This window comes from Ischnura elegans, chromosome 2 (assembly GCF_921293095.1).
Source record: "Ischnura elegans chromosome 2, ioIscEleg1.1, whole genome shotgun sequence".
NCBI lineage: Eukaryota > Metazoa > Arthropoda > Insecta > Odonata > Coenagrionidae > Ischnura > Ischnura elegans.
Window position 1 is genome coordinate 17,933,006 of NC_060247.1, and position 1,153,433 is coordinate 19,086,438.

General features: G+C 38.8%; 2 protein-coding genes across 3 annotated transcripts; one reads left to right on the forward strand and one right to left on the reverse strand.

The window, feature by feature from the left end:
• Positions 1 to 55,537: 55,537 nt before the first annotated feature.
• LOC124153452 (neural cell adhesion molecule 1-like) lies at positions 55,538 to 518,588 on the reverse strand. 2 transcript variants are annotated; one of them, XM_046526607.1, is made up of 11 exons: positions 518,455 to 518,588; positions 409,050 to 409,250; positions 259,576 to 259,697; positions 168,434 to 168,584; positions 128,782 to 128,879; positions 77,166 to 77,340; positions 75,547 to 75,728; positions 74,282 to 74,624; positions 65,011 to 65,055; positions 58,217 to 58,373; positions 55,538 to 57,689 (listed from the first exon to the last, which is right to left on the reverse strand). In XM_046526607.1, exons 2-10 carry the CDS (start codon positions 409,090 to 409,092, stop codon positions 58,231 to 58,233), a joined length of 1,302 nt encoding a protein of 433 aa, XP_046382563.1. In that variant the 5' UTR covers positions 409,093 to 409,250; positions 518,455 to 518,588; the 3' UTR covers positions 55,538 to 57,689; positions 58,217 to 58,230. The 2 variants fall into 2 exon arrangements, with proteins under 2 accessions (XP_046382563.1, XP_046382564.1); XM_046526608.1 differs by lacking the exon at positions 65,011 to 65,055.
• Positions 518,589 to 537,809: 19,221 nt separating this feature from the next.
• On the forward strand, positions 537,810 to 538,805 carry LOC124173977. Its single transcript, XM_046553140.1, has one exon. The coding sequence runs from the start codon at positions 537,810 to 537,812 to the stop codon at positions 538,803 to 538,805; it is 996 nt and encodes a 331-aa protein (XP_046409096.1).
• Positions 538,806 to 1,153,433: the final 614,628 nt, after the last annotated feature.

Here is a 1,153,433-nt window from a genome sequence, read left to right on the forward strand (position 1 = left end):
CTTACTTAAAAAACGATTTCGGTGCATTGTAAGAAAAATACGAAACAAAACTCCAGAATCGAATTTTATTGCTATAAGCACAATTTCTGAACGAAATTAGAAAAATGATAAATGGCAGTCCAGAATTGAATTTTTTTACTTAAATAACGATTTCAGTGCATTGTAAGAAAAATACGAAATAAAACTCCAGAATCGAATTTTATTGCTATAAGCACAATTTCAGAATGAAATTAGAAAAATGCGAAATTGCAGTCCAGAATTGAATTTTCTTATTTAAATAACGATTTCAGTGCGCTGTAAGAAAAATACGAAAAAAAAACTCCAGAATCGAATTTTATTGCTATAAGCACAAATTCAGAACGAAATTAGAAAAATGCGAAATGGCATTCCAGAATTGAATTTTCTTACTTAAAAAGCGATTTCAGTGCATTGTAAGAATAATACGAAAAAAAACTCCAGTATCAATTTCTATTTGTATAATCACAATGTCAGAACGAAATTAGAAAAATACGAAATGGCAGTCCAGAATTGAATTTTCTTACTTAAAAAAAGATTTCAGTGCGTTGTAAGAAAAATACGAAACAAAATTCCAGAATCGAATTTGATTGCTATAAGCGCAATTTCAAAACGAAATTAGAAAAATGCGAAATGTAAATCCAGAATTGTATTTTCTTACTTGAATAACGATTTCAGTACATTGTAAGAAAAATACGAAACAAAACTCCAGAATCAAATTATATTGCTATAAGCACAATTTAAGAACGAATTTGCAAAAATGCAAAATGGCAATCCAGAATTGAATTTCCTTACTTAAGAAACGATTTTAGTGCGCTGTAAGAAAAATACGAAATAAAACTCCAGAATCGAATTTTATTGCTATAAGCACAATTTAAAGACGAAATAAGAAAAATGCAAAATGTCAGTGCAGAATTGAATTTTCTTACTTAAATAACGATTTCAATGCATTGTAAGAAGAAAAAGAAACAAAATTCCATAAACGAATTTTATTGCAATAAGCACAATTTTCTGAACGAAATTAGAAAAATGCGAAATGGCAGTCCAGAATTGAATTTTTTTTACTTAAATAACGATTTCAGTGCATTGTAAGAAAAATACGAAACAAAACTCCAGAATCGAATTTTATTGCAATAAGCACAATTTCAGAACGAAATTAGAAAAATGCGAAATGGCAGTCCAGAATTGACTTTTCTTGCTTAAAAAACGATTATAGTGCATTGTAAGAAAAAAAAGAAACAGAACTCCAGAATCGAATTTTATTGCGATAGGCACATTTTCAGAACGAAATTGCAAAAATGCAAAATGGCAATCCAGAATTGAATTTCCTTACTTAAGAAACGATTTCCGTGCGTTGTAAGAATAATACGAAACAAAACTCCAGAATCGATTTTTATTTGTATAATCACAATGTCACAACGAAATTAGAAAAATGCGAAATGGCAGTCCAGAATTGAATTTTCTTACTTAAAAAGCGATTTCAGTGCATTGTAAGAAAAATACGAAACAAAACTCCAGGATCGAATTTTATTCCTATAAGCACAATTTCAGAACGAAATTTAAAAAATTCGAAATTGCAGTGGAGAATTGAATTTCCATACTTAAAAAACAATATTAGTGCGCTGTAAAAAAAATACCTAATAAAAATCCAGAATCGAATTTTATTTCTATAAGCAAAATTTCAGAACGAAATTAGAAAAATGCGAAATTGGAGTCGAGAATTGAATTTTCTTACTTAAAAAACGATTTCGGTGCATTGTAAGAAAAATACGAAACAAAACTCCAGAATCGAACTTTATTGCTATAAGCACAATTTCTGAACGAAATTAGAAAAATGATAAATGGCAGTCCAGAATTGAATTTTTTTACTTAAATAACGATTTCAGTGCATTGTAAGAAAAATACGAAACAAAACTCCAGAATCGAATTTTATTGCTATAAGCACAATTTCAGAATGAAATTAGAAAAATGCGAAATGGTAGTCCAGAATTGAATTTTCTTATTTAAATAACGATTTCAGTGCGCTGTAAGAGAAATACGAAATAAAACTCCAGAATCGAATTTTATTGCAATAAGCACAATTTCGGATCGAAATTGGAAAAATGCGAAATGGCAGTCCAGAATTGATTTTTCTTGCTTAAAAAACGATTTTAGTGCATTGTATGATAAAAAAGAAACAGAACTCCAGATTCGAATTTTATTGCGATAGGCACATTTTCAGAACAAAATTGCAAAAATGCAAAATGGCAATCCAGAATTGAATTTCCTTACTTAAGAAACGATTTTAGTGCGCTGTAAGAAAAATACGAAACAAAACTCCAGAATCGAATTTTATTGCAATAAGCACAATTTCAGAACGAAATTGCAAAAATGCAAAATGGCAATCCAGAATTGAATTTCCTTACTTAAGAAACGGTTTCAGTGCATTGTAAGAAAAAAAAGAAACAGAACTCCAGAATCGAATTTTATTGCAATAAGCACAATTTCAGAACGAAATTAGAAAAATGCGAAATGGCAGTCCAGAAATGAATTTTCTTATTTGAAAAACGATTTCAGTGCATTGTAAGAAAAATACGAAAAGAAACTCCAGAATCGAATTTTATTGCTATAAGCACAATTTCAGAACGAAATTAGAAAAATGCGAAATGACATTTCAGAATTGATTTTCCTTACTTAAAAAACGATTTCAGTGCATTGTAAGAAAAATACGAAAATAACTCCAGAATCGAATTTTATTGCTATAAGCACAATTTCAGAACGAAATTAGAAAAATGCGAAATGGCTGTCCAGAATTAATTTTCTTACTTAAAAAAACGGTTTCAGTGCATTGTAAGAAGAAAAAGAAACAGAACTCCAGAATCGAATTTTATTGCAATAAGCGTAATTTGAGAACGAAATTAGAAAATGCGAAATGGCAGTCCAGAATTGAATTTTCTTATTTGAAAAACGATTTCAGTGCATTGTAAGAAAAATACGAAAATAACTCCAGAATCGAATTTTATTGCTATAAGCACAATTTCAGAACGAAATTAGAAAAATGCGAAATTGCAGTCCAGAATTGAATTTTCTTATTTAAATAACGATTTCAGTGCGCTGTAAGAAAAATACGAAACAATACTCCAGAATCAAATTTTATTGCTATAAGTACAAATTCAGAACGAAATTAGAAAAACGCGAAATGGCAGTCCAAAATTGAATTTTCTTACAAAATAAACGATTTCCGTGCGTTGTAAGAATAATACGAAACAAAACTCCAGAATCGATTTTTATTTGTATAATCACAATGTCACAAAGAAATTAGAAAAATGCGAAATGGCAGTCCAGAATTGAATTTTCTTACTTAAAAAGCGATTTCAGTGCATTGTAAGAAAAATACGAAACAAAACTCCAGAATCGAATTTTATTGCTATAAGCACAATTTCAGAACGAAATTTAAAAAATTCGAAATTGCAGTAGAGAATTGAATTTCCATACTTAAAAAACGATATTAGTGCGGTGTAAGAAAAATACCAAATAAAACTCCAGAATCGAATTTTATTGCTATAAGCACAATTTCAGAACGAAATTAGAAAAATGCGAAATTGGAGTCGAGAATTGAATTTTCTTACTTAAAAAACGATTTCGGTGCATTGTAAGAAAAATACGAAACAAAACTCCAGAATCGAATTTTATTGCTATAAGCACAATTTCAGAACGAAATTAGAAAAATGCGAAATGGCAGTCCAGAATTGAATTTTCTTACTTAAATAACGATTTCAGTGCATTGTAAGAAAAATACGAAACAAAACTCCAGAATCGAATTTTATTGCTATAAGCACAATTTCAGAATGAAATTAGAAAAATGCGATATTGCAGTCCAGAATTGAATTTTCTTATTTAAATAACGATTTCAGTGCGCTGTAAGAGAAATACGAAATAAAACTCCAGAATCGAATTTTATTGCAATAAGCACAATTTCGGATCGAAATTGGAAAAATGCGAAATGGCAGTCCAGAATTGATTTTTCTTGCTTAAAAAACGATTTTAGTGCATTGTATGATAAAAAAGAAACAGAACTCCAGATTCGAATTTTATTGCGATAGGCACATTTTCAGAACAAAATTGCAAAAATGCAAAATGGCAATCCAGAATTGAACTTCCTTACTTAAGAAACGATTTTAGTGCGCTGTAAGAAAAATACGAAACAAAACTCCAGAATCGAATTTTATTGCAATAAGCACAATTTAAGAACGAATTTGCAAAAATGCAAAATGGCAATCCAGAATTGAATTTCCTTACTTAAGAAACGGTTTCAGTGCATTGTAAGAAAAAAAAGAAACAGAACTCCAGAATCGAATTTTATTGCAATAAGCACAATTTCAGAACGAAATTAGAAAAATGCGAAATGGCAGTCCAGAAATGAATTTTCTTATTTGAAAAACGATTTCAGTGCATTGTAAGAAAAATACGAAAAGAAACTCCAGAATCGAATTTTATTGCTATAAGCACAATTTCAGAACGAAATTAGAAAAATGCGAAATGACATTTCAGAATTGATTTTCCTTACTTAAGAAACGATTTCGGTGCATTGTAAGAAAAATACGAAAATAACTCCAGAATCGAATTTTATTGCTATAAGCACAATTTCAGAACGAAATTAGAATAATGCGAAATGGCTGTCCAGAATTAATTTTCTTACTTAAAAAAACGGTTTCAGTGCATTGTAAGAAGAAAAAGAAACAGAACTCCAGAATCGAATTTTATTGCAATAAGCGTAATTTGAGAACGAAATTAGAAAATGCGAAATGGCAGTCCAGAATTGAATTTTCTTATTTGAAAAACGATTTCAGTGCATTGTAAGAAAAATACGAAAATAACTCCAGAATCGAATTTTATTGCTATAAGCACAATTTCAGAACGAAATTAGAAAAATGCGAAATTGCAGTCCAGAATTGAATTTTCTTATTTAAATAAAGATTTCAGTGCGCTGTATGAAAAATACGAAACAATACTCCAGAATCGAATTTTATTGCTATAAGTACAAATTCAGAACGAAATTAGAAAAATGCGAAATGGCAGTCCAAAATTGAATTTTCTTACAAAATAAACGATTTCCGTGCGTTGTAAGAATAATACGAAACAAAACTCCAGAATCGATTTTTATTTGTATAATCACAATGTCAGAACGGAATTAGAAAAATGCGAAATGGCAGTCCAGAATTGAATTTTCTTACTTAAAAAGCGATTTCAGTGCATTGTAAGAAAAATACGAAACAAAACTCCAGGATCGAATTTTATTCCTATAAGCACAATTTCAGAACGAAATTTAAAAAATTCGAAATTGCAGTAGAGAATTGAATTTCCATACTTAAAAAACGATATTAGTGCGCTGTAAGAAAAATACCTAACAAAAATCCAGAATCGAATTTTATTGCTTTAAGCAAAATTTCAGAACGAAATTAGAAAAATGCGAAATTGGAGTCGAGAATTGAATTTTCTTACTTAAAAAACGATTTCGGTGCATTGTAAGAAAAATACGAAAATAACTCCAGAATCGAAATTTATTGCTATAAGCACAATTTCTGAACGAAATTAGAAAAATGATAAATGGCAGTCCAGAATTGAATTTTTTTACTTAAATAACGATTTCAGTGCATTGTAAGAAAAATACGAAATAAAACTCCAGAATCGAATTTTATTGCTATAAGCACAATTTCAGAATGAAATTAGAAAAATGCGAAATTGCAGTCCAGAATTGAATTTTCTTATTTAAATAACGATTTCAGTGCGCTGTATGAAAAATACGAAATAAAACTCCAGAATCGAATTTTATTGCTATAAGCACAAATTCAGAACGAAATTAGAAAAATGCGAAATGGCAGTCCAGAATTGAATTTTCTTACTTAAAAAGCGATTTCAGTGCATTGTGAGAATAATACGAAAATAAACTCCAGAATCAATTTTTATTTGTATAATCACAATGTCAGAACGAAATTAGAAAAATCCGAAATGGCAGTCCAGAATAGAATTTTCTTACTTAAAAAACGATTTCAGTGCGTTGTAAGAAAAATACGAAACAAAATTCCAGAATCGAATTTGATTGCTATAAGCGCAATTTGAGAACGAATTTGCAAAAATGCAAAATGGCAATCCAGAATTGAATTTCCTTACTTAAGAAACGATTTTAGTGCGCTGTAAGAAAAATACGAAATAAATCTCCAGAATCGAATTTTAATACTATAAGCACAATTTAAAGACGAAATAAGAAAAATGCGAAATGTCAGTCCAGAATTGAATTTTCTTACTTAATTAACGATTTCAGTACATTGTAAGAAAATTACGAAACAAAACTCCAGAATCGTAGTTTATTGCTATAAGCACAATTTCCGAACGAAAATAGAAAATGCGAAATGGCAGTCCAGAATTAAATTTTTTTACTTAAATAACGATTTCAGTGCATTATAAGAAAAATACGAAACAAAACTCCAGAATCGAATTTTATTGCAATAAGCACAATTTCGGAACGAAATTGGAAAAATGCGAAATGGCAGTCCAGAATTGATTTTTCTTGCTTAAAAAACGATTTTAGTGCATTGTAAGAAAAAAAAGAAACAGAACTCCAGAATCGAATTTTATTGCGATAGGCACATTTTCAGAACGAAATTAGAAAAATACGGAAATGGCAGTCCAGAATTTAATTTTCTTACATATAAAACGATTTCAGTGCGCTGTAAGAAAAATACGAAACAAAACTCCAGAATCGAATTTTATTGCAATAAGCACAATTTCAAAACGAAATTAGGTAAATGCGAAATGGCAGTCCAGAATTGAATTTTCTTATTTGAATAACGATTTCAGTGCATTGTAAGAAAAATACGAAAATAACTCCAGAATCGAATTTTATTGCTATAAGCACAATTTAAGAACGAATTTGCAAAAATGCAAAATGGCAATCCAGAATTGAATTCCCTTACTTAAGAAACGATTTTAGTGCGCTGTAAGAAAAATACGAAATAAAACTCCAGAATCGAATTTTAATACTATATGCACAATTTCAGAACGAAATTACTAAAAATGGGAAACGGAAGTCCAGAATGTAATTTTCTTACTTAAAAAGCGATTTCAGTGCATTGTAAGAAAAATACGAAACAAAACTCCAGAATTGATTTTTATTGCTATAAGAAAATTTCAGAACTAAATTAAGAAAATGCGAAATTGCATTCCAGAATTGAATTTTCTTACTTAAAAAACGATTTTAATGCGCTGTATGAAAAATACGAAATAAAACTACAGAATCGAATTTTATTGCTATAACCACACTTTCATAACGAAATTAGAAAAATGCGTAATGGAAGTCCAGAATTTAATTTCCTTAATTTAATAACGTTTTCAGTGCGCTTTTAGAAAAATACGAAACAAAACTCCAGAATCGAATTTTATTGCTATAACCACAATTTCGGAACGAAATTAGAAAAAAGCGAAATGGCAGTCCAGAATTGAATTTTCTTACTTAATAAACGATTTCAGTGCGTTGTAAGAATAATACAAAACAAAACTCCAGAATCGAATTTTATTTCTATAATCACAATGTCAGAACGAAATTAGAAAAATGCGAAATGGCAGTCCAGGATTGAGTTTTCTTACTTAAAAAGCGATTTCAGTGCATTGTAAGAAAAATACGAAACAAAACTCCAGAATAGAATTTTATTCTATAAGAAAAATTTCAGAACGAAATTAGAAAAATGCGATATTGCAGTCCAGAATTGAATTTTCTTATTTTAATAACGATTTCAGTGCGCTGTAAGAAAAATACGAAATAAAACTCCAGAATCGAATTTTAATACTATATGCACAATTTCAGAACGAAATTACTAAAAATGGGAAATGGAAGTCCAGAATTTAATTTTCTTACTTAAAAAGCGATTTCAGTGCATTGTAAGAAAAATACGAAACAAAACTTCAGAATCGAATTTTATGGCTATAAGCAAAATTTCAGAACTAAATTAAAAAAATGCGAAATTGCATTCCAGAATTGAATTTTCTTACTTAAAAAACGATTTTATTGCGCTGTATGAAAAATACGAAATAAAACTACAGAATCGAATTTTATTGCTATAACCACAATTTCATAACGAAATTAGAAAAATGCGAAATGGAAGTCCAGAATTGAATTTTCTTAATTTAATAACGATTTCAGTGCGCTTTAAGATAAATACGAAACAAAACTCCAGAATCGAATTTTATTGCTATAAGCACAAATTCAGAACGAAATTAGAAAAAAGCGAAATTGCAGTCCAGAATTGAATTTTCTTACTTAAAAAACGATTTCAGTGCATTGTTAGAAAAAAAAAGAAACAGAACTCCAGAATCGAATTTTAATGCAATAAGCACAATTTCAGAACGAAATTAGAAAAATGTGAAATGGCAGTCCAGAATTGAATTTTCTTATTTGAAAAACGATTTCAGCGCATTGTAAGAAAAATACGAAAATAACTCCAAAATCGAATTTTATTGCTATAAGCACAATTCCTGAACGAAATTAGAAAAATGCGAAATGGCAGTCCAGAATTGAATTTTCTTTGTTCAAAAACGATTTCAGTGCATTTAAAAAAAATACGAAACAACTCCAGAATCGAATTTAATTGCTATAAGCACAATTTAAGAGCGAAATTGAAAAAATGCGAAATTGCAGTCCAGAATTGTATTTTGTTACTTAAAAAACGATTTTAGTGCGCTGTAAGAAAAATACGAAATAAAACTCCAGAATCGATTTTTATTGCTAAAACACAAATTCAGAAGGAAATTAAAATAATGCGAAATTGCAGTCGAGAATTGAATTTTCTCACTTAAAAAACGATATTAGTGCGCCGTATGAAAAATACGAAAAAAAACTCCAGAATCGTATTTTATTGCTATAAACACAAATTCAGAACGAAATTAGAAAATTCGAAATGGCAGTCCAGAATCGAATTTTCTTACTTAAAAAGGGATTTTAGTGCATTGTTAGAATAATACGAAACAAAACTCCAGAATCGATTTTTATTTGTATGAGCACAATTTTAGAACGAAATTATAAAAATGCGAAATTGCAGTCGAGAATTGAATTTTCTTACTTAATAAAAGATATCAGTGCATTGTAAGAAAAATACGAAACAAAACTCCAGAATCGAATTTTATTGCTCTAGGAACAATTTCAGAAAGAAATAAGAAAAATGCGAAATGGCAGTCCAGAATTTAATTTTCTTACTTATGAAGCGATTTCAGTGCATTGTAAGAAAAATACGAAACAAAACTCCAGAATCGAATTTTTTTGCTTTAAGAATAATTGCAGAACGAAATAAAAAAAATGCGAAATGACATCGCTGATTTGAATTTTCTTACCTAAAAAACGATGTTGTAAAAAAATTAAATATTTTTTGTCTATAAAGATTCAAAATATTTCAAAAAATAGATAAAAATGTTGTGATAAAAGAAACGAAATGTTGTAAAAAATAAAAGAAATGTGGTTTAAAAAAATTAAAGATATGTCGTGAATAAAAAATAAAAGAAATGTCAAAAAATGTAAGGAATGTCAAAAAAAATGAAAAAAAATGTTGTCAAAGAATGAAAGAAATATTTGTAAAATATGAAAGAAATGTCAACAAAAAAAAAAATATCAGCAAAATAAAGAAATGTCAAAAAAATAAAATAAATCATGTAAAAAAATTAAGGAAATGTAAAGGAAATGAAAATATGTCAAAAAAATTGGAGGAATGTCAAAAAATGAAGGAAATGTTGCCATAAAAATGAAAGAAATGTTGTCAAAAAATGAAAGACGTTGTAAAAAATGAAAGATATGCCAAAAAAATGAAAGAAATGTCAAAAAAAATGAAAGAAATGTTGTCAAAAAATGAAAGAAATGTTGTCAAAATATGAAAGAAATGTTTTCAAAAAATGAAAGAAATATTGTCAAGAAAATGAAAGATATGTTGTCAATAGATTGAAGGAAATGTAAAAAAATGTAAGAAATGTAAAAAAATGAAAAAATGTTGTCAGAAAAATAAAAGAAATGTTGTCGAAAAATGAAGGAAATGTTGTATAAAATAGAATTTTTTCAAATAAAATAAGTGTTGTCAAAAAATAGTGTTAAAACAAATTAAAAAAAAAGTGGTTTCAAAACAACAAAAAATGTCAAAAAAATTTAAAAAATGTCAAAAATTTTTTAAAAAATGTAAAAAAAAAAAGTTATCAAAAAATGAAAGAAATATCAATAAACGAAAGAAATGTAAAAAATGAAAGAAATGTCAAAAAAGTGAAAGATATGTTGTCAGTAAATGAAAGAAATGTTGTTAAAAAAATTAAAGAAATATTATAAACAAAAAATTATAGAAATGTTGTAAAAAATAAAAAAATGGTGTACAAAAATGTTTTAAAATATTGTCAAATGTACAAAGAAAAATAAAAAAAAAATCGTCAAAAAATGATGTCAAAAATGATTTAAAAAAAGTATTGTCAAAAATATATAAAATTATTGTAAAAATAATAAAAAAAAGTGAAAAAAATTAAAAAATGTTTTAAAAAAAAATGAAAAAAATCAGGTCAAAAAATTGAAAGAAATGTTGTCAAGAAAGGAAAGAAAATGTCAAAAAATGAAATGAAATATTGTTAAAAAAAAAAGTTGTAAAAAAGAAATAAAAAAAGTTTTGTAAAAAAAATTTTGTCAAAAAAAAAAAAAATTTTTGACAATAAATGATGTTTTCCTATTTTGTAAATTTTTAATTTTATTTGACATTTTTCATTTTTTTGACATCGTTTTTTTCATTTTTTGACATTCTTCTCTTTTTTATACAACATTTCTTTCATTTTTTGACAAAATTTCTTACATTTATTTTGACAACATTTGTTTCATTTTTGTTGATAACATTTCTTTCATTTTTTTGACAACATATCTTTCAGTTTATTTGACTTTACTTCCATATTTTGACAACATTTCTTTCATTTTTTTACAACATTTTTTTGACATTTCTTTCATTTTTTTGAAAACATATCTTACATTTTTTGACAACATTTCTTTCACTTTATTCACAACATATAATTTCTTTTCTTTGACAACATTTCTATCATTTTTTGACAATTTTTTTTTATTTTTTTTTTGACAATTCCTTCATTATTTTTGACGTTTTTTTTTATTTTCCTGTAAATTTTTTTTTTGGTTTTCTGATATTTTTTTTAAATTTTTTGACTTTTCTTTCATTTTTTTTACCACACTTCTTTTATTTTTTGACAACATTTCTTTCTTTTTTTGACAACATTTTTTAATTTTTTTTTGAAATTTTTTATATTTTTTGCTAGCTGTTTTTTTATTTAATTTTTATTTATTTTTTGACAAAATTTCTTTTCTTTATCAACATTAGTTTTATTTTTTGACATTTTCTTATTTTGTTGACATTTATTTTATTTTTTGTTGCAATTTATTCAATTGTTTTTACATATCTTTCATTTTTTAAATTTCTTTTATATATCACAACATTTCTTTAATTTTTTGAAAGTATATCTATCTTTTTTGACAACATAGAAGTGTAAAAAAATAAAAGAAATGTAGTCAAAACAATAAAAGAAATGTTATAAAGAAAAATGAAAGAAACGTCAAAAATAAGGCAAGAATTGTCAAAAGAAATGCTGTCATAAGAAGAAAGATATCTTTTCAAAAAAATGAGGGAATAATCGTAAAATATGAAAGAAATGTAAAAAATGAAAGAAATGTTGTAAGAAATGTCAACAAAAAATAAAAGAAATGTCAGCAAAGTATAGAAATGTCAAAAAATTAAAAATAAATTTTGATAAAAAAGAAAAGAAATGCTAAAAAATAAAAGAAATGATGTCATAAAATGAAAGAATTAATGTCAAAAAAATGAAATAAGTGTTTTAAGAAAATGAAAGAAATGTGAAAAAAAATGAAAGAAGTGTTTTAAGAAAATGAAAGGAATGTGGTTTAAAAAGTGAAAGAAATGTCAAAATAATGAAAGAAATGTTGTCAAACTATGAAAGAAATGTTGTCAAATAAGAGAGAAATGTTACCAAAAAAATGAAAAAATTTGAAAAAAAAAAAAAAAGAAATGTCAAAAAGATAAGAAAAATTTCAAAAAATAAAAATTAATGTCAAAAAATGAAAGAAATTTCGTCTAAAAATTAAAAAAAATTTGCATAAAAAATAAAAGAAATGTCAAAAATTTTTAAAAAATATAAAAAATGTGAAAAAATTATAAAAAATGTCAAAAATATGAAAAAAATGTCAAAAAAAATAAAAAAATATTTTAAATATTTTTAAAAAATGTCAAAAAAATAAAAAAAAATTTTAAAATGAAGAAAAATGTTGCAAAAAAATATATAAAAGATGCCAAAAAACAAAAGAAATGTCAACAACAAAATAAATTAAATATTGTGAAGATAAATGAAAGAAATGTCATAAAATGAAGGAAATGTAGTCAAAACAATAAAAGAAATGTTGTAAAGAAAAATGAAAGAAACGTTGTCAAAAATAAGGCAAGAATTGTCAAAAGAAATACTGTCAAAAGAAGAAAGATGTCTTCTCAAAAAAATTAAGGAATAATCGTAAAATATGAAATAAATGTAAAAAATGAAAGAAATGTTTTAAAAACATTAAAGAAATGTCAGCAAAATACAGAACTGTTGTAAAAAAATTCAAAAAATTATTTGATAAAAAATTAAAGAAATGCTAAAAAAATTAAAGGAATGATGTCATAAAATGAAAGAAATAATGTCAAAAAATGAAAGAAATGTCGTCGAAAAAATGAAAGAAATGTTAAAAAAAAATTAAAGACATGTATTAAGAAAATCAAAGAAATTTCAACAAAAATGAAAGGAATGTAAAAAATGAAAGAAATGTCAAAAAAATGAATGAAATAATTAAAAAAGTAAAAGAAATGTCAAAAAAATGAGAGAATTGTTGTCCAAAAATGTTATTAAAACATTTTGTCAAACAAAAGTAAAAAACATTTTGTCAAAAATAATATAGTCAAAAAATTGAATAAATATAGCAAAAATATATTAAAAATATGATGTAAAAAATAAATAAAGAAATGTTTTTAAAAAATTAAGACATGTTGTCAAAAGAATTGAGAGAAATGTTGTCAAAAAAAAGTCAATTAATTATATGAAATATTGTAAATAAAAAATTAAAAATTGTTGTAAAAAAGAAATAAAAATAATGTTGTCAAAAAAATGTCAAAAAAAATTTTGTCAAAAAAATTTAAAAAATGTCAAAAAATGAAAAAATATCAAAATATTGAAAGAAAAGTTGACAAAAAAATGATCGCTGTAACAACATGAAGGAAATGTTTCAAAAAATGACAGGAATGTGGTCAAAAAATGAAAGAAATGTCAAAAAGTGAAAGGCATGATGTCGAAAAAATGAAAGAAATGAAAATAATGAAAGAAATGTAAAAAAATGAAAGAAATGTTGTAAAAAAGATGAAAGAAATATTTTCAAAAAAATGAAACAAATGTCAAAGAAAAGAAATGATATTTTTTGAATAAAGTGAAAGAAATGTTGTCAAAAAATGAAAGAAATGTCAAAAAATGAAATGTTGTTGTCAAAAAAAGAAAGAAATGTTTTCAAAAAAAATAAAAAAAATGTGGTAAAAAAATGAAAGAAATGTCAAAAAATAAAAAAAAATTGTCAAAAAATGAAAAAAATGCTTTAAAGAAAAATAAAAGAAACGTCAAAAATAATGAACGAATTGTCAAAAAAAAATGAAAAAAAATGTCAAAAAAATGAAAGAAATATTGGAAGAAAAGAAAGAAATATTGTCAAAAAAATGATAGAAATGTTGTCAAAGATAAGAAATTATATGTTGTGAATAAAGTGAAAGAAATATTGTCAAAAAATGAAAAATTGTCAAAAAATGAAAGAAATGTTGTCAAAAAATGTGAGATATGTTTTCAAAAAAATGAAAGAAATGTCAAAAAAATGAAAGATATGTTGTTAAAAAATGTAAGATATGTTGTCAAAAAATTAAAGAAATGTAAAAAAAATGAAAAAATGTTGTCAAAGAAATGAAAGAATCGGTGTCAAAAAATGGAAGTTTAGTAAAAAAAAACTGAAAGAAATGTCAAAAAAATGAGAAAAATGTCAACAAAAAATAAAAATGTCGATAAAAAAAGTAAAAAATTGAAAGAATGTTTTCAAAAAATGAAAGAATTGTTGTCAAAAAATTTAAGATATTTTCAAAAAAGTGAGAAAAATAAAGTCAAAAAATTTAAATAAGTGTTGTCATAATTAAAAAAATTTCAAAAAATTGATAAAAATGTAGTCAATAAATAAAATAAATGTTTAAAAATTTATAGAAATGTAAAAAATAAAGAAATGTCAACAAAAAAAAATGTGGTCATAAAAATGAATGAAATGTCAAATAATGAAAAAAATATTGTCAAAAAAATTAAAGAAATGTTGTAAAATATGGAAGAAATGTAAAAAATGAAAGTGATGCCAACAAAAAATAAAAGAAATATCAGCAAAATACAGAAATTTTGTCAAAAAATAAATAAATGTTGATAAAAAATAAAGGAAATGTGAAAAATGAAAGAAATGATGTCAACAAATGAAAGAAATGTCGTCAAAAAATATAAAAAAACGAAAGACATGTCAACAAAAATTAAAGAAATGTCAAAATAATGAAAGAAATGTTTCAAAAAATTATATAAATGTATTAAAAAATGAAAGAAATATCAAAAATGAAAGATATGTTGTCAAATAAAATGAAAGAAATGTCAAAAAAATGGAGGAAATATTGTCAAAAAAATTACATAAATGACCTAAAAAATGAAACTAATGTCAAAAATGAAAGAGATATATAAAAAATTGAAAGAAATGTTGACAAAAAATGATTGCTGTAAAAACATGAAGGAAATGTCAAAAAATGATAGGAAGGTGGTCAAAAAATGAAAGAAATGTCAAAAAGTGAAAGGCATGAAGTCGAAAAAATGAAAACAATATCAAAAAATGAAAGATATTTTGTCAATAAATGAAAGAAATATTGTCAAAAAGATGAAAGAAATATTGTCATTAATCAAATGTTGTCAAAGAAAAGAAATGATATGCTTTGAATAAAGTGAAAGAAATGTTGTCAAAAAATGGAAAAAATGTCAATAAATGAAAAATTGTTGTCAAAAAAGAAAGAAATGTTGTCAAAAAATAAAAGAAATGTGGTAAAAATGAAAGAAATGTCAAAAAATTTAAAAAAAATGTTGCCAAAAAATGAAAAAAATGTTTTAAAGAAAAATAAAAGAAACGTCAAAAATAATAAAGGAATTGTCAAAAAAATGAAAAAATGTTGTCAAAAAAATGAAAAAATTGCTGTAAAAAAAAGGAAATATTGTCAAAAAAATGAAAGAAATATTGTCAAAGAAAAAACATGATATGTTGTGAATAAAGTGAAAGAAATGTCAAAAAATGAAAGAAATTTCAATTATTTTAAAACATTATTGGACAACAGTTTATTTATTTTTTTTCAACATTTCTATAATTTTTTGTTTTTAACATTTCTTAAATTTTTTGACATTTCTTTCATTTTTTACATTTCTTTCATTTTTTTGATATTTCTTTCATTTTTTGATAACATTTTTTATTATTTTTTTTAAATACAGTTTCTTCTCCTGACCTTCCTTATTATTACAACAATGTAGTGTTTATGATCTTGGAGTATAGGTCATGATTTAAATTAAATACACAATTGGCCAACGTTTCTGAGATTTATTCTCCTTCCTCAGGGCTCTTAATTATAATGAATGTTTACAAAGAAAATAAAGAAAATAAATTAATTAAGTGGTTACAAAAATTTTGAATACAATTGTGCAGTACAAATTCATTGGTAAATTAAAAATCGTGAACAGAATGAAACAACATACCTGTGATAGAAAATTTTCGTTACTAGGCTAATCATGGTTACTAATAAATATTGATTCATTTGTTAACAAATGGTATCTAAATTATACTAAACAATTCTAATTTCGATGAATTAAATAATAATAAATTTTACTTAGGTGTTCGATGTCCGATATTTTATTGCAACTGTTATTTGATTTTGATATGTAAAACATTTCTTTAAATAATCTTTTCTTAAAATTGGTTTCTATGTCTAAAATTTTGGTGTTCTCGAAATCAAAATGATGGCTATAGTCTAGACTGTGATTTGCAAGAGCAGAAAGAGTGATTTTATTTTTTATTGATGATTTGTGCTGGGATATTCGGTTTTTTAAATATTGAGAAGTTTGACCAATGTAACAACTATTACAATCGAGGCATGGTATGTGGTATATTATGTTACTTTTTAGTTTTTTTGGGGTTTCTGATTTTATTTTTGTGTACAGAAGTCTGCTTTGCGTGTTAGAAATTTTGTGTGCAATTTTATAATCTAATTTTTTGAAAACTCTAGTAAGTTGTTCAGATAATTTATTTATATAAATGATTCCACGGTATGGGGACGTTATTGTGTTTGTTAAAGCTAATTTATTTGGTGAATTCTGTGTTTGTGGACATAGAGCGTTGTTTTTTTGTAGTATACATTGAATGAGTCTTTTTGGAAAATTGTTTTTTATTAGAATGTCCTCGATTATTTTTAAGTTTTTTTTGTGAAAAATTTTATCACTCAGATTTAGCGCTCTAAATTTTAGTGCATTGGCTATATTTATTTTATGTCGTAGAGGATGATGAGACTGAAAATTTAGATGTCTGTCTGATTTATGCGGTTTCTTCCACCAATCCACACTTATGGATCCATCTTGATTTCTTATTGTCAACATATCAAGGAATGGGAGTGTGTTATTATTTTCAAATTCTATTGTGAATTGTAATTTAGGATGGAAGCAATTGAAATAATTTAAAATTGTGTTCTCGTGTATATCACTGGGTAATGCTAGATATAAATCATCAACAAATTTGTAAATAAAGGGAATATTAAATGGTAATTTAGCGATAATATTGTCTAGGAGGTGATTCATAGTCAGGTCTGCTAATATGGTCGCCACCGGGGAACCCATAGGTACTCCATCATTCATTCGATATTGACGATCCTTATACTGCAAATAGCCTTGATTAACAGCAATATCAAATAATTCAGTAAATTCTTCTTTGTTTAGAAGTGTATGATTGGATATTACTTCCCAATTATCTATCACAATGTTGTTTAATAAATCTAGTGGTATGTTCGTAAATAATGATTTTACATCAAGTGAGCATATTATATAATTTAGGGGAATTCTTTGCTGTTTAATTCTGTTCACGATTTTTAATTTACCAATGAATTTGTACTGCACAATTGTATTCAAAATTTTTGTAACCACTTAATTAATTTATTTTCTTTATTTTCTTTGTAAACATTCATTATAATTAAGAGCCCTGAGGAAGGAGAATAAATCTCAGAAACGTTGGCCAATTGTGTATTTAATTTAAATCATGACCTATACTCCAAGATCATAAACACTACATTATTATTTTTTTTGACATTTTATTTATTTTTTTGACATTTTTTAAATTTTTTCTGACAACATTTTTTCAATTTTTTGACTTTTCTTCTATTTTTTTACATTTCCTTCAATCTATTGACAATATATCTGTCTTGAAAATATTTCTTTCATTTTTTGAAAACATTTGTTTCATATTTTGACAACATTTCTTTCATTTTTTGACAACATTCCTTTCATTTTTAGACATTTCCATCATTTTTTGACAATATTTCATTTAATTTTTTTGACATCTTTTCATTTCCTTTGTGTTTCATTCATTATTTTAACATGATTTATTTTATTTTTTTGACATTTCTTTATTTTGCTGACATTTTTTTTGTTGACATTTCTTTCATATTTAACAAATATTTCTTTCATTTTTTGACAACATTTTTTTTCATTTGTTTTGACATTCCTTTCATTTTTTGACATTTCTTTTATTTTTTGTTCACGACATTTCTTTAATTTTTTAACAACATTTCGATTCTTTTTTGACAAAATTTTTATCTATTTTTTGACATATTTTGAATCATTATTAACAAAAAATATTTAATTTTATTACAACAGTTCTATTACTTTTTTGAGAATATTTTTTTCACTTTTTGACATTTTTTTTCATTTCTTTACAACATTTTTTTAATCTTTTTTTGACAATTCTTTTATTTTTTAACATTTCTTTCATCTTTTGAAAACATTTCTTTCAATTTTTTGATTTTTTTTCATTTTTTACAATAATTTTTTATTTTTTTTGACAATATAAATTTTTTGGCAACTTTTTATCTTTTTTTGAAAATAAATTTTCATTCTTTTGACATTTTTTTATTTTTTGACGTTTTCGTTATACTTTTTTTCATTTTTGACAAAATTTCTTTTATTTTTTTGACTTTCTCTTATTTTTTTGACATTTCTTTTATTTTTTATATATCTCTTTCATTTTTGACATTAGTTTCATTTTTTAGGTCATTTATTTAATTTTTTTCATTTTATTTGACATTTCTTTCATTTTTGATATTTCTTTCATTTTTTAATACATTTACATAATTTTTTGACAACATTTCTTTCATTATTTTGACATTTCTTTAATTTTTGTTGACATGTCTTTCGTTTTTTTTATATTTTTTGACGACATTTCTTTCATTTGTTGACATCATTTCTTTCATTTTTCACATTTCCTTTATTTTTTATCAACATTTATTTATTTTTTGACAAAATTTCTGTATTTTGCTGACATTTCTTTTATTTTTTGTTGACATCACTTTCATTTTTTACATTTCCTCCATATTTTACAACATTTCTTTAATTTTTTTGACAATATTTTTTTCATTATTTGACATTTCATTCATTTTTTTGAACACATTTCTTTTATTTTTTGTTGACATTTCTTTATTTTTTTACAACATTTCTTTAAATTTTTAAACATTTATTTTATTTTTTGACAACATTTTTATCAATTTTTTAAAATTTTTTAAATTATGACAACACTTATTTAAATTTTTTGACTATATTTTTCTCACTCTTTTGAAAATATCTTAAATTTTTTTTGACAACAATTCCTTCATAATTTGAAAACATTTCTTTCAATTTTTTTACTTTTTTTAACGACATTTTTATTTTTTTGTTTACAACATTTTTCTCATTTTTTTTGACGTTTCTTTCAGTTATTTTGACTATACTTCCATTTTTTGACACCAATTCTTTCATTTTTTTGACATTTTTTCAATTTTTTTGACATTTCTTTAAATTTTTGACAACATATCTTACATTTTTTTTAACAACATATCTTTCATTTTTTTGACATTTCTTTCATTTTTTGACAATTTTTCATTTTTTGACAACATTTATTTCACTTAATTCACAACATATAATTTCTTTTCTTTGACAACATTTCTTTCATTTTTTTGACAATATTTCTTTCTTTTCTTACAATATTTCTTTCATTTTTTTGACATTTTTTTCATTTTTTTTGACAATTCGTTCATTATTTTTGACGTTTCTTTTATTTTTCTTTAAAGCATTTTTTTCATATTTTTGACAACATTTTTTTTTTTTTGACATTTCTTTCATTTTTTTACCTCATTTTTTTATTTTTTTTTTGACATTTCTTTCTTTTTTTGACATCAACATTTCATTTTTTGACATTTCTTTCATTTTTTGACAACATTTCTTTCACTTTATTCAAAAAATATCATTTATTTTCTTTGACAACATTTGTTTCATTTTTTTTGACAATATTTCTTTCATCTTTTTTACAACATTTCTTTCATTTTTTTTACATTTCTTTCATTATTTTCATTTCTTTCATTTTTTCGACATCATGCCTTTCACTTTTTGACATTTTTTTCATTTTTTGACCACATTCCTGTCATTTTTTTGAAACATTTCCTTCATGTTTTTGCAGCGATCATTTTTTTTCAACATTTATTTCAATTTTTTTGATATTTTTTCATTTTTTAACATTTCTTAATTTTTTTTGACAAAATTTTTTTTGACATTTGTTTTTGACAACATTATTTTTATTTCTTTTTTACAACAATTTTTATTTTTTTTGATAATATTTCATATAATTTATTGACTTTTTTTTTGACAACATTTCTCTCAATTCTTTTGACAACATGTCTTAATTTTTTAAAAACATTTCTTTATTTATTTTTTACATCATATTTTTAATATATTTTTGCTATATTTTTTCAATTTTTTGACTATTATTTTTAACAAAATGTTTTTTACATTTGTTTGACAAAATGTTTTTATAACATTTTTGGACAACATTTCTCTCATTTTTTTGACATTTCTTTTACTTTTTTAAATACGTTTCATTCATTTATATTGACATTTCTTTCATTTTTTACATTCCTTTCATTTTTGTTGAAATTTCTTTGATTTTCTTAATACATGTCTTTAATTTTTTTTTAACATTTCTTTCATTTTTTCGACGACATTTCTTTCATTTTTTGACATTATTTCTTTCATTTTATGACATCATTTCTTTAATTTTTTTAGCATTTCTTTTATTTTTTTATCAAATGATTTTTTGAATTTTTTTTACAACATTTCTGTATTTTGCTGACATTTCTTTAATGTTTTTACAACATTTCTTTCATTTTTTTACATTTATTTCATATTTTACGATTATTCCTTATTTTTTTTGAAAAGACATCTTTCTTCTTTTGACAGTATTTCTTTTGACAATTCTTGCCTTATTTTTGACGTTTCTTTCATTTTTCTTTACAACATTTCTTTTATTGTTTTGACTACATTTCCTTCATTTTTTGACATTTCTTTCATTTATCTTCACAATATTTAATTTATTTTGTTGTTGACATTTCTTTTGTTTTTTGGCATCTTTTATATATTTTTTTTGCAACATTTTTCTTCATTTTAAAATTTTTTTTTATTTTTTTGACATTTTTTAAAAATATTTAAAATATTTTTTTATCTTTTTTGACATTTTTTTTTCATATTTTTGACATTTTTTATATTTTTTTAACATTTTTTATATTTTTTAAATTTTTTTGACATTTCTTTTATTTTTTATGCAAAATTCTTTTAATTTTGAGACGAAATTTCTTTCATTTTTTGACATTTATTTTAATTTTTTGAAATTTTTCTTATCTTTTTGACATTTCTTTTTTTTTTTTTTTCAAATTTTTTAATTTTTTTGGTAACATTTCTCTCTTATTTGACAACATTTCTTTCATTGTTTGACAACATTTCTTTCATCATTTTGACATTTCTTTCTTTTTTTAAACCACATTCCTTTCATTTTTAAAAACATTTCATTCATTTTTTTGACATTTCTTTCATTTTTTGACATTTATTTTATTATTGTTCACATATCTTTCATTTTTTTGACAACATTTCTTTCATTTTTTTACCGCATTTCTTTTAATTTTTGTTGACAACGTTTCTTTAATTTTTTGCATTTCATTTATTTTTTGACAACATTATTCTCTATTTTTTGAAATTTTTAATTTTTTTGACAAATTTATTTAAATTTTTGTGATAACATTTCCTTTAAATTTTTTGACAATATTTCTTTCAATTTTTTTGACAACATTTTTTCATTTTTTTGACATTTTTTAAATATTTTTTGTTGACACCTTTTTAAATTCCTTTTTTCAGTATATTTTTTTGACACTTGTTTTCAATTTTTCTTGACAATATTGTTTTTTTATCCTTTTTCATTGTTTTGACATTTTTTATATTTTTTTGACAATTTTTTTACTTTTTTTTACAACATTTTTTGACATTTCTTTTATTTTTTGAATAAATTTCCTTTATTTATTTGTTTTTTTTTTCATTTTTCTTGACAATATTTCTTTCGTTTATTCGACAACATGTTTTTCATTTTTAAAAAAACATTTCTTTATTTATTTTTAACATCATTTTTTATATATTTTACTATATTTTTTAAATTTTTTTTGACAACACTTTTTGTAATTATAAAGAAAATTTTTTTTACCTATTTTTTTAAATTTTTTTATTTTTTTGTCAAAATTTTTTTCAATAACATTTTTGGACAACATTTCTCTCATTTTTTAACATTTCTTTTATTTTTTAAAAATGCGATTCTTTCATTTTTTGACAACATTTCTTTCATTTTTTGACGTTTCATTTTTGTTGAAATTTATTTCATTTTTTTACATTTTTTATACTTTTTTCACATTTTTTATATTTTTTTTTACCTTTTTTGACATTTCTTTTATTTTTTATCAAAATTTTTTTTTGACAATTCTTTATTTTGCTGACATTATTTTTATTTTTTGTTGACATTCCTTTAATGTTTTTACAACATTTATTTTCATTTTTTACATTTCTTTCAAATGTAACAATTATTCCTTAAATTTTTTGAAAAGATGTCTTCCTTTTAGAGACAACATTTTTTCATTTTTCTTTAAATTTCTTTCATTTTTTTTTTATTCATATTATTTGTATTTTTTTCTTTTTTTTGACAAAATTTCATTTACTTTTGTTGTTGACAAAATTTCTCTTATTTTTTGACAACATTTTTTTATATTTTTTGACATTTTTAATTTTTTTGGACATTTCTGTAAATTTTTTGTCATTTCTGACTTTTTTGACATTTCCTTATTTTTTAACATTTGTTTCATTTTTTTGTAAAATATTCTTTCATTTTGTTGAAAACATTTCTTTCAATTTTTTGGCATTTTTTTGATATTTTTTTTGCAACTTTTTTTGATATTTTTATATTTGACATTTTTAAATATTTTTAAATAATTTTTTTATTTTTTTATATTTTTTCATTTATTTGCAATTTTTATATTTTTTGACAACAGTATTTTTTATTTTTTTGAAAACATAATTATTATTTTTTGACATTATATCTTTATTTTATTGAAATTTCTTCACATTTATTGACATTTCTTTAATTTTTACAACATTCCTTTCATTTTTTTGACATCTCTTTCATTTTTTATATTTCTTTCATATTTTTGACAAAATTACTTTCTTTTTTATGGCATTTTTTCATTTATTTTAATACGTTTCTTTCATTTTTTTTTACATTTCTTTCATTTTAATGACAATTCTATCATTTTTTGACGACATTTCTTTTATTTTCCTGAACAATTTTCTCTATTTTTTGGACATTTTATATTTTTTGACATTTTTTTCTATATTTATGACAGCAATATTTTATATTTTTTTACAACATTTTTTATATTTTTTACAACATTTTTTGACATTTCTTTTATTTTTTATTCAACATTTTTTAAAAATTTTTTGATAACTTTTCTTTTATTTATTGACATTTCTTTTAATTTTTTGACAAAATCTAATTTGTTTGACATTGGTTTTTTTCACATTTCTTTCATTTTTGACATTTCTTTTATTTTTTGACAACAGTTTTTTTTACAAAATCTTGACATTTTATATTTTTTGACATTTTTTCTATATTTATGACAACAATATTTTATATTTTTTTACAACATTTTTTATATTTTTTACAACATTTTTTGACATTTCTTTTATTTTTTATTCAACATTTTTTAAAAAATTTTTGATAACTTTTCTTTTATTTATTGACATTTCTTTTAATTTTTTGACAAAATCTTATTTTTTTGACATTGCTTTTTTTCACATTTCTTTCATTTTTTGACATTTCTTTTATTTTTTGACAACAGTTTTTTTTCATTTTTTTTACAAAATCTATTATTTTTTTGAAAATATTTCTTTCATTTTATGACAACATTTTTCTCATTTTTTCACATCATTTTTTTCATTTTTTGACATTTCTATCATTTTTTGAAATTTCTTTTATTTTCCTGAACATTTATTTTATTTTTGACATTTGTTTAATTTTTTTTACATATCTTTCATATTTTTGACATCTCTTTCAATTTTACATTTATTTCATTTTTTGACATTTCTTTCTTTTTTTGGCTTATTTTTTCATTTTTTTGGCAACAACTATTTCATTATTTTTGACATTTCTTTCATTTTTCTTGACGACATTTCTTTCACTTATTTCAAAAACATTTTTTTCATTTCTTTTACATTTCTTTAATTTGTTTGACAACATATCTTAAATTTTTTTACAATATTTCTTTCATTTTTTGACATTTCTTTCATATTTTGTACACATTTCTATATTTTTTTTGAAAACAGTTCTTTCAATTTTGATGACATTTTTTTTTCATTTTTTTGACAATTTTTTTGACAATATTTTTTATTTTTTTTTACTTTTTTTAAATTTGGTTGACAATTTTTAATGTTTTTTGACATTAATTTTTTCATTTTTTTGACAATATTTCTTTTATTTTTTTAACATTTCTATTATTTTTTAATAATATTTCTTTTATTTTTTTCTTTTTTTTTCTTTCATTTTTCTTGACAACATTTCTTTCATTTATTTGACAATATTTTTTTCTTTTTTTTACATCTTCATTTTTTGACAACATTTCTTTTATTTTTTTGACAACATTTCTTTAATTTTTTTGACATTTCTTTTATTTTTTGTTGATAATTTTTTTTTATTTTTTTCACAATATTTCTTTCATTTTTTTGTAAATATTTCTTTCATTTTTTTGAAAACATTTCTCTCAATTTCTTTACGTTTTTTCATTTTTTTGGCATTATTTTTTATTTGTTGTTGGCAATATTTTTTTAAATTTTTCTTTGATAACATTTTTTTGACAACAAAATCTTATTTTTTTGACATTGCTTTTTTTCACATTTCTTTCCTTTTTTTTACATTTCTTTTATTTTTTGACAACAGTTTTTTTCATTTTTTTTACAAAATCTTTCATTTTTTTGACAATATTTCTTTCATTTTATGACAAAAATTTTCCCATTTTTTCACATCATTTTTATCATTTTTTGACATTTCTATCATTTTTTGACGACATTTCTTTTATTTTCCTGAACATTTATTTTATTTTTGACATTTGTTTAATTGTTTTACATATCTTTCATATTTTTGACATCTCTTTCAATTTTACATTTATTTCATTTTTTGACATTTCTTTCTTTTTTTTTGGCTTTTTTTTTTCATTTTTTTTGGCAACAACTATTTCATTATTTTTGACATTTCTTTCATTTTTCTTGACGACATTACTTTCACTTATTTCAAAAACATTTTTTTTATTTCTTTTACATTTCTTTAATTTGTTTGACAACATATCTTAAATTTTTTTACGATATTTCTTTCATTTTTTGAAATTTCTTTCATATTTTGTACACATTTCTATAATTTTTTTGAAAACAGTTCTTTCAATTTTGACGACATTTTTTTTCATTTTTTTGACAATTTTTTTGACTATATTTTTTATATTTTTTTACTTTTTTTAAATTTTTTTGACAATTTTTTAATGTTTTTTGACATTAATTTTTTCATTTTTTTACAACATTTTTTGACAATATTTCTTTCATTTTTTTTTTAAATATTTCTATTATTTTTTGATAATATTTCTTTTATTTTTTTATTTTTTTTTATTTCATTTTTCTTGACAATATTTCTTTCATTTATTTGACAATATTTTTTTCTTTTTTTACATCTCCTTCATTTTTTGACATTTCTTTTATTTTTTTGACATTTCTTTTATTTTTTTGACATTTCTTTTATTTTTTGTTGATAATTTTTTTTTGATTTTATTTACAATATTTCTTTCATTTTTTTGTAAATATTTCTTTCATTTTTTTGAAAACATTTTCAATTTCTTTACGTTTTTTCATTTTTTTGGCAATATTTTTTATTTGTTGTTGGCAATATTTTTTTAAAATTTGCTATGATAACATTTCTTTGACAACACTTTATTTTTTTGACAGTATTTTTTTATTTTTTTTGGCATTTTTTAATGTTTTTTTGAATTTTTTTTTTCATATTTACATTTTTCCATTTTTCTTTTTTCCTTTTTACATTATTTCCTTTTTCCCTTTTTTCCTTTTGGCCTATTTTTTCTTTTTTTCACTTTCCCATATTTCCATATTTCTGTATTTCCATTTTACCGTAGTTCATTATTTCCTTTTCCCTGACTTTTTAAAAACTTCTTTGAACTTTGTTATAACTTTTTTAAACCTTCAATTTTTTAATGCTTTTTTTTTTAACTTTTTTTACCCCCTTTTTAACCTTTTAACCTTTTTTTAAACTTTTTTCTTTACTTTTTTTAAACTTTTTTATTTTTTTACTTTTTTATTTTTTTAAACTTTTTTGCGTATTTCCATATTTCCTTACTGCATTATTTCCTAATTTCCTTATTTCTATTAACTTTTTAATTTTTTAAATATAAAATATATATATATATATATATATATATATAAAATAAAAAAATAATAATAAAAATTAACTTTTTTCACCTTTTTTACTTTTTTTTAAATTTTTTTGACCTTTCTTCAATTTTTTTTAAACGCTAATTAACTACTCAAAGTAAAAAATCAAAAATGTTCCCTTATTATTAATATTCTTGTTCCAAACGCGTAATAGCAATAAATTTCAACTGTGGAATGTTATATGTAATTTATTTACATCTCACTGAATATATTTTTAAAGCAATAAAATTCAATTCCGGATTGCCATGTCGCATTTTTTTTACATCGCTTTGAAATCGTGTTTCTAGCAATGAAAACATTTTCTAGAGTGCCATTTCGCATTTTTCTTACATTGCACTGACATCGTGTTTATAACAAAAAAATATAATCCTTGAGCGTCATTTCACAATTTTCTTGCATCGCACTGAAATCGTGTTTATAGTAATAAAACTCAATTCTGGAATGTCGTTTCGCATTTTTCTTACATCGCACTGAAATCATATTGATAGCAATGAAATTCAATTCTGGAGCGTCACTTCTGAATTTTCTTACATCGTAATGAAATCGTGTTTATAGCAATAAAAATCAATTTTGGATTGTCATTTCGCATTTTTCGTACATCGCACTGAAATCGTGTTTATAGCAATAAAATTCAATCCTGCTTTGTTATTTTGCATTTTTTTTACATCGCTCTGAAATCGTGTTTATGGCAAAAAACTTTTTATTCTGTAGTCCCATTCCGCATTTTTCTTGCATCGCACTGAAATCGTTTTTACAGCAATAAAATTTAATTCTGGAGTGCCATTTTGCAATTTTCTTACCTTCACTGATATCGTGTTTGTAGCAATAAATTTCAATTCTGGAATTTCATTCGGCATTTTTTGACATCGCACTAAATCGTGTTTATAGCAATAAAATTCAATTCTGGAGTGCCATTTCGCAGTTTTCTTACATCGCACTGAAATGGTGTTTATAGCAGTAAAATTCAATTCTGGAGTCTCTTTTCGTTTTTTACCTACCTTGCCCTGAAATCATGTTCATAGCATTATAATTCAATTCTTGAGTGTCATTTCGAATTTTTCTTACATCGCATTGATTTCGTGTTTGTAGCAATAAAATTCAATTCTGTATTGTCATTTCGTATTTTTCTTACCTCGCACTGAAATCGTGTTGATAGGAATAAAATATAATTCTGTAGTGTCATTTCGCAGTTTTTTTGCATCATACTGAAATCGGGTTTATAATATAAAATTCAATTCTGCATTGTCAATTTGCATTTTTCTTACCTCGCACTGTAATTTTGTTCATAGCAATAAAAATCAATTCTGGAGAGTTATTTCGCATTTTTTTTACATATCACTGAATTCGTTATATACTTTACATACTGAATGTTTTGAGGAGAAAAAAATTAAAAAGATTGAAACGGAAGTGAAAATACCTGTAAGAAACGCAATTTTTCTGCGAAAAAATGAAAATTATGATTATGAAATAGAATCCAAGCTAAAATCACATTTTCAAAGTGAAAATTGAAAATTTTAATAAGACGATTAAGTTAAAAAAAATATTTCCATGTGAGAAATGAAAATTCAAATTTAATATTATGGAAGTAAACACAATGACATAATCGTGATTACAGATCGTAGAAAAAAGACATAAATATGGTGACGTAATGTTTTCAATGTATATAATATGTCTCTTCCAAGATACCTTTATAACGTATTAAAAAACTATAACTAAGGAGAATGAGAAAACTTCTAAATTATAATGGGAAATTGAGTTGGAGATGTGAATATCAATCTCATAATCGTGATTTCCGTACGAGGATAGAAATATTAAAAAAATATGATCTTGAGTTGAAAATCGTTGTTATGAATGCCATATCGTTGAGGTGAAAAAATAGAACAGGATTAATTGAAGGGAAAATATCTGTAAGATGCGCAATTTTCTTTTGAAACAAATGCAAAATGATAATTCGGAAGTAGGAACCACGCTGACAACATAGTTTCAAAGGGAAAAAAGAAAAATTTATTACTTACAGTAATAAAATTGAAGTAAAAAAATCGTTTTCATTGTGCAGAAATGGAAATTTAATATCAATGTCGTGGAAGTGAAAATCTTAGTCATTTACGCGTTTATAGAAAGTAAAGAAGAAAAACAAAACTATCGTTTCGAAATGTTTTCATTTCATAAACAATGTAATTTTCAATATGCATTGTAAACATGGTACAAAAACTAAATCAGGAATTTGAAAAATATTAAAATAGACAATGATAAAATAAAGTCCTGGATGTGAAAGTCAATTTTATGATCGCAGTTTATATGCGTCTATAATTTTACAACGAAAAAATGCAAAATAATAATTCTGAAATAGAATTATTATTTTGCATTTTCTAAAGCTAAAAACGCATTTTCTAATGAAAATAGAAAAATTTAACACGATGATAAAATTTAAGAAAAAAATTGATTTAATGTGCAGAAAAGGAGATTCAAAATTCATGCTGTGGAAGTAAAAATCAATGTCATAAATACTATTTTTAAGCGTAGAAAAACAATTATGGTTCCAAATTGTTTTCGTTCCATATATTATATCATTTTCAATAAAATTGTTACAATGTTAAAAAAACTAAAATTAAACAAAATGAGAAACATTCTAAAAAATATTGAAACTGAAGTAGTGGATCTGAAACTCGATTCCATAATCGTGATTTCTGACCGTAGAAAAATTCAAAAATATTACATTGAATTGAAAATATGTGTTATCAGGGCGATTTCTTTGAGGAGAAAAAAATAAAAAACGATTAAGTGAAGTAAATATACCTGTAATATGCGAAATTTTACTACGAGATAAATGAAAAACAATGATTCGGAAAAATAATACAAGCTGAAAACGGATTTTCAAAGTAAAAAATTGAAAAATATAATATGACGATTAAGTTAAAAAAATATTTCCATGTGAGAAATGAAAATTCAAATTTAATTTGTGGAAGTAAGTTATTGTCATAAACGCGATTTCAGATTGTAGAAAAAAAATAATGGTGTCGAAATGTTTTCAATGTATATAATCCCCCGAGTTACGTATGCCTCGACTTACCTAAATCCGTACTTACGTAAGTGATAACCGTATTTCAAGTGATTACGTTAATTTTCGAATGCGAGCGCGATGAAGTAGATATTCGCTCGCATACCCAATGGCAGAAAAAATATCGAATAGTTATCGAGTTTTGTACGTGATGAACAAATAAAGTGACCCATTTTTATCATTACCTACTCTAAGGAATTTTCATTATTTTCCGTAGAAAAATCACTTATAAACCCCAAGTCACCAATCAACGTGAAAATTTGCAGTTCTAGCGATGGAAGTGGTTGCGCTCAGACTATCAACTATTTAAAAATTGTGTCCTTAAGTTTGGACATTTCCATCTGTGGAATTAAAAGAGAATAAAGTTCGAGCAAAAATCTTTATTGCGGAAAGGAATTGTTTAGTAGATACCCACGTATAGGCATTGAAATTTTGAGTGTTGGTAAAGAACGCTGCAAAAGAATGGAGAAAAAGTTGACACACGATATTAATTGCGTACTTGTTTACATGTTGCGACTGGGTTACCGTGTTGTATTTTGCAAAAAATTTTATTAAGCTGCATTTTCTCGTTCTCTCATATTGTGTGCCAATATAAATGAATACTGCGTTATTGAAAGCTGTTCCCCACTAGCTTTGTTGCAAGATAATGACGGAGTTGGCTGAATAAAAGCTCGCTTTTAATTAGCTTCGTGCATTGGAAATACTCTTCGATGTTTGCAGCGAAGTAAATATTCAAATGATGATATATTCACGTCATTTAATTGACATCTGAGAATATGGAAGTATGAAGGCGCTTTCATTGCAAAGAAAGAAAAATGAAAAAAGATGGTGTTGCAGTGAAAATACATTTTATAAACGCGATTTCACACGAATAAAAAATGAAAATTCGAAACTGATATTATTCGTTATAAACGCGGATTCAGACCAAAGAAACAGAAACGGCAAATCAGTGATGTGGAACAGGAAATTCATTTAAAAAAAGTGATTTCAAAACGAAGATTAAAACATGAAAAATGAATATCGATATATTAATGATATTATACTTTATAAGCCAGAATTAATGGGCAAATAAGAAAAACGCATTGTGATCATATAAAACCTGTCGCGTCACGGGGCCGTTGTGTCCCGCCCGAAATGCAATTCATGCAGGGCCGGAACTAGCCTTACATTTACGACGAAAATAATTAGAAAGAGAAATGAGGGACTGGAAACCAAAGAATTAAATAAAGTGAACGGAAGAAATGACGGGGATGGAAAAGAAAATAAGAATCCCGCCTTACCTTGGCGTCCGTTGATCACTCGCTCCTCGCCCGAGCTTCGGCGAGATAAAAGCCGTCCCCTTCGCCTTGACATCAGGCGAATGAAGATGCGTCCCTTTCGCCTGGACACAGATAAACGACTACTGGTGCCAGTCCTGCACGATTCTTCCGGGGCTACTCAAGCCCTCTTTAGGCAAAAAAGTACGGCACAAAACAAAAAAACCAAGGCAGAAAAGAGGGAAATTCAAATGGAAGAAAATAAGACATAAGGCTGTTCCGGCCCGAACAAAACCTATAAAAATACACAATGATGATGTGGAATCGAGAATACATGTCATGAACGCGATTACACTGCGAAGAAAAAAAGGGATATACGATGGTAAAGAATCGAAAATGGATGTTATATACTCGTTTCCAGATTAAAAGAAAGAATAATGCTAAATAAACTTTGTGAAAGTGAAAATCTATGTTATAAACGTGATTTAAGTACGAAGAATTAAAAATTCATAATTATTATATTAGAATTTAATAAAATCCATGTTATAAAGGCGATTTCATTGCGAAGAAAGGACAAAAAACAATGATTTGGAAATTAAAATGTATTTTATAATAGCGATTTCACACTATTAAAAAAAATCAAATGTGAAACTGACATTATACGTTATAAACGCGAATTCAGACCAAAGAAACAAAGACGAAAACGAAGATTCAATGAAGAGAAAATTGGAAGAGAAAATACATGTTTAAAGGCCTGATAACACAATACATTTACACGTACGAGTTATATGTCTGTATGGAATATGTCTGTTTGGATGAATGATTTTTGTGAACTGTAACGAAACATGTACGAATGCTTGAACCAAATAAAAAAGGTTCTACTTTCTGTGCATGCATTCGCACAAGTTGGGTGGTAACACGGTGCATTTTGACATTCATTCTCGCATTCATACATTTAGACATTAACCCGTACGTGATAATGTACCATGTAAACAGGCTTTGAAACGTGATTTCAAAACGAAGACGAAAAATGAATATCTTAAAATGATATCCTACTTCACAAACGAGGAGCAAGGGCTAATAAGAAAAATGCCATATCATCATCAACCAATCATGTAGAAACCAATTTTTAAAAATACACAAAGTTAATTCATAACGATGTGGAAGTGAAAATACATGTTATGAGTGCGATGTCATTGCGAAGAAAGGGAAGGGATATAAGATTTTATAGAATCAAAAACCGATATTTGAACTCGTTATCAGATTAAAAGAAAGAAAAATGCAAAATAAATTTTTGGAAGTGAAAATCTATGTCCTAAACTTGATATCAGTAAGAAGTAAGAAAAATTCAAAATTATGAGAATTAAATGAAAATTATAAGATATAAAATCAAAATCATGAATTGAAATTCCATGTTTAAAGGCGATATCATTGCAAAGAATGAAATCATACAAATAACGATGATGTGGAAATGAAAAAACATTTTATGAATGCGATTTCAATCTATTATAAAAATGAAAATACGAAACTGATTAAATACGATATGAACGCAAATTCAGACCAAAGAAACAAAATTGGCAAAACAATGATGTGAAAGATAAAATACATGTTTAAAACGTTATTTCAAAACGAAGATATAAAAGGAGAAACGAATATCTATGCTATTTTATAAACAGTCATTCGATAAAAATAAGATTCTGACATTTGATGCTAAAAGCGGGATTTCGAAGTGGAGAAATGAAAATGGGTAAGGATTAATTGAAAGGAAAAATCCATGGCGAATACGCAATTTCCGTGCGAAGAATAGAAAATGCAAAAGGAACATATGGATTCAAGTTAAAAACGGGATTTCTATGCGAAGAAAAAAATTCCAAACTAATGTTGTGGATGCGAAAATCTTTGTCATAAATGCGATTTAAGAGAGAAACAATTATGTGGCCAAGTGAAAATACATGTATACAGGAAGAATTACAAATATAAACTTTCTTTGTACTGAATTCACGTACGTGTATGACGTTGAATTTCACTGCCACGACTTTTATTAGATACGTCTTTTTATTTTTTTGGTCTCAGAATACGTTTACAACAAAAATATTTAATGCAACATATTTTTTTTACCTTTGAATATGCATTTTGAATTTGTATTCTACTTCCGATTCAACATATAGCATTTTTCTTTCTTTGCTCTTGAATATCGTTTATACCATGGATTTTCAAATGCTCAACAATATTTTGCATTTATATTTCGTCGCACCGAAGTCGTGTATAAATTTAATTTCACTTCCACTACATTATTTTGCTTTTTCATTTCTGCCCATGGATATCCATAAAATGCATTAATGCATTTGTAACTTAATTTTGACTTCCTCATAAACATTTTCAGTTTTATTTTTCCCTTTGAAAAAACATTGTAACGTGGATTCCACTTCCGAATCATCATTTTGTATTTTTCCTCCTTCGCAAAATATTTTTTGACCTAAGCATCAACATTTTGCATTTTTCGTTCTTTGCTCTGAATTCCCGTAAATGAAGTTAATTTTCTCCTCCAAATTGATCATTAAAATTTTTCCCTCTTCGTACTAATATCGCGTTTCTATCATGGATTTTTAAATCTACATTATCATTTTACATTTCTTTGCACTGAAATACCGTTTATAAAATGGATTTTCAACGTCGATTTTCATATTGAATTTTTATTTCGTGGCACTGAAGTCGTGTTTATATCTTTGAACATCAGTTTCATATTTTCGTTTTCCTTCTTTAGCTCTTAATTCGCGTTTATGTGTCAGAGTACTGATTTCCTGTGGAAAAATGAGAATTTTATAATTTATTTTAATGCTTTAAAGGTTCCCCTATGAAAAAATTGTATAAAACCCTCAAAAAATATTAATACAAATTATACAGGTTGATTACAACTTGTATAAAAAGTATACAAATTGTATAAACTGTATAAAGTCTTATGCTGTATAGAGCATATAAAAATTGTATACAATTTGTATAAACAATAGTATTGTTACATACATGTTGTTGTTGTTGTATACAATTTGTATCACAGCAATTCAAAGAAGTGCCAAAAACTAAAGTCCAAAAATCAACTGAATAAGGGATCAAAACAAAGTTCCACAATCAAGAGTTCAATAGCTTTTAAAGAACACGAATCGCGTTTTAAACAAGATTCTTGGAGATCCATCAATGTTACTCATTCAATGCCACTTGGAAATTTCTCAACTGAGGCGTCAAAAAGCTAAGTTCGAAAATCAACTGGGTAAGGGACTGGGTTAGTCTTCAATGGGGAAAAAATTGAATGAGATTAGAGCTACTGCAACAAGTACCTTATAGATGTTTATTTTCACTAGAAGGACGGCAGGGGTCATTTGACCCAATTTCAGAATTCTAATTTATTTTTCTCTTATTAAAATTTTTTTTTTAATTTTGAAACTTTTTCACTTTGTTCATTTTGGTCTATATTTTGATAAATTAGTGAAAATTCAAGAATAATTTTTGTTTTAAATTTTTATAACGTGTTATACCTAGAAGGACGGCTAGGGGTCATTTGACCCACAACTTGTTTTCGCGTTATTTTCTTGCCTGTGGGCACTTTTGTGCCATTTATATCATATAATCAGCAAGAGGCTAGTGTGGTAGATAATTTGCTTCATTTTGAAGCTGGAAGTACCCGGTTCAATGCCAGTTTCGTCCCAAGGGCTCCTATCTGTATTCGAAAACCTAGGCATAGCGACTTGTTGTGCTCAATATTTCGATATTTTCGGGCAGCAAATGGAAATAAAACGTTTTCAATCCTTGATTTGCGTAAATTCATATAATTATGATAGTTTAATTTAGTTTTATTTATTGTTCAATGATTATTGTATTACCCACACCGGAAAATCGTCACGTATTCCATGACTTTTTTCCGTCGGCCAAGATTCATAGCTCTTAGACACATTATTTTCAGTATCGCCTCATCAGGTTTACGAATAAATGTTTCATTTTTATGGCCTGACAGCACTGTCACTTGGCCTTTCCACTTTGCCGTGTGTCCAGCATTAGTGCCGCCTTACCCCGTCGGGGTTTTGGGCGGGTTGACTGCACGCTGCACCCTAGGGGAAAAATCCTGTCTCCTTTTGAGAGCGAAATAATTTGGTGGACTATAAAATTCTACTTTTAATCCTACCCTTGGAATCCGTGCGTAAATCGGGGAAGAAGCATTACTGCAAGTTCTTGGATGATACGAATCAGGATACGGTTGGCGGTTGAGTCCCTGCCTTTCGAACGACAACTAGCGTTACTTCTGAAATTTTTGTCCTTTTGTATGAATTTCTAATACTCTCCAGCTCTCTTTACCTCCAATGCAACTGGAGAAAATTCTACCATAATGCCTTTTCGTTTGAAGATTTTCGCATGCATATCAGTAGTGAGTTGAGGAAGAAAGTAAGAAGTCGAGAAATATATCAAAAGAAGAGAATCCTCGCGATTCAAATAGCTGTGGGGAATATTGAAGATCAGTCTGGAAGTGAATCGAAAACATCAGCTCAAGGACAATCTGACCAATCCATCAACATCTGCGTGTGATGGAAGCGACGAAGTCCAAGATAGTGAATCCGATGGCGACTTTGGCATAACAGGAAATGCATAGCTCTATCCAACAAAATGCAGCTGTCCTTTTATAAGGTATATTCCAAATAAACCAGACAAATTTGGAATCGAGTACTGGGTTTTGACATATGTGAAATGAAGATACAGCCTAAATGAATTTCCATATTGTGGCAAAGATGATGATTGGCCATCAAATCAAGCGTTGTGGAAATAAATAGTTACTAAGGTGACCGTAACATACAAGAATTCAGGAATTCATGTAACTTGTAACAATTATTTTCCATCCATCCAGCTGGCAAGAAATCATAAAAAAATGGAAAACTTCTCTTGCACGGACGGTTTGAAAAAAACAGGCGTGACGCACAAATATCCATGCCCCATAAAATAGCCATGTAATCCATTGAAAGCGAGTGTTCATAAATACCTTAGGCCATACTCTTACGTAGAATCAGGCAAACTAGAACAATAATGTACTTTTACTCAGCAGCATGATCTCAGACGACACTATTTCCGAAACGAATAAAAGAATACCAGAGACCATCCTATTTCATTATAAAAACAAAGCGGGAGTAGATATGATGGATAGCATTTATCAATTTATTTACACGTCTCCAAATCCATCAGCCATATCTCCACGGGCAAAAAAAAGAAAAAGGTTCCAAATACCATCAAATTGAATCTTTACACCAATTTCCTTTCCATTTTCCAAATTCCTTTTCATGCGCAAATGGCTGGTGTCCTAACACCTCTGCCACACGCTTTTAAGCGACTTGCGTGTTAGTGTGTAGGTTTAGGATGTAGATGAATAAATCGTCCAAAATCGTCGTCGCTAAAAAATATTTTGTGGAAACAGCGCTGAAAAAAGACGGTCTGTCTGAGATTTACAACATAGTAATAAGTTTAAAAAATTTTAATGCATATATTGTAAACCCAGTACGTCTATTGTTTAAACATGTAACAAAACTTTTGTATTGAGTGTATGTATTTTCATTATTAGATTTGCAATCCACTACTAAATATGGTTTAATTCATGATTCTTTAAAATAATTGTTATTAACTTTTGACGATGGAAATTATAATGTTAAATAGTGTTTTTAATGAACTGATTCAACAATTAATACGATTAAACTAAATATAGGATGAAAATTACGCGTTTTATTCCAAAATACATTTTAGGGGTCAAATGACCCCTAGCCGTCCTTCTAGGTAGCGCGAAACTGCCGTCCTCCTAGTGTTAATGAATAAATGATGTTTTACTTTGAATTCATTACATACTATTCTCAATTTCCGCTGTTTAACCTGAAAATCCCCTATTTATCATTTAAACACATCTGGTATTGAATTAATGATTAGTTTTCAGTAAAAAAATGTTTAAAGGATTATAATGTTACATTTTGTACAGCTTTCATCCCATTATCATGTATGCCATTGTATGCATGTAGGTTCCTAAAGGAAGTTTGGTAAGGGAAATGGTCTGTTGGAATAATCTTTATGAAAGTTTCTTCAGGATCTGAGTTGAAGTGAGGAAGAAAATGGATAGTATTACTCCACCTTTTTTGGATGAGGTATTCCTAGGTCCTCTTTTATACAGTCCGTATACAATTCTTATACAGGCCATGTACAATTCTTGTACAGCCTGTATATAAGGTAGCGCGAAACTGCCGTCCTCCTAGTGTTAATGAATAAATGATGTTTTACTTTGAATTCATTACATACTATTCTCAATTTCCGCTGTTTAACCTGAAAATCCCCTATTTATCATTTAAACACATCTGGTATTGAATTAATGATTTGTATAAAGTATATATTTTTATACACTCATTTTTGTATATAACTTGTATGCAGACTGTATACAATCTGTATAGATATTTTATACAATCTGTATAGAGTCTGTACACAACCTGTATAAAATTCTATACGGAATGTATACAAAATTTTTATACAATTTTGTACGGGTTTTATACAATTTTTTACATAATTTTATCAAATTTATTGAATTTCAGTATTCCACGCGTATATTTATTCATGATCTTCTAAAGTGTTATGAAATTCCCCCTTTTTAGTGTACTGCATCACCATTTTTATTATTACACGCTTTTATTTAACTCACTCTGTCTGTTTGTTTTTTGTATGTTTAGTTCAAATCTTGCAATCGAAAATTCGACTACTTTCCGACTTCCAATCGATCTGAAACTTTACAGGAAGTCGCATTCCCGGTGACAATACACTATTTTACCACTTTCGAACTTCTAAAGTGTGTATTTTGATCATTAAAAACATATTAATTTTAAATATTGAATTTTCAACATGGCGGATTTTTTCGAAAAAATGTAGCATTATTGCTATAATTTGAAGAAATTATATCAATAATGCTACATTTGGGTCTAAAAAGATGTTGATGCGTCATATAAGCAGCATCGCTGCTCAAAGCCTCTCACATCACGTGCCAAACCTCATCTTCTCGCTGGTGGACCTGTTAACTGATAACTGAAATCAGTAACTAACGAGGTGGGCTTTTACAGTTAAACAAAACTTATGAAAGTGGTCAAGTATACGATTGCAAGATGTGAAGACTAAAAAGTAGAAAATAAATACTTCTTTAAAAAAAACTTAAAAAAAAAACACGCTTTTATTTCGCTTGGAACAAGTAATAAAAAATATTTAAAAAAATGGACTAAAAAGTAAAAAATACATTTTTATATGAATAGTTCAAAGAACCTGGGTAATCCATAATATTTTCACTAATAAATTTTTGAAATGATAATTCAAAGAACCTGGGTAATCTATAATGTTTTCACTAAAAATAAAAGCGTGGGGGCCTCACCAAAACTTATTACTCCACCCCCACGCTTTTATTTTTAGTGAAAACATTATAGATTACCCAGGTTCTTTGAATTATCGTTTCAAAAATTTATTAGTGAAAATATTATGGATTACCCAGGTTCTTTGAACTATTCATATAAAAATGTATTTTTTACTTTTTAGTCCATTTTTTGAAATATTTTTTTTATTACTTGTTCCAAGCGAAATAAAAGCGTGTTTTTTAAAAAGTTTTTTTTTGAAGAAGTATTTATTTAGGTTTTGCTCCTCTTGTTTACACTCATTGGTTCACTTTTTAAAACCTTACTTTTTCCTTCTATGATCGGTAAAGAAATGCAAGAAAAAACTTTTCCTAATTTCAAAGTTTGCTATTATTGGTGCAATGCAAATGTTCACTATGGCGAATCATGCATGCCCTCATATTGAAAAGTATAAGTTATCAAGCTTGGGGTCAATGTTTATATCCTTTGCTTTACTTTTATTGGATTTATGGAATGCGATAATTTCGAAGAAACATTGCTTTGGTAAAGCATTTAGCTAGCTTCAAGCCTGGTAGAAATGTTTTGTATTTTCTTGAGGGGCCTTATTTTAAGAATGAAGGCATGGCAATAATTGAGAATCAGCATTAACATATATTTATGCTGGAAACAGGTCTAACATTACTCAAATTAAGATGTTGATGAATCATGATCCAGGAAGCCATGAAAGTGATTCATTCGCCAATTTGCCAGGATTTTCATCAATCTCATGATATGGGATGACATGCTAATTTAGAAAGAATGAGATGCAAGAAGAAATCTCCAAGCAGTAGATTTCAGGGGGTGGCAAACTTTGTTGCTTATTTTAAAAAGTTTTAAATTTTTCCAATTTTTAACAACTCATGATAATTAATTTATAAATTACTAGCAGCGGATTACTAATTTTTATAAGGAGATTATTAATGACTATTACTAGCAGATTATTAATTTATTAATCACTAAATTACTACTATTATTATTATTTTTTCCTATTTTTCTTGACCTTATTTTAATATATAAAATGATGTTTCCTGGAGTTTAGGTCAATAAATTAAAAGTTAGCAGCCAACGTTTCGTTTTATTTTAAAAACATCTTCAGGGCTATGTTAGAAAAAAATGTGAAACAATATAAAATGCAGAGAATTAGGCAATATACAATATACATACATAAAAAAAGGAGCAATCGGGTTTTTTTATAAACAATATAATTTATAGAAATATATATATATAAACATATATATATGAACAGAATAGATTATGCAAAAACTTTTGACATACCTCTAAACTTTGAATACATTTATTGATATTTGGTTTCTACGGTATTGCCACAACCTAGGTTACTATTAATTTTGATGTATTAAATAAAAATAAATTTTGCTGAGGTTATCGATGTCTGTTTTTTTATTACAACAATTTTTTGTTTTTGAAATATAAACCATTTCCTTAAAAAGTCTTTTTTTCAATATAATTTCATGATCCAAAATTTCGGCGTTCTCAAAATCAAAAATATGGCCATTGTTTATGCTATGGCTAGCAAGAGCACACAGAGTTATACCACCTTTTATTGTTGATTTGTGTTGTGAAATTCTATTTTTTAAATATTGCGATCTTTGTCCTATATAACAAGTGTCACAATCGAGGCAAGAAATTTTATATATTATATTACTGTTTAGATTTATAGGGGTTTCAGATTTTATTTTTGTGTATAGGAGCTTGTTTAGAGTGTTATGATTCTTGTGTGCAATTTTATAATTTATTTTTTTGAATACGTTCGTAATTTGTTCAGATAATTTACCAATATAGATGATTCCACGGTATGGGAATGTTGTATTTGCTGAATCATTTTTGTTTAGTGAATTTTGAGTACGTGAAAATCTAGTGTTGTTTTTGTGAAGTATAGAATGAACAAGTTTTTCTGGAAAATGGTTTTTCTTTAGAATATCCTCAATTATTTTAATGTTTTTTTCGTGAAATATATTATCGCTCAAATTCAGAGCTCTAAATTTTAGTGCAAGCGCTACATTTACTTTATGTTTAAGGGGGTGATGTGATTGGAAATTTAGAAATCTGTCCGATTTGTGTGCCCCTATGAAAAAATTGTATAAACCTGTTTCAAAATTTTATACAATTTATACAATTACCATGGCAATTGTATAAATTGTATAAAATTTTGAAACAGGTTTATACAATTTTTTCATAGGGGTGGTGAAGCCCTATTCACTGAATCCCCTCATCTACGTAAATGAATCATTGACCCCACTTAACAGAAAACTACACAGCATAGCCCGCAGCCTAAGAAAGGAGGGTAAAATCAAGTTTGTCTGGATAAGAAATGGAAAAGTGTATGTAAGAAAAAGTGAAGGTGCCGATCGAGTCCATGTGAACACCGAAGAAGACCTATAGAGGGTCAAATAGGATACATGTGCACGTTTAAACTCTGAAATCAACACATTACCTTTAAGCACCAAAGCTACTGTTGTACGCGAGCCACAAAAACTTAGTGTATGTCATGTTAATGCTCAATCTTTATTTGCGCACATTGATGAATTTAGACATTATTTTTATGCAAAAAGTTATCATTTAATTGGAATATCCGAAACCTGGCTGAAAGAACACATAAACAATAATATGGTGAACCTCCAAAATTATCAGTTAATTCGGAATGATCGACTCGATAGAGTTGGTGGTGGTGTGGCTGCGTATATCCATGATCGCTTTAATTGTAAAGTCCTTGAAAAGTCCGATGGTACTCCTCGAAAACCTGAATTTATGTTTATTGATGTCTCTAATGCTAATGGCAAGTTATTGTTTGTAGTCATGTATAGACCACCAAATAGTTGCTATGTATGTGATGATTTTGAAACCTTAATATGTAAGTACATACCTATGTATAAAAATGTCATTATTTGTGGGGATTTCAACATTGATGTGCTTAAAGATACACGTAAGAGTGCTTATCTTAAGAATTTATTGTTTAGTTATAATCTTCATCTGCCTTCTTTTCAAGCCACACATATTCTGGAATCAAGTCAGACTTTGCTTGACCTAATCATTGTTGACGATGCCAGAAAAGTGGATGACTTTGGTCAAGAATCTGTGAACTTTCTATCAGAGCATGACTTAGTGTATGTGAACTATATTTTCAACCCGACACCATATAAACCTCCCGAAATCTGTTTCCGGGATTTGGCTAAACTTGATTACGTTATGTTTGAAATGGACTGGAACGGTCTATCATGGGAGGATTTCTTTTTAACGCGTGATGTCAATGAAAAAGTGGCAATATTCAATTCCCACCTTACTTGTCTTTTAGATAGACACGCCCCCATTAAAAAAATAAAATTAAGACGTAACCCATGTCCCTGGGTCTCTCAAGAAATACAAAACGCCATGAGTCACAGAGATTCTTTACGTAGGCACTTTCGAAGAACTCGGTCTGCTCAAAAATACAATGAATATAAAGTCTCCCGAAATAAAGTGAAGCAAATGCAGCATAATGCAAAAGTTAACTACTTCTTTTCTTGCTTATCAGATAAACATGACGCTCGTTCTCTGTGGCAAGAAATTAAAAGATTGGGTCTGGGAAATTCCAGAAACGAACCCACCAATATTAATTTCCCCCTCAATGAGCTTAATACCTATTTTCTAAATGGTTCCACATCGTCTGATTGTATAGACGAGGAAGAGCGTCTCGGTGTCAATACTTGCATTGAGCGTGAATTTAGCGATGAAAATCTTTATTTCCCTCATTTTACCCCCGATCTACTATTAAAATACATTTCAATGGTAAATTCAAACTCTTCGGGAGTAGATGAAATCAGTATTAAGGTAATTAAAAAGATTCTTCATCTAGCTCTTCCAATTTTGCTTTCAATTTATAATTGCTCGTTAGATTACTCTAACTTCCCCTCCTTGTGGAAATCTGCTCTCATTCAACCAATTAAAAAGAAGCCCAATCCTGTAGAAATGTCTGACTACCGCCCTATTGCAATACTGTGTGCCTTATCAAAACCTCTTGAAAGATTCGTGTTTAATTGTGTTACTGAACATCTGTCTAAAAATAATTTTTTAAATAATTTTCAATCTGGGTTTCGCAAAGGTTATAGTACTCAAACAGCATTGATTAAAATAACAGATGACATAAGACTTTCAATGGATAAGCAGAAAATAACAATATTGGTACTCTTCGACTTTAGTAAAGCTTTTGATTGTGTTAACCATAGTATACTTTTAAAAAGACTATCTAATTTGAAAATATCTACTTCTGTTTTACAATGGTTCCGTTCTTACTTGAGTCAACGTTTCCAGGCGGTGAATGATCGTAAAAACAATGTACATTCTGACTTACTCCCTGTCGAACATGGGGTCCCCCAAGGGTCAATACTGGGGCCATTGCTCTTTGTCATTTACATTCAGGACCTCCCAAATAAGATACGTCATTGTAAGTACCATCTATATGCTGATGTCTTGCAGATCTATATTGACTGCGATCGCAATGCGATCTCTAGCGCCATTGCACAAGTTAACGAAGATATCTCAATTATATGCGAATGGGCGTCTAAAAATTGTCTGAAACTAAACTCACAGAAAACAAAGAGCATTATAATAGGCAGTGCCAAGGTCTTGTCTTCCATAAACATCGGCTCACTGCCTAAAATTCAAGTTAATAACGTAGAAATAGATTATTCTGAAAAGGTTAAAAATTTAGGCGTTATTCTAAATAAAACACTAACTTGGGACGAACACATAGCATGCATTTCTAATAAGGTAATTAAATCTTTGCACCAGTTAAAATGCTTCCGTAACCTAATGCCAATACCATTGAGACTCAAACTAGCGAATGCTTTGTTGATTCCTCATATTGATTACTGTTCTTTGGTGATGTCGAACATTTATAAATGTCAGATATCTAAATTACAGAAAATACAAAATTGTATCTTGCGTTATGTGTGTAACATTGGATATTATGAGCATGTCACTCCTTATTATAAGGAATGAAAAATTTTAAAAATTGAAAAAAGAAGAAAATTTCAAATGGGTCTATTTATGTATAAACTTTTAAAAACTGAAACTCCTTGTTACATTTTCCAGCCTTACATAGATAACTTTATGAAAAAAACAAGATTTACAAGAAATAAAAATAAATTGTACCTATTCATAAAACAACCATGTACCAAAATTCATTTTATATTAATTCATGTCACGTATGGAATTCGATTCCTCAAGAGTTAAAAAATATCTCAACATTCAATAATTTCAAAAAGTCTTTGTTTTCTTTTTATTTTTATGATACCTAAATTATAAAAGCGTCTGCAACTTGCAATTTTTGGGTTTGTATGTTTTTTGTATGGTTTTTGATTTTGTTTCATGTCTTTGGAAATCTGTATACAGGTGGTTGTTTGAGTTGGTTGGTTGAGTGTTTCATGATTTCTTCTTTTTTTATGTTAACCTTCTCAGCCTGAGTGTTTATGATTATGTATTAATTTAGGCTCCAAAGGAAAGGATTCCTAGAGCCAATAAATTTATATAAATGTGGAAGAAATAAATAAATAAATAAATAAATAAACTTTAAAGTTTATTTATTTATTTCTTCCACCAATCTACATGAATCGAACCATCATGATTTCTAATAGTTAGCATATCAAGAAATGGTAGAGTATTATTTTTTTCATATTCTATTGTAAATTGCAATTTAGGGTGGAAACTATTAAAATAATTTAAAATGGTGTCTTCCTTGATGTCATTGGGAAGTGCTAAATATAAGTCATCAACAAACTTGTGAATGAAAGGAATTTTGAAAGGTAAGAGATGGTTCATCGTCAAATCAGCTAAAATGGTCGCTACTGGGGAACCCATGGGGACTCCATTTTTTATTTGATATTGACGGTCCTTATATTGCATATATCCTTGATTGACAGTAATATCATACAATTCAAAGAATTCTTCCTTGTTTAATATTGTATGATCAGATATTAAAAGCCAATTTTCTATAATAATATTGTTTAATAGGTCTAACATTAAAATAATTGTGGATATTCTAAAGAAAAACCATTTTCCAGAAAAACTTGTTCATTCTATACTTCACAAAAACAACACTAGATTTTCACGTACTCAAAATTCACTAAACAAAAATGATTCAGCAAATACAACATTCCCATACCGTGGAATCATCTATATTGGTAAATTATCTGAACAAATTACGAACGTATTCAAAAAAATAAATTATAAAATTGCACACAAGAATCATAACACTCTAAACAAGCTCCTATACACAAAAATAAAATCTGAAACCCCTATAAATCTAAACAGTAATATAATATATAAAATTTCTTGCCTCGAGTGTGACACTTGTTATATAGGACAAAGATCGCAATATTTAAAAAATAGAATTTCACAACACAAATCAACAATAAAAGGTGGTATAACTCTGTGTGCTCTTGCTAGCCATAGCATAAACAATGGCCATATTTTTGATTTTGAGAACGCCGAAATTTTGGATCATGAAATTATATTGAAAAAAAGACTTTTTAAGGAAATGGTTTATATTTCAAAAACAAAAAAATTGTTGTAATAAAAAAACAGACATCGATAACCTCAGCAAAATTTATTTTTATTTAATACATCAAAATTAATGGTAACCTAGGTTGTGGCAATACCGTAGAAACCAAATATCAATAAATGTATTAGTTTAGTGCACGGTCTTAGAATATGAGAAGGTCTGGACACTCTCCGTTCTGGCATGGTCATTTAATGAAGCCGTTTCCCGTTGAGGCCGGTAGGGGCGCCACCTATCCTGAAGGGCAAGTTCCCTACGTATCTGTATACGATACTTCAGTAATTATGAACTAATTTATGGCAAAAATGAATATAAACACATCGACAGTGGTTACTAGTTAACAAGTTCATATGCACTTAACATCTTATAGCGAAAAATACCTAGAAATCGTTCTCATACGTGAGTATTAATCAAATGGAAGGCGTTGGATTTCAGCTTCGTCTGCTTCCATACCTATGTAAAATCATTTACAGCCATAACGAAAGATTGTCAGCAGTTAAAACCTTGTGTAGTGAGGAAAGTTATTTTTAAGGAAATTATTATTTATAACTATCTTGTGGTAAACGTTAATATAAGTTGTCATAGAAGCTACGTACGCAACATTGCCTCTGAGCCCATCGGCATGTTTCCACGACCTTATAAGAATATAGATGTTATTCCTTGCTTTCAAACACTATTAAAAAATATAATATCAGAAACGCAAACGGCTTCTTACCAAGGCCGAAGTGAAATACTTCTTATGAAGTGACGTGTGTTAATGTTTTTAATCTCCTGAGTCTCGATCAAGTGATAATAATAATGGCAGGGCACAGCAAACCTAAAAAATGATTCTATCCTAGGGACGTTTTGCGGGTATAGAATAGGCATATTTAGTCGTTGAACAGGGTGAATAATTTCCAGAAGTACCATTATTACCGTTAAGGGCTATTTTATAACGATGCTTGCCTACTCACCAAAGGAATAATTTGAGATTTAAGGAAGTAAAATACCATATGAAAGATAAGAACGAAAGAGATTTTGCAAATAATTTCCGAATAAACTTCCACGGAAACAGTGCAATGGATATAATCCGAGGGATTTGCGGATGTCTGATCACTTTCAGGTGCTGGCAAATCTGAAATATTATCCCTCGCCCAAAAATAAGATGAGTAGTGCGACAGAAACCACAGGCTAATACTGCTAATACGCGGTAAATGTACTTTTCATGAGAGTTGCACGCACCATCGATAACAGCTGCATTAAAAGAAATCATCGAAAGAGGTATTAAGAATGAAAACGATTCACATTTTTCCAACTTATATAATGTACACACACATCAAATCTACATTTCCAGAATGATTACACAATGCTATTGAAACTGAGATTATTTATACAATCAATGCAAGGTAATGTCATGAAAAATAAATTTTAAGTACTCACAATTTAACATTTCTATTAATTCTTTCTAATACTAATTTCTATTTTTAATTACTAATCAATCTAAGAGATTCAATTTAGTAGGAGAGAATGATGAATAGTTGATGAAAGCCGTCGCACATCTTGCATTTTCTCAGTGTTACTTCATTCCTCCACTGTGAATGACATTGACCACTGGAACAGCAGAACCTGTAATTTAAAATATGTATAAATTTTGGAGCTTTAGCACACCAAAAAAAGGAATCGTACAGCTATTTCATCGCTTCTCAGGGTCCTTGGGGACTCTAAAAAGCGACATCCCCGAAGTCTTGTGGCCATAACCAGTGGTGCAACGCGGTACCACACACGTCCACGGCATTTTCCTTTTTTCAGTAAATCCGCGATATATATCCACGAAATATTAATGTAGAACAATAAGGAAATAATGCAGAAGACTAACATTCGAAAATAAATGAAAACTAAATCTTAATTAATTACAAAAATGACTATTTCCACTCACCTGTAGTATGCGCTCAACAATACGGAAATTAACTTACCCGCTAATTCTTGCCCTCCAGAATACGTGGCGCCGCGGCGCCACGTGGCGCCGCCCCGGCAAACGTGCGGCAGGTTGAGGAAATGACTTCAATAAAAGACCATGGGTTCCTAATGGATTGGGTAGGAACAGGTAGGAAGTGTCATGGGGCTGGTTTAGAGGTATGTCAAAAGTTTTTGTATAATCTATTCTGTTCATATATATGTTTATATATATATTTCTATAAATTATATTGTTTATAAAAAAAACCCGATTGCTCCTTTTTTTATGTATATATATTGTATATTGCCTAATTCTCTGCATTTTATATTGTTTCACATTTTTTTTCTAACATAGCTCTGAAGATGTTTTTAAAATAAAACGAAACGTTGGCTGCTAACTTTCAATTTATTGACCTAAACTCCAGGAAACATCATTTTATATAAATTACTAAGTACTATAAATTACTAATTACGCTCATTGCCTGGGAAGAACATTACCCAGAGAAGTGGGAAACTTGGAATTCATGGTCACATGGCAGGATTCTCAGGCAAAAGAACAAAACAGTTATGATTATGGTATGGTACATATTCAACAACAACCAATGGAAAAACCGATATACCGCTCATGAGACCAGCTCCCCGCTCCAGAACCTTGATCATTGTGTATCCAATTCTGCGCAGATCAAAAACCACATGTGAAAAGGTTTGCACCGAAAGAATTAAATGGTAAGCGTAGAATCCTTTGAGTTATGCTTTCCTTTTGTGTGTGTCAAGAGGTGTGCTTACCTAGCAGGATGTCCTGCCACAGAAGTTGTGTGACGAGACGTGTCGCGTCACGGGGCCGTTGTGCCCCGCCCGAAATGCAATGCATGCAGGGCCGGAACTTAGCCTTACGTTTACGACGAAATGATAAAAGAAAAAATGATTCAATATGTCTCCACGAAGAACTGGGAATTGAAGCCGTAATGTTGGCGATTCTGTTAGCAACAAAGGTCTTTAATGAATGAGGTGACATTCGCAACCACGCCAACACAATCTGAGAATCGGTCCAAGCATATATTTTGAGGATCTCAAATCTTTATTCCCAAAAAGATGAAAAACGGGGTAGCTTAGATAATAAGTACGCTCCCAATAACTCAAGCCTTGAAATAGATAAAGTTTTCAAGGGAGCAACTTTACTTTTAGCCGCAACTAGATGAACATAAATTTCAGATTCTGCGATCGTTCTTACACCACCTGTGGTGCACCGTAGCCGCGCTCCGATGCACCACAGAATCCGATCAGTTGCGCCTCTGAAGAAGACCGTGGAAAAATATATCGAGGAATCTTTATCTGCTGCAACAAATGACTCTGGGAGACAAAATTATCCCATTGATTCCTAATGCCTTCTGGAAGGGAATCATCCCAAGATAATTTTTCATTCCACAGGGATTGCATCAAAACTTTAGCCCATAAAGTTACGGGAGACAAAGCCCCAATCGGGTAAAAAATTCTTGCAATGTTTGAAAGCAGCTTTCTTTTTTAATTGACCACAGCATCAAAATTGACATGGTAGGAAGGCTAGTATCGGAATTTGGTGACCAGTACATTCCCAAAACTTTTAAAAGGCAAACATCGCTCGAATCAAAATTTAAAATAGATACCCGTTTCTCATCGGGAGTGTGAATTAATAATTCCGGAGCATTGCTTCATTTTCCGAGAGAAAACCTCCTGATAAAAGCAAGGAAATTAATTGCTTTGGCAAATATAGTGCCTCTGGAATCGAGCTTGCTCCCGTGACGATGTCATCAACATATGTGTCATGAAGAAGTACCTTTGAGGCTAAAGGGAAATTTTGTCCTTCATCACTAGCGAGCTGATGTAGAGTTCTGATCGCTAGGAAAGGTGAAGAAACCGCTCCGTAGGTCACCGTATTCAATTCATAATCCACTAATGAGGACGATGGATCCTCTCGGAAGACCATGTGTTGATAGGGGCAATGGTCGGGATGTAATGGTAATTGTCGATACATTTCCGCAATGCCGGTAATAAACGCGACCTTATGCGTTCTAAATCCAATGAAAAGGTCAAAAATGTCCCTTTGAAGTTTGGGACCAGTTTCTAAGACGTCATTTAGTGAATTACCGAGTGATGTCTTCGCCGAGGCATCGAAAACAACATGTATTTGACCGCACTGAGACGCGTCCTTAAACACGGCATGATGGGGCAGATAATACGATCCGGGACTCGTAGACCTGGACATATGTCCCAGTGATTCGTACTCGCTCATGAATTTATGGTACTCGCCTTTTAAACGGGAATTCCTTGACAATCTGCACTCCGTGTCCACCCAGCGCGTGGTAGCATATTCATTACAATCTCCCAGAGAGGGAGGATATGCCTTAAATGGCAACATAACTTGATATCTACCGTCAGGCATACGACGATGCGTATTTAGAAACCACACTTCGCATTGCACGTCTTCAGGTCTCGGTCGACCTCCACTTCTTCCACCTCCCAAAACCTTTTCAGTTGATTGAGAAGAAGTGTCTCCCTCTTAAAAAATAGCCAACGAAATTACCTGAGAAGGATTCTGGGGGACAATGATTGGATAACTTCCCATTATAACCCAACCGAAAACAGAATTTATAGCTATCACATTAGCGTTAGACAATGATTTCCGCCCACCAAGAAGAATCCTAGGAAATAAATCCATACCAATAACATTTCTACAGGGGCCGGTCTATCGAACTCAGGATCTGCGAGACGCAAATGTGAAATTTTTTTGAAAATATAGAGCGTGAGAGGAGCTGTTGGAAGTTAATTTAGGACTTCTGATACTACCACCGACTTCGTAGTGAGTACTGGTGTTGACGTATCCCAGACGGCACAGGAAGTTTTCGTACCTAAATACGAGGGTGGACAATCAAGATACAAAAATCGCGCTTAGGAAGTTACTTAGAAGGTTTTGTTTCTTTATTTCCTTTAATGACGAAAAAAGATGCAAGAGGACTGGCAAATTCATATGCATCGATAAAATTGTATCTCATCGATAAAACTGTATTCGGTCTGGGACTATTTTCTTTCGCGGGTGGTGCCATCTAGTGCCATCGTGCCATATCCTCCTAGAAAGATCACATGCCTTCACAAGCCGTTGGAGATGGCATGGTTTACGTCACGTCTCACCACATTTCAGGGATTTTTGTGGTTAAGTTTGTGAAAAATAGAGTGTCTGGTAATGGTGAAGTTTCCCTTATTCTTTAATTTCATTCTCTGGTCTTCAGAAACGTGTTTGTGAGATATTTTTGTTAAAAATGCCTTCCGTGTGTGTAATGTCGGGATGTAATGGAAACTCCGGGACATGGTTCAAGATTTTAGCTTTCCAAAAGATCCTGAGTTGAAGAAGAAGTGCATTTGGGCGATAAGAAGAAAACATTTCGACCCCACGAAAAACTGTGAGGTATGTACTCTTTCTCGCTGTAATTATTTGGATGTAATTTTAAGTTAGAAGTGGCTTCGGGATGTTGATGCATCAACATCCCGAACTATTCAGTACTGAAGTACTATAGTACTATTCAGTACTAAAAATGGTGATTCAAAATATTGTAGCAGCAATTCTTTTGAAAATTCTTGCATTTTAGTTGTCTTTTTTGTATTAATTCATTCGGTAAACGTGTGGTTAAAGGAGAAACTAGGAATAAGCTGCCAAGTTTATAGGATCGAATATTGCTTCTTAGCTTGCCCTATGGTGTATTACACGTCGGCTTTCATCATTTCAAATTATCTTATGCTATAGTTTAAAACAATAAAAATATCAGGCATACAAATATTTACTATATTTACGAGCCTATAGTAATTTGATTTCTCATGCAGAAATACCAAAAATTGGAAATGATTTGACCTAATAAGTTACATGGTATTTTATTATTTATTAATTTTAGGTGTGTGAGATTCACATCGCACCTTGTGATATCAGAAAATAATCTGTGGCCTTGGACGAGAAGACGAGGAGAAAATTCTTGCTGAATTGAAGTTACCCAGATTGGAGGAAGGTACCATTGCTTCACTGTTACCTGTCGCCAAGAAGACAGACATTGTGGCAGAAGTGACATATTTGTGGATGTGGATTTGATTTGTGCAAGTTGGTGCAGTGATAGTGGACGTTTATCGGAGAAAGTATTGACGATAGTTTGTATGTATCGACCAGTCCTCTTTTAAATAATTTTCTATTCGAAAGAGAAAAAGAGTAATTGTTTCGCTAAATTAGATGTGGGATAGAAGAGAAAATTGGAAATATTATTGTGGTTGACAATAGAAAATACATAATATATGTATTGTATTTCTGTGGGTTTTTTCTTTCCTGCCTCTTTAAAATTTCTTGCGGTGGTGACTTCATGCAAAGTAAGTATAAAATCGGAGGTGTGATCTAAGAGATAACATGTTTTATTTTACAAGTGTTTATGCTGGTGATTTGGCAGGACTTTCATATTTTTAATAGGTTAATACATTTACTGCAGTGACCTAGAGACTTTTACTCATCCCAAATAATTTTTCAAATACTTTAGCGCCTGATATGGGTAAGTTTTAGTAGCTGAGACTGAAGTATACGTTAATTTTTGCTTGCATTTTGATGAATTCGATCATACTAATAGCAGATGTGTCAGCAATCCTGTTTCATCGGCAATTTTTATTTTAAACTTTTATTTCGTCAGGCTTTAGGGTAAGCTTTTTAATGCTCGTGGGCTATGTGATGTCTTATTTAGTGTCAAAATTAATAAGAATTTACTCTCATTAACATCTCAAGGTTTCCATGTAAGTACGAGCCACTTAAGAATTCTGGATGCTGGGGATGCGTGAATTAGCCGTGAGAATCTCATTTTTCGCAGAGTTATTTAAGTGGCCGAGTAAGTTTTGTAAGTTCTCAATGGGTAAATAATACTATATCATGAATTCTAATTACCATGAAAAACTCACAACCGACAAAAACTTTGTCGGTCGTGAGTCTTTCATGGTAATTAGAATTCATGATATGGTGTTATTTACCTATTGAGAACTTACAATTCATAATGATTCGTATCAAGGTTCTCGCTACGGTCGGTAGTTATCGATTGTGTTGCGTTCGATACATTTTTCGATCGTGCGAGTTACGATATAACTAATTTCGACCTAATCGATTGAGATTAGCCTGAGTGCCGTGTTCCTGCGCGCTTTGTATCCAATCGTACGTGCTTAGTAGCGGACATTCACATGCTGCGTACGCGCTTCGTCGACAGGCCGCGAATGGAATGTATCCATTGACGAAAAGCGACGGAGCGGCATAGTATCCCCTTAGTCAATGGGTACTATGTACATACGAATTAGATACGGAGGGTTCTGTGCCGTCTGGGATGTCTTGGAGATAAAGAGCATAAAACTTGACCATTGGGTTGCTGCAGTGGAACATGAGCTAAACCAAATAGCTCGCCCTCGTAAGCAGATACGGGTAAGGACAATCGCCTTACAGCCGAGAATGAGATAATAGATAACTGCGAGCCAGGATCAATTAGAATTCTAATGCGTTCCTACGCCCCATTACCAGCCTGAATCAAGGACCCTGCTGTGCCTAGAATAGTCGAATGCTGCCGATCACTCCGAGTGCATGACGATATGATAGCAGGGGGTACGGGTGAGGTGGCAGATGTTTTTAACAAGGAAATACCCTCTTGACTATCGTCACGTAAACCGGTGGAAACTTTTCCTGCGTCCTTCGCGCCGACTGAGTTCCCGTCTTCGGCAGAATTATGTGAAGATGTGTGGTGATAGCGTTTACACCTTTGACAGCGGATACCTCTTGCTTGACACTTGGGAGCCCACCCTAGTAGAAAAATTTGTGTTCTTTTGGTGTTCTTAATATGTTCATTCAGTGTTCAAGTGTTCTTTTGATGTTCTTTTGGTGTTCTTTTATGTTCACCAATTTCTTGGTGTGTTCTTTTGATGTTCAATTTATGTTCTTTTTATGTTCATCTCAGTGAACACAAAATGAACATTTTTCTTTATGTTCATTTTGTGTTCCCTTTGAGTTCATTTTATGTTCACCATGGTGAACACAATATGAACATTTTTTATGCGTTCATTTTATGTTCACTTTGTGTTCATTTTATGTTCACCACGGTGAACACAAATTGAACATTTTTTTATATGTTCATTTTATGTTCACTACCTATGTTGAACACAAAATGAACATTTTTCTTTATGTTCATTTTGTGTTCCCTTTGAGTTCATTTTATGTTCACCATGGTGAACACAATATGAACATTTTTTTATATGTTCATTTTATGTTCACTATGTTGAACACAAAATGAACATTTTTCTTTGTTGTTCTTTAAAATAAACCATTATAAAAATTCTCATTCCTTGGAGGTGATTGTGGATAACTGCAGTTCATGTGTCATGACAAGTAGCTTTGCATAAAACAAGTAATACAGATGATTTTGGAGACTTTGTCCACCAAAAATGAGTTTGAATTTCGCCATCTTGAAATCCACAAAACTGTATTTTTTAGCAGTTTTCCATAATATTTCTAGAAATTTAAAATAATGAATTTCCGGGAAAATTATCCCAGAATGAAGGCATATCATCAAAAAATGGACATTGAACGATCCGAGAATGCAATCAAGGAACACCTGAAAACACTCTCAATATGTACTTTATTGCATATTAAACAGGGATAAGGCCTGAGCATTTGGCATTAGCAAATAAGTTCGTTTCTAATAAAAAAAGCTGGAAATAAAATGTTTTGAAACTTATCCAAACACTGACAACTGATTCACAAAGATGTGAAAGTGTTCATGGTAATGATGGCACTTCCGTGAAAGCTTTTTCTTTGTTGTTCAACAAAATGTTCTTTTTATGTTCATTTTGTGTTCTTTTGATGTTCAAAAAAGTGTTCATTTTGTGTTCAAATTATGTTCTTTTTATGTTCACAGACGAGTGTTCATTTTGTGTTCTTTTTATGTTCTTTCTGTCACAAAACACATAAAAAGAACATAAAGTGAACATTCGGTGAACATAGAAGGAACACAATTTGAACATTAAATGAACATAAAAAGAACACTGAATGAACACACTTTTTTCTACTAGGGCAATGCCCCGGCCTTAGCATAGACATAGCCCTTTTGAGCGCATAAAGGTTGAACGTTGATGACAACCCATTTCAATGTAACGTGGACACTTAAATAAAGGATGCAAAAAGAACACAATGGACAATTATCACGTATCTCTGAGTAATTAGACACTCTTGAAGAGGCTTCGTTAACTGAAACTGGAAGAGAAATTATAAATCTACCTCGAGAATTCGTGGAGGTCAATTTAGGAACCGTTCCACTTGATGTTTGCAGAAATTTAATCCGTTTCTTTACTAAATCAATTAGATCTGTTACAGAAGGGAACATGTTTCTGCTCAGCGATCCTTCAAACTGGGATAATATCTCTGAATTCAAAACTCGAGCGGCTAAGCGGAATAAAATAAATTCTCCCAAATCTGGAATATTCAGGGTCCCTAAGGCCGCATACATTGACACGAATTGTTGTAACTCTGCTTTATTATTAGAAATTTCCGGAAACAACATTTTATCCAAAAATGAAAACCCAAAAATGCGAGGATTATCATAAAAATCGTTTAGTTCTCTCCAGGCGGATGGATAATGAGCTTCACCAAAAGATACAGAGGCAATTATTGCCAATGCCTTGCCTTGGAGAGAAAATTTAGGATAGGAAAACTTTTCAATTGCGGATATATCATTCCGGTAATGCACCACCGATTTAAATATATCACGAAAAGCTGGCCATTCAGAAAACAACCCCGAAAACTTGGGAACATCAATGGCTGGGAGTTTACATTTTTGTAATGGCACATGGGCTTCCCCGTCCACATCACTCGTGGACGCCCTCAATTCATCAAAAATAGACAAAATAAAATAATACTTCTCCTTGAACTCCTTTGCCAAAACGGAATCTATCTTATGCACGTCCGCGCGATTGCAATTATTGCAGTGCTCAAAGATTGCCAGATTTTCATCTAAAAAGGCACGATAAACCTCCTTTAGACTAGAACACCTGGCAGAAAATACGCCAAAATTAGGGTGCTCCCTGACTCGACCCTGGTATTCATTGAACTGACGTGCTAAATCACAGGCGACCGAAATAGTGGCCTTCGACTGGTCCCGTTTGAATCGCAGAAGGGATAGACGCAATTCGAAATTGTCTGGTGGTTATTTCAGTTCTGGCAAGATTGAACTGAGCGATCTAAATAAATTAAAATAAAGCCTAATGATTTCCAAATGTATTCCCGGGTTTCGGCACCAAAAAATGTCGCGTTACGGGGCCGTTGTGTCCCGCCCGAAATGTAATCCATGCAGGGCCGGAACTTAGCCTTACGTTTACGACGAAATAATAAAAGAAAAAATGAGGGACTGGAAACCAAATCTTGAAAATAGAAAAGAAGAAATGAAGGGGGTGGAAAAGAAAATAAGGAAGGGATTCACGCCTTACCTTGGCTTCCGCCGAACTGTGCACCCCGAGCGTCCTGTTCATGATTAATACATTACACACATATAATGTATTCTCCATGGTCCTGTTCCTCGCCCGAGCTTCGACGAGATAACGAAAGCTTCCTCTTCGACTTGACACCGGCGAACGAATGCCCAGGTGCAAGGCATGCACTATACTTCTTGGGCTTCTGCCCTCTAAAGCGAAAGGGAAACACAAAAACAAAAACCAAGGCAGGCGGGAAAAAAGAAGAAAGGAGGGAAATTCAACTTAAAAGAAAAGAAAAAAAACAAGGCTGTTCCAGCCCTTATTCCCTTGTTATTATTATTCCCCTATTTTTTTTCTCCATCCACTACTGGGAGGGGAGCCGCAAAGTGGTCTTTGCCCCCCTTAAAGAAGTCCTAGTTCCAACCCTGGAGGGAGGGTAGTACAATGAAAATGAATCCTTTTTCGTTTTTTATGTCTGGGGGATTATGCACAGAGAAGAAAAGGCAATGTAAATAAAACACACAAGAGCAATACACAATATAAACATTTTAATCACAATAATTTGTATTCCATTGATTTAATTTTGAAGTTGGCAAAACATTTAGCATACAAATTGCCAGTAGTGTGAGCCCGCATTCAGAACTAAGCATTTCATTTAGGTCTTAGGTAAAATTTTACCTCACATTCAATATGGTGGCCAAATAATGCTCACAATTTATTAATATCTAAATAATAGCAACAATAGGAGAGGAGGGCAGAGGTAAACTCTGGATGTATATGGTACACCAATGTAGTAAAACACGAAGGGTCAAAGCTAACACTTAAAATCATGACAAAGAAGCAATATTTTGAAATGAATGAACAATAAGTATTTCAAAATTGGAGAGATACATTCTTCACTGAGCGCAGCATCAATAACAACAAAAATTATTAATGGTGCAGTTAAGTTTTTAAACACTTAAATTCAGTTGAACTGTGGAAGTTGATTCTTGAACACTAACAACCTTGTTCAGCTATGAGGGTTTTATTGTGCACACACACTTAGGTGTGGAGTGAAACACAGGATAAAATCACTTGCATAATGTTGCAGATCAATGATCAATTTCTGCTCTCAAAGAAAGCAACCTTCAATATATGACATCCAATCTTTACCTATTTACTCCATTGATTGCCTCATGATCCAGGAAGTTATACATCAATTTTACTAGATGCCACATGACAAAGATATGCTAATAACAAAGTTGCTATTTGGTGCTGCATGACCTCAAAATGAGTACTTTTTGAATGAAATGCTTACTGCTAGCAATTTCCATACAATTTGTTTTCATGGGACAGTTATCTACCATTAATGGGCAACTTTCGCACAGTTTTGAAATCACACCACAGTTCAACTAAAAGAAGATATATGCTACCTACATTCATTGGGCACCTTCTTCATAACCTCTGAACTTACTCTTTCATCCCAGGAAAACATCAAAATAGTATTTATAGTAGGTTTCCAATGTAAATCAATATCTGTTTCCAATGTAAAAAGAATAATGATACAAGCTGAAACATTTTTTGTGTTTTATCACATAACTACACAGTTAAGCTAAAACAAGTTTCATCATTCTATGGAATTCATCAAAATTAAACTTTGACAGGTGCTGCCTGATTTGCAATGTTTGAGGTAAAGTTTGGGGTTCTGTAGGCAGAAGAGTTGAAAAATGAGGATAGGTTTATGATAAAAATGGTATTTTTTCCCACTTGTGAATATTGACATTATCTTATGGCAAAAATACAGCAGTCCTGGGGATCAAAATTCTTGTCATTCATATTAAACAGTGGAAAACTTTAAGTTTACATACAGATAATACATTTATATATTCCATGGAAACAATAACAGAAGAAGAAACCATTTAAGGGAGACTGCAAGGGCAATCTGCCCTAAAAAAAATTTTATGTCCAGATACTGCAAATTTGGAGATGAACAAAATCATGAAAAACTGTTTTCAGGACGAATCCACACTAGACACTTGCAGTCATTACATTTTGGCCCCATGTGAGTTTGGATTCCAATAGCTGTGTTTATTTTTGTAATTTTATGAAATATACATTGTATATAGTCTCACATTCACACCTGAACATGCCTACTCCTACATCCTCTCTCAGACATTCATTGCAAAACACGGACAGACAACAACAACAGCGTTTTACTTACATAAGAAAACAGACTCACAGACCACTGCTTGTTGTGACTCTGCGAAGAGCATTTCATGTTTCACAACCATTCAGAATTTTTCCAGATGAAAGCAGCCAATTATTTAATTCTTCTTTTAAAAATTGCATATAGCATCATTCACACTGGCCATGTCCTACTTCCAATGAAATATCCTCTTCACTGGTTGAAATGAAAGGTAGATATTTTGATGCATTGTCACTTTTTGCTTCTCACTTTCACAAAAGCAAATCCACAAGCACTCACTCACTTATTCTTCAAACATTCTATCTGAGAAATCACTCTCACACTTGCAAATGCCATTTTATATAAATTAATTTCTCATCAGATATTTAATAAGAAAATATCCTTGCCGTCAAAGCTTCATGCTCTTGTTTTGATAATTTCACCCACTTAAATCTCGAGGATGAAGTATCTCTTCAAATCCTTCCTGCCAGTTTTGAATTCACTCAGTATGGCCCTGATGGAAGAAACACATCATTCAGCAAAACAAATTTATCATTTAAAAGATAGAACTCCTAAAAATAAAATTATTAAAACATTACTGCACAACTCCATAAATAACTCATAGCGATTAAAAAGTTTCATGCTACAGACAGAATATTTGCGGGTCAACGACTTGCAAGGCTCTTCTTTGAGTTTGAATATGTTGACCTAGCCCCGGATGCAACCATGTTGACAGCATATATATACAAAAAAGCTTTGATTATCTGTAACAATAGCCTTGACATTTCATAACAGTTTTTACATTGATTTTAGCTGAGAAAAATTGGTCAAATGTTTAAATGCAAATACAACTGAAAAACTGTTCACGAGCATTGGCTAGGGAAGTGTTAACAAAGTATTAAAGTGAATCAAATCCAACAAATACTTAGTTAAATGAATACTTATGCGGCTCTATTTCACAATTCACAATTGCAGCTAAGTAATTTATACTCAGTGTCCTGATTGGACAAAAAACAAAGGAATTCAATAGATTCAACCCACCTGTTGGACTTAATTTAGGTCCATACCATCAAAGATATAATCACTAGTGCAGCAATATACTCAGTTGGGGGTTTGATTACAACAGCTGCAGCAGCTCCCCTGTTGGCTGACCCTCCAGAGCTAGCAGCAGTCATTCCCAAGTCCCTCACTTCTGGTTCTGAATGGAAGAAAACACAAAAACAAAATTATCAGACTAGAAATGCTTCCGTTGAATCAGCACCATTTAGGTTTGGCAAGGGTACAGATTAAGCATTTAATGAAGTAATAACATAAAGATAGTAAAATTGAACATAAAAAAATAATGCATTGCAACACAAAAAAGCTAATGAAAAAATGGAATATGAAGGTTAATTCCAAGAGAATTATATAGCTACGGTAAAACATGGATTTTGCACTCTTTCATTCCATAATAATTTCTGATTACACACACAGGGTTATCAAAGGCACATTAGTACTCCTTGAATATCAGTAACCTGTTCATGAACTCTAAATTTGAGACGGATTATACACAGCATCCATAATTTGGTGTGGTCTTGGCACCCATATTTAGGTTTCTCAAAAATCAAGGTTTTACACAGTACAATATGCATCACATGCATCTAAGGATATCTGACATATTGCAAGTAACTTGAGTATCAGTAATTAAGTCACCAGTAACATTCATATTGCATAAATTATACTCTATGTAAAATTTACAAATGCTAATATTGCTTTTAATGTGCTCATTATTTTTTGAAAGTGATTGCTACCCTCACTACGCTACACCACCTATGTACCTCGACCAAAGACATAAGAATATGAGGCTATCCCTAGTAACTACAATAATGCTTCATCATGAAGTTTTAGGTAAAATGGATTCATTAATTGCACATTTAAAATGAGAAAGAATAATTTTAACGCTTTACAAAATGTAATAGCAACAGAACTTTCGTGTTGTTCCTCTAAAAAAATTGTTTGCTACTATGTTCTCAAAGGGCTTTCCAACCATCCACACTACGCCAATCTTTAAGTACCACTAATTAGTAGCAGCTGACTCTTAAGCATGTTTTGGAAAATGAATTAAGAGGGCACACTTCCTCACAAAACCTTCCTTACACAGAAAGTGTGACATTCAAATATTAGTAAAGACCACCATTTTATTTTTACATGAAAACACTATGCAGAACGCCAATTAAAATAAAAGGAAATTTTAATAGTATGTAATACAGTGTTTGAATGTAGTTTTGAAACATGAAGTTTTTCTTCACTTATGCTGAGAAAATGCTACCAAAAAAGCCTTACTTATTTTTCTGCATGTTTGTACAGAAATGCAAATACTTTTTTTTGTTAGAATTTGAATATTTACAGCATCATTGGCAGCCAAATTAATACTTATCACTAAGGCTCATAAAAAAGTAGATAAATTACTTCAGTGATAAAAAAATCACATAAATGCTGAAATAATAAATATACATTAAAAAATTGCTGAAAAAGTAAAAACATTCATAAAGCTGATGATTGAAAAATATAGTTACACACCACACTAACACTTATGTATTCTTTTCTAAAAACTCTGGATATCATTTTCCTTAACAACATTATGAATTTACATTTGAACCACTAATTCAGGGATTGGCAAAGTATGTCTCAGTCACTTCCACATTGTCTGTAATTTTTACTTGTAATGTTAAATTTGCCAAATTTGACTATATATAACCGTAATCTGCTCATTCTTTTCTGAAAGTAATTGTTACTCTTTATACACTTCAGCACTAATTTAATTTGTCTAAAAACATCAGAATATGTAAAACTACCCAAAAACCTTTCACTAATACTTCACAATGGAATTATTGGTTAGATGCTGAAGGCTATAGAGTTATTTTACATTGACGTTACCAATGCTAATCTCTATCTCATAAATTCAGGCTTTGTTTAAAGAGCTATGTTTTCAGTTTCGTCCTATATTATTGAAACACACACCCTGCAATCTACAACATACAATGTACCTTTATTTGTTTTGTTAAAATTTTAATATTTACAGCATCATTTACAAAATTAAAATAGGAATATCTCTTTGTTACACTGCAGAGGCATTTGGTTCACCACTCAATTTCAATGAGTGGTACACCAAATACTTTTGATTCATATGGATGAAACAAAAAATCTTATAAAATATATTAGATTTTTTGATAATCATATTATGTACAATTATAATATGTACATACAATGCATGTTAGCGCAGAAGCTCAACAAGCAGAGGTACCATAGCACTAATTAGGGAGTGAAGAAATAATAGAAATTTTACAATGGAAAAAGGATGATAAGACATTTATTAATGGAAGCAAAAGTAAATACTTCATGGGTGATAGGTTCTATTGTTACCAGCAGATAAAACTACATCATCTTAAAAGCATCAAACTATTGATTAGATGACCTAAATCTCTACTGAAATATGTGCATTAGCTGAAGAAATATAACGAACAAAGCGTCAAGCAGCATGTTACAATTGACCTCTTGAACTCGTAGAAATTTTTTCCCTGAAAATATTTTTTAACAGTTTAATGATCATGCAATCGAGGGTCAAATATTCTGGACATAACAGCCATGCTTTTCTATTGCCACCCGGAAGAATGAAATTTCATACCAAACACCATTTTTACTAAAAGTAAGTGGTGGAATTCGATTTCACCTAAGGTTAGCCCATTTGCATGAAATAAGATTGCAGCAAAACCTCAACAAGAGAACTTCCATTACTTAAAAAAGGTGCCACAATGCAACAGGTGCCCACCAGAGAGGAAGCACTGGTATGAAAATCGAATAGGAAATTAAGAAAATATTTGTCATGCCTCAGATTACATTTCCTTCATTTTTGAGTGGAAAAAAGGTCAGAAGTTGTACTGAAACCAGGTCCAAATGAAAATGCACAAATTGGAAGAATAAGAGCCCAGCAAGCAAAAGCAGTATCGTATACATGGATTTAATATTCTTGAATTTCATGATTATACTCCCTCTAGATAGACATACATAATGCTATCCAACACCAATGCAAAATTCCATCTCTTTGTATTTGTTACATCTTTAAGAGATTCACCCATGGAAATGAAGCATATTCTACATAAATTTGCTAGCTAGGCAGTAACAGATGGGACCAAGTATTGAGTGTTCCTAGCATGCATGCAACAGGAAAGGCTGAAACTTGCTGGATGTTATCAACTGATGTGGTCCCATGCTCCGACCAACATAGACAACTTCAACTGGTGTGCGCAGCACGTTGAACTGGAATTTCTCATCCCATCATAAATGAAAATATGTACCCATATTCCCATCGTAAATTAAATTATGTACCATCATATTGATAAATTGAATGAAAATATTCATCATTTGAATGTATAGTCCAAACTGTGATATGCAAGGTGATGTGATGTCTTTCGGAAGCAGTAATTAAGTTGCAATAGGTATAAAAAAGTTGTACATAGTACATAAATACATCGTGTAACTTTACGATAGTTTAAAAAGAAATTGCTTTGAGAAATTTCATTCCAATATAGAGACCATGTCCATTCCATGTATTGAGGAGATCCTATGAGCTCACTTTTTGGAAAATTAGTTTACTTTGAGGATTCTCACAGTCAGTTGGAAAAATTTTTAGGACACGTCATGTTAGCATGTATAAAATTATGTTTTTACAAATGGATACATCCTTAATAAATATAGCATTCTACACCAATTTAATATGTGGTCATACCTCTTATTGATTGGAGAAGTCTAAGATTATAAAGATGTAGGAAGATGGTGGGAGCCTACAGCTTCCCTGTCGATTTCTGTAACAATAAAGTCTGTTCATTGTCTGTCAGTTGGCTGTTCGTTCCCTGTTCCCTGACCAAGAGAGAACAGGCAGGCGACTGTTCGTAGAATGTAAATTGGAACGCCTTGTCTGTTCCTTGTCTGTGAGAAAAGGGTTACTTGTCTGTTCCCTCCCTGTTAAGAAAGCGGCATTCTCTGTTCCTTACCTGTTGGACCACAGACAATGAACAGGCAGGGGACTGTGTGCTGTCAGTTCATTGCCTGTTTTCTTAGGTTGTTTGTTCCCTGTTCCTTGACCAAGAGAGAACAGGCAGGCGACTGTTCGTAGAATGTACATTGGAACGCCTTGTCTGTTCCTTGTCTGTGACAATGTGGGAAGATGGTTATTTGTCTGTTCTCTCCCTATGCGCATACTTTGTTCCTTAACTGTTCGCTGTTGCTAAGTTGGACATAATAGGCAAGAGATAATTGATGTTAAAATAGAATTAAAAGTTGAAATTCATTTGAATGATTGTAAGAAAAACTTTTATTGTGCTTTTCCACATATTCCATTAGTTATAAAAATCTTGAATAGTTGCAGAAAAGCAAGCTTTGTCATCATTAACAGAACAACCACTACATCAACAAATATTTCACATGCCTTCATCAAAGAAATATGTACTTCCTTAAATTAATACAACTCGGATTCTGCACTATGTCAATATAATACGAGTGATTTTAAAAGAGAAACACGCCTTTAAAGAATATTTATGAACACGATGATTTCACTTCTCACAAACAAACCTACAAGAAAGACAGTCCTCTGGCAATGTTTGTTGGTTCTTATTGGCGACGTAACGCACATACGCATAATACAAATACAATACAAATCTCAGTACTTGCTCAAAAACTTAAGAGACACAATAAATTATTAAATAAACACACTCAAGAACAAATATCACTTCACGACTTTCACTATCACTGAATGGATGCACGAATTACTTAATTCGTCACTGCGGGCATTTAGCACAGGTTAAATAATAATCAAATAAATAACTGTTTTCTCCGCATCCAACAACTTCACCACAACACAGTCGACCATGTGCTCGTAAACTGTCCGGATAACGGTATCGGTTATTGGCGTCATTGTTTGCGTTTGCTATCTTCTATAGGTAGGTAGCAGCACCACGCTATCTTTCCGTCCTTGTTGAGAACCTGTTCACTAGCTGTTCACTGTTTTCTGTTCGTACCCTGTACCGTGAAACGGACTATGAACCGGCCCTTGCCTGTTGACTGTCCGTTCACTGTTGTCTGTTCGTTCACTGTTGTCTGTTCGTTCCCAGTCCGCTGAAACCACAGAGTACATACTCTTTGGCTGAAACATACGGCCCCTGCCTGTAATTGGCGAAGTAAAGTATTTAACGTGCGTAAGCCGAGCAGATAGCTAATATAATTTGCGTGCTCACTTCAATAACCGTCATCCGTGGTTGATGGTAATCGTGATAATGAATTCAACCGTATATAATTACTGTTTAAGTAGATGATATTTTCTTTGGATTCAATCAAACTTCCTTGTACTCAATTAAATTTGGATTAATCCAAATTGTTGTCCAAATTCCGAAACTTAAAACAATTGTTCGTACGTTGTTCATAATCTGTTCTCAAAATCTCCAAAAGGTTCCAAACTGACAGCGAACAGGCATCATTTTTACGTAAATCGATAGGGTGTTTAGTGTTTGTTCACTGTTGTCTGTTCATTCCCTGTTCGGTGAAACATACTACCAACCGGCCCCTGCCTGTTAAAAGCTTGTTCACTATTGTTCCCGAAATGCTTGTTGCCTGCCTGTTAAGGAACAAGCTGCAAACAGAGTACAAACTGTTGGTAGGCTGTTCGTAAGTTGTTCCTACTTGTGAGTGACCCGAGATTGTTCGTTGGCTGTTTATACTCTGTTCACTAATCTCCAACAGGCTATCAACAGACTTCAAACGGACAGCGAACAGGCATTGTTGTTTCAGAAATCGACAGGGTTTAATGTTGAACTTCAAAAACTTTAATTTTGATTGGCATGGTAGAAAATTTTAAGGAGATGGAGGGGCCATAATTCATGCAACTGATCTCATAGATTACAAACAAAATATGAGTATGAATAAAGGAGATCACATGAACTGATCGATCAAAAGATGTAACCAGAAGACACCCATACCAAAGAAAAATATTCAAAGAACTTATCAAAGTTTCCTTAGGCTTTTGATAATTACACCTATGGAAAAATATTTCCCTTAGTCTGCTGCCGTTTCCAAACATTTTTGATAACTTAAAAAAATTTGCACATGGAAAGTAAAGTAACGTGGCAATAAAAGAATGGTTATTAATATGAAAAATGTTGTACACAGAATTTTAGATCTAGGATTTAGGATCAATCATAATGACACAGTCAAGGCAGGGTTAACCAAGCAAAGCAATTAATGGCTCCTACATATCCAGGCACAAGATTCTAACAACACAATCTTCTGACTAGGGTCGGTACAAGATTATGGTGAGTCTTGCTGATATAGTTTCTCTTGATGAAGAATGACCATGTATGTACTGAAGGTACTATGATGTTTTCCAAAACTGGTAAATGAAAATAAAGTAAACAAAAAAAAATGGTGTGCGAGTAAAAAATGCTTTACAGGATGCATCACTCCTACTCAACAGGTTGTATATTTATGTGACATATAACTCATTTGAAAGTACATATCTAGTAAATCCCTATCAACTTGAAATTTTAAGGGCATACAGAACTCATGTAACAGAGACTCATGCAACCCTGTATCTCAAATATAAAAAAATTTACCTAAAAGAAAATTCTGAGGTAAAATTTTCATATTTAAGATTCAGAAAAATGGTGACAATAACCTGTATACCATGAAACTTTAAGATGATAGCAAAGTTTTAAACAAGCAATACATCACAAAAAAAGATTAGTCGAGCATGAGTGATGCACCCTTTTAACAAAAGAGAACTGAACTCAAAATAACATGTAACTGACCTGAAAAAACTGCAGGTACAGGGGAAGGCTCAATCAGTGAGTTCTCTGGTAGGACAAAATGGAAATAAAAGTCAAGCCAATGCTCTTCAGTTGCAATTAAGCCATTTAATAAATCACTGCTCATATTTCAGTAGAGATGGAAATATATATTGTAATATGTATATATTGTTGTATCAGTGAAATTTTCTGCGTCATGCATTGCATTTTTGTGACTTGATGGACATAAATCCATAAGGAGAATGTATTCCCCACAATTTAGTTAGTAACATGTAAGGACTTTAAAAAATGTATTGAATGAAAATGGCTTGCTCCAGTCTAAGTATTTTCAATTATCTACAGTGGTAATTATATAATGTAATCCTTAGCATGCATTTCTAAAATTAAAGTTTTAGAGTCAATATTAAAGAAATGGTGAAGAAGCTTGAAGGCATGCCAACAAAACAAATCTTTTACATTGGGTGTTGCATTGAATATTTGATGAAACACCATCATATGTACATTGCCTACCACTACCAGACTTTCACTGATGCTTTATACCTTATTGATTGTAACTATATAATTATTAATACTGATATTGCAACCAGGGATATCAATGCCACTTTTAACACAAATATGAATTGTGAGGAGAATATTTACTAATGCCAATGGCAGAGCCATAATCATTGCCACACTTTCCCTAAATTCTCTTCTCGATGTGGCTACTGGCTGAAATGAGCTTTCCTTTTTATACGCAAATGTATATGAAAATGCAGAAAAAGTATAATCTAGGATGTTTAGAACACATAAAGGCTGGAAAACATATGGACTGTGGACGAAAACATCTAAATTTGGTATGGACAGGCACAAACAAGGCAAGGTCTTAGTTAAGTTTGTATATTCTTATATGTACCAACTATTTGCGCTTGATGGGGTATATATTACTTAGGGAGAAAATATCTCCAAGATCACATTGAATTAAAGAAACCGATTTCAAGACAATGTTTAACAGGAGACTGGTGACTGACAATGAGTAGATGGTTCGCTTGCACCAGGCCCCAGATTCAAGTGTCCAAGGTTCATCTTAGAAATTATAAAATGGAATATCCCAGAATAATTCCTGAAATTTATTGGACTTTGAAGATTTTTTATTCAAATATTCAAATTTTAGGAGGTAACACACTTCTGAAACCTCATTGTAGCCAATTTCACAGACATTAAAGAGTACATGTTACCTAATTAGACCCATTCTTTCTCTTTGAATAAAATTGGTTATCATTCATATTTGTCATTTACAGTCTTTATTGGGCAGTCTTAAATGGGCTTAAATAAAGTAAACGAAATTCACACAATAAATATGTATAGGAAAGAAGATGAATAGGATATTCAATGCCTAAGCATTGCTATTATTACCTTTAGAGTTAGGCCTCAAGGTAAAACTTTAAGACATAAAAAGAGTTTTACGACAAAAAACATAGATTGGTGATCTCACACTGTGTATAGGTAGAGTTATTCATTATTTATATTTGTAGATGTAAATACAGGGCCGTAGCAATCAGGGAGAGTCAATGGGGTCAAACTCCCACACAAATGTTTGGAATATGGGTCTTAAGTAGGGATGGTTGGATCGGTTACCTCAGATCCAAATATCTGTGGATATTGCCCTTCACCAGATACTTGGGATCCAAATATGCTGAAGACACCGGATTTGGATCCAAAATTTTAAATTAATGCTTCAGTGAATGCAGTGTCCCATAAGAGAGAGTGGAAAGAGTTCTAATGCTCTCTTTGCACGCGCTGTTGCACTACAATGCTTGAATAGAATAGGTTAAGTCTGGACCATTTTGTTTAAAATCTCTCGTAGGGGTTATGCTACAGAATTTCAGGAGTGGAAAATTATAAGGTAATATACAACAGGCACATAGAGTGACTCTTCCCAAAAGATTGAACAACCTTCGGGGAAATCTCAGCACCATAAGGTAGCAACCATGGCAAAAGTAACAACGTTGCACATTTCAGAAAACCACCCTTCCTCCATCAGACCCTGCTTATAATGTTTTTTTTTCATTTCCAAGATCTCACAGACCATAAATCATTGTCTTCAAAGGAAAATATCAAGTTACACTAGAACAATCAAAGCATCCTCAACCTGTCTCACCATCTAACCATTTTCAGACTACCTGCTTCAATTCTGCGTTCCTAGAGGACAAAAACTAGATGAGTGACTTCCTGGGCCCGAGGATGTCATGATAGCTTTGGCATTTGGATGACATACACAAGATTTAAAAAATAATGAGGCTAAACTCAACGCATTTTGACGATATTTTAGTTTATTCCATTCTAATTGATTGCTACTAAGTTTTCTAGTTACAAATAGACTATTATAATAGTCACATTGACCAAACAGCACAATTTTCAAAGAAACAAGCGTAGCATTAACCCCCTCAAACTAGTAGAGACAGACTGGAAACGCCAATTGCATTTATCACATAGCATGCCCTGCTTTGCTTTGAAAGCAATGACGTCACAAAATAGCAAGATCTGACATGCTTGTCCTTCATTCCCTCATTGGTAGCCACATTGCTTGAAAGACTGAAAGATCCTGCTCCTTCCCCTCCACCTCTCCTTTACGTACTTCTGCTACCTACCCCTTCCTCTCGAGATTGCTGAGCGGTAGTATCATTCTGTTCCCACACCTCGTCACACGTGAAGTCTAATATTGTTCTAAACATTGTCAATTATGTCTCAGATTGCGCAGTTACAATTTAATTTAATCATATATTGATAACAATGTAGGTACTTCATTGTGTGGAAACATTTTTACTGAGATAAGGAGATCTCAATGTATGCCATCTACATTCACTGTGACACGAAACTATGGTGAGGAAGTGCAAAATCCACCTCACCACAGCATTGAAGCATTTGCGGGTGAAACACAAGTCAGCATGTGATGAGAAAGTGACAAAATTCGGGGGAAACGTGCATGACGACAATTTGAATACTGTCAAATAACTTGAAAGTTTTTAAAAATAACTTTTAATCCATTAAACTAATAAAATGTGTTTGGAAATATAAATAGCATTCCTTTGATCGCATTTACCCAGAAGAAACTTGAATAATAGAATAATTACTTCATTTTATAGCAGACAATTAAAAATACATAAGGATCCAAAAGTATCCGAAGATCCGACACCTGAAATAAAGTATCCAATCAGGATCCGGAAAAAAACCTGGATCCGTCCATCCCTAGTCGTAAGTGCACCTCTCCCACATAACCCCACCAGAATACATCCCCTTTCCTAATAAACTCTCACAATTTTTTTTTCCAGTTATGGAACTACATATATGAGCAAGCATCCTTATTCTTCCTTACATCTCCTGCATTATCTGATAGCTGATTTTGTATTATTATCAGAGATCCGTGAAAGCGGTTTTATTTTTGTTAAATTTCGTTTTAAAACTAAATGATTTTGGTATTATAGAAAATATTGGCGGTGTTACTATAATGTTAAAATTTTTGCATATTTCTCGGTGTTTTACTATTTTTTTTGGAGCACATTTCATGATTGCTTATACATACTTTTGCATTTGCATTTAACATAAAATTAAATACAATTTCAACAGTACAGAATTTCTGATAAAACCAAATGAAGGCAATAGTTCAAGGTACATATATCAATGGTTCAAGCATTGATATTATAGAGCAAGCAAGGTGCACCATGAACATTTCACTTAATTAATTGTCTTTGTGAGGAAGACTGAAGCAAAATTGACCGAATAGTACTGAAATTTGTTCTGCGGATTCATTGTAATAGTTTAGACCAATAACACAATATTTAAGCTTTTCCTGCTTCTTTTTCCATATACTAATTAGAATGTATTCTTGGCAAATACGATCGGCAGACAGCAAATCCCCACTACCCTTCATGTGTGTACAAGAGCCTTTCCCAAATTTTTTGGATTATCTAGTTTCTTTACACTAATTCCAGCATTTATAAATGCTTCTGTAGTAGGGACAACAAACTCCTCTTTCGCCTCCTTCACTTTCTTTGACTGAGTCGGTCAAATGATAACTGTGGTTTTGTGGGTCCCCTTTCGCACGTTTATGTTTATCTCAATTGATGCGCTTTAACAAGGTGTCATGTCTTTCAGATTCAAGTCTTTTATCCCAAAATTTACACAGTAATACTTTGTCTTTCACATAAAATCCTTCTGAGCCATATTCACTTGCCCTGGTATGAACGGTAACACTAGGTTTTTGGCATTTTAAAATTCCTTTCCTTCGTTTGATATATAAAGCTGTAGAGGTGATTAAAAACAGCCCAAGTGTGAATCAGGGCCGGCCTTAGGGCGGGGCGACCGCCCCGGGCCCTGCGCTTTGTTCGTGAAAAAAAAATTAAAATATACGATAGTTTTGAAAATGCAATTTCAACTATTACTGTATTGTTAAGTCCGTGCTAGACAAAAAATAATATTATGTAATGCTGCTAAGAAACACAAACATAAACTTTTTTAACAATATTGATGTATATATGATTAAACTTCAATGCAATGGTAAGTTTATTTTTATTATGTAATTTATTACCATTTTGACCTGCATGTGAAATCAAAATCTTTTTTCATTTTACAGTAATTACTTTAGGCTTACAACTAATTAACTTTCATAATCTAACTTATAAAAATACGTACATATTGAACTGCAAGGCAAGGAACTACTATTGCACTGAAGGTTCGCCCCTAGCCCCGCACCTGCTAGGGCCGGCCCTGGTGTGAATCACAACCAATCATGACAGTGCTTTCAAACCGAGTGCTGGGTAGCTATGGTTTAACCATAAGTAATGTATAACTTGCATTTTGACCAAAATTTGTCATGGGCTCCCTTTTGATAGCCCTCACCTAGGTGCCGAGGGAAGGCAGGTTCAACAAAATCGCTTAGTATTGATTACAGCTGTTGCCAATTGGTCAAGAAAGGCCGTGAAAGAAGCATGCATCGCTAAACACAATTGGATACAAATAAACTTGAACTGGGGGTGTGTTGAAATGATTTTTTTTCCATTGAAGCTCAGTGGAGCACTGAATATCCAAAGATCCATCCACTCATAAGTAGCACTTTTATCCTTTCTGTTCCTTACTTCCCTTCCTCCAAATGCTAGCACTTAGTGCTTTTAAATAACAGTAGGTCTTTATAGATGTCTTCAAATGAGACGAATCGCACTGTTGACGGCATGGCCCTGTCAACAGCTGCCATGGAAACCGGCACCTGCGCCGTCTACGGTGTTAAATGCAGGCAATGCACGGCCGCTTTCAGACGAGATGACTTGCTTGCCACGCCATATGTCGTGCCGTGAACGGCAGCCGGTGGAAAGTCGTCTCGTCTGAAAGTGGCCTTCCGTTCCTGGCCAGGGGCTGCGTTTAAGTCGACAAAATTGTTAAGTTAGACCCACACTTAAGTTTTTCCTGGTTGCAAGTTATCCAATAACGCTGTTTACTGTGTCACGGTGAGTCACTGGAATTACTGCTCGGCATTGATGCGTGCCTGGCGCGAGAGCTTATATTTATGCTCTTTCGCAGCCGCGTTAAATTTCTTTCAGCACTTTATTGATTCAGACTATCTAATTCTTCAGGAGAGAAAGCACGTCATTCAATACATTTCTAAGAATTTTAGGGTTGATAAATGTGAAGCTAAGAAAGAGGCCGTAATAAATTTAACGGCAAATTCTGGTGGAGACATCACTACAGTGTGCGATATTACACGAATTCAATATGCATGAGACAAAATAAGCCAATTGACCTTGGAATCGTAGTGAGTTAGATCACATGAACGTCAGCAGCGTTAAACAATGAAGGTTTACACTTTAATAGATTATGACTCATTAGTCATTAGATGTAATTTTTTTGCTAATTCACCTATACTTGCAAAAACGTGAAATTTTGTTTTTATTTACTGATTTTGCGTTATTTCATGTTATTTTGCGTTGTTTCTCGATATCGCGTCTCGCGGATTTCACAGATCTTTAATTATTATTAATTTCACCAGCATTAAGCATAGCAATACATATTTAAGAGCACTGGCTAAGAATATTATTATAAATCACCAAATAAATGCAGTCACAATAATAAATAGCTAGTTTTAGGCAATATGAGTCGTCAAAATTAGTGTGCACATAGACACTGTGCCTGAAAAATCAAACAAGAAATAAATTCACTCATTTTTTCCTTCCCAAAAAAATCATGGTTTTCAATGTACCCTTGATATCTGGTTTTAGGGAGATTAAACCATCAGGAGATCCACTAAAATTACCAACAGCCCGAAAGGAAGATAGTACAGACACAAAACAGAAGGACATAGCAGCAACTTTGGGAATTGCAAGAAGTGCCTCTAACTTCTAGGATACTGAGGACCACATGTTATCAGATGTGTAGATGAAGGCTAATTAGAGTATATTTCATTCACTGAAGTATTTATCACAAAGGAAAGCATAATCGCCTATTCTATGTTTCCAAGAAAGCTAGAGAGAATGACATTCAGCCTAAATCACCACAATAAGCATTGCATGGATATGTTAGGGAGGCCTCATGTTCAACTGCTGCTGTGAGCTAACATTTGACTCAACAACGTTCTTGAGCTCAGATTCTTCTTGCCCCCTTTCCGGCATCAGTGAATAGCTCAGGGCAACATCGGGTGGGGATACTGAGAGAGGCCAATTCAAGACTTAAGAAAAACATCCCTGATGGGGAACTGGCTAAGTGTTCATTATTTTATATAAACTATCAAGTACAGATTGATTTCAGCCAACTGATATGTATATCAGAGTTGGACATTTAAGCACCCAAAGAGAGGAATTAAACGTGCCTGAATATCCACTGTCCTCGCTCAAGCTATGTAATTGCAAGCATTGCATATTATAATGAATGCAGAAAGTTATTAAACAAACATAAACCAGATAACCAGTTTATCTTCTCTACAGATGCCAAAAAAGTGATTGCTAAAAGCGGTGTTGGTGATTTTACAATAGATCCGGTGATTATATACCGATTAAATGTAAAATACTGTCACCAAAATGTACTATGCACCACTGTTTTCCAAATAAGATCATGATGGATAAGCCATGTCATAACTAAACATCGACTACTAAAGAAAATATAAATACATAATTTATTTGCCTTGAGGTCAATTGCATAGTTGGTCTCCCTTTTACCACAGGATGCATTTGTTAGAAAATTGGCTCATACGTAGACCTTACATCTATAGACAGAATCTGAGGAAGATGAGCAAGAGAGAAATTTCTCATCTACTCTGCAGAAGACTAGATAGACTGATTTTAGCCAACTGATACACATATCAGAGTTGGACATTTAAGCACCCAAAGAGAGGAATTAAACATGCCTGAATTAAAAATATGAAAAAAGCATGCCAAGAGACAGAGAAATTAAACTGTTCTGAAAAGTAGGGAAAACTTTAAACAGAAGTACCCTAAGGAAAATCAAGATAAAATTTCATAGAGTAGGTATAAAGGATACAGGGAAAAGGAACTTGGGATAAAATTTGGAGTAAAAAGAAATGAAGCAGAGCGTATGTACAATTATTGTCTTTAAATGACAGTGGTTGTTAGGTAACAGAAAAAAGTGTGCAAAAAGCAATATGAATTTCAAAAACTTCCAAATTAAGGTGATCTATTCAGGGCTGTGGTCAGAATAAAATAATATAATGCCTCCAGAACAAGCACTAGCATCTAGGCCCTAAGTCCTCCAAGTTATTTCCCCACAATCCACTCCTTTTCTAGCCCTTATGTCTTGGCAGGCCTGGCTCATCTATCACATCAAGTACATGAAATCTGCAGAAATAAGTGGGGCATTTCCTGTGATGATTGGGGAATCCAACAACCAAAAACTTATTTGTCAATGAAGATGTTCATTCCAGAGGTATTGATTTAAATAATATTACCAATCAATGAAGTTACTATTGTAGTGCAATATTTCCCCAAGCTGGAGAAGAAATTAAAGTTATCAAGTAATTTGGATTACAAAAGAATGTGAAAAACTAGGTATGATAAAAAAATTTCCAGACATAAAAGGAACATGCTATTCTATCAACAAAGATATCATTTCTATCCATCCACTACTTTTCTAGCAATTGTTAGTTTACTACCTTGCTCTACAATACTACGGTTCACCTGTCACCAAGAAAATTGAATCATAAGCTAAAAATAAGAGAAAAAGGTACATATAGATATACAAACTCATTATTTTGCCAATCCATGAAAGTAATTATTAGTAATCACTGAAAATCCACATCAAAGCTAGCTAATTAATGCACAATGTTTTCCACATGATTTCTCCAGGTGTACTGACAGAACAATTCCCATGCTAAAAATGCACTATGTATTTGATTTATGTTGTCAAACCTTATACCACTTTTAAGCTATTAAAGATGATTATAATTGAAAAGTATATAATTTGTGAAAATAATTCAACATTTTCAACCCATAGCACGCTTTTTTAATCCAACTTTAGCTAATACATCAAAACTCTATTGAGGGAAATGGCTGCTTCTTCACAGTGGTCCCTGAGGGATATTCAATACCTATGTACTTGAGAAGCATGTTTGTGACTATCATTTCAAAGAATTTTGGGGGATGAGGATTCATGTTGTTGCATGCTTATATGCATGTATATAAAAAAACCAAAATCAGGAGCCGATGCCACCACTAAATTGAAGATGTTAGTTTTAGACATTTTAAATAAGAGAGCTATCTTAAATGACAAAAAATCATGTTCATTTGGTGAGGTCAACCTGCAGGCTTACGAAATGTAACTGGTTCTTTGAAAGATAGCTTTGTGTGACTGGGTCAATTTTTATTATAATTTCACCTACCTTTAACAGTGCTTTATTTACCCAATACAGCTAACATTGATACATCTATAAGAAAAGCCTCTAATAAAATTTCAAAATTTTCCCAATCCTGGTGAAAGTAGCCTCTGACATACCCTGTGACAAAACGTAGCAGCTAGAATAATTTTAGCACAGTATGTACTGAATAATTTATTTTAAAAACTATCATTAAGTACAAGGGTGGCCAATGACAATGAAATTCTAACATTTAGAGATCAAGTCAGTGTGCCATGTTTTATTTATGCCAATTGTAACTAACCAATACCTAACACCAGTAAAAGATTTGATATGAAGACATACCGTTGGGTGTAAGAAATTTGCCATTGAAAAGGAAATTAGGCTTCTAGTTTGTGATCTCAGAAATGAGAGGAATTCCGTTAGAGTGTAACAAAAGATACGTACCAAATCCACGTGTGGAGAATGTGAACCTCTTGGATGCCTCGCTCCAGCCAAATCGGTTCCTTGCTTGAACCTTGGCTTCATAGTCAGATGCTGGCTCCAGCTCCTTCAGCATCAGAGAACCCCAGTGGACAGTGCCATGGCTTTGACCATTGTGGCCCTTGTTGGATGCAAGGAGAGATGACGATGGCATCACTCCAGATGGGTCAGCCTGGACGATAACCATGTGCCAATCATAAGCCATCATAGCCCCCCTACTATTTACTCCGTAACCCATTCCCATGTGTCCTCGGCCATCTCCAAGATGGTTTCGTCCTCCATGGACACCTCCGTATGTGTCATTATCCTGCAAAACAAAAAAAACTCAAGTATTGCAACTTCTAAGATGCCAAATACATATACTAACAGTGTGGCATAAGGTATTCATGAATCACTCTTTTAATAATTTGTCACTCTTGGTACAGTAAAAAAATAATATTTCAGTTAAAAAAATTTCAATTAGTTATTCACATCTTTTCTTCAAGTAATATATGTATGAGTGATTATCAGTACGAAAAACAAGCCTAGTCAATGATTCATGAACTCAGCATCATAAAGTGAATATGTATTTTAAATGAGGAAGTATACATGGAATTTCAACCTTCACCAACTTTTGTGGAACAAGTAACATACGTTTCATCTAATAGTTTAAAGTTATTTTAGCAAAAACAGCAAATAATCAAAATAATTCATTGTCATTAGAAAGGAGTCTGCAACAGCAGAAATGCAATCATGTTCAGTCGCCTTCACATGCTCTTATTTTACAATTTAAAATGTCACCAGCGATGGAAATTTCGAACAACAGTTTTCATATGCACACTACTTTACCAACTGCCAGATGGCTAACAAAAGATTCACTTCCTCAGTAGTTATTTTTCTCCCTAAAACTTTGGTTTTTGGCAGTCAACTGGTCAAAAAAAAAAAAAAAAAAAAAAAACCACATACAGGTGATTAAGAAATAGAAAATTAGGAATATAAATCACATAGTAAAAATAGAAATCTAGAAGAATTAAAGCCATGATCATTGGAAGTCATGTCTCCTTATAAAGTTAAAAAAATATGTGAACCGAGAGCCAAAAAACTCATTATGGGGACATGATGCAATTAGGCTGTATAAATGATAATTAAATTATGTAGCCAGTACTCATGATAAGGTCCAATTAAAAATAGAAAGTTGTGCAAAAAGCTTGAAGGGAAAGGTGCTGGTGGATATTTTAACTATTAATTACCACTTCACTATGTTTTGACTGCTGTTGCCTTGGGGATGGCTGAAGCTCACTCACCGGCAGCTTCCTGTAGTAAAGCTTGTATTCTTCCACATTTGTGTAGGATATCACTGACCAAGAGATGTTGTAGCTGTCACGATAGCTTGAAAGAGGTCCACTTCTGAATTCAGCTGGGTTTGGCTTTCCTGCGAAAAAAAAAATAAAAAAATAGTGAAATTCACTTGGAAGGCACACATTAATTAGTTATTGGAAAGATACCACAAAATTCTACCTCAACATGTCATTCATTTTGGTAAAGAGGAATAAAATTAACAAATTTGTAACGGTTCCACCAGTCAGTTTTGATAAATTGAAACAGTGGTAGACACTTCATATTCATGATTCAATACATTCCCATTGTGACAGCTGTTACAATGCTAGCAAAGATGAAAGAGATCAGAATAAATGATGAAGTGAAAAATAACTAAAGGAGCGATAGAGGACAGTGAAATTTATTCCTTTTTACTGGTAAATTTTTACAAGAGGTACAATCCGGATTTCGCCTTCAAACCTTCACTTTCCTGTAGTATTTTTGCCTCCTGATTAACGTGGTGACATTCATTCCTGGCGGAAATTAATAGTTTTCGAGATATTTTAACTTTTATGGATAGCGATTTTCGGGTTCTGCGCATGCGCGGCCATATTGGAATGGCGGTAAATGAGTTTCACGGAACATGTTTGAAATTGTAAACAAGAGAAAAATATCCCTAGTGATGGTCCAATACATAACAAAGTGGGAGGTAGAAGTGGATAAATCACTTTCTGGGCACATGTAGGGGCTGGTCAACTAGAAAAAATATCCTTCGAGCTGGTCCAGTTGGTAAAGTGGGTAAATCACTTTCCGGGCACATGTACGAGTTGGTCAACTAGAAAAAAATATCCTTCGAGCTGGTCCAGTTGGTAAAGTGGGTAAATCACTTTCCGGGCACATGTACGAGTTGGTCAACTAGAAAAAAATATCCTTCGAGCTGGTCCAGTTGGTAGGGTGGGAGGTAGAAGTGGGTAAAATGTGCTTACCTTCCAGTGCTTATGGCTGCCCAGATGTCCCAGGCAGGTCTTCCTCAGTGGGTAAACTTTAAATTTGGCGGCATGGTAATGTTTGCGCATGCGCAGAAGGTGAAGTGCGTAAAGTAAAGCAGTAAAGGGTGAGTAAGTGAAGATCGTAAATGGCGGCGCATGCGCAGAACCCGAAAATCGCTATCCATAAAAGTTAAAATATCTCTAAAACTATTAATTTCCGCCAGGAATGAATGTCACCACGTTAATCAGGAGGCAAAAATACTACAGGAAAGTGAAGGTTTGAAGGCGAAATCCGGATTGTACCTCTTGTAAAATAATACCTTTTTACTCAGCAAATCATAGTCATTATCTTAACAAATGCTCCTGGGACACGGCATTGTGTATGTGCATAGTAGCAATGAGAGAGAAGAGATAGGAAAAATGTCTATGAAGTTTAAAGCAAGGTGATTTCACAAAGCATGAAAGAAACGAACCACAGGTGAATAGGATACGCAAAAAATAACCATATCCATCCAATTAAACGACGAAAAGGAATTAAATTACGGGTTTCAATTGCCACTCACCAGACAGTTCCACGTATTGTCTCGTCTTCCCCAGGGAGTTGTCAGCAAGACAGCTGTAGTTACCAAAATCAGTCGATTTGACTTTACGCAGGATAAGGGTGTGACGGTTTCCTCGAGCTTCGGTGATCCTGTTGTCAGTGGTGTCCAGTCGGAGTGTATTGCGGAACCAGAGCACCTAGAGAGGAAAAAAATATGTAAATAAATCGCACAGTATGACATGCTAATAATGATATCTCAAGATGATAGACTCTGCACATCACGATATGAGGAGGAAAAGTGGATCATGACAACTGCTTGGTAATTAAAAAGACGGCATGAGCTGCTCCTATAACAACTATTTCATTCACTTTAACAGTTATTCTCACTTCTACAAAGATTCCTTTTGCCGATATCTAAATCTCGATGCGACATTATGACAGGAATTCTTCTTCCTTTCTTAATTCATTAACTAAGATATTCTAAGGTTCCGCACACATTCACTGATGACAAATTTCAAAGGACTTGTACGATGGTTTATATCAAGGTGCGTATAATAGGCACGCACGCCTATTATACGCACCTTGGGTTTATATCGCCTATATGACTCCTACAGAAGTTCATACGGGCACACTGCGCACGCGAGCAAAATTTCTGTCTTCTGCGCACGCGAACAGAAACAAGAAAAAAAGAATATCGGAAATACATGACTATGAAAAGGTACGCGAAAATTTAAATATCAATTCCAAGATCAATTCCATATTTATAAATAATCCTTCTCACCGAAAAAGACACCACTGTACAAGAGGTTAATACACGAATCAACTTCACAGTAACATTAACTGACTTGCAGGTTGCATAAGAAAATTTCGATATCATGTCATAAATACCAATATTAGCTCGAATATTACAAAAGAGGATACTCAAAGCTGCCTCTAAATGTGTTGCCATCCACCGCGCCTTTAAATGGGTTTATTAAATTAAATCGCTACTCGCGTCGCTGACGGACAAGATGATCCGAGTTTCAAGGAGAAATAAGGTATCATTGGGGGTGTTAATTGAAAATTATATGCATGATGATGTGATATATATTTCAAGTTCATAGAGGATCAATGCTATTCCTCGAAATCAAATATACTATACTGCAAAATATTGGAAAAAAGTACATCGCAGTGCATCCATCACCGCGCCGTGGACACTTTTGCAAATCGATTAAAGTGCGATCGAAGTGGCAACAGATTCATAAGCATTTACAACGATGTGGGATGGAATCAGGCCTCCTCTTTGCAATTTCCGTTGGATACAAGGCCGTAGGCAGGGGATCAAGGGGGATTGATCCCCCCCCCCCCCCCCGAAATGAAAAAAATTAAATGGATACTTTATGCTCGCTTGGTGCTCACACGACGATATTGTATAGTGGTGCATGGACATCTAGTAGTCCAATGCGACTTAGGTCAGTACTTATCTAAGCGAAGTTGTAGGTGCAGTGTGTGACATAATAGTGCTGTGAATTAGTGGAGAGGTAAGTGACTTATGAGCCTCCTGAGGGACCGCAGAATTGACATCGACACCGAGGAGTTAATTCATTTGGTCGCCGCAAAAAAAAGCTGGAAGGCCGAATTCAATTTTATAATAATATTTATATATTTTCCTTTAAGGGTTTATAATAAATATGTATATTTAACCGTATACGCTATTTTATTTATCTTATAAAAATAATTTTATGTTTGTCTACTATTCCATAAACCCCCCCCCAACCCCCCGAAAATATTTTCTGGCTACGGCCTTGGTTGGATACGACATGCAGTTCCGTATCTTACGTCATGCGTGAAACTCGCCGCTCGCATTGCCACTTAGAGGGGAGAAAGTGAATCTTTCTCTTCCCACGATGAATTTTAGTTTCAGGTGCACCTCAGTAGCGGAAATCGCTGTAAAATCCTCGATAATTAAGTACTGTTTTAACCTCTTAATTTTATGTATACAGCGATGTTTTTCAAAAATTAGAAGGTGAAGGCAATGGAATAAATTAGCGTCACATTAACAAACGCTATTCTCAATCATGAATTACACTATGCACTGGCAATTGGGGAGAAAATTGTACAACATTACATTTGAGGTACACTAGTAAATATAGGCTGGAATGGTTTCTTGCACCAGATATCGCCAAAATACAAATGAGGCGCTCTCTTTAGCCAAGACATTTATGATACATGGGAAATATAGCACAATCAAGAATCGATGTACTTGTAGAACAAATGCATTTTCAATTAAAAACAGTAAATTCACGTTAACCAACTTAATTTTCTTTTGAAGTATTTTTGCTCTAATCACACGGAAACATTTGTCCAATCCTTAAAAATCTCTAACATCATTTTTCGGAGAAGGTTATCTTCTGTTGTTACCCCCATTTGTTGAATCCACAAAAATATTCGTTGGAGACGGTTACCTTTTGACGTTGAACGTGAAGTATGCCCTAGTTTAGCATGCGGATGTGAAACGTTTAATATTGGCTCCTCTCACGAAATATTTATTCACTTTCGTAAGTTTTAGGATATTAGATGTACAGTACAAAAGGCAAAATTCTTCTCTTTCACCGTTTCTCCACGCGTTTTCTGCCCTACAGTAGCTGCATGTTAATTTTCCGCGAGAAGAATCTCACAAAATTTATTCTACATTCCCTGAATTTCTTTCCGGGTCAAAACAAGCAACGATGAGAATGTATCAGACTTGCGAAACGTGGTTAAATTTTGCGAGAAGGAAACCATTAAGGCATAGCGCGGGGGAGAGGGAGAGGTATGCATGAATAAATCCACAGCAGAAGTTTCTGCGGTGACGCGCCCTCTAATTAAGGCACAGGCGCCCGCATGAGCTAGTGCGAGACAGGCAATTACTCCCGAAAGACATCAAGAGGGAATCAAACGAAGCGCGGAGAAAATATGAATTTAGAGGAGCGATAGAGAGGAAGGGAGGAAAATATGACGGAATTTTTTTACATACCTTCTCGTGACACGACGCCTGGCGAGAATTAACCAATAGACACCGAACCAAAGGAATCATACAGACCAGAAAATACAAGAAAATTTTCAACGCGGATTACGCATAATATTCAAACATTTGACTTGTTCGAAGGCAAATTAATTCATCATCACGGATTCATGAGCACTTACCACAATTGTTTGTGTTTACTTCTATGATATTATTGAGTGATTTTTGCTTCTGTTTAAATTGAATGCTCGAAAAAATTTTATTGCTCTGATACCGTCGTTCGTTCCAGCCCTTCATCACCTACTTCATCCTCTTTTGATGACGAATTCTCACCATATTGTGAACACTAAGTTGTAAAGGGAATGTTCAGCAACGTATCTAATCTATTGTAAATTATTTAAGCTAGCGTTTTAAAAGAAGTTTTTTTAAGAAGCCACAATTAGAGAAAGGTTTGTTTCGATTTTATACGTTTGTTTGCGTTTTAAAAGAAGTTTTTTTTTTAAGAAGCCACAATTAGAGAAAGGTTTGTTTCGATTTTATACGCCATAAACAGTTGCGAAAACATGAAATAATCTCCTCACGGATGAAACGTAATCGAAAATAATAAACAAGACGTTAATTCAATCAGAAATATAAAATATGAAAGATCTTTTGTTGGATAATTAAAGGATCTTTCCGGAAACTTTCGTAAAAAAAGGAGAACGCATCACGATGACAACAAAACACGAAAGATGCAAAAAATCTGTAAACATTCGAATCCTTGATCAAACCAGACCTTTCTTGGAAAATTGAATGTCGGCCATCCGACCCCTAAATAATTAATTCTAGCTTCGTAGTGTCGATCCATGGAGCACCAGCTCTCTAACGCATCACTCATTCATTTGAACCTGGAATTCGAAAGAAGATAGGGAGTCCGTCGATGAAAGAACGTGAAGGGATAGATCACACGCCGGTAGCATCTCACGTTGGCTTCGCCATATCAATGAAAATCTCCTTCCGTACCCCATTACCGAATTAAAATTAGTAAGGACTGAAAATGAAACCGATTTCAATGTCATTCCATGTCATTGGCACTCAAAGTCCCTGATAGTTATAGGTAAAGAATACCATGAAGGTATTTTGACTAAAATATTTTCCTTCTTCAGGATTCTCTATCGGGGATAATATTTAAGCATGTACTATAAGATTTATGCCTCAATAAAATTATAGAAATTGTTATAAATAGGTTTATGGTAGTAAAACATAATTATTACCTTAACATAAATGTCAAAGAATGTTTCCAAGAAGTTGCTATTTGTCAACGATTAGAAGTCACACTAGTCAAAATTTTGAGGCTTTACAAGAATCTAACGGAATAAGATCCTCTGTCCACTATTCAAAGCATCAGAAATATAGAGCATTCCAGTCCAATCGAAAATAATCAATTTATTTATATAGAGCGTAATATATCACTCGTCACTTATTGTGCTGACCAAACTCTTCATGCTCGTGGTAATGTATCCAAATCGCGCGCGTACGGTGCCGGCCTTGGAAAGAAAGCGACCAGTGGACAGTATTTTTCAACAAATCTTTTACAACACGAACATTCCTCTCCTCAAACTCATACAACTGACCTATTTCTCCAACGCTTCTCATTTCGCGTCAATTTTTTTTCCTGTGGGCGCTTTTTATTCCTCCGGTGCTACAACGCAGAGAAACGAATGGAGGTGGCGGAGAAAAGATATATGGGGATGGAAGGACGCTGAGGGGAAAAAGAGTGGAGCGCAGTGGAGGAAGAAGGGGTCGGAGGAAGGTCCTCCGAGGCCAGGAATGGAGGCAAGTTTTATTATTTTCAAGGAGAGGAGAATCTTCAAATGGGACGGCAAGGAAGAAGGGCTGCGGATGATTCGGAAGGAAAGGGGCTGTAAAAAGGGAGAAAGGGAAAGAGAAGCAAGGGAGGGCGAGCACCCTTGGATGGACGACCCTAGCGAAGGAGGAGGATCCACGCACATTTTCAGGGGGTGGGCATGGGGTGCAGGGTCGCTCCCAAAGGCTAAGCTTTCTTTTATTACGATCCATATTCCCGGCTCACCGACCGCATATACCCGAACCCCCTGCCCTCCTCCCTCCCCCCGCATCCTTCCGCGGCGAAGCCAACTCCTATCGCCTATCTTCTTCAGGGCCGCCCTATTTTCATTTCGCGACCTCTTTTGCCGCAGTCCCCTTTTTGAGCGACGGAGGACGTCTAACGATATTAAGAGGGAACCAACCGTCTTTCAAGGGTTATGGATAGGATAAGATATGGGAAGAGATGAAGCATGTGAGGGTTCTGTTGAAGTAAAAGGGGGTAATTACTCCTATCACATGTTTTCAAAACTAACGAGTCTAGTATTCTAATAAATTTAAAAAATATAAATACCTAACATCCTTTTGTGGCAACTAAACTCTGGTTACGAGCATAATCCGGCATGAGTCGCAGTAACCAAAGGATCAAAGACGGCCTCTGATAGACTGCCCGTTCTCCACCGCCACGCGCTACATGCTTGTGTTGAAATAAGCATAGTGATGAGGATAAATAAAATTCAAAGATAGAAAAACACTGAACAAAAACACATTCAAGACCGAAAAACACGACCTTCGGGTGGCCGATTGAGCTCAAATTTTCCGATTCTGTAGATCATGGCTATCAATTCAAAATGCCGAAGCAAGACAACGCACCTCTCGCAATTTCGCAATGTGAGCGGAAAGAAGTCCTAAATTTATGGGAAAAATTTCTAGTATTGTTGGCCTGACACGATTGAATTGTGAAAATCTTCATTTCGAAACTGTGTATATTACATTCTTGGATGAAACGACTTATAAAACCGAGAACATCAGATATATGTGAGTTTATATCAATTTGTCTACTGCATCGTATGAATATGAAGTGTTCACCTGCTCAGAGCATAGGTTATTCTTTTCTCTGATGCCACTACTTCACCTAATGCCATCTTGCACTCATAATTTTGCTTGAGAATTCGTAATTGCCATTAAAATGACATTAATTAGTTTTTTTTAAATTTTGAAAATTTCAACTGCTAGCATTAACGTTTTCTTATAAAAACTTATAAGAAAATATGTATGTATACATTTATATTGAATAAATTCCTTACCTTTAACATTAAAACTAAAGCTACAAACTAATGAGAAATTATTTTATCCTTCATTTTTAGAGTCTGTTCTTTACAAATTCTCATTTCAAAAATTCTCTTTTATCGTCTGGGGACGCGAATTCAATATCTATTCTTTCGTTTTACCGATAAAATTAGACATTATGGATCTCACTGTTGAATTTATGTAAATCGTGTATTTTATTAATAGAATGGAGGAATAATAACACTTATCGAATCTAGCGATCCGCAATTCCTCTGCTTTCCAGTCCAAGAATTAGATTATTTTCTTTGTCTTGAGACAGGCCATATCGGTGGCAAAAAATCATGAATTTAAGATTCATTAATGATAATATCATGCAATACTACACAACATTTTGACTTTTATTTTGTTTAAAAGCATAAAAAATATTGTCTTGAATGCATTATACCTACTCCAAAAGACACCAAACTTCGTTAAAGATGTTATTAACTATTTTTTCAAACAACAAGGAGGTAGCGGCAGGTAATTTATCCCTGGGATAGCCGTGATTTATGGCTCTTTGGGTACCGTGCACACAAGTGATGCCGCATTCCGAACTGGTCGGAGGCGGAACCTTTTAACGGACGCCATTCTTCTTGGCAAATCCTATGAGACGGCGGCGCGACGTCACGGAATCTCACGCGCCACAGACGGCGCGGCGCCAGCCGCTGGGGAGCACCTTGTATCCCTGAGGCACGGCCCAAGACGGGGAGTGCTCACTACTCTCGGGCGAGGAAATAAAAAGAAAAGTCTCCCACTCACGGAACTAGATGAAGAAGAAATGGCCAAATAAGACTGCTGAAGACGATCTTCAGAGCGAGTGCGAAAGTGGGAAGGTGCGCTGGAAAGCAAGGAAGAAGCCGAGGAAAGAAGCGTAAGAAAGAAGATGAGGTGATTCTCGGGGACAGACATGGCCTCTGGACGGAAGAAGATACGAAAACTTTGTACACTGCTGAGGGAAAATTATTAGTAAAAAACTGAAAAAAGTCCCTCCTGGCTTGGGCGAATAAAGTAACGGTGGAAAAGCGCGAAAGTGGAACTTTAATTTCGAGAATTTTAATGCCTGCGCTGAACACTCAGGAGTTCATGGAGCGAGTATTTGCAGGTACGAGTGTAGTGTAGAAAATGAGAAAAGGCATTATAAAATATAAGAAATGAAAAAATAGTTCTTAAAACAAAAACATATTTTTCGCAATAATCATTTTATACAAAAAAGGTTTGATTAAAAATATAAAGTTAAGATTTTGATGGAATCTATTCTAATTAAACAATATTATATTGAGTGCAAAGGGAAAAGTATGATACTTTAAAACTGGTAAATCAATCGTTGCGTAACATCACCGAAAAGTCAGGACTTTCAGACCCAGATTTAGAAACAATAAATCTTCACCGACTCCGCACCGCTTAGTGACGCTACTAAAGGGATTAATTTCAATATCCTTTGTAACATTATATCTACACGAATATGAATTGAATTACGAGATTAAAATAAATGAGAAGCATGCAGGAGATGAAATGGGGATTTTTACTATTTTATGTCAATGATAAGTTCTAAATATATGATGTTTTAAATTTATGGAATGCGATTAATTATAACACGTGCAAATGAACGAGTGAGAGTGAAATTTTTGGAGTGTCCTCCAATTTCTTAATAATATAAAAATTTTGCGTTTTTAGAGAAAATTCGTACTGCTGCTGATGTTAAGTATTGAAAAGAATACTTTAATGGGTTATGCATTAGCGACATAAGGAAATTTTGACTTCTACTTACAATTTATCTTTTAAAATATAAATGATAAAGATTTTATGTTTGAAAAAAAGTGGCAAGAGAAAAATGAAGTCCTCTCTTAATTAATCAAAATTCTTTCATAGCTTTTAGAAATATTAGTACGGACAGCAACCAGAAATCAGGGAGCCGCACACATATTTTAGGGTTGCCTGAGTAATTCATAACGAACTTGCGCCAGTGTGACACAGGGGATGTATTTTTTACCTCCCACTTCTCTATCTGTAGGCCTGACGGCAATGATGCAATAAAGGTGATACTCCATCAAAATGGAGAGGAACAAGAATCTGTACTTTCCTCGCTAAATGATGGACCATAATGAAAATTTACATCGACACAAATAACTGTCAGCATCCCAGAACCTTCCTTTGCATCTTAGGCTGTTTTCCTAACGCCTCCTGACCCGCACCCCATTGCCGATGATTGCCGACGCAGATTTAACTCTACAGTCGCAAAAAAATGATAAAAGAGATACTGGACCTTCAAAAACTTTTAAAATATTATTGTTTAAATGATAGGTTTCTGAATAAATAACTCAAGCAGCCTCAAGGAGAAAATATTCGAGATTTGATAATTAAAAAAAAATCAGAATAAATATACCTCCTGGATAGAATATCGGTGATACCATCATAATAATATAAATATATAATAATATAAAGGATATTTTCGAATATTCTATGCACGAATAATTTTTATTTTTATGGTTAAACATTAACCACTAGAGCAAAAGCCATTTCATACATAAAATGCAAAAAAAAACGAAAATGAAGTTTTTCTCACCCTGTTTTTTTTACATAGAGGAAGTGACCAAATCATACATTATGCATTATTAGGATGGAAAAGTTAAGGATCAAAAATTGAAAAAATCGTGCCGTAAGTTGAGCACAAAGTCAGGAGCAATGAATCCTCACCGACGCCGATTCATGACGTTAGCAAGGGTCTTAAACCAGAGTTCCCCGAATAGATATTTCAGGCGGACTCTGGGCATAAAACAGCGAAAGACGAAGGGATAAGGTACCCTCCGAAAGAGAGACATACGAGGGCAGAGAGAAAAGATGGGAGTCGGTCAAAAAGATCCCGTGACCGAAAAGGGTTTGTAAGGGATCGAATTAAGGGTCGGGAGTAGAATTGTGGCAAAGGGAGTCGAGGGTGATTTGGGAAGGGATGAGGTGAGGGGAAGGGTTTTGGAGGGGATAAAGAATGGGATGGCCCCAAAAAAGGTATGAATGTACCTCAAGCCACAAGTAATGGTCACACTAGGCGACAACCTCTGAAGGCGGAGGTCGCTGATCACGTAGCGCCACAAGCGTCTGAGGCGCGGTCTAGGCAGAACTGTTTTAGCCTCGCGTTTTCCTTGATTGCCCTGGAGTGTGAAGAGTGGAAATTGTATGTGCGAAGAATGAAGGGGCTAGTGGAAAGAAATTGCAAATGGAAATGTGCAAATGTAAGACGAAAAAACTTAACCGTCGGCGATTTAATTTGGTGAAATATCATGTAACATAGAATAAAACGAAAATTTGATTTTCCCACTATACCATGACTAATTTGAAAAACTTTTCATCATTTCAAATAATTTTATGGAAAAACTTTTTCAGGAAATAAAATAAAAGAGTTGAAACCGATCGAGTTTAAATAAAAATGTGCGAACATTTTACAGTAAGACCCGGTAGCCTTTACTGATTAAAAATCTTATTATATATTCGAATTTGACTTCACTCTATTCTCCGATCATAAAAAATTGTTGTAGCGACGTAATTATTCTTTTACAGATTCTTTCATACCTGTTTTAAACATATTATCCCAAGTCTTTTGCCGTAGAAGAAGGGAGAGTAACTTACTCGTCTATCCCATTAAACAAGACGGTTTGAAAGAGAAAATCGTCAAAAGGCAGCTGAACGACTGGAACGGCAAAGAACATTAGTTATTAACACTATTTTATTCGACTATACATATCTGTTTATGCCCATCTTCCAATTCCCGAATAAATTGGTTGGGAAAATATTTCATATATTAAAAAATAGTGTGCTTACAGAGAAGAATTATACGTATCAATTCCACGAAAATGTGACGCTTAATTGCGAACAATTCCATAGTATTTTGCATGAGGGATGCCGCTACCTTATTCACCAGCATCCAAATAATACCTCATCTCTTGGAAATCTAAATTATCGAATTAAATATTTTAAATCCTTCAAACGAGAGCAAATAATTCACAGATGTGCAAAAAATGAAAATGTTAAAGGTGAAGAATGGAAGTGAAATAGACTTACAGAAAGAAAAAAAAGGAGTCGAAGAGCATGAAAATTTTCAGCGACAAGTTGAGCTAGCCTGCGTTAGGGGTGCCGACAACTCAGATGGACAGCGTCAATATGTTTCGCTGCAGACGGTTACTGGTATTGAAGGGGTCATGCGTAATTATGCTTTTCAGCAGCGAAATGCGAGTGCCCTAAAACGCCGATTGGCGGTACTGCAGGACGTGGGACCATGAGTGCCTTTCAATGCAATTTCAATGGAGTGCATTAGTCATACGGAGTCAGTGCGACTGAGTTCCCGGACACCAGGTTTAGGAGAGAGGCCATTTATGCTTCCACTCGATGTATGTCTACCACACCATTCCTCTCGCCTTAATGAGGATAAATCGACCTGCTCCTACTTTGACGCCAACCCTTGTTAATTCTTCCCCCACTGATGGATGGGTAAATCACTCATATTGCATTTAAAACGGACACTTTACATGCTGGAGGAACAAGCAGAGTTGCACCCCTCAGCTTTCACCTTTATTCCGAACCGATGGAGCTGAATTCATGTCCAGAGATAAATAGGAAAAAATGAGAAAGGATGGATTCGCAATAATCAAATGATTTATTGAAAGAGGAATGCTGCTTGGCATTAAAATTAAGATAGGCACTTTGGGAGGTTTTAGGCGGTTTCAAATGTAAATCAAGGAAGCAATGCGATTCGTTGGCATTGGATGACCGCAAAAAAATACTGGATTTTACTGAACTGGATAGCTATGGTTTCACCTTTAGCCTCTTTAGCAAAAAGCTGATTAAGGCAATAATGGACAGAATAATATGAATATATAGTAATAAATAGGTAAATAATACTACGAAGATGTTTTACTATTACTAAAATTGTACACATTTAAAGTTAACTTCATATATTTCGTGAAAAAAATGCCATCATTAGATGCAAATGAAAATACTGGACGGAGTAATAAGTGAGGATAGATCAATAGCAAATTAATATTTGGGAGGGAGGGAGGGAGCAAGGAAATATAAAAATTTCACCAATTGGTGACTTTTTAAGGCTAAAATTTAAGGCGAAGAATGACGAGGATGATTACCGATTATGAAGGTAGCAGCATCCCTCTTTGATTAATTTGAAACCCATATTTTCCTACCAAAATATGCTTTCTACGGTTAGAAGGTCTCCAAATTCTCTATAAGATTACGTGGTTCACGATTTTTCCGATACCCTTAATGTCCGTGAAGTTTCAAAGATTAACAATAATAGGTGTAGAACAATAAACAATAAGAGATAATTACGTGGGTCATGAAAAATAAACATTTTTAGAACACCATCAAACTTTCTGAATGCCAACTTTTACAACTTTTCAGCTCGGAATCAGTAAGATTCGGAAGCGGCGTTTTTATGTAGTTCGTTCTTTAAACTTGATTTCTATCACCTAATTCATAAAAAAATTATCCATGCTCAAGACTCTTTAAATAAAATTAGAATTAGAAGTCAGAATAACGTAAATCTTAAAGTGAAAAAGAAAAGTGGGTTCGGGTCATTTCCCATCATACTTGTTTACGCAGAAGAGAAGTGATAGTTTTTACTTGCTATGGAATTTGGCCGAGAAAAATCGCAACCCGGTCACGTAATTCGCTTCAAGTGCCGTCTCTGCGCTTTCGATCGAGTTACCCAGTCCCTCGCTGTTGCCACTTGGGTTAAAATGTGAACAATGCGATCCATGCTCAAAAGTTAAAGGAGCTCCGAAGAGCTTTACCTGAAAGCGCTTCGACTTAACTCACACGCGTCTCCCATTCAAGTAGGATGGAAATGCAGGAATAAATTTCGAAGCACTATCCTCAAAATGTTTTAGGATACTAGGTGAGTCTCAAGGGCCATAATCGCGTATAAAAACCACGGGCAGGATCGAGGCTCTGGTCGCGAGCGCATTCAACAAGGCATGAAATCATTCCATGAATCGTTGAGAGTACTCAGGACTGGATTAATCACACAGCGGAATTCAGGCCTTGGTTCCCGTAAAATGAAATTTCAAGTGTGTTTGCAGCGCCGAGTGGGAAAGTAGCAGGATAGGCAAAAGGGAGCGGAGGTAGGTACTCGAGATGGGAAGATTCATAGCCATTCCACGTATGGTAGGTGAGTATTTTTAGAGTAGAGCCAGTTACGGACGCACTCTCTAATTTGCTGAATCCTTCAGAAGGGTACGAAAGCGGCTTAAATAGTTATTACTATCAAATTTTGAACGACTTGGGTACCGAAGAAATTCTGTTATTTTCGGGGCAGCTGAAATTTGGACGGTACTGCTACAAATGATTTGAGTCGTAGTTATGGAGCTCACGTCTCAATCATGCTCATTATTTCGCTATCTCGGTGCACCATTGTTTTAAGTACGAGATTTGAATAAAGTTGGACGAGTCGAAATGATAATTTGGGAGGAGCTATTGATCGCCATAATGAGAATTATATATTGCAAGGAATGGAAATTATGTTCTAGCGAGGGCTGAAACTGGTTAATGATATCGTAAGAAAATTGCAGATAATATACGAATATTTTTCCTAAACCATGAATGATGAAATCAGTAAAACTTATACATGTGGGCACAATATGGTGCATAAGGTATAGATAGATTGATGAAGCAGATAAATGCAAAAATATTGAAACAACAATACGGTAAATCTGGTTAAGATAGAATTCAGCGAATGATATATGAAAATGCCTCTATGTGGTCGAAAAAAAAATTCATATTAAAATACACTACTATTTCTTGCTTGTCCCTCCAATTCCGTAGAAATGAATGATAGTTTTCTATACCTTACCATCTACATTCCTATGTCCTCCGATTAATTCATAGCTATGTAATTAGCTATGGAAAATGTCCAACTATATGCGATGACATGCATTTATATATTTCCAGTAGTATTTTCTAGGGCTTAAATTACAGTTACATAGTAATATCTAAGAAATACCATGGGAGAGCATCCAGAAAAATATATCTGGAAATTAAGATACCCATAAAAATTTAACAAGACAATTTTAAATCAAATAAACTTTAAACAGATTTTCTCGGTATAAACGGGAGCTGTTGGAGTTACTATGTAGACACCTTGAAAATATTCCGCAGTACGTGGGTGCTCACCGCGTGAAAATTTGCTTACTCATGAATGTAGATCAAGCTGCACGTGACCCCTATTCAATGAGCAGTTTCGATTTCAGAGCGATTTAAATGGCGCTCGGATCGAACCAAGGTCGAAAAAAAAGAAACCACAAAAGCGCAATGGAGGCTCGAGAATAGGAGAGTGTGTGAAGCGTGGATTTACAGATGTTTAAGGCGACGAAAGCGCGCTTTTAAAACTGCTGCGCACTCCACATTTTGATTGAGCACCCTTGAATTTTGTGTACTAATCTTCCGCCTCGGAGAATCACTTCGCAGCCCGAGTGAATCTCAATAAAGCGCAAAATACCCGCTTTACAATATGCCACTTAATGATTTACATTGAACCATGGACATATTTAGATTATAGAGGAAGGGATTTGAACCTTACGACATTAGGAAGACACAGTATAATTTATACTTAGCATTCCCATCAAAGTACAGAAAAATTAAATTGAAAGGATTTCTTAAGTTTAACTTTAATAAATCAAAATAGTTTCCTGTTCCTCTTCTCTTTGACACACGGGGTGTAAAATATTTCATATTATATGCGTTTATCTATGCTAGGTAAGTATCACAAATTTTCGTTAGTACTCTTAGTTTCTTAATACTTATATATTTTATATTTAAATGTGAAAGGCATATTCAAATAAACAAGGTATAAAAACAAACTAGATACATTTACTTTATCGTAAAGCAAGTGGCAACTAACAACTGAAGAGATTCAACAACATCAGGCATACGTTAGGAACCACTGGAGAGGCATTTGAAAATAGAGCGTTAGAACTGCAGGAAAAATAAAATGAATGCGTCAGCCTAGACCAGAAAAATCCGTGGGGACTTGAGCGCTTTCAGGGAGGATATCTAAGTGCTGAGGCCTCATTTCCGTATGGAATGACGCCCTTTTTTCATGCACTCTGGGGAGAGCAAAAAAGTGACCGCACAGTTCGCAAAAATCAGTGTCGGACGAAAAAACAAAAGTGAAGCGGAGCATTTTTGAGAGTGCCCAGTTGCGGCAGGGCCTGATGGCCATCAAAACCTCCCCGCGCCCGTTTTACCCCCAGGCGGCATTTAATTTTCCCACTTCAATTACGTCGCATTATCCTTTTCATTATGGAACATCCTACCCGTTTCCGGGGAGAAATAATGTAAAAAAAACACGAATAATTCGACCACGTCCCTTCACCGCACTCGCATGGTCGGTCACATTTTGTTATTCTTGGACATGTATAAAAAACTCCCACCATGCTGAAAGATAGAGGAATTGGAAAGGACCGATGAAGATAATATAAAGAGAAGGGGAATACGTAGGTTCATGCTTGCTACTAAACCATTCATTTAACGACTAAATATAAGGATGGAAGAAAATCATTGGGCACTACGAACATGATAACTCTCCGTAGAATAGGTCATTTAGGCGCAAAAAATTGATTAGCGGGGTAGTTAAAATGTGGGATGCATAATAATAATCGTTAAGGTCAGAATTTAATTATAGGTTTTTAATGGAAAATTTTCATTGAAGTACTAGTTCGTAGAAGCATACCGCAAATCAGTGGTGTAACTAGAACTCGGCTTTGGGGGAGATGGATCAGATTGCATAGATCACATCAGTGGGATTGAATACAACATACGAGTAATAATACACAAAAATTGTACTTTATTACGTGATTGTATTTTAAAATAACCTGGCACCATTACTTATGCAAATAGACCACTAATTTGAAAGAATTAGAGATGCCAAATTAAGCATAAAATATTAAATACAATTTAGTTATTGCTATAGCCAAGTTATTGGGTATCGTATTTCAAACAGGTAGGATTCCAGTGATATAATTTTTCTACATTTTGAGTTAGGGGGTGGGGGGATGGTTCTTTATCTTCCATACCCTCCATAGCTACGCCACTGCTATAGAAACAAGTTTCTATAATCTTGAACACATCGAGTTACCCATCGATTTATTCAATTAAGATACCTATTCCTGTTTAATGATAGTCACATTGGAACCAGGGACTTGGCTGCATGGGTTTCGTCTGAGTATTCACAGGGTTTATTTTGCACACTCTCTATTGCCTTTCGCCAACTGAGAAAATGATCTAAGCCTCCAATTGATATCGCCAATTGACCAATATTTAATAATTTATTTTTTATATGACGATCACAGTTACGTTGAATCAAGAGAAAGTTCAAAGATGGGGGATATAGAAGACATCTAAGACAATAACGTTCGGGAGAAGACAGAACAACTGAATCGGCTACGTAAAGAGGCATGATGGCCCGATAAATCGTCGCAGGACAAGTGGACGTAAAGAACAAACAGGGAAAGCCGCTGATGTAATATATGTTAATGGTTATGAAGGGTACAAAAGAGATGAACAGCACCAAGACGAAAATATTTTGAGTGGAGAGCTGATAAAAACCAACAATCTTAAGATTTTTGGCTAATGATGAAAACATTGTGATAAGCGTAAAACTCATAGGTTTCTCCAATTGATAGCCTAGTAAGTATTGGGTAGCAACCGACAACTATGAGTCGACCCGAACGAGACCCCAACCCGTGATTTCAAATTCTCCCACAACCTTTAAAATACAGCTCAAATTTAAACTTTGAAATTTTTTACGAGAGAAAAAAAAATCACTTTGACCCCTTTACCACACCAGCGGACATGATACCCCACTTCTATGCAATACCATGACGGAGGAAGTTGCTTATTCAAAACTTATGAATGAGCATAAGCGGATATGGATGGAGAAAAGGGGTAGAGAGAGAAAGAGAGACGTTTTATATGAACGCGACGATAGCCTTTTTATCTTTGAAAAAAAATTACGATGGCTCACTCGTATTTCTCATTCGTTTTTATTTTCGCCCGCTTGACAGCGATTTCTACTCCTGCAAACCTCTGAAATTCCTCCTCAATGCGTACGTCAGACAGTCGGCTACTCTTTCTTGCCCAATGCTACCGTGGACTTTGATGCGAATTAATATTACGACTGTCAGCAAGAGGGCCGAATCCGTCAAGCTGGGAGCGGAGATTCAAGGGCTGGTCACACGCTTTGGTGACCAGTAATGCCGCAAGAGGAAAAAGGAAGAGGAACAGGGTGACGGGGGATAAATATCGAATAGAAACGCGGCTTTTTGGAGTCCTCCGTTCACGACACCCTTTTTTCGTGCCATTCATGTCCAACCGTCGCGCCGTCGCTACGGATGATATTCATTAGAGACCGTAAAAAGAAATAAATAAATAAATATATGAATTCGTCTCCGGCGGGATGTTACACCGTCTAGTCAAGAAGGTTCTCAAGCGTCGGATTCGTCGCGATAGGAAACTCAAAACCTCACGCGCTCCGGGTCACCGTGATAGCGTTCCTTTCGGCTCAAAAATAGCCTCGGAAAAAGAGAGAAAAATTTCCGCGCAAAAATAAACAAAAAAAGGAACATTTCATTCGTGCATAATTTCTTGGCGAAAAGAAAGCAAGCTTTTGCAAATTTTTTTCCGCCACTCAAAGGTCGTGGATTCGAATACCATGGGAATGACGGCAGTAACATTTTAAGCTTTCGGGCTGGGCGTAGAGGAATTAGGCTCACTTCAGACCGAATTCTAGCGGAGATTCCACATTGGGGAGTGGATTTTTCATCACTGCACAGAAGGGAATATCTGAAATTAAAAATACGCTTCCCAACTTACGATGCAGTAATCAGGTGGCAGGAATATGCACAAAAAAGAGTGTGGAGTATCCATCAAAACCGTTCTGCGTGCTTTATGCTAATAAAATCGTTAATGTAGGTGTTCTATAAGGGGTCACTTTTTGTTTTTTTCGAATATCTGACATCTGAGGATGACAAAGTATGACAGAGACGAACGAAAAAGAACCGTTTTCTTATGCTGCAAGCGTGGCTTTCTTTCATTCATCATTTGAGGGATGAAATGAACATTAATTGCAATTATTTAAAAATAGTATCTGCACGGCAGATGGAGACATAGACGTGATAACAATGTATGCATTCCTTATATATTTATGGAATATGGCAATATCAGTATTTTTTTCTTTTCTGCTTGAAGTAAAAATGAGCAATCTTGGGAAAAACGCTTAGACTGAAGCGTGTAAACATTTCAATACCTTTCAGTTGCCAATAGTATTTCAACAAACCTAGACTACTACAGCCGGAATTGTTCAAGGAATGAATATAAGTATAATAATTAGTTCTTCCTTGTGGTCCGGCTTTTAAGGAGGAGTTCATATAAAAATTTCATTGAAACCCCAGTCACTGGACGTACAACGTAAACCAGATGGTTGTAGACTCGTGAAAACAATAAGTAACACATCGATGTACTAATTTTAGATTACTAAAAATCACAATATTCTATGGATTTTATTGTGGAACCCAAAAACTTGGTAACAACTCTGAATAGGTGAACCCAATCATCCCTAGCTATGTGCGGATGAGCTATACCATTGCTTATCCAAACCAATCTTTTACTTGACGAATTTTGAGTGATTTGAAAAATGAGTGAACCCTGGAACGTTCAATGCGCTGAAAAGACTGCCATTTCAATACATTAACGAGTTTAGGTTCATATCTCATTTGGTTACTTCTTCATAACTGCTGATTAAAAAGGGCACCGCGGCAATATTTAATAGTTGCGCTCACCTAATAATCTGCTGGCTTCATTCATCCCCGATAAGATGATGGAGAATCAGTAAAAAAAAGCCTGGATAAATCATACATGCAAAGCACTTTCAACGGTGCTATCTCATAATTTTTTTCTTTATGCAACGTCATTTTTGGCATTGACGTAAAAAATTTCTTTCCGCCCGTATTTCCTGCGCTGCACGGGAGAAAGAGGTCGCAATACTCCCGCAACAGATTTCAGTGGGACGCATACACATGCGACATACTTACACTCGAGGACAATACGAGGATGTTGTGTTCACATAGCAAGGCTGGATGCTGATTTCAATTCAAATCAATACCTCAGCTGAGGATTTTGAGATTTTCAAGCCGCGCTTCACGAGAACGAACTGTGATTAAAAATGCCCTTTTTTCAATAGACATGAGCATGAGGTGCAAAAGGATAAAAAATATACATCCAAATTACTGCATTGACGTTTGAACTGCAGTGTAGTCCAGGAATTCCAAAGATTCATTGTAGAGAAAGACATTGAAGTGTCGTAAATAGCAGCCCCGGCCTTTAAATACGGAATCAACGTGAAAAATGAGAACTCTCCTTTTCATTTATAGTCGATATTTACCGGTGAATTTATAAGGGTTTCACCTAGAAAGGTTCTCCCTGCATCACTTCGAATTAGTGAGCATGATATTTATATACTTCTTGTTTTCTATTCCAGTATTTTTACGCCGGAATAGTCATAATAATACATACGACTACGACAATAGAAATGTGGAGTAACTCACTGAATTATGCCCTGACGGTTGGCCACAAAACGGAACTCTAATTCTATAGCGGACACCTCAGTAACCACTGGGGTGCCATTTCTACAGCCATTCCGTTCATCATAGACTTTTAAATCTCACATCCTAGGAGAGAATCATAAAAGCTGGAGTAAAAATGCAGTTCCATCGTAAGCCGTGAGTAAAATATGACTTCAGTGCCTCGAACATGAGGGTCGAGATTAGAAGCGTGTTTCACTGGGTGTAATGAAATTCCAGAGAGTAATAAACCTTCGTGCTCAACCCTTGAATCCAACCGTTGACTTTAGAGTACGTAGTTCCTCCCTCCATACTCTCACTACATCACTCAGGAATATATAGGGTTAGATATGGCACAAAAATAAGTCCCAAGACAAATAAGCTCTTGAAAAAAGTCATGCGTTTGAAGTGTCGTGCGATTCAATAGGTTTATTCTTACCCTTGAACCTATCCGGGCTATATCAGAAAGAAATTTACTCACTCGAAGTTTTGAAAATGAGGAAAAGTGTGAGTGGGAGATCTCTTCTCACCGTTTGAGTACCCTTTACGTATATAAAATTTTCCTAAACTGTTTGACCTTCTCAGTTCACTTGGGAGAAATGCGCCAGTTAATGGGGCAACGACATTACATGTGGGGAACAGATCACTTCCCCTCGAATGCGTGGGACTTCTTCTATTTTTAAATCTGCTATGCTGAATGAGGCGGAATGTGCGATGTGTATAGCTGAGTGGGCAGAAAATGACTTAAAAGCATTCTATTAGTGGCGCGAAATGGCACATATGGCTTACCATCACTTATGAAACTACATAATTCAATATAAAAGTAAGATAAAAGATGATTCACCTGGTGTTTCGTTAGGGATGATCTCACTCAAAAATTTATGCGCATCTTCGGAATGTGACAATGCTTCATCCACAATTGAAGCTTTAGTAATATTATTTCTAATTCCTGCCTTCTGCCTTCGCTTCAATCCTTCGGTCTTTTTTTATCTGATTCACCGGCCTCTCCAAATTTTCCAATCCTATTGCATATATGACGAACTATTGTTTCCCTTCTGCCCGAAATACCTACTCAAACCGCTCACTCATCCTTATCACTTCTAGGAGTTTCTTCTCTTTGCTCACCGAGTTTATTATTCCGTTGTCCAAATTATTTTCACCCACGGCACCTTCTTCATTTAAGCCAAATAGCACCTTAAAAACAGAAATTCCTATTCCCCTTTTTCATTCAGAGGTTCCGACGAGATTTTACGACAAGCGCTACAGCTATTTAACCTATTTTACATCAGACAATGAGCTCATTCTTCATTATTTTTTAAGCAGGGTAGGACATTATTTTAGTGCTTATCGTCAGATGAGGTAGCAATAATATTACTGGATATCAGTGGAGGGACCTGGTGATGTGTAGTAAATTAAATAGACCCTTCATAGTTTGCCATGATAATTTTCAAAATAATTTTCTCCTAAAGGTGAAATGAATGACTACTCACAGAACGAGTCCAAACTGTTCACATATCTATGTGGAAATCATAAAATGAAATCATAAAATATTTACTTGGAGGGGGATTAGCTTATATTTACGAATATTCAACTAATCAATGGAGCTAAAACGCCCTAAAGTATATTTTTCATTGATATTGGCCAACGCCAGGATTAGCCCATTTGCATCCAGAAGAATTTCATACAACAGAGTTGAATAATAATTATCAAAGTGAAATTGGGACGAGGCTTGAAATTTATCCATCAATATCAGATAGCACTCAGCATAAATAATGAGCTCATTACATGTTCAATGCACTGAAACTCAACACGTGCTTCACGGAACTAAATCGGTTCGCGATGAATATCCTATCAGCAGATTTCTAAGCCAAGCTTCAAATGGAAAATGACAGCAATTAAAATTACGAATCTCATTTTAACACTACGATACCCAAATTGACATCCATAAAAAACTCCTCAATGTCAATTAAAATTAACCAGTGACTTCAATTTTTTATTCAGAGTCTAAATCCACGTAACTTGTAGAATTGGAAAATTTTAGCTACGAAAAAGAACTATGCTAATTAATTATGTTGAAATAAATATTATGTACAAACTTAATGTTCACCTGAATGAGTCGGCTGTGTTTATGAAATCAGATTTTTATACGGGAGGTAAGGATCACACATCGAAATTTAATGGGATTAAATTAAATCACAATCACGTGTGAGCATCGAATAAATACCGCGGATAACCAGAGAACACTTTATTAAATTAAAAACTTGAGAAGTATTTTGTGCAATGGCAATAATTGGGCTAATTAGATTTTCTTCTTTTTCTTTTATTAATATTCTTTTCAGTTTATTACACAAGAAAGATGCTATATTAATTTTCTCCAGCGGCCTTTTCATATTTACGAGTATTTACAAACTTAATGCTATGTGTTTGGTTCCCCTGATTTCCTGAGTAAAATCGTGATTCGATCTTGGTGGTACTGGAATAAGACGTTGTCATAGGGCATACGATTTCGATGCCGGGGTGCTAGAATTTTTCGATGCTTGCATTAAGCATTCCGCGATTGTCATTGCACACCTCGTGGGCTGTTTGAAATGAAAATAACCTCTCCCTAAGTATAGCAACCGTAATTTAGCCCAAGCTACCTTTCCTTTCCTTTTGCCTTTTTATGGAAAATCGTTATTGAGTTACCTTTGTTAGCCTCAAAAGAAGAACTGCGTAATGAGTGGTATCACCATAATAGACTGATGCGTCTTTTCATCATATATCAAGAATGAATTTAGTTACATAAGCTTTTGGCTTACTCTTCCCATGTCCCTAAAATCTTCACTGCCTTATGTCGTCCATACCATTGCATAGAACGAGTTAAAAAGAAAGAGAGTGAGTAAAGATATCACTAATCATAGTAAATCAGCCAATTCCTGGTGGAGAAACGAAAAAACACTTTTATCCATAAATTAGATATTTCAATCCTCTATTTCGTTTCTCTCTCTCTTTTACTTAAAATTTTTAGCATAAAGTACAGCATTAGACATATTTCAACAAAATTATCAAGCAGTAATGGTGTACATAAATTTCACAAGTTTAGGAGAAACAGAATGAATCATGTAAGAGTATTTTAGACCAATAAGAAATAAATTATATTTTATACGCGAATCATATAGTATTGAGCCAATATTTGCCAATCTATTCAATGTAGCCATTCGCCAGTATCTATGCCAGTAAAATGTAACAGATTAAGTCATAAAAGTTATATCCCAAAAAAGAATTAGTTACGAGATGGACGGAGGACCTATGAGCAGGTGGATGGGAGATAAAATTTCTGCAGAACTTAAACCCTCAACACTCAATCCCGCGGATGGGCTGAGCCCATAAATGGTTTCACGTATAAAAGATACGATGGACGCACCAACATTTTCGCTTTTAATCATATGGAAGAATGTAGCTTTGTTGATTGAATATGTGAAGCCGATGAGATTCTCTGCAGAATTTATGCTGAATAAATAAGTCCTGAATGTGCACATGTGTTCTACTAAATGTAGTCATAACGAAGTAAGCTTTATTTGTGCCGAGAAGGCTTTAAGCCAAGCTACCTGTTGTTAGAACTTGACCGATTTTTATAGTAGCAATTCAGGTCTCTTTTTAATCTCGTAAATAATGACGTTTTAAAACTGTCTCTTTTTTACAGTCTATCCCTCTTTTTTATGACTCAACCAAGCATATCACGCTAACGCTGAGTAGACCTCGGGAAAAAGCAATTCTTCACTCTGGATTAGACTGTATACCATATTAGCAGTAAAGGTGCGTTTTACACAGCCATTCAAAGCTATCATTGCGTCCATTATTTATTTAGACTAATCTCGCTGCAATAGGTTTTGTTCGTAAATCCAAGATATAAGAGATTCCTCCCTTAGGTTTACAAGTGTAATGAGTACCAAATACTAGTTTCTCCGGTTTCATATATCTGAATAGCACAGCTCTCACTGTTAAGGGTCATTCTCGTACCATTATCTCAATATTTCTTTGATAAAAGAAGCACTGCATAGAAACTGACGCCTATATTTTCAAAACGTACCCTCTAGAGTTCAATCGCTTTTTGCCTTTCTGTCTTTCAACCTATTATATAAACCGAGGATTACTATAAATATTTCTCAGCGGAGTTTTTCGAGTAATGCCTCCAAGGCCATTCCAAGAACTCTCCAGGGAAAGTGGCGCCAGCCTTCCATCACATTCCCTCTTTCTGAGTGAAGGACTCTTTAAGATGACATCGCGTTCACGAGTTTTCTCTTCTTAAAATCATCCTCATTACTTTTTTAAAATGCTGGAGGGACTCTTCATTCATCAACCAATCAAATTTATTGACGTTTTGAAGGTGAAAAATGGATTGAAGAGAGTTCGTTCGGAAAAATCAATGGTTAGCTTCGGAATAGTAATTGTGCACGGTGAATATTCCACAATTAAAATAAAGGTTTCAAAATTATATCCCATTTTTTCCGTAAATTAGACATTATATGCTTTGTTCTTCGTGTTCAATGCATACAAGTATTACTCACATGGCAATAAAGTATTTGTCAGTTGTCGGAAAATCTGAGACTGAACGAAAAGCAAAGTGGTTGATTAACTGCGGAAAACTGTCCGTCGAAACATTCACTCGTCATTTAAGTTACATCGACTCTTAAAATGCTCTTTTTTCATTATGTGTATTCAAAAACTTATCTGTGCTTATTCAATCACGACAGCTGATGAGAATGGAGCAGAAGGTGGTGAAAAATCACGTAGGAACGTCAAAATTAATATTGAAGCAAATTACATTAAGTATCAGATGAAATGAATTTCTGTTTCACTAGCAAAGTTCGATAAAATATACTCATATATTTTCTCCTCTTAGAGTTTTTTTAATATTGTACATTGAGGCTCTTTTAAAGCAATGGAATACAACTTTACTCAGAGAAAATTATAAGAAGTTTTCTTAATGAAGTGGGAGAGTTGTAAGGCGTACGCAGTGCTAAAATGCGTAAGAGACACTCGGATGTAAGAGTTGAAAATCGTCTTAACTTCGTTAATAAAATTTTTCCCCAAAAAGAAGACAACTTCTAGTCACAATGCACTAAGAATAACGGAATACTTTTAAGTCCCCGCCAATATGGGGAAATGCAAAGAAATAGAGGGATGTAATCAATTAACATAAGGGCTCAAACACTGTCTTCTACCGAATCCCACCGATGAAAAATCTTGTGCCAGGAGGTGAATCCCCAATTATGAACCTTGGCAAGACCAAGAGGCAATTCCTTAAGACGCTCGCGCCACACTAAAATTTAAAATACTACGCGAAATTTACAGTTTAGAAAGCCTTCCTGGAAATAAGAAACGATTTGTTGAATTATAAAATGAAATGGGATTTTCTTCCACTAGAAATCCTACGCCCTGAGAAAACGATCGTCGACATCAACGTAGCACCGACTGAAACACGATTTATTTATCATACGGCCCCTCCATTGCAGCAGATTGAAAAACCTTATCTTCATTTGAATTTAATACCCGCCCGATACTGATTTTGTGTACATATTTTACTAATTTCCTCCAGTTCTTTCTATAACCCAATGGTTATAATGTTCTTACACGCCTGGGACGAATTCGGTAAAATTTATCTGAGAAAGCTCAATGCCATTGGGTAGCACAGGGGAAACGCAAGGAGGCCAGGAGAAACGTTCACTCCAAGTCAAGTTGAGCGTCGTCAATGCGGGGAGAAAGAATTTTTGTGCCGAGAGCAGAGGACCAATGGAAAGGAAGAGAAAGGCGTTTGTCGACTCTCTTCGCGTAGGAGAGGGATGAGGAGGCGGAGGATAAAGGCGGAGAAAGTGAGAGGGAAGAAGAAAAGGGTTGCGAAATACAGAATAGGTAAGCGAAATGGGAAGGATTAAGAAAGGTATGAGGAAGAATGGGTGATTGCAGAGGAAGGAAGAGGAGGGGACACGAGAGGGGCGAGGGAGGGGGGAGGAATATGATAACGAAGAAACGCGACGGTGCAAGAAGTTAAGATTGAAAAGTCGAGACTTCTTAGATAGGCTATGCTTGACAGTTAAGGTTTGTCCAAGATCCTTATGTGCTGGTCACGAGGGTAAGTTGATATACCACTTTATTATCGGTGTTAATTACATTACCCGTAAAAAGATTTTCTACTCGTGTCTACATACCACTAATCTTTCTTCCCAGTCAATTAGTTACTCAAGTTAAAATTTTGCCTGAAAAGAATTAATCCACAAAAAACCATTTATCGATCAGAGTGATCATATTTTTATGAAAGGACTTGTTCGGCTGTTGACCCATGATCACGTTAGCCAGATAGGGTGAATTCAAACCAGATAATATGCTCCCAAGTTAACTCCTAGGGTAAAAATAAGCTTCCCTAAATAGGGGAAAACTATTTTTAAGTTGATGCACAACCCAGTTTCGCAAAATAAATTGAGCGTTTTGACCTAAGGTACGTGGGGACATAGTATGTATGCGTATTATCAACAAAGCGGTGGATGAAAAAAATACCAGCCTTTTTGAAAAACATCCCTTGGATTTCTATAATTTACATGACCAATCATATAGTTTGAATGATATTTTTTCCGATTTTCCGGAAAAGTGCGAAATGGCTAAGCGGGAAGGGAACGACGCAGAAATGTAGGCGGCAATTTCGGATGGGACGGTGAAGGCGGGTGGAATGCATTCCAAATGGCCAACAAAGAAAGGTATGAAGTAACACTTTGGGCGTGGGTGGGGGCCGAGAAGGAGGGAAAGCAGGGAGGAGTAATGCTCTTTTCTCTTTTTCGCTCGTGCACGAAAAGAGAAAGGGAAGTTAAGGAAAAGAGGAAATAATGGGGGGAGGGGAGAGCGCCAGATAGGTGGCTGCTTCTGCTCGAGAGAAAGAGGGGCAGCTTTCGAATTCGGGGGATACAAAGGGAAAAGACAATTTGCAAAAGAGGAAAATACGGAGGGCGAAGTTTGAAGATTGGAGGAAATGGAGATGTTGCAGAGGGTGGCTCTTTCGGGAGAGAAGCTGCGACGTTGCGGTGAAGACGGGGAAGGAATTCTAGCGAGTAGGCATATGGAAATATACAGAATAACTCTTTTCCTGTGCTTTCATAACAATCCACTAAAAATAAAAGTAAATTTATCTGAAGAGGTTATTGAACTACCGGAATAAAAACAAGAATCAAGTGTCGCGAAATTGAATTCAAGTCAACCAATAAAATTTTGAAGATATCGTTCCACAAAGAAAGTTATTGAGGTATCAATTGTTAATTCAGCAATGTTCGTCATTATCAAGAAAAGGTTTATGTCGAACCGTCATATCGTTTTTAAGTGAATGTAAAAATAATATCAAAACAGAATAACCCGAGTTGTTTAACTCGAGCAAAATTGCATTTCTACATAAAGTATATGATATAAATATATTTTCCGTCGCCAGATGCGCATTTCCATTTGCTATAGGAAACCCACTTATTACTTTGGTTTAAATTTGTTAAGAACAAATTGTTTTCAATAGTAGAACTGGCATAAAATTGGAAAATATTCCATATCATGGAAGTTAAGCAAATATCAACCCCATGCTTACGTAAACCTATTTCACATTTTTTTCAAAAACAGAAGAATATTTCTAACTTTCTCGCCCAAAATTATGTAGTGAGAATTATCCAGAATTTTTAACAGTATTAGTAAAATTAAAGTGAATGCAAAAATGTCAATCTAATACGCCGCGCTACATATTGAAGTTTACCATAGGCAATGATGATAAACCAGAGCGAATTTCGTCAAAAGTCGAAGAAATAAGTGTGTTCAGGTCTATCAATTGGTGATGCAGATAATACCAAAGCCATTGACGGTAGTAACGAGATTAGATTTATTAAAATATAAATAAATATAGTTCGAGAAAGAATAACGAAGGAAAATTCTAAATTTGGAAAAATTTAACTATTTTTCCTCACTGGAGATAAGTTTGGCATTTTTTATTCGCTTTTTCATATTAACTAATCATTTTTCAAACGACAAAAAGCAGAAATACATGAATAATGATGCACACAGAATCAAGACGCAGCTTCAACGAACGTAATGCATAAAATATATCATATTAATTTGGACATCTATGTAACTGGGAGCTGTCGCCTGTGAACTGCTTTATAATATCTTTATCACAGACTAATATATCAGAAATTAATCAGGGTAAGGAAGCTCTTGAAAAATGAGTTATTTATCGATAAATATGGGATGCCCTGCTATTTTCATTTGCGGAAAATTGTCACGACCGAACTGATGCGAATCAGTCAAATGAGTTGTAATAAAATCCGACCGAACAAAACTGCGTTATTTCCATCTGGAAGGAAGTAATAAATTTTTCTCCATAGAACGCAAAGAAGTGGGACCGGGGAATGATGAAATGACAAATTCCTTCTCGGGAGGGCTCTCAGCTGAAATTAAATTCCGCAACCGATACACAATCTGGAGGTTATAAATGCTAAGTGAGCGGATTTAATAAAGGAGATATTAAATAGGCACATTCTATACAGGCAGGCCAAGGATTTCAGAAATATCTCTTAGCCTGACACCGATTTATGCTAAAGCAGTTAAAAATTAAAAAAAAGGAGAAGAGACGAGGTTATGGAATCTAGGCATCTTAATCCTCATACGCTTAAGGCGCCGATATATCGGCTTTTGGTTTTCTCCTTAAGGTGCCGATATATCGACCCCGTCTTTAACCCATGTAAGAATGTTTGTTTACTATATTTTGAGTTATTTTCACTTTTATACTGGGAATTATATAAATGTTTATCACTCCTGATGGATTGGTATTGCTGCTACCGTATTTATTGCTCTCTTTAAACAAAATAATTTGTCTCTTCTTCCAAACGGCTGACGCGCTCTTGAGTCGCGATGGAGCATTTTGAGATCGAAAACGCAAACTGCCGGGGGGACCAAAGGGAAAGTATCTTTAAATATGAAAATCACGCCATATTTATTCTTCAAAGCTCACCCAACGTTCAAATTTCAGAAAAATTCATATGAAAATGTTTATTCAAAAATTTTTATGTTTTGGAATATCTTGAGTTTCAAGCAAATAGTTCGCTACGAATAAACAGTAAATTTTCTCACACCAATAGCAGCAGGGAGCATACAACTGTAAACACGCATTTCATTTCAGTGCAAGAAAAAAATATGCAACTTAAAAGTGTAAACTAATTATATAAACAATAATATTGCAAATCCCAAAATAAATAAAAAAATCAATCTTTCATAATTTAAACTTGCGCAATCTATATCTATTTGCCATAATATAGAAATTTAAATTTGGTTGCTTCAAAAATTAAATATTTACCCCGAAATTCAATCATTAAGTAAAAAGAAAATTAAAATAATTCAAAATTTTTCCCATGACTTCCGACCTTCGGGTTAGGAAACTAAATTAGTAGCAAGCAAATTTTTTCTCAGCACTGCAATAAACGTAAAACCGTATGTCTTTTCATGCTCTTCGATGAAAACGGGAATGATATTTTCACTCGCTTCAAACTCATTACAAAACCTTTCGCGAGATCCTCAACTTGCTCCACCAGCGCATTCGCCGCTCATATATCCTCCGTGAGGTTGAATCGTGACCCAGCTAATCAGAGGTTACACCTCGGCAGTGTGTTAGGGCCAATTCCGACCATCCGCACACAAAATCACAACCGCACAATCATTTGAGGGAGCAGCTTTGAGTAATTTGAGTGGCGTTCCGCAGCAAAGTCACACCCCGCGCCCAGCCTCGGCTTCTCCAGGATTTCACTTATTCATGCAACGCAGGATACACCCCCCGGTATTAATTTACCCACTCACATGGCTGCTTCCGACGGCGAAGATGTATATTTTATGCCCAGGTACTACACACACACATTACGGAGGGTCCATGGATTTGAAAGCACGGAAACAAGCATCGCGCAGATTGCACGTCTACGCAGAGCGCACAAATGATAGAAGTAGATTTCTCCAGAGGAAATCGAGATGGAGAGTGAATAACAATAATAATTCGGCTAGATTGATGCGAGAATGAGGTCATAGTGGTATATGTCCTCTACCATCCAACTCTTCGTCAGTAAAAATTTTATGCATATAGTGCGCGTGCCCGTATTTCATCTAATTATAGGGAAAGGAAATGCAAATGTAATAAAATGAAAATGAGAAAATCATAAGCTTAGGGCATTGAAATATGGTGAAAAATGTTAAAATCGAGGAAAAGGTCATTCAAATATTTGAAAATATTAATGTATTTATGGAATAAACTTTAAAATATTTTAACAAACGTAAATCATTCCGTGTATCATTACACACCTAAAAACGCATGAAGCCTGCGATGACCAACCGAAACTTAATTAATATTTACCTTTATAGGAATAATATGCATAAAGTTACATCACCGATTACTTGAGTAAATAAGCTGAAATGGTGAAGAAACCAGGGATAGAATGGACCATAGTTTTTAGCATAGGAAGTTAGTAAGGAAAAATTGAAGCCTATTAAATTATTTCACATCCTCTGTACACTATGCGCTACCTATTTTTCCTTTCTACAACTACAGATAAATATAATTTGATTATTTATTAACAGAGAGAGAAATATTGTTAAAATAGAGCTTTTTACTCCTAAATTTTCACGGAATTGATATTCACGAGGTTCATATTCATGATTTGTATGAAAAAAATTTCATAATACTTCCAGCGACTACGCTAAACTTTATTTGAGGGATGAAAAAAGACCATTATACATTTATAAACCTGGAATCATAGTAATATAAAAGTTCAGGTAACACAAGAGTAGTCGATAGTAAAAAATCCTTAGTTATGGATTATTTTTTCCCGAAATGCGCTGAAAAATACTAATGTTTCAGATATAGGACCCTGATTCCAATAAATTTAGAGAGAAATCGAATAGAAGTATTGGATAGAATAATGGATCTGCATCGCGGCAACAGATATGTTTCAGGACGAGGAGGGAATGGATAGGGTATGAGAAGGATGGGTGAGCAATCATCAGAACGAGATGAACGGGATGAACTGCAAAGAAGTAAATTTAAAAGGAACGGAGCTGCGCCTTAGATAACTTTAGTTTTAGAATGGGGCTAAATGATACTGAGACCAACTGAGGGAGGCGAGGCTGTCGGTTGGCAGGTGGTGAAATCGAAGAGGAGCTGCAGATAGTTGGGATACAGTGTTTGAAAAAGACGAGTCGTGACAAGACTTCCTTTCGTGGGGGAGTGAAGAGTAGAGGAAGACAGGCACATACATCGACAGGAAAAATGAGCCCGTATCATCGAAGACACTCATCATACACTTCCTCCTCTTCTTGCCTTCCCGACACTTCAATTCTCTGTCTGCATGTCTAGGGTTCCATTCCTGCACCACCATAATATACACCACTCCTCAACAACTTTTCTCCCCTACTTTCTACCCCTGATTCACAACTACCGTTTCCGTGAAGGAGGAATTATCCATTAACCTTTCGATCAAGATTGATTAATTAAAATTGGTTTGGCCCTTTACATTAATGTACTAAATGCAATACAATATAAATAATTTCATAAATTTAGGAATGATTGTTGAATAATTTGCCTCAGAGAAATATATATTGCATGCGCACAAATATTTTTACCAAGTAAGGTAGCATTCCCAATTGTATACGACCAGATAGACTCATAAATACATATTCAATGGCAATTACGTATGTATTGAGGACATTCGAGCACAAGTAATCTGAAGCAACCCTAAGCTACGTCCAAAATTCTATATTTTGAGCCTTTATATTTCGGGAATTCAAATGGATTTTCTAAATGGGTTTTAAAATATTTTCAGCAAATTTCGCCAAAGGAAAATGGTACTAAGTGCACCTAGAGAGCATTAAATTACAATATACATTTATCAACTAATTCTCACGCTGTGTTCTGTATTTTGGCCTTCTTGAAAGATAAAGTGAAACCTTTGCCCTAGGACAATATCTCACTAACGGACAAATTTTCTTATATCGCTTATGTACGTAAGCGAGAGGTTTCACTGTCTAAATCGTCTAAAGACGGAAGAATATCATCCGCGTCTTATACGTGAATCCGTCGAGATAGCGAAAAGGCCAAACAATTTCAATAGGGAGGATGGATATAACCTCAGCCGCATATGGAGAGGGTTCCTGGCCCAATTTAATAACCAACTTCTATCGCCTTCCGCGAAAATTCAAAATTGGGTAAACAATGGTTTAACGAAACCTATATAAGCTCGGGACGAGAACGGTTTCCCTCCCATTCTCTTGAAAACGCTCCCAGTAGGAGGAGTGAAACGTTGAGTAAGAAAATGTTACTTACGCAGCAATTCCCGAAAACAACCACCCACATTGATAAAAGAAACTGTGAAAATCTTCATACGAAAATTACAATAGGAATTATTTTAAGGTACAAAACACACGAGAAATTTAAATTAAATGCACGTTTTCTACCTCATAGAACTGACAAAAAATTTAAACTAGAGGAGGCGAAGGAGCGAGAAATGGAACGGATCAACGAAGAATGAAATGAGGGAGGCGCAGTGAGTCTGACGGCGCTGCGGGAGTGGGACGGGTATCTGTCTGTGTCGGCGACGCGACGCCAAGAATTGGTCGGTGAGCTGGATGTTATGCGGCGGGCGGAGACGCCTGGATAAGGGTGATTATTATGACTGCGGCCCAGCCGAGGAATGCTATCGGAAGCACGTTCGTGCGGGGGAAGTGGGGATCTGTGTTCCGATCCTTGTTCTCCGTGCTCCACACTAATGCGTTCATTCCCGGCGAAATGTTTCCGGACGCGTCGTCATCGACCCTTTTTCCTTTTTTATTCTTTCCATTTTTATCTCCGCTTTGATCAATGAAAAAAAATGTCATTAGTTCAACTACTAAGGTATTACCTCCTCGCCCTTGGTACGCTAACATCGATAGGATGGCGAGAGGATAGTGTACATAAGTAATGTTGTGTATGAATTCAACGCAAAAATTGCTTCCCAGACTTGGGTTTTGGGCTAAGGTCCATAAGATTCAAGGTCATATTGCTATGGAGCGTTCTTCTCTCGGTTACAAGATGAGACCACAGATTATGACTCCCGAAAATGTTTTATGCAGTATCGACAAAAAAAGTGTCTCTTGTGACGAAGCTCACAATAAAAAAATGGAGATCTAATCATAAACATATCAATGAACCACTGAAGAAGGAACTTGTAACGCGTCTCACTCAAATATTTAAAATTTGACGTGTAGGAAAATGACACCTAGTTGTATTCTGCAACGCTACCACGAACTGAAAACATATTTCCGCTCCATTTTTGGAACGCAATATTTTCAAACATAGTCATCGGAGATGAGACCCGGTCTTATCTCATTTCCAACATAAATATATGCCTGGAGATATTGTGGCGCAGTGGGCATGAAAATCCATTTAGCAACGTAAGGAGAATTTTATAATGTAAATGCTATTCAGCAGTGTACAATACTTGTACAGTAACAATACTTGTAGAATCAGTTTAGAATAATCCGGTGCCAAATGGCGAAGGTATAAGATTTTATGTCTTTGAATTAAAAATTTATTTGGGAACATAATTTTACTGCTTTTCATATCAAAACAAGTACCATGTACAAACGTTTTGAGTATTTTTATCGGAACACGAAGCTTTAACTCTACTTTTGGTAACGCATTTAATTAACTCAGAATGTTGCAACCACCGCATACCTGTAATTAATAAAATCAATGTCAATAAATTGATGATACATGATGATTGACACGAATTACTTATTTTTGTGACGAATTCATAAAATGAGGGAGGAATAACGTTGAGAACCTTTGATTAATAATGCATGGTCATCGGGAACTAACAAGCATTGAATATTAATCAAATACCTCGCCTAAATAAGAGAAATATATAATAAATAAAGTAAAATAAGAGAAAAATACGTTATAACAACTACCCTTACAAACGTTACAGTACAACTGCTGCACACAAGAGGTGGTGATGAGGGAAATATTACTCATAGTTTTCAAAGCTTTATTTTTCATCCATCAGTACTCTTGAGTCTACAAAACTCCAGTTACGAAAAGCTACTTCGTCTTCCTCATTACCGCCTAGGTGTTGTAGCAGCTTAGACTACTACTCTGAATAGATCATTTGAGCAAAATGTACTTCCATGAAACGGGAAAAATAAAGGCGAATCATGTAAGATTCTTGGAAACACTGCATGATCAGAAAAATACCATAATTACGGACAATCGAAGTGGTATTATAGTGGGATTCTAGGATTTTTACTTGATCAATTGACCTTTGAGCGTAGTTGTATATAATCATTATAGAGTGGTAAACTACTTAAAAAAAAGTCACAAAACTCCCTTTTTTCGAGAGGTTTTGTGATCCTGGCCGCTTTAATAAATTACGAATGCTACGAGAGAGAATTAGCATGCGGAGTAGAAGCTATTTGTCATTTTTATAACCAGGGAGGTTTTTTGGAAACATTTTTGATGCTCCCCTCAGGAATAATTTTATTTGCATTGCATAATATTTTATTTATATTATATAAATATTTCTTTAAATAATGACTCTTCTCATTACATTGATAAAGGAATAAACTTATAAAAATACACCACCATCAACTATGAATGGGTCTGGCGACATCCTCCATGAATATGGGACAAAAGAGGTTTTTAATTACTACCGACGTCATGTTTAACTAGTGAGCCTCACTCGTTTTTTTTGGCGCAAAATTTCCTCTCCTATATTATTTAACAGTATTTTCAATTTGTATTGAAAGCTTGGTCCACCTTTTGCATTATTCCATGCTTTTCATTTTAATATGAATAGATAAAATGAGGCCAGAATAGCATCAAGCGCTATTGATTCATTTTCTCTTAGCTCGAATATTAATGGGCACTGAAAAATAATGCGAAGCTCAAATTTAATTTTAATGCCAGCTGAAAACTTTATTTTCTTTACAGCTAGGCCGCAGGAGAGGGTAGGGACCGTTTAAGTGAGACCATTCCATACCTTTGCTCATAAAAATTATCCTCTCCTCCTCATCTCACGGCCGTTCAGGCCTAAAAAACTGTCTCCTGAATTTTATGCCACAATAATGAACCACGGCGTATAAAAAAACTCGTAAAACACCAAAAACAGTTTCTTTTTATAAAAAAAACTAGTCAATTGCCTCGACCCGACTGACTTTTATGAGATGAATATTGTGCGAAGTAATTACGCAATGAAAAATTAACTGGCTACAAACCGAGAGAACGCATGAATCAAATTTTCGAATTGAGACACGGCTATAAAAGATTGCGTATTCGTGCGCATTTACGTGTGCGGGATTAGTCACGAACGGCCGCTCTCCTTTTTTTTCATTGCATGCACCGAATAAAAAATGCTTCTTTTAGTGACCCCCAGGGGATAAAAAGTACTCAATACGTACAGAGACCGAGAGGACTCACAACTATTCGGTTGATTAGCCATTCCCTTTCCCAGAACCCGCACATAGTCGGACTACGGCCTCGCCATACGTATATCCAGGCATTACCGAATGATCCCACTCAATGGCTTAATAATCCCGACATCCATCACATCCCATACTTGAGCGATCCTCCACCTTCCCCGCCAAAACCAGACCATTCGTCCCCCTTAACGACCAGCATGCATCTCTTTTGCCTCGGAAAAATAATCCCACCAACCCACGTGGCCAGGGAAATCTTCGAAATTAAGCATTGCTCTCTCTACCCCAAGATTCTCGGCGGCGGCAGTTGCGTCGGTGGCTAAAACCCGTTCGGGGAGCTGCTAGGATCGGAAGAGTTAAGCGGGTGGCTGTGATAAAGGGAAGAGACAATGGGACGGGTTGAGCCGAGCGGCGAGGCAATTTCGGCGGATGATGGGTCCGAGGGATTTGACGCGCCCGGGACGAATGGCGCAAAGGACCTTGGGAGGTGCGGAATCAATGTTTGATAGACCGGAGCCAAACCACACGACGCCCCTACATGGTAAGGAATCAGGCGCACAATCATTCCGCGAGGAACGGAAAAAATCACGCATCTGAGGCGAAAATATGAAAACGATGATACGCTATCTTCATAAGAATAGCAGCAAAAAAAAAAAAATGGCTCAAATATTGAGTTAGAAGAAAAATTGTGAACATAAAAACTATAGGAAATTCGCTACTAAATATAGTACAGGATAGGTGAAATAAAGTTTGTAACCGTTCAAGAATTCTATCAGTGGCGAAATTTTGTTAATGACATTGTAAATTTATCAGTTTGTCGTTACAATCGGAGGCATGTTCCACCAAGTTCCATCTGCAATGCTTATATACCCTTGAAACAGGTTCAAAAAGTACGGTACAAACCTTCTCTATTCCCACAATTTAAATATTCTATCCGAATCGAAACAACTAGGTACTAAAGTTAAGGGCAATGATAAATATAACGTTATATCAAGCGAAGGAGAAATGCCTTTTAAACATGGAAAATACTAACTCCTCATAAATGGGTTCCTGGAAATTTCCTCTCAAGAGTACAGAGAACCTATACTTTTTAAATGCAAAATATACAAAAAGAGCCAAACGAGACTCACTTCTGAGGGGAATTTTCCCGGAATTTAAGTGATCACTGAAATACAAATCTTTATTCGGAGCAAATGGTCACAACACGAAAGGGGTTCAGGCGAAGCCCGCGTACTAGCTACTTTTCAAAGCTAAAAAATATATTCTCTTGATATACCTCGTGCTTTACTGCTGAGGTTGGCTTTGCGTGTGGGCGGACAAGACTCATGCAAACCAATTACGGCAAAAAAGAGTCTTTCAAAGGCCAGAGTGCCTTTCACCCCCACACACTTTGCCAACACCAAGCGAAAGTGGGCGAAAAGAAGAGGAAGACAGTGCAAGTATAAGGACGTGACAATAAAGTGTGAGGAAAAATTCAAAAGCAAAAATATATATATGCTTCATAATACTCACACGAATAATTTTATTCATTCAAATATTTTTACTATACCAATACGGTTTTAGTAGTACTGGGGAAGCTGATTTCAAGTATTAAGTCTATCTCCAGCAAACATGGTAAACAGCTTACAAATGTTACTGTAGCCCTTCATTTCTCCATGTTTTTCACCAATGCATGGATTCCCTCATGATTATGTACTCTGTGCCGTTCTTGACTCATTCCAACACTTTGTACCCTGATATGACGGGTAAAATTTCACATCAGTTTTGCTATTCACAAAATTGATCACGTTTTAATTGTATCTCAGTCAGCATATAAAATACATTAGTTCGTGCGTGAAATTCCTTGATTAAACTGCCAGTAATCATCTGATGATAATGGTAGATCACTAGGGATATCTACTAAAACTCTTGCATACGGCTCATACCGGAATTTGTCATAAGTTAAGGTAATTGCCAGGGCGATGTTCACGATGGTAATCAAAATAATTACATTGCTAGACGCAGTAGGAGGGATAAATGACATGCAGTTTACTCTCAGCGTTTCAGCTCTAGAGTTTGTTTAGGTTAGCAAGGGCAGAGCTCTCCCAGAATAAGCAAAATTCGAGAGATACTTCATATTCAGATGGTCAGCCGCTTAATAGCACCCACCTCACACTTCGAGGATTTTTGTATGGAGATGATAAAAGGCTCTATAAACCCGGGGTTTGAACCCTTCCGTTATAAACTGGGTGCCCACTAGGCTACAACTCTATACTGATGAATATTTTAATGAATAAAAATGCGAAGGACGTGGGGAAATGACGATTATCCAGGAAAGAAATCCTGAAACTGAGGAAAAGACCTCGCTCTAGTGTTACTGAAACCTAAAGACGTTGGATTGTGTAATGGCGTCGAGGACCACTAAAGGGACTAACGGTGAATTTCCACGCTAGAAACCAGCAGGAAAATAACGGGAGGGTATTTTTTCCGACAGACGGAGATTATTTCTCCAAGAAAAGTTTATCCGAGAAACATAGATTTTACTCGGAATATTCGTAGGGAAAGTCCGTGGGACGGAGTGTCCCGTATGAGAAGGGAAATGAAAGTGATGGAATGAGTGAGAGAGGCTGAAAGATCGAGGAAATCCACAGTATCCCTGATCTCAAATTCCCCTTCCTTCTCCCCCACCACACAAATCCATCCCTTCACGGGCGAGCGACCCGTAAGTATTCCCGGTCCATCCACGGCTTCGTTCATCACGGCCTTGAGTCGGGTACTACCGGAATGCTTTAAGCAAATTTAAACTCACGATTTTTAGAACACTTCTCTTTTATCTTACTCATCTTATCCTTCCCCATTACTAACTCGGTTGATCCAATTTTTTCCTAATCATTATTCGGCAGCACCACATTTCAAATCCTTCCACTCTTGAATTCTCTGCTGCTATTAACGTACAAGCTTCGTTCCCATACTTTGTGTGGAAATTCCCATATTTTTGTTAAGTGCTCTCTTCGCCTGTGGTACTCTACTGACGATTTATTTCTTCTTTTGACCGATGCTGGAAGCAAACTCTTTCACCTCTTCAACCTTGTGTTTTCCTAGTTTAGCGTTAGTCCAAGTCTGCTGCCTTTTGTCAATTAATATTCTAGTTTTATTTCTGCTAATTTTAACTCATATCTGGCCAATGGCCTTAACATATTTAGCAGAATATTCTTCAAACCATTCTCTGTCTTGGCTATGATTGCTATTCTGTAAGAAAATTGCATCATACCATTTATTTCTCCGAGGATAAAATATTCTTAAAAAAAATTAATGAGTCAAGAAAAAGGACCGGTTGCGCAGATATTGTTCGTTTTTTTCAGTTATCCCACTCTCGCTTTCCCTCTTCGCCACAACTCTCTCCTTTCTCCCACACCATAAACCACTCCTCCAGCGAGCTTGATACCGGGGCAGGCTTTTCCCCAGGACCTAATCATCCTATGACCTCCACGAATTATCCGATGGATCTCCGCCTCCCACGCCCATCGCTCACCCCGACGGGACGGGACCACCAAGGTTCCGCACGCCATCCGAAATCCAGGAGCCTGGAAGCTCCCTTATTCTCCCCTACACTCCAGTCTCAGCCAGGCGGGGGCTTAACTTAACGGTTCGGCCTGGAGAGAATGTGATATGTGCATGTGTGTGTGCCGGATAAAAGGAACCTTAAACCTGAGTCGCTCTGCTGGATGCAACATCATCCTCTGCCATCGAAACTGCCTGAACGCGCACCAAGAGACAGGAATCTCCATTCCCACATAGCGGGAATCTCCCATAACCTTCTGTTCTCTTCGCTAACCCGCAATCTATCTCGTACAGTTACCAGCGATCCTCACTTTCCCCGGATTATTGTCCACGCACCAAAGGTCACTTGCACTGTCCTTTGTTGAACCTGGGAGCGGGTGAGCAATCTGATTAAAAGCTAGGAGTTGACGTCAGTAACAACATAGTCCTTAGACGTCACATCAATTGCGTGTGTGGCGGCAGGTTTTACGACGCAAGCCGTTGGCCTGTGGATGCACGACAGATTAGGATATGCGATGGTACGGTGATTTGAATACGGCCTACATTATATTAGTATTAGTAGTTTATTGTTCAAGGAAAAACGAATTCTTTCTTTGAATTATCTCTTATGCCCGAACATTTTTGAGGATCGTCGTCGTCGTCTTATTTTATTGCTGCCTTAATTTTCAGTAAGTGTCTCCGAGACTATATTGATGAGATTATATATTTGACAAAAAACTAAAAACTTCGACCCACAGTTTTTTTTGCTTATTTGAAGATTGAAAACACCCCTTACAATGTGCGATAAGAAGGCGTATGGAATTCACAGAAGTAAAGAGGCCAGTACCTCTCTCTGGGCTACCCTGAGACACAAAGGCTTCGTTTGATTTTGAAACCGGCATCTTGCGATCAACAGTCGAACGCTTCATTGAAATTACATCAAATACATACGAAATGCCAATCTTGTATTTTTATTTCATGAGTTTGCTATTGTGACAACACGCTTTCATCAAGGTTAGCCTAAAAACTATTACTTATAGCGTTTCCACGACCATAATTTAGGTGATTTTGATTAAAAAGGCAGTAATAGTCGTAACACAAAGAAATGCTCCATTTTGTTTCTATGTATAACGAAACAAAGCGTTGCTAATCGGTATCTATGATCCAACGTCAGGTTATTCGTGCACTTCGAGGCTAAGCAATACCTATCCGAAACTGACCTCGAGTAACTCGACTATAATGCCATAGTTAAAATGCTGTTTGGGAACTATTACCAATGAAAATTTCAATTTTCAGTTTTGTATCAAATTTCCAAAACTATTCTTCAACTTTATGATTCTCTTATACTTCAAAATTATATTCCCTAAATGAGCACGTTATCAGCGTTATTTCCTGACTGATGAGGTGTTAAGCCAGGTTACTTTGGAATTTCTCAATCATGGACACATGCGCAAGGCCAAATATCACTCTCACCCAACCTTCCATTGAGGATCTCGCTACACCTCAATTCCTGCTTCAAGCCTTTACCTCCTTGCCACGCAACGAAGAGGTTTTCATTTCCTTGCACCGGGACGCCCTGCGGCCAACTTCCTGAATAGCTTTGCCGATCTCTCGCGTGCATCGCGCCCTGCGTGATTGGGGGGCACCTTTTGTGCACCGTGCACGGAAACTTAGCACCACCTGCTTGTACGTGCGAGCGATGAACTCGGGATTGATCAAATAGCCACTTAAAAGAAGACATTACATCCTATCATCGCTGATATGTAGCTAAAAATATATCAGGAAACTCGAAGACTTTAAAAAATTAATTTGCAGGCCAGCAGTGGGTCATAAACATATGTTTCGAAGAGTTTAATGGAATAAATAAAGGACTGTTCCCATGGGAAACAGTGAATATAGCCTGGTATATTAGTCAAAAAATATTTCTACAAAATATACATATATTTACTTTTACACCTACATTTACAGCTTGGATATAAAATTTATTCGTTTGCTAAATTTATTTGCATGGCGTAAAAAATAAACTTATACATAATATTTTACAATGATACAAGAATATAAATTCATTGAGTGGGATATAAAGGACATCAGTGCTTATGCCGAAAAGAGAGCCAGCATTAACCTTTAATTTATTCGTTTCCACTATTATTGAGGAGATAAGCCATGAATGATAAGTCCTAGGTCAAACGTAGATAGTATAATCTACCACCTTAAATTTCTGACATGTTAACGGCCGGTTCTCTAGCACCTCTCACCTAAATGGGCGGCTGACGGGGTTATATGGATATAAATAAAATAATTATTGAGATGTAGAATTTCTTTAAATATATCCTCCCTATCTCTGATATTTCATAGCATTTACTCATTTTTCCCATACTTCTACAGGTCCTGGAGCGACGTGATCTAACGATGAGCATATTTCAAGAACAAAAACCATCGCCTTGGCGTATATCGCACCAGTTTTCATTTTACTTGAGTTTTTGTAACTGCTCCTTCTCTCCTACCTCCCATAATGTAAGTTTCTCACTTTTATCACGACCATAAGCGCTCCTTTCCCTTCCATTATCTCTTTCATTCAACCAAACCGCATGCTTTGAATTTCATTTTTCCAGCTGTATAATATATTTGGCTCGTATATTCTTTCACTCAGGGTAATATTTAAACGAGAAAGAAGAAATTGTTAGGAGAAAATGAGATCGGGACTCCAAAGTCAGCCACACATCCTGCTGAGGTGACGAAAAGCCTTTTATTCGCATTCTTTTACGACGCCTCCTCATTTAAATTATTCACCACAAAATTTAAGCGATATGCATTAAGCTACACAAGGAACACCACAAACCTTAAGAAGGCCTTAAAACCTTCACATGGGTATATTCCCAAACTTTCCAATGAAATGAGGGCTTAGCCCAGAAAATGTCCAATAATAAGTTTTTAATTCATAATTCCACATTGAAAGATGCCAAACAGAGTCAGGAATACAATAGAAATACCCCAAAACAAAAGAAGGATGAGGCCGTGAGTATAAGCTTGTAGACTCGACTCATATCAGAGTAAATCGAAGAGTTTCAAAGCTATATTCCAATGTCATGTAAAAAAATTAAAAAAGTAACAGTGAGACTAAGTTTGTAGCAGTTTTAGTCAGGTAGACGTCATTTTCATGATGGTGGCAACATTTGAAGACTATTCAAAACTTGTTGCATCAACACATTGTATATGAAGACAGAGGGAATCGATTTTAGTCCGCAGAGAGAGGGAAAAAGCCTGACTTGATAAAGTCGTACCTAGTACCAAAGAGAACATGCGTGCTGACTTGATTTCACATGCTATCGGGTTATTTCTAAGACTATTACTAGACATCAGATTAGTCAGTTTTAAGGTAGACATAGCAAGTAAACGAACTGCCGGATTATACATTGCTCAGAGAAAATATCTTGTGAGTTCAGGGCTGATGCCATTCATGCTTGACATTTTTATTACTTGAAAGGTAGTGGGAAAAAGGACTTCTAATGAAAAACTCACCTTTGAAAGAAAATAAGTGATGTTTTAGAATTTATTTTTTAATTACCTTATCATTCAAACCTTAAAAGACTACAAAAATCATAGACTAATGAGTATTTCTCATTCTGATTATTTATCTTCTTCATGACTACCTATGCATACGATCTAACTTCGACGAGTTAGATCGTATGTATCTAACGATATAATGAGTAGTAACTTCACCATCAAATAACCTACCATTTGAGTACTAGCCTGGCCTGTATAACCACCTATACCAAATAATTCATGCATAAACTGTGAAAATTTCAATGAAGCTTCTTGATTTTTGCGAATAAAAATGTTCGTCGCATCATATTTTTTGCATTGATTACGCGATATTTAGTATTCGTGTCATTATCTACGATTTTAGCAGCCGTTAGGGCCTTACTATCACACTCAAAAACTGCTAGTAATTATGAGAATGTTTGTCATCATAAGATCTATATACGATAGTAACTATATTGAATTTGAACCATTAATGATTTTTGTCTCCTGGGACTAAAAATTCGTGCAAAATCTGTCCATGAATTGCGATCAAGAGACTTCAAAACGATTCTCCCAACACTCCCGCCTTAAATGTAGGGGTGAAATAGAAAATACATGGAAGGACGTCTTTAACCACTCGCGAATCGAAAGTAATCGTTCCGACTGCGCACTCACAAATATTACCATCATTCATTGAGCGCGACCCGGCAAAATACGCGACCCTCGACACGATGGAGACGAGTGGCAAGTGGAGCATAAGTTATTACACGAAATACGTTGTGCTCACAACGTTACGCTCACGGGGTCGGTGCCTGCTTAAACTAGCGCCATCGACGGCGGCCAAATTAATCATTGCCAGCGAGCAGCACGACGATTGTGGTGCGCATCAAAGCGGGTGGATGGGGGGATACGGAAGAGGGGTCGGGGGGGGGGGGGGGAGGCCAAAGTAGGGGGAGGGAGCTCCTTTAATCTAATCCATCACCCTGACAGCCATAGCGGCTCAACCACTCTCCGGAATGAACCGAGGCCAGACCACGAGGCGAATCATGTGACGCCTTCAACGGCTCTCGACCGGAAACGAACGAAAACTTTGGATTAAAGAAAATAAACAAGCCGATATCAGGCTTCGAAATTTCCGCTGCTGCCGACATCACACAACCATCGGGGTCAAAGGTGACATTAAAACGGCAACACCTGCCCCAAGTTTTCACCGGTCGACGTCGCAGCCAGCCAAATGTGTAGTGAGGAATTTTCCGGAAAAAACGAACTTAGCGCGAATGTTTTAATCTCTTAATACGATAGTCAAGAGAAGTTAGGTATATTATTCGATAACTTGAACGATTAGTTTTGAGAGATGCATGTTTATTTGCTGTAAATTAATAAATTCCTCAAATGTCTTGGCTTCACACTTACCTCCCATTTTTCACATATGAGAAGAAGATTGGACGATATCACGAATGATTTATTTTGAAACACTTTTTTACCTTGTTTAAAAAAATGGCTAAATGGATATTTTTTATTTTTCCTCCAGATTTTAACTTTTATTATCAAGGCATCTCACAATAATTCGTCCTGTTTTTTGGCGGAGATATGTAGGGAATTTTAAAAATATTGAAATGATAGCCATCTAAATATTTTTCTAATTTTAATGTACCCACAAAACGTCTTCAATCTCTAATAAGTCATCTTAGCGTAAAAGGACGGATTCATACATCTCTGTGTATTTTACATCGCGGAATACGCACACCCACACACCATCTTGAACCAAGTTTTGACGTAGAATTGCGGTTGAAGGACTAAGGAATTCAATTTAATCCCACAGCATTAATTGACGAAGACCTCGTTTCCAACGTTGCGAAAGTAAGCAATGCCAATGGATCCCCCCATTCTCTCTCACTGTCTACCTTCCTCTTCACTGACATGTTTAGTTCAAAATTTATGTTCCGGGCCTTAAATATGAGCACACGATCCCTGAATGACTGATGGGGTCGATTTCATACTCTCAACTGACGTTTGCTTCTACCATTAACGCGCGCGGAGCTTATCCTGTCTTGCAACAACGGTAACACGAATGCCATCATATAACGTCTTCTTCTCCCGTCATCCCGATTGTTCCGTCCCCTTCAGAAATTAGCCTCCTTTCAAAAGGCATTAAAGGTGGCTACCTCCTCTCCCCGCGACGCTTTCAGCTCTTCTTTTGTATCACCGACATGGTGGAGATCCAGTCAATGGGAGTTCTCGCGGGGCAACGACGACGACGCAACCCCCGTCTCTCATAATGTGAGAGAAGCTCCCCTTGTTCTTCTCGTTTTCCGCACATCACGTCCACCTTAATTGAACTACAAGCAAAAAGAGCTTAAGTTCTACAAGGATGAAGTCTCCTTTACGACCAAGTTGTGAAGATGGTGTAGAAAACATCAGTGTTTCACCACTGAGGTAAATTTCGTTAAGACCCCTGATCTTTAAACAGCCCACCGTTTAAACAGCTCTAATAAACATCCAATAATTCTATGACGCGCTACGCTATAACTTAAAGTTTTTAGCAAGGTAAAATTTGGTTTTGTAGCAGTAGATATGCAAAAAAAGGTGGGAAATTCATATCAGCGCCTCTTGGATTTATATTTACAAATTCGTACTTCTCCATCAGTGACCATCCATCGAAATGTTGAAGTATAAGTGAAAAATTCTGAATTAGTGTGGGGTACTCAGTGTACTTTACAGCCATAAAATGTGTACAGTGAGGCAATATCGGAGTTTGACTTCAGACGTTATGTCAGTTAATATTATTTTCAGCTCATAGTCCGTCAAATATCTTACAATAATTTTTACTTATTTTTCATGGTCAAAAAGATTGAAGAATGAGAACTTAAAAATGGGGTGATTTTTTCCCGACTATAGAAACATTAAAAAACAATCAGAATTCCATACATGCGTTCATACGATAGTAACTCAAAATTCACTCTCCTCCACCAGGGCCGTCACTTCCCACGTAATCTAGTAAAAGCGAAAGAAGCTTAAATTATGGCAGGAATGAAGTACAATTTACACTCACGCGATGAAGATAGTGCGGTAAAATTAAATTAAATTGTATGTCATGCTCATTAGGTTAAAGCATCAATAGCATACCCGATGGAAAACTAATTTTTACCCTCTTTTGGAGATATTTCACCATACTTATTAAGTTGTAATAATAGAAACCAATTATGAAAAGCACCCACAATCCCCGGAATTTACAATGTCCCTTTCCTTTAGTTGCGCTGGAGTGGCTGCAGAAACCTATAGGGATGTCATCAGTTCTTGTCATAGATTTTTACTATAGCATGGAATATGACGGAATATATTACCACAGGAATAGAATTTAAGGTAGTACATGACGACCAAGAATCACACCGGTAACTTACCTGTATAAACCATAAAATTAAATGAGGGAACTACTAATTATCAGCACTCCGCAACTGGGCATAAATTCAGTAAGAGCAAGAACAAATTGCAAAAAGAAGTCGCATGCACAAAACTTGCACATTCAACTCTTATTTTAGGTGAGACGGCAACCCATGGATAGCTATTTAGATGACCATTATAGTGAACGGAGAGACAAAGAAATTGGATGTAATTCCTCATAAACTGGGAAAAAATACATATTTTTGAAAAATAACCTTTCATCACCAGGTGTACAATAAAACTTATCAGACGGTTTACGTCATTTTACAATTCCATTTGAGTGTCACTCCCTCTAGACCTGATGCAAGCCTATCAAACGCGACGGAGTTTATTTTCAGTTAATGAAATGACATCCTCCCTCTAATATTGCGCAGTCGAGTCACGAGCTTCGCAAATCGCCAATTTATATTTACCTGTCCTCAGGCGATTCGATATTTGACATTCGATTTGATCTCGGGCGAAGTGCATTGCTATCACCTGCGGCTGTGGATGCATACTACGGTGACGTTACTCAATGCAGCCAGAGTGAATCGATAAAGAGGTGATTGGTTGATGTTGCGAGCTTTCATTTTGATCCCAAACGCGAAGAAAACCTTGATCTATCTCGTTTGAACTTCTTTTCATGGCACGAAACAACTCATTATGCCTGATGACATGTACCTACTCTATTTTATTCAAAGCTAGTGCAACTCTTCTTTCAAATCAGTTTCAAAATCAAAGCCAACCAACCAATCCATTTCTATGATTGCCAAATACCTTAGCAACCTCATAGCGGGGCGACACAATTTCCTATTAATACTTTCCTATTAATCCTTGTAATTTCTAAAGGCAAGACTTCGATTTCTCCTATACAAATATTATTACTGGCAAATACTTTGTAATTAGGAGATTATTATCTCACCAAATATACTCACAGCAGGCTCACTAAGGGTAACTGAGGTTTACATAAATGTAGCTGGTTAACAAAAAAAAAGATCGGTTAAAAGAACTGAAGCTCCCAACTGCACAATTTTTGTTACAGTTGTGTGTGATATTCTTATCGAAAATTAAGTTAAGTTTTAAAGGCAATTCTCCCAGACGTATTGTTATTGAAGCGCTGTAAAAATTCCGGTAGATTTATGCCACCACTACTAATGTAATAATTGTATATTAAATAACTAACTTAACTGTTAAATGTTCTAAATTTACATGTGTTGAGTGTTGTTTGTACGATTATTTCCCTGAAGCTTGCCTATTTTCATATACATTAATTGATGATGTCATTTCACTCAAAAAGTGCGCAATTTTCCTGCCCCTGCGAAAATAATACAGAATAGGTTTTCAACTTCAAAATTACTTCCAATCAAGGAAATGGGAACATGAACTCGACTGCAAAAATCCAATTTTTGCTACCATCATTCTTCGGTATTACTTTTCTCTTGCTCTTTGCTCAGTGTGAGTTAATGAGTGTCGAATTGCGGATGTATACGTTTCTCAAAAGGACTACTACGTTCTCGAAAATGAGTGACTTGAAATAAAAAAAATGCCCGAAAGAGGGTTTAAAAAGTACAGGGTAACGATTAATGCAGTTGTGATATACTTAATGGGTTATAAAGCGAATTGGTGAAGACAAATTCCACATTTTACTTATTTTTTTCATCTCATCGTATTTTATTCAGCACGTAATTAATGACTCAGCGTTTTTCAGTTTCACGAGATAGAAAAACCTCAAACTATTACCCCAAAGAATGAAAAAAAAAGTTGATTAACATGCGGGGCAGTGATTAAATTTCCTTGGTCCATTACAAGTGGGATCCATTGTTGTCAGATTTACGCCACTTAAGACGATGGGATCCAATTGCAGGAGTTGGAGAGAGATTTATACGGAAATTTCAAAGCAAAACAGGCTCTTCTCGAGAGACGGAAGACTTGGAAACGTCCAGATTTGGAGCAGAGAGGAAACTTAATGCCCTCTCCAAAAGTCGAGGTGAAACCAAGGAATCGACCTCTCACTCGTCCCCTTCTTGATCTGAGCGGATTCGCCCTCGGCTAAAGAGCATTTGCAGCGAGTGAGTGATGCCGGGGCAGAACTTGAGGGAAGACCTCGGATTACTGCCCAACTTTCGCTGCGGAGGCTGCAAGCGGAGCGGGGAAGAAAGTAAACGAGCGAGGGCGGAGATGCATGACCTTTTCCAGCACGTTAATTCGCGGTATTTAACCGACTTAGCCTTCGCGGCTGCGTCCTCGTCCTTCTCCCGCCCATTTCTTGCGATCTACCGTCGTCCTCGCTACGATACTCCTCTCAAGTTTCCCTTGCCCTTTACTCGCCGTCTTCGATTCCTCAATTCCAGCCACATTTCTCCCGGAAGATGAACATCTCTCGAGATATCCAGCGCGTGTGTCCATGAACTGACAGCAGAGCAGTAGCGTATCAAGATTTTATCTTTGAGGGAGGGAGGGCGGGAAAGGACAAAGTATGATTCGGCTAAATTATCTTAAAAAGAGACATTTCATATTACTTTATTTATAACATTTTATAGCGGTCAGTTGTGGTGGTAATGCATCGGGATACCTCCTATGAACATTCAGAGTAGAGTTTTAAATCTGCCCGAGTGAAATATTTTTTGTCTGCCTCGGTGGCGACGGTGATAAGTCCTCGCCCGCTATAACATACGTCGCGGGTACGAGTCCCGCCTGGATATGTTGCTCCTATCCATAACATGGATGTATGTGATCACATATTGCTAATTGCCGAGACCTTTGAACTAAATTGAGCATCATTGAGCCGTTTTCGGGGGTAATGTAGATAAAGTAATAGAATAAATAAAGAAATTGCGATGAAAAATATTGAGGAAGTACGACTAGCTAGTATATAGAAACTCCTCGATGTTAAAGTTTCGATATACTCCAATTCGAAAAATTCTTCGTGGAGCAGCATTAACAGAAAAAGACTTTTATGTAAGGAGGAATTTGCGGCAGTAAAAAAATAGAGAGAATTCCCTCTCACTGAAAATTGAAATGGTCGTAAAAATTTCATGGCTCTAACCGCGCACAAGTATTTATATTTTTCTTGGATTAAAATTGGAATCAAAAACGAGTCTTTTCCATTTTAAAATTTATGAGGCTTGTTTCGTCTTGAAAATTTGATGGGTACTCGGTTCTCTGAAAAAATTTCTGATTTTCACATAGCTGTGTGGGAGTTAATTGTAGTCATAAAAGATACGAGTTTTTCATAAAGATGTTTAAAACATATTTAAGTTTCATACAAAAGTGCTTGCTTGATTGTTTGAGAATATATTTACGCAAAATAAACTTTTAAGGTTTGTAAAGTGGCTACAAAACACCAGAAAATATTTTTTTTCTGGAAATAATAACCTCCCAATTTTTATCAAAACTATCGAATACGAAGTATATCCCCAGAATTGACATCTTTATCCGAAAAACTAACATAGGTGTACTAAAACAAAAATATGTGTGATAGAAATAACGTGATTTTTCATTGGGGCACATTCAAAAGTGCTCAATATGAAGTTTTATAACATATATCGGTGAGAAAAGGATTGTACTACACGTTTTTCCAGCCACACCTGTGATTTAAGCCTAAGATCAAAGGGTATAAAATACCATTTAATATGAAAATTAAAAACTAATTACAAGAATTAATTTTTCACAGCTGAAATTGCCATGCATGATGATGTTATTTCTTATTCCAATAAGGTGATAAATAATGCAAATAATATATCGAAGACCATGAAGAGTCAAGGAAAAAAGGAAGAGTTTTCTTGGTAGTAATCGAACTCAATCGACAGAATATGAGGAGAGGTATATTAGCTGGGTAAGTCAAGCGTTTGAAACAAGACAGGAAGATAATAAGTCATAAGTTGATCACGTAATGTATAAAGCATTGCCGGAGAACCCTGAAGAGCCTAGAATTAGTTTAATGCGCTGATGAAATATTTCATTTCATAGCTGAGGGTATAAATTCTTGGTGGACGGAAGCAAATATGTTCACTTATGATTGAAAACGGAGAAAAATAAAATACGTTGGGGTGTGTGGATAAAACACACCGGTGAAATTCCCCATTCCTCCTAAAGCACAAAAATAACAGTAACGTAACATAGTAACCACACCCCTACCAAGGATTTGATGTTATTACCGTAAATATTCAACCCGGGTTGTTCATTATAAACGTCAGGGCTACATCACCGTCAAAATTCCGATTTCAATAGATTCCACGTGAGCAAAATAATTTATCCATAGCCATTACGTCTATCCCTCCAAAATAAACCTGCTACGGGAATGTGGATTCAAGCTTCAGCGGAATACGGGAAAAAATGAAAATACCTTCTGTATTCCCATGGAAATCTAAAATGAAGGTTCCATGCGCCGTTAAATATCCCGCGAGAATTTCAAACGGGCTCACCGCGGGGGATTCAGTCGGGGCTCGTGTTAACTCCGAATGAAATTTCACCGATCAATTTTAATGAAAACTTGACACAAGCAACTTCTTTTCTGAACCAATTTCATGGTCTCCGGAATGAAACATGTACAGAGATTGATGGATGGACAAACACTTCCCCCCCACACCCACTGGATTCGTTTTCGCAGATCCCATGCAAATGCAGCTTAATGATATACCGGCCAACGCGGTCGAATTATCTTGACCGAGGGCGAAAATCATTAATATTCATCAGGCTTCATAAAAATAGAAACAAGGATGAGCAGCAAAAATTAGACGGTACATTAATGAGAACATGACCAATGAAAGTTGGCCGCCTGGCTCGGAAATGAGAAAGTAACACACCCTTGAACTTCCGTTCCAAAACAAACTCCACCGAACTCAAGCCGAGCTATATTTTCCTGAATAGATTAGTCAATACAGTTTCCAATTAATTCCTCAGGGAATATGGAATTTGTATGAAACCTATTGTTAAATAAAGATTATTATACAGTAGGTTCAAAATATTCAAATTATAGACCTCGAAGAACTAGTAATTTACTGGGAATTACTCTTTAAAAAAGAATAAAAATCACAAAATGACCGGATGCCTAGGATTTTGTTACGGACTAAATAATAATTTCAACTTAGTAACAACTGATTGGTACTCGAGGCACACGGGAAAATGGGCTGTAAAGTAAAGTTGGATGGTGAGTTTTAGCAGGGAAAGAGGGCACTGATACAAATACAGTAGTAGAAAATCACGTAAAGGTATTCACTCTAACTGATTTTATGTTATTATTTTTCATGTTCTCTGCGATATGAGTTTGAGAAGTCTTTTATAGAATTGTAAAAGGAAATATTAAAATTTTAAAACATAATAGATGCACGATAGTCGCCCGTCGTTCTTGTGTCACAAGTATCTCCATCCAAAACATGAGAAGAGAAATATATATATTCCGTAATGGAAGAGCGAATATCCATAGATACTAAATAAACAGCGCAGTCCTAAGTCAAATGATGAAATGACCTGTATTAAGTATAACAGTCTGGTATTTGAGGAACTAAAGAAATTGGTCACCAGGAAAATTGTATAGCAATCTTCTCGAACAACAATCGGGAAATGCACAGGTGTGTAAATAATAAGAAAAATCATCTATGCGTCTGTTTCAAATGGTATGAGATCGACAGATGCATCTAACCGAATATCGGACCCAATGGAGGAGAGAATGTAATTCAATGAAATGAAAATGAATTAAAGATTTTATTCACAAATTGAAGGAAGCCCGTGAAAGTTGCTATAGTAGCCGGGAGAATATTGGTGATATCTGCGAGAGGAGGAAGGCTGTACTCAGTCGCACACATGCAAAGCCCTCCTTCGACGTCGATCATGTATTTATGGTCGTGATTCCACCTCTCGTCGCACACGTGAACCAGGTAGTCACACACGAACATACACTCACCCGTGGTCTACATTGCGGAAGGGGTATTTAAAGGACTAATCTCGCTCTCATCTTAAGGCTCATTAACGGAGCGCTCCAAACCTAAGCATTTTCCTCAAAACCACGGAGAGAACTTCACCCCATCCCAAGATACCGCGGGCCTCGACTCACCAAAGAATTACGTCGCTCCTACTGCTTTCATTTACTCCTTTTCCGGGAGATGGCACTAAAAATTAAGGTTCCAACTCGACTCCCGCTTCGGGAAACATCCAAAGGTTGAAGTCACGGCAATTTAATACTGCCGATGAAGGCAAGTTCTTGAAGGGACTTATTGGTGTACGTCGGAAACATTTTTCTTCCCATTTGGCGGAGGGGTTTTTGCATCGTGGAGGTTCAAAACAAATGAGATGAACCAAAAGGGTAGGAAGACTGGGTATCTCCACTTCATGCCCACTCGAAACGTCGAAACGTTTGGAATATACGGTTTTAGGCAAGTATATCTCTTTGAAGTAAACCCCCCGGAAATATTATCTAACGCCGGCCTTACGATGCCCTTCCAAATTTATTGATAATTATTGTTTTGAAAATGGGTACTTTAAAGAATAAAGACATGACATAGGAAATATTGGCATGTACAACACCAGAATACTTAGTGATTATATTTTTACTAGATTCATTTTAGCTTAAGCCAACTGCAGCATCAATAAATTAAGTTCATTCATAGGCTTACTTTTCCGGGAAAATATTACGCTAAGGTGATTGTGCGCATTATTATTACACATGATTATTATTTTATGATGGATTTTATAGCAATTTTTAGACTTCAGACATTTATATTTTAGTAGTAATCTAGTGTTCATCCTTCTCAAAATAAACAGTCAAAGTCAAGCGATGTTTGAAACAGCGACAAGAACTGAAATTCGGGTCCATTGATGGTACGGAATTCCTGATGTAATGAGTCAAAGTATTTCCCTGAATGAGAAGAAATTTGATGAAAAATGTCTGACAAACTGGATCATCGGATAAAAGAAGATATAATAAAGCGCCAGTGACTTACTTCCGCCGGGGGTTCAGCATGGACCAGGCACACCAAGTGAGCCTCATATCCTTCACCGGAGTGGACCCAGTTGCGTTCGACTTCGATCTCTGGAGGGTCTGTGGAAGAGAAAAAAATCATGCTTGAGCAAAAAATAAACACGTGGAAAATTAATAATGCTCATTGTTTACCGAAACAGTGTGCAAGGAAAATTGTACGGATATTTTTATAATAATTATACCCAAAATATTTCAGTTGACATTGAAAATAAACAATACATTCTTGAGCTACAAATATGTGAAGATAGGAAATTATAAACCATAATGTATCGAGCTAAATTAAAAACTTACAGTTGAAACGGCAAACAAATTTCGCCACAAAACGACACTCGTTTCTCTTTAAAGACGTAATTCACACTGAAAACCATCGAAATAGCAAGCATGTAAGACCAATAGAGTTAAAATTTCAACTCAGAGTCAACTGTTATAACAAAAAATTAATAATTCATTACCTTGCTGGTACAATGAGGAAGACGTCAAACCGCTCTAATTATATAGACATACAAATAAACGCCACATATCATTGTAAAGTTACGGGAATGGTTTGCCAAATAGCCACATTGCACTTATGAGTAAAACTCACCAGCATAAAAGCATAAAGAAATTTACACTCGACAATAGTTAACATAAGGCACCAATAATAAGTTCTAGTGTGAGTTTTAAAAATGCACCATCAGTGCGATGAAACGTTAGGCAATTACGCCGATACAGGTTAGCATTAAACGATGGAATTAACTCAATAGCCATTAATTCTTAAAAAGAGAAGGTTGATGGGAACAAATATAGTTTGCTGATAAAACTAGAGAGAAATAATTAATCTGAAGGAACGGGACAGCCCAACGAGCCATGCCTAGGATAGAAAACGCTGTCCTCCTTCAAAGCATGCTTCAACGGCGTAAACAAGCATTTGGGACACGAGCGAAGATAATTGAAAATGCTGGCATAAAATTTTAGAAGCTGGAGTGGATGGAAAGGATGAGAAGAACCCTAAAACAATTCGCCTCGCTGGGAATAAAAAAAAATACCATACATACGTCTAGCGAAGGCTGCCTTTCGATCCCTTTCCTTTTTCCAGGAAAAAAAAGAATGGATAGATAGAGATACCATCGTAAAACAAAAGCCAATAGCTCTTGACCGTACATAAAAAACAAAAATCACTCATATTTCGCCACAAGTACTCCTCTCTTTTTCCATTCGAGAACTTTTAACCCATAACCACGGAGGCCGCATGCGGTATTAGGGAACATCGGGGCGCAGAGAAATAGAGGAAGAAAAAAAAGAAGTCGGGATAAATAATTGATAAATCACGGAACCAGAGGGGAGACGGTTTGGAGGGAGGTGGAAGAATGGAAATGAACGCTGTGGATGCATTAAAACCGACACTGATGGAAAGATATTGCCCCAAATCGTCCGGTGGAATGGTGCGTTAAGGCGGAAGAACTTTGACAAAGTGCTGATGGGGTTGGCGGGGGAGGCTGGAATAGGAGAAAGGGTTTGTGAGACCCTGGCAGAAAGGGAGAGGGGTGGGGAGGACAACTGGGGACAACTTTTACTGTCTTGGCAGTCAGCCAGGCTGCAACGGGCGTTCGGAATGGGCTGAGAGCAACGCAGGGATTGCGAGGCGGAGACAAGGATAGAGATGATGGGAGTAAATATATTGTTGGTGTATATAAAGTCTGAGAGTGAGAGAGAGGGAAGAAAAAGAAAACAAGGGATGGGAAGGAGGAAATGTTCAAGGACAACGGCGAGACGGGAGATGAAATTCAGTCGATATAAGACGTAAAAATGTGACCTGACTAAAACAAGGCCAACTACTTGGAGCATGGATCGACACTCTTTTAAATAAGCTGCACTAGTATTTAAGTATGAGATAGTTGACTTTCCTGGCGAACCTTATATACCCTGCGGGATAGACAGAAAGCTTATTACGATACACTGTAAACGGATGTGTTTAGGGAGCCATCTCACCGATTTGATCATATTCTAAAGGCCGTTTTACACGGTACACGGAATTGCGCAGTCTGACGTACGTGTGAAGGCGCAATCAAAATTGCGTCGTGTAAAGCGGTGAATTGCTAGAACCTATGCGAGAATGCGTGGATGCGAGACGGCAAAATGGTCCCTGTTCTAATTTCGTTCATGCATTCGCGCAATTCCACGCCATTTTAGAAATTAATGCAGCTCTAACCTGCGCCATTCCGTGTACCGTGTAAAACGGCCTTAATACTCTAAAGCGCGTCCCAATGAAGTGTGACTGCGACAGCTTACTTTACACACACGGCGCAAAATCGAGGATGATTTTTATGCTCTCGAAAATATCAGTACGTGGAGGGAAGGGAAATCTTAAATCCGGGAGACATTAAGAAGGAATCGTTCAAATACATTTATGGGGGATAACGAAGTATTAATTTATTCATAGTTTGTGGTAGCGCAAAGGACGGAATGACAAAGAAAGGCACAACTAAGCGAGCATTTAAGAGACTTTTTGGAGGTTGGGATGAGACGTTAAGCCAAGGTCCTTTGGCACCATTCGTCAAGAGCAGTCAAACGCCGACGCTGTTTCCCCCCCACCCTACTCTAAAATATAGCGCAAATGGCCAAAGCTGTCGGTCTTCTCCGCCAAGTACTGTACCATACCGAAGGTTTATGGCTTCTAATCAAAATGAATTCCAAAGACCTGGAAATTTCCTAGTGACATCCTACTACCAATCAAGAATATATTTGATTGGGCCATTAAAGTTTGCCTGATGGTCATCTTAACAGTACAAAGTCTGCTTCGACTGGGTAAATTATACTGCAGCATTACTAAGTTGTATTTTACGGACACGGATCATGAAGGTGATAGGTTATGACACTTACAGAGCATTGCGCTCGAAATTGTAACCGCGTAACTAAATGGCGCTGCAATAAAAAAATATCTGAATAAAAAAGACTACGTTTAAGATAAAATCGTCGATGAAGATCAATCATCATATTAATGTTCTCTTAAATGCGGTTAATTTTAATCAGGCACAGATCTATCGCACTCCATTCGTTATGAAAAGGAATTTACTCTGAATTTGGAATGAATACCATTCGCATTACCGTATTAGCAACTATGGAACTTTCATGGATAAAATATATTTTCATACAAAATGTAAAAGGGAATTTCTTTCTTTATTTTCCTTGGGACTTCCGAAACACATATAGGGTGCTCTTTTCCTGAAAAGTTGAGGGGTAAGACAACAAATGGGGTGTTTTCAAAGAAAAATGTTCTACGTCTCCCAAAATCCAGCAAAACAAGGGTATTCAACCTGCAACCCGATGGGTAATTTCTTGCGGTCCCTAGAGGATAAAAAAATATTATATCGCCACTACAGAATAAAACCAAATATAGAATAAATCGTCGAAAGTAAGAAATGCCGAAAATTGCATTGAATTATTGAACTTTTTAACCAACAAAGATCAATGCACTTTGACATTATATGGTTTTTAAAAATTTTATTGATGTGGTGGTAAAGTGACGTAGAGCATTGTGGCCTTCCGGACGATGTGAAAACGATTTTCGCACGTTGCATTAAAAAATCTTGAAGGCCCCTGCAGTAAAATGTCTAAGTCAATGAAATATGTGTTCCCAGGGTTGATAACACCCCACCCTTTAAAAATATCAGCGAAACTCTTGAACGGAAAGAATGGAGGAGGAGCGCTCGCGGAGATAGGGGCCACTCTAGGGGATTTTTACGGAGGTCGGGGTGTTGGCGTGCGCCGCGGCCATTCGAAGAAAATATTCGAATAGAAAGGGAACAAGTCAAGGCAAAGTTTCATGGAACCATTCGAAAGAATTCTCTCAACCCCCCCCCCCTTTCCACAGAGCGTAGGGACTTGGGGATATGAAAAACTTTCGGACGGCCAAAAGAAGACGAAGAAGAAGAAGATTCCCTTTCGAAAGAGTAGAGTCAACATTGACAAAAGGTCCCACCCGGCAATTTTACAGCGTACACTTCAGAAGAATAAGGTCGATATCGCTCGTGTTATGTGCCAGTGGGCGCTAGCTCGGTATTGAAACGAAGATTGGCTTTCGCTTGGGAAAAAAATTGAAAGAGAATTTCGGGTGACAGTGCTCGGAGAAGGCGAAAAATAAGCAACGGCTCAACGTGAAAAATTTTCTCGGGCGAAAAGTTAAAAATATTCATCGCCGTGGATCGCGCAAATCAACTAGATTAACAGGAGCTCCCGGCGAAAATTTAATGTGGCGTGACGCGCAAGAATTTCGTAGATTAATCGAACGGAAAGGTATCCAATAAAAGGAGGAAGTTATGGCATAATTAAATCTTAATTTCATGAATTATTGACGATGCTGACGCTGATGGATTTTCAATTTGTAGTAATTTTCAAGAATCGCTCCTTTTTGGATCGTTGACAGTTAAGGATAGAGGACGTCACTTATAATAAAACCTTTTGAGGAAGAAGTATACGAGGATTGTAAATATATTTATATTAAGAGGGAGAAAAACATGACGTAAGAAAGAAAACTACGGAGGTTTATTAGTTACGCATTAAATCAAACTGATGAAAGCATACTTCGTATGACAAGGAATAAATTATAATTTTTAAAGTCATCTCTAAAAAAAGACGCATACAATACACGCATGAAAATGTAAAAAAAACGCCCTTATGCAGAAAAAAATCCACTTCTAACTACCTGTTCTTTGAGAGACAAATAAAATTAATTTACTAAATTAGGAATGAGTTTCTTGTTCGCTCATCAGTTTGTAATGAGTGCGTAATAGTTATCACCAAGACCCCTTTTGAGAAATTAAAATGCTCCTGAATTTAATCTCCTCGCCCTTTATTTCCGCCTTCTTAAAATTTATACCTCCACTCTGAGAGCTTCCTTTTCATCTAATCCATTCACCTTACTAACTCCACCCGGTAAAATCTGAGCTCAGACGCCTCTAGGTTTCCAGCGATCTTTTTTGAAGGATAACGTTCCGAAAGAGTGCGATGACATAATGCCCCCTATTCAGCTTGATTCAGGTAGTCTCTCATTTTTCTTCAAATCCAGAGATATTGGCCGTCACTAAAAAGAGTCACGTAAAACATATCTCATACTAGCCTCATTCATTCAGTGTTTTCTATTGAAACCTTAAGAGCATCGACTCAAAATTGACCCTAATAAATTTGAGTAAATAAATGCGCTATTTTCCGTTATCTTCCTTATAGCTTCCGTTAAATGTTAACTCAGGAAAAATTTATAGTTTAAGAAACTTTACTCAGATTTATATACGACGGATAAAATAGAATTTCAAACCTGGGGTTGAATTAGAATATCAAGGTTAAAATAAGTGGTCTTCAAACAACTTTCCAGAGAATCGCGGAAACAAATAAAACTTATTAATCATGATGACCACTATAGTGAATAAAATTTTGTCAGCGCTAGGCTGAATGCATACGATTTTTGCTTCCACTTATGCATAAAATCTCCAATCAGAGGGCAAAAAGTCTGCCAAAGACAGTTTCAGGCGTTCACAAAATTATAAATACTTTAAGTTGGTATTCGATGCTGATAACAGGGGATTAAGGGTGATCATCATCGTTTTCTCGTTCACAGTAAACAGAATATTCTGACAAGGAGTAGGAGGTACCGAGTCACGCGACACAGACAGGGCATTGACAAAGATAGAGTTCAAGGCAGCCATATAAGTGCCCAAATAGTGTTATATTACCCCCGAAGGAAATTTATCTGCAACAAGGAATAGTTGAATATTTTAGAATCTATTTAAAGGATAATACTCTTATGAGAAATATTAAAAAAAAAAATTATTTTGCCTTTCATATTACGTCATCATGAAGATGCGGCTAATAAATCTTATTACCTTGAAATCGACATGAATCGCAGAAAACTGAGCTGAGGTTGTCACATAATATGAGGAGGATGGAAATAATTTATACTGTTACTGAAGCATGAGAGAAAGAACTACAGGGTAGGCTGGCACAATTTATATTTCAACGTTTTAGATGATTTTTTTCATATTTTTACAGCAACGAAGAGTAGCTAGGTGTCAGACTGGGATCCTGGTCTAGGCGAATGATTTTTTCTCTGCGGATTTTCCGCACAATTTGTGCATAGCGGGTGAGTCCATAAAGTTATCACCGAGGCTAGTGCTGGTATACTTAAATTGAAGTAGGTGGACGCATCGAAGCCGTCAAAAAAGTTGATGGGATTAAAAAGCCTCTCGTTCTTAATAATACCACGGAGCCAATCAACCAGCAGGAGGATGCATGAACAATAAAGAGTGGGATTCCGTGGACGTTGGCTCGGTCACCCGATATCGCCGGGAAGGACAGAGGCGTGGATCGAGAGGGCAATGACGGCAAAGGCCCGAGGCGCACTCAGAATAGGTCTCGGCGGCTAATCGATTGACTGGGTGCAATCGGGTTCATCGGGCGGAGATCGTTTTAATCGCTCTTGATTGCCTAACCGGCCGGCACAAAATGCGACCCCGAGTGACCGTTGTGAGCTTAAATGAGCGCCAGAATATCATCCAATAATTCGAGGAAACCTGTGCCGCGGGCTGCATTCACACGTGAAAAACAAGCAAAGGCTATAGGTTCCGCACTTTAGTTTATTAATCGACCAAAGTTTCTCGAACAAGCTATGCTGTTTTCAAGGTAATAAAATACAGGAACTTTCGAGGAAAATACATAAGGACTTGCGTTAAGGTGGTGGTGAATGGAAGGAAAAACGGAAGATAATGAGGCAACAGGATAAAGATGGACATTGTTTATTGGGAAGTCACCCCGATCGAGAGGTCCTGGGTTCTAATCCCAGTTGTAAACCTTGGACTCGCCCACGCAAGATGCATTGCTTAGCCTATATATTCGCAGATGGTGACGAAAATGCATAGAATGGGGTTTAAAACACGGCCATATAACAGGCAGAAAAAGAGGATGGAAAGGTACATAAGAGGTTGGATACGTCCGTGAGAAATAAAACACGCCGGATCCTTCCATCAAGGATTGGAAAACAAAACAAAAATATTGGACGCAGGAACGATGCAACCCTGCTGAGCTGTAAATACGTTACAAGACGACCGAACGACTCGGATTAGTCATGAGTTACTAGTCACACACCATAAAAGAGGGAACAACTACTACAGGCGACTATTATCCGAAACACTCCATAAGGGAACTTTCAAATTGTAAGATCGGCAACGTACATATATATTTCGAATCCGGCCCTTTTCGCTCGACCCGCAATCGACTGCACCGCTGAAATTTCGGCCGCACCGCACTAAATACATTCATCAAGTACAGTGTAGCGTGAAGAGTAACACACTTAAATACCGCATTTTTACCCGAAGGCAAATAGTAGGTAGCCATCCAAGCAAGGGTGGGTGGGTGGGGGTAGTAAATAGGGTGGAATAATCGACCAGCGGTTCCACTAAATCACTCGACTACATCGATTACAATGTGTCGTTTTGCTGGCCTCGAGAGGAATTTAAAGCGACGGCATGCGATAATTCAGAGCCTTGTTTCCGGAAAGAGTTTTTCACCTTCATCTTTTTTTTCTCTCCCATTTCCGAAGAATCGACGTCGACGGGCATAATGAAATAAGTCCGAATTAATATTCGTCGAGGAAATAATTGGATGGAGCTCGCAAGTGTAATTAAGCGAAAAAGGGGCCATTGGTGAAAAATATACTCCCACACTAATGGGCTCGGCTTGAGCGCATTCTGATCAATCGATAATTGAGTCCGATATTTATGGGATGCGAAATCTGCCGGCATTAGTTGAATCTTGAGAACATGCCCTTCCTCATTTTATGGTTGCAGATTTTTCTGCGAGCTGAAAATTCACTCATGTGCACAATGAATTGGAATAACTAATGATGATGCCTACCAGTGTAACACGTACCGCTTGAATTCACATGCATAACATTCTGTACAGAGCTGCTTAAAAAAATCAGTTATAACTATATTTGTTTTTTTTTTTTAATAGGAGCGATGAATTTTTTCAATACTTGTAATGATTTAGCGTACCCGGGAAATTACGACCAATCGCATTAATTTACGTATTACTCTATGGTGTATTGCATTATAATTTTCTTTTAATTTGTTATTTTTTCTACCTTGTTCCAAAATTCAATCATGCGATTACTGCCCAGCGTGGTACCATTTCTTTGCACTAAAATTAGATGAAAATTGCCAACTCTCCTTTTATTAAATCACTCACTCAGCGATTTAATTCGATGATTGCTTTTAATAGGTGATGGTAGAGTTTACACCACACTAACCAAAGGGGGGGGGAATAACAAAAATTTAAGTCTTTTTCTCTGCCATAATCCAGATCGTACATAGAGAAATTCTGATTGAGGATTTTCAAAGGCAATTAATGGTGTTTAATAGAGTGTTACTATAACTGGAACCAGATTTTGAACTCTTCGATGATAACCATCCTTTCGTGACAAACAAGTGACGCACGTGACTGCAATTATCGTCTGGAATTGGAGTTCAAAGATCAGCAAAAAAAGCTAATCAGTGATATATGCTTAAAATAATTATCCCCATCACAGCTCATTAGATATCAAAAGAGTCAAAACTCACTTTGGTGCGCTACTTGGATCACCGAAGACCATCTCGGGGATTGCGAAAAATTTTCTCAGATGAGGCGACCGAATAAAGAAAGATGAAAAAAATTTTGACATCATTTAAGTTCTTCTTAATGCCGGGCCCATGCCCCAAAGGTTGGATGGGGAATTTTCCGAATAAAATGACACGAAAAAAAAAGATCCTCTCAAGACTCCGCAATCCATATTTTCAATGAGGATCGTCCGCGTTTGGGAGAAATAAAAAGCGCACGAAAAAACCCACACCTCTTTCTCCATCCCTTGGGACGGATTCAGATGAAAAAGAAAATACCAGTGTCTTGGGCATGATTGGCGGGAGGGTATCCCCGCGTCTATCTGTAAAAGGGAGACTCCATGGAAGATGGGGTTGGGATGAAGAGACTAGGGAGATGAGGTAAATAAAAGAGACAGGGTGAAGAGATGAGGGAAGGCTTAGAGATGAGGCCGGGACATTGTTAATATCTCAGGAGGCACGAGATAAAAAAGACACGGTGGGAAGAAGGACTTGGGGATACATGCGATACTCAATGGATTTTTTTCTTCTCCTCCACCCATGGTTTGGGACGGGGTAGGAATGGGGTGGGCTGCGTTCTTCCCTGGCCGGTGGATGGATAATAAAGGGAAGGGGTGGGGATTGTCGTCCTCGTTCCGCGAAGTTTCCTCTCCCTCCGTTCCCAAAACATGTGCCTCTTTATGGCATCCCCGCGGGCGATTTGGCCGGAATAAGTGAGTGTTGGACGGGGGAAGGGAACTGGGTTTTGGCGGAGAAGGATCATCCCACCGATAACAAGGCACCGTCCACTACGCCGCGCCAGCGAGAACATAAAGGCGAATTGAATTGAGAGCACGCCGAATACTATGTAATACTTGGTTTTCAGGGACGTGGATGCTGAGATGGGATTAGGGAGTCTGCCGGAGCATTGTTGCCTAATGGCTAGGGAGATTGGTAAAGAGAGTAACGGGCTCAAACCCTGAATGAAGCTCCCTGGAGGAAATCCTCGCAGGCGGGACAGGTACCAGGGAAAGGATTTGGATCCTTTACCTCAGATACATAATATTCATTTGCCCTCGTCTTCGCATGGGGTGAGCTCTTCCCTAACCAATACAAACCAACATTCGGGTTGTATCAATGAAGCGGCGTGAGTTAACCGAACCAACCTCTAAAACGAGACATCGATGGCTAAGTTCTAACAACACGTAGGTATCTCAAATTCGACCTGTTTGAGACAGGTATGTTAAATAAATTGTTTGCAAATGAATGCTTCTTTTTCAGTTTAAGACCTTTTGGTTTGCAATTTCAGTGAGAAAGTAAAACAAATTAATAGTTTTTTTTTGCTCTGCTGAAAAGTTGCTATTTTTGAGATACGTGTTGTTAGAACTTAGCCATCGATATGCTGACGGAAATAAGAGGTTAATTATGTAATCATTACGTCAGATCATAATTATAATTCCATTTTATTATTAACGCAATCCATTAACACGAAAATTATTTAAATCTATATTCACAATAAAATGTTACTGTTCATTTCTATGTCGTTTCACTTCGACCGCTAAAAAATTAATAAAAAAATTGTGAACCACAGCTATCAGAAATTACAGTAATTTGCCTAGAGATCAAACCACTTGCCATGGAATGGTATATTCACTGTTCAGAAACTATATTATCCCGAGGGAATTCAAATATTGCTTCTCTATGGAAGTGAGGCTGGGTCGTTGACAGCAGCAGAGAAGTAAAGAGTGGAAGCATTGAAAATGTAGTGCTACCGAAGAATAATGAAGACATAATGGATCGACCGTGTAAGCAATAAGGAAGTGCTAAGAAGAGTGGAGGAAAAAGGTCTTCTTTAAACCTTTCGGAGAAGACGGGACGACATAGATGGCAACGTTATGAGACATGATGAATTGATGAAAACATTAGTAGAGGGACAGATGGACGGGAAGAATAGTAAGGGACGGACCCGAACAATTTAGGTAGGACAGAAGGTAGGACAGGTTAAGAAGGATGTAAAAGAGAAAAAATACGTCAGTATGAAAAGGCTAGCGGATAGGAGAGAGGCACTGAGAGCTGCGTCAAACCAATCTTAGGATTTTTGACGAATGATGATGATGTTATGCAATTATTACTCGAATTTCGGGATATATTAAATAAATGAGTGCGAATGGGGCGCCAAAGTGGACCCACGAATGGCTCGGAGTGATTGTTGGAAATGGAGAGAGGTTCCAATCCCGGTGTCCACCTCACCCAAACGTCCCCAAACCCACCCCGATGCCCCACATGTACACTCATGTGAACCCCTTCAGTCCCCTCCACAGTGCAGGTCCTTACGGGAAGGACGACCCATTATTAGCAGACGAACCCCATCAGAAGCCTCTCCACTCCTCCCGGGACAAGAGCGTATACGACCGCGGCTCTCAAGATGACCGAAACTGGCCAAGAGGCCGTTGGGAGGGACAAGGATGCACTCTAAACCACTCCTCCTCATACTGCGCCCTTCTGCCGCCATGGCGAGGTCTTCACCACCTATCCCATAATCCCCCACTCTCTTACTTCAAAAAGAAGTCATATCCTTTCAGTCAATAAATTCTAGACTCTTTCACATTTGAATATACACTATAACCATCTAATAAGCTCTAATGATCTAATTATTCAGACTTAAATTCTTATCTAACAGTATTACATAAATGATATCGCATTAAGAGGACGTATAACTTCCGTCCAGCCGTCGGTGATCTTTTTTGTAACACTTGCTTAGAACTGAAGCTATTTCGTTACAACGATCAGGGTATACAGATTCGGTCCTTTTCAATATTCACCACTCTTACCTACTCACAGACACTATTACTTAAAAACACTAAGTTTGTGAAAGTATTGATGCACAATTTTCATACCTGTTATACTTCCCTACTGGTTAATTCTTTTTGTTTTTATATTGTAATTGTATTGTGTCTAATTCATGTATGTCATTGTTAAAAGTTTCACTGTAAATTGGAGTCACGGCTGTATGTGAAATTTACTTAAATAAATAAATAAAAATAAAAAAATACCTGAGATTTAGGGAATAGCTGATGAATCTCTGCCTTAATTTACCAGAAAATTTCAGCCTGCTTATTCCCATAAGGCGAGGAATTTAAGCAGGTGTGATGGCGAGATCTTATTCATTTGTAATTTAAGTAGGTCGGTTAGTCATTTTCCAATAGCCGATCATAATTTTACTTTTCAGACCTCTCTCCTTTCTATCTCTGATCTTCACTTAAAAATTCAAAAAATCTGCAGTATAAAATCTTTAAGATCCTCTTAGCATCCAAACACATTGAAAATTTAATTTTAAAATCATTTCCAAATCTGAAAACAATAATTGATTCATATTCGAGTAAAAGTAAAAAATTGCTTTCAATAAATATTTAGTAATTAATTTTATGGGAGACCAAAATTTCTTTTTTTTTTTAAAAAAAGGCACTGCGTCACACAGGTAAGCACTCAGAGAGAACACCCTTTCCCTTCGTTCATTCACCAAGACTTCCTGCAAAAAAAAAAATCCCAGAGAGTCGGAATGGCTCTGACCATTCCGGCGACCCGTGCTGCCCTTGCATCACGTCAACCCATTTAGTTTTATTCCGCGGAAAGGAATCGGACGAGGGCAGCAGAGGCCTCAACGCCGTGGAAGGACGCAGGGAGCGGCAAATGCGAGGCTAAGCAAATTTTGAGGGAGCGAATAAAGGAGTCGAGGGTGCAGCGAAGCGGGAGACACGTCAGACTGGACTGCTCGCGTTATTCCCAGGGACGACGCGGCATCGAAACGATAAAAAAGGGAATCGCGACCTTACCTCTCTCATGGGTCTGAGTCGTCCAAATAACGGCAGCACAAATTTTCTAGTTGCACTGCAAATAATAAATTAAAATGTTCTTTTTTTCTTATGTTCGGGTTTATTTTTCTGTTCCCAGTGTTCACATAAGCTTCTACTTAGAAAGGCTTAGTACGATTTCCAAGACCCCTTTCCTAACAAGGTGTTTTTCTGTACCAGTTTTTTCCAATAAGGATAGCAGCAAAATCTTTAGCTCTGTGCTCATATTTAACTCAAATTTGTAATATATCGATATTGTAATGTATTTTATAGTTGATAATTTAATAACCTATTTTGCGATGCTCTTCTTAGCAAGAAATTTTGTTTTTTTAACTACATTCAAATGAATTTTCATTTTAATAATGAGTTTTAAATAGGCGCTGCATTCCAAAGTAACTTTTTCATATTTAGTGTACATCCACGAGGGGTTAGACGTGGAAGGAACCTCTAAGTCTGAATCTCGTGTCAAAAACATGCATAGTTATTATTATTGAAATAAGGATGTCGGCTGAGACTGCACGAAATACGACAGTCCAAAGGGGAGAAAAAAGATGAAGAGTTAGGTCAGGTTAGAGAGAAATTAGAATTGAATGAGGCAAGAAGATTATAGTAGATACACGAGGGTTCCAAATTAAGAAACGGTGACGGTTTAAGTCCACTGTGGTGAATATCACATGCGGAAGTTCGGGAAGTAGGTAACTCAAAGGAATATCCAAACCTGGTGAAACAAGAAAATTCTTACAGTAATTAAACCTCAAACGTTAATTTTTACAGGGAAAAAAGATTCCTTGTGAAATTAAATGCACTCATTTAAAAAAAGCATCATTTATCATACTACGTGTTGATAGACAACTCTGTATGAGTAATACATTCCCTACATAGCCTTTCCCTATGGAGCATGAATACATTTAAGAGGAAATACGCGTCCGTTTCATTAAAACTACACAAGCTTCCTTCGATGGAAAACTCGGGAAATTGTATGGAGAGGGATTGGTATTAGAATTCTACCTGCACGTCCTGAAAATTTGATAGGTCAGTCACAAAAACAAACAAATTTGACTCAATGTTTGCAGCAAAGGATTTAAGATCGTAGAGTTACAATGATAGTAAAAATGAGGCGATTGTAAATTTACCATCTCTCAATTACCTTCTTGGTTTTACCACTGGTTATTTAGACGCGCTTTCATAAATATTTACCATAACTTGCTCAAGTTGATCGGACTTCAGATATTGCATGAGAAATTTTACACACAGTCATGACTAATTTATGAGTTGTCTCGGGCGGAGGAATAATTTAGAGTGAATCTCAATCATGTACAAATGTGAAAGGAATGTAAGATACTTAATAGTCCATTGGACAATAGGGTGCATCAATAGCATCTAGTTAAACACCATCATTGTTGTCATTACGCAAAACTGGAATTTGAGTTTATTTGAAACGAAATCAATCGATTGAAAAAGTAAAAGAAGGAAAAGGATAATGTAGAAAAATATGTTTAGTCTTTACACTAGGTATAAACAAGTTTGGGGAGGAAAAAGAGAAAAAATTAGTACCTATCTTATGAAACCCTAAATTTTGTGGCCGTTTCGAATACATGGATAAATACGGTGCAAAAACCTTCTGATTGATCGATGAGGTAACATTACAAAAATATAAGCGGTTTTGTCCGAGCAAACATTCGATGCCTTTGCGCATGCAACGGTGTTGACGCATTCGCAGTGTGAATGCACCACTCCACACATTATTTCCTCGCCTTGAGGCCATCGTGCTTTTTTCTGAACACTTTTCGCGCTTTAAGTCTTTCCCCTACCACCGCAGCCGACTTCAGTTGAAATGACTCACTCGGAATAAAACCCCTTTTTTCCGAATGGGAAATAAAAATAACCATTTTCGCCTGTTGGAATAGAGATTTTTAAAAAAATGTGGGAAAAATCGCTAATCTCCTTTTCTACCCCTATCCCAGCGCGGTGTCACTCCACACGCTTCGAATCCTCTTCCAGGGCACTTTAACTCCCACATCACGTCGCCGTAACCACTCAGAACGAACTCTGCAAAATTGCGGCGAAATTGCCGGGAAATCGCAATGCTGCAATTACTCGACCGTCGCGTACCCTAGCTGCCTCCCCACGTGGTGGGTAGCCCTTCCACAAGCCTCGGGGCGACGCGAGGGACGTTTCCTTACCCCACGGGGCCACGCATTATGCGCCAGGAAGCATTACCCCCCCGAGTCCACGCGCACTCCCTTGTGACTTTCCACGGACAGATTTCAATTCTCTTCATCTCCCGTAGCCTCGACACCAGGCCCTACATTTTCCCGATACTTAAACCCGCTATGTTTCTTAATGTAGATTTTGTTTGATGGGTGAGAGTAGAACTCTCCTAGTGCTAAAGCCATTATAAGACCACACTATTGTAATCTAAGCCTCTTCCTCCATTTGCATCCCTCAGATTTCTCATGTCAATTCAATTTACCTTATTCAACTCTAATTTATACGTAACAGTATCCAGCAATTTACAATATCCATCAGAAGTGAAGATAATGAGCCGGGTAAATGAAAAATTAGCATTCTTAAAGAAATCATTGTTCCTATCTTCAATAGATGAAGAGAAAAAGAGTAAATTTTCTATTATTTCAAAGTTGGCTTCAGGCCCACTAGTCGAGCAGTACCTTGTTTGTGCGATGGGTGACTGTGAAGCTATCCTGATATTAAGGATTTTTTAGAGCATTTAAGGGGATAATCTGATCACTCTGTAAGCAGAAAGAATGAGGCAGGATTGGTAACCCGCAACTTAATGCAAACAACTAATTCTAAAAGCAAGAAATAGATGACGCTAGATTCACGAAATGTTTTGCACATTGTCCATTTCTTCGTCACTGATTCGAATGTGATATAGAAAAGTCAAAGATTCAGTTGGACTGATCAATGCTAAAAATAGCTGGAAAGAAAATTAACTTCCTCTTCGCTCAGTTTGAAATGGCCCCAGGCATTGGCACGCGGAAAACCTTACCGGAAAAAATAGAATGGAACGGAAATCGAAGCATGTATCGCAGACTTACCGAGTAAAAGAGTACCAAGCTCTCCACAATTGCCCAAATATTATTATCTTATGCGAAAAAATTGTTTTTTTTTTCAAAAAAGGCAACTAAAAATAACTTGCAGGTATATAAGGTATAAATTAGAACTCTATATAACCATAAAATTAAGTTGTCTGACCATTCACGGATCCCTATCTCGCGTGAATATTAAAATGGTTTGTCTTTAATTGTGAAATGACTAAATCAAGTATTACCAAGAATGCCAGAAAGAATTATTTCAGATTAACTGATTTTGATTGTAGTAAATTCTTCCTCGCTCGGTATTCATGAACTAATAAATTGTTGGATCAATATAGCTGGTTTAAAACGTTATAATAAATCCATTAAGACATTCTGGTCCAATTATATTTTAGCAATTTACCCTCAACGTGTGTCTTCTGGATGGCTTACTAACCAACAGAATGAAAATGCATCTGTAAAATGTTGATAGTTGTACGTATATCACAACAAAAAGCTAAGCCGCGGAAAGGAGTTTAAAAATCTGTGCGTTCGGTGATCTAATTCCTTAATTTAATGCCTGCGTTCAAATCTGCTCCTAGTTCCAATCACGTGCTCGCGCTAAAAAGTGCATCCGATTTCGCAGACGTCCAGTTTCTCGCGTCGAAATTTAGTATCCAGTCTCCGATAAATTGAATCGGTCAAATGGGGCAAAGGGTTCAGCGGGGGGGCGGGAAGGAATTGTGGATTGCGGCGATCGCTAGGGACATCGAATGGGAGACAAGGTGAATGAATCTGTTGGGGAGCGCGAGGAAGAGGAATGCTTTCGGTCTGATTTTTACGAGCACATATTTCGCACGTCGGCGCCGGTTTCGCGGTGAAGGAAGAAAAGTAGTCGGCAGTTCAAGAGGGAGGGAGGGGGGCGCGAGGGTATGTGGTGGAAAAAAAATGTGCTTCGGAGAGACGCCACGCCAGAGTGAGCCAAAAACTGATGTGATGAGGGGATGAGAGGGTAAAGAGAATATATGATTAATTAATATTACACGTGTGTTCCTGATAAACACAGCAAGCACCTACAAGGGTAGTATTAGGTATATACTCATATTATAGGTCTGGGAAATGGAGTAACTACGTTGAAGTACCAATACTACAACACTTTTGGAATCATCATAATGAAAAACAAAAATCATCAATTACTGCCACAGAATATCTTGACAAATCTTTGTTTAACTCCTATCCCTTGCATTTATGCTGTGTCACTTGCTGGCAGATTAAGAAAAGCTATGTCATTTCGGGAAAAATCGTACCTTAAAAATAAATGCCTAGATAAAGTTACTCTGACTGGGAGTCCGGGTGTGCATTTTTAAGATACTAGGGCGTACGGCGACAGCAAATATCGAGACTCAGAAATTTTGCCGAACATTTTGCCGGAGCTTCTCGTGATAGTCATGTGGTTTATCGCTTATTCATCGTACGTAGTACGCTATCGCATTCCTCATTGACACGGAATGACGTAACATAAAAGGACAGCGAGGCAAAATGTAGCATGAGACCTTTTACTAGGCCCTATAGCGCAGGCTGGTATTTTCGAGCAGCGCTGGAGCACAATAGTTGGAGAGTTTGATGACAAACGCGATGGAAGTGCTGAGCATATATAGCGACCATGAGACATATTTACGCCTCTTTCAAGTCGCATGGCGCCGCCGAACTGAACAAAATCAAGTTCCTGCTGCACATAAAGTGGTATGGTATCCATAGTACATCCCATTCTGCATAATACTGATCGAAGGCACGTTTGAGCACCACCATTATGACCTCTTTCACTGCAATCGTTGGCCATAGAGCGTTAGGAACTATAATTCATTATGAAACAAAAAATGCTGAATGGAAAGGTTTAACGCACAAAATATATCGATTAGGGAAAATCGTTTATATAAAACGGATAGACATTCTATAATAATATCTCATTTCTTATCAAAATATCACCCATCTAAGATGATCTATGCGCCGCGTTAGATTTTATGGTATATCACGCATCCATTCGAAATGAAAGAGATGATTTTGAAAAAGATGCCATGCATCCGTTGCGCGTACGGAATAGGATGGTATTGTTGGGGAAAAGAGCAGTGGTCATAGATATTCCAAGGATTAGAGGAATAAGGGCGATTAGTGGGATATGTAATTCTTTAACTCAAAAAGAGATTTTTTTACTGACATGTGCATTGGTTTATGTTAAATATCTCAAATTTTACTGATCACAGCTATTTTATCGAAAGAGAAAGACATTTTCGGGACAAAGATGATATCCAAAGTAAAAAAGGAGGAATAGATGTTGTTTGAGACGAACAGCAAATTTGAATCTTGCCGTCGACAAAAGAATTTGTGCATAATCTTTCGTAGCTTTCGCTCAAGATGTATGCCACAACTTTTTATCGCATTTAAAAGCTCCATATATACACTTTCCATCAAATGAAAACACGTGAACACTTACTCGTTTATTTTTAACAATAAATAGATCCGTTTCCGTCGACGATACCACCAACCTGTAAAAATATAATCGTCCACTGGGGGAAGGCAAAGGGAGACAGAAGCTTTGCAGGTTCCCTTGGAGGCGAAAAAGGTCGGTTGCCTCTTCCGTACACGTACCGACACGGGCCGAAATAAATTATCGGAATTTTCGCATCCAATTGGATCGCGATTGATTTCGCTTCCTTCAATGCGCATCGCTTGATCATTGTTTTTTTTCTTGCTTTCACCGCCCTCTTGCGTTGCATCATCGCGGCACATCTGGGATACACACGCGTTCCTGCGTGAGGACCGGATTTTTTATCTCTATTCTTTTGTTTCCTTTTTTAAATCCGCTTGGCAGCTGTCGGTGATAAAGGGAGCGATCGTGGCCCGCGCCTTTGTTTGATCGATGTCTCACCGAGGCGTTGGAAACGATTGCGCCTTGTCGCACGTCTCTGCCTCGTGATGAGAAAATATCCGGATGAAAGAATCGACCAGGAAGATGCGACAAGTTGAAAGCCCTAAAGAGTATCTCGTTCGAAATTGTGGATCGCTTTGATTTCGTCAAACACCCACGTGGGAATAGCACTTTGCCCTCCCAAGACGCGTTCAACTTCTACAGAAGGCTTCAAGCACTTTAGGCGCGTTAAACGAATAAAACTGGCATCCAGAGGTAGTTTGTGAGATTTAAAATGAGCAATATTGAAGCTCAGATTTTTGTAATTTAAGAGAAAATGCAAAAACTGAACGGGAAGGAAATAAAAGATAGAAAAATGTTAAAATATCAAATCTGCAATTGGATATGTGCATAAGGTATTAATAATATAATTGATAGTAATAGTGTTAACTTTAAGAATGGTGATAATTATTTTTGATGTAGCAATAAAGTTATTGAAAAGTAAGGAGAGGTACACAGAAAATAGGAATGTTATCAAATTTTGGAATTAAACGTAGAATATACGCATATTTTGAAGATCTAGGTTTGGATTTTGCAATTTTTAACTCTTTCCTTTTAGAAAAGTGAGAACATTTTCACCGTGGATCACTTACAAAAGACTACACGCTCAGCTAAATTAAATTTTGGGCAAAACTGTAATAGCAGAGATTTGCTCTTCTTTATATCAGGTATATCTTATTCACAAATCAGAAACCACAGACGTAATCCAAAGGCAAATGAAGCTAGTATCTAAGGATATTCTGAAGAATTCAAATTGATTTTTATACATATTTCCACGCATATACGGGCTCAATTGCAGTATTTCGAATTTTCTGGTGGTCACTTTGGAGGGTTGGGGGGAGCTTGGTCAGTCTTGATTTTAGATATGAATTTATTTTAACTGAATGTGTTTCACGCGCTTTCAAGCAATATCATTCCATTCGACGTCGAACCTAGGTGATGATGCTCGAGCAGAAAATCTGCTAATTATCGAGGAGCTAAAATCCAACCATTGGCTGCGAAGTGTCCAGCTAAAGATACGTTGGACTAAAACTGGCACCACGCATGCACGCTCTCCGTAATGTGGGCCTCAGAAATGTGAAAATAATGGAAGTGGCAATTTGAATAGGTACCATGAGTGTCCATATCCTAGCTGTGGCGAAATATTCGCAAAGTTTGATGAATGCCAAATGTTAGTGGGCAGCTAATTTGAAATGCAGGCCAAAATCCTCCAAATAACCGGCTAAAAACAGAAATTTTACATGAAAATGTAAGATTTTCTTAAGCAATTTGGCGTTGCAGGAGTAAATTCTCCCCGTTTTTCAATGAAAGAAAAAATATAAATTTGAATAGGATGTTTTCCAATTCAGTGAACTCGTTTATCTACGTGTATCCATCTTCATGGAAGGCGAGCATTAATAACAGGCTGCCATGAAATCCATAATTTATCCATTGCTCAAATGCTTTAAAACCCCTAAGCACCAACCATTTAAAATTTTCAAACGAAATAATGTGGAAGCTAAATTTGGTTTCATGGTTTCCCGGCGAATAATGTGGGTAAACTTTTCTCGGGATTCCCACCGGGTTAATGTTCACCGGGCCCTGATGATGAGTGCCGAGACGGTACTTGAAACGTTGGCCATTATTAAAACATTAACCCGGTGGGAATCCCGAGAAAAGTTTACCCACAATGTGAAAGCTGTCAAGTACTATCTTCTTTTCCTTATAAGTATCAACATAATTACAGGTTTTCTCCGAGAGTACTCCGAAAAGATTATGGTAAGGAAATGACACTTCCATGAATATATGTTGATTTGATGAATGGTATACCAACTTTGGTTGTTAATTTAGGAGTCTCAGGAGTAAGAAGAAAGGGCGGCATATGTATGAACAGATATAAATTTCACCCTTTTCGACCTATGTCATACTACCACCTCGAACGTTTTTACAATAAAATAATAACTAAACGTCGATTTTTATACAAAGGAAACAATCTATGCCAAGATAAGATTGGAAGTACGTGTTTCTGAATTAGTTCCACTGTTAATCTTGCAACACTCGACGTTAAGTACAAGAAAATTATCCCTTTGGAAAAATGCCTCCCTGAGGAAACTTTTAAGTTAATTATCATCTATGACGTATATTGCTGACGCTTTCCTCGTAATTAGCATTACCTAATAGGTATGAACGGATATTTTCCCCTTGGGATTGAATTACTTAAGCATTGTAGCGTATCAATTGAGAGGAGATATTGCGTCCAAATGCAGGGATGCACAAAACGCACAGCAGCATACAGCGACTTCCTAATCCTTAGGGTATATCCAAGGGGAACAGGGGAGGGTAACACGCCAGAAATAATAGTCAAATTTAAGAACACTAAGATTCGCAAAAATTTTGCGGATGTGCTACACAAACTTCATTTCGATAGAAATAAAAATAAAAATTATTTACTGCTTGACTATACTTTATAGAAATACCTGAAGTTAAAAATATAATTACTTACTGATTAATAACGAAGGAATTATACAATTTGATAAAATTAATCAAATCCAATCCATCCAGGTCCAAAAAAATCCAATGAGTAGGTAAAATAAACTAAATATCTAGCCTGAAGTTTGGTTAAATACCCCTGTAAGAGAAATTTAAAAAAATACCATAATCTCATGCCAATGTCACTGCTCATGTAATGCCACTCATAGTGAATAAATATTTTGGCGCTTCTGAAAGACACAATTTATCCTTTCACCTTCCCAGAAAGAACCACAAAATTTGAATGAATATATTTAAATACCGTCCACACCAACCGATATAAGTACGGGGCAATGCTCTCGATAAATATATGCTATAACACGCTTACGGGAGGCTTTAATGCACTACCTTTGTACCATTTTGAATCAACTGAGGAAATAATTTCAAAAATTTTTCCCACAGCAGCTAGGCGTCTTTGACTCCGATTAGAATCTCATCACCGGACTTAATAGCAGAGAATCTCTCGGTGTTCCAAGTTGCGACTCTGTCAAGTTAATGATCAAAATAATCTGAAGTACCTAAGAGGAGAAGTCAGGAAAATACTGCTTAGGGAAATAAGATAACAATAAATAAGTCCGTACATTATCCTTGAAAATGCATAAAAGAGGCGGAGAAGATAAAAAAATGCCCAGGATAATTGGATGAAGACTCCCAGGGAGAAACTGAAAATTTCTTCAGTTGAGCACTAGATCTAAGCATTTGAGGGGTGAATGACTTACAACCAGGGTAGGGGGCAAGTTTTTACCATGCCCGCCTGAACTTAAGCACGCCTCAACTTAGTCAGGAAAAACAGGAAATTATATCCCGAATATTTGGTGGCAAAGATTCTCACACGTATTCAAGCGTATTTGAACCCGGTACCTTTCGGCCCATGGCATGTATGTCTACCTTTAAAGCTACAAAATCCTCCTAATTAACTAAAGCGTCGAGAATGCAGCGGCTGGAAATAGGACCACAGTGTAAGTTCGCTGACTCGCAACGCTAATATTTATAAGTGTATGTGTAGCCTATTTTCCAAAGATGTATAAAAATGATTTATGCACAAAAATACTTCATATACATGTTGGATCAAATCCCTCTGACATTTCATTCTAGAGATTGTCCGATGCATCTTAATTGAACTAAATTAGCGTTGGTGGCACTCAGTTAATTGCTAACATTTTTGCCTCCTACTAACCTTTTGGCCTAACGACTACTCAAATAAGAACTTGGAGTAAAATAACACAGGTTAAAGGTTTATGCGCATCAATGCCACCTTAGGCAGAGGACGACTATTTCGGCAAACAATCTGATCCCTCAGGGCCCTACGTGAAGCTATAAACTATTCTATGGCCGGTGAAATACGTTCATGTCCCGCTCCCTCAGTAGAGATTATTTGAGGCTCTTAGTAACAGATTAGGCGGAGGTGAACAAACAGTCACGAACGGTCTCTGATAATTCTCTAATACGTACACATTTTTCCACGAGAAACATTCGCTCATTCACTGATACCCAGAATCATTATGAGATCCTCGCAAGCTAATCCGCTTCGATATCGTACTTCACAATCTCTTCTCAATCCCACGGGGAATCTTCATTGTTGCACCAAATGTTCAAACCGGCGGAGTGGAAGGACACAGGGATTTAATTATTTCAAGCTGCGCTCTCCAATCGCATGCTTAAATTCCCTGAATTTTTCAGAATATGAAAATTGCAACCCCTGACCATAGGGAGAATAATCGACACCAATATCTTTACTTTTAAGAAAAAAATTACACTCCCCTTGCAACAAAAATTTCCGCGTTTCGCTATTGGTAGGTCGCGCGATCTCAATGACGGCAGGACCTTCTCCTTTCTCAAACCTTCCGGACCTATCCTAACCAGTCGTGCTCATCAGGTCGAAATACCATTCTGAAAATTCCCTATTCCCAAATCCTCTTCAAGATTCAATCACTCCTGGGGACACTAAGTAAAAAACATTATTTGCACACATGGCCCACTGAAGTGTAACCCCTCGATGTCAGGAGACTGATTTCACAGTACCCTCAGGATTCAAGGGATGATGTGGAAATTTTTAGCTCTCCACACCCTTTGAAGTAAAACTTAGTGACGTTGTATGAATTAAAGTTAAATCAGTCAAAAAATATAAAAGAGTTCTTTCCGTTAAAAAAGCTTGAAATCCGCATAAAAAGACGAAGTTAGTCAATGAGCATCTATCTACGGGGCCACTAAACCTGTCGATCGCAGTTCGTATCACGATCGAGTCCTGCAGATACAGAACATACTTCCAGTATAGGATTATCACTTTTATATAGAGCTGTTAAAATTGGAAAAATTATAGTCATAGCTTATAATGTAAAGTATTGTTAGCTCAGGGAGAAAAATCTTGGTATACACACAAAATTATGTAATTCATTATGCATGAGTTGGCTTAATGAACTACCTTCTTGAATGTAGTGGGGCTAGGGAAGGCGATGTAACTACATAACTTGAACATTTTCATACGGGCTTACACATTTCTTAAAGTATTTATTTGTTTGCATAAAGCATGAAAACGTCCTTATTACGACAGTACGTATACGATATTTTCAGCCCTTTGTGTGATTGATATATCATATAACCCTAGAAAAATATTGTCTGGCGCTAAAGGCTATTAAATTGATAAATATCCTGATTTTGCGAATTCACCCTGACCATGGGTACGTAAGTACTCATTTATAAATATACGTCCCACTCAGTATTCATCTAGGACAACTCAATCCAAGCAGTGGCGCAATCAAGGTAGACGGAAGTGTCTGTATTCGGTGCTGAGCACAGATAAGCAGAGAGAAAGAAGGTGAGGCAAGAGTTTACAAAGTGAGAAAACAAGGAAGGGGTCGAGGGTATGGGACACGTTGGGGAGACACAAGGGGGACACTCATGGATGTTGAAAATATACAAATACTATGAAAAAGGGATTAAAGAAAGTGGGATTAGCTCGGATTTCATGACATGGGAATAAGAGAGAGAGGAGCAGAGGTATCTGGGTAATAAACGTGCGGGAATGTTCCCGGAAACATACAGCAACAACCGAATTAATTTTTACTTCAATTACCCGCCGGAATGAAAGCTAGCAGAGTATTACCAACGAGGACTTGGGGATTATAGGCTAAGCTCTTGCATCCCACATCTTTGTTCTTGGAACGATCCTACACAAGCCACCCTTAAATGCCGCGAAAGTAGTAGGAGGGAGGCTCTTTAATATCCTTTTTTACAAGCAAGCTAAAATTAACGGTGAGAACATTAGAAGTTTTAAACAAAAAAACTCATTAAAATTAGATTACCTACTTATAGCAATACATATAGTAGAAATAATTTTTAAAAGATTCATATATCAGATGACTGTCCACCCCGGGAAAAATAGCATCAGGATTATTTTTTAATGCAAGAAATAATTGCTACAGGACAGTACCCAACTTAAAAATATTTCCAACTTACAATGGCTGGGAAGAGTTCTTGTAAGCTTAAACAAGTGATACACTCAGTGATAAAACTAGAACACGAGGGTATTCAGTAAAGCGAGCAAATTGGTCGTTTCAGATGACAAAGGAGCAAGTACAGATGCAGAGATGCAGATTCAAATTAAAAAAATATTCACCAATAAAAGTAACAACCAATAAAAATCAATGATATCTGTCCCAAAATAAAAATGAATTAGTCAACAGTTTTGGAAGTCACTGCATGAAAGCTATATCAATATTTCTGGGATAAAAATTTAATGCAATCAGGCAGCCCCCAATGTAGCCTGATATTACGGTGTGTCGCCCATTTTTAGTGCATTTAACAAGGATAAGCCCTTAAATGTGCTATGGATACTTATGAAATGGCATACCTATGATTTTTATTTGCACTTTTGGTGAAAGCAGCGTGTTTCAAAATGCTTGGAAATGTGGAAGTGAATCTTCCAGTAAACGAATTTTTTAATTCAGCAAGAGTCGTATTAAATTATTTAAAGTCTGTTAAAGTGAAATAAGTAGGTCTTGACTGCATAATATTTAAAAGTTAAGGAATGAAAATCTCGAGAAAGAGAAAAATGGAGGAAAGCAGGAGAGGGAAGCGAGGGGAAAGGTCCGTAGGGAATGGTGGCAATGAAAGGGGTTTAAAATGGAGAGCCGAGAGTAATAAAGAGGAACTCTGGAGTGAGGCGTGCGGCTGGAGAGGGTTCGAGGGGCAATGAGCGAATTGCGGGATCAGCCACCTCGGCCAAATGGATTGGAGAGGGAGAGTGGCAGGGGGTGGGCGACGCGACCAACGTGAGGGAGGCATTCGGAAAGGGTTGGCTGTGCTTCAGGGTGAGGAGCAAAGAGAAATGAGGTCGCAAACGCACGGCAAGTGAGGAAAAAAGAGACGCAGTGAGGGAAATTGACGAGAGTGCTGGGATTTGGGATTGAAACAGGGCTCCACTCACTCTTCAAAGACTTCAATAGCATACGCATGTTACTATGGCGGTGATGGATTGATTTTTTAATTGTTTAATGCAGAGGTATGCTCCTTGAACTACACATTTTTCGCATAGCGTGAGCAGTCACCCTTTTGGTACCTCCCAAATGATACCATTGCGAGCCATGTAACCCAAAGGTTGCATGATAAATTTAGAGGTACTGGTAATTTTTAGGGCTTATATTAATTTTTATTAATTTACGCGCTTAATTTTATGCATATAGATATACACATATTGATTGAAATAATCGATTTTCGTATTTTTACGCCTATGGTACTTTATGTCGAGGCAAGAACTTGGTGGAAATGATATCAACGCCTATTGAAGACAGTTACCGATGACGAGTAGACCGAAAGAACACTACAGGGAGACCTCGAATAAAATATATGGTAGATGAAGATATACGAGAGAGATAAATCACGCAATTGTAAAAAGATGAGCTCAGAGTATGTGAACAGAATGTAGAGCTGCGTCAAACCAATTCTTGAATATACGGCCAGTGATATTTATTGATGATTATTCTTATACCGCCAGGAAATAGAAGTGCTGAAACCTATCAGAAAGGATTGCGTGAAAACATTTTAACATAGGTATATTTGGCCTAACATAATTTTCTATGCAATACACACGTTTAATTTTAAAACGTCATCGGGTAATTCACGTCGAAAAAATAGTAAAATCGGCATGGTACATGATGATGACCCTTCAATATCTGCTGAAAAGTTACTGTTACTATTCAGGATAAATATTATTGGTTATTTATCATCGCATTTCTGAAATTATCTGGACGCCCTGCCTTTAGATAGGTCGACTCCTCTCTCGGTCGGTCGTGCTAAGAGTGGGTGCGGGTGGTAAGAGAGGATAGAGCAGAAAGTGAATGATGGAGGCATCAGAGGCAAAGGAGGGAATAGATGAAGCTGTGAAGAGGGAAGCTGTTCTCATCGGGAGAAGGGCGAGCAACGCGGGTGTGCTGGGCACAAGTGGGAGCCGTCGATGAGCACGAAATTGGGGCCGCTTGACGGCGAATATGATTGAACGGAAATGAATGATCCGCGGGCCTTTCGTGCCCCACTCCTCACCACGCAACTCGGTCGCTCTCTTTGGCCGAACTCTTGGGCCGCCATTTGTGAATAATTTTGACGCGCTGCGCTCTTGGCGCCAAAATCCCCGTTTCATCGCGAACTCCGCCGTCCTCTGCCCCCTCCCTATCTCTCTCACTACAAATCTACTTACACACATTGGCATCCCGGACTATTTCGTCCGTGATGGGAGGACGGGGGGGGGGGGGGGGGGGGGGGGGGAAGTGAATAGATTCGAGGATCTCTCCGAATGGTCCGCGAGCAGAGTGATGAGGGAAGCGAGGATTTGAGGAAAGGATTGCGAGGATGGAGAGCCCTGCTGCATAGGCTGGTAATTTCAACGTCCCCCTAGTGCCTATAAGTGCCGAAAAATTAGCACTCTTCACGAAGGACAAGCTGAAAAAAGTCGCAAAATATTTGTACCACTGCATTCTCAAAAGTCGATTCAAAAGCATTATTTTTTCTATATCTATAATTTATGAGAGCTTCATCGAGAAATCAAATAATTGTATACTTTATACTTTATCATTAAAATTTTAATGAAGTTGACCTTATAAATGTATTAAGAATTACCTGCTTAGCGGATTTCTGTATGAATTGCGTCATTATATTGCATTACAAAATCCTACATTCTCATATGTCTCGAAGTGAAATCCATATCACTGAAGGAACAAGTGACTTTGTACGCAGTCACGCGCACGGGTGCAAAGTTAAATACACCAAAGGATGAAGTTCGCCATGAAAAAATATTTGACTTAGCCGGGATTCGAACCCGGATCTCCCGATTGCCGGTCAGGCGTGCTACCAGTTACACCACCAAGCCATCTTCTCAGAGCGAACTTCGGGATGGGTTTTACCGAACAAGATGTTGACGTCACAAGTCCACACTGTGGCACATGTGGCGAGGGTCGTGCTTACTAAGCCACTGTCGGGGAGAAAAACCCTTATTTTCCGCTGGTCTGCGGCGACGATTTTCAAAGCACTGAAGGAACAAGTGACTTTGTACGCAGTCACGCGCACGGGTGCAAAGTTAAATACACCAAAGGATGAAGTTCGCCATGAAAAAATATTTGACTTAGCCGGGATTCGAACCCGGATCTCCCGATTGCCGGTCAGGCGTGAATCGGGAGATCCGGGTTCGAATCCCGGCTAAGTCAAATATTTTTTCATGGCGAACTTCATCCTTTGGTGTATGAAATCCATATATTGATCCAATCACTTTGTCAAACTCTTTTAAGGGTAAATCACAAAAATATTTTTTACCTATTATTTCGGGTCATTTAACAATGATAAATTAGCTAAATCGGAGGAAATAATTATCTTCAGAGTCAAACTCATAATTTAGGGGAGAAATTTCTGAAAGAGACCAAACTTATGAAACTGCCATTTAACATATATTACTCGCCTTAGGCAAAATAAAAAAGAAACTCTTGCAAAACTAATTAGAAATACCCTTATGCGAAGAAAAAAACTGAAGGGAACAAAGCCGAAATACAAATCAGCAACTCTTACGTACAAGGACGGTTTTTAATTTCAAAATAGTTGTGAAATATAAAGAAACATGCTAAAAATAGGAAAATGAAAATATTCCATCGCAAAATTAAATTCAAAGTGACGGAAGGGCATTAAAAGCATTACCAGCAGGAATCGGCGACAAGAAAGTGGGAGCATACTCTACGAATTCAGCCATAAATTGAATCGGCAAGGGCTTGTCAATGTATTTGGGAGTGGGAAGTGGAATAAGTACTATTTAGTGAAAGACAATGGGTTCACTTTTCTGTCTGTTGGAGAGTAGGGGGCTGAGTGGAGTGTGGAATGGGGGACTGATGTCCAAAATCGGCGGAGCTCGCTCCGAAGTTCCCCAGGATGCCCAAAGAAAAAAAGAGGGCGGTGGAAACCAAAGAAAACGCTGGGAAATTTCAACACTCAGAAACTTTTAATGACCTTTCTATGAGAGAAAAAATATATCGAAGAGGACTAATATTTTTGTGAAAAGGAACGAGGAGGCGTCTTCCTCGTAGTTTTCTATCTCGTTGCAAGTCTTTTGATTTTCTTTGGATACCAGTCGTATCGCGCTTCCCTTTGTGAATCAGTTGCCGTGAAATCTCGACAGAAGAGCGTGGAAGAGCGAAAAATTTGTCCGCGATCGCACCGCACACAAAAGCGGTCCGCTAAAATTTTCTTCGACGTCGCATTTTCTATGGGTCTCTGGCCGATTAAAATGCGACAGAGAAGATGGGGAAGGAAGTTAAAATAAAACACATTGCGGACGATAAGGTTTAAAAATACTGCGCCCGCCACCGTTGAATGAACACTTGATGAATCTGGTTCGGTTTGAAAGCTTTGTGAGTGAGAGATGCGATGCGAGGAAAGTATTTCTCGAGTGTTAGGAATCACTCCGTCATAATACTTCACAACATGATATAATAGGTGTTTGAGACTTCGCCTCGTAGAGTTTCATAAGTAATATAAGAAAGAACTCTGGACGAAATAGAAATATGAATTTCTACAGCTGTATTTATGGTAAGTATCCATCAATGTAGAAATTATACCCACAGTGATAATGTTTAGTCCTAAAAAAAAAAAAAAACTTGCAAGCCAATATTTTAGCCATTGGAGTGCTCCATTGAGAAAAGAAAACCTTTACATAATTTTTTGTACTGAACTAAAGAATCACAAAAGACCCATGGATGTTTTTACAGCATTATTACTTTTATATACTTATTATTTCACTTCTATCATGTTCGGTAAGAGATATGCCCCTTAATACAAGTCCCGTTATGACATTTGCTTCCAAAATATATCCAGAACACCAGTTAATATTTCAATCTTAAGAGTCCGTGCATGGCATAATTTTCAGGTAGTTGTTTCGGGTTATGAATGTGCAGTACATGTCACATTTGGTGTTTTTTTCTATGGAAATATAATCATTATTTCGCATAAAAAAATTCGCATTTTTGGAGCACTGTTTTACCACAGCAACACATCTGCTGTTTCCATGCTCGAAGTTGCTAAGGACGCCGCATTTTAAACGCCTTTATTTAAGGTCCTTCAAGAGGTAACATAATTACTGGGTAAATGCAAGATAAAAGACTATCGGCACAATCCAACGAGAGGTAATTTATGATAGTAATTGACCCGAAGCACGAAAAAAAAAATCAGTGCAAAGGATAAAAAAGTAGGTAATTGAGCTGGGCTTTAAGTGATTGCATCATACAAGAGACGAAGCAGCTTAAAAATCATCGTGTGCCCTGATCGGAGTGCTCTCTCGCCTAAAGGGAGGCACAAAGGAATTTCCGGAATTGAGGGATGTTGCGGAGTCGCAAATCCGGGACAAACGACCCGCCCACCGGCGGCAGTACCCCCTCGGGGATACGGTCACAAAAGCCTTTCGCCAACCGTCCACTTACGATCAACGGCCACCCCCCCCCCCACTGATAACGCTCATCCACCTCAATCTCCACGGCCTAAATATTATGATTATCCACTACCATTCCCTTATCCCCTCCCTGTTTGTCCCCTCATCTTATTGGCCCTAAAGCGTTCTCTAGGTTCGGTCGCCGCCACGCCAATCCTTTCCGCGTAAAGCCCGCACGACAAGCAAATGCTGGCAGTAGAGTTCACAGAGGAAAAGAGACCAGGATGGAAGGCATAAAGATACATCGGAAGTCGCAGTACATCGACCTGTCCCCAGGGGAAGAATTAGGGAATTAGGACGAGAGGAAAACCATAGCTATATTTTTCGCGATTACTTTCGCCAATAGATGGAGCAAGCATTCTAATATTACGCCGATTTTTGTGGAATACACGCAAATAAACGTATCGCTATATGAAGTGTACGTTTATCTATATTTAGGAACAATACACGAGTGTAAAGTAGCGTACTACCATAATGGAAATTATTGCTCAGTGAATCCAAGTATAGGATCTTTTAATTAATCAAATTTAAAGATCAAGCGCCAAGGAACCCAGCATTCAAATTTTGCAACATTCACCTTCCTAACCGGTGGTTAGATTAAATGCAAAGTGTGCCTATATCAAGGGTAGTTAGAGCAAATTAGAGTTGATGACCTGCATATTTCTATGATATCATCATTGAAAAATATTTTTCACCATATTTATTTTTAATGCAAATTTTCTTCCCATTAAGCTAACTTGTTGTTGCAAAGTATTTACAATAACAATAAATTGGCCTTTACAATAGTTATTCCATGATTATGATTCTGCACTTCATTCTATTTGGAAGAGGTTATGTTTTATTTATCAGTAGAGTAAAATGCAAGGAGCTTTGAAATGAAAAATTATTCTTCCAAAAGTTTGAATATTTATGGAGAGGTCGATCGAGGACGCTACATTTAAATAATTTAAGCATTCATAGCCATTTTGAATACAATAAGTATTTAAAATAATATTCCAATCCAGTGATTCATGACATTGTATAAAAACAGCCAATGATTGAAACGATTCTCACATAAAAAGAAGATAAACAAAACTAATCATTACCCACAACTTCACATACCACTTACTCTCTATTTACAATGGAAACATGAATAAAAGCACTTAACTCTTCTGAGTAAATAATTGAAAACAAGGCTTTTATCTTCAAACTTTAACGAAGTAGAATACGAAATACTACGCTAGTTCTCCAAATGCACGGCTACAAAAATATAAACGAATACTATTTTATATTTTTATTACGGCTCAAGAAAAGCAATTTCACACATTTCAATTACTTTCTTTTTGAAGTCGAAAATATATTAAACTCTTGCCACAGAAATTTCAACTTAATATGAATGGCTTTAACATTGTGTTTCAATATCATGAAAAAACAATAATTTTCCAATTAGAGTCTTGAAACTTAGGCGTTTGTTCTCATTTAATTACCGAAAAACAAGGAGAGTAGAATTGATGTATGGTAAGGGAAGCCATTGGCATTCGTTTGAAAAAATTAAAAAAAATAAATCACCGATTAATCAATTTATTTATATATATTTATTCCACAATAGAGCCGTATCCCATTTACAAGACATCTTCTCATAATGCGCGCACACTTGAAAAAGATCAAAGAATGTAGGACATCTCATTGAATGCGGGACAAAAACTTTGAATCGAAAAAAATCCACCGTAATAATGTTTACTCGGATTTCCTCATGAAACGAGAGACAATTCCCATTCACCCATTCAGAAAATAAAAAAAGCCCTTCCCAATTTGTGGCTTCAAACAGGAAACTTTCAAAAACATTACAACCTCACTCCGTCGCTCCTTTTTCCGTACTCCCAGTTAAGAGAGAATGAACATTTGCACTCATCTCAAGGAGTGGAATCAATAAATATACAGAGAAACATAAAAATGAGGATATGGAATGAGTGAAGGAGCTATAAAAAATATTGAAAGAGATTTGACGATTGTTGATTCTAATTTCATCGCGTTCTCATGAGACTCTCTAGTAAATAGGGTGGTTTCGTATTATTTTTTTATTGCCTAAATCGAAAGATTATTACTCCTGGAGTGCGCATTTCACGCTTTTAGATTTTTAAATGACGATATATATTTTTTGCGATTGAATGAAAAGTGAACATTATCAAGCGCGCGAAAACGCGACGGCTAAGTATGGATGCCGGGAAAAGCCCGTGTGACGTCATTCTGGTTCCCGCTGCCGCAAAATGAGCCATTGGGGCGACCTTAGGGCGAGGACATTTGTGCCGCTAGGCGCAGGCTGCTGATGCAGGCTGCTAGCAGGTAGCATAGTGCCTTGCTAGCAGGTAGCGCTTGGCTTAATTAAGGATTATTTATACCTTATCAAACGAAGGAAATTTCCGGCCATAGTCAGTTTTAATGGGTGATTATTAAAACATGTTTTCCTGAGCTCTGTGCCTCATGCATACATTGTAAAACTCCTTTCTACTCGTATAGAAACTAGGTCCCTGTGACGTCACGTGGAGTGGCATCGCATGGCATCGCCAATGTGGCCTTTTTCAAATGCGGTTAAAATTGACCATTGCCATTCGCCTAAACAGGAATTTCTAAAACCAAATAATTTGTATAATATGAATACACTAATCGAGGGTAACGAATCGCAATCAATGCCTTTCGTTTTCTTAGATGAAGGAAACTACCCTATTGATGCTGCCACCCGCCGCAAAGACCTGATGGCTTACTAACAGATTAATGTGAGGATCTGCAATAAGAATGTGGACGGAGGGAGAAGGAGTATTTGGGGAGGGAAGGGGTGCGTCTGGGAGACAAGATGATGACACAGTAGGGACAGGTGCCACATGATGATGATGCAAAAATGCATGGACGAATGCTCGCCACGATTGCTTGGGGGATAAACTGCACACCAATGACGCGTCACGCCTGCATTGGGTAACTCAATCTCAAACACTGGGTGAATTCTATACTATTCTTCAGTGTTATACTTCTCAAATTGTTCAGAATCGAAGTTGTTTTTTTAGGTTAACGCTCAAAAAAATTCTCTCTCACTGTATTCAAAACGAATGTGAATGGTGTAGTCTTCGATAGTTTCCGTTTAAAATGGGAGCAAACTAGCATTGTTTAATGATTTCATGATCTAATGTAGAAAAAAATGTTCCGAAGGATTGAATTTAAGAAAACAATTATTACTGATCAAAAATTAAGAAGTATAATACCATTAAAGTCATGAAAATACCAAATAATAGTTTCATGTAAGAAGCGTTTCTAAAAGGGTAACTTAGAGTATAATGTGGTATATGCTCCCGCACTCGGGGATTACACTTAGGGGACCTAGAATTAAAGTACCGATATAACGGCTTCCCGTTTTTGTGGCAATCAAGATGACACATATCGCCTATATTTTTTATAAATAGAAATTGCGTCATAATAATGAAATGCTACGAATTAATTAAATAAATTACATTGTTGTGTAATAGAGTGTCGCGTCTCATGTCCGATTCCAGGAGGCCGGTAGATATGAAAAGGTCATCGACCGAAATACAAGGTAACCAATTGGTTGGTCTCCATCATGCTGTCCGTACTGAGCAAGCGGACCGCAGGAAATGCCTTAGCAAATACGGTCATAATCGCCGGATAGGAAGATGTCGCAGAGACGAGAGAGCAAGGGATTGAGGCAGTCTTGATGGGCAGCAACACGAGGATATGGATTGGTTCGCGTAGCAGAGACAATTATTTCTGATTGGTGTCGGTGAAAGGGCTCGTGGGGATTAAATGCGTTCGCTCTCCGAACAGGTGGGTGCGTGGTATTGGAGGAGGGGCGAGGAAAGTGGAGGTAGGGAGGAGGGGCTTGTATTGGGGAGGAAGGGGAAACGGGACGAGGAGAAGGGGGTCATCGAGGGAGGAGAACAATGTCAAACATTCTCGTGGCAGGTTCATGTGACTGGGTACCGGGAAGCTTACAGAGTGAAAATTTTTTTGCTTGGCATGAAAAAGAACGAAGCTGTTTTCTATCCACGGTTTAAAACAGAACTGCAAAAAATAGTAGCGACCCAATAATTGAGTCTAATCTTAATTATATCACTTTCCTTTACTGAAAAAAAATATTAAAATATCGCAGAACGTAAGTTGAGAGAAGTTGGCAGAAAGCAAAATTTTTATTATTTCGAGAGTAGTGAGTAGCAAAAATAATACAAATATTAAAGAAATGGGTTATTATTTCTTAGAAATAATAGGTGACTTTCTTGAGTAGAAATTTAAAAAATCTTACGAAAGAATCGAGGAAGGTAATTTGATTCAATACATACCACAGGAAATATAAAACCCAGAGTAAGTTTCCCAACACACGCTTTCTATTCCAGCCGTTTCACGCAATCATACCTTTGTTAATGTTTTCAGGTACTTAGCAGACAAAACATTCTCGGTCTCGACGGTGAAATTGTACACGTTTTAATGCACAGCTTGGTGACAATTACCAAAAAAAAACTAAAGCAAAGCTAAAGATTACAAGATTATTTATTTTCTCCAACTATCACAGCGGGTAGGGACTCGGGGCATAAGGCTAAAGTATTTCTTAGGAAATAATAGAGTGGTGGCGTATTATACTTTATATTTAAGGATAACCTGGTTGATTTAAAAAATAACCAACCCAAAAACTCGATCCCGCTACCAAAAATCCAAACTATGAGCAATAAAACAACTTAATTCACTCTGAAGTATTTTTACATGCCTTTCTTATCATATTAAATTGGTTATTTGAGGAGTATCGTTGAAGTGCCGTAACTTAAATAGCGTAAACATCAAAGGTAGGTCTATGACAAGATTCCTGTGTGTTATTACTTTAATGTATCACTATAAACACCAGCCGGTAGTCGGTAAGGGAGTAGTGATTGCTGAGGCTACACGAAGAGGATTTATGTCCTACACGTGTAGACTGAGCCACTACACCAAGGTTAAGCCTCCTAGCTTGAATCCGATGGTTCCGCATTCAAGAGAATGGTATTTTACTTTACATTTTCTCGATCGCTCTAGCCCAGAGTGCAATAAATACCATCTGTGGCACCATAAAACTTGCACTAAATTATTTCAAACACTTCAAGTCTACCTCGTGATACATAAATCCCCAGCTGTGGCGTTATCGAATAGATTTATTATTCAAAACCTTGGACTGCGACTTCGGTCACCTTCATTCCTTGACCTGAATATAACGCCAAATCCTAAAATCCTGTACGTGAGGTGAAATACGTCGGAATTTTCTTGGTTTTGTTTTCAATTTGCCATCCTATCTGAAAGACATCCATGCAAGAGGCACAAAAAGGACATGTGTAACGATTTTCCATGGCGGAAATGGTGGTCTCCGCTCAGTCATCGAAACGTTGAGTAGTGTAGGTTGAGTCTCGTGCTCCAATTCGCTCGATGCTCTTGACCATATCTGCGAGTGACAGGAAGCAAACGACGAATGACCTTAAGACAGCAACTAAAGTTGAATAAAACTCAAAAACGTATATCCAAAAGAGGTAAGTACTTGTTGCAGGTCATTTTATATATCAGAATGAAACTAACCAGGCACCTTCTCTTTAAGTCTAACAATAAGCGTTGTGCATCAAGCAACAGATTTAACCCATTATTATACAGAGGTATTCGGTATTTTTTATAGTTAAACAAACATATGCGTAATTTTATTACTATTACTATTAATTTTATTACATAGTAGTTATTACTTTTAACTAATAACTACTATGCAAGAGGCAAAGAAAACGACTCGCAGTGTTGCGGAGACTTCACAAGTAATTATTCACATATGTTTTAAAGTCGGATAACCATCGCACCTCCACCTAACCCTCCTAACGGTGATAAATATCTAAAGGTATTCTCAAATTTATTATGTAAGAGTATTTAATGGATCACTTGGAACCTTGGAATAACCAAAAATATCATATGATTTCATGACGTAAATTGACTATATAGCTGCAAAAATTTAAATTGAAACGGGGTTTAGAACATATATTAGGATTTTACCTAAAGTATAAAATATTTTTAAGTTACAAAGTTTCAATGCTAGCTTTATGCGCTCCGCATCTACACAGTCTTGAGATACGGTCGTGTATTTACGAGGGCCGCGCCAGTGGTGCCTTGTAATGATCTTTCACTTCTTTCTCCCTTCTAACAGATATACGGTGACCTATAAGGCTGCTACTTCGCCGCACGTGGAGGCATGGAGGATTCTCGTCCACCGTATCCAACTCCGCACCAAGCCGTGGGCGATGGCGTAATGCCGAGGCAAAGAGCGAGTCTATGGAGATCCCCCACAGGCGGGCGAATCTACAGGAACAAGAGGGGAAAACGATCTACGCAACAACAGGGGCCACATGACAACCAAAGGTGAAAAGATATCCCAATTAAACGACTTTTTTTAATTGTTTATTTTCGCTCGGGGCTTGAAGGACGTATTTCAATTAGCGTCCGTCGTCGCGGAAGCACCCTAAGAGATTGTTCTTTTTTCTCACGGGAAACGAGCGGGGAGCGGCCAATTAATTACAAGTCCCCACGGTAACACATACATATGTGTGCCGGCCACGTTTATATTTTACCGCGAGCGTTTGTCGTTGACAGCGGATTTACGAGGGGCCGCGAGTTGGAAGGGTGGACAAAGAATAAGGGGTTAAGGGAGGGGTAACAGGATGGTGATCGGACTGCGTGAGGGCCCGGTCAAGGTTTTTCCGTGAGTTTTTCCTCATCCGCAAGCATGGATCGCACAGCATTTGAAACCATTAGTCGAATCGGTTAAGGTAAAAGAGAGCTTTGGTCGCTGGAAAAATTCATAACGTGATACTGTCATTAGCGATAGCGATAGCGATAGCGAAATTGTGAAAAATTTGGTTGAAACTACTACGGAAATATACTTTGGCCACAAGTGTTCAGTTTATAGGCCTAAAGTTACTCGATTAAAAAATTCCGCTAAATTACTCTCACATATTATGTACAAGGTGTGATCAAAAAAGACCGGACTGATTTTATAACTTGTTTATTTCGGCGGATACAGCTGAATCAAACTTGTCACCCTTAAACTGGCAAAGCTGACGACGCACCTTTGCCAACGTTTCTTCCAGTGCCTGGTGAGCAACCTAAGAGATCCTCTTCAGGTCCGCCGTACAGTAAGTTATAATATCCGCAATGGAGTCGAATCGGTGCCCTTTCAAGTTTGATTTTCCCTTTGGAAACAAAACCAGTCTGATGGAGCCACGTCTGGAGACTAGGGTGTCTGCGGGATCACGGAAATTCTGGTTTTGGCAAAAAAAAACTCTGTCATGACAAGCGTGTGACTCGGCGCGTTATCGTGGTGGAAACGCCAACATGAGGGACGAATTTTGATGCGACGCGTGTCATTTCCAAAATGTCTTTCTATATTGTCTGACAGGATCCAAAACTCATGATCACTTCTTCAGCTACCTCCATCACAATTAAACGGCAATTCGTTCGGACCAAATCGTTCACTAATTTGACATGTTAGGGGTCTATCGATGTGGATGGCCTCAATAATTAAAACGTAACACGATAATTAAAACATAACCTCCCATCTTCTTTCGAAGAAACACAATAATAAAGTCCATAAACGATGCTTCATATTTATTTCTTTACGGCTTATTTGGAAAACTTTGCTGAGGAATAGGATATGCGCTTGAATTTAACATTAGGTTACACCAGTAAGAGCATTTCAAAGAGCAGGAATTACGAGGGGAAATCTCATTGAAGAATTTGCATGGGTCGGCTGAAATATGAGTGGCATGGTTTTAGTAGGAAATGATAATAAAGTGGATATTCTGCTGACTTTAGGCATATTGTTGCACTCGGTTATAGTTAGACAACATGAGATAAGTGCTTAATATATTTTTATATTTGCTAAAATGAAATTTTACATACCATACATACAGGTAATTTTGAGCTATCATTTTAAATTGATTAATATTGCTATTTGATTTAAAATCTGTGATTATAATCACAACTCTAAAAACAAATAAATATCTATCTATCTATTCTATCTTATCGGAATAAATATTTTCTTGGAAATTAAATTCGAGACTACTCCATTATAGTGGAACTTGAGCAATTTACTTTTAATTTAAACGCAGAAAGTATTAAACGACGAAAAGATTTAATTGAAATCAATAGCCAGGTAACTGTCCCCGCAAATATTGGAGGTGAGACTCGTAACCGAGAAAAAAGCAATGAAAAGAGTATAAGGTAATGTTGCTAATTACTTACCATATTTAACAGTCAATGCATCATTGTTCCATAAAATCCGCGCTAGAACAACTTCGGTGGAGGGAAATGCCTTCCTTAGCCGGCAGATAGACTTCATTAGATAATTAGTAGTTGGAACTTAGTTTTAATATCAGAAATGATGAATGGCTATTTGAGTTTTATAAGAGCGGTTATCTTTGAGTGACTTAAATAAACTGTTATTCCTCGCCGTGGAGGATATTATAATCTGATCGTTATTTTACTCTACTTGTATAGATTTTCCTCCTTGCATTATCAAAGTAATAGAGGACTGGATTATCAGAAAAATCTGCATTAAAAAATAGTCCGATAGGTGCCAGAATTTTGGCTAAAATGATCTCATGGCGATAAAATAGTTTCTGCTAATTTGTCTATGAGGTAATAATTTCGCAGAAAGCCGTTACTGGTACATTTTGGTTGGCTGGAAGATGGAAAGGTTAAGACCGACAATTTATGTCCCTGAATACAGTAATTAACGTTAATTAAAACTAGGTATCTTCCCTTGGCAAAAATTATTTCAATATGTGCCAACCACCGCGTCGAATTTTGCATTTAAAAAAAATGTAACTTCTCGCAGGGGCTACGTCTTAAAATTTTGAAATACAGAATGAAAATTTAACACTAGTTTCGAGTTTCGTGAATTTTTAAATCTACCATTCAAATGAAAAACACAAGCATTGTGAAAATTTATAATTCTATCCAGAAATATATTCTACATTTTTACTTTCTTCAATCAGAGATTTCGTCATCTTGTGCAACAACCAAACCACCCACATTTTCTTCCACATCCATTCATTAAGCGTTTTTACCATTATTTAAAGATATGAAAAAAATGATCACACTTGGTTTTAGATAAATTTCGTTATGTTTGTTACTACTTTTGTGATATTATCAATGCACTACCCGCAGAAACTCAAGGAGTGAACGCCGGTTGCGTGGCATCTAACTTTTGCTGTATTTAAAAAATCTATCATCAGTTTTGTTTAAAACTTTTCCTTTTATATATACTGAAGAATCAAGGAAGTGGATTTTGGAAACTTGCAATAAATACTTCATACTGAAATCCATCGTACAGAATAAAAAGCGGCTTGAAATATTTAATAGCAATACTTTTCTAAGTGATAAATCAGAAAGCGATTAATATTTGCAGGAAAGGACACTTTCGAATTCTGGTAACACTTATCCTGGGGAAATACATGTTCCTGCTACTAAACTCAATGACAATAATGTTAATAAAGTAGAAAAGCGATTCAATAGCCTAGTGAAATTTCGTAAGATAAGCTGTTAGTGGAGTTAGAAAGACTGTTATTAGATAAATACCTACTTTTTGACAAGAGCAGATACATAATAGAATGATAATATTTCGGAAGAATAATTTATAAGATAGGGGACATGTATACTTACACAGCACGTTCAGGACGATTTCCTTTGTGACTGGGCTACCAACTTTGTTGTCTGCTGTGCATTCGTAGATGCCGGCTTGGTTTCTTGTAGCATGCTCGATCGTTATGGACAATCCCTCCACACTTTTCTCTCCACTTGGAAGAAGGTTATTCTGCAATTAAAAGAAGAAACGAATAAATTAGACATGATATAAGTAAGAAAAGGATAATTTTGCGACAGCATACATAAATTTTCAGCATTTATTTTAAAAATGTCAAAAATGGTGTAAAATTATTTTTGCAGCCCATTAACTTTGATTTCTGTTAACACCTAAGAAAAGAGACCTAAAAAATGTATATAATTTTCTCATTCTCCCAGTCTGTGTTTAAAATGCACTTTCGGCTAAGTAAAGAATGAGAAAAACTTATTTACTATGTCCTTTTAGGAAAGCCTCATCAGTAGTGGTGCTCATATTTCCAAAATTAAAAATTGGAGAATTACTACCTTAATAGGACGTTTAACAAGATAAAAGAATGCATCTTAAATTCTCGGGAAATTATGATTTTAAAAAATTAACGGAAGTTCCATACCACTTCAACTGCTATTCTGCGAAAGGAATATGAGCTTCGTTATGAATGGTTTCAGGAATTTTTTTTACAAGATATAAAGTTATCACAGCGAATAAAACGTCTTGAAACCTGAGACATCTTCTTAAGTGGAGTTTAAAAGTAGCTGGAAAGAAAAATATTAATAACTGGCACTAAGAAAGGAAAAGTTAATTTTCCTCATTCACTACACTCGGCCATCTGTACGGGTGTTTGCATCATTCGGATCTTCCATAATTAAAACTTGTCTCAAGAACTCCACGGCTTTCATTTCTACCTCGTAGCAAAAATGTTTTTACTTAAGAAATTGCGATGGAATTTATATCACTTTCTTCCTAAATTGCTGAGCAGTATCTTGGAATCATAGGTAATACTGGTTGATTAATACTACTTCTAATTGATTGAGATTAATACATCACGCTAGATAAATTCAACCGATTCAGGCGTGACTTGGTAGACGCTGAAATAAAGGGTAGTTGCACTTTTCCACAGTAAAAATTATGAAAACGTGCGACGAACTTTTATATAAATAATACGCTACATATTTACCTCATATTGGGAGGATTTGACTTACTGATTATGTTTCATAACCTAGTCTTACTGCTTATTAATGTGGGAGAGACAACTTTATAAATAAGAATTGAAAAAATAGAGAAAAACTAGAAAAATCACAATGAGGTCTTATAGGATCATATTTTTTGCTGGCATGTAGAGACCACAAGGACAATGACGGATGAAAGCCCATAAAATTTGAACGAATATTGCAGTCTCCTCCTTTTACACTAATCAATGATCGAAACATCTCCTGCTGGTCGCGATAATAATCGCAAGAAGTACGATATAAGTGTCAGGAGACAGTGTCTCGTGCCATTCATAACAAACAACCTCCCGAGGAAAATTTAATGCAATAAACATTACTTTTAACTCGATGGCTTAGCAAGTTCCGAGCAAGTTGTTTGCGGACAAAACCTTCGCACCAAGCCATGAATTCGTTCCGACGTACCCAAATTTCATCCGCAAGAACGGGAAAAACGAGGAAACCGACGAGGCAGGAGTGTTAGTAGTGCTCCCCACTCAATCCGAGGCAACTTCCGAAGGCAATGACGCCCGTGTGGCGGGTGGGGTGGTTGGGAGTCTTAAGGAAAAAGAGGGAATGAGGCTCTCGCCTCTTGAAACTGCATCCTGGTCTTTTTTCCTCCCCCTCAGCCTCCCTTATCCTCTTAATAGCGTGGCAACGGCCAAGAAAGATAGGAGACTTTTGTCTGTACGGCTACAGTCCCTCGAGAGCCATTGACCCTTCAACAGTGGAACCACATAATTTGCAAGCTTCTTAATATCACGGGGAGGGGAAGAGTTCTGATGAGGGAGGGGGTTGTTGTGTGTACTGAGATGGGGTAGGTATTACGAGGCCTTGAGAAAGTCTGCGGGCGGGTGGTTAAGGGTCTAAGCAGGTAATGCAATCCAGACATGTTGCTATCCCGAATACTAGGATATTTGAGTTGATAATTTGATTTTGTACTGAGACGTCGTTTGTAATTTGCCTTTTTTTCAAGCATTCATATAAAACTTCGTATTTGTTCAAATTAAAGTAATTACTAAAAATTTGAAATTGCTTTCCATTTATCGCAAAGCATAAAGTTTTATTCCCCAAGAAAATAGCACATATTTAAAACAACAATCTATTTTCATAACGAGGATTTAATTGCCATTTCAGTGGAAGAAGTATCAATAAAAAAATAGAAGTTGATTCAATAGGCATACCAAATTTCTTCCTAAATTCTAAACAATTGATCACAGTTAATACGTTGCAAATGTGGATAATAGGAAAAAAACGAATAACCAAAATTTTAAAGATCCTTCATAAAGTCTATGCAATCATTACATATGAAGGCAGTGCACACAATTTAGGTAAAGAGTGTGAAAGAAATGCCTGCACGTCATACGTAAAATAAAGTAACTCTACAAATGTTTTACAGGGAGACGAAGTGCACTGTGGATGCCTTGACACGATCCGTGGGAAAAGAGTGGAGTACCTTAGAGGTTGCATTGAGGAAGAGGTGGGCGTCGATTAATGTGTGGGAGAGAGGAGCGATGGATGCAGAGTGGAGGCGGGATTAGGAGTGGTGCAGGCTTGCTTAAAATGAAGCAAACCGTCTCGGGTTGAAATGAGCAGACGAGTTCCTCTCCTCCACTGGGGGGGTATGAGGGGCCGTTTCGGTGGGGGGACGGGGGGTAAGTCCCCCGGGGTCGAGAGGGGGAGGTTTTTAAGGTGGAGGATGAACTGCCATCCACTCCAACGCGCGAAGTTGGCAATGAGGTTGGGTGATGAAGGAGAGGGAGTGAGAGCAGTTTTTTTCTAAGTAATAAGACTGTTGGAGCGGATGGAGGAGTATGGGTGCTGATTAGATGCTGAGGATTGTGCGGACGGGGTTAGAGGAGGCGAAGCCCTGCGCGCAGTCAAGGAGGAAGGGAAGGGGCTCGAAATTCGATTGAACTCTACATAAGTGGGCGGGGCTGCGGTTGCGAAGGGATAAGATGTGTGCGTCTCCCCCGGCGGAAGAAAGGAGGGTGAACTTGGGAATTCCCTTGCGTCGAAATCATTAGATCGCTGCCGCCACGTGGAATATATTAATAAGTGGATTTATTATCCGGGTTCATCCTACTCTAATATTGAAGCGGAGACAATGGGCAGTACCCATCCAGAATACAAGCAAAAGTGAAGTGAAATGAAATGAGAGATAATCTTGCGGGACCAGTTCAACAGGACAAGTTCAACCGGCGTTTACCAATAAAAGTTACTTATTAAGTTTGAAGTTTCATGAAAGATAAGGTCATCTTGCATTCGGTAAAAAATGAGAAGTAGGTAAATAAAAAAGACAGCATTTGATGAGCGATTAGAGAAATGTCAAATAAAAATAGTGGAAAAAATAATGTAGACAATAAGTCTTTGCTAAGGCCAAATACTACCCACGTAATTCGCAATTAGTAGGATATTAACTAAACCGTACCCTATCCTCAGTTTTTTAACACAGTGGGACTAGCATTGAATAAAAAAATTCAGTAGCAGAGTATTATAAGTTATAGACTATGTTAAGAGGAGAAAAATAAAATACAACTTAACGTACTGATAATGTATATATTGTCTCAACGAAGGACATTAGCAAAATAAAAAATTGTGATTGTTGAGACAGACGGACTATCAAAACGCCATTACACGTGCGAACTGAACAGTAAGAAACCTGAACAGTAAGTATGGAGTAAAAGTTTACGTATGAACCAAGGGAACAGACTTTTGACAACAAAAGATCGCGAACGGCACTAGTATTCTGAGTAATAAAATAAAATTTCAAACTTATCAGGAGCTACCATATTTAATAAGGTAACGTTAAGGACAAAAAAAACTGATTATAGATAAGCGCTTGAATTTCCGGAGAAATCATCAGCAAATATTTAAGGAAGACAAGGCAACCGAGTCTTATCTCCAATGATTTTGATTCTGATCCACCATTTTTTCCGCACTTGAGGAATTAGTTTATGTGTACCATGATTTTGCCATGCCAAAACGCGATAGCAGAAATTATACTTTCAGGTATGAGGGAAATCGAATTATCTCTGATGAACAAAGTATTACGACACCTAGCGTACTGAAGCCATAGAAGTGATCATAGCAAAAAATCTCATTTTAAGGGTACTGAGACTTGTAAACGGGGATTTTTCATTGCTTTAACGCATCATTCAGAAGTTTCGGCTGATTTAATCAACGAGTTTGAGACACCTTGGACCGGAAGCGATCCGCACAGGAATGATATGGAAATGAGATTTTGGGAAATGGGCAAAGGGAAAGTGTTTTGTTGGGGAGGGAGAAAGCCTTTATCCAGGCGCAAGCATTCAAATTGCACGGGGGAAAGTGAAGGGAAAGGATGGCGGAATGAAAGGAACTTGACGCGAGAAAAGGACACTGAAATACCGTGATTGTTGGGAATGGAGTTCCAGGCAGCGCAACGCAGGAAATGGAGAAATAAAATCTTTCTCTCGCGACTACTCCGGAGCTGGCTATACTTCTCGCGACCCAACAGCTGTGGTCCCTGAGGAGGAGGAGTAAGTAGTTCATATCTCACATTACAGAAGCCAGCATTCTCAGAAATTATCTCAGTCACAAAAAGACTGTTGTTCAGTAGCCTCCTCGGAGTAAATGGACACAGGCACCTGGCATGGCTACGGAGTGGCTGAAATCATATGCCAGCAATGCAATCAAAAAACTTCAGAACAATGTTGAAATTCTAGAAGAAATTTTAAAAAAATACTATTTTCAATCATTAAAAACAAAACTGGGTGTAGATGCCAGTAGGCTGAAATGAAAATTAGAACTGAGCGTTCTATATACAATTAAAATTGAAGACTTTAATTCCATTAAAAGTTACACTCAATCTCTGATACCAAGCATTTAAAGGAGAGTTCGGAGAGTTCTATTTTTTAGGGAAGTATTTCCTCTCAAAGTTGCACGCATTCTTGATTCAACCAAATAAACAAGAGAATCAGCGTTATTCATGGCCGCGGAAGACTTGAGGGATGGTTGGACCCATGGCATCACAGCTTCACCAGAAGTCATTTAAAATGGAGTGAGTGCCACTGGGATTAAATGTTATAACCTTGGTATAGAAAGCTAAAATACTAGGCAATAACCTACCTGAACCCGGCGAATAGTCACTAAGAATATAATGGTTAAATAGTTCTTGGAGTATAGGTCCAATGTATATGATGCAAAAAAGTTGTAGCCAACGTTTCAGTTTATTTTAAACTATCATCAGGGCTTAGCTTTGCACATATTTATTAATATCAATTCAAAGCTAGTTAACTCTAGAATGACCGGAGGCAGTGAATTGAACTTTTGCGTTTTTCTTTCGCGCATCATTTCGTTATTTTCCAATGAATAACGCTGAGGTTGTTGACTTTTAATATTTTGGAAAAAATAACCTGAAAATGAAAGTTTTTCGGCTTGAAGACCGGCTTACCCCGGTTATTCTAGTGTTAAACACTCCGATTAAACAGACAGTAGATACCAAGGGAAACCTGAACCCAAGCCCGAGCTGGTGGAGTTCAATGAGAGTATATCAAACTATTCTTGCGTGTCCGCTGATGCTGAAGCGTTTTATGAGAGGACCAAAAAGCCGTGGGCTTTGAAATGAAATTGCTTTTCCCAGTCGAGTATTGGCTAGTTTCGAGGAATTCATTTTTTACGGGGAAATTTCGCTTAAGCCGTTGGGTTCCTGACTAAATACTACAAGCACTGACCACAAGAAAAGTCTTAACTTCTTTACAGCCACGTCAGTAGCTAGCACGTGGAATGAACATGTAAAAGTGGGAAATTGAGAACGGAAGTTGGCGAGATGCATACTCAACAGGGATGAAGCAGTCCAATATGGCCTAAGCTGCAAATTGGTGGAGGGTAAAAAGAGACAGACAATCAAGACGGACTAGGGAGAGCTCAGGAGTATCAAAGGTGAAAAATAACTGGAAAATAACTGAATGATTTTTGTGCACATTTTGGACTTGCATATTTCGAGTAAGGGCTCGTGCAGCCATAGAGGTCGTGGTTTTCCAATGTGCAATAGCATTGATGGAAAGCTAAATGGTAATATTAATAATTCAGAGTTGAAACTGACATCCGATTAGTACATTTTTTAACAATTTAGTTTTTTAACAATTTCCTGATAGGGAAAATGTTTCCCGTTGTGGTAAACATTTTACTTCTGTCACATTAAATTTCCGAAAGGTCTAAAAAAACCGTTAAGTGATGAAATCAACACATTAGAAGCCTTATGTATGTCTTGATATACAAATTGTCTACACGTATTAAACATTATCAAGTTTGATTATTACTCAAAGAATGAATAAGCTAAATGAATATTCCCCCTAGTTACTCCGTGAATGAAATAGTGCGAAAATAATGGGACCTTTCCATTGCAGTTCCAACTTCAAATAATTAATCTGAAAATTTTCCTGAAAATTCGAAATCTTTGATAGCTATCGAAAGTTTCTGTTCATCGTAGCGATAAACTGAATGGCATCACTATGAAGAACATAAACTATGCACAACTTCCTCCCTTCAAATACATTAAAATCCTTGGGTGCTAACGAGGTGCCACTTTACAAATGATTAAAAAATGATTCACCTTTCGCTGTCAGCTTCATTTTGATGTGAGTCACAAAGAAATGAATCAATAGAAAATATTTCAGTAACATATAAAATGAAAATAAAATATTAAAAGGCCAGGAATGGTAACAAGTCAACATGCAATTACATTGACGTATGAGACACATAGAGGACCACGAATGTCGACTATTAGAATGGCGAAAATAAAACATTTTAGTGATGCAGAGAAACTAATTTCTGAGGTCCCGCTTCAGTGCTAAGAAAAGGAAGGCGCTATTACCACAAATGGAATGAAAATATAAAGATATCCTGATATAGCAAAAGGGTCACTTTGTTAAAAGGCATTTTCGTGTCATTTCGAGAGAAAAGATGAACATGACAAAGTTTACCCAAGAAAAAAATAGAAAATGACAGATGAGAGGTGCTTGAGACAGGCATAACACGATTGTTTTTTCAATTGGTTACTGGGAACTATCTTTTTTCCGCAGAGATCGTTTTGGTGTTTGATTAAATTGATGAAATACGATGAGGAATGATTCTTGGTTTTGTCGGATTCTCACAAACCTTTTATAAAATAACGTGATGCTTGAAGTATATAATAGACTAACATTTGCGAAGCCAACCTATTAAGTTCGAATGAAAACCAAAGCTTTTACGAAGATTGATTCACTCACGACCACCAATTGAAGAGAGTTTTGAATTACTTATGGCTCTCAAGCGTGGAATACACAGTCAATTGCCGTTAACCATCTAAATATTAAAAGCATAACAGAGCGAATTATTTCAGTAAAAAAGTGGTACGGAATTAGAGAGAGTTTGAAGTGTATTATAAAACGAAAAATATTTCATAAATATCGATCGTGAAGAGTGCACAGAACTCTTTATATTATTTACCGGAAAGCTTCAACCTTATATTCACAGTTAAAGAATTATGATTCAAAGAAATTATAAAAGAAGAAGAATATCCACTACGATGGGATTTCAGGAACTATGTTTAAGTGTCAGTATTCATGTGGCATACAGCTTTTTTATTAACAGCCCAAATATTTAACCCAGAACAAACTTGGGCTCTTAGTAATGCTCCCAAGACTAGCAAAATCATGTTTCATTAAATAAGTCTGTATACAGTAATAAATATATTCAATGAATAAGAATGAAATCATCAATTCAACCGGCAAACAAGTGACTTAAGGGAGAGACAACATATATGTATTTAGTTTTAATTTTATGCCACGTAACTATGCAATTTCTATATCCTTGCATCACAGGTATTTAACGTCAGGTACATAGAAGTAAGAAAGAGGATTAAATGCCAATTAGATTATTTTTCATCTACTCCTGCAGCGTGCCAAACTACTAATGCTAACTCACTTACTAATACGAAATGCGAAAGAGTACGAGTAATATTCTTTAAATTGGATGTATAATTTTACAAGAGGAATTTTTAGAATCGGAAAAATGGGGAAAAATATATAAATTAGATAATGGCTACGTAGCAGAAACTATCATCAACGTAAGTAACCTTGAAAGATGTGGAAGTAGTCAGTATGTCAAGCTTCAGGTTCGATCGATCGATCCCCTCAGTTTTGATGGGCTTTTATACCCTATATCCATCCAGCCTCCGGTGAGTATATATACCACCTCTTCGGCGGCGGTGATTTTTTCGCAAGTGCGAAAATCAGGGAAAATTGACGATTTAAGTGTATAGGGACCAGTGTTACCTTTCCAGTGTTAGTGAAGGAGAATTAGAAAGACAGGCTTCTAGTGAGCATGTGCAAAAGCACTCTAAAATTAACAAGACTACATACTAACGGCGACTGAAGCCGTGAAACGGCCCTGAGTGGCCCCAAAATGACACTTCAAATATTTTTATGACACTTCTTTTTTGATTTTTACACAATTTTTTCATTTTTTTGTTGCATACAATGCATTTTGTTCATTTTATTATTTTTTTTGGTACATTTTTCAAGTTTTTATTATTTTTTTTGCTTGATTTTGAACAATTTATATATATTTTTTTTTGTTTTAAGTAAATTTTCTTATTTTTTCAACAACAATACAATACTAATAATTATTTTGAAAGAAAAGACATAGGAAAGAATTCGGTATTAGCGAAATAATATTTCTTTTGGAAGTCTGTAGCTTTTGAAGCGTTTAAAATGTACTGGGTAATCCCATAGAGTTTTTGTGAGCGGGTTGCGTGAAAGGGAGTTCTGAAGTCGCACAGCTTGTGACTTGATGAACTCGTGTATTTTGGGTACCTTGTGAGCGCGTCTTATTTCGGTAATTGGTATGAGTCTACGTTGGTTTGTGATGTAGCGCAGAGTACGATTTTGGAATGTTTCTAAGCGTTTGATATTCGTAAGGGAAGTGCTGCCGAACACTTCGCACCCGTAAAGCAGCCGAGGTCGAATGTAGGATTTGTACAGCGTCACCTTGTCCTTTCTAGCGATCGCAGATCGCGAATTTAGAAAGCAACTAAGAGCTATCCTAGTTGCTGTTGCTGATTTCAAGGCTTGCTTTACGTGCGCGGACCAGAGTAATTTGGAATCGAAATGTAACCCTAAGAATTTGTGTTTTGAAACCATTGGTACTTTGCAGGAATTAAAGGTAAGGGAATTGGAAATAGGTTTTTTTCGTCGTTGAAAGACGACAAGACTGCTTTTGGCAGCGTTGATTGTCATCTTCGACGAAACAGTCCACTTTTCAAGAAGAGAAAGATGGGTTTGGAGTTTACGCAAAGCGTAAATGCCGCTCCAGGATTGAGCCGCTATTGCGGTATCATCGGCAAACATGAAAGTTTGAGTTTGTGGAGAAGAAGGAAGGTCATTGACATAGAGGTTGAAGATTGTTGGTGACAAAATGGCGCCCTGGGGAACGCCACAGTTTGTTTCTCTCGCTTGCGACAATTCACCGCTTTCAGCTACCTGGAATATTCTCTCGTGCAGGAAACTCTGTATGAGTTTCAAGAGATCGGGCGGAATGTTTGCCCTGCAAAGCTTAAGAATTAGGCCCTTGTGCCACACTTGATCGAAGGCCTTGGCGACGTCGAGGTAAACCACTGCCGTATACATACGGCGTTGATAACCTTGGGCAACAAATTCAGCTAGTCTTAGGACTTGGTGCAAAGTTGAGATTCCTTTACGGAATCCCATTTGCTCCGGGCGGAGAACGTCATTTGTCCGTAAGTAAAGGTCGAGACGGGTTTTGATGATTTTTTCGAACATTTTTGAGATGTTCGAAAGTAAGGAAATTGGGCGGCGGTTGAGAGGAATGGAAGGATCTTTGCCGGGTTTAGGAATGAGGACTAAGCGCGCTGCTTTCCATGCAGATGGAAAATAACTGGCGGCCATGCAGTTATTAAACAGCGCTAGGAGATGGAGAATGACAGGTCTTGGTGCATTCATCAGCTGTCTGTTCGACACCTCGTCGAGTCCAGACGCTTTTCTTGGATTGAGATACTTGATGAGTAATCTCAATTCAGTCTCAGTCGCAGGAATGAATGGAGGAGTAGGAGTATTTGCAAGTGCTGAATACTCTATTTCTGCTTCTTGGTCGTCGTCAGTCACCGACCAATCAGCTTTTAGTGTCATTGTGGCCTGAAAGGCGTCAGCTAAGATCTCTGCTTTGTCCTTAGCGTCATGGATGAACATGTCATTTTGTCGCAAAGGAACCTGAAACGGCCCTTTTTTAGTCAGGGAACGCGCCAACTTCCAAATGGAGTTGTCGTCAACAGAAAGAGAATTAATTTTGTTCATCCATAATTCCCTACGATGTCGTGCAATTTCTTGCTTCACTCGAGCGGCAAGAAAATTGTAAAGTTTTCTGTCAGTAACGTCATGTCTCCGAATCCATCGTCTACGCATTCGGTTTCGTTCCTTCATGAGTTCAAGGATATGGTCAGGAAGGATATTTGGATCGGCCGGTGGCCGGAAGTATGGACAAGAGGTTCGCTCTCTTCAAGGAGCGATGCAAGGACATAATGAAATATTTGTTAACTATGGAAATTTTATCCACCCAATAGCCATAGCAAAATCAATACTTCATTACATACTCTAGGCCAAGAGTAATTCAAGAGTGTTCGTGAATTGCTTGCTTACCTTCAGCTTTTAATTTTCTTGCGCTTGATAAGAAAAAAACTCTCTACGAACATGAAAAAGTAATTGATATAATAGATATTTGTCTAAAACAGTTTCCCGTTTGAAATAATTAGAAATCCCCCTACTAACGAAGGACGATCACTGAAATAAATAAAGATCGACTTTATCTCGTTTATAAATTATAGACGCCGATTAACTTGTCTTGTCCTCACTTCATTCATACGTTGGTTTCAAAGAGGAGATTTTTCTGCCTCGCTCACTGTTGCTGGAATTTGAACAAAAATTTATCTCACAGCTGAAAAAATAAAAGAAAAACAAACTTTTGAATAAATGCATTCTTTCCGATCAAAGTCCATCAAATTTAACAAAGATTATAAACGTCAAAAAGCAATATTCAACTCACCTTGTGGGCTTTATATTCTTGAACTTCTTTCACTAAACCACCTAAAGCTGCGGGCCCATAATATTGAAGAAAATAAAACATTCTAGCCTCAATTACCTGCAGGTATTTTCTAGAAGAGCGAATGATGGCTCAATAAGCCATTTATGTGATGCTGATTGCTTATTTTTTAGCAAATAATTTCGAACAAAAGAGACATCGGAAAGGGAAGTCGGCACTTGAGAGACCTGTCGTGGCATTAACAAGTCCGACGGCCAGCAAAGGTGGACGGATTTCGAAAAGAAACTGTGAAATAAGATTCCCGACTTAAGTTCACCAAAACATGTCAATCGCCCCAAAGAGTGGTCCTCTCTTCAGCCATCATAGTGGCACGATCGATATGGCGAAGGGTAGGTCGTAGTCGAGAGCTTGGAAGGGGGCGGAACGAGTCGAGTGCTTCACGGGGACCAATGGCAATCCCAGAGCGCGCACCGTCGTAAACTTTTTTCCCTCCTCGGAATGGGAGAACCATCGACGATAATCAGAAAAAAGTTTGCATCTGCAGTGAGGGGTTTGAGGAGGGAAGCGAAGATACGAGAGGATGGAAGAGAAGGGTGCAATCCAAGAAGACGCGAGGGGAAGTAGAACTGAGAAAATGAGAGGGAAAGGCAATGGGCGATTCGACCCTTCGAGGAAGCTGGTCCGAAGGGGCTCATACAGTGGCTGGGTCGATTGAAATGGTCTTCGATGGCTAAGATGATACAGGATACGATGTGTAACCACCGAAGGCGATGGCAGGCATCGAAAACTTTATTTCAGTGCTCATAACATCATGGAATTAAAATTAAGGTGAGGTAAAATTTTACACTTTTGGATGAGGGAAAGTAAAATTTTTATGCTTTTGAGTCACATTAACTATGGGCTTTATAATGTTGCTATAAGCATGGGGTCGCTGTCGAAAATTACTCATCCTTGGGTACCCATTATTAGTCTACACAAATAAAAATGCTTCGTAAATCATTCTTAGGTAAAAAATATTTCGTCGAATAAGTACGTACAGGTACAGGTACTAAGAATTAGTCGAAATCGATTTTTAGCCGGAAAAGTGCCTTCTAAGACCACTACGCGACGGTCGACGGACGACAAACAATAACGATGCTGACAACTCCTCGATTGCTATTTGACAACGAAATTCCCATCAATCCAAAATCTTCGACAAAGGAGGAGCCTAAGTAATGAAAAATAGTAAAATAAATACCATCCTTTACCGTCAGCAATTCACAGCTATCAAAAATCGAAGAATTTGGCAGTGCAACTTGATAAGCATCGGAATAATTGTTCATTGATTTCATAGATTACCAATTTTTTTCATGAAACAAGCTATCCTCAGAGGAGTTCCAATTCGAGAATTTAATACCTGCGCAGTCATTTCTTCATCATAAAAAAACCTAACTAGAATGAGGAGGAGAAAGGTTGGATAAAATAGCCCACTATCACGGAGAAATATAAGAATCAATTAAAATTTAATGACCAAACTTTAAAGAATGTTAAACTTAAGCTTACGGCTGGGCCTAATTATGTATATAAATCGTGCCGCTCATTTCATATAGGCATTCAAAGATCTGATGGAGAAACTTTCAACCCATGCTTGGGGCAATAGTGGAATTCCAGGCATATCTCAGAAGTTGTTCAATCCTTCAATCAAATTCAACTTGGGAAGAAGGGAAGCATAAAATCAATAAAATCATTTTCTTGTGTTACCAGACAAGGTATCACTTATACAGGATGAAATAGAAATAAAAATATAAAAATAAAGGAAAATAATTATAGAATATCGGAATTTGAAAAAGTATTTTGGGAATTTTCTTGCAGAAATAACTTATCCTCATCAAGTATTTCATTATTGATCACAAAGGGCTGATATGAATTCGTCTAATAGAAAGTTTCATGACTAAGTCGAGTAAACGTTCCCCGAGTTCTCACGTATCCATTTTCGTATAGGAAATGACAGAACGAAACAAGGTGACAAGAATACGGTATATTTTGAATATAGTGACAAGAATAGTATAATTTGATAATTAAACCTGGAAATTGATAGGCTAAACTAATGTGTGGCCCTTTAATCGTACAAAATGACCTCTACTGTGCGTGCGTGCTAAAATTAAAATTTTCAAGCTTACAGAAGTTTTACTGAGACGATTTTACACTAATTTAAGAATGAAATAATGTTAGCATTTCTTTTTTAAAAAATGTGAACCCACCCACTCCAGATAACAACGGAAAAAAGGCATAATTTTTAGTTTTGAAAACAGACCTCTTAGAGTATCCTCTTTTTAAAGGGCTAATATTTCACATACTGAAAAGTGAAATGCATTATAAAGCTGGAAAGATTAGTCTTGGACGGAATGCAAGGAGAGCAATAACACATATTCATGTAATATGTTTTGCCTTTTGTTAAGAGAATAGTTCCACTTTACCGTCATTAATCTATTACTATTTTTAGTTTCAACATAATTTTAACTAAATCCAAGAAAATTAATTATGGGGTGAGGTTATCAATGAACTGAAAATACAATTCTAAAAGACCAGACAGATATTCTCAATCGCCTGTGATTGACATGTATTAAATAATGCTCAGCTTCGATGACTCAGTAAATTTGAGAAGCTCCACACGCAATATGTTACAGAACTCCAGGAGTAAGAACATTTATAATGGAAAGTGAGCTATTTTGTGTAAACACATCGGCACCATCAACATGGAACTCTTTCAGGTTTATCCTTTCAAATACTTTACGCTGAAAGCAAACTCCGCTACACTATTTACAAACAAGAAAAAAATTCGTATTATTTCCTTGGGTCTTATACTTGCCTAATTGGCGGACGCAGACCTGAACATCATCCAAGTCAACACGCGGATTTGAGACTAGCAATAAAGGACCCACAAAGACTTACCCTCTAAAATCCACTGGATAAAGGCCCGCATCATCTAGGTCACTACTGCAATGCAAATAAATCAACTGGGAAGAATTAAGGGGGAAAATTCCGAAGATTTTCCCCTTATCTATTTACATTCAGCTTTAGAATGATCATGAGTCCAGGATATGGGAAGGGAACGCAAAGTTTGAAATTGTATTGGTGTGTATACGAGAGAAGGCTTCCCACACCAAATTCCAGTCGGTGATGAGTTTGAAAGGACGCAAATCTGGCTTCAAAGAGAAACTCCAGATCCCTTTCACACATCAAGCAGCGCTAATTGAAGGAGGAGAATCCACAATGATAGTCACATAAATAGGTTAGGAATTCAAGTTTGTCAATCATTCATAGAGGCAGAAATTTCATGAGGCTTAAAATATAGAACGCAGAACGCTCAGGAGCAGCAAAGGTGAGAATGAGAGCGTGTGCGATGAAAGGGGGAAATTGCGGTCTCTCGACTTTGAGGAGATGAAAAGAAACGACAGGAAGCACACCTCAAATTAGTCCCATGTGATTCAAATATTATTGGAATATCGGGAAAAATTCACAACTAAATGAATACACACTACACGAGAGGGTTAGGATCAGAGGGAAATTTAAAAGTATTCTACACCCATAATTACGTACTAGTAATGACTTTGGAGCCCAACTAGAGTTTTCAATTTTTTAAAAACTATACCTTATGTTTCATCACTCTTGCGGTCATTAATTTATGTGCGGTTTTACCCCCGGGCATCTCTCGTCTGAAAGCTTGAAAACCTATCAGTAAAAGTAATCTATAGTAATAGGTCATCCTCCCTTAATTACCATTAGACTTTACATTAACAACTGCGCTTTAGCCGAGAGAAATTCCCGGATTCAGTAAAAATAGCCCAAAGAAGCCGGTTTACGGTGGTTTAGACCTATCAAAAGCAAGGAACTTACAATTCTACAGCGGGAAAGTAGTTTAACTTGTGAGGTGGGCTACGGTTCTCCAGAGACCGACGATCCACGAAGCAGACGCGGCACAAAACATCCATTCAATAAACCCGAAAAGACGCTCTCAAGCTGTCGCCCGTCATGGGTATTTACGTCGCGCTGACTGAGGCCCTAGATGCGGTCGTGAGACGCATGTGGTCACGCAATTACGACGACCGTCAGCCCAAGGTTTGCCTTCTCACCCAGGAGAGAGGGAAAACTTCGAAAGAAGGCCAGAGGGAATAATGGTTTCGTAAGCGACCGGAATCATTGGCGTCGAGGGGTTTTGGAGGCAGAGAGGTTAGTTTATTGGACCGTGGGGGACAGAAACAAAAGATTTGGGGTGAAAAGAAAGGGAGGAGTGGTATGAACTGTACACAAGAGGGAAAAAGAAGGCGAACGGAGAAAACTTACAGAAGAAAAATCCACATTGTGAGACATGGGGGCGTTAAACCAATACGCTTTTGCACGCGTGCAAACAGAAGGAACATCGTTGATTTCATTGAGGACCCTATTTGTAGAAAGAACTCATCACCAACCGGGGATATAATTGCCATTAAACCAGCCGAGACGTTCTCGCGTGCCCCCAAATTCAATGGAATGAAAATTATCGACAGTGCTGATGCGGGATGGTTAATTTTTTTCAAACGAATTAGTAACCTTGTGCGTGGATGCTCCGTGGGGGAGGGAGACAAACGAAAATTCCCTCCAGGATCCATTAAATAAAATTACGAGTTAATTAGGGGGAACGAATTTCTCCGAGAGTAAAAAGGGATTTTGGAATCCATTTATTTCTCCAATGAGAGTTAATTAGACAAGAGAAAACAATCGGACTGCGAAAAAAAATCACGACCCGGAAATTAATGATGAGAGAAAATAAGGAAGGGGCTAGGGATGCATACTTAGAGGAAACTACCATGAAATGGTTTATTAAGCTAGCAATCGGCGATCACTGCTTCTTGAATCAGTGGTGCTGGTTTGAGCGATAATCCCTTCTCAGAGAAAAACTGAATTTTCCAGCGAGATATTATAAAATTGAGGATAGGTCATGGAAAATAGTAAAGCTATTTATAAAAGTTATGAAAAAAATATTAAACTGGTTTATATATAACTGCTACTCAAGTGACCGAGCACAAAAATGAAATCTATTTGAAAATTTATATCGCATTTAGGGTAAATGTGTCTTTAATTATGGATAAATACATACTCTAATTTACAAAATGGATTGACTAATATCAAACTACGCTAATTTTAGTTAATTTGTATTGGCTTCATAGACTTACGGTTACATGGGGCTATACAGCGTGATAATTACCGGATAGGGACTGTCTGCGCTCTGTGAATTGACGGGAAAAATTACATTGTGAAAGAGATTTATTCTTAACAAACTTCGCCTTATTAGGGCCCCAAGTTTTTCTACGCATGAGGGCGAATAAGATGTACTTATACGCGGCTCAAGACAACTCATAAGTAAGAAATGTGGGTATGACAAAAAATAAATATGGATTGTTTTTTGTAAGCAACTAACAAATATTTTTTACAACACGAATATAAAATCAAGTGGTGGTAACATACGCATTCATATGCTGGAGGCTAAGAATGCCAGTAGGATTAGTTAATTTACAAGTAAAATTCATGGAAAACTAACTCTAGAAAGAGTAAAAATTTATTAAGATATTTATACTTATTATGGGATACCACAAGCTGAAAATTGGGCTTAAAGTGTGAGTGGGTAACAATGTGATGCAATGGAGGTGAAGTAGATTTTCATTTAGCTTCAAATGATAATGAATATTTTTGGGCGATGACTGAAATTGAAATAAGAACTGAAAGAAATTTATGATAAAGTAAAAGACCACGTGACCCTGAAATGACGGCTCTAAAATCTTTTAAGGGAATCTAATGCGCAGCTGTGGCAAAAAAGGCTTTGTAAAAGTGCTTTACATCTTGTGTGTTGAGGAAACATGTTTAGTTTTCATGGTGATTACATTTTTGTCGGAGTATCAGCCACTAATGTTATCACTAAATACTAATCACCAATATTTTTCAGCCATAATTACTAGTGAACTAGCCAATTATCAGACAAGTTATCAAGCAGCGAAATAGCAATTTGTTTCCAACTTTGCTTCATATCAATTATTCATGACACTCTTATCTTTCATTAAAAGCTGATAAAAACGAGCAATCATCTATCGTTGATCACTTTGCACTGAAATAGACTTATAAAACACTTGATACTGGTTATCCCAATGCATCCTAGTGTAACGAGCATTGATCGGAGAAATGAGAACAACAATTCATCAATTAGCGACCATTCGTTGGGGGCAGCAACACCTTGTGCCGCACTTCGCGGCCCTGGGATACCACAGCATTCCGCCTTGTGATATCAAAGGGCCTTTAAGATCCATTCCGTATTCCCATTTAATTAACTTTAAATCCGGGGTTTATCAAACATTTGCGGCAAGCAGATAATCTCACTAAAGGCTCTCCCCGGGTCCGCACTAATGCGATTTCTTCCCGAGAGAGGCGGCTACTCCACCCTTTTCCGTCCATTTCCCCTCAAACCGCCGCCCCACAAAGTGATTCCATGAATGATAATTGCCACTGATACTGTCCCCAGCCTCAATCTTCCTCCCTTCCCCCTCTGTATACCATCTCTCTATCTAGATCCAAGGAATCGGCGATCAGGATTGACTTTTATGTGTTAAAACTTATTAAGAATTATCGGCATGGGCGGGAGAGGGGGTTGAGGAGGATGGGGCTGGGATATTGCGGAGCGGTATTAAGGTGGATAAGGGTGAATGGGGTGGGTGGAAGGAGGGATAGGGAAAAGTGGGCGAGGGGATGCGAAAAACGAGTGGGACTCTATCAATCGAGGTTTTATTAATGTGGGGAGGAATTTAAGATTCGCGGGAAATGGAAGACGGGGGTGGGGAAAGGTGGTGGTGATTCCAGGAAAGCCGGAGAAGGCAATCAAACTGGAAGTCGGTTCCAACCCACATTTCCCGACCTCCTTCCCATTCACCACTTATGTCTGAAAATTTATCCCACTATTTCCGCCTAGAAGCCGGCATGTAGTGTTAGGAGTCCCCGCAACACGATAACCCGTAATCCAGATACTAAAGTATATTGCAAAAAGTAATTCTACTTGTAATTTTAATCATATTATTAGTGAAAAGCAATATTTAAAATAGCTAAACATGGCCAATTTGATAGTATTCTTATTTCTTCGCATATTATTTAAAGCGTTGCACTTATCGGTGAGAAAAAATATACCCATTTATAGAGCTTGGATGCTGCCCTGATATTTTGTAGTCTGGCTTGACGCTTTCATTCTCAAGTACGTTGTACACATGATGTTCTTAAACGTATATAATGCACTGTACTCCCTCACCCTACTTCATTAGACCACGTTTTCTGTTAAAAGTTAACATTAGCCTAATCCCTGGGAACTTGCGATTCCAGGTGTAAGAATAATCACCATAACTAAATAAAAACGAACAAACTTTGTATTAATCCACCAATTTATTTACGCGGTAAGACTAGTTTCGACGAAGCGGCGTCATTCTCAGGTACCCACCACCAATGGTAATAATCACCGTTCCGAAATCTCAAAAGAGGTCCATTCTTCCCTAAATACATCCTTATTTTCATTTAATACTTCATCCTCCCTTGCTTTAAACATAAAGTTAGATGGATCAGACGCATATTAGACAATATAATGTCTGAAATTTTAAGTGATAAGCAATCCAACAGAGAAAATCAATAATCGTATTTTGAGATCACTGACACGGTTAATAAGACGTGTAAATGGCACTTACATAGTCTTCGCCGTATTAGAGGGATAAAAATAAAGCAGAGAGAAATAGAAAAATAAGCGTGAGTTAGAATGGCTTCACCTGATAATTACTATGAGAAGACTTACTGGAGAAAGAACCAAAATGTTCTCGTGGGACACCAGGCGCACGGAATGCCTTGGTATGGCATGCTGAAGACATCATGCTGAAATATATCCATACTTCTTTAAAGAACTGCTATGGAGACTTTAAATTTGAGTGAATAGTAACTGATAATCTGTCGCGAAATCAATGCTGAAAACGCCAACGGTATCTTTTCGAAGGGACACAAATAATAGCACAAATACCTCATCACTTGCATCAGCAGAGCTGTAGAATTTTGCGTTTCCCGAAATTTCGGGAACCGCCATTTTTGACTGGGATCCCGGGACACAGGATCCGGGCCAGCGCAGGAAGCAAAATCTAACTATCACCCAGCCAAAAATTCCCCTGCGGCCTAATTCTCTTCCCCCTTGTTCTTTCCTCCCCCGAAATTTAAAAAAGGACCCCCCCCATTCTCCCTCTGCCTCTTAATAATGCTTTTGTGCCTGGCGGTGAGGGACGAAATCTGAGAGATAGAATGAACTCTTTCTATCGCCATCCTCCAAACCCTCCCCCTCCTACGGAACCTACGGAATGCGATACGAATGGGAAGAAGGAATAGATAGGGGAGAGAAGAAGAACAGTTTGATTCCGAGGGATTCATGGGGGAGAGGGGCGGATGGTATGGAGCAGGGTATTGAGTGTCGCTAATGATCTGGGAAGGCCATGAATGATTCATGAAAACCTTTACTCGGAGTCTCTGCCTTCCCCCCTCCATTCCCGGAGGGGGGGGGGGATGGAAGGGGGTTTCCCATCGGCCCCTACGATTCTTTCTTTCCATTTCTTCCTGCTCTGTGCGACTTCTCAGCGAACTACGCTCTCTACCCTCGTCAGCCAATACGTATTAAGCATCATTCCCGCTCAACCGTTGTATTTTGTCTTTTCGCTACGCAAAACTTTTTATTTACCAATGCCATAACCTTGCAATTTTCAATCTCTACAAAACAGACTCCCATAAAAAATGTGTGTCGAATATGGAAATTTTTCATCTGAGAAAATACTGAGATAAAATTTTGAAATTTGATGTACAGGAAATTATTGAAAAATATCTATTTAAAATTTTTAAGATAATAGCTGAAGTTTTAGAACGAATTCATCATAAAATAAGAATGAGGATGCATCATTCCAGAGAAAGTGATGCATCCTCATTCATTATCAACTTATGTAATAGCTAATAAAATATTAACTCATTACGGGTTATCATGAGACATGACAGTCAGATAAGCAATCCGGAGGGCAATAGACGGCTAAAACAGAGAAAAGAGGCTTGGAAGGACTACATGAAATACGTGATGCGAAAAGGAAGAGTTGTGTTACTGTGAAAAGATTTAGCTCTTAGCTTTAGATTAGCTTAGTATCAGGTCAGTGGAAAGCTGCGTGAAATCCATCTCAGGATTGCTGACCAGTGATGTTGAAATTTTAAAATAAATAGCGTGTACTTAGATCCTTGGCAGAATTATTGATGGTCCATTTCACGTCAATTTCACTGCGAATTCAGTTTTGTTAGAAGAACTTTTTTGAGGACATGGAAATTAAATCGTTCACCGCAAAAAATATTCTCCTCTTCCGGCGATATTTGGTAAAATAAACAAGTTGGATAAAAACGGCTGGAATTCCAGTCATTGGATGGCCAGGGGAAAAACTTTTTATGAGGCATAGTGTTTATTTCGGCAAATCTTACAAGGTCAGAAAGGAATGCATTTATCAGCTGACTTATAAAAGTAAAATCTATTCCTACTCAGGATCGGCAATCCACCTCTTGGAATGACTTTAATTTAGCATGATCGCCGATTTTCACGTCTGCCTAATCCGCCGAATAGCATAAATTGTTTATATTTGCATAATTAATTAACCGAGTAAATAATTTGCTTTTGGGCAGCCCATAAAACAGTTATATAAAATTTTCGGACGGGATTCACAAATCTAAACAAACATCCATTGACTGAAGAGCAAATATTAGTTTTTTTTAGGCATCTTATCCCAGCCATTATGGCAATATAAAGTCAGGCACCTGTGATTTTTCGTGATTAATGCATTGAAAGAGACTCCAACGCGGCATTTTATTTCTTTTCCGTAAGAAATTTACTGGCAAAATATAGAGGGAATGTGATAATATATTATGTGGATGCATGGCGTATGATAATAATATCCCATGTACATTCATATTATATGACTAAATAGCATAGCTGATAGTACTGAAATTCCTGTTACGATGCTGATAAAAAGATACTCTTAAAAGCGTTCACAGCTAACTTCGTCGAGTGAGAAGGACACAAAATATCTCTGTTCAGCTCATCACCTAGGGGCCTCACCGAAATATATGAGTGGGTGAGAAGCAAAGGGGCACAAGTGATCTCTTTTTTCTACACAATCTTAGGTACAGAAATAAGGTATAGAAAACAAACGAGATTAATAAGATGTTTAGTAGTGCATTTGATTTTTCACTCGATGTCAGCATAGAACAGAAACTCACTCGTATCCCTTCGCAACCAATGTTTTGTGTATTTCTTCTAACAATTAACTTTACCTAACTCTGTTGAGAAAAAAATCACTTGTGCCCCTTGGTTCCTCAACCCCCCATATGTTATACTCCAGGAAACCTTCTAATAAACATATTTCTTTCCTGGGGTGGCATGTATTTTGCGTTACCTCCCAAGTGCACTTCACCCTCTACGTTCCCCATTCTCCCCACGAGTAACAATGAACATGGCGCGATCTTTGAAAAGTCTTCGCTTCGATTCACGAATACGAGATACTGTGTCCAATGGAATCCGTCTCGAAACTTTCCGTGCTTACGAAATATTACGTCTTCTAAGTTCTTGATACTCAAGGGTGAGGAGTTTTTCCCAGAAACGTCGTTAGCATTTGAAAGTTTCAATGCAAGGAGCATTGCCGTGAATACTTGTAAGAAAACAGAGAGGCCGAGGGTGGGTACGTTGCTTTGGTATTTTAATTCAGTATAAATCTTTCTTATCACCCATTGAAATGCTTGGCTCTACTGCCAAGCCTCCGTTCAATGTGTTGCTGTGGATTATGTTCCTCCGTTTTTCTCCCCAGCGTACTTCATAGCATGAGCTTATACACTATAGAGCATTCTTTTACAGCATAACGTATTAAAATTAAACCTTTTCAAAACCTTTCCAGAGTAACGTAATTCACAATTAAATAAATTCATGTTGAAGTAACGCCTTGCTAAAACTTCAACATGAAGTTTGCTACGCGATTTTTTGTGCATTCTATGCAGCATGGGAATATATCATTGTCCATTTTCACGATACGAGTAAATCGTATTCGTTTCCAATTAGGATAGGTTTACGATTCTATTGAAAATAAATGCGCTCAAAATTCAAATAAGTGCTTATGAAGCGTATTTTTTGTATGGTTTTCAAAGCGGGCACATAAGAGATAAAATGGAATCCCTTAAATATTTTAATAATTTTTTATACCACTCATATCAATCACTATTACATTAGCTAACCCTATTACAATTTTATCAATTAAAAATATATTTGACAATATGAACAATCACCGGTAATTATCAGATACCTAAATTTTGAAACGAAATTCATCGCCTTGAAATCAGTAATTACACAATTTTCAATCCGGATGGCATTAATTCATTTATAGCCGCGAATAACCTCAGAAAAAATGATCAATAAAAAATGTACTATTAAAACGCGAATGAGAGTGTTGGAACAAAATATTCATCATTCGCAGCGATCAAATTACGATTTAACAAAGCACTGGGAATTTCCAAAATTTTTAATCGGGAGAAAAACAAAATAATAAATGAAATAACGCAACGCGAAATACGTTGCGAATGAATCATTCAACGCTATCCAAAAATACGCAAAAAACGAACACGTGCGAATGGGGAATTCTGATTTTATTTTTTGCAGTGAAAGTCACAGTAAAGGCGACAGTTCCATTTCATCTGAATATCGATTCGTTATCTTGGTTAATTGGTATCTCAGTCAATTCATCCGATCATTCTTCATTTTTTACATCGGCACGAATATTCCTTCAAATACAAGTACGATACCTAAAATCATCCGAAATAAGTTTTTTTTACTGTATTTGATAGAACGCCGATAAAATGCTCTAAATGCGTATCTCTTTACGGGGAACTTCAGCATCCCTTTTCCCTGGATGTGTTTTTATGTGGATCTTGAAACCTTCCTCTTCAAGAATTTTAAAGAGCCAGATTTTACATGAAATCATTCACTGAAAATACCCAATTTAAGATCTTACTAAATCCAATGAAACTAGCGTTCAACATTTATAATAAAAATAAAAAGTTAACATCCAAAGCTATTCTGGACATTTTCAAAGAGATGCCGAATATTCCACGATTTTAGTGCATGAATATAATACAACTACTGTGAACTTCTAGATATTTTTTGTGAATATTATCTTCTCCATGAATAAATTCCCAAACATAGATTTTCCCATGCTTAATAAACTTGAATGGCAATTAGCGATACTCTTAAAGCAATATTAAAATATACTAAGTGATTTAAAGCAAGAAGTTAGCGAAAATCCAATGCTGCAGGAGAACTACGAGACCAAAAGTATGATAGTGCATATTTTTAAAATTCAGAGGGATATCACCTCTCGCTCCTTCGACAATTCCTCGTATTATTTGTTACATGGCAAACGATCGCAGGGCAAATTCCCTCTTCCCACCACTCCTCCCTTAACAGTCTTTCGAGCCGCCCAACCTTCACCCTCCACTTGGTCTCTTACCCTCTCAAACCCCTGCGCCCACCAAATCCCTTCCGCCTTCTCACGTCGACTTCCCATTGAATCCTGATCCCTGAGACTCCCCTTTCAAGCTTCCTTACCTCTCTACTTCCAACGAACCCTTTTTCTGCAACCCTTTCGCGGAGAAACCCCTTCCGAAATCCCTTTTCGGCGTCTCCATATGATTCCTCGACTATCTGCGCCTCCCAATCTTAAACAAATCCCGACTACCTCCTCCACCGTGTTATTTTTCATCCCCATCTCTCACGTTCCCTACTTCTATGGCTCCCCCTCCCCCTTTCCCTGGACAATCTCGCATCGCACTCCACGCGCTCGTGGTGCGGGTCCCACTCGACTCTTTCTATGTTCCTGTGATTGAAGGACGGTAATTTATGAAAAAAGAACGTGCGGCACTTCTAAAAATACTTCATTCCAAAACGGAATCGAGTTCCATTGAGGCAGAATACGTAGAGTGAGTATGTTGAATAAGCAGTTTGACTAATTAAACCTGTTATTAGGCCACGTGAAGTATACTGCCCATTTAAAATTGATCTCAAAATATTTGTGAAAAAAACAAAGATTGTAGCTCGCCCTGTAAGATAGTGGTGAAAAGTAATAAGTCGTACGTCTGACCACCGATCGGAATATTTGGGTTCAAATTCTGGCTAGGCCAAATGATGCTTTTATAGTGAATTTTACACTTGGGAAAAAATAAACAGTGTTGGTTGTTGATTTCGGGAAATGCTGGGTAGGTAACATTATCTGCTCGACGTTTCACTCCTACTACTGGGAGCGTTTTCAAGAGAATGGGAGGGAAGCCGTTCTCGTCCCGAGCTTATATAGGTTTCGTTAAACCATTGTTGACCCGATTTGAATTTTCACGGAAGGCGATAACCGTTGGTCATTAGATCAGCCGTTGGTTTTTATATACCAATCTAATGACCAACGGCTATCGCCTTCCGCAAAAATTCAAATCCGGTCAACACAATGGTTTAACGAAACCAATATAAGCTCGGGACGAGAACGGTTTCCCTCCCATTCTCTTGAAAACGCTCCCAGTAGGAGGAGTGAAACGTCGAGCAGATAATGTTACCTACCCAGCATTTCCCTAAAGCAATCACCAGCATTGATTAAAGAAGCTGTGGAAATCGTCACACGAAAAAGAAAAAATAAACACATCCAAATAACTAGCTTAAGGTAAAAAACGAGAAGTCCGATATTCTATTTTAGGAATTATGAAAATTAGAGGATAATTTTTCCTTCGTCACTGAAATTGAGTAGGCAACTTGAAATTGTGCTAAAATAGAAAAAAATATTTATTATCAATAATAAAGAATACGTACGTTATATGGGATGAGTGAAAATCAAAACGAAACCACGGATAAGAGCGAAAGTAACTCTTCCCACAAAATTTCATTATTTTGTGATTTGAAAATGATATATGATATTATATGGGTATTGATGATCAAATTCATTTTTAATTAATGACTATAAATGGTGTTATAGGAAAATGAAAGAACCATAATTAAATATAAGGAGCATAAATGTGCACAATCAACGTCCAACTTTTAAATCTTCAATAAATTTCATAGGTGGCCGGGGGAATCATCATTGATTCTTGTTTCCCGTTAGGTCACTCGAATTTCTATGTAGTAGATAATTTAAATTCGATTTGAATTCGAAATGAATACCTACGAGCGTGATGCGCACGCTCCTAGAGGGATTCCCCCGCTCTTTTCAATGCAAGTCCACAGAGGGATAGGCGCGTTTCTAATTTTAAAATGTAGAAAAAAAGGCATGGTCTTATGTACGAATTTCATTGGAATGTTCATGTACAAATTAAGGTCAGAGGACCTCTTTAAACACAACATTGGAAGTAATTATACTATCCTCTGTTAATACTTGTTTAGCGTTTTCCTTAATATTTACAAAGATACTTTGAAAAGATTTACCCTAAAGAATGCTACATAAAGTTGGCCATGAAAGAATACAGGGTCAGGCAGGAATAAGCCAGCTCTTTGCAAAGTCTTGTTAATAGTCATCGCATAGGAAACCTTAATGGAAAATTGTCTTCGAGTCAAATTAAAAGGCATGGTGGGATCCGACGGCGTTAACTGTATTCTTGGGATGAGGACAATCTTGCCGGAATCGATTATTTTTTTATTTTTAAAAACCAATTTTAGGAAACAATAGCAATATTTAGGAAGTAAGATATGCCGTCGCATGTTCTCTGATAAACTCTGTGCAATTTGGTACCTCATTTGTAGAGTTTGGTTGCCTATAAGTTGAGAAAAAGGTATCTATACAGTAGAAATAATATAGAGGATTGAAGCAGAATAAAATTTTATCTCGCGGACATTTTCGTCTTCAACGAGGAATAAAATCAAGTGAAACTCTACTAGATGTAGTCCTGCTAAAGAAAAATATTTTTTCCTTCCGCGGAAGTATTTAATCAAATTTACGGCAGAGCAAACGACTAAAAGCAAGAAGAGAAAAACTACTGGACCATGTTCATGATAGTAGAGTGAATAATACATAAACTACCCTCGATGGGTTCCTTATACATACATCGGAAAACATTTGAGCCTCTTGGACTGAACGGGAACGGCATACAGGCGAGCCTTTTCCATTATGCATACGATCCTTGATTTGCAATATGATCTGACACAACTGGCTAAACTTTTCATGGGAAACTAGCCATTCGCTCTAAAGTGCCTATCAAGATAATACTTTTGAATGAAAGCAAGCCTTATCTGGGAGTAACAGTGACGGCCGTGAACATCATTGTCGTGCTCGAATTCAGTCGTACTTGAGAGCATGGAAGGATAAATTCAGCAACAGATGCAATTTCTTGGACAGTCGAATTATTAACAAAATGGATTCCTGCCAAGAGAAAATTGAACTACGCATAGGTGAAAATTAAACGGGTAAGGAATGAAACTATCATAGCTGCATGAAAAATAAATAAATTAACATCCCCATTGTAGAGATGCCAAAATATAACGCGGTTGACATGGAAAATTTGTTTTTGAAAATTTTCTAAAAATTTTAGAATGAAAATGTAAGAATCTTTTTCCAAAATAATCAAATATTGGAATAAAAAAATAATATGGTGAAGTTAGTTTATGCCCCCAGCTGGTTGATAGAATTAAATAATATTTCGCGAATCATACAAGTGCTGTATTGATTGTTTACACCTAAGCATTAGAAGAGATACTGGTTCAATAATGTACATAAACAGATGGACATTTAATTAGAAAAATTATTCCTATTTTGGTAATCTTTCGCAAAAGTGAGAAATTTTAAGAGGATCTTTAGGCATTAAAAATTAAGTTATAAATAAAACTGAATGCGTGGGCCATATGAGTAATGAGTAATAATGACCCGCAAAAAAATGATACGTCCTCGCTTATGTACGTTAAAGGAGATTCATTTATCCTTAGTTGAACGTGAATAAGATCCAAATTTTTTTGTTTTGTCTCTGGTGCAAAATTAAAAAAAATGAAAACGTATCAAATCATACATGGTGCAGGCAAGTGCAACGTGTGATTGCGTCCTTTAGAGCGATATTTCTTCCCTAGGGCAACGCTTGAGACTCGCATGCAATCAGGATTTAACGAAATCGCTCGCGTGTGCATAAAAACGGGGAGGCAACGCTGTCCGTCACCAGAATCTTGCTATACGTACGTGGGCCACGTAATGGAAAAGATGCTTTCCATCCAGCCCAAGGGAAGAAATTTAAATGGTCCAGACGTCCTACTCGACATGGTAAGCTCCCAACCAACGAATTCTTGAAATATTTTCCTTCCCTCGCACAATTTCAACTCGACCCCTCTCTCTGGAAGACATTTTCTTCTCCCAGTCCGCAATGAACGGGATTAACGACTTGCCTCACTCCTACCACCCCTAGTTCACCCTAGAGGTCCACCCTATCTACACCAAGATCTAGAAAATATAATTAGAAAAAAAACTCCCCATGTCACACCCAAAACAGCTCCCCCTGAAACCCACAGAATGACAAATTTTCTCCTTCCATGCGCAATAGAGAAAAAAAACAGCATTCAAGCCAACCATTTTTGCCATAATTTTTGTTTCGCAGTTTGAAAAAAGGTTGATATTCAATACGTAAACGGTAGGAGGGCAGTAAAAATTGTCAAAGTTACTTAGAATGAGGATTATCGAACACATTACATATTTTTGCCCTTAGCAGAGACTTTGATCGAGCACTGAGATGGTCGATGCAAATATTTGAGGCTGAATATTGACTAAAATAATAATTTTGTGAAACCGGTATAAGCTGAATTCAGATAGCAAGTAATCTGCAGCAAGAGGATTAGATTTCTCTGCATATTCAGGGTGTGGTATGGTTTTTAGAAGAGTTGATCGATAGCTAAGGCGATTAATCCCAGAGGGAAGGAGAGGAAAAGAAGGATGAAGAGAACTCGGCGGCGGCATCTGCCTGCTTTTTAAGTGAAGCGCCAAGGGAACCACGGTTTAACGTCCCATCCAACGAACGGAGTGCTGAACTTGAAATGCCCTCCAGAAAGTACCTAAATAGGGAACAGAGAGTCGGTATTTGAACACGTGCCCACGAGGTAGGAAGCCACCTCACCAACCCGAACTCCCTCTATAAGGTCAAGCCTGCTTCCATTAACAATGGTTTTTTGCACTAAAGCAAAGAAATTCAGTTACGCTAAAAATATGTGTGGATTATCGTAAGCATGAGGTATACTAGAATCATTGAGGATAAACATAAAAGGGAAAATTGGACATGAAAAAAATTATTTCACTGGGACAAGATTCAAAATTTCAATCCACACCCTCCCACTTGCCGGCGCCATCAAAGAAACTACTGTCGTACAAACATACAAGCACCATCACCCTGGGTTTATTTGACCAAAATTGACAGATTGAAGCTGGAACAGTGGTGGAGTGAAATAATTATAATGGAAAATTTCACAAATTTTCCTCTTCAAAATTCAATCTGATTTATAAAATTCTAATGCTTGCAACGGTGTCCAAAATGTTTCGGAGGTGTAGAATCAGTTGCTACTCGGAAAAATAGGATTAAATCCTCTTCCATAAAGAATAAAATTACCAGAAACTTTTAGAACGCCAAGCAGCCTTGAAATCATCCCTTCCTCTCTATCTGCGCCAAGATCCAGAAAACCTAACGACGGCGGGAGAAACTGGCATCCCATACCATCAAAAGCCTCCCCATACAACCCCCCTTGTATGCGACGTCATTAATGTGATCCGTCGCCTGAACCTATTGTTTCCCTCACTCTCTCTCTTATTCTTCTGCTCCTTCTCTTTCTCCATCTCCCTTCCCTTCTTCCACATATCGTCCTCCCTGTGCGAGCGACACCTCCGCCAGGCGGAAGATCATTTGGGGAGAGAGGGAAGTTTGCCGATGCGGGAAGGAGGGAGGTTTGTCGCCGGGAGAGCGTTAATAACGCCTCCCCGAAGGAGACTGCGACGGAGGCATGGAAAGAGGCACAGTGGAGGCGGGCGTTGATACAACGGGAGCAGTTCGCCCCCGTGCACTGTCTAACGAGAGCGCAACCCGTTCGTCTGCTGTTTGTGCCCCTGTTGTTTGTGCATCCGCCTCGCGAGCACGGAATTTCGACGCCCTGGCGGCTATACCGACATTCGCCTCCTGTATCCGACTTCCGAGGGATCGTGACCGAATCAAAGGTCGACCTCAAGGATACGTACATCAGAGCGGATCGCCGATGGTCGGATAAACAAGTTTTTTCCCCTTAAACCTGGGTGATACAGGAGTATAAGGGCGTTCTCCAGTTGTTTAGAAATGCATTTTATTCAAAGCAACGGCAATAATTTGGCGTCATTGAGCAGTCATTAGAATTGTAACGACGTATAGAACGGAAAAATCTGTATGTATTTTATTTAATACGATTTTTTTCTGCTTCAGGAGCTTTCAGATGGAAGTATTACAGGTATTAAATGAGGGAGGTATGTGTGGGCGAATATCATGGTGGAAGGCTTAGATGCCTCAACTGGCTTCTTTATTAATAATATGTTATAATTAATCCTGGAATCAAGCCACCAGATTAATTTAGATAGATGGGGAAAACGGATAGGAATTCCAACTAACTGTAGGGTTCGTATCAGGTTAGCAAAGGGGTAAAATGGTGACACCGAGGGTTATGGTTAAATTTGGCAGAAAATGTAGTTTTTGTTTTCCCAAACTGAGCGATGCCCAGGCAAAGGCTTTGATTTTTACGTTGACTTAGTAATACTTATTACTGTGAGTTATATTTCAAAGGATAATGCGTCTATTAACCAAGTTGGCTTCGCTGGGTCAGTAAATTATGAGTAAACGTCAGGAACTATTTAATGCAAAATCGTAGTCATTAATAATCAGGAACCAGGGTTTAGTCAGCGGAATAAATTTGCAGGAAATTAGCGAAATCAAAAGACTTCGTGAGTACCTTCTTTTTTCCCGACCACAGCATCAATATGGTTTGCTATCATGAGGATCATAATAATGACACATTACGTCGAAAACATTTTCTGAAACACGACGAGTGAAAGAGCGTGCATGAGAGATAATTCATTCCCTACGCTGCCTTAGTTATTTCTGCAATATCCTAGAGCTACTTTCAATAAGAAAATGAAGTAACATAGAACGAAGAACAGGAAGAGTGATCGAAAGAGATAGGCAGCAGTTCAAAATAAACACGCTTGCTATTTACAGGAGAATGCACGGCAGAAAAAATATTAACCACAAATTTTAAATAAATAACTGATTTTGACAATTGGTGGAGGAAACAGTCTGAAATTCGTTCTCAGAATTATATGAGAAAATGAAAAATTATCTCATTTGATATGCTATACATGCCACAATTTCAATAAAAATACATTTACTATTAATTTAATCCTATGGGGTGACGGCGAAACTAATTACTGGAATAGGATGTCTAAACTGAAGCCAAGTATGCGAATTACGGCGGGTCCAAAATTCGTGTCACTAATTAAATTTCCCTTCTCCGATTCATTCGCACTAAGTCGTAAAGCTCACATTTCACGTATGGCAGCTCTGGCAGCACTTACTCATGGGTCTTTCTATCCTTTTAAGTGAACGAATATAATATTTATTTGCTGATACGCCTTTTTTAGCGTATATAGTGGTGATTTGCTGTGGCTGCCCCTAGAGATTAGTGCATTTATCTTCGGGTTCGATTACGCTGGTCATAGATGACGTGAACTAATAGCCTCCGAGTGCAACTCAACAAATGACCCTTTTAAAGTCCGGAACAAACCGTAGTAGCTTGAAAATCAAGTGGTTTAAATTACGGGCCGACTGTTACCCATTTGCAGATTGATTGCCTCAAATTTGTCACTCCACTGATTTTACACTGCCATTACATACCTCACAACGCACTTACGGCTCAGAATTGATTATGCTGATTTCAGATTAAAATCTGATCCATCTAACCTATCAGATCGTAAATGAGCAACTAATGCACATTTACATTCATAATGCTGATACCCAGATTGCATTTAATGGACCGACGCTACCACTAGTACTGAAACAATTTATGCTATACTATTTTTCTCATTTAAAACTCCATGAAATGAGTAACACATCTCTTCCCATACATTAGCCGAGAACTTGAAGAGGAGAGGGTAAGATTTCTATAATATCACTTCAGACTTAATCTATTACATTACGTTACTTGGAGTCACATTGCTAATGCCTATCGTGAAAGCCCTCATAACTCGTAATTTGCTAGTAAGCGTTCTTATAGATTAGTCACTAAGGCAAAATGAAAATGTATCATAATATAATAAATATTTCCAGCAAATTGTAGCATATCATTTTTTACTATAACGCTATCTGTAATGGTTACGTACATGTAAATGTAGGTCAGATCATTGATTTTTAATAAATGCATATAACCAAATTTATTGTTCAAACTTAATAATTAATCGTTTCAAGGCGAAATTTAAGTAAATACGAATAAATTTAATACTTATGTGGAAAATATTAGTACATTAGCTGCAAAATTAAGTCATATTAGCACAAATATACAACGTTTCACACAATAGCCAAATAATTGCATGTAAACTAAATCTCGTCTTCATTACTTCACCTAAAAATGTTATTCACCAATGAGAAACGTAATCCCCACACATATTACCTTTACACAGTTTATTTTAACTACAACCCAAGCCTCATAATCGGCAGAGAGCATAGTTCCTAAGAAGAATTTTTCGATGAGAAAAAGAGCCTAGGATAAATTGTTTCAGTACTAGTAGTCTCGATGGTTCATCAAATGCAGTCTGGGTATCAGCATTACGAATGTAAATGTGAATTATTTGCAGAGAGCCTAGAGCCTTACTCCAATCGGCAGATAGCCGAGTTCCCTTTAAAATCATCTGCAGACTGCTTTCTTCAAATTTAAGGGGAATTAAATCAATCTGCGAGAGGGTTTAGGTACAAAATGACGAAAAATGTACAATATGACGGTACGCAAGAACTACACAGAAAGTAAGCCACTTTATGGTAAATAATTATTCTCCCGATTCAATTATCCAAGAATGATACCAGCACCCAACTCTCTATGTTAAGTCTCAAAAACGGACCGAGCTGGATAATGTGGTGATAACACGAACCATTGCTTAGAAACAATGACCCACTCGGGACCACTTCGGAACAGGTCTGAGGCTAACGGCTAGTTCAAACTCTTGAGCTCAACGACAACCCAACGGGAATGTTATCTTCCCCTTGAGACATCCACGATCCCTAGCCATTCCACACTCTTCTCCTTCGTTCTTACGATTAACCCATTCAATTTCCTCGAATGCGATGAGCTGGCGATTCAGCATGCTGAAGCACTCAATTCAGAGGTGAGTGACAGACGTCTGGGCCCATACGACTGACTCCATCGACTCCTATTTTATCCTTCCTAGTATATCTAATGAAAACAATTCCTCCAAAACCAACGGACAATTTGAAACCAACAATAAATATCCATCCTCACTTCTGGGACGTGATTACTTTCAATCTTTCTTTGACGTAATTCAGTTTTCTGGATGAATAATGCAAAAATCGTTCAATGAAGGCGCTACAACATAGGAGGGCATTTGAAATCATTGTATCATTGGATTACTGCGTGAACTAATCCTTTGATTGGTCTCCGTTTCCTGTGCCCGGCATCTACTTGTCCCTCGACGATTGTCTTTATCAGGCTATCATGTCTCAATATTTGGCCAATAAAGTTCATCCGCCTTCTTGTCAAGGTTTTCTTGGGGATTCTCTTCTCTCCTACTCTTCTTAGGACTTCCTCATTACAAACTCATTCGATCCATTTGATCCTCATCATTCTTCTGTAGCACCAGATTTTGAAGGCACCTATCCTTGATTTATCCGCGGCTGCCATTGCTTGTGCTTCACTTCAGTAGAGACGTATACTTGAACTGTAAGTTCTACATTTGGAATATCTGCATTAATCGAACGATATTCACCTGCAGTTGTACTTTAAATTTTCCTTTTTTTATATTGAAATATCTTCTCAACGGCCGCTTTCATCGCGTTGGTTAGGATAACATGGAATCACATTTAATTTCATTGTAGACAACAGAAAAAAGATAAAATGTTTAGAAAAATTACTTTGTATAATTAAAGTTGATGAATCTCTTTGTGAAACAATTGCTCAATATACTGGTAAAAAATCACGGGTAGGTAAAATGCACGGTGAAAATGAAAAGAAATGATTTAATAACAAGAGAAAGAATCATGGTTGAAACGCGTGTGTGAGTGTTTTGATTAAATTAAAGTGGATACCACAAATATGAACTCGATCAGTCAATCTATTGATTTATTTTTCAGCAAATATTCCAATCAAAATTTGAAGTTTAATTACCAGATTTAGTTTTTGTTATAATATTTAGAACATTTTGCCGCATCGTGCAGCGTGGGCTTTGTACCTACAAAGCCATTTTAATCACCAACGCATGAACAAAAATTCAAATGCGATTACCTATTTTGTGTTTTGGCAGGCGGAAAAAGGCGTCCGCTCTGCACACTAAATAATCATTGCAGCCGAAATGCGCATCTCATTGCAGAATCACTGACCCAGTTCTACTCGACAAAAAAATTAAAATTCCTGAAATAGGTGTTAGACACATGAAGAATGGGTTGTGACCGCAAATAATAATTTTCATTTCTTCTTCTGTTCTACATCCCAGCTTTATTGTAAATTTTTACCCACATTATAGCCATATATTTTCCGCTGAAATTTCGGATACAAAGAGTGCGTATTAATGGGATTTGAGGGATTTGAATTGCGAGTAAATCAAATAAGCGGCTTCTTTGTTAGCTTTTTTGTTTTCGAGTTTAAATAAGGTAATATATTCCCTGTATTTCATGATTGAACCACACGATGACGTCAGTGAGGAAGTTAGTAGCATTGTATTATTCCACCATTCATTTATTCATTGTCATATTATTGCCATATATTGTATTGTTTTAATAATTACCCATACACGAGCAACATCTATTTAATCACCACTAAGGTATTATAATTATGTTTATACGGTCACATCACGGGAAGAAAAGGCTCCTTCCTATTGTTTATTAAACTCCAAAAACATAATCAGTTTCATATCAGTTTAATGCCTGAAATTAGAGGATAGTAATTTCTTCTGCAAACCAAGCAATAATTTGATAGGTATCTCAATTAAAGATATTTGTTATTGGTTAACTGTTCAACATCAATACTGACTTTTAAACTATGGTTCTGTGTTATGATGAATCATTTTCGATTCCAAAAAAATTTCTCATATAAAAGTCATACCACAATTTAATTGAACGAATTTCAGAAATTTTACCGCATAGTACTCTTTCACGCATATATTAAAATTCATCTATAGTAATCATTACTCTTGGAAGTCTTTTCACTAAGACGCTCAGCATTGAATGACATTTGATATGGTATTTAACCTTAAACCTTACTCATACCAATATAAGATTGAATTTTGCGTCCAAAAATCATAAATCATTACTCCTCTCGACGAGGCAGATTTTGCGGACATGAAGTTACGCTAGTCCTTACCCCAAGTTAACACTATGATGCAGCTTCACATAGAAAAAAATAGCTGAAAGTTGTCACGGCTTACGAAGTGGTTATTGAAACTGACGAAAGATTTCATAAAAAAGCTATTTCAAAGCTCATTCATAAATTCATTGTATCTCTCTACGATTTTCATGGTGAGTAAGAAAGAAATTTGTGGTTTTAAGCGCAATAATAATACGTTTAAATACCAAGCCAAAAGGTTTGAGGTCCAATGAGAGCCCTTGGGAACAAAATACTCAGTGTGTCATTGAGTGTCGCAAAAGAAGGTAGATGAATAAAAAGAATGTTATGACATTTTTCTGGTTCGTTACCAGAAATCTGAGAATAGTAGAAGAAGTTTTGTTGAGGTCATAGTCGACTGGTGGACATGTGCAAGCAATGATACAAACGGGATGTAACTCATGATATCAAGCCTCACTGTATAAAACCTCTCCAAAATGGAAAGCCATCAAATTCACCTTGTAAGGTCCACGGTATTTCATTAGACACGATCCAGTTTGCATCATAACCTGAAATTGTCAACATGGGATGAGACCTAGGCTGTATCTGGCGAGAAATAATGAGCCTTAAAAAGAACACGCTGTTGTTTTTCCTCCGAGATTAATTCAAAAACTTATCCGCTTCCACAAAAAGTTTTGCCGGCAATATCCGATATGATTCCATTTCACAATTCCTCACATTTCCTCGCATTAGAACGATCCACTCAGCAAAAAGAATCATATCACTAAAAAGAAATGCCTTGCTTACGCATTGGGGGGCGGAGGGGAAACGAAAAGGCGAACTCAACCAATCCTTTCTTCTCCTCTTGGGAGAGCTTTTTAGGACCTTCCTTCCTTCCTCCAATCCCTCTTATCGGGTTTCTCTTCGTACTTCGCTCCCACCCCCTTCGTCACCACCGCCGCGACCCCCCTCGCCACCCTCCATTCTATCATACTAAGCTGTCGCAACACGGAGGGCGAACCCTCAGATATCCTTTCCTCGAACTTGCAACCTCTTTCCCCCGCGAGAGATCCCCGGGCACCCTCACCCCATAATCCCCCTCGGAGGCGCCGCGCGTATTCCACCCCTTTCTTATCGCCCCCCACACCGCACACCCCCGCACCAGGACCGCGATCCGAACTCCCTCACCTCAGCAAAGGGTGGCTGTCACCCCCTCCCTCCACCTCGTATTTGAGATACACTTTAACAGCACTTGGGAGGGAGAGAGTTAGTTTCCGATAACAGGCCTCTCTCCGCACACATATCCCTCTTCTTCTTTCATTCTCTCCCTGACACTTTATATTTCTCTCTTTATCCTACGCCTTCTTTCATCTCAACCACTTTTTAACGAAAAAGTAGCTTCTGCAGATCTTTAATCACGTCATTGGAATTTATAGAATAGTTTCCTTTTTCCAAGAATCTGAAAGAATATTAAGTAGTGGGCCTTCGTGACCTATTGAGCGGAGCACTTGGATGTGGACCTTGGTTGAAACTAAAATGAGGACGTTTGACAAACAAAGGGTCATCAGAATTCCGCAACTTAAACTCTAATATTTAGTAATACATGGAAAAATGAAGGTCGTCTAAGAAAAGAAACTGGTCCAACGAACCAGAATATTATGATTTTGTGTAGATTGATCTTTACATAATAACTTCCACTAAAATTTTTGAGAGCTTTGCAGTAAGAAGAAATAAATAAAACGAATACGGAGGTGCCATATTTAATTACATAAGTCACCCATTAAGTAAAAAATAATTACTAGTTGATTCTAAATCGATATTAAAATGATCCCTCCCAAAAAGTAATTTTATCCCTAAGGATTACAACCCGAACTCCTTCACCAGAGCAATGAGAGATTGACACCACCATCCTCGTATCTGAGCCTTTAAAAGCACTTAGGCTCACCTTAGATTGAGGTTTCCGATAACAGTTTCCTCTCCTCATACCCACACATCTTCCTTCTTTCTCTCTAAATCCATACTTCTTTCCCCATCTTTTCCAATCATATCTCCACCCTCTTCCACATACGCCCACACATAAAACACTCACTCTCACTGAGCTTACTCAATCAATCCTTGGGGCTCAATATACCGATACGAAGCGTGAAAGACCATTGTTGCTCACTTCTCTCCACCTCGCGAAAGTCTCGCGCATGACGGAAAAAGAATACGAAACTTTTATTTTTCTTCTTCTCCCTTGGATCCACATCAGGCTTACGAGGGTGGCTGAGCTTCGGCGTCACCGGAGAAGGACGCGTTCGCGGCCTGCGATGGGAAAAGACGTCAATTTGTGGCCGAATATAAACCTCAATCTTTGCCAGATTCCGCGAAATATAATCTCACGCAGTAGAAAGCGACCAATCCGGTAGAATTATGCCTTTACGACTTCGAGAAAATTCCTGAGTGAAAATCTTTCAGCCAGGAGGGTAGGTATAGCTCGAGAAAGAATCAAGCGAGTATGAATAAATATTGAGTCATGAAGGAAGAATAGATGGTACAAGTGACACTGGGAGTTTTATTGCACGACGAAGCAATTGAAGAAATTTATCATATTATATTTTTTTCCACTCAACGTAAATTTATTTTTCCCTCTTGCTTTTGATACGGAACTTCAATCACAACATGGTCAAGAAAGTCTACAAAGCAAACGTAACCAGATGAAATGGCAATAGGTCTGGATGCCATGATTTTCTGAAGTAAATAGGGGAAAAACGACATTAAATTCTCATTTCAAATTAATTTTTTCACTTTGATGAACTGCAAATATATTTTAAAATTGCATAGGATATGGTACTTTATGGCGTTTGCTCCTTTGCAAATACTTTTTACATAGTTTATTTGCATGATATTATGTTACATTTAGAAATTTACTAAACATGTATACACTTGGTAAAGTATTCTGTTTTGCTTCTGTTAATGATTAAATTAACTTCTTTTTACCTCCGTTTAGGAATGGGCGTTATAGTGTAATTTTTGAAGAAGCGGGCTGCTGGTGGAATGAATTTAGGGCTCAAATCCAGGTAAAACCTCTAAATATTAAAAAAAAGTTATGGCCACTGTGAGATTTGGCGCAGTGAATAGAAATGACTTCTAAATACGTGAATTCTAACCTACACACCTGTGGCTTACGCCAAGCGGGCATATAATTGCATGTGGTCTCAGAAATAGCTTCATCAAAATGATTTTTTACACGGGTTCAGGCTTATCCATGAATGCCGACCCAGTGTGGATCCTACCGCTGTTGACTTTCCCTTTCGATGAAAAATTGTAGCCAATTTTGGCACAACGAAGGCAATGAAAACGGGACATGGGTGTAAAGCAGGGGCTGGAAACCCATGGCGTACGTACTGCCGTCGAAGCATTTTTTTTGGTTCGGGCTGTGAAATCAATAGCATTAAGTGATTTTATGAATGCAAAATTCAGTCCGTTGGGTGTGTGCAAAAAAACATGCGGTTAGTTGACACGCATATATATGAAATATGCTAGCGCTTGTGACCCACGCTTACTTCGATAAATTATGATTTTAAAATCCGCTCCGTGGAAGGGTACCATCTAATTTGAATGTGCGGCCCTTAGCTACGAAAATTTCGCTGATCAGAGGTCGGGAAAGAGGAGGGAGACAAAGGGAAAAAAAGAGACATAGAGAAGAGAGAGAAAGGGAGAGAGAGACTAGTGTGTGTGTTTGGAGACGAAGACACGACAAAGAGGGAGTCGTAGCGAGGGATTGATTTACCTTCCGGGGCGCTGTATTCTGTTCACGTAGGCGCACTGCCGTGTGTGGAGCCCAAACGGATTTCAATACCTTGCGGGGAGCGACGATACAGGAGCAGAGAAGGACAGGGAGGAAGAGAGTAGATGGGATGGGTGGAGAGAGACGAGGGTGGGTGACTGCCGAGGTCGGAAGTTGCCCCGGGATCACGGCACAACGCCTTCGCCAACGCCCTGCCGCCTTCCGACCATAGTGCTGCATCCGAACGCCTCATTTCGGCCTTCCTCCGCTCGGGTAGGTGCGACAGGAGGAGACTCAGAGAGCAAAGAGCGGAGGAACTACGATCTGGTAGTAAGACTGATAGAGAGAGAGAGAGAGAGAGAGAGAGAGAGAGAGTCAAAGCAGTTTCATTTTCTATTTTATTTCTACTGGTTCCGGTGTAATCACTACCGTAAGACCAATCCTTGTAAGCCTAGGTGCATGATATGAAGCAGAACTATTCGGCAAATTTAAGGCAAGTAAGTGAGTATTAGGTACAGGTTTGTATTTGAATGGAGTATATTTTGCAAATTAATTGACTTAGTTGCCTTCTTACCAACTCAATTCCTAAATTTGCTCACTAAAAAGTAAGGCTTTGGGTAATTCATTAAATTCAGCTATAAGGGGGCAAAGTAGACGAATATTTTTGAATAGCCTCGCAAGGGCGACGGCCTCTCGTCAACGGGCGCTGGGCCCAAACAATAGAAAACATAGAGACACCCACAGGCTTCTTTTAGAGGCGAGGGCTCCACAGATCAGAGTATTCGGCTGGGACCCGATGGACGGCCATGAGCTCGCCAGAGTCCTACCCTAAGCCGAGCATGAGTCCTATTGTAAGAGCGATCGTATCTTCCGCTTGCTAGCTGGCCTCCACTTACTTCTACATGTCTGCATCCGAAGGCATAGTTACGGTCGCCCTTCTCCCGAGTGAGAGAAGAACCACGTGGCCGTGTATTCCCGGAGTCTCCCTCCTGGCACAATCACCACTCGTCACGGAGTTTAGGCCTGCAGCCGAATGCTGAATTCCGCTAGTTCCTACTCCGCCCGGGTATGCAAGCGGGAGAGATAGAGAGATGTGGGCCAAAATGCACATAACCGTATTCGAATCATTAATAGCAAAGTGCTCCGACTAGTGGTATCCTCTCTCGTTACCGATACTGCAGCGGGAACCAGGGCTAAGCTACAGAATACAACGCAGTGTGTCTCAATGCCGATCACCAGGAAGGAGGCTAGTCACCGAATTAATGGTAACAGACCGATTCTTGCTTCCAACTGGTATAATTATTTTTTCCGCAAAAATAATTCATTAATTTATATATTGTAGGCTTATGGTAGGGTAAAATAAAACCATTTGTATCAATCCTTTTACAATATATCTGCTTCATTTTCCTAAAGCACTGATTAACTTTTATGAGCCTATATTCTTCAATGTTTAGAGATTTCCAAGGGACAGCATATAACCTGTTTCAATTAAATTCAATCTGAGCCAATATTTCGATTTAACACACAACGTTTCCACTTGATTTAAGCGTCATAAAATCAATGAATCGATTCGCCGAGCTAAGGTGGCGTCAGTCTTGTTCATATCAGGGTTATCATGTTGGTACGACGCTCTTAGTTCCGTTGGTATCAAGCAAGGTGCATAAGTCTATGAGGTGAGAGTGGCTGGAAATGGGGAGGGGAGAAATAATTTTTCGAGTCACAGAGGTTGTTCACGCAGGATTTGGTGGGACAGTGTACGGGGGAGAAAGGGATTGTGAGCTTCAATAGAAATTCAAATGAAAAGCGCATGCCACCGCGGGGAAGAGTGATGGTTTGATGATAACGTCTGAAATGGGGAGGAGAGGAGGAGGATGGATTTTGTTTCCTTCAGTGTGAGAAGAAGGAAGAAATTAAGAATCGGAGGTTGCTCTTTTTTTTCATCCTTCGAGGTTGAGGGGTAGTGACGGAGAGTTGGGCAGCATTGGGATAAGGGGATGAGGACCTGTTCCTTCCTTTTACTGTACAAAGCCAGAAGGTTGTGGTTTCTTCGGTTGGAATAAAATGTGGGTTAGCATCGAAAAGGGTTGATGAGTGGTTTAGAGGCTAGCATGAGCAAAAAAATCATTCCTACCTTATTTAATTTTTTTTCCTCGATCAAGTCATGAATTTCAGTAAACCTGATATTCATGACTGTGTTGTAATGGTGCATGAAATGCTCTAGGTCCCCAGTCTTTAAACTATTCCATGGGATCATGGTGAAAAATTTCGACTGCTGCATAATATTTGCGTATGGAGCCATGTTTTATGGATAACTGTTACGCGCTATACGCATTTCACATTCAAGGTAAGAGTTATAACGTTAAATATTCGGCTATAAAATAAAAAATGCATGCAGGTAAAGATGAAAATCAGATGGGTACTTGGAATATCTCTCCACACTAAACTTTTTTTTTACTAATCTTGGCCATTATTATATTGTCCAAATAATAGCGTCACCGCTTAAAATTTTCTCCAGAGTCTGTTATGCCTCGTGAAGCCACTTTTTTCATTTATTTTACAAAATATTTTACTATAAGGTTTATTTTTAAGGCGTGGATACGATGTTGAAGCTAGCTAGCTTGAGTTTAGTACCCCTTAATTAGTGGTTAAGATATTTTTGGCGGACCTCGACACGAAAAATCAATCTATATGGGAACTGCATACATTTTTATGTACGTCAACTCCCATGCCTACGTGTTTTCACTCTCTTTACTTGCCGCAAGGGTTTATAATTCCCCACACATCCGTCGCTCCGATTTTTATCACCTTTCCACCAAAATGATGGCTTAAAAAACACGTTTATTTTCACAGCTCGAAAAATCATGGAAATTGAAAAGTTTCACGAGAAAAGTGAAAGATGAATGCAATTATTCATGCAATTACGACCAAAAATAACTAATTAAAAAGGTGAATCCGTAATTATTCAGTTAAAACTGACTTCATTAAAACCTTTACGAACAATTTAATATTGAAATCAACTCGGGCGTATATTAATTTGAAATTCCAATTCGACAGAGTGGAATGGCTAGCTTGGAAATAGCAACCGCTGACCAACGACACTATTTTCCCCAAATTATTTATCAGTCATGTGCTCAGATTTAATGAAAAATGTACAGTGGACTGGGGGAGACAAAGAGACGAGCCTTTCTCGGATTAATACCGCTGTCAAACCTGATGTTTTAATGAGGAGAGCGCGTTCAAATCTAAAAAGCTGAATAATATTACAAATCCTTCCTGAACTAACAATATCAACAGCTTTTATTTTCCTTTTTCAACCGGTTCACAGTCTTTTATTCATGGAATATATTTTGTTGCTCACTTAATGAGAGTGATAGTGATACCTGAACAAATGACGATTTGTTTTAAACACAAGGTCATTCTACTTCTTTATAATACCGAGTACGAATCTTAGGAACATTGAAAAAAAAAATGCAAACCAAAGCGCAAGTATGCTATGCCAATGGACAATATCTGTATAGCATGTGGCAAAAGTAAAAAAATGAGCAAAAGAGAAATGCTGAAGAATTATGAAAATAAATCAGGCATTCAGCAGAGTGTATGGAAAGGCTGAAAACGAAACTTTACTTCGTAATACTGTAATAGACGTTGTAAGGTGCACTGAGACCATAATAATATCACCTCATGAGAAAAATACGGCGTGGCAAAGGTAAGTGTAGATAAGAACAAATTATCTTTCTTTCTCGATGATAGCACTTTATAAACAATAGCCTAGAGCTCAAAATATACCCCCAAAAGAAATAACTAACCACGAAATATACCGTACATTTCGATAGGAATTCAAAAAATAAAAGTTAAGTTCAAGAAGAATTTTAGCTTCCCAGGGAAGGTGAAGGGACCTTAAAATGCATCTTTATAGCTGCGTGCGATGCATCCTATAATATTTCAAAAATTGCTGGTTGGAAGTCGATGAGAAGAGAACCAAGGAGTGGAGATGGAGGAGAAAGATGGATGAGAAGGAGATGAGGACCATTGAAAATAGGTGGGAGGGACTGTATAAGAAAGGAGGGGTAGGCAGATAGCAATATTGCAGGGAGTGAGGAGTTGGAGAGAGCGAGAGAGATATAGCCGGGAGTTGAATTTTGAAAGAGTCTTAAACAGGCGGGGGAAGGCAATGGTTGATGGGGCGGAGGAGTTGGTTCGGGGGAAAAGTTAGCGGAGGGGTAGAGGGAGGAAGGTAAACCAAACGGGGAAAGCAGTCGCGCGGAGTGTTGAAGGGAGTCGCTGGGGACGTGGAAGCGTGAGGCGAAAGAGGGGGGCGTGGCAAACTTCGGTTGAAGTAAACAAGGCCACGCAGTCGGATGAGGACGAGAAGCAATAAAATAGATGAGGCGGGGGTTTACCATGGAGCCGAGGGACGGGAATAGAAGGGTGCGGGACAAAGAGGAGCCAACCCTAAACGCGGGCGACCGGAGGACGCGGAATGAAGCTCACGGCAGAGCTGCGGATGAAAACAAGGTGCGATACGTCCACAAGGAGAAAGCCATTTACCTTGCATTGGACTCGAACCAGGCTAACCGTATTTCCGTCGAATAATTTAATTTTCAAGCTGCTAAGGCACTGAGCGTTAATAAAGATGATCTAACTTGAGTTTCAAGTGCACTAAATTGATAAGATTTTCGAGAAAAAAAACGCTCAACTGTACAGTAATTTCAATTCCAAAATTAGTAATAAACTGGACAATTTTAACGTCCAAAGTTTCGTTATCCTTGGAGTGAATATGCTTCAGTCGGTACGTAGATTCCCGTAAATTTTGCGTGCAGTGATTTCTGTACTTATCTCATAAGGCACTGAGCGCGAATTAAGGCGATCTGAATTGGGTTCAAAGTGCACTAAATTACAAAAAATTTTGAGAAAACAACAAGGACTCACCTGGAAAGTAATTTAAATCACAAAATCAGTAATAAAGTGAGAAATTTTATAGGGCAAAGTTTCGTTGCCTAGTGGACGGGGGTGAATATGATTCAGTATTTTGACTCCCGTAAAATTTTCATCAGTAGATATTTTAAATAAAAGAAAAACCTTGGTTGCATCATTCGCAAAAAAATCCTGTTTGGCGAGAAGTTGGAATGGAATAGAATTGAAATTTTTATATTTATATTTATTTTTAAATGCTGTTGAATATTTTTTGTTCATTATTGGTTACGTTGCTTGATATTGTTAAACTGTTTCTCCTGTTATTGTGAGTCCTCTGTAATTGGCCTCGTGCTGTTTTTGGACTGGATTAAATAAATAAATAAATAGATATGTCAAGCACACACAATACTTGGCAAGTCCTAAGACCATTCACAACAATAAATAAGTAGTACACCAAAATACGCAACAAATGTATGTACATTACATACATCACAGCTGAAATATAACGATGTATTAACAGGCGATCGATAGATATTATTTTTTTTATTCTCAAACCACCGGATACAGCTCTTACTGGCCATTTTACACCTGGATGTTCAACAAATGTAACAAGTACACGTACACAAACAACCATGCCCTGTCCTGGGGAAACCTACGCAGGCGGAAGTCGAACCCGCGACCTCTTATTTGGCGGGCGAGGACGTTACCCCGCCGCCACCGAGGCCGGCGTCAAAATATAAATATTTCGCTTACATTCCTACACATATCTCACTTTGACAGGGGCGAGTATGATGAGAAAAAAGCGTAAATTAATAGACTGCTTCACTCTGATCGGCGTTAGTGACTTGAAAGGAGGAAATGGCTGAAGGACGCGAAGGCAAAAGGTGGGGGTGCAGAAAAGAGAAATGGAAAAGAATTCCTATGTGTAGCACTCACTATATCTGGCAAAAGTTTTAACCATTCAAAACAATTAATACGTAGTATCTACATCAAAATACGCAGTAAATCCAAATGCATTAGACACGCATAAAAGAGAAAAACCTTGGCAGCATCGTTGCTGGGAACGAGGGGAAAAGGGTATGATCTGAAGGACCTCTGGACAAAAAAAACCGGAGAGATGGGTAAATCAATGACGGGGGGAAAAGTGGAGAAAAAAGAGCTCCAACTGATAGTGTGCAGCACTAAAAAAAAACTTTACGGAAGGAACTTTTGACATCTAGGCCGACTCATGGGCAGTAGAAAAAACTGGTAAGTAAATAAAAGTTGTCCCTATATATTGAATTTAACTCCAACCACTAGAAAAAAAAACACTGGCGACACTTTTGGCCCGGAAGATCCAAAGGGGCGACATAATTTTTCGCCAGGGTTAAGCATAGTCGATCGAAGATCTGAATCACCTGTGAAAACGTCCCCACCGTTCAGGTTTACCTCTCATTGCAGCATAAGTATTCCCTTAGAATACATGTCCAAAAAGGGATTTTGAGGGATTATCCATAGCATTTGGATTTTTTTATTTTCGATATGGGTGGGGTAAGGCCGTTACTCACTCGAGCGTCATATTATATTTAGTATTTTGGTTTGATGCATGAAACTAGAGCTCACCCCGAACTAAGCCATTAGGTAAGAAGTCTGAAAATTAACTAAAGTAGGGCCATGATCATACTCCGAAACATCAGAAATTTCTCAGAAATAAGCTAAAGTTAATGTAGTTTGTTATATTCAATCATAGAATTCCAATCAAGTCATTTACTATGCACTAGTAACTTGATGAGTTATGTTCAATTGTAAAAGTCATGAGACATGTTCAATTCCTGAGGCCTAAGATTTATTAGAGCACGTCACCCTCATTTCAGCAGACAACCCCTGAGGATATCCTTGAGCCCTGATGTAATTATTATTTTATGGCAAATTTATTTATGAAATTTAAAAATTACCTTTTTCAATCTGTTATATTTTCAATGAAAAGATAATTGGAGAAAAATTAAACATATCGAATGATGAATAAACTAAAACTAAAATATTGTTCCAGAAATTGATAATATTAGTTTTTATGTAGTGCCCACTTAAAAGTCGGAGTGTAAAGACGATTGAAAATGCCAGATGAAGTTGAAAATATTAACTAAAGACTTCATTTTTATTACTTGACTTTTCCAGTTCTTTTAGGCATGTACCATGGATGAATTTTTTCTGCTACCATCCTTCTCTGACCTGTACAAACCATGTAATATCCGGGTAAAATTTTTAAAAGGCCTTAAATGGATTATTGAGTGATTTTGAGGCCTCTGAATGAGGGAGCCGTCATGACTAGAGGATTTTAATTCCATTAATACGGCAGACTTCTGTGAAATAAATTCAAAAGTATCGAACGAGGACGGAGAAAGCAGGAAGATACATACGACCACGTGTTGCACAGAATTAACTTTCAGCGTGATTGAATCGTGTTGGAGAATAAGCGAAAAAGAACGACATAAAAGATTCGAAGCGTAATGAACGTGGAAGAGGAAATTAACCTTTGATTTTTATGGAGACGATGGAATGCCAACGAGCACTTTTAATTAACAATTACTCATAAAATCCTTAAATCGGATTTCATGCAGGACCTTCGCAGCTGAGGTATGGGATGAGTAATAAACGGTTTATCAAGCGAGTTATATTTTTTCAAGGGAATGCAAGTCTAAATTAGAGTTATTTAATGAACGCCAACATGTCTGAGTTATAAAATGTGCATGAATAGCAGACTCAATTTCTTAGTTCAATCTATTTATTGTATGTATTGAATATATTTACGGGCGCTGAAATGTACATAATATTTTATATGAATTTGGCCGAAATAGCTATAGAACATAAAAGAATTTCCTCCATAAATTTGTACTTGCATACGCCTACACCATACGCCTACGGAAATATTGAAAATGATAAGCAGTTTAGAGCAATTTTTACAGTGGTATGTTTTTACTGCGCAACATAAAGGTACTAGCGATGCCGAGATAATAATCATAATAACAGAGATGCCATTACACATAAGATATTTATTTTCAGCGGTAGCAAGAAGCAAAGTGATTTTAATGAGTACTAACAGTTTTCATGAAAAATCAGATTTTCAACCAACTTATCCTTGACCTACAGTGGGGATTGGAAGATTAATAATGGCTTTGAGCAACATTTACTACCCAGTGTCTCTACATTGGAACCTAATTCGTTTTCACGAAATGTCTTCATCGTGTAGTACTAAATTTGGAAATGTGTCGGGGGAAATTTAATTTCTCATAACCTGGATTCTAAACGCAATCCATCTCGTGATTCAATCAATTTAGATAGTAAAATGTATCTGACAGGCACTTTCGTTAAAGTTATCCCTTTGGCTAGTTACAGCCCATTTCATGAAATATAATAGTTATCCGAATTCAGGAAACAGTTCTTCTTTTAGTACCCCATAACCCTAATATAGTCTCTCCATGCGTATTCTAAATCCCGCGGTGCTTATTGACAGCTAAAAGATGTCCGGGCCAGCGTAAAATTGTAACAGAGGTCGAAAGCAGCCAACGGGTGACCGTGGTGAAACCATGTATTGAGTATTTCCTAAATTTATCGAAAAATCTGAGAGGAAATATAGAAACTGTGAGGCATTTTTTTGTAAAACTACTCATTTTAATATCTAACTGTATAAATAATTACGTAATTCATGCAATATATGCAATAAAGTCTCTCCCTGCGAACTCTTAGTATCTGAATGTTTAAGTGCCAATGGCTTCAAGCAGTGCGGGCCGCAGGAAAATATTTCGAAGACCAAAGACGGCCCAACAGCCCTGATTTTGCCGACCCAAGGTTTGAAATACCTCTAAAAGATATATGGAGAACTGACAGGCAGGAAAAACATTGTAAGGGACGCAGGGCATTAGGACACGGATGACAGAATAAGGGAAGACAGACGGGTGACAGTGATAGTGAGGGATATGAAAGCTATATGGGGCGAAACGATGAGAAAGTGAGGAGAGGCATTGTCTAGCCGGAACCATTCTTGAATGGCATGTCGGGGCGAGATTATGGTTCGGCGGGTATTCCCTCCAACTCCACCCTCTCGTGGGAGGGCTGAGACAAAAGGGAGGGTGAGAGCATTTGTGGTGACGCCCATCTTGCCCTGATGGAAAAACGAAGTCTACGTGAATCCGTGAACAATGAATGCAGAAAGCCACGATCTACATCAACTTAACTCAGCGAAGCTTTAATTATTATCATAACTCAGATCAACGACAGAAATATAAATTAAAACACAGATTACGCACACTTTCAACCCAAAAGATGGTTCGGATAAGTGAGGGCACAGCTCATTCAAGATTAGTCCTCAGGCATTTTAATAGCATTTATTCAGGTTTGAGGGGGATTATTTATATTAACACTATGACTTTCTCTCTTCCCGTATTCTATCGTCGCAGCATGATATCTTACGTCTCTTCTTGTAGTATTTTCTTTCCCCTCTAGTTTACTTTGCATCTTACGGAGATATTTATGATCTGGGGTCGACAACCCGCGGCCAATAGTTTCCGAAGTTTCCTCAAAATTAATTTATTCAGCCCGGATTTATTAATTTTCATAAATTATGTATTTATGTGTACATTGACTTATTAAAACAGAGCGTTAATTTTCTCTGGGCCACGTGGAACGTTATTTAGTGTTCCGTGATCACAATAATAATAATGATATGAACCCGGGACCTCGTAATCAGAATTAAAGCGATTTCTCAAATGGGTTTCTAGACCGCGCAATCGTGAAATTTATTTCATTTTACTTTCACTTTATTCCTAACCAGCAGCTAATTTTAAGAGAAATATCAGCTTTCTTAAACTCCAACGTTCCAGCACGTTTTTTTGACTACTTTGGCGTAACTATGGATTCGAATGCTTAATAGGAGCGTCCGCAGTTCACAATAACTAAAAATGTCGTAACTCCACTTGAAGTGTTGCGCATATGAGAAATAGGGAAATTCCTCAAAAACGTATCAATTACTGCGGAAGGTAGTGATATCCATCAACGGCTGTATGAACTCAAACTCTGCTTCTCTTCGGTCTTGTACATCGGCCCCATACTGCTCCTTGTTGTTAACACTCTGGCTGGCGATTCCATCTCTCATTGAAAGGCTCTTCCTCATGAGTAAACAAAAATGAATTGTGAACTTTAAAATACAATAAAATAAAATGATAAATGAACTAAAACTGTTATGGCTTCACCACCCAATGAAAAGGTGGTGGTAATTTGGCGTTGTTTTTTTAGTATAAACCTATGATAAAATGGCCGAATAAGGAACTTTCCTCTTTTCGTTGTATCTTAATCCTTCCCTTTCAATTACCGAATAATTTGTCTGAAATGCAATTTTATGCTTCATTATTCTCCTATTTTCCACCACATGGAAACACCACACCACAGTCTTGTTCGTTTCGTTTTTATTATCGTTATTTTTATCGTTCCTCTAACTATCGCTCATTCCGAGAATATTTTTCTCTTCCAATTTTGATGTCACCATTGATACTATTACCATCATTCTACCAGTTTTATTTCCCGCGCATCATTATTCATTCACACATTCCTAAAAAGTTATAAATGACTACTTTCTATTAAAGTAGTTTATATATTCCTTCATTCCGACACAATTTCATTAATATCCTCACCATTCCTATATGTGCTCGAATGGATGTTCATGGAGGGCGTAAACTTTACAACGGCTAGTATCTTAGCCCAAAAGCAAAGGAAATCGGATATTTTGAATTATTTAGGCATGACTATCCAAAAAAATAAAGCATGACGGCTAAGCAGTAGAGCGACTAAAATACCAATGAATGAACCAAAGTATAATTAGGTAAAATTGTGAACTATGCCTGGATATTTAAATAAATTTCAAAACCAATTTGCTATTGTTATAAATTTTAATGGCGTTTATAACATCGGTAGTTTCTCGGGAATTCGTTTATCATTTTGAGTTTTTAGCTTACGTCTAAATTCACTCTATATTATATCTAAATCTTGAGACTCGTCACAATGAATTGGGTGAGCACATTTACCAATTTTGACAAAATACAAATATTATATTCTAAGTAGGCATGAGCTAGTTGAATTTTTCAATTTGATCGTTTATTAATGATACATGACCGGTGCATTTTGAGCAGTAGGAAGTTTGATACGATAGCATTATAACTTCAAGATAATTATATACATTCAAAGCATTTGATTTTCAAATTATCGGCTGTTACTATAGCAACTTATACTAGGAATGTACACTTTAAAATATACTAAGATACAATATTTGCATTTTATGAGGTGTTTTCTTTAATTTTGAGAGATTGAAGGCTTTGTTTAAACTTCAAATTTATGAAAATAATTTATACTCTGATAACCAGCTATGCCAGAATTTGGATACATTCAAATGAATTGCGCGAAAAAATCAATGAAAACATCAATGATTCGCATGATCTCTAATGTAATTAATCAAACAGATATGTTTCCAAATAAGCAGAAAAAAATCAAAAGTTTGAAATTAAAACGATTTGGAGCGAAGCCGAGTTTGACTGTAGACAAAATTTAATTAGATACAATGAAAAAAGAAAAAAGTAATGAATTATTAACTGGGACAGACATGTTATAATTAGGAATTATCAGAGGAGTTAAATATTAATTACCAGTGAAATATTTAACACCTGCCAAAAATAACAGGGAGAAAGTTAACCAATTGCGATGGGAAGGCGAGTTAGGGAGAGGGAAATGCGATTATTTGACGCAATCCAACGACGCTTCCGCTGGAAAAGCTTTATATTTTGGGATTCATGCACCATTTCAAATGACTCGAGTTGACAAGTAAAGAAGACAGGCTGATAATGAGAAATGGGGAAAGGAGAAAATGAAATTGAGCAGAAGTGAGCGAATATAATTTAAGAAGAGGCCTAAAAGAGATTTAAGGGGTTTCTTCATCATCCAAAGCATATTCCGCAATATATTCAGATTTTATTCCACCATCTCTCATCCTTTTTTGTAATCAATCTAAGGATATTTATGAGTGAAATTGGAATTAATTCTTGTACATTTGTATTTCCCACTAACAATCCATTACAACTAGACTCATGCTTGAAGTTATGCGTAAAAATTGAAAGAAGGAAATAGATGGCTAATTCACGCAGCGATGTGCTGGAGATTTTACGACTTAGTTATCCATAACATTTTTTAAAACTGATACGTACAATACATACTGACTCCGGGTATTTAAGAAAAATTTCTGAATCATAATAACCCAATACCAGTCAAATGATGTTTATGGTACCAATCACATGATCAAAGTCCTCTACAGATTAAAATATAAATAATCGTCAACTTTTTATTCTATAATTACAAATTGAGTTCAGCAGTTGGATCAAAGACCCTTATAATAAATCAAAATTCGAGAATTGCGAATCTCCAATTTGGATTTTCGGAACATCATTTCACTAACACCCTTGAATATCCATAGGGAACCATATCTAATGGGCAATTCGGGCTCCTTTACGATAATAGAGAATTTCAAGAACCATATAAAAAGCTTGGAGGTTGTAAATGATGCGATAACTTGTATCCAACCAATCAATTCTAGCAACAATGCAACGGCGATTCAGAGAATGGAAAATGCATTATTAAAAAGATAAATTTGTCTTTTTACTCGAAGAAACAATGAAATTTATAAATATAAGCCCCTAGCAGGGAGTATGTAATGAAACTGAAATATAATCAGAAGAAATGAGCCACTAAATGAAGAAAACTGAAAGAAAAAAACCCTCTATATCAATAATCAACTAATCCGAGCTGGTTTTGCGAATTAAAATTTGATCACCAACATTAGCACACTATTTACGCGGGTATTAGTTGATAATTAAAGAAAAACCAATGGTAGACTTATTGTAATTTTCACTGAGCACAAATGGATATATGGAGGATATATTTTGATCCCTTTTCAGTTCTCGAAAAAGAAAGAATAATTCTCCGAAAACCTATTTTTAGGTAGATATTGTCCAAGTAAATATGAAGTAAAATGTGAGCAATTTCCAAAAGAAACGTAATGAGAGGCAAAAGAAGAGGCATGTCAAAGAGAGGGAAAGGTTGAAGGCAACAGAGTCTCATGAAGGGTGAAGAATAATGAAAAGGAGACGGAGAGTGAAAAAAATGGAGGCAGTGTGGCAAAGTGATATCGGGAAAAGATAAGGCTTGACTTGGGAGAGAAGCGCGACCAATGGGAGTGTTGAAGGGTGCAGCGAGAGGAATGAGGTCTATGAGACTATGCGTTGATGGATGAGCGGCGACGGCCATTCTGGTAAACGGAGAAGAGACGACATCTGGAAAAGTTGGAGTAACAGATGCAGCTATTGATATGCACATCATGTCTTCGCAGAATCTCAGCAGGGAACCGTTGAGGAAATCATTCTGTCTACAGTAAGAGGTGCGGTAGGGCAATCGAAAGGAAAGATTACTTCTTTATACTCTTCTGGAAGGAAATGTAAATCATCGCGAAGCTAATAGATGATTTTTTAGAGCACTTACATAAGGGCTATTACATGTTCAACAAGTTCAGGCTCCTCGGTTTAGTAGCCCTTAGAATATCAATTATGTAAATAAATCGTCCTTCTTCTTCCAGATAGCAAGAGGAGAAGGTGCAGAGCACAAAATGTTATAAATCTGGAAAGTAGCATTTAATTTTTTTATGGTAAACCACAATTTTTATCGATGTATATGTAATCCAGATTTGAGTTTCTCAATTGGCTATGGATGAGGTTTTTTTTAAAAAAGCAGATGGTATGCATTAGGGTAACATAAATATTTCTGTTTTGACATCGGAAATATTAAAAACAGCAGGAACACATATTTTACCTTAAATTAAGGCTTTAATACATTTTGAAGCACTTAATGGCTACATCATGAGAAAAAAAGCGAAATTAATAAGATGAAAAAGCTCCCTAAGAAGTCGCTACAGTAAAAATCGATAACTACCGATTAAAATAGAAGATAAATTGTTGAATTGAAGTCACAAAGAAATAGAAAATGAATTTTTGCGAGAAAGCACGCAGGAATAAAGAAGGAAAGAAGGAATTAACATTACTTAGTATCGTTAAAAGAGTAATTTTAAAAAGTTGATGTATTTTCATGTCCAAAAACTACTGTACAAATATTTTATGAGGGTATGCACGCTAATTAGCGTTAGAAGGAAATAATATTTTTTGAAAATAGATTCGTTGTACAAATTTAGCACTGAAAGCTGTAATAATCATCCATATAGCCCATCCATTCCATGGAGATGCAGAATTTCTCTTCATATGCAATTATCTATGATATCATATTACATTATGAGGGTTACATGAAATTTTCTGGACGCTAACTCACGTTTGGGAATGCGAGTTGTAAGAAAATACTGGACTTTTGAGCAGTTTTCGCAAAAAATGGATGTTAAAGGGAGATAGGAAAATATCTACGAACTCTCTATCCATGAATATCGAAGATTACCGTTTTCTTCACGAAAGGTAGGCGGACTGAACAGAACAGTGCTTTCTGGGAAAATTTCAACAAAGTGCCATAGAAATGCCATGTCCACCGTACATATTCGAAGCGTTAGGCAGCCAGATTTGCGAGATTCAGACTTTATACATAAAAGGAAAATGCTTTTGAAGGGAAAGATAGTTCAGAATAGAGGGTCAAGAACGTCGCACTGAGCGGAGGTTGGACCGCTTTTCGAAGGCGATCGAAAATATATCATCGGAAACGAAAGGGGCCGAGGCAAAAAAATAAACAAGAGTCGAGATAAACTTCGCAAGGAGAATGACGGAGAAGGGTCAGCGGATATGACGGCGGCAGATGGACATGCGATGGTACGAACATGCGGCGGAGAGACGGATTTGGCGCGACGGCCCCCCGCTGATCTCGAGGCGAACTGTTCACGGCGGGGGCCGGAGGCAGGGAGAAAGTCGGAAAGAAGACAGCAGATCCGGATTACCGGAGGAAAGGTGTGCCTGCAACCGGGACGGAAGGGAAGAAAGAGGCGGCTGCCTCTGGAAAATAAAACCCCGGGGAGAGACATTATCCCGGGGGCGAATGAAAGAATTCCCGGAGGAGAGCTAAACGCACGGTCGCATTTCCCAAAGATGACGCGGAATCAGTTCGGGGAGGCACAGGGGAGAAGGGAGATGCAGGAACTTCCACCGGAGATCGAAGATAACGGCGGAGGCGCTCGGGCGGAGGACAGGTGAACTTCATATGAGATGCCAAATCCAAGCGAAGAGGGCGAGGGAAAGAAGGGGCGACATCCACTTGGCCCTCGCCCGCGAGAAAAGCTGTCGGATGGCAGTAGAGGAACATGTGGCTGAGACAGTTGGCGTGCCGGGCGACGAAGAAGCGCCAAAGAAGATGCTATAGATGAGAGGACGATCAAAAGCAGGTGGAAAGGATTGATTTAGTTTGGCAAGGAGGCAGAATGGTAGACGGCGGAGGAAAACAGGGGTCAAGGTACGAAGAAGATGCTATGGAGGAAGAAAGAGATAAGAAAATGATGAAAAAAGGGGGAAGACGTGGGCATGGCTCGGAAGAAGAGAGAATGGCAGACAGCATAGTCGTGGGGGAGGGAGATTCGGGTGATACGTAGGAGCTGAAAACGATGGAAAAAGATAAGAAAATAATCTGGATAGGGAGGAAGGCGTTGATATAGCTCGGAAAGGGGACTAAATTGCAGACTGCGGAGATATAGGGTGATCCAGGTGAGGAAGATATGCCAAGTAGGATGAAAAAGGTGAGTAAATGATGAGGACCAGAGGTAAGAGGTTGAGAGAGCCGGGAATGGGGACAGGATAGAGACGAAAAAGTCTTCAAAAAGAACCATATAGAAAAAGGAAGGTTGGGAAAATATATATAAACGAGGAGGAATATGCGAATTGGGGCGAGGATTAAAGCCTTGGCTGATAGATCTGGTGAGTGAGACGACGATGGGATATGGAGTGAAAGAAAGGGAAGAGATAAGGAAATTCACGGTGTGATGCGTCTTGCAAAGACCTCGCAAGGAACTTGAGGTGACGCTGTGGTGGATCCAAAGGGGAGGGGGGTTAGGAGAAATAGGAAGAATATATGTAAATATATATATGTACCACATAAGCGCTGAAAGCGCACGCAGGGGGATTTGATATCGAAGGGAAAATGAGGAATCTTTTTCCTTCGGGCGCTCCGAAAAGAAAAGTCAACTCTAGGAGGGAAATGGATGCTAAAAAAGATTTAAGGAGAACTTCATCCCCTCCACGAACCCCGCCCATCTCGCAGAGAGCTCTGAAGACGATGGAGATTGAGAGAAAAGCGGAACGGTGAGGAAAGGCAAAGGATGAGGGGAGGGGGACGTGAGGAAGATGCTGCGACGAGCAGGGTAAAAGGGAAGGAAGAGAGAGGGAGAGGATGAGGAGAAACCTTGGAAAAGAAGCGCTGGGGATTGAGGATCGGGATGAGAGGCGGTAAGGTTTTTAGGAAAAGGGACAATTTTGAACGGAAGAGCCGAGGCGGTGCAAAAAGTAAAGAACGCCGAAGGTGATTACGCATGGAAATGAAAATTTGCGGGATAGTTCCCGGGGAAGAAGGAGATAAAAAGATAAAAAAAATATATACGTCGTACGCGCAATAGGTGGGGTGAGATGGTGGGCTAGTAAGTGATGGGAATGGGTGGGGAGACGGGTTTTTAAGGTTCCTCTTCAGAACACCACCCGCAGTCAGTCAAGTCAGTCAGCTCTCTAACCCCCACTGAGGGGCGACGTAAAGGGTTTTTTCCCGAGGCATGATAAAAGGGATCCCAGGAGGAATGGGAGGGAGCATGGTTCGTAGGGAGGGGAGGCTATGCAGCGTGGCCTTGAGGGAAGACGGAGAAGGAACCCCTTGGAGGAAATTCCGCCTCCACGCGGCGACCCTTACGGAGGTCATCCGGTCAACCTGAGAATCGCGATTGACTTTGCTTGGCCCTCTTCCGACGGAGAGGATTGAAGGATTTTTCTCATCTCCCTCGGAAAAAAGGAAGAAATAATAACCTTCCTCTTTCGTTACGGCCTCAAAGTATCCGCCATTCATGGGGTCGTCCGCTCCACCGTCTGTCCTCCCAATACTCATTTTTTGGAAAAAAAGGGTAACCCTTCCTCTGCACTCACAGTTATACCCTTAGGAGAAAGGGTTATTCCACTCCGGTACGACAACGGCCTCCTCCTTGCCTTTCATTCAGCTCTCCACTATCAGGCATTACGGCACACCGAGTTTCAGTCCCAGCGAAGCGGATTTATTCAGGCTTGTACAAGGGGGATCCTTTTTGTGGCATGCTCGGACGAAAGAGGCAAGGGACTTCTCATGGAACGGTGCAAAATTATATGCTCTATAAATAACATCCTCACAAGGACTGGCATGGGAAGGTACCTCGTTCTCCTTTCATAGGACAGCTGATCATAAAAATAAGATGAAGCGGGACCTCCAAGAAATAGACATTTGACCATTTTAGTAGTGCTCCTGTTGGAAGAATTGTAGCATAAATTATTAAAATTTCGGCATTCAAATTCTTGTGAGACCCACATCATATTACAGAAATTTCGCTGTCTTGCCATCCAAAGACACCCTTTCCTCTTTAGGGTATATCTAGCTAGGATGAACGCCCGCTACACATTTGGAAATCATTATTGGAATTCATATTGAGGGAGGATTGGACGAAAAAACATGAGTGAGATAGGACGATTAGTTCATGGAGATAAGTTTCATAGTACCTGCGTAGCATTGGATATCTTGTTGTTGATTTCAACAAATGCTCCTTCTCAGAGGCAATTTTTGCAACCATTCCATGAAATTATACTTTCTATTAGTTCCATGAAAATATTAAGCTATTTCCACCATTGATTTTAAGAATTGAAAAATCTCGGTCACAGCTTTACACCTGCAAGGGTAATGCGAAGGAATAGCAAGACCTACGAAATTATTGACTTCCGGAAACCTTCACTTCTAAAACTATCCTTGTGCTTAATATAAGGAGAAAAAATGTCAGAATGAAAGAAACTTTTCTCACTGCACTCAAATTAACAGAAAATATTCGTGAAATTTTATTAAAAAGCTAGCAATTAAAATCCATGAAATTTGGTTGGCTCTGCAGCATTGTAATTGTAATCAAGAGTTTCTCAAAGTTTACATAGAATTCATAAATATCCTATCACAACCAAGTCTCTCCCTCATAACTCCAAATTTGCTTGATTTTAATGACGTGCAAGTGCTTCGATACACACATTCCTCTGAAGCTGTGAACATCTAGTCATCTTTCATTAAATTTTCTCTTTTCTATATCAGGGATTCCTTAGGTATATTCAATGAATAATAAATATGCAAGACAAACGGTGAGAGGGTATACCTTCCGCCGAGCTATAATTTACGACAAAGGGAACTGCCTAGTATTCTATGACTGGTCTTCTTTTCCAATGTTTTCTTATATCTGGTCCCTCTATTTCCGTCGCTTGGGCAGCTCACGACGGTTAAGGGAGGCTTTATCCGCTGACCACCAATACCATCCGGGCGGAAAGCTTAGCATCTTTACCTTACGTCCACGCAACAGCGCATAGGCCATCAGTCTCCTCCAATACTTTCCCATATATATCGTTCCTTTTTCCTCCCCTCCCTTTCTCCTATTCCTGCGGCCTTTCATGCCTCGCCTTTGATCTCACGCTCACGATCTCTGTTCCCTTCCTCCAAATTGGAGCCCGGAACTCAGAGAAAGGGTGGGTTGGGTGGGCGGAGTTTTCGCTGAGGAGGCCTGTTGTGTTCGCCCTCTAGGTAGACGGAATTCCATACCAAAGGCTAGAGAGCAACCTTCCCGCCCACCCACCTTTAGCTTTACGATGGTTCTCGTCCTGGCGATTCGCTTATCAGGCGCTCAAGTTTAAGGGCTGCAAAATGTCGCCCACCAAAGGGTGGAATCACTTACCAACCCTCCTCCCTCCTTCCCGACCGCTAAAAACTCCTCTTTCCCCGCCTTTCGCATTGCCTGAACGCTCTTGAGACCGTAAAGGAGTTACGACGAAGACGCTTACACAAGCGACTTTTGTTCACAGCTTCAGAGGAATGTGTGTATCGAAGCACTTGTACGTCATTAAAATCAAGCAAATTTGGAGTTATGAGGGAGAGACTTGGTTTTGATAGGATACGATGTATACTTCCACAGCAACGTATGTGTCGCGTTCATTTATTTGCAACAGCCTCGTTGAGGGTAGTTTTTTTCTTAAGGAGAAAAAAGGGAACGTTCGAGTAATGTGTAAAACATCCGACTTCTAGAAAAAAGAAGGTAATAACGCAAACCGAGGTAGCTTGTATTCATGCCATAAGGGCCACATTGAGTTAAATGCATGTAAATATTTAACAATATCAGTAATTGTGTAGTGATAAATATTGTATATATATTATAATAATCACAGTACATTGATGATGAGGTAGTAAGCGGGTGGAAGGAATTTATAAGCAAATTATTGGTTAGCAGAGTTAAGATACGTCCAAACACTATCTAATTCGGATTATCGCTTCAGAGGAATTACGACAATGAACAAATTAACGCCCAGGCACTAAGGACAATTAGAAATACTGAAAATGCTGCTCGTGAATAAGATTAATATCTTTAAAAAGTGATGTGTGATATTAGTAATAGCGAAAGGTGTTCGGAATAAAATTTCTACACTGTGCTCAATTAATAGAACCATTTGTGATACGTTAATCAACTGATGTTCAAAGTGATCGACCTGTTACATCATTTACCAACTGCTCTTTCACCATGCGTAGTTGACTTACATATTTACGAATGTCTCGAATTTTAAGTTTAGCAGCGCAAAAATAACAATATGATGATTAACACAATATGTGTTTCAACTGGATATGCAGTTTAAAGATAGATAAGCGTAACCTCAGAACTTAGAATAAAGAAAATATCCGTATAGACTTAAATCCTCGCCTCAAAATAGTTCTCAAAACTTATATCTTTCTCTAAAAAAATGAATTTCAAATAAAAAAATTCAACGACAAAACTTCACATATATCTCCCAATTGAACGCCCACTTTACAAAAAATCCACAAAGTCTTATGTTCTTCACTGAGCAGGAAAAAGGTACTTGAAAACTGGCGCCAAACTGCAGTTTTGCATCAGTTGAGTGACTTTAAAAGCATCATGAAACCTCTTCCTAAACTTTCGAATTCCTCACGAGCAGCACAAGTTTATAAGAGAGAAAATTTTCGGAAGGCAAGAGGTTTCTCTTTCGCAGTTTGAAGTGACTCTTGAAAATTGTGTTACTTCACGGGTTTTGAAAACTGTAGACAGCAGAAGAATATGGCAGTCTCAATCATTTTGAATCATAAATGAGTGAATCTAGAGGATTTCCATTAAATATTTACCAAAACCGCACGCTCTGTTGAAAGTTGATCTGTGAAGAGGAAGATATTTACCAAGAAATAACGTATTTTTTCTCAATACATAGCTTTCCAAAACTTTTAATCAACTTTTAATATTTCTCTCCATAATCAGAATTTCAATTGGCTGTGCTGTTCTAATTGAGAATGACAGTGTAGATGAGAGGCTTTGCAAATCAAGTATTTAACAATTATCGTGACGAAGTTTTCTAAAAGATGGATTCTCTAAAAACAAAACGCAATTTTCGTATCACAGATATATGTTATCTTTATCATGGTATCAAAGCGAGACAGGGAACGCCAATTATTCATTTTTCTTAAATACCGCAGATATTAAAAGCAGGGGTAAATTAAATCAAGTTGATTTCGAGAACAGGAAATTCATGGTAAGTAATAAAAAAACTGGCAGTCATATGAACTGTTTCCAGAATCGTAAAAATTTGAATCTGATGTCTGGAAATTTTGAGTGTTCCCGCTTCATTGGGTTTTAATATATAAATTACTAGAATGTCTTGGGGCATATCAACCTTTATGAGGTTATGCGGAAATTATTAAGCTGCTTTCCGTGGAGTATCTACTATCCTCCTATAGGAATATCAGCGACAAAACCTGACATAGAGCTCTTTGCCCCAACAGAATTCATAAAGCCCGTCTTTTCACTCCCCCAAGCAAGCCCCAGACCGTCAACTTGGAGGGGAGGTCATTGGAAACCCATACAAGCAAAACTGAATCAAGTGCGCGGACGAGAGAAGGAGAAGGAAAGCTAAGGGGAATGAAAATGAGGACGGACGAGAGGAGAGGTGTGCAGATAGTACCAACCAAATTCGACAGCTGCGACGCGTAGTGTCGAAGAGTGGGACCCTGGATGTGAGAGTATAGACAAACTTCAACGCAGAGAGGTTTAGCATGCCCGACTTACCTTTAGGTTAGGCATTTCCCCATGAATATATCTTTAATATATATAAAGTTCGTGGAATAAAAAAAAAGCTGAGAGGTAAAATTTGAAATTTCCATACCAAAATAATTACTAAATGCTTCTCAGGCTTTACACCAGAATTCAAGTTCTATTTCATTGTGCCGAATTTCTGCATGATGTACTACAGACTCAAGATTTAAAAAATTAATTCCATTATTTTGGAATGAATAATAATTTACAGCACAGATAATTCGATATCTTAATTATTAGAAACCCAAATTAGGTCACACAGCGGGCAGATTAATCATTTCTCATACAAGACTTGATTCTAATTTCACAGAGTGGTTTTCTACCAATATGATTTGCCTTAGGTTACATATTTATTTGCGAATGGAAAAAATGACAAGGTGAGTTGACTACACTTATTTTGCACCAAAAATATCACACTATGAAATATTGATTAAAGTTTTTGAGGAAAAAAATGGATTTTAAGCCATAAACTACATTATTTACCGGACTAGGCAATCAGGAAAATGAGAGGCTACATATTTTTAAGTGTAATTCCAAAAAAACTTTATTTAACAGTTATTTGCACTACAAGGAGGAGATTATATCGAAATCTTAACAACAAAGAAAGATATTTATTGGCAATTGAATGCGACTGAATTCTAAATCAACAAGACGCACAAAAAGGAAAATAATCCGAGGAATGTAAGTGAGTTGAGTTCGAAAATAAGGATTTGAGGTGTGACTGGGTTGGTAGAGCTGGATCAGGAAAGACCGTGAAACCGAATGGCGAAAAAAGGGTAATCAGATTGAGACGTGTACGATAGAATGAAGTGGTTTTCTCGTGGAGAAGAAAGTGAAGGAGAGAAAAAGAAAGGAGAACAGTGAGAAATTAATATAAAATCGATGGCGGAAGCAAAGTTTCTTTCACCAAAGGGATGAAATTGGAGATGGGGGGTGAAATTGCCCCTGGCTAAAAAAGTATGTTCTCAGTCTGAGACAAATCGATTCTTCGATGAAAGACTTTGGTGCGAAATAATTGTATTCTCCGGAAGAGTTGCAGCCCGTCAAGAAAAATTGCTATATCTTCTCAATAATTAAGAATAAACATAATTTGAACTTGCTTTTAGATTCCTGATCACTTGCATATCACATTTTTCTGCGAAGGTTTTGTCATAAATAATAATAATAATAAAAATGGTTTTGGTGACCTTGTGAAGATTTAACATAATAAATTTTGTGATTGGAACCTAAAATGAAATGAATGGCCTAAAAATCTAATAAATGAGCTGATTGATGAAAATAATTCCTCAAAAGCCGAAATTGGATGAAAAAATGTTTGGTATCAAGAAATTTGCGGGCATGAAAATACAAAATAATTATGTAGGCAGAGTTGGAGTGCTAATAGATACATGACTGAAATAGTTTTCTATCTTTCCTACTTATTCTTTTCATCATCAACGCACGTTAGGATTTTTCCGCTGCCAAAACTATCATTAGAGAGCATGAGATTAATCAAAAAGAAATATATAAATTTCATCGCCTGGTGATGCGACCTGCAATGACCGCGAAAGCTCACGTGACAAAGCGCAATACGCAGCTGTTCCCGAAAGCCGTTGACAACAATGCATCTCGTTGCGAAAGCCTACTTTCCGAAAATATCAACATTAAAAAATAAACAGTATGGGTTTCACTTACACGTAATTTAATTTATTTAAACGAATTTTACCAAAACTACTGGCTAGTTATAAAAAATAACTAATGGAGCTAATATTTATTATGTATTTTTTAAACTAACGTTGAAAATGAGAGAGACTCCATGATTTTATCTAAATGTGCACGAAAATGATTTTTTAAAAATCTATTAAATCAATTGCCCATCATGAAATAAATGGCTCCTGATATTTAATAAACTTTTTCAAACGGCATGCATAAAAGATATTCCACGGTAGTAGCGATATTTATTCTCGCACATTGTATACTCAAAAATATATTTTTATTTGACATGAAAGCTTTAATATTCACCTATGTATCCATTAATTCCATATGTAAATTTCATCACTTTTTTATAAGAAGTGAACTCAATTGATCTATGCCATGAGTATATGCAGATTATATAACTCGCCAGCAATAAATAGAAATACTCACATTACAGGGTTTTAACCTATTTGCTCAACACTAATCTGAGCAAGAGAGTTATATTAATAAGCCAAGCTATCCGGAAAATGAAGTGCCAAGGAGAGAGGTCAAGGAATAAATAAAAACGCTATGAAAACAAGGAAATCGCTCTAGAAATACACGACTGAAATACTTTTATAACTTTCCTACATATATATTCACCCATTTTGGGGTAGTGGGTGAATATAATTCCAAATATATTCACCCACTACACCAAAATACGAATCTAAGCATGAACGATAAAATAACCACAACGCAACCCTGAATAACAAGGCAATATTGGACTAAGTTACAAACTAATCAAACCCAGTCACATTTCCCTTCATTTAGAGGGTTGGATGTGAACTTTGAAATATCCTCATCCCTTGGAACGAAAGCCAAGATTGCCAAACGTTCGACACACCCAGCTCAAGGAATATGAGAGGATAATCCCACAAGAATTTGGGCCAAGAATTTCATTTGCTAGGCGATGACGCAAAGGCAGCGTGAAAAATGGCCTCCCCGCCCTCACAGCTCCTCTCCAAATACTCCAATAAGACATTTACAAGAGAAACGGGAGCAAAGGGCGTAAGAGATATACATATGTATACATAGGGAGGGAAGAAGGAAAATATCACAAATAGGCATAGTTGAAGCGCACAGAAGTTGAAGCCGCAAGGGAAGAAGTGGGAGGTTTGGGAGAATATTCCTTTCCAAACTATTTCCATCGGAATGTCCTCGGGTTCTGATAAAGCGTCCCTAACGAGAGAAACTTAGTTGACCAAGAATTGCAGGGGCGTTGGTATGGGATTCATGCTCGGAAGTGTGTCCCCGAGCAGTGGCGGTTTAAGGGAAGGCACTAGATTACTCCTCCGATGGCTGGGGTGAGTTTAAGTACGGACGAAGAAGAAGATGATCTGAATGCTTGCCTAGGCCACGGAATCGAGGTAAGAGGTCCTTGTTGACGGGGGAGGGAGAGGAAAGCCTGAGAAGACGATGAATAACTCGGAGTGGCTAGCAACGGCGGGTAAGCTCGGGATAAATCAAGGAGCGGACAATTTTAGTAAGTGGAGGATGTGAGAGCATACTGAAACGGCCACGTCCCGCCCTCGGGGAGATGAATAGATTGGCTTTTGCAAGGCGTGGAGAATCATCCATTAAATCTCATTATAGTGGGGTAACCTCTTGCCTAACATAGTAAATTTACCATCAAGTTGTGCCCAAGTACTTTCCTCAACACACGCCCTGACCTGAAGTCGTAAAGAAAGGGAGTTTGAGGGTGAAAAAAGCCTTTTAACATGTCTTTCTTTCACCACATGAAAGAAGTTGTAAGAGTTTGCACATTAAAGCTAAAGATAAGCTTAGGCTTGATGGAAAGGTGTCTTTAAATATTTTTTAATCATAATATTTCAGTTGTAAGAGTTAGACGAAGATCAATATTACTTATATTAGGGCATATTTTTTTATTTCTGCTGGAAATATTTACTCATTTACTAGAGGAAACCCTTGATCACTTTTTATGATTGAGTGAAATCGAAGAATGCTTTATTTTTTATTCAATAGATCCTATTCAATGTAACTACCTATTCCCTTATATAATTTGTTCATTTTGTATCCCACTTCGATAAATACTAACACTTTTTCTTTAGCTTTAACTTTTTCACATCGCGAGACTACAGGTCATACCTGTAATGCTCAAACAAAATGTAGCATTTGAGAATCACTCTGAAAAAGTTACCGATTTGTAACACCAATTTCTCCTACAATGGTTTCCTTACCGAATACATTTTTTTTGATACCGACTTCCTTTAGTTTTAAGAATTTTCAGTGACAAAGCCTCCAACCGTTTCAAACCTTCACTTTTCAACGATATCATTGACTTTATACTGCCTTAAGGAAGATGACTCATATTAATAATAACCTCCTTTCACCAAACTTCCTCCGCTTAATGACATTACACAAAAAAGCCTTACATCCTTTGGTAGTCATCCTAATACCCTAAGATCTCCCATACAAGCTCTATTACAAGAAAAAATTAATTTCTTAAAATTGGTTTTTCACCAAAAACGTTTATCGAAACATATCCTGCTCCTTTAATCTAGATCAGGGGTCTCCAAAATACGGCCCGCGCACTCGTTTCAAGTAGCGCGCGATTCTCGCTCGTTTAACTCTGTGAGACGCCACTAGGAGCGTTGCAGCGCTGTACTACACGTCAAAATCGCCTTCAACTGTTCGTAAATAAGAAATACGTCACCGGATACTTCAATAGACGTTGGAATCGAATACTTCAGTCATCGGTAAATTTGCTATCCGGCCCGCGGGGCGATTCGGGACTTGGAATGCGGCCCTCGTGGCCTAGTAAATAGGAGACCTCTGCTCTAGATTATGAATCTGGGTCTTCCCCAAGTCCCAACACAACGCCGTGTACAGTAGAAAAATGCCCGTTAATTTATAGGAGCATGCACACACACCCAGGCATACGGTCTCCGTGTAGGGAATTATTTTCACCCGCGTAGAAGAATCACCTCTTCGAGAGCTCTTTGTGAGAGGCTTTCCCTACTTAGAAATTTCCCTTTAATGGTGTCGGGCGGGTCGCAGGAGGGCGCGGCGGGTGAGAGAGAGGTAGAAGGAGGAATAAGAGGATTTGAAGATGTGCAAAGGGAAGAGGTGACGGCTCGTGAGAGCGAGCGGGGTCCGATGGTAAACTAAGACGGTGAAAGCAAGGCCAAATGAAATGCAAAAGGAGACGACGAGGAGTTTGAGTGTGGAGGCTTTTTGAGGGGAGGGAACACAGAGAGAAGCGTGTGAAGACCATTTGTGAGAGAGAGAGTAAAGATGGGGGTGGCAGGAGCAATAGAGGGAGGGCAAAGAGGAAAGGGAGTTAAGTGGAGTGAGGAATCGGAGATTCTCTTCACAGAGAAAATGGTAGGCGAAAGGGAGGTGCGAAGGAGAAGAAAGAGAGAAGGAAGGGTGTCGCGAAACCTTTAAGTAGTAGAAAGACACGGCATAAGCCTTTTGTGTCCTATGCCGTATGGCAAGAGTGAAATGGCAAGATTTTCGCAGGTAATCGAGAACCCATAATTTATGCAAGGTGTTTCCCCCTCTTTTCCTCTCTCTCTCGCTAAAACTATTGTGTTTCCCCCTCTCAAAGTATCCAATTAATGCCTCGTGAGACTCGGCATTCCGCGTTTTAAACGAGAGAACAACACGCTGGAGAATTTAAGTAGAATTTTATTCTGGGAAAGAAGAAAATTGGACGGGTTTGGAAACAAGTAGTGGCACGTTTTAGCATGCAACCGTAGCCTCATCTTGATTCATCATCGATTAATAACTTAATCACGCCAGCATATATTTCTTTGTCACATTTTTTCGTAATGGATCGGGTACCATTCCATCGCTGGAATTTTTGAGACGGTGTCAATGAATATTTAGTGTATTCAAGGAAAAGAAAAGTGGAGTACTAGGAGATATGGATAACATTTCTATTCACAATATTTTACATATAAATGGACAAAATCTTTATTTAACAATTTTGTGTGCGGGGAGTAAATTTTGAGTTCATATTCACTGGTGAATCTATTATTTCGCCTATTACATGTTTAAAATACTGAATAACGTACAATTATGTCATATAATCACATTTCTGCGAAATATAAACATTTTTCTTAAAAAAATGTCTTGACTTCTTAAGCAGCCATTCACCTTAGCTTATACTAAATTACATTGTATACAATTATATATTCACCAAGAATCACTGCTTCTTTAGCGACGCTTGGGGTTCAATTGATGACGACGGGCCGAAAAGAACTTGTATTATATTATATGTATTTATATATTTACCAAGAACCACTGCTTCCTTAGCGACGCTAGTGGTTCAATTGATGACGATGGGCCGAAAAGAGAACCCTACCCAGCGGTGATAGGGTGGGAAAATCGCAAAGACTGTCAGAGACCCCGTGACGATCTAAGCAGTCATTCGCCATGGGCTGGGAGGCAGCACGACTGCTTTATAAGTCATTCGCATGGAAAGCGTTAAGACTGAGAGCATAAAATAAAAATTCATGGGAAAAGTTTACTTAAAGAACACTGAGTGGTCCAGTTCCTACTGGGACAAAAGATGCCTGTTTCGACCATAAAACGTAATTTCACCAATAACCTTTCCCTACAAAATGACAAAAGCATAAAATTTGCGTATGATTACATTGAGCATGGTAAAAAGCCACGAAATTTTGTTAAAAACCTCAGTATATCAAAATTAATGGGGGAGTGATATGCATACATGAAGCCATGAATTTCAAGGGATTAAAAACTTACAGGCAGATAAATAATTGCAGACTTATTCTGGTGCATTTCGAGACATTACGTAAAACTACGAATCGCAATATCCCTAATAGTAGCAGCAATTCCTTACCGTTATACCCTATCCCTCAAAGCGTAGGAATAAATAATTGAACTTTTAACAAGGATTCGAGCAAAGTAAAAAAAGAAATGGGTGGAAATAATAGAAAAAAATCGCTCGAGCTTCCAGGGGATGTAATCAGGATGGATAAAAACGCTGCATCACCAATGCTTAAAACTACGAGAGAAAAACTTTCTGGTACCAAAGAATTGATTATCGGTATTCTATAATAAAAACTTCAAAGAACTTTTTCAAATCATCCATTATGATAAAGGTAACAAAGGAAGACTTCGATGAAAGAGGCCAATAAGTCAAGAGAAAAGGAAATATCCGTCGTGTTTTCTCATCCTGAGTTCATCAGAGCATTCAAGTTATCCTTAAAACCCTCCAGGAATATTGAATGAGATATTATAGCTAAGAGAAGTAGCTTTAAGATAGTTAAAGAATTATTCAGTTATAGGAACGAAGAAAAGCAATTTACGGCAGAATTGCATCTTTGAGCTGAAGAAATATCGAAAATTTCATAATTAATGCAATAATCATTGTTGAAATAAACCAAATGAACTAAAGTATTAAAATATTTGCTGAAAGAAATCAGAATATTGGTTCTACCTCGTTATTTAAAGATCAAATCAAAGCATGTACTTCATACAGACCCAAGCCAATTTATTATTTGTATTCCTCTCAGCATCAAGGTCATCTATTCCGAAAAAGGTCTACGCTATATTCACCAAATCTTTGGAGAAAGCTGAACCGTAATAATAAAATTCAAGCATTATACCCAACTCGAGAGGTAGCGAAAGACTAAGGTATAGGATAGAGGATAATTTACTTCTAGGAAAATCAGTTCACGGAAAAGAGGAAAGATTATTGCTATAAAACTACTTTGAAGTAATACGACCTATATTTGATACTAATTTTTTAATATCTTATTTAAATAAAATAAAAAAAATATTATTATTTGAGTCTTTATAGAAAAGTTAAGAGACCACTAATGCTGAAATTTTAGTAAAATATTTCGTAGAAATTTGAGAAAATTTCAATCCTAATATTTTAAAAATATTAAATTTGATGAAGCGCGGCTTGAAATTGAATCTGATATTCATCTACACAACAATAAAAAATGAACGTTCCGGCTGCATGATAAAGGCAAAATCACCTGTTGAAAACAATCTCGTGAAAAATGATGAAAAAACTCCAAGAGTGCTCTACATGTGAAAAAACTCCAAGTATCAGTCCCGAATATTTCCAAGCATGAGGTGTAGTCGAAATCATTTTCGCTGAAGGATAGGGTCGAGCAAGGAGGAGGTGAAATTTAAGGAATAAGTCAAGCATTTTGGTACGATAACTTTGTAGTGAACTCGGGCGGAAAAAAAATTCGATAACTATCGGCATGGCCGGCGGTGGTTTCCTAATCCAAAGGAAAGGCAAATCCTGTGGGTCACTCGGGCGTTTGCCACGCGTCTCGAGGAACTGCGGTCTCAGCACGCGGTGGCCTCGACCTATTCATCAACAGGTTAACTTCTTCGGCATTCCACAAATCTCCTTTGCGGTTTGAAATCTTTCAGCAGAAAAATATCAACTACCTACGCTTTCCTGCTCTCCACATTTGACCTCATAGTCACTGTTTTCCTTCTGCTTATTCTCGGGTTTCTCAGTATTGATTTTTCTCTGATACAAATAATTCACGACTTTTCGTTTGGGTGCGTCTTCAAAATTTATGGAGAAATATGGCTCCGCCTAAAGCACATCAATATTTCCCATTGGCTAACAAATGTGCCCCGAGTACTGATGAACTTTTTCCGAATACAGTGATATCTATTACAGAAACAAAGAGGCAAACTATGACAGAACACTCTTTATAATTGACATAGATGTTCATATCACCAAGAATGACTATGAAAAAGGAGACTAACTGCACTTTTTGGATGAATTACAGTACATATGAGAAATGGGGCAAATGAAAGCTTCAAGAGTCACAATTTTAAGGCTCTTTGTTATTTTCTGCGGCCCATGTAAGAATCAGTCTGAACTCCAATCGTGGAACAAATTATGTGTTATGAAATAGATTTCTATAACATGTTAATAAGGTACATAATGTAATAAGGAGCTGTAACATATAAATTTAATACATACATGTTCTAGAATCAGTTAGAAAATTAATATTTAACTTTTATAATTTATTCAAGAATCAGTGGAAACTAATATTATACCACATTGTAAATGGGAAATAGAATTTGAATAAAACAGGTTATATCTTCAAAGAATGAGATACCAAAAAACTCACAGTTAGGTATTTAATACCTATTAGCTTAACGAAAAGGTTAATGGGGAAGATGCACAAACTAGATAATATAATAATGATTTTAAAAAGATAAAAATGCAAAGAAAGAAAGTACTCTGGGATAGAAAGGCCGAAATTGAGTCCTACAACATATCAGGATACACAGGGAACATTCGCAAGAGAGAAATAGAAGGAGTTACAAATTAATACGACTTCAAACAAGTGTTTCCCGCCAAGTTTTGATGGACTTCTGCAACTGTTCAGCGGGCCAGGGATGTAAGCATTCGACTCAAGACTGCGGGAAAGGTTTTCTTCGGTTTGAGATCTCGTTAGAACAATGAAGTGCGCTCCAACAAGTATGATTCCTGGAAGTCACCCTTAAGCTTCCCTCCCACCTGGCCCCACCACCATACTCTTTCGGCAGTTGTTTGGTCCCACTCGATCCTGTTTCTTACCTCTGCCTATACTCACGAACTCCTCAACAGGGAGACCCTATTTCCCCAACACGGCATCCCCATCCGAGCCCACCTATCCGGTGATTTTTTTTCCTCACGTACGCCGATATTTTTCTTTTTCCGCCTCCACTCCCGGGGAAGAGAAAAAACTTTTTTCCTCTCTCTCCATGATGAAAAAATAAAACAAGGGAGCGGAGAGGAAAGTTTCTGTTTCTCTCATTCTCTTGATAAACAGATGGTGACGCTTGAGGGAGAGCAAGAGATTCGATGCCGTATTCCCTCCCTCTTATGTTTTTTGGCCCGCGTGTCGCTGCTGCGAAACCAAAAACTTTTACGCCACGGACGCACTCTTAATCTGTGTCTTCGCCGTGCCGGCTCACCTTCCAAAAATGTCTCAACCTCCATCTTCCCCCTATCCCGCGTCGTCACTTACTGTTGCTTTCTTTTCTCCATTACTGCGTTCCTATTCTTCGCCTCCGGATTCTCATTTGCCTCTCTGCCTACAATACTGCTTGTCTCCTAACTCTTCGCGTACCAGCACTTAAACTTGGATTCTTCGCTCGATGAAAATCCGTGTTATTACCGAAAGTTTTCTCATGCTTCATTTTCGCTCACACCTCGACTTGAAGCGGGTATACTTTCCGCGATCCGCCTCCAGATACTTTGATTGGCGAATTATTTGCTCATCACAGCGGGTACATAATTCCCCATATGTATAAAGAAACGTTGACGGTAAACTCAAAATATGAAGGTAAAACATTAATTCATGCCAACGCCTTTTGTCTGATAAGTTCACTTGAAAAAACTTAATTCACTGCGTTTCCCGGGAAAGACAACAATCATTCAAACTTATGGAATGTTACAGGAATAAAACTAGCAGTTTTTACCCCGAAATGCATTTTCAAAACCCGTCTGTTGCGAATAGGATGAATCCTGGTTCTATTCAACACCGATAAAATATAAGTAAGTCCACTTGAAGGGAATGCTGTAGAAATATTTGTCTTGTAAATTTCAGAGAGCTACTCTGAGATAGCTCTCATTTTTTCCGAATTCTATTAACTATGGAAATCTAAGCTCGAAGGCAAATATTGTTTTAAGTCGGAACTTTAAAATTCAATTTCATCTTCTAAAATATAATTCATGCTATCTATAAGACAACTTGAAATCATTAATATGTTTTACAGGAACTAATGTTTCTCAAATGCAATTCATACATTTGAATTATTCAGGCTACAAAATTATACAAACACAAAAATAAAGAGATTTCATGCATGTGGAAAAAATTTGCCAAAAACAACTACAAAATCTTCACATTATAAACCCAAATATTTGGATCAGGATTATTTTTTCCATATGAAATGATATTTTAGGAATATTTATTCGTAATATAAGAGTTGAGATGAGTTAATTACCTTGCCCTGTAATGATTATAACCCTGAGTAATTATGGCTGTTCTTCAATTGATTCAGAAGAATGGCCAAATGCGTGAAACTATTTTAAAATGAAACAGTTATATCATATTGCCTCAATAGATAAAAATTCGTCACAAAAAGAAACTGCATCGATGCAATCATAAATATAATGGTTACAAAATGAATGCCAAAATATACCTAGGTATAAAAATGCAACTGGGTATATTTTTACGTTGCAATTAATTTTTTGACCACAACGCTTTGAGCTTTCATTTAATTAATCTAATAGGTTAACTGAATTTGTAACCAATGAGAGCTGTAAAAGAACTTTAACTCCCGATAAATGATGATGCAATTTTTTTGTCATTAAAATTCACTATCAATGTAAAATGAATTTCCATTTGCTACTTTCTCTCAGTGCATTAATAAAACATAGTTTATCACTGTTCATAATATATTTTCATAAGTTAAAATGCTAAACCACCACCCTAGAGTAATTTTAATTTTAAGATAATTATCAATAATTTTCGTCAATAAGTTTCCCTGTATTTTTTATAAAATATTTTAAACACAATTTTCATTTACTTTTTAAAACGCAAAATAGATTTCAAAAATGAAAAGCCATCAATGTACTCCAAATTTTCTGGTCTCTGAAATATGGTTTATTTGATTTAAAAATGCTGTTGTCAGCAAGAACCAAGGAAGAGCTTTCTCACGGACGACCTTATATAGTCAATAAAGTCGAGAAATAAAATATTTTCACATTGTACGTATTCGTACATGAAACTCAAATTGTTCACAATATTCAAATATTTATTTATGGCTGCGCGATATAAGAAAAAGAAAAGATCCAATTTTATCGACAGCTATGCTATTACCATTGTATTATTCGTCAACAAAAACCAAAACTTATAAAATGAACATGTAGTCTCAATACTAAAATAGTTATACGAATAACTGTTGCCCATACTGCCAAGGAATAATTGTGCCACATTTTTCCCAGATTCCAGGAAAATGAGTATTTTTTCCTTCTCAAGGTAACTCCTCCTCTGACAATTTTCGTTATAAATACGCATGCATGGCGAACACTATTTCTTTTAATTAATCTCTATTAAAACATTAATTCTCAATCCCACGTTTCTGAAGATAACTTCACTAGGTTTTTGCTAAACTTAAACGAAAATTACTCAGGAAGAGTCCTTTTTTTCTTTTTCTTAACCCTCCGTCAGTCTCGTCACATTTTGGAACGCATTTTGTCGCGCGGAGTCTCACAGACCCCATTTAAAAATGGTTAAGAAAATACATGCAAGTACAAATAACTGTTTTAACTACAAAAAAATCATTCATATAATATTTAATTTCATGCATGGACATCAAATAAAAATATGCATAGTAATTATTGAGATATCCATACTGATAAAATACTTAAAACACGTTTTCTTACAGTTTTTTATACATCTAAATAATATTACCATGTTGAAAATCATAAATGAGAAACAAAAAGTCGCCAATCCCAAATTTAATGCTTAAAATAGTTGATCATTATGTTAGTTTCAATCATTAAACGCATTTAAAAACTTTGCAATGAATATTGCGAAGGAATTAGCATGTAACGTATCGTACCTCAAGGTGTCGCGTGGCGTACACCAGACGCCAAAAGCAACAAAATAATCGTATTAATTACAGAAATGTGACGAAACATAAAATCATATTGGTGACTATTTCAGAAGCATAAAATAAAAAGATAAAAGAAAGGACAGTTTCCTAACTTTCAAAATACGATGTGGGTAAATAAAAGAAAATTGCTTGGCGTCTGGTAGACGCCACGCGACAGTTAAGGCGCAGAAGTTCATAGTTATTATGACGTTTCAAATGGTGCCTTTAGTTTAAAATATTTTTTTTCCACAATATGGAGAATAGCTTTACTGATCCAGAATAAATACCTATACAGTTAGAATTTTGAGAAGGTGAAATTATCCAACAAAATTTCCCGTGTATTTCATATCAAAATATGACGCACATTCATCTGTGATCAATTTTATTTGTTAGCTGGACGGCAATAATGTGAGGGACTCCTTCAGCGGTCTTTTATTAATTAAGACAAAATTACAGCTAAATAAATAAAAAGTTTCTAATTTCTAATTTCTTTATTCATAAAAAAATATTTAAAAAAGTTTTACTAGCACGAATTCTCTCACAAAGGATCCACTTCTAAGTTACGCTCTACATTGTCTTCTGACGGTGAATTTTTTTGGTTTAAAAAATCTGTTAACATATTCAGCATATAAAACAACTATTAAGTAAGATGTTTCACCTAAGTAAAGCTATAAAAGGCATTTATACACTTTTGAATGTCTCTCACACAGTTGGATTCAAGTTAATAATGATGAATATATTTTAATTGTGGTCCCAGCTTCGAGAAGGAGTCTCAGCTATAGATAAATATAAAATAATCTGTATACATCCTCGATTCATGCCTCTAAACAGGCTCTCGTTCAAACCAAAATTAATCTCTTCTCATTAAGACACCGTTTGTATTTGAGGCACATGACGGTACATTAAAGCAACTTTATCACACTTTCATAAACGCAGTCAAGGGAAATATTTAAATTATTCTTAATGGGGGCCGAGGTGATTATTTTATTTGAGGACAGTGATAGCCTACATTTTGCGAAGCCTGCTCATAAGTTTCCACTTAGGAGGCAGGGGAGATATTAACACCAATAACAAGCTGCGGCGACGCGAAACCATAATTAATATCATGGATTTACATTAAGAGCGACAATTTTCAAGGGAGGAGATTATTTATTTACCTGAGGGTAAAACTTTTTTTCTCGCTTCGAAACATGCCATTCTCGGGAAATATCATTGAAAGAAATAAATCCAAGATTTCTTCAGGAAAATTCAACTGTTTGGCGACTCTACACTGCAGTGTGTTTTATAGAAATGCTAGAACCGTGCAGTTGAAAATCATGCATCAGAGTACATAAAACGTTAAGGGTACAATTCATCACAAAATTAATCGTAATTAAATATGACATATAAAAAAATGCACACTGGAAGTAAAAAAAATATTAAGAAAAACTTGATGAAGTAACACTTTTGTCATTGTAATGCGCCAAGAATCCTTTCGCAAGAGGAATATTCTAAAACAACCATGCTAGAAAATATGCGATGATTCCAAAATAGTACCTCCTTACACAGTGAACTTAATGTGTTATTTTCAATATTTTTGCTAATAGAAGCTGTTTAGCAACGTGATTACTTCTTGTAAGATAACATTACAACGATGAAAACACTGGGAGAGTTACGGGCGCCTACACATCCTGCCTTGGACATGATTTAGGAGATGAGGCGCTGTAGATAAGAACAACACTTAATTTATAAAAGAAAAGGATATATATCCCACGAGACATACGTTAAATAGCCTGAAAACATTAATATTTTTATACCGCTTAGAAAATTATTTATTTGAATTCTCACGCAAATAGGCAAATCGATAACTCATAGTAAAAATACCAAAACATAGCGTGAAATTCAGTTTCCTTACACGCAGCATGGACAAATATTTACGACATTGAATTCAATACTTCATTTTGCACAAGTTAACGGATATTTTATGAGTTTTCATGATAATAATTGACCGTAGGTTAAACTCTAACAGGAATCTACTTTTCATCAAAAACTTTTATTTACAAAATAGATGTTGCAAAAGAGCGAAAATAAGATAAAAGTGTTTATACAATATTAATTACTTATAAAGTAAGGAAATGGGTGATAATTCTTAGATTTAATTCCTTTTTTGTCGTAGAAGAAATTTCAGAAGTAATTTTGTCATATAGCTTTGTCTGATTATTAACTTAACTCCGTTTATCCATTACTACGTAGATTGTTAATATTATCGATCAATTATTTATAAAAGCCGTTAAGTCGATATCCTATACATCATGACTCTAAAAATAGCCACTCATAATAAGGACTCCAAAAATAGTGATCCATAGGGGAAGTTAATGATAGCCATCCACCTTTCTCAAACAATATCCGAAGTTTTCTTAGCAACCTTCGATCGACTGGTATGCAATTTGCATTAACAAGGACAATACATGTTCAAGGATGAAGGGATAAGTTAACATTCATGAAAAACGTAAATGAAACAAGGCATAATTTGATGGGATGATCACGCAACACTGGATGGTATGCAACGAGAGGTACGCAATTGAAAAGGCGGTTGCCTATATATCACGGCGATATTTGTAATCTGAATAAAACAGAGTGAATTTTTCACGACAAAAATCCAAGAACAAACTGTGAAGAATTCAGCCAAATTGCAGGAGATCTTTGATATATTTTACTTTAAATTGTTCAAATACGCCTGAAAACTTAAAAAACTAAGAGAAGAGCGCATCATTCAATTTTTTAATGCCAATATCATTTTCTAGAAGTGAGCCTGGATAGTCATTGTCAACCAATTTGACATTCCTTCTGTTAAATCTGACTGATGATTTGGCTAGAGTAGCCATTAAATTAAATCATGGGCACCTCATCGTACTCTTCAGGCAGTTACAAAAAATAAATATTACATTTTTGTGATCAAAATACTAAAAAAAATTAAGATGGCTTTGAGGTTGACTCAAACAGCTGAAAAATGCTAATAACAATAAGTACAATCCCTGAATCTCAAGTTATGAGTATATTCTGACCTTTAAAAAATTAATGAAAAAATTGTCATATAAACCTTTTTATCGCGTGGACATGGCAATGTCTCCTTAAGATGACGCATCACTCCCACATGTCCGGTAGAAATTTTTGCCTTGACGTAAATTATGTTTAATAATGACACATTAACTTGCAAACTTCAGTGGGTTATTGAGTGAACTTATGTCAAAATTTTCATTAAATTTCATCAAATAGAAAATACTTAGGAAATATTTATTTGCATTTTAAATAAATAAAAGCGTCGATAAAGACCTATTCTACATACCCTGAAAATTTCAAAATAATAGCCTTAATTTTAAACGAGTGCTAAATACAAAATAAAAGATCAGTTGCGACGAACTTTTAGCATCCTTTTATCGTAAAAAAAGTTCCTCGGGCCACATTTTTTCCAGCATCATAAATACAGCATCGGTCTGGGCGGAGCATTTAATGTGGAACGTCTTTCTTGTCACTCGCACGGAATGCTATTCATTCGGATCAAACGCGCCGCTCCGTCGATTCTCCGTCGTGCCTTAAGGATACAGGCGTCAACTCTCTTATTCAACCAGCTCACCTTCTCCTCAACCTCTCAATCTCTCGCGCTTTGGAGTGGAGCCAGCGGCGGCGGAGTCTCTCTCGTATCCGCACCACCCGACGCAGCAGCACAGACACCTCGCTCCCTTTAACTTACTCTCTCTTACACACACGACGCATACGCTCTCCTCCACTAAGCCCTATACATACACTTGACAACGAGTCTCGGGGAACACTTTGCCGCAAAATATCTCCTTTCACCGACCGCTTCTTCTTCCTCCCCTCCCGCCCCGCGCCACCACCACCGGCATAGCTTTCTGTTTTCCTTCGCAACTCTCTCCTGCACCGCCTCCCCAACTCAAACCTCCCCACCGCACACAAACTCAAAAGAGACGCACTCAGCCCACTTCGCTCTCGTTCAACTGTTTTTCCATCTACCCTCCATCAAACCATCTCCCGCTCCCTCAGTTCCCTTCTTTATCTCCCTTCCTTTCTTCCTTGCTGGAATCTCTGTCTTCCTCCCTATTTTTCCCAACTCCCCCCCCCTTTTCTCCAACTTTCCCTTTATTTGACGGCGGTTAAGAATGCAGTAGGTAATGATGTAGAAAATAAGGGCTATATGAATTATTGGAATTTCATAGCACAACTGATGTAACTATTTTTCCTGCTTCTATAGCTAGATCAAAAATCATACAAAAAACAATCTCTTAATATCTTTGCATATAAACATATGGGCTGTAATAGTACTGCTAAAATCCGGAGTACAATATACTTGCTTCTAAAAACACAAATACTAATGGAATATTAAGTAATATAATTACTGCCACGATATCCTTTGATCCACGGTGCTCAACCAAGCAAATGTATGGAGGCATTCTGAGGAAGATCATGATACGATTTACTCTTTCCTTCGTGTCTTGGAGGATGGCATTTCCTTTCTTACCGACATTCCCTCCTAACACTCAAAAAAGACGCACTTAACCGCTCAACTGTTTTCCCATCTCCTCTCCTTCAAACTTTCTCCAGCTCCTTCAGTTCCCTATCTTTGGGATGGTCTCTCCCTCTCTTTGTCACAACGACCGATGCTCTCACTTCTCCCTCATTCTCCACCTTCCCTTTTGACATCTCCTTTATCTCCTAGTAAGGAGGGAGGGTGCGGTGGGATAGAATGTAAGCGACAGTGAGACAAATACAAGAGAAAAAATGGGTGTCTCTTAATCTCTGAAGTAACTAGCAAAATTTCCACCTACTGCTCAAATTATTCTCATCCTGCGATTCTATTCATTTTCATTTATGGCGAATAATAATAATGTAAAAAAAATTATCATAATAATACAGAAGGTCAAGCATATGAGCTAGTAAAGTTGGTAACGCCAAGTTTACCTCTCATTATTTATTTCCGAAAAGTGCATAGTATGTATCTCCTGCATAGCAGATATCGCAAAATAATGGCCGATGTTACGTCATTTGCCTACCTAGCCCACCGAAACAGAAAAATTGAGGAATCTGAGTAGCCTAGCATTATTCTCCATGCTTATAAAAAGGAAATCTGCGGTGGACGAGAAATGAAATCACATGAAATCAGAGCAGGGAGGGATTTTATTTGCTTCATAGGATTATTCAAGGAAACGACGGACTAGTCAGCGGTGTCCCCCTACGAGAGTCACTCAAAAATACCTATAATAGCGAAAATTGCACAAATTATAAACAACCTCATAGGGGAAGAAGATTCCTCGGTTATTAGATTGGGAGAAGACCTGGCGCGGGAGATCCGTGATTAATTCCCGGCCAAGGCATTGGAAATTGCGTGCTGTGCAAAATCTACGTACTTGGATGAAACCTATTAATTCTAATTCCTCCCTAATTTGGACGTTTCTCACTTGCATGCTCGGTTATACGTCAACTAATCAGTTCACGATTATGTTGATAAAATAACAGCAAATTGTTTAAGCCACATCTCCATGAATTATGCTTCAGATTTATGAATGCCTACCTTATATAGTGGCAGCTAATCAATTGTAATGATATCTTGTTTGAATTTTGCTCACTTTCAATGCTACATTAGGGTTAAAAAGACTTTAAAAAGAATTTGGCGAGAAATAGATAAGAATATGGCGTTCACATTAAGGTATCTAGGAGAAACCTGAATCGGTGTATTTACCCTTTTGTCTCCCCATCCTCCTCTCCAGGGGAGGAAGGAAGACGATGGTGGACGAGAAGGCAAGGAAGGAGGAAGAAAATGCGACAAGGAAAGAGGAAAACGGGTGAAGAGTGAGCCCGGCGGGGTTTTGTGGGGTTTCTAAGACGTTTGCTCAAGGATCTCTTCCATCCCTTCTCCGATGGGAACACCACAGTCCTCCCCAGCCACGAACATACAAAGACACGATCACCTACACACACAAAGTCACACACAAGCACTCAGAGCTCACACATTCTGTTTGGCAAAAATAGTGCCGTAATTTCATTTCGGATCGGAGCCACGTGACGCGACTCGGTAACTGCGCGGGGCGCCATTTGAAGGGGGTTGAAGGGGGATCAAACTAAATATCTTCCCCAAGTTGTGGCGAGTGTGTTTTGTTTGCCGTCAAGCACCCTCAAACCATTTACTACACCCGTTTCGCTTTCATCCCCTAACCTCTTTCTTGCTACCAACACTGCAGACACCAACTAAAACCATCCGCTTCTTTCTTCTTTTCCTTTTTACAAGTTGCCAATCGAAAGAGATTCCTTTCCTCTCTTTCCAATGTGATTTGATTAAGTGGATATAATAAGAACAAACGCATTTTTGAGCGCAGAGAGACGAAATCTTTATGCTTTACATCCCGCCGCGGTCGTCTTTCACGCAGTTGGAGGAAAACGAAGAAATAAAAGAGTAGAGGAGGATTAAATTGATGTGAAGGGCCGTCAATTTTACGAGATTGCTTTAATGGATATCTATTTTTCAAGAGGTGGCTGCTGCACCTCCGGCTCTCAAATGGAACGGAGTAATTGCCGGACGTTGTTTGCAGGAGTAAAAGTAAAAAATAGTGCTGAAGGTGGGTTGAAGTTGCGAGCTGAATAAAATACGGAGCTACCAATGATTTGCTCCATTTCAAGGGTCGTTTTGGAATGAGAATATCCGTCGAGGGCCGATGAAAATACGCCGAGAGTTCACTACGTAGGTAACAGTCAGTGTACAAATACCAATAGCAGCAATATAAATACTGTAATATTTCACGATTCTCATTAATAATGATTCAACATCACCATGAACTCTATAAACAACTGGGAGAAAAAAGTTTTGTTTCGCGGCGGATGATGATTCATCAAGAGCAATAGCTTTAAAATATATTTTTTGCAATATCATAAATGCATAACGCCAATAGAGTCAAGAAAGAAAAATAAAGAAAAGATTAATAGTTCGCATGAGGAATATCCTATCACATAGGAAAGGATTTTTTCTAAATCAAATTATTTAGTCATGATAGATAGAAAATTACCAGATAAATATGGAATTCCTAAATGGAAATAATGGTAAACCATTTCGGACTTATTACACATGTGCCATGATTTTAACTGCAAGCCCGCAAACCCAGTCGAATCTAATTTTTTCGTGTCGATAATTGATACTGGATATCTCATATCCGTGTAAGTTCCTATCATTAGCCAAATATTATTGCAAAGGAGTTGATTGCTCATCCGCGTTTGAAGCAAGGTAGCTGTACAAGTTTTTCACTCTATTCGTTAATCTCCGTCCAGGATGAAGTCTATCTGGTATATCCCCGTATCCCCCGGGCTCTTCCATGTCTACCTCAATGCGTGCCTTAAGAAGGTGAGAATTCAAAACAATACCTGTCCTCGACATAGAAAATAATAAATATCCAGGTCAACAGCAAGTCATTGAAGTGTTCAAAAATAATAAAGAAATTCTAATATATCATGCCATAAAGGGACAAAGCATTACAAACATCACACAGGTAACGTTACTATGGGTATGCACATTTAAGTTAACACATCCTACATATTGGAATTTCGATTCATGCGTCGGAGTAATCCCATTATTACTCAATCCATATCATATCCAATTCTAACGTGATAACCAGAATTGAAACACGATTAAAATAGCATTAAATTTTCAGTGCAATATCTTAAAAAAACATTTAACGACGCATTTTGGCTCTGCAGGGTGAAGTATGAAACAACTTCAGAGAAATCACAAGAAGTTTAAATTTTTTAGGATATCTTTAAAATAACGATCTAGGTTTTGACTAATTCAGTCATTTCCAAGTCCTTCTTAAACCTTAGTTAGTATTATCAACTATACTTTGTTTAATGACCATTATGTATAGCCATTACTCTGAAATGAAATTTCAGTACTGTACACCTCACCCCATTGACTCTACAAATAAATCGCCGCTGCAACAACGCCACTGAAATAACATTTATTTGCGTTAATTCCGAGTTAAGTGAAGGGTGTAACTGACACAAACACATGCAGAGGTTGACCAAAATTGCGCCTATATTTACCATTTTCCACATCCAAGCCTCTCACACACACTGTATTGGTCGGTTCACTGGGCAAACACCCGAGGTTGCCGCCGGGGTAAAAGCCCGCGATGATGTTGCGCTTTCAGCGAACGGAGGAACGCGCGTATCACCAGGGCAGCCGCCAGTGTTCAGTGCCCAAGGTTTGCGATCCACGTGCATGTCGGAGCAACAGGGGCGTTCTAAGTAATCAATTGTCACGGGAACGAATAGAGGAAGATGGAGGAGGTGATCCGTTTTCCAGTGTGCCCATTTGAAATCATTGCGTGAAAGGGAATTCATTCAAAGTTGCCTTTTCCGCCGCCCCCGCGGGGCCTTTTCTGGCAACTCCATCGACAGTGCTGCTTTCTGGAATCACACGGATGAGGTCCGATTGCATGGGGGGAAACCCTCGCGATAGCGTATGTTTTTTTTACACTACGACACAGCTACAACCTCTCCAAAATTAAGTGCCTGCCAGGTTTCCGTGGAAACAGGATATTTTCAATCGATGGAACTGTTGAAAAAGACACAGATCTAAAACAATGGAATTAAATTCATTAATATGTGTGAGATATATATTTCCTTCATATACCGTGAAACATTTTATCATCATTCACAGTGAAACTGAGTTTTTCCGTTCATTAATCCATGAAATTTTACAACCTGTTAATTATCCCGACTGAAATCTGTAAGGTGTGTAGCTAAAAGAAATAAAAGCCGATCAGACGCATTTTGGCAAAATAAAATTTTATTACAGAATCAAATTCTTTAAAAGTCGACTACCTACTAAGACTCAATCCTAATGATTTAAAAATACGGATTTTCTAAAGAAAATTTGCTGAGTAGCTAGAAAAATTTGGATGGTACCATACAGGTTAAAAATGATATTTATAAGATCTAATATTAGTAAGGATTAAGATAAGATTGCCGACTGGCAATATTTACGGCTTTTTAATTCTTAGAGAAAGGTGATTTCGATATGCCTTCGGGAAAATGATCGATGTATTCACGTACTACAATAACATATGATTCACAACCCGTCAGAAGATATCTTGAACAGTCGGATGCAAACGACAGCAACACAACAAATAGATGGATAGTTACGTAATACTGCTGCAAACAGTCAATTTGGAGCTGATAGCATACATATAGAACGGGACAGATATGGAACAGTTTTTTGTCAGCTTTCTGTGGAAAATTTTCCACTATGAATTTCAGAGATAACAGCTCTTAATTTTTTTAAACCAGGGAAATATTAAAATTATAACCATGATCAAGACGAACGGCCAAGGCTATAAATCAGTTTTTTAATTTCTCCTTTAATAATTTCTTTAAAGAAGAGCCAAGGGAAGTCACAATTAAAGGTTCTTAAAAGCGGAGTAACTTTTTATTCAAAAAAGCTGAGACAAATATTATATAGATTAATTGTATACAATGGTTTACAACTCAACAGTTGTCATATTTCTATGCTAAGGAAATTATATCCTAACATGAATGTACGCAATGCGCATTGTTTTCAACGGGACAAACAGTTTGACTCTATACCAAAACGACTGAATGTTCCGACTTCAGATACATTTATCATGGGTGACATGCTCTTTAGGGCCTCACTACGAGGAGGAAGACAAGGGACAAGGAGACTGCATAGAGGAGTTCCAATGCCACCACACAGAAAGCTGATTTCTGTTGCCAATTCGGTCACATTTTAATCGGCTTTCCAAAATGTCCGCGGCGCGGTGATGAGTGCAATGCGATCCATTTTTTTCTAATATTTTACAGTATAATGTTTGTCATTACAAGGAATAGCATCGAAAAGTTATGAATTTGATCGATCACATCAGCATGTATATAAATTTCGGTTAATACTCAATATTATAACTTCTTTCCCCGTGACAGTCGGGTCAATTTATCCGCCAGCGACGCCAGTGGCGACTTCTGTAAACCTATTTACAAGCGCGGTAGTTGACAACACATTTATAGGCGACTTGAGAATCCTCTTTTGTAACATTCGTGACAAGGGTATTCCTTTCTGACGTGGTATACGTGTACTTCCTCGTCCATTTTTCCGTCTTCCCATCGCGATAAACCTCGCCTATCCAGCGAAGTCAGCGACGCTCCTCTTCCTCGGTGGGAATGCGGTGTTCCTTGGCCGCTGAGGAAGCGACGACGTGTGACGCCATCTCTCCACCGGAGACGTTTGTTTGTCAAATGCGTCTGTGGCAGCGCCGTCATCACCCGGATCGTCACAAATGCGCGCCATTCAACAACCCCCTCCACCATTTTTTTCTCTCAGTCTTCCTTCCGCGTTCCCGCCCGCCCTACACTTCCTCCAGCCTCCGCGCACAGCAGCCGCGTTACCGACGTCCTGTGAGGCACAAAGGCGCTCAGCATATTCCCTTTGGCTACGCACCTAGTGTGTAGTGGAGGGATGTGGTGAACAAGTTTGAAGACGGGGGGCGCGATACAGTGCGGGTATATGTATACGAAGACAACTAGGACGCGTACACGTCCACAGGGAAACTAATCGAGGAAGGTCATCTACATTGAAAGGGGAATCTGAAACACATGACAAGGGCACTTTCACAAGCGACAGTTTCCTCGTCCATTTCAATACCTCCACAATGAAATTAAGGATATGTATAAAATAATTATTGTTGACCACCTAAATTTTATATAATTACCTTTTAGTAGTCATCAGCAATTCAAATTCACACGAAATTGACTGAGTTCATCTTTTATCACTGCGTTAGCTTCATCAGCGCTAAAGTGACTGAATGATGGACGTGTATAGCAATTGACTGAATATGCCAGAGGAATAAATGCTGATTTTGAATTATCAGCGACCATTGATCATGCAATTCCATGATAGCAATTAAATTTATTTTCTCGTGTATCTAAAGTCTTAAAAATAAGCAATATGCCAGGAACGTAAATTTATGCATGCCTTCATTAATAAGTACCTCATCATGGGATACAACATTAAATATGCGAAATGACTTTTGGCATGTTAAACTTTGTGGATGGATGGATGGAAGGTGGAGCGTAACATCAATCTTATATAGATTGACAATCTTACAACGAAACTTGAAATTGCTGTCACCTGACTACCATATACGCCGTGACGCATTAATGGGTATATATATCTTGAATACGTGCGAACGATTTTGTAAGATAGTGGTTTTAGCGGTAGTTTTATCTTTCAGAAGATTTTTAACCATTTAATATGATAACAAACTACGCATTGATTGTTGCTTTTAAAATCAACGAAGAAATAAATGAAAACTTCAATCATTACCGCACACCACAATTCTAAATTCGCTTTAACGATCGTTCTATGCCAAAAAAAATGAAGAAATACAATTATATGTAAAAATAACAATAAAAATAAATAAAAATTAATTGATCTTCATGATCATGGTAAAATTATCAATGCCTACATTTCTTACGCGCGGCTCCCTATTTTTCCCCTTCTCAATTTAAAGAAGCTATTCCAATGCACGCACGCTTGTAATATTGGCCGTTGTATTCCTCATCAACTTCCTTATTTTACATTATATCTGTCGGCCATATCTCCTGTGGAGGTCAGCAAGTTCGCGCGAGGAAATCGTTATTGAAATGGGAATTAGCTCTAGAAATTAATAAACAAACTTGGGCTTCCATGGCAGCAATTTTTTTGAAATCATTAGAACCCATCTAAGGGGCCGATGTTCATTTTGCGGAAGAGAAAGTGGGAAACCGATGAACATCCCTCATTGTGAGCGATCAATAGACTGGTTTGGGGATGTATGGTTGGACGCTTTTAGGGACTCGTATCATGCGATGATTGGCTTTTTACGTTTCTCTATAATTGAGACTAACGGAAAATTTTGATTGACTCCGCTTGGTCTCCATTCTATTCAATTACTCGAGGCTTCCTCCACCCATCGGCTCAATGCAGAATATTCCCTTCAGATTTTTATCAACGCGGCGCGAGAGGAGGAAACTATAGAAGCTTCCCTCCGGACACACAATATTCACGAAAAGGAGAGAAGCCAATGATGACAATTACCGCCAACAAAATCTCATTTAAGTTCGTAACAAGCAGTTCCGTCCCATTCCAATACGAGAGTAACCAATCCTCGGCACCACTCATTACTAACAAGTTTGAACTTTTTTAATGAAAGTTTTCCATGGAGGTGCCCTCTTGATTTTCGATTTGAAATTGTAGCATTGAAGCCGAGTTGAGCGTGATTTCTAATCCTAATAATTGCACGAAAAACTTGGCGGAAGTTGCTGAATTCACGATCCAGGTAAAAATCTGACATAAGTTTAAAGTATTTTTTTCGGATAAATCTTTGATTAAATATTTTTTGGAGTAATTTGGTATTGCTTTAATATGCTAGTTCAAAATTGATAGTGTTAAACTCAAGTTTCCACTAAAAGAATCTCTTCAAGAGCTAGAGTACACGAAGTTACTATATACTACGCATAAATATACCAAATTAATTCCTCCATTTCGCACTGGTAAGGTTAAAATTAAGGTACGGAGGATCTTATGAATATTTCAGCATACACCAATTCCTCTTTTTTAACTTTTATTAAAAACAAACATCACGATTTTTTTCGGGTCGTAGTTTACTCCTTGGTAGGAATCTGAAAAGCCAAATTGAAAATTAATTGACATGGTTTTAGCTAGAAAATTAGGCACCACATACGACGATAATTTTTCAGTCAATATTAGGGTATCAACATGAATGTCGAGATCGAAGTTAATTAAGGCCAAGTAAATTGAATTGACGTTATAATTGCATAAGTGACCTAAATTTGCACTGAGATTTACTCATCAAGCCTAAAATACAATATCCAAACTCTTAAATCAGTTTCCAGCCTACCTCGAACTAATAGACCAGCGCAGGTAGTGAAACTCTGGTTGATACCTGCAGATTACTCTGCCTCGTTTACATCAAAATTACATGCTATGCTATTTCTCACCTAATTCCTTATTTGGCGCAAATGCTTATTAAAAGTGAAATAATCGATTAAGACTTTCTATTAAGATTTACGCTGACTTTAAATTTGTAAGTTACGATTTCATCTATTTGGGTTCAAATAAATAAGTACCAAAAATTACAGCTACAGAAAAAGGCCTTTTTTGAAATTGTGTCCTCTTGATCATAACGACTATGTGAACTCACCTGTAAGTTCAAACGATGAATTGTTAGGATGGTATAGAGGCACACGGACGCAGATTTGAAACTTTCCAATATTTTTTTTAAGGAGATTAAGGGGCAATAACATCTATTATCCCATCAATAGAGAATCCGCTGGCTATACCTGCACTGGACTCTGACGTATTCAATCACTGATACACAGCATACAAAAGCGCCTTCATCGCACGCATTACTCGTGACACCTCCAGCTGCTTGTTTCCCGCACGCCGTTGCCTCGCGATTAGTGTGCGCTCGTGCCCAAGCATCCGTTCGGACGCGACGAGCACTCGACTCGCGCAACATGCAAGCCGCGCCACGCGGAGGAGCGAACGCCTGCGATCCGCTCCTCCGGCCACGCCACCGCCGATTCCTGCCCCCCCCCCCTCTCCCTTCGTTGTTGACCTCATACATGCTCCCGCACCGACCTTTGCCCCTGTTGCCCGCTTGCCCACGGGGCGAAGTATTCCTCAACTCTACTATCCTAGCTGCCTCGACTAGATGCGTTCGAGAAATCAATAAATCGAAACCATCGTTCACAATTTTAACCACAGGCGATACATAAGCATTGCTTGGAGCAAATAATATTGTACACAGTCTGGTGCAACCTGGAAATTTCTCACGTAGGAATCCCGCATTTAGTTTTCCATGAAAAGGAATTAACTCGCTCTAATTCGAAAAATGCTTTTCAAATACACGGTTTGAAGTTCGCCACATTAGAAGGTTACTTTGAGTAGTTCTATAATGATATGTGAAATAGAAAAGTTTAAGCAACAAACACCCCTCCGAATATGGCAATTGAAAAAATATCATGTTTCACAGCTTAGCCTTTATAAGATACAAAAGATGCCAATTTCATTTATCCTTTTACCCACTGGTGATGTTTTCAGTACGATGCGCATTATGTATCAAAATTACACTTTTAAAATTTCATGCGCGGAAATGATTTAATCACTACTTGAAGCCAATGTTCCGATTGGTGAATAAGTCCGAGGATAGGAAAGCCAAATGTCAATGAAATATATCAGTAATAAATATACCTGAAACTGGCTTTCCAATCGCCTTAGGCAATTAGCAATAAAGGGAAGAGAACTGGTGTTATCCCACCGAGGGATAGATTAAGAATGCTCTTTTTATGATCGCTTCGGACAATCGAAAAAACTGCTCCGGATGTAATTTTCTTTCTATACTCAATTGACTTTTGTTTTTTCTTACTTTGGATTAAATCACTTGAACCGACTTGTCCACCTCAACTTAATTATTCTGATTGATGAATGAAGATTATGATGCGCGTTTGTATACACATAATGCTACAACACTACGATCTATCCCGCACTCTCTCATGACCTAAAACTTACCGCTATATCAACCCTGGTCCTGTTGCTCATGTGTCCATGGGATTACTTTTGATGGCTCAATAAATCAAAACTATCTTTACGGATTTTACGACAGGTGCTGGGATAGTACCGTTTTTTGAACATTGATTAGAAGAGGAAATAATAATATAAGTAGTAACCCACGTATTTGCGAAGACATCAGCACTTGAATATGTATTTTATGAGAAAAAATCGTTAACTTCGACCAAAATTCGCACCTGGATCCCAAACTGCTGCGAAGTAATCATGCCTTACATTCTGACCAGTCTTAAGGTTTATTGAATAGTATTTTATCAATCTTTCACCATATGTAAGTATATCCAGTGCCAAAGTATGAGGTTGCCTCATAAGTGAAGTTAAACCACAAAAAAGTTTTTATTTAACATTTTTTGTCGATGGATCAGTAGTGCAGGCTACTTGAGAGCTCACTTCAAGATCAAGGTATGTGTTTGGTCAAATCTGAAACTATAACCTAATTGAAGCATACATCATACATGTGCGGAATAAAACTCGTCTTCTGCAAGAAAAAACTCATGAGGTCATTTTACATGCTACTCCAGTAGTCATATGGTGGTAAGCAGGATAACATGTAGATGTCCACCTCAAGGACCATTGCTTTTTTCTCCTCTTATTTCTTCATTCCTACCGATGTCACCATCATATGTGGGGTCCTTTCTATCTCGAGAGCGCATCTTTCTTTGGAGAAACCTCACTCCTATCCTCACGTTCGACCACCCTGAGGCTTTTCCTCTACAGAACGGAAACAACACTATATCCTCATTCACCCTCTTTATATTTGTACAAGTGTTCCTCAGTTTCTTACCCTCTGCGCCAAACCCTTCTTGCCGCCCCCGACTAAGGCAATACCCACCCAGACGTTCCCCATCTTCCCCCACCCTTCCTCCTCTCCTGTCCTTCCTCGATAAACACATTTTCCTTATCGATTCCACTCCAACGGTTCCCATTTCCTTTCCATTTCAACCGTTCCTCCCTTTCTGTCCGCCATTTACCCATACACACCCTCCGTCTCCCTATATACTCCCCCGTCCAAGGTTAGGTTTCACGATACGATCCGCGTCCACTCAGTTACTCTACGGCCAAGGAGGAAGCGCCTGTATGAAAAGCTTCCCATGCCATTCCCACGAATGCTCGCTGGACATGAGAACTCCGTCCCACTTGCATTATAACTCGAGCAACGTAGAGAGATATCAAGAAAACCAAGAAAGCTTTATCGAAAACCTTTGGTGATAAATATGATAAATAGAAGCAGCAAATTTTCGTGAACCGTAATAATGTGTTCAGTTCACAATTGCGATCACAAAATGAGTGAACACAATTTATAAAATATTTTCACACAATCTGTGATATAGTCTTGAAGATAAACGTTATAAAATGGAAATGAACGATATCACGAATCATGATTATTCGAAACCTTTAATGAGAAAATAATCTCGCTGTTTACATAAAGGCAGAATTATTAGAAAAAGTCGCGTTGAAACTCCATAGATGCTAAATAATTCACCATAAATCGAACCAAGAACCAGAAATAATAGAGCGGTATTTAGAATTGATGTATATGTAGTATTAGGTGTATCGAATGTTACGCATTATGTGCTTCGTAAGAACACGAATTCAATTATTTTATAACTTAAACTAAAGAATAAAATTTGAAGTCTGAATAAAAGTTTCAAGCTACTGTGGTCATAAATATAATATAATCACGGTTAGAGTTATTCATATAAATCCTTCCTCAGATGGCCAAATATTTTAGAAATTTTATTATTTTTCCATTGGTCTTTTAAGATATTGATGCATTCTCTACGAAAACAAAAGCGGTCAGTTAAATTAGTGGGAGATAACCTGCAAAAGTGAGAAAATTGAGATAAGACTAAGTAACACTGAACGGAAAATAAATAAAGTCATAAATATAGATTACTGTTTGAATGGGATACACTTCTGCATATGTATGGGAAGGGTGATGATGAATGGACGGTTGGCTGTTTCGGAAGAAATTTTTAGATTTAGTAAGTTAAGAGAAGATATGAAAGAGGCATTATTTGAAAATTAGAGCAGTTTGGAAACGTGGAACAGAGCATGATCAATTGGGTGTCATTGAAAGTGCAATGCTTGCTACTGCGAGGTAATAAAATCGAGATTCGACCAGTGGAGAATATTTTTAATATCCACCCATAAGCACGATTATGAGTCAGTAGAAAACCTGCCTTTCAACTTGAAGTGAACAAAAAATAAATATTTTAAAAAGTGCGCAAACAGGTTTGATTGATGATTTTTGCCCCGTGGAAAGCATGCAGACTTAGAAATTAGATGAATTAGAAATTTCTGAATCCATATTTTCCAAGTATCTGACGAATTAATCTGATCAGTCTGCCCACAATCTACTCGCATAGAATAGCAGGTTAAGTGGCACTACCATTTGCAAGGGAGTTCCATTGTTGAATTTCAGACATAAGCACTCTCTTTAATCTGAATGAAATCGTACCTGAGTAATCAGAGACGCTCATTTAAAAATTTTCATGACGATATTGAATTCCCGGACACTCAGACACCGGCCACTAAATTTTCTTTCTTTTCTCAAAATGGGATTGTAGCAAACAGAAGATAGTCGAGGGACGAGAGAAGGATAGGGCGAGATTTAAAAAAACTGAAGGCTCCTAAAATGTTTGGCGAGGGGTCTCGACCTAAAGGGCATAAAAAAGCCGAAGACATCCTCAGAACACGTTTCCGACGAAAACCTTCAATTATGATCCCGACTCCAGAGACGAGCCAAGAAAATTGGATCGTCCGGATTTATGAGTGCAATTTTCTAATGGAATTTTTGAGCGGTGACGAAGCTTGTCACGTGGCGCACTCTGGCGACTATTTGCATTGGAGAATCTTTCACTCACAAAGAGTCTTTTCAATGTCCCTTTCGCGCGTGTGTGAGCGCCTCTGTTCCACGTCAATGTCGGTGTCACGTCACCCAGCGTCGAAAAGTCACGCTGAAATGACGTTATTACCCGTCTCTTTTGAAATACCGCGAGTCGGGGAAAGGGAAATTAATTAAGGAAATTAATGCTGCGGACGCTGCTGACTATTGCCTGATACGAATCGTATTTTCAGGGGATTAAATCAATCGGCAAAATGGGTTTCCACTGAGTGCGGGCTTCTGCATGTAAATGGAGGTGAGTGGATTTTGGCGTTAATAGAAAATTCGCTTGATCAAAGGTAACCGCCCCATTAGCCAACGACCTAGGAAATACAAATTGACCCATCGAACCTGTAAATTGAAAATGTCGATGGTTCGGGGAAATCAGAAAAAAAACATCGCCGTCATATTACATGTGATGGCGAAATATTTCTTTATTTCGTAAATTTAGTATGCATAAATTGTTACGAGGGAAAATATGTCTAAATTACCCTGGTTGAATTTATGCATATAACACAATTGAGTGTCACATATTCAAGTGTAATAGATGAAAATATAGAATGTGAAACTGAAATACCGTCATTGTTTCTCAGCTTGTCATAAACGAGGTATTAAACATTTCGTGATACATGAAGCAGATGGGATATTTAATTCATATAGCCATACAGGAGCCGTTGAAGTTCTTCAAATCCCTTTCTGCTTTCAGTTATTTTACAAAATTTCTGTTATATTTAAGCACGACTCTAAAAAAATAATTTAGAATCAGATCTATACGTAACATTTACTGTGATTCTTTTAAATTTTACGAAGCAGAATGGAAAACGATCCTCAAATGATGTCCTCGAGGTATCTGCAAGATTTATTTCTATGGGATATACCTTTTTCTATAATATTCTTGATTCCCTTGAACACATCAAAAGAGTTACCGGGTGGAAAAATTATGTGCTAGGCGTTTGCTAAAATGCAAATATGCAATGAAATAACACGACCCTTAAGAGAGGGGATAGTGATTAAAAAATTCATTCAGATATAAGCAACGCTCTGGTTGAGGACTTATTCGGAGTCATCCAAATTGTCGGCAAAAGGTGTAGGAAAAATTTCATGGGAGATGCTGTGGACTGCATTTTTCATTTTTTATCATCCAGTTATTAGGACATCATTCCATCTGTTCCAACGATCCACTGAGTCGATGATTTGATCTGGCGACATGAGGAACTACTACAATTCGGGGAAGCATTTATTTTACAACTCTAATAAATTTTTTCCTCCACACGAAATTCTAAGCGGCCAGCTTACCTTACGGCTCCAGGAAATGAATGGCACCGGATTTCCGGAAGCCTTGCACTCAAGCGTCACCGTGCTGCCTTTCTTCACCTCGTACTTTCCGTCATTCGACACGAAATGGATGCGCGGCGGAACTGCAAAGAGAAGAAACCAGAATTATAGAAAATGGATTTAAAAAAATTATATACTCGTCACTCCGCACTGCTCTTTTCAGGGCATTAAAAAAGAAAAGCACATCCGAAATAATCCATCAACTCAAGCGAGACTATAAGGTCAAATCCAGCGACGCCGAAACGGTAATTTTTCGGTATCACGCCCACGGATAAATGTTTCACGTGTGGAAAAAATTCTGTTAGGATCTCACCTCTTGAAAAAAAAACGAGGCACAAGTCCCAAACATTTTTACTTAATTAGTTTTGTGAACAAAACTGCGAGAGTTTAAATCCCTCCTACTCCCTAAAAAAATAATAAAACCTTTTCCACCGACTTATTTCACAACTGCAAACGCCGAAAAACATGCCGCTCTTTGCTTGATAAGAAAATTTGGAATGAGGATAAAAAGCCGAGGAATGAAACAGAAAATGGGTTACGCAAATTCTCCCTTTGTTTTTCGCCTTTTTTTTGACGACCGTTTCACATGTCTGAGATCCTCTCTCTCTCTGTCTCTTTTAGCTTTCCATTTTCCGAAATACTCTTCAACTCACGAGTGCCACGGGAGGCAATTTTAATAAAAGAATACACACTGCTCACTACTGTTGTATTTGCGACTACTGCGAACGGGTCGGCTGAAACGTATTTGAGTAATTTTATTGTATTTTTTCCCTGTGCCAGAGGATGGGCTTGGGAGGAACTCGACGGAGCCAATTATATTAATGCAAGCACAAAAGACCGCCGGAAAAGGGACCAGGTAGCGGGCACCCGAAGCTTTAGTGCCGACTGAGATGGCTGGAGAGGGGCAGTTTGGGAGGAGGTGTAAGAAACGCACTAGATTTTATCTCCGGTGGGGGCGGTAAATAAAATAATAACAAAAAGAGTAAAAAGGTTAATAAACGAAAGAGGTCATCATCAAAAGAGGTCGGCGGGAAATATTACTTAATTATAATGAGCAGCAACGAGAGCCAGATAAAAGCCTGAATTAGCAAAAAAATAATAATTAAAAACAAAGATGATATCGCAATGAATTTCAGCAGGCAAAATAAAATGTGTAGATTTCCTCATTCCATTTATGTGAAATAAATCTTCATCCCATACATTTTTCCCTCCACCTTTCGTGCTACTTATATGATCCAACAGGTTTTTTTCTAGCTATGGTTCGGAGGAAAACTTGCCTATTCTCAGAATTTCCAAGCACTTCCTCGGATTTCAAAGGCTTAAACACAACAACGAATGCCTTTAAATGAGTCATAAACGTCCAGGGCGAAGTCCGACATCGTTGATGCATTCGCATAGATCAGGGTGTAGGGTGAAAGTTTGGGGATTTTTCTCCGACTTGTAGAAGTGCGTGAGAGGAGTTTGGAGCGCTGAAATGGAGCCTCTCGAAAGATTTAAATGCAGACACCGCGGGCGAGAAACCTAGAAGCGTTCAGATACGTCCCCCCAATTCCTCTACCTTGAGGTAGGTGAGCAAAAGTTATCCCGGAGGAGAACTTGGCCAGCCAATTTTTACCGATTTCATTCAGAATTCAACATCAACTACAGCGTTATTAAGTGACTTACTCACTCAAAAATTATCTTAGCAATTATTTTACATGACTATAGCGGAATCGAATCAAAAGTACGCCTTCATGTGGCCATCCACTTCAAGAATAGAAAAGGAGATCAAATATATTTCCTGACGTCTACAATGCCGACTAATTGGGGCAAAATAATAATTATAAAGTCATGTAAATGATGAAAAATTACCATTTAGTTAGCAAATAATGATTTGTTTGCCAACAATCATCATAAAAACTACCTCTTTACCTAATGTATGTCACGATTCCGGTCTAAAATATTTAATGACGATATTTTTGCCGAAATTTTGTAAGTATGATGTAAAAAAAGTCAAAACATTAAATCCGAGTCAATAAATACACATCAACACAACGTTCAATATGATTGGTATCTCAAAAAATGTATAATCCTAAAAAAATATCCGCAACCAATTACAAGTTAAATATAATGACATCGAGCACCGAACTGGAAAAATTTACCCGATACCAAGATTTGATCAGAGTAAATGAAAATAAAAAGTGGAAGAGCGAAGCATCCTAGAGTTGCAAGACGGCGTTTGAGGACGCTTGAGGCCTGAAAGGGCAAAGGGATGCATGGGTAAACACCCATGGATAAGAGTCGCCGAGGCGTCGAGGTGGGCCGGCGAAATCTCCCCTACCGATGAACGGGCAGGTGGGCTGAAGCGAAGAGGACCCCATTCCTAAAGTGATTTCCCGACCAGTTCGCTCGAATGAACTTTTACGCCGCCATTGAAAACGGCAGCAGTCCAATTAAAACTTATAAAGAGAGGGAGGAATGGGGAATGGTGGAAGAGATATTCGAGGGATGGGAATGCGGCGGTTACCTGAGGGAGGCCGGGGAGCTCTGGCCGAAACGTTGAGGAGTGGTATGGGAGATCGGCATGTAGTGGGAGAAGGAAGGAATGAATATAAAAAATGAGAAAAAAGAGAAAAAAAATTGGGATAGGTTACGTTCGGGATGAGTGAGCGATGGAAACGGAGCTCAGATGTTCAGTTTGGTTTACTTGCTGTGCATTCGAAAAGTATATTTGCCATTCATAAGAATCCCGACGCTAGCAAGAAGCAGAGTGACTACTTATAACTTTAATTCCATAATTTAACAATGCCTCTTCAATCGACGGAAGCTCCATAGAATTTCATTGTATCAGTTTTTACACATATGCAAGTTCTCATATTTATATTGCAAACGATAAATACAATATAATTTATCCCAAATATACTCGTATAAAAAGTTTTCATTCCATAAAAATTTGTAAAAGGCGAGGAAAGAAGTTGAAATTGGCCAAATTCATTACCGACGTGAAAATACTTATTAGTGCATGGCTTCATGATATATTGATGATATATAATTGATGAAGTCCTTATAAATTTATCTTCATAATTTATTATGCTAAAATGCTCACTTACGATTGATGTTTGTAATAACTTATTATATGGGAAACCAAATTTATTGTACACAAATACGACACTGGGTAAAAAGTCGGAAAATGTACAATTTTAACTCATTATGTTCATCCGCATAAACCTAATAAAATTCAAAGGTACAACTTTATCAAACTAAGGTGATCATTAGAGATCTGATTTTATCATAGTATTTAGAGATATTATTTATCTGTACCAATTGAGGTAAGACATATCGAATCTTAAAAACTACGATTTTTGTCCTTGTGAAACAATATAGCTTCCCTCATAGAAGAAATTTTGGAGAAGAGATCTTGAGAGAAGTGCAGGAACCAAATCCATGACTGTGGTATGGCGGAACCAAACCAAAATAGATACCATGAACGATCGCTATATTGTATTTTTTTTTACTAACCGTATGGGGAAGTTCCACTTTGATTATCTTCGGGATCTGCCATTACAACGTAGTTTAACAAAATGTTTAAACGGCGTTCGGCCGCCTCATCCATAAACGAAATTCAACCAAAAAATGTCAAAAATATTAGTGTCACAAATTACGTGTCTTCTTAGTGAACTAAGAAACAAATATTCTATCTAATTATTTAGAGGTTATTTGGGAAAAAACTTGATGTGCTGAGGGGAACTCGAGTATAAAATCTGGGGAAACTTATGAAAGGAGAAATGCTTAGAGATATGTTTTTAAACATTTTAAATCCTGATACACTCCTTGAGAAAAATTGAAAGGAACCTTGAATGCTATACAAACCGAATATCGATCGCAGGTCTCACCATCCTTTTCGACAAATTTCTCCCCTACGCATAACCCATATTTTAAATTGCATTTACCATACCCACCGACATTTATCTGCCACCAATGGCCACATTATTCGCTCCGATATGATATTTACATCGACGTTACAACGACGAATCGCAACATGAAGCTCCCAAAGGGTGAATCGGGGGGTGAGAGATTGCAATACGCCTCCGAAGGGGATGGGAGGGTAAATTTGGGAATGCTCCCGGCGAGAGAGGGAAACGAACGGCGAGAAAGCGTTAAAATTCACTCGCAGAAGCTACAGACACTGAGATCAACGCGTCACGTAAGGCCATTATTCTATTTATTGGCCATGAATCCCACGTTAATGGCCATTGACGGCACCGGTGCGAGTTTCGCCCCTCTTTTATTTTTTAATCTACGCTTCCGCACCGTGTTTTCCAGGGCTCATCCATCACTCCTCCGGCACTTGCCAGTCCTTTCAAGCTCCGCACTTTCCCTTTTTTCACCAATTCATCTCTTTTTCTTAATACAACGCCCGTCATTAATTGAACGAATTAAACACCCTTATACCTTAACCATACCTACCCAACGATTAATAAATATTGCAGATTGGGCCACCATGTCTTTGAATGCTAGATATTTATTTTAAATACCTATGAATACAGAGATCTGTCTTAAAATTTGACATGATGGTTAAAATTTTAAACTGTATTTGATACACTACCTGTTCCTCACGATGAAAATAGAAACCCCACTAATGATAAACAACCGTCTTACCAATCGGCCAACAAATTTCTCAAATAATATTTTCTCAAAAGCTGCTGTTTTCTATAAAAGTATGTATTCATGCGGCAAAAATAATAAAATGGGATTAATTAAATCAATGAATGATTTAACGAATTCACAAAATTTTAATGGTACGAGTATTTGGAGTGGTTATAAATTTTCTGCCTGCTTGAAACCTTAAACATTTAAAATTTAAAAAATGCCATTCCACACCACTTGAAATTAACGACTGATAAGTTCCTTAGCAAGGTATTTATGCTATGGATTTACTTTTTTTACTACGCTTCACATTCAGGAATTAAATCATTATTTAAGTTTATGTGGTCAATGCATTTACCCTTACAATCACCAAATTCATCACTGGGATTCTCCCTCCTCCTTTCTCAGTGGAATCGTCCATGCCTTGTGTTTTCCTTACCCTTCGTGAGTCCGAAAAAGTCACAAAAAATTGGTTATGCACACCGTGAAAAAAAGCATGTTTTACCTCGGAGAACTATGATAACGAATGGGAAAAGAAGATGCTCATGGCCATGCTGATATATTTGGTTCCTGGAAATAAATTTTTTTACTTACTCCCGGACACAAACGAGGAAACTGCACCGCATTCGTTTTCAGCCTGATCGCTTCCGACCATGATTTTAGCAGGCATACGTCAAAGGATGAAACGCCCGAATGAACCAAACGTATAGTGACTCTTTCGATGCTTTCGAAGCTACAAATATTTTATTAATCTTATTTTTCATGATAACGTGGCAACAGTGAAGCTTTTAACAACCATAAAGAGAGATGAAAAAAGCAAAAATAACCCAGGGGTAGGTTGGTGAATTCAGAAAAATGATACATTTATTTGGATGGACGACTTTTAGACCAGTTGAACGAAAAAATGAGTTTTCGAAAAACACACCCCATGCTTTAACGTAAATTAAACGAGGAAACTCGCTACCTTTGCCGTAAAAATCGATAATGAAAGGTAGGAGGGCAAATATTTTCTCAGCAACCAGAAAAATATGAATTAAAAAATTTACTGGGCATCAAAGCTGGCTTCTCAGCTAGAATAATAGCACATAAGCGCCACTACAAGCTTCCAAGCGTGAAAGGATATCTTTTAGTAATTTCAGCCAAATATTATTAAAATTTGAATCTTAAAAATTTAGCCTTTAAAGGCGTGTATCGATTTGTAAAATGATACAAGGTAAAAAAAAAACGGACAGAGTCTTTTAACTGAACCAAATGTATGAAGTCATCAATGCATATTTGTCAGAAAAAATTAATTTAACCCAAAATATGGATGTAAAATATAAATAATAGAAAATATTTCACATACCACTTAAATATGTATGAAACTTAATATATTATAATGTAGCATATAGTATACTTGCTCACAACGCAACGTGGATATATAATCATTTAATTTTTGCCTTGTTACGTCATCTTCCTAGCCTCCTCAAAGTACTATAAAATAGCGTTTTTAATTATGAAAACGGAAGAACTTGTGTGGGAACTATGGTAACTCGAGGGAAACAAACTATCTCTTCAACCAAAGATAAACATGATATTCAACCAAGGTTGATAATGCAAGACAGTTGATTGGTATAAATGATTGATACCGTAGTTCCACAGGTACAAGATTTTCACGTAGAAAGTGGTAGGATTTTACTTGGAATTTATATGACTTTATGAGTATTAAATATAAAAAATATGAGTTGTTGTACAAACTTTTTCAACTTCTAAGATAGTATATTTATTTACCTGCTATCGAGTATGTTTAAATGTCTTTCTTGGCGCGGTTCTAGTTGATAGTTAAAATTAATGCCTACATAATTCACGGAGAAAACAATGCTTTACAACGGGAATTTTACCGGAATATCTTGATAGCTATTAGCATATGTGGTGAATATTAGCAATGAAATAAATTTCCAGTTCCCTAAGGTATGTTTTCTAAAAACACCAGAAGACATATTTTTCTCCTAATTTATGACACATGAGGAATGAAACCAATGCTTTTGAACCATATATAATAAGAATGGGTGTCGCGTCAAAAATGTATATAATCCTAAAATTCTCCTAGACTAAAAAAAATTGGCACAGAATTCATGGTCACTGTCCTTCTGTTGGTTGCAGTAGTACATTTCAATATTTTTCTACATACATTTTGCTTTTTACTATCATGGATTTTCGTTGAGGCTCATGCAGCAAAGAAAACGTTTCCATCCAATTCACTCACACACGTGTAGATCAGAGTCTGAGTAGGTGGTACCCTTGGGGCCAGCAGGATGATAAAAAAGAAGACAAAATAATACTCACAATGAGATATGGCCACAATTTTGGACAAGAACGGTACGAAAAGCAAAGGATGCAAAGCAAACTATTTCCACGGGGCAAGGTAAGAAAAACTTCCCTATGCGTTCCTTGCTTTGGGGGGTGGATCAACGCTGGGCTGGCGCAAAGTGTTGAGAGGAATGGGAGGTCAAGAGATGTAATTATAAGGGAGAGTGAGGTAGGTAGGCAGACCGGGCCGAATAAAACAGACGGAAAAAAAAGAAGAAGGGAAGTAGGCGAGCCGTAATCCAACGAAGTCGGCAGCATTAACTCGCGAGTGAGGGAGAATTTGCGTCGAAACAAGAATAACACCCGGAGTAAAACAAACATGTCGGATGTTGTTTCGCGAAAGCGGGGTTTTCTGCCTCCTGGCGGGAAGAGAATTTCCGGAGGCCTCTTCGCAGACTGGTAGGCCGAGGAACAGCGGCGGGAGTGAGGAATTCCTGGGAAATGGTGTGGCAGAGATGGACTCTTCTAGGGTGTGCGGGAAGAGGGGGTGGGGGCGAGAAATACGACCTCCGGACTGATGGAAGCGTTTGCCGTGGAATTGGGAGGGGCGACGTCTGCTGTATTAAGGGAAGGAAATAAAGGAGGGAAGCGAAAAACATTAACGCAGGACAAACAACCAGGGCCGAGCTTTCCGGCTCCTCGTTGAGGGCGGCAGGGCCCAAGGGATTGTGGGAGGTGAGGAAAAAGGGGTGCGAAGGATATCATTCCCCGTTTTCAACATTATATCCTATTCACCATTCACTACTCAACACTGCTAGGATTCACCCCTAAAATCCACCTGCATTCTGAACCTATGCATTCAACCACACTTAGCCACCCTACTTGACGTAGTTGTCCAAAGATTACTCGCATTCCATAATGGTCCCCCAGCATAGCCTTTACTCTTCCACCTATCTGGAATAGAAATGATTGACCAATTAATGAAATTTACGATTTACCTTTCTTGCTTATTATAACTCTTCCAGTTTCAACGATACCATGCAATTTCGAAGGATTTATATTTATGAATGTAGATTTCACCGCCTCGATGTAACTGTGCATATTCCAGGAAATTTCATTGTTATGCCGAAAATGGTAAGGGTTTAAGGGATAAATGTTGAAACTTAAAGAAGTCTACTTGAGTAAATAAAAATTCGAACACTACAATTAGGTATAAAGCCAGTTTCAAAAAAAAAAGAAAACTGGCAGAGTAAGAATGGCAATAATTATTGACGATGGAAATCATATTTTGTCTAAAAATAAATGGAAAGCAGGGCAACGAATATCTTTCACAATAGAAGTCTTTCATCAGTTTCTAATCAAAATAATACTACTTATGTATTCAATGGAAAATAATTAACTAGGGATGACAAGTCATGGGTGCCTATGGACCATTTTAATTGTCTCCAGTCATGTAGAAGAGTTATTACTAGCAAGAAAACTTGCAATAACTTTTTGCTGGAATTTTCCTCAGCATATAACTACAAATAATAATTTTTTTGGAACCAAAATCAACAATGGTCCGGAGTTTTTTTAATCATTCGCACTACTTTTTACACGACAAGGCAAAAAACATTATATATTATATTAATAACATAGAATTAAACGCATGTAAAATTGTTTAAGATTCATCTGAAAATATAAAATTCACCCACATGAAGAATAAAAAAATAGTTTTAGCTGTACGAAAAAAATTAAGATTTTTGTACTTGAATAATATTTATTATCTCATTCATCATTAAAAATGTTGGTCCAGAGTTATTAAAATTCGAATAGCAATCGTGGGAACAACGCATTACAGGTGGTGGGGAAAGGGGTCAGTCGGCGGAAGAGTTAAGATTGGGGGGAAATCCCTTGGAAAGCATTTGCGGTTAGCAGGGGCCGGAGGAAATGCGAGGGATTGCACCCTTGATGGATACACACCTTTCTTTTTATTTATTTCCCCCCCAGAGTGGGCGGAGGTAGCAAGAAGAAAGCCGGAAGGCGAGTCGGCGTTGGGTGTGTCGGAGGCCATGGCGGGGGAGGCGGAGGAGGTGGGGCCACTCACTCACGCCCCCGGAGGCGGCGCCGAGGCTGAAAAGGAGGCGGAGGAGTGGGGCGGGATTGGGGCATAAAGTGCGGCCAAGGAATTGGGCCTGAGTTGCAGGTAGTTGCGCTCCGGGGCGGGAATAAAGTAGCCAAAAAAACGAGTCCAAGGGATGAGAGGGGAGGAAATTTAGCGGCGCCGCAGAAGGGTTGGATTCTGTGCATGGCGAAAGCCTTTGGGGTGGAGGTGAATAAAGATGGGGTGGAACCACCTCCACCCCTCAGAAAGATATCCAAACTGTTCCTTCGTTTCCTAGCCAAAAAAATCGGTAAAGGCGAGGATATCGAGATGGAATGTATGCAATTTATTGATAATTTTTTGTTAAGAACACCGAAAATATAGTTAACATAATATAATGTAAATAAAAGTGAAATATTTCGAGGATAGGATATATTAAAAAATAATAGCGTAGAGTTGCTTGCAGAGGCTTAAGAGCTAACTCTTTGTTAGTGTAAGCCATAGATAAGTAGCTGGATATTCATCGAGAGTTCAAACCTCCCTAGCCAGCCATTTAACTACCCAGCCTGGAAGAACTTTCTGTATCTATGTAGGATATCTGAAGACATCGAGTGGTAGTTTTGGCCATTGCATTATTGCATGAAGGGGAAAAAAGAAATAAGTAGAATCGCAATTGATGGTGGCACATTTTGAGTGACGGATACGTACATACGGTCTCACCATAACTTTGTTCATTTTGTACGACGAATAAGCTGTCCACAACTTACACCATAATCTGGATATGTCAAGGGTGTATGAAGGAGGCCCTTTTCAACATTTTCTTATGACTCCAATTCGAAAATACCCTATATACCCGAATATACCCTAAGTTTTTTCTCTGATGCAAAATATTATGTCTGCAATAGGGGTGAAGTAGGTCTACAATATATTACCCTCAAAATATTAAGAAGATGACTTGAGTGCCGAATAGATTAGTCACCGTGAAAAGAGACTAAATATGATAGGTAAAAAGAGAGTCAGAAGTCACTATGGCAGGCAAAACTCACCATCTGAATAAATATTGGGATATCTATGAGAAATCTCCGCCTCCTCAGGATTTGAACCAGAATGAAGAGCTAATGCAATAGCCACCGACTTTGCTAGATATACTTTTTGCGTTTCTTTAGTCAAGAGATACAAAGGATAATGATGAAAATATTAGGTCTGCGTAAAGGATTTTGAAAAATTCTCAAGAGACAGATAATCATAAGTCTTATGTTGAAATTGGGCCGTATTAAAGTACTCATTTATGGGGCAGCAAAACGCACCTCTACATCACCATACTTATAATTATAAGGTAGAAATTGGCTGGTTTGATGCCTCATACCAAGAATCACGCCGTCCGTCGGGAAAATCATACTATGTGTTGCTATGAGTAATAAATATGTAAAAGTACCATGTCAGCATGTTTTAAGACTGCAAGCTGCCTTACTGTATTGCTGATTTTTTAAAGAAAATTTTAAAACAAGTTAACAATTACACAAGCTAAAACTACAACGAATTAAAGTACAAGGGATAAAATATTATAAAAAATAATCCTCATTAGAATATACTATCATTACTCCTAATTTATATCATTAACTAGCTACGAAAAGTATCCAAAAGCGATATTTACACATGTAGAAATCACGGAACGCTGAACCGGAGTTTTCCAAAACATTTTCCATTGAAATTTAGACTCATCTCCGCACAAGATCGTACAGCTTTCGGAATTAAACATGTCACTCTCAAATGGTTCTGCAACACAATGGACTTCGACTATTATATGATGATATTATCAAGTGTGAATAAAAGAATGTTTATATATATATTTAACTCAAAATTTCAGAACACGGTCGTGAAAGATTAGCTAAAGTAAAACTGGACACAAAATGAGACCGTAAGGATTAGCTGTGGAGCAGAATGGAAGCTGAAAAATGACTGTCAACCTAACATTAAGCACTTGATAAGGCTTTCTGGTAAGTGGTTCGTAGATATCGGTGTGTTTACGCGAGGAATTTGTGGAAAAACATTTTGAGTGGGGAGGAATTAAATCCATTGAAAAGCGGAAAAAAGTGGGGAAAATACGGGGAATTGGAAGCGCCTGGGAGCTCGCTTTGGACCTAAAAACGCCTCTGTCGCATACTCTCAAATACCCAGACGAGTCATCGGCATCACGACAGTGTTTTAATTCAACGCAAAAAAGGAAACAGTAGCACCACGCGAGTGAAAAAAATAGACAACAGCCTTACGCATGCGCTTATAAATTCGCGTGCCTGTATTTTTCTAAACTCACGTAAGTCTCTGAATGAATGAGGAGATCTCTTCTAATTCAGAGCCATAAATTGTGTTTCGGAGTGAAATGGTGCAAATTACTTTGAAGCGGGCGGAAAAGTTCTTTTAATTCACAATCTCCGCGATTAATTCGAGAGCGTTACCATTGAAACATAGAGCCCGGCAGAATGCTTTGGTTCAACTTAATCGTCCCGCTAGTCTTTTTTTTAGTTATTCATGGGAAGGGTAATGGTGTTCCTAGAAACAGTTAGGTAGTTTTTAGTTTTCAAATTGCATCTGGATTCATCCGGATCAGCATATCGTACTCCAAGTCTTCGGTTTAAAACAAGAGCTCAATGCACTGAATTGTAGATGGATTCGCTGGACTAGGGGACTGACAGATAGTTGGTCCATGCACCTTCCTTTATGGGATAAAATCATGAATCACCCGGCGTGCAGGCATAGGGAGGAAATTTGGAATGCATACCAAAAATGATAAGTAAATACAGTTAACTGCCAAATACTAATAATCGCAATAGATTCGCAAATAATTGTAGCTTATCATTACATTATGCATGCCAGTCTCATCAGAGTATCTTTTTTCTTCGGTGTGGATTGAAAACAGTGGATATATTTTTAAAACGTGTTCTACTAAGTATCATAAGATTTATTCAGCTAAAATTATTGAGGCACAAGCCAGGCCAGTTTGAATTAAAAAAATAAAATATGATTTATTCGCTAGTTAGTCAATATGCAAATGCCCTTTAGCAAGAATAAATCATTGAATAGTCACGCATTCATAAATATACCGAAAAAGGCCAGTCAGAGGAAACAACATTCAATAATTAAAAGTTCAGCAGCAATAATAGTCATATCATAGGATTTATACTAAAACCAGGCGGCATCAAAATGTTTCACGTGAACTCTCTGCACATAAAGTTTTCCTTTTAATTCGGGAAAAATTATAGGGATTCTTCCAGATACGTTTCTCACAAGCCTTGATCGGTATTTCATCCTTTTTTATTTACCAACCTTTTGTATATCCTTTACAAATGCCACGTAACCTCTCACCCGTCGCCCACCCAACCCTTTTAGCCCAGGAGTCTTAAGTCACTCTTGACCGTCTTACACAACCTTTCATCCCGCACCCAAAAACCATACGTTTGCTTCTAAAGTTCCGAGAGCATTCTTTTTTTTCACCTCGCCTTTCCTCACTCCCGATGGACTCGTAATATACTTCCTCTGAGGCAATTTATTTTCTCAACGCTCGAGACATATTTCTCGCAATCTCCCGAAAAACCCCATTTACCCCTTTCTCCCACACCACGGTCTCATTTGCCCGCACCCTTGATCCCAACCCCTCCCCTACACACCCCTTCCTTATATACTCTGGCCACGTACAAGCGTGGAGGACGCCATTTTAACTCATTCCGGCCTCCTTAATTCCCTGACTCCCTTCTCGGTAGCAAAAGGGGCACCCTTATATATTTTTTCCTCGCCCTCCCTCCCCTCCCTTTTTAAGAGAACCCCTACCCCTGCCACGGATCCAAGTCAGACATACCCTTCTCCCACCCCGTTCCTCCCCCCGGTCTGTTTTTAATGGGTTTCATTCTGACAAGCACCCAATGCAGCACATACTTATACGCTAGGGTTCACTCTTTCCATCCCCCACGCCAATCCCGTTTCTCGCACCCTCGAATCCTGTGCAATTTTCACCCCCCCCCCCTTGTACTAATTTTCTCGGAAATGCCTTCAAAGGAGGGCAACCTTTCCGCGGTTTTTATACCCACCATTCCCCTTCCCCCTTAAGTACGTCCCCCGCCCATCCAGTGCTTTGAAGAATGCCTTCAGACTAAGTCCTATCGCGCAGCACCTCGGGACGATCGTTTCGAACCACGGAGTTCATTTCTTCGCTCGCTCCTTCATCCAAACTCCCTCTTTAAACGTTTCGAAACCTGTCGTTTCAGAAGTTTGTCAGAGATTAAAATGGGCAAGAGAAAGAGAAAATGGGAAAAAATGAAAGAGCCTTTGTCTCGAAATGACCTTTCGGGTTTCCTGCTGCGCAGAGTATTTTCACCCAACGCTCATTGTTATCGTGAATTACGGTGTCGATAATGAATACGTTTGCTCACATTCATTGTTTGACGTTTAAAAACCGCCTCTTTGTGTCCTTCAATAAAAAACGTTTTTATTAACGTCAAAATAATTTTCAGGGGTTATGATTGTTATCTTTTTTGTCAGAAAAGTCATTTTTCTATTTTGCATTCCGTACGAGTTAGACACGTTTTTCATTTCCTGACATTTAATTTTTTATCTCGTTTGAATGTAAAAAGTAGCTACAAAACATGAGTATTTTTTGGTATTACAGTCGCATAATTAGATCCATCTTATCTATAAGCTAGTACCGTATTTACTATTTTCACTAAAGAACAATATTCTACAGTAAAAAGGCGTTATAAATCAGCGTTGGTTAAAATGATAATCAGTGAAAGCTTATCTTCAAAAATAAAAATTAATTTCACACAGTGAATTAATTTCATTTATCACTCGATTTTCAAATGAAGTCATCGGGAACATATTTCTATGAGAGGGACTAAGCTTAGTAATTCGTGAAATCTAAACACATATATACCTAGTGGCATTGATATTTGACTTCTAATAAGGTTTCAGGACTCACATTTTAATATCGTTTTCTTCAATTTTGCGCAATACTTTTGAGGAGAACAAGGTCTGTCACTAGTTGCGCAATACGTAGGTTGTAGGGTTTAATATTAAATTTTCTGGACTGAACAGTTATGGCGTAAATAAGTAATTAACCTGGTGGAGATCCAGCGATAACTTACTCATAACATGAGCATACTATTTCTTAAGGCCGTTTTACACGGGGCACGGAATTGCGCAGGTTAGAGCTGCATTAATTTCTAACATGGCGTGGAATTGCGCGAATGCATGAACGAAATTAGAACAGGGGCTATTTTGCCGTCTCGCATCCACGTATTCTCGCATGTGTTCTAGCAATTCACAGCTTTACACGACGCAATTTTGATTGCGCCTTCGCACGTACGTCAGATTGCGCAATTCCGTGTACCGAGTAAATCGGCCTTTAAAAAGGAAAGCAGGTCCAAGGCTGCAGTCTCGTACTGCCCACTTCCATATTTCTCTTTCGCTTCGCCCACTCCAGCCTTTCCTTCCACACCAAGAACTCCATCACATCCGCCCGTGGTATTTGGCACCATACCAGAACTCATTTTGCCCGTCGCGAGCACCACTTTTATTTCCTATTTATGTTTTACCAGGCCCTGCACAATTCCTGCCGCTCTATCATCCCGCAATCTAGTTGAGGCATCCACTGCTTTGGACGCATACGCCTGGTTCACCCGGGTGGTGATATCCTTGCCATTAGGTAAGTACTTTGGCCAACACAGAGTCACCCATCTCCTTCCGAGTCCAGCCCGACTGCAGTAGAAGAAAATATTTCTATAGGTAAGGCTCGAGATAGACCAACTAAAATTTGAAATTCACAAAAAAGTCCGACGCAATTCTTCGTCAAAACTTTCATGGGTGATCCTAATGGCGATATAAACTTTTTTGGGTGATTTCGACGCGTAACTGCTTTGGTGGCCCAAGCTCTACCCGATCAATTCTGGTCGCTTTCTTAAGGGAATCTGCTGGAGTCAGCGTCGGTTGGCAAACGTTGGGGCTACCGAAACACTGACTCGGAAAAACATCGCAATAAGTTTTTGATTATAAAAAAGGTTGATTTTAGTTTTAAATATAAAAAAAATCGAAGGTAGTCTTCCTCCAACCCATAAATCCTCCTAAAATCTTATCAATCCTATAACTCATTAATTTTTATCTCATTAGGATGTCTTTCGTATGTTTCATTTTATAGCTTAAGTTAACATGACTCTGAGTTTTCGTTAGTAAGGTCGGTGGATTCATTAAAAGACTGCTGATAGTTATATCATTCTACCTTCCATCTACCATTTATTTTCTCCTTCAAGCTTTCAATAACAAATTGAACTCTAAATGCAACCCTATTTTTGCATATGATTAGAGCGCGGTTTATTAAGTAGAAATTTTATCTCCTCAGGAAAATTTATTCAATGGCACATTGTAAAATAGTGCGCATAAAATGTAAAAAAAAGTTAAACTTGGGGTTTGCTTGGTCACAAGTTTGATACAGTTATCTCAACTCCGCAGATAACGCACAAATTCCAATATTTTTGCACGTGAATGGTGCGCATATCATACTTTGGACCGTCAATAGTTTAACAGTGCAACAAAAAGCCTTCAAAATATACATAGATTTTAGAGAATTCTAAAATTGATTCCAACTCCCACAAAATGCTCGCTAAAGCAAATTATCGAGCTTTACAGTATAGGAAAATAAAGGAAAGACAGCGTTGTGCTATGAAGCAATAGCTTAGCCAGCAAATACTGAGATGTTGGAGAGTAGTTTTCATTACCATCGCCCTGCTAAAGACAAAAATAAAAATGGTTTAAAAAAGAAAAAAGCAATAATAAAATGATTTCTACGCTAATTTAAATAAAGGATTTCGAAAGTTCGATCGAATTTATTTTGGCTTCGAGGTGCTCATCTTAAGTCAAATCACTCGATGGAAAATCATCGCCATCAGTTATGAGTGGACGCAAAGCTGTTTAACCTCCTCATTCGCGCTGAATTGGATGCAAAATCATCCAAGCAACAGAGACAAAACAGATTGTCTACCTCAATTGCGGCCTCAAGACTCGCAAGCGTTTTGTCTCGCAGCTGCTAAGGCAATCATCGGTGCCGAAGCCCTTAAAGGCCCCACAGGAGTTACGCCTCTCTTTTGTCGAGACCCTCCTTGGCAGCTTGCACCACCTTGCTTTTGACGATTAGCGAATACGACAGATTCCGCCTCCGCGCTGTTGCAAGAGCTCCTAATTCCAATGAATGGTGACGCGCCGCAGCGATTGTCGCTGCCGGAAGGGGCGAGTCGCGAGACGGAGGAGAACGTCAAAGTTTTGGAGTGCCAACGGGCGATCGAATACATTTCTAAGGAAAGCAAAGCCTAAGCAGCCGTGTGGAAATTTCATCGCGATTCTATTCCTGGCGCACTATTTACGCGGACGAGGAAGTTTTTGAATGGGCGGCTAAAATCTCATTCGAGGCCTCTCCGCGAGCTGAGGAACTTGATGACGCACTGCTCTTCAGTTACGGGGGAAATAAGTGGGAAGGGAAAAAAGAAAGGTGAGACATTTTGTATCATAGAGAGAGGAAGTTTTAAAAAAATGTTACGCCATGTTAAGGCAAGTGTCTCTCCGGATTGGGCACACGTTCATTGTTTTGCAACGTTTACCCAGCTGTCCTTCTTTCGTCCACAGGCGATAGAAACAGTCGAGAATTGAAAAAAACCACCTCATACTTTACTAAGAAATATAACTGATCTATTCGCCGAATTATAAACGGAATACGGTGTTAATATTAATGGGAATAAGGCCTACTCTTTGAGGTAGAGAGTCATTATATTTACCACTCATAACGGAAAGAATATTATCTCCAAATTTTGCAATAGAGAAACAGACATCTTCCCTGTTCTTTACTCATCCTAATGAATAACTGTCGGAATGGAAGTCACCATGGTATCGAATTAAAAATCTGCTGGAAGTGAAAAATAATTTGGTTCAAATTTATTTCGGTATTTCACGGTCTGAGTCGGAAAAAATGATTCCTGTAAGATTTCCCATGCTCGAAGAAAATCTGAAACCCTTAAGGTGAATAAGCAAATTATTATACTCCCCATATATCTACCTACCTACTGTTAGTAAAATAAAAAAATGTAGATATTAAAAAAGAACTTTTAAAAAATTAGATGGTATACACTTAATCTGGTACAGAAAAGGCCTTCGAGCATTTCGGTCTCACATAGTAAGCTGATGAAGTCACTTGAGCAAAAGCATTGAAAGCAATATATATTAAAATATTACCTATTAGTACTACATACCGATTTGAAATGGAGCGGCGGTTTGCCAACTAGCTCATCACCTTCCTCCTGAATGACATCCATTTTGATCACCGATAAGGGTCGCTAAACTATGATTATTAATATCAATAACTTACATTATCCTCATTGCTTGAACAACCATGAATAACCTCACATCTGCCTACTTCAGCCACTGAAGCACCATTAAAGCACTCGACAAATCTTTCTGCTCCAGACTGTACTCCTAAACAAATCTACTTCATGAAGTAAAAATCCGTCCCAAGCATCTACTCATTACGCTTTATAATACAGGATTAAATGCGTGCATCTCTGTTCACATCAGGCGAAACCAAGAAAGTTTTTCTCTCTCGTATGGCTGAGACCATCGCGTCAAAGTCTACCCTGCACCATAAAATAACTGGGTTTCACGTTATTCGATAATCAAATGTGTAGGAAATGAACAAATCATAAAGAATAGCAAGCAACCCTTCTCCATCCAAAACTTGAGGCACATAAAATTGCTTCCTCCCACCATAAGTTAACCCATAACTTCGATCGATTAAAACAAGGAGGTACGGAGAGGAAAAGAATACTAAATACAGCACCCTGGAAAATAAAATTTTCAAGGCGATGAAACACCTAAGTTATTTCAGAGAGGGTCAATTTTAGCTTTTTTCTAATAAAATTCCGTGGGAGATATGGGTAAAGTTTTTTTTCTCGAGGGTGGTATATGTTTGCGGTAAGGTGGGTTTTCTGAGGTGTTTTTAGGAGAGTGGTTTAGGCGCATATTTTTCACAGATGGATGGACAGAAAAGTGCTTAATTCGAGGATCGCCTCTATTCAAAACCACATAATCATTAATCTGATAATCTGAAATGTGTCTGATGAATATTTTAAAACCAAACCCAGGAAAATGCGAGAGAACAATGAGGACATGAAATTCGAGAAGTTGAAAAGTAAAAGCCTGCCGTGAGACTATTATGGAAGTCATGTAAGTACACGAAGAGGGAAAATGTACCTAATGTTATAGCTAATCATTTTTTATTATTTGACTGCAAAGTGAGCAATGATCATCTCTCGACCTCCACCAGAAGTCTAAATTAAATGAACACATGTCAACGAAAACTGCTACGAGCCACGAAGGAAAGATATTCGTAGATAGATTTCAAACGGTATCAATGTTCAAGTTTTATACCTGAAGAGATACTTTTCCACATCCACACATAGGGGCAATTAACATACAGATCACCATCAGTATTTTTATTTTAATGCAACTGAGCCCTTATAGTTAAAAATATAACGCACTCAGGTACTTCAGCTTTCAACGAAGACGGAACTTAACAAACTATGGCTCGATTTTTCACCTCAAGAAGTAGGTACATACTTCAGCAAGCACGGGTAAAATTTATATCGCCAGTCCAGGTTTTAAATTTCACCAAAATGAATAACTCCATAATTATTAACAGATCAACTTGAATCATGATGCAAATAGAAAGAAAAACTAAGTCTCTCTTCCAAAGAAGCGCAATATTCAGCGTAAAGTTTCCTATTCGCGAAATCTAATAATATTAAATAGAGAATAAATCCTAGTTTCTAAATCCTTGGTTGGAGAATGAATTACCTGGCTCGGAATCGTATTTATCATTGGTAGAATATGAAAAGCGCGAGAAACTTCAAAATTTCAAGCGCTCCTCTCGTAAAAAATTATTTGCGATGTTGTGCAGCGGAGAAAATAAATAACAGCAAGGAGAACTGCGGGCGCATATTTTTTAGAAGTTTAGAATTCCCTGGAGCCGCATAAGACACGTGTGTTTAGCAGTTCGGGCAAACTCGGGCAGAGCCTTGAGGAGAAAAACATCACACGGCAAAACGCCGTATGCATGTTTTAAAAATTCGCGAGAAATAAGCAAGGAACCGCAGCATTTTTGATGAAAGGGATATATGCCCGAGCTGAGAGCGGCTGTATTTTTGTACTGCAAAGGAAAATCCTTCATCCCCATGAAACAGGTGGGCATAGAGGGAGGAAAGAAGGAAAATATGCCTAGGGGGGAGGAAGCGGGCGCTTGGTGTTTGCGAGACAAAATAGCACTGAAGAGAGAGAGAGAGAGAGAGAGAGAGAGAGAGAGAGACAGGGGTGAATTTTAAAGCTGAAGAGAGGCAAGGAAAGAGTGGGGGGTACAAAGTTTTGTTTCCTATTTTTCTTTTCCTTCCTTTGCTATAGAATGCAATACGCATTCATTTCCATTGCTACGTCTGGCTCAACCCGTGCCACTGGCAGACGGGGCCTATCTACACCAAAGAATGCCCAAACAGCGTGCACCCCCGCCCCCCAGTCATACCGGCTGCACGTAACCGATTTCTCCGACAATCTTCGCCCCTCTTTCCGACGCCAGCCCTAAATACTACCCCTTCCTTACCACCCCCTCCCAGTTCCAAAAGGGTGTTAAATCCCTCCGAACCGCATTCGCTACTCAACTCCGGCAACGGGATTTGGAGCGCAAGGCTGGAGAAAAGAGGGGTGGGGAAATCTTCGAGAAAGGAACCGAGGATTACTCTTTAATTAAAGACGCCGGAGCAATTTAAGGCCGCGTATATTTTTGCACATAATCCTTTCTTCCGCCCTCCGCGGAAAGAAAAGCGGGCCGGGGTGGGATGGGTGGGAGGGGAGTGAATAACGTCTCAGCAACGCTCACCCTCCCACCCACCCCTTTACACTTTTAAATCCCCCCCGCCACGGTCCCGACAGCCTCGGATACGCTACGTAGGAAACCTCAAAGCCCCCATACCTCCCACAGTACCCCTTGTGGGCGGAGTTTCCCATAAACAACTGCCATGTGTTTATGCGTTAATATTTGGCCGGCCAACTCTTGCTTTCTTTTAATTAATGGACAAAAGAGGGTGGCTTCGGGCGAGGATGGTCGGCCGTGAGGAAAGAAAACGGAGGGGTGCAGTCATATCACCCCGTGGGACTCGTTTTCCACGCCAGGAGCTCTAGGCGTTCCGGCTCGGAGAGGAAAGGGAGTCTGGGGTGAATGCGGAGCCAGGGGATGGTGGCTGAATTCATTTTCTGGGCCCGCGGGGCCCTGGGCGCTTTTGCGGTGCACGGGAAAGTTAAAACGAATTAATCCGGACTTTGGGTCCCGTCTCGTTACTCAGCGGGAATACTAAAGATCCTCCTCCAAACCGGAGGAGAGGGGGAGGGGAAAGCGTTATTATTTCCCAAGACAAACAGAATAAGTCTCCACCCACTCACAAGAAATTCTTCCCCTCTAACTCCTCACTTTTTTATAACTCGAGGGAAAACGAAATAGTCAGAAATGCCCCGCTCTACCCACCTTCCTCTTTTCGTGACGAGAGTGGGAATAAGGGATTTACGACCTCCTACCCACCCGATCTCACTCTTCTCACTCTTGCTCTTTCGGCCCGTTCCCTTTCTTTCCGTCCATTTTTAGGACCCCTCTCTCTCTCTCTCTCTCTCCCTCTCCAGTCTGCAGCTTCAACACATATTCCTCGGCCTCGCTGTCGCATTTCATTTCGGCACTAGCCATGGGCGTGGCGGGACGGTTTTTTCTCTCCCCACTTTGTCCTGCTATGAATTGCTTCCTTTCCATCCCTATTTCTCTGCTGGGCACATGCATCCATGGATATGCTTCCTCCCTTTCTTTATCTCTCCCGGGACTTCCCCTTTTTTTCGCCGGAATCCAGCTAACGGGTGGTAAAAATGGTTATTTACGCGAGGGGAAAAACACTGACTCACTCATTTACTCCCGCACTCAATATCTTCTCCTTCCCCGTCTCTCTTCGTCCTACGGCCAAGGAATGATTGCTATGATTTTTTTTAGTTTTTTCCACTCCATAAAACGGGAGTTTAATAACTTTTCATAGCTATTGCTTTGAATATGTCTCTCCAAATCTCTATCCTATCTTTTCCACTTACATGGTATCAAATAAACACCAATGCCATTTTATGCGCGTTAAATTATCAAAATTTTTATTCAATATCAGTAAACACATTTATACTGCTAATAATAATGAAAAAAGTTTCTTCTAATCTCCTACTACTGCAAAATAAATGAAATTCTCTAAAATTTCACATCTTTTTCATGTGTTAGTTATACATTACCTTTCATTACACGAGTTATACCAATTTGAGCTTGAAAGCCAATGTATTGCTTCTTTTGGAGGGTTTCAATCAATAATACACACTGAAAGTTCCTTTTCTTCACGGTGGCGCTATTTAATTTGACTCACATCAGTAAATGTATGCTAAGGGCATTGTGACAGTTTCTATTACTGCATGTGCTTGTCAAATACCTCTTTATTCGTTCTCCACCCTATTCCCCGCTTTCTCCACCTTTTCAACTGCCTTTGCCTCCCCAATCCACTTGACAATTTCCAGGTATCGTCCCGGCGAAAATGCGCATCAATTGAATTATCCATTAGGGATGAGCAAATATTGATGTACGGAATGAGCCGAGGAATGGAGTGATCAAGCCGAATAAACAGGTCTTGGAGCGATGTGAAAAAAGTCACAAGGCAAAAGCTGAAAAAGGAAAGGAGGGACCAATATGTCCTCCGTTTGGCCCCTCGCACCGTGGATCAGGCCCATTAGCGATCGACGGGAGTAATTTTCTGACTTGCCAAGCAAGTTCGGTCCAAGGTGCTCTTGAATTTCAACTTTCGGCTTCATAATTGAGAAGCGGGGAATTGGAATGTTCTCCTCAGGGCCAGCTGCAGCTGCGGCGAATTTTCGACCGTTCAGTTCAAATTTTCGACTCGCACGGGCAAAACAATTTGGTTTCCCCTGACAGTGAAGGGAATTGGCTTTCAACCACTAAAACGTGCTAACAATGCATTGCTACACGTGTTCAAGGGAATGATAACCCGTAAAATCATGAATCCACCAAAAGGATAATATGACGATTGAAAGATATTTTGAAAACCTTTTTTGTACTAAGTATTTTCAGTTTGGAATATTCGCGCTAAATACTACTGTTTGGATGTATTGAAGATCAAAAACCTAGTGTAGACTCAATGCGATATTAATTAATGATTTCCTAAATGTTAACAGTCAACATTTTCGAGCAATAAAAATTTTTCATCCTTCTCATTTATATTCATGCAACAAATTTCTCTACAGGACCAAATATTTTTATTGAATCATCTTTTTTTCATTTATGCGTGGAAAATTTATTTCTATAAAAGTCTTTATTCCTAAATTTGATAAAAAAATGATTAATGCTAAGAAGAAAGAAATCATCAGCGATTCTTGCTAGCCAATATTTCTCATTATTTGTTTCCAGATCTCTCTCGTATTCAATAGCATCCAAAACTTGTGAAGCCTTAATAAGGAGCAGAATATCAAATATTTCAAGTGCACAATTAGTGTGGAATTATTTTTGAAGCTCTTGTGAGTAATGAGTTTGTGAATAACACTCGTTCTTTACTAAGTGAAATCCATAGCTATTTTACGAAAGTGTATTTGGCTAAAAATATAAATGAAAACATCGGAATGGAAAAAAGATTGGTGGGATAAATCTACATTTTCACCTGTGTCTTTTGAGGCTCATGACTGAATTTCCAGGTGAAATAAATACAACAAATGCACCAGCATTATGATGAGATCCCGTGCGATAGGGACGGTATTACTTTCCCCATTAGGAAATGATTATTCTCTTGAGCCGCACAACGCCTGACCTTTTATAAGCTATTCACAGATGATTGGCCGGAATTAATTGTGCCCAGAATGAGTGGGATATTAAATCTGATTCCCACCGCACCCTCTCTAGCACGTCAGATAAGCCAAGGGGAGCAAATGGCGGTGTGAATTCATTATGCGTCGCTCGATTCCTTCTTTGACCGAAGAAATCTCCCAATTTATGGCTAAGGCGGAGGATTTTAATGACGGCTCAGGGGGCGCGAGCCACGCTTTGAAGGCGGGTGGAAACAAATCCCCTCGATTACGTTGAAAGTGAAAAGAAAACTTATGGGTGGAGTTGGTTGTTGGTCGCGGGTGAACTGTGCGACATTCTGCCTTCTGTGTACCACCCACCATCTCTCTAAAGCCTTTCTTCGATAATACAAGGAAGAGACACGTATGGGGGTGAAGTCGACTTGGTCGAAAATAAAAATACCGTAAAAGGTTGATGGTAAGAATGTATTGTTTAGTGCAGTTTTATTGGCTAAAACAACACAAATTATTCATTGACTACCTAATATGTTTCACGCAATCAAAATTCGCGCTGTTTTCTCGCTGGAGATTTACCAACCTCACAGGGTAGGGCATCTTTTTTTTTTGATGATTCGGATAAAGATATACGTTTTCCTGCAAGACAAAAATTCGGCTATGAAAGTTACTAATAATTATCTTTGGCCAACAATCTTCGCATTTGTGAGATGCACCTCTCCTTTCCATTCACCAGATAGGTAATTCTTTTTCTTTACGAAATTATTTTCATTAAAATAGTGATAACTTCATCTATTCACCTCAAACCAGGCCTTCCATTGTCCCTACTCCAATCTACTGAACTTCCGATAAATGCCTTCATCAGACCGTCATGGTTCATGATATGGTCGAAGTAGTTGAGGTTCCTCATCATCCGGGTCTTTTGAAAATCCTCTTTTATATTTATGGTATTTCTCAGTATTAATCCAATTTCTTTAGTAATTAATTTACTATTAAGAGTTTATAATTTACCCCACAATATCCTAAACATTTCCATGCATGCGTGGTGATAAAATGAAACGGTGCACTCCGCTAAAAGTGGCTCTATTTTTCCCCAGGAAAATCGCCAAAAGCTTGCGCAGTAGACGGACCGCATTCGGATCCCGCGACTCGAGAAAGGTGCCCACTGACATCCGTCAACGATCTTAGAGAGAATGGTCAAGGCGTGTGACGGCTTCAACGGCGCAGAGCCCCGGGGGCAAACACGGAGCGACCCTCGGACATCCTTTGATCCCGTATCCAATCTCCTCACTTTGACGCCACCTCCAGAGAAGTACTGGCGGCGAGGTGCACTGGTCCCTGTGGATTAGCAACGGGGACCATGCACACACAACAGAGGAGTCAAGGGTCACACTCGGTGCACGGGCCCCACTCGTGCATTCCCTGTCACCCGCAGTCTCCCCTTCGACCTCTCACGGGGGAAGATTTGAGCTGGCTGCCCCACGGGGCTAGCCGCCCGTGATCCTCGCAAGAGGGCCTCTCGCTTGACGTCGAGGTGCCGACGGCAAAGGACGCGACAAAAGGCGGAGTAGTGGAGATAACTGATCGACCTGAGAATGAGGATGCATCCGAGGCCATTCCATAAGCAATATCGGGACAACGGACAAGTCCACTCACCATCAGCCAAGAATTTGTGACACAGACAGCTACGGACAAATTTTGAAGATGGAGACCATATAGGCAGGAAACCAAGCACGATTGAAAGTAAATAAGTGGAAAACATTCAATATAAAATAACTAAATTATCGGAATGCAACCAGGGCTGAGATTTAAAGCATTAAAATAATAATAGTACAGCCTTGTTGGAGAAAGTGTGAAGTACAGGCTTTCCAAGTAGAAGGTTTAGTACAAATAATGATGATAAAAACAATACTGAGAGATGGCATTTTTCAAAACCATGCGTACAACGCTTCTAAATCTAATAATTCAATATTTATCAGGGTGGAAATCTTAAATGGATTTTCCAGTATGTTCAGGGAGACGGGCGCCTTGTTTGACGCGGAGGTTCTGACGGCGGTGGATGCCGAAGAGGGTAGCAATGAGGAGATATGTGATCGACCCGGTCACGAGGATGCATCCAAGATCTTCCTAAATGCAAATTCGAGAGCATAGGGGTGCTGTGCAACGTCGTGACTGCATCAACAATGACATTGGCATGCGAGGAGATTGCTCAGAGAAAGGGATAAGGGTGTAAACGTTATTTTCCAAAACTCAACATACAGTGCAGCCATTTGCACGGGGCATCAGCTAGATACATGGTTTTATCGCCTTTTTATGTGATTCCGAACTACTAGTTCCGAGTAAGTTGGCTCCTGATTGGCTGGCGTTTCCCCCCTCCTCTTTGCTTCCCTAATTTTCCAAAGAATGGTCTCCACAATTTGCTGAGTGCATATCCTGCATATTTATTAAATATCTTATCATCTACTTCGATCTCAACGGATTCTCTTGTCAATATATCCCAATACACGTCTTCTCGACAGATCCATTTCGCCGTGTCAAAATAGATACGGTGGTCTTCTGTTAGGCTGTAGCCTAGCCTTTAAAACCGTCAATGCTTGTCCACTCTAGTTTCGATAGTTCGGCCAGTCTCTCCTATGCAAGCTTACTCCGTAAAAAGGCGATAAAATTTAACCTCATCTCATTATTTCGTTAGGAAATAATTCAATCTTATATCAGAAATAATATATTCCAAAAGGGTGAAAAAAATTGGACTTGCATGCCTCAGCGATTGATATTGCTTGCAATACTAGCCTTCTTTCCTATGCAGTAGAGAGAAGTTTGCCTTAGCTTGGCGGCTGCGGAAAAACTCATTTCCCCATACGTCAGGCAAGAGTAAAGGCCTGTTTATCCGGCGGGAAGTCTTTCTGCGTGGGCGAAGAAGGGCTTCTTCGGTTTTTATTCCCTGGTGATTGAAACCGCCGCCACCCACCTCCACATGAGGAAAGGAAAATCGCAATCGGGAGTAGAGAGGGAACTTCGCCGGGAAGGGGACACGGAAACACGGGGACGCATTTGGAGGAACTCCCGGAGTCGGGCGAAATGCGATTTCTTTGGGGAAAATGTTAATGTCGCCGTATGCATTCCGCAGGATCTTATCTCGGTCTCCGATACATTTGTAGGCGCCTGGCATGAGGTGCGCCTTCCACTAAACTCACGCCAACTGCTACGGCGTTGATCTCCTCATATCGTCGAAAACTTGGAATATTTTCTCGAATCGACCGTAACAGGCTGTAAACAATGCGAATTTATCCCGATAAAGTGTCTGCAAGTGACCGGAATAAATCAAGGTTGCACTGGTGCAGTATTTCGTAATGTTGATCTGATGCTGTTGTGGTTGAAAGATTCCTATAGATGACCATTTCTCGTCGATTGCAACCGTGAAAATTGATGAATTGTTTTATTTTAATCAATGGGGATGAACTAAGTACTTTTATCGTAAATGCGATGAACCAAATAAATCTTAATTTTAAAGCTAAGCATTTAAGTATTCACTTGAAATAGCCTTCGATTATTTCTTAATTTTAAATGAAAGTACTTTTATTTGTTATTCATCTATTCGTCATTGGATAATCATAAGTATGCTATAATTTTCGGCTATATCGTACACTCATTGATACATTTTAATCTATTCGCAGTTTCTTTATTTCACCGTTTGGTTCAGTTGTTTTGCTCAACTACATATGAAACACGCAACGTTAGGTAAAAACTCTATTAGTATATGAACAATACATTTTGGTTTGAAAAATGTTTTATGGGAATGAATAGTAAATTTAAAAGTGAAATTTTAAGGAAAATATTTTATGATACTTACACCCAAAGCCTTCAGCTATGGGAAAAAGCGTCTTCGTAACTTTATTCTTAACCATTGCTAAGCTCATATAACGCAAGAGGACATAGGGATAAATAAAATAGACTTTAACCCCCTAGAAGTCCTGGTTCTGAAACATAATCCTGAAATTTCATTAATACAATCGCAATCGTGGATTAGCAGTTGAAAACCTCTGGCATTGAGTATGTCAGCTATTTGGTCACAGAATTGTCGAGATGGATTAAGAAATCGATACCTTTGGCAGTGAATATTTAGATGAATCAGAAAACATAGATAGACACACTAAATGTAAAAGTGTGTGGTGTTTATTTTTCCATTCCCACTCATCCTATCATGGTAGAATAACGTCAGTATTTTTCATTGAGAAATCCAAACGCTTCAAGGTGATACGATTTATCAATGATTTCCGGAAGAGAAATATTGGGAATCAAAACACACATTAATAAAATTCCGAAAATTAATAAAAAATATGCTATGAATGACAGAAAAAGAAAAAAAACATATTCACAAGATATCACCGTTCATAAATAATAAAGTTTAAATTTAGCAAATGAATGCAAATTCTTCCGATAAATTAGTATCATCGTGTGATAAATCATAATTATTTTTCCACAAATTTCATTACTCCAGCAATCAACGAAAATGCCAAACTGATCTTCGAGAAGGTGGCAGAAGCTGGATTGATGAAATTACTGAGACGATGATTACGATATAACTTCGTATCCAATCTTGCCATATTTTAATGAGATATGAAATGAAACACTTTGCACTTTCCACATAAAAATTTATTACACTGTGTTTATTATTTATTTTTTTGTGGAAAGTGCAAAGTGTTTCACTTCATATCTCATACTGGATCTCCACAAAGTATCTGCCTCATCCATCCAATTCATAATTTAATGAGCTATTTACTGGCATCTGATGTCATGAGTTTCCATCTAAGAATGACACTAAACATTCGTTAGTTACAATCAAAATATTAAATAATTGCGCGCGGCTATCTCATAAGATATGATCACCTAATGGCCACAAGCGTTACTCATACCCTTCCTCCCTAATCCCTTATTACAAGGCCGACGAACTCACCTTGGAGAGGACGGCTTACAAGATGCGCATCCTCGCGGGCACATCTGCGCCGTCGACCCGCTAATTCAACTACTCATGGCTCACCGCTGCGGCGCAATTAATGGAATTACTGAGTTGGCAAATTGCAGCGACAGTTTCAGATCATGCGATGGGAAAACTGTCGCCTCAACTTCCTTGGCGAAATTCTCGGAGAATCACGAGGAAAGACGAGGCTTGATACGGCAGCAGGAATAAATACTTACTACGTTCTGCCACGTATGAGTGCAGTACTTGCAACTGCATCCGATGAGTATTCTAAATGTAATATTGGTCGGGGAAACAAATTTTTAGGTGCAGATGACTAAAACCAAGCATATATTCTTTCGAGAAAATATTATAAGAAATAGCATTAAACAATTGACCCATTGAAAGTTTATGCACAGTAAAATCTGTTTATTTACTCTCGGCTATGAATGCATTGTTCGTAAGGATTTTCTGACTTTATGCGGATATTATTTCATTTATTCGTAGTATATAAGATTGGTAAACAGCAGCCCTCTCTTTCTGGCCTTTCCAAACATGTTCCTTCAATTCTGTTGCTATTTTTCCTTGTGTCCTTCTTCATCTTTTCCAAGTTTCTATCTCCAGGTCTCCCTCGGGGAGATAATGTTAGCTTATTTACATAATTTTACCTGAGTGAACATGAGTAGTGTTTACTGTATAAACATCGTTTCGCATGATTAGCCAATTAGAAAGTGGATAAAGCGGAGCACTTAATGGTTGTGAATGGCGTTTACTCGTTACATTTTGGAACGTCAGTTGTCCGAGTGAAACAAATCTCTGAGGACGGATTACGCTTCGAACCGGTTGAATCACACTTTCTGGGTTCTGCGGTGGTTGCATTAATCCCGTGAGTACTATAAGGCCATTTCACCAGGATAGCTGAGAGACCAAGATGTAAATGATCACAACTATGACACTAGAATGAAAACTGAATGAGTGTGTTGCTCTTCTATGACCAATAATTAAATTATATGTACGCAAATATGCTTATAAAAGGATGCTTATCACAATCTTATAGTCGCCGGTTCACTCGAAGGAGAGAAAAATTTGATAAATCAATGCTACGTTTTTTCTATAGATGTCTAACTAAAAAAATGGGCATTTAAAATACATTTGATTAATAATAACGCATGAAAAAGTGTACAGTATTAAGCGTTGTTTTTATTCCTCAAGAATGATGTGATGGTAATAACTTTCTAGTTAGGCAACCACTGACGAATTTAAATCAAACAAATCAACATAATACCTAAAGACTTCACTAAAATGATGCCAAGAGTGAAAAAAACAAAAAATTATAACAGAGAAAAATTGAAACGCTTCTTGAATACAGACGAGTATGAAGTTGATAGGATTCATCACTTACATGATCATTTAATAAATATATGCAAATTATTTAAATTTCAGCGAAAAATGTACACAAACACATCTAAATACTGAAAATATCACTATTAAAGCCAGCATAAAATGAAGAAGAATAAATAAAAATAATTAGTGATTGATAGAAGCGTTTATTTAATTGGTTTTCCATACCATTCAATGGTAATCAACGAAAAAATATGAAATTTTGGCCATGATATATATCAAACTTCTTTCGTGTCAATTATAGAAATCAGTGAGAGGAATTATGTTGAATGGTGCGCAATAAAAATTGAATTCGTCAAAGCTTTCACGCATGAATGTTTTTTACCTCAATATCTGAATCGCAGTACTAAAGATAAAACAAAAGAAAAGGTAACGTTATAATCTACTCTTTTTGTAATATCAAACTTCGCTTTTTATCCCTCAATACTACGGTTCGTGAACGGCGTGAACTTTTGTGTTTCTTTTTAGTAACCCTAAGGGATCGTTCGCCCCGAAAGAGCGAAGAAATAGAAAAATAAGCGGTGGGAAGATACAGGAGTGCCTAGCAGCAGTTGATCGAATCGTGAAATCCAATATAGTGGGATTACATACGGTCGGGATCAATCCAACAGGCATACGCCGAAAGAACAGGCGAGTGGGTACGTAGGTACGCTCATTTCCATACACCTGTCTCAGGAGTTCGGACCGCTTCCACATGTACTGGTGGCACCTTCTCTCTCCTGGTAGACCCATCCCTTCCTATCTTTATCATGGGTGTGGGAAGGAAGAGCCTTTTTTTCGATAACCCCTCCCATCTGGGGTACACCATCTTCCATTTCACTCCATGGAGGAAACTTTCTTGGGGGAAAAACACACATATCCCTCAGCGTTCGTTCCAACCGCAGGAGGGAGAGAAGATTTTTACCCGCGGGCAAAACTTTATCACCGGGCTCTCATCCCGAAGCCGCTCTTTCATCTCGTATTCCTCTGCTTCATCTCACTGTCTTCAACTCCCTTGTAACCTACCGTTCCATTCTCCACTCCCTCTCCCCTTTTCCGGATGAGCCCAACACCTCACACCACACTTTCACATTCACTCCGAAAAGGGTCCTTATCACCGCCCAGGCCCATCTTCATCCCCCCTATCCTATTTCATATCAATCTTACCGCACGGCGAGATATCCCGTTTCTTCGGCCTCCGTAATAAAGAAAAACCTTCTTTCCCTTCCGCGTCAAGACCTTCCTTTGACCCCGCACGAAATCCCCTGAGATTTTCGGAAAACCTTTCAGCCTATTAATGCTGTGGTCAATATTCCGACGCATGGAACATGGCTAGATAGATATGACATGCATAATAAAAATCAGCCACATCAAAATTACGTGAGTCATTCAACGAGGAGTGAAATCGTGATGAAATTCCAAATGAAATGAAACACGCCTCAAATAGGCATACCTTTTTCGAAAAATTACCAATTGCAAGTGACTTATTCCGGAGAAACATACATGGAATGGATTCAATAAGCCTTTCCCCACAATTTTTCGTTGATATTGATGATTTTATTCATGGAAATAAATAGCTAAAAGAGAAAATTTCAAAGAATTTCGATACTTTAAGTACTTTAGGTATTAATAGCGATATCGAATTCGTAAGAACCATCTTGACGGTCTTCATTGCACCCTAAATTCAACGGAAGAATGAGGTGCTCTTTTGAATATCATGACCCTCTTTATATTCGACTCTTAATGGTATCAAAATGACAAATACTTAACGATTCTACGCACGATAGTTCGAAGTTTTGGTCAGTCTGGATATTTCACTTTCGTTCACTCTGATTAAATAATAATCAATACTTTTCATACCACTGACATGTGTCAGATCAAACCACTTCGCTGGTACGACAGCATTCCATAATCAAATGTACAAACTTGTGAGTGAGTTTGGGAATTGGCACTATGGATGATAGCACTTTTCCCCAGCTTTTTTTTATGAAAACGATATAATAACAAAATTTTGAGGTAGCAACAGATGGATCCAACGCACTCCACACCCTTGAATAGCACGAAGGACGCTCTCAGCGTCAACTCACGGCGCGAGGAGATTATTCTTACGGAACAGAAGAGTGAGCTTTCATCAGCTCCTCCGCTTATCCATTGGAGGAGGAGCTGAGGAGGGGAGAGAGGAGCCGGCGAGGATGTAGAGGAGGAGAGAGGCTAGCAAGGATGGGCCGAATCTGCATTTGAAACCAGAAGGGCGGAGGGTTGTATTCGGTGAGGAAGGTGGGTGAAGAGTAAGGGGTAAAATAGATTGAAGGAAGGAGGCTGAGTAAACGGTGTGGCAGAAGGAGATAAGGGGCTCTTTCACCGAGGGTGGGACCGACATCTTCCAGGCTATATTGTGACCCTTGTCGTGAATTGGAGGGTGGGGAGGTAAGAAAGAGCTGGGGAGGTGTAGCGGTTGGAATGAGGAGGGTGGCGTAGCACGTCACTCGAGGGAGATGGAGTACATTTACATCTACATATGACCTCAGAAGCTGTCGGAAAAATATGGAGTGCGGGGTTTCATGTCATAGGACACAAATAAAGAGCGAAGAAATGCGTCCACTGGATATAAATCCATATACCACACCAGATAGCGGTCGAAATGCGTGAGTAGAGGCTTTGATCCTGGTCCATTACGTTCAAAGATCCTCGTTCAAACCATAGTAGGAAATATAAGGAAATGTTTTCAAAGGTATACCGACCCTTTCTTAATGATGGAGAAATCTGATGACTGAAAGACGTATCAATTAGCTATTAAATCCTCTTAAATTGTCGATTCTAAACTATTAAAATTATAATAAATTATTGACCCTACCCGGAAATTGATGGACCAGCATTCAGGGAAGGAAATATGGATGGAAGGATAGTATAGAATTGCCGAGCTAAAACAGTGACATGAAAGAATAAGCTCTCATCTTCACTTGCATAGATACGCTCCTGATGAAGACGTCAGAGGTGAAATGAATCAGTATTGGATTTAAGAGAGGCAAATATTTAAACCCGCGAGTGACTTTGGGGTGCAAAAGTGACGTCATAATAGCTCGGTTTGATGAAGAAAGAGAGCTTAGTTTGGTGAGACGAAGTTTTCAGGGAGGTGGGACGAAATCTCTTGATCGAGATGTTGAAAGGTTGGGCTGGGTTTTGGGCAGATCAACCTCCAATTCATTTTGGAAGAAGAACTCCCCGACCCAAACCAATATTCCAACAGTAACGGCCAGGCACTTAATCGATTTATCTTCTGCAGAGAACAGGCTCTCGTAAATAGGCGCACGGGCTCTCTTCATAGATGGCAGTCAGAAAAATTGCAAAATTTAAAAGATTTTAGGCCAAAAATTTAGAAATAATCAATAGACGACTTATATTTTTATTACAAACAATATTGAACGAGAAGAAATGTCTTCAAAACATATTGTCCGATGAATTTAGCCGTAAACCTGTCCCTGAATTACTTTTCCTAAAATTTGCCGAATAAAGTTTTGATGGAGAGGTATGGTACTCGAAAAAATGCTGAACAACTGTGTTTTTTTTCAAATATATTGATATTATTTACTGGTACAGAAGGTGATTCATAAAAAAAATATGCCACGAAAGACCATGAGTATGCAAAACTTCATGAAATATGACTCAAACAATAGATGAAGAAATGCTACGGCAGAACATCCGGGAATTGGGTGAGGTAAAATAATCCAAGTTATAGGAAACCGTAATATTTTCTAAAAGTGGTCGTAAACCTATTCTCGAATCGCATAACTGAGCGTACCAATGACGGGATGATGAAATAATTTTGGCGACCGTAGTCTTGGCCGATTTAATCTTGATCGTCAACTTCTTCAAACTTTAAAGTTCAGCGTTAAGAGTACTTAGAAACAAAAAATGCTAAGATTTGGATTTTCATGAGAGGGGCATGCCTCAAATGAATCCAGAAAAGCCGATTTCATGAGAGTTTCATTAATTTTATGAATCAAAGAGGGTGATATCATTGCCACGGCTCAACAAAGGAGCAAAAAGTCTACTTGACGAATGGTAGATACGAAACTCTAACGTGGACGTCAGAACATATACATTCATAAAATCCACACGGAAAATTAATGGCGACATTAATCAAAATGTACAAAGGGCCCCAGATAGATGGATGCGGCATTAAAATTAATGAGCAAGATTCAAACGCCATTACCAGACTGATAGGCGGACAGAGGTCTTTGACGTCGTCTACGGTGATATCAAAAAAAGAATAACAAAAAAAATATTTTTTTTAAATGGATGGAATCAAGGCGGGCATGAAATTTTAATCCTCTTTGACCGCCTTCACTGACCCTTATCCCACATCCCTGCGTCTCACCGCGCATGTGATGATCGAGTGAGGGAAATGGATGCCCTAGGGAAAAAGAGAGGGGACATACTATATGCTCCATAAGTATTTTTCTTTTTTTTAATCATCACCGTCGAGAGTTAAGTCACGTGTGAGGCCAAGTGACACTCGTATATGTATGTGGAGAGGGGCCTTTTCAGTGAGTGCGTCACTAAGCGATTCCACCTCTCTCCCTCTCTCTCTTTCTCGAGTGAGAAGAGAGTCGATCGTGATGAGTGGCGAGGGAGCACGGAGGTCCTTTTCATCCTGGCTGCGGGGCCGCCTAAATTGAAAGATTCGTATTGAAGTGGCAGGAGCGAGGGGGGTGCATGACGGGAAGAGTGGACTGGCAGTTAAAAAATTGTGGATGGGGAGGCAGAGAAGGGTTCGAAATGACATTTAAATTGGACGGACGGTGGAGGAAAAGGGTGGCGTACTACATACGGGCGGCACAGAGTGATGTGTGAAATGGTGGCTATGGGAAGGACGAGGAGGAATACCGGGAGAGATATTGGAAGGGAACATGCGGTTAGAGACACTGAAGACTAAAAACAAAGAAGCATATGATGCGGGGAAAATTGTTTAAAAATTCCTTATCTTCCTAACGACAATTAACATAGAAATGGCAAATGTTTACTGCAGAATATCTATTGATTTAGATTCATCTGGCAATAATTTGGTCAAGAAATGGAGGAAAATTACGAAAACACATCTATTTCCTGTTTCAATTGATTCAATTCAAATTTCCATTCATAAATTTAATTCATTTCAATTGGAGAAGAGGTTTGTCCGATGATTTATCAGTGGGATGGGTCAATAAAAAAAAAACTATTGATGTATTAGAGTCAGAAACCACTTTAAAAAACATTGACGGTAAGTTATGCGCAATGATAGCGAATAAATTTATTATATAGCATTATAAAAGTAGAATTTAACGGTAAAATAGATTCTGGTGAAAAATCAGTGGGAAAATAAAGTACCGTTCCGATAAAACCAACCAAAGTGGTTCAAGTGTGTAAACCCGGAGTTGCGTAATGTTAGGAGAGTAAAAGTACTATGATCGAAAGAAAAACATCGTCGGCATAAATACGGAAAATGACGACATAGACGAATGTTTTACTATTTATATTTGGCTGAGTTTAATAAAGCTAGCTACCGACAGATCGACGCGGTTGAAACTGGAATCATTGAGATGCACTTCATTAGTATTAGACCCAGAAAGGCATCGTAATTATAGCGCCTTCAACAAGTGTACGGAGGAGAGATTGTCATGTTTCATTCACACTTTAATTAGATAAACTCCATAGATTCCACACAGATTCCATTAGTAAACTAATGGAATGGATTTTGGTAAGAATCAGCTCCAACATTTTGGCACGCAAAATTCAGAAAGACCGCATTATGACATATCACGGAAAAAGGCGAAAAAGGGGTCTCGGAGGTGCGAACATGTGGGCGCGAATGGCGGCAATGGTTCCGGGCGACCGTTCTTTTCTAACACGTAATAAAATACATCAATAATCTTATAAATGATTCCCCACTACTTTGACATAGCATGGAACTGAATGTGGGGATGTTTTGTGGGGGTATAATAAAAGGATGTACGTTATTGAAGGAACAGTGCGTAAAACATTTACTCGATGCTGGCAGGACAGAAGAACAGATGGGTGAAAACGTAAGAAGAGACTGCAAGAGAGAGACGCTAGCACGAAGGAAAAATCCAGTTCAAATTTTACGGAAGCTTGACTTCTTCCCTCGGAATTGGTTGGTAAGCCTTACTATGAATTGAGGAGAGAACCTTATGAAGTGAGTGGAGACTGGCAGAAGACGTCATAAGCACTAGATGGAAATAATGGTATTCTAACTTATTATATATTATCAAATTTTATTATTATTGTATTCTACCTTAATCGGGAGAAAAATAACAGCCGTAATACTAAGGCATCGTGAAGGCCAAGTGGGTAGAACACTTGGCTCCTGATCAAGTGGTTCCGGGTTAAAAATTAAATGAATGGTGAAGCCTTCGGACACCCCAAATATAAAATCGATGAAGTACGAGATGGCCAATGGAAATGAGCTGGCCCCCAAACCTGTGGCCTAGTCCGCGGTGGGCTCTACCCTCACCTAACTAAATCAACCTTCAGGTTGAATCTCTGAGTTAGTGAGAGTGAGCCGCAATATTACATTTATAATAACAAAAGATGCCTAAATACTCGTGGACGGGTAATCAAACTCCGGACCTGTGAAATGGTTGCGATATCTCCGCCTGGTGCCAAAATTAGATGTTGAAAAGTATCGCAACGACAGGTGGAAACTGTCTAAATTTTAGCTAAACACAGGATATTTTCTCTCAACTATTGCGTCTCTAAGATGCCGGGAGCTAACGCCAATTACCTACACAATGATCGCTGAACAAGACACAAAATTCTGCTCACTCCATCAATTCCTCAGCTGGTGCCAGCACCATGAAAATCTTCATAAACTACTCCTTCACTTCCAACGCAGAGTTAGGAAGTCTTTACATTTTTCGTGATTGGGTTTCGTGATAATTTCGCGTATTATAAGTAGAAATACAAATTTAATTAAGTAATTTTAGAGTTAATTTTGAGTAACAAAGTCCTGCCTAGACATAATCTATATTTTCGCCATTTCCTTAAGTGCTTTCATTCAACCAGGTCCTTCCATGAGAAAATACAATTTCCAAAACTGTACCATTTTAATGCTGAATGAAAGACTAATCACCGTAAATAGGTGCTGGACTGCTCGAAATTAGTTCAGATTGAAGGACTCCCCAAGGGCAGGAGAGAAATTTTAGGGCCATACTCGCTTCAGAATGAAATGAGCAGACTCGGAAAACAAGTCATTATCACACGCGAAGCTATTACCTCGCGCCTCCTTCTCTCTCGCTCTCTTTAAAGGCGGCAAACAAAGTGCTCAAATAGTCTATGACCCCCTTAACCTTTTGACCCCAATCCTATTCCCTCCCTCTCTTTCTCCAAAACACTCCTCTAGGGAAATGGGCCCATTATTCCGTGCCCTATTTGCCCCATCCCGCTGAGGCATTTGATTCCCGACGCCATCCCACCCAGCAGCAGCGTCAAATGGCACATCCCGTTAGCGGGTGCCAATGGCTCTCCCCTTGCTCTGCAGATTACTCGTCTCCCGAGATAAAAACGGTTCTCCCCCACCCTCTTTTGTCCCCGCTGGACCTACAACTCCATCGACAATCGGACGACGCGGGAGTCATCTACCGGCCGTTTGACGTAGAGGCGAGTCCGTTCACGGTCCAAAGTCGCGCCCAAGAGTCTGAGATCTCGTTATTTCCGCGAGTATTTTAATGGTCATTCGTTTAGCCCCACGGGAGCGGCGAGTTTTAATCACAAAAGTTAATCACGTCGCACGGTGCACTGAGATGCCCTTTTCCGCGAGTCAAAGGTCGATTTTTCCGATGTCGTTGAAACTGTTCCAAATAATATTTTAGTGAACTTAAAGCATCATTTTCATTGCAAATTGAATTCATATCGTCCTGGGTGGTATTTTACCTTACCATACGTTTTTACCAGTTATAAAACGCATTCTGGGATTATCGATCAACTTCACTTTACAATGAACCAATTAATTCTTTTCTAATGATAACAGGCCATCATCGCTATTAGGACAATGAGTTAAACGCTATGCATACACGCACCACAAAGTCCTTATCGCAGGCGTTTTAAGAGGAGATCGAATAATAAAGTCCTCCAACAAAATACGTATCTGGGTTATTATTATCATCATGTTTTGTTGGTTACCTACCACATTTGATGGAATAGCGTATAAATCTATGACGAGAACCTTGTTTGATGATAAACCACTGGATACGAACATCACTGAAAATATAAAACGAACAAAACTGAAAAAAAAATAACTTTTACAGGTATTTTTTCCAGAACATTAGTATTTAGAATTTCACAAATCCACTCGTGGATAAAGGATTTTAAATGCTTTCTCCGCACAACACATAAATTATAAATTGAAAAAATGGAAATATAACGAAGAAAACAAGTGATATTGAAAGGAATGCAAAAATTCAAACTTTCTTAGGGGCATAAGTTGGATTTAAAGAAATATTACATGAAAAAATTACATTGGTTAGTCTCGGATTTCCAGCATCGTCTTCCAGGGTATGGGCGTACCCATGCGATGGGCATCAGGTGGCAGCTGCCAGAAGCAAAAATTTAGTTTAAAACGAAAGTATTTTTTTATACCCAAGAAAAGTGATATTAGTATATATAAAACATATAATAATAATAATAAAAATATTTTTTCGAGAAAACAATTTAAAAACTAACAAAGCACTGTTATAATTATCATTTGGTTTCCTTAACTTTTTCTGTGTTACAACTTTAACGACTACGGCAGGATCCCCTCTAGATTTGGTCCTGGAAACACCCTTGTTCCAGGGCCATTAGGTATCTATTATATAAAATATTATAAGTTAAGTAGACTTTACAAAAGAATAATAAATATAATGTAATACTTGTAAATAATAGAGCACTCATTTACTCTTATTCCGTATTAAAGTAGATCTGTCGAGCTACCAATGCCTCAAATCCCAAGAAATAGTTTCAATGTACAAAAAGATGTGTGAAAACGCATTAGAAATGAAAGATTGAACTTAACGAGACACATTAAAACCCTAATAAACCCACATATGACTCTACGCATGAAGCAATAGACTTTTTCCTGGAAAATAACCGCTCTCCAGGAAACTGCGCGTCTGTTTTAATTCCCACCACCAGAAAGCGAGTCCCAGTTCTTCGAAGTTCCTGCGACTAACGCTTTGGTGTAGCATACTTAAGGAGATGATTTTGCATTTCTATACGAGGGCAATAAAACTCAACTATTAAGCATAATAACGTGGCGTGGAAGACAATAAAACTCTTTTCCTCTTTACGACTCTTGTACGCGAGAAGCATATATGTAAGCATAAAATGTGAAAAGTGTTGATAAGGGGAGCGGAATTGAAGAGCAACAAGTTGAATTTGCAAAATTATACCGACATAATATATAAATAACAAGTCCGTCGCATTATGGAAATTCAGTTGATTTCATGGTTTGCAAATCAGGTGAATTATAACGTTAATTCACATCATAGGAAAAACAGGACTAGCTCCGCTGAAGATAAATCGTACTAATAAAGACACTGCGCAGGCCACACATACGTGTATGGTTAATGATTACGTGTAGCAGTCCCTACATTTTTAGCTAGCTTTCATAAATTTGACTATGTATTTTTAGCAAGTTATATTACCTTCAATAAATCCCCGTCCCGAATATCTTGTATGATGTTAGGCACGATGTGGTGGAAGTTCGTAATATTGTTGAAATGACACATTGCAATATTTCCACTTATAGATTTATTTTACACTACGCGTTTCGTCGTTACAGCGACACTTGAAAATTTCGCTGTAACGACGAAACGCGTAGTGTAAAATAAATCTATAAGTGGAAATATTGCAATGTGTCATTTCAACAATACCCCGTCCCGAAGCTTAAAAAGCACTGTAGCCAGTCCCTACTTTTCAACATTCAAATTTGACTCCGTGGAGTGAAAGTTTTTCACTGAGTCATCAAAGGACTAGACAGCCTTGAAAGAGAAGCTAATATTAGAGCGTAAAATTTTATTGCGTATAGGAAAATATGCCTCAGGCCAACGCTATTTAAGTCACCTTTTTAGCTAGTTACGAAGTTTTTAATGAAGAGGGAGAGAGAGATTTCAAATGAAAGGAAATGTTCAAATTAGAGGACATGATGCACTGTTTATGTATAGCTGAAGGTAATGACAGATGATTTACCAAGAACTAATGACTTGAAAAAAATTGATATAGTTATCAAGTCAAATAGAAAATTAGGCAAAGGTGAGGGTCGCGGAATTTAACTAGGAACTGGGAGTGCACGTGGACTTAAGACCAGCTTTAATGTTTCAACACTTCATTTTTCACTGGAAGTTGTTTTGATCAAGAGGCTTTATGATGGAGAATGACGCAAGTTTTAGTCCAAATTGTTTATAGATGTATCTATCATGCACATGAAGAGAAACGAATTTTTGTTTAGCCTGTAATTTTGATCTATCGAGGTCCCCACTTAAATTACTCGGATGGTACAAATTTAGTTGATGAAAGTGATTGATTTTTTCCTTAAAACGTTTTCAATATGAAACCAGAGGGTTATGATGTGTCATAAAATGCCGAAAAAAAAGTTAATCGACCAATATACATTTTTTCCAATACATCTCGTCTGCTTGAACTAATGTCACAAAGTGTTGCATTTCTGGAAAAATGTGTAAAAAAGCATTCAAATATATCCTCAGTGAACCATTAGCTATTTCTTGGTCCAACGGAAGACAATGTTCTTTAAAGGCTCTGAAAGCTCACTAAGACCCCTATGAAAAAATTGTATAAACCTGTTTCAAAATTTTATACAATTTATACAATTACCATGGCAATTGTATAAATTGTATAAAATTTTGAAACAGGTTTATACAATTTTTTCATAGGGGATACATAAGAATAACTTTTTCACATCTCATTTAAAATCCTGTAAGTCTGTAAGCTATAACAATCGGATGGTTATTTCGTATTTCCCATGAGGCCACCTCTAAGTTATAACCGTCTTTTCCAGAATCAATTTCGCTGAAGAAAAGACCAAAAGATCACTTTTTTCTTCTTCTTCCACGTGCTCTTTTTGTTACCAATTGTGCAATCATGCTAGTCCGCCGCATATTCTCCTTCTTCCAACCCCAATTACGATTTCAACCGTTCGCTCCCGATCCATTCCGTAGCACTCATACTCTCACGAGACTGAGGAGGGACGGGACAAACATTTCGGACAAATAAATCCTTGATAAATGAGGTGCTGAAGAAGCAATGCGTGAGAGGAAGGGAGAAACAGTCAGCGGAGCAGGATGGTGAGTAATAGAAAGGGAAGGGAAAAACAAAGAGGAAGATAAGGAGATGGAATGGGAAGAATTAAGAGAGAATGGGAAAAAATGAAGGAATCTGAGAGTGGGAGGGAGAAAGACAATAAGAGCAGAGGGAGGGTGAGAGGAGCGACTTGAAATTGAACGAAAAACTGAAATCTCTCCCAGCGTTCTGTCAGACTCAAAACCATCCCAGTTTTCTTCTCTCCCCCCCCCCCCCCAACATCCCCGCCATCCTAGAGTTACCTTTTATTCAGCACCCTTATCGTAAGGGAACACACAAGCGGAAGTGCTCGCCCGAAGTATATATCTGCCCAATCCAGCACTCCTTCTCATCACACCTGACTTTCTACCCCTTGCCAATCTCCGCCAAGTAAACCCACTTCACCCCTTCCCCAGGGTACCTTTCACACATCATCTCCCACCAACCTTTCCCCACAATAACCTTCCCCCAACCCCACAAACCACTCCAGAAGCCAGCAAACTCACACCTTCTTTCTCTCGATTCCAATTCCTTTTACATCCTGATATTTGAAAACGTTTCATCTCCTGCCAGTCGTCCGTGCACCGCCGGTGTCTAGGCAAAGACGGCGCAGAGCGATGGCGCGGAGTGAAGTCGGCAGGTCTAGCTCGGCCATCTAATTTCGTCCCGTGCTGTCAGCGGCGTTTCCACGTAATATTCGTCGCCCTTAATTGGGTTCTCTTCCATGAAAAGACGTGTATTTAAGGTCGTAATCGGACTTATTACTGCGTTTCTTAACCCAATATTCTTGTTCACTGTATCTCCCACCAGCCTAAAGCTTATTTCTGCATTTCAAGCATTTTAGGCGTATCAATTGACATAAATACAGTCACGCCTAGTAAATAAATTAAAGACGAAGATTTTATGCTTGGTGAAATGCCCCGTGCAGAGGTCGTCCACAAGCGTATTGCTCACTTCTAAGCACAAAATATTATGAACAATTTTCTCTTACACGCACACTCATGAATCAAAATATTCTGCAATGAAGTAAATTTTTTTAAAGAGGGCTGTTATTTAGTACCACAAATGAACCTGTCATTTTAGTCCATATGATTTATGCATGCAGCATAACTACACATTACAAGGAACTGCACGAAACTTAGACATTCACTCGTACGGATTAATGCACCGTATACCAATCCTTAACTTCTTCCTTCCAATTTTCAGCTTTGATACAGAAAAAATTCAGTAGGGAGAAATCGAGGTCTAAAAAATGGTATTGCAATATTTAATGACCAAGGCCAAAATCTAAAAGAGGGCTTCAGTTCTTTTACATACAATCTGGAGCATGTTAATATCAAACAGCCTACTGCAATGTTCTGCGGTGATATAATGCAATTACTTGGAGCACTCGAATCAAAGGGATACAAAACCTTGTCACACACTCACCCAAAAGAGCAGATGCCCGAAATAGGAGGAAAGAAAGACTAGCGATAGAAGGACGAGAAAGAGGGCTTCCATTGGCCCAAATTTTAGATCCTTTGTGACGTCCTTTTGTGACAGAATAACTATGTGTAACGATCAACATCAAAATATTCAACCTCAATTTCTCTGTTGCTAAAACTCCATCGAGAGATGTTTCTCAAGGATTTTAAGTTCTTAATTCCGAGTGTGGCGTATTGAAGATTCGCGCCTGGACCAATATATAGATATATGCACGGCGGTAGATTTCTTGCGGAAGTCGTCCAACTATCCCCATGCCTATGCTGTGAATGGCATTAACATAAAGGCAACTGAGGAATGGGAGTACCTGTAAGCTATGATAACTTCGAATCTATCGTGGGGAAATCATATAGGGAATATTTGTAGCAGAGACCTGTTGAAGTTACGATTCGTCAAGCGTGTTGTGGGAAGATTTTCAAATGAGAAAGTAAAAGAGAGGTGCTTTTTTTCACTCGTCCTACCACATCTTTAATATGCAGGGAGCATATAGGATCCGGTGAATAAAGAATTAATCCATGAACTAAATAAAATACAAAGGAAAGCGAAGCGATTCGTCAAAAAACTGCTACAGGAGTCCAGTCAGCGTTACCCAGATGCAAAGTGAATTGGGCGGGGAGCCACTGGAGACTCGGAGGCTGCGCACTATGCTGAAATTGCTTGTACAATTAAGAGTTGGTATCTCTTCAGAGCCCCTCTATGTTTATAGGGCCGAATGAAGTGATAAATTAAGAGAGATATATTGCCGCACGGATAGATATGGGAATTCGTTTTCCGTCGAGCAATGAAGGATTTTGATAAATGCTAGTCGTAATTTTGTTTGGGCATTTGCTATTTATATGAAACGGCTGGTGTCCTAACAACCCCTGTCACATGCTTTTTAGGCGGCTTGCGGAGTAGTATATAGGTTTTGATAGAAAGCTATGCCTATACCTACTCAGCCTGGACTCGGAAGGAAGGACGAAAAGGAGTTGGAGAGAGATGATGGGTGAGTGCGTCTTGCGACATTTTGGGGCTCCCAAAATGGACGAGTAAATTTGAATTGCCGCAGCCGGGGTGGGTGGGGAGGGATTCATGGGAATTATTGGACGAAATGGGGGAGCGGCAAAGGGATCTCCTTAACTCTCGGGGCCATGGAGAGGGCGGCTTTGCGTGAGTGAATCCCTCTTCATTGAAGGGAATTAGCGATCGTTTCCCTCATATTACACACATGCGACTAAACGCCCACCGCCGCGGGTGCCACCCATTGGATCGACTTAGTGGAGCAGAGCAGGGACAAAGGGGATGCCCACGGATTCTGGATCGGGGAAACTAGACGGCTAAGCTCTCCGAGACGGAAGGAGGGTGGCCATAATGCGCTAAGGGCGGGGGTGGGACCTCGGATGATTTCCGGATGGGGTTATAGGAATTTATGCAAAGGTTCTGGACCAGAAATGACATGGTGTGTAAAGGAAATATTGTAGTTAATTCAGTCGGAATTTTCATAAGGCGTGAAAAGTATTACAAACACGAATCAGTTCATAGAAAATCCAATGTTCAAATTTAAAATAAGTTGAGTTTTACTGTTAACAACGGGGGTAAAAAATTAGTCTTCGCCGATCAATATAAAATTATGCAAAATAAAAAAAAAAAACAAAAATAAAAGCAATTACGAAGAGCTTTTACAATACAGGATCTTCACCATCCGAATTGCATAAATCTCCGAAATAAACACACAATATCCCCGTCAATCGGCGCAACACGAAACATAAAACACTATCATTATTTAAAGCATCTTTATATACTTGGCTAATTAAGTGCAACTTTCATCACGATTAGTAGCTAAACAGATGGAGCCAAAAATTACTCTCAGGCTTTACATTTTTAGGCATGATTTGAAAAGAGAAAAAAACATAGAGATTGAAATTTAGAAGCATTTACGCTTGAAGTCCTGAGTGAATTCAACGCCTTAATTCACCTTACATATAAGAATGAAGATACCATTTTACCAAACGAATATCGTTCTAGGCAACAAATGTAACCATTTCATTGTATGTATTCAAATATAGCATTATTAAAATCATCTTTTTTTAAATTATGGAGAACTGGAAAACTTATTATTATTATCTCTGACGTAAACATTGCCCGATAAAACCTACACGATTGCAAGACCGCAAGGGCGGTATACACTTTCTCCACCGTATCTTTCTTAGCTCCATTTACTGTCACTACCACCAAGGTGCGTGCACACTTATCACCGATCAATGTGGGATAATTAATTATAAACAAAGATAAGTCGCTAAATTACCCGAAAATCCTTAATAATGGCGCTTGAAGACTAAACTTAAATTCCCTTCGCGAAGGGTTAACAGTTAACTTAACTAATTCAAAAGTGTTCACTGAGTAGAAAAGTCCAGACGACAGCGCGATACTAATGCGCGTATGCTAAGGATAAAAGGCACCATTTTCGCTGATTGTGGGTACGACGAGTCTTATCTTGCAGCACCAGCTCAACCTCATCCGTAGAGATGTCTGAAAACTTAAAAGAAAAATATTAACTCTTGACAATGATTGCGATCAAGCGTTTGCGCTTTCAAAGGAAGGAAAGGAGAGAGAGAGAGAATACACTTGCGAGAAGAAAAAATTAAATTGCCCATTGTTACGACGGATCCGCCCGCAGGAATATAGCAGTTTCAGCGAGACTTAAAACGGGGTTTTTGGGGATCCGACGAAAATTCTCCACCCTACGCAGACAGCACAATCAAAGCTCCCTTATCTCAATAATTAGATACATTAAGCACACCAAAAAGAGAAGTGAGGATCGGAATACGGCAAAATGAAAAGAAAATACCAATTAATGACGTTTCATTTTCTTCCTCCCCTCCCCTCCCACTCTCCCTTTCTCTCTACCCCTTTTGTCCTCCCCCTCCACTGGCCACCTCAAACACCGCTCCCTTTCTTCTCTAGGAGGGATTCCATCAGATTCCAACGCGGCCCAGCTCATCCTCTTCTCGCCAAGCAAGTGTCATCTTTCTAGGCTCCTTCACGCTTCAAACTCGCAACGATGAAACTGAGGTACCCTTCGAGAATCAATGTGATTACGTATTGTTGTTCGGATAGCGAGGATGAAATGAGAATTATTCAGCCATCCCAAATTCGAAGACAAAACGCAATCCATTAAATCATGAGGCATCACAATTCATTAAAAACCTTCATCGTAGGTCACATGGATGGCAATAACAGTGAAGGAAAGTCCAGAATTATTCATTGATGAAAAGTTGCACAGGATTTAAAAGAGAGTTCGTGCGTGAATATGAAAAGATTAGCTGATGTGTGAACGGCGGTGAAATATACAAGAATTGCCATGAGAAAAAGACCTAGTACCATGAGCCTCTGTACAATTGCCATGGGAATTAAAGAACCTGGATAGTGTTGTGGTCTGCGCAGTGGCCCAGAAAGCCAGAGGTCCGTGGTTCTATTCCCGGTCTAGGGGAATTTTTTTCTCATGGCTTTTCATTTAGGTTTGAGGCTCTCAACCGGTGAGGAAGTATGATCACTAATTAATAGGATATTGTTCTCCTTGATATCATGGAAATTGAGGCCTATTTTATAGGGATTCTAGCCGGGAGAGGTAGTTCATTATGCTTGACAGACGTGAACTTCAGAAAAAGACATTGAAATAGGTAAATATTTACCCTAAAGACCAGACTTTAATTGAATCTCAGTTCTCTCGAGTCGCCTCACCCAGTTGATGATCAGAGAAAATTAAATCAAAGCGAATCTGAATGCACGAATTGTGACTTCCGTAGCGTCCTGAAAAGCATTCCAAATTGTCACTTTGCACGCAGGTCAGTCATTGAGTAGGAGACTTCGGAGAGATGACGAAATGGCCAACTCAGGCCCTCGGCAGTTTGGAAAAAACCCTCTTCTGGCGCGAAAAGTCCTTTTCCCCACTAATCCCCTCTCTCACTTCCTTGAAGTCCGGCCGACAAAGGCCCACATTCACTTTTCCTTTTGCTCACCCTTCGTTTTGCGTTCAGAGTGTGCGCAGCCAAATGGTATTTGGAAAAGGCGATAGATTTGCACGTGAAAGAGGGGCTGGTTCTGGCGGGAAGCGGACGCCCGACCTGGGGAGAATGTCCCTCCGAAATTGCGGTATTCCGGAGTGAGAGAGAGAGAGAGAGAGAGGTTCGGGAGTCTGCGAATTTTATACAGCTTCCGTCCAATCTCCTCTACATGAAGGACGACTTCGGCGAACGAAATCGAGGGTCAATAAAGGTGCGCGCTGAGGAAATGCTACCGCAGGACATAACTCAGGCAAATAAGAGCACATCAGCATCAGGATGAGTTAGCGCCTTCTTCGCTTCAAGCAGTATTTATTTTACTGCTTCGCGCCCCAGTAAATGCTGGGTGTCGCAAACATTAGAGATGCTTTTTCCTTTATGACCTATAAGATGCTAATACTTCTATAAGATATTAGTACTATGCCTCGCTGGAATTAGAGGTATAGCCGTATTAAGAGCATTTAAAATGTAAAGTAGATGAATTATGAAGTCACCAGGCATTTTTTATAGCGAGAGCTAAAAAAAGTGTTGATTATTGAGTTAGAGGGTGTCTATCACATCGAACCTTTGGCAGTATTTAACAATCTTTATCAATCGATGAGACCTTTAGAAATAAACCAATGCGTTTTCATGCTTTGCGATAATATACTATATAAGTTACTATTAATATTTCCACAAGGTTCGGATTTTACTTTTGATTATAATACTCCTTCCCTCCGCGAGAGTTAAAAAAAGTATATCTATGTATCAAGGACTCTAGCATGAAAAACCCTATAATACCTCTTTCACCCGATATCTTTCTGGAACTTCTTCTGTAACTACCGGTTTACTTAAAACTTCGACCCAATTTCGTATCGCTTCTGGCAATCAGCTAAGCTCTAGCGTATATTTTACTTTTATTTTAAGCTTCACAAATCCGTACCTTATCTCTTAGTTCCTCCCTCCTATTCTACTTAATGAAAGTTAACACCTTATCAATGCATAGATTACGATACATAATTAAGTGATCCTTTCAGCAAAATTACTTAATGTTTTCGCGAGTTCTTCTCAGATAAAACTTTACCTTACCCAGAGCCAAACCCGAGAATAATGGATGGATATTATTTACAGGAAATAAAACCTATTTAATATAGGAATTCTTCATAAAAAGCTCATAATTTTCATAAAAAGTACATATTTGGTGGAGTATTATGATGCACGAAGTGACTATTGTAGAGAAATATTGCATCATGCACAGCGAAATAATAAGTAGTGCCTCCTGACTTAATTTTCTTCCACTCAGCAAGGAATCGATGCTTGCATACACTTATTTCATCATGAAGGCAGTTATATCAACTCATACATGTATATATACTTCAATAAATAAATATACGTATAGCGTAACAACTGGTGTAATTTAAGGAAACCAGACTAAGTAGTGGAATAGATTTTTCTCGAAATATTTATCTTCATTCATATGACAACACTTCTTTTGCTACAAAAAAAAGGACCTGAGGATTTGAAATAATAGTGAGCGGATGGCAACCTAGGCAAGCGATGATGCAGTGAGAAAGCCGGATTTTCCCTATTCATCATCATCTCAGTGCTCCCTTTGTCATGCGTCTCACGCATATTCCCTAAAGCGCACGGACGCCATATTTGTTTTTCCTCCCCCTCCACCCCGCCTCCTCTTCAAAAGATCTTTCCTCCTTCCATCTCAGTCTTCATTTAACTCTCTCAACTTTGACGCCCTTCCTCCTCTGGAAGCTCTCCAAATTTATGATGTTTGTTACGGCGCCATTCCGCTTTTATTAGATTGTAAGCATTTATTTTCACAACTTCCAAATCGCATTCAGGAGGCTTGTATTATTTTTTCTATTCGTTGGAGGAAAGGGAGTAGCTCATCACATCCGAGTCCTGAGAGCTTGTTTTCTCGAGGGGAACTCGTATTTCTTTATTTCTAGGAAGTCTCGAGATACGTTTTTCGCGGAAAAATTGGATGGGACCAGTATTAATTTGTTACACAACTTTTTCGCGCCCCATTTGCGTTTCCCGTGAATGTAGAAAGCGACGGCAAAGAATAATCCGCTTAACCCGTCAAAGGAACATCATAATGACGGATGATAGAGTACTTTTTCATTCAAAGAACGGAAAACAATAATTAGGTCGTTCATATGAGACATTAGTACCATAGTTATCAAGCTAACCCCTACAACCAATAAATTTTTATTTCAAATCAAACTTCGGACGATTTTAAAAATTGTTTAAAAACATTATTTGAATAATCAATTTGAACATACCAGAAATTGATCAGTTCATACACTGTACAATTTAAAAATCTCTGCGAAAAAATCTGCCGATAATGCACAATGTTGTTAACATTAGACCCAACATGAACATCACATGCAAAGAACTGAGAATTTAGGCGATTTAAATTCATTTTCGCAATTTCAACCGAAATATCATCATTATTTCAATAACCAGAGCTACTTTCACTATGCTACTCATGTTGAAAAATAATTATATTTTCTTGCTACTCTCAATATATTTAATTAGCCACCTCCTAAACTTCCCAGTTGTACTTTTCCAAGGTACATCGTTACAACGAGTTTCTCGTCGTTAATGGGCCACAGTAAGTACCAACCACAAGCGTCCGCTCTCCAAGACCTTTGACTACTGATATGTATCATCTTTACTTGATTACTTATATCCACTCGTTTGAAACAAAGTGCATTGCTTTCCAGCAAAACTAAAACACAGCCAACTCACCAGGAGTACGAGGGCGAAGGGAAACCAGCATATGACAATCTAATTACCTCAGTGAGTTGAATGAACAGCGTCATAATTCTGGAATTCGATCTCTCATAGGGTATTTATAGGATCCTATTGAAGGAGACCTTTTGTTTTTATCTCTCCCACTAGCATCTGCTGGAGATTTACCGAACTCTCACACTACACACTCCGACCGCGTCAAACCCCGCCGCCCCCCGCTGCAATTTCCTTCATTCATACTTCCCCTCCCTCCGACCGCAGTGAGAAGATTTTCACCCCTCTCACACTCCGTGGAACAAAGTTCTCCGTCGTTCCCATTAATTAGTTTCGGACTTGGACGCGTCGCCGCTTCGCTCAGCCGTGTCCCATAGCCACTTCGCTCCCACCGCACCGTGGCGCCCACAACTACTTCCCTTCGCGGAGAGAGACACCAGTGCCACGGCGGAGCTACGGATTCATTCCGCGGTAATTTTTAGCCGAGCTCTGCCTCCTTCCATCGACTGAATGGTAACTCAATTCTGCGAGGCAGGACGCGAGTCTTCGGCACACCCGTATATGATTCATCGCTTCTACAGGCACAATCAGCATTCCACAATCATCGCCTCGATGATGCTATTACCACCAGCATGATGGCATTTTTCAATGGCATCTCATTGGCAGCAAATTTGTTCGGCGATGACGACCACTACTTTAAGGCACAGAGGAAATGGCGTTTTCGCCATAGTTAGGCTAAAGGTTAAACAAACTTTTGAAAGAGGAGTCTACGATGATAGCATTCAGATGCCGATCCTCCAGAAGAATGATGAAGACCGAATAAATCGACAGTTTAAGCAAAGAGGAAAATATATCAATAGCGGTAGGGAAAAACTAAGTTTCCAGAGAAAATCCTATGAAATAGACGGAACAATGTCTTCGTGCATGTCAATAGGCATGGAAATAATTATTGCCATAGTAGAAAAATCACATAACAGCAGAATGGAGCGCTTCTGGGAGCTTTGCTGCTACCTTTATAGCTTCATTTTCACTCCAATTGAACTTTCTGCCAGCGAGAACAGGTAAAATATGAGAAAACATAATATCTGAAAGTGATAAAGGGGTGCTTTTACGAAAAAATATAGAACTTTAACTTAATGGGTTATTACCTACACGAATTAAAATAGCAAAAATCGAGCTTGAAGTCCATTTCCGATGACAAGGTAGAATGGTTTATTATAGGGCCGGTCGGTCGATATATAATCCACATTAAATTTATAAAGCCATGAAATATTTGAGCATTTTAACTCTCAATCAATTGGCATTTCGAAAATTAAGCAGTTTTCTAGGATATCATATGCATAAACAGTAAAAACAAACAGACAAAATGGTTGCCTAGAGAATTTCACTTCTAAATACAATGATTGATGGCAGTAGATTATTAAATCCTATTTAAAGTTAGCCTCATTGAAAAAGGAAATTCTATCAAAAATACCATGAAGTCTTCAAAAATTAGGCTAATGACATTGAACCCTTATTTTGTAGCAGTAATCAAGATTTTAGCAAAAATGAATCATGATAAAGCCAAAATAAGTCTTGTACGCCACGTGCTTATAAGTTCGCCATCAAAGAACGTATTCACTTATTCTCTCACATCTCATGAGCTCATTGCTCCACTACTGGATTAGAGAACCCAGTTTAGTGTATCGTTTTCGTGAAAACTTTAATGCCCAACCGGAAACCCACCTGAAAAAACGACAATCGAGAAAACTGTAATTACATCAATATTATTTTAATAAAGCCAAAGATATCAGTCTGTTACCACGCATGAAAATTAGGTAGAACTTTGTTTAAATAAATGTGCAATTTGACGATATTACTCTATTTGGCAAAATACAATCAACGTCTACTATTTTGGCCATTACAAATATATTTTGAGTGGTAAACACGTTTGGAAGCGAAGCATAGGGAAGTAACCGTGACTTTTGTGCAATCTAATGCAGATACACCAGCGAATAAAAGTTCGCATAATAAAAGAGAATGAAAAAAGTCACTCTTGAAATACGGGAATTCCTGCGCGAAATCTTGCTTGGGATGCACGGCTATTTGTAACCTTCGCGGGGAGGCAAAGCGTTCACTTATCATCGCGGGGAAGGGAAAGTTTCTGAAAAATCACACTCGACGTTTGTGACGGGGATAAACGGAAAAAACATATCCTCTATGAGCGAGGAACGCATCAACCCTGACACTGCATTGTCCATCTCAAGTCGTAATATTAAAGGGAAAGAGAGGATGGGAGGCGGGGAAGGAGTGGCGGGCCAAATGTGACAGTGAGAAATGATCCGAATCGGTACGCACCAATTGAGGGGAAAATACTGGAAATGATAGTGAGGATGGTAGATAGGGAAAATGGGGATGCAGCAATCGCAAACAATTATGAATGGAAAAACATTTAAAGTTTTATGCTTTAAAATTACCAAATGAAATCAAATCAAACTAATGGTAACACATTATAAAGATATTACTAACTTACGCTAGCGGAGATGTAATACAAATCGGTGATTAAAGTTAGCTATAGTACTATAACTCCATAGATTCAATGAAATTACAAAGCATGTGACTCTTTATTACTCTTTAATACCATTACCACTGTCAGTTTTGAATCCCCTTTCCTGACACACATTGAATCACTCTTCGAATATAGGATTGCTCACGAAAAGTTTGGGAACAGCATTAAATCACTGATTATAGGTTGGTCCCGTGTATATTTTCTACACATATTTTCAGCCAGATTTTACCAAAAGTCATAACACTTATAAGTATTGCGAGGGGTGATCCATTTAGTACAGTAAAAATACTCATAATTTACCCCCTAAAGCATGGTATTCTCTCATATTGGATAATTTTGCTTAGAAAAAGCAAATCAAAGAGCGTATTAATAGGTGTGTGGTACCAACACGAAAATAATTTTGTTTTAAGTGATAGATTTGAAGTAGAAAATAACGTAATTCATCATGAAGTATGAATAAACCAGCATTCGTGTGACAAATTTAGGCGTGATGAAATGTTTATCTTAAGTTTTCATAGTTTAAACTATGGATAAATTATACAAATCTGCTCATATCCCTAGCTAAGGTGTAACGCATTCAAAGTATTGAAAGCAGGGAAGTGACCACTTACATGGACATTTAAAAAGCATGACCTGCATTTAACTATAGAAAAGTAACGAGAGATCGCGACTACTCTGCCTAAGGGTTAGTGAAATTATATTTTAACTGAATCTATGAGAGCAATTGTCACTGTATTTATTCGTGCAGCTTATCAATTCAATTGTAATAATCAATAATACACCACGTGAAATGTCATATATAATATCATATAAACTATAAATCATAATTTTCACGAAATTATACACCGACAAACAATCAGAACACCTAGAGAACTCCAGAGGTGAAGAATAAAATAAAATGAACCGCAATATTTGTATAGAAAGCCTACTATGCTCGCTGCAAAAAATTCTAGTCCCTTTCACTTCGCCAACCTCAAAACGGAACGGCTTATACATGCATACTTAAATCCGCGAAATCGGACAGATTTTCATGGCGAAGATGAGGCCGTCCCACTACTGAAAACTTCCTCGTAAATTCAGTACTTTCCAAAGAAATTCCATCTGCTGCGGTTGATTTTTCGAAATAAAAAAATTCCCGAGTTTTTCGGAGTTCCTAAACTCCGCGAGATATCCTCCTGATTTCCCGGTTCCGTCGCCACCCTGTCAAACGCATTGTGAGTGGAGGACACTCATGAAAACCCGAAGAAAGATGAGAGCCTCAATCCGATGCTAAAGGATGAGAAGACGACGAAAGCGGGAAACCTCATCGGAGGGACGGGCGAGGGAGGTGAGAGCAGAAGATGTGAGAAAAGCGCCAAAAGGGAGTGAAAGGACGGGGAAACAGGACCAAAAGAATGACAAAGCGGAAGCAGCGAGGAACCCTCTTTGTATTTCGCACATAAGGTGGTTTGGGATAGTAACATATTGCATTTTGGGCAGTAACTTAAACTTTTTACGCTGGTCTTACTTCACATTAAATCAAAATAATGAAGACATTCTTCGACAGTACTAGCAAAATAAAATAACTGCTGTGGCGCTACCGGATGGAGTGTTGAAAATTACCCAGGCATTACAATGAAAACCAAAAAGTTTATATTTTTTGGATACGCGCTACTTTTAAATTTAAAGAGTAATCCTTCCCATTGCATATTTAAGCATATATAAGATGAAATGTGAGTGATTCAAGTTCACTCTGGGTCAATAATTCACAACATGAAGCGATCAATCAACAATATTTCAAATGACGTCTTGTATTTCAATAGGAAATCATTTTTCTGTCGCCAGCGTGCTTAACGAAATGCAGTGGAATTATTAAGCAAGCTCTTGGGAACACAAAAAACACAGTATCAGCTTACCGAAAGAGTTAATATGTCCTTAGGCACACATGCTTATATGTATGAGATTTATGAGATTTAGAGCTAAAGTTTGAGCTTGGGGAGTAAAGTGTACAAGAAAAGTTAAAATAAATTCTGAAATTTGCATGGAAAATGAAAAGAAAGCTTACCATGGCCGTCTTACTTAAGTTTCCTCGCATTTTTTAAAAAAATATGTTCAGAAAAGTTAAAGGAATTAGATCAACCCCACCCAGTCACAACAATAGCGGAGAAAAAAATAATTCGTTCCTCCAGAAGGCGAGCCTATGCATAACACACAAATCCCTCCAAAAACCCTCTCTTCACGTGCGACACTGGAGTTCCGGTGGTGGCCGCCGGAGGGCACCCTGAGTCACGGGCGCAACAAGGGACGATCATTACTTCCCGCCCGAAAATGCCTCGAGGACTTCTCCACCCCATGACGCCAAAACGTTTTTAAAAGAAATCCCGGCGGAGGTGGAAAAGTGGCGTGGGGGAGAAAAAGCTAGCTGCATCCCCCACAGCGGTCGGGAGAATTCGGGGGGCGATAAGGGCGCTTCCCCAGCGGGGTCGAACTGTAGAGGGAACTGAAGAGGTGCAGCAGGAAGAAGGCAGAGCCGAAATGGAAATGGAAACGGCGAGGGAAGTGGGCGAAGACGTGGAGAATGCGAGGGTGAAGAGGCGGAAGAATGGTGAAGAGGCCTCGAGTCCAAAAAAAATGAAGGGATACTGGCAGCGGAGAGAGAAAGAAAAGCAAGGCAGCGAGGAAACATGGTTCTTCTTCAGCTCTCACCTCAAGGTGGCATTAAAATATCGCGTAATACTTTTGTGGAGTGTGGGGCATTGGCATATTCTCATTTCATTTCATGGAGTTCATCAAGAGCAAAACGACTAACATTAGCCACGACACGTTTCGATTGGCAACGATAGACTTCGACTGTATGAGGTTTAAATATATTAATTAGATGATCTTTACTCACGACTGAAGCTCAGTAAAAGAACTGAAATGTAGACTAAAGGGGTGTTTGCTCTGATACACTCCTATGTTATCGATTAAATTTTATTCTGCCATTATAATTGAATTAAGTTTGTATGCGATGAGCCGAGATAGAATTAAATTGCTAAAATAACATGGATTCATTGTGCATAAAATACAGACGGTGACCTCCTGATATGGACTAGTAATGGCATTAACGACTCTTTTTGTGGAGCTGCCTCACCGCTCACAGCACTCTCCCGAGAGCCGCTCGCACAATGCGAGTCAGCAAAGCGCTTCTGGTTTGAGGGAAGGAGGGAAGAGTGGTGAGGGGAGGATTTCTGAACGAACATTAAAATGAAACATATCCTTGATCACAATTTGAAAAATTAATATCAAATCAATCACGTATTGCATAGTCACAATGTTTAACAGATGATATAACTGAGGAACCATTTCTGGCGATACGTTATATCGTTCATGGAAGACAGAAAATGTATTCCGTCTCCTGTGCTTAGAGACAGAGACAATTTAAATAATTAATTTGTAACAAAATATTCTCTGCGGAACTACATATTCATGTTAAATATTCATAATTAATTTCCTCGATTAATCTTAGTTGTTTGTTTTAGAACAAATTTTCATTTTTGTCTCGTATTATTTCCATAACTTTGCCGTTCCCGAAAACTTTTACATGAGCATCTTCCACCATTTTTCTTTCAGGATGCATGAAACATGCAGGAGAGAGAATTGCGATAAGGGTCATGTGAGATTCTTTAGAGTAATATCCAGAAAATCAATCAGGAGAATATTTCAAGTGGCGTAAAAAGGTGAGCAGAGGGCTACCCGCGAAAAGTGCCATGTGCTCCCTTTGACCCGCCAAACGTGCAATGAGCCTCACACGGAAAATGTCTGTGGAAGGAGTCATGTGCGCATGGAGACCGACTTCCACCGCTCAGGGTTCCAGCACGCACAGTGTCCGCTGAGGGAGCCATGGGCGCCGGGAGTCTGACTTCGCCTCGCACAATTCCAGCGCAAAGTGTGCGCGAAAGGAGTTGTGAGCGCATGGAGTCCGACTCCCAGTGCGCTGAGGGAGTCGTGTGCGCATAAAGCCGACTTCTACGGCTCACGACTCCAACACGCACAGTGTGCGCGGAGGGGAATGAGTCGTGTGTGACCTGCAGAGGGGAGGGAGTCGCGACTCACCAAATAAGACTCTCTCGCCTCTATCTGCAGAGTCGTACATTTGAAGTGACTCACTCGCACAGTGCCCATCACTAATGTGAACCATATTTTATGTACCATGAACATCGCTTGGAGAGGAGGGAGGGGCAGTTCACTTCCTGCCGAAAAACCTTGATACGACCGCAGGTTACTATGTAAATATGGAAATTTAGCGACTGCATGAATGGTCGGAATGAGCGCAGGGATCCCAAGGGGACAGTGATTACGAGTGCATAAAGGCGAAATAAGAAAAGTAGATTTACGCGACAGGAAAAAAAAGCTAAGGGCAGAAGTGAATCAGGCAGGAGGCACGCGGTTAGGAAGAGAATCGACTTGCATAACGCTGCGGAGAAAGGGGGAAGGTCTATGACAGTGGTGACATCTACAGGCGGAACGTTGCGCCAGCGGTTGGGTCGCAAGGTACCTACCCTATGTGTCGCTCCCGCATGTGTACAGAGCGTACTTTTGAGGCGGCCGGGGCAACTGGAAGGACGTGCGGTTATGCGAACAAAGGCGCTTTCCGTGAAGAGAGCGTTTCCGCGGACATTTTTCAGCTTAAAAAAAAGAGCTCGCCTTATTTTTTCCTCCTTTTCCTACTCCAACGTCCCTTCTTCGGCTGGTAGAGGCCTCGTTGGCAAATATGCCCCAGAAAGGACGGCTCGTACAACAGGATTGGGGTGATCTAAATCCCGAGGAAAAATTGAAGCGGAGAGTTTATCTCACTGACGCTTGCACAGCATCCCATCTGCCATTTTCTTGGAGATTTGATACCACTCTGAATGAATATGCCAATACAGATGGTCATGACAATCTTTTCTGGAGTTGTACAACCCAAAACCTTATCTTTTTAACCAGATTAATATAAGAAAGATGAAATAAATCGCAAAATTAATGGAGAAATAGGAACACATAATGAAATAAAAAACATGGTACTCACATATTACTAAAAATCATAATGATATGCTTTCGATTAACTTTTTGTAGTACTTGTTTATATCTATGAGTTGGTATCATCATAATATCCGATTTAATAAAATCTTCGGAATGAGACCGCATTACAGAAAAAAACCGTTCATATCAACTGCAGCCCCGAGATATTCGAGGTACTCAATAACTCAAAACTGCGCAACAACTCCTAGATTCGATAAATGGCAGTTTTGTAAAAGTGAAACATGAAGATGATAAAAAAATTGTATGAAAAACAAAATCAGAGCTAGAAGCCAAATTTATAAAAGAAAATATCCCACTGAAAGCATTTTAAATAGCATAATTCTATTTTTATATTAATTTACATCTGGAATCTTTAATAATAGCTAGCAACAACATCACAGACTTCCATTAAAAAGATACGAATTAGGCATGGCGGATTAATAAATATGATAACCGAAAACGGGAAAAAATGTGTACGCAAGACTATTCAACAAAAATCCACGAGAAAAGCCAAAAAGAATATTTAATGACAGAACATTTTTTCGGTACATATTCCATCGACTCAAGTCACGTGATTGGTGCTATTAAAAGTCGATAATTCGAAACCGATTGGCGAGCGAGCATTGGCCACTGACATGGACTGAGACTGGCAAAAATATCCCGAAAGAGGAGGGGAAGAGGAGTCAGTTTAACAGAAAAATCAATTAGTTTGTAATTCCGAGAGGAAGGGTAATCAAATGGCAATATATAAATCATGATCCTTTTTTTATTTCGATATTTAGAATTTTAAATGATGCCGATGGAAATGAATGAAATAGCGTGAGAGTGTGTGAGAAAAATAAAAGACATTCGAGGGATTTTTCCCGCTTATCGCTTCGCCCCTCTTCAATCCTACACCCTCGCATCGGGAGACCTATGCATATTAAAAACTTTCGGGGGCAAGGAGGGAGGGTGAGCGAGGGGGTTTAGGGGGGGGGGAGGCGTAAAAATGGCAGGTATATGCGTGCGGGTGATGGGACAGACTTTTCAAAATAGAAATGGAGAGGGCTTCGGATGATAAATGGAGAGAGAGAAAAAAAATGAGTATTTTTTTCTTTTCGTCCATAGCGGCAATGAAAGCTTTCGAGGAGAGGCTGACGTTGAGGGCTAGGATGGTTGAATGCTGGGGAGAAATGTACGAGCAGGGATGAAAGTGCCTGAACGTGCGGCATTACGAATAGAGTGATGCACAATACCAGAGCAATTTATAACTCTTCTGTACGGAATAGCACCGTGAATAATAAAAACTCATGAATACGTACCCAGGTATTTAGGACTAGCGCTACAATCACAACCCATAATACACTAACCCCTTGAAATGAAGCGACCAAAGATAAAGAAAAGTGGTAGCACAAAGGAGGCTTTTAAGAGGGGTAATTTATGTGTTATTAATATTATATAAAGTAATTTATAAGTTAAATATAGGTTCTGAAGAACCGCACCTAGTTTTCAAAATAACATATGGCCAAAAATATATGTATTTTGTGATCAATGCACTGCCTCAACCTGATAAAATATATCTTTAAAGCACTAACGGCTAAAAATACAAATACATCTGTCCAAGCAATACTATATAGTATTTTGAGCATGCAACCGGCTGCTTAGGTCATTTGTACAATAGAGAAAGGTAGGAAGGGAAGGGTAAAGAGAAAGAGGAATTAATTTACTTATAAAGAAAGACACCAATGGTAGGTACCTTTAAGGTATGGTGTGCTTAAAGCACCCTACACAAAGCACTCACGCAGGGACCGGGAATTTCATGAAAAGTCTTCACCAATACTCCGATTGGAACTCGGACACACAGGGTTGGATGCCAACTCTCCAGTCACCACTGCAACCCATTCCCGTCTACGTAGCATAACTAAGTTATAGATAAATTTGAATTTGATACCTTGAGTATCGTAAAAACTGAGCTTATCACCGTACCTATACCACTCGGTATGGGAGCAGGATGGAAGGATAAGGAAGAGAGAGGGTGAAAATACTCTGGAGAAGCAAACGAGCAAATTACTCGTGATCAAAGGAGGAAGATTTAAGTTCATTTTGAAGCGAACGAGTTGAGTTTCACGGGGTAAGTAATGCTCACGTGCCATGCGAAAGCGTACTTAGGGGCGCCGGAAAGGCACGCGCGTGCTTCTCGGCCCTCATATTATTCAACGGATCGACGCTCACTCCGCTCAACGCTTTCGTCGCTAACTCGATCACAATCGCGGGGATTTGAGGCAATATCCGAGGCTCAATCTAACTCACAGAGAGCGCAGGCCGTCAATTCAAAGGTTGCCTTTTTCCCATTGGGCAGGAGAGCTTGGAAATTTTGAAACTTCGAAACCTTATACATACGTGGTTTTCCACTAGATACCAAGCTTCAGACAATAATACGCAAGTACCAAATAGATGGAAGAAAAGGTGAGTGAACGGGGAATCTAAAAATTTTATAGAAGTAAAGTGAGAAGATGAAAGTCAATTTTCAACACCATTAGAACACTAAACGTAAAATAATATTCTCTACAAAGATAGATAATGAATTGCACTGAAACCACTATTACATACCTATTCATTATGTTTCAAACAAGCATTATTCTTTTTAATCAATCATTAAATATCGTAAGTATTAGTAAAGAAGGACGTAGTAAGCAATATAGAACAATACTATGCGCGCTGAGGATCAGCGATAGCGAAAATGAAGTGACACATAGGGCTTTGATAGGGCACTGATAGGGCTTTGTGACAATATTTTCCTCAGTCTCTCCTCAGTAGAAAATATGAGACTGAAGAGAAAAAACGAGCTTGGTTAGCTGCATTTCAAGTTCCATTCAATTGGAAAAGGAGACAAAATAACCTTCCATAAAATTTTGACTCCATTTAAAGGAAATTCATTTCAAAGTCATAAGAAAGGGTGAAAAAAGAAATTTTTATGCGCCTTAAAATAGCCACGGATTGAATTAGAGAACTGAAAGTTCTAGGGACTGTAAATATCTACGCGCTTTGGCTCATTTTCAGATAGATGATATTGGGAGCAACGAAAAATTTGGAAGGGGCAAAAAAGTTGATGGGACATAAATTTGACTGAGGGGAAGCATTCAGTTCAGCAGTATCAGGGGGGGGGGGTTGAAGGTATTGGAATTGAAGCAATGGGGAAAGGTCAAAGGATTGGGAGAGAAAGGGATAGATGCATAATAGACTCCAGGCTTGGAACGGATAGGAGTTATATGGACGGAGTGAGCAGCGAGTTTAATGAAGAGGAAAACTGCGGGCTGGGAGAAAGGATATGGGCTGGAGCGGATGGGATAAGTTCACAAGGCAAGGCAGAAGGAACTTACTGGAAGGCTAAAATTACAAGAGAGAAACATTTTTGAGCCAGAAATGTTAATACCCTAAGGATCGAAATTATTCGAGAGGGACACCGCACAAATATCCGAGGACAGAAAGAAAGAAAAGGACTGCTCGTTTATGAAATGACGAGAGACAGTAAACAAATACGAGATTCCGGTACCATTCAGCATCCCCGTGTACACAAGTGAAAGAGAAATTCTCATTTTTATTCCATTGAATAAGCTGAATTTACATTCTCAGTCAGCTAAATAAATAAACGCTAAATATTTATTTCGATACGTTTAAATAATGAATAAAGTTTGCCCAAGGTCCGGAAAAATGTTTACATACCAGTTGAATTTTCATGCTTTTGAAGATGAATTATTTATTTCATAACGCGAGGCTTTCCCAGGCAGATATTTCACTCATTATGTATATTTATATAAACGGGTGATGTAGAATGTAGGGAATATTACAGTTGACAAGCCTTCACATGTAAAGGCATTTTATACAAAGATCGCTTGAGGGTATCTTTCTTATTTCATCCCGGTTCACCTCCTAAAGATGAGCTACTTTCCTTGAAATACGATTCTTAACGGAACGAGGGCTTCTAAGATTTTTTTCACAATTCTGCATTTTAATGTCTTTTCAAATGATCTTGTAAATTCCACAGCTATCCAAAAAAGCTCTTACCTTACTTTGGATAAAAATTGGGGAAGGATAGATTTCACTAATCCATATATTTTCCTGAGGAGGTCAACGAAAAACATTCGAATGCAGAAGGTAGAAACGAGAGGATTAAAGATGACCTACGTAGATAAAGGCAAGTTTTACTTTGACCAAAAAAAATATTTCATCGTTCATTTTTTCAGGCGTAAAAGCCTTGAAAACGGAAATAGAGTCCCTCTTAGTAAGTTACCTGATACTAAAGAGTATTATATTGAAGTCCACAATTTTTCATATCACCTTATAGAGGAAATCCTTAAAATAAGCAAGCAGAAATTTCCTGCAAGTGTAGAGTTAAAATTTATCCTATAATCACTCACTCGTGGTATTCATAACTATTTAAAAAAATAATTTTGACGATTAATTTCTAATAGATAGTTGGGAGTTGGGAAAATTATACTTTTATTTATATTAATCGATACAAAGAAAATCTCTGAAAATCACATTCAATCAATTTATCTATATACCACAATGGAAGCAATAAAAAAACTGAATGCTAATGAATGTGCAATTCGTTAAGGCTTATATATGGATTGCTAAAAATAAAAAAAAAATTGGTGATGATGCGGCATCATACTATCGGTAAGGGACGACAAATATAAGTTCAATAAGCGAATTAGTATGGCATATTGAAACCAGACTTACGGGACAATCCATGATATTGCCTCCTCTATGAGAAGGACAAAATCATTTCAGATAGGCAAATTCCTGAAAATAATACACTAAAAATTAAAAAAAACCTTAAAAATCTTAAAACTAGAAACAGAAGAGAAGAGGAAATGAATTGAAATGAGATAATACTTGACTTCAAATGTGTTGTTGACTAAAAACATTCTGCCGCAATGAAATAGTCGTCCAAACTAATATATCATGGACAGGAGTTGTTGATGGTAATGATGGATGTGAGAGGATAGTGATGATAATGCTGATGGGTTGTTGATAAATATGAAGATCACTTACGGACTTACATGCTGAATTACCAAGCACAATCTTAAAAAAGACAGAAGTGAAACAAGGAATTACTCATATGAATTTGTTATTGCTGCAAGTTTTTGGACATCAAACTCGAGGGACTGCAAGCAAGTTTTCCTACTACGTAATGAGAGACTCGGGCAGCGTCTCTGCTAGGACATTTCATTGGTCCAAGGATAAGAAGGAAAGACGGGCGCCGAAGGGAGATCTCGAGTATCAGTGTTTCCATTCTTATTCGGCTAGCCGCAGACCCTCCCTCGCGAGAAAGGCGAGGGAAGGTTGGAACGAGGAGGGAGAGAAGAGACCGCGGTCACTTCCTTCTCCCATTCTTCGCCCGCGAGTGTGGAGCGACGGACTTTCTTGTCCGTCCCTCAGAAAACCCGACCGCAGCGGGCCGAAAACACGTCTCCCCCTTCCCTCCCGTCTGCCTCGTCCGGCGGCTTCTTCCTCCCCATTCTCCCCACATCCATTCTCTCTCCTCATCCTACTTCAATCCCTTTCCTCATGAAACCATCGCCATCAAGAACTTTGCGAAACCATGAGGATACGCACACGAGCCCTCTCCATGTGGTATTAAAATAACGCGATAAGCTTCACTTTTACGTAAAAAAGATAACAATTCCTAGCCCGATCTCCCTGAAGCACCAATTGAGGTGTCATATCTAAAAAATCAGTGGAAATATATTTTAAGTTTACATTAACATGAAATGTCACTGGCTGCAGCAATTCATATATTCTTTTTTTTTTAAATATTTCTATGATTCACTCTCCAAAAGGAGACTTTTTACCAGCGCTGATATAAAACATATGGTAATATCCGCTATAAATTAAAAAAAAAAATTCACCTTTATCCTCTTAAGATCATCTCCATTTAGAATTTATCGAAGAAGAATAACTCACCTATACATTATAGCTTAACTTACCCGTATCACTACCAACTAGTGCGTCAATTATTCATAATGATTTTGAATTTGATTTATTTCAAAAGGAAATTCAAATATTGCGATAGATAATAAATAGTATATGTTAATAATTCTATGTTTAATAGCTAAGTGGTATCATAAACCTATGGTTATTTCACTTCATTTTAACGAATAAATTAGAAGCTGAAATATATTATGGGGATGGAAATATCTATAGGATAAAATTTTCCACTGTTCCTCACTAATGTGATAGCGCAGCATGGAAAATTTATAGAACCAACATGAGGAGGCTCAAAATTGCAAAAAGATCGTCTAAATAAGTTTGGGCTAGCATTTCTATCATTCCCAACCACCGTCCAACTCTGTCACACCATAGAACATCCCAGTGTATGTGCAGTGGTGCCTAGGAGACAGATCCGTGAGCTGAGTGACCGCGCATCCTGTTCTCAACTTCCGTCTTCAGCCTCTTCCCGCTTCATCTCCTCCTCATCCTCTCACTGACTTCCTCTTTCAGTCCCCACTATACTTTCCCTTCCTTTTATCCTCCCGCCACTTCTTCCTCTTCACTGTTCCCTTTCTTCTCTTCCGCCACCGAAGGACTTAACCCTGCGGGGTCGACTAAATCTCCGCACTTCTCCACGCTCATCCCTTTGATTCTACGTCTCACTCCAAATCCGTCTCCAGTCTTCCTCCCATCGACTTCCTCCGCGTCCTTCCTCTTTCCTCCACCATTTAATTCGCTCGTCCGTTAAGAGGGCGTATCAATCCCACCAGGCAGGTCTTTTATTTTCCTCAAGTATTAACGTAACCATAATTACGCAGTCACCTTGAACATTTCATAGCATCCGAAGTAGACTGTGATTATCAATTAGGTTTATCTACAAGTTGAAAATTATACTTCAGTATTGACTCATATTTGAAATTTTTTATACTTTAGATTGAGGCTGATTTTGAACCAATTTTATTACATTTACTTCAATAGTTTCACCTGAATGTTTAGTAATATTCATCAACGAATAATACACATGGATAAATGGAAAAATACGACGGGTCAAGTAGGAATAATGCGTCCTCTTAATATTTCTGTACTAATTATTCCTATTATATCTCGATAATATTTCTCACCCACTTCTCATCTGTCGTTTGTTCCAACTTTCACGGTTAATCAAGCTTTTCCTTCTAACTGCTCATTTTTTTTATTATTTATATTTTTGTTAGGTCACCTCGCAAACGACTTAATATTACTCAACAAGCTATTTCTCGATAGTTATTTCCCACCCGCTTCACATCAGCTGCTTCTATAACATTTTTCATATACTGACATCATTGTAACCTTTCGGTTTATCTATCATTGTCTGAAAGTCCGTTTAAGTTATTCTAACAACAGCTTTCCTTTTACAGAAACATCATGTCAATCTCATCATATTCAAAGTACGATCGGTTCTCCTTAAAGGCGTATTTAGTGGGAAAAATTTCAGTGGTACACTGTGACATTTACATTTTATCAGTTTTCCCTAACTTAAATCAACTTATCGACGAGCTTCGATAAAAGCCGGCATGAAAATATTTAATGTCTATAACGAGATTTTTAACGATTTATTAAAACGGCATGTAGTGTAATAGTGAATTTTTATCCAATTGGTTTTTAAATTTTAATAAAAGGATTGAATTCAATAAAACCTAAAACCATGTATCATACAATTGAATTGATAAGCTGATTTCATGATGCAATGCGTATCTGTGATCTCGTGTAACATTAGTCCAAGAATTTCCTTCCGATAGATTATAATCGGATACTGTCCTGTCCGTATGCTGTATTCTCACTTCACCTTTCTGATTCCCAATCTCTTTATTATTTTCAACCCAACACCGATTTCTTGGTTTTTATCTGCATCTCTTTATATCATATTTTGACATTTATTTCCTACACATGGCCTGTTTTTTTTGTGCTTGGTTCAGGTCTTATCACGCTCTTCATCCCAAATCTTCTTTCCCCTTACGGTATCAATGATTTCTTCATTGTATCTCCTTTGTCTACAGAAGTAACTTCTCTACCACAGCTTTCTTCTACTTTAATATCTATTGCTGGTCTAATCCTTCTCTATGTCCTGAATTTCCCCTCCGCCTCTCTAGCTAATTATATACTTCATTATACTACTAAATCTCATCCTCATTCCCATGCAATTGCAGGTAAGTGTAAGGCATGATACTCCAACTGTGTTATCTCTATGTTACACTCCGAGAGCTTTGAAGATGAGAAGCCATATATTCCTCTCTTGCTGAATAGGGTCCTTCAGTCATAAACATATGCTTCTTTTTAACGAGCGCTCTCTCTCTCTTTGTAACCTTCCTCACGTCCTCCATGTCCCCAATATCCATGGAAAACTTTCCTTTTCATCGATATTTTCATTTTTAGCATTCATTATATCCATAACTTTGCGTTCAAAAGGAGGCAACGGAGAAGTAAGAGTCATTTTCCCAATAATAAATATCCAAACTATACCGCAAAGGTGACCCAATGAACGGTTAAAAAAGTGTCAAGCTTGCATTGCCGCAATAGAGGGTGTGTTAATTATTATTCTGTTATGTGAGGATACCTTTAAGCAAGCTTTTAATTAGCAAATCTATGCGGAGAGATATTCAACATTTTTACCTGAATTGACAGAAAATTATTTTGGTGTTTCGGTCTACCTTTTACACGTTTACAGATAGAGCAGCATTTTTTATTGCATTCAATTGACCAGTTCAATAGCAGCTTCAAAAACAGGGTCATGAAAGTTCTCACAATTCATGTGCACAACGAATCGAGGCTGATAAAATATTCTTAAGAAATGTATCATCTCAATTTCCATATTTGTCTTCCGGGAGGTGACACGGAAGGAAACCTTTCAACGGATGTAAATTTAACATACCAGTTCCATCCCCAGAGGATTTACGAAAACTCTTCCGCCTCTCCACAATTATATCCTCCTGATTTCCCTCTCACTTTCTATCCCTTCTCTCCCTCTCCTCCTCACTTCTCATATTCCTTGGTTAATTTTTAATGCAGCTGTCTTAAAAATGACAGTTATGTTTCCACCGCCCGGTACTACATGCCGTCACATTCCGGTAGTACGGAATAACCCCCAGAAGAGAGAAGAGTTCTCCGGTGTATGTCTTGTAGGGGGTGTTACGCGCTACGATAAATATAACTCAAACTTCTCTCACGTTCGGGACTAGTAGCCATGCATTTGCATATACACTCCCTTTACTACTTTAAAAGGAAACAAAAAGTATTAAATTAATAAAAGATAATAAAGTGATAAAATTTAGGGGGGGTCATGACCTCTGTGACCCCCTCCTAAATCCACCTCTGATCACATTTGTATGACAGATTTAAGATTGCGCCAATGACAAAAAAATTAGTGGCATTTTCCTTAGGTTTTTTCAAAGGCTGCGTAGGTAGTTCAGTGGATATATTTCCGAATCTCAGAAAACAGGGACATGAATCATCATCTACTATCCTTAGTGGTATGCTATTTTCAACGCACTAGTGTACGCGGGGTGGACTCCAGTATAGACTGATGTCTGGTGGAAAAAAAGGTTCGTTACTACGAAAAAGTATCCTCATGCTGCCAAAGTTGTAGTCTATTTTACATTGCTGGAAGTTAACTTACGGATAGACGGCCTATAATTTTTATAAACCACTGCGTAAAAAAAGTAACACTATGATTAGTCACGCGCAGGGGTGCAAATATTCAAGGATGGAATGCACAAGGAAAAAAATCACTTCGTCTCGACAGAAAAGTATTCTTATACTGAATGCTTATGGGTAACTGGTAGTAAGCCTGACCGGAAATCGGGATATCCGCGCTTGAGATAGTACCGCATAAGACAAATGCTAATTTCATAGCAAAATTCATTCTTGGTGTACATTAATTTCATTGCAATACAATTAGAATGTTTTTTCCAACATAAGCCATAAAAACCATCACTTAAATTCTTTACTATGCACTTATTGAGCTTCCCTTTTTGATAGGTTGCACAAAATCTTTCCAAAATGTCAAATTTTGCTCAGACTCCGCGTTCAGTGTTCTTGACATTAATTTTCCTCCATTTTAATGCCCTCTCCGTATATTTTCCACATTATCCTTCATCGGAATTCCTTTCCTTCTTGTATATCATCTCTTTTTCTCTTCCAACACCCTTTTTGCATCTCATTCTCCCTCTCAGCTCTTTCCTCTCATGTTTGAGCCGCCCTCTTTATTTCCGCGAGAGCACCGATTTTTTCCATTTCCTTGAATTCATTCAATGCCCTTCTTCAGCTCTCTTCTTTAATCTTTCATACTCTCCTCTCTTGCCGCTCCCCACGTCCATATCCTTTGAATAATTCTTTATTATTTCTCCTCCCCCGAAGAGCCGACTCCCCCACCTCCAAAGTGCACGCGATATCTCTCGTCTTTTGTCTCCTTATCAACGACCTTCAAATCGCGCTAATTCTCTCAGTTGACACATTGTCTGTAGGTGAGTAGAAAAGAGTTATGAGGCACGTATTATACGCATAAAAACTTTTCGAAACGCATAGAGTATTTAGTTTTCCAAGAGGTGGTAAAAGTGTCTCAGAACACTTCAAAGTTTAGAGTTGGCTTTTTTTTTCAGCAAACCTCCTAGTAGTTTCATGAACTTTCCTTACGACTTGTTATAATCCAGTACACATCCAATGACAGAGGAAAATTTTGAAATGACATTTGGTTGAATCCACCTACTTCAGGAGATCACTTTTATTATGGTAACTGCACACAATACGCACCTGAGAATAAACGGAGAAATATTATTTTCACACAATATTGTAATTATGATTGTTAAATATAAATGCTTATTTGAAGGGCGTAAATTTGTGTAAAATATTCAAATGGCGAAAAAGGTCAAAATAAAAGGATATAGGTAGCTGTAAAAGGATCAGACAAATAAATTTCGTTATCCATGGTAAGCATTGAAAATCGTCTTTATGCGATTATGGAGGGCGATAATTGTTTCCTTTGACAATGGAATTCTCCGGGATTAAAGAGAAAAAATATATATAAATGTAAGTGGATTAAAAAACAAAGTGAATTTTGTAATCCAGTTGAAACGTTCTCGGAAAACATTACAAAATCTTTAGTTCGTTAACGATATTTCCGATAAAATCGTAAAAGCACAAGAATATCGCAATAATGTGGTCATGCGACTATGTATTGCAGATGAATATCGGTAAAATAAGTCATATACGTCATTGAGGCCTGGTATGAAATTTGAAATAAAAATCCTAAGAAACAGTTGCAACATTAAATCTGTAATTGGATGAATGGCAAAGGTAAAGCAAGTCAGCTGAAATACTGCCAAGAGCATGAAGTTCTTTTGCAGTGAAAAAAAAATTTTCAAAGTGGTGATGAAAATTTCTCTGGCTTTCTATCAAGTAACGAGACATAAAAAGACTTGACCCTCAACTTCAAGACTTCCAGCACGGCCAATTCTTTCTCTTTTAACTCCAAAAGGTCTCCGCTATTATAAGTGAATAATTTTATGTTTTTCTTACAACACTTGCGTGGGTGGAGGTGTATATGAACTAAAATATAGAATATTTATATAAGTAATTTAAAAACGTTTATAAAATGGCTTTGATCGTGATTTTCAACATGATCCTTGACTTTCCCTGGTTTAAGCTAAAGTTCAAAAGGATATTGATAAAAAACTGACTTTATCTCTGGAGGTGAAGTTAAACTCTCAAAATCTCTCTGCTATGATTACCCAACCACGTTTAAAAACCAAATTACTAGCAGACTTATAAATCAATTACGTTAAGACACCTACGCATAAAATTACATATAAAATTTTCTCCTTAATAACCCATTCAGTAACGTTACCTTGTTCATCCAATTTTTTTTACGAACGTAGCCTTTATCTAGCACGCCACACAGCCCACAACGACGGCATACTTCATGTTTCCCGACGCTGAATGCTCTCGATGAGTTTCGAATTACCAAAACTTTCCGCCACTCGCGGCCGATTCTTCCTCTTATAACCCCAGAAAACTCCTTCATCTCCGCAGTTTGTAAATGAAGACAAGAGACTCGGTGGCAAGACTAATGCGCTCTTAATTACCATTTCAGTTTAGCGGGCCACCAAAGGGTAAGGCGAGGGAGTATATATCACACAACCACTCACACACAAGAGCACCGTCGACGTGGAGAGCATTTCCGTCGACGAAGAAAGGAACGGGAGATCTGCGAGTGGGGTTCGGCGAGCGAGGTATTCCATCTTAATTATAGTTCGGCTCTCTCTCTCACTGCGAGGCGGAGCACACGGCGGGCGGAGTAAGATGCAAGCCTCGCGGTTAACGGAGCAGTGATAAGTGACCCGGCTTCCGTGAACGCCGCACGGTCGCGTCGCATCAAAGCAAAGGATTAAATCCGTGACAGTCTCGAGGCAAAGAGGCGGGAGGGGTGTGCATGAAGTTTTGAAAGCAGCGCACGCACTGGCGACGTGACTACGGAATGCGTTACGGTTGATATGACTAACGAGTGAAAATGGTTTGAAAATTCGATTATTACTTGCGTGGCCAGATCATTTATGGGGTGAAAAAGCAGGATGTGAGGATGTACCTATAAGCTAAAAACAATAAAAATGGGTAAATGGTTTTTAAAGGAAAATGGAGGAAATAAATATAATATGATCATGTTTTAAAGTTGTTAGCATTCAGTTTGTAGTCATTCAAATCACTAATGCAGAAGCAAAAATTTGGGAAGACATGGAAGAAGTGAAAGATAATTAAGCTGATGAAATTTATGAGGAAGAGTGGTTATCACAATCAGCAATAAAAAGGTTCACATTCATATATATCACGTTACATTCATTTACAATTATGTTGAAGAAGAATTAGGTATCATGTCACAGCTTTTAGTATTATAGATAGAGACGAATATAAATCAGTATACAAGATTTCAGAGTGACAATAATTGCCTGCTGTGAACAATTTTAGATTACTTGTGAAAAAATAAAATTTTCTTTCAAATAAAACACGTTAATCTGTGCGCAGGTTCATATCTATGGAATAAATGTAAGATGGAAACAATTTTCACCAAGAATACTGCATGAAAACTTGCATGAAGGATGTAAAAATAAACCTTAACCACGTCTGTACCAAAAAATGTCGAAAAGGGCTTTCAATTTGAACTTTATTATTCAAGCATAATTTTGCAATTTTCATTGAATGTTTTTTCTCTCAGTAACGCATTGGATTCAAGGTTATCTTTTCGCATCCATGGAAAGCAAAAGAGAGAGACGAAAAGTTAAGCGTGTGTCTGAAAACTAAATCCTCAGATCGAATGCCAAATGCTTCCGCATAAATCCTCAAACTTTTCACTGAGCGCGTCGGTGTGCACGAAAGAGTCTGCTTGTCGATGTGGCACGCTAAGGGCCTCCTGCTGGATGACACACTGAGGCAGCACATCATCCTTTATTCTTACGGAATCGAGCTCCCGGAAGACACACGAGAATGGGCGGGTTTCCGGTTGAGCTTGGGGATATATTTCACGAACAACGAGTCAATATAATCCTCCGCAACCCCGTCACAAACCCTGCCTTTGAAGGGAAATGGAAACAATAAAACACTACCGTGTTCCGTCACTCCACGTGTTTCCTCCATATCCCCACGGTGAATGTGTGTCTTTTCGCCTCTTTCCCTCGCCAACTCTGCCGACTTTTCGCGTTTCCTTTCTAACATGCTCAAGGCAACGCAATTCCACCTCGCGATCCCCATATCTACAGTGTCTCAATCTTTACGGAAGAACGTTGCTTACCAGTGTTTGGGTAGAAAGGAGAAAGTCATAAAATAAATATGAACGGACAGAAAATCCTGTGAGGTGACACAGGGATTGTGCAATGAGGCTGGTAATATACTAAAAGGATGATTTTCAGGTATTTTGATGATCAGATAATCATAAAAATATTGAAGAGAAGCGAAAAAATTAAACTGAGTCTACTGAGTGACGATTGATTAACAGATAGCATTTTTCCCCACACGGAAAGCAAAGTAACAGTAAATGAAAAAGATTATTTACCTGAATTGGATTGTTTAAGAGGAATATATTTGTAGACCCATCCGCTTTGATTACGAAAGATCTACGTGAAGGACAACTTTCTATTAGTGTAATTCATTGATAGTGACTTCTCAAGGTTGAACGGCGTGTGATGTTGAAATGAGCGGAAAGAAAAGGTAAGCAACTTCTAATGGGATTCTCAATGTAATACAGGAGTTAATATTTTGCATAACTTGCAGCATAGTACGGCACCTATCACCAAAGGCAAAGGCATACACGACAGAGCCCTCTCAACCCGGGATCATCACGCCTCGTCTTGCTTGGCTCCCGATTCGCGAACGATCAGAGGAAGGGAGGAACTGCGGTACAAGTATGGGAGCCACGTCTAATCTGCATATTTGCAACTTATTTCATTTGAGAACCAAATATTTCTTTTATTTTAACGATTCATCACACGATAATGCTATAAATTCAACTTGAACTACAACGTGCGAGAAACATAATAAATGTATAATACTTCTTGCATTTATTTATTATATTTATATTGTAGTGACTTTCATCTGTGTCATGGTAGAAAACAATTTAATATTCTATCTTATGTTTTACATGGGCTGCAATGGCTGAATCTGACGCAACTGATAATTAATAAAGCCTGTGACTAGGTATGCAAGTATACCGTAGGGCAAAAATATCCACCTATGATAGTGCGTGCATGACAGGGGATGCTGGATCACTCTACGCATCGCTTGAAGGGTTTAAAGTTACAAAAACTGATCACATTCCTAAAAAATAGCAGTAATAATCATAGGGATAAAATAGGGATGACTTGAATTCACTACAAACGCTATTGATGCATCTCATGTCGTGGGAAAACATAGAAATAGTAAGAGAAGATAATATATTTCCAAAACTTGTCTTTCATCTACATAGCAATATGTAATTTTCCTGTCGAAAGCATAATAAAAATAAGTTGATGTCACATGCCTCCACCTTCATGAGAGCTCAATAGCATACGAATGCTAGTATCGCGGATAATATTAGAGATTGGCTTATTTTCTTGTAAACTTTAAATTTTAGCAAAGACTAAAACTTTCCGGAATTTCTTTACCGATTGAATCGCAATATTTGATTGATGATTACTGAATACATATTTTTACTCACAAATTTGGAAAACTCTCCAGCAGTGGAAGACCTTAAGCACTGAAGAATATGTGCAGAGTAGGCTTACCTGAAAATAAACAGAAATTTCATGAATTATTCAAATAATTCAAATTTAAACAATAATGTTACATTAAGGTCTGATAGATATAAAAAATCAGCAGAAAAAGCCTTACACGCAAAAACATTAATTCAATTAAATCCTTAATAAAAATTATGAAAACGCATTTTTATTATGGGATACTTATTTGATGGAGAGAAAGGAATTCCTCAAAAATAGAACTTTTATGAAAAACATGTAGGAGAATATTTATTAAAATTACTTCCAGTTCATAGCCATGAGCATAAAATTTTGACGACCTCAAATAATTAAAATGCTTTCTTAGTTAAAAGAAAAATATTTTTAATGGTGAGTAGATGTATAAGGTAAAATATGTATATGCCATTTCTAGGAATAATTCTGACCTTGCACAAATTCATTAATTGCATGAATTAAGTTAGATACTTGAAACCGGGCATAAAACACCATTCATATGGATACATGTTCTTCAATTCCATTTTTCTAACTTTTAGTTAGTTAGCAACGATTATTTGACTTCTGCCTACGACCTATGGATACCATTTACAGCTTGTTACAGCTTTTTTTTGTTTATTCGGGCGAATTTATTCGGCATAAATGGGAGAGAAAGACAAAATTATGTGTTCCGAATGGAGGAATACTGAGGCTACGCAACATGCCCATGCGATAGTCGCAATGTAGCGGCCTGGATTTGAAATTGCTGAAATCCCACCGCTCCACTGCTGTATCAAGTTGTTCAGCTAGAATAAAAGTGCGAGAAGGGGTAGTGCGTGATGGAAGGGGAAGACAAATCGTTGAGAGAGAGGGATACTAGTGAAAAATATGAAGAGCTGGGTGACTGAAGGTTCCACTTGTGAAATGGTAGCGAGAGTTTGCTGCATGAAATGAAGAGTTTTCGAAATGATATATATGGGCACTTTGAAAAAATTCACGCGGGTACTTATGTCACACTGTTTTGTGCGATTAAATGTATTATTAATTTATGATATGACAAAGTAATTGATAGAAAAATATAATGTGAAAACATAATATTGAAAACTATATTTTTTTAAAGGATGTTCGTCATCCAGTTAAAAGACACTCCGCTGTCAATTTATTGTACTTGTAGCGGCTAGTTAATAGGGAAAAATCAAATAATTTTAAAAGCATTACGGTCAATGAATTAATAGCATCCCTAAAAACTGTTTTTACCTGAAATAACATATGCTTTAGGAAAAATAAAGTTGCTCTTTCATCTTACATTCAAATTATTATTGTATTTGGCATCTTGCAGCTTTAAATTCAATGTAAGTACCTACACCACAGCAATTTTCTACCATAAAAAGTTGAACATAATACCTCTAGAGACCTAATGCATAAAGTAATGGATGGTCATTCCCTTTTACGCTGGAGACTGAATATAAACGGAAATTCAGGATATGAATTCATAAAACTGTACGGCTGACTTAATATGCCTACGAAACCAATCCTGATAAAATATGAAATTTAAGCTAAAAAATACCAGAACAAGGTTAGAGAAAAACTTGAAAAAATTATAAAAAACATAATTAGCCATAAACAACCTGACGTCGTGTCATTTATTCAATATAATTTTTCTTGCAAAATAAGAGGCGTAAAAATTATTTTCAGCAAAATAACAGAAAATAGTATACTACGTGTTAACCGTCCTTGAAATACAAAAAAAACTTTGACCAATAATCCAAAGTTAATGCCTGATCGCTGTAAAATTAAGCAGAAAGAGCCTTAAATGAAAAATAAGTTAATTTAAATTACGAAATGAAGTTTTCGAATTAAATACTTTTTGGAAATTATTTCTATTAAATAAGTGCCAACACAACTTATTTCCCAGAAAATGAACTTTAATAGATGGAATAAATAGTTCACCATTTGACAATCAAATCGGCTTATTTCAGTTAACGCAGTCAAATAATTTTTTCATTTTGTTTGCTTCTTCAGGAAAATTGTTCATCAAAAATAATACAACCCCGTGAATTTGCCTTCGAGTTAACTTCGAGTTGAAGGCCCTTTTCGTTTCCATGAGGAATTCTCAGTTCATATTTACTCTCATCATACGTTTAACTCATCACCTCTCCCCGCAAATCCAGATACCCTCAATGGAAATACAGAAAAAAGGCATTCTGAAAAGCGCAATGCACCATCATCTGCATTGCTCAAAAACGTAATGAATTAAAGCCTCTCAAAGACTCCATTGCAGACTGCACCAAAAGAACCTTCATGATGGAGAGCAGGATGCAACAGTCGAATGAACGGGAAACTAACAACTAGTGTGAATTGTAAATCCAAGCAAGAAGAGGTTTCTACTCACTACACCGAAAAAACGAATTTTGAGGTTTAGAAGGGATAATAAATCAAACTTAACTGCAGTACAGCAATAATTTACGAAAAAGAAACAAATATTTTCAACTTTAAAGACATATAATCTTTGCGACGAATAAATAGGACTCACTCGTCGAACATTAATTCACAAATTAAAAAATCGGCTTCATTTTCAAACCCCCAAACGTCATTCACTGTTCTTATAAGAAAATTGCTGTCAAGCGTGTGGATAAATTATGAAAACTACCACTATAAATAACTCAATTCTCCTCGAACTTGAAAAAATAAAAGGAGAAAAGGAAACTTAACGCATAGTATGATATCCCCGTCGAATCGGGTAGGCCCAACGGTCGAACAACCTCAGCAAAAGGGAGTCGGAATATTAAAAAAATAACTTTCTGCCCGAATAATTGAATGGAACGACATAATTAACGGAGAACGCAATGGAGAAGGGGGCGCAATGAAAAAAGAAAATTATTTGAATGGCCGAGCGAATGAGATTGCGGAAGGGGGCAGAGGTGAAAAAAAGATAAAAGGTTTTAAAGAAAAGGGATTGTCGGAGGAGGGATGTGAAATTGGGTTGGGTGGATTTGAGGGTAGTGGAGAAATAAGTGGAGAGGGGGTTGGTTCTGCGGTGACGTTCTGTGGAAACGCTCTGGGTATGAAGATGGGGTGGACAATGGGTTGGGGGGCCGGCAGAATGAAGAGAACACACACCCCCGTTTTGGGCCCGAGATTATAACCGACTAGAAACCGGCTCGACCCGAAATTAGCGTCTGGAGGAGGATGGTTGGAGGGGTGCAGTAAAGGACGAAGGTGAAATGGGGATGGAGGTGGGAGTTGAAGGGGCTGGTTGGAGGTGGACCCTGGGATACAGAGAGTGGCCGGAGACGGGGATTAGAGGCGAGGACGGAGGAATATAAAAGCCCGTCTTCCTTGAGCTCAAGGCTGGCGGGGCGCACGTACGGCGTGCCGCAGCGCGATATAATTTAGGCCAGAATTTACGGAACGAATTTCAGTTGGGTGGAGAGGCAAGGGCAAGCTCCATAATTTCAACGCATTTTATGAAGCGGATTTCCGCGACCATGTCACTTTCCTCTCTCTCTCGTTTATTACGTGAAAATTTTGGGACAAATTCGACACTTTTAAGACGGAATAATTCTGAGATTGTTTCACAGTCTTTCTTTCTGCTTGTCAAAGTGAATAATCCCACGTAATTCCTGTCGTGGATGAAGGAGAACCTCCTCGTAGTTATACTTCCATTAAAATGTGACTTTTTCAGTTGTATGAATAATTCATTCTTGCATCAATTGCTAGTTTTCCCTATGCCTAATTAGTACATCGAATTTGCTGCCACTGCAGTTATCACTAATACCAGATATCACTGATGAATTGTTTATCAAATTTTAAAGGCTAATGTAGTTACCATCACTATAGCTAACCGATAACTCACTTTCCTGCAAAAATAAAGGACAAACCTACGACATAACACATGCATGACCTGAATGAAACTCCATGTATCAAAGTAAAAAGACCGTCTTTCATTACTAGCGTGCATGAAGAACCCTATTGCTACCAGTTTCCCAGAATCAAACCCAATACCGTTATTCATAGTCAATAGGTGAATAGGATTATTGGGCCTCAAAAGAAAATGCCCCACGCCTTACGTAAGGGCGTAGCGTATACTGTGTAAGTGCGTAAAATCTAACTCAAAGCAATCTAATGTTTTCAATCCTCCCATTGTTGCCTCTCAAAGATTCTCATCCATTGTTGCTATCTCATCAATTATATCTCATCATCAGTTATATCTCATCATAAAAGCTCATATAGCTCATCATAATCAGTTATATCTCATCAATTGCCTTGTATTCTCATTCATCAAGCTTTTTGCGAGTTTCCTCTTTGACTCGCGATTAACTGTCGGTTCGTTTTTCTAACCTTATGCCTTTATTCCTTTTTACACTCTCATGGTGCGGGTGTACCCTGTAGAGTATAAATGTTTTATGCCCAACGCATTAAATCGCGCGACCAGTACGTGACTATAGCCCTCTTTGTATTTTCACTCTCCAACAATCTCACACAAATCACTGAATCTTACTTTTATAAACAATAGCCTTCATATTGTACTCTACATTGCATTTTTGGTGCTTCACTCACGCTGAAAAAAAATGTTTTTTCCACATTGAGGTGTTGAAGCAAAAATAGATTCATTACTTGGACATGGGTTTGTTTTAGGCTATTGTCTATTAAAATGAATAAATAGCTACCTCTTATAGATTTACATACATTTATTGATGAGAAAGTTCGTAGCATGAAAATGAGGAATTGCTATGAGGAAGAAATGATATGAGACGTGGGTCAGCTAGTTCATCTTCAAATCCGGTGTTTTAAGAATCTTTCACGACGGAAAGCGAACAAGAGGGAGTGGTACACTTATTTCTGCCGAGCAGACGCAGTTGGGCGCAATAGGCCGACCATCCACTATCCGCTTCCTTTCCCCGTGCATACACAGACACACATAGATATAGCCTGGAGTTCGAGAGCAGGGGACATCCGAAGTAGGATTACGACGCACGGGTGAGCGCCCGCGGCCGTACGCGGGGGGAAGGTCCGGCGGGCGAATATATGCCTCTTGGGGAACGCAGCAAGTTTGGGCGCTCAGGCACGAGAAATGGGGGTCCAACCACGTGCGACTGAGCTTCGATAATTGAAGTAGCATCAGTGTCAAAGTAATAATTATTACAGTCGCGAGGGCTTGCACGCATCCAATCCCAATTTCCAATGGATTCCAATAGGATGGACCAAAGGGGGGGAGGGGTGGGAATTATATGTAGCAGCATCAATGGGAAGAGATTATCTATCGCTAATGGATGCTTCGCCAACCTTGTGGCCTAGTCGGGGACGGAGATCACTAAAGCTCGCATAAGCGGCAACCGAGAAGTTGGAAGCAGAAGTATTCCGCTGAAACGAAAAAAAAACGAAGCGTTGCCATGGAACGAAGTACATTTATCATAATCATTCATCGGTATAACAGAAAGGGAAAACATTCCTGAGCTTCTGCTACTAATTTCCCCTTTGCGATTATAATATTTAAAAAATCACATTTCATTTATTGCGATAGAGCAGGATCGACATGAAGCAGAAAATGAATACCGAGCATCTTAAAAAAAAGAACTGACTACTTAGCTGTTAATGAGTAAATTTAAATTTCACGACTAGATTGAAAACCAAGTTTTTTTTTTTTTTAATTATCATGTGGCATAGATTTTTTTGAGCTAAATGATTGCAAAAGTTTTTAATGGGGAACACCAATCTGTCCTTTTCCTTGATACTTTTTAATGAAAAACATTACGTAACGTCAATATATTTAAAAACTATGCGTACTTAAATAAGAAACTAACCGTAGAACGTCATTATGGCAACAGCCAAGATATTGCAGACAGTCGCAGTGAACACACCAAATGCCAATCTCAGCATAACACTTTCCATAGTTAAAATATCGTGTAAAGACCTACTTATATGAAATCAATAAGTCCTCAAGAAAGAGAATTACGGTTAAATTTCATTCTTCTTCCATTCATTCCGCTTACTACTGAATGTCGAGATGTATATGGAGAAAGTTTAGGTGTTTCAATTGAAGTTAAAAAGTTCAAAACATTTTTAACACGAATCAATACTCCTAGAAAACAATGAAAGCACACTCCACCGACACGCAAGACACTGCACCGCAGATGTTTCTCTTACCGGATAAGTTTCGGACGAGGGAGTATTTGAATTCACCCACCGCCTCCCTTCGCCAAGAAAGTTATCCCGACGCGAGCGTCCCACCTTATACGCCTCAGCATTATATTTTTAGAGCTTGCAACAAAAGTTATACGCGGCGCGCACCTGCTACCATCCTTCTCGAGAATTAAATTGCATCTCAACGCGGCGGAAAAAGTGTATATCTCGTACGGAGAAGAAGATGAGGGAAGAAACGGGGTTAAGTTTTCCTCTCCTCCACACCCTCACTCCAGCAAAACCTCTCGCCCTATGCATACCAATATTCTGCTGGAGGCGTCCAATGTTCCAAATAAGCAGTTGAATTCTTCACTGACGGCTAGACTGCTATCAACCAGCACGTACTTAAAAACCGACACACACCCAAGATGATGATAGACTAGAGAACTATTCCAGCTACGTGTTATTTCCTTCTCTGCAACCTTCAGGAAGATGCATCATTACCACTAAATCGTTCATATTCTGTTTTATATCCTGACACTATCCCTCTAGATAGGTCGTATTTTCTTTTTTAAACGGACTATATATATTTTGCATAGAACTTACGCTATTACCTTGAAATTATTAGCGCGTATAGTGGCATCATTGTCAATTAATTCCCGAATTTAAGATATAATTCTTTTCTTTCATAAAAATGCTGCATTAGAATTCCACATCTTAGTTACATTCAATGATTTTCAATGGTCTACTTATTATACACCAAAATTTTCAATAACATGTGAATTCAAAGTAATGATACGTGCCATTTGTAGTGATGATATCTCTTCGTTACCTTATCTCCGTGTCCATTCTGAACGAGAGGATGCTATGCGATACGATAATAGCTTCGCAAACTCTTCCTAGCTACATGAATTTAGTCTGCAATTTTCTCTTAGATTACTTTTAAGGGCAAGTGCGCTGTTATTTTGCTAAAATTTTGCTTCGTACTGACATATTCTCGAGGAGGAATAGCTCTTTTAAAAGCTCAGAACTAACATGCTCGAAAAAAATTGAGTGGTACTATGGTTGGTTTTTCGGAAGTGATGGATTAAAAATGTAATTGAAACCGTGGAGTATCAATCTATTAGAATGAGGTCCATTTGTAAAATTTCCGCAGGGGAAAAGGTTACGGAGAAGCGGAAAATTAATTACTCTCCTATAAGTTGCTAATGAATCCAGCTTAGCAGTAGATATTTATTAAGTGATTGTAATTGGTAGCTATCGATAATAATAATGAATAAGCCGAGAACTTCCGCAGCGAGCAGATACCCCTCACCTGACATTCGCAGAGTAGCACGATTATGGTGTAGCCGTTGGCGTAGTTTATCGTACGTTAGAATCGGCCTACCGAAGATCGTGACCGTCAAACGTTTGTGTCTGCACACGTTTCGTGAAACCACCCCGCGGTCTCAAAGCACACCGCAACACACCTTTTCCCGACACATCCCAACGCCACCTCGTGTTTTGAAGCTCGCCCATGCATGAACGTTCGCTCCCGGGCGAACTTCTACGCTATACGTCCGCTGGGATCGCACTTTATCATTCCATATTATAAGCTCCTGCGCTTTCTCGCAGTCTGATATGGAACGTCTCCCTGTTGGTGGGCGCTGTTTACCCTCGCTCGTCGGAGTTTTAATAAAATTTGTGTGGCTTCTGACTCCCCGAGTGTCTTTCATTACGGTCTCAAAAAGATTTTCACATTGGGATGATGGAACATATTTCAGCCGCATGTATCCTCTGCGGCAAAGACGTGGAAACATATAGACTTCAGGTGAAACTGGGAACTGGTGAGTTTTTTCTCTTTTTTAAAGTTATAAACGTGAAAAAAAAACCTTTAAAGAATGCGTAGTACCCATGGTTCAAATTCTTCCACGTGTTTAAAAGTAATCAGAAATGCTATTTCCACTTAATAAGTCCATCCTTGGATGAGGCGTAACCTTAAAAAAATGTGAAATGCGTGCGAATGAAGCTAAGGAAATCTTTTACGATTAGGAAAATACGGTTAGAGAATTCCAAATTTTACGAGGCAAAAATACACTTGAAATATTTCTTCTATGATTTTTTAATTGATTTAATGCCGGCCATCTCCCTATATAACTTCCTTCAGTAGTGGTAAGTCTGAAATGAGTGAATAAGTGGAATAATTCATCTTCGTGTATAAAACTGAGAAAGAAATTACGCAATCATTTATTTTCGCCGCAAAGAAGACTTGCCCACAAAAATAATGGTATGGATTACTAATTGGTGCAGGATATAATAAAAGAGAACGAGGTAACAATATTAATAATCGTTTCCGAAGCCACAGAAATTCGTCAATTTTGTTTAATATTTCAACGAATAATAAAATTTTACTGCTATTTCATTTTATTGCCAAATAACTTTCGCATTTCCTTCAGCCTTAAAGATTTCAGTGACATAAAAACCTACATAGCATGGTTCAAGTTGCAATTCAAAAGAATTTTATTGGAATTACCTTGGATTCACCTTGGGTAGACTAAGAATAAACACTATGGCCAAACATAAGTTAAATTTTGCACTTCAAATATTTTAAGCAAATTAGATAACAGTTTTTCATAGACTTGCATATCCGAATGCACTTGAAGCTAAAATGCACGCCTGACATGGAGCAAGAGGAAATCATTACTCGAGTCTAGATTTGAAAACTCTCTGAAATATCTTTGCGATGTGGGCACACAGGTATGCTTTCGCAAACATTAACTTGCAGCTCCACAAAATACACAGACGCAGAGCTACATGCTAGCTTGGTAAACTCTAAACTCTTGAACTGGCCATAATAACTAATTGAACGCAAAAACAGTGGTCAAACCGAATTATTGATGCCTCAAAAACTTTCGTGCACAGGTTAAAAACAAAACATCCAATATTCGCCCGCGAGGCAGTAAATTAATTTAATCGAGACTATAATTACACAGAAAGCCGCCGTGGAGGCCAACATCAATAAACCTGCAGTCTTAATCATTAATAATGCATACTGTGCTACGCTTTGCCACTCCGCCCGAGAAAAACTTAGTTTCGAGTTGAATCGAGACAGGCTATGAGGGCGGAAAAATGATAAAAGGAAATGTTATCGTATATTTCCCTCCAACGAGAAGGGACAAACTCATGGATTATTTGCTAAGACAGTTCAGTAGGCACAGAATTTTCACCTAGCCAAAAGATGAGGGTGGTCTAGGAAAATCTCGCGTATGGAACCTCATATTTAGTCTTAACTTCAAGGTTTTGTGGCATCACGATGATTGGATTTTAGGGATGATCGTTTTAAGTAAAAATTTATAACCAGTACTCGTCTTAACTAATAATCTAAGTTTCGTTAATTGTTTCTTGGTAAAAGCTATCAGAGGATACATGTCACTCGCTGAGTATTAATTATATAATAAAACTAGTCATTTCAGGTGAGATGAGGTTCGATAATAATTCATATAAAGAATAAAATAATCATTTAAAGATTCCACTTGAATTTGTTACTAATTGTAAATAAGACTCGAAAGACATTTTTAATTGGAATCTTCCGCGAAAATTTCATTCAAGATGGATTTTATTACTCCTAACGTCGCCAATAGGATGTCTAATTTTTTAAATCAAGTGCTATTTAAAAAAACCACTACTGTCGACATGCGGCAACAATCAGTCAACTGTAGATTCTAAATGTTTGCCAAAGAAAGATGGTCGAAAATTGTAATCCCTTCACAGGATTACTGACTGTTGCCCTAGATTTAAAAATTGCTTTAGTTTGCTCCTAAATTCAATTAATTAAGTGACTTAGCCGTTGATATACTGGTAATTGAAGCATAGCGGCGGACAAAAGAAATCCCGTGCACTTACTTCAAGTTGTTAATATTTTAGTAGACAGATATTTCATTAATAACGTACCACCATTTTACAGGGATAAAAAATTCTCACACACTGACTCACAAAGGCAATTAGCCTCCTTCAATTACTAACATTCCGTGTCTAATAGGAAACGTGGCTATTTAAGTTTCTTACAGAAGTATCCATGATTTATAGAGTGCTCGTGAAATGGCGTTGGCTTGAGAAACGGTCTCTGGGTCGCGGAATACTAAACTATGACTTTATTTTAAACTTTCCTCTCGGGGAGGCACATAATTACGTCGCGACATAGCGTCCTTGGAAGCATAAAATGTTGCCACTTCATGGATAAATTAAGTCCACAAGCACAAGACGGCGAAACTTGTAGGCAAAAACAAGGGTGGGAAGCTGGGGTTAGAGAGACTCCTAAAGGGAATGGGTGTAGGGGAAGGAGATTAAGGTGGGCGGTGGTGCTAGGATAAACGCAAAGGGGGTCTTTGCATGGCCTCATACTCGCAAGTCTGATGACTCATTCCTGGGTAGAGGTCGCCAAACTGCACGGCGAAAATGTCCCTTGATAAAAAGCGAGGATGGGAGGAGGAGAATGGCCTCGCTGTGTACTACGGAGGGAACTAGACCATGCACGAAAAAACTGTTATTACCGCCGGCGTCCTAGATTAAATTTACACCTCAAAAATTCCTTACCCACTCTGCAGATATGGGAGTAATACAACCTACTCCGCTAGCATTATATTCACTACTGTCCTCCATTCATACTGTTCTTCTACCTTCTCCTCGCCTTTTCACGTGTCACTTGGTAACGCCAAAATACATTCAGGGGGTAGATAATTTCCTAACCCTTCCAAAAATCCTCATCTGAATTCATTCTCGACTTCCACCACCGGTATTTTTCTTTCAGCTTTTAACTTACCATTATTTTCCTGCACCGTCGCATAGCCGTACCCAGTCCAGCCGGCAAACCGATATTCATACCGATCCTCCCGCCCCCCTCACACTCTAAAAACTTGTTTGAAACATTTTAGGGTTTTCTGAGAAAAGGCATGAACATAAAGTCGGGAATTTAGTACATCAGTGCATATAATGGAGCATATTTTCAACCAATTACATAAAATATTTTATTTGTATATAGCATAAAAATCAATTACAATGCCCGATACACTGTATGGAAAATATTGCGGTAAAAAATTGGATGTCACTTTAGAAACTTAAAAAAAAATTGGGGGTACTTCCTAAATGAAATTTCTGTCCGCACACATTTTATATTGCTTCAAATGAAAGTGGAGAAGAAGGCGCATGAAAGATTCCATAAAATTAAAAAGAAAACTATCAAAATGTTAGGAACTTATATGAAGTTCTTTTAACCATTACACTTGTAGTACACAAGAATAGAATTTTATGGAGCACTGTCAGGCAAAATCTAGTAATTAGACATCTCCAAAATATCTCTTTCCTGATTCAATTTCTATCACATACACTGCTATTCGGTTTAGAGTTGGAGTCCTAGCAACGACTGCCATGCGCCCCCAACTAATTATAGTAGTGCTTAGGCATCCACTAAATACCGTATTTTACTCGATCGGAGACCCAAATCAGGAATCACGCTGCTACCGAGCGGCGTAATCCTCCTACCCTACGCTACAACCTGCAAGGAGCTACGCCGGAAGCTCTACAAATGCATTACGGCCCTCGTGAGTTTCGCACCTGGGTGAACCAATCCCCAACCCTCTCTGCCCCCGCGACCACTAAGCATCGTGACCGTCGAGGGAGGTCTAACATAAGTGGCGAGGAAGGAGTCACCGGTGACGGTGGCGGAAGGCGCTCAAGGAAGCGATTGCTATTGCTGCTCCGGCGGTGTCACCGTATATTTGTGCCAAGAGACCTTACTGTTATTACCTTACTTATAATAATACGAAAATGATCACAAAAAGTATCTAACACCTATTCAAGGTTGAATTTATGAAACCAAATTACGATTTATAGGATTTATAGAAATAAAATCACTGTGAATAGTTTCACAGACCTACCAGGCTTCATAAAAAATCATTATCTAGGTGGCTTTACCTAGAGTGGCATGCGATGAAATATGGACTGTTTAAATTGAACCCTAGGTCGGTAAAATATGTTTTTGTGGAAGTTTACAAAATTATTTTAATTCAATTAATTACATTTTTATTTATATTGTTTTATTCTATATGGGGCACAGAAAATTTGAAGACATTTTACATTTTTCACACGTTTTTATTCTCAAAATGTGCGACGAAAAGTAAGATATAAAAGCGGAACAATACTTTCCATCCATACAGGTTAGGTAATATATGAAATATGCCAATCAGTCCTCGCATTTGCCCATGATCCTTGTTTTCCAATCAAAAATACTTTCAAAATTCTGATATTTGTTTACCTATTTCGATTAAATTTGCTATACAATATGCTATCGTGATGAATGACAGAATATTTCTGTTTCCCAATTAAAAGCAGTTGGACTTCACTGAGCTATTTGGAAAAGCTCCATAAAAGCTCTGAAAGGTGAAAAGTGCCGAGTGATAAAGAATTCAGACGTTGTGTAAGCTAAGAAGCTAGATTAAACAGTCAAATACGCCTTTATATAGGTATAACGTATGCACTAAGTATACGTAGCGGAGAAAATAAAGTTTAGCCTAAATAAATCGATAAAAGGGGTAAAAAGATGTACAATTTAATCCAACAGGAGAATACATCCATGAAAAATGGAGACAATGTAAAATGAAAAGCTCTTTCCACTAAACATAGGCTCTATATTAGAATAATACGATCATCAAAATAGGTAAGTCAATCACGGGCTTCTAAGATGGAGACTGACGTGACACCTTCCTGGAAATGATTGCCAGTCATTACATTCGGGCTCGACTAAGACGAAGAAAAAACGGAAGATACCTGAGTTTAATGGCTCTCTTACTGTTGGCAAGGTATTTTTCGGTTTGACCGCATACACGAGAAGAAGACATTTCTTGCTCACCGCGAGGCGATTCCGTCGAGACTTTAACAGAGGAAGATGTATGATTGAGGTGGGAGAGGAGGACGTGTCCCTTGAGGACCTGCGACACCTAAACTACGACACGAAATCCTTCCTCCAGATATCCCGAATCCCAACCGTTCAAAGATGCCACGACTTTGGCAAGAGATGGCAGTGGGTAATGAGCACGGTGATGGCAGGGTAAGGCTTGGAGTTGTAACCCTTCCTCAAACGTCTCTCCGTCCCGTTTCGGCTGCACGCAACCCAACCGACAGCACCACCGCCTTAAAACCCTCATTTCCCTGCCTCTGTTTCCTAGCAACCCAGCAGTAACCCCTTATCCGGGCCTTGCTTGCATGACAATTCCACCGTCCTCCCCACAACCCCTTTGGCCCTCGGTACTCACGACATCTTGGGTGGAGCTGCATGTGACGGAGGAATTTAATCACATGGTAATTCGAAGGTTTTCGGCTGTGCTGGTGGTCCCTCGGGGTCTTTCCAGGGTATCAGAGGGGTGCGGAAGAGGGTTTAGACAAAAGAAAAAATTAGTTTAGGGTTGGAGGGAAGGCGCTCTCAAATGAGACGGTTGTGCGGCGTGGTGGAGGGATGGAGCATCCGGAAGACATTTTCTTTTGTTGAGGGGCGTTACTCCTCGACATTATGTGACTGGGATTGCCCGCGATTGACGATGATATCACAGCTTTTTTCCGAAATATAACGGAGTAAGCATCTTAAAATTAACTATATTATATTTACACGTGGATTACGATAGTAGTTTCCACTGACGCATTTTTGTAGGACCTACTTCTACTTGGCTTACAGAAATTTCAACTGTATTTTGAATAGGATCATTAGTAGAATATCATATCATCATTGTCATTCTCTTAATGATCCCTCCACAACGGGAGCCAGGGCTTGAACTCCAATTTACCTGTAGTCCAAAGCCCTGTAATCCCCATGGTATCTATGATTAAAAGAAATGTACATGTAGTGCAATGTAAAAAGTGACCTGTCTTTTCCTTTGCTTGAGCTCCACCTTGGTGCAGGGGTCACCCTGCCAATCCAAATTTCTCGGGTTCGAATTCCGTCTAGTTAGGATGGCCAGGACGTGGACACATGTGATTTTAACAAAAGTATGTTGCAAGATAGGACTATATGACTCCAGATTCGATCGTACATATACATGGAGGTAAGATTTTGAGTTAAACTCCGAACCAGAGCAGTTGATAAAGAACAGCCCTTAAATTAGTAGCTTAATTATTTATAGGAGCATTACTAAGGTACTGAATCTCTCTAGGAGAGGCGAACGATCTAAAAGTCTAGCAAACCTCCATGTTGATGAATTATATTCGGGTTTTTGACCGGGTTACGCTACGCATTTCTTCCAACGTTTCGATTTGCTAATTGTGCCTCGAAACGTCGCAAGAAAGGTAGAATGTGACATGGTGGTGAAGCCGAATTTAATTCCCCAACGTGATAGGGGTGCTAATGGGTCTTTCTAGGGTAACAAGAGGATAAGAGAGGAGGAGTAGGAGTTTCGACAAAAGAAAAACGAGTTTTGTGCGACGGTGAGCGTGGAGACGATTTCAAATGAGACGGCTCAGCAGCGAGGGGGATGGCGGCAGTGGGGGAAGGAACATTGTGAGGAAATGCTTGCGACTTTCGAGGGTTGTGTTTGCCGGGGGTGGCCGGCGGTTGACGACGCCTCGTCCCATCAAACGTCGCGGCCGGCGGTGTGACGAGCAAGGGGGTGTAGCTATGGCAGAGATATCGTCAGGGAGGAGGGGATCGCACAACAGCGAAGGGGTCTGGAAAACGGAAATGAGTCTCTTTTAAACGGCACGATAGGAAGTAGGGAAGGAGCAGGGAGAATTTTCAGCGGACCGAGGATGCTGCACAACCCACCAGAGGTATTTCATCAAAATTACCGGAGAAGCGTAGAACAGCTTCTCTGTCGAAACTTCGAACAACGAAATTTCGAGACCCGGTTAGGGCCTATGACATATAGTAGTACTCCCAATTTGATGGCCTTGGAGAATTTTTACAGACAAAAATAATGTTCCCTAACACCTCACCTCGCTTATTAGCACACGCAAAACACCTTTCTCATCAAACTGCTATGGTTTCCGAAGAAACAAGTTTTTATTTCTAAATAACATCCTCTGTTCTTTGACAAAACTTATGACTCTAGTTTACCGTTGTTCAAAAAAACAAAATCATTTGGTTCGTTGAGCAAAAGTTTTCACTTTCAAGTCCAATTATCGCTAACTTTTTAAAAGGATTTTATTGAGCCACATTAAAAATTATCATCATTCTTTTGAAACCATTTTTTCGCTGAGTGAATAAACTGTAATTAGTAGTCTTTGACGGCAATGGTGAACGAATTTGGATTCAGCATTTAATCCACTGATTGTGATATCGTTATTGCTATTCTTGGTATCCCTAAAAATATTTTAAAAATGATTTATTTTTTAACTGTTCAAAATGTAACAAACACAGAGGGTTGTATATGTGAGATAGTGATAATTTCAAGAAATATTTAACTAAAATGACACTTAAGTCTGGCCCAGATATGAATTCTTACTTTTGACTCTCTGAATCACGAATAAATATTAAAAGTAGCATAGAAAACGTCGTTGAGAGCCTTATCTCTTCTAACATACCGATCGTAAGGCTTTTTAGGGCGACTGTTTGAGATATGAAGACAAGCTAATTGGATAGTTGAATCCAATATCCACAGCAATAACCCTGAAAATACACGTCTGAGATTTATTACTCTGATATATGTTGCAAGATTACAGCGAGAACTTTAAAGAAAATTGGTTTTACTTTTAATGGCATAAGTTGAGCCAAAGTCTTTAACTAAGATTCTATAGTTTCACACAGGAAACCATCGCAATCTACGAGGCACCAATCTCTGGGCCGTTCAGGCGAGGAAGCCTACCGAGTAAAAGGCTCGCTTTGTCATGAGCATCGGCTTGATAAAACTGGATAAGGATGAGATTACCCGAGCCAGGTCCTTTAAGATAAATCGTAAGATTAGTAGAAGTGACTGTAAGGGTATGTGGAGAAGAGGTGGGGGAAATCGTAGTTGGAATGAGAATAGAAGAGAAGAGTTAATGCATTTCTTCTAGGATAAATTGAACAACGAAGAATATTCAGAGAAATCTACTTGGATGAAGGAATAAAAAGCAAAGCCAAATCTCATACACGAAACTCATTAAACGTTCGTAATAGAAACCACTTGGTTCACTTAAATCAAATCTGGCTGCAAATTTGAACAAACGCAACAGAATTTTGAGTACTCTGACCTTAAAATGTGAAACGCCGTTTAAAATAAGTTCCTTAACTTAAGGCACTGGTAGAGATAATGAGCTTTAAACATAAGCAATGGAAAAAATATTTTCACTCCGTTTTTGACAGCAGCATTTTTCATCTCGAAGTTATGAAAATTAAAGCCTGCACTTCGCCACGTCTAAAAGCTGGTTAGACGTTGACATCACTCAAATTTAATTGAGGGGGTAAGGAGTCAAGAGGTACAAGTGTTTTTTTCTCTACAGAGTTAGGTAAAGTTAAGTGTTAGAAGAAATTCACAAAAATTGTTTGCCAAGGGATACGAGTGAGTCTCAGCTCTGGGCTGGCATTGAATGGAAAATCAAATGCACTAAGTATATCACAAATATCTAATTCATCTCGTTTGTTTTCTATGCCTAATTTCTGTACCTAACTGTGAATAGAAAGAAGAAATCACTCTTACCCCTTGGCTTCCAAACTACTCAATTGAATAGTCATTAGATTCTGCAAATTTCCTAAATTTTATATGTAATTCAAATTTATAAATCTTGATATTCCAGCATTATATTGCCATTCAATTGTAAGACTATATTATCCACGCCTAATCGCTTTGCGAACGAAGTAAAAGCTGCATTTAACGAAATATGGTTCAATTGCGCCACAACCAGGACCGCTGTATTCAAAAGAAGTAGGGAATCGTTTTCGGTGACGTCACGTCAAGAGAGAGATAGAGAGGGAAGAATAAAGGAAGGGAACGCAGGGGCACACGGAGACAGAATGGGGCTGTACTTGCAAGAGGGTGGAACTCAAGCAGGGAGGGAGCGGTATTCGGAATCATGGGAGAGAGGGGTGGACGGGGAAGAGATTAATGATCTAGGGCACCCTCCCGGCGTTGATAATGTCACGGGGAGGGAGGAAGGGGGTGTGGCGAGGCATGAGATGAGATGAGGAGGCTGCGGGAGGGGGGGCGAAGAACGGGGGGAGGGGTGCAGAAGAAGACGGGCGGTGCGCGAAAGTCTAAATATTAAGCGCGACATGGAAGAATGAACGAATCGCTTCCGAGGAATTAATCCATTCTGTTGATAAGATCCCCGCGGCATTCACTGTTGCTTCAAACGGCTATTAATCAAGTTGGGGAACCGCCGACAAATTTTTAAAGTAAATAAAAGAATCATCTCGCAGCGCATGACATTTTGATCCTTCGATCAGGTCGTGGACTAAAAGCTATGTCGAATTCAAGGGCTTAAGTGGCATACTAAGCCACAAATTGAATTGAATTGCCATCAGTCTATTATTTATATTAATAATAATAAAATTTAATAATAATAATTATAATAACAACAACAGCGAACAACACGATAATTTCGACATGGTTACCACAGAAAACAAACCTTCAATTTACGAAGAGGTACTAGACAAACATGTGGAAGATGCATTCAATACATGTCTGATCAAGTAAATCAAGAATACCCAGGCAACAAACATCTGTTATGCTTGCAAAACATGTAAATGAAAAATTATTTCCGGTATATTTCAACGATGAAAAAACATTTCAAGATCTACACGACTATATATACTGCGGAGAAGCCACAGGCGTTTTATGCAATGGTGGTAAGATGATCCCGACTAATAATAATAACAACAATAGGGGAAAACGCATTCAGCAAAAATCAAGATGGAAAATCCGGATAGAATGAAAAGTGGATGCAATAAGACAAGACCTTGCTCGTTTAATACAGGTTTCCACTGGTTATCCCAAGGTAAAGTCGAGAAGAAATTTATAAAATATCGTTCCCACACTCAATACGACAGACCAAATGAGATTATAAAAGAAATTATTGACACCCACAAGCAAAAAATTGCAGCCGCAAAAATGAGACTCAACAGATATAATAAATGCACAAGAAGAAAACAACAGAATTCCCAATTTGAAAATAATCAACGAAAATTTTACTGAACATTGGGCAAAAACCAACAGAAGAAATACGTTTCTTGTGAAAATAACAACCCGGGTAGTGTTCACTCTCAGGAAGTGGAGAAGTTTTGGTTAAACATATATGGTCGAATGATACATCCCATAATCGAAATGCGACCTGGATGAGAAATGAAAGAGCAACAGCGGAAAACATAGAAACTATGCTTCCCCCTGTTGTTACTATTGATATTCTAGAAAAAATTCTAAGCCGAACCCATAACTGGAAAAGCCCAGGAAGTGATAATGTACACAACTTTTGGTACAAAAAATTCACCAGCTGCCATGAACATCTGCTAAAATATATATACGAATTCTTGAAGTTTCTAGAAAATATTCCAGCTTTTTTAATCGAAGGTGAAACATATTTACTGCCAAAATAAGTAAAATTTTCCCCTTGTATGATGTTAGGCACGATGTGGTGGAAGTTCGTAATATTGTTGAAATGACACATTGCAATATTTCCACTTATAGATTTATTTTACACTACGCGTTTCGTCGTTACACATATATGTAACACACATATGTATACACATGTAACGACGAAACGCGTAGTGTAAAATAAATCTATAAGTGGAAATATTGCAATGTGTCATTTCAACAAAATTTTCCCCTCTTGAAAAACGGAAGTAATCAACAATTATATAAATAAGAACCATTTTAACGGAAGAACAAAAGGGGTGTCGCAGAGGAAGCAAAGGTTGCAAGGAATAGTTGATAATGGATTCAATAATTCTTAAACAAATACAAAAAAGTAGAGGAACCTACACAGTTGCTACATAGGTTACAAAAAAAGCTTTTGAATCTGTTCCTCATTCCTGGCTTATAGAAGTACTAAACATCTATAAAATTCACCCAGAAGTTATAAAATGCCTCCATACAGCGATGAAAAAATGGAGCACTATCTAACACATAAAAACTGACGAGGTTCTTTTACAGACAAATAATATCAAAATCAAGCGGGGAATATTTCAAGGTAACTCTTTGAGTGCGTTAGGGTTCTGCCTTGCGCTAAACCCTTTATCAAACCTCCTGAATAATACTCAATATGGAGTCAAAATAAAAGGAAAAGAACCAAGATGCCATACTCTATCACATCTTTTTTATATGGATGATATCAAGCTGTATGCAGGATCGAATAATAATTTAAATCAATTAGTCCATTTAACTGAAATATTTTCCAAGGATATAAACATAAAATTTGGAATATACAAATGTAAAACTATCACAATAGTCCGAGGTAAGGTACAAATGAATGATATTCCACTACAAGATGGGCAAATAATAGAGGCCATGGATGAGGGAGATACCTATAAATACCTAGGATTCCAACAAGCAAGATGACTTGACCACTCTACGATAAAGCAAAAACTTACAACTGAATCCCAAAATAGAATCAAGAAATTAGTTTGCACTGAATTAAGCAGCAAAAACCTCACTAATTCAAATAATACCTTTGCCATCCCTCTCCTGACATGCTCCTTTGGTATAAGCAAATGGTCACAAACAGATCTATACGATCCACAAAAAAATTCGGTCCCAAATGACAGAGAAAAACATGCTGCATAAAAACTCGAATATAGAGGGGAGCACGTTGCCCAGGAAATTTGCCGACGCTGGAAATACTTCTTTAAAATATAATGAAAATGTGCCCTTTAAATATCAGTAGAACAGCCAGTTTCACAGAAATTAAAAAAATTTGTATCGATATTCACAAGAAGAAATACTTTTAAAAACCTCAGCAATATGAAATTTTAAATCTCCAGCTAAGCTTGCTTACCTAGAGTTGCTGTCATGCAGCCGTTTCAAATTTGCAATGGTACTTCCTCGTCGCTGAGTGGAAGTCAAAACCAAGCAAAGGAGGTCAAGGGAAAGCTACCGGCTTCCAGGGCTTCCATGTGCAACATAAACACTTAGGGCTTTCCGCAGAATGAGCCATTTCCTCTAATGGCCACATAAAAGACTTAAGGGTGATACTGCTACGTCCCCCGCCATTTCGCGGTAAATTACAAATAACCCCGATCGTATGCGTTATTAAAAAGCTAAAAGATAAGAGATTTCACGCCTACACCCAGCTAGAGTATTAGAACTGACATGCTAAATTAATGAGATGTATTCACCAAAAGTTGATGCCGCGTCAAGAATTTTTTTGACAATGAACGCAACAAATTCGCCTAAAAATACAGAGTTTTCCAGATTTTATACAGATATAACAGATTTTTTTAATGATTTGATTTATGGTCCAGTTTCAGTTTCACGATAGCATTATTTAAATATCAATCTTAATGACATAAACGAATTATTCTTACATCTTAAATCGTAGATTAAGAGTTGTGACTAAACCCGATAATTATTTCCTTTATGTAGATCAACCAATAGCATCTTTCCGAAAATTATCCTCAAAGAGGAAATGGAGATCTAGGTTTTTTTAATGGAAGAACTACACTCGCAACCAGGGAAAAATAGTAAAAATACACGTTTCATACGAGCAAACTCAGCGTTTAACTAGATATTTTGCGATAGCGCCTGTTTAATTTCCATAACCACAAAAATAGCAATAGTACTACAAGGGACATTATCTGAGAGCCTAGTCTCTATAACACAATGCATTCTTGAGCGTAAAACCAAATTACTCGGACGAGATAAAAACAAACGTCGCTGCACTGCGGTCATCCAGAGGAAGATAAGTACTATCTCACTGCGATAGCGTAACGAGTAGTGTCACCGCGTATTTGCTCATTGCGGACCATGACAGAGACAGAGAGAGAGAGCCTGAAGAAAACGGGTATTTTGTGGGATAGCCATAAAATTTCAACAAGCTCCCTTCTACCGGTGACCAGCAGTAACATAAAGATCTAAACAAAAAGAATAGCGGAATGAATGGAATGTTTAACTTGCTTTCCACGTCCCGTGGCCTTCCATGAAGGCTGACTTATTGCTCGGCGACTACCTCCCCACTCAAGTACTATAAAGGTAGGGTTTCAGGACTTAAAAAGCAGGTCGAAGAGATGTAGAGAAGGGTAAAGAGGCCCCGCAACTTATAAAGAAAGAGTGGTGGGGTGGAAAACCTTCTTCGATGTGAGGAAACGAAATGTATGAGGAGACGGAAGAAAAAGCGAGTATTCTGGAAAAATGATGCAGTTATACGTGGGATACAGATATTACACTCCAAAAAGTTATTACCGTAATTTATGTATTTATATAAAAATGCCTCGCGAACAAGAATGAAATAAGGTACTTGTAATTAACTTGGGTAATCCAAATCTATTTTTTATTTATAACATCAACAAGTTCATCCAGGAAATAAAATGATAGAATAGAAATAAAGTGATAGTAAATTAAAATTTTAAATATTACTAGAATACCAAACACGTATAAAATCAACATGAGAAGAGATCATTACAGACTGATTTGTAGACATATACGAGGTCTGTTCAAAAAGTACCCGGAATTTTTAAATTTCGCGGGTCTGGAGAGTCCGATTGTCGAAATTTTTTTATATTGTGTTGGTGTACATGCCCCTAAAGTATCATAAAATTTTCAGCCATATTCACTGTTTACTTTGTCTGTGGTAGTCACTAAGGTTCGACGTGTTTTTATGAGCTCGGCGATTTTTGCTTGTTTAAACAATGGAAGAATTGAAGAGTCAAAGAATTTGTATTAAATTTTGCGTAAAAAATAAAATAAAGTGCGACGAAGTGTGTGAAATGTTACAAAAAGCCTATGGTGAGTCTGCTATGAAGAAAACAAGTGTTTAAGAGTGGTATAAGTGTTTTCAAGATGGCCGCAAAGACGTTGAAGATGACGAACGCTCCGGTCGACCCAGCACGTCAATAATCGATGAAAATGTGGAAAAAGTGGAAAAAATGGCTATAAATCATCGCCAAATAACAATTAGAGAAGTTGCTAATGAAGTTGGCATATCAATTGGCTCAATTCATTACTTTTTTTCAAAATTTTTGAGCATGAAACGAGTGGCAGCAAAATTCATTCCAAAACTGCTGAATTTTGACCAAAAAAACAATCACAGGAACATCGCTCAGGAGCTGTTAAATTACGTCAACGACGATCCAAGTTTGCTTGAATGGGTCATAACTGGTGATGAAACATGGGTGTACGGTTATGATGTCGAAACCAAAGCACAATCGTCCACCTGGAAGCATTCAACGTCACCAAGAGCGAAAAAAGCACGTCAAGTTCGATCAAATATCGAGGTTTTGCTGTTTTCTTCGATTATAATGGCATAGTGCATCAAGAGTTCTTACCACAAGGTCGTACGGTTAATAAGGAGTATTACCTTGAAATTATACGACGTTTGCGTGAAGCAATCCGAAAAAAACGCCCCGATTTATGGAAAAAGAATTCATGACTTTTGCACCACGATAACGCACGTGCTCACTCGTCGTTGCTTGTTCGTAATTTTTTGGCCAAAAACAATACCGTAGTCATGCACCAACCTCCATATTCACCAGACATGGCTCCGTGTGACTTTTTCCTGTTCCCAAAGTTGAAGATACCCATGAAAGGTCGGCGTTTTTCCTCAATTGAAGAAATAAAGGCCGAATCGCTGAGAGTGCTAAAGGACATACCAAAAAGTGAATATCAAAAGTGCTTCGAAGATTGGAAAAATCGCTGGCATAAGTGTATTATATCTGGGGGGGACTACTTTGAAGGGGACCACATTGATGTAGACGAATAAATAAATATTTTTTTGAAGAAACGAAAATTCCGGGTACTTTTTGAACAGACCTCGTATATCATGTTCATCGGAATTACCTGCTTGACAGAAAATTTCGATATTCCAATGATAAAAATTCTTCAATTATACAACTTCGCTCACCTTTCATCAACCAAGGGACATAAAATAACTCAGTGTGCATATTTCACTTTATACCCAAAATCGACAATATCAGTTAGAAATTTCCTGAAAATCTTCCTTCGTGTGCGAAGTAGCAGCAAAAAAATGATCTAAAAATTATAAATGATGATCTTGATTATTTCATGTAATCGATTAGGAAGTAGAAAACTATCATGCGCTGATAAATGAGTCAGTATTGTCATTTCATTTCAGTTGATTTTAAACAATGGAAATTTACTTCTATACAAAATTGTAGTTAATTATTTGGCTTATTGAATATTCGAAATGAAACTAATATCTTGATATTTTCAGGCAGGTTAAGAATTATAGTGACAACGAACTTAAATGGAGATTCTTTGCAATAAAAATCTGAGCTCCAGTTAAAAGAGTAGCAAATGAAATCTTAGAGAATCAGATAAGACTTGGTGAAAGGAGAGTGGACGGTAGTTGAGAAGAAGCAGAACCAGAGGTGATGCTGAAGGCGACAATGTGGAAACGAGAACGAGAGAAAACCCAGAACGCTCTGGCAAGCCATTCAACTAGCTTAGAAGCGGCCAAATAATTGGGAGAGAGAGAGAGAGAGAGAAAGAAAGATAGAAACATAAATACAAGGGGAGCGAAAATAATACACGAGAGGGCAAAAGGGAAAGAGATGAAGGGACATAAGGGCGAAGCTGTGCTGAAAAAGGCGTCGGGTTGGACGGAATGGGGTTTTTAGGGGGGGTGGGGTAGAGGGGAGGAATTTAAGGAAGGCCATGAGGGGAGGCTGGAGGGCAAAGGTCAAAAGAGAGGGTTGGAGGAGTAAGGGGAGGAAGCGATGATAAAGTGACGGAAATGGGAGGTGGCATAATGAGAAAAAGAGGATGGGGATTACCAAGAAGATGGAGGGAGGGGAGGGGGATGAAAATGGAGGTGCTAATGGGAAGGGGAGAAATCAAAAGAATCCAAGCCTCGCCCAAATCAACTTTGCAACAAGTCAGCAAAGCTAAGGAATTGATGGTCGATTGATTTTGTGAATCTCCATACAAAGATGAACACAAAAAAAACACTTAACCTTTTCCACAAATTTGTATCAATGATGATGGATTATTCTCGGGTTCCCAGCCAGGTTTATTCTATCGCATGTGCCGACGTTTCGAGAGGTGACTTGTCTCTCATCTTCAAGGCCGTGTTACTCTTTGAAATTAGACTTTCAAAAAGTAACACGGCCTTGAAGATGGGAGACAAGTCACCTCTCGAAACGTTGGTTTATACGACAAAATTAACCTGGCTGAGAACCCGAGAAGAATTCTTCAATAGTATTCACCAGGAGAAATTAAAATCGTTTATTGTATCAATGATGGTTGAAAAATAATTATGTTTAGTTCCAACGCATGGGTAAAGAGTAGATTCTGGTGAAAAAACGGGAAAAAATAAGTGTCCAATATGGGTAAAGCCATTCATTTTTCAAACTAAATGGGAATAGGCAGGATTAAAATGTTGATAAATTAGTCCATTTATGGTCTTGCCAGATTGCCTGGGCCAACATCAACAAAATAGGGCGTGGTTTGGAATATTTTAATATTTCAGAGCTTACCCATTTATTCAATGCATCAAAGATGGACTTTCATTTCATAGCTTCTTTCAGCTTCATTAATAAGATAAATAATGAAAATTTTACTATCACATTCGTTACTGCTCATATTTTACGGAACAGAAAGCAATGAATATTAGGGAGGCCAAAATAAAAAAATATTATGTCTATCATGGACTGGTCCGTTGCCTTTTCGACCTATCTCCTGTGAGACACTGTAGCTGTTCACCAAATCACGGAAAGGAAAGTGAGAAGATATTGACGCAACTGGCTCCTTCCCTATCATCACCATAATGACCACACTGAATTTATTTCCCATTCTTAGGTTTCAAATGAAGTCGTAAACTTTTCTAGCCATTTGCAGATTGTCTATTTTTGCAATTGATTTTTGAGAATCCGTCTTTGGATACATTTTTCAATTCCATATCGATCAAACTAAAACTACTCAAAACGTAGTCAACAAATCAGACATCAGAAAAAAAGATGGAAACATATTGTTTCGCACGCAATTAAAATCTCCGACTGATATTGCCTAAGCTGCACAATAATTCTAAAACTTTTGCTAGTCAATAATGTAACGAAAGACAAAGCAGAGTGGAATAAACTTGTGGAAAGCTATGTGAAACTAGGAGAGAGTGCACGAGGATAAGGGAAGGAGAGAATTAAGGGCGAAGGCGGCTGTTAAAGCGGAGAAAATGAGAAAAAATAACGAATGGGGGAGCGGGAGCACTTGGAGAGAATGAGGAGATGGCGTGGGGAGACGTGGAAAGGGTGGAAGATGTTAAAGGGAACCCCTGTAGGGGTGAGCCGCACACTGGGAATCCCATCTGAGTGTATGTGGGGAAGGGTTTAAGGCTGGAAACGGAGCCAAGGGATGCAGGAGAGAGGCGGGGGGGGGGGGGGTAGGGGCGGGAGAGAAAGAAAGAGGAGAACTCCCGCCATCTCCTCCTCCGGCTTCATTATCGCCTGACTCTGCGGCCTGCCGTTGATGGAGGAGGGAGGGCGCTTGGAGGTAGGGGGGGGGGGGGTAAATATATAAGGCTGCTGTGGGGTGAGGGGGTTTTCGGGGACAGCATTGGTGGTTGGGAGGGTGGGGAGAGATATGACCGGGGAAGTCCCTGCATGTAGGGGGCAAAGGGTGGTCGGTGGAGCGGCGGTGCAAAGGAATCCAAAGGGGTGGGAGAAAGGGGTGGGAGAAAGGGGTGGGAAAGGGCGGATTGGGGACTGAGGTAGGCGGATGAAGGGACGGCAGCAAACGCTGCCGTTATCTCAAGGCTTGGTAGGGGTGCCTACTGGTTGAGCCGTCGTGTTGATGACGATCTGGGGGTAGTGAATCTGAAACCGTACTAAAACCATGACAAAAAGGAGAAAAAATTAACCATTGAAATGTTTTTTACAAAAATATTAAAAAAATATTTTCACACATTAGAGCAATAAAATTAGTTATTGGATAAGTAGTTTAAAATACAGCCTCCTCATAAAAAATGACATCGAGGAATGCAAGGAAATAGATTTCGGGCCTGTCGACTTCGTAAGCAGGCGAAGTATCTTTATATTTATAATGCAATCGTGAGATATTTAAACTATTTAAAAAGTTTGTGTAATATGAAAGGTTTAAGAGTAGTTTTCAGTGTCACTAATTCTTGCTCTAATTATTTTAGTTTCCATACAACCATTTTTCAAATGGAAAGCTGCATTCGAAGTGAAACTGCCATGTCCAAAAGAACATCATCTACAGCAAAAATCAGGTAGGTTTTAGGGAAATCAACGGTATGAGTAAAATTTTAGAGAAACAATGAACTCATTTGCAAGAACTTATTGAGTCTCATAATCTATACTCTGGATTGAGTCGCTATGGATGGATATCACGCCGTCATCTAGCTATGATTCTGCGGGACAAAGGATGAGAGACAAAAAAGGGGATAAAAAGTAAAAAGAGAAGGAATTGATGAGGAAAATGTTTAGAGGGGAGGGGTGAGAGAGGAAGAGAGAGGGGAAATGGAAAGGGGTGGTCACAAGTGAGAGGGACATTGGCGAGGGAAAGAATTGGATAGCGGCGAGGAATTCGGCAAGACGGGGAAGTTGTGCCCGAGTGAAGAGAAAGGGATCGAGGGAAGTGGAGGATTGGCAATGAAAGGGGTCGTGGAGGAGAACTCGGGAATGCAGCAGACAGACCGCGCGAAAATGTGCGGTTTGCAGACGACTCCTCTCATAGGCATGCGCCACCAGACGGCCAGCATATATTTCTCGCCTTAAACTTCCATCCGAGAAAGAAGCTGCCAAAACCCTTCCTGGAAGATGTGACCACCAAATAGTATTGGTAGAGAATGGATTCATGGTTTTAAACAACAAACAAGCATTGCTAGTTTTACGGAAAGCGAATATGACTTGAATACAGTGCCGATTGCACCTGAAAAGCAAATGATTATCTCACGACCACCTTTTCCAAAAATGTAGAATTCAATCCATGAAATGCACCTGGCCGCGTAAATATCTAATTAAATTTATGCCATTGATATCTCACAAAAAACAGGTATTGCTGATTATACGAATGGCTCCGCTGACATTTCTTTCTAATGAAATAGAATTATAACACAATGGGATAAAATTTTCAGGAAAACCATACATTTCAAAATTCAACCTTACAATATTCAAAGGGTTACACTTTCCTACTGAATTTAATCAAATGTGTTTCCCGAGCCAAGATAGCAGTAGAAATGAGTAAATTCGTAAGTGAGACTTAATGCTTCTCCGAATATTATGCTTTTGTAACAAAGCCTTGGTACTAGCAAGATCTGAAAATAGTATTAGTATTCCTTATGAATAAAAATTTTAAATATAATAGGGAGAAGAAAACATTTGCGCCCCTTCTTTTATCTGACTAGTCAAAATTGACCCATTAATTGATGAATATTAACTAATATTACATGTGATTTAACTAAACGTATCATGATAAAGAAGAATACTTAGTCCAAAAAATCCATCAAGAGTTATTCCAAATGATTTTTTAGTGACTTTGCATCTTTTTCAAGTAGTTTTGCCGCATTAGAAGTCATACGTATTAAAAGAAGACATTTTTATCTTTTTTATTTTTTTCATATATTCCCCACGGATAAAAAATATCGCCGTGATTTCATGCCTCCTCGAATATCCCGTTTAGAAGCAGATGGCAGAAAAATGATGCTGTTTTCACCCAAGTCTTTTAATTCCGCTTTATTTGATGGTACGAAATCACCCGAGAGCTTCACGGAAGAACTAGACGCCAGGGTACCAACCACTCTTCCGAAATCACTCCCGCAACTTCGCCGGCAAACTTTGCGAAGATGATCCCGGATGGGCGTTTCATTCTAACTGGGCCAGGATGCGGCAGTCGTTCCTCTTCCGGGGGTGAGGGACACAGCCACGAAGAATCAACTAATTTTTTTCTTTCATTTTTAAGCGCGAGGAAGGAGAGAGGAATAAAATAGAGAAGGCGAAACGAGATGAGCCCTAAATTTGGAATGGGCTCCGAAGAGTCTTACGACGGCAGCCGCGAACACACACACTCACAAACTACATCCCCAACAAAAGGTCAATTTTCTCCTCGTTCTGTTTAATTAATTTATAAAGCTCGAGAACCACCCGTCTTACATGAGGGGAGGACGAAGTTTACGGTGCTTCTCTCTAAACGTAACTCTTCGCCGATACGACGAAGGAGCCTCGGTGAGTGAGGTGTTCTTGTATTCATCCTAGAATAAGACAGACCATGGAGAAGGATCCTGGCTTAAGAAGATTTTGCCTCTTAACTAACGGTAAAACCGGGCTATTTACAAATAATACGATTCAAATTTACATGTGAAAATAAATACTACCTCTCAATGCTATTTTAAACACAAATTTGTATGAACTTATTCGTAGTTAAGAGCAGAAATTGATTAAAAAAGCGGATGGAAATATGTTTTTGACAACTATATATATTATTTTTATAGAAAGGCATCCTCAACCAAATCACATAAAGTTGAGTACAATGATGATGAAATTTGAGACTATCCCTACCTCACGTTTTAAGCTACCTGTGATAAGATGCTATGGCTGCGCTCAAAATGGGTTATTTCGGCGGAATACCGCAAACAAGGTGCATGGAATTATTTCGGGAACCGCATGCGGGTGGCAGGCCGCCGTGAGCTTCCAAATCTTACTCTTAGATATAAAAATATATCGGTTACAAATATGAACATTTTTACCATCGTCGTTTTTTCTATAACATGAATTTCACTATTATTTTCTTAACCTGCTCACTTGGAACAAATTGGATGAATTTGACATTTTAATAGATCCATATAGTCGTCGTGGAGACTTCTTCGAGGAAGAGAGGATCTTTGAGGATCGAATGCATTTTTGAGTGGGCATCCTCGTTTGATACGACCGCGGGATGACTTAAAAGAACTCCTCGCGGAAAAGGAGTTATGGAGGTGTTGCTGTGGAAGAGAGGGCAAAGGGTGAAGGGCAAGAGGAGAAACATGTGAGGTCGCCGCGAGGGCGAAAAAGGTTCTCAAAGGGTGTGGGGGTAATTGTTTTGCGGCACACGGTGGGGTTGAAGAACTCGCGGAAAGGGGACGGGGGTTGAAGGGGTGAATTTCGTGTGTGTGCGTGTGTGCGATGTAGGCGATGAAGCGAGATGAGAGGGAAGAGCTGGCATGGGCGAAGGTTTAAGCGGGGCTTTTTTTTTCTAAAGCGCTGCGCCCAAGGTTAAAGAGGCAGCTCTCGGGTAGGGACACGGAGGCGAATTTTTTTTTGCTTGCAGGGATTTCTTTCGACGATGAAAAGGATGAAAAAAGGCTCAAGAGGGTGTATTCCGATCAAATTGGGAAAGAGAGAAGTAAGTGAAAATGAATAAGTTGTTCGTCGCCCAAATGAATGAGTTTTCGAGGTGATTTACACCGTTGGGTGATATCGGCAATAAAATCGAATGAATAAATATAATTATTAGCAATATGAGATGATACGCGTGATTTTAGTATAGGTTATTCAAACGTGATAGAAATTCCATCCACATTTCATATGCCATACTATATCTCCAACGAGTCACGTTATAATCATAGGGAAAAATATTTTTCATTTTGAGAAACTTCACATTATTATTACCATTTCACTAACTTTCACGTGTGATGGTATCATGGGTAGACGCATAAAATGGTTGGCACAAAAAATATATATTTTGCATTAAATCTCATTATATTTAAATTCGGAAGTGGTATAGTAGTAGTAAGTTTTGCTGAGCTTAATTTAGACAAAAAATCTGTGTGAGATTACGTCGGAGAAATTAACGAAAGATATGGTTTGCCATTTCTCAACAAAAAATTTCTTTGAGTATAAGCCAGTTGTTCATTCTATTTCATTAAGTCATGAAACTTATTTATAACACCATATTTCCTATGCGATGTAGATTCTAACCGATTATCTATTCAGCTAAGAACTTATAAGGTAACAAAATGAACAATGGTCTATATAATGGATGTCTTTTACGAAGGATCCCAAAAATCATTCGATTCCACCGCTTAGACTACTCTTGCGGATCAGCTAACACCACCAAGCATATCCCACTCATTTTTTCCCAACTTAATTCAGAACGGTCACTGAATGGAGAAATTCCCGACAGTTAGTGTGAAATACAAGAAGAAAACCCATTTCCTCAATTTAAATTCTCATCCCTTCTAATTTACAGCCTAAGTACATTTTTACTGCGGACATTTATTCAAATTTCTGCAAAAGCAGTAATGCCTCTTATTACAAAGTACTAGTCATCATATTTTCATCTCAATTAAAGACGAAGACGATTTTGGACACTACTACTATTTATCTCGTATTTGAGATCATTAAAGATAAAGCAGGAGGTTCAGAATAAAATCGCTGTCTACATCACACAAGCTTAAGCCGTATTTATAAAGACATAAAAATTCGAGCTCGGCGGTCGGCAGCTAAAAGGGAATAAAAACATTATCTAATAAGAGGCTTACTTTGCTAAATATTTCACAAATTCATGCATCACATTTTACGGAATCTGAACCCTGTTAAGCTACCCATTTCATTACTCGGAGAAAGGGAAGTTAAGATCTCTTTTGACACACCAGCAGTGACAGAACTGCTCGGAAGTCCGGTGCCATTGTAAAGGACAAAAATTATTATTTCAATGCGAATATAAAAGGATGTTCATTCAGTTTTTGTGCGAGAAGCGAAAACAACTCAGGAAAGCCGCAAAAAAGGGACAAAGAAAACAGTGAGATTGGATGCGAGATAAATAAATATTTCCACGAACAGCAATTTCAAAAACGGCAAGGGCCGCCGGCAAAAATCCATGTTTTCGCTAATGCATTTCATACCTTTGGGTTAACTTCATTAATTCACTGGAAAATAATCCGCCTTTTTGCATCTAATTTGCATGCTAAATAGGAATTTAAAAACAAAATGAATACTAAATTATACAGAATTATGCCTCGAAGGATGCCGGAGAACGAAACAATGAGGAAACGAAAATGAGGGTAGGCTGTACGCAATATACGGATATTTGATTAAATAAAAAAATGAGGGAAAATAGAGATGCCGATAACGAAGAATTTGTTTGGAGGAAAACATTTTCGAGCCGAGGCCATGGCGTCAAGAAGGATGGGAAAGGTCCAGGGACATAATACAGGGCAGGGAGGGATGTATGGGGTGAGATAGCGGAGAATGTGAGGACGCAGAAGGAAAGGTAGTAGATGACTGCGGGAGGGATATGGAAAAGGGGGTGGGGAATGAAGAGGGTGGGTTGGACGAAAAGAAGGGAATGACGCGGCCCAGCATTCAATCATCTGTGCACGGAAAAGTTTTTATGGTCCGGAGTCGCCCGAGAGAAGCCGAGGAATGGAAGACGATTTTTCATTTAGAGGACTCCTATTTTTTTGAGTCCCATGCACCTCCCCATCCCTCCTTCCCTCGATTTATCCTTCCTCCCCCACCTCCTATAGACCCCATCTCGTCTTCTCAACATATATCTACTCCCTCCATACGAAAACCTCTGCTCATATGACCCTCCACACCTTCCTCCCTCCTCCGACGGAACGGCGATCCAAAACCTTCATATGCCAGCTCCCCTACCAGTGGTATTAGGGAGGCTAATACCCATGGGTAGGGCAGGTTCATTTTAAATTGATAAATACTATTGCCTACCATTGCCTATTCTATTCCCTAATGAAAGAATAAGACTTAGAGCTGGTGATATAACGTATAATTAGTGTTAACCGCAGCACAACACTATAGTGAACTTAACTTGAAATTATTAGAAAAATAAGGCAAAGAAAAATATTTGTTCAGTATAACGCGAGGCTGAACATGCGGCCATGGATGTAATCTCTAATTTTCATGCTCTGAAAAGAGTGAACTAGACATTATAAAACCGGTCTTTAATAGCTCTAAGCAGTAACTCCTTGTAGGTTTAGGGATTGCAACGATCTCACAAGTTCTTCAAATAGCTTAGCCTCATCGATTGGATTTTTAGAATTGAGAAAAATCCATGCACCCATGATGCCCGCTTCTCCTACTCATCCTACTCATTCATATGCATGCCACTCCCATTGCTAATTATTTACCGTTACGGTTGATTGCGGGTAGTGATCTCCAAATGACATTAACACCTAGTATTTATGAAGTGTGGAAGTGCACTCGGATTAATACGCAGGGTGGAAATGATGAGCTATTTGAGGTTGAAAAGAATTTTGTATCCACCTCGCGCTCTGACGGCAGTCAGATTGAAACTTTCTCGGTGAAGTCACTGTTTACGCAGGATAGTATTTGAATAGTTATCAGATATCATACTATAATTGAATAAATTGTGCGTAGAATTATCTTAAAAAATCGCTCTAGTTTAAATCCAGATACATTTAGAATTTCTTGAATGACTTTTGTCTTCAAGAGATTTTGAAACGCCCACAGAATTGCAAATCCCTACATCGAATATTGCCGAATCATTGACTATCAGGCGATATTAATCGAAATAATTTCTTGGAACATGTGAAAGGAGATGAAAATCTCTAATCTACCCTTAAGTCTCACTATGTTCCTAGGTGATAAATTATATCAATATTTTTCTTTCCATGTTACATATTTCAATCTTTTTACGCCGTTTTCGAGCATAGCAATACTGAATAATAGGGAAGAGATACTACAATAAATGGTAATACATTCAAGTTACGAGATATTTTATGGGAGGGCTCTTCCTATATTTCGCAATATATTTTTCACGACTGACTAGGAGAATATGTTCTGGGATTCATGCACTTTTAAACTTCATCTCACCTCGTGAACTATCTCATACAGTCCAACCCTAAAGCTCAATACTTCTTGTCCCATCCCCATACATGCTTTACACACTCCCACCCACCCCCAAAGAGCCATTTCCCACAGTTCGTGACCTCTAAAAAAGGGGGAGGGTTGGACGTAAGGTGTCTCCGAAGCGATTTCTTTCCCAGCGTGTACTTTGACGCCAACTGAAGCGCGCAACGAGAATGGACGCTATCACCTCTCGAACGCCGGCCATTTTCAAAACATACTCACCCTTCTTTTTTTGTCGCCGGCCGCTCACACAAAACTGGAAAACCATCCACAACCACCCCTGCCGCCCTTATAGCCTTCCGAAAACGGCCGTTTGTTCCCCCATTTGCTCCGGGGAAGAAAGGGATGAGAATCAAAGTAAAAATTGTCGCTCGGGTCCGGCTCTAGGGTTTGCAATAGGAAGGGAAAAAGGGCCGAGGTGGTCCGAAAGGGTGTGTGGGCGGCGGGATTGCCCTGCGGAGGGACTTTATAGAAGGGGACGGGGGTGGGGAGGGGAGGGGCGGAGGATTTGCAGCGGCAGGGGTGCGAGAAACAAGAGACAGACGGTCGGTTCTGAAGCTTACGATCGCTACATTTATCGCCTTTTTTGTCTTCGACGGCGCCACGGAGCGAGACGTTTTCAAATGTACCACTTCTCTTTCCCACAAAAGAGTTTCTTCTCGCCTCGTTTTATTTCCCATTAAGTGCTTCAGGGTGGCCTCCTCAGCATTAATTATATTACAATGTATTTTCATGGGGTGCGTGCATCGTCTGGGAATTTTTCGCTTTAGCATAAATTATCCATTAATAATTTAGGAGAAACAAGGGCGTATTGCTTAAATCACTCCATGCAATGTTTAAGAAAAATAGTGTAATTAAAAAAAGATAGGATAAATCACAAAAATCGATAATATCTTTATACACATGACTCTAAACGCTATGAATTCAATCCCATTTCCTTCCAATATCTTGAACATGCAGACAACATTGGACTCTATATTTATTAAACACTCTAGAGATAAAGAATTGTTGAAATAGAAAAGAGGAAAAATACAAGTTACATCGCAAAACATCTAGATGATATGTCATTCGAAAGGCTAGTTTCATTTAAAATGTCATTAACTCGGATGGCTAAGAGCATTTCGGCTAAGAGCATTGAAGTCATCACATTGAGGGACTCAAAAGTTTCCGCACTAATTTCAGCCTGCCAATCCGAGGAACAATGAGAATATGGCATTTGCTAAGACTACATTGTCCTTTTCGTTCATCATACAGTAAGTATTATTACTTCGGTCAAGAAAATGACGCAGTTAAGAGGTCAACGGCCGGTGTTCAATTGTGCGATGATAATTTCCTCCCTGGAATTCTTCCGGACGGTAGTAGTCCTCCAATGCCGAATAGTAAACCCTCGCCAAGTCCGAGTCGAAGGCATATATTTTACCCGCTCTCCCAGTGCATTCGTAAGAGAGGGAGTAATTCCCAGAAATGCCTCTCAGATGCTTGATTTACCTAACACTAACTTTCCAAGTGATATCCGGCCCTCCAAAAAACTACCATTAGCTCGATGAAATTTTTATGAGATGAATATCATTGCGTTGAATTGATTTTTTATGTATTGCTCTCGATTATTATGCCATTCATCCGTCAAAACATCATAAATAAAAATTATCATAAACTACGTTTGCTCATCTATTACGTTGCTTTGGGCGCCTTGGCAATTAAAAAGAAATATCCAATATAGATCCCGAAAATAAATATCATATTGGAATACCAATTTTTAATTATGCTTCGATTACCTGGTGATAATAGCAAATAAAAATATTTCAATATAGTCTAAAATAGATATGGATAACATATATTTATTTAAAGGAGTATTTTTTGTAAAACCATACTTTAAAATAACTCAAGGTGTTAAATACAAAAGTAATTGAAAGAGGCTTCGCTGATGTATGTGAGGCCTTTTAAGAAGAAATCCGATCACATTTATAGAATTAACACCTAAAGGCTACAAAAGGACGATTTGATATTCTCTCAAAAGATGAATGCTCATTCATCCTTTACAGGTGTGGTTCAAAATGAGCCAAAAACTATTACTTGAATAATTCATGAATAACGACCAAAATATTCATCCCCAATGAATTAAATTCTTAGATTTATATCCGTCGAGATAGAGATACCCATCCTATCCTTCATTCCCGATAATTCAAGCAGCAGCTTGAAGGCAGTCTTCTATTTTCTAGGGAGCAGGGGGCTTTAATTATGAAAGACCACGGGTGAAATGTTAAGGCTGCATACATAGAACAATTGTGTAGCAAAATGCAACTCAATTTCCCAGATTTTGGCAGAAATGCAGAAATCCGCAGAAAAATGTGGAAGACTATTCGTAAAAACCCGTGGACGAACGATCAATGTAGCAACGTAATCGATAAATGATGATCAGGTGAATATTGGCCGAGTGAGTTATAGGGATCCTAGTAGAATCCAATCAAAACATTATTTTCCGTGATAGCATCAGAGGGATTTTTTGATCCTGTTCTGCAACATTATAATGAATGCTTAATTTAACCTCAAATTAAGGGTGTAAAAGTCGATGTTTAACGAAGGTATTATACTTTGACAGAAAACCAGACCTTTACTTTCGAGAAGAATAAACATAGTAGTCAAGGTTTGAGGATATTCCTTATTCAATTTTTCATAACAATATCAATGTGAGGGAGAGGTCATATTGCTTCAATAGCGATCTCGGCCTTCGGTTATTGAGCTTATTATTATGTTGAGCGCTTTGTTTATCCTTGCTCAGAGATGCACGTCTGAAACTGCCAATCTACAAAAGGATACAAAAATGTAGGTATGGAGGGGGAGCGGGGTGGAAGGTAAACACACAGTGACGTGGAAATACGCGAGTGGATAAAGGTCGAAGGAGTCTTGATTTGGCAAGCGATTCACGGGAGTGGAATGTGCCACCCGTAGCGGTCGGGTCAAACTCACACACACGCCACGGGACCGAGGAACGGCGGCGTTGGGTGACTGGAGAGGCGACACTCAATATAAGAGCACTCCCCCAAAGAGAGAATGGGAGGGAGGAATGGAGATGGAGAGAACCTGCGGAAGAATTTGGAGAATTTATATATATCCGCGAGGAGAGCCGGTGTCAGGGGCGGGTAGGTGAAACCCAGCTCCCGGATGAAGGGCTGAGATGACAAATAGCGCGACGCATTGATGGAATATGGGGCAAAGATAGCGGCGGATCAGAAAAGGGCGGCAGAGAGGTGAGAGTGGGTAAAGGTGGAGTTTGGAAAAGTAAAGCTAGCCGTCGCCAAAGGAAGGAATGAGAATCCAAGCGTGTGGAGATGGAAATGTCGGTGCAAGAATGGGGATGGTTCGAGATTTGATGCCACAGCACTTTTCGATAAATTGAATAAATCATCGTGAATTCGATTGATCCTGAGGAAAAATTGCTTTCTTTCGGTGAACTAAATGTAGTGGTCAACAAAAAAATTAGATTCATGGATGGTGGTCATTAAATTATTTATTCTCGCTTGTTATTAACAGTCAGCTACTAATCGTGAGCGATAATCACTAGCTTTTGCCTACCGACCATTTCATAAGTTAAAATTCAGCATCTTTTACTTTGGTTGAATGTTAAGTATGAATATTTTAAATCACTCTAATAGTCCTTTGCCTTAAATGCACAACAAAATCTATTCAATATCGCCGAGTATTATATAAAACGGTAGTCAACGATCCTTGAAAATTATTGACAGTACAATATTTTGAACCAATGAAAATTATCAATAGGAAAGTGCTTGATTATTTGATTTGAGTGAAATAAAGGGCCAATAAATAATTTTAGACCTCTAGAATCCGTGCGAAATAATGGGTTATTATAAGCGTGGGTGTCATTGAAAGGAGCTAATGAGGGGCAAAGAGGGAGTGTTGGAGGGGGGGGGGGGGGGAAAGAGATGGATTGCTTGGGTGAGGATTCTGCCGCGAGAGGTCAGGTCGAGATTGGTGAGCCGTGGGAGGAGGTGGAGGGTAGTGAAATGTGAGCCCAGGGATATAAAGAGGGTAGAATGGGGTGAGAAAGAATGAAGTCGACCCCACCAGCGGTAGGTGCGAACAATGGGGGCAGGACACAGTGATGGGAGGGCGAAGGGGGATCCACACAGAAAAGCAACTGGTAGGTGGTCAAAGAAAAAGACAAGGTGGAGGGAAGGGGAAGAGTAAAGGATAAAAAAATGTCGAAATATGGCCATTTCCGCGCGTAAAAATTACACACACTTGTAGAGAGTTGGAGAAGTTTTACCCGGAATTCTTGAAGCAAAAATCATTCTTTCTCCGAGGAAAAATTGCTCGTTTCTCCTTTGTTGTGGGATCGGACGTGTTGTCCCACAAGGGGTAGCGATTCGCGGGCGAAAATTGGTTTTCTACTAATGCTTCTAAGGCTGTAAATGATCCGGCAGAATCTCAAACACGCTTCATCCCTTTCGACAAATCCATGACTCAAGATGATGATCACGTTATGTCCGAGACGATTGCCCGACACGGTGCCGTTGCCACGAGCAGCTAAAGAAGGAGGAACTACATCGAAATCTTTCCAACCCCCCACCCAATAGGTCAAGCTACGTCATCCAAACGGATTCACTAGATGGTATCATTATCAAAACATGCTATCATTATCTTTGCGAAGGTAATGTGTACTTGAAATATCACAGTTGAGCATTATATCGTTTTTCAACAATAGACTGCGTTAAATACAAATTTTCCATTAAATTTCATTTAGAGCAGGATGTAAATACGTAATCCAGAAGTTAACTCCAGAGCCTTTGAAGAGATTGAAAATTTCAACAACACTTAAAAATATGCTAACAAGGAACGCAAACGAAGTTATTGCTCCAATTCCAGTCATAATTTAGAAGATAGCTGCCCTCATTTAAAAAAATACACTTAGTTGAAATCTACTATTCTCACGTAGCCTTATATCACAGTAATTAAAATGCAAAATTTCTTACATCTCGTAGGTAAGTGATATAAAATTCACAAAACAATTTAAATTAGAGGTTTGAACAAATGCTTTGAATACCAAAAGAAATACTAAAGTTAAATGATGAAAAACAATAAATTCATAAAAAATTAATAATCAAAGAATAACTTAATTTTACGAGGCCTGAGAATGCAACTAGTAAAGACCTCTCTGACGATAAATTAAAACGTCGGGCAAATTTTATAAAATGTATTGCTTAGCAACATCATCAAGAGGAAGTAACCATAAGCACGAAGAGCTGATATTTTTCTCTAGAGGTCACATATACTTAAAAATAAATAATTCGCCGATTTTCCTACAAAAAAGGAAGCGCATTATATATTATTAAAAACTCTGGCTCACTTCATCATTCTAATGTTATTTTTGAATGATCAAGGCAATCTCTGCTCCGAAATATACCTCTACATTGTGAAATTCACACATTTATTCGGCCACGGCTAATTTGCAGAACCTTTCCCCGGCCCACCTGTGATTTCCTCCGAAGCTCTGGTAACTTGAAATTACAATAAACACTAAATGACATGGTGGATAACGCATGGTTATGCATGCGCATTAAATACTCTGCTCCGGCGGCTTCTATTCCCCAAATGTTTTTGGCGGCGGCGAAATTATTCCCGATTTAAGGGACCGCAGCCGAACTTTGGAGAGCGGAGGAGAAGTGAGCGGAGGATTGGAGAGAGGCTGAGCAAATAAACTTAGGGCACACACTAATTGACGGCGATGAGTCCATCGGCAGGGAAACTGCGGAGGAGAGATGGAAAATAATCGAGGGAAAGGATGTGGAAGGATACCCCAGGAGAGCGCGACCCGTGACTCGACCGCACAAATTACCGCGGTGTCATAACATTTGCCGGCCGCTGCGCGCCCTTAGTAACCGAATCGCATCGCCGAACCGAACTAATGAACAGGTCAAGCGCGAGCGATTCTCAGGTGGAACCGAGAGCGAGGCCGCCGCCGAAAACGATTCGTGACGGCACTAGCCGAGTTTATTCCTTAAAGATAGACCACCCACCCCTCTCCTTCTCCACAACCTGCATCCTGCTCCTCATTAAGGCCGAAATACACCAACATTGGGTACAACTATGCGAGAGAGCTATTCTCTCCGCGTGTCGTGAAGTACTTCGAACGGATATCCGATTGCATCAAACGATATTCATGCCAACCGTTACGATAGAAAGCTATATCGCTGCCTATAGCTCATTTAGCATTATCTATTTTCTCAGGTTTCATGGCGCATAAGTCGTACAAAAAAAAAGTACTACGAAATTTTGTTATAAAAAGCTCAACCATTCCTGAAAAATATTAATACCTGAAGGGAAAAATTTGATTTTATAAATTGAATATTGGATGTGGGAAGAACTTCGCCTCTTGGAAAGAATGTCAAGTAACTTAAACGAGGTGATTAAGAGATTTAAGCAACTTTAATGACTGAGAAGGAAAACAAAAATGTATTCATGAGTAAAGTAAAGCATGTCATGGACAGCGAAACATATAATTTTGTTTTACCGGTATTCTGAATTCAATCGATGATAGGGAATGCAAATAGTTTCATTCCACATCTAATTGGCGCGGCGTTTTGAAGATAATTGAGGAGATCGGCGTGTTTCAATCCCTGCTTTCACTATTCACGATTTCCTACTTCACGTGTATATTATTTTTGATCTAAAATTATACTACACTTAGTATACTTTGGAAAGAGAACAGCGAACATATTCCGCGATCTCGTTATAACATAACTTTCTTTACTTTTCTCCTTGTTTAGCTGAGCACATTGTCGACCTGATTTGTGATTAATATGCTCTCTGCATTTCGATTTTATTAAGTTTTTGTGTCGCACGTGTAATGTGAGAGTAGCATTAGATGCCAAAACCTTGGTCAGTTGAGTGTTTTCAATATATTAAGTGAGTAATTACAGCTGTTTTATTTCAAAATGGACGTTATAATATTTCCACATAGCGAAGACCGATACGATTTTATAGCCTTTAACCGCAACACCCGTATCCCATCCAATCGCTTCTTCTCTTCCTACCCCAGTCGTGCGTAATGAGGGAGGCTCCGCGAATCTAGCTGCACAGGGATCCCTGGCCCGCCTCGAGTGAACCCTCCTACTCCCGTACCTTCGGCTGCGCGCCACCTTGCAAACCTCTTTATCGAGGACGAGTTAAACTGTTTCTCGGCAAGCGGACGATTGAATTAGCCCAACAACTCCTTCCCCACCCCGAAAGTGACGCAAGAGAGGCAATTGACAGCTCACGGGAGGCGCCATCTTCGACACCGCCGCCTATTTGGCTGGAAGCAAGGGAGGCCTTTTGAGCGCCGTCGCCTTGTGAATGTAGACAATTTACTTTTGCCACCCGCAGCGTCTCTTACGGCTGCAGCAGCACGGAGGCAGAATAGGCAAGTGCCCTATTTCATTAGTTCCCCGTGCGGCATATCCGTGGAACGAACCGTGGAAACATTTTGCCACAGCCCTCTCTTCGATGATCACCTCAATAGTTTAGCATTACTCGTACTACAATGTAGAAATGAAGTCAGGGCTCGAATGAAAAATTGTGCCTCACAAATATTATGTCGATGATTAAATCTTCTCGCAGCGTGGAAGTGTAATCATCTCATGCGTGAGGAGCTGTACCAATAGATGACGCCGCGCCGGTGCGCAGATTTTTCGATGTATCAGATATCATTCCGATGAAAAACTTAAAATAAATATAATCAAATTTAATTTACAGTACAATAGTCATACTATCTGTTCAAAAAATAGACTAGTTGTATAACCAATTAACATGGAGGCAAAGATGAATCATTGGACCCTAAATAAGTATTTTAACCTCTTCTTAAGAGTCCCCATTTCCTGGCTCAGAAAAACTAGTTTCATATGAAGAGTCAAAGTACGATCTGCATTTGAATTTAAACTTTTAAAGCCATTGCAGCTGGAAAATAAAGTTTGAGATAGTTTTTATATAGATAACTGAATAGATCTGTTAGTTACTAAAGCACAAATAAAATATTTTCTCTTTTTCTTTTTACTAATTTAGGATAGGAAGAAGATTGGTAGGCTCATTGATAGTCACCTCTGTCCCTTTATAGCCAAATCACATTATAAATGATTCACTCAACAGATCTGATTGCACCTTTAATCGACCACTATTAAGATTAAAATTACAATGTCCAAGCAAATGGGTACAAGAAAACACCGCAAGGCATGCATGAATAAAGAACCTATGGAATGTTGCTTGGAGAAAGACACAGACTTGTACCATTACGTAATTTCATAACATATAGGAATAAAAACTGATGTAAGTATTTGTTCCACAGAGGTATGATGGACCTACTAAAGATGAGTCAATGAGAAGATGAGCATCCAAGTCTCGCAAAACGGAAAGATAAAGGAGAAACAATTCCAATATATGGAAAGTGGTGCAACTCCGATGAGGATTGAAGGCATGAGAGGCATGAACATCATCAGTACACAAGTCAAGTGAAAAGTACTCGAGGAAATTGCTACAAGATAAGTGATACAATAAATAAATTATAAAGGAGCATAACATAAGTAGCAAGGAGGAGAGAAGGTAACAGAGCCAAGTAAAATCACCTCAGGACGGTTAAGATAATTCTTAGGCTTTTCTTAATGGCGTTTGATGAATTGATACTGAATTCATAAAAATGTCTTAAGTATTCCTGGAGGTGGGAATTATATTTTCTTCCTGAATAACTATATATTTTTCAATGATGACTGATAAATAAAAATTATTTACTTACTATTAAGTATCACTATACCACTCTGATATAGAAGCAACAAGTTACTGATAAGAATGCATTTTTAATAAACATAACGAAGTACCACTCGGCATCCTTGAGGCAAACGGAAATATTCTGTTCTCCTGGAGAACCTTGAGTCATCCTACAAACCATCATCTATAAAAGGATCCCATCTAGCCGTCAAATTAAGCTCATTTAATCCATAGCTCTCCCATCTGCCCCATCGTACGCCCGAACTAAAGGTCTAGAGCGATTCCTTGTCGAGTATGGATGGATTTCAACTAGATATGGGGGTGGGAGCATAGACATGAATGAGATGAAAGAGCTATCCGAGGGTAAGGCTGGAGCAAGGGATACCCCACGGCCAGATCGGGAAGCATGAAAAGAGACGACGTTCGTGAGACACTCGTGTGATAGGGATCCCACCTAGATTGCGTCCGGGATGGGTGGGAAAGCAAACCCTTTCCCGGAACCAGCCTAACTACGCCGCCGCGCCCTCCTTCCCCGCCCGTCTAAGGTTACCTACACCAACAACGCTCCGTGGAGTCTTCCCCGCCATCATTACGGAGCCGAGCCTCCACGATAAACCCTCTCTCTCTCCCAATCTTTGCGTTCGGGGGCGCCGGGAGCCTAACGAGCACCCCTAACCTCCCATTTGGCTTCTCCGCGGCATATGAGCGACGGATGGAGGAGGAGGAGGGGATGAGGAAAAAGGGAAGGAACAGACGGGGAGAGAAGCGAAGAGAAACAGCGGTAGGTATGTACCGAGATGCAGTGGAGCAGAGCGGACGGAGGCTGCAATCAGGGATCGTCGGTGAAGGATTTCAAGACGAGGAATACATTCGCATATCATCATCACCTGTGAAGGTGTGGCGGTGATGGCATCGTGGACATTATGCAGTCACAATTATTACCTTGGGACAGAATTATACTTTGCGCGAGTGCCAGCACCGTCTCACCTCAGATTCAGGGAATCAATTTCCACCTCTGAAAACGAACACAGCCGATGAAAGTAAATTAATTGAGCGAGAAGATAATAATGAAAAAATCACTAAGAGTCCAATGCTAATATTTTATGTTTATCTTGAAAAAGAAATAAATTTTAACCTATAACATTAGTAATTTGACCCATAAAATGTTAAGCATTCGATAATTGGGGACAAACGGAAGGGAAAGCTTTAAATGGAAAAAAGCATCTTGCTATCGCTAGATTGTACACTGGATTTCAACAATTGTTATCCTACGTAAATTTATTTCGACTTGTCACTGCCAACAAAAGTAAATTTACTTCAGCATTGTTTTTATTCACTTTAGGGATGGATGGATATTTCCACACTACTGGCGTGGACATAATTTAATATTATTTCTCGTCCACTACCATTGTGACAGAGGTTCTAGAGACCGACCCAATGCCATAAGGTTACATGTAATAAATATTTTATAGAGCTAAGAAGCAGAAAGATATAGACTATCATTAATATGATCTGTATCCATAGCAGCCTAAGATATCTTTAAGCTATTGCATATTTCAGGATGCTTGTTTTATTTCCTCGGTGTTTTCACGGGGCATGAAGAATTATGGAACGAACAATATATGAGGATGATAGCTTCTTCGTGTCAGTTTAGTAATTTGCGATGATGGATTCCAGTGAACTTGTGGCTAACTTATACAAAGGATTATTTCTGCCTCGAACCACGAGTAGGTCATTCCAACAAATGGAAGCCACAACTTTTCAATGTTTCATATTTCCCCACTCAGCATTGGTCATTACTGGAAAGACTTCTTTAATGGACTGTCTCACGTGAAACCAACCGGAAGACGTTCAGCGGAGAGAAAGAACAGGAATAATGAATATGTGTACGAGTGGAGGGAGCATTAATAGTTATTGATCCAAAGTGATGATGAAGGAGTGAAGGTTAGTGCAAAACAATGAAGGGTAGGATAAGTCTAGTGTGTGGTAATGCGCTTGAAACGATTTCCAGGTCAATTTACCAGATGCGTAGCGGGTTTGTGATATGCCCAAGGCAGATACGATACATCGTGTAAGCCAGTAACTCTAAAAATATTTCCATAACTATTTCAACTACATATATTACGCGGCATTTCACGTAGATCTAATATAAATGAATTCATTTTTATCATATCAACAAAGACTTTAGGCTATCGTAACAAAAGTTTCCATTGCACAGCGGAATCCTCAAGAACAACTTTTTAGTAGGGATAGATAAAAACTGCATCATGAGGAAGTAATATAAAGACTTGTCTTTGGTAGAATTTTATAGCATCATAATTAAAATAACAAAAATAAATTATCAGTTCTTGAAGGTATAAGAATAATTAAAAAAGAGTAATAAAATGTTCAACGATTTTATAACAAAACAACATTGCATAAGTCATATGATGGATAGCACGATAATGGCAAATGAATTTGATTTAATTATGATTAAATTTGATTATAAGATGTGACTTAAATATTATAAGAACTGAGACTCTCAATCTTCGACAATTTTTTTTATTCTGAGAGAATTTTTATTTTGAAGGGCACAGGATATTTAATTTTGGATACATACCAGCTCGCGTAATACTAACATACAAATTGCAGCGGTTTAGTCGGACGAAATCTCTGACGTAAATAAAATACGGCCGCAACTAAGAAATCCAATGAATGTCAGGCTTAGAAGTAGGCCTTAGAGGTAGTGAAATTTTCTAACCTTCCGCAACTCTCCCAAAAAGCGCGAGTTTTGAGATCACTTGAAGTTCAATGCGGATGTCCTAGAAACATTTCAAGGGCTTCCCTTCATGGAAGAGCATAGGGAGCTAGCGATTATATAGCTACAAGAACCTCTTTCTTCTTTGCACGTTGATGCTTCTTCATACTCCCTATCACGTAGCGTCAAATCGAATTCTGACTGCTGCGTTACTCCATTTTTTCAGTATCAGCAAAGTACTTCGTGAAGAAGACGTAACAGTGGGAATTATAACTTATAGGCCTAAATAAATAAGGAATGAAAATTGCAAAGGCTTTACTTGAATTGGAAAAAAATCAAAGGACATTGAGCGAAAGGCTTTCCCGGAGAATAAACTCACATATCCCCTGTTGTAAAATAAAATTCGTCTCTTTTCTTAAAAAGATATCTGTAAAAAAAACTGCGTTGCTACAGAAGAACGAGAGTTTTATTAAAGAAAAGGTGGGTAAACGAATCACAGTTCAAGTAACTACGTTATTAATTCAGTCATAGATTCATTGGTACTTTTACTATTCAGCGCAACAAACCGTGCCAGTTCATTATCTATTTAACTTTCTTCTAAGGAAAATAATGCTTTATAACTAGCCTTCCATTGGGCCTACGAAAAATATTTGAGTCAGTGCAGATATACGGCACCGTATGGCCTTCAGATGTTTTTTACAAAAGTTATTTGCACATAATTCCGGAATTTCCGAACAAGAAATCCATCATTAACGCCTAATAAATCAAAATATTTGTGAATTAAAGCTGAATTTAATTAGAGTTACCAAAAATTGTGTGTAATTTCCCTGGGGCTTAACTTCAACGGGGTATTTTAACTTCTGTTCAAGTGTAAATGTTTTGAGCATTGTCAGCGATGATATTGCGGATTATTCAGGTATTCGAGACTATTCTGGTAATTTCGCAAAGCGAATGATAAAATTCATTTGCAACGGAAAATTCATTTTTACTGGAAAAAAAATTCTTTTAAGGAAAGAAAAATAATCACCTTGAAATAATATCAGTAAATTAAAATTATTGAAATGATGCATCAACATATATCTAGCACCAACAAAATGATATCATGGGAACAGGTATTTCAGATTTATCAGATAATTCTATATGCAGGAGAATGATGTACCTATAATAAACCCAAGAATATTAATTAAATATGATTTTTTGAGGTCATGTATTTTAAGTTTTATGACCATTTAAGTTCTATCACTTTGAACCACCGTAGGATTTCATGACTTTTCCTGACTATTTTGGCTTGCAAGAAGAGAGACCAGACATTTTAATATTTCATACGGTAAATAGCATGAGTTCAATGAAAAAATGATCTGTTTATTCATCCTATTTACGCAGCAATTAACGAAGCATTACAGACGGCAGATATCCTTGAGTTATACCTCTTGTGCTTAGTGCCTATGGAGAAGGGAGAACTTTTCAGCAGAATAGGAGGGTGAGGCGTGGTGAGGCCTTGGTGACACACGGCTGCTGATCGATGTCGAAAGACAGAGGGTGGGGGGAGAGCAGTGTCGCCCTCATCACCTCCGCACGGAGATCCTCACCGCCGAGGGCTGTGCGTTATCGGCATTTCGAAATATCGCGAGGCACCGTTCGCACGGCAGCATCAAACCCATTTCATATCTATATCGTCCCTTTTCGAATTTTGGAGTCACGTCCACGACAGATAATCACGGTATCTGATGTTGCTATGACGGCGTCTGATGTTGATCACTGGTGCGTAATTTTTTTGTAATGTCATCACCATGCGTCAAAGTTTTTAGAAAATAATTCCTTAAAGAAGTTTGGCAGATCATATTGCTTGAATTATATTTCGTAATTCAGACGCTTTATCTTCCGTTTCCACCAAAGAAATTTCATATAGTGATTTAAATCTTAAACAGAAATTCCTTCTTAGTCTCTTACTTCTCTATTGGAAATATGATTCACAAAACAGGTTAATCATTCGCTAGTAAAGTAGTTGTTATCAAGCATTAAATATTTCATAGCTTTGCACATTCCCAATTAGTCTCTTACTTTTAAGAGAGGCGGCCCATATTTCTCAATCATGGCTTACAAATAAATTCAAGGCTACAGTTTTACATTCTCTCCAGATTACAAGTTTTCATCACAATTCCCGATACATGGCACATTTTTGGTGAAAAATATACAAATATTAATCGTTCATTTCCTATGCAGGTAATTTTTTTATGCTTAGACATAAAGTAGCTGCAAATATTCTTTATTTTACCAGACATTCAAAGGAAAGAAACAGATACCTTGAATTGAGTGATAATGGTTAATAAATCAAATAAGAAAAATTTGCTTCCAAGCTGCTATTGCTGGTCAACATAAGCGCATTTTGAAGTTTTCGAGGTGTACGAGCTGCGTTGTAAATGCGAAAAAATCGACAATGTCTAGCGTCACGACCTCTTTCGGGCGTCCTGAACGTTCGACGTCACCTAAGCTGGTTCGACGGAGACGGAATTCAGTAAACCACTTCCTCATCATTTTAATTGATGGCGCAGAGTTTCCATAGAATTTATCAAGTCTTTTCTTGGTTTCGGAGACAGTTTTTTACGCGAAAAATGCTTAGCTAGTGCAAGAAATTCACGAATTCTCATTATCGTTAAAACTCACGAGGTTGTTTGCTTTAAATGGCTTTCAAACGCAAACCAAACGACGAAACTAGCTCAAAATTTCGCAGCTTTTTACTAATATATCACAACTAACGAGAAAATTGTTGTATTTATAGCTACTAACTGGGAAATTAAAAAATTCACGCACTTAAACAGCCACCCTTGTAAATTTAAGGTAAACAGCTACCTACCATTCCCATCATTATGAAAAATATTATTTTATTTGGACATTATGCCCAAACATATCACCTTAAAGATAAGAATTAATGTAAAGTTTTGACATCTATTTAAATAAAGTGAAAAATTCTATTTTATCCTTAATAGCCAAGTCTATAGATGCACGGCTACTAACTTCTTATTAATGTAAAACATTTGCACTGTTTTGGCCTTTTAACTTTTTAGCAGATGATTCACTGCAGTATACGGAAAAATCAAGGTGAATTGCAGCAATTAGCATGGGTAACATATTTAAGGCACAAATCAAAATTACAAATGGTTCTACTATATTTGACAATTTTATGTTCAATTATTCCCATATTATAAATCAAATTGATAGATGTAAGGCTTCTGGGACCCATTACATAGCCTATAGATAATTTAGGCACACCTGGAAACGTGGCAGAAAATGGTATCCCCACCAATAAAACAGTTTATATGGACAATAATCAGAAAACATACTCGCACCCCCCACTATAGTTATAATCATCAGCGCGATAAATGTTTATTATGACCGGTGAAACTGGGAGACTAAGGATAAGCGAGTGAGACGGAATATGGCGAGAAAAAAAGACAATTAATCTCTCAGTGATTCCATCTGAAGATTGGTTTAAAGATGTGAGGGTATGGCTCACCCTGGGCTTAGCTGGAGGTGTGTAAATTCTACAAATTTAGGGTAGGTTGGCTACTTTCTTTCCCTGACCCATATCGCACTCAGAGGATTGTTTTGGGGGTTTTTGAAGCCTTCATTCATTAACTAAGCCCGGGACCCTGCAATCAGCACCCAAGCGATACGCGCACCACGGATCACAATCCACCTAACCGCTTAGAGAAGATAGGGTCAGATAGATAACAAAGCTACTGCACTATTCGTAATATTACAATTTTTTCAACACGTTTATACGCCACAGCGTTATCATCACAGCTGATGTCGGACAAATTATTTATCCGCGCATACAGTTCAAATGGATGTATGTAGTGCGAAAAGTCCGCAACGAAATTGATCATCCACCTGGACCGGGGTTCGAACTCAAATCCACCAATTTCCGGTCGCAAGCTGTTGCAAGTTAAGCTACCGATGCGTCAATCCCTTATGAGAAAATTTGTGGACTACAACTTATGAGATAATAAAATAAGATTGTCTGGAATGCTGAGCATACTATGTGACTAGCGTCAATAGTGTAGAAAAGAATGGCATAGGGGTTTTTAAGTGTAGTTTAGGGTAATTCAATCAATAGTGTAAACTATTCAGTTGTGCGAATTATGACACAGGGGAGATGACACTCGTGGAAATAAAATTAAGACAGCGAACAGTACAGTGGCTTCGCTGTTTATCAGTGAAATAACACGTGTTTCCACCATGAATCGTCTGAAAACGTTGGCACTAGAAGGAATAGCTTCAGAAGGGGACGAATTAGGTATGAGGAGACGATAGAAAGGGGAAATGATGAAAGTGAGACGAGGAAGAAGAGGAGAGAGGATCGATGCTGAGGCTGAGATGTGTGCGGAGAAACACGCGCTCGGAAACATTTTAATCTCTCGCTCTAAATTTGCACGGCGAGATTTTTTTTAATAATTCCTACCCTGATAATGCTTCCCGAGGATTTTCTCTCGCATTTCATTTTTAAAATTTTCCCTCTCTTTGCGTTTCCGGGGCTAACGTTCAAATATTCGAATCCACGCACGTGGAACGGCCTTTCGTGGTATCAGATTCCACCCTTCTCCTCTCCTGCCATTTCGAAACACGGATGGTGCACCAGGAGGAAAATGCACGGCAACTACACTTATCCTCCTTAAAATATATATGCGTGCATTCGAGGACTTATCCATCCAAGCTAATATCTACTACCATACTCTTTTACTAAAAGCTTTCCTGCAAAGAAAAACAGGAATTATGATTAATACTTGGAAATACATAATATGCCCACAAATAATCCTTTGAGTTTCGGTGATAATACATCAGTTGTTAAAAAATACCACCAGTATAATTTCAGGTAATGACAGATGGACAGAATATAAATACGAAGTTGGCTGACGGAACATAACTTACTCTTTATATCAAAGTGTTTAGAAAATAGATTCTGAGAAATTGGTAGGAATATACTATTATTTCAGGTAACTAGTCGCATGTTATTTGACCCAATTAAACGGCATGTCTCAAAATCGTTCCAGCTCCATATACATAACATTGGCATGAAGGATAGAGTTGATTCAAATTAAGCACACCTCATATATATTTTTTGCAGTTTCTATCTCTAGTATTTTATAAGAAATTTTTAGCGTCAGGAAATCTTATCTTGTGGATAATAGTTGGTTTTGTCCGATTGTTCAATACGGAGAAGAATCCGAAATTTCCAGTGATGTCCTGAAGTACTGAACTCATTCATTCCGAGTAAGTCGAAAAGAAGATATTCTTGTTCCTCTTCCCTTCCAGTTTTGCTCAAATTCGAAGTCAACTGGGTTCGTTCAGCATTCAACACGCATAAGGAAAGTAAATCCGTAAAAGTGTTTACAGATCGCTTACGCAAGGGCCTTATTTTACGTAAAAACAGTAATCTGAAAGTAGTTTCCTTTTCTCAAATACTAACAAGAACGCTCTTTCTTCCACGAAGAAACCAGGAAATGTTTCATCTAAAGAGCCTACCGCGAGCGATACCACGTGGAGGTAAACTAATCAATGCGTCTACCGGCAAAAACGGAAATAAAAACCGCTCGAATCCAAGCCAGAAATGGGACCCTCATATCCCCTCGGACAAACTAGAACTTGATATTATCGAAAATGTCCTTGCCAAGCTAACGACAATAAAGGCGTTGAGGCCACCATATTCTGGAAGGGTTGGTGAAAGGACAAGGAAATCGACGCGTGAATTTGGTATCGGGCAATCATTTTCACCTCAATACTCGCCCGGTAACCCGACCGCAGCCAACGAAGGACGCTGCGGTGGCGAAAGGGGCCCGGGAGAGCAACGGAGGAAGGTTTCCCGACGAAAGTAAGATGGGATCGTCGACGGGAGTGAGGAGTCCACCAGGGGCCGTATTCTGTAACTCCAAACCGATCGGTGCGGCACCGATTCGTCGGGTGCGACGTCACACCGACTCCCGGTAAGAAGTCGTGCGATTCTGTACGAACCCGGTCGGTGCGGCACCGACGAGAGGACGGGAGATCGTCGGTAGCCGTACCGACAGCAAAGAGGTGTCGGTACGGCCACCGACTAGTTTTCCGAGTGGGTTTCATGAATTCCCCGGTGCGCATTGTACGTTTTATTTTGTTTTTACCTCATCACCGAGTAAATAATGAGGTTTTCTCCAATGTTATCTTTTTCTGCCCCTTCGAATACGCCTCTATAATTCACTGTGTCATCATCTATATTAATTACCTTGACAGAAATATAAGATAATGGTTAATAAAAATGAGGTTTGCTAACATATAATGACTTTCTCTCATTTATGTTACCGCACTTTCACTCGCTTGTAATAGGCTTTATTTCTCTCTATCATTATTTTTTTGCTCCTTTGACATAAAAAAGATATTTTTGATTAAATATGAGTTTTGCCGCAATGTTATCACTTTATATCACTCTGCATAGGCGACTGTTATTTCACTCAATCATCAATTTGGCGTTTCTCTCGGCATAGAAATAAGATCTTTTTATTTAAGTATGAAGTTTGCCACAACGGTATCAGTTTCTTTCATTTGTAACGGGCAACTATATTTCATTTCATCGTCAGCCATTGATTCCCTTGACGATAAAAGAAGATATTTGTTAATAAGTATGAGGTTTACCGCAATATTATCATTTTCTCTCACTTGGAATGCGCAACTTATACATATGTATTTCACCCAATCACAATTTATTTACTTCCTCGTCATTACACTTCTTTTAATTACACCCAGCTCCATATTTTTATAACAATTTCCTAACTTGTTCCTCTAATATTACATTTGCATTTGAATCCTACGTTCACGTTCCATAGTATGCTATTTTCGTCTGCTACGGTGCCAATGGCATACCATTCCGTTGATAATATTTATACGGAACTTACTTAATGACAACTATATTACCAAATCATGAATAAATAGCATTATACGGAACCAATATTTAAAAAAAGAAACTACGATCTCAAGGATAGTTTCAATAATTCATTCCAGCAACAACAATCTCCATCACATACAAACTTTATTGTGATGTTGTAATATTGTTTCTTTCGATTCTGTAGGTACAGCATTACTACCACACATTATATAAGCATTGTCAACAACTTATCCAATATCGTTTATCTTAATCTAGCAATAAGTCGTAATTTCCGCAAATAAAAAGATTGAGAATGACGACAACAAACTGTGCCAATGAGTCTTCACTTGTTTTTACCCTTCTTTCATTGGTGGAGACACGTCAAACTTCGGATATATTCGGATTTTCCCTGTTTGGGAAGGAAGGGGAACCGTACCGACTGGTTTGAAACCGACGACCTTACAGAATCGCTGAAAGTGTCGTCGTCGGTGCGGAATCCGTTGTCGGTACGGTTTGATGTCCAGTCGGTGGGCTTGAAAGGGAAACCGACCGGTGCGGCACCGACGAAATACAGAATACGGCCCCAGGATGGAACGGGAAACGTGCGGGATGGATAAGGTTTCGGTGCGGGGATAGTTGAGGGATTAGGGTATAGGGACTAATAGAGCGCGGGATAGGTGAGCAAGTGCTTGGAGGAGAGGGTGCGGTGCGGCTGAGTGCCGAGTTCCGTGTCCTAGCAGCGGGTTTAGAGCACAGCTGAATCGTTCATGAATGTTTGTTTCAAAATATAAGATCCATGCGCGCACCAACTGAATAAATTGCTTCAAGGCTTCTCATATAGTTCTAATGCATGGGAATAAATGCTGCAGAACTTATTGAACACATAATATCACACAACACTTAATTACATTTCAAATTTTGTGAGCCAAAATCGTTCAAGATAAAAGGTTTGCTTGTAAAATCGATGAATCATTGATGTATTTCCGAATTCAAAGAGTTATATTTAAACGATTCGAATGTAAACACTACCAATAGGTCAACATGAACAATTATTGGGTGGATTAGGTTATTCCGTTTATTCATGTATTCTTTGAAAATGACGGACATTTGAAGTATCAAGTTAATAGATGAGTGCCTTAAAAGCAGTGGATTAGATGCCGAAACATCAGTAATTCAAATGAAAACTTACCCATTCGCAAGACCGGATAGCTTTGTACTGGATTGTAATCATTAGGTATGTTTTACTGGAAAAATATATAATACATCGATTCCTTCGATGCATTATATCTTTTTCACAAAAAAGAAGCAGTTGTCCTGAAACATTTGGTACTATAAAAATGAGTATATTCTCTAATCATTCCAATCTCCTGTAGCACGGAGCAATATCTGAAGTGATTAAAGCACCAATGCATTTCATAATATTTGGGGCTATTGAAAAGATAGTGCATCCAAAAAAATACATGGTTTCAGGATTCATCTTACTGGTGTAATCATTGCAAGATCTCCGTGTTTGGAAGTCTACCTAAACGCATCGTTCCACGAACCATGACACTTTTTAAGAATTTGTCCAGATTCGTGAATTCCATTAGGTTCGTTGAGTCATAGTTTACCGTACTTGTGAAATTAAGTATCAAACTGAAGAACCAATTCATTGCCATGAACTAATTCCAACGAGCCGACTCTTCATCGTGAGCCATAAAACCCACCTCTGTGGAATGGAGCGGGATGGTGCCGCTCCGAAGAGACCTTGTGTGTGGGGCACGGAGCCTGGGCGGAGGGGATGATGAGGGGACGGGCCTTCCCTTCGGAATAAATTAATTAGAGCCACGGCCCGTGTGTGCACCGCCCATGCTCAGCCCCACCCCATTCCCCAGCCATCCCTTGCCAGCCTGCAGCCTTCTCTGACGGTCGCTCCACCAACCATCTTCTCAAATAACCCTATTATCACGAGGCCACCCATTCATCATTAGCAGTTGCGAAATATATAGAATCACTGCTATAGGAGGAAAAACTGAAGGCAATTTTAATTTTTAAAAATTATGGTCTAGTCTTTTAGTAAATGACAGAAGATTTCAAGGATGAGCGGATTGGTTGAATGGATTCTTTTCGGGAACTACACCGTACCAACATGGACCCGGTGACCCGGTGTAACACCGTTGAAGAATTCATATCAACGCATGGCCTTTCAGTGCTTGAGACGATGCGCGGGCTACTGGGTACGTAAAGCGTCGCACATGGCCGCAATAAATTAATGCTCTTCCTATAGTGATTAAAGGTAATGTATCTCTCTTTCAAAATTGATGCTTGAAATGTTTTCGGTCTCTTATTTTAGCTATCAGCACGTCGCGTGAGGTACTCACGCATAGAGTCACACGTAGCGGAAGTTAGAGCGCAATTAATGGCTATGAAAATATAGATGAATTATGCATGTACTTTTTAATGAGACATACGGTTTTATCCTTTTTAATTAGTCCACGAAATGATTCTAAAATACATTGGCAAAATTGATTTCGAACCCCAAATATTTTACACCCTGCGTGATTACTTTGGTTCGCCTGCCAACAAAAAAATATTGCAAATGGGAAAGAAGTCTTTATAATGAAAGAAACAGTCACACAAGGCGACCATATAACAATTTTATGAAATAAAACTAATGAGTGGTATGACACCCGATAAAGGAAACTAATAGGATATATTAATTACCTTTTCATTTCCAATTGGTGGAGCCGCCCAGTGTTTATGATGAGTGGGCGATATTTTAAGCTATTCATGCCCACTCATTCTTGGATCTTGGATCCGTTTAAGACAATTTTTCGAATTTTTTTTTCCGCACACTATAAAGCCGAATTTTTCAACGACAATAAAAATATAGCAATGACTCTCTTAAACTTTTCTTTTAGCATACGCTTACTAGCGGTAGAAGTAATACGGCGGACTGGCTTCGAAAGTAGTGACTATGTATTTCAATTTTCATTCTTTCCCCCTCATTCTTTCAAAGCCTAACCTGACTTTTTTTTATTAAAACCTATGTATGCGTACTATTCCTGCCTGCAAAATATTTACTTTTGCATTTTCAGGAATTTAAAGATTATTAAATACCTATTACCCGAAGACCAACAAGTGACATGCTGGAATTATGGTCTATAAAAAGTTGGCTCATTTCAAATTTTGAAGCATGTATCATTAAAAGTGGTAGTTGTTCGTCTCATGTTACAAATAATAAGAGGCAGTGCCTCAACATTAAGAAAAGTTTCACGTTGTGCAACTTTTGGGTTCCAATTATGGAAACCGTTGTATTCAAATTGAAGGCCCCGGCTATTTTTACACCATTATGTCATCAATTATGAGGTCTACCATTTTGTTCTTCGTGATTAAGGAAGCTTTAGGATAACTCCGTTATGTCTACGAACTTTAAATCATCTTATTAATCTCAAATCGTTCGCGAAATTTATCTCTCATACATTGCAACACATTTCTGATTTACCTGCGCGAGAGCCGAGAAATAAACCATACACAAGTGATTATCGGCTACACTCTAGCTGTCCTTATCTACTCCCCGATTGCTCCCGAATCCATTTCCATCCCTCGTCGTGTCTCTAAATCTCCCATTCACGAGGGAAAGAGAGAATATGAACATCCTCTCCCTATTCTTCCCGCTTATCTTAGTGCGCGCTCAAACAAAGGCACAAAAACCATTCCTGCCCTGACGAGTCTCTCAATCCTCCTTCCCCAAGCCAAATCCCCAAGTATATTCCCCTCGACACTCTTCATTAAACCAATCCCATCCTCCACACTAAAGAATCAGTAAATATATACAAACCATCCATGTATGTATCAGATCTGTCTTTTTTTAACCTAGACCCTCGGCCCACGGATCTCTTCCTTCCCACTATTTCCTAATTGGGGATTAGGAGCATTGAGTGAGACTTTCAGGGGTGGGGGCCCACAGGCTTTGTGCAGGTGGTGCGCGGCCAGAAAATCATAGAGGCTTCCCCTTTAATTTTTTTGAGTGGCGGAATAGGGAACATTTTTTGGGGATTGGCCTTTGGCATGGGATGGGTTTTATGGGCTAGGGTCAAAGGTGATGGAACCCTTAAGGGCTTGCGGGGAAATTTCATGAGGCATGGAGATGATGCCGTTTTCACTGTGATAAAGTGAGGAAGACCGTTGTGTGTGGAAAATTACAAATGCGATACTTAACCTTGTAAGGTGCAAGGCAAACGACTCGATCAACGCCATAAGGCTGACTCACTCCAAAATACCACTTCCATAATTAGGCATCATATACGTACATTGTGATTACAGCCTCTTTGGATTTCAATTAACCTATAACAAGAGGGAGCTATAAGGTGCGCTATAAATACATTACAGGAAGCGCAGCTTGACAAAGGTTTCCTTTCGAAATTGGATTGGGCACTTAGAGTGAAATTACCTAACCCTAAATATGCTTATGAAGGGAAAGTATTAATAATCCTCTGAGAACAATCGACGGCCTGATGCAGGCGCTTGGTTTGAGGGCGTAAATGGAAAGATTCTGCACCACAGAGCAACGATAATTCCTCAGGTAAAGTGAAAAGATCCACTTTAAACAATCAATGTGCAAATGGAGGTGATAAATAAGATCGAGAAACAATAAAGTGCGAATGAGCCCGCGTAGAAATCCAAGTTCGCGAAAACTTGATGCAGAAAAAAAAAGAAGGTCCACACTCCTTAATTCTGCAGAGCAGCAGTGCTTACCTTTGAATTTAAATCGCTACGTGGATTGCTAATACTTTTGCATAATGAATCACAAGAATTGAAATAAAAAAGAGTATTTCAGGAAAATTATTGACTACGGATAACCGCAATGAAGAGGGATTGATTGATTCAAATTATGAATTACAGTCTCAATGTTACATACTTGCACAATATCATACGATATGTGATCCGCAGTGTGCCCTTCTCTAGGAGGAATTTGAAATTAAAATTAAATTCGAATCAAGTAGTCACAATGAATTCCTCTTAAATGGATTTTGCAAATGGAATTAAGGATGAAAAAACTCCTTCAGGCCTCACCGTGGATAATTTTCATATTTAATTTGATAGCACTTTGTATATTTCACATATTTAATTCAACACCGTCCGCTGACTCAACGAATGAGGTCCGTAGTCACGGACTCTATAAGTGTACTCATTATGAATTTAGAAACAATTACCTCTCCAGTATATTTGCATATAGGGAATAAACCGTATGTGGTCGTGGATAATCATTCTTATTAGAGTGAATAACTCTACTCGATTGGTCTTATTTTCTGAGAGAAAAAAATCTGCAAAAATTGAAGCTAAAGTAGGAAAGAGTCTAAGGCTTAATGCCAAAAAATTCAATATCATCAGGCGGCGTTTGATTAGTTTAAACGTAAAGAAGTAAAATGCACCCCTGGTTTACCGTGAGTGATGCGTCTTCTTAAAACTTTCCCTTAACGTAGCCAGCAAAATCTACCTCAAATGCACACCGCCACCTATCACCACGAGCTTCCCCTGACGCCCGAGAGAGGGCCACGGCACCTTGCCCTTATTTTCCATCCAACAGCGTCGCGTCGTTGCTTGCCTCCGTCCACGCCATTTTCCTCTCCACCTCGACACCTTAATGGCTCGCTTGATTGTATTTTCCTGCTTCATGAAAACATAGCTGGAAGAACAAAAATATACACGGAGGGTGGAGAAGGAGAGTTGCTGTGAGTGCGCTGTGGTTGGAAGGAAGGGAAGGGCGTTATGTGCGATGAAGAGTATGAGAGGAGACACACAAAATGAAGGAAAAAAAGAGTGACTTTCCCTAAAATCCCACCGCGGTAGGTAGGAAAATATCCAGATTTATCTTCCTCTTACCCCCGTTGCGTTGCTAGATTTTAAATGCATGGAAAATGTATTTTCTCGCCATTTTAAGCGGAAACAGGATTATAAATGAGCAGGGAAAAAGAGAGAAAAAACAGGTCGAGTGTTAAAGCCTAGAGAAGACCAACAGGCGAGAAAGTGGATAAAATATCGTTACGAAAAGTGGAAATAGTCTATCAATCGTCTTGATCGAAGCATGCAGAATTATTAGATTTAGGAACAATTTTAAAACCGATTGATTAATTTTTTTCTTACTTCAGATTTTGAAAACAAACCATTTACTAGGCCAAGTTGCTGATTATGCCTTCTTATTGTATTGCGCAGAAAAACGTACATGAAGTAAACATATCAGTCAGAATACGTCACAAAGATGCATATATCTACGAATATCCCCTTCATCTCAAATAACTTTGGTGACGAGAATTATGAAAGAACTAGTCTTTAGCTAGACTCTTTGACTACAAACTTGTCTGTCTTAGCTCTTAAGGACAAATCTGTCGTACAAATATCGGAGTATTCCGCACGAGTGACCTCAATTTTTCTTGAAAATATTTACACCTTCATTTCATGATACATAGCGTACCGTGCTAATCAATATTTGGGTTAAATCAAAGAGAAAGTGATGTAGCAGTACGAAGTATAAAATTTACCCCGGGTATTGGACTCGGATCCATCGTATGTCATATTGGATACTCTTTTACCAGATCACATTGTTCAAGCTATAACTTCGGGGGATTACCTATAAATTATTAGAACGAATGCCGCATTGAAACGAATTTATGCTACAATTTTTCCTCTACCCACCTCTCCAACTAGATGGCCTTGCTTCCTCCATAGATTTTATTTACAGCGACGAATTACTCCCGAAAAAATAACGAAAACATGGAATCCCGAAGATGATGTTTTTCGTGTTTTAATTTCATTTACTTTTGCAAGGCGAGGAACTCGTGCCAAGCATTTCTTTTAGAGACAAACATTTCCCGAAGCTATTCGCGATGCTCAAGTTCCCCAAAAAACGAGACATCATTAGTTGCCTCGAAGCGGTACCACAAACCCATGTATTTACCATCCTGCTCTTAAATTTGTCAAGAGAGTCCCAATCTCATCATATACACGATTGGAACGCCTATGGACACGGATATGGAAATATATACGCCATCGAATTAACTTTAAATGAGGTTAAAAGTTTTGGATTTCAATCAAACTTCTCTAATTAGCTGCCACATGCACTCTTTATAGCCACGATCAAGCTGCTCAAAAGTCACAAATTGCGATTTCATCAAAGTAGCAATACTTTGTACTTCAAGGTCCGTGTCAAAACTCTTGAATAAGACTTCACTTAGGGCATAAAACAAGTTTCACAAACACCTGGCAGAAATAAAACCCATGTAACGGTATTTTCTGAGCACACTGTATTTTACCACTACTGGAATAACATCTAACTACAGCAATCTCACGTTTAAGTTAACAAGTTCATCAAATAGGTCACGAAATATTTTTCCTCGATATTATGACGCCATCAACTAATTTTTCAAAAAAAAATTATGGCCATCAATTAACAATTAGGACAGTACGTTAAATTTTAATAAAGCCAAAAGGATTTATTAAAACATATTAACTGAGACACATAGCTAATTAATAATAGCTCTTTTGAAAAAATAAATTATCCCATGAAAATTCTAGATTAAACTATAAACGATGATTTTTTCAAGGCCTTCAAACTGAAAATGGCAAAGAAATATAAATCAGTACAGGATAATTAATTTCCTTCCGTAAAAATCCTGATATTGAGTAACCCCCACGTAATTCGTGGAATAAACATATTCGAGAAATAACCGGTCAAGCTAATCGTAAAATGGGTTTTGTTAAAAGAATATTAGGAAAGTGCGACGACAAAGTGAGAGAAATTAGCTACTTTTCCCTCGTTAGACCTCATTTGGAATACGCTGCCAGTGTTTGGGACCCTCATGAAAAAGGCTTAATAACAGAGTTAGAACGCGTGCAAAGAAGAGCTGCCAGGTATGTGAAAGGTCGTTACGATAGTCTTGTTAGTGTAACTGACCTCTTACATAAACTCGGATGGGAATCTCTATCGGACCGTAGATTGAAAAATAGACTAAACCTTTTAGAAAAATTCAAGAGCAGTGTCTTTTCTGACGAAGTTAACCATATCTTGCGGACGCCAACGTACTACGGAAGATCAGATCATATAAATAAAATAAGAGAGATAGATTGCAGAACAGACAGATTCCGAATGTCATTTTTTCCACGATCAATAAGAGATTATAACGGCAGCAATAGAACGCGTAAATAGATTGCATGACTTGTAGTGTAGCCTACTAACCTATGTAAAACTTACTGCATGTTTCTGAATTTCTATTCTATATTCTATTTCTAACAGCATATAGTAGTATAGTTTGTTATTATACGGGACGTTTCTTGGACGGTGTGGTGTGCATGTGGGAGTCCAAATGCATGCTGCATGCTGGTGATTGATCACCCCCTGCCAAACACCCTAGAGGTGGCTCGCAGGGTAATTTGTAGATGTAGATGTAGATGTAATAAGTATAATTTAGTACCACTTACGCATAATTCAAAAGAAAATATTTTAAGGTGATTTAAAGCCCGCATTTTAGAACACTTTCGTCCCCAAATTATGTTGTTAAGCAGCTAAAAATTAATATTATTAAGATGACCGCTTAAGGGAGGCATCTATTGCCTCCACGCAACAAAACGTAAGGAGTTTGAGCGAGGGTCATGGATTTTGAAATTCTTGAATGACCTAGATGCACCTCAAAAAGCTTATGAAGTGCAATAAAAGTACCTATTCGATATCTGCCTGGAAAATACTGAAATTTTCCTTTCCTTTCTTGAACACTCGTGAAATTTACTTTTTAATTATCAAATTGCTATCACTTGATTCTAATGAATTTTCTTATAAAGAATCCAATAAGATAAGATCAGATTAATTTTTTTTTACTTTATGCATGTGCACTCATTGCTTAAAGAAATAAAAAACGTGACGTCGAAGATGAAAATGTTTTATAATTACTTTTAATTCTGTAAGAGTTTAAGAAAAGGCTAATGAAGAATTTCATCGGGAGTATTGCACTCTACGGTGCGGAAGCACAGACACTTGGGAAGAAGGACAAGATAATAATGGCAAGATAATAAGTGTTCTAGATATGATCGTGAACAAGAATGCTTCGTATGGTGGTTGACAAGAGGAAGCCTCTGCATGTCATACGAAGGAGACAGGAGGATTGCATTGCGGGAGTACTCAGTGGAAAGGGGATATAAAAAAAACAATGTTATAGGTAAGAATGTTTATCAAGCAAAGTAAGGTCAAGGAAGAGATTAGGATTTACAGATATATAATTGGGGGGAAGGCCTTACTGGGATTAGAAGAGGGAAGTCAAATTTGTGAGAAGACGCAATCTGGGGTAATCTGGTAAATGCACCATTTAAACCTACCTAAACCTGTAAAATACTTTAATTAAAATTACAATGGCATATTTTATTCGTATGGCATAATTTTAGTCGTAAACATACGCATGAATGATAACACAATGACCTCATGTGTACGTAACTAATTGAACACTCATCGTTATGAGCTATTTTCTTAGATTTTTCCCGTCCCGCTATATGCAATCAGCCTATTTGTATGCTTCCATAGTCAACCAAAATCTTCACTAAAGTATTTTTTTCAAATTGAAATAAAAAATAAGCCCTTGACCGCAAATCTCTTCTGCAAAAATAATGGCTGGTACTGACTGGAAAATGATTCTCCGCTCGAATGGGCCAAAACAATGAACAAATGACTTTTATTCAAAGAGCCGCGCTTATTTCATAGTCAATCATCTATTTCTCCATTCTGGCCCGAAAACGTCATTCCCACACACGCTTTAGTGGCCCCTCCCCACCCTCCTCCAGCTCCAGCCCATCCAGTGGGTATGGGGCATCAGGGGGAAGGGAAATCGGCAATTTGGGCGCCGTCCAAAATCCGACACCGCCCTCGTGCCAAATAGAAGTCGGGGCAAAAAATACATAAATAGAGGAGGGAAAGGTACGCACCAAAATCCCCTCTTGGTACAGGAGGGCCTAATTTACCGTTTGCGTATGTATACCTGCATTTTCTGTATTGGAGCCAAGGCCGAGCAAAAAGAAAAAAAAACTAAAACTAACTAGCGGCCAACTGTGAGGTAAAATCATTTATCAGCGATGAAATCTGTGATATTTCCGAGATTTTTCTGAAGTTCAAGTGCAGTGAAAACAAATATTGAAACATAATTTTCATAATATGATGGTGTAATTCCATGCTCGAAATGACCTCAAGTAATGAGACGGACGAGCGCGGCTCCACCACCAGCCGTTGATGGGAGAGATCTCCAGGATTTAATCACGTGCCGCTTCCGAGTATTACGAGTTCGTATAAAACATCGCAACGATCATCGTATTTAGCATCTCATTCCGAGAGTATAACAGGCGGAGACTTTAATCTCACCAATACCCATGCAGGCCGATCAGATATACCCCTAAAACATGGGAAAACCCTTTCATAAAACGACAAATTGCTTTTTCACACGCCCGCCGGCGGCAAGCCCTGCCAAGTTTTGCGTACGGAGAGACAAAATAAGTCCGATAAGACCGATAAAATAGTACCATAGGCTGGCATCAATACCCACTTCCCGATATATATTTCATCGATCTTTTACGGCTAGAAGCCCCACTGCCTAGCAGTAATTTTTTCTACGCTGCTTTTCTACCAGCCAAAAAGAGCGAGGTTAAATGGTAGGAGTTTCATTCCAACGACCATCATAACTTATAATCACTCCAATAAATGTGAAATTAACTCTATTTTAGCGGAATCGGTGTTCTCAGTGCCCAAGTTACGGGAAATTTTACTACTTACGACTTATAATTTCAGGCAATTGGACATTCCCTAGCGTATTTTCATCTAGTACATGAGAGATAATTCATCTATTACATTACACAAGATCAAGTGCCTAAGAGTGCGATACAACGACGAGCGATTGCAATTACAACATATGACACAGCAAAAGGACAGTGCTTGTGTATGGAGTTGTAAAAATAGGGATGATTACTGCCGTTGATTAAGACGATGGGGGTGCATACCACAGGGGTGCATTGAGAGGGGAAGCGATAAACTCATTGCTGATAAAATGATAGAAATGTTAATTATTCAATTCTTTCACGGAAAAGTAACTGTGATTTGCAAAATTCCACTCAAAATTAACATTATTTCAATTTACATATATATAGCCAATATGTTTCGCTGCACTGAGTCCTTGTCAGGACCGAATGCAAAGTTACTGTTGTTTGCAGTTGTTAGGGTTCGCTTTGGGATATCCGTGGGAGGTCAAAGAGTGGGTGATGGAACTACAAATTCAATAATTATCGACCGCTACAATCAATCTGTCACTACATCATCCCTCAAATGGTTTTTGGTTTTTATTTCATTATATCCGTGCTCACTGTTCACGATGTTTAAGTACCTATGATTTTTAAGTCTTCTTAGTTTTAAGTGAGGGCAGGACTCTGATACCATAGAGAGATAGCTTTTCAGCCATTAGGCCTTGCAGTCAATAGAACTGGAACACTTCCGGACCTTAAAGTGTACCCCTTCATCCGTATCCAGGCCTGTAAGATGACTAAATTAGGCCATGAAATAATAAATGCTCACCTAGATGGCAAAATTGACAAAAAAATTGAATGCTTGCGGAAGCACACTAGGCATACCAAAACGCTAGTAAATGCAGTGATTTTGCTTAACAGAGCACCGCAATGTCCACGAAATATTAAAAACAACTGCCGGATAAGGTCATTTCGCTCAGCGCCAAGGAAGTGGACCATGAGCAACGCTTCTGCCCTCTGATGCACCGTCCGCGACCCTATTAAAAGAACACGAAGAATAGGGAGGGGGGGTTTGGACTACGAGGCGACGAAAAACGTGAATTCTGGGTGAAGCACGTTGGACGGTGGGGAAAATTGCCTAGTGGAAGGGTTGGTTGACTCTCTCAGCGCGAGAAATTAGCCTCGCGAACGCTCTGGAAACTGTGTCACGACCCTGGCAGTCATTTCCGGAGGGATGTCATTTTTTTGCAGGAAGGAGGGGCAAGCACGGACTGAGTAGGTGGCAAGGAGGCTGCACGTCATGCCCAACAGCTCACGGAACCAGCATGTTTTACAGTGGAGCGCAGGATGAAAATTTTTCACGAAAGCCGGCGGCCTTACCATAGCCGATGCAAAGATTGGGGAGATGGCCACGACGAAGCAACCACTCAGTAAGAGCTCGACGGGGCGGGACCTCAATATTTTCTTTAAAAATTCTGTTTGATAAATGCTACTTTGCTTGCATCGTCAAAATTAAATCATTTGTACATCTCGTAAATCTTTAAAAACTTTCTGAATAGTGTACCAGGCCCTCAAAATAAAAGGGAAGCAAACAGCCTCAACCTTCCCTATAAAATAAAGGAGAAACGTCGCCTGAGAGCTCGCTTGGGAGAGACGACTACTTAGATGTTTGTACCATCGATTCTTAGTTGAGACAAATAATTGACATCGAGCGATATTGCATCGGAGGCGTAATGCTTTAAGCTCAACTCAAACGTTCAAAGTGATGAAGCAAATTATCAACGTGTTCCAGTTTATTATGTAACTTTTAAGCATGAATAAACAGAACTATCTCTCCTTATACACTCTCACTTTGGGTCTTATAGCTTTGCACTGAAGTTCACGCTCAGTAAGCATATGCCAAATTGTTAATTATATTGCATAATTTGAAAACGGTAGAGAAATCATATGCACCCAAAGTATGATTCCTCGAAGTACCCTGGGGAGTAAAAAATCTATCTATATTTCATAAAAAAATCTAGAAATTCTTGTTATGTTGTTTTATATGGTTCGAAAGCAAGTTTGAATTCACACGGGCTTCCTTCATCCTCTCTTATCTATATAAACTGCTATATGCGTACCAGAGCCATATTTTTACTTGTATAGACTTTTTTAAACTAATATTTTACTTCCTTTTAATTTATTCCTTTTATTGAAGAGTCGCTAGAAATAGTTAAATTGACACAGAGTTAATGCCTTTGCATAGTGATATTCAGCTTTCGATGATCCCACAGCCTCCTTTAACTTACTATCAAGTTCATTCAAAAAGTACACTCTTGCTAATCTACGAGATATTTACTGAAATACTTTGTGTCCACAAACTTTCAACCAAATATGTTCTCAGACTCAAAACTTTGCCGATTGCCTAGTACAAAGGTCTGATCGACATCGAGCTAGCAAGCTAAAGATGGCGATGATAGGTAAATTCGCTCGCGAGCTGAAACGACCGTCAATGATAAAGGAGGTTGGCGTGGAGCAGGCACAAGAGGTGGAGAGGAACGGCCCTGGTTTAGAGAGAAAAAATATATATACTTACACACACATATATATATATATGCATGTGTGTAAATGGGAGAGCCGTTTCGTGATATAAAAAAATAAATTCGCGTGGAAGAAAGATGGGAAGAATACAGAGCAGCGGAGTGGGATGGAGAAAAATGTTTGGGGAAAATTTTTAAGGGAGTGTAATAAATTGCGAGCACTATGCATATCTGAATATGCAAAGTGCATGGAGATCAAGGGCCTCATAATCAGGAACAGGTAAGGGAAGCCTTCGACCCGCCGCGCCGGCCCCACTTGAGACTTCCTAAAAGGGCCACGCCAAGGTGCCATCAGATAGCGGATTTTTTCTACGCTTTAAACTATATTTCACCAAAAAAATTCAAGGATATAAAAGTCTCGCCGAGCATTATATCATCTCATTACCATATTAAAATCAGATCGGAGGGAAGAAAAAATGAACGTTTAATGTTCTGGCTTTTGATACAAACAAGCAGCAGAGTCTTCCGACGTTTAAAATTGCAGGCCAGAAATACTTTCACTTTAGCAAGAACATGTAGAAATAGGTCAAATAGATTTTCAGATATCTACTCCGAATACGACTCAAACGCGCCGTTATAATTTTTCATCTATGATAAGTAAAATAGGCTTCCTAAATTAAATAAGGGTTAAGGATTTGAATAAATGATGCCGGACTACTACATACATCATTCATAACCTTGTTGTGAGTCTTGCAGCTATTTTTCGTGAATTGCATTGAAGATAGTTTTCAGAGACAGGAAAAAGTGTGCTAGAATGAGTAACTAATTGTTTGACTATTTAATAGCTGCCCCTTACGTTTACCTTCCGTTAACCTTTAGAATTTACTATTTTCGTTTATATATATAACGGAAATAATAGATTTTCATTGCTATAATAGAATATGAATTCGCAGTAAAAAATAAATTTTATGCTGCAGAGCATTATATATGCTCTATCTTCCTTTCCATAGGTCATTCCGTTTCGTTGTTACCACAAATCAGCCCTTCGTCACAATTACGAAGTTCTATTTTTTCCAGTCAAATTTAATTCTAGAATCGGTATTACTTCATATGAAATATATTAAAACAGCTTCATAGATTAATATATTAGTGAAGAGTTACCCGTACCTTTAATTTAATGAGTTAGCCTACGTTTTACTTCTTCACTAGTTTTACTATTAAGTAAAAAAACCTGACTTATAATAAACCTATAACCACATAAACAGACCGAGACAAAATACCATAAAATATGATCTATTTTTACCTATCACTAATGATAGGGATAGGCTCTACCAATTGAGAAGGACAAAATATTAACCTACGCTCCGTTTCACACGGAGTTTCCCTTACTCTTCCCTATTAATTGGCTCCTAGCATCCATCTTCTCGATCCAGACTCATATAATCCAGTCCGAAAAAGGTGGCAAACGGGAAAATAATTGCGAACCCCCTCGATACCGCATGAACGCCTGCGCCAGCACCACCCTCCTCAGCTCCCGCCCGTATCCAACAGAATTCCGGGCCCAATTGATTTTTTGCACCCCTCCCCATCCATCTATTCCGAGACTCCCTCCCCCGTCCGACCGCCCCTAACGACTATACCCCGATCCAAAGCTGTCACCTGGCTTCTGCCGCCACCCTCCCCCGCCCCAATAGCCACAGGCGTTTCTGCCACCCACTCAAAATATCATCCACCTCCGCGTCCTATCCTCCATTCCGCGGTTCCCACCACACCATTCCCCGCGCCCCCTCCGCATAGTACGGAGTGAAATGAGGGGAGGGGGTGGTAGGTTCACATTTCCACCGCCCCCATTTGTCAACCGAATGCCCAATCTCCCGTGAAGATGAATTTTAATACCGTTTTAGGAACTCCCTGAATACGCTATTGAAGCCGAGCACGCACAGCCTTCGACCACAAGGAGTGAAATCCGATATTCCCTTCCGATCTATTGCAAGTGCTGGAAAATTTGCGTGAATAAAAATGAAACAAGAAATGCTTTTGGATCTGCGGCTGGGGAAAAAAGGCGATAAAATTTTCGTTCATTACTCTAAGTAACAAGGAAGTTGTTTTCAATTGAACGATCCTGAGTGTATTGAGGTTTTAATTTAATTATTTTGAGAATTTGTTGTCTTATTATGTTTTGAATAGGAGCTTGTATTCAAAATAAATGGGATTAAAAGAGGATAAATCCTTTTCCAATAAGCTTCTGCTTTCTACACATATCTAACCACTTTTATCCATTACTTAACTGACAGAAGAAAAATAAGGGATTCTAATAGGAAATGAATGGTGAAATTAATTTTGTTGTGATACAGTTTATGAGTTCATGCCGTTGTAAACAAAATTTATGAATCAATTAGAAGGGAAAAGATAATTCAGCAACGTAGGAAAAGGCAATAGATATTAAATAAATTGCATAAAAAGGCAATGTTAATTGTCTCAAAACTGGGAATTTATACACACTTATGTCATTTTTCAATCAAAAATCGAACATTTGAAGTTACCCTGTGGCTCGGAGAAAAGAAAGACGGGAGATGAGAGCAACGCTTCCTCCGGCCTATTTTCGAACTTCTTGACTAGCTGAAATACATGCATTCTTTACTTGCCTTCTAACTTGGGTGAAGGAATTCCAGTTTATACGGGGAGACATTTTATTTGGTGGGGTAGCGCCTAACAACCGTCCATTGTGAGAAAAAATATCCCACTTAAAGAGGAAAATACGAAACATTCCTAGTCTCATCGAAAAATGGGAACTCGGCGTTTTTCATGGAACGACTTTCCCTTACTACTTATTAGCTACCGAGACATTTCTTACTCTCACATTAAATGTGCCTCGCTCAGTAGTTGGCCTACATTTCACAAACTCTCGTGTATCAATAATTCTACTGCTTGTAAGAGTAGTAACAATCCAACCAAAACACTGGTATATCTTCAATAGCTGGAATAAAAGCTCTCAATGGGTTTTATTGCGAAACAAGGATCATAATACATATTATAATATTTTATCTCGGAAACATATAAAGTATTATTTACTATTATAGTGACCCAGCTACGCTTTCTTTCCCTCATTTCCTCCATGTTGCTGATTTGGTTTCACTATGAAAGGATTTTATGTTAACTATTATTAGAGTTTGAACATCAGGATGAACATTCATGAATGAATGTAATTTTCGTGTGAATACTTCCCTAAAAGATAAATAAAAATGGTCCTCAAAAGCAAGAGTTAAAAAGAAAGAGTGAGGAAATGTAGCTCTGTGGATATATTATTGTATAACATGGTGTTTTCATTATTGCCCGCCAGGTGTTTTTGGAATGCACGCTGATATATCTTGCGCATTCCTTGCTTGGTAGGGTTCAGTTTTGTTCCGCCTTTAAAAGCTCTAGTGATCAAATCAATAACAGGGTTTGCATTGCTGTCTGGGAGTCAACTCTTCGCTAGTGTCATTAACACTCAAAATGTCCCAGTTGATCCCTTAGCCGGAGAGTTTCCTTAACTTTGGTCGGAAAGTGCAAATGTATTTACAAAATAGTTCGGCGGGAGCCTATATTCGAACATTCTACGAAACGACAGGAAGCCTGTGGCGCCTCATAAAAGTTTTCACGTAGTGCTTGGAGAGCTCGTTAGCCTTTAATGACTCAACGTGAAGGATGTCCAAAATGACGCAAATCACTGGAGCAACGATCCAAAGCAAACTCGCGAGAAGCAAAAACGGGTTCGGTAACTACACTGGCGGCCATTACACTGAGCTGGCTGAAAACGTACCGCTACATAATTATTTTTCAAAACAAAAGTACACTTGCAATGAACATAAGACGTCGTTAGGAAATAAGGAAATATAAACTATGCAAAATAAACAGGATATTTACCACATAGGGCAATTCATCACGAAATTTCAAGAAAATTCAGCGGAAAAAGAAAATCATCGAATTGAAAAAAGGTTTTTTTAATGGTGCAAACAGGGATAACTATAATTTAAAATCAATGGGAAGATCAGATTGCACCCCATTTACCCCAGAAGTAACGAATATGAGAAAAAGTTAGCATTATTAAAGCTAGATATATGGTAACAAAGAAAAACGCCTAATTGACGTTCAATTCCAATGTTCCTTTTCGTACAACTGTCATGCAAAGTGGATTACAATTCCAATTCACGATGAAAAAAGTATAATAAATACGTCAAAAACTACGGAAATATTCTCTTTAGTGATCTGTGGTATTAATTTAATTCTACCCAGTGACTGATTCCTATCCATAATTTAAATTCAAACCCTGATTCCAGATTTTTTTACAGTAGATCAAAATAGTTAACATGCGTAATAAAATATCATTTTGGCTCATAAGCAAAGAGACGGGAGCTATCAAATTCAGCCAAAATCTTCCAAGCTCAATAGTAGTAGGGGTATATTTTATATTGGTGAATACAGCATGCCATGACTCGCTGTGATACTTAACCTAACCAATTGGTACGTTGTTCTCTTTGGGCAGACGAAAATGAGATTGAATGACGTACTCGAATAACAAAGTTGAGGCAAAACTTTGAAATTTATAATAATAATAATAATAATAATAATAATAATAAACAGATGGTTATACCCTCGACAGATGGTTATACCCTCGATGAAAATACTTTAATAGAAAACCTTAAAGAAACCGAAAGTTACCGATATCTAGGCATTGCCCAACTAATGGGCATACCCCATACACAGTTAAAAGACAACATAAAGAAAGAACTTAGCAGCAGAATAGAAAATATCCTGAAAACGGAACTTCACGGGCGGAATAAAGTAAAAGCCATCAATACTTTTGCAATACCAATCCTTCTCTATACCTTTGGAATTATCAAATGGACCTTGACCGATCTTAATGAAATAAACAGAATTGTGAGAACCCTTCTTACAAAACACCGTTTACACCACCCAAAGAGCTCCACAGAAAGAGTAATACTTCCCACACATGAAGGAGGACTTGGTATTCTTGATGCTGTACAGCTTCACTATAAGCAAATTGCTGATCTAAGACAATACTTCTATGGCAAAGGAGTCAAATGCAAACTTTTCGAAATAGTATGTAAAACAGACACTCACTACACACCACTTCATCTAAGCAACCGTGAACTAGACATCCCGAATCAAACTACAGAACAACTAATCAATCAATGGAAAAGTAAAGAGCTTCATGGGCACCATCCTCATCAGTTAAACATGCCACACATAGATAAAGAGGCTTCAAATATATGGTTGAAACAAGGGAATATATATGGGGAAACAATCGGATTTATGAGGGCCATTCAAGATCGCATAATATTGACGAGGAACTACAGAAAGTTCATATTAAAAGAAAACATAAACAGCGATCAGTGCAGAAGATGCAAGAACCAATCTGAGACAATAGAGCATATTATGGGAAGTTGCACGGCTCTAGCAGCAAATGAATATACCAGTAGACATGACAATGTAGCTAAAATCATGCACCAAGAACTGGCAAGAAAAAATAGAATCCTGGACACCAATGAACCATACTACAAATACCATCCACCTGATGTTTTGGAAAACAATGAGTGCAAACTATACTGGAATGCAGAAATAAAAACTGACCGAGCAATTAAAAACAATAGACCGGACATAGTTATAATAGACAAAATAAAACGGCACATTACCCTCATAGACGTGACAATTCCCTTAAACCATAATGTACAGAAAGCACAATCCACCAAAATTAACAAATATGCAGAACTTGCAGCAGAGATCAAAGCCTTGTGGAAGATGCAGTCAGTAGATATATGCCCAATAGTGATAACAACAACAGGAATCACACCGTGCGAAGTTCTACACCAGCTAAAAAAGCTAAAATTGGAGAAAACTCTACCAAAAATACAAAAGTCAGTCATCCTGGACACCTGTCATATTGTCCGACGGTTCCTTTCAATAGAATAATTACGGAAGTAATAACAAAACACAGCTGAACTTGACTTGGTCCGTTCACTGTGAAAAATCCTTGTAAGATAGCAAGAGGGAAAAATGAAAATAATAATAATAATAATAATAAAATGCCTTTATTCGGGCGAGGTTGAGACTGGAAAGTCCCCTCTTCCACCTTTTATTGAGTTATTTTCTTCCACCATTTATGAGAGTTATTATAATACTGTCACCTCATTGTAGGTCATGAAATTCACAATTGATGCTGGTAGGAATATTAAAAAATAAAGTAATCTGAATAAACAACCCTACGCATTTTACAGTCCACCAAGTCAATGGGTGATAAATACCCCATTTAGGATGACTGATGTCGAAGGAGAGGGCGGCGCATCACGGTGGATGTTAACGAAGCAAATTTTATATGTTTGTCACGATCAAGGGGAGAATATAACAGAGAGCGAATGGCTGAGACGGCACGCAGGCTCTGGGAAGGTGGATTCCCTTATAGTACCTACGTAGAGATGGCGATGTGACGGGATCCGGTGACTGCAAAATAGTCACCGCGGCCTGAGAAACGCGCGGGTGATTTGTTGGGATTCTTTCGCAAAATGGAATCAGCCCTCACCTTTCCCCGTTCTCTATCTCTCTCTTTCTTAAAAGACCCGCAGGCATGAGGAAGGAAGAAATCATTTGGGCGCGGGAATGCCGCTTGAATGGGAAATCAGATTCCATGGTAAGATGGGAGGCGAGAAGAGGTGCTTTCAGCAGTGCGCTAACTGGAGATATTCATATTCCCGAGGATGCGTGCCTCCGGGAATGGAAGAAACGAAGGAAAAAAGGTGACATTTGCCTTGAAGAATCCGGAGAATTACGGCAACATGGCGGCAATAAAAAGATTCAAAAAGATCACTTAAGGTCGGAAATTTACCTCATACACCAAGAAGAAGAATAATTAGGGGTGCATTGAAACGTCTTCTTACGATGGAGGTCAAGGTTTGCTCAAGGCGTGAGCGTTCAATGTAGACGGCTCACGATGAGTCCTCAACTCGTGGTTGGGAGAGCTAGCGTCCAGCCCCATCATACCAATCTGATACAGTTTCCTCTAAAGTAGTTAGTTTTTGCAAGAGTGGATGAATAAGGTGGTTGAAAGGGAGTCATGGAGTCACGAAAGTGATCAAAATGAGTGCCAATCATCTTCAACGGGAGCTTCTTTAATTATGTCAACTAGCCTCATAAGGTTTAAGACGACATTATTGGACTGGTAGCATTGAACCAAGTACATGTTAGTACGCAAAACAAAATATGACATTGAATTATTGACCAGATTTTATCTTCGTGCGTTATGGATTAGAACTTGTTTCCTTCCAAGAAAATTTTATTAGGGTTAATGCGTGAAGATGAAATCAGCATTACTTTTTCGGTATTAGAATTAAAGTAATCTTTACCAATAGCTTAACATCACCATCAACTGTTTTTAAATGATTAATTAAATTCATATTTTTCTATCCTAAGTTAATTATTTGAATTGTCACAGTGCAAATTCCTTCTAATAGAGACAACTTGCCTGCTAATGTATGTCAAATTTAAAAGAGACTCCATAGTATTACAACCTAAAGACGTCGGGTGAAAGCTAAAGATGAAGCCCTGGATTACGAAGGAAATACTTGAACTAATTGCAGAGAGAAAATGAGATTAGCCGGAAGGCACGTAAAGCCCTGGAGGAACGGATGAAGAATTTATGCGAGGAAGTGCATGGAAACTTTGCAAAAGGAAGAGCTGAAGCAGATTATAAGATAGTGAGAAGCCTCTTCAAGGAAAACACTTCTAGTGAGTTGCGATGAATTACTGGATAAGAACGGAGAAATTTTGCCTAAGGGTGGAACAAAAGTGAAGGGGTGTAAAGAGTACTTAAAGAAGCTGAAAAATGTTAGAGATCTCATGAAAAATTAATGAAGGAGCAAACACTTATGAAGAGCTTCTTGAATAACAAAATATAATGGGCGAGAATTTCAGTGGAACAAAGGCAATGAAAGGAAATTATGAATGCCATTATTCCTTTCATACCGAATAAATACAAGGTGAGTCGTCCCTGCAAATATGGGTGGAATTTGTTCGGATATTTGGCACAGCGTAGAAGGGCGCTGACAAAGTAAATAGCAAAAAATCGAAAATATTTCAGTCATTGATATGAAGTGCAAGGATACAGGATAATGAAAAAGCTAAGTAGCTATTAGAAAGCAGGTCTATGTTTCGATGAAATATAGAGAAATTAAAAAAATACTAGAAAAAATTCGTGACAGCGTCGTCAATGGAAAAAATAAGAAAATATGAAAAGTCTCTAGCGTGGAATACGTAGTATCTATTCCAAGAATTATGAATTCAAAACTTAAGTTGGAGCTGAATGGTTGAAAGGATCTCAAAAGAGAATGTTGGTGATGGGGAAATATGCTCTGAAATGAGAAAAACTTGATTGCTAAAGACATGGATCATGAGAGATTATATTCCATTTACCCACAAAGCATGTAAAACCTGTAAAACTTGGCCGCAGTGTGACAGAAACACAGGATCACCTTCATGAACGAGCGAGGAAAAAAATAAACGCTCAGACGAGCCACGTAAAACGAGAGAAATGTCACATCACAGAACCGTGACCTCTCCAACTCTTCAACTTTCAATCCGCGACATGTTTCACGCGAGTGATAAAAAAACTACCGAAGAGAATACTACCACGAAGGCAACGGATAGAAGTAAAAAAAAAATAACAAAAAAAAAGCTTCTCGGCCGAAATGAACAGGGAGTTTTTGAGAGCGAGAAAAGAGCGTGTCGACCAGGGAAGAACAAACACACGACGAGTTGAATCGTCAGGAATAAAAACGAAACGGGAGAAACAAAAGGACAAAAAATGGGCGAGACAGCGGTGGAGAAAAAAGTTGACAGATGCCAAGCGCGGGTTGAATGGGGCCCGACAACACCGCTGACGCCGCATGCGACCTCTAGCCGCATTTTACGAAGGCGACTCTCACTTCAAAGGCGGTAGGAAGGAACAGGCCCGCCAACGCGGAGGAAAGCGATCAGCGGCGCGGAGTGCAAGAAAGGACGACTGTTGCGATCGCAGTTCCTGTGGGCCGAGACGATGGGACGGAATGGGAAGGGGTGGCGGAAAAACTGAGAAAGGGTGTGCGGGACCCAGAGAAATCCTTATGCGCATTGCTTCTCGCGCTGCGAAAGAATCCTGCGACCAGGAACAAATTGGAAGAGGCAGTCCAAAGTCGCAAGTCTCAGTAGGGTAGCGTGATATTCTAATTTACATATCGCCTACAAAAAGGCGTAGAGGATTGCGGCCAAGGCAATACAATTTCAACGCGATACTTACTGGAGAGAAAAAACTCGGTGAACGGAATTCGGTGGCGTGGGAATAACAACCGTACGCTGGATTAAGCAAAACTATCATATAATTTGAATGTTTACTTGGAATTCGCCTAAAAAATTCTTCTTTCAAATTTTAAAATATATGAAAGTACCTATGTAAAATTAACTTTAATACAATAAATAGCTTCTTCATTAATGTTTACTATTCTATTTTACATGAAAAATGAATTTTTCGACGATTTAAAAAAACTATATTCATAAAGTACTCATCCATAAACTTTTAAAAACAAAAAAAAGCTACGTTTTTAACCCATATAACGGTAGGAAAGAGGCTACTAAAAGACATTTTTGGGTCCCATCTTAATATTTATGCAAAATAACATAGATTTTGTCTGGAAATATTGATGTCAAAACTTATTTATTTCAAGGTTTGTCTAGAATTATTTATTCTTACAATTTTTTATACGCATGAATTAATGAAAATAAAATTACGCAGAGGCTCGAGAAAGCATCGGAAAAGAGCAAGGAAACTCCCGATTGCACTATTTTTTATGCTTGTGATTGATTATCGAATTCATCCTCGTTTGAAAATTGACCTCAAATAGGTATGCAGAATTGCCTTTCAAAAAATACTTCTTTATCCACAATCGCGTTACTTCTCATGATGAAATAACACTCGTGAACGGCGGGTGATAATCCTTCAGTGACAAGGCAAAGGGTTTCACCGAGTCTCAAAGAGCAGGCAATATCTCTTAATATCGCTGGCCTCCGAATTTAAATCCTGCATTTTCACCCTGGAAGGTGTATAATAAAATCCATTCGTAGGTGGAGTACGGAGCTACGCTAGAATACGGGAATTCAAGACAAAAATTAAAGCAAAAAGGCACGGGGAGGAAGTGAAGGTATTGGTGTTGGATGGAAGGGGTTGAAACAGGAATGCTGATCCTAGTAGTGTGTGTATGTGGGTGCTCGCATATTGTCGTCTACGGGATACGAAGGCGCAAAGAATAGGGTAGGGGCGTGCATTGGGGTATTTGGCAGGGGGTGAGGGGCAGAGTGAGGGAGGGATGGAGGCGAGGCAGGAAATTGGACGATTTGATCTCGGAGAGCGCAAACCTACCCCCACCAGGGTAGCAGCTACCTACACACGCGGCGGAGGTTCGCAAGGCACCTTTAGCGAATGCCGACACGGAAATTGGTTGTATCCCGGAGAGTCTGGCTAGGGGGAGGCTGGAAGGATGTAGGGGGATGGGAATAGGGTGTGGTGTGGGGTCGGAACAGGGTCTTTTGGAGAGCGGGGCTTCTCTGTATCCCACACTCCCTGCATTTTCCGGGATGGAGAGGGAGTTCTAAGCCCGGTGATTATTGCAGGCTAGCTTAAATGGGAGTGGTTTTGACTGGGTTGAGGAGCACCTTGGAAAGCGGAAAGAATTTCCGCCCCTTCCCGAATCGACTTCAAGATATCCCCGCTGAAACTTCGCGGAATGCAGAATGAGAGAAAAAAATTATTCCAATAAGCAGATGGTATGGAAATTTGATGATATCGGGAGTATTTATAATCGTGAATGTAATATCACTCTCAGTTAATCTCCGCTTAAGGACTTCAATTAACACCGAGTTCAGCGCTAAAAGCATCTCGGAGTTCCATGACTGTATTTCATACCTGAGACTACTATGGAACACTGAAATAGATTACGATATATATAAATCTACCTTAACCAAATCAAAATTAAATCGAACGTGTAAATACCTAGTTTAAAATCAACAAGGTTTTCCAAATTTATTTAATATTCATACTCATGGGTTGATTCAGCGAAACCAAACTAAATCAAAAGCACTTGAGCATCCAACACTTTAAAAGATTAGGCAGCTGCAGAATTCCTCACATGAAGGGGCAATAAACGTGATGACGTGGATAGATATATTTTTAAATCTGCGAGGGTGAAACTTCGCGAAATAACTCTATTACGGCGCTATATACTGGCCTTCGCGACGTGAATGAGTGAAAGGAACTAATACCCGGCATTAAAATGGAGAAGGGGAAAGAATATCCATATAAAGAATAATATAAAGCCGCAGCGGTTCGGAATTTATGAGCCGAAGCTATCGGCGGATCCCCGAGACAAGCCCCAAGGGGAGATTGATGGCTGCATCGCGGCCCGTGTACATGTACAGGGCCCCATCGGGGGCTTTTCGATCGTAAATTTGTATGCACTCACGGGTGCTGGTGCATTCAAAACTCGCCAGCGAAGGAGAGGGATGCGGAGGGACGCGCAATGTCTTCGAAGCGGGACTCGTAGTGAAAGGCATCGCGGAAGAAGGAAGGGTTGCAGCGGGGAGGGAGAGTGGCAGAAGACCGGGGATAATGGCATCGTGTGGTGTTCGACTTAAAAATGGAACGGCCTCCATTCATGCGGGGCATTGTGAGTGTGCGTGTAGAGAATGGCCAAGGAGCCTGAGGAACTGGATTTCGTCGCGAAAGGCATTACACCCTTGGAAATGGAGCACAGATGCTGGACATTCACCTTGTCTAATAGATGAAGATGGACCGGTACGGTTGCATATAGCCAGAGGGTATTCGATCAGCAGTGACGTGGGTGGAAGTCTGACATCTATTTTCTAACAAGTCCGCCTAATGAAACCGCATTATTAAATTATACGATTCCAGCTAGATTATTAAGTTAAAATGTACCCTATGATTCTGCGTTTGTGGAGATTGATTATTAATAGTGATCTAAAAATGCTGTTTAGAAATGATAACATTGCAATCACCGTGAACAGTAAATATTGGTGGTTTCAGTGATCCCAAGAAGAAGGGATATACTTACAGACCTTTCCTCGCTGTTTGCGGCAAATAAGATGGATAATTATTTACAGCGTGGAAATTGGGCCGAAGGTAATGGTATCGCGCGATTTTCGATTCAAAATAGGACATTATCCGTCCATCGTGGAATTTGTGCGCAGAGAAAAGCTAAGGGGCCTTTGGAGCTAGATTTTATCGTGAAAGATATTGGTCCCGTGGAAATGGGTCACTGATGGAGCGAAGCTGGATGCTGACATTTTACAACTGGCCACAATTGAGTGGAGCAATCACAGACCTTCGTACAAAGTTCGAGCAACACTTAAGAGGTTTTTTAAGAGTGAAGTAAGTTACTTCGCGACAAAACTAATGCGATTCAAGCTACAAGAATAGGGAATGATGTCCATTCTGTTTTTAAGATTGTAAGGAATAATTACAATTGAGTACTTAAAACATTAATGATGAAGACACAATTTCTTATGACTGTTTCGATATAGGCTTTTCATGTAATCCTACAGAAGATGAGGATAATTTAATCACTTGCCTCTTTCAATTTTCAGTAACTTAATTAGCCATCCACCTCATTATTGGGCTATAAATAACTCATAGCAAGGATGATTTACAGTTCCATTCTCGCTTGTAGCGGAAACAATACGGGCAAGTTTCAGAATGTTCGCACTGTTAGGGAAACATTAATATTTTCGCCACAATGTACAGCTGAAAAATAAATTAGCTGCCTCGGATTAATAAGGATTTATAAGTCGTCTCTTATCATTAAAAGAAAAAAATATGCTTTCTTTTATTATTTTGGCGCCAGGAAAGAGATATTTATTCATAATTCATCATGAAAGGTTATAGTCGATTCGCTCCAAATCCATTAACACTAATGAAATACTGCAGCAGTAGTAAGGATTTTTTGGGTAAAAATTCACCGATTTTAGAAGCAAACGAAAAATTTAATACTCACCCAAAATCTCCAAGGTGTGACTTATTTCTCGCGGAGTCTTCATACCAATCTGGCAGACGTAGTCACCCGCATCTTGAGGCTCCACATTGTGGATTTGCAAGTCGAATCCTTTGACCAATCGGATGCGCTCGTCCGGTGACACAATGAAAGATCCAGCTGATAGGACGGCAATACCACGCTTCCACACCAACTTGTAGTTTCCTGGAAAGAGAAGTAAACAAATAAGTTGAAAATGTGAAAATAAAGCCTTTCCAGCTACGTTTTACGCCATGGCAGCATGCAATATCCCAAGTACTGCCGATTTCATACACCGATAAATTTATGATATATCTACACATATTAATGTTAAAACAAAATTTGGCAGCCCTCTCCAGGAATATAGAATGTTAAATTTACTCAAGAACCCATTTTTTGATTCACGAAAATTGAAAAAACTTAGCATTAATTAAAGGTATGAGAATACGAAATTCCAAAACTTCGCAATTATTGCATGAAAAATATGCGGAATTCCAATGAAATTTAGAAACCCACCACATTAAGCGAGGAAATTGAGACACTAGGAAGAGATACGATTCCACGCTTGGGGACTACATTGTGTGCGTTATATTTTATACCTTTCTTCGTCGAACGAAGAACATTCGTCACTCCACAAGCATGGAAACACGAGTGGCGCAGACGAAACAAAAGCAGGGAAGGAATAAAGCGAAGGTAGGATAATGGTTCCGTGCTGCGGCGCATACTAGACGCCACGTGTGGATCACTGGGGCAAAATTTTATTTGTTGAAATCCATTATGCATGCGGAGGCAAATGCTTTAAAAATAAAGATTGGTATCGCGGAAAAACGTGTTCCGCACCTGCGGTTATTGCTTTGTGCATAAGCCCTTCGATTTGCAAGCGTGCGGATCTTTGTCGAGAGCTCGCTGCGTGAGAATGAAGCATCGGCGGCGGTGGTACTCGGAATCAATCAGTCACGACGGTAGACTCTCCCAACGATATTCACTCCCCGTCAGCATAAATAATTCATCGTGCCGGGAATAGAGAAGGACGTACACATATGGACACAGACGCGGGACTCGACGATCCGTTAGTAGCGGGATGGATACTCCTCTCCACGACATGCCCGACGCAGGCCAATCCATCCTCGCCAATTAAGCCGCGCGCGGGTCAAGGATGGGCGATATATGTGCGGCTCCAATCAATACGTTGGAGTGGCAGCGGGTTTGCGACGCTACCAAATGGTCGGGGTAGTGGAGGGTCGGTAAAAGCGCGCGGCTGCCGGATGGTCTCCCTGAGGGGGAGAGGGAGATTTCAACGCTTGCGTTGAGGACTCAGTTCACACGGTCGAAGAGATTGAGTGACACGACGAGCCATCGGCGTGAGGTGGATAAGAGGATAGGGAATAAAACAAGCGGAGTGCTTGTCTTGAAAACAAAAAAATAGCGTAGGGGCGGAATAAAACTACGGCCCGCCCGTGGTGAGTCGTGAATATGCCAGTTCCGCCATGTGTAACAAGTTCACCGTGAAGAGCACGGAATAGGAGAAGGACTTGAAGAGGGAAGTAACAAGCGTTGAAAAAAAAATAACTCCCTGAAATTCATGAATAATTAAAAATGGGGTTAAATGGATCATTTTTTAAGCCTTTGTGGCTCGATTAAAGTATTACAGTTGAAAATGAACAATAAATAAATATGGAGAGGAAACAGTTTTGGCATCAAAAACATATTCTCTAAGTATGAAATCGAATACAAGAAGAAGTAAAATATTAACATGAAGAAAGATCGCAGGATATTTCGGCGTATGGAATCGTGGAAGGTTACTCGGGAATTCCACCGGGTCAGGTTCACCAACTCCATCTCGGCCGACGTTTCGATGTCGAAATTATCCATCGTCATGTAGCGTTCAGGGCATGTCATCGGAATTCCCTGATGACGATGGAAAACTCGTAAATCGAAACGTCGGCCGAGATAGAGGTGGAGCTCCCGAGTAACCTTCCAGGAAAACATTAGCATTTTTATCATGCTAAAAGATTTTTAAAATTATTACAGTAAAAGAAGATGCAAATTTACAAATAGAAAGAAAACAAAAGATGGATTTAACTATAAAAAAAGAATTTTGGAAAGCGTTTTGTTTTATGTTACTTTTGAATATTTTGATTTTATCCGTGAGCAGTGTAAGTGGGGACATCAAATGTTGATGTATGAGTAACTGAATGTTTGGTTTTAATTTTCTCTGCTCTAAATATTTCCCAAAAATGAATAATTACCGTAACAAAGGATTGGTTGTTGTTAATTTTCCGATTATTTTAATTTTTCCGAAACTCATGTAATATCAAATACGTATTCACTGATATTGTGGAGAATATGAACGAAACATATTTTTTCAACGCTAGAAAAGAAAATAAAAATAAATGGGAAGAATGAATCTGTGAATAAAGAGCATCGTAAGTATTCAGGCTTCAGAATGTATCTTAAATTTTCATTGCACCAAATCGGAGGCACTCAATGACTCTTCGCAAGCATGAATAAAATGCTGAAAAAGACGAAGCCATTTTAGAATGCACCCTTTCCGTATCTGGGAACGTCATTGCCCTGGCTTGATGCCAAATAGATCTTGAATCGTTTATTTCACTCCCTCGAGTGAGAGAGTAAGAGATACTCCATTTATAGAAAAATAATTCACTTGAGATAAAGTAAAAAAGTCAAATACACCTCAGAACAAATGAACTAGATGACAAGAATTTTAAGTCGAGTAAAACTCACTGATGTTTGAAGTCATCTCTACAGGAAATATATAAAAAGTATTAACTTTCAGAGAAAATAAGTCCAATGACTAGGTAAGAAACGTACAAAGTAAAATGGGAAGAGAGACACGATAAATGGAAAAAATATCCATAAAAATAGCTTATAGATGTAACATGCATTCTTTTATATCGAACGTATACCAACAAAACTACCAGCTGAGGTATTAATATGATATATTACCGAATGAAGGGAAACGGATATTCCATCGATTGCGATGAAAATAACACCTCAGATGAGACTTCAAATCTATCATGTATAATGTCATTCTCTCTATGGCACTTTGAGACTATTTCAAAGCAGTTGAAAGAATCCGTGAGTGCATCCCCGATATGGAATCACCTCTCCTTCGCAAACGTGAAATATTTCAAGTACTACCAATTGCAAAATAATATTCTCTTTTGGAGCTGGAATGAGATGTCTATATTTCTCGATTACATCTTTACTCAACTTAACGTTCAAAAAACTTATACAACCCTCGGGATACGAAGTGGGAGAAAGAAGAGCACAAAACAACGAAAAATAGAACAGAGGGGAGAGAGGGAAAAAAACGAAATGGACCGACTTGAAATTGAATCGAAAATGACAGATTATCGAGCAAGACCCGAATTGTACACGATGCACCAATAAAGCTTCTTAGAGGTGGAAAGGGCGAAGGGTAGAATTATTTTTCCTCTTTTTACTTATTTCGCTTTTCTCCCACCTCTACCCCTTTTTCCAAAAATCCCAGCATCACAGAGTAGGAAAAATAAAAAAAACACAACGTCGTGTGGAGTCCCCAAGGAGAATCAGATATTTCAGGCGGGGTGGCGGTGGTGGGGAGGTGAAATAAGGAAGCTCTTGTAGCGATGGAGCGGGAGTTGGTTGGGTCGTATAAGGAGAGAATGGAGTCGTAAGGGGAATAAGGGAGGAGTGGGGGGATGCGGAGCGTGGAGGGCGGGGTTCAAGGCCCGAGGCCGCGACCCAGAGCGGAGAGGAGAGCCATTGTGGAGAGGAAGAGGAGGAATTTTGCATGCGGCGTCACGCACGCAGTGGTGAAGGGAGGGTGGGATCATGAATCCGAGGACGGGGCTAGCGCAGTAGAGAAGCAGTCGAGAGTCGAGAGTTCTGGAGAAGAAGTCTCGCAGGGAAATTCTAGACTTAAGATTCGACTCTGAAAAACTCAGGAAAGGGTATCGATTTAGCTAGAAGAGACGACATGACATGGCATGGACCAAGTGAAACGCAAAAATACCATCCATTTCATGAGAATTAAAGTAATCTGAATTAAATAAAATAATTTAGCATTAACTTGATCCACAAATTTCGAACTGAGATAATTATATAATGGCAAGTTAGGCATTAATTGATATATGATGAAAAAATATGAGATTAAAGGTAGGTAAAATAAAATTAAACAATTGTGGAACAGATTGATTTTGGAACGGAATTATTATTGATCCAGGAATCTAATGATTACGATGATTATCAAATACACGGTTATTTTAAAATTTTATTGACATTTTATGAAAAAGATGCAACTTTACATGGGCAATGAAATTTTCAGCAACCAAACTGTATCCTAAAAATAATTTGCTCAAATTCATCATTCAGCTGAAGAAGATAGACTATTCAATCTCTATGGGATGACGATGGATTTGCAATCGATGTGATACCGATGTTTATCATAATTTTTATTTACTTGACAGGTGATAATAATAAAAAATTTAACATGAGGACATATATCTGTTTATAAATGTCATAATGCTGAATTGGATGAAATTTGAGGAGTAGCAAAAAATGCCTTTAAATATAGACGCTAATTGTTTTTCAAACATATATTGACTTAAGACAAACACCTTGTATTATATGTGGCTAGATTTGATGGAAGTTATCAGTATTCGTCAAATAAGGCATTGGAATATTTCAAATAAATTCATTTAAGATGTTTCAATGCCATATTTTACTAAAATGAAGACAAAAAAATTAGGTAGAAGTATTTCCGTTAGCATATGAATATTAAAAATTGGGCCTGACGAATGAGCTGTGCAAGAATAATGAAAAGTTCAATTTTATAATAGCACTGATGCTAAAATGGCAGTCAAATTAAAATTTTTCAATGATTCAGCTTTAAAACCAATCAATAACACTTCTGTATTTCAAGTATTACATAACTAGAATTAATGTGTTTGTTACTACAACAAATTGGTAGCCCCTATCACAAGAAAAATATCGCATACCAGCATCAGACATAGTGATCAGCAGACGTAATTTCAGCAATCACTAACTTTTTATCATAAAAAAGTTTAATAAATGATATTTTATGCCGTTTCCTTTTTTAAATTTAGGAAGCAATATTCGGATAACTTCCTACACATTGATGTAGAAAAGTCAGCAATGACTGTTAATTATTAACATTAACCAAATCAAGGATTACGATGGAGTGCTGATGTTGCCGCTTAAGAAATCAATGGGGATTGGCGTAGTTGAATTGATCACAAACTGTAAATTTGGACACTAGAGTTAAGAATTTATTTCAATGAATAGAACGATTCATGCAGTTACAGATGATAAAAAAACTATCGTGGAAGAAATATTTTAAAGGACTTAATGGCTAAAGAAATGCCCATCAGTATCCCCAATTCGAGAAGACGAAAACAATTATTGTTGGAAGCATTCAAACTAAGGTTATCGATTTTTTAGATGGCCTCAAAAATTGATACAGATTTGACAGATGATAACAGACCAAACGACAATGACTTATAATACATTCGGAGGTGATAACTAGCCATCTCCGAAAAATATATATGCCAAAGATAAGTCTGTCATTGATTCGAATTCATCGATGTTCCGATTAATACAGCCCAGTTTGGGGAGTCGGAAACAAATATTCTTTCCGACAAATTATTGTGGTGATCGATATCTGAGATGGCTTCAAAATATTAATTTAGATCAGAGAGTTATAGAGGAAAATCAATGCGAAAAATATTTTTCGTTTTCATCGCAAAAGGATCAACCAGATAGTGCGAGACAGTGGGATGGCAAAGTGTGCGTTATGTCGGGGAGTGGGAAGGATGAGGTGGAGAAAAAAAAGGAAGGAGGGGCGGGGATGCGTTTTCATGCGGCTGCATGTAGCGACACAGTCGCGACGACCCACTTTCAAAACCGACGGGATGACAGAGGCTGGGTGGAGAGGGGACGCGGTAGGGGGAGCGAACCTTCGGCAGCGGATACGCTAAATGAGATCGAAAAAAGAAATTTAGAGAGCAGAAAAAAAAGACGAAAGGAATAAAATGAAGAATTTTAGTTGTTGCGCGCGCACAAGCGATAAGGAAAACGCTTTCAAGGAAGTGTGTGATGCTCGTCTCCCGAGCACTTTTAGTCTTTACCTCGTCCGTACATTTTGCGTTGCTGCTATACCTCTCGAATGAATCGACGTTTTGCGCTGCCATACCATTAACGGGGAAATAAAGAAACAAACAAAAAATAACACGACTGTCGGAGTGAATTTTGAGAGAAAATAATACACATTACAAGAATGATCAAGTTTCTGGCATTTGGTGAGCGGATTTACATTCGTGGTTAAAAGGGAGGGAAGATTTTTTTACTCAATTTGTTTTTGGAACTGTTGCAAATATAATGAGGCGTGAAGTCGAATCGTAGATTTGAATAAGGCGACCGATAAGATTGATCACTCATCTCCCATTGTGGAGAAAACGTACTTCATCGGCGATTTATTCATTGATAGTTTCATTTTTTTCACATTCTGGTATTCCTTATTGAAGGAAGAAGTTGTGTCGATATCTTGAATAAAGATAATAATCAGCCGTTCTATATAGTGAACGGACTGAATATCCGGTAGAGTTTACAAACAGTTTATGTTTGCAAGATCCAAATGATAAATAATGCGCGAATTCCAGTTTATTTTCTTTTTTATAAGATATTTAGCGGGGAAAATTCGTTCCCCGGAATTATATAGTCGTTGGACGGAAAATTCTCCAAATTCCACTCGCGGAAATTGGAGCTTTTATGAAGTAAAGAAATAATACCGAATCGATAAAAACCCAGGCAAAGATGTCTAATAGCCGTACGCGCATCTAATCAGCGTTACCACTTCAAAGTAATTTATAGCGAAAATCCCATTAGTTGGCTTAACTGTTGACAGCGAGAAACTTAACAAGAGGATAATTTCCTTAACATCATCATTATCATCCTTAGCAAACCAGATCATGAGTTTCAAAATCCCGCTTCCAATCTTTCCGGATAGAATGTGCACGCACGTAGAGACATAATCAACAAGGTGAATTAAGTGGCAAAAAAATGTATCGCCGATGGCAAATCTTTTCCCAACCACCACCGCCTCTTTATTCAGCACTCCTACACCTTGGAGGGCGCTCAATTGACAGAAATCGAAAATTAAGAGGGAAATATGAAAGACGAGAGGTTCAGATGGGAGTGAAGAACCTTTCCCCTACCGAGTCTATGTAACACCCATCGTCAAGCCTTCGATTTGGAGTGAAGATAGCATTCCAATTAATTCCGGCACAATCAGCGCTACTGCAGCCCAAACTCCTAATTACTGCTTAGCTGAGATACCTACTCCCTCAATCTCCCCTCAACCCTCTCCATAAAAAAAATAACCGTCTCTTCTTTTTTAACTCGCGGGTTTAATTGCACGGAGAACAATCCCATTCCATTGAATTTCTGTGCGGGATATGTTTCAATGGGAATAGGGAACTGTATGGGTATAGAAGGAAGGAGTGAGGTAGGGGATGAAAGAAGAAGTGAGGCGGTTCAAACTTGTGGGAGCCACCCTCTCTTAACAGCACAGGAGAGAGGGGGAAAGGGAAGAGAAGGAACTGCAAATGGGTGGAGTAGCTAAGACTGCTAGAAAGAATGAGGAATGAGGGTTTGGAATTAGGGAAAGTGGGGGAGGAGGAGATTGGGGTGATACGAGAGTTGCAATGTGGATGGAGAGAGAGAGTGTAGTGGGAAAGAGCTATCTGTATATGTATATACGGCACTGTTTTGGGAAGGAGGGATAGGCCTGTGGGGGAGGGAATGAGCCTTTAGATGGAGTGCGGTGATATATTGCGGGTCCCTTGACGTTCCTGGAGGAGTATTCTCAACCCTCCCTCCCTCCCTCTATCCCTACGGCACCGCCCCCCGGTACACTAAGAGAGCATCTAAAGAGGCAAAAGCGGTAAAGCAAGGGGCCAAAGGATAACAACGTTGGTCGGAAGAAAGACGGCAGCGGCGGCGGTGGTGCAGGGACTTAAAGTTGGTGATGGGGAGTGAGGAATGGGAGATGAATTGGGGGAAGGGGACGACAAGGCAGCCAAGGATACAACGCCGCTGGATCTAAACACGCCACGACCCCCTCTCGCCTCATTTGCAAGAATCGCGCGGAGGAGTACGCAATCTGAAAGGGCTCCACGCGGCAGTCAGCGAGTAGAGGATGCTCTCCTACTTCCTATCATTGAGAAGAGAAGGATTGAAAATAGCAAAGATCCTTGTGTAAGCAAACTAAACTTCTGGCATAAATTTAAAATGGAGAAAATGGCGTAATTTTTAAAAATTAAAACCGCACAAACTAGCAATCATTATTGCCAAACTCTTTATGTCTGGGCCTCCTATATTTGTATCGGAAAGCCTACTTGATTCGAGAAATACATTGAACATAAGATATAGTTATGCATGTTAATAAATATAATTTGGACTTAAATTATTCCAACTTATAAATAACAGAAATACGTGATGTTAACTTCCCACTTAAGTTTTCAGCATGAATTTATTAATAAATTGTTATAACGCCTGCGGAATAATGCAAAGTTTAAGATACACCAAAAGTTAACTCCTCTTTTAATTACTGAAATGATTTTTTCAGGGGCTATGAACAATATTATAAATAAAATATATGTGTGGAGATGATGAAGGGGTTAATAAAAATAAACGGAGTTTTAAGTACCCAGGAATTTACTATTTTAATGCATAGGTAATTTAGACTTACTACGAATTTGACGGATAGTTAAGACAAAATGCAACTATATAAGAACTAATTAACACTTCCTATTATTATCCACGACATACTTTGCCTAAAATACTTGGAATAAGAATAAACAGGATTATTTCTCTTTTCTACGTACCGTTTCGTATTACTGATATCTTTCCCTTAAGTTCCACAGTCTACTAATTTTTCTTCCCAAACAACATATTGTCATTTCTGCCTACTTCAGAAACTGCAAAAAGCAAAAGCACAAGAATATCGAAGACAAAATGATGCTTAAGTTTAGAAAAAGAAAATAAAACACTAAATCAACTATAAAAAGCCGCAGATGATCATTTTTATCAGAGGTACATCAAGCGGAAAGAGCAATCAATAAGAGAAACTAGGAAAAGTGCAGGAATGCCGTGCCTCATATTTTGTCAATTCGAAGAAGGAAAATATCAGGGTTATAAGAACGGTATTGAATATAGGAATATGGAGAATCTATTCGTTGCTGCGGAAAATTTTCTAGGGCTTCCTCCATACGGATGGCAACTGGGGAGTTGTCTCAGAGAAAAGGCTTCTATTAAAAAAAACGCGATGGCTTTATGGAGCCAACTTGGAAGGCAGATGCTAGAGGAAGCCATTTCATGGCGTAAATGCCTAAGCATTTTTTTCCAATGGGTTGGGTCACTCGTTTCTAACACCATATCTCATTGTTTATTTTCTCCCACCTCTGATTACACCCTTCTCTTGCATTTTAAGCCCACAGAAGCCAAGAATGGAGTTTAACTAGAACTCCAGTAAATGTACAACCTCAGAATTTCAGCTAAAATCTAGTCTCAGTATCTTCTTTCCTTAAGATTCCTTTTTTTAACTAGGAAATAAACTAAGGCCACTCAGAGTAAACAAAATGATTCATGGTTACAAATACAGCTAATATGTAAGTTATTCAATATTGAAACTGGAGGAAAGATATATTTTATCGCATAAGTATAACCTTGTATTTTCCGGGGAATTATGCAGCTATTATATTTTCGGACTTCCCATATTAAGTCGTCGACATTGAGGCATGGTCCTATGCTTATGATAGTTTTAACAGTTTCCCTCGTATACATTGGTAATGACAAAAAAAAAACATTTCACTATCAACGTTTTGCTGAATGCTAAAATATAACTTAGCGTTGTTGCAAGAAACCAATAATGAAAATCAAATTGAAATAAAAAGGAGAACAGATAAATAATTGCAAGCAAAACGTGTCAATTTCGTATCAATGGGCAGTTGCCGATTTCAAGAAATTAGGGGCCATTATTTGCTATTGATACAATGAAACAGAGATGCATTGAAAACGTTTTCTTTCTTTATGTAAGTTTGTTGGCTTGACTCGAATTATGTAGTTCAAAGGAAATTATAATTTAATATAAGAAATAGAAATTTCAAGTGGGTGTCTACCAATTAATAATTGCATTACCATTGCTAACTCATTCATATATGACGCAGCATAAGTTCAATGAAAGCAAAAATTAAACCAACTAATTTACACGTTCTAGTTTATTTATATGGGAGATGCATCAAGCAAGATGAAAAACATATTTCTTTTTTTCTTAATAAGACATATTGGAACGAAACGAAATATTGAGGTTTGGATCTTTTATAAAATACACATATTTGCCGACGTATTGCCTTTCGGATATTGATTTTTCAAATTCAAAGCTTATTATATGAAAAGATAAGAGTTACAATAAATAAAAACGCTATTAAGTATTAAGTTAAATAATATCCTATAAATATTTTACTAATATATTTAAAGTTTAAAAACACAAATTAAGAAAATATATGTGATATACCTTTCATGTAAATATTTGATTTATTAGCTGTTGTGTTACCATGCTATAATTTTTATACTATCATCTATGCCAGTTCTTTTATCATAATTTTTTAATAGAGACTCAAATCCAAAGATTTCATATACGCATAATAATAACCGAAAAGGGAATCGAGGAAAACATTAGGTTTACCGTGCCATATATTTTGGCGATTCAAAGACGGAAAATATCACAGTAAATAGGACAGTAATGAGGAAAGCAATATGTGAAACCTATTTGATGCCGTGGAAATTTTCAAGGACTCTCTCCAAACAGATGGTAACTTGGGAGTTGTATCAGAAAAAAAATCTACACAAAATACCGCGATACCATCATGGAACTTGGAGGGCGTACGCATTACCACATTCACATAGAGCATTAATTGCAGCTGCGTAGTCACCAATTTGGTCACCAATTTTTGGTCATTTTCCGTCATACCCACGCATTAAGACACGGAAATTTTTATTCACTCAAGGCTGAGTGCAGCAATGTGCGGCTTTTATGTAATCAAATTGTAGAAATCCTACGATTTGTTTCCTTACAAACTTTTTTCAATATGACTTGTTTTAAATTCATAATTGGATACTTTGGGCATTGTTAAAATGCTGTTTTACAGAAAATTGTGACTGTTTTGGCCTATAACTTGACTGGCATATTTAGTGTATTGATCGGCACTTACTATTTGCAATTTTTAAAACTCCTGTGCATGATTTAGTTTTAATATTTGCTCCATTAAACCCCCATAAAAGGCAGCTTGACCGTTTCCGAAATGACTATCAGCAATTAAAAAAATATCCGATGAAAAAGACCTTCAGCAAACAGAAATTTACTTTGAAGGTAAAGAGAAATTTATGAAAAGAGATAATTTATTTCAAGATTGCTATCGATTCCATTCAATGGCCTTCACTTTTTCCCTGTAATAAGAGGAAGTAAAAATGGCATTCTCTTAATCTAGTTTAACTGTTTCTCAACATACCAATAAATATGAAATCAGCAATTTGCAAAGGCATAGTAAAGCTGAACATAAAAAGCGACGAAATATTTTTCTATTTATGATATCACATCACATTCTTCATAAGCGCATGGAAACGAATTTTCATTTCGAAAAATGGATTCGCATAAAAAATGGACAAACATGAACCCTGCGTCTGTCCCTTTGAATAATCCCGCATTCTATTTTAATAGGTTTACACTACAGGATGTAGGTCAGAGGGAATTGATTGAATTTCCCTCGAAAAAATCATACAGCAAAATATTGTTTCACTTCCCAGTAGCGGAGAGAGAACGAAATGCTGAAAATATAAAACGTATATTACAAGCACTCGTATAGAGCCGGAGTATGACAGAGCTTTCTGTCCATGACCTACTCAAATCTTGTTTCAAATTGAAGAGGGATGAATGACACTTCGATTGGCATTCCAGACAAAATGCATAAAAATGCACAGAAAAGCAAAGCACTATGCGAGATAACTTAAAACGATGTCAATATCTTCCAAGGAGAATGCAATTTTGAAACCCATTTCTTGTAATAAATGTTAAAAAACTTAAAATTCAATTGAAGACTTCCTGAAGGAAGCTTCGATATTCAAAAATGACATATATGTGCGTGCTATTTGCCGTGCAACTGAAGTATTTTTCCATGCAAACTATGGAAAGGAGGTAACAAAAAATGCAGTACGTTGCGTTGATAAATACCTTAACTGAGGAGAGGAGAAGATAGGATAAGATTGAAACCACAAATTTATGGCTCACTCCCGAGGTACTAAACAGGTTCTTTGGCATTCCAAAAATAATTCTAACCCAGATTTGCTCGAGCAAACCACTCGAAATAGCTTAAAAGCCTTAAAAAATAGCAAATGTTTCTGTTAACCAGAGTATGAAAACAATCTTTAACTTATTCATGATTTTTAAATTTATCTTCGATGAATTATTCAGGCATTTTGTTTATTTATTCTAAAATAACAAACATTATACACTATGACGTTGAAGAAAATTCAAAGTAAAAATTAAAATATGCCATTAGGAGTACGTGGTGATGTTATAGCCCCCAGCATTCAGCAGGGGTTAAGCAAATTTCACATTTATATTGCTAAGAACATTTTTGTGCTATTCGTTATAACCTTTACGACTGCAACTTGAATAAGCCATATTATGGTACCAGTGAACATTTAACGAGAATTAGGCACCAATAATTCTACCATATTTTAAGGAGTCATCAATGACTATTGACTCGATCGCACCACTGTCTCGAGTCGTACTTGAACGAAGGCGAGAGTTCGATCCCATTAACTCACAAATGAGTTCTTCACGCGAGAAATACCGCGGGTGAAGTAGAGGTTGAATTTCTTGCCCCTCGGCGAAACTAAGGTGGGAAGGGACCAAGTTTACCCGGGGATGGCTATCGGAAGAGCGAAGGGAAAACAGAGAACGGAGGAAATTGGAGGGAGGGGGGGCAGGTTATCACCACACAGGTTTTACACACACCGAACCGAATCCGACGAGGCATGCAGTGCATTATTCGCGCGGAGGCGGGGTAGCGCTGAATATCGCCAGCGAAGGGAAGCGGCCTTTAAGTCCCTTGATAGCTGGTCGGCCTGCTGAGTGGCTGATTGGTTTCTCCAACGGCAGCGGGATGCTAAGGCCGGTCGTCTTGAGGTGTTTGTGCCGAGAGAGGGACGTGGTCATGGTCGGATTCGCGGTTACGCCTAGAGGATGGTGTGGAGGGGGTGAAGAGAAGGGGCTGGTGAAGGATAGCCTTCGGGACAAGGAGAATCCCTTCTTATCCCCAGAATTTTGAGGGGCGTCTCCAAGAGTGTGTGCGGGCTGAGAACCGAAAGGATAGCCGGGAAGGATCAAGGGACGCGATCGTGTCGGTTCCGCCCCCCGAGGAAATGGGCGGTTGATTGGGCCCCAAGTGGCTCCGCCCTTGAGCCAAAGTGGGAGACGGTGTCGCTGACGGAAGGAGGATGGCAGGGTTGAGGGCGGGCGAACGCCTTCAATGAGGTAGCCCCTGGAAATTCCTTTACTCAATAACTAAAGACTGGTGTCGCGTACCGGGCGATGATCCAATTAATTTAAAAATGGTTGAAGCTTTAACACCGCTTTAATTTCGTGATATTGAAAATAACATTTTACCGATATTTTGACTAATTAATGATTTTATCACTTGGACCATTTGTTTTCTTGTTCTAATTATGATAAAATTCAGAATAGAATTGGAAAAAAAGATAGGAATTCAGGATTAAAATGAGCTTAAATTCCAATTTACTGTAACTTAACAACATTGCAATGTTATGCTCTTTACAACGTATGCATGTGGTTACCTTTCAATTTTGAAAAGGATGAGAGCAATTGGAAGTTCATAATGCCCTTCACAAAGCTACTTAAGAGAAATGGCATGCAACGCTTTCGCTTATCAATTAATAGAATATAGTTATTATCTCATTGCCCGGGACGAGGTCCCTTTAAAGATTTTTAATCCTAAGTAGCTTACAAAACTGTATGGATAAAAATATATTGAGTTATACAATTTTTTATTGATAATTTTAACTCCAAGGCCAGCAAAATTGATTATTTTCATAGGCATGTGCCAAGAAAGACTCAAGCCTTAAAATATAACTAGATGATATTTCAAGTTTGCTACTTGTGACAAATGAGGCATCACTAAGCTAAACAGGCATCAACAAAAGCTAAAAATATGGGCCGATAAAAATTAATGTTCGCTACAAAGGGCCAAAATGGCTTTCCTATTTTTAAGCACTCTGGCTGAATTTCTTCTAAGCCAGAAGAATATCCAATGTGATTGTCTTGACTGCAATAAAATAAGTACGACTAAAGGTGCCTCGTTAATAATATTCTAGTAGATTTGAAGGTTATACAAAATGAATACGCATATGCAATGCCCGGAGCTAAATGCCTTGTAACATTACAATTGTAAATAAGGGAGTTTGCCTTTAGGATCGAATACTGAAGTTTCAACACGATAGCAATAAGGAGCCAATGCCGTCTCAATATTTCCCTAGTTTATTATCAAAAAAAGTACAAAAAATAACAATTGAGAAATAACTACGTTTCTTAAGGACGGTGAAAGATACGCCTACGACTCATGCAAGAATTTTCCTAAAAAGCTCACTGAAGGTAGATGACTCTCGATTTCTTCCTTTATTAATTCGCATTGTTACATTATCACCACCGGCACTCAAGCCATCTGACACAAAAATACTGATTTAGTTTATTTTAAGGCTTTAAATTCAATATCACATTTAAGGGTCCTTTAAGAGCATTTAAATTGAATTGTAAAATATTTTAAACCAAACAATTATTTAACTACACGTTGGTCATTCTTGCAACAAACTTAATTTACATAACTGCCCCTAATACGGTCATTTATTTACGAAAGAGTAATAGATAAAGTCGTTTACTGTATATTTATATATACAAGTCTTTTCTTTTCAAGTTAAGGACTAGCTGGTTTCATAAAATTAACGGTACAATGGATTGCGTTCCTCGAGGAAAGAAGCGTTTAATATTATTTCCAAACCCACAGAGAGGCATAAAACGGTTCGATGAAAAAGAAATGAGACAACAAGTTTAAAAAAATGTAATCCTCAGAGGAGCGATACAACTATAATTGAAATCATATTTGTTTTCATGACTACTATAAAAAGAAAAAGCCTCCCTGTTGGAATCAAGAAAGCAATTAACGTTGAAGAGCTAAAGTAATTACATATAAAACGTCAAGTCGAAAGCACATTTGAAAGACTGAAAATGCCGATCCTTTGCTCTTTAGTTCTTTAATGTGATATACATGTAGCGATAATTTCCAACAAAAAACAAATTATTGTACAAAAATACGCTTAATAAAATGGCTCTCCCGGTAAAGTGGGTAAAGCACTATATTTGCCTTCAAACGCTTTTTCTCGTTCTGAAAGAAAAACGTGTGAGCGCTTAAAAAAAATTGCACGGCCTAGAGTTCGTTTTAAACAAAAATATCCGGACTGCCAGATCTTTTTTCCCTCAACTGAGAAGCGGTCATTACGAAAAGAATGGAGGCAGGAATGAGAGAAGGAGAAAGCCTAAGTGCTTCGCCGCTCCAGTGGGGAATAAAAAGGCGAAAAAAAAGAAATAATCAAAGGAGAATGAGAAAGACCGAGTGGGAAGGGTTGGAGGAGAAGTGATGAAGGAGGGAGAGGCGGAGGGTGGAAGAAAATGAACTGAAAGCGTAACACTGTCGGGGTGTGAAAAAGCGGACATAGTGAAGGCTGAGAAGGAGAGAGGGTGAAGTTAGACTCCGCTTCACTGAGTGAGAAAGGAGGGAGAAAAATCGTTTCACACTGTTGAGAGGCATTCCAAAAGTAGACTAAATTAATTTAATCCCTCCCAGAAGAAATTCGGAGGGACTTGTGGAGTACTGTGGAATTAGGCTGAGGGAAGGGACGTAAGGATCGGACAGAAGCAGCAACAATTCCCGAGCCATCAGCCCTATTCTCCACTCTGCACGCACCAAGTTACACTTATAAAAGGCAAGTCTCGCGAAGATAGTTTCTTGAATTGCCCATTAATCCAGGGTGAGAGTTTTGTGCCAATGCATGCACGATAATTAGAGTAAAAATACGACAAAATTAGAGAAATAAACAGTAAAAGATGTCCATTGAGCTTAAATTGATTTGGCAGGTTGAATTTATAATTAATTAATCAATCCCGTATTTTATACTTTGATTGTAGTTACGTAATCGTAAGAATGAAATTATGGTATTCCAAAACAATGGATATACATGAAAAAACAAGGTTATTAATTAAATTATAAGTGCACTTATAAGTACTTCCCAGAGTTTTTTTATTCAAAATTCTATCAATATAGATAAAGAATAAATCTTAAAAACAGTGGCAGAATGGATCTGATATTTGAAATAAAGAGATTACAAAAAATATTGATTTAATTAAAATGGATATGCAGGTATCTATTTTTGCTAGACTTTCCCTATCAAATAGGGAAATGAAATTAGAAGATACGAATCTTAAAAGAAGAGTTGGCTAATTATTGCGTGGGTACGCACAGTCGATTGGATTCTGCAATTTCGATCGCAAGATATTTCATCAAATCAAATGGTCAACTTTCACCATTAAAACAAGCGTTGAGAATGATTCAACTTGAGTTCCATTGATTACAAATGTACCAGTAATTAAACTCACGAACGTCTGATTCAAAACCAAATCAAAGCAAATCGGAAAACTCCATGCATCCCTTTTCACAGCATATTACTCCCGATAACCTTGGGATGCAGGGGTGCAGATGAATTTGCAAGCTTATGGGGTCGGATGTGAAGTCACTCTTGTCATGCCAGTCACCTAAAGGAGTAGGAGGGGGGGGGGGGGGTCAGGGAACACCTGCACGTCCAGAAGATGCGGAAGTCTACGAAAAAAAGGAGAACTCGAATGGGTGGACGGCGTCCGTGGAATAAGAGAAAAAAATAAGGCAGTGTAGACTGTCATTACAGCCTTACCACCTCGTGCATGAAAGACCAGTGTGGGAGGGAAAGAAGGATAAAATGCGAGGTCCTTTGGAGGTCTCTGGCGCTGCTCCTCGAAGCGTGGTGTGGTGTGGGCCGAGGAAAAGAAAATTCTTCGGGCTGAAGCCTCGCGGTCGGAGGAAACGTCCCGGCATGAAGGAGGAAAGTAAGCACAGGAGACGGGGTTGAGACGTAAGAGGTTCGACATGATTCGAGCGACAATGAACGCAGGCTAGACGTAAGGACCAGGACGAGGCGATTATAAAAGAAAAAAAATGAAGTGAGGTCGAGGAAAGGATGTGAGTCACCACATGCCAAATTTTCTCGGGAAATTTTCCCGATGAATGTCATTGTAAAGAAAACGCCACTTTAAATCCTGATTTAACGAAGAGGAATAATTCAGACTGTTTTACCTTGATGATGTTTAGCAGTATTAATTTTAAATCCTAAAATCGGTATGTTTACGATTGCACAAGCTTTGTTGCAGAGGAAAAAAGTAAAAAAAATACCTTATCTGCTACTTCAGCTTTGTTCGTAGCTGGGAATTGCATCTGAACTTTATATAACTACAGTAATGAAAGCGTTATGCAGCGTCGTCCAAATTTTTACAGTAAAAATATGAAGTTGACGAACAGCATGTAGTACCAAGCCGCACTCCTCTCTCAATGAGTAACAAGTGGTAAGAAAGTAATAATTTACACATTATCTACACGCAAAACTTGAAGGCATTGGCATTTTGAAAACCTTCATGACTTTTTTTATGCGTTATCAAAGTGGCTATCGGATATGTATCATAAGATTAGATAAAATCACAACTAGAAAAAACCTCCATTACAACGTTTATTCCCATCATACAATATCGCCAGAATAATACATCATTCAGAATACGGAAATATTATTTACCTTTGGTTGCGGCATGGCGGGATTAAATGAATATATAAATGATAATGCCAATTAGCGGGAATATGTTAAAAATAATTTTGAATGCTACTTATGAAAACGTGCACATGTAATTACATATCATTGTAATAATGGGATCATACAATTAGAGAAAAATGACACCTATACGAAAATATCTTTTCTAAAACCGAATAAATGCTGTTATAAATGTTTTAAATTTGTATAATAACACTAAATGTCCAGTAATCGTTGGTTGATTTTTATTAAAGTCGAGCCGTACTGGACATATTACAGTTTTATACGGAGCCTGTAGTCGTGGTTGTTGTTACCTTAATGTGGCCACAAATCTGATATTATGGTAGAATCAGAAATGGGGTGATACTCAAATAGCGTCTACCAAAGAGACTTTATTCAGAGTGACGAACGGCACCGCTTTCACTCACACCTGCAGCTGCGGTCGTTAAATTTTTTTCCGGGAAGATGTACGGGGCGCCGCTCGGGGCAGATAACATCGCACTGGGACCAGAATGGAAATATACATTCGACTCACAAATGCTGCCAAAGCTAACTACCCATATTTCACAAAGATGCATTGCTTATTTTCCCTAAAGACTCACGTACTCTGAAAATATGAAGAATTGAAGGCAGTTACGTAGGCATGGTGATTTGGAAACATTCAGTATACGACCCAAAATAACTATTCAATATAAAAATGACTCTTTAATTTGATTAATCCAGCATTGTATGAAAATACATCAGTGAATTTTGTCGAATAAAATTAAATCATGGAATTTACTATGCATTGAAACCGGTAACATAAAGATTTAACTTTACTTCACCCGGTATTGAAAGTTGTGATAAGCTAGGAGAAACTTGGCTCTTAAACTAATCCAAAGAATAGTAATAGCTAATGATCTGGTCAGGCGTTGTTATCTCCACAATTTTCGATTTCAGAATGATGCATTACTATTTTTATGAAAATACCTTATAATTACAATTAAATATACTGGTAATCGGCTTCATTTTCATAAAAATATTGGTACTCAAATATCTCTCACTTTATGCTATTACACTCAGATCGTCATATTTTAACCTCTTATGAGCGTTAATAAAACTGCTCAAATACATTATATAGTTACGGTATATCAGATTCGGAGGTTTTTTTCGGACCAGAAATTAAGAACGTAGAAAAAGCTGCTTACAGCATAGGCAAAATCTTAGCAAGCCTTGCAAGGGCACACACCTCAAGCGTCTAATATGAAGGACGGATCGTTGTCCCTCAAGTACCCTCCACATATTGCTTAAGGTTTTGGACATCCTCTGGTGGCTCTGTATTTGCTTTATGCATCGAATTTCAGCCCGCGGGATTAGAACACAGCATTTAAGGCACTATATAAAAACCGAATGACACCAAGTACACCCAAATTGTGAAGTAAGTGCGTCCATCTTAGCATAACGTTCTTTGCAATGACCACAATAGAGGAAAAGAGTCGAGTAAGGAAGCCCGGCGGGAAAACGGGAGCAGGTTATGCGCCAGAGCCTAAAACGGAAAAGGAACGGATACTATGGAAGAGCGCGGTTAAGGGGGTAATCACGCCGCGCTGGTGAAAGTGTGTGAGCTGCGATACGCACCCGAGGGTGTGCCCTCAGACGTGGAGCACACTCGCACGAGGTCATTACGCACGCTTCAGGGAGGCAAACGCACGCGCTGATACCGCATGCCCAGATGCCCTCGCACGGTTACAGCAACTAAAGCCCCCAAAAACCTCTTCCCTCCTTCCCAAGGGAGACTTAAAAAAAAAGTTCCCATCGCAATCTACATGCGTAATAACGGTCCACCGCGCAGAAGTTAACACAACAACATTTTAGGCCTTTCTTAAATTAAACTCATTAACTGCGGCAATAAAGGTCGATACGGCCTCATGTTTTGGGAAAAACTCCGCATCCTATCCTTAATTCTACCCTTTACACAACCCCGCACTCACCTGTTTCTGAAAACATGAATAAAACGGAAATGGCTGGGAAACCCTGTTTTAGGGATCAGGAATCGGCTACATTCACCCAAGGAGTTTTGCTAAAATATAAAGTAAGCAAGTAAAACATAGGAATAGAATACCCTCCATCGTAAATGATAATCTCATCACATTCTTTGACCACGATTCAGCGTAATACTTCACCCTCTGCCTTATTATTCAAGATCAGAAGCTTCTAGTAATATTTGGTTACGCATAGGGCATTTAATTTGACCAAACTAATCCGAAAATTATCATAATAATGATGAAAGCAGCTTTGCTTAAAGCCATATTTGGTAATTGGGAATCCACGTACGGTATTCGATATTACTAGTATCCACTAAACTCCACACTGAGTCTGTAGGTTGTACCTAACCTATAAATACTAAAAACTCAGAATGGAAGGGAAGCGATGATGATTATCAAAAGTACAAGCTCAATGTATTTCTCCTGATAGAGGCAATGAAATGACTATTAAAACGTAGGAATAGAATGTCCTAAGCACAATGAAGACATAAAACAAGAAAGTGAAAGGAAGATAACTGCCGTCACGCAATGATCGAGAAACATAAAGGAGAAACACGCTGAAATGAATGCAAGGATGGGGTTATCTGAGTCAAACTCTTCTCGAAATAGGAGCCTTCGTCCTTCGTGTTGAAATCCATTGAGATGGAAATTGAAAGGAGACACATTTATCACAGCTGAAAAGATAGCGAGTTTCTAGTCAACACCACGATAACGTCTTTCCAGAATTAGGCTACAAAAATAAATAGATCGATCACTGGGAAGGTAAAAAATGGATAAATTGAGAGGCTAGCAAAAAGGACTATATATTCCTCCTTTTTTCGATTATATGCATTATATCTTCTGCTATATTTTTATGCTTTATATTCGGCCAGCATAGCAAACTAGGATGTGATTACTAAGCTCTGTTAAGAGTAAAAATATTTAAAAGTTATTTTTAGACTGAAACATTTCTGATGTGACGAATTATTATAAAATATGAACTTCCATAGTCTACTCGGCGTTAAATGCCCCTAAACTTATTATCTCTTCAAAAGCTTTGAAATACGAGACATAATGTCAAAAGAAAACCAGCGTCAGAAAGTAATACTAAATTTAAGTCTTCAAATAATAAAAACCTGATTGCATGATTACCCATTAGGCAACCCATGCTCGTTCACTGGAACAGATATTGACAATAAAAGTGTAGAAAAATTGTTTGCATAGTTATAACAATTATCTCAGCATAAGTAACAGAAGAAGTAAGACTAAATAATTATAATTGCCTTTTAAAAAGTACGGCCTGAAATCAGCAGTCCATTGTACGGAGTAATATATGTGGCCCTAGGACAACGAAAAAAGCAAATCTTTACTATGCGGATGAGGACTTATTCTGATAAGTACTTTTAATTTTGTTCCAAGAAATGAAAAAAGAGGGAGTTCACCATACTCTTGGACCAGTAGATCTTCAACTGTGCGATCGAACACCGATAATATTGTCGAAAAATATCCCCCGTTGAAGAGTTTAAAACAAACTTGGGCTCCCTGAATTGAAAAGGTTAAGGAAAATCAAGAATTTATGAATTAAAGCGTCTGTATAGATTTTGCATGTTTCATTGGATAGAATATAAATACTTTTAAATGCGCGCATTCGTAAAAATTGAGAGAAAAACGTCGTAGCTATATTCCAAGAAAGATATTGAATCAGATTTCAATAGATTTATTACTCTGTGTTTGCCTTGAGATACGAATTACTAATACACAGGAAATGCTTTGAGGTAGTGAGGCTAAGTTTTATTATTAGAAGATAATTAATAATTTCCAAACAAAAGTTCATAAAGCTCGCTTATATTCAAAGACAATTTCCATTTCACGGAAGCATGCGCAGGTTCGGCAGAGGCTAATTGGGCAATGAATGATACTGAAAAATTAATTAATTTTTCCCCTGGAAATTTCCTCTGATTGTATCGGTATCATTGTTAACGGTTTACGTTTATTTTTTCATGAAACTACGTCGAGTATGAAAGAAATTGTCTATGGTATTATCTTTTTTAAAAAATTCAGGCAGAACAATAACTAGCTTATTCTTTAAAATCGGCATCTTTTCTCGGAAAAAATGCGAGAAATTTCATCTTCTCCTCGTAAAATGTATTTAATTGTAAACACCTATATATCTACCACTTTTAATTGAAAAGACAATGATTTTATATTGTTTTTGTATTAGCAATACAACGGAATCTTTTTTAAGGGGTTAGGCTAAGTTTTGTCAACTATGTACCCATTACCTATTATTTTAAAGCAATAACGGAAATGCCGTGTGTGACGCAGAGGCAGTGACATGAAGCTAAAATAGAAATAAACTGCTTGGTGCTGGCTACCATTGACATTGGTTAAGCATATTTTAATATTTGATTACAAAGTTACTTTATACTAAATAACTGATTGTCCTATTTTTTGTTACTTCAAAAAGATTTCTAATCCAAATGAGAAAATAAATCTTTTTTTCAAATTGATTCAAGAATGTCATTCATCAATCCAGAATTTGAATTATAGAAACTTATATTTCTATCACAGATAGATGATGGAAAAATTTACTCTTTCTGTTTTAATCCATCCGCGTTCAAGCAGGAGTGCAGGGGTTGTGCTTTTTATATTACCTGCAGCTGGTGGCGCTCTTTTACCGTTTTTGAGCTTGCTCAGCAGTAGCGATATCATTAGTAATTGAAAATAATTACACATTCATACTTCAGCAAATGTTGTACCTTAATTAGTTTATCGATACAATGTGAACGTTGTATCTGTAGATACAATAATTTTTATTTTATGTAAAAAACTCATATGCGAATCAAATCGTCCTGCCACGTGAAACAGACCGCATTACAGTATAATTCGCCAAAAGATTACCGCAGGATTCATTTATTCCTCCATTATTGAAAATAAGATGGTAATATATAACGTAAGTACAAATCAACAGAAAATTAGAAATAAAAAAAGGATACAAAGCAATGGTGTTTAAAATACCTCTACCAAAGAAGTCGATTATAAAACAATATTTAAAAAATGATAAATAAAAAATAAAAAATACTGCCACACAAGCTCGAGATTGCAAAAATAGAATGAAACTACTCTTTGCCGTAAAGCGATAAATTATAATTTTCAGCATGAGTAACTAATATTCACGCCGCATGGCTGCAAAAATACAAGGCCAACTATAATTAGATAGTCATATATTTAGCTTCAGAATAAAAAAATGATTTCAGTATTTTTTGCAAGAAGAATGTGCTAAAAGTGCTAAGTGCAAAGTACGACTTAATTCTGGAGTATTCTGCTGCTCAGTTTGATAACTTTCTCAAAGCGCTGCTATGAAATTATATTTCGGGTTTTTGCAACGATTAATTCCGCAGCCGAAGGTATTTCTTGCGGCTAAACTGCAGCAAACATTCATTGCGCTGGCCACACGTCGTGAAGATACTTCAGCGATGAGGATTATGCTCAGGCTTTTTTGCTCGCATTAGCGCAGCAACCACCAGAAATTAATGGCAGTGAACTTCATTCAAAGCAGACATTACTTGTTGCCTACTTTAAAAAGTTTCTAAATTTGCAAAGAGCTTAATCCACGATACTGCCGTAATAATGAGAAAACTGCGTGCCGGTATGTAGCTCAACTTACTTAGAGAGAGTACGTCACATTTTCCAATCAAAATACGGGTGTTTATTTGGAAGGATAACGGTTAAAAACCCTCTTTCATTAAATTAGAATTAAGGGCCTTTAAAAAGAAAATAACTGTTTTCAGGAAATAAAATCATCCAATAACATACATATGCCATTGATGGACAATTCATTGACATTTCAGCGACTAAATCAATTATTAGACTAATCTACTCATAGAATTTATGGAGATAGGACCGGTAAAAAAATAGTGCCTCAACTTTACTTGTCTTTCAACTGCTATTCTGTTACTGATTAATCTTAAAAGGTGTGCAATTAGGGATTCAAGTTTAACCAAAGATAACAATGAAAAAGAATAGAAAACGAATCTCGACAGTTAGAATAGGAAGCCAGACCTCTCCACTTGACATATAGAAAAAAAGTCATTATTAGATGCCGTCGTCCAGATACCTAGAAGCTAGAGAAATGCCCCAATTTCATCCCCAATTGTGAAGCCTCAAAAATGAATGTTTTTCATTCCACCCGCTAGCATTAGGTTTTGAAACTAAAAGAAAATTTTCTGATACTACTAATGAATATTGCCTCATGTTAGCACCTATTTCCACGAACCAAAGTATAAATAGAATACATGCTAATAAAAGAAAGCAATAGAGGATCTATTGTTTCCAGTACAACCACATATTAACTCGTGGACATCTGTTAACGGTAAATAAAGTCACCATGAAAGCCATTAATGACAAATAAATTTTACTTTATATATATTCGGTTTCTTCAAGAGGCTGGCTGTTATTCGCAGAGGGCTTAGAGAGTCACGCAGAGTGACAGAGCGACACGAGGAGATTAAAATGGCGACAGTGCAAGCAGACGAAAGGGCACGAATGGCATAGTATAGTGAAAGATGGTGCAATCACGGCAGGCGTAAATAGTCGTGGGCAATTTCCCATTCAGCTAGGAAGATTTAAAACGTCCATTATCAGTCCAGGCATTGAAAAATACGCCCGCCTCGAAATAAAAACGGAAGTCGCCGACCGGCATTTCCTTTGACGTTCCACCGGAGTGCTAACATGGCGCCAGTATGCAATTAAGAGGAGTTTCCGGGAGGAAAGAGCCCAACGGGCTGGATTCACAGACAAAAAAGGTAAAAAAATATATAATGCTTAGGGCCAATGCAGCGAATGGTATGGCATTGGTGTGGAAACTAGACCTACGTAGGAAGAAGTGGTGCAGGAAAGGGAGAGGATAGGTTGATTCGCTTTTCGCTCCAGTTTGACGATATTATACGAGATTTATAAGGGAACTTATGACAAAAATTCAGCAGCCTCTTAATTCCTGCTTAGAATTGCATTCACCATCACATGAGTAGATTTTAGCACATCCCATGGCCATTATTCAGTGAAAATGAAAAAAAATTAAATCGTCTAGAGAATCAAATATCCATTAAAGGTATGAGTAAATCAGCAGGTTGGACACCACTGGATGTTAACCTACTAAAGATGAGAATCATGGGTACAAAATTAAAAATTAAAAGTATGGAATGAAGGCCATGCCAGGAAAGGTAGAGGGTAATTCGAGAGAGAAGATAGACAAGTATTAGGTGAAAAATCGCCAATAAATTAATTACAGGAATTTATAAGATAGGGAAAGCAGGTGAATAAGAATATGGTGGTGTAAACTTTTTTAAATGTACGTTGGATTATAAAGGGAATGGAAATATTTTATGCTTTATATTGCAAGAAGTTAGTACATTAAAGTGGTGGCGTAAAATACAGACCATACTAAGTTTAGTGTTAAAATACATGTGAATATATAACGCATAATCGAAATTGATTATCGTTGTGTTATGAATTTCAAATACATTTTCAGAATGAATATTCAGAGAGAAAGGAATGACTAATTCGAAAGAATGTTAGATGATCTTCATCGTAGCTCCTGCCTGACTCTCGATGCAAGCGCTTATGTTTCTAATCACAATATCATTTTAGAGCATTTTAGCGGATATTGATCCCCCGGATGCGTGTACCACGACGTCATAACATCATCTTCAATGAACGTCTCCAATGAATATTTAAAAAATATTAGGGGTGAAAGTTGGATGATAAACCCGGAGGAAAAGGAGGTAATAAAATGACGACTAAAAATCTTAAAACTTGGGAGATGAGGGAAGAACAAAGAGAGAGAAAGAGAGAAAATAGGAACAAGCCTTTTTTGGTAGGAAGGGGTCATGTGGCGAAGAGGAGAGTTATGAAGAGATGGAAGAAGGCTGGAGGGAAGGGATGAAAGAAGGAAGGGGCGTAAGGGGGTGGGTGGAATACTTGTAAGCACTGGCGTGATTTAGGAGTCGTGCACTGGGGGCTGGGGACCTCATCTACATTCGCGATTCGTTGGCCTTCCTCGGCGGAATCATGCGGCCCGTGACTGATTTATGCCCCCCAAGTACGGGGCCGAGGGAAGAGGAACGGGTTGGAAAAGAAGAAGAAGAAGGCCTTCTTTCGCGTTGGAGGAGGAGGAGGATGTGGAGGGGGAGAAAATGAGGGCGAGGGTGGAGGCGTGGAGGAGGGGAGTGTGGAGGAGGGAGAGGTCCCCGCATAAGAGGATGGCATGAAACCTCCGTCTCGGGTCATTGTCGGGTTAATGAAGTAATGCGCCATCCTTTGGTTGGTGGCGCATATGTTTGTAGTTGAGATGGGTGGGCGTGGAGCCAACGATCCTTTATCCAGCTCGCTATTATAAACATACGGAATTGAGGTATCCCTAAAGCAGTTGCACGAATACCCGACCATAATTTACAGTTATTATGCACTGCTCTGCAGATGCAGGGAGGAATAACTGGGAAAACGCTTAACAATGTTGAAAAATAGCAGAAGTCTAGCATGAAATTGGAACTCGGTAAACGATAAAACTAGAAACAGGACTCTCTTTTGGTAGTTTCAAAACTTATTTATTGCTCACATTCCTTAAAAGACGTCACAGTTTAAGCAAGATTACGTTCGCGTTTTTATTGCTTTCACATAAAAAGTAGATATGCGCCTCCTGTTGTTTCACAATGCACCTATTTAAAGACAAAATATTAAGCATAATTAAGGTATGGATGAATGAACTAGCTCACGCAAAAGTTATAGGACAAATATGTGGGGAGAAACGGGTGCAAAAAAATGAAGAGGCAAAGAGAAATACGAATAAAATTCAATCCAAATGCACGTATTTGACCACTATTTTCTACTCAAAACCTAATTCCAATTAGCAAGCGAAAAGTACGCCAAAAATATAGTTAGCTATTTCAGTATAGGGCTACTGCGGACGCTGCCGTTGGCTTACCCGAGATAAAAAAGCTTAATGAGAGCACAGCTAGGGCCAGTAGATTCCCAAAGCCGCGACCGCTCTTATTAAAGGCCCACTGAATTATAAGGGACGAAAAAAATTGCGAGCTTGCTAACGCGGAAGCACAGGTGTCACCATCGACTATTCATTCTTACGAAGAATAAAAATTAGTTTTAATAATAGCGACGGCTTAAAAATAAAGAGAGATGGATCGTTTGAAAAGCGTAGCCGAATATGTTTCCTCTCTCACGGCAGAACGGCGGCGGCTCCGGGATTTCATGCCAAATTGGTATTTACGTCAGTTCGACCACCTTCATACACACACATACACACACGGATAACCCTGGAGGAAAAAAAGGAAAACAACTGAAACGCAACGAACGATACGACGTGTCCGTTTCACCGAATTTTCCGGCGACGATCAATTACACCGCTAAGATAGCTATTGCGCTATTCCGCGGACCTCCCACCCCTCCCAGCGTGTTATATTCCGCCGGGTCCAACGCGAGTTTATCTCCCAGTCGGCTGAATTTACGTTCGTCCGTGCGGAGCGAACGGCCTGCGTCCCCTACCAAGCCGCCTACCTCCCTCCCACACCCCCGCCGTGTTTTATTTTACCATGGCCAAAACAGGCGGTTTGTTGGTAAGGGAGAGAGGCTAGACCCACAGAGGACCTTTCATCTACCCCACTTTTTCCATTTTTCCGCATCCATTTTTTTGTTGCACGACTCTATTTATACAGATTTTTTGTATCATCATTGGGCCTTGTTAATATTCTACCCTTATTATAATTTCATATTACCATCCGAAGATAAATCGTAGCATATAAGAGTTGTCTACCGGGAGAGGTTTCGATCCAGAAAAAAAGAATGCTCACAAATTCAACTTCCAAAGAACTTACTTGAAAGTCCTTACGTGGATGAAGTAGTATATATTACATCTCATTACGATACGAAATTTGAAATCACACAAATAATGAAAATATTTGTAGCAAAATTTACGTTTCAACGGAGAATAGGAAAAGTTTTCTTTTCATGAGGGGTCAATTCACTACTTTTTTTGTAGAAGCGTGGGAAGCAAAAGTAAGATCTCCAGATCTTACTTTTGCTTCCCACGACGACTTCCAGATCTGCAAGGCACAAATAAAAAAAATTACTGTGGATAACTTTATTGTCTATAACTATTCGAGAGAGATTGCTATTGGAAAACTATTTTTCCCTCAAGATCTTAATTTGAAAAGGTTTTCTTCCAGACTTCGATTCTTATTATTTTTTTAGGAATTGACATATCTGTCACATTTTTCATGGTTTGATGCATGAAAAGTTTAAATCCAATTGTTGAACTCAAAGCAAATATTTTGACAAGTAAGATCTCTGCTGGAACTGCAATTGAAAATGGATAACTTTACAAAGAATTTGTATCGATGCTTTATAAAGCGTGTTGGTCATGACAAAACGAATATAATTATAGCCTTAATTAAAAACTAATATAAAATGTATACTAACATTAGGAATATGATAAAAATAAACTAAGAACACCTACATCTGTTTTATTGCAATATAAAAGTTGTATTAAAGGACCTTAGTTGGAAGAAAAAGCCACCACAGAATGCCGAATGTAGTGAAAAAATTATATTAAAAAAAATTAAAGTTCCACAATCTATGTTTAGCTACATTTTTTTTAGTATCAAAAGTCATCATCTATGAAAGAAATAATTTTTAACAAAATAAACCGCGAATACTTGTTTTCAATAGTGTAGTCTCCAAGCCATTTCCTAAAAATTACGGTGAATCTAGGCAGGTAACTTACTGGGGTCCTCGAAGCGACGACCAACCTCGCGCACTCCATACCCCAAAATGAGTAGCTAGGGTTTCGTAGCCGAAACACCCCCCGCCCACCCCCCGTATCCTCCGTCACCCTCTTTGAGACATGGATCGATGAAGACGAAGCAAGTAGTCGGGGTCAGGAGAAGAAACATTGAAGGAGAAGACGGTGTCCACGCAAGGAGCTCATGGGAACAGGGGTTCACGCCAAGGGCTCCTTCTTTTTTTATTCTAAAAGGGTTTTAAAGGACGACGTGAGGATTGGGGAAGGGTCTCTCTCCAAGATAAGGGGACGAAGGAGGTCCTATAAGAAAGGGGTAAAGAGGCTTCACTAATTACCACAACTCTTCTCTCTCTTACCTATAAGTTCCCGCCATCCTCAACTGTCCTCCCTCTCTCGGGGGTGTTCCCGAAGGCGTCACGCGCGACCGAAGCTTGCGAAGGAGTCTGTGGCTACCCACCTTGCGAATGTTAGGCGTGCCGTGAAATAAGACGACGATGGTGGTGGAAGAGGCGCCCGTTCTTTATGCAACCTGTCGCACCCCCGGGTCGTGCGATTGCCTAAACACACGGAAACGACTCGAGTGGGTTGTTATATGTGCGAGACCATACCGTCTCTCCCCTTCCCACGCGACGCTTCTTGACTTTTTGAGAGGGAGTGTTTGAAATAATAACCTCGCATTCGCTTCGTTGAACTACTACGAAGGAGTTTCGAGATTAGTTTTTGTCAGGCAAAACTACCACTCGCGTTACCCGGAGCGTAATGCCTCGTTGACAGCAATTTGACTTAACTTCGCCTGACTTTACAGTTGCAAAATTAAATATGAGCATATCGTAGAAACCAATATCTTGAAACTAAAGAGCTATTATTATTGCGGTTATTGGCTGAATAAAGCAGAATTTTACATGATATACATAAAAAATGGAAACATTCTCAATAGATGGAAGCATTATCAAAATTATAAATTAATTCTTAGACGAAGCGAAGCTTGAAGCCGTCAAAATGACTATGACAGCATTTTTTAATAAAAATTTTCACGATTAATGGGTAGTTTTTTACGTAGCTGAAAATACTTTCACTCACTGGTGTGCGTCATTATTATCAGTGTTACACCAAGGTCCTCGAATAAAATAAGTGGCGCACGTTAGAAGGATGCGAAAGAGAAGAAATACCTTGGTGTAAAAAGAACAGCTGATAACAGAATTATGTGGACAGCTACGTCAACCCAATATTAGGATTGATGACATGTGATGATAATTCTAGGATGATTAATTTTTTTGCGTAGTAACATTGATTATGTCAGGAATCGCGTTTGACATAGATAAAAAGGACACCATCTACTATAACATAAAAAAATAACAGGTTAGAAAGATTCTAGTAGCACAGGTTACAGTCTCAACATAATTTGGTGAGAAATATGAATCTCTAAAATATCAGCTGTTGTTCAACTTCACCACGATGTATTGACCATCAGAGGAGTCAAGCGGGTGAACACAAAAATAGAGATGCCTCATGTCCACAGTATCAATAGTACACTAATTAACATATCACATCATTGCTATCGGAAAACAAGAACAATATCATAAACCCTACTATAATTAGCTTATTTATGATGATGCACATGATAAAATTCACAATAAAAACCAAAGAATGACATTAAAGTTATAAACAAAAATTACAATGACCATCACTGGCACATTTTAGAGAAATTTATGAACAATATCATATATCAGTTGAATGTTTAAAAAGTTTTGTCAATATTTAGCTAATATTCATAAAATTAATTATCAGGCAATGAAAATACGTTAGTTTCTTAATATAAAATATTAGCTTACAAAAAAAGTCACTTGGAGGACTGAGAGTAATCGCAAACTGGTTTTAGGACACTTAATAAATCATGGAAAAAACTTGAAAGATGGTAGAATTAATGATGGCTGACCATTTGTTTCAATAACTCATAACATGCATTCATGCGGTTAAATATATTACTGCTCCATAATAATCTCGTAATGAATCTCGCTCCCATTGAAAATGTATAAAACATGACCTAGCTGATATATAGAAGCCGAACTACTTCATAAGTTATGAAACTATTCCATCCGGTGCAAAAAGAGTGGAGGACTCTTGGGGCTCGCGGAACATACTTTGGGTGACGTGCAATAGAAAATGGACGCAAGTAGATTTCAGCTCTATGTGATGTACTTCTGTTCACTCGAATGCCCCATCGAGCCTAAAGCAGCCATACTGAGGAAGATAGATAGATAGATAGAGACAGAAAACATGCGAGTGTGAAAAACAGGGAGTTAAACCATGAGTGGGGGTAATCACACAGCCGGAAGTTATAAATGGCCTCCGATCCCACAGCCAATCTATCGAGGAATTTTCCTATTTTTCTATCCTCTATGACCACTCACCCCCAACTCCTAGCCTATCCACCTCTTTCTCTCTCTCTCAACCCCCTGCCTCTGTCTAACTTGCTAGTCCTTCCCCACATAACAGTGTAACAGCCATCGACGTCCGCTATACCAACCCTTTTCCCAGACTCCTCCATTTCCCCATCCTATCTTGAATTACGGCGGAACACACCGAAGTCTCTACGCTCAAGAGATAAGTTTTTGGCGTGTTTGGTCCACTAAATCATGTCCGCGTGGGGTGAGGAGAGCAGTAGATAGGGAGTGAGGGTGGGAAAAGAATTGGCGGCAGGGGAATGGGAGCCGAGACAGTAGAGAGTGGGAGTGCGGTGTGTGGTTTCCCTACGCTACTGGGACCGCATTGGATACGTTCCGTAGGGGCGCAAAAAATAAAATAATATTATTTTGCTGTTTATTACGGCCGCGCATGAAGCTGAACCTCTGCAGAATGACGTCGGGGTGGTTGGGGAATAGGTTCCATGTGTGTGTGTGTGTGTGTGTGGGATGGAGACGGTTGAAATGCAGTGGAGTGGGGGAAAAATGGGGGACAACGAATTCTTTCCCATGTGCCCAAAAATCTCTCTTCCCCCCCCCCCCCACACCCCTTGCCACACTCCCCCTTCCTCCACCCCCTTTCTCGTATTTCTTCGTCCCCTCTTTTTTCGTGACACCCTCACCCACCCTCCCACTCTCGCTCCACCCCACCCTAATTAGACCCCAGCCCTCGTCCCAAAGCTCAACCACCACGCACACCACCATTCCGTCACATAACTAACCCCCACCCCTACCGTGCTCCTGTGAAAACCTCTTCACCCTGTGTGACTCTCACACACACGCACACAATCACACGTAGTTGCGCCCACACAGTGGTCACCTCCTCTTTAGACTCCCGCTCGTGACCTACGCTCTCTTACCCTTCCGTCCTCTTGGAAACCATCCCCCTCCTCCGCACTCCTCCCTCTTCAAGCACGGACCCCAATTAGTCCATCCCACCCTCACTTCACCGCTCCCCGACGATCTCATCGGTGGGACGACGTGCGCGTATATCGTGAAAAAAGTATAAATCTCAATTTTCAATGACTGCGTGCTTATTTCGCGCCAGCCACCGTTTTTATCTCCGTGTCGTCCGGCGTGAAAGGAAGAAGAGGAACACTGACGTGTCTATCAAATATTATCCGAATAAACACCGTTTTTCACCCTCATGTTCGCCACCCATTGCCGAGAGTAATCGGGGACCGTGTCGTGTTTGTATTCCGCGAGCTGATAGCGACGACATCTTGTGGCGCTAGCCTGCACTATGTTTTGAAGGACGCCACGGAATACAGCCGTATGGTATCATTTTCCGCTCTGACTCTGCTTTAGAAACATTTGAAAATGCAATAAATTTTGCTTTTCATCGAGACTGCCGAGTAAAATACAGAAAAGTGAGCTCTAAGGATATGGAACGAAGAATACTGCGAAACTATCAGCCATCATTTTATTTAACATAAAATTTAAATTTTAACACAAATGAAAAATAGACAATAAGGCACACGTCAGAGTAATCCAGAGGTGAGAATGAAGCTCTAAAGGATTCCAATGGACCGGATTTTATGCCTGTGATCCTTCGATTCCAATTTCTGTTGTAATTGACATGAATATTTATGGTGATATGATAAATTTGTTTATTCCTCATGGTATCGCGGAAGCTCAATGCGCATCTATAATATCTATAATGAGAGTAAAACGCAAGAAAATAAACAAGCGATGTATTATCTCCTTCTATTGAAAATTTTTTACAAAAGTCGTATGAATACATACCTTCGTCTGTTCTGCAATTGTCGCAAGTTTAAAAAAAATTGTAGTGATATGATTTTTCACTAGCACTATAAAAACAATAGAACATGAAATGAACTAGAAATAGAATGGATATCTTCATGCTGTCATACCCCAGTTTTCTTCAAAACCTTAAATCATGAGCATACATGCAATAACTAAGATAAATAAACAGTCTTACCTATTTCTCTCCAAACACCATTATTCTTTTTAGTTTAAAAAAAATAATATTTGATGCCCTCTTGGCAAAATAAGAACCCATTAAGCAAGAAAATGACCCATATTTGGGTCACTGCGAACGCTGAATTCGTCGCTAGATTGAATGGACTGAGAAATGCTTCGCATGATGGAACGAAAGGTTTGTGAGGAGGGGTCATCATACAAATACACAGTCGTGCCCACCTACATCTCGTCACCTTCTTCCTCATAGCACTATGACATCAAATTCAAAACCTTGAAGGAAAAATAAGAACTCACCGAAAGGTGGAGAAAGTCCCCAGGTATGTGGGTCAGAACAAAGATTGAACGATCTCAAGGGTCGTCCCAAATAGGGAAGACTGCACGGAATAAAACGAGGGGATTAGTATCAAGGAAGCGAAAGGCAGGGGATCCGTCCCCTCAAAGATACCACCCCTTACATCCACTTTCCCTCTTTTACGAGCACCTTCTGTCTTATCTTTGCCTTTCGAGCCCCTTTGCCGCTACTTTTTGAATACCTCCCTATTCTCTACTCTCCCCCTGGGAAGCCCATTTTCCCCTTGTACCGCGGAGAGGAGAAAAAAACAAACACACGCATTTATTTGTGCATGTATGAAGAAGAACGCTGTCCAAAAGGTCCCGCGTGAGACTTAACCCACCCTCCCCATTTACCCCCCCACCTTCGGGCTCACATCAGCCACACTCCATGCCTCCCTCTCTCTGGCCGGGGTGAGAGAGCTAAGGGGTGAAACATCAGACAACCACCATCCACATAGTTCAAGGGGGTTTGTTGAAAGATCGCATGCGGACTTTCCTCAACGGCCCGATAACAGTTGAGGGGCTCTCTACGTATAAGTTATCGCAGCCTTCAACCTCTTTCGCCGCGCCAACACTAAGTTTATTCCTCCTCATTCCTCTCTCTTTCTCTTTTTCCCGGCATTCCATTTTCCCCGAACGTCATGGTAGGCGATCGCTCATCCTCTGGCTGCCCACGACGCACGCTCGAAGGTGCTGAAGCAAAGGATTTGGAGAGGTAGGAAAGAAACTGAGGACAATTTGAGGGGTTTTTACACAGAAGAAGAAATAAGGGAGAGACAATGGGAAGGTGGAGGGGTAAGAGGGGGAAGACAGGGGCGTAGGGGAGGGGGAGGCTTGAGAGGTGGCAAATGATGGGTCATTAAAGCGTGGACAGACATCGGCATCGACAATGAAAGCATTTGAAACATACATCGCCCTTACAAAATGAGACTCAAGACTTAACTACCACGCGAGGTCACGAAAAGGGTTTCTAGAGACAACCCATTCATCCAAGTTCGAAAGAGATATTTAATCATCTTAGTCACCGAATAATTCAAAGTGTTAGTATCTCAAAGTATAAGATGTAATACTTTTACAACGAGTAAAGGTCTCGTTTTACTAATTTTAATTTATTGTGAATTATGATTTAGTTTGAAAATTTACCTATAGTTTTCCATTTTTCAATCCATATTTTTCTCCTAATTCTGACACAATTACATCAAAATTCCTCATTATCTTTTCCTTTTCACATCAGAATAAGTATTCAGAGTTGAAAAATTAAAAGAGGAACGGAAAAATGAGAATATGTTGGAGCATGCGTTGTTGTATTGCCTGGTCCTGAAATTACCATACTTGACTCGACTAAACTCGATTCTTGCGAGTTGTTTTCATCTCGACTCGACACTCCACTCAAGATCAAAAAGTACTACTCGCACATTCATATGTCATCCCACCATTACCGATTCATTTCTTTCTTTTAATCATATGTTAGGATATTTAATTTTCATACAATAGCCTGAATGACATTACGGTTAGGGCCAATTATTTACTAAGGAATTACCATCGACTTAACTGCCAAAAAATTTGGAAACCTGTGGGATATATATTTTCAACGAGTGCATGTATTCGTAGAACGAATTCTAAATTTTCGGCTATCAATCGCCGTTTGCAATGAAATGCATGTGACAGAAAAATACATTACGCAATATACGCTTGAGACCTAAAATCCGGATCAGAGGAATCATATTTACGCATCGGTTTAAATAAAAAAAATAATATTCAAATAATAAATCTCTTTGATATGCTTCCATGGATGATTATTTATCCTCTAATCATTCCACATGGCCATCCAATCTGAACTCGGATTATACAAAAGCGAACATATACCTATATATGTCATCACATTGAGAGCATTACTACTATTCCACTTTTTTCAGATGCGTTGAAATAGCTTTCCTTTAATTTCAATAACATGAAATGAAAAAATTGCTTTTTATTGGCATTACATACAGCCCCGGGGTATCGATATGTGCAGATTCAACGGATTTTGTTTTCCGCCGACTTTTATTCCTTCCGACGCACGTTCATCAAAAGAGGTAAGTAAATAAGGCTCGAGACTTCAATCATAAGCACATACAGGCAATGCAAATCTTTGATATATGCGAGGGAGAGGGATGGGTTGCCAAATATCGGCACTTCTCTCCACGAAAACAAGATGCGCCGAAGCCCCATCCATCGATTTCCCGTCGACTGATAAAGTTTTGTGCCAACGCCCGAGTTGCGCGGTTTTGGGGCTCTTTCAAAAAGGATTTCGCCGACAAAGGAAATAAAATGCCATTAGAACTGAAAGTTTCGACGAAGAACGACGAGTTCAACTCTTGTAACTCACGCCCACAGCTATGTTCGTTACATCGCCGCGCGCGCCGCCTTTGATAGCCTCCCTCTCTCAATCCCCCTTGCAACCCAATCTCTCCATTCTCCCACCTTCCTTCCTCGTCACTCATACCTCTCCTCCTCCTCCTCTCCACTTCATTCCCTGCTCCACTTGCAAACATGGCTCCGTCGCCGAGCAATCCTTCTCAATTCCTCCTCCGAAACTCGTGTCCCTTTCTTTCCACAAACTTCCTCTCCCTGCTTTCATTCACCCCGCACTACTCGTGGATTTCCTCCTTAAATCGTCAACTTCCTAGACATATCCACGTCGCTTGTAAAATAATCCCCCTCATACTTCAATTTCTATCTCGATGTAAATCTACCACGAAAACGTGTTGACTAAGACAATATGTTTGGATAATTAAATTTTCTCCTCCACTGCATGTGCCTATCCCATATTCGTAAAAAAAATCAAGGATATGCGATCGTTACCGCTTTAATGAGTCTCTTGCTTCCGTCACTATTTCAAAAAGTGAGTTTACGCAGTTACGAAACTTTCTTTTCTAAATTCCTTCTGTTTTTGTATTTGTACGGATGGAATAATACCTGGCTAAAACATAATCAGGGCGAGAAAATCATGATTTGTTTGCAAAAATTTGTGAGCTGAAAGAGGCTCTTTTTCTTCACGTCACAAAAGTTTTGAGGAATCAATTTACTTTTAAGATGTTACCCTTTCTTTGGTGCGGCATTGGAAATATATTTTTGCAATGAGATAATTCTCGTCCAGCATATTACGGAATATTACATCATTGTCTCCTATAGATAATTTCCCTCAAGTTCTCCAAATACAAAAATCTCAGAAAATTATAGGACTTTCTATTAAAATGCACTGATTTATGTATGCAGGCATGAGCGGGAGAAGACCACGTAAGCAAAAATGAAGTGGGAAACTTTTATAGGGCGTTAAGAAAATGTATAAAAATTTATTCGCATTGCATTAACTTTGAATACCAAAAGATACATTTTATCAACACCAATTATGAAGAAGAGGAGTAACATTGGTTTAGTACGAGGCAAAATCTCGAAAAGTGGAAGGTATTTTACCTCTATTAGATACAAAAACGATGAAAACTACAAAGCTGAAAACATAACTGCAACCCGATATTTATTAAATGGAATTAATTATGCTAGAGGCAAAACAATATCGATGGTGAGTAATTAAAAATATTTGGGAAGAATTATACGAGCTTTCATCATACATAAGTAGACGTATTTGTTTTCAATTTCTCGTTCATATTTTTCTACGTATATTTTAAGCTTTTCCGTCAATTTCTTAAAAATAAGCTTTCCTTTCTGCATTTAAGTATACCTCGCAATCTTTTTAGATTTCTCCCTCCTGTACATTCATCTTAAAATAAATGGAAATGCAAATGGTAGAAACGAATGACCACCATCTTACCTCCCTCTCCCCGTGGAGGGATTTCTATTTGAAAAAGTTCTATTTCGGTAGCCTTCAATGCTTCCCTTAAAGTGTCTCATTCCCTACGAATAAGTGCGCTGAGGAAAACACATTATTTAGCCGCACTCCATATTTAATTTTTTCCTCTTTTCATGAAGGGAGAGCCCTTTTGTGCAATTTTAACAGATATGCACCAAAAATCGGATCTTTTGAAGACTTTTGAAGCATTTACAAGAATCACTACGATAAAATGTTGTGGGGAGGAAAAATGCCCACTCTGATACGAAGCCTATTTTTATAAACCATATAAAATCAGTACTTTATTTTTCAATAAAAGCGAGTATACAATGCTTAAATCTTTATAAAGTATGGCCATAGAGCTGAAAGTGATACAGAGATAAAACTCATTCACATGAGTCCATTTCTCCAATCAAAAACAGCACTGAATACATGGAAATTACAGTTCAAGGGTTTGAAACATGGCTTTTGAGACGTTATGACATTGGAATAATATTTAATTATAAAAAGCAACGTATTCAAATATGTTTTAACAAATAAAATACACTGGAATACTCTTAAGGATAAGTTAATGATACTACTGGAAATAGATCAATTTGAGGAAGTAATTAAACTTCATGCAGAAAAATACGTTGAAAAAGTGACTGATTTCCGTAGCATCATCAAAGACAAAAGTTACAAATGTACAAGTTTGTACAAGTTTTTGTACAAAAGTTACAAATGTATGTACATGATATAGATGGAATTTCACCATCACAAATACACCCATTAATTGGACATGGTAGTCCTAATTTTCATAAAGCTATTTTAAAGGAAAACAAATAAAATATAATGCATTATTTTCTGTGTAATGTGAAATTACTTTTATATGGGTTCATTTTCGTCAAAGTTTCTATGTAGTTCGTCAATCATGTTTAACTATTAGATCTACTATTTTTAAGTTAGCGTGGCAATACCTAATAGACGCACACTTAAATTTTTGATAGGTTTGGTGGATGACTTGATAAGTACAAAAGGAATAATATAAGACGAGTTTCACTCGATGAAAAGCCATATATCTAGGGCTCCTACATCGTGAAAGTCAGGATTTTGCGAAAACATTTTATTTGGAATTTTAAAATAGCTTTTAGCAAGGGCTGTGTAGCTTTAATATTTCTCCAATTTATAAAAAGTTTCTCAGTGGTAACATTCTCAGATAGGCGCTGTAAAGAATGATTAAATCGCCAAAATTTGCATTTGTAAAAAACAAAAAAAAAACATTAATTATCGCTGTGTCGCTAATGCAGCGCTGTTTTCCAAGAATGAGCAAGAAAGAAATCTCTGACAGCCAACCGATCACAACTTTTAAAAAGACACCTTAAGCGACACTCATGGGCCCACCACTTAAGGCTTTTAGGTCATGCACTTTGCCCACATATATCTGCAGGAAGGGACCAAAGGGTATCCTTACAGAGGGGACTGAGGAAAGGGAGAGAAGGGTAAGGAAAAGATGGAGAGAGGAGGAGGAAGTTGAGCATTGGGCAGGAGAAGGCTTGGCCCCGCGGAGGGGGAGGAGATGGGAAATACCTGGAGGACACGGGTTGCGGTCTGGCCGTTCGGAACGGAGTTTATTGCACGATTCCACCGACAGGCGAGGCCTTCCCGTCTTCCTTCCACTTTTACCCTTCCCCACCACACTTTCACCCGGCGCCAATAATCCTCGCTTTTCCTTCCCCCTCACCTCCAGCAATTCACGTTTACGAGGCCGCTCCTTATGCCATTCCTATGGCCCCTTTCACCCAGTCCAGAGACCATATCCTGCCCCCTACTCAACTTCCCCCACGAAAAACATATCCTGTTTTGCGTCCACAACTTTCCTTCCTTCTCATTTGATTCTCGAAATTACCCGTGTTTATCTTTTCCTTTCCCGTTTCTCATGATGCTCCCTGGGTCTCATCTTTCCCCTTTACCAGAAAGCTGCCCAACGCTACCTTTCCCCGTCCCTCTTTGTCGGGGTATCTCTGATATCCTGAACCCAACGGCCGCCTGCCGTATATTTTTTAAGGTGGCCGCGAGTTTGAGCACGCATGGTGGAGTAATTGGTCAAGTAAGCGCACGGCTACCATTTCCTAAAAGGCGTGGGTCAGAGTGCGAGCGGTTCTACTCCCTTTCCGCCCCCGGAGAATGTGGTTGCCTCGCCCGGGAAGCTCGCGGATGAACTTCCGAATTGTTGGGGTCTAATGTGACTGGGCCGTCCCCTCTTGCCTTTCCAAAACAGGATGCGGCCTTTCCCAGCTCCAATGCGGGTAATGCTGCGTGTAATGCCCGTCAAGTGTCATGTCCGCACTTAATCAAGAGGGAGAACGAAATGAATTTTTCCTCACCATTAACTTCAGTCAAGTTTTATTTCCTCTAAGACAGCGCAATCTTCTTCTCTTTTGCAGCATCACAGTACGTGGATTACTCAATTGTCTAGAGTTTTGGGAGTTGATCTAAATGTAGAACAACATTGATGGTGGTAGTAAATAGCTAGACATTGAGTTTAAGTCTCCTTTATACTTAATTCTAACTTCAACTAACGAAAAAAATATTGATAAAAATCAACTCCACAGAAAAGAGTGATAGATAAAACATTAGATTATTAGTTAGTCTACGGAGTTTACAACACGTAAAGGTTTTATGTTTCATAGATGACTAAAACGACACCCACTTCTCTCATACATTTACAAAGCTCTCATAATTTATCAACCGTGTATTTTACGCTTAAAAGCGCAGGAAGATTAAAAATTTAAGGGCATGATATAAGGGAACAAATAAATGCGGAGAGAATGAAAAAAGGCCAACGGCTCATCAAAACCATGTTGCATAATAAAGTAGAGCACGGTGGCAGTAAACAAGCGAGGAGGATCCCGAAAAGCGAGGCGGATCCTGAGGCACTTTCGGAGGAGATGGGAGGACTGGGGGTTGGGGAGAATGCTGTTTATGGGAAGGGCCGGAAGCGAAAGAAAATCATTGGGCTGGAAAAGTGCGCCGAAAAAAAAGAGATCGAAGCTGTAATACCTGTAAGGGTAAGTAATACTCTACAGCAGTATGCAACCCAAGTTTCACCCGCAAGGCACCAGGTACATAGGAATTGGGAAGGCAAAATAAAATGGGCGATTCAAAGGACATTAATCAAATATGTATTAGACATTTAAGTGAATTATGGCTTCGTCAATACCCATTTACTTCGTTTAACTCTACGTTTTGTGTAGCTAATGTCTAATTTTGACGTTAATTCACGAGTGTATTCGAATGCTGGAGTGCAATGAAAGGGTTGACTTAACTGTTCGTACTTCATCAAACTCAGCTGATCTTCTAATTATCTGTCGCAGCTTATCGAGTTAAAATGAAGAAATATAGCCATTAAGCCATTGTCTCTGCTCCAATAGCCCTGTCTATAAAAATTCAAAACACTTAAAGTAAGATTATGATATTAATGAATGTAGCATACAAGGTCCAAACCACTTCTAATATTCGGCATTCACCTGCTCCATACCCTCCAAAAATTATTCATTAAAGAAAACAATGTATTTCACCGCATCATATTCATACAGTGTATAATATATTCAAGTAACAACGATTAATACCCTACGATTAATACTAATAAGGAGGGAAATATATGTACGAATTTTTTCTTCCACAATGAGACCAGATATCCTAGTGTAAGTTACCAATTTGGCCCGAAACGTCCACGGTGCTGGAGTACGATTCCATACATGACCCAGAAGAGGGGGATATTATCTCTTTCCTTCCCTTTCAACCTGGAACATCCATCGCTCCGCACTATAACCAGCCAGGCCCTTCACCACGCCACCGGCACTCGCCCGGCGCAAGATGGACGCCCCGTTTGAAAAACGATGTCCTGAACTTAAACCCTTGCCCCTTATTAACACGCTCGGATTCTCCGCGGAATCTCCAGAGCCTCTCTTCCGCTTAAATCCGTCCGCAAGCGGAGACGGAAGACGGCGAAGGTGGCGGTGGGGATGAAATTTATTCCACGACCCCTGCTCTATGAAAATGAGCTGGCGGTAAGGGAGATGGGAAAAAGGGATGAGGAATGCGGTGGAGTGAGTAGACCTCGGAGTTTAGGGTTTGCCTCTTTGGCGAAGGCGAAGCGGTAAGGAGTGCTTCTAAAGACTGAGGGCACAGTGCCGGAAAATTCTTTTTCGGTCCGTTGGCACTCACTTCTACACAATGTCACGTTATTAGATAAAAAGGACGGTATTTTTCATCCAATTTCTAATAATTAAAATATGAAGATAATTAATACATGAACTGTTAGTTTCTATACAAATATCTATAATCTATGTACATTTATAGTACCAAGTCTATAATTACCAATTACTTACATTACAAGAGAACAATTAAATGCCAGTTCACGTGCAACTGCAAAGGAGTGGCTACTAATCCATAAAAAGATCTGCTACCCCAGCCTAGGTCTAATTTCCATGCCACAATCAATTGGGTATGCATGATAATATATATCTCAAAATCTTTTCAAGGAAATTGTGCTTTAGAGGTATCTGGGGATAAGTAGGAGCACAGGGTGCATCGCCAACAATAAATACGAACGGATTACGAGCATCTACATGGATTCAAAGGAAAATAGATTGGAATGAATGAGAAATTAGTTATAAAAATATAGAAGCTGAAAAAAATACCTCAACGTCTTTCAAGAGAATGCATGCTACTTAGAAACTAGAAATGGTCTAGCCATACACATACGATGTATCATATTACAATGGCTCTCGCCGAAATATTTCTCGAATACTAACTACTCAGATGAAAAATCAAAAAACTGCACTTCCAAATCGTAGGGGCTAGTAGTATTTAAGAAATAACAAGAAAATATTCCTCAAAATAATCCTCAATGTGGAAGTGTTATCTCTGATTCGTGGCGTAATTAATCCGTGACATTATCAAAATGCTCGCCGGTCGATTTTAATAAAATACCTCAGGTAGTCCAATGTGGTAAACACCACCGAACCTGGAACGCAATTCACATTCCACCAAGTTATGGGACTAATCAGGTTTTCCTTATTTGACGCAAGACATGTTATTACGCTTGGGACAAGACGTATCCCGCTAAAAGAGAGCAACCGAAATAGAGACGAATGAACGGGAAAGAGCACAGGATAATGAAGGTGGGCGGCAAATGAAGGACACATAACATGGCTCCAGGAAGACGAAACAAAGGACGATGAGCAGGCGAAAAGGCGAGAAATGTATACTTTGGTACACCGTGGAGAGAGGGAAGATGCTTAAGAGGAAGAGACGCAAGGTAGGTACGAAGCACACAGTGATAAGAGGCAATGAGTGGAAAGAGGGAGAGAAGGAAAGTAAGGGACAAGGAAAGGGTTTTCGCCGAAGAGGAGGATGAGAGCAATGGCGTATGGAAGAGGAAGGAGTAGGAATGAGCGCTGGAGTTCCTCTCTCTTATGAATGTGTCAGATGGTTGGAGATTAGAGGCTGACGGGTGTGCGGGGATTGAGATTACGGGGAGTTGAGCGGGGAGCGGGGGGTACGCGTGAGTGGTGAGAAATGGCGGGAAGATAGCAGCGCCTCTACAGCGGCGGGAAGAAGGGAGGAATTGGCGGGAAAAGGGAAGGATTGGCGGGAAAGTGGGAGGTGGTTTACCCCGTGGGTGAGTGAGCAAGCGGGAGTCATCTGTGACGGAGAGATAGTTGAGGGATAGGTGAGGCGAGGGGCTGGAGCGGAAAATATAGGGCCCAGGAGCCAGGGAGGAGCAGGAGGGGAGCAATTAAAGGGAAGAGGGAGATGTTGGCTTTAGTTGAATGAGCTTTGAAAGAGAAAGGCGGTTTATGCGGAGCATTAAACCTCCCACACCCACAGTCACGTTTTTTCCCACCCAGGAAGGATGAAAAGTCCATAATCTCTTTAAAATATTAATATCTTGGAGCTCTGAATTACATGGGCGGCGAAAATACCTATTGCTCTTTCAAAATGATGGGGAGTTGGAATGGATCGCAAAGAATCACCATTTCAATCCAATTGTCAGTAGTGACCTATTGAGGTAACAAAATGAGAAAGGCTTCTGAATACTGGATCATACATAATTGATGTTCTCGAGGAAGGTAGTTGTGACACTGGCAACATACGGTACACTTTTAAAAAGTTTTTACGAAGAGAATTTCTTATTTAGCAACTGCTATGGCAATTTAATTCGTATGATTTGAATAAAACGCGAATTATTTTCAATCATTTCTTTGGATATTAAACTGATAGAAATGTCGCTAGGTATAAGCCTATTAAATCTTGTCCTTCACGTATTCTTTTTTTTGCTCTTGAAGGAAAATGTATGTCTTCGCAAATTGCAAAATGGAAAGATCACAAAGAAAAATTGGATTTCAAGAATGATGAAAACTGGGGAGAAGATAGTTTCAGAGCTCAATCAAGACTGTTAAACATCCAGGCACCATATATAACCTACAAAATGTAGAATTCAACAACAGTAACTGAGAAGGGATGAAGGCATTATTTTGTATTTACTAGCATTAAAGGTAAAATCAAGTTTTTTGATGATGAAATGTGTATATGAGGAGCCGAACAGAAGCACAAGGGGAGGATTAACCCTAAGGGGGAGTCCTTCAAGCACTGCAGGTGAGGGAAAGTTTCTTTAAAAATCCTATAAAAATTAACGTGGGGGGTTTCTTTGTAATTTTTACGAATATTTTTGGAAAAAAATCCTGTAATAAAATTCGCGGGAACGAATGGAAATTTGAAGAATAGTTGAAGTTTTGGAGATTGCCCGCAGAGAATCTTCACCCTTCGCTTTCAGGCTCAGGTGCCTCAGCCCCAATCATCATCTCATTTGTTCCGCCCGGGGTTATTCTAATTTCTCCGCTGAGAAAAATAAAGAGATCCACGTCCCGGGTTCCACTAACGGCAGGTGGCAGAAGAAATAAAAAAGGAGAGAAAGTTTCTGATGGCCAGTAGTTCCCATGAGGTCACTCAATCACTCCGTACATATCCGGGAAACGGATTTTCCACATTTCAGCATATGGCATCAACACGCAAGATGAATTACGGCTTCATAATAGCGTCACTCAAAATACCTCTTCTGCTGGCTGATTTTAAATGGGGTAACAGTTTGAAAAAAAACTACGGTACTAGTCATTCAGTTCAATATATTCCATTCATTCGATACTTCATTCCGGAAACCGTATCAAAATCATATAAAATTATTTTCATTGCAAAATAATTAAAAATAAACAAAAACTTAATAATTTGGTGTTAACGTCAAGGTAAAATTTGATGACTGTGACATTAAAAAATCCCAATACAGAATATTTCTAAATATATGTTTAATTTTGGAAACCATTAGCGTATCCAATTACAGTACTTTATCCCAGGATTAGACCAGTAAAAATTCCTACGCTACGTAATAAGTCTAGTATTAATTTTATCTCTTCACCTAAAGACTCAAAATTTCAAAAGACCTGAATTTTAATAATAGAATTGAAAGGCGTAAGTACATAACTGAACGCAAAATTTCATATAACAAGGAGAATGTGTAAACAACTATTAAAATACATGCTTATTCTCATAGGTCAAACTTTTTTCTCATAGAAGTTACAATCTGCTTCTTGAATCAATAAGCATTGGGAAACTAATGCAAAGATACTGATTTAGAAATCGAAATAATAAGAAATATTCTCAAGCAGAAGTAGAATAATAAGCAATTCCTTTTTTATATCGCGGTATTAAAGTTATCAAGATAGTTGCTTGAAAATTGTAGACGTATCAACGTAGATTTTCATATGATATAACATTTTTCAATGCAAGTAATTATCATACTATTACGAAATTGGAGAGCAAAGTCATTTGCAAGCAATTAATCATGCGTAAAACTTAGCGGAAATAAGTTAAACATCCATCAGTGGTTCTATCATTTCTTTTGTAATTTCATGGAACAGTTATAGAACCTATTTATTAAATGCACTAACCGAGGAACCGTGAGTATTCTACTCTAACATTCACAAAAAAAGAGTCGAAGTTCTCAGGAGAGCGTTGGCAGGAATAAAACTGGGAGGAAGTCGGGAAGAAACCACCTGGGAGTTTTGGGGAGAGGGGGAAGATAACGAGGCATATTTAGCGCAAAACTGGTGGGGGGGGGCAATCCGGAAATGGGTCGAGCAAAAGTGTGAGAGGACCCAGGGAAAAGAAGCGGAAGGAGGCGAATATAGAGTCAGGCATATATAAAAACATAAGGGGGACCCGAGGGGATTAGATAAACACGGTAGCATGGGGAAAGATAACAATGGAAGGCGAGAGAGAGAGAAAACGTAAGAGGTAAGGGAGAAGAAGAACTCGGGAAGAAGAGAGTTGTGGGCGTAAGATAGCCCGTGATGGGCTTGGAGGGAAGGGATAGGAGGAATAGTTAGTTGGTTTCGCGCGAGAGGAGAAGAGGCCAACAGGGAAGGTTTAGCGAAGGCTGAGCGAGGACTCCAGAGAGGGAAGGAACTGCTTTGAAATTTTCAAACCATTTGCCGCCCTAATTATTGCTACAGCACCCTCGGGAGACGGGAGGCAACGGATGGGGAAGGACGTAGGGTTGGTCGGAAGAAAGGGAGCGTGAGTTGTGGGGAACCCATGGACTAGGCCGGTCTACACGAGAGAGGCCGTGCATGTTTCACGCAAGGCGATTGATACCTTTTTCAGCTATCCTTTTCCTTCGCGAGATTCACCCCATGCGACTACATCTTTAGACGTAAGGCATGAAAACTAACAGTGATGGTATCAAATGCGTTCGGCACATACTGAAGGGTAATAAATAAAAACCTGGAAGATGTCTCCGCAAGCTCAAAAATTAAACCGGAGTAGTGCAGGATTGTTCAAGCAAGTGAGTTGCCTTCGGGTGAAGTCCACACGCCAAGGGCTTAGTACAAGGTGAGCTCTAAAATCACCAAAGTATACCAACACTCGGGTCTAAGTACACCATAGTGAGATGAGGTGGCATTAGGATGCAGTAGCCGAAATATAAAAGAAGAGCCCTTCACGAAGGACCAAAGTTGTAATCGACACAAATTCTACTCTTCCCCACTGTTACTATTATATAATTATCATATCTATGCTTCATAGTGAATAACTGACCATGAATGATTGGACATTAACATTAAAATTAATAATTATTAAAAAACAACGACCAAACTTACTCCGTCATTAAGAGAATTCACGCGTATATCGAGAGAAAACAAAAAAAAATGGAATACTATCACATGATGGAAAGTGTTATAACCGATTGATTTACTACCCGTCAGAGGTCAGAGTTCCAATATAACCGGTTTAAATATTAGTTTGATCTGCTTAATTTGCACACCCTTCAAAAGAAATAGGATATCCATTAATTCCCAAACGTGAGGATCAGTAAATAAATTTGTATTAAATTAGATAAATATTGTAAGATGCAGTCTAAAACAGAAATGAAAGGTATAATTCTGTTCTACAATAACAAAGAGGTCCCATCTAATTTACATTACTTATTTAAAGGCTCAAAAAAGTACACTTGATATCAACAGAGTGAATATTGCGGATAACGAACCCACCAAGCTGGATTTAGTTCTGAAAACAGGTTAAGCGAGGTGGGAGAAAATAAATGAAATTCACACCTACACTCTGCGAACTATTGGTTGTAATTGTTAAAGTGTTGAATAGAATGTTTGAGCATTGTCAAAGGATGCTGATTCAAAGTTGAATTTGGAGGGTGAGGTGGAGAGGGCAAGAGGAAAATATGGCGGGTAAAACAAATCCAAATTTAAGTCCATGGATGATGGGTGGAGTGGGGAAGGTGGCGGTGAGGGGCGTGAGGAGAACTAGGAAGTATGGGATGGGAGATGGAAAACGGAGAAAAAAATATTGGATGGGTTGAGTAAAACTTTCCTCTAATTGAATACAAACATTTGAATTGAAAAGGAACTTGTTTACCCCGCCCAAATAAAGGGGAGAGGAGGAATGCAAGGGAGTATTGGGTCGGGCGAGGTTAGCGGAGGAGGGGAGGTGGGTGGAGAGGATAGGCACTCATTCTGTGGGTGGAAAAAGTTCAGAGTATAATTAAATCTTCTTTCTGGCGAGGAAGTGGGCAAGCTTAATTTTTACTGCATCATCAAATACGCATGCGGCTCAGCGATATGCACTCAGCTTCATAATTAAATCTTCACCTCTTCGTCTAGGAAACAAAAAGTAAAACGTGCATGAATCATACATTCCCCGGCATCGAGAAATTTATTCGACACCGTTGTCCACAAACACACAGCTGCGAAGCGCAGACAAACGTGAGAGAGTGACGTATGTGGAGTGTCTAATTACTGGTCGGCGCACACTAGGAACATAACGGAGGGTTGATGGTTAATGAAAAAGTACACCCGAAAAAAATTTGCATTCTGCATTTGTCTCATGTCCGAAGTAGTCCCTACACACCCATAAATAAATCTCTACGGGGAAGGTAGTTAATTACGACGTAGTACTTTAAAAATTCACTTGCATTCCCATTTTTCCTGGCTCGTGCGAGCGTGTAAAAAAAAATTCAGGAACATAATTCCCACTCCCATTTCACATAACCTTCGCCTTAAGCACAAAATATAAAGGATCCCAAATTTAAATGCTTGTCACGCCGGTAATAAAACGAAACGGGACGGCGTAACAATGAGCAACTTATTTTACAGCTGGAAAGCAGAGTTATTAAAATAATAAATTCATCCAAATCGGTAAGCAGAGCGGAATTTGTCGGGACGGGGCCATGTGTTTGAAACGGGATGGTAACTAGGATGCAATCGATGGTAATGCAAAGTGAGAAGGAGAGTATTAATGTGAGCTGGAGGCGCGGAGGGGATTTTACAAATAGAGAGACAAGATCTGTGAAGCAGAAAGAGATATAAAAGGAACCTTATTCTCCGACAATTAGAGCAGATTTTCCACGGATCCATGTGGCGCCACCTGAAGGTAGGGCTTTGGAGAGAAAAGTTACGCGCGGCTACACTGCCGGCGAAGTCTTAGCACCTGCCTCCCAACGGGGCTCACAACGTCATGGTCTCATAAGGAATCGACTTTTGATTTAAATCCAAGGTATGGGCACAAGATATCCGGAGGGAATAATAAATATAGAAATTCAGCAGGTGATACTGAGATATTATAAATAATTTCAGTGATAGTAAGGATGGAGCCGGAAAATATGTTTTCTCCGTAGCAGTACAAAACAGGTTTACGTAGCGTCAGTTAATTATTCAAAGGTACCCGACCAATTATGAGCATAAAAACACCAAGCCTTGACCGAGTCAAATAGAAATAAATATTTTAGTGCATAAAATTTTTGAAGCAAAATATTTAATAAAAGATTAATTTTATTGAAAATGCTCATCTCCTCTTAAACTATTTTTAAAATTTAAGTGGTAGGTAATCAATGCTCTAAACTATATTTAGTTGTAAAAACTTGGTTCACCTTAAAAAATTATCACATTAATCACTTATCCGTTTAAAAAATTGAACAAGCAGTATTTTACGACCTTGAACCGTCACTTCCATATTTCACATCGTGGCCACCGATACTAAAATCCTACCAACGTCGTTAACGATATTTAAACTGTAATAAGAAGTGCTACAGTATGAGATACAAACAGATATAAACCAATTGTCAAGTCTTTTACTTCAACTGCTATTAAAGGTTCTCTCCGGCCGAAATTTTAAATTCTATCATAAATAGAAATATTAAAAAGGTCACCAAAGCGGTCGCTTTTTTAAAATTATCTTCATCCAAATCACCAGAAGAACTGTTGAAATTTGCCAATCCACCGGGAAATTTAAGCGTTGAAACGTTTAAAATTAAATTCCATAGACGCGAATCTCAATTAAATAAAGGAAATAAATTAATCTTTAAAAATATTACCCAGGTTTTCAAGAATAAAGCGTGAATGAGGTCAACACTCCACCAGTTTCACAATACATGCCTATAATGCGTTACATAAGGATAAAATGTAGATGTAGAGCCGAATTAAATCCAACTTGATGGTTCTGTATATTTAAAAAATACTCCCTAATTCTGCCGTGGGTGGCGCTACCTCGAATTCAACCAGCCGCCTCCACTCCGAGGCCTGACACCATCCAGCGGACGCATCGCCACCCGGGCCACTCAAAGAGTCTTTGGGATGTGCCACCCGGGCGGGATGGCTAATGCGTTCCCTCCGAGGAAAACATCGCGACGCAGCATCCGTTGTGCCTCGAACCGTGAGGGAGGAGGTGGATTGGACGGGAAAAGACACGTAGCGAAGGCTGATGTCAAAGAACGGGGGAGAAAAGGCAAAAGCACGGGGGGATTATGGACGGGGGAGGGGTATGGGGACGGATATGACGATGGGGGAGAGAGAAAGCCTGAAGAGATGCACCTGGCACTACTGGCGAAGAAAACTTTTCCCTCAGCTTAATGAAGAGGCCAGAAGAAGTAAGACGGGCGGTGTGAGGGGGGGGGGGGGGGCAAGGGGCGGGGTGTTCTGGAGGGGCATAGGTGAGTTGAGCCATTTGTTTTAACTTCCAAAAGAGTGTAACGTCACCGCTGTCTCGGTGAGGGGCGTACATGACCCAGATAGCGAACGCCTCGCGACTACCCTCAACTTTCCAAACGACGAAATGAGATGATGTGGAAATAAAAAATGAGCGAATGAGCTTATTATTTGCGTGTACTTTTTTTATTCAATACACCTGCCGACGTACCTACACACCCCAAGGTTATTCGAGGAACGTGAGTTTACAATGCATAGTAAGTGCCTGCTTCTCCGCAAATGTGTATAGAGAATTTTTTTCTACGTCGAGGCATTCATTTCGGTGTAAAATGCATGTAGAATGTAGTAATTCTAGGGTTTCTTCTCATTAATAGCATTGTTTTAAAACCTTTGTAGAAGTAAGCAGACATGACTCTGTTTCCAAGCTGGCGTTAGAGAATAGTTATTGTAAAAGATAGGAAGTAGGTAGATTCTAGTCGTTGGGTTTTCAAGAATTGATATTTCATTCACAGCTGACTGTTGGCATTCGGGAAAAACTATCGTTTAAAAGCTACAGGAAAAAACCGCACTACCACTATAGGCATTATGAAATTAAAACTTTCCTTTAATATGTAATAAGAATCTTCCTCCATAATAACTTTAAAACTGATAGAAAAAACTAACCAAGCGTGAGGCCTTTGAATCTATTTCACTGATATTTTATATGAATATAATCGCAAATATTTTCCTATTTAACCAATTTTGTATATGCCAGTACATTATGTTTCTAACTGAATCAAAAGTATTTATACGTCACGTTTTAAAAAAAAACTCGTTTGCTTGAAACAAAGCATCATTATTAGAGTTAACCTCGATCAGACTACTTTAATAACAAAGTTTTATAATACCCAATATAATGGCCTGCCCTTTAATAATGAATTTTTGAGTTTGTAATTACTTGAAGCACTTGGGAATAGGGGAATAGTGTCTTCATTAACCCACAAGTGTGGCGTCGAGAACTCTCTCATTAACAAACTGTCGGAAACCCCTTCCACGTACCATGATCAATACCTATCCTAAAGTCAATAAGGCGCGTGCCAAGAAGGAATATACAGCCTCGAAAGACAGAAATGTCGCTTATTACGTTAAAAAGTTCAACACTCAAAGATACTGCACCCAATAACACACACGAAGCACAGATAAATTCGACAGAAACCAACGCATTCCCCTAGGCCTCATAATACGGGACCCCGCGCAGCACGAGAGCAAATCCGAATGTGGCGACACACTCGAGCTGCGGCATCAAACGCACTAAATAGTACGACTACAAATGGAAAGTCCTAGTAGCCTAGTAGACCTAGTAGTAGATATTTCGTTGAAAAAGACAATGTTCGAAAATAAATAATTTGGTGTTTTCACATCTCTTTTTGATCAACTGCTTCCATGATAATAACTCTTCAACTCAATGGAGTGAATTTGATACACTTCCTTCCTCGCCTTTGGAAGTGCCAATAAAGAAAGAAAATGTTATTACATTCTACACCATAAACCCAGGAGCTTTCATTATAATGAATGAATATATGGGTGTGAACATTGCTTTTGAAATGACAGAACCTTTGAGAATGTAAAGAAAATTCTATAATATTCATGTAACTGACTTGAAACCAGTACGAATTGACGCACTACGATATCAGAAGGCTTTAATTCCTAAATATTTTGAATTTTAAATTATTACCCCAACTCACATAGCTCATCTTTGATTCATGCAAGGTTCAGTGGTTGGAATTAATACTTTTTCAGACACTAGTACGGCCATGACTTTTTATTAGGGGTATTCGTAATTAGTTTTTGCTTAAATATGCTATTTATTAATGCCGATTTGATGCTCTACGACACCGGAAGGCTTTCATACCTACATATTATAATTTAAATAATTACCCAAATTCACATAGTTCAACTTTGATTCACGCAAGGACCACAGCAATTTGCAATTAATAGCTTTTTAGATAGTAGTATGGTCATTACTTGATATTAGGGGTATATGTAATTAGTTTTTACTAAAGTACCTACATTATTTCTCCATGCCTACCAATTCAGCTTATCGCATTTGCTTTTCGATTCACCAAAGCAATCCTGATTCATGTGTGATCTTTGTTAATTCCGTATTTGATATTTTGTTAATTATAGCTTAGACTCCGACGATAAAATGATCCTGAGTCTCCAAACTTAATGCATGTAGTAAAAATAAAGCGTAGTACTATAGCAAGTTCAATCAATATCAATTTTAGAAATTTAACCCCTTCCTTAATCACCTATACTCTTAGAAAAAATTAATCGCTCTCATCCCTAAACTACGCTTTGATTCACATATAATCAAAGTTCATTCGCCTCGACAGAAATATAAAATCCTAGAATAGTTAATGCATGACTCAATAACTTTATGCCAGCAAGAGCATAATGCAAGAAAAGAGCTGTGAATGCACACTCCGACACAATAAGGAGAAAGAAAATTGAAAGAGCCATTTCAAAGAGGGTGGAATGGGCAAAAAGGTTGGTAGGACGTGTAGGATGGAGCAAATGAACGCACTCTCTCGAGCGGCAGAACCCTCCCTCCTATCCCCTGTTGCCTTGCCTCCGAAAACTTATCAGATTGCCGCGATCATTAAGGAGCAGTCTCCCATAGCTTGAATTTATAAAAAATAAGCGGGAAATATTTTTCCATTTATTCTAGTTTCCTTTAGAGAAAAAGTGCCTCGCATACCCAGAAATCTCACTATTAAGATTTTTCTTCCCTTAAATTACTCAAAATATTGTACTCTACGTTGCCCCGAGACAGAATTGAGGTGCTTTGCGGCAAAACTAGTCATTTTTAAATTGAACAAACTTATTTGCTAAATGCTAAATAAAATGCTCCAAAAGCCGTAACAAGTTTATTTTGTTTTTTTATTTAAATTTTTATTTAACATTTACCAGTCAAGGCCGTAGAGCTCATTACTTTATATTCAGAAACTTCTTTGCTATTGCTTAATTTTGAAGACATGAAGGTTTCATCTTCAAATGAAGAAGGAGTGGGAAAAAATTATTCCACATAATAATTTGGCAGAGTTTTCGGGGGAAAATTACAGTTTCATGTACGCCGCGACGAGCCGCGATGTACAGATTCCGTAAAATATGCATTTGTTCGCAATTCTGTATTTAGTTCTCCAAATTTAGTAAAAAAAGATAAAGTCAATATATGCCATAAAAAGAAGCACGAAATTAGAGTTTTTTTTTAGAATAGAGTGTACATGGAATTAGTCATAAAATTTTTTGATTACCTAAATGTTCTAAAAAATATAAGTTTTAGTGAGATTTAGAATAATAAAATTCTTCGAATCGTACTACAGCCACCAAGGTGATACCTTAACAAGCTAGTCTCAACAAAACCATCTAACTTCCAGAACTGTATCTTTCAAAGGCGTTGCCCAAACTCATGACTAAGGTTGCCACTGATCATAAGATTAAACGACCCAACAATATATTCTATTTTCGGGATCTAATAACTGCAAGATAATTCACCTAGTTCATTGGGTATGAACATATGTATACGATGCCTACGTCTAAAATATACTTCACTATAAACAGTGGATGTTGCTTCCAATATAATAAGGATTTTATCCACTTCACGTTTATCTTCACGATCTAAGAAGTCTTCATTTTCTTTTTTCATGCTTTAGTTTTTCTGTGAACTTATTGGGGCTCTTGACGTCCCTATTGATGATATTTCCTGAGCATTACAGTATCTGGTTTCAACTTATTAATAGCTATCGAGAGTTTCCAGCACACCAGTCAATAACCTGCCCCTGCTCAATTTTCTTCCCTGTGAGGTTTTAATAAGACGTAATATTGCCTACTTCCTAAATGCAACTCCTCATATGCTCCTCCCTCCCAATTACAACATTTCTTTTTCGAGCATTTCCGCGCTCCGGGCTGAAGTTTCCAGACTGTGCCGTCTTCTTTCAAATTGCAGTTTGCTTTAGCACAGCTGTCTCCGCTTCATCTTCTTCTTTACTCATTAAATGTAAATGACTTCTTTACTCGTTAGAGCCCCGTTACATCTGAAGCGAGTAAGACGATTTCTACCAAGCGAATTTATTTTTTAGACGCAAGAAAAATTCTCCTCCAAAGCCAATTAGCACGTTATTAGCATCACTTCCGTTTGCATTTTCTTCCCAAGAACATACTGATATTTACTCTCTTTATTGCCTCAAATAGTTGAACGTTAACAATCATTACTGGACGCCAAGAACTTAACTTGTGCTTGCAAGAGTAGTATGTTTGAGGTAACCATAATGATGTGCATAATATTCCTGGTAATCAAACACATTGTGAAAACTACGAAATTTGCCGAAAATTTTGTGATTCGTGAAAGATTTCAATGCAACTGTTACATCATTAAGGAATGAACAAAACATCGTCTATCTTCGGTGTCTTAACTCTTATATCTCATTTCATTTTATCATAATCCATTGACCAAAGCAAAAATTGATATCCATTGCAAAATAAATGTTATTTTTATCATTCTATGCTATTTTTGCGCTTAAATTGACACCGTTTAATAGATTACTATATATGACAACTTCTTTTTCTCTTCATTCTTGCTAGCATTTCTAATGAAATTATATCCGCAGTTTGACATTTTACACGCGTGCTACAAAAGGCGTGCACCGTTGAAGTTCTAATAGCTAAAATTTCAGCATAATCGTCATCAGGAATATATACAAATAATTTTGGTATTTGTTTTCAACATATGCCCTTAAAACAACCTGAATGGTTTTAAGTATACCGGGACTAGCCAAGGTGATAGCTATAAAGGAGTCACCTGCAATGAACAAATTGTGCGAAAAATCTATAGAGAGAAAAAACATTCACATTGACCAGGATACGAACTCGGATAATACGAATTCGCCTGGACCAGGATATGAGCACAAATATCCACGAGGAATGACACTTCGGTAGCTTAACTGGCTAAAGAACTCCACCGGAAATCGGGGGATCCTAGTTCGTATCCTGGTCAAGGAAAATGATTTTTTTCTCTGTGGATTTTTCGCACGACTGATATGTGTAAATGTTGGACGCCTTTATCCATTTCCATCCATAAATTTTATACCACGGCTAAATTAACGCATGATTATGGATGTTTTGGATCCATATCAAACCACTTCCTCCAAACTTTCATCAAAAACTACTATTGCAAAAAGAAATAAAAATTGCAACTGAGGGACCCAAGGACATTTCGCGTAGTGAACTTGGGCGTAAAAAAACTTAGGTGAATAATTCTTCTAGGGCTAAAAATTGAACCATTTCAACGAAAAAAAAATTTAAGGCCCTTCGTAGAATATTGAGGGCAAAGCACATTTGGATAGAACTTTCGTGAAGAAGACAAAAGAAGGAAGGAAGGACAACATGGGTTAAGAGATAGCAGAAAAAGATTGGGAGAGATAGATATAGGAACGAGAGAGGAAAATAAAAGACGGCCACAAAAGGCAAGGACAATCCCTTGAGAGATAGAAGGAAGGAGCAAAGTCCGCAGAACATGGTGGGCGAATAAAGGGATGAGAAAAAGATGGGGAGAGAGCGAGAGGAAGGGAGGGGGAGGGGAGCAACTCTAGGGGACAGGGGCGCACCACCTTTCGCAAAACCCTCCCCTCTTCATCCCCCCTTTATCCTTAATGAGGGACATATTTATTTTTTCCTTTTTCTTGGTCCAAAGCACGCGCGCACACAACGACTTTCCCGCCGTTCTCCCACCAGGCCGACCGCCTACTCCTCCCCTTCTTCCTTCGACAGAGCACCCATCCGACCACCATCTCCAACCCCAGGGTCTACAGATACGGAGAGAGGGTATCGCGGGGGTGAATAAGTGGGAGAAGGGGAATCTATGTTCCAATGTGACGTTGCGAGAGTTAGGCTTGTGCGATGTTTCAACGTATCGAAATAGTCATCGATATTTCACCTCAACTTGAACGCCTAATATCGGTAATATTCCACAAGAAAGTCAACAAAAATAATGATTAATTCGCGAGAACTGGCAAATTCCTTCCTACCTCAGTGAAAGCTTTTTACATGCTGCAAAGCAAATTTTTAACTGATCATTAAAATAGGGAGTTGCTCATAGCTTTACTTTGAGCTTATGGTCACAACTATGGTGACAGTATGCCTCAACATGTAATTAGTAAGTCTATATGTGATTAGTTGGACTAAGCAAATTCATAATAGATTGAATAGGAGAATGAAAGTCTCTGGTATGTTTCACAAAATGAGAAAACCATAATGGAGCGCATATCATATTTTGAAAACCTATATTATGCCAGAGAAATTCCAAAATCAGCATTTCAAATTGTAAAATAATTTCAAAAGTTAATTTTTTCCAATATTACATCCATAAAAGAGTAATACGTTGGACGACGTGTGGGCGCAAGGTTAATTAATGGACATTGTTCATTACTGTGATCCACGATATACATGCAATAGAAACAAATTCCAAAAATCCGTGCTCAAAGAGAATAGAGTTGTATAAACATTTGACTTCACAGAGTCATTAACGGTAAAATTTCGCCAAATACTTAAAATAAAAGACGTTAACTAGCAGGCAACGATCAGTAATCATTGACTACTAGCGATCTAGACTAGGACCAAATCCAAATGATATTTCCGATGCCGCCCATTGGATATATAAATAGACTCTGGTGCCCGAAAGTGGAATACGGAAATTGTTTATTAAAATCCAAACGGGAAGGCAGTAGAGAAACGAGATACCACTACCAATATTAGTTAAGGGACAGGAAATAACATTGAATAGGGGAAGGAAATGGCACAGAGAAAGTCGAGCTACACAGTTTTTTGGGAGGACCCGGATGGAGGATTGAGAGGGGGTCTCGTTCTGGGAGGAAGATTTGGGTGAGCAGAAAATGGTGGATAATAGGTGTGGTTCTGAGACACCTAATGGGTTGGATAATAGGGTGATGGTGGGTTTGGGGCGTAGGTTTAACGAAGAAGGAACAAGGTTTCCAATGGGCGAGTGTTTCGCGAGGGTAAAGGAGATCAACGGGAAAAGACAGGAAAAAATAACGAAAGCGAAGAAGAGACAGAGGTAGACACCGAGGGTGGAACTGGAAGGAGGGCCAAAACCCCCTGATTAACTTGGACGATTGGAACAAATTTGTTTATTTTGACCCCACCATCTTCCCAAGGGGAGGCCGATAACAAGCGGGCATAATTAGTGCGTTTCCAAAAAAGGCACATATCGCTCTTTCGGAAAGGTTTTTAATGGGATGGGCTCTATTCATTAGAATTCTCTCCCAGGATACCTCAGGAAGGGAGCCGCTCTCAATGAAACGGGGGCCGAAATAGACTGAGATTTATCACGATATAAAAATTATCTAATGAGAAAGATTTGGTAGAAGCGATTCTCGAATGGGCTCAAATTGCGTCATATCAGAGGGATTTTATGAAAAGCAAAAAAAAAAAAAAAACATATGTTTGAGCATCTTAAATTTAACACGTAATCTGCTCTCATGATGGAAATACAGTGCAATTTTAAACTTCCCGTTACTGCTCCGGCTTAGGGATAAGCATTTCTGAGCAACTTGGTAGCCCATTACGGCTTGTCAGCGGCAGTAAAACGAATTGCTATTTTTGAATTCGTGAAACTTATAAGGACTTTCTTTGTTGCCACAAAAGTTATACTGCCTTACGTAGCTTCTCTACACCGCTTAGAAATGAGGAAAAATGTTACTTTCAAGGTAAATGAAATCACAATGGGCTTTGTGTCAGCCCTCTTTCTAAACTTGTACCCAAGAATATATGACGGAATCTAAAGCTACACAGCACAAATTCATTAAGTAGTACAAGAACATAAGCGCATTCCACCGTAATTCCCTTTGACGGGGAGTTAAAATTACGATGGCTTAAAAAGAGCAACATGGAGTCTTAATATGTTCCACGGTAGGTAATGAAGGAGATCTAAGCCCTCGAAAATTTAAAGGAAAAAGTAAGAAGTGCCTAAATGCATCGTACTCTCTACGTTGTGATATTTCCATAGGAGGAAAACTGAATTAAACAACTATGATAAGAATACATTGCTAAAAAAACTCTTCGGTAAAATGAACAGTATAAGCTCCTTACCATCACCTCAACTCTAGACTAATATCGACTATGTCAAGCGATGGAGAAACTCTTAGAAGATGGAGGTATAAGGAAATAACCAGAGTATTAAAAAGGGAGAGAATTTTATATTGCTAGCATAGCAAATGTCGGCTTTTGCCTTCGGCCCAATTTGATGTATCAAAGGTGGACGAAGTAATTACAGGTCGTCGGGTTAAAATTCAAGCTCCGAAAGCGACCGGCTTCCCTGCGTCTACTTTCCTCCAGGTTTTACGAGGGATGAACTCGACCAGCCTATAGACTCCCACACCACCTTCCTCTTTATTCTTTTGCCAGCGTCCCACCAAACCTTCGCTCCCGCATTCTTACGGCCAACAAAGTTCGCGGAGAGGAGCACAATGACTTAACCTTTCTGCGCCCCTCCCCACCCCTGACCTCCGAAACAGGAGTCGCTTTTTATGCTTATTTTTTCTACTAGGGGAAGAGTGGGGGGGAGAGAGGGAGAGAGAAAGAGAGAGGGAAACGAGTGAATTCTGTGGAGAATAAAAAGAAAATTCCTTCACAGAAACAACCTCACTGGAGGAAAAATTTGAATAGGGAAGAGAAACCACGACCTCTTGTGTGTTAGATGTGGAATGAGATGGGGTATGAGGGGGTGGGGGTGGAGAGGTTAAAAAGTGGTCGCCGGAGAGATCAAAGATGGAAAGAACGGGAAAGAAGCGGAAAAAAAGAGGAGTTGGATGCGGTGTGGAAGCGAAAAATAATAGGGGGAGCGATTAGCACGGCAACACAGAATGCAAACGGGCCGGGCGGACGGGAGCAGAGGGATCACATGCATGCATATGTATGGCAAGGCGCGCACTCATAAATGAATGCATGCGAACAAAGAATTAAAAATTGCTGAGAGGTGGCGCGGTGGCAAAAGAACCGTAATACCGATTCTGTGGTCGCAAGTTCCAAACTCAACGATGGTGTCATCAACATCCGTGGCATGTATTTTTCTACCGGTTGCAGAATCAGAAAAAAAAACAGCAAGGGGTATGGTGATAAGATTGGTTGAAGCGCTCGATTGAATTTAGGGAATATTTTTCGACTCCTGGTTAAGACGAATGCTTTATTATGCATAATTGACTTCCACTGAAGCTTAATTATAGCAGACTGCAAACTTTCATCGATTAATTTAACTGTACCATAGATATAGTAGTGAATTGTAAGTAATTATCTTCCCTTCAAAGATAGCATAGATTTTGAATATTAATACCACCCCGTTATGATCTCCTTTAGGTTGTCAAAAAAAGTTATTGCTTGATTTTTATCGGAAGAGATTCGAACAGGCGTGTATTCGATTATTACATTAAGTCTGCCCTCAACCTCCGTGGCGAGGCTGCCAGGAATCATATTCCGGAAACAGGAATAAAACTAACGGCATCATTCTCGACTTAAATCTAATTGGGTGATTACAAAAAAATATTAAACTCACGTCAAAAGAAATACTTCCCATGCTCGAATCCAAGGATTATTTCAAATTTCTCAGTTGGACCTCCGGACGATCGTCCTCGGTGAAAATTATCTACCTTAACCCATTACAAATTCCAACCTTTTCAGTGAATTAAGGTACTTAAGCAAACTTCCCTATGGCTGCAACTGATCCCAATAATTACACGCGTGACCTCCGTGAGCTGTAAGGCTTGGTGATGTCTGCAAAAAAAATAAACCCATTCCCAAAATTCACACAATTTAAATAAAATCATGGCGAGAACAAAAATAGCTTTTGAGCGGGATAAATTGAAGTGAGACACATTTACAGCCGAACGGAAAAATAACGAGAAAATCTAGTAATAGCTAGCATCCATGAAATAATTCAGACTAGCACGGAAGATACCCTAACTTTGCACGCATATAATCTACACCTCATTGATCGACTGAAATCACTTACATACAGCATTAAAAATTCAACAGCCATCCAAGCATAACTAGAAAGTAGCTAAAAGTAGCTAAAATTCACAATCAAAACGTAATTTTCATCATGATGCACTATACTAGAAGTTAACCAGGGACCTGGACATGAATGGGTTAGTGAACGAGGGGCCAGGAGGTACTGTGACGAGGAAGGAACGGTGGGAACAAAGGGGAGAAATTAGGGGAAAAGGTGGAAATGGGGGAAAGGAACGGGTGGAGGAGAAATGGGAAATTCCCTCGAGCACAAAGGGACAAAAACGACAAAACAACTCGGCCATGTTTCTGGGCACGCCCGCCGCTTTCCAAGGGAAGACATTTTATTCAAAAAATAATAACACCCCACCGTCCCCCTTCTTATCTCACTTCTTTTTTTTTCAACGCCCCCGCTTCACCCTCCCCAAGACTGTCTTTTCTTTTCCACCGAGGGCAAAGAGGGTGGAAGGAGAGAAAGAGTGAGCAAAGGAACGAGAAAGGAGTGAGTTGGATGTGGGTCGGAGGGCAAAGGAGAGAGGGCAGAACGGAATGATGGGATTGCAAGGACGATTACGAAGGCCGTATATGCAACGAAAGGTTTACGGAGGCCCCAAAGGCGAAAACTTCGATACTTTCATACTTCGCCAAAGGATACAAAATATGATTTCATCAAACATCAAAGCAATACGAAGACTTTGAAGAGACGTTGGTTTACTACCGGCAAGTAACATATCATTCATTTTCTATCTCTAAAGTTTTCAACTGGTTAACTTAGTTTTTTGTTAAAAGTGCTTTGGATTGTATTTCAGACATTAGGTAAAATATTACCCATAACGCTCGCATTGATTTATGAATTATACAGAATTTTTAAGGATCTATACTCGAATAGTAATTAGTTTTACGAGACATACTAATCTTGAAAAACCTACCACGTCCAGTCAGATGCAAAGTCAAGCTTTAAATAAAATTTATTGCATGACTTTTGCAGGAAAGCAAACATGTAAATTAGTGTTTACGAAAGAAAATTGGTGTAATCATCAAGTTGCCACGGTAGAATAAACATGAATAAATACGAAACATAGCTTCTAATCCCGTATTTCCAAAGTATATATCTACATATATCGGGTTTTAATTTGATTAGGATGAAATAAACGATTAGATCACCGACACGCAAAAAATACCAATAGATTGTGCACTGGACGATTTAGGCCACTTGAGTAAAACATTGTAGGTGCTAAAGATGAGACATTTCCATGTACATGCCAATATAGAATTGTTTTTATCAGTATATGCCTAAGAAATAATAAACCCATAGTAACTTAATTCAGATATTATTTCATATTCATTTCAATTTTACTTAGCGTTCTTTTACTGATACCTATAGAAAGTAAACTTACCTGAAAATCAATTATCAAATGAACAGAAAATTGAAATTCGAAGGTCTAAAAAATTCAATGATATATATGATTCCTTCACTAAAGAATAATAAAATACTAGATCATCATCTTGGTGTTTCAAAATAGAAATCCGGCTATAAAAGCTGCGGTGAAACTCAATGGACCACCCTCATTTATCGTGCTCATTCATTTCTATTGCAGTGAGAGGCTGAACAGAGGATAAAGGTAGATATATATATATTGCTGGAGGAAGCGGTATGAATTTCCGCAGTTGGAGGTGGTTATTGGCGGGTGAGGGAGCTTAGAATGGAGGAGACGGCTTGGAGAAGGGGGGATTTCGGATATGGGGGTGGAGACGCCACTTAACGTTCATTTACCGTTCACCACACGGCCTCCCCCGCTCCCCGGGACCTTCTCCCGACCAAAGCGGTTATTCGTGATGTGCGACGGAGAAGGCGTGAAAGAAAGGCAGTAAAGAAAAGTCTTGAGGAAGGGGGATGAGGGGGGTAGAGGGAGACGGGGTAGGGCGTGGACTTGAACGGTTAAAAGCGCCGGGAAAATGGAGATAGAGGAGGTGGGAAAAAAAGGAAGTTGTTGTGAGAGTTTTTAGACGACGTCGGGAGAGTCTTAGAGAAGTAAAGACCGCGGAGAAATGTGTGGCTGCGAAGAAATGAACGCTTTTCGGGCGCTTTCGTGAAAGGAAATGGGAAAAGGGGAGGCAGAGAGGGGTGTGGATAGTGAAAAGGGAATGAGGCAGGTGGGGTGGTTGATTCTAGGAATGGAGGAGAGGCGACAGTAAAGGCTGTACGAATATAGTTGCTGTGGATGAAAGTGACAAAAATATCAGCGCAATGTTTTGGTTCAAAAACTTCAAATGCCGGAAAGTACTCTCCGTAAATAATAGCACGAATTTTCAGGTAGATGGTTGCTTTACATAAGCTTCCTCATTTTCTTCAGTCCACTTTTAAGAACTGACTGCACACTCAAGCAGTACTACATAGCCTACAGAACGGTACACATCATTTGATCAGCTTTATTTTTTGTGTGCTGCGGTAAAAAAAACTGCGGGAAGAGATACAGAGCTTTGCTATATTAGTTCTGTGGTTTCATGAGACGAAAATTTTAAGAATGTATATCAATCTAATAGAGTGGAAAATGAGAACTAAACGCAGTCAAATTATTCCAAAAATTTTGTCACAAGCTTCATTTTACTGTTGATCTTGGACACTCAATGCTCCTAGACAGAGGCACTTGAGGACAGTAAGGTATGGCCATCTGCACCACCGAAAAGAGGGATGAACTGTAATGTTGAATAGAGCCCACCGCGTGAATCAGCTTTGTCTAAACCAAAGATGCAAAGCGGACTCTCTCTCCATTATTTAATAATTCTATACATTTAAATAATTGAACTAGGAGCCTCTTAAAAGGAGCCGTGGAAAGCCAAATTAAAAGCCTACACACAAACACGATCTCCATCATCACCTCCTTTGGCACATATTTCTGCCAAGAAGTGATATACGAGATTCTTAAAGCGTATACTGAGGGAGCAATGGACGTAGAAACCATCGGAGAGGCAAAACTGGCGGTTGGGAGGAAGTAGGAGAGAAAAGAGAGGCAGAATGAATGAGGTGGGTATGAAAAAATGTGAAAAGGGAAAAAAATGTAGATGGGCATGAGGGTTGAGTAAGGGAATCGGCGAAATTATAGGAGCGGTGGAAAAGTTAGGCGAACGTAAAGGAGAAATTAATGCACGGCCGTGAGGAGTTTCTTTCCTTCATAATTTCTTTTTTCTTCCACCCCCTCCTGCCTCTCTCCCCTTTATGTTCAGCGAAGAAAAAGATTTAATAGCATTAGGGCAGGAGGGAGGGTGGGGAATGGGGACGGGGGATACGTAAATAACGAGCGAGAGAACTCCTTTTTTAATTAAGGATAAAAAATATGGAATACAGAGGGCGATGGAAAACTTGGGGTGGGGTGGACGAGGAAGGAAAAAAAAGTCGTTGGAGTAAGGAACGGCCGGTTTAGCGAAAAAAAATAAATGCGCGTCTTGTAAAAAAATAGACGAGTAGACAAGGTAAGGAGTGAGATTAAAAAAAAAAAGAACTGATGGAATAATATGAAACGGCTCTGGTATAGGAGACAAGACGGCCTGGAGCAAAGGGGAGGAGAAATGCGGGTGAAACAAAGGTGGTAGATTTTTCTCAGAGGAATGCGAAGACATTTCTGGCTGCTAAGGGTTTTTCCTCAGTGTTCTGTTTATTTTTTCAACGTTCTGCCGGAGGAGTGGACTCTGAAGTGTCCTGCTTCCACGCGGTATGCGTCAACGCGGCCGAGGCGGGGGGAAAATAGGTCGCGGGCGAGACGACAGGAGCCAAAAGAGAAATTATAAAATAAACTACGCCAAAAAACAAATCAAAAAAAGACGCAATCCAATTAGAGCATGAGTGATTATTTTTTAATGTTCTAAAGAAACCGTACCCAATGGCCGACACAGAATTCCTACAATGTCATAACCGGATTCGTCGTCCTTTTTTTTTTAAACCATTATTCTGTACCTTTCAAGTGTGTGCATACATTTTCTTTCACAAGAACTCCCAAAAGAATTACAACCACACGTTTGAAAGTTCCCTATTAACGGTATTTCTAAGAGCTACATCAGTTTCCATTTTGTTCAAGTTCTTTTGAAAAAATTCGACAGAGAGAGAGAGAATGCTATCACAATTCACTGAATATGATAAGAACTTGTAACCGGCGTAAAAATGCTATTGGACTCCCTCTTCAGCTAATTGGGCAAGTGCCTCTTACTTTACCAGTAAAATTATAAAAAGACCACTGTTTAAGCGGTTTACTTGCTAATTTTATTGATAAAAATATGAGACTAAGTACTAAACGTGTGATACTTGATATCTTAAAAGATACTATAGTGCTTTGCCATAAATTTTCTGAAACTCACTCGGCATTAGTAAATGAAAATTTAACCAGTCATTATCACCCTTTCGCAGATATGACAATCACATCTTTTCATAAAAATTATATCTGAAGTGTAGTTTCCTAGAATAATGACTCAACTATTCTAAATTTAATCTCAATTATTCTAAAATAAAATAAATAAAAACTCCAGTAATAACTATTTTCCAAAGAAAAGTCCACTTCAGTCTATAACAAACGAGCAAACAGTATAAATACGTGATGTAGGGGCTCCACACAGGTATCCCCAACAATTGATAGCATGAAACATTTGATTTTGACCAGGGCGTAATAACCCACCATATAAAATAATAAAACACCAATAATAACATACAACAATGTGCCTTTTGTTGGCAAGTACAATCATTTCTCATTTTTTCCCAGTTAGCCTGATAATATTATCACCGCACGGTCTTTTACCTCGCATCTGCTGTTATACCGTCGTATTTCATCAGCCGTTTGCCGTGCGAGATCAAATGTTTTACCTCCTCTCCGCATGTCTCAAAGCACTCCTACCAAAACGAGCCAATCGCCGTACTTGAGTTTGCTGACGTCACGCTGACACCCTTAGTTTGTGGATGGGACGCTAAGGGCGTTTAACATCGTCACCTATGCGGGTCATAATGGAGAAGATCATAATGGTCGCCTACGATCCTCCATCATTCATTTTTTTTGTTATTGCTTCATTACGAGAAGCTCATCACGGGTCTCCATAAAAAAATGCTCGTCATGTGACACATGAAATTTACGACCTTCCGGGATGTTCGGCAGAGCAGAAGTTTGTGCCGGCATTTATCTTTGTTTCTAAGTCTTACGGCCGTAACAACGTGAATGAAGGGAGTATGACGACAGTTAACATTTTTAATGAAAACACTCAACCTCTACAACATTTGTATTGGATGTACGAAGCATTTTTCGCATTAATCATGGTACTTAAGGGTGCGCATTGGATAAAAATGTTTTATAGTTATTACTGCATATTAAACACATCATTATAACCAAGCATACGAATATTTATGTGATAAATTACTTACGGATAACTATGTAATTGATTTATGGTAAATATTTCATTCCTTAATTAGTTTATTTTTTAAAAAGCGTACAAAAATACATTGATGTACCAAAATTTGCAACTGTAACAGTCGCGCGCGCAGTTTTAACATTATTATCCAATGAAAATATTTCCTAAATCGAGTGATAAACTCAAATGAAAATTATTTCCTCTTTGTCTACATTCTGCTGGCTGCGTCATTATATTAATCGCACTTTCACCTGTTAGAAAATTAATTATTCACACAACTCAAGATTTATTCTGCCATGGTGTGCAGCGAGAAATTTCCAGCGGTATCCCTGGGTGGGATTGCTTATCACAGCTAATCAAGTACATTTTGCGCTGGTGTGAAAACAATTTGTGAGGTGTTAAAATGTGTCACATTACACATACAGCTCAGCGTGAACATAACTTCACTTTACATGAATTGTGCTATACGTAATTTTTGTACGCTTGGAAAATCTATTTCTAAGTACTTGAATCTCATCAAAATAATCAAATCAGAAATGAAAATTAAAAATGATCAGATTTTCCTCCATAGAAAGATTTATTAACATTGCATATTTATTTTCATTAAAATATAAATTGACTTATTTTATTATGATAAATACACACAATGTAAATTGAAAAACTATATCAACAAAACACAATCGAAATATGAATACAGAAACGAAACCCGATTGAATATGCTAATAAAAGTTTTGCCGTAGGCGCGATATTTGGCACAAATGTTTTGTTCCTTTGAAAGTAATCGAAAATTTTCGATACCAAAAAAACAACTTTTACAAGTCAAATTTTAAAAGCCTATTGGTTTAAACTCTGCATAAAAACCAAAGCATGAATAAGTTATTAAACACATTCTTTACTTGAGACAGGTAATGCCAAGTAGAGAAGATATAAGCCTATGGATACGTTATCAAAATATATGGACAAAGAGGTAGGGCCGGATTATGACGTAAGAGAAGAGTTACAACGTCGATAATGAACAATAACGGTCTCTTGAACTATTTCAACGGCAAACGGACCGAAAAGAGTATCGCCCAACCAAGAATCTGTAAACGGACGATGAAAAGAAAAGAGAAAGCTTGCTTAGAATGCCTGTGCGTTCAAAACGACGACCGTCTGCGGGAGAAAGACATTTGCCGCCGGCGATACCCTCCATCTGTCGCGGACCTTGAAATAAGACGTGTCCAAGCGGTGCAGAGAAGATCACCTCCGAACACCTACATTACGGGCAATGAGCATTTGGGCGAGGGGATGGGGAAAAAAAGGGGCTTAGTGGTGGTTGAACGCGCAGCGAGTTCGATAGGGTATTAAATAGCCCACGAGTAGAATTGGGGCTAGTGATAGCAAATACGACTCGTTTGCGAGAGTTTCCTCGCCTCACACAGCGTGCCACTCTCACCATGTGATTCTGCAGAGTCTTTAGAATCACGGTGATGAAGGAATAAGAAGAGGATATGAGGTGGAAGGGGTAATCGAGGGGCGGAAGGGAAGGTTAAAAGACTGATTTGCTGGTCGAAACGAACTGCAACAGCAGTCGACTGATAGGCTCAGCTCGTACGCGCGGACAGTGACTGTGACGCACTATCAGCGCACAATTCTCGCAATTAGTACTCCGCAATCACTAGCCACGCGTACCAGTCGAGCATAATAGTCAACTGCAGGTAAGGATTTTATGAAGGCCTTGTTTTTAAGTATTCTGGTGAAAAATAGCCCCTTACTTTCAAATTAAAACCTTATTTAGAGATGAATGCGGAGGAAGTATGATAAAATGAATGGGTGAGAATGATTCAATCTGCGAGTTAAGGGGTAAGAAAATTATAATGAATTAATGCATTGACCCCAAAAAACTCTTTATCATGTAACATTTCATAGCTAGGCTCGCTTTAACAATTTCACCCTGCTATGGGAAATTAATAGCGTCATAAAAAAAGAGTATCAATCAAAAATACTATCTCTTCGCTGGAGTTTAATGTTCAAAATAATAAATTGTTCGGGACTAATGTCTCCGCTGTCGCTACCAATCATCCAGTGTCCTGGCTTGAGAGGTGGTTCGCATACATGGATAACTAAAGTGGTGCTTTTAATAAATGCATAGCCGAAATTAGGATTTCAAATCCATTCTAAGAGCCGCCATGGAACCTCCGTAGAGTACGGATATGGATGGAAGAAGGATGCAGATGAAAAGACGAGGGCGGTGGATAGTCGAAGTGGTTGTGGGGGACCAGGGGTCTTGATCCTGCCGTGGGAGCAATGATGGCAATTTGGAGTTTGGGGGGGGGGTCGGTTGCGAGGGTCGCGGGTGGAAGGACTTAAGCTCCAGGGGGCACCGTTGGCTGGACGAGAATGGAGAGCTGGGGAGACGTATAGGGGGCAAAGGTTCGCCTCGAGATTAGGGTTTTGGGCTCAGAAAGGTCGGGAAGAGATTAAAAAAAGAAAATATATTAGCGCGGCGGCGTTAAAGGGAAAGCGGCCGAGTGATATGCGCTCATTTCGCGGCAATTGACCTCGATCCCGTCCCAAGGATCCTGGCCAATTATTCCATGGCGCTTTCTCCCGAACCTGGACTTCATTGACAACGCCTGCTTTAAGATTTAACGCTCAGTGAGTATGAAAACTATCTCAATGTAAAAATAAATCTCAATCCGATTTAATGGAGGAAAACTCACTTAAAGAGTTATGACACCAAGAAAGAAAATTTTGATATTCAAAAGATTTGAATTATAGCAGCTGTAACGAGACAATATTAATAAATACGACCCGCTTATTCTCCAGTGTTTCAGGGATACAGGTGGAATTTTTCATATATGAGACAATTATAAGGTTGTGAGTAAAACATCGAAGTTTTCCTATTAGGTGCAGAATTACTTACTTAGGCTCCAGACTGTCATTAGAGACAGACATGACCATATTTAAGTGCATCGGATGTTTTCCAACATTATTGCGATAATACGATGTTAATTGGCCAAATATTTATTAATATTACCGTGTGGATCCTAATATTTTCATTGCGACATGATAATTAATGGAAATAATAAGGAAATAAATTAGTACAGAAGAATTTATTGTTTAATGTTCTTGGGAGATATACTTATGAGTGTATAAAAAACTGACAAAACACATTTAAATAATTAAGTAATGATGAGAGCGTTGAGGGGCAACTGATGAAAATGTGCTCTCAATATAGGTGCCCAATGTCGCTTTGATGAATTTCATTCGTACATATTTACATTTTCAAAGGAGTGCAACTGATTTGGCGGTATTTCCCACCGGGTGAGGTTCTCCATCTCTGCCGACGTTTCGATGGACGACTTTATCGAAACCTATGAATGAGAGAATGGAGAACCTCACCCGGTGGGAAACCCGAAACAACTTCAACATCATCATACGCCGGGAAAACCTCAGATCAATTAATGAAAACTTCTCCATTGCTTTGCATGCCATTTAAGCGAGACACAAACAACCGTTGCCTCTCCGATATTACTAAGTGAATCAATTCCTGAAAATCTGATCCTTAGCTTATTAGGTATTAGGCTTTACCCAATATGCACCCATACAGGCAAAGCATTTCATAGCTCCAAAGTAATTACAATTTCCAAGCTGGTATTAGATACTCAGCCTAATAGACGCGAGGCAATGCCAATATTAGTAATCATGGAAGCGATTATGAGGTTGCAAGGAGAATATGGGACAATATGTACGAGATTGCATCCTGGGAGGAGGAATTTCTTGGAACGGCAAAAATACCTTAATGTGGTATTGGTTTGCAGGAAATCAAGGCATTCTACCTATGCTATTTGATCATAAATGCAATCTAGTACCTACCTCACTCGGAAAAGGTCAGTAACCTCCAAAAGGGAAATATTTTAATCCTAATAATTTATTACCTATAAGTAACATTAAAATTTCTTTAGAGGAAAAGTAAGGTAGTTATCGTCATTAATTATCAATATCATGTTTCTGAAAAACTTTTTCCCATCCATCACGTTGGTGAATTTCCACTCTATTTGATTTCAGCCATCTTAAATTGCTAGGTGAACCTTATCTAATACCCTTTCTATACCATTCACTATACCTATTCCTTCCTCGATGGCCCAGACTTGATCCTTTGAATGGTTCGTTAAATATACAAAGTTAGGTCTTGTCCCACAGTTATAAAAATAGATAAACTTTTGGTACAGGATTCTAAAGTATACCTCGCGTTTTCTTTCTCCTCTCATTAGCACAGGATTCATTTTAAACCCCGTTTACGTGATGCACGCAGGGTTCGAACATTTATGTCCGCTCTAGAAAACCATTCTTTGATGAAGTGGCAGTAGGAAATATGGTCGGGGATGTGGGCGTGGTCGGTCAAACCGGATACCAAAAGCATTAAGATCAATCACCTTCTTACGGCCCCGTTCTTAAAAGGAGACTTCGTGTAGGGGGTGAGGTCCCGTGGCTACATGGAGGAAGGATGAAAAGAAATGGACGGTGGAAAGAAAAGGGGCGAGAATTGATTTCTTTTCGCCTTATCTCTGTTCCCTTTTTCTCCTTCAGCTAACCCCACCATCTTGTCCTCGGCCACCTTGTAACCCCTTCCCATACTCCTCTATCATACCCTTTTTCCCTTACCTTATACCCACTGCTCGCTCACCACCTTAAAAACGCGCCTCACACAAAAAAAAACTCCCGCATTTTTTTCCGGATTGCGGTGAATCAAGCCTCTTTTTCGGATGCTTGCCGCCAGATGGGCTGCTTCCGGCCGTTAGTGAACCCCCGATCTCCCACTCCTACTCGACCTGATCCTTTTACTCAGACCCACCCACCTCAAAGTTTTCCCAAGACACTTCCTTTTTTTTGACAAAGACGTCCGGACCAGCGATTCGGGAGCGACACGAAGGCGGCATGGGGGGAGGGGGGGAACTTTTCAAGGTGAATACTGCGTAATATGTCCTGTGCAACGCTAAAGCCAATTGCTACTTGGCTACTCGAAGAAAATAATTAGTGACTTGCTAGGACGTGGAAATGCTTCGCTATTGAATCGAATCCAATCGACTTGATCCAGATAACCAATGATTTAGTTCACCAACGATCTCTAATGATTTCATAGTTGATATTTAAAAAAAAAATTGAATAGGTCACAAATGGTACACGGTCAAGTTTGCTTGCAACGCCATTAGTACTAGATTCGATTAGCAAAGCACGAATTCATGTCATAACGGATTACCTCTTTTATAAACAGCATTTATCTGTCTAAAATGAGTGATAGATGGGAAGAAAAACATTACCAATCATTGTTTCATGTGTTTCTTCTCATAAGTATCTGAAGATTATCGAAAATTTATATATTGTTGTCTAAACCAATCATTTTTCCTTTTTAAATCCGGTGTGGACTTGTATGAGTTACAAATAAGCTCAAATAGTATTCCGTCAGCGCAAAATGTCAAGGTGGTTCTACTGGAGGTTTTCCTCGCCCACTTTTCGTCACCACCCGATACAACCGCCGCGTCCACCCTGTTGGTGGCCACTAAAGCTTCCCAAGAGCGCAATATCCACCTCCTCTGCTACTCACTGACGAGGATGGGGCGAGAGTATGAGCAGTGTTCATGTGTGGACGGGTGAAAGAGAGCCCGTGGTGCAAGAGGCCAGGCATCGCCCTCCCCCAGAGACTCGAAGGGGGCGGGCCGAGGGAGCGATGCGAACCCGGGACATGAAAGTCGGCGGGCGTTGATTGATTCGGGCCCTGTGGCCGCAAAGATGGTCCGCTTCGTGGGGCATCCAGGCTTTGTTTGCGCCGAGATTAAGCCCCATACCGGCCGACCAGGCCCGGCTATTTGGGTGCAATATGGCGAAGTTTCATCGGGTACGACGACGCGGAATCTAGCGTGGATTTTTAGCATCAAGGGATGGGTGATGGTGAAAAACAGGAGAAGAATTTGCGAAGGAATATTTATCTCAGGATTGAAATCAAACCGCGGACTAAATGCATGGAGAATTTCCTTAAACCTTTGAGAATTAGAAGGGAAGAGGGAGGGTTAGTAAAAATGTCTCTATAGAGGTAAGCAGAGGCCTTTTAGTTAATCCCGTTGATGTTTTACTACAGGTAAAAGGACTAAGACGTGATTATAAAAACTATAAAACTATGAATTAATGATTGCCAAATAACCATTATTTCAGCTAAAATTCGTCGAAGTATTTTCTGACTTCAGATAAAAAAACTACGAATTTATGGTTGATAAAATAACCACTTTCTGGAAGAAATTTTCCTCCGCTTCTTTCGTGTAAAATATATACCGCGCACAAATATTTACGTTACTTTAAATACAAACTCATTTATCTGTAAATTGAGATTATACTATAGCTTCTAGCCATTTAAAATCAATCCTTCAGCACCCACAAATGGTCTCACGATAATTAACCGCCTAGCATATCATAAAATATGCAGATTCTTGTAAGGTAAAATTAGAAATTCTCAAATTTCGCCATTTCTATAAATCCTTTGCAAAATTTTTATGAAAAAAGTGGTAACCAAGCAAATGGAAGTAGCAGCGAAATAGAAGCCATACAGCTGACTGGCTGATATCCTACTGGATGATTCGTAATAGCTTTCTTCTTCAAAATTTTATGGTTGTGCGCGGATGAAAGCATCGTAAAAGTACAAACATTCTAAAAAAATGGCGTCTGAATGAGTAAATCATTATGTGGTAGACCTTTTGCAATAAATGTCGTCACTGCAGCAAGAACCAAGAAAACCGTAAATTTCCGCGTCAAAAATGCAAGAGAAGAAGGAAAAAATGACAAGGATGGAACGTGAACACTGATCGCCTTAAAAATAAGAATGGCAAAGAAGTAAAGGAAGGACGCTAGAGGAATATGCAGTTGAGAATTTGTGAAAATTTCCTCATTCCTATAGGAGAATGATTACGCCGGCAACGACGAATTTTTTTTAAAGGAAGAATGAACGGAATAGGACACATTTTTGCGGTAGAATTCATTCGTGCGGCCACACACGAGTCAAAAAAATTCTGCGGAATACAAGCCATTTACGTTGTCTGCGGAACGAAGCCACTTTTTGAGATCGCCCCTTCCCTCCCGGAGGGACAAAGCCGAATATGGAAGAGGGGGGAAGTAGGGAGGGGGGGATAAAGAGGAGGAAGAGGAGGAGGAGGAGGGGGTGGTTTGGAACGCATCGCCCGAACACTGAGTCAGCAGGACATGTTTCCCGTCAGGGAAGTGGATTTAAGCCGTTTCGGGGGAGTCTCAAATCTAGGCGCCGGGTAACCAGTAAACCTGCCACCGAGCGCCTCTTTTTGGCCACCCGAGCGATCCCCCCCACACACATATACAAGCCCAATCCCATGGCGCCGCTCACCCCGCTACTCTCAAAAACCTCCTTTTACATCTCCTTGCATCCTTCCTCCCGATCCTACCCCTTTGCTACCTCACAACACACGCCCATTTCATTTCTCTCCCCTTACCCACCACCCGTTTCCTTCCAACCGCGTAAAAGGGATGGCACCAAAGATTGTTTTTTCCTCCTCTCTCCCACTTACATCTTCCATTCCCAATCCTTCGCACTCTTCTCCCGTTCCTGAAAGACTAACAGTCGACCCCTGACCCTCATCCAACCCGTTCCATCCTGATCGCGATCCCCAACACAAGTCGATCACTATGCGCTCACACCATGCCATGGTACGAGCCGACGTATCCAATCGAGTAAAGTCCCCACGAAACTCCATAAAATTTCTCCATTCAAATGATTTATGATAAGGGATTCCATAGATTGACTAATATAATAAAATCCCTTTGCAACTTCCCCCATCGTTTGACAACTAACGACCAAATTTGGTTGTGCATCCATCTTCTGTAACAGCCGATCCACTAGTTGTTCTCGCACTTGAAAACAGAATAACAGCCGAAGTGATTAGGTAGTAAATTATTTATCAATCACGATTATATGCAATAAAAATCGAAACATTCAGCGAAAACCTTCATTTTTACTATCGGACAGAACCGGCCATCCACTCATTATACTAGCTCATTGGTTTTTCACTAAAATTTTTACCTCATCCTTATTTATCAGGTTATGCTTAACGCATTGAAATGAGAAGAGAACTCACAAACTCGAGTGCAAAGGCGAATGTACAAGGTTGAATAAAATACATGAATAAGACAGATAGTGGAGAATGTGGTTGATTATGCACATGATTCTCGCGGCTCCTCGGCAGTTCTACTTCTTCCTTGATCCAAGTTAAAATCCAGTCAACTCTGTTTTGAATAGTGAATTTTTATTTCGTACAAATATCATTAAAAAAGTTCTTGGCTCTTCATCAAATTGGCACCACTATTTAGAGTTAAATTTCCTTATCACTCACATAAATTTACCTGTATATATATTTTATTCTGACACTGCTTTTGTGGAAATAAGGCAATGATGACATGACTATAACCACATTATATTTCATCATGTATTTCCCTTCCACATGAATATTATCCTGTAATAATATTCACTGTAGACGTGGCCAAATGTGGGAGAGACTTGAGTTATTTCGGCAATATTAATAATATTATTATTATTATATTAATAATATTATTAATAATAACGATTCCGGAACCACGGATAAGTAGAGAAGTTTAGAACTATTTTTCAATGTAAAATTTATTTTTAACACATGACCAGCTTTCATTTAATTATACTTCTCAATATTTTCATATCGTAACCCTTGGGTATACAACGGATAGAAACAGGTGGGAGAAACACATTCAGGTGAGCGGCTAGCACAAAATTTACATGAAAAAGTACGCCCAGAAAGTGAAAAGGTTCAACGAGGAAAGGAAAGAAATAGGAATGACGCGGTCCATGCGCGTGGAGAAAAAAAGCAACGGAGTGCTGGCGAGTACATGCGAAGGGTTAGAAGGGAGGCGCCCGAAAAAGATTTACTGCGATATTCGCTCCCTAAATTACAACCGCAGACCCGAGATCTCACCCCTCTCCCTTACCTAATCTACCACTTCTCCAATCTCCCATTCCAACCACCCCCGAAAATTGCCCTCACCAGCCACTCCCCCACCCTGCGCCAATCAGGCAGCCCGTTAAAGTTTTTAAGGAGATGAGTCCCACGTCTTTCCCTGCGCCCGCGTGGCATGTCAAAGAATCGATCGCGCTCCTCCTGCCAAAACACGTTCTATATTTTATTTAAGGGAGTCCCTGGAGGTGGAGCTTAGCACATACACGATTTGTCTTCTTCCGGTCAGAATACATATTCAATTCCTCGCGGAAAAGCCTGGGAAATGGGCAGCAAGAATTGTTCCGGAGAGTGAACTATGGGGTCGCGCTAAGAGCTGGATGAAAAATACGGGCAGGTCATCAAAATAATTCAATAGAAGATGCAGAGTGACCTGGTGAATTAAAACCAAATTATTTCTCCTCTCGGTACACTTTTAAGTTTAGAAAAATGGAGCTATTTGCTGTTCTAACACTATGCTACAAACAGCGAGTAATTTAGTCCAATCAATATTATTAACTAATAAAACTAAACGAATCTTCTTCAAATGATTACTAACGAGCATATCGCTCCCAATCACATAAATGTTTGAAAATAAGTAGTGGCAATCTGTTTCACGGCGGTAACAACAGTGATATTAGATTGGCGACGACAGACATAACGGGAATTTTCTACATGTTGCGTAATTGGGCCTTTATTAGAAAAATAATTAGATATAAAAATCGTAATACGACTGATTTCTTACATCAGAAGCAATAGAAACCGATGCAGGGCAAACAAATATATTGTGCAATGCTACGGCAGAAATCATGATTTTTCGTGGAACGCACTATCAAAAAATCAATCGAGATGTTTTATCAAGTGAAAATAAGGATAATTCCGCTTATCATCCAAAATGATAAAATTTTTATGGAGCTCATATTGTAGAGGAGGTTTTACTGGGCTGTAATTTTATAAGCGTTATACTCAAAGAAGACTCGACGGATCAATCTAGTTGCTGACGCATGTAGAACTGAGATCGGGCTTTTTTAGTACACCAGTTGAACACAAGAAACATTTCTTACGGGAAATAGCTCAAATTTTAAGCGTTCTGATGTGATGGTGCACAAATTGCAAAGACGCATACATAATATTTTTACACGTTTACATGAGATAATTTCTAGTTAGTAAATATCAGTTAAAAGTAAACCGTTCACTCGTCTACCGATGGCAACTTGTGCCTTTCTCCCCCTTCATTATCATTGGGTAATAACTTATCATACGCTATGGGAGACAAAAGGATAATACAAACAAGAAACTAATTTTCACGGGCATTGATCTGGGAAAGTTGAACCTCCAATGGAGGCCACGCGAAAACCACGACACGGCGACCCTCAGTGAACTTACGTAACTCTCTTTAATTCTGATTTAGAATGCAATGCATCGGACTCGATGGCATATGAAGTGGAAATGCGTGATGTATACGATTCACGTAGACCAATATTGACCAACATATATCACCTTTAACGAGGACAGGCCGTATTACGATGTTTGTCAAAGAGCGTAAACGCTCGCGTCGAAATGGGCGGCAATTGATGTCAACCCCATTGCCCCCGTAACCATAGTGACACTACAAACGGTAGGCCGTTGCGCATGCCTTTGTGACATAAAATGGTTTAAAAAGAGCGGAAAGAAACGTTTTTACGGTAAACCATGCGCAAACAAAATGCCCGCAATGTGGGTGACGCACAGCATACTTCCATTGCTTCATAACATGAAAAATGAGACTATACTCAGGATTTACATTAGTTTCTTTTTAATTTCACTGTATAATTGCAGCGATATATGAGTATTTAGCGGAAGTCGTAAAAAAAATCCGCCATTTATGTCGGAGGCAAGTTTTGGAGCTAAATAATAGGAAGAGAAAAGAACTAAGACAAAATTTATCGGTGTGAACATAATGTAAGGCATAAAATGTTTTGAACAATTGCACATATTCAAGCTTTTCTTGGAACGTAAATGAATATGTAGTCTGATTAAAGCTGATATATAAAATTTTTTTTAAAGCATCTAACAGATTTGCAGTGCTCTCTAACTATCGACGCGAGGGACGATACCCACTTTAAAGCTTAATGCTGAACTGTCTTTGCATGGCTGGAGGTAGCAAAGCCAATGTCACAGGCAAGTGCGGTAACTTGGCTACTGCTGCTCTTTGGGTAGACCACCAGCCGATAATAATCAAAGTTATGTCTGAAAGTGGACTGAAGAAGCCCATTCCGCCAGTTTTGTATCTCATCTTTATCTGAAAATCAAGGAAACAAGACAACTATGCCATCTGTAACGACCCTTCCAGACAACGAGTGCAACCCCAAATGTAGCATCACTACACAAATGCACATAAAACCTCCATTTTGAGAGTAAAATTGCGACTCTTTCCAAAGAGATGAAGCATAAAAATATAGATCAACTTGAACTGCTAGACATATAGCTCTTTATTTCTTCCCGCGCTCACGTAATATTTCATACTATTAAATATTGACAGCAAACTTTTAATTCTTCCCTTTCCGATATCAATCCTATCGCAACGATGAGGTAGCTCCACAAAGGGCCAGTTTATCAACACAAAGGCAGTCTGCCTCGTGTAGTTGTTCTATGATTAGTACGTAGAATAAGAAGGCATTTCATTATGCCTAATATTTATGCTAGAAAATAATGCTCCTCCAAGAAATATCTCAATCAAGCTGAGAAAAATAACAGCGAAACAAAGAAGAAGCATTAAAAAAATTACAAGGGTGTTCTCACGATTTTATAGGGCATTAAGCCTTTAGTATTCCTCGATAGGATCCAGGCTTGATTGTCGAGCTTTTATGACGAGCTGACTTACGACGCTGTTCAGCGAGTTTCCCGCGTGCATGCTTCTAAAACAATTGCCTTCTACGAGGCAACCTACTCGGGGCACGATGTCGGATACTCCAGGGAGGATATGGAGAAGGAAGCGAATATCACCCCGTTGAATTACGACCACCCACTTGCCTCGATCTTAAAATAAAAATCGATTCAAATGTAAACGATTTCCATCCGTACCGGAATGTTTACGCTCATATATAATCATCGCATCTCTCATTTTGAAAAATGGGACGATAAATCAGCATGTCGCTTCCCGATCGAAGTAATTCGTTTTCAGCCTTAAGAACGGGAAATAAAAATATTTTATTTAAGCAAGGGACATTAAAACGGCGACTATATATTATATTGCCTGGGGGTAATCTTCAGTAAAGTATTATACTTAACTATAGCGAGTACTTACTGCCATTATGAAAAATTATAAAATGGCATAGCAAACAAAAATGAATTAGTCCATAAAATGAGTAAGACTAACAAGAGTCAAGAATAATACCACCGAAGAACATGAAAAATAGCCACGGTTTCATTGCATGTATAAATATTTTGTTAGGAAAGTCTCACTGGAATCTTAGGCATAGACTTAAAAACAATATTTTCACCTATGTAGACCAGTAATTTTAGTTCTTGGCAATCATATGTATAATATTTTGCTAATGCGGCCATGTAATTCGGCCGCGCTATTCATGATCAAGTTTACTCGACAAATTCAGATATTATGGAGATTAAGAATTGAATTATATAAAAAAAAATAGAAATTAATTTCATAAGGATACGGAGAAAAACATTTGAAATAATGCGAAAGTTATAACGAATAAACGAAAAGAACGACACAATGATAAAAGTACACTTAGTGATCTTTATTTGAAAGGACGAAAATACATTATATGACAACGGACAGTTAATGAATTAGGAGCGATAATGAAGAAAATAGACGGCCGAAGATCAGATAAAATAATAGGAAAAGTAATGTAAGTAAAATGGATGAATTATGCTAATTTAATATATAAGACAAATTGGAATACAAATGATAGCAAGAATAGACAGCATAAAAAATAGTATCATATTTTTTTAATCAGGCGTATACATAATGAAAAGTAAACAAACGCTTACGTAGCAGATCCAGAAGGAGCCTGGAAGGTCATTGGATATAACGAAGGTTAATTGGTTTTTCAGAGGAGCCGTGGAAAGAAATGTAAAAGTTAAGCTACAAGGTTAAGATAATACTCAAGAGGGAAGAGAGAGAGAGAGTTATGAAGAGGAACATTGCATTATAAATTCATGATTTGTGAATCAATTTAAGTAAAAGGGACATGGAAAATTAAAAAGATGTTAGAAAGACCAGGACAATAGTGGCTCTGCCAAATTAATCACCAGAGGAATTCAAATGAATGCATAAATGTTTTTTTTTTGTGTTTCCTTCATTAATTGACCTAAACCATCCCTTCCTGATGCTCAAAATTGCATGCGGTTCAGCCAGATAAAATTTAGTGCATGATGTCTTAGCAGAGTTAAAACATACTTTGTTTTTAACATTTCCTTTCTCGAATACTCTACAGCGTATTTAAATCGAACTTGCCTCAATCCAATGTATCCGAGATTCTAAAACTAAAGTTGGAATGCCAAGTAATTATAAACTTCAGTTCCAGCACTGTGATTTTCTGAGAAAGATTACAAAAGCCCTCCTCGCCATAGTCACCATTTCTAGCGTCATCCATCTCTTTGTTCTCCATTTATATTATTTGCTTAACCTTATTAAGGAATTGTGATTTTTCAATTCGCCTTCAGAATGAAGGGATGGTTTTATAAGCTCGGTTGAGAGGAGAAGTTTCATTCCCCAACACATTTTTTTTGTAAACGCTCCAAACCATCTCTCTGCTTATTCTTTCAAGTTTCTCATACCACCCGCCAACTTTCCCCAAAAATCTCCACCTCCAACTTCCTTAACGGTTATACACCCCTTCCCATCCGAGAGGCAATACCTCTCAATCGTATAACCCTTTTTTATTTATGTGACTCTTCGTTTATTTTTATCTCAAAACACTTATTTCCCTGGGATAACCCCTCCTTCAACTCTCTCACTCATCTTTCTCTTTCACTTCAGATTCCTCATCACTTATCCCCCCTGCTTGACTTTTTGCCAATATGAAAAAATTTCCTATTCTACCTACATTATCCCCAGAAAACGAGGTATATCTTTTGACTCATATATTTGTGGATCCTTAAAAATGAATAAATAATGTGACTAATTGGATTGGATTTAAAAGTAAAGGATTACTAACATAATTTCACCTGTTGGAAATGTGAAATATTTTGTAAAAGGTAGTATTAAAAACAATTTCCCTCGGAATAAATCTTTATTTCTTCTAACCACACACAAAGAAGAAAATTTGTTTACGAGGACATCTGTCCTTGTGCATGAATTTCCATTGCATCTAAGCTCCTTGATTCTATACTTAATCCGTATACCATCCTAGAGTAAATGTGCTTTTGGCAGAAAAAATATTAAAACTTGTTCTCTGTCGCTTCATGATAGTTAAAAAAAAACCTTTTCACAACATTAATCCCTAAATTGACCAATAATATTTACTCTTTTTTCCATTTCTTTAACACTATTTTTTACTATTTCTACTAAACACTATCAATACCATTTAATATAATTCTAAGGCACGTGAACAAATCCCGACTAATTGGTTATTTTCAAAAAATATAGTTCTTTCCTTACCCTCTTATCAGAATTGACTACTATGATGTTTAAGTCTCAAATACTCAACCGCGTTTTGAAAAAAAAAAAAAATGATAAGCCTACACTTTAAAAAAATGAGACCATTGTAATGCAGTGATGGCGAGAGTTTAATGCCTTGGCCATATTCCCCCCAAACATGTGTTTTCCTGGACCCACTTAAGATCATGTTATCAAAATGAATTCGCTCACCTAGTTTAAAAGACATATTAACATATTCTTCTCGAGCTGCCACGGAATTAAATACAGGACAATTAATACGAATTACTCCTCACTCAATCAATTTTATTTTTAAAACAACCCCACTTCAAGGTATCTTCTACTTACACAATATTCTCCTTCTGTATTCCGATCCAAGACCTAACCTTTCCTCATTCCAACCATCTCCCACTTCTCTATTTATTCACCCAACCTCGCAGGATCGCTTGTGGCGCATTTCATCCGATTTTTCACATCAACGCATAACGCCAAGGACTCCATTATGCAATTCCTATCCTTTCCCTCTCTCCTTCCCTTCATCCGAACCACGTCCAGCACTTCATTGCCTCCCCTCCCTTCCTCCTGGGTCTTGCCATGGCCCTTCAAACCCATTCCCACATACTAAGCTCCCACCGAGCGGCGTGAACTGGAGACTCACGAGGAGCCCATTCCAATTTAATATCGCAAAATCATCGATATATCGGATTCGTGACAGGAATTGGCAACGATTCGACGCATTGCATGGCTTTGAAGATTTCTACCGGTCACGTAACATCGGATGATAGAGTGCCTACGTATATCACACTACGCCGTGCAGTACTGCATATTATTGCAACACCACATCATATCGCAAGCTAATCGATATTTTTGCGATATTTCACGATCCTAAAGGCCGTGAAAACACTCCTGTTTCATTTGATGTTTTCATAAATTTGATAAATGCTATGAAAAATAATGGTGGGGATTATAACGACTAATAGAAAATTATTTAATGTTAGAAAAAATGACATAATGGAAGTAACTGCAATACGTGACGAATAATTACGTTTCACTGGTATTGCTATCTCATTCAGCGTAAGCATGTAACTTATGGTGAATAGTAAATATTAACGAACTATCAGCCATTACATGCTACTTAAAATTGCTGTAAAAACTCCAACAACATTTTGCTGTAATTTCCCATTAAATATCTATATTCTCAAAACCCTTATCAGGTAGTTTCTCGCTGAAACCTGTTTCGTAGTAAAAATGTAATTTTATTACGCAGGTATTTCTATAAAAAGCTCAACTTGGCGAACAAAAGCCGTCAAAGTTTGAGCATAAAGCTCGTTTATGGAGTACCTAATTATTACCAATACCATTATTACCTAATTATTTGCCTTAGAGCTAGTAATTTTTGTGAATCTTATGTCTCCATTTAAAGTTCTAAATATGCAGGGGGTTGCAAAACTCTCGAAGTCAGCCATTCCGTATAGGCTTCATACATGTACATTTCAAGGGAATTCTCGCCCTGAGAACATCACCGAAACGCTCACTTAAAACGGAAATTTATTCATAGTATTTTTATGCCGTTATTGAGTTATATTTTGTGAATCATATCAATAACTACGTAGTGCACGTGGGAAGCTGATTCAGGAAAATTCTCGGTGAGCGATGAATCCACATTTTATATCTGTTCCAGGAAATCTCATATTTTTCGAAAATCACATTTTTCACAATTTACCACCATTGAGACGGTGAGCCGATTAAATATTTCCCCACTCTTTATTATTTTCCATACGCCTGCAATTTGAAAATTGAAAAAATTTTACGGGATACGATTCATCGGAAATCCAAAACTGTTGTGAAAACATAGCGGTATTATATTTTGTTTATTTTTAATACAGCAGAATCAAATCAAAGTTGCAATTACAAAGTGTCATATAATCCACAAAGGGGTGCGCTCAACTGCATTGCATTGAATTTATATGAATGGAGGTATATCTGATGACAGAAGGGACAGCTATAATGACTATCAGGGATGCATTAGACCAAAGAAACACAGTTCGAAAGTATTTTCTGCTCGTGACATTTGATTCACAGCCGGCAATCGAAACCATTCTAACAGAGATTTCTTACATGCGAAAGCAGAGTACAGGAAAAAGTCGAGACCTATATATTTGGGAGATGGTTGGTTGTCTTCCCTGAAAAAAGAAAGGGTTTCATAAGTGACTCGAAAGATCGAAAGTTACGTCTTGACCGCAGAAAATTATATTTACTCCATAATGTCTAATATAATCGCTTTGCCTGAATTAAAGAATGCATGCAAAGTAACTCTTATAACGACTATCAAATGTGCGAGTTATAACCGTTTTCCACTCACCTCTGTTTGGGTCATTGAATATTTTTTTCTCGAAAATAAATTATGAGATACGGATATTTATGAATTAAAAATCAAGTTTTGAGTAAATATTGAAGTTTTCATGTTTAAGGTACCAATAAGAGGATATAACGGTGATTTCATGGTATAGTCAAAATTTTCTTTTCCTATGGAAGATATTACGGAGATTTCTCGTTATAAATCACTTTCTCGAGAATTAGTTTAATATTCCTTTGAATTACTGACGTAACTAGAGAGAACCATCCTGGGTAGAACAAAGATATGCATATCAATGTTTGTTTCATTAAATCACCGAGTTAACACAGTAATGGATTAATAGAGAAATGAGAACCAATGGGTAATTATTCAATCGTTTCCATAAAGCAGATCCTTAAGATAGTGACTCGTCTGAGCAATCAGGTTTTTAGCATCACTACACACTAAAATGCTATATTTTACGTCCGGCACCTGAAATACTAGTTTAGCATGTCCATTTTTTTAACCCTACTAAACGTGATTCTTATATTTACATTCCGATATTGTAGTTGATCGTGTTGGAGAATTTTAGGGCTACCACTGGATGATAAGATCATATTTCAGAATAAAGTCGATGAAAATAATATTCCTTGCGGTGTAGCATCTGAGATTTAATTGGTGTTTGCCTATGGCTGACACTTAAAGTAAATATACGGAAAATTCTAACGGATTGTAAAACATAATCTCTAAATTGGCAGTCAAGAACACCGCCACGGCAATTTCAAATCATCTTGCAACATAGGTAATGGGATCGAATAGAAAAATATCGAATATCCTATCAATGCATGTAGTGTGACAGTGACATATCGAGTACAGCACGCGCGTTGAAATAAGTGGCTAGTTTGCCATTTCTTTCACCGCACAGTCCCTTTTTACTGATGAGATGGCGGTGCCTTAGCGGAGCCTCAGCGTTTCTCCCCTTCCCAAATCTCATCCACTCCATCTTCCTCGCCCTTGTTGTATCAGAGCGAGCCTTTATTCCCCTACAATCCTCTCCTCCCACCCAACAACCTCACATTTCTCTCCCGACCTATCGCCCGCACCCTAGGGTACCATTTCGCAAACCCTGAGATTTGTTCCTCCCCCTCCTCCTCTCCCCCGGCGCCACCGAATTTTTCCATCGGTTCCCGATACGGAGAGAGGAAGTTTTCCATCATAAATCCCGCGCCGCAATTTTTCATCCCCGTTCCATAAAATGTGTTAGTTCCTAAAAGGGAAACAATCGATACGATGACACATTTATGACGCGGGAGAGCCAAGAACCCGCCGAGACCTCGGAGTCCTTGCAGACTCCCTTTTGCTCTCGAGCTGCCCGACGCAATTGAGGAAAACAACAAGGGGAGTGCACCGTCCTCCTTTTAAATGATGACGCTTCGTCCTCATGATTACATAAAGATTACCATCGGATTCCTTGGACGCTCTCAGCGAAATGAAATGCTCAGAGTCAAATTTATTCGCGAAAAATATTACGCCCCCCGACGACCACAGTGGGGTGATTGCTTCTTCGTGGTGCGTAGAATACCGCCTCGCTCCTTAATTAAATTACCATGCCACAGGAAAGAATACATCCCGATTTCTCTTTCTATTTTATTGAATTTCGCATCCAAAACACTCCCAAGCATGTGATATTTTACGATAGGCAAAGAGTCATCAATCTTTCACTGCCGATTACGATTTGTGTGCAAAAGGTTAGCGAAATTAAAAAAATAAAGAACAAAGCCTTCTCTTTACCACCCATGATAAATGCATCTACTATTATTTTTTAGACCTAAATCTCTATTTCCCAACCAAATCTCTATATGAGTAGTGAAAAGAAACAAAAAAATCACCCTTATTCTAAATCCTAGTCACATTCAACTGTCAATAATATAGATCCAAATTACGCCCTCTGAGTAAAAAATTTTCCTATACCATGACTTTTCTCTTAAAACACGTTAGCTTATTAAAGTTTTGCACGCATTGTGTCATCTAAATCAATACACATTCGCTACGGTGTAATAAATTTGGAAATAATTGTTGTCAAGTATACCGAATGTTACAGGACAGTAATTATCATTTGTAAAATGAACAAATGATATACTAAAGCTTTATAGAATATAAAAGCATGATGTATATCGTGTTTGGCCGAAATGGAATAGTCTCATGGTATTAGAGGAATGGATTGGTCTTTTTCCAAGGTAGAAAGAACATCGCACATTAAGCTTTTCATAAAAAACATTAACATTCATTAGATTGATGTTAACCTTCATTAAAACTTGTACCGAAATATTGCATAAAATTCTACGCCCCCATGCTAGAGACATCATAACTGGACGACTCAGCGGGGACTATGAAGTTGCACTGGCGGAGAAAAAGGCAGAACACTTTATCAAAATCGACGTCGGATAAGCAGGAAAAGAAACCGGCAAGACGCCTCATTGCTTTCTTTGAAAAATGGACTCCGGAGAGAGAGAGAATATTTTTTTTGTGGGCAAAAAACGTGGCGGACGTAACCTTCGCAGTCCGTTTCTCAGACCCGACCGGCGTCGGCGGCCGATCATTTTCACCCGCAAAGCCGTTGATGGGCGACAAATTAATCGACAAGTCCGCCTTACACGGTCACTGGGGAGGAGGCGGCGGTTGGGAAGGAAAAAATTCAGAGGGCCTACGGATGCCTCAGCGTCCCCAAGGACTTGGGGCGAAAGACGTCAGGTGGGCAGGAGAGAGGAAGGGGTTCCCTGAGGATAAGGTGGAGCGGGAAAAAGAGGAAGATTTCTTCCCTCTCGGCACGATTTGTCTTATCCTGAGCAGCCTCTGCGTCGTCCGAGGAGTCCCACTAGACCTTGCTCCGCCCCTGGCACGACCACCTCCTCCGTCTTCTGCCTTTCTTCTTTCTGAACCGGGGATTACAATTCCGCAAAAATAATTTGATTCCAGCATTTCGGGAATTTGATTTCTCTCTTCTCTCTTCCGGATAGTGTAAGACTATAATCATTAGATCAATGCAGGACTTGTTCATGGTTTAGATCAAATAAAACAACTATCACGCAATTAAATAATAGAAAGTTCAATCACTCTGTGCATAGAATCGGAGCACGATTATAATTACCATTGAGTTATATGAAATTATTACAATTCATTGGATTTAAGAATTGTTTTCAATACGATACGCAGGTTAAAATAAATTAATGTTTTAGCATACTTTACTGGTTTAGTATAAGATAAACCCATTGGTATAGCAATATTTTTTATAAAAACGAGGGATTTAAAAACTATTATGACCTTATAAAGAAATTAATAACTACTGACGTGAGATAAGCTACTTCAATATCATCAATTTATTAAAAGTTTGACTCTTTCCTGCCGTGGTATTTACAAAGTCATAATATTTATTAATTTGAGCATGCAACAACCTTATTAGATGATGCCTACGCTAAATGGACTTCACTAGTGTAGTTTGAAATTAGTAGAATACATTAACAGCCTATGGGTTCAATCACTGAGAGTAAAAGTGATAACCAATTAATTTTTCCATGAGCACGAAAATATCCAGTTTGCAATGGCCATATCGTTGTAAGACTAACAAAATATCTATCCCAATGATCCGGAATTCTCTTTTACTCACTATCCGGATTTCGGGAGCATAGTTTGTCCGGGACCACACGGGATCTGAACCGCGGGACTATTTCCACTCCCTCTGGGAAGGAAGCTGGGAAGCGAAAGAGGTGTGAGGAGGGAGGGGATAAAAGGGTGGGGGTAAAAGTATCCTCGGAAGGATAAGCTGGTGGACATTGCAATTCACCAGGACTCTTCCTTCGCACTCAGCAGCGCGGCCCAAGGGTCTGTGCCCCACCCCCCCCCCGAACCCCACCCCCCGCACGCATTATCCTCCTCTAACCCACCCCACTATCCGCTTTAAAACTCCTCTTTCCCCTCCCCCTCCTCTCCACCATTTTTTCTCCCTTAAAATCCCCCGTGCTAATCAACGTCAAGCCAAAAAGATAGATACGGTAATTTACAGCGCTGCAACTCGATAACTCCTGGTATCCAAATTCACAGGCTACGCGCTTCCGACCCGGGTAGGTACAGAAGGATACGCTCCCCTCGTTTCAGCCCTTTCATGCTTCTCTCGTACCATTGTCATTGGCATGGAGTTTTTGAAAAATCAAATTGATACTACTGACTTCTAGTTCCAAGAAATTGGAAAACATTCAAATTATTAAATTTCATAGTCAAGATATGATAAAAGTTGCATTGTATGTCATTGTAGAGTACTCAAATAACAGGTAATACGTGCGCGACGAATGTTTTAGATCTAACTATCATATTCTACTTATTAATGCATTTACATAATTTTCAATTTCATATCACTGTTTTATTGGACTATTCAATCTATGAGGAGATGATGATAGTTACAACAAGATGAAACGGCAGGAAACAAAGAAGAAACAGAAGGAAATTGTATTGAAGTAAGTTTCTCAAAAATGTACAAATTCCATGACATATCTCCGAATTTTGGGAGTTTAAAGTTGAACGCATAGGCCTCACCACGCACTGCTGATACTGCTTTGAAAACACGGAAATATTGAGTTGTAAATAACAACGCAAGAGAAAATAGAAGGGAAGATTGAGCATTAGAGTAATTTCCTAACATAATGACTATTAGAGATTATACCAGAGAGAAAATCGGACAGAGGAAAAAAATAAAAACCATGATAGTTCGAACCTGATCATACGTTTTATCGTCAATTCTCAACAAATTCACACTTATGAATCTGCCATTAATTCATCATGTTTTATCACTAAAATACAGCCAAAAGGAAATTAGCCTTAATTCCTAATAATAACATAGTATCTATTTAAATATATATTATGTATTTCACTTTCTTCTGTAAGAGAGGGGTCTGAAGCTAAGTTAATAATCTCTTCAAAACTGTTACTGCCTTACGTTTTCAATTAAGACTGAAAAAAATGAACCAATGCCAAATTTTTTTTAAACATTTAACAGTCCAAAGAAGTCACGAGAAATCGCATAACGCGAGTAGCGACCATATAAGTGATCAAGGCGCCATGGTATGGGATTACCACTTGGCACTACGTCTAGCCCTCGAATGTTTAGCCTCCACAATGCCATCTAGATTATTCTTTCTCCACGAAAATCTCATTACTTAGTTCCCTGGCGATTAATCTTCATTCCAATGCCCGGATACGACGTTTAAATCCTTCTACGGTCAGGTGAAGGGGAAAGTCTGTCGGGAAAAGCGGAGACGGTGAAACGAAAGCAAAGAAGACGAATGGATGGTGGGAAGAGGGTTCTCCTTAGTGATGGATACCTACGCGACATCATGCAATAAGATGCAGTTTGAACGCCAACGGCTTTTTTTTGTAATGAATACGAAAAACAGAAGGATACGAAGGATTTTTAAGAATTCTACTCTGGGGGATATCAATATTTGTGATGCAACTCAAATGACTGCAATATTTATTACAGTACTTTTGCTTACGAGGTTCTGAACGTCCTACTACTATTACCTTTACTTTCCTCAATAGTTTCAATTCCATTTCCACAAAAACAGAATTTAACTTACAACTGGTTTTCAAAGAGATCTCAAAGAGAATATTTATTAATTCACTGGGAAACTAAATAAAAATTTGAGATATATATCACATCTGCTGACCTTAAAAACTTAGTTTTATTACATTTAGAAAGTTATCTCACTTTTGATGACTCAGTATAGGGGTCAGTATACCAAAATAGCCCTTTCTCCTCGTGCAAAATGACCATACTATCTTCAATAAAGAACTATCGAGAAAGGGCTCCCTTACTGTGCTAAGGATTAAAGGGAACTGAATGAATTTGATGTCTTAACTTCTCTAGCTATTCCTATGGCGATCATTCAACAGGCATCCACTCTCAACAGCCAATGTAATCAAGTCTATTACTCAATACCTTCCAATAATGACGGCGGGGGAAAAGAAGTCTTGCCTTGATTGGATTTAAGAATGAAGTATTCCAGGACAATCGATGAAAATTGATTTACAGAGAAAAAATTCATGCATTTAAATATTCATCCCATGAATTAGGAATTAGGCACAATGAAATGACATGTGCTTCCTGTTTCACAAGAGAAACGGTACCCGTGATTCAGATTAGGTTCATGCAGATTGCCTGACGAAAATGAATAATTTTCTGATTGACTTGATCATGTCATCTGATGCTATACATTTCAGTCGTACTTCATTATTTCTATTGGCGCAGTGCATCACGTACTCTGGTAAATTTACAATTGTGGAAACGATTTTACTACCCTGACTTCGTTAACCCTGTGGTATCAAAAATGTAGGAACGTCGTCTCTTTTTAGTGATACATACCCGTTCAGTGAGTTCAATGGCTAAGGTGGATCAATAGGCAATTTTAAATGGATTTCGTTGACTAAATCACTGACAGGGAATCACATGTGTTGTCTCTATGATATTTCTTCAGTACCGACGTACTTTAATAACATATTTCAATGTGAACGAGATCGATGAGCAAGTATCAACGAAAATTGAACGCATCAATAAATTACGGTTCATGAGAATATAGCAAATAACATTTTTTCCGAAGAGAATGTTTATAATTAAACAGCGTAATGTAAAATCCATAACAGGCTTTTAGAGAGGCAATAACACCGGATAATTTTATATTTGTTTTTGTATTTGGGGACCGGAATCCTGTCTTTAATGCATTTATCTATTGTACAGGGAACAAGCAAGACCAGCTGATAAACCGTATGATTGAAGTTTAAATATAAATATGGCATATGTTGTATTAAAAAAAACTTGTTATTTTTCTCCTGAATTGTAACAAGCTTAAAGACACCTATTAAGAAAGTATGAGTGTGTGTAGAGCAAACGATAGAGCGTCGCAAGGGCAGGATGCTAACAGTATTATAACGTACATCATAGACCGTTCAAATAACTAAAAACTGTATCGGAGGAAAAATCGGTTTATCGTGTTCTTAACATTGATATTTCTTCGCTGAAAATGTTTTTCCCCAAAAACCAATGATGCTATTGAGCACGCATAGCCATTTTTATGGAAGAATTTTTACATTAAAGTGAAGCTTAAGACTCCAGAAATGGTGGAAAAATTATTTGTGGCTGAATCATCACTTTAGTCAAAGAATATATTCTTTTCTCTGGCCTTGAGAGTTGTTCACTGACTCAACGTGAAGTAGCGTAAAAAATAGCCACTTGTAATCACTCGAAAGACGGAAATCTTGCGATTCGGAGAGACTGAATGTCCTAACCAGATGGAAAAATTTCTCCCTTAAAATTTTTCCGGAACGAAATCTCAAAGTGGGCATAAGTCACTCAGCTCGTTTAACACCCACAAAGCTAAATTTATTTCCCAGTCAATTGGAAGAGAAATTGAGTGTGCTATGAGTTACCTAAAATGAAAAAAATAGTATAAACAAGCAAAAGCTTTGTAATTAACAAATATATATCACATATAATTTTAAAAGTTCTTTAAAAATAATGTTTTCCACAAGAAACATTCAACTGAGAGAACATTGCGGGTTAATAAAGTATGAGATTGTTTTGAATCAATTGGACGACAGGGGTTTGAAGTGGGGAAGGTAATTGAGGATTTTGAATGCATAAATGGCTAACGATGGCTGGTGTAAGATAGGCGAGGATAAACAAGACATAAAGAGTTATTTACGTAATACGTAAGGGAGCCCATTATTAGCCTAAATAGGCAAAAAATATAAGGTACGTAACCAAGTTCTATGATTGGGGAAAATAAATGCTAGGACTGCAATCATAAGCAGAAAAGGGGCAGAAAAACATTGGGGCGAGGAGGGTAGAGGTTCCGGGAGAGGAAAAAGGACAGCGGAAGGCAGGAAGTGGGGCCGTTTTCGTCTGGAGACGAGGGTGGGGCGAGGGGGAGGATAGACGCGTCCGTTTTGCATTAAGCGCATCGCGATCACTTAGGCTGCAGGACGAAATCTGCGCCGTTAATGAGGCGAGGGAGAGACCCAGGGGAGAGAGGCGAACACGAATTGGAGCTCCTCGTCGTTTCACGGGTCGTAAAGCGACATCATTGACGCGCTCACGGATAAAAAAAAGGCTTTCCGTGGGGATACGAACACAGGAAGAACGAATAAAAAATGACGGCTATCGTTTATGAATGCAAATTAACTCTTTGGCAAGATGCGAAAAGGAAGTAGGTGAGAAAATGTTTGGGTAGAGTGAGCATCGCACCAAGGTGGAATGAATAAGCACTCGATGACGCCGGGAGGTTGTGGGAACGACGGCATATAATAAAAATGTGCATACGGCGTTGTGCACAATATATAGGTGAATAAATAAATGTTGATTTTCCTACAAATAGTTTCATGAATACCCTGCAGTCTTCGGGTGGATCTGAAATGCAACTATTATCAACGTTATTCTACTCCTTATGTGTATTCATGTTATTGATGCTCAGAATTATATTGAATAAAAGGATAAATGTACAAAGTCAAATCTAAAGTCGGACAATGATGGATGAATAAATGGGTGCACACAAAAGAAAAGAAGCGGATATAACGAACTCATAAATTGTTTAGGGTACACGCCCCTCTCCTTTGTGAAGTGAGGACTCATTAATGTAATAAAAATTATATAAGACCCGAAAATTCTCTCGGTCAATATGCATCTCTGATATAAAGACATCAGTCAAAATCAATGTCGAAAGAGCGATTGGTAATTAAAATAATCTATGAACCTATCTTTATATATTCAGAAAAATAAATAAAATGTTTATTTTGACTGGTAATAAAAAATAATTTTAAAGGCAAATTACCATTGAATAATTCAACTGATCACAAATTATGGCAGGATTTTCCCAAAGGGCTTAAATTTTCTACTTCTGCTGGTATGAAAATACCCTCAAGTCATTGTTGAGGGTGTACGCATTTTAAAATTTTTCTCGCACCACGCAAACAAGATGAAGAAAGCCAAAATGGCCGGTACCAACGTAACATGTAGTTTTTTTCTGAGAGATTTGATGAGATGTTTGGGTCTCTGACACCACCGTAAGCCTCGTCAAACTGTAAATAACACAATTGTATCGCTTCACCAGCGCTCCACACCAAAAATATCATAGAAAAAGGTGACATACGCATAGAGAACTTGGAAAATTACTTTAGATGAAAGTGTTCAGCATTGCACAAACAATAGCAAAACCAGAGCGGCAAAAAATAAAATAAAATAAAAACAGATTTATCTTATAATTATCGGCATCAGGTTCTGACGAAAGTCTTTCTCATTAAGTAGAGGCATAGACAAAAATGCTTTATTTTGCCATTTATAAGTAGAAATCTAAGTTATCCGCAAAGCTGTACAATAAAAATTTCTGTAAAAATAACATTCATCTCAGAATTTCTATTTTCAACAGATTTGTGAAGAAATAATTAAAGCTATGAACCTCATCTTGAGACCTACCTGTCTTAACAATTTAACTATTACCGAAAATTCCATAAATTCAGAAATATTTCCACCTCAATCACTTGCCTCTTTATACGAAATGGATGGCTGTTTCCGATGTAAAGCGAGTAATTACAGCAAGATAAACACGAAGTAAGTAAATAAAGGAAAATGATGATAAATAAAACCTGTTTATACAATGCATATATAAATCCACCAATAAGGGCTCAATGTTCAAATTTAAAAAAATCACCAGCTCATAGACGTGGACTATGATTGATGATCTTCAGAAAGAAAAATACTTTTGGCTTTTTACTTCAACAACCAAAGTTGATTTTTCATCGGAAATAAGTTGCAGCGTTCAGTCAATATCGCCTCGCCTCTTGTGCCAGTCCAACTCTTCACCGCTGAGGTATATTTCTGTGAAATTAACCCAAATAAAGATCAATAGGGATCGGCCCCTACACCCGCCTTTAAAGAATCCAAATCCCCGAGGTCTTTCTCCGCCCGCCAAATGCCTTCCAGTTGATGGGCGACTCACCACCGCCCAAGCATTGCCTTGAACGATAGCTCTTCCCCAAACACCCCTGAAAGAACTTCCCGCGTCGCACGCAGAGCCGACTGCTGGTCTTAAAATAAAAATTGCGGCTCGGAAAACAAAGAAAAAGCAAAGCCCGAAAACTTTTTTCCGAGAGCGCGATTCCCGACTGTCAATTGAGCAGACGGAATCAACTCGTGTCCCCGTGACCCACATCGATATATCGATTTAATCGATTGTCCCTCTCTTCCGCCTCTTCCCCATGCCCTTCCGAGTCGAGGGGCGACCCTTTTCAACCCAAAAGGTGCATTAACGCATCCACTATATATACACTTCCAGTCCCTTCTGCACCCTAAAAACGGTTCTCAATAGGGTGTCGCCTTCATTCTTTCATCAACACCATCTTCCTTCTTCCCGACATATCAGCTGGCCAGCTCAAGCCTCCTCCACAGACATGGGCCAAAAGCCACTGCGGAAGGGAGTATCGCCAACTCCTATCTATTCCATTATCCATCTCTTTGTCTTCCTTTTCACTTCTATTCTACCTTAGTCTTTATAATCGATTCTATCAAAAAATTTTATTCCTCCATCGTGGAAAAAAAAACTTAAAAAGAAAATACAAGGGATTACACATCGGGTGTTTATCACGCAAAAAGTTTGATGAAAATAAGAAGCAACCGAAAGTGCATCTACGTACGAATTGGGAAAGAAGATTTTAAAATCTATAGTGAGAAAATATTGGTAGAGCATGAAGAAAATAAGTGGATCACAGGATTAAATGGATAAATGAGTAAAAAAATAGGGGAATCTGAGCTGAAGTAATAAAATATGCGGCTTATATAGAAGCTCATGTATGAAAATGTAAATCTGCGTGTCACTTTCCTCGTGGAAATCCCTTTTAGTATAGCAATAATCGCCAAATAATCAGTGAAAAGAACTCACATGAACACTTTTCTTAGTGATTAGCTCATCATTAGCTGAGTGACTTTCAGTTGGCAGCCAGCCTATTGGCTTGAGGAGGACAATATGCGATGAATGAAACCTACGGTAAGCCATAAATATGCTAAAAAAATGATGATAATAGGAGAAGAAAAGGAAAAAATTGAACCCATTACTTGAAAAGAGGTAGACCATAAAGTGAGATGAAGATAAATATAAAACATGTTAGCCAAGGCGTTGCAGCGAGCACTTAAATTTAGAACTGGATTCTGTAAGAATCTATGGTAGTCACGGGGTCACCTGTATCAATTCTCCCATGATCCTTAGAATGTAATGGTTGGATTTTAATCTTCATTTCTCTACTCTATTCAAATTCATTTTCTCTCCCCTTCCTTACCACTGCTCCTGCTTATTCACTCACTTGCCCTCCGTTTCCCTCAGTCTTCTAGAACCAACAACTTGAGTGATATTTTCCGTTTTTTTTTCATTTTTCAACTTATTCTGATCCGTCTGCAGAAATTTTTGCACAGCACAATGGCTTCCAATCGATCGTGCGTTCGCTCCTCCGCAACACAATGCCAGCTTCACTCCGAAAACCCCTTGGCCTCCCGGGAAGCTGCGAGCCTTTTTCCGTCGCCCAGGGCCGACCGAGGTCGCACCAACGACCCAACCCGCCATATCGCCGACGCTAATGACTCAGTGCTTGACTCAAAGAGTAAAAGTAAACCAGAGCAATTTTTTATTACTGCGCATGCCACGAAGATTGGAATCGAAAACTTACGGATCACGTGATCTCGGCCCCCTCTTCATTCTTCCTTCCTGTGACTGTGAAGACCGCTGATTGACCGAATCCGACAGTTAATTTTTTTTTTCTTTATTCCAACTGAAATTTCATTTTCTACGAATTCAGCCCTCATGAATAAGGATTTAATAAAATCATGGATGGAGCAATTGACAATAATAGGGTGGATCAGGGCTGAAATCCTCTTCGAGGCGAATGGCTTATTCTGTTTGCATACACTATGTGCACTTATGAATGGCTCCGTAAAGTTAGCCGCTGGTTAAATACAGTTAATTCTTGAATGCAATTCTAAAGCATTTTATTAAACATCATCTTTCATATTCTATTATAATATTGATGTTATCAATGTTTTCTCAGCTTTTGGCTATTACACAATTAACCTTGAGTGCCCTCCCTGCTCATACTCTCGGAGGAAGTCCTTTCCATTATTCTGCTGTCCAGATCAGTTCGCCTCCCCTAACGCTCGATTTTCTCTACAATGGGGAGATTTAGTCCTTGGACCCCACCACAATAAGTATTCCTTTATCGAGAAAACTGGTCCGTGAGGCGGAGAGGAAAAAAAATTGATTCCTCATGTGCCATTTTGTATTTCTTTCGTGTGCAAGAATTTATGCCTTCTGAATCTTCTTCCTTCAATTTCGATGATGGATTGCTCACGTTGCATGACTTAACAGTCTCACTCGTGCAAGCCACCGTCATACGATAAAGCAACTTAAATGCTGACAATTCCAGGATAAAGGCAAAGCCACAGTTTCAATTTCAAAATATCTGCGGTTTAGCCTCCTTAAAATGAGATGCAAGACCTAAAACTGGAGAAAGAAAATGACTCGATAGATCAATGAAGTTCAAGAAAATATATGCAGTTTGCACTGTTAATCAACACCTTTATTATCATTATAAGTTAGCAAATGCTAGTTACTAAGTTCCTGAGCAAATACTATAGAAAACATTCTCATAGGAAAAATATGAAAAGTTTAAATTAAACCATTTTCTACTGACATGTCCATCACAGTGGTGCTATTATGTTATACATAAATGAATTCCCCGGTTCAGGCACTCCACTTATTTCATTATCAACGATTTGTTTTCAGAAAATAAAAGCACGCCATAAACGACCAAGAAAACCGTTCTCCTCTGAATTAATTTTTCCTTGGGTCGGGTGCGATAAGCACAATTTGGATCAATTGAAAAAAAATAACACGGTGTTTTTTGTGACATTTCTTGACTTTAAATCATATCAATTGCCGAAAAACGCTAAACTATTCGATCACCTCTCCAGTAATGCATGAGATCTCGCTTGAACAAATGGTTTTGAGTCATTATCAGCGTACGGGACTTAGAATGTTTAGATAAAGCATTCAAATCCGGGTACATGAGCTTGTTACAACCTTAAAAAGAAAAGCAGACTCAGAAGAGATAAGCCCTGCTCAAAAAGTTCGAGATCACTCTTTTGTCATGAATTATTCTCGCGTAAAAAGAAAGTTATTTTTTTCACAAAAAGCCGAATGCTTCCCAGTCATCCTTCTCCTTGACTCTGCCTCTCAATCCCGGGCACCACTTTTGATCGGTTGGTATCGCATGCAAGCATGAATACTTTAGAACGAACGGCTGACTCAAACTCCACTCTTTCCGATTCGGATACGAATCATACACTGGAATTGACAACCTCGAAATCGATCTCACCTTCTCTTTCTCGTAATGTCACCACGGCTCTTTTCGTTCAAGTAGACTTTTGAGCGTGAGTGATCTTACTTTTGAGGACGTTCACATCTGTCCGTCGCTGTAGGGAGAACAACCGATATTACCTACAAAATTTCGCTTGACTGTGACGTTTACAGTCCAAATTAACAACATTTGCGAAGTAATCCTCAGGCTAAATTTTTGGACATAAACGCATTCATTTTATTTCCAAAAAAGCAAATTATTCAACGCATACTTAAATTTTAACTAGTGCAAGTTAAAACTGTACGCGAAACTAACGATTTATTTTAACATTTGAATGCCCGTGAGGTGGACGAATCTGCAGGCTAATAATTAATATGTGAGACTTTTCGAAGACTGGAGATTTAATGTTTGCAAAGCCCTACGAAGAGAAGACATGAAATTCTTTTACCAAGTGCTTGGTTTAAAAAATAGTGGAATTTGATTAGAGATTTTTTTGCCTTAATATTTTTTTAGATAAGTTTTAAAATTAGTCTATTGATTGCCTAGGCTTGGAATGATAAGTTTGTTGAAACTTCTATAGACTTCAGTAGCCAAACTTAAGTTTACTCTATCGAAGAACTAGTAGAAGACCCGGTACTTTTTTAACATGAAAATGGTAAAAATAGTAAACGAAAGAAATATTCTTTGGGGTTTATAAGATTTAGAACAGTTCTAGTTCAAAATTAGTTAAGACAATCATGTCACATGGATCGTAGGAAGAAAAATTTCATGAATATATATGTACATAGAATGGCTCATCTAGGCGTTACCAGAAATACTATCTCACTAAGAATAATTTCAAATACTGGTACCTACATTTATCTATCCTAAGTTCCCAGCAATTTTTTTATTAACACCAATTTTTCAATAATTTCCAATTTCTCCATATTTCCGGTGCAACCGCGTCGGTTTGTTGGTGATGACCAACATTGGAACCTGAACACCGCGGAAATCTACGTAGTCACATTTTCAATAATTTGAATAAAGAATTAATAAATGTATTCTACCACCGCCGTGATTCTTTTGCAATAAACCTACAAAATAACCAATCCGCACTCGTTTCTATTTGAGTTCGTAGCACCCTTAGAACGATTCGGAGAGAAATTATAGATGCAACAAAGCCAATAAGTAATCACTTGAGACGTGATTCTTTTTCACCTCAATTGGAACCCAACGAGGGGGTGTCACAACCTGGACGTCGAGCGCACACCTCTTAGGCAAAAAAGGAATATACGAGCCATCTCGTCGCCTCGGAATTGAAATCACCAACGATAAATATGGCAGAACTATAAAAAAGGGGAATAAGAAACATTCAATTACTCGTTTGATACCCGCATTTAATTTAGCAGGACACGGCTGAGGGGTGAAATAAAGAGAAAAAGAGCGTAGGACGCGCGAAGCAATGATTCTCGCGACAAACCACGCGATTTCCTCGGCGCCAATTAAGATCGCTAACCGAGGGATTGGCGTCTCGCACCTCGATTCACTGCATCTCTCCCTCCCGCACCGCCCTCTTCAACCCTTCGACATCCATCCTTGCCACCCAAAACCACCCCCTCTCAACTCCCTTCTCACTTTTCCCCTGATCCTCTACTCCCGCCTCAAAAACAGAAGTCACCATCCATCTTCTCGTGCAATCCAAATCCTATTAATTTCCTTCCATCCTAATCGAACTCTGCATGACAGATATCCCCTTTTCCATTCAAGTACTCGATTTCACCGGGAAAGAAGAAGAGACTAAAATAGAGCGAAAGAGGATTTCGGTTTCAAGGATTGACTTCGACTAATAATTTTTCCTATGCACAATTTATAGCCACTAAATTTATGAATACATAATAAGCACAGAGCCCTCGATGTGAATATTAGATAGTAGTAATTTTTTGTACGTTCTATAATCGAAACCTTTGGTTAAAGTTAAAACTACAAATAGATTAAGAAATTTGCATGAATACGAGATGTTTTGTCCGAAATTGCATGCAAATATTTAACAGGATGCGTTATATTCTGGTGAGTATAAATGATGAAAAAATAGAAATATGGCAATAGACGAAAGGAAGAAGACATTTAGCTGTGGGAACATAGTAAAATGGGAGGATCTGCGAGTGAGGCATGGGGGAGGGAAGAGGGTGGGTTCCGGTGCCTCCCCGTCGTCCCCAGGGCCGCGCGTTGGCGCCGGTGCCACAAATAATCTATACCACGCGACAGTTCTCCGTAAGTGTGGGATATAAAATGTCACTCCCCCTCCCTCTTTCCTTTTCTCCTCGTTAATTAATGCATTCCAATTTAACTTTGCTGGTTTACTGGAAGCACATCTGAATTTAGCACAATCCTCCTTCCCTCCCCCGAAATAATTAACGAGGGAGGGTGTAAGCACACACAGACACACATATTATATTTCAAGAGACAGAAGGCACGGATGGAGGGGGCGAAGCCTTCCCGCAAGAAACCCCAGTGAAACAGCGCCTCCTCCTCCTTCTAGACTCAGCCGAGGTTTTTATACTACGCGTCGAGTTGAGAAACAGCGGCGGCAGAAATACAAAACCGCGCTATTTATGAAAACGGTAAAAACCGAAGAATCTCACCTCCTTCTCGCTGAAGAGATGTTGAAGATGACATTTGGGAGCCTCAACTTCACTATTCGACACCTACGCCGGTGAAGTTCTCCAAGGAGTTTTGCGAATCATACACGGATGAAATGCTCCTGCTGAATCGAGTAGACTAAATACTAGAGCTCATTAAACGCTCAAAAAGGAGAAGGAAATATCAGCGTAGGTAAATGATGGCTATGGGAAAGAAAAATGATAAATGATTCTTTGACAGACTCGAAAAATTTCATTAATGTCAATTTGATTGTGATAATTTCGGATTATAAACAATAAATATAAATTTTACACGTGAGAAATTACGAGTTTCATATTTCATTACAGTTTAAATGGAGTAGTTTCAGAAATATAGCATTTCCTGATAATTTAAGTTTTTCTTGGGATTTTTCTCACAATTAACTAGCAAGCTACGGGTAAAAAAAGCGAAACATAACCTAAAAAACGAAAATTTTACTCAGCGTTTATAAATTCCCTAGTGTTAATAAAAAAACTTGGCTGTTCATATAACCTGGTAGAGGTTATTACCTTTCCATAGGTGCAAAATTTTTCCAAGTTAATCAAGGTCATTTTCAATTATATTACTTACATAAGTATTTTCCACATACAGTGGGAGGTAACTAATTCTTTCACTTATTGGTACTAATGGATATTAATACTGCGGGAAATGCAATAAAATCTTTTCTGAGATGATACCACTTAAGGCAATATGACAAAGGTATAAGTTGTAATGGTTGTAGTAGTATTAAAGTGAATGTAACATGCTACATCGAAGCCAATTTAATCTGTGCTTAACTTTTCAAATTTGAACTATAAAAAGTTCAAATAAAATTTTCCATTCAACTTTTATACATGAATTCGTGCTGCACCAAAATAAAATGTTAGGTTTTAGAAAAATATATGGGAAGACTATAAACATGTACAATCGTTCAACAGTTTCTAGAAATGAGTTTACCATTCCAAGTTCCGAGATGAGAGCATTAAGATCAGTTTCATGCACAGCTTGACTCACGCGAAACCATAATCTGTACTTCCGTTGGGACGAAAAAAAATTCTGCTGCCAACTAAATAGGCGTTAACGTTGCATGTGCGTGACATTCATCCACACGGTCAAAAATTTATGCCATGAGAGAATTTTCTGCTCATTTTTCTCAAATTTAGAGACCAACAAATCTGCTCTCTTAATATTTGAAACGTTTGCTTAAAAAATAAAAGAACAATCGTGAAGGAACAACGCGTTGAAAGTGGGGAGCTTCTGAGAAATCTTTTCCTGGCCATTGTTGACTAGCTATATTTTACAAAACTTGCACAATATACAGTGATTTAATAATTCCCGGCCGAAAGCTTTTTAAAGTACTCCCTTGAAAGTAGGCATATTTCGTATTATCTCATTAACATTCCCAAATATTTTTTTTTCAATATGTTTTACGTATGAGCAGAGGCAGAATGTTTTGCTAATCTAAACGGATATAACTTATTATTCCGTTGCAGTTAGTCCCTCTACAAAGATAAACGTTCTAAGAATAGTTCTTTCTAGCAGGCACAAAATAAAGCTCTTATCTCCGACTTGGAAAAAAAATTTGCTTCATATTTTAGTGTCACGCTGTATTAAAAGATTTTTATGTGAATTTCAACACCAATGAAAACTTCATCTTATAGATAGTTGTTGAGTAGCTATTATTTAATTTAGGGAAAGGTGACCTGGCTTTTTTTCATTTTCCTCTTTATTGCCGCCAAATAATACTTAACTTATTTCGCATCAGGGTACTGGTCCCGTAGCATAAACAAGCCATCCTCGAAAAAAGAATTTAACATTTACCCTGTAAATTTTGATTAAAATAACGATAGATTCATATGCTTCACGTAAAAAAACTACCAGATGATATCCTATGAATTTATAGATCACATAAACGTTTATCAGTTTTTTCATAACACATTAACATGAAGATTTTCAACAATTTTTATATCAATTATGCTCATCTAAGTCCAGGATTCTTAATTTTAGCAATCACTATTCTTGGAAACACAATTAACAGCCAAAGTCATTCGGCCCACTCTCTAGCTTTATAATTGCCAAATCGCGTGCAGATATCACAGAGTGTCACGGTGAAATCGTGTTGATGTCTGCCCTCGACGCATGCCGAGCGAATGAAGGGGTATTCCTACCCTCACGTGAAGTTCTCTTTTGTGATATTTCTCAAACCATAAACGAGAGAGCATTGAGCCGCCAGCTTTTTCCCAGGAGAACACACAGTAACGTCCACTTCGGTAAATAAGCATTATAACGAAATAATGCGATAGAGTCGCCGAAATTAACAATCATGACTTTTACTGATGTTAAAAATACCCGGGTCAATGCAAAGTACTCATTGTTCTTTTTCGTTGGATGGCTGATAAGAACGTACGTGACATTCTGAGAAATGATTTTTAAAGAGTAAGCCCAAATGAGTAAATACTGGTATCAAATCCGAAGATATCAAAGACCTTCACTGATGGAAGTAAACTTTCCATTTTAAGCCATAGATTGGTAAACATGTTCTAATTTTGGGAAAGGAAAAGATACTGGTCACATGATGCAATCTTGAGAACATGAAATAAATTTGCATTTTTTGGGCGTGAACTAAAAGTTTTTCGCACATTAAGCGTATAAACCAAGGGTCATTCAAATTCATTATACTAAAAAAATGGTAGAAACCAATATAGACGGGGACAGTTATAATTATTTCTTGCTAGATATAAGTAAAATACTAAGTCCGGCCAAATAATAAGCCAGAACTAGAAAAAGAAGTGGTTATTTAAATCGTTCAACGTTTGTCAAGTTTTTCGTAAATGGTTTAAAACTAAATCAAATGTTAACGAAAATAGTGGAAAGCTTAACCAACAAATGAAATGAATTAGCCAAATAAATGAATAGAGTAGCCTTAAGGCATCTAATATGCGAGCTGCGCATGCGTGATGTAAAAATAACAGTGATACATTGTTCTCGTGTTTCCTGCTGAACCCCCGCCCCCTCCAAATCGATGTTATCATCGCCAACCGCGCCTTTTTTATTTCCGCTAACGAGGACAGGTCACCCTTCTTCCTCCACCCTTCATTCCTATCCCCCTCCTCTCTCCCTCGGACATATTCCTCGATCGTTAGAAGAGAGGGACACATCTCACTCAGCCCACCGCCCAAACCAAGGATTATACGGAGTCACGTGTTCCGTTCACTCTCTCGGGGAAGACGAGGGATTGAAGGGAGCCGTGGGTGGATGACTGAAACCTATAGACGGTAAATATATGCTAGAGCGTTCAAAGAGGCTACCCAGTAATAAATACGCAGGCCAGAAGTGAAACCCTATACTTGGTTGTATAATGGGAAGTGGGAAAAGTTAGCTACGTGAACACTTTTAAAAAGATTTTATAAAAAAAACGAATACTCCTTCGTTTTGAAGAAATGAAATTTTTCAGTCGAGATCAAATACATGAAAACAAAGGCTGCATTCGCAATCTGTAAATCAGGCACCCATCAAGGATGAGGTAATCTTGGATTTTGCCATTTTAATCTTGATATCACGTCATAATCACTCTTGTTTACACTTACCTCTACAAGATCACATCACTATCGCTCGATAGGTCTTCTTGTCATCACGTGTAAATTATTTTACATTTATGCAATTTTATAGAAATTTTCGTGCTAGACCAAAAGGGAAATCAAGCTCGACCTTGCATATGAAGTCTTATCTTCTGTATTATTTCTGAGTTAAAGCTTTTTATTGGAAATATAGGCATATGCTGTAAATGGTTGGCTCTATATGCCCTCAATATTTCCGTATCAAGGCGCAATTTTAAACGAGTTATACTGCTTGACTAAATACAAAATATTCGATTTAGAGTGAGTGATTCTTCTAATTGAGGAAGAGAGGACACCCACTCCGGAAGATCTGGAAAAACTGGGAAATAAATAATATTTCTGAATATGAGTGACCGCGCTGTCTCTGAGGGCCCTGACACCTCTCATCCCCCGGAGAGGTCTCCGCCCTTTAGCGACCCGACCCACGCAATCCTAGCCGCCAAATGGCGCCATTAGCAGTGGGTGCTAGAGTGGGTGGCCCGCCGTGGTTGGAAATGAGTGCTGACCACCGCCTAATGGAGTCACTCCCGACCCTTTGCGCCCACCCACCTACCCCTGCTCTGCCGGCCCTTTCTCGATTTATCCTGTGGCTGGGCGTGATGAACACGGTATAAAAGGGACTGTTGGGAGGAGTTCACACTAGGTGTAGCCTACGAAAGTGACGGGCACTGTTACCGTAGGGGGACAAAGGGTTACTTCTCGTGAGTTTTTGGAGAAGCACACACTCCAAGTCCTAGCAGAGAGAGGTTTCTCCGTTGACATTATTTTCTTCAGCTCAGTGATATTCTCTCAAGAAGAGCAAAAAATATTATGCTGAATTTGAAAAAAAGTACTAAAAGAAAGTAGATAAGTACCATAATTCATACATTTAAAGTGCAATACCGTTATAATTACTTAAAATCCTGATAAAATTGGTATCTCACATCATTGAAAAAATCCGTGTGACATTAAGAGGCTAAATGTACAAAAGTTCACTAAGTATCGCCTTCATGCAATATTAAATTTTATACGTAGTGTGTGTACATATACCACCCTCTAGATGGGCACTTTTAATAATATTTTCTTCTGATATTTGGAACTGAAATGTCTCTTTGTACCGCACTAAGTCTCTTTTATAGTCATTTTGATAGTTTCTATGACAATGAAGAGCACTATTTTTAATTCCATCATGCGTTTTATGTAGCAAAAACCACAATTTTGTATCGTCTGCGTAAACGTTATTTCAACTCAAACCTTACCCGCGCAATGCTTATCAAGCACTCTGTGCTTTACAATTTGATCATATGCCCTAAGTGCTCGTGCGGGAATCATTCACATCGTCTCGCGAACTCGGCGAGAAATATTTGATGGAAATACAGGCGAAGACAGAATAGCGGAGTGCTGATAACTAAGGGAGGCGTATGGAAAGAGAATGCGAAATTGGTTGGTGCGGCTGGTCTCGCTTGGAGGAAATGGATGAAGAGACATCGCTGTGAGGACGACTCAGGGACAAGGAAAAATAAAACGGGTCGAAGCGATCTCAAGTGGATGAAAGGAAACTTGAGAGCTGAAGGATTTGCGTGCTTAAGGAAGAGCGGTGCATTCAAAGCACATGAGTCGTTGCATAAGTAAAGCGAATTTAGGAGGCGGCACTACGACGGGATTTTGTTGTGCGCAAGATCTTCCCCTGAAGGAGACTTCGAAAGTCTTCATCGTTTTGTCTCCTGCATTCCCCGGGTCCACTTTCAGGAAACGGCCATTCCTGGGCGAAACACTTTGGCATTCTCCCTGCGTTTCTCAAGATCTTGCACATTTGTTTAACCTCTATAGTTTTTGGGTGGATCCTATTTCATTTGAATTTTAAAGCTATCTATTGCAGCAGAGAATTCAACTGGAACTTAAATATCAAATACCGGTGAACAAATTCAAGCCATAACATGTCTGCAAATAAGGCATATCTGTTGACTGGGATCGTGGCGTATGAAAAGAAGAATAATCATCTTTCAATGTTATGGTATCCATCATATATGTTTACTAACTCAAGTTTTCCTAAGCTGATATTATTCCGCAGCAATAATAATAATTAAATTCCACTTGCAAAAGAAATAAAAAGGAGCAGCCTTTAAAGATATGGGAATTGCGTAAAAAAATAAGCAATACATTATCATGATATCAATCAATTGAAATAAAGGACGGCTAAACCTAATATAAAATTGCGATATGGACCTATGAATTCCATTTTGGCAAAGATCAAGTGTTGTTCATCGATAGTTTATGGGCTCAAACTACTTTTGCGTCTTCGTATAATCTAGATATACCGAAAGCGATGTGATATTTCAGGATCTATCTGGAGAGGTAAGGTCTTACAGAAGTGGGAAACTTGCCTCCCTGTCCCCAACACGTAAAGTTACGTGCCCAAAAGTCCAGTAATCCTTATCTCGCCCGAGCCTTCAATAGCTTTTTTTACAATTTTACAAACAATTTAACTTTGCCACTATCCCTTAAAACCGCAATGAAAACTAAGCAGAAATTTCGTCATATTATTCACTAAACTCAAATAAGAGATAGGTACTGCAAAACATTTGAATACGGTGGGATCTATCGAAAATGTATTTTTTTTGTGACTAGAGGAGCATGAAAAATTGAAGTAATCGTAATCACAACACTGAAATAATAATTAATTAAACCATTGAGTATAATGCATGAACAGCAGTTCAAAAGAGTTTTTTCGCTAAAATGTCCTGATTTTGCATCGATAAGAACATAATATTGCTATAATATAGCTTTCCTGCAAAGCATACATAAATTCTCTACAATTTTTCAATCTGGATAATACTTGCTCTTTCTATCGTAGAAATTAATTGCTCAAAACGTTTAAAGTTTAGAGTTTATGAGGTCGTGGATGACCGAGAGCAACGAATGATTTGTTAAAGTTTAACTAAACTTTATTTATTAAGTGACTTTACAGCAATTTATTTACTAAACCTACGAACCAGATAATATTATCTGGTAAGTGAAGTTCTAAACCATGGTTGCTGATGATGAGATGGGACTAAATTGTCGAAATATAAAAGTTATGGGAGGAATAGTTCGTAAAATGTTATCGAGAATAGGAAGGACAATGAAAATCTCAATTCAGCAAGGATATCTCCTTCTAGGAGCACGTCTCTGGTAATATTTCGATTGAGGAATTCATTGGTAATAGGTTATATTCCAAAGTAATAACCGATGAATCCCAGCCACGCATTATGATTGAAAAAGAAAATTCCGAATTACCTCTCGCGCTACCAAATCTCTCGCCACCGGGCTCATATCCATCATTACTCTTTCCTGGCAAGGGTTCAAGGATCGACCATCTTGTCCTCACAGAATTACGAGACCTATACCTTGGTGGAATTAGAAGGAAGGATAGACAATGAGTGGGCAAAAACCACCTAAATAAAGCTTTACTCGCACCGCACGAATATAGGCTTCTAAGTTATGATACAGACCCACGAGTTATGTAAAAAAATTCTCTACCATCTGGAATTCTTGATGTGATGGTTATAATGCCTTCAGCGTGATACTAACAGATGCTGGAGTCAGGTATCCATGCGTCCTAAGGTAGAATAGGTACGGCAATTAACTTCGGACCTAGAATAATTTCTTCTTATCAAATATTATCTTATTTATCCCCAAAGGACACAACTCACAGGGGGGTAAGAAAAAACACTAAGATATAAATAAACTGTGATGGAAATCGGTGAAATTGAGGGCTTCAATAAATCAATCGTGGGAATGTAGCTCCGTCCATACATTCACATAACTATGGAAGGCCTATGTTATTAAAGTCAGCTCTATATTACATATTTTCTTATATGCCCCGCTCCTGAAGCAATAACAACACTACAGGCTAAAGAGTAAGGTTATGGTACGTTTTGGGGCGAGGTGTGTTCTATACTTTTTGAGCTGGTTATTGCTTCTTTAAAGCCTCTAGTAATCCTGGTACTGGACATTACGTCAACATATTCCAATTATTTTACCGAAAAACCATTGCTTCAATGAATATATATTACTCTTATCATCATCATTTTTTGTATTAATACCAACTTTACTAAGTTTATTGGATGTTAAATATTTACTGCGTAGTTTCTGTGATTACCTGCGTAATATTCACTAAAAATTCTCCATTCAACTCCTTCGCAGTCAAAACCTAGCACTGAAGTACTTCCATCGCCATATGCATAAGACTGGCCTTTGTGCTCTTCCGTCTGCGATGAAATTTTGACGGATCGTACTGAAATTTTATTTTCCTTGCCCTTTCGTTTGAATTGCCGATAAAATCTTCCACTGCACACTTGATACGAGGGCTATGGACTGGGAAAGCGGGGAAAACAACGCTTCGGACGTTGAACTTTCCCGACTGAGAGTATTTCACTGCATATCGCGCAATAGTATAGCTCAGAGGAGTGAGACACGGGTGTTAGACAAAAATAAGCAATGACGAAGTGAATTTTTAAAAGAAAATTTATAAAGGGTGGAGGAATACGACGAAGTGTTAGCAGAAACATCCGTTACTGCTAAATTAGGCGAAGAGATTTTGAATATTTAACCCCAACTCCATGGCGACTGTTGTACCTCACGTACTCAACACGTTAGCAACAACGAAATTTCGCACTCATTGCCTGCCACTAACAGATAAGAGCTAAACGGGGCTGGGACAACGATTAAGAAGATAGCCCTTCTGAGACAGAACTGAACTTTAAGACGTTCAAGTCAAGCAATTTAGTAGTTCTCAGAGTTTCCACCGGGGATATTACCTCAGTGAATGCCGACTTATTTCATAATGTTCTTAAGTAAGATAAAGATGAAGATGATATTATTTTTTATTACAACGAACTTTAGTTCACAAATCACTTACTTAGGTGCGCAGTCTCTGAGAGGACCTTTTCAGAATCGTTATACAATCCCTGCCTTAGTTTCGGCAGCTATTTTGGTCCCACGCTATTATTTAAAGCGCAAATGCATTTGTAAATTTTAAGGAAATAGACCAAAATGCACACACGTCCTTCAAATACTGAGAAATTGGAGGCACAGCATAAGACGGATTGCGTATAATGTAATGTGATGATTTGAAATTAAGCGCCGACGCTTGGATTTTACCAGCAAAGGAAAAATGAATAGGTAGACATGGATTTGCGCTCCATTCAAAACATCAGTAGAAAAAATAAACGAACGCCACTCTTCTTAACTTCATCACTAAACAATGCAGTGCTATCAAAAAAAGTACATTACTTATCTCCAGGTAAACTTTCTCACAAAATTGACTAAAACGCGTTATAGACTCACGAGGAAAGCAAGTAATGCAAAGCATATAGATACGTAAAAACAGTACGAATTCGCAATCGCTGAACTTCATTTTGCCTCCATTCGTGATAAAAAATGGTAGTGAGCTATGCAATGACCTATAAGTAAATAACTCCATTACACAAATCACCACAGTTTAAACTTTTTGGGTACTGTAGGTGAAATTATTTTCATATATTTACCGAAATAGTATGCCGAAAATAAAGCCATAATGTGACAGGTATAAAACAGCCAGCATTGCAGGCTGAGAGAATACTTAAAGGAAAGAAAATGCATAAAAAATTCCACACACACACACTGTCCTCGCACAGAAGGTGACAGCATTAAAGTGACCATAAGCTGGATTCAAAAATGACGGAAAGAGTTCAAATCAGTCGACGTGGTACATTGAACCCGACTGCAGTCAGCCTAGGGAGCCAAATGGATGCAAATATATTCGGGAAAAAGAGCGCGAGGATCCGCGGAAACACGAATGCGGGACGACGGAGGATTTTGGTGCGTCAGTGAGGTTCGGACGTGATTGGCGCGAGGTCACGACAGGAGGCGTGCCATTGGACAAGCGCTCCGGGGCGACCTCTGTCCATCCACTCGTGATCGGCTGACGTGCGTTGCCGTCCGTTTCTCTTTTGTTCCCACCATCCCACCCCGAGCCCGACCTAGACAGATCCGATTCTGCTCCATCGGCTTCCTGCAGAATTTTTTCGCAGGCCGAGCGAGAGCATACCGCGGTAGGTTCATTCATCTCTACTTTTTATTCTCTTCCTCCGCCTTTTTTTTTTAGATATGCCCAATGGCTTATGAATACGCCGCCCGCGTTTTCCGATATCGGGGCAGCATTGGGCAGAGGGAGAGGGGGGCTTTTTGCCCCTGAGGTGGTTTGGACGCAGGGAAAAGCAGGGAGGTTTCGTCTCCCGAAAACATTTCGTTTTCAGACGAAAGGAGGGGGGATTATTTTCCAAAACATCTTTCGAGAGACGGGAGCAAGAGAAAGGGAAGGAAAGAGTAGCAAATTCCACGCGAATATTAAAGGTTTTACCATTTGACCTAGATTACCTTCTATGTAAAATTATAAGTCTGCAGTTGATTTTAGCTCATCAAAATTGGAAGGAAAAGGAATACTTTTCATCTCCTGATGGCATTTGATTGGGGAACACATTATTCTCTATGTGTACCGCGCTATTATTTTTCATGAATATCAAAAACTGAAATAAAAAGCATTAGAAACAGACTGCACATAGTAGTTTAAGGTAGATAATCATTTAGACGTTTATACTCCAACTGGGGAGGTCAAATTGCTGCAAAGAATATGTCTGCTAGCTATGTAGCTTGATTCTTAGGATTCCTTAGACATGATGAGCAATTTCTTCTCCTCTACTTACTTAATGCATCGACTTGAATATTTAATTAATCAACCCACACTAAGCAATATCTGAGTGGGAATTCACAAAAGGGGAACAAGAAGGGAAGTATGAGTAAATTTTTCTTACCTCCAGCCTCCTATATAAGGGCAATTCACTCTTATCGAAATGTATGCCATTTCTCCCTTTACAATGACATTTCTACAGATTTTTAGGAAAAAATGTTCTAAACTCATGAATTAATTTTTTATGATGCATTATGAAAGTTGAAGGGGCATAAAATTTTTGTTAAATAATGAGACAACAAAAGCCAATACCCACTAATCCCGCTAAGGACGATGAGGGAAATTTTGGAAAGGGAAATTTTGCGGAGCACCTAAGCTGATAGATCGGGAGAAACAAGAGACTCCAATATATTTCCTTCCCATAAAATAATTTAGAAGTTTAAACTTTATCCGCCGATAAATGAAAAAGAATACTACTGGAAAAATTATTTAAAAATTATAAATTAATACCAACTTATGGTACACAAACAATCAAGAATTTGCACCACAAAGATGTTTTAGCTGGGCTATTCTGAAGATTTTAAATTGGTATGCATCGAATAATTTGGCATTGCAGACGGGAAGAAATGTAGAAAAAAATGTCCAAATTAGTACTCACCGGGATTGTTAACTTTGCATGGAAGGATGACTGTGGATCCGGTAACCACGCGAAATGTCTCTCCGGAAGTGACGAACGTTGGCTCTGGCTTGGCGTCCAAGTTGCTCACACTGTAGTCCGAATTGGCAACGGCTGCCGCTGAAAAGAAAAAGAAGTGAAAGATTAGTAGAAAATTTTCCATTTGGTCAACGAATTACAAGCATATTTCACCCCGGGTAATTTCTGTGTGAGATAGATACGGCCGTCATTTAAGAAACTGCATGCAAATAGTAAGGATATTTCTCCATTTGCATGAAGTAAAATCAAACCATGCTGATGTAAAGATAAATTTGGGAACTAGTAAATAAAGAAATTGAATCAGATTGAAATTCTGTTTAAATAACATCCACGGGAGATAAGAAGGGTTTTTGATCGTAATCTATTCACATAATTGTATATCATCATGTACTATTCTATATGCTGTAAGGGAGAAAATGAAGAAAATCGATTAAAATAGCGAAACACATTTATTTATAAGTTACTAACAAATAGAATGCAAGTGTTAATTACTGCATTGCTATGATATGTATCAATTTTTCATAAGACAAATTATGACATTTTTACCATTGACATGTCTCCCCAAAATATGGTTAATGTACCTACTGGTAAAATATTCACCTATATGGGGACAAGATAGTATGAGGTTGGGAATACTATATGCAGGGAAGCGAAACTCATTTCAAATCAGAAAATGAAATAAATTCCGTAATTGAAAAATTAACATGAAAGGTCACACAAAACACTGAAGTTTTTATGAAAGACGAACTACAAGTCGCATTAGTGGCCTCAGGTGAAGCTTTGAAAATAATAATGAATGCAAGGAATAGGATGATCGTAATTCAAAGCGAAAATACCTGTCAATATAATATGAAGAAACATCAAAACCTTAGGTTGACTCATCCCAATATTACATTCAGAAGAATAAAATCAGCCTAGGACTGTTATGTGCCAAGTGCCGAGCTTATTTTGGATGAAAGATTGAGAAGAAAAAATGAGAACCTTTGAAGGGCCAGAGGGTTTCGGGAGACGCCGGGGACTGGTTTTCACGACCTGACTTTTATGAGCAAAGCGTTGGAGGATGAGAGAGAGAATCACATCACAGGGAGGACAGGGGAGGGCAGGAGCTGGGAATTGACGGCATGGCAGCGAGGACGGAGTGAATAAATTCGGCAAGATAAGGATGAAATAGATGCCAGTGTGCGGTTGGCGGGAAAAGCACGGATTGACGGATACTCGTGCACCGCCTCGGAATGTTTGCATCAAAATCCGCAGAATATTCAGTCCTAGGAACGCATGAGGTATGCGAAAAAAACTCGAGATACGTATTGAAAATCATACGGGCGCAGGGAAGAGGTTACTCTGGTAAAATGCAACGAGGAGGTCAACCGTTTTTAACGCCACCTGGCTGAAATATTTTTGACGGAAAGGATGAAAAAAAAACCGAGTTACATATTAGACGAAAGAAGAAGGAAGATGAAAGAAAAGTATTTGGAAAGGCACTCTAAGACAGGCTGGACAACTGACAGTGAATATCTTGAAGCCCAATGTTGTACAAAAGAATAAAATAATGTGAAAATAATGGCAGTCATAAGTGCGCGTTTAAAATAGCTTTATGTTCCATGTATCCATGTATGCTTGAGATTTGCAAACGCCCATAGTTGGTCTATGGTTGAAATAACCATCTACCGCACTAAAGTTATGCGAATAAAATATATCAAATGTCTTGAAATGGGTTTCAAAATGTATTCAAAGAATATAAAACTTGAAACACATACCATAAGTTACTTTGCAGCTGCGAAATTTTCCAAAACACTTTACATTTTATAATTTCATTTTATACGTCACAGAAACGTTACAGTATATACTGATGAATACCTTAAAAATTAACTATAAAAACTAGAAATTAAACTGTATTCACCTGCTTGGAGGGGATTTTCACTCTAAAAATTAAATATATACTTTGTAAAATAACCAAACTAATATTCCAAACCAAGTCAATTTTGATTAAGGATTACAACCTTAAATAAAGTTACCAATTTTTATTTCCTTTATGCAATATTCAAGGCAATATCAGACTATTGACACGAAAAAAAATTTATCTCTAAAGGTAAAATTTAAGGATGACGTTTGAGTGCGCTTCTTTTGGACACCGTTTATAGCTTGCATCCAGGACTCGTGGATACATAATGATTTATTTTGCTGATTCTAGCTAGATTTCTGTAATCCATAGGTCCACGTATTTCGCCGCAAACAGAATTTACGACTTCAAAACACCAGAGCTCTAGCCCATTAACTCAATTTCAAGGGGACCTTGAAAGAGTAGGCATCAACGTTTCTTCGGGAAACATTTGGCAGTAAACCTAGGTGAATTTCGTTGGTGCTATTTCTTGGCAAAGGGAGCGTTTTGAGGGGAAGCGAAGTATTCGGACGCTGTAGGTCACGTAGGGAATTGGGGCATAGAACCGACGTCAACAGAAATCCTAGCGAAGGGGCCTTCTATCGAGGCAAATGCGAAAAGTCATCTTACGCACAGAGGCTGAATAAACAGTCCTTCGAACAGAAACATGCATCTCAGAACTGTAGCTGCTATGTATTTTTGTCGTTAAAAAGACACTGTGTTTATAGTTTTTATTCAATTTCGCAGAAATATTTATGTGCGAGAGTTACCCAGAAATTAATGCACCACATTTTTTTCTTCGACATTTATTTATTGCAATGAGAATTACACATACGAAAGAATGACGTGTCAGCTACATACCCTATTTTTTCACGTGATCTCCGTCCCTTTCCATGGCCGTCTTCCCACGTGAAACAAGGGCTTGTTTACCCTGCTGGTACCAATCCTTGTTCTGACCAGGGAGCAATATCTTTACTGAGTGAATCAACTCCTTGCTGCCCTCAAAATGTCTTTCACGAATGGTATCCTTTAATGGGCCAAACATGTGGAAGTCTGAGGGAGCCAGGTCAGGGATGTAGAGTGGATGAGGGAACACTGTCCAAACCTATTTTTCCATCGTGCGGGTGACTCCCGTATAAGTTATCACCGTGGCTAGTCCCGGTATACTTAAAACTATTTTTCCATGTTTGTATCAGTCCTCAAACTTGTGTGGGGCCGAGTGTTATGGGGTTCAGTCAAAATACTCCTGGGCTGGTACGGCACCGAAGGCGCGGGAAGCATCATATTTCTCGACTGATTAACAGATTCAGCACCAACTGACAAGTCTTAATGCGTCTGTAATCGCAAATGGCAACATCAGCTCGCTGCAACATGTCAGATGTGACAGCTGCGGATGGTCTCCCCAACCACTGCAAATCTTGGAGCACCGCAAAACCGCTTTCTGATGACCTTCTCCTTCGAGCCCAGTGACTACCTGTACTTCCTTGGTGAAGAGTTCTCGGGATCGCCACCGGGTCAGGAACTCCATATCTGCCAACGTTTCGATGTCCGACTCGGTCATCGTCGGACCGAGTCGGACATCGAAACGTTGGCAGATATGGAGTTCCTGACCCGGTGGCGATCCCGAGAACTCTTCACCAAGTCCATTCGCCGGGAAAGAACGAAATCTTTCTTAACTGTACTTCCGTTGACAGCATGTGCTCCATAGGCTTTGCACAAACGTTTGTGAATATTTCCCACAGTTCTCTGCAGTGAGAAATTGAATGACGGCACGCTGCTTGTAACGCATCGTACATCACTTACGGACATTATTTTGAAACGGTAGCTACGCTACCTGTTGGAAGAGCCAGAATTTTTGCAAGCGCATCAATGAAACTTCACACAATGCATGCGTAACTTTTCGAATTCGCACCACTGTTGTCGGCCGAGAAAAATATTGTGGTGCATTACATTCTGGAAAACCCTCGTATATAATAATTTCAGATTAAGTAAAAACCCTCGTATATAATAATTTCAGATTAAGTAATTTTCAAAGTGGATGCTCAAAGAGCATTACCTACAGTAAAAAGAATGAGCTTTAAAATTTTACTTATAAAGAAGTCTAATGGTTAGTAGGCACTTTATTGAAATGGCCTCAACTATTCTCTGTCAATAACAAATCTAATTTAAAAAAATGCAGTAATACAATCCATTGATTAGCAATCACTCGTAACTTAAACATACTTGGTAATACTTGCTTCCACTTCAATGAAATACCACTAATACTCATCAAAAAGTGAAAAATGTACACAGAAATTAAAATTAAAACCGAGTAACACGGATTTCAGGCAACATATTATAAAAAAATGATATTCCAGCGCAAGGAGAAAAGAGCAATTGGAGAGTTAGGTGCTGGAATCGCGCGTCTGAATGATACCGATAACATGTGTGCTCGAGTAAGGAATGCTCAAAGAGCAGGACTGCATTTAATGCACGGGAGGGAAACGGCGATGGTGGGGAGAAAGAGGAGCGAGACAATGACGAGGGTTAAGGACGTGGTTTAATGGGTGGGCGAGGATGGCGGTGGTGGACGAGGGAAGCTGGTGCGACGTCCGTGGGATTACGTGAGAAGGTGCTTGGCAGAGTGTGTGCACACACAGGGAGAAGGTAGAGGACGAAAGCGTTAGGAGGTACAAGAACTGTGGTATTAAAGGGTTGATTCCTAATAGGCGACGCGGTAGGAATGCGCATGGGGCTGTTAACTTTTTGTATTGCGCGTGGGGACAGGGTACGAGTATGGAAAGTTGCTTCTCTCAAGGGGCGGCTCTCACACACGAGGGCCGATTGCCAAATGAGGCAACCGGACGCCGGTGTTGACATGGGCTGTATAGCAGAGAACGAAACGATTCAGCCTCGAATATAATAAAGGGTGGGCCTTTGGCCGTGCGGACGATATACCTGGCGGAGCGTTTGTTAAGTTTCGTCGGAATGGTGGCACGCGTTCGAGTTTAGGGTCTTACTTGGTCTAACACTGGAGTAAACCCCTCCATGGTGTTATGTTTGCTTTTGGTATGGAATTCTTCACAAAAAATTAGAGTAGCGTCAATAATAATATTTTTACTCACCTTATTTTGTGGGGTTGTCTTCTCAAAATTTGATTAAGTTATTTTATAATTTTCCTTGATGAAATCATATTTTTTAAATGCAACTTTGTGGCACAAGGTATTCTCTGCATAGAAAAACAGAAAATTTTATTTAAAAAAATGGAAACCTTTAGTTTGCTCTTCCTTGGCAGAAAATCTACATCGATTTTCTTTACCCTTCAGCTGTTAAGCAGGTATTTTTTCTTCCGACACCTTAAGGGGTTGAATAAATAGTTCCATAAGAACGAGACTGTACTAGCTGAATTCGTCAAATAAAAATTTGAGGCAGAACTCCTCTTCTAGGTGAATAGGAATAGAAAAACTCACCACCACCACGAAACTGATTTGAGCACAATAGCCCTTAAAAAAAACATACACGAGTAATCCCTTTCAAGCTCAATTTATAGTTGTCAAAGGCACAAAAAAACTTAGATTAAAATGGTGCCACTTAGTAATTTATTATTGAATCAATCATTGGATCACTTGTTTTAATGTGAAGTATTAAAAAATACTTAGATAACTTGACAAATAAAAAAACAAATATTTGGAATAAAATAAATCGAAAGGGCTCGCACCATTATAAAATATTCTCCATGCCATCAATGGTAGATGATTTATGATCTGTAAATGACTATCGTGGATATAATCGTGCGTAGCAAATTGGAGCAAATTTCACAGAATCCTGAACGTCACCAGCTCAAACAAATAAGCCCAGAATTTTAGAGGCGGGCGCTGGATCGTGGGCACTTATAAGGCCGCCTACGTGGGCGCTTGCACCGAGGTAACGAAATCATTCCATTAATTTCGCCACGAGCGGAATATTGCGGCCTCGATAACTGCTGTATCGAAGTCGGCCACTCCTCCCCCGCAAAAACCGCCACAATCACACGACGCCGCGCACAGCTCATCCGCGATCTCGCTAAGGGCACTCAATTTCACGAGAGTCAACAGCCAGATCATTTCCCATTCATACAGCGAATGACCCCGCTCACGCAAAAAACAAACAAAGAATAAATGATAAACCTGCCCCACCTCCAACGTAACTACGTCACCTGCCAAGCTACCAACTCGCAAAAAACTCTCCAGTCTCCCCCCTCTTTTAAATAGGTGGGACAGCTATACTGCTGCCACCTATCGGGAGAGAGAGGGAGGTAGGAGAAGAAAAAAAAGCGAGCGAGCCTTCCGAGAGACACATGCATTCTTAAACGGAGGGAATATAGCTGGCGCTCTCTTCCGGCCCGGCCGCCGTTGGGGCCTTTTTGCCGACGGGAAGTTCGTCCACGAGTTTCAGCCCGCAGAGCATTTTTCGTCCTTCCCCCCCGTCGTGCACCGGAAGCGCCATAAGACCATCCCTTCCCCTCTTACCTCTCTCCTGGCTCCATAAAGCCTACCCGTCCCACCTATAAGGTCGGCGCACACCGAATGCGACGCTAACCGAGGGACATATTTGCCTCCCATATTTGCCCGTCTTTGTTGGCGGCGAAGGTTGGGCCCTTGCCTGCCAGACCGAAGATCACTGATTCAACTACAGCCTACTTAGTTTGCTTCTATCTTGGGTATGGATGTTTCTTATCAACTGTTGGTACTATCTGCCAGTCCTTGCATGAAAATGCCTACTTTGTTGATGGTTCGGGGCTAGGAAGGTAAATAAAAAAATAAAAGTCTCTATTACATAGTTAGCTTTTAAATCTAAAGCTGTGAATGAAAAAATGCGACTTTTGATCAACTCAATTTCATCTTTTCGCTCAGCTTTTACAGTGAATCCGCAATTCCGATTGCAACCTTCTAAGTACGAACTAACTGCTAAAGTTAAGTGGGAAATCCTCGTGGCATTTCATGTGCAAGGACGTAAGTGGCTGTGAAACCAAGAGAACCGGATTTAGAGGTAGTAAACTAGCAAAAGGGAGAGGGAATATACTTCCTCCGATTTTTCTTCTCAGTTTTACTTAATGTAACACCGACTTAGTTTTACAATCGTCAGCAATGGTTTTTAGAGCTCTAAGGATGCGAGGAGCGTTATGTGATCTCTAATAATAGTCAATTCTATTCTGAGAGGACATGATTACAAAACTTCACTACCAATATTCAGCAATCAAAATTTAGTATTGCATAAAAATTGGAGAATTCGTGAGTTGAATTTTTAATAAACTTTTTTGTTAATGAGAATGTTTAATCTACCTGAATTCGAGCGCAAAGTAATTAAGAATTCAATCAATAACTTTTTGTGGCTTAGAGGTATTTGGTAAGTTACCACTGACTTCCAGTAATTATCAAACTGCAACTCCTTTTTAAGACTGCAATTACTTATAACTCCTTAATTTACCGAGAATTGGATCATTTTTTGATGTAGCAGATTCCTGGCCGAGCTACTTAGGACAATTATTATAATATATCTGCGTACAAAACACAATATGGGGAATAATGAAATAATGGAAATTTCAGGAAAGGCTTTTTGGGAGATGTTATAGTACTTCCCAAGTGTGATGCACTAGTATTAACACCAGTGGAGAGCAAAATAAATTGCGAGGAACCCAACGAAGTTATTTATTTTCCAAATTATATAGGAAAATCAATAAGCCCATTAATAAAAGAATTATTTTGTGCTCCAATTTAATTTGAAAATATTCTTACATTCAATTCTATTTTGAAATGTCATCGGGAAAAAATAATTTACATCATTGATGTCTTTCAAGATGCGGTAGACGTTTGCCTAGAAAACAAGTCACCTATTACGGAAGAACCCTTGCCCAGCATCAAATGTGGCGGCATGAAAACTGGTGCCTCCCTTGACCCCAACACCCCCCCCTGCCCCGCGCCCGAACCCCAGCTCGATATCCCGGGCGACTTAATCGCCGGAGAGGAGGATCGCACAGTGGACGCTAACGGCCAAAGACGCAAGGTTATTTTTGGTGCCGCCGGGCTCTTTTCCTTGCGGCGAGGGGGCCGGAATGCATTTAGAGGTGGACTGGTGAAGGCGAGGTTTAGGGCGAGAATAAACGATGTGGAGGACTACTCTCTCGCGTAGGGGGTGGGGTGGAAGGGGTTGGATAAGGGAGGGGTTAGTGGCTTTGCGAGAGGTAGTTAGATGAGGGCTTTTAAGAAGGCATGAGGGCGAAAGTGTACGAGAGCAACTTCAAAAGACTAAGCGGGAGGAAGGGAGGGATGAAGACTGTGGGGATCATTCATGGCGAGGACGTCCAAGGACGAGAAAGGAAATTATGAAGGAAATGAGATACATGCAGAAAATTGCGGAAGAGATGAAACGGAGGGGTGGTGGTTTGGAATGAGAAGATAACCTTTTCCTCCGAACACCGTCCGTTGTGCATTAAGTTTCTTGGGGTGAAAAACCGCCTACTATAATTGTTGCACTTTGAGACATGAGAATGCATGGATTGGATGGGTTACTTGAATTCCTATGGGTAACACTGTTGTGAGAAGGATTTAAACTACCACTATTCAGGTCATGTGAGCATAAGGGAGGAAGAAATCCTTTCAAGGTTCATCACCATATCTTTTTAACTAACAAAACATACTCGCCTGTCCCAAAACTTGGGAGTGATAAGAAAAAAGGAATTTTTTATCTGCACCAAGATGGAAAGATGCTATTTATGGGAAAAACTGAACACTGAATACAGCTAGAAGAAAAAGTCAAACGAAATTGATAAAATAATGGAGATAAATGTGTTTAGATACCTATTTGAACCACGCGCGCGAGTAATTATACATTATTATTAATAAGCGTCAGTTAAGCTAAGTCACTGAACCAAGCATTTTAAGTTAAAAACCTTAAACAAGAGAATTAAACACTAGTTACATCATACTTTAATGATGTTTTAACCTTAGAAAACGTGCAGCTCTCCCTATTGTGAGATAAATAGTAGGTAGAACCGTAAAAAAGGGGTCAATTTTCATTTAAGAACATGCAGCCCCACTCACTCTCACGAATGACACTGTAGAAGTCGGGAGAACCCGAGTTCGTTCAACTCCCATTAAGAGACGTCGCTGTGTCTGCGAATGAATCTGCAAAAGGAAGTCTCCATGCGAGAGAACCCAGTGAAAGAGAGTGAAAAATAATTTCCACGGGGCAACGGACAAGTCTTCGGATCACCAGATCGAACATGAACCGTTTGACACTCCGCGCAGCCTTTCGCCGTTTTACACCGTTTCGCCGTTTGATCGTGAATAACTACCCACCCATGACGATTGAGAATATAAACGCTCCCGTGAAGGGATTCGATTCGTGACATTCACTTCGCAGCGAACTGTTCAATATTTTTGTCACCTGTTTAAGGCTTACGTGAGGAAAGTGTTTCAAATTGTCCCCGACAACAAACGTGTTCCCTTGCAATATAAAGTTCCCTTTTTATGGCCCGCCTTGCCATAAAACTTATGATAATGTACTTGAAATTTAGTGGAGACATTATGGCGACGGCCCCGACGATATTTGGATGAAGGGCCAATAAAATGAATTGAGGGATTCTGATGGAGAGTAATTTGGAAGAAGGGGAGAAGTTTTGATGATTAAGGTTACATTATCAAGAAAAACTTGCGTAGTGGTGTTAATTTATTGTTCATAATTTCCATTGGTATTGGGTGGAATTTTCAGAAATATCATAAATGAGAATAAGTTAGGTTTTATTGCTGTCTCATTAAAAACTTTACTACCGCTCGTGATTTTTTGTAAGAACTATATGATTTTTTTATGAAACTCGAATTCACTTCCTTTATTTGAGTTTAATTTTTGGATCAGTCGTAAAAATAGACTGATGTGGATTTAGAAGTTATTAATGGATTGATGAAGTATGAATACCTTCAAAAATATTTGAGACACTATCCGTGCAGCCGTAGGAGCCCACGGCTCCTTAGTTGTCACGGGATCTCTCACTTGAGTAGTGCCTAAGTCGAGCCAAAACCCATTCATGTCCAACATAATCTACCTTGTTGCAACTTGATTTATTGTTCACCCAAAAATATTTATCTTGGTGAAAATAATCGGGAAAAATTGTAAAACAATTATAATTGTTAAAGTAAACTTTTCACTAACTCAAAAGTGGCATTCAATAGGATTATTTCATGATTTGAAGCATTATAAGCGCAAAATAAAAATAAGTTTTTACGGTAAAAAATATATATTTCCGAAAAATCTAAAAACTATGATAAAATAAATTTATAAAATCTTTACCCAGAATGCTGTGAAATATATCATAACTGAGATAGTTACACCATAACTTTTAACAAGTAAAGTGATTGATGCTTTCGATATACCTAATATTTATCGGCAGCATAAGGTATAAAAATCTGTTGACAACACACTGGATAATGTCTAGACTATGCAGGGAAAGACACAATCTCTAATTAAAGTGAACCCGAGTCTCTCAAAGATTTCGGCATGAAATTCCTCTTCGATTCACGAATTCAATCGCCTTTTAAATGGCTGTTTTTTCTAGAAATAGATTGTTTCGTGTTTTAATAATTTTTACTTGAAAGCACCAAACATGAAAGCGAAGTATAAATGATAAATATAAAATCTTTACACACTTATAACCATGATGAGCTTCAGACTCGTGAAAATCAACGATAGAAAAATATTTCAAAATATCACTAAAAATAGGGATATGAAAATAACTGTGAAGCATCGAAACAACAAAATGGAAAAAGTGAAAGAAAATACCGTGATTCAAACCAGCCAGCAAAGGAACAAACCTCAATCCTATGGCCGTCGGAGAAAAAAGCCTCAATTCCGACATATGTCGACAGTGCAAGGGGTGTTGGAGATAACGAACGAACGCTTATGACCCGCGAAGAATTACGCAGTTTTCAGGTCGTCAATTTTTAATTATTACAGATTTTTCCGTGCGCTGCTGGAAGGCGCTCTGAGGGCGAAGACTGCAGGGAGGGAAGCTGAAACCGAGAGAAAAAGAGGAAGATTTTACCTCGGAGCTCGTAAGGAAATAATGGCACCGGTTTTATTTCAACCAATGGGAAAATTTAATTAAAATTCCATTAAGGGAGGGAAGAAGGGAGAAAGAGATGGGGAGAGAGTGAGAGGATGCAGGGAATGGTTGAAAGAAAGGACGAGAGATATAGATGGCGTGGGAGGAGAAAAGCTGAAGGAGGGAGAGAGTGATGAGGAGTTAAGAAAAAGAGCTGGAGGGAGGTTGGCGGTGAGAGGGGTTAAGAATAAGCAGGGACAGCAAGTCTGGGGGAGTATGAAAGACACGGTGGGGCAGCAGACGGGCTGAGGGAGTCCCGAAATAATGAGGATGGAGACCAAAGCCGAGGGAAAAGGCGAGTGGCAAGAGAGGAGGAGCGACATTCTTTAAGGGGAGTGGGAGGCTCAGAAGTCTGTTCAAACGAAGAAAATTAATTTATTCTTAATGCGGATATAAAATGAACACCTCTCGAAAGGTTGGGTCGCGCGAACGTTTTCCGGGGTGAAGGAAGGGAAGTGGTGAGAAAAACAGGTCTTCTCCCGTTATAGAACGAACGAAACTGCGTGAAGAAACTTGATGAGAGGATGGGGGAAAATCCACGAGAAGTTATCCACGCTTGAAGTCCAGGGAAGAAAGAGGAAAGGGAACCCTGGTCAGGTCTCGTGGGGAGCGGAGGGGGATGTTGTCGTGAAAAATACCGGAGGAGAGTATAATAACCTTTACGTTCACGGTGCGAGGAGGTGGAAAGGGAAGAGTGAGACAGAGGTTTCGGAGGCGGAACACGCACGAGGAACTCGCAATCCTCCCTATTCAGATTACATCTCCCTCTCATAATTCTATCCCCAGCCCAACAGTCCCCCACCGATACACAAACCAGAGCTCGCGTTAATTTAAAACTGGTCAAAACAAAAGCGAGGAAAGGCAGGGTTAATGGGAAAAAATGAAGAGCCAGCGAGAATATTCGAATGAGATAAATATATGCACAAGAAAACCTCAAGGCACGGGGACAGATTAAAGAAAATTAATGGGGTGGCCAAGGAGATATTGGAAGCCTTCCTTATTTTTACTCCTCGAGACATCCAAAGGTAGTGTTTAGAGAAGGAGAGAGGATGATGTAAATAAGGAAGCAACAAGAAAAAAAAGAGATAAAGGGTACGGGATCCAATTTCTCCATATTTCCGGTGCAACCGCGTCGGTTTGTTGGTGATGACAACAGTTTCGCTGGCACTGCTGCCAGCGTCTTCAGGTCGAAGATGATGCCGGTCCACGATTTTCGTCCTCCTTATATAGGGGGTCAGTCCCGCCAGTTGTGGCTGCCGCTCTCCTATTGGTCCGCCTAATGAGCCTCCTCCAATGGGCATCCAGATGGTAGCCGTCGTCTCTGTTAAAATTGTCCGTCCGGGCTATCTCAATGGATTCGCGGATGAGTCTGGGAAAATATCTGCCTTCTTTCACTATTATCCTGGCGTCGTCAAACTTAATGTCATGTCCCGGGGTCCAGGCGTGCTCCGATATGGCAGACAGCTGGAATTGCCTGTTTTTCGTTGCCCTTCGGTGCTCTTGCATCCGTATCTTGAGTGAACGGCAAGTCTCACCGATGTATGCTTTTCCACATGAGCAGGGGACCTTGTAAACACCTTCATGAAGGTCGTGCTGTAGTCTATCTTTGGCTGTGGGCAGCAAGTCACCAATTTTTGTCGTACAGTTAAACCTGGTGGTGATGCCGTGCTTTTTCAGGGCCCTGGCAATCCTTTCGGTGGTCCCTGAGACGTAGGGAATGACGGCCCAAGCTCTTTCGTCTTCCGTTTTTTCACTTGAAAGTGGTTTTCTTTTAATGGTCCTTTTCAGGGCCGAATCCGGGTAGCCATTCTTTTTCAATGCTGCAATTAGATGTTTCTCTTCTTCTGCCAGCGACTCAGCATCCGAAACGCGGTGGGCCCGGTGAAAAAGTGTATTTATCAAGGATGCCTTTTGCACAGGATGGTGGTGCGAGGCATAGTCTAGATACCGGTCCGTATGCGTGGCTTTCCGATACACAGAATGCCCGAGGTGACCGTCACTCCTTTTCTTTACCAAGACGTCCAAAAAAGGTAGCTGGCCGTCTTTCTCTAACTCCATGGTGAATTGTATATCCTTGTGTTGGGAATTCAGGTGCAGTAGGAATTCCTGTAGATTTTCCTTGCCGTGGGGCCAGATGATAAAGGTATCATCCACATATCGAATCCAAAGGGATGGTTTGTGCTTCGCAGAGGCCAGTGCCTTTCTCTCAAATTGCTCCATATACAGGTTCGCTATCACTGGTGACAAAGGCGAACCCATTGCTGCGCCTTTTATCTGCTCGTAGTAATTATTGTTCCACAGAAAATACGAATTCTCAAGGCAATATTGCACTAAGGACGGGAAATCTTTAGGCAATCCAACTTTTGTGAGTTCTTTGATAATATCTACTGAGTCTTTAACGGGGACACGGGTGAATAGCGAAACGACGTCAAAACTGACTAAGAGGTCGTTCTTAGTAATGGTGGTGCTATTTAGGATTTCAATGAAATGGCCGGAATTCTTCACAAGGGACTCAGTCTTTCCCACAAACTGTTGCAATGATTGAGAGAGATACTTTGATAAGAGGTAAGTGGGGGCACCGATTTGACTCACTATAGGTCGCAGTGGAACTCCTTCCTTGTGGATCTTCGGTAAACCATATAATCTTGGTGGTTTTGCGGCACGTGGTATGAGGTTCCGCTGCGTCTCCTGAGGGATGGATGACCTCTTGATGAGTTCCTTCACTTGTCGCTCTATCCTGGTGGTAGGGTTCGATTTCAGCTGCTGATATGCAGGATCGTCCAGAAGTTGGGAGATTTTTTCGTTGTAGTCCTTTCTGGTCATGAGAACGGTTGCGTTGCCTTTATCCGCTCTCAGTATGATGAGACTCTCATCGCTCTTGAGTTTTGACAGAGCTTCCCTCTCTGCAGCGGATAAGTTTTGCTTAGGTGGTCTAGCAGTGCGGAGAATGTGAGAGACATCCTCTCTTATTTCAGCGGCGTCATCTTTTGGGAGCTTCCTAATGGCAGATTCAACCTCCGTGATGATCCTCTCCTTAGGTAAATTCTTGGGTGCTATGGCGAAGTTATGTCCTTTAGATAGCACTGAGGTGGTAGCGTCGTCTAGTACTCTCTCGGTCAGGTTAACCACAGATCTATCCCGTAGATGTTGATCTGAAGGGTGTTGCCTGTTGTGCAACTTGTCGAACTTCTTTATCTGCGTCTTTCGGGCAGTTATTTCCACGTTTTGAGATGTGAAATAAGTTATCTTCTCAATCTTGTCCCAATCGGTTGCATTCAATGAGCTGCTCAACTGTAAGTGAATCTTGTATAGTTCTTCGGAGCAGCGGTGGAGTGAGAGGCGAGTATGATGCACGCGTTCCCTAAGCAGGGCCTTGCTGGCTCGAAGCAAGATCCTTTTGGCAGAACTCGTTTTCAGATGATGACTTATTTCCACACATACAGGAATCGTGTCCGTGTCTCGGCAGCGAAGAAGAAAGGCTAAGGAAGACAAAAGCCTTCCTTTCTTCCCCCTCAATTTCTCAAATCTTCTGATCAGCCTGTCCACATCCTCCCCGTAGAGGCTTACAATGTGACTACGTAGATTTCCGCGGTGTTCAGGTTCCAATTTCTCCATATTTCCGGTGCAACCGCGTCGGTTTGTTGGTGATGACAACAGTTTCGCTGGCACTGCTGCCAGCGTCTTCAGGTCGAAGATGATGCCGGTCCACGATTTTCGTCCTCCTTATATAGGGGGTCAGTCCCGCCAGTTGTGGCTGCCGCTCTCCTATTGGTCCGCCTAATGAGCCTCCTCCAATGGGCATCCAGATGGTAGCCGTCGTCTCTGTTAAAATTGTCCGTCCGGGCTATCTCAATGGATTCGCGGATGAGTCTGGGAAAATATCTGCCTTCTTTCACTATTATCCTGGCGTCGTCAAACTTAATGTCATGTCCCGGGGTCCAGGCGTGCTCCGATATGGCAGACAGCTGGAATTGCCTGTTTTTCGTTGCCCTTCGGTGCTCTTGCATCCGTATCTTGAGTGAACGGCAAGTCTCACCGATGTATGCTTTTCCACATGAGCAGGGGACCTTGTAAACACCTTCATGAAGGTCGTGCTGTAGTCTATCTTTGGCTGTGGGCAGCAAGTCACCAATTTTTGTCGTACAGTTAAACCTGGTGGTGATGCCGTGCTTTTTCAGGGCCCTGGCAATCCTTTCGGTGGTCCCTGAGACGTAGGGAATGACGGCCCAAGCTCTTTCGTCTTCCGTTTTTTCACTTGAAAGTGGTTTTCTTTTAATGGTCCTTTTCAGGGCCGAATCCGGGTAGCCATTCTTTTTCAATGCTGCAATTAGATGTTTCTCTTCTTCTGCCAGCGACTCAGCATCCGAAACGCGGTGGGCCCGGTGAAAAAGTGTATTTATCAAGGATGCCTTTTGCACAGGATGGTGGTGCGAGGCATAGTCTAGATACCGGTCCGTATGCGTGGCTTTCCGATACACAGAATGCCCGAGGTGACCGTCACTCCTTTTCTTTACCAAGACGTCCAAAAAAGGTAGCTGGCCGTCTTTCTCTAACTCCATGGTGAATTGTATATCCTTGTGTTGGGAATTCAGGTGCAGTAGGAATTCCTGTAGATTTTCCTTGCCGTGGGGCCAGATGATAAAGGTATCATCCACATATCGAATCCAAAGGGATGGTTTGTGCTTCGCAGAGGCCAGTGCCTTTCTCTCAAATTGCTCCATATACAGGTTCGCTATCACTGGTGACAAAGGCGAACCCATTGCTGCGCCTTTTATCTGCTCGTAGTAATTATTGTTCCACAGAAAATACGAATTCTCAAGGCAATATTGCACTAATGACGGGAAATCTTTAGGCAATCCAACTTTTGTGAGTTCTTTGATAATATCTACTGAGTCTTTAACGGGGACACGGGTGAATAGCGAAACGACGTCAAAACTGACTAAGAGGTCGTTCTTAGTAATGGTGGTGCTATTTAGGATTTCAATGAAATGGCCGGAATTCTTCACAAGGGACTCAGTCTTTCCCACAAACTGTTGCAATGATTGAGAGAGATACTTTGATAAGAGGTAAGTGGGGGCACCGATTTGACTCACTATAGGTCGCAGTGGAACTCCTTCCTTGTGGATCTTCGGTAAACCATATAATCTTGGTGGTTTTGCGGCACGTGGTATGAGGTTCCGCTGCGTCTCCTGAGGGATGGATGACCTCTTGATGAGTTCCTTCACTTGTCGCTCTATCCTGGTGGTAGGGTTCGATTTCAGCTGCTGATATGCAGGATCGTCCAGAAGTTGGGAGATTTTTTCGTTGTAGTCCTTTCTGGTCATGAGAACGGTTGCGTTGCCTTTATCCGCTCTCAGTATGATGAGACTCTCATCGCTCTTGAGTTTTGACAGAGCTTCCCTCTCTGCAGCGGATAAGTTTTGCTTAGGTGGTCTAGCAGTGCGGAGGATGTGAGAGACATCCTCTCTTATTTCAGCGGCGTCATCTTTTGGGAGCTTCCTAATGGCAGATTCAACCTCCGTGATGATCCTCTCCTTAGGTAAATTCTTGGGTGCTATGGCGAAGTTATGTCCTTTAGATAGCACTGAGGTGGTAGCGTCGTCTAGTACTCTCTCGGTCAGGTTAACCACAGATCTATCCCGTAGATGTTGATCTGAAGGGTGTTGCCTGTTGTGCAACTTGTCGAACTTCTTTATCTGCGTCTTTCGGGCAGTTATTTCCACGTTTTGAGATGTGAAATAAGTTATCTTCTCAATCTTGTCCCAATCGGTTGCATTCAATGAGCTGCTCAACTGTAAGTGAATCTTGTATAGTTCTTCGGAGCAGCGGTGGAGTGAGAGGCGAGTATGATGCACGCGTTCCCTAAGCAGGGCCTTGCTGGCTCGAAGCAAGATCCTTTTGGCAGAACTCGTTTTCAGATGATGACTTATTTCCACACATACAGGAATCGTGTCCGTGTCCCGGCAGCGAAGAAGAAAGGCTAAGGAAGACAAAAGCCTTCCTTTCTTCCCCCTCAATTTCTCAAATCTTCTGATCAGCCTGTCCACATCCTCCCCGTAGAGGCTTACAATGTGACTACGTAGATTTCCGCGGTGTTCAGGTTCCAATTTCTCCATATTTCCGGTGCAACCGCGTCGGTTTGTTGGTGATGACAACAGTTTCGCTGGCACTGCTGCCAGCGTCTTCAGGTCGAAGATGATGCCGGTCCACGATTTTCGTCCTCCTTATATAGGGGGTCAGTCCCGCCAGTTGTGGCTGCCGCTCTCCTATTGGTCCGCCTAATGAGCCTCCTCCAATGGGCATCCAGATGGTAGCCGTCGTCTCTGTTAAAATTGTCCGTCCGGGCTATCTCAATGGATTCGCGGATGAGTCTGGGAAAATATCTGCCTTCTTTCACTATTATCCTGGCGTCGTCAAACTTAATGTCATGTCCCGGGGTCCAGGCGTGCTCCGATATGGCAGACAGCTGGAATTGCCTGTTTTTCGTTGCCCTTCGGTGCTCTTGCATCCGTATCTTGAGTGAACGGCAAGTCTCACCGATGTATGCTTTTCCACATGAGCAGGGGACCTTGTAAACACCTTCATGAAGGTCGTGCTGTAGTCTATCTTTGGCTGTGGGCAGCAAGTCACCAATTTTTGTCGTACAGTTAAACCTGGTGGTGATGCCGTGCTTTTTCAGGGCCCTGGCAATCCTTTCGGTGGTCCCTGAGACGTAGGGAATGACGGCCCAAGCTCTTTCGTCTTCCGTTTTTTCACTTGAAAGTGGTTTTCTTTTAATGGTCCTTTTCAGGGCCGAATCCGGGTAGCCATTCTTTTTCAATGCTGCAATTAGATGTTTCTCTTCTTCTGCCAGCGACTCAGCATCCGAAACGCGGTGGGCCCGGTGAAAAAGTGTATTTATCAAGGATGCCTTATGCACAGGATGGTGGTGCGAGGCATAGTCTAGATACCGGTCCGTATGCGTGGCTTTCCGATACACAGAATGCCCGAGGTGACCGTCACTCCTTTTCTTTACCAAGACGTCCAAAAAAGGTAGCTGGCCGTCTTTCTCTAACTCCATGGTGAATTGTATATCCTTGTGTTGGGAATTCAGGTGCAGTAGGAATTCCTGTAGATTTTCCTTGCCGTGGGGCCAGATGATAAAGGTATCATCCACATATCGAATCCAAAGGGATGGTTTGTGCTTCGCAGAGGCCAGTGCCTTTCTCTCAAATTGCTCCATATACAGGTTCGCTGTCACTGGTGACAAAGGCGAACCCATTGCTGCGCCTTTTATCTGCTCGTAGTAATTATTGTTCCACAGAAAATACGAATTCTCAAGGCAATATTGCACTAATGACGGGAAATCTTTAGGCAATCCAACTTTTGTGAGTTCTTTGATAATATCTACTGAGTCTTTAACGGTCCTTGATAAATACACTTTTTCACCGGGCCCACCGCGTTTCGGATGCTGAGTCGCTGGCAGAAGAAGAGAAACATCTAATTGCAGCATTGAAAAATAATGGCTACCCGGATTCGGCCCTGAAAAGGACCATTAAAAGAAAACCACTTTCAAGTGAAAAAAACGGAAGACGAAAGAGCTTGGGCCGTCATTCCCTACGTCTCAGGGACCACCGAAAGGATTGCCAGGGCCCTGAAAAAGCACGGCATCACCACCAGGTTTAACTGTACGACAAAAATTGGTGACTTGCTGCCCACAGCCAAAGATAGACTACAGCACGACCTTCATGAAGGTGTTTACAAGGTCCCCTGCTCATGTGGAAAAGCATACATCGGTGAGACTTGCCGTTCACTCAAGATACGGATGCAAGAGCACCGAAGGGCAACGAAAAACAGGCAATTCCAGCTGTCTGCCATATCGGAGCACGCCTGGACCCCGGGACATGACATTAAGTTTGACGACGCCAGGATAATAGTGAAAGAAGGCAGATATTTTCCCAGACTCATCCGCGAATCCATTGAGATAGCCCGGACGGACAATTTTAACAGAGACGACGGCTACCATCTGGATGCCCATTGGAGGAGGCTCATTAGGCGGACCAATAGGAGAGCGGCAGCCACAACTGGCGGGACTGACCCCCTATATAAGGAGGACGAAAATCGTGGACCGGCATCATCTTCGACCTGAAGACGCTGGCAGCAGTGCCAGCGAAACTGTTGTCATCACCAACAAACCGACGCGGTTGCACCGGAAATATGGAGAAATTGGAACCTGAACACCGCGGAAATCTACGTAGTCACATTGTAAGCCTCTACGGGGAGGATGTGGACAGGCTGATCAGAAGATTTGAGAAATTGAGGGGGATGAAAGGAAGGCTTTTGTCTTCCTTAGCCTTTCTTCTTCGCTGCCGGGACACGGACACGATTCCTGTATGTGTGGAAATAAGTCATCATCTGAAAACGAGTTCTGCCAAAAGGATCTTGCTTCGAGCCAGCAAGGCCCTGCTTAGGGAACGCGTGCATCATACTCGCCTCTCACTCCACCGCTGCTCCGAAGAACTATACAAGATTCACTTACAGTTGAGCAGCTCATTGAATGCAACCGATTGGGACAAGATTGAGAAGATAACTTATTTCACATCTCAAAACGTGGAAATAACTGCCCGAAAGACGCAGATAAAGAAGTTCGACAAGTTGCACAACAGGCAACACCCTTCAGATCAACATCTACGGGATAGATCTGTGGTTAACCTGACCGAGAGAGTACTAGACGACGCTACCACCTCAGTGCTATCTAAAGGACATAACTTCGCCATAGCACCCAAGAATTTACCTAAGGAGAGGATCATCACGGAGGTTGAATCTGCCATTAGGAAGCTCCCAAAAGATGACGCCGCTGAAATAAGAGAGGATGTCTCTCACATTCTCCGCACTGCTAGACCACCTAAGCAAAACTTATCCGCTGCAGAGAGGGAAGCTCTGTCAAAACTCAAGAGCGATGAGAGTCTCATCATACTGAGAGCGGATAAAGGCAACGCAACCGTTCTCATGACCAGAAAGGACTACAACGAAAAAAATCTCCCAACTTCTGGACGATCCTGCATATCAGCAGCTGAAATCGAACCCTACCACCAGGATAGAGCGACAAGTGAAGGAACTCATCAAGAGGTCATCCATCCCTCAGGAGACGCAGCGGAACCTCATACCACGTGCCGCAAAACCACCAAGATTATATGGTTTACCGAAGATCCACAAGGAAGGAGTTCCACTGCGACCTATAGTGAGTCAAATCGGTGCCCCCACTTACCTCTTATCAAAGTATCTCTCTCAATCATTGCAACAGTTTGTGGGAAAGACTGAGTCCCTTGTGAAGAATTCCGGCCATTTCACTGAAATCCTAAATAGCACCACCATTACTAAGAACGACCTCTTAGTCAGTTTTGACGTCGTTTCGCTATTCACCCGTGTCCCCGTTAAAGACTCAGTAGATATTATCAAAGAACTCACAAAAGTTGGATTGCCTAAAGATTTCCCGTCATTAGTGCAATATTGCCTTGAGAATTCGTATTTTCTGTGGAACAATAATTACTACGAGCAGATAAAAGGCGCAGCAATGGGTTCGCCTTTGTCACCAGTGATAGCGAACCTGTATATGGAGCAATTTGAGAGAAAGGCACTGGCCTCTGCGAAGCACAAACCATCCCTTTGGATTCGATATGTGGATGATACCTTTATCATCTGGCCCCACGGCAAGGAAAATCTACAGGAATTCCTACTGCACCTGAATTCCCAACACAAGGATATACAATTCACCATGGAGTTAGAGAAAGACGGCCAGCTACCTTTTTTGGACGTCTTGGTAAAGAAAAGGAGTGACGGTCACCTCGGGCATTCTGTGTATCGGAAAGCCACGCATACGGACCGGTATCTAGACTATGCCTCGCACCACCATCCTGTGCAAAAGGCATCCTTGATAAATACACTTTTTCACCGGGCCCACCGCGTTTCGGATGCTGAGTCGCTGGCAGAAGAAGAGAAACATCTAATTGCAGCATTGAAAAAGAATGGCTACCCGGATTCGGCCCTGAAAAGGACCATTAAAAGAAAACCACTTTCAAGTGAAAAAACGGAAGACGAAAGAGCTTGGGCCGTCATTCCCTACGTCTCAGGGACCACCGAAAGGATTGCCAGGGCCCTGAAAAAGCACGGCATCACCACCAGGTTTAACTGTACGACAAAAATTGGTGACTTGCTGCCCACAGCCAAAGATAGACTACAGCACGACCTTCATGAAGGTGTTTACAAGGTCCCCTGCTCATGTGGAAAAGCATACATCGGTGAGACTTGCCGTTCACTCAAGATACGGATGCAAGAGCACCGAAGGGCAACGAAAAACAGGCAATTCCAGCTGTCTGCCATATCGGAGCACGCCTGGACCCCGGGACATGACATTAAGTTTGACGACGCCAGGATAATAGTGAAAGAAGGCAGATATTTTCCCAGACTCATCCGCGAATCCATTGAGATAGCCCGGACGGACAATTTTAACAGAGACGACGGCTACCATCTGGATGCCCATTGGAGGAGGCTCATTAGGCGGACCAATAGGAGAGCGGCAGCCACAACTGGCGGGACTGACCCCCTATATAAGGAGGACGAAAATCGTGGACCGGCATCATCTTCGACCTGAAGACGCTGGCAGCAGTGCCAGCGAAACTGTTGTCATCACCAACAAACCGACGCGGTTGCACCGGAAATATGGAGAAATTGGAACCTGAACACCGCGGAAATCTACGTAGTCACAAGGGTACGGGATATTCGATGACAAAGTCAAAAAATTTAGTATTTATAATTCTGGTGATCTCACAATCAGAAGTGTCTTAACATTCAGCCTATTTCAGGCAGCTTTTTCATTGTCTCTCACAAAATTTTTCTTTAACCTTTTCATGTATGATTTGATTTTTCAAGCTTGACTGTTAATTTGTGATTAAGAAACAAACAATCATTTTGAAAATTTCGATGTTCTCGTTGGCAGAAAACTATCGGCTGAATTGCATTGCAGAAGTTCAAGGCGAGAAAAAAATATTAATTGGTAACGGTTGCGTCAAGGTGTTGCTTATGGAATTATGAAAGTTTTAAGCTTGTTAAATAACAGCGCATTCCATTCGCATTAAACATAATGTAATTTTTTTATTACAACTATTGCCAATGGAATGTATGACATCTGGTAAATATTCATTCACGAATGTGAGTTAACGCAAAAATGAGTAGATATCAGATGAGAAAATTTACCATATTCAGTAGTGACATTGTATTCTTAATAAAATTACTTGTATCAATTTTTCTTTATCATCCGTAAACAAAGATAAAAACAATGTGAGGAAGTACCATTCATCCAAATTTGAAATCGAACTATGGCACCGCGATTCCTTCTCCAGTGCTTCTGGCATATTTTATTAGCATCACACCGTTAAAACAGTAGATATTAAGAATCATATTACTACTTAAAATTCATTAAATTTCAAATTAAGAGGGCAAAACTAAGCAGTAGGCATAATTAGTGCTCTCAATATAATTTAGTCCTGTTTTCAACGAAAGCAAACATCAGCTCCCAAAAGATATGAATATGACATCTCCCAAGACAAATGAATTGTGGTTTCAGACAAGTTTTCTTGAGAGCCTCGTGGAAAGGAAAATTGCTGCATTGAAAAACAATGTGCGCCAAGGAGAGAGAGGGTTGAGGGGAGCAAAAAGTGTCGGGAGAGAAAAGGAGGCGGGATTGTTTGGCGTGGACGCCGATTGAGGCGCGGAAGTCTGCAGGGAGGCGCTTGTGCGGGAGTGGAGCAAGGGATGGGGATATGGGACAGGGCTTGGACGCTGTGTGGGAGAGTTTGCGTGTGCAGGACATCGTAATTAAAGGTTTTTTACCTCGTTGCAGGGGAGTAGGACTATGGGGGTTTCAGGACTATGCTCCGTACTAAAGGATGAGGAAGTAAAGGGTCTCCAGAGAGAGAGGGAGGTTGGGTCGGGGTGGAGGGGATACACTGGTAGGGGACGTTAATTAAAGCCATGGGTGAGAATGGAGTCACCAACGGCCACCCCCGACCTTCCCCCGCAGATCCCCAGTCCGCCCGCCGCCAAAATTGTCCCTTCCATCTCCTAGCGCCGCAATAGGCTTTGGCCATCCTTTACAAAGCCCCACGCCGCGACATCGAGTCTATCCCCCGGTCAAACTCCTCCACCTCACCGGAGCAAGCACCGGCAGTCTCCTCGCTCTACGGGGGGCGTATCATCATCTCGACTTTGCCTGATCACCCACGGATATTCTCTCGAAATTCGTGGGACATGATGCTCTGATGGAGGCAACCGTAGTAAGGAAGTAGAGCGGTAAGAATGACAGGGGAGGACATCGAATTGATATTATTTTCAAGAAAGTTACTAATCAAAATACTAAATTAGAAGCATATTTATGTATGGAAACGAGGTTTGGTCGTTGAAGGTAGGTAGTAGAGAACGGAAGCATTTGAAATGTGGTCCCACCGAAGAATGATTGTGATAAAATTTACCATAGGTGTAAGACCGTCTATGATTAATTGCCATATATCGTATATAGATTTCAACTATCAATTGCTTTCGTTTTCCGATGGAAGCCGTGTAACGATGGTTTTCGCTGGCCATAACATTTATTTTATATACGCCAATCATCATCTCTTTAAGCAATCTATTGTTTAAGGATAAATTCAAAACTATATCCTAGGCTACTGCATGCCAGAAGTGCAAAAAAACATGCTACTAAAATATCCACACATTTCCATCATGACACTAAATAAAACTCGCACAATCGAAAATCGATACACGACATCCTACTATCGAAGGCCACAAACATCGATGGTAGTTTGGTTTTATCGAACCAGCCAACGAGCCCGCCTGGATAAGAACGCCTGCACGGGGTTGTGCAAGAGCGAAGTGAAGTGAACCGCGGCGATATATCGGATGCGAACTGTGATGCACGTAAAATACCCCTCGCCGCTCCACTGAGCAACTGGGATGCACGATACACCGCTTCGCCACACCACGAGAACTTGAAAGCACCGTTCCACTAGGAAATCAGTGCAGCACGCGAGTTGAATGCGATATGCGAAGTATTAAGAGGGCTAGACAGGGAAGAGCCCATACGGATTGTTCCGAAGGAAAGAAGTTTATGGATAGGATACGCCTAGAGGTATGGCAAGCTGGATAGAAATACCAATTTTACGTGAGTGACTCGAAGGGTAGCCATTGCAGTGAATTTTAAAAGTGATTTCAGAAATACTTTGAAATATCGAACTATGCTGCATTCACCAGTAAAACCATTATTTACTTGAATTATGCATGAAAAAAACGCCATATTAAAGAAAATTTAATAAAACTACCGTATTTTACCTCATTACTTCGGCCCCAGTTTCATAATTCTAACGCAGTTTAAGGCATCAAACAAGCACGTGCCCCATTAAAATAGCATACAATGTGGATAACGATGTAAATGAGTTACTGGGTAAAAATAATTATATAAACGCCTAAAAATATAATCATGACTGAAGAATGAATAGTAGAGGTAAGTGGGCGCATGAAAAATATGAAAAAATACCTTCGGAAAAGGACTTGTTTACAAATTTTATGCATCTTCATAAAATGAGCTTATGAAGATAATTGGAATATTTTCATTTTTGATTGATTTTATTGATTTAGGATCAGTAGCTAACCACAATACCCTTTTTCTTATAAGATAAAAAAATATTTTTTATAAATGAAGCATTAAATATATATATATATATATATATATATATATATATATATATATATTAAATATATATATATATATATATATATTTATATTATCGCTTAGTGCCCTTTCATCAAGATTTTATATATATATATATATATATATATATTTATATTAACACCAAGAGCTTTGCGCAATAAATATTCAATTAAGAAAAGTAAAAAATTATTGAATGTAGCGTCTAAGAGATTTTCATTCGCAAGCAGTTCTTTAAAATGAGTATTAAATGTAAAATAATTCCTAATGGTTCTTATTCGCAATTCGTGCTAATTTTAAAGCAGAATTTATTTTAAAGTCGATTTGAAAGACTAAAATCTTAAACTCAACCCAACAGGTATGAAGTTTAAGAACAATCATTGAAATATAGAATATCAATATCAATAGAATATCATACAGAAAATCAGTAGAAATTGTGCATGGAAAAATTCAAGTTCAGAGTTCAGGAGAGTCCTTAAAAATTAAAGCATGTGATTACTCATGCACGCATTTCATCAAAGAGTGAAAGATTCACAATAGATTTGCAAACATTTTCGCAGCAAAAAAACCTGTTTCATAAATAACCTTATTTACAGAAATACTAATGTTCAACTTTCCGTAATAAATATTTAATTCAGACCCAGGGAAAAATGTAAGAAAAACATCATCATGGTCAATGCTGTTACGTTTCTACCTATGCCGGGATTAAAATCTATTTCGGGGAAGATTGCTCATCGCTATTTCAGTATGGACAGTTTCCACCCCATATTGATGAAATCTACGGATTTTGTAGCTTATTTATTTTCTCAATAACATCAGACGTGATAAATATATGTGAGTTTATGTCACATGAGAGCAATATATCATTTAAATTATGAAACACACCAACAAATGTCAACCAAGGATCACACCTCAGGATCCAGTTTTCGGCAGCTCAGCGCCATTTCCAAGGGACAACATTCTTTGGTGGTTATCCTCATTTTAACTTCACCTCGCCCTTTTACACTTTTACCAACCTGCCGCCACAGGATACTGAACCTGGAAAATGGCACTGAGCTGCCGAAACCCAGGTGGGTCAGCATTAAATTATGTGTCGAGTTTTCCGGAGGCAGGCCACTTTTCCGGGACACACACACACCTAATGCACGATATGAAAGGGCGCGCGAGTGAAAGGAAAGGACCATCCGGAGTCGCCGACCCGGAAAAAAAATATCCCGGAATGGGACTCATTTGGCAAGAGATCAAAAATAAATGTCACTTTCCTGCCTCCGGATGACGAGTGAGCGTGCATTCCCGTTCGAATGTGGCTATTTAAAAATTATTTAAGCAAAAAATAGAACGTTTATCATCACCAACGGTCAGGAATCCAAATATTGGATTGATATAGCTCTCTTTCTCAGAGTAAATATGGGCAAGAATGATAGTCGGCTTTTGGGATCGTGATCAAGATTGAAATAGCAATTTGCGAGATCACGTGATGTGTCTGATTGTCTGACGATGGTGATCATTCAAATGTTGCTGATTTCGATTGTATATTATTTTATATTTTGGATTTTACACTGAAATTTAAAAATCTTTGAGCAGAAACTTTCACGTGTTCTTTTATTAAGATAACAAGAGAATAGCTGCATTATGAGGATTTACTTCATTGTCAAAAATCTTTCCATTCCATCGAGCGAATTATTTATATTTACAACGCATTCGCGTCCAAGTGAAAGACCTCAAAGCACACCTATGAGCCCTTGAGCACAGAAAAATCATATTTTTGCACCAAAAGGAACTACCAGTGGTATTTTAATGCGATTGGCTGTCTTAGACGGCTTGCGGTTACACGCATTGCATCTTCATAGGTGAGCGAGTTGAGGCGAGCCTCGTAGGCATAATGCTTCTCCCTGAAAGCAAAGCGTGGACAGGGGTGCTTGGGAGAAAAGCTGAAGGGCTTGGGGGAAGGGAAGGAGAATTCTAAGCCTAAGGAGGCGATAATGGGGGAGGAAGGGGAGGGTGACGACAGAGGTGGGGTTGGATGAAACTCATGGCAAATATCCGCGCGCACAAAGCTGTAGCAGTGACGAGCATTACCGCGTCCCTCTGAAAATGAAAAAGCCACCTTTAATAACTATGCGAAGAAAAGAAAACCGGAGGGGGTGATTCTGAGAGGGCTGCTGCACATACATACATATATTTACGAATAAAAAAATATTGCCAGCGCAATAAGATGAGAAAGGTAGAGGAACGGAATAAAGGGATATTCGAGAGCTTGGAAACGTTGGCAGAGATATGGTGAAAGCAGTATAGGAGGGGGAGGAGTATAGGAAGAATGCTTGTGAAAAATATAATCCCTCCAAAAAGAAGGGGATTGTCACGGTAAGGACAGAGAGCAGAGTGTGAAAACATTATTGGAGGAGGAACGCCTTGCGCTTCAGCAGTCAGCCACATTCGCGATCTCAGTATGATTGAAAGTTTTAGAATTCTGAGATATCAAGGTTTTGCGGGCCAAAATGAAAATATAAAGTAACTCCAAAACAGTTCCACGTACACATAATGATTACATAGTTCCATTTATATAATATTTCTCAAGGCATGGCATTGGATGCCTTATGTTTAAAAATCAGTGAGAATAATATTGAGTGTCACTCTGCAGCGCAATTTCCACGAAATTAACATTCTCGGATATAAAAATAAACCAAGGTGGTGACTCACTGCTAAGCATGAAAAAATGGTACTGAAGCCCATATTTTTATGATCTCTAAAATATTTTATCAGATGATTTGCATATGAAGAAATGTTTTCGAGAAAAAGTGCCAAGGAAATAGTGGAAGCTGTCTCCACGTTCTACCCTTTATCATACTAAGATCTCCTCAAGCTCGATTTTATTTTTGCACAAAAAATTCGCGGTAAGATAGAAATCCAATACAATAATAAATAAGAGGTTTACCTTAGCTTGCTGAGTTACTTGGTGGTGGCTTAGTAATACCCTCGCTTTTTCTCTTGAAAGCCTACGCTCTTGACCACCTTGATTTGCGGCCAAGTCACCATTTAGGTTAAGCAGCATTTATCAGTAATTTAGCAGATAGACATGTCTAGATATACTAGAATTGCTTTATTTACCACTGTTTTAACTTGGGCACATTATAGTCTTTAAAGAAATGGATTTCTTAACAGGTATTCGTAATAGATCGATATGCAAATAATTTTCTTGTAGGGTAAATTATGGATAAATGACGCTCAAATTGTAAAGTAACTAACCATTCATATTTTGTCCTATTTTGCTTTTTCGATTTAACTAATTGTAAGTAGGAAATATGGTGACTAGTCTTACTTCTGACGCGCTCACAAAAAAAGTATACTTATATCATTCTTCTCTTAGCTATAAGAATCATTGTTGTAAAAAATTACCCCGCGGCGTCTATCCCATACGTTGCCGGTGACACGCCGTACCTATATGGGTGATACGCCGTATTTTATCAAAACCGACTAAAAATGACTTCCATATTTTGCAGCTCCATTAAAAAAGAAAAACTGCCACATTAGTATAGTTTTGAGGAAAATAAAATATGCAAGTATGTTTGACAAATTTTAACTATTTTTCTAATTAATAGTATGTACATTTATTTATAGTTTTTATTGAAAAATCCTAGATGACCCGAAGAAGTTCAGTTAACAGAGAGTTAATTTAGCAGTTTTTTTAGAATTTCCAAATACAAGTAGGAAAATAAATTAAAGAAATTATTTAAGTTATAAAAAGCTTAGGTCAAAACTTGCCGTTTCCTACAAACGAAGCATTGTAATTTTCAAAGTAAGCGTACAAATAATTGAATACTTCACCACAAAAAACTATTTTTAGTTTTAGAATACACTAAAACAGGTATAAACTTGTTGAAAACGTGTTATAATTTTTCATTCCGTGCGGCGTATATCCCGTATGAAAGAAATACCTCATGTCTACCGACGTTCAGTGCGGCGTCTCTCCCTTTCTCTACGGGTGAGATGCGGCACCTCAAACTAGGGCAATATAGCTGTAGTTCAAGGTCCGACACGAATTAAGTGCAAGGCGAGAAAAAAATTTAAAGGTTACATACCAGACTTATCCCAGTATTTGTGGTTTAAAACCTGCAAAACCAATGAAAAACAAACGAGACATCCTTAATTTCTACTAGCATTCCTATTCCCTGCCCTTCCCTGGCATCTACTGTGCCCCAATATTGCTCATCTGCCCGCAATTAACGAGGAAACTAAGGGGGGTGCGCAGTCTATGCCGTATCTGGCGTCTATCCCCGATTTATCCTATGTCCTACATCGTGGGATTTGGTAGGTAGTATCGGCAGTATCACTGTAACCGTAATGCTATGTATCACGGTAAAGGTGCAGGTGAAGGAGAATTAACATCTTCCAAACTCCGCATTGCTAATTTTGGCTATAACATTTCTTTAGAGGTGGATTTTTGGAGATCATATGGATAAATATTTTTTCACAGCTTCACCAAAAGTATGACTTCTTCTTCGTTGCCTTGGATTCTACGATATGTTCATCCATTTCCAATCTCATTCAAAGGTAATATATATACTTCCCAGTCCAGCTGCACCCCCAATGACCTCGCTCGGGACGGCAGAAGATGATGTGGTACTGTGTTGGGCACAGCATCGCGTGGAGGAGGTATTAGAGGACTGCTGGGACGGCGTGCGTGCGTGTCGGCTCGGATCGTCGCAGACGGGCACAAGCTGGAGGGCTCAGAATGGCGCGGAACCTAATCGCGTTCGGTATGGATGCCTTTGAGAGAGGAGAGAGCCTGAGTAATGCCGGGCTTAGTACCCATCTCCCTCTCTCTCCCCGGATCCGCATTAAAGCTTTACTTTAATTGTCAATTCCGTCGTCGTTGTTGAGATGCAGCAGACAGGAGGATCTCCGCGCATTCCGCGGTAAATTAGGGCGTAGCTACAATTTAGACGCCATGTTGAATGATCCACAGTACATCGCCAGCCGTATTGTAGGGGTGCGCTTACGTCCTCTTGAAAATTAAGCTCCACAACCGTCGAACAACGCCGGCAACTAGTGCATGAAACATTTGGAATCACGGGAGAGTATTACATTCCACCCTGATGCCCGAGGTAGCTTTTAATCAAAAGCCATTCTTCATTCATTAAAGCTTCTATTTCTTCAGTAATGATGCATCGCAGAACTCTTTGGGAAAAATTAATTTGCTACTATTAATGAAAGACCGCACTCAATGTTTAGTAAGCTATTAATCTTTAAGCACATCTGCATGCCTTATTATTAGTATTACGTCTGTATTAAATGTAATATAAATTGAATATTTGGAGAATGAAGAAAACCAAAATACTGCCAAAGTTTATTCTAACGCATTTATTCGATTCTAGAAAAAATGCGTCAAAAAGCATTCGTTTCCGAACAGAAATTCAAATTACAATACGAAGAACCACTGTAACAACAGTTTAATATGCAATTACCGAGAATCAAAGCGGTAGTCGTTAAAGAGAAATCTTGCAGGAAAGCTTCACTCGAAGCAGCATTAATCGATTTCCGAGGACCTTTTTTCTGACCAACCAATTAATTATGAACGCTTAGATAATCCATTGATCGAGGTAAAGCAATTAGCATACCCGTTATTAAAACGGACGCAAAGGGAAGCGAGAGTCCTTTTTTGTCCGAGAATAAAAAGTGAGAGTCGATAACTTCACTTCTTTAATCAGTTCTGATCGATAATGAGATAGCAGATCCACAAAAAACTGACGCTGCTCAAATGGGGAAATTGGCCAAGTGAAATGTTTTTAGACTCAAAAAAAGAAAAAAATTACGCATTGTGAAAAGGATCAGGCACGAAAAAATAGGTGGTACATAAAAAGCAGAAATTTTGAAAATTTATTTTTCTTACATTACATCAAGTTAAATCATACGCTACCCTAAATATATCTACATACAATGAAAAATTTGTTTATTCACTTAAGGTTAGCAATAAAGTTGCTCAAAACACTTATCCTTACCTAAATAACAAAAATAATTTTCATAGTGTAACAAAAAATTATGCGATGTCCTTTAAGTCCTTTTCTTGCGACTTGGAGATGAAAACAGAAAAATTTTCGAATCATCATAATTCAATCAAATTCCAGGGGCGTATTTGATGCACCGAGGAAACTGAGGGAAAAATTCTTTTTCTTCAAGTTAACGCTTGCTATAAGTGACTTGAATAAGTTCTCTCAGACTAGAACCATTCATTTTCAGAACCAAATTTACACCTTTCCCCTCATTATAAATTTAATTTTCAAGGACTAAGCAGACATACGATCCTAAAATTTAGTTCCTTTTCTTGAAAAGTAAAAAAGAAATACTTCCCACCACGGTAAAGAATTTTAGGAGATCAGAGTTAAAGGATGAGATTTCCACGAGAGAGAGAAAGATCAAGAGGCTGGTTGTGTTGTTTTAACCTGAGTGTCCGGGAGATGACAACCCGAATGGGTGCCTTGAAGGACGGTCGTGAAGGAGAGGTTATTGAAGGAGTCTGGCACTGGGAGGACACGCATAGAGCGACGGGGACATTGGACTTGACGGGTAGAGATGGAAGCAGCACTGGAGATAACAAAGAAGAGAAGCCTAAAAATAAAACTATGGTGACTCCAAATGAAAAATATCGTTTTTAAACCAGATACGACCCCAAAAAGAGAAAATTATCAACCCATGATAACGTGGGTTAATGCTGGCTTTTTTTAAACATTAACCTTCAGATTTGATGATGCTCCTTCGATTCTGATGCTCAGGAGTCCAATTTGTTTCAACAACTTTTCCCCCAACCCTGGATTTTTCCATGCGTGAAAGATTGTTATTTAATCTGTAGATGATCAGCATATTATTTAGGTAATTTATATGAGCGCGCCTTAAAGATGACGCCAGGGGAAAAAAGTGCTGCATTATATTCGTTTACCTCCTGTCATTCAGAGTTTTCCTAATGCTCTTCATCTGTCTGTAGTTTGGGGAATTCATTCAACTAAAGCCCACATTATCTGACGGATAGTTAAACCGTTGATATTAAAAAGTGAAAAATTCGCAATTTAACGTCATCGATGTGCACAAAAATTTGATATAATATAAAAGTAATTATAAAATAAACTTTTGACAATATTTTTTCCTATAAACGCAAAAAGAATTTCACATTAGCAGTCAAGACAATGGATGAAAACTTGCGAATTTTGCCAACTGCCGGCGAGGTAGGTTCACTCCAGAATCCAGTGGACAGAAAGAGGAGCGTCTGGAGGATGACAGGGGCGAGGTGTGGCGTGGAAGGAGGCGCTGGAAGGAGGGCGACGGCAGGCGATGACGTGCCAAGAGAAAGCAGGGGTTTTATGGGAGAGGAGAGGATGAAAAAAGGGTGTTGACGAGGTGGCGGGAGGCTGCGAAAAGTTTCAGCAGGGGTCGCCGCGAGAGAGTCCGAGGAGGAAGGGATAGGGAGGTCGCTTTCGGGCGGACCGTCGAGGCACCTCGGCCTTGAAAAGACATCACTCTGTCCTTCACACGCCCCCTCTTGTCCATAGCACTCACTCCCATTCGGCCGGCTGAGAAAAGGGCAAAGGGCTCGTCCTTATTGAGGGCGATAAGGGAGAGAGAGAGAGGAAGACTTGAAAAGAAGGAGGAGGTGACAGGTGACGAGACGTCAAGCTGCTGGAGAGGTCGAAGGACATCTTCGAGTGGCAAAGGGTCGGATGGGACAGGGGTCGACTTACTAGAGAAACTTAAGGCGTAGAGCGCCTAATTTGTTCGACATCACGGCTTAACGGTTGGACAAAAATCGTTTTGGACGAGGGACAGCAACTGAACGTGGCTTGATGGCTTACGCCGATTAGTAATTAATGGTCGATCTCACGAGAGTGAATGGTCAGCGCTTATCCGTTATCTCTTTTGCTCTCTCCCGAGAATAAAAAGTGCTTCGGAGAGCTCAATCAAAAAATCAGAGAACATGAAAGAACTATACCGATAAAAGCAATGTATTTTAGCCGTCTATTCCACCATGAGACGGTGGTGCTTGGAGTGCTATGCTTCTTCAAAAATCACCTAAAGCCTTCAAATGATGCTGGGGAGCTTTGCAGAAAAATCACTGCTCTCAATGAGTTCAGTAGTCATTAGAAGTAAATTTTACTGATTGGAACATACAAATGTTATAAGAAGTCATGGAAACCCACCGTTAGTCTCTGAAAACTATAATCAGAAGTAATTCATCCATATCATTTATAAAAAGTAAATAATCACAGAAAATCAAACGTTTGTGTAAAAACAGAGGTCAAAGAATGCTTAACGAACAACAAATTTGTGACTGCTAGGGGATAAATAATTTATTCAAAAACTTGCTTCAACAGTCAGCCTTAGCACGAGGTATTATTCAGTGAGCATTGTGATTTCAAATTTTATTGAATGAAAAATATTTAAAAAATGGTAGTGTTCAAAGCCAGTAAGAATGATAAACGCTGGAAAAATCCTTTTTCACTACATAATCATTTCAACACGGGATAAACGAAAGCGTTAACAACGTAATTAAAAATACAATTTTATATCCCTCATGACTTTGAATTCAAATAGCAGCACCGATTCCACTCCTTCCGCTCATTACGAAGAAGAGCTGCCGTTGAAGAATGTAAAAATAAATAGCATGCACGTGCGCCGTTGGTTATGAGACTTCAAATGCCAATTTAAACGCCAAGGTCGAGAAAATAGTGAAAAATATGTCTGTTGTACGCTGAGAAAACTGGAGTAATTCGAATTCATTTCTGAAGTAAGCTAGGAGTGCAATAAATTTTGTTCATAGGGAACAGCCGGTGGGGTTAACCTTGACCCCCACATTAAGGTCTAGGCATTCTGCACGTGAGCAAATGAGGGGACTTAATTTCTCAGATGACGACCATGCGGAGATGGGACGAGGTGTAAGCACAGCGGGTCCTTTTCCCTTTCCCGGCACGTGGCCCCGCAAGGAGCAAAAAATTGCGCCGCCGCGCCGGCCAATTGCCGAAAGACCTGTGAAATAGCACCTTGCATTGGACCGACCAAGAGAGAGAGAGAGTGTGTTGCGAGCGTTAAGACCGGACTGAAGCAATATAGAAGACAGTGCGACGAAAAAATAGAGCAAAAAAATACGCATTAAAAAAACTCATTTTAATGAGAAAGGTGAGGATTGGACGAAAGTAAATAAAAGGGAATGATAGCACAACACAAAAATGAAAAAAAGACAAGGCAAGAGAGAGGACAAAGGAAGGGAAGAAAGTAAAAGATAATACGACGAAGAAATAGGCACATTTAAAAAATATATACCTCTAAAACTAAAAAGAAATAGTTTCTTTCCCAAGCATGGGAGTTGATTCGGCAAAAAAAATGAAAATAAAAAGAGACAAGGGGGACCAAGAGACCAAGTCGAAAAAGGAAGTATAAAGGGAAAGGGAAAAAGGGTGTACCGGATGGACAGAAATAAAAGATAGCACAAAGAAGAAATATAAGAAAAAATAAAATAAAAACAAAAAAAGTTTTTTTATCGTGGGAAGGGGGCAGGTGATTTGGACGGAGGAGGTAAAAAATAATAGAAAAAAAGAAAACTCGAAAAAAAAATACAAGAATGATAATAAATAAAAAAAGAGTCGGGAAGGAGAAAGGAGAAAGAGGAAATTGTCCAGCGCGAAAGGGACCGTGTTAACTTCGAATTAGGGATCGGATGGGGAGTGGGTGGTGGAGGAGGGTGGGAGAAAGCATGGGGAGAACAAAGGAATGGACCGAAGAGAAAGGAAACGAGGAGAGGGGGTGGGGGAAGCGAGGTGGAAGAAGGCAGAGTGGAGTGAGGGGAGAAGGGAGAGGGGATAGTACAACATATTGGCCATGGGCGATGGCGAGCGGGAGAAGGATGGGTGCGTGGAGGGGAAAGCCATTAACGAGGGGTTAACAAGAGACTGTCAGGTGCTGAATAGAGTGGGTGTGAGCATTGGAGGAGGAGGGGGTTATAGTGGGGTGTAACAAGGGTTGATGGAGAGGTGGGTGAGTTGCGATGAGAGGGAGACACTGTCCGGTCATCGAAGTTAGGGAGAGCCACCAATCGCTTAGCAGCGATGAAAAACACGTAACAACTATAACAATAAGAAAATCGAAGCATATCCCTGCGAAGTCCTTGAAAATGAAGTAATAGCTTATTCGGCCACGCTAGCGGAGGGATAAAATCCTTGCCTTCTTAATCGATTACAGAGTTGAAAGAAAATAAATTCCCCAAAGCCGTACTCTTTGCTGGGCAAAGGTGAGGGGGTGGGGTGGGAAGTTACAAGGCTGACAGTGGGGTAATACAGGAACATTGATCTAAAGCACTATGGAATAAAACAATCGCGCAACTCATTCACTCACCTAGCAGATTTGTTCTGTGGAACAAATTACCGCGTAGGTCTCAATCACACACACATTCAGGTTTGCGAAGCTTCCGCTTACGCCAGTGACACACTCACACACAATAGACAAAATAATAAAGTTTGGAAAATCACGATCAGATTAAACTTTTTTTATCGTAATCATCAGTTATCATGGATATGTTGATTTTAAAAGAGGATGAGCAGTATTTTTCGATAATATTATGAAACAATAACGGCATTATTTTACTTAAATCCAACGTATTGCAGACCAACTCATTTTTTAGGCTGTGTACGACTTTCCACAGTCACTCTTGATATCCATCTAAATCCCAACAATGTTTGCAAAGAACAGCCCAGGGAGCCCCAGGGGAAATTCTTATTTGGCAGCACCAGTATGAAGGCTCTAGCGAAAGGAGGATTCCTAGAAGACGCTCACCGATAAGGAATCCGGGGATACGGAGGGAAAACCTTCCAAGCCGGAGATATGAAAGAGAACGCTTGCGCCCCTTCCTATGGCAGTTTCAGATTATATAAGAAAACTCATATTCTCCTTTCCTATCACAAAGTACCTACCGAAGCTGCAATTACTTTTCTATGAGTTAATTTGAACAAATGCTGTCGTGAAAATTCCCATAGAAGGTTCTTTGCCACTCTTGTCGATTAACAAAATGTATTTTAGGCTAACATTTTTCTTTCTTGTTGATTGTTTAGAGAGCGTATCGGATTATCTTCCAAGTTAGTAGGACTACGGATAATAGAGTGAGAAAAATATGAGGTGAGAATTAGGAAAATGGAGTAATTGTTGAATGAGGTACACTTGATTTATCAATATAAGAATTTTGCTTGTAGAAGTGTCTGAGTTTTGATAGACGAACTTTTTTGCCAATATCATGGCAGATCGGTAAAATAAGCGTCGGTCAGATCGTTGGAGCGTTAGTGGAGCTACACAGATACGTGAAGGTGAGATTTAACAGATTGAATAATTGGTTACTTCATTTGTTTAAAGGGAAACGAATGCGGAAATTTGGACAAATCTCCCCAGAAGAGTTCCGACCCCTCATCAAAATGCATAGAAAGAGCTTTTTATTACAGCAAAATATGAAATGATATGAAACGAAATCTCAGAAGAAGACTTCCTCCTCAGCTATATTACGACAATACGGACTCCAAGGACTTATTTCAGACACCGACAAAGGTGTGCAAAATTTTTTAAAGGAGAACGTATTAGATGGAGAGCACTGATCGAACATGATTGAGAAATTAATAATCACGTGATCTATTTTAGTTCCTACTCTTGTATCTTCCCTGAGATTATATTGGAGATAGGAAATATGACAATTATTACCACATTGCTAATGAGTTACAAAGATGTCCCGACAAAATTAATACATTTAATGGTCCCATTTCGGTCTTGTGTTTTCTCAAATTATTTTCTAAAAGCGAGTAGGAAAAACTATTTAGTTAATGCCTTAACCAACCCAAACTTGTATCGGCCATTGAATGCATTTCGCCTTTGGATGAAACAAATACTATGCATATAAAATATATTTTTTTAAATAGCTGTGTTCTCATCAACGTCTACACTAAGCATGCATTTGAAAGTAATATTTGTCTTAAAAGGTTTCCTTAAAAATGTAAATTTAAATATTTAAAATAAAATTTATCAAGTTAAGCATACATAATTTTAAAATATTTTCAGACCAAATAATTGGCAGCAAAGGGCTATCCATAAGTGAACGTATTGTTTATTTTGAAATTGACACAATGCCGCTAGTTAAAAACGTCATTAAATTAGATTTATGTGGCATCAACTACTATTTCAGTGAAGGAAATCGTTCCACTTAATGTATTACCAATCCCCTAATCTAAAATCTCTCTAAAATTCTTTAATTTAAAATTAATTCAAAATTCCTAACAGTTAATTAACTTCAGGTGCTGTATCTCACCTTCGCAGCTTCAAATTGAACACCATTGGACTCCACACACGAGCTAAGGAATAATTGCCCTCCTTATAAAGTTGATGGAGAACAGGTTCAATTTTAACTCGGCGGAATTATCATAGTTAAACAGACAGCGCTTGTGCAACATATTTAGAGTTCATGCATTTACATAAAAGTCAATTGCTCTCTATTCAATTTATGCGTGCCGGGTAGACTGGATGCAGACTAAGGAAATTATTCGAAAGTCAACGAAACGAGAGTAACGGGAAGGAGAAGGATAGGAGTAAAAAAACGAAATGAGAGGCTGACTAATGGGTCTCCTCTCGGAGTGAAAGCACATTTGCCCTTTGCTCCATTACGGCTATGACATGATTAAAATAAAAGGAACAGGATTACCATGGAGTCGTTTCTGAGAATATAACATGTAAGCCATCCATTTTAACCCTCATATGGATTTACAAAATTAGTTACGTCGTTGGATTCTCGGCGCCGCAGCGGCGCCGCGTCATTTTTTGCTATTATCTTTCAAAGTTAGCCTGAATTTACAAGTTTTTTGATTGATAATGGTAAATACATCTATTATCTTTATTTCTTACCGTGTTTTGCTAGATTTAAACCCTTATTGTTGAAGTAATAACAAAAAAAATTGAACGCTGCATTCTTTTCCATTTCTTGCCGTAATGCTCTTTACTTCAGTTCCCTTTGTATGTTATTTTTGAGTGAAAGTTTTAATTTCGTGAGTAATTGTTGTTTGAAATATTTTTCTGATATGCAGAGCTCGGCAAACTCCGCTTTTTAATGTTTATATTGTTTATAATTTTATGTATCTAAATGCTAAAAATGATGACCAAATAAAATTCGTTTATGCCCATATGACATAATTTTGCTTCAATGCGTCCACCCATATGTTATATCTTTGCAGTGTATATAGAAGGATAAGTTATTAAACGTTAATAATGGAACAGATGTAGATTAAGTGTGAAGAGACGAGTGTAACTTTCGTGATTTTTACAAGATTCTGGCGATCAAGACAAATCTTACGAATATTCTGGGAGCTTATGTCCTGAAATTAAAAAAATCAAGTCTTATGGCTTTTGAAATATAAATAATATGGGATGATAAGCGGCGTGTCAAAGAACTCAACGCTTCTTTGGAGATGGAGCTAGAAGAGTCGGTACTCTTTTCCTACCACGGAGCTCCATTCCCCCACTGGGGACGTGTAGCCCAAGCGAAAGGTTTCCTTAGATATGGACGGGTAAATGTTTTGCCTGGGAGTGCATAAGATTAGGTTTTACTCCTGGATTGGTGGGAAGTCCAAAAAAAATAAATTCTTAGAAGTATGTGTTATTGGTAGTAGGGGAGAAGGTGCAGCTGCCTTATTTCTTTCGTCCAGCCCTGCGTGAGAAACTGTTGAAAGAATGCTCTGGGGTGACAAAAATACCCTCACTTTGGAAGGACTTCCCTTACATTTTCTTTCCGTTTCCTTTCTTAGCGTTTCACTGACCCAAACATTGAGACTCTCCATACTTTCCCACTAAGCTCCCTTATTCGTCATTCACCACCTTCTTACCCCCTCCCACAAAACTTGATTGAACTTCTCACCACCCTAATGACCCACCGAGCTGGACCTTCTTGGAATGAAGGGAGGGCCACCGCGGGGCGTTTTGACAAGGCTTTTGTTCCCTGTCCTTCATGCAGCGTTAGAAGGATGAAGAAAAAGCAGGCTTTTGTATCTAATTGCCTCCTTGCACTCCCAACCTTTTTTGCGATAAGGATTTTCTACTCCTACCTGTCCTAACGATCTGGGTATTCCCCGATCCTTGGCAGTCTACACACTACCGCCCCTTCACCTCAAAACAACCTCCTGGCATTCCTTCTCCTTTCTCCTTCTCACTCATCCCTTTACGTTAGTAACACCCCCAATGCATAAAACATCTGTACATTTCAGTACACATAGAAACGAGATATATGTTTACAAATTTTCACCTTATGGTAAATTGTCTTTTCATCTATTCATAATGAAACGATTTTTACGATGTAAAGTCTAAACTCATCGTCAGGAAAGAGAAATTATTTTCTATCACGAAATTAGTTGGGTAGTTATCTTGATTTCACCTCAATGGTAAACTGTCACGTCATCAGTAGCTATATAAACGCCAGCAATTTTGTATAGACTATCGTAGCCGCAAAGGGATTTTTTTCGAATGAAAAGTACAAGACATATAACAATAACTGTGCGATGTGTTCTTCACGGTAGTCGGTGAAACTTCTGAATCTCTTGGTAAGTTACAGTTACTCATTCAGCGAGAAATATTCACACAACGGTGAGGAAGCATTATTCTACGAATTCGGATAATGCATTGTGTTAAATTTTTCTTAGAATTGCTGCTTGGAGTAATTCTAAACAGAGTCACTCTAGTATTTACCCAAAGCTGACTATCACCACGGCAGTAACGTGGACGCGGAGCGGAGAAGGTGCCCAAGCAAAACTAAGTCGGAAGCCATGGAAAAACAACTTTGAATAGCCATGAGTTTCTATGAATAATTCTCGCAAAAAGATGAAGTTTTGTCAATGAACATTATAATGAAGCAAACGTAATGATTCTTAGCTAAAAGAGAAAGCACAATTGGTATTGTAATATTTTCCTTTTGTTAAACAATTTCACTTGGTTTATAAGTTAAAAATTAAATAAAAGGATTAAAATAGATTATAGCATTTCATATGAAACATTATTGCTTTGACATTAGCGTTGAAAGTGCAGACCCTGACGTAACGATGAGGAAATTCTCGGTCCAAGCAAAACTAAGTCGGCGGCCCATGAGAAAACAACTTTGACTAGCCATAAGTTTTTATGAATAATTTTGTAAAAAGATGAAGTTTTGTCAATGAACATCATATTGAGGCAAATATTTTGATTTTTAGCTGTAATAGAAAGCAAAATAGGTATGGTAAAATTTTCCTTTTGTTTAACAATTTCATTTTGTTTATAATGTTTAAAAATATAAATAATATGATAATAAATATATTATAGCATTTCATACGAAACATAAATGATTTGACATTAACATTGGGAGTGCAGTCAATGACGTAGCGACGAGGAAATACTGAGCGCCGCAGCGGCGCCGAAAATCCAACGACGTAACTTTTTCCATTAGAGGCCAATAAAATGTAAACTATTGACACTATGCTAACAAAATTTTATACGTAGACGAAGAAGGCAGAAAAAATAGACTACTGAAAATTTCAGAATGATCCATTGGAAAGGAAAATTTTTACACCACTTTTAAAACCACGAGCGCCGCTAAGGCGCAGAGAATCCATATGAGGGTTAAAGGACGAAAAAATCTTTGCCATATTGTCCTCATAAACGTTTAGTGTTTTCGCTAGTACAACCATCCATTTTTAGGACAACTCTTAAGGCTTCGGGCAAGATGTAGAATGAAGTTGACTCGCTATAAGAGATGAATTAGGTTTTAAATTAATACTGTAATTAGTATACGGGAATTATGTATCAAAGGAATATATTTCGTGTAATCATACATCCGTGTAGCACTATCGGACAATGCTAATATACCTTTCCGGGAGTGCCATGTTCACTCTTAATATTACAACTGAAATGATATGTTATTAAATGTATTCCCAAAAATATTTAGCGTAAACATTTATCATTTATAAATAATATCCCTAAATAGTTTGAGCAATTTAAACACGAAAAACGTTAATTGTATAAGCAGAAAACTATTTATAACTAATGTTTTTGTTCCTGAAGGCAGTCGTATAAGTTGAAGAAAGTACCTTGGTTAGTTAAAATCAAACGCATCAAAATATGAGACAAAATTTTTGCTAAGTATATACTAGCGACAAATAAGTAAGTTAAGTAACTAAAGATTAATTTAAATTTAATAACATAATTCATATGCAACGTATTAAATGGTGCGCCCTTTCCTCACTGATTGGATCGATAATTAATATGGAAAAACAATACGACTGCTGGCAGTATTTGATCGCAGAGAAAATTTATTGACAGTAATCACGAAATAAGTTATGAGGTTACGAAAGGTGTTAAGGAAAAGCCTCTTAATTAACAAACACCGCCACAGGATTTATGACATACTGAAAGCCTCATTTTTCTCAAAATTGGCCGACTTGTTTATGAATGCTACTTTTCAACACTGAATATTCAGAATATCCCGATTGCAATTCGTTGAATGTTGACCGCACAAAACAGAAGACAAACTGTCACAGGCATTATTAGCAGTCGGAAATGATCGCACCGCGCGTCCGTTCTTTTGAATTATACATGGGAAACATTTTGTTTGATTCTACTGACTTAATCACGAGACACGGGGCATTAGTGCCACTTGGGGACACATATCATTGGAGAGCATGATATCGAAAGCAATTAGGAGCAGATGACACACAACACTGATGATCGTGTCACACGCTGCAACGCTAGACAGACTAAACTATAGACCGCTTGAGCTACAATTGTAATCCGGCTGAGGCGTAATGTACTTTCACCAGAGATAAGCAAATTGCTTTCGCTATCGCTGGGTGTTCTCTTTTCCGTAAGTTATATTCCGAATGCTTGCAATCTATTTGGTAAGTTGAGATACCTTGAAGGCAGAAATACTGAGAATAAAAGAATCCTAGAAACGAGAAAAAGTACTCGTGTCCAAGTGGAAAACTTTTTTTCTCCAGCTGATACATTTACACGTGGTGTTATAAAGTCAGAAAAGTGAAACAGCCTTACAAATGTTTCTTTGGGTATCCAGGTGCATTTAAATTTTTTTTCTATCCTCCGATCCCAATTCCTTTCTCTAGAATTTTTGAGTAGATCCTTTCATATGATGAAAGAAAACACTCCAATGGCCGTAACAAGGGACCTCGTCACAGGTGTAAACCAAAACACTGTGTGGTATGCTGGAACGGGAAAATTCGCAGCAGTGACCAACCCCAGCCTCTCAACCGGAAACCCTTCACTAACACACGATCAACAGTGTAGAAACCTTCGCGAGGGTTTTGTGGGACCTCGCTAAGGCTGCTCACGTTGAAAACAATCACTCGCTTAACTATGAACGAACCTTCGCGAGGGTTTTGGGGGGCCTCGCTAAGGTTGCTCAAGTTAAGAAACACACACACACACACAATCACACAAGCAACACTTACTCCGTGGGTATAAACTCCGGGAGAATATGCTCAAAACTGAGCGATGGAACTGCCACCTGGACGGGAAAAGCGTACCGGTTTCGGAATCCAAGATTCCCTTCTCAACGCAACTGAGGACAAAGCTTCACTTCAACAAGGTTGAGTGGCGAAAAAACAATAGACACCGCTGAAATATATGTAGAGGAGAGTGTAGGGGAGGGGAATGGTTGTGGTGTAGAGGGTGGAAGAGGAGAGGGGGAAATTGTGGTTGGACGTAAGGTATGGGGGTCTTCCACCCTCTACACCACAACCATTCCCCTCCCCTACACTCTCCTCTACATATATTTCAGCGGTGTCTATTGTTTTTTCGCCACTCAACCTTGTTGAAGTGAAGCTTTGTCCTCAGTTGCGTTGAGAAGGGAATCTTGGATTCCGAAACCGGTACGCTTTTCCCGTCCAGGTGGCAGTTCCATCGCTCAGTTTTGAGCATATTCTCCCGGAGTTTATACCCACGGAGTAAGTGTTGCTTGTGTGATTGTGTGTGTGTGTGTGTTTCTTAACTTGAGCAACCTTAGCGAGGCCCCCCAAAACCCTCGCGAAGGTTCGTTCATAGTTAAGCGAGTGATTGTTTTCAACGTGAGCAGCCTTAGCGAGGTCCCACAAAACCCTCGCGAAGGTTTCTACACTGTTGATCGTGTGTTAGTGAAGGGTTTCCGGTTGAGAGGCTGGGGTTGGTCACTGCTGCGAATTTTCCCGTTCCAGCATACCACACAGTGTTTTGGTTTACACCTGTGACGAGGTCCCTTGTTACGGCCATTGGAGTGTTTTCTTTCATCACTTGACCTTGAGGCCGTAGAGCTCAACCTTTTTATCTAGATCCTTTCATATTTACGCACGCTTGTTTGCATCTAACGTAAACTACTAAAAGAAAATCTTAGGTGGAGACAATATCAAGCTACAAGGCCTTCCAATATTGCGGACTCAAATGAAATTTCATTCTAATACTTCAAAGTGCACACAGAATATAGGACTCTTGTTTCGAAGAAAGTTGAAAGTAAGCATCAACCAAAGAAGGTCCGGTACAACGAAATACAGGGTTAAAACTTGTGCTTCCCGAAACTCTGCCGCATGAACGAAGTCAGGTCGAAGTCAGGAACGAAGTGGGAACAGAGGGAGTGAGAAAATTTGGCCGAGAAGAGAGATAGAAAATATTAAATGAAACAAATGTAAAGAAATGTATCTTTAAAAATAACAGTATGGTAATTTCGCTTACAGAACCAAAATTTTTTCCAAACTCGTACTTATCGCGGTGCCTTCCAGTGATTTGGTTTCGATTCTATATTTTTTTTTTCAGTTTTTACTATTGGTATAAAAGCTTTAAATGTTTGAGCTATAGTCTAATTCTTATTACCGCAGCAATATTTTGGCCTTTTTAATTAACTGCGGTACCAAAAATGAAGTACTTTCAAAGCCTTTCGAGGAAATTGGAAAACTTTTAGTTCATTTTAAATGCCTAAAAGTTGCTATATAAACTAAAACTTTTTAAGTAATACAAAAAATTTACGTCAATCTAAGGTATGAATATAATTTTATAAATAGACTCAAAACTCTGAACAGTTCGTTATGACAAAATTAATTTTATGCTCCTGCGAAAAATATTTAGAAAATACTATATTTTAGACACAGCATTTTTTGTAATTAACCTGAGTAATAATAATGAGATTTGAGATTAGCAGTACAGTTAGTCGTTTTGGTGATATAATCATATAACATGGCATATAAAGTAACGAAAGAGTGAAACTTATTTTTTTAAATTCATCTGACAAACTGTGCATACACTAATGAATGAAACCGAACCCAAATTATTTGTAATACCAATCAACAAATCAAATGGACATGAAATTGTAATAAATATGAAATGCATGAAAGAAGAAGAGCATGGAAAACTGTGAACTAAAGCATTTGTTCATAGAACAAATAGTCTCTCTCCACTTCGGCCACCTACCCATTCATTCTTGGTCATCGGCAAATGTAAATTTACTCAAAAAATTAATTAGTGGTCCAGTATAGCCTAAAACCATCCCACCTAGCCGCTGGATGCCTCTCGTAATAATTACTGCAAGTTACTCTTGAATGACCACCAGCCAGCATCACGCCACTAATCTATGAGCCAACCCCTCGAAAATTCACCGAGACATTAAACACTTGACTGCGTCCCACAATCTGAAGAGAAATGAACTGCTGTGACCACTCCGATGGGACCATGGAATTAACATAGCCGCGTTGAGAATAATTGGATTTGTTCGATCGATTCGACTGACTAATGAATTAGGTATCAGTCGTGGCGTCCGATTACAACCCTTGCGGACCACTGCAGCGGAAACAAGTCTTTTTTTTTCCTCCGAAGCGTCAAAACGGAGTAGAGCCATTCCAATTCATGGGGCTGTTCATAATTTACGGAGCTTTCTTCCCGCTAAAAACTGTGTCCAACTATGCTGGAAATAGCCTCCCAGCAGCGAAGATTCCCTCCCTTCACCCACTAAATGAAATCAATCAATTTATTTCCAAAGGCATACTTCAAACTGGGCCCCAGATCGACCGGACATGGGAAAACTTAACCGACCACATGGAAGCATATTTCGCCAATATCCTCTGCAGCACTGGTTATCCATTTTCTAGACTGAAAAGCTTTACCTTTTCCCTGTTCAAATGAAAAATTGATGCTGGTCAAGGCGCTGTAACGGATACAGTTCTTTGTAACATGCTTTCCATTATAATCAAAGCAGTTCTCAATCATTTCATTGAGTGTAATGTTCAAATACGGGAAAAAATCTTCTTTTTCAAAAAAAAATATTCTTTTACACGCCACATCGCCACGATGATTGAGAGAATAAGATTGGTCAAACTTCATTTTTTCTCAGTTTTAGAGCTATTTCCTGAGGGTACTTTTTTGATTGAACTGGAAAAGGTTTTGAATAAATTAACGGAACACACTAAAATATAAATAACATTTTAATTTTAAAATTCATATCTATAGATACAATATTTGAGTTGTTAATAAATACCCGAATATTAATATTACCTATATTATGCAATACGATAAGGGACAAAGAGATTTATATTTTTAATGATAACAATCTTAAAATTGACCGAGACAGGGGAGATGTAGTAGAGAGAATACTTATTGGTTAAAGAAAATCTTATTTCCATGATGGCATACTTTTCAATACCTAACGCAATGAGTCGAATAGAAGCCCAGACAAGTAGATATTTGCCTATCAAGGCAATAAGGTTAAATGTGATAGCTCTATTTTCGAAAGCCATAAAATTGAATTTAAACCACATACTACAAGGTAGAATAGTCGTTTCACTGAGAAACAAAAAACACAATTACACAGTGAAAAATAGAGAACGTATGAGAAACAAAAGAATTTATTTCATTAATAATTTTCGGAAAAAAAGAGGAAGTGATCAGAACAGTTCTTTACTATTGTTTTAGTACCCACCGCTGGTGATTATATTATCCAACCCAACGCAAATTTAACTCCAATATCCCCCCCTGTGATAACTCAGAATCCCATTTACTGAAACATACCAATGAAGTCGAAATTCCATTGAATTCCCCTGATTTCAAGGTGATTTCTTACTTTCTCTTACGTTACCCTTGAATTAGTTAAATTTCTGGCGTCTCTCCCGCCCGTCAACCCCTGGTAAAGCTTTTCGACCGCACGGCTTTTTTTTCAATTTTCCACCCGTCAACCGCAATTACAGTGGATTATATTTGAAAAGAGGTCCATTGGTCTCAATTTAGACCTCATGAACCCATTCCAGTGTCACTCTTTTCATTTCTTCCATTCGACCATTTTGACAGCTCCTCTTAGCAGCTCGATTGGAGCTGAACGTTTCCTGATCGAAATTTCAATTCTTTAGCAAATTTCCCTAACGGAGTTTGCTATCGCTGCCAATTATACTTGCGGCACATACTTGATTTGCCGTTAGTTCTACTCCTGGATATACGTGGATGGGAGGCATCATAATGGGAGGCATTCATATTTCTGCGGTTATTTACTGGAATACCTGATTTACCACGCCAATTTAAAATTGTTTACACAATATGCTTTGGCTATGGATTTATTAAATAATTTATGATTACTAAATCATGCTGAGGCAATCATTGTGACATAAGTTTCCTGGTGAAATCTTCATGATACCACCAACCTAGGGTGTTTTTGAGTTTTTTTTTATATTTATCAAACGTAAATACATTGACGCGCCATCAGAAATCTATGATTCTCCCAAAAAATATGTAGCTAAGGTTTAGATAAGGAATGATACGTTATTTTCATACGTGAAAGGCATATTTCAAAGATATGTTACACTTTTCTACTATCGTGCTAAATGCTAAAAAAGTTCTTTCAGAACGTACCCAAATCTACCAAAGTGATCACCGCCATAAATATAAGCTTACGGACTTCATGAAATATAATATATTTAATTGTTACAGTGAATAAAATTGACACTCAAATATTTATGGTCCCACTTAACACTCTTTGATCCCAGAATGACTCAATTTGAATAACGAGACTCAAGACCTCTACGTGACTTCCGAGTCGTTTGTGAAACGCCACCTAGCGGTCACACTCACTGGGTACTGGAGGCAGATTGGAATCTCGCAAAATATCAGCATCCACCTATTTCAGCCGGAGAAAGAAAAAGCACTCACGCAACGGAAAAAGGAGCGGTCGTGCGTGATTGGCAGGTGGGGTGCAGGGCAAAAGGATTTGCAGGGTGAAGGGAAGGGAAAAAAAAGGGATCCATCAGCATTCGAGAGGGCTAGAATTCTATCCCGCAGAAAACTTTTCTGTCCATTGTACACACATTTCCTTCTTACGCTAGCGCGAAAATCGTTAACATGCCACAGTAATTAATTTTTTCATTTATGGAGTATCAAATGCATTATTATATAATTTTCATAGCATTAAAAAGGTAACTTTAAAGAATACTGTGTTCGATCGAGGGAAAATATATACAACACATGCGTTCAGAGGAATGTAAATAACCTGAAATTTTGTATGCATTCATTAAAATTGCACCCATGATACACCAGACTTTAACTATACTTTTTTATATCGATGTGATCTCCTCCTAGCTTCTTTCGATTAAGGACATAAAAAGTGATAGAGATAGTTGAGCAACCTTCATTAGAAAAGCAAACACTATCCAACTACAGATAATAGTTTAATGCGAGTATATTTCAAAGAAGCTAATCATTGCTTACAAGAATTTAATTGCCTGAATACCAGTTTGCTGAAAATTTAAAGTAGATAATCTCAGGTTGAAACACTTTTCAAATCCCATCCACTTCATATTAGGACTATTTTGAAAACCACTTTATGCTTAAAGGATATATTATGTGTCCGGTCACGCAACAATAGTGGAAAATTCGGTAGAATTGAATAAAACTCCGCGAAATGAAACAAAAAAATAAGTGGATATTCAATGGAATATTTGATTGTGTCATTTAAATAGAAAAATTTCATGACCATTAGAGATTCACTCAAACTTAATTAGAAACACTATCAATACCGTCGTTGGAAATTGTGTATTTAACGCGTGATAATATCTAATAGTTAGTATGAATTAAGGTATTTCATTCACTCAGCTGGTTGTTATCATTTTGCTAATAGTTACTCGCTAGGAATACTGGCACGGAAGAAGTTTTACTTTTTAATGCCAACAGTAATGTACCACTCCTCTTTATAGTACAGTCCATACTCGGAAAGTATACCTCAATTGGCCGATCAGGTATTGGAGAGGATGAGGCTCATTCTTCAGTGTCGGGACGAACAGAAGAAGGGGAGAATGCGGAAGGAGTGGAACAAAAGCTTACGGGGGCCGAGGGGGGTTTGGGTGATGGGTATATCCCCGCGGAGGTGAGGGATGGGAGAGGGAGGGAGAGAGTGAATTGCAGGCTCGGCGGCGGCGAAAGGTTTTCCCTTCTGACACACACGACTTCATCCAAAGTGGAGGGTTGAAAGATATGGGAGGCATTTCGGCGAACTCCTTTGTAACTTATTCGGCAAGGACAAGGCGCTTAAAACACCCTAATCAATGGGGCGATTGAACTTGAATCTTTGAGTGGATATGGTGTGGCAATTGAGACGAATAAGGGCCATGAATGCCGTGGTAAAATCAGCCTATAAAATACAAAGTAAACTTAGCGAAGACTAATGAAGAGGATTTTAAATTTAGTCAAGATTTTTAAAATTCATTGAATTAATTCACGAATTTTGATTGTCACCAGCTACCACGCTTCTAGTACATGATTTATGTCGAACAAATATGCAAACATGAGTAATACCCAACGCCTGAAATCATTATTTTGATTAGGAGCTTACAGGTAGTTGAAAGTGAAATAATGCATAGTTTAGAGTACATTTTCTTGAGGGAAATAAAAAAAATATATAAGAAGATGTAATTTTTTTCATACCAAATAACATCCTCGAACATAATAGAATGATGCATGGAAATAATTTTGGCCAACTATCTATAGGCAGAAGATGTTATAAGGCTTTATTTTAATTAGCTAATCAATTTATCCTACAAACGTTGATGACTATTATTTTTAACTTCAATTAGTTAGAATTAAATTTTATATGTATGAAGAACGGTGAAGAGTAAAAAATGTTAGGTTAATTTTTAAAATGAAGCATTTGCAGGTAAAACTCACAAGAGTCTATCATATTTATTCTCTCTTTATTCCATGCCATAAGGCGACGGCATCGATCTTCAGCTCACCAAAAAGGGCAGCGCAAATTAAATAAAGCACCGGTAAAATATCAAGTATTAGGCTTCGTCTCTCAGTTTCCATGACATGATACCTCATTAGTCCACATAAAAAGAAGGATGAGGGGTAACGAGAGAGGCTCGTTCAGTTTTTTTCCCATCGTCGATACGTAGGGCATACTGCGACATGAGCGTCGAGGTGATACGCTGGAATAGAATTTCGGCTTGAAATACGTTTTTATCGAGAGCAGGTCCTTTAATGTTGCGACGACGACGACGCCGTGAAAGGAACCACCGAATCGTATTAGACGCGGAGGAGATTCAATGCTAGCGGATGGAAAAATCTCGCTTGATACAAGATTTGGCGCGTAGATATCTATTTTTAGGGGTCGCTGGATTGGTGAGAGATAGAGGGAAAAGGGAGTGATTTGGAGCGCTTTAAGGGGTAAAAGGAGCGGTGAGAGGAGACGAAGGAAGGGGAGCGGAAGAAATATTTCCGGGAACAAGAGACAAGATTGTCGAATATCAACTCGTAACGCGGCTGAAACAGCAAGAGTTGAAGTGGACTGGGAAAAAAGTGGTAGTCTTCAAAGAATTTACGGTTGGTGACCAAAATATGGCTTAGTTAAATGAGTTGTTTGGAAGTATACCAAAATACAACTATCAGATTATGGTTATTTGACGGAAAATTAATTTTTCGGATATTTTATGAGAAAAAATGCCACAATAAATAATAAATAAAATTTAAGTATTCTAAACCACAACTAATAAATGCAAGTTCGACAACACTATGAAATAATGGAAACAGCTATGCTTTTCAACACATGGTTTTTGAAAAACTCCACCTCAACCTATCGTTCGAAGAGGAAACTAATCATCAGACACATTGGTCATAAAATACTTCTCATTTATAATTAGGCACACAATATTTGGAGATTGGAGTTGTGTTTCCGAATTTATGGGGTCGTGTGGCAGGGGAGGGTAATGAGAAGCATAAAGAAGAGATTGGGACGGCTGGATAATGTTTCTTCAACTCGAAAATATTTACTCCAAATAAATCAAAGATGCGGGAAAAAATGTATTCTTGAAAAGGTGATTTGAAATTTGACCTTCCGCTTCCAATGATTTTATCGAGTCATCTACACCATTTCAATCCGCCAAAGATGTAAATATAACTTTGCATTGTGAGAGCTATCATATCCGCTGATGATATCAGCGCCGTCTTCATCGGTGGAATGAAGGATTTATTTTAATAATATTGATACCAGCGCTGACCTTTAAATAGAAGACCCTGATCAATAAGGGCCGGAAAAATAAAAAAAACCACGTTTATCAGAAAAATTAAAAGTAAGGTAGCCACATAGGACCGAGAGAAACAAAAATGTGAAGAACAGTTTCCTCGTGACACTTTGAATATGTAAAGGTTTTAAGAAAAATAAATGGATGCAAGAAAACTTTTATTGAAAAATGTTTCCACGACATTGGTTACCATTACTAGTGGTATATTACTCATCATTACAGTAATATTAAACCGAATCCAATTTTGTATCTATCCTTATTTCCATCCCATATCGGGCATCTTATTGTGACAAAAGCCTAAGCAGATAACATCGCTTGGTCTAATTTCTCTTGGAAATAAAAATACAACAAAATAAATTTTAGCCACAGCCAAAAAAGGTAGCAAATTAATATCAAATATAGCATTTTAAACTTTTATGGAATACAATTATTTGGAGAAGTGGTATTTCTCCCATCATATAAATAAAGTTCAGATCAAATCTAGTTACGTCAGCTCAAACATAATGGGAATCTCACGTAGTACGCGCTAAGCTTTCAAGGCGGAAAATTTAAGCTAAACAGGTAAGAGAAAACTTTCCCCACCATATATAAACACCTGCGTGCCTACCTTACCGCGTATTATTTGTATTATTCACGCGCAGCGGAGCGCCAAACAACTCGATCCGGCCGCGCGAGGACGAAATTTAACGGCTCGTCGCCAATTTTTCGAAGGTCAAGGCACCTGCCCGCCAGGTAGGTGAAGCATTCTGCGATGGGATAAACACAATGGGTGAATATTTACGGTCCGCGGCGCGCTTCACGTGATTATCCGAGAGCGACAGTAACATCGTCACTCATTCCACAGGGTTCCATTGGCCCGGGGGACGGGAGTGACAGGGAAAGCGTTGCGGACCACGGGTGGAGGAGGTCAGGGGGGAAGGGTGGTGACTGACCCCCTCCCGGTGAACTATGTAAGCGCGAGACGAAGAATTCCCGAAGGAGAAATACGCCCAGAGGTAATGACGATATCCACACATGCTCCACCCACGTGTTTGTTACATCGACCGCCCAGCTCGATGTTTTGCACTTCGCTGAGCCCTGGTTCCAATATGTGCTCCGCTACAATACGTGCAACCTCCAAACACGGCAACGAAGTGGATTCATATCAAAATTTTACTCTTCGAGCTCTGAGTGACGATATTTGTTTTGGAGTAATTCAGTCGAAGACCATCTGCTGGAAAGATAATGGTAATAACCTTGAACAAAGAACTACAACGAGGGAGCTATGAATTAGTAGCAAGCAGCTAAAATAGGGAGGCTGTTGCTCTAATTTGCTTTCTACTGAATACGACGTAATCCCTAAAGTTTGGGCAACACACTTGCAGTTTCATGAATCAGTAAAGTTGGCCTATATATTGTGTACCAAAATTTAAGATTTAGGCTTATTTTTTCCAATATATGATTAAAAGCCCATCCATTCATTAGCAGGGATGCCGACTCAAAAAAAAATATTGGGGGGCTCAACCCGGGGATCTTGCCACGAGAAATTTTATAAGTAGCGAGTTTTAAGTCTTTTAAGCATTTAAGAAGAGTCATACGATCAAAATTAGAACCTTGATAACTTGAATCTCGATATCTGGACACTTCGGATAAAATAGACAAGCCTGACCCATTTTTTCTTCACACCCATAACGAATTTTGAGGGGGCTCGGGCCCCCTCAAGCCCCATAGAGTCGGTGCCACTATTTATTAGCCCATTCACCAAATTTATTAGATGCCCATCGTAACACGAGCATCAAAGCAGGTGCTTTTAATCTTCAACATTTACTTATAGGAAAAGGAAAAAAATTGAAAGCATGACTAAACATGTGCAATCCTTTGGAAAGCATTTTTTATGGTGAAGCATAATCAATTAACCAAGGGTAAATAATAATAGCTACTGCTCTAACCAACATAGTAAAAAAAAACTTTTTCACTCTCCTCCAATTAGTAGATGAATGAGAATTAATTTTGGTGAGCAGAAAGACTGAAAGATGACTAGCGTCCTTTTCGGAGCATTTTGCAAATAAATCTTTCGTCCCTTGGAAGCGTAATTTGTAAAAGAGTATTTTTGAGGTTTAAAAGAATTTGTTTTCGATAAATGTTAATTTAACACACTCCTCCATCGTTACGAAGTCTCAATTATTGTGAGGTTGAATACTGTGCCTATACACTGAAATGTTTTCCAGCCCAGTGAACAAAAGTGCCATTGTGTGGCACAAAAACGGGGAAAACCCTGTCATTGGAGAAGGAGATATTGGTGAAGAATTTCAAATATGATGGTGCGGAGGATATGGGACACACAATATGGAGATAAGGCGATAAAAGGGTAAGCTTGAGAGGACTATATGCGGTTCACTGCTATGAGGAGGGAGAAAGAAATTTCCGACAATATGAAATATCTCTGGCGCTGTTAACTGAAACTTCCATTAAACAACAGAGAGATAGTAGATCAGAATAAGAGACCTTAAAAATATTTCTATATTTTCAGATACAGTTTAAGATCGTCAAGAATCATTGCAGCTATGACATTCTGATTCTTGCCAAATTCCTGTTCCTGTAACAAATGAGCACATTAAAAAAGTTATTACCATATGACAATGGCGGTAAAATAAAAGTAAATTATGTTTTTGAGTTTAAGAGCGTGTATCCTCCGATTGACATGCTGGCTGCGAGAATGCCCTCGTAAGTATGGACCATATAGAGATAGATAAATATCGAGGACATGTAACGTCAGAAATCAATTTAATTTGGTCTTAAAAGGCTCATCCAAAGAATTTATTTGCATTTTCGGAATAAAAAAATATTTTTTCACCGCATAAACCAATTAAAAATAGCTTAGAACAGGAATAATCATACCCTTATACATAAAACATTCAAACTTTCAATTACAATCAAAACGGATCCCATAAATTATGGATTAAAACGCAAATAATTCTTTTTAAAGCGTATTAGTTCAACTGAAATAACTCATTCTCACCTCGACTTCAATCCTACTCTAAGCGTAAGAAATTATTCACGATTCATGTAATAAAGAATTTTAATCCCTGATATCAATGCCCGAGTCTAAAATCGAACTATGGCCCTTGGATAATTTTATCCATCGGACAAACCGAGATAAATTCATTCAAATAGGTCGCCGATCAATGCAACGAAAAGCCAACGATCTTATTTAACGATCTCCATATTTGAGGCTGCCGTCACGTTCTCTAAACAAACTTCGGCCCCAGTTTCCGGTCGGCATCTCACCCTGCCAACTCTCGTACCACACTTTGCATGACCCCTCGTCCTACACTCGCAGCCCGTGGAGGATTTCACGTATTAATTGAAAATCCCTTAGGAGGAGGCGGGCGGAATGGGACCGTGGAATGAGGAGCAGAGGAACACAGGCAATCAGCTGGGATCCCACTCTGCTGCGTTCCGGGCAGTGGTGAGCATTTTCCGGGTCCATATGGCGCGTCAGATCCGGACTTCGTGAGCCGAAAGGGTAAATGTTAGGGGCGTGCGTTGGGGGTTGAGGAAAAGGTTTCGCCCGCAGCGGGTTTTTCCGCGGCCTGGGCTGGGCGTGAGAGGAGTGAGGACTATACATTACGGGCATGGATTAAGCGGACCTTGATGAGGAGACGAGAATATTAAACGCCTCTTCAGTATCGCTTCATTGCTCTTTGAAAGAGAGAGAGGAGAAGAAAAATAATATTTTTCCCACCACGATGCACCCTTTCTCCTTTCTCACTCGCAACGTGTCGTAAAAAAGTTTAGCAGTGCGAGTCGTAGAAATATTAACTTCTGTCTGGCCCTCATAATAAAGTTTCAATGCGTAGTCACCGAGATGGGGGATATCGCTTTGGTCAAAACGCAGCGGCAATCCGTAACGAAGCTAAACTAGCTCTCCTCTCTGCGGCGTTTATAAGAGCGTTAATGGCTAAAGTTTCATCAAATCCGGCTCGGCTCCACTAAACGCGGCGACGGGGTTTATAGATCTGGGATGTTTCCGCGCATTCAAGCGGGGTTGCAGCCCTTTCATGATCATTGCGGAGGGGTTATATTCTGCGCAAAAGAGGCTAGGAGGGAAATTAAATTTCTTGTCGACGACGTAAGAGACAGAAAGTAAATCGTAAAAGATCTTCTAAATAGCTGGCCATGGCAAGCGTTCTTTCAGTGCAAAATGGTCTCGCTTCAGAAAGGCTGCTTTATGAAAACAAGTAAGTTGATCGCAGAAGAATATAGGAAGATGTAAAATTTAAAATTGTGAGCCGGAAATACTTTTGTATTTCAGCCGCAGTCACGAGTTTATAAATTGTTCTTTACCATTAATGGGATTGGATCTTAAAACCATTGAATGCGGGATAGCATAAAACTCGAGGATGCATATCGAGGTTTTAAAAGAATGGGGAGAAACCCGAATCCTTTACCAGTTTTTTTGTGTGTGCGTTTCCCGCATTATTGATTTTATCGTACACTTGGGTCACTATCAACTATTCCAAAATGAAAGGGATCTTATTTAAGCTACCGCAAATATTCAGAAATGAACAGGAATATATTCAATGCAAAAATAATTCTATTTTAAGGAACACACTTCTGGTCGAAAAGGAATTAAAGGAGAGCTATTTTTTGCTAAAGTTTCCATCTAAGGTAAGAGGCATTGAGCATTTATCAATAAGTTAAATAAAGATGACTCAACTGATTTAACAAGGATTAGCTCGGAGTGATCTTAGCTACTAAACCAAAATGTTGGTCGTAAGCAACAAGCCTGCATTGGAACCATATTTCAAGTCGCAATGATGGATCAAATAAAATTATGTTACTATACAACACATAAAATTGAATTACTACAGTTTAATTTTTAAATTCTTCTCTCTGAGAACACAAAAAAGTAAATTTGCTATAAGTAAAGTGTTCAATAAAAATCATAGAAAAAAATAAATTGAGAGCTATAAAAGGAAAAAAAGAACGGAATTTAAGGAATGAAATCAAGCACGAAACGAAGGCTCAAAGATAACCGATTTATATTGGATGTTCCGGTGGCATTGGATTTTTCATTGTTTTTCGGAACAGGTTATAAAAATGAGGAAGATTTCTAACTTGTTCCATTCCCCATTGACTCCATAAAAAGTCGAGAAAAATAAAAAAAAGATAACGGAAAAATTCCCAGGGATGGGTTTTCGGGGCAATCAAGTCCTTTCTTTCCCCATCATTCTGTCTGACTCCTACACTATCCCGTCTAACCGAGGGTGCACCAACCCCTCAAGTTTCTGCGAAAACTCCGGCTTTCCTCGCGCCTCCAAGATATATTGCCGCAAAAATGATTGATGAGACCTGAAATAATATCGTGAGAGAAGGTGCGGGCGGCGGCGCTGCGTTGCCGCTCCCTTTTCTGTCACGCGTCCCCTGCACCCCCACTCGCCGCGCCCTGGGTGTAGACAACACGTGTCGCCGGGATGCATTTACAAAAGGATTCAATTACGCGCCCTTACATATGAACGGCGACAAAATCTAACAAGTTTACAAAGCAGCGATGCGAGCAGGCAAATATTTACTGGTTCCGTCCCCACGCAGTTACACCCCAAGGGAGCACGCACTGCGAATCCTGTACTCGGAAAGTGAAAAACGCACTGGGCCACGAGTGTGACTTTATTTTCATACTGGTACATGAATTTAAAGCGTGCAATGACGGTTTTTATAACTGCTCGTACTCCGACGAGAGTACGTAACACTATCAACCTGGAGTAAATATAAGCTCCAATATAATATCTCTATCCTTTTCCGTTTTACCTCATTGGATAATATTCATCAGTCGAGGAAAATTTGTTCCATTTCAATTTCGCTGATGCACCAATGGGGTTCAACAGAGATTTTCCGTGAATTTATGCCCCACTACCTTTCCCTTGGAGTGAAAAATTTCATCCTTCGTATCAGGTCATGAAAAATATTCACACATAAATCATCAAATTTCTCTTTCCTAATTGATATTTGAGGATTTCAAGTCCATTTTTTCCAATACCACAGCAAATTTACCAAACATTACTCGATCATAGTAGTTCTCGAACTAACATGTAACTCAGCAATCTCTATTCTTCAACTTTTATTCTTCCTGTGCATATCTATCTTGTTTGATATTTATCCACTCTAAGAAGGTTCACCATGTGTTCAATACAGTTGTGCAGCCATTGAGCTATTTCGATTTTGAAGTAGGTAAAAGTTTGAACACTCAGTAATTGACAACTAAGATTAAAAAAAAGCTTTTATTGTCTTTGATGATTCCGAGTGCTTTCTCTCATTTAGCGTTTCAGATGAGACTATAACTGTAATTGCTTGCTGCCCTTTTGTACCTTGTCATCCAAAGCTTTACCAAAAATTTGAAATAAAAGGGACGTAGAGCGATTCAAAAGAAACCAGAAAATCCTCCTTATTGAACCATTAAACCGCAAAAAGCTGAAGAGTTCTAAAAATAATTCAGAGAGCCAAAATGAACGACTCTCAAAAATCAGGCAAGAGATATTACGGATTCTCTAGCAATTTTTGCTCTTATGCAACGTGGGCAGTGAAAACTAGTCCGCCCTAAATTACTCAAACAAAGCAGCGCTAAAGGTATTTCTGCAATTCCTTCATAGGTGAGGAATTTCATGTAACTTGAAATCAGTGGAACTTGAAATCCTCACGGATGCACTAGCACAAGGTAAACTATGCATCGCTCCGCGATATTACCGCAGTGTTCGTCCGCACGACCGGAATCAACGTCCTTTCATTCATTTGGACGCAAGACCGTCTAATACTAACAAATTACTCAAAGCGCATGGTCCACTGGCGAATTTTCCAGCATACGCTCTTCAAACACTTCGTCTCCACTGTCCAAGGAGCGCTCCGCTTCCTTCAGCCTCCATAGCCAGTTATTATTACGGCCAAAACGCCCGACGAGATCCATGAAATCACCACCGGCGTAACGTAATAGCCGAAAGCAGATTTTTCCACGTCCGTCTCCTCATACCTAGCGTTGCTGTAGACCACCACTATGAAGCACACGGTGGAATGTAAAATTCCTTCCCGGAATGCCGCATTTATTACAATTCCTCTCAGCACATATGTATATCAATCCATATCCGCTCAACTTCCCTCGCATAACACCACAGGGTTGAATTACTCACTCCCGCTGGGCATGTAATATCGCGTCCTCGCAAGCATCCGACGCGGGGCCGACGCGCCGGGGGGTCCTGATGCCTGATTACCTTCCGCAAACCCACAACCCCGCCTCCTCCCTTTCCTTCTTACCTTTGCTGTGGCTGAATTACGAGTACGGTGAAATTTCCAGTGGCCATAGACACGTTCCTCTGTCCCGATTCGGTAGAGAGGAGCTACAGTCTTTTCACTGGCCACGAGCATACGATGAATATGGAAATCAACAGAAGAATGTCTCAAGTGTGATCCCAAATATGGCGTATTTTACGTTATCGTACACGGAACTGTCGAGTTCGCGCCACTATAAAGAGAAACGCCTGTAATAGGCTTATATTCTGTGAATACGTGTCATTTATTTCATAAACAATGAATTCTTCCATCGTTTGCACACATTTAGATCATATACCTTCGTTCATGAGCACAAGAACAGTACGAAGAATGCCTTCTGTCCATGTTCATAGCATTAACCAACTCTTCCGGATTCCTTGCAAAAGCTCCCCCTCCCCACCGACCGTCACCACTCCGATATCCCATATTTGACTTTGTAGTCAACCTCTCCACCTGGGTCGCCTCCGCTATCAACCTCCTGAAAATCGTTGTTATCGTCAGCTCCCTGATCCAAGGCTCTGAAAACCTCATTTGGCACCCTCCCCTGAGAGGGATGACGAGGATTTGACAGAATCTAACGCAATTCACATCATTCAGGAAAGAGTAGCGAGATGATTACTATCAAAGTATTCTACCGACTGAGGTAGGTTTCCATGAAGTACATAAGATGAATTCTGTCAGCCTCCCCTTATGAAGGTTCGCTCAATCAAACTCCATGTTTTCAGGGGAGAGATAGTGTTTCATTTCAACAGTGTTTATTACGGCACAATATTATGTGGGCTACCTTCCGTGTGGCTTCTACCCTTCGAAAAATCTAGCATGGGTGGCCCTACCGGGAATAATTGAGAACTAATCCGGCCAGCGCAGATCTAGGGGTCATAGGAACTCGCAAGCCTTTCCACCGCGACAAGGTTGCAGCCGAAGTGACAGGAGCGAGATAATACGCTTGTGAATTTCAGCCGTAGATTAGGTAGCATAAGACGTCTGAGATACCATTACAAGATACTCTACTGCGTCTTAAACGCTTTACAATGGCGTATTTCAAAACGGTAACAACGAATAGTTTATTGATATCACTTTAAAATTAACGTTAAGTCAACAACATTTAATAAAAATACGAAAAAATTCTAGTTCAAAAGAAGGCATACGGAAGCGATTGAAGACTATACCAGCTGACGCAATGCAACGAGCATCAGTCATACAAACGAAATACAATGATAGCTTGCATAAAACAAGCGTAAATTTATTCTGACGACGGGAAAATGAATGGAAAGTTATGGAAAATTGGTAAGATTGAAGGAATGAAATTTGATAAAAAAGGAAAAGGAAGGGTTTGGCTTTGAAACAATGAATTTTAATAGAAACTTCTAAACACGTGGGAAGCAGAATTTTTTTAAGAATCTCAAAATTCCCTCTAGAGAAAAGCTTCGGAAAATTAAAAACTGATTAAACTAGGAGCTAACCTCGAATAATTTAGTGTTCCCATACCTCTTCGAATAACTGGAGAGCAAAAGAGGGTCTTAAGCAGAGGAAAAATTATAAAAATAAGCAAGATATCAAAAACCTAACAAAAAATGATTTCTTTTTATCATTCTCATGAATGTGAGGAATGAAGTTATATTTTTGGAAGTGATGGACGAGATATTTACCTTGAAATATCTAGAAAACGTGCACTCTCAGTGGATTTCCACGGTTTCCCAACGATATTCGAAACGGTGAATGGCACTTAATTGACCAGAGCATGTCAAAGTCATTCATTTTATATCCCCACTTGAGACGCTGACCACTTGCCGAGGCAAAATCTCTTGCTTCGGAAGTCGCTTTCCCAGACCAATGAACATGAACAACACCTTTTCCGCCTACTTCCACATACCTAGCCTCCGAATTCCTGTCCATCCGCCACTCAAAACACCCTCCCCAAAGTTTGGAATCCGAAAAGAGAAGCGAACAAACAGGAGAGATATGTATAGGGTGATAGATCAAGGACAGCTAGTACGAAGAGGAAGTGATGGATGGTGGGCGGTGAATTCCTTGCTATTACCCGCTCATGAGAGACGCATGCATGCACATGCCGGGGTTTCCATTAGGAACGCTAACTGCTCTCCAAGCGTAAGTGCCAAGATTAGGCAAACGGGATGAAAAAGTTGAGGTCCGTAAGAAGTCAACCCTCACTTTAATAAAGCGCCGGGTAGGTTGACTGAGGATTCAATCAGTGAGATTGGATGCTCACCCTTAGGAGTCAGCATTACCCATGCTCAACCGCTTTTGATTTCCTTTCGAATTGTTTTTTTTAATCCAAAGCTATTTCCTTGAAATATTAGGGGCTAAGGTAAATAGTAGACCCTTGGGAATAAAATCTCTATCCTAGATATGAAAATTAAACCTCTGTATATTTACGCATTTTATAAATATATTTAAATATATAGAAATATAAATGTAAAGAAACCGTGTCACTGATACATAAATATATTTATGATGAAACCGTGCCTCTGATACATAAATATATTTATGTATCAGAGACACGGTTTAATCTCGGCAAGTGTCAGTTCTATTTATTTCAACACTCTCAAAATGTCAGCATAATTTTTGTTACAAGTATGACACAGATACGTGCAATACGTCATGAAATCGAAATGCACCACGGCCGGTCGGGTTGGAGAGCTCCGTCTATTTAATTAGCACCGAACGAATTGTTTCTCCTGGCGCCACCACCTGTATGACAAACGATCATTAGGATTCTGTTCTTGTCATATTTCACAACCCATGCATATGAGCTACACACAAAAACTAATTTCATTGACACAAATTCCTCTGCAATCAAATTAAATTGGTAAAATTCCGTAGAAATTATAATGCAAGTAAAATTCATTTCCCAATTAAACCATAAGCATTCAGTAGCCTGTTAAAATTTCATATAAAATGAATGGCTATATGATTACATATATTTCCGTGTAAGTACGCCCTTCCCTAAATTTTATTTAAAACTCAATGTCTCTTCAAAGAAATCTCTACAAAACAGGAAATTAAAGTCAATCTCCGTTCCTAGAACGTTGCCAGGAAGATTGAATAGGTTTCCAGAGTTGGGGAACTTGAAATGTAATCTTTTACTATGCATCCTTATAAAATTGTAGATTTGAAACCTTGTAACTTTAAAAATAAAAATTTACATACAAATTTGAAAATAAAATATTACAATAGATATTTGATGGTTTTAAGTAAATTGATAACATATTACGAGAAATTGCTTGGGTAGAGTATGCTTAACATGAAATCTCTTTAAAGTTTAAACATATGATAGAACTAGCCGGTGTCTTAAAGAAGACAATAAAAACATTAGCATTAGAGTGCAAAGGGAGTCCATAAAAATTACAACTCCATTTGTTTCGGGAATATATTTCTGCCAACCAACTGTCAAAGATGCTTCATCATTTCAAACTAATGAAACAGTTATTGTAAATAAATATTGCATATGCTTTACTATTGCACCAAAGTGACCAATAAAATAGATAATTCATCGTTTATACTTAGAATTGTATTTAAATGAAACTTTACCCTACGTTAAAAACAAAAAGCATCGAATAATAGAAATCAATGAAATAATAATATAAAAACCATAAAATTTTCATTATTTAACATAAATAACACAAAAAGTTTCAAATAAGCATTGAGTTGTAAAAATGCATATTATTTGTCATTCCTTATGATATAAATGATTTCATAACCGTTTCAAACTTTCGTGATTAGAATTTTTGGATTATATATACATTTGTAACTTTAAAAAGTATGTAATTATTACCTGGTCCCTTCACACTTGAATTGATTCTAATCAATTACACAGAAAAACATATGGATATGAGTTGCTTAGGGCTGGTAACAGATGGTTTTAAATTTACATCTACCACCCAAAGAAAAGCAATTGTGAAAGAACTGAGATGCTGGGATAACTGTTGTGTTCTTTTGTGACAATGCATGAAAATTACTGCAATTTAACGGATAATCACCAGCCCAGATTTACAGAATCAAATGATTTATTTACTATGAAGTCCTTTAAAATTCGAAATTATCCCAGATCCACAGCAAATAATTTGTCAATAACGCCTTCCAAGGGCGACAAACGGGTGTTAAGTCCACCGGACCTTGATTAAGCCCTCGACGGCAGAATTGAGGAGATGAGCGGTTGCGGACGAGATGGACAACAGAGTGGGGTTAGGCGTGTGCGAAATGGATAGAGAGAGAGAGAGAAGATCTCCAACGCTTGGCGATTTCGATTCGGTCCCTGGACCGTCCCCGACGTCCGACCGTTGTGCGCGAATCAATTGGGAGGCACTAATATAACAGCCACCGCGGGCAGGCGATGGAGGTGAGTCTCCTCCTATACACCCTTCCGGGAACTCCGGAGGGAGAAAGGGAATCCAAGCCCGGACACACTCCGGGCCGGCCTCGTGTGCAAAAGGAGTGGGCACGAAATGGGAAATGCCGCCCCTGTGCCGCGGAGAGGAGACGTACCGTGGCATGAGGGAATGTAGTTTAGGAGTTTTCTCACACACACTCACTCTCTACCTACATGGCTGAGGACGTATAGGTGTGAGAGGTGGTAGAGAGAGAGAGAGGGAGAGGTAGAGAGACTGAGTTTGAGGGAGAGGTAGAGAGACTGAGTTTGAGGGAGAAGATTAGAGCCCTCCCAACGCTTTGACGACGATAGGTTTTGAGCGACCGGCCGGTTTGGCGTACGGCTGAATTTGTGTGTGGGCCCAGGGTTAGCGTGGGCGGATAGAGACGGATAGAGTGAGTTGTGAAAGGGTTTGCTTTGGAAACGGATGGTCCATGAGGTGATGCGCCTCTCTGTTGTCGGGTAGAAAGGACCGGTGTGAATACAATTGGCAGATTTAAACGGGGATTTGTACGGCCGAATCGGTGATCGAAATGAATAGTCCCCGACGTTCCTCCGGATTGAGCCGTCGGACAAAGGCAGACGATCCGTTGAAGGGATTGGGTGGGACACGAGAATGCTGGAAATTAGTGATTTGACGATCCACCATGAGGGATGTAAGTACAATACAGGCTTTATTGAGGTCTCTGAGGATATGCAATGCAAATGTTGATTTGAGTGATAATTTGAAGCGCTTAACAAATATATTATATGACCTACGTTTAAAATCGCGCGGATGTCGGTATTGAAGGTAAAATATGAGGTGATAAAATTGAAATTTTATACTTCCAACGAGAAAGCGTAGAAATTAAATATCCCATACGTATTCGGCATGTATGAGAGATATCTCAATTTATGTAAAATGTGATTCTTAATAAATAAGACCCGGTTAGCATTTTAAACACCAATTAATCCCGAATGGGTCTTTATAAAGTAAATGATAAGCCAAGAACTATCTCACAAATTTTATTTATTTTCTGTAATAATTAGCCAGCTTTTCGTTGGTTGCCTAGAGAGGATATATGTTGATAACTTTAAAATGATATAACTTGTTTAAATCCAACTAAATGCAACTTTATGAAACTCGCCGAATTAGTGCCCTTTCCTATTAGATAACATTCTTTCATCGAATATTCTGAAATGTAACGTTATAAGAAATTATTATACTGATTATCATTTAGACTAGAAAGTGAGTGCTAGCAAAAAAGTTCTTCCTCGTGTATTACCCCCGGTGGCATGCATTCCTGTTCTCGATTCCGTAAAGTATTATCGTTTAACCCCCCATAATAAGGATGTAAATGGTAAGATATTGGTATTAAAGTATCACCTATTTAACTGGCTAGTCAGGTCAGCCATTGAATAATTTTCTTTTCTTCTTCTTGAAGGGTTCTAACTGTTTTGGACCTAGAAGAACCATGATAGCTTCTCAAATGGTCCAAAACCGGGCGAACAGCAAAGTTTATTTTGTATCTTCTCATTTATCACCACCATGTTCCATTCATTTGATTCATAATTTTGGAAGAAAAATATCAACGGATTTTTTTAAGAAAACGGTGAATATGTTTAAAAAAATATGCGTTAACATAGAATGAAGAAAGATACTGAGCCACTTTGTATGTGGATAAAGAGCCAAATTAGGGAGATGGTAATTAAATCGCACAACGGGTCACGTGGAGGGACGAAATAAATGTATCTTTCTCGGGAAATGGAAATAAAGAAGAAATTAGGGTTAGTGAAAAGCGGGAAGGGTTGTGGGCGGACGTCAAGTTTTTCGAGTCGAGAAGTGGAGGCAAAAGGGAAGGGAATGGTGAGTTGTGTGAGAGGCAATATGCAGAGGGTGGGAGGTGAAGGCAGGGAAGAATGAGATAAAGAGAAATGGAGAAAGCGGTAAGGAGGCGTGGGATGGGGTTAACCGGAGCCAACGCAGAATCGGGAGGCGTATGAGTCAGCGGCAAAAAAATTTAAAACCCCAACCGGTCGCGCATAAACAAAAGCCGAGCGTAATAGGAGAGGAAAGGCTTGCCCAATTTTTTTTCCTCATCCAACTTTCTCCCCTACCAAATGTTATATCCGACCCCATCCACGGCCGCGCTCTTTTGGAGCGGTCGGCTCCATAAGGTAGATGGAACGGAAGGGGTTAAAAGGGGATCAGGGTGAAACAGCGGAGCTCAACGCTGGCAAAATATTTCGCCTGTTTATCATAAAGAGCGGGCCTGCCCACACGTTATTTTTTTCCCTCAATTATTTTACCACTGGGTGTGCTTATTTTCCATACGCTTGGAGGAGAGATTATTGGTTGGCCATTAGCGAGGATAATTGGTTTTAATGGAGTGGAATGCGAGAGTCACACTTTCCCCTTCCCTCCACCCTCTTGGCTCAGGTCTGAAAAATATATATTATAGGCATATGTGTTGTGATTTTTATCCCCAGAGTGTCAAAAAAGGAAGGGACGTAACCATTGAGCCCCGTCCGGTTGTAACGACTGACATCAATTCATTATGAATACCAGCCATAATGAAAGTAGGACGGACACTGCCCCTGTTGTTACTGCGAGGGGATATTATGTCGGCTTCACACTTCATCTTCTATTCATGTCACTCAAATTCCAGAAATGATTAATACTGACATTCACCGATGTGGCTCATTTTAAAATCGGGCCCTAGAGAAAAAAAAAGTAAAATAATTCTCAGAGTATAAAGAACTTCAAAGACTTAATCTTTATTCATCTGACCAATGACGATATTGCGGTGCATCTATTTATCGGTAATAGTTATTGATTTAGCAATAATATAAAAAATATGTATTTTTACTGTTTAATAATGCTAAATCATTTATCCGACGCATAATTCGATGTTTTATGCAATGGTTAAGATCAACCTTTTCCATTGAGATATATAATTTTGAGAAAGATTTTGTAAGATTAAAATTAAATAAATGGAACTACGAGTTAAGTTTCCCCATTAGGCAACATTCATACCTAACTACCACAAAATATAGATGGAAACTAGTGCAGCCTATATTTATCTCTCAATATTAATGCAAATACGGCCTCTCAACCACCGCATTCAATGATCTCTCCCACCTACACACCAAAATCACAAGCATCACCATCCTCTGTGCATGACCACAAATATGCGGACTGAACTCCAGCGGAATTCGAGGGCAAACCTCTCTAATATTTCATATTTCTCAGCGGTGTGTATCCTCCTTGAAAATCTTCCCGGGTCTACAGGTAATTTTACCAATTCAACAAAGGGATCGGTATAATTAGTTAACCCGCAGCGAACCCTGGTATTAGTCAAACTACTTATTAGCGTAATGTAGAGTCGTTCATGCGAAAATGTTTGTTCTTGATTGACGACTACGTGGAAGCTAACAAATTTCTTATCTCATTCCTACCACATCGAACTGCTCCGCAGGTATTTGGCCTTCTCCAACTTGGAATATGTAATTTTCAGTCTCAGCACAAAAGCGGATGAAACTTCTTTTTCCTCAAATTCTTCCACTACCCAGGTGTTCTGCCCTCAGTAGTATCTATACAGTTACGATTGGATGAAAAATGACAATGAGATCAGCATCATATCGTTAAAAATAAAATAATGAGATGGAGAACTGTTGCCTGCTGTACTGTAGAAAGCTGTTCAATATGTGACGACCAAGAAGTTGAAGTCAATGAAAACTTGGTTTTCCAAAAATCGCTTTACTACAAGGCTATGTAACGTTAATTTGCGCAAAGGCAGTTTAATAATATACAAATCATTCACACGCTATAATCATTTCTAATGTTTCACACCTCATTTTATTTTCAATGCACAGACATAAGCAGGAAATCAGCACAATCTGAATTCAATGTTGTGGCCACGTTCCCGGACAGGTCACGTTTTCAATGGCAAAATTTCTTCATCATTATCGTTTCGATATAATCTCTCACCACCCTCTACTACGGTAGAAGGTGATAAGGATTTTTAAAAAATTAAACCCTACTATGGAGCAGAGGATTTTTAAAGCATACTACCCAAAGTAAAAATAAACGGTGTCTCTTATAATTTTGGTCGCAGTGAAATTGGTTGCTTCGTTTAGAGTTCCTCAGACTCGTGTGTCTTTCTTAATTTTTACAGACAGTAGCCCTTTCGAAGTCTGCCGTAACTGTGATAAAAAAAATTATTCGGAAATTTTCTATGAAAAAGTCGAATTGATTACGTACCGGTGGATAGAATATAATAATGAAGTCACATAGTAGTGCAACCTGGAGCAATAACTCATGCGTGTGGCAGCCAGTTTTGACGCCACGGCGCACATTAGACCACTAGTGAGTTCAGGAGCAGAGGATTATAGATCCACTATCCCCAGCGGTGTCCCGGGTTCTTAGAGGCACTAGCCAGGGGGCCTACGAGGATCATAGCAGAGGATCGCACGGACGGAAGGCGAGGCAAACTCCATGCACTCCGAGGGCTGCAGTCGGCGTCATTTCAGCCACGGAGCCGCAGCTGCGCTTCTCAAACTTCCGGGCACCCGCGTCTTGCACACGGAAATGCGTCTTTCATCGCGACTGACGTGGAACGTAGCCGGGGCAACTATGAGGGCCTCAAAGGAGCCACTAGGCCACGTCTATCTTCATGCTGAAGGCGGTAGTCTGGTCGCCTCTTTCAGGGCTTTTTTAGTGTTGAAATAAATTAAAGTTCAGAATAATAGCGACTTAATAGTTAGCATGCAGCCCTAGTGATGTAAAAACACCCGAAATGAAGTTTTAGATATCAAGGTATTACTTAGGTTAATGAGCTAAATAAACAAAAACCCAAATATTCATCACCTGCAAGGTAACAAGGTAAAGCCGTGGTAGACAATTCTTTCACGTGTATTTGCGACGTGGAATAAAGTATAGATTGAATGATGGAAAGTGATCTTAAGGAAATATTTCGCTAACTAATTACATAAAATGTAGGTATACAAAAATAGATTTTCGAAGATTATGGTCTCTTTTAATTCCAGCTGTTATCACTTTATCATTTGCCTTGTAATAATAATAGTAAAAGAGAACGTACACATGCACCGTTGGTAGTGACTCAGGCTTTGTCTAAATATCCATTGGTAAAACCGACTAATAAATTACCTAATCAAAGTATATTTCCCAGCAACACATAACAATTGAAATCTGAAAAAAAAACCGGCGATATAAAGGATATTCAAATACCTCCGCGCCTTAGGCTTAATATCCTGACAATTTTACAGTAAAAAAATATTTCAGATCTCATGACTAACCGCTCTTTTCTATTTCAATATCAATTGTAAATATTAAATATTCATTATTTGGATGCTGACATTTCCATAATTTCGTCATTCACGCTAAGTTAAAATATCGAGTCATTGAAAAATTAGCCGTTTTCATAAGGTACAGATAACAAAACTTAATTAATTGATGCAGCGAAACACTCCGCACTCCCTTCTAATAACACAATTAATTTTCTGTGATTCTACTCTTCACGCTCGGCCGGAGGTACGAATGAGATCGCAACGTTCAAAAATTCAAGAGCTCCTCCAGGGAATGTGTCTGGAATTCCAAGTTCCCGGACCACGCGTTGCTTACATTTCTCCCAATCGTCTAGTGGCAACTAATTCTTTCGCGTGAAGGAATATTCCGTGCTCAGTGGACTTTGCCACAAAAGCTTAGCCCCTGCACTGCCTTTCGAACCGCAGCTTTACATTTCATCCGCATCAACGCATTGCGCCGCCCATGGATGAGGTTATGCAAAGAGAATACATCTTACTCGAGCGTTAACATTTTTTCGCAGTGCCAATGCTCGTTCAAATTAAACCACTTCGTGGACTACCGCAAGTACTGCAATCCTGGGACAAGCAATTAATTTCTCCACTAGTTACACACTTTCTTTCGCCTTCTGCTTCACCTTTGAGTCAAATTTGATCCATCCGCGAGGAGCATACGAATTAAGAGATCCTTCCTCTGGTGTAGGTAAATCTATCCGGGGAAAGAATCCGAGTCATGAGTAAATAAAACGGTATCGCTGGAAGCATAAATTTGTAACTGTAGTCCAATAAGCTGAAGCGAGAAAAGAATTTTCCAGTGAAGGTGAGTGAATATTTTTGGAGAGCCAGGGGAGGGAAATGAATCAAACAAAACAAGCACAAGAGCACGCAAAGGACTTGATGTTTTGCGAGGAATTCCTGAAGTAAATGGAATGCAGGCAGTTGTGGAATGGAAACAAAATCAGTGGGAAAACATGCAATTTGCAGGTTTAAACTTCGTAGCCAGAGAGAATATGCAGACGATTTAATCGGTACAAACTGCATTCAAACCAAAAGCGCTCCCAACACAAGAGTGGATAAGAGTGTATAACAAGACATTTTCGCCTACATGTAGTTTTTACGTCTAAGCTGAATAGTTTTCAGTTGAAGTTGGTAACAATCCTGGCGGAAATCGGTTGATATTTATCCACGTTGGTTAAAAACTTCCTACAGATCTAATTTCTCAAATCCAATCAATAGTGTGTATTGAAAGGATTATTGATTAGCCTAGTGCGCCAAGGGAAAGTCCGTGGCCACTAAAATGGGGTGGGAGACTAATTAGGGTAAGAGAAGATGATTGCCATGTGATCCATTCATGGAAGGGATAGCTTGGGCCATTATGACAAAAACATCATGGGAGAGCAGGTAGGAAGTAATTGTCTAACGTTTTTCAATGTATTTCATGCAGTCATCGGTACACTAGAACAGACTTGTACGTTTCCCCCCAGTTGAAGCGTTAAAAAATCAACGCATACAAAAAAGACTGCCTCATTATTAGTCAAGCCCAGGATCATGCTGGATACAAATCAGTGCATCAAAATATCTGAGATCTGGGTAGAGATACATCGTGAAACCAAAGCTCGTTCGCAGCTGACGGCAACTCTGATAGATAAAGGTGCGGGAAATGACGAAGGATTGCACGGCTGAAGCCCTGAGAAGCTTTACGAGTGCTCTTGGGTCACGTGAACGGAAGTGGAATGGAGGAAGACCATCTCAAGATTTTGAGATCGCAGCACGGATCCCTCCTCGGTTTGGTGAGCAGCCGTACGTCCGAGTGTGCAACTTAAGGGTCGTCCCATTTTGAGCGAAGGGCATCGAACGCAAGGAACCGTTACCCCAACGTCCAGAGGAAGTTTGCACCCCCACCCCACGCATCCACCTCTACCACCTCTCAGGGTTTCCAAAAACGAGAACTTCGTCACCGCTCCCTTAACCCATAGCGCGGAAAAGGGATCTACAGTTGGTATATGTGTGCATAAGCTACGAAAAAATGAAAAGAATGCTACATACCCCTCCTTCTCCCCTCACCAAACGACTTCCAGGAGAAGAAAAAATAAAAGAACTTTCGTTTTATTTGTCCCGTCTGGAGCGTACACCCCCGTCCTATACTGCTTGCGTCGTGGAAAATTCGTCTCCGTAAAGGTCTCTCGGCTGGATGGTAGACGTTGGGGAGACGGGAAACGGCTTCTCGGGCACAAAGAATCTTAAAGCAATCCAATAAACTAGGGCTCCCTCCAAAGTGCACGTTTTTAACCGACGGAAAATTGCAATGAAATCGCAACGCGGGGAGTTTTTTTTTAGCCTACGCCAGCGATACCTTTCGATAAGAGTGTCGAGGGACCATTATGTCGGGTACTTTCAGGTGGGTGCACGAGAAAATTTTAACAACTGCTACACGGACGCTGTTCTTTTTAATGGTTGAAGAAACGTTTTGCAAAGGAAGACAACAAAGAATGGGTAGCCGTGATTCCTCGCAATGAGGCTTATGAAACTCTGCGTTTAAACTTAAACTTCAATTTTGAGAGTGCTTTAGCAAATAATCACCTTAAACCCAAGCAAACCCATGAGATTCGTTGAACGTTAGTGGGTGGAGATCGAATCAGCACGCAATTGGAGCACAGTAAGTGGATAAGTATTTGAAATCAATATATTCTCTACGGCTATAAAATCAAGGCTGACAATTACCTCGTCAAAAATACTCCACTCAGGCTATAAATAGAAATTATAAATGCTGCAAAATTTTCAAACCTATTAAGTTCGGCCGCTACTGCGCATAACGCATCTCAAGCCTAAATTTAACGTTCAATGCAAATTTAATAAGGTCATAGCGGTGAAACAATTATGATAGCTTTAACTTTAATGAAAATGTAAAACTACTCGAGACAAACTCGAGTCATCAATTTCGAAGGTATACAGTAGAATGAGAAAAATCTACACCGGAGATAAGAAATGTAACTCGAGAAAAATAAGTCTAACCCTAGCAAATACAAATTATATTATACGATACGCAGAAAATCATTTGCTGCTAATGCTTAGGATCATTAGCTCAAATGTGAAACATCCTTCACCAAAAAGCAGCTTTGATCTAACATGGAAGTGTCAATGGTTACTCACAACGTACTCGGCGCTCCACGGCATTACTTTCAACCAAAAAGGGCTTATTACCTGTGAAAAAGAGATAATAAGTAAATTAATGCATCACATAGAATAATCATAATTTTTAAAAAATCAAATGCAATGCACGCTTATTCAATAAAGACACTTCATGGCGTCATTAGGGTAGTTGAATTAGTTTTGCGAATGAGTCTAATTCAAAAGGAATATACAATCATGCACAGTATTTTTAAATTTAGTAATGATAACTTTTATGAATTATCAGCTAAAAATGTTGCAGATGAAATTTGTTCATATAAAAATGCATCATATTGCATACAAAACAGAAATCAAGTAATTGATGAGGAGGAAAGCAAAAAATTCATGCTGACGAGTACTATCAAAACACAAAAGTACACCTTGCACTGTAAATAGAAGTCAATTTTCGATCGTTTCCCTTTAAAAACCCTGAACGATTTTGAGCCTCGTAAAAGGAATCCAAACCAAAAGAAACGGTTAGTTTGATGTCGCTATTTTGAATTTATAGGAGGGAATGCTATTCACGTTCTCGTCATCAATTATGTCGCACATATCCGTGGGTTTTGATAGCAAATGACCATATCATAAAGTTCGAATAAAAATATCTGAAACTTACACATGATAAAAAAACTGCACTCAAAGATGAATATGATTCTACCGATCAGCATTTTTTTCCTTAAACTGACATTTAAAAAAAGTAGAATTTTCTAATAAATAATGATTACAAAACATGCATTAGACGTAATGATCACTGTTAATAACGGTGGAAATTAGCCAAGATGAATATTAATACATTTATGAGCACCCATACATTTATCGATGAATATAATTCTACTACCCAGTGATGAAAAACCGTATAAATAAAAATCCTCAGTAATACGTTGTGCGTGCTGCGTTTATTTTTAGCTGATTTGCTTTATAAGACAGAAATTTTAGCTAAGAAATTGTTCGAGAAAAAATAATGCTGACCCCTTGGCATTAAAGACATCAAATTAAATTCCTCACACTGCCTCCATGGCCTCTAATGCAATACTTGAAGAATTTTGATGGGCCGACGAACATATATTTCATCGGGCATGAAAAATTAGGAAGCGTCCCGCCACCTCATGAAAAGATTCCGAATGGGAAAACGGCTGGAATCACCTCAATAAACGATTCCTATGAGGGGAGCGACAGGGGTTGGAAGAGTGAGAAAACGATCCTCAGGCGGAAGAAGCACCACGGAGATGAGTAAAAACGTGTCGTATTACGTGGGGGAAGGAAGAGGTTGGACTGTTGGATGGACGGAGAGGAAATATAGCGAGGAATGAAGCAGAAGATACACACACACAATGAGCAGGCGATTCAAGCGAAAAAGAGGTGCCACGCTCCATCTCCGCGCAGTAGCAGTTCTAGCCTCCTTCCCACTCTTGAAAGCTGCCTCGGCAGGGCGGGTGAGAAATAACGCGGTGATGCTTTAGGTGGGACAAAAGAAAAACGAAAATTTCTTCTTGGGCGCCCTCCGCGCGAATGATTGGCGTGATCTCATTCGGAAAAAAATACGTGAAATGGAAATGGATGGGATAGAACGGGCGGGAATGGGATGGAAAAGGAAGGTTGGACAGCGAGTAGGAAAGAAAATAGGAAAAGAATGATCGAAGGACCATCAAAAATACGACTCCGATTTACAGCAGAGACTGCGATAAACCTTCTTAGCAATGCATTCGAGAGAACTTGAGGAAAAAATAATAACAAAAAGGAACTCAATGACTCAGTAGTTTGGATAAGGTTAGTTTGGATAGACGAGGGTAAAAATCTCGTAAGACTAAGCCACATAGCTGCATATGAATTTTAAATATCTAATATTGGGAATAGTAGCTGCCTTCCTTCGATCACGTTGCACTGTAAGGTTTGCTTGTTGTTCATGCGGCGTTTTGTTTTACAGGGTTCACAGACTTACTAAATTACACCCGGAACCATGTTTTCCAAAAGCTTTGACCTCTCGGTCAAAACGCTTCTTAAATACGGAAGTGTGTTACGAGAATTAAAATTGGTTCTAACTTGAGGAATATATATTACTCGGATATCGTATCATAAAATTGAAGACAGTATTATCGTCGCCTCCAATACATTGAGGCTATTGACCTTCATAGCCCACCTCTCCGCTCATAAATCCAAAATCCCTAAAATTATTAACCCTTCCGTGACTGTGCGGGGTAACTCAGTTACCCCAAATTATGTTAATGTTTTATAATTTTTTTATTTTGTCCCTATGATATTCTTTATTTGAGCTCAATCACTTTATCGTCACTTAGGTGGCGAATGATTTTTTTACATTCAAATTGTTTTCGAAAAATTCAATGTTTATTGCTGGAATAACTGAGTTACTCCGCACCACTGTTGGCGGGAAGAAAAAACCTTGCTTTTTATTTGAGTGCAGGGATAAAAGTTGAATGCAATGCATTTTATTGCATTTTAACTTCAATAACGCTAATATTTTACAAGATGGCACCTTTTGTACTAATTTTTTTCATAGCATGTTAGTGAATGTACAGTTAGAATAGCAAAATATGAATGATTCCTACCATTCCGCACAAAATCAATGTAAAAACCTAAATGTAACCTACGAATTTTGTACAATTGCCGTTTATCGTGTATTGTACAATACACGATATAAAATCATTAAAAAAGAGTCATGTTGTTGAATTACAAGAAAGACTAAAATACAACATATAATTTATGAAATAAGTATAAAAGGGGTATTTGAGATACCCCACACAGTCGTTCGCGTAAGGTTTCCAGGCACAATCACGGAAGGGTTAAAGTAACCATGCTGAAATTGACAGTGTAGCCAATAAATTAACACCGGTTACTACTTAATCCGGTAACGCCTGAATTAAAAAGTTTCTACGACTTTTCTGGAAGCGTATATTTTTATGTCAATGAAATTCTGAGTCATGAGGTGCAAAATTTATTCTTTTACCACTAATAGTTACGCCAAGTGGTACCACATGGTACCACCAAAATGTTATACATCATAACATCCCAAATATTATGTCACATGAAATAACCATACCTTATACGAGATACACATGTTAAAACAATCATAATTACATAATAGAACCTTTGCATTAACGGTAAATAAGGCGTAAGTAAAGAAAATCGAAATGTTTTGCACTAAAAATTCCGTTTATTTGGGCTAGTTGAAAATTCTCAATTTTCAAACGGCTCTAAATGCGACTAGTTACAGTTTTAAAATAGCAAACTTTTCGAAAAAATGTTGTTAAAAACATTATTATCAATTCAAAACTCTCAAAACCCTAATATATTACGATAAATGACAAAAAAATCTACTTTTAGTACTAGACTACCAGCTGGCACCATTTGGTGCCGCTAGGCATTAACAGATTAAGAGGAGCTTTAAAGCTTCCCATGAAATCGAAGGTAGAAAAATCACCGGGCATCAATTCCTCTATGCTGGAAACAATACCGGTGGAGACCACGCGGGCGATATCACACGACTATCATCCCCCTCTATATGTTCTTTCCTATGAGATTGGTGGCGAATACTGGCATCTGAGGCTCCCGGAGCTATTCCATGCATGGCTGTGAGATGAGAAGCGGCGAGAGGACGGGAGGAAAGCTCCTCCCTGGGATGTGACGTGGATGGCTGGTAATGGCTGAAGGTTTTTGATGCTAGGACCCTCCGAGAATGTTCCCATCTACCTAGTCCCTTCCACTGCACCACCTCTTTCTCAAACTATTACCCGCTCCCATTAAGAAGCGCTCTTTTTCCCTTCCCATTCCATCAACCCCGCCCGTTTTCCCGTATTTATGTATAGACGAAATTGAATCTACGGGACACCATATTACGTGGGACAAAAAACATTCCTGTACGCTTCCATACCAGGCGAGCTTTGAGTTTCGTTATTAGTTCCACAAAACATAAAGTACGTCACAAATAACAAAGAACGTCAACGATGATGGGACACTTTTTTCTCCCGTATTTGGCCCAGGAAATGTATACCTATGTAATAAATTTGTTTCTTTGAAATCAACCTAACATGACAAATAATACGCTGTGAATTTTACTGTAGGCACAAAAAAATGTTGCAAGAGCATTCTACTGTTTAATGCAAATTATAACCGGACCAAGGCATGAACAATTGAATTTGCCTTCAGAAATAGAATGACGATAGAAGGATGACGAAATTGATGATAGATAGGATTGATGAACTTTCCAGTTGAAAAGTCGCAATCTTTTAGAGTACTCTATCACTTTAGGAAAGAACTCAAATTTCCGCCTAGCAATTTTTAACCAACATTTTATTCTGAAAGCTCCATTCTTACAATCAGTTACTGAAGTGAAAATCTATTTTGAATATCACGCCAATGATATCTAAAAGACAGGAAATTTTCAGAATAATTTCATTAGTCGGTTTTGGCTAAACTAATGTCTTCACCTAGAAGAGAATTACTCACATAAAGTGCCGTTGATTATACAATAAATAGACGGAAATAGCCTAATACAAGTAATATATGAACAAACTTAATACATCGATATGAGGCTTCGGCTATCAATATAATTAAACTCAGCCTAACGAACATCTGGATCTTTCATTGAAAGGCAATGTTTTTTTGGGTTATCTCAAGTTAAATGTAATTACTATGTAATGTAATAAGCCTAACAAGCTGGTTGTCAATGTCTATAGGGCTTCCCACCAGATTAGGCACTCCATTTCTTCCAACGTTTATAAAATATAGAATATCGAAATGGAGTGCCTAACGCGGTGGGGAGCCTGACAGATATTCACAGCCACCATTCGGTTGGAAAGAATAAAATCCTTCTTAAAAAGCTGGCTTTTGAAGCTAGATGCCAAACAGTCTGCACTCATCACCCAAAACTGAGAGCTCCCTTTGCTATCCCACTACACCTTATCAGTACTGCATAGGCCCCTTGGCCACTTCCGGGTAAGGGCAGCGGCCTAAATACCAGGATAAACCCTTACCACCTTCTTCCCACGGCAGATCATAATGACGCACCGTTAAGACGCAAGAAACAGACGAGGGGGAGGAGAGCAGAAGAGTAAGGGGTGAGGCGGAAAGGAAGTGAGAGTGAATTGAAGAGGGGGTGGGGTAATGAGGGAGAAGAAGGACTCGGCCATTGGTCCCGTTGGGGCCATTGTTTCGCATGGGGGTGACTTGCCTCACGCGGAGAATGAGCACGGGAGAAAAGAAAAGGATGGAGAAGATGAAGAAGAAGAAGGAAGGGGAAACAAAAGACGAGACGGAATGAAGACTTGGAATGAGACGAGAGAAGTTGGCGCGAAGCGGACTGCCTCGCCCCATTCCCCACCCCACATTTTATTTCTCTTTCTGCTCGCTGGAGGGAGGGACGTTAGTATGATGGCCAAACGGAAGAGAAGACTGAAAAGAAAGAAAAAAGAACGCTCCTGATTATAACTAACCGTTTGGATGGGTATGGAGAAGAGTCAAGAAAAACGGATGGAAAGAGACAGGGAAAACGAGGTGGGTGATGAGTAAAATTGAAAAAAAAGTGGAAAATATGTCCGTGTTAAAGGGGCGACACACAAAACGGAAAGTTGATGGAAATAATAATGGAAGTATCAAAGAAAAAAATTCTCTTCATGATGAGGCGTGTTGAAATTTGTGCTCGCACCAAATCAGGCTTTTAGAGGCAATCGGTGTTGCCGGAGGGAAATGGGATGTTTATGATTTCCGGCGAGAACACGACCAAGAAAATCAAGAGTGATGAATGTCGATTTGGAAGTTATTTATAAAATTACAGATATTCAGTTATACTCAATTCATCTTTTCTGTCTCGATAAAGGATTACTCGTATATTTCGTATTTCTCTTAAATTAAATCGAATTACAAATTAAAGAAGATGCGAAATTACTAAATTTAAAACTCTCATTTAGCAAACTTTCCTCCTGAAATTTCCCTTTATCCTCTTTAACTAGCCAATGATAAACATGAAGATGCCAATATACCATCGTCTGACATTTACGGGGAAAAAATATTAACATTTAAAAACTAAAGAGAGACAATGTAAAATTTAAAAAGAAATTGCAAAGATACCTTTATTGTATTAAAATTTACCACTAAATGCCAAAAAATATACTCGAATAATGTAATAGATATTAACTCTGAAAGATGAACAAAGTTGAAAAGATACGGTAGAGGAATAAGAGATTTGATTATCTAAATCTTATCGAATTGGTGCATAGCATGAATAGTAATTTTAACGAGACAGCCCTTTTTAGACGCCTTCACCGAGCCATTTCGTTTTGAGCACGTAAAAAGAAATAAAATACAAGGCGACTCATTTACTTCCTTCAAATTTAAGCCTATCTCCTAATATCAAACCCGCTCGTCAGATGCGAAATTTCTCAAAATTAGGTCGGAAGTAATCACCAAGCGAGATAGCTTTAATCAATAAGGCGAAGAATGCAGTTCATTTGCTCCAGAAATGGGTTTGCAGCTTATAATCCCCTGTTACAAAACTCACTTGTGCAACGCTCACAGCGGCGAGAAAAGGAGACGGATGAACCAGCATTGAAGGGTGGCATGATACGCGGATTCTACGGAAATTCAGTCAAAGGGATTGATTAGGGTGGACGGAGCGGAAGGAGATAGAAGTAGGTGGGATTATCTGCAAAGAAGAACTCCTTTTGAAGAGACGTGGCAGAGATTGTAGTGAAGACAGATTGCAAATAATGTAGAATAAACGAAAAGTTCAGCAATCAATATATATTATTTGAAAAGAGAAATTTAATCAAAACACTGAAGGAATATTGAAAGCACTGGTAACTAATTTTTCTTTGATCAAATAGACTATTCAAACAAAAAAATTGATTTTAAAAACTAGCAAGAAAGATTTTGATAATAACTACAGTGCTTTTTGCTATCCGAAAACGCGTGCATTATTGAGGGACCAAAAGAAACGTTGATAAGTCTGAAACTCGTGAGGTCTTAATTAGTCATGTGCTGTGGAACGAATAAAAGCACTAAATTGACACCTGAACATGTTTTAACCGTGTTAACCTGCTGAAATTTATTCATCTCCTATATTTAGTGCGTAAAATATTAATTCTGCACTCATCAGTAGGGTGATATTCTGCTTAAACCAGATTTATAATGGCAAAAAACCGTCGAAATTATTTACAGGCAGTGTCATAACCACATTAAATAAAATTAAATGTTTCTCCCTTTTCAGATAAGTAATTGATTATTGTTAGATATTGGCTATTCGAAATAAACAAATGTTGTTTTCATCACCAAGAGATTGCGCATGGTGTTTGTGTATTAGTGATGGTGCACGGTCTAAATCAACAGATAGATGAGTACAGGTATATAGATGAGTTTATATGCACTGAAAATATACGAATGAAATGATTATACGCTGCTCTTGGAAATGAATAGATTTTAAGGTAATAAAAAAAAACCTTTCCGGAGACATCTCAATTTATAAACCGCACGTGACCTCCCGAACAGAAAATAGTCCACAATAGTGCAAAATGAAGAACACCAAATTCACCACCTAAAAACGAAACCCAGCTGGTGCACTGTAATTCACACAATACTGACTAATAATTAAAAGACACTTTAAAGGTCATTAAAGAGGATTAAATTATTGCTGCAACGCCAGTTACTGTGGCCACTCGGTCACTCGGCCACAAGATAAAGCAAGTCCCTTCAAGGTTCAATAGTTGAAGCTTGATTCCGACTAAGCCTTAACGAAATTTAATAATGGTACAAAAACCATTATCACGTTTTCTGAAGCCGTTAATGGGACAAGCTTACTGACTGACCCGCGTGTCAAAGATTGGCACAAATCCTGCGTCTGGCATAGAAGGATTGGCGCGTGAAGCATTCTCAACGGTGGAATCAACAGGAGACAGAATGAGATATTAGTCCTCCGAGATCCGCTCCTACTCATAAGGCACAGCTACTCAAGCAATATCAAGATATGTACAACATATAGCTAGTCCCGGTTGGAGTGCAACGGACAACAACTACAACAGTGTTATGGGAAATCTAAGCAAGTCAATGTCGACTATCAGAATATATATCATAGTCATGAATGAAAGAGAAATAGATACAAAGGTAACATGATTAAAGAAATGAGCAGGAAATTCGAGATTTGTACATATCGTGCACATATATCTATGTATAAATTAATATTACAGTTGCTTTAAAATCATCCATATAAAATCTCGGTCGTAGTGAAATATGTGGATATATTTCAGAACACTTTCGAAATTTTGAAGAGACGCCGAAGGTATTTTAACAGTATTTGCTTTATAGCACTGGCAAAATAAGTGCGCTAGATATGACTACAAGTATTTCTAATTTATATAAATAGTATAGGGGATCGTCCGACTTAAAAACCTCAGCATGAGAATTGAAGCAATGTTATCAAACAAAAATTTATAGAAAAACGACATGAAGATGACATAAATTACCAGATATGACTTGGAGACGATCCTTGGCTTCGTTTTCTTAAAAAAATATTCCTTTCGGACTCTCAGCCACGTCATTGATTTCTTGGAACATCCACTAGGAACCTCAAGATAGCCCTTACTTTCACCAAGATATATACAACGAAAAAAATACCCCATAGGGAAAGTCTCATCCTGGGTCAAGAAAGGTTATAAGATTCCCCAATTCCTGGTCTTTTGAATGGAGCACAAGGTTAAATATAGAGAAATATACGATGAAAGGGGGAAACGTTAGGGCGTGGAGATAAAAATCAGGTGGACAAGAATAACGGCATGGGAAATAACTACGAAGGATTGAAAAGATAGATAACCAGAATGATATGAAGTTGATCAATCATAATGGCATAAAAAACCATGATGAAATCATTCATTAACATTCGTTAATCATATAAGAGACCGATGACACAATAATTATTGCTTTTGGGAGCTAAAAAAATATTTTGTTCCATTGCTAATGACTCAATCTCACGAAACCCTCTGAATGACACAATTTTGCTCTTGAAAGCCTCGTTGTTACAAGAACCACACTCCTATTTTGGCGGCATAAAAAATAATAAGCTTAATATAACCCATGAATTTAATTTTCATAGAATGTATTGTTTTATATGTTTAATAGTAAATATAAAAATACAGTAACATCGCTACATTTGGGAAGAGCTAATACGCTTTGAGACCTCTGATAAAATTGCAGTTGAATTGAAGCGAATTGCTAATAATAAGGATTGCATGATCCCCATCCCTCTTTCCTGGTATCCATGCTTTATTCTATGATTTTTTAAGTCAATTAGTACCCAGTTCAATGCCGTTCTTTGAAAAATTTATACCGCATACTTCATTTATACCTATGTTTCCTAGTTTTCCTCTTTTCGTTTTGTATCATGACCAATAAATCTTTTTTCTCGTTTTCATGGGAAGTACTATTCTTTCTGCAAACATATCAGTAAGTCTTTGTTTGATTCTTGATCAAATAAAATTCTTGTTTTTGTAAAAAGGCAACTTTCTTCTTTCGAAACACTGAAATAGCATTGTACTCGTCGTTTCACTGATAACGTCGTCCTTACATACCCTCAACGTATAATGTTCTTCCTCACGTCGCTTTATTTCCAGCTCTCATATTTTCTCCACAAATTTGCACAGTGTATTCATGTTTATTCGGCTCCATTGAATTCATATCCTGCATCTAGTTTTCTGAAACGTGTCTCATTTCTCCAAAACAATATTACCAACCGGAGAAAAATGGTGTAGAGTTAACTTATTTAAATAGTCACAGGTAAAATTTCCTCATGAGAACTCAAACAAAAATCTCTGCGGGCATACATAGCTAATGCTAACAACATGATGCAATTTATATGCATGCGCGGTGAATGCCGTCTGAGTACATCTACGCATGATAGATTATCAGCCACTCCCCCGACGGCCGTCTCTAAGACACCCCCACGCAGTACTGCACACGCATAATGGGATAGGTGCCCCAGCGTGCTACTAACGATTCGAAATGGAGTTGACATCACGTCAACCACAACATTATGCGCTAAAGCTCGGCCCCGAGGGATACATGCCTGCATGGAGTGCAGGTATCTATCATCAACGATCCCCAACAGATGAGTAGGTTGTGCTCAAACATCATCATATACTGGTGAATCTAAAAGTAATTATGCGATTAATAAGCACCCTCTTCATCGGACTAAATCAGAATCAGACTCAATAACAATTCGATTCGAAGGTTAGTTTGCATATTTGAGGTTAGAGCACACCCAAGACTAGCCATAGGCGTGGGCGTATATCATATTTAGGGAAGGAGGGCCAATTACTTTCTAAAGGTCCCCATGAACTTTTAATAGAAATTGAAAAATAATTATCATACACCACCACGGAAATAGGAATACATCAGGTTTACCAAAATCTTCCTAACTAGAGTAATCGGTAGAGATATGGCTCCCGATAAAATTTTCATTGATGTCGTTTTTGTGGAATGAAGTAAATTATAACATTAATGAATGAATATATATTAAATCTAAGATGATTTTACCTACTAGTGTCCTTTAAATTATGCCACTGAGGTAACTAGAGCCCTAAAGCGTCTATCTCTAGAGCCCTTAGGGTTTATCCCTTAGTCGTTAGAGGGTATCTCACATTCATGAGATAACAAGAACGAGACGAGAAAAGACAGGACTTATTTCAGGACAGGAGATATTTATCCCCGTGAATAAGAAATAAAAAACTTGAAATTGATTATTGTCTGAATATTTAAGCAGAAGATAGAGCATTTAAGCATTGTTTGGAATCATTTAAAAAGCATTAAGACAAACCTTCGGGAGATTTATGGGTATAGTAGGCATTTAGCTGCAATTTAAATTAGAATCTCGTACTTAAATCCTAAATTAAAAGGTTCAAATATCACCCCCCTCTGAAAAAAGTTTTATTTACTCATTTATTGATAAAATTCCTTGAATATCCGCAGGATTGATAGTCCTTATCTAAAGATTCCCGAATAAAAGACTCCAAAAACCAGTTTAGAATTATCCAACGCTAATAAGACAGATAGAGGAGAATCCCCTGGATTTTAATTGAAGCAACTTGTAAAGAGCTAAATTTAACTATCTCAACGGTTCTCGAAATAGTCCTGGAGATGGGAGATCTATGTGAACTACAATAAATGAAAATGGCTCCAACGCAAGCGAGAATAGTAATCAGTAATCATATTTTAAAAACACGAGACGGTATGATGTCGAGTTCACCAGGGTATTCGTTTTACCCTCATCACAGAACCGTTTGTGAAGAAGATAAGGTACTCCCAAGAATGCAACCCTTATCTCAGCGCAGGTTAGATAATCAAAAAAGAAAGGGATAGAGAAAGAGCGGAATGAAGGGAGGAAGGCGAATGGAGAGAAATGGGAGAAGATGGGAGACTTGAGGGAGGGCGAGAGAGCAGAAAATATAACTCTTCGGGAGGTTTGGAGGCTTTAAGGAGAAAATGTGACTGGGAGGTAAGTGGGATCCAAAATTAGATTAAGGCGATTAGTTTTGGAAATGATAAGTACGGCGAAGGGGGAGGAAGAGAGACTGCTACGGAAGAGGGGGTGAGGGGGTAAGCAGAGTAGGGGGACCCAATGAAGGGAATGTCATGTGGAGGGGGAGGGCGGGGGTTGAATAGAGAGAAGATCTCCCAAGGTTCTGCTGGAAGCTGAAGAGTAGGGAGAGGGACTTGGATGGATAAGAAAGATTGCACGGGGAAGACGGAGCGATGGAGAATTTCCATGATTAATGGGGAAAGGGAACAATTTATACAAATTTGTTTCCAGATGAACGTGAAGTGTGAATAATAAAATACGAGAAGTTTATAGGTGCTCGAATTCCTTTAGGAACAGGATTTACGAGGTTATCAATATTGGACGCTAGGTAACGGTAGAATCCTATTAACTCCAAAAAAATTGCGGGTTTAAATATAGTGAATAATGAAATAAATGCCATCGGACGTGCATAAATGACTTCTTTAGTGAAAGATGAGCATAATCGATAATGCTAGAGCTAAGAAGGAACAATATTGTTCAGTTCAGCATTCAATAAACAGAAATTATTGATTTTACGCAATTCTTAAGACACAGTAAGTTAAATTTGAAAATCTCATAATAATACATTCGATAGTTTTAATTTACCAAATTTAATTATCTTAGTTACATATATAAAAATTAAACGTTTTTTATGTTCCGCAAAGCATGCATATGACAAGCATGCGGGTGAAACTCGTAAAAGTCATCACCATGGCTAGTCCCGGTGTATTTAAATCAGTTTTTTATATTGCTTGGGTCGCATTAAGCATTTCCCTTTACCCAAATTTTCAGCTTTGATTCGTTGCAGAGAAATGTATATCCTGAATCCCTAGCGATTTTTTGACGACGTCACATTTCAATACCATTATGAATACATAAATACTTAAACACACTCCTTGATTTACTGTTACTGCATCCGCCGATATATCTCAATCCGAGGCAAATAGATGACCTTAAAATGGGAGTTGACGAGAATCCGATACGCTCTAAACGCTAAATCTCCCGAACGACATTCCATTATTTACCTAACAGACGACCAAACGACGCCTGTGGGGTCGGGCTGCGAAGGTCTCCTCCCAAAGTAACGGCCGAGTGTACGCCACAAACGATCGTAAAGTACCCCGGCCAGAAGTCCGTGAATGGCGGAAATCTAGGAGCTATGCAACGAGGCACATCTCTCGGTACACCTGCAGATTGAACAAAACAGGGGGTGGAGGGAGAGAAGAAGTTTCTTCGAAAGGAAAAGAGGAAACCCCTTGCTTTGCTCCACGACCAATACTCCGGGGAAGAAAAAAAAGAGGGAAAAACAGAAGAGTTTTACACATACGTCGGCTGGTGGCACGGTCCCTCGCGGACGCGACGCCTTCCTATTGCTCTTCCTACCACGGGTAAAAAACCCAACGCTCACTCCCACGAAGCCCTATTTTGTGCCCTAACGTAACAATGAATGGCAAACGTGACAAGTGACGCTGATTTCTCCATGCCTCGGCGTGATGTTTGGAGGCTCACTAACCAGCCCGCAGCGGGGAACCAATGGGAAGAAGACCGCGTAAGGAGTGGGGGACGGTAGACTCGCCGGGTGGCATACAAAAATCGTGTGGGATTGATGTAGGGTTTCACGGGCATTAGATGTGGAAAAGAAGGTGAAGGAAAATGACTGAGACGGAAACACAACGGCCGAGAGAACTTTTACAATGAGAAAAGAGAGTACGATTTCACGTTGGAACATTTTAATATAAGTCACAGGTGAAGGCAGTGGGTACAAATATTATTTTATTCATATCTTCACTCTGAAAATTGACCGATATTTTGTGACTTATTAGCTTCTTGGATATTTTTTTGCGGTAAAAATTAATTAATTTTGTATTATTATGCTCGAGGAAATCATGTGTTGAGCCTGATTCAAAGATATCCCTTATTGAGGACAAGTCCTAAATGGAGAACAATGCATAGACACAATGAGCATCAATGTCCTTCTCATCATTTAATATTCTTGGCATGAGGGAGTTACTTTCCCAAAAGACCCCATACTAGCTCCGACGCTGCCTGAGGCTCCATTCATTAGGATGCACCGCTCGATTTCATAACCATGGCAGTGTAATACATTCTAATGCCAAGATTAGTGCTGAGAACACAACTGAAGAAATTGACCCAATTATTGATTCAGCTATTTTCATTTTACTCAAATGTTAGACCCGTAAAACAAACTTTGTCAAAAAACATTTTTGAACCAAATCACTCCCTAGAAAAGGTACGCTCGAACGTATATAGTTATAACTGATGATACTTGAATGATCTACTACATGTTTTGCATTTGGAACATGGAGAATGTGCAATTTATCGAGTCTTATTAGTGATATTAGACCAAATATTTATTAGAACTTAATAATATCAACAAAATATCAGTGGCTTGCACTGAACAATTGTCTCCTCCCACTTCATTCTTATCGTGTCCACGCTCTGGAGCAGTATTCTCCACTCTCTGCGCCGCGATACATTTCACGTTCCGTCGTCCGGGACGGTATGAAATCGTCTTCGGCGGGAATGGTGCTTTTTACGATCGGGAGAAGCGGCCGGGGGGCAGGAGGGAGGGCTGGGGCAGCACATCGTCCGTCCCCGAAAGGTTCCGAAGAGACCCAAGGAGGGAATGGATTCCCTGTATTCTTCCCCACCTCCGTCTCGCACACACACACACACAAGAGAGTGAGGGGGGGGGGGAGAGAATCTTTTTTCAATTTACGAGCCGACCGCACAGCGTGTGTTCCCTTTTTCCTAAATGGCTTTTTAGCACTTGAGACGCGTAACCGAAATTATTTCTCCTCCTCCGCGAGAAGGAAGGAAGAGGGGGTGGTTGGGGGAAGAGGAGTCGTCATGGTGCCTCGTACCCTCTCCTCTCTCTCCTGACCGGAGAAGAAATATTCCCTCCCTTCTCCTCCTCCTTGCGACCGAAGGAAGTATGGATAGCGGTTTCTTGGTGAAGGCAGACCACGATGTGCCGCCCTGAGTCGTCGCAACTTGGTCGGTTGGTGTGAGAGTGTGTATAAGGAACGATTACGTCCCTCCTCCGACCAGTGCTGAATTCAACGTTTTCATGATTTGCACCCTAAGACAGGGAACGTAGGTACCATCGCGGAATGGGATTCCCGGCGATAATGTCTAAAGACCTTAACCTGAGTTATGGGCGGGAGAGCGCAGTGTCCAGAATTAAAATTGTTTCCATGAAAGGAGACAGATACGTGCAGGGAAATTCAATACGACTACAAAGCAAATGTGCATTGGAGAAAAAATATCTTTCAAAATGTTGCTTGCTGTTCAAAGACATGCTCATAGTATTAGACATGGATCTGAAATTTTTTATGAAAAAAAGATTAATGGATTGAATTAAATTTATTCCAATACACTTTCGGCTCCCTTTTCATAGCTATTCATGTAGACAGGAAGGATGAAAAATATGCAGACGGATAAGAGAAGATAACTAGAAGTTTAATGCCCACCTACTCAACAGTTGTGGACTTAAAACATCTGCTACATTCAAAATCAAGACATATTCGACTGTTTTTTGAAAAATTTGAGCTTAATTAATCACGCAATTTGCATTTACCAATGAATATGAAAATGTTTAAGACGATCAGTGAAGGAAAGAAAAGTACGGCACAATTGTCTTAACCATTCCAAAGGTAGAATATTTTCATCTGCCACCTAATTATTTATCTTACTTCATTGAATATAAAATTTTAAAATTACAGTCAAAAGCATAGAAGCATAAGCAATTTAGCAAAAAAGAGTTTAATAACGACAGTCGTGAGTCCAAATGTTAATAACAGCTGGCAGATGTCAAAAATACTGGAAGTATAATGGAGGACTAAGTTTTTCCTCTTGAATCAGGAAATAAGGGGCAAGAACTTATGATTCGCCGGACAAAGCGAGAAATTCACAACGTAGAAAACAGTCACCTCAAAACATTAAACATTCTACTCAAACAACCACCGCGATGAAAAGTCACTTGCAGGGAAGGAAAACTCATTATAAATTCTATCGGGAAGAAAATAATGATATGCGGTTATTTGCTCTCCCGCGGAGGAGTATCACAAGAGAGCCAAAACAATCGGAGGTCATAAATTTATCCAGCGCCCAAAGGAGAGGCCAGGTGAGAATGTGACTGTAGAAAAAAAAATGAAGGACGTTACGCGTGTTACGACGGCACGAAAACGTGTGCACACGCACGATCTCTTTAAGGGATTCCAGTCGATTAGTTCAACGAAATTGAAAAAAATATGTATGATTGTAATAAAAAAATAATAAAAAATGAAATATGAATATAAATTTACGTCACGTCCTCAACACCACTTCCTGGACGTGACTGCTTTGGACCGCCCGCCGACGAAATCCTTCCTTTTCTATTTTTTTTTTAACTTTTTCTTTCTCCCTCCTCGAGTCGGGATACCATCCCTGGGAATTTTTTATTATTATTTTCCAAAAGTAAGGCTTTGTATCGAGGGAGAGAGGGTCAGACAGTACGACACAGAGGGTTGACGGGACGAGGTTTTCGTGGGCGGGGCTGCAGACGACAGCTGGGGTCTAGAGAAATGGAATCCGACGTGGGTCCGCCACGTGGAGGGTCAAGGGCGAAGGCATTAGTTAAATGACCCCGAGGGGTCAAAGCGTGAAAAGGAAGTGGTCGCTCAGAGCATGGACGGAGGGAGGACCCGCTGCGATGCAAGGAGGAAAAGATGGAGGCGTCGAAGTGTCACAGCAGAGAGAAGTCTGCGGGGGTTCCCAAAAGAAAACGCTGGGAGAGTACCATCCACCATAAAGAATGTAATTTGAATACTTTGAGGGTACCTTCGCTCTTGGCGGGCCATTTTTAATATGTAATAGTATCTCGAAAATCAGTCACATCTATCCATCTGAGGCATTTGATTTGATTTTACTTTATTTCATCTTAATTTTAGTTATCATACTCTTAGGTATTGTGTAGGTGGGATGATATATAATTAAATCATGTTTTAATAGAGTAAAACTAATTTTAAACAGTGGGAAAAGTAATGCTACCGCAGTAGGCAAAATGGGTGTAGACGTAATATCACATCTTTAAATCTCAAACTGTTTACTAAAATGGAAGTTATGCAAGATGCCATACTATGTAATTACGGTAGGTGAAGTACAGTAGAAATTCTAAAATTAATTAAATGAGATGCTACGCAATTTTCTACTTAATTTATTGGTGCATAACTCATTTTAAACTGCACTTCAACCGCATATAATCAAGCATGAATAAGTATCAAATTTCAAACGCGTTGTCCACCTAAATTAAGTGGAATATTCGCATTGCCTCATTTTGCCTCAAAGAGATCACGTTATGTGAGGGCATAGGTTTCCCTTTGGGGTAAGCCAGCTTTCGTTTTTGCTAATATGTGATCCGATTCCTTAAATTGTTTAATGCTTTTGAAAGCACAGCATGAACAAGTATCTTTGTATTACGCACGGGTGCATAACACCATTACTCTTGAAGAGCATATCACCGTTCCATGTATTAAATGGAGAACATTTTACTAATTCAAAGCACCAAAGCAAGAAGTAGCTCACCACATGCCTGACTTTCCCTGGCCGGATACAAATTTGCGCTTCTTGTCATGCATTGATTTTTTGTTGCATGAGGACATCATTTTCATGCCTCTTTTCCATTTAATCTCTAAGAATCTAAGAAGAAATTCACTTTAGGTTACAAATGAAGGCAGAGTTGTTAACATTTTCATTTTTACATTACCCACGACTTTACTATAGATATAGTAGCATTTAATTTTATGTGAAGAATATATTTCAACTTTATGCAGCAAAGTGGTGTATCAAGAGAATTTTCGACTAAATCAGAATGCCATGAGTGCCGAATGGTCCATTTTCAAGTCGTGTTAATCACTGAATGAGTGAGAGACAAATGCACCACAGCGGATGGCTGCGGAGAGTTTCAGGTGATGGAGTATTGTAGGGCAATCGCTGGAATACATACCGCGCCCGGAGCATGTAGCCGCGGAGTCTTGTCAAGTGCTCGGGGGTGTCCAGTTCACGTGGACCCTCCGCACTGCGCCAATTTGACGACGCGAGGCCGGCGAGGTATTGTCCGAATTTGGGCAAACAAAGGCCTCCTCTTGCTATTAGGGAAGGGACGTAAAAGAATTTGGTGTGGGGGAGTTCTGCCAGTGAGGTGGTGTTGCGTGTGCTAGGCCTTGACCGCCTTGGGGTCGGAATTCGACCCCTATCCGCGGGCAACCTTTCTCCCATTATCTCCCTCTTTGCTCGCGGCTCAGAATAGGTTCACGCCGCAAAGCTGCACCATTGCATGTAGATGATGCAATATAAATTGCCAAATTTTAACCACGAGCTCTTAATCCATGGAGAATATTAAGCGGTGAATCAAGGGAAGAACGACCAATCTCAAAATTCCTGAAAAAAATCAGGAAATATCGATTTTTCACATGATTCTTTAACGCAAGTTTTTACTTCACAAAACGTGCATTGCTTATGCGATCAATATCTTTTCATATACCGAGAAACTCTCGAATCCCGTGCTATCGAGGGGAATGGAACAATCTCCTGGAGCTAATAAAAATGTGGTAGCGTAACCCCAAAAAACAGAACTACTCAGATCCACCGTCGTGTAGGCTCTCCGATTCGGGCAGGCATTTTACTTCCTCTAAGTACCTGTGCACCGACCGCCCGGATATTGATAGGGAACACAGATAGGAATTTACCAGGGGAATTAAATGGCTTTAAATTACCTAGATTCCATTAAGATACTGATGGACTTAAAAGAAAAAATCTTCTATGCGCGCCGCCACTCTAAATGATTCTTCCAAAACCGAATCGTTCACTTAAAGTAACTTAGTTATTAGAGAAAATATGTTTTCTTTGGTACAATTAGTGTTGGAGTTTAGCCTTCGGTTATCCGTTGGTCATCAACGAAATATTTAAACTTCTTCGTTACTAATTCTTAAACATATATTTTTATATCTACGGAACTCTATCCGTGGACGAAAATCCATATCATACAATAGATAGATTCAGGATACATTTTTACCCTTAAAATTAAAAAATTGAAATTAAATTAAATTAAACAGCTGATAGAAATGAGTATAAATTCGAATTTTTGTTTACAAAGCGGATATATGTAGGTGCCTACATAAAAGAATATACATGTATCAAAACTACACTTCAGTGTAAGAGTGGTATCTCTTACATAAATAAAGGATTCAGTCTGTCAATTAAAGAGATTTAAACTGTGAGATTTGATTATAAAAAGGAGTTCGCTAAAATAGCTAAAACAATGGAAGTACATTGATGTTCTATGGGAATTCCGAGCCCAAGAGAAAAAATGCAACTATATTTATGAAAACGAGCTATCTCCTAAGGCGATAATATCCATTGTAGTAGCAGAAAGTTATTTATTTAGAGCCTTCCGCGAGACAATTTCATAATCTTCGAAATATCAGCTATTCCTTTGCTATTTTACTATAAAACCATCTGATATTACTTGAAAATTGGGTATTGATGTGAAGGCCTGCATGGACTTAGTTATTTTTTTGCTGGCAACCGAGTGAAAATGAAAATTTTCGGCTGCTTAGCATAAGCAGGACTGATAGAATAAGGCTTTCAGACCGATCTGCGAGCGTAGCTGACATAAAATAACAGACTTATCTATCGATCATCACCCTTGGAACTCGGGCTAGATGCTTGCGTGACTTTTAGCTAAGATAGGGGCGAAGCTGTTCGACGAGAGGAGACAGGGAGCAAGCTTTACTCTCATTCATTTAGCTTGGTAATCGATACTCACCATGAGTAATCATTAAACGGCGGATTTTCCTCGGTAATATATGATTCACGCCAATGTAATGGACATCAAAGAAGGCAACGAATCAAAAATCGAGCGATATTAATGAGTACTATACAGAGTGGTTATAAGTCACAGTTTGCGTCCATATTACATCGTATATTTAAAGGGCGTGCATAGTTTCAAATATGGGATTGAAGAACTAAATCATTGGATCACTAGCAATCGCGAATTTTAAGTCACATCATGCATTTACATTACTGGTATAAAGTAGGGCTACCGAAGGTAGTGCACTTCAATGAGTCTTGAGCAGTACTGAATCCCTAAAATTTCAGGAAATTTTACTTCTAAGATCTAATATTATAGAAGGAATAGATTTAAAATCATCAGAATATTAGAAAATATATTGGCATCAAGATGAGAGCATTGAAAATATGACTCAAAAATAATACCATTGGCACACCTTTCATCAGTGAAACAAATCAAATCAGCAGTTAATGGACACTGCACGCCATCGGATATCAAATTGATACCCTGAAATATGCATACAGAATTGCACATTGGAATTAAGGAATTAACGGTTTCAATTTTGACGCAAAGCGTTGATTAAAGAGGTAGACCTTTGAATCATAAAGAAATTAAATTACATTATTTAAATTAAATAGGGCTAAAAAAATAAGAAGCGACATCTGTGCCTTCGTTAAGGAGCCCATAAAAAAATGAGGATGACAATTAAAAATATCAATCTTATTTTGAAGGCTCATTAAAGGCTAATGCTATTGCACATGTTAACACCCGTGTAAGGGGGCCCGCAATAACAGTTTGTAACTAGTAGCCGACACAAACAGCCATCTCGTCGCTTAAAGGGGTGGAGCCCTCATAAAACCATACCGCCGTCTATCTACCACTCCCATAGCACATTCTCAGCGTATATTCCCTCTCATTCCGTAAGTATATCAGATCAACAACTCACGCGTGCAGGCACTAGACCAGGTCACGGTTAAATCTTTCATGCCACACAGCCATTCGTGCGTCTCAGACAACCCTTTCCAAAGTTTTTCCCGCACCCCCATTCCATTCACCGTAAACAACCCACCTTCCCGCCTCCCCACGCGAAACCCCCGCTCATTTCCCGCCAGCGTCTTATACACACCGCGTAATTTCCGCTCGCCCCACCTTTAATATATCCCAACCCCATTCCAAAGGCGAATCGGCCCTCGCTTCCCGAGTCTTCGCAGTGGCCTATACAGAAACCCCACCTTCCCAATAACGCCTCAATTACGCGGAACCCGCTCCTCGATACCCCTCCACTCCTCACTCTGCAGCGCGCGCTCATTTTCCTATTTTCGTCATCCAAAGCGGAGTCGTGGCTTTTTATTTGCAGGCGCCGCCTTTCGCTCCGTACCTCCGTTTCAATCCTTCCCCGGTTAGTCGCACCTCCTGCCGCACCTTTCCTCAGATTGCCTCGCAATTAAGGAGGGGGTTGGGTGGAGGCGAAATTATATTCGGGTTGATCTTTTAAATGGGTTCTGCTCATTCGTTTTGAGGGACGTAGAGGAGGGAGGCGGAGGAAATGGAGGATGATGGGAAAAAAGGCAATTGGAATTGGAATGGAGGGAAAAAGCACGATTGGGTCTTCTGCACTTTCCAAACGATTCGAAGCGACGATTCATTCGGGGGAGATACCGCGAGAAGTTGGAGATTGGAGAATTGGGTTTGAAGTGCATCGCCAGACAGGTCCTGTCCTAACTTGTAACAGACCTGTGCAAGTTATATTTATAGTTTAACTCCAAGGTAGGAATTCTTCATGAAAAGTCATAGGTAATATGTCAAATTTTCCGTACATTTCTTCGAACTATTAACAAAAAATTAAATATTTATCACGTTTTGATGAAAGGCTTGGCTCGTGTTGGAGTATTCTTTCGACCTATTTCACTGAGTGATTCCCATTATCTTCCGATAGCAACGGGGATTATCAAATTTAAACGTAATGCATGATACTCAATGAAGCCCTGTAAATGACTTGGTGAATTGTGACGAAGGCCTTTGTCAGCGAATAAGTTTAGTTTCCTCTAAGGAATGGATGAGTGGCTGTATGATTTATTCTTAACCTTGCTTTTTGGTATAACTAACTTTCGATATATTTTAACATTGACGTCGACACGATAATTAAGAGTCGCTTACCTGAGTGAGAAATATCAGAGACATAACCGAAAAAATATTGATCAAAACAATGTTAAATAGAAGGAGAGAATAGCTATTGAGATAAATTGATTGAGCTAACATCTTTAGTGACAATATATTACTACAATGATTTGTTTTTCCGCAAATGCAATTAAATTGAATTAACAACTCCTTTCATTTACTACCATTTAGAACACTCTTTTGTGTATATCACGGTGCTTGTAATATCTGTTCATGGAAATAGAAAACAGATCAGCGATAGCCATAATTTAACTGCGTTACAAAATTAAAGTATACCATAATATACATAATTAAGCCTATCTTTTAACCTGGAGAAACTATGCAATTCATTCGACAAATCGTCCTTAGTTTTACCAGTTTGAATTACAATGCGGCACTTACATTCAGATTAAACTGGCATGAATTTGATAAAAATTGTACTCAATCTAGCAAACAGAAGTCAATTTATGTTACATTACCATATTGTAAAAGCTTGATGAACCTACGATAAAGAATATCCTTCCGGCAGAATAAAACCTTCACATGAAGAAGTAGAGCCAAATAACGACAAGTACTCTCATCATTATTCCTGAGTGAAGAGCTAAGGGGAACCCTCCCCACATAACCTCGGATATGTGTATATTTATGTACACTATATAGCGTCCATTTATTAGTCCATTCATATTCTTGGATACGCGATGACTGCCCACCGGCGCCGGCCTTTTCAGAGACTTCCCGGCTTCAAATGCTCTTCTCCATCGCCGCCACCTATCCTTCCTCACTTCTCATATTCGCAACCTACTCTTTATTTTCGCCCCACTCGCCATACCTCCATCTCCACCATATTCCTCCAACTCGTCCTTTCCCCATTTCCTGACGCTGAGATGGTGGATTTCCTTTGCCAGCCAATCTGCCTTCACTATTGCATAATGAACCACCCCGTGGCTTTATTCACGCCAATGAATGCGGGGTAGAGACCGCATCGATCGCTCAAGCCTTAATAAAGCCAATCTACTGGCATCCATAATTCAAGCAGTGCCCCTACCCCAACCACCGATCTCTCAGAAAAAATACATGTACGTGCAAGCTTTTCCTTTTATATCCACTACTTCCACACCCGCCTATCCTTACCCCTTCCAATCCTTACGTTTTTTCCATTCATTTCCATCCCTCCCTTCTGAAAAAAAACGATTTTTTTAGCGCTTCCACGAATGGCTTTATTTCTTTCAAGCTCATTTTTTTTGTCACTCCAACCGTCAGACTTCCGCCAATAACTCTTTCTCCTCCTATTTCTTTTCTCTTTTGAGAGTAAAAACAGAGGAATAGAGTAAAGGAGTGGGAGGAGAAAAAAATACTGAAAAAAAGGCTGCTTTAAGAATATCAGGTGAGAAAAGCGTGCACCTCCAATATACGACACGCCGCCGCTCTTCCGAGATGTTTGAAAATCCGATACTTATGCCTGAATGAATGACTAAGGTAAAAAATGAAAAATGTCGTTCGTCAAAGGGTTTTTCACTCGCATTTTTGATATTTTAGATATAGAGGGAGCATTTTGGCAATTATGTTTTTGTTTAAAATTTTCATAGGGCCTTATTTCTCCAAGGAGCTCATTATAGGAGAACATATTTCGTCGAGCAAAAAGTATTAACCATTTAATGTCGGCACATGAAAATTTTGAAGATTTACACTATCCGGTGAATGTATGAATAAATTAAGGTTATTATTCCACGCTGAAATAGCACGCATAGCCCAACGCTCTTCATTTTATGTAGATTAAAATATACTGCCAAATGCACACGCAAAAATTCAGGTATTTCATGGCAGATTTTTATTTATTTATTTACATCCAACTTCTCCATATGATGCACACAGAGGTCTTTACAACGGGATTAACAAAGCACGACACAATTATCCATGCCCTGGTTAGGGACCACTTACCCAGGTGGGATTCGTTCCGGCGACCTACGGTTTGGGAGGCGAGGACTTTACCCCACCGCCACCGAGGCCAGCGAAATTGAAAAAGAAATGAATGTCATACTAAGAATTGTATGACATTTTTTACGATTCGCGTACAGAAATTCAAAATAATTCCTTAGATACGTTAGGTTCTACGAGTACCTGCACAGAAAAGGGAGTGAGTCATATTGAAAGAAATAGAGAGATTGGGGGAATTACTAAATTCACCACTCTCATCAGTTTACCTTCCCCTCAAGATAAAGCTAAAGCTTCGGCCATATGAGATTGGAAACAAAGTTTGCGAAACAGAGCAGGAGAATAAAAACGAAAAAATCACATATTCCGCCCTTAAAGCATGGGCTAAGGTAGTCCGAATAATTCATCGAATTTCTAACTTACAGGGCAAGCTTACACTGGGATAACGAAGGGGCCATATCTACTTTCTTAACAGGAGTCATGAAAACCAGCAAGGGTGTAGCTCTTTAACTCCAAAATATTTAATTTAACGGATAAGAGCGATAGATAAAACAATTTAGTATATAACTCCTTACACACAGTAAATCTGAGGGATCCGTGAATTAGTGCAATTGGTCCTCTCAGAATTCATCTGCTGTAATATATCGCCCAAGACCTTAGAGCACATTCACTGTGTATGATACGAATTTCATATATTGTATTAGGAAAATATTATATATAGATCCTGGTTAACTGAGTGATAACATTTGACTCGAACTAGGTATTAATATTTATTGCTTATGAACAAGACCTATATTTCACACGCGCATTTGAATAAACAATGAATACACTTAAGGCAGTGAAAATTTTTCGATGAAGCATAATTTAATTCTCAGTTAAAATACTGGTGGTTTCGGATTTAAAGTTGTAATCGTGTTGAATAGGTTTTAATGGATGTTCAGAACCAAAACTATATCTAATCAAACCTCTTTTGAAAACTTGAAAAAATCATAGTGAAATTACACCCACCTATTGATAACTCCAAAATTCGTTACAAGGATTATACCTGGCATTGTATATACGTATGCTGGGTTTGACTTGTATTTGAAAAATAAAATAAATCACCGTTTCTTAAATCACTGCTACTAAGAGAATCCTTCCTCTTAAACATTTTCACTGCTTTAATCAATGCTAGAAAATAACAAAAATATTATTGGATTAAAGTTTGGATAACCAGATACTATAAGGACTTCTGCATGGCTAGCATATAAATGCAATAATTAAGCCTGTTAAATATATTTAAGCTGAGTAATACATGTATAAAAGGGATGATTATGATTTTACGTTGGCAATAACTTAACCGCATTACGGATATTTACGGATTTACGGTTTATTATTGGTCGGATATTTTGCTTGAAAAGCACTGAAGCAAGAATAAAGCTTCATGGCAACGTTACTTGAAGTAAAACGCACATAAACTCACTAAAAGCCGCGGCTGCGTTAAGGGCGTAGAAATATAAAACAAAATTTATCAAAGAGAAAGAATAGGTGCACTTGACAACCATAGCAGCGTTAATGATGGTGATTTTTTTAAATGAACTCTCAAACATGGTTACTTATAGTCTCAATTTTGCGATGACAATCTGCGCCTGTTAAATAATTCATGGCCCAAACCACAAAGATTTATTGGGTGATGGATACCATGATAATGCAATTGATTGATGAAATGACGTCACAAGTTTCTTTGCTCAAAGGCAATCACGATTGTGTTTTATCTTTCTTTCTGAATAAATGGGCCAGCAAATGACCCTTTAAAATAAATAAAACTTAAAAATGCCATTACGGTAAACGCTGCAAGCATCTTCCGGGGGAAATGAAGTTTTTCTATAAGATTAATGGGGTTTGAACACATGAGGATATTATCTGGTGTTGTGGATATGCCGTGGTAACTTCAATGCAGTAAGATTACCCTTGAACTTTTCTTCGTTCAAGAGCATGAAATTTCATCGTAATTTACATAAAAGGAGGATATATGTCGCTTAGTGACATAAGCCTACGCTTTCGGAATGCATAATGAATGGATCTTTTATAGACGTTAGAGGATTTTCACGGATATGACCTAATTTTCATGACAAAGTATCATAAAAAACTGATTTTAGTACTCTCCAAAGTGGTTTTTTAACATTGATAAATGTTTATATTGAATATAGCTAACATATTAAAAAATAATAAAGGTGATAGTGCGGAAATAAAACATTTTAAAGAGAAATTGGGGCGACAGACGCCTTAGATTGCGAATTTCGAAGGTGAAAATATCAAGGAACATGAAATCTGTTACCTCAATTTATGCTCCTAAAATTATTATCAATCACAGCTTTTCCAGGGCCGACCTTGAATAAATTTACTAAGTCTGTTACTACTTAATTTATCTCAGCTCAATACATAAGGAATAGACACATTCTCACCAAAGTGCAAGGTTATAGTACACGAATTTCTAGAAAAGATGACGTAATATTGTCCAATAATACCTCTAGTCTTCAATAAGCCGTCATACTGATCTACATATATGCTATATTTACTCAAACAATTATTACAACTTAGTTATAACTTCATTTAACAATAAACGCAAGCTAACGACGCTATAAAAAATAGATCGCGTCTCTCCATTCTGGGACAGTTTTAATATCAAGTCCTCAGAGGAATAAAATATGGATTAATTTACCATTTTCAGCAGATTCATTTAATTTATAACTGTTCATAATTATTTATAACATTGTATAACGAAAATTATTCCCTTAGACTGTGGCGTTTATTTTTATACAAATGCTACGTTTTTTAAGGTAAACGTTGAATAGAACATTAAATGTTCGTCTCTGTAACCAGAAAAAATGAAGAAAAACGAACGAAAAAGTGATTGATTCATAAATTATAAAGGTAATTGATGGGAGACGGAGACATTAGTAGCCCATTAATCTAATTGGAATACGAATTAACTAAATGACGATAGGGCTAAAATCTATGATAATATCCAGGCATAACCACCTTGTTGCGGAATAGACTTCATCTGAATACCTATAGGACAGGTTACCACCTAAAATTGATCACTTGAATAAAAACAGATCCAGTATCCGTTGTAGTGTGGGAATAACTGATTAGCCTAAACATCGTAATAATAGCAAGCCATAAACCGTGAAAGGAACTGAGGGTAATTAATAATGGATACATTGTCTCCGTAGGCCATTGAGATTTCATATCAGAGGAGATGTTTAGAGGAGAACTTTTGTCCCTTCCTTTTCGATCACTGTAGCTCGGGTCATTCATTGATTGACTTCGTCACGTCAATGGCCCGCGACCATTGTACGGGGACCTCCAAGGGAGAAGAAACCGCTACAATGACCCGTGCAACCCGAGCGGAAATGGGAGATTCTCCGGATGATGAGAGCGTACCTTTGCTGGCTGGGAGCAGTGGGGATAATGATTTCTCGGCGGATTAGCTCCGAAAGGCTCATAATCCACCGGGTTGAAGGGTAGGTATGATGGGATCAGGTTGTACACCGACGGAGAATCCAACAGGAAAGGGCTATGTGCGCGTTGGGTGGTGGAAAGAAGCCGATGAGATGCGAATTAGAGGAAGGCACGTGAATTGAAAGCGTCGGCTGCGCTTGGCCTGTGGGATTTTGACAATGCGGAACGAGGCACGGCAACACAAGAGGTTTCCTTCGTCTGCGGGAGAATTCCAGCCCATCGAAAAGAGAGAGGTTGGAGTTAAGAGCGTTGGAGAAGGCGAGAAAGGCACTGAGGAAACGACTAAGGTGACGGAGGAAGAAGCCTGAGTATTTTTGAGGTATGATGCGAGGGAAGGAGGTTGCAAGCAAACCTTGGAAGAGAATTAATCTGCATGCAATTCCCTAAGGTTGGATGCGTAGGAAGTGAGAACTATGTGGTGTAAATAGGGTGAAACGATTATGCATTGATTGCAATGTAAGTGAAGAACTTTTGCAGCCACATGCAATATTGCAATGGAGAAGCTACAATGGAACCGTCAGCGTACTATCCTGGGTTCAGAGGATGGTAAAGGTATTACGTACACAAAAATTGTAGACATCAAAAATGATACTTAAAACATTAAGTTACTAATTTAAAATACTGTGCTCCTTTCAAGCGAAATATTAAAAGGAATTTACAAATTATTAAGTACAGAATATTAATATACATAATTATATTGTGATGCGACTTTATGGTGACGGCGAGATGCGGCTCCACTTCTTGCATATGCCCGGGATTCTTAAAATGTCAACAAGATCTACAGAGCAATACAACTTTGATATATGAACAATGAGGTGTGTTTACGTAGAACTGCTATTAATATAAATGAAATCCCTAAAATTCATGTCCTTTTACCTCATTTATGACTTTGGAGAGTTACTCGGAGAAAAAGCTTCCCGGGGAAGGAGAAAAATAATTAAAAGGAACTATTTATATAGGTATATTAAAATAAAGGTCCAAAAATTCCCTCTAGTTTTCGTAAAACGTTCTTCAAACCAAAAATTCATCATGTTTATTAAAAAATCTCAAGATTAAAATGGCATCATATATATTTTTTCAGTAATCAAATGGGAAACCTGGTACAAAGTATATACTTACAGTGGTGTTTGAAGACTTCACTTGTAAAATCATTTTCATCGCGTTTGTCTCAGATAACGTCGATATTGCAAACACAGATCCGATGCTGGGAAACTGGTGAAACGAAAGCAAAGAGAGAGCGTACGCGTTAGCCAATATCCGATGGAAACGCACAAGGTGTCATAAGCTGGGGATCTGCGTAAGCAATGACGCTTAGGTTTTTCACTAGATCTGGGAGACTGGCAGGTCCCGTGTCTTGGATTATGCTTGCACGAAGGAAACCCAAGGCCTGACGATTGATATGGGCTCGAGTATAGAAGCGCAATAACATTACTTCGTTAAAAACATTAGCATCATGAAAAGTATAAATTAATTTGACTCCAATGTAATATCACCCGGTTAATTTTGGAGTTGAGTTTATATCCATCAAGGCAGCGAACGAACTACTGTATTTCATTAGCCATTCTAACCTCTCAACCCATTAGTATCTAGAATAGTTGAGCAATTAAACTTTATAGTAGCTTTTACGAAGAAATTTTTATGCTATATGCATGTTTGCGAAAACATTATTAGAAAATTGTAAGTCAACCTTTTAACCATCTCATATTCATCACTTTTCACTCACAAGAAAGTTTCAAATTGAGTAAGTACTGTGAAAATTAATTCGTGAAAGCAAATTAAGTAGCTGGCCTTGATCTACGTAATTGCGCAAGGGGGTCTTCCTTTTCTATCTGCAACATGAAAAAATCCAAAACCGTACTTGTACCTGAAAAATAATTACTTTTTTCAGATATAGTTACAGATTGCTTTCTTCGTGACTGTTAGTCACTTGAATAGGATGGGAATGTAAGAACCAAATCCACATGGCAAGATTAATTCGAAACAACTCCAGAATTATCCCTTTAACGAGCTCAGCCTTCGCCCGTATCCTTGAAACAGTAAAAACCCTACATTCTCGGCAGCGTGTTTTTATCTCCAATAAATGTTAGAGCAACTTGAGAAAATACGGTCATAATTAAGTAATGGAGTTAAATAACTGCAATATAATTTATTAGACCACGTTAATGGCTGAGCCCATTATAATCCCATTTTCCCATTAGAGCGAATTTGAGCAGCGGGCTAAGCGAATTCCTGTAAATTATTGCCAAAAAAAATTGATACCCTATCGGGCTTAAAAACAGAAAGCTTTTATCGACCTACTGAGAGAAAAGTCAGCGCATTATAAATTACAAGCATATAAACACACACAGGAAGCGAGCTCGATGAGTAATGTATCGAATTCTTCGGAATGATTTCATTATTTCGTATTTTCATGCCCAAAGGCCTTTTTTCCTCTCTCACTCCCTATATAAAGCCCGAAAATTCCAAGGAGCCAATAATTCATTCCCTCTTCTTTGGGAAACAGTGACATCAGCAGGTTTTTATCTTCCTTACCACCCACCCCCTTCCTCAGAGAGACCTGTTTTCTTTCCCTTTTGGCATTAAAATCCGAGGAGCGGCATTAACTCCTTCCCTCATTCCAGGACCAAAACTCCGCGGAAGTCTCTCCATCCTTATTCCCATTGCCGAGCAAACCACTCCCACTTACCCGCACGAGGCTAAAAATTTTCTATTCAAATGGATTTCCTTAAGCGCACCGCAGCCGGGACGCATAGGAACTGGGTGAAGTACTGCTTGGCCCGCCTCCCCGCCAGACGAAAAAAATACGAAACAATTCTCGGTAAGCAAAAGCGAACTTATTTCCATTGCGATATATTTATTTTTCACTAATTCCTGCACAGTCGTACTTTTTGGGCACATACCCTACGAAACCCACAACCCTCTGCGAAACGACGGCTATATTTCGGCAAACCGAAAATCATCAAGGTAAAATATCAAACAGGACGACTAATAAAGCAAAATATTGGTAATCAAACTCTATGTTGAGCATTAATGGTGCTCAGCCAATCACTGGTTGTGTATGACCAACTGCCAGCCGATACTCATCATTAGAATCGGCGACTGTCGACATCAAAGACCATATTTCACAGTCAAAAATCAACAATCGATGACCTGTTTTCACTTAGGACAAGTGATTTCCATGGTTAATCTTTGGCTGATGACGGATTAAGTACATAAATATTTGTATTAGATATGCTTCAACCAATTGCAGATAATAAAGTCACTATTAATGTATTCTAAATTCCCCACAAAGCCATCTCATTCATAAAACAACAGCAATAATGAAGTTGGTAAAACTTTAATTGCAGAAAAAAAATTATCAGTGTGAACGAAAAATATTTTGACTGATCTGAAGTTAACGGAAATATCCTAGGAAATGCAAAAGAAGTTGTTTAGTACCTCAACGGCGGTGCGGTGTAGCGATCGGCCTGCACTAAACTTACGAACTTTATCTTGGAATATTTTCTTTTGGCACTACCCTAATTCATACCTTCGACATCAGAGCCCATTGATTAATTTTACTCGAAGCTCAGCGCATAAATCAACCATTGAACCACCGCAGTTCACGTGGTCAGTCGATTTTTTTTTACATTTCCGTAATAAAAAAAGGATACTCCGATAAAGATATGCGATTTTTTCTCTGCGGGCGGACGGAACTTTTGACCGGTCTTTATTCTTTCTTATCGCTTCTTCAGTCCCATTCCGGCCGCTCCCGGGGAAGAGGTTCGGTCCTCCTCCCAGAGATTCCGTATCCACCCTTGAGTCACAGGGATGGGTCAGTTTGTAAAAGTATCTGTACACAAACGCTAGCACAAACTGCAAGGCTGGCGGTGGATACATATTTGTTACAGTTCCTTAAAAGTATTTGCAAGGCCATATAGGTACCCAGGGGATCGAGGGGTCACGTACCCATTTATTCTCATAGTTACCCATATCATGAGAGGGCGGCATACATTCCCAGATGCGTCTAAAATACCTCTCAATTTGATATCGGTTTATATTTGAGTGACACTGTGAGCTCTTCATTTTGGCTTCATTTATGTACACAGTGAATCATCACGCACTTGGAAACATTAAAACCCTCACTAATATCCGAGAAAAATGAATCCTATCATGAACTTTTATTTCCGACTATACCTCATACAGCATCTGAATTCTCGATTAGCTATGTGGTTTCAAGATTACCATCTGCGAAGCTGCACGCATGCGCTCGAGTATATTATATTGGGAACTATCCTAAGTCGATGGAGATGCTATGAAAAAGGGAGTTCACCTTCTTCTCCCCACGCGTGTGGAATGGGAAGGAATTCAAAATGGTGCGACGGGAGAAGTGAGGCAAGAGGGAGGGGGGGCGGGATGCGGTGCTACGGCTGAATGGACAAAAATGAAGTGGGCCGCTGTGGGAGAGGGAGAGAGAGAAAGGAAGGAAGAGAGAGAGAGGAACGTCGGCCGGAAATGGATTTCCGAGGAATATTGCGAAGCATACGTCATCTTACCCGCCCCCTCCCTCTTTCTCTCCCGTCCTTATCTCGCTTACCTCCTCCACATCCCCTCTCCGAATTTCAGGACGCTCATATCTTACACGCTTCGTTTTCCAGTCCGTCCCGGACATTATATGGGCCACTAGTTAGATAGCGAGTCATCAATTAGGCTCTTCTATTTCCGTTTTCGTGATATCAAAGTGGAAATAAATTAGGAGGAGCTGCGGGTTTCTTGAAATATATTTTGCGCAAATTAGCCTAAAGTTAATCCCAAAAATTGCACGAGATGCCCCAAAAAATTTAAGGACGCCATGTATACAGAAACGTTAGCTAAAACTATTGGTCCTGCGTAGGAGTCTCGGACAAGGCGAACATTTTTTCTGAAGAAGATTTTTTCTCTTGGCGCTAGCATAACACCATAATGCGTGGCTGTACACAAATTCGTGAATTCAATTCTATGGGGAAAATCATATAAATACATGATGATGCAGGGAAATTGGCTATTTTCATGCCTCCCGTATCTAAAGAAGAAATGGTTAATATCGCGGCGATAATGCGGCGAAAATACAGCCACAAGAAATACGACCACTATACGTGCATAAGCGCATCAATTATAGTTAATATTATGACTGCATAGATGTGCAAGGAGAAGGGAGAAAATTATCGAATAATTAAAGGCAAACTGATGACGACTACCACTAATACGCATGCGCATCGTATGCAATAAAGTTCCTCGTTTCAGCTCCCACGTGTTGTAATCATAGCGACCAATTATTCCATACATTTTCTTTCCGTGCATACCCGGATTATAGAAATAAACTGGGGCTCGAAAATTTGGATGACCCTCACAAATCACAAATGGCCGAGAAAAATTAATATTCCCCAGACTGTCATCCCGTTATACTTAATGTGGTCTAACTCTCCCTAATGGAAGGGGGAATTCTGAATTTTATCATCGAAAATCGGCGAAAAGGGGAATGAATTCTAGCGAGAATACCCAACTGTGGGTGACGAACGAACGAGCACAAAGGAAGAAAGAGATGAAAGGGGGTTGAACTTGGGAGGGAATAGATGAGAATAAAAAAGAAGGAGACGTGGAAATTACGAAACGAAAATAGGAGGAAAGGAAAAAATGTGGAATGAAAACTTGAAATAAAAAAATATATCAAAAGATAAGAGAGTAGAGAAGACGACACTTACAGTGAGACGTGCACAGTAAGAAAAACGAGATGATGATGATGAAAAATGGCAAAAAATAAAAATGAGAAGACTAAATTTTCTTTTTCAATTGAAAGGACGAGAAAGCGAGACGCCTTGGACAGCTTCATTTGAGAAATGTGTCGACGACCACTTTGTGGGACCGCATCACACGAAGATAGGCGTCAACAATTTGTTGGAAGGGAAGGAGTTTGGAGATTTGGGTTGGGAAGGGAGAAATGGAGGCGTTTGAAAGGTTTTGTGCGAGGGAAAGGGGGAGAAGGGGCAAATTAGAGAGGGGAGCGCGGTGGCAGTTAGGACAATTTTGGACAGCGCCGAGGGACAGCGTGGAAGGGAAGCTGAATAGAGATCAGAGGAGGAGATTGCTGCGGTGAGGAGATAAGACGGACGTCTGGTTGACGGGGGGAGGATGATGAGGAAGCCAAGAGGCCCCGTGTTGGCTAGACGAATCATTCGCACCGGGCAAGACATTGCTGCATAAAGCATTGCAACAGGGTACTCAATAAAATGAAGTCATGATCAAATCAGGGATATACATGTCACTTTCATGCTCGTGAAATGAGCAAATTAAAAAAGACCGATTTAAAAGGGGCGCGTACTTGCTCAATCTGACGTGTGTACGAAGAAGGTACAGTCAAAATTACGTCGTTTAAAGCGATGAATTACTAGTGAACATGTGAGAATGAATGCGTGGACGTGAGATGGCATTATAGCCCCTGTTCTAATTTCGGTCGTGCATTCTCGCAATTTAACGACATTTTGGAAATTACTACAGTTCTTAACTGCGAAATTCTGTTCCCCGTGTAAAACGGCTTTAAAATGAAGTCTAGTAGCATTTTTCAAAAAAATAAATACGATAATTTGGTTTAATTTAGAATTATAGCCGAAAATAATGGACTTTTGATGGAAGTACACTAATGCATTTGGTTGCGACCGCGACTTCGGTATTTTATTCACATGGAAATTCAGAGCAGCTGTCATTAAATGTACCTGAAATTATGAAAATAACAATTATAATCGGCTTTGAAAACAAACCAATAAAGTCCCTTAATTCATTAATATCTTCCGGGGGTAGTAGTACCTACTTGTTGATTTCAAACAAATCCACATTTTAAATTATCCTGCTTCTATCCGCTCGAGTTTAATTGATGTTTTTAATATTTAAACTGCTGCAACATGCCTATAATGTCATTGAAATTTCATCAGATACTTATAAAATAATGGCGGTAAAAGTACACATTTTGAAAGCATATGCATTGCAGGGACTTGTTATTAAGTCCAATTACGCATTAACTGTGTCGCTGAATAAGACTGTCCTCATTTGGAATAACAATTATAGCTTGGAGCGAAATTAGGGATTAATTAACATCAGGCACTTGAAACCATTTCCGTGATGATAGTTTGCCTTCTCTAACTGGCCAAAAATATCTTTGTGAGTTTTTCTTTACATGGCTGTATTTATAAATTTATTTCCTGGCCTGAGGTCAATAATCTTAAAACGGAGACTTAAAATTTCTAAGTAAATGATTCGATATCGTCATTACAATTTATTAGGAATTAACTTTAACCTTATTATCGTGCTTGGATTTACTTACTACTGATTATTTTTTTATATTTTTAGTCACTTTGGAAGAGACAATTTATCCATTAAGTATGTACTGCGAAGGAAAAAATCAAATTAAATTTTGTCAAAAAAACGTGAAAGTGGTGTAGAGAGAATTATTGATTGACTTCATCATTTGATGCGCTCAACTGTAGACATCTCAGATGAAATGAAAAATTCATTATGAAGTTAATTTGAAAATAATACTACCCATAGAAATATTAGTACCCTAAAAACAAAAATATTGAAACCAAGCGATTTATTCGTCGCGCTGGACTGAGTTCGCAGGAAGGTAAAACTCCCATATATGAATGAAAACTAAAATAATTATGATATATAAGGTGGCAAGAAACCTAGTTCATGTACGGCGGTACATCGTTCAGTCTCCTGCATTTTCGAAATTGAAAAAGTGACAGTAGGTTGTAAATTACCAGCTCGGATGAAACACTGGCAATATCATCAATGTGCTTCCCTACGAACTCATTTCTCACAGAGGTCGTAAAGAATCCTTCATCCAAGACGAAGCACTTGCGTCGGCTTTGGAGACTATCAAGACAATGTATTGGCTGACCCCATTCAAGGGCCTTCTTCCAAGTTGGGCGTGTGGCCCACGGGCACATCTTACAAGACAGTCGAAAACAAAATTTTACAGCCCCAAGATACACGCCATATATGTAGCGGATGATTAAAGTCCTCACAATTCCCCTACGTATACCACACACCACATACAACTGCTGCAAGCTCCTGACGTGTTTACTTCTGATAAGGAGACCGACCTTCGAAATTCATTTTATTTCTCTTTATACTAGACCATGAAAGTTAGTGTTAACAAGATTAAGAGAATCAGCAGAGGACAAACTCTATGGACTGGAAGCAGTGAAATTCACGTATTGATTGATTTGATCCTGTCAGAAAATGTAATTAGTTTTAAATACCTGAGAAGATCAAAAAGTTATCGCAAAGATTTAGGCAACCCGAAAATAAACGTTCCATTTACAAATGATTGGACCCTAAAACACCAAAGTAGAAAGAGGAATTTACTTCGAGAGCAATAACGGTTAAGGTGAGTATGAATCAGTACCTCTTCCAATAGAATCGGAGATCATCAACCGAACCAAAACGAAGCAATATTGAAGCAGATGAAACGGTACAGTCTATGGCTTATCCATGCGACCACGACATAAAACAGAGAATCCACTCTCAATGCACCAAACCTGATCTTTTCAGCTCAAAACCTGAGAGAGAAAAAATTATATACAGAATGACTGACCAACTGCAAAATTTATATGAATAGATTATCTGCTATAAATTGCAATAGAAAGAATAAAATTGCATACAAATGCAATGTGCGGAGCCCATGTGAGTGAACCAGAGCAGGTTACTGCTGACGAGTTTGTTCGCAAGAACATGTCGGTTAAAAGGTGGTTTCAATGAAACCAAACTTCCAGAAGAAAATCCATAGCCAGCGCGATAGCAACAGGAAGTATATTTATCGTGTCAACAGAGAAGGATAGTGTGTTTGGGCCTTCGATATGAGAGGAGTGGGCGTAAAACAAAAGGTCGGCCACATACCCTACGCCCCAGGGCTAGAGATGGCATAAGAAATGTGGAACAGGGGCGGGCCAAGGGAGGCTCGGGGGGGAATGAAAGGTTACAAAGGGGAGGGTGGGTAGGAAAAGGTAATGTGGGGGTGGAAGAATAAATTAGGAGGAAACAATGGCCTTGCACATTCCAAAAGGGACGGAATAGAAATACAGTTAATTGGATTCGCGAGTCGGGAAATCCTAATCGGGGCGTGTGTGCCGGTAACTTCGATGCATGTCCCTGCTCTTTCCGTGGAGCGCGCATTGCTATAAAATTCCCACCCCCAAAACACTAAGCTGGAGGTTTGGGTTCCAGTCAAACCCTGGAAAAATTAAGTAGAGATAATTAAAAGGTATAAACTAGCTTATGTAAACAATGTGGAATATGTCAACTCATAGCTTATGTCATCTGAGGTAGAGTGACATCACAACGTCATCATCAAAAAGGTATTAATTAAGGCATGATTCAATCCATTCTCGCTGCATCACAAAGTAACATGAAAACATTAGACCAAAAGAGGATGTTATACTATATAGTTACCCCGAAAAAATATGTGTTAGAATTGGCAACTACAAAAAATATCTAGCATTTAGGTAAAAAAAAGAAAATTAACTCCTCAAAACCTTAATTAGTTGTTAGAAAATCCTTGCATTTAATTAGCTGCGTTAGTTTGGTTATTTTTTGGCAGTTGGATACATATTCCCATCCCAATTCTACGTCACGCATGGCTAAAAAATTGGTTTTGGCGACATTCCTACCACGTTTGGCTGACTGGGTAGGAGATAGAGAAAGGCATTGAGGGAAAAAGAGAATCTGGGAGAGGCACCTTTAAAGATGGGAAAAGTGGTAGACAGTGAAATGGCAAACGGAGCACAAAGCGACGAGTGTAATGTGAAAGAGATAGGAATTTGCAGGCGAGCCCAAGTAAGCAAACGCGAAAAGGCGCGACCAAGATGCAAAATGTCTTCAGAGTACAGCAATAAGAGGAAGATAAGGAGGCAAATTCGCGAAAAATCTATTCTTCCTTTATTCTACATTTTACTCTGGTATTATTATTATAAATAATGTTACACTTAATGAAGAAGAGGCGACGTAGATAGTGTAGGCCAACATCCATTATTTACATGACGTGTTGCATAACGAGTGTCCTATGATTCAACTATGCATGTACAATTTCATTTTCTATATATACGTTGTAAAATTTGATTTTACGAGGACTGGAACATACCCTCTAATTTCGTACCATCCATTGAAAACCTCTAAAAATTATCCGCGTAATGCAATGACTCGCGTAATTAATGCAGCAAGTGTAAACGTAAAGGCATCTCTATGAACACTACTGTTTGAAAGCTATTTAAAATGACTAAGGACGAATAGAGTGTACAATACTTTTATCAGGAATACTTTTCAGAACAAAGAAAAGATTGAAATAATTTTAAAAGGAGGTACTATTAGCTGCCGCCAACTAGGTGAATAAGTTTATGCTATTCATCCGTTTCTCTTGTGGAATTCTTTGCAGCCACTTTATTTAATATACATTTTACTTCGTCATTGTAATCGTACGTTAACTATGAACCGAGAGAGTATTCTATAGTTTTCCCGAGTAAATAAATTAAATAAAAGAAAAAATGCCAGTTCATACACTTATTTTTTTGGAATAAATCAAATCGTAAAATATAATTTGCAATTCATTTAGAGGAAAGTAAACCTTTCCGCGAAAACAGGAAATGTCTTCTAAATACGAATAAAGAAAATAAAAATTAAAAAAATGCCAGGGGTACCGTAATAATCCCATCCCTCACTTAAAAACTCATCAATACTGGTTGGAAAAGACTTCAAGAAAAGTCTAGACTTTAAAAATATCTTTTTACCAATAAAGTTGCAATTGACACTCGTCTCAATTGGTTCCCTGGCATCCATCGGGGAAGTTAGGGGTTTAATGAAACGTCAATAAAATCCATTTCTTATCTTTCACGTTTGATTAATGACACGAGATGAGCGGAGAGAGCTTATCCCTTAATCCGCCGTGGGGCACCACCGTCGTTTTATCTTCCCTAACTCTCGTCTTCTCCCTCCTTCCTCTCCTCCCCACTTTCCCTTCACACCCCCTCCTACAAGAAATTTCCTTCCTGACTGACATGACGAGGAGGCTGATATCTTGGGTGGATATTCTCTGGGGAAATTGCCAGTGGTCAAGATACGGCTGACTTTTCAAAATATAGTCATAAACATAAAAAATAATGGTCCCGATAAATGTATTCCAGGCAATCTTAAGTGAGCATTATGAAAACGAAGACAAATACAATTCCTGGATTGATTGGTTCCATGGAAGATTACTAACAATGGGGAGAATTCAAGACATAATAATAACAAGAGACAAGAATTTATGCCTGGCAGTATATAGATTAGGTCTACGGATTATTGGAAGATACAAAGGAGCAAACATGCTGCACCCAAAGCAATTGACCAGATTTTGGAAAACTTTTTTTGACTTTAATGGACTTTTAAGGTGAATAGGCTACGTGGCTGATGAAATCGAATGGAAGTGGGTGAGGAATAAAATTCCACTAAATTTTCCTTTACCTAAGGCAGGAATATGATAGCAACCTGCAAATGATTCCAGTACGAAATCCTAAAATTAAACTTACATTATAGCCTAGCCCCACTCACAGACCTGACTTTCAAAGAGGTGTTCAATCCAATATTGTTGAATAAAGTAAAACAACATATTTCTTACATAAGGGCATGAAATAAAAATTACCTTACGTACACTATGGAGTCAACCTCACTGCTTTTAGACATCTTAAGTGAATTGTTTCTTTATTGATACCTTCCGTTACGGAGTTTTGGCGGGAAACAAGGTTACTTGCCCAATGGAGGAACAGTCTTGATGACTCTGTTGCTACAGGATGATAAGAGAGAAACAAAACCCAATGACTCATGTATATAAACCAAGAAGAAAGCATTTATGATGCAACATGATTTACTTATGGACTCCTGGCCAGCGTAAAGAAGAGAAATTTAAGCTTTAAGAAATGGAATATGGGTTAACGCGAGTTATTTGGATCGATAAAATACATGAAGGAGAGCTCACTGGAGTTTAAGGATAACTTTTGGGATTTCCCGGTAAATAATTCACAGAAAAATACTTGGGTCGATTTTTTTTAACAACCACGAAGGGCTTCCGAGTAGAGTATGGATGTCGAATATACTGCAGGATGGTATTTAAGAGGGAAAAAAATCCATAAATAGCCATACTCGCAAGAACATAAAGTTTAACGATCACTGGTCTTAGAAGTTTGAATATAACTCAGTACGGATTTGCTCGAACCTAGAATTGGGTATATCTAAACGCCATTCGGATCATCAGCAGGCCTTACCTAAATTTTTATTGCACTGTTAAGAGGCGGAGCTTCCAAATTTCATGCAATTTTCCTGGATTCCTTAAAATGGGTTGGAATTTATTCCAGGATTAAAGCGGGATACACGGAAATAGGAAAGACTCAGAGGTTATAGGATTCGATTGAAAATTAAATTACAAATGAAATGGTACGCAACCCGGGTACATCGAAGAGATTTTTTGCAAGCTATATTATATCTGTAATTAATTTTCGTCAATACGTTATTTTGGGAAATTGGCTATCGACTGAAACGACTAATATAATTGCTGAGAATAATGAGAGATAAATTCGGAAAATGTTGAGAATAAGACGTAATTGAATGGTTTAAAAGCAGAAAATTTATGTACTACATACTGTCAACACAAACCCTATTTCTGCCATATCTATCGATGCTTAAAAAAGGTCAATCATTTTAAACAAAGCTTCCCTAAGAAAATCTTTATCAAACATATAAAAGAGCAAAATGCATAAAAATAAATGAAGAGATATTTTCTGTGGCATAAAATAATAAAATTCGATTAGAATTGAAAAGTTACATTCTCCCGTCCGTTGCGTTCACGTTTTGCACAATAAAGGCGACAAAATAACGAATGAATTCATTATTTTTTCACCTATCTTCGGGTAAAAATGGAGCATTTAGAGATTTCAAGATAATTGCCATTTAAATAAATATGAAATCTGAAGGTTTAGGTTCTTTTATTAAAAAATATAAATGCACCAATCCTTCTGAAAATGAGCCTTTAAAATAGATATTTAGTTTCCATTTTCTAGACTCATAATGTGAATTGATCAAAGGTGCAACAAATACGGAAGGTGTTCCAGTTATAAAATAAAATTATTCAATGCAATAAATATCCAATAAAAAATGAAAACTAATACATTTAAAATTGTAAACACAAACTATAATATTTATGTGACAGCATTTAAAGTAGTCGATAAGTATTTTAGTTACCATGTTACGGTACTAATTTGGTATTTATATACATTTTGAGTAATTAGATTACAATGTTTCAGTATTCAGATGCTTGTCTTTTGTGAGTCTCACATAATACAAACATCTCAATTTTTTTGTGAGTTTCCACGATTGAGAAGAATATTACATAGGAAAAACATCTCGATGCTCAAAAAAATAGGATTTAACTGTAGAATCATCTTTTAAAATAATACATATATCAGTGCCTTTGCTTACCATGATTGATTAATAAGCTTTCAATTTTGATAACACCTAAATTTGAAATTAAGAATTTATATCATCAAAAAGATCATTTACAGATATGGCTTACATATGCAAACACGCAAAACCTTATAACAAAATAACAGACATGAACGGCTGAAACAAACTATTTTCTTATCTAATTTATCTCTTGATTTCAATGATAAATAAAAATTTAAACAAGGGGTAGAGCACGAAATAAACATGTAAAAATTTAACAATGCAGATAAAGAATAGACGTATGTGATGATATTGAGGTAGAAATAAAGGATTTAACATTTGGAAGAGTAGAAAATATCCAATCTATTGGGAGTCCGATTATTTTGGCATTCTCACGGTCGGAGGGATTTGGAAGATGGGAAAGATTTTGGAGGTTGAGCTTCGTCCAAAAACAAGAGAAGGTCGTGGGGCATTGGTTTGGGTAGTGAAATAGTTTGAGGGCAGGCCACAGTGGAAGGGGACAGATTGCTTGGAACCGAAGAGGGACATATGAAATATCCCCTTGCCGGACAATGATGAAAAATGGAGTGAACTGCTCCAGTAAGAAGACGGATAAAGTCCCTGTAGAAGTGCACTTCCTCGATCAAGTTTCCCTGGCCTGCCAAAAGAGAAAAAGGAGGCAGAACTACGCTGAAAGACAAAGGTTGAGAGATAAGTCACCATTTCTTGGCTTGAAAACACCGCGAGAAGTGGAAAAGAGGAATGACTTAGAACTCTTTTATCTCATTTAGTTGTCACTTAACCTCCCCAAAGCTGTGTTCCATTAATGAGAATTAAAACAGGAGATTTCAGTTGAAAGGCGATTAGTTTAACAATAGTGCCTTAATAGCTAACTTATAATTGAGGTAAGTACTTCTGAATACGATTATACCCAAATTTGAAAGAACCTGTATAATGTTACAGCAAAGAAAATGCTCATTTTTGCAGCTGTTTTACATTAAAACTAATTACTGATACATATAAAATTGTAAATAGTTATCTGCACTGGTATATTTCTATTTATTTTCAGATTAGAAAAATATATTCACAATGAAAATAGCTACATATCCACGTAATATTTCATTAAAATAATTTTTTGAGAATTTATATCATACATTTCATTAACTGGCAGCCTTTTAGCAATTTATCTCCATTTTAAGCTTTAAGTGAAAGGAATATGCAATTCAGGATGACAAAACAACTAACGTGGTCCATATAGTGTTGATATGACCTCAACTAAGAGTATCTTATTTGCAGCTAAGCACTAACAAAAACATAATCCACCCCCCGTAACTGTGTGCTTGTTTGAAATTTGTGTAGCCGTTGAGCTGCTACCGCGTATGAAGGAAACATGCTTGCGTACTAACACATCCACAAAAATATGCCTAACGCTATTTATTTTAAAAATCGTGGTAAACCGGGTACATGCCTTATCATACACGAAACAAATGGCCTCACTTTTACGAAAGGATATATCTTCCCTCCTCACGGAACAGAATTGACTCCCTCAATCTCAAACGAGGAACGCTCCCGGTTGAGAAAACGCCTTCAGCTCCTTCAAAAACTTCTGATACGCTCGACCAGCCACCCCTTGAACAAACGGGCGGTCCCTTCTGAAATTACCCTAGCCCCAAACTCCTCCCACTCCTCATTAGCTCCAATGCACCCTCCTCCTTCCACACCCTCGATCGAACATCCCATGCATTACCCTTTAAAACTCCCAGCCTCCATTCCTTTCCCCCACACCCTTCCAATCCCGATCTCCCTCCTCCCCTTCACGCCTCTACCGATTTCCTATGAAGCGAACATGTTCCTCCTAATGAAAACAAACCGAGGCTGGCTAAATGATTGAAGACGGTGGAGATTTCCCTCTTCTTACACTTATTCTCTTCCCCCACAAAGCCTCATTCTCTCCGATCGTTCCTTTCCTCTCTTCCCTTCTCGGGGTATTTTCCAGTTTCTTCCTTTTTTGTAAGAAGGGACCACTTTTGTTACGGACCGGGCTACACAAACCCCCTTTTTCCCTATTCCTTTTTCCCAACACGGACGGTGAAAGAATAACCCGTGCAAATTCTGAATTTATTTCGTGGAATGTTAAGTTGACGGCTTCGAGAGCTCGGGGCATTCATCTCTCGGGCGCCAAAGGAACAGGGAACCGAAAATGCTCCGATATTGAATAATTTAGCAGAGCGGTGGAAGGCTGGCGGTTTCACTCAAGGAACGTATCCCACCGATTCCGGGTTTTATTCTTCGCCAAACTTACCATAAAGCTAATAGACGTTTTTATATTATGGGCATGAGAATGAGTAAAGAAAGTAAAGGCCTTTAATAACAACAAAAGACCACATGACAAAGCAGAATTTAAAAACACGTAAACATAATTCGAGAGAACCTGAACCCAGATCAGAAAGTGAAATATTTAGGGTTCTCTAAGCACCGATTGAAACACTGGTAGATAAAATCTACTTTTTTAAATAAATACTTTTACATTTAAATTCATAGATTTTATTGGTACGTAACAGTGACAATGCCAATTATAATACCTGATTTAGCCACTCGCGTAAATAACAATAAACGTTGTACGGCCGTGCCCATAACTTAAACCTCGATTTGGAACTATTAACTGGAACTCCAGTCAAGCAGTATGAATCCATTTTTATAAATAAAACACTCGGAGATATCTCTTTCTGTAGAATTTTCGGTCGGTTTGTCTGTTTCATCGATGGTATCTTGTAATTGATTTTTAACCCACTTTCCATTGCCGGATTGACTTGGAATAATAAGAGCTGTGGTTTAATCCACAACACGATTCACCAATCAAAAAGTAAAAAATAAAAATACAATAAAGGAGATTTTAAAACACGCCTTTTACAAAAATAGAATAAAACGCACTAACAAGTAAAAATATTCTTTGCATCACGTGGAGAATAAGGAAGGGGTGCTGATTAGGCTCAGTTAGTGATATTTCGTGCCATCCCTTACTCACCTATAAGCGGGGATGGCAAGTTGAAACGAAAATACGAGGCCTAGGTTTAGTTTCGCTCCCGCACGAAATTAAAATCACCAAAGAGTTTAGTTTAGACCGGGGACGGATATTACTCCCGGGAACGAAACTAAATTAATCGAAACCCCGCTGCTCATTACTAAATTTCGATCCCAGACGTTGAGTGGAGGGGGAAAAGAGGGAATAGTTTCGACCCATTTCATATTCGACTGAATACTGCGTTGCGCATTATGAGTGGAAAAGTTCCTCATGCATCTAAAGGCGGTAGGGCGAGCCTCCACTCCATTCAACCATACTTCGTACTGTGGGTCGAAACTAAAGTGTTCGAAGGAGAAGTATGAGGTCCCTCCGGTGCGAAACATAATCTGCGTTTCGTTTCGTCCCAGAGGTTTGGTTTAGTTTCGATCCGAAGTAGTTTTGTCTCCAATGTCGTCTCCACACTGATGTTAACTCGCCAGATTTTATTCTTTTTCGTTTCGTTTCTACATTTCGCTCCTGGAAACGGAACTATTGAAATTATACTGGTTTTGACTTTTGTTTGGTTGCAACTGCCAACCCTGCCTATAAGGCTCTTCTCCATTCATTTTAATAAGTAATATAGACAATAAATAATAAGAGTAAAAAAACTCATGACACCTACCGATATTCATCACTATAATTTGAAGAGAGTTTTCCCAAATGAAGGGGAAAACGTTCATCGTTGAAGGACATAGTCACATTATCCGTGAGGATAGTCATTTCAAAGGGCCGTAGAACGAACAATCTCGCAGGCTACACTAGGCAGATTATTATGAAAATGGGATAGATATTACAAAAGATAAAAGAAATGGAGCGCATCAATGGCTGGGTCGTCTGAAAATTGTATGAATGTGAAATGAAATGACCAATCGGTACGGGCAGAATGCATCCATAATCCTTGGTGCCGTGCCAAAAAGTCGGTCGTTCGTCCATAATGGTCGATTTCATACGAATCCGGGTGTGTCAAAATCAGGTTAAATGTAATTCGCGTCATAAATTTTTCATCCGCAGGAACAACTCCAATATCCATCCTTCCCGTTCCAAAAAATAATGGGTGGCGATGGTAATATTGCAAAAAACTTCGAAATAATTTCAAAATTATTACCCCAGAATTAAAACCGAATACCCAAGAGACAGAGAGCAAAATGAACCAAAGTGTTCAATATCAGTAGAATTTTCAAATAACCATTGCGCCTGATGAGAAATCACTATGGCATTAGGCACAAGGATATCCAATGGAATATAAAAAATATTTATCTTATGTATCATTTTTAACAAACAAAGGGAGAGGGGTGTTAAATTTTATCCTATTTTCCACCAAAAACATAAAATCCTACTGAAGATTTGAAAGCGTCAGCGATATAATGATTCTCTCCGAAATAAAGGGCATATTCCAGGCCAGTCCGCATAATTAAGAGTAACTATAAATGGATGCTTAACATTCTATCCAAAGATACAATAAGAGTACAGTATGATTTACTATACTAGATTACCTGTATTGGTGACATTCACCACCGAATGGATGGGACGGAAAGGCTCTTATCCCTACATTCCCACCAATATGTACAATTTATTCGAAAAACGATTCATGGCAATACTAAGTTCCAAGCATGCATGTTGGCCGCTATTACTGGTATACAATACTGCAAAAATAATATTGTCAGTTCACTTCCAAGAAATACACATACACGTGACTCAGTTGCTTGGCCAATTTGCTCGTGAATATGGATTAATAATCCCAATCTGATTTCTGCAGAAAAGTAAATCACCCGAAAGCGCTATAAAACAAAGCGAACTGATTGAAACCTGATCTGCTCCGCGGAATAAATTAATCCGTTCCACCGCAAATTACCAGACCGCGCACTTAACAAAAAAAAGGACGAATGGGGCTTGCAGATTGATTACGTGTACATTTAAAGCGTTACTGCGATGAATTGAACTTTGCCGCGGCCTTTTCCTTTTGAGGTGATTTTCCTCTTTGAAGCGTTCTCTCGTTGGAAAGGGCGATTGCAAAAGGGAAGCGGCCAGACGCTCCCTTGTAGCGATACGCACTCCGCCGCCGCGCCTGTGAGCGGATTGCACCGACGACTGAGTGCCGGAATGTAGTAGCCTTGTCTTCCCACTCCCTCGCACCGATTGCCATTTTTGTATCTGCCAGCACCCCTGCCCTACACGAGAGTCCACGTGAAGCAGTAAGAGTTGGGAGTAGTGGGGGCGATGAATGCCGATACCACTGCAGGGAACCATGTACTATATTCTCCACACACGCGGGTCGGGTTGGGGTAAATGAGCCGTGAGGTTCAAAAGGTATGGCCGCGCTGGGTTTGGAGGAAGACGGAGTGCGGTGTACCGCTTCGCCGTAGTTTATACCACAGATTTGGACACTGCCTAAACCGCAAATTTGGATGGACCACTGATTTGGATCTACTGCGGTCATACTGAGTGTTTGGACGCCGCGGATTAACCGCGAAGAGTTCTGAAGATCGAAATTTAACTTTCCTCTTCGAGAAAAACGTCACGTGTTTGCATAAATAATCTTAAAAGGAGATACTAGTGGAAGGAAAAAAGGACTAGATATACACTATCTTTAAAGAATACACATTTATTTTATAGTTTCTCCCGCAATAGCCCAACGTAACAATACATATTTTACATGGCAGTATGACGCTGACTGACGGTAACCGGCCTCGATTAGCATTTTCCTCTAGAACAGTGGGAGCATCAAGCTATAGAATTAACTAAAATAAATATTATTATATTTACTATCCGGTGATCATAATTTTTTCACTGTTACCGTGTTAGAGCCAAATTCCATGCAGTGAGCAATCTTCACCTGCGTATTTTTATCGTTCTCTCTACATGATGGACCAAAAATTTTCCTTCCTTTTATTTTAATTTGAACTAAACATTTTCTCTTCAGCGACAAATACAGCTTCGTATGAGGACTGGTAATCTGGTAATCAATGGAAAAAATTATTTCCGCCCATTTATGTTATATTTCTCGGTACGCAAAACATCCTTTTCAATGTCAAATCAAGAGCAAGGGAAAGGTGTAACATCGGATACGACCCAGGAAGATAGAGCTTGGAGTCAAAAGCTGGTCCGGAAAAAAATAACATGACCAAAATTAATTAAAATACACGGGAAAAATTCGTAACAGCAGAGAGGTTTTTGGAAATGACACGGTAAAATCTGTTTTGGACGGGTCATCCGGTGACAAGAAGAGAGAGGGAAGCAGAATATTAGGGGAGAAAGCGTCAGTAGTGAGCCAGCCGGAAAAGGCATATTGCTCTAAGGAAGGCAGGAGAAGCGAAAGCTAAACGATTCAGATTGAAGCAAAAAACCAAAAAAGATGGTTCATAAATTCAGGAGCCGAAGTAAATAGCATTTTCTCATTATTAATTCTGAGAAGTGGGTTGTCTTATGGCTTTTCCCCAGAAAGGTATTTTCTTTAACAAACATTCATGTATATCATAAATATGCGGAGACAAAGATGCGGAGAGATCTCTACAGAAAAGTCAAACGTAAAGACAGGAAATAGCAAAATCTTTTCAAATAGACCTGAAATTCACTCAAATTATAATTCCTCTGAAAAAATAATCACTACAACCGTAAAAAAGATGACAGAAATATTTTTTCCCGAAGATTTACCTTACGCCGCGCCGTTTATCCATTGACTTGGGTATAGTATAAGCAATTCATCTTAAAGAAGGTAAAGATTGACAACCTGGTAGAGCAAATGTCTTAAAAAAGCAAATTCGAAAACCTGAAGAACTAGTGAAAAAAATTTAATGACTGCTTTTAAAAATCTATTCCTAAATTTAAAGCTGACTTACGGACATAAAAGGGTAAAAAATACAAATACAAGAATCAGGTGACAAAACAACTCTTAGGACTATTTAATGAATGGTTTTTCCGGAACAAAGCAGGCAGTAAATAAATTACGGAACAATTAAGGATAGAGTCACTAAGTGGACAAAAAATACAAGTATTGGGCTAAATATGCGAGAATAGGATAGCAAACATTAGGGAAAATTTACTTTTTGAAACTTTCCATCGGTGAAGCCTCCAAATTTGTTGAAAGAGTTATTTTAAGCTTCAAATGAAGAAGTTTGGCTAAAATAAAAACAAAGAAAATGTAAGAAAAATTTCCGAATAGTAAAAAGGCAAATTGATTATATTTGCAGTTCAGGTATCTAGACACATGCATATGCAGCCATTGGTCGCTCTAGACTCAGAAACGATTACAAATATTCGGCAGGGGTCTCGTCCTCTCAACGTGGAAACACACGTTGAAAGAGAAGGTAGAACCACCACCCACAAGTTCATGATTAAAATTGTTTCGTGGCCTTGAACCCAAACAGCCGTGCGATAGAAGAACTTTCACGGCTTTCGGGGAATCTATTTGGTCACATCAATTGGCTTCTCTCCTTTTGCGGCGGCAAGGAAGGAAGGAAGGAGAAAAGGAAGGATGGACGGAAGGAGACTGAGGATGGGCGTGATGCTGGAGAGACAAGCGGCAGGGCATCGGGAAGCCATCGATTTGTGGCGCCGGCGCTTGTTCGGGAGAGATGTAGCAAGGTGTAGGCAGTCGGGGATTGGATTCATGGGAGGTGGGGGCGGAATGGTTCTCCACGCCCTGTCCCTGCTCGTTTGTGTTCGAGCGCCACGTCCCAACTGCGTGTACTCCGCCCTAAAAGGGATTAAAGGGCGAAAGGACAAGGACAGAATCTACGAAGGGATGTTCGGCTAAAAATCACCGGATTATATGCATCGATATAATTTCACCCAGCTAAGCAGAATGTAAATTTTTAATGTACTATGCCTTAATCAGGTATAATAGTACATTATGCCGTATTGAAAAAACAATATCTTCAACTGAGTAATTTGGATTAATTGTAGTTTAAATTAGCATACTTATCGTCTTCAATTCAAAAGCTTTGTTTGATCCAAGGCACCCTTTTCAAAAAGAAAAAATTACATTATATTATTCAAAATTGATAGACATGTCGTCAAGAATGTATCTACTAGTTCATATCACCTTCCCAGATGTACAGAAGAAATTGTATCACAATTTCTTGAAAATGTACCAGAATAAAAGGACAAGTTCAAAAAATACTAATGCAGTGAAGTCGCATACTTTAGTTCAATAATTCAAAATCAACTCGGTGTCTTTCACTTTAATGCATTAGGAGCTCGATGTTTCACGAGACCAGAACGTTTAAGAACGAAGATTTTCACCGACTTTGGAATTCTTCCAAACGTTGGCAAAAGAATGAAATGCCAAATCATTTCTGTCAATATTTCGTTTTCCCAGGATCAAGTCATTCTATCAATATTCTCATTAACCGTTCAAGCAACGCAACTGCATCTGAGGTAACAGTTGTAATGGTCAGCTTTGGGAAACGTTTCACATTTCCGGTAAATGAGACGGGTGTAACATTCATTGACTTTTATATGGGACAAAGTTAAGTTTTAGCTCAAAGTGACGATGCTCAAAATGTTCTTAATATTATCCTTGTTGCTGCAGCTGCGGCTTCAAACAAACTCTGTTTTCGATCTTCCCCTTCACTTCACTGTACGACGTGCATCCCATTTCCATTGCTAGTGTTTATATGTACCTAGGTAGAAGTTGGCCGTCCGATCCGTCTTTAGTTGGTACAGCTTTACGACTTATGAATGATATTCGGGAATGAATTTCAGGTGCGCGGTCGCATCGAACACTGTGGATCTCAAATTCAGAGGTGATGATCGGGAATGCCATGTGGTGGGAATATCCCGTAGGGGTGGAACGAGTGAGGGCCGCTGGGTTCGCTTTCGCTGCCTTGTCTGCCATTAGTGAGGTGGAGGCTGCGGGTCATTTTGACTGCACTCACCCGCACCCCGAAAGTGTCCACGAGATGGCCGGCTCGTGCATTTCAATGTGAAATGGTTGGCAGGGAGGACGGCACATAGTTCTGCGGCCGGCCGCAGGTGGCACTCAAGCCACTCGGCAATAACCCTCAAATTAGGAATTCACCTTTGGTGCGCTCGGTCTAAAGTGGAAGTTATTACGGGAATGGCGGACGGGACCAAGAAATTATTATTAGCACTTACGCGCAAAGTAGGCGATCTAGGAACAGCGGCGGACAGATAAATAGATCTTCTCTAGGGACAGCGTCAATAGTATCGGTCGAACAGTGTATAACATTCGGGCAGTTGAATTTCCATCATTTAGCACGCCATGCACACGTTTTAATACCAGAGTGCTTTAGCAAATTGAGAGATAGGGACGATAAATGTGTCCACGTCAAATGGAAATTGATTCACGCGACTAGATTATTCACATCTTCAACGAAGGAATACCGCCGTAGATTCAATTTACTCCTCAAAATTTATTGGAAGTTGTACACAATAACAAGTGAATGATACGTGAACATCATATATATTATGCATACATCGGTGCATTAAAAAATTCTGAAGGTGGAATAAAAATATTTTACCTCAAACAAAGGTACCTATCAAAAACATTTATTAAAATATTTGTCATTACCAGGTCCTCGTCACCGGCCACCTAATTATGTGTTTTTAAGCACGTTGATAACCTACTTTCACTCACATCATCTAAATTAATTAATCAAAAGTTCACTTATATAAACTACGAATATGAAATAGAATTAGTGATTTCCTTTCGTGATTCGCTATTCAATATATAGAGAAGGTATATAAATTACGAATGGTAAAAATATTCATGCCAAAAATCACATATGTAGTGGACTAAGTTGAATAGTTTTTATCAATGTAATTGTTTAATGAAAGATAATTATAATAACTAAACGTCCATAAAAATATCTCCATTGATTCTCGCTGTTTTGCCCAGCATAGTATGTAATCAAATATCAAAACGTTCATATTATTTTCGGTTCAGACTCCTCGGTCCTTCAATAGATAGGTTTAAGGCAAGTCTTACATCTCATGAAAAGTGCGAGGTGGTACTAAATGACCCCTAGCTTTGGAATCTCCTAATACTGCAAAATGCATGAAATTCAAGCGAAGGCTTTCGTACGATGCAATCACGATTTTCACGTAAAAAGGAGCAGCTACGTTATGATTCGAAGGATAAATTGATGAGGCAGATATTTTTATGCTGGAAACAAGGACGCAGCCGTTATCCATCGGGAAATTGGTACACCAGTAACTGGGTTAGCGTGGAAAATAATCTCAATGGCGTTCAATACGAAGTGGAGTACAAAAGCCTACAGTGATGTGGGACAGATGAATACATTTCTATGCGTTCAAATAGACCCAGGTTATGTTAGCGTTATACGCAAAATGGCAGACGGTTATGAAATACGGATCGAATATTCCAGTCCGCGAAATCCCTTAATCTCCTCTATTACTATATGTAACGATACGAATGCGATCCCAAGTGAGAAAACACCTGTAACCAAGTATCTTCTGAAGCTCTCGACCTACTGGTAACTTTAACATGGTAAATATAGCTCTTTTTTTACTTACGGAGAGAGACGAAGGTAAAACGTGATGTGTCTTAGTACATCAGCAATATGAAAATAATCCTTCAGAAAAACAAACACAAATGGAAATAAGGCAACACATTTGTAGTTTGTTCTTAAATCATGGTCATATCATTAGATTTAATTAATTCTATCGTATTTGAACCAGCACGTTGTCGCAGCAAGGTTTAGATATATTCAGAGATACCATGCATAAAAGTTTCGATAAAAAGATAGCTAAATGTTCATTAAACTATGAATCCTCATCACCAGTCATTCTCGTAAGCCTGCAGCCTACGGAAGAATACAATGAGATTCATAAAACTGTTGGCCGTTCATTATGTTAGCAATTTCAATTTATCATTAGGTATAAAAAAAACTATTTATAATAAATGGCGGCATACATGCGTCTCGTGAAAACCCAAGTTCCAGGTATCAGTGCCAATTTGTCAATGCGACCTACGGGCGCGAAATAGTTAAAATCCCCAGTCTGAGAAAAGAGCCAATGATCTCTGTTACGCCTATAGTTGAAAATAACTTTATTGACAGGGATAAAAAACATTCTAAAGTTTAGTTACATCATAATAAGTACCTTTCTGCAGACTTCTGCGTGATTCAGAAAAGTCCCTTGCATTGGCAATGCATTCGATGCACTGCGCCCTTTATATTTTTGCCAATTTGCATATGTATCCTCTAAAGTGCCGGTTTTTCAGGTAAAAAATCGACTAAAAACGCAAAAATCTGTGCGCCAAAGTGACGGCGCTGAGGGAATCGCCAGGAATCGGGCACAATGAGCAAGAAACTGCCAGTCTGACGCCGCTTGCTGGATAAAACACGGCGTGAATTGTAGCAGGACGCGGATTGAGAATGGAGCGAGAGGGAGAGATTTTTATTTCACGGTCTTGAAAAATTCAGTTCCAATCAAGAGCGGGCCGCGTGAGCGAGGACCCCGGAGGTGATTGAGAAATGGAGGGGTGTAAGGGTGGCCCTTAAGGTCTCGAGAGGGCCTCGTTTGGTAATGCAGAAACGCGCGAGGCCCGAAAAAGGAATTGGAGTGAAAGTGGAGGACATCTCCATCTTCAATTAGATACGAGTCGTCCGGAAACGAGGCTTATTAGCCGGCTGAAACGAGGTGGAAGCGAGAGAGAGGATCCGGATTGAACACTGTCTTTTTTATCATCATCATCGTTCCTCTGTTATCGATTTTTTCCCTCGCGCTACGTGCGAGCAAGGGAGTTGAATTGTGGCGATACAGTGCTCAAAGAGTTGAATGAGGATCATCATTGGATGCTGAAAAAGGGAGTCGAGGTGAAAAAGCGGGAACAAGAGGTGTGCATACCTTCCTTGAACATGGCCAATCACATGACGTTCGATTTTGGGAATTAGTCTATGCTGCTCATTTCATGATTTCATTTCGAATTTCACGATACTCTTCGAGCAAAGTGGTGCCTCCCCTTGTAATGGGTCATTTACTTCATTACACGCCGAAGCACTCAAAGGAAAATGCAATCACAGAAGAGATAACAATTTTGGTTGCTGATAATTAATATCAAATATGTCTACAGCTAAACAAATACGAAACGCTGAGATAAAATTTGTGTCGAAAATATCAGGTACCTACGTGACGCAAAATAAATGTCATATGTTATCAATTGATATCGCTAATATTGACTGAAATAGGGTGGTGGTTATTAAATTTTAGAATTTACAATTGTTTCTCGTGATACAGACTAACAAAAAAAAATTAACGCCTGAAAATAAGTGTTTATAATAAGCAGAAAAATTTCCCATGGCTGAAAATAAAGCTGATTCAAGAGATTTTGATACATTCAGGAATGAATTATTTCTTTCAGACGGTTAAGTTTTAATTGTAGTAAATTGTAAATTAGCGAGTAAAAGCACACTTACAAGGTAGAGAACTCATTGCGTGTCCATCATCTCTGTTTCCTAAATTGGAGAAATAAGTCTTAATTTTTTTAGTCATTTAATAACATTTGGATTTATAATACGCCCGAGACTTTCCTGTCGTAAAGGAATGAAATTCGTAGCAAATTATCTACATTTAAAAATATCTCATGTGGTCAAGTTCAGACTAAAACCGTGTAAATATTTCATTGTTAAAAGAATAGACAGAAATGAACGCCTTAACCACCTTAATTTATCATTTATATGTATATAATACTAGATGGTTAATGACTCTTCCTAAATAAATAAGAATAATATGGTGAAGATAATAATTTACTTTAAAAAAGAAGCAACATCATTAAAATATTTCATAATTCAAAAAGTCGATTATTTTATTAAATTCTGGAAAGAATGAACACGAGCATGAAATGAATAATTCTCTTCATGGGACGTAAAACACTTTTCCAATAGCCTTGTGTCCCATACTTTAAAGCACTCGAATTAAATGAATTTCCCAGAAGAAAATCCCGCGTTGCATTCCGAGAGGTTATTATTCAAATTAGATTGAATCTGCATTTCCTCTGCATTTTTTCTATGAATAGCTCACCATGGTCCTAATTCAAAAGGATTTGACTTAAATTAAAAGGAGCCGGATCAAATCTGCACATAGGGTCACAGTGGAGTGATGAATCACTCGCAATGCATAGGAATCGACGCATTTCATTATTACCTATGCAGAATAATTATGAATCAAATTAAGCTAGCGGCTAATTATTTTTATCATTACAAAATAATATCTCAAAATTTGCGATGTTGCCTTTAAATGTCACTCAAAAAAGAATTCACCTTTTCCGCAACGCTACCAATTTATCATCCATATTTATCATCGTCCATGCGTCATTTATTAGGTATCCTAAATTTGTATGTACCTGAAAAATATCGCAATGGCAGAAAGATCTAAAAGGAATAATAGTGAAAACTAATTAATTTCACTTTGTATCAATCTTTTGATCTCAATTATAACAATAATAAATTAAAAGGAAAATTTTAAAACTCAAATCTTTTTCACTAAAATGTTCTGGAATTATCTTTCTCACCTTAACATGGTCACAACAATGGATAAAATCTAACGACTTTATTCAAAAATTAGGAAATGTCCTTTAATGCATCGCCAAATACAGTGATACCATATGAAGATACCAATTAGAGCATAAACATATTATGTAATTGTGTAGCAAAGATAATACAATTGATCCTGAAAAGAGAATAACAAAAATAAATTAACAATATATATAATCTTGATTTCGATAGCAAAATCCAAAGCATGATATTTTTTTGCAAATTTATTTTAAAACCGACCGACCACTAACATGGAAAAATATTTCAAAGAAAATAGGAAACCATTTCCTACGTATATTTGCAACAAGATTAAAAAAAAGAAGATGGAATAATTATTATATTTAACAATTAAGATCCTATTATATTTTAATAAATGGAAATGATAATTTATAAGTAAATTTCATAAGATTTTTTGATAGATCATCCGTATTACGACATACCATTCCATCATCTGATAATAACAATAAGCTGATCGAACGAACGACTGGAATTTTTGCTACCTTGGTAGACAGTAAATTATTAAAAACTAAATTTAAATAATTTACCATTTCCAAAACAGATTATTTATATAATCAGACCCAAAAAAGTCCTTTTTGTCAAAAACTACGCAAATTTTAAACGCAGGGCACCATCGGAATTAATGCCACAATTATAATGAATTGGAAGATATCTAGAGGTGGGTTTTGACCCTTAATGTTGTATCCGAGCAGCATCAACGACCGCATCGCGCCATTATCTCCTTCCCAAGTACTCCTGCTCCCCATTTTGCCGTGACCCCACTCTTTCAACCGCTGGCGAACCAACTCCTTCCACGGAAATGGATGAGGAGCTATATATTCGCCCATATCTGTGCACACTGTCACATTAGGGGTGGAACTAATATATTCCAAAGATAGGGGCCCTCCAAAAACGAAGGGATCGCACTAGAAGATTAAAAAGAATAATAATGATTTGAAAAAAAGAAGAATAACCGGAGGAGAAAAAAATCAATTAGCAAGCGTTCTGGGAAAGGAGGACACATCTATATGGGTTCTCGGGCTCGTGGGAATTGGAAAATGATTTTTTAAAAGAGAAACAGAGGAGAGAGAACCGTGGAAAAGGAAACGGATGAACGAACTAAGGGAGTAAGGAGGAAAAGGAATCGGGGGACTGAGGAGGTTCATCCCCAGGGGAGAATGGAAAAGCAGGAAAGGGCGAAAGGGGTGTTCAGGAGAAGAAAGAAACGGAAGGCAAAGAATAATATGAATACATTAAGCAGCGAAGAGGGAACGTGGAGATAGAAAGAAGTGGAGACATATGGGTGTCATTTAGCATTATAAGTACGATAAAAGTAGACCATATTCCTTTTTAAATAATGCCGTGTGCTTCTCTCTCCATGAAAGGGGCTTCCCTGAGATTAATTCTTGGGTTATGAATTCATCGAATTAACCAACGTAGGCAATATCATTAACAACGTTAAATAAAGTTTCATGCACATAAAGCCTAGATTTAAGGTTTTTTGGAGACACGCATGGGATATTTTGACTTGAAAATTAAATGAATTAAAGGTAAAATGTGGAGTTACTGATGATTATAATTGAGCAGCCATCCCATCGTAAAGAAAGAATGGGTATTCAATGGCATGGATCCTACAGCCCATGCATACTCATTAGAAAAAATTGTTAGCTATCATAGAAACAATTCCATTTCTTCTGCCTCCGGTAGAGACTAATCAACTAAGTTTCCATTAGATATATAACCTTGTTACAAACTAATAGAGATATATTCTAGGTGTAAATCATAGCCCCTTAGTAGGAAGAAAAAGTCCTTTCTCACAAAAAATCGTTTAATTTTATAAAAATGCATCAACCAAAATGTTTCATTTCCATTTGCGTAAGGTGTGTACCGCTGTGCCACGACCTTGGTAAAATACCGAAAGATCCAACCACGTGGCAAGAGGCAGGGTGTAATGTTGGTTCAGACGCGGGCTGAGTCCTGGGGAATGAATACCGATTGGCGATAGGCCTCACGACGTGGCAGCAGGCCAGATCCTCTGGGATAGCCGAGGAGGAGACGAGACTGGGAGGGGGGAGAGCTAGGTAGAAAAGCCCGACTCTGGAAGGAATAAAAAAAATGGGGGAGGCCAGATATGAGGTCGGGGAGGTTTAGCCTCGGGGCGAATATATGGAGAGCGGTGAGCAGGCAGACGCAATATTGAAATTCGCTGATAGATTTTTCCCTCCTTTCTCCCCAAAAATCCCCCCTCCCCAATCCTATCCAGCTCACCATTCGTAGGAGCCAAAAAAAAAAAAAAACCCAATCACCGCCCCCCCCCCACCTTTCCGCATCCCCACGGCCGTCCCGTCAACCCAAAGAGCCTATCCCCACCCTTAGAGCTCTTCTTTATACCCAAGAGAGGGAGATACACATGGAGGGAGGGAGATGAAAATATATTCTATCTTCAAAGAACGCCCCACCTATTCCATGCCTCACTTAAGCCCCTCAATTTTTTTATATATGTGCATCTCTTTATCGAGATTGTCAGAGGGAAGAGACGGGAGGTAGCATGGGGGGTCGGATCAAATGCTTCGCTGATCAAAGTTGCGGAATGGTGGAAAATCTGTGGACAATTAATGGGGAAGCGCTCCCATTCCACATTCAAAGTAATAACTCGGGAAACTCGCTCCTTGTGAGTGCGGTGATAAATATTTATTATAATCCGTTGCACGTAACCCGCACGGCGGAAGTCCCTGTCGAACCAATTACTCGCAACGATTTGAGTGGAAGGAATAGTCTATTCTTTTTCCATGTTTCCGCTCCGTCTTCAAAAGAATTGCGGGCTCTCCTCGGAAATAATGCAACTTGAAGAGGGCATTAGCCTCCGCGAAGAAAATAAAAACAGTATTTGAAAGGATGTTGTGACAAAGACCAATCTATTGAAATAAAATAAACGACCTACCCACCCGTGCTGCATTTGATTCTCCGAGTTCAGAGTCGGCCTCATAGTTTATTTAGATATTTTTATACGGCAATTTTCAATGATTTGGTCACCAATTTGTAAATTCCAAGAGGAAAAAATAAGCAAGCTTATCATGAAATTTAACTCCTCAATGATCACTCATCAGCGAGAAATAATCTTTATACTGAGAGCAAAGGGCGGCAATTCTCCAGTAATAAGCACGTCACTAATTTTAGATTGAAAAGGAAATACGCATTTCCAATGAATTGAGCTAATGGTCGTGAATATTTAGGCACACGACAAATTTTTATCATTTAGCTCACAGGATAACGTAAGATTGGTCTACTTTGATCATTAAGGGTAACTAGAGCGAAACGAGAAATAATATATCATCGAATTCAAGTCATATAAATAAAGTGAGAAACTCAAATTAACGATATTTTCTTATATGTTGGAACTCTTTAAGTTGCAGTGAAAAGCAATTATATATAAGTTAAATTTCTTTCAACTTGGGCTCAAATTACCATTATGGGTTCCAGAAATCCAGGCTGTAGGACGTTTGAGGTGAGTACATGAATACTACATCTGTTTGATTGATCGCAAATCTGTGGTTCCCGTGCCATAATTCGTCAGGAGTAAATCCGCATGCTACCTCGTAAGCCGCTTCAATAGGCGTGCGGTTTGAGGTATGAAGCCACCAGGCCTTAAAAATTGCATGCTAAAGGGAAATGAGTGCTGAATTCCTCCTAATCTTTATTAAATTCCTTTAATATGGGGGGAGGGGGGGAGGGGATTCCTGTGCCTATCCCTTCGGCAAGTTATCTTTCTAATTATATCGTATCTTTCGGACGTGGACTATCGTATCTTTCAGACAGAGTTATTAGACGATATTCTCCGTTTTACTCTGAAAGATGCCTATTTTTTGGAGGTGTAAGCTAATGTGAGTAGCAAACTTCTAGCGTCGTTTTTATCCAAATTTCCAATCCTACACCGAAATCCTTCCACCTCATCTGAAGTACCAAATTCGTGGGATAAAAGCTAAAAACGAGCGATAGAGCCTATATGATAGAGAGCGACTCCATTAAATAAACACCAGACCTAACCCGACGGTAGACAAAGATGAGAGTACGAGAAGAACCGAGGGTAGATTAAGAGTAGCTATTATCACACATAAACTCATTTTTTCGCTTCCAAAGCCAGAAATGAACCACAATATCCACACTGCTACGTGAAGAACCTACGCGACCACGAAATCGAGCGCAAAAACCTTTTTGCGTCCCGACGCTTCTCCCTTCATTTCATACCGAGCTCATTTGCGGTCTCCAGGCGGGGCGGGTCCGCAAAAAACCATCACGACAATGAAACATTACCAACGAGCACTCGGAGGAGTTACTTCCACTTCGACGACGGTTGCTTCCCATCGCTACTGAAGGTATCTACTCTCTTTGTCACTTTTTTCGCAGAAATGAGGATATTTCCAAGTCATCACCTCGGAGAAGTAAGCATCGCCGACCCCCGTCGACCTGATCTTTTCCATTGGCGGATACGGCAAGCGCTGACGAAATGATACGTACTGTTGAAACTTGAGTTATCAAAAAAATTCTATCCTTTCAGACCATTATTTACCATAGCTTTCCGAAGTACGATATCAGTTTACTCAGAATCTTCATCAGTACCAAATTCACCCTTATTTTGACGCAATTTGCCTAAACTTCCAACTCCTCTACCCTCATGCATCACCATCACCAAACAACACCAAATGCCCAAGTGGATTTACTCTGCATGGAGGAAATTCTAAGGTATTTTCACGATTTTAAGAATGTACATAAGCAAGGTGTCTAACGTTACCATCGACCAACTGGCAGAAGATAAGAACACAACTAATGCCATCAGCAAAAGCGAGCCGTGGAAATGCATTGGAGGTAATGGAGACCTTAATTGGTACTCGACAATCCAAAAGGTAAAATAGATACTCGCTATGATGAAACATATTCAAAGATTTAAGTTCATCATTTACCATATTTCTGATTAGTAGAACAACATCTTTTCCAGAAAACTTAGGTTATAAAAAATGAAGTCATGAATGATACTCCACGGTCCTCACCAAAATTATATAAAAAAAACTCATGTCAGCGATGTTGAGCAACAGCCAAGAATTAATTCAGCGGTAATCCTCGTGATATATTATGAGTAATTAGCATTTATTGGTTAGTAGAATAGTTAGCACCAATAGATAGATATACGATGGAGACGCATTCCTATCGATAAATGATTTACATACGCGGCAGGCTGATAGTGATAAACCTGGGGATTCGCTGGCCAATTATTACAATTCTTTACTCAGTGGCCAATTATCACAATTTATTTCTTTTACAGGTAATTTAAGATATCCCTAGATTATATTTGATTTCAGTAAAAAAATGAAAATTTATTAAGGAAATGAACCATTATTGCTTACGCCAGGTGAATAGATGCTTAAAGTAGGAACATTTTTCGACAAATTTTGAAGGCACAAAACTGCCACGCAATCTTTCAAAATTTTAACGCACACAAAGTGCCTTATACTTTCAGGAGATGCAACTAAAAATACGAGGATGCATGCTGAGGGAAAGATGAGTGTTCGAAGGATATACGGAAGGGATAGGGGGGGATAAAGTAATTTGAGTCATAAGACCGACCGACATTCGCGGGAACACTCGAAGTGTTGGCCATTGCGCCTCATCACCGCAGGAGCCTGCTTCAAATTTGCTACTGCATGAAAAAAAAGAAGGGGAAGAGCGAGGCAGTGATGGACGTTAGCGGGCGAGGAGAACGACGCAGACTCGTTTCGAGGAAATGATGCAGGCGCCGCCGTCGGATGAATGTTTCGGCATAGGGAGCTAAGCGGCGACGACGGCGATGTCTGCCCGGGAATGTCCTTTCTCATCGCTCGATCTGCCGAAGCCGGCGGTGAGCGCCACGAATGCTACCCCGTCCCGTAAGGAAGTCGTAATCCGCAGCGGACCAAGTTTAAACCGAGGAGGCTGGTGCGGCCGCGTTAATCCATTAACGATGCGGAAGCCACGATAACCCGCGAAGTTGAATATTCGACAGAAAGCGATGAAGAGCAGTGTAGTCTGCCAGGATTGGTTACGCCACCGCTTCGAACTTATTCGGCGAGATGGTGGTGGGTTACCGCTCTCTCTCTCTCTCGCAGCCCCTCCCCCGTGCTTCGGAGGCGGCGGTCCTAAATGCGTTTGCCATAGCACCAGCAGCACCTTGAAGTGCGTTTCAAGGAGGTGGTGGGGGGAGTTTCTGGAGAAATTACCGGATGCGGAGCGGAATTTTGGGGAGAAGGTAAGGTGGGGGTGGTTTGGGACTGGAATTGGGTCAAACTTTCAAGGGAGATCGCTTTGCTGCTGCTTCATGCCTACACGTGCTCGTTATTGTTCAAGTGCAGTAATTCACCCACAATACGTGAGTGTAGAGACATCGAATGCGACACGATCCCTTCGTTTGTTGATTCAGGAGCGAATTTTGAGCTTTCGTACCATTACACCCGGGCAACTCGAGGTATCTCCCAAAAAATTTATATCTGAAAATGGAATAAAGTTAAATGTGCCGGATTCAGGCCACTCATTCGTAAAATACTCTTCGTTGTCGACACTTCCAACTCATACGTGCCATTTTCCAGAGACTACAATTTTAGTAAATTCTGGTTTCCTCTAGTATGCACAGTTATCTAAAGATTGCATTGTCTCTCAAAAATTGTGGATGGATTTCGAGGAATAATTCACAAAATAGGTCACGATAGGAGAAAATAAGAGAGAGAGGAACAAATCGAGGCAGAATATAATATCCTTTCATATTAGAATGAAATAAATTTCTTGTAAGGAGCTCACTAATTAAGACATTTGAGCTACTGAGCCTGTATGTATTTATTCCCCTAAATAAATAAAAATTCCACCACATAAGCTCACTGAATATCGAGGAATAGAAACGGGAAATATTGTATTTTACAGTTTGCAGTCACTCCATGAGACCGGAAATAATCTTTGCGAATTGAATGTGAACTTTTTCTAGTCTTGGTAAAATATTGAATAGATACTCCTTGCCTCAACCAATTTGAAATACTCAATTGCGTACCCAAACGTTGATTAAAAATGCACCAGTTTACAAGTACAGAAATATTTATGCATCTATCTTTTGTGACCAGTGCACATTAAATTACATAGATTTCGTCAGACTTGAGACTACCCAAAAGGCGTTAGTTGGTTTGAGGAATTACATAATTCAGAAACTGTGTCGTCGTTGGAGGAAATTATACGACGCGACGGCCCTAAGAATGCTATTGGTAATAAAAGTTTAGGGACGCAACCACGGTCACAGTGAAGTTCGCAGCGTCAACTGATGTTTTGTATGTGCGTTGTAATGGGTTCGCATGGAAACTTGAAATGTCTTTTCTTCTTACTATGTAGTACGAAAATTTATTGGACAGTGAAGTTAAACTTAAAACTTGCGAGTTTCATAACATAAAAGTTTCATACTCAAGAAAAGTTTTGCTGAAGATAGCCGTCAGATTTATGCCAGCCTTACCAAAAAGCATGGAGATGTTGCATTAAACCTTTAATTGCAATGCTGATGCCCCAATTTTAAAGCTCCCACCACACAGCCAAAGGCTATAATATGAGACACCACAGAGTAACGCTATGCCACAATACACCTCAGGATTGAAGGAGAGCTGTTTTCAAGCAAAACACGCACCTTATTATAGGGTATTTGGGAAAACGACCAACTTTTTGGTTTTGAGGAAATGATTTGCAGATGAAAGACGCTATTTTAGAACTTTTTTGACGATAAAGGCGTTTTTCATGTTAAAGGCGTTACGCAGAAAAAAAGAGTAGTAAGTATTATCACCTTAGTGGGGCAAAAATAATTTCCTCAAACGAATATTTCCTGAAAATATTTGCCACATTTCGTTCGGAAGCATAAATAAGTCTCCTAAAAATCTAGAGACGTGGAGTTACCACGGAATGGCACACCTTTTTATGCGCGCCTTGTACTCATTACGTACCGAACTTTTCCGCGGCGCGTCTTTCAGGAAATCCTTAACGGCTAGGGCTGCCTTTTCCCTTGAGACATCACGTATTGGAGCGAGGGGAGCGTCAGAAAAAAAAGTTACACTGATCAAAGAGCATAAACATTACAAACTTCCCGCGGCATCCGACAAAGGACTTCAGCGAATAAATCAGCCACGAGGTAAGGGAATCGCTTGGTGCTTTTCTTCTTTTTTGGAATTTTCTAATTCTGCCGAAATGAAAAATAAAGAACACATCGGGAAATATTGTTCATAAATGTTATCCATTCGTGCGGAAGCACAAAGTGAACCGGTGTTCAGCGGAATGAGAAGCCTCCCAAAGGAAGTGAACCATAAGAAATGTAAGCACCAAAAACGTACCAACGTGCTACGAATCCTATTTCCCAACAAACATAAAATAAGCCAACGCGGCTTAGCTCAAACGGGAGAATTGATAACATTTAAGTGAATCTAATATTTTTTAAAGATATAAATAATGCGTATAGAAGTAGGTACTTTGGCATTCATAGAATGCTCTAAGATATCTTCAACGTGCCTTTTTGAAAATTATATTTGGTCAAAGAAAAGCATTTAAATGTATAGGCCAGCTATACTATGCCAAAAAGCTTTAAATTTAAAACTAATTGTGGATTAGGCGAATCATATAGATTTTTTACATTAAAAGATGTTACCCACTACATGGAAAATTTATTCCACGCGGTCGTGTCACAAAAACATAATGGGAAACCCACAATTATTTAATTTGGCAATGGGTCACAGCTGATTGTACTTGCTTGGTAAAAAACATGAAACATGGATATATAAATTCACAACCCTTTCTAAATTTATTGAAAATATGCTTTTGATTTCCTGAAAATTTTCAATATCCTCGTTTTCAGATCTATCCTATCCCCGAGATAATGAAGAAAATAGACATGGGTGAGGGGATATGACAGAAGAATATGAATTGGCAGGTGGGCGAGGGAACGAGACGAGATGGCATACGCTGAAAGGGTCACCATAGAGGAAAAGTTTGTTGAGAGGAAAGTATGATAGAAACTCCATACGGATCTTCCTGGAATTCAAACGGGACAAACCTGCGAAAGACCGAGATACATAAAAATTCATAACTTAAGAAGTAAAATATAGTTTAGTGAAACTTGTTGAGAACACGGACTTTGTCAGAAAAAAAAACAATGGACCTAGGGTCCATTTCTATCATGAACTCTGTGATAGCCCATCTTTCCCTTTTCAGATGAGGCTCAAGACCGCCACTAACTTATAACGATGGTGTATAACGGCAAGTCAAAAAAATGGGAAATACATTGAAAAGTACCTTTGTCTGATATCTGATGTCATACCTAAATTCAACATTAAATAATCTTTTCTTATGAAAATTTAACTATTAAACCTTGTCCTAGATCAAAATGTATTTGTTAATTTTCACTACCACAGATGCTACCGACTATGAAATCAACGGTTTTTGCTGTAAAATGTCATGTTATATGAAAGAGGGGCAGTGCTCAAGAGTGCATTGCACATTTACATCACTGAAAGTTACTTGATGCACAGGAATTAAAAGAAAATACTTACTAATAACGATTACGTATGGAGATGTGATTGTTGGAAACAAAATCCCAAGCTCAAGACATGATATCAACAACCAGTAAAACGTCTTTGGGATATAAGTGTAGGCAAATAACGGCGATGATAATGTGAACACAAGATTGGTTATTGTTTAAATAGGTACCATAAAAGTCAAGAAAGGGTTGGAGTAATACATATTAACTTATCTGGGTACCAGTTGGTTAAAATTCATTTTCCGAAGCGGCGGAAAAACTAGCAAAGGCATGAAAGGAGAAAATAGCCACGACCATTCGGATTTGGCAATGCTCTAATGTAAGAAAAAAACTTTCCATCAATGAAAACAGGTTTTGAGAAACACTCTTTTTAATGACAACAAAAAAGAAATAAAATAAAATAAACGATAAGCATATGAAAATGCATAGGCCACTTAAAAAAGATTGACCAAGGGGTGATAGCCTCTTGGTCCAGGTGTGAGGGTCCCAAGTCCTTTATCCAGGTGCTAGGGTCTCAAGTCCCATGAAGCGACCCTCCAAGTACAACGACAAGAAGTAGTACTCCTTTAAAAACTATTCCCTCTCTCCCTAGGCCAAACCAATTCATAGCGAATAACCCATCCCTCAGATTTACACCGCCAGCTTGCTCCGATGAAAGGAGAAATCGCCAACGAACAGCACATTTTCAACGCTGTTTTGGGGCGAGATTGACGTTACGTTATATTAAGATGGGGGGTCATACCATGGAGAGGAAAAGTAAGTTCGGGTGGCTAGAAGGTTATTCAGCCTGGACTCCAGTCACTAAGATGCTAAAAAATATGAATATCCTACCCTTAATCTATTCTCAGAATAGATTTACTCCATGTATCGAGGAAACTCGACAGATATATTTCTAGAGATTTTGTGATCGAGGCGAATTTTTTGGTAGAGAAAGGAATGAAATTTCGTGGTAACCGGAATGACAACGAATGAAAAGGCAAGGCAGGGAAAGTCGAAAAGGCCCCACAGGAACATCCCACTCAAGAAAACGGAGAGTAGGATGAAAAATATGTCGAGGTTAGGACGAAATTTGGGCGAGTTCGGTAAGAGGTCCCGAGCATCTACCTACCCGGCTCCCTTCCGCAGAAATAATACAATTCGACAGACTGACGTGGGTTATCCTTGCTCACCCGGCGAGAAAAATGGAGGGACCTCAATGGGGTCTTCGCCGCTGTTAAAGGGAATATAGTGGAAACAACGCGTACGAACGGGGTGAAATCGTTGCTTAATAGTTAGGATTTGTGGAACTTCCATTCAATGGCAAAAAAATATTGTGACCTTCAGTAACATAGGTGCAATAGACTTAGAACAATCAAGTACCACCGTAAGCATATAGAAGAGCTTAAAAATGGTTTCTGGTATTAGTATAAATCTACTTCTGCTGCTCCCACAATCAGGGATGCAGCTAGGCATTAAGGCTAGGGGGGTTTTCAGGCGCAACTAATACTGGGGGGTTTGGGGTATTGCATACCCGCCAGAGTAAGTGGGAAGTGCGGGAAGGGAATTAAGATAAATGGTTCAAAATCGTGATTTTTTCGGCCTTATGAGCGATATTTTATTAATTCTCACACTATTCTATAAGCAATATTAATCCAATTAAGTGAAATAGATTTAACTTAAAAATTTCTATGAACCCTGGGGGGGGGGGGGTTTAACCCCCAACCCCCCCCCCCCCCCCCCTTCGCTGCGCCACTGCCCACAATATGTATACATAATTATAAGTTTTTCAAAACTGGAAAACGATTTAAACATGCTTTAGTCTTCATTGCTAGAGATTAATTAAAACTGATTTCCTAATTTCGTCGGGATTTTGACAAAAAAATCAATGAAAACAGAACCACTGAGATTGTCTAAGCACTTTGAATACCGAGGCTCACGCATCGATTTTATTTAAAAATTTTCTTTAGTTTGGAAATTATGGTGAGACAGATGACAAAAATTAAGCTAAGCTTTATTAAAATGCAAAAAATATGAATGCATGCCCTTATATTACCATATCGCCCTCAAAATACTGGTAGAAGCACAAAAAACGTTTGAAAATTCGTTTGAGATACTTTCAAATCATTATTTAAAATTAATTTTAAGTAATTTATTTAGCATACCATGTAAATTTATGATAATTATATGTTTACTCCAGAATTCTATTCTGCAGTAAAAATAAGGATTTAAAAAAATGAAACAGATATAGATCAGCTATAAATGAATGAATTCAATTCAGAAGTTTTGCAATTGGAATACGTGCTACAGGCACTTCTAAATTAATAACTCGCTTTTGCACGCTGGGGGGGGGGGGGGGGGCGCTGCTCCCTCAGACTCCCTCGAAAAAGGCTTGCGGCCTGGTATTGTCACTGTGGGAGGTCTTTCACTTTTTGTTTGCCATTTTTTACGCAAGGATCGTTTACTTTTAAGTTGGCTAGATTAGATATAAGCAATATTTCCACTTTTACGTAAAACGAGCGCATGCTACGTAGGCTACAATATGAAAATAAATATTTGATGAAGAGAAACGTTTTTCTGTGGGGCTTAAAAAGTAAAATGGATTTTTATGAGTCTGAAAGAGTCTCTAATTTATTCAAAATTGGTTCGGACTTGGTGTCTTCTACTTTTCATACTCAATTTTTAATGCAAACATTTGTATGAGTGAGTGAGTGAGTGGTCGGAAGACTGTTTTATATGTAGTGTATAGATGACAGCTGAAGTCCATTCCAGTGCTTGCTGATACTAATTATGGATATCGATAAATAATTGGGAATGAGACTGTTCAAATATAAATGAATACTGCGCAGCTATCGAAATAATGTGTACACGAACATTTATTTTGAGTGGGATCATTTCCGTCGCATTAATATCAATTTAGGCTTTGCATTTCGGCCATGAATATGATCACCGGAAATCAAACTCGAGTCTTCACCATGAGTTCGGACCACTAAAGTGCGAAAAACGAGTACCGACGATTCTTTGGAACGTAATTCGCAGAAAACGGAACGGTATCTAGTATTAGTTAATTCAAATTACGAGAAATGAAGGGGAAAATCGATACATTGTAATCACGGGGAGCATAAATTTTAATTTAATTCCTCCCAAGCCTCATACTTAATGTCCCCTCCTCACGTTCCACAATTAATATGGGTCAGAATTTTTATTGGCTCAAATCATCAATAAATAATGGCTCCGATTTTCAATTAGCATTTCAGAATATTTGCACTGAAGTGATGACTTAAAAGCTGTAAATGACCAAATCAAATCATATCTCAACATAGCTAAGAATTGAGGATAACGTGAGCTTATCGTAATAGAAAAAGTCGAAATGGATGCAGAAAGAATACTAAATTTTCATTAGACTGCATGAAAAAGAACTCACTTTTATACAAATCATATTTATACAAATCATATAATCATATTGAGGATGATATGAGCATATCGTAATAGAAAAAAACTTTAAACGGATACAGAAAGAATATCTACTGAATGTTCATTACACCGCATGAAATAAAACTCGCTCATTTGATTCGAGAATTGTCTCTAACCCAGTGTTCTTTGGACTTTGAGTTCTTATTTTCCGCTGAGTTTTGATGGAAAACATAACTTTTTACTTTAAAAAGTCGCACTTTCCCTCCCACCTAGGGAACGAGTTCTCTTTCAAATCTTTTACGTCCGTCTGTTAAAACTCAATTATAATGCTATTACGGGAAATCTCTTTTAAATCAAACTGCTTCCGGCGAGATGGAACATGTGGAAGTGAAACGCACTTGCCTTGCGCCCGAGGCTTCCAATTTTAACTTCGCGAAACAGTGAGAAAAGAGCGAATAAGGAACCTCTGCCTCTTTATTCCCTGAGTTTTTCTCCTTTTCCATCCACCCCGAAGCTCTTCTGCTCACAAAACAGCCCCTTAAAAGCTTTTAAACTATATTCCTTCTGGGATCGATATCCTATTTAATGCAACCCATGTGTACATGGGCACAGTTTTCTCTGTATACACAAACACTCGCATCACAGCCTTCAATTTTTTCCCGTTTCGGGAGACGCTCAACCCCCTCCTTTTCACTTTGTACTAAGCTATTCGCTCTGCCACGAAGGCGGTCTGCAACGTCTTTCCCTTCCACGCTAGCAAAAGAGGAACACACCTGAGTTCCCTTCACATGATATTTTACAAGCTCTGCGGTATGAAAATAAAACAAATACGTTGCCATAATGAAACTACTGGGAGAAGGCTACGTTAGAATTTATCAGCAGTGGCGTTGAAGTTAACATGCCCACGAAACAATTAGATATCATATCGTTAATAGCACTAAGTTATCTTTGAGCAAATCAAATTATGAACTGCAAATTGAACCCTTAACAACGAAAGTCTGGCGCAAAAAAGCAAAAGAATAGAGAAAGCCCCTTCTGCCGCACAAACACCCGTGTATACTTACAAGATCACAATGCCCTCCAAGTATCGTGCATCGGAGAAATTAAAGGAACTTCTTTGGGCGAACCATAGATACTTAGTAATTGCACACGATGAAATCGAAAAGGAATACATACAGCCGTGGCTTTATAAGTTAAAAAAAATTATGGTAACAGTGTAACAAACATTGATGATCAATTATTCTACATAGATTTACACTACATTAGTTAAGAATTGTTCAAATTAGAAGGCTTAAAAAAGTATGAATTTCACAGGAAATCAAGAAATCACATTTCGACGAACATAGTACATCTCGATGACTCAGCACTGCCATACAATGTCTTCACAACATTGTACGTTGAAATATCTGGATTTACACTCAATGAGTAGAAGTACGTAGACATAACCATAACGTAACATAATATCACTTCAAAATATTGCAAATCATGGAAGATAAATATGTACTCCTACGCATGAAACACATGACTTAAACGCAAATATGATGAAATAAACATGAAATCGCGGAGGTGGGGGGGAGGGATGGAAGAGGACGGATGAGGACAGGTATATAATTTTCCGAGCTAACAGAGCGAAAGAGAGCAGATCAAAAGGAAGAAAAGAGTTTCTTTTGTGGCCTCACCTCCCACTTCTGAAAACAGCGCCTCCCTTATACATCCACCCCCTCCCCCTTATCCACCCTCAAAACTTCCCTCCGTAAGAAAAATCTGCTCTTGCCTAACCGAGACTCAATGCTTTTCTTGAAAATGTGAGGGGAAACGAAGGAAGGAATGAAGGGAGGAGATAAGAGAGAAAGCCGAACACTGACGTAGATATGCTGAGAGGAGGGGGGTATGGAAAGGAAAGGAGGGGAGTGGACAGAATAAGACAGAGAGAGAGAGAGAGGAAGGAAACGAACAGAGGATACAATAAGAATAAGAAGTGCATGGCAGGAGATAAAAGGAGAAAATTTAAATCAACTTCGCCCGACACCATAATTCAGATTAGACTAAGTAAATTGTGTGACGTAGAATAGCATTTTATTAGAATTATCTATTGATTAAAATATCATATAAAATAATGTATTTTTAAAGATGATTAATCAGCAAAATATCTTCAAAATAAATTGCATACATTAACCGTTTAAAGAGAAGCAATATAATCTTTAACTAGCTAAGTGGCCCTAATAGCTCACTGATGCATTCAAGCCAATCGCAAGTCCAAGCAGAAGGCTTTAACTAAAATGGACGCATAAAATCTTCCACTAGTAACTTCTTATGAACAATTTTAAAAATAAATTTCAAAATTGGAATGCTAATCTAAAAATGATTTTGAAAAGGTTTTAAGAGACTGTGTGAACACATGAATACAATGGGCTTTTGGAATATCCGATATTTACGATAACTAGAGCCCAAAATGTTGCTTTACATTAAATACATCCAATTTATTTCTCTAAATTCTCTAAAAACCGATAATAATGGTAATGTAATAAGTTATGGACGTACCCAGTTCCTTCAAGAGGTTCTCTCAATAATGAGAAATGACATATATGCGGATGAGAGTAAATTTTATACTGTACTGAAAATGGTAAGGAATACAAATCAAGGTTAGGTTGATGAGGCCGGAAAATGCCTGACCTTTCATTCTGATGTCAAGACTGGAATCCCAGAAATGTCAGAGGACTTAAAGGAAAAACAGACCTTGGCCTAGAACTTTTCGAATAGCCCTTATGAAGTCTTTTACCCTTCCTTTGGGACACCACAGTAACAACTTCTTACCGATTTTTCTGCGGAGGACCGAATATTCTCCTTCGCTGGAGATGTCCTTGAATAACAAATCGCACAACGGATTACAATATTTAGAGCAACAAACTCTGAGAAAAACACGTGAAAAAACGCAGATAATGAAAAGACAGTGCTCCGATGAACTCCTTGGCGGAGGGATAAGTCGAGAAAAATAAAAGATCGAAAAGACAAGATGGTGATACGAGAAGAATAGAAACCTCTCCGGTGACACGGGAATGGAGACATGAGACCGCAGACTCGAGTAGAAATCCCTCAAGATTCAGAGGAAAGGATTTCAAAGCCACAATGATGATTTTTCATTTCCTCTATCGCGGGGTGGAATTTTGAAGGCAGTACGAGTTGCAATAGAGGGTGTTACCTACGGGGGCATAAGGTGCTGAGTACAGAGCTGGAATGTGAGAAAGATAATATGGGAGGGTAACTTTTTGAGCTGGATCAAAAAGAAGACTATTCAGCATGTCTTAATAGGGGTGTCCAATTGAATATTAAATCCTACAAGGATACGCAGCCAATTGAATCTAAACCATAATGGTTAAATACTCGTAGTAAATTTATAGTGGGAGAATTCCCTTTCAGTTCAATGGAAGTAATTGTGTCCTGAGTTCCAGTAATAGTCTAAATACACCTAGATCTTGACGTTTGGATTATGTAATGTACAGATTGAATTATGAAATTGCTCCTCTTACTATATTAAAGAAAGCGAAAAGAAAGGGAATGAGGTGGACATGATGTAAACTGATATTTTCAGCGATTCCAGTTCCTTTGGAGGTGGAGGCAGTAATATTTCATGTGTTTGACACCCCCGCTGATGGGTCAAAGACGTTTTGAATGAAGCAGAGATGTAATTTCATTCAAATGAAAATGCGTCAATATACATAAAAATAGCAAAAATAAGGTGACACCTATTTCCGCAGTGCGTCAAATCAAATTGAAAAAAAATATAATACACTGAAGTAAAAAAAAAAATAAGAATAAATTGGGATTCATATTTTGAGTTTTATGAAAATTTGGGTATCAACTTGGGCCATTTTGATCAAAGAATGGACTTCTCCCGTAACAATTCAGGTGCATAATGTTGCAACTTGAACTCTGCAAATTGGAAAATTTCTTAACTTGAGATAGCAAAGTACTCCGATTCGCAGGCAAATCGAGTCAAACAACGCCGATGCAGCAATTTCATTTCAAAGAATGAGCATTGCTATACATCAAACAATGTGGAGGGACATGGGAGTGTAACAGAAAAATTTTCTACAGAAGCATGGTGAAAGGAGAGAATCTCTAGGAGTTAAAGGAATCTGAATAGAGGGAAAAAAGGGAGATTGATGCACATGCTAATGACTAGGAAGACGTCTGGAAGTAGGAGGACTGCATTCGTTTCGTTTTCTCCCGACGACAAAATGAAGATCGGGTAATGTAAGCAGAGCCAAAGGACGTCTCGAGATTTTTTATTCCTCAAGACTTCCTCATTTTACCTGCTTACGGCAAAGAAGTTGCTCAGAAATCCCTTTACCTGATGTCTCTGTAGATAACAGCTCAAATATCACAAAGAATAGACAAAATGCAAGGTGTAAGGGAGTTGAATGTTCACACGTGACGATCTAGAAATATATTTAAGATAATTTTATTTCATATTTACCTCATCACATTTTATACACACTGATTTTCATTTTCTGTCCTTATTTTTGTTTGAAAAACGTCATAAAATCAAGCTGTATAAAATTATATGGCGTCAAAGGAATACGAAGGAGAAAATATCCTCCTTTTACGAAGGAAAATTGATTTCGCAAAGAAGAGAATAGAGTGATTTTGAACGGAGAGTTTAGAAGGAGAGCATGAATGAGCGACGCCAACCCTTGTAGAAGTATAGCAGAGAAAAACGGATGTAAGAGGAGCATAATATCTTCTGTCACCAGAGACATGTTAATGGAACATTAATGCTTACACACAGATTTAAGGAAATTATTGATTGGTTCCTTTAAAGATGTTAAAGTACTCCCACTCCTGCTTGGATTCATATCAAGCAATTTGCGAAGAAGAAAGTACCAAAATAAAGAAAGCATCTTAAGCCGATAAAATAGTCTACGTCCACAGAATTTCTTACGGTTTAGAAGATAAAAATATACGGAAGTGATCACTTCAAAGGAAAACACAACGAATAATAACCTCGTAGTTTGACAACTTGTATATAATGTGAATTAATAAAAAAAACTTTATATACGTATCCCAAATTGTACAAATATTCATGGCAAGTGACCAGGATTTTACATTTGGATTGCAGTTAAATATCAAAAAATAATTGTTGACAATGTATGTACGCCATGTTAATAAAGTACCTTTAACTCAAATTAATTTTGCCGGGATGGAAATATCCTCAGGAGAATTTTATTTGGGCTAAATGAGGAAAAAAACTAATATTTGATGAAAATTAGCGATAGTTACGCCATACTAAATTTCCTATGTCGATAAAATGAATTACCAATAAACAAAAGTTAATTAATGGGAATCAGTATAGTAATGCCTGCTATTAGAAAAGATTCACTTTATTTGCAGATTAAATAGATGTAAAGAAAAATAAATAAGTAGTCATAAGCGAACGTTTTCTTAAATGCGAAATGGTAACCTCAGGCATTATATCCAGCAACTATTTAGGATACTATACGCCATAATAAATCTTAAAATCATTGCAAATGTGATTTCCAAATGAAGATGATGTAATTGAACGTATCCCATCATCTCATTCCATTATTCCAGCTCCGTAAAACTACCTGTTTTCATTAAAAATATTCGAAGTATATTTGTTGTTTATTTAAGCACGATTTTCATGATGACAAACTTTTTCCAAAGGTTAGGCAATGAGTTGTTTTTAAAGAGATTTATGAGAATTAAGTAATTAAAAAATTTATTTAAAATTATATCAGCAAATAAAGTGAATCTTTTCTAAGAACAGGCACGTTGCAGCATGAATTCAACCAAAGCTATTCACGTTACTAAATAAAAGATTTTAACCATGCAGAATACCAAAAATATAAGTTAAAGGTCTCGTAATAGCCAAAAATATATAAAAAACGGTAGTCGGATCGCTTATTTCACTTACACCAACAGCACAAAAATTCATTGCTATGCTCATAATAGCTCCAAAATTCTTCAACTTTATCATCCATTCTTGAAAATAACCATGTAGAAAGCATATGAGGTTTCAGTTTCCATATGAGAATAAAGCAGCTGAAATGTAAGGATAGAGGATTATTCATAATATTTTAGGCAACGAGCTGTAAACTACCGTTTTGGAAGCGGGCGGCGTCTGTTAATAGCCGAAAAAAAATCAAGGCATAAAATACGACAGGGACGAAAAAGAACGAGACACAAGTGCACAGGCCATAAGTCACCCGCGAGAACGCAACCAGAAATCGAGATAGCAGCTGACGTTCGTGGGTTGGTTTGGTCGTTGTGGTTTTCTAGTTTCGATGCACTTTGTTCTCCGAGCAGGAATACGTTTCATGAATACGAATCGAATCATCGCCTCTAATACATCAACAGGGTACATTCGGTGCGTGTTCCGGCGTTCATTAGAATTCGCAAATTTTCAACATGTCCCAATTGTCCGATTTTTATCGCAGGGAGAGAATATTTTCGCTCCAAACCACTTTTTGCGCGACACAAATCATATAAAAGGAGTGTGGAGGCTTTGCAGTCTGCAATTTCGTCGCCACATTGAATGATTTCACACCAGTGTTCGTTGTATGAGTGGACGCTGGCGAATAGTTATAAAATGAACGAATATCCCCGACCGAATGTCCTGCATGTGCGTTGAAGTAATACTGAATTTTCGATTCCTGCACATGGATGCGCTATCACTCTCAATGAGCCGAAAAAGCATAAACGAAATGAAATTTTATTTGAAAATTGAACGTATATTTAGGCCGTAGCATTATGAAAGAAGTGTATGAAGTGCAAATGTAAATCATATAATTGAAGTAGTAGCTATGAAGTCATAATCAAGTAAAAATACGTTAATATGGGCAAAGCCTTTCCTAAATGACGAAAAAAAAACAATGATGTTAGCAATAGAAAATATTTGACTGCAGAACTGTGCGATCAGCTTGTTAAAAGAATATAATAAACATGAATCACTCTGAAAAAACACAAAATTTGAAAATATTCAAGGACGTTTAATTGTAGGGTAACGTCTCAGACGGTGTGACTTATATTGCTTGCACTAGCAATGCAAAAATCCTTGAACATGAAAACGTAATCGCAATCACATGGCTAGCTTGAATGCACATACACCTACTATTATTCTAGTTACTCTGAAAGAGAATGTATATATTCATAAAAATTTTTGTAAAATGCATTCTATAGCAGTAATTGCTTTAGAAAAACTGACAAAAATGAGAACTAGATTTCAGAATCATGTACTTGCAAAAGCAACTCACGCTATGGTGCCATTTTATGCTCTCCAGTTTATAAATGTTTCACTTGGAATCAAAATTAATGGGTATCAATAAAACTGAAGGCAATATTAATGAAATTTTTTCGTGGTTAGTACTTCCTTCTCTAGCATCGCAACGCCATAACCCATGAATTCATTTCACAAGGAGTCATAGATTCGTAAGTGAGAGTAATATATCCATGTAATATATTTTTCACGAGGCAGATGACAAACCTAATGAAGTTGAACGCTTTTATAAGACTAAATCGCTTCCGGTCCTAACGTCCATCCCCATGCTACGTCAACTTCGGGGGACCCTCTTAAACTCCTTGAAGCTTTACGACGATTGCGACTACTGGGTATTTATCCGGAATGAACTCTCCATTACTGGAAACGATAGGAAAGGAGGGCGGAATAAGAAGGAATGAAGGGGAGACGGAACGCCAGTTGCCACTGGAATTGGTTAATAAAAACGACGATCTAAATACGTAGGTAGCTCTCCATTAAATTCAGCCGCGATGCTAATCAGTGTCATAGGAAATGTGGGCGCATTGTCTCCCTATTAACGCCCTGAATCGTTAACAGGGTTGGCATCCCCGCATCTTATTCCTTCAACACAAGCGTCGAAACCTGTGGCAATGGTACCACACTAGCTGGAGACTTGTACACCTTTTTTTCCATGCATCCGATGGAGGGTTTTGGTAATTATTAATCCATTATCAAAATCATAAAACCATGACTAACGAAACAAATTATTTCATGATTTAACTCCAATTAGGAAACAGATTATTGTCGTAAACCAAAACATAACCTGTGAAAAATGCATTTTTTCCTTTATAATCAATCATCTCCAATTTCAATTTCTGAAAACAAATCTCCACTTAACCCTTCCCTTTTCGAAGTCTTACTGAGTTTGCTAGTGAGAGAAATGCTCGTCAAAGATCTTAATTGTGATGCTGAAACATCTCAACCTAAATTGAAATCTGGAAACCTATGGCCTTAACTAAAACCTGAAAAAAATCGAACTTCGCTTAGTTTGCGGAGAAGCAAATAAAGTTCATATTATGTAAAATTGAAGGACCACGGGGGTGATTTTAAAAACGACCATCCTTCAGCCTTTTCCAACGACACGGGGAGGTTTTGCAAGGGGAGAGAAAGACAGGGAGGGAGGGATGCGGAGGACAAACGAGGTGGAGGACAGTGAGGGAAGGGGTTAGGGCCGATGGCACCCCATGCGGAACACAGCATCTTATTAAACTTTCATGTATTCGAGACGCAGCAAGTTTGAAACAAGAGAAAGGTGCTAGTGCTTTAGAGTAGTCGGAGAGGGGTCTTCGGAAGGTAGGGAGGGGGAGTGTGATAAAGTGAAAGGGGTGAGGATAGGGGTGGCACGAAGTAAAACAGCCAGCCAGTCTAGAGTAGGGTAAGGGGTGGCTCGAGAGGGCGTAACAAGTTAAAAATGGGGGTCTGCCGAGCGAGCGTTCATTTGTGTTCGTTATGTGAGGCGGGATGCGGGACGGACGCTCAGCTCGTGGAATAAAAGAAAGCGGAGGTTGAGAAAAATATTTTTAAAGCGGCCCTGGTTAACTTTAATGGGCTATCCGACTGGGGGAGACGCTGGATATAAAACCAGGCGAATTGATGAATTAACTGACGTCCTTGTCAAGGCGTGTTCGCTAATGTATAACGCAGGTAAACTATGATAGATGAGAGGTTAGGAGGTCCCCATTTTTGAAGAGTCTTGCGAAGGTGTTTCAGTTTTAATTGATGGCTCTAGTGAAATGATCAATAAGACAATATCAAGACTCATCCGTGCTCCTATTTGTTCCACGCTATCCTTTGACATCTGACGGATTTATCAGAACTAACGTCGCCAGGTTTCTAAGAAAAAAACACGGTTGAATCTCCATAAACAGCCCAAATATGATGTTTTATTAAAATATAATAAACATATTTACTTAAGTTTATTTTCTCAGACGCAATGAGAAAATTAGAGGCCAAGTCAAATTACATAACAGGATTCATATCCTCCACACTCATAGCTGCAATTTGTAACAGTATTTTTACATACAAAAGTAGATTAACCAAAACTAAGGCATTAACATGTATATTGACTAAATTAATCTGAGGCTTTACCCTTTAAAGTTCAAATAAATAGTGAATGTTGTTTTTTACGGGATAATACAACTAAGACAAAAATCAGTAGCTTACACAACTTTGCTATTAAATACCTTCTACCTAGAATTCGATGAAAAAATTATCAATTGAAGTTTCATGAAAAAAATACAAATACCTTACAAATACAAATATCTTCAATAGTCAGACCACGGGGTAAAAAAATTTATAACAACTATTTTTTCCGAACCGGTCCTGAAAAAAATGCCATGATTTCATAACGATGGTAAAAATTTCTCTTTGAACAAATGATCATTTTCAACAGAAAAAAAACTTGCTTGTAAGAACAGTGAAATAGGTGATGATTGAATAGCTTAAGCGTATGCATCAAAAGAGAATAAAAGCAGTTGGTGGAGGGAATGTTCTGATTACATAGACGAGGAAATTACATTTCAGGAAAAAATAGATAAATCTACGGACTAACTGAGAAACTAGAAGCTTCTCTCTCCTATTCATTACTTATTTTGAAATAACTTCTTGTGGGAAATTTTAAATGAATGGCCGAATGAATTTGATCTTGTTTCACGCCAACCTAGCCTGGAACCCCGTGAATACTCAGTATCAAGAAAGAGAGACATCTTTTGAAACCCTATACACTTGAGTTCATCTGCTGCTTGTTCTCGAGCCGGAATTCCTGGTACTCCAACTGCATTGCACATCTGGTCCAAAGACACGACTCCAAATGAAAGGTGAGAATGAGGCTCTCTCTCCACGAAAGGAAATGACACAATGTATTTACAATGAATGCATATTTTTGATTGTTCATTACTCACACGACAGAAACTAATTACCAAAACCCACGGTTCCATTTTAAAAGGGAAGTTTGGACTCCCACGATGGAAATTCAAATTAATTATGAAATTTTGACAGGAAACGTTTTACTGAGAGTTGTTCACTGAAGCTCCGAACTTCAGATGGTGACCAAGTTCACCGTATCTCGTTCATAAAGCACTCGTAGAGTGATCCAAAGATTTTTCTTCTCATTTGATTGTGCTTCATTTACGGGAGGCAAATGTAATATCCACCAAGGATTATACGAGATGTATTTACATTAAAGTTCACTGCTTTTTCCCACGACTTCTCGTAGGAATGCTCTGAATTAATTTCGCGTTCTCGTTTTGGTGAATCACTGGAAAATATTTTCTTTTTTCCGAAAAATTATGAGAATGCCTAAAATTTGGAAAATTATGCCGACCTTTCAGGGGACTTTATATCCAATTATGCTTGTAAAGGTTATGAATTGAACCATTTAATGTTAAATTTACCGAAAAGGAGGTAAAATAACCCCCATATAAATGGATTGCTGTAACGACTTTTGATTTCCAAGTCGTGGAACTCATTCGTTTCTATCCATTCAACATTGTATACTATCATACGGTATTGCATTCACCGGAAAAATGTAGAAATCAGTGCTTATAGCTAACTCCAAAAATTTGGGAGAAGTTAATATCAAGCATAATGCAGCCATATTTTTTAGTACCTATTTATCATCATTACCAAACATTAAAAGTTTCCAGAAATGAAAATTTTAAATTGTTTCATGAAATTCTGAAAAAGATATTGTAGGCATTTACATCAAATAATTAGATTTGATAAGAATTATTTAAAATCATAAAATATACAAAAGATTAATGTATTTGGTCCATTAGCTATATTTGAGAAAAAGGTAGATCTAAACAGAGAAAGAAAACTAATTGATTTGAAAGCGTTTATAAATGAAATACACGAAGCATAATTGATGCAAAAAAAACAATTGAAATAATTTTGCTCATTTTGTTGAGAGAAATTAATAAAATTGATAAATATAAATATATATATTATATACACGTTTAAAATGAACTACGACGAGCATTATAAATAATATAACGTGTGAATCCTGGAAAATCTACTGCGATGTCTTTCTCGCTGAAGAAGAGCACTATCACCTCCACTTATACACTAAATAATCAACCCATTCCCTCTGTCTTATCCCACTCCGATTTAGGCGTCACTTTTGACCAAAAGTTAACCTTTTACGAACATATAAAAACCGTTGTTAACAAGGCTATGGCAGTGGTTGGGACCCTATATCGCATGAGCGAGATATCCGAACCGAGTGCATTAAAATCAGTATTCATTGGATGTGTGCAACCCATCCTGGAATATTGCTCCCCCATTTGGTCAACTGCTTCTCCCACCATACTAAAATTAATCAACCGTCCACTCAATTTCTTCTTAGCAATAGTTCGACACCGCATACCTCACCTCAGATTCTCTTCACGTGCCGAAATACTTCTTTCACTTGGATTATTACACCCCAACCACCGCAGATTGACATTAGACATCACATTTCTTTACCGCATCTTAAATGGGTCCTTCAGATCCAGTGATCTCCTATCCTTCTTTTCACTACGCATTCCTGCTCGCAAAACCCGCAATACTGAACTTCTACACCAGCCCAACTTCCGTCTGGCAATATCTCAACGATCCCTTTTTTCCCGCCTACCTTCTATTTTCAATTCAGTCTCCAATACTTCTTCCTCTCTTGACATCTTCGCCTCCCGCTCTAATTTTAATAACCAAGTGAAAAGTCTATCTTTCTGACCTTTGTATCTGTTGTATAAGCTGAAAATGATTGTTACTTATGATATTATTATTTTATTTTTTTTACATGTTCATTATTATATTTATATAATTTATTTTGTTTATAAGCCCAATGTAAAGGCCTTAGTGCTGTTTTTGGTGTGACATAAATAAATAAATAAATAAATAAGTGAACTTCTTCCGAAAATTTAGTACTTACTGTGAGTGTTTTTTTATATCTTTTTTTGTGAACTGTGATTCTACCCAACCTGTAGTTTTTTATGTTATTTACCTCGTCGTGGAACTTTTCAATGTGTATAGAACAATAACTAAATCAAAAGAGTAAAAGAAAAGTTTTACAACGAATATGCACTACGTAATACGGGTATCTGGAAACTTAAATAAAAATAAAATTTATTATGCATTCCAGGAATGCTGAGACTGACAAAAAATGTATGAGTGCACAGAGATCGGCGTCACGCAAATAAAATGTCGCATTACATTTACTTCCCTTCATTAAGATTCGAGACGACCAGAACTAGCTCCAAAGCGAAAAGAAAAATCCTCGCGGACACCGGTCTAGGACCCAAACAGGGACACGTTTATACCAGGCCATTCCGGACGTTGAAGGAACCCAGTGAAAGTGCCTTACGTTGAGATTGCAGGAGAGGAAAACGGAAAAAATAGAAGGGACACGGAAGAAAACAGGAACATAAGAACCAATTGGCGTGGAAGAGAGTTCTCCCGAGATATACGCGCGGTGGTGGTGGATCCGAAAGAAATGGAGGCCGCCCGGAGACTTTGATAGCGGATCTGTTGCCCGAGGAGATGGAGTGCGCAGAAGAAGAGGAGGAGGGTGAGATAGCCGAACCCCTCTAACCTATCTTAGTCGGCCCGTGAAGAATTGGGGGGGAGGGGGAATGGATGGGCTCCTTTGACTCGAAGAAATGGATCAGGGATATTGGCGCTGGATGGAACGGAAAAGTGGCGATGTAAATAAAAGCCAGCGGAGTAGTGGTAAGAAGGATGGGAAGGGTTGGAGAAGATTTTGTGTAGAAAAAGAAACCATAGACAAATACGCTGTCGCAGTGGTGTAAATTACTAGTTTTAGTGAATGACTGCTTCGCAAATACTCTATTTGTTGTATTATAATGTTTTACATACAGTACTAACCACACTTATTATTTAACATCCAATAATACCCAACGACTATCAATATTCAAGAATCAATCCAGTATTCATGAAAAAAAGTACTATATACTACTAACAGACGCTGGCTAAACAAAAGAGAGACGAAATTAATGAAGGTTAAATGCTGTTTGGTGATCGGGTGACATTGATGAATTATATTTATAATGCATAGGAGTTGAAGAAGACACCTCTCTGAAGTATCTTCATGATAGTTTTGAAGTCTTCTCATGATTACTCGATTTCCGAAGATAAAAAGCTTGAATGGGCTAAAAATCATTTGATTATAATCACTCTGATAAATTATTACAGGTAAGAAACTGTCTCTGTACGTACTAGCCAGTCGGTATATACCAAACTTATATTGCTATTGTGGTGATAGGTTGATTCAGCGGATGGATGGAGCAGAGAAGTGGCTCGGGAAATAAAGCAAACGTAATAAAAGTAGGAGGAATGGAAAGGGTTGAAGATAGATTTCACTTTGGGGCGGTTGGTAGGGTACCACGGGTGGAGTGGAAGGGCGTCTCCACGCCGAACAGTTACTTATCCCCAGTCTGTTTACCATAGCCATTATTTTTACCTACTTACCTCCCCCCCTACACCAAACAGAGTCCTCTTTCGGTGGAGGAAAAAATGTAATGCGAAACGAAGAGGAGAGAGGGGGTAGGTGGGAAGAGACTCGGTTAGTCTCTGCGGGCGGAATTCTTTCACGGTCGACAGTAAAAGGGTTTCGGAGAGAGAGAAGGCTCTAGAGTGTATGTGTGCGCTTGCTGATCGAAGAAAAATATTGGGGGGGTTTTGGCGAGGAAGAAAATCGTTTAGGGAGAAGGAGTTGACGTGTTTCAATTGAATGCTAATGCCCCGGAAGGATCCGAGGCTTAATTGAAAAGGCTTAACGGTGGATTTATAAAAGAGTCCGAAGGGAAGGAAGGGGATGGAAAAAGGAGGACTGGGATGGGAAGAAAAATGAGATACGTGGAGACGGGGAGGAAGATAGAAGGGAGTGGCGTATAGTTTTCGCCTGCACGGATGAGATTGGAAAGGTGCGAGGAATTTTGTGCGTTTAAGAGTTATTTTTACAGAAAACCATGCTTAAGAAAAGGGACCGAAGTTCATCGCGATAAGTACCCACCTGATTGTTTCCCAGACCCAATTTGACAAAAGAAGGGATAGACTGCGACAGAGAAGGAATTTAATCCCGCTCGGACCTTTTTGCGAGAGTGGAAAATAACTTAAATTACGTTTCCATGATTGGGATGCAACACCTTGTATCTCTCAAACGACGAAAAAAAATTCAGGACAATAACGTCCTCGAATCCAATCACAATTGCGGATTTAAGTTTGGGCTCTTTTTTTGGCAAAAGGGATTTCTCTTCTTTTTTTGTTCAAGGGCCATTTAAAGGAATTTGTACACTCGCCCAACGAAGATGTCAAAGAAAGAAAACAAACCCTTGACTGAAAGGCACGGGAGAAAATCAAGAAATACTTATTCGCACACGGATATTCTCTACTTTCAATTTAAACTTGGTGAGAGAGATAATTGAGATGAGGACGCTGACTGTGAGAGGAGCAGCAGCTCAGTTTTACCGTTTTTATATGATTTCGACTCGTAAAAGACTTAAACCGTATTTAATGCAGAAATGAGGGAAGAAAACTCCAATCTTGCTCCGTTGCGCAACATTTTGATGGGAAAATTACATAAAAAGCTTAAAATGGGTAATATCATCATGAACACGATATCATTAAAAGAGATTGAATTGCGGCAAGAAGGGAAAATTTCTTTGATCCCCTCCTTTGTAACCGCTCTAAATTATGCACTACTGTGTTTGTGTACGAGGACGAAAACAGCTTTGTTGAGCATATGTAGGCCAAACAGCAAAAACAACCAAAATAGCCGAAGTTATCGCGTGCGAGATGTTGCTCTAGCGGTGCATCTTTTTGTCAGCAAAATATTAACTGGAATGAGACCGATTTCAATGAATTCAACAGTATTTCTGCACCACATTGGATGCAATTTTCCCACGGACGTAAGAAAAAAAACGAAGATGAAGTTCTATGCAATAATCCGTCCACCCAACATCTTCCGCCTTCTTCTCCATAAATTGGTCTAAAAGCTAGACTGCTTCATTGTTCTGATGCTCCGCTTAAACTGCATACAGCCCTCTTCCCTGAGCACTTCAGATCAATTTATTACTCGGTAAAAGCGCACTCCAGCCGCCTGCAAACCACTATTAAGGAACGCCAAAAGCAAACGGGATGACGGGATGCTGCAAGTTTCCTCCTCCCAAACCGCCAGCCATCTCCCGGGCGGTGGCGTGCGTCATCCCCCACTGCCTCGATTCTTATCCTATTACGAGCACACTCCACCTTTCTTGGAGTATCTTCTCTCGGCGCTCTTGCCTGATTTTCCTTGCTCCACCATTACTGCAACTCTCAACCTAGTACACCTAGAGAGGGATACATTTTGGCTGTCTCCATATAGCAATGAAAGGTTCTACCAAAGTCGCACGGTGGTCCCATATCGAAAAGGGGCTGGCCAATTGTCATTATTACAAATATATGCACGGAATTTTTTAAATAATCAAATTAAACTGGAATAATCAAATTAAACTGGATATGGTCAAAATTGAGAGCCACGTGAAATCTGTCAATTTCTAGGAAGTTCACATCAGCGAGGCATGACAAATACTCTGTATTCTCACCTGTATAATATATCCAGTAATATATCCTGTTTTATAATTTTCTTACTTTTATCTTTTTTACCCGAAACTTTGCATCGGAGCTGCAAACATTCAGCCTCCAATTTAATACGAAAACCGCAACAATATTCTATCATTTTTTTAAGTTCCGATCAAATATCGAAAATTATAGTAATAGTGTGAATAAATGAGATAACAATGATAGATTTTCAAGGGGTTCTACACAAATAATTAACTTGTATCAGGAACTTTTCTTTGGGAAGCGGTTATTCATTCAAATTTTATATAGGTACCTATTTGGGTATCTAGCATCAATCAGTATCCCTTATTTATCACGGAGGGATATATCTGTGCGCAGTTTCCAATTTTCAAAAATAAATTATAGCCCTAAACATTAAAGCACATTACGTTGAAAAACCCAGTTGGAAGCGGAACAAGAAGAAAGCATATGAATACAAATCACCAATTTGCCAAATAGAGTGCAGGAACGTAAAAAAAACTGCTTAAAATATTCATCAGAATGAAGGCAGAGAAAGAGATGCGGTGGTCTTGATTCTCTCATTACCGATGAACATACTAAAAAGGATTTTACCAAATGCGAATAAAGATTTGAAATTACTGATATTTCCAAAATGGATGTACCAAAAATTAATTAAATGAGGTCATTTTTTACCAATATTCCGGCGCTTGATATCACACGTGGCTGGGTACAAGTAAACACTTAGGGAATAACAATTCTAAGACAAAATAAGCCTTTACGAGGGAAGTGTAAAAAGCGACACCTGCCTAAGTATTAAACCAGGCCATATAAATTACACGTGTCCAAGGCATGCCCAAATGAGGTGGCACGACACTCGGAACGACTCGACCACCGAGATTCGTCTTCCTCTGGAGTGATGGACCGAGAGAAGATGGGACAAGGTACTAGTAGAGCCGCATTGCTAAGCCAGCCTATATGTGAGCACCGGCTTAACCCGTGCCTCGGAATACTCCCGCCTCGTAGAGAGAAGTAAGTTACCGCCAGCCTCTCATAGCAAGCAGGAGGGTGCCTCGTGTACGAAGGGAGCTGAAATGGTTTGCCGGAGTCATTGCAGGTCGGCCGGATTGCACTGAGGAGTCATTGAAGGGAGGGCACCGCGGGCGGGAGGGAAAAGCATTCAACTTACGGGAGGCCGTTTGGAGGATCGCGGGCGGAAATTCGTGCTCTCACTTTACAGCTCCAAAAACGGAATGCCGCACCCAACCGGGGACAGGTGAGGGCGGGAAGTGCTGTCCAAATGAGGGGATGTTGTTGTTGGCTTGGGTGCTTGCGATTGGTCGCACGCGGCCATTTTATTTTTGAGGCTCTTAGGAGAACCACATTTTAACGCCATCGTTTCATCAAAAATGCTTACGCATGCCATTTCAACGTCTTCGTATAGAAAATTGCCTGAATAAAAAGCGTTCACTTGATCTGGAAAAAGTAGTGCAAAAATTAATAAAAACAAATTGGGTCTTAATTTTTCGCAAAGAATTTACACCACGGTTGAAATTCACCAGGAGAAATTCGTTTGCAAGGCTGGGATTTAAACGTTTACCTTTGAAATTCCAAAGAAGAGGGTAATTTATTTTACTATACCTATCCGCCATACCTGGCGGTCAATTGGAAAAACTAGATTTGGGTTACGGTTACGTCAATTGACTTTTTTTACGAATTTCAGCCTCATGGTAGCTGTGAGGAAAAAAATTTATGCAACTTTAACCAGTGAAATTATGACGTAAATTTTCCAGCACATCCCTTTTATTCAAAAACATATTAATCCTGATAGATCAAACGTCGCACAAGGGCCATTGAAAAATTGCTACTACATGTACGATAATTTAGAAGTCCTCACATTCAATTTAGCTGTTGATTTTTTTAAAACTGCAATCGGAGTATAAAAATGATTTGTTGCATAATTTCCTTAAATCAAAGACATTCTTTATTTTGTCATAGCCTTCATTAAAAAAATGGATGCTGAAATAGGGATTCCTAAAATATACCAGGGGAAATCAGGGCGTATATTCACTAAATCAACCATACTACATTCGAAAAATGGCTGAAGGTAGTAACTCTGCATATTTTTGTATCAGCGATAGATATGCCCAGCCATAAAAATGAAATAATGGCTCGGAGGCTCAGTGCAACACGGCCGCCAACAAGTAATTAGCTGAAGGCTCATCTCTGCGATAGGGTAAAAATAGGAGTAACCATCCACAACTCTATTCATCTTTACATCTTAATCGAGTGTACTATCTAGTGATTCAGACACTATAATAGGCCTAAAGTAATCAGTAGAGAAATGAAACCTAAGTCCTAACATCCTATATAGAGAGAAAAAGGTTTTATAGACAAGTTCTCTCCAGAAAGCACGATTTGATAATCGATATACCAAAAAATAACGCGAGGACTAGGACGCGAGGATAGGAGGGACTCCAATCCTCAGATATTTCTAAGTTAACCTCAAATCGTGCGTAAAAGATTCTTTACATCAAGAACATGTTAGAGAACTTTTTCCTCTAGCCTCTTTTGTAACTGGCCTCAAGTAATGCTTGCCCATAATGCAAACCCACTGAGGACCCCTGCTACTGAGATTCACGGATTCAGACCCAGCCAATATCTGCAAAAATACTGATCGAAAGGGAAGGTTGGGCATGACTGGGGATGGAAACTTTCAAAATGACCAACCAACGAACCAAGAGGGAAAGAAGTAGTTTTAGTAAAGGTAGCGAATGGCCATGCTCCTTCATTCGATCTTAGAAGAAAGAAGCGGAGAAGGACCATGGGAAGAGGAATGGTTGACGGAGTTTACATCGAAGATGGAAAAGGGGACGCAACGTTTGGGACACTGTTTGAGCTTCTCCCCCTCATCTCTTGAACTAATCCTCCGTGTCCTCCAGCCTCCATTCAAGAAGTCTCAAACTCAATTCCCTCATATGTGCGGCATCATTGTTTACCGTGAGATGACTCTCTGCGCCCCAACTTAGCGACACCGAAATCCCTTTAAAGGCGTACGCTTTTCGTAGTTCAGCGAAGTATCCTCCGAGCAGGCGCGTCGGCAAAAAAGTTAAATGAATGGGATTTGTCAAGTTTGATTAAGATCGGGAGGAATCATTGATCCTGAAGGGGAGAGCTGCAGACAAGTGGAGGGGCAGAGACATGTTTCGGTGATAATTAATTATCCATTCCATGGGAATCGAAAAAGAGATTAATTTAACTCTCGCGAATGAATAAAAAACGAGCCCAAATCACCATTGAGCACGCAGGAGGATTCATTAGCCACAAAAAAGTGACAATATGTTTTCCGCGGTAAATCCTTCATTCTCTCTCTCCGGAAGCTAGTGATGAAAATAAACGATTGTCACTGTAATTTCCTCGTTATTCAGAGCGATCAACGGTCCAATTTTAGAGATTTTTTTTAAATATAAAAACTTAAATATCATTTTAATTCAAAGGCGCCATAATTAATTGCTAATCGACGATTCCACTATTCCAAATAAGCTATTCAAATAGGCAAAACCAGGCGGATACTTGCAAATGGATAGAGCGTGATTTTCTACCTTGGTTATTCAGTGAATATAATATGAGGAAGTGTAATAGGAGAGATCATAAAAAGTAGATCATGGAAGAGGATATTATTGTTGGAAAGGATAAAAATTGAAAAGCATGCACGCCGTTTAAGACCAACCGCTTCCAGGTAGTATCTTCCACGCAAAATTTTAAGTGCTCCGAAATAAGAATATCATACACATATCTATCATCTATCACTTAATATCCAGATATAATTTATTTTTTGGGAGAAAATACGGGTTTATTATACCACTATTCCGTGAAATTATCGTAAGACAGGATCGTATGACAGAATTTTTCTTACATATAGCATTTCTCAGCCACATTCAGTTCTTAGAGGTCACCGCTTAACTTAGAAGTTATCATCAGAAGCTTCGTTAAAACCTATCAGAGGCAAATCTTGGTTATGAACCAAGAAGCGGTCTTTCAAGAGAGTCATAAGTCACAGACAGCAAAAAGGTGAAAATTTAGATTCGGAAAGATAACATTAATCAAAGGAGGCTCCAGTATTGCCGTAAGTCGCACGGCATGCATTTTTAATCGCTTCCGCATACTCTAAACTCTACTGATAGGTATTTGATAGATAAATCCTTTTCCTGTTTCCATCCAATTGATTTCCTTCTTTTTGTATGAGTTTTTGAGGCCTCAGATTGTAGCTAAATAAACAATGATGTGGCCACATTTATGGCGATATCATGAAGATGAGACTAGTCAAAGCTGAACGTTGAAATCTGATTATAAAAACATTGATCATAAGACCCTCGCGTACGGTACTCAGGCAATGCACAAAAATTATAATTGAGTCGTGCGCATACGGCAGGCCTAAAATAAAAACCTTTGACACACGAGGAAACAATTTCATTTGTTATAAGTATTAAACCGGAAATAATTTAACAGCAATATCGCATTTAATTACCACTTGCTGAGGTCAAATCGAAAAACTGAAAATGCCATTACCAGAGGAATACACGGGATTTATTTAACCATATTAATTGCTTTGAATGAGTGCCTCGGTAAACAATCGGTAATTGCAGATGTGAAGTATCGTTCCATCAATAATAATCGAACCGTAAGACATATTTTCAACCTTAATTGAATAGTTATTGTGCTGCTGAAATATTTAGAGCGAAGCATGTTTTCCAAATACCAGTAACCAAGGTTAGTTATTTGAATGTCTCCATCAATTTGCGCGTGATGAAATTAATATTGCCTTTAAATCACCAAATACGGCAAAATAATTGCAGCAACTATAAAAGACGACCGTCAATATTGTTTTACCAAAATGTCTATCGACATACTTACCAATGTAATTATAAATTCGCACCACGGTAGATAGCTTACAATCCCTACATCAGATCTACTGCGATGGACGGATATGGCTTCTTTGTTCCAGATTCAAAACACGAACCTATTGGATACGGGAGAAGAATATTTCCCGATGGACCCTATTCGGCCAAAAGATGGCATGGGAAGAGGGTGGTGGAGAGTGAGATATAAAACTGGAGGGATGCCGGGGGTCGCCGGGGGTCCGCCAAGCAGGGCAGTGGAGGGCTCGAATATCAAAACGGAACACCCTCCCGCCACCAAAATGGAGAGGAGCTAAGAACATACGAAAGAAGGCCAGAAAGAATTCGAAAGACAAAGGGATGAAGTAAGGCATTCTTTCCGGGAGTTGATCAACTTCATTTCACATGACAGGCACTCTGGGAATTGTGACGGCCACGGAGCAAAGGACGAACACACGAAAACATGAACAAGAACGGCAGGTCGAAAGGCCAAGGGGTCGGGAAATCCGTTTTTGGGTCGCTGGTTCCCAAGGTGGGAGCCAAGGTGGAAGGAGTGAAATGCCAAAGAGGACGAAAACGAAGAATACCAAAGACCAAGTTGGGGAGACCAGGGCTGGTGATCTGGGTTAAGGGGTAGCTGGGAGCAAGATCTGCGGTTACGGTCAGTAACCTTGAGACCTTAGCTGACTGCAACACGGGTTTTGTATTTAATTTCTGAAATACTCGTTTGTACGCTCGAAACGAAGAAGAAAAGTGAATATTGTCGGCTAACCAATGTTGATGGAGAAAACGTAGGGAACTAATAGCCAGAATCAGTAGCATGTTTCACATTTGAATGGAACTAATAACAGGAAATCTATTTGAGATATTTGAAGATATGTAGCCAGAACACAGTTTATATAGGCATCGAATTTCGTGCGAAATGGCCTTCAGACATTGATGCCCAGAGAGAACAAGGAAAATTATAAAATTGCTATCACGCAAACCTCACTTATTTAACTCTAAAGTACAAGAATTAAAAATACAGCTTCAATAATCATTCTAACTCAATCTAACTCAATGGGCCGCGTAAAATATGTTTCAATGCACAAATAACAACTCGGTCGTCATTTGCATAATAAAAAGGAAATATTTACATGACCTGAACGATCGCAGTCGTTTAAAGCCTCAACAATGTTACGACCACCGTCTTTGAAAAAAAATGATAGCACGTCAAATTCTTCTGCCACGGAAAATGATGAAATTGACATAACAGCTAAAATTCATATCGAATTTGATGCTGAATCCATTTCATGAGATGCTAATGTATCTGCTTCCACCACAATTTTTATACTTCCTTTTGTTTTATGAGTACCTTATAAATCATCTATATGAAATGGGATCGAATGGGGTCAAGCATTACAGCTTTATAGACACATCGACTCAAAAATTTTTTACTATTAATTTCAAATATTTGTTTTTGGGAGCATTTGATTTCAGGGAATTCATCACATTTGATCAAAATGGCAGCCAATAAGTTAAAAAGCAATTTAATTTATTCCCTGTAAACAATGATTATCTATAGAATCTTATAAATAACGAAACTAGTTTTCTTCAGTTATTGCGAATGGTACTCTCATAACGGATTTTTTTGCGTAAAACTGCAAATGGAATGAATGCTTGTAAAAATACCTGGGAAACAAAAGGAGAAGCAGATGAAAGAGTAATTCCGATATCCGATTCAATTTTACACATGAAAATGTTCGGTGCATTGGGAGAGCACTAAGGGAGGCATTTTATTCTTGACCCATTCAATCAAAAAGAAGTACATTAAAATCGTTCTTATGAACCTTTTTCCGATACAAAAAGTCGTGTTAAGCTGATGAATAAATAATAAACGGAAAGTAATAAATACACAGCCGAAGACATTTTATTGAAGGGCATGTTATTCAGGTCATACAATAGACTGATCTGCATTTCCCAATGAAGTACAAAGGGTCTGGAACGTAAGAAAAAACAGTCATTCGTCAACAAGAGTTACGGAACTCGCTAAGTTCCGTCGCAAATAATCCCTTACTCCTTGCTCTTATTTTCTATCACACGTCAATCAATCGATCAAATTTCACCTGCTTTCACAAACATAACTACCAATGGAGTGGGGCCAGTGGTCGGGACCTCACCGACTAGCGGACATTCAGTGCGGGGTGGTTTCAGTCGGTAGCCGATCGGATCACTGGGGAGAGTTTTACAGGAAAAGGGATTGAAAATGGGGGATTTTTCTCTCTGACCGGGAACCGCGTGTTGGCCGGTTGGGCAAGGGCAGAGGTGGCTGGAAGATTTCGGGTTGGGTGGCGGAGAGACGGTAGGGAGAGAGAGATGGAACGGCAACCCAGTATAGGCGGTAATGCACCAGATGGTACCAACATTCCACTGAATTATGGATTCCACACAACCAACCCTCACCCAACCCTTCCTCTTTCTACCACCTCCTCCTCTCCCGCTATTCTTCCCATCTTCATCCTGCTTTCTTTCTCCTTCCTCCTCTCCCCGTTCTCCTCGCTTTCTTCCCTTCTCTTTCAAATCCCGGTGCCCACCCTGTTGCATCCTCCACCTCTTCACTGGCAAAAAAAAGTTTCCAAAATTCTCTCTCTTTTTTCTTTACTCCTATTTTCTCTATCCGAGACTCCATTTTACTCGCTTCACTCACCCTCACACACTCACATCAACTTCCTGTTTCCCTCTGAAGTCTTTGTTTTCCTTTGGGTGGTCCACGTGGGACTCCCTCTCCCTTAACTTCCAAGGGTAAAGATTATCAGCCTTTTTTCTCTCAAGGGGCGTCCTCATATGCGTGATTATTTCGGCCTCGCCACCTCTCCCTACACTTAGGAAACCGAACGAACCGATATGGTACCGTAAGTCTTCTCACAAGCCTCCCTAGTCCATCTGTGACGGTGGCCGGCGTTATTGATGTAAACGCTTAGAAATGCGTAATTCACGGTACTCACTTGTGCCTATGTATTCTCTCAAGTTTCTAAGAATGTAATGAGAGCAAACATTGACCATGGCTTCTACGTTTAGCTTGTAATAAAATTCGACGACACGTTTAATATCCCATTTTTCCTGTAAATGATGGTATTATGACCAAGAAGTCTCCAATGAGATACCCATTTCAATTGATCTCATTACATAAAAATAGATAACTCACTTGAAAATCTTTCCTAAAGAAATTCTTCATAATATATGAATTCTATCTATATCGTATGCCAACTTTTTCGTGTCCATCTTGGTGGATAAAATTCCCCATTCTTGTGGCTACCATTGACGAAATGGAATGCAATTCAAAAGGAAATTTTCAAGTGTGATATGGGACGCATAAAAATCAGTGCTTACCTACGCCAAAACACCCAAAATAAGCGTTTGATTTTTTCTGAGATTGAATTTCGATCGCGTAGCTAGTTGATTGCGATGCAAGAATAGCAAGTATTACAGTGATATAGAGGTAACTGCAAACTTACTCAGTCTAAATCCAGCCTAATGCCTATTGCGGAGTCAGGAAATTCGAAATAGCTTTAATAATGCATATACCAACGAGCATTATATGGAAAGGAATATTGCATTGCTGAGAACCAACATGTTTTCGTATCAATATCGCTTGTAAAACAGTAAATGAAATACAAGCAAAAAGCATTGCAGGAACTTTGAAGAACTTAAATATCATAACACCGAAAAAAAGCAAAATACAAATATGCGGGCAAAGTCATGTTTACTTCCCACTCAGACTCCTCCTGTAAGATGTCACTCCTGCACGAGAGCTACACCGCCATTCCATATCCCAGAGAATGAGAAAGGAAAAAAAACTAAAACAGTCAAACGGACGCAGAAGTCATGCTTATCCTAGAAAAAAATGAAGAGCATTTCCACAGGCTACCGCAGATTCACCATACCGTTTCATGTTCAATGTATACTATCCACGAAAGAACGTGTACCTATTTATAAATAAAAACTAAGGAGCCCTATAGGCAAATATCTAAATCGAAAGAATAAAAACACACCATAACTTTAGTTTTTCTGGAAAGGGGGAAAGAGGGGTCATGCAACCCCTCGATCTGGTGGTATTGGAGAGGAGTATTTTTAGACAACATTTCCCAGAAGCTTCAAAGACATAAAAGGAAAGGATGCAAATAATTTTACCGTTTTTCCTCTAGGAATGATGAATGCTGAACAGCGTGAAACGACTCCGCATGAATCATCCACAAAGGTTTTCTGTGAAAGTTTGTCCTGTATTCATGTCAATAATTTGGTTTACATCAACTAATTTTTAACCATTATTGGAAAGTTATCACATCCCAATTTAGCGTTGATGAATTCCTTATATGTTCTGTTTTCGCTAAAATGGCAATAAATATTATTTGTTTTCTTCCGCAAGTGTTCATTTCTTTATATTTATGGGAATTAATGATACTTTAACAAATTCATATCGGGTTAAAGTTTTAATGTAAGATAAGGCTACTCTGAGGGGTTCCAAAAAGTAAGCACTGCCATTCTTATTCCTTAATTATTTATTTTCGTCAAATTTTATATTTTCAATCAAGTATGTAATCCTGGCAAACATTTATTGCATGGCGAAGAATAGTGTTTAAGTCTCAATATCGTCCAAAAAAGCCGTAATATTATTATCACCCAGGGTTTTCGAATTCTCGAGGATGCTGCCAATGGCATAAGCGGAACGTGTACAGTATCTCCTTGGTCAGTAAAGACGGGGACGACCGCTGGCTCCGCTGCGAAGTATTTGCAAGCTGCAATGATTGGCCGCTGCCACTGAGGCAGAGGAATTTTCGCGGGTTTTGTTCGATTCGGTCGGCGTAGTTCCACAGCCGTAAGCGGTGAGGAGCCGATGGAGTGGTATAGAATAGATTCTTATTCCCTTGGAGCGGGTAGAGAGAAAATTTGCGGGCAGGTTGGTACCTGTTTGGAAGCAGTAAAAAAGAAGCACTAAAAAAATAAATAAAACCTCCGTGGCGAGCTGCGGCCCGCGAGGAGCAGACGGATGTTTTCCTGGTACAGGGCGCAAGGGCAGGATTTGTTTTCTGATGTGCGAGTGAGAGATTGGCGTGGGCGATGGGATGTAACGGACAAGGTGGAAACAAGTCATTGGGGTGGGGAGGGAAGGGGAACAAACACATTATAGGCCCACTCCGCGCTGGCTGAGAATGTTGGTGGCGTAAAAAGAAACGGGCGAGGGTGAAAAAGACAGAATCCGGGATTTTCTTCTCGCCTCCTTGAGACGCTACACTGTTTCCCAGTGTCGGAGAAGTCTAGATGGAAAATTTAAGGAACTAAAGCAAGATAAAAATATCGAGACACAATGTCCCGGGAATATCTTTCGTCCGCATTGGCGGAGAACATAAATAAATCGTGGAGTTGCACCCGGTTTCATATTTTTCTCTTTATTTTGAGGAAGCGCAACCGATTTCATTACATAAACTCTCTTAATTCACTTTGCGGCATTCAAATGACGCAAAGCAGCAAAGATATCTGAGAAATTTCCAGTGTGAGAGGGAAGAAACTTGTCCAAGTAAATTGAGGAATGAAAGCATTTTATTGCATCTTTAATTGAAATTTTCAACAGAACTCAGCGGTCTACTCAATTTGAAAAGTGATGCAACTCACGGAAGACTCGTTAGTCGACATCAGCCTTAAAGTGAAGTTATAAAGACTCTGAACTAAATGTGTCCACCTGAGTCCTTTTTGGAAGAGTTAATTAAAAGTTTTTCGAGTCAAAGCTTTGCGCATTTTATGCAATTCATAAAATATCAAACATTAACATGAACTTAAATGTGGCTATGTTAGAGCGCTGTATAAAATTATTTTTGCGCTAAAATTAGCTGTATCCTTCTACGGTTAACGCAAATGCAATTCACTACTAATTCTGATACTATACTCAAAACTCAAAGTTTATTTCTATTCATGTTCTAAATGAGGAATATAAAAATTGAAAAAACATGAAAGTTAATCATTAGAAAACCAGGAGCTAGGAAATTGCTCAATTTATTTTCCACCACAATAAATTAGGTGCAATTTTTTGTGGTTACATTTCAAAACATGTAATATTTGATACCATGCATCAATTTTTGCCATTGGTATGCCCAGCTTATTTTTGTTATAATAATTAATTAATTACTTAGGTTGCTACTGGTAACAAAGGCTTGGTTTCGTTAATTCATATTTATTTTTAATACGAGTTCATCATATGCATCACGATACAATATAATCCACGTTTCATCGTAACTCCTCAGTAAATAAAAGATTGTTTAAGAGATATATTGTTTCAAACTCTAACCTTGACTATGCACCTAGGTACTAAAAACATGGTTATTTTAAGTTACTCACATATTTTGCTCGGGAGAGCTACTAATGCCTTGATTATTAACGTCACTGCGAAATAAAGATTAAAATGTTTTCGCTCGTCAATAGGTACGAGTCATAATTTGATTTTTTTTTACTTTTTTCGAGAGTAATAACTAATACTAACAAAAATTTGTTGGTGGGAGGAGATAATGCTATACCTGAGAAAAATAATATCCCTCAATGAATACCGCAAATGAGAGAATTATGCGTGACCTAAAAACGTCAAGTACGATGCAATATCAGAGGGTAATTCGCCATGAAACAGTATACGCGCATTTCATCGGGCAAGTATTTCACGAGGGATTAGACAGCTAAGCATTTCATTCCGAGTCCGTGGATTTTGTTTTCCAAGAATTTATTTGTGCCACCGAATTCGCCAATCCGCGTGGCTAAATCAAAAACACACACTCATGTAATTAATGGTGAAATTTGACTCATTGATGGCATGCATATAAATCTGGCATGGAGGAAATTCAACACTACAAATGAAACTGACAATTACCTTTTCGACTGATTTTTTTCTTCCATGACAACTAATTTCTGCTATTCGGTCACGGGTTACGTTCGGAAACAATTGAACCAAATTAATGAACAAAATATTTGAAATCTTGTTCGATAAAACCACATTTCACGACCACGAAGTGCACTGCACTGGAATGTAAATGACCAATAATACGCTAATAAGCAATTTATGCATTGCAGGAGTCACATTAATGTTTACGCCTGATTGAAAACCAAACTGAGTGAGATATTAACTATAAAGATGGCTTAACTCAAACGGGGAATGCTCTGGAGAGCTAGAAATAGCTTGTCTCAAGCATAGCTCTTTTTTTCACATCACCTGAGTGGATACAATATTATCCCGACTGTATACCGCTAGACTAGAGAAGACAAGAATTAAATACTCGCATTGATAATTCGGACATCATAGTTAATAAAAATTGCAATGTGATTTTCACTAAGAGCAAAACTTCTTATACTAGTTAAGAACTTCACGCGTCAAAGATTTTTGCAGTATAATTTGATGTCACAACTAAAAATCGATTCTTCGGAAAAAATTACATGCAAGACATGAGTCTATAAATACTTGGGAGTAGGATTTTATACAATGCAAACTAGAAGTATTGGGTATAACTCCAGAGCATTATTATAAAAATGCAATGATGACTGATTTGTTACCGCGAATTTGCAACACGAAAAATACACTCAATAAAACTCTTAGAGAGTAGAAATTGAACGCAGGACTTTCTCATTAGCAAACGTGAACTTGACCTGTCTGCCTATAAGGTATTAGAAAGAATGTTCCCCTCCTCATATCAGGCAGTATGGAGAATCAAATGTCTCTGCAGCAAGAAAAATATGCGGATTGAAGGGTTGCCGCGAAGTATCGCTACGAGTGATGTGTTTCGATTGATCCTCCTTGAGTCAGCTTCCGACCAGTCGACTGTTCGCCCATTGCTTTCCAAACTGCCTCCGCATTCATCTGCACTACCGTTAGTTGCCAGTGGAGACTAGTAGGGAGCAATTTGCGTTTCCTGCCCGAGTCGAATATTCCCTCGGCTTAGTGAAAGGGACGAGAGAGAGAAGAGACATATGTAGGTTGGATCTTCGTCCTCGACAGAACCGTTCCGTGGAGGTGGACCGAATCCTTGCCACAAGTTGCCGTTTCGTCGCTTCGTCTCCCGCTCATACCGCTACTTCTGCGCTCTCGCTATTACACCGGTCAGTTTCGGGCAATAAAACCGTCGCTCCGGACTACATCGTGCATTAACACGGTGCAAAACGTCGGGGTCAATCGTTCCCGAGGGAAAGCTCCGTACTCCGGCCCGCGACAGAGGACCCTTTTCCGTTTACCCCGCGCGGCAAACCCCGCGATCCTTCAAGCTGTACTTCTCATGTGGCTACTACCTGTATGCGATGCTCCCGCCCGCATAAACGCTAAATCCCTCCGTATTTATCTTCGCTCGTCACATCACTTCTTACCTTCAACAACTTCTAATTGGTGTATGTTGGTATATGTCAGTGTGTGAGAAAAAAATTATAGGCTACAGTAATATTATTATGGATAACAGTTATTAGCTTTAAGCTCTGTCTTATTTACCATACCGTCTTTTATCTTAAACTAGGCCAATAAAAGGAATGTTTTTACACCCAACGTTTCTTTTAATTTTCTTCACTATGGCCTGACTATATATCAAAGTAATATCCTTAAATACTGACTAATTAAATAAATCTGGAAGAAAAACTAAAATTATCATTTTTTTTTAATGAATACGAGTAATAACTTTGGCGATATGTGCCTTGTAACAAGAAATTACCCTAAGTTTTTTTAAGAGAAAAATAAAGAATCAGCCAATCTGATACGATAACGGCTCTGTTTTTCCTTCTAGATACATGTAACCTGCTACAATTAGTGTTAGAGAGACCAATATCAAAAAGAAATGCTAATAATTTGCTAAGGTTTCCCAAAATTTTGGAAATAAATCAGGCTTTCCTCGTCCCAATGCCTTTCCAATCTCAGCAACCCAGCCAATTTTAAACCACATCTCCCTCCACTCTACCGTATTTATCCTAAGACAACCTCGACGCCGCAACCACTATCCGAAATCTATCCAAATAAGCTATTGGAATTAAGTGCCGTAATCAAATTCGTGCGCCGATGGGCTGGAAGTCCCGTGCACATGCCAGCGGATTTGTTCGAAACTGCCAAGTGCCCGATGAAGCAGGCGGAGAGTATGGTGGGGGAAATTTTTTGCTTCGGTCGATTAAAGGTTCGGAATTCGTCTTTCTCGCATCGTGCGATAACGAGTAGATCAACCCGTTTACAACAGTTTTACTTAGCGTAAATTGGCATCCCAAGGCGGCAGAGGAGATTTAATGCTTTAAAATAGGTAACTAGTTTATTTGTTCAAAACGAAATCATGGGTAAAAGCTTCCTAAAGTATTAAATATTGTACAGTATGCTAGCAGCTTAACTTGAAATAAAACTAAGTCAGGAAGAAATCACAAATGCTGTTTGGAACGTCTCGATTCGAAAGTTTTTTTTTTAATTCATTAATTACATAGAAAAATAGATTTTTCGTGTAAGACTGTGCTATTTGCATCCCGTTATCTAGTTAATTGAAACAAGAAATAACAAAATGTTCAAAATTTCATGCATTTTTATGCCTATACAATAAAAATTAGTTTAGTAAAACCACTTGTCTGTTTCCACTCACTTTTATTTAAACCAACCATGGGTTCGGCAACTGGTGCCATTATCAAGGTTGCTATTATCAAATTTTCACGATTAACGATGTTCCATAATTTTACCAGGAAACTAAACCACAACGACGACAGTAAGTATATGAAGATTGGCTGCATACACAATTCTACTATCCAAGGTGCCTATGAGAAAAAGAAGAGGGAATAATGTCTAGGAGCGACCGGGTGAGTTCATGTCAAGTCACACAGTGCTAAGTTGTGGTGAGAGGTACATCAAAGTTTCTCCATCACTGGAACTGACGATACTATCCAAATTTCACATTCCGATGCATAAAATACGGCATATGAACATGAAAAATATAATCAGAGAGCAAAACTAGCCACATAATGTCTATCCATATGACATTACGAGTAAGTACTTGCAACGCTACTTCATCTGGACGGTTTTCTCCACAAATATTTCATTCTCAACCATCCAGCAGGAAATTACAGGGATTTCGAATATCATCATTAGACTTGACGCGACATTATAATCTCATGTAATACGTGCCTAGATCAAAAGAGGGGCTGTAGCTGCAATGTCCTAATGAAATTAGTAAATGTTACGACTGGAGTTTTGGGATCAAAAGGAAACACCGCACGACGCGCCACAACGTTATAAATGCCACGCGCATGCAATTTCGCCTGCTTTGTGGATCACGCTGCAGATCACAGCAGCTCTATTTACAATATTGTGGAAGTAATTGCATTCCAAGATTATGATACGTAACTGGTGCGTGCTCTTGTCTCTAATACTATTAGTTAGGCACCCATGCGGCATTAGTAAGTCTTCACGTGAACTACCAATTAGTGTCTCTATATAGAGAACAGTCATCTTAGAAAAGGGAAGCAATCTCTCCCCACTGCCCGGAATCGAATCAAATTGACGAATTAATCACATTGTTATGAACTATTTAGCTACTTATAGGAAAAAAACCTGATAAGGATATGGGAAATAAGAAACGGAACTTAGCAATATGACTACAAGTTCTCGGAAGACAACTCTGTACATTCTACCTGCGTGCCTTCCTGGATTTCCAGTTGTATAAGCAATTTTTCCCATCAGAAAACTTTCGTTGCAAAGGCGAAATAGAATGATTAGTATGAATAGCTTTTTTTCTCAAAATTATCCTCCTCCTCAAATTTGAGCTGTTTTCTCGACTTTATTACCCATTTTACAAATTTTTGACCTGTGCTAAAGGTGAAAACATTTTATTATGGTGTGATTGTGATAACGGAAGCACAGAGCATTCTATTCATTTTGGTTTCCTGTCAGTCATACACGTGTACAGCAGGAACTATTTCCCAGAATGGAACCAACTACTTAAATTATAAAAAATGCTTCATTAAATAAAAAAATGCTTCAAATAGCAACCGCGCCTAATATGTACAAGACGCACGCATTTTTCTACTTACTTGTTGCGGGAATGAGGATGAAGAAAAATTACAACATACCTGAAAAAAAGAAGAAAAACAAATTAAAATTTGGCTTATATTCACACTTCATGCAAATGACTTACTTCAAATGTTGACGCAGGTATTTCTCAGCCTGATTAGAAAGCAAAAAATTGAAAATAGCTTTGATAGAACCAACTTTTTTCCACTTGAAAAATAAGTATACCAATGTGTCCCGAGTATTTGCTTCTCTCACATCTGGAGTAGGAAATGTAAAGTATTCAGTGGCTATATGGTAAATTGAGTTAAATCATACCCGCTCGGCTGCAAATATACCGGGTTGAGGGCCACTTGTTTACTCATTCAGTGATGATTCAACTTTTAGGTTGGTTTGGATCATCATCATTAGTCAACAATCCTAAGATTGGTTTTACGCAGCTCTCCATTTCTCTCTCCTATCCGCTAATCTCTTCATAGCTCCATATTTATTCTCTTTTACATCCTTTATAACCTGTCCTATATAACTCATTCGGGGCCGTCCCTTGCCCTTTTTCCCTTCCACTTGTCCTTCAACGATTGTCTTCATCAGACCATCGTGCCTCAAAATGTGGCCAACTAAGTTGTCCCTTCTTCTGCTTAATGTTTTTAGGAGGCTTCTCTTTTCTCCTACTCCCCTTAGCACTTCCTGGTTACTCACACGGTCAATCCATTTTATCTTCATCATTCTTCGGTAGCACCACATTTCGAATGCTTTCGAACTCTTGACTTCTCTTTGGTTTGGATAGGTAGTAGATATCTCCTCGTAATTGGCCTCAGGCTTGCTAAGTTCACATATTTAGCGTTTAATCGTGTATTTGGAATCTGGCACTATTTTCGTCATTCTCCCTTACAACACCTATTTCTGAGGGAAAAATAACCTTGACTCTGCCGCGATCGTTTTACATTATCATGGTGAAAATAGTAATATGGACCGAACACAAGTAGAGAACATAGCTATTGAAATGATCAGAATTATAACGCAGGGCCTATCTTAAGGAAAAGGCTAGTCTATCAGGCTCTCAAAGGTACTTCATGACATGGAAGGGATAAGTGAGAACAAAGAAGAATGAAGGCAGGAATGTTGATCCCGAGCAAATTACGCAAAGAATATTTAGGACGGTAAGAAAAGTCGTCGTTGAAGGGTGAAGGGAGGACGGATAAAGGGAATGGGAAGAGAGGGAAAAGAGGGCAAAAAGGGTGAAGGGTCGGAGGTTGGGAAGAGTTTGAAATGGGAAGGGATGATTGTGCGAGGGAGGACCTGATGGAACTGAGAGTTGAATGTGTTGGATTGATGAAGAGGGGAGTTATGTGAAAATCGAAGTGATGGTAAATTACGAAGAGAAGCACGTTGAAGGATTCGTAGAGAGGTTGAAAGACGATGGTGGGTTGAACATTTTTTGTGTTAGCTTATTTGTATTGATTACACACATTAATGAAGCACAGCATCATTTATATCGAAGAGCAAAGACACTAAAATATAATCGACTTCTAATTTGGTCAATACCTAGTGCAATAAAATGGCTCTAAATTTACACAATATAATATTTTACAACCATTTTCACTCGCCCAACGGATTTCAAGACACAGATACATTACCTTACACGTTCTGGCATATGTATGATGACTCCCACGATTGCCCTCTAGAGCAAAAATTCTAGAAGGGGAAAATTTGATTGAGAAAAGAATGCGATATACTAATGACGTGTTATTAGCAATAGTTCCCTTGATAACTAGCCACTATCGGTACAACTGGTCGGGCAAACCCTAATTACTGTTGGATACTAAATAGAGTTTACTTAACAGTCTTCTTTTTTTCAATAAAGCACCTACACCTAGACTTATAGGCATCTTTAATCACAGACAGTATTTTGAATACAATAGTATCAAAAAATATCACTCGTTACCTAATAAAATAGCATAATGATTAAAATAACAATTAAACGGGGGCTAACTTCTCAGCAAGAAAACCATAGAGTAGGCAATGACAGGATAATCTTTATTGGGGTACACTCGGAGCTAAAATATTCTACAAAAATATAAATTAATTGTCTGGCCAAGAACTGAACTATGATCCTCAGTAATCACGCCTTTGGTTTTTTAGGAGCAATAATGCCACCAAGCACACCACTTTATATCATTTTATTTATTTTTTCCTCTTAATAGATACCTAATTACTAACATTAGTATTCTCTTTTAGCACTGCTTTGTTTAGAGCTACATCATGGAAAAAGAGTACTTCATTATAATTATCTCGGCAGGAAATGGTATCCCTCGAGTTTTATTTATTTAGCATGTGTAAAAGTTGCCGTTTCTATCTAACAATGCTGACTGCCTCATTTTTTCCAGATACTTCCTAATTTAAGTTCGTGCAATAAAATTCCCAAAACTTTAAAGAAAAGTACACGATAATATGCACGAATTTATGCCTCGAGTACCCCCGACCTGAATTTGGTTCATCGAGATGTTCCTCGCCTCAAAATACATTACCATACACACGTTCTCGCACGCGTAGGTAGGCATGCCACCCACACCTGCCGTCCGAGGCAAAAAATCAGGCAGAGGAAACTGATTGAAAGAAGAGTGCGAAATATTAATGATGAGTCTTCGACGGGAGCATCCCAATCCCCCTCCCTCGGTCTCTCTTCAATTCGATAACGCGACCGTAACGGCATCAACGGAGGGACAGGGCACAGGGTTTCGGGGTCCTTTGCCGTCCCCGAGATAATTTATACAGGTGACCCCAAGCCTGCGCGCTCACAGCATATCGCTTTGATTTCGTGGAGAGTATTGCGTGGCTCATGTGCACGCACGTACGGGGCAATCAGTTTGCTACGGCCGTGCTTTACCTTTTCAAAGAGCCCGACTGCCCGTGTTCCCGTCTGTACGTTGGCCACGCTGAAATCTTGATCAATGAAACTGCCAGGGGGGTGGGCAGAAGGGACTCTACGGCTCCGACTAACGGTTAACATGCCCGTCGAAATGCATCAGAGGGTGTCTGATAAAAAAATTGTTACATGCGCCAAAGTCAAGCCAGAAGGAAGGAAACGCAAATTTTGGGTCGTAAAAATGATGCCCTGGCTACGCTGTCGTACGGCACGAAACACATTTATCGTTAAGAAGGAAAAAGAACTGGATCGGGGGAGGACAACTCTGATATCATTTAAACAAAGAGTAAAAGGAATAGGCTACCAACTGTAGTCAGCTCTTCACCCATACCTCACGTTCCCTCAACCATAACGGATACTGATGGTTATTCATGAATGCAATTCAATCATTTTAGGTGCGAACTTGTGCGATTTATAATTAATGAAGGATATTTTTATGCTTTGTCCACAGCAACTAGGTAGCAAATTAAAATGTTTGTGGGGAAAGAAATTACTTACTTTTTTACTTCCTTATAATATTTGAATTTTGTAAAACATCACCATATATCCATATTCCACATTTTGAAATCATTTTCGTATTCAAGTACTGTTTTGCCATTTATTTTATTTATTTATACACTTATTTTATACTATCATACCGTTAGATTGATGAAAATTGTGGAGTAAGCTCAATGAAATGTAGTAAAGAATTAGCATACACTTCACTATTTATTACCATTATTTATCATTATGCGCATTTAAAATTAAAATACCTGTTTCACAAAGAGATTCAACGTAATCAATAGGGCAGTGAAAAGAGAGAGTAATACGCGTGTAATACACGTGCTACTGTGTACATGTGCACATTGACCATTGAAGGAGAAAATATCACACTTGGGTACTCCAAGATAACTTTTATTCGACAAAATAACTTCCACTCGTTAGGGAAACTTCAGGTAATAATGCTTAAAATGCGCAATCCAAGTTACAGGGATTACGGATACGCATTCCCTTAAAGAAGGAAAATAGGCCTGGATTGGTATCCTATGATTACCCTTTGAAATATAGAAACAAAATCATAAGTGAAAGTACAGAGGAATTTAATTGATTGGGAGCCACGGAGGGTCATAATGTGGACCCAGATAGATTTCGACGACGGGACTGGATGATCGCATTTGACGTCTCAACAAAGGCGAAATTGGCGTCGTGAATGGGGAAGAAGGTAGGCATGTGTCCGCAGCAGAAGGCTGTGTCGACAAAGGGTTCCACGAGAGCGAGGAGACTGCTGACCAGTTTTATAGGAGATGTGTGGAAACCCCCATGTGACCAGCACAAATATCTGAGGGACTAAGTAGGGTGTCGGGCCCGCTTGGGCCACTTCACCAGGGTGGAAGGGACAGAGCGAGGAAGGCAGACCTGTGTACCCATTGAGCCCTCGCAGTCCCACTCCCAAGGGATATTCCTCTTTCCCACCCCGGCATCAAGTCCACAGCAGACAGACCCTCACCCCGGCAAACGAGCCTTCACAACCGTCTCCTTGTTGAGCAAGCGAAAGAACGCTAAGCACGCCCCTGCAAGCAAAGAAATCCTCTTCATATCGTGTCTTTGGGTTTCATACTATGGGCACACAATGTCCTCAGACTTGTCTTTAAGCCTTCGTGTTATGAAAGAAATTCAGAAAGGCTGAGTTACACAGAGTCCAGGTTGAGATAAAAAATTAGCAATGAACCTTGATTTCACGTAATAAATTGTGGAAATGGAGGGTAAAAGTATATAAAAATGGTATTCGAGTAAATCAGGACAAACAAGATGGAGATAAAGGGATAAATGAAAAGAGTAAAGAACAAGAAGAAGGTTGCGCAAATTAATAAGATAGCGAGTTAAGTAAATGGACAAGTAAATAAATTGATCGGCTCAAATGTAAATATAGGTATGGATAAGCAAAGAGGCATATAGTCAGAGTATTTCATAGGGAGTATATTGTATCTTAAAAACTGTTATTTTGAACGTATGACGTTTTTATAGCCCCAACGTGGCATATGATCATTTTTAAAAGGATTTCTTTGCTATCAAAGAAACCAACGGAGGTAATTCAATCTAAAAGACTAGATGAAATTCAACCATGAAACAAACCTTTAAGCCTCTCTGTGAGGTGTGGCCTATTTTTTCTCATGTTCTGCATAGCTCATCAAAATCTCTTGATACTCATTTGGCAAGCCTTAATGGCGTGTATGCATTACGATTGTTCCTGTCTTCTGAAATCGTAATCACAATTTCAGACATAAAAGAACTTTGGCCAGTTGACATTAAAACATTAACGCGTCCTAATAGTGTGATCTAGTCGGTGCAAACTAGAATTTTTCCTCCACTTTCATCTCTAGATATTTTCCTTTTCATTATCAAATCCTCAGTTCACGGTCGGCGCTTACGTTTGCGAGTGTTAGTTGAAACGCCATCAGTTATTATGTGAGTGTCCGAGTAATGCGTCCAGCGAGAGTTGCGCGCAGGAAACGCATCTTGATAATTCGGGAACGACGGAGGATGGAGGGAGGGGGGGAAAGTTCAAGGTTGACTGCAGTGAGCTGCGAGTATGTAGCCATAAATTGAGGGGCTGCAGGAGGTGGAGGGGAGTCCGAAACAGAATTCAATAGACAGGGATCGAAATCAGTCATTTCAGGCTAAACGTGACTAGAAGTTGAGTCATCAGCGTCAACGTATGGAGAATGAAGAGGTGGGGTGGGACCAGGTTGATCGGTAGATTCAGTTTTTGGAGAAGCGTCGATGGGTTGTGGTTGAGGTGTTTATTCATTCACATCCTCGCTTGGCCCATAGATAGTATTGTATTTTACTTCTTCGCAAGCAATTACCGCTTGCTGAGCAATGCCAACCATAATTTTTGTTTTTTTTTCCCGGCGAACAATTGCAGTGAAGTTTTCTCGGGTTTCGCACTGGGTCGGGTCCTCCATTTCTCCTTCCAACGTTTCGATGGACAACTCGCCCATCGTCATCAGGTATTCAGGAATCCAATACCTAATCCTCTAAGCCTCGGGGTATATATACAGAATTGAAATTCAAATTCTGTATATATACCCCGAGGCTTTGAGGATTTGATATTGGATTCCTGAATCCCTGATGAAGATGGGCGAGTTGTCCATCGAAACGTTGGAAGGGGAAATGGAGGACCTGACCCGGTGCGAAACCCGAGAAAACTTCACTGCAATGCCAACTAATTCCACATCGGGTAAGTATGGTGAAAATTTCGAAATCACTAGTTTTTCCTCCTCTGCCACTATTTCTCGTTCCTAAATAAAAAGATTTGGTAGTGTAATTCCACCAAATTCTTCTATGAATGTATTCCACTGATCACCATTTTTTTTTATATATGGCGAGTCAATCGAGTAAAATTTTTTCCAGATGAGTATTTTTCGCTCCTCTGCCGATTAAAGTACCAAATACATGCACATAGTCGTGAAAAATTGCTGTTTACGGTGCACTGAAAAATGATTCCGGTGTATTTTGTGAGAGTAACAGACCATTTGGGTGATTTCCCGTGAGGGAGCACATGGCTCGATTGAAGACGCCTCAAATAGTTCGATGACATCGGAGGATTTGCAAAAGCGGGATAATTGGAAATCATTGCCATATTTGCATTGCCATTAGCAACGGAAATGTAGTTAATTAGACTACGTGGAGTGCGCTCTGCGCGTTGGCGATCATTAATGGAACCACGATTTTGTTGAGTGGCAAACGTCAATTGCAAATTACTGCTACTCTCCCAAGAACATTTGGTTTGCCGGTAGATTTAAAAGCAAATTCCCTCGGATTCACCATACCCAGTCATCTCTCGCCCAATGCATTGAGCTACATCAGGAGGGAATTAGTTTCATTGACTCCACGCCGAAAACAGTGGTGATAGAAGTAATCTCGGTAGACTGATGCTGTGTGCAAAGGGGGACGGTGGATAGGACGATGTAAAAAGCGGGGTATTCCTGGCATTTCATTATGTACACGATGATTTGTGCCGTGTAGGAAAGAAGTGAAGATGCTGAAGGGAGAGAGAAAGTGAGAAATTTAACGGGATGGAACTCGGTTTGTCGGTTAAGACATGTTTTACACCATGTACGACTGCAAGATGAAGGCTGTGGTATTGTTGTTGTTTTACATATTTTTATTGGTTTGGTTGTTCAAATGATGATAGCCAGGTTCAGTGGTGTTTTGAAGGCAAGCAAAGAGCATCGCAGGAAGAATCTGAAGGTAGAACCGTTGCCAGAAAGGATGAGGAAAAGGCTTTTGATTTTCCTCCGTGATATGAATTGCCAACGCCTGGGAAAAGGCCCTACAGAGGGAAAGAGAAAAAGTGTGCAGAAGAATATTTGGCCTCCTCGCACGGAGAGGTTGCTTTATTATGTTAGAATGTCAGGGGTTATTATAACCAAACTCTGCATTGGAGTACTGAGTGAGAGCAGAAGAGTTGGGATTTGCCATGGCATTGCCTGAATTTTATAGTAGGACCTTCAAACTAGCATTAACAGGGTTCCTCAATCGTACAAACACTGGAGGGGAACACAAGTTAACTACAAGGTAGCTATATCATCAACAGATACATAGCATACCTATGCCATTATCGGACGGCCAAAACATATTCGGCTTGTAAATTTTCCAAAATTGATAAAAATAGGCGTAGAACGATAAACGAACGAAAGACAATAAGGTAGAATAATATTTTGTGTAAAGTCAATCCCACCTATTAGTGGAGCGACAAAACTACCAATAAAATTCAATATGAAAATGGATTTCTAGTTGCCAAATGCTGAGAGCAAGCCATGCAAAACTCCTACTTGCCATCTCTACGTAATAAAACAAGGTTTATGATGGTGAATATCTCCATGATAAAGCCTTTAAAGAACGCTAAGTGAAAGAGCCTTAACATTGCCTCCTGCGCTTCAAACACTTTGGGATACTCAGTTTCGCGTGACGCTTTACGGGAGGTAAAACAAAATGATGGTAGCATCTGACGATCTTAAATTAAATGAGGCTCTTCCGTGAGGTTTAGATTGCCATTTAGGTAGTTTCAGGTGCTATTAAAGCTGCCTGCGCAGACCTCAACTACTCAGAAGTTTAAAGGCAAGAATTAGGGCTTCAGGAAATTCCCACCAACTACCTTAAATGCCCAAAACTCAGGTTTTTCGCCTAAACGCGGAATATCCAGGTGAGGTCTTAGGCCAAGGTCGCAAATATGTGGGGTGAAGGAGAGCAGGAAAACGGGGAGGCGCTATGTCGAAGAAGGGTTAATTAGGACGAACTGTTTGGAGTTTAAAGCCTTTGGGTTAGTACCTACGTTGAGAGTAGCGGGGCGCTTCTAAAACAGCTAAAGTCTCCCCGAAATGTGTATATGCTAGTTACTTCAAGTACTGCATAGATATACAGCGAATTGAAGAAGATACAGATGCAGAAGAGATAGATTTGATAGAGAGAATGAAAAGTAATCCTCAAAACTCAATCATGGCTCATACAAAAATTTTTGTCACAAGAAATGAATAGGTGTGGTTACAAAAATAAATACCATAGAACTTTTCTCAGATCTGATGAGTTGGAATTTTTCTACAGTAAGTTAAAACCAACGGTAATTCATCTCAAAATTAAATTATTTCAAATTAATTTTACTAACTTGTAAAAAATGTAGGTGTATCAAATAAGAAATTTGAAGGGTTTCATCACATTTCTTGAGTAGAACCTTCTTTGTTTCAGAAATGGAACACCCACAATACAAACTGCACATGAGAAAAAAAATCTTTAGACAACTTTTCATGTAAATTAGAGCCTCTTTTTATCATTCTGTCATCATCAAGAAGAAACATTAATAGGGAGAGAGGCGTAAAGGGTAGTAAATATTGCAGTAAAACTATAATTTGAAATCATTTGAACTATTTTATCCAAAGCACCACTATTTTTAGAAGATATACAGGTCCACCAAAGTCCTCGTGAGCTCATAATTCGAGAAAAGGCTTCCATTTCATTCACAAAAAGCGTTGACGAACGCAGAGCCATGATTCTCACGCTCGCCCAACAGTGTAACTCCGATGGTCTCTCAGTGAAAGGGAATTCGGCGATTTGAATCCGAATTGGATCCGCGAGCACAAAAAAATAATGACTCGATGTAGAGACGCAAAGTCATCTCGAATGACACGTCGGGTCGGATATAACGTACTAATGAACACGGGCATGGATTACCGGGGACACCCCTAAACGCTAAAGAGGGATTCCGCCCGGTTTCAATTTCGGGCAAATAATGTTTTTCTCCCCGACTGAGCGCGTACCGCACGTTCCCTATCAATTACATTTCCACCGACCCATCCCCCTCCACCAACATCAACACTCCAGCCCACCCACCACTAATCATGCCAGTATCCTGTTTATAACAGGCCCTCTCTCTCTCCTCTTTTCCGGGGAACACGGCATGATTTGGCCCCTATTCTTAGTTAACAATGCCTCCTCCTCCACCTTAGACACCCCTTTTACCAAACGCAGGATCGGTTTTCACAGCACCACCCATCAACGCTTCCATTCTAGCCTCCTAGCGCCCGTCGAAGCCGCACATACCGTGCTTCCTAACCGACAACAACGTCTCAGTTCCTCACTCCTTCATCAGCAATAAGACCACTTCCTGTTCCTTACTCCCTAATCCATTCCCAGAATTCCTTCAAATGGAGAGTGTAATTGGTAGCAAAATCAACCTGCTGAGGGAGAAGTTAGCATTTTAACTTCGATGCACCGACCAATAGGGTAGTTTCCTTCATCAAAGAAAACGGAAGGCATTGATTCCGATTCGTTACCCACCATTGGTGTATTCATAATATACAAATAATTTGGTTTTAGAAATCCCAGTTTAGGGATTTCTAAAACATTCGCATTTGAAAAAGGCCATATTGGCGCCCATGCGATGCCACGTGACGTTACAGGGACCTAGTTTCTATACGAGTAGATAGGAGTTTTAAATCGTCTGAGATTACCAATGCATGCATGAGGCACAGACCTTAAGGAAACATGTTTTAATAATCACCTATTAAAACTGGCTAAAGTCGGAAAGTTTCCTTCGTTTGATAAGGTATTTATAATCCTTTTTTAAGCTAAGCGCTACCTGATAGCAGCCTGCATCGTATCGGCGATCATAGCCTCGCACCAATGTGGCCTCACACGGCGGCATCCGGAAACAGAATGACGTCACACGGGGTTTTCCCAGCATTCATACTTAGCCGTCGCGATTTCGCGCGCTTGAAAATTTTCACTTTTCATTTAATCGCGAAAAATAGATATCGTTATTTAAAAATCCAAAAGAGTGAAATGCGTACTCCAAGATTAATAATCTTTCAATTTAGGCAATAAAAAATAATAGGAAACCACCCTATTGACGCTATTAACACCATGGGATCATTTTTGCACTCAAGGCTTGGCTTACAAGGATGCTTAAGTTATATACACTTTAGGTATCTCCCATATGGACAACTTCAAGTTTCACTATGTAGAAAAATAATAAGTAAAAGCAAAATTTACAGAAATATTCCAGAATTATATCACACAGAAAATAAAGTCATCATCAGATGCAAGTTTTCATTTGTGTTTGCCTTCCTATATAAAGCCTGACTCTGTTGATAGTATCAAAAACTAAAATTTCACTGGCTACTGCACTGAATATGAAGAAGTTCTCTTAATCCTCAGATACACATTAAACTGAATCAACACGATTAAATGGTGGAATATGTAAACAATTTTGTTAATAATTATCTGGCGTCTCACGTAATTAATATAATCGGAATAGAATATAACGTAAAATCTTTCTTTGTAACGCAGATCATGAGTAACCGCCATGTCATCAGCAAACACCATCAGTTATTATTGAATTATGAAGTTTCAACTTAGTGCAATCACTCCTCTACAACCAGGGAAACTTTTATAAATGCAAACTTTTCCGTGGTGACACAAAACAGGCTGATACGCAACTACTACCTAGGTGAAAGCACAACAAAAATAGACGGAGGAAAGATACACGCAATTGACAGACGATCACGTTCACCAAAAAAGCATAAGAAAAAGTTCTCCTTGAACAAACAAACGTGCTTAACAAACTTGCAATCCGTGTTAATCCCCTCTCAACACACGTGATAGGGTTCGCTGGCAAACATCTTAGGGAACGAATTTCACGAGGGCTTGATTGCAGTTTCGCTTATGCTCGTGAATACCAACCGCATTCATAAAAAAACGAATACCGCAGAGATTGACGGGTGATCGAACATCCACGAGGAATCGCAGAGAGAAGTAGGTCGTGCTTCCTGGCACGCTAACAATTCGAGCAAGGTTACTATGGCAAGGTGAATACAATTTCATGCCAGATCAACGAGAATGCAGAGCTCACAGGAAATTTAAGACGTAAGAGCCCACCCTCATCCCAAACCTTCCTCGCTATCCTCACGACACCTTCTCGCTACATACTGATATTGACGATTTACTTGTTCCATGATTGCCCTTGATATAGATATATTTACCACATAAATCCATTTCCGTTGGCAATTTTTGACGTTCTAAGTTAGTGCATTTGTGTTGTGGTCTCTGGTTGCAGGGAGCAATGCTGGCTTTTTGTGAGAAAAAACCACCTGCATGAATATGGACACATTGCTTCATATTGCGTGTTTTTTAAAGACAGTGTAGTTTGAATGTGGGTATCCTGCAGTATGCTGTGATTAGTCACCCCCTGCCAAATTTGGAAATGCCTTGAGGTGTTTCGGCTGACCAATTAGAGTATCTCCCACTCGAATTCTCCCTTTTCTAGCAACTCATGCTACTTTAATTACCAATTCCCCATTTCATTGATTTAGATCATTGAAATACGGAAAGTCTTTTATCTTTACAAGAGCCCGTTAAAGAAACTCTTTTCACCGTGTCATTTACCGGCATGAAATAAGAATCAAAGCTTTGAGAAGCAAAATAAAGCACACGCAATTTCTGACGCCCCAACGACGACAAAACCACTTCCAGATGAGATTTGTGAAGAGTTGTGTGCGTTGCTGCAGTGCACTGCATGGCCTACTAGGTAAATCAACCGTGCAAACAAGCTGCGGAAAATTTCTATTAAAAAATTAAATAAATCTACGGTATTAGTGAATTCTCTTAAGACTTTTTTTCACTTGACAAGGAGTGAAGGCTTTCCCTGCGGTTTATAAACAGTAGCATCATAAAATCTAGAAGAACCATTGAATAATATCTGAAAAAAAATTTTGGGGGGATAAATCAATCCAGCAAAGAGATGACTTCATTTAAAATGTTAGAAGCAATTCATACATAGGATTTGACTTCAAATAACTCATAAGCATATTCCGTTGAACGGATATCTTTAAGAAATAATGACCCAAATAACATATCATAAATCATAATTTTTTGAACCATAATGCCTTGTATCAGAAAGCTAAGCCATAACGTTCAGGCAACAATTGTGGCGTTGATCTTATCGTGTCACCAATTTTTCTGGCTTAAATTGCCTCTTATCTCTTTGACTGTATATCCATTCACTGCTTTACAAATAAATTCTCCCCTTCGCAATGTAGAAGGCTGGAGAATATATTAGCCCGCATTTATGGCCCATCGTCGGTTAAATTGCATGGAATAAAGATTTCCGCGAAGTCTTTGAAGGTTTCAAGGGCCCAAGGTGAGAGATAAAATCAATGCAAAGGGCCATTTCGGTTGAATATAGTTTTTCGGTTATAACCCCAAAAAAATATGCATACTCCCTGAACACCATGACACGGAGACCGGAACACTGATGAATTAATAAACCTGCCGACCAGTGAAGCGTAGATGATCGACCGCGATTCCCAGAAGGTCCTCAATGACACTGACAGGCTCTCTTCATTTGTTTCACCTTCATCCGCATTGAATACAAATAATTTAACTTAATTTTAACACGGAGAATTGATCACGAGACCCAAACGCTATATTTCCTAGCTTATTGTGAACACCTTCACAAGCATAGCACCAATATGACTTACCCCACGGATGGATTATTTTGAATTACGCCATTTTAAATTGTGCTTTGTATTTATATGTTATGTAAAATTTATTTGACTCTCCGATAAAAAAGTCTGAAGCCTCCGTGAGTCAGGACCGGATTTCAATTGTTGCGCTGAAGATTTATTCTCCTTAATTCAACTTTTTAGGGGCGCACGCCCATCCTAATGAAGTCCCTTGTTCAATAACCATATGCTACAAATAAACCGTCTCCTCCGCCCTTTCACGAGAGACGAATCCTTTCCAACCCCTCGACAAAAACTAACCATCCTAGCGGGACCCACCCATTTCTGTCTAACGAATGTGTGGGACGCGGAGAGTCCGAACTCACTCGCGCTCACAAACATGGGGGAACAAAAAGCGGGAGGGGGGACAGGCACACCCAGGTCGCGCAGATGACGGTGGGGGAGGCTAAGAAAGGAAGGTGGAGACAAGCATCCATCTCGCACTCCAGCACAGACAAATGTCAACACTAAAGCAATTAACTCTCCCTTTCCCAATACACTTTTATGAGCGGCGGAGGAAGAGAGAGAGGGAGGGAGAAGTCAGACTGGGGGGTGGCACCGGGTAAGGAAATAAAGTCAGGGAAAGGGAGAGTGGACGGTGTAGTACGGTGAAGGGTGCGACTAGGGACTCGGGGAAGGGTTAGGCGAGGAGATGAACCCTCTCAGCAAGCATCCCCGAAATAAAGAAGAGAATAAAAAACTACGATGCAGAAATGAGGGCGAGAGAGGGGTAAAAAACGGAGGCGAGATAAAAAAAGGGGGAGGTCAGATGAAGGGATGGCGAAGATCAAAAAAATGAAGGGGTTGCTTCGCTGTCTAGATTTTAACTAGCTCTGTGAGCTCTTGAGTGATGTTTTCTATGCTTCCCCGGCTTCGGCACGTCAGTGTAAAATTATAAGACAGCTATGTACCAACCAATTCTCATGGAACTGGAAAAAGGAGCTAAGAGATGGTGAATGTCATGGATATCGACTATTTTAGAACTGTTGGTAAGATAACAAATTAAGAGAGAATTGTTAGAAAACAGATCGTTGACAGGTTAAAATATATGGAGAAAAAAGTGGCAACCAATGAGAATAGACACATAAAAGCCCACGGGGATATACAAAGAATGAATACTTACAATTGACCCGAAAATGCTCGAATGAACAACATCAAATGAATTAGAGAACAACCAGAAGACTGGATAAAGCAAGTAATCGTAGATATGAGGAGGAGAAAGATTATAAACGACTGCTGGAGGGACCATGAGGCGTGAAGAACGCAAGAGGCAGAGAAAAGTTGCATGAAACTCGAAAAAATGTGATCACCACAGAGCACACGGAGGACCCGAGGGACGTTGAGAGAGGGAATGGATCGAGCAAGCCCTTGCGATGGGAAGAGTGGCAGAATGAAGAGGGAAGTTCAAAGTTAAAAGAGAGAGAGCGGAGGTATATACATGAATGAAGTGCGCAGAGGTTGGCAGCGTGGAGGCGGGACCGCAGGGAAACTTCGCGAGCTCGAAATTGATGACAGAATGAAACGCTGAGAGAGAAAAAATGGAACGGAAAGAGGACTAAAGGAAGAAAAAAAAAGGTTGGAATGAAGCACGGTATGAGCATGTTTTGAGGGTTGGGAGAGGTGTAGATACTGAATAAAACGTGGGTGGGAAGAGGGGTGTTGACGTCGACGGGGAAAATGAGAGGAAGGGATGGTGTGGATCTCCACTCGCGGAGGGACGTGGGTCGATCCATTGAGCCAGTTGGCTGCTGTTGAGCAGACAAGGCGACGTCAAGGAGAATAAGAGATTAAGGTGGCCAGAATGGAGGAGGAGGGTCTGCTGTCCCTGGGATCTCTATGCTTTCCCCTTTCTCGGAGCGCTTGCCGGCCCAAGGATTCCTTTCTCCATTCACCACGGCACATTCACGACCAAGAGGACCTTGGACGGGAGCGACACATTCCGGGAAACTGAAAGCCTCGATGTCGGGGATAAATAGATCATTCTTCGGTGTTAATCACTCGAAAGGAGAGTAGTAGTCGCGCTAGGGTTCTTTTTCTGTGATTCAAATATCTCACGCCTACGAATGGGTAATTGTATTATTACTACTCGGATACGCTGGCGATGATTTTCAGGAATCGAAATCCTTGTCGAAGTGATATTTTGACTGTGGATACGCATGCCTGCGATACGGTGAAAGCAGCTTGATAGTAATCTAGGACATATCTTCGACCTACTAAAAGAAATATTCATGTAATTATATCAAGTGATTATATTACGGCATTTTGAAGGGCCAATATTTGCCTTATTATTATTTGCTATGGCGAGGGAAGCATTGCACATACATACTCACTTCATGTTAACCTCTAATCTTTTGGTTTTTCCAATTAGCACAGCACCGTGGTACAATTAATGTTGCGTGCTCTATCCATGTATTTCATCTTCTGTGAATTTATATTGCATGACTACGCTTATGGCGTTGTAAGAATGGATTTAGAAGTATATTTGCGCCATTTATATATTAAATAAGATAACAGAATCGGATAGGTCCTTATCTACCTTATCCCGACAGTAATCTCGATTAAAAACACAGTATACTAATCTATGATGGCCAAAGATTTGGGGACTAAAGTTACAGAGCAAACGGGAAGGATGTAATGCTTTTTATTGACGAATGGATACCAGCGTTGTCCTTCATAATTCAAAGTCTCTCATGTGACAATTTTTAGAGTGAAAAATTAACTTTAGGATTTTTATTTGCACAAAGTCAGGGCCAAAATAGTATCCTACTAAAACACCTAGTTTCAATTATATTTAGGGTATGAATGAGGCACATACGTTACATGGCACAGAATAATCATAAGAGTAGGTAAAAAAGAAGGACAAACAATATATTTTAGCAGGAAAGCGCATTTTTTACAGAAAAATACACATTATCAGCTTCTACATTACCAGTTGTAAACTAGTACCAAGAATTTATTTCCCATTGCCCAACGTATATACAGAAAAATAGAGAAATAAACAGAATAAAGGTGCTATATTTGTGTTCATATATATATATATATATTGTAAAATTTTGGTGAATATGTAAATGGGCCAGAGGGTATGATGATGATGATATGCAACACCCCAATATCCCTTGCAATTGTCTCTGTTGCTGGGAAATAGCTCCCATAGCTCAATAAGAATATTTTCAAATGCTACGTATCATCAGCGTTACATGTCATCTCCATGTCTAGGCGTAACTATAGAACATGAAACTGGGAGCCATTTCATCTTTTTACATCTGCATGCAATCTCCCGAAGCAAAAAAGGAATAAAATCTCATGATAAATTATGAAATTTTTCATTCTACATCCGCAATCTCTTGACAGTTAATATGGCTGATAACGTTTTTAATGCGAACATCCTCATCAGGAAGTGAGCGTAAACGCAAAAAAGTCCTAACCTATGTATTTAAAAATACACAGTTTAAATTTAGCTTCCGAGTATCCGTACCAAATAATTTGCGAAGTACCATCTTTGAGCTTACGTACAAGGGCGATTTTTTTCAACCTCCGATCGCTCGGCAAAAACACCATACAAGCTGCAGGCGGGTGCAGCACGCATAGGGCAACTGCGCATCCTCTGCACCACACGTTCAAGTCATTTCTGACCGTAAGTTGTTACTTTAAGGTTAGTGGTAATCCCATTAACTACACTGCCTCAATTGATTCTCCCGCCAAGTGAGCACTGCGGAGCGACAGCCAGAAAACCCGGAGAATGGCTTCAGTATTGACATTCTTCACCTTTATGCCGATAATAGAAAATTTTTGCATTAATGCAGCTGCTCAGTGTGAAACACTACCCCCATTCAAAACAAAAGAAGAGATATACCGACTTCTGGAAGGGTTCTAATCCATGTCAACGCCCGTCATCTCAGCGCTGATGCAGCTCAACTGCTCCTTGAGAAATTTCAATGGGAAATTTTCAATCATCCGTCGTGCGATGTCGACCTAGTGCCGTGTGACTTCCATCTTTACGCTGAAATGAAGATTTGGCTGGGAGGGAAACATTTTCAACCGGTCGATGAGCTTCAGGGCAAAGGCAAAATTCACATAAAGTCATTGGCGGCAAAAACCTATGAAGAGGGTAAAATGAAGCTTGTTCACAGGCACGACTAATTCCTCAATCGCCGAGGCCATTAGTCTAAAGGACGCCATAAGTTTGCTCAATATTTAGCCGTGAAATAATTTTTAATCAATCACTACTTTTTTGTTCGTGACACATCGCATGCTGGAAAAGCAGCCCTCGTATTTAGGTATTAAAGCATTCTCATGTCGTAGTGCATCAAATCATACTTGTTCCGTGTCACATGTGTTTCAATTTACATGCATATTATAGAAATAATTTCACACTCTCAAAGGTTCTGTCATGTATTTGAAAAAGCAATGTTCACACCTAAATATTCATTATTTAGAATGAAAGCTACTGGGTTTATTGTCAAATGAAATACTTGTTTATATTTTTGCCAATTCCAAAGGCGAGGAAGGAAGTGTATCAAATTCATTCAACCAGGCGACTATGTCGAAAGGACACCATAAGTGTGATAAAATGACGGCTATATTTATCTTACAGGGCTCAAAGTCGCGTAGACTTATCATCATAGAATTTTTAATTTGACAGTTAGTGATTTTAAATACTATGGTACCAATGCGACAAGCGAAAAAATGAAAATGGTAGAAAAAAAGCATTAGCTTATACTTCTTTGGCTGCTCTATTTTCAAAGGCTAAAATTCCATTCTATATAGACGAAAAAGAAAATATATTTTAATAAGAAACGTTTTCAAATTTTAGACGCACTGATAAATACATATCTACTCTAAAAATTTTTAAACTGTAGAACATCATTTTAAGATGACCATATAGAATCAGACAAAGATTGGGTACAATTTAATATGGGTAAAACAGCTGTGCTCATCGAAATAATTACACGAATATTTTTAGCTCTTAAGCAACATTTAAAATCGTAGATAAATTACATAACTTCTCACAAGCAGCTTAAAAATGAAATAATACTATGAAAGGCATAATCTAATATGTACCATGCATTTTATAGCCTCTCCGTCATGATGCTTCAAAAAAAAAAGGTTATCGCTCCATCAAAATTCTTTTTTCTCATAATTACTGTAAGTCAGCAACAACAGTGACCTCAAAAACCAATGGCCTTTCAAAACGTTCACAACGTTCCTCGTTGATTTTACTCATGCACGGCGATTCAAAATAAATAATTCTCGTGTCCGCAACGTCAACGACGAGTGCCCTTTTAATTATCATCCCGAGACATGTAACGCTATATCACGCCGACATTCTTCCGATGAAGCGATACGGCTCTATCGATAATTTGGATCCGGATGCCAATGCGCTAATAACTGCCTCCCCTCCTCCCGCGGTACTGAGGCCACACAAGGGGAGGGAAGGGAGGATCGTTCCGCCAATTTCCGCGCCGGCAATAGAACCAATGTACCTCCAGTTACGAGTGCCACTTCGCACGAGAGGCGGAAGGCAGCAGAGGGATGGGAGGAGGAGTATAGGTGGATACAGGGATAGCCGCTGCAGTCCTGCGTTGCAGTGCTTTTAACAGGCGTGTAAGTCCGGGGCCGCTCGCGATCGTAGACGAGAATTTCAAGTGGGTCTATAATGAACATGTATCCTTCTCTGAATGGGAAGCAATATGCCAGTAGGTCGGGCGGGCGAGGGAAATTGGCGAGGGCTTATGAGGGGCGCAAGATGTACGTAGCGGGGAAGGAGAAGGGCTGGCAAAAGGCCCTCCGAGGACGCGTGTGGGTGTTTCGGATGCATGATGGGTTCGGCAGGGAAGGATGAGCAGTCCATTAAAACGCCACCGGTGGCGCTCCCGTTCGAGTTTTGGCGCCCGGGGAGCGGGCTGCTTAATCGTGGATCGGGTTCCGACAAAGGGAATCTCCACAAGGCAGGGCTCTGGAGTAAAGGTGTGGGACTGCATGTACCCAAGGAAATTGTCTTTGTGACGGCGAGAGTTGTGCATGTCTCTGCCTCACTTGAAATGAGTTTTGACGACTTTTTCGCCAAATGTGAGGGAGTATTAAATAACCTCTACTTTGCCTATTCATTATCATCTATTTTAAATCGTCATGACTGCAAGGATTCACAGCTTAACAATGGAGTGAGTAAGGACGTCATCATATGGAAGGGAGACAAACGAAGTGATAAATAAATGAAAGTCATAAGAAAGAATTAAATAATTTACTTTAAAGTCAAATGGAATCAGAAGGAAGGCAAGAATGCACATTTTCCACATTGCATTAACACAAAAAATAAAAGTACATAAATTGAAGCCACTAAATGCTTCTAAAATACAATGGCAGAGCTTGCAAAGTACATGAAAGTGTGAAGCTTCGTGGGTCCAAGGAAACTGTCTTGGTGATTGTAAGAATTGTCCCAGTTCCTCTAAACTTGGGATTTTAAGGGCGTTCAGATCGACTTTAGGAGTGTATTTTATCTATATATTTCTTTGCTCACTCTGATCTATTTTTATGAGAAAGTATAAGTTCGTTTTTCCATTTGACAACAGGCTCAAAGTTATTGAATCCGAGTGTGATTCCATTAGACAGTTATAAAAAGAAATGAATACAAAAGGCACATTGAAAATGTAGCATAAACGATTCATTCCATTTTACGAATTAAAAGTTTTCATTAAATCTCTTGCTGGGCAATTTAAGAATAATACGGCGAGTACTTCAGTATAATCTCTCTTTGAATGTTTAGGGGAGAGTAGCCACTGACAGGTTATCACAAATAAATCGGTAGAAATAGGCTTACAGCAGTATAAAATAGCTTTTACGATGCACTTGACATCCAAATTGTTCCTCATTCATTGCCTAATTCATTTTTGCCTTTGTATTTTATACCTCAAAACCAAATTCTCACCTCATGCCCGACAAACGCTCATTAGTTGGAAGAATTCCATTCAACATTCATCGAGGAAATCATTTTAGAATGCAAATAAAAGAGTACATTAAAAAGTACAAATGAAGTCGATTCAATCTATCTTTTGATGTTTTAACCACCACGTTACTCAAAGAGGCAAACGAGCATCATTTATCCAAGTTTTTATGATACGAATTACCAAATGTTAAACGTTTTTATGAAAGAAGCAGCATTTTTCAAAAATGTATTGCCACTAAATATTGACATAACTTCCCAACTGATATTTGCTAACAAAAAAATTTGATTGCATTAATATCAATTTCAAGAAGTCCCAATAGGCGAGATATATGATGTTGTGCACGATCCTATATGGTAAGATATAGAGAGCAAAACTATTGCCTTCATGAGAAATTAAAGTCCAATTGAGCAATAACTTTTGGTTAGAGGTACCTAATTTTTACATGAATATTTTGCTTATATGACAGGCACAATCATAATAATCATTTAAAAGCGATGCATACCTGCATTTACGGAATTACACCAAACCAGAATTTTGGGATTATGAAAAGGAAGACGTAATTTTTAGCCATATCCTATGCTGCTTTTTCTTAACACTGAAATTATGAATAGGTACCCATTAATCCTCGGCGAATAAACTAGTATCCGCCTTTCCAATACACACGCCATCAACTATTTCCGCTTATCAGAAAATTCTCAACCGGTTATTGGATGTCTCTCGGGGGAAATCACTGGACAGTATTGCTTGCTTTCAGAAAAGCATTGAAATATTATGTCTACTTTTTACGGAGAGACGCGCGAATGAAGGAACAAAGGAATATAGAACATAATATCCCAGGGAAAGGAGGGCATTAAAATCGCATCATTGTATCGCAAAATTCAAGTCCGAGAGCTACGTGATACTTATTTCCAATACATTTCTCGTGGGCCCATTAACGTACTCCGTATCTCTTGGGAGCATGCCTCTAGGGCTTTGAGTACGAAAAAAAAAACATTGAAGCCCAATGAACGAATTTACTCGTTTTCGATGCAGACGATTCCAACCGCCATTATCTCCGCCCGCTCGACAAAGGACACCGAATGCATTCCGTTTTCTCGTCATGGACCTTTTTTATGCCACAAACTTGACTGCTCTTTTTTTCCGACCCCATAATGGCAAGGGCGCCCGAATAGTTGGTCGTTACATTTAACATTCACTCTGAATAAATGAGAGGGCTTCTGGTGAGTCAATATTTTTGAGCGTAAAACTTTTACGCCAGGCCTGCATGCGACCGAGTCGGGCACACAGGGTGGGGAGAAGGGTGCTAAAGAAGTGAGGGCCGATAGCTGCTCCCTCTCTCGGGAAAATGTGGCGGATAAAGCACTGTTCTGAGAGGACTTTGCCATTTCGCTGTATAAGAAGTTGGCTGGGTGGTTAACCTAGAGAGGAGCAGCCTCCATGTTTCTAAGAGCATGTATTCAATATAAAATTTCACCCTAAACTTTAAAGTAAATACTAGTCGACGCAAGGCTGCTAGGCAGAATTAAATTTTCCGTGATCCAAACTCAATATTAAGGAATAATAATGACTAACGAAGATATCGTATTGCCCACAATTTTATTAGCAGAGTACTATACGTGTTTCAATAATTATGCATTCTTCATCAGGTACTAACAGAAACTGTTTGTTTGAAAGTTCCTGTTAGTACCTGATGATGATTTTACAACAATGAAACTCTTGTAGTACTCTGTTAATAAAATTGTGGGCAATACGATGTCATCGTTGATCATTAGGTATATTGTTCCACTACATCTCTCCAAAGAAAGTTGGCTCAATATTAAGAGATGAAAATTTAGACATACAGTCAGAACAATTCCAGCGTTAAGATAAAATATTCCCGCAAATAGCAATGATGATGCATATCATTAAGAAAAAATTGAGTACTTTCATGTTTATAAAGTTCGATGTTGCATAAATATTTCATTTAAAACCATATGTTTTAACAATGATCTTTGAAATCTGAAACAGAAAATTTTAGGAAGAAGAAGAAAATAACCTTACCACATCCTCGCAAAAATTCTAAAAAAAAAAATATTCAATATTTGTGCATCATACGCCTCTCATTCAGTAAAAAATTTATCTGGCAAAAGTATGATTAAGGTTTTTACAAATTTTTACTTCATAAGAAAAACGATAAACAGCAAAAACAAATCATAATGTAAGTGGATATGACGGATAAAACATAATACATAATGTTATATCCAAATATAATGAATCAATTATATTATATCCTGAGGTTAGCCCTTGGTAATTATTATGCACGTAATTAAAAATTATTACGGGCAAGCTTGCATAGCCGAAACTAGTCCAATCATACATTAAAACTTATGTTTTACGACTCTCGTACATAGGGCAAGGAGGTAAAAATAAATTAATATAGGAAGAGAACATTACCAAAATCCTTTCAGGAGAGAGATGGAGATGGAATATCGGAGGCTATGAGTGAGGGTGGATGATCCAGCGAGGAAGCTGAGGAGGAGGCGGGCGTAATAATAAACGGCCGGGGAAGTGGATTTGCAGGCGGAGGATCGCCGATCAGCATGGCTTCCGCCCGAGTTATGAGGCGGTGCGTGCCGGAGGCCCCGGAATGAGAGATGGATCCGGGTGGAGAGGGAACTCTTTGCGAGGAGAAGGAAGCGCTAGGTTCCAGTAACTTCACTCCTCAATTCATATTCTGAATTCTGGAACGGCGTTATTGACGGTTATCCTGACGTACCGTTCGAAAACCGAGCTTAGGTCTTAAGAAACGCAAAGGAGAAAGCTTCCATAGAAAAAAAGCTTATGACTCCCCAAAAATGTCCTAAATTTTGAATTAAACTATTTTTCATCATGTCATTTCTGAACAAAAATTAAAGGTGCTTTAATGCATGACCTGCATTAATAAAGGTACTTTTAACCACGGGTTCTTTCATACGTAAGGATGCAAATTAATTTCGTTTTTAACCTGAGGTTTCAGGCAAGATGGAGTGGAGATGGAGCATAACAAAGAAACAGGAGCAATTTCCACAGTTTTATATTTACTGTACGATCGGTTTCGCGTACAGCATCATCAAAGTGGTGATGCTGTAAGCACAGCTCCTGCTTCTTTCTTAATTTCGTTTACTCTGAAAATATTCTCGAAGAGGTAACCATCATAAAACGACATAATATAGGAAATGTCCTACATCAACATGAAGAGCCTTTTTAGTTTATTGATGCATCACAAGAAAACGCGATGTAAACTCGACATTTTTATGAATTGAACGATATGAGCTTAGGTCATCGAAAATCAGAAAAGAGGATAATAATTCTAACATAAAACTAAAATGTCCTTCGGATTAGCGATCAAAAATTTTGAAATTCTTTTTTTTAATTACTCGAATAAACTGCTACCAACACTGGCTTTCCCTCTTAATTTTTTTTAATGCATCCGGTAAAAAATTTCTTTGCCAGCCTATCTACGCGGTATTGATGGTATCCCGTCAGCACCTGCCACACTACAAGCCGCTTCATCGTAGATAACCAGCCAACCAATAAAGCCACGTAGGGAAGGGGGGCGGGGAGAAAGGTTGCCGGGAGGGGACTTGAGCCGGGATCTCCTCCTTGGAAGGACCATTCTTGGCGGTTGGCCTCCTCCCATGATCCACAAAACGACAAGGCAGAGAGGCGGGTGTAGGCGAAGGAGGGATTCTTCGGAGGAGAGGTTCGCGCAGGTATTCGAGGGTGCGAGCAGAAATTTTAGTCATCCCGAGGGAAGAAGGAGAGGAATTTGTGGAATTCAAGAGGATGCGGGAGGGAGGGGCATTTTGAGATCGCTACTGACGTGGGGAGGGAGGCAATTTCAAAAAAGACTTTGCTTGGGCGTGGTGCACAACGGATGAGAGTAATAAGCAGGTCGGTGCGAGCCCGATACGTACCACAGGCTGTGTGCGGAGGATTAAAATCGCAATTCATTAAAAAAATTCAATAGATGGAAGGGAGAAAGAAAGAAAATTTTCGCACAGTTTTCATTGTAGACATCTTTAAAGTTTCGGATCAAAACCTCGAACAGATGGGACAGCTCACTGTGGGAAGGAAACACCCACAAGAGTGTAAACAACAATGAACCACGCAAGGCCGATTTTCAAAGCGGATGAGAGGCTGAGACGCGGTGATCAGCTCGGCAGAAGTCTGTGACGTCACTGCTATATCTGCTTACGGGTTAGGTCACTGATTTTTGCCGAAAAAATCCTGGGGTATCTTACATTCTTTTCAACTCAGTCAAATTCGTCGGCAATAGGAAGAAAATCGTAATTGAGCCCATTTCTTAGTGTCAGACATTTTTATATTTCTTCCATGGCATTTTCTGATAAGGTGCCTCAACAGATGAGTGACCCAAAATACTATCTAAGTTGAATAGATGAAGGTATTCACATCTAACTATGGAGAATAGTTCTCCCGCTTCGGTGTAAGTGCAGTATTCATTCAATTTAAGAGCTATCTGAAAGTTACCGGGTCAATCATCATCCATCATCAATCATCTAACCGGGTCAAACCGCTTTTGTAGTCGGCGAGGGCCATAGTTAGTTTACAATAGATTTTTACTGCGCAAAGGAGTAATCACAAAGTGTATACTTTCGTTATGGAGGACCTTCACTAAACACGATCTGAGGGTGAAATTGATTCACGGATACATGAATTGTCAAACGATAATTTTTAAATCCTCACGGATTGCTACAAATGAATATTTAGAGAAAATGCAAAGAATATATAAAAAATAACGTATCGAGGATCAGTTGCAACGTAGCTACTCGAAAAAAGCTACCAAACTGCTGTAAATAGGAATTTACACGAGCAAGAAGTTTTGATAATGCGCAGGAAAAAAATAAAAATAGTGACTAGAAGTAACACGTTTCGGAGTGATATGAAGTTATGCAACCGTATGATACATTTGCGCCGCGTACTTCCTTTATTTTCACGACATTATTCGCGGAAACTTTACGCATCCAACTTCGGAAAGTAAGACCATCTTCCATCGCAGCAAAGTTTGTCGTCCTTTCCATGTCTCTGCAATAACACGGGCACATTGAATGAGGCACTTCCGTCGAATCGGATAGTTTACCCGGTCTCCGACAGCTCGATCGTTTCCGTGAGGGAGGCAGTTTTCGCGGAGTTTGTATCGCTCTATGGGTGATCGTTTAAATTTAAAGAGTTTACGCATATTAATCCTATCATCAATAAGGACTTGAACAGTTAAGGCTGTATATCCAAGCCATTAAAAATTATATTTTGGCAATATTTATCTGATCATAAAAAAATTATAGCTCAATATTACATAATACCAGCAGTTGCTCGCTTATTTGCTCCTTCAAAAGATAACACCCCTATCATCCGCCATTACCTTTGAAGAAAAATATTTTCAAGCTGGTCTTAACTAATGAATTGCATGCAATAATTCCAAGCTACCAACGTAATAAGGAAAATTTCTCGCTTTAGTTAACTGGTAATAGTTATTGGGGATTAAGGAAGAATATTTGTTTATAATAGTTTCAAGTTATTTAAACCTTCATAACTTTCAGTAGATGCAATGACGACAAACAGTTGAAACAAACATAACTTTGATCATAAAAAAATAATTTAGACCAACTCAACTGACGAGATCTTTGCTCCAAAATCTCAAACGTAGGGGACGAAACTGAGCTTACCACGCAGGTGCGTACCTACGATAGGCCCCACGGAAACGCATCAATTATCGCGATCCACGCAGTTCCACCCCTAAATCGGAAACTGATTCATTGCCGGCTTGAATATTGCTTTCTATCTCGACGCGACACGGCCTCCTTGCTCAGCAGACCGACCGAGGCATAACCGCTCTGCAAAACCTCCGCGCATTCCAAAACGTACCACCCTTTGGTCAACGGATGCGCGGCCACCGCTGTTGGACGCGTGAACGACCGCACCCGACCAGAAATGGGATTTCGCGAGGACGACGACCGCTGGACACACAAATACGATGGACGCGAGTCAAACGGGACAGGTTTCGAATCAAACGGGGTAAGAGCGTAAAGGGTAGGCCTTCCGTAGGGAGGAGTAAAATGGGGTCGCTACGTCAAGGCACGGATCGCCAAACGCATTCACGGATGGCCTGCGCCCGCTACTTATTGGCCCGTTTGTGCGTCGTCCGCCGAACTCCAGCCACATGGTTTTGATAGACGAGGTGAAGGGCGTTTAGAGTTAGCTGGGACCTTACAAAGAGGAAAGGGTTAGAAATAAACCGCTTATGATGCGTTGTTGGGTGATATCGTCACTGGATGCATCGCCGCCGGATGGGAGTTTCATCGGCTAGCGTCTTCCCATAGTGTCAGTCGCGCGAACCACTAATACCGAATAAGAGACGGGATGACTCTGTGAATGGCATTGACGAAACTGAAGAAGACGCACCACTCCTTCTCGAATACCATATTTAGATTTTTGGTATCTTTTTGCCCTGATAAAACCTAAGCCGTAATTTCTCAGTTTTATGAGAAGAGAGAGTTGACACTTTTAACATTTTCTTTTACGTCGAATATGCAATTGTTACATAGAAGAAAATACTGAGAATAAATTTTCAAATTTAAGCTACATGACAATCTTGCCAAGGGTCAATTTTACATGCCCTGAAAATTATTCATAAGAAAATATGATTTTTTTTCGTGTGTTTCTTTACCAAAATGAGCACCAATTTCCGCAAAAAAACTAACGATTGCCTTTGAGACATTGTACAACGAACCCCAGACAAAGAAACAGGCCTTTGAAAACCTGTGTTTTATTGTCTTAAAATATTTTTTTAAATTTTGTGTCACCTTGATGTTTTTGCTGAGGAGAGAGTTAATATGATGCGTTTTTGCCTGCTCCTCCTTGAAGTAGGTGCAATAAACAATGGAAATATTGCTTTAGTCAAGCCAGGTAAGGCTTCGTGAAAACTCACCGGCACATTCACAAAGCCGGCGGTGCAGCACAAAGAGATGACGCGAACAGAAAACGCTCTCTTAATGTGAACGAGATACAGTCCTACGATTTGAATTTACACCTATCGATCACCATCAGCATAGTACAATGGAGACGCGACCAATTTGCATAATTACCCCAGAGTGAACTTGGTGGAGAAGGAGCAGTACATATATATGAGTAGGAGGCGAAGACGATCCGGAGGCGTAGTTTTAGTAGGCTTTCCTAGATGGCCTGATAAATATTTCAGCTCGTTACTCCGAATCACCGATTCCCACGGGAAAAAGAATGGACGGAATCACCACTCCTCTGGGAGAGGGGGGGGGGTACAAGCAGGCGACGAGCAAATTCGCACTTTCACGAAAAAGAAACTCCATTATCTTTCGAGCCCGGTGGCTGCCATTCCTCGTAAATGCCTCCGCACTGCTGCACGCTTTCTCATTTTTTTATCCAAGGAAGAGAGAGAGGGAGAGAGACAGACACTTCGTGTGGCGAGACAGAAAGCTACTTTTTGGAAGATAAAAGACGCGAGATACTCTGGAAGGCATAAAAGAAGAGAAGGTCGGGAATAGGAGAAAAAAGCGTGGTTCGTGGGTGGGGAAAGACTGAAGTAAAATAATAGGGGGTGGAGTGAGAGGATGGAATACGAAATAGCTCGGAAATGAGCAGAATCCAACGCAAGAGAAAAACAAAATCAAAAATCACACTTTCCTCTTAAGGTAAGATATCGAGGAAAAAAAAAAGATTCGATAATATTTGCTCAAATGCATCGCTATTCCGACGGATTACTACTTCGAATGCTACGCCATCTGAGTCTAGTAATACGGATGAAACACTTATGAGGAAAAAAATGCAATGGAATCAAGACGGTAGGTAGAAAAATGTGACAATAGATTGCAAATGAAGGGAATTCAGATGGGGCCGTGAAAAGAACTTTTCCAAGGGGAAATCAATGAACGAGAGACGCATACAATTCGTAGCTGCAGACTAACGGAGGGAGTTAATAATAATGAAAAATGGTGCTCAAAGAAATTTACAGAAGTGCATTCAGATTTAAAAATCCGCTATTGTGTACGTTAAAGAAACCAAAATAAGCCAGACATGAGAAAATTATAAGACAGGTTGAAATACAAGGGGAATACAAGGCTCCAGTAATTGCTTGATGAATAGCTATTACTATAACCTTTAACGTTAATTTTCTGCATTTTTATAAAAGCACATAGTTTTTCACAATTGGGTATTAACCTATTAAATTATTGGTGACCAATGATGGTAATACTAATTATAAACTAAAGGAATTATTACTCAGGGTAAGCAATGAAAGTATGTCAAAAATAATCATGGAGCTTAAAAGCTATAAACCCATAAGATTTTTATTTCCACAACAATTAATAATTTTCATAGTATTTACCTAACGGGGAATCGATAATAAAACATAAATTAAATGAATTGCAATCATTAATATTAATTGTTGGCATAATTAGCCATAAATTCTCAGCTATACGAAATTATTAATCTGAATCTCTCTGAAAAAATACAGCTATATGCAATTTAAGAAAATGTTTACAGAATGGATAAAATAACCGTACTTGGTTCGCAGTTCCGAAAAAAATTGTGGAAAATGATTCTCAGATAATGTAAAAAAATGCTCACAGGGCATTAACTAGTGATAGCAGTTGGCATATGAATTGCAATTAAGGCTTAAAAAAGCAATGGATTTTAAAGACAATCATAAGATTAGATAATAGAAATGAAATATAGCAAACTCAGTGGGAATAATTCAGCTCAGGGCAATTGTTTCCCTTCCAAAAATTGACGAGGAGAAATCTCTGAGAAATACCTTAGGTAAAATCCTCTTTGTTCGTAGTTTGAGACGCATTTTCCTCCAGGAATTCAGATGTAAACATGGTGCTCATAAGCATCAATGGAGAGGAAATTTTACTTATGCAAAAAAAGTGAGTGCGGTGTCGGGAGCCGAGGGGGGAAGCATCGCACCGGGATCTTCACGGTCCATCGCGCGGTGGCGGATATGACCGGGGCGTCGCCAGTGAAAGTGCACTAGACGTGCTATTACGCCTGGGTCGTATAATCGGATGGCCATTGGACTTGGGGAACGTTTAAGAGGGACGGATTTGGGAATGATCAGAGAGTGAAGGAATAGTTAATAACATGAAGGGAGACGGGACAGCATTCCATTTCGAGACTCAATATCACCCATTGTTCTAGAATAGGGATATGTGGCGGGAAGGAAACTATCTCTGGGATTGTCTAATGAATAATCCGAGAAGAATAATATGATGCTACTCGTAGAAGCGGAATTTTTGCGGTGCGATAGCTCCCTCTCCATTGGAACCAAAGGAAGTTTTCGGGAAAATAAGTTTTTTCTAAAAATCTAAAGGAAAAATTATGTGATGAAATACTTTGAATGATCAATTTTAAACAAAATCCTTGTTTTTATAAATGGCCTCCCAAGAGCACAACTAAAAACCTTCCAAAGGTACGTCTCTGGCTAAGTTAGTAATACACAAATGAATGGAATTGCAAACACTTAAAATGAAGATTAATGTAAGTATAGAATTGAAATAAGTTGAATTAATATTTCAAGTCTTATATCTCTCAATATAATCTTTCAGAACATAATGTTATTCATTTAAGGAATATTATTCGAATGAAGTATTCTGGGGATTTCTATCGCTTTAAATTGTTGTACATCACCAACATTTTAACGAACCGCTCGTCCATCTTCATTGCAGTGAAAAAATATGTTAGGCTGAATAAAAAATACCGTAGAGATTGGAAACACAGGGACAATGTCATATCATAAGAGCGGCTTTTTTCCGTCAGACTTATTCATTCATCCTGATGATGATGGACGATATGGACCGAGTGGACCGTTGAAACAATGGTTATGTACGAATATTATACGATATAATATTTCCTGGAGTTAAGGTCAATTTTAAAACAAGTCTCAGCCAACGTTTCGATTTATTTTTAAATCATCATCAGGGCTATGTAAGAAAAAAGTACTTTTTTCTTACGTAGCCCTGATGATGATTTAAAAATAAATCGAAACGTTGGCTGAAACTTGTTTTAAAATTGACCTAAACTCCAGGAAATATTATATCGTATATTAAAAAAGGTCAAGAAAAAGAAAAAAAAATAATAAGAACTGTACAAAGATTAATACCAGTGGATATCACTCAACTATCCTTTAAGAAGTTCTTCACTTAAAAAAATCCGATAACATTGTCAAATTATATCATAATTCACTTGCAGAAGAGTAATTTAACTATCAGAGTTATAAACCCCACAATGTGGAATCCTAGCATTAGCGTTTTGCTTCTGCAGTGAGCTGAGTCAAAGGAACGTACAACTCCCCTTTGACCGGTTTATTTTTCAAACTTACAACATTACGTTTAAAAATTACGCTACCATATTAAATTTTTCATGGCTTACACAATACTATTGCTAATGTTTTTCATTGAATGATATCTTTATGAGGTTAAGCTATTCAGCAAGGATAGGCTGACAAGGAGACTGATTAGGCTGGCTGGAAATACGTGATTCATTCATGTATAATGTAAAATCTCACCACATCCCATTTAGGCATTTATTGCTATATTTTATTACGTGGAATAGCCAAATTGCCAAACATGCGTGCGATTTAAACAGAAAAATAACAGCAGCTACTTACACCGCAATAGGAATGAATTCGCCAATCCCATGGAGTGGGTGAAAGAAACATACCTGGAAAATAAAATCCATATATTAGTTTCCATATCCAGTACCATTACTCATCTTCGTTTACATTCAAATCATTTACATGCCACAAAAACCTTTCACAAGTTGTGCAAAGAAGTTTTTTCAAAGTTATTTCGAAATACTTATACAACCACAAGCAAAAAGCTAAACAAATGAATAATTAGTTCTTAAAATAGGGCAAAGGGCTCACTCTAAGCTTTCTTTTTACCGTCAGAGGGATGTTACACCAAGCCAAAAACACGAGCGCCACTTTTATATTCAGCGGAAAAAATAATGACTGTCTTTAAAGTTTTTCCACCTCACTTAGCATTGATATCTCACATCTCGAATGATAACAAGAAATGCATGTTATTATCCATGTCAAAGACAAATTTTTTATTTAGGATTTATGCTTTTTATTTAAAACGTAGGTCTCGTCTTTCTCTGCTTAATTAATAGCTTAATATGTAACTAATTTAAAGAATGTATAATTTAATCACAGATTCATAGGTGTAATTTCAACCCTACTTTTCAGGTTTAGAGGAGGCAGAATTCTGATTTCTGCAAAAACCGAACAAGCCATCAAAATGGGACATCCACTTAAAAAATTCTGATTACGGTGTTAGGGTTGTGATTTTTATGATGAAATGGATACGTGTGATGAGCAAGAAAAACACATTAAAGCTCATGGTAGATGTTTTTGAAAGTTAAAATGACCATGGGCAATATGCTGGTCTGCATACGGAGTCAGTTCGAGTACTCAACGAGGAGATACCGAGACGACATTCCAACCTCCACGTCTACACCACTGTATTTCTCATCTGGAGGCCGGCTAGGAAAAAGCAAATGACGTATCAATTATGGTGCGACAGCCAATCATTTTGGTCGCTCTCGGAAACTTGGCAAGGATATTTGGGGCGGGTGGACAAGAGGAGTGGAGGGCATCGTGGACAGAGAGGGGGGAGAAGTTGAAGGAAAGAGAAAGGTATATAATGTGAATGTCACTGTAGCGTGGGAGCAGAAAAAAGCGAAGAGTTTTGTGTATTATGGACTGTAAGAAAAAGGTACTCACGGACGGAAGAACTCAAGGAATGAAGAAGCGGGAGAGATTGTGTAAAAAGTTCCCGGAGTGGAGTTGCGGCGAGGAAGTTTTCCACATCTTCCGCACCAACCCCCAACCTCCTACCGTCTACAGGCAGTAAAAAGCTCCAAAGAAAAAGAAAGAACTAAATGGAGCGAGATATAATGTTTACGAGAAAGTAAAAAATTGTGATTTAGTTTTTTCATGGCCGGTATCGGAGGGTGAAATACATATCATCCCTTGACTGACCTCGGGTCATAAAAGAGCAAGGCTAAAATTCCGTGAGTGATGAGATGAGAGACAGCCAAACATGATGGTGCCACTTTTATCGTAATTCTCCATTCTTGAAAGAGTAAGACGTCTTGGCTTCTTCAGAACAGACAAAAACGCACTTTTCAAGTCACAAAGGTGACTTCCGATGATTTCAGACAAATTTCTCCAATAATTTTGTTAATATTCACGACTATTAGTTGCAGCATTTACCAAGTATTTCTTATCAATAATTCAAACAATAAAAATTTTACTAGTGTTGTACCCGCATTAGGAATTTATTGTGCAGAATAGAATTCAATGGCTTCTTCCTGCACTAAGTATACATCATTGGAAGGGTTTTCCAAAGGAATTCAACAAGTTTTTCCCTAGCTTAATCTAATATTCAACTATTCCAAATCAAATAGCAGAAAAAACAATGAAAAAATAACCTTTCTTCTCCAAAATCAATATGAAAGTACGTAGGTAGCTAACATCCGGCAAAAGGTTACAGAGTAAAAAGTACATTTCATTAGTGAGTAATGAATCCTTGACTCGAACCCTCACCCGAGAAAAATTAAAATTATTACTTCAAAAATAGCCTTTCCGGACTACTAAACATTTTATTCTATTATTAATGGCGCAACATAGCAAAAAGGTGAAGCTAGTGGAGTAGATACGACGTTTCAATAAATAACCATGCAATGCAACAATCATAATATTCCTCCTAACTGAAACTATTTAGGCATATTTAAGTCTTTTTAGTGTTCGCCGTGACAGGGAACATTCGGCGTCTTCCACACCCTCCGTCCTTCGCGGCTGCATGCATCCCTTCGACCAGCCCTTCATAAGACACCAATACATTCAGGACAGGCATGAGTTACACTGACGATGACGTCGCGTGCGGGGATAAGGAGGGAAGGGCAGTAGTATGTCGACAGTGACGTTGGGTGGCTTGTGACTTTATTCGGCGGTCTTTGACTGAGGCAGGGAAGCATGCCTTGGCAGAGACGTGAGCTAGGGCTTCGATACAACTCTCCGAAACCATCCGTGGTGCGCCCGCGAGTCTCTTTGATCACACGGAAGCACGGAAGGGACTTCCAAGAACGGAGCGACAAATGCACGCGTCGCGACGCCCAAGCACAGACGGAAAAAGCGGGACGGCATCAGAGAGTGTGCAGGAGAGAAAGGAGGAGGAGGCTTACCATATACTCATCTTGGGTATGATTAGATACTGGCATGCTTGCAACACTGATTAGCCCAGACCCGAGCAGACATTTGACGATTACTCGCGAGGCGCTTGGTTATATTGCATCCCCAGCAATCGAAGAAAGGCATGTGTATGCGGTATCGAAAATTGTTGAATGATGACTACGACAGGTGAAAAACACACAGGGGTGGAAAACTCAATCAATTGAAAACTCCCACGGAAAAAATATGTTCACATGATAAACTCCTTTTGCTCAAACTCTCCAAGGGAGCAACAAGGATATACAAAAGAAAAAGCAAATGTATTAGATAATGTGGAACAGAAATGCTAAATAGATTAAAAATTAAACTCTGTTGAAATTTTGGCATACATTCAAACACTTGAAAAAATATTTACTTTAATGAAAGTAATAATTATTTTTTTAGACAAATTGTGCTATAGCCATCATAACAAACACATTTTTCCTGGAAGGGTCTTAATTTTGCAGGAACTTTATGTGGTGCGTAAAAAGTGTAGCTTTTTTAACTAGCATATATAGGAAAACTTATTAAAGGAAGCATATCATGAAAAACGGTGATAATAGGTGACGGAAGGGCTAAAACAGCCACCAATGATAATCAAGCAGTTCTTTTTTTGTTCTGTCTGCAAGCAAGGGTAACAACCATGTGCGGTTGGTCGCGGTTTTCACGAGAGCGTCAATGCGCCGTGGAATGAAGACGCGACGGCATGTGCGTGATTCCTGGGGTGCCGCGGGCCAAGGCATGCGGAAGGGAAGGAGGGGTGGACTGCCTCGGGAGGTGGATGATCTCCCACCGATGCACGCACCTCGCCCCCCGCCCGCCATGGATTTTTTTTCAGGAGCTGTTGGAAGAAGAGCTGGATGCACTCAAAGAGGAACGGGGGGAGTGGGGGAGGAAAGCTTTGCATGGAGAAACCCGGACGGAGCTGGAAGGATCTGAGGCCGGGTTAATTGAGAGGATCAGCGAACGTAATAGGGGGATTGATCTCAAGAGGAATTAATCTCAAGGGATTAGGTGGGCGAAAAGAAGAGTATACATTAACACTTCGGGTACGACCTATCCGGCTGAAAGCCGAGTGCGGACCAGGGCCTCAGAGGACTTAGATTTTAAAAATCGATCTGTAGCAAATTTACTACTGAGCAGCTAAGAAACAAATATATTGATATTGAGAATAGGAAGTGATTAATGCAAAAATAATGTGAAAATGCTTTTGATTTTACGAGAGAAAAACTTGTTTCAAAATTTTCCCTTTAAAGGAACTTTAACGATGTGTAATACCTCGATTTTAAAGAAACTCGGCAAGCTGAAAGATTAAAAAGGGAAAATTAATTCTGTATCAATTTGTACACCCAACTTCGAGTCGAGATATTAGCGATTAAAATTCATAAAATCGCCACGTACCTAACGGAGTGATGGTCTCGCGGGTTCTGAAGGCCCTTTCACACAGGGCACGTCATTGCATGATCTGATGTGTGCACGAAGGCGCAATCGGAATTACATGTTGTAAAGCGGTAAATTGCTGGAACGAATGCGAGAAGTGCTCTAATTTCGAGCTTGCATTCTCGCAATTTCAAAAATTTTGTCAGTGCTATCCTCCGCAATGAAATGGGCGAGATGAGCACGGGATATTTTATTGGCACTATAAACTGTCAAACTTGAGATGCTGTTTGAAATAAATAGCCCAGAAATTTCCGGATGGAACTTAGCGTCTTTGTCGCTGCCGGTTACTTTACTGAAAGTAGCAGCTATATTTTTGGGCCTAGTTCCAGCCCACAGCGGAGAAAGGCATCAACACATCTTCCTTCGACTTTGAAATTACAGCCAACCGTCATATCTTCATGCATTTCATTGGAGGTAAAGATGATAAATCCTCAATGAAGACAAATGAAAAGTCAAGTATTACACATAATATATTGCCCGAATATATTCCCAAAGTCGCAAAACGAAGTTTATAGCATCATGAAAAAAACCTCAATGTTATCAAATGAGTTATGGATTTTGAAACAAATTTAGAAAAAACAAAAATAGGCATTCAGAATCAGTGTAAGAAGCGTTATTAATTATGGTTAAATAGTGGATATAAAATTAGTTTTCATACGTTTTAGAAACTTTTCACGAATAGTATACAGATTTACAATCAATCAATCTACTAATATAAAATATATATGAAAATACTGTGAAAATTGAAACAAAATTTACGCAATATTTGGATTAAAATAATCCTAATTGAAAATAAATGTAAAGAAAATTTCTTTGTTGACAATCACATCCGTTATATTGATGCTACCCGTAGAGCCTAAAATTATTCCATATTTAATTTACTTTTAAAGTTTACTACAGATTAGCCCAAATGACAAAGCGGTAATGTTTCAGGCACAAATTTTAACCCTAAAATAAAAAATTAAGATAAGACATAAGTTTCAAATATCATGTATATTCCAATTGAACCATATAAACTGGTTCCGTATAAAATACACAGATACTTACAACACTAGAAACTTTAATAAAGCGAATGGTTCTCTTCAAGAAAAAACATAAGGAAATGTTACTCTCAAAGGCATCTCAAGCCATGAATGTTTCTAGAAGAAGGCAAAAGGGCTATTAAAATGTCAAAACTTTGAATGGACCATGAAAATATTTCCCCGGGAGTGCAGATTATAAATCAAAATCCTTTAAGCTAAAGCCTTGATATGCTTCCAATCGAGAGTCTATCTTCCTTTAAAAATATCTCAAATTACAAGAGCTCGCTGATGAGGTCCTATGCTAAAGGATTGCCTCGCCGCCAACCCCTCGGGCCTCCAACTGCGGTGTTCCATTAATGAATTTCCCCCGGCACGAAGGGGAGCGGAGTTACCCAAAGGTTGCCGGTGCCAGAAAAACCTCCATCCTCAACCGTGCTCGCATTAGGCGTCAGGTGATCGCACTAATTGAGACCTAAGAAGGTTATTGCACCCACGGAACCTAACCCGCTACCTCAGCCGCCAACCGAAAGTTGAAAACAACGGAGCTCCATACCATCGTTATAATTCGAGCGAAAGTTGCAACGGGTTAAAGAGCATGGCTTTGATAAAAAAATGGCTTTTCTTCGGAAGGACAGCAAGCGGAGATTATGAAGCATTCAGGAATCGAAAAAAATTTTACATTGAAAGATGTGCACTAATTATGGAATATATGTGCAAGAAGTTATGAGGCACGAGGAAATATGTTCCTTCATGAACAGGCAACCATTCAGAAATTCAGGAGGAAGAGTTCAGAAAGTATCTGGAAAGGAGCAATACTAACAAAAATTATGTTGGCGAATGCAACAAGATTGACGAGAGTGAAAGTTTCTAATCGACCCAAATATTGTTTGACCAACGCAACACCTTATATAAATGCATTTGTACACCCTTCAATAAAGCTCTTCAAAGATTTTTAAATGCAGTATGATTGAGATCAGTCGAGTCTTTTTCTCACGGAAGAATGTGAACTGACGGGAAAATATTTAATGACATGATTTCACCAAAGTCTACCCAGTGACTTTTTGGATAGAATTTGTATAAATATGACTTTTTTCTTTCCTTAAATAAAGCTTGACTTCAGTCATTATTATCAGGTACCTAAAAACACCCAGAATCCAGCACAGTGGCATTTTCTGGGGTAGACACTATCGTAGCGAATTAGGCAGTTATGAAATTTAAAGAATATAGAAATCGATATCAGGTCCTCAAAGAGTTGACACCCTAACTATAGAGAAGGGAACCTCTTGAGAACCTGGTCTCAAGTTCAAGAATTATTGCACCAACACGTAAAATCATTCACAGCATATGCTACCGGTGAGCGGGCTTTGTTGAAAATTTTCCTCTGGAGGTATAAGCACTTTTAAATGAATACTCGTATAGGTATAAAGGTATGAGGCTGATATTTGAGGTGGAGAGTGTGGCAAAAGGGATTGGATACATCGCCCACTCTCCTCGCCGATCGAACCGTGTGTAGGTTCCTCCTACTGCCTCCGGAATGCTGCTAACTTGGCCGCTCGATACGCAGATTTGCTGTAGGGACGAAGGCAAAGGAGTGGCCACTCGAGAGGGAGAGGCAGGGAAGTACGGCCTCTTAGCGGAAAAGAGAGGCCTCGATGGGGAAAAAATGCCAGGCGAGACGTGAACGAACGAACGAGGGAAAATAAGGGGGGTGATTAAAAAAGATGACTGAGGTGACGGAGAGAAATTTGCACGGAGGCATTCAAATTGCGCTTGATAAATATGGGTGGGCATTGCAGCTGAAACAAGCCATTCACCGAGTCATTTTCAATGAAAAGCGAATGTCGAGTGAAAATTGGATTTTCTTAAAATATTTATGCCTTCTCAAAATATTCTGCGAAAGCACTGGTTGTCTGGGGCAATGAAATTAAAAATTACTAAATTTATCTATTACTTAAAATTCTGACGTGCAAGTTCGCAAGCAAGGGTCGTAAATTATGCATGGATGTGTAACTAAGTATCCATCTATGTTGCCTCTTACCTACCAAAAATGACTGCCTTTATAAAATGAATTATTCACAAGAATAGGAATCAATGGAAAAAATATCCGAAAAGCCGACATAATTTTATGTCAAGGTATTGGTGGGTAGACATGGTCTCACGCCTCAAGTGTCTCTTCCTAACAATGATAATGCATCCATTAGATCTATCACTACTTCCCAATAGGAAGCAATTAATTTGGATAGAATAAAATATTTCCGAGTAAATACCTATCACGAACCAAATGAGACAATGAATAATGAGACTTTTACTACGATGCATAAGAGACATGCATAAGATACTTTTACTATTATGTTGATGGAGCATCGTGAACCTCTAATCTTTTGGTGAAGCATGTTCCGTAGAAGCAAGAAAAAAACGATGTCTAAAGTGTTAAAATTCGAAGAAAATGGTCTAACTTCGAGCCTCGAAGCAAAGATTAATCATCCGTTTCAGCAAGTGAGCTCTGCATGAAAAGTTTCATGAAGTACTTCCTGAGTACTCGAGTAAGGAAAGACGGAATTCAGTGGTCATAACTTTGGCAAACTGCGGAGTAGGAAATGGATCATTAAAAAGCACTTAGTAAAAAAAAATTCTGGAGTTTCTGGCGACCTTATATCCATTTCTTAGAACAGATACTGGGATTGTAACTCACAGCAGCAAAAAAAGCTAAAATGACGCAGAAGCATGGAAAAAGGATCCACGATTGGTGTTTAAGAATGGCTGACCGACAGTATATAGATAGATAGTTAAAAAATGAGAGAAAACAACCAAAATTACCATTGATCTCTGCTGTAATGACGCGATTATTTTAAATATTTTACTCCTATTGCTTGTTCAATGATATTTCAGGCCAAATTAAGATACATTGATTTCAACTGCCAGCAATTGCGCAGAATAGCTTGACTATGTCAGGAAAAAATATGTACAAAAACAGCATTTGGGGTCGATAAATTAATCATCAGAGAGAGATTCAACCTTCTCAAAGATACTTACCTGTTATTAAGGTGATAGCAAATATAAAGCATGATAATCTTTATATTTACCTTTCAATCTTATTAGCTTGCCCAACTTATTATGAATGAAAATAATATTGAAAAAATATACTGAATTCGGATGATCAAGTTACAGTTTTACGCATGGCTACAAATATAATAATCTATTCTTAAAATCCAAACAATATGATGAATTGGATGGATGAGGCAGATACTTTGTGGAGATCCATTCTGAGATTGTCTTGATAATGCTGCAGTGCAGCGAAACATGTCGACTGTAGTTTAGTAGATTTTTATGTGGAAAGTGCAAAGTTTTTCCCTTCATACCTCAAACAATATGAAGTATTATATGACACATAAAAAGATGAAGCTAATGAATAAAGTCACTAAAAAGATGCCTCTACAAGAAAATGAATTACAAAAGTAAAATATAAGGCCTAAGGCACACTGAATTTGAGATATTAACCTTAAAATAGGAATCCATAGCAATGAGCACAAGATATATTGAAAAATAGCACAGGGGAGGCGTGCCATCAATCAGTACAAAATTCAACGCTTCACCTTGCCAACACATGTGAGCTGCTATTTACACTTTGGAATCGATATATAAAACTCCCCCCTATGGAAAAACTACTCCATCTCCTTAAAAAGCCTATTTTTGGGAAGTCCGCATATCACACAAAAATGTCCACCATTGCCAGGATTCAAACCATAGCCCTACGTGCTGAGAAACCAATTTCAGATCGACAGGAGGACATGATCCACCAAGTTCATGCGCCCGTGATGAGAGGAATTCCGGAGACGCTGATGAAAGGTCGCGTGCCTCGGTTTTCGGGGGCAGGAGAGGGGTTCATGATACGAAAGGAGAATGCAAAGCCGAAAGGGATTTTTTTAGAAAGCGGGTGTGGAGGGAATACGAGAATGGACGGGAGACACAGGGCATGCATGATGGAATGGTCAAAGGAGAGGGGAAGATAGTGGCGTGAGAAGGGGCAAAGGCGAATTGATGAGATTCCTTTCACGCCTTCCATCCATTTAAATAGGATATCATCTCCTGGTATCTCCATTTATCTATTACGCTCAATTATAATACTTCGAAGATCGATTATTTGTTGAATATGGAGTAGCGAAAAAGCTGTCAATATCTCTCACTCGCACCGCCGCGGCGCGCCAGTGGTTTTCACGATAGTTTATCATTGATAGATTTTCTTCTCACCATTGGGCTTTAATCATGCAAGTTCTATAGAGGCACCAGTTCTTATTTTCAGTCAATTCTACCGCACTTACTAGAAAAGATATGCAATCCAATATTCTCATCACAAAACTACCTTACCAAGGTGAATTATAGGTACATTGTCACGCACTATTTATTACCAAATAAAGACGGCTTACTTGTAATGGTGGGATGGGAACTAAAATGGAGCATGTGCAAGTACAGTAGTCTAGCGATGCGATGGTATTAAAAGTTCACATGAATTTGAGATCCTTAGTTCAACTTTTTGGTGTCCTGGGTTAAGCCCAAGGATAGCTCGAAATAAAGTCCTCGAAGTGACAGGTAATCGAAGGAAAGGATGTGGCCCCTTTACCCCTAATAAATGAAAATCATACTCCTTACGCCAGGTCAGAGGTGAGCTCTACCCGTAGAGATCTATAATAACGTTTGGGTAAAATCATTGAAAAGAGTGAGCATTGAAATTTTGTTTACAAAACGTAACATGAGCAAACTCTTGCTCTAATGCTTGCTCACCTTAACATGAGCTAAGTCTTGCTCGGTAATTTTCTGTCCACGTATATTAACTGTGGGAGTCGGCACATCACAGCAAAATCCATACCATTGAAAGGATCCATCTGTGCCACCAATCCAGAGCCTTGCGGGATGGTAGGCCAATAACCGTTAAGTCAGGTCAACGGCATCCTACGAGTTGATGCACCCGTGCTGAACGGAATGCAGGAGACACTGATGAAAGGTGGGGTGCGTGCTTGTCCTTTCGGATATTGGGGAGAGCTGTGTGATGGAAAGGAAAATGCAAAGCCGAAGGGGATTTTTGCGAGAGCATGTGTCGGTCGAAAAAGGGACTATCACAATGGATTTGTAATGGAATGGGCCTAGGGGGACAGGGAAGGGGCGTAATAGTGAGCACGACCTTCGTTTATGGAAATAGAAGACCATCCCCTTCGATTTAAAGTATTTTACTCAGGCGTTATTTTGATTATTTAATAATTTTTCAAGCTAAATCTATCGATAACATGTAAATTTCACATTTAGGGCAGGGGGCCAATTCCTTTCCCTTGATCATTTCGTACTCACAGTACTTTGTTTGGGGGCGCCGGGCTACCCCCCCCCCCTAAATCTAGCGATAGCTTAAAAAATAAGAAGGATGAATTCAAAATTGCAAAATGCACTTTCTATCTTCACGGCTTCAGATGATATGTTTCAATAATTGATCTTACAGTCCACGAAATTTCTTCCAACAGAGCATCAACTGCAGAGTAGGAATACCACACCAAAATCTCTAGGCCATTTTACACGGGGAACGTGCTTGCACAATCCGACGTGTATACGAAGGCGCAGTCAAAATTGCGTCGTGTAAAGTGGTGAATTGCTAGAACACATGCGAATAATGCGTGGACGTGAGATGGCAAAATAGCCCCTGTTCTAATTTCGTTCATGCATTCGCGCAATTTCACGCCATTTTAGAAATTAATGCAGTTATAATCCTCGCAATTCCGTGCCCCGTGTAAAACGGCCTTCTGTCTCCTCCGAGATGCAAACAAAAGCCATGTGGGATAGGAAGCCAATAATAAAAAAAAACCGCCAAGCCAACCTGGTCTTTCAAGTTCCCATGATGAATGGAACGCAGGAGGCACTGATGAGGAGTCACGTGGCTGTACTTTCGGGGACAAGAGTGGTCATACGATGTACACGCGGAGGGAGGATGCATAGCGGAAAGGGATTTTTGATAAAGCGAGGGTGAAGAGAGTGGGAACGAAGTGCAGAGGCAAGGGATGTTAGATGGAATGGGTCATAAACTTAATCGAAATAATTTCGACCGTGATACGAAATATGAACTATCGACTTGCAATCGACAAATGTATACAAAATTAACATCGACTCGACGTTCACCTTCGTACCGTAAATGATTTTCATTGCAGTTCAAAAACCCAACGCTCTACTTCTCAACAAAAACACACACTTTATTGCCGACTAGTCTCGGTTACACTGTACCATTTTCAAGACTATGGTACAGTGTAACCGAAACTAGTCGGCAATAAAGTGTGTGTTTTTGTAGAAAAGCTAAGAAATTTCCTTCCAAACATTAAATATGGAATTCTACAAAGTAAAGGCCTCAACAATTCAGTGCTCTACTTCTCATTATTTAGGCTAAGTATTCTTATCTTAAACGACGCGTTGTCACGACGTGGCGAACACTAGACGAGTTTTGCATAAGTGAAGAATTTTAAATGTACCACGGATTCAAAATTTAAAGCCCCTTCAGGTGAACGGACCTAGGCACTTGAAATATTTTTCTTTATTTATTATGAATCCAAAATTTAAAATTACGGCCGAGCCATTGCTCTGAAATCACTGCTGTCCGCCACATCTTTTTGGGAGCCTGCATATTGGGTCGAAACCCCTTCCACTGCTGAGACTCAAACCACAGCCGTCAGGTGAACCTTCCTTCATGCGCCCGTATTGAACGGAATGCAGCGGACCCTCATGAAAGGTCTTGCTCTCCTATTTTCGGTGCGGTGTGACACAAAAGGAGAATGGAAAGCCAAAAGGGATATTTTTAGAAGTCGGGTGAGGAGGGAATAGTGGAAAGGACAAAACACAAGGGATGCATGATGATGGGCAGAGCTGGAGAGAGAGAGAGAGAGAGAGAGAGAGAGTAGGGGGCGAAGTTATGAGTTCCCTTTCGCAGCGTCCATACATGGAAATGGAAGATCACCTCACAATTTTCCCCAGGCAGCGGCGCAGATTAAAAGCCTTAATTCCGTGGGCTTTAGGAGGGGTTAGGAGGGGGGGGGGGGCGAAAAGGCATCGCAAATGGGAATCAGGGGGACAAGGGGGAGATGGAACTCCAGCGCCAATGAGCCAATGCCGGCGACCAAACTCTTCCCCTTCCATCGTAAATTTTTCGTACTGCATCAACCAAATAGATCCCGCCAGACTCTATGCACTGCAACACCCAATGCGTTCATTCCTGCGGCTTTGTCCATTCGTCAGTCTCTGATTTGACGGGAATTTTTTTGCTAATGAGTTTCAATGGTTTAAATTGATCACTGCTGTCCGTTATTGAAGGATTTACTCGACGGTCGAGAGCCGAACGGTAGCCGACGATGCTCGATCGTCGCAATCTGGAAGCAGCTACTGATTGTCAACTGCTAATGATTATCGATTTTCGATTGAAACTGAGTATTTGGTAATTAATTGCGAATGAAAACCAATTTTCGACGATAACCAGTTGTTTACGATATCCGATATTGGATGGCACCTGAATTTTGAAGATCACTGATAGACGATGATATTTTGTCACTCTTATAGTAATGGAATAGCCAGAAGATAAGTATTTGAGAGTTGGAATCCCCATCCACGAAACCAAAAAAATATCTTTAATCGGATTCCTAGAGACTTAAGCTGCGTTTAAAAAAGCTAAAATATTTAATAACAAAATAATTCTGAGCAGTTCCTGACAGAACACTTTGAAACATTTCCCCAAAGAGTGGCTTCTCACCAATAGAAACAAATGACCATCTTCCGTTGAAGTTCTTGCTTTCTGAATGGACCTCATTTCTCTAAAGTCATTTATTATATGTATAATCTAAGTATAAATATTGCTTTGTAATGGGATAATACATGATCGCTGTTGCTTTTCGAAGCCTCAACTGCTGAAAATCGGCCAATGATCGACTGTCGAGTTGAAGTCTTCGACACCAGTCGTCAACGACAAAGGATCATGCAACTATCGCCGATGATTTTCAACAGATTGATGATTTCGATTAAAAAATTGAACTTACTTATCCAACGTGTATGTTAACACACGTTTCCAAAGGCACTGAGGGATGTGCCGTCTAAAAGCATGGAAAAAGCAGAGCAGTTGGCAGAACGTGTTTGATCCCATAGGTTACACCGTGGATAGGTGCAGGTGGTGGTTTGGATTTGTATCGTCCGTGCTATATATCATTTGTATTTTTGTGCTTTCCTTCCGTGGGTGCGGTATGCCGTGATTGCAAAGAGTGCACGCCAATTCATCGGGGGGAAAATGGTGGTGGGCAGGTAATACGGCGTGCCTCATTAGAGTAACTAGTTTCCTGATCTTGCTCTATTAAACATTTCCATTGACGCGATGTAATTTTAAAAAATACTCTTAAAGTTTGACATAATGGCGTTCAGCGGATATTGCAGTATTACCGTGATACATTCTGCACAAAGAAAATCTTGACATTTGGCAATTTACCAATTTACCAATAAATCAACCGATTTTATTTGATGAAAGCAAAGTATAATAATAGCAGCTCCCTTTTTGCACCCAGGTTACCCATTTGCACATGACAGTTCTTAGTGAAAATAGATGGCAGTAAATTCATCGAAGGCCTTTGTGTTTCTGATAAAAATGTGTGTAAATAATAGCTACTTCCAAGATGAAAAGTTTTATAATGGATTAATAGCTCTTAATCCTGGTAATATTAGCAGATAAAACTCTTCAAAATTATATAAATTCATGGAGATTGCCTCGCCACATTGTGTACAGTAATTAAAAATTTTAAAATCTATGGAACTGAGGTTTTTTTTTACTAGAAAAGTAATCACCTTAGAGTTATGAGCTACATATTTGCAATGATCTGGAGTTGGATGAAATAAATACCTTTCTTATATTTAATGTTTACACCGCATACACTTTCAGTAATCTGCATTCCGGGAAATCTACCCTCGTTAATACCGCTACTAACGATTGCAATAAAAGACTCTCAGCAATACATCGACACATAGATTAACAATTACTTTCGTCCTGTAATTTTCGAAAACGATGCTTCTGGAGAAATTTCATTAATGATATTGTCGATCCCTTTCACTGCACTGAAAGAGCAAGGGAAAGTAGAAAGGCCCAGTAGAAAAGGCATTAAGGAGAGTGTACTTCCGAAGTAGTTTACTAAGTGCAACTCAATCACCAAGCTAAGTTGCATTTCGCCATCACTCACTCTCCTACATTCCATTCACCTTCCGCCAGTTCTTCCACCCGGTGCTCCGTGCCGAAAGGCTCTCCAGCAATTGAATTACTCTACCCTTAGAATGGCTGTAGGCGGTGGCTATTCATGATTGTTTCGTATTTCTTCAAATAATTCCTGAAAATTCTAGCCTAGTGAAATTAGACTGTCTGTAACCCGCATTAGAGGTAAATATAAACTGTAGTGAAATATATTTTATCAGTGAGATAATGGGCTCATTCTCAATAACATGCAAGTTACATTTAAAGAAATAAATTCCATTTTAACATTATTTATTAAAGCAGTAATTATTAAAATAGACCTTCTATCACGTCGTGTTATTCAAAACCACCCACTTATAACAAATTGAATCTGTTCCATTATTTTATTTCTTTCTCCCACCAGATAATAGACTCGGAAAGAGTTCTAAATGCATGCTTTTAGTTGTGTCCTGTTTCTCCAAGTTATTTGGCATACCTCTACGATTACTCATTGAAGATTTCGAGCAATGCACATCGATCTGTAAATGTCTACTGACCAGTCGACCTTTCAACGATTAACGCTAGAAAAAAATCCTTCAATCATTTTTTATGCGCTAATAAGAAGAAGTGTAGTGTAAAAAAGTGCGCACTTATTACTATAAACATCGAAAGTATGCATATTAACCCGCCGTTAAGTTTTAATCATAAATTGAGTATTTATTTTAGCATGGATCATCAACGATAAATCGATACGGAAGTCTCAGTATCGGAAGATTTGGAAGGAAACATGCACTTGGGTCGCAAATAAAACTGTCTTGTCCCTTAAAATGATGCCCGAGGAAAAAAAATATTGCCAAACGGGAGCAGCTTCGATGAGAGGAATCTCGGTTATAAGATACGTCCGTCGACGAAGCCATTAACACGCACCACGCATACCTGGAGCCCATGTCGAAATTAAAATGCTCCGGGGAAAAAATGATCGAATCCCCTTATGAACGGGGATAATGAAAAATGAAATATGAACAGCGCGTGTTAATAACAGGCCGTGCAAAAGGGGTTGGGACGGAGGATAGCCATGCGTTCCAGTGGTGGAGTCGCAAAAGGCAAAAAAGCGAGGCGCAGGATCATGTCTTTTCTCATTTTATTTTAAAATGCTCACTACCTACGACTCAATCGATAGAGAGCGTTCCAAGCAGAGGATAGGAAATTTACCAACAGTTTGGATGGTAGAAATGGAATGAGAACAAGAATTTTAGAAAATTTTGGGAAGTGGAAAAAGGAGAGTACGATAAAAATTCCATGGGTTTTCCGCGTACCGCGCATTGCTTTCCCAACGGTAAATTTCACCTAAGAATTTGTGTAATAGACAGCGAGGGGGGCCGGAAGTGAGGCATGGAAAATTACAGCAGCAGATAAATCAAGAATGGACACTTCAGATAGGTAATGCTACAAAAGAATGATGACGATCAAATGGATCGATCATGTGAAGAATGAGGAAATCCTAAGAAGAGAAGGTGAGGTTAGAAGCATCGTGAAATCCTTGATAAAAAGACTTAACAACCCAATCGGCTATATCTTGAGAGGTGATGGCCTGATGAAGACAATCGTGGATAAACTAGTAGATAGCAAAAATGAAAAAGGAATATCGTGAATAAAATATATGGAAGAGGAAAATAAGGATGAGAAAGAGAAGAAATATGTAGGCTGAACTAACTAGCTGACAAGAGAATTGAGCGGAGAGCTGCGATATACTAACCTTAGGGTTTATAACAAGTGATGATTTTTTGACAGCAACCTACATTTGATTGCTACTTTGTCAATAAAATGAGTATTCTATTTATTCCCACACTACCGAAAACAGCAATATCTTTCGGCCTTTTACAACCAGGTTTTCAACAAATTTAACAATTACAAACAGCCATGCACTGGGTAGAGGTAACCTACCATGGCGGGACTCGAACCCGCGATCTATTGTTTGGTAGACGAGGACTTTATCCCGCCGCCACCGAGACAGGCGATGCTAATGCTTTGAATAGATATAAAGCCATCATTATTTGGCCAAAGAGCATATACATCGATACATTATTCATACAAGCCTTAAACGAGTTAAGTTACTTAAAAATTATCAACGCATGAACTTTTAGTATTTCAATATTTTCATACGTCCACCTTTATAGAAGGGAATATTCGGGAAAAAAGAGAAATGGGAAATTGAGATTTTGCTGGTTTCTTACTAAAAGTAGACGGTCGTTAAAGATTTCCACTACAGCGTCGGTCGTTCATTCTTCGGTCAGAATTAATCTAAAATACAATCGCAAGGGTCCACGATTACGGTATCGTTTTATTTTACGGAGTTCACTGTAGGTACCCCGTGTTTTTGGTGCTACGATGTTATATAATGCGAATGTCATGCATTCATGAATTTTAGATAGAGGAAACGGAGGCAATTTAATTGTAAGAAACATAAATAGGAAAGAAATACGACGTGCGTGGTTCACTTAAGTCTCTTTGAAGAGTGTTTATGACCATATTCTTCGCGAACACAAATGCCACAGCATAACAGGTCAAATTAGAGGTTTCATACACATATGCACCGCATTAGCATGTAAGGTAATGTGTAACATGTTAAACGTAATTAGGGTCAGAATTCGGATACTCTTTCATCGCGCAGCGACGAAAATGTCAGGGTAGCATTTTCGTCGTGTCTCTCAAGGTTTATTGCCGTAGCCGAGTGTTAGCGGCGATAAAAAATCATCAGGTGTGGCCTGTTTGCATGATATCGCAGAGCTAATAAAAACCTCACTTTATTGTGCTATGCATATTTGATGTCATCGTTAATGGAGTCGATTCAAAAAGATTGTGCCGCCTTGGTTGAACACTGATTTATATTCCCCAAACATGCTAAATACTTAAATATGCCACCTAAGGGTTCGATCGACTTCGATATATTAAGTTTATATCAGATAAGTCATTCAAATGGACGAACCAGTTTCCCATCTCAAACGAATATCAATATTTCTTCGCTAATTCAACACCCATCTCTTTTAGTTGATAAAGGTGTGAAATAGACTATTAATTCCGGGTTTCCTTTGTCATTCCGTCCGTGATGAGATGAGATATAAGTTTCAACTAAAATGTGTTCATCTTTTTGGTATTCACACCGAATCTAATGCAATAAATCAACATGTTCTTATTATTCATGTGGTATCACCCATAGAACACAGCAATTTAATGAAAAGTAGAATGAATATAAGATAATTCCGAGGAGAACGAGATGAATAGGGTTAATAAAGAAGAATACGTAAATGAAGGCCCATACGATGGTGGGTAAGAGTCGGATATTTGGAGAGGGATGGTTAACAGTAGCTGTAGACCAAATAAGCTATCGATTACAGCCGAAGACGACGATCAAATAGCCCTCTAGGCATAAATATGAATACACAATTCCTCGAGCGATATTTGTGGATAGAGTGGACTTCAAATGAACAGTCGGCAGAGCCCTTTGTACCACGATCAACCCACGCACAGGCCACGGGTCACAGAAGGAGAGTTTTAATCAAAGGCCCGATATTCCTTGTTTCTCCGGCCAGCCACGCCCACCTTACTCACACGTGCCATCGTATCTCATCTCAGGCGGCAATAAATATAGCGACGACGATTGTAATAATTTGAATGGACGTACCTATTCTCGACAACGTAGCCAGCCTTTCTCACGGGTAGCGGCCGGCACCGCAAAGTGAATGGAACAGATTATAACTCATCGTTACGTGTGCCTTACGCTTTCATACGAGTTTACGCAATATCTTTGAAGTTGCTCTCCATTCAAAGAGAAAAGATGAGAAATTGAGGGCAGGTGTAGGAACCGTAATATTAACCGTAATACACTTACAGCACTGGTTTTACCCACGTATGTCCACAGCATTGAGCTCACCGAACGGTTATTGTGTTTGTTTTGTACTAGGTGAGACGCTTCGACGATAAGACAGGACTTTTCAAGGTGCACCATCGTCAAATTTGGCTAAATGATCACATTTAATCGATAGAAGGTAATGTTGATGATGGCTACTTATAATTCGAACACGAAAACATTGAATTTTGACTGAAACAAATGAGAGGAATGTATATACGGCCGTGTAGATAATGGGAGGCCGGCTACTTCTATTAATTTTCGATAGTTTTAATTTTCAGTGGCCACTAACTTTAGAAGATCTTCGATCATTGATGAACTTCACTTGTAAATTATAGTCAATTCGCTACAAAATTGTATAGCAATGGCGGCTGACAGTCTTTGAAGGTAGATTTTTGATAATTTTCGACTATCGATGTCCAAAAGTCATATTGTCACCATTAGAGATTTTCCACACCTAAACGAAAGATGCACCGACCTATTTTTCAAAGAGTAAATCCTATTTGAAACTTAGGTCGAAACATTTTCAATTGTTTCTTCCATAGTTGCCACTAAAAATTTCCAGAAGATAGAGCCAGAGCCATTTCTTGCCATTGTAACTATTAAATTGAAGTTTGAGCACAAGCTATAGCATAATTTAAATGCAGTGACATCTTAATATTCACATAAAAGCAAAAAAGGAGTTCACAAACTTTTAAACAAGACGAAAAAAATATGAATAAAAACTCCAATATTATCGGACGTTCAGCTCAAAAAACATAAATAGTTTTCTTCTTCCGATATTTTTGCTGTGTCATTACAAATTCGAGAACAGTTGAGTAGTTTTGTGAGGGTAATGATGGAAGAACGAAAAAGCATAGAGGGCCATCTCCCATTGCCACCAAAAGTGATGGGGGCTGTAGCTGGGTTGCAGACTGGGAACGTTGAAAGGCAAAGGTTGGGGTTGAGAGGTAAAGGTCTCATTGTACCCTTGCGGTAGCTTGTATTATCCCGCCGGCTGCCCCTGGCAGTTATTTGTCACGTGGAGCGACGGACAATGGGCTACAGGTAGCCCAGAAGAGATAGAATATTAGAAGAAAAGAGAATCACAAAGAGAGAGAGATATGTATGAGGGTGGGTTTTGAATAGTAGAATATGTTGGGGGATATCTGAAAGCGAAGGGCTTGCAATAGGTGGGGGTTTGTCGTGTGTCGAAGCCACAGTTGCCAACTTTTCCTCGGGTCAATCGCCACACACTGCCGCCCGTCCTCAATGTCTGCGGATTTTTGCGAGGTAATATTCGTGGATGCGCCGGCTGCATCTGCGGTCCGGAAGGGAAAATAAAATGCACTGAGCGACCAATTTTCAGTATTCAGAAAAAAATATAGAGCGCCTAGTGGCTTTATTTGACATATGTGCACCTCAGAGGGTAATTAGCTGTCATCAGTAATTACCACTGTGCCACCCATATGGACAAAGACAGCATTTTTTTCTCTGATAAAAGTTGAATACACTATTTTAGAGGAGAATAAATATTCGCACACACAAATTGAATCTGATCTTCACTGCTAGAGCAGTTTCAAAAGTTAAACCCTAGAATGAGAGTGAAATTTTGACCTCCGTACGATGTTATAATAAGCATAAAACGGCATTTTGTTGCAATGGGGTTGACTAAGTTGGTAATGCAATAAAGGAGTTAAAAGATACCGATTATTGACATTAATATATAAGTGGGATAATATTCAGTAAACTGCGCTGCAAAGTGGTCATTCGACTTTTTATTCGCAAATACATGATAGGTTGTATCTTACTCTATTTAAATGCGTATCGTTTATTTTAATTCTATCTGCAATAGGAAAAAACCACTAACAGCTTACCTCATAGAGGCCCTGGGGTAGACGTAGCGACCATCAGATTCAGTGAAACGAAGTGGAACAGACTGGAAACAGCAAATAGGGTAATGAAATAGGTTATGGCGTTACGCTCGGTCCAGCACGGTAGGTGGGAATGTATCCATCAATGGAAGACTATCCAAGGGATATCTGCAAAGCATAACCTAATGTGAATATGTGTTGAGACTCCTCGCGGCAGTATACCCAACGGATCGAGTCGAAATACGGGGAAAGGACAGCGGAGAAGCGTGGTGCTCACGAGCACAATGCCACGTGAGCTACACTTTAATAGAGTCCACAGACTATATAACCCGTGGCACATGTTTCTCATCACTCGCCATGGCAAAAGCATCCGCTTTCCCAATCGAAACCAATCCCCTCTATTCACCAACCTCCGAATTTTTTCCTCCCGCAAAACTAAAAGGCAAGCCGAGTGAACAAAGGAAAAAAGAAAGGTATTGCCTCCTCACGCAAATATGCAGCCCTTTTCATCGCAAACCGCTTGGGGATCGAGGGCGAAGCCGAGGACAATGATAAAACTAATATAATGCCGTCATAATACGGGCCGAGTCTCCAGGGAAATGAGCAGGCGAAAGTGGGTCAACACAATGCTCTCAGTTCCTCGCCTTGACACGATAAGGTCTTGCATGACTTGGAAGGGCAAGCTTACGATCTACAAGTGAGGCATCGAGTATTTACGTACGACATGGCGAAAGAGGGAAGCATATTACATACTACACATATTTATTTACATAAACACCCACAGGCATATTTCCCGCAAAAATATTACTCCAACATTAGCATAGCTTTATAAAAATATTGTATTTTATGTATGGTTGCCGGTGAAAACTGCTCTAAGTTACTGTCTAATACGATGCATACGTTACCGTATAATTCCTTCTAGATACCGGAAACAAGGAAACGCAGTCTCCAAAAGGAATGAACTTACATTACCCATGAACACTTCAACAGTTTATTCCAAAAATTATTTTCATTATTATTAAGAAACGCAAAATTTAAAAGCAGTTTACATAATCCCAAAATAGGGAAGGGAGTTTATTGAATGGAACATCGTTCCAAATAAGCAATAACTGAAGAGTGGATACTTGAAGTTTACACGAATTCTGTTAGGAAACTTAATAATACGAAAATTGGGATATTTCGTTAATCCTACTTGAAGTAACTCAATTTTTTGGTATATAAATTATAAATTTTCTGGTATTAAATGTGACAAAAATCAACCCTAAATGGTTAATTCTATTGTAATCCAAGTAATTTGCTCGGATCGAACCCATTCATGTAAACTTGTCATGGAGAAACAAGAAACATATTGATAAAGCTCTTGCCAATTTTAGCCTACCATGATCCGTTTAATAATTAAGTATGTTACATCAAATGAAAACAAACAATTTCACAATAATATTACGTACAGTTTTTTGTGATAATAACTTCTAGGAAATACAAAGAAACAGGAAAATTGTTGAGATATAATAACTAAATTAAGTTTCTAGATAGTGATATGGCTAACTCAGTGCACATTTCCTCCAGCACTATGGACGACTTTGGCTGAGTGGGTAAGGTAGCAGCCGTCGGATAAGCTTTGGAGAAATGAGATGTTAGATAGACACAGACAGAAATGCCGCTGACCTTTAAGATGATTTTAACGGCAGGGCAATGGTTGGGGAGATTTTAATAGGTTTTGTCGATAGGGCAGCGGAAATGATCTTTCTCAGCAATAATTAAAGGGCTTCAATGGGAAAAGAAGTCGTAAAGATCTGAAAGATATTTTAGGACTTAAAATAAATATGTCATGTGGGAAGCGAAGTGAGGGGGACTTTACACGATGATTTTACACGCAGAAATGCTGATCAGGATCAACATGTAATTTTGAAACTCTGGTGAGTACAAAAATTTGTGGTTGGAAAATGAGTAAATGAAGTAATTGAGATAATTTCAAATCGTTGTTTCCATCAGAGAATTTTATTGCTTTCTAGTTATAAACCTATTTTTATGGATTTATTTTATCATTCAATCCTGAGGGAAAAAAATTATGCAAACCGCTTGATATAAAAATAAAACAATTGGAGGCACAAAAATTATGAAAAATTGCAATTATATCAACACCTGTTTCATGTTAAAAATATTAATCGCCAATAAGTGTCTGCGTTTTTATACAGAGCTAACATTTTCTTGAAATATGAGAGCATATAACTTAATAACTTTATTCTCAAAAACTCGTGGTTAAGTGGCCTAAATAATTATAAAAAAGTGTTCATAATAATTCAGTATTTTTTTTAATTTTTAAGAATTTATTCATTCATGTAGGTATTCAGCCAAATACACTGAATATAATAATTAACTGTAACCTACTGTCAACAAACCGAATCTTACCAAGAACCTTGTTTTTTTTGTATATAACTTTATCTCTGAATAGCTGTAAAGCAGCTAATAATTATACTAGAATAAAATCTACAAAATTTGAACTACACCCCTTGGATCCATTCCAAATGTATGAGGCAAATAAAAGGAATCTCTAACTCGGTAACACCTAGAAGATAAGCAGTTCGGAAACCCGCGGCCACTTAGTACCATGTCACGTGCGAATACTGAGCGAGTGCCGCTCTTTTTGAGCAGGAATACATCTATCAAACGATAAGGCTGTGACTCGTGACTTTTTTACATGGTCACTAATACCCGAGCCGAGATACTGCGCTGTCCACAACGACCAAATGTTACGAACGGTCGGGAAAAAAAGTGTAGTATCTACGCATCAGCTACTTCACACACGGGATACGAGAAACGCAGCGGTTTAAGTTCTTGATCTAGCCGGCGAGCCTTTACAAAGGCCACCCGCCAATGGAGGAGAAGGGTTTTGCTCCCAAGCGCGCCGAAATGAAACATCGCCGCCCTTTGCGCGCATAGCATACAACGCGACGTCACGAGCGCGGGCATTCCCTGAAACCCTCCAATAGAAAATGGACATTAATTGCGCGCGGAAGCTTCCGGTGAATTTCCGCGGGCTTGCTGGGGATCGGTGAGGACAACATTTCGCTTGACAAAAGGTCGAGGCCGGGCGGATGGCGCGTTGGGAGCTTTAAGCCGGCTGGAGTGCCGTTGTGGACGCGGGACCTTAGCTTTTTTTCCCCGCATTTTCTCCACTTCCTCCTATAGCTGCCGTTTCTAGGCCATGGCTTAGGGAGCAAACGGAGTAAAAAGCACACACCGTCGCAAACACGCCATTTACCCCCTCCCTCCCCAAAAAAAGGGGACGACTAAGCATTTACCTACTCCCGTTGAATCCGCCCGCCCACAAAGGGAATAGGCGACAGTACGAGACTGACTGGGAGCACCTCTTGCTATTCTTTTTATTTCAAACCACCCCACACGCTTTTCTTTTTTTTCATGACCAATCAACGACGATTTGCGGCTCAGCGGTTGACGCTGTTCGAGAGGATAAAAGAAAAAAATAACACGATTTCCTATCGAAGGGCACGGCAGTGTTTTGGAATACCATGAAAACTCAGGTCTGCCAATGGAGAGAGATAGAGTGGAGGAGTTGGGTTGGGGGCAGGTCACTTTGGGCTTCGTAAACACGTGCTGTTTATGCGTTCTCATCGACAAGAATGGAATATTCATGCGGAGAGGGGGGAGGAGGGGCAGCGCGCCAATATAAAGAGAGGACACGTTGCTGCACAGGAATTTTGTGTCGAGGCTCCGTCCGCTTAATTTCTCGCATAGCGGAAAGCGACGGGCAGGATAACGGGAATTTAAAATCAATTAAATAAAATGCGCTGATTGAAAAGGGATGCTGAGCGTGTCCATTATGGAATGAGGAGGCTCGCGTCTATTTTGACGACCGCCGCGTAGGGAATGTATTTGTTTACATTCCGCGTCGCTTCGTGGAAAAATGTCGAAAGTGACAGCGCGGCGGTGGAGCAATTTGAAGAGCGGGTAATATGAACATGAGAGTGAGGGAGGGAGGTCAGGAGTCCAGAGAATCAAATCCCACAAAAATTTATCCATTCGAAATTCAATTTAGCGCTAATTGAAAAAGGCGCACGATAAATTTGATTACGAGGTTGCTCAGCCCGAGAAGAAAGCACCTAGAGAAAAACAGTTTTAAATTTACAGTTTTCGAAGCGAAAAGGTGAAAGAAGATGGTGTTATCGAAAAAGATTATTTGCCTGCTGAATGAATTTTATTCAATCCTCTTGCAAGCAACGGTTTGAGTAATATTACGCAGATTCTCCAAAATAAAACGTCGAGCAAATTTGATGGAAATTTATAATAATTGTCCAATAGTATGACTCATGCTTTCCCAAAAAATTACATAATGTTCACATCATCCGTGCGACTCAAAAGAGAGTGGGACAACAAATTTAGCAAAATTAATTGAAAAAATTTATGATAAACAAAACAGTACATTATCATCACAACTGTGCATCGAAGAGGTATTTGGTATCTTTTAAATTCTCGATGAAAATTACGCTCGATAGCTATGAAATAAATGTGTTGGCCTGTAACGATATTAATTTCCTTTTGCTAGGAATAACTGGAAGAACATAAAGGTGTTATACTAATCGAGGATAAGTTATTACAAAAAATATATTACCATATTTATTATAATGTACATAGAATCAGTGTGAACTATTAAAAATTCCATACCTATGAATAAAAAAGAGCATAAGAGCAAACATTATTGATTTCTAATGAAAGTTTCCTTTATTATTAAATTGCTACAAGTAATTCACCTTCGACTCGGCGTGAATTTACTTGGAGCATCTACAATATTTTATCATTTGAAATTTAACTTTTAAAAGTTTTAATTAATTTCATGAATATTAATTGACTTCCGAAGCTTAGGCAAAGGAGCATTTCCTAAGATTCAGTGGGGATATTTACTGCTATTGACTAGGTAATACCTAAGCCCAAAATAGCCGGTAAGCAGCGATTATATCAGACTTTGACTAAGTAAAGGTAATGATTGAGAGATTAGTGGTTAAAAAATCCACGGTAATATTCAATGGATAAAGTAACAAATCGACGCAGGAAATCACAGAAAGACGAAATGTAAGGAAGGATTTCTGTGCAAGAATGGGAGGAAAAGCTTGGTGATGAATCTGATTAAAGAATTATTCATAACAATGAATGTATTATGTATTTCAAAATGCCAAATATACAATAAATTCAAACCTTATACTTAATTCTAACAGTACTTCATAAAATTTGGGACTGATCGTGTTTCCTACTAATCCAAAAAAATAACGTGAATATTGATGAAACAGGACACCGAGAGATTGAAATACATTACGAGAGAACAGCGGTACGTGAGGAGGTACATGCAGGGTGATTTCTTCAAAGAGAAAAAAATTGGAAAATTGCGAAAACTTTTCAGTTATGATTGCTCCAAAAAAATCCTCACATTCGTTTGGTCCTCTCTAATTTCTATCAGCAAAATCTTTCTCTCGTTTTATTCGACAACAGTAATGAAAAAAACGATACTGAATCAAATGTACGTCTCCGGATAGAAGTGTGCTTTGCGATACATATCCCTCTTTGGGGAGAGAAAAAAAAACTAAAAACGAATGTCCCGCCTCCCACCCTTTTGCTAAGGAATTGGTGCAGTCACTGTGGAGGTATGAAATACATTTTTCCCCTCAGTGCCAAAAAGGAGGACGTGGCGGGTTCGGCAATCAGTTTATCCGGCCCTGGATGGATGGAAGTCGTCAAGTTTAATCGCATTTGTGTTCTGCGGCGAAGAAAATGATTTTAATTCCGCCCGAGAATATATCCGCTCTCTTTGCCCAAGCTACGCACTCGCTCTATCTTTCTCTCTCGGCTCCGCAATTTTTCCCGTCCACCTGACCGATTGCCCGATCCAGAACACGAGCGCACAACCTTCCCCCTCCCCCTGAAACGGGCCTTTCTCCGCTACCTCGGCGATCCTCCAGACAAGCTATGCTCTCGCTTCCCGTGTAGCTCGCCATGCACCGGATGTGACGCTACGAAATAGAGCTATAATTGCTTCTTCTTTCTTTCGTGTGAAACTTAGAGTTGGTTTCTGCTGGACCCATCACAGCTTCCCGTTTTAGTTCGTAGGTTATCATCTTCCTCAGCTATTCGATCCAATTAATTTCCTTTATCAATAGGCTGGAGTTCAATGCCTTAATTTTCATCAGAGTTCAACTATACATAATGATCTTCATTATACATCGCTATTTTGAGACACTAATAAAATACATGCTTTCTTTGCTGCCTCCCTAATTTTAAGCATTCTAAGTGAAGCATTAAGAAAGTGAAGTAAGTACTCTAAAAATATCAGGATTTCTATGATATTTCCCTCAACCGCCGCCTCCAGACCCGACTTCCTCATTCAAATATCTAACTTGTGGCTTGAATTATGGGCAAGATACTCTAACCAGTTCTGTCCTCTGGAGTAAAACATTCCTGCCTACTGCCTTGCGAGCAATTTTCTCCTCATTTTGATTTTGCTCCAAATAGTAGCCATTTGGATGGAGTTTTTAAAAGGATTAAATAAATAATTTGCGCGTTTATGAAATGCATTAATAGAGGAAAAATCAATATAAATTTTTGAAAATTAAATATGATTAACAAGGAATGGAGAGAAATATCCAGGTTTGAAGGTTGAATCCAAAAAGAAGGGTATGATTTCATATTTTAGAGTTTTTCGATCCTAATAGTCTTGTAGAAAGCTAAAAAAGACGGGTAGATTGGATAAAAATAAATAATTAGGTGACAATATTTTCCGCCATTTCCTTTTCTTAAATTAATATTTCCTTCTCCTTTTTTCGCTGTTTAAAGCCAAACGAATTATACTTTAATTTTGTCATACGAAAAATGCTGAACCTATAACGAGGTATAATTGGAATGAGCGCTCACATAGCTTACGTCCCCCGCAAGAACATTCCTCTCTGGTTCCCCCGCTTAGCTTCGCATTCTGCACGCCGTGGCCCTAAGCTCTCCTCCATCGCCCCACCCACAACTCACACGGCCACCCTCAAACGCAAAATTCCCTCTCCCCATCTGCCCCGAACATTGATGGAAACCCTTTGCCGCTTTTTTATTCCATGTGCTCCGCTGGCAGATGAAGAGAGATAGGAATCGCATATATTTCCATACGCTCTTTGCATGCTGTAGTCGGGAGGCGCAGGGATGTATAGAGAAAGAAGAGGTCCCTATATTTTTTACTCTCTCTCTTCGGGCCTGGCCCTCCGAGAACCAAACCGACGTGGACTAAGGAAGAAAACGCTTCATCCTTTTTTTTCTCCCCACCGTCAGTTTTCCGGAGTCCTCCAACGCGGAAAGACAAACAAGGTCGTGAGCTGGATGGTGAGGGTTCGGCCCTAGAAAACTGCAGTCGTCGTAAAAGAAAAACCTTGCTCAACACTTGCAATGGCGAACGCTCAAAGTTTCATGTCGTCTCGCAAGCTCACCAGATATTAATGTGAGAGAACAGGATATACATACTAACTGCTAATGCCACGTAGCATGAAAAAGCGCTCACTAACCAACTTGGAAATGTCAATGTAAATTGTAATACAACGGGATATACTTATCATTTCGAAACATTGACCCTAAAATAATTCAGGTAAATTTGAAAATTCGTACGACCATGAACCGTCGAGCATTTGACCTGACTAACCTACATATAAAACTTTTGCTCAGGTTGAAACGAGGGATTCATTCCCATGAATAAGTTACATCGAAAAATAGTTTTAGGACAAAACACAACGAAGGAATAAGTTGAGCGTAAACGTCCATGAAGTATTGAAAGAAATACTGACAGACACATCATAACTAAATACTTAGAGCACATTAAAACGAAAGCAATTTCCACGAAATGTATGACACCAAAAACTTCCTCAAGACTGAACAATACATAGCACATACATAGCAATACACACAATTCACGCAAGAAAGAAAAATTTGAATAATATTTCACCCACATCATGTGGAATCTGACATTGCTATTCTCAATTAATACCGAGGAAGGGATATTTGAAACGCGTGATCGCGATGCTTTGAACAAATTCTGCCGCAAACCCATATACCCACAGTTTATTATTTAGTTCAAAGAGATATGCTGCCTCATTTATATAATAAGATATGTCATATTATTCTCCAGAATACATTCAAAGAAAGGTTACGCAGTACTACTAAAATATAGAGACTGCGTTTAACAGCGGTTGAAGTCAGTGTCGTTTTAGGTTTCCAGAAACTTGGTGAGACATTCCATTCTGTCGATATCTCTGCCATCCATAATAACACAAGCAAATTTTAATCCTTACCGGTTTGAAAACTTCTTCCACTAACCCACTACTTACTGGCACCGAATGCATACTTAGAACAGCAAGGAATTTGGGGTAATTTATGCCTCTGGCATTTTTCTTCTCATATTTTTCCTAGGTTACTAATTAAACGAATACGTATGCATATCTCTTATCAGACGACCCACCCGTCCACTTAGCTTAGTGACCTGACTGCTTAGATAAGCTACACGCCAATGATAGGAGAACGCAAAGTTGCATTCCGTACTGGAGGAGGTTACAGATAGCCGTTTGCATGAAATGGAATGGCCGGAACAGAGCAGAAATGGCAGTTTTACGCCGACGTCGTAAATGTTGCACGCCTGAACAACAAAAGGAGAGCACCAGTTCACAAAAAAGAGAAAGAAAAAAACTAATCTTTTTATTATTCCATTTGGGAGCGTACGGCTTTAATTTTTTCCTCGCATCGCTTCCCGGTCGCCCGGTTGACATTTTGCAGGAGGAGGGTGGGCAGGGAGATGGAAAGCACGCCAACTTCCCGTGGCGCCTGACATAGGCAGACCGAATATCAAATGGCAGTCTTCACGTTGGAGAAAGGAAAGGAGCGGGCATACAAACAAATGGAGGAGGAGGCCTTGAATTGTAAATATTGCGGTTAAATTCTTTTCACCCAACGCCCCACATCGTATCCAGCAATTGAAGCCCCTCAATCCAGCGTTGAAGCGACACTGAAACTTGGCAGCGCACACACAAGTTCGCCATATCGTACGTTCACGCAGGGCATTCCAGATTGTATTAATGCCTGCAATGTTATCATTATTGTTATTGTTGTATTTTTTTTCCAAAGGCACACCCTCTCCCATCCATCCATTCCGGAACCACGACTTGGCTCGCTCTTTCATATTTCCCATGGCACATTGCGTATGCACGTGATAAAGCTTTCGGGGTGAGGCTTTCAAGAATCGATAAAATCCTGGCTTCACTCCTTTTTCTCTCTGGCCTTCAACGCAGAAGCGGAATAAGTTCCCCGAGGGATTCAATTTCGGGGTCTCCGTAACAAATAAAACGTGAATTTTTCCAAGATTCACACCTTTCAATGCACTCTCTCCAAGTCCATTTCACCCAAAGTGTCACTTTTAAACACTCTGCAGGGCTCAATATGAGAATGTAAACTTCACCATTATGGGGACAGGAAAAGTAGGACACGTTTACTACCACGTTGATTTTCATTACAAACTGTCAGCGATGACCGTGTAAGTTGTAGCTTACGCGATGTTGCCTGCCTTTAATCAGTGAAATATAGGATGTTTAGGGATTAATAAACACTGGAGATTTTGATTTGTATCAGTAAAAAAGATCCGCTCAAACAGATCATTTTTAAACTTATTTTTTCAGAAAAACACCAAGGGATTAAAGGTTAGTCGAACACTATCCAAAGGCCACACGGTTATTGTCCATATTTTGGAGTGGGATTTACATTTTCATGAGAATTGTATGGGCCAGAGAAAAGGCGCGAGCGGTGAAAGAAATACGAGAGTTTAACACATCTTCGAAATTTCAAATAGCATTTCCGAACAAAATTTTCCTATGTTTCCTAAGATGATGCAAAACATGAGGTCACTGAAATTTCAAAAGCATTATCAAAAGGGTTATTGAAACGGATTTAAATACAACATAGTTTTTTTAAATATTTATTATGAGTAAAAAAAATTCTTTCGCCACGGTAGTAAATGAGTTACTATTATCACATTCAGGTTCTTAGAATAAAATACTAAAAACAATACGAAATTTCTTCTAAACAAATATCATTTGGATTAGCCTAGATTTGAGCCAAGATACCTTAATCATATAAGCTGTAGAAGTTGACATGGTAAAAGCATATTCTTGAATTAATGTCAAAGGCAAATGAGCTTTGCGCTGTTGAGTATGGGTATTTCAAGTGAAATACAGAGTGATATTTCAATAGTTTAGGTTATAGTATTCTAATTCTTTACGCCTTTCCAAATTATTTGGGGAAGTAACGTAAATATTAAGTAATCAGTTTCAGCGCAGACCTCTGAAAAAATTATCTATAATAAGTGAATTTTGCTTACAAATTGACCGATTAAAGTTAATTTATCATAACTTTTACATTAGTTATTATTATTCAGTTAATGCTTGCGTTTAAAATTTCAGCAGTAACGGTGAAAAATGTATTTATTAAAAAAAGTCAACGTCATTATAAATAATTAATATTAATTATTAATTTATCTTTAATTTTTAATCGCCAACCCACAGTTCAGGAACAAAGTAAAGGCCAAAGCTTTCGAAGTTCGCGAGGGATACAGTAACATATGGTTCTAAAGATGACAGAGAATGGGATGTGAGGGTAGAAAGTAACCGATCGCGGAATGAAAAGAATAAAACGGTGGAAGACACGCGCCTTTAAGATGGATCGAGCCGACGAAGGGAGCGCAGAGGTACGAGAAGAGAAAGAAATAGTACACGACAACTCGTACAATCCCCGTGACATTTGTGATGCAAATTTTGTTTCAGGGGTTTGAGTCTTAAATACGTGCAAGCAAGATTTTTTCATCATGCCCTACCCCTCTCCTTTCCACAACCACTCTCCCTCTTATGCCTGTTTTTCCATTCTACTTTCTTGGACTCATTCTTCGCTCTCGTCGCTAATTTTTTCCAGGGCAAACCCCGCGCTTGATTGATGGGACTATGGGGAGAGCGGAAGCGACTCTCCGGACGACGAAACAACAAAAAAAAAGTTCAAATGAATGAATCAATGAGATGAAACGAGAAAGAGACGGACGCAAACGTGCAAAAAATGTTTGCGGAAAAACAACTCACAGATTGTAAATATATTCCGTATCGTCGGAAGTTTCTTGCGTGTGCGTCTACCTTGCCTAATTTATACACTCAGCGCTGAAAAATGTATGCCGATTTACGCTCTTCCGCGAAACAAGTTTCGAATTAATTGCTGCATGGGAATACATTTAGCGGATTTTGAATGAACCGTTTGAAAAAGCCCGTTAGGTTCTTGGACATCCATAAAGCTAAAGCGGAATTTCCTATGCGCAAGAAAGTCACAAAGGCTCCTATTTAAAATTAGTTGCCTTTTCAAAATGGAGCCAAGAGACTTACGAAAACGGAACGATTGATAAATAATAATCCAAGAGGATAAATGATTCAAAGGAATCTTCGCCACACTTGATCGACCATAAATATAATATTTTTTTATTTAATTCCTTTTGGACTGAATCCATGTTGATGTAAGGATTTATTCAGGATTAGAGCTTTTTTGTCGTTATAGCTGGGTGACTGCTTACGAACTTCTTGATGATAGGAGACCCCCCAAACTTACAATGATAAATCACGATAGAAAGGGAAAAGAATTAAAAAAATAGGAGAATTTGTTATGGATAATTCCCATAATATATTAAGTGAATATTACTAAATAAAAATACTCAGGTAAGTATAAAAAAGAATTTTTAACACTAAGACCCTCATGCATTCGTAGGACTTCAACTTTTCTGAACCGACTCTTCTTTCATCAAAACAAATTTCGGAAATATACCTGCATAACGCGCATAATAGCTGAAAATATGAATAACGTATTTCAGTAATACTAATAAGGCGCATTAAAGCTGTTTAAATTATTTGGAAATTTAATTTTCATGGCATTTCAAGTATTCTTGTACTTGCAAAGGAATTACCTAGATAAGGTTTGACCCATTATTCTGGACAATGGTTGCTTCTTCGACGGTGCAGGACGCATTGGGACATCAATTTAAAAAAATACAAATGCCTTTGACTCACAATAATATTTAAACAATAAGGGCAAAAAATGAATTTTAAATGTAAGTTCATCGTATGAATAACGGACACAAATTATCGATATTATTTTCTTAAGGGAAGAGAATTCTTTTATCACGCATAACGAATGGTGACCAAAATACTTAATATATTTCGCCAATAAGCACTATGATATTTATATTTTTTTACGAACTTCAATTTAAAACCACAGAGATTGAGGGAAATAGCAATGAATAGATATAGGAATTTCTTTTACAGAGCTCAATTCGACGAATGCATCGTTTGGAATTGATTTGTGGACACCGAATGGAAAATTGGCATTTATCAGAGTTTCGGTTATCACGCAGGCAATTTTTACCTTTTCCAAATTCGCGCAAACGTTTGAGATATTTCACGGAACGGTGGAGACGTGAACGCGTCCTCGACCGATTCCCATCAATAGCAATGATCAAAGAAACTGGGCCGAGCGCTTCCGAAATACGGATTTATCATACCCAACAGAATACTACCCGAGAGCACGGGCACAGTGGGATGAACGGCAGCCACAAAAAAGGGATTTAAAAAATCTAAACAAGTGAATGCGATTTTATTTCATCCCTCTCCTTTACGCTGTCCTCAAGAAGACGCAAGCCGGTCGTATTTTGTCTCTCTGGAGCCGTATTAATCAGTGGAAAGTTTCAAAAACATCATGAAATGTATGTACATAGAGTAGGTATCGTGAGGGATGGCTATTTAAGAGTTTAAATAATAGGTTAGTTAAGAGTCTGATTTGGAGTGTAGCGCTTCACGGTTCGGAAACGTGAATACTTAGGAAGGAGGACGATTGAAGACTGAAGGCGTTCGAGATGTGGGTGAGGAGAAGAATGGAGAAGATGAATTGGACGGAGAGGAGGAGGAACGACGAAGTGCTGGAGATGGTGGGTGAGGAGATACGAAGGAGACATAAAAGTATTGATATAGGGAGTAGGTACTCAGCGAGGAGGGGAGGTTGAAAACGCTGTTGGAAGGCAGAATTATGGGTAAACGATGATGAGGAAGAAAGATAATAGGACTTTAAGATAGAATGGAAGGGAGAAGGTCTAATAGTTAATTGGGGAGAAAAGTGCTGGAAGGAAGGGGAGGCTGCCAGAATGTTTCTAAGTACTCCATGGAAACCTACCTTAATCGAAGGAATACCTTAGTGATAAATAGCAAGTATAGAGAGTAGATATTTGAGAATATTTGCCTGTTTCTCAAATAGAAAAAAATATTATTTTGCGTCTGAGAAAATACCGAGGAATTGTTTTCAAATCTGAGTTTCAGGAAAATATTGACCAAGGTTTACTATACACGTGCAGAAAATTTCAAAGTTTTGGCACAACATTCAAGCAAGAAATACGTCACCACAAAAAGGCATGTGGTGTGGGAGGTTCGCATCCTCTGGACGCAGAAATAACTACAGGAGCCAGCCATATTATCAGTTCCACCATCGTCTTTAAGCGGGAGAACCCGTTTAATCCAGCTCTCCCCCACACTCCCGTTATCTCTGCCCTTCCCGAAATTAATTCCAAATCCCCGATTTAGACTCGTGCGCACACAACTCCCTGGACCGACTCCCTTATACCCGAGGCTTCTGGTCCGTCCATTCCCTCAACCGGTTCTCCCCGCATTCACTCAGAATCCCTCCTATCCCTTCCTACTGTAATTTATTTCACGCCCCCGTAGCCTCTCTCCAATCCCGAATGGCACATAAGCCGTCGCCCGTGCGTTGGACTGTGTTATTAGAATCTTGGAGAAGCGATCAGCAAATCCGCCTTGGGTTCGCAGCCTGAGCAATAATCAACCGCTGAAGTCAACCCTCAGGTCCGAATTCTGTCTTCGAATGTCTCCCAACCGCCGCTCAAGGCGACCCAGTGGGGGTTGATGATCATTGACCCAACCCTCGAGGCCATGTCATACGGTACCTTCCCGTGCAGCCATTACATCTTCCCCTCTCGCCCCTAAGACCACGGTAGAGTTTTATCCTATTGTTTTTAGGGGGTAGTAGCTATCTTCCTGACGTCTGCAACGGAGAAGCTCTTCCCCTTTTACGAGAACACAGTAGGTTGCGAAGCAATAAAATTTTTCGGGTCTACAAGCGCAGCACAAAACTCTCTTCAAAATAATCCGAGCCTAAACTTCTTTCGCAGTGAATCACGGAAATATTTGAACCGCAACGTCTCATGTATTTAAAGAAAGTACCAGAAAAACTGACTCGACGTGCTTTTGTAATTTTTTGAATCCGAAAATTATGATTTTATACTGCAATCTATGAATGAGAAAATTGTTTGCTTATTACTAACAAAAAAGTAGGTGATATCTCCTCCTTCAAAAGCTCCTCTCAAAGGATAATTGAAAATTAGGTATCAAAATCTAAATTATTAATCTTCCTGAATATGGCCCATATCATATGATTTAAAATTTCGAACATTCGGATTTAGGAATTAAATGAGATTCAGTCTGAAATAAATTTTTTATCAAATCAAAATTTTTAAAAACATTATCCATCACGTTTATCAATAATATGAAGAGATAGTAAGGAGTGCAAGGGCATTGATACTGAAGGTAAACGTATTAGAGCCGATAAGACGAAGCTAGAGTCTATTTATATACTGAGCAAAAGCTAATAGTTATTTATTACCTATTATTAAATGGAAAGGTACGACGAGTGAATTGATAAATTGATGAAAAGAGCTGAGAAAATAGTACACCTATTACCAACTACCACCGAGGACGATGTGTGGCACCCAGAGATGAATAGAGCTCAACTATCACAGATTTCATCAGGATTTAAAGAGCTCCATTTATGCATTCTTGGATGGTAAAATAAATTTGGGATTAAGTTCATGTAAGTTTTCCATAAATAAATTAAAATAAATATAAGATCTATCATTCGATGGATCAGCACTCCTATCTAGGTCTTTTGATCTATTTATATCTTTCAAAGCAAGCGCTATCAAAAAGTCTATTTTTAATATTCAAGCCCACTTTCGTTTCTACCCACCGTGATGAATTTTTACCTCGTTATACTGGTGAATACCGAGCGGAAATGAAAAATTCTGTTTACAAACAAGAGGGATAACGACCGGGAGACTTTGAAATATGGTCCACGTTACCCTCCCCACAAAGTTCTGTGTTGATAGTCGCTCACCACTAATCTGCCGACCGCGAGGAACGCAAGCCAACATAAACGAAAAGGGTTCCGCCCGCTTCTGGGACCTAGAAATCTTCTTCCTGTCACCGCGTGGCTTGGTGGGCTTATATCCCCCTAACGAAGCCATAGTTTACTTCTTGGGATGTTTCAGACTCCCACTCGTTCGAAGTAATGCGATTCTAACCCCAGAAACGGAGGGTATTTTTGGATCAGCCCGGACGTTGATTAGACGCGTTGGGTTTTTGAATGGCGTGAGGCGGTGCTTCGAATATATAACTGATGAAGAGCCATGGAGAGAGTTAGTTTAAACCAAAATACCTTCTTTTCTCGTCAAGGAAATATTCATTGCTCTAAAAAAGATTTCATTAGCTTTTTTACTCAGATTACACATATCCTATCTTAAAGGACCCTGTAGCTAATATTAGGGCACGGACTCTAGATAAAAATTAAAACTTGACATTACTGGTTTAATATAAGAAAAGCTGCAAGGTATCTATGTTTGCAAGTAGGTAATGTTGGTGATCAAAAATGGCTCAGGCCTTACCTACCCAGTATCATCTTGCAATATGACGACGAAAATGGAATTAGTTATCATTTATATCCACTCACTGTATCAATTAAGAGGTTGGTTTATTTCATGAAAGCCGAGCTCGTCGTATTGCAATTCGATGGCAAATGGATTTCAATTTGTTCTAGGAAACGAAATTCTTTTCCTAGATTGACCTGGTAATGCAAAAGATTAACGAGAATTTTTAAATTATACATCGAAAAAAATATTCAGAATTTGAAAACAGCACCTTACTACCTGTATTCTACCGCTACGCCAGCTACTCTTTTTCATCCATGTTTTATAGTAGGTACACATCTATTTGGTGGAGTTGAGAGTGAAATATTTGCCTACGATTAAATTCATGCATTATTCACTATTGTTTTAACTCTTGATAGAAGTCACTTTAATTAATTTTTATGAGTACAAGACTCTACAGATACGTTTCCACCCGACCTGAGAGGACTCGAGGATTAAGACAAAAGTAACACAAACAACTTTATTCGTGTCATGGAGAACTCTCGTCTGAAACGATTGTAGAGGAAAAAAAATTACCATTAGAAAGGCAAACCAGATATACCCGCATCAATGAGAGCTCACAGTCGGAAAAAAACAAAAGCCCGAAGGTACACGGCATGCAAATATAAAAACGTCAATGAATATTCCACACGCGATAAATTCCAGTCGTTCCACACTCTTTTCCCTTTCACACCACTCCAACGGAAAGCCTCTCACCATCGGCCGAAGCGGGAAACTGACAGATCTTACGCAAGCAAGCTCAATTATTCTTTGAAACGAAAACTTTTGAAACTCGGGGCAAACATTTATAAATAGGGAAAGGGTCACGTAAATATTCCGAAGCGGATGAGCCACGCAGAGATCCAGCCAGGGCGGTTGGAGTGGGCAGACACGGGGAGGAAGGTGATACGTTATTCCCCGACTGGGAAGCATATGTGTGTCATCGCGCCCTTAATGCTAAGGCCGGGCACTTCATTCCGAAAACAAGAGTCCTCCACTGTGACATCTGGCGCTCAGATTTTTTTAAATAACAGAAAAAAAAGCAGAGAAACACGAACTTAACTCCCCGAGCTCCTGAAGATGTATAAATGGGAGCAGCAGGCCGTCCTTCTCCAGGGCAACGAGCAATAAAGATGGTTGCCGCGTGGAGGAGCCTCATCAAACTCGTCATTAACGCTCACTGAGGGGCCGCCCTTATCACCGAGCCGTGCAGCAAAGCTGTTCCCGACTGCTGCACCCTTAATACTTCCTGGAAAGCCCCTTCCTGATACCATACCTCCTCTTCCTTAAGTCTATATAGAATACGATGTGTCCCAGATAGGTCGGGGCTACATTGATTAGGCTCAATATAATAATGAATTTTCGGCTTAAAGGTAAAAGCTTTTTCAAAGAGTGTATGAAGATATCTGATGAAAAATAAACTTTTATAGCAATTAAAATATGCCAACATATAGCAAAAATACTTATAGTTGTATATATACTTTGCGCCTCCACAATTTAAAATAAGTAGTAATAAAAAAAAACATATAATGATTAGCTGCAGCCACAAGGAAACTATTTTAACCCTCCGTTGGTCATGTGGGGTCTACCAGACGCCAGGCAATTTTCTTTTCTTTGCCCTCATCATATTTTCATAGTTAGGAAACTCATATTTCTTGTATTTGTTATTATATGATTCTGAAATAGTCACCAATATGGTTATACGTTTTGTCACATTTATGGAAAAAATCTTGATATTTTGTTGTTTATGTAGTCTAGTAGACGCCTCGCGACAAATTCAGTTACAGTATGTTACATGCTATTGGCTTGTTGATGCTCTTCGCAAAGTTTTTAAATACGTTTATAGTTTTAAACTAACAACTATTTAAAGGACGAACTTTTGGATATGCGTCTAATTGCTACGAATTTTTTATTTCAATCAATTAAAAACGTGAATAAAACTAGTCTTGCGATGACTTTACAATGGTTCTCACATAATTTGAGTTACATTTGGCACATAATACACCTTTTTCCCCTCTGATACACACCTTTATGGTGACTTGTTACCTTTAGATGCATAACATTAACTTTAAATATACACATTTCAATTTTATGGTTGCATCGAATAATAAATTTCCAAACTGATTGGAGGTGTTTCGGTTCAACTGAAAGCGCTTTCAATATAAAATGTCTCCAAAATCAATTATTCCACCTGTAGTCAAAATTTTTTGTTAGGTTATTAGCAAAATCCGTACTGGGAAACTGTGAAAAATATGTTTACATTTACTGTCAAAATTAAATATATTGATATAATTTCGATGAAAGAAAAACTGCAAGAAATGTCAAAATAAGTAGTATTCATTATTTTATTACTACAAATGTCACCATCATTACTATGCATAAATTTGCTGTCGATTCATCAAATTAAGTATTCAACGAATGGTTTATTGTAGTTGTAACAGTGATTTCTACTTTTGTGCATTTTGTTCAATCATTTTTATTTTTAGGAGGATTTATAAAAAAATTGTACGACATGCAATCAAATTTATAAAAATATTAATGAGTACTTACTTAGTTCAGTAAATATTCTTTTTATCTTTGACTATAAAATGTTTACAGCAACTGATTGAACACCTTCGAACTCTTATTTTATTTATTTACTCTTCATGTTTATACTCAATGGAAAGAATAAGTGCTATCGCAATGAGCGAATGAAGTATGTAAGTACAAGCTTATTGTCAACTAATCACCGATGCTAAAATCTGTTTAAAATCGGATAACTACAACTTTTGATATTAAATGAGCATACGACATACGGTTAAATAACTACCGGTTACGAATTTTTCAAATGGCACATTATTTATAAGTACAGTCACAAATTAGACTATGCACTTAAAATAAAAAATCTGTACCCACGCAATCAAAGGCTACATAAAAAAATCAAACACCATAAAATTTTAGTAAACAACAAATAATGCAGGTTCCAAAGATGATATTTGATGAAGGTACATTTAGAAAAGGTTGAATATGTAAAGGGTACAAATTTTCACCAGCACTATAAAAAAAATTTTTTAAATATATACGACTACTTTATTCGACAACTACTTTTCTGGATAAGTAAATTCTTTCGGGATAAAATAAATTCTTCTATTTCACCTACAGAAAATTTTCTTTTAACAAAAATAAATATAAAACAAAGATAACCAATAAAACTCAATTACAAGAATTATTGGATTTATTTGAAGTATGCAATGAGATCATGCATGCCGTTATCAAAATCATATGGATTCAAATCTCAATCATCGATTGTTCCTATGTTGTTGGTAGGATGATGTGCTACACCTACGATGGTTCTCTTGTCTCCCTTCAGACGGAACTCAAACTCGAATTCAATCACCTGGCAGCTTGACACTTGCTCCCTTGTTAGAAACTCGTGTGATTGCCGCCACTTTTCCCCCGACCTCCGGATAACGCTGACTGAATTCTCGAGGGTAGATCTGAACAAGACCTGCATTACGACATTTCAAGCAGTGATAGGGTGATAGGATAGGGATAGGGATATAACAAGCTTTCGGTCACGTGACACTTTACCACTCTTTTTATCGCCCGGAATCTAGCTCTCATTCACTTGACACCAGAGTGGATATTTGGGAAATGCAGTTCACGGGAAATCAGAGAAAAAACTACAAGCTAGCCTGCGCATATCCATCCGTTTTACCGTCCATTTTTTCATATTCTTAAATTGCTGCTCGTTGCTCGTATCAATGTTTCTCGACTGACATGTCTCAAGTTCCTGCTTGGCAAATTACGAGAACAATCAAACTTGTCTGCATCCAATAACGCTCTGGCTTCTCGTTAATGAATACTACCTGCGAAAAGTAAAATGTGAATTGACCAACAAAATTAAATGCTGGAAATATTCAATAAAATATGCATTCATAATTTAATGCAACGGAAATCCAGTTCGCGATATAATATTTTATTTCAAAATTGGCCCAAATGTTCTGAATATAATCCGAAATTCACTGTAGAAATCTAACATTTGAACAAGAGGCTTTCATAAGAATAGACATCTTATGAATACTTTCCTTAAGTACAGAAGCATTATTTAAGGTTAAAAAGGAAAAACACAAAGAGATTATATTTGAAAAAAGGGTGGGTACAGGATATTTATAGAAGTTTTTAGGTAACACTATATGATTAAAGTTTTCTAGTTTATAATGTGTACTTTATCGGATACTAATAAACTAAGCGTAATATTTTACGACATATTTTATGCAAAATATCATTTCATTATAGAAATATAAATGGAAAGTAAAATAAAATAGACGTTATTTGCGTGTTAGTTCCATGAAATGCATACATTTTCTGATAAAACTAAATTTTTTCATAGGCACTACACGGGAAAAATGTTATTTTGCATTTATTATTTAACCAGTAAGCTAAAATGACCGTAACCAATATACTATGACTACCTTAAGTAACACTTTTGACGACGGTATAATATCTGATACTGGCTGTTTAAAGGGGAACTTACGCGAATAATAAACATAGGGAACCCGTGAAAATGAAGGGGTTTGGACACATATCGCAACGATAAAATTTTATCATTTTATCCTGATATTTTCTCATAAATACCTAACGAGTGATAAAAATTTTAGCGTGAAAAATATGCTCTGAATTTATGTTGTCCACAACATTGCACCCATATTCACTTGGTTATTCCTTTTTCACGCCCCGACACCACAAAAATTCTCGCTTCTGCTCCTGAAAATATCAAACGGATAATCAAATTCTTTATGGCAATAAGACTCTAAGTCAGGTATTCTAACCGAAGAGAACGGTGACATGAATTTTTATGATCCATTTTGAACTTCAGTCGGCGTTGGTCTCCTAACGATCTTCCCAATCTTCAGCTTCTACAACGTTAAATAAAGGAAAAAGACTTAGTATGATAGTGCCAAAAAGCAATAACGGTTACACCAGCGATAATTCTGAATTCTCAAATCATTTATCTTTATCATAACTTTCATGAATTATCATATTACATGAATTACATGGTAATTATAAAAGACATTTCGCCGGAGAGTAAAAAGATGAAGCCCGATCGGTTTTTTATGCAGTTGAACTACTGATTTTAAAAGCTGACTTCACACACTGTTGCCAGAGTAACTAAGAAGAATAATACAGCAAAACTACCATTGGATTTCAATACCAGACATGGATTAAATGGAATAGGTAGACTTGTTGAGTCGTAATTGGTGGTGAAAAAAAAGTATGCCAGAAAGACTGGGTTTGTTTAGGTTACTACCACTCAACCGGATATTTTTTGAGCAATTCAAATACAAGATTTCTTTTGAAAAATAAAGTTGAATACAGTGATTCATGCATTTACTCATCCTCTATCGGTCGAGCGAATTGAGAAGGTGAAATTTATATCCTTTCCTTCTCTCCGGTGGTATCATTCTTTGATCATCATTAATTAACGGCTACAAGTACATAACTCTTTCTATGCTTTGAAGATTGTTGAAAAACATTAAATACATAGTCGATCACTACTTCAATACCATACCTATTTATGGTATAGTGAACGTGTCTAAAGTGAAGGTAGTCACTCGAAAGTTAAATTGAGTGAAATGTTGAGTGGTAGGATCATGAAGAGAGGCAAATTTTTTTATGAATAAAATTGGGAAAAGTCCCTATCACACAAATATAGCCATCAAATTCAATTAGAGCTTCATATCTCATCGTAGTTTCAAGCGAAACTGTATCCTATCGCTAATATGAACATCTTCATAAAATAAAATTTGACCGACACCCTATGTATTAAATAAAAAGCTTTGCAGATGGTTCTAAAATAAGTAGCCCTCAGTCAATGAAAAAGCGAAGTTCTAATGGGAAAAAATACGCAGTTCTGAATGAACATTACGATGAGGAGCTGATACATGGTGCATTGAAGTTCCTTATCAATGTACTGTATTCGAATGGGATTTGATTTGAAGGTGATTCTGAGAGATGATGGAAATGCTTTCCATTTTTTATCCATATCGGTCGAAATAAGAGATTGAGCATTGCATTGAGGATTTTTGACGCTATTAAATGTATTGCGTTAAATTTATCGTTATCATCCATTTAAAAATAGTTATTTCATGGATATTAGCACAGCTCCTGACACAGTGAATATTACTAACAAGATATATAAAATAGTATCTAGCTAAGCCTAAAGAGTTTCCAATTAAACCTTAAGCAAACTTTTCTAGAGTATATTGCAAGGATCAAATTACTTTTTAATTTTTCCCGCCGATTTTTCACACCATAAATCAAACTATTGAACCATCTGGCACTTGTAATAAGCTCAACTTCTAAAATTACACTACCTACCTTACGTAGGTACTACAGGAAAACGCAAGGTTTACCTTAAACCTGGGCCATGTTCCAGGAAAATAGCAAATCCTCGATGCATTTGGGGGAACCGTTTTACGAACGATGTTCTTTTGGGCACCAAGCGCCTTAAACCACCACAATAAGGTGGCTTTTGATCTACTCCCTCCCCTAGGACGAAATTCTTCCCTCTACTCCTATTCTGGGACTCACCCTTCCTTTCGTGCAACCCCAAGGCATCCCTAACATGACGTTACGATGCCTTTCTCCTTCTCAAATCCTCATATCCTTCCGACCCCTAATTCTATCGCCGTTTACGACCAACTCACAGCCTCATATCGCACCCAATGTTCCCGTGGATTTACCATCTCGTTAATCGTATCCTGTTTTATCATTCTTTCTTCTCCCCCGTTCCCCCGTGGGGTAAAGCTCACCTAAAGTCTTATATTGCCGATAAAGATCCCTTAATAATATCGTTTTGTGACGATTTCCGAATTCGAGTAGCCACTTTAGTACTTGAAAGCCATAAGGCGGATGTCGGCGTTGGGCGTTAGTTCCTAGGCGAGACGGAAGGAGACGCCGTTCGGCGGCAAAAATCATTCATCTCCGCCCTATGTGAGGATTTTATTAGGGCTATTATCTTTATGTTTTTTTCCTTAGCTGGTCCCAGAAATGGCCGCTCACAATGCTTTATTTGAGACGATGTATATAATCTGGAACAGTACACGGCAAAATTATGCTCATAAAACACTGTTTCCGAAAATACAGGCTGACACTCCGTGTTAACGCCCAGCATTAACATTAAGACAGTTTTAATTATTGCCTCTAAATTTTCGGATTTATTTGATGCATGCATGGCAAATGACTTTTTTTATATGCACTTAAATTTGCAAATGAGGAATTTTACACTTGATTAATGCAACGAAAGTTAATGTCCACCCTTCACGATATCCGGTAGTGTATAGTTAACTTTAAATGTAAAAACATATTTTCTCCACCCACGGAAACATAATTTCGGATAAAAGAAAGTACCTTTAGTTACTAAAGGTAATTAAAGCATAATAAAATACTCTGAAATCCTAGAAACTAGCTGATGCACCTCACTGCATTGGAATACTTTAATATTAGCCGAGAAGCTAAGAACATTCAACCACAAATTTCTGAGAGCATCAAATTATTTTTACAGTAAAAAGTTTGAAGAATGCATCGAGTAGTGCAGTTAAATAAAAAATTGCGATAAATTCATGAATATCTTTCGGTAACCGCAAAGTACACATTTTATTTGAGTAAATGATAAGACCATTGTAATGATTAAAAAAATCTCCAATTGATCCTTTATATGAATTAACTACCTTCTCTCATATCGATAATCATGTAAATATGGTAGAGGCAAAGAGTGACTAAATTAGAAGAGACTCGCCACGTGAATAGCACAACGCTGATCCCGAATTCACTCGCTGTCTTTTGATTACCATAAGAGTAATTGATTCCGATCACACATCATGGATAACGCACCAGAATATGGAATATTACAAGATAGAAATTCTGTATCAAAGGAAACTCTAAAACGTCGGCATTGTTCCTCTGGTAATATGTACGTATATAGCAATACAGAATGAAGAGAGCAAATCAAATGACGGATAGCGATAGCCACACGTAGAGGAAAACGCGATCGAGACAATAGCAGACGGGACGGAATAGAGTTCCAAACAAATCGAATGCAAACTCAATCACGTTAATCACCTCCGGTGTTCACAAAGGGCTTTGAGAACACTAAGGAAACTTCCTCAAAGCCTAAATCAGCCTTACTAGCATGCATCCTCTATATTGTGTCATCAAAGCATTTTAAATGGAATTTACGTACTTCTGCCAGCCATTTAAGTTCAATGATAATGGTATGAGGCTTTATGATGGCTTTCGTACAAAGAGTTAAGATGAGCAAAGATCAACATTAACATCAATTATAGATATTGAGCTTACATGAAGGAACTTTATTATCACTCTGATTTCGATAATTAGAAATAATTTTGACCGCTGAAGTTTGAAGCATTTCAATCTTCAACTGACTATTAGACTTACTCCCTTTCAATAAATGTATCTAAAAGTCCTATTCCCTTCTATCCTCTCCATCCTTTACCAAACATTTTACCCTCTAACACAACTTTTAACATCCCCCTCACAAAGTGCGTCTTTCATCCATTGTCCTGTCTCCTCCGTTTCTCATTTAAAAGCTGCCTTTCTTCTCCCACCATGTCCAGCACTTCGTCGTTCCTCCTCCACTCTGTCCACTTCACCTTCCTCATTCTGCTAGTGCTTTAGTAGAGAAAATTAGCTCGAGGAAAGTTGGAGAGAGATTGTGCGATCGATTTTGAACTACACAGAAAGGATGATAATGACGAGAAAATAAACTCTATGAGCGTGCGCACCAGCCGATTGAATTCCCGGATCAACGCGTATTTCAGGCCACGGCGTCGTCACTCTTTGTCCGATACGGGCGAAATATTGCGGGAGCGAAGGGAAAGAAAAGCCGACGGCGTGAGTCGCCGAGGATTTGAAAAGGGAACAGAGGGCATGCGGAGAACAGGGAAGGATTTATTTGGAAGGGCAACATCGGGAGGTCCGCTTTCAAATTAAACCCATCCGCAGCGGCGGAGGATAATTATAGAAAAAAAAGGGTTGGAGAGCGCACCGAATCCGAGGACAAAAAGGCGGTAAAGGGGATAGGTTGAGCGGAGGCTATGAACGTCGCAGAGAAGTACACCAGGGCACCATAAAAAGAGAACGCAGGGGGCAAGGATCCAGTAAGGAAGCGTTTTTTTCCTCAAACAATATTCCCTATGATACCAAATCAAGGATGATCGCGAGGTTACCTCATTTCCCATTTAGTGATATCTAGGTAGTTACAAGAGAAAATTTACCGGGAGTTTACCTCCTCAGTAGCTAAAATTCGTTAAAGCCTTTGTGGTTATCTAATCCATTAATTGACTACCTCGTGGTATGTTAAACTGGACGGTTAGTCAATCGAGTTGTACATGTAGTACATCCATCCATAGCCATGATACACCTCATGGCTGTGGATGGGTCGGTTTCATTCACGAATGACAGCTTTATTATTTGAAATATATTTGGCTTCGAATAGTAAGGAGGTTTACTAAGGCATTGCCTATTTTAAGTTAAAATAATTATATCAATATATTTTAATCTAATTTTTTCCGAGATACCCGATAGATCGAAAAGAAAAAAAGTATAATAATTTAACCCTAATATTTCCAAGATAAGAAAGAGATACATTTGGTAGAACAGAATGTTCATTTACTTACAAAGGTGCAAGCTCACTTAGTTGAGGTAAGAAGGGTTGAATACATACCTGGAATGGAAAATTACATTAATATTTTGACGAACTGACACTTGATAAGTAGGAATATTGATTTCACTTATTAAGATAGACATACTTCCATAATGAGGAATACCACAATTGCACATAACGTAATGTCTTTAAAATGCTATTGCCTTTCATTTCACTAATACACAGTGCTATAATAGTTATTGCTCAAATGACGTATGAATATTTTTTGTGCGGGTATAGAAATATAATCACAAATTACTGGAGCGGTTAAGAAAAGTTACAGTAAAATGCAATGAAGGTCGTAAATTATAAATTCTGGTTCAAGGTGGTGAAATGTACTTCTTGTACATGTAGAAATACTTTTTAAACTTTAAATGCATTCCACTGCGAGCAATAAAATTTTCAGCGACATTGGCTGCCAAAAAGATACCCGAGATTTTCAAGCTAGAATGAATGAATGCATAAACACGAGAGCCGTAGGAGGATTATAATCAATATTTCATAGCTCACCGCAGCAACTCAAGAAGAAATAAACGAATGATCAAATGTGGATACCAAAATGCGATAGACCTTGAATCAGACAGTAAGTAAAGGAATAGAAGTACTGGTATGAAGATATGGCCACGAAATTAGCCAAATTTTTTAACAAAGGATCAAGAACTCAACACAATTTATTTAAAAAATACATTTTTAGAGTAAAAAGTGGAGGGCATTCTTTCAAAGCATAAGTTCACGTTAATGATTGAAAATGTATAGCATTAAACATGCAACGTTAAACGTCTAAATAATATAGAAAACACACTTAAGAATACAAAATTTCTCGAAAAATGTTGAAGTAATGGAAAAACCTGATGTGATCACTTTTCTGCCATTTTGGATATCATCCTAGTGAAAATCCTTCCATAATCATGTTCGTTTTGCGGTCAAAATTCTCATTTATACATCACAGGCACTACTTGAGTGGCACTTTCGGTTGAGGGACGAAGTAGGGAAAGAGTAAGGCACGGGTAGTTGAAATAACAACGAACGATGATGACTGGATGGGCAGCGGCGAGCGGAGTGGCCAGGGCCTCGTCAGCAAGATGGTCGGGGAAGGGCAGCGTACCTAACGAAGTGGACGGAAGGTTGAACATGAGGAATGAGGAAACTTGGAAGAGGAAGCCGCAAAAAGTATCCGAGAGTTGAGGGGACAGCGGACTCCCTATCCTCTCCCCAACCACTCGGCAGAAACTCTTGGGAGTTGCTCCAGGACGTCGTCGTGAGGCTGCGCGTGGGAAGAAGCATAGACTTTGACCCAAGGCAAACACCCGAAGATGAGTGCATATCCAGGAGTACTACAAAGGGGAAGGAGAGACCCCTTTCGCTCACGAATGCCCACTCCACGGGTTGGACATTATTTCCTGAATTGCCACCGAGAAATTTCATAATACTCGGAAATAGCGGTACAAGAGAATGTGGATAGTGAAATACGACGTTCTCTGAAAGAGATGGAGACTCAAGTTCAATGGTGAAGAGGAGAAGGTGGATAACAACAGTGAGGGATAACAGTTTTACGGATTCTTGGGGAAAACTTTTGGGACTTGAAATGAGAACATAGGATTGAGAAAATAAGTATTAAAGTTGGTGGAGAACATAAAACTAGCTATATGTCCGACTGCGAAAAGGTAGGTGATGATTCGGTATAGAAAAAGCGGCTCGCAGAATATAAGGCAAATGGAGTGCTGAGTTTTCTGCGAAAGAGGAAGAAATTTCGTTTTTTTCTCCTCCCAGAGTAAATGAGGAGAAGAAAATGTGGAAGGTAAAAACGATAGTGGAGAGCGGGAAACCAAAAAAGTTATACGACAGGGTTTTACGTTCTTTGAGATGAGTAAGAAACAGAAAGAGCTTTTAGTTGAGATAAATCCAGAGGAGAAATCGAAGTCGTAAAAGAAATATGACATGCGCGCAAAGCTTAAGCACAAAGAAAGAAATTCGTCAAAGAAAGATATGGCTCTGGGGGAAAACATTATTTTTAATGATAAGTGCATCATGCTGATTAAATAATTATATATACCTTCATCTTGGTGATGGAATTAATAATTTTCTAAGGTAATCTGTCTCCAGCGAATACGGTTTTCAAAATAAAGTACACATCGTAATATTCTCGTCTAGCTTCTTTTTCCCTACCACTCCAAGATTTTGGCGTGATAATGAGCAAAAATCTTTGCTTTTCTCTTGCTTTTATACATTATTTTTGACCAACCATAACACTATGATTAACAAGCGGAGTTCCTGGACTCACATCTCGACGAAGGCAGAATATGTTTCCTGAAAATCCGACCACCAAATCTTTGTGACAAAGAAAAAGCAAAAAGGAACTAATAATTGAAGAGAAAACTTTTTCTCCTCATTCTATTGGGATAAATAATTATCCTTAGTTAAAATGGGGAAGAGCTGGAAGCGAAACTCATCAGTTGTGAATCGTCTATTTAATTGAAGATAATGATAACTTTATAGACTCAAATTTAGTAAAATTTACTTCTTAATTAGGTACCTACAATCCAAGCAAAAAATTTATATAAATTTTTTGTTAATGCGAAACTAATTATTTTCTAACATATTAATTCAACGATATTTTATAATGTAGGCGAATATTTATTTATTGTATCGGAACAGATACAAATTGTATAATCAGGAGCACATTTGTGAATTTTCTGCAGCAGAGGAAGAAACGCTGTTTTTTTCCTAAAGAAAAAACTATAGGGGAATCGAATTCGCTGAAAAAAGATCCGAATGAATTCTACATTCAAAAGGATTTTTGTCTGAAGTTTGCGCCCAAAAGTTATACACAGCTTTTCAAACAAATGTTCCTCACATTAATGATCAGCGACAGAAACCACACGTGGACGCGCACAGAGTTTTGAAGGACGTTCGCACGTCGCACGGACCTCCGAGAGATATTGGAGGACAAGGACCGCTTTTGATGCGAGGGTTAAGAATATGGAAGTGAAGCAGTGTGGGAAATTGTAAAAAATTGGAAACGCTTGTGTGAGGGAGGAGTTGGGGAGGGGGTTGGCACAAAACTAAGGGCAAGGAGGCGTGGGCGTGGGAGGGTGGGCAGCAAGGAGAGACGGAGACAGAGGCAGACGGATGAAGTGGAGAGGATCCCGCGTGTCCCCTGGGAGGGACGAGAAATAATGAAAGCTAGAAGGGAAAAGGAGAATCGAAAAAAGGGAGGATATGGAAGGAGTAAGAGAAGGGAAGACTTATGAGAAAAGAGAGAAAGGAAGAGAGACTGGATGGAATTGAGATGGGAGAAACGGAGAGGAAGATGGAGGAGAGGAGAGCTCTGTTTATTTCGTTGTTGCGTGAGGCAAAAGAATAGAAAGAGGAGCAGATGGGATGCGTTGCTTCCAGGACACTGAGGAAGGATGGCATACAATCCAACATTTGAACACCAGTTGTCAACTTTCCTTAGATAAGGCCGTTTACAAACGGACAGTAACTGGATTTTTCATTATTATGACTCCTGGGTAGATAAAATGAGAAATCTAAGAAGCAGCGATAACCCCTCATTAATCAGCTCGAAAGATCTTTTTTTATCTAATAAATGCATACACTAACGGAAATACTTGAGACAATAGAAAGGTAACTGCTGTCTACACTTCACAAATGAACTGCCTGACTCCATCCGTCGCATCCACCGCCATACTCCATATTATCCAACATTTCCATACTCGACTCGTGCTCACATACTTTAGCAACTTGGGAAAGACACGAAAAGGTGAAATATCAGACAAAAATGTTTGTTATAGTTATTCTCAATTTCATCCTTCAATCATCATCGATCCATTAAGAATATTTCAGTGCTTTCTTTGAGTAGCTAACATGCTGCACAATGAAATCAGGAATGTCCGAGAGGGATTATCATCATGGGACTCCGATAATAATCGTTGGAAGTGTAAACCACTTGACTTGAAAAAAGGGGAAAGGAAATAGGAAAGGAAAAGAATTTGGAGATGCGGAAAATATGAGAGGAATAAGAGAAGAATAGAACCCAGCACTCTCCCTTGAAATATGGGTACTCTGATATGCAAGACTACAATGAAGAGTTCTCGGGATCGCCACCAAGTCAAGAACTGCATAACTGCCGACGTTTCGATGTCCGACTCGGTCATCGTCCTCAGGGCTGTGAGACCGATGGACGAAGCCCTGAGGACGATGAGCGAGTCGGACATCGAAACGTCGGCAGTTATGCAGTTTCTGACCCGGTGGCGATCCCGAGAACTCTTCACAAAGTCTATTCGCCGGGAAAGCACGAAATCTTTCTTCCCTACAATGAAGTTTGCGCTAGAGGATGACGACTTTTTGGTGGGCATGGAAGAACAAGATCCATTCACGGTCAAGTTAACCGTTTCTTTTATAAAAAAAATGATTCTTAGGTGAATACATTATATTTATTTAAAAGCAAAGGTTCAGCTCTAATATCAAGCAACGAACCAATATTCTGCACACCTAAATCAAATCTAAATCTCAAATGGCTAAAGCAAACACAATGATGAATATACAGAGGAAAATACAGGGTTTCGAAATAAACGCGATAGGTGAAAAAGGCTTCGCAAAAAGGGGAAAAGAATTGGCGGAGGGAAAAGACTTTGGTCTGGGCGAGAGTGGGTTTGAGATTGGGGTGGAAATGAGGGAGGAGAGGAGGGTGAGATGGGGATGAATGGAGCAGACGGGGCGTGAGATAGCCGACTGCGGCAGAGCGGATTGGACGGCGAAGGAAAAGGGATTTACAATTCTTCTCAAACACTTCTCCGAGGAACCCTTCCCCCACCCGCCAACCCTTGAACTCTCGATGCCTTCGGGGCAAAAGTGGAGATGACAGGGGCACGGATAAAGAATGAGGCCGCGGGCGATGGAGACGCTTAGGTTATAAAACGATAGATTGGATGGTTTTCATTTCGGCTGCAGCCGTTTCGGTGGGGGGAGGCGAAGGGAGAAAAATATGGCCGAGCGCCGTCGAGGCGGCATGATGAACAGAAGGAGTTCTGCGCCCGCCCGTGATGGGAAACGCAGCGGTGTGAGTTCCTACGATTGCGTGTGTCGTGCAAAGGAGTGGACGAGCGGGCACTGTTTGAATTAATAGCTGACTGGGTTACGAGCGCACTGCCAAATCGAGACGGATTGCTTCCTTATTCTTTTTTTCAGGAAAGGCTCACGTGACTTCGGGGAGGCACCATTGAAATGGGTAGATTTTCTTTTACAAGCACACATTAGTACAGGCATCGACAATTCCACGTATTGAAGTACTTAGGGTATTAATTTGATTCGAAATACGTCTGAAAGATTTAAGTGATTAACGTGGATTTACACAGTCTTAAAATAGAATCAATTTACTCAGCTATAAGCGTACTAAACCTTCCTGGTTGGTTACCTGATAAATTGGTAGAGACGTGCAAGTACCCTCATGAAGATCAAAATATATTTGGAGTGTAGATAAGTCAGTTGGGAAATAAAAATTAAATAGACGCATAAAATAGGGCAGAGCTTTCCTCTTGAAGGACTAGTTTTTCAAGGGGGTAATTATTAACATGTCGGTTATGAGGGTAAATAAATATTCTCAGTGTAAGAGGGAAAATAAGTGCGCTCAGAGTAACGCAAATATTCATCAAGTCGCATTAACTACAAAGCAGTGGCAAGCGTACCGTAAATTCTCGATTTCCAGCCATATTTACTTGGCATGTCTCTAAGAATCGCATTTCAACACGTGCTTCCCAGATCCTTGCGAGGAACGCGCATTGCTTACAACAAGCCGTGCAAACACAAAAAACGGGAAGGAACCTGAAGATGAAAAATTTCACCACGTTCTTTGAGGAAAGGAAAGAGGAAGACTCGTTGGAGAGGAAAAAGACTCGGAGAGTGGAGAGCAAAAAAAAATACATAACCCAAAGCAGTTCAGCTCTCCGCGTTTTGACAACAAAGCGGGAAAATATTTAGGCACCACCTTAAAAACTCCAGGGAACTGAATACATACGTTAAAGGCGAAGTTTTTCATACCCTCTATCTCTTGGACCTGAAATAACAAATGATGCCCTTTTGCCACAGCTTTTCATATCTCCTGGGGAGGTCGAGACCCATATCGGCGGAAGGAGAAGGAGTGGAGGAGGAAAGGGAAGGGGGAATAGAGAAAGGGAAGAGAATGGAGGAGGGGGGACAAGTAGAAGGGATAGAGAGCCGTCGGAGAAAGTCTCGCCGAGGTGCTGGGTGCAAAGAAGAAGAATGAACTAGTTCGGATTTCATTCCTCTGTATTTCCAAATGGAACTTCACACGAGGAGATAGCGAGTAGTAATTTTTCTGAGGAATTGCGCAAAGTAAAGTACACCACAGTCGACGATCTTACAGAGATACATTGTTTTCACTAACCTGTTGGTCAATTTATGTGTTACCTAGTCGATGCTTACAGAGTCAATGCTCGTAAATACTTGTGAAACGCTTCCTATAGTATTAAATGACTTTCAGATTTTTTAGTTTTCTTTTTTCAATTTCTAGGAAGTTGATTCTATTTTCAGGACATATATCTAATAGCTTCCTCCCCGAATCTGCCAAGATTTTATCAAAAAACTACGTTCATATAAGATTTTATTGATTTAAAGTAAGATATTAAATACATAAAGTAAAATTTTACATTTTCAAATTAAAGCAATAAATTAATATTACATCACTCCAATGAGAATTTTCAATGACTCTTTAGGTTATATTGATTCTGAGGGCGACCATTTAAGGGTTTTGTCCCAATAGTGGCAATTCCTTCAGCACTAGCTAGCGGATTGTGCTGCCACTTCCGAAATCTTAGGTTGAAGCTGGGCAGGAAAGGGGACGGAGGAGAGAGAAGGAGGAAGGGAGAGGATGAAAAATGGCTGGATGGGGATGCGGGTGGTTTGGTGGAACGGAACGGCGAAGGACCAAGACTTTTTGAACTCGTCGCCGAAGTTTTGGAGTGCGCGCCGTTGGGGTCAAAAGATGAGGAAACGGGAGGAGAAAGGCCCAAACGGGACGTGGCAACAGAGAAACGCAAAACTCCATTCACCAACACTGAAGCACACGCACACCATTAAAATACACACACACACACACATTCAGGTGAAAAAAGGTAAGGCTAGCGTAAATAGTACTTGATACACCCACTTCCGCCACACCATTCAGCCAAAAGTATGTCACATTTACGTCATTAGTCTGCTACGTTTAGTATATTGAGTCAGGCTGCAGACGGAACAAATAAAATATCCCCTCTATAACCAAATTTGGACAAAGACTTTTGGAACAGTCGTAAAAAATATTTAAATGAAAGGCATGTAAAAGGTTAGATGAAGAGAATTTCCGTCAAAACAAAAAAATCAACCCGATATTAGAGTAATATAATTAAATACTCCAGCACTTAATTCCAAAAAGATGCCCAAACTAACACTAGAGTTTTTCAATTCATTTCAGCTTACAAATAATTTTCGTTTCTAATTCCATGCCAACTTTTATTTCTAAAAATGCCTCGGATTAACTAAACCTTCAAAGAAAAAAAATTCCGAGATACATTTAATGCACAAAATTTGGGTAAACCAAACTGTAATCTGTTTTTACCCTCTCTCTTAAAGCAAATTTCTCTATGAAGTTATCGCGAAAAATAAAACGCCCAGTAATAGTAATTTACTGAGTAAATACTACAGCGTAGTGTTTATAACTGTTGTGAGAAAAAATTCATAGACCAACTTACACTCTGTGTGCGGGAAATAATTTCAAACATGAGTTCATAGTAGCACGGCAGCAGTAGATGCATATAAACATTTTCATGGGAATTTTTCCCGTTAAAATGATAAATCTACTAAATTAACACTGTTGACTTTCTCTAACAGCGATATGATTAACAAAATTACTGAAAGTATCATAAGGCAAAAGGAGTGCGGTCCTGATGCTAACGACATGGTTACATGCGGGTTACCAGTTGGTTGCGATGAAAGATGTCAACAAAACCTCGCATACTACCAAAGAGGTCAAAAATCTTCATTCATTCGCGTGCACATAAGCCGGCACGCTGATATTCATACACATGTTTATGCGTATGAACTCGGGCACATGGGCCCAGACTATGTAAATAGATTCATGTGGCGAAAGCATTATGCTTTGGAGATGAGCCAGGGGAGCAATGGCAACGGTGTAGCTGGCGAGGAGAGAGAGAAGGGGTTGACGAATGCTCCGGAGACATCTGGTCGTAAGAGTTGACGTGGACGAGTGGGAAAGCCTCTCGAGAAAGTGCAGAAAGTGCGGAGACAGGAAAAGGGTTCCGCAGAGAGAGAGAGAGGGAGGAATCCCTTGGAGCAGCGGTTGGAACGGCGGATGAGGAGGAAGAGATGGGCATGAGGCGAGGCTTGAGGATGACATAAGGGGATTGGAGTGGCTGCCCCAAACACAACTGCATTAGTTTGTTTACAAGGCATTTACACTGACTTATAACGGGTGATGTATTTCTATTTGGGGCAGACTGCTGCGGCAGACCCTTACGCTGTCATGGTGCTCATTTACGTCCTAAGTTATGATTGAGGTCGTTCAAAATAATGCTTTGCATTTAGATATTAGCGTACGTCCAATTAAAAAGTTACACACGAAAAAAGAGAGAAATAATTATAGTGCTTTTTACTATTATGCAAACGTACAACCATTCCTTCATTAAATTTTCACCTAAAAATACTGATAGTAATAATTTGAAAGCATTATTTACAAAAAGATAGGTATGGGGTTACTTTTTATGCTAATAAAAAAGTATAATGTTGATTAAATTATAAATTATAATATTACTTAAAAGCTATAATCCTAGCTCTATCAATACCTAATGTACTGAAATAAAATAAGTAATTAAATACAGATTTTATTACCAAGCTAAGGTACAATCATGCCCTCATTGAATTTTTATCAAATGATCCCTAGCCGTAAATATTTGAAAGATTTATTACAAGAAGTATGATACTTCGAAAGATTTATTATTAACAATGCTATTAGATATATTTTTAAAAGAAAGTATATCATACATATATAGAATTATACATATTTTTCATACTATTGTAAATTGTTGGATGGCTGATTGAAAGTAAAAATAAATCAAGGCATAGGTGTTATCAATGCAAATAAAAATCTATCAAACACACCAATGAGCCACACTGACTCCATCATATATTTTCAAAGAGAGAATCTCTGCCTTATCTTATTTCTCACAGATATCTAAATCAATGAACATATCATCGTCATATTTGTAATACGCTGCGTCATTCCGTGAAAATATCTACCCGTCGTAAGTTAACGAGTGGGAATTCAGTCCCCCTAATAGCAGCTATTCACGAACCACAGTAGCGCGATCAGAACACGAACCCATTCCTCAAAACAAATGTCTCGGGAGAAGAATGAAACGATCACTTTAACATCTTCTTTTCCCGCCATCACGGACAGCGGGCGCGAAGTCTTATCTCATGATCGCCGCCATTAGAAATTCTCTACGACTAGCCGAAACCATTCGTTTTGCCATTGAGTCGGCCTATCGCAAGGGAGACCGCACGGAAAGGAGGGGAAGCAGGCGAGCGAGCGAACGATCAGAGCCACCATATGAAATGTTTAAAGGCCTCGCAGCGTACATGAGGAGGAAATCATCGATCAAGTACATCGCGAAAAGGTAATCATCCCCCCGAACGTACGTACGGTGGCGTAAAAGGGGAAGATTACACGTGACTGAGTACGGATTATTACGTTTTTCAATTGCACGGCCGATTCGAGATGAGAATGAAGAAGGGAGGGTGGGGAAGAGAGAAAAACGTGGGAATTGATGATGCGGGAATCTCTGAGGGCAGCAAGAACGTCATCCCGAACGGCGGGAACGGAATCATCGAGAAGGAAGAAATGTACGAGTGGAGGGAATGGTTTGTCGGGGTGGGGGTGGGTCTTACGCAACGGAAGGCGGAGTGAAAGAGATTGATGAATAGGATTCCTCTGAAGAAATGGAGAAGGGGTGCGAGGCGAATAGAGAGAGTGGGATTTAAATATCACCCACGTATTCCTATTTATAGGTGAAAAAGGCAGGCATGAAATATTACTGACGAATGTGAAGAGGTGCTCGGCACTTTTTGACTGCAGTCATTATTTTGTGCACGTTTTTGAACTACCGCCTCGATCGCCAAATTTGTAATTACTTAACCAGCACGGAAGTATAAAAATGACGCATAATATTCGCAGTTAATATCAGATCTAAAATTATGAGTAAAGTTATCTTCAATGTCAGGTAAAACTTAAAATACATTTCATGGCATGTGAAATATTTAATCCTAATAAAGTTTAGTATAGAAAGGAATTTTTTTATAAGGAAGTATTTCGTGAATAATAGAATACGTTTTCCTAAATATTCCTCAATACTGTGATCAAAATCCTGCAGCAATCATTGCGAATACTCATTCCAACACTCCAATGTTTTCAGTACTTACGTATAATCCTACCCATAGTACTTCAAGGAACGAGGGATTGTACCCCTAAGGGAGCCGTGATGCCTTCAAGATGTGGAGTTAAAAATTTAAAAGGATAAAATTTTTGAAAGGAAAACCATTTCTCTTCACCATTAACGAAATGGCACAGACCTAGCAGGAGCGCAGATAGCAGAGAATATTAACTAAGCATAAAATAATTTTTAACATTTGGCATATTAAAAATACATATTTGATGAAAGCATAAGAATAATTTTCTATTTTTCCCAATGTCGAAATTTAATTTGGAGGTTTTCCAGAAAAATCACAAATAGCTTATCCCAATGATGCAATGACACCACATGTTAGGTAATAATTACAATTCTTTTCCTTTAGAACTCGCTAAATATCCCCAATGGGACGTTAATTAATGATAGCGGTCTTGCCACCGTGAGAAACGCGACGTGTGCTTAGTCACCCAGTCAGAAACCGTCTCGGGAGCTCAAAAAAATAAACTTAACTGACGCTCCAAAGTACATAAACTCCTAAAGCGAAAGATATTAATCAGCAACCAATCCGAGAGTTGGTCGTACGGGCGGCAGGGGGGGCGGGTGGTAAGGGCCCCTGTTTCGGCGATCCCTTCAAGCGCTAAGCCACTCCACACTCATTCTCCCATCCTTCTTATCCGACCCGTATCCAGCCCGAAAGCGACCCAAAACTCAACTACCACTCCATCCCCGACACCCGAATTTGAAAAGCAATGCCCACGCGCGGTTTTATAAGACCCGATCACCCTTACGAGACCCTTTGGCCGCAAGCTGACCCCCTTCTCCCCCACAAATCCCTTCACCCTTTGGCGGTCCTTTAACACGCAGGGCCAACCCACAGAGGACCTTCAGGGGCGGTTCCACAGGGGAAGGAGGGTACGGGAAGCTTCTCAACCCACCTTCCTCCAACCTTCTGTTCTTGACTCTTCATCCCCCAACCTTGAACCCCCTCCCAACCGATGTATACGACACACTTCAAGTCTCCCTTTGCCCTTAAGACGACGAAATTTCAGCCTAGCTCACGTCCTGAGCTCGGATGTCCAGCCTCGCTCACACCCTCATCAATTCAACCTCCCCCTGCCGCCGTATAGACCGCCCGACGCGGCGTCACACGCCCCGAGCGAAAGGCGGCGCCTAGTTTGTCTTCGGCCAAGGCGGCTGGGGGTATCGCTCACAGAAGGGAACTGTCATCTGCTCCTTGGTGGAGTAAGGGCCCATGCAACATAGGGGTATAAGCACCTCAAGGGTCTATTTTATAAGGACTCATTAATTTTCTCCCTTTTTATTCAAGAGACGAAAGAAGAGAAAATTAAATTTATAGAAATTAGAGGAAAAAAACGTTCTGTGGCATATAAAATTATTGGGTTATAAAAAAAAACTAAAGAGAAAAGTTTTTGGAAAAAAAGGAAGACGTGGGGAAACAGTAGTTTCTAGATGGAATAATAAGCATAACGGGATTTAAAAAATATACTGAGTTAAACATAAAAGAAGTAAAAATGGGAAACGTTGGCAACAAAACCTTTCAATCTTTACGAGGCGAAGATGATGGTATTTCAGTTAGTTGGCCTCATTGGGCGTAAAGGCTTTGCCTACCGCACCCTAGATCTCATATTCGAGTCCCCATTGGGTTGTTTTCCAAGAATACTGATGATTAACGGGAAATGTATTAGCCTAGTTGGCAAATGGCTGTCGGCTGTTGGAGTGACTAGATTAGATGGACAGGTACTTGGGACAGGTGATAATGGGTACGAAAGAGGAGAGCAACCAAAATACAAAAGATAACCTGATAGAAAAATGGAATGGAGAGCTACATCACACATTCATAGGAATTTTAAACCATGATGATAACTGTACCTGACCATGCACAAACATTTACGAATTGATTAAAACTTAAATTTTTCAATATCTAAAAAAAATAGTCTCTCGCACGACATTTTACATCATAGAATTCAAAATTGTGTAAATATACGGTTTTAAAATTAAGATATTTAAGAATAATCTACCTCTCATACCCAAAGTTACTGCATTATAAATTCAATCTTTGTTACACCTAAATGCCAAAAATATGTCAGTCTACAGCCATTTGTCAAATAAAACCATTGATGATACCTTTTCAATTGCCCAAAATACTTTAACGTACATCAATATAAGCGGCCATCAGACGAAACTTGAGTAATTACTGTCGTAAGATGGTAGTATTTTGATATGGCTGGAGTCTTAAGGGAAGAATAATATAGGACATCAGTCCTCTCCATTGTTAGGACGCCAGCAGTCCGTAACTCTACTCCCACCTGTACAAGGCGAGCAAGGCCTTTGAGTGATAGAGGCCTCCATCGGAGATATCAACCACGAGTGAAAATCTCGCTCCAAGAGTGCGTTTTTAATACCCCCCCCCCCTCAGTTTGAAAACTCCTGTTTATACCGTGCTGACACGTAAATTTGAAGCTTAAATAATCACTGAATAAAGAATTTTCAAGCGTTTGTTGAGTAAAGTAAATTGAACATAAACCTAGGCATAAAGATGAACATAGAAAGAATAATAGACTCGAACTTATAGTTCTAGAAAACTAAAATTTCGCCATTCCTTCATTAGATGGATGGTTTGTTTCACAGGATTTCCGAATGTTTTGGTGTTTCTATTATGGTGACGTGACCCATCTTAGAAGTGCATCATGTCAATGATAACCAAGAGAGTTACTCCGGATATAAATTGTAAATAGAATAACAGCAATAAAGAACCAACGTAGGAAAGGATCTTTGACGTGAAAAACAGATATAAATGATTCACAAAATATTCTTAGCAAATAAAATAGCCGAGCACCCTATTTCCCTACGCAACAAAAAAAAATAGACCACACAGATCTTTCAAGCATTAGGGCTGAACAAGATTTGTAGGCAAAAAAAGTGAATGAATACCAAAAAGAGCAGTAACCCATAAAAAGAAGGGATACTTCAAAAATAGGTCTCAAAAAACTTCAAGATAAGAACCTACTAATATCTGACTGATTGGTAACCCATTTGAATAAAAGGCTTAACGTAAAATAGGCATCAATCAACATTCTTACTTATCGGTTTCCATTACCTGAAGGAGGGAGGGACATCATTTTTTTCATTCCGCGCGAAAATCTACTGAGGAGATAATTAACCCCTTTTTAACCCCCACTTGAGCCCGCCAAGGCTCAACCCTGGATAAGCGAGCTGTGCAACACCCCCACTATCCCCCTAAATCCTGCCCCCGCGGAACTTCCGGTCCGTTACCCTGCTTCCATCTTCTCCACATCCACCTCATTCCTCCCTTTATCACTCTCTCTCACTCTCTCTCCCCTCTTCACCCCTCCTTATTTCCTCATCTACCCCTTCCCCACGAGCGGGTTGAAGTCGGGGAGCTGCTGGCGTCATCAATAACTCGCAGTGGGCGGAGGAAGAGGGAAGTGTCAGGCGAGAGGAGAATAAGAGGTCGAGGCGATGGCTGGGGGTGCGAGGCGGGGAGGAGGAAGAGAGTGTGAAGGAATGGACGGAAAAAAGGCGGAGGAAGAAGCAGGGGAAGTTGGAAAGGGGGAGGAAGGATAAAAAATGTGAGAAAGTGTGCATAAGATAGGATGCGTGATGGAAATGAGAATGGAGGAAACGTTCTCTCGGGCATGGAAAAAACATAGATGATGCAGTGTGACGGGAGTTTTCGGGAGAAGAAATTTAATTGGGCGGTGAATGACATTTACACGTCGTGAAAAGGAGCTTCCAGGGACAGAAAAACATGATCCATACCACAGATAATTACGCGTGCAATCGGAAATATAAAATTACGCGCTAAAAAAATTGCTATTGAAAAAGAATCGGACCCGAAAATCACGATTGCATGAGTAAGATATCTTTTACACGTATTAAAATAACAATGTCATGTGCTTAAACAGGCCGGTGAAAGTATTTTCACATTTATGGCATGATATAAGTAATACTCTTTTATTAAGTTCTACACAAAACTCTACACACATAATATACAGTGGTACATTATGGTATATTTAGGTATCACACTCCACAGGCCCTGCTGCATATGTGGTGTAAATATCTCGAGGTAACTCGGAGCTCCTTTTTTTAAAAATCCTACATGAACACAAAATTTTGACGAAAAACAGGGTCCGCCATTTTGTATTTAATGGGGCGCAGAAACACTGAAAGTGAGTAGTGAGATATTAATCGGGAAACAATGAAATCATTACCGAGTACCAAAATCGGTGAAGCCTACTTTGATTAACAAGTTGGTAACTTTTCCCCTTTCATTCATAGTTCCCTTCAAATCACGAAATTTGAGCTAAATATATAATTTGACCAGTACATAATCACTGCCTCAAATTTCCAAGATGTTTTTCATGCTCAGCAGTTTCATTCAATATTTTATCGTAGATGAGGCGTTTTTTTTTGTTTTAACCCAAAAGTCTTTCCTCAGCAGTAAGAAACAACGCCTCCAACAAAATAATTAGACGACAACCTTTTTTCTCTTGTGTGCCTCTCCTCTCATAATAACTCCCGTCGTTAAAGGTCATCGGCGGAGGGGATCGATGAGAAAAATGAATTTCCCTAGGGGCTCTTATCCTCCTCTATTTTTATAATCCTATAGACTCATTTGGACTATTTAAAGAAACTGAATATTCTCGACCTTGCAATCATTTTCTTTAAAGCACCAAATTAAAACTCGAGGCTTCATCATGAAGGCGTACTGTTCTACATGTACAGGAGGAAGTACTATGCAAGAGGTAAGCTATGAATATATTTTCATGTACATTCTATGATAGGCACTAATGTCAGCATCAGCACTGCTGGAGGCACAAATTTGTTTTTAAGTCATTATACTAATTTTCAATGACTCTGGCATTTATATATGTATATACTGGAGCTTTGGTAATGGTTTTTGTGTCTTTAAAAATTATTCTTCATAATTTACGGAGTAGGAAAACTTGAGTCCATGATGAGAAGGAATACTGTTTTTATGAATAATTAGGACGTCTGTGTAACTATATTCACTGATATTTGTAAATAAGATTGGCAAAAATCCGTTCCCATCCTGGTGCTATTCATGAACTCGACATATCGTCCCTCTCACTACGAGTGAGCTAATAACCTATCAAGAATGCAACATAACCCAAAAACGGGAGAAATAAGTATCATACATTTAAAATTCAACAGTACCAAAATTTACATATGGATTGGCGTCTTGGACATCAATTATCTATGATATCTAGAGTGCAATTGTATGAAAACTGGCCATTAACGATCTGTACTGAAAACATCATTTAAGACTAAAAAAAAGCGTTTTTGCTAATTTAAGAATTTATTTAAGGGCAACAAATTTCGAACTGTCATTATATATAAATTTTGAAGAAGAAATAGTGGATGTATTCATTCAATATAACGTTAGGAATTACGTATGGGAGAGTTAATCGAACATACACCCAGAGTATCAATTTTCCCGCTATAAATTTCAGCAAGCAGACAGATGAATTCGTATCGTAACAGAGCTAGACGTGATAATTAATCTTCCTGATGATCCAGCTCACGAGACGGAAGGGGAAAACTTTTGTAGAAAGGGAACAAAGTTGAGCCTTTCGTGACTTGACTGTGGAAGAAGTAGCAGGTGAACGGAGTAATGAAAACTACTGAGGGAGAGAATGGAGACGATAAACAATCACAGGAAGGACAATGTAAAAAAGATTATGTAGTGCTGGGCCGAGAAGATAATTGAAAACTAACAGAGGCCCCAGGCAACACTCTTAGAGAATATTCAATTGGGACTAGTGCCCGCTAATAGAGGGTGTAAGTAGGCAGAAAATCAAGCCGATATGGAGAAGTATTACTACATAGGTCGTTTAAGTTTCATCCGAAGGGCTACTCATATTTTCATGCTTTCAACCAAGTATTTCAGTATCCTTGTTTAGAAAAATCAATAATTATTGGAGTATTTTCCATCAATAGGGTTATTTCTTCTCTACGGCGTCAAGTTGACGTTTATAGCTGGACTATACATAGCTATGGGGTCATTCATTTTTATCCGAAATCACAATTCAGTAAAATAAATTTATTGATGGAGAGTAAAGATTAATTATAGCGAAGAAAAGAATATTAATCCTTCTGATGTTCTCCCACGGGCTTAAAATAAAATGAAACGGGAATGTTTGCGCTCACTTTTCACGAATTGTTGATTTCAATATTTTTCGTTCTCTTACTCAATCAGGAAGAACCTTTCACCAGGGGTAGGAACCGCTGGTCAGTTTGTAAGCAAGAAAAAAACAACATAAGGTCCATGCACAAGACCGAGGAGTAGCTGAGACGGGTTGACACGCTAGTCATGAATTCTACATGATTGAATTTTCAACAAAAGGGCTTAGGCCGTCTATTTTTCGTTTCGAATATCTCGCCAAGTGGACGTCGTATCATAAAACAGAAAACTATGGGTATTTTTACTTTTAAAGTTTTATCACAATCGTCAGTAGAAGATAATTGGTGGAAAATTCCTTTTTGCACTTTTAAACATTGAGATATATAGATTGCTTTCAGACCTGATGACGTGCATTCCAAGTTTCCAATGGTACCACGCCAGTGTGCGTCGTTGAGGTGTCTGGTCTGCCTCCTCCAGCCCATTTCCCCCGCTTCGCTCAATGCACTGTGGGTGAAGTGCGGGTGTACGTGACAATGGGGTGGGATGAGAGAGAGGGGAGGAAGCCGGGGGCAGTGGAGGAGTCCCCGGGGGACGGAGAGGGTTGGCGAGGGGCGGATGAAGAGGGCACTTTTGAATTTTTCCTAATTCTCACTCCTACTCATTCCTATTTCTCGCGACCCCCTACCCCACCCTCATTCCACTCGCAACTAGAGCACGGCCATTCAAGTACGCATTTTTTTCCCAACCTCCTTCAGGCAAAGGCTCAAGATAATAACATCAATTTCGCATACGTTTTTTTGCCATTTGGCTCATGGTGCACACGCCCTAAAATGAGATGCTGGGCAATCAGAGAGGGAGTCGCATGAGGAAAAAATGGTGGTAATTTATCAACCAATTAGTCCCATCATACTTCAGTGCTACTTGATTTTAAAGTATTTTGAATAATAAATCTATCGTCATCCCACCAAAAAGTGTTGGAGTAGCCGTAAATGAGAATGATATGAATCCCGCGTATGTGAATTTTGGTACAAACCGGGAGTCACAAAATCAAGCAGCCCGTCTCAAACTCAACCAGATGTTGGCACTTTTTTTAAGCTCCTTGTTCATTAAAGTGACTTGAATACACAATCCATCATCTTTCCTAGATAAACAAAACAATTTAAAATAATAGAAAGAATTCGTAACCTGAATAAAATATTTTATATCTCTAGGAATGTGGAAAGGTTGCAGATATTACCTATATCAATTAAACATAGTGAAAATGAAAAACAGACATTTGCAGTATCACATAAGCAAACGAACGCGTAAATATTTCTATCGAACCATAGACTATGGTGTCCACATTGATGATAGCAATAAGTAAAGTTTCTTTGCGCGTCCATAACTGAATAAAACCGGTGTAATTTGATGCGTAAAATCGCCCATTGGCATTAAATCGCCGTGATGGCTAAAATGTACGTAGCAGAATTGTTGCGCAAATTTCGGATCACTTCCTACGCTCGATAGAGTTACCTTCTAAAGTCTCTTTAGACACCCTTTTCCAACATATACATATCTCTTAATAAATGTGTTAGATTCTCCACACAAAATAAAAATAATGGTCAGATAATTATAGAGCCCGAGAATTTACATGGAACACATGAAGGACCTATTAGGAAGTTGAGCATAACTGCAACCCGTTTGTAAGTAGCGGGCATGGACCAACGATTGAGCATGAAGCAGAAAAAAGGGCTTCCCTACGAACCGGAAGCATAAGAGAATGGTCAGAATATAGTCATAAGCCCGCTCTCTCTGTCTCGCTAGGCATGCCTCTCCCAAGCCCTCCCCATCTCTTCTCCGTCCCTCTCCATACTTCTCCCTTCGTCCAGCCCTCTCCAGAGTGGCGGCGTTCTCGGTACGAGTGCATAATTTAGCTCAAACACGTCTCGCACTAACCCCAAGTGTACGGTTACGGAGGTGAAAATGGGAAGTGGTGAGGGAGGGCTGGTCAGAGGGGGGTTTGGACGTGCAAAGGGGGAGCTCAAGAGTGACCGTCAAACGACACGGAGGCACTCGCACAGCCAATGAGAATTCGGAGATGGCCTTTAAAAAATTTTTTTTTTAACTTGCGCAAAACGAGGCGAGTTGGTCGAGGGCATTACATATGTTTTTACCATGCATTTATTTTAGCAGGGGTCCTCGCGACACCCCACCTCCAGATTTTGGACCCAAGGGACCTAAAGAGAGGCAAACGTATGGACAAACAAGGTAGCCGAGCGATAACGAGAGGAAAATGTGTTAGAGAATATGATTGGGCACTACATGTAAATAGAAGCCAAACAACTTCAGAGTGCTACTCTAAATTCATGAATAATATCATTTTGTAATTCCTGAGTTACTTTAATGTTCCAGTGAATATTGACGTACTAAGTAAGACGTACAGCTGAATAATGAAGAAACAATTACTGTAAAAAGTTTATGCAAGAAAGTAATGTCAATATGATGGGGAAAAGGTCTGAATTTGAGCTTGTAGAAATAGGTCTGGAATTCCTTCAATTTTTCATGTAACAAACCAATGCATTTCGCGGAGAATTTAATGAAAGAGCACAAATATATTCTGTCCCTCTAAGAGAAACAAACAGCATTCAATTATAAATAAAAGTCAAACAAGGAGGAGACAGTAATTATGAATAATAGCTTTGCAGAAAATATTTTTTATCAACGGAAATAATAAAACTATAAAGAAAATAAAAAGAAAATTAAATTAGCATTAAAGTTTTCAATTCAGATGATTAAGGTTTTTGAGGACGGTATTCAATTAAGGCAAAGAAAATAAGACTTTCAAGGTTTCAAAGCAAAGAGAAGAAATAGAGAATTCAAATCAAGTCAATTTTAAGAATTAGAGCTAACATTTACTCTGAAAAAAATATAATTCGGTTATAAATGAATACAAGACAATATAATGCCTAGATTATGCTACAATCGACTTAAACTATCATAAAAATTGCAGAAAAACTATTACAAAGGATTTATAGGAAAAAATTTAATCTTATAATTAAAGGTAAATAATTATGTGGAATTTCCACGAAGTATTCAGGGTGGGCATGATAAGATCAAGTGTGTGAGGAATATAAAGATTCATGGACCAAAAAGCAAGAAACTTTCAGTAATGTGCCGTCAATTCTTTTAGGTTCAAAATTTTAGTGGCCCTTAGCAATAGAAATTGTGCGAACTTTCACAAAAGTACATGCCTCTACAAGCCAAAATAAATATGTTTTACAGAATGAATTTTTAGTAATGGAATACGAAATCATATCGCTAACTTACGATAGCGTAAGGCAAAAAAAAGATTAAAACAAAAATTAAAATATTATATTTATCGAAACAGTGCGGCATGTAGCATTATATAAAAAAACATTTATGGGTGTACCACTGCTTTTTATTATACTAACTATAAATTTTCTTCAGAAACTTGATATCACGGTAATAATATGGACAAAAAGACCCTCATAATGACGAATTGCGCGTAAAAAATGGGTGTGGTGACAAATTCTGAGGACAGCATGCCCTTTTGTCATTATTTTGACTAAGATGTTATTGCGTGCGAGAAAGTCTCCCTAGAGCCACTCTCACAATTACTTGCCTTAGCGTAATTATATTGACTTAATTTCATAATTAATAGAGCTGAATTTCACCAATTACGGCTCAAACTGAGAATCAATAACCAAATCGATTTTAGTCTCCCTCTATCGACAGACATCAATTTCTTCCATACCACTGGCTACTTTTAAATAAATTTGTACTTTCCATAATATATGACCATTCCAAGTTCAGATACGCCACTTTCAGCTAGTTATTTCCCAGTAGAAAGGACGCTGTTCCTATGTGTTTAAAACATTGTTTCGCCATGTAAAGTCAACTAAAGTTGTTGTGAACATGGCCTGAAGCAGTGGCATAGACAGGATTTTCGTTCGGGAGCGGGGTCTAAGCCATGGGGGGAAATTTTCGAAAAGCAGGGTACTAAGCAAAGGGTTTTAAACTAATTTAACACTTTTCGAAATCGAAAATACTTCATTTGTCGAAGAAATATTTCGTATATTCATTATTTTTTCAATATTTTTTTTATTTTATGAAGGAAAATAATTGTGTTTTTATATTTCGGGGGAGATCCGGCCCCCCCCCGGAGCCCCCCTCCTGACTATGCCACTGGCCTAAAGCCTCGTTCGCAACAAATTCACTTTTAATTAACCACGGAGTTGAACAATTGAGAAGAGCGCCTACTCGTTAACAACAACTAAGTGATATAAAATGATGTTAAGTTGAAAAATGGTCACATATATCTTGGAAGTACCTTGTGTCCCGGAAAGTTATAATATCCACTGACAACCATGTGAACTATTCAAAGTTATTTTAAATTTAGCATACGATTGATACTCGGCTTGAGCTGGGATTTGATTAATATATCACTTTTAAATCCGAAAAATATTAAATCACTTCAGGTTATGGCAGTAATTTTTTTTTAATTCTAATTCCCTTTTATGAGCGACCAGCATCGGTCGGGAAACATTGAGGCAACCCGAAAATTGACGCGGAGACACAGCCCCATGGGTTTTTAGCTGACATGACGGCAACCCGCGAAATTGTAAACAAATTATTACGACACCATAAAATGCTGTGAACGGGGCTTAACCCTACCTGCAACAACCTCTTGCTGGCATGCGGAGGCTTCCCGACGATGCCACTTCCAAGCGGATGGAAAGGAGAAAACTCGTAGCCCTTTGCTAGGCGTAGCGAGGGCACGGAGTCGTGATGGGGATCGGTGGCTTGGGTGGGGAGTGTTAGGAGGTGGGGAGGAGTGTGGAGGTGGCAGATGTAATTGGAGCTGCTACGAGGGGCGATGGGACGGGGGAAGGGGGTTAGGGGTTGGGTGTTGGTTGGTCAGTTGATTGGAGAGGGAGTCAGGGTGACAAATTCTGGTCGTGGAACGAGGAGGATTAGGGATCGGCGGTCGGAATGATATGGAAAGGTAAGCGGCGTCAGTTCCATCCATGGAACGACTCCACCGGATGAATTGCAAAACTGGCCCAAGTCGCAGGGGCGCATGGAAATTATTGTTGGGAGGGGATGAGGCCGGGGACGATGGGAAGAATTTGGAACGAACGCACGGGAAAGGGATGGGAAGGGGGGTTTAAGAGAGGAGATATGGACTTTTACAGGGTGCGGTTAAACAGACGAAATGGATGGACTTTGAGAATATAACAAGTACGTGGTTGGGAGTAATTGCCTTTTTATCCGACGAGTAAGAGATTCTCCCGCAAAATTATGCAAATAAATTCACAAGGAATGTATGAGTGAATCCCTATTCCACTCCAGACCGCTTTACTTCGCCACAAAGCATCCTTGATTCAACGGATTCCCACCCGACAACTTGGATATATCTCGAGCAAGTAATCCTTTGAGCTTAGGAGACACTTCGATACTCATCAACGCAGGATAACGCACAAATCTAAATAAGCCCCACACCCATTTGAAAGGCATTAGCAGCCCTCATCAAGATGAGTAGTCAATCAGAGCAACGAAAAGCTAAAGCCGTGTAGTAAAAACTATGAAGACGGAATAACACGCCTCCCATCAGAAAAAAAACGATCCGCATACTATTTCATGGATAAAAATTAATTGAATAGAAAAAGATGCACCATCAATTATTATAGGTCATTCGGATAGCGTTCAAAATATGCAACCACGAATGGTGATACTGTAAATGACAAATAAATAAAAGTGATTTAAAAAAAATGTAACTCTCCCATATTTTCAATTTTTGACCTGCAAGGTTTTGGGGAAAAATTTGGCAAGCATAAAAAAAATTATAGCGCCTCAGCTGTATTTATACTTCGTAACTTGGTATAAAGTGCATATGTGCAGCTGAATTATTCTTTTCGTTGCCACAGAACATCACTATTTCAGTTCTTTGATGCCCTAAGTATTAAGGGTGCATAGGCTTTAAGCTGTAGGCTACAAAGAAAATTTCATGCTTTTTAAGTGGAACAATCCATTAAGACTTCCTTTAAAACGATAATTTAGATATATGGATATAATCATCAGTTATAAATAACTATAGCAGCAACAGCATGTGAAAATAAGCTAAAGCGGGACCAGTGATTTTTAGCTGAGAAAAATTACTCAATAATTTACTTATCAATCAACATAATAGTTATCTTATGCTGCGACACGTGGATTCTATGAGCAGCAAAAAAAAGAGAATTGCCGTCAAGATTGGACAAAAAGCAGTCAAGTACGTATAATTTATAGAATGATATAATTCAAACGACCGAGCAATGATGCCATTTTCAGAATAAAAGACTGCTCTCAAATCCGATTGATATTAAATTTAGTTACCAAATCACAAATCATATAAAACGATTCTCTATCAATTTTCCTCTAAAATTTTGCGCATGAAACGCTGGAGGTAATTCAAGGGTATACTAAGCCTTCAAAATAAGAGCACTGCTTGAGCAGATATTTATCAGTGGAATGAAAAAATAAACACAGTTAACAAAGGGCAAAGTGGATTGAATAAAATGATAGCCGGCGATTTATTTACGACTCAATTTCGATGCGAGAAATGAATAATTCCATGATTCCGCCCACGCGGAAATGCCACGCTTGGGTTCGCAGAGGCACGACAAAAATGGCGTTAGATCCGACAAAAATAAAAATATTTTCCACATATCCTTCCTTTTCACTACGAATAAACTGTTCTCCCTATTGCTCAAAACCTTGAGCCGGAGATTAACGTCCAGAGGATCGACTGGACTGGAGGAGGAGAACGCATGAATGCCCAAGGCGAGAAGGCTCGAGAGGACGGAAAGGGAAAAGCTGAAGGACGAAAGCCACGCAGCGGTATGCGCGGAGGTTCGAGAGGTTCTTGGAGAAGAAAGAGGAGAAGAAAGAGGTGAAGAATAAAAGACAAGGAAATGACGCGTCAGGAGAAAGACTTGAAGAAAAGGGACGATAAAAAGCCGATGGGGATGGAGAGAGAGGACAAATGGGCCATCGTGGAAGCAAAAAGAGGGAGCGAGGTGACTGAGAAATTTGCGAAGGAACTGGGAGAGATACAATCACTTTTAAACTCCAGCACAACGTAGAATTAACAAGTTGAGTATGATTTACTTTGATAAGTGTCGATTAACCCTCTGGTTACCGACCCTCATTTTATTACGTTGGTTACCGTTGGGGTCCTTTAGGGACCCCAGCGTATTTTTTTATGAATGAGGGAAATAAAAACAATTTTTAACGTCAATGCATTGATGTTATTGAAAAAACATCATAGTAGGCCACAATAATACCAAAAGTTAAACAATTTTCGCATGAAAATGTTTATAAATAAACAAAAAATTGTTTACAAAAAATATGAAAATTCAGCTACTCAACTCAATTATTGATTTTTTAATTAAAGATCAGAACACACCATAATAATACAGAAAATTATGCAATGTTTACATAAACGTATTAATTAGTGAACAAAATTTGTTTGTGAATAAGAGGAAAATTCAATTACACCCTTCATTACTACTTACAATTGTGACAGTCTTGTTGCGATGTTCTGAAAAAACAAAGGCTTTACACTTACAGCATCTTACATTTACCTTAAAGTCAATATTTCGTGGACAAATATATTTTACATTCACTGTCAGATATTTTGTTATCCAAGTATAGCGATGTTAACAAGTACACTATTTTATTTTTCTTTGGCACGTACGAGACCATGGCCTTCTTTATGTAAGAAAGCAAACTTAGAAGAAAAATTTTCACGATCTTTAGTGCTATTCAAGTCATAATGAGTGTCCGGCTTATTCTTTCTCTTTGTTCCTAGAAGATTTACGTTTTTCAATGCAAAAAAGAGTGCCAACTCCACGGAAGTAAAAACATTGTCCGTTGTGACACTGCGGCCAGTATTGTATAGAGGCTCAATGATATCTTTGACCACTCTGTTGAGGCTCTTATAGTCCCTTGGTTCTTCTCAGCTCGCTGCCTAGGTTATTTCCCTGTGTAAACTTGCAAATTGAAGAGATACGAAGTTTCGAAATCAGCTGCAGCCCAGATTTTTACCCCATATCTCCCTGGTTTGGATTTGATATATTGCCTAAAAGGGCACTTTCCTCTGAAGGATACCAGTTGCTCATCAACAGTGACGAAATCAAACGGTTCAAACATATTTTGGCAATTCTTAACGAAAATATCCCATACATTGCGGATAGCAGCTAATTTGTCAATTTGTTTTCTTTGGGCCCTAGTATCTTTGTCATCAAATCACATGAATCACGTGATTTGTTGAAATCTTGTGCGGGACATAGATGCTGTGAAAAAAGCTCTACGAATACTGGTATCAGTTGACCACAACTCCTTTACATTCTCTATTGCACAACGAAGAGCACCTGCAGTCAATAGCATTCCAATATATGCATCCAGTTCATCAATACTCAAATTTGTCCAGTTATTTTCTTTATGGTGCTTCACTAACAACTCATTGAACACTTTTCAGGCGTTCAAATTAGTGCATTCCTTTATTCCACTATAACACCTTAGATATCGTCGTTCATAAAAAAATATTGGAATGTTGAATATGCTCATTTCACGTTCGTATACATAAAAATTCAAGTGCATTCCGATGGGAGATGGAATGAACATCGGGCATTGAAGGGTGGTTTTGAAGACAGGAAGAGGGGTTGTGGGAGGAAGAAGGGTTGGGAAGGTATGGGGCTGAGTAAGGCCAGTTGAGGTTTTCCTACGTTTAGGGTATTTGGGCAGTGGAGGTGTAGTAGAGAACTGGAATGGGAAGGTTTTGCGAGGAACAGATCAATTCGGTCTACTTCCTTAGAATTTTTATGCACATTAGTCAATGGTTAGGAGCGAGTCCAAGCCATTGATGAAAATGCTGATGATTTGGAGGAAAGATAGACGAAGGGAGTGGAATGGCACTTGCACTGGCATCGGGAAAACTATTTCTTGGTATCTACTAATCTAAATAAACTAACTTCTGGTTCAGTCACAGGTAATCTTTGTGAAAAGGTCAGAAAAAAACTCTGGAGATGTTATCATTTGTGTAACAGTTCACCGAGTAGAACGGAAAATACGGGGACACGAGACCCAAGTCCAAGCAAGTGAGGAAACAACGTGTCCCCTCGTATTCCATCCCATTGGGTTGATAGTGGTGCCCAGCAGGGGTCTTACTAATACCTTGGACTCGCTGATCACTATCGCCTACTGTTCATATGAATTCTCAGAAAATACACCGCATTGATGCGTTCCTTGCTAATGCTTCCTTCTCTCTTCTCAACTGCTACACCCCCGTTGCCCGAAGGCCTTCAATGCAGGAAAACCCAGGCCAGCCCTTTATCTTCCCCAACCTTTTCTCCCTCCCACACCCCTCCAGCCTCCTATACTCAGTACCACCCTTCGATACCTAGTGTCCAATACCTCTCTTACCGGTATTCAACGCGATTTGTATACATGCTGATGCGAAATGATGCAAAACCTGGGTAGTAAACATATAACTTGGTTAGTGGTCCATCACAATGTATGATTGCTATTTTTCACAACGGTAAGAAGTCAAACTGGACGTTATGATCGACGAAAAAAGTCGAAATTTCGATGCGTAAATGGTATTACAACACAAAGTTTGATCGAAGAACCGCAGATATTTACCAGCAAGCAAACTTGTCGAAATGTAAAATAAAGTCGAAACATTTCGAATGCGAATTACCTCTGTAATAGCGGATATATGTATAACTGAAACGAGCAGAGAATTACCACTGAGAAGAACACGCACTCTCAGATACGACAAAAAAGTATTTCACAGGGAAAATGTATGGATTATACGCACGGACGACATGTGCTAAAGATCACGAGTGAAGGAACGTAAAGCAGGGCAGAGGACCACAATATAGATAGAAAAGTGGGGAAAAGCTATAAAGATGCTCTTTCCGTGCGGTAATTGTAATATTACTCTAAGAACACTCATGCAGTTTGAGAAGACTGACAATAGGCTAAGTAAACAATCCCATATTAAAAATTTTCTTCATCAGATATTACTCATGAAAATCGCCAAAATCCAAAGCTTGATGACAGAGAAAAAAACAATATTACTAAACAATATCAATTGTTTATAATTAAATTGGTTATATGAATAGAAGTAACATATATTAATAATTATTTATAATGAATCAGTTGTACACGCACACATTTGAAAAACAGTCAAACATTCAGTTTGGAACGTTGGTTACCAAGTGGGGTCCTTCCGGGACCCCATCCGTATTTTAATTGATACAGCTTCCAAATAAACGTAATTTTGATCCTACTTTGGCCAATAATTCGGATTTAAAAAGTTGTTCACATACCTGGACACTCATGAACGTGAACAATTTTTTCTCCTATTTATTAACAATTTGTCAAGTGTGGGGTCCCTAAAGGACCTCGCTCGGTAACCAGAGGGTTAATAATCAATGCTTCTACTCAAATTTTACTAAACCAATAGAATGAATTATTATTATTTATAAATTATTCCTGATTGTTTCGGAATAAGATCTCTCAATCACGGTCTCCGTTGGAGTTTTCTACCTTGTGGGTTTCCGAGGATTCTCTAATTAGCCTAATTCTATCACAGGTAGATTAGAGAAGGCTTGGAAATCCACAAAATAGGAAACGTCAGCAAAGGCCACGGCTTTCCAATCAGTAACGCGTGGAAGAGAGTGCAATCTAATCAGCCTTCAGCGGAATGTAGAAAAGCACCATATACGGCGACGAAATAACGAGCTTCCCACCTTCCACCTGAAGATCTATCGTCAATCGTAGCAAACAAACGTGACTGGATTACCCGGAAAACTGCCTTCATCATTTACATCGCCGTGGAAACCTTCGAAGGAATTTCATGTAGGGTGTTTTTTCATCAGTTTTCAGAAATGTTAGCAACGCGGCAACGGCGTCGACTGAAGAACCATTTATTCCCAATGATCGCACTAGAATATTGGCAATCGCTAGGAATAGCATTGAAAAGTGTTTAATTAGTCGGGATTCATCATCACTATTATTTATTTACATTATAATCCCTATTCACCGATAACCTTATCTAGCACGTATAATTCGGATCGCTCTGCCGTCAGCGAGGCAAGCGGCAGCCGCACTAAACCCAGTGCAATGCATGGTGGGTGATAACGCATCAGAGTAGCCGGCTGCAGAATTCTCGATTGCAATATTCGTGGGCTAGTAGGGGAGAAGAGGAAACGATAGTGGAGGGAATAGTGAAGAGATAAGGAAGGGCATAGGAGTCAAGGTAGAGCAAAAGAAGAGGGAATGACGTGACAGGAGAAAGGTGCGAAGGAAATGGGAGAGAAAGGCCACATCCAATGGAGAAAGACGAAGGAGGGAAAATGGCAAGGTCGAATGGGCCAGCAGGGAAAAGTGTCACGTAGAATGGGGCACGGGGTTGAAATGACGAGGGCGCTCGGCGGGAGGGAGGTTAGGAGAGGATAGTGGGAGGTGGGGGAGCAGAAGGAAGGAGGGGGGAAATGGGGGGAATGGGAGCTAAATTGACATCCTTCACGCCGCGCCGTCTGGTGGACGGGTAAGGCGCTAAAAGAGCGAAGCTGTTTGGAAATTGGAGGGAGAGAGCGCACTAAAAGGGAGGAAAGAGGAAGTCGGCTGACGTCTTCGGAAAAATGGTTCTGCAAAGGGACAAGAGGTGGTAGATGGGGGTGTGGGAGGCATGTCCCCCATTATAGGCCCCGAGAGCATCGAGGATATCGGCTGGAAATGTCCCCATATCGCCCTCTAAAAATCCCTCTTAAGCGTAGCCGGGGCATTGTTATCGATAAAATTAAAGCCGTTTGACACAACGATCCGGTATCCAGCGCAGTAGCGCCCCCTAAACGGCCGAGGTTTCCATGCGGAGACATGGCCTTCCTTCTCCTCGAGTCCCCGAGAAATCAATTACGTAGCTGCTGTAACGTTTAAACTTTCGCATTTCCGCCTTATTCAATTCCATTATGGTACAATCATAAAGTGGAGCCAGTTCATAGCAATTTTTAGAGCAAGAAATGGCCCACTAACAAGCGGTTAAAAATATGATATCTTCTTGAACAGTGCATAAAATTGATTTTATGTCCTCAAAAATTTCGCAAAAGAAAATGAGTTCACCGATTTTGCAAGGAAATCCATGAGAATTGGTATACCAAAACAATGAGTGTCGAAAAAATTGGAATGAATCCTATTAATTTGCATAACATATAAGTAAAATGAAAAGATTAAACACTAATGCTAGAGGACACTACCTTTGCTTTGTATTTTGCTTATAATTAATTGACTATGCTCTAGCTATGCATATCATCAACCTCTCCTCACGATTTCTACTCGAAATAAATTGATTAAATAATTTTTTTTTATTAAAACATTAACCTGTGGTCTTCATGAAAATAAAAATAATGCGCATACATGACAACATAATTTTGTTCTCTTTGAAAAAGTGCTTCTTTCTACACATATGATAAATCAGCTTAAAACTGATACTATGAAACGGCAAAACATTGGAAAGTTTTGCCTGACAATGGCAATCAATAAAAATCATTGTACGCATGCCAAGTCAAACACGGTTAGCCGACCTATAGGGCCTCAACATCTGCTACAATAAACACGAATGGCCTTAATCAGCATGCATCATGTGGTAAGTATCCAAAACAATTCCAAGCCTCTACATTTCGCAATTTAAGATCTAAGAGGACGTAATAAAATGTAACCTTAAAGCAACATGAGAATAAACGCTGGGTCAGAGGATGAAAATAGCGGGAACACTTGAACGGGTCATGAAGAACCAAAAAATAAACGGGAGCGCACATTTAAAAAAAACTACGGAAAGTTCCCGAAATATTTCGGAATGCGAGCAATTAATGCGTACTTGGAAATGAATTCTGTACGATAAAAAGTAGAGAGATAGGGAGAGAGAAGAAAATACGAGAAATATCGGATATTAAATCGGAGGGAAAAATTTCAGAAGGCGCGATTGGAAGAGTTTTCAAGATACATTGGGGTGTACGGGGAAAGAGTTGGATCTCCACAACTGGAAGAGGTAGGGGGAAGTAAGGGAAAGGGATAGGAAAAGGGTAGGGGTGGAGATCGGGGAAAACAAGGGGTCGAGAAAGATGGAAGAATTTCTGTTCCGCCAGGGATCTCGGATCGGGAGCTCGCTAATCGCGAGGCATTGCGAACTTTTTTAATTAAAAATGAAAGGAGTTCCCTCCGCAAATTAGAACAAAATTCTTTTAAGGTTTCATTAGTGTTAATTCCAACGGATATATTCCCTGTAATAAATAATTCACCCGCGTAAGCTATAAACCCTTTAGCTTCCTACTCCGAATAAAAGCCTAATTTTCTAGCGCGGCCTTCTCCGAAGAATTGTGCGTCTTTTATTCTCCCCCGTCATTTTTGATAGCTCCGGTGGATGTTCAAAAGCAGAAGGCATTTCATCATCACTTATCGCCACGCCCACTGGTCTGCCACTGTCAATCGCCTTAGTATGAGGCTAAAAATGGGGCTGATACGATCAAGTTCATCACAATTAATCTCATTTTAATAAATAAATTTCGTCTTTTAGATGGACTCAAAATGAGAACAAATTGCTGATTGCCAAAATAGTACCTTCCATTTATTCCTGATTACAAGGAGGCATTTCCTCACCGAGCTCAAAGACCATTGTTTCCATTCTAAACTCCGATTTTAAAGCAGCCACTATCATTAAAACCTTTCTAGAGTTTACGTAACATAAATAATTTACGAAGCTAACTTTTCACGATTGAATATGTTGGAAGTGTTCGGTCAGGCTCACGGTAAAATTCTCCTTGTGGATTCGAAGTTATGAATGAAACTTCATTTTTTTATGAATACACATAAATAAATTTCCAAAGAAAAGCATCAGTAAATAATTGCTGAGAAATGGAATATGCAAAAGGTAATTCTTTTCCAAAATTCTAACTCAGTAAAATATTAATAATAAAAATGCTTACAAAATTAAAAATATCTTAGCACCTTGGCTTTATTTTAAAGGATATAACAAGGACTAGAATTCTTTCGGAATAATGTATAATTATAATAGTTATTTCGCAAGCGGAACAGTGAATATTTCAATGACACCATTCAATAAAACCAATCAGTATTGGTTGGTTTCGAAGTATTCCACAATATATGGTTCTGTTTTCATACGATATAGACTTTACTACTGTGGAAGTTAAATTTTGGTTAGCTTGTATTTGCTCCACGTTAGCGATAAGGCTTATTAGAGCAATAATAGCAATTGTATGCGGTTCGTAACCACCGACTGTTTCCCGCTGGAGTATGCGGCTATTTAGCATAAAAAAGGATGAAGATGAATGCAAAGTTATTCCTTCAACCTCTACGGTCCTTCCAAGAGATCCTTCATCGCAACATTTCTTTCGTTTATATTTGGTTTGAATGCGATTTTTTTTACTAACTTAAATTCATTTTACTAGTTCTGAATGCGGACAAAAAAATTAATAATTTCGCATATAAATCTGAACTAGAGAATGAAAGAAGGCATAAATTACTAAGAAAAAATAAAAACTTAAAACAATTAGCGAAACTCACTTTGAAAGGTTAAAATGTTGTATCACAATTTGGGCTCCTAGCGAAAAATAAAGATAAAAGGCACATCAAAAAGGAAAAAAACACGTATTAAAAAGACGAAAGTAGTAAAAAGCTGAAAATTTCCACGTGTGCAGGGTATAAAATGAAATTGGGTGGGTAGTATTAATGTTTTTCAACACGGCAAGACTAATTATACGGGACGATCCTCAAGACAAAAAGCCTACTCACTCTACGGGCCAAAGTGAATGCAATGAACGAATTAGCAGAGGATATGGTGAATGTTAAGAGAGAGAAGGAATGTGAACCGATGCAGAGTACGAAGTATGGATGGGAGGGTGTCAAAATGCCACGTGAACGAACGGAGGGGAAGGAGCGGGGTAACGGAATGACGACTGGGTAGTGAGTTGAAGCGGTATGAGGCGCGGGAGGAACGAACCGCTCGAGTTGGCAAAATATGTGCGCGGGATCGCGTCCGAATCGGAGCGAGAGATAGGACGACGCGATGGCGGGAGAAAGTCGCGCTTTTGGCAATAGGCAAAGCGGAGAGGAGGGATACGGATTACCCTTAATCCGGACACTGGCGCAAAAGCATGCGTGCTCCATTGAGGCCGAAATTCCACGGAGGGACATCAACATGTTTTCGGAGCCCACGCGTGTACTCCACGGAAACGACGACGAAAGAGGATTAATACCTACCTACGAGAGAAAAAAAAGAGAAATGATCAGCGGGATGGTAGCGAATGTGGAATTGCGATTTTTCCATCGCAGTTACTTTGGCTGAAGAGCGCCATTCACTACGATATACATAACGATAAAAACATACGAAGCGTGTAGGATTTACTTGAAATAGTAGAATCTGGGGTTGTTTTTAGTCGATGGAACATCGGATGTAAAATCTCTCGCCAACTCAATCTCCCATCCCATTGCTAGCAATGCTGCCGTTGGGCCGGTACAACGTACCCCCTAAAATCTCTTTATAAGCGTACCGGTTAAACTATAAGTGTAATACATGTTCAGCTGTTGGCAAATTTTGGTGAGTACCGCCTAACTTTTATTCCTACTTTTATTTAAACTACAGCACTGACTGTTAGCATATATTAAATTTCACAGCAAAATAAGGAATGTCAATACACATTATCGATGCACGAATGACTCACGTTAAGTAACCATATAGGATATGAATTAAATAAAGCAAATACTGCACTGGGTAAAGAAGCCTATGCTACCCAGGTGCGACTCCTTAGAGGCGCATCTGGATAGCATAGGCTATTTACAAATTCTGGAGCCTATACTATCCGGGTGCGCTTCTAAGGATTCGCACCTGGATAGCAGAGGCTCCAGTATTTGTAAGTTATTATATATATAAGATAGGCTAGCATTGAATATGCCGTTACACTTCTAAGAGCACACATTTTCCTTGTCTCACTGAAAATACACCTCGAGGCACATTACATTTAAAAAAAATAGATATTTTAATTCGAAATAAGTAGAGAGACATAAATACATTTAGATAAATGTGAACTTACTCTAAATAAATACACCAAAGATTTATTGTCCATGGATAAAAGGTAGTAAATTCACATTACGATCAAAATGTTTCACAAACGGAAAAGAGTGCATACTCGACCGCGTAAAATTTAATTTGGATGGTTCAGTCGTCACTACGGTGGGCATTACAACAACCAGAATTCAAGAGATTAATTTAACTACCCCATTCCAATGTATCTCCGAATTGCGAGACGTAAATGAATATCATTTCAGAAAGCCCGAACCGGCTAAAAAGCGATGGAAAGGGGCATTATTATCCATTCAAGTGACAAGCAGGAAATGCTTAACAGAAAATATGAAGGTTTTAATGGATGGAGCTGTGGAAGGCTGAAATAAAAAATTGAAAAACTAAGAAATACTAGACTGAGGATATCAACTGTGCTTATCAAGAGCATGCACTGTAATCATGGCTACTGCCTACACTTAAATAACCCAATATTAGGTGTTTAAAATACATTCTATATTCCACAAAAGTTGAACATAATGTCTTCTATTATACGATAACCTAACTTCCCATCAGACTTCATTGCTTTTTTCCTCGGATGCCGAATAAAAATTATGAGGAATCATATCTTATTATATACATTTGGATCATATCGTAGCGTAATCAACTGCCATTGAAATGATTGCATGGCAATTAACAATTGCGTTGAGAATAAACCTCAGAATACAACTTCATTTGTATTACTATGAATGCCAAGAAGTTTATTTCAAAAAATGACTAGGGAAGGAAACCTAGAAGGACTTTTTTATCGCTAATTCGCGCTATAATGGAGGTAAGGCGAAAATGTTTCATATCTTGTAATAGTGATACTATCTATTGTCCAATCATTGTGAGGTTAATTTGTTGAATCATGTGGAAAACAACTAACAATAAGTTTAATTTTTATCAACCATATTTATGGCCACATTAGAACTCGTACATCGTTCGATGCAGAAATACATAATTTTATTGGTTATTGCTCTTTAAAAGGAAATTCTGCCTATCCGTGGATTTCAGCTAAAAATGATAATGCGGTGTTCACTCTCAATGGCAACAATTTACTTTCAAAGCATTTCCCCACGTATCCACATTTATATGATCAACCCCGTTGTCTTCAACATTGGCGTCGAATTTGGATTTAGCCATAATTAAATACCTACGGATTCTATGATAAACCACGAATATGCTTATTCGAGACTCAAATCTGACCTTTGAATACACAATACAATCCCTTAATAACAACATTAGTGTCACGTAAAATCCCAAAAACCGACACGAATCCGCGCCCAATCTCTAGCCCACTACAATTAACATCTTTCCGTCACAACAGGAAGGTGGGCGAATGGGAAGATTGTGTTTAAGCGCACAATTTTTAGTTCTCAATAAATATCGGCCCTAGGAGCATTCCTTCGGATTTTCCGGCAGAGCGACGCCCTGAGGGGGTGAATACGAGAAAAAAATGAAGGGAGAGTGTTCGGATGCTGGGCATAACTGGAAGGGATAGTAAAATAAACAAATGCGGACAATCTCTAAAAGCCGCGCGCTTGTTTTATATGACAAGCTTCGAACACGAGAAGATTACGGTAGGGAGGGAGGGTGAATCAACGAGGAAATTCATTAAAATGTTTCCCTTTACAAGGGAATCCGCTGGGATCGGACGGGACGCACATTATAACAAAGGACGGGGTAGACGCAGAGAACATCCAGGGGTTTTCTGCGAGGGTTTTAGCGGAAGAGGAGGGTGGTTTGAGGTGGTAGTCGGAACATAGTGGGCGGGCGACGATAGCGAGACATGAATGACTGCGTGGGATCCTAGGCAGCTGCTGAGGGCCGAGTTTGATGAAGGGAAAATAAAGAGGATTGAGGGAGGGGTTCGGGCGGGGCAGCCAAGAATATCACGAGAGAATGGAGACATGGGAGAAAGAGAAGAAAGGTTTCGGACAGTTTCGATCATGATAATGCAAGGAAAAATAAACCCAGTGTGGTTCGAGCAAAACATTTTTAACTCCATCAGCCTAGATGTAAACTGCTGTCAATGGATTGTAACACTCAGATTTTTACCCAAAACCGTTGATGTAAAAAGTCACTCGAAGTCTAAACCCTACTTAAAGCAAGCAATTCTTTTTAAAGAGACGCAAAGAGGAATGTGGAAAAAAATAAATAAATTAGTTTCAAATAATAATCCTTATTTGAACATAGATTCCGATGTAAATAGAAAAAAAATAGTAAACTAAATTCATTTTTCAGCGTCCAGTATGTATTTTTCAGCGTTATTTTATACAAGCATTTCTTTCGGTTGGTTTGAAATACCATATATTTAACGAATTTCGAAATTCACGGCCATCAATTGGTGTACAGGAGGCGCTACTTAATTATGACTTACTTATTATATTATAATTTAGAAGTCGCACTTAATTATGAAATAAATATAATATTTCGAAAATAAAGTGAATATTAAAAGGCCGGCAGCATACTTAAGGGAAATGTTTATGAAAAAATTATGAACTTAATTGCTACGCAGTAATAGTTCCTCGACAGGTCATGGCACCGAATGATCGATGAAAATAGTTTTCAAATGCAATCTTCGTAAATAGAGTCGCGACATTTTACTGGCGTGATTCTTGAATTTGCGTGAAACTACGCTATGTACACCAAGAATTTATATTCTAACGTTTCGTTTGCGGCAAGCAAAGTGATGAGGAAATAAATAATGATTACTTGAATTAGAACCGGAATTATAGCATGGTCGTGAAGAATACTGTTGATTGGCTACAGCAACAGATTAGATAACGATTGAGTGGATTGTGTTCACCAATTCAAAATTGTAATTCCATTTAGGCATGACTGAGGCAATATTATACAATTGTATCTACAGATATTCGCGGGAAACTATTTTTTTCTCCCTAAATTATTCCACTAGGAGTAGATGAAACTGGAAAAGCGCCTGACCCATGAGCTGCCTACGATCCCAACAGTCACTCGCGAGCAGCTGCACACGTTTACACGACGGAGAAACCTCATAGGCCACAGATACACCGCAAGTACGACACACATTGCGGACTTGTTTTGCAAATTCGTTTGCGGCAAGCAAAGCGATTCGAGTCGGCTTAGCCGCCCTCGGCGCGAAGCCCTGATCCCTTTTCCCGCCTGATACCAATTTTCACCACAATGGCACTCGCTCGACGGGGATTTTTCGCATGATCGACGAGTCTATTTTGCACTCGACAGCGGATTAGCGGTGACCACTCCGCTCCGTCAAGTCTTCCCTTTGTCGACTCAACTGCAGCTCTTCTCTCCCGCCCATTGCCGCCAAAACTACGATATCATCCAGCACAAATTTCCCTCTTAACGGTCACGAACACGATCAAGTTGGCATGGTGCTAAGGTTTCCCATCAAAGAGAGCCGTAAATGACTTCGTCTCTACCTGCGCAGTGCCCTACAGGTTAACTCAATGGTGTTCGATAGGGGGTATGTTTACGTATCGATGTCCGTCACAAAAAATGTAGGTATACTCTTCCTCTCTCTCTCTCTAAATTGATGTCTTAAAAGAGCATCTACGGCCTCAAGTACCTGTAGTTTACAGCTAAACTTGTGCTAAATATTAATAATCTCCTTACTAAATTCCGCGATTTTAAATGTCTTTTAATGAGTAACACAACTACAGAACACATTGCTAGGGGATTTCTGGAGTGGGTTCAAAAAAATTATAATCATTTAAGCCATTTTTCACCAATTTATTTTTTAAGTGTACAGAAGAGGACGTGCATGGCCTAAAGGAACAGGTATCTTGAGGAAAATATGCACTAAATCTTGCAAACCTGAAACTTATAAATATGGATATTCATTGATTCCATTACTTATCAAAATATTATAAAATCAATATTGAGAACGAGAAGACTACGAGACATAAATCACATGATGGACTAGGATAACGGTGATGCCCCAAAAAATAAAAGATTGTCGATTACTAACATGTATAGACTTGATAGAGACTCGACATAAAGTTTACTCACGTTGCAACGTTATGTAGCTTGTCACAAAGCGCACCTACAGCTTGGATGAAAACGTGAACTGCAGAGCAATACGGCACCGCACCTTGGCATATTACTACCCTAGTTTTTCATTACGGCGCGGCGGAAAGACCACCTCCGTCCGCCCGCTGGGTCTCTCATTTCAAAGGACAGGTACGAATCAAACAAAATGCCCCCTTCTCCCCTCCATTGCGTCGCCTCCCTTTTTAATTTCCCGGCAGCCGACAAATAATGGATAAATTTGGGGCGAGGAAGAGAGGAGTGGTCCGGGGAGATTGATGAATTCCTGGGAACGTGGGAGAAAGAGGATTAGGGCGACGAGGGAATGAATGAATGAATGAATGGCCGGTGGTTCCGATGGGGTTTTGCAGAGCGACGGGGGGTGGCATTAGGCAAAGTCATGGACATGGGAGGGATGAAAGGAATGGAGTGGACGGTATGATGATCGACGGAATTCTGGCGATCTTCTCGCGGGTATAGGGTCCCATCCTCGGGAGAAAGAGGGAAAAAGAAACGGTCGCAATATTTAATCTCATAAGCCGAGAATGGGGACGATAACTCGTAGTATATTTCTTATTCATATCTTTACTAGTGATTTATTTCCTTTCTAAAGAGATTTATATAAAATTTTCAATTGTGAAATTAATTTAGATTGAACTAAAATCATCAAAAAATACTTGGTCCTTAAATTCAAGCCTTCACTAGAATGCATAAAGAAACAATAAAATCGTGCATATTAATCTACGTAAGCCATAATAGTTCCTTAATTAGAATAATGAAATGCTAAAAATACGGGTTGCAGTGTGGTATTATATGCTACATCACACGTGTGTCTTGAACTGACATCTTTCGCCGATTATTAAAAGATTTATTTAAAGCCTACGCTCATGCCTACAAGCTCCTCTGTACTTGTATTTCTTTTTTCCCTTCTATCCCAAGCAGCAAGAAAATAGTCCCCAATGAGGGAATTATTTGTTCCCCGTACCTGTGATCACCATGTATGCATGTGCCTCCAGGCATGAATGCTAATTTCTGCCGAGTGGCCGTTTTATGAAAATAAATTTTAAGTTTCAAATTTCGGGAAATCTCGTGCGTGTTTGCTTTCATAAGAGCGTGACCGCAAGCAAGTTTTGGTCCAGAGGAGTATTTGTCTGTGGGAGGAAAATTATAACTACAACTCTTGTGAAACCAATAGAGGCTGCGGATGAATTGGAATTCTTTTTTACGAGGAAAGATGCCGCTGTTTTCCAGAGACGAAGGATGAATAAATAAACGGAAATTTACAGGAGAGCGACATTTTTCTATTATATATTATAAACAACAGGACGGATTCGTTTAAGTCCAACAAAATTCTGCATCCCTACGAGTGTTTTTTTTCAGAATCTCCTTTGAGAACCTCCAAATGAGAACCATAAATTCGATTTTCATTCCGAAATGTCCTTAAATGAAACATAATTGACGTAATTATTTATGTTGCAGAGGCATTATTAGTTGCTAGGGAACAAAGTAAGTACCGTTTCAAGTGCATAAAGTGCGGAATAATCACTCAGGATATTTTGATATTGGAGTAACCTTTTAGCTTTTTTTGATGACGTCATATTACGCGTATACAGTAACCTATTAAACCAAAACATTTTATGTGAATACAAATGTATAGCTATTCATTATGACTTTCTTCCAGTACGGCAGCTATAGTGATTTATGTTTGGCTTATTTGGATCAATGAAAAGGTTACAATGGATTATTAGCCTATCCTCTCGGCAAAGTGAGTAAACGAAAGCACCCTAGAAGGAAGGCATTTGAAAAATATCTATTTGCATCTTGAGGAGTTAAAAATAGGTAGTGACATCTTTTAAGGATTACAATAAATTTATAATTATGAAAATGACTTATGATAATAATTCCCAGTATAAAAAATACAATTAAGTATTTAAATTTTATCTGACACAATTTTCTCACGTCTACGCTATTTCAATACAAATTATTACACCAAATTTTCATCAGAAACACAATGAATTCATTATTTGAATGACTTTCCGATTTAACACTTAAAAGTCCAACCCATTGGGCCAAATTTCCTCCAGATTAAGGCAATAGCAATGGTAATAAGAATTCAGAACGTAAAAAGTGGTATTATTTGCCCATAAAATATAGAGGTCAGCGCCGAATAAAAGAGGGATAGCAATCTGAAATATGGAAAGAGAGCTTGGCAGAAGTTCACTGAGGAAAAGGGAAAACTAAACGGGGAAACAATAAAAACTCGACTCAGAGCCCGTGTGCGAAATAATGAGCAATAATGCGGGCAGCGGAGTGAATTTACCACTCGGGGATATTCCTCCGCTAAAAAATTGAAAATGAGGATCAAAAGTACTAAAATTTAACAGAGATGAAAGAGAGAAAGCCACGATGAATCGACACAATCTGTCATAAAGAGAAAATGCACCACCAGATAACTCATTAAAGAAAAATAAATACGTAGGAATTGTTGTGTTCCAGTTAAAATCGAATATGTTTTCTATAATTTATACTTATATAGAGAAAATAATTATTTGCAATGAGTAATTAAATTGCAGAAAAATAAAACTCTTAATCGCAGGGTGCCTTTAGGGCAAAGGCAACAAGACCATCGTCGCGTACTAATATACATTTGCAAGGTTTTACGGTTAACAGAGCAAAGTCACGGATTCAATAATATGCCATTTATCACACATGATTTGGCATGATATTTATACTATACGACCAGGTCTTACTCTGTTGTAAAGGGAAAGCAGGCATCAAGTTACCATTTTGCTGCAGGAAAGAATCATGAAGAAAAATTACAAGAAGAATAAACACTAACGTAAAAAAATGATTAAATTAAAATTATATTTGCCTATAAAATAGCAGCTTTGTTCTACCGTGCCCGAAGAAGTAAAAATCAGCTATATTCACCTTCCGGCCTTGAGGTCGCGTGATTCAAGGACACGCATCCGCAATATCATGAGGGCATATTATAATATAGGTAATACATCTCTGGGCTGAATCGGTGAGATAAATTACAATAAAATAATAAAAAAAACGATATGTACGATTTACTCAAGATTACTTTCGAAGGCTACAATTAATTCGCTCCTGCGCCATCCTACAGCATCTAACTTAGCGACAAGTCACGTCCTAGCCGGGGACCATTTGTATTGCGCAGTGCAGCAGGCCGCAGAGTACATTTTGTCTTCATTCCAAGCTCACGTCCAAAACACAACCGTGTCGCGTGGAGGTACCACCCGTCGCGTCGTCGGCTCTCTCGGTCATAGACTAGACTGGTCTCGCCGTGGCGGATGGGGTAGGACATGTTCTGGCGAGAAGGAAAGATGGCGACGGAGCGTGAGCGCGCTGGCCTTCTAAATGGCTGTCAGCGTTACGTGACCCCGAGCCTCAAGCAAACTCAAGGAGAGATAAACCTCAACTCTTATCCATCCCAACAAAATCACGGCCCAAGAAATCGAAGGCGGGGACGACAGGAGTCGACATCCCGGTATTTTGTCTTAGCCCTTAACGAGGTCACCGTCACCTCTCCAAATTCGTATAAAAGTGTTATCATTGCCAAAAGACAGTGATTCCTGGGTTTAATGACAGAAGGTTTCCTTACCTTAATATTATGAAACTGAAATGATTATCGAAAAAATTCTCCAATCCCATAAAATAACACCAGCCAAATACGAAAAAAATAAAAATTATTTTCACTGTCTGTTTAGCTGCGATGCATTTTAACGATTACTTTATGGAGCATTCAAATAAAGTTCTGTTATACCTCCCAGCATTCATATATTATAAAATCCATTTTCCTTTAATCAGCAAAAAAACACTTATGAATAAATTCAGTAGACTAAAACAACTGGAAATTAAGCCAATTATTGAAGCCATATCAGGCGGATGAACAAATAGAAACCATTGCCATCTTATTTTATGCATTGCTCTGGCAAAATTTTAAGGCGTCGGAGGCAAAAAATATTTTTGCTAAGATCGTTACACCAAAATTATATGCGAGTTATATGTACAAAAGGAAGCAAATATAGGGAGGATTGGCTGTAAGAATTTACATCAGAATACAAGAACAAGCTATTTATTGAGCAGTAATAACCACGCATCTAGCAGTTCAATTACGAATACTTCCCAAAGAAATTGCCATGGTTAACGAGTATGATAACTCACACCGAGGTCAACCAAAATCAACTCCAGGGTTTTAAGCGATAGTTTCGTGCGGCAATTGCAAGCTATCTCATCCCTACTAGCGGGATTTTCACCAATTTAATTTCTACACCACTTTTTTAATTCCATTCAACGACAAGGTTACATTGAAAAAGGAATTAAGCTGAGATAGCTATCGATAATACCTAAGTTTAGAGGCGATCGAGTAGGTGTGGTAGCCTCAGCGTTGGCTTCACACCCCGGTGGCCCGAGTTCAAATCCCGGCGGTGGTGATATTTCAGTGATTACCTGATCCCGAATTGAGTGTTCAGCGGAGGACATATTAAATGCAATGCTACATCCTTCGGATTGGACGTTAAGATGTTGTCCCCTTGACGAATTAAATAAATTCTGACGCCGGGTTTCTCTCGACTCTTCCATTCCCAACCTCTCCTCATAGCGCAAATGACCTATGCCTCCTCCTCACCTCCCCAAAATACCATAACATAGTATAAATTTCGATCACAGCGGGTGAAATACTACGCCTCGTGAAAGGGCCAGCATTAAAGCAACTTACACCGCTGACATTCAAAATAATTAATACAACAAGAAAAAAATATACGAGGCAGCTGAAGCATTGAAATTGATGCGATTCGGTTTGCCTTTTTTTCCTCTGAGCGCGATATTTTAAATTAAATCCCTTTGAATAATTGTTTCCGTGGACGTGATTTTTTTCATCGAATTGAATGAGTTCTTTGTAATTGGAAAAGAATGGAGAAAATTAATTCTTTGGATATGAATTCGTTTCACCACGCAACTTTTTCATTCTCACAAAACCTTGGATTCCCTTCCATCACTTTGATTTTCAATGGCAATTATTCACTCCACGGCCTCCATCGCTCACATTGCTCGACCGCTCCACTTCTAAAATACGATATTTCAACTGGCCTCGATTTGCGGAAACTTTTCAAGAACCGTTTGCCGCGAAGTATTGCCTACCAAAAGCGATGCTACTTAGCTTCCAAAGGTGCGTTAAGGACATTTAAACTCTTAATACTCCTTGTTTAAAAACGTTGAATGTAAGCCATTGAATAAGATACCAAATATGTTACGATTTAAGAAGACTCAAAGTAAGAGTTTTACTGGTCAAGAAGAGCTGACTTCACTCGACGAAAAATGTTGGAAATGCTATGAGCATATCATATACGCAAGAGCAATACTAAAAACTGAATGATATCGTGAGGCATATTCATGTGCGGAATAGAGAGTCCCGAAATGAAATGAGTCTTAATTGAGTGAGGCGATTCTCAACGAAAAATCGGCATACCTATTGAAAAAGTTGAGGACGCATATTGCGTACTTTTCCTGAGGCAATATCGAATCAATTTATTAAAATCAGGGAAAACCTAAGGGATAAAAAAATATCATTTTCAGAGGCAAATAGTAATCCTGAAGAATGACATGAGATTATCTCAATCAATAAGGCATTCCGTATGCAATTTAAATTGTCAGTTTTTTACCATAGTGGATTATATGTATATACCAGGGAATTATTATTTGATTACTGTAATAGATTAACAAATTAATAATAATCAGCAGTCAAGTACATACCAGTATATACGCAAAGTAATGACTATCGCCATTATATCATCTCCTGTTTTAATTTCAAGCACATTGCCCACAGCTCCAGGAAACTCCAGCACAAATATTCTTCACGTCCCACCAACATCATCATCTCCGTAGCGCAACGTGTTGATTATAGGAGGAAGGGGGTGGGGTGGGAGCCGGATGAGAAAGGCAGAGTAACAAAGGGGATTAATAAATGGCGGAGGGTTATGGAGTTGCCGCTCCCACTTGCTGTTCCCGCATCCATTCTGCCTGGCACGTAGAGCCACGATTAAACTTCCCCGATCCGTGACCGCGGTTTCGTTGAAGGAAAAGAATGGAAACTCGGGCGGGGAGATGGAAAGGGTTGTTTTCGGGCAGACAAGGGGGTCATCCCTCACGTACACCGCCCGTACACGCCCGACCCCATAACCTGGAGAGGGTTAACAGGTGTTGCAGATAGATGCACTCCCGATCCGTTGGGCGCGGAAAGTTGACGAAGTTCCTTCGGGACGGTGGACACCGCTTCCATCCATCGCCCGGCAAGGTCCCTGTCGCTAGGCGAGCTTCATCCCTCTCACCCCGGCGTCACTCCGGCAACCACTCTGGGGATTTGGCGACAAAATCTGTTCGGTATAGCCGCCTGATGGACACACGGGTGTCAAAGCGCGCAGTAAGCAACGATCCGCCGAGGTGACGACAAAGTAGTCGTGTGACTCGAGTTGCCTTCATCATTTTGAGGAAAGTTGATGTGACAATTACTCAAGAGAAGCAGGATGGGAAATATTTTTGCCGAGTGAATTCTCATGCAGGCATTTAATCCTCTTCAGCGACAAAAAGAAATCTTGATTCCCTAAATTTTATCGAAATATTAGCAACCGTCACAAAATTTAAATTCAATAGTAATTGCATTTGCTGATATCGCATGAGTCTCTAGAAGACAACAAATACTAAACAGCCACCAAAGGGACCATCAGCTCCATGATATCAGAAGAGCTTAAAGTTTAATTTAGAAATTTAAGCAAATTATAAAAAGAAGTTGGAAGTAGAATGAAATGTTTGAGATACATTGAAAAGGCAAGCGTACAGGAGAGTGGAATGGAGACCTGCGTCAAACCAATCTTAGGATTGTTAACTAATGATGATGATCTGTTTATCACTTTTGGATGAATAGTCGACGGGCTATATAATCTTGGCAGTGTCAAACAGATTTGTACCGAAAATTACCGCAATAATCACCATGGATCTCTTATTTTTGAAGTTATATTCCAAACTATGTAAGCAAACTTCGGAAATGCTATTATAACAAAGTTTGGATGGTATGAGATAATAATTAATCTGCACTGCTGACCATTTTGATAAAAACATAGCTCATCCTCAAGTTAATTTTAGAATGATGATATGATACGCAGAATAATATGAGGAATTTTTGGCATACTAATGCATTCCCATTCTATTTATGAAACGATATTTTACCACAAAAAGAAAAACTGCACATTTTAGTATTTTTCTCAATGATTAGGAAGTTAAGAACAAGTGTAATGACATTCCAACCAACTATTTCCACGAGAAGAAATAAGAGCAATACATACTCCCGGAAATACTCCCACTTTATTTGCCGAGTGGAATGGTAACGTTAGCTTCTATGTAAGATAAAAAAATGAGTCAAAAATACCAATTCGCTTCGATTGAAGCAAGCACTCCCGCGAGAGAGCGTCGCCAAGGGATGATGGCTGGAAGGAATCGATAGGCGTGGCACAGAAGAAGGATCTGGGAACAAAACATCATGACCGCCACGATCCAAGGCCTTCTTGCGACTTCCCTGACAGGAGTAGCGATGGTGGCACCTCCCCTCCTAAGGCCACTGAGAAGGAGGGATGGATGAAGCTGACAGAATTTGGACCGTGGTTCTTTGAGTGGCCCCCTATGAGGATTCGACTCTGAAAACGGGGGAGTGGGGAAGTAGAAGAACCGCACCCGAAGGGATATCACCAACCGAAGCGGAGGAAACATTATCGCCGAGGTTTCTTTTTTGCTCTCTTTTCTTACCGCCGGATACTCCAGCGATTCTCCACCTCGCCCTCTAGGGTTTAGGGTTTTCATACGTAAGAGGATAAAATTATGGTCCATGACTCTGGAGACACCTTTGAAAACGGAGAGATGAGGTGGAGAATAAGAAGAAGGAGTAGGATTCTAGGAAGGTTCGCAAAGAGACAATTGCGCAATGGAAGTCTTGAGTGACTGGAATACAAGTCCAAAAAGAGAGGGTATGGGGATGATGGCGAGAGATTCGTGAAGGCCTTCAAACAGAACTATCATAATTATATCCATTAAAAGTGTAAGGCGTTTTGATTTAGATTTTCTTTTCAACACCCTATTTTATTTAATGATTGATGCGAGGAGCATTGTTGAAAACTAGCCCTGTGAAACTAAAATGCTTTTGCAATATATTTCTGAATTTCCTGTTACGATTATAATATAGGGAAAAGAAACTTAGAGAAAAATATCTTAGCTTCTTACAAGGATGATATTTAGCTAAACAGAGTCGTATATGTTTAATGGGAACAATAGAAATCAAATAAAAACTTCGATTTACATGAAAGAGAAGTGAGAAAACATAAGAAATTGAAGCCAAATCTGGAGATAGCGAAATTAAACGGTCCATTAAAATCATTTTGCATCAAATTATGTAATACGAGAAAAATTAAATTTTCAACAGGAATTCAAAAATTCCTATAAAATATTGGTGCGTGATATCTCGACAGAAAAGTTGTTTCAAAATATGCTTTTAGACACCAAACATTCACAAAAAATAAAGAGACGTATGAGAAGGTATTAGAGTATTTTTTACGCGAATGCGTTCATCTACTCTTTCCCCAGGATCTCGTTTTAAAGGAAAGGGTAATGGGGAGCAGAAGCGGGGGCTAGGGAGAGAGATGGAGAGAGGGTGAAGGTGTTGGAGAGAGACCCTTGAGGATGCAGCCTCGTCTCAAGGAGGAGCGAAGAGGTGTGGAGTGGGACCTGGAGACGACGGGTTGGAGGCGGGGTGAGAGGCAGATAGGACGAGGAGGAGGTCCTCCTCGCAAAGCGACTGTGGCCATCGGGAACACGCCTTCGAACCAACAGTTTGCTGGAGCAGTCTCATTGTCTGCCTCGAATGATACGATGCGAAGAATGAAGGAACCGCGCCGGAGCTAAGGGGCGTCAAATCGTCTCGGCGGAATACGACCGCTGCACTCACGCTACTGGAGGAAATTACCTCCCGACAGAGAGCACATAAAAAGAATTCGAGAATTACATATCGATGCAAAATTCCCCTTGCTGCAGATTACAAAGCTACATTCCTTCTGTGAAAAAATAATTCGGTTCAATGAGATTAAAATATCATCATAAAAATAATATTGCGGATAGTATATTTAGTGGTTAATCTGCAGGAAATTAGCCACAGAATCGAGTATGCGTACAAAAAATAACGAAAGATAGTAAAAAGAAATTATTATCAAAAATTGAAAGAGGAAAGTCGGTCCTAATCATTTCACATCTACATAAAATTCCTGTCATCTCCTTCTAATGCCACTCTCGTAGTTTGAACGGGCTTGTTCCCATAGTTGATGCCTTCTAATTTGCTTGTGCTTTACTTGAAAATATGAAAAATACTGCCAAAAATAATAAAGCGATCTTATCAAGCGGGGAATACATATCAGGGGAAGGGCAATTATTTCGATGGGTACAATTCAATCCATCCAAATTATCATTAAAATATTTTGGGAATTATAACCATTCACAACCCCCATGGTTGCGAGCTTGCCCACCGCAATCTATAGCCAGGATCTTAAAATAAGTAGCAAAAATAGCTTATGCTGGAAATTACTTATAGAAAGAGAAGAATCACCAAACTTTGTAGACACAAAAAATACAAAAATTCATACTTGTTATAAAAATTATGCAACTCATAATTTTTAGCGAAAATTTATGAATTAGTATGAAATATATGAGCATGACATTTTGATCAAAAACCTTTTCAATTTAATTTTAATCGCCAAATGTTTTTTTTGTTTAATTGAAGACTCGATGCTACATGCATGAAGTTATTTTCACGCGAAGTGTTCATTTAATCATTTCCTCCTTTCATCCATTCATTTAAAGAGAAATGGAAATTTAATTTAAAAATGCATTTTTGGCCGAGGAACGCAAGGCTGCAGCACAGAAACTGCAAGCTCGTGAACGAGGCTTGTTCTGAGGGGGATGTGCATCATCGAAGTGGCGGAGGCGTCTCGCGCGAGAAAGGCTGAGTGATTGGGCGTGGAGGCAGCTGGAGGAGGAGGGAAGGGGAGCAGCGTGTTTCGCAGAGTGTCGAGGAGGTGACGAAGGGGGTGCGGCGACAAAAGAGGCGGCAATGAGCGCGAGGCGGCATCCCCAATGCGAGAGAAGGAGGCAGGAATGGAGAGAGGCGGAGGACTCTTTAGAAGGGCATCGAGGTGGAAAGTGAAGGGAGACGAGGCAATTTGGACTGAGAGCGGTGAGCACCCCCGAATGCAGCCGAGGGTAATGCAGATATGTGTGTGCATACTCAAAATGGCACCCCGCCGTCACTGCCGCGTCCTCAAACGAGACGATCTCCATCTGGATGGCTCGACTACTGCCGTTCCGTGATTCATGAGCTCTTCCCATTCTGCTCCTCGTGGAAAAGAAACCGGCAATTCACTCCTGAAGTGGCATAGTAGACACCAAACCAGATCTGGGAATTATTTTTATACATAAATTAATGAAATTTCATCAATTTCCCGTGGCAATAAAAAAATGGCATAATAAGGTAATGGCACAACAGATGTCACTAACACTTACGGTGCGATATAGATTGAACCTTTTCTCGGTTATGAAATCTAATGTGGAAAGAGACCAGCTAAAAGTGATTTGATGAAATATTTTCCACGCGCATTACTATAAAAACAGAGAAGTACGGAATTGATCAATCCTCGAACTAAGGGCAATGATATGTGTATTTATTTTCCACCGGAGCGCAGTTTGAATATAGGTCGCCCATGGCATTGAATACTAGCTAGAATCGAAACCGCTACACCCAATGAAAGTGGCTTTCAAACTGAATTGAAAAGTAATAAAACTATTCTTTCTCGTGAGGGAAAACGCATGAAGAAAGTACAAACTGGCTGCATTTGATAATACAGTGGATGAAAAATTACAAAATATCCAATTTAAGGAAAAACTAGTTAATGCTCTTAAAGTTTACTCTCCCATTACTTCATTCCCAATATTCATGAAAGCTCTTTTTTCTTATGCCAGCGGCCCACACCGGGGCCCTGAGTCGTCCACACCTCATCGCCAGCGTCAACCAACTACCAACCAACCTTCCATCGCGTCGCGGGGAAAAAAAGGGCGGGCAAAGAGAAAAGTTTTGGGGAGGCGTGGATGAATGTATGTGTTTTTTCTCTTCCTTCTTCAAGGGGAGCAAACCCGTCGCTCTCATCTTTTAACGGACGCCACACTCTTTTCTTTTTTCCTCTCCAATCAGCCATCTCGCCGATTCCTTTCGTCGACTCTCCACTCACCCACCCGTTCTTATACTCACGCTCAACAACCACCCACAACCCTTCACTCCGGGAAAGAAAAAAATCTTCCACCTCCCCCACATTTCTTTCACTCTTACATTTCTGTCTCACTCGTGTTTTTTCCTTTCGTCCCATTAGTCTTCCATCTCTCTGTCTCCCACGAGCACAAACTTACCCTCTCGCCTCCCTTCATTATCATTCAGAGATTTATTTACCGGGTAAATACGCAATCTCTTCGGAACGACTACTGAGACGTGTTCCACCCCCCCCTCCCAAAGCCCTGAAGCAACCGTTCATTTTTTTATCCCCTCTCAACTCATCCTGGATGACGAGTTAGTGCGCTCCCACCCCCTGCATTATCGAAATTAAGCTCCCTTAGTACTTATCGATTCGGAGTCCAATACGAGGAAACCAATTCGGGTCGGCTTCATTTTTATTTTATATTTTTCATCTTTCTATCCCTCTTAACTCTGCCTAAACAGCTACCTTCGTAATAAATTAAACGGCATTCGCAATACTTTTAGCAACTCATCCTGTAGGATGAGTTATCTTCTCCTAAATATACCAGTATTCAATGCGGCTGATTCTTTTCTCCTTAGAATAATCCTTTATCTCAGAAGGAAAATATAGCTATGGTTAACTATCGCTCACAGCAATCTCAGTTCTCTCTCGAGTGGTCACAGCTCACTCTTTAGGTCATTGGTTCGTAAAATGTTACAAATGCAAATGAGCATTCTTAGATAAAGTCTTACGGAGGGAACAAAATCATAAGACATATTTGATACTTCCAAAATAATGATGGAAGAACGAATGAAATATGAAGATCGAATTTCCTTAGCACTAATTAATAAATTGCCTTTGGAATCTTGCGTGTAAATCTAAACACTCGATACAACTCTGACACAATGACATTTATTCCTTGCTCTTGTAGATAAATAAATTGAAAACATCAACAAATCCAAATTTGATTGTAATTAAATAGGATATGAAACCGATTACTGCACGAATTTTTGCCTAGCTATATTTTCCCCATGAACAGATCAATTTTAGTCAATGCCAATCAGTAAGAAGGGGAGCAGCAAATTTTGGTCTACAACCTTTTTAAAAAGAAAAAAACGAGAGATAATTACCCAAACTTTCTTGATATTACATATTTATTTACTTGCTGGCAAAGAAAGCAAAACTATTGTTGGATTTATTTAACAACCAAAGAAAAACCGTTTATAATTTCTCAAGAAAACTTCGCTCTTTCCAAACAATTGTTTGAATTTTTCATTATTAGATTAGCGCTCGGTAAATAGGAGACTAATATTTGCCCATGGATTTTCGATGGCTGGAGGTAACTCGATTCTCCGACTAACTGCAATAGTTTCGCAAGCTCCCACCAACCCTCTCGTTTGCAAAATATCGGTTTCCACGTGCCACTCTCACCAATTTGCAAGGGATCGACGAAACCCCTAATGGTCTCATCGGGACTCATAGCTCGCAATCTGAGGAGCTCTTGACTCATAACGTGCACACTTCCTGATGAGGAAGATCACGGCGTTTAAAGATGCAAACTTTCCTCCACCGTTCACGCGAAATACCTCCCGTCCCAATCGTATCTAATCAAAAGACGCCTCAGAATATTTAAGTACCTGAATTTCTCAATTCTCAATTGAATTACAAATTAGCTTTTACTTCATAATGATCGAATGCTATTAAACGCTCCTTACGCATCCTCATAAACTTACACCCTAACTCCACTCTCCCGATAAGGGAATATGGGGGTGAAATACGACTTCGAAAATCATCGGCAATATCCTGCAGAAATCAATAGGGTGGTTTCCTATTATTTTTTTATTGCCTGAATCGAAAGATTATTACTCCTGGAGTGCGCATTTCACGCTCTTAGATTTTCGAATGACGATATCTATTTTTCGCGATTAAACGAAAAGTGAAAATTTTCAAGCGCGCGAAAACGCGAAGGCTACCTAGGAACGTTGGGAAAACCCCGTGTGACGTCGTTCTGGTTCCCGCTGCCTCAAATGAGGTGACTTTGGGGCGAGGCTTGGGCGCTGATACGACGCAGGATGCTAGCAAGTAGCTGAGTACCCTGCTAGCAGGTAGCGCTTGGCTTAAATAAGGATTATTATTCCCCTATCACACGAAGAAAACTTTCCGACCATAGCCAGTTTTAATAGGTGATTATTAAGACATGTTTCCCTGAGCTCTGTGCCTCATGCATGCATTAGTAATCTCATACAATGTAAAACTCCTATCTACTCGTATAGAAACTAGGTCCCTGTGACGTCACGTGAGTGGAATCGCATGGGCGCCAATCTGGCCTTTTTCAAATGAGGTTAAAATTGACCGTTGCCATTCGTATAAACTGGGATTTCTAAAACCAAATAATTTTTATATTATGAATACACTAATGGTGGGTAAGGAATCGCAATCAATGCATTTCGTTTTCTTTGATGAAGGAAACTACCCTCTTGAATATTGATTGCATTTAATGGTTGCATTTCATAGTTAGAGATTAAAAAGAAGATAAAACCTGGATGCTGTCCTATTGATTCATACCAAATGAGGTTGTCTCTTGGTACTCATGCGTACCGACTCACGTCGTCTTTACCGAGAACAAGAATATTCTATTTCAATTGGCCTAGGAGTAATTTAAACGGGCTGAGCTGCTGGGTGGGAAACATAATATTTTTAAAGTAACGCTGAAACCACCTAATTACGGTTTTGGTTCGAAGTTTACAAGTTTAGCCTAGTCTTTAACAACATAAATACAGTGAAAAATATCTTTACCTTACATTTACAGCATCTCCAAAGCAATCTAATATCACTAAAAAATAAGTCGCACTGTGCAAATGGCAGGGTGAATTTATTTCACGATAAATAACTGGCTACTCATCGAAAAAAAGATATAATATAGAATCTGAATTAAGAGCATTAATGCACAAAAATGTAATATAAACCAGAATGATGAAAAAATACAATATTTTCACTCAGTACAATGTTTTCAAAATCAATGATCAAACTAAAACATCGAACTTAATTTATGATCAACTGGGACCAGAATGACTTATTGCAAACATTTTCCTTTAGACGGAAGCATTGCTAAAATTTCTACCCGTAGGCTATTTTTTTAGCTACTGCTATCCGTACTCACTTTATGGAAAGAATTCCTCGAATTGAAACTTCTCTGGATGAAAAAAGATTTCTCACTTTCACAAAATAAGGAGTAATCCAACTCAACAAACTTATACAGTAGGTAAAGTTATCAAGCTTTGCAATGCTTACATGATGAAGAGCATCCCCGTAAAATTGCACCTACTAGAACAGTCAAGTCCAACAATGATGAACTCCTAACTTGGCGCTCTGCAGGTGAATCAAAGCGGAGGCCATAAAAAAGCATGTTTATATAATACACATGACTACCTTTTTACGACCCCGGTCGCTGCTGGCGTACGAAAAAAAAGGGTGCGGGGGACGGGAGGAGAGTCAGGGTACAGCGTCGCTCGTTACACACGTCCCACGGGGATGATTTATAGGGGAGCAAGGACGCGGAAAGCGTATCCTAGAGGCGGGAGGAGGAGGGGGTTGGAGGAGTGAGTGGGGGAGGGAATGGGAAGGAAGCAACATACACTGCAGTCACACCCTTGGGTGAGGTGGGCTTTGGCCGAAATTGGAAGTTCCGTCGAGATTCCAAACGAGCGACCACCTTACTGCCACATTTCTACCTAACCATGCGAACGCCTAGGGATCGTTCTGACCCCTGGGCATTCTGAATGTGCTTAGCAGGGAAAAACATGATTGAGACTGTTTAGGATTTTAGTTTGTGGATCCGCAGAGGAGGAAAGTAATATTCACTTGGTACCTGCGACAGTTTTTTTTATTGACCAAGGTGTCAACACTGTGATGTCATTTTTACTTTCATAGGAACATATCTGTATCAAATTTATGGTTGGAAATTGAGAGTAGTATTGAACATTTATTTTATTGAAGTATTTTACCGATTAAGTAGGTTTCCATGGAGTGCTTAAGAAAAATTCTGGGAGCATCATGCACTTCCCTCTTTAATTCACAATAAGATCTACTCCCTCTCATTCTATCTAAAAATCCAATATTTTCCTTCCTCTCCCTCGTTTACCTAACATTCTTCCCTCCAACACTGATTTCAACATCCCCTCCCCGCTAAGTACTAGCTCCATCAATGCCTTCTCTCTCCTCCGTATCTCATCTAAAAGCTGCCTCTCCTCACTCACCATCTCCAACACTTCGTCGTTCCTCCTCCTCTCCGTCCACTTCACCATCTAGTATTTTTTTTTCACACACCACCGAAAACAGCACTTTTCGGCCTTTACATCGGGGTTGATAACATTTAATAATCTCAAACATCCATTAGTATGAAACATATCATATGAATTTTCTTTTCCTACTTATAAGGTGCTATACTGAAGTACTTAAATATGAAATACATAGATTTGATTACATAATTAGTTTATGAAAATAAAAATTGAAAGAGCCAATTGAATAAATTAACCCTCCCTCTAGCTGAAGTGACATTCCCACAGAATCCAAGAAAAAATGTTATGGTCCACACCTAAGATTAAGAAGAGCTTGGAAGCGGCAATTTAAATCCTCAGCAGCAAGGTTCGAAATTTGGCTGACTTGTACTGCTAAGGAAGGGATGGAAGTACTTACTAAAATTTATTATAAATAGACGTTTTTAATTTTCTCACTTTAATGACAAAAGTAGATGTTTAATAAATGTTAACTTCAACGCTTAAAAATATCATAAATTTCAAGCTATATCATTTCAAAAGAAAATGGCGAAGCCCCACATAAGGTGAGAATAAAGAATGTCTCCGCACTGAAAACTACATATGGTAAACTGCGTCTCGCTCCTGCACTAGGCGAAAATAGAATTACCACGCCTCTCTGATGGTATCAGCCTTTCCATTTTTCAATACATGACTGCGTCTACAGGACAAGAGCTTTTACCAGCTGGGAACACATGCTCTCCCACGATCTTAGTCTACGGCCTTCGAACGCGATGGAGACCTCGTAGAAAAATAGGACATGGAAAAGACATGTTGATACATATTGTCACAAAATTCTGACTCTCAGCAGCAAATATTTTCCATGAAAAAAATATGGGGCACTGCTTTTTGAGCAAGCATCGCACATCGGAAGGTTCGGTGACAGAAGGTAAAAAAAACGGGATGTGTGCTCTTCCGGGAAACTAGGTTTCGGATTCCGGTAAACGGTGACTCACTCCCACATTATCCGCAAATAAAATTATTTCGTCCCTTTGCGGGTATCAGACTTTTGATTTTCTCCCTCTTTTTTTCCTCTCCGACAGTGCTATCCACCCCATAGCCACACAAATGACAATGGATTTCCGAAAATTCTCTCACACCACATGCCCACCAGCCATAAATGACAGCCAAGGAGATAGACTCATCAGAAATTAGCGGGAGAAATACAATGAAACTGCTCGGAATGTGTGGGATTATGGAAAAATTAGAAAGGAGGACATGTGTTTATGGGAATTGTTAGCATGGGAAAATTTAAATTTCTACGTGTACATGAAGGGTAATTCAGGATGGCGTAATGTAAAGGATTTAGGTGGAAAATTTGGATTAAGAGATAATTCTCTGCGTCAAAACAGCAAAACAAGATTTTTTATGCGGAAAAATCATTTGAATAATATTTTGTAGTCAATGGAGTAATTGATGTTCAGAGGCATATCTGAATTCATTTACGATACTCTGCATAAAGCCGTTCAATTAAATATAATTAAGTGGTCATTGGGGCATATGCTAGGCAATATTGAAGTATTTCTCTAGCGAGGGTAAAAAATAGTTAAAGAGCAAATTATTTGAGGCTATTATTCAAACTAGTAGACTCAAAGGCCATAGCAATCGAAAAAACACTATCGCAATCTATTATGCTAGGAAGAAAATTTATATCTCACTCAAGTTTTTTGAAATAACCATATGATGACCGTATTCAATTTCTTCAGTGTACGATAGCAATCTTACAATGTTTTTCATTTGTAAGGGTTCTCTCATTACTATTTAACAATATAGAACAACGAAATCTCGGCGAAAATTTATGTCATGACGTTTGTCTGAAACTGCAACAGATCTCGGGGCATCAAAAGATTTTCAGTCACAATCATAAATGTATTGGTGCTTTGATGTATTTAATTCAGACAGATTTAATAATGTTAGCAGAAAATTGTTAAAATAGAGTTTACAATGTTTGAATTCTTATGTTTCCCCTAGCCTGCACGCATGTTCGGCCCCTCTTCTCCTATCTCTTCGTCAACCGCATAGCCACCGCGGGTATAATAAATGCTTCTTTCACCTCAAAATTTTAATATTTTATAAATTAATGATTTGAAACCTGAGCAAATCCGTAATTAAAATTGGAGGTACATGGTAATGAACAATGTCTTTTACAAATGAAATGGTAAAAGTAACATACACAAGTATGCTTAGCAAAATAAAATGGACATCAAAGACCAGCACAATAAAAGATAATAATCCCACCACGGCTTTACTCCCGATAAAGGAGGAAGCGACAAGAAAGCTAGTGGGAATACCTCGGAATCTAACTTAATTCACGGCCCATAACTCTCACATCATTTTTTCCTTCAGGATTAGCAGCTAATGATTCCGAACCTTTACGACGAGAACTCAAGCTGGCCAATGAAGCCCATCAAACCCCTAGCAACCCCTCTCGCGAAAGAGGATGAGGCTCTAATACCCTGGGCGATGGGGAAGAAATACATTTTTAATTCATGCTAATATTCCCAGATGAATAACGATGAAACGTGGAAAAAGAGGGGCATTGGAGGGAGTGGAGCGGAAAGGAGATCGTGGGAGGTTGGCCTGCTTCAGGGGGATGGTAAAGAGGCAGGAGGAGAGAAAAAATCCTTCCGAACAAGAGAAAGAGCTAAGGTCATTACATTGGGGATGAAAAGAAATGAGGAGCAATTGAGAGAGACAGAGATGAGATGTAGAGGAGAGGCCAGGAGGGGAAAGGGAAGAGAGGGGTGAAGTATGGCGGGAAGAGTCAAAGGAGGCTGCCAGAGGAAGGAGAAGAAAGAGACCACACCCCCGAAGAGGAAATAATTCCAGATGGTAATTCGGCAGGAGCAAAACTAAAAGAAGAGGCGGACTCAAAGAGAGGTTAAAAGGGTACGGAGAGATGGCATTAGCAGAGGATCATAAATTCCTTTCTTCCTCCCTTTAGGGTAATAGACATCGTGATCTGGAGGAACCAACGTTTAGGCACGGCGGGTCTGAAGGGAGGCAGGCTCGGAGATTTCGCGAGTGGGTGGGACTGGAATAGGTGTTATGGGAGAGCTGGAAGGGTTTTGAGCGACTCGTAGGGAGAGAAAGGGCGAAATGATTCCGTGCAGAAAAGAAAGAATGGCGGGGTTTTGGATGGAGGTTGGAAATTCCTGATCGCATTGAGGGAGGCTTGGGTGTGGTGGAGGGAAATGGGAGAGCTATTGAGATCTTGGGGATGGAAGACGAGCGGAGAATGTGAGTCAATCAGAACCACCACCTTTCCCGAGAGACCACCCCGAAAAAGGCTAGCAGGGGAGGGCAGGCTCAAAGAAAAGGGTGAGAGAGTTGGAAGAGGGGGATGATACAGGGAAGATTGGAATTACTTTCCTTAAGGAGTTCAATTTTCTCGGAATCGACACATTAAGAGGCGCGTGTCCCTGCGGGAAATCGTTTATTTTATTGTAAGATGTCGCCCTCGTGCCACTCCTCATGTCATCCAATGGCTTGCCTGCACTTCGAATTGAATTTGACAAAAACCTTAACACACTAAAGGGAAACATTTCTTAAGATTTCAACCGAACTTAACCCGTTTTAATCCTTTGCCACCTTTCTCATGAGGTGCGACATGAGCTGGTGGTTAGGAATATGCTTCAATCGAGTACGTAAACAGGTAAGCTTCACCATTATAATTGGTCCTAATGCCAACATATACGTCACTCTATCTCCATTCACATCTGAAAATCCACATCACGACATGATTCTTCTGGTTTTCAGGAAGTTGTATGAGGTTGTGCATGGCCAGCAACTGTCGTGAGGCGTTTCTGGAAATCTATTGGAGACATAAAGGGACAGGAACAAATAAATGGTGAATTTCATTGCTGCTTCACTTTTGAGAAGCAAAATATTGCATACAAAAGGGTTTTAATATTATGGTACGGAGGAAGGGAAATGCTGCACTTGTTTTCGTCACTGAGAGTAGGTTCGTCTTCAATCACACAATCTCCATCCTCCTAGCTGTCTGCGAAATGCCATCAAGCTAATGTGTCTAAGATTCCAAGCATTTCTTTTTGCTTCAGTACTCCATATCGCTCACCAAAGCGCTAGATCACTAAGGGCAAATTCCGTTTGAAAGTGTTCCGACACTTGCAAATGTACATTCTAAGAAAGGATTGAGAACTGATTTCTTGCCTCTCACACAAGATATTATGCAGAACCATTGATTTCTATAAAACACAGGCAGTCAAATAAATGCTAAATGGCATGTATATAGCTACAGTTATTCATTTAATTCTTCCTATCCGTACGCCTGCATCTTGGTCGTGTAATATCATGCATCAAATCACGTAGCCTCTTAGATCAATACGGATTCATTACTATTTGATATACTCAGGAGGTAGAAAGACACTTCTGAAGTGATACGAAACAAAAGAGAATACGAAAAGAAAAATTATTATCACATCACAATAAGACAATACTGTGAAAACTACCCTTTTAATGAAATAGCGATACAGCATTCAACTTTATTATCAAAACAATCAATAAATTAATAAATAATTCCATTATTTTCCGCGCTCATCCAGATATTAACAAGCCATTGAACTTTAGGGAATGATTTTTTAGAAAAAGCTTTCTTTTTCTTTTTTCCTTCTTATCCAATAAATATATTTCAAGATTTTTGAATGCAAAAATAAACTATTCTATAAAACCTAAAGGAGAGAATAACTTTAATCAGAGTATGCTTACTCTTCGCAGGTTTGGTTGAAATGAAAATATATCCTACAATTTTTGGGGTTAAAAACTTCAAGGATTGAAATTTTCCTGACACATTAATGAAGAGGGAGCTTATTGAGTTTTTGCACCGTTACTTAGAGCCCTATGACGACCAAGCAAGTATTCCCAGAGGCAATGCTCCACGCGTACTTACAGAAACCCTCAAATGAGTGCCAACCTACAACTCCAAAGCGAGTCGCTTCATTGAATCCTAATTATCCAATTTGACGGGCACTCATGAAATATAACGACTTTCGTGCAACGAGTGCGAAACCCCCAAAACACCTGACGACGCACACCCAAAATGAATTCATTCGGAGCAAAAAAAATAAAAGAAAATACTCGACCGAAGGTGGACTTAATCAGCATTTATTTGTAAATTGGTGTTCTCGCCCCGTAAATGAGCTCGTGCTCCTTGAAATGAAAGCCGCTGCCCGACTCTTAATCTCTCCGAAGAGGAAAGAGAAAAATGACGTCCCTTAAATTCGCAAACAGCCCACCTTATTACCCACTCTTTCCACGTTCCTTCCACGTTCCGTCTCTCCCCTTTCACGTAATGGCTACATTCCACTCAAAATCCAAGTTTCGCCATTCTCCACAAAGTCCATCTTCCCCATCGCACCCCGCAACACTTGAACTGCCTCCGCCAACTTTCTTCTCTCCCCTATTCAATTACTCCCGCACAAAAATCCACCCCCTTCAGCCCCTGCCCACCGTTCCGGTTCATTTATGACAAGGCCCACCGGTTTCATTAGATTTCATGTAGCCTACTTTCCCACTCCAACCCACGTCTACCTTGAATTAGCAGAATTAAAGCCATCCCCTCGATTTCCAGAAACACTCAGAAAAAAGGAGCTCTCTTCGTCGTCATGAATTCAAATATGCGAAGGATAACTAGTAAGGAATTATTAAAAAATAATTTTTGAATGTAACAGAACACGGCAACAGATATTTACCTAAAAGTATAGTCTGGTCAACGTGATGACGCGATATGGCAAACCCCCAACGATCACTCGACAGAATAAATTATATATTACACCATGGTTTCCAGAGATTTCTCTGCGACTCAGGATGGAATTAAGACGACTAGCTTTTGAATTCGATACTATGGGTACCTAGTTGTGATAATACATGAAGAACTTTTTAATAAGAAAACAGAAGCACATGAACGTTGATAAATAAAATAAAATGATGAGCAAAATAAATATTAAAAGCCGTCTGATGAGCCAGTTGTACGCCATAATGGCACACATAACATAAAAGTTTTATTTAAATGATGAAAGGTTTTAATATTTAATCGAGAGCAAAATTATGTCTGAAATTGCACCATAAACTAGCCAATTAATTATTTTCCAAAATTTCTAAACTTACAAATGACAAAATGACCGATAAATTTATATTGGAATCGCAGTAAATCCAAGTAAAATATGAATAAGACAAGTTTTAAATTTGTGGCATTCCATTTTCATTTTATTCACCAAAGAAACCTCGTAAATCACATTAAAAATATTTTGTACGCTTGTTTAAATGAAGAATATATTACGGGGCTCACCTATGAATGAAGAAATCGTATTAAGCCGCACTAGAAAGTCATTAAAATTTATTTTAACTTTCATGAATCAAAGTTCCCTTAACAATCATAGGAGAGTTATGATTTACCGTATAAATGTAACATACACTGGTTTTCTTTTTTCTACATTTTATCTAAACGTTAAACCCTTAAATTAGCTACTTGGCCATTACAACCATTGGGGACTATGATGGAATCACCTTTGAACTGCGTATAATGCCATAATAAGCGGACCTAGCCATCACTGATGAAAGTGGATTAATCCCCAATCGAAGAGCTATTCCATTTAAGCTCCCATTGGCGAGCGTTCCTTACAACCCTTCAATACTCCCCCATTACCATTCCACATCTCTACCCCACGTCCCCATCCCTTTCTCTTTTCCTATCTCCCTGCATTTTCCCCGCATACACCCTCCGCATCGGAACTCCAAAAGCCAATTCCCTCCGCTTTCTCCGTCACCCATTTTTATCTCCCCTCCTTCTGCACTTCAACCTATTAGCCCATCCTGACCCACGGAACCATCTTCCATGTATATACGCTTCCGAAACTTGCCCATAAACGGAGGGTGGGGGATGTTAGGAAGGGAAGGGGGCGCTGTCTTCAAATAATCAACCTCTAACACGCCACCCTGAGCACACTCCCGCCCACACCGCCGCCATCCCCCCACCACTCGCTCCGCCTCCCGCCATCTACCGAGAACTACCGCCACCTCTCGGGAATACGTATTGAAGTGCCCGAGTTCCGGGTCAAGAAGCGTCATGCACTTATTCCAATTGCACGAGGAGATCTGGAAACTTGTGGGATTCTCGTAAAAGGGGAAGGTTAAGGTGGCGTGTGCGACGGCAGATATTGGCCGTGGGGAGTGAAGTGACTGGGAGAGGGCTGCTCAAACGATGGCCTCGGAGGGAGAGAAATTTTGGAGTTGGACTTGGAGAGGGAGTCGTCAGCGTAGGAGAAAATTATCAGACAGGGGAGGTGAGACCGGGGTGCTATGGCATAGAGAAGCTTGATAGGCTGGAGCTTTGGATTAGGGTATTACAAATACTACGCCGCGGGATCCAGCCAATATATCATCCCGCAGATGGGCCAATGTGTAGATAAGAAATGGATAGCGAATATCCTGTTGAAGCACTAGCCTTAAATTGATGATTAAATACTAGGGAAATTATAGTATTATCCACTGCGGTCGGCACAGAACATTTTTATTCGAATAATTTGCCTGAATATTGCATAATAGCGATTTGAATTATGCAACTTTTTCATGAAACGCAGCTCCATTCCACAGCTAATTGCTGGCGAAATACACACATACAGAGTATAAGGGGTTCACAAATCTATTATCTGGATATTCTATTTGTGTTATTAATGTTCAACAACGTAGGCTACCTAGTTTTTATGAAAACGTTTTATCTAAAATAAAAAAACAACGCCAGAATTGTCCAAGTCCAGAAAGAGCATTTGTGTGCTAGGTAAGGAAAAAATCGTTTATGCATACATTAACAATTTTTTCTAAAATTTCTCAGGGGTTGAAAAGATTTTTTCGGAAAAGTAGGATATTGAAATTCCGGTTGAATACTGCATTGCATGTAAATTCGCCAAAGCAATGAGCTTAATTGACTGCGACCAAAGAAACTACTGTCAGCAGATTCGTAAAACTGTTTCAGAGTAGAACTGTATTGGTACGGGGTTGAAGAATGGATAGAGCTGTGGTGAGAAAGAGGAAAGAAGGGAGGGAATTCTTTTTACTTTTTAGGGGATGAAACATCCCCAGTATCACCTTCCTCCCGAGAGCATTGGGTGGCTTATTTCCTCTCTCCGTGGAAATTCAAATTTTATAGTGGAAAAAATTCCAAGGGGGATGAAATTGAGAGGAGAAGGCATCGCACTTCAAATTTATGATCTCATTACTCCGCCTAAGGCCGGATATAAATGTCGAGATGCCATTACATGATGCCATGCGGGAAATAGGGAAGCTGAACACCTCTGGCATGTCCAGAAGTGAAGCTGCTAGTGCCCTCTTAAGATAAGTACTTTTAACAAGGGTTGGATAAATGCGGAAGCCTCTTGACGTGAAAACAGATAGAACCATACATTAAAGGGATACGTGAGCATTATATGATATGGAAAATGTTATTTGTCCAGCTCGAGAATGTTTACAGAAATAATAATCACTCCATGATAAGAACAGGTATCTCAGCACGTACTGAAATAAAACTTCAATTTATTGGAATTTTTGATAAAACTTCTGCATGCTAGGTTCACACAATCCTAAACAATTAGCATGACTGATTAGCAGTAATCAAATTTATTGCTTTCATTTGGATTTTCCATTCTTTCTCGAAACAACACATTTAAAAAAATGTTCATTATTAGAGATAATAACATGATTTACGGGTACATACATGAAAAATATGCAGCAGGTATCACTGGCTAAGACTTTACTGATTGGGTGCACTCAATGCTCCTCAGAGTAAATGCATAAAGTAAATGCATAACCGCCTATTCAACGTTGAATAAAAAGAATGAAAGCCAAATCCATGACCAGAAATTGTCAAATTTATGAGTTCAATGGTCTAAACTAAAATATAAAATCATGATAATGATATTGGTCTTAAAAGTTCGTACGTTCAGAAAAAACTTTCCCTAGGGCAACTTGCCTAGCTTTCGAGCTCATCTGATCCCGCAATCATGCTTTTGCAGGTAAGGTTCTGAATTTACGAGATCATACCAAATGGAAAAAAAATATTTTCCGATAAGGGCTCCCTTCCTTTCCCTTTAGCTGGTCTTTCTTTCTCTACAATGTGGTCTTCTTGCGAACAATTTTAGAAAGCGCTCTCATTGGAAACGAACTTCGGGAGACGTTGCCCGCTCGGCCAATCACAAGATAATAACTTTCATGAAAGAAAATGATTGAGATCGACATTTTCTAAACTCTTACACTACGAATATACTTATGTATCATACAATATTTAAATTACATCACATGTAAAATAACATACACTTTAATATGTATGTACTTCTGCCTTAAATCATACAAAAAATTTCATTGCTGACGGTGAATGCTTCTAGATAAACTATTTTCCAAAATACATTTATCTAATTCTATTTTGGGAGTTGTACGTATGCTTTGATTCTTATATTCTCGTAGCTCAAAAGCTAAAATAGTACCCAATTTTAATCATATATTATTTCTCTGTATAAGGATTTAAAATTATTGTAACGAGAGTTTATTAGATAACACTCTGTAGACAAAAGAGAACATAAAGCTGGTATAGAAGAATAAAATTTTCAAATACATCTAAGAGAATTGAAAAATCACTTGATAAAATCAAAGCTTTTTGAGTTAAAAATATTTATTTTAACTGGCATGCGAAAAAATCATCTTCTATATGAATTGCAGAGAACGCTTACATTTCTTATCGTTGGATATTGTAAAAAATAATTATAGCTTTACAAAGCAATTGGTATCCAATATAACTATAAGCATTATTATTTGAAATAATTACTTACAAGCGAAATATTTTTTCCCCAAATACTTAATTTAAAAAATACAATATGTAAATCTTGTAGCTCGTATAGCAGGTGGGACATGGGTAAGTATGGAGTTTTTGTAATAGAGAATTTAAATGCAGTTTTGTCAATGCAAAAAGCATGGACCTTAAAAGAAACATTTCTAATACACCTTGTTCGACTATATCTCGTATTTCCTCGTTTATAATGTTAGAGGAATAAATAATTTTTTTATTAACTTATCTTTCCCAACAAATTTTATCGCACTTCACGTAGACTTTCGATAAAAGAGTTTTATAGAAATGTATTTTGTTTCTAGCAATTTCTAAAACAAAATATGCCATTTACAGCCATTTTATGAGAAACAATTGTTTCGTTCAAGAATAATCAAAGAGAGATTTAATCAAAGCTAAGAATAATATACTAAGCATCAGAAAAAATTAAAAATAATAATCAATCGGTAAAAATTAAAATGAGAGAGAATATGGGAGACATAAAACTTGAAAGAACTTCATCTACTGGCGTGAACAGTTACATCAAAGAATCAAATATGAAAGTTTAAGATCTCGTCGAAAAGGTATAAAAAAATCTGTTTCAGAAAATCGTATTATATCACGAGGAGCGGCCCCATCAAACAAAAGAGAAAGAAGGGGAGAAATGAGAGATGGGAGCATTTATACATTCGCTTTTATCAAAAATCCCTTTGAATTCCGGAGCGGATGCCAGCAATAATAAATCATTTATGGCGGAGATGAGAGAAATTTTTGTCCCGGGGAGGACTTCAAGCGACTGACTCTTTTGTGGGACAGAAAACGGCAGGTATGGGCCGAAACAAACGGTGCGTGCAGCCAATAAAATGAACGAAAAAATAAATAACGCGATAACTCCCACCTCAACCCGGGTAGCTAAATCAATCTTTCTCTGAGCGGAGGAACGTATTACCATCGCGAAGTGGAGCAGAAGAACAAACGCCTTCCGAACTCGTTTCTTTACATAGGAAGTGGCCACGCAGTCGACAACAGAACATCCCTTTCCCTCCCTCAAAGAATACTTTCTAACGGCGAGGCAGGCAAATGAAATAAAAAAGGGAGAAAAAAAGAATAAGCTGCACGGTAAAAAGATTCTACTCTCAGGCGGCTTCCCCATTCTCTCAAAACGGGAACCTACACACCCACACACAAACCTTGCCCCGCAACAACTCCCTTGTCCTACCTTATCTCACTGCTACTTCGTTCTTTTTCTTCCCTCAACCCTCACCGCTCGACATTGGCTACAATGCGAAGCACTTCTCCTTTCCTCCCTATCATCTTAATCCAATCTACACTCTCTCTCCCTACCACCCTTTTGACACAATACCTCCAAATATATTATACGCCCACTCCAACTCCCTATCCACATTGCTACCACTCCTCTCTTTTTTATCAGTCTCTTTCCCGAACCCTCTCACTCCTTGGGGGTGTGTTTCTCCAACCCTCCCCCTTGCTCCCATCCCCTTGCAAGGGATAACCCTACCTTAACCCCTCTTACACAGCCCTCTCTATACCCTCCCTTTCGGCTCCTTACTCCCCACAAAAACCCCGCTTGTTCCATCAACAGCAACAAGCGGATCTACCCCCTTCGGGGGCTACCCACGCACGAGACTTGCCTCCACAATGGGAAGACCAAAGGAATGGGGGAGGTGAGGCTGTTTTTTTCCTTCTACTCTCCTCATGGAGCAGTGTGTTGGGCGGGTTCGTAAGGGTGGACGAAAACGTGGAAACTAGATAGCAGGGTTGAACAGGGAAAATGTGGGTGACAAGGGGTTGCTGAGTAAGTTTTTTTGTGTTTGTGAATATATAAAAGGCATGCAACTGCACTGAGGTAGAAAAGTAAGAGAAAATCGCGCAAAAAATCTATAAACGGTTAGTTTCAACTACTCGCCTGTAGTCACTCTTGATGGATATGCACGATAAACTATGGTTTAGCCATCGAAGGTGCTGAGGTAGGTCTCGGTTCTGAAGAAATATTCCAAGTAAACACTTCGATCGTCGATAGTATGGGATTATAACCATCGATGATTTTCAATGGCTAGTGGTCACTGGGCGGACAGTAATAAATGCTTTCGATCCAACCATGTCTGTAAAACAAGCTTAGGAATAAACGAAACTATAATTGGATTTGGAGGGCTTGTATTCAAACTTGAAACCATTATCAATTCTTTCTCCTACTGTAAATGATAAGTCTAAACTTGATGACATCGTTGGATAACACTTTCTTTTTTCAACATATGATGAATGTCATTCCTCAGTGGAAAATTGATGAAAACTAATAAAACCGAAGGTTGAAATAAAAGCACTGAGAACCCGGTTAAAGATATGTATAAAAATAGACGATGGTCTGTAGAGAATTCATTATTTTGACACTTCATTTCAACTAATACGCCCAATGATTAATTAATCCCTCGAAAGTCGGAGAAAAACAAAAGCCATCGAATAGAGCGCTAGAGTAGAACTTTCATTTTGACCATCATTCACGCTTGCTTTTCCGAGTGACTGCTTCCCTGAGTCCTCCTACACGACAACGGCCGATCTTTGACAAATACAGCCACCTATGTCGTGCACTATAGTGAAACTCGATCTTCGGCAAATACCGTCTACCAAAGCCACTGAGTTCACTTCGAGCGATAAACATCTTACTATAGAACAAGGACGCGCCATCCACGCCCCAAAAAGGCAGTCACATTATGCCCGGCCACTGAACACGCTGCTCGGGAGACGAAGCTAGCCGATAAATCATCCCCGTCTGAAACACAGGCGTCCTTTTTCTTTGAATATTCAAACAAGACTCGAAACTTCCCCGATGGTGTTATCTCGAAGCCTACCAGGTAGCAATGGAGGACCAAACATGTTTGGAACGATGAAATATACTTAGATGGACGGATGAAGCATCGTACCGGAAGCTCGCAGAATAAATATATGTATTTTGGGGAAATGCATAATCCAAGCAAAATCATCTTTTGATAGTTCTATTTTTAATATACCTAGGCCTATTAATGAGAGAAATAACCATGTTTTCAAGCTTCAAATGAGAAAATTTTATAGGAGTAGTATTACGCTAGACGTCTATAATTATTACAAAATGTAAGCTGGTGGAAAAAAGTATTCATATAGCATCACAGCAACAACTGAGATGTAATAATTTAGAACAGAAAGGGAAAGATCGCAATAAAAATAAATTTCACTTTTCCAAACCTTCATTGCCAATATGAATCTGGTCCCAAAGAAAGTGAGTCCATTAATTATACACTTTAAAGGGTGTTGAAAGATTCACATTATACTAACCAAACTTAGTCCATTGTGGCCCTGAGAAAAACGAAATATTACAAAATTCACAAAGAAGATCGCACGCAAATTAATACTACTATCAATAATTTTTAGGGGTATCAAAATAAAATTAATTTTTGCCACTTAGAGTGACAATACGTTCAAAATTGTCAACGCCGGAAGAAGAAAAAAAAGAAAACGAGGCTGAAAGACCGTGAGGAGGTGAAACAGGAATGACGACGCGAATCGGATAATTTCACGAGCAAGCGTCAAAACTTACGCGTACAGTAGAATGATGGCAAAGGTGCGAGTATGACTGAGAGAGTCTGTGGGAGGAGAATCTTTCAAGGGTGGGGAGGAGGGAGATAAGGAACGAGTTATTGGGCAAAGAAGATATTACGGAGGCCGGGTAAAGGCGATAAGATGTCCTAAGGGCGCAGGAGGGGTGGATGGGAACGTTTCGGGAGTAAAGGGCACCTTGGGAATTGTGAATGAAAACGGCCGAAAGGGAGCAGGAGCAACTGCCATGGAGGAATATAGCAACCCACGATGGAAAATAAAAAGGGGAAGATGTCCCAAGAAAAATAGGATAGACACGGAGAACGTTTATGCCCCCATGCTTCATTCTTCGAATACACGAGGGAAAAAAGAGAACGCAGTAGTTAGATTGACTTGGGCAAGACAAAAGAAGCGTACAATGAAAACTCGTTACCGAAGTCTATTGTGGGGGAAGAGAAGGTAATCTTAGTTACGTCGGGGATGTGTAGATGCAAACTTTTAACATAACGTTCTCTTCTAAATTATTACTATAAATAAAATTTATCACGGGCGTTCTAATTAAGACTTAAGTTTCTTCCAGAAATGCTTCTCTAAATTTCACTAACATACGAACTTGATAACTTATTGTTGCTGAGAAAGCGATTCCACGTTGTATTTAGTCCTACTAATCCAAAAACCATTGTTCGACCCCGGTGAAAGTAATAAAAAGATATCTGTGATTCATATGAAAGCATTACAATATATTCACCTACCCTGTGGAAACACAGCCATTTGTATAGAAGCCTCTATCAAGTCATTATAGACAAGGGAATAAGGTTCCTGAATTAACAAAGAGCATTCTTTCATCACGTTACCCTAATTAGGCCAAAACAATCTGACAAGGACTATATTAAAATGAGAGTAATCAACATTGAAACGCTAATGAAAATTCTAGTAATTTCTTTTTTATCAAACAAATGGTGCTAAAAAGAAAATTAGTGCTTCAAATATAAATTAATTACAACCACATAAAAATTAGTTCAGCAGAAGTTACTTGTTTAAAGGGTGATACAACGTTCAATCTTTGCGATGTATCGAAGATGACGCGCAAAAAGATCACGGTTATCGAGATTCGTGCCACGACTTTCAATTGCAATCACAAACTTGAATCACACGGAAGAATGGGCGATTTTGATATTATGAGAACCACCAAACTTTTACTGCCGTGAAAGGAGAATAGCTCGAGAAACATTAATCCAGATGAAATTTCCGAGGGAGGTATCGCAAGAAGGCCCACCCCAAATTTACGACCCTGAGGAAGAAGGAAAAAAATAAATATCAGCAGGGTCTCATGTGACGCCGGAGGAAAGAGGACATCATTCGCGAGGACCAAGATTCTTTCTTCACGGACGAATCGTACGGAAGGGGGAGAGAGAAGACACAACGGGGGAAAAAGGGTTTTGGTGGAAAGAGGAAGGGAATCCGGAGACGAGATGGCGAAACTCTCCAAGGGTAAGAAAGGGGTGGGCAGGGAAGTTATATCACCTCGAAAATCCGTCAACGGCCTTTGCCGAAGGTGAAGAGGAGAAGGGAGGGAGGGGAAATGAAAAGGCACGAGGGAGGTCAAGAAGGAGATGTGCGTGTGGATGGAAGAGAAGTAAGGAGGCGAAGGGCGCCCTTCTGGACGCTGTAAAGCGAGCATCTCCTCCGGGTGAGGAGAGGACATAAGAATGGCTCTCGAGGCTCCAGGGGGAGTTGAAGGCGTCTTTCCATCGCTCTCCCTCTTCTCCCATAACAACACTGCCATCTCGGCCAGAAGCATCTCGATAGCCCTCGCGCTAACACTCTGTCCCCAAAAATCCTCCCCGTAAAAAAAAGGCTCCCAGGAATCCTAATCAGTGCTTCTTTTCTAGCGAGAAATTTTTCCATAACGATTACTCAATGGCATAAATATGCCTACAATCCATAGGTTGGACGTTGTACCATCCATGAAAGAAGTAACTTAACTTGAACTAGTTCCTATGTGGTTGTGTTTATTTGCTCTTATAACGTGGAAGCATGAGTAGAGATGCGTAAAAATCTCAAATGCGATAAATGCGATATATATGCGATGTGCGCAAATAAATGCGGCATAGATGCGATGACTGGACTTTTATGATATTTTTACGCAAATTTGCCTTTTCGACGGCAAAATTCGAACATTTTGTGCCGTGCGCAGTTTTTAAATGTTCCGCCGACACTCACCGCTTAAAGCATGTGAGCGACTGGCCAGCTGCTAGTTGGCTGGGACTCTATTGGTGGCCGCGAACTACAAGTGGGCGCGGGCAAGCTCCACCTCCGCCACTATATGTCTTATTCCTTAATTTATTACTATTCTACAACATAATTATTTAAACTATTCTGTATATTGTTATATACTGTGTTTCACTACATTTTATCGTCATCTACCTCAGTTTGAAAATAAAAAATAGTCGCTACAAAATGCGATAAACTGTTATTGAAAGTGCGATAAATAAAAAATGAAAGTGCGATTTTCACGTATCTCTAAGCATGAGTTTTCTTTTTGGTTCCGTATCGTTTGATTAAATAGAAATTACTGGAATTTGCGTGAACGTTGCAACGCTGATCCTCATAATGTTAACTCGTTGTTAAAGTTTATTTGGCTTATTTAGTGTGACGCGATGAATAAATGCATTTTGATCTTGTTGCAGTCCTTCCCCAAAATTCCCAAAAAAAGATCCCAGGCATCCAAACCATCGCTTCTTTTCTTGCGAGAAATTTGTACATTATTATTACCGAATTTCAAAAGAGTTTGTTTCATTTACAGCGCAGAAGGATTATCTTGGACAAATATTTCGCCCAATTTTAGAAAGGAAAAAATAGTGCGGCAAATGAAAAACTCTCCGGTGGGTGGGCGCGAAAGAAAATGGCACTGCACGGCAAATAAATATTTTGTCTCCATGTCTTCTAATGCTCCTAGAGCTTTTTTGGTAAAGATCATCCCCTCGTAGTTTTTCTTTAATTCCCTTTTATTAGAGGAATATGCAGTTCACCTAGATTCTCTATCTCCCTCGGATGCGAGAGAGTCATAGGCTGGGACCATGTGAGAGATGGAACGAATGTATATTTTAAGGGATGGATTTATCAAGTAAAAGAGCCAGCAAATATCATATGTTTTGAGTATTTCCAAAATGTCTGCAAACATTTTCATTTTTAGATCACAGGTTTTAATTGATATTGCGTTCTCAAATATTCATTGAGCGTTTCTCAGAGCTTACAATATTGAATGCAATGTATCAAACCATTATTAGACACATACTGTTAGCAAAAGGCATCTTTTATTTAATGTGGGATACTGCTATTAGTAGTTATATTATACTTCAAACACCAAATTAAATTATGACCAATCCCTTTTCTCATTATGATCATGCAAAATGCAAAATTTGTCTACAAGTTACTAAATATTTCATCCTGCAAAGACTCGCAGTATCAAATGGATCATAATGAGGTACACATAAGCTGAGAGTACAGGTGACATGTATTCGTACTTTTGCAGGGATGAACTTCCATGTAAATATTCTTTACTCAGAAAGGGTGGAAGATTAGTCAACGATCCGCAGTCGAATGCCTCGCAACTAGGGAGCGAACTGCAAACTTGCAAAGTTCCGCATGGTTTAACGCGTTTTCCCAGTTGACGAGACTCCTTCCACAGGGTGTAATACGTTTCTGAAGTTTAGCACTAATGATAAAGGAACCATTTACCCACCCATTATAACACACCTACATCTAAGAAAGTGCATGGAAGTTACAAGCTTTTTCAACAAGCAGCAGTGTAACTCATGCAACGAACTTCCATCAAAGTTTCACCATATTTTGCAGCGTTGGGAACATGCAACTTACCACCTATTCCTGGGAAAAGATTGCCAAAAGACTTTGAAGGATAGGAAGATAATGCCAGTTGCACTCACCTGCAGGAAGAAAAGAATATGATTGGCTTATTAGATTCAAATTTTAGTCAAACATCAACGCACAGCGTTAACCGAAACTATTTTTACAGTAATAACTTTTTCCTATTTTTTTCTATTTCACCACTTTTAACGCTAATTCAAAAACCCTCTCTAATTAACTGTTGGAGATTTTCTCAACAGTTCATCTTTACGTACGTATATCCCATGCATTCAGGCATACCATAAAACGAAATTCGAGCATTATTTCTCATTGAAAATAATCTTGAAAGTAAGTTAGCGGTAATATATAACGATCATAAATTATTTTTTTATACAAATAGTATCATAAGAGCATAAATATTTGAAACTTATGAGGAAAAAAACTCCAGTTAATATGAAAATGGAAAGTGATATATTTGTAGTGAAAGGTTAAATAAGTTGCAGAATAAAGTTTTCAAGCTCATGCTTAGAGGTAAATAATATCTTGACGAAATTTCAAACCAGTAGAAAACCTCGGGTGACTAAAAATTGAATAAATTTTAACCAGTTCAACTTGCTATATCATATTACACATGATAGGTATTTCAAAATATTCCAAGACACTTGGTGACGATTAGGAGTAAATGTCACACATTTTCTTTGTCACGGGAGTTTTGAAGTTGCACCCATCCTAAAACAGTTGAAATTAGAGGTCATGCAAACTCTAGGTTCGAGGAAAGGAGTTTTCGTCGAACCCGGAAGTCTTCATGACCTCTTATTTCAACCACGAGGAAGCATCGACGGGAGTAAAACTAGGAGATAACGTGGAAAATACCGAGGCACGGACGACCTGTGAAACAAGTTCTCCGTTTTTAGTCCACTCCCGTCTTGGCCAGAGCCAACGCGGAAGACACGCAAGATATATATTGCACTGTCACAAAGGTTAATAGGCCATAGTAGACAGCGTAGGCAATGATGGCAAGACTCGTGTAGGTGTGTCACCATGGCCGGCAGCCGAAAACCCATCGTCGCTAAACATCGGACGATCTCTTTACCAATTATAAGTTATGGAGCTGGGAAGGTTGAAGGCGGTGGCTGTACGCAGTGGAAGGGGAAGTTCGGAGTTAGTGGTGGAGGGGTTTGGCTCGATTTAAGGGACAAAGGAAGGCCTGGGCTAGCCGAGGGAAACTCCACCGTACACCGATAGCATTGAGGACGAACGAGGTCCAGTCTTCCGTGCTGATGAAGGTAGACGACACGGCCAACGCCCGCCTGCCACTGGCGAGTTTTCTGCATCATATACAAACTCTGTAAGAAACCGGGTGCAAGGGTGCTGCGTAGTGGATGGGTAATCACTAACATTTGCTAGGACATGCATTTAGTTTAGGGGTTGGTTACCCTTGACTCGTCAATGACAATGGCTTCCCATGAATATTTGACCGATAATATGTGAAATAATTGTGAAGACAAATTTTTCGAGCGTTAAATTCATTCCGCACTTTGCCTTTTACTATAGGATTTTAAAAAAAGCAAAGAGTTTCAATTACCAATTACACCTGGAAGTAAGGGTTTTGGTGAAGGACTGACATTCCACCAACATGAAATAAGATGGCGGTTGCTAATCTGCAGCAAAAAAATAATGGAAATAGTGATCTCTGATCCCAATTCACAATTTATTTCATGAATGGAAGTCTCTAATTTTGAAAAATAATTAGTCGCTGTATTTTGTACAAAAGTTTTAAGTCCGACAATGATTTCGACGGTTTTAGAGCAGTTTCACAGGCATCATTTTTAGAAATGAAATGAAATACGTAATTTTGAATCATTTACGAAGTTGTATTCCAACCATAACATTGGTTAAATATCACAAAGTTTAGTCTATACTAGAATAATAGAGTATTTGATCCATTTTGCACGGCAGTCGCCTCAATATTCTACATACTGACACCCAGTTTCACGCAACGGATTACTTTTTATCCTCCGCTTATACGTAGCTAGACTAATAATTAATTCACCAGGTGGAAGGTGGGCCAGGTTGATGGGGGAAATGACAGTCCCTTGGCTGAGAGGCGGAGGCGCCGAGGCACCCACCGGTCAGCGGCGCATTATCACTTCCTGAGAGGCCTGGGGCGAGGAGGTGATAGCCGCGCAACTTGGGTAAATGGAGTGAGCCGTCAGATGAGACGGGGCAAGGCGGGAAAGCTTTCCCGGTGATACTTTTCGGCCTCCATATGATGAGAGCGAGGGAATATTTGCGCCCAGCCCAAGGCGAGGAAGGCAAATATGACAAGGCGGACAGCCAAATGGGACAGTTGCCGTGTAGGAGAGTTTGACCTTCTTACCTACGCGTCTAAAAGTATCTCTACCAACAGAAATACCATAAAAATTACAACCCACGCATTAAATATTCACGGCAAGTGTATCGAAAACACGCAAAAACGGTTACAAAACGCAATTTATTGAACATTTTTGGTACTTCATGTACGACATTAAAATTTCCAATTTCCAATGGTCCCGATAAAAACGCATCACCTATCTAGATCTTGAAAGGTTTCTATTGAATAAGGTGTCATATTGGATGTCATCCCACGATTTCGAACTTTTCCAGTTTCTATCACCTGATAGTATGCATTGTTCAAAACTAATTGGTTTATATATGCATTTCAAGAATACATAATTCGTTCCAATAGTTGAATACTTTTATTTAGCATAAAATTGAAAGTTGGCGAGACGCTACACCAGTTGAATTAATATGTAAGATGGTGTTTAAGGAATGATCTATCAAGTATTGAGTAAGATGAAAAAAATTATTGGCCACAAAGGGCTGGCAGGGAACATAGACTACGTAAACATTTTTTATCAGACCTACAAAATTCCCCAACCGTTATTCTATATCAAATCCACCAAATTCTTTTTTACCACATCCATTCCCACAAAAATCACTGTCACTGTATTTTTTTCACACCCTTTACAAACTTTACAATCGTCTCCATATTTTCTAAAAATCGCATATCTATCCCAAAAGGAACTCGATTCACGGAAAAAATGCTCCGATTAATTCCAATAACTCATTGTCTGCTTTCATATCGTCGAAAAACTTCATATTCAAAGCCATAGTAATAATATCACTTTACTGGCTTGAAATATATCGTAGGATATAAAATCTGTGAACGTGCGTCACTAAGCGGCTAGCTAAAATAGAGCATACATCTCCGTAGCGCATAGATATGAACAATGACCACACGAGCGTAATAAATTCACGAGTGAATTGATGATAAAGCTCCAGGGACGGTTCTAAAAACTACTTGAGCATATTTCAAAAGATTATTTTAATAAAACCGCACCGCGAATCCTTTACATGTCGCTGTAGAATCCTGGCGGAGCTTAAAGCATTTCAGAATAAAAATAAAACATACTTGGAGCGTTCTTTAGTTCGAGAGATCCAGATCCCATCATATATATGTATATATATGTATGCATTGAGAGACTCAAAAGCCATTGCAGTAAATTCAAAAGAGTTACCATTCAAGTTCATCGATATTCATTACAGACGCCTCCGGCACACACGAGCATCACACGAGCTAGGAGCTGCGTGAATATTAATCCCGCGACGAATTCGTCCATCACTCCAGCCTCCACAGAATGAACTCCCTTCTCTCCCTAGACCGCCAAGTCATATTTATTTTTCCTTTTTTGCCTCGCCCCATCTTGCATTTTCTAAATATTTTGAGTTCTCAACTTGTCCCTCGTAAAGTATGCACGACATCAATACCTCGGTTTATGTCCTTCTTTCCATCATTCAAGCGGCAGACTATACATTTCGGGTTCCCGACTCCATAAGTCGACATCGCTCCACATTATAGCATAGGTATTACGCTCCGTCCTTTTCCGAGGGTCGACAGTTGACTCAGAAGGGGAGCGTATGCGCGGCAGGAGCCGCCGTGGCGCCAGAGTGCGGAGGGACTCGGCCCCGGCAGGAAGGAGGGCACAGCTGCGGAGGAAACAGGCAGACGTAGGAAAAGACTGAAAAGTGGGGCTCTTGCGAGATATTCGCTACACAGAGTGGAATTTTGGCGCGCAAAATTCCGAGATAATCCGACGTGATAAATCATCAGTTGTATTGCTACAATACGGGCGTATCAAATGGAGGAGTTTTCGGTGCTAATATACATGCTGGTCACCCACAATTTGTATTCGATTTAGGTATAATCGAAATAAAGGTCGGCTCGAAGAAAATAATGGGATCATCAAAAAGTCATCTTGAAAATAATTTTATAACTATTAATTTAATTTATTTTCAATATTTTATATACTTTATTTTTTACACATAAGCTTTCATTGGAGTGTAGTAGCCTTAATAATACCCGAAAGTTTCATGATGCGACTTATGTAAGCACCGATTACATTATCCAATATCTTGAAAATGGCCGTGATAATCATGATATGAAATTGCCCTACGCACCCATATTTGGAGGAGGTTATTAATTTTTAAAGGAACGGAAAACCAGTGTTTCACAAAAAAGACTTATCGCCTGTTGGGTCGAATAACATATTCATCATATCATCAAAGGGATTGCGTAAATAAATGGGTCATATTTAAATACTCATTAGTTAGCACCGCCTGTACTTGGGTGGAGGAAATGGACTTAAAGTCCCTAAGAAAACCATACGTTGTCAACTGACAAACTGAAATCCTGTATTAATATTGTCGCAGCAAAGATAAAAAAACCTGTATATAATACCAAAATCTACAAGCTTCAACTCTCCAACATCATAGTGAGCGGTTCTCTATATATAAGGTCGGGACCACCATGAAGCAAATGACTCGCATGAGCTGAGACAGCCTTATATAAGTACGGAGGTGAACGAAGGAATGTGTGGTATGGAGAGGTGAGGTAATATTTACTGTTTTAGTTCTGAGAGGGCCTCCGTTAAAAAAAAAACAGACATACGAGATGATTGAAAAAAAATCTGGGGAGGAATGGGGTTCGGCCGCAGTATATCGTTTCACACCTGTGTGAATAGTCCTCGTTACCAGAGAGCGTAGGGAAGGGGCTGTGTATGCACGTGCGAGGGGGCAGATGAGGCAGTGATGACGATGAACGCCGCGGAGGACGCCTTGTGCGCTGACAGCAACGTCGGGGGCGGAGCGCTTGGCTTGCGGGAGATTGAGGAACATGATAACGGGGGCTGCGGTGTGGGCAGAAGAAGCGTGTGGAGGCGGGGGTGCGAGGAGAGGGGGGCGGCGCTGGGGTCAGGTGGCCAGGGTGGGAAGGAGACCCAGGTTCATTAATGCGGAATAATTCAGGGTGGGCTGGTCAGGATAAGGAGGGCAGTGAGGCGAGGGGCTGGACTCTGGAGAGACAGGCATAAAGAGAGGGGTGGGTGGGAACAGGGATAGTATAACGGACGCAAGGGAGGCATGTACAAAGTAAGACCTGGCTTAAGCTACCATCACTGGAACAAAAGGGAATTTGCTGCCCAAGTAGGTGATCGCAATTAGGACCAATAAATTTTTAGTTATGAAATCTTACAAGTTTTCTTTTCAAAAACTTATCCCTAGCAGAAGTCAAAGTAGGTAGTGGTAGTAGTCACATGAAGAAGAGGTCATGGTAGGTAGGCTAACGTTTGAAATTTTAAATGATTAAAGTATATTCAATTAAAAAGATATATTATGTAATATAATGTAAAAATATACCTTTCTAGTGAAAGATAGCATTCGGACGTTATGTAGATATTTTCTTGCTACATTCACCTCAGTGGGAAGCAACAACCCTTTCCTTCGTTCATTAAATTGTAAGTAGGTACGTGTGCTTATATCATCTTTCGCTGTTTAACTATAATGCAGTGTTTACCAATTATATTTTCTTGTGAAATAAATGTCTTTGGACCAACTAAAATGAAATGTCTTTGAGATAAAACTTATAAATGTACACGAATACATTTAAATACTAACACTTTGCATTATATATATGTGTTGAATTCTAAACATAGTAATATTACCTCGGTTATCCCCCCCCTAATATTAATGTTTTTTCCCTTTCGAACCCTGCCATTGTTTTAAAACTCATTTGGGACCAGAGAGAATTCCAATACCCGAAATCCCACATTCACTACGCCATAGCTACTTGCACATGAAAAAGGATGGTTAAATTGGCGACTATCTACAAGAATCCGAGGTAACGCAGTTCGAGTGGAGACAGGTAAATATGAAGAAGAGAAAATTCTAAGAAAATGAACAAAATATGCGAGAGACGAGAGATTGGCCAGAACGGAAGGAAGGAAGGAAGAGATGAAGAAGGAGGAAAGATGAAGGGACAAGGAAGGTGGAAAGTAAGGGAGGGGAGCCAAGGGGTAGAGGGGAATGGGGAGAAAAAGTTCATTTGGGGCGGAAATGACGCCACGCTACCCGTTCCCATACTTAATCCCCGCTCCAAAATGAGCGCCCGACACAAAAGGGAAATCCATGAAAGAGTTAAATAGGACACTCTCGAGAAAGAAAGTCGGTTATCTCCAAGATTGAATGGTTCCCCGACTACCTGTGCTAGGAGATTACGCTAATCACCTTTAGGGGCTTAGATATACCTACCTTCGGCGGCATCATTTTCAACTATTTTCGCCGAAAAGTATCCACCAATAGTGTAGCCTCCCGCATTCCGAAATAATGGAACTGATCACTGACTAGGAAGTACTCTATGCTTACGAAGAACGAAAAATTCATAAAACCTCCATGATGAAAGAACTTACTCGATTTCATTAATTCGTATAAATGCGTTTCAAAATTAGTATACTCTTTAAACGTTCATGAAACCTACTTAAAAAATGGTTTTCAGGTTATATTCTTTGAGTGCAATTGTTGGGCAAAGCATCCGTATCACGGTGAACTGTTTTCCCTTTAAAAGTATCGACGTTCTGTTTAATGTGATGAGTATAAGCATTAATTTGAATGTAAGTAATCAATGAAAGTTTACGGGAATACGTTAGGATGAACTTGATATTCAAACCAGCACATGCTTCCTAGGTTGACTTGGCCTAAAAAAATGAACGGTATCAATCGTGTTGTTATAATGAGGAATCTCTCCGTCGCGTTACCTCGAGGCCTCCATCTTTATCACATAGATTAAATCCTCGATTTAGTAGGAGATATTCTGTGCCCGGAATTTATGATTTTTACGAGTTAAGAAAATATAGCTCTGTATGCATCGATGGATAGGAAATCAGCCGAAATGCAGCATATGTCGCAATACTCAGGTGTTATCCCACTACCGCCTGGACACTACGTTACGACATGTGACAGTGAATGAATATCAATTTCAAAGTTGCTGTAACAGCTGGCAGCCTACTCTCACAAAAAGCATGACCGTTATGAAACAAAAATAATGCATATTGAGGTGCATTTTTAATTTAAAGTAAGCCGATAAAAGAAAATCATATCAACGGGACTACGGGACGAATTTTGCAAATCATTCGAGACGGATGTACGCATTTGAACTCGTTCACGCTTAATCCAGCTTTGCTGACGGTCTACACCATTGCGTAAAACCAGCGTCATTTAATAAAACCAAACGCCTAAAAATAGAGCCGGCCAACCTACACTTCATGATCCAATATTCAGAGCAGAAGAGGTGAAAGCCGCTCTGTGGTGATAGGGGGAGGGGGCGACGGAATTCTTTCAGCAGGTCCAATCGAAAACATTTCAGTTTTCTTGTTTAAGGAATAGTCGCGATATCTATGCATGCATCGGAACCAAACTCACACATTGGGGACTAGAGGCTCAGAAAGCCTATGTACACCCTTAGTCAACGTGCGCGTTTGAATGAACGTTGAAGGGCTGACTCATCGTGTAGGACATAATGTCAGAGATGAGGAGACACCTAGCGGAATAGTGATAATATGAGTGTGATATAGGTAATTAAGCATAGATGTAGTGCTAGATTTGCTGTTGTAGGGGGCTTTACTGTGGCATAGGTATTAAATGATTTGGAGAGAAAAAATTTTTTTTCGAGTTGACCAAAAATAAAAATAAATTTAAATGTAGCTTGGTACCAATTGATTCAAAATATAAAGACATTCATGCTCCCACAAAATATTGAGTTCTGATTTTAGTCTGTTTATGAGATAGTTATTTTATAGACGGTGAATCGACTATAGAACATAAACCCGTACGATATATACTGACAAAAGTCATTTTCCTCCTAAAGGCGATGAAAATAGACAAAAGGCCACACAAATGTATGCAATACGCCTAAATATGCCTCCTTATAAAGAAAAAAGTTATGTCTCTTTAATTCAGCTAAACCCTGAGAATCTATTACTTGTATTTTATGCATACTTCCTTTTAAAAAGAGATATACCATATTCATTCTATCTATTGTTGGAGTGCAGCTCCTGCCTTAAGAGCGTCAACACATAATTTAAGTACTTATTTTTTATGGGAAAAAATCAAAGATTTCCCTCATAACGTATAATAAAACTGTACCCGATGAATTACTTAACTTTTACTATAAAATGCACGAAAGTGTATTTAATGAAAATAATTGGAAATCACTATTACCATGTTGCACTATTTCCAGAGCTCAGCTCCTCGTGTCAGCAGCTCAATACCGCCCCCTCCGACTCGACGAGGTTGTAGAGCTCTGGTGCTAAGCAACCGACCACGAACCTATGTGCCTTCCTCTCTACCGGTCGCATGGTAAACATTCGGAATTGCAAAAGGGAATGACGAAAGGGAGAGAAAAAGCACAAAAAGAGGTGGAAAACTGAGTGGCGGAGAGTTGTATATGTACGTGCACGGAAAGGGGGTTGGGGGATGAAGGGAAGGGAATGGTTCAAAGGGTGGGAGAGTGGAAAAGGAGTGTAGAGGGAATGCGGGGGCGCGTGGAATGTTCACTCCCCGCCGAGGCGGGGGAGGGAGGGAAGGGGGAGGGAGCGGGTCGGATGTCGGGCGACTTCAAAGGCGACTCACCTGCCTCGCCTCCCCAAGCCCCTGCCGAATGTACCTCGACAGAGAGAGAAAGAGAGAGGAATGGGCAGTGAGAAAACGAAAAGAGAAGCCATGAGGATGGCTGGGGAGGAGCAGACGAAGTGAGGGCATGAAAGGTTTAGACCTGCAGACACAGGGAAACATCTAAACATATTTCTGGGATCGAAACAGAAAATGAATTGAGGGTGGATAGCACCTTCAGTAAAAAGTTAGTTGTAACTGATCGTGGAGTAAATTATGATCATTTGCTGATAAAAACATATCCTTAATAGTGCTTCATTTGAAATAATTACCAGAATAAAGAGGGTATACTGTTAAGTATTAACTTTTGCGAGTAGTAGCTTCCATAAATTAATTAATTCACGCCAAAAGTACCATTGAATATCTGCACGAGCAACTACCGTTCCTTTTTTCTATGTATCTTCTCTTATAGCCAAAGTTTAAGTGAAACGGTAAGATAATTACTCGTAAGCCCTCCTCCTATCTTCGCCAGGTTTTCTGATCCGCCACTCCTCTTGCTCGTAGACGAATGTCACACATGCGTAGACTACCTATGCTAATGAACATGCGTACTCAGGATATCAAGCACGAAAAAATGTCGATTGAACATATCCCCAAAAAAGAAGAGGGCAAAGTGGCCGCTTACTTTCACCAGAGCGGTGTCAACGTATGAGGCACAGCTTCCGCACAGCAAAGGATTTCGATTCCAATAAATGGGTCTCATCATCACGTATCCACAAAGCCGCGGAGCGAGTGCCTCGTTTCACCCTCCGCCGCTGCGATGCAAGCCCTCGTCCCTTGCGGCCGAGACGGCGGGAGGAATGGGTGCAAGCGACTGCGAGCGATGATGGAGAGAACAGTGTCGCCAAATCCCTTTGCCCGTGTCCGGCAGCGAAGGGATGGAGGGCGGCATTTCTCTCTCTCGGTGATACAGCCAGACTGTCCTCCCCAACCTACCCCTTGACCAGATACCTACCCCACCCCCCAATTCCTCCATGTACTATGCAGTCCGCGGCTCTCCGTGCGGTGCGAACCATGGTCAAGCGACAGCGGACGGTCGGCCGGACACGTCGATAATGCAACGGCAGCTGCGGTTAACCGTACGCAGGAGAGGAAAAGGGATGCGGTCCGCGCTGAGTGGCGGTGGAGAGGGCCCATCTCTTCGTCCCAAATACTGCGGGGTCCCCGGGTAATAGTTTTTGGTCGACGAGATGAGGAGAGAATTGTGATCAGCGGATATTGAGGGGGGAGCTTGAGAACTGAGTGGGTGACCCTCGTCCTCAAACGATGATTCCTTAAAAGTAATCAAAGGGAATTTTCTCTGTACGCACTCACTTTATTATAACCTGCTAACATAAAATACAAAATTGATCCTCGACATAGCGCATTAATTTCCATTTTATTCCTCAAATATTCGATGGGGCTGAAAATTGGCTTTGACGGTTGTTTCTGAAGAAGAGAATAGCCGAAAGCCAATTTAAATACTGCTTTTTTATACTTCTTTTTAAAGTTTAATTCTGATTTATGGTAAAAAATGTATGATATTATATTTGGAAACTAACTTTGATGCATGGAAGATCTCACGCATTTTGACACTAACAATGAAAGATTCGGTCACAAAAGTTAATGTTGACGTCAATAATTGTAGGCTGAAACAATGAGTGACATCTAAAGGTATACCATTAGGATTGCCCCAGCCAAAGTGGAACGCATTGACCAATTGCAGGTGAGGAGAGTCGAAAACTGCACGGAAAAAATCAGGTGCAAAGTTTACACAAAAATCTTATCATTCACAAAAATAGGAATTGCCAGGTGTAGGCATCTACTGTGAAACGATGGGTCACCTATCTTTACCTGAAAATCTTTATTTCAAAAGGGTAAGGAAACTGAAATGCTCTGCTTTCGATAAATGAGGAAAAGAAGAGTTCACAAAGGGTTTAAAAGAAATTAGCCAGCAGAAAATTAGATACAATAACTACTTGAGAAAAACTGTAATCGTTTGGACCTTATTGAATAGGAGCAAATATCTAATTCATTTTTCCCCAGATATTTCTTTTCAAGGATACCTTTATAATTGAAAAACGGAAGAATGAAATCATTCTGGGGAATTTTCAGAACAAATACTATTTCAATTCCCACAGAAGAGCAGAATTCCGGCAATCAATCTACGAATAAAGACCATTTTAAGGGACATATCTTCGGAATCCGAGTCCCAAGAATCACCTCCTTTGGAAGTTATCAGAAGCAATTTTCTGGAACGACCGATTTGCTATCAATAGCCTTCCCACAGAAAGGGTCGGAATTATTCATAAAGGACCCCAAAGAAAAAGACCTTAGAGTGGACTATAGGTCGAATTCATCAAAAACCTATTTCCTTAAAGGCTATCGACAAAGCCATGAGCAAGGACATAAGATGCCACTCGATAAATAAGAGCACGTTTAAAGTGTTTCCCCTAAATATAAGCTACCGCGTCCGGCTTAAGGTTCAAGAAGTAATGCTAAGTATAGATTGCAAAGCGGCAGTCAAGGAATTTACACCTGAATTTATTGATAACCTTGATTATTATATTTGAAGAGTTCAATGGAATGTTGATAAAATAGTATTTCTGGAAAATTCAAGACACAGCACAGAAGATAAAACTAGGGAGAATGCATACGGCTAGATGAGAAAGAAAATGTTCATGGATACTGTAAACTGCATTTATATCCATATTTTTGTCAAGCAATAGGTGACAACGTAGGTATCAAACATCAATTAATATCATATTTTTCAACATTTATATCATATTCTCATCATATTTTTCTAAGGAAATATTTTTTTAGCTTGACCTTCAAACAAGAATGATATGGACCCAAAGTTACATGCAAATTATGCCTCTAAGGAATTTACTGGGATTAAATTGCAAAATTACTCGGAATTCCGCAAAAGGCTTGGAATCAGATCAGAACATACAGGCTTGTAGTTCACTCGGTGTGTATGAAAAGAAAAATGTCTATCTTTTGGTAAGAAACTAGATACGCTTACCACCCTCCAGTTGATTCGAAGAAAATTCGTTTCAAATTTGATACATGTTACTCCCAGCTTACAAAGTAGATACAAGGTAAAGATGGAGGATTTCATGGATGCAAGCCAGAGGACGGGAAAATTCCTTTGAAGATCACTTACATGACCAGAGATGGCTTTTAGCAAGGACTTCGTGAAACGGGACCAACGCAAATGCAAGCGAGACATCTAGCACTGACTGAAGTCTTTAACAACCGGATTACTTCGCCCGCTGAACACTTTATCCCTCGCTTCAAAGGCAGTTATACGACCCTAGCTCAACTAATGCCTACTATTCTCCCCCTTCCAATCCCCAACACGCTGCACCCGAAATGGCGATCGGGTGAAGAAAAAGCACTGTCGTGTCGCGAAAGGGGGAATCGTCATGAGACACGTAGATATGCCAGGAGAACATGATATGTGCCATTAATTTTAACAGTGTAATAAATCAAAACTGGAAACGGGTTTTCAAGGCGGCCCGAGGGCGAGAGAGAGAGAGAGATATAAATAAAAAAATCCCCTAAGTGGATTAATTTGGGAGGCAGAATACGTAACAATAGTGCCATATTGGGGATCAAGGTGGGAGGGGGACCAGTTCACGGACGTATTCGCATACACCACGGCCTCCTCCCCACCTCCCTCTCGCACACACCTCACGACAACGCGGCTGTATAACCCATTCATAGGGGACGAGTCAAATCCCTGTAACTCCCACCCCAAACCTCCCTTTTACACCGATAACCGTACACGCTGGGGAGAATAGCAGGGTGGAATTGGGGAGTGCATAATTTCTCCTCACACTCTCGCCGCTGCCGGATTCGTATCCCTTTCCACCCAACCTCCCTCCTCGAACCCAGCTCCCCCCTCTCTCCACGTCCTCCATAAAGGAACTAATGACATCATTTACGGCTATGGAAACCCACTTCGCTTGGTCGCACCCGTTCTCCCAATTCGCTAGCCTACCCCCTTCCCGCCGTCCATATATACCTCTCACCACTTCCTCCCTCCTTGCTGAAAATTTCACCCCGTGAGCCCCTCCCCGCTCCCCCTTCCGACAGATCTGCATGACCCACCGCTCTCCTATTACCCTGGCAATCCTTTCCCGCGCGACAGAAAGAGACTCTTCTCCCTTCCCCCCACCCTCTTCCAGGGTCCAAAACCCTTATTTTCCCCTCTCCCGCAGAAACCCTATCCACGCGTCCCTCGAACTCCCCAATTTAAATCCCTCCGACTATATGCATCCCCCGAGCCCTTCCCGCAACCCCTGCCATACTCCTTTCACTTTTTTCGAAGCCCGGATCCTCTTACGTACGCTCACATCCTTGACTCCACACGTTCCACCCACCCTCCTATTGCGCTATTATTTTACTCATGCCAGAATCAAATTCATTTTTCACACTTTTACAGCTGTAGTAACAGTGTAGTGAGCCAACGAGTAGGATAATTTCAAAAATTCACGTGTGAAAAGTTGCACTTCGTTGTTCAACGTGCACTTAAAAATTCGGTCTTGATGACTTACTACCAACGCATGCCGCCAAGGCAAACCAGCCATTTCTTGCGGGTTCAGCCACGAGCTTATCGGCGGCCTCTTCTTCCGCACTTACCCTATCATACCAATGCAGGGAATACCAATTCCTTCCATTACCCTAGACGAGATTACCCAAGACGGGAGAGTTCAAGAGGCTTTCAAGCCAAACGTTCTAACTTTATTTTCCTTTAATTGAAAACTCGTGAATTTTTCACACACTGTACTATTGCAATTGTTTCATATTATCGTGCCTTAATGCCTTGTTTTGAATGAAAACATGGCTGCAATCTGTGGGAAAGAAATGTAAATTTAAGGATCGACAAGCTGGCTTTCCTTGTTTTGAAAGCAAGAAGTACCTAGCAAAGTTCCATATTTGCAAAAATGTTTTAAAAATTGATCATGAAACCACAAAAACGGAAATATAAATACAAAAGCATTGTATAAAAGGTTTCTTTAGTGGATTAAGACATTGCTTTCGGGTAGTCCTACACGCTCAAGTAACAAAACGCATTAACCACTACCATGTAATACACAAATTCAACCAAAGCAAACTTCAGACATAAGAAAGTAAGTAATGTTGGAGGTACATGTTAAAATGAGTATTTCCAAACCTAGTACTAATGCTTGGAAAGGAATTTTAGTATCACATTTAGGCACAAAATATAAGATATTTCTTAATCACTAGGTCAGAATCATCACTTTTGCAACTACAACTGACTTCTGGCTATAGCTCATTCAAAATGTATTGTACAAGGAAAAGGTTGTGATGAATTACTGGTAGGTAAAATATATGCCGTTCACCCAAGTAATTTCTCCTCGGAGCAAGTGAAAGTATGTTCTCGACGTTAAGTTTTGATGTCTTAATACTGTAGAGAAGAGGCGTTGACTATATTCAACGCTGAACTCAACTTCCAATTCATACGAGAGTCCCCGTTTTAGTTAATGATGTATACCTCACGTGCCAAAAAGTAAAAGTCACTGAGTTACACTCACGTAGAACTTAGTAATTCAAATTCATCGGAGTGAATAAAGGCATAGTGATAGATTATACAGTGGCTGGAACTACCCATACTAACTTGGAGGGACGGGAAATCAAACCAGGCGAAAAACCGAATTCTATACAATGGAAAAAGTACGATAGGCAGAGAACTTTACGCGAGGGAGAGAAAATTAGAATTTTTGTCCAAGTGATGCAAACTATTTGAATTTCAAAAAGAAAAGTGGAATCAACGATGCTAGGAAAAGTAAGATCTGCAGAAATGCCCCAGTGGATTGCTCATCGGATTAATACCAGATATCGTAGTGTATATCCCTTCAGTGGAAGGTAAGGGGGCATTCGTTTGAAATGCATCCGCTGCAGACAATTTGATTCAAATCCATTCCTGTTGACAGTTTCGATGACTTGCCCTTCACGCAGGGGTTTCAGTAAATTACATTTGTCGGCCAGGGATTCCTTGCTTAACCCTAGGAAGACTGAAAAAAAATTATCGCGTAGTAGCCTGACTGGGTCCAATGGACCCTGAAACATTTTTTCCACAGTATTACCAGTTTATGATGAATTTAGACTGAGTTAAGTGATGTTTTCCATCTTATTTACTTCCTCAACATATTCTTTGTCTCTATTATTATTAAATTATTTTGTTTGAAGCTATTACTGCAGCGAAGCATAATATTATTCCTTCTACCAGAAATATCACTCCACCTTTCCCATTTTTATGAATGTTCATTAGCAAAATAACATTAACACAAATTACAAAGTGGATTTTTTGTCAATGATAAATTAGATATGTAACAAATTTAATGAAACAAAATTATGATGAATTTACAAAAGTTATTAAAAACTGTTATGCTACTACAGGCACTGATTGCATAAAATTTCTGAATGATCTTGCAATATAATTTGTGCACATTGTGAATAGGATGTTCGTGTCTTTCTATCCCTTTTGTAGTTGCAATTACGATACTTATTTTCCTAGGTTGCTAAGGTTGTCAAGGAGTGTGTCACATCTTCTTTTTCACCATGCAAATTCTTCCGATAGTTGATTTTCTCTTGGATTCCATGAGATTCATGAGATACCACTTTGTTAGGAAATCCTGTAGCCTGTATGGCACTTACAGACGTGAGCTCGGGTGGAATCCCTCGTTTATTTTACCTCATGATCTCTACAATCGCTAAACCTTTGGAAAGTAGTGGGGTACCTATTTATGTTTCTGGCTGATTAGTCCCTCAACCATACCTGTAACTAATCTTTTCCCTTGATTGACCTCTCGACTTTTATGAGATTCTCTACCTGTGTATACTTGGACATTCCACTTGTATGAATCACTACTACGACTTGCAGCCAAAATTTTAATTACATACTTTCCTGGCATTGATTATGCCAACTCTCTAAAGTTACAGCGCCCACGGAACATCAATAACTGTTCGTCAACTGTCATGCAGGATCCTGGCACGAATGCATATTTCAAATATTCATTCCGCCCATCAAATATCTCTCTAATAGTCTGCAATTTGTCTTTGCCTCTGCTTTCCCTCATTTCTGTCGCATTATCAAATCAAATAACCCGCAGTATTACTTTTGACTCCATAATACCGTTGCATATTGGTTGCCCGTCTAGTTTACTCCAAAGTTGTGAAAAATTTTGATTTTTTACTTGTAAAAATGATATATATTAGCAATGCCAGAACCTTATTTATTTCAGTCATCTTCTTCATTCTACAAAGCTTGAAAAACTAAACCTTTCAATGGTGGTCCATTTTCTATCAACATCAAAGATGTTAGGACGCAAAATTAGCAAAAGAGCATAAGACAGAATAAAAATTCCGCACGGCGCACGGGATATGACGCAAAATATTACGCCTTCGCATTACACCCTTTTTAGTGGCATGAGGTTTTTTTACCACTCCTCTTTCAGATTGCGCGAAATAAAAATTACTCCCAATAGGAATTCCCCATTTTCGTATTTCTATCATGTTCTCAGAAAGATGAAGAAAAATCGGCCAAGGATCAGTTCTTCTTCATCCTTATTCAACATTTTAGGCCTCATCTCCACCGGAGTCACTACTACCCTCCTCCTGTTAGCGCTGTATATTTAGATGCTGAACACGTCGTTCTGCAATTTTTAGATAAATGCACTCCAAATGTGTGTCACTATTAGCAAGCCTGTGAATAAAGTGACAATGAAATTTATCAATTTTTCATTCCAAATTACTTAGATATAAATGGAAGATAACATTGTTCGTGCTACTCCTTAGTCGTAAATTCAGGTAAAAATTAGCAAAGCACTGTCTCGTATTATGTTTCTGATATCATCAAGCAATTCAACGAGTTCAATAATTTCGCTAGAACAGCTAATTTTTACAATAATTATAAGCAATCCTTTTTTGTTATTACCTCAAAAATATCTTGATTGTTATTTTGACTGTAATATCCAAATGGCGACGCCGACTTCTTAGCTCCTCAACTACACAGTATATCAATAGTCACACTATGAATTCAGTCACATCAATACCTCACTACACAAAATTTGGGACCACCAAGAATCCGGTAAAGATAGGAATAATGACATTGCTGTATATCATAGTAGTTGAAAATCAATACACCACTTCATCTAACTAATCCATCTGAGGAGTAAACGATTTGGTAAATGAGGTAAATACTGAAGAAGTACATTAGAATGAAGGAAAATAGTCTTTTATACAATCCATAAAGTTTTGTATCTACCATGCATGTTATCAAAATGTAATGATAGAATTCAAGTTCTTCAATGTCTTCAGTTAGATAGTTGGAATAACAGCAAATGTCGGCAGGCAGTGAGACCACTCCAGCTTGCGAGCGTAACTTCTGACTGTCCACCATGAAAGCACCGCAGACACTAGATAAACGGTCTCACATATAAAACTAACATATTATGCGACTGAATGTTGATAATTCACACTATAACTACCCATTACGAAACGATGTGGATACATGTTTCTGACTGTGTCACTCTAAATGTGACATTGGAAGAGCATATGAAAGGCTTCAAGCCAATCCATAAAAAATGGCCACTTATTGGTAATATATATCAACTACGACTTTGTTTATATCTCCATAAACATTGAATCTCCCAAAAATACAAAGTAAATAAGAAAATTGCTGATAAGTTGAAATGAATCACCCATAGCATTGAAAATAGTCGACTGGGTCCAATGGACCCAGTCCGTCCACTATGTAACTTTGTAGTATACTATAAAATGTAATGAGCCCATTCTCGTCATTTCTTGCTATGTTTTAGAGGACATATATTTAGGAAAAGTCACGGCGTCAAAATCAGTTTTGTGCATTTTTGACATAATTATAGACTTTCAAAACTACCAACTGGGTCCATTGGACCCAGCCCGTCGTTCTAGGGTTAAAGATGGCCGCATTCGTCCATTTTTTATCTAGAGATTTAGTTTATATTGGTATCATCTCGGAATGAAATTGTACCCTTTTCTAAATACTGCTGACATAAGCCTCATGCTGCTAGGCTTAAGAGCTAATTTTTGATTCACAGTCGATTTGAAACAACAATGAAAAAGATTGCTATTTGATAATAATCAATTATTTTTCATTCAGACACGTCAAACGACAAAAAAGGCTTATAATAAAAACAGTCGTAAAGCATCATATTTATTTGTATAACAACTGACTGAGTAATTAACATCACCTAGTTTTACCAAACATGACTCCATTCAGAAGCTGCAAGTAAACACAAAAGTGGCTCCAAGAGGGCAATGACAAAATCAAAGGCTTTGCGAGGCATAAATTATCAATAAATTCTTTTGGATAGCTCACGCCTTTCATGATTTTACGTAACCATAGTAAACCGTATTAAGACATCCAGACAATTTTCGATGCAAAATCCCCCAGCATATTATTTAAAAAAAATTATTTTATTCCAAGGGTGGATAATTCGTTTTCGATAACAATACCTACCCTTTCGTTTTAACCATCGCTCTTAGCAAAATAATAAAGAAAGAATCCGTCAAAACGCTAAAATTTTAAGAAGCATGTATAGCCTAATATCCTTCTAGAATGGAAAAACTAATTCTAAGTACTGGGTTGAAGCCTATATAATGACATAAATTTCCGTAAAAAGTTTATTTCCACACAAGTAATCATGTGTAACGCGGTTCGTAAGATCTGCAGTGATCCCGAGTCAGGATACTATACTTACCTATCCTTACCAGACAAACTATAACATTTTTATTCACCAAAATGGGTTGCAAGCTTCATCTACTGAATCACTTTGTCCCTCGTACCGGCAGCACACGACCCCGGGCGGATTAATTGCTCCGCTCGCAAGTTTCAAGAGCTGGCCGCCCTGATCTCGCCTCCTCTAGTGTGAAACTCATCAACTGTCTCCGATGAATTTCCATCCATTCCCAGCCCACTCATTTCACTGCACGCCCTGAGACGGCTTCCCGTCAGTGCATCCGTAATCAAAATGATGACACCTAGTTTGCCACTCTCAAAACAAAGGACTATCCGTAGAGAGAGATTTGCAAGCAAAAACCCTTGTAGATGTTGTGCTAAGTATTGACGGCCGAATCAGGCGACAAAGGGGAGTTAATTTAACATTTTTAGCCAGTATAGCTATATCTAAACGATAGCATTGCTATCTTCTGACACTGAGTAAAGAATATTTCAATACTTCTGGCCAAGTATCGTTGTGATGCTAACTAATAGTATTTTGGAAGGTATTTAGTGTCCCTAATTGGGTAATATGATGATGACTGGAGGACACTACTCAAAGCCAAGAAACATGGGAGGAAAATATCCCTTCGTTCCCTTTATCCCAACGTTTGTATCCAGCTCAATAGCAGCAGTCAACTTGACTCATCCTAAGAAAAATCACACCTTCAAAGTCACTGGAATAATTTTTTTCTTTGGCGGGACTTTTAAAACTTACCTTACTTTACTTAGGACAAGTACTTAACTCTAGTCTTAACTCACCACTGAGTCTGCAGCGATATTTCTCACTTGACGTTGCGTTAGGTTTCTGGCTTCACTTTGAAGAATCCAGATGTGGGAAACAAAATTCATTTTGTATGTTCAAAAGAAAATTTACGTTGACGCCAACCATGGTTCCGATACTTATAAAACTAACAAGGTCGATGTCAACAGATATCAGCGTGGAGCATACAAAGTGAATTTTAGTTCCCCAACTTGATATGTTATACATCTGGCGCAATATCGATTCCTATTCAGATATTGCTTTCGCGACTGGCTGTACCGTCATCATTCACGGCCGTGCCTGGCATCCGAGGCTTCGAATACTCCGTCAAACGCTCATGCATTACTCTCTTTGTGGATGGTCGCTGGGGGAGCGAGCAACACGCGGCGTCGGCGACAGTAGCGTGCTTCGGTTGAATTCGGTCCACTGACGGCACCCACCCACCCCACGCTCCCCTTGCACCCGCCGCGAATCACTCCGCACTGCCTTGAATGCGCGAATCAGGACGCACCAAAATAATGGAATTCCGGAAAACAGAATTCCAGGATGGATATATACTCACACCGCAGCGCGGCTATAATTCCTGAGACACGATCCCAGAGTGGATATATGATTCATTATCACCTCGATAAAGTAAGCTTTTAACCTTTGGGGTCTCACATTTTGATTAAATTTCTCTCTGTTGGCATAAATATACTTTCATCTCACAATAACTTCTCCAAGTCTGTTTTGAGGAAAAATGTGCGATTTATGAGGATTTTATTTTTTCACTTTTATGCCGAGAAACGTAACTTACATTATTTCCTTCCTTATGTCCCTCCACCCATTTGCATCTCAAACTTGAAGATTTAACCTCAGCAATTTCCCAGGAGTTACATTTTTCACTTCGTATACCGTAAATTTTTTAAACAGATGCATTTTATACACCCTTAATGTTTCAAGATGAAAGTCTTCGTTTTCAAGGCATGAAAGAGTCACTAAACAAGACAAAATACGATCGTTCAAGCGGAACTGAATCATCCTCTTACGCTTCCAATTGTTCACCAGATTCAGTACACTAATAAATGAGGATTGGAAAGAAACATATTAATACCAGCAGACGAGTGGGCGATAGACGTCCGTAAAACGACTTCAAATGTTCATATTGAATAAATACGTTCCGCATATGCATGATTCACTGATGGCATGCATCAAATCGCCACATTGGATGGGGAGTTTTTCGGGGACTTGAGTGCATTTTAATTCACAAAATACGTTACGCGTGAGGGGTCACAAACTTCAAATGACACTTCCACAACCCCAACACCGTCAAATCTTCGCATTCCTTTGAGTTCCCTGTCATTTCGGGAGGATGGAATTGAAAAATAAAAAAAAAACTTACGAAAGGATGCGCTTGGTATCCTCTTGACATCTTCTGCACGGGAGTCTCTTTTCATTTGTTTTCCTTTTGCTACTTCCCGGCCTAAGGAGGAGGCTCGTTAAAAATTCAAACAAAGTGTCCATGGGAAAAAAGGAAGTACGAAGCTATTAGCCTTTGTGCGTTTCCAGAAGGGAGTTAGTGGTAACGATTTTGAAACGCCGTTGGCACACGCTCGTAAAAGCTTTGATTCCTACTCTCAAGGGCCGTTAGGGGAGGGAAGGGTGATACGATTCAATGCGGGAATAATCCCCAGGCTAGGACGCGACGTCCGCACCACGGCCCACGCGACCCTCACAGAAAGGAGGCAAGAAAAACTCGGGCACCACAGATGTGGTTCACCCGCCAGCCGCGAGAGGGCGGGCGGGTTGATACTGAGGGAGGGTGGGAGGAAACGTGGGGTCAAAAGTGAGCCTCCGTTGTGTAGTAGCAGTTTGGCGGTTTGGAACTCGGAGGCTTAAGGTGACCCATTGGCTTCGATAAAACGGCAATGATAGATTGCTAATTTTAGACAAAGAGCTATATTATGTCGATACTAGTGCAATCATTGTTGATTGCAAACAATGGTTATTCACTGTAGGCAGCAAATACGTTTGAGAGTTCGTTTTGTACTTTCGTTGATGGACGAAATCGAGTGATCGAGCAGTCAAACAAACGTAGCTGGAAAATAGAGGGCGTGATTGAATCCAGTGGTAGCTATGACAGGAGGAAACAGCGACAATAAAAAGGCAAGAGAGCGCTCAGGGACGACATATCATTCACTGGTGTGACATGGCGACAGGGATTTAAACCTCGACTCCTACGACGGTAACCACAGGAGGAAGCGCACGGCTCACTTCTTTTTTTCACCACAAGAGTGAAACGTTATTGTCGCTCTCACAGAGGTAACCAACGAGTGCTTCCAATTCACTTTATAGAGACCATCCCCATCTCTTTCTCTCTACGTTCAAAGTCAGCGGGGCCATGAATATTGCTTTTTAAAAGGCCCGACGTCGCTTGCTCGCAAGATGAAACGCAAAGACGCTTATGCATGCAGGCAGCTACGACTCTAGCGAGGAATTGTCACGGCAGATCTCGCAGAAGGCAGGTAGAAAGGTAAGCGCGGCGGAAAGCAATAAACCTCACGTCCCGCTGCACAAATTCAAACTGGCTGGGAGAGTTTGATGGGACTAGAGTTCCATAATGAGGACTGGAATGATTTAAGCCGGAAATATACTTTTGTGCAACCAAACGAAGATAAAACAAGAGTGGAGCATTCTACGAACGCTGCGTCGGACAAGTAGAATAAAGCTATTAAAAATTTTAATCATAGCATGTCATAACATGAAGTAAATGAGGAAAACATCGCGACAGCTCTGCTGGAAAGCACGTGCATGAAAATCTAGATTCATTATAAACATGGATGACGTCCCAGACATACCCATCTCTTTAAAACCACTGGCAAATAAAAGTACAATAGCTTCAATATGTATGTCAGCAACACGGCGCACTTCTATGCCGCTTTGTTTTGAATTTCATAAAAAGAAAATACTTGGGAGTGGTAATTCTAACAACAGGAAACTATCATTGCCACCACAATGCAGGAAATTATTAGAACGCTACACTCAGAAAAATCTAAAGAACTCCTCGAAACATATTTTATAGAATATAGATTATGCCTTTAGAGATTTAATAATTTCTCAACCTTTGAGGCTCCCTTTGAGGAAATATTTCTTTAGGAAACGCGACGATATATCCACTAAAATAAATTTGAATAACTTAACACAAGACTATGCACTTTGGTGATTAAAATTTGAAATTCATTGACATATTTTTACTCTTGAATTCTGTCTATTTTGTACATATTAATCATTAAAATTGATGTTTTCGGAAAGCCATTAGCATTGAAAGTTGGCTAGTCATGGAAATATAGATCTATCTAGCTATCAATCGCAATCATGGAAATCGATAATTCGTTGTGTACTATGGACGATGGTGACACCATGGAAATAAATGTACTATATGTTACTCCTATAAATTACTACTTGGTGAGACCCCGTCCTCTTACATACAAGAACATGAATATCAGAGGAGCCTACTAATAGGTGTTTTTTCTGTGAATCTGCGGTTATGAGAGCTGTTAATTTATATGAGGAGGTCAAAGAGTCAAAATTCCTCAAAAGCCTGGTTAGGTGCTTTTCCTACAGACGACCAACAGTCTACGAAATCAAGATTTGTTTCTTATTAGATAAAAATTCCACAGCAAGGGGCATGCAATGATCTGGTCTTTCATTCCAACTGGGGAAATAACCCTTTCGTGATTTATCCTCGTATAGGGGGCGTGTCCTTTCTCACCCTTTGGCGCGACGGAAAACCACCCAGCGGTGGTCGCTAGCACACCATCCCTCAAAACACACACACCCATGCCGAAAGCGAAAAAAGTTTCCTCAGACGATGCTAATGACATCCCCGTGCACGCATGTAAAACCGCAGACTTCTTTCGTACCCCTTCCACCTTGGGCACCCACACGTTTAACGCGGAACACTCGAGATGGACCTAATGCGGGAATCACGGCTTTATAAATCCATGCCGGAGTGAGGCGGCGGCGTTTGCTAATGAAAACGCCAGAGGGCGTGGACGGGCGGCGTCCGTGGCGGGTGCCGCAAGTCGAGGGGACGACGGTGGCGGGCAAAAAGGACACGGGGGGAGGAGGGACACACGGGATGATGAGCCGAGGAGGGTGGGGTTGTGGTCCGTGGGCCTACTGGTGAGGTTGCGGAAGCAATCGGGACGGAGGGAATTGAAGGCCTGGGGTCGGAAGATGAAGGGCTGGCACTCCCAAGGGTGTGGTGGTAGTGGGAGGACCGAGACGAGGGCGGAAGAGCGGCAGGTGGAGATGTAATGGGAGACGGAGTCGGGTCGTATGATATAGGGAAGTCGACCCTGAGGACAGTGCGACTTGGAGGCAGTAAACGCAGCGGCGGAAAAGGGGGGATTTGGGTATCCAGAGAGTACGGGGTTATATAGAGGAAAAGGTAAGGGTTAGGTAAGCGCCAGAGAAAGGGGTGTCCTGAGGATGGACAGGGTGGAGCTTAGGGCATAGATTGGTGTCGAGCAAACAGTGAGTGGATAAAAGTAAATTCCTTCCCATTTTCGTAAAAGAATGATTCATTTTCACGAGTTCTCCTCTTGAACTCTACTGGGGATGCTGCAATGGGTAGGTATTGCCCTTTCTCTTTACCATAGTGTTAACCATAGTATTAACAAAAGTGTTAACAATTCTCGTTAACCAAACTGTTTTAAGCCTCCATTATGATAACATTTGTGAACTTGAAATATTATTAAATATTGCTGGTTGCTTTCGGGAAATGCTACGTAGGCAACATTAACAAAAATTAATGCTGATAACAGTATTTCCCGAAAGCAACCTACAACATTGATATAAGAAGCTGTGAAAATCTTCATATAGAAATATTATTATTTATCCAGTCATCAGCGTAATTTATAAGTTTCACATGTTTCATTGAAGCGGGAGTATATATCTTAAGAGAGCCTTTGCTAATCTCATTTCCCATGCTCTTTCCTTATCTCAGATGTTGATGACATTTCAATTTGAATTCAAAGCTCACGATACTTTGTAAGAACAGCAAATCATCGTTGGTGTATGATACGATAGAATATTTCAGTCAAGTACTTTAAAATATGTAAAAAAACGCTGCTGAGTACAGAGAAATTCTATAATTTATATCGATAAATTACTATTTTCATGCATAACGTTGAAAAGAGGGAAAACAAAACTTGCGGGAATCAATGCTTGAAATAATTTATTCTATATTGAAGGTATAAATTTATTACCCAAAAAATATAACTGAGAATATCTAATCATAATCGAAAAATTTCACTACCTCCGAGGGATAACATTTATTTCCTCACATAACCTGCTGCCTGGTCTGCTTAAGTCTAGGTTGTATCATGGTCATAATTTTAATGTTACCAAAATAATTTCCATATTTTCTAAGAATATAAAGGCCATGAATACGTCGCCAGAATACAAATTTAACTAATCAAAATAGTCAGAGAAAGTAAGCATAAGCAGGCAGTACTCCACCTAATATATAATTAAACTCCTGTCCCGAGAACATTAATAGCAAACTCCATTAATATGATAACCTTTAACCAAGGTTAACGCAGTGACCTATGGCCTCCTAAGGGAAAAAATTTTTCCCAGACGGAACGTAATCAACAAAGTAAACGCTTGTCAAAAGGTAACCCAGCTGAAAATAATCATAAGTGGAAAAACTTGCAATGGGTTCCCTACAACCTTCAAAAATCGCTTCCTTCTCAGTTAACATCGCCCAAAGACGACCGAGGGAGAGAAACGGGGAATAGAGAGTCGTTTCCTAAACCTTGGCAGCACCGTCAGAGTGTGTGGAAGGAGTGAGGAAGGGAAAAAATGCAATATTGCAGGCGCAGGACTATCCCTTCGGAAGCGATGATAAACGAAAAGAGCGGCCGCGCCGGGGCAGAACTGCTATACGGGACGAATTACGGGATGGATTCGTGTTAGGCGGGAAGATTACAACCCTTCGGGGCGTAAGGGCTTGACCCGCTGTATTGGACCGGTTGACCGGATATGAAACGAAGGGAGAGGAAACGAGGGAGGGAGAGGTAGGCGGGGAAGACGGGCTAATTTGGCGAGGAGGGTGGCCCACGGCGCGGCGTGAGATGGGACAGTTGTCCGGTCGGGATGGGAGGGAAATCGTGGGAGAAGGCGAGGGGGGGAGAGAGAGATTAGAAAAGACCGGGCAAAGGCGGGCGTGTAAAGCGCACACAAGTAAATGGGGCGAAGGCGGGGATGTGGGGTGGGGTGAGAGTGGGGAAGTACCTCATGCTCCGTTGATGGGAAATCTCATACGGCTCGTGCGCGCGGAATTAAATAAATGTGACTCAAAGACAGCGGAGAGGAAAACGCTCTCTAATGGCCATCTATTGAGTAGTGGGCGTTCTTACGAGCAATTTGGAGGAAAGTGACTTACTTCGACGTACTGACGACGCTCTAACGATCCAGCAATGAGTACAGTCATTAAATCCTGGTCAAGGCTCAAGATATATTCGCAACAGAAAAAACAATTCTGTGAAAGCTGGTCTCTGGCACCGCAAGAGAAAAAATTACTTGATGCAACCACGTTACGAAACCCGGGTCCAGCCCATGTTAAAATAATAGTGAACCTTACAAAGTTTTATTTATTTTTTTCCAATATGGAGAGGTTTCACAAAGTAAAGCCTGAAGTTATCAGTTACATTTTAAGCCTGGGTTTTAAAATAATGTTCACATTTACAAAAATGATCTTAAATTTCAGCCTCAATATTACTATCGCTCCGCACTTAGGTATTGTAATAAATAGTTATATAATACTCAGTCAATTTCGCTTAAAGCTTCAGTATTTATGCTTCAAGTATAGTGACTAAGAAATAGAAGCATAATAGTTCCGCGGGTTTACTGTAAATGATACGTAAACATCCACAGAGAGAACCCGACGTTCATGTCATCATAGAGAACATATGGTTTTCTTTTACACGCTAGGCAAGTCATGGTTCCATTTACTTGGTAAGAGTGTATGCCAAAACGCATAAAATGATAAAATAATAAACTACTCTCCTGGCAAACGAATTACAGATTACAAATTTTTTTTGCCGCTGAAACACTACCTAATTAGTTTCGTCGAAATATGCACGCATGATAATAGCTTGACTCATAATATCGCATGGAATCGCTGTTTAACGAAAATATAGAGCTAGGAAATAGATACGGGCAGACAAGATTTGTAAAGACTAGACTCAGGACGTCAAATTAACGTGGGCTATCCTAAGAGGTCTTTCAAACTAAGCTAGGGTACTCAAACCGAGGCCAATTCCCGAGGCAAAGATGATGCAGGAATTTGTAGAGTACGTTCCCGCAGCTCTTGTTCAAACATTATCCACTAAAGCCTGCTGCGACTATGATCTTTCCCAATTAGTGAATAGAGGAGATCCTGAGATGATGAAATTAAAAGGAAAATTTTATGTTAAGAGTTTGCCTTCCATAATCAATGAAAGCACCCTGAAATTTTTGAAAGGATTGTAACATAATGTAAACAAGCCACCATGTTGTTTGTTGAGATAATTTGAAATTAACAACGGTAGTGATGAGGCAAGAATGGGTAGTTAGGGACGCGGAGAGAAAATACACAAGCTGGAGTCATTGTGTTGAGAGAGCTAGGTATAAGACGTGTTTTAGAAGATCGGCAGAATAAAAGAAAGAGAGGACGCAAGGAAAAAGGAGGCGCCCAAAAGAGAGAGAGAACCGATACAAGGAAGGACGCGTGATCGAGAGACAGGGATCGCAGAGGAGGATATCAGGCAGAGAGTGGAGTTGTGGAGTACTGTACTATCCGGCAGTGTTTGAGTGGAGACGCGAGCAATGAACCCGATAAGTAGACTTGAATGATTATAACCAATACACAAGAGAAGAGTTAAAAGCCCATTGGAATATAATTGGAAGTTATGCAATCTGTTTGTTATAATGATCGATTGTAAATTGGGCCCAATTAGTCTTATTTCTTGATATTCTGAATATAAAAGTGTAAAAGTGATATTTTGTGCATGTACTTTTATATTTAAGTGTGTTTTTATTCCCTAAGATAACACGAAACCAAATAAATAGTAGGCGAGTAGTGTTACGTAATATGGTAGTGTTACAGGATGAAAAAATGTTTATGAAAGGCCTCATAAATAAATTAAATGTGATATTACCATTTTGTACGTTTCCATGAGTAGTCATAACTTCAGCAAACACTCTGATTCGAGAATTTTATGAATTACAATCAAAACCCAAAAATCCCAAAAAAAACTTCGGGCAAAATCAATTTTTAATGTTTAATTTCAAGAGCTACCAGATTTACATATAAATACAATTAGCTTCAAAATTATGTAATTATGCTAAAATCATTTTCATGGCACAAAATCAGAAAGAAATTTTTACACTTACGGAACGATTCAAGAAGGCTGCTATCCCATACTATGCTTACCTGAAAAAAGATCAAAGGATGAGTAAAACATGATTTCATTGTCTTTGCGTCTTCTGATGTACTCAATATGGCAACATGACTTTTATGGGCCTCAATAGAACAAAAATATGAAGGGTAAACGATATTCAATTGCTTGTGATCAACAATTTGATTTTGAGTCAATTTACTCATCATGGATCATTATGGGTTAAAAATCCTCAAAAAAAAGCAAAAAAAAAATTAGTATAAAGTTAACTACAGTCATTTCAAGGTTAAAACCCGTTATTCAATATAAGTTATCCCAGTGAGAAAAATGGGTAAAAACAACAACAACATGATTAAATTGCAAAATAATTTCTTACAGAAATCGTTTATTCCCATATATTCTCATACATATCCCGGAGGTTGAATAGGTTTCCTATTATTTTCCTATTGCCTAAATCGAAGTAGGTACGAACTCCTGAAGTAGGTACGTATCTCACGCTTTTAGATTTTTAAATGACGATATCTATTTTTCGCGATTAAATGAAAAGTTAAAATTTACAAGCGCGAAAACGCGACGGCTAAGTATGAATGCTGGGAAAACTCCTTGTGACGTCGTTCTGTTCCCGCTGCCTCAAGTGAGTTGACCTTGCGGCGAGACTTTGAGCACTGATACGACGCAGGATGCTAGCAGGTAGCAGAGTACCCCGCTAGCTGGTAGCGCTTAGCTTAAATAAGGATTATTAAAACCTTATCAAACGATGGAAACTTTCCGAGCTTAGGCAGTTTTAATAGGTGATTATTAAGACATGTTTCCCAGAGCTCTGTGCCTCATGCATGCATTGGTAATCTCAGACGATGTAAAACTCCTATCTACTCGTATACAAACTATGTCCCTTTGACATCACGTGGAGTGGCATCGCATGGACGCCAATCTGGCCTATTTCAAATGAGGATAAAATTTACCATTGCCATTCGTCTAAACCGGTATTTATAAAACCAAATAATTTGTATATTATGAATACACTAATGGTGGGTAACGAATCGCCATCAATGCCATTCGTTTTCTTTGATGAAGGAAACTACCCTATTATACTGTTAGAATAACGCAATCAACTCGATAGGAGATTATTCTGAGATGACGATCTTCAAGCACCTCAGCCTTATGAACCATCACATGGTAGGATTTCAAGATACATGTCCGACCAGCATAGAGCAGGGAATCAAACGAAACATCCTGAGATTTACTTTTGGTAATGATGATTTGGACATGGTTTATTGAGATCTTATTAGGAAGTTATCCAGGGAGAGGAAAATGTGAAAAAAACAGGTCGTGATTCCCAGGAGTTGACAAGCGGGAATACGGTAGATGGAAAATTATGCCGATGAAGAGAAAATATTGGCCAAAAGTAAAACAAGACATTTATGTAAACAGGGCCAAAAAAAGAGGTAGTCGTAACGCATGGGTCAGCACGCACTATGTTTTTAAAGGTTAAGTCACTAACAATAACTTGTATAAATTTCATAAGAAAAAAGTCTATGCCTTAACAGATAAAACTTGCTTCTATTTCTGTTTCCTTTTTCTATCTCCAGATCTCGCTATCTACTTTATTTTTTCAAAGCAATAAGTATTGGGGAAACCCCTTAGTAGGATCAAACTGTAGTTGAAATATTATGGTGAGATATCAAATTCATCTTGCAGCATCTACGATTTGTTGGATGCTACCTACAAATGCTAGGGACAGCAGGGTGAGCCTCATAGAGACTCGGGTGACTTGGATGCTGAGGGTTGACGACTGGGAGGTAACGAGAGAGAATAAGGAAATAGTTGGCGCGAGTGGTGAAGAGGGAAAAGGGTGGTGAAGGCAAACGACGTAAATGGAGAGGATTGAGGGTGCAGCCCACTTTGGCCGAAGGACCGCAGCAGAAGCAAGCAGCGTTCACTCCACACAACGCCGCGGTTATCGCCTCCGATGTTTACCCAAGAATACAAGTGTTGGCACAAAAGAGGAGACAAAACACCGTTTACCACTGAGAGCATGTGAAATATTGACACTGGGCGACTCAAGTAGCGCGCACCAGCCATCGCGGATCTAAAACCCATCTCGCAAAAGGATGGATGAACATAATTTCACTGGGAACGGCGTAAAATAGCGAACGCCATAAAAATAATCCGCGGCGATAGCTATCCAAACATGCAGGGTTGTACAAGCTGTGGACACGGTGCTCGGCAACAATAGTTGCAGCAATCAAAGCATGTCTTGGATGTAAAACGGAATGTACCAAAATACTGTTTGCAAAACCTATGCGCTTAACCTTAACCTAAGCTATCAAAGGCGGGACAATTTCGTTCAGACAAAGCCTAGCTGGTAGACGAGGAAGTCGTATTCAGTATGAGTACACATAGATCTCGCACATGGTAACATCATGCCCGATTCCGGAACTGGTGCAGCAAATAAATCTGCATTTCATAAATTACACCAATTAGCGGGGAAGTACGGTCCTACAGCATATCACATAATAAGAACACAATAATCTGTCACGGTATCTAGACGAAAATAATTTGTCAATAGAAAAATTAGGCCAAAACACTTAATTTCTTTGTAACTATACATTGTTACAATGATAATTTTCGCTAATATATTCAACTACTAAACCTGTACCGTAATATTTGATGATTGATAAATTAGATATTTATTATTTATCAGTTGATAAATTAGATATTTCATTCATGATTAAAATGAATGTATTTTTCTACAATAAAGAAGCATGTGCAGCCATGATTACTGTAATGATTCAAATACGACAAATGGAAATCAAAAATTATTTAATGGGAGAATGATTTTGTATTTGGGCTTATTACTTTTAAAAGTTCATGAGCACAAACAAAAATTCCCTTGATAAAAAATTCATGGGGCCCCTTTACGTACAAAACAGACATCAATGGTAATTTTCTTCAATACCTACTTTAATTTGGATTAATCTTTAATTTTTTAGTCTAACTTGATACAAAATGAACATTAGAACTGAATTTTTTTCGCAAGTAAAAATAGCTCATCCGTTATTGGAATAGAAAGGAAAGCTTGATGGATTGGAAATCTAAGAGTAAGCATTTCGCTGTACTTCTGCGTGAAATATGACCCTTGAACTTTTGCGGTGTATCCACTGTCACGCGGAAAAACACCTCCCTTGCATTTCATTTCCAAGCTCAAGTTCCTGATAACTTTTGGGCAACGTCCTCGGGCGATAAATACATCCCCATCGTCATTGGTCAGAATAATTTATCGATGCGGGAAATCCCAGTCCTGACCCGTGACGCATGGTAGAGCAGTAACGTCAAGCAGGATCATTTATTCAGCCACTTGATACGATTCCGTCGTAAATTAAGAGCCTGGAGTGAGAATGGGACAAAGAAAAAGCAGAGGAAGGACCAAAGGTTTGAGGAGGACAACTTGATTCGGGCATTATGTTGGATTTGACTTAAGAAACCGGGTCAACAGAATGCAGTGTAAGACTTTCATTCAACTCCTTTATCCGAAAAACGAATGCTGACTCACGATTGGACATAAATTTCACAGTTGAAGCAAGCGACGCGAATAATTTATTGGTGGCTCACTGTTGGGAGTGAAGTAATTCATACTTCAATGAGCATAATTTTATTGCTATATTTAAAATTATAGAGTTGGCCAGTAGTGGCCCTCCATATATCGCTATACCGCGACAGTTGCTTCATATCCGCAACCTTATATTCCAACAAAACATTGACTATAAGTACCTACATCTCTACTGTTAATTTTTGAGGTCCTTATCCCTCAATTTTTCTCTTTCACTGCATTCCTGATATGACTTGCAATATAACATTACCTGGCTTGACCATTTCATTATATTACATCAGTATGTTGAAATGAATTTCCGTGCATATGACAAATCGTAGCTTTTGTAATTTAAATACGGTCAAAAAATATGCACAGAGTTCTGTGTGTGTGAATTACTCCCAATCGGCCCGTCCAAATTTCGCATGTTTGTGTTTTACCAGTTTTATATTATTTTAATTAAATTACTAGTTTAAAACGTATCCTATGATATTAGTTATAGATATCGGATATACTGTGTAAAACATTACAAACGTTTAATCGTATCTCCAAAATCGTAAATAACTCTAACTCCGAAAAATTACTGAGGTTATAACTATCAGAATTACCATTCAGAAAAAGTTACCCAAGGGTGCGCTCTATGTGCTATAAATTTTTATAACTGTGCCTTAAGTTTTGAACAGATTATCCGTGACAAAAAGGACAAATCATGACGTATTGATACATATTCTTTAAAAAAATAAGTTATTTAAGCCCAGCAGTATTCTGGTTCTACTTTAGGTCAAGGGGTTATTTCCTAACAGAGTTTTACGCTTCAAACGACACCTTGGGCGTACCCAGTGGAAGGGAGGGGGGCAGGGGGAACTGCCCCCCCCCTAGAAGCGAAAATAAATTTAGCTCAAAAGAAAAGTTATGAACAAATTTTCCTTTTGAAGAAAAATGATAATAGTGTAATACATGGAACTAAAATAAGAATCATTATTTTTTCAAGCAAATAATTATAAAAAATAATAAATTGCTGTCATAATTTCCTTAAAATTTTGGTTTCATTAACCTTTTCTATGCAATAAAGTTATAACTTGAACGACCACAGCTAGTCCCCCCCCCCAGCTTTGATTCTGGGTACGCCCATGAACTACACTTCACTTACATTTGAAATTGCAGGATCACAAAAATTTTTATGCTATGCCTTTTTATTCTTCTATCCTTTAACAATTCGAAAATATTTCTCTCCCACAAAGGCAATTTCTGTATCGAAATGGCTTGTAATTCGTCTTTAACCCTCATATGGATTCACAAATTTAGTTACGTCGTTGGATTTTCGGCGCCGCGGCGGCGCCGCGTCATTTTTTGTTATTATCTTTCAAAGTCAGCGTGAATTTACATGTTTTGTGATTGATAATGGTAAATACATCTATTATCTTTATTTCTCACCATGTTTTGCTATATTTGACCCATTATTGTGGTAGTTACAACAAAAAATCTTGAACGCTGCATTCTTTTCCATTTGTTGCCGTAATGCTCTCTATTTCTGTTCCCTTTGTCTGTTATTTTCGAATGAAAGTTTTAATTTCGTGTGTAATGGCTGTTCGAAATATTGTTTCTGATATGCTGTGCTGGAAAAACTCCGCTCTTTAATGTTTATATTGTTTATATTTTTATGTATCTAAATACTAAAAATGAGGACCGAAGAAAGTTCATTTATGCCCATATGACATAATTTTCCTTCACTGTGTCCACCCATATGTTTTGTCTTTGCAGTGCATACAGAAGGATAAGTTATTAAACGTTAATAATGAAACAGCTGTAGGTAAGTGAGAAGTGACGAGTGTTACTTTCGTGATTTCTATAGGATTATGGCGATCAAGGCAAATCTCGCGAATATTCTGGGAGCTTATAACCTGCAATTAAAAAAAGTCATGGTTCCCACCCAAACTGAAATATAAAATTCACGGTTTTTTCCAGGTTTTCACGGTCTAGATGTCGTCAAATTTACGGTTTTTAGATGAACTACTATGGGCAGAAATATTGCTCGCGTAACGATCATCGGCCGTAGGCTAACTAAAAATTTTACAAACACGACAAACGCCATGAATGCAAACGCAGCAATGAAAGTGCTATCTCTCCTGACGTCGCCAGCAAAATTCAGCTCCGGCTTAAGGTTAAAGGCTTTGTGAGCGGGAAAATGGAGGGACCATGGTGCCAGGGAAATTAAGAAGTGTCTGAATTTTCGCCAGGGTTAATGAACATTTTTGTTTCCAGTCTTCCGGCTTTGGTGCAGGCTTAAGGTCAATGTGTCATCACGGCACACGGACCAACAATTGCGCTTAGAACATACACGTGCAGATAAATGCGTGGACAGTGCCTGTGCGTGACTGACCTTGAAACATGATCGACATTTCAATTTTCCTTTTTCTCTTTCAATCGTAGATCTAAAATCAAGTTTGGGAGATTTTTAAGGTTAAATGACGAAATTCACGGTTTTTTCCAGGTTTTTTCACGGTAGAAGAAATTCACGGCTTATTCACGGTTTTAAGGTTTTCACGGTTGAGTGGGAACCCTGAAAGTCCTATGTGTTTTGAAATATAACGAATATGGTATAATTAGCGACGTGCCCAACAACCCAACACCGCTTCGGAGGTGGAGCTAGAATAGCCGGTATTTTTTTCCGACCGCGGAGCCCCATTCCCTCACTGAAGACGTTTCCTTAGACACGGACGAGTAAATATGATGTGTGGGAGTGCACCAGCTGAGGTTTTACTCCTGGATTGGTGGGAAATCCAAGAAAATAACTTCTTAGAAGTATGGGTTATAGGTGGCAGGGAAGAAGGAACAGGTGCCTATTTTCTTTCGTCCAGCTCTGCATGAGGGACAGATGGAAGAATTTTCTTAGGTGACAAAAATACCCTCAAGTTGGGAGGACTTCCCTTATCTTTTCTTTCCGTAGAGTTTCACTGACCCAAACATTAAGACTATCCATACCTTCCCGCTAAGCTTCCTTATTCGTCATTCACCGCCTTCTTCCCCCCTCCCACAAAACTTGATTGAACTTCTCTCCACCCTAATGACCCACCCGAGCTGGACCTTCTTGGAATGAAGGGAGGGCCACTGCAAGGCGTTTTGACAAGGCTTTTGTCCCCTGTCCCTCATGCAGCGATGGAAGGATAAAGAAAAAGAAGGCTATTGTATCTAATTGTCTCCTTGCACTCCCAACCTTTTTCGCGATAAGGGTTTTCTACTCTTACCTGGCCTAACGATCTGGGTATTCCCTGATCCTTGGCAGTCGACACACTACCACCCCTTCACCTCAAAACAACCTACCTGGCATTCCTTCTCCTTACTCCTCCTCACTCACCCCTTCACTTAAGTAAAACCCCCAATAAATAAAATATCTGTGCATTTGAGTACACAAAGGAACGAGAATTATATTCACAAACTTTCACTTCACGGAAATTGTCTATTCTCCTATTCATCATGAAACGATATTTACCATGTAAATACTGAAGTAATGGCCAGGAAAAAGAAATAATTTTCTATCACACAATTAGTTGGGTAGTTATCTTGATTTCACCCCAATGGTAAACTGATACGTCATCAGTAATTATATAAACGCCAGCAAATTTGTATAGACTTTCGTAGCCGCAAAGGAATATTTTCGAATGAGAAGTACAAGACATATAACAGTAACCGTTCGATGTGTTCTTCACGGTAGTCGGTGAAACCTCTGAATCTCCTGGCAAGTACAGTTGCTCATTCAACGAGAAATATTCACACGACGGTGAGAAAGCAATATTCTACGATTTCAGATAATGCATTGTGTTGAATTTTCTTAGAATTGCTGATTGGTGTAATTCTAAACAGAGTAACACTGGGATTTTTTCAAAGGTGGCTATCACCATGGCAGGTATGTGGACCCGGAGCGGAGAAGGTGCCCAAGCAAAACTAAGACGGAAGCCATGGAAAAAACAACCTAGCGTAGCCATGGGTTTCTATGAATTATTCTTGCAAAACGATGAAGTTTTGTCAATGAACATTATGACGAGGCAAGCATAATGATTCTTAGCTAAAAGAAAAAGCACAATTGGTATTGTAATATTTTCCTTTTGTTAAACAATTTCACTTGGTTTATAAGTTTTAAATAATAAATACCAGGATTACAAATATATTATAGCATTTCATACGAAGCATAATTGCTTTGACAATAGCGTTCCGAGTGCAGTCCCTGACGTAGCGACGAGGAAATAATCGGCCCTAGGAAAACTAAGTCGGAGGCCCAGGGAATAAACAACTTTAGCCATGAGTTTCTGTGAATAATTCTTGTAAAAAGATAAAGTTTTGCCAATGAACATTATATCGAGGGACATTACGATTCTTAGCGAAAATAGAAAGCAAAATTAGTATAGTAATACTTTCCTTTTGTTTAACAATTACATTTTGTTTATAAAGCTTAGAAAATTAAATAATATGATTATAAATAGATTATAGCATTTCATACGAAACATAAATGCTCTTACATTAACATTGAGAGTGCAATCCCCGACGTAGCGACGAGGAAATACTGAGCGCCGCAGCGGCGCCATAAATCCAACGACGTAACTTTTTTCATTAGAGGCCAATAAAATGTAAATTATTGACACAATACAAACAAAATTTTAGACGTAGACGAAGAAAGCAGAAAAAATAGACTACTGAAAATTTCAAAATGATCTATTGGAATGGAAACTTTTTACACCACTTTAAAAACCACGAGCGCCGCTAAGGCGCAGCAAATCCATATGAGGGTTAAATAGCTGATACTTCACAGCATCCTGATGCAGATAACATGTGAATAAATGGAATCTCTTGGAGGAGAAAGGTGTGAAGATGAATGTAACTTGATGACTTAAGGCCCTACATGGTAGAGATGATTGATACTCATGTTATATGATTGTGAATTTGGTACATGTTTCCAAAGTACCTACTCATGTTTGAACTCGCGGCGCACGTATCACCGTTTAGTTACAAAAACGTGTGCTTTTCATTGGAACATTACGGGGAATTAGCAGGCGAGGGTAGTGATGGGGAATGAGATGAGTAGAAAGTTATCGGCCAAGTTTAGAACTGCATATCCAACGGGCGTCTGCTCTTAACCAAACCAAAATCTTACTCCCCACTCGAACTACACCAATACCCATTTTAATTCATATTCATAATTATTTATGTTTGCCTTTTCATTAACCTTAAAGCTTAGCGGAAAAGTACTAATATATATAATTATTGACCTAAATACCTTCCGAAGAGTGAGGCCTGGCATGCACATACTTACTCATTCCCAAATTCCCTGACTTTTCCCTGATTTCCAGTTTAAATCTTTGAAATTTCCCTAACCTCATATCAGTGGTGAATCAATAGAAAATTTTGAAATTCAAAGGAAAAAATACGGCTAGGTATATTCAAGAAGTTCTAGGTCGGCACCTTCTTGTTACGTCCGGCGACGATGGCAAAAATCCCACCTCACTCCTCAAAACAAGCAACGGTCCGCACGTTCAACCACGATTTACATCCTTATTCCTCTGGAGTCTTTCCCAGGCCATAATCTAATATCCGAGACAATTAGGTGACTTGTAGTCTGGATTCTTATTTTGCTGACATTTCCTGATTACCCTCACTTCTATGGCTGATGAGCACTGGCTCACCCGAAAATGAAAAGGAGACTTCGTTGTTTTCCAAAAATTTATTTTGTCCGTACGGCATGTTTCGAACCATAGAGGTCATTACCAAGTACAAAAATTGAATGGTACGCAAACATATATATATATATACTCTTTGAAGGGGATGGGGGAGAGAGTGGAAGGAGTGGGTGTCAGGAGGGGGAGGGGAAGGTATTGGTATGGAAACCCCAAGTGGAGGTTGTATTGATAATTGAGAAAACAACCGTTGGAGGTTCTATTAAGTCCGTACGACATGTTTCGAACCTCTATGGTTCGAAACAAGTGTTACGGACAACATAAATTAGTGGAAAACAACGAAGTCTCCTTTTCATTTTCGAGTATTAACTTCCACATAGTTGAGCCTAATACAATGGAACGAACTGGCTCACCCATTTCTTCCCTCGCCTTTGTATTTCCAGCCACGCTCCAGTGCAGGGAGCACGATCAAAGAGTAACGTAACGAGTTGAAATAAATCCTTGAGGAAGCCAAAGAATTCTTCTCATTCGACAGGAATATGAGACAATGAGGAAATAGGATGAAGATTGACGACGAAGTGCGGCGGATTTCTTGAAACGAGAAGAAGGAAAGATTTGAGCTCAGAACTCAATCCTCGCAAGATCGCAGCGTCAGCCTCCTCGCCTCTGGAGCGGAATCTAGGCTGGTTTAGTCGGAATAAATGGAGCGGTGACCAAAGAGGTAAGTTATGGGCGAGAGCTTCAGATGTGGATGGAAGTTGAGGAGCTGCCCGAGATCCCATATTGCCCACCATCGGCTCGGATTGGCTCACGCGGCAGTCCCCCCCTGGTTGGGGGTTACGGAGAGTTGGCATCGGCCCTGGGGACGAAGAAGGGAAAGTAAGGAGAGCGGGGATGATGGATGAGGGGAGAATGACCGAGGCGGAATATGGTTGACTCTGAGGGGGCACGGAGAAGGATACCGGGGGGAGGAAATAAGTAAACTGGGTAGGAGGTTGAAGAAATAATCGAGGGGGAGACTAGGCGAGGAAACCTGAATGATTGGTGCAGAGCTGCTGCATTGAATTGTCCTGCAAGAAGAATAACCGAGAGGTCAGTGGATAAAGTTGATGTTAAATCCACTGATTATAAGATAAGCCGATAAATTAAGAGGTTAGCGAACTGAGAGTTCGTGAGACCTCAATCTCCCGATATGTCATTTGACTAAGGATGATGAAAAATTGTTGTTTTTTGCATCATACCTGTTGTACTACACGTAGTGTCCATTAATTGTGCTATGAAAACTTATTTTTACTTTACAATGATAGTGTTCCTAACAATATTTAGATAGTTTCTCAGCATTTTAAATGAAAAAATCGCTCATATTTTGCAGAATTTGCTGATATGCCATCGCCACGCTATACATTTTCCATGACTCAATATTTTTGAGCAGAAAGATATAAATTAAAAGTAGTTTTAAATGCAATTAGTGGCGAAAATTACAAGAAAATACAAAAAACTTTTTAGTTACTCGTATTATCCTCAATGGCATTTTGCTTGCAGCGACAATTTTCATAAGCATAGATAATTGTCAGTTGTAGTGACTAAGGGCTCCGAAATGCATTTCGACCTGCACCTCCACTTTACTCCATACCCACTGGTGTGAGGGGCAATCGGCATAGGGATAGACTGCATTGGATTACAGAGATACGCATGGCGGGATATGCAAGGGACGGGGAAGGCACCTTTGATGAGAAAGAACGAGTACCCCTGGGACGTATATGCTTAAAATTCATTTGTGTGATTTGTTTTCGCGACTTTAGAAGGGCATTACCGGCGATTAAAAGGGAGTGAGTCCTCGGGGGGATCGGCGGGTCGTTATTCCGGTTTGCTCCTCGGATCATTCACGACTCGCTCGTCCGTTCCCACGATCTTCCGCCTCGAGAAGCCGCGTCCCTCGGCGAAACCACAAGTTCAATTTAGACACGCGTCTTCCATGCATAAATTACCCGCAATGAGGCGATCCCCACGGACTATCTGATCGGTGACCTCTCCTTAATTTCTCTCGTTAACTAATCGCGCTGTAAGGATTTGAAAGAAAATAAAGGATTCCGATGTTACGGGATATTTTCTGTCAAAATATGACTGCGTCAAATTTGAGGGAATGGACCTAATAAAGAGCACGAAACTGAAAGGAACTAAAGAATGGGCGGACGGAAATAATTATTACTTTCTTTCAAGGTTAAGTGAGGAAATCAGTATTCGGTAATTTTCTTTGTCGATGTTCAGAAAAGCTGCTCGCACATCCTCCGGGTTGACCCAAAAACACAACTAGCATTACCTTAAAATTAAAATGCACGCTCACATTAGCAAAAGGATTGGTTACTGATGATTTCCATCCCAACTTTATCCATTCAAACGTGAAATCAAGGTGAAAATGAATGTAAATTTATGGCATAGGGGACGATACGGGATATATACCTCATACGGCTTTTATCCATCTCCATGATCTACACGATCCTTCAGTCTCACAAATCATCGAAAAATTATGAAATAATAAGTATTTCATTCCTAAATAATTCTTCCTTACCCTTTTTTCACGCTCTTCTCTTGTGAGAACACTGAAAATAATCGCAGGATTGACCACCATGACACTTTTTATAGGTCCCATTTATTGATAACAGCAAATCCAAAAATGTTTGACTCCAACCAAGTCACTTTCAGCTCATTATCTTCAAAAACCTGATCACAACGGGTCACGGGACGCATGACCCGAAAAATAACACCAGTGAAAGCATCTGAGACCTACAATGCCCAATCGTCCACAACTCGAAGAGTAGACATTGTAGAGACAAATGAAACAAAAAACACTAAGAGTGCTTTGTTCATCAAGCTTTGTCTGAAAAGGCAAAAAAAACACTAAAAAACTAGCCCATTATGAGGTGCAAGGGGAAACAAACAGGAGTAAAATGACGAGGATGTTGACCTCCTTGTCCAGACGTGCCCAACTCCGGAACAGACATGCCTATGCTGACCCGAGTGACTTTAGAGCGGCAACTTTGCACGGACTGGGTGCTCCAACTCCGCGAGGCCCGGAGACCAACGAGATTGAAGTGGGAGGTTACCAAAGTTTTGAGGAGATCGATTATCGATTCTACTCGCTTTGGTTGCTACGTGAAGCCGTCACTCCCCACACCACGACTTACCTACCTGACCCTCCACATCGCTGCATACCCGCCACTATCAACTTGGAGTCAACGAAAATGAAATGTTATGCATTAAAACCTTTTAGTTTATCTTCTTCAAATTTTTACTTTTCTAAGAATAGATTGAGAAAGTTATCTTGTCGATTTATTTGTTCCAGTATTAAGTTCTTCTCAGTATAACTAATTTTTCTTTGTGCAACAATAAATTTTCCTTGTCATCACGGTTCACATTATTTGGATGTTTGTTGAATTTTTAGCTAATTACTTTATAAACAAGGTCAGTTAAAGCGTACAGACTAGTATATAGCATAAACTCATTCTCAAATGAACTAATCTCATATTCACTTTCAGGGTTTTGTAGACGTGTGCGATTTCGCTCTTAACAATGTGAGTGCGAATTTAACAGTTGGTTTCTATCAATGACTGCAGCATCATATCGGTTATTACCCGGAATAGTTGAAAAGAAATTTATGGTATATGGTCGTTTCATATTCTATCTATGCTGAAACATGCACGCTTTGAGTTAAAAGCTGCATCTTTTCAATTTTTGTCTTCTTTTACAGTAAAACGTTTCCACTTTTTAACTTGCGCATTAATATAGCTTTAATGCTTTAATTAGTACTATTGGATCTATTATTCTTTGCAATAAATCAACAACCACGAACAAGCAATTAGGCCTATAAATATTCGCCAAAAATACTGCTTTTCCCTGATTACTGAGAATTAGGTGACGGGACCACCAGGATCTAACAGAACTCTCCGGTGGGTTGGCTGAACGCACCCAATAAAGCCAAGAAAATTAATCTGCAAGAAAATTTACGAAGAGAGCTGATCACGCCCTTAATGGGCTGGCATATGGTCCCGTTTCGTGCAGGATGCATTGAAAACCCCCACCACAAACCTCGGGAGGACAAAGGGAACGCTCACCAGAGGTACTCAACTTGGAGGGCCTAGCGCAAAATTATTCCTTGACCCCATGAACGCATTTGAGAACTCGCTTTCAATCACCGCGCCGTGGTCACCACTCGCCATTCACGATGCAGAGCCGCTTAAAGGGCCCGGGGATGGGAGGAACGACGACGGGACTGCTAAAAAGCCATCTATCACCCGCGTCCTCGGAGACCCTTAGTCCGTGGGACATTAGTGCAGGCGGGGCCATCTGTTTCGACCCTTCCCGTCGCTGCACTCACACCCTGACGCATCAGTCCGGGGCAGCGGTGTGGAGCACCGCTTCTTTTATGACCCCGTCCTCCACCCCCTCTCTCCCTAAACACAAATACTGTGTGGGAGCGCTGTTTTTGCTCCATAAGCCGCCACGGCGCGACGGGGGTGCGAATTCGTCGGGTCCCGCTCAAAAACCCGATTCGCGTTAATAGCCCCACAAAATAGGACGCCCTTTTGCTCGTGGGAGCTTTCCTATGAATGCACTCACTTAACCGCTTCCCTTTTGTTCGAGACTAGGGATCTGGTTAATATCGTTTTACGCCACGCGGACGGATGAAGACTATGAGGATCGGATTCGAGATAATAGTGCGGTATCGAATCAAAACATCTTACTTGTCGTCATCGAGATATCGTAGTTGCTCAGATGAATCGTCATTCCCAACCACATTTGCCTCAAGTTTTATGAGAATTAAGTGATTTGAATAATAAGTCAGAAACGCATAAGGCCATAATGTGTCGAAATTGTTCTCAATAATTGCTCAAATTAGTAACTCATCGGAGCATATTCTTACTATTTCTATGATAACTTCTGAATCCGAGAAGAGAAAAAAATTTGTACACAATAAGCATAAAACAAAATTTACACCACGAAAGAAAAAATATGGCTTCCCATTAAAATTATAACAATAAATATGCAATATTTCACGGTGATGTAGATTAAAAATGAGAATTTATAATGGGTGATTTTGTTTGTGCGAGTGCTTACGGCTTAGTATTTAATCGTTTGAAAGGGAAAATATGGCAGGAATATAGCCACGAGGGAGGAAAGGTGTGTAAACCTTTCAAGAATTACAAAGTTAATATTATCTCAAGATAATGAGAAATTAAAATATTGATTTAAATTCCCCTTAAAAATTGTTCTAAAAACTATACTATAGAGTGGGTATTTAATATAATTAATTTTAAAGGTATTCTTATTCTAATCACCATTGCGTCATACACGTCTCTCACGATTTGACCACATTGATAAGATCTCCATAGTAAATGTATTCACTTGTAGTGGAAATTTTATTTTTGTTCAATTAGCTTAAATATTTGTCATCTCTCATGGCTGTTCACCAGCCACACTTCATTACATGCTAAATAAATTTGGATTTATGAGTATCTCTGGAGTCTGAAAATGTTAAACAGAGCCCTTTGTTTTATTTTATCGATGTGAAAATAGATTCAGCATCACAAAAATGGGCTATTCAGGCTTTAGATTTAAGATATTAGTATTAAGAAAATTTCCTGCATCCCATTACGCTTCACATCAATTCTACGAATCTTTCCCAGAAATGAAATTTTGTCATGTACCAATTATAATTCTAAATGGGTTAAATTTAACTTCCTGTGAATAAAAAATGAATCCTGGAGACAAATGAGAATTTGCTTAGGATATTTTCTCCTGAAATGTCCACAGAGGTTTCAACTCACGAGAGAACGAAAAGCCGTAGTAATGACCGTGAACAAGTTACCTGTCTCATCGAAAGAGTACAGAGTTAATCACACGGCAATGGACGTTACGAGAGAGGTTAGTTGATACATTATATCGTGGTGAGTCTACTAACAAATCAGCAAGCTCCTTACGTAATAATTTATCCAAAGTTAGAATACATTTATACCCATGTGCAATTACTAGCATTAAATAATCCCTCGAAACAGTAAAAAACACAAATATGCATTTATAAATTAGATGCTTCTTCTTCGATAATACAAGACCTTAGATGCATGAACTAACATAAAATTTGAGTGAAACATCATTTTCAATGGGTAAAACACCTTATGGATTTACCCCGAAGTTTTGGAAAATAAGCTGTAAGTTATGAGAAAAGTATTGAAGATCTTAAAAATCTTCCAGGGAAGTTAAAAGATTTCATCCAAACAAGTACCTACCATTTAACATGAAAAATCATTATTTATAGCAATGTTTCTTGATATTTTCAAATAAGACTGTATTTCGGGCTCTTTTCGGAGCTGTTCCCCTCTCGTTCCCCTTAATGTAGCAGTTCTCGCACTGCGGTGTCGAGAAATCGCCATCCTGCAAGAGATGGAAGGAGAAGGAGGCGAAGAAGCGGTGCATCCATCACGGGGGAAAGTGCTCCATCACTGCGCGTACCGGAGTGGACAACGGCGTCGAGGCGCGTCATAAATTTAAAACCAATCCATTACTCCGCCTCTGACGTTCTTCCGCCGCCGTTTGAATTACAGATTCAAGATACGGAAACAATCGTTTTGATATCAGCGGCAGCATGCGCCCTTGTAGCTTTATCTGACACATCATCGACTTTCGCAGGAGCGCGGGGGGAGGAGGAATGCTGTGCAAAATCATTGGCTCATAAACAACACGCAAAAAACACGTTGAGCCTGATCCTCGAATCCGATTAGGGGGAAAGGAGAAATTAGCGTGGGGATAGGGATGGAGGTGAAATGTGGCGAAAAAGTTTACGCTTCAAGAGACCTCGATTAAATTATTTTTCACGCGATCACCATCGCCTCATTTAGGTATTTCAAATGACGGATCTTTGTAGGTGTACGTGGGATTAAGTGATAATTTTTATACATACGCAAGTATAAGATTAAAATGGTTATTATTGGATACCTCACCATGAATATTTCACTGCAAAGCAATACTGTCCGCTTGTGTCCATAAATATCCGCAAAGAGGAATGACGCCTCGGCAGCTAAAGTGGCTAAAGTACTCGACAAGAAATCGGACGATCCGGGTTCGAATCCTGGTCAAGGCGAATGATGTCTATCTCTTTTTTAATCTTGGATTTTTTACACTGCATTAATGAGTTTCATATGAAAAAGCTACGTATAGCTTAACGTTGACCATGCCATTACAAGGTTTTAAATATCTGTTTTAAAAATATCATACTGTAAAGTAATATTTTCTGTTTGATCAGATAAAAAACACTAACGCTTACAACTATTAACATATTGAAATAATTAAAACGTATTCCAAGACCAATTTTTTCGAATTTTAAACCGACAAATGGCACTTCTTGCATGACCGAGATCTGTTAAAGCTCACGTGATGGCTTGGGGCCTTCCTCATAGATCTTGCTTAGCGGCATTACTCTCCCCATCGAAGGCTAAGGACGGGGTTTCGAATGGAACATAATAGTGATGGACGTACAGCTTGACGTAAATTGGACGTTTCGTTTTACAAGAGAGATATGATGCTCCGCCTCACCCACTTCGCTGCTCGAATAATGGCCAGTGAGGGATACTATTCGTGCCACATGGGATTCACCCATTCAAAAATCAATATAATGAATTAAAAAAATAATATATTAGCAACATATTTCAAGAATATAATGCACTTGAAACAAAATATTTTCGCACGTTATTTTCGGTAGCACAATAAGGATAATTAAGAATATTATATGAGTAACCAACTTATGAATATAGTATTTACCGTCTCCAAAGCGAAATACCACAAAAATCCTTTAGCTGAATAAGGAAGACACAACTTAAATACTAATTGCAACCGTGATTGGTATCGTGAGCCATGACATTATGCGTATCTCGATAAAAGGCCTGATTTAGATCGGCAAATGGTCTGAAACTTTCTTATTCAACCAGATTTCAAAGCGATGTGTACATACTAATTGCGTTGATAATTGCTTTTCTACATAATTGGCCTACGCTCGACTATTAGGCATCTGATTCCTGCCCTACGCGTCGAGCATATTTCCGAGCGTTAATCGAAAGCAACTCTTTATTCCGACGGGCGTTAGCAAATGAATCGCGATTTACTTAGATTGAGTCCGACGAACACACACAGAGCCCGTGGTTGGTTTATGTATGCTTTCCCCACGTAATTGCGTCCACAGCTACCGCTTTTGCTCCGCGATCGTCCATGCACACGCTTCCGTGGAGACGAAAATGCGGCACACGGCAGTGCTATGTTCACTGCGACTGCTCCCTTTCCCGTTCTTTTTCCGCGTTGGCACGCTGAATGCAGCGTGGATACCACTCGCCGAAATCGCACTCCATTGAAACCATTTCATAGACAGAAAGGAAAGATAGTCATTCTCCCGTAACTCAAAAGAAAAATGCGCGAAATATGTCGCCCTTTTTTCAGGAGTTGGTGACGTCTCTAGAGTTTTTTTTTACATTTACTCGATCAGCAAAGGAAGGACTCTCCCTCAAGATTGTTAAAAAAAACGCTCTAGGCCCCTGTGCAGGCCCGATAAGTAGGTTGGAAGTGCAGTGGTGACCCGCTAGGTATGAGCACGTGACGCCGTCATCTTTTTTGTCCAAAGATTAAAGGCCGTCGATATTTCTCCGTGAATAGCTGGAAAAGTAAGCGAAGGATCTATAAATGGAAAAATACAGGCCTCTTATTAAACCTGATGACTTTCACAATTAGAAATAATAAAATATTGGCGACCAAAACCATAAGCAAGGAAAAAGACCAAATATTCAATATTTACTTTAAAAATGTATATATACGTTTCATACATCGCTAAAAATATTCCGATAAGAAATGAAGCAAGTTATGTTTTTTTGTTTTTATGAATATTTCCATTCCTACAGTACACACCAAACTGTGCAGGTTGCTCTGCGGGAGAATAATCAAATCAACACTCTATTGCTGCTCCTTGCTACTAATTAATAGATTGTAAGAAATTCGGAACACGAGGGCTATTGATTAATCTAGCAAAAGATATTTTTTGCTGGCCACACAATATAACTCTAAACCACGATTCAATGGCATCCGATTTAATTGATGTTCACTTATTACTGAAAATATAGCCATAAATATATATAAAGTCCACTCGGTAAAATTATTAAAATACGCGGTTGCTCCTCAAAAATATTTTTTAAACATAACAATGAAATAATTCTTTCTAACGTAATTAATTAATTCATATATTAATTTATTGCATGTTTTGACTAAAATACCTATAAAATAAAAGTTATGTACGACTATTTTAATCAATTTTTTCAGAAAGCCTAATTGTAACATATTTTTGTACTGGTGTCCGCCTAAAAAGGGTTTTGGGCATTGTTCCGTGGAGCAGCCAATGGAGAATTAGGTGCCCCGCCCGTGCCAGGTGCCGCACGCGAAACAAAAGCGTCACCACGGGAGTGCATAAAGTAATTTGATGACGTCACTCGAGTGCGGAAGGCCCTTTTCCCCATCACGCTCCTGATGTCACTTTCCCGAGTACGCCGCATCAATCCAAAAGCACCCATGCCCCTTCTTTCGCCTTGTTTTTATCTTGACCTCCCTCATACCATGTTCCCTCCCTTATAATTCACGACCTCAATGGCCGTGCCAAACTACGGTTCACGGGTTCGAGTCCCACCAATTTTTCTATCAGTGAGGGCTTTGATATTCGTGATCGATTGGAGATCGCTGAAAATTTTTATTTGTGACAGCTGTTGACAAGCGCTTTACTAGATTTTATTCTTTATAAAAAGACATTTGTATTCATTACGCTTATTTTTTAGCTGATAATCAATAAAAGGTGGATTTTTAGTAATTTAGTCTACAATACCAGCCTTCAAACTTTTTTGTGGCCACTAAAAAGAAATTCGGGCCACCACGGGAGTCTGAGGGACAAAAGATTACCTTATAGCAAGATGAGACGAGTATTTAAAGTTCATCTGAGGATGAATGGCACGATTTTTCGACCGTTATTCTCGAAGCTCGCAGAGGTTCTTGCTTTCATGAAATTTATGCAACCGACGTCTAACGATTACGCAGAATTTCCCGACCACTCCCCCGTGGGAATTCAAGTCGAAAAAATTTTGGGCAGAGTATATGACTATATATCGTACGGCTTCGCCCAATCACTGGCCGCCACGCTATCAAGTCCCCATTCCATTGGGAGGGCGTAATTGAAATTGAAATGCAATCCCTAGTGAGATTTTTTTTTATACTTGCGGGTGAACCGAAATAAATCAGCCTCATGATGGGCATCATATCAAACTCCGACCACGGAACAGGAAGTTAGAGCATAAAATTCACTAGGCGTTCAAACAAGCCAGATTGAATAGAGCCTCCGAAAGCATAAGGGAAGTGAGATTTTCATTTTAAACTCAAGGAGGAAATTTGTACATAATGAAGTCACCATCATTGGCTCATCAGACTCACAAGTGAGCTCTCTATGGATACTTTCCAGAAGCAAGAATTGAATACTGAAAAGAGTTAGCATTTCAGGTATTCCAAAATAAATTGAAAATAATTGCGCAAATAATGTGCCCTACGTCTATTGAATCAGTTTCCTATTTTAACAGATTAAAGCATGAGTGATTAATAGGGGCTATAGTTAGGTGGGTCAAAAGGTAATATAAAACACACTCCTAAAAACTTAATATAAAAATAAGAAAATGGGGTGGATGTAATGTACCACAGACGCATATAGACCCCATTTTTTTCATAAAATAAAAGTAGCAATAAATTAAAGCAAAAATAAAGGAAATACCTCTGTAAGAGGAGAAAATAATTTATGATGATGGTGAAGAGAAAATAATAATGAGTACAATCTATATTTAGGAAAATAACACGAAATACATGAGCAAAGGATAATTAAATAGATACAACACTCATTCTAGCAGATTACATTTCCTTAGTAGAAACCATGATTGTCCTAAAATATAGGTACTATTTGCTTGAAGAGAGCACTGAATGAGAAATTGTTTCTTAAATTAAAAACCCGAGTACGAGGAGGAAATATTTGCAAAAGGGAATTTACACAGCCATTTCCAAGTATTTGAATGATAAATTAGATAATGGATGCCACATTTTACACACAAAATTTTATTCCTTACAAACCAAGATGAATTTCGGAAACTAGTTCACAGAAGCCGCGCAATTAATTTCCAAAACGGGAGTTTGGCTGAGTTGATGGAGCGATAATTTCCGGGTTTATGAGACTAACTGGCGTTTCATTCGATGTGAGTGGTCTACGGAGAGTTGGAATCGAGTAAGTAGGAAGGGATGATTTGCATGGTGATATTGCTCCAAAAACGACTTTCACTCCTATTCCTTTATAGGAAAAGCGCATAAAATGGAAATGGAGAGGACACACAAATCCAACGGTGGCTTTAGCTTGAGTCAGCATATATTTTTAACACACATATAGAATAGAAAATATAAAATCAACAGAGTAATTCGAAGTCAGCATACTATCATTAGCTCTCATAATAGGTAGTGTAATCAAATAGTAACTTCTTTTCCAACGAAATGACGATATCTCATGCATGCTGTCTCACTCCAAACATTTTTGAAGCAAATTAACGAATCAACATTATTGCCATCTAACTTTCATTTAAATAGCTTGAATTTAGAGGAAATAAAACTTTTCAATGAAATCTCCTTAGTTGTATGTTTAACCATTAATCATTGCATTAAATTTCAAGTCCAATTATCATCAGAAATTCTTGATGAAAGATCACAAATGGTAATTTCCACACTTTTTGAAAACACTTTTTCCGCACTTTCCATACAGCTTGAAAATATGACAATATGTTGAAACCATGGTCGGTTGTTGAGTTTTGGAATTAAAAAGTGTGGAAGTTATCATTTGTGTTCTTTCATCATGGATACATCGAACTTCTATCAAATCTTGCCAAAAAGGGTTTTATGCGCAGAAATGCTTGGCCACATATCATCATAATTATAAGCATACACGTCATACAGAAATATTGATTCGAGAAGACGCTTCATTTTATAAGAGGGCTCTCTGATTGCAGTAAACGGTAAATAAAAATTTCCGTACAGATCTATCTATCATAAACATAACATAAGTTAAACATGATGTGACGTTGGAAAGTATAGCTTTGTAAAATTCTATGCCAATGGCAGAAAGAAAATAAATCACATCATTTATATTTACTGCTGACAGACAATTTTAGGCAAAAATTCTATTACATGGAGTAAAATACTGTTATCTTCCAACTTTAGCTCTAAGAAGGAAATGATAAAATCTGAGATAAGTCAGCAAAGAAATCTAGCGTTTAAAAAATTAAATATTCCGTTAATTACAAATTTAAAAATCAAATTGACCAACACCTCGATGTGAGATCGAATAAAGACAAGGGCAACATAGCTGAAGGTCACATTAACACCATTACACCGTCCTTCGCCAACAAACCTGAGAGAGAGAGAGTTTCTCAGCGCAACGCGGAAGAAGTTCTCAGACAAATGGAGGCAAACGCACACACGAAACGCATTCGGTAAGCAAACACAATTTTCTTCGAGCAGTAAAAATAGTTACATGGCAAACACCATTATGATACTATCGCCCCCGCGAAGGGGATTAAAATGCTCTTGGGTTGGCGGGAGAATGTTTTTCCCTTGGGTGAGGTGGCTTTATTTACAGCTGACCGCGATGGCGGAGGTGTAGGTGGAGGACAGGGAAAGAGCGGTGGGAAACGGCCAGCAAAGATAGAGCTAAATGGAGAGAAATTGCATCGCGACGCCTTCGGTGAAAGGACGCTTCCCTGGAACGTGAGACCATTTAGCGTCCGGCACCTTGGCATTTTGAAAGGTGGCAAGTTCTCTCGCCAAAGTGCCGCGTAGTTTTGAAAGAAAACATCGGCTTGGGTGGAGGACAGCAGTGCTTCAAGGGTGAGAAATGGGTGGCAGAAAATACGGCTGGCAGGTTATTACGGTCGGGTGAAACTCGAGATAATTTCCTAACTAAGGGATGGGTGAGGAAGATTTCATGAAGAATTGTAGGCAATTTTCAAGATGATGATTACAATTACAGTGATTAATTGGGAGCATGGTGGCCAATTAGAAAGAGACTGCTTGGCTACTGGCCAAAGTTTCCAGGTTGACACGTGCTGTTTTGGACAAACAACACAAACAATCCTCTTAGTTCTAGGTACCCCAGGGAATCATCCCCTCAATATTTGAAGATTAGGCACGGGTGGCTTAACCTAGGGAGATCTAAACCTTCAGCTATGAAACTAACCTTCTGGGTAAAGCACTGTGTAAGAGGTAGTGGTCTCTTGCCAAATAAAACAGATCAAACAAAAACCAACCCAAGCTTCAACCAGTGATTAAACCGCCATTGAGATTTTTCAGGTTGCTCTCCCTTTTTGAGGAAGTGCGTGAAAACGGCTGAGTAAGACTTTGGAAGCAATGAGACCGAATTTCGATTACTAGCTCCAAAAAGCGTGCGTGCGCGTGGTAGTGAAGGATTGTTTATTTCTCGTCGTCTCGGTTTTCCTGCAGAGTGGTTCCCAAGTTTGATAAAAATACTTTTCCCTAATAATGATATGATTTCAATAGACTCTTCCTTTTCACGATTCCATCACCCCGTCCATCAACCACGATGGCATCATGTCGCGCCTGCTTATATCTATGATTTCATTTGTAAGGGTAAGGTTGCAAGGGAAGGTAGTTTATATTTTGGCGTTGGATAAAGTGTTTTCAGAGGAAGGACATTTTAATCAGAGGTCATGAATAGTGTAGATTATTAGAGTGTTTACTTGCAGCAAAAGATTCCGACTAGATTTAGGGGATAAATAGAAAGGAATTCAATTCCATGGTGTGAAGTATCAATGTATCTAGAAATTAATTTTATAAAATTATTGAACTCCAACGAAGAATTAGAGGGACATGTGATTCGCTACATAATAAAGCTAAGTGGTGGAGCCGTATCAGCCAATTATTTAAGGCTAACATATATAACGTAAATTTAAGGTGGAGTTTATGTTAACGTCGGATGTTTTTCAGAGTAAAAATATGTATAATTTTGATCAAAATAAAAATGTCGATAATTTACAACTAAACTCCACTTAACATGCTAATTCCATAGTTAGATACAATTTAAAAATTTAACACATGTGTGTCATAATTTTTGTACAACGATATGTAATCAATACTTTTAACATTGACCGCAAATTTTAGAAATTAGTTGAAGAATTTACGCATATGAGTTGGGGATATTGAATCATATAAATATTTCATCCAATAGACAGCGGACTCTAAAGAGGATTACTAAGTGAATAGTATTCAATGGGCTTATGAGTGGGATGAGCTCGATGAAGTATTTTATGAACATAACAGCGTGTTATGATATAATTTATAAAATAAATAAATCTGTCGTACCGCATTAACTGGGAGTGCGCAATTAGGTAAAATCGCTTCATATCGGTTCAAATTGCACCTCCTCCAACGCGATAAACATAGCCCCACTCTTCAAATACCGCCGCCTTTCCTTTTACAAATAAATGCGAAACATAATTCCGTATTTTATGATCAGATTCAAAACGTAATCGAATTTCAATACGAAAAGTACCAATTTATTTTTTTCATAGCACTGACTGGGCATAAATATTTTTGGATAATTCTGCCAAACGTTATTTGCAAAATCTGCAAATGTATGAAACATGAGTGAATATAGCCGAAAATCATGAGATTTAATGGGCTCAAAATCTTATTGACAATCACTTTTAAAGAGAAAGCAACAAGCACTTGTGTCCTTATTTTTTAAAGAAACGAGCCAAACTTTTGTGGAGAAATATAAACTGTTTTTCTTGCCATCGGTATATTTGAAGTGAGGTTGTTGGAACTGGTGCATCGGCAAAGAGAGAAGAATCCCTCAAAAATTTTACGGCGAGTCTGTATCGTGAGTGTTTTTTGAAAGTAATAATTTTCGTGCCCAGGTCGCAGAAGCTATGCCCGCTAGCCAGAAATTATTCAGAAAAATAAATTTTTGAATGAAAATACTGCGGTGATTTATTTAGAAACTTAAAGATAGCATATCATATTCTTGAGGAAATCACCTCACAGTTTTAAGCGATTACTATATCCTCACCTAGAAAACGCATTCGCAAATTCAGGAAAATACCGGATTGCATTTAAGCATCGCAAATATTTCCATTTATATAAAAACTAAAAGGAATGTTGCTAAAGGGGATAACTTCATAATGAACTGAAACATTAGAATTCCACTCAATACTGCAACCACGCAAAGATTGGACTCTATGGCATTCGTCATTGAAAGACAGGTGAAAATCAAACAAAGATACAGTTAACTCGATTGTTAACAGCAAAACACAAACTCATGGCGTAAAATGGAGTATTTCTGGGATAGCGACAGCGTAAGGCATGTTTAGAGAAGCACTTGCAACATGCGCAGGATATTTCCACAACGCTGCCGAGCAGAGGTGAGAGCTGGCGGATGTGCACAGCGCCGAACCTTTATACATTAGCGCCGGTCTTTTATTTTTGAACGTAGCAAAGCATTTAACACCTGAAGAGGTAAAATTGCAGACGGAGCATTCATTTTTCGTCACAGGATTATGATTGCGTTAAACTAACGTGAGAGTCGAGAGACGTACTCCCATCCGCACGAAGACTAAATACTCGTAATTACATCAGGATGGACTGGGAAGGCAGGGAAGGAGAGAGGACCACGGTGGCAGGTATGCAGAATTCGTTGAACCTCTACGCATCTGAAATACGACGCTCATAAGAGGTGCGAGAGATGTGCTAACGAAGTCCTTTTGAGCAATTTAATAACGGGATTCGGACGGCAGATTTTTAAAAATGCGCGAGCATCAAAATGAATAAAAAAATAATAATCAAACGTTCTTTTTTTCATTTAACGAATCCAGGTGGGACGTGGAAAATGGATTTTCCACGCACACATGGTTTTCCGGTCGCAAGGAATATTCCCCTGTTCCTCTCTCTTCCAGCGCGGCATGCCGACTTCCTCCTTCAGGACGTTACTATTCATAGAAGCGGGATTGGCAAATCGGATCATGGAAAAGAGGGTGTCCAGATTTTTCGCGGACAGGAGAGAGAAAACTTGCGGAAAAAACATTCCACGGGTAAAACATTCGATGCCACCTAAGTGCGTTAGCGTCAACGTTCGACGTCCGATGACCATTTTTTTCAGCAAAGTCTGTCACATTTACATCTGAGCTTGATCCGAACTCCGAATGCGCCCGGCTTTCCGGTCAAAGATTTGGCCTCAAAATTTGGGATTTTATTGAATACAAATCCTTTTTCGGATTTAGGGATTGATATTTAAATTTGTTACAATGGAAAGTTTCCAGCAATATCTCAGCATGCCTTGGGTAGATATCTACAGCACTTAGATTCGTTGAGTATTGAGAGATAAGGCGCTTTTTGTGCTACGGAAATAATTTTAGCTGGTAATTAAAGTGTGATAAATTCTACAATGAGAAACGAACACTGCACGTTTTTATCCATTCTATGCATATATCATTCTTCACTTCATACCTCCTTTTCCCAAAAAATATTTTTTTCATCTCGGCATTGTCTTTCGTTCACAAACGCTCCTTGTGTATTTTAAGGAATCCTTTGAATATTTTCATACATGTAGTTGGTATTGAATTTACACTAAAAACTAGATAGTCCCCTTGGTTACCACCACATTGAGAAGGAACGTTGTAAATGGATTTTGCATGCAGATTTGCAGAACTATGCAAAGGAATTTTCATAAGGCGATGAAAATACACATTAAATTTCAAATTGATAAAACTTACAGTTTTATTTATGCAATAGGTTAAGTTCGAAAATTAGCGTGTCAATTCCTCGGCTCTCACCACACCGCACACACAAGATTGGTGCAAATTGATGGAAAATATACAGAAATCAGCAAAATGACCAATCTAGTGCTCAAAACTTAGCAAGGGAACTATTCAAAATTTACAGGACGAATAAAGCAATGGAAAGATAGACAATGCCTAATGGAAATAAATAAAGCCAAACCTCGAAAGTCAGAAGACGAAAAAAAAATATTTCTTTGAGACACCATTAGAACGTATCAACTCAGCACCCAAAAAAATATCAACGTGCAGGATTTCGAATGGCAAAACAAGCAGGCGATCCGAATCACCAAAGCCACTCGAAACAATGAAAACTGATACGGCTGCGCTGTTAAAAAATGAGGCGAAGGAACAGTAATTTTATTTATTTCAAAGCCTGAAAAAGTTTCTTTTGAAAAGTGCCTGCGTCTCCTTTGAAGACATCAAAACTTGGCTTCCAAAGAACGTCACCGCGCTGAGGGGGAGCACCATGACGAACTCATCAACCAACACTTTGGATCCCAAACTTTGACAAGTGAGGCCAGACGAATGGAGCTTCGGAGAGAGGGGACATATTTAAAAAAAGCCGCTCAAAAGAAAAAAAAGAACGTGGAGAACGAATCGATCGATGGCTCCATTGACAAATCACCTTCGTTACTTCGTGCCTGCGGTTTGGATCAGTGCGGTCTCCTCTGCCAGCGAAGATGGGAGAGAGAGGACATGAGGGTGAGGGAGAGAATATCATTGACTGGAAAGAGGGAGAGACGATGGGAGATCTGTGGAGAAAAATTGAAAAAAAAATAAACGGGAGAAGGACTCCTTTGGCAGCCCTCGAGTCTGATGGGAAAGTGCACCCGGTCTGTGCCAGGGCTCGGTGGGTGCGGGGGAGTAGAGCAGATGGAATTTTTCCACCACGCTTGGGAGACGGGGGAAGGGAGGGCAGGGGGAGATTACAAGCGTCCATTCCGCTGATTATTTCGGATTTTCCCGAGGACTGTCGCTTCCATCGGTTCCAACTCCACACGCACTCTTGTCCCGCCCGAAGGAATGACCTCAAGGCGGCGCCCGTGATCCCTACCCAACCCCCTCACAAAACATAAAATAAGTGTATTTTCAATTACATTAAGCCCTGCATTTTGCTACCCCAATAACATGCAGCGTGGAATGTAACGCCTACATTGGCAAAGCTATAATGTCTTGAAATTTCGGTGGAAGCAGCGGTCCCTTAGCTGCCTCTACTCTTTTTAGCAAAAGCAATTCACCCCTTCTAAATATAATGTAGCAATTTTATCATATCAACTCTATTTCAATGAGATTACAGAGCATGTAAAGCCGTTACATTTTGTCCTTAAATAATAAGCAAATTATAACCTTTTTTACGAATGTTTGACCATAAATCCAAAATTCGTTTTGAGAAATAACCCATATATGTAACAGCCGAGGTGCACATTTTTATTCCATAAGAAGTGAAGAGTGAATAATGAATCGCTTTTCACCATTTTGGCCAAATTTTACGAAGTAACAGAGTCCATCCCTTCAATCAAAATATTTTAAAAAATGTCCGACGATACTTTTGTTATTGCTATGTTTTACTTCCTCGTATTCTTTTCTTTAACCGCGTTTCATTGACTTAATTACAATATTTTCTAGGAAGGGACTTAATTGCCTGAATTATCGAGAGTAAAGATAAACTAGTGACAGTAGAATTACTCCCTTTTTGTATTGGAGGAGTGATAATTCCATGCGTTTCTTATTAATGCGATGAGGACTCTAGATACTCTAATGTTTTTAGGGGCTGAAGAAGATATAATTGCGGCAATAAAATAGGAACGGAAAACAAAGCCATTTGAAAGAGTAACAGCAGCGGGAAAAAAAAGAAGATGGAAAAATATAAGGGATATAGACTATGAATGAGAATGAATGGCTAGTAGGACATCACCAGACCAAACCTCGATGATAGCCTGAGATTACGATACAGCCCTATGTTACCCGGAGTCTCAATAACGAAATTAGTATGTATTCATTTTCACTGTGTAAGAGACGCATAGGGACGGAGTCATTATTCTTTTGGATTCGCGCGACCACCATTACAGTCCACTTGGACACGCGCACGTAAAATATCGCAATTCCGGCGCCACCGGAACAACCGCTTACAGAAGGAGGAAGCGACGCATGGCGGCCATATTGCGGGGACTTTTGGAGAGGAAATCACAGTTTTGTCCGCGGGCTCGGAAAGACAGCAGCGCACAGATGGCTCTGCCGGGCCAATTAGCGACCCGCTATATTCTGCTCCCCCTGTCCGCACTAAATCACTGGATTTCCCTTTCCGCGAAATCACTCCCGAATAGTTCTCCTTTATCTGCTATTATATGAGCTTTTTCGGAGCTTTTGGACGGAATCAGGCCTTTTGTCATGCAGAATGTGCGGATCCATGGGTTAAGCGGGCCCGCGTCTCGAATGTTTGCTGCCCCACGTTATGCGCCCGGCCGTAAAAAAAGAAGTTTATTTACTTTGGAGTGGAAATCACGATAACGCCATCCGTTAAGGAAATAAATCTAAGCGGTGAGCCTAAAAATCATGGCACAATTATTTAGAGCTTCTAATGATTATGCGTAATTCATATCGAGATACTGAGACTGGTCTCAGTGATATTTTGCAGCCAAGTTGAGGTAAATGCCATGGACAGACATTCAGTAGGCACGAAATCAACTCCCGAGTGGCTCTCCCTGTCAGGCCCTTGTGGCAATTTCCTCCATAAGCATTACGTCCATTAAGGAACCACTAAGAGTACTATTAGTGACGAGAGGTCCACTGAATAAAGTAATTCAATGGTATTCGATGGAAGAACATGTTCATTATTTCATTTAATGCAATTTCATATGCATAACACTTTGCATGAGGAAAATCAATGCGCAAGGACTCAGAAAAGAATTTAAAGGCTCATCCCAAAATGAGAACACGGGAAAAAGCATAAAATAAGACTAACTATCGAGGTCCACCAGATTAGTTAAGATCAATAATAGGTTTAATTTTTACGTGATGCAATCATAATTAATATGCTCTAGAGTAAAATAAAAAATGAGAGCCAAGAAAAAAATTATACATTTTGCACACAGTAATTTTTTTAATCATTCAAACAAAATTGCTCTTGCCTGGTTTAGCAACTAATCACCCGAGCTGATGGAACTAATCACATGAAGAACATAATAAGGATGGTACATGAATTGAGTCAACTTACGGTCAATGAGGTACAGATTACGCGATGTTAACTGCAACTATGCTAGCGTAAATCACTTGTCTTTTTTAATATTACATAAAAATTCCTTATCATCACATTGGATGGTGATTAAAAACCCCGATCAAAGCAACTAATATCGTTTTCTTAATTTAAAAAATTAAGGAGATTTTACTTTTTCAATGAAATCTGAAAGCAAAAGTAAATATCAAAAACTTTAAGTGCCTGCACTCATTGATACATGAATTGTAAGCAGACGATCCGAGGCAGTTTTAATTCAATTGAGCGATAGACACAAGACGAACTGTGAGCCTAGATGCAAGTCTCATCCAGTGAACGCGAAGTCACTACGCCCGGTAAGGGGTGAATTCATCGTATTCTGGATGAAGTTGAGCTCTGGGAATAGCGAAGAATTTTGCGGGGTGAGAGAGGGCACCTTGCCGGAGAGATGTGCGAGTGAAAAGGGTTCGAGGCAAGGTAGGAGCAGCGAGTTATTCATTCGGCTTACAAAACTGAAACCCAAGCGGGGGCTCAAGAGATGTGCTTCTCTTTTTTATTCGAAGATTACGTACGCAGCGATTCCTTTCAACGTGGAAGTGCCGATGTCGCTCCGGCTGCAAGAAAATAAATTTAAAAAATTAAGTCCCCCATTTTCATTTTTTTTCGTTCCTCTTTCCATAAAACGATTAAGAGGAGAGAGGACATCCTATTTCTATACCCTGGGGTTATTAAGGAAGCCAAGATATTTGCGTGTGTGTAAATATTTCCTGAGAATCCATTTAACGTAAAAAAAGAGCGAGGAGTTTATTTCGTCTCTTCCTCTATCTTGTTCCCCTTCTTTTTTTACGATTTAACATTTTTATTTTCATTCGGATGCATATCAATTCGGGAGTTTATGTTTTTCCCCTAACTCTTTCTTTCCCCCATCCTAACCTGGAACGAAATCCTTTGGCTCGATGGGCAACGGTTAAAGCGGTTTCGCGAAGGCGACGGACGCTATTGGTGGAGAGGTTTCGGCGGGTGACGAGCGGGTATGAGAGGCACACGGCGGGGTTGTGTTGAGGCCGCAGACTTAGCTTCTATGAAAATAGGGGGCGGGGAGAGGGAGGAAAAATTTTCCTGGCGTGAGGGAGGGAGGGGGAAAGCGGGCAAAATTGCGAGGACGAGCGGAGGGATGTGGGGCCGGGGCGGCGGTAAATAAAAAGACTCGCATTTATGCATGGGATTTGTGCTAATAAAGTTCGGTCCATGAATCCAGTGGATGCAAAGTCACCGGAAAAAATATGCAAAGTCGGGAGGGAGCCTTGCCGGAGTCAAATTACATTTAACTGCGGGACGGTGAATTGGAATTGAAAAGCTGACTTTCCACGCGGAAAGAAATGCTCGCCTCATCGCATAAACCGCAAGATGGACCTTGGCTCGAAATAAATATCAGAGCAACGGTGCTGCAGAATTCAAACTGACGACTTTGCATTCAGAATGGACGTGCATAGATATGATTTGCAAGATTGAATACTTTTCAGGTACAAATATTGTTCGTAGAAATAAAATGTAGAATTAAATCCGTCATTAAAGCCCGACATTACGTGATAAAATCTCTTTGAGCGTGTGAGAACATTCAAATTTTTTAACCACAATGCTTGGTATTATATCACATACTGCCTTGCTACAACACTGAAGTTACTTCCTGATAAAATAGTTTTCAAGCCTAAGTTATACATCTTCATATTGTTAAAATAAACATGATAGTGCTAATTTTTGATAGAGTATTGTTAAAATGATGCCAGTAATATTGTGCTGAGGGTGAGACATATTAATACCTACACGTGTAAAATTAAAAAATACGCAAGAACAGGGATTGTCACCATACTATACATGGCTATATCATGAGGCTGGAAAATGTGCGGCAGTTGGATAAGAAACTTATAGATAAGGACAATGACAATCACGTAATTATGCGTCGGTTCATAAAATGTGAGACTCTGTAATAATTGATGCAAATTTTGAAAATGATATTATTTTATTCCCTTGCTGGCAGTTTGGAGTCTCGAGACTAATGAGCAAGTAATATTCATAGAAGAATTAAAAAAGCTGATATGCAGGATCAAGTCTAACTCTCCGTTCCCCACAAAACACTACAATTTATAGCAAAAAGATATTTTCCATCGACTGACAACGAATTTCAATTGAGAAAAACTAACAATTTTCCATGATATTCTTCGCGTAATCTATACCAACATAACAGCCTATGAGCCGCCAAAATAGGGGTGTGTTAGGGGGGTGAACAATTAGAATTTAAGTTATATATGGTTAAATCCAGCCACCTGAATGACGGTGAATTTTAAATGTATATTTCCATGTAAAAAAGTCTCCCGGATCGAGAATTGAACGACGAACTGTTGGCTATGAGGACCACTGCACTGACCACTACACTCCTCCTGCTTCTTTCACGGTGACAAAGCATCATGAAAAGGAAATTATCAAAATAACGTAAAATCAAAGGAATTTTGGTTTGTAGACAAAATTTATCCATAGCGTATCTCTACGACTCTCCCTGCATCTAAATAACAACGTCTATCGCCTACGCTAATAACTAGCTTCGCATTCAATTCCCATCAGCTCCTCCGGACCGCAAACTACATCAATTTGGGCTCAACTCCCCAAACAAGACCCTCGCAAAGGTGACTCTAAGTCATCTCTTTGGTGGAATGGCAACAGAAAGAGCGCGGTTCCAATCTACTTTGAGGCCGGGTGATCCGATTCGCTGGAGCTAAGGAGATTAAGCATCCACTGACCTCTCCCGCGCGTTCCATTCCTTTTTTTTTGTTTTTAAGTTTTCGTACCCTGGGAATCCGCAAGTCTGGACGCTGGATGGACGGCATCTCTTTATCATCTCCCATTTCCATGATCCCTCTGTATCCTCTTACATTCCTCACCGCTCCTTAACACCTACTACCATACAACCTTCCACATTGCTCCCTCCACCCACTTTCCACTCATAACCCATGCCACAAACCAAGACAATGTATCAAATTCTACCTTAATCCAGAGAATCATAATGGATAGACAAATTTCCGCGTTGCAAGATTGCTCATCAGTACAGCCATTTGAATGACGAATCGCAAAACATTAATGAGTAGACAGAGAGGAGGACAGGGCGATAAAATCTAAAAATATGAAAGTGGTTACTTGATTAGAGTACATTAGACTGATTGTTTTTAGAATAAAGATAAAAGTTTTTTATTTACAAGAATGAAAAATAGTGCACATATCAATACGCAGTGCTACTAAAACAAGTCTGCGCATAAAGAACTCCTGTGAAATTAAATTGAATATAAGGAATGCTTATAAAATACCTAGAACCCTCATAGGTAATCTAAACTCTCAATATATGAATATATCGACATGATTACTCAATAGCCTGAGTTAATACTGTAGAAAAGCTATCATAATTTCTATTTCTAAAAGCTTATATCATAATTGAACAAAACACTTGTAGTAAGTCCATTGAAATCTGGTAAAAATGGTATCCCTAGGCGGCAAAATACAATAAAATAATTTGACACAAAAATAGTAAATACTATAAGTACTAAATTACCAAAAATATTAACCAAATAAACAGACACATTTACTCATCAGCAGAGGTGAAATAAACTGTCTGCTTCTACATGTGAGTTGATATGAATTTGATTCACTTAAGTACGCAAACACAGAGGTTCTCCTTCAAATAAACTCGAGACCAAACCTAAGGAAGTTCCTCAGTGTCTTGGAGAAATTTCCCTTTAAGTACAGCGAAGTTACATAAGATTCGGAACTTATGATCTTCCTCTGTTAGTCTGAGGAGTTTTTGAAGAGGGTGATGAAGTTAAGCCAAGGAGACAACTCCAGAAATGTTTCCGACCTCGTTTTAAGATTGTTTCAAATTCAATTACAGCAGACGTGGTATTAACGACTAGACTTCTCAAGGATCATTGGCTTAACACTGTCATTCCATTGTCGGATTTCCTTGAGCACGCGACTGCCGATAAAACGCTGGAAGGCATGTATTTTGCTGCCATTCTTCCCAAACACTTACCTACATGTGTACGGGTATGATTCACATTGTCTCCATACGCATTTTTTGACCTCAAATCGAATACAAGGCTATAACTTACTTCGAAAGAAAAAGAAACATTTCCGATTCATTTCCACTTAATTGGAGGCAACATCATTTGTTATATTTGGAACTACAATGAGGACACAGCAAGAATCACGCAAAAATATCTGTTATTAAGTATATCTATTATCTGTCGAGATAAATGTAGATTCTTGATGAATGATTAATTAAGATGACAATGAACTGACAACTCGTTAAACGATTTTCCTATGACATCAAGAGGATACGCAATGCAACAAAGTGTGATATATTTATTCAATACTTTATAAATAATCATTATCCTACGGTAACCATTCAATTTTCACACAGCAACAAACATAGAATTGGTAAAACATGAATTAATATTAATCTGAAATGGATTTTTAAGGTAACTACATAGATGCACTTTCGCGCAAATTGCATCCCCACCGAAAACAATTTTCATTCACCGACACTTAGCTCGTCATAGGTTTCCACAAAACGAAACCAATTCCTATCAGGACCTAACGTTGCCGCAATTTCAAACGAGAGATAGAGAGCTAAAAAAATAACAAACAATAAGCCAGATTGCGCTCGCAGGAGAAAGGAATGGTATGCTTACCATTCGATTTCAACGTTGGATAAAAATAAAACTGGTTCCCTTCTTCCTCACTCCCGGATCACTCGCACCTCCTCCAGATCCGGTCGGCATATCTCCCTAATTTTATCTCATTCCTTTCCGAAAAAGAAATAAATTAAACTCCTCCTCCTCATTTCATTCCTCACCCCTCGGTTATATATACCACGCCCTGACCTGGTACCCTAACTCCACTAGACAACTTTAGTGGCGATACCTACGCTCTCTACGCTATGGAACACTGAACCAAACCCTCTACCCATGGTCAAAGTCCTCCTGACATCGGTATCCTACCTCTAACCACCACTCCCCCGCCCCACAAGAACCTTTCCCATCATTCATTTAACCTATTTCCCCATCCGAACCGACCTCCCCTTCCCCTTATCACCTTCTCTGGCCTCCCTCTATACTCCCACCACTCTCCAGTCCTATACATATATATATATCTCAACCCCCCCCCCCCTCTTCCCATCCCAACGCCCCCAACGGAATTCCATTTCGAATCTCGATCCCGAACCGCGATGCGACGAGAATTTGAATTTCAATCCGCAACGAATCCACTTCGCTTCTACAAGGGAAGCGCCAACCTTTCATTAATACGAATTTCGCAAATGTAAAAAGAAGAAGAAAAGAAGAATGAATGAAAAAAAGAAAGTGTGGAAAAGAGAGAGAGATGAGCGGGAAGTGAAATCCCAGCCGCGACGCGAAGCTGCAAAGATTTACATTTTTACGCCCGGCATTTACGCCCGGAGGAAAAAAAATGCTTCTAATTCCATTAGCCTTCTTCCAGAGGTTCTGGGGCACGATTTCGCCTATTTTTCTCATCGACAGAGAAGGCAAAAAAGTATCCGTGGCACAATTTGTATTGATCAGCCCAATTTAAGGACAAATGCTCCATCGATTTAAATTGAGGAATCAGAAGTATCATGTTAGCTTAGAATTTAACGGGAAGCAATAAAATTAAAGGGGGAATATTCGTTGTAAGCATTTTTATAAGAACTTTATTTTTCACGCAAGATGAAGCGGATATACGTATTCCTACATATCAAGGCTCTTTTCACTTCTCAAATGAAATTTCTGCCACTAAGTTTTGTAATTATATATAATTGCTTTTTTAGGAAATTTAAAATTCCAAAAGAAATGTTTGAAAATGAGCTATCAAGACTTAGAATAGCTTCAATTAAAAAGAAAAAAAAAATGCTTAAGGAAAAGTAAAATTCAATGAGACGAAAAAGGCGTATTGTCACACAGCTATAAGTACGAAAACCATGTAGCAATTAAAAATAGAATCCGTAAAAGATGATGATGACGAGCCGTGATGTAATAAACAAGTAAACTTCTCAAAGCGTGAAGCCTCTTACGTTAGAAGATTTTTATAAGTATCACGTTTGAATGAATTCGAACTCATATTTCTAGGTTGCAAGGCTAAATCATGTTCAAATTAACGCAATTCAATTTATAAAACACCAATCAACAGCTTTATCAGTGTCTCAAGTCTTTTTAAAATATGCATCACTGAGTATTTTGGAGAAGGGTAAATTTATCACAGGCTATACCTAATTTTGAGTTTCATCGAGATAACTTTTTTTCTATTAATTTCGCCTCAGGCATTTTCTTTTAAATTTATTTTGGCCTCAAGGTAATTCCTAAACTTATTTTCAAACTTTATTCAGGAACTCATTCCCTGCACTGCCATAATTTTCAAAAAAATTACGAGTATTAATAACATGGAATAAACTTCTAAAGGATTTTAATTGCCTCGTCAAGGCTAATCCATAAAATCTGTTGACGCTGAAGGCAATTTAAGATGTAAAAGTCAACGCTCAGATCAACGAAGAATCAAAACTTTCGCGCTTGGTAAAAGACGAGACCAGATGATCCGAAATTATTCCGGCGATCGATGGGAAGGTGTATTTTTCTGTTAAGTGTTTTACAGGACTTGAAAGCCAGAGGGCAATATCAGAACTTCCCTCCTCTCGAGAAAAAGGAGTTTATACGTGAGATCATCATTAAATTCCATCTCTTGTTCATATTCTCTTGTACAAACCAGGAAAACACGAGAGCGTTATGAGGAAACGTTTTTACCTCGCAGAAGCACATCGTTGCAACCTAACCAGATATGGATTTGTATTCAAGTATATCTTCACAAAATTCCATAATTTTCCATGTAGATGATTCATTTCCAAGCCCAAAATTTGTAACAGGATATTTATACACTGAGCATTGCTGGATAGGTACATCGTTAGAATGGCCGCGGCTTCAGTTATTTTTCGACATAGTCACCTTGGCGCTTGATTACTTTCCACATCCGCACGATGAGCTTTTGAATCGCGTCGCCATACCAGCTTCCGTCCGCGTTGCGATGATAAGCGATGACCTCCTCTTGCTCCTCCTCGTCTGTCGCGAACTTTATTCCTCCTGAATTCTTCTTCAGAACAAGCAACATGTGGAAATCACTGGGTGATAATGTCCAAAAAAATCGACTCCTTCCTCTTCAAAATGGCGCACAACTTCTTCCGTACATTCAACACGCTGCCTCTGGTGGTCTTCAGCAAGCAGCGAGCAACGGGTACTCACCTGGCACAGGACGTTTGTGCGGCCGGCAAGGAACTTGTGACACCATTTGCGAACATTTTAAACACCCAGGCATTCATCGCCGTAAACTTAAACTAATTGGCGATCAATGTCAATAGTTTTATAGAGACCTTATTTTTAAGTTTACCCCAGCAGCTCACTCTCTCATGATCACATCCTAAGCGTAATATTAGCAGCGGATGAATGGACAATGGAAGGAGAACATTTTCACCAATGGAGACGGTCGACCTATCACCAAAAATTCACTGCTTTCTTCGATAAACTAATTTTTCTACCGGTGATATGAATAAGAAAGAGACTCCTTATTACGACAGAAAAGAGAGCTCACATGAAAATGAAAACTCTTGCAACGAGGTCCATTAATTACTTTGCCCTGTTAACTCGATTGCTGCGAGGTGGAGGTGCTCGGGTTAATTCGAAGACCGGATAAGGCGGGATGAGGACAAATGAGGCAGCAAGGGAGCGGAGGAGTGAAGCTGGAATGGTCGATATATGTGAGTAGTAGACTGTGATGATAGAGGGACGACGGATGGAGGACATTTCGGGCCCTCGAAGGAAGGAGTTCGGAGTAGTTGCGAAGATATGGAGATGATGGAACGATAGAGAGGAGCGGGATAAGGTGGCGGGAGGAGTAAATGGAGAAGGAGTGTGTGCGGTTTAGGGTGTTAAGGACGGAGATGGAAAGGTTTTGTCGGTAACTTCGCGAGGGAAAGCTCCGGGAAGATGAGGAGTTGATAAAGGCTTAAGGGTGGGTCGGTTCGGAGTGAGAGTGTTTGGGCCAGCAGATCCTCGGATTTCGGGGGGCTCATCTCCCGAGACACGGCGGGTTGAACCTCCGCTTTCCTGGATGAGCTCTGCAGAAAAAAACCAGGCCTGATCCGAGAGGAGGGATTTGAGTGACGAATATTTACGGGATCAATAGAAAATGGATGCCTGGAATATCCTATCACCCAAGGAAATCGCTATTTTTTTTAAACTGTGAGATGAAAAAAGGAAGAACCTCTCTCTGGCTGTACTATAACTGCAATTGGTGTGGAAGCATAGATTATATTTATGTTCTACAATTAACTTCATAAACTATCTCATTGGCTATTTCTCATGAAAGGGGAGTATAATGTAAAATATCTATCATAAAATTACAAGTTATGGGCAAAGATAACTCGCCATGATAATTATAAATACCTTGAACTTCGGTCTAACGGGTAGAGGCTCAAAATATACGCTCAATAGCAAAAAGATAACAAAGATATGATATGAGATTATCTTGAAAATGACACAATATGATGAAACCTTGGAATGAAAAAGTGTAATAATTATCATTTGTGTTCTTTCATCATGTAAATATCGAACTTCCAATAAATCAAGCCAGAAACGATTTTATACGAATATAGCCAATCCAAATTACGTATGTTGGTTGCAAATTTCAAAAGGCCCTTCTATAAGGAATAATTTTAAAAAATCCGATTAGAAAGTAGGAACTCTGAGATAATTGCAAAAAAAACATGAGAACGCGTAATTGCATCGTAATCCTGAGATCGAGTAAAAAGAACAGGTAACCTTTGGAATTATAAAACAACATCACCAAGGCACGACATTTTTTCTATTAAATGCATCCTCATCAACAAATGGGTTTCAAAAATTAGGATGTAATAAAGATATGAAGTGAAAGACAAGCTATTCTTAAGTCGGGTGATGAGATAGAAGCAAACTGATTGATTGGATGAATCAATGCAAGGAAACATTTATTTCTAAATGTGAATGCAGATGAACCAATTAGTCTCTGCAACTATGTTAAGACGTTAGTTCTATAAAATAAAAAAAATCATTCCATTTCCTTGGTTTTGTGCAAATATTACAGCCCGCGTAAAATCTGGCGACGCAGTTTAGAGATGGGTGACGGAGATTAATTTCGTCTCCGCCGTGCCTTCAAGCCGGAATGAGTCTCCCGTCGTGACAAGGGGCACGAAATGGAGCACGTGACTAGCAGGAAAACGTGAGAGCCCGTTCGGCATTGGCTGTAGTGACGTAGGTGGGTACCCGGGTGGAAGCAGGACAGTTCACGGGGTAGTGGGAAAAAACCTCCGCCTCCTTCTTGAACCGTCGATCGTCACCCGCCTTCGACGTGCTCCCTCAAGTGTGATCTACGAAAAGGAGCGGGAGGCAGCTTGCGTAGTACTTAAAAATTTGATGGGTACTCACAAGAAATACGCAGCTTTTGCCCTACGGAGAGCAGAAAAACTTTTTTACAGACACTCCTCAAGTAGTACACCCTTAATAAACAACGCAGCATCTCTCATCGAGGAATTACAAATGACAAGTAATCTGATAATGACAAATAATAATTAGCCCCAAATATTTTAATCCCACCCAAATTCAAGGGTTTACAAACAAAAATTACGAAAAAAATTACAGAAGAGTAATCCAGAGGATCATTTTTGGCCAATCTTTGAGCATGCAAAATAACAGTAGGCAAAATTAAAATTACTTAGTTATTTCATCATAACAGGTTGTAATTTCGAGACTAGGTTTGAATGACTTCATTGATCGATTCATTTACATTAAAGAAACAGCATGCTCACACCACATCACATCCTCTACCCCCTCTGCTCACAACACATCATATACCCTCAACCTATACCTTTAAATTGTAGGGAAAACCGCATATTGGCTGAATCTTAGTGGTGTATTCATTATTTCGAGTGAATCATTCCCATCATACCTCCTACTCATGCATTACCATCGTGAAGAGGCATAAGGCGTTGACGTTAAACCTTTTCCGTGACTTTATTTGTAGTTTCTTTCCCCATTTTACGAGGTAGTAAACCAATCTCCCCGACGTCACGTGATTTTATTGCTGGCCTCAGCTTGCAGCAACTGCGTAGACACCTTTAGAGCTCCGTTTTTGCTTACCAATGTGGGACACTAGTGGGCGGAGGTTACCTGTCTGGCTCCTCAAACCATCCAACGACGCCGACGTGCATCGACAAGCATGATCAATTAAAGGCAGCGGGAGGTGTCTCACCTGAGCGGTGGAAAGGAAGAGGAAGTCCCGCGGGGGAAAGGGTTGGAGGGTGTGATCACCGGACGACGCTCGGCTGGGCAAATTAGGGGTGACGTCGGAGGCGTGGGTGCCGCTCCTCGAGGCGGCGGGAGCGGCAATTTAAATCACGTGACAAACACACGGCTCGAATCCACAGAGTCACATGCAAGCAGCCACCGCGAAAGGGCGTTCGGCAGGGGGCAATTCCTCGCCAGACATGCTCCACGCTACTTGTGACTAATGGGTCGGATAATGGTGACGGGCTTTCATTAATGAGAAACAGGCAAATGCCTTTGAGGCGTGGGTCGGAGAGGAATCGGAAAGGTGACGTGAGGTGAAGTAGTGGTAGTGAGTTGAGACAAGCTTCCAGTTGGAACGAAAAAAAAAGCTGAGGAGATACCATAAAATATTTTCTAAACGAAATATGTTTTGGAGAATTAATGAAGTAACACTGTCATCATTTTGAGTGAATTTTTGTGCATTTTTAAATGAAAGTAGAAATATTATATACGATTATAGAGATGTTCCAGAGTCCTTGTTCTAGTTTTCAAGTATCACTAATTGTGAATAAATGTAGATTTATGGCGAGTACAATTATTTTAGGAGCCTATGAAAAGCAAATTCTCTTGTTGAACATAAAGATGAGTCCAAAACCGATTCAAAATTAAAAAAAAAGGTTTCAGGTTTAAAACAATGCCATTGCAAAAGATAATATTTGGATATAGAGTGGATTCTGCATCTTAATACATGTAAAAATGCGAATCAATGGACTAAGATGCAAAGAATAACAATTTTAAATAAAATAATAATTAGTAAATAAAAACAAAGTTATCCTGAAAAGCTTATGTTTTGATATTGAAGTGAATATTGGCATCGAAATATTGTATACTCCTCGCAGTAAGATCCTAGAACTTATCGTAATCATTCGTTCGCTCTAGTGATTAGGAAAACTGTGATTTTAAAAAGGTTTGCTGAAGCCCTCAAGATAAGATACAAGCATAGACCTACTCGGAGGTAGCAGAAGCAGATTGACGAAAATAAATATTGCAGATGGTGTGAGGCAAGAAGTGACTCAGCAGGTACACGACCGGAAAGGAGGGAGGAACCGCACCCCTCGCTCAAAATGTCGCGAGTGCCGTGCGTGACATCGCCGGGCCGGGAATCTGATTAAGCGGGAGTAACACGACGGCCACGTCGGCGTCCGGCACATGCATATGCGAACCGATGCGATGGGGAGAGACCAGCAGCGGCAGTGGGTACATGTGGACCGTGCAAGGCCATTATGCCGATGTTTGGATGCCCCTACTCCGGCGGCCTCAACATGGGACGAGCAAGGACCACGGGTGGCGCATATAAAACCACCACCGACTATTTGGCACTGCAAGGGCCGTTCGCAGGGAACTTATTATGTAAAGAAGCAATACTCACGCAGCTAATGTTGGAGAATGGGGCGCAAATTTACAGATTTCCGTTATTTGAACTTGTCCTTCTCTCACATAGTTTACTCCAGAATAGATTTCTGCTTTAATTGTAAACTATTCTCAGCTAAGAATTTAGCGTTTTTCCCAAATGGATAATGCAAATTATAACGGAGTCAATCATCTTCTTATGGATGATTTGAACCACTCAACCGCCAGCCGTTACGTGTGAGTGGGAAATAATTTGACCACTATTGATAAAATATTTTCGGAAGAAATATGTAGTATTAAATATAAAATTGATTCATATTTCAGGAACATGCTTTTACTTTTATAAATGTATCATTAGACTTTAGTGAATGAAGAAGAACTCATACTAACAACTCTTGGCGATTCATTAATTTTTCATGCGAACTATCCATTAAATGATGATGGAGGCCACTGAGGGAAACCAAGCATATGTCCCAATTAAAAAAAGTTGTATCTCACGTCCAAGTGAAGCGGCAGTTATTGACTTGCCTGAAATAGAAAAAAGGCAAAAAAATTGCCTTTCATTCCAATTACTATAAAAATATATATTAAAATACCTAACAATGGACGTGATTTATAGCAGGATAAATGAGAAAACAAAGTGATGCCAGTAAAATTCCACAATTTTGGATAAAAACCTGTGCAAAATGGAGATCAATTGGCTAGTACTAAACAAATAACTTTTATGAAAAATTAAGTGAGTTCTTTAATAAATTAATAAATGGAAAAGCTATAAAAACAACTACAAAGCGAAAATTTAAAGGAAAGGTTAGGATCGAAACCATGAGTTCATGTTCGGTAGAGACTCGCAGATGACTTAATACGGTTTTCTGTCTCTTATCAGCCTGATTACATATGACTGACGTATCCAAATTACTCCATTACATTCGTCTATTAGGAAATAATGGAAACATAAATGACTATACGGGACAATTTTTGCAAGCTAGAGCCCTAAATCTCTAAAGTACACAGTGAATTGTCCCAGCGCTCATCGAAGTGACTTTCCCAAAAATTTATTTCTCGATACGCGTCGGATTTCCACCGTCAAAAAGATAACCCAACAGCTATAATAAATCTGTCCCTATTCCATCCCTCCTAGCCTTAGCAGTCGTTCATAAGGTACATTGGTGATACTAAGTCAGGCAGGACTAAAGAGGTGGACATCGGAGCCCGCAGAAAACGTCAATTCAAGACTGCGGACTTCTAATGTTTTAGACGTATTTGAGCAGCCAGTCGTTCAGAGCCAAGTGCGTCCCGTGGGTGAAGAGAGTCGTTAGAGAAATAGCGAACAGAAATCTGAATTAATTGAAGACGAAGAGTAAAATAAAATTCTATCGATGCACAACCGTCGATTCATTCATTGTTCTCCGATGTGCAACCCCCTCCCTCCAGAATTGAATTTCTTTTCACCGAACGTAGTTTATTTCTATTTTATCCCAACGGTCGGCTTCACTGTTTTTCCGTGCCAATAGCCGGTAGCGAAGCAGTGGGGGCAGTCACCCGTCAACTCTTTTTTTTCACTCGCTAACCCCACTGCACAAAGCCAAAATAAAAATGGGTCACTCCCGAAGCGAGGAATTTTCGAACCAGAAACTTCACTCGTGTTCCAACGATGGGGCACGTATTCCGTGACCTTTCGCTAACCCTGTCGCTCCACCTGCTTAACGGAGCCAACTCAACATACACGGGACGATTAATCTAGGTATATACCCACATAGATTACGCTTTCATCCGTCTCCCTCACGTTTTGTACAAATGCCGAACATGAGGAAAAGGGTTCTAGATAATTTTAAATTTTAATAATACCTTCCACATTCTCACGACCAAATGCATTCACAAAAAATTACTGATACTCCTTGAAGACGATGATTTCCTAAGCGCAACCATATCATTTCTGTACGAGAAAACGTTTATTTCCTATGCTACCATTATGGAGTCTTATCGTATACGACTTTATAATGGTAGCATGGGAAATAAACGCTTTTTTTACTTGAAAAGCACAACAACGCGAAAGCTCTGCATAACTCATAACTTACATTCCACTATTATGAAGTATTATATTGAAATATCTTGAAGTGCTATATTATATACTTACATACAACTCTTCACATGTATATGAAATGTTACATTGTATGTAACACTTCATAAAAAGGTATGAGGTTAGACAGCAGAAACTGTTCATATCACAAATGGCATGAAGAACAGCCGTACGAAAAAGTAATCGAAAAGTGATTAAAAAAGTAAGCTTTAGTGTTTTTTTCATAGTTTGATATTATTTCACTAAGATTATTAGTGATAATCTCGCTCCCTTTAACAAATTAAAGTGTAATTTACTTCATTAGAATGGCAAAGACCTTGATACGCACGTTTTTTTCCAATGCTATCGTTATTCTTATACACATTTTGCACGGATAAAGCAAATTCATTTGTTGGGTTCAATTAAAATACGCGTTGTTCATTGCTACCGTCAAATTAATGCCAAATGAAAAAAATGATTTTACTTTAATCATTCCATTACTATAAGATTGCATAAAATGGATGATTTTTATTTCACTACAACTGAATTAATCATTAGCAAATAATATAACTTTTCATGGAAATAAGACTAAAATGAGGTAAATAAGACTAAAGTAAAATATTCCACTCTCGCTTTATGAATTAACATATGTGTTCTACCAAAACCCTTTTACTTGACCCAGATTCACATCTGAAGGGGAGCTTTTGCCCTCTAAAATCCTTTCTTATCATATCACTGCTGGTGTACCAATTGTCATGAGAATTTTAATATCACAAATAAATAGAAGGGCAGAAAAATATCCACCACCCCTCATATTGTGCCCCTAACATGATTTTTTTAATGCAAATGTAGGTAGTGCCTGATGTCTATCATTAGATGATATCATTAGATAGGTAAGATAGAAATAGAAAAGTAGGTACTGTCTGTACCGTCATTAGATGATATCACGAGATATAAAACATACCAATCCGTATTGACGTATCAAGTGAATCTACGTTTAGCATTGAGGCACCCCGGATGAATGCGAGTAAATCCTTTGCTATTAATACGCCTCCAAACGGTCACACGGGGAATTCGGTCAGCGGCCGGTGGGCACCTTTCCTCCCCTCTCGTCATAATCCCGTAATGTACATGGACAGCGACACAGGGATTCGTCGCTAATCTAGATAATCAGCTTGATGGATCGGACGCCCGGCTCTCTATTCTCTTCGGAGCAGCAGTAGACGGATTTCTCTTTCATTCCTCTGGACCCACCTTTTCCCCCTAAAACTCCCGGGAGATCACCCTCCTCTCCGTTGGTCGGCGGGTTGGCATACATAGCGGCGGCGGCGGTCCGATTGCATCTCTCCAACGCGAGCGGCACAATCACTTCCATCCCTCCCGCCCTCCCGCACGCCTGCCTCGACGGTTTCCATATCCGAAATGGTGTTCGATTGAAAACTTCATTATCGCTGCTCGCCAGCGCGAAAACCTCGTCTTATCCTTTTATCCTCGCATCTCTTAATTGGATGCTGCTCCCGATTCGTGCCCGATAAAGGCTCTCCCTCCGCCTCGATGGTTCGCGAGGATTAATTTTCTTTTAACCGTTAACTTTGGCGTTTGATGCGCGAGGGTACCGAAGAGCCGGTGACCGAGGCAGATATTGCGACCTCTGGTGGACTGTGCATACATTTTTTTTTCATTCCGCTCGACAAACCACCGGCCGTCCCCCTTTCTTCCGTATGCGCAGGTGCATTGTGACGAGATCACGCGTACAACGCTGGCTAAAGGATTCTCTGGTCTCAAACTGGTTCCCCTACCCCTATTCAGCGACGGTATCCAATTTGTTTCGGAGAAACAATAGGGACGGAATCTTCGAAGTTACCTCAGACGATTTTCTTTTTTTTCTCTGCACACTGAAAATTAATGCTTGGACGAGACGTTTGTTCCACTGATGACCCAAGCATGAGGAGAATCCAAGAAGCGAAGGTTCTTCACAAAGGGGAAAAAATTAAATGATTTTTTTGTGCATGGACTAACAGATTGGTCACTTCACAGAATTTTTAAAAGGAAAGATTTCATAAATTTTTTCAAGAAGGTTACACGAAATTGACTGCTTATTTTTGAATGATTAATTATTTTCGCTTTTGCTTATTTCAGAACGAAAATTTGACAGTACTTTCACGATGCGCCAGAGTTGTTACTCAAATGGAGAAACATTGATAATCATTTACATTTCGGTGAGTAGAGATGAGAGGATAAAGTAAACGTCCCTTGTACCTTAGTGATTCATTAGTTTCAACTCATGACATGATAATTACATTTTGTCGATAGCGTTTCATTATCCAAATTTCTCCTACTGTTGAGCGCATTTTCTCAAAACTCGAGTAAAACGAAGAGAAAAATCTTTTTTAGTGCAACATAACCTGGAAACTATTTATAAATAGAACAAAAAGAATTGGGCAAAAATATGAGAGACACTCTCTTATATTATTGATGAAACCCTGCAACCTATCCATATATTTATAAAGTTACTTACAAAATTTTTGTATTCTTCAGGAATATATATTGAATGCACCTTACCTGCAAAGAGAGAAATAATTGAATACGGTAAAACAATATAACCAAAGTAGAAACTGTTAAAATTTATAAATATAAATTTGAAGAATGAATTTATGGAATATTTATACGCACTGGCAAAAAATTGAAATTTGTTTTATGACATATCAATAAAGGAACTTAATAATGAGATAATCTATCCCCCACGCCTAAGATAAAAAATACACTGACGTCCTTCAATATTTATAAAAAAAGTTTTCATGGACACCACATTTAAGAACTGTTTTTAACAAGGTTAATATCCTCCGTGGCCAATAAAGTTTTGGAAAATGAAAATTATACTGGAATTTGCATTGAGAATAAGATAAAAACCTATCTTTATCAAAGTCAAACGGCGTCTATCTAACAACTTTCACAGAATAAATATCCTTCCCGCTTGCTATAAAGGTAGATTCATTGCTCCCTATTTTCACAGTGATTTACTATATACGATTTGAAACATTTTTTTTTAAGTCTTACGAGATGTTTAGCATAACATTACTTTATGTGCAGAAATGTAGATTACTAAATCTATATTTTTTAAATAATGTAAGAGAAATATATTACAAAACAATAGGAAACAATGATACCATATTACTCTTAAGAGTATAAAGTATGAAGATGTTGCTATTAAAATAAGTGGCCTTGAATAAAACTCACCAACTTTTAGAAACCATACTTTGGTTATCATTAGGTTCAATGCGCATCCATTTTTCATCAATATTTTCCACCACCCCTTTCAGTTGGCTCACAGAATACTCGATTTTAAGGACAACTAATGATATACTACGTGTAGAAATAAATTTAAACATTTTATTTAACGTCTTATGAATAAAAAATCAACAGAAGTTACGCCAAAGAAAAGCTCAAATGAGTTATAGTTTTTATCTGCAATTTACGGTAACTAATTTGAATGTTTAGATGCGTTAATTACATTATTTATACAATATTTTTCCTTACAAAAGGAAACATTAGAGAATGACACCTAAGTCTTAAAATAAAAGTTTCATTTCAAATAGAGACACTCACGACCGAAATCATCAACGCGAAAGTCGAGGAAGGCAGAGAGGCGTAAATTAGCCCCGCATTAAAGCAACACTAGGAGGCTTAAAGAGGCTCCCGAATACCATGGGAGTTGGGTAACAAAACGAACGACCGAAACATACGAAAAAAAGGAAAATAAACGGAGCGAAATTCAGCCGTGAGAAGGATTCTAGCGCTCGCGCTTTAAAAAGCGAAGCACTCAACCCATTCATCCTCCTCTTTCATCCCACTCCGCTCGCCCCACTGATACCCTGTCCCCGGCTCGCACACATTATTATCCCCTTATTTAGGGAAATAATCGTCCTCGTGAGAGAAAGAGATAGTGTGAGCGCGGGCGGAGGGCCGGGGGAAAGTAGCGGGACGGCACGAGCGCGTTCGCCGTGCGGAGAGGCCGGGGATGCAGGGGAGGGGACCGAGGTCGCGCCCTTGGGGTACACCGACGCCGCGAAGGAACGAGAGGACGCGGAAGGCCGCGCTGAGGGGTGGGACAGAGCTGGAAAGAGAGCCGAGTCGCTGAAATACTATATCTCCGACCCTAAATCTCTCCGTCCCCGTAATTTATCGCCTCGGGACTGTAAACAGGAGAGAGGAATAAGTGAACCCCCCACGGTCATTCGTTCATATTTATTCTCTTTGCTTCCTCCACCCTGTTGGGGACATACAAACACCCCCACCACTTCACAACTCAGTGCTAGTAAGCGCACACATGCCCTCACAGTACGTACGACCTCGCTCTGTTTCGGAGAGAGAGGGAAAGATAGAGAGAGGGAGGAAGAGGACTCGAACCGACATTTTAACGAGTCATAATGGGGGCGCGACACACGTTCACCCCGAGGAGGGAGAGAGACTGGGTTGGAGGTGGAGAAAGGGAAAAAAACATACAAATTTCCATTTGGAGGCTGCAGAATTAATGGCCAGCCTCGCAAACGGAATATCACGTCGCAAAGTCCGCTAGGCGGGTAAGAAGAGGAGAACCGTTGAACCGGACGGAAGAAGGAGGGGAGATAAAAGGTGGGGCAAGAAAGAAATACAGGGAAACGAGAGGGTGGGAGGTGGGTGGGAGCGAAGAACTGCCAAGTGGGGAGCTCCCAAGCATGTACATTTAATGTAAGAGATCGCGAGTCGTTGAAAACGCGTCCAATTTATCACCGGTGGTGCTCGGATTTGTTTGGGGGAATATAATCGCAGTACATCATTTCGAGCTAGTCGGACTGCAATTTAGCACTATCCAGACGGTTCCCTTTTCCCCGCTTGGCAAATAATTTATTGAAACAATCTTCGAGGGATGGAAAAGTGCCGGGTGTACGGCTACCTTGAGAATTTCTTTTACCTTATCTACTAAATATCCATTTGACGAACAATTAACATCCCATTGGAAAAACTTCAGAGCCTGATATGAATCAATAATCACGCTTCTAAGGACTGGCTAACAATAGTCTGCCATAAGACTCATGAAAAAGACAATGATATCCTATTAAATCATTGTACCGTGGATAGCGAAGCATCCTTTGGCCCAGAAAGCAAGAAGCAGAGGGCACCAGTTTGAATTTAATGCCATTATTCTCCGTACATCGTCAGATAATATCCTACAAATTTCTCAAAATATCCACTTGGTGTTTACATTACTTCGTTGATGTAGAATTAAACATTTTATCAGAAAAAACTTTTTCAAATAAAGTTTAAATAAATTTAATTTTTTTCACTGGAATTGACCATCATAAAACAATTTCAGCGAAAATAAATACTCCTAAATACTTTTCAACAACAGTAAATCTATGTATATATTAAGATTATAAAAATTAGCTACGAATTGGATATTCGCATAGAATCTGATTTTATAATAAAATAGGTTTTTTCTGCTACCAATCCGAAAAGGAATTTAAATTGTAATTCTTTCGGGATTAATGAGATACCGAAGGACCTAATTTTCGAATTTACCATGCTGTTCAGACAAAATTCATTACTTCATCTCATCCTGTCACAATTCCCATTGCTAATAATAGTATTTTTCTATTTAAAATGACACTCTTTCTTATTAATTTAAATAATTACCTTCATAGAACGCGACTAATGATTAAGATCTAATGTCTTAGGCCTCTGAGGACAAAAATCCTCCGACATTTTGTCATTGTTAAGGTAAAAAAATTGGGTGGAGAGAAATATCTCATACACAGAAATCTGAAGTACTCCATTCACCTTTTTCTTATGCTCCGCGAATCGGGTTTGCATTCTTATAAAACGCAGGCGAAGTCCTTGACTGTTGAATGGTGTTAGTAATAAAAGTTTACGGTATCACAGATGAATTGTTTGAAAAGGATATTTTAAAATGTTCTCTCCATAGGGCAATAGTTTAAATTCGCAAACGTGTAAAGTATATCCTCATGAACAGTAATAGCTAAATTAAGTATGTTCTACTTTCTCAATATTGGGGTCCTAACAGGCACTGAATGGAGTCCTGCCTCTTAAGTATGTCAGAGGAGTTTGATCTTGATTCAACTTTGTGTTCGATTCGCCCGGGAAACCTCTTTTTTGTAAAAAAAACACACTACGGCATACCGACTGGCATTTCTTCGAGCACTAAGGGATAAAAACGACACAAGTAAAAGGTATGAGGTGCCGTTCACATGAATAAATTTATATATACAGAGTGGAGTCTGCAGCATAATAGAGTACTAATCTATTACATTTGGAATATGTTGCATTTCCGCTCCAATTCAAGTTATCGCCCGAATAAATAAAACTTAATCTCATCAAGATGTTTCCCTTGTGCAACTAAACGAAGCATTCGATAAGAGAGAATATTTGGCGCTATATCCTTTCGGAGATAGGGCGAATTCGCATGGATTAGGGACACTATGCTGACGGCCTATCCTTCCAGACATCGGGAACGCAAACACAAATAAGCATTCACCGTGGAGTAGGCACCGGCTCGGCGTGGGGTTTAAATCAGACCGTCCCAATCTTGAAATCGGCCTGGGGCTACTGCAGGGCTGTTAACAGCAGCGGACGCACGAGCATGGCCGGGGTGCCTTAGCCCAAATCCTGCCGCCAACTACACCGGTACGTGATAAAGCGAGAATATATACAAGCAACGCCCTTACATTGGCCTTACAATTGAGATGAAACGGCGAAATTCCCTTCGACTCTGAAACAAATTAGTGAGCACGTGAACGGATGAATTCCTGCCCAAGAACCGTATCTAGCGCTGTTACTAACCTCTTGTGAAAAAATTCTAGATAAAGTATGCTTTCCACACGTTACATAAGTACAAACTTTCTTACTTAAGAAAATAATCACAGGAACCCGCAAAAAAACACCATCGTGTAGGGATAAAATCGATTTTTAAAAATTCTAGCCCTAATTGAAATGGTTAATAAAAAATATATTTGGTAGCGATATAAATTTATAATTTACATTCAAAATTCAGCAACACATAAATAAAAGATTTTATATCGCAAATTATAACCAGAAAACAGAGAAATTGAATCGAAATAATTAAAATACGCTTACGAATATAATTAAAGTATGCGTAGTCATTATTTTCTTTAATGAGATAGGTAATACCTTAAGCATACAAATATTAGTATATATTTAATTTCAAATTATATTTGATCCATATTTTTGGCAGGAATTCCCACCATCAGTAAGATTTGAATTTCCAAAGAGGCTATTTTGGTGTCTTTATCTAATTCCTCGACAAAATTCTAACAAAACAGGCCTGTAAATATTTTTTTCCGATATCCGCGACGGATGCACGGCATAGATATTAAAAATCCAATAAATACGACCAAATTTAAAATTAATGTTTTTCTTAGCCGAGCACAAACCGCGAAAAGGTGTGGGATTGACCACGAGCGGTCCAAGAGGCCAATAAGCCTCCACTAAAGCCCTGCCCGCAAAATTCACCCCTCCCATATTTCTTCCCGCAATTCACAACTCATGCAGCCACTTCCCACCCCTCGTTGAGGTAACAAATGCGAAGAAAAGAGGACGGGGCTCTACGCTCTAAGCTTAGGTAGGTAGGTACGCACAAGACGCGAGGAAGGTGCAGAGGGTCGGCCAGAAATGAGAAAAAGTCATAAACGGCGTATTAAATCCGAGGGCTAGCTTCTGCCTCCGGGATAATTAATGAGATAAATCAAGGAGAAAGAGGGGAGGGAGGAGGGTAGGGGTCTAGAGAGGGGGGCCGGGTGAGCACGTGGTCGCCATCCGGTGTGTCGCAGGGGGGGGGGGGGGGCTCGGGGGGTGGCACAAGGAAGGAACGCTCTAGTGAAGGGGGATAATATGGGCGGAAGTGTCGAGAGAAAGGCCAGCACAAATGGGCTGCCGACGAAATAAGAGCTTTATTCACTCTTCCCTGAGAGCAGAAAGATATTGCCTAGGAGCTGCCGCCCACTTTCAGATGCCCAACATTCAAGAGCAATACACCTTTCGGGTCAAAATAACGCCGTAGTTTAACCAGCTAGTTATCTACCTGCCTTGAGGGTTCCGACCATTATTATAGCATTATCAGCCCGTTTATGCTTAATAGGGTATAAAACATCCATTAATTAAACTCATGTAGCACGTATGGGCTCCTCAAACTTTGAAATTACAAGAAAAGCGGAAAAATTGCTTGATTGGTCATTATAATGCAATTTACTAGGTTGGGTTTGTCTTGCAGTAGGTAGTCCTTCCACAGATACCACAACAAGTTGCGTATCTAATGAAAATGGGCCTGCAGTTGGGATATTGGATTCTTAAATGCCAATTCAAGGATAAATTATGCAATTTTACCGAAAAGTATTGACTATGGTGAAACAAAAATGAAAGGTAAATTTAATATATTTAAACGGCATTTCTAAATATAGAGACGAAATCATTTTGACGAAGTAAACTGATTTTGTAAAAAATTCTTTTGTAAAAAATGAATCATTGAGATGAGGATAGAACAATATTAACGGTCATATCTTGTTAAAATCGTCGAGGGTAAAGAGGATGGGAAGAACTCAAAAGGAACACCTCGAATAATATAAATCGAACAATCACACAAGGATACATAGCAAAAGATTTTTTTTATTTTCAAATGTTAGCTGCTAGGTGACTTGAGTGGAGAAATGCATCCAACCAATCTTCTTAGGCTTATTGGTCTGCGATGATGATTCGTTCCGAGAAAAGAATTGATCAAGCAGAAGCATACGAAAAATACCCCAGTACTCTGTAGTACGTACCTATTGACGATTTAGGTGATGTAGGGAAATTAAATAGGAATCGGCTACCTATCGACGGGACCTAACAACTTACTTCCATACTGCCGTGTTACGCCGAGGATTGAGAGGGAGATGGGGGTGTCCAAAGTGTGAAGCGGGTGAGGGGTGGGGGGGGGCACGGGATGGGATTTAAGTGAATTGTGCGCAACACACTTTGGGACGGGTTGCAGGAGGAGTTGACGCCGTTCGGGAGAGCACGAGGGAGTTTTGATTAGAACGCAGGGCTGAAGCGGGGTCGGGAGGCTCTCTCCGCCAAGTGGTGAGGGGGCAGCGCGGGACGAAACTGGAGGTGGGGCTGAGGGAGGCACGCCAACATGCTAATGACGCAAGAAGTTGCCGAAGTGTTTACGCGGTGATTAAGGCTAAGCGGTGGGACGTAGGGGGTAGGGTTGGGTTTAGACGGTGAAGGAGGGTTTGGCTAAAAAATTATATTCCAATAATACCTTCGGCATAGATGTTCCAAATTTTGGCGCGAGGAGGAGCGTTTTCGCGCCATTCATTATACGGTGAGTGGATTCAGATGGTTTCCTGATTGGAATTCGTGAGTATCTCACCGCCATCTATCGCTATTGAGTCACTCTTGCAAAGTGAATTAAGGATATCGAACTTAAAAATTATCCTTGGGATATATACATTCGAAAGTGATTTCCCTGGTAAAAATCACCACAATGTACATAGTTTATTTTTTCAAGAATGAGCTCCATGTCTCATTGAAAGAAAATATTAAATGGCAAGAACGTAAATCAAATACGAAAAATTAATCTACTTACAAAAACTATGGAGTATGAAATTAATGTTTACCAAGAATATGAGACATCGGCGAAAATGAATAATTAAATTCTAACCAACCTCAGAAAACGCTCACATATTAATATTATCAAGGGCTTCCATTTTTATTTTAAATCGTGAAGGGTGTCATGTTAATAACTATGCTGCAATTTACATTAAGAACGACTGGCAGGTAAGCCGACTCAGGTGGCTCTTCAAAACTTTTCTCGAGTATTATTCAACTTGAAGAAAAATAATATCTGGGATTAATTTCGTTCCCCGTTAAATCAGCTTTTATATACTGTTAATAAATTATTTAATACTAAAAATAAATTTTAAGCAATGCATGTGACCCAATGCGAATTTTTTTTAAACACAGCTTAATTTTTTGCGACCTCATAGTGCCAATTATGTATAAATTGAATGTGCTCCAAATGCTTTATCTGCATCCTGGCCACACTACCTCCGCTACTCAGAAAATTGACACAGACCTCACACGGCCGTCTTGGATCGTAGAAGCCGTAGGCACGGGCGGATAAATACTCCTCTTATCCCACCCCCTGCTCTTAAAAAAAAAACAAGGCCATTTCCAAAAACACACGGTGAGGGAAGTGGATACTTCTCGAATAAAGGAATTTCGGGTATGATGGTAAAGAAGCAGGAGATTATGGCTCAACAAAAAGAATAGCAAAAAAGAGAAGGAAAGGAGGTGAGGGAAGAACGAGGTTGATGAAGGAGGAAAGATATGGAGAGGGCGAAAGGGATGAGGCTAGATGAGGAGAGAAGACGCGAGGAAGGGGAGATAAGAGAGGGAGGGCGGGGAATCTCCTCTGGCAGGATGGAAAAATAAAAAGGGTTTTTACGCTAACGGCGCGAGACGCCGAGAGCAGGAGCGGAAAGCACGCTGTGAAGTAGGCGGTAGGAGGTGCTCCAAGCCTCGAAATGGATGCCCTTTATTAAGGGCGACGGCAGCGGGAATGAGGGAAACGGGAGGCAATGGGGGAAAAAAATCAGGTGGCGGGTGGGTGGGGATGCAGAAAGAAATATATATATATATGTATATGTGTATGTATGTGTGTGTTGTGTGTATACCTACTCCTGTATTTGTGTATGTGTGTGTTCTAGGGTGTCAGGTCGTTCTCGTGGTGGCGCAAGAGGCATCCTCTCCCTATCCATAAGGCGACGCTAGCCTTTTCCCGCGTTCATGCCGGCTCTTTCTCTCTCTCTCTCTCTTCGCGAGCTCAAAAGACGACGGTGGCGCCGCCCCCGAGGATGGCGGGAATCCGCGCCGCCAAAAAACCCCTTTCCCTCCGCCGGGCGTCTCGAACCACCTTTCTTCTCTATCCCCTCGATGCCATCGCCGTTAGCCGAGAGCATGATCCAACCCGACGACGCCCGACTTCACACGGGGTGGGTGGGCGGGAGATGAGAGAGGGGTGGGGCACGATGTTCACGGAGAGGCAACGGCAGAGGGCTTCCTCCGAACAAACTATTTTGATTCTTGCATCACTGCACCCGCCTCATCTACTCCTCTATCCCTTTAAGCCAGGCCTTTGCTTCGTTTTTATTCGTTGCTAACTATTTTTTTTTCTTTAGCTCCCCTTTCAACCATACCCCAACCCCCAAACTCTTATCCCTATATCTTTCACTAACCTATCCTTCCCTTTACCCCCTGCCTCACCTCGCACTCACATCTTTTTATTTCTATTACTATTATTTTTTCCATTTTTCTAGGCCCTTAAGAGAGCAGACACCGGAAAGTACACACATTTCGAAAATAACCAGCGGGATGGGATGAAGATCAGTTATCTCCCGGTAGTCGACGTCGAAAAAACAATTATGCTTTCATGAAAAAACTCGGTTTTCCTTGTTCACCCGTTCCCTACTGCTTTATTTTTATAATAGGAGTTGCTCAGTGTTGGGGTGACAAGCATTTCTTTCATTTACAACCTGTTTTTTTGTACCATTCAAAATAAAATTTATTTTATGATCTCATAAACTGCCAGAATTGAAAAAGAATATTGTCTTCCTAGTATTATCCTCCGATAAAGCTTTAACTGCACTAGAAGTGTGATTGTAAGGAATCTCCCGAAGTCACAACATGAATCTTAAAACCTATAGCTAACTAAAAATGCATAGACAAAGGAATAATTAGGGCTTACAGCATATCCTGGTGGTAAGCAAATTTTACATAAAGACAAAGGGGTAACTTAGTAACCTTAAATTAACCATACCTCCTAAAGAGATACTTTTTGAATGTTAGCTCACAGAGTGTACACAGAATTGGAAGGTGAGGTACCTCCACGTTTCCTCTAAAAATAGGCCCGTTATGAGCGGTGGAATTAAATTATACATCGTCATCATCACCTTCTGTGGAAAGAGAATAGCAAAAGCGACCCAGCCACAATTTAGGGGGAACAGGCAAGAGTGAATGGGAGTTACGAGTAATGATCAAAGAGGATGGAAGACGAAGCAGGAGGAGACAAGGGAGACGGGCCAAGGTGGTCGGGCAGGTGGTTTGCCGTCGAGAGAGGAGGTCTCTTGAGGTGCGGAGTGGACTGAATTAATATTTTGAGGCCGAGGAGAGTGAGCGAGCGGGCACGAAACGAGAGGCGGGTTTAGGGCACAGTCTCCAGAGGAATTGCTTGGCTGGTTATTATGCATGTATCACACTTGAATGCACGTTAAAGTATTGTTACAGTAGGCTAGTATGTAACCCTCTCCTATCTGGTCGGTGAACTTTCTCCGATATCATGTTTCATTTCAAGATCAACAGTAATGATAATTAATGCATACATAAGTATTTAAACAACTATACAATAAAAATTAATGCATTTATATGTGAAATAATGAGTAAAATAGATGCCATTGAACAAAAAGTAACCGTTAAGAAAAATGTATTTTAAATATAGAAAAAATGTTAATATCATTTCAATGATGTACATTTTACTTGAAATTTATGATTACCTTTCAATATTATGGACCACTTGGATTGGATTTTGCTGCCAACAACCTTAAATGCTAGGTTTCTATCCATTTAATATCGTGTCAATGAACAAAACAACATGTAACTATTGCTCCACCTTGCTAGCTCTATTTCAACAGCATAATCATTCATGTAAACCGATTGTACAACGGCTAGAGGCTTTTCGCTCTTGAAAATCCGCATCGAGTCTTCAGGAGAGCATCCCGATGGAGAAGTCTTGGATGTGGGAGGATGAAGCAAACAGAAGCTACCGGGAAAGTCAATGACTGGGGGGAGGTAGGACGGACCCCATGAGATTTAGGGATCCGAGGAGGAGTGGTCATCTGACCCATGAATACATGAGTCAGAAGCTGAGGTCTCCCCGCGTTGCAAGAACTTCGCTGCGGTGAGAAAGGAGTGGAATTTGAGGAAACAACGGTAGGTTAAAGGGGTAGAATGACACAAAAACCGCAAATCCCTGTTCGTCGAAAAACTCGTTACATTATGTAGGGTAGTGATGCATGGTTGTTGTGGATGTTGAAATGAACAGGAGTTGAATTCATTAGAGATACGGACAATTCCGTTTTATTGAATGGAAAAAATTATCTCACCTGAATACGCCCATGATTTTACACTCACTACGAATTTGGCGACCGTATTTTGCATTTTTCAAATTTAAGCTCGCCTTAGGAAAAATCCCTACATACCCCGAAACCGCAGTCGGTAAAGGTGATTCAAATAGTGCCAAGGTAACATTTGTTACTTCACTCTCTTCATCCCATTCATGGTTTTTTACACGCTCTTCTTGGCGCAATGACCAACGAAAATTAGCACTACATAGGGCAGACCATAGTTATTCCATCCATCGCGGTCTGATTCTCTCCCATCGCTCGGCCAGCGGAGGAGTGCGTGCCCGGTCAAGGGATGGCGTGGAGAGATGGAAAGCGAGGCTTTAGATAGTGAGAAAGAGAGACAATGGGGAGGAAACGCAAGGGGAAGACGGAATGGAAAAATGTCCAGTGTACCTCGAACTTTTGCGGAGCAGACACCAAAACGCCATTAAGCAGAAGGAACCCTCCTCGGTTTGCACAAAGAGGGGGCGGTACCAGGGGTGGTGGACATTACGTGGGATGAGGACACTTCGGGGGGGGGGGATTAAAAGCGCAAAAGGGGACTTCAAGGGGACATGAGACAGAGGAGGAGAAGTGACAGAAGGTCAAGTGCAGAAGAAGCATGGATGGCGCAGTGGAGGAAAATCGTGAGGGAACAAGAAAGAGACGGCAATCACAAGCAATATTGTCAGCCCCTACCTGGAGAGGAGGTGAAGTCCTTAGGAGTCATGGTAGAGGGAGGGAGTTCAAACACTTGTGGAAATTTGATTGCGAGCGAAGAACTACAACTAAAGATGGAGCTTTATCACCCCTTCGACATATCTCACGATTAGAAAAAAAATCAAAAATAACAAAATATCAACGCCACATCCGAAATTGTGCGATTACAGGGTTAATTAGATGTGGTGTCGCGGTGGTCAATGATTGCTTAAGCTGAAAAGAGCCCAGGTTATCTTAAGTCAATCTAATCCCCGCAAACTTACGAAAAAAATAATGATTTCGAACCAAACTTTCTACTTTGCGAAACGAATTTTCATAAATATTGAACAACGGCTGATTCACCCACTACCTTAATAAGAAACGGTATTCAATGAGAAGAATACGTCATGCTAATTCAATATCGACCCCTACTTTGACTATAAACAACCTTTCCTAGGTAGTAAGGTTGTATTTGTTTCTCTCGAAGACTTTCCTTGGCACGAATTCCTTTTTCACCAGCTTTATACTTCATAAAATTATCTGTCTTAACCAGTAGCTTGCATCTACTTCGTGATTTCTAATGTGAATGTGTGAACTGCTTCCTTAATTATTCGACACCCATTGGCCTACCCATGGAGTAGCTGCCCCCCCTAGAAGCAAAAATCGCAGAAGTCTTTAAGGAAAATCGGGTCTGGATTGATACGAAAGTTTTCAACAAATTTTCTTTAAACCCACGAAAAATGATAATAGTGTAAGACATGTTGTGAAAATAACTTTTTGTTAACAAAATAATTATAAAAGCCAATGACGCGCCGTTATAGTTTTCTTTTATGTTGGTTTCATTCATCTTTTCTATGCTAAAATATTACAACTTGGATAGTCATAGCTTTGAACCCAATTTGGTACGCCCTTGTCTACACCGACAGTTTTAAGTAACTAAAATTATATTTATAACTTCTTGTCGGTAAAATTGACGCCATAGGAGGATTTTGCGTACAAACGAGACAATCGCGCAGTAGCGGAAAGTGATGGGTGGCAGAAAGGCTCATGATTTGGCTGGACTTTTTCCCGCTTTCCGCTCGCTCCGTTGATTCCCCGCCATTCGGGCATTGCTCAATTGTCATGTGTAAAATTACAGTGGAGCTGCAGAAAATTTGTCTTGGATTGCAAAATTCGTAGACGCACAATAGAGCTAGTCTGTTGAATTCAAATTTATTAACGCCGCCAGTTATTTTTCCAGCGTTTAGAATCATCATGTTTCCACCTATCGCTTCCGACGTTTTACCGGTCGTCTTGGACTGAAACGATGAATTAAGAAAGATATTTTTTAGAAAAAAATAGGTATAGGGATTCGTTTTCTCCCCTAGGAGTTAGGGAATTCAAGTATTGCTATGCGGGACTCAGTAGGCACATTTATCAAACGCTCACTTCCTTCTCTTCTCTTTATATTAATTTAAATTTTTGCCATCGGCAGCTGTCCTGTAATTTTACAGATGGTAATTAAGCAATGCCCAAAACCCTCGTCGCGCGTCAATTAATACGGTAGGTAGATTAATACGCAGATACAGATGTCGCCTACGCTCGTGCCGTAGATAGCTGCAACTAATAAATAACTGATATGGTACTTATGCCCCGAACTCGACACCGTGGTAAGGTGAAGGTTAACTATGACGGAGAGAGGAGCAAAAGGAGGAGTACAATTAAAGGGAGAGAGACAGGGGGAGGGAGGGCGGGATTGAGTCAGTCGTGAGGCAAGTGCGAACCTTAATTAACTGACCTTGGACCGCTCCCTCGTTTCTCACCCCTTCCCTCCACCCCGTCTCTCTATTTCTCCCGGACAGAAAGATACGAAATGCGCATCGCCACGCTGCACTTAATTTTCCACTCACCTCCTCCAACCTCCCCGCCCAACGTTCGCAATTCACCCCCCGTTGGTTCAAGCAGAGTGCCACCCCCGAACACTCTCGCACTTCTCCGAAAAAGAGAAAGGGGGGAAAAGAGAGAGGCGAAATGGACGAAATGTATTTATTAGAGACGAGTTGACGCACTGTAACTAACGGCTGGTAATAATCGTGACTCGAACACACGTCGACTCCCCTACTCTGATTACATATACCTACATATCTCTTCGGAAGTTTTACCGATGATCAATACAGGTGATTTTGACACGAGTTTTCATGAATGGCTAACATTAGTAACTTTGAAGGTATTAAATAAACATGACTCAATATAATTAAAAATTACAGTCCTTTACAAATCGATGACCATCTGAAGCGGATAGAATCGGGTTTGGGATTTTCAATTTTTCAGACTTCGAGAAGGGACAATGACATCATTCCCAAACTCATTTATACCACAGCCTAAGCCTAAGGAATATCCCTTCTAGCGTAATACGTGCCAATGATCAATCCTCATGCAACCAATTTCTAGAGCTTCTCTTCTTACTTCAACGATTTGATCAATCCCATATACCTACCAATCATTTAAGTACTCCACAGACTCTTCGTAACACGTGATGGTTTATTTTTCTGCGTCAAGTCCAGTGGTGAATACATTTGGGGGCAGGAGGTGGCCGCCTCCCCATTGCGGAGCCGCCGTCGATTGCCGAACATTGCAGAACCCCAATTGTAACTTTTCCATACCATAAGATGGCACTGTCTTTTTATAATAAGTTTACATAAAACTTTCTGTAACTTTGCCTGTGACTTGAGTACATTCTCATTACGATAAAAGTAAAGGTAGCTCAAGATATCTTTCTCGGCCGCCCTCGAGTTTTTTTCTGTATCCGTCACTGATCAAGTCTGCAGAGAATGGCGCGTGCAGAGTGGATGGAGGAGTCGTGAACGTGGGTGAAATGGAAGGCCGAAAATGAACGGAAAAGAAGAGTGGTGGCAACAAGAGAAAGAATGGAGAAAGCTAAATGATTATTTTTGGCGACACACAACAGCAGCTACGTTCGACGACCCTTATCTCGTTTTCAACCTTTTTTTCCGCTCCCTGAAGCTCGCCCTTACCTTTTAGAACTTCTTATCTGACCATCGTCACCACCCTTGGAATATCTCAGGCGGAGGCCATCGAATGGTTCGGACTGCAAGGACCTAGTCACTACATGCATACAACACGCTCCCTGAGCGACGACCTGATCATGTGGATAAAAGTACAGGCACCAACGACAACGTGCTGCTACGCTCGAGTGGATAAAACAAGAAGGCAATACCTTGATGGGGCTTCATAATTTAAAAAAAAATCATACTACACTTTTTTTTCAACATACTCCCTGATATATCAGACACGCAAGGGTCTGATCAACTGAATGACTCATGAGTGTGTTTGCCTTATCCATAAAATCTGCGAGAGCTAACGATGCAGAGTCGTTAGTTTTTCCTAATAAGAAATCACACGCAAAAAAGAAATGTAAAATGTAGTTAAGATATAAAATAAAGGATAAATTATTTTAGATGCAGCAAAATATACGTTAGACAGCTTGAGAAAGCTAAAATAAGGATTAATAGCAAAACCCTAAACCCGCAATTATCCAAGGAAGAGTCGTAAAGATAGAATTTATAATGTTTAAGAAAATTGTGAATGTTTTATAGAAATATTTCAATTATAACGATTAAGATCAATCATTTATCCTATTTTAAAATTATTACTACTAATATTATTTTAATATTATTATTTATTTAAATATTATTTTAAATAAATATATTAAGCTACATAAGCACCCATTTAACTATTTACAGGTATATCTGAAGGCAATACATACGCAACTCTTTTATTGGGTACGAGCGAACAGAAATCCGAAGACTCGGTAGATTTTAGACTAAATACTTGCGCGATGCTCGGCCATTATTATCGTACAAAAACGCTAAATTCAATTAATTTTTTTCATATAATACCCATTTCCTTCGGAACAACTAATTTCCTACATTTACGAATATCGAGTATCTGTAAGAATATTTTCAGGAATTAAGCATAGATATGACCTACCGAAGTCTCTTTCCTATCTCACCATAGGATTGGATCTCCTTCCAGCTTAATAACCATCAGTTCCTGCTCGAATATTACCCTCCACATTTTGTTAACTAGAGCGCAATGATAAGGTTTTCGGGTGGGCGGGAAGCTGCTTTGGGTAGAAGAGGAAAAGGAGACCATGCGAAGACTGGGCTTGTCTCCCGCGGCTTGAAAACACGTAGGACCCTCGCACTTTATTCTCCCTTTTGCCGTCTGAAACTCATTTTGAAGTCGCGGAGCCCGAGGAGAGAGGGAATGAGGGGATGATATGAATCTTAAGCACACGATCGCTAAGGCGGAAGGTGAGTTCATGAAGATTGCTATCTCAGGTGCCATTGTGTTATCCTAAAGAACCATTCCCATTTTTCTCCGCGACACATAAAATGACGGCCTCTGACTACATCCATGAAAATAAGATTTTCTTGAAGTCTTTAGCACCTTAAAACGTCTGCGTAATATAAAATAATAAGTATATTTTATAAAAAGCAGTGCAGGTAGATAGAAAACAAAAAAATCACCGTTTCAATTGAAGCATTGAACTTAGCGACTGAGAACCCCAAGGTTCCAAAAGTCAGTTAAGTGTGAAAGCATGAAATTTCAGATTTTATTCCTATTTGTTTACACAGTCCCGGTTTAAATATTTCTTTACGAGATAATTAAATCAAAGCAATATATATATTCGTATTATTATATAGACGAGAGAAGAATAACAGTGATCAACGTCATGAAACCAAATTAAAATCTCTTTAAGATACCAAATTTTGTTTAATTCACCGTAAATAGCAAGGTCGTGGAACAAACACATAGAAAATTTGAACAACATTGTCAAAAATCACGAAAATATATTAAAATTTTCTGGCGCTGATACGTAGCGTGAATTGAATTTAACTTGCCCAAAACTAATTACAACTTGCAAAGCAGGAAAAATGCCGTTACATCTCACTAAAAGATAGTATGGGTGCACTATAATGTTCCATTGAAATATACCATATTTGTAACAAGCAGTCACACAATATCAAGGGAAAATAATCGCAACTTAGCTCTATGAATTAAAATCGTATAAACCATCAATAACATAGCAAAGACAACAGAATGGTCATTCATACAAGAAGATTCATCCTCCCGAAATAGCTGATAATGCTTCAACATTACAAATGGAAAATCCAACAGGATACAAACGCAAAGAAATACGTGCATACGCACTGTCACCTTAAGAAACTTCACCCGTAAAGTCTTTCCAGCGGAAAATCTCGAAGAACTCCGATTCAGTGGGAGGAGGGGGGCTGAGGGACATATTATAGTCTTCGACTGCCGTTCGGAACGATCGCAATAATTGCATACACGAGATATAAATTTCCCCCAGACATAAATCTTGACTTCACCATCACCTGCACAACGAAGGGGGAAACGCGCCCTTTCCTCAGCCCACACGCATAAGCGTCGGCAACTCTCTCCCTCCGCACGTGACTGTACAAAGTAAACAAGTAGCAAGGGAACGCACACAATTCTGCCTTTCCCCTATAGCCCCACGCGAGGGGAACCCCCAAGTAGCAAGCAGGCATCCTCCGCTACGCCACAAACCCTCACGCGGGACTTAGCTCATCCGGTCGCAGCCACGACACATTGCGAAGGAGGAGGCAACACGTTTGGCTTGGGGGGTAGGGAACGGAGCAGGCCTTCCTTCCTTCCTTCCCTTGGGAAATATACAGCATCGCAGCCTCCGCAGCGCGTGACCAAGGCGCAGTCTCCAGCACGCGTCTTTAAATTTGGAGCCACCGCGTGACGTCCCAGAGGCGACCGCTTGCTCTTTGCTCGGAGGCCTTCTCCAACCACGGTTGCCTTCCCCACTAATCACCTACATACCTCACGCACGTACGTAGTTTAATTATACGCCGGTCAACATGCGTACAGCTTACACAACAAGGCTGAAAGCCAATGGATATAGCAGGTAGGAGTGAATGACGCGAATTCAAGGGTATATTACCAATTAACGACAACATTTCAAAATTCGATAAGATTAAATTTTACTAAACAGCTGTGAAGATGAAGACTATGTATTTAAAGCTTAAATCAATGATGAGGTAAAATTCCATGAATAAAAATTGTCAAAAATATGAGTGCAAGTATGCTCAAAGTGGCTCAACCGCTATCAAAATAATCACGTTTTAGTAATCGGAGTGTTAGTTTTAGAGATCCATTCTCAAATATGCGAAAAAAATTCAGTTACCGCCGGTTTCATCGACATAAACTGAAATATTTTCCTTCCTAATTTTTTCATCAAGTAGATTTCCGCTGAAGGAATTCACTTAATAATGTTTTCATAACCTCTCTCCTTACCTTCCATAAGGCTCAAGCCTTTAGACTGTTCCACCTCGCGTAATAATTCCTTGGCTACACTAATTCAACCCTTACGCTCACCTGTCACCGCTCATAATTGGAGTTTCCTCAATTCTCGACCAATTTCCTCCATACAACCACTCCGCCTACTTTTTCCGCTTCGCCTTACGACCAAGAAGCTCCTTCAACCCACTCACTTCTCCCATGACAACGGCGACGCATTACCTACTACCATGCGAGCGCCCCTTTCTCAATCAGTCGGCGAAGGCCTCATTCCGAAACTCCTTCCAAGATATTCCCAGAGGAAGCCCATTTATTGCTACTGTAGCCCAGAATTAGTCTCATCTTTCCCCCTTAACAATATGGCCCGTTCCTCAGGTCGCCGAGACTCAGCCATAATCCCTCTCCACTGCCCCTAAAACCCCTACTGCGTCGTGCACGAGGTCCCTTGTCCTATACGGTGCGTATATCAAACGGATTTGCTCAAATCAAGCCCCTTGGACCGCCCACGCAGCTAACGTACCTACGTACACCCTGGTTCCTAACACGTGCACCTAGCACGCAAACATACAACCACACAGGAACCCCATAAGTCTCACGCACCGCTCCGAAAATCCTGGGCACTAAAACTGTTCTCATGCCCCTTACATTTTCTTCCCTCGGTGATACTTTGGCTTAGCTCTGCCTTTAACGCCACCATTAACGGGAAAGAGAGTGAGATAGAGAGGAGGTAATGGTCGTGAAAAAAAACATGGCAGTTCGCCTCCTCTAGAAGCCGTCATATCGATGTTTCCGCCCCTTATCCGCTGGTCCCATTAAACAATAAAATCATCCCATCCGGGAGAACGCTGAATAGCCGGGAGCGATGGCTGAGCGTATCTGTTGAGCGGGCGGACGACGCAGTGCCAATAAAACGGCATGACGTGGGGCGAAGACGCGGTACGGGAAGAAAAATACGACACGCAATGACTTGGTGGCGTGGGGAGACATAAATTTCCATTAGTCGGCCGTAGGCCCCCCCGAGGACGCAACTCCCTCGGCGCAAACTCCCTTCCGAGGCTGCAAACACTTTGCGGCGGGAAAAAACACAGGATTATCGAATAAAAATGTAGACGAACCGGGAGAGAGCTCAAGAGACTTCGCTCCCGTTCGCACGCTTTTATCCATCGTTCCAGTTTCGCCGGAAATAGATTTCGCATTTTTATTTCCATTACGCCGAAGCACGAAATTTTTCACGCATTCCGACCTATTACAGGCCAAACATTCTTATTCGCCAGAGCTGATGTCGATTATTTTCGCGTGATCCCACCATTGATTTATGATTAAGGACGCTTTTGATTCAACTCCCGAATTTGAAAGTCAATTAGGATTAATTTTTCAATCGACGTTCTTATATCGTGACTGTTTTATGGTCTATTGCGGGAAATTTATTTTTTCCAACATCCATTTTCATCTATCATACGCTTATTTCAGCTCTAACTATCTAGTCCTAGAAAATATTAAGACCAAAATTATAGTTTCTTGCATCCAAAACCTCAATGTGTCACTAATACGACGCCGCTTTCTTAGGCCCTTTAAAATCTGCATCGATTAAAAATAAAACTTTAAATTTTAAGTAAATGACGGTAATTATGTTCTTATTTCATTCCCTTCACATTCCACAAAGCTTTTAAATTACATCAGAAAACAGAAATTTCGCTAAATTAAATTGGTAAGTACAATAATATAGATCAAGTGATATTGCTTGCGCTCATACTTATTGCATGTTGTAGAATTATTTCGTAAAATGTTCAGATATTACCTTATTCGGCCTAAACGTTAATTAAATGACCATGAAATCATCTAATATAATCCCACTACATAACCAAATTATTCCCTCATCTTCAGTTTTCTCGATATATTAGATGCTGCAAACAAAAATAATGAGGGAGTATACCAACTAACGTTATCAAGAAGATCACGTAATGAAGGATATAATGCAACAAATTACTTCAAATGAAATGAAATAAAGCGAAACTACGTACTTTTCTGTCATAATTACAAAGTTAGGTTAAGATTAGGGTAGTAGAATACAGACATTATGTCAACGCACAGACTTCTACCTTTAAAATTGTATTAATACAAGTTTATTGCAATTTTATCAACACATAATATAATCGGTTGAATTATAGATCTAAAGATTCCCACATATAACTCAATCAATTAAACTATACGTATGATTTTATATTATGATATTATTATTCATAAAAAATAAATGTAAGCATCATGAACTCCAAAAATAACCATTAGAATCTAATAATTACTTGGTTGATTGATAGCAAGAACAGTGAACAGGGAGAGGAGGACACCATCACTCAAGGTACGGAAGTATTTTTCAGACATGGGGAGGGAGCAGGACGGAGGATTATTAGCTCCCCACCATCTCATTGTCCCTCAGAAACATCGGCAGGTCAAGGCGGGTGATTGGGCCGAAGGGCAGGAGAAGGCAGACGTGGGATTTTGATGGAGGGGGAGAAAAGGATGAGGTGACAGCGAAGAACGAGGAACGACAGGAGGAGATGCCCTTTTGCCAGGCAGGAGAGGACGTCACCGGAGGGAAAGCGAAGGAGCGGGTAGGTCGAAGGGTGATTGGAAAATGGGGGTGGCGGAGACACAGGGCAGGGGGTTGGAACATGAGGGTAGGAGGGATGGAACGCGAGGGTGGCTAGGGTGAGGGAAAGGGCCAAGGGGCCAAAAACCGTAAGTGGATAGATGTGCAAGTGGGGCCAGATGGACGTTAGGAGGGTGGGCTGGACCATAAGTGAACTATCCACCCCCAAAAGCATTCGGGAGATGGGTCGGCAAGGAACTGGTTCCACAAGCGGAACATGGCCCTGGAAAGGGCCTACGGACTTGGACGTGGCTCTGAGAAGGACCGTAGGAGGAAAGGGGGGAAAGACGTTAGAATGAGAGAGGAGGTGGGGGTTCTCCCGTATCCACGTCCCTGCTTCATTAGGTGGCCTAACAAACCACCACCGGCGGACCTTCCCCGGCGAACTTGCGCACACATCCCCACCAGCGTGTCCAGCTCCTTCCACTTGCCCTCTTCGACCGCGCCGACCATCCCGGCACGCCATCGCCCGACTCCCACCCCCGCACCCACCCCTGAACATCCCCAACTCTCACCCATCGTCGTCCCATTCTTCTTTATTTCTCCCTTGATAGAGTCCTTCCGAGCCTTCCTCTCCATAATCCTTACGTTTACGCCTTCCCCCTATTTCCCGACGGCAAGTTTTCCTCAGGTTTCCACCCCGCGTTCTCCATCTCAGGCTGCAGATCCCCTCTCCCAATAGTTTCCACCGTCAGCATCGACACTTTCCTCCTCCCCTCCTCAAGGAACCTCAGCAAAGCGACGGAATTCATCGATTCTTTGCAAAGGAATCATTCCCCACTCAGAGAGGAGTCCTTCCACTCAGGAATGTACTCTTAGGATTCCCCATTATATCATCGGGAGGAAGTTTTGGCTTTCGGCGCATGGAACAATTCCCAAAATCCCGCACATCCTTCTCGTGCCCAACGGTGAGTATTCGTCGCCCAACAAATCTTTAACTTAGGAAGGGGTTGACTTTGAACGGGAAAACACAGCGGGGAGATGGGTAAGTTGACGTTTAAGGGAGGAATTGGGGGGGGGGACCAGCGGAAGGAGTGGTGAGAAAGGATGGGCCGTGAGCTGAATACTAAGTCGCTCTTGCTGGCGTAATTAGATTCATTTGTTTCACCCGGAATTGAGTTTTCTTTGAGTGAAGAAATTGTTACTTAAGAGGAAGGGGAAGGAAGGCTTTGTTCTTTTATCATTATTAGGTATAGCGTTCAGATATGGTGGCCAGAAAGGTGGGGGAGTAGAGGATAAGACATTGATTGCGAGAAAGCGAGAGCATTAAAATTTAGTGGCGTAAATTTCCCGTGAGCGGCTTCTCCCCTATCTTTATCTGCTTTTTGAGAGCATTTTAAGGGGAGTGGGTGACGCCAGGATTTCGCCGTGGAGATGGAGAAGAGCTGCAAGAAGAGAAATTAAATTTTCAATCTCCTTCCTGCAAGAAGATTTTTTCAACCATGCACGAAACAACTTTTCAAATCACGCCATATTTTTCTAATCTTGTTAGTTTGGCCTTATAACGCCAAATAATTAGTACAAGCGTCATATTAAATGAACCGATCTAAATATTTTTTTTCATCTCAAACTACGCCTCCTTAATTTAAATATCTTCTTCGCTCTTCCAATTTTAATGGCTCAATATCAAGTAGCAGACAAACGCATGCCTGCGTAAATTTCTTTTTTTCTACGGCAAAAGCTTTTCTCCCGGAAGGAGAAAGGGATTTAATGATAGGCCACTATAAGATAAAAATGCAGGATTCACATAATTATTATCATTCCCTAAATAGAAATATGCTAATTATTCCTTTCAATAAGGTATGGTGAGATAATTAAATTTAAGTGTCGGCCGAGAACAGCAACGAAATAATAAAATCTATTAAGAAAACTTGAGAGTAAAAATTTACGTACTCAGATTAATTAACAAGCACAAAAACAAAAAATGGGTTATATATGTCTACAAAAAAGTAATATCTAGCCTGCAGCATTGCTATACGAATGAGACAGTAAAACATAAAAAGCAACATAGAAGGGGTTGTTCCGTGACAGTAATGAACGGAGGCCGCGGTGAATGATGATAAATTATTTAAACGATTGTTTGGACCTCCAGATTCTCATAGAATCCATAATAACTGAGTAACATAGCTCTAGAATAACTGAGTAACGTCTCAGTGCTTTAGATTAGAAACGAAATTCATCAACGTATATCGTATGCATAAACGATAGAAGAGGAAATAGCGAGGTTCTGTTACTTTTTAAGCTGTAATAAGTTGAATGTAAATTTTTAGCGTCTTTCTCCCTCGACTTTTTACTTTTTAATGATGCATCAAACTAATGATAACACTGTAGAGCAAATAAAAAAATTATTTAAACATTCCCAAATGTTTGTGGTAATAAATAGAGTCACAGGTTAATTAAAAATAAGGACAAGACGTAGTCCGAGGCCAAAAAACCTATGTCATAGTGCAAATGGAATTTACAGGTTCCCACAAGCCTAAGTGCCAAAGACTAAAGAATCTGAAGATGCACGGTCACTGAAAATATTAAGGAGAAAAGATAGCGAACGCCTGGAGGGAAACATTTTCCACTCTTCAGCGACAGAAAAGAGTGCTCTTCTGAATGAATCATTAGCCGTGACGGGGATTGGCAAGAGATGAGGCTGAGCCGCTCCTCTCCGCGAGGGTCGCTTTTACAAATTCCATCCCTTTATATTTCTGCTAAAAAGATCCGTCTCAAATCTTAATCCCTTCATAATTAATTTCAGAAGGTAAATGCAAGGATTTCAAACGCGGAAGAGGTAGTATGAAATGTCACTTGGTTGAAACCTAGGTTCTATTGAGACACCATCTCACCACGGCCATTCTTCTGAATTAAATATATCCCTTTAAGATAGCGAATCAAATCTCTTCGACCCGAGGCGACGCAGCGGCTCACGTAAAAAGCTACCATAGAAGATGAATTCTTACTAGATATTCGCATGCTGATACATGAAAATGGATGGCAAAAGAATTGATCTTTTGGCCAGGCCAACAAGAAATTCCGAGCCCACAGGATAAACATGGCCTGTCTTACCTATTCCCATATCAAATTTTGGTGGAAATATTTATAAATTATTTGATGTCATGACTAATATAAAACCATTTAAATGCTCCATTGAATTATTTTTTGGAAGATTTTGTCATTGAATTCATAAGTAATCATATAACAAGGAAACAACAATTTACCTCTGCGGACACCTAGCAAAGGATGAGGACCAACAAAGGTTCCAAGTCTTCAGAAAAATTTTCCAAATACATCCCATCACGCTTAAAGATGCGTCCAAGTTTGGAAAAGCTATAAAAATTGGTTATGTTAATTCTGAAGTTTCTTAACCCTTTAAAACCCAAAGTGTTTTTCCATGGATTTTATAACATTTTTATAGATAGGTTACGTAATATAATCATTAGAACATGTTTATGCATTTTTTTCAAATTCCCCTCAAACATGTAGATTTTACAACATGTTGCCTCAGAGCAACACTGGGCTGCTAGGGAACTTTTTCTGATTTATCCGCTGTAAATGAGTACTTCTTTCAAACTTCTTTCTTTCAAGCAGTAAAAATGGTTAATTATTCAAATAAATATATATATTCTCTTTATTATTTATTAATGCCAAATTCATTTATTATGAATATTTCTATTATATATCCAGACGAAGACCCAAACGGGTTGAAAATTCGAAACCTCATGTGTGAGTTCTCTTTTGTGTCTAAGTTTTTTTGTGGCCTATCATGGCATTTTTATATATTTATATCACCTGTGGTGTCCTTCAAATCCTTGCATTTACCTCCTATGAATTTCAAGTTCTTCAAATCAAGTGCTTCAAAACAACATTGGGCGCTAAAGGGTTCATAGCTGAGGCGTTATAATAACAAAAAACTGCAGAAATGCTACAACATAAGTATTAATGATGACATGATTAGCAATTATGGCATGCAGCACTCTTACAAGTACACTATGGACTGTTTTTTGGGGCCGTAATTATTTTGCATTTTTCATACTGATAGCTTTTTTGCAAATTGTGAAGAATACAGGCAAATCAGTCTGCGCTACACAGCAAGCCAATATGTATTAGATAAACCTGCTTCTATTAATGCAGTTGTAACTTGCATACTCTTTGAATAGAATATAGGTAGGTATGTTTTGAAGGTACATAGGGAATTATCGTAGTTGATGGTAAAAGGAATAAAGTTAATAAAAACATATTCGAATTAGATTTGTTTTTTCCAAAAAAACAGCAGAATTAAAATTTTTAATAAATTAACACGTTTTCTTCATAGAAGAGCCTATTAATATGCTGCAATGATTGTCACATCATAAAAGTAATAACTATGAGGGAAGTAGTCATGATATCAATTTCATCGACTAAAATATGTTAAAACATGTTATAAAATATCAACTCTATTTTACAGTTTTTTTTCGAATTTAGGAATTATTAATGCAACTTACACGCCATCTGTACCTATATCCACCAATAATACCGTAAAATAGAGTCATCGCACCCAATATGCGACACCGAATAACTGCTATTCTTTTTATATTTGAACCTAAATGTATGAATGGGGTCAGTCTAATTAGAAGAGGTTCGCAGAAAATTCAATTATTTTTAATACATTACCCACGGCTTCAATTATTTTAAACCAACGGCTGTTGTTTATCAATCACAATTTTAATTAGGAATAAAATAACTGTTTACATACTGAATTGAATCAATGCATTATGGCAAGTTTTAACTTCTTTTTGTCTCCAACTCTAATTAAAACAATCCACAAGCATATAGAAGAAATGGGATATATCATATTAAATTCTAACATGAGCATGTGATCACGAAAAGCCATTGACAATCCCCCTTTAATCTCTTCCATAAAAATGACAAGTATTGATTAATTTTCGTGTTTGCGTTAAATTATTCCAGCCAATTACGGCAATGATGATTCCACACCACCTGAGCCTCCGGCCAAATAGTTAAATTTTCAAAATACCTTTTCAATTCAAAAGTAAATATGGTGATTAACTGATCTATCCAAAGTTTGTAATGCGTGAGCGAGTAATTGGATGTCGTTGTGCAGAAAAGCGTTAAGAGCAAATAATTACGACAAAAACGGGGATACTCATTCGCTCCATCAAATTTCGAGGGTATAAAAATGTCACAGGGTTTGACAGGCTTGAATTTTCCTGCCGTCAAGAAAGGTGACAGAAATTTAAATAAATTAGCGCCAAGCAGTGAAGATTTGGGTGTGGAGATATGCGGGCAATAATTATATTAAATAGGAAGCACTCCAAAGTTTTCCTTCACGAGCTTCTAATTATTATCAGTTTTGGATATTACATATAAGTTATTTCTATGCTATATATTGTGAGACTGGCAAATATAAAGTCGTATGAAGTCGTTGTGATGATATGATTCGGCGTGAGAATTCCCATATTAAAAAAAACATTTTACCACTTTAGAAGGGCACTGAAAGATAGAAAAGAAAGAAAAGACAGAAAAAAGATAGAGTTTGGGATCTCGGCCGATAAATTTAATTTTGAAACGAAGGGTAGAGTTTAGAAATGACCTTTAAGATTCAATTAAATAACTGTTGATTATTTTTTATCTTATTTATAATTTATAACAGAAAACAAGGAGAAAGTTGTTTTATCTAATAACAAATGAGTTGTCTTCTACCGTAGGAATTATTGCCTTGGAACAGAAACTGCCAGTCAAATACAATATTCTTGATTATAGCGAAGGTAAACGAATATTGTGATGCAGTCACTGGCACCAGAGAAAAAATTCAAAAATAGAAATCCCTAAAGGGAACACGTCAATGCTTTTTACTTTATATGGCGAGTGACAATGTCCAAATGTGTGCTACATTCAGCGCAGGAAGCATTAAGCTGTTGCTTTTAGGGAAATTGTACCCCTGTTAAGAAAATATTTGCATATATATTCCATTCTTCCTTATTTTTGGGACAGTTTAAGTGTTTTAATAAGTTGCTCTGAGGCGTGGAGGCGGAGCAGTGGTCGACGCCACACAGTCCCTACGTCATTACCCAGCCTGCACCATTTTTACCCATATTCCTCAGTGCGATGGTGACGCTTCCGTCGCAGCCTTGACTCGAATTCTAACTACGAGCAGGCAAAGTCTCAAAAAGCATCCAACCTCCATCCCTTTCTTCCTCTACCTGCGAAACCATACGGATATCATCACTCCTCCCCCCACTTTACAAGGCGCTAACCCTGTCTCTCCCCAACTCCTCCCCCTACAATCCCTATCTCTTACGTGGTCTCCCTCTTCCACTTTTCCTACCATACCCTTCTCTGCTTTCCACACTCCTCTCCGCTCATTACTTGTGCAAAGGCTTGCCAACTTTTCCCTTTCCAAAAGCCGCATTACAATGCCTTCTTCACTAACACAATCCTCGCGTGAGGGTACGGTATTGAGACAAGGTACCGATGCTTTGAAACATAAAACTATACATCAAATCAGCCTCGCGAACAAATTTTTTCGCAATCGCATTCCCACAAAATTCGCAATTTACCTGCTAAAATTTAAACCAATCAATTTATCAAACACTTATGCAATTTATATTATTTTTGTTCGGTGGAAAAGGCATTTTTGTCGAGCAAACGTTTTGTATTTTTACATAAAAATATTCAGAATACATAATTTGCTATGTATCGTTAGTATATTAACCAGTTGTTTTCAATTTTTTACCCTAATCGTTTGTACAATAGCAATGGTCAATAACTCCATCGTCGAGGATCCAAAAAACCAAAGCGTTAAATACCCCCTAGGGTATGTATTGAAATATTTTTCGGAAAAGAATATTCTGAAATAAATGACTTGGAGGCATAAAGAATAAACGTAACTGCAGCACAAGAAAAAGATCCCAAAGTAATGAGTAATTTGTAAAGTAAAGTATTTGTTTACCGGTATAAAAAATAACTACTGCTGTCAACGAGTGATAATACGCATTTAACATCATGATACTGATGAATAAGTGAACGATAACAAAATTTCAATATTATATAAACGAGGAATCTCCACAACATCGCTTCTCCGATGCTGTCTGGCAGATAGCTATTTATTTAAATTATAAAGGTACACCTATTGATCGATGCAGCGATGCCATTGATACATTTAATAGCACCGAAGGATTACTATTGTTTCCACGACCAACCCGTTTGTCCCCTGTCTCAACACAACCCTCACTTTGGCCCTCCCAAGCCTGCCCCACCACTTTACTCCGAAAACATTCCCGTCCCCTGATTTTACCCCCTCCGCACTCACGGTTCCTTCCCAAGGCCTCAATCTCTCCCGCATTCTGAGACCTCATGACATGCAAACCCTCCGCCTAATCCCACGACCGCGCTTTAAGCCTTTTCAGAAGCCTGCCCTTCTCCCACGTACTACTATACAGTTCACCTTAATCCGACCAGCCAACCAAGCAAGGCCGAAGAGAGTGGAATATGCGTAGGTGGTCTCGCATGCGGAAAATGACACTCACCTGTTCTTCTTCTCCCCTCCTTCTCACGCACATGGAAATTGGCGCCGGCTGCACGAATGGCGAGAGGATAAAGTTTCCAGCGTTGCTCGGCTCGTTTGGCGGATATATGCGCGATGAAGGCGTTCCGGTGCTTTTCGGGAAACGAAAATTAGGCTCGGCACCTTCTAGGGGGCTAACGCGGTTTTCTATCCGTTAGACGCGTGATTAGCGTCGTGCGACACAAAAATGCGTGTTCTTTATCCATCCTGAAACGGCTAATTGTTGGCTGTTCAAGGCGTCATGATGGGGCTCTTAGGGAGCAGCACGTCGTTTGCATAGTTAAGGAAGAAAACGGGATTGGAACGCAGACTTTGGGGAAAATGCTTCGGGAATATACAAAATGACGCGTATACTCCCTCGACCCGGCATGAAATCACGCCGATGAATTGACTTCTAATCCTTGTTGAAGATATAACGAAACACGTTTATTGGACTACGCTTTTTGTGTAAAGTGCGTTGAACGGAAGAAAAAAAACGAGATTGAGCAAGTTTTTACGCCCCACCATACTGCAACAGTAGTTCTCAATTTTGTAGCCTTTAAATCTCCACACAATATTGCTTTAATTCTGTAGCCAAATGAGAGTTTGCAGCTTCCCCTGATTCCTGGTCCATTACCAGGACCACAACACTGCTGACGAAAATATTTTTATTGTAAGCTGTAGGTATCTAGTGCAGGGAAATTACTTCTGTATTCCAGTGGGGATTAAGCTTTAAAGAGACGGCACTCACTTAAAAAGGGAGCACATCATGGTAAGAAATTATCAGCATTAACTTGGCATTTATTTATTGAAAATACTATTATTTTTCTAACTTAGATTGGCTGTACATAATTAAACTAATAATTTTCTCCTCTGATTCATTTCTGATGCACGATCGAAATCTTCCCATTCCTAGCGTTCTACCAAAAGGGAAGAAGTAGAAAAGTTTTGCAATAAAATCCCGGAGCCATTTTTCTTAGAATTACTTTGTAAGCTTTACATGGACTGATTTCATTAGTATTACATATTTGCGTCCAACTGCATTTTTAATTTATAATTGCTTTGCTACTTAGGTTAGTATAGTTCCAATTAGTTAGTTAGCATCCAAATGGCGTTTTTACCTACTATTTTCCTCCTTTTATGTGCATAAAAGAGCTGTATCACCTCAATTCTCTCCATTATTTAACTAGTAAAAATCACAAGCCTCCACGTGAAAGACGGTGGATCCATTACTGAGGATGACGAACGCCAACTTTTTTTTGCAAACGAAAAACTTACTGTATCAGAATTAAATGAATTACAATCATTTAGTATGCTTGCTTGTTACTTTTGATTACGTTGAAATTTTTGACAAAAGGGTAAAAGATGCGTAAATTATGATAAAATTTATAGAATTAAACAAATAGTCCGCATAAGTCACTGCATCGCTTTCAATATCGCCTACAGCCAACTAAAAGCTTCGGCAATCTAATATACAAGCATACAAGTTACTCAACCAATTGAAAAAATCTTGGTATGAACGCAGAAAAATATCAAAAAGTGTAAAACGGATTCCACCGTACAGGTTGTTTGCACACAGGAAAAACCGTAAAACTACCATTCTAAATTAAATGACTTCCTTATGTAGGTACATTGCTAGATACCTAAATATTAGAAGAGCAGAATTCTTTAAATTCTTTCTCTCTTTGATAATGACTTCGAATTGCTTCCTGTAATTCTGAAATAATTTGGTCTATCACACAGCACGTAATAACTACATTTGATTTTGGATTTGCCACATAGAATGAGATGGCAACTTTTTTTAAAATAAGTCTCCGATAGCAGTGGATTAAAGGCGATGTTCCTCGATTTGAATCGTTCAAAGGCACTTATGAAGTCAAACACGGGGAATTCTTGGAGCTAAATAATATTCAGAGCAGTTTAAGCATTAATCGGCCTTTTCAAATCCAGCAATTGGTCCTCATTTCTGTGGGAATGAAAGGGCAACTGCACGCGTTTGTCCAGATAAGGAGTTGGTTTTATTTTCGTTGAGAGCCATTTAAATGCGATCGTTAGGCGTTTCATGACGCTTAATATATAAATAGGAGTGCCACGGTCACAGAATGATTGACAACTAAGTGGGCCGTAACAAGAAAAGTGGAAAAAAATGACTGGCGGGAAAAACGGATATCCCTTATCTCCATGGTCACGAACGAACTCGGACTGGTCAGGGCGGAGCGAAAGCATCGCACGGCACAATAATGTTTGCGTTGGCGAAATTCCACTCCAAAAAGGAACAAAAAAAAACTTGTTTTATTTGGGAACTCTACTATCGTTCACTTTGTTCACTATGAGATTTCCATGTTATCAAAGAAATTGGTACTTTCACCTGTTGGGTAAACCAGGTTAGGGACTCAGATGACCAATTCTGAACTTTAAACTATAAAAGCGCCTTCCCCCCTCTGATTTTTTCCCCCTTTTCATTCCTACGATAACATTATGGAGGAAATAAAAATATATCATATTGGCTCTAACGTAAATTCTTTTCATCTTCTTCGGCAATACTGGGAGACAAAGACACACTGCTTCACAAATCAAAAAACGAGAATAATGAATGATAAAATGATAGAATTGAGTACAATGAAAAGCTGAACATTCTTGAAACGTCACATTGGGATAATCTGAAAGAATCTGTGGCATGATGCGACGTTGAATCTAATTAAGTAACCAAATTCCACATTTATTTTAAATAAAAAAATTTCTACAATTTTGATCAGAGCGTAAAATATGATTCCACGTCTCAATATTACCTAGAACGTAAGAAGACAACATAAATTTGAAGTAGTTTACACTTTCCAACACTGCTGGAAAGCAAATCACACCAAGAAAGTAAGCCGTTATTTCTTTATCGCATACTATAAAACCGTTCTTAATCACGGAATTACAGCGCCCGACAAGGAATTCAAAAGGCGAGACGCTGACACTTTTTCGATAGCATTAACTATTAAAAGCAATCGCGCCTCAACTACTTTGAATGCTTCTGAGCATATTACTTCTTTTTCTCGCAAACCTAGGCGGAAAAAAAAGATATAGAGGGAGAAAAAATAATAATCGAGGCAAAAACAGTAGGAGAGAAAGATGAGGAGAATAAAACAAAAAAAAGTTCAAAGAAACCAAATAAAGCAAAGTAGGAGAGAGGAAGAGAAGGAGCCTGCCCGCCCTCATCTCCCCGGATATCTTTGCAGTTCCCTTTTCATTATAAGCCCAGGCGCTCCTGCCCCGCAGGCATACGCCTTCATTCATTTGCAGAGAGAGGCCTTTTAAAAAGCAACGCAGCGAGCTTTTCTTTATTCCGCTGCTTGGCTGCGTCATCTTTCCTGAGCGCGCAGGGAAAGAAATCCCTTTTCATATCAAGAAAAACGCTCCGTACCCCTCTCCGTCCAAAGCGAGCCACCGTGCCGCACACGACGCGTCGTCGCCGTCGCGACGGGGCCAAAGCCCCACTCGGCCAACGAGGCCCTTGTGGCTGACGGCGGCAAGGACTGGCGAAACGGGCGTTATGTGCTAGCGTCCCACCAACCACATGGTCCTTCAGCTCTCTTTCTTTCTACTACTTCCGCGACTCCGTTTAACGTTCCAAATAGCCTCGCGGGTTCTCACACTCAGTCCAAAGCGTCCACCGACCAATTCTTGTCTTTTTCCTTCTTCCATCTTCCTCGCTCCCAGCGTCCCCATCTTCCAGTGGCCGCGCGGAAGGAGCCGCGAATTCGGCCTTGCAAGCAAAACCATTGCCTCGTCGAGACTCTCGGCTGCTAAGGTGGGCTCCGCAGGAAGCCATAAATAATTACGCGGGAGTAAACGTCGCGCTCGCCGCGGAGAGCTGCTTCTTCTTACTCGGGCCTACGAAACGCATGCGTGAAACCCCAACTTTCGTCCTCTAACGCAGCACCGTCGTGCCGAGCAATTGCGCAGAGAGCTGAGTAAATAATGCCTTTGTGACGGCAGCCGAGTACCATGCTCTTCGCGGACTTCTTTTTGAAACACCTGTACCTGTACTAAAGCGAGCATCTTGCCGCGCGCAGAGCCTTGTACTTTTATCTTTTTATCTGGGAAATTTGCAAAAGCCGCCGTGGAGCGCCGAGGAGAATTAAAATGTGGTGACTAAGATACTGCCATCGACGCAGTTCTCGTCGACTAATTTAGTGAAAATGACCATTGGAGGAGAATACTTGCTCAGTAGTTGAATATCTACTCAATTTCGTGAGACTTTAATAATCTTCCCATAAAATGAGACCGTAAGGAGTGCACAAAATTAGATCCAGCTTCAAAGTGTTTATTCAACGAGTAATAAGAAACTATTTAGGTCACTGAAAACTTATTCTAGACTTAAAACGTGGATTATATTCCTTTCTGTATATTCAGATTGATTTTTGATAGGCAAAGTCAAATAATATTTCTCCTATAATATATATAAATATCTATTTTTTAAAATAGTTCGTGAAAACAGAAAATACTTCAGGCTATAGTGCTGTGCCAAAACCCATTATTATAAAATAGCCAAGTATGATTAAAAATAGTTTTTGCCTAGTAACGATAAAATTTTTTCTCGATGAATATGTAAAATGATTCGAATGCTCGGCCACAGCTTTCGATTTTGTTGAAATTAGAAAAATAAATTGGCAATCATGTCACTTTTAAAATGACGGGTATAAGTTTTTCCCTGGTAAAGAAGAGCAAACTTTTGAAAACTAGTTACCGTGGTATAGGAGAAATATTCCTTTCTTGTAGAGCGTTATCACTTCGATTGATTGAACAGCCGCTGTGCTCAACACTATTCACTTCGAAACTACTGCATACAAAACACCTCGTTTGGTGGCACGGCGATGTTCAGGCAGTGTAGGCCTCGCAATAGCAGGGATATGCATGCATCAGTATTCAGAGTGGGGAAAAAGATCACGCGACTTGGAAACCCATCCTAGCCATCGGAACGGAAAATGGAACACCGAGGGAAAAGTTTTGACAGAATTAGCATTTAAACTACGGCATTAATCGGTGTCTTCGCGAGTAGGAACATCTCCACATGTCTCTGCAGCGTTCGCTTGGTTTTCGGGACTCAGAGAGGAGAGTGCTACAGTATGACGCTTTCTTGAGCAACCTCGCAAGCCGGATATGAAATGCAGACGTGACACGAAGTCGTGCTCTCTCATTGCCATCGAATGGATGGATGGAGTTTCCCTCCGTAGACCGCACCAATGAGGATAAAATGAGGCATTGCATGGGGTATTGCAAGCAGTCTATCAGAATGATGAATTCAAACGAGCTATTTCGAAAGCACCTGACCTTCTCGATTATAATTCTCAATGTCTCATAAACTTTTCCAATAGTGGGAGGTACCTAAGCGACTTTTTCCACATTTTTCGGATAAATTGAGAAAAATTTCTTCGGAGTAAAATCAGAAAGGACAAACATTAAAAGCACGATGCGTAGTACATTAATTTTACTACACGCTTTTTTAATCCCTCTAACTAATTTAGAGTAAAATTTTCACAGTTATATTGTAGTCATAACGAATGATGAGAATATATGCAATTGTAACAAGTTGGCAATTAGTAATGCCACGATCGTTTTCTCAGAACCGTTATTGGAGACAAAGCAACTGATATTCCCTACCCAATCTCCTTCAGTTTTTGAGGCTAACCTTCACGAATTTTGTTTCGCTGGCGTTCTCTAAAAATTAATTATTTATGCTTGTTTTTGAAGATATATAACGTCAAATATATGGGATGAATAAACCTTTGTCCACAGGAATTCAATCGATGCTGTAAAAATAGAGATTACTGGATCACATTGGTCTAGCACTTTCATCCCTCTCGGGTCCATTACTTCATCACAATTCCAAACAATCGCATAAACTCCATATGATATCACATGAAAAATAGCGTCATGATGGAATTAAGAGTACTATTCGACAAAAGAATAGGACAGATTATTTTTTCCCTAAAATATTCAGCGTGCATCATAAATAGTATACATTTGTGGTGACAAGAAAACAAATAGAATCATTCATAGCCTGATTCACTGGTCTAATTCGTTGTGCTTGTTAGAAGCGAGAAAACTTGCTTGCGTGCTTCCAAGTTGGGTGCTTATACTAGGTTAAAATCCTGTTTGGATATGTTTTTCGCACTCCAATCATTTAGGAAGGCTGCCGAAATTGGACCGTATACTAAATTGGAGGGGATTTTTACTTCCTCCCCTAAGAGTATAACAAACATTTTAGTTGGCTCAACTTGGTGATGACACCATCTAAAAAAGTCCACAGGATGCTAAGAAAGTGGTAATCATTTATCCTATGTGAATGGTCATTAATGTGGCTTTATTGATTTTGCTATGATGATTTATTCTCACCGCATGTGCCGCTGTCTTAAGCTAAGTCATGAAACTATTCTTTCTACGGAGAAGTTTTCACCTGATTAAGGTTGGCTATTTATGGCCTAATGCACGTGAGTTTGAAAGATTTTGTGTTCGTATGGTGAGCTTCTTGTTTTGGTCACTAGCAGTTAACATAACGGACTTCTGATTGGAGATTGGCTGCGAGAAAATAGAACCTGTTCTAAATTCCTTAATTGGGTGAGAAACTGTGTCCAATATTGCGAAAAGGATATTGGACTAGAAATTGGTGTGTATCAGTTGGACCAAAATCCAACATCCATTGGATTGGCCGATAAATTGGGAAGTGTCATACGGGCTTTAGGGTGTATAGAGTTACAGTTACAAATTGGATATGGATGAATGTATACATGAAGTTAAAAAATGCGGTAAATTAGATAGCCTTCCCCTATATTACCTGCAGATTAAATGGAGCATTAGACAACATGACCATAATATAAAGCGTCAAAATAATGATGGCGTGATATTCATTTCATTATAATCATCTATTTCACTATATCATGCGGAGGACACGCGACACAGACTGCGCAAGGTAATGCCTGGAACAAATATGCTCATAAGGAGGGGTGGGAGTGGTCCGCCGGCAGCTTCCTTCGCCTCCGGGAGGCAGCTCGCTCCTCCTCTCCGCCCCCGGTGGGCCCCCATGTGCTGAGAGCCCCGTCCCCTCCCCTTGACGACCAACCCCATCCACACCACCGTGACACAGGACTCAAACTCGTCCACCCTTCCGGAGAACAACCATTCATAATTCATCCCCATCCTAGTCTCCCCATTCTCACCCTCATCTCAAAACTCCCCTTAGCTTCTTCCCCACTCTTCAGCCCCCACCGCCCGGACTAAAATACCTAGCACCGCCTTTCATCTTCACCTGCAGTGCCAACGGTGTAGTCACATCTATAATGCAGTCCTCGGCGTCTCTTCAGGCCTCTGCGCCCATACCTGCTCCACCCTCTCCCTCTCCCGTCGCGACCCCAAAACTCCGCAAGAGTAGCTGTTCCCCCCTCTCTTATGACCTCCTCAAAAAACCGTCCTCATTCGTCTCCCCCTTCTTGCTCGAAATTCATCTCTGAAGGAAAAATAAAGGGTTCTCCTCCCCATCCTTCGCCGGCGGATCTCATGCCCCCCTTCATGTACGACGCTAGGTATGCCTTCGCGTCGGCTTACCCGCTTCCATGAATTCTCGTGCGTTTCATCGGAGAGCTCATAAACGTATTGATGGCAAGAATTACCTGTGAACTTACAACTAAAGGAAGGCAGGGTATCCTTGATGTATGGATGGGGTAGAGTCATGAGTAGGGACGTTGCAATCATGGAGGGATAATGGAGTCGTCCACTCGGCATTTTGATCGCCAATTCAAATGGAAGTAACAAAAACGTGTCCTTAATGTGCACGATACGTATCCCTAATCTCACGTTAGAGCAGTAAAGCGTTGCTAGATCCTTTCACGGAATAGGATGTTGGATGTGGTGGCTTTAATTGATATTCGAATTGTCGGTATGCTTATTTAGGACTTTGCATCGCTCAGATATCCAGGCACGCCATACGCAGGGAGAACTGCTGAGCTGTTACTGATAGCTTGCTTTAAATAAAATACGAAAATATATCTTCCATATTAGCTTTAACTATAAAATTTTAAGTCATAAATTCCTCCAAATTATCTATTTTAAACTTTTGACAAAAATACTCTATTTTTTCATCAATTCCCTTTACCAATCGATTCCGAGACGATAAATAAAATTTTTCCAATCCCCTTAACACGCGTCTCCTTCTTCCTAAATATTTATTCTAATTCATGCGATCTAATTCATGCAATTTAACTCCTCAAAAGGTTAAGGTGTAGTAACAATAGTAGTAAGTCTTGAGGACAAGTAATAGACAATAATAAGATTCGCTTAAGCGAGCAAAGAGTGGTAGTTAAGTCCAAACTATGAATAACGACAAGTAAATATTCAATTTGAAAACCTCAAGATAATGTCTCCTGTCTTTGTATGAAGATTTTCACCGCTTCTTTTATCAATGTTGGTGGTTGTTTTCGGGAATTGCTGCGGAGGTAACATTTTCTTACGCGACGTTTCACTCCTCCTCCTGGGAGACTTTTCAAGAGAATGGGTAGCTTTGAAAACGCACCCAGTACGAGGAGTGAAACGTCGAGTAAGAAAATGCTACCTCCGCAGCAATTCCCGAAAACAACCACCAACATTAATGACTACTGCCATTAAAGAAGATCCATATAACAGAAAAAAATGTTGAGCAAGGTATACTAGGCCAAATTGTAATATAAATCTCGGACGACGCCGAAACCAAGTGCAATACAGAATTCTATTCATTGAAGTGGAGTTTTTGCGTGTGAGGGAAAAGTCCTATTTATTCTTCGATGAAATTATTTCAGGCGAGAACGTTGAAAATAATAAGACCCTGGAGTAGGTGCAACAAAAGATATAGGGAGGGCAGAGTGACACCTCCGTCAGTGACGCCTGTCCTGATAAGAAGATAAGCCCCCATTTTTGTCTCCCAGTTAGGAATTAGAATCGCATTTATTCCGTGGAATCATTGTATGAAAGAGCCAGTTTCCTTGTCCTTCTGCTCGTTGAGCACCAGAGCGCTCCCTATTGTATCGCTTCAAGAAGTGTTTTCTTTATTTTTGAGGAAATGACGCCTGACAGGGGACGAAGTATCCTCCTGGAGTACCGATGAAAACAATAGCAAAAAACATTCACGCCAGCCATGCGCATAATATTTATATATTTGAGTAGAGGCAAAGGAGGTGGATGCATTCTCAGGAAGAACAAAAGGTTTGCACGAGTTACTTGGAATGAATATCTTACGAGTGAATGCATCCACACAATACCTGCGGTGACGTCAAGTTCGCACATTTTTCTCTGATAGAAAAATACCACAGTGAGTGACGCATGCTTTTGGAAAAGGGTATAATTATCTTGCTCTGAATTTGAGAGAAATGACGGTAAAATGAAAAGTCATGAATTGCAAGCACAAGACTGAACTTGAAAGTCGTCTGCTATAAAAAAATAAATGGGGAATATCACCAGGAATACTGTAACGTACCTTCACAAGATGGTCGACCTCCTTTGAATTTGTCATTATAATAAAGAGCATAATGCATAAACGAAGTTATATTCCAGCTCTTAGGAGAGGGTAATTAATCCTGAACTAATAATTATAATTAAAGTTAAAACTAAAGGATGTACTTATCTCTTGGTGTGATAAAATTCCAATATCTCGAGAGTTAATTGAGAATTGAAGAAAGGTAATACATTCAAGAGCTGGTGCCTTAATAAAATAGTTGAATGAGAACTCCAAGAAGTAAGTATGGGGCGGACCAATTGCCAGACTGGTATTTCTGGAATTTAGAAAGACACCACTAAATGGAACAGGAGGTACAAAAATTAACTCTACGTAAACCATATATCCACAAAGAAAATTCACAATATTTTTCAGAGAAAACGAATAACTGCATAACTGATACTCAAGTTATGGCTAAGCACTGTACATAATAATTCAGCAAAATCATTCATCTTAATCGGTCATCTCTTTTAGGTGAATTTAGAAACCCTCAATTTATTATAATCGCCTGATATAAAAGACACACTAGTTCTAAATTCACGGTGTTAATATCATTACAGAGGTTCTGAAAACGCGGAAAAACTGATTATCATTCCTCTATTGCCGCATCTATTTTGATGCCACTGATACTATGAGAGGCAACAGAGAGAGAGAGAGAGAGAGAGAGAGAGAGAGAGACAAAGAAATGAATAAGGACAACGAAAGCGCTTGAATAACAACATATTCAAACCCTCATGATTATCATTATCGGTATAAAACCGATTCTCTCATCAGAAAATCACGTTAATTGCAGATAATTGGACCAAAAAACCTTTAAAACCGCAGATTGAGCCAAAGTTAATTGTTGAACTGAGACTTTTTATTAATCGAAATTGTTGTTTTGTCTGAGTGGTGGGTGCAATAAGCCAGACTGCCCTTATTGATTCTTCGATGAGGGAATTTCGGAATTTTTATTCCCGCCATAAAATCTCGTTTCTCCGACGAAAAGAAATTTATGGAACGCAAAATCCACCCTAAGCTCCTTCAAGCTTTGGAAAACTCCAATTTTTTTCACGGTTCGCTAGCGCCAGTGACAATGGGACGCAGTCCCGGGGGATAATCAGGCCTCGTAAAACGGTTCAATAAGCCAGACTGCCGGCAATTCAAACCATACCAAGCCTAGTGGAATACATAAACCATCTAAAGCACCGCGTCCTTTGAGAGGCAGTATCAGCAGGAAACGGGGAGACGATTTCCGAAAAAAGAGTGATGCATATTCGATGTATCTAGTTGGAAAGGCTGAGCGCCTGTGAGAAAAGACCACACGGGGCCAGGATCTTGGAACCTTAACGTCAACTGCTTGCCATCCCCAAAGCGCATTCTCCAAGGCAATAGTCCTTATCAATAATAATACAGAGAGCCTTTCAGCGGGAGACACGGGGCCCTGAGACAACACCAAAGTACACTCAACCTTTCCATCCAATGCTAACGGAATGTATTTCGACGCATTTCTTTCCCACTTGATAAATATTCAACCGGTACCTAAATGTATATTACATTCTATTACGAAACAAAGCAACTCACAGAATCACAATGGTGATGGTTACTCACAAAAAATATAACTACGCACAGTTTTGCATCAAAATTCAGAATTTCTTGTGATTTCAAATAATGGAATTTATTTACATGGAATGAAAAGTTATATTTACTCTGAAATTATTTTTTTAGGACGTTGCGTTTATATTTAAGCATAATGATCACCCCATTCAACTTTTTTTCATGTCACATTGTTATGGCTATCTTGCAGGAGAATAAATACTGCAGAAAAAAAAACATCAATGCATATTTAAATGCGTAAAATCATAAAATTATGAGATTTGAGGTGGTATTTTGGTGTATGACCTTCATACAATTCACTTTTTAAACAACCCCAGGAATGTACCTAATAGCCTAACCATTTTAGGATTAAATGTAAAGATAGGTGGCTATTCACGAGAATGAATACTGATTACGATTAAACCAAGGGGGGAAATAAGGCATGCACGAGAAATATGCGGCTTTTGGCAAGGTAAAATAAGTATTTGCTATTGCGACGCCCATAAAGTTAGCTGCATGCCAACGGGAAACCTAAAATTCCGACTCGTTTCTGCAGTGAGTTTCGGTTAAAAAACAATGTAAAAAGTAGCAGAGTAATAGATAATAATTGAAACTTATTTTTGTGTCTTTCAAATAATTTTTATTGTCCCTTAATTATCATTTGGATTTCAACTTCGGCCGATTGGGGAAATATCTACATATGTAAATTCTGCATGGTAGTTACAAAGTAAATACATAAGATAGGATTTCCGTTAGCAATGGATCAGTCAAAACTTAATAAACAATAAATAAATATTTTAAAATGTTCTTAAAGTAATTTTATTAATCGCATTATTATTTACCTGCTTGCTTGTACTCCACCCATCGCGCTGAAGCAATCACTATTTTACAGAAAATCAGCCGCCATAAGGGAGTCGATCAAAAGTAAACTGCCGTATTGTGCTTTCTTAAATCCCTCCTATGTCAATTTGTCCTTTAAGGAACTACTTCAAAGCTAGACGATGATTTTTACTTCGATATCTTGCAATCAAGGCTCTACCGCTCTACTCTTTTAGCGAAGTGAATGGTTTACCATGCGATGACGTCAGAAGTCGTTTCAGGTCACGTGATTTCGAACGATATTCGAGCACTTTTAATTAGCATTTAATGACGTTAGTGGAGTACTAGGAGAGTTCTGGCTTACATATTTGGACTCGTGAGAAAATTGTCTGTTCAATGTGACTTACTAGCATGATGAACAAATTTCATGCATGCTCCCCATTACCACCGTAATTAAAGATGATGAGGACGCAGACGACGCAGGAAACGGGAGGACACTCTCCTCCGCGAAGCACGCGAGACGGGTCACGCTCGTGCCAAGCAGCACTCCGCACTCGCCCGCGCCACTTCCTCGTGCCATGAGCACTCGGGCTCACGTCTTGGCAAACTCGAGGCCAACTACTTCACTCCCACGGCGCGGATGCAGTGAGAGACGTCTAGTACGTATTCCCTCTCTCGCCTTCAGCCCGCACCACATCGGACTCTTTCTCCCGAGGAAAAGAAAAGGAGTTGGGGGCGAAGAAGGTACGCCACGGAGGAAGACTGGGAGCAAGAGCCGTGCACAGCGGGTCCGAACACTCCAACCGAACCACCCACTTCAACGAATCCCCACCGAGCCAACACCACAGATTTTTCCGCGATTTCTCCCCGAGTGCGGGAGGAAAATGTATTCGGAAAGAAAAAAGACAGAGTTCAACCACAAAATATACCAGCACACTTCATTGCATCATGGACTATTTATACACAATATTTTCATGTTCTCATGTAATTCTTTTCCATTTTGAGCATATTTTTATTGCAGTTTGCTGTTTCCATTTAAATGTAAGTTATTCTTGCTCTTTTAAAAATGAAGTGAACCATTCACACCAAATTGAGCATACAGATTTGATTGAGAATGCCGATAAGTATGTGGGTGACATGTGACGTGATGTGCCCTTTCTGTTTCACATCATCGCAAGCACAGATCCCGCTTTACACATTCCATATTAGGGGCCAAGATAGAACTCCAGTGTTTTTACAGATATTTTTTATGGTATAAAAGATGTATGTATTTCTTACGCATAGATTTCGCGTTGCAATAACAACCTTGATGCGAGTTGCACTTAAATAATGTTAAAAGTCGCATAGCCACGTTAAGAATCTATAAGAAACGGGAAGGTCCCACTTCCTCGTAGGATCTACTTCGCGTCGTCAGCCCCACCAACACCGGTCATCCCTCCCTGACCGACCGACAATCCCATCTGCACCATTCTCTGCAGCTTGCCCACACAGAGAAACTCCAGATATTTCAGCGAATCACCTAAAAATACAGACGCGGACCCTCTTTCCCCTTCAATCCGGCCTTAATCCGTTTCATATATCCATCTCTTTTCGCCACCCACTCCGCCCTTACAGACACCATTCCCCTCAAAACTCCTTTTCCCGCATTGTATTTGGTTATTTTTGGATGAAGACGGGAGGGGGAGACGGAGAAGAAGGTGCGAGGAAGAATGGTCGTGGAAGAGAAGAGGACGTTTGTTGCAGCTGCCGGCGCGTGTTGATGGCCAAGGCCATTTGTGCAGTGAGGAGGTATCCCTCTTCGCCAGATGAGCGTCGCCCCTCGGATCGAGGATTCAGGAAGGACTGTCGTCTCACACAGATTTTTTCCTTCGAGGGACTTGATCGCCTTGCACACCGAGGGACGCCAAAATAGGGTAGGAAGGGTGAGCGTATGGTCATTTTCAAACCTTTTTTCTTTTCACCCACTCTTTGATCAAGTAATGCCACGATAAAAAGTTTTGAGGAAGTGATCTATCGGAACATACAAAGCAAGCGATTCCGGATCGTCAGCAGAAGTAACACCAACCTGAACTCTGATTTTACATTCCTAATTTATTTATTATATAACTTTCTAGTACATCGATTACGAGGATAAAAGAGGACAGGTGGCGTCAGATGAACTTTTAAACGCCCACTTTCATATTTTTCTGCAACTAATATGACAGGATAACGTTAAATTTACGCTACGTTAGTATTGTGTTTTACCTCGGAAAATACGATATTTTTAGCGGATTTAGGTTTAGCTATGTTGTAGTAGATTCTAAAATATATTGAAGTTCTCACAGCTTTTCTTTATCCATTCCAATAAAATATTTACACGATATAGGTTTTCGGGATGCGAACGATTGATGGATACTCCTATATGGTTCATGCGCTTCTACATTGTCGTAATTAAGAAGGAGTATTTTTACAGTACTCTTCCCCCCGGACCACATACCGAAATAGTTTTTAGAAAACAAAGGGAACATCGTGGGCAGGTCATATGAACGCAATACGAATGGTCTGCTGTCATGCCCTTTTAGTTCGTAACATAGCAACCGCAAATTCAATGCAAGGGTGAATTAATTGTAATTCATTAATGAAGAGAGTATTCATTTTGTCTTTCATGTTAGTTTATATGGCGGACTATGAGAAGGTACATGAAATATAAAATAACACGTTTGGACAATTCAGGTTTTTTTTCTGAACGCCATTCTGTGAAAAACATTCGTGAACAGTTCCCCTTACGATGGAAACAAAGGAATGAAATTGAAAGCTAAGTAAACTCTTTCGGAATAAACTAAACAGGTAACTGCTATACTGTCCCTTTCAAGAATTATAAATAAAGATTTGGTGGTCTCTATTGTTTACGTGAGTTAAAACAGTAACTTAACATAAATCAGAAACAATTTACAGCAATAAATAGAGCAAAGTAATAATATAGGCATCGAAAATCTGTACTAGAATTTCAGAGTGTAGTTTTTGCCTGAATCTTCCTTCATTTAATCCCTCTGCCACCAGATAATTACTTTCATTTGAATTAAAAAAAAACCATGCATACTTCAATGCAGTGGCGGATCTAGGATAGGGACAAGGGGTCAAAAATTCCAGCAGTAGAGGGAGTTGGAAAAAAAATTACCATTCTATCTAGTGTAAACAGGATAGTGCTATAGCCCAGTTAGACCCTCCTTCCCCCAATAGATCCGTCACTGCTTCAATGGGAAAATTTGGGTGGCGATAATATGAAGGCTTACTAGAGGGTGAGAGAGTAGAGGCAATGATATACGTGGCACACGATTGTATGGTAATACGTCATTAATGAAAAGGGATTAATGGATCGCGCTCACAGTGGACACATTCCAATACCCTGATTTCATGCCTGGAATAAAAAGGGAGTGAATTACGGAATTTATTTAAATGATCATTTTCGAGAAGAAAGAACCCATTACCGAAACGGGAAATTGGTTGCGACATAGCTGCGACTGCTTTCATCTTAAAATGCTCATTTCCCGCAGAATTACCACTCTGTGCCCCGAGGACATCTGCGAGGGAAGCCAAGCGAAGACTTCCCAAAACCTCATTCTAGGCTTTTGTGGAAAAAAAGGAATTGGTACCAGCTAGAGAAAAACAGCTTCGTTACCTCAAACGCTTTTTCAAAGAATTTTCATAAGGAGGTATTTATCTCCTGGAAGTAATGGTATCCGGCTCTTTTATGGGTACGTATTCTGGTGATTGATAACTTTTGCGCATTCTAGCAAGGCACATAAGCCTCTTTAAGTCATAACGCAATACTCCCTCCTAAAGTTACATTTTACTATATATTTTCATAAATACTCCATATTTACACTCATATGCATACTAAAATCACCTTTCTGCTATAACTCCGATGCAAAAAGTAATAAATATTCCCCATTCATATTTAAAACTGCTTTCACTGATACTTGTAGTAGCTATACGCATTTTTTTAATATGGTAAAAAATGTCGAAAATAAGATTTCATCATTTTAATTTGTTTTGCTTTTTTAGGTAGTACCACACCTAATTTACGTTCACATTAATAATTTATACTGCATTACTTGTCCTCATCTTAATATTTTATAAGTACGCTGCTTTTTGAGACATTCTGTACCCTGGACATAAAAAAATTAGAATATCAGTGGGAACTTGGAAACGGAAATGAACGCAAAAGCTTCGATGTAAATATACAATCTAAGTTTACAAACTTGTAACTTGCATGATAGTAAACTTAAATGTCCCATCAGTGATAAAAATGATGCCTTAAACCAGCACCTATCTCAATTCTTCCGTTCAGGCTTAAGATTTCCTCGAGGAAGAAAAGAAATACCTGGAGGAAATGATGGATAGGTAACTTAGTCCACTCCAGCGTGGACGGAGGCGAGTCAACCGTGGATCCGAGTGGATGTTGTGCGCCTCCTCCAAGGCAACTGCCTGACTGTGCGTTCGCATTTTCCCTACGAAGCGGCGCGCCGACGGCGACGCGACAGAGGAGAGATTGAGGAGCTGTGGGTGAAAACATTAGGCAGTGAACCCTCTTCAAGACGATCGCCCTGTGTTTGTATCCTGTGGTACGCTTACGAGGTACGTAGTCTTTTCGTGGTGGAAGAGAAAGAAATTCAGAGAGAGAAGGGCGAGGAAAAGGAGGTGCGAAAAATCCCAAGACGAGAGGAGTAGATCAACGCGCGGCATCAAGAAGGAGACAGCTTTCGAGGGGGATATTTACAAAAGTGGAGCAACAGAATTTTCGCCCCGCTACACAGTCCAACTTCCACGTACTATCTATATTTTTACCCCTTCTTATAGCCTATCCCCAGCAACGATTTCGGCCTCGATGTCCCGCCATTAATTGCTAGAGTGACCGTGCGATCATTTTAGGGTAATGACTGACTAAATAAAAATGCATGGAAAGGCAATGGCTGGGTTATTTTAATCACCATTAATAAATTTTATGATTCCTTGATTTAGAATTGGAACCGATTCCTTATTCGAGATATTGCTATTTAAATTGTTTGAAATTTTAACATGCTTTATTATTTTTCGAACGTGCCAACGAGCACCTTTACTACGCGCACCTACCTGTTCGATTTATAGGAAAAGCTGGATAAATTAATGTAATATTTTTTGGAATAATGAATGAAATAAGGCAAATAATGTTCTTTTTTCATAATAAGACCGAGGACAATAAGAATGAGGGGGAGGTGAATAGTAATGTCATCCATTGTCTACCCTTCTTTCAATATCAATAAATAATTATTGAGTGTTTTGGCTGTGCTTCGCTTTTTATCATTTTTCCTTCCCTCACACTCCATGAATGCACAATGACAAAAATTAAAATTTATATTTATTGAATACAGCACTAGAGTTGATATAAAAATTTCGTAACCACGGTTATAAATGAATTTAGTTTTATTCAAAGTCTCGCGTAACTAAAATTTCGAAAAAAAACTATATAAAAAAATATAGGTTAATGACTACATCTCAGCAACGGAATGTCACCGATTTAATTTACACGGGCATTATGTGAGTCAATGATGATTATTAAAAGCCTTGAGTTTAGTTTTCCATACAATAATGTTGCACCTGTCATAGCTCCAGGAACACTGAGGATACAATGTAGTCACCACGTCCTGCCTTTTTCCGAAGGCCCTCCACGCCCCTGTCTCGTCCGGAGTCTTATTTCTATTCCCCTCGGCTGGTGGCACAGACGTCTCGCAGGGCCTGACCCCATTATTCGGCGGCTCGTCCGCTTCCACTGGAGCGCGGTGGTTTAAGGATGTGAGGTAGGTCTCTCCTGCCACAGCAATCGACCCGGACGCCGCCGTCGAGAGGAAACACCCATTAAATCGTAAGGTCGCGGGCATGCCATTGTAATAGAGGGCTTTCCGTACCTGTTGTGCTGTAGAAACTTGAGAGCGACGTGTTACTTTTTTTGGAGAATCTTTCGTAAGCTGCGAGGGGCTTAAACCGTTCAGTGACCACATCTTCGAGAGATTATCAATAATTGAGAGCAAGATTATTGCCAGATTACTTTTATATGCATTCCACATAGCTTAATTAAATAGGTAACAAAAAAGTGCGCGGCTTGAAATTCGGATAAGCTAAACTGCCACCAAACAGGTAAAACCAAGCTCAGCAAGAGTTATCATTTGAGCAGGAGAGCATCAGATAAGATGTTTTTCCCGTACTTGATACAAAGGAGAACGCCTAAAAAATATATTCTGAGTAAAATATGATTTGATGTTTTCCCGATGAAGAATGTGGATAAAATCTTCTCGGGATTCCCGCCGGGTTAATTTATCCATAACGGTCAACGTTTCCAACTCCGACTCGGGGTTCATCCTAAGGGCTGCTTAATGTTGTTTTATTTGTTTGTGGTTGCAAATTAAAAGCAGCCACAAACAAATGAAACAACATTCAGCACCGAGGATGAGCCCCGAGTCGGAGCTTGAAACGTTGGCCGTTATGGATAAATTAATCCGGTGGGAATCCCGAGAAGAGTTTACCCTTATTCTGAGTAAGTACTAAGTAATAAATAATAATCATAACAGCAAGTAACAACCTCAAAGATTTGTTGTTCGCGCTAATTAATAATCAACTGTGTGGTGAAACATTCTCAATAACTGTGAGAAAATTTATTCTAATTTCAGACCATAAACGTTTACAGAAAGTAGAATTTATTTATCTGCTAAGTAGATTGATCAAAGTTTTATATGATTTGGTGAAAATACGCGAATAAAACTTTGATCGGACATTTCTATTCGCATGATTTCTCTTCAAGTTTCATTCATTTGCTATATCTTGGATAAAAAAAATACTTTTTCCCAGAGGTAAAAGAAACCATGTGAGTAAAAAAAATATCGAACACACTATCAAATCATGCATTATGTGATTCAAAAGAGTACTTATCACTTAGGTAAGACAGGTTTTCCATTGAATTCCTCTCCATAAACACAACGAGTTGATGATGGTATTTACCTGAAAGATAGAAGACATAACGGTGAGTGCTAGAACAATCAATTTACAAGTGTTGACAACTGCAGACGAAACAAGATTCGATCGGGCTAGAACACTTATTATATTTTAGAATCAGTAAAATTACCACTGCTTAATTGGCTTTAGTTATAAGATATTCAAGTCATGTGCCATTATTTGTGTCTGAATGTGCCGAAAAATTTCAAACTATGAATTGATAAATTTTCTTCCCATTGTCATTTATTGGAAAAAAGGAAGTGGAGGAAAGGAAAGTGGAATTTGAAAAAAAGGAAGTATTTCCTAAAGGAAAAAAATGATTCAATGAGCTTCCAGTTTTTCATTTCATGATGACTCGATTAGTGGAAAGGGTGAGCAAGTCTTAGTCATCAATGCCCCGGAAGGATACAGAGTCTCTTAATCTTCAAGAGAAATAACAACGGGTTACGTGTTAGTAGTTGGAATAATAATAGAGTCGAAAATTTACGAAAGACATGATACTGCCAACAACAAGAACTCCTAAAGCGTGAGTCATGGATCGGATTTAGCTGAAGTGAGGGGATCGAAACACATTGGAGGAATAATATAAGGAGATAGCGGTGATAGGAGATGTAAAGTGCGGATGCATGAGGCAAGTGAGAGGAATAAAGACATGTAAGAGAGGTGGAATGGATAAAATGGATATGCAATATAAGAAAGAAGGGCATTCCGGCCTCGGTAGCGGCGGGGTAATGTTTTCGACTAGCAAACAAGAGGTCACGGGTTCGAATCCCGCCTGGGTAGGTTGTTCCTAGCCATGGAATGCTCGTTCGTGTAATTGTTAAATTTGTGAAACACCGAAGCGTAAAATGGCCAATATGTGATGTCTTCCGTGGTATGGGGATATATTTAAAAAATGTATAAAATAGAGATTGATAAGTAGAAGTAAAATCTAAATATAAAATAGGGAAATTTATTTGTAAAAGTTCAAAGGATGATTGAGTTTAGATTGTTATAAATGAAAGTAAATTAGGAATATGAGGAGGATAAAATAGAGATAGGTGAGGTGGGAGGTATAACATCGGAGGAGATATCTACAGGAGAGGAAAGCATAGAGAGGGAAGAGAGATAACGAGATGATATAAGGGGGAGAGAATAAAGAGAGAATGGCAGAGAGGAGTGGAGCGAGGGTCGGCGTTGAGCGGAAAGCAGGACTGGGGACTCATCCGTGAGGATGAGAAGATGAAAGGAATTTGAGAGACATCTGCGTCTCTTTTTTCGCCATAATGAAAAGGAGATGAGACTGAGCCTCGCGAGTGTGTGTGTGCTGGGGACTGGACGAGGAAATCCGACGAATTAGGATGCGGAAAATGCGACCACACAAAAATAATCAATATGGACATGCAACGGAATCAAAGTGTTCAGGGCCATAAAAGGAACGGCTTGAGAAGCCTAGCTTGTCTCCCTCAAACCGATGCTCATAACGAGATTCCTAAAGATTTTTAATGAAATGTAAATGCAATGCACGTCTAATGATCCCCAAAAATGAAGTAAATTTAAAATCTTGCCACGAATAAGTCGCCTGTATAGAAACTGTTTTCCATTGCTTGGTGCTAGAGTAAAAATGTATTCTACATTTTTCGTAATCATAAACAATCGCAAAATTATTTTTCACCCAGCTGAATCACTAAGTGCGACTATAACTTAGTGTAAAATAAAATTTTGTATCGTAACTAGTACTGCAACCACCATCACAAACCGGCACTTTTAATTAGAGATATTGTAAATACAATATAATGTAATGGGTAAACTTTGACAGGGAATAAGACGTAAAAATTATAAAATACATTCTCAGTATTTTATATATACAACCTATTCAAATTTATTGGTTTCTCATTCAGTGAAATACTAGTTTCTAGCCGTTTACCTTATCATTCCTCTAAACATGCAAAAATAGACTTTGAACACGATTACTATGAAGAATTACTTGGTGAATTTAATGACATAAATTGCAAATGACATAAAAAAAACATAAAATATATATCGCCAGTTCAGTCACAAATATCTACCAAAAAACGACTACACCGACCATGACACTACTATTAGCCCGAAATCATTGCATAAAATATTAGAAGAATTCACGTTATCACGCCGGGATAATTTCAACTATCAACATGTAGCATACGAAAAAATAATACTGATTAAAATTGCAACAAATTTCCCCGAAAAATTTATTATATAGTCCAAAAAGTACACACTTTTCTTATCTCTCCCTAATAATAGTAAATATCAATATTTCGAATCATGCGGGTGGACGTAAAATTCGTATGAACAAAATGCAAGCCTAAAAACTGTCACATAAAGCTTGACATTAAAAATAAAACACCGATCGAGGTTATTTGCAAGAATAGTAAATTTCAATATTCTACGAACAGAATCACAAAGCAGGCCAGCAAATGTTCGACAAAGCTTTAAATAATGTAGCACCTCGCGAACAAAATACATTCCTCTCCCAGAGGAAGAATGGAAGAAGATTGATTCCGAGAGCGTCGACCATTGAAATATTGACGGTACACTCTGAACCGATCAACATGCAACAAAGACATCCCCCCCCCCCCCCCCGGACTTTCTTATCCAACTCTTTGATATTTGATTCTCCCAGACGGGAAACGCGAGGCAGCCCATATAAATTCTGGGTCTTTAATATTCCTCTGAGAGACTCAAGATCACTATGTACTCCCACCGCCGACCCCCCCAAGATCCCTTGCGGTGCATCGCATACACTCATCTTGATTGAAGAACTCCATCCTCGAAAACTTTTTCTCGTGGCCCTCATCGAAATTGAGGCATCATAGCGCAACTACCGGCCCAGAAAAAAGAAGAGTAGACACAGGAGAGAACTTTACAATGGCGCGGCAGAAGTTAAAGTGAGTCCGAAGGCAAGTAAGTATAAACTCCAAACGAGATGGATGAACCAAGACGGACGCTCTTGTATCGAACATAAGAGAGGCGAAGGAAGAGTGCTGGAAAGGTGGTGGAGACCACAAATGGTCTTGGAATCGTGTTTGGGGATTAAAAAGACGATAGGAGTGATTGGAAAAACAGGGAATGGAGAGCTTTAAGAGACCTAACATGATGGAGAAACAAATTATTTCCTTAAGAAGAACTGATGGCCTTTTGGAAAGCAAATATCAGAGATTGAACAAGGGAGGAGCTTTTGCGTTGAGATATGATTGGAAAAACCATTTTTAGTTCTGAATATGCTAGCCAACATTGCTTCTACAAGAACCGGGAAAAAATATTTTTCTAGTTTCTAAATTAAGATGATGTATAGAACATGCAAAACCATCATATTTTGAAGCAGTGGCAAGTAAACCCAAGCTTGCCATTTAAAAATTCCGGAATGAAAGATGAGTCAAAAATAATTCATGAATGGTCTTTCCTATGCTATCAATTTTTTTCATGACCCGCAGAGTAATTTTGTAATTCATCTTTTAAAAAGTCAGATTTTCGTGGTTTCAAGAAACTTTAATTTCAATATTCTACTCCCGTGCAATATCTTTCGCGCCTTGCCATGTCACCCGGTACAGCTTTCAAGGCAGGTGTAGCATCGAAGGATTATTCTCATTGCTACTCATTGTCCTTGTACAAGCGTATCAGGATTAACTTGAAGGGACTTTTTCACATTTGTGTTTCAAAAAATGTACCTAAAAACGCAAATGAGTGATCCGCAAAAAATAATAAAATGTGCTTACTGCCATCGTCACCTTATAACGCACACAATTCAGAGCTGAATGCTATTATAAAGATGCTAGTTCGTGGTTCAAGAGGCTGAGATTTCGACTGTGAAGTTATTTGATATTTTGTGAGGATTTTACCTATGTTTTCTACTCTTTGACTTGGACAGGTATTTAAAGTCTACATCCCAATCACTTTGGAATATTTTTGATTTAATATTTAGAGAAAAAATACTAACAAATTTCCCCGAGAGCCGATATACCAATCTCATAAATGTAGGCACGCACCATACAATTGACTTATCCGATCACACAAACACATTCGCATCATTATCTCGCCACACACTTCGCTACTAGTGAATGACGATGCTCTCTGGTGAGAAATGAGTGGAGGATGAGACGAGGGACCCAGGGGATATGCGAACCCGGGTGCCGCCGCCGGAAGAATTACTCTCGGTCGACGCAGGCCCCTCGTCCGCCGCCGGTCACTCAATGGCTTCCCGGTCCCCGGAGAGGTTGACGCGGGCGGGAGGCTAGGGGGATGGGAAGAGGTTCGCTGGAGGAAGATTCAATCCATCTTAAAGGCGCCCGGCACCGCCACCACCGACAATAAAAAGAGACGAATGGAGGAGAGACTGATCCCCAGGGGGAATGGGATAAAAAGAGACGCAAGGGGAAGGAAGCGGTGCGGCTGGATGATGGTCTTGAGGACAGTAGGCTCGATCGATATTATGCGATTAATCGAAGTATCGACAGTGGTTTCGATCAATCGAACTAGGGTTCTGGGCATTGAACTCCATGCATTGGAGTGCCCTCTCAGTGAGTGAAGCCAAGACTTAAATCAACCGGCCATTTTGAGAAGGATCTCGAGTATTTCGCTCATTTGCAATTCAGTGAACTCCCGCTATTTATATTTTTTCACATTTCAGGTATAATTCGATTTTGGATGGTAAAATCCCGTGTTCCTGCAATATAATTTATGTTATTTTATTATTATGCGCTATTTTATATGTTATTTAAAAAATTCAATCCTATCACTGAAAATTTGCGAGTTTTCGCATTTAAAATTCATGATAGTCGGCCATTTTGGGAGGAAGCAAACTTGCTTTATTTGATCCCGTGCTCATTTTTCGGCAATCGTCAGTCCATAACCTTTCCTTTCTGAAGATCTTGCGCTCTTAACAAGCCATCTTTGTGCGTAGAATAAGCTACTTTTCACCGTTACATTGATGCTAAATCTTGATATAGCCATTAATGCGATAGAACTGAATTGCACGGCCTACTTACAGCCATGGTTGGTAATAAATATATTCCGAAAATCAACAGAGGTAACAGACCTCTGTTTATTTTTAACGATTGAAGCCCGATAGAAATAAAACCATTCATCACAATTGATTTCGGCATTCCTACATTTTTTACTGGCATCGTGGCCCACAATTATTAAAGTAATCCTATGAAAAGGTAAAAATAAATCAATAAATGGTTTCCTTTCACTCCTACGAGAACAATGAATCTCACATCAGTCCTTCCATGTATCATGGACCTAGTATATAATAAATGCTGTTATTAATACCGTCTCTCAGAGATGAGCGACTATCTTAAAAAAACACTACTACCCCTGAGCTGTGTATAGACTCAATATCGACTCCGGAATTCATCATCTTGTTGTTAGAGTTTGAAAACATCGGCCAACGGCAAAATATATGAAAAATATGTTTCTAAGAGGTCAGCTGGTTAAATGGACGGAGTACAATGGGCGAAAAACTAAAGGAAGATGAAGAGAGAAGGGAGGGAGGGGAGGAGGGGGATGGGGTTGAGGGTCGCCGCCGAGGAGGAGGGGGTCGGGTGGAGAAGTCTACCGTCGCGATCCACGCGGCCGGACACAGAGTTGAGGAGCCTAAATACGCGCCAGGAATAAAGGATGGAGATCCGGATAAAAGGAAGCGAACACTTCCAGAATATCCGGTCTGAAGGGAGCCCACGTGTGCGTAAAACTACGAAATATACTTTCACTCCATGCTTGGATTCCAATAGACGCGATCGTATGCAACGACAACGAGCTCATGAGTACCTATAGAAAATACAAAAACGTTAGCTTAGCAAATTTTCAGTCCCTTGGAGTAAGTGTTTAAGCCTTAAATGTAGATACAGAGTAAGAGTTCACCTACGAAGGATGCCCTTTTTCATACGTAATGTAATCATTTTATACGCGTAATCATTTCAGCCTGCTCACATGAATAATGAACGAGTACAATTACGTCAAGCACGCTGAAAAACTTTTACAGCAAAATCTATTTCATTCATGTGCAAATACGCTTTCTGTACAAGTTCTCCTCATAAAATATCTCATTATTCTTCATTAAAAATACCATGTAAGTTGCATGACGGCGCCCATCCATTTAGTTGCTTTCTGGTAAAACCTCCATTTGAATTTTTGCATTCATTTGAATTTTTGCATTCATTTGAAATTTCGCAAACCTCCATTTGAAGCATTTGAACTAGGTAAATCTTAATCTAGCTGGGAAATAAGGCTCATTGGATGGTGGTAATTCAAAAATATGCCAAATGAAAGGTGATTTTCAGTGACTAAATGATGAGCTGATCATAGTGAATTCGAGCCCTTGAGCATTCTATCGGAAAGGCAATGGCCTAATCCACGCAGCAAAAACTACGTGACTTTTTCCGCAACCTTTTTTTACACTATAGTCCCGTGACTATCCTAGCTATTCCTACAGAAACTTGCTTAGGGAGATTTTCACTAGATAGGTGTCTATATATTAAGTATTACTGGTTACGTCCTTCGAACCAGTTCACTTTCTGATGGAAGCTTCGGTAACACCCAGCATCAAAACGCTCTCATGCAAGCTCTTTGCGCGTGAAACTTTCTCCACGTGGAGTTAAAATAAACCGTCATATTATAATAATACGATACGAATGGGGAAACAAAGAGAAAAAAAATAAATCTCAATTATTCACATTATCATTATTTCTCCCTCCTGCACACGTGAAAGAGGAGAGGGAGTGGAGGGGATTAGGGAATTAGGGAGAGAATAAATAAGGGAGGATAGGGGCTGGAGGGTGGGGAGGAAAAGGAGCAAGGCGAACAGAGGGGGCCGTTTGGGAACGCGTGTGACGCAAATTCAAATATGCTGAGAGATGAGAGTGGTCGACGCACATGCGCTTACAGGGGCTAACCTTCGCCACCCCTGGGTGACAACAGCACCGTCAGGACTCTGGAAATCAGTTTGAAGAGCGGACAACGCAACAAAATATGCAGCGTACAGGTAACCTGTCTCACCAAGATGTTACTACATACAAGAAAGTTATTAAATATTAACAAACTAATGGAGTGTAAATTTGCAAATTAAATGTATGATATCTACATAATAATAGTTTATTGAACTTTAAACTTTGCACTGAAATACCAGAAATAATAACGTACCACCGCAGTTGCTGATCCAAAAATCAAAACCCTGAACTTCGCAAACCGGAATGAAATAAAAGCAATAACCACCAGGCCACGTGTACATTGCGATTGATAAGCAAAGGGGAATATAATCTGCTTTTGTACTCACTTTAAGCAAGCTGAACGCCATGGGTACCTAAATATTGTGGTGGAGATAACAAGAAGAAAGACGGTACGAGTACAAATGTTTCCTGACGTGCCCAGCCACGCATTGAGAAAGTTCAACCAAATATATTATCCTCAATTTTTATAACAAGCTGCAAAGACAATTATTATTTATTATTTAATAATAATCAATTAATACTTCTGAAATCATAGCGAAAATGACACCTTTAAAACTCAAAATTCTTGATGCATAGTAACGTATTCTTAATTTTTTCTACTCGTTAATTTCAACATTGAGCAAAAACAGTGTTTTCTAGGAAAAAAATGATTTAATATTTAAAACCATGATCAAATGAACTCATGAGTCAATGCGTCTCACAATTTTTTCCGAGCGTTTCTTAAACACAAATAAATTATTTTGCATTCAAACATTTCTCAATTGGCACCTTCTGACAACAAATTTTACACAAAAACTATATTAAATAGATAGGACAAAATGGCTCATGTAAATGGTCAGGCGTCCGAAACTTATCGGACTCTTAAGAACCAACAACGTGCAGAACGCCACCATCGCGATGCCAATGATGCCGATGTCAATGCCACAACAGAGGAACATGGAGAGAAAGTAGATTCGATGGAATAAGTGAGTCTAATGATAAGAATAGGACACGGGTATTGACCGTTGGGTGGGAGAGGGAGGGACGGATAGAAGGGACTGGAGGATAAGGGAAGAAATTTCAGTCAAAAGAGAGAGCGGACACGAAGTGGATGGAAAAGGAGATGGAGGGGAAGAAGAGAGAGAAAGAGAAGAGGTGTTGGTGGGAACAGAGAAAAGATATCCGGGGAAGGCAGGGGGGAGGAGAAAAGGTGCTTAAAGGGAACGGAGGGAGGGCAAGGGCTTACGGAAAAGGAAGTGGGTGGAGGATATGAGGGGAGGGGTAGGAGGAAGGGAGAGGAGGAAAAATGGCGTCCAAGGGTTGGTTTTTCGGAGGTCACGCTGAGAGTAGGATAAGGCCAGGAGTGTGATGCTGAAAGGTCTCCATCGAAAAACTAAAAATAAGCACATAACACTTTCTTCGCTCTCGGGTCAGCAATTTAAATTTAATCTCACAAATTATTCAGAAAAATCATGTATCTTCGCATAATTTTCACTGCATAGACATTGTTACTGACGAAATTGGTGAATAACTGCTCCAGTCGCGCATGAGATGGAGAATCATCATAAATTAATTTATAGTAAAAAAATACTTATACATACATTAATATGATATTCCAGTACGTAGCTCCTATAAATATCGAATTCTCCTCAGAGGAGAAATCGATATTTATTTAAGTATACACCTAAGTTACTACTTAATATGCATCATTAGCATCAATTTTCTCAGCAATAATTGAATCCACTCAGCGTGCAAGAGCAAATAAATGAAACTCGAAGCAATTTTAAATTATTCTCATTCTCCACGACACTTCCTCTGAATATTTCCCTTTCCACTAATATTACCTCCTTTCTCTCGCTTCGCTTCACGATAACACGAAAAAATTTTGAATCCACCATTATTTGAATTGATTCACATACCACACCCGCAACAGAACCTTCTTGAGGAGAAAGATGAGGAAAAGGAGGGAACAAGGGGGTAGGTATAAGGAACCATAAAAAAACTTGGGTGGTCATAGGGAGGTTGGGAAGGAGGACGAAGAGACTTTGTCTTCAGCTGCGAAAAAATACAGAAATGGAAATAAAAATTCCGAACGATTCCCTGGTCGGTGGAGTGGAGTGGAGGAAGATAAGCAATCCGAAAACTGTTTCCGCGCGACAGCTAAAATATCAATGCAGTTGGCGGCGGCGGCGGTGGCCAGCGACTCTTTGGCGAGAAAGAGGGCAAACACTTCGGAATAATGAAAATTCTTCTTCGAGCCATTCTCTCGCTTCGTACGCCGGGAGAGGAGGCGGCAGCGCTCTTGAAACGTCCCTCCGAGAGACCAAAAGAATGAAGACTTAAAGATGCCATCTTAATTGAAGTGAAAAGACGCTGGTCGCCAAGAATGAGAGGAAAAAAGTAGGCGTTCCCGCGGTCGCAAGGGTATTTAAGGACCGAGGCAAAAATGCGGAGTGGTGTATTCGATGAAAAAAAAAAAAGAAGAGCATGCAGGCAAAGCGAGTGAAGAAGAAAACAGAGCAAGTTTCTAAATTAATCACTCCTGCAAAGAGTCTTAGTAAAAGCTGACAGGAATCGCTGTACTCAACCACGGGGACTCAAAATAGCCAGCAGTGTATGTAAGTTTAACAGCAATTACCAATGCTTTGGCTAAATTTATTCCTTACAATTTGCATCGAGGAAAAAAAATCAGACTGCTACGATAAATGTGAGACAAAGAGTTGCAAATGGAATAGCCTTATACGATTTTATAACCAGATTGAATTGAAAAATCCATCTGTAAGCTTCTATGTTTCAAAAAATTGGAGAAGTAATAAAATATTTAAATCAAGATGCATGTATTTTACTAAAATAAAAAAAATTATACCTACAAAATATAATATATACGGGCTAGAAATGCATTAACTCCGTGATTTATTCTCTTTAAAATTCTAGAAATCGCACTTTTATTTTTATTTTGGTATATATTTCTCTGCGTATTCGTAATTGATTTGCCAAAAGCAAATATTTAATGCATGTCTGGAAATAAAATTCATTTTACCATGGTAATTACAAGAAAAACCATACAAAACTGAGTGTCATTGTACCCTTCTTTAGTACTTAAAGCAGCATTAACTCCTCTCGATACTCTCTTAAAGTAATCAACGAAGGACAACATCGGTCTGAAATTGACAGATGTGTCTAGATTAACAATGCAGACTGAGATTCATTGCTTTCAATCAAGTGCTATCCGTCCCGTCATGAACAGAAAAACAATTGATGGATTCGTATTCAGTTGGGTGGACTAGTTCTACGGCTCGGTACCCACGATAAATATTTACATCTCAGAAGCGAGACAATGCTCATTTCTCATTTGAGACACTATAGCACAAAAACCTAAAATTTATCCAACACAAGGAATGAATATTTAAAGATACCACGACCAGAAATTGCCAGGAATAATATTTATGGTTAAGTGTTTAACAGGTTGAGTGTATCTGATATTTCCTTCCAATGGATTTATTCAGAGGCCCTATCCGAAGAACAGACATGAACTACGAGTAAAATCTATTTTAAAAGGAATCACTAACAGCATAAAAATAAACCATACTCCATCGAACGAAAAGAACGTGTATTTCAAAGCGTGTTGGTCAAGCATTCACATGGTTTGAAATAAAAATTTAAGCCATGCTGATATCGAAAATAGATAGGTATCAATATCAGTTTTGATAGCTTCGTGGTTACAAAATTTAGCGGAGGGCTTGTACAGGACAAGCTTGTAGACTCAAACATATTGATCCCGAGCAACAGCATTGAATGTGAAGAATTCGGAATGATACGAGGGAGCTGTTCCAAGGGAGTAAACTGGTTGAGAAGGGGGATCGGAATAGTATCGGACCGTGCGATTAAAACACTAGGGATGTAACTGTCGTAAATGCGGAAATAAAACTCAATCACCAATGGGAACGCGGAAGGGCGAGCATGAGAACGAGGAGACATTGGAAGTGGGTAGGAAACACGTGTTCTGTGAACGGTTAAAGGAAGCGAGTTGAGTTGAGGGTCGGAAAGATTGGATGGACGAGGAAAGAATGGTCGAGCGATGAAGAGTAATCGGCAGAAGACGATAGAAAAAGGAACATGAACCCCCAATAGAATCATTGGCTAACATATTTGAACAAAAAATTCAACATAGAAATGAATAGAAAAAGTTGGTATACATTTATGAGCCATTGAAACCCAGTTAGAGGCACCAATACATTGTAGAAAATATAAAACGCTAGCATTGTTTTGATATGCATAAATTCCACGAGAGTACCTACTTGACGATCATTAGATTTCACATTTCGATTTCGGAAATCTGTCAAAGCAAAATACTTCGATGAACTCTGCTCTTCTGCGTTCAAGTCAAGGTAGATGAGTGCTACTTTAAGGAACTTTCAACTAGACAACAAAATTTAAATTCATTTTAAGATAAAAATGAATGCTTTAGATAAAATTAGTTCGAGTATGGAGTTGAATGAGAGCAAAATATTTTAGAAATCTCCGTTACAGCTATTTACACCAGGGAGGCACGCAACAATTCCTGCGCTCTACTTGATCTTGAATATCTAACCAAAATACGCTGGATGAACATTTCGGAAGAGGAAAGAGCTCAGGCTCATGATAAAATTAAATTCTTCGGGATGGATGTAAAGAAAAACAAGGCATTAGAGTGAATTAAAGTGACATAATGATAGTCAGATCAAGAAGATGAATATTTTACAGATATCATTTACTTATATTAAAATTATATATATGATTTTCTTTACATCCATCCCGTCGCATTTAATTTTATCATGAGCCTGAGTTCTTTCCTCTTTCGAAATGTTCATCCAGTGTATGTAGGTTAGATATTCAAGATCAAGTATAACGTAGAAATTGTTGCGTGCCTCCCTAGTGCAAATAGCTGTAAGTGTTTACGAGCATACAACATCCAATGCAAATTAACAAACCCATGAATTAAAAAAATGAATAAATAAGCTACAGATACGCGTAAATATTTGCGTGAGGCTTCTTCACCTAAGAGGGGAGGGGTACCAAGTACGGAGAATTCACCTTCCGGACGCGGGAAAACGAAGCGCAAATAAAACGCAATCAAGAAAATAAGCCCAAGCCGAGGCGAATCCAAAGCTTGAGGAAAGGAGGAGACGGAGTGATGGGAAGGAAAGATAGGAAGCAAAGCAAAAGAGACAATCGGGAAAAGAGGATGTAGGGAGAGGAGGAATGGGGGTTCGCCTTACGTGGGGATGGCCCTAAGGGACGACGGAAAGCAGGCGCCAAGGACTCTCCCAGGACGCAAAGGGGAGACGGGCAGGAGAAGATATTGGTGGAATGGGGGTGGGATGGAGAAGGGTTGGGGATGCGTCCCTTGACGGATAAAATCTCGAGGATCGGAGGAGTGCCAGGGGCGGCGGTGGCGGCCCTTGGAGGAAGGTGTGCAAGGGAAAGGGATACGTGCTAAAGCGAAATATGTGGAGAGGAATTAAGAGGATCATCGATGGGATTTGCTGGGAGGGCAGGCGGGAAGGCAGAAGGGAAGGGCGTAGTCGTGGAGCACGGTAAACGAAGCTAGCAGGAGAGAAGGGGACATTTAAGCATCAAAAGTTGCACTACTCTCTGTTTATTTCGGTTATAACGCAATGCCATACAAATACAAGGAATGTTTGTGTACTGAAGGGGACGCCAGGGGCTTGAAATGAGCTGAAGTCGTCATAAACAATGAAAATCACTGCCCTAAGTCCTTTCACTATCTCGGTTCTGTTCCACAAAATATCGCCATGTTCTGAGGAATATCGGGTGATTTTATGTTTTTATGTGAGCAATAATGCCTAAGGTGTTTAAGTATCATGATATATTTTCATGGAATACTACTAATCGGTAGAACAATTTGATATGACTCTCATCGCACTTTCCATTTTCTAATTGTTCATTTCGAGGCTGATAAAATAATTTTGAACAAAGTTGTTCGGGCAATACAAATTTTTTTAAATTAGTTCTGAAAGTAGACACCTCCAAAAAATGGGAATAAAGTCGATATATATTTAAGTAATAATAAAAATTGAGGATGTTTTTGTGCGCTAAACGTTTTGAGTAAAAATCTACGCATATTCCATCATGAATAGCTGATTATAACACAAATAATATATGAGAGAGAGAGAAATTTCAATAAAATAGAGCGAATTTCCACAAAAAAAACTTGGAGGAAAGCAGGTCATTCAGAGAGGGATATGGATTGGCTAAAAAAAGACAATAGATATAATACTGTGAAAAAATGAAAACTCTTGTGAGACGTAGATGGAGAGAGAGGAGTGAGCTCACTGAACACCAGCATTCACTGATGGGACTTAGAAAATAAAGCATAAAACCCCAATTTAGTTTCCTCCCGCTTCCCCAATCATGTAATTGAATCTTATCCTTCATCCATCCGGAAATTACATCACAATTCCAATCTTCTTCATATTTTTCAAAGAAAAAAATACAAGAACAGTAGTAATTGCCTGGGGAGTGACACATCTTTTTTACAGCAAGTAAGTGCATCGTGCACAGCAGATTGAGGATTATTTATAATTGAACTCCCTGTTCATACCGTGATTAATAGTGAAAGACATATTGGATCATAAAACTCAAATTAGAGAGGCAAAAGGGAAATAGTGCAGAGTAAAAACTCATCCCGGCCACTGAAATTTTTGTTAACTATCAGAATGTTGATAAGATCTAAGCAATTAATGACTTCACATGAAATATTTGTAGGATTCTAAATAACATAAGGTCATTTGAATGCTATAGGTATATATCTTCAAGTAGTAGAACAGAATTTATTCTCTCAGCAACAAGCAAAAAATAAATGAAAACACGAGGCCAGTCAGTGCCTACTTACAATTATTCGCAACGTATTTTAACCGCTCCATCGTTGCTTGGAAGTTTATAGAATGACGAGTCGATTGGGCGCTTGAATTCATCAAGCGGGTAAATAGGGGGGGGGGGAACATAGTTGTGTCACCTGTTTCCGAGTCATGTGCCCATAAGTGGTTCAAAAAGCGAAAGAAACACCCCAAATATCGTTTAAATGAGTGAAATATGCGGGCAATACGCTCATTCACTGTCAACAATACTTAAGACCATCTTAGTAACCACGGTGATCAATGCTTCGGGGAACCGTTTTATTATGAATGATTTACGCAATATAAAAAAAATATAGTGTATGGTAGATGAACTTAAGCGATTTATCGTATTTCAGCCATTACCCTAGGATTGTATCACCTCTTGATTTACTCACCTATTTTTGATTTATAATGTTTGCATACAGCAAACTTAATGAAATTAAAAACAGCATTTTTAGAAAATAAACGAACAGAGACTAATGAAATGATTATCCCAATAATTATGTCTCGAATAATGAAGTAATGTTCGGATTTCTCTGACGATGTATGTCTCTCAATGGTGTCAATTTTTGGATCTAAGGAAGGTTTATAACAACAAAACGCATTGATTACAATAAATATATTAATACGGTTATGAAACTTGAATTGGAGAAAGAACCGAAGAATGTTCAACTGTCCCCGTTGATGTTATATTCGGTAAGTAATAGCAGTTCGATATATTTTACAAAAACGTAGATTCGATATGTGTCGAATGGGAGCTTGGAAAGCAAATATATTTAATTGGTGCAGCATGAACAATGCTATAATAAACATATTCATAAAATTTCTTCGGTTTAACATCAATAGTTAGACAGATACGAAAAATTGCATATTTGCTACCGTAATCATCGAATTATCAAGTATAGTGACACGTGAAGTTAAAATTTCGTAATCCTATTGATTTATCTTCCCGTTTGGTCATCTACCCTATAATTCATGGTCAAATACGCCCGCGGATGTAAAATCCTGCATGTTATAGCAATTCGACATATTTTAAGAAAACGCTGAATCGATATATATCTAATGAGACAAAACATGCAAAACATATTTCCATTGGGGTTTGTGAAGAATACCAGGATGTGCACATTCACCAAATTTCATTGGTCCAACGGATATACGAATCAAGTTATGCCAATTTGCGTATTTTCTATAATAATTGAATTGATATTTCGACTATACTGCATCTGTAATATAAAATCCGCAATGCTTTTGATTTTAATTCCGGTATATGGCCATTTACCATATAATTCCTAGTCAACTTTGCCCGTTGATGTAAATTCCTATGTGTTATAACAATTCCATATATTTTAAGAAAAAGCAGATTCGATATATATCGAATGAGAAACTATACAAAAAAATGTTTCCATTGGGCATTGTGAGGAATACCAAGTTGTACCCATTCACCAAATTTCATTGGTCCAACGCATATACTACTCAAGTTATGCGTATTTGCGTATTTGCTACAATAATCGATTCGATCTTTCGATTAAACTGCATCTGCACTGTAAAATCCGCAATGCTGTATATTATAATTCCAGTTAATAGTCATCTACTCTATAATTCCTGGTCAACAATGCCTGTGGATGTAAAATCCCAAATGTTAAGGCAAATCGATATAATTTGGTAAATGAAGATTCGATATATATCGCATGTGAGACCATATACAAAACATATTTCTATTGGGCATTGTGAGAAATATCATGATATACCCATTCCCAAAATTTCTTTGGTCCAACTTATATAGCAATCAAGTTATGTCAATTTGCGAATTTGCTATAATGATCGTATCGATCTTTCGATTATACTGACATCTGTACTGTAAAATCCGCAATGCTATTGGTTTAACTTCCAGTCTACGGGTATTTTCTATATGATTCCTGGTCAACTATGTCCTTGGATGTAAAATCCTGTATGTTATAGCAATTCGATAAATTTTAAGAGAAAGTCGATTCGATATATATCGAACGTGAGACTACATACAAAATAAATTTCCATTGGGCATTGTGAGGAATACCAATATGTACCCATTCACCAAATTTCATTGGTCCAACGGAAAAACTATTGAAGTTATGCCAATTTACGTATTTGCTATAATAATCGCATCGACTTTTCGATCATACTGACATCTGTACTGTAGAATCCGCAATGCTGTTGGTTTAACTTTCAGTCTATGGGTATCTACTATGTAATACCTGGTCAACTATGCCCTTGGATGTAAAACCCTATATGTTATAGCAGTTCGATATATTTGAAGAAAAAGTAGATTCGATATATATCGCACGTTAGACTACATACAAAACATATTTCTATTGGGCATTGTGAGGAATACCAAGATGTGCACATTCGCCAAATTTCATTGGTCCAACGGGTATACTTTTCAAGTTATACCAATTTGTGTATTTGCTATAATAATTGAATCGATTTTTCGATCATACTGACATCTGTACTGTAAAATCCGCAATGCTATTGGTTTGAAATCCAGTCTATGGGTATCTACTATTTAATCCCTAGTCAACTATGTCCTTGGAGGTTAAATCCTACATGTTATAGCAATTCGATATATTTTAAGAAAAAGTAGATTCGATATATATCGCATGTGAGACCATATACAAAACATATTACAATTGAGTATTGTGAGGAATACCAAGATGTACCCGTTCACCAAGTTTCATTGGTCTAACGTATACGATAATCAAGTTATGCCAATTTGCATATTTGCTATACTAATCGAATCGTACTTTAGACAATAGTGACATCTGTACTGTAAAATCCGGAATCCTATTGATATCCCTTCCATTCTTTGGTCAATGCGTTATCCCTACCTTCTTTACTATACCCGCTTTCAAAATTTAGCCTATGTTCTTATATCGGTGACGTAGATAGACGGGATGCGTGTATTTCTTACGGGGGCCTAATACAAAAAGGTATAAATTCATATCGATGTATCTTCATTAGGAAACGTAATTCATCTAAATAATTTATGTGTTTGCATAATTCATTCTTTTCCTTACATATTGTTAAAATTTTTATCCCCGTAACTATGTAAATAAGCCCAAAAAAAGGCTCAATCGAATACAACCTTGTATCGATCATAACTTCGAGTCTAATCAATCGATCCGCTTGATTTAACTTTTGTCGGATGAAACACATTATCAGTTGTATTGTGTATGACTTCCATGTTCAAAACTTGATTAACAAAAAAGTTATTAGCGATTAAAGCGTATCCAAGGAGATTGGTATCGATATAACTCGCACATGAATCGATCGAGCGGAATCATCACCATTGCAAAAGTTGACTATTCTAATGATGCTATTACCCTGAAAATTTCATCCATCTAGCTGAAATGGTTGCTAAGATATTTAAGGTTGTATGCTCCACAAAAAAATGGCGACAATGATTTTTCGCGTGCAGGACATTTTTCGGAATTTAATTATTAATTAACCAAGAGGGATACGGAGAAAGTGAGCTCAAACGTAAGGGTACAAAGTACCCTTTACGGTTATTCTAGGAGATTCCAAATTTTCACATGGCACATGTCTCAAGGCCGAAATCCGAATTTGAATATTCGCCCATCACGACAATGTAAAATCGAAATCGTTTATTCCTCGGAATTGTTTCGACATATGAAAATTCCAAGATAGCCAAAAAATCAACCAAAAAATTCTCTACCAAATAAGTCAAGGAATTTGTCGTACGATTATTGAAAGTTGGTCAAAAAAATTCCTAAACTTTTTCCATAAGAAAAGCATAGAAAACGTTCAAAAAATAATAAAAAATACTGAATATCAATTTGTCGCTATGGCAACTATACCAAAAAATCGACCAAAAAATCTACTTTATGTCCATTGATTATCATGTTCCTCAGACGTTTAAAAACATAGAATGAAAGCGAAAAAGTTTTAGTCCCATAAGGCTCCCATGTTAATTCAAGTCGATATATCTCGAAAACTAATCGACTTTTTCAAGTTTTCAGATTTTTTCTCCCGATGAATTTTTTTTTACTTTTGCGTCCAATAAGCCAAATATCCACACCTATCACAGTTTGGGCTGCGAATATTGATGAGTCAGTCAGTGGCATATCGATTTGCCATTATATATTAGCTTAATTTCATGCTCTTAACATAATATTGAACAGGCGTTTTGTGGCCATTTTAAGCTGTGTGACTACTAGGTGGAGACGAAGGGCAGGACAAGGACTTTGAAGACAAAATGAGCTAAAACAGCAAATGAAATGGGAAGCATGAACGGGTAATCATATCTTAGTTAACGGTTCGTATTCTCTGACTAAATAAAAAAATAAAAATTTTGGTCGAGAGAGAATTATAACAGGACAATTTTTGTGAAGAGTAATTTATTTTATCATGGTTACAGAAGAAGTTCCGGATGTAGAGCTTTATAAAAAGTTAGAAAATGCGTCGATAAAATGGCAAATGATTCTAATTCAATATGGTACCATTACATAATATTACCGAAATATCATTGCGATGCTCAGTTATTCACATAGTTTTCTGGATTTGCAGTCGCCTTAACCGTTTCACGCCTAAGCCGATTCACGTGTAAGTCATAACTTAGCGCTGTATCCAAAAATAACCAACTCCGAATGAAATACTGTGTAACGGAGCACAGGAGAACTTTTCCTGAAAGCGAGAGAAGCAGAGGGATGAAGGCAGAACGGGCTGAAAGGATACAGGGTGAGAAGAGTGTGAAGCAAGGAGCAATACTAAATGAGATGGGAAGCGGAAGAGAAAGAGGTTTTGAGGCGGAATTTGGTGTCGACGCGGGAGAAGGGAAGAGCTTAGGTCCATATGCGTATACACGTGAGAGGGGAACGGTAACGGGACAGGCTGGAGCGACAGGGGAAGCTTAGGGTAAAGTGGACGTGGAGGTCGGGAGCTTCCAAAAGTGTTTGAGGCGAGCGTACGTATGTGTGGGATGTGTAGCGAGTGTGATACGCAGACGAGATCTCGAATCGTCAGAGTGGCCACCCTATCGGCAAAATTAGAAAAACTGGGAGACAGAAGCGAACCGGAAAAGGTTGAAGAACGGCTAGGGAGCCTTCTTTAGTGATAGGAAAATTTACAAGGAAGAGAAGTAAATAGGGAAAGTTTCAGAGTCTTCAAAAATATTGGAAAACAAAGCCTTCACATTGCCACTCTATGTTACCAAAGCCTAATTATGGGTAAATTTAATTTAAAATATTGAAACCTAAAGGAATTATAGGACTACTTAAAGTGATACAGAGTGCTCTATATAGTGGTGAAAATCCTTGATTATTATAGCCTGCTATTCAGAGTTTTTCATACCCTGAAATTAACCTGCCTGTTTTACTCACTGTTGCACACACTAAATTCACTCTACCCGTAATTCATTTCGATAGATACCCTGAAACTGTGTTACCCAAATTGCAATTGTCGGACGACTTGTGCCATACCACTCATCTATGCACTTTGAAATAGCTGTACTGCTATTGTTAATTATAATATTTAACATGCATTTAGCATTCGATAATCTGATTCACGGAGACAAAATTTCACTAGCAAAGGATATCGGGAATTTCAATGTAAACCATGATTTTCACGTTGTGCTTTACTGAGAAAGTATGCAAACTCCCTTAAAAATGACCGGGAGGGATGATGAACTTTGCTCGGGAAAACCGGGAATACAATTCGGGAATTTTTCTGCTGTAACAGGGTTGCCACACTGGGAATAGCATAGAGGTAGAGAGGGCGAGAAGGACAGACGGATGTGTCCATAATGGCTAGCAGCTAGGAGTGCCACGTCGCGACGAGATAGGATTGGGCGCACGGAGAGAAAAAAGAAAGCATTTTTAAGCAAGGGATGAGGGTACCGGAGTGATAGAAAGGATAAAAAAAGGAACGCTCCGTAGTAAAGAGAGGCAAAAAAAGACCTAGTTGTGGGAGGGAGTGCTGTGAGAATGCTAAAGGTTTTTAAGCTCAAAAGCCTCCCGGCCGGCGTAGAAGAGAATCGGCACTCGCAATTCGGAGATACGGTGGCGGCATCCTTAGCAACGCCCTTGGTAGTATCCATTGACCGAGCGACATCCGACGTACCTCCTAATTGCGGTCTCCCGATAGAGCCCAGGGTTTAAGTCTGATCCGAGTGGACTTTTAACCATGAGGACCCCCCATTTTGCGCGGTACTCCCACTCCTCCTTCGTCGGCTCCAATTGCCGACCGTTTGCAAGATCAAGCGACGGTCGAAAGACAATATCAACGGCAATGAAACGCATTCGCGGCGAATGACTTCAGTTTCTTCGATGAATAAAACGATAAGCATGATGCTCAGCTCAAACTCTCGAATTCGGTTTACGACGAGCAGTGGGAGTCCTTCCTTATTGAGACGTTTACGACAGCTACAAATTATTAATTGTATAATATGAGCATGGTGATGCAAATAAGTCTGCTATCTGACTCAAAGAACGGAAATTGGAACGATACATTGGTATTTATCATAAAATTTGACCAGTGTACTTACAACAAGAAAAGTCTTGAAAGATAGCATTTATAGTAAAAGGATTTACATATTTAAATTGGAACATGCCTTTCGAGGTATTAAATAAATATCTTAACCCGTAAACGTATACGCTATTGAACATAAAAATTAAATAAGTTTGAAAAGTTTCCTTCGAATTGACGATATGCTGAGAATATAAACCTCAGTAGTAATAAATATGTCTAATATATTGCATTAATGCATATTTTTTATGTGTGGAATTTATTGAAGAAATGGCAATTATATTGGCACATTGCCATCTTTATAAACAGGACACTTCAGCAGGTCATAAGTAGGCATAAAATATTATCGCAGCGGAATTATTTCTTAATCAAAGCACTTCAAAGTCACTCAGCCTGAGAAAGAAATTAACTCTTACTAAGCAAGAGAAACAAGTGAATAATATAATTTTTCTGGAATAATTTTGTCATTTACTCGTATTCCATTTCATGCCCTTTCCACAGCAAAGAAAGAAGGGGAAAATTCACAGAAACTCCTGCCCAATACACTAATTATTAAATTTTTGCACATCACCAGGAAGCTACTTTCATGCATAGCAATCACTGCATGATAATTGTGAGAGCCTGGCAACCTTAGGTAACACACGAAGTCAAAGTTCATGTACAAAAAAATCCGTATATGTAAGACAAAAGCCTCCTTACTGGGCGATTTCCACTCCAGTTTGAAGCCTTAGAATTACACACAAAGGGAGTATACCTACTGTAGTTTAAGTCGAACACAAAACGAGACACTATGGTACTGATGGCAAAGCTTTATTAGCTGAGGCAAGCAAGGTGAGGGAGGATGTTGGCAGGAGAGGCTCTTGAAGGTCTTGTGGCCTCGAAGTGAGGACCAAAACATTATTTCACCTTTCCCTCGGCGAGGTAAGGTGATCTCACGCGTCTCAAGAGTTGGGAAAGGGCGAGGATCAGAATACGGAAGAGGAGGAGAAAGTCGGCCGGAAAAGTGTAAAGAAGGAAGGATCGAGGAATTAGGAGAGGGCGACCGTGGGATGGGGAAAGGGGATTATGGGAAGAGGGGGAGAGGAGAGACACGTGTGGCATCAAGGAAGTTACCTAGATCAGAGGTCCGCTTCGTAGAGGTAAGGAACGGAACAGGGGCACACCGGAAGTGGGCGGGGGAGGGGGGGTGAAGATAGATTCATGAATAAATGAGAACGAGGGACATGCATCATCTTGAGCCACGTCAAGGACATGGATCTCGACGCTCTCAATAATATTTTAATGGTGAACACGAGCTAATTTAAATCGTAAAATATTAGCATGACTGTTACCAGGTGCTCCTAACCATACTCAAGAAAACACTTCTACGACAGAATGTACTAGAGTAAAGCTGCCTTTTCATATATCGACAGAGGATGATGCGTATAGCAGTAAGTGATATGACAAAAACTGAACGAGTAATAACTTTTAGAGTGAAAAAGATGGAAAAATTAGGGCGGATTTAAAAACTTTGGAAGGAGACACCATTTAAATTAATACAGCTAAAAGTTTCTTTTGCCAAATTTTCGATCGCAATTTAAAAATTGTAAGCCATGATGTACACCACGTTACAAATGATGAACAAATAATAGCGACGTTTTTAGTACTTTAAATAAACAGAATCCAGAAAATATAATTATTAAGTACCTTACACAGAAAGAGGATGACAGAAATGGGAAGTGAATATTAAAAAAAAAGCTTTACTACAAGTTTCCATAATAGATAAAAAGAATGAACGGATAATTCATGCTGGAACAACTTGAGGGGAATTTAGACACGGAATCAATGCTTCTGTGCATTATTTAGTTATGCATATTTCTCAGAACTACCTAATAAATATGTACGTCTTCAATGTATGTATTCATGAAGTAGTAAAATTTTCAACCTCGCAGGATATTTAAAGCAAAGAATAGGAATTTGGAAGTAATACGAGAGAATATTCAATAAAAGGAGGGAAATCAAACTTTAGGTCACAATGATTGCACGAGCTTCAACGCATATGATATTGAAAAACATGCCAGGTCAGAATAAAAATAATTTTACCCTAAAAATAGGTATTGGGATAGGGAAAAATTGACGACCGCTTTATTTTCCTCCCCGAATTTATACTCACAAAAGATGAAGTTGAGAATACTTTTGTAGCTAGCTCGCGGGCCGTGACAAACTACCTTCCCAAACCCGTCGCCATAATTTCAAGGCTTTTAAACTAGAGTTTCACGCAAGTTACCTCACCCGTGCCAGGGTCACATTCGAATCAATCATAAATTAATAATTAGCTGACCAACTTTTCAGCTCTCCTTTTTACCTCCCGAGATTTAAAACCGAACTTTGCGTTTAAATGGGTCAGAAAATTTACTGGCCTTTAAAATTCCTTCACTTCGGGCAAGGCGGTCGAGGAAAGATTTGTCATTCCACGCGGAGGCAGGGACAACGAGTGCGAAGATGTAAGGAAGGATTTATGCGAGACCGATTTTCGGGGGCATGGGGGAGGATTTTTCGGGAGGGCCCGCACTGCTTGGGATGGGGGGCCCCAGAGGAGAAAGGAGCCTTTTAGAATTCAAGGAAGGCCGGGAAGTTCATCAAAGGTAAATGCCGTGGAACACTTGAGGTAAACTTCGACCCTTGTGGCTTTGGAATGTTTAAAGCCTGCCATATCATATAGGTACTTTATAAGTTCTAGGGCACGCGTGGGTAGTCTGAGCTATTAGCATTGATGAGATGCATGTGCCACTTAATTTAAAACGGTAGGAAGGAAAACTCACGAACCAAGCTGAATGAATAACCTACTTAAGCAAAAAAAGAATAATAAATGTAGAAATAAGACTTAAGATATAAAATCTTATGACAGGAAAAAGTATTAAAAAATGCTTAAAATGAACCAAATGGAAAAGTTTTCATGAAAGAGTAGTTATTGAACCGATTACTGGCTCTTACAACTTTATCTTTCAAAAATATGAATCTGGGTTAGAAGAGCGGCAAAAGAGCACTGGAAAATTACCGGCAATCGCTATAGAGAGAACTTCTGAGAACATAAATTATTGTACAACTTTTCATCAATGTGAAGCTGGTAGTGAAATATAGGGCTGACAACTTTAATTACGGCCTAGTGTGCTTATGATACGAAAAGGAAAGTGGAATATATCCAAGGTTAAATCTTTCTATACATGAAAAGGCTAAGCATGCCTTTCTCAAGTAAATAACAGGCGATAAATATTACACTAACAATATTCCACTATAAGTAGACTGAGTAGAAAAGTCTATAATATAAATACCTACAAAATGGAGCGCAAAGCATTTGAGTTTATTTAAAAAACTCATAACAAAAAGAATAAAGAATTTGACGTTTAAATGCCAAGTTCCACTGTCGTTTGTAGGTAACTAATGCTCAATAACGATACTCCTCTTGCCAGGTAATAATCGTTGAGCAAGGAATCGAAGCCTTAGTTTCTAAACTACTGACCAGGCTGAAATTAAGGGAAGCTCTCTGTCACATAAAGTATGTCAAACATAATTTTTTAATTTTTCTTTTCAGGAGCCTACTTGAATTGCGGTCTACAATCATTCCAAAATACGCGGGGAAACAGAGCACCAAATGCACGACCAATCCAAATCAATGTTTCAATGTGTTTCGAGCATGAAGTCTTCGACCACTTAAATTTTATCTACTTTGTCATGCATTTATACCTTCTCTTATCTGATTAGCGAATGATCTCAGTAGTTGGCCACGACACACTAATTTGAACATTATCCGAAATGATTCGTACTAAGATACTTGCATACATCTCCAGTGGATAAATAGTCTTTGCCATAGATATATATTTGGAAAAAAATAGGTGATGAAATAACGGGTTTGTGATGAAGGACCAACTCACAATCAAGTCTTCAAAATAGTTGAGAAACTTACCAACCTACATGTAAATTGAGTTTCTACAGAAAAGTGGACAATTAACAGCATTTTAATGTCTCAACATAAAGAATGAAGCATTCGGCGCAATTGCGAATGGCCGAGATTTGAATTTGGAACAAGATTTCAAGGGAATTTCTAGAGCAGCAATCTTTCCCTCGTCTCAACTCAGGGCGGTCCACTGCAGAGTGGCCCCCGCGATAAATTCTAGATGGAGTGGACGGCCAGCGGTCGAGGCTACGCGAGCCCAGGGAAGGGGGAGGTGTGGATTTTTTTTCCTCCCGAGACGAAAACGTTAAGGAGCGTCGGGGGTTGGGGTGGGGAGGAGGAAGAGAAATGGCCACGGGAGGGAAAAGAAATGAAGCCTGGTGCAAAAAGAATACGGTGTGAAAGGAAGGAGTCGTAAAAAAAAAGATTCGAGCTGGATTGCAGGTAGGGGGGGTCTGAGCATAAAAAGGGTGAGGATATACGCTGAAGAAAGGGAAAAAAAATTGAATAAGAATCGCAGGGACCAGATACAAAGCGAGGCATATGGTAGAAGTATAACTGCATAAGTAGAGGTAAAGCACAGTACCTCAGCCTCCATAATTTGATACAATATCAACATACAAATATACATCTAAATATTACCCCAAAATCCGTGCCAATAGCAGTAAAAACGGGAGTTGTAGGCGCATCAGCCGTTTACCTGTTGGAGAATATTAAAGATAATAAGATATTTCGGAGCATTTTCCAATTTATTTGACCACCTGAGTTTGACATAGCATTTATTGAGGTCCTTTGTTGTTCGGGGAAAACAAATTCCTGGTTATATCCGTTTGACGAAATATCCCTCTCATCTTATCGTTTCTACCTAACCTGGAAACAAAGGAAAGTTCTAAGATAATGGTCTCCCTGTTGTTCTGATTCATAGTGACTGTTCCAGCTATCAAAACCTGGCACATGTCCTCCGAGTCTCATATAGCTCCCACATTTCGTGCAAAAATTGTTACCCTCACTGTTCGCTATTACCAGTTTTTGACAACTTGCGCAGCTGTCTTTTATGTTTTATTTCGCGCAAACATTAAATATTTCCGCACCGGATTCTATTCTAAGCATGCCATTCATTTGTGTGGATTAATGAATGCGAAAAAGGACCTTTCTCCCTCTTTTTCATCCAGAAATCATACAAAGCATGCTCGATGAATCTTCTGCGCTTTGGCAGCATGGTTGACAGAAAGTCATTGAACACTTTTATTGTATTATGTAAATCGGAATCTCAAAAAAATGACCGTTATAATCCAAGCAAAGAAGCCCCTTTCAAACTGTTAAATAACAAGAATTTGACATTAAAAACATGATATTTTTCCCTCGATTCCCCGATGGAACTTATTTTAAAGAATATTTAACCATATAGCTATACTGTGGCCCATGTAATAGCTCGAAATGAAATTTTGAACCAGCATCCAGTATATTTGATTTATATAAATGTCATTTATGTACTAAATTGATACAAAGATACATTCAGTTAGGCTAATTTCAGTGGAATTAGCTGAAAAACGCCTCAATAGAATTGACGTGTTCGACGCAAGAAATAATGCTAATTGTAAAAAAATATCTTAATTCATTATGGAAATCATGTACAACATTTTTATTCCACTTACCTATAGAGAGGAAAACCAAATGCGAATTTCATAGAGGCCGCAAAAATTAAATTTCAATTCTTTGAGGATAAGACAACAAGAAGATTAGTCCTATGATAAGTTAATCCCTTGTGACATAAAATCTCACTTTTCACTTTAAGTCACAGGAAGAGGATAAAAATGCAACAATATTGTTTAAGCGGAGCAATGACGATGGTAAAGGTAAAAATTCAAAAAGTAATACAAGTAAATTGTATTTTCTTCCAGACTCAAACAAGAGTACGGGATGAATTTGAATGTATTCACATGAAACAAAATGGACATTATGAAATAATTCACGTAGAAATGCATACACTCAGATGGTTTTAAGCCATGGATTTTCTGCCAGAGTAGACTACAAAGGGCAAAATAGGAAAAATATTTTTTATGAATAAAGCTTTATTTATTTCTAAAAAAAATAAACCCGTTAACTTTAATACTGGCAAGAATAAGGGGAAAGCGCAGTGAGGGTGGTTGGAATATGGCTAGAAGACGGAGAGAGGAAGCGAACAAAGACAAGGCATGAGGAAGATGGAAAGGCGAGGTCTAAGCGAGGGAATTCGGAGTCCGGTCGTCAGGTGGCGTTCAAGTTTCCTAGGACTTTCCCCACACCCTACACCCGACTTCGACCCACGTCTCCCCCACTCCTCCTCCCGTTCTTCTCCATCTCAACCCCCTCCCTTCTCTTCCAGGAGTCAAACCTCTCGAAATTCGCACACATCACACGACCGCTATCTTCTTCTGAAGAGTTCGTTTCAGACATCAACTTATCTCTTTCCTCAAGTATCCTGCCGTCAACTCCATCTGGCGGAGGAAAAGCCTTGCGTCAGCCATCTTGGAATAGCTTTCGTTGCCAAGTTAGCAGGAACAAAAATAGATCCCATTTATCTCGTCGAAAAATTACATTTACCATTTATTTACTATTACGCACGCAGGGACGCACTCACGAGGAATTCAAAACTATCGTGAAGCTAGATTTACATAAACGAGAGCTTCGTTTTCTGCAAAAAATATGATACCAATACGTAATTTATTGTTTAACTAGGGGTGTGATTTGTTTGCAATGGCTTCAATAACAATTGCCAACAATCAGCAATCAAGTATAAAACTTTAAATTTACTATAAATATACTTAGTAAAACAGAGTTCTTGTGCAACGAGCACTATAGATTTCATAATATTGAACGAAGGAGCATCTCTAAATTGGTTAAAGAGAATTATTTGAACGCTAAATCTCTTGTGAAAGTACATAAGATTGCACTTTTCTACAATTTTATTTTGCTTTAATGTTTCGAGCTTCCAGTACACCTCACCAGAATTGAATGAATTTATGATAAATTTCATCTGAATCAATAAAAGGAAACGATTCATGGCATACATGAGATTTAAATTATTTGTCGCCAATCAACGGCCGTCCACAGTTAAAGCCTTCGTTAGCGATGACGTCATTTTTTCATAAAGTCGTTAAATAAAACCAGTTCTTTTTTGCTACAACTCAATAAACTAGAGTCAAGCTCAGCCGTAGAGATAGCTTATCTCGTGATGGACTACGTGCTAAAAGTGAATTTAAAAAAAACGGCAGAGCTCCAAATCATCCAGCAGCAGTGAAAGCTCTCGAGCGCTGGGTTAAACATACCCGTCTTCATTTTTGCCTCGGAGAGGAAAAAATGACGGATATTCTTTTTCCAACTTTTTTTGTGAGATAGGAAAGGTGATGAAGCGCCGCCATTGGTGACAGAAAACCCCCTTCCCCATCCCCAGAGCCTGCCTCCAACCCTTCGGGATGAATACCGGGAGAGCTCCGTGCTCTAGTTGGCCACGGCAATATGACGCTCTTTAGTCGCCCATAAAGTACACCTTATCAACGAGTCACGGACGGGAAGGACCTCTATGGAAGTGGCACATGCACTCGAGTCGAGGGAAGGAGCAAGCAAATGCTCTGAAGGTGGCTTCACAGTATCCGAAAGCTGAGGACATCATTATAGCCCTCAAATTCAATAAAAATATGGAAAATTGAAAAAGTGAGCCGGTGAAATGCTTTAAGTTAGATTATATTAAAATCCTTTATATCTCTCATCTTTCATGAGCTAGACTTATTCAATCGATTAAAAATTCAATGGAAAAAATAAATGATAAGTTAGCAAAATCAACTATTCAAGTGAAACAGAGCTACTTTCAAACTCAATCAATCGGATATATCCCTATAAATCAATCCCTAGTCATCAAAAGATCAAGATTTTTGTCCATTTTACAATCGGCGACATGCGCAAAACTCAAAAATCATCCTTTTCTTGGCTTGGAGTTTTCCACGGCAATATGACGTTCTCCTTTCGTCCATCCATCCGCGATTCACATGTGTGAGGGCAGGGTCTCTGGAGGTGGTACGGGTGAGTCCGGGGATTAAATGCACGTGGCTCTGTTTACATACTCTACCTTGCGACGAGAAATAATCTCCCGTGGAGGCATTTCGGACGAGCCGAGGAGAAAAATCCCCCAGCCGCTTATTCAGTTCGGCACGTGAGCCGAGGCGACGCACATCCAGGCATCCGGAAGGGGAAGCATGAGTCAACGAGTGGAGAGAGCGACCTCCAAAATAAACACACCTGTCTGCCGCTGCGGCCTCTCCCCATTCAACCTTTCCTCCTCCGGTCGCGAATTTCAGCTCGCGCGAGGGTGAAGACGAAGGAGCATTATACCTCGCTCGGTGAGTGGACAAGCGCTAGGTTGTGTATTCAACCGAGGCGCAAGAGTCAATTACCGCCCTTGGCTAGGATCCCCAAGCCCTATAAGTAATTGCAATGCAACTCAGCCCTATCTACATCCAAATGCGTTTTACGCCATCAGATTGTATGTGCACATTAGGTTACTCAAACTTGAGAGCTGTCTTCGGTAACCGATAGATCACAGTGATTCTGGAGTCGGGCAAACATGAGAACGATTACTATCTTATCCATCATCATGGAGGATTACAAGATTGAACATCGAATGCATTTCAAAACGTGCTTACATGCTAAGTACTTGTATTTTTCATTATCAGTTTTTCCAACGTAAAATAAAGGATGAAGAAATAATTTTGCGAAAAACACTAGGAAATATGGTAACTCAAATTCTGTAACAACCTTTAGAATTAAAAATTACATATTTCATCTTTTTTATCTCTCATTTTGTGAAATTTCTCTGAAACTGCACTTTCACGCCTTTCTTTGTTGACAAATATTTTAATTATTCAATAATTAGTTTGATTTTCTTCTTCCAACTGAGCGACATTTTTATGGCCATCACTTTATTCTCTTGAATTTTTCTAATACCCAGCAGTCTTGGGCTACAAGCCTGACAATGCTACGAAACACGGTACCTACCAATCTTGATGTTAAAGCATGACGATCAACATGAAACTGCATACTTCAAGATCGACTCCCTTAGCAAAAAGTATAAATAAAACTATTAATTTAAAGTAAAAAGAGAACAAGCGAGTATTTTCATTATATTTAAAGAATCGCACCAACTCATGTCATTTTTCGAACAAGCAGTACCAATCCGGAGTTTTCCCTGTGCAAATGCACATTTCCTACGCGAATTCTGATAAATTTCCTCCCCATCGCTATTCAAATAGGACCAAATCTGGATACATTCTAGAAAGCCTGGATATGACAGAAAACTCGCCACGAAATGGGGATGGAAATGATGAAGAGAAGCGTGAAGATCATGTCTGAATGGCCACACGCGTGTGGGAGAGGAGAGATTGCAAGGGCGATAGGTTCCTAGCAGGGAGGGGAGTGAGGTGAAAAAAAAGAGTAAGAGGTGGTTTGACGTTTAGGGAGCGGGTGGGGGAAGGAGGAAAGGGGACGGTCGGAAGATGGACTCGTAGGATGAAAGAGACGTGGAGGTCCCCCGTGGACGGTGGAAGAAACGGCCGTGAATGATGAATGAGAAGACGCATAGTAAAGGAGCGACGGGGGGATTAAGTAGGCGTTAAAAGAATGGCAAGAGCCACGGCAGAGTTGAAATGGAACATTTCGGATTGAAGGATGAAATTTTAAAGTGGAAATATTGCAGTCCGGGGGCAGAGGGGCACTTTTAAAGGATCCAAATGAGGATAAAGGGAATTGCACGAGGGAGAGAGAGAGGGAAGATGGATAGGTATTTTTTTATGACTTTGGACGGGCAACCTTGAGTGATTATACTGTGAGAAAAAAAAAGGAAAAATGTGATTAGGACACTAAAACCGTATTATTTCATGAACGACCCAGCGCAGAAGTATATTCTATTGAAGACTTGTGGCTAGGTTATACCCGCAAAAGCAAAATACTTAAAGTTCACTCACAATAATGGCGTGGTAAAAAACTTCAATCAAACGGAGGGCACCTTACTAGTAACAGGAAATCCTCTTTTTATCCCTTATCTTATGGGTAAAAATTTAAAAAAAATTGGTAAGTTTTGGAACCAAATGTCTCTAGTTCAGTGATAATTCATAACCACCTCAATGTGTAGCAATGTGTACCGTTTTCTATTTTATATCATTATAAGCGTTGCAATAAAATATTAAGATTTTATTCAATTAAAATGCAGTACATGTAAACGTGTACTTATCTGGAATAAAATTATTCACCTAACCAGAAATAGTAATCAGAAGATATAAAAATATAGATGAGAAAAGAACAATCAAGAGCCTTTAATACCGCAATCAGTGTGATCTTGGGCACAATTACCCACATCAAGATATTAAATCCTTATTCACATTGGAATTTGAACTTGAACGGCAGAAAGCCATGAACGACGACTCCAAAGAGTTTCGTGTATGACACAAACATAATGCAACCCGCAAACATTCGCGTTTATTCACAACGCTGGAGGGTCAAGTCATCCAACTGAACTGAGACGCGAAACATTCCACGACTTTAAACATTGTGCTTCCCTTGTTTCTCCTGCTGACGTGAAATTCATCTCGCAGGCGAGAGCAAAACCGAGAAATGAGCATGGAAGGCGACGAGGACAGCAGAACTAAAGCACGTTGACGTAAATACGTGGAGAAAGATGGAAAAGGAGCTACATAGAGGGGGTCGAAAAGGGGATGGGGAATTAACTGGGGTGTAGTTTAAGAGAAGGAGGGTTAGAGGCGGGAGAAAGAGGAGGAGACACCCTTTTTTTCCTCGTCGATGTAAAAGCTTCCCTTGAAGGAGACCTATATCCCCACGCGAGTATTTACGCACGCGCACCAGTCATTTTCCCCCTAGGGCCTAAACCCTTTTCATATAGACAAGAAGGAAGGGGAAAGATGCGCCTTATTCCCTCGAATGTCTCATACTTCCATCCTCCCACACACCGCGCTGGCGACTTCCACAGAAAATCCCGTCCCTTCCCCGACGAGCGTCAAAACCTTCCTCATACCCTCTTTTCCGGGAAGAACGATGCCACGCCACCCTGTTTGCCCAGAACAGCAATAACCACCTCATTTTCTCCCCAGGTTTCTCATTCCTTCCACTCCTCCTCGCCAAAGTTTCCCGGGCCTTTCCTTTCCTCGCTTTCTCCGCGAGCTTCTTTCGACCCTACCTTCTGCGACCCCTGCAACCCCCAACACAACCTCCCTCCCTGCTTCCTCTCCTCTTACTAAAGTCCCGCTTCAGAATTTTCCGTAGCCTTCCGTGGGGTATGTTTGTGATATCTGGCTGGAATCACTTTGACCAGCCTTTGCTCGATGGAGCATGAGGCTCCCAGTTCCCAGCTCCTCCCACATTACCCTACGCCTCCACAAATTTTGTCTCCTGCGCCTTGAACGAGTCAATGGGTCCCCTGGACCCCTTTGACATCCCCCTGCGCCTCATCCATCCACACACCCCGGGTCCTTCCCCGAGGTCCCCTTTCCTCCTTTCCCCTCTCTCTTGCCGTCTGCCAGCAACTATACGCTACATATCCAAAATCTCTTCCCTCCATCCTTCATCGCCATCTTCTTATTAGATCCTCGAGTAGAGAGTGAAAAAAAAGAAAAACATTCTACCGGGTTTAATACGCTTCCCGGATGTGACGTGAGACTCCTCGGTCCCTTGCAAATATTATTCCAAAGGGATATTGAGCGATAGTGAAAAGGTGATCTTCACAGGAGTAGGGCGCCAAGTGTACGGTCGCGCAAGCGTTTTTTTACAATATGGCTTCCCAGAAGCCTCGAATCGTCCTCGATAAATATAGAATTTTGGGATTTAATGCAGCAAAACAATTTTCCTCATCATTATCAGAAGGTTATACGTAGTCCAAACTGCCAACAAACACTTTAGGAGAAGAGAGAATTCGACTCATCAGTCAAAGGGATAATTGTACATGAAAAAAATAATCAATTGACGTGAAACATCTCAAAAAGGGGAAAACTTTTCTGAGAACGCTTTCCTTGATGATGCTTTTACGAAAATAATTTAGTGATCATTACACGCGTATTGTCTAATAAAAATGGAGATCAATTTTAAATATCTCTATTACTGGGAATAGAAGGCACTTCTCAGTTAACCTAATTACCGCTTTCTACCTCCTGCGTAACTTTAAATGTCAAGTAAAGATTGTTTGGCCAAATTTTTTCGCCAAAAAGTACAGCACATTCATTCAGATTCCTTGTCTTACAGTAACTCATGTCTTTTTGTTTGTCATCAAATCAAAGAAATTTGACCTTAAATAAAGCCACCTAGACCATCAATCACCTTTCTATATTCGTAAGAAAGCATTAGAAAAATATATAAAAATATATTGCCCCAATGTATCAAAATGATATGAAAATTATAATTTCAGAGAAAAGTGAGTTAAAAGAGGATACAAAATTAATTTTTGTGAATGTCAGCAAAATGTTAAGAAAAGCAAACAATTCACCTTGAAACAAGTGAAACAGTCCTCTTAAGGGGGCCATGTAAAGCGTGTATCTATAGTCAACAATTGCGGACCTTGTTCCGCACGATCTCTCAGGTCTGCAATTAGCAGGGGACGCATAATGGGACCTTATCATTAGGTAATCATTGATCCTATCTCCACAAGATGATGAAATTGAAACCTTTCAAACGGCACGCGGATAAACTTTGAATGAGCCCCTGAGAATTATGACAGATGAAAGTACTAATGAAACAGATACCATAATTGTGCACCGGAAAAGTTCCCCACGCTCGAATCCTCTCGTTTCGATCCTTTGAAAAAAAATGGGGCGGGCGGTAAGTTAAAAAGCCGAGTTGATGGTGGTGGTGGAAGAGAGGGTAGCTATATCACTTCGCCTGGCGCCGAGTGAAAAACCAATGGCGCCCGAATTCCAAAGCTGCTGCCCCTTCCCTAAGCGAGCCCATCGCCAAGACCAACAAACCCCGTTCTCATTATCCGGCCGGAGGAAGTCATACAAAATTCCGCGCCATACCCCGCCAACGGCGGAGCCAAGCAATGAGGGAACTTGGGAGGATATGAAGACAAGACGGAAGTAATGAGAGAGGGCTGGATAGGAAAGTGCGCATCGCAGAAACCAATTGGGTTTTTGGCCCTTCACCCCGACCCGCTGTTACCGAATCTCCCCGCTTCATATAGGGCGAGATTGGGGGCGTTTGAGTTCTTACGAGTTTTACGTCGATATAGTTAATCGTGGGTTGGGATGATTGCTGGTTCATGGACCTACCATACACCAGCTACCAAATTACGGCATACAAGTGATTCGCAGCATTACCTGCTTCCTAAATTCTGCATTACCTGCTCTGCGGAATATTCAGTTAATCGTAACGCAAATCAGTTTGGTTGAACGATAGTAATGATACTCACCGATCACATTTTCTGTACAAGTTTATTTTTAATTGTTATAAATTCGAAGAAACGTAAAAGATGGGATAACCAAGGGGAAGCCTTACAACCAACTGGTTTGGAGCAAAAAATCTATTGCGCCCGATTTTCGATCAGTTTGGTTGTCAAAAATGTGATGCGATTGATAAATATGAGGAGCCAACCTTCGAGGATTCTATTCATAATGGATACACCTTGAATATATAGCCTTTCATGATGGCAAAAAAATTATCTATCACTACGAAACTAATTATGAAACTGAAATCACAGGTTTTTTCCTATCAAATTAAAGAGGTCACCAGCATACTTTCCCATATCTCCCAGTAGGCATCGCTTTGAGGTGCCTACTGGGAAAAATATAAAACTTTACTTTAGCGAAAGGATAGTCGGTTCATTATAATATTCCTCAAACTTACAAACACATGAATACGGCTGTCAACATTTGAAACAATCATAAACAAAATTCGATAAGAAAATTCACCTCATGTGATGCGAAGGAACTACTTTCAATATATTATGTAAAACTGATAATGCGAAATCAAGACGATATAACAATATCGTGGTATTTCGCGCGAATTCCATAGAAGCAAACGCAGCGAACCATTGAAAATGAAGACCAGCTACCACATCACCCCTCAGGTTCTCCTACGCGAAAATCACTAAACATATAGCACCTGCATGAGAGTGAAAGCCTAAAATATAAATAAAGTTTTCCGCAAGTCTAATAATGGGTACAAATACGGCACGACCTGACGCTTACTTAACAAGACATATTTCATTAGCTACCCCTTCGTCTCGAGGACGCTGTGATGCTCCTTTTCCGTTCAAACACCCTTCCCAGAAGAGAAGAAGATTTGCTCGCGAAGAGAATTTCGTCCACCGGAATGCGATTGGTGCATACGCTCCGCAGAGATACAGTTCGAGAGAAGATGCATTAAACTGGAGAGCGGGGACTAGAGCGTGTATTTTAGCCGAAGGAGACGCTGGGTGCTGGAGCATGACTCGCGAAGCATTTTAGGAGGCGCGCAATCTCCCGACCATTAGCGTCGGCACCGTCTCGTTTTTCACGAGCACGGGGCCAAGGGGGGGAGGGATGGTCGCATTAAAATTTAAACAGCTTCTCTTTGTGCGAAACCACGGCTGCTTTATTTTATCTGCAAGCCGTCGGAGATGTCACTTTTCATCAGCTTAAGTGCACCTAGATCAGAGGCTCACCCACGGCGCTGAAGGCAGACACACAAAATGTCAGCGAGATTTTAGTTAAAAAATATTTCGTGTAAAAGCAGACGAAAAAATTGAAACCTTTCAAAACCTCGAGACAATCACATAGTTTAGTCTCTAAAACTAACTCTAGGAGTGAGACATTGAAGGTTACAGTTTTTAAGTACTTTAATCTACCCAAATTTACACCTAAAGGAGTTTTGTTTTTAATGAAATGCATTCATTAAATCCATAAGTTAGTCTAAATTTTTAGAACAGAACACAGGCGATATTTTATCGCATCTAAGATATTAGTTCTGCACTCAAAGCATCCTTTTCTGCAAACGTATGTCGCAAAAATAAAATTTTATGGATGGAAATAATTTTAAAATGAATATGATTATTTAATTCGATCAAATTTTAAATCTTCTAACGCTACACATTAAATTGAAAAACTTTATGTTTTGTCAGAAACAGCGTCGCTACTGAATCAAATTCATCGAAATTTGGGTCAAAGTTAAATATTCTGGTGGCGAATAATTGAAATTTATTATTTTCTCCTGTTGAGATCCCACAGCCTCAAATTAAATTCGTATCTCTTCGCTTCCAAAATGATTATTTCCCCTCCGATTGATTCTCGCGTTCAATAAGCAAAGAGAAGGACTTGTATCTCCATAGCAGGGCAGGCCGATTCTTGAGTGTTGTGGATGCGTGGTAGGCACTCCGGATACAAATGCCAATCACATCGAAAAACAGATTGGAAGGATGAAACAGGCACCAAAACAATAAGAGAATCCAAAATCCAGCGACTCTTGGGAATAATTTGGCTCTCCAATGCCACAAGTTCAACTGTTAAATCGGGAAAATCTCTCTCGGGATATATGACAGAGTTTCACCCGCGAGACTCTGCCTTCCACCCTGCTCGAAAGGCCAGGCTGTTGACGGGAGCTCCACAGTGCTGCGCATCGGCCTCCACAGACTCTTCACTGCTCCTCCGGGAACTCTCCGATGAAGAAGTGGAGAGTGACAGAGCAATCGCGAATATCATGTGGCAGCAAGGAAGCAGCATTTTATATCGATCGAGGCATGACCGAAGCTCGATGATCTTGGCAAGTTTTTTCAAGGCAAGACTTGGCAAGTTTTTTTTCTTGTGAATATGCATGTATATTTTGCTATTATTCCTAATATTTCCATGACCGTGCGGTGTGCATGTGGCGGTCCTCTTGTACGTTGCATGTTGGTGATTGGTCACCCCCTGCCAAACACCCTAGAGGTGGCTCGCATGGTATTATGTAGATGTGGATCATAGTCGTGTCACTTACAATCCTCCTCTTAGTATCTTTTTGGAATAAAGACGAGCTATCATGCATACAAACGATCCATTTTAATATACTTCTTAGCATAGAATAAAGCCGAGTTTTCATGTAAAAAACCCGAAATATCCGATTCCTGTAATAAAGGAATAAGGTACCAAATTCAAGTCTCAACGGAGGCCAATTATGTAAAGGACACATGATGCTTGTCTAAAGGTAACTGTTCCAACAAAGTTTTGCTAAATTCATCCCATTCCTGATTTTTAACGTGAGATTAACCACAAAGTCACAAATATTTGCGAATGTCGGCATTAACTAGTGAGAGAACTTGGGCCACCAAATACTGCTGTCGTAACGCGTAATAGATGTAAAAATTGATAAAGTTGTGATCTTAACAATCAAAACAAAATTTGATACGTGGCAAAGTAAGAGCCTGATGAACTAAGGATCTGCAAATAATAGTTGCTGAGTTTGCAAGTGCTTATACAATGAAACAGATCGAGAAGTCCCTTAATTTTAATTTATGTTTGATGTTAAGACTGTTTGCTCCCAAAGTAGGATTTTTCGGAAGACACTTCTCCCTTTAGCTTGATACGTTTGATAAAGATACCAAAGAAGTATCATGTAGGTTGCATAGTTTGACCGGCGTTATAAAGATTTATGGATCATAATGCGAATCAGTACACATCCATTTCACGTACCTCGAGACATAAAAAAAGAATCATATAGCAACGCTATACACGAGGACCAGACGCACTTGGAAGGACCACTCCCATCCCATCGCCCTATCTCCACCTCAAAACTACCCCGAAGCATCCCCGAACCTCAGTGTCCCCCACGTTTTACACCCCCACCGCTGAGGAATGGCGGACAGAGGGGTATAGGGAGGAGGAGGGGATCTGACTCAATCCCCCAGAAAGCCACAGAATATCAACTCAAGCAGCAACCCCTGGGAGATGGCTGCAGATCGGATATTGCGATTCACGCACTCCCACGAGATGTCGTTAATGGTGAGCGGTGGTTGCGAGGGAAAAAGACGGAGTTCGGCGAGGGGATAAAAAAAAAGGCGGGAAGCGCTAAGACATTGCCGCGTCCAAGGAATGGGGAAGGATGGTGGGGACGATATTCAGAGGGAGGAGGTCCGAGGGAAAGGGAGTTACGTTACAGGGTGAAATGGCGATCTGGGAACCAATGTAATAAAAATATTGCGAGAGAGAAGTGGAGAGGAGGAGAGGGGATGAAACTTTAGATGATGAGACCGTGGAATGATAGAGAGAGTTAAATTCAAAACGAAGAAAAAGAGCCTATCGCAGTGATATTCAGGCTGTGGCGTCGTAGAAACCTTTCAAATGAGAGCTAAGCATTGTTTACCATGGCACAGGGAATTATTTTTGTTGAAACGTTTGTGATTAATAATGATTTAAACCGTTGAAAACCCCGAGAAGGCTTCACACAAGCTTTAATGATTTCCAGGTGCATTTCGAGTCGATAAGAAAGAAATTATCTCCTCGAAAATATCAATTAAAATCCATTCAATAAAATTTTTGTAACAGCTAATTCTCTGTCAGCTTTTTTCAGGGACGGTACATATTTCATGCATATTTTTGGCATATCAACAGCTGTATTTCAAAAGCCATAGTACTTGCAGTAGAATTCAAAGAAATTTGCCATTTTAAATTTTACATAGAGCGTTGAAAATTGTTTATCCTATATTGGCACCCTATCTTCAGAAATTATCTATGCTAACTATCTGCGATTTGAGCGGGAGAGGAAAAGTGGATAAAATATACTCGAAATAAAATACGACAGAGCAATTCGAGGATGGGAATCGAATCCACTTAGCAACCGTGGAATATAAACTCCGTGAAAGTCGAAGACGTGGATATTGATGAAATGAAAATAGGAGAAAAGAAGCTAAAGAAAACACATTTCAATAAAATATTTGTTTGTTTTGAAACATTATCGGCAGGAAAGTGACAGGTCGGCCGAATCGCTGGATCTCGACTCTTGATTGATGAGCGAGCCAATACTTGGAGCTAACCACCCATGTCGTGATACGCCTTGTACGCCTCGTGACTTCGGGGTCAGAAAAAGTCACGCTACCGCAAAAGGGTGCCTCATTTCACGTTACGAGGGTGGGCGGAGGGGCTGGGTGGAGTCGGTCGCCGCCCTCTTCAGGGTAAAGGGGATATCGCCAACGCGAGGTCGCGGAGCTCCCTTGCTTTCCTCCAGTGCGGCAACGGGCGAAGTCATGAACACTGCGATAACGATAAAACACACAACTCACTCATGCGTTTTCGTACGCACCAAAGGGCAGCTTACGACATTGCGAAATACATCGGTGATTTTGGGACTGGAAGGGTCTATTTTCTAAAAGGCTGTTCTAGTGGGTTAGGAGTCGTTTAAAAATAATAATTTTTCAGACTAATTTTTACGTTTTTTGCAGCCGACATTGAAACACTTCATGTTATTTCAGTGAATTATAATACCTACATCTTTTAGCTACAGAAAAGTATGATGGATGGAGCTTGATCGTTTTTCCTGAAAAGAAGCTTCGTGGCCAATGCTCAGAGAGTCAAATTGTTCAATTTAATTTGTAATTCTATTTGAGACACTATTACCTTTTTTTTTGTCCATTCCCACTCGTATGTCCTCACATTCCCCACCTCCCCCGAACCTCACCCCTCCAACGCATTTCAAATCCTCTTTTCCACGCAATTCAAGACGCACACTTTTGAGCGAACCATCCCTGTATCCTAGATTTTTCTCTAAATAATTATTTATTAATCCAATCAAAGGGACATGCGTGGTACATTCGTCCATATGTAGCTGATAAATTGTTAATACGGTCAGAAAAGTTTAAGAAAATCAAATTAAATATTATTCCGCCTGCTATCATCTGAATTTAAAATTATTAATCATTTACACATCGTCAGCTTATAAATGTTTCACGAAACATCCTTGAATACACAAAAATATGAAAGCAAAGCCAATAACATCACTATGAAGAAATCACCAATTATTAATAAATATCTAATTTTTTACATAAAAAAAAGGATGCCACTTTTTAAATCAGAACCCAATTTCCTTCATTAATGTAATTTTCTCGCAGTCTATGAACCAAATATATATAACGTGATATGAGAATATATATTTAATATTTCCCTTTGAATGTTATCACAAAAATAAACGTTGAAGATCATTTTCTTACTGAGTTATGAGCTGCAAAATCATTTATTAACTATTCATTAACCTTTAGTGAATGACCTGCCAAAGCCGAAAGCTAATACATTTATCTTTATTTCAGACTAAAGATTTGGAAACCATGAATTTGATTAGAAATGCCCTTCATTTCCTTGATTATATGCCTTAATTTACTGCTCTCATTGGCATGAATACCGCCAAAACCAGTACAAAACTCATTACAGTTGTTATCATCGCCCCCTCGCTTGAGGTTTGTTATTCCTTTAACTGAAATGAAAGGATTGATGATATCTCGTTTCCATCTTTCAACAGCCTTCTATTAATGGATTGAATTCTGAGGCAAGCAGTTATTTGCCGAAGAAATTCAATCGCATTTCAGCTTCCATGACCCACAGTCTGTTATTAAAGAACCAATTAAATAATAATCAAAACGTCAAGGCAAAAGGGCTGCTTATGCATTTGCTGATAAAAGAAATGCCATTAAATACCCATTTAGGGTCAACGTGGAAAACGAATTTGTACTTCCGTGGAATTGGCAATAAAATGGGTAGAAAATAATGAATGAGATGAGCATTCATTTTGATTAGCAAATTAACTTATATCGTTTTTAGCGATGCCTTTATGTATCCTCGCATAGAGATAAGGTAACAAAACAACGTATGTACTAATTTTAAAGTATACCGGGACTAGCCGCGGTGATAACTTTTACGGGAGTCACCCGCAAATGCACAATCGTGCGAATGATCCACAGAGAAAATTTCGTTTCACAATTTTTTCTTGACACGCTTGACATTCTAACGCAATTTTTACGGTCAGGTTCCTCGTGTGATTTTTTTCTTCCTACTCCAAATGCTATTTTCATTGCAATCTCGATAAAAATATACCAGGTTGGACATACATGCTGGAATGAGCCAAGTAAAATGATATACGTGGCGCATTAAACCCACTTCAGGCCACACACGACACAGCACCAGACAAGCAAAAGCCTTATCTTACTCCTGTGTGCTATAAAACAATACCTCACCCCCTGGACGTACTCTCAAGATTTACTCCTTCCTCCCCTCTACACCCAACATTCCTCTTTCATCCTCACACCTCTTTCCTCGACCCATTCCGCTTCCTTTAAAGTGACCTTTTTCGCTACCCACCTGGAAGAAAAGATACGCTAAGAAGGATCATCTTTGCAATTGCTTGCACATTAAAATACCTAAATAATGTAATTGCACGCCTGAAAACATTTTAACGTAGTGCGTAGCTGATTCAATCAATAATAATGTTATGATGTTGAAAACCTTTCCAAAGCCATTACGTACGTTATCTTTCTCTGTGTCAGTAACATCGTTTGAAAAACATTTCTGGTTTAAACGGTCGCGTGTTGTTTTTAGTCATTAAATATTTATATAAATGACATTTCATTCACCATTCCAGACCATTTTTGCTAGCTAACAAACAGCAACGTATTGGAATGATCCAATATAAGCCTCAGCACAAGTACCTTCCACGAATTGACACCTGATATGGTTTCATATTATTTTACAACAATAATTTATTCAAAATGTATCGAAAATACATTGTAAATGCATTTACCTTTGTTCGTGATACAATATAACAAAAAAATGGTAATGTCAACACTTTAATGCTTACTCCACTGGCCACCATGGTTTCGCCGCTGTCATTTTCAAGGTCTAAAGTGTTGAAATCATGGTCGGTAATGGATTTATACAGTGGAGTTATATTTACAGTATATAGTATAGTAAATTACCAGTTTTTGCTTAAATTTTACCATGGATATATCTAATTTCCACCACGTTAAGCCTGAAATAATTCTAACATTTACGTTTGCCTTTTGTGCTTAAAGTATGGGAATTAAGTAATCACAACACTTTGAGCATAGCATTTGACACGGTTACTTTTCAACACTTCTCTATCCACTCCCTTTCGCCGCCTCCCTCCTGTCACCTATCACCCACACCCCCGCTTTCCAGATCCCACCTCCATACCCTCCCGCCCTACCCACCCCCTCCCCTCTTCCTTGCATGACGACGTCCGCGGCTCAGAGGGAGTTATTCGCGTTCGCAGACTCACTTTTCCGCTCGACGGAAAGGCGCTTTGGACGGCATAAAGAAAAAAGATTAATATTTACCCGCCGGCGATATTTATGGGCGTCCGGTCGAGAGCTCGGGGAAATTTTCGGAGGCCAAGTTGTCCACACGGTCGCGTGGAGAAAGATCTCGCCGTCCTATTCACTAGAGTCTCTTATCGCAGGTGTATTTTTCCAACCACGGCAAAGTGTGTCGCGGACGCCTCGACTTGAAGTGAACGATGCAGTGTCGATATCCTCGTGACGTCGATGACATACAGTATGCTCGCAGACGCCATTCTAAAAATGTATTCACAGCCAAAAACCAATAGCGTCTGGAGGAAAAGTTGATTTTCTTTTTGAACAGAATTGATCCATTGAAGAATAAGATGACATATATCGCTTTGAAATAAGTGAAAAATTGCAATTTATTCACTAGTGTAGAATGTAATACTTCCTCCAGTTTCACCTTTGTTTCCCAACATATTATCATATATGAATGCTCTTTGCATATAATTAGGATAGGATAAATTGCATACAATTTTACTGATCTAAATATTCGAGAATGGTACCGTTTCTTTAAATTATAGTCACGTGAAATTTGAAATCTTTGCTCAAAACATTTTGAATAACACCGCAATATCCATTTTTTCCCTTGCTATATTCGGCCGTAGACACAACAATTTCCACTATAAAAATAAAGCTACCAGAAGAGAGTGAGATTCGATTAAACCCAGTATAAGTAACCTGACATTTGACACGTACACACCAGTAGAGCGTTTACAATTTTATCATCAGAATCGGGTAGCTTGACACATGATTAGCTAACTTGACTAGTGATTCATAATGGCAGAGCTATAACAACCCAAGTAACGTTTATTCTTCATGAGCGTGTATGCCTCACTATTATATCAATAAGCTTCGAGTGTCATGTTCGGCAGTTGTTCAAATTTGGAAGAGCTTCGTGCCGGAATGATAAGGGAAAAACATATCGAGTACCTACCCAACACTGTGGAAATTTATAATTAGTATTAACGCGGCAGTGAGTGCCCATTTTCAGTACGGTAGTTTACCAGTTACACCATTAAATTAAAGGATGGTACAAAACTCGGCCTCATTACAAATTTAATTAGCAGAATAAACGAGACGAAAGTTTGCATTACAATCAATGAGCCACCAGAGAATTACATAATTTGGTTAACGCAGAAATGAGTCCCGAAAACAAACGTGCTTTAATTATTTGATAATGAAATGTATAGAGGGTTTCTAGGACACAAAATAATTTTTTTTGCATAGAATCCAGAAATATAAGATTTGTGCGCAACGTTGATCACGTGATCAAATAGTTACGAGCAAAAAGCTCCCGTTGGGAAAAATAAATGATTTTTATTTATACGGGCATGACCTATTTCAAACATGCAGCTCACACGCGTCACATTACAACATTCCTAATACCAGGAACACATTCCATATTAAATACGTTACTTTGCAATCGAGAGGTTGATTTGAATAATTAAGTTTCGAAAGCAATGTGGTAAGGACTCCACAGAATTAGAAGAGATAAGGGAAAATAAACAGCTCCTTTAAGAAAAAATGGTAAGTGTCGAGTTATAAGGCAAGAGCTTATAAATAACGAGATGGGTACACACGAAAAAAGTTATCAATTGATCTGCTGATTTACTTGAAAATAAGGGCGAAATTAGCTTTACATAAGTGAAAAGGTACTCTGAAATATTTTCAAAAAATGTCAACGATTTTTAATTCACACTTTTGCGGCCGACTCCTCTCGAGGGGGCTCTCTATGTCTTTAAACGACTCAATTAGCTGAAACACTAATGACGCCACCAGCTCATGAAAAGTAGGCGGCAACTTTGGCATTTTTTCATTTTAAACTTGCATGGGAATGGAAAATAAGGGATGGGGAAGATGTTTTTTTCGTCATAACTTATTATTTTCTCCCGTTTATCGAAATCTTACAATGTATTGCATTCCAGGGACATATTTGTGAACGACCCTCATGCACAAACTGATTGCAATGTAAGCTCTAAGAAACTAAGAAGCTAAACTCGTGAGAACACGAGAACTGTCTATACTAGAGGGGAATGAGACATATTTGTAATGGCATATCAGTTGGGAATAGTTGGCAGCTGCAGGTGAATTGGTGGTGTATCTCCGAGCTGAGTCAGTGGGGGCTATGGGTGAAGTCGGGAGCGGTCAGATAATGCGACGGGCGCGGAGTCCTTCCTTCCTTCAGGGACGACCTCCTCACGAGAGACGAGGGTGCATGGTTCGGTTGGTGCCCAACCAAGTGCAGCGCAGACCCGGAACGAGTCACTTGCAGCGGCCTCCGCCGCGGGAGATTTTTATGTTTGGGGCGGAAATGGATGCCTTGGGGTAGTCTGAGAGAAGAGAAGGTCTTAAGCGGGAGAGAATGAGATGTAAGACGTGCGCGAGAAACAAAAGAAGCCTCTGTGCAAAAGAAGCAGGCAGTTGAGTGTGCCTGAAGGTAAAAAATAACAACTCGCCTTCTTTCTTGGATGCAGGCTCGTACGAAGTGGGCGTAACGCTGGACTTTGCCGCCTCATGGGAAGAATATGTGCGTTCATCCAACTACAAATGGATGGATACACTGATCCTCGATAAATGTTGGGGGTGAAATATGGCTCCATAATTCTCATACTTTCAAGTGCACAAAAAAAGGTTTTCATATTTTTGCAAGGCATAAACAGAGTGATAAATTAGACGCTTTCGAACAATCTCTTTTGTTGAACCGAGCGTATGGCTCTTTGGTAAACACTGAACATAATTTGAGAGCAATTTTTGGCTACTTAACAGTATGGCCTAAAGAAAGGGCGGCATGATAAAAAAGTATTCATCAGTGATTTACTGCTTTATTTATGATAGGAACTAACTCGTATGACATATCTATCCCAAAACAACCAGTTCATACTATTTAAACATTCTTCAATTTCGATTGCCTTTACTATGTGTAACATTTTTTTTCAACAAATATTTATCCTGTATACCCATTAATAGAGCTCAAACAATATATTTTTATTCTGTCACTGAACTCATTTTTACCACAGTATGCAAATTTTTTCTCATGGAAGAGGATGTTTAAATTATTCTCGTCACTGGTAAACATCACGCCAAATAACCTACGGCATCAAAAATATTTATACTCGGTACCTTACGAAAATAGCACACATATATTTTACAAATGAGTTACTATTAAGATAAAATAAATGTTAACATGGTAAATGAGGCTTAATACTCTTCAAATGTAGCAATTGTGATCAAAATTTACGAAGATAGTACTCCGGGTAGAGGAAAATTAATTAAAATGCGGCCAGAAAATATAATGAAGACCTTGGTTGACCCATAAAATCCAAAGAAAGCTGACAGATACCCTCAACAGCTCCATAAGAGCAGCCCAACTCTCCACTCCCTCTGTCAACCAGTCGACGCAATTTTTTTCTCCCTCTTTACCAAGTCAGCCTAACCCTCAACGCCGTCCCGCTAGTCGAGTCGGTATTCCCTTATGGATACTTGTCACGCACCACGATAAAACAACAGCCTAATCATGGCGCCACGCAAAACCACCAGATAGGTACAACAACCTTCAAGCCAGGCTTCTCGGTCAAACTCGCCCAACCACGCGACAGATTCCCTAAAAAAACAACATCATTTCCGTACGGGCTCGAAAAAAACTAAGCGGCCCACGTATCGCCGAATACAGGACCCAGTAGTAAAACGAGGTTTTCGATACCAGGCGTAAGCTCATCTAACATCGATGAATAAATACAAATTTAGATGCAGTTTATGCTTTTTGAACCGGTTCGCATGGTATTGGGTGTTCATTCTATTGCTGCAGTGTAATAGCTGTAAGTAAAGATATATTAATGTTTACTGTTAGACTAATTGAAATACTTCGTCAAAAACAACAGACCAAAACATTTGCATTCTTGTGATTGATTTCTCATGATTTCCACGTCTACCTCAAATTTTAAACGTAACTACGCTCACAGTTAACCTGTTTTCTCAATGTCAGGTTGCTTTCTTTATAAATGAAGAGATCAGTCGAGAGGTGTATCGTACTATGAGATGATTGACGCGGAATAAGATCCGAAAAAGCATCTTTATAATTAATTTATTGTGTTTAAATGATGGTTCGCCAATATGTGTGAATGATTCGGGATAATACCTGTTTTTTGGAAAAAAATAAAAATCCAAGAGACCCCAGACATTCACTCAATGTGAACATTGTTGTCTTCATTTGGCTCACTGACACTGAAAACATTTTATCGAAGGAATTTATTTCATGAGAAGTTGCATCTTAAATGAAGAAATAAAAGCCTCAGCCAGTCTATTCTCACGTTATAAGGGTGGGCGGGTTTTTGAGCGAATGATAAAGAAAGCGTGGTATGGCTATACGACCAAGAATTGCCACGTAGGACGAAATATATTCAACGTCTTAGCACGGGAATGGATGACAACGGAAGCCAAATACACGGGAATCGTCGCCGGGCGGCGCGACTCGGAGAAAAGTATATCGCGGAAGGGCGGCGCTATCGCAAGCGCCAGACATTTAGCCAAGCCATCACCTTGGAGATAACTCCAAAGAGAGAGAGAAAGGGAGAGGGGGAAGGCAGAGAAAGGGTCAAGAGGTGATGTCAGAAGAGATTTAAGGCAGCGGGTCGGGGGTTTGCGAGGAATTTCGGGGGTTTTAGGGAGAGAAGTGAACGGGCACGGAATATATATTTTTTAAATTTCTTTTCCTCTCCGTGAAATAGAGCGATGGGCGTGCATGCTTAAGGAGCTGGAAGGAAAAAAAAACACTCCGTTGCTTTTATAAATGCGCTGTCACGAAAAGAAAATATTCAATAAATATATTTAAACGAGTATCTGGTATCGCGCGTGGATCTCAAGGACATTCGAGGCAGGGGCACGATTAATTTGGGTGGAAATAAGGAAGAACTTGGATACAAAATGATAAAGATGGGATTTTTGAGGCACAAAAGGCAAAGTTGAATATTAATGAGCTTGAAAACAGTACGTTCATAATTGGTTTGGGAACTCCTAATAAATACTGCAGCTAAAATAAACATATTAACAAGATCTAATGAATAAAAATACTAATTTCATACCAAATAAAACAGTAAATGCTATATCTATGTAGAGCAGTTAATGCTAAATCAATAAAGTACATAGCATCAAAAACACAGTTGACCTTTCGTGAAATGTAACCTAGTGGTTCCTAAAAATCTGGATGTAGTTAGAGTCGACTTTATAACGCGGTATCAAAAACGCATATTGAGATGATGAAAGTTAAAAAAAGACGTTAATCAGGAACAATCAGTGCTCCAAATATGAGATATCTCTAGCAAATTTTACGTTAAAAAATTACAAAATTTACCTTTACTCACTTAATTTGGGATCAGTTAAATAAAAATACACTTCAGAATTTCTATTTGGAATATCACTTCATCTTAAATAATATATGTTACCGTTGAAAAGGAAGAAATAATGTTTTTTATGCATTATTTCCCAAGGCCTCGTATCTGAATCAGAAAAATAAATTTCAATGAAGTAACTAGTTCAGTCCCAATATCCCGAAGTAGCAAATACTCAAATATATAAATTTCTAGTATCACGTACTAACCCTAACTTTGATGACTTGGAATTAAGCTTAAAATCATCAACTAGATAGATTTAATGATTTTACCTCATTCCACGAGGTAATCCACCTATAAAAAGTAAAAATAGAGTTGGACTGATGATTTAAAAGGAAATTGCTGTACGCCAATTTAGAAGGAGCATAATATTGCAAGAAAGTCTGTCACTCGGACATCATAGTGAGATTCAATCATTTGTAACATCCCAATTCGACCATGTCAGATAATTTTTAAACCGAAATTTTAGCTGAGGGATACATTCTTGTGGTAATAATTAAATATTCGTCCATAAAAATGTCCTCATAAATCTTCTAAAAGTATGGCATATAAAAAGCAAGTAGTCACAATTCAAAAGCATCGGTAATAAACACCTTGCTAGAAACGAAATTCCATTTAATTACATATTATTGATTTTAAGTTTATGTTTAGATATTATCCCATGGAAAAAACATTAACAAGACATGATCGTGTTGACTGCTTCAAGGCACAATGTTTAAAGATACACGGAGGTGAACGGTTCAATTCATTTAACTTGGAGTGGCGATTTACGGCAAAGCCGATGGAAAAGGAATAAATTAAAAAAATAGACATAACTCGAAATACTTCACCAGTAGGAACAGCAATTTGAGAGAAATAAAAATAATTTCTTTTCCGACCTATTTTTTGGTTTAAAGTACCCACAAAAAAACCTAAAGCTTCCTACTGGCATCAAATAGGAAAAATGGTTTAAATTTTTATTTTCTCCCTCTTTTTTTTGCAATTTTCTCCGTTTCCCCACGGGGAGGTCGAAATCGCTGCCATCGATAACCTAGTCACCCACGACAAGGCGGCGCTATCGCCCTCTATCATCGCGGCCACGGTTCGAAAAATAGCATTTAAGCCGAAACCGCATGATAAAACACACACTTCATTAATTCCCCCTCACGCCACGCCAACTTCCACCCGACCCCGTCACACTAAGTGAGCTCAACTCCCTCTCCTCTCCCCGTAATGGCTGAGAAAATAAACCAAAAGAGTTTCTTATAAACCCTCCTCCCCCTCCAATCTCCAGCTCAACGATTTGCGATATTGAAAAAGCAAAAGATACGAAACCAATCAAGGAAAACGGTGACAAGAAGATGAATGGAACGTTGGAAATCGGTTAACTGAGGTAACATGGGCAATATCTACAACTTCAAATGTAAACCTAGCTACTTCGTGAAGCAGTTTTGCTTGTTTTTATGTTTGCCTATTTTCCAGCTACATGCAATGACAGATGAGTGATTACAAGGAAAATATTCTGCTAGCATTATTCAGCGTATCTAATGGAAAGGAATAACTTCACGGGGGAAAAATGCATTTGGTTCTCAAAGATACTTGTACACAAGGATTTCGTTAAAATTTGGGAGTGCAACAGCCATACCCGTAGCCAATTAGAGGCCTCCACAGAATTACAGCGTAATATTTCGCCAATCGAACATCAAGGCATGTTGAATAAAAGTTGGGGGACAAACCTCCTGAGCTAAATTATATTGATCCTTCTTCCAATTAATTATTACTATCTTATATCAAATAATATATAAAATAACTACCTATCTACTCACAATACCATCAAAAAACCTTCCAAAAACGGCTACAATTCTATCTATAATTACTGAAAACTGAGTTCTGTATTTCGATTTCATAATCAAAGAAGATAAGTACGTTTAAAATTAGCTTAGAAAAATTTTATTCTCATCTCTGAATTTCGACCAGCCCTTTTATTAATTTTGTGCAATATTAAATCACAGGACCCCTATCATGCTCTCAATTCCATATGTCAATGATCCATCGGCTTGCGAGTAAACTGCTGGGTACGACGCGCACGGATTAGAAGGGCTAAAATAGAGGCATGAAACACATCCTAAATTTTTTCCTGTATTTCTCTACATGTTTTCTTCATTCAGAACTCCCTCAGCCATGTCACACAGGCTCGTCAAGACCTCGGTCCTATGGCTTTTGAGCGAGCGGGCCATCATCTCGAGATTGGCGGGACTCGTGGGTGGCGGTACAACTAAGCCACGAGGTATATTAATGCATTTATTTCGACCGCGGGTCCGCCATTGTGGGAAGAGGTAAGAGGGGAGCGGTAGAGGGGTAGGATGAGGAAGAGCCCGTGTTCACTAGCTCTAAGGGCGTAGTACCGTACTTACGTTTCCCGCTTGTGTCGGTGTTTTCCGCAGAGTGATGGAGCGGGTGGTACTCAAAAGGAAAAATAGTCTTCCCCTCTGAGACTTCGCTCCCTTTGAAAGAATGACTGAGAAGCGGACACTCCACAAGTCCGGTCACGGACAGACACAGTGGGGGAGGTAGAGGAGCGGAGTCGGTCAAGTGACCGCAGATACAGAACGATACAACCTCAATACTGAACCCTCGACACATATACATCCAAAGAGTGGGCATGAAAAAATAAAGAAAGCAAAACTAGGGGATGAGTTCCTCCCGTACCCTTCACAGTTAGGACTATGAAGCACCACCAATAGCCCTAGCGATGGGAGTCCGATTCCCTGAGGGGTATTGCCATGTTAGTGGCTCGTTTTTTCCCCCTCGACCCCATAGAGAGGGGAACTAGATCTAATTCCCATAAACTCGCATGAGAGTGCCTCATCGCCACCGACATCGCTTCCCCCTTCCCCCACTCGCGGCAGCATTCCCGTTTGAGTGCGGAGACTCTGCTGCGCGCCGTCCATTCCAAACAGGGAGCGGCAATCTATTTGCGCGAATTATTTGACCAGCAGTGAGGGCACGTATTTGCTTCGAAATGGGAGTTGACAACGGAGTTAGGTGGCATCATTAGCTTATCGCACCGAATAGCGAGATGTTCAACTTGAAAAATAGGGACTGGAAGCAAGAACAAAGTAGCAAATTAATGGAGAGAATGCGGTAGAAACGTCACATATCTAAAGGCTCCTACAACATATTCACTACGTATCAAGCGTTATAGAGAAATGATACTCCGAAGATCAGATATGCTCATCGGAGCACTTATACTTTGTTGGTCGAAGAGAAAAGAGTTCAACATACTAGGAATCCCAATTATTCTGTATCTTAAAACAAAATCACCCATAGTATTTCTTTAGATGCCAAGAAATTTCTAGGTACCTTAAAGACAGTAATACAGCGTAACATTTTCAGACTGATGAAATGAATGGAATCCACTGATTTGTAAATGAGAAAAAAGACGGGTGAGATTAAATATTGGCTGCTGGTAAACGAAATGAAATTATTTGAAGACTCTATCTGCATTTGTTGCAACAATAAACTAGAGTTATGGTAAAAAATATATAATTTTAGAATAAAGAGAAGTACTTATTAAATCAATGACTTGAACAAACAGCAAGGATTCAATTTCTGTTCATATTAACTTTTCATATTACGATTCATATTAACTTTATCAATTTAATTTTCGCAACCAATTTCAGATCTTTCAGCACAAAACTTGAGTAAATACATCCCTGATATATTTTAGTCGTCTCGAATGTTGGCATGAAGGATTACCAAACGTCAAAGGCAATACAGCCAGGTGGGAGCCAATTGGTGAGGTAACGACGCTAAAACACATCCACCGGTCGTGTTTACGAAAGAGACTGCAGCAAATTCACCCCGCATCCCCACAGTGACCAAGTCATTTCCGGCTCTATATGAGAACGCCAAACCATTTGCTTGCGAATCAAACCGACGCGCGCAAACTCGGAAAATCCGAAAGGGGAGCCGTCTCCCTTGGCAACTACTATGCATCAATGTCACTTCGGCCGCTCACAATCACCCTCCGCGCCCCGCACTCACGGAGCAAACTGTATCGAAAAAAAACAGTCAGGATTGGGGAAAGGGAAAAATGCGGACGGAGCCTAGTAATTTTCCCCGTAGACATAATCACGTGGGGTGAAGAGGAGGTAGCACCCTCGGATTCGAGACTACTCCTATAAATAAAATAAGTGGAATCTTTAACGGCTCTTCGGTGGTGGGAATGAAGATTTGTGGACCCTTTAAAAGGGACTGTTTGATCCATTTTTCTTGTATTTTTCCCCGTCTCCTTCGAGTGCTTAGCTGGATTGGAAAGATGCGTGGGTCATCACGGAACATCATATCCTTCTCTTCCCCGGGAGAAAAAAATATATATGTGCATTACAATCTCCCCATCTCACCTTCCTCTCCTATCCCACATCCCTCTCAATAATGCACCCCGCCCTTCCCCGATCTCATCTCCTCCCGTATCCGTATCATTCGGACCCATCATATTCTCTAATTCCACCTCCCATTCCAACTTCACTTCCCTCCCTCCTCGCCCCCTCTGAATTTACTTGCTTGAAAAGATACCAGTTCGAACGCAAAAGATCTTTACGCGCGATACTTGGCCTAGCAACCTGGGACTAGTAACCAACTAGTTCCACCTGACATTATAGGTGTGAAGTGATGAAATTGAAAAACCATTCATATGAACTCAATTCATAATGGATTTCGCCCTCTAAATAAAATATTTTTTCCCTTTTTTTTCAGGAAATTCATAACCCAAACTGACTGTAAAAAATATGATTGTATGTTACTTCGTTTAAATACAAGAAATATAGCTGATAAGCACGTTTTTAGAGCGTGATTGGTAAGGGTGAGTATCCGTTATGTGAATTTCAAGAGACAGGAATAATTTAGAAATTACCCGACTTGAATATCATGCCTTAGTGCTAGCAACAGAGCGCCATTAAGCTGTAATGCAATAGCATGAAACCATTTCTGCAATATTTATGGTAATAGAAAGCCATTAATCGATTTCCTACAATGACTAAAGTTCTACCTAGACTATGTCCTTGAAACAGTAAAATGTATGATGGGCCTTCCCAGCCGTTGACTGCCATCACCGAAAAAAATGTAATGCATGAACAGAAGCAGCTCTTCCTATCAGCATTCCCTTCCACAAGAGTCATCTCCCGTGTCGCCCCCACTCTAAACGATGACTTCCATCAATTTCTCCGCCACGCCCCGAACCGAGAAAACGCACGCTCCAGCACGCACACGGGATAAAAAAAAACAAATTGAAATCGTCATTCCCCTCCGTCCTTTCGGGGCCCCTCATTTTTGTCCACCCAAACTCACCTTTCGACCCAGCCTGAAAACTTGTCCCCGGAATACACGCATAAAAAATATAAACCGGTCCGCCCATTTACGGCTACATTAAAAGATAAACCCCGCACCGCATTTTAATTTGACTCCGTCAACCCCTCTTTCAGATAACATTGCGGAGGGAGTAGGAGTGGTAGGTGGAAGCACTCAAGAGTGCCTTTCCTGCAGAATGATACCTATTCGCCACTAGCGTCGAGCGAAGTGCCAAGCGGAGCCGTTGTCTCTGTGTCTCGTGCATTATGCAGCCAGCAGTGTGTGTAGCACTATAGCTGTCAGTACTAAAATGTTTACCGCGTTTCCCCGAGCAAACACCGAGTGCAATTTAGGCGTGATCCCTAATGAGCAGAGATGAATCTATCGCTGAAACGCGTAGCCAATCCTCAGCATCCACTGTTTAAACAACCTGTATTCACGCAGTACGAAGAGTTAAATGCTCAAATGTCATTCCTATCACTCCAGCAGCAGACTGCTTCAATTTGGTAAAATATCATCCTGTTTGTGGTAAATCATCGCCGAAATAATTAAGAACAGCTTTCTAGAAACATAAGAAAATTTAAAGAGAGAGCATTGTTTAGGTTACTCAAGATTTAGGTTATTTTAATAACAAGATGTCCAATATTAGATATTATATTATGAACTAACATTCTGCAAAACATTAGATGCGTTCTGTCATTTAATTTTAAAATATGGAATAACAACCAATGATTGTGAAATAGAAACTTAAACAAATCGAACAAGAAACTGATATTAAAATAGGGCTAAACAATCATCAGATGGCAAGTGAAAGGGAAGAATAGAAAAAAAAGATAAAGTGAATCATTCCCTCATTCAATTAATTGGAATCATTCATTACCATGGTCTCTGTAGTTTGCGGAAAAAATACCCATTACCCGTTCCTACTACAGTACATTTGTTTAAGGATATAGGCAAGAAAACCTACACTGAATCCCAGAATAGAGAGGTGTCACAATGTGATGCCTGAAATCATAACAAAGGTCTAATTTTTCACATCCCCAAGAACTAGACCGTTTATGATTACTTAGAATTGTCAACCACGAATCATGAATACTATCTTCGACTCCAGCTGGATTTTATAATTTTAAAATCTGTTTTCTGAACGAACATTCGTGGAGTTGTTTTTCCGAAAGACTAACTCTCTCGACGGATTTCAGCGCCTACCCTTATTCCACCACTCCCGGTGGTTTGCACATGTGCCGCTATCTCCGAAAAGGGAGAATGGGACCAAATTAAGCGATATCACGGCCGTCTGATGCGCGGCGTCGCGAGCGACAGTTATGACGTCGAATTCAAATCAGGGGGAAGGTGGGGAAGCGAGGGTTGATACAGTGGGATCCAAAAGACCGCACTCTCTCGTTCTAACCATTCAGAGCCTAATATCCTGCGCGGAAGACGACAAATCTACGCCGCCCCCGATTTCGCCATTTTTCCCTCCATATAATGCACGAGACCCGTCTTATCGATTCACAAAACCCCACCATTCAGGACCCCACTCCGGATGAAACGACCCCGGATATATCTATACGTACCTCTACGAAATATCTTACTGGGGTAGAGACTGGTATTTTCTATGCTTTCGGTTTCCCGTTTCAAATGATCGGAAAATATTCGAAGCTCGGTACCGAATAAGCGAGTCAGCTACTCAAAAATGCAATTCCGAATGCACTTACTCGTGTATCTGCATATTTGAAGTAAGTTTTTCTTGTCTATCTCACAAGTGCAAAGGCCGTTTAATGTTATGGGGAATCGACGAGCTATCTTCGCAACATCCCAATTCTTATGATGTTCTTCAGAACTGTGTATTTCAAGAGCAATCTGAAATCAATACAAACTTTTCCCGTAAAAAGCTTTCTTTCCATATCAGCCGATATTTATGAATCAAACTTATTTTATGCATGCCATTTTATTAACATTCGGTAAGAGAAAAATTATGGCCTGCGTAGTGACTAGATTAGCGCAAAACGTAACGCGTTCGCAACTGACAAAAAGAAATCCGAGGACCACGAATAGCTCCTGGTAAAAATAAATTATAATCGCTAGTTTTTAATAAGACCAGAAACTGAAGACTATTTAGCCTTCAAATAAATGGAAAAATATTATTGTAAAAAATCTTGAAATACCGAGATTGACACATATGTACCAGTATTAGATACAAAAGCACAGATTAATTGCAAATCCATTTAAAGCAGCCATCTAACGGCCACTGCAGGAAAATAATGCCCATGACTTCTTTGAATTTAATTCAATAGTTTAAATTTACTAGCTACAATTTACTGGACGATGATTTGAAAGGCAAAAAGATCAGTTAACCTCATAAAAAAATTTGTCAAGGCTACTTTGGTTCTTAATCCCATCAAAAAATCTGGTCTGCATTGCCATCAACTTGTATTTGATTTCTGAAGTAGACTGAATAATGTTTTGAAAATTATGCCCTAAACGACTGATTGAGTTAATTAGCTAAAAATGTGCTCATGAGTAAAACTCTTGTACATAAATTGCTGACAAGCATGGGGGACCCACTCTCCTTCACGACGATCTCCAAGGAAGGATTCAGGAGCCTTCCGCTCGACGGCAGCCTCTTGGGTCTTTGTCACCTCCGCCTCACAAGAAGACCGCTGGGCCGCATGAGGGAGACACCCACCCTCAAAACCACCACCCCCTCCTCCGCACTTCGGGACATCCGAGCGCCACCTACCCCCTCCAATCCAAAAAAATCACCCCCTCCTCCCTCCAACACTCCCACCACCTCATCTCAATCCAACCCCGACCAAAGAACTCGACGGCCTCATCCTTCGCATCCCGAAATTGGATTTCAGAATTCGGATGGATTTCGAAACGAGTTCCTTAATCCATTCCAATTTTTCCACGCTACACACCCCCTCTTATACCCACTCCTCCTCCTCCTCTCCTACGTATCCTACTCTCCCTACCTACTCCTTCACCATAAACCTCGCCGATGGATCCCTCCCCTCTATTCCGGCGACGTTACTGGGGCCTAGATAGTGCTGTTTAAGTGCAGGAGAGGGGAAATGGGAGACCTTCAGGGGGGGAGTGGGCAGCTGCGGCTGAGGAGATACTCCCCCCCTTCTCGTTTCTTGGGGTCCAGAAAGTGGGGTTTTAGGGCGAGGAAGGGAGCGATCGGTGAGGGGGGGGGGGGAACGCAGTGGCAGAGTTAGTTATGGGGACGTTTTCGGGGGATGGAAGAAGAAGAAGAGGCTTTCGGAGCGAGTGATGGGAGTTATGAGCAAAGAAATATCACAAACAAAAGGAAGGAGGCGGGCGAGTAAATGGGTGGATGAAAATTGAAAAAAAGAAATAGTCATTCAGTTTTTTTATGGGGTTGGAGAATGGATTTCTTTTTATTCTCCTAAAAAAACCTATCCGCCGCGAATAAAGGGAAGAAATGAGTATGCGATGGGATTTATTTTCTTCTTGTTTGCTGGAAAGATTAAAGCCCGGAAAGGAAAGGGGGAGAGAGTTAGGGATATCGGGGGAGGACGCACTCCGATGAGCGGGAACTGGATTACGGGCCGAGTGATCGCAAAAGGGACGCGAGATTCCCTCGTTAATAACGCTTCCGACGCAAGTAAACATTTCGCCGCGAAAGCGATTCATAAGCGAATCTCGGGAATCTTCCCAGAACGACACCCTGGTCCACACCGACCAAGCTGCGTATCTCTTGTGCTGCGATTAGCATTCAACGTAAACATGATGTACCCCTTCCTCTTGATTTTAATAATTATATCTCCCTTATAATTTCAAGAAGATGATAGGTGTTTACGATATTATTCGATAATATTTGTTGATAATTTGAGAAAAAACACTCATCCATGGCAGGAACAGATTTATTTGATTTATTAACTTACATCTCGATTTTTAAAATGAAGAAACTACCTTGCGGAATTTGTGCGACGCATTTTCAAGTTAAACCATATAACTGACGCTCTTTTCGCAACAGATAAGAAAAAAAATACTTAACGTTCTTTACGGGAATATCAATAGCCAAAACTTAAGCGTAAAGCTCAAAATAATATGTTATTTCGGATTAGAAATCGAGTATGAGCAATCAAATAAATGTTATTATCTTATCAATAATATTTTTGCTATGCAGCAATAAAATTATCTACTACGTTATACTAAAGAGCATGATTAATAAACAAGAGCCGCTATGTTAACTTAAACACCAGTAGAGTATCCTTACTGGATGCAACCGTAAGTACACGCGTGATGTGAGTGCAGGGGAATGCTTCACCACTCTTTTCGAAAAATATTTCCAGTATGGTTTTTTTTCCTTGTTATCGCTTCTTCCAAACCTGCATTATGACATTTTTATGGAAATATGGCGCTAAAAAGAAAACCATCACGTGTATTTCATAAAGTGCCTCCACAAATAATAAAAAAAAATTCAGCACTTCTTAAAGTCTTTTTCCTCAATATTGCCGGAATCGCCAGGATACTCATCAGTGACTCATATGAATACTTATTTAAACAGAAATGCATTTCAAAGTAATTGAAGGAAAAGAAAACTGAAGAAAAAGCGGATGCGGTGAAAACATGAAAAATAACCTCCATTAGTATGAGACAGGCTTTTTTCAGGCATGTCACCTCCACCATTACAGACGCCTAAAAAATATTCACTTCCACCATTTCCAAGGCATTTCGATCTGGCTAGGCTCATTAGTATCCGGCGATATCTTCATTCGCGCAAAATACGATGCCTGTTTCACATTCGTTTCCGAAGTAGCTACGCATAAAGAAATCTGAGATGCGTGTGCATCCTGATATTGGAGAAGCATCGTGGAAGAGAAATAACCAAAATCACTACGGAATGGAATTGCCGCGACAAGATCTCCTCTTTGCTTCGAGGGCAATCCAAATAACCAAGACGCATTTCTCTATGACAGCATACATTTTGATGGGCAGATCCCATTTCCAATCCCATTTACCCTCTTACTGCGGCTCCTCAGGGTATTCTTCGTTACTTTGACGTCACATAGTACATTGAAACCACTGCTCAAAATATACTTAATTTACATTTTTCAGCCATGAATGTATGATCTGAAAAAATATTATTTTTTTAATAATGTTTTTAACAAAATAAAATACCTTGAAATGAGAGCCTGTGAAACGTTACAAACTGAGTTCAAATACTCAGAATTTTCATTTTCTAGATTACCCATGAATCAATATTGTAACGTTTCAATTAATTTCACTTCGTTTTCACGTTACTTTCAAACATTTTATTTCACTTTAAATAATACATACTCGGGAGCGAGGGAACACCCGTCCGCCATAACTATCACAATCCGACTCCCCTCTTTACTTCCTCTTCCGCCGTCCTCAACAATCCCAACAATTACCTCACTCCACCTCTGCTGCTTATTATTGCTTTTATTTCGTCACACCAACAACCAAAACAAACCACTCAAAATTACGTGTTACATTTGCCCCATTGGAAAAGAAAATGGAATGACATGCAATTTTCTTTTTCAAAGCCTTCAAAAACAAAGTATTATGGGTTACGGGCGTGGCCCCAACGCCTTCAGTCTTGAACCTCCCCCTTTCCATCACACAAACACAGTTCACTCCACTTCACATACCGGCATTTCATTATTCCATCTGTCACACTTCTCTTACTTATCACTCCCCTTCTCCGTTCACTTTACTCATTCATTCATCACTGTCATCATTCATTCCAAGCATATAAATACCAACCATGCACTTAATAAACAATCAACAAACACTCCTGCAATCATCCATATCAAATTATTACACATGTATTTACCCTCACTTTTCTCCTGTCACATCACCCTTCCACCGTCTCTCCAGGGTGTAACCACTCTCGCCACCTATCTAATTGCCCCATTTTAAATTTTACTCTCCTCCTTTTCTCCTTCCTCCTTCTTCTCTTCACCCGACCTTCGTCCCTTCTTACGTTACCTTCACGTATCCTAAATATTCTCGCGATCCTCTCAGAGTCACCTTCTCCCGCCGATCCAAGCTCGGTTATGTGACTGCTTCTTTCCGCCATCATGGAATTGACAAGGTGCTGTCGCTCCGGTTGGCGCGCCTCCGCTACATTGTTTAGTGCAGGCCGCTGATCAGCTGATCTCTCGCCCGGCCGGTGAAAGTATCCATCGCCGAGAAAGTCATTGTCTCGTCGTCCCTCTCTCTGCTGGCTCGACGCCTGCCACTCCTGCTGCTGCGACTTCCTCGAGTCCCATCCGTGCTGCTGGTTGTGCTGGAACGCGCCTCCCGACGTCCTCCACGCACTCTCCTCACGGGGTCCCGATGTATGCCTCCCATCGAACGTCGGTACCTTCAACTGTACCGCGGATGTCATTGTGACGCCGGGTCTCGCGTCTTTCTCACGCACGATGCGTTGGACTGCTTCCTCATCTAGCCCAGCTACCTTTGAGGTGGATTCTTGTCCTATCTCGTCCGCCATCTTCCCGGGCACTTCCTCCGCTTGTTTTTCCTTTCTCCCCTCACATTCTCGCCGAAACGCCGCTAGCCCTTCGTTGATGCTTTTCATTGTCTCCTCCAACTTTTTGTCTCTTTCTTCTTGTTTACTATCTCGCCTCTCCCGTTCTGCTTTCCATTTTTTATCTCGACTCTCCCGTTCTTCTTCCCATTTTCTATTTCGACTCTTCTGTTCTTCTAGCATCTGTCTTAGTAGCACCCGTAGGTCACTGTATCCTTGGTCCTGCGTCTCCATTTCAAACTCATGTGTCTCTATATCTACCCCTTCTTTTATTAAAAGTGGCTTTAAACGCTCCTGCAGCTCAAATTTCGCCCCTTGGGTCGTTGATCCCCGATCCCTCAACAAACTTTGTAAATCCACCTTTTTCAGTTCGTAAAATTTTTTCACTCCCGCCATCTTGAATTCCCGCTCTCTACGACGCGACTCGTTCCTCAGGCGTTCCGTGGTCTCGATCCTTTCGAGAAGTCGTGCCCCACGTTGGGCGCCAAAATGTAACGTTTCAATTAATTTCACTTCGTTTTCACGTTACTTTCAAACATTTTATTTCACTTTAAATAATACATACTCGGGAGCGAGGGAACACCCGTCCGCCATAACTATCACAATCCGACTCCCCTCTTTACTTCCTCTTCCGCCGTCCTCAACAATCCCAACAATTACCTCACTCCACCTCTGCTGCTTATTATTGCTTTTATTTCGTCACACCAACAACCAAAACAAACCACTCAAAATTACGTGTTACAATATGAAAGACAAGAGAAACACAACATGCCACTGTTTTATGAAATATTCAATCATTTTAAGCACTATTACTTATTTAATTGCTGGAAAATACGTACATTAAAAACTAAATAAAATCATGACCAAAAATTCACTGTAAATGGCAAATCCAATCGTTAAATCATTAAATTTAATTTAATTTAATGAATAAATGCTACTCGAGTATATGATTTCTCATGAAATGTATAAGATGTATGAATCTCATGAACTTTATTTATTTTCATTTAATTCAAACACAGTAAATAAGGACTTTCACATCAGATTTGTGAGCAAATGGTTAAGTATTTCATAAAGTGTAACAAGAAACAGCAACAACATACAAAAACACGAATAAAATGCACACAGATATCATCTAATACTTCTTTTGTATGAGCATCTCATCCGCTCATTTGTAATGTAAGAAGTGCGGAGAAAGATTGAGGGATTTAAAGAGGAAGTTTCCTAAAGACGGCTATTAATTACGAAATTGAGGACTTATGAATAACCACTATCAATCGGTTTAAGCAGCGACTGTTAGAAAGTCATTTCACCTAATAATGGGGATTCGGAAAGGAAAACATGCTTGGGGAGAGTGATCAGTTCGGAGGATGGAGCAAAAGAGTAAACCTTGACCATCAAAGAGGAGTGATTCACCCCTTAAGCACCGACGGGACGACTTCGAAAGGAAACACCGCCGTCTGGTGAGCGCCCGAGGTGAAGAGGGGGAGGGAGCGGGATGGCCGGATGCCTTCGGCGCGAAGATTTTAATCCCCACGACGAGGTTGCCCAATTACTTCAAATCCCGAAACGGGACTTTCGGGGCAAAAGATTGAAAGAAAGACTCGCCCTTTTCTTTTTCCGCCGGAGGAAATCTTTCGATTCGGAGTGGACGTGAAGGGAAAAACGAGAGGATAACAAGGAGCAATGGAAAAAGGGGGATTTTCCTGTGATCGCAGGAAAGGAAACGGGTGAGCGAGGGAGAGAGGTTTCAAGCGGGATTTCCGCGAAATTAGAAACAGTCAGGTGGACAGCGGGACTTACTTACGGAAGAGAAAGACTTCTCTACCTTTAGTTATCCATTGACTACTAAAGCTTTAATTGTAATTCCTTTCAGATATGGATTTTAATTATGAATGCAATAGTTACCTCATCGTTAGCTAGAGATTGATGAGTTATGAGTGTGTACACGAATAAATTTTACAAGAAACCGAATTAACATAGTACCTTCCAGGCTCTGTTAATTTTTTTCATATTTTATATGGTATTTACATTATTAATCAAACCTACACCATAATATTAGTTTCATAACTTTATATTCAGTAAGTCAATGAGTTATTACAGTCAAGTTGCATAATTATAGCCAATTCCTACTTATAAAGATTAGTGTACGGCTAAGTTTTAAAGTGACCTATCATTATCTTGTATTCAACTTTCCAAAAATTTCTCATTCGTTTCCAAGGGGTAAGTTGTAACCAAATATATGGGAACCGCTCTTTGAGTTAAAGCAATGAGTGATTACTCCCGCGTACCTCATTTTTATCCGACAATCGCTTCATGTTGCGATGATTATTTTCGTTACTCCAAACTTTCCGCCATTCTTATTAAGAAATATTTAAGATATGTATCAAAATATATAATATTTAAGACTTATTCCCGACATTAATTTGAGACTAAGGCTCGAATTTTTGTGAAAAAGTTCAGGCAGCTCACTCGTAAGCAATACGTATCTCATCTCCGAGTAGCATAAGACGTAGGTGGAAGAGATGAAGGGATACAGCCGGGAAACAACAGCATAAAATAGGAAATGTGGCAAGGGGCTGGTGGGAGGAAGTTTAGAGGTTTGTTGCGGGCAAATTCTCGAGTTCTACAGACTAAATGGAGGAGGTGAGGTTTTGGGTGGGGTAAAAACGTCTTGAGCCCTATACAGTCGGAAGACAATGGAGCTGGCATAAGTGAGTCGAGAGGAGAATGTGGTTGTTCTGTTCACATGGCGCGAGAGGAAAGAAACGGGAAGAAGTAAAAGGCACTGGGGAGAAAGTGAAACATCCGGAAGAACAAGGCAGTTGCGGGTGGGACGGTGGGGGTCGATTGGAATTTAAATTGCGGGAGAAAACGTGACCAAATGGGCCATAAAAGGCTCACTGAAATCGTCGAGACGGGGAGAAAGGGACAGTTTGGGAGCGATTTCGCTCCGCAGTTCAGAATACGTCAACTATTCTATATCGACTTGATAATTTATTGCGATGGGTGCGTATCGAAAATAAGGGGTTGTGTTGCTATGGGTTTTGAAAAGAACTGAAGACGAGTCCACAATCTCTCAAAATCTCAATCATAATACAAGAGATTATGCATTTTGAAAAGGGCATGAACAGGGCTGATATACTGACTTCAAATCCCGCCATAAAGGGTACTCTGCTTAGCATACACTCATTTCACGTAAATGGAAAACATTCCTATTCAGGGGAACCAATGAAAGATAAAGATTAAACCGAAATAATTCTCCAGCGATAGAGGAATCACACTAAATTTTGTTATAATGAAACAAGATATTTAAATTAGTTTAATTATAGTAAGCATTCGAATGATTATCATTATTTCAATAATAATAGAGCTAGAAGTTAGTCAGTCTTTCAGTGTTCGTTGCATAGTTTCTAGCGAACTATAACCGGACTATCTCAAGAAAATCTCATGCATTACTGAACTTTTAAAAATATTCTTATCAAAATAAATATCATTTGATAGGAAGGAATCATATTCAAATCTAAGATATTTTATCATTGCTACAGACCAATAATGATAATGTAATGTGATGGTGATGTAGTCTTCTGCGTGCATCAAACTTAAAAATAATGGTAAAATTGAAAACGTAGCGTAAAATATATAAAAGGAGATAGTGAGGAAAACTAACACAGAGTTCATTTTTTGATTTTCCAGAATTTTTCCCAGTTGTTGGAGATGAAGGGTGAACTTTTCCTTCCAATTTCAGTTATTTTGGTCGGCATTGCAGGAGAACAGATATAAATTATCACCCGTCAAGGTAGCATATGGGGATTATTCCAAATACGTGAGTCGAACCCTAAATCGGAATGAGTTCTGGAAGGAGTGCTCGTAAGTGAAAATTAATTCCCGCTCATACCGGAACTGGTGTTCCACCGGGACGCTTGAACGCATCAAATCCAAGCGTTTATTGATATTCAGGGCAGAGTCTTATGAGAGTTCCGTATGTCGCGCACTGTCTTAGCGCCGAGTGAGCACAACCTTGTAAGAGTAAAAGGACTGGGGACGACGCAACCTCTTATCGCGTTTACCACGCCTGAGAACCTTATTCCTTCGCTGGTGCCGTCCGAAGTTCAAATTCTCATTTTGAGCATGCCCGAACATTACAGTAAAGCAGGCATATAAGCGGCGCAGAGAATGCTAATGAGATATGTCTAAAGTCTTGTGCGAACTCTTTTAAACTCTTACCGCTAAGAGCATCAACTCCTCAAACGCAGAAGGAAATGTCTACAAACTTACATAACGGATAAAAACCACGTGTATGCAAGTGCAATGGAGATTTTTATCGAATGAAAATGCCAATTTTTGACTAAAAAGATAAAATCAAATTTATTTCCTTAAAAATAGTTCAATTTTGTAAGTTATGAAGGAAATATTAATTAATTCGAGAGGTTGGTAATTTTTCGAATTCAAAAGAATAAATATATATACACAGGAGTACAACAAGAAGTAACTAAAAGCAACTTTTACTCCAATCTCGGGGACAGAGCAAAAATAACAAGACTTTTTTACCTTGCCAAGGCACTTGACGAGTCTCCTACCACTAAGACTTGCATGAATGCATACTTTGTCTCGGAAAAATCAGGTCAGTTTGTCAAAGTTCCAAGTTAGGACCCGGGTCGACCAATGAGAGCGATTAGTGCTTGAGAACCAAGGCTTTCAAGACTTAAGAGAAATCTCAAAAGGGTACGGAGAGGGCATTAAGTTGGATCACGCTCGCTTTTCGAAGTAACTGCAGGGGCAAACTCAATTTTCGTCCCTTCAAAAGGGAAGTTACTGCATATTGGGAGCGTGGAACAAAAACAGCAGGACCTTTGAAAAAAGATACTTCTCTAAGAGTTTTATTTTGTTCTTTACTCACTGGCGACGAGCTAGAAATGCATTTGGAGATCAGATCACTAAGTGTTGTGGGCTTGAAAATAAAAGGAAGGAGCAAAAACGCCAAGAAAGGCGTAGAAATAAATGAAGGGGAAAAAAGGTATGAGAGACGAATCAAAAACCATGTATCATGAGAGTGTGACATCCTAACGGTGAAACATCTTGTAGGATCAAGTCAGCAAAAGTCATGTCCGAAATATTTAGCTTTTGAATTTAAAAAAAATACTATGTAATCATTCAGCTAATTTAGATTTGTGACAATCTGAGTTCTCAGCTAACCAATTTAAATTAGCGTTCCATTAGGGAATTCACATGGAAAATTAATATTTTATACGACTTCATTATTAATTATAAACAAGAGTTTTTCCGTGAAACAAATATTCTTACAAGTGAAAATTGTGCAAAAAATAATTGACATTTAATTACCACCTGTAACATATTACTAAAGAGCGAAAAAATTATCAAAAGAGAGTTGATTACATCCAAAATATTTAAATAATCATAAAAATATAAGGATTTTGAAATTAAAGGGGGTTAAATTTTATTTTTTCACCAAGCCAGAACTAACGAGAAAAAAGAAAGCAAAATAAGTTATAAGTACCAACTTGACCGTTTCCATTGTAATTGAAAGCGGAAAATTCCACATTAATGCAAATCTCTTGGGATTTATCAATCTTGCATTTCAGCAATGAAGTCATTACGGTTCGATTACATACATTAGAGAGCGAGAACCAGTTTTTATCTTAACGGGATAGTGGTATCTGCTCAGCTTCAGTTAAGATCGAAATTATGCGAAAGGCTGAGCACAAGGACGCTTTTAGAGTCAAAATTAAAACTAAATTCATAATTTCACCGTTCAAAAGTTATTTTAAAGAGTAAATTCTATTGAAGTGAAGAAAAATATTTCCTAGAGAAGTCTTTCTCTACATTTATACTTCCTCAAAATCTAACTTTGTAGCAATCATTATAATTCTATAATAATATCGCGATTTACTGCCTTAAAAATTCATGCAATAGAAATTCTCTACGTTACGCAGAGTATCTTGGAAGACAATGATAACCTGCAAGGTGTGATTGGACTATTAGGCATTTTTAATGTATTTACTTCACTTCGCTGGGTAGGTAAAATAGTTATAGAATCTACAACGGAATGAAGAATGCAAAAAGTATTTTTAACGGCTAGCAGACTTCTAAGCGATTATTTAGAAATAAATACCACCTCATCGTTCGACTACGTGCCAGCATATGAGAAAACGGATGACATCCTAACTTTTACCACAACATGGAAAAAACTTCTACCCCTCACATATAGCCTCATCCCCGTCAAAGTTTTCCAGCATTAGAAAGCAAAGAAGTCCATTACCAATATTTGTCCTCGGGTCTTGATGGGGGCGTGGCCCTACGAAGTGATCCAATTTCGGCGCACTCCGTCTTCGGCGACAACCAATCCAAGTCCAGCGATGTCTCCCCCAGATGCAACGAAAAACAGGCCCAAAACACCCGAGCTGCAAGAGCGCTTTTGCTTAAGAGTGGCACTCAAATTGGATTTTCCGAGACACAATGGCATAGCCAAGTGCAGTCGGCAAGGTGGACCAACAGCGGAGTGGGCCAAGGCGAGGCTTCGGATACCTGAGCACTCTACGGGAAGATCCGAACGAAGCGCCGTCGTCTTCCTCTTTTTTTTATCCCCGTCTCCATTTCGCATTTCTATTCAAGCGAGGGCATCTTCACGTACAAGGGGAGTGCCGCCTAACGATCGGCAAATGTTTCTCATGCCGGCTAAAGGCGCGAAGGTGGCGGCCCTCGCGTAACTTTCACGGTTCGGCAGAATCGAAAGGGAGGACTGGAGTTATCGCATCCCAAGGAGAGCAAAACCTTGAAGAATATTTCACAAAAAATTATTCCTTTTAAGTGATAAGATGAACTTTATCGAGTTGAGCCAAGTGCGGAGGATCGGCGTATATCCTAGTCATTCACCGGGAAACGGCCTTGCTCAATGAAGCATAGCTCTGAAAATACCCACACCAGTAGTATTGCGATTACTCTTCATTATACCAATAGTAGGCATATAGAGAAAATAGGTAAATTGCATGACTCATGAGGGCATTAATGATGAGCTAAACAGACGCTCATTGAGCTAGTAATTCTAATATTATTTTAATTCTTTCGATCATACACACGCCAAAATGAGTACGTTATCTATGACGTCGACGAACTTAAATACCTCTCAACATCATAAAGAAGTTAACGGTCAAAAATGCATTTCGTGAGAAATTAAATCCTCACACACTATGAAATGTCATATCACTAGGAATAGAAACCTTTATTCTGAGGAATAATGACGTAAAACAGTGGAAAACATTTAATTCTTCATTAGCCAAAGAAGTAGTTTTTTAGAGAATTTAGGGAGATTTCAGAGATTGAGATTATATCAGCATACCAAATTTTGAGTGATTCTATGAATAAAACACATTGAGCCATTACTTTACATTCCACAATTTTGGTGGAGGACGCACCAGCCAGCTCTTCGAAAGCCATGTAGAGGATTACCTGAAAAATAGAAAAAAATCGATATTAATAACAGCACCAGCATTTATACGTAGCAAGCGAATGAAATGTATCATATCACATGACTATAACTATGAAGAACGACGTTTTTGCACACATTTAAATATCAATGTAATGAAAAGTGAAACCTGAACACTTGATTTGTAAATGTGCTGAAAATAGACACTAATTGAATAACATACCTCAAGAAGTACGTAGTGATAATAGATTAATTCTCCTTGGTAATTATTTTGATGCAGAGTGAAAAAGGAATTACTTTTATAATTTCATCGCTTGCATTGTAAAAACATTCAATAACAAAAATGCGTTCTACTTTAACCAACGCTAAGCGCTCGTATTTTCCAATTAATGCAAACGAATATTTAAAAAAATAACATGTAAAAGAATGAATATTTTAAAATAAAAAGGTTTGATGTGGTAATAATTAAGCATTGGATGCCAAAAAACGCAATGATTGTGAATTTTGCCAAATTCTAAGATTTTTATAGCATCTAAAAAATACAACAATTTAAAAGTGACGAAAAGAGATTTAGGAGACAAAATTGATCAATAGAATATTCTAATGCATCACTCCGTTACCTTCTTTAATAAAAATTCATGACCTGAGCCCTTTTTTTCCCTCAATGACTTGAAAAACATCCAGTGATTCATTCGTTTTGCTTTGTCTACATATAAATGGATATTTCTCACGCAATATTAAACCTGCTGATAAATCCCCACCGGCCGCTTTAAAATCCTATTTCCCCGAAATATTAATGAGTTCCGCTGCTTGAGTTCGATATGGATCTCCAGAAATGCTTTAATATATTTGTAAACAGAGGGGCAAATGCGTGTGTGACGAAATTAAGTAAAACCCATGAACATAAATGGCGATATTTTTTCAATGAGGGGTTTAACCGCACTTGCTGAAGGCTGCCATATATTCAGCAGTCCGTATGTTGGCATTTTATAGCAGTAATAGTTTAGCAATAATAATTACTCTGAGCAAAATAATTCTACTCTCCTGCATTTACTATAAAGTATTATATTTTCTACCGTTAGAATGAGAACAGATTGAAAACAATCTATTCCTGCAAAATCTATTCGCGCCATTCATTAGTAAAGCCTTCGATTGTTTTTCTTAGAAAGATGAATTATGTGTCATCTTATGAATTGCAATATGAAATTAATTTAATTTAGGTGGTCATAAAGGCTTATAAGTAAAGAACTACATTAACTCAGATCAAAAAAATAAATCAGAAAAAATTCAAACAATAATTCTCGATGCAATAAAACCTCAATTCAAACAATTAATGAGGTGATGAATGAGTATTTTAGGAAATTACAATGAATTACATACAATGGAAACCCATAAACTAATTTCGCAACATACAATAAAAATGATGGCAAAAATAGACTGCTGGGTTCCTCTCTTATATAAGTACGTAATGCCGTAGAAATTGTTTTAAATGAAATATTACGAAACGGATGTTGTTTTATTACAAAAGTCTAAAAAGCCGGTCTAATGAAAAATCCAACTATGATTATACCTCATTAAATTTTATTTCAAAATGCATTAATTTTGTGCTGACAATGAGAGCATGCATATATTTAACGTAGTTTCACATTTATTAAAGACCCAATACCTTACAGTGGCGCGATACTTCATCGATTGTCTTTGACACAGCGCACCGGCTTTTAAAATTCCGCGCCATGCCCTGCAGTTAACGACACGCTTAGAGGTTGATTAAGTAGATTTGAAATCTGTAAGGGCTTCTAAGCGATCCGGGCCGCTTGGTATAAGCGATTGTGTCAGTGTGTGTGTAAAGGCCGGGCTAGTCCGCTGGCTGAGCGATCGAGATATTCCCCCGGCCGCTCCAGCGCCGCTTTTGACCGTGCAATCCGCCAGATTGGCAAGACTCTTTATGGGGCTCAATTAAAGCCGAGAGGCTTTTGAAGATCGAAGGGAAGGGGCTTAAGGTCGCTCATCGCCGCAAAAACAATCCCGGCCGCGGCCAGCGTACGGAGGAGGATTACAAGCCGCTGCCGAGCCGGAATCCATGCAGCCGAAGCGGCGGCAGAGATGACAAAAGGGAAAGTGGAGTGCCATGGTGACGGTGGAAAGGGGTTTGGGAGTGTACACGGTAAGCGGACAAGGTAATTTGACATGTTGACAGAGGCAGTCCTAATTAAAACAAGGAACCGCACCGCTTCGCACCGATGCCCATACATTGACGGACGTGCGTGGAGATTTTTACGACCGTTCTATATTGGCTGGTACAAAAAGCCGTATATATATATATATATATATATGGAGTTGATCTTCGAAGGCTAGAATGAAACGATGAACACTGATGTAGATGCATGAGAAAAACACTTTGTTACGTAAACTTATATAAAAATGTCGAAACAAAATTTGGCCGTCAAAATTAAAATCTAGCGAAGTAACTTGGGGATTTTTCTGGGGCTGGATCTTTTGCTGTGCATTATAACATATCAATCTGATTTCTCTGAAATGGCAGACTTAAATGAAGCCAAACGCTATCAATTGCATATGATATCGGGAAAAAATCAGATATCGAGGCAGACAATTAAATGATGAATCGAAGATTGTGGGAAACTTGTAAATGCTGATGACCAGAAATTCTCATTGATCGTGAATATGACCGATTGTTGTTATTAGAATATAATGGAATATAAAAATAAAATATAGTGATTGCGTAACAATCAAACAATACAATGTAAACCACCAATCATACTTAATAACCGAATTCCTGGTATAAAATACAGGATATTTCCTTAAAATATTTCTCCGAAATCAAACTTTAAACAAAATGAAAATTTTATTATATTTGCAGGAGATAGAATATTGAACAGGTGATTTACATCCCAGAATACAGAGGCACTCCTGTTTTATTATTTTAGTATCAAAATATTTTAATTAATAAACCAAGGCATATACCATTCAAATCATATCTGCTTTTCTAGCTCAATGAAAGACGATAAATACATTTTTACAAGTAAAAAGTGACTTTAAAATACCCGTTGTCTAAAATTCTCTCGTACTAATTTGGGTAATATTTATCCCAAGACTCTCAATCTCTATCCCAAACTATTACGAATGTCCTAAGAAAAATAAAGGGCGCTTACCCTTACTTGTCACCTAAGGATGATACAGTGTGTACGTACTCCCGAGACTGGGTTGGTCATTAAATTGATTTAAAATGTGAAAAAGTGCTCTCAATTTAGCATGTGGTGTATGCCCGGCATTCCTCACGCCTCGTTTAATATGAAGGGGACAGAGTGGCAGGTTGACCATCACCGCGAAGGGGGGCGTCAGTTTTCAACGCGGTCGAGGGCGTATACTGAATACTGTCCCGAAAAACACAGAATCGGCGATTATACTTGCAAATCCGAGGGAGCAGCCGCAGACTGCGTGGCCGACCCTTACAATCTAGGGATCGCCGGGTACGCCACCAGAATATCAAGAAATTGACTTTCAATTTGATATTCATAAAGTCAGGTTAAATTTTTTTCGTAAAAAATCTGAAGCTATCTGAAAGCGGTAGCGGTACGGTAAAAAAATGACTTTAGAAGTATGTCAAGAATCTAAATCCACGTGAAACGCATAATGGAATACATTGCGCCATAAAGCTTTAATTGCACCATCCACGGTAGAAAGAAAATTTTCAAATAAAATACTCCTTCGCTGATTTTGAAGCAAATTGATTTGAATACGCTGCGATATTGAGGCGGTATACAATGAATAACCAGGCAAGGTAGTTAACCCAGCGTTATGTACATACATGCCTGTTTATTATACCAGATTACTCCTAATAAAAGTTTTGAACGTGAAACATTTTGAACGACTACGTACAAGAAGAAATTATGTTATGACGGCTGACAATGAAGCATTTGTTGCATTTGCATTTCCATGCCGGGTGATGAAAAGAAAAGGCCAACAGAATTATCGCTTATTCGTAAAATTCCCTCGCTCACGAGAATGCGCATCTATTTTAAAATGTCAATTATACGGTGACTACATTAAGGAAAAATTGTAAATCAAAGACTGAGTATTTTTAAATTATTATTTTTTATCTATATAGAGCTTTTTTCGGGAAGCAGTTGCATAGGAACTAGCTTGGATATTTTACATGAAGCAAATTATTGCTCGGGTTCATAAAAAACAAAAATGAAATATTAATATTAAAGACAAGTATCTATACACTAGCCGAGTTTTATTATTGATATTAGTAGAGTATACTAATCGAATTTGTGGTCTCTGGATCGCTTAAACATTCAATCTATTTATTTCAATGACGATGAAAGATTTTTTTCCATATTTTTCAAGGGAAAAGAGTAAGTGTTAAAGGAACAATCCCTAAAAATTTTCCTTTCAAGAGAAATATCTAGTATTTGATGGGCCATGTATAAAATAACATTAATTTCCAGGGGAATTCACAGCATTCTTTCAGGCAAAGGGCTCGCACTTTAAAAGTAACTCCGAGGAGAAGAGTGCATAAGGCAGAAGAATAATATAAAGAAGATGCATAGTTTACGTGCAGGAGCTCACCCAGGACAGGGCAGTAGGGCAGCCTTCCCATGATGCAACCCTGGGGTGGACCGGCTCGAAATGGCCCATAAAGCAACGGTTCGATCGAAAAAGAAGGTGGAGGCCTCTGCATCCACCTCGGAGAGGAGTTTGCGATATCACAAGACCTACATCTCCAGTGCCGAGTCAGCGGCTTTTCACACGACTTGGCTCCTTCCGAAGGGCCACCAAATCCAAGTCCACGCCATTTGCCTCCTCGCTCAAGTAAGTGCACTGCCTTTGAGCAACTGCCACTAAGCACTTCTCAATAATTAAACATGTGGCCTTCATAAAGACTTGGTTACGTCACGGCCTTAAGACCGAGAAACTAAGCAGATATTTCAAGATCCACTTCCATTTTGCAAGCACTAAGTGTCTAGAACATCATTAAATCCATTTCCGGACGAGGCTTACTCAAATTTATAACACGGAGGCGATTTCTGTGTTAAACCACCAAACACCGAAATAAGAGAATGCCATCTACCGTCCAATTTAGCACTTGACCAACGTTGTCAGGATTTTTCCAAAATAGATCGGTCGTTATTGGTTTTCTATGGAAAATATTGACATCTTGACCCAAGCTTCAACATAAAAAAAGATACTGTCACTCTTTACTCAAAAATTGGCCTTAAATTGCAACTTAATACCTAACTGCAACTAAAACTAAAACCCTTGATATTGCATGACGTTTTGAATCGTTATCGCGTATAAACCCGTGGGTTTATATACATCTTACGTTTTATATTTCCATCGCCACATCTCTTCAGCTAAAAATATTTTAACTTCTTTCAACCGTTGTGCCACATACTTTCTTTGTAAATATCATCCAAGGACTTCTATTCTGATGTTAAATGACGTCTTTTCCTAATTAATGTATTCACAGGACGTTGTCGTTCATTTATAGAGAATTTTAATGAACGCGAAATTTTACTAAATTCATTTCATTTGATTAAGGGATAAAATATTGTCATGTACATAAAAATGACATTAAATCTTACCTTATGTGGAAAACGCCATAATGTACAAAATGGTGAGGAATCGTGCATTATGAGAATATTCCCTTAAGGCATCTGGACCGTAAAAACGGGACGAATTCTAAACGAAGCAAAACAAGCAAGTAGAAGCAAACGGGAAGACGTCTATGGGAAATGATGCGGCGAGTCCACATTTCTGAAGACCACACGAGCCAGCACTTTTATCCCATTCCCTTTTAGGCCGCGACAAACCTGCCCGGCTGACCCCAAGTCCCAATCGCCCACTTCCACGTCCTTCCTCCAGGAATCCCTTTTCTTCCATCCAAGCAACCTAACCATCTCCCTCTCTCTCCCTGTCTTCTAATCTATGTCGTGGGATTTCATTAGACTTCAGATCGTCTTTGTAAACCCTTTTGCTCGACCTTTCAAAACCCTCGATGCGGTCCCCCTCAACCCTTTTCTGCATTTTGGTTCCTTCCTTCGCACAATTGGCAGGACACAAAAAGAAAAAAAATATAGGAACCACAAAGAACGAGAGGGGATTGGTTGGAGGAGGGTGCACGGTGCACGAGAGAGGATAGCTTGAGAGAAGTACGAGGAAAATTAAGGGAAGAGAGCCTTTCCTCCATTTTTCCCTAACAGTCAGTCCCCACTTCGCGTTCTTCGCCCTTATGCGACCAATCGCCTTTCCGCGTAAACTCCATCCTCCCGTCTACCTCAAAAAATACATACCAATACACCCTCAGCCATTCCCTACCTCCATTGCAGCTCCTGAGTTGCTCCGTCACGCACGGCTTTCCTTAAACTACTTCTCAACCCTATCGGTAACTCGCCCCAGCAAGTCCCACAGTTTGGTGTCAGAGTTGGGAAATAATCTTTTATATAACACTGGAGTAACCTAGATAGCTCGGTGGTCTGCGCCTCATCCCGGAAAGCAGAAGATCACTGGTTCGATTCCCGGTCGAGGTGAAATTTTCCCATGTTCTCTCGGCTTTCATTCAATCTCCACACTACGCTGTGTCATCGTCATGTGTTTACATGTGTCTCTTTGTTTTCTGCCTGTAATTATGGTTAGGTATATGGTTCGAAGTATTTATTACCATTTAAAGTAAATCGTGAAATTAACAAAAATGAACATGCTTGTCAATAAATAAGGAGGATATAATTATACACTGAATAATTTGGGCAAAGATGAGAAACCAGACAAAAACTGGAATGAAGGCGATTAGTTGCAAGATGTAAAAGAATATAAAAATTCTTTAGAGTTTCTACCAAGGACATTTTCGTTTTCAGACATAATTTTCCGTGCAACTTGATAAGATACCCCATGAGAAGAGACGGCGTCCTGCTAGACTTTGCTGCAGCTTCTTTCAAGCCTTTTGTGCACGTATCAATCGAAATGAAATAAGAGATAAAAATTAGCATAAAAACTATCTTTGTCCTCAAGAGCGATTCAAAATAATCACTCATTAATATATTGATTGGCCAAAAACACTTTTATAGTAATGAATCATCATCAATTTTAAACATCGTCCATTTTTCCATGGAGCATACACATGGAACGGAAAGGCGCACCTGGAACAGCAGAAAGCTTGTAACGCTACGGAGCGCCGAATTCAAAACTTTTCGTACAAGAGATCAGCAGATCTGAAGTACTATGTGTTGCATTGTAGGCTGCGAGACCCTTTCTCTCAGCCCAAATGAAATCCTCCCAGGAGATTGCTCCTTAAGAAAGGGCCGCTATCCGCCTTCACACGGAAGAATGGAGAAGTACCAAGACAAAAGAGTAGAAGAATGCAGAGGCAGAAAAGAGATAAGGAGGATAAAGAAGCAAGGGAAGTAATTGAAGGGAAATAAGACAGCAGACAGTAAATGGTAATAATGCATGATAAAAAGCAGATTTTTACTTAGAATACACGAAATTGGGCACCAGTTACGAAATAAATAATATGCAATGGAATAATTTACTGAACTACCGTTTTTTGGGCAGCAGTGCGGAAAGTGAGTCGAGATTGAAACTTTAAATCGTTTTGCACACATTTTTTAAAGAATATTATAACTCCCTATTGAAAATATTGAGTGCCATTCCAAGTAAATTTAGCTGCAATTAGTATTAGATGTAACTTTAAAATCTCTCGTTATAAACGCATCTAATCAATGCATTAATTCCACCATGGACACGAAAAAATGGGGCAATAATAAAGATATCTGTCCGTTGAGAAAGTAGAAAGATTAAAAGAGAACGATGATAACCAAATAATCAGTCAGTACACCTTATCATTGAAATAAATTTGAGAAAGCTGAATTATACCTGTATAATTCCTCAAAAAATATGACCAAATATACGCCATTAAAAACATTATTGCCTGCCAAAAATGAAAAACGATGGCATTAGTTCAATCTAGGAAATATAAAATATGATAATTTGCAGCGAACTTTGGCCATTTTTGAAGAATGGCTTTTTGAAGTCGCATGGAGATCCGGCCAATGAGAAAGGGAGGCGGAGGGTTGAGGGGTTTCGGTTAGATGAGATGGGATGAGAAAGAGGACAAGTTACTTCATTACAGGGAATTTGAAGGGCCATAAATTTGAATCACATTATGGGATTCAAGGTTGAATCCCACGCGAGGTGTTGGTGAGAGATCCTCATTATTTGTGTTTGACGCAAAACTGGGACGATTGCAAGTTATGGAGAGTTCATTAGTCACTTTCCGAGGATGGGAGCCGAGGTGAGGTTTGAACTTTTTGTCCCTTACTGGGTCATTCAGACATTTTGCCGGTTACTAACCAAGGACAGGGGGTGGCTGGGATTACAACGATCCTCGAGTACCTCAAATAATAGGCTCTTCTGGGATTTTTAAATGTTTTCCCGCGGAGCTAACGTCAGAGAATCATAATTTGAAGCCCTGCTTCCGTATTCCCTCCAAGTTGAGGCAGATCAACTTCCGCCAGGGGAAAAGTATATAAGACCATAGTGATTTCTAAATCAGAAGTTAAGGGAATACTTTTTGGCATGAATTTTCTAACGAATAAAAATGAACCCGGATAGTTCAGGAAAACATTTGCTCAAGCAATGCACAAAACTTTAGCCTTTATAAACTCTAATTTTGACAGCACACACAAGGAACTAAGGAAGATTACAAGACTAAAGGATAAAAGAGCATGTACTGCATATTTTCCAGCGTCATATCAACGAGTGAACTTATTATTTATGAACATCATTTGAGAAAGTGAATTTATTTATGAACAGAAATAGCATAGTGCTGACATTTTGTAGTCGCTGCAGCGTCGCAAAGCATAAAAACGATATGTTGTTTCTACTTCAAGAGGTTGATATGATTGGTCTATAATAAAAACCGTTAAAATGTGAAAAGAAAATATTGAGAATCATCTATAAAAATACTACAGATTTTAGCAATAACCACATCACAGCAAAACCTTGGAATTCTAATAATGACCGATCTCCTGGACTCAACCACTTCCATTTCACCAGTATTCGGTTAAGAAGACAGCAAAAAGTGTTAATCTGTCACTATTATAAAATTCATTGATAGAACCATTCTTATAAAAAGTCAATAGTAAAATCAATCATATGAAAATCATTAAAAGCACATTTTTATATATGTGTGTGTGTGTGTGTGAACTAACTCAAGTATGCCAAATTACGGCATTAAAAACACTACCTCAGCCATTTATGGAAATTAACACTGTATTTACATTTCATACTTACGTTTGGGTACTTTAAAAAATGCGGATCAATATTTTAAAAATTTTGTTACAAATTTTGGATTCCTAATTACCATGGTTTCTGATCACATACTTTCTCTGTGTACTGTGAACAAATTGGAGTGTAAAAGCAGGACCAATCAAAGGTTGCAGGCTTCCTAACTGCTAGCATTGACGGTAAGCTCACGAAACGCAGGGACCATTAAGGGATTGAGTCATTTAAAGCGGCGGAATCACGTCGTGAGAGCCATGCACCGAAAAAAGAAAGAGGGAGGGGAAGAGAAGCAAATAAAATTCCAAAACGAAAAGATTGAGGCCGACAGAAAGGAATCGAAACTTGCCATTGCCGGTCGAGGGCGCATAGGATAATCCGTCTTTGTGAAACACTTCTCCGGCACGGAGGAAAGTTTCCCTTTGCTGATGTATTTGGAAGAAAAGGAGTTGAAATAGTAAAGTAAAGGCTCTATAAAGCTAAAACAGCCGAATTCAAGTGATGAGTGGAGAGAGTAAGGATGATACGAAAATGAGTGGTGTAAAAAATTCCCTCGGAACGAGAAACGTGTGGAGGACAAGAAAAGGGTGGTAAGAGGAGAGGGCAATACAGACGTAAGGTAGTTCAGAAAAGGGGATTAATGGTGGTAGAAAATACTCGGATACCTGCTTAAAATTTATGGTTATTAATCTGTAGTAGTTGAAAAATGAGAAAAAAAGAATCAGATGCTTTGAGATAGCAGTTATAACAAGTTAAAAGAATGTAAATCGAATTACTGTAGGTACTCCACAAATAAATTATACATTAATTTTGACAATGGAGACATTTTTTCCGAAATTATGAACAATTGCTAGCAACACACTGTCAAATATAATCCGCAATGGACTGGTTGAGCCCCTTGAAATTACCTGCGAGCGGTTAAGCGATTTGGGTTTCAAGGTACTATCTGTTTTTAATTAAAAACAATGCCGGAAAAAATCACTCAGAAGGCATTCCACACAACACCTTTTGAGATCAATTCAACGCGCTTACCTGAAAAAAGCTTGACTTCATAAAATAATGAATAACCAGTCATTAACCCACGACCCACTAAATTTTATCGCGACCAACTTCACTAACGTTGGGACTCGTTGGAATTTAGAGATGGGAAAAAAGCGGGAAGTACAAGAGAAAGAGAGAGAGAGAGAGGAATGTGATGAGGAGTGGGAGAGGCATTTTGGATGCCGGGGACACGAGAGAGAGAGAGTTGAGAACGGAGGAGGGGCAGAGCAAAAGAAGGAGTCGACTCAATTTCCTAAAGGATTCGATTGATGGAGCAAAAAAAGGCGGGAAAAGAGCATGAAAGGAGGTAGAGGAAATGCGGGAGGATGGAAGGAATTTGAGTGGAGAGCGGCAGGTAGGGAGGCGGGCATCGAGGCGTGCGAATCGAGAGAGAAAGACTTTTCGGCGTCTTTTGAGAGGGTCAGTCAGCAATCGGCACTTTTTCTATACATATATAGAGAAAAAGGATAAGGAATCAGGAAGCGAGAGAAGGGTGGGGTGATAAGGAAGAGGGGAGAAAAGAGAGCACGTCAAGGGTTGGAGTCGATTGCGTCCCAGGGGAGATGAGGGAAGGGTAACACGAAAAGGGTATCAGAGAGGGAAGGACAAAGAGGAATATTGAGGTACGCGGATATATAAATGTGTGTGTGTGAGTAGACTGAAAAGGGTTGGGTGAATGGCCGGGGTTTGGGGGAATAAAGGAATAAGCGATGAAGATAGGGATGGAGGGGGTATCGTCCATAATGATCGGAGTTTGAGCGAAGGGCAAGAGAGAGTTAAGGCTGAGGACGATTGCAGGGAGTGGATGGGGATTGAATGAAACTTTAATTAATTCTCGAAGGCTTGGGTTGGGTATTAAAGAAAACACCGCAGGAATCATTCGTGGAATTCGGATGCTTAAAGGGGAAGTTTCGGGAAAGGCGCCCCGCCAAAAATTTCATTTGTGCCTCCCTCGCGAGAACTTATTTTCTTGCCAGTCTCCTCTTAAAAGTTTTCCCCCACTCCTCTCTCCTCCCGACCCACCAAGCGGAGGGAACATGAAACGCTTGCTACGCGTGAGGCATTATGCTGCACATTTTAGATGTTATTATGCCCGCATACTTTCGAGAACTTCGGTTCTTCTCCTAACGGTGCTATTTTCTCACCGTGATTCCACCAATTGCAAGAAGAAAAAAAAGATAGGCAGTGTTATAACGGGGACCAACTCGGTTCCAAGTCGGCGGGATAAGGATTTTGCCCGAGTTTCGGCGAAGAAAACTTAGTGAATAAATTTGCTTGTTATAAGGTTGTAAATTCTAGGTATTACAATATTGAAGTCCACGTCGGCCACTGAGCCGAAACTCAATGCTAAGTCTCCACCTGTCTCCATTTTCTTACGTAATCCGAATCCAGAACTCCACAGCCGATAGATATAAAATAATTAATCTTTTCCGTGCTTGTCTCCAAATTACGTCCATTCCACACCGTAAGTTTGCAGGATTTTGGAAAAGACATACGAGAATTGAAGAAATTTGAGCCATTAAATTCAATAGTGTGGAGTATAAAAGCACGTGGGTGGATTGTGGATAAATATTAATCGGCTAAACTACGAATAAACGACTACTAATAACAGGGATGGGATAATAGATGCGCTTCCATTTATGGAGTGGAATCCTAAACTGCAGAAATAAAAATGAATCGACAGAACTCATTCAGGATGGAGTTCCAATATCTCGAAAATTCTTTCACCTGCGAAAATATTTTTCCATTAACAGCAAAACCAGGATACATACCATTTCATTCAAAATACCGTGGAAAGTTACGTTGTTAGCTGTTAAAAAACATTTCACTCCATTGTCGAATGATAACAATTTTTAATAAAAAAATCATGGTGTTTGGTAGAGGTAGGTCATACTTGTAATGATAAAAAAGCGATTGTAATTGTGTAATGGGAAAGGAATTGATCGATTGATCGTTTGAATAGAAAACGCGCGAGTGTTTTAGAAAATCATTGCGGGGCATTGGCGGAGATCATTCCCCACAAGGTTAAAAATGCAATGGATTTTTTCTTAAGAATGAAAAATTGTATTTTGCACTTTTCCACATAGAAATTTTATTTTAACAGAGTCGACATGTTTCACTGCACTGCAGAATTATCAAGAATCACTTTCGGATTTTTTCTTAGTGAATAACTATCAGTATTTACTCTTTGGGTTAACTAGATTTAAAAAAACGATGCTCAAAAGTTCTTTTATTCATTTAATCTAAACTTCAATTGCTTTTTTTCTGCAGGAGTACGGTTCATTTTTTCAGTAAGACAACAATGTAAAAATTAGGATATTCCCCGAATTTTTCAATTAAATCGCTGGTGATGGTAGTTTTCTGATTATAAATGAAGTAAATTACTTGGATAACATTGGGTTGAGCTCTAATATACACCATTACGACGCATTTCATGCATAAAGATTTGAGATAAGTGTGTTAGAAAACCGTAAATAAAACACCGATTTCGAGTGGGGAGAGGAGAGCTAGAAGATTGGTAAGATGCGATTACTCGGGGACCAATAGGGTTTTTAATGGATATGGGATTTTTTCTTCCAACCGGGAAATCGGCTTCCCCTAAGACCCAATCGACTGTGATGATAAGCCACGTTGCGATGCCCGCCGAACGAAAAGCAATCGTCCGTTCGATAGCTTTCAACATGGAACACATTTACTTTTAATTGCAAATTTATTCCTTGCAAGCAGCGCTTTGCGACGAATCTGAATGGTTTCGATAAGCCCCAACACCAATGTTTCACCGTGCTGCATAATATGTTATTGGATTTCCCGTTGCGAGGGTTCACCTTGAATGCCACGCAGAAGTGCGTGAGGCATCAATCCATGGCTGTCCTTTTAAAGATGATAGAACGAGACGACGGGCGAAAGAGGATGGCGTCAGAAATAAATTCATTTCGCAGAATTTAAATATATTCAACCGTGTGAAAAGTCGTGAATACTTTATAGCTCGAGATTTGTACAACATTGCAGTTACATAATGTTACACGAATAATTTCTTAAACCAAATTTTTTACTCCTCAAGCGAAAATGCATACGTATTAAAACTCTATTGAGACAGTAACCTATTTATGTTATATGGAAAAAAATTGAAAAAAAATTCATGTTATCAAGGTTGTTACAATAAAGAAGAATTATCAGAAAGCAACTGTCTTAATGTTTCAAAAATCTCTTACGTGACTTATCCGAACAAAAAAGCTTCAACCCATAATTCATATTCGCTATGAGCAAGAGAACAACAGTTATGATAAGTTTAAATTGAGATGAAAGCTAAAATACAACTGGAGTCTTTACAAGCTTCATGAAATGAACAATGAACACAACGGTAAAACCCAAAATAAAAGTAGACCATGCTCATCGCAGCACGGCTTTTGAAACCTTAGCGTTATATGACCTGGATGTAAAGAAAGAAGTATTTCCGTGCACTTGAAAAAAGCGTCTTCCTTGATAAACTCGTAATTTTTTATGCAAGTGTAAGACACTAAGCTGATGCACCACGAGAACAACTTCCATTTTAGACAAAAAATGAGTCCATATGAATCTCGCCAAAAATGTGCTTTCACTGTCCCTCTAAACCCATCAGCAAAAACTCGGCTCACCCGATACCTTACTTACCCGTCACTTGTAAGAACTCCCAACCCTATACACCACTCCAAGCCATGAAAGCCTTGCATTCTTCTTTCCTTATGCCCACTTGGCCCGCATTCTACCTTAATTCCAACATATCTCACAACTCTCAATACGCTCCAGATTTTCTGTATTCTCAGGAATAAGCTCGAGATATTTCTTCCCACGTGAGCCTGCATGCATCAGAAAACAAAGGAGTCAACTTGCTTGAGTGACCGACTGCGAAGAAGACTAATCAGCGCGAAACAACGGATTACTAATTTACTACGAGGACGCAACCCTCACACCGCATTCCTCGCGAGGACGAAGCAAAGCAAGACACGTGAAGTCCCGAATACGGCTAACTAGGGACCTTTTTGACGCTTCAGACAATATTTTCCTTCGCCGTAACTTCATGAAGAGCCGTGGGAGTTGGTTTGAAGAAGGGAAGGAAACCTGTTAAGGAAAGACCTGGGGATGTCGAGGGTTACAAGTGGGAGCAGTCGGAATTAATTGGAGAGGAAGGCACGCCAGAGATGAGGCCAAATTGGAAGGGGGGAGCGCTTCAGAGAAACATAGCGAAGGGAATAGTGCAGCACCTTCTACTCTTCGTAATACCGAGGTTCCATCCAAGCTCGCCTTGTTGGACCCTTAGCTGCAACCTCTTCGGAGACAGTTGCATCCGGGATGATCCCAAGTGACAACACTAGAGAGGTTTCATCTTCCACAAGTTTTTCCAGCATGAAACAATGCATTTCTAATTTAAAATATTTTACTTGGTCTTAAGGTGAGGTAATTATCCATTGTTGTTCATTCACTTCCATTTTTTGCCCACACAAAATTAAATGACATTGCAAATATGCTCAATGCTCACATTGTCTCATAAGTTGGAAAAAGAAAATTTAGAATTTCAATCTCCAGCTACAAAGATCTCTTTTATTATTATATTATCACAATTATAGGGAACATAAGCCTTCTATAGTTTTCAGCAACCTTGGAGGTGTGTGTTGGATCAACCCTTGTGTTGGACAGTGGAGGCACAAGTCTTGATGTAAACAACTGTATTATCCTTATTCGATATAACACTCGGTTCAGGGTGGTAGTTCAATTCTGAACGGAAAGATCAAAGCATATATACGTACAAGTAACATAAATTCGATCTTCAAAGCCTAAAATAAGTTATTTTGCTAATTTACCAAAACATACAAACAATCTATCAAAATCCATAAATTTACTAAAGAGTAAAAAAATTTCAAAAAATGGCCAATCAACAATTTGCGTCTGAAAAACATGGAGGCTATGCCGATTTCTCGTCCGTGGTTGTAATTAATTCACCAAGTATAACTGCAGCCCAAGTGTTCACGTTAGAAAAGAGAACTCCTTGATAGCCGGCATCATTCGACAAAAGTCAGCCATCTTCTACAGAGAATATTTTCATCTACGAGAGATAATTTCCACAACATATTATGACCTAGGTTTGTATCCTAGTTAAGAAAATGATGACCTTTCTCTTTAATGTTTTTTTGCACATCGAAAAGGATAAGCGGGTAACAATATTTGAGTGACAACTTGATCACTATAACAGCTACTGGAGGAGAATCATTAGACGGGAAATTTTTTCGATCTACTAAAAACAAAAAAGGAAAGGAGAGACCTTCGCGAAATTACTACGATAATGGTCCAAAACCCTCAATATAAACATTATATCAAGAGACGTGCACCACATTTTACGCCATAATATCAATGAATAGCAGCCATTCATAGGTGTACATATAAATAAATCATTTAATGAGGGTGAATTTCAAATTAAATACACATTGCTTGCCAAAACACCTTCATAACAGCAATGATTATTACATAAATTAAGGAAATGGGAAATATTCGAGTTGAATTACATCGTGTAGCAATATAATACCGGATATTAACATTTTGTAATCGTAAAAACAGCAAAAGGGACTTACTTGTTGAATATAATCACTCTTTTTAACCATATTCTCACCAATGAGAAGTCTTAACCCTCAAATAATCTTTTAAAGAGAGTTTATTTCCAACTTAAGTCAGATTCCTTACACTGAACTTACTCAGCATCAACGAACTATTGAGAAAGATAGCCATTTCTACACCTTCAATAAAATATGAGAACTTTCACAGTCAAAAATTCTGTTACTACAAAAGAATTAAAGGGTAAAATGAGGAACACATGCGCTTTGATTCATGTAGAAGAAATGACCATAAACGATCAAGACTTTAAGAATGTTGTCAGTTGATTGACCGTTAAAGTGATTTCAAAGAAAAAGAGACTTGAAAAAATGAAATGTTGCATAATTCAATGCATATCGACCAGCATGAAGAGTGCGGAGGAGGTAAGTGGGGGAGTTTGAAGGAGAGAGTGGGTTGACACCAAGGGGAGTGGCAAGAAGGACGAGACACTGTCAAGTGCAAGTCAGCCATATTCAAGACCAGCACTTAGCAGAGTGATCAGGTGAAACTCCATGGAAGGGAACAGCATCTAATTGCTTCCACAGTCAAATAATTCGTTAAAATTATCCTCACTTAATTTCGTTGAAAAATTCATAGCTTCGAATGCTTAGGTGGTTAAGTAAAGCAATTGAGCATTTAGTAGTGCATTCATAAATAAAAATTCGCCGTGAGGTGTGGAGTTTCCTTTTCGAAGAAATATTCGCTCTGAAACAAAAATCACCTCCTCCTTGATTAAATAAAAACTCTCAGACGAAAAAAATGACATGCAATAGCTACTTTCCCGAAGAATTACTTAGTACGGCTTTGAATAGTGATTTTCATGTTTTATATTTCATCCATTCAATAGAGTAAGTATTTGAGGTTTGTTTACAGGATGCATTTCACACATTCAAAGGAATTTTAGCATGTGACTGACGCATACATCTGCAAGTGAGTGAATGTAAACCAAAACAAAATTTTTCACGGATAACTTCATGTATAATTTTATAGCCCGCATTCACGTAATTGCGAAAATATAATCTGAATCGAAGGATTACAGTAATCATAAAAAAATAGGAAATGTGATATATTTTACAATCTTACTACTAGAGAGTGCATTAATCGACTTGAAAATCAACAAAGAAATATACTGCTTAGTTGAAATTAAACACCGTTCTTCTCCTAGGTGAACCCAATTGGAATAAATCACAGGTTATAACAACAAATTCAGAAAAATAGGTTCACTGTCATTCAAACTTATTGGGTAATGAAGGTGAAATAAAAATGTATTACAATTACTATGGTGCAACATTGACGATAATTATATTTTATTGAAACAACTACTCATTAGCGGGGTCAGAATTTCGTACAAAATGATAGGCAAAATACTACATAAGCTGGTATTGCACCAACGCAAATAGTGTTAGATACTTTCATGTTCAACTTAATTCATTCAAGTACTGTTAAAAGCATCCTCCATCGTCCTAGGAATAGGTTACATGACAGGTTTTAAATACTTTGTGATAGAAAGTGAAAGGGCCCTTTCATCATTTAGAGAGGTGAACGAAAATATTTAGCTCTGCTGCAAAGCTATTCTAGAGGAAACTCTTAACAGGAAATAAATAAAATGATGGTCTGCAGGGAGGTTTTGAGACTTAAAAACCTGGAAAAATTATACGAAAGAGAAAGCAGAGAGAAAAACCGTCTTTAGATTAGACACTTCTAATTTCGTGGAATAAAAAAAACATAAATACAAACTGAAAATTTATCTCCGATGAAAGTAAAATGTCAGGAATGTAAACGCGGACGCTACAAATGAGGAAACTAAACCGTTGCACGAGGTCACGATGAAGATTTTATTCACTGTCGTCGCTGGGTTGTCATTTTCAACGTTTGGCAACGTTGATTTGAAAGAGAAAGCGAAAGAGATGAGGTGGGTAGTAGGGTGAGGAGAGAAATATGACGGAGAGTAGGCATGGTGGGAAAGATGAAAGGAAAAAGGATGGATGCCAAAGCAGGAAGGAGGAAGTTGGGTGAAAAGGAAGGGTGTATGGGGACGTGGGTCCTCCCACCTCAGAGACCTCATTCCTACGACCTCCCCAGCATTCCGAGTCCGGCACTTCCAACGCCCCCTCACCCCTTCAAACTTCCTCCTCTCCGCCATCACACGCGCGACCTCTTGAGATTGGCAGAAGCGGGAGAGGAAAGGGAGAATCCGAAGGAGGAAGAGAGAGAGAAAACCTCATTTTACGGTAGTTGCGAGGATCTCCACTCCGCTTTTAACTTCAACATGCTTACACCCTGACTCTCTTCTACGAAAATCAGCGGTGAAAGAGATATAATCTAGCTTTTTTTTCAAGATTTTGTTAATGTCGGTCGATGACAGACACCATACACTTCATTTTTCAAAACCATGAATAATGAATTGCCTGTCAAAAACGGTTATTGACTCTCAGCGGATGTCGATACAAGATAGTATCCTCGGAAGCCTAAGTTTGCCGACTTTCGTCTGTCATCGAGCCCATTGTAGATAATTAGTGACCGTTGAATACCGGCTATATACGATTTTCTAAAATTAAATTCCGTGATACATATCCTCGAGATTGGAAATCATTCACTAACTCCGCTCATAGTTAACCAAATGTATTGAATACCTTCGGCAAAAGACGAGCATCGAAGATCGAAAACCGTCGTTCCCGCAGTTAACCTTATCGCAAAATTTATCGAGATCAATTCAATGGATTAAGCCGTGGAATTTCTACGGAAAATAACGCAGATTAATCAATACTGAAAAATATATGAAAAGAAGGGAAGCTGAAAACTGCAACCTATTTCCTTTCCTTCCTCGTTGACAAGAAAAGCCCTGATTATTTCCTCAATTTTTGAGGGGAAAACTTAAGTAAGAAGTAACGCAAAGGAGTTAAGATGTGGTAATTAAGATTCTGGATTGAATGAAGTAAAGAGAAGATTTTTATACCAGAGGAACACTATGCAATCCTAATACGTTCTTGGACTGGAGGATTTTGCATTTTCCCATCATGGATGCCGATTAAAGTCGAGTGAATACGGATAGCTGCTTGATTCTTGGAAGCAGACGAGTTAACATTTACATGATGAAATGCTGTGACCCCTTTTCCGGGGAGACTGTTTTTAACGATTTGAATTCCAACCCCAAGGACTCGGGATATTTACGATGAAGCCCTCGGCATCAAACGTTGCAAAGTGCTTGAAATAGTGAAGCTAGGTTATCAGGTGGAGAATCAAGGCATAGGCATACTAACATGCTTGGCGCTTATTGTCGCAGTAACACGTAAATTCTCAAATGCAGTCTTACTTCCCTTGTCATGCAGGTTTCTGATCATCCACTGGCGTTAATTCTTAAATATGGAAACATCTAACTGATATCTAACTATGGAAATATTCTATCCCTATATTTATTTATATTGCCACTAAATTGTAATAAGAGGAGTTTCCGTAGGCCGTATAGAGCGGAGATAAGTACATCAAGAAGTCATTTTAAACATAAGAACTAACTTCAGGCTGCATGATGTGGGACCTCTCTATAATTCATGTAAATATTCAGCTTTCCAATGGTCAATTAATTCACCCGAACGTTAGTTTTATTAATGAGGCCATAGCTCACCCTGAATTCTCCACTGAAGTGTAAGTTTTCCATGCTTAGGTTAAGTAATGGCCAACATCTCCTCAGCAACCTGCGCTACTATGCCATCCTCTTTCTGTTGGCATTAACGGTATACTTGTGGTAATATTTAACATTACAAAGGCATGGAAAACGAATTAAGACAAATATTTTATGAGTGGTCTTTGAATATTTGGGATAAAATAAACAATCACAGATACATGATACGGCAGTGAAGAAATATTAGCTTTTTTGGAGAGCACTCATGAAAGTAAAAGTGTACAAATATAATTTATTTTTTAATGCATAATTTAATTATATTCCATCTTTCCTAGGTGTGCATAGTAATTCCACGGGTTTGTAAGGTAATTAAGTGGAAGAGAGAGAACTTGAAGGGTGACTATGGCGTGGTCTTTCTCTCTCTTCGTTTGAAGCCTCTTCCAACTCTCTGCTTACTGCACCCCACCGTCGTCCTCTCAGCCTTATGACTCTTCTTCCCTTTTGACACGATCCCACCTCGCGCTGTACACCTTTCTCTCTCTCTCCCTCCACCGATCCCCTGGATATGCACTCATTCAACCCCTTCTCCACCCTAATTCTCATCCAGAAGGACACCCTCCCTCCCAGTGTCCTGTGAAGGACTCCCATGACACCCGAGAGAAACACGGGGGAAAATACACGCGCGATATGCCGGAGAGATGTGTGACGGATAGCCAACAGGGCCGGGTTTTCGGGGGCGGCGAGGGGTCGTTCGCAAGAGGCCACAGGGGGAAAGGAGGATGAAGGTAGGTGGGTTTCAAGTGGTTGCGAAGGGATCCTCGGCGCGAGCGTCCATCCTTTCTGTAATGGGGCGAGCCTCTTGGCATGGGAGAGGCAACGTGTGTGCATATCGCGCTTCTAATGTTTTGCGCCGAGACTGGCACGTGAATTAAGCATTCGGGGGTGCGTTGCGAATGTCCATGCTGCCGCGTCTCGGTCTCTTGAATAATTCGCAATTCATAGTTACATGGGGGGGGGGGGGGTTAGGGTGGAGGCGGCGTCCTTTTGTTGGTCCTAGAGGGTGCGAAATATTCAGCACCACCACGAGCTAGGTTTTAGGCGCCCTCGGTGGTCGGTCTCCCTCTCTCTCTCTCTCCGGTGTCTGTCGAGCGACAGTGTTGCTTTTACTCCATCACACCACGTTCTACTAATTTATACAAACATTGGATTTTAATCATTTCAACGAGACTCCAATTATCTGGATAAATAAGGACTGGTAGGTAAACAAAAACAATAAGGCTATATATGTTAATCCCATTGAGATTATCAAAGGCCCGGATTTATAGTTAACGTAAAAAAGAAAATTTTCATGAAAAGACTAAGTGGATTAGCTCTAATGCATTCACTCGAGAATAATTGTTCAGTTTCAATAATTATTGTTTGTGACATGACTGGCGGCGCACCAGTGGCAGCGAAGAGAGCTGGGCTGGAATTCCAGTAAAGTTAAATTATATTTTTCATAGGCAATCCATACTTATTTAATTTTATCTGAGGCCAAGACAGTAATAATGGAGGTTAATATTTATGCTGCCCAAAGACGTTGTATTTGGAAAAGTTAAGTAAAAAAACCTTTCGAAATTTAAATACTCCAACACAAGAATAAACTATATCAATTATGAGCAATTAAAATAAAAACAGCAGAATGTAGAAGGGTGCAAGAGTAATCCAAGGTCATGAACATAAATCTCTATTGGGCTACTTACAGTATTTACGGCCAAAACTCGTCCAAATATGTTCAGAATAAGGAGTTTATAATTAACTAGCACATAAAACTACTTTCCAAAAATAGAGTTAAATGAGAAACTACTGAAGAAACCAAAATAAATAACCGTAAACAAATAAGAGAAAAAACCATTTCTAATATTGCTAGAAAAGATTAACAAATATGTGCTACAAAATTACTTGAGCTATATGAAGGGATATTACGCACTTTACCCATAGGCAAATGATACGAATCGAAGGATCGATATGCACTCATGAGTGAGTATTTCTGTTCGATACCAAGGTGACGAGGAAAGATTATCCGGAAAGAGAAACTTATGCGCCCGCTCTCGGAACAAACCGAAATTAAAGGTTCCGGATAGAAAGGGGGCAGGAGGTAGTGATATGGTAAGCAAGGTGTACGGTGAGGCGTTGTGGTCTCATGGGAATGCCCCCTGGGGGCATGGGCTGGATTTGCGCCCGGTCCAAAGGGTCGAGAACGTTTTAATGCCCATTCGCACGACACACGGAACACACCACTACCTCAGAACCAACTGACCAATTGACCGAACTCCCGCTTTTAACCCTAGTGAAACTCAAGGTGGATAAACATTTCCTTCATATCTCTAGTGGCGAAAATAAAATATCAGATTAGCGAGGCTTTAGTAATTGTTGCTAAAATAAGGATGAAAAATAATCACCAGTTAAAGAGAAAAAAACCCTTTAGATATGTACACATTCGTCCAATTATATTCACACCTGGGAATTATTATGCTGAATATATTTAGCTATGAATCCAAGCTGGCTATTTTCACTAAGAAAATTAAGTGAAAATGAGCATACAAAATATTTACTTATACCCTTAATGCACAACAGTTACTAATTTTTGCCTGTGATCATCGATAAAACAAAGCGCAATACAACTATAAAATGAAGACCTGTATTTCTACGTTGAATGCTTGAACTTTCTGGCTTAACAGCCATTCCATTCAAATTCGCATTAATAAGTAGTCCGGATAATACTCCAGTGTTAAATTTACCGGTCAACTCACTACACGATCTACTTCTATTTTAAATCCTGCTCTTCATATCTCTTTGACCCGGTACAGAGCGATTAATCTTTTCGCAAGTACGGCCTTTAAGAAATAAAAAACGAGTTCTTGGACGTAACCTGATATTTATAAATACGAGAAAAGGAAAGAGAGAAGAGAAAATTCATGAATATATTTTATATTCCATGACATTTTTGAGATTTTCTGGTGCAAGGTATTCCCTCATGGTAATAAGCATACAATGTCTAAATAACATGACGACGCTAAGGGTGAACTCCGAGATGAACGAGCACAGCTTCTACGATCTTGGGTATGATTTGAGCTAATTTTTCGTATTGATAGAAGTTTATTCCCCACTCCTATGAAATGAAAATAGTTACCTACCAACTTAATGAACCGTTTCGTGAATACAGAATTTTCCCGAGGCGAGGGTTTAAAGGGCAAGATTATAAAATATTTATTCCCAGGCGTAGTGATTATTTTATTCTTTGAATGCGGCAGAGTTGGTATATATAAAAGAAAAAGAAAATATTTCAGTCCCTAGTGACTGTGGGCTGCTGTGAGGTGAAAAGGGCCCACCACGACTCGGTGACATGGAGCCGACCCCGTTTTAAGATTGAGGCAAAGAAAGCAAAAGCTAGGGGCGGTTTGTGAAAAAGTAAAAGGCCGCAGAAGGAGACCGAAAGGGGAAAAGGATTTGAAAGGAGTCAAAGGGAGAGATAGGAGGGGAGAGGAATACGCTGGGGTAATACGGGAGGAAAGGACAATAAAAGATAGAGGGAAGAAAAATTGCCGTTGAGTGAAAGAACCTTTATGCCTCTTTAACTGGGTTCGGAAAATGGGACCTTTGTTGAACCTAAATGATCATAGCAAATGAAATGACGTGACATGATCGAGAGGGCAGTGTGAAATGGAAAATCTCACTATCACGTAAAGGCTTTCACTGAGTTTATTAGATAGGCAGTTAAGACAACGCGAACCAAGTTAGACGAAATCTTTGAGTGACCACATTTTTTAAATCTTTGTGTAATTATTCTGAAGGAAAACTTTTTTTACATCTATACCGTGTACTCAAACTTAAATGCTCTGTTTTTACTAATAATGCCTAAACCTCCAAAATACAATGTATTATAAGCGATGAATTCATATTTTCTCTGCCTTTTGACGACCAATTTAAAATTCGAACAAACTCAATTTAAAGAGCAATGGAGCCATACGAATTTTCGTCGAAGAACACACGATCAGCGACTGTTTTCAGACATGCCTTGGTGCACTTAACCCATTACCGGCCGAGTATATAAATACTTGAAAATATATATTTTTTTCTTTTCAATTGACCTAATAAAATGCTAAATAAGGTAAATTGAAAATGTGGGCCTTCAAAAAAATTTTCTTATGGTAAAAAAAAAAATGTTGCGTTTTCGCAACGTTGCAGCGTTGGCCGAATCCGGTATCTGTATGCAGTTATGCAACCCGCATTACAATACATTGCCGCCTCATAGGAATATGCTGTTTTTACTGTCGGATATAATCCTATAGCTCTCCAAGATCTTGAGGGCCTGAGAAATGCCTCTTGGTCACAGTGCCCAATGACAGAGAAACCCCGAGCCACACCTCCAAGTGGTGGAGAGCGGGCAACCATTCAATAATGGGCTAAGTGGCAGGGGACCGAGTGGATGCCGGGATAAGCACCATCCTCCACAGTACGTGGAGTTAGGGCACCCTCTTGCCCTTGGGGTAAGAAATTACCCCTAAAGGCGGAAGAACCTACCATTGGTCAACGGCATAGGATGCAGAAAGGAACTGAGACACTACTGCATTAAAGATCCTTGGATGTCTCAAGTATCAGTAGTCATGATGGAACAAGCTTTAGTAAAATATTCCGGATTAGTCCCCCATTCGGATCTCCGGGAGGGGACTGCTCAAGCTTTCGTTTCAAATAATAAAAAGAATAGGAATATGCGAGTTGGTACCTGGAATGTGAGAACTCTCCTTAAGGCAGGAAAACTAGAGAATCTAAAGATGGAAATGGATAGAATGAAAATAGATATCATTGGCGTTGCAGAGACAAGATGGCCAGATAACGGTGAGTCCTGGAGCGGAGATTACAAAGTAATACACACAGGAACCATTGAAGGTAGACCTGGAGTAGGAGGAGTTGCAATAGTGATGGACAAAGAAGCTGGAAAGAAAGTTAAAGGATACCTACAGTGTGACGGGAGGATAATCCTTGTTAAACTAAACACAAAACCAAAAGATACTATCGTCATACAAGTGTATATGCCAACTACTAATGAAAGAGATGAAGAAGTGGAGAAAGTATGATATGCTGATTGAGTTGATAGAAGGAATAAAAGGGGATGAAAATGTTATAATCATGGGCGACTGGAATGCCACGGTTGGAGAGGGAAGAGAAGGGATGATTGTTGGACCTTTTGGTTTGGGCAAAAGAAATGAGAGAGGTGACCGACTGGTAGAGTTCTGCTCCCGATATCATTTAATAATAACAAATACATGGTATCAACATCACCCACGCAGAAGGTACACGTGGAAAGCACCAGATGGACAACGAAGACACCAGATTGATTATATACTGGTGAAGCAGAGATTTAGAAACCAAATTAAAGACAGCAGAAGTTATGCCGGACCTGATATTGACAGCGACCACAATTTAGTCTTATCAGAGTGCAATTTAAAGTTTAAAAAGCTTCAAACAAAGTATGCAGTTAAATGGGATGTAGGAAAGTTACAAGAAAAAGAAGTGCTCTCCTTATTCAAAGAACAAACAAATAAACAAAGAACTGAGAAGCCAAAGACTATTAACGAAAAATGGGAAATGATAAAAAACAGGGTGCTAACAACTGCAGAAGAAGTATTAGGCAAGCGGAGGCAGATTAACAGGAAACAATGGATAACTGCTGACCTTGTACAAAAAATTGAAGAAAGAAGAAAATTAAAAAATAATAATACAGTCGAAGCACAAATACAGTACAGGGCTCTCAGAAACGAAATAAACAGAGAAACCATAAAAGCAAAAGAGGCCTTCTGGGAAGGAAAATGCCAAGAAGTCGAAGAACATATGAAACGTAATGAAATGGATTCGGCTTATGGAATAGTGAAGAAATTCTTTGGAAATCATAAAACTAGAAGCAATGGACTACGGAACGAAAATGGCAAAATAATATATGAACAAGATGAATTGGGAAAAATGTGGAAACAATACATCGAGGAGTTATATGATGGATATATGACAATTAGTACAAGCACAGTGATTGAGAACGAAGGTGAAATCAATCAAGAAGAAGAAGGAGACAGCATACTGAGGGGAGAATTTGAAAAAGCACTATCAAAACTCAAGAATAATAAAGCACCTGGCATAGATGACATACCAGCAGAATTATTGAAGATGACTGGAGAAGAAACACATAATGCACTATATCAACTAGTGTGTGAGATTTACGAAACAGGTGACATTCCCTCAGATTACCAAAAGTGTATAATGATACCAATCCCAAAGAAAACATCAGCCAACAGATGTGAACAATACCGCACATTGAGCCTTGTCACACATGCCTCTAAAATACTGTCTATCATTGTACTAAGCCGGATTGAAGATAAGGTTGAAACTCTCCTCAGCGAAGACCAATTTGGATTTAGAAAAGGACGAGGAACCAGAGATGCAGTACTTGCCATTAGAATCATACTAGAAAAAAGATTGAGTAAAGAAAAGAACACCTACATAGCTTTTGTTGATCTTGAAAAAGCTTTTGATAGTGTTGATTGGAAGCAGCTCTTTACCATAATGAAAGAAGCAAAGATAAATTACAAAGATAGAAGAATTATCTGGGGTCTCTATAGAGAAGAAATTGCAGTGCTGAGATTTGGACAATATGAACAGCAGGCCAAAATTAGAAAAGGAGTGAGACAGGGATGTTCATTGTCACCTGCGCTATTTAACTTATACCTACAAAGAGCACTGGACGAGGCAGAGAGCAACTTACCGGAAGCAGGAATTAAGGTCCATGGGCAGAGGATATATAAGCTATGTTTTGCGGACGACTTAGCAGTCTTGGCAGAAAGTGAAGACCAACTACAAGAAGTGCTTAGGGAGATGGAAGTCACGCTGGCTAGATACAATCTAAAGTTAAGCAGGACCAAAACCAAGACACTCGTTGTAAGCAAAACAGGAATACCAGCACATATAACTTTGGGTAATACACAGCTGAACAATGTAGAAGAATTCACGTATTTAGGAAGCAAGATCACCACGGATGCCAGAAGCAAAAGGGAAATAAGCAGTAGAATACAACAGGCAAAAATAGCTTTCAACAAGAAGAGAAAGATATACGTTTCAAAAAACATGAGTATCAAGATTAGGATGAATCTACTCAAAACTTTTGTATGGAGCATAATGCTTTATGGTAGTGAAACTTGGACGATAGGAGCAGCAGAGAAAAAAAGGATTGATGCCTTTGAACTATGGTGCTACCGTAGAATGTTAAAAGTTTCATGGGTAGACCGGGTAACGAATGAGGAGATACTGGAAAGACTGGGAGTGAAAGCAGACCTGTGGAGAATTCTAACTGCAAGGAGAAGTAAATGGGTAGGACATTTACTGAGACAAAATAATGGATTGGTAAAAACAGTTTTAGAGGGCACTGTGGAGGGGAAGAGCGGCAGAGGAAGGCCGAGGTTGAGCTATATCACCCAAGTTATGAAGGACATGGGCTGCAACAGCTACCTAGAGCTGAAGAGGCTGGCGGAGGACAGACAGAGATGGAGAGACTGCTGCAAACCAACCCAAGGGTTGATTACTTAGAAGAAGATAATCCTATACCTTTTTATGCCACGTATATGACAAATATCGTCATATTGGATAAATAAAATCCTTAGATATTATGTTTCCAACGAGATGTTGTTGTTATTTGACCTAAATCCACTATAAAATAGACATGCTTTACGGTTTGAAAGAAATAAGTCAAAGCGAAAATTTTCTCAGAAGAGCATGTATTTCACATTTTTTCATTGACTTTAATTTTATCATTTCAGATTGAATTACAAAAATTAATGGCTAATTATGAAATACTCAAGCATTTTGGGTGCAATGGAACATAAAATTTCGTACATTCAAACATGGATTGGCTTTTACACTGTTTCGGCAACTACTGAATTTTTTTTAACTCTCTGGCCAAATTCGTCCCTTCATGCTTCACGAATCCGCGATGAATTATGTGGCCTAAGTTTTTCTATGTTTATGGACGCGAATTGTATAGGGGTGCGTCATCTACTGACTTATTCACTTCACTTTTTAGATGCGTCCCTGCTAGATACGATTCTACCAGCTAGATTGGAGTCTACCAGTGAAATTTACTTCCGTTGCATAACCTGTACAATCTCCTGGCGTTAGTGCAAACGCTGTCCAGTAAGTTGATAAGCTAGGACCGTTTTTCCCCTGAATTCTAGTGCGGTAATTTTCATTTGCATTACCAAGTAGGTCCACACCTCCCATGTATTTACTATACTCCCCAATAACACGAATGGTATTTTCTTTTATTAACATAGAATATTATGTGAAATAGTATTTTCTTTTTTCTGCTGAAACTTTTCCCTGTGCCAAATGGAAGCGAAAAACTTGTATTGCTGTCTACAGGGACAATCTATTTATCATTCCATCGAACAATACTAAGACCTTGGGCTTTATCAAATGTTTGTTTTCATGTTCCTCTCAGTTTCACGTCGATGGTTTTATTATATTCTATCAGGCACTCCTCCGTTATACGTATTTACTCGTATTTTCACGGATGGCTCCATTGACAAATAATCCTTTTTCTTTCAAAACAATAAATAGTCTTCAAGATGAAAAGAAGTTATGGAAAAACATACGATGATTCGAGGGATCAGGGATAATCTTGAGAAATTCCAGAATAACACTTGCTTCCAAGCCTAAATTTCGATAGAAGTAATTTTCTATCGCCTGGTTGAACCCTAAAACCGTCTGAATAACATAAGCACCAAAGTTAAAAGCAAAATCTAAAAGGCTTGTTTTAAAAGAACATTTATGCACTGTAGTGACCAAAGTAAGGTACCATTTGCTCATTATTTAAAAATTAATGCGCAAATATTCCGAATTGTAATAATTTTTCAAGTCGTCAAATTGAGGTCATAATTTACAAATCTGTCATTTTTGTCCAGACAGGAATTGTCTGAAAAGTGTAGATTATTTTTTATTAATCTAAACATGTTTTGGTTCAATCATTGCCGAACCATATCTACGCCTTATCGTCTTCATTCACCCAATATCCTGTTGTGGAAGTCGGTGATATCGCTGAATCGTGAAGTAAGGAAGGACTAATTCGGATTGAAAGTACAAAGTTGTGTGTTCCATTCCACCCGAAATGCTTTCATGTAATTCATAAATAATCATTATTTGTTGTAATTCAATCTGTTGTGATAAAAATGTCAATTAAAAACTGGAAAACACGTTATCTTCTGTAAAACTATTCACTTTGACTCATTTCTTTCAAGCCGCAATGCATCTCTATTTTATATTGGATTTAGGTAAAATAATGCAGCATCTCATTGGAAATATTATATCTAAGAATTTTAATTATCAAATATGACGATATCTGTCAAATACGAGGCATAAAAATGCGTAGGATTATATCTAACAGTAAAAACGGCATATTCCTACGAGACGGAAATATGTAGTAATGCGGGTTGCATAACTGCCTATAGATATCGGATTCGGCCAACGTTGCGAAAACGCAACATTATTTTCCGGATCTGATTTTCGCTTAATGTTGACTCCCTGACGAAATATAAGCTTTAAAATCTGTTAATTGCAATTTCTACGTCCACATGGACGAATAAAAAACTTAATAAAGGGAATAGTTACTCTTAGGAAAAATTATTTATCTTGCTTAACAGGAGACTCGAAAATTGACACATTTTGAGTATTTTTATAAATATCGAAATACTTATTAAATGTCATTATAATCTCACTAAAAATCAGTTTAAACTTATTTTTATCGAAAAAAGCGAATTCTAAATGAATAAAATTCAATTGAAACATTTTTTTGCATTTCTCAATAATGTTGCGTTTTCGCAACGTTGGCCGTAAATGGGTTAAGCACAATACAACACCGAAAATCTTTTCTCCTTTTGAAATCTCATCATAAAAGAATGTTTCATCAAACTTTTTACACAGACAAAACACTTGATACAACAACATTTATGAAGGATGCCCAGTACGCTTCACAACTTCAAGCGACTGCATGTTCTTGATTACTATGCATTTGCTTACTCTTTAATCAGCTTCCACTTAAGATCACTCCTCCTCCTCGAAAGCACCAAAGGTAGAGTCAAAAAAATTGTGACCGACCTAAATCGGCATAGACGAATGAGACCTCGAATACAAATGATGGGAGAAAAGTTCACCCACAAATGTCAACCTTGTAACGACAACTCGTTTTGCCATGAAGCATTCATCGCACGCAAAGTATCTTTTTATTCACAAACATAACTGCTGGAATAAAATAAAGATTGCGGTGGAATATAAAGCACCGAAATATTTCTACCTCGGCGGTTAGTAGAGAGAGCGCCCTCTCTCGGATTGGAGGATGGGGGGGCAAAGCATCACAAAACAAACGCGAAACAAGAAGCGCCCAGGTGGAGCTTGTGAAATAAACTCGAGATACGGTTAGACACTCATCTCTCGTGACAAGCGCGCTCCCGGGTCGGTACATACAAGATGCGCCATGGGGGGAAGGTGAACAAGTTATTTCGCTGCCTGTCAATTCTACGTCCAAGTTGCATGCATGTACTTGGACGTTATCGCGGTCGAATATAGCGCGAATATCTACCAAGGCTCCTCTACTTTTCTCCCGCAAGTATTCGCCTGCGAATAAAAAGGGCGCCATGATGCGGACCCAGCCTCCTTCTCCTCGGCATCTTCTGCGTTTAAAATTTTCATGGCACTTGACAAAAGTCAGAAATCTCGCAATAAAACCGGAAGCCGTGCTTCTGGAAGGGGGGGGAGGGACGGGAAGGGAGGAAGAAAGAAGAAGATGGAGAGATGAGGAAAGATTCAGAGCAGCACATTAAACGCAAAAGGGGATGAAGAAGAGGGAGGACGGAGATTTAAAGAGATGAGCAAAAGCCAGACGAGAAAGGGAGAAGTTCGAGAACGTATGAAGGAAGTAGACTAAAATAGAGAGAATGGAAGACCAGCAAGCTACGAAGCGAGGAAAAACCTTTAAGGAGGATGGTACGATAAATTAAATGCATGTCATTTTCTCGAAATGTTCAAAAGACAATCATCTGACTGTACCTCATCGAATGATGAAAACAGAAAATAGGCATTCATACTGTATTTTCTTAAAATGTCATTTAAAAATCCAAATTTTTATACGGGCTCTTACAGCAGTAATTATTTAAAAATTGTCGATTGCTACAAAAAATATTTATGTCACTTATACAAAACATTGATAGAGCATATAAAAGAAATATTTTGCTCAGGATTTGGAAAGAATGGCTGTCTCGGTGGGTGAAGGGAATAAGTATTGTGAACGTGAAATGGCTGTATTTTCTTAAAATGGCTGGTCTTCTATAATGAAGCGCTATTTGTACTGAAGCTCTTTCATACAATACCTGCAATTTAACGGATCTCCTATTCACTCTTCCCTAAATCCGAACAGTCTCCCAAAGATTCCCTTGGACGAAGGCTGGACAACAGTCACAGTTTATATAATGGAAGCAATAATCCATAAATTGAGGAATTTAGAAGGGAAATGGTTCGTAGGGCATTATGCTGCGGTTTCATTTTCATTTGACGGCCATGAATGCAGGATAAACTTTATTATAAATTATGAAATTTGTATTTTTATCATTTCACCCCCTCTCTACGAGCATGTACAAGGTCTTGAGCAGTGACTGGGAAGGCAATCAAAACTCTTGTGTCTCACGGCTAAGTTAAAAGAGCTAACACTACCTACAAGAGAAATACTTCAAGATACGTTTCAATTTATCCCTGGTATCATGGTATATGGACATGGCCAAGTATGGGGAGTAGTTTTGGGCATACTTGAGTGCTCTTGTGTGAAGCAGGCGAATGATCAATATTTTCCAGTCTAGTATTCATCATTCCCTGAGCTTGCTAAATATGGATCATGAGGGTCGATTGAACCAACGTCCCCGTTTACAAAAGACTTATTACTTTCTATCACATTTCAAGCTGAAAGGGACGCAACCGACCCTATTTCTCCGCCACGACAGGCAGCGAGCAGGGAACGGAGCAAGATTAAAGACAAGTTTCCGTGTGACCCCGGGCTTTGGGCTGACGGATTTTGTCCCTCCCCCGTGGCGAAATATTAATTTCATTCGGAAAAGAAAATTTTCACCCTATCCTTCCAAACACCCCGACATAAGGGGAGGGAAGCCTTTTTTGTTGAGTGGGCCGAGAATGTCGTGTGGTCGAGGGAAACCTCTTTTCACGCCTTCCACACCACCCACACCCATTCGTCGCGTTCAATTCTTTCACTCGAGCCAACTCTCCCTCCCTCGCAACTGCTCGGAATCTCGACCGCCTCCGTCGACTCTCTATCGTTCTCGTGGGTCCTTCGAATTCATTTCCTTTCATGGGCCAGAGACACCCTACTCCGTCTCAAACTTATTCCCCTCCTCCAAGCTCCCTCGGAGATTGTTGCGCCGATTCCTTTTCCTTCAGAATCTCAAGGACCGCGCACCACCGTTCCCTTTTTCACAGTCAGGGCACCCACGACACCCTCCAACTTTCTCCCCCCCTCTCTCTTTCCATCCTGTCCGACCTAATGTGACCTTTCATCGCCCCCTCACAACTTTCCCTCACCCTTTTCCTCTACCCCAGTCAGTGATGTGAAATACTAGGTTATTTATAGTTCGTGGTGAATAATATGGCTATCTTCCAGGGTGAATCACCATGTAATTTACAATACTAACTTTGTTCTCAACGACAGGCTTGACTATGAATTGAGACTTGAAGCCTGGGTCGCTTAGATAGAGTTATTTTTTTGGAAGAAAAAAGTTAGAATTGTCATTTACATATTGAATCCGTTCCATGAATTCACGCCAGGGACGATTTAAAAATATTAAATGGCTATAATATCGTCATAACTTGCAATTAAATTATCTAACCCCGCATATTTAGCGACATGAGGTTAATCAATTCGACAATGATAAGTAGGCGTACTCCTATTTATAGATTGTGTCAACACACGCATTTATTGAATGCCACAGCATTTGTAACTTGTACGAGAAGGCAACCTGGCAAATAAAAACCCTGGAATGGTTTTCTCCCCCCCTCTTTCTTTCCATCCTGTCCGACCTAATGTGACCTTTCATCGCCCCCTCACAACTTTCCCTCACCCTTTTCCTCTACCCCAGTCAGTGAAGAGATTGGAACAATGTGGGTTGATTAAGTTTAGATGTTTTGTAGTGGACGTTATTATTAATTTTTTTTCATCTTGAAGATGAAGAAAATATTCGTTTATAGACAGCATATGGTCTCCAACGTCCTTTCCTGTATACATAGCTTACGTATCTTTAAAAAGCAATGTTTACAGGTGAAGAAAGCTTTGCGTAATTAAGTCATATCTACGCTTACAATCAAATTTTTTAACCAAAGCCATAGAAAAATGAGAAATCATTATAAAAATAAACAATAGATATTTACACCTTCCACATCACCTTAACCGTGACGTCTACAATATATCCTTCTATTTTAACTCCTCACTACTTTACATCACTGCTCTCCCACAGCTTTCCTCCTCCCATTATTATTGCCCCAATGGTTCTCTTCCCAAGTTTTCTCGCATTGTGCCTCCGTAGTGACGCTGGAATAAATTTAGGAATATTTTGCGAGTGAAAAAAGGCAGCTCGCGACAAATTCCTAAACCTTCTACTCGAAAACATACAAAGTTTATCGGAGGATAATAATGGATAACAAGTTATACCGTAGTTGACATTGTGATCCGTGTGAAATGAACACTCGTGCAAGTGGGCGGAATTTCCATAGACTATATATATTCCATCACATTCTCTCGCTGATGTTCGGATCGCGGCGACTGCACCTCATTATGATGCCCGTCCTCGCGGATTTCATTTTATCACGATCGACTTTTCGATTGTGTTGAAACCCCGGTTTTCAACATTTAATTAGGCACGCGGAGCTCACTCGCATCGTGCCATAAACGCCTATAGTTATGCTCATTCCCTCTGTTTAAAAAATACTACTGGTTTTTCTTTTGTGTTTGATTTTTTCCAGTGAGCGTACATATAAACTAAAGGGTATATTTATGTTTATATTATATATTGAGCCGCCCACCAGTTCCATAATCATTTAAAACAATATACTAAAAATAAACTCTATTTTAATTTGAAAGATGAGCGTATATCGGCATAATGGAATTTTACTGCTTTCATCAACTGAAGCGAAATAGTCTCCCACAACTTTATGCACAGTAATCGAATTTTTAGTTGACTATTTTTTTATATAATAGACATTATGAAATAAATTTTGGAGTGCATTGGTAGCCCAGCTACAAGATAAAATTTAAATCTTGAATATAAATGTTTGCTGCTGAGCTATTTTTGGCCATGTACTAATGCAATTTCTTCCGCCGGTGGAAAATAGTGAGATAGAAACTATTACAGAACCATAGAGACATATTCTAGAGGCATTATCGTTCAACAGTATGAGCCATTAATATTCTCGACAGTTTAATTGGTGACATAAAATAATTAAGGTTATTTCACTAGTTCCTGTAGCCCAATGAAGTTAAATAAAGCATTTACAAAAGATTTAATTAATTCGAACACGATATTTGCACTTAGTGCTGCATCGACAACTCTGAAAATTATTTTATTTCCCATGGTATACTGCGTATCAAACGTGTTAATATGGAATGACCACATAAAAAGGAAAGCTAATTTCGAGAAACAACCAAAGAACACCATGCCAGCAAATAAACTTTTCCCAGCACTTTTGTTTCGGCGCTCTCAGAGCATTCATTGATAGTAACAAGACTGATGAAGGTAACTTTTAAGACTAAATCCACAAAATACCTGGATTTTTTTCATTTCCTCCTGATTCATAGGCACTTTACCAAAGCAATTCATTCAAGTAAAATGAGGGATGCCATTCCTCCCGCCCGACGATTTCCTATATTAAAATAGCATACCTTCCGATTAACCGATAAAGTAATTATGTCTTCTTGTACACACTAGAAGTACATTTATCTCATACTCCTCTCGGGAATCACAAACTCGGTAAATTCATTTGATTGGCATCATACATAAATAGAGAAGACAGAAATTTCAACACTGGTAAACATACAGTTGATTTTAGAACTGTAACTTCTTCTCAAAAAGTAAGTGTAAACACAACGTATATTACAAGTAAAAATTTACCTTAGAAGCATTATATTTTTCAGTGGATAAAAAGGTTGAAGACGAAAGCAACAAACTTAAAAGACTAAAAAAGGCAATAGACAAGCAGGATAGGGTGAAGGAAAGGAAAATTCAGTTAATTTTCTCGATACAGGAACCAGCCTAAAAAGAGGCCAAACAAGCGTCGGGTTTCTGAGAATTGTCGAGGCATGAGGGACAGTCCAAAATCACCCAGCACCTCTTAGAATAGGAAAACGGAAGGAGGCGCATTGTTTCCTCACGGGAGCGAGCAAACGGAATTTTCAAAGGTTTAGAGAATCGAGTTCTTCGACGAATTTATAATTAACTGAGCTGGAGCGACTAGCAGGTAGACTATATAAAATTTTCTCTAATTCACTCGACTTCCCCGGCGACGTAAGCACAATATCCTGGGTGCTGGCAAAAACTTCACACTCCCAAAATTCTCGACTTTAATTTGGAAAAAAGGGAACCCCGTACGAGCGGGCCTGGTTCATGGAAAGGAGAGTTAGTGGTGGAAAGGGTGGGGAGGGAGAATTTGTAAGCCCCCACGACCGTGATATTTCGACTCTATATGATGAGGTCAAGAAGTTTGGGATGGAAATGAATTCCTTTCCCGATTTTTAAAGTAAAAAATTTGACGAAATTAAAATGCAATCAAATCGGGGAGATAATAAAACAAGGAGAGGGGAGTTGCTCTCCTAATGAGTTGAGGAATCGAACCTCTAATGACACAATCAACTCAAGAAACGTGGTCGGCAGCCTTGGCAATTTTTTATTTTAAAGTGTGGGAGAATGCCTGAAAGAAGATATTTCAACGTGAGTTACCTTTCCCTCCCGTTTGCCGAATTCTATTGTTAAATTTCGATTTTGATTCCGATTGAAAGGCCACATTCACGGGTGGAATTTGAAGTAGAAGTAATAATAATTTATCCTTTTTCTAATCAAAAGACTATGAACTACATCTTATCTATGATGATAAAAATAACATGACGAGTGAACAACGATAGAAATCAAATTAACAGTTTGAGAAAAAAGTCGCCTCGCTCAAAGTGTGAACTGCAAGGCCTTGCGCCTTTCCGGATCAAAGCGTAGACAACATTGCTATTCACGACCATTACTGTCCATTGCAAGTATTTCAAAAGCTCATCGCACTAAGCGCAGTGCAGAAAGAGGAGCATCCGTCCGTGTATGGCCCATGATAATGCATAGCACATATCCTTAACTATCCTGGTTAATATTTTTATAGTGACACCGAGTGAACAGGACACGCAACTTAATGGTTGTTTTTTCTCGGAAGTTACAGGCTTCCACTCAAGGTAAAAAATTCCTGCTTAAAATAGAAGAATAGCTTGAAAACGAAAAATATCACATTTTCAAGTGAAATTGTGATATTTTCCGATCAAACTACCAATTGACTTGATTTTTCTTTGAAAACTGGTGGTAATCTTTTCCGCGAAAAATATTTTACTCTATCATTAATACGTTCCACCACCTTGGAAGATCTAAAATACCAATATTAATACGATCGGATCCATTTAAAGTAATAACTGCAGCTGTAAATATATAAGAAAATCTACTTCTCAGAAACTTTTCGAACTAAATTGATTTGAGCGAGTGAAAACCATAGATTCATATTTTACTGGCGTAACTCAACACACATGCAGTCATTAACTCGAAAAAGGATGCATCTAACAATGTCAGGATGATGCCGCAATCAGTGGTTATTAGAGAGGCTTCATCCGCGCGTCAGTAACACAAGAATGTTGAAACCCATCGGCGAAATTGATAGCGAGGAATTTGGAAGGCTGGGAAGAAGGACTGGATCGGCTGGTATTCAACTTCACCGATAAAGTGCAACATTCACACCCCGCTTTCCCCTTCCTCATAATACCTCCTTTGATATAGGTAAGGTAAAATTAATTGGAATCATTAAATAAAAATTAGAGAAATTTGGCGGGAAAATATATGAAGCATTCGGTAAAAGCCGAAAGAGGTGCATTGGAAAATAACATTTCTGGATTGAAATGGTCTCTCAGGTACGACGGAAAGATAGGACATATAGCCTGCGTCGTAGTCTGGAGTGAATCCTATTCTTATTAAAAGTTACTGTTAAAAATTGAGATTCCTATTTATATTTAATATCAATATCCTTAAAGGGATTACATGATAAAAATACGCATTTAAAATAATTTCTGAGGCGACTAAACGGTTAATATCTTTTACATTAAACTTTGCTTCACTTTTAAGTTAGTATTTTTTAAAAGCAGATGACACATAAGTACTGAAAATAACTTTACAAGCTATTGTTTCAATGAGAAAAGATAGGAATTAGAAATAAGACAGCAATAGATGACCATCGAATATTTGAGTAAAGGCGATACTTTACTGCCGCAGGCAACAGATTTGATAAAATTTTAACAATGCATACATAGCCAACTCTTTAAATATTTCTGTATGTCTGAATGAAATACGAGTACAAGTGGAAACATTTTGGAAGAGGAAAACCCGGAAAAAAGAGGACAAAGTTATGAAAAATATGAAGCATGAGGAAAGGGAGAAAGTAAACACGAAGGGGCACAATTTAGTTAACATAAATTAATTAACCCGGATAACTACATTACCACTGAAAAAAATGACTGCAGTCAGTAAAATTGTTTCCCTTTCCTTGTTTCTTAGTGCGTAAGGGTTTTCCTCTTTAAAAATGCAAAAGGACGTTACATACGTTTCAGTGAAAATTTTTGAGCGAAACGAAGGGAACAATAGAGAGAGAAGCACTCTCTCTGAGACCACCCTACCAACGGTATCTACGCGAAACGCATGGCTTCACGAGTGAAACATTTACACGATATCACTTCAGGAAAGGCTAAATATGAGTGTGCGATCTAATGGCTTATCTTATTGCAATACTAGACTCAGGGAGCAGTTTTGAAATCAGCGTGAATTATCCCTGAATTGCTTCCAAAATACCCACGAATTCCAAATGGTTTCTCAAACAGGCTGCACAAGGAGATGAAGTTTGCGGAATTAAGGCTGGAAAACTTGGAAATATGTCATCAAATGGATTTTGTGTCATTCTCAGCGAGCAACAATGCCTCACTCGCTCCTGACTTTGCAATTAAAACAGATTTCACATCGCCCCATTCTAGGATCGTAAGCGCATGGCAAAGTGACGAAACTCACTCCTACCTTAATCCTATTTTCCAAACCCTTAATACCTTCTCTTTCAATACATTTTTATTTCATTCTCACTAGGGTTCAAAAAAAATTTCCATTAAATCTGTTATTAAAACGCATCTCATAATAGAACACTGAGAAAAAAATTGAAACAGTAGTTGTGAAAATACCTGCAGAATTTTTAAAGAATTTATTCATACAGTTACCTGAGAATTTTTTATTTTGAAGATATTTTAATATGAGATCCATGGGATATCGTTCGAATATTCGGTCTTGACCCACTCTCGTTTCTGGTCTATGATAGGGGGCTCTTGTTTAACGGATTTTTAGCTGTACAAAAAGTTTTTTCTGCTGTTTTAATGCACATACTTTGATTTATGAATATAATTATGAGATTTATTCTTCAAATTAATGCGTATGCGCCATAAATGTTTTTTTATATCCCTATCCGTCCTTCCAGTTGGCAAGTAACAATACATCTTCTACCTATTATCATTATGAATACTTCTTCTTTGTGGGAACGACGAATCGTAAAACTCTATGTCCATTCCCTGCACTCACCACCGATATTAAAGATCCCTTGCCTTAATCTTAACAATTACTCAAAGCACTAAAATAACCAGGGCTCATCCTCGTATTTCAACATTTTTTTACATTATCTTTTCTAGCCTTTGCCTCATGCTCCGACTTACCAATTTCAATTAGCATTTTTCCAATACAGTTTCATTGCAATACAATACCAATTAGAATTATCAATTACTTATTATTTACAATTTACCTGATAGCAATGTCATATTGAATGATTATCTCCTAAACTTTCACAATTGTTTTATGCAAACGTTTAAATTTTATTTCTAATCATTAAAACGGCTCTTTTGTTGCCCTTTCTGAGAAAAAAGAACGGAAAAATATGACCAAAAAGAAGAAAATAATCGATTCATTAACTAATGCCTAACCCGATTGTCAGGTCATGGAGCTTTGAAGAAAATGAAAGGGAAGAACGACATACGAGTTAAAAGGATGACTCATAAGAGAAATGAGTGGAAAGCTGTACAATCTAATCTCAGGATTCTTGACCAGTGAAGATGATTAGCCCTCACTACCGATTGATATTAACCTATTTTTAAATGTGAAACAATGGCTTAAAACTCCCAATTGCTAATAGATTTAATTCACCATATCACGTAGATATGTATTTTTTCCCTTTCTGGATTGCTAAAAATTTGTTTGAAATTGCTAGAAAAAAAATAAACCCTCTCTGGCAACTAAAACATAGAAATTATTTTACTTTAATTTATTTAGATGTGCTAGTATTCTAAAACCTCATCTACAAGACGGCTCCGAAGTTCCTAGGTAAATAAATAATTTAAATTTATGACCCTTAATGCGGCTCGTATGTTACCACGTCGCGGAAATAGAGAATATAAAAAGAACTCAAGAAAAGGATAAAAAGGATATGGGTAGAGAGGAAGCTGACGCCAGAACCTCGCATAAACGACACCTTCCGCGAAAATAGTTGAGCGGCGGCAAAGCGCAGCGCAGGGAACATGTGAAAGAGAGAAGGGTATGAGGTGGTTTGCGCGGGAAAGGGAAGAGAAGCGAAAGTGGCGGTGCGGGGTGGTAGGCTTTCGAAATGAATGATGCAGCAAGGAAGCGAAGGGGTGACACTGAAAGACCCGGGTCGCGAGAAGGTCGCGCTCTGGGAACAACTGAGTGTACGGGCCACGAGGGAGAGGGGAGGAAGGAAGTGGAAAATGCTGTGCAGGAGTGAAGAGAGGTAGGGAGGGGAGGGTGGAAAGGGCAAAGGTGGAAGGAAAACATAGAGGAGAGAGAAGGGCGGGTATAAAAGATGTTTGATAAAAGGCACATTCTTGTTTATCATGGGCCAATTAGACATTTATGTTTTTGGGTAGTGAATATGAATGAAAAATCGTATGCATATCACAAAAAAATGGATGAAAATTTCCTCACAAAACGAAATATCAAGGGTACTCAAATTGCTTAAACGATATGCTTTTCGTACTTTTATTTCAAACCCTCGCTTCAGATAGCAACACTCTACGCGGTTTGAAACATTATGAGAGCCATTACACAATGATTTTTATCAGCATTGCCATTGAATACTCCGCGGTTAATAATCACATAAAACTTTTAACCTTCAATATGGTCTGCTGTAGCCATGTCGAGAAAATGGGATGAATGGGCTCATATAAAAAACAAGTTCTAGTAGTCTCATTTATAGATGCATTTGAAGGTGTATTACTAAAAAGTAAAATATATGTTATCGTACATATAGCCTTTTGAGCTAATTGTAAGCCATTCTCAAAAATTTGGAGGAAAACATAGAGGAGAGATGAACGAAGAGGGTCCCGTGTGAGACCTATGGGAAAGAGGAAAGGACGGTCATGTTGGAAGGCACAAAGAGAGGGAGGTTTTTGGAGGAATGGGGATGAATAGAGGAGGTAGTTACAAGGGGTGGAGGAGGTGGAAGGGGAGGAAATAAGAGGGAAAAAGGACACGGTGGAACAATGTTGGAGGGAAAGTGATAAATAATTGCAGGAGCGGAAACATAACGAAATACCTCCCAACTCCCCCGGGGGGAAGAGCGCCGTGTAATTCCTTGCGTCGCCCGATGCTGGACGGGAAAGAAGAGTTTTGTGTGTGTATTTGACGACCCCGACACATGCGTGTCTTCCTGTTGGCTATTTTCTTATATAGCACATATATATGCGTCTATGTACACGTCTACATTATGTCCTGCAAAAAAATCAAGCTTTCTTCGTGGACACGACTGGAATGGACTAGAGGTTGGATTAAGGAGACGCGAATAGTATCATTTATAAATATGAGTCTCGTTTTGTTTTATTTACATGATGGTAAGGGGTGGGGGGATTTGGGGGAGCACTTTCCTTTACAATCGACAAACTAGACACTTGCTATCCCGTCCCTACACGATGTAAATATATGTAGACGTAATGTACATACAATAATTAGAGCGTAACGCAATCGAAGATGCAAAGGTCCAGTAGAAGCGAATGAAGACATTTATATCACCAAATCTCCTTTTGTTTTAATGCGATGCTGGCAGAGCAGGAGAGAGTTGGGAGCTCAAGGAATGTATTCATAGAGATTGCACGGGGAGTACTTCCAATCTCTTGGAACATTTGCCAGAGAAATATACCTCTCCTCACATCACCGGTATCGGCATTGCCTTTTCTCATGGTTTGGAAATTTGAATAGGTCAACTACTAATAGATGGATTCAGTTTTTCGAGGACACATTTATGCAGGTATTCTTGTTTCGGTGATGTCATCAGAGGCAGTTTTTTTCTGGTGATACTTTCCTGCCCGAAGCTACATCACCTGTACGCGATACATGTTCTAAGGCTGTGAGCACTTTCCTTTAGACTCGACCAACCTAGTACCATCCCGGCACAAAATAAATGTTTAGATGAAATTTTCAAACTAAACACGAGTGAATCACGCGATTAAAGGAACAAAAGCCCTCACGGTCGCGGCTGCAACGCGAGAAGAAAGTAACAATGACAGTGCCCCGGTTACGGAGGGAGGTCACGGGCTTCATTCAATTCAATTTTCACGGCGTGGATTTAAAAAGCGTAAAAGTTGAAAACGGAAAAAAACACAAAGAAATAAAATTGCGTCCCACATTGCGGCTACATGTCCACCATGACGCTTTCATACCCTTTTGCACATCCCCCACCTAAACCCTTCATTTTGACCCACACAACGGGAAATCGCCTCCACGCATTCTACACGTCTGCATTCATCCCGTTTGCGTGCGCAACGTGTATTTCATGAAAAAAAGACATCGGGAGAAAGAGAGAGAGAGAGAGAGTTTTTTCCGTCACGTTTACCCTGAAAAAACAGGTCACCCCCTGGGTTTCCTTTTTATATTTTCTTTTCAGCTTCCCCCGTTGCTCGAAGGTAGGTAGCGGCATGAAATGGCCTCTGTGCACACAACGGGAGCAGTGTGTTGTGCACGGCAACGTGGGTGAACGTCACTTAAACACAAAACGTACCCGTTTGTGTGTTAAGGTCACACACGAATTCACCTAGGCCATCTAGTAGAAGATGGCGACCTCGGGACGGCAGAGGGAGATTCACGTTGACGAAAACGGAGGAGGAAACAAAAAAATTCGAAATTATTGATCAATTGGGAAAAAATGATGGTGTTGATTATTCTCGGATGTGTAAATATTACATTTATCCGAAAATATACAAATTCCGGGGGCGGTGGAATTATTTACTCTCGCATAATTTCATGCAAATGAATTCCGGCAGGCGCCAAGGGTGCGAGATAACTGTTGACCAATGCCTGCAGGGCGTTATTGAATGACATTCCCAATAATATTTTGAAATATCCATTAAATGCAGCGTATAGGGCAGTGAAAAACAAAGCATATCTCAAAATAATCGAGAAGTAAACAATCTTTCATTAATAATAAATTCGGAATTAACACCCTTCCATGCGCAGCTGAAAATTCATTAACAGCGAAGGATTGTTTCGCCTCGAGTACAAATTTGAAGTTTTTACATTAATTTTTATAAAATAATTGGAAGAGTTAAATGAAAGGCCTGAAAGTGCAGTAAATTAATTTTTATATGTGTACATAGTTGAAAAAGTTGATTTTAAGAGGAAAAAGCTTATAATCCTGGGGCACAATTTGCGCACACAAAATATAACGCCAGAAAACTGCATGTTTAAAATATTGGTCAAGCATATGTATAATGGTGATAAATATTAAACGCGGGTTCTTTTCAGTCGGTCAAAAGTAATGTGTGGAATTGAAACGACATGAAATGCAAGATTTGAAATGATAAACGATTGAAAAATACTAATTTTAGTTTTGAAATACAAGGCATATTTACTATGACGCCTGCTATAGGTACATGAAATCTCCCTATATATCAAGGACTGGTGTAAATAATCCCGACCCCAAATTACACTCTTGAAGAGAGGGATCTCGAAGGATGGATTGCGATAAGATTCCCCCGGCATCGCAGTTGAAGTTCGTGTCATTGACCAAATGAATCAAGACGCCACTGCCTCGAGAGAAAATCATACAACGCTCCACCGAGCTGTGATACAGTTGAGACGCGGTGGGGTTCGGGAGAGGCTACGAATGAGCCACCCTTCTACGTGGACTTCCAAGCGGCAACACATGCCACTCCGGAGACTTTTCCTTTCATTTCCCCTTAATTTATTTTGAGTGCACCGAGACATCCCTTCTCGTTAAAGGGACGCATGTGGATTATCGCGAATTCACATCGGGTTAATTAATGCCCCGAAGAGAAGAGATAAGCTTTCCTTTCACCGTCTACAAGAGCATGTTTATGATAATAGTGAAGGAAAGCACACTGGGCGAAGGAAAACTTTCCCGGAAAAAGTGCTCTGAAAATCAGTCAGTGGAAATAATGCAAAACCTCTTCTTTCATTAACTTGATGACTATGCACAGGTAGAAAATATAATAAATTAATTTTCAGCCAGTTATATGTCAGGCTTAGTTTACCACAGCTTTCAATGAGAACGAAGATCCAAGTTTTATTGCGCTGTGCTATTGTCACATTGCTTCGTCAGAGGAAATAAATGAAAGAGGGTCTTCAAGTTACTTCATTCGATCTTCGTAACGCAGTCTAGAAATTCATATGCATATATCACTGAGATTATCAATATGGGTCCAAGAAATATTGACTGTAAATAAATTGACAAAAAGTTGAGCAGGTTGAGCAACTTTCCTTGGATCACCTGTAATACAAATAATAAAACAATATGAATTTAAAAGCTAAACTATTAGTAACTGTTGTAGCATCTAGAAATTCATCGTTGTACCAAAAGAAGAACAACCAAAGAAGACGTTCAAAAATGCATTTAATCTAAACTAGCTACAATAATGAAATCTTTTGCTAATAGTGCCGAACATTCTGGATTCATAACAAAACTTCGTTGAGCTGCAAACACTTTTATGTACCAATGCATCAAATTTATAACTTAAGAGTTAGCATTTGAAGCTTACAAGGAAAAAAATGTCAAAAAACTTCATAAAGCGTGCTTTAAAGAACTTTATCGTAAGTACATCAATTCTAAGTAAGCAGGTGTTCAAGTAACCAGATGAAGTCTCCGAGGGAGTGGGCGAAATCCAAGACCAATCAATAAATAAATTTCGATTTCTTCCAAAAATAGTTCGATAGCGGATCTTCCGCGGCGATGTCATCAAGCCACTTTCACATTTAACCCATCACGATTACCTATCTTTCATGCTTTCAATGACGAATCGTCCTGTCAGCGGGGAAATATTTCCGAGTCATTCACCTTAAATTTTTTAAGGCGTTTTACTTCCTATTTAGCAATCAACAATTTTTTCTTAAATCTGTCGTCTTCATTAAATTATTTGCTGTTGTAAAATATTCACTTCGATAAGCATTGAGTGAGGGAATGGGAAATTTGGGCTTTTTTTCAATCAAGGGCACTCGTAAAACCTTGAGCGAGCTTCACTCTTCGCTCGAGTTAATCAGACTCATCAAACTTGCGCGACAGACAACAATCTACCCATCTCGCCGTGGGATCCGACCGTCGAACCGGATAAGGCAAAAACGGTCACTTAAAGCTTTTAATGCGGGCTCGGAAAAAAGGAGAAGGACGGGGAATGAAAAGACAAAAAAAGTGGGAATGGGCGAAGTAAAAAGATTAGAGCGGAGTGGACAAACATAATTACGGACGCACGGCAGGTCGAGACGGGCAGTGCCCAGCAACCCGGAAAGAAGAGTTCGATACAAATCGTTTTCCGGATGTTTAACTCTGGAGCCATCCGAGTCGAGGTAAGGACCGGAACGCTTTAGGCCCGCCTTTCTCACCCGTCCACTCACAACTCTCTCCCACACAACTCACGACTCGGCCGCCAGGGTGGGCAGCGGTCGCCCACCGCGGGCATTCGAGAAGACGACGCCATCTTCGAATGCTCTTGGCGCAAATACCATGCGCTTTTGCGAAAGGAAAGCTGTGGTCTTGTTCCTATATCAAGAACGCACCTGTCACGACAACTCGATCAGACATTAGGGCGTGTATTTATGAGTTTTATGCACAGAAAAAATGTTACTTAAATTTAATTTAATGCTTAATTTAAAAGTTATCGCGAGAAAATCACTGAAAATCTAATTATAAATTACCTCCGTTTGGAAATTTTGAAGGACTTCTTAGTGTTGTGAACTGTCAACTATGAAAGATTATTGAAAGCTCATAGATGTCGATTATGAGCATAGTTTGATTGGTACTGGTGAACATTTGAAAAATAATAAAGATTCAACAACGAGATTTATAGCATTCTCCAACAGTGTGGACTGCTCCTCCATGTAAGACCACTGAAAATAGACAACCGTCGATGACGACCATTATATACAGAATCTCATTGATTCCTTATTTGAATTTTATCAGTATTCAATCAATCATCAATTTATACCTCACCAAAAGACTTTGGACGACATGAAGACGTGATTGAAACCTTACATGAACCTATTAGTTTTTGCCAGCTAGCCTATATTTTAAAACAATTCTTCAAAGCAATCTAATCCAACATTAGCTAATCGTCTAGGATTCCTTGGTATCTCGAAGTCTGTGGGCACTAACAAAAGATGACCGCATCATGATAGATTATGATCCGACCTCAGCAAGCATAACTGTAAAAACCTGGGGCGGGGGGCGGGGAGGGAATTCAAGGTCGTTAAACAAATGAGTCGCTACCGAACTACATGCGTACAAACACACCCGAGCGGAACGAACGAGAGTGTGTATGGTTATAAAGTAAACGAGTGACTGAAGGAAAAACCGGGCATGAAAGCGCCTCGCAGGAATTCTATTGGACTGCAACCTCGCGTGCAGGGGCGCGATTTGGGGAGGAAAAAATATACGGCGAGCGAAAATGGCGGACGCGAGCGAGGCCCTCGATAAGAATTTTTGTGTGGGTGCTTCTCATTTCTGCCCGTTTGGTCCGCCTATCTCAGCGCGTTCCCCTCGCCCCCACTTGCTCATGTTCCGAGGAAAACAAATCGGGAAGCCCACTTTTTCCACCCACGACACGAGGTATTCGTCTTTCTTGTGCGTCTTTTACGATAGCGTGGCCACCTTTACCCGCGAGGGAGCGAACGCTATGCGGCTGAATTCCGCGGAACTGCGGCCACATCCAACCCAAATGCGCGATATGCAGGCGTAGCTGAATATAACATCACGACAACAGAAGCAGCTCCGCGAACTCGGGAGTTTTAAGTCCTTACCTAGTGGTACCGAGATAAGAACAAATAAAGGGATTTTGAGATTTTTTTCGAAAAAAAAACGAATTAGGTACTTAAGCCTTATCTATTCCCTATTTCGAAAGACAAAATCAGCAGGACAGAAGATCTGCTGGAGTATACTTTACAAAGGGCCAAGTCGCATTTGAGTAATGCCGCATAAAATCACCTAATCTTGCCTTAAACGCTGTTTCGAAATTTTTTTGACAGATGCGTCAGCAGCATTAATCCTCAAGCTGAAAATAATGGATGTGACTTAGAATATAAACCACTGTAAGCACACCTTTATGAGGATAAACTGTAAAATTTTATTTGTTTTGGGCAATGTCATTGTTTTCAATGACATTGTTCAGTATTGATGAGAGGAAATTCACCGTTATGCACCACATTTCTATTCTCGTTCTATTTCATTTCTCGTATCTTTTAATTCAGCAATAATCAATGCGTCAATTTTCGAGTAAATTATTTTGCGTTGATTCGGGAAAAGGTGGCTCAACTTAAGCTAGTAACAAAGCAAAAACCAAACTAAACTTAAGTAGAATTTCTAATTGACCAAACTCCTACGCAACCTAAATAATGGCATTGAACAACATATAAACAACTTGAAGTACTGGTTCCTTACCACTAATCCACAAGTATGCACCTCAAGATTCAATAAAAGGTCTCTTTCACTCGTTCTTGAACTTATGCATAGCAAACATTTGGTTACCAATTGATCATAAAGGAAATAGAATTTTAGTATATTATTTCTACATAGCCATGTTCTAGCACTACTTGAGTAGTATTTAACATTTCCTAGCATGATTTACTACCGTAGCCATTATTTTCGGGAGAAAAATACTACGATGGACGAGATACAGTTGTAATTGTAGGACCTTATGGGACACATTACAAAACATCTAAGAAGTCCAACGATTTCAGAGGCACACGATTTTTATGCCCCACAACAATGGAATTTGAAGTTGACTGCGGCCAGATTGAGATAACTTTCCAACTTGCAGGCACAAAAAAATCAGCAGAGGAGTATAAGTTAATAGTTGAACTGGCGGGTAGAAAGCCCAGTAGTAGAGCAAGAACGACGAAAAGGAAAGATGAACAGCGGAATAAGACATATTCAGACATCATGATTGCATAGCTGTGTCAACACCTGGAAAATTCCTTCACCTTTGGAATACTATTTTCCTTCCACCTGCTACTAGCATCTCAGGTTAGCCTGTAAATACGCACTTTTTTCTTACTTTACCGTCCTGCTTCACGCTTTCGTACCTGAGAGCTTTCAGAGTCAACTCTAGCCAAGGTTTGCAGGTAACTCGAAGTACAAATAAAAATATAGCGATTGATAAAATGTACTCATCAGTACTGAAACTGACTTTTTGCAAAATCTAATTAACAAATAAATAATACATGGCAAAGAGAAATGGAACCACTTGAAGGAAAAATTGCATTTAATTTCAAGAATGATTTGTTGGTAGAATGTGCGCTAAATTAAAAAATTGATGAAATTCTTCCGTGTTCATTCATTAGATGACCCGACCAACAAGTATTAAGAAATATATTTCTGTATAATTAAACATGCGTATTTTCCAATTATTGTGCAACTAAAATGATAATTCATAGCTTCAATCGGCATTCGCTGGTTTTTGAAATGTTTAGACGGAAAATACTCCTTTATAAGTCCTGAACCAATGCTTAATCTTTAATCAAGTATTTTGAGCACTAAGCCTCAATTTCCTCCGCGAATCGCGTTTAGGAAGAACGGTTGTTTTGACCTAACAACAGTGCAGTCTATTTCCTCTGCTTTATCACGGCAGTCCAATCAGCTGTGATTGTATAGACCCAATTAATTCCCACCGTCACAGAGATACACTCGGGTGCTCTTTTCACATTCTAAAAGCCTTAGGCATGGCTTATATATCTATGACCCGAAGGACACTCGTACACGGAGTAGGGTCATGGAACTCATTTGATTGTACCGCAAATCCAGCACGAAACTCGCTTTGAGTCTTTCCCTGAGCCTCCTAATTATAATCGGTATATCATCCGATATAAGAATAACAGTGCACGATCTTTGCTATTAATCCGTTAAGTTATAATCTCGATATTGACTTTAAGTAAATTTTCCAATATACGATATAGAGAATGAATAACGAAAAGTCCCAGATGGTTAATGTTCAAGATAAATAGTTCAAAACCCATGATTGTATATCCATGGTCAATTTATTTAGAGCACATTGAAGCTAAAATTCTGAGTGATTCTTTGTATTACAATATCGAATGGAAAACTGATTTATATCTTGGGCTAAAGTCACATATTCATACGAAACAATGTAAGCACGTTGCATCAATATGCTCTCAAACCATGTGTTCATTGAATTTCAATTTTTATGATGAAAATAACCTATAAGATATGATACTTTGAAATTATCTGAGGCAACCCATTTGCATTGGAAAAAATATGAAGCAAATCAAAACATTAATTTACAAAGCATCGACTTTCTAGTCTATAGTAATTTGATTCGATATATTTTACCGTATGCAAAAAGATATACTTCAGCGCTAATTGTCGCCCTCCAATCAATATCCCTCGCATAAAAATGCCCTCACTCAAACGCGATAAAAATTTCATTCCTCTGCCTAATTTTCTTTGTTCCTAATTTCCAAATATTTTTCGTGTTGCAGCACTTGAGCTCTCAAGCACTAGCCGTTACCGTCAAGAGCATGATTTTCAAAACTATTCGTAAGCATTCATATAAGTAGAAGTATCAATTTTCAATGAAGTAGGATTATAATAACCAAGTTAAAAAAACCGTACGAATTGAGGGAGGTAATAATGAGTACGAACGAAATAAACTCTTATAGTTGCCAAAAGACAATCAACAGATATTGTTATTGCATACAACTTTTGGGCAAATAAAAGATCTCAATTTAAAAGATTCTTCTCCGACGAGATGTTCTAGACATTAATGAAATTGAGATGGAAATCTGTACGCAGTGAACCAAGAAAACGACTTCTATGTTCTTGCCTGCATTTCTCTCCAAAAATACAGAGCAGATATTTCCAACTTCGTATGGAGCACGGCATAACTGCAGATCACGAGGCCTGTTATACGCGTCGCTTAAAAATACGACGACGCCTCTACGGATGCAGGGCAGTTATCCTCGCTGCCCTTCTGCTCCTGATTATTTCCGCTCCATCAGCGGACAGCCAGCGATATCGCATTTCCCAATCCCATCCCCTCCCCTGTATCATTATCACTCCTACTCAAATCTCATTCTTCCCACGCGTCACGGGCTACTCTCATTCCGCGACGCCTAAACCAATTCCTCGTACCTTTTGTGACGCGTCGGGAATGACTCTATTTTGCCGTTGCGCGGCAAAATGACGATTTTCATCGATGATGGCGTCATAAATACGCTACGTAATTTCATGTGAAGTTCCCTCCTACCAAGAGCACGGGGCCAATTCAACTGGCAGTGCTCCTCCGAATGGCATCGTTACTCGGGTTATGGGGTATAGAGCTAGCTACCGTCCCCTCTCCCGTCTATGTGAGCACAGGTCCGCATACGCTTTGAAGTAGTACTACACGGAAGATATCTCTCGCCCGGAGCAATTCGATGCGAATTATTTTCTTCCGCATCATTTGTACCGTGCGCAACTGAGGCGTCCAGATAATTCGACGGGAAACTTAATTGCGAAGTAATCTCTCACGGAAATTCAATGTAGTAGCGTCACGGCGAAAACCTATTACTCAAAGTATCGCCATTGTTTCGGTAGGTAGGAGAGCATCACATTTCGACGGCACAAAAAAAGCCAGCATTCAAACGCGATAAACATTTTCATTCCCCTCTGATACCGTGAGTGAACTATACTTTAGAGCTGGTGGTAACGGATGTTAAAAAAATACTTTTCATGGATATGCGCATAATATTAAACAATAGCCTAATATGATAATATAGAATGTGGTAGCAATACGAGGGAAAGCAACCAATGAAATTCGTATTTCGTTGAAACAATATAAATAGTTAGTAAATTATAGCCACATCCAAGGCACTCTGGACAACGGAAATACGGGTGGTATATTGGCAAGGCATTGGAACCCCAGCTTAAGCGTATCACGGAGCTAAAGAGAGGCGGAGCAAAAGCGGCGCAGAGATGACGTGGACACAATCTCCAAGAACGAAGGACCCCAAGCAAAATGCCTCAAGCTTCCTATAGCCCTCGAATTAATACAGGCTAACGATTCTCCCAATAGTTCCAGAGGAGCCTTTGAGTGCAATAGCAAGACCAAGGCTCCATAGGTCTCCCGCGCTGCACCGCACAAGCGAGTTATGATTTGCACTTGCCGATGTGTTTATGCCGCCTTAGTACACAGCTCATCATCGTGTCACAGTAAGATAAACGAAATTTAAATAACCTATTCCGCGTTCCGCGAAAGAATCAAAATATTTTTCTCGAACAACTTGAGAATTTCGTTGCGTTGTTTGGTATTCTATCGTAGACCACTGATGTCCATAGATTACGCCGTCAGTTATTACCTAGCCGAAAATTTCTCTTTCAAGTCATAAACCTCACACCATCAATGTTCGTAGTATATTAACAAACCATTTACAAACGTAGTATATTAACAAACAATTTACATGAGAAAGAAAATTTGAATAAGTTGAAAGTATATAAGGATTAAAAATTAGCAATTGTCAAGAAAATCTCAATATGTTAGATGAAATATTATTTCATCATTTTAAAAGAAATATCACAGAAAGAAGCAACGGAAAGACAGGAACTTTGACGAAAAGGAGGAGGTATACACCGCGTTCCTTCCATTAATAGAGTGAAAGAAGTCTTCATGCTTCATCTAATGAGTATAAAATTCCTGTTCAGTAGGCTATCATAAGGTTTTACGGCCACATCTATAAAAAAGGTTCCCTCGTTAAAAAAATAAATCATTTAATGGTCAAGCATCGCTTAAGTCGTTATGAATAAATGCATAATAGGGATTGCATAAATTAAACGTCTTTGATTCAATACACAACTTAGAACGATATTCTAACAGCCTTCCAAACCGTAGCTGTCTTTCTGGGTGACACTTTTTTATTTTGTTTCGTCTCCAACACAGCCACAGGGCTGGTAACACTCCTCTGCCGGGAAGTTCCCCCAAAAATCCACCCCCCAACCCTCTCAGTAGACATCCTGGGCCACCAAGGCTGCGGGAAACGCGTTTGGTTCCGGCCTCGGATGTACGATTCACAGGCGATCCCACACATTAAAGCGGACCCAAACAGAAGTGGAACCTGCGACGAAACAAAAAAAAATATCAAGAGAGGACGGCGTCAGCAAGAGGGAAAGACCACGTAGTTGGTTAGTTAAGTCTCCGGTGTGGCAATTAAAATCGGTGTGGCATAGGAATAAATGAGTGGGAATAATGAGGAACTAAAGATGAAGGGGTAAAACAGTTTTTTTTTGTTTAGCAGCCACGACGCTTTCTTTCTACGGTGGATACGCTGCGGAGTGGAAGGGACGGAGTAAAAAACAAACGACGCGAGTAATAAACAACGGGTCTGTGACGAATTGAAAGAGCCGGACTGGAGAGGAAGGTAGACGGGTGGGAGAGAGGGGGGAGGGCGGTAAGGGGGCGGCTTTCGGAGGCGGGGAGGGGAGAGACAAGAGCGGGACCACCCACGGTCGCGGCCCGCTCTCTGGACGGGCGGAGGGCGGGGAATATCCAATGCCAGCACGCGATGACGCTCTGATGGGCCGCTCAAGATGGAAGAGGTGGGCAACCGCTCCGCTCCGAGGGACCTGGGAATGGGGAAAGGGTTGTTCTCTAAAGGAAAAGTGGAATGGGGGAGAGAATCATGGGAAGGGAAACAGAAGAAGAGAGGGAAAGGAAGTTGGCTTGACGGCCCCAAACACTATTTTTTTTTTTTTTTCTTTCTTTCTGGAAGGAGTTTCTTCCTACGATAACTACCCACGGTAGACTAGAAAAAGACCGTTGGGTAGGGAAATGACGCGTTATAAGAATGGTTTCGATACGAGAAAGCGCTGAGACTATGAGAAAGCAAGCGGTGGAACAACAGGTGCTCGGAACACGGCGAGAATGTTGGTCAAAATGAAGAAAGGGCGGCCACTAGATGTGGGGATAGAGGCTAATGTTGAAGGCCAGAGCTCGAATTATAAGGATATCTGTCGCTGAAATCTCCCGCGGTCAAAACATAATATAAAGTCATTCTCATGGTCATTTCGCTGATGAAAGATAACCCGGCTTAATATTTATAGCCCCTCTACGTCATTTTCATTAATCGTTCATCCAAAATACAGTCATTCCACTCAATGCTCAGAATCTACGATGAAAAATGATTACGGAGAAGAATGAGGCGTTAAGTGATATTTAATGTGTGTAAGTAATTTTCAGGAACGCAAAGGAAATAATGAATTTTGAAGGTTGAAACTGGAATATTAGCTCAATATAGAGCTCAATTAGTGAGATGATTGCCCTACTATTAGTGAATGATAGAAAAATATAAAAACATTTATTTTTTAAACACGAAAAAGTTAGAATCTTTCCCTGAATCATTTTCCATTTCTTGCGTATAGGAAAAAATGTAATAATATCTATAGGAACACACCGTCTTTAAAGAGCATTTTGTTCGCCCAACTAGTAATTTTTACCCCAAGCCAAATACTGTACCTATGACTGCAAGTTTAGTAGTCAGATAACCTTCCACAATGGCACTGAATGCATTGCAATGCAATCTTAGCATCCTGGATAGCGTTTAAGGATCATACCTGATAACAGTCGCGGCTGGTGGTTATATATCCAGGGTGTGCATTAGAGAAGATGTACGATGATGAAAAAGGGCATGAAGTTCAAATGAATGCTGCTAAATGGCACTGAATGCATTGACGGACTAGGATCCTGAGCACATGTAGTGTAGGAGTGTAGGTGGCAGATATACCGCTACACTACCTTCAAGTTACTCATCAAATATGGGCGTGCGCACTGGCGTCGTGTTGAGTCTGCTCCCAGCACCCATGTGAACATGGCATGCCCCCCCACTTACCTCGTCCCGCCCGAGCATCCTCAAGCGATCGCATAGACCGAAAATGCGGCCGGCTTGATGCCACGGGATCGCATGTTTGTAGAGCGGTGAATTCGCTAAGGAAATAGATGTAGCGTTTGGAGCTTCATATTTCATCCATATGTAGACATGATTTTTATCTATCTCGTGGTAAAGGAATAGTTTTCTTTTGTAATTCATTAATGTTTGGGTGTGCACTAGCTAACATGCGTATATGCACTCGCCGCCACTGCTTGATAGCGGCGTATACTTACCGCAGAAGTAAATTGATTAATATCAATTAGAACTCGCCGTATTAAATTATACCTCATCAAAATAATCTTACATTAACAAAGATTAGTTTTATACTTTACCGATATAAAAATTGAATTATACTTCTAATCAAGATTCTCGGGAATTAAGACAGTTGGTCTGAAGGTGGGTGTAAACTTTGAAGTTGACTACAATAGAAATGGACCTCTGATACATACTACGTTTAACTCGTTCATATCGGCAGTTACTGCGAAGCACTGAGAAGAGAATAGAAACCACTAGAGGATTTGGCTGATCATGATTTGATTCATGAACGAAGTTGAAGCAGTCAATTTTGAACGCGATAGCAATCAATGAGATGGTCGGATGAATGTATCGCAACTGGGAGCATGGAAAAAAATTGAAGCTCTAAAAACATTTTAAAGGTAGAAGGGGGAGTTTCACAGATATATGAAATTTATAGAATATTAAGGACTACCTATACATTTTCACAAGTCAGAGGATATGATAATATTCACTTTTCAAGACATTTCTTTTCCCAGTTTTCTTTTAAGTCTTGGACTATATCAGACTCTATTTAGAGTTTTTTTTTTCAAATATTAAGTTTTTTTAAAGTCGTGTTAAAGGTACTCTCTAAATATCTAGAGCTACAGTTATAAAACTTATTTTCTACCTGTAAATCGGTCCTCAGAAAGTTTATAATAACTTTTTTGAACTAAATTCCTGTAAGCACGGAGTGGGAGTTAGAGTATACCCTTAAAATACTGAATCAACCAAGACTCTCAACTCTGGAATATCTCTCTGTCCGTACGTAAGTACGCCATGGCACCGTGATTTATTTAGTACCAGGCCCATATTATTTCGCGCCCCGGCACAAGATAAATAAGGGCGCGCCCTCCCCAGTAATTCCATTGTGAGGCGAAAAAACGCGGGGATCGTAAAAACAAACGAAAGTCTGATGCGCCTATTGAAAAGAAATGCACCGCGTCATCGACTCGACCCCCGTCATTATCCCTAATGCTAGGTATGCCGCACGCCGTTTTAACTCCAAAGTGTACCTTTCCCTCATGTATTATTTAGCACAAGGTTTTGTCGGTGCGGTGGGGGCCAGGTGCGGGCCGTGATCGCCCAGGTATTTGGACGGCATTTCCCAAGGCCAGCCACGCGATTAAATGATCCGAAGACAGCTCTATTGGTTGGATTGCCTTCGGCGCAATGGCGCTCCCCTCTCACTGCCTACCCCAACGGAGAATTCGACCGGGCGGGCATTGCGGTGAAAGGGATTGCGGACGGACCAAACGTTCGGCTCGGTTTGGTTCGCGATTCTACGACCTCCACGTCCTCAGGGAAGGAAGAAAGCGGATGAAAAAAAATGTATGCCACTCTGCGCGGACGAAAACTTAGCTTTAACTCAATAGAAAACGTACTTACAGACCCCTCAAGCAGTGGCGCAGCGAGGGGGGGTTTTGGGGGATAAAACCCCCCCAAAGCTCAGAGAAATATTTAAGTTTAATCCATTTTACTTAATTGGATTAGGATTACTTATAGTATAGTGTTAGGATTAATCAAATATCCCCCAGAAAGCCGTAAAACTCGCCATTTTGAACCATTAATCTTAAAAATTTTCTGGCGAAGTGCCCCCGCAAATCCCGCTTACCCTGTCGAGTATGCAATACCTCAAACCCCCAAGTACCAGTTGCGCCTAAACCCCTAAAAACTGATAGCAATGTTGAAATACCCAATTTCAACATTATTATAAACTTAATATTAATTTTTTAAAGAATAAAATTGCTCTGGAACTGGGAGCCTACTTTTGGCTTCCAGGTCACTGCACAGAACAGTACTCTATTTCCATAGCAATTCCTTAGTTCCCTCAAAAATTTGCCTAGATAGTAAGAAGTAAAAGATTTATACCGAGAATATTTTAACAAGCAACTTATGTGAATTAGTCCGTCTTCCAAGTGGCACGTTAGAAAAATGAAAACTTATACATAGTTTTTTATTCCTACTTATTGAGTATTTAATTTCATGTAAATATGTTTTCAGTTCCAATGAGCAGCAAATAAGCAAACTTGGCCCAAAAAATCAAACCATGTCATAGGAGGAATGGTGGTAGATGAAAAGATTTGAAACTTATCCTTTTCCCTTTGGCCACATCGTTTCCTTTGATTGCTCTTTCCATTTCCTACGATTCGTTGCCGCCCCACCCTACCACCATACGCCGCGAGATCCGGGCTTGGGGGAAAGAAAGTACAGGGACACCTCTGCAGAGGCAAAAACGACGCTCCCCCGTATAATTTATGTCCAGGGAACGGGTAAGGTTGATAATTCGCGCAAATTGAAATTTCATAAATGATAAGATAGCGACCATTCAGGACGAACTGCTGCCATGTCACGGCATTGGTAATGTCCGCGAAGTATCATCCCGTAACGTTTCCTTGCACTTCAGCAGTAAAAATCACTGGTCATTACTACTGGATCCTAGAACCTTCATTTATATGGCTCTGAAAGTTTAATAGTGCGAGAAATTGATCCCTTTGAGAGGTAATAATGAATGGGTCCTATAAAATGTACTAGTCTACAATAAACCCTGCAATTATTTCTCCGTTTATACGATTGGTTTTCTATGGTCTGATTTCTTGATATCAATTCAAACCAATAACCCTGTATGATTTAATTGAGAACTCTGCACATTAGTTGAAATTAAAATAACAATATGAATAACATCAGTAAACATTGATCCAGCTGATTCCGATGAAAGTCATAACTGATTGACGATTTATGCATTTACCTCTACATCTTGCAGAAACGCTAACTGAACGGTAATCTGTTCGCTATAACAAGGAGACATAAAGCTGATAATAAATACATTAGATGCATCCTATAGGTAAATAAAGGAATAAAATTATTCAGGGACGTTGAGCAGAATTATTTATTTGATTATAAGAAAATCGCGGAGTATTTTATGGGTACATACCATAATAACACCATTTTAGCCATGGGCTCGAACTATTATGGCTTAATATAGCCTTTCAATTCTGTAATCTTCCCCTATCACGCCTGAAACCATCTATTTTGTTAATCTAACTGGTTAAAAACAATACAATTCTATCCGTGTCACTCTTACACTAAAAAAGTCTGGCAGAGAGGTAAAATTAAAGAAGGAAATTCTTTTCTCAGAGCTTTTCTTACGTGCACACAGAAATTATTCATGCACTTGATGCTGATAGAAGGGCGAAAATACCTTTCGCTCGGTCCTATACTCATCTAAATAAAGAAGTCTTATCATCATTTTGTACCCATGTTCAGTGCTGAAAGAACGCGGCCAAAAATTCAAAGAAGAAACTCCAAGACATGGTAAAGGAATAGTTCAAACCATAATGTGTGGAAAATCCACGGGAAGCATTTATAGACATGAAAACAATTTCTACAAGCGTGCCATAAAAACTAGCATCAGGCGGCAAACTTTCCGAAGACGTAAATCGCGTAGCACCCTAAAAAGAGGGAAACAATCTTTGCAAGGGGTGGCGACAGTAGGTACGATGTAGACACTTTACGAAGGAAAAATGGCTGGACAAAGTGAAGTGACCCATAGTAAGAAGTTGGAGCAATACAACCTGAACGAGAAAATGTCCTCTTTACGGTTTTCAATACCCAACTCTTTCCTTTGGGGAAGCGATTAATCCACATTCACACAACTTACGGAGACTTACCATCCCGCATCACAATAACGATTTGTCACCCGTACCATAACTAGGAATGCAACACTATTTCTGAAGTATTTCTGAAAGAAAATTGAGGGGAGAAGATCAAGAAAACCATTTTGAAATTTAGGGCTTATGAGGAGAAAAATGCAACTAATTGAGCTATAAACTAGGACAATGCAAGCACACACTACAGTCAAAATATGAAAATGATAGCAGAACTAAACAAAATCACGCATCATTGTATTATAAAAAAATCTTCCCTTTTAATTATTTGTCAACAAATTTTTACACGGCAAAAGCACGTTGGTTGGGTTGATTAATCAAAATCTAATGCTAAATAATCTCTTTCTAACATTAGTAAAGTGGATTAAAATCCCAATAAAAATGAATTAAACGCAGAACATAAAATATTAAGCTCACTAACATTTTACTATCCACCTAAATAATAATGAGTCTTTATTTAAAAAGCTTATTAGCTAGAAGCGATGTAAGCTATTTATAATTCCCTCTAGTATGCTAGTATTGATTCCTGAATAGCAATAATGCTGCCTTTTTTACTGTTAAAAAGGTCAGCAATGGCAAAATCTTGCTGAAAATTAAATTCTGATTACATAATCTTGTGAGGGTGCTGTGAGACGACACAGCAGAAAAAACCCTGAAGGATGTATTCATACCTTTAATATCGGTTATTCTCTTAGATTTTGCTACAAATAACTAAGATTTTGAGATTAATTATACCATAGCATGGGTGACATTAAATAAACAATATTCCTAACTAAAAGTAAGAAAGAAAAACCAAGGCTATGTTAAGAATTGGAGTCTTTAATATATCTGTGGTAGGATATAGTAATGGTATTTTGGTTTCTATATTGTTAAGGTACGGATACATTATTAAATATGTATCTAATTTTAAGTAACCAAGGAAGAAGATAAGGGTCGCGTGAATAATATTGAAGATTGAAAAGGCACTCCCAGCTAAATAAAACCATTGCGTTTTGAGGACTTGAAATCGATAGGTCCCTACCTTACACAAAGTATCCTACACATAGCCACAGAACCTAGGATCAATGCATAAAACACATGCATATGTGAGACAAGGCTGTCCCTCCTAACACTCACTCTATGTGCGCGGCCTAGGCAATGGCCACGTTATGAGAGCGCGAACACCGACACCCGCTCTCCGAACTCCCATTGTGCCGGTCGGGAATAAAAAAGTCTTGCAAGCTCTCGAGCTGCGACGGAGTCGAGGGATCCAGAAACAAAAGACACCGGATCGGGTCCCAAAAATTGGCTCGAGACTCACGGGGGCCTCTTGTAGATCCGTGTACGGCCTTTGTTGGGACGCCCCGGGGCCAAAGGAGTACGAAACAACCAACCTCGTCGGCGAGGAAAAGAAATTTCCCTCCGCCTCCTTCGCTCAGACGAGAAGGAAGAAATTTTGAAAAGCGAAGGCTAAAGAATCGAGATGACTTAACTTAGGGCGGCGGGATAGGGTGCAGAAGGGGGACAAGGATAGCTAGGCGGGGGAGGGAATACTGAATAAATTCTTAATAAGATGAGGCCCGAGGGTTGGAGAACAGGTGGATAACCCTGCTGACTAAAAAAAGAGAGAAAGAGGTAGGGTGGGGTGTGGAGAAAAATAAAGGATGGGGAGGGGAGAGCATAAGGAGCTCGGATGGGAGGTGAGGTATTTCTTCGTGAGTGAAGACAAGGGGAGGGGGAGAAGTGGTGGGGGGTGCGAGAGTGGGTGGGAAGGACGTGAGTAGGTGGAAGGGGTGGGGGTTTGAGAGGGAGGGGGTGGGGGAAGATGGGGTAAGACCTGGGAGTGAGGCAGAGAGTGATTCTGGCCGGGTCGGGCAGACGTGAGCCAAGGCTGCGGGGGAAGTTGGGCAGGGAGGTTCTCAGGACGGAAATCGGTTGAAGCAGGTAGTATCGTACCAGCCACTAGGGCAGCAGAATAGTTCCGCGTGAAGGGTATGGCACGCATGTTATTTTATATTTTTTCTCTATTGGGCACAAGAAATTCTTTTCCAGCCGGATTTTTTTTATTCATAAAATGTACTAAGACTAATAAATACAGTAGATTCCGTTTAATGGGTCCACCGGTTACTTGGGGCAGCCGCTTAATTGGGGCAGTTCTTGAAGAACAGAACCCAATAGAGGAATATCCCAGAAAATTCACCGCTTAATTGGGACAACATGCCGCTTTATTGGGCCATGAGTCAGCGACATAGACTCTATACTCGCGACGAAATTAAAATATCTTGTTTTCAGAATACAATTTTTTTTATATTTTCTTCCTTTGATTTACTCTTATTTTTCATAAATGTTCCTATTCTTGCCCTATTTTTAAAGCTCTTGTTGCTATACTATCCGCAAGAGTATGGGACTTTTATTTAATAGGACTCAGTAAAAGACATTCATTCAGCGTCACCCAACTGAATTGATATAATCTTAAAAATGATAATTAATTAACTAAACTCACTGATTTATTAATCAAATTAATGGTTCAATAAACTTATGATGCATTATAAACATTCTTTAGTCTTCTTTCTATCATTTCAACGTTATTTTTATGCCCATATGCAAGATAGCTCGCCTAATTGGGGCAGCTGCTTAGTTGGGGAAAAGTGCACAGGTCCCGATATGTCCCAATTAACCGGAATCTACTATAATTAAAAGTGAGTTTTCTGCGTGATACTATAATCTATGGCATCATGCCATAATGCTGTCAATAGCGGTGATGTTATGATCTTCAGAACTTAATATCTGCAATAAAGGTTTTGTACGTATGCACGATCTCTCATGATTTGCATACCTTGAATGATTAATCATTATTTATGATTTACCTCACATAATTTCCGGTTCACAATATTTGTTTTCTCTAACTACAATATCTCATCTTTTATTTCGCGTAACATTTACTCATAGATTTGTAAGTGCTGTAGCTGTGTTAAAACGGTCGGGGAATAGGGAAAGCATGGAACCGGCTGGTGAGGGCTAATCGGGCAACCAGACTTGATAGGAGGAATTATGGGAAAATGGAAAGGTAAATGGACGAAAGAGGGATATGAGTTGATCGCAGGTAGAAAGCCTGGAGAAATGGCAAGGCCAAGCGCGTAAAGAATTACATGGGTTAATTCATAAATCAAACCAGTTCCGGGCACGGCAACGAAAATTTCCTGGCCGAACGATAATTTTGGCAGCGCTCAGCCTCGCGTACCTGTTCCCGATCGGCCAAAATTATCCGTTTTGGATCATCGAGAGCGTTTATTTACAGAATCAGGCACAAAAAGAACTAGATTAAAAAGGGAAATGCTGGAACTAACCCCATGCAATTATTTTTTTCAATTCCTGCTATTGAAATTTCTGTGCATCACATCGAGTATACTTGACATCATAAGGAATTAGGATATTGTCACTGAGATAATTTATGTGTTCATATAAAGAAAAATATTTTTCAACCGCTAAATCCGTAGTTTTTTTAATTAGAGAACTAATCTAGTAAAATGGTTCAATAATTAAAAAGAAAATATTAAAAAAACACGAGGATTTACTGAGGAGTCTCAGTGTCTCACGCATCACGATGACGCGTTTACACTTACACTCTTGGGATTACCAGAACGTAAAAGTATATTTTCGCAGAAATATCGTATACGTGCACAGGGTAGCTACTTTGAGAATAGATACCGCAAAAATAAATCCCACGCTGGCTTATAGGAACGTTCGTGTTCGACCGAAGACAAATGGAGAAAAGCAAAGGACACGGAAAATGCGATACCTACCAAATGAGCTTCGTAGGTTGGCTACCACGAGTTGGAAACCGTATCCATGAAGCCTGAAATTGGCTAATACGACATACGCACCCGAAAACGATTAAGCCAAATCACGGTCATCTGCTAAGGAGCAATTTCCCCCAGGTGGTTTTAAATTGCTCTCTTGGGATATGCCTGTGCATCTGGCAAAGTAGTACTTTTGATGGAAACAGTGATTACTCACATTTTTCGGATTGAGACAAATCAAGACACCTCTACCAGAGTTAATTCACATCGAAATCCGGGAAAGGGAAGCTATGGTTAGCGTCTTGTAATAGAAATTGCTATCACAATATGGTAAGAAATACCTGTGTGTATGTATACAAACCCCAGCATTGGGCCATGAAGGCCAATGCAAACAGATTTTTAATGTACGTAAATGCGGGAGCAGAAGGAAGTTCAATCACATCGATGCATCACTTGAATAATATTTAATATATTATTTCCCTTATAGTTAGAAGGGCAAGCTAGCAGGTTAGCTCAATTGTATTACTAATGATGCAATACCACTGAACCACGGTCAATGCTGAAGAAAGAATTAACAAAGCCAACGGTTACCATACCTTGAAGGTCTCTATTCCGCAAATAACTTTTCTCTTTCTTGCAAAAGGAGTTATATAATGCAGTAGAATTTGGCAATACTCTCATTCTCAGCAGTGAACCACTGCAGTGTTGACAATCTTTTGGGTGGTAGCGTTCGTATTTTGGATACGCTCTGTCTAAGAGATTATATGATAGTGTGTAAAAAGTCATATTCCAAGAAAATATGTCTTCTATAATCATTTAAATAAATGACAAAAACCAGGGTAATATATAAAATTTATGCCAAAAAAGATATTCACTTCAGTGTTGTAATCAAACAGATCGTTTTTCAGTGTGCACAACTCACAGGATATTTTATTGCCTAACAAGATTACTTTTTGTAGGATGAGACTAAATTAGAAAATATGATGGGGCTTATGAAATGATTTGTCTTCTTGACTTATTTTTCAATCTCAAGAGTGAACGAGATAATTTTCAAGAACTATGAGAAAGTTTATTTTTCTTGGATGGCTGTATGCAACAGTATAATAAAGTGATTTTAGATACCATCGCCATCACATGATCCAGTTGTATCCTCTACGAACCGTTCTAATGCTTACTTCAACCACCAACCCACTATAATACAATCAATCCACCCCTCCCGAGGCGTATGTATCCATCTCGAGATATTAACCCCGATACAAAGCGGGGACCACCGGCCTCAAAGAAGGCGGAGGACCAAGGCTTTCGAACAAGAAACTAAGACAACTCTGTTTGGTAATAATGAAACGCAATCGTTCCTAGACGGCAAACAAAGCCTCTGAAATGAAGACATGATATCATGGCGAGATGAGATCATGAATAAACATAAAAGCGAAAATGACGATGCTTGTCCGAGAGAGAGAGGGGAGTGGCTCGCCAGACGGGAAAGGGTTCGGGAAAATAATAATAAGACGGAAGAAAGGAACGGTGGAGGGGGGAGGGAAGGTTTGTTGTGGGCGGGAGAGGGGAAGGGGGATAAGACGGTTGGGAAGGAAACGGTGGAAGGGGGAGCGAAAAAGACGGGTTGGAGGGGAGGGAAGATAAATCACTTTGTGTGCGAGAGCATGACGCAGTGGACTTAGGGAATGAGGAGAGCAGAACACATCCTCGATTCCAGGAGGATGGGGAGAGCGGTAAATGAGATAGGGGGTAGGGGAGGGTGAGTTTAGGGAGAGAGCGGTATCATGTTCAAGAGAGGGGATTGATAAAGGCGGGAAGCATTGGAAGGGCAAGATTCGAAATATGGATAACCATGCAATATTTACATGATCTGCCTGATCCTGGTGCCAGCCATAGGGTGACAATTACAGTTTTGCCTGTATTCCACCAGGCGTCTTCAGGTCGAAGTGAAACTGCTATCACCCTATGGCTGACAACGCGGCGAGAACCAGGAAGATGGAGAGATCATCTAAGCGAGGACGCCACGGAAGACAACAAGAAACCTTCCATACAATATTTTCAAAGGTGCAGTACTCAAGTCTTATACCTTCATCTCGACTTGACTCGGTGACGAATGGTGACCGATCACTCCCGGAAAACTTAACCTTTCAGTCTGATATATTCACGGTACAGATACTAGACCATGTTCAATATTTTTCTGTATTTTAACAATTAAGAAATCGGATAAAATGATGAAAAAGGAAAATTAAAAAATTTTATATGCAGGTAAATGTTGACAGCGGTCCATATTACATAGGTACCCGGAAAATGTCAACTTCTTAGCATAAATTTTGGGAAGGGGAATTATTGGGTAGCTCGACCGGTCTTTTTAGATGACAGATTAATCGCTTAAATCTTGCGCTATCATCTTAAAATTTTCGAGCACAAGAAAATACCGTCGCCAGCATTTGCCTGCATCTCAAATCTGATGATTTTTGACCTTATAATTATTTTCTCATGTGCTTTTTTTAATAGGTAAGATACATTCAAATTCTCTACAGCGTCTACTCCTCGACCCTGAAAATTTAAAGATGATAAGTTGAGTATAAAGCGTTTGATCTACTACAAAGAAGACCGATAGAGAGGGATGGATGGATAAGGGACATGGAGAGATGCGTTTCCTTAAGCAAATAAGGTTGTGAGGAACGCTTTCTAAGAAAGCTAAGAAAATAAGTTTATCTTTGATCATAAAATAAAATAAATTATCATACCTGATGAAAGCATAAGATGCTGAAACCCGGGTCGTACTATTTAAAATAAAGTGTGGAATAGAACCAAGTAATTTATTCTATTTTATTTTATGATGAAGCAGTTCCACAAAGTAACGCCTGAGACCATGTCTTATATGTTTATCTTTGAAACTACTCGTGTGAATGACAAGGGAGAATGGTCGCGGTTCGTACGTTTTTCTCTTGCTGCTTAGGTGACAGATTATTCGCTTAAATCTTGCGCTAATATCTTAAAATTTTCGAGCACAAGAAAATACCTTGCACTAGCATTGGCTTTCATGGGTTTCAATGCGATTTTTGGGCTTTGGTGAAGTAAAAATTGAGAATGAGAATGAAGTTACTTATCGTGTTCCTACGTATTCCATCGCATGCCGTGTCCAACGACTACAAATTCAATGAGAGCAATTTTAACATGGTTGTCCATTAAAAAAAAATACATTGAGGAATGTTCAACATTTCCTTAGCTATTGTTGGTGATTTTGATTAGTCCCTCGTCTTCAAAGCTGCAGTAATAATTTTAAGCCCCCGGTCTCATTTTACGACGCAACTCTAACCGTCAAACCGAGAACTATAAACAAAAAATCTGCATGCAATGGCAGAAGGAAAACATAATTTCGACTACACTTCATTCCTTTTGATTTTCTTTGATGACCATTAAAATGCTTATCTACATAGAACTGTTTACGGGGAACGTTCACAAATAGCGTTGGAATGCATACAGATGAAATTACATACCCGGAAACGCTGGGTTAAAACAGCATCATTTGTACGCATAGTATTGGGAATTTTGACCGAGTAATCCAAGATAATGAAGACTAAGCAAAATAGGAGATTATTTATGGAGATCATAATCGAGTTATTACCGCTATGAATCCCATTAAACAAGAGATAAGTAAATTACGCTTAACTGATAGGTTCACAAAATACTGTTGGGAAGAGAAGAAGCTCAAATTTACGTATCTTCAACATACCCAGTTTAAATAAATCTACATTAATATACATATAGAACTGGCGTACTCCAACAGAATTCAATAGTAGACTCTAACCAAATTTAATATTCACGGACAATATCCAAGATCTCTTTCTACTTGGGCAATGTAATTAGAAACTAATCTCTCAGCGAACCCACTTGCTGGAGTTTAAATGCTACAAATAAGTCTACCTCCTGTATACAGCACGCGTGCTTTTAAGTTTGAAATGTTATACGCACGCCGAACACGAAGAAAAATGGGATAATGCTCGCGTCTTTTCCACAAAATAGACATCGCTTATAGCTTTCCGATTCTCCAAATGAGGTGAAATGCATTTCTCAGCATCTGCATATTGTTCGTTCTTTAATTTGACGTAGGACAGTGCAGAGGCAAATTCAGATCAAACAAACTTTGTGTGTGCTAATAGTATTGTGATATTCTATCATTTGCTTATATTTCAAAATAAACTAGTGAGCCGGGAAATTCTCGAATGAAACACGTCTCTTGCTGCAAAAGTAAAGCAGTTGGAACCGGAGCGTATACTGATCACTTGATTATGTTTCGCTGTATCATTTTTTAAGCAACATATTCCCGGAATTCAATTGAAACAATTGGCTGGCAGAAGTTTGGAAACGTTGCCTGCATCTTATCGAGAAATGAAAACCAGCCCAAATTTCCAGGAAAAAGTGAGAGAAACTGCATTTGAATCAACTTCTAAAGCCATTTTCTTCAGTGACGCAAAAAGAAAACGGGAGGCTCACTGCACCATTCGTGTTTCTAGCGTTTGAACAGCAGGTGTCTACCGTCGCTGAATTGCGTAGCACTGATGATGAGAAGGAAAGAGTACAAATAAATACCAGAGCACAGCACTACTTAAAGTATTATTTTATTCTGAAAATGTAGCTGATTGTAGGTCTCTATTCTATTTTAATTACTATTGTATATATAATCAAATTTGTATTAATTGCACTTAAAAAAAAGTACCAAAAACGACCGTCACATAAATGTTTGACAGGAGGTCAGATTTCAACTAGGTTTCGGCTCGGCTCATCTCTCCGACTGAATGAATTAGTGCTTCCTGGATATGGATGGAAACGCAGTCGCTGGATTATTAGATATTCAGTAGGAATCCCGCCTGAAAAATGTTATTATTTAATCAAATGTTGTATTGAATACCTTAAAACATCTTCGTGCTGTTTAGTGGTAATTCCATAAAAAAAAGCCGACGATACAAATCAAGATTTAAAATATCATTATCCTTTGATATGCTATATTTTGCCTCTATTCAAAAATAAATTTCTGCACTTGTGTACTACTTCTACACATCCGTGTGGTGCTCAAAAAGATACTCTGGGTATTATTTTAATAAATTGACATGATATTTGCCCTCAAAAGAGCATCAGTGTTACACTGGCAATAGCCAACTGATTGTCGATCGAGTATGACATCTCACCGAAAAGTGAGAAGTAGATAAGCTTTGCACGCTCCAAATTCATTTTTATGCAGATCCCATCGCCAACAGGGTAAGGAAGGAAGGAAGGGGCGATGGAAGCCCCGAAATGACACCGCAGCAAAGAAGGCCGAGCGGAGACCTATTCCACCCGACCCCAATCGGACCAAATCTCCATGCCAACCGCTCTGCGACGCATTGTTACAACTTCCAAACACCGCGAGCGGCTCACCCAATTTTCTCATCCCGCGCCCACAACAGATCCGCCACGCCTCGGTTATCGGATGCAGACGCGACGCCGAACGTGTCGCGAGGTCGTTCGCTCAGGAAGGCTTTCGACTGTGTTCTTCCACTTCCCCGGGAACCGAGAGATGGAGATGCACCTGTGGTGATACGGAACCGGAGTTTCGGCAGTTCAGCGTGTCGGTAGAGAACTCCTGGAAGGAAGGGCCACGGGAAGTTCGGAGGAGACCGGGAAATATTTATTTGAGAATGCCTAATCGCGGTTGGAGGAGCCGACCTCGAAAACCCTGCTAACCCAAATAGAGGCGCTATGCTTGATCGCAAGATTCACAGCCAGATTTGAGAATCCAAATCATACAAAAGTGTGCTCCGAGTAAATATTCTGAATTCAATGAAAAATATTGAAAATCTTATACATCGTATGGAGAAAATGTGAAGTAAAAAATTCCAATATTTTTTTTTATTTATTTAAGTGCAATTTATTTTCCACGAATAAATTTAATTTATTACATATCCTGCTGTTGATTACAATGAATCCGAATAATTGAAACAAATTTACGACAAATAAAATGAAGTAAATTTGGGAGCTCAGCTAAACAAATACCTCCGTTCAAATCAACGCTCAATAATGGTACAGAAAATCCGGCTGTAATGTATGAAATGCTGCATGAAAAATATTTAAAATCTAATACATCGCATGGAGAAAATGTGTCGTAAAAATACCATTGCTTTTTATTTATTTTACTGCAATTTATTTTCCACAGATAAATTAAATGTATCTTTCTGTTGATTACAATGAATCTGAATAACCGAAACAAATTTACGACAAATAAAATGAAGAAAAATCGAGAGCTCAGCTAAACAAATACCTCCGTTCAAATCAACGCTCAATTATAGTGCAGAAAATCCGGCTGTAATGAGTAACCTTGCCAGTTAATCATGTGATTTAATTAGGATTACATTGCATTACTACCCGTCAACTTCCTGCCAGCATTCGTGATACTTAAGAATGAAGAGGAATCAGCAATACTCACCCCACTAAATATCTCCACGGACCATAGAACTTCTTTGCCGGACAAGCCAAGCACAAAGACAGGTAAAAATATTGGTTTTGAAATGATAAAGAGAAGGTGAAAAACGATTAAGGTGCCATTTTAGGGTAACACTATCGTGCTAGCAGAACTAGGATTCCATTCATTTTGATTAGGTGGATAATGCCATAAGAAAAATTTCTTGAAAAAAAGATATTTTGTAGTTCAGTGAACTTGGGTTTACCGAAACTATGTAATAATTGTAACTCTTTAGAGTCTACACGCAATTAAATACTAATTATTTTAACTCCTTATGGTTCTTTCTTCGTATCTTTTTTTTTAATTTTCATGACATCTTGGTCATCCTTCGATCAATTCTCCCTCTCCCTTTTTACTATAATACTTTCTAGCTCTCAGGTACGTATAGATAGTTACGTTTTTTTGGCATAATAACTCCAGAAATTATTGTTAAAAATAGAACAAATAGAAGTTAAATGATACATTATATTACGGGTTAGGTACAAAAAATTCAAAACCAATGATCCGTACCATGGGGAGGGAATTAATTGCCTCGTAACGAAATTTGATTATATGTGTGAATCATAAGAAGCACATGGATAAAGTCAAATATCGAATTGGGTGGTTTAAATTCATTAGTTATGTCGAAATCGAGGGAATGGAGACGAAAATGAGAAGAGTGACAAGGCAGAAAAGAAATTCATGAAGGCTTCGAGCACGATTTAAACATTATCATCAGTTCCGATTAAACTAAATTAGAAAAGATACACAAATTTGCATTAGTCTATCTGCATATCACAAACTAATCTACGGGGTAGAATGATCCGATTTTTACAATAGTTTTCAGAAACGAGTAGTACAAAACAGAAAGAAACAGCTGAGCACAATGTAATTAGCGCTCTCAATTATTTGTGAGATTTATTTATTCACAGTTCAGTTTGAATCACTCGTGAGGATATGGACTAATCAAACTGGTGAAGTGTTAATTACTCTGAAATGGAAAAAAACGGCTAATCTCCATAATGGAATAAGCGTTCCAAATAAATTATCAACAACAACTAAAAATGAGTGATTTAAAACCTTCGCAGAGTAAATAAAGAGGATTTTTCTAAATTAGGAGCTACCGATAAAAGTAATGCAATTGACAACAAAATAAACTACGTAAAGTCATATAAATGAATGTAAATAGACACCTGACTTTTTGATTGAACATAGATTTTGCGTTCTATTATAATATAACTTACTCACTTGCATAGGTATTGTAAAATACCAGTTAGTTATATAATCTACTGGATGCTTCGTTCAAAATAAACGCTGAGTGAAATTGGAAACAGTTGAGACATGAATAAAAAATTTTGCACGAGAATGCCAACTTTTTTCTTTTGTCACTATACAAAACATATTAGAAGCTCAAAATAAACCGAATTAAATGTCAAATCTAAAAACACGAGCGGAGATTCATGAATTTCCAGGAGAAAAATATTAGGCCGAAGCGAATAATAATGGTGAGGGAAGAAAAGCAAGCAGAGCAAATATTGCGAGCGAGTAGAGAAGGAATAAATGGAATTATCATTTGCAATTGCGCAAAAAATGAAGGGTGAAACACAAAAGCGCAAACATCCGAAAAATAATAATAATAATATGCATTCACCACCTCCCCAATGGCGGAGGCGCGAAATATCGTATTTACCGTTTTTATTTCCTGTCCGTAATAATTTGACCGACATGCATTGCCAACTGGACCTTGTGCACCCTCTAATCCTGCTCTCGACAAAATTCGCTACACAAGCAAATATAAATGCATCCTGCAATACGTGAATGCAAAGGGACGACTTTTACCACCCTCCCAATAATATGGCTCCATTGTTGATTTATCACTGGAACGAGAGAGCGGCCTGAAAAACAAGTTTTGACCCTCCAAAGCCACGTTACTAATTATTGAGCTGGATATTGCGAGGATAGAAAAACTCCATAAGCAGAGATACGCGTGGGAGATAAATAAATTGGTGTTGGGCAGACCCTTGCGGTCGGTAAAGGAGGGGGTAGCCGTGGTTTCACGGTCAATAAGGGAACAGATGTCTGACAGCTCCTGCCCATTGTCCACTCTCACCGTATTGGATAAGGTATATTTCCGGTTACCCGATCTTCAGCGAGATTAATACGTCAGCTGTCAGACAAGAACAAAAGACTTCGTATCCCATATGCCCAACTGAATGGCTTCGAAAAATGATTCTTAACCACCACGAGTGATGTCTCATTGTTTCGATGGAGTAAGACTTACACTTAAGTTGATTGGATGGATGAATATAGTTGAACAGGGGGCCAATATAGCTGATTGAATTATTCGGTCATTACCTGAAAGAAAAGAAGAGCAGTGGTTAGCCAAGGTACCTGCCATTTTCCCAAAGATACAGACGAATTACAGTAAAAAACATGCAGTCATTTGAAATAAAATTTAAAATACACCAGTTTTCAGGAATTATCACACAACAATGGTTGAAGGGTTATTTTATCTACTTTAATAAACCTACTGAACTGCAACCTACTGAGGTGCTAACTATCCTATTTATGCGAGAGGGTAAAATTTTATTAGAATGTTTGCGAGAATATTTTAATGAGTGGATAGATATGGCTAAAATGCACCGAAAGCATTACTCCAAGTATGTAATTATTTATAAAAACAAACTGGCTGTGACCATGTTGAATGCAACAACTAAAGAACTTAAATAATGTGAATGAACTGGTTTGAGCGGGATGGTGACATTCCAGAAAATCGTCCGGAAAGAGACCAGCAGAGCTGAGTTCAAAGTGTACGCCTTGATTAGACCGTCACAAATGGGATATTTCAAAGGATTTGCAGCGTCGAAGCTTTGACATATCACAGCGAGCGAGCCAACAGCGCCTCTATTCAGAATGTATGCCTCTGTCTGGCGTAGCTACGCACCACACTCTTGTGAATCGGAAACTGGCCAGCCGTCTGTTTGAGGGAATTCCCAACATTTTCCGAAATTGACACCGACCCTGCTAGGCAGAAACCGAGTGTGGGAGCCGGGCTCGGCGACGGAAGAAGTCGGGCAGTAGAGTCGGCACCCGGAAAATTCGACCCAAACAATGACGCAGCGGAAACCTTCAGCGGCGCAAATCAAATCCGTCCTCAAAACTGCAATACAACCGGGTAAGCGGCCCATCTTTTGAGCGGGGCAGAGCAAACGGGCGCGTGGGAAAAAGAGGGGAGGGTTTATATTCATTGGCCATGCAGATGGGACAGGGAAGAGCGAGAGTTAGGAGTGGGACCATATAAGGGCAGAGTAGGCCTAGAGAAAGTGAGAAAACGTTGAACTTGCTTGTGTATTGGCAAGTGAGCGCTTCAAGGCTCCGTGCTGGGACCGGTCCGGTTTTACACGCTTCCGAAATCGCTTTTGAGAGCGGCGCGGCGGAAAGAGCGAATATGATGGAAAGGCGGAGGGAAACGGGGAGAAGAAGAAGAGAGACGAGGAGTTGAAGAGAATGAGAAGCGGAGAGAGGACAGAAGTTTGCCACGAATTCCACGCATCAGGGACTGAGCCCTTTCCCCACACTCGGCCTCATTGTGTTCGCAGCCTATCGGACTCTGAACCACCCCATCACTCCCCCTTCCCCACCACTGCCGACTCGCTCGCACATTCATCTTCCCCCGTGCGTTTTCCAAACCTTTCCCCAGCACCCCATAGCGTCACGACCCGGCAGCGTCTCCCGCCCCCGCGGATGGTTGATAAATGTCCATAGGGTGCGACGCCGGAGCCCACACCACTGACATACCTGGTTCCGATACCGAACCCCCTTCCCAGGGTACACTCCTCCCTCCGCTGGGACCCCCTGCCACACGCATCCCGCTATTTCCACCCTCGCCACCGCCGCCGCCGGCGGGTATTCCCCGCGGGGAGGGTCTCTCATTTGCAATTCTGGCCCGTACTCTCTTTCCCCGGCCATACTTCCTCAACACTCGGCTTTGCCTCCGGGCTCACCCCGGCACACTTCTCACTGCTCGTCCCTCGACTCACTTTCCCTCTTCTTGCAATCTCACTATGCCCCCACACCACCCCCAAGCCCCTCTCTAACCACCACTACACCCAGTTCCAGCACGAATGAAATCGTTTTACCCAGGCCATTCATCCCCATACATTAAGAGGCCATGTTGGAAAGTTACGAACGACTCAACCTCCCCGGCAAATCTAGCGATGATTTCGGTAGAATTATAAACAGCCTTCAATCAGAAACTCGAATGATGCATGGCTTCTTTCTACTGGAGTACACACATTTTTGTTTGCTTGCAATTATAAGGCTTGGGAGCAGCCTAATTCGGACATTGTGTTCCCTATTTATCATTTGGATTGTCATCTTTATGATACATACGGTGTACTGACGTATTACCTGTATTTGTAGCAGTAAATTAACCATCGTTGAATCCATTTTATGCGACATTTATATCACGTGCTTTTACATTCATATTGAATTTCAGTATCACGTGAAACAGAGTACCTACTAGTTCAAGCGAATAGATTTAGGTTTCATTTTCGTTTTTTCGTGTGAAGAATACATATGTATTCGTTTCCGTCGCATTTAATTAAAGCGAATTGTAATGAAAAAGTAAATTCTGCATATCTGTAAAAACTGTAGAAAGTATTGAAGTTCATCAGAGAATCGATTGCCTGCGAGCCAAATTGTATTCAAACACCACTATTATAATTTAACACTTAAATATGGATATTTAACATGGCATGAAGGTAAAGAATAATGATAGGATAGCGACCAAAGATTTTCATAAATGATAAACTTAAAGATCATTTAAATTTGAGTACTGTCAATTTACTGCCGAAAATAATACATAAAACTATGAGAATAGATAGACATAGAAGACTTGGGTGCAATATTATTTCGGATCCTTAGGAAGTTAGAAACGTCTTCGAAATTCGTTCAACCAAAGAAAGCTTTCAGAAAGTTTTCAAAGCTTAAGTTTAGTTGACATTGGTTCAGTAAAAATACAATTTTGATTAAATATGAAACATTGCATCGTTTTAGATGAGTTAACACCATCCGTTATTTTTTCAAATACTGAAATCACCGATGATATATAAATACTAAAATGATAAGAATTCACTCTCTTCGAAAAATTCGATATACCTATCAACGATTACTAGTTCTGCCTATACAAATTGCCATCTGCTCTCTCCACAAATGTTAAAGCATGATTGTTGCGAATAAAATGATTGCTCAAAATTATATGGAAGAATGGGGTCGTCAGACACAAAGCGATTGAGCATGCATCGGATTTTACGCAGCCCAAAAATCCGGGTCATAAAATAATGATTTTTTTAAGGGGTACCGGGAGGGAGAGGAGACGGAGGAAAGGGTTGAGAGAAAAAGAGAGAGAGATACGAGTTATGGGGCCTAAGAGTAACTGATATCCAGTGTCCAACATCTCGCTCATATCTCCTTCCCTTCCCCCACTCCAGCGGAGCCCATCCCTCTCCTCCGAGCACACATAGACCATTCCCGCCCCTCCCCCCCCCCGAACCCCCATTCCCTCATATCTCTTAGCCCCTCATCCCTCTCGCGGGTCCTCTATTCCGACCCATGAGTTACTCTTCCGAAACCCTCCGGGGCCCTCCAGTGGGGCCGAGAGCCTTGCATCCCAACGCTCCCATCATTCGCCTCCTCCTACCGCACCACGACCAACGCTCGCTCTACCGCACCGTGTCGCCAGAAACAGTTATCCCCACCGCACGGCTCCCTCCTCTCCGCATCACTCTGACCCGAAAGCTCCCGCGTATAATAAAGCCATTTATCTATTGACTAATCTATTTGGCAATCGATCCAATCCTGTTTCCTTTCCTTCCGCCAATATTAACCCTCCTCCTCCTCCTCCACCTCAGTTGACCTCCACGGCCGTTCCAGGGCCGGCCTGCTAGCCTGCCGGCCCCGAAATCGCTTCCACCCAAATCACATCCCCCGTTTGCTCCCGACCAAACTGTTCCTCTTCCCCCCATTATTCCATAAAATCTCACCGACTGACCGGAGCCTGCTCCCACATCGAAGCCTCTGAAGTGGAGATGTAGGATTAGAGCAGATTTCCGTATAATTATGGTTTCAGCAAACTATCGGTATCACCAGGATTAAAGCAAAGATTTAATTATTCCCCGCAAGTATCATGGATCCATCAAACATAGTTTCAGTCACTTATAAGCAATACTATTACGTAGGTCCTCGTAATACTTTAAATAGGACTTATTTTCGGGGTACTCCTCACCATCTTCTGTACGTTTGACATGAATAATGGCCCAAAAATATTTTTCACCCACGCCAATCTCTTACAAAAATTTCATTCCTAAATACCATTTGGCCAATTGCCTTTCATCTTATTCATTAAATCAGCTCTCATCCTACTTCGTATTCATTAAATAGTACACAGGAGGATCAAAATTAGGGCATTAGGGCCTGTAACACTTAAAACTTAAAAAACACAGCGAGCCCATGGCTTCACTTTTATTGAATGTGAGAATAAATTCGTCTTACATATCAACCATGGATTCAGTGAGCTTTTAGCCGAATCTACCATGTAAATAGAGACCAAATTTGGAGATAAAATGCTACAAAATCTTCTTAACTCACAATATCACGATTGAGTGATAATGACTTTAATGTCCCAAAGGTGCACCAGAAGGATTCTAACTCTCTGAAAGCATTAGAGAAGGAAATACTGCCTGTCCAAATGTCGCTGAGTGACGCTAGTTATATTACATTAGAGGTCTCTCAAATTCCGTGGTCATAAGGCTATAGAAGCATGTAATCCATGCTGTTGTGATTATTTCCGGTTAGGCAATAAAGACTCTCCTGTCCTGCAGCTTACACAACCCGTGCTCGGATCTCACTCTTACAGAGGGCCGTAGACCGCCGGTGATTGCGGCAGCCACTATGGTCCATCTCGAAGCATCCCACCGATGCTCGCGCGACAATCGAAGAGGAAGAGATTGGGAACATCAAGCTTACGGTCCCCATAAAGCTGAAAGGGAACAAAACAACATCTGGGCGCGCACGGCACATCAAAAAGATCCTGAGAGTTTGGGGTCAGAGAAGCATTGGCGACGGCGATGGTAGCGGTTATAGCGGTGAGGACATCGGTACACCACTATGGGGCTCAGAAATCGCTAAGCCGCTCGTGGCAAGCAGCAGTGGATGAGTTCGATCGTAAAAAAATACTGCATGACCGTCGATTCCAACAGGATGGCCCCTCGTTGAAGGACGATGTAAATTTGAACCAATATTCATCGAGTATACGCTACGACTACATGAAGTTTACCGGGAAATTGTCGTGGGAATTGCAGCTCTTCCAAGATTTCCGAAGAAGGGAGTTATTCGAGTAGCAACGTACATATGACAATTTTACAAGCAATGAACATAAGAGTGGAAACTGTAAAATATTCTTAGAATTGAAAAATAAAGGTATCCTTGACAAGTAGTTGAACCCGAATGGATACTATCACATGAAGAGGAGTAAGAAATCGATGAAAAATGGCGAAAGCAGGTTAAAATAAACATATGTATTTACTTCCCACCATTAAAGTGATGGATAATTAATGCAAAACAATATAAAAGCAATTTAGAATGGCTACATTAGATTTCCATGGAGTCGATGTTTTCATAATAGCATCATTCTTGGCAATAACAAAAGGGAATTCTGATTCATTAATTACATGAGCATGTTGCAAGCGCAAGCGAGGAACTGGCTTAAAAATGCAAGTTTATCGCCGATTCTGTCAGCTAATTGTGACGTTCCCTTACGAATTACCATACCTATCGCCTTTGGTTGTTTACGCTAAAGAGAGATTACATTAAAGGAAAATAAGAAAATACAAAATAAAGTATGGCATTGGAAATGAATTAGCCCAGGCGATCTACTCTCCTGAGGGCTTTGCGGCTTCGGGCACCCAAATTCATTTCTTTCGCGTCTACATTTACATTCCCCTGTCAATACTGCTGACCAAACAGAAAATCCCACACATGTATTTGCAAATTGAGGTGAGCTTGAATTTATTTTCACTCAAATTGATGGCATTACTCCAAATTATCGAAAGAGCAGCTGAGGGAAAATAATGAAAATGGGCCAAATCCGTAGTCATTTATACTCGCAAAATTTTCTTTCCCCGATTGGCCAAAAAATTGACGGGGGGCCGTTAATAATGCTTACTACACTGATAGAAACTTTCATTTCAATTATTCACGTCGCAATTGAGCCATATTCACCATTTTTACGATTCCCCATGGATTCATGCGCAGCAATTCAGCCGAAATCCCTGAAGTGTTATTTTTTAGAAAAAACCCAAGTCTCGAGAGGTTTACCTACGTGTCACCAGGTGGATTCCGCGCAGGTTGGAGGCAGGTAGAACGCAAAACTAGCCATGGAACGGACGCGTGGCCTCCAGGTGGGTGCCCTCACCCCACTACCCCACTCAACCTCCTAAGCCCCTCAGACACCATGCGCCGTCCATGCGAGCACCGTCAACCACTCCAGAACGCCCCAAAACCCACGTACGTCCCAAGCCATTCCCTCTCCAACCCTATCCAATGGTCTCCTATCTCCTCGCCAGCGCGACCACCCCCCCAAATGCCATCCTTTAAAACCCCTGGCATCGAACGGCACACAAAGCCGTCGAAGGTTAATTGAAATACGAGGGCCAACCAATCTGAAGGGGGGAGGACTCGTCCCTGAAATATGTGGGTTCGTGGAATTGGCGTGAATCGTATATCGGGCTAAAAAGAGACGCAAGGAGAGGAGAAAGAAGCGACGAGGGAGGCAATAAAGCTCTCAGAAAGGGACGGACTGACACGAAGGGAAAGGCGGACCCGAAAAAAAATGAGCGTCGACGCCCGTTCTTCAAAAAAGAAAATAAAAAAGTAAACAAAAGAGAAATAGGAAGCGTCCATTCATGCCAGGGGATGAACTCGTGCGCGTCGGTATTTCGCTAAAATATTCATAAGCCATTTATTTATCGGATTATAGAGTGGAAAGAGAGGGAGGCGGGGATCTTGTTTGTTTAAATACCGTCAGCCCATTAAATTTGTCGCTTTCCATCATGGGGATGGAGAGAGAGGGCAGGTAGAGTATGCCTCGTATACATATATTTGCACAAAATTAAGGCACCAGAAAATAAATACGTTGGTGCTAAAGCAAAAAAAATCAGAGCGGTATTATGGCTCTTTGACGTTTGTATTAGACCATTCTTTTAGCGTCAAACTAGCGTGGAAATTCGCGGCATGTAGAGCATGGCGTAAAACTGCGCCGTAACGAGGTGGTCGACTGCAAGGACCTCGTTATATCGTCACTTATAAATAACTGCGCGCTCAAAGATGAATAATGAATGTGGTCCCAAAGTTTCAGCATTGCGCAGCAATTGACTGCTGCGCAATCAGATTATTCACAACCCCCCTCCAGTTCAATCGGGCAGCGCGATGAAACTTTCATCATTTTTCAATCGCATTGACGACGGATTTTGCTTTTATTTTAATCGGGCTCCATCCCACGTCTCCGCAGCCAATTTTGTTTTTTTAACGGCAGGAATAAAATAATGGCCCGGCCCTATTTAGCCAAATTTAACTTTTTAACTGGGATCCCGAACGAGCACTTTGTACTAATCAGAGAGAGGCTCACAATTAAAAATGGACGAGTTCCCCGGAAGTTTTACACATTTTTCCTTTCACGGAATGACGGTTCGAATAAAAAATTAATAATATGTCGCCCTGATTTTCGGCCTGGGAATACGGTGAATATGATGGAATTGGCTAGCAGAGAGGTTGAGTAAGTCATGGCTTATATAGTATAGGTGTTCTTACCCACACTAAAGCACCCATTCCATAGGTCATGAGATTGTTGGGCATGTAAATATATTTATTAGCAGGAATGATATCTTTACCACGATTCGATGTGATGTTACACTTCCAATACGCTGACATTCGTCACCTACAAGGTTGAATAAATGGCTGGACGAGATGACTTTCATAGTTAAAATGCACGGAAAAAAATTGACATGAACTGGATTTTTGACTAGGTACTGACCAACACATTTGACCTTTCTTTGTGCTCTTTTTAGGTGAAGAGAAAATTCCTGAAGTACAGCCGGTAAAGAAGCTCTCCTGAGGAGGTCAACGTTTGCTTTGTGTAAAATTTGAATCCAATCGATACCTGAAAATTAAATTCCGCGTTTAAATAAACTACTATTCAACTGCCATGGGCTTTTCGCGATTAACTAAATATCATAAAGTTGCACTAGCGATCACTCGGCATATTTTTCCAAGAGTATACTAAGCTTAATACTAAGCTTAGTTGGAGAATAGTTTGTGTTCGTGCATAATACATCCGTTACAATTCATCGCGCATAAGTAATGAGAATCTGTTTTATTGAAGCACATCCAATGCGTTGGGTTTTGGTTTCGGTAACCAATTTGCCCAGAATATCATTATTACTTACGTATAGAATTGTATTCTTTCTTCATCGAAATGTTATCCCTGGACGTTTATATGAACCAGTACTCTAATGACGTCACTAGCTCATTAGAAGCGGGTGGAAACTTTCGCGTCTTCTTGTTTAATTTAAAAATAAGGATAGAATGGGTGTATCGGGAAGATTTGTTTTTCGTCCTAATTTGTTTTGTCTTACTTTCCATCTGCCGAATTCCTTGAATGAATTTTGATTTTGAATCTCAGTGAACGACTGCAAATAAGCTAAGTAGGTAAGCGCTTCTGGTTGACGGCTCACGCCGCAAAACCTGGGCGATGGGTGCACTTCTGGAGAGAGGGAGGGGGGGGAGGGAACGGGCAGTCGCCCTCTGCGTGACCGTGGTCGGATATTGAGATTTCTTTAGGGCCGCCGGCACACGTTTCAGGTGACACCTTTACTTTAATGTCAGTGATTCCAGCGGAAGTGATCCATCTGGCAGTCTTTCATCGGCCATTGAGATTCGAGCGACGAGACCCGGCACAAATGCGCATGCTTGTTTTATTTTCGCAGGCGAGATTCGATTTCCGGAATAAGACACACAACAAAATACATAATATGGACATTTTGTTGGACAATGTGCGTGATGAGGAGCGTCATCACAGTCACAACGCTGTCCCGTGTTGGTAGAGAGAGCAAAGAAATAGCAATATGATTTCAGGCGTAGTAGTAATGTTTAGACAAAAATAACTCGGAGAATTTGCCAATTGAGAATGATGGCTTTTTTAAATATTTGATAATACGTCGTCCGAAATGTTGATTCCATAAAAAATATTTTTTTATGATATCCAAGAATTCAGGGGATTGATGATACCAAACCATGCACTAAAATGATTTAAAATATCATGGAATACTCAACCGCAAATACAAACAAAAACCGAGCTTAAATTATTCAAACGAGAGCAATATACGTCCCCAAATCGTAAAATGAAACTAGGAATTTCAAACACTAGAGTCATATTTACTAACGCATGCCAAATTTTATAATTCTACATATTATAACAGGCCTTCCAGAAGACTCCACGCCAGGGCGAGCCAAATAATTACTTAGTATACGCTGACTTGATCTGTAAAAAGGCGCTCCATCTGTAGAATAATGTATTTCAATTTGAGTGAAAATTTATGTGATTGTTTTTATTAATAATTTTCACCAGCAGTTTATTCGTAAAAATAATTTCATCATCACAATCGATCCGTAAGATGGATTTTTTATTTCGGATTAATACTTTGAAGAAAGGTTCCACTGCAAAATGAAACTAAATCTACAGGTGATCCGTGGAAGGAACTTTCCCACTAAATTGACGGGTTAGGAAGCATAAAAAATTTCCCACAGATCGAGCAACAGAGCAAACGCAAAAAGGTAATAGTGCCAATAGCCTCCGCTTCTTTAGAGCAGTAATTCCTTCTCATTAGAATTTCCATGCATTAAAGCGAACAGCTCCCTTAGATCGTACTCCAATGCACCCGCGGTCAAACGAAGCTAATTTTAAAAAAGCCACCCGAGTGATTTCAATGCTCAATACGCAGTTAACAGCGTTCCAGAGATTAAAGCTCTTGCAAAGTCCCAGCATTTCCTGAGTTTTCTTTTCAACGTTAATTTAATTTCAGCTCCAACTGAAAATAATTCCTTTCAACCACGTCAATGCATGCAGGTAAGGAAAACTCGGTGAACAAGATTGAAAAAGGAGCGCTAATTAAAATAAAGTCCAGCAAAATAATCATAAAATGCAACCTTCACTCGGCAGTAATTTTTACGCTTTCGAATTGAATTTTTTGAGCAAATTAATCTTTCGGAAGTCGTGCACGAAATTATTCATAATTAATGGAATATCAGTTCAAAAAATTGTACTCAGGATAATCATACGCACACACTGGACAAAATCTTCTCCAACACATAAACTATTTCCCTTTAGACACAGTGATAAGAATCCAAAGCTATATTGACGTGATCTAATGAGTTTTCTGGGAACAAAAAAGGGAAAAGATGAATAAATTCATTGTAGCTGTTGTAAGTGGCTACTACTTTTATAAATATACTCTTGGCTGATTGAAATTTGAGATAGTACATTTTTTTAACGACAGTTAACAAATAAGTCTAGCTTTTTACACGGCTTAGGTTCAATATTCTGAAAATAATGTCACAAAAATTTTAAATAAATATGGCCAAGGGACAAAAATATGTAACTTGATGTTAAGGTAATATTTTTTAAACAAAACGTCAATGCTTTAACTTGGTTTCAATTAGCCAAACGGGACACTTATTCAAAAAAAAAATATCTGTCCAATGACTTCCGTCTAATACGCAATTTATCACGCACGTGAATCCATCAACGAGATTCGTCGTAGTGATACGGCTGATTTCTTAAAGAGCGTCGGTGAAAAGGTACACAAGGAGAAAGGAGAAGAAACTAGTGCTGCGTATAATTGTGCGATGCGGAAGAGGGAGAAGGCGAATGAAATGGAGGATGAATAAAATCAATTTGTACGGTACAATCGATACGATGGCCACACTAGTTACACTTGAGACAACAGGGTAAGAGTTAGTTGATTGGTGAAGGGAATAATGAATTGTGACCGTAAAAAATCTTCGAAAAGAAGAAAAACGTTACCTGTTGTTCCAAATTAGATTTTTTGGCGTTGAAGTAAACTAATGCAAAATAAAAAAAAATTACTGCAATAAATCAACTTGATTCTAAATTATCATACCATTATGAAGGTAGTGCGTCTTTGAAAATATTTTTATCGCATTTTTTAACCGGTTTGAAATAAAGTAGAAAATGATTCACAGTTTCAATTTCCTTCAAGTTTCTATACGGACTCCCGACTGTTCGCTCATATTCCAAAAAAAGAAGCAAAATACCAGCAGTGCCAAACTGTAATAAAAACTTCAATCGAATACCAATTGAATGAACGATAAGGAGAGTGATACCATCTCCCTAGTAATACTCATAGATGTCGAAAATAAACAACTAAAGTTGTTTTATTTAAATACGTATTAAGAAATAGCCTCCAAGAGCTTTCCAAGAAATCTCAATATAATACTTGTACTACGCTGTTTAATGTAAATTATTACTAATTTACTGAGACACAGCAAAAATTAAATTTATAAGGTGGCAAATCACATGAAAGAATGCACCAACATATGAATAAGAGCCGAAAAGATACTCCTTCATATATTTTTTTCAAGCGCACTGGACTGTCCGCATTACCGCAAGCATCGAAGAATACATTCGAAATTTTCTCATTTGAAATGTTATTCAAAGCTCTACTCTCTGCGCAAGCTAATACAATAATATTTTGGCCTGATAAACAAAAATATATATATTTTTCAAATACAAGCACTCATAGCTTGGATCAATTTCCAATGATATCTGCATCCTCTAGAGGTCCGACGGAAAAAGACGAAGAAAGAAAACGAAGTAGAGGACGCAAGGGAGAGGCTAAAGGTGGGAGGGGAATAGAGAATGGGAGGAGAGGGAAGGGAACACCTGAATGACGATTTCCAGGCACGCCTACGAATAAAATCACCTGCGTTAGATCCCACGACTCCCAGAGAGATATACAGAGGATGAGGGCGGTGGAAGGAGGGGGGTACGGCATAGAGGTAGGTGAGGTTCAGGGATGGCGGAGGTGGAGGCTGAAGGGAGAGGGATAGCTGTAGGAAGCCGAGCACCTAATACCCTTCCGATTAAGTCGGGGCCCGCTGAATGGCACTGCGCTGGGCGGGGAAGCTGCGCCGCCGTGAGCGAACCGGGAAAGGGGGGCGACGTCAGTGGTGGTTCTAATCCTAAATTGCCTCGGATACGCAAAGAATCAAGGTCTGCAGGGAAGGGGGTCTCCCAGGAGTAAATGAAAACCCGTTGGCCACACCGGGCCCCTCAGAAACTCACCTTTAGGAACTGATGTTTTTTTCTCCTCCCTCCTCTCCCTGCTCGTGAGCACAGGTAAAGGACGGATGAACGAGGAAGGGTCGGAAGGAGAGAGATAACAGCTATGCTTGGGGCGAAAAGCGGAAGAGGAGGAGGATGTGTAATAAGGATGGAGGGAAGTGGGGAAAATGGGGGAGAGCGTTAAAACTCATGAGGCCGAGAACGGATAGGCATAAAGGTCGCGTAGGTAGAGAAAGAGAGGGAGGTGGAGAAAAAAAAGGATTGGATCCAAGGTAAGTCAGGTGCGAAATTACATCTGAAAATACGCGCCGAATAGGAAGTACGAATTTCAATAATGGAACGTGTGCAGCATAAAATGGTAAACAGGATCATATTTCGTTACCCGGATCCGATAGTGGACCTTGATGCGACCTTCCCGAGTACAAAACTAAATTCAGCCCCTAATTTTTTAATACCTCTATCGGGGATCCCTGAGTCGTCATTTGGGTGTGCATTGTTGGGGTGGATTCGGATGGGAAATCTCATGTAGAATTAAATCTTGGAAAGTTCCTCGTAGTACACGGCGATGTAGAAAATGGGATTAAACCCGTCGGGGAAAAGGATATTCCTTCCCAAAGCTTTCTGGTAACAACCGGGACGGTGCAGGAGAAGGATTAAATACCGACCATACCTCAAAATGAAGCCACCGTAAACCTCGTGAACTACGTAAATACCGACGACATTCATTCCCACAGGTCCCTTTACTGGAAAACGAGAAAAATATATAAATAAATAAGAGCCGGAAAGACGAGTGGTAATGTTGAGTGAAAGTATTGTGAATAAAACCAAACCCGAGCGACGGCGGAAAATGTGAAACATGATCAATTTTTTCATCTCTAGGCGAAAATTACTTTTCGAGGAGCATTTTTTTCAAAGGAATTATTAAAAACTTCATTAAACATTTAATCAACACTCCCCACTGGAAATGGAAATTTCACATCCTGCACAAAAAAAGCAAGCCAAGGGATTTTATAAAGTGGGAAGAATTGGACGCGGAATTGGGGAGAGGGGGAGGGGGATGAGAAAAGGGAATGAGGGCAGAGCCGTGACCCGAAAGGTGAAGGATTACATCCAAATTAATTAACCCTCAACTCGGGATGCTTCGAGGATAAAAACGCAAGAGACATTCATCGGAGAGCCATATCTATGAAATGTCCGAGTAATAATCTTCGGCAGAACTCGGTGCATAGAAAAGAGGCTTACGAGGCAGGGAAAAGGAAATTAAATAATATGCAAACATAAGAATAAATTAATATTCCCATAACAACATAAAAAATAATTAAAATGTGATAAAACTAGAAAATTTGACACCTTTTGTGTTTTGTGCACCGAAAACAGTTTCCATTTGGAAAAGTGGAAAAATGATTTTTTGGAAAATCTCAATCTTTCTACCTCCAGGTGTAAAATCATTTTCCACTGCCATATCCCACTCCATATCCTACACAATGAAGTAGCACGCATTTAATTGGAACTAGAAGGCATATTTCATTCAACACAATAAAAGTAGTGGAAATTTTATAAAAATGCATATCCTCCATACTTGCTGGTATAATAAGTGATTGTGTACTCTAATGCTTCCTCAGGAATAATTAAGTCAGTGATCATCATTACGAAAGGCTCGCAGAAAATTTCTAGAGTGGAAGGCTACATCAATCAATAAATGTTTTTGGCTTGAAAGATAAGGTCTTCTACAGAGAAAGGAGGAAAAATTTAGCAACATATAGGCAATTAAATACATATTTCAACGGAAACAAAGGCACGTGAAAAAATATATGCAACGATACTCTACCTTCTACACCGATGAGTCCACCAAACTAATTTTTTGAGCTAAATTCCAATTCAGTGGTCTTACTGTAACATGTTGTAAGGAGTAAATAAAACTTTTTTTTCTCACCTTTTTTATCGATACCAGATTTAAGATAACAAATTATATTAACGAAGTTCATAGATTCTGCAAAATGCAAATTTCACATCAATTTTTACTCGGATATAGGAATGAAGTTTATTTGATTTACCGTGATTTAATCTCCAGCGCAGTGAGATCGAAGCAATTTAGAAAAATTTCAAAAACCATCCGCTTCGTGCTTAATACAAATAAATAACACGAGCGAATCATTCATTTAAGGGAAACCGCGTGATAAAATAAAACAAACGACATTCAAATCATTCGACCCCAAAAATATGCTCCGAGAGCATCGACAGAGAACGCAGTTCTTCGCTCCGTGAATCCGGGGGAGAATGGTAGGAATCCCGTGAGAAGTCGAGAGAGGTGGGATGAGGGATTAAGAAGGGAAACCTTGCGTGTGGAACGTGGGAGGGAGACGGAGAGGAGGAAACTGGGATTCATTATTGCGCAGCGGAAGGAGAGCGAGAATGAACATGAGAGGGATAGAAAACAAAAGAGGGCCTGGAAAGGATGCACATATTTTATTTCTTGCTGGCTAAATAAGCAGTATCCAAGTACCCAGTGTATAAATATATTTATAAAACAATAGATACTTCGAAATGCTCCTTGGTGAGGTAAATAACGTAAAAATATCCCAGGTTTGGCAGAAGCACAGGTCACAAAAAGATAAAAAAACACTCTCAGAACTTAATTTTAGGTGGTATACATCCACCTTCCTCAGAGCTAGGACCTACCTCTTAGGAAGGTGGATGTATACCACCGAAAATTAAGTGCTGTGAGTGTTTTTTATCTTTTTGTGTCCTGTACTTCTACCCAACCTTGAATATTTTTATGTAATATATTTATGAAGATATAAACGACTTCCGCCGTCATTTTGTGGAAGCCTTTGGTACTGAATATAAAAAGTTTGTAATTTTTCACATTAATTAATTTTCCCAACTGGTTTCACAACTGATTTGCCAATCAATCAATTTAAAATGGCTTAAGTCCTGAAACGGATTGGCAACGTAAATATATTGTGGCAAAGCATAAATTACTTATTTTGTAAGCTGTGTTAAAAGGTTTTACCACGACCCAGCGTTAACGCATTCTTTACGAAAAGTTCATGATAAGTCCTTCTAATAGTGTTATTACCACTATTATACACATTTTTCTACGAAAAAAACATTAAATTTTAAAATAAAAGGACATTAACCAGAAATAGCTGACTCTAAACCCTTCACCATAGCCTTTACGGTCTTAAGATTTGCTGAATATTTTGAGGTTAGGTTCAAAGGTTAGCCATCACCTTTATGGAGAAAGAATCCCTTAAACTACCAAACTAACGCGAGATATTACGGTGAACTCCCTCAAAAACCCTCTGCTAAGTGCCTATGTAGCAGATTCACAGCCTAGCGATCCATAGCAATATCCTAAACACGGGCCTGGGATGGAGTGGCGAAAATGAGAGTTGAGAGGAGAGTAGCATGTAAAGCGGACACGATGTGAAGGGCAGGGAAAGAGACCGAGAGAGAGACGGGGAGGAAAAGAGAAGGAGATTAAGAGGGAAGGATGGTTTGAGTGAAAAAGGCAGCTAATTAGGCAGAGGAGTGCGAGACGGGGGAACGGGGAATTAATGCCAGAGCGAGAAAGGGTACATATACGGGAAGGGATGTGCGCGCCCCGGAGTGGTGGGGGTGGGAGATGGAACAAAATATTTCCACCCACCAACCATCCCCTCCCCTCTAACCCCATCCAAGAGAACACGCATTCCGTATCGTAAAAGACCCGACTGGAAATTAATCCGCGGCACTCCTCGTTGTCACCGTTGAGATTATTTATGTTAGCACGCATCCGCTTCAAAGGACACTTAATATTATTGAGGGAGTAAGGCGAGAGATATCTGGAGCAAGGTGTGCTTCCCTTTTTTCTACTCCACCCGAACAGCGGCGCGATTCTGCAGAGCCGTAATGTTTCGCTTGCAGCGATTCTTTGGCTCTACGTCACACCTTGAGGGATTTTATTTGTTCCTTGGCCGCCGAGACGTCAGTAAACAGTCACCTATTAATCATTCCTGGCGTGTTTACCACTTCAACACAGGGAAGAGGAAATCCGGAATCATCCCACTTTCCATAAATCTTTATAATCGTGGATGCTTCCAAAAGGTTTGTATGAAAAATAAAGCTCGTTTTATATTTAGAAGTACCTATATGACGCGAAGAAAAGGGTAAAGAATTGGTGTAAAATAGGTTGGCAGTACCTAATAGGTATGAAGGTACTCACTTTCATTTTGGTTCTCTTAGGATAGGAAAAAACTTTTCTGGAGAGATGATAATTCTATAACTATATTTTCTTGCAGCAAAAACAATCAACTGGTCGAATATTTAAAAATACCTTAAGTGAGTGCAATAATTCAGCATTTATGCATCAAGCATAGCCAAGCAATCCTAAAACTGCTGCTCTGGAAATATTTTTACATCCCTATCATATGCTTGTTAATTTACATGGCATAAATAATCAACAATATCACAAAAAAGGGCATTGTATCAAGAGCCAAAATTAAATTTCATAAGAAACAAGGTTCATAACTAAATTTATCAAAAAAAAAACAAATTTGAACGCTGATACTAGAAATATGCGTGGCATTTAGTATATAATTGAGCAAAAAGGACTGATAGCTGATGGCACTGCACAAAATTCCCCATCCGAAGAACACCTAAAGGGAAGGAAAAATTAAACTCCCATTTCCACTCATTCAAGTTTTATTGAGAGTGATTTAAATGTTAAAACTCATTCCGATTCAAAAAATCCACATCTCACATCCAAACCTTCCTCATGTTCAAAACGTCGAGCGCATAAATAACTTTTTGATTGAATATTCCGCACTACCAAGCATCAATCATGCAAACACTGGGTCACTTGAAAGTTTTCAACTGCAGGCAAAAACCGATTAATGAAAGTTTACAAAAAAGCTTCGAGATATCTCCGGGAAATATCGACAACATTTTGCTCCGCTGACAGTTCGGAAAAAGGACCTTCCTAACCCGGAAATTTTTGAAAGGGAAGTCCATTGCTTACACCGAAAAAGTAATATTTAACCGTCCACAATGTTGTCGCTCACTCGCATCCCAAATCGAAATTCATTAATAAAATTCTTCAGATGGAAGGGAAAGTTCCCAATCTTCCCAAAGAAAAATCTTCCCAATCAATTCTTAGCCTTTCATGCATTGTTAAAATAAAACGCTATCGTTATCGCCTACTTTTCATGATTTGTTGAAGTCAATAAATATTTGGCTCATGAAGTATTTAAGAGAGATTGAGGAATGGGTTCGCTGACAGGAATTTGAGTTAGAAAGAAACACTGGAGACCAATGCACAAGGACGAGGACTAACTGAGAGATGGCACCGAATGACTTCACGATGTCATCATCGTATCCACGAAATGGTTTAGCCGCCAATTTTTCACATTGAGTAGCCAGAAACGTAGGTGAATTGTAGAGTATCAAAAAATAGGTGTCTTCTCAAAACGTTTTAACAAACTGTTTGCTGTTTATCACTTGTCCGAGTCCAATCTTACAACTCCATTTTAACACACCTTACGATTATCTATCAAGCTGAAGTTTTCAGTATTTCTCAGAACCAGATGACAATGCAATATCTTAACAGTTTCATAATGACTGGAACTGCATTCCGATTATTATTCAGAATTTAAAGCTAAAAACGGATGTAAGTTTTCAATAAATGGGCACCAAAATCTGACTGCGGTGCAGCGATCATAAAAAGTAAGGAGAATGATAGAAAATCAATAGAGCAATTTGTTTACCTTACCGTTTATTGTAAACTTGCAGCGAGAAAAAAATTTGTTTTTTTTAATATTATTTATCAGACTACAACACAACGCTAGTAATTATGAAGGAGCCCATTTAGTTGATGCATATTATGCGATGACCAGGGACGCATCGCAGGGAATATTTCCAAGGGACTAAACCGGAGCTTAATGTCCGTATCGACACCTTTGTTAGTACCGTAGGATTGTGTTCGGGCACCAGTTCTATCCAATACCGTCGCTACACCGAATTACGCTCCATCATTTTACACGCGTGACCCCGTGAGAAAAATGTCATCCCTTTAAACGGTTGGGGGCACAATTAGGATTGAAATACGCCTATCCATTGATAACTGGCGCATCACGGGGCATTACCTGTATACTCCAAGATTGTAATGCATTAGACCGTTATAATTTGCGCGGCAGGGTATCGTATAATGAAACCACGGGACCAGGATGGCATTAGTATGTAGATATGAGGCTTTCACTAGCGGAAATGCTATTACAGAGCGCGAAACGTGCCGAGGCAAATCCACGCCTAGGGCTAATTCTATGGGACAACGGTGATGCTAGTCTGTTCAACGTCGCTGGCGATGGGGGATGGAGTAAAAGAATGGGATGGAATTGATTTAGCTGGGAAGGTGGGAGGAGCATAAGTACGATTCAAAGGAGCTGCATACATTGGGATTTGTATGAAGATATCCTAAGGGGATAATTCGATGAGGGAAAATCATATCTCTCCATGCAAGGCGTGAACTAAAAGCAGTGTTAAATATTTTCTAAAACCAGAAATTTTGCATAGACAAATTAATAAAAAATGGCAGGGGACATCAATATTATGGAAAACAATTAAGATTTTTTTCTTATGCAGAAAAAAACACTTTAATTACGCAATTATTTAATTGATAATGCTTTCTACTCCCATGAAATGCCAATGGTGGAAGTCTATTACTTTTACAAACGATTTTGAGCAATTTAACTGAGAAACCAATGATTATTCATTAAATAATGAAGCACGATGCTTATGCTAAGGCATGAGCAGAAGAGAAGAAAAGCCCTTAAAATATCCGTCTTCCAAATAACTTCATAGTTTCTTGATTTTAAAACAGGTTTTGTAGACCTCATTACTCGTAAAGACCTCTTATTATGCCATTATCAATGCGAACCTATTCAAACTGGTACCTGATATCTCTCAATTATGCCAGACTGACACAATCCTGATGCACATTCATGATTACGTACACCCCAAGATATGAACAGTAATGCAATACCGATGATGACTCATAAGCTGAAATCGAGGAAAGATCGGATTCAATCATACGATTTTCTAACTGATCCCATACGAAAAAAAATGATCACCCATGAAAGCCCTACATTTTTTAAATGTGAGATACGAGCAAGAAGTTTGGCCCAGTTAATTGATCACGGGCATAGCAATTAGGGCCTGATGTATGACACCCTAATCCCCGATGCCCCGGTGACCTCTTCGCAGACTATTCCCGTGACAGCATCAGCTTCCTCAAGCCTCGCTCACCGGCAGGCTTGGGTGTTTACCCCGATCCATCGGAGTCCACGCTAAAATTCCAATAGGATTTGACTCCGCAAACCTGGGACGATGCCCCCCACGCTCACGATTACGCTGGCAGCGACGGGATGGATGTTTGGAGTCTTGGGCCGGCGTTGTTAGGGGCTAATTGGGAAAGGCCCCGCGCTTCCGACACCTAATCACGCAAACTATAAAATCAAATGGTGCGGGAGGAGAGGAGAGAGAGCGGTAGTCAAATGAGGTAGGGCTTTTTGGCGTGGGAAAAGCCGCGCGCTCCCGCCATTATCCCTCGGACGTCAAACATGTCACTTCCGGCGTTATACATATCGCGAGGGCTGCAGTGAGAGGGGGAGGAGCTGGAATGGTGAGGAGAAATGTGCATCAGGAGGGTTCACCGCACTGGGCCCGCGCGTGTGATCTGCCGGGACAGGATGACTTCAAACAACACGGTCACCCATTTTATTCAGAATCCCATCACCGCGGGCGGGCGGCCGGGACCAAGCTATGCCCGCTTCACCCGAGGGAAAACGGAGAGGGAGACTAAATGACTTCTCATGTGGGAGTTGGGATAAAATGCGTGCCCTGTTAACAGCAATGGGCGTCCACAGGCACCAGGCCGTGTGCCGGGATGAACGGCAGAAGCAACCCAAATATTCTCGCAGACGAGAGCAACTCTGGGTCGAGGCGTATAAAAAAGGTTTCAAGGCAGACAGTGCCTTTTTCGCTAAAAATTTTCATTCAGGGATAACTCCTGCACGCCGAGTCCTGAGAGTGAAAACGAGCGATGATGAAGCTTTCATCATTACTTTGAATGGAGAAATTTCACTCAAAATGCTGCATGAGGTACGCCAAAAACACGGGAGGTTATGTGCCTTAGGGTCATATAATGAATTATTGATGGAACATTTTAGAACTTATCAAAAATAAAATGTTCGGAATCCCAGAAATTTATCAATCTGAGAGACAACAGCACATTCACACATTAAACAATTCGTTGAGAACCGTTCAGGTTTTTAAACGACGAAAGCATTGAAAAGAATGTAGTCGATTATGACGGCTCATCCATAAAAGTTAAGTATTATGAGCCGATACCACATGCAGCCAACAAAGGAGTGAAAGCTTTCCTAAACCAGCATCGATGGAATAATATTTCAATATTCTTCAATCTCGAAAATAAACTATGTTACAAACATATCTGCGTAAAATAAAACTGCACACGTTTATCGTATGAGGAAGTGTAAGTATAAATTTTGAAAAAAATTACCCCATCAAAAAGATTTAACCACTTGATGATTTTGACACAGGTTATATTGTTTGCCAAATTATCTATGCCAAATACCATGAAAAATGGAAGTCAAAAAATATGCACTGGAGAAACTTGGCCAAATATTGGTCCGCGAAAAAGTTATCACTGTGATTAACTATTTATTAATCCTGAAATCAAGAAAAACTTTCCCCAAAATTAGTTTACAGTTTCTGTTGAAGCCCGATAATTTATAAGACATGAGTATTTATTTAAAAAAAATATAGCCTCTTTGGCAAATGCACCATGCAACAATGATTGCAATAAACTTTTCACGTAATATTAGTCAGTGATTTCTCTCCAACTCATAGATCTAACCGAACGGTTGGCTTAGACAGTTATTTGGGTAAATCAAAAAATCGAGGATCAATTTTTAGCAAAATAAAAGAAAATATTCAATCTAAAAAAGATCTTTGAATCAACAAGTATGCAGTTTCATCACCAGGGAAAGAAGGAAATTTCAACGTAAAGAAGAAATAACAAAAATAATGTACGAATGTAACGAATTTTCATTCGAAGTATTTTCATCAAGTGAACCTCAAATTATGAAACAATGCTTTTTTACACCCTCTAAAAGCGTTACAACAGCAAAAATGAAAAATTTCTAGCTCTTTCTATCTCCTTTGAAACAAAAGAAAGTAAGTGTAAAAACTGGGTCATCACTTTGCTGCGAATCGATAAACCATCTTAAGCTCGTGTTGATTCCCAGACGCCATTCCCGCGGCGAAATAAAAATTAAACGAGATGAGCAAAACTGAATTTTATCGCTCAACATCTAGAGATAAAAGAGCGCGAGAGAAAAACTCAAAAACATTCACAAGGCATCGGATAGGCTTGTTACGCTTCGACTTCAACAAGCAAGATTGGATGTTCACAGAAATAAGAACTCGGGATTTTTACCCACTTCCGTGGAAGTTCGAGATTCCTGTGCCCTTAACTCGCTTCGAGAAAGAGAAACGTTCCGGGGGCACAATGGATGAGGCAAGTGTAAACAAGGGCCCGAATCGACTCGTTATCTCAACTACATCGCCTTCCGACTTGTTAGCGGGGAATAAAGAGAAGGGAATAAGCAGAACATACGGATTAAGGAAGCAACTTATAAAAATGATAAATATGGAGGGGGAGGGCTGAGAGGAAAGAGTAAATGATATGAGAACAAGGGAAAGCGGGAGGTCGAAAAGCAGAAGTTGTTTGTCATCTCGTCCTACTCATTCAGTTTGTCCTTGAGGAAAGAGAGCGAGAAAGTAAACAAGCGAGAGAAGCCATTCTCAAAGCTCCTGAAATACATAATTAATCAAAATGATGACAATGTTTGAGGTGCGTCAGAATGTAGGTTAGACTTCCTAATACGTGTAAGTCATAATAGTGGTAGTATTTCTGATGAATTAGGGAAAAAGTTTACTTACATATTATGGCAGATCTTGTTTATGACGTGAAACAGGAGTTATCTTAATTTATAGCATTTATATGAAGTAAAAGGAGGATGTACCAAAAGAAAAGAAACCGATTCTGTAATTTTGTTACCGATATCTTTCCCATGCCTATTATTCATTCGATTATTTTGAATCTTAGAATCCCGTGGCTTTTATCGCGTTTCATGCTATGCTTAAGCTTCCTACCAGCCGCAACTCCTAATAAATTCATTTGTACATATGATACAGCCATTTAATATCATTCGTTTTTCAAACATTCTTGAAATAATTTATGCAATATCATCAAAAGCATAGAAAATAAACTAATTACAAATAAAACATAATTACGACGAGGGAAAGTGCTTGCGACCTACTTATCGAATCTAACTGTTTAGATTTAAAAAAATATTATTGAAAATTTTTCTGGAAAATATGAATGGACATTTCAGAGTTAAAATGAGAAGTATTTGTATATCCTGATTATTCCAACAAGTAAAAAGCATTATTATTAATATTTTAATAATTCCAGTGCATATCTTTGAGACCATCCGTGCTTCCGAAATTGGAGGAGAAGAAAATTCTCCGTTAAGGCATGAGTGATGACACGATAGATGTCCCTAGGAAAAAGAGGGCAGGGTGCTCGGAAATGAATGTCAGGATCGGGTGAAAGGAGATGAAAGTCAGTAAGGTTTACCAACGCAGGGTGGAGGGATGGACGAGTAGGCACACATCCCGAACACTGGTAATACGGGCTTTTACGGCCGCGCCGTCGGATAAGAGGGAGACTATTGCTGCTACGTCTCCAGGATTAGGCCGCACGCACGAAAGGGTCTCCTAAGCTATTGATCGGTGCATCGATTCGAGGATTTTCCCAGGTGGTTGTAATTACTCAGCATTAAAACACCCAATTAGTGAGAGGAAAAATCGTTTCCCGGGATGAAGGGCCCCGGTGGTTAACGATTTTTCTTCCCTAATAACGGCTTAAAACGGTGAATTTCAAGCACTGAATTTTTTTATCGCCTCCCCCTCCATCCGAAGTGATTCATGCGAAAATTTCGCGAGGCCACCAGATTAGGATATTCCGGTGATATAACCTGCACGAAACGAAACGGGTTTTCATTGACGAATTATGAGTTTTATTTATTTTATTTTGCACATCATTTCAAGGGGTACCTACCTACTCCTTGCCGCAATCATTGCGCTAGTTCGGCATTGTTTCATTTGTTCCATGAGGGACAGCCGACCGGAACGTGAAATTTTTTTGAGCATTACGAAGCAATAAATTAGGAAAAATTCCATCTGCCTAATAAAGGATAATCAATTCCCCGTGGCACCCCTTTGGGGGGGAGATTAGTGTCAAAAGAGCGGAGGTGCCCGAAAAAGCAATTTGAGCGACGGGCAAAAAATATATATCTCATCCTCAGCAAAGAGAAAGTGACACAAAGATCCGAACTCATTTTTGCGGATGGAATGAATTGCATTCCACCTGTTTCCATCACTCATTAAGCCTCATCGCCAATTTTATAACCTTAATGAACGCAAAGCCAAGATACCTAAACTGTCGCATATTAAGCACTTCTGAATAATTCTTCGTTTCTCTAGAATTAAAAGTTGGAGCATCAAGGTGTGAATGAGTCTTAATAAGCACACGATTAATCTTTTCAAAGACCGTTCGATTTTAATATGCATTCGGTGAGAAATTAAATTACAACTTACGAACTGGTATCTTAAACGTAATAGGTTACACGTTAAACGTTAGGTTAAACGTCAGTGAAAAAGCCTCACCTTCACAATATTCCTATTCAAAAAATCGTCTTATTGATTCGTAGTTGATAAGTTAGGCAACTAGACGAATATTAGAATATAGGGTTTAAAAACGCATGTTACAATTTCACCATGCCTTCTTTGTCATTAGGAGTGAAGTACATCGAACTTCGTACATATACATATAATACGGTTAACTATGTAAAATTGCGAAATATGTTTAAATTTGTACCTAATACTCAGAAGAGAATGAGGAACACGAAAGTATACCTTCCATAATTATAACGAAATACTCGGAAAGTTTGAAATCAACATTGTTCGAAATCTTAAAAAAATAACTTTTAATAAAAAATCAGTTATTGAAGGACGTCCAGTTGATGAATTTAGATTTTTTTTAAATACCTCATTTCATCATAACCGCAGCTGTTTAAAAGTCAAATACGATTATTCGAGGGCATATTTTCTTTCACTTTCTGCTTTTGCTGCCATATGCAGATGAGCAGCTCAGGAAAATTTCCGAAAAGCACTTTTAATTCCGGACGGACGAATGAACAGGTTATTTTACATCATTCTTCCTCCTCTGTGAGCAATATCAATCCTTTTCACAGGGGGCGCCGTTGTCTGCCTCTTCACCTAAAATAACGAATTTTGAGTGCGGATTATTAGCCGCATTGCACCGCCGAGTCTATCCCCTGGAATGATGAACCCAAATTACGAGTAATCCAATTGTTTTGGGAGGAGAAAATGACAAAATTGCTCTTTCATTGTACCCAAATGGTCTCTCACCTCAAATCACGGTCAGTTTCCGAGGGGACTTCAGTTAATCCGAGTTACCGAAATGCTGTTAAGCACGACAAAGAGTAAAACGATAACGTTAATAATGCAATTGAACTATGGATGCTACCACCGCATGGTTTAAGTATGGCTGGTATTTTTCCATAAATTTCAAGTAATTGCATAGCGAGTTCACTGGATTACAACTGTTGGGCTGTGAGGCTGAGCGTATATCTAGAAAAATTAAACTTCAATCAGACCTAAAAAAATTAATTCGATGAAATTTGATGAATGTGGCAAAATTCGTTGCAATGTTCTCAATTGGGATAGTAATGTTCATAAATTGAGTCAAAAGCTGAATTTCAAATATATATTTCGGGCTAGGATAAGAAAAGAATAAAAAACAATTGCGAGATCAATAATTTTTCGTTGAAACGCTACCACAGTTAAAAATAGAATTACTGGGCATATCCAGTCAAACTCTTATTAAAATTACTGTTTTAATGAGATATAATATTCAATTCGAAAATATGGTTATGCGTTCCTGACCTAAATAATTAAAAGGAGGGGTTTTCATTTATTTTATGTAAAAGATTACAGGTTCTTTCCATGCATAAATCCACTCCATATTTGGGCAAAAAATAGGAAAAAAATGGGATTGCAGCGTTATTTTATTCAATAGAGTGAGTATTTTGAGGGAATAGCAATTATTTTGGCGTCATTCACCTCTTAATATTCTTGAGGGTGGAGAGATTTATTGGAGTGACGAATGTTAAAGAGACTATTCACGGGATTATTTGAATAATATCGTGAACATTAATATCTGTATTTACAAAGGTAATATTTGTTGCAAAAGTTTTTAACTATAAAGCATGGCAAAAACAGATTAATAAAAATGAAGAATAATACCATGCAATGCAAATACGTCATGGACAACATCGATCACAACTATAAACAATTTCACGCGTAATTTCATCCAAAATCGGTAATTATGCAAAACGGCTGTTATTTGTACAAACACAGTAGGTACCTCTGGCCATTGCGTCAACGTATAATTGGAAACTGAATAAATATTCCTAAATCGTATCGAAATGATGTCTATTAATTTACGCAGACATTAATGCCAACTGACACCACCCTTTCTATTACTTTCACTGCCGATCTACCAAAGAGGCGTGGGCATATGACACCCAACGAAACATCTTTTTGCGCTCTTTGCATTTGCTACAGCATGCATGAAAATATTTTACTTGCCCGTTCTCGGAAACGAAGTCTCCGGCTTTTTTTTTTTTTTTTTTAAAGAAGGTACTACGTCTTGGGTTGAAGCTTGTGAGGTACGTTAAGTAACTTCCTTGAACACGTGAAATTGCTTTGCTGGCCCCGAACACAAATTGAAAGAAAACCGATAGATGTGCATTAGTACCAACGAATTTCCCGGGAAATAACCGAGGCGCGGATGAAAGTGGGACAAGACCTCATCATTCCAAATTGAATGGTAATTTGGCACCGCCTCAGGGCTGACCTGAGCCGCCGTCGTTCAAATTTTATTCCGTCGTGAAAAAGGAAGTCTTTGGATGAAAGGATCTCGGAGACGGGCGTCTCTCGTGTTTTGAGCGGGAGATTTGGGGGTTGGGAGGGATTCCATCGCTACGAGAAATAAATGACATTTCCTAAGTACTTGTTCTGGGTATAGAATAAGGTCGTTCCCAGTTGAGTAAAGCGGTGTATTCCGCCGTACATCGCCGCCGTTATACCCTAACACGATTTGAAAATCTCAATTTTCATGGTGCTAACTGAGAGAGCGGTTGATATTCGGCGGGAGGGGGAAACCAGCATACTTGTACTAAAATACCTACATGTAAACGTATAGCGGATAAATACACACAAAAGATCGCTCCACCACAGATATTATTACAGTTATGTAGGAGGAAAATTTCCTCACCATCTCATGGCAAGCTGATAAAAAAAAGCAAAAATAAATGTAAAATTACAAATATATAGTGGAAAGATAATATAAACTGGTGGTGATTGAAAACAGTGTTTCAGCAGTATTTTTGATAATTATTCCCAAAAATAGGCGATTTTCTGTTGAACTGGTTGGCAAACTATTTTTAAAATATTCAAAAGAAAATTTTAGGATTTAGCAACTCATACAATTAAGCTATAAGTAAGTCATGTCATCAGCGATAGAAAAATCAAAAAATAAATAAAATTCAACGTTGATTAATCCAGTTTGATTCGTGTAGCCATAATGGAAACCCTTTTAAGACGGTGAAAATACGTGGGCAAGAACCTGAAAAGAGGAAAGGAGAAGAGAGGGGGAAAGGGAGATTGCGAAAGAACGAGAATAAATAAATCCGAGGAAATTGCATTTCCTCAAATTGATAACCAACGTGGTGGGGGTTTCTCTCGGTGGATCGACTTGGAAGAGGCAATGCTCCGTGAAAGGAGGAGGGGGCAAGAGGTGGAGACGGTTGTTGCAGACACAAGCTCGGGAGACGCGGCAAGGGCGCCTTTGGGAGGAAGCAGAAGGAGATGGACTTCATTTCACTCGAGAAGTTTCGAATTACTGCAATGCCCTCATCCAGCAAAAATAAGAGAAAAAAGCTAAAATCTCTACATTCCGTCGGTGAATTGCCTTCTCCTTCAATCCAATCGTCTAGTACAACATTTCCGCCATCTTGGACTGAAGCACCACCTTTCTTTCGCTGCAAAAGTCTCTTACATGCTGCGTGCTGGAACGTAATCCATAAGCTGTGGTGAGAGGAAAATTGATCTACACGGATGTTGAGGGGAGGCATCGTTCCAAAGAAAGTAGTTTTTAAATAAGAAACACGAGTTTTTACCGATTATATTTGACCATTTTGGCTATATTATAACTCAGATGGATATGGATACCAGATTGGGTTTCATAGTAGATACACAAAGAGTAGCACAGGAGCCTCACAATAAAATTATAAACGTTTTTTAATAATGTCGACCTTGCCCCAATTTTATCCCAGTTAGCTGATTTCTTTACTCATGTCTATGGAATAGAAATTGCAAAAAAAGGTAGTCAAATGGGCACACAAAATATTCAAGCCATTTACACATTTCAACTCGCACTTCACTTCAAAATAGCTACAAAATTCGAGTGCTCTTTACAAAAATGCATTAATGTTAATAATGAAGGTCATTTTCATTCTTAAGGCCATCACAAATTTTGCTAATTTTTTTTATGATCACTTCACAAGTCTTGAAATTTACTTGGGAAAAATACTCCGTAAGCATTTCTTCAATTTAGATTGAACTTGTGTGTACTTCCCCAATCCAATAATGATATTACCCTCACCTGTTTCACAAGCATTCGATATTCAACAAGCGAATCCGCTGATGATGAGACCCAGTAAATTCCTTAGAAATAAAGCATTTGAATTCATAGTCCTGCTTTGATGGGGCACCCTAAAAGTAATACAAAAGGTTTATTTTCTTGCGCTAATAGCCCCCTGGCCTAATTACCAGCGAAGGACTTCCGTAATCGGTTATCCGTAAACAACGCTTTTGATAGCGAGGAAATACTTAAATCATAGAGACCGACGGGAAGGTAAAAATGACGCATTAAGTTCAAGGTTTTCTATGCAAAAAAGGGAGACACGTGAGTTTGAGAGAGAAAGAAAAAATAGCGGCGTTCGTCATTAAAATAAGCCCCACTCACTTCCTCCTCCAGTCGCCCAAATATGCCGAAAGAGATGGTGCGGGCCCCTGCCGCGCATAATGAGCTTAAGAGAAATAAAAGAATCGCGAATTAGGTCCTCGGGGTATGCAACAAGCGGGGTTTCCAAGGATAGAGCGGCTTAGGATCCTAGAAAGAGAGAGAGAGAGGAATGAGAGGACGAACTCATCGGCGGAGAAGACGGAGTGGCGGGAAATCGCGTATATACGTCGGGGTTGTGGCGGGTGGGAAGATTACGGCGAGGGACACAAGAGGGCGTGAGCGCGAGTAGACGGGGCTGTGAGATGGGCGGCGCGTCGAGGCGGTACGTAGGACGCGGGGGAAGACGCCGTTTACGTGGCGGCCACGGATAAACCCCCGGATGAGGGAAAGATGAAGGACCCACGGGAAATTACCGTCTATCCTCTTTCTCTCTCTCCACCACGCCACGGTGGTGCCATCGTCTTTCCCTTCTCCTCCTCAGCCACCCTCATCCACGCTCCAACCTCTTATGCGATCGTCAAAAAGAAAAAAAATACTTAACCCCCCACAACACCGCTGTAGTCCAGACAATCTCCTACGTCACTCTCTTGTCACCACTCCGTCTCCCAAAATATCACACGGAGGAGTGAATGGTGTTACATAAAAGAGTTTTGGACTAAAATGAACGATAACTGTATTCGTAGAGGAAAGCTTGTGAGAGCGTAGTCAACGGATGTGGGTGGAAAGGAAAACCCTTTTTTTGGCTTCTTTTGTTTTGAGCTCATACGTAAAGTGGTGAGGAAAACGCAGATACAAGATTTTCAAATTGAAAGCAGTGAGTTGGTGATTTCACGTAAATCTACCAAAGACCTAGTTCTTAATTTGCCAAATCACCTTCAGGCTAAAAATGCAAAGGCAGGTAAACTTGGGATCGATTGGTGCGCATCTGAAAATTACAAAATGTCTGATTAAATATTGATTTGACAAGTGGGAGCTGCTAAAAATGTGCGTAGGGTTATTTCCCTCTCATTAAAAAAAAACATTGCATAGATTTATGAAATTTAAAATATTAACATATTCACAATGAAACTGATTCTGTACTTTAGCAGTAATTTAATGGTGAATTTTGCGTTAACTTCAAATTTTCAATACGCAGGCAAATTTTGAACCCATGTTCCCCAAACACGCAAGTTGTTGACAAGCTGCTGACTAATGCAGTTCATTTTCTGGGAGTTCAACTTCGCAGAAATATTCATCATGATTCCTATTTTCCTTCGAATGCAAATGAATTACGTATGACAGCTATGGATGGTAGATAATTATGACTATGCACGCACCTACATTCAGTTAAAAATTCATCATCTCTTCTTTGGTCAGGCAACTCATTTTATTTTTCTGATCGATTTGAGGATTCTTTATCATTTATTTCCATCGTTATAGCAACCAAATTCGCCTACACATACGTATTCCTCTTGGCTATAACTCTTTTTTAAGGAAGCAGTACCTATAAATATTTCATATATTTGGAGCTTGCTTATTCCAACCTGAGGAATGATAATGCATCAACACGTAACCTGGGCATTAAATATATCAACTGTATTTTTCATCCAGATAATACAGATAAAATCAACTCTCGTAACATGGGAGGGCATACAATGCGACCAACATTTGACCTTATTAAGAAGTGGCCGTAGGTAAAATAAGGGACATTTCACACAGATCTTATCATGAATTTTGTACAAAAGGGGAAACATAACATCTTATGCACGATATGGCTATCATCAGATAAAGTCTTGACACGGCAAGTCTGAATGCCTCGTTTGCACTTTTAATTCCTAAAACCAGAATGAAAATGAGGAAAAAATATATCACCACATTATTTAATAATCTTTTACGAGATCGCGGGCCAAGTAAATATAAATAAATAACTTGCATGATTAAAAGCATAAAATGTTTCACGACGTACAAACCAGAGCAAGAATTATGCCAGAAAACGTAATCAAAATATTTCTTCCGGAGCATAGTCACGTTATTTCTGAGACGGGAAGTTATTTTCTATTGCAGTAATAAAATGCATGCAAAAAAGGTCAGTCATAATATGGGGATGGAAACGGCAATACCTACTGAATAAAGCCATTGGGAAAAAACAGCGATAACTCTTCAATGTACTATATAATTATATTGATGATAAAGATTCCGTAAAAAGTTATCGTTGAAATTTAACGTAACTCTTATACCATGTAAAATTCTTATCTACATCAAGTAGTACTAGCCATCTCTGATATAAAGCATCACTTTACAAGAATACTCTATAGGATTAATCTAATAAGCTCATTTCTCAGTGGTTGATACTGAAATTCCGAAAAAAATACGGAATTTGAGTAAACACTTTGTTTTAAAGGTATTTCATTAATATAGAATCATTACATCCATTATCCATCCAACACCACTAGAGAAATTTTTTATTTTCCAATCCCTACATTTTGAGCTCAAATATTGGCATATTAAATAAAAAATATACACTGGACATTAAACGCGACCAATGTCATGGCAGAATACTTTAATCAAGACATAAATTATTATGTTATAAGTCAAAAATATGCCAAAACGATAAAAATATTCGTCACACGTGTCTCTCGGTGGCTAGTGGCCGTCAAAGAAAACTTTTTGACGGAAATGAAACCCAGAAACTTTCTCTCTTCAATTATTTTACGTTTTATTAAGTCAGGAATGGCCCTTGGATTTTTTGTTTCAGCTTACTTGGGAGTGAGTTGGTTTTCATTGGGATTTGTGGTCCATGATGGAATAAGACCTAAATCAAAAATGGACCTGAAGAATTTTAAATGGGAAAATTAATATTAATTCAGTAGCATGAGAGACGATGCAGAAACTGGTAGTTTTGCTTAATTAAGGGGGAACCTCCCCCTCACCCCCAAACTCGTGACGCAGAGGTGGAGACCCTACTATTTTCAGTTCAACGGAAAAATCCATACCGCATTTTTTCCCATTGTTCACATTCCGCGAGCACGTTTACGGAAATAGAAACGAGACTGAACAGTGCTTCGATGAGCTAGTGGTGGAGCGACAACCGGGACCAGTAGTGGCGATCGGAAAGAAGGATGAATAAAAGGGAGAGAGAGACGAAGTATGGAATGGAATAAGAATGGCTCAGTTCGCCGAGCACAATGGAGAGGCTCCCAGGGATGTAGGGTTAGCAAGGGGTGGAAGAGAACGATGGTCAGTACCAGAATGCACCGTGACCAGGAAAGGTTTTCCTTTTTTTTTAATTCACCCAACGGATCGCCGAGGCCGCGCGACAGTAAGGCTTGCGGAAATACAGTCCTACTTCTCTGGGTATCGCAACGCTTCGAATTTCCCCAGGGGCAGTAAGCCAAGGTCGCTCACAACTGGCTCCCTCTCGCTTACAATGTTGGACGATGATGGTGCATTATTAAGGGTCATTTCTGGGCCATAAGTGGCCCAAGGGCGACATTAGCGAAGTGAATGAAGAAAAAATAGTCGCAAATAGCCTCAAAGTTTCCCGTGACGCTGTTTCCCGTTACTGAGCTGGGCGCAGTATCTAAGATCCCAGGCCAAAACACCGATGTTGTCGGAAAAGCAAATGCGACATTTATTGCAAGTCGAAAATCTATTAACCACATTTAGCATATCAGACATAAAAATTGAAGTAAATTATTTGCGTCGTCAAATGACAGTCAATAATCTTGAATAACATATCTATTTTCAAGACGATATCACAAGTTCTTATAAATCAGTTAATCTTTTTTTTACACTTCACCCGTACGAACATATTTGTTTTCACGCTAAATATTGAATTTAAATATATCTCATACCAACGCCAAGGGGCAATATTTTGTTCCAACTTTCTATTGTACCAATGCAAACGCAAACGACTTTAGAAATAAATTTTGGCGAAATATTAGAACGTTTAGGACCCAGAATGTTAAAACTGTACCTAGCTAAGCGATCAACACGCACAAAATAAAGCGGTACGTTGGTTAAATGAGCAATTACACAATTCTACTCTCATTTTACTAGCATTAAGAATTAAAACCATATCGTGCTGAAAGTCACTACATAAAAACACAGATTTCTTCGAAGTTCGCAAAACTTGGAATAAACTTCAGTAAATTGATTTGAAGAACTAGGTTGCATTACTTATCTATTCCAACATTGATATTGTGTCGATCAATTCCCAAAATTTTCAGGCAAAACGACCGAGGTATCGAAGCGCATAAAAAGTAGCCAATAAAGTGGAGGTCTAAACGCTACAGTGTCGTAATTTAAATAGAAAATTTTTAAACTTTAAATGATGAAAATTTTATGTTCCCTAAATGAAGCAAAACAAGGTATTGATGCTTACTTCTCTTAACAAGCTCCGCGAACCAGTCGCCGCTTAATTTCAAATATCTACCAAAGCAAGACGCCAAATCAGGTAGTTAACGGAATGAGTTGAAATGATTGAAAATAAATCTATGTCTATCTATGACTATGAATCTATGTGCTATGTTATACCTCCCCTATAATCAAAAGACTCGATATGGTCTAGCTGGAAATAGGAAAAGTATTTTCGGAAAAAATAGTTTTTGTAGTTGATATATATTTAGGTGAATTTTCGATGATTATATCCTCTCAATTAAGAGAGTAGAATTTCCCTCTCCATTAAGACAGTAGCATTTCAAGCAACACGAAAATGATAGATCGACACATGAAAATCGTGCAATGAGCGGATCATCATATGTAATTTATTCATTTAGGAAATTAGTCAAATCGTGTTAATGTCATCAAAGTATATCCATTAGATGCATATAATGCATCCATATATCCAGTATCCATAATATCGACAGTAATATGAATTCTCAAGCTTTAGTTACGGCACTTCAGTCCCCAAGTTCTTTATTGCGATAACTGAGTCACATAAAACTCGCCAGATTTTATAGCAAGGTTGCACCGTTGCAGGTCAAAGAATAACTAGTACAAATGAACTAAGTTGGGGGGAATGAGAGGTGCCTCTTTCGGTGCAAACACTTTCAAGATGCTTAATTAGGTTTGCGGCAGCCCGCGTCTCATTCCCACTCCATCAGCACCCTCTGCAAGCGGAGTTGAGGCAATGGCGCGGGCGTTGAGTTTCCCGATGCCTTGCCCCCAACATCCCAACCAACCACTCCACACCGCTCCCCCGTATTTTCCCAAGGCCACTCAAACGAGACTGAAATGCGTTCTATCAGACCCTACGGTTGCTAATGAATTCGTATTGAATCATTTACATATCCTCGTTTGTATGTATGTACGTATAATGGCAATACATCGGTACATTTCGTACAATTATGCAGGTACCTACTCACGGAGTAACATAAAACTCGCAACATTTTATGAAAAGGTTGAACCGATGAAGGTCAAAGAATGGATCAGAAACTATTTCCTGGGCACATTCCTAAGCATGCCGCGCTATAGCTATTAAGAGTATGCTGATGGCCATGATGTAGAGACGAATATTGCATGAGGATCCGGTTGGTGTGGTGGCTAGTTTGTCGTCTTCCCACCCTGCAGGTCTAGGATCAGAGATTTTTTTAACCAAATTTTCGATCCCTGCTTGAGCTCCGTCCTTCGTATGGGACGTTCATCCGCGGTTCCCTTGGCATCTTTCGTTAAAAGATGGCTGGTACCGACGCCTTGTTTCTCTCCACTCTTCCCACATAGCCGATATGACCTTAGCTGTTGGTCGCTTCCTGCAAATGCAATACCTTCCCACGCGAATACCACATCAATGGTAAGAAAGATAAACAGAAGATGATTTATGGCTAAGATGTAGGTTTATGTGCAGGTTTTGCTCCAAAAGCATGAAAAAAGATGAGAAACTTAAAAGATGACGTGAGAAAAGGAATGATGGCGTAGAAATATAATATTCATTTTTGTTGTGGCTGCCACATAACTCTTTTTTGAGAGGTATAGAGGTGACATTATTTTATAAAGGCAATACTGACGCATAGGCTATAATAAATCCTGGCTTCAACTAACCGTTACCGCCACGATAAAATGAATCGAGAAAATGATAAAAAACCGGCAAATAATAAGCAATAATTGTAAAACGCAAAACAAATTATTAAATTAATGACTGACTCAATAGACACAAAACGTAACCACGCATCTGAAATTAGGGGTATTTAATCCTTGGTAAAAATGACGGTCAAATAATGACAGCTATTTTTTGTGAAATACCTGCTGCACACCTCAACTCACGTCTTCGAGAAATCAACACTCCACCCATAAGGTCACCTCATTCACAAGAGGCTATTTTCATCCACCCCCACTAGTTCCCCTCCAACCTACCCCTCGGCCCCCCATCCCAGACCCCGGGCCAAACCCGGCAGCGGGACGAACATTCCCCGCCATCTCAGTTTTGGCTCAACTAATTCGATTAGTCGCTAAGATGAGGAGGGATTTCAGAAACTCATCAGCCAAGTCGCCCGAAGTGCAAGGCGCGGGGGAGAGGGGCCGAGGGAGCAGGCGGGTGCGGGAAGAGGCAGCGGATGCGGCAGGGGAAAAACAGGTGGGATGCGGGGAGCGCTTGCAGACCGGGAAAGAGGATAAAGCGCGGGAGGAGTAGATGACGGTAAGTAATCGGCTGAAACCGGAACTCTGGAGGAGGTATAGTAGTGAGAGGGGAATAAGGAATAAAGCTTCCAGAAGACTTTTTCAGAAAAAAGAGTAATAATAGAAATAAGCAGGCTTGGAGATAATGAACACAAAAAAGGAGAAAAATGAGGGGAGAATACGATCAAGAATGGAGGAAAAGGGGAAGTGGAGAAGTAGCTCCAGAAGGCAGAGAGAGAGAGAGAGTGAGAATGAGTAAGGGCGGGGGAGTTGAAGTAGGGAGGAAATTAGGGCGATCAAAGTTGGTCGAGACAAAGAAGAATGGTGCGAGGGGGCGCTGAGCGATGAGGTGAGGTGATAATTGAAGGGCGAAAATGAAGAAGTAAGAGGTAAACGAGAAGCTGAGAAGAAAGGAGTCACTTTCCTGAAGAAAAGAGAGAACTAGAGACAACGGCTGAAATCAAGAGTGAGGTTAAGGAAACATAGGATGGCGATGAAAATAAATGGGATATTAATAAAATCGATTCATTGATAAATTATATAAATAGATATAAATGAGCTATCCTTAAAAATGGACTTGCTTGTTAATTTTACACCGAATTCTACAAATCACATGCCGAAAGATACATGCCGTAAATGAATCTTCCATGTACGGGTAAATAAGGCATTCAGTCAAGTGTATGTTAAATATCTTCGAAGAATCTCACATCAATATCTCTGATCACTCTTGGGCAAACTTAAATGGAATCATCGTTGGTCAGCCTGCGTTAGCTAACCGTGATATGATAACATCTATTTTGCTGAACACAGCATCTGGTGTGATCAGTCAAGTTAGAACACCATATGCTGGCAGACCACAGCTAGGGAGGAGATGTAGGCATAGCCACTAACTCCATTAATTCCGTTCCTAGCTCCTTCGAGCCCTAATACCTTGATGCCACGGCCATATTGACCGCTATTTCATTCTTAGTAACATTTTTAAACGACTCAGAAGTGCTTTAGAGTTTTACGGGTAATATTTTACCTGCTGATAAAAGTTAAATTTATCTTTTGCACGTTGTGCACTCTTTTTCCATTAGACTAACGGCCGATTGATATAGTAAAACATAAGACCTACCTTCATTAACGAAGGATGTTAGCGTTTTCGTACGAATCTCGTGTACCTTTACTAATATACAAAACTTAAGGTATGAATTGAAAAAAAATCTATCACTTTGCAACCCTGACGAACACTGCCACACACAAGAGTAGAAAAAACATTAAATTTGACCCAAAAAGGCTTTATAAAAGCCAGCCTTGAACCGTTTCTTCACAGTATTTCCGGAACAAGAAGCTAGCAAGAGTAATCGAGGGATTGTTATGAACAATAGCGGAGATAAAAATGAATGGAATATATAGCGAATGAAGGTAATTATGGCAGTATTTAAAATGTGTATGAAAACAATAGTCTTTGAATGGAATTCCTTATCCTCCTAAAATTATGATGTCACATCTTTATTCCTGAGGAATTCATATGCATACATACATCAAGTTGCCACATACCATAAGTTCCACCACGGCCTTATCAGAGAAAAAGTATCGTACCTGGAAAGAGAAGAAAATAATGCATCAGACCAATAATCCAACTTGAGAAAAAGTACTAAAAACTCATGATAAATTGTCCTTGGCTTTCATTACTTTGTTTTGATTGATTTGATTCCTGCAATGGGTTGACATTTTTCGAGTTAAAATTGTGTACACTATTTAATATAGAAACAGCTGTGACAGGGTGTATACTGAACCATAGTGAATCAGGTAATAATAATGACAGAGGCAAGGTGAAATCCGTCAAGATAATCAATAAAGGTGCGTAAGCTACAGAACAGCCTCTACCCTCATTCCTTCACAATACCCCGAAGACGTTAGGGCGCTGGAAGTAAAGGGGATCAGCAAAGATGCTGGAATGGGCAAAGATGGAGGAAGAAGAATGAGGAAGAGGAGGAAAAAAAATAAGTATCTCGGTGAGAGAAGGGACGGATGAAAAGAGGATGGAAACAATGGCCAGTCAAAAGAGCGAAGGGGAAGAGGGAGCAAAGGAGATAATGAGGTTAGTGGAAGCGGGAGTTGGTAGAGGGAGGGAGAGGAAGGGAGGCAGGATTCCAGACAGTGTAGACGGGAGGGAGGTGGCGGCGAGAAAACGGAGAAAATTAAGATACGTGCCATCTTAAAGAGAGAGAGAGGAGGGGAGGGGGAGGTGGGTGAGAGGCACGGGGGAGTGGGATGGGGAAGGCGTGGGAACTCATCGCGGGAGGAGTGACTGCATTGGGCGGAGTCGAGAGGGCGATGTATTGGAAAAGCTTCAGGGAGGATATCAGTCGGGGATAATGAACGGCGAGAGAGATATTAAGGGGCGAAGGACGAGGGAAAGATTGAGTGGAGGGGTCGCCCGCCGTGCTGTGCACCCTCAGCGAAGGATATCCACCACCCCCCACACCCCTCCCCCTTCAACGCCTCGATTGAATTGAGCACAATAACAAGGTCGATTTTAATCCAATGGAATATTTCCGAAAGGAAGGAGGGATCGAGCGAGCATTGAGATGAGCTCGTTATACTTCTTGATCCGTCGAGATTTTTTTCCCATTTTTTTTCGCTAGATCCCTGGTTGGTTAATTTTATCATGCCCCGCTCCGGAGAATTCACTCTCCTCTCTCTAGCTCAAACACTTGGGGTGATAACGCGGATGTTTAAAAATTTGCATTGCCAAACGGGACTGAATCGCATGAGATATATAATCTTCACAGCATCAAAGATGAGGAATGTTATAACAAATATTTTCTCCGGAAGGTGATAAAGCTGAATCGGGACAAGCTTTAGTCGGCTCTCACTACTCCGGGATTTGGGAGTGCCCACCATTCTAGTGAGAGATTGTAAGTCAACTTGGTAACAGAGACGAAAATTTAAATCCTGATAAAGCGACTTTCGCGCTTTCAAACCGGGTTGGTTATGTTCATCATCCCCAGGTCTAGAAAATTTGTCATCGTACCCGCAGGTTTAGGACCGAAAATATACAATACTAGGAACCGGATACAACAGTCATCAATCAAATATATTTCCTTTTGGAGCACGAAACTAACAGCTTAATTAATTTCCACGATTGAGGTAAAGATAAGGAAGCAAGTGTGGAGAGAAATCCTGAGTCAATCCACCTCAAGCCAAATGTCGCAGAAGAAATGATGACAAAGTCTCATTCGACGTATGCATGCGAAGCTAGCACATTAGCCACGACACAAACCCAATTTCACCTCTTAATGAGATCGTTTGGATGAGTAGCTTCGTAAATATTAATACGACTAAAATGCAATTAAAATGTGTGTCTCATCGCATCAAAAATAAGAGAATGCGTCTGCGATGAGTTTTGAGGAAGTTCAAGATAGTTCTGAGGAAGAGAATCTTCTATAAGACATTGATTCTGGAGATAAATTTGCATTTGTCATCACTATCAGAGTGATTACCGTTGTAATTCGTAAAAAATAACAGAACAACGGAGAATGTTAATTGATTTGATATAGCAATTGTTGAAAACTCCCGCTCATATACGGGACGATTACAAACACTCAACGATATACGAGACTATCGTAGTATGTTGGCTATTTTCAAATAGCTACATTACTGTGGAAAATATAGGAAATGTCCCTGCCTTTCAACGCAACGGGCAATGAATATCAAAACGCGTGAATGGATGGCTCACAAAAAGTGGTTTCATGACTGACCATGGATGATTTACAGTGGCCACAGCACGAGGCAAAGTTATTGCTATTCGAGCTCACACTTGACCACGAAAATATTTCGAATATTATCCGGCATATTGGACAAAAAGAAATATCCAAAATTTTCACAGTGGGTGCCGTCAAAGCAGCCACAATTCTGCGCGAGTATTCTGCGGTTGCGATACAAATTAGCGGGGTCAAAAACATCGTCGTTGCCACAGAATTACGGTTTTCATAGGCCGCTCTGTTATTTTTGGAAGCCGATTGACATTTGTGGTCACGTCCACCACTAAGGAGGCGGCAGTATGCTACGGAGGGATTGCATATAGAGAACTAATTGTCGAGAAAAGCGCTACGATAGGTAATAGCATTTTTAGTATTAGTATTATTGTGAGGAATAATCACAGGGACAATGAACTTCTATTCTAATGAAAGAAGCTTGACATGCAATGAAGGCCCCTACAATTTTCAATCATCCTTTGAAAAAAGTATAAATCCTCATAAATAGGAGTCAATAAATTTCATCACTGACTATTCATTAGCCTCTCCCTGGTGTTGAAATATCAATGAATGTTAAGAGCAGCAATTACAGGAGCCACAGTTAAATAAGACAGCAGGTCAATGATTAATTTTATGTAAGCTTAGAAACTCCATTCGTCCAATTAGCTTTTTGCAATTTGGTTCAGCTATTGCTCCCATATAAAATTTCAATTCAATTTTTATTTTCTTAGAAATGGAGATATTAAATAGGGGCCTATATTTTATAAACTTTCTCCGTCAACTGTCCACGGCAACTGAGCCCAAAATGAGAAAATCGGGGAAAAGGTGAAGTACATTCAACTTCGGATAGAAAAACCGATTATAAAACGAAGTAAAAAGGGAGTTAAGCACAGCAGTACGCAGTAAAGACGCAGACACTTTTGCCTCCAATGCGGGTAAAAAGATTCGTGGCTCAATTCTGAAAGTCAGTGGTGTCTGAGGGAAGCGTAGAATGACGGACAAAAGAGAAGCTGAGGGAAAGAGCAAAATTGGCGAAACAGGGGCGGAAAACGGAGGGAGAGGAGAAGCCGTAACGCGCATTACAATGCATTCCCGCTCTCGTAAAACCAGTGACCAAAAAAAAACGAAACTCTGCGTAATGCTTTTAATGCCGCATTGTAATATCATATTGAAATTTTATGAATCACTCGCAACGCATGCGTAATCCCCGTGGAAAAATGCACAGACTTTCCCCTCCCGTAGAATTTATCAGCCGATCCTCTGAGGCAATTAAGAGTGTGCGCTAATAGTGACCAATTTAAATAAAAAGCCCGCCAAAGAAGAGAGAGAGAAAAAAAAGATCCCGCCCCCATTTATATCCTTCTTTCGAATTTTTGCGGTGCCCGGCAACATTCCATTAATTCGTTCCGAGCGCGCATTTTCCCACCCCCTGCACCGGCCGGGGGCATTTCTAATTTACTTGCCGCATCTGATCCACTTAGCGACAAAGTTAATCTTTGTCAAGGGGATTTTGCGTGATTTTTTTCCAAATCCCACCCGTTCTCTTTGCCTATTTCTGCCTTCCATTCCGAAATAACTTTGAATTGCACAGGAGTTTATAATAGCTCACTCTGCTTCTCCAGGTTCGGCAAGATAATTGTGATTGAATGAAATAGTCATTCCCATCAAATCCTTTTTAACAACGCTTGAATAAAAAAATGAAGTGGCACCCATTAACAGACATCATAATTCTAAAATTATAATAGTAAGACTATTAAATAACCAGTCATTGAAAGGCAAGGAGCAGAGGGCTAAAAAAAAAGAATACCACAAGTGGTGAGGTGCTAGTCATTGATGCACTAAGTGAAAACTAGGGGCAATAAGATGTTATGATGAAAGAGCTTGAAGGAACGAAAAAAAATACTTATATATGATTTCACATATTGTTTAGAATTTTGCTGTGGTTTCCCTCATTAAAATTGAAAGCATCTTTGTGAGAAAAAGAGGTCTATTTTGTAACCAATTTCTCACAATATTTCAGAAATAACAGTACACATTATACTTAATCATTAGCGCTAACGCTATTACACAATAATCAGCGCCAAAGCCTTAAGTAATTGCCATGTCATATATGGTAATTATGACGTGTCGTTACCTATCAATTTATCTTAAAGAATAATATAATATTAATATGGTATATCGTTAGTTAATCCACGCTGGCAATATACATGAAAATTTTATAATGTACATATTCATATTATGAGCAGCCCAAACTTAACAATTTCACGACATTTCCTACTTCCTCTTGCCTTCAAGTAACTCTTAAAATTTCGTATCCATACTCACAAGTACTCACTATCTATCTAGGTCAAATTAATTGAGTTCCAGAGAACCGTTGGAGAAGTAACCCTTTTCAAGCGGCTTCGAAACTCCTTCCCGCCATACCCTTCACTCCATGCACTATCAACAGCCACGTCTACATGCTCCCTTCGAGAAATTCATCGAAGAGGACTTACCACCCAAATTAGGAGGACGACTGAATGATGTAGAGGGGAAAAAATTGCATCTACCTCTAAGATATCGGGAGGAAGTTGTAATAAAACATAATCTCAGTAGCGTAGATGGGTTCTCGGGGGCCCCCGAGTAGAAAAAAAAGTTAGTGTTCACGTAACCCTCTCCCGAGCTCAATAAATTTCAAAGATGCAATGAAATATAATACTTTTTAAGAACGACAGGTATGCGTCACAGGCTATTATGTAATTACGTACAGAGGCAAGACTCATAGGGATTGAACGGGGAAAAAAATCGGCAATCAGACCGTTCCGAATAAATTATCTAATCGATTTGTAGAGACAATTATTTCATTAAAAAACCAAACGACCACCTAACTCACTCTATATCTACGTATCTAGTAAGTATAAATAGTGAACTATTTACTCCTATATCATGGCATCAACGTTAAAGCATTCTTGAGACTCATTTGTCGGTGCAATGACTTCAGTTGGCAGTCCTAACGAAGAAGTAACATTTTGGATTCATTTTAATTTCAAACAAACACCATACAAAATTAAAGTTTGCTATGACAAGAGAAAAATACCATTATTCAGGAGTTAGAAGGTATTTCAGTTATTTTTTCTGGAATGGCAGCCTTAAATTTATGACCTCAAATTTTTTTTTCATGCTCAATCATTGGCATTTTCGTTAATGAAGTTTTTTTAATTTGTTTTTCGCGTTTAACATTAAGTTTTTAAGGGACCTCATGCAATACACGAATATGTACATGGATAGGTGCATTGTGAGCCAATTTCATCCTACAAGTACCTGCAAGTTAAAAACAAAACTTTCGGATTTGAAATTTTTTAATGATTATGCGAAACTATAACCATTCGAGCAAAATTCGGGCCAAAGAAATGGAATATATTTGACTTGAAATCAACAATTCATGGTCGAAGGAAAGAATAAAGGAGACAGCTTTAACGAGCTCCAGGAATATCATTAATTTGGGAATAAAATCTTGGTATCCCTGTCATCCTTCGGGAAGGCTTCACCATCGCGAAAAATACAGGGAGAATGAGAGGATGGAAGGAAAGACGTGAAAGAAAAAGCAGAGCAGAAGGTAGGCAAGTACGAACGTCAAAGAAGCAAATGTTGCGAGGGAAAAATAAGAGGAAATTATTTTACACACACTCCAAAAGATAATAGAAGAGTCAAAAAAGAGGGAGCGATGCCAGGAGGGAAAGAGAGAAGAAAAAACGGAAGTAAGGCAAAAGAGACGGAAAACGGAGAGAAAGGTAGAGGGGAAAAATAATTCGCGGTGAGTTTTCAGAGCAGCGACCAGAAGAATTGGGGACGCGAAGCTTTTCAGAGGAAGTGAAGCTCAATAGGCCATAAGATATCTCTGGATTCCCTTTGATGAGGGAGTGGCCGGGGGGAGAAGGGTATTTGGATATGGCTGTTCCATGAGAGTGGGTGGGAAATAGGTATATAAATAAATATGAAGGACTTTAAGGACGGATTTCGATGGTTTGGGGGAAAAAACTGAAAAATGGACGGATACTTTAATAGAACAAAATAGGATTCGGGAGGCGTGCAGGTGGCAATAGCCAATGCAAAATACTATGGCGTTAATGCCTCGTCGTAAATACTGCAAATAATTATTCGAGAAAAGACGTGTCGGAATTCAGATATTAATTACTCTATCGTGATGAACTGATCCTAGAAATATGCCGGCAAAAAAATAATTCCAGGCTATTTTAATAAGCGATTCTCAGAGGGGTGGAATTCTGTGATGCACATATCATATTCTAATTGAAAGAAGACTGGAAAGCAATAATTTTGAAGACAATAAACACATTATAAAATCCTCCCGTTAAAATTACATGCCAAATTATAAAATACGATTAGAAGCCATTAAATCGCTAATACCCTCTCCTAGATGTTCATAAAGGTCATGGTAAATATTCCTGCTACTTAGTTATTATAAAAAATTAACTAATAACTATTAACGCGGTCATTATTGACAGGAGCACAAAGGCAGATAAGAATAATATTTGCTTCTTAGATTATTCCACTTCAAGCAAACCGAACTGTAATACCTCTAACCACAAAATTCAAGGGGCTATTTCATTAAGCGATATAATTACGATCTATTTAATCCACCCATCGCATTTAATTATGAACTTGGTATCCCCTCGGGCAAATATCCATAGAAAAGGGTAGTTTCCTTCATCACAGAAAACGAAAGGCATTGATTGCGACTTGGTTTTAGAATTTCCAGTTTAGACGAATGGCAATGGTCAATTTTAACTGCATTTGAAAAAGGCCAGATTGGCGCCCATGCGATTCCACTCCACGTGACGCCACAGGGACCTAGTTTCTATAAGAGTAGATAGGAGTACATTTTCTGAGATTACTAATGCATGCACGAGGCACAGAGCTCAGGGAAACGTCTCTTTATAATCACCCATTAAAATTACGTAAGTTCGGAAAGTTTCCTTCGTTTGATAAGGTATTAATAATCCTTATTAAAGCAAAGTGCTACCTGCTAGCAGCCAGCATTGCAGCGGCACACAATGCCATCGCCCCAAGGTCACCACACAGCAGAAGCGGGATCCTGAATGACGTCACACGGGTTTTTCCCAGCATTCATACTTAGCCGTCGCGTTTTCGTGTGCTTGAAATTTTTCTTTTTTCAACTAATCGCGAAAAATAGATGTCATTTAAAAATCTGGAAGCGTGAAATGCGTATTCCAGGAGTAATGATCTTTCGATTAAGGCAATAAAAAAATAAAAGGAAACCACCCTATTGAACTTAAGCTATGAATAACCGAGTAGTCATTTTGCATCAGCTGAGACAAGTAGGTGGAGGCTATATTCGCATCAATTGAAGGGGTGGATCGCCAGGAGAATGGGGTAGGCTGGGGTGGATGGGCAAAGCCACGAAGCTGCTGGAGCGAGAAGGAGTGAAAGGAGGGAGGGGCCTCGACACCGGAGAAATGCTAGATTCGGGATGACGAGAGGAAAGGGGATGGTCGCCACCGATCCACAACGATCCCGGTGAAAGGCTTTTTCTTTCAAGACTACGGGCACAAAAAATAATCTATCGGAAAAGGAAGTTTAATCAAATGCAAAACTGAAGTAGATTCAGTCATTAGGATTCAATATTTTAGAGGATCGGAGAAAAAGTAAGATAGAAAATAGGCAAGTACTCGGCCCCAAGTCACTTCAAATAAACAAGCGAACAAGAAATTCAAAAGTGTCGAATTATCTGATATAAATCGTCCCGATTCCATGTCCTACCCACTGAGAAGAAATTAAATTCATGGCTACGTAAAGCTTATTTTAGGGTAGTTATTCATCGGTTATATCACTGGTCTGCTCAATATTGCTTGTTCCTTTTATGAATATGAACTGCTTTTTACAAAACAGCGTTGGTGTTGTAGTAAAATTAATCCTTTTGTTGCTCCCATTGAGATACATATATTGGCCTTTCAGCAAATTATTCTGTAATAAAATCATACTAAATGCAAAACTTGAACCCTGAAAACTATATATGTAATTTTCTCTAAATAAAACGCCTACTGATAGCGACATTAAAAACAATCTATTTCACTAAAATCGCAACTCTCAATACAAGATCATAAGCATGACATTTTGCTAATTCATTTAAGTAAAAATTGGTTAGAATGAAATGTCTGCTCTGTATTATGTGAAATGTACGTAAACCGTAAGAGACAAAGGGAAAACAACGGGCTCGCATTAATTCTTGAAAGGCTTACTTACAAAATCTCACTACGCCTGCCATGCCCTTCGGATTATTTAACAGGTCCGAATTCAAACCATATTCCTGAAATAAAGCTTTGATTTGGGCCCAAACTCCACCATATCAGAATGGCTTGGAAATGAATATGAACACAATCATGAATTATAAGCACCTGTTTCTTGCATCTAAATGGAAATTTTAGGCATTGGGTATCATGGCTTATTAATTAATGATTCAAGGTCTCTTGCGGCCAGGTTGTAGTTGTATAACACTGAGATGATTCTACAGATTTGTGAAACCTTTTATAATAAGAGGATTAATAGGCCAATGAAAAGGTTTTTCAACGAAAGTTTTTAGAAAACTGTTTATGGTATTTTGGCATTAATGAACTTGTGAAATGAATTTTGGAGAAACTGCATGAGCCGTGATTTGTGACTCACAAATTATTTATATTTAATTATAGGAGAAATTAAATTCGCTTCATTGCATTTAAGAATGGCATCACTAAATATAAAACTTAGATAACGGAGATATTTTCTTCTCTAATATCGTCACTCAGAATCTAATTTTAACCAAGACTTTCTTACGATTCCTCTGTAAATGACACTCAAGCATCTCTCACAATTCAGCTATATGAGTTTATTAAAATATTGCACATCTCTTCAAAATATCCACACTAAAATTAAATGCTTGCATTCAGGTCATTCCTTTCTCCTGATAGTGAAAGGATTTTAATGAGTGCGTAAAAGCATATCCTCTACAATATTATGAGCGTAAACTGCACACTAAATGCCATCATTATTCTGTTATATCAAAAAAATCTTAGGTACATGCAAGGTTTCCAATAAAATAATGTGCAAAAAGAAATAATTATTGTAGATGACTACGATCATCAAAGCACTTGCAAACATAGTTGCTATCATATCCATAAAACCACTTTTTGTCTCCTGTCACTGGGATTATGAACCCGGATTCCATAACAGCTTGTTCATTCCACATAACTGCCTCAACCTGCAAGCGTGCAATATGCACAATGACACTGTGGGACCTAATTTGGTAGTTTGGATCAAAATGATAATAACAATATTCATCTTATCCTTTATAAGTAAGTCATATTCGCCGCAGATAATTGGATATTTATCCACTCATTTCGAGTCACACAAATGGCGCGATATCAAGGTTATAGCATTGAATTCATGAAATAGCGAAACATTTTCAAAATATTTATTCATCCTAAATCTCTAAATAAAAACTGAAATATTGGTTGAGATCACCTGCTTCCATAACGATTTTCATCTATCATTGGGTTCTGAAACACGTCCTTCATTTAACCTGAGAAAATTGCAATGCACATTTTTTTTCGAATTAAGGAAGCCACGTTCTTCACCGCAACACTGGAAATAAAATTCTTATTTACAGCTAAATATAATAAAAACATTGAAAAATGTATTGATAATATTATCTCGCTTCATGGTGTGGATAAAATGTAATGAAATCTTGACGTCAATTTTTGTACACCTGGTAATTTTTTTTTCATTGCTCCTAATTGCCCAAGGCAATACATTCATAACTCAGTCAACAAAGGAAAATGATGAATAGATGGAACAAAATCCAAAGCTACGTGACAATGATGCGAAAAATTAGAGAAATTAATAAAATTGGTAAATATTAAAATGGAAGGTAGTTTCACATAAAACTTTTTCTAGGTAATTTAATTCGTATCAGATGATCGCTCAGTGGGCCGAAACGCGTCGTAAGAAAAACATCATTGTGGAAAAGTGCATCTACCTTTCATTTCAATATGCCGAAATTCTCTATATTATGTCGGAATCAGTTGAACCTATTCAAAATTAATGAAAACTACTCATCGAAGATTGATTTCAATATGAAATCGTAATGGCGCTGATAAACAAGATTTTTTCATAACGTTGTTTTTTTTATCAAAAAGTATTAAAGCCAAGTTTAGCTTAAGGATAACAATAAAGTATTTAATTTTGGCTCCTGAGAAATCAATTATGAAATTACTTGGATTGTTTCATTTAATACAAGTGATACCTATGATTACTTTAAGCATTGTTCAAGCAGAATAACTTGAATTCAAGAAAATGCAAAAATCACGCAGGGTAGCAATTGAAGTACAGAGAAAATAATGAATAATAATACAGCTAAGTGTAGAGATACATTTAAAGACCGGGGATGATAAGTATGTATCTTTCCAAAACGAAAACGATGATAATTTCCATATGTTGCTTGCTCAATGCCGTTCCGCCATGGAGCTAGCAACAGTAACAAATCCAACGGTACCTATCATTTAAAAGGTCAAGAAACAATTATTCCTCCATAAAAGTAGCTCGCTTCCGAGGGAGTCAAATGTGGTTTACCAGTTTTACGCAATAATGACTGGAGGCCGCAGGGAGTTTTTTTCAAGTCATGGTGGATATTTAGAGCAAACTTAAATTAATATCACACCCCGTTACTGAGATGTAGACAGGAGTTTTCATTACCGTAAAAACTTTATCTGCTGCATTTTTTTAATGCAGAGTTTAATCAAGCCCATTTTGCACTGCGACGCCCCGTAGAGGGGAACATCTGCTCGTCTGAAAGAAAGAAATTGAGGAAAGAAAGAGTAGAAGCGGATGTTTCCCACTTGGTGTTAATGACTCAATTGATGCACAGGCAGATGTAACTCGGCGGGCGACGGCCCAGTAATCTTCAGGCAAGGCGCATTTATACAAGAGATAATTTAACAAGCGTCACCCACATGCTTGATGGATTTTAAACACCTCATAAGGATATAATAATATTTTCCAGCCAGAAGCATGTTTTCTTCAATACACAACCGAGAGCTTTCTTAGAAAAACAGGATATGCGACTCGTAACTCAATAGTGTCGCCAATGGGTTAAAAGGGTCTAGCAGGTTAAGATGGTGAAAAGTGCCCTCAGAGCTTTTGAAAATAAAAAAATACACACTTAAAGTGCATCAAACATTTTGTCTTTCCCCAAGGTTTCAGGCATTAACAATGGAAATTAACCCCAAAAAAATTGAAACACGATTTTTAGTTTTCTATATATATCTCCATATCGCTATATCTCCAGTTTTTTTAATTTTTTTTTGTTTCTAAATGAGCATAATGGTACGTTATACCATCATGATTTTTTTCAAAATCTTTTGACAGAAATCTAAACTTTTACATTAGTTTGAAAATTTCAAAATGGAATTGAAAACTTTAGGAAACAATAGACACGCCGAAAAAATATATGTTGCAACCCCTACATCAAAGTATAATTATAATTTTTTACAAATTTTTAAAATTGGTGGAGCACAGTCAAAAACACGAATAACTCCTTTGCGCCATTTACATCTAAGTATATCAGGAGGATTTTTGATTTGATTGCTGAGAGCAACGATTGTTGATAAGTTTTTATTATTATTGATAAAAAATAAATGCTCACATAAACAATACCTATCACATTATTAGTAATCGTAATTATTGTTTATAGCCATACTATTAAGCTTCAAGTTAATCTTCAAGCCTCGAGAAATACAACGTCTGCCGAAAATGATTTTTCTCATATCTCTCAAAATATCCTCTTGGAATAAGTACATAGGTGAAAATTACATTACTATATACATTTTAAAGCAAGAGGACATTTTAAGCTACAATTTATGAGGTTGAAATAGAATAGAAATTGAGGTTTTTGCATTTTTCTACCTTATTGATATTTCATTTTGTAAAGCTATATCGTAGCTTCAGATATATGATATTTTGTGCTATTATGTTTGGCCTAAAGATATTTTATTTTACTGTAAATGTATTGGGCCATTGATAAATTACCGTAATTAAGGTGACGCAATGCATAACATTATGCTATAAAATATAAAATTAACGTTCCTTCTCAATGATTTATAAATGAAAAAAACAATGAGCTACATTTCATGCATGGTAGTAAGTTATTCTTACAATGTGTTTTTAGGAATCTTGATTTTCGGTTCGTTTTGCAATAACTTAAAGTTTACATCAATCTGTCTGACTCTAAAAGAGAGAAATTAACATCCCCTAATACTTATTCAGAACAAAACATTTGAAATTCCCTCTGATCTACAACCGATGGAATGTTAAAAGTTAGGGACGTTTTATTCAGTAAGTATTGGTAAAAGGGAGCTGTAAAATATGTCATCATATTCCGACGGGCCTTCGGTGACATATGCCATTGAAAGAAAAGCAATGGCGCAGAACTTGGGGTGGAAGAGAAGGACATTACTCTTATATTTCCTGTAAATTTCATTTGAATCGTTAGATATCCTATACGCTTGAAAGAAAATCCTCACACCATTGCAGCTCTCAGACAACTCTTTCCATTCAGGCATATCTAAGACATATTGTATCTAAAGCTACCTACATTCCCGACCAAGAAATCAAGTATTATGGGATAATATTATGACGGTAGTTGGAAGCTAAAATAGGATTTGGAGCATACCTTGCAAGCGCAGGTGATCGTTTTTATCAATTGTGGCACATATCGCTAATATTTATTTGGCAATTATAGAGTGGTTTATTTAAAGTTTGCAGCTATAAGCAGCTATTGTGAAAGGAACTTTTCTTTATGCCGGTTACAATTGGGTGCATAGTTTTCTCGACAATTTAACACTAGAAGGACGGCAGGGGTCATTTGACCCATTTTCAGAATTCAAATTTATTTTTCTCTTATTAAAATATTTTTTTAAATTTTGAAACTCTTTGACTTTGTTCATTTTGGTCTATATTTTGATAAATTAGTGAAAATTCAACAATAATGTTTTGTTTTAAATTTTTATGACGTGTTATACCTAGAAGGACGGCTAGGGGTCATTTGACCCACAACTGGTTTTCGCGCTATTTTCTTGCCCGTGGGCACTTTAGTGTCATGTATATCATATAATCAGCAAGAGGCTAGTGTGGTAGATGATTTGCTTTATTTTGAACCTGGAAGTACCCGGTTCAATGCCAGTTTGGTCCCAAGGGCTCATATCTATATTCGAAAACCTAGGCATAGCGACTTGTTGTGCTCAATCTTTCGATATTTTTCGGGCAGCAAAGGGAAATAAAACCTTTTCAATCCTTGATTTGCGTAAATTCATTTCATTATTATATTTTAATGTTGTTTTATTTATTGTTCAATGATTATTGTATTACCCACACCGGAAAATCGTCACGTATCCCAATAATTGTTTTCCGTCGTCCAAGATTCAGAGCTCTTAGAGACATTATTTTCAATATCGACTCATCAGGTTTATGAATAACTTTCATTTTTCTGGCCTGACGGCACTGTCACTTTACCTAACCCCTTTGCCGTGTGTCCAGCATTAGTGCCGCCTGACCCCATCGGGGTTTGGGGCGGGTTGGCTGCACGCTGCGTCCTGGGGAAAAATCCTGTCTCTTTTTGAGAGAGCGGAGGAATTGGGTGGACTGTAAAATTCTACTGTAAATCCTACCCTTGGAATCCGCGCGTAGGTCGGAGAAGAAGCATTACTGCAAGTTCCTGGAAGATTCGAATCAGGATACGGTTGTCAGTTGAGTCCCTGCCTTTCGAACGGCCATTAGCGTTACTTCTGAAAATGTTGTCCTTTTGTATGAATTTCTAAAGCTCTCCAGCTCTCTATACCTCCAATGCAACTAGAGAAGATTCTACCATAATGCGCTTTCGTTTGTAGATTTTTTTGCATGCATATCAGTAGCAAGTTGGGGAAGAAAGAAAGAACTCGAGAAATATATCAAGAGAAGAGAATCGTCGCGATTCAAATAGCTGAAGGGAATATTGAAGATCAGTCAGGAATTAAGTCGTAAACATCAGTTCAAGGACATTTTGACCAATCCATCAACATCTGCTTGTGATGGAAGCGACGAAGTCCAAGACAGTGAATCCGATGGCGACTTTGGCATGATAGCAAATTCACAGCTCTATCCAACAAAATGCAGCTGTCCTTTTATGAGGTAAATTCCAAATAAACCAGACAAATTTGGAGTACTGGGTTTTGACAGATGTGAAATGAAAATACAGCCTAAATGAATTTCCATATTGTGGCATAGATGATGATTGGCCATCAAATCAAGCGTTGGGGAAATAAATAGTTACTAAAGTGAGCGTAAAATACAAGAATTCAGGAATTAATGTAACTTGTAACAATTATTTTCCATCCATCCAGCTAGCAGGAAGTCATAAAAAAATGGAAAACCTCTTGCATGGACGATCTGAAAAAAACAGGCGTGACGCACAAATATCCAAGACCCCTAAAATAGCAATGTAATCCATTCAACGCAAGTGTTCAAAAATACCTTAGGCCATACTCTTACGTAGAATCAGGCAAACTAGAACAATAATGTACTTTCACTCAGCAGCATGATCTCAGACGACACTATTTCCGAATCGAATAAAAGAATACCAGAGACCATCCTATTTCATAATAAAAACAAAGCGATAGTAGATATGATGGAGAGCCTGTATCAATTTATTTACACGTCTCCAAATCCAACAACCATATCTCCACGGGCACAAAAAAGAAAAAGGTGCCAAATGCCATCAAATTGAATCATTGCACCAATTTCCTTTCCATTTTCCAAACTCTTTTTCATGTGCAAATGGCTGGTGTCCTAACACCCCCTGCCACACGCTTTTAAGCGGCTTGCTGGTTAGTGTGTAGATTTAGATGTAGATGAATGAATCGTCCAATGAACGCATTCAGCGCAAAAAAATTTTGTGAAAACGGCGCTGAATAAATAGTCTGTCAGAGATTTACAACAAAGTAATAAGTTTTAAAAATTTTAATGCAAATTTTGTAAACCCAGTACCCCTATTGTTTAAACATGTAACACAACTTTTGTATTGAGAGTATGTATTTTCATTATTATATTTGCTATCGACTACTATACACGGTTTAATTCATGATTCTTTAAAATAATTGTTATTAACTTTTGACGATGGAAATAATATTTAATAATGTTAAATAGTGTTTTTAATGAACTGATTAAACAATTAATACGATTAAACTGAATATTGGTTGAAAATTAGGCGTTTAATTCCAAAATACATTTTAGGGGTCAAATGACCCCTAGCCGTCCTTCTAGGTAGCGCGAAACTCCCGTCCTCCTAGTGTTAATATTCAATTTGAGAAAAAATGATTTTTTTATCAAATTACTTTCTTTCACACCCATCTCAACACTTGTGATGGAAAATACTTTGAGTCAAACAAATAATTTTCATGGTAGACATTTATCAAGGACTGAAACATCAGACTACAAAATGAGCTATTTAATTCATCCAAGAAAAATTTTCCAATAATAACCACCATATTTTGATGTAGAAGACAAAATGACAGTGGAGGAAGAAACATTGCTATTCGATTCCATTTCCTCTGATGGTTAAGTTAGCTTTTGTCGGTCCGCATGATCTCTAGTTACTTCGAAGCACAAAAACCCTGCATCCTACTTTGCGAACCGCATACCACCAACATAAAGTAAACGACACAAAAACATACACCTGCCACGGAATATTGTAGGAAATAACTTCGTTTGCGGTTAAAATGAAAATGAATTCACCACAAAAACTAATTCGGTGTGGAGCAAGAATGTGAAAAAAGATAAGCCGTGAAACGAAATGGAAAGAATGCACCATTTTCTGCCGCATCGGCAGATTAATCTCGTCGAACGTCACCACACATGAAACTGTATTGACACGAGATGATAGAGTGAAAAAAATAAATCATAACCGCCACGTCGTCACAGCTGCGTCGGCGAGCTGCAACTCAAAGCAAAAACGCATTCCGTCATAACCTCGGAGAGAATACGTCGCGTTGAGGCCGAAAAATCCGAAGTTGGGATGGAAACACAAGGAAAAAAAACAAGCCACGACGAAACCTGGAAAGGCTCGCCTGCTTGCTTTCGGGTGGTAGGAAAGGGGTTTGCTTGAGCAACATCGAGCATTGCGTGCTGCGCGGATGTTTCGGAAACAAAAGCGCAGAGGAAGCGTTTCGGCCAATTAAAAGGGAGAATTCCGAACGGGTGGCGTCAGGATGGGAGATGGGCTGTACTACGTAGAGAGAGATAGAGAGAGAGGACGTCGAAAACGGGGATCAGAGGGTGAGAGAGGCAAAAGAAGGGATATGGGGTTTTGAAACGCGCCTCGGAAGTCGAGGCATGCCGAAATCAAGGGGGTCCGCGTTGTCAAAGCATTCCGCAGAGCCATCCCCACCGCGCACCTACATATGCACCCCCTGCCCTTCACCAAAACCGCCCCACCTCGCCTCTCCCTCCCATTCCCACCTCCTCCGACACCCTTTCTCTCTCTTCATGTCGCCGCACAGAGTGTGTCTGAAGGAAAGATTGATGGAGTACGAGAGGAGGAGGCTGCTGGGATCTTTTTGGGTTGGGCTCAGAGATGAAGGCTCGGGGATGCGGGCAGAATATCCGGGGCCGTGTTGCTGGTTTTGGCGCCGGGGAGAGGAGAGGCGCCTCGCAGAAGTGCGCCTCTGTACGCGAGCAATGAAAATGGATGCCGGAGTACGGATCTGCCGGCTGAGTAGTGCGTCGCCCCCAGCGAGATGAAGGACGTCACAAAAGGATGCGAGGAGGAGTGCTCGAAGAGTGAGAGAGAGAGGAAATGGGAAGAATTCGATGGAATGAAGGAGAATGAGGATTTGATTGAAATGAATAAGAGGAAGCTCTGCGTCAGGTGTCAACATAACTCCGCTTCCGAGGCCGGCGGAAATCGGACGGATGGGATCCGAGCAAAAGGGTTTTTTCCCCCAACGACAGCATTATTCGACTCATTGTCATTCATCGTCAGAAGCAGACTGAGACCGCGAAAATTTAGGATATTCAACTGCAAGCTCAAAGTATTGGCATTCAGTCAAGCAAGCCAGCAAATATTTTTCACTAATTTCATAGTTAAATCGGCTGGGACATAAATCCATCGATCAATATCACTGGTTACATTACTTCCAAATTTAAATGTATTGCTTAATTACTTAAAGAAGGCAATTTCTTTTAAATAATACATGCAATATATACAAATAAATCGCTAACCAACATACAGTAAATACTTATAAGTGGTAAATGACGATAAAATGAGAGAATAAAGCAGCAAACATTCGTAGACAAATAAGATAAAACAACATCGTGATTTAATCCGTATACACTTTTTTTACAAATTTACGAATTTTTACATATATTTTATTAAAAATCCCCACCATCACCGTCTTCGCATTAATTTCCTTTATTAATGTAAGATAATCTTGTCGTGAATGCTATTGCTCTAACCGCTATTTGGTCTACACTCAATTATGATGGAAATCGTGCAACGATCAAAAATATCCGAGGAATTTCTTTAGAAAAATGTCCTACTTCTTATACTTCAAAGTAAAAATGAAGGATATTGAAACATTTGGCCTATTTTTTAGTCTCGAATATATATCCATGAAGTATGTACAATGGGAAAACCCGAGAAACTTTTCTGCACCTGATACGCCGGGAAAACCTAAGATCATACCAGTATGTACTGTATTTACCTTATATAAGACCTAATTCGCCATCCAAACCGAAGATATTTCATCTGCAAAAATAAATAGAATCCTATAAGCAGAAGCAATAGGTGAAAGTCAGTACAAGAGGACTGACAAAGCTGGAGTACTAATATCAAATAGCTCGAGGGGCTAAGCTCATTGGGGATTCTGGGAAAAGGACTCCTTTAATTTGTCTACGTGCGGGGATTGGATCACGGGGTAGGTGGTAAGTTTCGATCTTGGCTGCTGTTTAAACTAGATTGATGGAAATAACGAGTATTCCATATTCTTCATTTGAATAATTTCCTATTCACTATTTTTCTTCAAATAAAAATTGAGATCCTGCCGTTCCCCAACGTGAATGAAAGGACCAAATTCAATACAGCGGAATAAACGATGACTATCTTCCAAATTCATGCTGGTTACGATTTTTATGAGAAAGAGGAGTAGACAACGATAATCTATTTCGTCGCCTTTTTAGGGCCTCTTTTTCACCAGACACTGATGAAATTGATCGTGGGTGAAATAGCGGGTAAGCCGTGAAACTATATGGATGCATAGACAAGGGCGGAAAATTAGTGTGGGAGCGAGGTGGTGACGGAAGGTGACCCAATATATGAGTTAAACAATGACTGTGGAGACGGGTGATTAGCTTTTTTAGAGCGCTAAAGGCCTTAATAAATTCGTACTCTGCGGAATTCCATTCTCAAAAGCTTTATGGGAGTTCGTGTTTGTATGTGCGAATGCGTGTATGTAACTTATTTTTTAACTTCCGGAGGTTTATGAAAAATTGCGCACACAATTCGCAGCCGCGCTAATTACTGCGGGGTTACGGCATTATGCTGTGAAAATTCTGCAATTACGGAGACCGTAAAAAAAGGAAATCTGGTGGCCGCAGAGGGAGACTAATGGTGGTGCTAAATTTATACTGGGAGCGTTATCAGACAGAGGAGACCTTTCCAAGCAATTATTTGGAGGTCACAATGAAGCGCTTGAGACTAGTGGGAAACTATCCGTCAGCGAGTACAGATTTGGACAAGTATTTGACTAGTATGAGAAGAATACATGCCATTCCCTCTACATCTACATATTCGATTCGAAACTAATTCCTCGGACCTATACGCAAAGGCATGCAGAAATGCTGCATTCATAGACGTGTAATTACGAGTAGTTTGATAGCCAGAAACAAATTACAACCAGGAAAATGGTCCAAAACAATGTCAGGTAGTGAGTTCGTAATTTAAAATAGAAAAAAGTGCTTCAACTACGACTGGTTATTAATATTAAAAAAAAATCACTCCAGTTCACAGAAAAATTATCATATGATATACCATATATATCATATAGTGAATAATTTTCCCTTTTACTGATTTAAAGACCACGGGAAATGAATGATTGGATCGCTAAGAATCAGACCCCAAGACAGGCTACGGTATTTATTATATTAGAAAAGAACCAAATAAATATCTACCGCATATCTATTGCCATCGACGCATCATTGGGAAAGGTTGAAAGACATAAAGGTGGTCCATTGCGGTACATAAATATGAATGAAAAGGAATTAAACACTGATCGATGCGGTGAATACAAAGGCTACGCAGAAATCACTCACGAAATGCCTAATCACACAATGGGCTCCTAATTAACGGAGGATATAATGGAGGCCAAACAATATCGCAATAATCCCTTGAATAATTGTCAGGAAAAATGGTTAACAAGACGCCATGAATTTATGGTCTTGTGTGCTGGACCGAAACGATTTCATTCGAGAATAAAACTGTACTCAGCCAGTAGAGGCATGGTAGAGCTACGTTGAATAAAAGAGAAATCATATTGGACTAATTGGTGGACGTAGATCGTCTTGCTGCTCCATTTTCGAACTAAACGCTGTGGGAGGAAAATATAGGGATTAAAAGTCCAGGGTAAGTTCATAGTAGCTTCATCTATGCATAATTGGGGAAAATCTTTCGAGTTTTATCGAGGAAAAAAAATGAAATGAACGGGATGGAATCCTTGGAGCCGAGAGAAATACTAGGGGGAAACGAGCAGAAATGGGATACATAAAAGTCTTCTCTCATTGAGTGCGTAGGGGGTTTGAGTAGCAGGGCAGAGTGTAACGTTGAGGATTACCAGCGAGATAGAAGGGATAAGTCATGATTTAAGAGGCTGTCCGAAGCGCAACTCTTTCTCCCTCTCTACGTGGTCGAGGGGAAACCGACTCGCTGAGAAGCAGAGATATCCCGGAATAAGGCCCTTTAGGCGGTCGCACACAAACGGTGGCTTCGGCCATCGTCCTTAATCCTCATCAGTGCGGGCGTTTCCTCCCACCCCCACGCCCCGAATGCCGCCATCCATTTCACTTCCAGTCGCAGCAGACTCCTCCATTCCCCCGATTGTTTCACACATCCTTATCCCACTCGCCCTCTCCCGAAGAACCCTCCTCAACGGACAACACCCTCGACGGCAACACCCTCTTCGGCCCAGATTTCCCACTCCTCTCCCAAATAAAGCGAAGAGTAAACTTTTTGGGCGAAGGGGATCTATTCGGAAACGCATAAGAAGTATTTACTGAAGAAAAACTGACATTTACTTCTTCAGTTAAAATTTTAATATCAACAGGTTTCAATGTGGTTTACTCGTAAAATAGGTACAAATTAAATCAAATTTCACTACATATACGACGGTTATTATCGGATTTTCCTCAAAGAAGACGCCACTTTTTTTCATTTATTATGACGAAATACCATTAGAAAAGGCCGGAAACCAGTCTTATTTCATGGGTTGGCAAAAATATAATTTATCGAATTTAACTTACGCAAGTATGGCTTACATTTGAAAAAAAATAGCCCGATTTCTTGCGATGTCTTTTAAACGATATTTATATCTAAATGCGACCCCGTAAGCCGCCTCAATTAGTGTGCAGCAAGAAGTATTAGGCTACTGGTGACTAGCCTACAAAAGAATACTAAAAGAAAGAAAGGAGCCCGTTTTGAGAAACATGTCTGAGTTACACCCAGAATTCATTAAATTGCGTTATGAATCCCTAAACGTATCCTTTGGCAACGTTATCTAAAAGAAATATAAGCGATTGATTTGCCGCCATCATATCTACATCTAAATAATACCCTGCGAGCTCTATGGTGTTTGGCAGGGGGTGATCAATCACCAGTATGCAGTATGCAATTGGACTCCCACATGCACACCACATGGTCCAAAAAACGTCACGCATGCTAAACAATTATATGACCACATGCTTTTAGAAATAATAATAAAATTCAGAAACATGCATTAAGGTATGCATAAGTTAGTAGGCTACAATACAAGTCATCTAATTTGTTAGAGATTTCTACGCTGCCGTTGTAATCTCGTATTCATTGATCTCTTATTTATCATAATTTCAATTAAAATAGTGAAGTTTTGCACTTTAAACATAACTTAATTCCTATTAAATTTGGAAACCATGGAAACAGAGAGGTTACATGTTTTAAGAATTATTTTTGTCAGCTTTTTAATTTAATTTCTCCAGTTTTCAGAATATAAGCTGCGTTTCTCAGGAATAATGTAGTTCAAATCCTGGCATCAGCTTTTTATTGCATCCGTGCTATGTTTTTTCTTATATAGAATTGGAAATTGGAATGATGAATCTAAGAAATGTTCTTGAACACATCGTTTTTACTGCGGCAATAAGGGAATTTTGAATGCCAATCCACATCATTTTTGCTTCGTGAATATTGAGCCTCATTTCAGGATTTTTACATTGCTCAACCAATTGTGCATATAAAATGCAACTAGATGATAAATATTTAATTCAAAACCTATAGCATTAGAATAATGAGATGTCAGAAAAATAGTAATTTAAGTAAATCATAAGAGAATTACCAAAATATATATAAAAAGTTTTCAGTTGGAAAAGACCTGAGGGGTGAAGGTAAGACATTTTCAGTCCTATTTTCTTCAAAGAGAAAGGTTACCCTTTAGGGTTACGGATTTTTAATAAGTTTTAGCTATAAGTCCAACTCATGATAAATACATATTTACACTAAGGGAAAGTTTTATTTTGAGGTAAAATTCCTCGGATAAAAAAATTACTGTTACTTTCACAAAAGAGTGAAAATGAATGATTCACAATCAGTGTGAATTCCAATTGCACTCATTTTTAATCAACCAGGTAATTTGGAATGAACCAATTAGTTCTTCGTGAAGTTAAAATGCCATAAGAAGAAAAATAAGAGCCTTACTTTGGTCCAAAAAGCACCATTAACTTTACCTTTAAGCCACTTGCAGATGTAAGCACTATCAAATGCAAGATATTCATAAAATCCACATGATGTCCTCTCCGCACATGAGTAGAAAATTTTCAGAGCGCAAAAGAGATCAGAGACGCAAAATCACTACGTGTGTGATCACGTAGTTTACAACAGAAGCCGTCACCGTAAACCTAGCATTTACGAAGGCTATATTAAACTACACCCTCATCTATCACTGAAGCAACGCTCTAACAAAATTAAGCATAGAAAGGATTTGAAGACAGATAAAAGGAAAGATCTATAGCATGTAAAAAAATATTTACCAAACCATAAAGAGTGTCTTAGTAACCATCCAGACCATGGTTACGAAAGCGCGAAAAATTGCACTAATTCAACGGCTTAGTTTTATATGGAACTGATAGAACATAATTTAATTTCCAGCATTGTAATGAATGAAATTTTCATCGATGGTGATGCGCAAATGGAAATATATCGATATTCCCTCCGCAAGCAAATATAGGAAACAGAAGAAAAAACGAGTTATCGAAAAGAATTTTAATTACAGCAAAAAATAAAGCGAAAAAAGATGAGGGTATAATTACTCACAAATACAAACACAAGAACAAAGATGAGCGCTAATGAGGCATGACGGAGAGAAAAGCAGTGAATCAAGTTTTACAATGCGCTTTATTCATATGAAATGGGAGTACTCCCGGCCATTATTCAATATAGTCATTGAATGACGTGAAAAAGGATGCGAATAATACACCCTCCGAATGCACTCTCCAAGCTTATTAACGGATGTTTGCATTTCAGATAGGTAGTGAGCCTCTGAATTCTATGAAAAGGACGATAACGTGACGATTTGGACGTCATCACAACTATATATGAGATGCAAACAAGGGAGGCATGATTAATAATAGCACACGCATTGAAATTTTGAAGTGGATTCCCACTACAGGCAAAAAGCAAAATAATGATGGATATAATTCAGCGTACTTGGGAGGGCACAAAGATGTAATCCCTACATGGCGTTTGATTTCAAAATATTATATATTTCTCCATTGTTTTACCATAGGGTACTTCGAGTTAACGCGATGGGATCCCATGAACTTGTAAGCAATTATTTCAACGGAGAATACTCAGAATTGTATAATACCCCTTCCTTCTGGTTAGGACACGTTAGCCAACGATAAAGGTGTATCTCTAAGAGTACAAATGAGTTTCCCATTGCATCGGTGACAATGGGTCTGTTTCTCACTAAATATCTTAAGTGCTTCGAATGAAGACACTACTGATATGGAGCGATGTAATCCATCGGCCACTTCTTCGATGACATCAGCGTGCGGTGAGGATGTCAATTGACCAATGACTGCTGTCCTTGACGTCAAGATTATATCAGAGACGGTATCTGAAATTGACACTCAATCATCGCCATCTAAGCTGGGCACCACTCAGCAGGTCAAGGTACTTAGACCGAATATTTTCCAAGTTGATACGATGTTGTCTTAACTCCATGCAAATTTTACTGAAATATATGTTCTTATAAGGCAGGTAAAACGCTCTTGCATTAAAGAATTACTTGTCTTTCAGATCGCTCCAAAAGTGTGCTTCATATCAAATAAGAGGAAAGCCTTAAACTTCATTATAGTAGATAATTCTGAAAGGAAACACATACTTAGTGGATTATGCGCTAACCAAACAAAAGCAGAGAAGAAGCACCAAAGAGTGGACCAAATATGGCGAAACTGAGTCTGGTTTATGAAGATGTGTACCGCACTAGAGGAGACACGAGGCAAGGACAAGTACATTGGCCACAAGCCCGACACCATAGGCAAAAGGAAGATGTCTGTATCTAATTGAGACGACCACGCGACTTGGTGGGTTGCCGCTCTGCGTGGTCTACCAGGAAGACTGTGCCATCAAAGAAGCCGAAATATGGCTGCCATAGGGTCAAAGACATCCTTCTCGAGTCATCGTTTAAGCCAAGTTTTTCATCCTTCCATCATGAAATAAAATTCTCTTCAATCGTTGTGGCAACATGTACCTACGACACGAAACACACAGACAGGCCTTAAAAGCTCCCGACTGGTGAAAAGTGTTTTTAGACTTCTTAAAAGCGCTGGCAGAGAAGCATTATAGGATTGAGTTCAAAGCACATTGCGTACATTATTTTGTAGCAGAGACCACCAAAATAATTTAGCATCATGAAACACGTTATTACTTGAAAAAACAATATTTACGTTAAAATATTTAAAATTCGTCTTGAATAGGTGCTTGATGATTATGTGAAACGCGGATTTACAAGGATATAATCTCTTTGAGAAATTCCGTTTACGCACGATCTCAAGTGTTGAAGATGTGTCTTAAACTAAACCTAAAGTACCTTCTGAGGTAAAGGATATGGAAATGTCATTAAATTTTCTCCCCTTCTTAGAGAAATGTTAGTCTCGGTAAAATAAGAGAAGAGACAGAGAACATCCGAAGTGTACGCTTTTTTTTACTCCATCCAAAATTCGAAAATGAAGGAGTACAAGTGGCTGGCATTTTTTATCCCCTCATTAGATTCAATGGGAAGCACAAATACACCAGAAAAGGAAGGTTCACTCACTGCCCATGAGGAGCTTAGCAACCATGTTAGCAACTATAAGATACAACTACGCTATACACCAACAACAACTCAATAGTAACTTCAGCCTACAGTACAATAATCCGTATATCAAATGACCTAGAGGAATCAATCGTCTAAAATTTTCAGAACACCTTCACAGATATCATATTTAAATGTTTAAAAGTAAAATCAAGTAGCCGTGCCAAAATATCTGTAGAAGTAACATTATTTTCACCCACTTCTCTCCTCAATACTGTTTCTCCTCTTTGGGCGTGGAATCATTAATCAATGGTTCCACGCCCGAATTCTCTGTAAATAGCTGATTCCCTCAAACTGGTCTCCTATTCCAGAGATTTATTTCCTTGTTTGCATTCGTTGATAACTTCCATTTTTCGTTTTGAATGCTAATAATTAAAAATCATTCACCTGATACGATAATTATTGATTTTCGTTTAAATTGCTCATTTTTTGACGTCAGAACTTCACGTTTATTGCCATAGCGTCATATTAAGTTGAATACGAAAAGCTCTTTCAGGTCCATGGACAATTAATTAAGCAAATTTATACTTAAAAATCAATGAATTCCAGATTTTTGCGACAGCTCTGATAGTTTTTGCGATATAAAAATGAAAAAATTGAAATAGCCTAAGATTATGACGGCCACGTATTAGAACGTGTAGCAACATATCCGTAAGTATTAGGTTGGTTAATACTTGAAATAATTAAAGGATTTTTTCCAATAACCAAAAAACAACCAATTGCAAATGAAGCACTTCTCACCATCCCTTAAATTTTCCAAGATACTTACCACTTTGATTTGAATTCAAGTACGCAGAGATGCATAAGATATACATAGAGAGCGAGGACTTCCACTTGGAAACGATGGTTAGTTTTTAATATATTATCACTTTAAACACAAGAAGAGATGAATGGATATGAAGAATTACCTCGTTTTACCATATATTTTATTGGGTTTTTACAGCAAAAGGAACATTCATATCGAATGATAGAACAAATAGCACTTCTACTCTCAGGCGTTCGCGCAAAAGCATCGAAAAAAAATCCTGAAAGAAAGTGCAACATGATTGAGACCAGAGGGCTTAAATAAGACTCGAGCGTTTCCCAGAGATGGTTTTGGTTAGAGGGCGATTGTTCGGGGTTGGCCGAGGGGGTTGTGCAATTACGGGTATGTGGGTGTGGAGGATGAGGCGCCGCCAGGCGGGTTAGGAGAGACGGGAGGGGGCGCGGTCTCTCAGCCGAGGCGACCACCTGTTACCAGGGACATGTAGAGGCGGTAGCGGCGGCGGCTGGGCCCGAGGAAGATTAACAAGTGGCGCGCGATGAGGGAACTGTTCGAGGAGGACTCCGATGGAAAGGGTTGTGCGGGGTAGGGTGCGTCCAAGGGGGCGGGAGGATAGCCTTGAGAGGAGGAGGAGGGCGACGAGGGCGGCGCGGCGGTGGCGTTACACGATTTCAGAAAGGGGATCGCCACCGGAAGGATAAGGAGAGGGTGAGAGGGGACTTCCCAGAAAACGGCG

Coding starts and splice junctions, on each gene's coding strand:
- LOC124153452 (XM_046526607.1), bottom strand. CDS start 409,092: ATGAAGACTCCGCGAGAAATAAGTCACACCTTGGAGATTTTGG. Junction 259,698..409,049: donor TCACACCTTGGAGATTTTGG/GTGAGTATTAAA, acceptor TTCTCTTTGCAG/TTCCGCCGCGCATCCATTTC. Junction 75,729..77,165: donor ACAATACGTGGAACTGTCTG/GTGAGTGGCAAT, acceptor TTTTTTTCGCAG/GAAAGCCAAACCCAGCTGAA.
- LOC124173977 (XM_046553140.1), top strand. CDS start 537,810: ATGAAAGGAAGGCTTTTGTCTTCCTTAGCCTTTCTTCTTCGCTGCCGG.